We start from the raw sequence: 1,153,433 nt of genomic DNA, 5'->3' as shown, positions 1-1,153,433 counted from the left end.
GGCAGAAAGAAGCAGCACCCTCTTGCACTGTGCATTGTGCCGTTTGCATGGGACAAACTCCCGGCTCTAAAAACTAGTGCGAGCAGCGGGACTTACCGCACCCGCTGCTCGCTGAACTCAGTGGAGCGCAGCAGAGTTCTTTCTGCACTTCGTGGAGTTCCGCATAGCAGAACTCCGCCCAGGCCTAGTAAAGTATTGATCCAGCAGACATGTCACTGAAGCACTCTTCTTTTTAGACAGATGTGCACATGTGATCATATGAAATGGGGTCAGCCATAGTGCAAGTTAGTCAGTGGTTGAAGGGGACTGACCTATTGCACTTTGCTGTATGCTGTGGTGGGTGGGAGCAACATGTGAATGAGAGCTGAACAGACTAATTGATGAAGAGGGCCATACAAAGCCAAAGTATGTTATGCTATGGTAAGGTTACTTATGCAGAACACGTAATTGACGTTTCTTGGTGCTATGAGTACCTAACTGCACCACTGGCAGTTGCAGATGCTAATTTAAGAATAAGAAAGTTTAAAAAGTTTTCTGAAAATAATTAGAGATTCTGAGTGACTGGATAAGGGTAACCAATTCCACTTCGTAGTGGCTGCAAAGGAGACGGTTGCGGAAGCCGACAGTTCTAGGGATTATGAGAAGGAATAGATCCTTCGACCTTAGGTTGCAAGGAGCCCTGTGTCTACAGAACTTGCTGCATGAAAGTGGAGACAGTATGCTGCCCTGATGGACATAAACACGGATGGCTTTGGATTCACATGTGTACAGGGGGAGTGACACAAGTTGATAAGTATTTTTATGTAAGTTTTTTATTATTACATGAGGCTGACAAGATAATGGAAGCTGGCTCCAGGCCATGTCTAAAGATGTACTCCATGCATACATCATTATGCATCAAGCTCATATGAGCACCTACATACTGTCCATTAACCTTTACAGATGCTAGAATTCAGCTACTGCTTGGCCTCTTTTACAGACCTACCCAAACTATTATAAGTGTTTGAGATGTTTTTGGACATTAATGTGCTGAGGAATTGCTGTGCTGTTCTCCAGTATGCTGATTTGCCAATGTGCAGGGCATCTCTGCATCTCTGCATCTCTGCATCTCTGCATCTCCGCAATAGAAATATCAACATAAATGCAATGAGTTGAAGCTCAAAGTCAAGCACCCACTGTAACTGTAGATAACAGGTTAAACCAGCCTAGCTAGACTAAAGGACGGATGATCAACAGTTATAGGAGTGGCAACCATTTAATTCACTGAGACATGACATAATTTTCATGGTATCATTATCGATATTTGCTATTTGTATAGTGTTCTATTATCATTTGTAGGGCCTTGTAGTCAGTGCTTAATTTGTAAAAAAAATATAGGCGCCAGGGCCCTCATCAGGAGGCTACTGCAGCACAAACCACCCATTGCCCCTACCAGCGCTGCCAATGACAGTGCCGACACAACTACTAACCATCACGCTCCTACAAGTGTGATCATTCTGGCTCCTAAAGCTATAAGAATGGCTTGGGCGGCAGGTATTAGTCATTATTAATGTATATTAAACTAATACACAACATTTGTGGTGCATGTCTCTAAATTAGACAAACAGCGCCACCATGTGGCAGATAGCCATAAGTGCCGGTCCCAAGCACCAGAAACCACTGGCTCAAATTAAGCACTGCATGTAGTGCTTCTGCTTCCATAATGCATGACAGCACACTGCCTATGATCACAGTGGCTTGTCACAGCTCTCAATTGCGCTCACTCTCTAGAAATATGTGCACACAAACTTGCTATTGTCACACACAGAGAAGCATAAGTAGAGGGAACTTTGGGGCTGAGGCCCGATAAGATGAAAGTCGCCCCCATCTACTACTTCCCAGGGCTCAAGGATCCACCAAGGATTTCCACCCGGCCTGTCATGCGCTCAGGTTGTGGACAGAATAAATAGTACAGAGGGAGAGAATATCCCAAAATCCCAAAAATTGTTTAGGGTGTAGAGTAACATTACAAAAAGGCCCAGCCCAAAAGAGATTCCACTGGGTGGACTAGAGAGAGAAAAAAAAAGATTTTTTTGTGTGTGAAAAACCCTCACCCAGCAGGGTTGCCCCTTGATGGCATGCTTCATAATTGGGTTTCCTCCTGTTCAGCTGTGGAATAGGGGGTGCTACGACGATAGAATACGTGGAAGCACTGTTGTTTCATCAATGTGAATTTTGAGAGGGACAGGAGTGTTGTGGTCTTAGGTGAATTAAATATACCTGCCTCTGGGTGGTATTACTTACTTAATATATCCCATAGGGACGGTATGGTTAAAAAAGGGGCGTTGGAGGTGGGGTAAGAAAAAAAGTGGCTGCATTTGCACTTGTGCTAATGCAGTGGTTTCCAACCTGTAGTCCGGGGACCCCTGGGGGTCCGCGAAGCCTCCTCAGGGGGTCCGCGACTCCTTAGAAAATTAAGTATTATTAACAGATTAGGTACTCAGCTTTTAGTAATGACTCAGTAGGGGGGGGCCCGGTTTCCAGTAATGACTCAGTTGGGGTCCCCAAGTTCCAGTAATGATAATGTGGGGGTCCACAGAGGTCAAAAGGGTGGGAACCGCTGTGCTAATGTGTTTGCATGGACAAATATAGGTTGTCTACATGCAAAAATGGAACTCACAAACGTTTTTTGGAGTATGCCTTGAAAAAAGCAGATAGTACGATTTCCAGGCCTCACCTAGAAAGTTCTGATGAAAAGCGGCACACATACCCCCATGCAAGCCTGTAAACCTCAGATTCAGGTAAACATATTTTTTTCTGTATTATTTTTCTGTGAAAGTCCATTAAGATGCCCGTGGGGGATGGTATCATGCTGGGACATCACTGAGCCATCAAGTCTCAGTTTGTTTTAATTGCTTCCCATGCTTTCCACTGCCCTGTTGTTTGTGTGTGCGAGGAGGATGGGGGGGGTTGACATAAATGCACACAAGGACTCAAGGGAGAAGTGCCCCTGTCTACAGTGTTGCTGACACCAGGTGAAATCCGACAGAGACACGGACATATTTACAAGCCCCTTGCGCCGCCGTTGTATCACTTTTCGTGACGCATTGGTGGCACAGAGTGCAGACCCATATCTATGAGGCCACGCGAAGCCACTTTGTGTGGCTTTTCATGGCCTCATAGATATGGATTAAGGCAAGGCAGCGCAATTCGCTGCATTGCCTTACTCTGTGTTAGGAAGGAGTTCCAACAGTGTTGCAGTGGGGTTTCCCACGCAACACCAATGGGTTATGACACATTCCCAGATTTACAAGGATGTGTAAACCTGGGAATGTGTCAAAACTGGACGCCTTCCCAAGGGAGGCGTCATGAGGAGGAATATCTTTATTTCCCCTCGTTTTTCCTCTTTCTTTTTTTGCAGCACACACAGAAAGAGGAAAAAGCCTCCATAGATTGTTTTTGTGCAGAAAAACAATCCTGCCAACGACACAGACAGCCTTGTACCATGGTGCAACGGTGCCCGCATTGGCGCTAGCCACAAAACTGTACGCCGGTGCTGGCTGAAAGGAAAGGAATACACCATATTGTGTAAATACGGTGCATTCCTGCCCTTCCGAATTGGTGTAGGGGAGTGCAGCAACATTTATAAAACAGGCTTGCCTTAGACATTCTTTTAGCAAAGGATGGCGGCGTTTGCAAAATGCTTGGTGCGCGCCACTGTTGCACGTATATTCCAGATAACAGTGTGAAAATTAAAACTATGCTTGCTAATCTAACAAAAGAGAGTGCAGACTTGAAGGAATTGAAAGAGCCAGGAGTGTGGGAGAAGGTTGGAAAAGGACTTGCTTCAGTGGGAAATTGGATTGGTGGAATTTGGAATGGAATATTACTAAAAATAATACAGGGAATATTAATAGTACTGATTTGTATATTTGGAATTTGGGGAATAAAAAGGGGAATAATAATGATTATGGAAAGAATTAAAAGAAGGAAGGAAGAGAAAATGATGAAAAGAATGGCAGAAGAATATAAAGCGAAAACTAGGGGAACTAAAAGGAAAAGAGAACTGACAGAATTTTAATGGAATAAAATTTGTGGGAATAGTTTGTGTGATGACAAGTAGTCATCAGAGGAGGGATTGATGACGCAGAAATAAAGGGTTTACATTTATTAACGCTTAAACGTAGTGCTGCAATAATCAAGAGTGACTTTAACCGAACTAATAAAGATTGTACGGGGACAAAATGTGTCCTCAGAGTAGTTTGCCAACATTTATAAGCGTGCTTTATGTAACGTGATGTATTAGAAGTGCACTAATCCGACATAATCGAAAACGTGTGCTATGATTTGCTTGTTTGAAATGTTTTAGCTTAGCATTACTTTAATGGAGGCTTTGGCCTAGTTGCCTTGTCTCACGATTTAGATGCTCGTATTTTTCCAATGTGCTAATAAACGTGTATTTCTGCTTGAAGCTGTACTTTTCCACTGAGATCGTTCACATGCTTATCTTAAGGTTTCGTGCCAGCCTGGCATTTTTCTCTTTGCTCCAAGGTCAATCTGCAGGTGCGGACAATGGAAGCTCTGAAAATGAGTTAATTGGTATAAAATGTTGCAACTTGCGTACCCGTCTCCAAGGATAATGTATGCTTAAGTAAAAGCTTGAGAAGTGTTGTTTTTGATTGGATAATTTGAAGCCAACCTATGAACCCTCCAATGGAAGACCCTACTGGATTTGAACTGTTGTCTATTTAAACCAGGTGCACGAGAAGAAAGTAGCCATTACAGCCATTGCAGCCATTATTGCCGTTACCCGCCATTTTGCAGCTAATATGGCCCACCTTGCTGCGACGCCATTTTGAGAGACTTTGATGCTTTCTCTAATCGAGAGAAAGAGACTTAAATGATTCTTACCCTAGAGATTTTAACTTTGATTTGTCCCCTTGCATGAAGTAGTAGTTTATCTTGCCGCCGTGAGGCAACTGCCCCGTCCACCCCTGCCCCTTTGCCCAGTCCCATGCTGATCGAGAAACGGTACCTGTGAGACGAAGACTTCCTTGAATGCTGATTGTAATTGGTAAATATGAAAGGAAATTGTACAATTGCATTGTGTTTCTTTTAGGTAACCAACTGCTGATTTTTGATAAGAGCCCTAGTTAGGAGTTTTTTCTAAATTAATGTTGCTAAACTGTTTTTGCATGAAGTCCCACATGCCGATGCTAATTTGAGATTAGATGAGGATTCCTTTTGTTGCACGATGCAATTTGAGACCTTGTTATGCTGACTAAATGTATGCAATTAGCTCATTACAGATTATAGTTTTAGTGATTTGCATTGCTATCATCAAATGCCTTGTTATTCAAATGCTGCATAGATTGCACCTGTTTCGTCGTTATGGACAGCTATTAATGTTTATTTACGTTTATCATTTGGTGTTGAGACACATCTATATTGTGCTAGCTTTGTTAATATAGAGAAATAAATTCATTAACTTTGAATAAACTGGTGTGGTTATTCATGACCGGAAGGTCATGGTTCGCCGAAATGTATTCTGGATTAATTGTTAAGTGTTATGTTGATCAGGGCATTGCTTACGTTCGTTATTGATTATTGATTTGATTAAATTGATTGATCTCGGGTGAAGAGAGTCCCACTTAGCCAAAAGATTCATCGGCCGAGAGAGCGTCTAAGTACAGGTAAATTATTAGTACGGAACGCTCTATCAGTAGATGGTAGCAGAGGACGGTTTAGACTTTTGGGACCCCACTCGAAACATACATGGTGTTGAATTAACGGTTTCGACTTTTGAGATCCCACTAGAGAAGTTGAATTAGATTTTCTTGGGTAAAACAGATTGAGAAAATGATGATGGGCTAAGTCCACCGCGACTTTCCCGGGATCTCGGAGCTTGCGAATGAAGAGAATGGAGGTGTGAGATCAGCGTTGGCGGTACTAGTGATGGTATGAGTGAAGTTAGGATTTTGCGCTTGCACAGCTTATTGCCGCAGATTGTGTGAAAAGGTTGCGAGGATTTTAGAGAATAGCGGAGGTGCGACTCCGAGTGTAGAAGTAGAGAAGTCGTCGTACTTCATAGAAATAGCGGAGGTGCGACTCCGAGGGTGAGAGTAGTGAAGTCGTCGAACTTCATGTGCATGTGGCGCCTCGTGCATAAAAAGGTCCACGTGGTTGTTGTTGTTGAGACGGGCCCTGCGAGGTCAAGAGACTCCGGAGTATGTTGAAAAGTGTATGAGACACTTGTTTATGTTGTGGTCTGGTCGGTTTAGTAGGTTGATCGGGCGTGGTCAACGAGTCGGTACGTGTGTTAAGGGAGTGAAAGAAACTTCGACTTCGGGCTTTGACAAATTCTAAGTGCACTAGAATAGATCACTGACAAGTTGAGAGCAGTCTGCGGGTCAGATTTGCTTGCGAAAGTGGGGACCGAGAAAGATGGAATAACTGCCGAGGCTAGTGAAAAATCCCTAAGGTCCTGAAGCGATTGTGATACCCCTCCTGTAGTAAACCGACAGATCTGTTTTATATTTTTTTTGGTAGCTCGCGATACATGCCAGAAGTTGTTACGAGAGGAGCTGAGTGAAGGAGGACTAGCCGCGAGGCTTTGTCAGCCGCAGTGTGTGAGTGTGACGTCACTAGGAGCCGCGCTGGGATAGGTTGGTTGTAGAGAAGGGTCGCGCACGGATTGGACGCAGTCCGTGGGGCTCGATTGGAAGGGGAAAGGCAAGCGAAGAGTATTCCGGGAATTAAAAGTCACTTATTGATTACAAACTTTGTGAAATAAAAGACGAGAAAATGAAATTTTTTAAAGCATTAAAGAGTGCGATGAAGGGGGAGTCTTACATTAAAGCGAGCGTAGGAGAGGAGACGCCGCCCGAAGGTACACCAGCTTACATTGTAATGGAGGAAAAGGGGGTAGCTCCGTGCCTTTGGCTAAAGCAATGGCACAAGCTGACAGAGAAACATGGGAGCATAGCATTCCCGGTCCATGGGACATTCAATATAAGGATCCTAGAGAATTTGAGATTCGCGATGTACGACATGAAGGTACCTCCAAGGCCAGCACAGTTTGAGGCTCTAGCGATTTGGGAACTAATGGCTAGACAGCAGCAGCAAAATAAGTTCGAGACTAGGATAAGGAAGGTAGAAAAGACACTAGCGGACGCTAGGTGGGATAATGCACAGAAGGTGTGGAGGTCAGATGTATTGCAGGGGATAAAATTGTTTCCCGCAATTACTAAGGAAGAAGAGGAGACAGGTAAGAAAGCTACCTGTAGGACAAACAGGAGGTGTTCCAAGGATAGAGAGGACGAGGAAAAGTTGAGAAGAGAAGAGGAGTTAGAGGATGAGGAGTTAATCATGCAATTGCTGAACGACCGTCCACCACCTTATGCAGAGAGTGGACAAGGTCCAAGTACCAGTTCTGCCCCTCCAGCACCGGTACAGAACAGTGAAACTCAGAGTTCAGGAGCATCATCGGGATCTAAGGACCCGAGTTTACTGTTCACCCCGCAGATACCGCAGGTTAGGAGAATATATCCAGATGTGCCCATATTGAAACCAGCAGAAAATTATCAGCCGCAGGTCCCAAGGTACTACAGCAGTGACAACAGTACGGGAATGATTCTAGATCCAACCGTAATGGGAGGACAGAATGGTCACAACCCAACACTGGCACAAGCTGAATCAACCCAGTTTTTGATGCCTCAAAAGCAGATGCAGGGGGGAAACGCACATGCTCAGATGACGGAGAGTCAGATAGGCATGCCGGCAATGATGACCCATAGTGTGGGAATGAACATGTCTCAGAACATGGGGAATGGACAGAACCCAGATGCGATATCACTACCCATTACTGTAGGTCCACCGGTACCTTTGTACAGTCAGCCTAACTTAGGTATGAGCGGTCAGGGATCAATGCTGCAGAATGGGACAGAAAGGAGGTGCATAGAAAACACTCCAGGGATAACTCCGATAGCGGCTCAGCCAACTGGATCTGGGTCCTTGATGGAGTTTAGTCCCATATGTGCTCAGTCAACACTGGTGAGGTCGAGTCCCCCACTGATGATACCGCTATCATCGAACACTGAAAAGTTGCCGCAACCATCAATGGCAGTCGATGTGAATGCTACACTGATGGGGTTGAATGCGCAACAGCTGACACAGTGGTTCAACAGTCTGAATTCCACACAAAGCTCAGCCAGTGGGAAGGGAGAAGATTATCTGAATAGGGTCAGGTTGAACATGGAAGCACAAGAATTGGTAGAAGGGACTATGGGTGTGAATAGGTTAGAGTCCTACTCGGAAGAAGAGCTGAGGTATCTATGTCCCAGGATTACGAGAGAAGTGAACAAGGTACATAGAAGCTTGCAAGAAATAGCTGACAAAAACGGGGTTGATATAGACAAGACGAAACACTTGAGCAGGAGCTACAGGTTGGATTTCGGGACCACAGATTTTGAACACATGAGGTCAGCAGGCATGAAGGCGCACCTTAGAGAATTGTTGCAGAGTGCACAAGTGTGGAGGTGCTTAGACAAATGGGAAAGCAGATGGGTAAAGAGAAAGGAAAAGAGGAAAGACAGTGTCCCAGAGCTCAACGAGAAAAGACCACAGAGTAGTGATGCAGTAACCATGTTACCAATGAGGGAGACAGCAGGGGGAAAATTAATACATGTACCATGGCACAGAAGCGACATTCAGTCTTTTACGGACGATTTTCCCAAACTGAGAGAGAAACCGATTGAATGGTATCAACAGACTGACAGGTTTGTGAAGCTTGCAAAATGTCTTTGGGAAGACCTGAACACTCTCTTTGAGATTGTGGTTCCGGCAGATTTGTGGGAGGAATGCAAAAGGGCTGTAGGTTGGCCGACAAGTGAACCAGAGAGAGACAGGGATACGGGTGCACCATCACCTATGGTGATGAGCCTGTACTATAAGGTGATTGAGCATTTGAAGACGAAGGTTGCCGCGAAAAATGTGGATTGGCAGAAGATCGATCGAACTGCCCAAGAGGCTAAAGAGTCGATTCATAGTTACTATGAGAGGTTGTTGAAGGCGTTCAAGAACTACAGTGGCACGGAAACAATAGAGGCGAAGGACATGCTTCATTTTGTGTTTAGATTTGTGGAAGGGCTGAGACCAGAGATAAGTCAGATGATAAAGTCGCATTTGATTTGTTGGCAGTCGAAACCTATTGATGAGGTGTTGAATTATGCGAAATACTGTAGCGACGAAATTGAAGTGAAACAGAAAAAGTTGAAAGAGAAAGTGATGATGATGCAGCTTAAAGCAGCTCAGACAGGTCTGCAAGGGTTGCAAGGGTTCCAACAACAGGTACCGCAACCGCAGCCGCAGTTGCAGGGAAATATGATGTTTCAGCCACAGGCGAGAGGCAGAGGCAGAGGAGGTTTTGTGAATAATGGTCCGGATTTGAACACTGTTGTGACTCCGAATGGTGTGCAGGCATTGAAAAAGGTGATGCCGTGTCACGTGTGCGGAATTGTCGGTCATTGGAAACGCGAGTGCCCGATGGTGGTGCAGGAAGGTGCAGGTGTTGGTCAGCAAAACAATGATGTCAATGCATTTCAGACAATGAGGGGACCGAAAATGAGAGGTCCAAACCCAAATTTTCAGACCATAAATCAGCTGCAGGGATTACAGCCCATGCAGCCGCAGCAGATGCAGATGCCCCGTATGCAGATGACGCAAATGCAGCCAATGCAACAGCAGTTTCCCATGGTACCTAATCAGCAAATGCAAATACCTTTGGCACCAATGAGTCAGCAGCAAGTGATGGTTCCTCCACAGGTCTCGGGTCAGGTAATGAATACAAATGGCACCGTACAACAGTTCCCATTACACAGTGAGAGTGGAATAAACAATGTATGGGAGAGTGAAAGTTCAGGAGAGGAAGGAGATTGTGTGCTTGCAGCATCCTTGGAAGTTGATCAAAAGGGTCCGTACGTGGAGGGAAGAGTAATGGGTCATCGTGTCTCATTCTTGGTTGACACAGGAGCCACACGTTCAACTGTTAAGAGCATTGAAGTACCAAATTTGCCACTCTCAGGGAGAACAGTTCAAGTGGTGGGATTAGCAAACAGGCACCTGACAAACCCAATTAGAGATCCGGTACCAGTCAGCATTGGTAACTATCAAGGGTTACATAAATTTGTGGTGTGTGACTCAAGCCCGATAGCACTGTTAGGGAGAGACCTATTGTGCAAATTGGGTTGTTCGATTATGTGTTCGAACGATGGAATCAAAATTCAGACGAGCAGTGATGGGGAAGAAGAGGACAGTGTAGAGGGGGATGAGATGGAAACTGTCGATGAAGAGTATCCTCTGATTTGTCTTTTCCCGATGATAACTGAAGAAGATATTCCAGCTGAATTACGGGAAACAGTCGGAAAGGAAGTGTGGGATATGACAGGGAAAGAGGTGGGATTGATGAAAGGAGTGGAACCAGTGAAAGTGACAGTAAAACCCAATGCAACCTTTCCCCAGACCCCACAATACCACATGGCACAAGACACCCTCATGAAAGTTGCCCAACTCATTGACGAGTTTGTAAAACAGGGAGTACTGAAAGAAGTGTTAAGCAGTCCATGTAATTCACCAATAATGGGACTAATAAAGCCGAGTGGAAAGGTCCGACTAGTGCAGGACTTGAGGAAAATAAATGACATCATAGTTAAATGCTGCCCTGTAGTACCAAACCCAGCTGTGATAATGTTTCAAGTCCCTTGCGATGCCGAGTGGTTCTCAGTCATCGACTTGTCACGGGCGAGCCGCCAGGAACAGGATGGCGGTAAGGACTGTCAGAATCCCCTCGGCGGCGCAGCGAGCTGCGCCGCCTTGGAGGATTCTTAGGGGCAGTGGAAAACCGGCGGGAGACCACCGGTTTTCCCTTTCTGACCGCGGCCAAAGCGCCGCGGTCAGAATGCCCAAGGGAGCACCGCCGGCCTGTCGGCGGTGCTCCCGCCCCCGTTGGCCCTGGCGGTTCTCTACCGCCAGGGTCATAATGAGGCCCTAAGTATATCACCAATAAAACAAAGGACTAAAGAAAATTTGAACGACGGAGAAAGGCCAAAAGTGAAAGAGAAAAGAAAGGAAGTGACTGTCGTGGTACCATCCTCAACTGAAGGAAAAGACTTGGCCAAAGAGGAAAGTACCAGTGAGGCAGAATCGAAAAGAGAAGCGAAATTGAAAAGGAAAAGGATACCAAACAGGAGATATTCCGGTCCAGAATGGGCATATGTAGTCAATGACGATTGGACTGACAAATTTGTATCTCTTAGCCTCGAGAACGAAGAAGAAGAGATACCAATAGAAAAGAAAAGTTTTATGGACACTGTTGATTGAAAGGGTGATAAATGACATTGCTTGCTACAATCTAATGTGATACAAACAACCAGCTGAGACATTGCTAAACCGGATAAGACACTTGCTGAACTGATAAAAGACTGAGTTATTGCCGAATTGAGACAAATGCTGCTAACCGATAAGTGACTGGCCTCTTGAAGAAAACTGTGTGAACATTGCGCTCGTTCAGCTTTGTAACTGAATTGCTAAATAGTTTCTTTATAGGTGCTTCTAGCTCTCTGATTCTATACAGATCATGGCTACACAAAACAGTAGAAAGAAATATTGTAAATATGCGTGTATAGGCTTGGTAATTGCATGTGTACTAATAATAATGGCAATCGTGCTTGGAATGCATGGTAAGGGTGAGAATGAGAAAATTGATGCTTCTACTTTTGCTCCTGTTACTGTCACTGAACTAACCGCATTGAGAAGACTAGAATTAGATGAGAGACACTTGCATGATAAGAAAGAACTTTCGTATAATGTTTTCTATCGCTTGCTAACAGAATATGTTGAGACTATGGATGCGAAAGATTGTTATGTGTGTACACAGATACCGACATCAGTAAAGGAAGGGGTGACTTATCACCACATGCCTCTTACATACGGGATTACATGTAGTATAGTAACTTCTAGATTTTATGGTCAAACTAACATACAGTATTTTTACTCAAATTATGATGTTACCTTTGCATATGTTCCTATAATAGCGCAGCTAAGCCAGATTGCTAAAGATTGGGATGCTAAAATAATGAGGGAATTTTTCGAGCCAATGCAACCTTTTGAAACGGCTCACGCTCATAGGGAAAACCTTACCTGCTCGCTCTCTGCAGTAGAAATAAGCTTTTTAGATCGCACAGATGATAGAAGGGCACAAATGAATGCGAAATTAGAAAAAGAGCTAAGTAAGAGGACTTCAGTAGATCATTATGATTTTGCCGCAATAAAGACACAAGGGAGAATAGCTTTAGATGCTTGGCATGTAGGGAAATTTTGTATATATCGAGGTGAATCTTATTATGATAACATTTTCGTAGGAGCGAGTGAGTGTAAACATACGTTTATCTTTAAGGCCAAATGGACATTCATGATGAACGGACTTGACCCTGTCATACCAGGTGTATATTACATTTGTGGGTATAATGCCTATTATCGTCTTCCGAAGGGATGGTGGGGAAGATGTTATTTGGGTATAGTGTTCCCAAAGGTTTATCAACTGGATGACCTATCGATGATTCCAAAGACATCTGGATCCCATCGTATCCAGAAAAGAGAGACCGCAGCTGCTGTGGTAGGAGATATATTTGGAGCCATGATTCCTTCATTGGGAGTTGTGTTGAATTCCATCAAAATAAGAAAGTTGTCTACTATAGTAGATAACATGTTGACAAAGTTTTCAGGTGCTATAATCCTGATAGATGCTGAGCTTGCAGCGGAAAGAGCTATGACTCTTCAAAACAGGCTTGCCTTAGACATTCTTTTAGCAAAGGATGGCGGCGTTTGCAAAATGCTTGGTGCGCGCCACTGTTGCACGTATATTCCAGATAACAGTGTGAAAATTAAAACTATGCTTGCTAATCTAACAAAAGAGAGTGCAGACTTGAAGGAATTGAAAGAGCCAGGAGTGTGGGAGAAGGTTGGAAAAGGACTTGCTTCAGTGGGAAATTGGATTGGTGGAATTTGGAATGGAATATTACTAAAAATAATACAGGGAATATTAATAGTACTGATTTGTATATTTGGAATTTGGGGAATAAAAAGGGGAATAATAATGATTATGGAAAGAATTAAAAGAAGGAAGGAAGAGAAAATGATGAAAAGAATGGCAGAAGAATATAAAGCGAAAACTAGGGGAACTAAAAGGAAAAGAGAACTGACAGAATTTTAATGGAATAAAATTTGTGGGAATAGTTTGTGTGATGACAAGTAGTCATCAGAGGAGGGATTGATGACGCAGAAATAAAGGGTTTACATTTATTAACGCTTAAACGTAGTGCTGCAATAATCAAGAGTGACTTTAACCGAACTAATAAAGATTGTACGGGGACAAAATGTGTCCTCAGAGTAGTTTGCCAACATTTATAAGCGTGCTTTATGTAACGTGATGTATTAGAAGTGCACTAATCCGACATAATCGTAAACGTGTGCTATGATTTGCTTGTTTGAAATGTTTTAGCTTAGCATTACTTTAATGGAGGCTTTGGCCTAGTTGCCTTGTCTCACGATTTAGATGCTCGTATTTTTCCAATGTGCTAATAAACGTGTATTTCTGCTTGAAGCTGTACTTTTCCACTGAGATCGTTCACATGCTTATCTTAAGGTTTCGTGCCAGCCTGGCATTTTTCTCTTTGCTCCAAGGTCAATCTGCAGGTGCGGACAATGGAAGCTCTGAAAATGAGTTAATTGGTATAAAATGTTGCAACTTGCGTACCCGTCTCCAAGGATAATGTATGCTTAAGTAAAAGCTTGAGAAGTGTTGTTTTTGATTGGATAATTTGAAGCCAACCTATGAACCCTCCAATGGAAGACCCTACTGGATTTGAACTGTTGTCTATTTAAACCAGGTGCACGAGAAGAAAGTAGCCATTACAGCCATTACAGCCATTGCAGCCATTATTGCCGTTACCCGCCATTTTGCAGCTAATATGGCCCACCTTGCTGCGACGCCATTTTGAGAGACTTTGATGCTTTCTCTAATCGAGAGAAAGACACTTAAATGATTCTTACCCTAGAGATTTTAACTTTGATGTGTCCCCTTGCATGAAGTAGTAGTTTATCTTGCCGCCGTGAGGCAACTGCCCCGTCCACCCCTGCCCCTTTGCCCCGTCCCATGCTGATCGAGAAACGGTACCTGTGAGACGAAGACTTCCTTGAATGCTGATTGTAATTGGTAAATATGAAAGGAAATTGTACAATTGCATTGTGTTTCTTTTAGGTAACCAACTGCTGATTTTTGATAAGAGCCCTAGTTAGGAGTTTTTTCTAAATTAATGTTGCTAAACTGTTTTTGCATGAAGTCCCACATGCCGATGCTAATTTGAGATTAGATGAGGATTCCTTTTGTTGCACGATGCAATTTGAGACCTTGTTATGCTGACTAAATGTATGCAATTAGCTCATTACAGATTATAGTTTTAGTGATTTGCATTGCTATCATCGAATGCCTTGTTATTCAAATGCTGCATAGATTGCACCTGTTTCGTCGTTATGGACAGCTATTAATGTTTATTTACGTTTATCATTTGGTGTTGAGACACATCTATATTGTGCTAGCTTTGTTAATATAGAGAAATAAATTCATTAACTTTGAATAAACTGGTGTGGTTATTCATGACCGGAAGGTCATGGTTCGCCGAAATGTATTCTGGATTAATTGTTAAGTGTTATGTTGATCAGGGCATTGCTTACGTTCGTTATTGATTATTGATTTGATTAAATTGACTGATCTCGGGTGAAGAGAGTCCCACTTAGCCAAAAGATTCATCGGCCGAGAGAGCGTCTAAGTACAGGTAAATTATTAGTACGGAACGCTCTATCATGCCCCTAGAGTGGCAAAACGGGAAGATATCTGTGGCAAGGAGACACGTATTATATCTGAATAATTCAGCTTCTTGCACCTTTAGTTGTTGTTGCTTGAACGGTTTTGAATTTTGGTTACATGGTTCCTAGAGTAGTGCAATTTAGACCCCATCCTTTATAAGTCATCACTGCGCAAATACACATTTACATTTCGCATTATATTTACTGTGTCCCTTAATATTATTAACGTAGATTGATGCTAAAACGCATTAATGAGTGGTAACCGCTGAAAAACTCAAGCTTTATAAATGTGCACACTATTGTTCATTTAAAATGCTTACATGTATTCATTATTCATGTTTTACATTTATTCTATAAGTTGTGTTATTTTTAAGTAACATGTATTCCTCTTCTTCACGTTTTGCATTTATTCTGAAAGTTAAATGTGTGCATGTATAACCATGTATTTGAAATGTGCATTAGGGGCCTCATTAAGAGATTGGCAGGCAGCGGAGGCCACCCACCAAACTCTTTATGACGGAACACCGCCAGTCCGGTCTTCCGCCCGCTGGCCCTATTAAGAGTTTCCTTCCGCTGACCCAGCGGGACACTCACCACAACATTGACGCCGGTTAGTAATCGAGTCGGCAGCAATGTTGCAGTGCGTGAGGTCCGACAGCACCCGTTACGCTTTTCACTGCCTTCTTTGCAGGCAGTGAAGTGTGCGACGGGGCTGTCCTTACAGTGCCCATGCCAAGTGCATGGACAGTGCTGGGGTCCCCACAGGGCCCCAGGCACCCCCTCTCCATCAACCTTTGCATGGCCGTTGAACCGCCATTCAAAAGCTGGTGGACACAGGGGCCGTAATCCCCAGGGCAGCGCTGCTCTGGCAGATTAAGACTGCCAGCAGCGCCAGGCTGTCAACCAGCAGCAACCTGGCGGTGCTGGCGGTCAGACTGTGGCCCTTTTGCCACGGTCAAAATGCCACTGCAGCCGTAATAACGGCCTAAATGTTTAGTTAAAGTCAGGCTAATTTAACTGAGTAAAGGTCTTAATTCAGAGAAAAAGTGCAGGTGTGTTTCAAGGTCTCATTAGTTAGAGAATAAGAGTTTGGATTTATGTATTAGTTTCACTGATAGTGAGGCTGGAGAGAAGAAATTCTGGTCCGAGACATGACATTTTAAGGAGCAGCTGAAGTCTCCTATTCATTGCATATCAGGAATGTGGAATGTTCAAGGTTGCAGAGCCTGTCCGATGTCTGTGAGATGCGAAATTTAGAAGATGATGGAATGGAAGCGATGGAATCAAAGATCATTGGTCCTTGGAGGGGAGGGAAAGATAACATACATGTTGAAGGTTCTGTTTTTTAATTAACGCTGCTGTTAGAAGTAAAGGCAGACTTCCCTTGGACTTCTAGGGGTACAGACCTCTCTGCTTCCTTTATTCTTACTAGTGAGAAGCTCCATGCTAAACACTTATTCCTTTTTCTGGAGGACTTGTTCTGAAGTCTTTGCTATGCTGACACCTTCTTGCATTTCCCAAATTCCTTAAGGTGTCATTCCAACCATCCTCATTCCTGACTTTAAACTCTGACTAGATGATTTTAGAATAATTTCATGTTAAATGAGAGAGCAGGGGTTTCTTTTTGGAACATCTGTTTCTAATTCTCAGTTTCTGTATTGCTGTGGTTGTTATTACTTAGTATCTTAGTTTGATGAGACTGAATGGATTGCGATATTTTAGCTTGCCAGCTGTAATTCTGCATCCCTTCAACATTTTCATATATATTGGATTGAGTATTGATTGGAAATAAATTACTTAACTTTGAATTTCGATTCTTGGTCCTCATTGTGTGGTCACAGAAATCTAAATTGTTTAATATCATTGATTCCCTCAATGTCTCCGTCAACATAAAAAGATCTGTCCGGTGAGAGATTGTAAATCACGCTTCCCTTCCGATATTCACCTAAATTACTTGGATTACACCTATGAAACTTTGAACGAATATTACAGCGTGATTTCCTTTACTGCACACATACATACCAACTTTCCTGATTCAGGCGAAAGACAACTGATTTCAAGTGTGGTCTCCCGCATCCTGATTCCTCAGCGGGCTTCTGCCAACAGGGACTGGTCTTGTGTGACTCGGAGCATGCACTGCAAGTAACCTGCTCCTGCAGGCCAGTGCACAACATTTTTGTCACGCTCTCTCTGCCTACCATTTTACTTTCTCCGCGCTCCTGACAGGTAAGGAAAAAATATATATATTTGCATTTTTAATATCTGATCCTGCAGCAGCACACTTGCAAGTCCTAATCAGGCCAATGGGAAAAACACATTCTCCGATTATTTTTAAAAATCTCCCACTTTCCTCTTCTAAAATGTTGGCATGTACGCTGGAGTGTCTCTTTGCATTTGTTCGTGCTGATGGCGGGGTAGTAAGGCACCACTCTCTTTACGATAGTATACCTGAAATAGATGACATGTACACGAAAATGCGGCTGAGCGGTGTCGAGTTTGGTGAAAAGGGCCACGATTATCTACGTAGGGAATGTGTAATCATTGGAGACACTAGGGCAAGGTGGTTGTAGGATGGCAGGGTTTAATAACCCATTGTTTCACGGGTGACAGTCCGCACATCAGTTTCTTTTTTTTATCTGCCCATGTGCAATTATGCATTTATTTATAGCGCCTGTGCGGTGCTCCTCTAAGCTGGGGGCTGTCAATGCACCTCACAAAGGAACAAACGAGATCAGCATCCCTGAGAAATACATGCAGCACTAACGAGCAGCAATAAGACAAAATGAACTTTAAATAGAAACTGCATGGTGCAGGAGCTCATGGAAGGCGGTGGGGCATGCTAAAGGCAGAGGTTGGAAGATGAGACAATTCATGAGCAGCAGAGGGGAGAGGGGGCTGTGGGAAATTAATAACAAGCATTTACAATGCAACGGGTCTCGCGTTTGCTCATGTTAGAGCTGATTGCGTTGTAAACTCTTAACCCGACTTTTCACCTATCGGGCAAAAGTGCATTTATGTACATAACCCGAAAAAGTGAAATCAAGTATGTAAAGCGCTCGACTTCTGCCAAGCGCGATCGCGCTGGTAAATTAGAGAAAAAAAGTCCACGAGCCTGATGGAAAACAGCGAGCCTCGCATGTTTTCTGTACTTGGTCGCTGCGCTCGAGGAGGGCTAGCCACCGGAAAAGGCATGACATATGCGTGCCTTCGACTAATGAAAGCAAGCGGATTTTATTAGGGAAGCCCACGAACCAATAAAAAACACTGACGTGATGTTGACAGGGCTCAGAGCCCTTTTCTAAATACAAAAGAGTCTTGCTGCGATACGCATGCGCGAGCGCATGCAACGCAGGCTCGACCCTAAAAAGGAGGCTTGATTATATTTCAAAACGGGATGATATTTTCAAGGCATCTCAGAGTCTGAAGGAGAGTGACACAATTGTTTTCAATGGAGCTCCCAACAAGTATGCAACAACTGCAGGCAAGGATTGGGTTCCAGCAGAGAAGAGTAAGAATAAGTAAGATTTTAGCCAAGGAACTTCTTAGCTCCAGATAACTACAGAGTCCTATGTTCTGAAGTTAATGAGATTTCATGTTGAAATCATAATTATTTATTTCCTCAAACTGCTCTGTTTGCTATTTCTGCAATTTGGGCATGTACCTTTGGGACCTTTAACAAATATTTTTCTCTCGGCGGTAGGCTGTAATGCTTAATTATTTATTGCCTAAAAACTACCCTGGATGCCTATAATGGTAGTAGGGAATTAGGGGGTTATTCTAACTTTGGAGGAGGTGTTAATCCATCCCAAAAGTGACGGAAAAGTGACGGATTTACCACCAGCCGTATTACGAGTCCATTATATCCTATGGAACTCGTAATACGGCTGGTGGTATATCCGTCACTTTACCGTCACTTTTGGGACGGATTAACACTCCTCCAAAGTTAGAATAACCCCCTTAGTGTGTCAGTCAATTTTGCAAAATCAAAGCCCCTTATCTGCAGGACAGTTTGTGGAACATAACAGGATTCCATTCCAGCAGATCACTTATCAAGTATCCTTTTGAAACTAATTCATCAATGGCTCCCAATCAGCGCTGATTTATTTTCCATAGTGTTCTGAAGATGGAAAGTCCTAGTGGCTCCACCACTGCCAAGCTTATTTTAGCTGGATGAGGACAGTAGTCTGCTTTCTAAGAGAGGTACGCCTGGTGTGCGCCTTTGGGCCACAAATGCCCTGCTCTGGATCTTCAGTGGCGTACACTAACCCTGGGCCCCATCATTATTATGTGCATGGGCCACAAAATGTCCACATACAATAAAGGCTTACAGTTGAGAAACTCAGAGTAGGGGTGCATTTTTTCAAAGCCATACATTGCATATTCCCATCACTAGAGATGGTCTGAAGGCAACTGTCGACATAAATGGAGTAGCCACCCTATTACCTTTGGACCCGTCTGTCACCTTTGACAGAGTCTACTGTCCTGGGGCCTAGATTCACCTGGCATCAGGAGAACCATCCTAGACTAAGGACCTCATTACGAGTTTGGCGGTCCTCGGACTGCTAAACCCGCGGTGGCGGTCGGATCAGACTACGATCCTGACAGTCAGACCGCCAGGCGACTGCCACCTCCGCAGGATCAGGGATCCCGACCGGTTTGTGGTGGTCAAAGTTGTGGCCAGCCACGGCAGTGCAGAGTTTGGCACCGCCCTGCTGATCACAACAATCCTTTCCACCAGCTTTTTAATAGCGGGGTCCCCGCCATGAAAAGGCTGGCGGAAAGGCAGAGTTGGGAGCCAAAGTGGGGCCCCTGCACTGCCGACGATCTTGTCATGGGCAGTTGGGGACCCCCCGGTCAGCACCTTCAGAATGGGCACTCTGCGCAAATTGCACTCCAACTGTTTTGCTACCTGAGATTTATTTTGCAATGAGACTGATGTACTCGTCAGTTACTCTGTGGACTCACAAGTTACAAAACCTCCTGCCTAAAGAATATTAATCAGAAGTTCTGCAACCTTTTCGATTGCCTGCAAGAGACAGCAGACCTCCATCCCTTTGTTTGCATTCATTCCAAGTGAACTTTTATATAAAGCAACCAACGCCCATCATAGATACATAGGTTGCATTTTTTTTAAATGTTCACTTGGAATGAATGACATGGGATGAACATGCAGGGTCCTCTGGACCACTGTCTGCTTCTCCTAAGGCCACCAGGCGTGATTCCCCAAGGGAAGGCTGTCACAACTTGGGGTTAGTAACTGATCAATGGTTTGCAACCACAACTGCATTCACAAGCCATTAATACATAGCATTCTGAATCACAACCAGGAGGCGGACTCCACTTTCACATCCCTTGCTATTTGGAATTCAGGAGGAGTTGCAAAAGTTGCTTTGTACATTTCAAAACGCACTTTTGTGGATGCTAAACAATTTGCTATGCGAATAACAAGCTTTTTAACCACAAAATAGTTGTATCCATCGGTCATTAATGTGCTCTAGAAATTAGGTCTGGGAGTAACTTTAATTCCACTGCAGTAATTGGCATACTTTCAGTAATTCTGCATTACTCTTTGATGCACAATTACCAATAATTATGCTCACTCGCGTAATTAAGGAATATTTGGGGCGGAAATAAGCACTGAAACAACAAATTTAGTGAGCGCAAATGGCAGCTTGATCTGCTGTTTGTGTTATTTTGCACTTGGCACTATTTTCTTACCACAAAATGCATCCTTGCATCTATTTTGGATGCAAGGGTGCATTCTACTCCAACAAAATAGCGCTAAATTGCCAGAGTAAGCTGGCAGAAAAATCTGTCTGCTATTCATGTGCTGTTGCATTTAGCACTATTTCTTAGTGAAAAATGCATCATTGTGTTCATTTTGAACGTGAGGGGATATTTTTGCACTAACAAAATAGTGCTAAATGCCAAATTAATCTTTTTGTGTAATTATGCTGAATGTCCTGTAAATTTGCGTAATCCCATTTAATTACACGACAGCAAATTACACAAGTTCGCCAAACCCTTCTAGGAATTAGGAGGTCGGTCAAGAGTGGCACCATACTCTTTGGCTGTGAAGAGAGTAGCGAGCTACGAGATAGGGTCGCTGCCAATATTGCTAAGCGACAGGAATGCTCTGCATGAACCTACAGTTAGGATGCTAAATCCATTGTCCGTGCTTAATAGGTAAATTCTATTGGGTTTATTGGTTGGGAAGAAGGATAACCGACATAATATTGTGGTAAACAATCACATTGGCAAACATATTATGTCAAAAATATTGTTTACCTCAATATTGTGATGATATACTTATACACACACACTTCGGGCCAGATGTAGGAAAGAAGCAAATTGCGACTTGCAATTTGCGAGTCCGTGCGACTCGCAAATTGCAAGTGGCAATTCGCTATGCAGAAAGGTGTCTCAGACACCTTCTGCAACTCGCAATGGGGTCGGAAAGTTAATGAGGTGGGTCGCAGTTTGCGACCCCATTGCGAGTATGAGCACTCACGGGGATGGTGGCCTGCTGGAGTCAGCAGACCACCATGTCCGTGACTGCTTTTTAATAAAGCAGTTTTTTTTTTCCATCTATAGCCCGTTTTCCTTAAAGGAAAACGAGCTGCACTTGGAAAAAAATACCGAAACCTTTAGTTTCGGGTTTTTTCAGAGCAGGCAGTGGTCCTTTGGACCACTGACTGCTCTGAAAAAATATTTTTGTTTCCATTCACAAAGGGGAAGGGGTCCCATGGGGACCCCTTCCCGTTTGCGACTGGGTTACCATCCACTTCAAGTGGATGGCAACTGCAATTTCATTTGCGACCGCGAAATTGAATAGCATTGCGAGTCGCAAATAGGAAGGGAACACCCCTTCCTATTTGCGAGTCGGAAATGCATTTTGCGAGTCGGATCTGACTCGCAAAATGCATTTCTGCATCGCGGAGAGGCTTTTGCGCCTCGCAAACGGCGTTTTTCGCCGTTTGCGAGGCGCAAATCCTTTCCTACATCTGGCCCTTAATAACACTTATAAGTACAAAAATATCGGGGAAAAATATCGCTGACACTAGTATCATCCAAAACTAGACAAAAAGATCAACTATTTTAAATCTAAATAGAGTTTAAACTAGTAAATGTTAAATATTTTAATACATAATTTGTATATGATATATATATATATATGTAATATTTAATACTATATATAAATATGGATACTTTTAAAAACACATATATAGTTATTTATATACATATATATATATACACACACATATATACACAAACACACGCACATCTATATAGATAGTGCATCCCACTCCAGTCTCTGCAACAGTAGGGAAAGTGTTGGATTTGAGAGGAGTAAAATTTACTAACCCCGCTCCAAACGGGACTTCAGAAGGGATAAATGTACTATTCTCATTCCAAACAGGGTACAGTAGGGAAAGCATTGGGCTTCGAAGGGGTAAAATTGCCTATTCCCACTCCAGTCAGGGCAACAGTAGGGAAGGTGTTGGACTTTGGAGGGGTAAAATGTACTATTCCCACTTTAGTCTGTGCAAGTGTTGGATTTTGTGGGGTGAAATCTACTATTCACAGTGCAACAGAAAGGAAAGTGTTGAGTTACAAAGAGGTTAATTTCACTATTCCTACTGCACTCCAAACAAGAGTAGGGAAAGTACTTCACTTCAAACACATTACATATACAAGTAACACCATGATTGTAGAAAAAATATGAAACTTTTAATATTAAAAAATATTAATTAACATATGTATATACATTTATAATAAACCGTTAATTAATTTAGTGTTCAATAAAATAATTGTCGAGGGAGGTTTTTCGGGTAACATGATGGCCGGGTAACTCCGCGGTCGTGAGCTTCCGGTTTCCGGTCAGGCGTGCGCACAGAGAGGAGCACCAGAGCCGCGCTCGAGTGAGGGGAAGCCTCCCTACCTGATGAGCCTTCCTTACGGCCCTCGGTGCACGGCAGAGCGTGCGACTGGGTGCCGCGCGGCACTGAACAGGGGCCCGAGTCGCCGAGGGTCAGTGTTTTAAATATTTTGAATGTTTGGCCCTGGGCAGAGGCGGTTCAGGCTCTTCACCAGGGGAGACATGTTCTTGCTTTGTGCCCCTTTCGGGGGTCAAATGGTGCAGCGGCTTTCGGCGTCCTGAGGAGAGATGCAGAGAAGAGATCCTCAATTTACCACAAGGCTGTCCCCCTTTCGCCCAGCACGGTAGGAGAAATCTTGTTTATGTCGCCAGTGCAGTTAAGGACCCGGGGAGCTACTAAAGGCCCTTTACTGGCGTGGAAAGGTAGGGGGTTCCATCGTACCTGGCCAGGTGGGGTCTCGTAATAATAAAGGACAAGGGAAGGGGGTTATAAAACCCAGGAAACGTTTTTTTACTGTTTCTCAACCTGGCACTAAATTATCAGGGAGCCATAATACTAAACAGGGTCATTCTGGTCGTTCCAATCAGACTCAGCTAGTGGATGCGTGCAGGTTGGTATCTCCTCTAACGCCTTTTTTGAGGAGAGCTACTTGCAGTTTTGGGATGCAGTCTTCTCACTTGCCCCCGGCTTCCCCGGTTCTCCCCCCTGGGTGGGGGGAATCAGCTAGTGAGAAAGAGGCTACACATGCTCCATCTGCAGAGATTGGTAAATCACAGGGCCCCCCCTTAATGAAGGAAGCAGTTTTAGGACCTTCCCCCTCTCAAGACTCCACCATGCAGAGTCTCTTGATATCATTATCAGAAGAGATTAGGGGCAAATTTGAGGTATCCGAGCACAATCAAGTTAAAATCAGAGAATCTTGTGCTGCACTAGAGTCCAAACTCAATGCGCTGACGGAGAGGTTGAGCAACTTGGAGTTGGTTGTTTCAGAGCAAGAGGCCCAAGTGCTATCTCATTCTCGAGACATCTCCCTGTTGACACGTAAGGGCGAGGTGCTGCAGGAGAAGTTGGAATCTCTGGAGAACAATTTGCGGAGGAACAATGTTAGGCTATTGAATGTCCCCGAAGGGGATAATATTAAGGCCTATGTAATGACGTTGTTCAAGAATTTTTTTCCCTCCATGGATCATGCGAAATTGGAAGAAGATATTCAGAGAATCCATCGTGACCCTTTTAGAAGGAAGCCAGACAGGAAGACACCTCGGAAAATACTTATCAATTTTGGTACTTATTCTATCAAAGAGAAAGTCTTGTCAGAAGCTCTCAAGGAGGGCACTTTTTCAATGGGCGACTGGTCTTTCAGGATACGCTCAGACCTTTCTAAAGCAACGCTCGACAGGTAGTGGGAGTTGGGCAAATATATTCAGGATCTCAGATCTTTTGGAGCTACGGTTCAGATGAGGTTTCCTGCATTTTTGAAGATTATGTGGAATAACACTATGTTTAATATTAGAGATCCTGTAGAGGTTCAGGCCCTACTTGAGAAGATGAAGTCCTCTCGTTGATGGTTTATCTCTTTGTTTGTGTATAACCGGCCGGATATGGAGCTCACTAGGGTGGTTATAGTCACCTAACTGGAAAGGAAGGGAGGGTTCTCAGGAGTGGTGGTGGGTTGTGGGTTTGCTTGCTTTTCAGGGCGGTTGTTTTTTTTCCACAGGGTATGTGTCATGGGTGGGCGATTGGGGGAATATGCATCTTTTTGAAAATGTCCTCAATAGGCTGGTTCGTGCTATGAGGGGGGTCTTTTTGTTGTGCCTATGGTACTTTTTCTATGGATTTATTTATCTTCAATGGCTTGTCGAACGCAGGTTTTGATGACATTTTTATCATGGAATGTTAATGGTCTGCGGGTTCCGGGGAGGAGGAGGAGAATTTTTTAGTTTTTAAAAGGGGTGGAGGAGGAGGTGATCATTCTACAGGAAACTCATTTGCTAGAATCAGAATGGAAACAGTATCTTAAAAATATGAGCTGGGTGCGCTTTTGTGCATATACCAATCAATCTTGTGGGGTTAAGGGGGTGGTTATTCTTGTTAAGAAGTCGGTTTCTTTGAAAGTGGCAAACATTATAAGGGACCCTAAAGGCAGGTGGTTGATTGTGGAAGCTGCTTTACAGGGATTTTGGCTCACCATTGTCGGGTATTATGGGCCTAATACGGATAACACCTCCCCATTTCAAGATCTCTATAGTCATTTACTGGTTGCCAAGTATCCAATATTAGTTGCCGGAGATTTAAATATTTAATTGGACCCGATCTTAGATAAATCTACATTGAGACCTACGGTGAATTCACCTAAAACTCGGTCAAGTATAAAACAGGGTATGCTAGATCTCGGTTTAATAGATATCTGGCACCAGAAGGGTAGGGCTGGTCCTCTGTTCACTTTTAATAATAAAAAGTACGGCCATCATTCTAGGATAGATTTTTTCTAATACAGCAGCAGATGAGGGATATGGTGAGAGCGGTGAGTCACGCTCTGGCACACCTCTCAGATCACTCAGCAGTGAGAATGCAGGTTTTCCACGATATTTCACCAGTTATTTCTAGGTGGACAGTTAATCGTGCCCTTTTTCTGGATGCGTTGCTTATTGAGAGTTTGAGGAGGGATACTAGAGAGTTTTTTAACTTAACTATCAATCCACCACACTACAGATGATGTGGGATGCTTATAAAGCGTTCATGAGAGGCAGGCTGGTGGCTTTGGCCACCCATCTCTATAGGGAGGACAAGAATTAACTTAAGCAGCTTGAGTCTCAGGTTGCCACCTTGCAGGAGGCCACCTTAATGGCTGAGGAGAGACAGCTGGACGCCCTGAACGCTCAGTTTGAATCGTCCAGATTAAAGCTGGGGTTATATCTTGAGAAGAAAGTCAGAAGGACATGGGATTGTAGTAGGTTTGCCCACTATGAATATGGGGAAGGTTGTGGGAATTTTTTAGCCTGGAGAGTTAAATCAGAGCGCTCCAAGAATTATATCTCTGCAATTCGATCAGAGACCACTGGTGCCCGACTTACTACTGAAGCCGAGTTAGAGGAAGTTTTTTAGGCTTCTTTCAGAATCTTTACACTGAAGACCTGCATTTTTCTGAATCATCAGCAAGTGCTTATTTGGATACTCTCCATCTCTCTCAGTTAACAGAGGAGGACCAGAAACAACTGGTAAGGGAGATAGATTGTGAGGAGGTGGAGGCAGCAATTCGGAACTTAAAGAAGGGGAAGGCCCCTGGCCCAGATAGCCTGCCTAATGAACTATATTGTAGACTTTGCGAGGAGTTAGTGCCAATTCTGACATATTTGTTTAATTTTCTTCTACAGGAAGGGGCGGCTATGCCAAGCTCCTGGGACAAGCCCATCATTAGTCTTCTTTTGAAACCTGGGAAAGATCCGGCCTCTTGTAGTTCATACAGGCCGATATCTTTGCTGAACTCGGACTATAAGCTATATACCTATATTCTGTCTAAAAGGCTTCAGGATGTGATTAGCAAGCTGATTCATGAGGATCGGAAAGGTTTCATCAGAGGCAGGCAACTGCATGAGTTGACTCACGACTTATTGGGTGCATTGGATTTGGCGGTGTCTGAAATGGCCCCTCTGTTGGTTCTCACTTTTGATGCGGCCAAAGCTTTTGACCGTGTGAACTGGTGTTTTTTGCAATCTGTTATGGAGGGTTTTAAGTTGGGCCCTAAATTTATTGGGGCAATCCAGGCTATTTATAAAGACCCGTCTGCCTGCATTTTAATTAATGACAGGATTTCTTCTAGGTTTAGGATTGAGAGAGGGACGCGCCAGGGTTGCCCTTTGTCTCCCCTTCTTTTTGATCTATATATTGAGCCTTTGGCTGTATCAATTAGGGCAACTAGTGAGATTCCCCCTTTTCAGTGTTTGAGTTGCGAAAAAAAGGTCGCTTTGTACGCTGATGACCTCATGATTTATACTGGTCACTTAACGCATGTTTTTTTCAGAATTCTTCAACGCTTAAATGATTTTGGTGCAATGTCGAGCTATTCTGTTAATCCTGAGAAAACCGAAATTATGTGTTGGAATACTACCTACAATAGCCCTTTGGTTAAGAAGCAGATTAGGTATCTGGGGGTCCAAGTTATTCCAGATCTGAATGAATTAGCAAGGCTTAATTTTGAGAAACTTTGTAAGGAGACACTCGTTTTGCTGAAGACCTGGGCAGGGCTCCCACTCTCTTTTATAGGAAGAGCCAATGTTTTAAAGATGATTATCCTTCCTAAATTTACTTTTTTGTTTAATGCTATCCCCTTGGAATTTAAAATGAGGTGGTTTAAAAAGATACAATCGGGTTTGACCTCATTCGTATGGTCATCTAGAGGGGTCAGGATTGCTTGGCACAAATTGTGCAGACCTAAGGGAAAGGGGGGGGATTGCTGCCCCAGATTTTTACAAATACTATCTGGCTTTTCATTTGAAACATGTGCGGATTTTGCTTCGTGATAGTTCAGAATACACCTTTTTGTGGGGGGTAATGACTCAGGAGCTTCCGGCGGCCGGAAGATTATTTTTGTATAAGTTTGGTCATCCTAAATTTTTTTTTAAAATACGATTGAAGCTTCTTAAGGATGCAGCTAGAGTCTGGTGGCTGGTACGGCAAACATTAGGTATTCACTATTATAGTTTCAGGGCCCCGATTTGGGAGTCTCCGGGTGCCCCCGAGCTTCTCTTGGATAAGTTGGCTCTTCCATTGAGGAGTGTGACCAGATGGGGGCAAATTTTGGAGGGGTCTAAGTTGGTTTCTTGGTCTAGGTTAGGGGAACTTGTAGATTATAGGCTTTCCAGGTTTAAATATGTGCAGTTACTGAGCTGGGTGGCTTCCCTTCAGGAGAAGGGTGGTGCCAGGAATTATTGGGAGGAGAGACTATTATTGGGTCGGGTTTCAAAAGAAATCACTGTTTGGTATCAGGCGTTACGAGAACCCTCAGATGTAGAGGACTTTCTCCCCGAGAAGAAAAGGGGACGTGCCCTACCAGCCCTAGACATAGCACACATCTGGGAGTCTTCATGCGCAATGCTTTGGTCGGTTACTAGATCAGTTGCTTTGAAAAATAATCATTTGTTTACAATTCACAGGGTTTATTGGTCTCCCCAGAGGTTATACGCCTTAGGGAAGACAGAAAGAAAGTGTCCACGTTGTGCGGAGTCTAATGCTGATGATGTACACATACTTTGGAGTTGCCCCAATCTTAGGCTTCTCTGGTCCTCGATTACTGGTTTCCTTAAAGAGGTCATCAGCACTGAGGTGGAAGTGACCCTTCCCTTAGTGGTTTTTGGGGCCTCTTCGGGCTCTACATGGGGCTCGAAGCTTTCTAGGTCACACAGGTGCTTGCTGTTTTTACTGATATTGTTGGCTAGGAGACAAATATGTTTGAACTGGATTAAGTCCACTCCTCCGAATGAATTTGACTGGCTTACATCTGTAAATTTTTTTTTTTTTTTAGAACGGATTGGCCCGTTGGGCAACAGAGACGAACTTAGGGCCATTTGGGAAAACTTCCAGCAATATGGGGCCACTTCATTTACAGTCCAATGATTATTATCACCTCTCTTTTTGCCTCCCCCCCTCCCCCCCATACACTCCTCCCTTCGGGGGCCGGGATTGACATGCCTTGAGCAAAGGTTTTACCTGGGAGAGGTGAATAGCTGTGTTCGTTTGGGTTTGATTCGATTATATGGGATCACCTTTAATGGACGCAGGTTGATGACCCTCGTGCAATGAGGTGGGATAGCCTATGAGGACAACGAATTTTTTTTTTTTAATAATGTCAATTTACTTGATTATTAATACATTATTAATTAACTTTCTACCCTATACCCCTATAACCCTAGCAACCCACACCTAAAATATAATTTGAAAATAACTTCGATAATTTATATATTTAAAATCAGTTAAATAACTAACAATTCAATAATAATTGTTAAGCGATTATTACTTAATTACCTTGCTGGCCTACACCCTACAAACCTAGCAGCCCACAACCAAAGTATAATTAAAATGAATGAGTATTCTATATTTTAAGTATATGAAATTCAATCAAATAATTAATTTACAAATAATAAATAGTAATTGATTAAACATTAACTTATTAGTTTCCCAAGTTATACACTTACAAACCTAGCATACCACGATGAAAATAACAGTAAAATCAATCAGTATTCCATACATATTTTAAATAATGAAAAATGAATTAAATAGTTTTTTTTTTATTATTGATACAACTTCCCACCCTAGACTCCTACAGACCTAGCACCTCACAACTAAAGTGTAAATAAAATAAATAACTATTCCATAAATTACACAATTCATTAAAATCAATTAAATAATTAATTAACAACTCATAATTATTTGTTAAATAATGATCACTTAATTAACTTACCACCCTCTATGCCTATAAATCTAACAGCTCAGAAATAACATATAATGACAATTAATTAATATTACTTAATTTACATATAAATGTAAATAATATAGTTAAATAAAATGTATTGAATAATTCATAATTATTATTAACTAATTAACTTTCCATCCTATCCCTCTATAAACCCAACAACCAGCTACAACACTATAAATTTCTATAAAAAAAGAAAACATTCTAAATCACTTAAAAGTATAATCTATATAAAAAAAACCTTCATATAAACAATAATGATACATAAAATTGGTATAAGAACTAAAATGCATTCAAATAATTAAAAAACAATATTTTTAACCACTATAATATTGAAAATGGTATTAATAACAACAATATTATTTAAAACAATATTACATCAAAATAGGATATTCTGGTCAGCAGTATTTGTGCTTAATGATATTTGCGTATCACAATATTTATTTTCCAATATTTCTGCCTCCTGATATTCTTCAATCTATTTTATGTCCAAACACCTAAGACAAAAAGTAGAAGTGTTTTCAGAACATGCCCTGTTAAGTGCAGCAACAAATGAAGGACCAGGCCACAAATGATTCAAACAACAGCATCACCAAGCATACAGATCTCAATAGAAATGGGACCATTATCACATAAACAAAATAACATAACAGCATAGCATTCTCCCCATGCCGAGGGTTGTCGATTTGGAGGATACAGGACGGCCAGCCCTGAGCATATACAACCATATCCCTAAGTGGTCCACAGCACATGTGATGCTTAAGCAATGCAACCGAGCACCGAAAGCACTACCCTGATGCACACGCATACAAACATGGCCACACAGACTGGTATACACCATTATCCACTGAACTTTTTCCATGTCAACCATTATATTCCAATGCATGGCCGCCCACAATGCATATGTCACTGTCCCACCGAAGTTGCTAATATAAAGTCCATTGTTGATGTGTAACATGGACATTAAACAGGTTAACTGGTTGAGATGGTAATAGCTCTCTTGGATACATACCCCACGGGGAAACATGCTGTCATCTGCACAATGCTTGCACATTATTCACCTGGTCCTCACACTTATCAGACCCCTCTCATTCTAACGCTCTACACATCAACTACTCCACAGGACAGGGACACCGCCGCACTGACACGTAGAGATGGGATTGCGTATGGCTGGACTTAACATAGGATTGTTTTCGCATTGAGAATACTCTTTCCGGCTGCTTGGTGTAGTTTGGTGTTTTGATATTTTGTTTTGTGGTTTTAGGGGTTGTTATGCTGGTGATTTGTTGTTGTATGAATCTGTTCTAAGGGAAGGAAGGTCTGGCTGCGTTTATAATGATTCCCCTGAGTCTGCCCCCCTGGAAGGAAACGAGTGCATTATCTTTGGACTATTTTTGAAAATTGTGAACTTTGATGCATTCCTGAAAGCAACATTGGCCATTAGCGCCAAGAGGTGTCTCCTTCTGAAGGGTACAAAGCTAGTAATGTGGCTCAGTGAGCTAACTACCTGCTGCTGATATCTGTGGGGGTGAACTTCATATCACAAGTTTGAGTCTTTCTGGGGATCATATAGTGATTGGTATTAACTTGAGTAAAATAACTTTGCTATTATCACTTATTTACTGTGTCAGAAAGCAGGAAACCTGTAGAAACAAGATTTACATACAAATACAATTATGATGTTCTTGTTCCAATGATCCCTCAATTGCTCCTTGATGGCTGTGTTCACTTGTGCAAATTCCAGTCAATTCCAGTTGCTCCTTGGGAGTGCTTTCATTTTCTTTAACCATGTGTGTGTTGCTCGTGCCTGACGTTGCTTCTCTGTTGTCTCTGCATTGTCTAGGGCAGTGGTTCCCAAACTGTGGTCCAGGCACACCGCAGGGTGTCTGAGACTGCTTAGAAAATTAAATAATACTTACAGACTTATAAAGTGTATATAAAATGGCTAGATATACAATTACAAATTTTGATAATGTAAATATCAAGGAATCTGAAATTGAAGGCTAAAAATTATATTGGCGTCCTCCGATGGAATCCTGGGAGCAGTGCAGGTGCACCAAACAGAATAAAGGACCTGATTCGGAGTTCGGCAGACGGGATGACCCGTCCGCCGAACTTCCGATGGGGAGGTTGCCGCCATACTGGCTACCTCTCTGCTGGACCCATTAAGACTTCCGGCCAAAGTTTCCGCCCATCAGCCCAGCGGGAAAGTGGCGGCAGCATTGTCACTGGCTCGCAATCAAGCCGGAGGCAATGCTGCTGCCGCAGGGGGCGCCATCGCCCTTGCAATGCTCGCTGTCTGCATAGCAGGCAAGGAGCATTGTGAGTGCAGGGTCCCCCTGCGGCCTCCTGTACCTGCTCTCTGCCATTCTTTTCATGGTGGTAACACCGCCATGAAAAGGCTGCCGGAGAACCAGGTCGTAATCAGCAGGGTGGCCCTGCATGTAGGGCAACGCTGCTTGCAGAGCCACCCTGGCTGATTCCGACCTCTGCCACCGTCAACCCAACGGGATCATCCATCCCGGCAGAGACGGCAGTACCCTGGTGGTCTAACCACAAACGACGTAATGTGGCAGTTGTGGCAGCAGCGGTGGTCCTGATCGCCACCGCGAGGCCGGCGGTCTCCAGACCACCAGCCTCGTAATGAGGCCCATAGTGTGGACGATGTGGGGCTTCAATTGAATTTAGAAAAGCTCCAACCTTCCTAGTAACATTTATTTTTTTATTTTATGAGTGTTTGCAAATTAAATAAAATGTGTTATCATTTGTGTATTTCTTTGATGAATGCTTGTTTCTGTATATTTTGTGTATTGATTTGTGGTTCACATCATTGACAATGTTTAGGCTGTGGTCCCTGGACTTCTAATAGTGACTAAGTGGGGGGGTCCCTGGATTTCAATAATAATCCAGTGGGGGTCCCCGGGTTCCGGTAATGATAAAGTGGGGGCCCATAGAAGGCAAAAGTTTGGGAACCACTGGTCTAGACCAAAGGTAAGCGTCGAGACACAGCATACCACAATTAGAAACAGCAACCATTCCACGAGCCGGAATCTTCACTGTGGTTGGGCGCGGTTCTCTGGCTTATTGAAAGATGGCAGGATGGGGGGCTCCCTTAAAAGGAGACTGGTCTCTGTAACGCAGCTTCCAAACCCCACTCCATCACTGGGGTAAATCAAGTCATCCGTCATCTCCTGAACGAGACAGCAACTTGTCTGCCCCTAGACCTAGAGCATCACTGGAAGATGACCTCTTTCATACCCGACCCAGAGTCTTGCACAGGGCTCCGTGCTTCCCAGCCAGGGACCTGCTACGGAAACCCAAGCACATGCATGGGATAGACCGAGGATGAGAGCAGATTCCCTTTTGAAGCCCCTTCCCAGAATCCTCCGCGCAGGCCGGCTGCAGCCCATGAATATTGCAGCGGCGCGCGGCGCTGGTTCTTTAAAGGCCCGCGTGCCAGGGAAGCTACAGGGACAACCTCGGAATACAAAACACAAACAAGCCAAATGCACGGATTCGACGAAATGTAAAAAAAAAACAGGAAAATAAGTGGCGGGCTGGGGTTCACGGAGCAATAAGGGAAAAAGGAGATCAGCATTAGATTTCCCGCTGACAGGCGCGTCGCGGGCGCGGTGTTGCACTTTTTATTTCTTTGAGTCGCGCGCGCGGTCTCGCGGGCGCCCCGCGGGCCTGCACCCCCTGTCCCCGCGCCTCCCCCCGACGCGGGGGCAGACAGTGAAGGATGGGGCCGGGGTGTAATTGCGGGTGGAGAGTCAGGCAGCAAAGTCCGGGGCTGCGAGGCGCAGGCGGCAGTGTGTTGTTTTTATTTTAAATACATATGATTTTTATTCTAGCCCCCAGATGTTTGGGCTTCCGAGCATTAAAGAGAGCGTGAATAATCGTTAATGGGCGCGTCGGAGCCGTACGAAAATAGGCGTTTTATAAGTGGTCTATTTATTTGCTTTGCCACGTTCCCTTCTGCAGGCATTCTGCCAGTGCTCTGTTATTTTCTCAGGTTTCTGATGTTTTTGTTTTGCGTTATCCATGGACCCCACGTTGTTTAGCAGTTGCAATATGCATTTTAAGAAAGTCCTAAACAGGTCCATCTTTGTTTAACCCATAATCATGCACTTAGTTAGACCCATATTTATACTTTTTTTGCGCCGCATTTGCATAATTTTTTGACGAAAAAGCGGCGCAAACTTACAAAATACAATTAAAATCAAATAAAAAAATGACGCAAATGCGGCGCCAAAAAAGTATAAATACGGGCCTAATGATGGGTCTTCCATATATCCGGACGAGCATGGGAATTCTAAAGTAGGTGCTAATTTAGAAGTCCATCGCCGATTATTTCCTCTTGGTAGACCTGGAGCAAATCGCCTTCGCAAACCTGAAAAGTTTTTCCTCAATGTGAACCTTGAAAGGAGGGAACGAAAGGTAGTTTGTGCGTTATTCCCCAATTCGTGGCCCAAGAGAATGAGAAAATTAAAAACCCCAAATGCACAAACACCCAGTATTGAGGTTTACCGTATTGTAATTAAAATCCATAATATGACTGATGGAACTCACAACTGAAAAACGCAAGGACTGTATCGCAAAGTTTATTCCATGAGTACATCATTGTCAGATACATAAGCTGTTAGAGCCTGCCATGTGGCTAAGTGCGCCAAGGGATCTTCCCAACTTCCGATGTGATCTTGTGTGCACAAGCTCAGATGACAGCAAGTGAATCTTACGTTTCCATCTTTCTAAGGATGGTGTATCAGTGCTATTAAACTGGGTAGCAGTAATGCCTGTTATTTGCCTGCTACATGACAGAAAATCACTGCAGTTCACCTGGGCCACAAGGGAATCGTAAAGCCGACAAACCTTGGTTATAAAATCCTGGCCCAACCAAATTCTCTCTACAGTCCTAAAAAGGTAACTCCTTTAGATATGATGGAAGGCTTTCTTTAAGTCGAGGGAGAGTACCAGTATCCCCTCTGATTTCTCTTTAGGCAATCATAACACGTGGCAGGGCGTAACAGAGGCCCCCACAGCCCCCGCAATGCAGGGGGCCCCCAGGCTTACCCATACTGGAGGGGGGGTCCTCATGCCCCAGTGATGTAAGTGAGGGGGGCCCATGCAGCATATCTTTCTTTTGTTCTGCAACTGACACATGAGCAGTGTGCTTTCTTGAGGACTTCCTAGGGGCAAGGCCCACACAATGTAAGAGAATAAGAGAACTCCTTGCGTAGCTTGGGCAATAGTAATTTGAACAATATCTCAACACTGAGCTATTGGCTGGTAATTGAGGCTTAACAAATGATCTTTCTGTTCTTTGAGGAGACCTGATATGATAGCCTTGTTTGATAAGGAGCCGAGCCTACCTAGAGATTCTTCCTCCTTGAATAATGATATAGCGTGATGTACGAGTTTGGAGGTCAGCGATGGACACCTTAATTTCGTCTTGCATAACCTCCCCTCGAGAAAGTTTCTGCCTTCTTAAGTGAGAGACAAAAGAAAAACTACAGACAAAGGCCTTCTATTACTGTCACTTCTACGTGGTCAGAGGCATACAGGTTGTCCTAAAAGGAGGCAAAGCCTCCAAGATGACAAAACTGGATGGTAAATCAGTCTGCCCTTCTGGAATCATGATCTGTATTTCTCTGTGCCTTAATAAGAAGGCAAGGAGCCTACTAGCCTTTTCCCTAATCTCATAGTTCCTCCATTTCAGTTTCCAGAGGGTATCCAGCAAAGAGTGAATTAAGGTAGAACATTTCCGCTTCAAGGCAGTGGTGGAGTTAAAGTGCCGGGTGCGAGTTACACTGCATCGTCAGCCTCCTTCCCTCATATCTAAACGATCGATCAAGGCCCAGTTACTGGATTTCATGTTGCCGTAACAGCTGCCTATTGCATGTGTATATGCAGACACTGAGCACTCATTTCACATGTATATTTTGAGATGTTGGATCGCAATAATGATAGCGCACTAGGTTGCTTGTGTTTGTGTGCCAACATCACCACGTAGCCAGTGGAGGGAGCTTTGTGACCAAAGTCTAGTCCCAGTTGCACAGGGGAGTGATCATAAATTCCTATTTCAAGGATTTCAGATAGGGAAATGTCAGTGGGTGCTGATCCATGGGTCAAAAATAATCCATACATATAGTATTCCTACACTATTTAGCGTAAGAGCCATGTATTTACTTGGCAATAGTTGCCCATAATATCGCAAAGAACCCCACCTAAATTATCATTGCTCCTGTTGGACTGCTGAAGTCTATCCAGCCGGGGATCAACGGGACAAATTCCAGTCCCTGCCAAAGCCAAGAAGCAGTCTAGACAGTTGTGATGAAAAGGGTCATTTGTCAGACTTGGGAGCACATACAGTACTGACTAAGAATTGTGTGCCCTGGGTTCCCAGATCAACATTTGAGAACTTTGTGTACCCGTCTAAAATTTGGACAGCAAAGTCTTCTAAAGGAGAGCGCCGGTAGATGTTTTACAATCTAGATACTAAAGAATCTCCTGCCTTTTTACAAAATGGAGGACTCCATTACCACTGACTAAGGTGACCAAGAGCAACTGCTTGAAATAATTAAGTGCAGGCTTGCGAGCAGATACTGAGTTGGGATTGAGGTGTCTCCAGGCACGGAAGGATATGGTCATGGCCCTAGGATTGAACGCTCAGACGGTAGCCACCAGAGCCCACCAAAGAACATTACTGTGCAAAGTAAGACAAAAAAGGAAAAAGAAGCATCCAATGAAACTGTAGTGGAAAGACACAATAAAATAATAGCAGAGCTCAAGGGAGAATGGAAAGCCACAAGTGGAGCACGCCTAGGAATAGTGAAGGGACCAAGGGCCAGATGTACAAAGGCCTTTTGCATTTCTTAATGTTCCCAATTGCAATATCGGCCCGTTAAGAAATACAAAACAGCCTTTTCCTATGCACAAAGGTCTTTAGGGAATCACAAATAGGGATTTCCTACTTGAGATTTCTTGGCACATGTACAAAGCATTTCCTAAGTGCGAAATGATCATTCAGGCAATGAAATTACCATCGACTTCAAGTCAATGGTAACCATATGCAATTTGAAAAAAGCGCCTGAAAATGCTTTTTTTAAAGTGCACACATGCTTTACATGTGCGCCACTTTTTTTCGGGGTGCAGCGAGTGGAGGTCTTAGGCTGAACGTCACCCTTGCTTTAGCATTTCCTAATTGCGATTTTCAATTAAAAAATTGCAAATTAGGAAATGCTAAACCATTCGTACCTATGCGCCTTTTAATAGCGCTTTTGTAATAGCGATACCTACACTGTAGGACTCACTATTATGGAATCTCTATTTTTGCACATACCATTTTGCATTCCCAAATAGCGATTTCTAAGGAGTCACTGTTTAGGAATGCAACATAAGTATTTCGTACACCTGGCCTTAAATGAACAAAACACCAAGGGCTGGGCGTGGCAGCAGAGACACCAGTGGCGGCTCCTCCGTTTGGGCGGAGGAGCTTTGCCCCCGCCAGCAGCGGCAGCTGCAAAACCTTTTAAAGAAAACAATAATAAACCATGTTTATTATTGTTTTCTTTGAAAGGGGCAGGGCCACGGGGGTGACGTGCAGTGAGGGGGAGTGCTCACAGCGCATGTTTGTTTGGCCGGCCATCTCGGACCAGCCACACACGCATGCGCTGTAGGCTCTCTCCAGCCCAGCAACACAGTTGTAGGCGGTCCCAGCCAATCCTGATGCTGCGCTGAGCAGCGTCAGGATTGGCACATGGCAGGCTGGGAGCCTGTGCCTGCAGCGAGGAGCCTCAAGGACAGAGGCGCGGCGGAGTAGGAAAGTGATTTAAAAAAAATGTAATTAAATGTTTATTCCCTCCCTCAACTGCCTCCCCGCCCCGCCCCTTCCGTGGCCCGCAAGCCGCTACTGAGAGACACCATGACTTAAGTGTGACTCACTAGCTAAACTCCTGCCTTGCCAGTCAGCTGGTCATTGGCCCTCAAAGGCAGGGTACACTCAAGGGTAAAAGTGATGATTGAAAATGGTTTTGGGTAATTTTGAGTGAAGTGAACAGGGATCAGCCAAGGTGCCCATCCTCTTGGATTATGTACATCATGTAGGGGAGGGTGAAGTAGGTAGACAGTCTAAAGTCCCTAAGATAGCATCAAACGGCATGTGCACTGCAACCTACACAAAGGGATTCTCTGACTACATAAAGGTGCATATAAACTTCGTAACATATTGACATATAACTCATGGAGCACTTAGAGTGAATACGAATTATGGACATGATAACTAATAATAAAGTCAACTTGTTTTTTTAAATGCAGCCCATCATCTTTAAAGTAAACAGGGGTGCATTCTTTTGTTTGAGAATTGGAAATAGCTTGATGGACCACTTTTTACTTCCTAGCAACATGTTTTTTACCATTCATTTTTTTAACATTCACAAAGGCGAAGAGGTCCCTGGGAAAACCTTCCCATTTGCAAATGTGCTACCGTACTCTTTGAGATGACGGTAGAATTTAAATGGTTCATGACTGGATTTTGGTGGCAAAACATTGGTACATACCTTAACAAATCACTATTTTGAAGGGACACCCTAAATATGATCCTTCCAAATAGCAGTCCGCTATGGGTTTCTAAACTCATTTTGCGATTTGGTAACCTACTGAATTGCAAAATGGGCTTAACCCATAAACAAGCAATTTTGCTGTCACAAACCTTGTGTTTTTGCAAACTGCATGCTTTCCAATCAGACAATAGCTTTGTACATCAGACTCTATGTTCTTTAAAAACAAAATACTTCTTAACCCAACACCAAAATGATTACAAATTGCATGAAACATGGCTTTCTGAACTCATGTGTGAAGACTTTTCTCTTGCTGTGTGTTATCCAAGGTAAAATCACTGGGTATTGACTTAACTTTAATCTCTCCGAAGGCAGATCATACAGGATAAACAACTCTAAGGGCCAAGCAACACTATTTGCTATTAGAAATCTGAAAACGTTTCCCCAGCCCGATGATTTCAGAACAACTGAGCAATCTATAGTTGGATCCAAAAATGATTAGAAGACTTTGATCCTGCTCTCTTTGCTTACTTAACCCCCATCAAGGTCTGATCCACTTAGCAGCTAGACTTTCGCCCTGAAAAAATAATTTGGTACTTAAAGACTTAACTTGGCTTCTGATTGAAGCAATAATAACATTCAAAATGGTTTCTGTTGCCTACAGTCCATTAGTCCTGAACACAATGGCATACCCACTCTCATCCATCAAATTATCCGGAGGGAATAAAAGCCAAAAGTGCACGAAATTCAAATCCTAAAAAGTAGGTACTCTACCCTTCTCTGGTGCTGCAATAGCAATGTGGACCTCTGCTCAGTCTAAAATCAGGCACTCTGACTCCTCAATTACTTCCAAAGAAGCTTCCTGCCTGACCTTCATCGAACTCTCAATCTCTACTTATTTTCATTTTTCCACCCTACTGACGCTTCTATCGTGTTTAATCTTTTCTCTGCCTAATCTATTCTTGACTTACTACGCCTTCTCTTATGTCTCTGTTCTGCTTACCTTGTACCTCCTCCTTAGCATCACTCTCTCATCCTAATACTTTACTCCTGGTTCTTCTCTTGCTCCACTTCGATGCAAGATGCTTTCCAAATCTATATTTTAAATCTTCCCGCCTTTTCCTGATCACTCCATCCAGCTCTCCTCTGTGTTTAACAACCAGTCAGGCTTACCTAATGTTTAACTGTTTTTAGGCTTCCATTGTTGTCCTCTGCTTCCCACCTGTAGTGATGTTACATTATTTGCTCTTCTATATGATCTCTTATATTAACTACTTGTTCCTTCTGACTAGCATGGCCAGTGTGGTAATTGATTTTGGTTCTGGAAGTGTAAATGTGCTCTGTAAATAAATGAATGAGTAAATAGAATGGTCTACAGTGTGATATGAGATGTTTTTTCCCAGCCATCTATTTTGCCCTCCTTGTCCAGGTGATGACAGTGCATCCTGTCAGGGCTGTGTGAGTAATAACATCCAGCAGAAGGAGACACTAGAATGCTGTTTGATCACGTCTGCAGTACGAGCGCCATATTGAGAGGAGCAGCAGCACTGCACTTCGAAGGCTGTGTGAGTAATAACATCCAGCAGAAGGAGACACTAGAATGCTGTTTGATCACATCTGCAGTACGAGCGCCATATTGTGAGGAGCAGAAGCACTGCACTTTGAAAACATCTTTGAATAAAAACTATTTGCGTCAACGTCACAGTTCAATTCCAGTGCCAGCTGGTGCAGACGGCAAGAATGCCTGACCCAAGATGGTCTCTGTTCATGGACACCTCACGGCCAACCGCATAATTCATTGCCAACTGGGCAACTCCAACCTCACAATGCTGGGCCCGGGCGTCGGCTCATGGACCCACAGACTGCACTCCCTGCCTTTCCAGAACAGTGGTTGATCCATCTTGTGTGGTCTGGGTGTGAGGTTCAGCTTTCACCACATCCTCCATCGGAAGCATCCAGGCCCAAGTGATGCCAGACGTAGCTGCTGGGCCTAGTACTCACCATCTCTGGTCCCTAAGCAGGCTCATTGTGCTCCCCTCCACAGGGATCACTGACAGAACATCGGAAACAGAAATATCATGTGAACATAATACCATGTCACAAATATCGAGGAGCAAACAATCGAGAAGGTGAGTGGAAATGGTAAGTATATATTTGCTATTCTTAACTCCACATCTACATACCTTGAAGATATAAAGATCGTCAAGGTACATATTTGTGGCGTTCTGCATAGTAAACCTTTGCTTAGCTATAGAAACTTACCTTCACAATATTTTTGTCCTCAATATTCTTGACACAATATTTTGTCCCACAATATTTCTGTTTCTGATATTCTGTCTAAACACCGTCCCACAGCACCATTGCAGTGTTTGCACACCCAAGGTGCAATGACACCCAGTTCCAGCCTCACTCCAGTCATGAACAGTATGAAGGGCACCATTACTGCATCAGACTCTACTGTGCAGCTCACATACAGGCCCTGATGTATACTTTTTGGTGCAAAACTGAACTAACACAGTTTTGCACCAAAAAGTTTAGCACCGGCTTGCACCATTTCTGTGCACTAAACGGGCACCATATTTATGGAATGGTGCAAGCCGGTGCAAAGGGTGGGCTAGCGTAAATAAGAATGATATTAGTCGGGTGGGGCTGGTGGTATGGAAGAAGGGGGTTTTGCAGCAAAAAACTACATTAGGCAGATTAGAGTAAAAACAAATGACTCTACCCTGCCTAGAGTCATTTTCTGATGCAAAACCATCCATACCACATGACTCCTGTCTTAGGAAAGACAGGAGTCATGCCCACCACCCCAATGGCCAGCACAGGGGAGAAGGGTCCCCTGGGCATGGCCACTGCAATCAGTGCCATGTAGGGGGGGCCATTACAGGGCCCCCAAGGGCACTTAAAAAATACTTACCTGTACTTACCTATACTTACCTGGGATGGGGTCCCCCATCCTCCGCTGTCCCTCTGGTGTGGGTGTCCCTGGGGCTTGGGGAGGGCACCTGTGGGCTTATTCCATGGTGTTCCACATGGAAATAGGCCCACAGGTCCCCTAATGCCTGCTCTGACCCAGGTGTTTGCAAGCATTGCACCATTTTTTCACCTCTCCTCCCTCCTGTGTGTGATTTTAGCACAGGGGGATAAATATGGCGCTAAGGCCATAGAGTCATTTTTTGCACGGGAACGCCTACTTTGCATCTCATTGACGCAAAGTAGGTTTCCACGTCCAAAAAATGACTAACTCCATATATTTGGCGCTAGATGGGTTTAGCGCCAAATTATAAATATGGAGTTAGTTTTGCACCGAATTTGTGTTAAAAAAATTGACGCAAATACGGTGCAAAACAAGTATAAATATGCTTTCAAGTGTCATACCACTCTGTCTCCTGAGTTCAGAGCTCGATCCCTCTGCCTTTCCTCCCACATCTCTATCTCCAGCAGAGACCACACCTTAAGGTTTTGAAAATTATTGTCACTCACTGGCTGACAGAGCTCACATAAAGCATGGCCACCTCTATCATGGCCAAACTTCACTTCCTACCCTGGACTCCCGTTTCTGTAGACAAATTGTAGGAGTCAGTAAGGGGCACCGCAATCTTTGCTTGGATTTTTGCTTAACCTGAGAGGACTATTTAGGATTGGAGGCCAGGTTCCTCTGTTCTGTTGTAACATTTGTTAGTCATTGGTGAAAGAAACAGCTGTTTTGGTTCCTCTGTGAACTGGCATAAGCTGATTATCATCTAAAGTAGCACATAGCAGACAATGTAGTTTTTATCTTTTTACCAGTTGCGGCCCGTCCTTTAGGGCGGAGGGGCCACACCCCCTCACCTTTTGCCCCTCATGAAGAGTGTCTGTCAGGCTGAGCAAAGGTCAGCCTGACAGACACTCTCCATGTTCAGGTCAGGCAGCCAGGAGCAGACATGCGCGATTTGCGCAGACTCCTGGCTGCCTGAGATGAACTTTTGCTGGGCTGAAGAGGTCACAGCTCCTCAGCAAAGGTGCCTCGAGGCCCTCCCCTGGGTGACGAGGAAAGCGTCACCCATTGACTTTGACCTGGGCGCTTCAGGTTTAAGCCCTGATGCGCCCAGGGCGAGTGTCAATTAGTGACACCTCGTCACAGAGTGGGGTCAGGTCAGCAGTCTCACTAAGCCCCTCCCACTCTGTGACGAGGCTGGGACTGCTGCCTTCCCTCATTGGCTGACCTCAGGTCTGCCAGTGAGGGAAGGAAGCAGTCCCAACCCTCCTGGGACCTCTGAGGCTGAAGGTAAGTGTGTGATTTTTTAAATGAATGTTTGGTGCATGCATGTATGTTTGAATATTGATGTGTTGTTAATGGATGTGTGTGCGTGTGTGTGAAAGTGTAAGTGTGCTTCCCACCCGCCCCTCCCTCCTAAAACTGCCGGCCACCACTGCTTTTTACCATTTTTTAATCAGAAACTAGGAATTGCTACATTGTTCCACCAAGAAGGAGGTCCATGGGAATCAGAATGAGTCAATTGCCGTTAGCACCTTGGTAAGGGATACTGCAGGAACTGTGCCAAGAACCAGTGACATTCTAGGATATTGTTTGTGTCTCAGGTGATGACCAAAGCAAGATCTGTTCATTCTGAGCCATTATTACCAGAAGGGACCGATATTGAGAAGTCCAATGGACATACTATTTTGAACAGATACAATAAAGCTTCTCTCAAGTATGTCACAGGATATCGTGACAGTTTAATGAATAGTGAAATTCAATGATATTTGTTGCAAGATTTAGAAAAAAAAATGACAATAAACGTAATTATTAAAGCAAGGTAGGCACCTAATCACGAGTCGCTTCTGTGATGCCAAATTGCACCTTGCAGCACCTGTCCTCAACTGAGTGATTAACGGAGCATGGGAGGGGACAACCCAGGTAACCCAGTAATTAAGATGAGGTTAAGGACAAATTGGTCATTGAGAAGGGCAGATGTGTCCAAATGGGGAGTCAGAGAGAGGGAAGTTTGGTTGAGTAGAATTCACAGCTGCACACTCTGAATAACCCTCAGGTAGATGGCACCAACAAGGTGAGGCATAGAGGGCGTACACCGTCAATGGCGCGGCGGCTTAACATTCCTCGCGAGGACAAGCTAGAACTCAAGCTTCAAAGAGGATAAGAAAAGGGGTCAAGGACTGGTGAAGCTAGAATGGGAGGAGATTAACGCGGTGAGCCAGAAGGAAAGACAAATGAAAATGAAGAGGGATAGGAGGAAGATGATAGTGGGGGGTAGGGGGCCAGAGCAAGAGAGAGATTTAGAGGGGCATGGGGAGGTGGTCAGGGGCACAGCTGCCATTGGTGCATCAGGTAAAGTGCACCAGGGCTCAGAGCCCTGAGGGGCCCGTAAAACTCTGATAATTGCTGTATTTTACTAATCCAACAGCAGCTAAGGGGGCCACTTTTCTTGCTTGCACCAGAGCCCATGGCATCCTTGCTACGCTACGAATGGTAGGCAGTCAGTGCCATGAGTGAAACAGGAAGAGAGAGCAGGGATAGCGCGTGATAGTCAGCCGGAGATGGCAGGAGTGAAGCAGGCAGAGAGAAAGGACAGGGAGAGGGGTGATGATGATGAAGTATATTATTAAAGCTCAGCTCCTACCCTGCCATGGCGTCCTGGCACTAAACAGCTGGAACTGAGCGACTGGACCACCTTATGTCTGCTGAAACAGTCATGTTTTGAAGCCCTTATGAAAGCTCAAGGGATTGGTTTCAGCCTGAAGATGTAAAGGTAGATTATGCCATACCTTCGAGGCAAGAAAGGAGAAAGATCTCCCTCCCCTCCAGTTAAATTTAATTTGGGTGATTATGAAGCATAGAGCCCCCACAGCTCATAGAGATTTGCTTGGTTGGTAACTACTCAACTTCTCATAGAGCCGCACAGGCATACACTCACACCTTATCATAGAGCCACACAGGCATACACTCACACCTTCTCATAGAGCCACACAGGCATACACTCACACCTTCTCATAGAGCCACACAGGCATACACTCACACCTTATCATAGAGCCACACAGGCATACACTCACATCTTGTCATTGAGCCACACAGGCATACACTCACATCTTGTCATTGAGCCACACAGGCATACACACACACCTTCTCATAGAGCCACACAGGCATACACTCACACCTTATCATAGAGCCACACAGGCATACACTCACATCTTGTCATTGAGCCGCACAGGCATACACTCACATCTTGTCATTGAGCCGCACAGGCATACACTCACATCTTGTCATTGAGCCACACAGGCATACACACACACCTTCTCATAGAGCCACACAGGCATACACGCACATCTTGTCATTGAGCCACACAGGCATACACACACATCTTGTCATTGAGCCACACAGGCATACACACACATCTTGTCATTGAGCCACACAGGCATACACACACACCTTCTCATAGAGCCACACAGGCATACACTCACACCTTCTTATAGAGCCACACAGGCATACACTCACACCTTCTCATAGAGCCACACAGGCATACACGCACACCTTCTCATTGAGCCACACAGGCATACACGCACATCTTGTCATTGAGCCACACAGGCATACACGCACATCTTGTCATTGAGCCACACAGGCATACACGCACACCTTCTCATTGAGCCACACAGGCATACACGCACACCTTCTCATTGAGCCACACAGGCATACACACACAACTTCTCATTGAGCCACACAGGCATACACACACAACTTCTCATTGAGCCACACAGGCATACACGCACACCTTCTCATTGAGCCACACAGGCATACACACACACCTTCTCATTGAGCCACACAGGCATACACACACACCTTCTCATTGAGCCACACAGGCATACACACACACCTTCTCATTGAGCCACACAGGCATACACACACACCTTCACATTGAGCCACACAGGCATACACACACACCTTCTCATTGAGCCATACAGGCATACACACACAACTTCACATTGAGCCACACAGGCATACATACAAGTTTTAAGAAGGACTCTCTTTTATTGGCAGCCAGTGCAGGTCTTTTAAGGCCGAGGAGATGGAATCACACGGCTTATTTCCAGGCAATAGCCTCTCCACCCAGTGTTGTTCCCTTGGCAGTCTAGCTGCAGCTGTAGCATGGAGGCCTAGATACAATACATTGCAGTAGTGCAGGTGTGATAGAATCAACGTCTGGACAACTGGTCTGTGTGTCTGCCTGGGAAGCACAAGGGTCACTTTGTGCAACATCCTCAGATGCAGAGAACAGGAAGCTGAGACCATATTCACTTGTTTATTCATATTAAGCTCTTTATCACTGAAGAATCCTAGATTTGTTGCTGCTAAAGCCGGGACCGGAGAAAGTCCCCAATCTGCTGGCTGACAATTAGGTGAAAGATTGATGGCTAAGGGACTGAAGCTCAGGAATTCTGTCTTGTCCCCTTTTAATGCCAGTGCATTAGTGCATATCCACTGAGCTACTTCCAATATAGTCATAGAGGGTCTCGACCGACTCGATCTCATCAACCACTGGTGAGAGCCAAATCACAATATTTAACTGCATCCAGTATTTTGATAACCCCAAAATGTACCTTCTGCATAGCCAGAAATCAGATATAATCGAAGTCCCTGTAAGCAACAAAAATCACAAAGAGAAAAGAACAGGGACCCCAGTGGAACAGGGAATAATCAAAATGGCACGACAGAGTCAAGTGAAGAAAATTAACAATTTCTGGCGCACCCCTAAAACTAGATGTTTTTATACACATTTTGCGCATAGGTAATAAGCAAAACTGCAGAATCAGCATGGCAGAAGTAGAGACAACAAATATTCAATTCATCAGAATAATGACTGCCATACAAATAGTTATAACACTGTGTCCTTCGGAATTTTACAAGAGGAACGTTTCATTCATCCAATGCACGCTCTCTAAGGCACATAACACATGGCGTCCCAGTGTCTTGTGCTGCAGGAAGGCTGTGAGAGAAGGCTCGCAGGAGGACACTGATTGGGAGGGGCAATGAGCAGGGGCAGAACAAGTAGAACAAGAAACAGCATCTATTTCCCTATGAGGGTCAACTATGTCAAGAAACACACTTCTACATATTTAAACAACATTGTTTCAAGTGCAACATTATTCATCAGTTACGAATATATTCATTATAAAAATCACTAGTATGAATATTATTTATCACCCCAAATTGTACATTTAGAGAAGCTTTAACCCACTGACACAACAATGTGGGTGGCATCTGCATATTACTTAAGGGATAGCCCAAAGCTATGTACTATTTTGCTAGGGTTCAAATGTACATATTGAACAAAGCGGGGCTCAAAATAGAGCCCAGAGCTACCCCTCAAGGCAGAAGACTATTCTTTGAGGAGTTGGGGAACATCCTAGCCATTTGGGTAAAGTTGGATAGGAATGAAATAAACCATTCCAAGGCCCCCCTTGTACACTCATTGTCTGTATTCTGTGTATCAAGATGTGTTGTGAGAGGGTTAATTGATGAAGAGATAGTGAGTTTTGTGGCAGGTAAAGAGAGATAGAGGAGATTTGAAGAGAAGATGAGAGAGGGAAGGAATCAAGCGGGCAGGGCACAGACGTAGAGGTCTTTGGTTGGAGCACTAGTAACTCCATAAAGAGTGAATTAACCTCTAAGGCCGTAATTATGACTGCCCCAGTGTCGGATGCAATACTTATCGCACCCGGTATAATCCGACACGGTTGTGTATGGAATTTACCAGGTTTGATAATTATTGCTAATTTGGAGTTGTGCTCTCAAAAACAGAACAGAACATGGAGTGTGGTGTGTATTGCACCATAATCCACAACGTACCAAAATAAACACATACCACATGTAGGAAGCTGGCTATCTATGCAGTGTGCTGAACGTAGGGGTACACTATGCAGATAGTACAGGTGACCCTTATTGGTTTACAGGGGTAAAAGTAATAATCCAAAATGCTGCCTTTGGTGGTAGTGTGGGCGAGTAGTTAGGCTTATCAGAGGGTAATGCAAAGCATTTGTTGAACACACAGGCAATAAATGAGACACACACTCAAGACCGAACTTGAGACCAAAGTTTAGCAAAATTGTTACTTTGTTTATATAATGTTTCAACACCAGAATACTTTCAAGACGATAATTATGTTGCAATTTGTATTGTTTTAGTAAGCAAGGAACACTTTTACTCAAATGCGCTTTCACGCAGTAAAGGTTCCAAGGTACTTTTACTGCAAAGGGGTCCTTGCAAACAGGTCTTGGGGGTCCCCCATGGGTGATAGGGTACTAGGGGTGCCAGGTCACAAGCAAGATCAGCAATACAGTTTTACTTTCCCTGGGGCGTCCGGGTGCAGTGGTGCTAGTCGAGTCGGGTGTCTTGCACACCACATGATTGACTAGGAAGGCAGCGACCTAGAAAGAGACTGCAAGGGGGACTTACGGACAAGTCTGGGAGCTCCCAACGGGGGCTCGGTCGCTGGGGATCCTGGAGCAAGAGAGCACATTCGACATGGGTAATGGAGTTTGGGTGCAGCAGGCCTGTGTCGGTGGTGATCCTGCGTCAAGGCACCCACTGTTCTTTGGTGAACCTGCAAGAAGAGGAACAAAACAAGGCAGCTGGACTCCCCTGAATGATGTCCTATGTGATGCTGATGTCCTATGTGATGCTGATGTCCCTTGATCTTTGGATGCAATGTTGGAATCTGGATTGGACTTCAACTTGGTTGCTGTAAGGGGTCTGGTCCCCCAGGTATTGGTGCAGGATGGCTCTGGTTGGTCTGGATGTCTTCTCATTTGGTGGGGAGATGAGACTGGACTCTTGGAGCACAGTGACCTCCACTGGGATGGCTGCTACATCAGTAGACGAGGTGGTCAGCAGATCGGTGGACAGCGATTGGTGCCTGCAGGAAGCAGGGCAGTGGCTCCTCCACTCCAAGGGAGATGCTGACGGATTGGCGAAATGCTGGAGAACCTCCAAGGCTTTTGGAGTCCCCACAGCAGCAGGACAAGTCAGGATGCCGTGATTGTTGGTATAGAAGCAGGTAGGCAGGCAGGGTTTCATGCCAAAAGTCCACCAGTCATCCACAGTTCTCACTTCTTCGGCTCTTCTTTGTCCTCTTCTTCTTCGGCCAGATGAAGCTGTTCTTCTGGTGTCAAGGGGTCACCTAAATACTCAATTTAGGTGTGTTTAGGGGAGTGTAAAGTAGTAGCAAATGGACTACTTGCCCTTGGGGTGACTACGCCCTCTATATGACCTGTGGGAAGTGGGCATAACCCTGCCCCAGAATTCCTAGTTCCACCAAAATCAAGACAGTGAAACCCTTCCTCGAGTGTCCACTTCGGGTAACCCACCATAGAGATGTGGCTAAAACAAAGGTGGACACGCCTCCTGCCTAACTAATTTTCCAACCTGTCCTGGTGCCAAGTGGGCTTCGGGCATGGGGGTGGCAATTCACAGGTCTGGGGAAGCTGGGGTCGCATACCAAAGGTGTCAAGGTCTTTGAAGGCCCTGGCCTTGGTATGTAGATTCACTAGTCATCCTTCTAGAGTAGGTGATAACACCTTCCTTCAGTCCAGGCTTTGTTTCTGGACTCTGAGAGTGCGGGCTCTCACCTCCGGGGATCAGAGATGGGTCTGTGGTGGCAGGCAGGTCAAAACCAGCCAACCAGCACACTAAGAGACAAGTAGGTTTCAGGGGGCACCGCTAAGGTGCCCTCTGGGTGCACGTCATGATAAATCCAAAGCTGGCATCAGCCTGGATTTATTAAGATGAGGTGTTTCATACGGAACACCAGAGTTCAGTGAAGCCATTATGTAGCTGGGGAACACGTAATGACCAGTGTCCCGTACATTTCTTAAGATGTCTTCCCTGTTCACTTGCAATGTTTAATAATCGTACTAGACATCACAGGGGCATATCTACGCCTAAGGCAGGGCTCTAAGGCCTGCTGTAGGAGTAACTTGCATATATTTTGATGCAGTGAGTGGGAAATGGCATACAATGGGTGTGCCATGTTGTGTTTTCATCTGGCTTCCACCAGGGCACACAGACTGCAATGGCAGCTTGGTCCAGCTTGCTTTAGGGGGATCCCTGAGGGTGGCACAATACATTATCCAGCCCTTAGGTACCCTCTCCATTACCCAGGCCCCTGGTACCATCGGTACCATTTACCAGGGAATTACAGAGGTACAGGAGTGTGTGCCAACTGTACACGTTTTATCTTGTTTTAAGGAAAGATCACTGGCACTGGAGACCTAGTCCTGGGTCTGAGCTTGTCCAAAAAGGGCACTTTCCTACACCACACATCTCAACCTTTACTGGCACGGAAGTCATGCTTCAGAAGTGACAAAATTAGAGCCACGAGAGAATTGTGTCAGGCCTAGCCTCCATGTTTTCTGCTCATTTGTTTATTCCATTACATTCATGAATAATAGTCAATCATTCACTATTAACATAATAAACAGGGGAGTATTAGGATAAGGAACGGGGCTTCCTTGCATCTGAGGCAATTAAAATCAAATGCTTTTAAATGTATGTTGTGCGCGTGCATGGAGGTAGGAGGGAGTTTGGCTGTGAGTATTTGTGTGTGTGTGCATGTATGTAGGATTGTGTGTGTGTGTGTGTGTGTGAAACTGAGTGAGAACGTATAAGTGAGCCAGGATAAGAGTAAGTGAGAGAGTGTGCATGAGTGAGTCATGGTAAGAGAGTGAAAATGAATGATGGTGAGTGAGTATAAGTGAGTATGTGTGATTTTTTTTGGTCATGCTTGCAATTATGCTGTTGAACCTGGCATGCTTCTTGGTTTTTAGAGACACATTGATGTCACTTCCTGTGATGTCACTAGGGGCAGAGGGTGTATCATGTCACTTCCGCTACCCCTAACATTCCGGTGAATCCACACCTATGTTTACCAGACATCTTTCCCCCAGTACATACTAACAGTTTTGCTGCATCTCCGGATAAATTTCAGCGTATTTTATTGCACCTGGTAATTATCGGTTGTAATAAAACCTGCCAGCCCTTCCAAGTTTCCCAGGTCCATTGGGACTTGTAGTTGTATTTATTCCATTATACAATAGGACTACAAGTCCCAGAATTCAAAGGAAAAAAAGCTGGCCTGTTAGCAGTAGATCAGCATGGACCTGGGAAACGTGGCTGCTATGACCTGCATAACTCATAATTCTGATAACTGGAGTTCCAGCACTCTCAATCCAGGCCTCAATATCAGCTACCATGGCCTTTCATAAAGGAGTAATGTGGCAACACAGCAGGGACACCTCTTGTATTACAACTTCACGCCTTGGCTGAGGCGGTGACGTCTGTCTTTCAATTACACCCGCGTACAGCTGATTGATAACGCGACAGAGGAGCTTCCCCGGGTAACGCATACAAGGAAGGTTTGCATAAACTATGAAAACCTGCCATTTCCGGCATCTTCCAGATGCGGTGAGTTATGCGGCAGCATGGTGTAGTTATCTGGTTCACAGCCCCCCAGAAAGGCGCAGACCTCTGTCCCTGGCCCGCCGTGTTCAGGTGACCGGCGCAGGTTGCAGCTGGTTCACTGAGGGCCCGGGGAATATCTGCGTTTCTCGGCACCGCCGCGGTGGAACGCACGCTCAGGGTTCATGATTAGGGTGACCACCCGTCCGTAAATTTCACAGACTGTCCGTAATTTCGCCCTGCTGTCCGTTGTCCGTGATGAAAGCTTTAACGGACAGCATTTGTCCGTAATTTTAGCCTTTCACCTAAAGGGCAACGGAGGCAGGGCGAAATTGTGGGCAGAGGAGTTTCCCCAGCTGGGCTGGAAGGCAGGGAGTCTCCTGTGCTCTGAGGGAGGGAGGGGCAGACAGATAAGAAAAGGCCTTCTTGCCAGGGGGCCTCCTTCCCTAAAGACATGCAAATGTGGGCAACTGGTAAATCTGCAAATACAAAGGGGCTTGAAAACCTGCATTGACCTTACTAAAAGGAGTCACTTGAAGTTTTCTGGTGGCAAAGATATTTCTTTCAGCGAGGTATTGTAATGGTGTTCCAAGGTGAGCTGTGGAGTGTGTGGTTTTAATGGAGTGTTATACATTTTTTTATCACTAGGTATAAGCTGTATATTATTCAAATCTGTATTTGAGAAGCACTTTTTTTTTATTTAACCGAAATGTATTTGCGCATTTTGTAGCAGCCTTTATTATGATGTAATTGTATTTTTCACAGTTCTTTCAGGTACCTCGGTACCTCATAGTACTAACAAACATTGGCAAAGCCAATAGGTCTCATCTACGAAAGAGTTATTGGCTTTGCTAATGTGTTTTAGCCATTAGCCATGTTATACACCAGAGTAGCTGCTGTTCAGCATGGCTTAAAGTTAGTGGCATAGTGGTGTGGAGTGGAGTAGAGTAGCATAGGAGCAGTGGCGTAGAGCCCAGTGGTGCAAAGTACAGTGCAGTGGGGTACAGTGCAGTTGTTTAGAGTGCGTTAGAGTAGAGTGCAGTGGTTTAGAGTGCAGTGGCATGGAGTGGCATGGGACAGAGTAGAGTGGCATAGAGTGGAGTGGAGTAGAGTGGCATACAATAGAGTAGCAGAGAGAGCAGTAGTGTAGAGTGGTGCAGTGGCATAGATTGCAGAGTAGACTCACGTTGCAGGGAGTGCAGTGGTGTAGTGTAGAATGGTGCAGAGTAGGGCAAAGTGCTGTAGAGTGGAGTGATGCAGAGTAGAGTGGCATAGAGTGCAGTGGCATAGAATGCAGTAGTACATAGTACATTGGTGTATAGTACGGTGGTGGAGAGTGCAACACTGCAGAGTAGAGTGTCAGTGCAGTGATGTAGAGTGGAGTAGAGTGGCACAGAGCAGTGGCGTAGAGTACAGTGGTACAGAGTAGAGGGCAGTGGCGTACAGTGCAGTTGTTTAGAGTGCATTGGCGCAGAGTGCAGTGGCATAGAGTGGCATGGGGTAGAGTTACATAGAGTGCAGTGGAGTAGAGTGGCATACAATGGAGTAGCAGAGAGTGCAGTAATGCAGAGTGGTGCAGTGTCATAGAGTGCAGAGTAGACTCATGTGGCATAGAGTGTAGTGGTGTAGAGTGGTGTAGAGTAGAGTATAGTGCCTAGAGTGCAGTGGCATAGAGTAGAGTGGTGTAGAGTGCAGAGTTGCAGAGTAGAGTGTCAGTGCTTTGGTGTAGAGTGGTACAGAGAACAGTGGCATAGAGTACAGTGGTGCAGAGTAAAGGGCAGTGCAGTTGTTTAGAGTGCACTGGTGTAGAGTGCAGTTGCATAGAGTGGCATTGGGCAGAGTAGAGTGGCATGGAATGCAGTGGAATAGAGTATATTGGTGCAAAATGCAGTAGTACAGAGCAGAGTGGTGTAGAGTATAGTGGCGGCCAGAGCAGTGTTGCAGAGTGTCAGCTTGCAGTGGTGTAGAGTGCATTGAACTAGAGTGCAGTGGTCAGAGTGGTATAGAGTACAGTGGCATAAAGTAGATTATTTCACAGTAGAGTGAGGTGGCTTAGAGTGGAGAAGTGCAGGTTAGAATGGAGTTGCATAAAGTGGCATAGAGTGTGATGGCATAGAGTAAAGTAGTGTAGAGTGCCGTGGCATAGAGTGCAGAGGTGCAGAGTAGATTAGAGTGATGTACAGTGTATTGATGTAGAGTGCAGGGGCATAGAGTTGAGTGTTACAGAGTAAAGTGCATTAGCATAGAGTGTATTAGCTTATAGTGCAGTGGCATACAGTGCAGAGTTGCAGAGTGGCAGGGAGTGGATTTGTGCGGATTAGATTGGTGTTGCCTAGACTGGAGTGGTATAGCGTGCAGAGGAGCAGAGCGCAGTGGTATAGAGAGGCGCAAAGTTCGGTGGCTTAGAGTAGAGTAGTACAGAGTAGAGTAGAGAGGCATAGTGTGAAGTAGCATAGAGAGCAGTGGCATAATGTGGAGTGGTTCCGAATGGAGAAGAGAACAGTGGCATGGAGTGGCGTAAAGTGGAGTGATACAGAGTAGGGTGCAATGGTGTGGAGTGGTGCAGAGCAAAGTGGAGTGGAGCATGCATGGTGTGGTAACACACTGCCATTACAGACAACACATGTTTGATTGAAATGACCATTACATTTGCACAGATATACAGTTTTTCAAATCAAACTATATTGTGCACAGAAGATGATGTGTGGAAATTGCATCACCTAATGCAATGATTTGTTTTAATCATGTAAAGGTATTTGTTTCCAGCACAGTTCAGAATTAACAAAAATGTGCTTGATTTGTACTTCTAATTCTGATATATTCTGAAGTCTATTTAAATGTTGTCATGTGATAGAAAAAATTCTTTCCTAACCCCAGTATCCAGCAAGATTGTTGCATAAATCCTCTTACTTTGAAGTCAGGGAAAGGAAAGTAAACACTAAGTTCCCACCGAAGACAGAGCCTGACATTTGACTTTAATCTTTGAATGCACAGCAAATATGATAAGATAAGAACAAGATTTACAGGCCTGTTTACAGAAAGGGAGCACTCGGCAGGATACTGTAAATAAGGTTTTGGCAAGGGAAGGGACGAATTCAAGCTGCATAGCCTAAAACAAATAAAGCCAGCAAATTGAAAGCAACAAATTGTGAGTTACAAACCACAAGGCCAATGGCAAGCAACGGGCAGAATGCATTCACAAGGAAGCACTATGAATTTACTTAAAGTGACAGCTGTGGGATACTTTGTGGGGAAAGTCCATTATTTTAGTCCATATCCTGCAGAGGTTTGGCTAAATCATCACCCAGGTAGTATGACAAGAAGACCTGGAGTGGTTTCCATGTTGCAGGATAGGTCTGTACACCCATTCTATCCGTTTGCCACCATTTCCTATGGTACAGAGCTTCTAGCACACCTCTTGTAGGGTTAGTGCTAGGTAGCAGACATGAAATAGGGCATTTAATGATTATTTAAGGTGGTTGTAAGTAAGGAGTTGACCGGGGTGAAGATGGTAGTCTGCCACAAGGGTTTGGAAATTTAGTAGCTCACTGTTCAGAAACAAAGTCCCCAATTTTAAGACACCTGCAACATGCCACTGATGGAGTTGCTCTGAGCACAGCCATCCTGTGCGAGTGGGAAGGCTTAGCAAAGGTAGTGCAGGAGCATAGGGTTTCTTCGTGTCATTGTGTTTACAGGTTCTGGCAAGGCAAGAGAAAGCCATGCATGATAACCCCAGATGGTGATCCATAGAATGGTCAGTAGGAAACGATGAGCAGTGCATTAACACTTCCTTAAAAGCCTTTACTGGTAAACCCCATCTCATGCAGGGAGGTGGGCAGACAGCCAGTGAGCCACCCATTGGACCTGTGCAGCTGAATAAAAGCATTCCAAGTACAGAAGATCTAATCCACCCGCAGTCACGGGTAGCTTTAGAGTGGAAAGAGCTCCCGATGGCACCGCAGCGACCAAATCAGATGTGTGGCCTGTCTGAAGAAGGAATGAAGGACGAGCAGGGGAAGGTTTGCACAAATAATACTATCATTGGGGTAGCACACCATCTTCGCTAGTGCCACATGGCCTCTACAGAAAGCAGAAGAGAAGACCAAAAAGCAAACTGGGCTTGGAGGGACCGTTCGCTCCGCCGAGATTTTCATCCTGGAAATCAGTGTAAGAATGGTAGATATTAATCACTAGGTATCAAAAGGTAACTGGTTCCCAGTTTAATCTGAGATCTAATTGTGTATGAAGGCGAAAACAGTGCCATATGTTAAAGAAACACTAATTAAATTTTAAAATTTGTAAATTTTGTTTGTGCTATTTACATCCCAAATATTTTGAAGATTCTGTGTGTACTTGACACTTAGGGATAACCCTGATCTCTAGTTTGGCTTTTGCTCAATTTCAAAACCATATAAAGACATGGACTAAGCGGGCAATTGCCTTGCACAACCTTGCAAGGGGTCTGGCCCCTGCTCACCCTTCACAAGCACTAACAGCGGACCATTGCACCAGAAGAGTTTGCCAAGGTGGATGGGCGTTGATTGTTCAACCACTTGACAGTGCCCCTTCTGTTTCGCTCCTGTGTGCAGACAACTCCCCAGGTATCCAATACCTTCAAATAGTCTTGGTGGACCCATCTTGTCTGATTTTAGGAATTGTCCCACCTTGTTCTTCTCTTCTTTATTTATCCAGTTGTTAGCAACAACCCTTTGAATTACTTGCCGTGGATCTCCCATTTGATCTCGATTTCATCCTACTCTTTTATTATCTTTGATTGGTAGTCCGGGCTCCCATTTCTGAGATAAATGTAGAGTCCCAAACATACACTTTAGTGCAGTGAGACTACAGACAAGTTATGGTTACATCACATCCTGTCATTAGGTGTGAGTCTGTCACCGACACCATCTGCCCTGCCTCTTTAAAAAAAATTAGGTTGAAAGTCCATGGGTGGTTGGGGTAAGCCAGATGTTTTTGTTCAATTTGTTTAAACTAGCAAAAGGTTAATTACCTTAATGTTTCCCAAACTGTTTGCCAGGGTTTTTGAAATGTTCAGAAACATAATCAAAATGTTGCTGTTACTTTCTCTTCAGGAAAGATCGGGTAGATTTGGGTAGGGGTGATGGCCTTGCCGTGAAGGGCATTAATTTACTACTGAACAAGGACGTAATGTGACACCTGAATGTAGCACACCAGGAGGCAATCAAAAAAGGTCCACAGTGAATAAATAGTGCTATGTTAAAAAAGAGTAAATAAATGCACTGACAACATAGTGAGGCATGGCCTCTCTTGCGTGTGTCTGTAAAACTGACGTTTGTTCTTGAATTTTTGTCCTGAATTTTGACCCTTTGTCCTGAATTTTGACCCTTTGTCCTGAATTTTTTACAGTCCTGTCCAGAATTTGCCTCCATGCCAGGTGGTCACCCTATTCATGATATACAGACACTTTCCCCAGATAATTCTCTGCCGTGTGTGGCTTCTATAAAGCCCTGAAACGCGCTCAGCTTTAACTGTTTACTCCCCTGTAATGTCACGGCCCTACAAGCCAGTAAGTACTGTTTGTATTCTTGCCTCCCAGTTTCCATAAATGACATCTATCTAGCGAGAATGTGGGTGCATTACAGATTCACGCACCCCTCTCGCGGCACTTCTTCCGTCCTCAGAATAGCAAAGCACACATATTTATTTATGATTACATATTTGCAGAGCGCTACTTTAAGTGGTACTCTAAGACCTCATTAACTTTGTAGCATTTTATGTTCTGGTTGTATTATATTTTTTTGCATTAGTGTTTTCAAAGGTGTGCGTAGCTGCCATGTTTCCCAGGTCCATGCGTGATGTGCTGCTCCAGTTTTTCCTCTCTATTCTGGGACTTGTCGTCCTATTGTATAATGGACTAAATACAACTACAAGTCCCAGAATTCAAAGAAAAAACCTGGACTGGAGCAGAACATCATGCATGGACCTGGGAAACTTGGCATGGCAGGATGTGGGCCTGTTTAATGCAGTCTCATTGCCTTATGCGCGTGTATTTAACTCTGAATTTCTCTGAATTAGTGGTTGAGTTGCACACCGCACAGCTCAGGACTCGAGCAGTGGTTGGCTCTGAGGGTGCTGGTCATGATGGCTTTGAAGATGATGCAAGGGGAGCCTGTTCTATCAGTGTGGAGTGATTGGCCATATTTCTTCAGGCCCTTGATGAGGTGTGCTTTCGGGCCTAAAATGCCCTTGGGTGGGCAGTGCGGGCCATGACTATCACAGCGCAGGGCATCGCCGTGTTCACGACAGAAGAGTACGAGGGCTAGAGTGAAAGTTCTGAAGTCATTTTCTGGAATGATGATTGCACTTTCCAGCTAGGATGCAATCGGTGTGCATTCATGACATCATAACTAAAAGGCTTTTCAAGGTCTTTTAGGTTTGTATATACAAACCTGAAAGAACGTACTCAGGACTATGCAATGGTGTAAAGAAACTTGAAGGAGCCCCCCTGCAAAATACATGAAGGCCCCCACTCGCTTCGCACTCAGAGAGGAGCTCTCAGGCCAGGGGCCCGCTTCTCTTGCACAGTGCCGGAGGGAGCTCCCTGGAGCTCGGGGGCCCACCCGCATCGCGGGGGCTGCGGGGGATATTGTTACGCCACTGGGACTACGATAATCGAATATTGCTCTCTAAGCCTTGAAAAAGCCTCCACCTAACAGGCTGCATAAGGGGTGAAACAAGTGTTGGTTGCCAAGATAAATGCATCTAATGTACCTTACAAACACTTTAGGAAACCACAGTGGACTTTCCGTTATGATGTCATTAATGCACTACAGTTGTATCCTAGCAATTTCCTGTTGCAAAAAGGAATACTAATAAGGATGAATAAAGTGTAATAAAGATCCAACCTTAAAGTTCTGCGTATGATTTGATTGTACAAAAAATTGGATGCCCTTGTGTTTGGAATTAGTGCACATATAACAACGGAATTAATTCTTCAAGAAGTTTGAATGATTGTGGAATATCAACACTCAACACAACAACAGTATATACCCAAGAGGTGGATTTGGCCCAGCCCCTAAGGAGTGTCCACCTAAACGTTTCCACCCAAAAATATAACGACAAATTGTAAACTGAACAGGCATAGTAAGGGCCAGATTTACACGAAAGTGGTGCATAGGCTGTGATGTGCCACCTTTGTTGCGCCCCCAGCTTATTTACAATACGGCGCACAATGGCGCACGTTAGGACAATTGCATCATCATTTATGACGCTATTGTGGTACTTTGCAGGATTAGCGCCATAAATAATGGGGACAATCTTGCAAAGTAAAGGGACACCCAATGAAAGTAATGGGCGCGTCATTTTAACGCCTGCTCTGAATATTATAAATTTCACTGCGCCATTTTTACGGGCCTCCACCTCCAGAACGCCCCCTTGCATACATTATGCCTGACACAGGCATAATGTGGTGCAAGGGGTCGCAAAGTGGCGCAATTCAAGCATTGCTCCGCTTTGTAAATATGGTGCAGGAGAATGGCCTCCTTAACACCACATTAGCGTTTAAAAAAATGACGCTAGCGTGGCACTAAGAGGCGCTAGGGCCTTGTAATTCTGGCCCTAAGTTAGGAGAGAGAGGGTCAGGCCTGCAAATCACAAGAATACTTGCTGATAAGTTCTTCCTTGTCTTCTGGCTATCCACAATAACTTTCCACTGAACAATATTTCCAAAAATATATCATAATTTGCACCATCACTTGGTGAATTCCAAGTTGAACGACCAAACAGAGTCCGAAATGGTTGACTCATTCATTGAGACTAGATTCACAAAATATCCCGAGGGAGGTAAGGAAAACAGGCCTGTCACTGGTGCGTTTTTTGTTGGGAACCTCTCAGGGATTTTTGTAGGTCTTGTAGCCATTATCAATTTCTAGTGCTGTCTTTCCCCCCTATATCTGAGAGGGTCCAGCATGTGGCGTCCTGATCGAAAGTTAAAACGGGTGCTCAGCTAAGAGGACCTAATTATTTACTGGTTCTATTTGCAGCATTTCTAGGTTCTTTTTCATAATTTAGCTTTGTAAAGTACCTTAAAATTGCTCGGGTCTTTGGTTTACTGCTATAGGTTTCAGTCAGTGGAGGAATGCATAGCAACTAGAGCTGCTAGGCAAAGCTAGTATAACACCTTGAAGTACTTGGATTATTTGGGTTGAGGACGGCGCAGCAGGTGTGTGGTTCTACAGGTGAGTAAAGAGAAAATAACAGTTGGGAAGCCCAACTTAGTAAACTAAGGTCAGATGTGGAGCAGGGGCTTTTTCCAGAGTTTGCAGTCAACATTTCCAAAAGTTTCCAAGTGCTTTGAAGCTCCCCTTAGTTGAAAGGATTGGTGGACTTGGCAAGCATTAGGGGACAATGCCTAGTAACCATGTTTAACTTCTTGGTGCCCCAGGGTATTGAACTTTCAAGGATTCTTACCTTGAAAATATTAGGTGCCACAGAGATCTTGGGGGAGTAGTTGGTGGTGCAACCCCATAATCAAATCTCTATATATAAAACACCAGAGACGAAGGCTGAACTATACTTTAATCTATGGGTCGCTGTATGCTTGTGCTCGTTTTCAGAATGGTTTTACGCCGCCTTGGCAAGGGTATCCTGGTGTACCAAATGGCCATGGTATATCAAGGTAAGAATCTAATGTGATCAACCAATAGAGGTTACATAGAGCCCAGTGTATCTCTGGATGCTCTCTAGGTCAGCTAAGGGGGATCTAAACCCGAGGTCACTGTTGAAAGGGGGATGGTAAGTAGGGTGGTGAGGCAAAGATAAGATGGCTCTTCTCGACAGCCAGGATCTCCTCTTCAGGGTTGGTCACCTGTACTTCTGTAGAACATCAGTGGCGTTCTCTCGTGATTAATGGCTCTCTTCCTCCAATATCACCAGCCTTTCAATCAGGAAGCGTCCATGGACTCTGGAGGGCATCAGGAGTCCGTGGACCCATCTGTAGCTCCTCATCCTAGGGTTGCTTATGTCTATCCAGCATGTTCCTCAGCAAGCAGGTAGATAGACAGCTGGTCCTTCTGGCAGAACTTCACCCCATCTAGTGGGAGATTCATGGTTCATGTCCCAAGGAACACCAGAACAAATAACGTAAGACAAGTAGAGGTCCTGATGAACGGTGCCAAACAGTTCAATATAAATTCCACTATGGGTGAGCTGGGCAGGAGACCAGCTCCTATTTGGACTGGTGCTGCATTTGAAGTTTTTTTGTGGTTGCCAATCAGCAATTGAATACAAACAAAAACAAAATTAATGTAAACATAGGTCATGGATAGCCAGGCAGTGGGGTAAGCGTGGATTTCAGTCCTGGCACCATAACCCACTCGTACACTTGTTATAGGGTAAGGTCAGGACGGAGGAGAGCACACTGGATTTACATAGACGCACACTTCTCGGGTGCACCCTCAAAGGTACAGAAAGTTGTAAAGCTCCACTCTTGAATCTCACTGCTGCCACACTGCCAGTCAAATTTAGTTTACCCAGGGCCTTATTATACATTGTGGCCCGGGCCACAGCACAGGACGTGCACACCCATTTTGTCCATCGCTGGGGCACCATGGTATTACAGAAAGGGCTGTAGAATCAGCGCTATCATGATGGGGAATTCCCAATTTGCATGGGGGGGGTGGCCCCATGCAAATGAGAGAATCTGTTTACCTCAGTGCCTGCGCCTTAATATGCAAACAGGCCCTTAGGAGGCACACTCACGGAAAAAAAGGTGGCGTACTGTCAGCGCGCCTGCTGAAGGCAGCCTCCTTGGAGGGACAAAGGGGTTGTATGGCCCCCAGATGTCCTCCTGCAGGTGAGTGCATGCAGTAACTACATCCGCCTCAGGGGGACACAGTTAAGGAATTTATATCGCTCGATGCCTGGGACATATTTATTGGGGCCAGGGACAAGAGCTTTTAGTGTCCAGTTTGTGCAACGGATAAATAGACATTATCTTTTCATCTGTCACCAATTATCCCTGCACAATAGTATTTCGTTTTAGAATTAGGATTTTTTAAAACTTTTTCTTAACCTTCATGACAATAACTATGGTAAGAAGGTTGAGATCATCAACCTTGTGTTCACAGTCAATCACAGATGTGAAAAAAAGATCTTGTGATCACTAGGGAATATTTGACCACCTGTGATTGGCTGGAAGCCCGGGACTGAACACTAGGGTTCAGTGCTTAATTTGAGCCAGTGGTTTCCGGTGCTCATCACTGACACTTAATTGAGACCACTGTCACTTACGACAGCTGCCACATGGTGGTGCTATTTCTGCAATTTAGAGATGAGTAGAACAACAGTTGTTTATTGATTCAAGACACATCTGAAACAACTAACACCGACCACCCAATCGATTCTTACAGCTTTGGGGCCTAGAACAGCCTGAATAGTCACACTTGTAGCAGTTTGATGGTTAGTGGTTGCGTAGGTGCTGTCATTTGCAAAGCTAGCAAAGGGAATATGTGGTGCATGCTGTTTTGGCCTCCGCACATGGGCCCTGGCACTTATGTTTTTACAAATTAAGCACTGGGTGTGATTGCCTGAAAGAAACATGGGCATATAGCCTAAAAACATTTGTTGCTGTCGCAAATTGACAGAAACACCCCATGCCTGTCTGAATGACCAAGAATGACAAGAGCGCTGAAAAGAGGTCCTGTGCACTGTTCCAGAGTCGGACATCGAGCTGTCTCATCATCACTGCGCCTCACCAAACTGACATTCGCGCTCCTTCACAACGCGGCTCCAATAACACATTTTCTGCACTGGTAAGAAATTTCTTTTGGTCTCCAGGGCTTCTGGATGGAAGGGAGTGAGCGGGACCGAGGAAAGATCAAGGAATAAGCACAGTTGCCAGTTGCATTGCTGCAACAAAAAAAGAAGGGCCTGTTTCAGGTAGGCCAAACAGGTTTGCTCTACATTCTGAAGACTGCTACAGATTCATAGCTGCCAAGTTACCCAGGTCTATGCGTGATGTGCTGCTCCAGGCCAGGTTTTTTTTACTATGAATTCTGGGACTTGTAGTGCTGCTCCTGGCCAGGTTTTTTAACCATGAATTCTGGGACTTGTAGTCCTGTTTTATAATGGAATAAACAAAACTACAAGTCCTATAATTCAAGGAAAAAACCTGAACTGGTTGCCGGGGGAAACTTGGCAGGGCTACAAATGTCTTCAGTTTTTTTTTTTACTGCAACCGGGCCTCCTCAGTTCAGTGCACGCATCATAAAAGTTCATAGATTCCAAGTTTCCCAGGTACCTGTGTGGTAAGCTAGTCCAGTCCGTTTTTTCATAGACTCTTGGGACTTGTAGTCTTATTTCACCCATTATAAAACTAGGACTACAAGTCCCAGAATGCCAAGAAAAAAAACCTGGGCACTTGGACTGGGCTAACTAGTCACACGTGCACCTGATGACCATGGCAGCCATGCAAGCCCTCTTCTCTCTGTAAACAGACACAAAGAAATTAAAACACTGCTCTCACACCACACCTTCAAATCCAGGTCAGCTTTTGAAATCACGACTAATTGAATGTACCCTCTCCCAAGTAAAGTTCCTTCTAAACAGAGACAGAAGGCTACCACTGTCCATTTCTTTCTACCGCAAATGGAAATGTTTCCAAGCTCTAAATTGGCGCAGGCTAGAGCATGAATCCCCTACAAAATATAAAATGTCACTGTTGGTGGGCGGGCCTGAATTTTACAGGAAATTGTATGATCAGTAAAGGCCCTTAACATTTTAAGGGGCAACTTTCAACTATTTTTTAGTCTGAACTTTAAAAATAATTTCAATTGGCTATCTCCAGGGCTACCAAAATTGAGTGATTCTGCAGCACAGCTGTTTTCCACATAACTACGGATGTGCTATACTTTCCACATTATCCATCTTCCACACAATGTGCAGATGTTAACAAAAACAATCTTGCAGAAATTGATCCACACTTATTAAAAACTCTACCACACTGCTGGAGGCAGGTCACCTTTCAGTTGCTGATTGCTGACCTTTGGCCTTAAACTAATATTAATGAGGTGAAACCTTTGCATTTGCAGCATTAACGTGTAACAATGGCAAAATAGTAAAGTAATACTCAGTGGCGTAACAAAACTTGAGGGGGCCTCCCTGCAAAGTACATGGATCCCCGCTGACCCATTCATGAGTTCTCAGGCCAGAGGCCCGTGCACAGTGCTGGCCAGTGCGCGTGGCGTGCTGCTGAGGGGGCTCCCCTGGAGCTCAGGCCCCACCTCCCCTGACACCGCGGGGGCTAATGTTACCCCACTGGTATTACTGCTTCAAAATGTGCTGCATCACACCACATATTTAGTCTTTTTTTGCTGCATTATTTGGGCATCCGCTGCTACATAATTCCAGTGGCCTTGGCACGCTCTCACAAGAGCACAGCCTGTCGAAATGCAGTGCAGAAAACACAATTAACCATGCACAGGTTGTTTATAGAACGCAAAAGGTTATGTGCATTACCTTTTGGTGTACACATACCTTTTGGAAGTGACATGTTTGGAGTACAAACATGGACGTTTGACTGTGTTTTTTACTAAAGTTGATTTGGACTATTGAGTGGAAGGGTATATGTGGGGCGCCCATTGTACAGCAGGATACCAAGCAGCTGGGACCTCAGTGAGACTTCCTAAGTGTACATGTCCACTGGGTAAGGAAGCGGGGCGCTGTACGCAGTGTGTCCACTAGCCAAGACAAGAACATCCCAGCGGTTTCTAAGAGAGCAGTGTGAAGGGAGAGTCACTGCACATGTGATCACTGTGGGAAAGGGGTAGTGAGGCGGGGGCTTGGGTGAGACAGTGGACTAGAAGAATCACACAACCTGTTGTGAGAGACTGGACACCGGAGTGGGGCAGCTGACAAGTTCAGAAGGGGGTGGACTCAGTGTGGGAGTGTGTGAGGAAAGGGGCATTAAGATGGTGGTGGAAAAGGGAAGGCGCTGGAAACAGGCGACGAGTCAGTGGTGGGACAATGGAGAATGGGCCATGGGGTTAGTTCATCATGAGCGGGTGGAGGAGGAAGGCACATGAAACCAGAAGAAAGAAAAATGGATGCCTATTAGGAGTGAAGCCTGTGTTGTGAAAAAGTCGAGGAAAGAGCAATGGCGCAAGTGGATCACCATAAGGCGTACAGAAATTACGGTGAGACGGGAGAGAACACAAAACTGGTTTATTCCCCTTGCCCAGCCAATAATATTAAGTACTAGGCTGGACAAGTAGATTATTTTGGAGGACAAGTGGATTTCTCTAGCATTTGGTCCTTGAACGTGCAGATTTTTTTGAAAAATCGACACCCTGGGGGATCTTTCTCAGTTGCCACCTGCAATGTGAAACGTGGAGCGGCTTTGAAGCAACTGCTCTGTGTATCACTGAATGTGGGGTCCTAGGGCCACGCGAGTTTGAAGCTGCCCCGGGGGGGCAGCACATTCATTGTAATAGGACGCAGTGTCCCTCTCGCGACTGTGACCTTGTGCTAGCGTCCTTTGCATAATACAGCCAAAGTTAGGTGACTTGCTAGTGGATGAAAGGAGGCTGAACAAGACACAATCTAACTCTACGTGGTGACACCTCAGAAGGGGCACCTAGATGGGTTCTCCACCAGGATAGCAGGCAGAAAATATTGGAATCACAGGAGTTTCAGGTGGGATTGTTTAGGGTGGTTTAGCTTCAACATGGAGCTCAGAGAATTCCAAACTCCTATGAAGACCAATGGTTCAGTACAGAGGGGAAGAGGATGTAAAACGTATATCCCGGAGATGGATGAGTAAACGCTTACCGACATGAAAACAATGGCTATGGGATTTGCAAAGTGGATGAAGGCCGAATGTGGGGTACCACACAGGCGGATTTACAATGTGTGGAACAGTGAGGGGAGGTGGAATGGGACTTGGTGGAGGTCAGATTGCAACAGGAAATAGGAGATCCCGAGTCTGAACAAACTGCAGATGAAACTGATGTATTACGATTTACAGATGTGCCACGATTGCATACATGAAACTGACCATGTGAACACATTTATTCTTTGAGTATAGTCGTACAGATGTGCCACGATTGCATACATGAAGCTGACAATGTGAACACATTTATTCTTTGAGTATAGTCGTACAGATGTGCCACGATTGCATACATGAAGCTGACCATGTGAACACATTTATTCTTTGAGTATAGTCGTACAGATGTGCCACGATTGCATACATGAAGCTGACCATGTGAACACATTTATTCTTTGAGTATAGTCGTACAGATGTGCCACGATTGCATACATGAAGCTGACCATGTGAACACATTTATTCTTTGAGTATAGTCGTACAGATGTGCCACGATTGCATACATGAAGCTGACCATGTGAACACATTTATTCTTTGAGTATAGTCTTCTGGCGATGTATATGCTGAGGCCCAATGATATATTTCCCTAGATCTCTCTCCTTACCTGGAGGGTGGGATGGGACACTCATTGAATTGTAAGGTTGTTTTTATTTTCTCTTATCTTGATGTGAAAACTAATAAAGAAATGCATTTAAAAAACACAAAGGGGAAGAGGCTGCCATGTAGAACTAAGATCCCCACGGCATTTCTCTTCCTGGTACTCTGAAGGCTGTTGATGTACTCAGTTTGTACCGCCTTACCAGGTGAGACCGGCTGATAATGGCAATACAGAACACACATCAGTGATACTGGTCTCCATGGATTGTAGTCTGAAACATACAAGCATGAAAAACTAGTGGATTATCAAAAACCCCAAATATCGAGGAGGTAAGTGACCCGAGGTATAGGTTGATTCTTCTAAACTCCACATCTATGTGAAGATACATATATCGTCATGGTACATACATGTAGTTGGGTATAGAAAATGCATATATTCTTACCAGACAATATTTGGGGTCTTGATATTCTGGCCACTGTGTTGTGGCTGCTCGAAGTTCCTGCTTCGATATTCAAAACCCGCACTGTTTATAAAGTAGAACAAGGGTCTTCAAACTGGGGGGGCTAGGGTGGCCTCAAGTGATTCCATGGGGGGCTCCAGGCTCTGGCCAAAAGCAGCATTATACAGATAACAGGGCTTTGGTTTAAGCACAAGCATTTTTAAAAAGGTAACAGTACTTAACTGCAATGTTTAAATAAGTCTACACATATTTAAACATTGCCATCTTTATGAAATAATAGTGAAAAATTCTGAGGGGGGCCCAATGATTTTTATTTTTCACCTAGGGGGGCGTGGCATTAAAAAGTTTGGAGACCTCTGAAATAGAAGGAGGTGAGACTTCCACAAGAGCATCCGTAGGAGGGAGGTTTGAATCCACTGTCCAGATGATGCTGTCCCATCACTGCTCACAGGCGCCCGGCGAAGGCGAGAGGCGGCAGAGGGCTCAGGAATACGTCTACCGCTAAGGTCCAAGGACGGAGGGTCAGATTTATCAACATTTGGCGCAACGCAGCCAGAAAACTTACTGTGCTCGCTGCATCCAATGGAGAGAGCAGGAATGTGTCATACCTACTAACCCATAGCACATGCCTGCTCTTTCTCTAGCGCACCTGTGGCTGCCACGTGCATGCATGGTGCATGGTGTCTGCGTGACTCCAAGGTGGTTTTAGTGCAGGAAGGGGACGCTTCCTGCACAATAACAATCCACAGATACTTCTCCCTCCTTCTATGTGTGCTGTAGAATGCGACATGCATAGAAAGAGGAAATAAGGAGAAATAAACCCGGGAAGGCGTAATATTTTGGCGTATTTCCAGGTTTATTAGTCTTAGTTAATCTGGGACTGTACCAAAAACATGGGTGGAGGGGTGAGAACTCCCATGCTCCACCCATGGAACGCCTCATCCATGCAGAGTAATGCGAGTCAGTGATTTGTGCTGCCTTGTATAACTCCAGATTTACCATCCAACGTCAGGACTTGCTTTGCCTTTCATCACCTTGCGTGACGCAGGGGCAACTCAAGCCCTTGATAAATCTGGTCCTAGGTGTCTGCACCCTTCCTTTTCATGTACAGTCAATGTATATTCACAATAAAAGGAGTTAGGGAACGTTCTCTTTTCCTGAAGTTACAGAATGCGAGGAGTGATATATAGGGGTACATATGGTCAACTACACAGAATGTTCAACACTGTCTCTATTCTCCGTAAACGCAAAATCCCAATAGCAGCAGAGTGGCTTAGACTTGAAAGGTGGTAACAGTCTGCCTTGGCGAACATTGGGCTCCCCCCCACTGTCTGGCAGTGGACATTTCGGTGTCCTCTGGCGTAAGTCATGTCCAAGTGCTCCCCACTAAAGGGTAACAAGCTGCCACCCTCCCCAGGCACCATAGACTGGAAGTGTTGCAGAAAAAGTGACACAAACTCTAATGAATTCAAACAAGTGGACCCCCATCTCCTGTACTGAAAGTAAAAAACAGCTGTAAGCAAGATGCAGTGAGCCACTCATGCCCCTGGGCACCGGTGCCACTGCACCTGTTGTACCATTGCTAAATACACCCCTGGCAGTTGGTCGCAATCACGGTTTGCTCCAAATTAAGGGCACAAGATATTGGTAGTCGGACAGAACCTAGTCTCATTAAAAGGAGGAGCTACAAATTCCAGCAAAAGGCGGGAACCCCACTGTGATTGGAACTTAGAGCCCCAGACTGGCAAATTATCAAAACTCCAATTTTATGAAAAATGAGAGCCCCAGCAGCAGCCAGCAGGACAAGTCTAAAGCTCTGCACCCACTCACTTGCAGCACTTCTGAAACAAATTTACTGTGAGAACATCTTACTCCTGGAAATACAGGAGTAGGGCCTGATTTAGAACTCGGCAGCGGGTTACTTCATCACAACAGTGACGGATATCCCGTCCACCGAAATCTAAATCCTGTTATGTCCAATAGGATTTAGATTTCAGAGGATGGGATATCCATCACCGTTATGATGGAGTAACCAGCCCGCCGAGTTCTAAACCAGGCCCTTGGTCTTCTCTGAGCCTGGAGTAAAGCACAACTAGTGACAGAAAATGCAGCTTTCTGGAGTACGTCATACCTCAGACCCAAGCAGGACACAACTGCTCATAGAAGAAGCTTTGTGACTCTCGCCAAGAGTCTCCATACACAGTCCATAAGCACTCTCTTGAGCTGTGACCAGCAGCATGATGCAAAATGACGATGCCCCCCGAAGAGTGTGGTGAGGGGCCACTGGGACTCCTGTATCTCAGATAATTATAGGCATTGGGCTGATTGGGGCCCCCTGTAGGGGTCTGCTTTACACCCCTGGCTACGGGAAGGAGCCTCCCCTCTATATACTTGAGTTTTCCTACAGTGTTAGGAGTGCTTTTGAGCAGCATGGGAGCTGTCTGACATGCAGACTACACACCTATCAATTCACATGGTGTCACCGTACGACACACAATATCAACCCTATTTACTCACAAACCCATGCCCACCCTAAAACCTAAAAATACCCTAGCCATCCCAAAACATATACTCACCCTAAACCCTAAAAATACCCTTACAAGCCAAAAACCTGTACCCACCCTAAACCCTTAAATAAATATATATATATATATATATATATATATACACAATATATTTATATTACATATAAATATATTATATATATATATATATATATATATATATATATATAAAAACACTTAATACTTACCTGCAAAATAATACAAATACTTGTACATTTTTTACCACATATATACACATATATACGTTTACCATTCATGCCTTTACAATAAAATTCATTATAAAGGCATCTGCAGAATAGGCATACTCGTGGTAAAATATTTTTCTGTTAAAACAGTTGTTGTAAAGACTGTTTCGTTGTAAAGGCTTCTGTGGTTCCACTTTCGTTAATAATGCTGTTTCCCCTCTCAAACGGTTCTCAGAATAAAGCCCCGCCCTCTGCAAGGCCCCTCCCCTCTTCACAGAGTGACATTTTTTTTTTTAGTTGGCTGGTCTGAGACTGTAATATTCCCAAAAAGCACAGGAAGCTGTATGTACCAGACCAAAATAAGCTTTTACTTCTGAAGTTCCCCTTTGTTGGCTATCTCTGAAACTTAATGAGCATGCGTGCCAACATCATCCGTTAGGCACATTAGCGGCACCAGATGTTTTATTTTTGGGAGAAAAGGGGTTAGCTGGTGCAACTTTAATTATCATGTTCTAGAAATCAAAACAAGAAACAGAAATATGTGTAGAGAAAAAAAGTCACGCTTGCGCTTGTATACGCGAAATGTTCGCTGCACCTAGCCCTCTCTCGCCATCTGGCAGATCCTGTATGCTCTCATTTAATTACACTTAAGTGAGCATATACGGCATGCACCAGTTGTCTGCTCCATTTACATAAATCTAATATGAGTTTCTGTGCTTGCTTAAAAACATGTTCTGGTGCACCGCAGCCATCTGTCGCGAGAAATGAAAAATGACATATGCGGGGACCTGCCGTGGTATTTCTGAAATCAAAACAGAATAGGCAGGCCCCCCTCAGTGCCAGAACATGAAGAAAACACTGATTTTATTGGGTTTTTTCACCTCTTTTTATAAATGACTTGTATTTTCTGACGATTCTTACTTGACAAATGATAGTATTTGAATGTCTGTATTAAAACAAGCATTGGCAAAGCCATTAGATCTAGCTGTGGCTGCCAGCATTTTAGTTTTATCAATGCATATTTTGTTTTGTAATGGTTAATGGAAAATGTATTTCTAGGGAAGCTGCAAGCCCTTGTCAATCTAAATAAATATGGTTGGATAAAAACAAACACAGGGTTCTGGTTTGAGTCTGGCGTACTGAAACTTCATCACACATGTTGGCTGCCTTATTGTAAGTGCCTTTGGATATGATGTTGATGTAATAAGGCAGACGGGACATCCCTTGTGTTTTTGATGGAGTAACCCATCTGCCAAACTGTAAATCAGGCCCATAGTTTTTGGTCTCTAAAAACACCAACATTTCCATTATAGTCCCTTGTACTGAAGGGAACTACATTATGTGTGGATGTGCTCCTTGTGGAAAGGCATAATGACTTGTCACAGTGAAATTAGCCAATGGCTGAAATTGGTTGACACATGTCACCATACTGTATGATGCAGAAGAAAAATGTGAATGACACTATAACACACCCATGGGTGAAGAGAGCTGACCAATGGGTGAAGAGAGCTGGCTGAAAGTCCTTATAAGGAAGTATATCATGTATACAGTATAATTTTGTTCAAAGAAATATCAGAACGTCTTGGCTAATTCCAGACCTGAAAACAAACATGAAATAGTGATGAAACTGAAACACATTGACTGTAAGTGAGCGGTGATGTTTAAACAAACTTTCCAATTCTTGAGACAGTTACAGATTTGAGATAAAATGTGAAAAAAGTGGTGCCTGCATTCCAGTTATCCCCCACACAGAAGAAAAAGACTGTAAGGAACAGTTCTGTAGTGCGCCTGCAGAGGCTGGTCTCATACCCTCTGGGTACCATGATTGGATGATGCAGTCCGTTACTGCACCAACAGCCATTGGCCAAGTGAGTGTGGGGCGTGTCCTGGGCGCAATAACAGGCAGCCATTTTGGATCACTTCCTTTGTCCTGTGATTGTGTATTGGTAGGTTTGTGAGTAGAGTTGATAAGGCAGTAGGTAAAGTTGCTGCAGTTCTTGGTAAGACTGGACCACCGCAGTGACGTGGTCTTTTCTACAGTTTCATTGGTGTCTGTTCTGCTTTGTGCTGTCCTGCCCCACAATTGTGTATTACACTAAGGGGGTGATTCTGACTATGGCGGACGGCGGAGGCCGTCCGCCATAGTACCGCCGCCAAATGACCGCACCGCGGTCAAAAGACCGCGGCGGCCATTCAGACATTTCCTCTGGGCCGGCGGGCGCTCTCCAAAAGAGCGCCCGCCAGCCCAGAGGAAATGCCCCTGCAACGAGGACGCCGGCTCAGAATTGAGCCGGCGTAGTTGCAGGGGTGCGACGGGTGCAGTTGCACCCGTCGCGTATTTCAGTGTCTACAAGGCAGACACTGAAATACTTTGCGGGGCCCTCTTACGGGGGCCCCTGCCGTGCCCATGCCATTGGCATGGGCACGGCAGGGGCCCCCAGGGGCCACGCGGCACCCCCTACCGCCATCCTGTTCATGGCGGGTTTCCCGCCATGAACAGGATGGCGGTAGGGGCTGTCAGAATCCTCATGGCGGCGGAGCGCGCTCCGCCGCCATGAAGGATTCCCCCGAGCAGCGGTAAGTCGGCGGGAGCCCGCCGACTTGCCGCTTCTGACCGCGGCTGAACCGCCGCGGTCAGAATGCCCTCGGGAGCACCGCCAGCCTGTTGGCGGTGCTCCCGTGGTCGGTGGCCCCCTAAGTCCTAAGATTAGCAAGCTCCACATGCCCTTTAACATCTATGACACTGCAGGAAGTTGCATGAAAGGAAACCACTTCATGTAATCACAGAGGGGAAGGACATCCTTTTGGTCTGCTTGCAGTATCCTCCCGCACCATGCCTACCTGCCATGCACGTGTATGCACTTTCTGCCTCGTACCTGCTGGGAGACTGAGAGCCTCATTATGACCCCAGCGGTCACCAGACCCGCTGGTTCACGGTCCGACCACGACATTGCGAAAGCGCCACGGACACACAACAGCATTGCTGCCAGCTCTATTATGAGCCGGGGTCAATGTCATTGAGTGTTTCCCGCTGGGCCAGAGGGAAGGCGGCCGCAGTGGCGGTCTGCTGACCTGTGGGAGTTTGACGGGCGGCCTTTCCCGCCTGCCAAACTCCTAATGAGGGCCTGAGTGTCATCATGTAGGTTATAGCGGGATCATGGCAGCCTTATCAATGCACGAAGTTATGTCTTTATCTGTGCCTTTATTCGTTTCATGTCTAATGAATTACATTGCGCTTACCTTTATTTAGTTTTTTTTATCTGCATTTTTTGCCTCATTGCTCTGTGCGTGAATTAGATCTTTCTTCACTGTTCTGCATTATTGATGCTTCTCTGCTAATCACCATCTATGGTGGCATGCCTACTATTGCGGGGGTCGGGGCTGGTGTTCATCTCAAAGTTTATGAGGTAATGCGACCCAGAGACAAGATTCAAAACAAAATTTAAAAACACAGTCAGAAAGAAAATTTAGGAAAACGTGTGAAAGTTTATCACAAGCGCACAAATACAATATAAAAAAAGAAAAATATAGATGCAGCAGTAATTTCAATAAAAGGCATAGAAATAATTTGCCATGAAGGTTTTTAAATACAGAATAATGCAATAATATGTAAAATTATGGAAAACGGCTAAATCTCAAATGTGCAGCAAGTCAATAGAAAATGGTAGAGTATCCCTAGTAGAGACCCAAAAGAACTGTGCTCACCCCTAATGGAGAGGTCTATATAGCCATTGTTAGCACATGCATCATTAAAACTTCAAAGTCAGCATGCTCTGAACATTATTATAACAAATCACAGCTTATTATCTAAACATTGCATAACTCTACCATCTAGTTACCTAACAAACTAGTTAACTAAACAGTTGTGAATTAATGCAATACAGTGTTCAACCAGGAACAGCCTTGAAAGTAAGGAAGGTTTCCTTTAGCGGGTTCTTTGAGAACAATATGTCATACTACATAAAGAGTGCACATCTTGCTGCATGTAGTCAAATGAGAAAATAAACATAAAATGAAATTCATGCTGCTTCATCCACTGTAAACAAAGATGGCTTCAAGGCCTGAGTCCTAGTTTGAATCTAGGTCAGAAAAACATACTTAAACATGCTGTAATGATTTTGTTTCAATTGCAATAGCTCTATGTCAATGCACACGTGTGAATTCAGATGCAGACCAACCACTATTTATGCATCTTTTAGTAAAAACACGTCACGGCTTCCTCACATTGTATTACTCGACAGCCCACTTGGAGCAGTGGCGTGAACGCTGCTTTGTAGAGGTTCTCTTACGCTCCAAAAGTGGCGGGAATCACCCACGACAACAGGTGTATCTCTACATTGCACCAATTAATGGGTCACCTGTGTCAGAGGTAGTCTCCCCAACCCTGGTTATGTAACCTAGCTCTGACAACCTCAGCCTCGCTTTGAAAGAGGGGCTGGGGCAACCAGGGCTGGACTGGGAACCCAAAACAGCTGGGGGAAATTTTTCAGACCAGTCCCCGGGCCAGGCGAAGGGGGTTGAAGGGTGAGGGGGGCTTGCAGCAGGGGATGGGCGGTGTGGGGGGGGAGGGTAAGTGTGCAAACGACTGCTGCTTCTGTTACTGGGGGCCGAGTGTGCAACCCCAGTAACTAAACCAGCCCCACTGCTTCAAAACCGTCTCCCTCCCTTCCAGCCCACCGGGAAAATGCCCAACGCCTGCTACGGGCCGGTCTGGCCCTGGTGGCCGCCTCAGCCTTGGAGCCTTCGTTTCTGCTCTTCCAGTCGAGCTGCATCTGCCTCCCCACGATTACTACATTTTGGGTGCGTATCTCAATGCTGTTTACTCTTGCACATCCTGGGTAGTACTCATGTTTTGTTAACTTTCCTCAAAATTGTGCAAAGCGACACCAAATATCACAAGTTTTATTTTGCGGGATCTCATCTGATAATTGAATTCAAAGCCATGCTTCACATTGAAAAGTCACACAATATACAGGCAAGCAAAATGGGTGGAAAAGAAAGTGTCCTCTATGGAACATTTCCTACTCGAATTTCACATGAATTTCACAGACTTTTGCAGCTGCTAAATTGTGCACAATTTTGTTTCTGCTGAAGACTGGTTAGAGTGGAAAATGTTCCATAGATGTCATTTTCTTGTCCACCCAGTGTTAAGCAGAAAGAAACAGTGTGCAATTTCCCAGCTGCAGCATCTGTCAAATTCGTGTAACATACAATGAAAAAATATGATTTTGATAGGATTAAAAAATATTTTACTCAGGCATAACAGTGTAATATGCATATGGGCTTTCCATGATTATCATGGGACATGTAATGAAAATGAGGCATTTTATCGTCACCAACGCAGGGTGTGCCCATGTGTAATTTCACTTGTTGGGGGTCTCAGTGAAAGATGCATGCTACAATTCAATTATCTTGAACCAGAGTTTCTGTTATCCTCTGTATAAATCAATTGTGCAATCCAGCCGCTGCTGCCCTTACATCAAAGGACTATGTTATTCCTACCTTTTCGTGGTGTTGCTCAAACCTCAGATTTCATCTAGGTTTCAATTCTCCAGACACCTGTAACGAGTCAGGGAAAGGATGGATGGAACAGAATAAAAGCCGACTGCTTCAGCAGGTCAGCTAGTATTCCAAGAAAATCACAGCCTTATGTTCCAGAATAAGAAAGTAAAATGTCTCTCTCGCAAGAAGAAGCAGAGTCAACAGAAGTTGCAACAGCTACCAGCAAGCAGGAGCAAGGACTGATGAAAAACACTGAAGCTAAGCCAAGAAATTATTTATGTAGTGGGACTACCTAGATTGACCCGGAGGGAGAAATAAGCCATAATGGATTGCGATGCTCCATGTGAATAAAAGGAGAGATTTAAGATCACTGTTTTCTATGGTATTTAGATTTCGGTGGACGGGATATCCATCACCGTTGCGACTGAGTAGCCCCTCCGCCGGGATCTACACCAGACCCAGAGTCTTAGGTTTGGGAACAAAAAGTGAAAAACATCCTGTGTGGAACACATCTTGTGCAGACCTTCCAAACAGCATGCTCTCTGTGTAGCAGCCCCGAGGAGAGCTAGTCGGTAAGGCAGGGTCATGTGTGAGAAGGTTCCAGGGCTATTGCCAAGGACAGGAGCAACAATCATGCAATCTAATACAATAGAACCTAATAGGAGGAGGTGGTCATAGGTAACCCTCTCTAAATCCTACACAAGGAATATTAAAGCCTCTGGTAACTATGATAAGGAGGTGCATCATCAGCAAAAGTCTTTCACTGACAAACACTGACAGTGAGGGTTGTAATGAGGTGCCCAACCAACTGATTTCTTTGTGGGCCTTCCTCTAATGCTGGATCCTCCTTCGGAATCTGTTCATGCTAGTTAGCCTGCACCTCCTTATCACAGGAACCAGAGGCTTCAGTGTCTTTCTGTACAGTTTAATCCAGGGACCACTGCATCTTTACCCGGACCACAGAACGTATCATCATTTATGGTAACCATTTTCCCAATTGGCTGCTTGTCTTCACCATCATCATTTCAAAGTCTTGTAATTGTACCTTTTTAATATGTCACATGTAAAGCATCCTCTAAGCAATTCTCAACACTATTTGCACGTTTTTACCTTTTTGGAGACAATATGAACACATTCCCCCTCCTTCGTATAGAACTTGATGTTTATTTGTTTATTCTCAGCATGTTTGTATATTATGACAGGAAATCATATTGTTATATACTTACATTAAGGAATATTGTGGAACTATAACTGATTTGTATCTCTCCAACTGTTGTAAATATCCTGTTTTGTCTTCCCCTTTAGGGCCTGAATTCCTCTTCTGTGAACGGCACGTGCTAATTCATTCATCAAAACTAAATGCGCGTGATTGAGTCAGAGGCATATTCTTTCATTTTGTTCTGTTCTATTCCTGCAGATATGATAATCAAGCTTACTTGAATATATTCACAGTATTTAATCATTCCTTTTGATCGGTTATATGTTTCGTCATTATTATGAAATGATAGATCTTTTGAAAGGTTGATAATTAGGTATTACATTTGTTGTCTTTCCAAAAGAACACTGTCTGATAGAGTGAAAATAGCTGAGAAGATGTAATGCCATTCTTTATTGAATATTTATTTAAATGTCTACAGCAAAGCCTGGGATGATCCATAAAAACCAGATACATTGACATAGATGTCGGAGAGGACTTCAGGCCAGATGACAGAGGGACAGAGACACAATTGTGCACTTACCTTGCTGAAGCCGCAAAGCATTCAGCCTTCATTGTCTGCCTGGAAGGTAGTACTGAGGACTGTGCGTATCATGAGCACACACAGCTGTCTTTGTGAGCTGAAAATCAAACTTAGGACCTGATTTAGAGTCTGGTGTTTGGAGTTTGGTGATACAATGGGATTGTAATTCGGCAGACAGGATATCCGTTTGTGACGGAGTTACCCCATTCGCTAAACTCTAAATCATGCCGTTGGTGTTCTGGAATAAGGTAAGCGAGTGTGAACCATCTGTGACACACAGAAATAGGCTTTGTTTATAAATATGCCACTAATGAGCTAGTATACAGCTTAGAAGTAGTAAATGAAGGTATTTATGCCATAACATGCATAGCAATAATGTTGGAGTATTTCTTATTGTTTGTATTACTCATAAACTTCAGTGGTAACTTACTATTCATATTCACTGCGGTAACAATTCATCTTGTGTGCACTCAACTAGGGTTTTTGTTTTAAAATAAAGATTTTAAAATGTCTATCACATAATCTAGTAATCCTTGAGTGTTATTCATTTATATAAGAGAACTGGCATTCCACTGATTGCCCCGCATCTCATGGAACTACGCGTTACCTGAAACACATCTCACATAAAAAGTGGGTTGGTGTGTGTGTTGCAGCTTATTTAGTCCTTAGAGCTCAGAAATCTGAACCTGCTTCTCTAGAAATCTCCAGCGAATGTAATTACCATTTATCGCCAAAGGAAACACTATGGGCCATATGTACAACCACTTTTTCCCATAGACACAGAATGGGGAAAAACTTTTGCTACATCTGGCCCTATATTCTTAAATGTATTTTTACTCAGGTTCCCTTTGGGACATTCGGGTTGCTCTTGCCTTATATTTTGTTATTACATCCATTGAGTAATGACAGCAGGTACAAAGGTCCAATCAAACTTGTATCAGCTATCTTTGCTGAGACATATGCAGCTATCTCTTCCTTAAGGCAAAATTCAGACTCTAGCACTGTCTTTGTGGCTCCCTAAACCACATGATTGTCTTTGAAAGAGGTCCTTCACTGCCTGTACCAAGGGGTGCTGCAGGCGTACTCTGATCCTGATATTCTGGCCTGCCTACCTCTTAATTTAAAAGCTAGTGGTAGTAACATGCTACTCAAATTTTGAGGTCTAGGATTTCTCTAGATGCACAAATGAATAATTTAGGGCCTGATTTTGAATTTGGCAGAGGGGGTTACTTCGTCACAAACGTGATGGATATCCGGTCAGCCGTATAACAGTTTCATTATACCCCATGAAACCCCTCTGCCAAACTCTAATTGAGGCCCTTATTTTTTAAATCCTATTGAAAGCATTTTTCTATCATTAGAAATCCTTTTCGATACTTCTACAAAGTAGAAGAGTGTTCCGTGCTGTCAATTGCAAACTTGCTCCTACCTCTTGTAGGCGTACATTTCAATGTGCAGTTAGAGTGGAAATGCACTGTAAATGTCAGTGAGTACTCAAAAAGGTCCAGCTTTATTGGTGTTTTCCCGATCATCTGAAAAGGGCGTCCCAGACACGACCCTGCCCAAAATAGCAGTTTCCATCCCTAACACACTCTTACCACCCATGCTTACTTTGTGTAAAAGAAATACAAATAAAAATATATGTGTGTGTGTGTGTGCAGGGCCTAACATTTACCTTATGAGCCATCCACTGGTGCTGCTGAATGCCAGAGTTGTTCACCCCTTCTTCGGCCTTTGCCTCTGTTTTTCTATTTTTCTCTCCCTCCTCTTTTCTTCTTTTTCTGCGTTGTTCTTGCTCTGGATTAAAGTCTGATGATGACGAATAAGTCCTGGCTGACAAAAATGAGTGCTGGTGCCCACCACATGCAACCACCAGTACAAATTAAGCACTGCAGAAGCAGTAGAACTCTAATCCCACCTGGTGGACTTTGCATCTCTGCCAGTAAAATCAGCATCTCAAGTTGCTGTTAAAACAAGCAATTGGTGCTCTTATTTCAACTAACAGCCCCAGCTCATGTTCCATCTGGAGGATGCTGACCCAGAGAGAGTTCTAGTTTGCCAACTGGTTGACCTACTCAAGGATCCTTCAGAGAAGTGTCTGCAATACAGACCCCATCATGTCCTGTTCTTAAGTAAGGGATTGTTCCCCAAATGATGCTGACGCTGGGGAGGGGGTAGGGGCTACTAGTACAAAGCTCTGGGCAGGGTATTTACAAGAGAGAACCCAAGTGCCCCTAATACTTTGTACTTTAAGTAGCCTAGAAAACGAATCAGAAGAGGGCAACAAAGACAAGCCCTGCAAAGAACAAACATTTATTATCTCCCCATTTGGGGGAAGCAAAAATTGGCTTAGGCAATGTATTTGCACATTCACACTTTGTAGTAGCTTGGTAAACATGAGCTTGTTCCAAGGATGAGAGTCACTGCACACAAACCTGAAACACCTGACAGTCACACCGACTCTGAAAAATATAAAAATATCACAACGTTTGATATGTTTGGTGCCATCGTTAGGTCTGGACTGGCATCTAAAATCAGCCGTGGCACACATGTTCAAATCATCTAAAACAGTTTGCTTATCAGAATATGGACGTCAAAAGTATTTTGTGACATACATATTATGACCTAAATGTCTTTAACAAAATATTGCTCTGTGCGGTATAGATTTTCTATTATGAAATCCAAAAGGGTGATGTTTAGAACACAATATTTTTGCCAAATGATTTTTAGGTGGTGGTATTCTGGTACCACCCACCATATGCAGGAGCTTCGGGTACAGTCAGGCCATGGGGTCATGGTAGGCTCATTGCAGTCCATCCTAATCTGAAAGCATTATGCAGCCTGCTGGCAAAACTCCAGAGTAGCAGTCCACTCCTACATCAGACAGTGCAGTACTCCGAGACTTGATGAAGACAGGGAATGCTGAAGAAAGTTACTGCACAACACAGTGAGATGCGTCTATCACCAAATGTAGGACCACCCTTCCGTCCCTGGTGAAATGGTATGAAGAGACAGAGGCACTGCTCTCAGCAAAAAGACCAACTCTCACCATGATAGAGACAAGATGTTGGGTAGGGTGAAGGGTGTAACAACAGTTAAATGTGTCACTGGGCCAAATGGTCGGCTTATAGACCAAACATGGGGCCTAAACCACTAGCAGCAGCTCCAGATCCTAACCTCAACCGTATCCTAACATCAGCAGTATCATAACACCAACAATAGCCTAACCACATCAGGATCCTACGTTCATCAATAGCCTAACCTCAACAGCATCCTAACATCAACAGTATCCTAACCACATCAGGATACTGAATTCATCAATATCCTAACCAAAACAGTATCCTAACCTCAACGGTATCCTAACATCAGCAGTATCCTAACATCAAGAGGATCCTAAATTCATCAGTATCCTAACCAAAACAGTATCCTAACCTCAACAGCATCCTAACATCAGTAGCCTAGCCACATCAGGATCCTAAATTCATCAATATCCTTACCACAACAGAATCCTAACCTCAGCAGTATCCTAATCTAAATGTCAATAGTATCCTCACCTCAACAGTATCCTAATGTTAACCTTACATCAACCTCAACAGTATCCTAAAAGCAACAGTATCCTAACCACAACAGTATTGTAACCCCACAGTATCCTAACGTCAGCATTATTCTAAGCACAACAGTATACTAACTTCAGCAGTATCCTAACCACAACAGTCTCCTAACATCAACAGTATTGTAACCTCAACAGTATCCTAACCACAGCAGTGTCCTAATGTCAACCATATCCTAACCTCGAGTATCTTGAAAACAACAGTATCCTAATCACAACAGTATCCTAACCTCAACTGTATCCTAACCACAATAGTACCATAAACTCAACAGTATCCTAACCTCAACTGTATCCTAACCACAATAGTACCATAACCTCAACTGTATCCTAACCTTAACTGTATCCTAACCACAACAGTATCCTAACCTCAACTGTATCCTAACCACAACAGTATCCTAACCTCAACTGTATCCTAACCACAACAGTATCACAACCTCAACAGTATCCTAACCACTTCAGTACAAATGCCAATAGACACTGAAGATATCAGGTGGAAAACTATTCAAGGTATTGGCCTGAATTATCAAAATCAAAAACAGTTCACACTACATCCTGAACATGGATCTGGATCCTAACGGGAGGAGTACCAATCACCCAGGCACAGATCGTCACTCCCTGGGTCTCCCATGCTCACAGAATCATCCAGATATGGATAGGAAGGGGATGATTAGGAGTACTCCTCTTCTGAGCATCACCTGATGGGATGTTGAATGGTTCTGGGCGCCCAGGCACTCCCCATTCAGGCTGGATGGGAACGCAGACAGTGGTCTCTCTCGTGGAGGGTTTTGCAGTGACAAGTGTCCCAAAGCAGGGCGAGGAGAGCCCAGACTTCACGTCAACCTACATAGTGAGGCAGCAGTCTAAGGGGAACCCATGCCTGTGGTGAGATGTACAAGCCTCAGGTCCTCCGTCTCCAAAGGTCCTCACAAATAGATGTTTGGAGCCCTGTCAGGAGGCTTCTGTATCCTGGCGAGACTATCGGCCCACCCTCCCTGATAGGAAGAAAAAGTCAACCATTGCATTTGGAGGTTACCACAGACAGGTCCAAAATAATGCTAGCATTGTGGCACTTTGCAAATATGGTGCGGGGAAATGGCCTCCTTGATGCCACATTAGCGTAAAAATAAATGATGCTCGTGTGGCGTAAGGAGGCGCAAGGGCCTTGTAAATCCGGCTTATGTATCTGTTTCTGATCGAGCGTTTCTTTTACTACATGGCATAGGAATAATTTGCAATTCATAAAAATGCTAGAATGTCTGAAATTGGTCCTGGAAGTCTGTCTAATTGGGTCGCTAACCACAGGTGGTGAACTGCATATATATTGTTAGGAGTGCATCCTTCTCATTACACTGTTAAGAGCTTTTGCCTTTTCAAAATGGGCGCCGTGGTTCCAAGGGCCGGCAACTCCCTCATTACTTTTTAGTATGTCGGGGAGGGTGACGCATGCAATTTATACCAGCGGTCACCGCACGCGGTCTGCTTTGCATCCTGCATAGCATTACTGACTTTCTTCCGGCGGTGTTTGGGTCTTCACGATCCGCGGGGATCATACAGGTATGACAATGCTGATAGTTATGGCTGTTGGACCAGGCCTTTGCTCACTCATTCCCTAATCCTAAATATTATGGATTGATCCAGCCTGAAATAAGTACTTTGTAGTAAGCCTTGTTTCTTTTTTCTTTTTCACCCTTTCCAATCCTTCAGATCACTGGTCGGCTTTATCTGCACGCATTAAAACCTTTGTTTGCATTTTATATAGGTGGCTTCAATTTAGTTGACTACTTGTGGAGGTCCCGAGAGAAGCTAATTGTTTACAAAACACATCATTGAGTCATTTGCAAACAGGTTTTGGGAATGTTGAAATATAGTATATATTTGTGGGCAGTATGCACCAGGTATCATCACTTTAGAGATACAGACATGGTGAATAAGCGTGGTGAATTGAATTTTCTACTTAAGCTAACTGCGTGAACCAGATACATTTGCCTGTTGAATATGGGATTTGGCATGTGGTGCATGTATGTAGAAGGGCTTCACAGGGCCCATTGGATATTATTGGCACCAGGTTCTTGGCTTTGTCATACTATGCGTGAAAGGGTGTACCCTGGAGGTTTTTGCTTTGAGAAAGCTGCTCTCTTGGCAGTTTTTGATGGTTCTACATACTTTTTATGTAAGATATAATGTATGTTATTTCATATAATTGTGTTTTTTACCATGCTGACAGGAATCATGAGTATTCCTTGTCTTTCTGTGTCCTGATGAGGCTGTATTGGTTTGGGCCGAAACGCGTCTACAAGTTCTCAAGGAGTCCTGACTATAAAACTATAATTTTGAGAGACTAGTACAAGTCAGGCTACTTGGAGGGTACTGGGCCTGGAAATCCTGGCTTTTATTGGACAACCTTTGGTGGATTTTGTATCCATTGAACTGGTTGGGACCACTGCATTGTTCAAATTGGGATGTCACAAGGAATTTTGAAAGAAAAAATGTTTGTTTGTCATTTATGTATGTCTAATGTTTTATGCGTTTCATGTGTTAATCACAAATAAAAAATACCCGCAGTTGAGGGTGTCACAGCACAAAAAGATGGAACCCTTATGAAGACGTTGGGTAAAATTGTTGTGAAAGAAATGTGTTTTCCAATGATAATACAGGTATAATTGTCGGAGATAATAGTGAATTTATCCCCGTTGCCTACCCATGTTTGGTTGGTTAAACAGTTATTAGCCCAGGGACTGGGGGTTATACGGGCATTACCCTTTTTGATGACATTCAGTGCCCTACCTCCGGCTCAAGTTAGACACAAAGGAGAGACTAAATTAGATGAGCAAACCCCAGGAATTTATCAGGGTGCTGGTCACCAGAGCTCTCCGCCGTGGCAGGTCTAGGTGTACCGTGGTAAGCAGAGATGTGGCATGACCCTTCAGCCCCCTGCTAGTCCTTGGAACAGTGGAAATGGAGAACATTGCATGGCTCATAAGGTGCTTCACAAGATCAGCCCTCAATACTTTCTAACAAATGTTCGCTGGCATTTGTCCGATCGAGTACTTCGGTCCAGTGCAGCCAAACTGGTAGCCATCCCCGGAAATAATAAAGCAAGATCGGGAGGCCGGAGCTTTTCTCACTCTACCTGCAAACTAGGGAACTTGATGCCCCTCCATCTAAGATCTCAACCCAACCTAATTCAATTTAGGAAAATGCTGGCTCTTTTCATCTCTTACCACACTTAATGTGTTCTCTTGAGGATGCTAGCGCCAAGACGCAGTTTGTCAATTGTACGCTTTATAAGCTCTTTTACTTACTTACTTACATTGGCAGTTGTTCACTGACCAGCCTTAAGGTCATGCAGTATGAATTTACACCAGCATCTCCAGACTGGGTAACTGAAAGAAAGGGATATGTTTGGCCTTTTAAGCTGTGCTGAAAGAGAGGTAGACTGATCACTGGTTCATCTGGTCTTGTGAATTACTTCTACCTGCCCGGGTGGCTGGGATTGAAATGGTACTGCAGGAAAGGACCCGACTTAAGCATGCCTGCATGGCTAGGAGTATGCAGCGTCCATGTTTGAGCCCTGGTGATGAGGAAAGTAAGATGGAGGTGTGGGCACTTTCTGTCTCAGCCCTCCCTGTGTTCAGAGAGCCACATCCCTCCATTTTGTCTCCACTTGGGGGAAGAAGCTGTGTTACAGCCACTGGGGGGTTGCGCTGAAAAGGTTGGCCTGTGCTGCAGAAGGGCGTCTGTAAGACCCTCCCCCCATTACTCAAATTTGATGCAAAGACGTTTAGCACCTCTGCGACAGTCTGGGTAAGCAGTAGGGGCACAGGGCTTCTGGGAGCTGTGACATTCACCTTGCACACTGAGAAAGCCTTACAGTGGGGTGAGCCTCTGTGGTGGCATTCAACAATAGGTTTCTCTTAGCTAAAGAAACACTGTTAAAATCTGGCCCCACTTGTGGGAAAGTGACCCTCTTGGCATGGGCACCCTCCCCACGTTTTGCCTGATATTAAAGCTGACTTGACTGAGAGTGTGCTGGGATCCTGCTAACCATGCCCCAACACCTGTGTTCTTTCCCAAAACTATACCATTGTTTCCGCAATTGGCACACCCCTGGCACACAGCCAACACCCTTGTAAGAGGTACCAATGGTGCCAAGGGCTCGGTGACCAGGGAGGGTCCCCAAGGGCTGCAGCATGTATTGTACCACCTTAAGGGACCCCACACAAAACACATGCACATTGCCACTGAAGCATGTGTGTGCTGGTGGGGAGTAAAAGGTAAAGTCGATGTGGCACCTCTCTCAGGGTGCCATACCCACAAACCACTGCCTATGGCATAGGTAAGTCACCCCTCTAGCAGGCCTTACAGACCTAACGCAGGGTGCACTATACCACAGGTGAGGACATAGCTGCATGAGCAATATGCCCCTTCAGTGTCTAAGTCCATTCTTGTACATTGTAAGTGCAGTGTGGCCATATTGAGTACATGGGCTGGGAGTTTGTCATAACAAACTCCACAGTTTCATGATGGCTTCACTGAAGTCTGGGAAGTTTGGTTTCAAATGTCTCAGCACAATAAACCCACACTAATGCCAGTGTTGGATTTATTGTAAAATGGACCCAGAGGGCATCATAGAGATGCCCCCTGAATTGTATTCAACCCTTAAGTGCAGGACTGACCAGTTTGTGCCAGCCTGCCAATAACAGACACGTTTCTGACCCAATAGGGTGAGAGCCTTTGTGCTCACTGAGGTCACAAACAAAGCCTGCTCTGGGCGGAGGTGCTTTACACCCCCCCTTGCAGGAACAGTAACAGTTGGTGGTGAGCCTCAAAGGCTCAGACCTCCTGTTACAGCGCCCCAGGGCATTCCAGCTAGTGGAGTTGCCTGCCCCCCAGACCAGGCCTCACTTTTGGTAACAGTTCTGGTGGGAAAATTAGGAAAAACAAGGAGTGATCACTGCAGCTAGGACCACCCTATAGTCTCCAGAGCTGAAGTGACCCCCCCCCCTTGCAGAATCCTCTATCTTGTTTTGGGGGGTAGGGATCAATAGGGTTAGGACTGTGTCCACCTCCCCAAAGGGAGTGGACACCGGAAGGGTGCAGCCACCCTCAGGGACAGAGCTATTGGCTGCTGTTCCTCGACCCCTGTACGCCCCTAAATCTAGTATTTAGGCGCTCTTCTGATCCTCACTCACCAGATTCCTGGTGACCTCAGAACAAAGATGTAAGAAGAAAGAAGGACTGCTCAGCGACCCCAGAAGAGAGGACTCCAGACAACAAGAACCCTGCTCCAAAAAGATGACGCATCTGCAGGACCAAATGACCTCTCCAAACCCCCAGAGGACTGCTTGCCCAGCAGAGGACCAAGAACTCCCGAGGACAGCGGTAAAGTCCACAAGAAAATCTTCAAAAGGACTCCAGAACCACCCCGGATCAGCAAGCCCTGTCCACTCTGCACCCAACGCCCGTGTCCAGGTGGCCCACCATACCAGAGGAGGTCCCGAGGTGATTCCAACCTCGAGTCCGTCCTGGGCTGACCCCTCCTGGCCACCACAACAATGCCTGCAGCCTGAATCCAGAGGATCCTCCTGACCGCAACTGGTTCCAGCAAAGATTCCCAATGCCTCAAGGTACCCCTTTACCACAGTCCCCTGCCCTTGGGAAATCTGCCAATGACGTCTAGCAGGTGCTTCACCTTCTTGTCCAGCCTTTGGTTTCTCAGAACTGACACCCTGGACTAAGCCGGCAAACTCTGTGTGGCACCCGTGGTTCCCTCATAGAGAAGCATTGGGTGCCCAATGCTGTTTGCATCCTGCACCCAGCCATCCCTGTGCCGCTGAGGGTGTGTGTTTGGTGCTGACCTGTGGTCCACCCAGTGCTGACCTAAACCCCCCCCAGGCCTGTGTCCTGAAACCACGGGTACTTACATGCAAGCTCCTTTCAACTAAGACATCCTAGTCCTGATAGCACTCAATTGGAAACCTGACACCAACTTTGACCTCTGCACCCAGCCAGCCCTATGTTGCTGGTGGTGTATTGTTTGGGTCAACTTAAACCTTGAACAGTGGATACCCTAAACTCTGAGGACTGGATTTGTAAGTCGTGTACTTACCTGCTTTCTATCCTAATGCTTTTCTCCCCCAGGACTCCATTGACTCCTATGAAAAATTGCACTGTAAACTGTTTTTCCTGCAAAATCCAAACAAAGTTCATTTAATACATATGCTTGATACATACTTACAACTGTACTTACCTGCAACTGAGATTCTTTGGTTCTAGTAATAAAGTAATAAAATATATTTTTGCTATATAAAAACAATTGGCCCGGAGTTAAGTCATTGAGCTTGTGCTTCTACTTTCTGTGTGTACAACAAATGCTTTGCACTCCCCTCTGATAAGCCTAACTGCTCGAGCACACTGCCACAAAAGAGCATTAGTATTATCTACTTTAGCCTCTGTCACGCCTCTTGGGGAACCCCTGGACTCTGTGCACACTGTACCTCATTTTGACATGGTATATACAGAGCCAGCTTCCTACACCGCTTTCCCTGTGTGTTCAAGATTGAGAGGTAGTCCTTTATTTATTTAGAAACTTTTATACAGCGCAAACATGACCTGTGAAGGTATGAAAGCGCTCTACAAATGCTCAGAAGGAAGAAGCAGGAGGAGTAAACCACAGCATGATCAAGAGCGGTACCGGATGTGATAGCTCGCACGTCGAGGAGGTAAAGATACCTCCACAGGACCACGCCGCTAAGACATCAGACGCGATCAAACATGCGAGTAATAGTCATGGGCGTGGACCTGTTACCTGGAAGGCGTGAATGAAGGCGGGCCCGAGGGAACATTCTGGAGGACCGGCATCCAGATGGGAACAGAAACTCAGAACTAGGGGCCAGATGTAGCAAAGGTTTTTACCCATTCTGTGTCTATGGGAAAAAGTGTTCGTACATATGGCCCTTGATTTCTAAAAACCCTGCACTTACGGCCTGCTGCCTCATCAAGGGAGAGAGAGGAGGAACATTAGAAACACTTACCTGCTGCGCCATCAGGAAACGCTTTTAGTGCTACTACAATAAATCTAGAGTTGTGTGTCTGCCCTCCGGTACCTGCTGAAAGTGTCTTTGTTTTACACTACACTATGCACCATTTCAGTGCCCTGCACACCGTGTCAATGCACTGCGCACCGGGTCATTGCACTGCACACCATGTCAATACAATGCCCTCCTTTCCATGTCAGTACACTGCTTTCCATGTCAATACACTGTGCATCATGTCGATGCACTGTGCTTAATGTCAGTGCTCTGTCCATCATGTCAATGCACTGCGCACTGTCAGTGCACTGAGCACCATGTCAATGCACTCCTTTCTATGTCAATACACTGCACACCGTGTCAATGCACTGAATACTGCGTGAATGCACTGCTTTCTTGGTCAAAACACTGCACCCCATGTCAATACACTGCTTTCCATATCAATGCACTGCTTAATGTCAGTGCACTGTGCACCATGTCAATGCACTGCGTACCATGTCAATACACTGTGCACCATGTCAATATACTGCGCACCATGTTAATGCACTGCTTTCCATGTCCGTGCACTGCTTAATATCAGTGCACTGCGCACCATGTCAATGCACTGCGTACCATGTTATTACACTGCGCACCATGTCAATGCACTTTGCAGTATGTTACTACACTGCACACCATGTCAGTACACTGCACACTGTCAATGTACTGCACACCATGTCAATGCACTACACACCATGTCAATGTACTGCACACTATATCAATGCACTGCAGACCATGTCATTGTACTGCGCACTATATCAATGCACTGCGCACCATGTCAATGTACTGCGCACTATGTCAATGCACTACGTTTAATGTCAATGCACTGTGCACTGTCAACGCACTGCGCACTGTGTCAATGCACTGTGCACCGTGTCAATCCACTGTGCAAGACTATTGCAAGACCATTGCTACCGTGTGGCATAGATGGGGGAGGGGAGATTTGCCACATTGCCGCCAATTTTGCATTATCTGTCTAACTTTGCTGCGCGAGAGGGAAAGTGGTGCTGATATTTGAAAACCTTAACTGTCACACAACACTTACTTTTTTTTATTTCCTGGGATTATCAATTTACAGCTTGAAGAAATGTAGAAAGAAAATCAATAAAAGAAGCAGGTAAGTGAAGAACATGGATTTATTCTTGCCTCATCCACAGCTTTATGAGCAACTGTCAGTTTATGCTTCAACTTGCCCTCAACGTTCCGTAGCACGTACACTGACACACTGTGATGCATGAGAGGAGCCATTACTGCACAGAATAGTTCAGCTTTTGGACTGTTTGTGTTAAAATTTGACCCTGGAAGAGTGGAGATTTGTCAGTATCTTAGATTATGTATTACTATACTCTGAGGGGCATATTTACAAGCGGCTTGCACCGCCGGTGCGACACTTTTTTGACACACCAGCGGCGCAGGCTAAAAGTCCGTATCTACAAGGCCACGCAAAGTCCCTTTGCATGGCTTTTCAGGCGGTGTAAATATGTAGTAAGGCAACGCAGCACAAGTCTCTGTGTTGCCTCACTCTGCGTCAAAGAAGAGTTCCATGGGCATTGTAGTGGGTGTTCACACGCAACACCCATGGAGTTTGACGCATTCCCAGATTTACAAGGATTTGTAAACCTGGGAATGCGTCAAAAACCTACACCTCCCCAGGGGAGGCGTAATGAAGAGAAATAACTTTATTTCTCCTTGTTTTTTCCTCTTTCAATGTGTGCTGCATTCTGCAGCAAACAGAGGAGGAAAACACGTTCTTTGATTGTTTATGTGGAGGGAGGTGTCCCATCCTCCACAAAAACAATCATTCCTACAACGCGTCACCCCTGCACTGTTATTGCAAGGGTGCCTGCATTGACGCATGGCAGCCAATTGTGCACCAACACAGTAGGAGAAGTCAGGAATGCGCTGTATCTTATAAATATGGCGCATTCCTGCCCTTTTCTTTTGACACGAGCAACGCAGCAAGAAGCCTTGTGGTGCTGCCCTGCTCTAAAATATTGTAAATATGCCGCCGACTTTCCTTGGTGTTTAATTTAAACTTTGGTTGACCCTTTTAATTGTTGTGCAGTTTTACCATTTGTTAAATAACACTGAACGCTATAGATGAAATTGCCCCTTATTCAAACACTTTTGCTACTATTTCTAAGCACTGATAACAAGAGATATTCACTCGTACCCAATCTCACTTTATTGACCTCAGAATGATGAAAGTCTAAGTCACGAGTGGCAGGAGAAAACAGATGTCAGCAATCATTTAATGGCGAGAGCAATATCACCAGAAGGCTGCCTCCGTGCTGATGAGAATTTATTTGAGGGCCTATTTACTAATCTTTCAATCAATGCAGGGTAGCAAGCCAAGTTATCGTGCTGGGTTGCGTGAAAGGGAGATCACAGAAAAGTTCCATATTTACACAAATATGGAGCAGTTCTGTTTTCTCCTGCACTGCGCACTCTTCGCAGCCTAGCACCAAGGCAGCCACCCTTGTACTACAGTGCACGGGTGCCTGCGTTATGGGCAGGATTGTTTTTGTGCAGGAATGGACACCATCCTATACAAAAACAATCCTTAGAGGCATTTTTCGCTTTCTGTGTGTGCTGCAGAATGCAGCGTAAGTGGAAAGAGGAAATAACAAGGAGAGATTAAGGTATTGCTCCTCGTTACCGCTCACTGGGGAAGGTGTAGCATTTTGATGTATTCCCAGGTTTACGTAGATCGGGGAACGTGCAATCCATGGGTGGATGCATGGGAATGGCCATGCTCCACCCATGATGCGACTTCCAGCTTTGAAGTATAATGTAATGCAGAGCAAGCAGCTGCTTTATGTTACATTTGTTTACAAAGCCACACAAGGCATCACAAATCCCCCCTTGTGTATCTTTGTAAATATTACTGAAACCTGTGTGTTGTGGTGCAATGCAAAGACAATGCAAAGGTTTCATAAATATGGGCCTCAATCTTTGGACTATGGGTTACACACAGTGGTCATTGCCTGGGTCCTGGTAAGATAGCTCAGTGAGATAAGCACTTGCTGCTAACATTGGTTTGTCCCTATTTAGAGCAAGCTTTAATACCAGTAGCAGGGCCAACTCAGCATTTCAGATTTCCAAAACTGATTCATCCATAGGGTTACAGAAAAGACACAAACACACACCCTGGCGTGTTTGCATTAAACAATGCACGGCTGCCATCCCACGCAAAAAATACGTTTATACGATGGCACATGCGATGGATGTGCAGGGTCTGAATCGATGGCACGGAAAAGTAAGTCTGTTAAAATGTAATTACCTTTTAAAACGTTTCAGAAAATAAGTGGTCTGGTTTGGAATGGGGCAGTATGCAATGAGCGACTATTGTTTTTTTTTTCGTTTTTTTTTTTTCTTCTTAAATACATTTTGAGAAGACTGCATTTGAAAAATAACTTTCTGGGAATCAGTGATTGAGCATTCCCAAAAGTTAATATGACCATCTTTACTGTGATGGAAAATTTTGTGCATTTCAAAAGAAAATAATGGTGCCCTTTTAAAGGGCTGTGGCCTATAACTATTCACATTTTTATGGGCGAGCGCAAAGCGCTCCGTCCCATTCTGTAATCTCTCTTTGGGCTTCTAACCACGCCCATGTCACGTCAGTCACTTTCATTGGTTCGTGGACTTTCCTTTTAAAATCCGCTTGCTTTAATTTGTGAAAGGCATGCACACGTCATGCTTTTTCCGGTGTTTAGCCCACCTACATAGCACTGGTAAACTACTGAAACCATTCGAGGCTCGACGTTCTCAGCATGGTTTCGGGACTACTTTAGCTTTTTATTTTCCACACAGCGCCATCGCTCTGGGGTTTACATAGCTCAATCACGCTCGGTTTTTCAGTTTTCAATTTCAATCAATCAATCAAAAAATGTATTAAGCGCACTACTCACCCGATAGGATCTCAAGGCGCTGTGTGGGGGGGGGAGAGGGTTGCCATTTACTGCTCAAAAAGCCATGTCTTGAGGTGCTTTCTGAAAGTCAGGAGGTCCTGGGTCTTGCGTAGGTTGGTGGGGAGGGAGTTCCAGGTCTTGGCGGCGAGGTGGGAGAAGGATCTGCCTCCGGAGGTGGTGCGTTGGATGCGGGGGACTGTGGCGACGGCGAGGTCAGCAGAGCGGAGGAGTCGAGTAGGTGCGTGGAAGTTCACTCGTTCGTTGAGGTAGGCTGGTCCAGTGTTGTGGAGGGATTTGTGAGCGTGGATAAGGACTTTGAAGATGATCCTTTTTGCTGATGGGCAGCCAGTGAAGGGATATGAGGTGAGCGGAGATGTGTTTGTGGCGTGGGAGGTTGAGGATGAGAAAGGGTGAGGAAGATTTCAGCGCGATCGTGCTGCATTTTACATAGCACGATCATGCTGTGTTTTTTTTCTTGTAATTTGTGTGGCAAGAAAAGTCCGGTTAGAAGTTTACAACGCTAATAGCTCTAACTCGAGCAAATGCAAGACCCGTTGCATTGCAAATGCTTGTTTAAATTGTAACTACAGAGTGCAAGAGAATGTCCTTCCCTTTCCCTCTAGTTATCAGGGCGGGATGAAGGAGAACAGAGTCTGTATGAGTACATTTGTGTAAAGTAATGCTTCTCAGGGCAGGTAGCACTGGGACGGTCTCCACTCTGCAGTGGCCACAACATGGGCAGAGTGAAGTGCTAGATTTTGCACCTGGCTGTCTTTTAGCCAGCCTTCCCGTAGCAGTAACCAGACAAACAACAGGAAAAGCCCTGTCTAGAAACTTCCTCACCTGAACAATAGCAGCAGCGGCCCCACCCTCCCACGTACCATCTACCAAAGCTGCACCGCTCAGGGAGAACAAGTAATCAGCAACCCCTCTCTAATCAGGCCTTCCTTGAATCTCTAATTGTAGCCCTGGCTCCATTCTTTCTCACTTCAGTGTCTGCTCAAAGCTATTGGAATGCAAGCGGTACACGTTCACTGTCTGAAGAGGCTCTCATCCTCTCCATACTGTGTATATTGTACCCAATGTTGAGGGTCAACAGAAGCTCTTTTTGATGTCGAACTGAATACCCTGTGTATACATGCTGACACGATCATGAGGTTACTGCTTCCTTTGAGTGTGGCCTAAAGCTCTTGATATTCCCTTATAAATGCAGCTAGATATTATTTAACGCATCCAATCTCTAAGCAGATCAGGTGGCCTGGGTGAAACACTGGCCTAGCATAACCCTAGCTGCAGACAGACTGTTCACCTGATGCTAGTGCCAGTTAAACATAGCTCTATCTTGCATGCAAATAATGCTGTTCTTTTCTTCAGATTTGCATGCTATCTCAAAAAGCCTCTACAATATTCCTAAAACCCTTGCTTGAAAAACTGACTTTAACTTAAAACTTCAGATTATTGACTCTCATTTTTCTGTTTCTCTCCTTCCTCTGCGTGGCTCCTCTCTATGAGCACAGGATACTCTAAGTGGCGTTCATGTTTGCCCTAATCCTTAGTATTGTATCTCTGCAAATTGCCCACACCTCATTTTGAAGATCGCTGCCCTTCCTTTAAAAGTCATACCCCTGCAACCTAACAATAACTACCAACAAATACACTAATCCTGGTTTCTGGAGCACCGTGCTGCCCAGGATATAGCTTTACAATGCCTCATCAGGGGTAAAAAGTCTTATATAGATGCAATTACAATACAATACCATGTGTAGCCCTCCTGATCCACACTAATAACATTCAGCAGCCAGGCAGTGAGTTGTAGTTCTCACAGACTGCCTTCTGATTCCCTTAAACGGCTTGATACATTACCCTCACACAGGCAAAACTGCCCAGTACTGTACCAGTCCACAGCAATAAACCAGCCATTACCACCTAAACAGATCTGCCACACGCTGCTGGTCAACGGAAGACTTCAGTTTGGTTCATCACTGCACGTCTCAACAATCTTCATACTACAGCCCCTTCTTGACATCGCAAAATAACAATCAATGGGATACGGGATAATATTAACAAAGTTCATCCCAGCAGATCTCTCCAACGTTTCTCCCTCTAGCCTATGCCCGCTCAGAACCATAAAAGTTAAACAGAATATGTCAGATTGACAGCCCGGTGCAGTAACCAGCCGAGTGGACTGTGATCCAAAGAAATGCCATACGGGACCTGCAGAGCAGCTCAGAGTAGCCAGCTCACTGAAAACCATCAACTGCACGTCTCTCACTCACACCTCTTCATCCATCGCACTGTTAAGTGCTGTGTTCCCAAACATGATACGCGCATTAGACACAAAATGGAAACACTTCCCACACAGGATCACACACACTGTAAACACACACCTTACATGGCGAGCAAGCTCTTCAGTGCCCACATAAGGGTAGAAAGTGCTATATCAATATTTCAATTTAATACAATACAGAAGAGTGAGCATTGAGTATGAAGAACCAATGAGTACAGCGAGCATCAAGTACAAAGAACCAATGTGAACAGAGAGCAGTAGTATGAAGAACCAGTGTCTACTGTGCCATGCAGAACAGCAAGCATCAAGTATGAAGAACCAATGTCTACTGTGCCATGCAGAACAGCGAGCATCAAGTATGAAGAACCAATGTCTACTGTGCCGTGCAGAACAGCGAGCATCAAGTATGAAGAACCAATGTCTACGGTGCCATGCAGAACAGCGAGCATCAAGTATGAAGAACCAATGTCTACTGTGCCATGCGAACAGTGAGCAACAAGTATGAAGAACCAGTATCTATGATGCCATGCAGAACAGCAAGCATCAAGTATGAAGAACCAATGTCTACGGTGCCATGCAGAACAGCAAGCATCAAGTATGAAGAACCAATGTCTACTGTGCTATGCAGAACAGCGAGCATCAAGTATGAAGAACCAATGTCTACGCTGCCATGCAGAACAGTGAGCATCAAGTATGAAGAACCAATGTCTACTGTGCTATGCAGAACAGTGAGTGTCAAGTATAAAGAACCAATGTCTACGGTGCCATGCAGAACAGCAAGCATCAGGTATGAAGAACCAACATCTGCTCTGTCATGCAGAACAGCAAGCATCAGGTATGAAGAACCAACATCTGCTCTGTCATGCAGAACAGCAAGCATCAAGTATGAAGAACCAATGTCTACGGTGCGATGCAGAACAGCAAGCATCAAGTATGAAGAACCAATGTCTACTGTGCTATGCAGAACAGCGAGCATCAAGTATGAAGAACCAATGTCTACGCTGCCATGCAGAACAGTGAGCATCAAGTATGAAGAACCAATGTCTACTGTGCTATGCAGAACAGTGAGCAACAAGTATGAAGAACCAGTGTCTACGGTGCCATGCAGAACAGCAAGCATCAAGTATGAAGAACCAATGTCTACGGTGCCATGCAAAACAGCAAGCATCAAGTATGAAGAACCAATGTCTACTGTGCCATGCAGAACAGCGAGCATCAAGTATGAAGAACCAATGTCTACGGTGCCATGCAGAACAGCGAGCATCAAGTATGAAGAACCAATGTCTACTGTGCCATGTGAACAGTGAGCAACAAGTATGAAGAACCAGTGTCTACGGTGCCATGCAGAACAGCGAGCATCAAGTATGAAGAACCAATGTCTACGCTGCCATGCAGAACAGTGAGCAACAAGTATGAAGAACCAGTGTCTACGGTGCCATGCAGAACACCATGGCACCGTAAATGTTAAGTTACTTTAATGGAATTTTGTATAGTGCTCTATCATCTTAGGATCTCTTGGCATCAGCAACAGAATTAAGCATTGATCCCTGCATTGGACTAAGGCTTGCAAGACAGGGATTTATGATTGATTCCATGGCACCTGATCGAATCCGATGGGTCTGCTCAGCCTTTCATCTTCCTGAGGAATGGGGTAACAATAAACATTTGTTATTAGCAGCAAGATACCTGCTGGAATGATTGTGCAGATTACAAATACACAGGTTATGTTATGCAATGCTCTAGAACTGCCAGTTACTCAATAGACTGAGTGAGGGTGGGAACTCCGCAAAATACCTATATGGGCATGAGCTATTGTAGTAAGTTCCATTGCAGAGGAGAGTCAAACAGAACAAGGACTTACATGTAGGAGTTATAAAAGCTACCACCTTAGACAGTGGTTCCACACACCAGCTAAAGCTGTGGTTCGGCGCACTCATACTGGCTCCCACCTTAGACTTTCCTTCAGCACACTTATACTGGTTACTGTCTTAGGTTGTCTTTCCCCAGACTCATGTGAGCTACCATCTTAGGCTGTGGTTCAGCACACTCATGTAGCTGCCCCTTAGGCTGTGGGTCCACACACTCACACTAGCTGCCATCTCAGATTGTGGTTCAGCAAACCTCTGTTAGCTACCAACTTAGGCTGTGGTTCCACACACTCACCTAGGGGATATGATGCTGACAAGTCCACAAACTGACCACAATACTGTGGTTCCACACACTCATGTAGCTGTCATCTTAGGGTGTGGTTCCACGCACTCATGTAGCTGTCATCTTAGGCTGTGGGTCCTCACACTCACACTAGCTACCACCTGAGACCGTGGTTCAGCAAACCTGTGTTAGCTACCAAGGTTGTGGTTCCTCACACTCTTTCCAGTTTATGCTTGCAGTTTTGCACATTTATTCTAGCTTCCAACCTTGGCTGTGGTTCATCAGACTAATAATACCTACCACCTTTCGCTGTGGGTTCACATATTCATGCTGCCTACCATAATATGCTGTGATTCTGCACACTCATGCAGCCATCATCTTCAGCTGTGGTTCCACACACTCATGCTAGCTTCCACCTTATGCTGTGGATCTGCACACTTGTGATAACTACCATCTTAGTGTGTGGCTCCACACACCCTAGTTACCACCTTAGAATGTGGTTCCACATACTCACACTAGTTACCACCTAAGGGTGTGGCTCCACACACTCACACTAGTTACCACCTTAGAATGTGGTTCTACATACTCACACTAGTTACCACCTTAGGGTGTGGCTCCGCACACTCACACTAGTTACCACCTTAGATTGTGATTCTACATACTCACACTAGTTACCACCTTAGGGTGTGGCTCCGCACACTCACACTAGTTACCACCTTAGATTGTGGTACTACATACTCACACTAGTTACCACCTTAGGGTGTGGCTCCGGACACTCACACTAGTTACCACCTTAGATTGTGGTACTACATACTCACACTAGTTACCACCTTAGGGTGTGGCTCCACACACTCACATTAGTTACCACGTTAGGTTATGGTTCTACATACTCACACTAGTTACCATCTTAGGGTGTGATTCTACATACTCACACTAGTTACCACCTTAGGGTGTGGCTCCGCACACTCACACTAGTTACCACCTTAGATTGTGATTCTACATACTCACACTAGTTACCACCTTAGGGTGTGGCTCCACACACTCACATTAGTTACCATGTTAGGTTATGGTTCTACATACTCACACTAGTTACCATCTTAGGGTGTGATTCTACATACTCACACTAGTTACCACCTTAGGGTGTGGCTCCGCACACTCACACTAGTTACCACCTTAGATTGTGGTACTACATACTCACACTAGTTACCGCCTTAGGGTGTGGCTCCGCACACTCACACTAGTTACCACCTTAGATTGTGGTACTACATACTCACACTAGTTACCACCTTAGGGTGTGGCTCCGCACACTCACACTAGTTACCACCTTAGATTGTGGTACTACATACTCACACTAGTTACCGCCTTAGGGTGTGGCTCCGCACACTCACACTAGTTACCACCTTAGATTGTGGTACTACATACTCACACTAGTTACCGCCTTAGGGTGTGGCTCCACACACTCACACTAGTTACCACCTTGGGATGTGGTACTACACCCTCACATTAGTATCACCTTAGGTTGTGGTTCTACTTACTCACACTAGCTATCACCTTAATTTGTGTTTCCATGCACCAGGGTGTGGTTCAGTATTTATACTAACTACCAATGTAGGCCGTGGCATCGCACAGGAAGTGACGTCTGGCTCTTCAAAGAACGTACGTTCTATTGTGAGTGTTTGGGCTCGGTTATGTGGATATTACTGCTCCTCTGTGCTGTGCTGCCACCAGCATCCTCCTCCTGAGCTGGTACTTTTTCTTTCGGCAATGACAAGAGGTGGGGTCTAGGGTGCCCCCCTGCAGGAGCTCCAGGGGTCTGTGGCCACGTGTCACGCTGCGTACGTCACTCAGCTCCGCAGAGACGGGCGTGAGTGGGATTGTCAGGCGCATGTTGTTCGCCCAGTGATCGCCTCGATTAATCTTAATTCAGACTCGGGCGGATGCAGGCATTGCGCATCAGTCCATCTTTTGTACCTAAATGCGCTTTTCATTAGGGCTCCTCCGACTGAGATCTGCAAAACGATATTTTTGTTCTAAAGTACGTCTTTACAAAGTATATTGCAGAATGCCATTTTGGAAAAAACGAAGTACTGCCTTTAAAACGTGAAAACCATATTAATAAATCGGAAATAGCGTCAGAAGCACGCAACATTCAAGGGATGCTATATAGAGAAAGTGCACGTGACCCCAAATGGGCGGTGCGCGCGAGCTTTGAGTCTAGTTTTCTCACTCTTTATCCAATGAATGGAAACGAGAGGATTCAAAGGGGTAGCTAGTCAGTGAGATTCTGGGGGTGTGTATCAGCAGGGGTGAGGGGACCAAGGGTCAGGTTGGATTGTTTCCATGAGGAACAGGGGCAGTTCTGACTTGCATGAGGTGGGCCTCTGTCTGCAGTGGCACGTGGGCGAAAAAGGATGGGCGGGAATGCTTCCTGAGTGACTGCCACATATTAGACTGTTTTCAAGCATTACTGTGGGTGTTCACTGCCAGTAGCATGCCTGGAAACCTAAGAATGGCGCAGCTTTGCAAGCCTACAACTGCCAATGTTTGTGAATTCCACAAAGTTCTAAATTTGCACCCATTCAAGGAATACGTCTGTGGGAGCAGATTTACTATTTTTTGGTAAACCAGTCACTATATAAGTTAAAGTTTCCGCTCTAAAAAACATGAACAAGTTAAAAGCTCTTAGCTAAAAACACAGACATAGCAAACCTGACTCGGAACCCCCAGACCCAAATATCAAGCCAAGAATGCATTTTAGGGGTGTCACACCCCACACATCTCTCTTAAGCTATGCCATCGCCGGTCCCACCTGGGCCTGGTGGTTCTCCGTGGGGATTCATGACTGTGGTCATGTACAACACAACAGCCTGGAGGAATCACTTATTGGGAATGTATTTTCACTGCACCCACTCTTGTGCATCTGAGCTATGACAAGCCCTGATGGGAGTGTTGTCAAATCGATGCATGTGGGCAGGACTTCATGTTACTAGTCCTCCCATTTTACAAATCATTATCAAGCCACTGGCAGTCCTATGTGCAAAGCCAAAGTTGTAAATAGAGGTGGACGTGCCAGTAAATAAATAGTGGGAACTGAGACAAAGCCGAGCTAAGGCTCTGGCTTGACTCTAAGAATCCGTGGACAAGTCAAGCCATGGAAACGTTCGACATGAATATCGTGCAACAAACATAATCTAAAAATATGATACATTTTCTTCAGAATTCAAAAAAGTATATTTCTTTAACATGACAAAGTGCTTCACATTAGTACATCATATTATATCACAGCACAGGCAAACCTTTATTAAAAGGGATAGTTTTTATTAATTAATTTAGAAACATTAATGATTCAGCTACCAAAGACAATGCGGTTAGTGAACTAAGAAGCAAGTCAGTGGTCAATTAAATCCTAAACGTGGCCTATGTTCTTGTTATAGATGGAGCAACATTAGACTTATAAGCCAACTGTATGAGGTGCTCTCATATGTGATAATAAACAAAAAGGAACCTCTAGGAAATGAAATCTTTGCCAAGGATCACACATTAGTGTACAAGCAGGGAGGCGGGCATTGATTCCAGGCTGTCTGGTTTAGCCACCAGGTAGGTATCTATGTCTCTCTCTCCTGTTTTACATCAAAGGTCAGTTTTGACTTTTATTCTTAGTGCATGGTGATCAAAGACAACACAGACATACATAACAGACCTGACTGGGGGCCCCCAGACCCAACTACAAAGTCAATAATGCATTTATTTGGGGGCTGACACATGCTAAACCCGGCCAGATGCTATACCCCTACTTGTACTTCTGCATACATCCAAAATTGCTGCGGGAGCGCCATGGGTGGTTAGGCTACATTTTGTCACTACCAAAGGAACCGCAAACATTTGTGGGGCCACGCCAGTAGTACTATTTGTCTGGTGAAAAGCTAACACCCACTCACAGTAAAGTGAGCATTTCTTTATTTGGTTGAGGGGTGCGTTTGCTAGTGGTCCGGTGTCGTATTATTACAGAAGCATAGGCAAAGAGGTTCAGGAGGGACGTGTGAACTGCGCAAGGGAGGGACGCGGAAACAGTGCATCACCTGGGAGTTGGCACACAGTTAGTGAGCCTGCCTAGGAATCCCTTTGGGAGGATTCTTGGGTCAAAGCACAATTTGTGGATGCCACATGAGCTAAACTGATAAACTCCATCCTTCTATATGGGACGAGAGTCCCACTCAGGAAACACTGAGAGCCCTAGTCATGAAGATACTTATGTGTAGTAAAGTTACGAGTGCCACCCTCATATCACATTACACCCTTAGTTGGTCATGAACCCTCCAACCACAAAACTCCCCACCTATACTAGCTGCCATTTCACAATATAAAATGGTGCCATTATCAAAAATGGCAGACCTGCTAGCTTTGACAGGGTGTCACCGTATCAGTAGAAGTAACAGTATGTTATATTTCACTATTGCAACACAAATGAAATTAATGGGGACAGTAATACATGTTATGCCCCACTATTGAAGTCAACAGGGCTAATATCACCATGCAATAGCATTCATTACACTAATTAATCTTGTATTGTTAGCCATCAACATTATAAACATGTCATGAATTCTGTCCTTTCCATTAACCAAGTAGCAAATGCAGCTCTAGGACTCACCAATGGAGGCCGCTGCAATCCAGAGCCACGAGCAAAAGCCCAAGCTACAGGAGAGCTTGGAAAGCATCAAAACCTTTTCTGGGGGCACAAGTGCAACCCCCTGGGAGATTTAGGAGCAACTTCTGAGGCATCCTTTAGGGGATGGTGTACTCCATGCAGCATTTAGTAACTTTGTTGGTCGTGCCCCTGCATATTTCTGGGGCTCCACAAGCAAAAGAAATATGCAGCTTAGGCCTCTCGCTAGAGTTTATAGGGTGCTCCATGCTTGAATAGGCTTAGATATTTTATTTATAGCTTTGTTGGTTGCTGCACTGCTTTTTACTATGCAGCCCGCAATTCTCTTTTTCTTTTAGTTTAGATGCCGGGTGCCCATGTCCAACCGGGCACCTGGGGGCTGCCATGGGTTGGGGCAGTATGGGAAGCCCATTTCCGCACTACCCTCCCAACCTCCAGGAGCACCATGCCTCCAGGCTGCATGGAAGGCAGCTCTACTGTGCGCTCTGACTGTGGATGGGAGTTTTGGAGTGGGGTGATCCCACCCCGACACAGCCATAGGATCAAGTGGAGCACCCCGCAGGATCCTTGGCCTTGCTTATGATAAGGCCCCAATAGAAAATTAAAATCTAATTACTACTTATTAAGGTGAGAATGGATTGCTAGGCCCAGAAAACTTCAGACGTGATATTTTCGTAAACAATATTTACTAAACAATATGTCTGTCAGATGGTATTTTGATTATGATATTCGAGTAACACATTAACGTATTATGAACGACATTTAAAAAGCCCACGTATAAGCATCGTATTAGCTTTGCACTTGCACACAATCCTGGGTCCACATGAAGTATGGATCTGAACAGCAATTCCTTTGCTGACTTGTAACACTAGCTTGTGCAGATGATACCAGGTCACCCATGTATCTACCCTCTTTATCTAAGTCTCCTTTACTACCACCTCAAGAAACATTTAGATGCTCCATGATGTGCCCTGTAACTGTCTCTCACCTGTTCCTAAACTGGAATTATATCTGTGAGAAATTGGAGTATTAGTAGACATGGGTGAGGGCCCACCTCAAATAACAGTCTCAGCCCTTGTCAGGCTGAACCACTGAAGTAACTATGCCCTGGTGATTTATAACTTAGGTGCAATGTGTAAAGTACTTATGCGGGGCTCAACTGCTCAGCTGGGCATTTGCAGGGAGAGAGGCATCTGGAAGCCTGTTGTGTCCGTGTAGTATAACAAGGGGGTCAGTGAACTTATGCTTGGAATCCCGTCAGGGATGGTGGGTTCAAGGCAGGCAGGTCCAGTCTTCCTTCATGTTATTCAGGCAGCAGCGCAGTCCTGGTTTTTCACAAGTCCAGGGGTGTTCCGAGAAGAGGTCTTTGGGGTCTACATTTATGCCCAGTGCGAGCCTGTGGGTGGAAGATAATCCTTTGCCCATTGCCGACACAGGTTCTGGTCAGTCCCTCCCCTCCCACTAGGTTTGAAGCCAGCCTGAATAAAGAGACAAAAGGAAGGTACGTTTCTTCGTGGGTTCCATTTAGTGTGTTGCTTGGGCACACATTTATGTTTAGGGCTTGCAGCCTGTGCCCTTTTACCCAGTTAATTTCATGTATTCTTTTATTATGTCAGCATGGCTTCATTTTAGCTGTGATGTTTTATTATTTTATTAGCTGCTTTCCATGCAGGCATTGTTATTAATTTATCTGCTGACATTTCATCTTGGGCCCATGCTCAAAGCTATGTATGATAGCTTACGGAGTATTGCCTGTCCAAGAGCACAAAGTCAACCTTACACAGAAAAGACGCATTATCACGTCAGGCCAGTTTTCAGAACACAACACGTTTTGTTATAAAAACACTGGCAAAGTAGGGTAGAGGGAACCTTCCAGCCAGCCATCCTATGCTGTACCATGTCGTCGCAGCTCTGCTGAACTTAGCCTCGTCACTCCAGCCGCTCGGGAGGACTGACAGCAGATTACAGGCAAGCCCCTGCTTATTCAAGTATGGGGGCTGGGGATCCTTTCAGTGATTAGTATGGGCAGAGAAGAGCTATCACTGCTATGTTCTCATGTATTGTTAGCCATCAACAAATTAAATAAAGCACTGAATTTAATGACATGTCATGGAGCCTATCCTTTAAATTAACTAAGTTGCAAATGTAGTACTAGGACTCACCAATGGAGGCCGCTGCACTCCAGAGCCAATGAACAAAAGCCCAAGCTACAGGAAAGCTTTGAAATCATCAAAACCTTTCTTGGGGGCACAAGTAGATGCTAGAAGTGTAAGCAGGTATTTTAGATTCACTAGTGTGCTAGGATGCTGAGACTTTTCATTTGTTTCATGCTCATGGTCACTATAATAATGGTATTGCGTTTGATTTTCCTAATAATTGGAGCTTGTGCTCTTTTACATAGAATGCAGTTACTTCAACAAAACCTATTGAAACCTTTTCCTGCATTCCTCTGTTTTTCTTTGCATGTGTGAGATCTTGTGCAAATGAGAGAAAGGGGTTAGATCCATTCTATCACAACTTCCCTTAGGAGTCACAGTGTTATGCGTCGGGCTGCCACAAATTACCCTTACTTTTCCAGGTTTGGTTGAGGTGCTGCTAGCTAGCTGAAAGGATTAGGTTGACGGTTTCCAGACGGTGTGGGATTGACTTAGTCACCTACACACTGTGGTGCTGCCACCCAAATTTATTGCAGTGGATACGTGCAAAAAAGGCTGAAACCTTCATTCCTGTTTCTTCTCATAATTACAACACTGTCGACAAGGTGGTATATCTTTATAATTCATATTTAAGTTCAACAACTTCTGATTTATTGTTCCAGTGGTTAAAGTGGTATATCACCCTGTCCCCTTCGCTTTATGGTATTTGGAAGATTCTGACAGTTGTTTTGCATGCCTTAGCCTGTTGGGAATGGTTCTATCCTGTAAAAAAAGATGATTCTGTGGAAGGTTGTGGACACGTGCAATAAAGGATGAAACCTTAATTCCTGGTTCTTGTCGTAATTCCAACTAGGGGTGGGCAGTGAGCTCCGCTCCACTGGTGGAGTTAACAGAGTTTTTCGCACTCCTCCGGTGTGCGGAGTTTGACAAAAAACTCTGCTAGCCTCGCCAGAGGAGCAGAGCTCACGGAGAGTGGAGGGCCTACCTGGCTTTGCTCTCTGTCGGTCAGTGTCGAGCTGCTGCTGCAAGCTGCTGCTGAGGGCTGCACTGGCACCAGCTCCAGTTCCAGGCCTCCGTCCTTTTACTGTCCTCAGCAACCAGGAGATGGAGGGCAGAAGGCGGTGTCTCTTTGTGCCCCGGGGGCACTGGGCCAGGACATTGTTACAGATGGAGGGGGAGGGGGTGAGCTTGGAAAATAGGAAATTTGTAGTCAGAGCTCCACAGAAAAGAAGAACCTGTCTCCTCATAGTCCCCGAACTTTCTCAGGGATTCTGGGGAGACAGTTTGTTTTCCGTGGAGCTTTGATTGAAAGGTTTCTTTTTTCCGAGCACCCCAGCAACATATGCAATAATTTCCAGGACCAGGGCCATGGGGGCACTAGGCCTGGACATTATTTGTATATGTGAAGGGGCAGGGGCCTGTGCTTGGAAAAAAGGAAATGTGCAGTGAGAGCTCCATGGAGAGAACCTATCTCCCCAGATTCCCAGGGGTACAGGGTGGACTGCAGAGGCCAGCAGTGAGACTAGGTGAACAATGGGCACTGACTTTGACTTGTTGAAGGGAAGTGTGCACATACTTACTTGCGCCTGATCATTCAGGGTTCGATGAGTCATTGGGTATAAGGCTTACTTTTCCATCCCTCAAACTTCAAGGTGGATCTAAAACACTGCTCATCAGGAGCCCTAGTGTACTGTGTATTCATCCATGGCTGTCACTAACCTTCCTAGGGTGAGTGTGCCACCTGCTTACTCAGGATATCATTAGATTCTTGACTTTGGGCTACTTCAAAGTCAACCCACATTCACCTGCAGAGAAGTCACAGACACCACTGACCACCATGCCACTCCCAGTATCGGGCTTGCCAGCTCCTGCGTGCATTCCAATAACACAGCACGTAGAGCCGCTGTCACAGTAAGATGGATTTCCTTTCACAGAATATGTTTCCAGCCAAGGTGTGACAGCTCTGCACAGCACGGCTCCAGTTAACACCTCTACAGAACATGGAAGGGGGCTCCAGATGATTGTTTTCTTGCAGAGGGTGACTGAGCAGTGAAGGATGTGGGGGTCCAAAACCCCTTTCTACAACTCCCCGCCCTTCTCCAAGGCCCACCTCCTTCTCCTTACAATCACACAATGGCATTTATTTTAAGACTGGCAGGTCTCTGACACTTGGGACACTTTTTAGGGTCGAGCCTGCGAGTGCATACGCTAGCTCATGTGTCTCACTTTCGAGACTCTGTTGTGTTCAGTACAGGCCTTGGAGCCCTCCGGTCACTCACCATTTGTTGGTTTACATGACACTCTTCTTTACAGCCTCATCGTCAAGGCATGCCTGTCATCACTTCCGTTTCTCTGTGTGGAGCAGGGATCAAGCAGTAATTGATGCAACTTAATTAGTGCCCGTGCGCTGCTCCCGACATGATCGAGGTACTATTTGTTATTTTTAACTTTGAGTGACCCGCAAACAGAAGGCTTCTGACTGGCAAAAACGAGCCCAGCAGGCACAAAATTGCAAAGTTTTATTTTTTAAAGGAAACTTTCTTTTGCCAAGTTGTCTTTTCTCAGTTTCTTCTCATGTTTTCTTTTCTTTTTGCTTGTGTGTGCTGTTGTCAAAAGATGACAATTAACTTGTTTGAAATATGCAAGACCTATTGCATTGCAAGTGCTTGTTTTAGTTAGGGGCTTGATTGATAGAAATTTGCTCATTTGTCTTGCTTGAAGTACACCTGAAGTGTGCTAATATACTCAGCCTAAAAATGAAGGACCCAGTGGAGAGCAAAGGCCCAGCCTAGTCTCTCCACTGGATCTTTTGTGATGCGAAAAGCGTCAGAAGAACAGGATTGGTGGGGGGAAGCAGGGGAGGGTTCAGGGTGGGTGGGTATATAAGGGAGTGAGGGGAGGGGTCGACCTCTTCCACGCAGCTCGCTTCTGGCACTCCGAGACGTTCGGCCACCCACCCATCCACCCTACATGGTTTGAGTGTTTGATGTATGGTCTCAGATTGGGGGTCTTTTTGTGTTGGGTTTGCCAGTTTCAGGGCAGGTTGCACACGGTGTCAGAAGTAGTTGGGTGGGTGGAGAGTCAGATGCGGGCCTGTCCACCCTTTCAGGGTGGAAGAAGAAACAGGTGAAGGATGACAGTGTGTGGGATACCCGAATGAGGCGGGGTATGGAAGAAGAGTGTGGATAATAGGTGAATGGAAGGTGGAAGCTGGTTGAACGGAGGTAAAAGTGGGGAACGAGAGGGAAAGGCGGAGAGTTTAAAGGGGCGGAGCCGAATGGAAGCTGCAAAGTTGAATGTAAAAGTTATTCAAATGTTTGAAGCTGTTTGCAATCCTGTCCTAATAAATGGCTTTTACACTGTACTGGACTGTAGTGGTGATTGCGTCACGAACAATCTCGTCTTCACAGCAACTCAAAGGGGGTTCAGATGTTTTCAAAGCAAGGATAGCGGGTCACAGCTCCTCAAACCCATCTTGTAATTGGACACGTACGCATGGCCCACACACAAACAAGATTTCCTACAGAAGTAAGAACTTGATTGACTTTTAATGCTCGGAAGGCAAATTGAAACCCCGCCACTCGAGGCGCGCATGCGCACCTGGGCCAACCAAGTGGCGTAGATGTGTGCCTTCAGTGTGTTGTTCTGTCTGGCTCTCTGTGCTGTGTGCAGAAGGGCCACTGATGCAGTAATTAGACTCCTTAATTACAATCCCTCCTACTTCCTATCTGTGATGTCTGTGGAGAGACCGGAGGAACATTTTTCCAGCTTCTTTGTACCATCTCTGATATTCTTGGCTAACCAATGATTTTCGCATCAAGTTTACAAGACTTAAATGACAGGCTTTGCTGGTCGGTACAGCTCTGCGCGTGCGGAGTTCAGTCAGGTGAAGCTGAAAACAACATTTCAAGAGAACTTGTACCCTGGTAGGGACGAAGCACCAGGGCAGGGGCTGCTTTTGACACCAGGTCATGTGACTCCAGGTCGGCGAGCTGCCCCCACGGACAGAGGCGGAGAAAGGGAACGTGGCAGGTGGTGGGTGAATGGAGGGAACAGGACGTGAGCGAAATGGTGGAGCAGCGGGAGAAATCTGGAGAGATGGGATGAGGGAATGAAAGGATCAAAGCGAGAGAACGAAGAAACGTGAGTGAGGATGAGAATGAACGGATGAATCAGAAAAAGAGATGAAAAGATAGATGGATAAATAAAGAAATGACGAGATAGAATGCCAGGAAAAAAGATACAGAAAGTTATTGAGGGACAGAAGGAAATGAAGGAGGAGAGGACGAGAGAATAGAAGGAAAGAGAGAGTACAGTGAGAGAGAAGCTCAGAGGGCTGAGAATGAATGGATGAAACAAAGAGAGAGCGAGGGAGATAATGAAAAGTCGAGATGGGATGGGAGAAGCAGGATCCAGGAGAGATGAAAAGATATTCAGGATTATAGAGAAGATGGACAAGGAGGGAGCAATAGAATTGAAGGAACATGATGCGCAAAAGAGATAAATTGAGGGGTACAAGATTTTTTTATTTTTAGTATCTTAGGAATTTACACAGCAAACAAGTGTTACCTCCTGCTCAAAAAGCCCTGCCTGAGCCCGGTAAACTCACTTATATTAGGCCAATTGCTTGGACTCTTTCTTAGTAAGATTCTTGAAAGGGAGATGATGAAACTTTTAAGACCCAACATGGAGTCCCAGGGGGTGTTGAGTGATCTGCAGTGCGGGTTTATGCCACACAAGAGGTTAGAAACACTTCTATTGGATGTCAGAGAGAGATTTTGCTAGGCGGTGGGTAGGAGGTTGGCAGGACATCTGGTGCCACTGGACCACGGGGTTCTCATGAATCAATCTATGGGAATCTCCTCCAACACTTGTAAGTGGTTTGAGAACTTCCAGTCACTCAGGGTGATGAAGACTGTGATAGATGAAGTGAGTGCACTGTGAGTAGATGTAGTGATCTGAAACCACCACGTGGCCCGCCGGAGGCACTGTAGTAGGGTTGGCCGGAGTCTCCTTTGTCAATAACTTGTGAAATATCATCAAAATCTTGAAGGGCCTTGATGCTGCTTCTAAAGTGTTGTCTATGTTGGTTGATGCACCAGTGGACCTGAATGGCTACTGCTTTTTCTAGACTCCTACCTATAAATTTCAGGTGATTCACAGGGCGATTTACAGGTTGGCAAATTCTCTATGCCCCAGATTTGTTGTTTTTAATAGGCACAGTATTTCTTCAGTTTTTAGAGCTGATGGAAAGGTGTGGTAAAGTTGGACTTTAATTCACAATTCTGTAAATGCCACTTTTAGAATACTGGCATTCTCTCGAACCAGCCTGTATCCTGGGTCAAGTGAATAGGTGTAGCTGACATTTGATCTTTGTGTATGGCTCCCAGACAGTGACACGAAGGGGGAGGCAGGATGGGCCATCTCTGATTTGATAGAGGGCGGAGCTCTCCCCTACCACACTTGCACATTACAAATCCTTTGCCTGAGCACACTCACAAAGGGTTTGACACTAATCTTTTGTGGCCGCAGGCAAAGTGGGAAACAAACACAAATGATGGACGGAATGCAGAACCAATCAAACTTTCACCCCTAGTCACAGATCTTGGTTTAATCCATCAATTCTTTTGCTCACCATGCCACACCAGTTTGGACCCAGCCATATGCAAATCAGTCTTGACCCTGTTCCCCATGGGAACAGTCCAGCCAGAACTGCCAGGCCAGGCAAACTGGGGCCAGGGCAGGAAGGGATGAAATTACAGACACCTCTGGGAAGCAAAACCTCCAGAACCCTCTTCTACTGCAAAGTGGGCACCAGGTGTAAGTAATAGACCCTCAAATCCAACTCTCCAGTACGCCTCTGGACACGTGGAAGACTCAGAGGGACACCTGTGCTGCTCTGTAAGAAGGGCTGTGTTGGAAATTGAGTTACTGGTCGAGGGAGGTGAAACCTTACTCAAGTAGGAACCACAGTCTGTGCTCAACCCACTGGTAGCTTTATGCAGAACTTAGAGGCAATGTGTAAAGTATTTATGCAGCATTTCAAACAGTAATAAAGTGAAAATACAACACAAGAAAAAAACCACACCACTCTAGAAAAAAAGAATGATTTGACACCAAAACAACAAAAATCTAATAGGTAGAAGCGAAGATATGCAATTTTAAAGATTTAAGTGAAAATAGTGCCTAGAAGCACAAAGGGCCAACTGTGGCTATCTGGTTGTGCTGACCAGGAAAAAAGTCACAAGTTCAGGCCGACCACGATGGAGCGCAGGCTGGATACAGTAACCAAGTTAGGCCGGCTGAACAAAAGTACCTTAAATCCTGATTGCAGAGCGTTGCGAGATCCGGCGCAGCAGGAGTGGTTCTGAGACGCTGTGAGGTTCTGGTGCGAGGTCCTGCGTCATCGTCATGGATGCTGCGGTCGATGTGGGGCTTGTGATGCAAAGTTCTGTGCTGAAGATGCTTCGCAGACTGGCAGTTCCAAAGAAGCTGCAGGGCTGCAATGCGGAGTCCTGCATCATTGTCAAGGATGCCATTGATGAGGGGCTTGTGATGAAAAGGCCTGCTCCAAGGATGCGTCACACAGCAGCGATTCCGAAACTAAGGTGCGAGGAGATAAATCAAGCTGCATTGGTTCTGCTCACAGGACTACAGCAAGGCTGGCAGAGCACCTTCAGGTCCATTTCCAAGGGTCGAGGACTGGGGTGGCACCTCTTGGGGGACAAGACTCACAGCAGACCTTACAATTAAAGAGGACGTTAAATTACAATTCATTAGACACCGATCTCGTTATTTGTACCTGCTCCCAATTGAAAGTTATCACTTATTAAATGTAATAAGTTAACTCAGTGTTATCCTATGGGATAGATGAGCCTTGCACTAGTGAAAAACAAATTTAAGAGTCTTTTACTACCTGGACTTGTAAAAGTTAAAAATGCACGTCCAACATTTTAACTACACTGTAACGTGCCTGCCCTACGGACTGTTTAGAGCCTACACTAGGGGTGACTTATGTGTATTAAAAGGGAAGGTTTAGGCCTGACAAAAGGTTCATTTTGATAGGTTGAAATGGCAGTTTAAACTGCACACACAGGCTGCAATGGAAGGTCTGAGACATTTTTTAAAGGGCTTCTTAAGTGAGTGGCACAATATGTGCTGCTGGCCAAATAGTAACATTTAATTTACAGGCCCTGGGTACATGTAGTACTACTTTACTAGGGACTTACAAGTAAATTAAATATGCCAGTTGGGAGTAAGCCAATATTACTGTTTGACTTTTTTCCTTTTACAGGGTCATCTCCATTCTTTTTGCCTCCTGACCTCTGACCTGTTTTTGTTGGCTTTTGAACTCTGAGCACTTTACCACTGCTAACCAGTTCTAAAGTGCATATGCTCTCTGTTTAAATTATATTGTTGATTAGTTTATCCATGATTGGCATATTTCATTTACTAGTAAGTCCCTAGTAAAGTGTACTAGAGGTGCCCAGGGCCTGTAAATCAAATGCTACTAGTGGGCCTGCAGCACTGGTTGTGCCACCCACATTAGTAGCCCTGTAATCATGTCTCAGACCTGCCACTGCAGTGTCTGTGTGTGCAGTTTTAACTGCCAATTCGACTTGGCAAGTGTACCCACTTGCTAGGCCTAAACCTTCCCTTTTCTTGCATGTAAGACACCCCTAAGATAGGCCCTAGGTAGCCCCATAGGCAGAGTGCAGTGTATGTTTAAGGTATATTAATGTGTTTTATATGTCCTGACAATGAAATACTGCCAAATTTGTTTTTCACTGTTGCAAGGCCTGTCTCTCTCATAGACTAACACGGGGGCTGCCTTTAAAAATGATTAAAGTGAAGATTCCTTTTGGGAGCAGATAGACATATTGAGTTTGGGGTCTCTGAGTTCACAATTTAAAAATACATCTTTTAGTAATGTTGGTTTTGAGATTGTGTGTTTGAAAATGCCACTTTTAGAAAGAGAACATTTTCTTGCTTAAACCATTCTGTGACTGCCTGTTTGTGGTTCCCAGTCTGGGTTAGTTTGACAGTTGGGCTGTTTGCACCTCTCTCTATACAGTGACACAAAGGCAGCTGGGGTGTAGCCTGCATTTCCTGCTGAGACATCTGTGCTAGGAGGGAGGGGATGAGTGGTCACTTACACCTGAAAGGGCTCTGCCTGCTCTCACACAATGCAATCTCCAACCCCCTGGTGAGTGTCTGGGGCCCGGCCTGGGCAAGGCAGGATTTCACAAACAAGAGAGACTTTCCTTTGAAGTAAGCCTACTTCAAAGGCCAAACTGGGTATAAGAAGGGCACCTAAAACCACAGACTTTAGATCACTTCTGGACATCAAGGGGAACCTCTGCCTAGAGAAGAGCTGAAGAGCTGAGGAGAAGTGCTACCCTGCCTGAGACTGTGCTTTGTGGAGCTATCCTGCAGTTGCTGCTCCTGCCTGTGCAAGGGGACAAAGACTGGACTTTCCTGCTTGTGAAGAAATCTCCAAGGGCTTGCCCTGAGCTTGCCTCCTGTTGTTGAAGTCTCAGGGCCATCAAAGACTTCTCCTGCCAGCACCTGGACTCTCTGCTGAGACTCCTGCCCTGCCAAGTGGTGCCCATTTAGTCCCTGGGGCCTTGACAGGTGAAGCTGGCAGACCAAGACTGAAAATCCACACACAGACCGCAGTGCGGGGAAAATATCGACGCACCTTCCGAGATGCGGCTGAAAAACGACACGCCGCCGGCTTCGCGGCAGAAATTGACGCTCCACCGGCATCGCGGCTGGAAAATCAACTCACGTAGCTGGAAGAACGACGAGCAACACCCGCTGATGGAGGCTGGTAATGTCGCAACCCACATTGCGCAGTTTTGCTGATAACGTGCTGCAGGATTTTCGACGCAAACCTTGCTGGGCACGGAAAAACACCACAACGCCTGCCCGGCCTCGAGTGCAGGGAGGAAAAATGGCACACTCCGACCTGACCGGAGAAGGAGAAACGGTGCACGGTCTCGCTTGTGGGTGAGAAATTGATGCACTGCTTGCTTTTTTGACACACACTCGCCCGTGCGTGTTATTTTGATGCTACCCAGGTACTTTTTAATGCTAACAGCATTTTACCTGTTTACAAAAGGATTTGAGACTCTTTTTGCTTTTAAAATTACTAAATTGACTTGTGTATGTTGGATTTTTGTCATTTTGGTCTTGTTTTGTTTAGATAAATATTTTCTATTTTTCTAAACTTGTGTTGTGTCCTTTTGTAGTGTTTTCACTAAGTTACTGTGTGTGTCGTTACAAATACTTTACACCTAGACTCTGAAGTTAAGCCTGCTTGTGCCAAGCTACGAAGGGGGTGAGCGGGGGTTAACTGAGGGTGATTCTCCTTTACCCTGACTAGAGTGAGGGTCCTTGCTTGGACAGGGGATAACCTGGCTGCCAACCAAAGACCCCATTTCTAACAATTACCATGCTTAAATCGAGAGCAAAAGCACTTTAGCACTGGTTGGCAGTGGTAAAGTGCACAGAATCCTAAAAGCCAACAAAAACGGGTTCAGAAAGCAGGAGGGTGAAGTATATAATGGGCTGATGCTGGTAAAACCAAACTCTACTGGATAAAATGTATGTTATGTGGGGGAGGATATGGCATTTAAGAGGCTGTCTGCACACTGAAGGTACTGCTTTGCAATTTGAATTGGTTGGGTAATAAGATAAAAAGGGAAAGTGTATTTCAGCACCTCAGACATCACATGCTGGATTTAGTCCTCCTATGTATCGTGGGGAAATGTCAGATATGTACCAGAGATGGCTAACATTTGATTTGCACATGAAGGATACTCCTCTGGTGCTAGGGGGTGGTGATACTGCTCAGGAGGACTTTCTCCCTGGCTGCCACGGAAGTGTTGGAAGACTCCCTAGGGAGCTATGTATAACTCACGGGGTACTGGAGTGGGCTCACACTACAGATTTACTCAGTCTACTTAATGCCTCAATTAGAGGTAGGAGGCCTGAAGGACCTGGGAGCACTCCATATGCAGCAGCCGAATAGACTGCTGCTTCTCGGTGGAGCCTTTAACCTCATAATGGATGAAAGCATCGAGAGAACGTGGGCAAGAGGACTGCTCGTCTAGAGAGATTTACTGAGTCCCATTATCTAGTGGACATTTGTCGAAGAAATAATCCTGCTGTCCCACAGCTCTCCTTCTGTCCTGGTGTCTCTGGACCCTATTCTAGGATGATTATTTATTTTCACAGGGCTTGTACTTGCCTTGCTTCTTGAGGGTTGAGTTTCTTGCCTGCGGGATATCTGACGACTCACTGCTTATGATTTATGACTAAATTACTTGCCAAAGTCCTTTCAACTAGGTTGACGAGTGGAGCCTAAATTGGTGCGCCCAGATCAGTTTGGCATTCTCTGAAACATTAACTGTATCAGCAGTGGTAATGTCACTTGATGTGTCATATGCTTTTGACTCCTGTGACCCTATTGTTCCAGGTGCTGGAAATGATATATTTTGGACCTAAATACATTAAATGGAAGGTGGGTGATACTCTACTGAAGTCCTCTTGCCTGTTTTATGGTAAATGTAATGTTCCCATTTTATAGGGGTATAGAAAGCGGTGTCCATCTCCCCATTAGACTTCACTCTGGCAATGGAACCCTTCACTTGTTAGGTGGGGAAGGATCACCTATTACTGGACCTGAGATGGGGCACAGACTGAGAGGAGTGGATTTCATTGTACCAGAAAACTAGGAAAATATCAAAAACAGAGGGCCCCTGATAAACCAAATAAGTGGTGCGGACCAGGGGAACAAAGCTACTGTCAAAAAATAAACTGCACTCTGCTAACCCCACAGATAAAGTCAATTGCTCATAGGTCACTCATTAGTACATTAGATATAACATTATTGAATATTCAAATTTTAGCTGAGTTTTTATGGCTCTGGGTGATCTTCCTTATGTATAGGAAAATAATAAATGACTTACCAGAGTGGTTCCCAACCTAAGGGCCGGGGACCCCTGGGGGTCCGCGAAGCATCCTCAGGGGGTCCGCGACTGCTTAAAAAATGTAATAATATTAGGTCCCAGCTATCAGTAATGACTCAGTGGGGGCTCCCTGTGTTCCAATAATGATTCAGTGGGGGTCCCCGGGCTCCAGTTTTGATAAAATGGGGGTCCACAGAAGTCAAAAGGTTGGGAACCACTGACTTACCAGATGCACTTGTGGATTTGAGAGAAACATTGGAGTGGGACACTGAGGACCTGACAGATGAAGAGTGGACTGGAGGTACCAAAGGGTCCAAGGAGATGGTGATTAGTGGAGGGTTGAGGGTCTATAAACTGAAGATGCATGAAAGCAGCGTCATGATTGGTCTGAGCGGCTTGTACTGCCGTTCAGACACAACCCTGGGGTCTGTGTGGTTTCTCCAACCCGGCTTTGTTCAACACAGCCGGGCTGGAGAAACCTAAAAGTGCATGTGTGTTTGGCTAGCCTGAGACGACCGGCCAAACACACATGCGCACTTACGTGCATTCTTCCTTTATCCACCCTCCCACCTTTCGTGGCCCAGCCCACCCCTCCCTTCACATGCTGCTGGCTGACCCAGCAGGTGGACGATAAAACAATAATGAAATATCATTTTATCTTTCATCACCTGGCTTAGGAAGGAGGGCAACGCTCCTTCGTCATTGTGAAGGAGCAGCCCCTGGGTGCTACGGATGATATCACCAATGTTTTATGAAAAACCACTCCCTGCCCGAAGGAGGCTGGCCTGGCTTATACTGGGTACCTGATGATACTTACACCTTGTGCCATCAATGCACTGCTTACAGTTATCCCTTATTAGTAAATTAGTAGTGTTCTAGCAGCTTGGGCTGATAGAGGTAGCTATAGCAGAGCAACTTAGGCTGAACTAGGAGACATGCAAAGCTCCTACTATACCACTTATATCAAATAGCACTATATCATAAAAATCACAATACTCAGAGTTACTAAAAATAAAGGTACTTTATTTTAGTGACAATATGTCAGGAAATATCTCAGAGGATATACTCCCTTAGGAGGTAAGTAAAATACACAAAATATACACACAAACCAAAATCAGGTAAGTAAACAGTTAGAAAAGTAGTGCAAACACTGTAGAATACAATAGGACGCAATAGGCCTAGGGGCAACACAAACCATATACTAAGAAATTGGAATGCAAACCACTTAGGGACCCCAGGCCTAGTGTAGTGTGTAGAGGGTCACTGGGAGTGTAAGAAAGCACTAAGGGTGTCCAAGATACCCCACCCCAAGACCCTGAAAAGTAGGAGTAAAGTTACCCTACTTCCCCAGAAACACACTAAAGTTGTGATAGGAGATTCTGCAAAGACCACAACAGACTGCAAAGCACTGAAGACAGATTCCTGGACCTGAGGATCTGCAAAGGAAGAGGACCAAGTCCAAGAGTCACGAAAGTGTCCGGGAGGGGGGGCAGGAGCCCACTAAACCCCAGATGAAGGTGCAAAAGGCTGCCTCTGGGTGGAAGAAGCTGAAGATTCTGCAACAACGGAAGATGCCAGGAACTTCTCCTTTGCACCGAAGATGTCCCACGGCGTGCTGGAGGATGCAGAGTTGTTTCCATGCAGAAAGACTACAAACAAGCCTTGCTAACTGCAACGGTCATGGTTGAAAAAAATGGGTGTGGCCTGGGCACAGGAAGGACCAGGAGGTCGCTCCTTGGAGGAGGAGACAGAGGGGGCGCTCAGCAACACAGAGAGCCCATGCAGAAGCAGGCAGCACCCACAGAAGTACTTGAACATGGGTTCAAGAAAACTGAGCACAGCAGTCGTCTAAACACTACAAAGGAGGGTCCCACGAAGCCGGTGGTAAACTCAGTGAGTTGAGCAGTGCAGGACAGAATGCTGGGGACCTGGGCTGTGCTGTGCATGAACCATTCCTTGCAAAAGTGCACAGAAGCCCTAGCAGCTGCAGTTCACACAGTACATAGGATTACTGTCTGGCATGGGGAGGCAAGGACTTACCTCCACCAAATTTGGACAGATGGACCACTGGACTGTCGGGGTCGCTTGGATCCAGCTCCTGTGTTCCAAGGACCACGCTCGTCACTATGAGAGGGGACCCAGAGGACCGGTGAAGCAGACGTTTGGTGCCTGCGTTAGCAAGGGGAAGATTCCTTCGACCCACGGGAGAGTTCTTCTTGGCTTCCAGTGCAGGGTGAAGGCAGACAGCCCCAAGAGCATGCGCCACCAGGAAACAGTCGAGAAAGCTGGCAGGATTAGGCGCTACAATGTCGCTGGTAGTCTTCTTGCTACTTTGTTGTAGTTTTGCAGGCGTCCTGGAGCAGTCAGCCGTACATCCTTGGTAGAAGTCAAAGAGGAAGATGCAGAGGAACTCTGGCGAGCTCTTGCATTCATTATCTGAAGAGAAGCCCACAGGAAAGACCCTAAATAGCCCTCAGAGGTGGATTGGCCACCTAGTAAGGTAAGCACTTATCAGGAGGGGTCTCTGATGTCACCTGCTGGCACTGGCCACTCAGAGGCCTCCATTGTGCCCTCTCACCTCTGCATTCAAGATGGCAGAGGTCTGGGACACACTGGAGGAGCTCTGGGCACCACCCCTGGGGTGGTGATGGACAGGGGAGTGGTCACTCCCCTTTCCTTTGTCCAGTTTGGCACCAGAGCAGGGGCTGGGGGATCCCTGAACCCGTGTAGACTGGATTATGCAAGGAGGGCACCATCTGTGCCCTTCAAAGCATTTCCAGAGGCCGGGGGAGGCTACTCCTCCCCAGCCCTTAACACCTATTTCCAAAGGGAGAGGGTTTAACACCCTCTCTCAGAGGAAATCCTTTGATCTGCCTTCCTGGGACTGGGCTGCCCAGACCCCAGGAGGGCAGAAGCCTGTCTGTGGGTTAGCAGCAGCGGTAGCTGCAGTGAAAACCCCAGAGAGCTGGTTTGGCAGTACCCGGGGTCCATGCTGGAGCCCCGGGGATGCATGGGATTGCCACCCCAATACCAGATTTGGCATGGGGGAACAATTCCATGATCTTAGACATGTTACATGGCCATATTCGGAGTTACTATTGTGAAGCTACATATAGGTATTGACCTATATGTAGTGCACGTGTGTAATGGTGTCCCCGCACTCACAAAGTCCGGGGAAATTGCCATGAACTATGTGGGGGCACCTTGGCTAGTGCCAGGGTGCCCTCACACTTAGTAACTTTGCACCTAACATTCACTAAGTGATGGTTAGACATATAGGTGACTTATAAGTTTCTTAAGTGCAGTGTAAAATGGGTGTGAAATAACGTGGACATTATTTCACTCAGGCTGCAGTGGCAGTCCTGTGTAAGAATTGTTTGAGCTCCCTATGGGTGGCAAAAGAAATGCTGCAGCCCATGGGGATCTCCTGGAACCCCAATACCCTGGGTACCTAGGTACCATATACTAGAGAATTATAAGGGTGTTCCAGTGTGCCAATCAGAATTGGTAAAAATGGTCACTAGCCTGCAGTGACAATTTTAAAGGCAGAGAGACCATAAGCACTGAGGTTCTGATTAGTAGAGCCTCAGTGACACAGTTAGGCACCACAGAGGGAACACATTCAGGCCACAGCTATGAGCACTGGGGTCCTGGCTAGCATGGTCCCAGTGAGACAGGCAAAAACAAACTGGCACACAAGTAAAAAATGGGGGTAACGTGCCAGGCAAGATGGTACTTTCCTACATTGCCTCCTTGGCTTCTCTGGCGAAAATCCAATTATCAAATGAGTTGTTCCAGTATCAATTAATACTGATATTTTAGCCCATCCCCAGATGTTCCCAATGCAAGTCAAATGTGAGAAATGAGCAGGAGGGGTATTCATATTTTTGTCCAGGATCACATGGTGAAGTCCAGTGGGAGAGCCAAGATTACTACTCAGGCTTCACACTGACAAACACTGTAAGAGATGTACGGTTTCTGATTCTCATTCTTAGAGATGTAAACTGAGCTCAGATCATAGTGTCACACCGGGACACCTCATGTACAGAGGCATAGGCACCATTGGTGTGGCAAATGCAGTGGTGCCGGGGCACAGAGGCCTGAGGGGCCTAATGACCCTGAAAATTGCTGAATGTTACTACCACACCAGCAGAAAAGGGGGAACTTTCCTTGCCAGCACCAGGGCCCATAGCATCCTTGATATTCTACTGCTGACGCATACAACGCTAAGAAGCAGAAACTTTATTGAATAGTGAGCTTGAAACGCAGAGTATTATGGATGATTGTATTGTCCTAGCCCCCAGCGGGCAACCAAAGATAGGAGCATGGGGGTCATCATTTCTTGCACCTCATGTGTTTCTTGTAGTCAGTGGGAAGAAAGCAGTAGAGTAAAGGCCACACTAGGGACACAGGAATAGTAGAGAGGAACAAGCTGTTTCCTATCATCAAAAAGTCACGCACGCCACAAATGCAGGCCACAAAGGAAGGGCACAGTAGAATATGGCACACTGTGTGACCTTGGGCAAAATACTTGGTGACGCATAGAAAATTGGCTAATCACCTTATAAAAATGAACTCTATTGCACGGAGCCTGCACCCATAGCAGAGGAAAGTGGGAGAAAGGAGGGGAGCAAAGGGGGAGCAACTTACCCCCCCCCCCCCATCTGGTCTCCTTCAACTTTCTTCGGAAGTAGACGGCGCTCATCCCATCGATTAATAGTACTCTAGGGGGTTCGCCTGTGGGCAGCAGCAGACAGCCACAGTCTTGTCTCCCTCCCTTTGTTGCGAAGATAGAACTCTAGCCGAGGGGGCCTTCAGCAGATCCAACTCCCCTAAGTGACTGGAGACCTAGGGCCAGATGTATCAAAGGGTTTTACTCATTCTGTGTCTATGGGAAAATGCTTTAGTACATATGGCCCTTAGTGACCTGCACCTATTCCTATGAGTAGAATCAAAGTGCTCCAGGCATTACACCAATTCCTAGAATGGGATGCTAACGCAGTAGCAGGTGGGTCATTTTCTAGTCATCATAGTTGAAGTTATAATTTTGCACCTGAGCACCACTCACATCTGAGTCAAATTATGTCTTGCTTTGGTAATAAAGTCCTTTTTTCCTGCTAACAACAAGCACTGGGCTCTACAGTGTTAGCACTGTATCTGTTAATTGGCTACTGGGTTCTTAGCGCTTGCCCACCACACCACCCCCATTAGAGTCCTTTGACTATATTGCCTCCCTATCCCGACAGATGCCAGAACATCAATGGTAAATGATTTCAACCACCAGGGATCCTGTTGCTCGTATCTGCACTATCCCCCTCGTACCCGAACCTCCCACCTGCACCAGTTGAGCACTACAGTCCCTCACAAGTAGCGGCATCACACTACGCAGCTGTTAAAGAACATGAAACATGTATGTATATAGCATTCTTCGTCTCTTCACAAAATATTGCAGATTGTATTTTTCATATTACCTTTCCTTCCTTTGCAAACCCCTCCCAGATTTATTTAAAAAAAAAATATATATATAGTATTTTACCCTTGATGCTATAAGCTGGATGAAAGAATGGGTGTGAAAGGTCCAAGAAACGTACATTATGTACAACATAGCCGGAAGGCCTAGCAGGGCTGTGAAAGAGTGCGTTACACACTCTGACACAGTAAGCTGTGCTCTCAGTGTGCTGACAAGTGCCTACTGAACTCTGATGGAGAGAGCAAAGTGAGTGCAGGAAGGGTGCCCAGAAACACACGTGCCAGCAAGTTATGCGTTCTGAGCAGGAGGTAAGATGCTGGAAATGTGTGCCACGGAGCCATCAGTTGCTGGGTGCCCAGAGGGGAAACAGGGACAACAACACCAGGGCAAAGGTTGAAACACACAGTGGCAATTAAAAAAAAAATAGTACCTGCTTCACAGCAGACGGACATTATTCAAGAGGACTTAATCTGTACTTGGCTGGTGCTTCTCAGTTAAAAACAGAAGTGACATATGGGCTGAACGAACCAGTTAGGAGGCAGCAAAGAAGAGAGACACTGTAGTCAACCTATGGTAAGCAGCAGGCGGGATTAAAGTCCTTTTACTGATTACAGCAGGTTTTGCAGACAACGCATGCGCGCTGCCTAGACTCGACCTAAAAAACATACATGGGCCAACCTATACTCCCCTCTTCATTTGTATGCATAGTTTAGGTGTTGTGGTCAGCTCTTTGGTTTAATTAAAATGAGTCAATTATATCAGTTTTGCAACAGTCGGCAGTTGAATAGGTACATTTTTATCTCAAATAAGTAAATTCCACTGTGTTATTTTTAGTTCTTTTTAAGGTGATATAATGGGGCGCTTCACGTTGAGCTTCCATCATCTTTAGGGTCAAGGATAGCTGTCTCTTTTTCTTTAGGCTGAACCTGGATTAAGGGATAATTTAGGTATTGGCGGATAGGTTACTCCTTCACAATATTACGGATATCCTGTCCGCCGACATATAAATCCCATGGGAAACAATGGGACTTAGACTTTGGTGGACAAGATATCCTTCACCCTTTTGATGGAGTAACCGGTCCGCTGAGATCAAAATCAGTTCCTAATTTTTTATTTCTTCTGGGTCACACTTGACCCGAGTTCTTTATTTCTTCTGGGCCATGCTTTGATTCAGGTTCTTTTCTTCTAGTCTCACCAAGCTAGTTGCTTTTACTTCGGTGCTATGCATGGGTCAAGGTCTTCTTTCTGCTGGGCCAGGTTCTAAATGTCTTTGTGCCAGAACTGGGCCAAAATCTATTTCCTGGACCAGCAACAAGTGGGCCGGCCCCATCTTTTCTTCTGAGCCATGCTTGAGTCCGTTTTTTCTCTTGGCCTGTGTGATTTATTTCTACTGCTCGTGGCCTGTGTGTGGACCAGTCTTTTCACACCTGTGCCACTTCTGGGTGTATTCTTGATTCTGCCATGTGACTTGGTGTATTGTTAGATGGGGCTATGCATGTAAGTTCTGATGTGCCATTTTTCACTGTAGCATTATAAAACAGCTACAATTGTTCCCTTGGAGGAAGTTTTAGGCCTATACTTCCTTGGCTTCCCAAAAAATAGTGTCCGGTTGTATTTATTCGCTGCATGTTTTCTTCAAGTAATTTAGTACAAAATATAGGCAGTCATTCTGACCCTGGCGGTCAAAGACCGCCAGGGCGGAGGACCGCGGGAGCACCGCCGACAGGCCGGCGGTGCTCCAATGGGGATTCCGACCGCGGCGGTAAAGCCCCGGTCGGACCGGCACCACTGGCGGGCTCCCGCCAGTGTACCGCCGCCCCATTGAATCCTCCAAGGCGGCGCAGCTTGCTGCGCCGCCGAGGGGATTCCGACCCCCCCTACCGCCATCCAGATCCCGGCGGTCCGACCGCCGGGATCCGGATGGCGGTAGGGGGGGTCGCGGGGCCCCTGGGGGCCCCTGCAGTGCCCATGCCACTGGCATGGGCATTGCAGGGGCCCCCATAAGAGGGCCCCTAAATGTATTTCACTGTCTGCTGTGCAGACAGTGAAATATGCGACGGGTGCAACTGCACCCGTCGCACAGCTTCCACTCCGCCGGCTCGATTCCGAGCCGGCTTCATCGTGGAAGCCTCTTTCCCGCTGGGCTGGCGGGCGGCCTGAAGGCGACCGCCCGCCAGCCCAGCGGGAAAGTCAGAATTACCGCCGCGGTCTTTCGACCGCGGAACGGTAACCTGACGGCGGGACTTTGGCGGGCGGCCTCCGCCGCCCGCCAAGGTCAGAATGAGGGCCATAGTCTGCAGTTGCATTTGTTCACTGTATGTTGTCTTCAAGTAAACATAATGTATGTGAATAACAGTTTGCTGGTGCTATGTACAAGGCAAAAGAACAAACACTCTAGACTGGTTAGTATTCCAACCGCTTTAAAACAAGACTCATATTTAGAGTACAGTTCCCCAATAGTAGAATAAATGTCAGTCAACAGAACAATGTGTCGACGTTTTGACCCATGTTAGCAATTCTCAGGCTTTTCATCAGGACAACGGTGCAGCAACCCACAAAGAATGAACACAAGGAAAATCTATTACCTCATTGTCTATGTGGAAATGAATTTGTATGAACCCAAATATATGTAATAAGGGACCTTACCATAAATGTTGAATAATCCCAAATTAAATTTGAATCAGTAGGTCTCCAATGTCACGAAAAATGCATAGATCATGGGATAGATTAGTGAAAGGTGTTTAAAAAACGCAAATTTAGGGCCTGATTACTACCTTGGTGGATGAGATACTCCGTCACAAACATGCCCACTGTTTTACAAGTTCCATTATATCCTACAGCGGGTGTGATATCCATCCCATCCGCCAAGGTCGTATTCAGGCCCTTGGTGTGAACATACATATTTGCAATATTCAGTGTATGCAGATATGTATGTTCACACTACGTTTTTCTTTTGCAACATACTTAAGCATATAAATAAATGTAACAATGTAACAATTTTCTAAAAATAAAACATATCTTTTATTGTGTTTTAACATATTTTCCTAAGATTTTTATTGTAAAAATTAATCTTTCATTTTTTATTAAAATAAAGTACTTTTAACTTGTCCATGCTTCGCTTTGAATACTTATTAATGCATGACACAAAATATGCATTTTTTACTTTAGTTGGATGTTTTATTTAAACTTTAGAAATATAATGTCCATTTGATTTAATATATTCAAAATAATTACATTTTAAATTCAAATTAATGTGTTAATGTTGTTACCTTTTTTATTTTGCTCACATTCAAATAATTTACATTAATAATTTACATAAATATTGATAATGTTCATTAATACTGTACATTAATATAGCCTTAGAACCCGCCGTAGCGGGCTCTACCGGCTATTAAAGGCCCTCTCCCGCGTTAAAGGCCTGAGCCGAAGGGAGGTGTCTGCCTCTGGAAGAAATCTCCCTATGGAAAATGATAGGGAAACTGAAGTTCTTACCTCCATTACTTTCTATGAGAGGGTGATGCAGGACCAGTGTTTGATCATGTGTGTTTCTGAACTTACTCCAGCTCTTAGCTGGAGTACATTTTCTATCCACTCCTCTCTGTCCCTTCCACATTTGCTACTAAAATGTATACTTAGGTATGTGGAGATGTCTGCACAGAAAAATGTAGAAGAGGCAGCGGCATGAAGGTTTGTGTAATAGCATTTAGCATTACGTAAGGAGTACTGCGTAGTTCTACTAGAGCAGTTTGTGAATCATCTCCTGAATTTTGAAACAGAGGTAGAAATTCTTTTTTTGTTTTTGCCACAAATAAGTAGACATATTTTCAGTTGCTATATCTGAAATGGAAATATAAAAAAGGGAGTTTTTTTTAAGAGTTTGAAATAGAAATATACAAATATGTATTAAGCTTAGTTATTTATTTGTTAGGCATTTCTGTCAAGAGATACTAACCTGGCAATCAGATCCAGTGGGAGCAAGGGTAGCTTCCACACTTTGCCGAGCCCACAACCAACCAAACACACTACTGTGTAGTTTCACCGTAGGCCCAGGCGAAAGGTTAATGGGACAAGAGAGAGAAACAGAGACATTGGATATTTTCCTACTGCATGGTTGCACAACAATTCTTAGTCTGAATGACAAGAATGTGGCAATTTAAAAAATAGGAGATCCTTAGTATGACTATTTGTCAGGAATCTATGGTCACAAAAAGGCATTGCCGCCAATTAGAGAGGAAATGGAGAACCACTCAAAGTAACTCAGATAAAAAGATCTGATGTGAGGCCATCAAATCATAACAAGAATACATTCACAAAAGGTCATTTTGAGGGCAATAAGATCAAGTTATCAAAAATCTCTTTGAGTGAAATCTTTGCTATTGATTCACTCTGAAGCACCTACCTCTGGCAACGTCTCCTCGCAAATGCTCTGTGACAGTCTAGCCACCTTTTTCCATGACAAAATCTATAATCATACCTATATCAATACATCCTTTGATTTTTAATCAGGATTACTGAACTTCTCCCTTCTCCCTCCAACAGTCCCTTGATTGTTTAGAATAGCCCTACCACATTCAGACCCATCTTCACTCAGAGAGGTGCTGGATGTAAATAGTGGGCATTCATGCTCCCCCAGTGATCCCTGTACCCTTCCATGTTTATGAAATCATCTACAACTACTATTGCCCCTTCCCTCTGTCCAGTTCTGAAAACATTGATGGCCACTGTCCCTCTGTTTTGGAAATTGGCACAGGTAAGACCCCTGCTAAAGAGGAACAATGCAGATCCAACCATCCTAGATAATTACTGCCCTATATCTCTGTTGCTAGTCCCATCTAAAATGTTAGAAAAATATACCAATCAACATTTATCTTCCTACCTGGAAGCAAACAATATTTTGAATGTCTCCCAATTTGGCATCTGCTCAGAACACAGCACAGAGACTATCGTACTCTCTGCAAAAGGACGTCTCAAAACCATCATTGACAATGAGGAACAGCTGTCCTTGTCTTATAAGACTTGTCAATAGTGTTTGCCACCATATCCCACTGAACCATGATATAAAGATGATCAGATATAGGGGTCAGAGGACTATCTATGCCTGGATGATGGGATTTTTATCCAACAGAACCTAATCTATCTACCTTCCACCTCTTTACTCAAGTACTTCTTCGCCCCAGCATGGAGCTTCTCAAGGATCTTCATTGAGCCTGAGGCTCTTTAAACTCTCTATAATCCCACTACCCTCGCTGATTCAAAGCTATGGATTTAAAGTATTATCCTATACAGATGATACCTAACTGATTATATCCCTTTCTGACAAGCAGGTCTCATCCCAAGAAAGACTCAAGCAGCTTCTGACTGCAGTGTCATCTTGGATGAAAGACAACTGCTTACAACTAAACTCAGATCAAACTGAAATACTAATCCTGGGAAAACAACAAAAACTATGGTCCCCAAATAGGAGGTCAGTTGATCTGGGCTCACAACCTTCAGCCTCTGAGGTGGTCAGAAACCTTGGGATTATACTAGAAAACATGTATTGCTCGAACAAGAAACCATACTGGTAGCCACAACCTCATTTAGCTTCATAAAATCTCTGAGAAAGGTGGTTAGATAATTGTCTTCTTCAGAAAAGGAAAGCAGTGGTGCATGCATTCATCAAGTCTAGATTAGATCACTCTAATTAATTGTACCTGGGTCTCCCTCTCTATTTGAGTCAGATCCTTCAGGTGGCACAAAACTCCGCAGTTCGTCTCTTGCTTAATCGCCCTAAAAATTGTGCCATGTTTTCCAAACTTATGAGCCTACACTGCCTACCAATAGAAAAAATAATCAAATCTAAAATCCTAGCTTTGACGAATAGCGCCATCCGAAAAAACAATTCTAGCAGCCTCCAAAACCTAACTTCCCCCTACGGAGAATCTTGAGATCCTTTTACTTCGGCCATCTGCTCTCTTCCAAATAACATCTGAGTCAGAGGGAAAGTTACTCCTTCGCAGTCCTACTTGTGACCAGCTACTGACCAAGCTCAGAACCCTGCAGTGCTGAACCAGCTTTCCAAAAGAACCAAAAGCATGGCACATTACAGCACCTTAAATGGGGATTTCACCTCTGTTCTATCTTCCAGGGTCAGCGACTAGAAGCACATTTTCTTGGGCAGTAGTGCGCTTTACAAACCAACTTACATTACAGTACATTACTTTAGTGTGGGCATTGGAGTTTAACTTCAGATAATTTATTTTCCTGTACCATGAATTCAATCTCAATATTTCTTCTGAGCTGAAACCCAATTAAGCTTAACATAGAAACTGACTGGCACTGAGGGTTATAATCCATTGTTCGCAAGAGAACGACTTTCAATATTAGGCAACCACTTTCAGTATTTTGTTTACATTAAATATAACAAATTGATAACTATAACCTAAAATGCATTTATTTGGATTGCCTATTAAACTACACCCCGGATAACAATATATTTTCTACTATTAATATCAGCATAGTGAATGACAATAATTCTGTGATAACATAGTTTCACTGGAGTTTACACAATGAATAGTTTGTTATCCACACTAATTCCTCCTTGTGAAATAATTAAGATCATAAGAATTCATAATTCTATCATGCAACATTTTATTAAATTAACTTAGTTTGGAAACAAACAAGTGAAATAGAGTTTGTAATCTTTATTTGATACATCTTTGTGAAAACAAACAAGTGCAAGCCTATATCCTTGCGGGTGTGATGCAAGATACTTCTCCCTTTCCACAATAGTTTTAATAACTTGACAGCTTAACAAATGTCAAGAATTCCAAGAGTAACTTACTGCTTCAGCATCTAGGTATCATGATTGTATGGCTAGGACACTCTGGACAATGAACAAATTATAGTCTGTGCACTCAAGATGGCTGCCACCATTGGAAAGTCTTGTGAGAGTAGTGTGGGGCCAGAAAAATGTTAATCCTTCCTTCTTGCCTATATTCAGACATGAGGCTGCTGCCCAAGCAGCACCCACACTGTGGGACTCATTACGAGTTTGGTGGGCAACGGAGGCCGCCCGCCAAACTCGTTTCTCCAACAGGCCGCCTGTGCGGCCTGAACACCGCCTGCCCTATTAAGAGTTTACCGTAGGGCCGGCGGGTGGAAACATTGTTTCCGCCTGCTGGCCCTGCGGTGAATAAGGCCTTAACATTGACGCAGGCTCCTAATGGAGCCGGCGCCAATGTGGCTGTGCGACGGGTGCAGCAGCACCTGCCGCTGATTCCACTGCCCGTAATTCGGGCAGTGGAATGCGCAACAGAGCTGTGCATGGGGGCTCCTGCACTGCCCATGCCAAATGCAGGGGCAGTGCAGAGGCCCCCCGACAACCCCATTCTGCTAACCTTTCCATGGCAGTATAACTGCCATGGAAAGGCTGGCGGTATGGGGACTCGTAATCCCCAGCAGCGCTGCCCTGGCGGATTACAACCGCTGGGACCACCAGGCTGCCGGCAGCCTGGTGGTATCGGCAGTCGGACTGTGGCGGCTCCGCCACGGTCATAATGTGGCGGTTCAACCGCCACCGTGGGGCTGGCGGTCTGAAGACCGCCAGACTCATAATGAGGCCCTGTGTGTTCTTGTCCATCCTCCTTTGCTCCTGAAGACATGCATGTTCAAGAATGTCGAGTAGCATGTCACACGGGATCAGCATGTTAAGGCAGGAGTATCCCATACTGCACAAAAACAGTTTCTATACTATATATGTATTTTATCCTTCTTTAACTAAGTGTGCACGTATTTAAGGTAGCCTTGCAGTTGCGGCTGTCATGCAGAATACGTTTATCCAGGTGTAGTCTGGGAAAATTGAATCCTGAATATCAATGGGACAAAATATTGTTACAATGGCTAGAAACAAAATATTGAAAGATGAGTTTATATACATTTTCTATACCAATCTCCACAATACTTACCTTGGTGATATATAGCTCTTAAAGAAGTGGACTAAAGAATAGTAAATCCTTACCTCTCTTTGTGCACTTAACATTAGTTGTTTTGTCCCTCTATATTTGAGATTCGATATTCCCTACTACCATATTTTCTCCATTCTTCTCAAGTAGACATGACAACAGCTGTGATTGTTTGGTAACTCTTCTATTGATAACCTCAGTAATTAAGTGAGATTTCATATTTGTTAACTCTTGAAGATTTTAATGGAATTGGTTAAGGAACCCTTTTTGACATTTTGTGGGGTTAAATATTATTAGTTAGACATTACTTTTTAAATAATACATGTTCTAAAGATCTTTCTGTGAGTTTGCAACAAATAGCCTTGCTGGGGTTACATATGCATGGATATATTTACTTTTGCATGTGTTCTTTTGACATTTTGTTGTATTGTATTGCAGAATGTAAATAGTGCTTACTACCCCTATGGACACCACTGAAGCACGTACCTGCATGGGCAGCAGGCTATGCCAAGTAGGGTGTGTGGTTGGAAGTGTGTCTTTGTTCTGTGATCCGTTGTGGGAAGTGTGGCCATGTTGTGAGTGGGGACCATCGAGGTGAGGTTATCGTTTTATGGATGCAGTACGTAGCTGTGCAGTGGATGATGAGGTGTGATACAGGTGAAGTTTTATGGTTGTCAGTACGCTGACAGCTTTGAACGGCTCTCCGGGTCCTTTTATGGCACTTCTTATGATTACGGTTTGCTTAGCAGTTACAATTGGGCTGCCGACCACTGAGTCTTATGGTCTTGGTATTATTGTGGGCTACAAGTGTTATAAATGAATTTAGATACCTTTATAATGCTCCAGCGAACCATAGGTCAGCACTTCTTAGCTTACCCTCATATAGAAAGTAGTTTTCTGGTTGGGTTGTTTCCAATCTGTGGGTTGTAAGCTGAAAATTGTGACTGTCTTTCCGGGTTCTATTGAGGGGATGTGTGGTGGTGTAGTTATCTTGGAACTAAGCATGTTATCAGCTGTCTTCTGAAGTGTTGACAATAGTTTGGCAGCTTTTTGTTGATTGTTTTGGAAAATGATAGTCTGTTCTATATTTTAGAACTCAATGTATTTATATGATATTTTTAATGGAGGAATTTTATTTATTAATATTTTTTATTTCAAACAATATTTAAATACGTTATGTTGGTAATCAATGTTTAGGTAACAATAGTTTTGTGTCACAAAAAGGTGGTTGTTGATGTTTTGATGTACCACCAAGCCAGGAAAGGTACAGCTTTTCTAAAAATGTGAAATCGTCCTCATTTTTGGAGAAATGCAATGCATTCCTTTGCTCTGCTCCGTCCTGGTCGTTAGTAGGCCCTGCAGTGAAGATTAAATGTGAATTGAGCGATGTTCTTCAGATGATAACACAAAAGCAAACCCAGCGGGGGTGTACGTTCAAAAACTACATTAAAATGGTAAATAGGGCAAGACAATAGAGTTTTTGCGGTCCCAGAATAAAATGTCCAAGAAGGCATCCTCCCATCTCCCCCATGCAGGCATGTGTGTGTTTTTGTGTGTGTGTCTGTGTGTGCGTGTGTGTGTGTGTGTGAGGGAGGCATGTGTGTGCGTGTTTGTGTGCGCGATGCATGAGTGTGTGTGTATCTGTGTACGAGGCAAGTGTGTGTGTGTGTGTCTGTGTACGAGGCGTGTGTGTGTGTGTGTGTGTGTTTGTGTACGAGGCATGTGTGTGTGTGTGTGTGAGGCATCTGTTTGTGTTCGGGCAAGGCGTATGTGTGTGAGGCATGTGTGTGTTTGTGCGTGTGTGCGCTCATGAGGTGTGTGTGTGTGCTCATGAGGTGTGTGTGTGTGTATGAAGCATGTGTGTGTGTATGTGTGTGTGTGAGGCATTGTGTGTCTGTGTGTGTGTGCGCACACGCGCGCACACACACACATGCACACACATATTCAATAATAAACAAATCCAATGCATCTTCACCTATTGCAAAACAAGTGAATCTGTTTTAGACGTAGTCTATTAATTTAAGTTACTTCAGTGAAAACATTTTTTTTTTTTAAGTATCTCCGTGGCTATCACATTTAAAACGTGCTATTTTCACTGTCAACAAGTCCGTAAAATGTATTGCTTACCTTTTCAAGGTAATGATTCTGTGTGCTGTGAGGGATGGGTGGCGCACAAAACCATTACCTGTTTTAAAAATAAAAGCAGTTCATTGTATTTACTCAGTGAAAGCAAAGCACCCTGGGGGCTGCAATCCAGACACACAGGTACACGCCGGCAATAATGCAATCAGGCTGGGGTGAAATGGTTCCCTTTGAAGAGAGGATGCTGCCCCCCCCTTGCATTCTGCCCCCCCCAGGCACAGTGTACCCGTGCCAGTTTATAGGGCCTGCCCTGATTGCGGTGCTTTCAACAGCCTCTCAACCTCCCCTGATGTTTCTTTTTTTGTTTTTTTTTCCTGCCTGCTTTACAGCCTCTGACCTGCTGCCTGAGATGGGTTTTTCCTGAACCTAGGAATGTTGTATTACTGCAATACAATTCGGCCAAAGCAGCTAACAGTGAGGTCTTATATTTAAATAGAATAGCTCACTTTGGGGAAATCTGGGATGGGGCGAGGGGATATAAGAGGGTATAAAAAGAGGGGTGTGCCAGTAGAATGCCACTTGGTGATGCCCAGTTGTGTAGTGGTGATGCATCTCCAGTCTCCCAGCTCACACCAGGGAAGAGTTACAGAGAAGAATGATAGTCAAAGGTTATCTGGAGTCAGAGCAAGAGACTGAAGTGCAAAGAATGAAGTTGCCAGGGCGACCATTAGTGGAACATATGAAAAGTTTCATAGGAGTCATCACAAGTGTGTGGCACTCAGGAATACAGGGGTTTTATGTGACTCATGGTCTATGTTCTGTTTAGGTCTGGCTTGGTGGAGCTGTCTGTCAGAACTGTTGTCACTCTTCTAAACAATATACACGTAGTGTGGTTCAGGGGAGTAAACCTCTCTCGCATCATGCTATTGGCTATTTGGTGTGTCACTCCATCTCAGAGGAAATGTTTCCACCATAATGCATGAAGGACTATTTTATACCTGAAAAGTAAGATTAATCCCTTTCCTTTTGTTCAGATTCAGTCTTTTATCTCACAAATACATTCCAAAAGAAAACAATTGTTTTTTCATTGTTTTCAATGCTGTGGGCATTTTTTATGCATTTGTCAGGATTTAAGTGTGAGGCTTACCCTAACCAGGTTGCCCTGTTATATTTTCTCTCTGACTTAGGGAATTCCTGATCTGAACCTGTCCACCCAAACACTGCTAGAGCAACAGAAATACCTGCAGATCTGGGGACTTCTTGAGAGGCATTTTGGAGTCTGACCGTTTCAATCTTAAATAGAAAAAAGCCACAAACCTTTTTTTTAACCACACTGATCTATTTCCAGTTGCTTAAATAAGACCTGGCTATTTTGAGTCTTAGTTGGACTTTTGGTTCTTGTCCTGCTAGCGCTGGGAAACCGCTGCCGGGCAGCCATGAGCTTTATAAATCTGATTTGATTGATTGATTGATTGACTTTGCTACCAATGCAGTACAAGGTAATCTTACTTAATGAATTCTCTGTATGTTGTAGACATAGGGCCTGATTTAGAGTTTAGTGGACAATGTGCTCCATCGCAAGCCTGGCAGAGTACACTTTCTACCAAACCCTCCGTCTGCCCGCGTCTCCTAGAGATGGGAGGACCGTAAGCTATCTGTTAACAAAGCCCCCATTGGCTCCATGGACCGACAGATCTCTCCTACGCCCCAACTGAGTTAGGGCTGGCGGGGGCGGGGGGTGGGGATTACACCACCCGCCCCATTTAGGATGGATGGTGCAATGTCCTATATTTCGGTCCCTCACTGCTAGGTAAAACCTGGCAGTGTGGGACAGAAAAAATCACAATGACCTCCACACCCCGATAGAAAACTCTCAGGGTGTTGAGGTCATCAATTGTTTTTCAGAACCATACTCCTGCTTTGGGATTATTTATGAAAAACAGAAAAAGTTAAACGTTTGGTGAACAGGTGACAAAACCGATAGCGGCCGTCCACAAAATATTATTGCCGTTAAGGGCACCACTGATGGTGGCTGTTGCTTTCGGGGTATAGAGATGACCACCGTCATTATCTCAAGCTTGGAAGGCAAAGCACCATCGGATGGCAGACGTAATGTCCTCCACCATCCAGGAGGACGGTACTCTATCCGATTAACTTAAAAACAGGCCCATGGTCTTCAAAATAATCACAATATCAAATCATGCAGTTTTTCTCAAAAGACACTCCCTCACTTAACGCTATCCATCAGTATTGTTTACTAAATCAAATACCATCTGTTATGCCATCAAACCTGGATAGACTGGGCTGTATAATTTATTTTGAGGCATGTATGCACAGCAAACTAGTCTCTCAAATACCAAGTAATGCTTTATTACTTTAATTTTTAAAATCCAAATGCTTTCCATTCAAAATCCTTCGAGAAAAGGCATTGGCATAGCCAATAGGTCTGGCTTACTTTTCAGTTATAAACCAGACTGCAGGCTTTGGGGCATATTTAAGAGCTCTTAACGCCACCTTAGCGCTGCCATAGAATACTTTTTGTGACGCTAAGGTGGCGCTAAAGTGGCTTTTCTGGCGCACCATATTTACAAAGTGGCGCAATGTATGCCTTGCGCCACTTTGCAGCCCCTTGCGCCACATTATTCCTGCGCCAACCATAATGTATGCAAAGGGGCATTCCGGCGCTAGGAGGCCTGCAGATATGGTGCAGTGAAATTTAAAAGATTTCAATGCGCCATTTTTGGTGTCATTTTTAATGCCTGCTCGGAGCACGAGTCAAAATGATGCTCCCATAGTAACCTATGGGCCTCCTTACACTCTGCTCCACTAGCGTCAACATTTTGGACGCTAGTGTACCAAAGCACCACAATAGCGTAAAAAATGTCAACACTATTGTGCTAACAACCGTCATGGTGCGCAGTGTAAGTGCAACCATGGTGTCGTTAGTCCTGGTGGGGGGGGGGGCCAAGAAAAGTGGCGCATCATAGCTGATGAGCCACTTTTTTTCATATGGGCCTTTGTTTTCTTTTGATGAACGAAATTGATATGTGCGACCTGGCATTGTGCCTAGAATCTGTGACATGTAAGGCCCCTGTTTTGATTTGGATGTGTGGGGACAGGTCCTGGAGTTGGCACTTGTTGGAGTTACTACATTAAAGATTTGTTTTCCCTATTATATGCCGGATTGAATGATTCAGCCTGCTTTATAAAAGCCCTTTCCCCTGTACCACCAATTGGAGGTGACTAAGTCGAAACAGCTTGAAAAGAAGGTATTTGTTGTCGAATCCTCCACAAGTGCTCGGATAAGGCAATAGCTTCTTCAGATTTCCACCAAACTCAATTCTTTGAATGAACATCTTGAGGAACCAACTTGTGGCGACTGCTTGCGGAAAAATGCCTCGGCAGCGCCGGAGACCAAAAAAAGAAAGAAAACGTACCTGCTGCCCCATCGCTTTGGTGCTCTTCAGCTCTCGATGCCTAGGCTCCAAGACTCACCTGTGCCAATCCAGACACTGCTCGCCTGTTGGTATTACCCAGCATGAGACAAGCCCCGGGATTGGGTGGAGCGGGCTGATTTTATGCTCCAACAGGGGCTGGGAGCTGGGCCTGCTGTTTTCAGTGGAACCGCCTGAAGATATTTACGGGTGCTTGTCGGTTTGGCCGTCCTAAGTCAGCGCTTCTCCTGCTGCTGTCAGAGGATGGTCCCACCCTCAAGACTTGGTTCCGGCTCCATCTTGTAAAATAAAATGATAATACATTTTTTTTTATTAATTGCATTATTATCATTTTATTTTTACCTTTTTTTCATCTGCTGGCCCCAGTAGTGGGACGATCCTCCTGCGCCATAACGGAGGAGCCGCCGCTGACGCCAACACCTGTAAACTCAGTAATGAGTTCCCTTCCTATTTTGTTAGTTTTCAGTCACTTTCAGGTGCACTTATTCATTTCTGCACATCCAGCTACATTATTCAATGCCTCAGTGACCCTGATCCATGAAGGATATGTTCATATCCTTTTCCTTAATTGAATTATTTTCTTATTGATGCTTGTTGTCTGGACAGCGTTGATCATTTCTTCCTGTTTTGATGGTATTGCCAAGCTAATTATGCAAAGCCATCACTCCTAGGCAAAGATCTTGTCATTAGCAAGCTGCAGCACAAGAATAATTTCAGGTCCTTTTCTCATCTACACTGGACTGATTCAGCCAAGTTTGGTGGGAGATTTGATACTTTGCCAACGAATCCTGTACCAGGTCTCCCAGGGCCATATGTACAAAACCTCTTGAGGTCACAAATGGCCCAATTTGCAGAATCGGGCCACTTGCATTCTTAAAAAATGTTCATTTTAAATGTACAAAAGCCAAATTGTGATTCAGTAACCTGTTACTGAATCGCAATTTGGGTTTCTGAATCGGTATTAGGAAGGGGCGGTTTTAGGCTTCCCTTCCTAACACAGCTTCGCAGTGGTATCTATGAATGTTTTGCGACCAAATTACAGTCACAATACAATAATTTATTACTGGCACCACAGAGGAGGTGGTAACCATTTACAAATGGGGAGGGGTCCCCTCATCCATATTCATGAGGTAGGTCGATTTGTGATCCACTAGGAATCCCTAAAGGAAACTCAATGTGGTTCATACATTAGGAATCACAATTTCCTAATTGCAAATTGCAGAAAATCGTAATTAGGAAATGCTATTACTAAAGTTATGGCTCCTAGTTACTTATGGCTGGTTCGCAAATGTTTAAAGTCACAGGACCTGATCTATGAAGATTCTGCTGCGTCTCGCTCTCACAGCACTTCTAGCTCAAACATGGAGTTTAGGAGTAAGCTCAGAGTACTAAACGGATAAGCCACACCCCCTCACAGCAAAAATCTGTGTGACTTGGATCCACGCAGTCCATAAACACACAGCATCCGGACAGCACTTCCCACAGTGGAGATTGATAGGACTCACCATCAGAAGAACAAGACCGCATCACAAGAACTGCTCCACCGGACCCCAAAAGGCAAATGGAAGAAAGGCAGGCCAAAGACCAGCTGAAGGTGACCCGCGAAAACAGAAATAAAGGCCCAGAGCTCACAGCTGGGGCACCCTACAGAAACTTGCACAAGACAAACACGAGTGGAGGTCCTTCGTTGCTGCCCCTCATGCCAGCCTGAAATACCAGACAGTAGGCCCCTCCTTTAAACAAAATAATTCTAAACCCTCATGAAAGAACCCTAATGTGCCCTCTAGTTACAGAACCAGTTCACTACTTTCTGCTCAGGTAAGATCATGGAGAAACTTTACAAAACATCTTTCATGGTTTCTTGCGGGCCCTAAATTATATTCTGACCAAGTGCATTTTAGGCAGCATGTAAGCATGAAGTGTGTCTTGCTTGTTATTTTGGATAGTATCTACAGATCGATTGATGATGGTGATCATTGCTTTGAGGTCTCAATAACCTTTAGAACAGTCAACCTTTAGTCAAACCTGCAGCATCACTAGCCCACTACTCGCTCTTCCGTCCTTCGGCTACACTCTACCCATTGGTGCCCTGCAGTGCTCATCACACAGCCCAGTTCTTTTCAACGCTGGCATCATGAAGCTTTCTGGACTCAATCTTCTTTAGGCTGCACATGTTTTACTTATGTGAATGAGACCAAGGTGCGGTAATACTAATGTTTTACTTGAAATCTCAGAAAACAACAGTAGAATTGACAGTCGAGTCCCGGATTATACACCGACGTTAGATTCGCAGGTACATCATCGGATATTCTGTATGTTGGCGCGAGGGGAGACGGTACACTGGGTCAATACTGTCCCATGCGGCATGTTAGCCCCGGGATCCTATCCACGAAAAGTGACGTGTAACCCCGCACCACACAGCATTCTCCAGTCATAGTTTCCTCCCTCCTTTCCTTTTCCCTCTCTCCCAGTCTCTACTATTACCCTCTTACGATGCCTAGAAAAGCAGTTGATCGCATTTGTCATTCAACACCACCACCGTGGTATATATTACAACGTTATAATTATGTACAGTTACTTTTCTCCTTTTTCCCTTCTGTATCATCATGATCCTCTAATAAAACATTTCAAAACAAAAAAAGAAATCTAAAAAAAACTCCCTGAAGGACGTTTTTAATTGGATGACAAAAAGTTGACCAACACAAATAGGGACAAAACTAAAACTCTAGTGGCTACTGGTCTTGACAGTATCTGGAATTATGTGTTGCAGCCCATGTCCAAGGTTTGTCCTTCTGTTCATATTTCCAAGGTCTGCAATGTCAGCTTTTCACTTGATGAAGACCTGAGACGTAAAACCCAAGGTGAAGGTTGTGTTCCTAACTCCACATCTACGTATTTTACCGATATATGTATCATCCAGGTACATATATATGAAGCTAAGAATCGTAAATCTATACTTGCTTATTCGTGATTAACTTCACAATATTTTGGTGGTCAATATTTCATCTACAATATTTGGCACCAGCACATGAAGACCTCAATGCTCTGGTGGTGTACCCATGTATACTCTAATGCCAGTGCTTGCTTTTTACCTTGTGAAGCATTTGCAAAATTCTGCCTCGATTTTTCCAGATTAAGCAAGACAACTGTAGTCAAAGCAAATTCAACCACAGCGACTCCTGTTACTTAAGTCTATCAACATATTCTAACTGAGGATCCAGACATCCAGAATGTGTCGGTCTACTTGCTGCTTCAGCTCAAGCATTTGACCATTTGATGCCCAGTTGACCAAGCTTCGTTGTCATTCTGTCACAAAAACAATCATTTTGAAAGCTCTTTGCTTTGTCTTACATGGCAGGCATGGCTGTGGTTCCTTCTTCCAGCAGGCAAAAGTTGTCAGATATCATCCTACTTGCCAAGTAGGCTTAGTAAATAAAATGCTTTTATTGATCCCTACATTTAAGCACCTGTGAAAAGTGGGAAGGTCATTTTCCAACACTGTGTATAAGTATGTTGCATGGTTGTGTATTTCTAAAGTGTAAACCTAGCTGGCTAGCAAAGGAGGACTGTACATGGACCATGGGTGAGAAGTCAGCCTATTGGAGTTAGTGTTTCTTGAAATTATGAGTTTTCAGTTTAATCCTCATTTGTAGAAGGATTGGTGTGGTTATGATATTGGTGAGATGTTGTTTCAGATCCCCAGGGAGTAGGGTGTGAAGGCCACTTTTCTTGTTTTTAGTTTCTGCAGTGTTTAGTCTCTAACCTGATACCTTCCTTTGCATGTTGAAATGACACCTGACATTATGTCCGAAATTGGAAACAAATTCCTTGCATTACATAGTTTTCCGGGTCTCTTTCAGGTGATGCTGGGACACCCTACTGGGTAGCCATTGTGTTATATTAGAGGCAGACAACTACATTAAATAAATGTGCTGCAAGTGCGTTTGCCTGGATAAAGAAATTAAATACTGTAGAATAGTTTTGTAGGGAGATTATATGTATGAGTGAGAATATAGCCATCTTTCTACATACTGGAGTCTGTGCATTTGTTGTTCCAGTCTGTGTTTGCACATGGAAACAGCATAGATCCTCATGACCTACTTTAAATTGTTTGGCACTGTACTTGACAGAAAGAGTCCAAGATCTTAAACTTGGCTCCTCCACCTCAACATCTGCACAATTGGCCTGGGGAATGGCTCCAGCACCTTCTTAAAGGCTGGATTTAAGGGGAAACAACCACAACCCTATTGCTCCAAAGATGACAGGGTCTCCAATTCAGTTTGGTTTGAAGGTCATTTGATTTGCGATGAGTATAATGATCTTCTATCCTGGTGGGTAAATAAGAAGCACTGGATGAAATCCACTTGGCCACAGCGCTATGGAGCCAACAGAGAGGTCATCTTCTGCAGAACAGAAGGGGTGTCTGTCCAACACATGGGGTCTGCCTTTTAGTGCTCAATAAAATGCAAGAATGATGGGCAGCTCTATGATCTGGTTGCGCCATGCTTGCACCACGCAACATGGTACATGTGTGGCACAAATCACTAAGTCATATTTTTTAAGCCATGCAAAGTCACTTTGCATGGCTTTGAATGGCCTCAAAAATATGGAGTAACGAAAGGCAGCGCAAAACGCTGTGTTACTTTACTCTATGTAAGGGAGGCGTTTCGTGGGAGTTGCACTGGTGTTCCCATGAAACTCCCATGGTTTTTGATGCATTCCCAGATTTACAAGACCTCTCAATGTATACTCTGCACTCACCCTTGGGTCCAGTCCAGGGAGTACCTGGCTTAACAGTTCAGGGTGGACTGTGCCCACTGAGTTGCATATGGCTGGGTCCAAACCAGAGTGGCTTGGTGGGCAAAAAAACGATGGATTAAACACAGATCTCTGTGACTAGGGATGAAGCCAGCTGCATACCTAAGCCAGGCCTTCTCACCTCGCCTCAAGAAAAGGCTGAAGGCACTACGCTTCAAGTATGCAGCTGTCTTCATCTCATCATAATTATTAACCGCCATCCATGCATGTATCCTTTTCCTAAATATATTCTATAACTGAATGAAATGTTGCTGCTTCACTTGCCACATGCTTAAATTCTAAAATAGGCACATTCTTTTCCCATAATTTCTCCAGACATTTACTGGGATTGCAGGAGGTGCTGGTGGCCCATGCAGTGGTACCGTCGGATGAGCAGTGGTATCGTCGGGTGACCAGTGTGTGGATGATTGGCCTAAAGGCCTCCCAAATTATCCTCAGTTTGACTAAAGTTATATGTGAAACAAAGAGATAAAACCAGCTGCACATCAGCCCACTCTGCATTTGAAAGATAATCCTGGTGGGATTCACTGCAGGAATGTAATTAAACAGCTAAACTGGAAAGACACACACCTGAGCAAACATCACCGCTGCCTCAGTCACAGAAACTGCAAAAAATGTACGACCTTAAATTACAAATCCAAGCCTTTTAATACCAGTGCACCAGTGCTTAACTTGTAAAAAAAAACAAAATAAGTGCCAGCGCCCTCATCAGGAGGCCGCTGCAGCCAACAAAGCTAACCATTACACCCTAGAAGTTGACAGTTCAGATTCCAGGCCCCTGTAGATATAACAATTGCTTGGATATCAGATACAGCCATTTTTAAAGCATATTGAACTAATAAACAACTGTTGTGTCAATCTCTAACTTAGACAACCAACGCCACCATGTGGCAGACTGTCAAAAGTGCCAGTGGTGACAATTAAGCACTGGTTCAAATTAAGCACTGCAGTGCACGCGCTGCTGAGTGTCTGTATAAAGGGTATGCTTATGGCATGTTTGTGAGACTGGACAGACAAGTTGGGTAGGGCTCTGATATTCTCACCTGAAAAGGTGTGGCACCTTCAAGAGTTTCTTGATCTTCGCAAAATTTAGCAATTTCACAGCCACATCCTGCACCTCTCTGGACAGATATAGATGCCAATGATTTGCTGAAGTTCTCAAAAATGCAAATAAATCACACCTGGCTCCCCTTTTCTCTATTTCAGACTTTTTTTTAATGGACCGTTACTCTTTCTGGATGCATATTTTATTCTATGTTCTGAGATCAAAATGTTATGTCTTGGAAAAAAAAGAAATAGATCAAATATCAATTGAAACAAATTAATTTTAGGTAATGGTTCCAGTTAGTTGTAATATTTGTGTGGTGTTTTTGACAGTGCCACAAAGAAAAATGAGGCAAAACCTAAAATAATATTAATGAATAAAAGTTTGAGCCAGCATATAGGGGAAGCATTGCTAGTTGGCCTCACCAGGACGTTAGTACCGCTAGCTCTCCTTGGTTAGAAAGGCTGAGCTCATGTTAGTGGGCATGGACCAGGCACATTTTTTTCAAGTGGACATTAAACCAGTGTATAATGTTGTTCTTCACCCATGCAGCTCAATGCAAGAAGGTACCACCCTCATCTTTTCTGTGGATGCCACAAAGGTGTTCCACAAGATCAGGTGGTCTTTTTGGTATCACACCAGAGTGTCATGGATTTAACATCGTCCTGCAAAAAATATAGTAGCCAAAATATAAACTACTGAAAAATCGTCAATAGATTTAATGGTCAAATCTATGTATATGCACCTTCAAGACATATATACCTTCAAGGTACCAAGAAACTGAGTTAATGATCGTAAATCCATACTAAGTGATATATACTTACCTTGATGATATTTTGTCAGTCGATATTTTGGCTACAATATTCTTCTACCACTAAATTAATGTTGACGATACTCTGACAAAAACCTTTTTTGGGAAGGGTACTAGGTACACTAAACAGTGGAAAATATTTTCACAGATCTGTAAGTTTTGGTCTCCAACAATGATTTAGATTTCATATATTGAAAATGGGCAGAAGGAGGGGGTGACCCCCATTCTTTCGACCCCTCTAATGTATTTTTATCTGCAAACGTACTTAACGGATATTATTGTGAGTAAATTAAGGCCCAAATTTAAGAAGGCCTAGCGCCACATTAGCATAATGTTTTTACACTAAGGTGGAGTTAGGTTTGCAGACACACTGCGCCATATTGACAAAGTGGCTCAAAGCATGCATTGCGCCACTGTGTGACCCTTTGCACCACATTATGCATGTGCCATGCATAATGTATGCAAAGGGGGCGTTCCTGTGCAAGGAGGACCACAAAAAGGGCGCATTGAAATCTACAAGATTTAATTGCGCCATTTTTGCCGTCATTTTAGCGCCTGCTAAAAGCAGGTGTTAAAAGGACACACCCATTGTAATCAATAGGCCTCCTTACACGTTGCTCCACTAGAGTCAGAATTTTTGATGCTAGTGGACGAATGCGCCAAAATAGCACCAAAAATTTTTACGCTGTTGTTCCTAATACCGCCATGGTGCGCATTATCTTAAATATGGCGCACACATGGTGGCGTTAGGGGGGGTGCAGGAGGCACGAGAAAAGTGTCGCTTCACAATGTGAAGCACCACTTTTCTTACGTCTGGGCCTAAGAGCCTAATTTAGGATTTTACAGATGGTACTCTGTCCCTCAGGGTGGCAAAGGACATTACTTTTACCATCCTGACACCCCACCTACCATCTGTCTGATTTAGAGATGGCCACCGGCCCACCTTGAAAGGAAGCAACTTCACCGCAGTTCCTTTCAATGTACACAAAGTTTGGTGGATTGCTGCCGCTGGATTAGGCAGCTGTTCGCCAAACTATTCAAACATTTTTATTTTTGTTTTTGTGAAACAAATTCCCAAAGCAGAAGCTTATTTCAGAAAAACTAAAAATTATGAACTGCATACCCAGGGAGCTATCTTCTAGACTGTGGGGGTCATTATTTTTTTATGTCCCTCTCTGCTAGGTTTCTCCTGGTAATGACAGATAGGAAAGAAAAAACATTGCACCCTACACTTTGTCTAGGACAGATGGCGTAATGTCTTTTGTCTGCCTGCCCCTACTCAATTGGGCTGTTTGGAAGAAGTTTTTTATCAACAGAAAACTTAAATTCCATCCATCTCTCAATGAGCCGGAGAGGATTCTCTTTTTCAATTGTGACGGAGTACTGTGTCCACTAAGTTTTAATTTGGCCCACAGTCTAGTAATGGAAAATAGCTCTTTGAGTAGTTAAAAAAAGTAACAACAAATAACAAAAAAGAACAAGCATTAGCAAAGCCAATAGGTCTAACCTCGGCAGGTGAGCAGGTGGTCAAGGTTATTTTTCAAGGATATGCCAGAAAAATAAACAGAAAAACATGCACCCACCTAATTGTGGCCCATTTGTTCTCAATTTAAAAATGTAATTAGAAAATATTCACTAATGTGACTGTGTTACTAGAAATGTTTTTGTTAAATAAGCATTTTAATTGTGCCACACATTTTATATTTATTACTTGTGGAGGAGGCAATAATATATCACAATCTAACTAAGCATTCATATTGCACACATCTTCAGTGTTTCAATGTTACTCAAACACTTCGTGATATTAACATAAAATATATCTATACAAATAGAAAATAAATCACCATGTAACTGGGCACTTGATGTGTAGGCAAAATAAATAGCTGACATTTAAAGCTAATAGAAACAAATAAAATAAATCACATTTTGAACCAGGATTGTCACTGAAGAAAAAATGCCTACTTTTAAATGTATGTGAGCAATATGCCCAGGCTGTGTGCGGTCACTCAAAGTGAAGGAAGCCAGTGGGTAAAGTGGGCACAGCCACTGCCCTATGCAGTACCCTGTGGCAGGTGGAAGCTAAAGGTGGATGACACTTTAACACATTAAAAAGTCCTTCTCCTTATGTCCTTTATGTATGACTTTTTTAGGAAAACAATAGTCTATCAAGATATCTAAAGCAGTCTCAAAGCCGAAACCTACAAATAGGATCCTTTTAAATGGTTCTGCGTGTCAATATCATGGATCATAGAATGAAGGACTGGGAGGACTGGGATTGTCCTCTCTTAGAAATGGTAACCTTAAAAGCCCTTATAAAGCAATTATGGGTTTCCTGCTAGATCGGCAGGCGGAAACCTAAGTTTCGGCCCGCTGGCTTAGTGGGAAACAGGCTACAACATTGTCTCCAGCTCGTAATCGAGCCGGCAGTAATACTGTAGCTTGCGGAGTGCACCAGCACCCTTGCAATGTTCACTGTCTGCAATGGTGCTGGCCAGGGGGACCAATGCACTGCCCAGGCCAAGTGCATGGGCAGTACAGGGGCCCCCATGTGGCCCCCTGCACACGTTCTCCGCCAGCCTTTTCATGGAGGTGCTACTGCCATGAAACCGCTGGCAGAGAACGAGGTCGTAATCCCCAGGACTGCCACCACTGCCACCACTGCCAGACCACAGACCAGACCACAGGGATCCAAGATCCTGGCAGAGCTGGTGGTTCTGCCAGGGTTGTAATGTGGCAGTCAGACTGCCGCATTGGTGGGGGTCCAGACCGCCACCGCTAGTGTGGTGGTCTATAAAGCGTCACACTCGTAATAAGGCCCATAGTTTTTACTCTCCACAAGGATCAAGTCAGCTACACCTTCCAGGTTCTCAAAATCATATTAATGAGTAGCCAAGCTTAGACCCTCATGATACTTCAGAAGAACACCATCACACTTCCTTTAGAGCCCTCCTTGCTGCCAACATTCAATGTAATGGGCATGGCTTGCTGTGTTAAAAAGGATTAGTTTATTAATGGTCCACTGCTATGCACGTTTAGACAACACCCTCTATGGAAAGCACCTTTGTTGTGCTTGTTTTAATATTGCCTTGTACTGTCCATTTCTACATTGCCGTCTGTGTAAAGCACCACTGCGTCCATGTAAAGCACACTTGTGATGATCAAGTCCGCGTTATGCTGTATGTAAAGCACCTTTTTCATGTCCACGTCCCCACTGCCTGTGGGTAAAGCATGTTATCATTTCTGCTTCCTCATTACCCAGTACGTAAAGACTCTATGTCACGGCCTTCCTCCAACACTCTTGTAGGTAAAGCACATTTGTCACATCCATTACATTAGTTTTTCCTGTATTCATGTATGTAAAGCACTATTGTTATTCTAATTTCCATAAAGGCTTGTATGAAAGGTAATAGACAGTTATATTTCACCATTATCCTCTAAGTAAATTGCATGACGATTTACACATAGAAAACTCTAGAAATGCTGCTAACCAGTGCTAATCCATGTGTTCTCTCCTTTAAATATGGTGACATTGTCTTACACCCAATTGGCACATTTAGTTTGCATGTAAGTCCCTAGTAAAGTGGTGCTACATGCAACCAGGGCCTATACTTTAAATGCCACTAATGGACACGCAGCACTGATTCTGTCAGCTACCTAAGCAGTCTTTCCAAACATGTCTCATCCCTGCCATTGCAGCCTGCGTGCAGTTTTGAACTGACATTTCAACCTGGCAAAGTAAACCATTTGCCAGGACTAAACCTTCTTTTTTTATACATATAAATTACCCCTAGGGTAGGACATAAACAGCCCATAGGGCAGGGTGCAGTGTATTTAAAAAGTTGGACATTCACTTTAAACTATGCTGGTAGTGAAAAACTCTTACATTTGTTTTTCACTACCGCATGGCCTGCCTCTCCGATATGATTACATTGGGTTAACCTATTACATTTAATAAGTGATAACTTTCAGTTGGAAGCTGATAGGAATGTTGAGTTTGAGGTCTAAAAATTATAATTTAAAACACTCTTTTTTTGGAAAGTTGCAATTTTCTTGACCCAACCATTTGTTCCTGCAGCCTGGGTCATATGACTAGGTGTAGGTGACAGTTGGTCTTTGTGTATTACTCCCAGGCAGTAAGAAGAAGGATCATAGATGGTAGCAGGATAGGCCACCCCTGACTTGATGAGGGGAAGGAGCTGTTACCTACCACACTTGCACATCACAAAGGCTCTGCCTGAGCACACTCACAAAGGTTTGACACTAGTTTATTGTAAACATAGAAAAACTGGGGCCAGGGCAAGGAGGCAGGAAATTCCAAACACCTATGGGGTGGAAACCTCCAGACCCTTCTACTTCAAAGTGGGTACCAGGTATAAATATTGGACCCTTAAAACCAACTTTTGGGTACACCTCTGTACCTGTGGAAGACTCAGAAAGGCTGCTGTGCTGCTCGGCAAGAAGGACTGCTACTCTGTTGCTCTGCTACCTTAGTGAAAGGACCGGAGCTACATTGTGATACCAGGACCACCACAGCGACTCCAAGGACTAGTTGGCTGGCCTCCTTATCAGAGCATCTGAGACAAAAAAGGCTTCAACCACCCTGAACCCAGCACCTAGACTCAGTCTGCTGTGAGTCTTGTCCCCCAAGTCGTGCCACCTGAGTACTGGACACTTGGAAGTGTGCCTGAAGGTGCTGTGCCAGCCCTGCTGTGGTCAGTGCGGTGCACAAAAAGTATAAATCAGGGCCTTAGGGGCTTATTTGCGGGGAATTGGCTTAGGGCAGGAATGCACCTAATTTGTGCAATTCTGTGCATTCCTGTCTTTTCCTCTTGCACTGGTGCACAACCAACTACTTAGCGCCAAAGCTGGGAACCATTGCATCATGGTGCGTGGGTGCCTGCGTTGTATGCAGGATTGTTTTTGTGTAGGATGAGAGACTTTCCTGCACAATAACAATCCTGAAAGATGTTTTCCTCTTTCTGTGTGCGCTGCAGACTGCAGCATACATGGAAAGAGGAAAAAACATAGAGAAATTATAATATTACTCCTGATTACACCAGATTGGTGGAGGCGTAAGGTTTTGGCACATCCAAAGGGTTTACATGATTAAGTAAATTTAGTGTAGCATCAAAATCCATGGGTGTTGCTTGGGAACACCCACTGCAAAGTCCATGGAACGCCTCCCTTGCGCAGAGTAAGACAACGCAGCGCTATGCACTGCCTTGCCTCACTCCATATCTGAGGCCATGCAAAGCCACGCAAAGTGGCCCTGCGTGGCCTCACAGATACGGTTGAGAGGCATGCACCGCTAGCGCATCAAAAAAAGTGAGGCTCCAGCAAGCCTCTCATAACTATGCCCCAAAGGATATTCACAGATCCGGCTGGAGGAGAGGAGATGCCTTAAGAGGATGGCCAACAAGTCGGCGTCCACGCCGCGAGTGCCTTTGCAATTCAGAGTCTCCATCGCGTCAGCCTAATAAGGGTCACTGCCATCAAGCTGGGGATGCTCGCCCCAGCAGCTATGAAGGGCCAACACAGAGTTGATATTCCCCTAGTTGAACCCAATAGGAATCAGGATGTCATCTGCATAGGACAGCATCTGGGAACCAGAGAATGGTTGAATATGTAAAGAAGTTAAACTAATGCCTAAACTTGCATTTTGTGCTTTTCCACTCTGAAGATATTTATAAATCTACTCCAGTGAGAAGGTTGTAATAAGATGAATCCCATTGTGGGAAAGCAAAGGAAAGAACCTCATAATTCTTTGAGAGGGAAGAAGGAATTTCTCCACCAGTAAAAATATTTTTGTGTGGAGGAAAAAAAGACATCTCTAATTCGCAATTTCAGAAAACATACTCATGCCTATTAGCTGTCATGCAAGTAATCCTCGGAAGTAGTGTCTGGAAGGAGGAATCCAATCCATACGAAAATGTCTGAGTTATGTAAATTTCCTAGTTTTTTGTGAACACTTAAAAAGTTTTTTTTTAAGTACAGAATCGGCTCAAATAGCATGAGAAAACCTATAAATAACAGATATTCTACTTTGAAGAAAATGAATGAATTTTAGAGAAGTGACCTGTAGACGTTTAGTCACCTTTCGCTGTCATTGGTTACCAGGGCGCATCCCCTCTCAAGCGTTTGAGCGCCTCTCTTTTAACCCCTGCCAGCCACCGTCGCATGTCCCTTTAAACTCCCAGTCCTTGCGCCCTTCAAGGCACTGCAAGTCACCGAGAGAGCGGCGCAAAGAGAGATGGATGGACAGACACAGAACTATGACACATATGGACTGTTCGGATCCTACAAATAGAGAGTTTGAAGGGACCTCGTCAATCATCATGTCCTCACTCCTGTTTTTTTTTGCAGAAATCATCGCTGTACTAATGGACTCATTACTATGTCAAGGTTAGGTGCAAAGCCCTGAAGTGACATCCCTGGAATGGGGATGGAACGGTCCGGATCAGGAAGTAACTTTGAAGGAACACCCCCAGAAATGCAAGATGGAAAGGTCCAAACTAGGACGCAGCGTTGCTTGGGATTGTGTACCACAGAACCCAGTAGCAGTCATTGTAGAGGGCCTTAAGGGGTGGCCTGGAAAGATTAGCAATATTGGCCATTTAAAATTAGAAGAGGTACACATTTGCACATTTGGAAGGTGTTCAGTCTGAAAATATCGAAATGCAAAGCGAGGCAGAAGGGAAATAAAGGAACATGTGCTGGGCTGAGGGATTTAATAATTTTGGCACCTTTTGACAAAGCTTCTCAAAACTTTCCCAAAAAATGTTCATCCACCTCAGCTGCTTCCTGGGAGGTTTTGGGGTGATCCTTGAAGCGGAGCCGAGAAATAGGGAGGGGAACTAGACCAAATTTCACTTTAAGCAAGATCTTGGTTCAGAATGTGTGTTTTTTGTGATTTGCTGTAAACTTGTTCAGTAGTTTTGGAGAAATTAAGGTTCAAGATGTATGTAATTGTCACGCCATAGAGAATCCCCTGAGCTAACACATCTAGACGTAAGATCTGATCGGCTACCATCACATCAACAACGATATAATGTAGTCATTTTAGGATTCAAAGATTCAGTCCCCTGACCTGAAAATAAGTGTTATGTAACATATATGGGACAGAGTAGAGATACTCTGCCCCCCTAGGCCTGGTGGGCTGGGAGGTTCCCAAGGGGTCCCCTCAACCCAGAACAAATTTGGCATTTTTTTTAATCAACACTGGATTCACAGGTCCATAAAAAACTGGCAGAGTCCTGCCTTTCATAAAAAAAATCCCTGGGGTGGGCAGGGCCTGGGGGGATGTGCAGGTATAATTTTTGTAGGGGGGTGCGCAATCCTACTCCATGGAACTTTTAGAGACCCAGAGGACCCCACCCCTATAGCAGTATTTAAATCTGAGGGAAGCATTTGCCCCCCTCCATGAGCTTTTCAAAGGTCCCATGGTCCCCATCTCCCGGGGCCCTACTGTATTTGAAAGGGAGGAGGAAGTGCAGATCCCCTCCCTGAGTCTCTAAGAGGCCCCAGGGACCCCATCCTCCACAGCTGTATTAAAAAATTAAGGGGAGGGGGCATGAAAGCCTCCTCCCTGAGCCGTATTAAGGGCCTGGGGAACCCATCTCATGGGGCCCCCTTTTATTGGCGTAGGAGAGTGACGGCCCCCGCCTGAGCCACAGACCTGCTCCAAGGACCCCATGCCCAAGAGTGTTCTGGGGATCCCTTCCCTGGGACACTGTGGTTTCCTGCCTCAAAGAACACGGGCATATCCTGCCCACACTCTCCCAAAAAGGGAACACAACTTTGCTCTCCTACAAGAAAAAAGATACTCCTGCAATGTGGGAGCAAAGTAATGGAGCTGGCTCGCCCAATGCCCCCCAACCATAGAAACATTATGGGCACTCTGAGTGTGCACTGATGCACCCACTAATAATCTAACAGGCAGCGGGGGCCCTGGAGATTTACTCGCAGTCCTAAATTAATATTTTGTGGGTGCACTGGGTGAGCACCAGGGCACCCACAGCTAAAAAAACATGCCGGCTCCCCCTGGCACGCACAGTGTGTGCCAGTTGGGGAGACGTAAGGGGCCACAGGGGCCTTGGGGCTCTCCCCGTAGTTCCCAACTTAAACAAAATAGGGGCTCCAGGGTGGGCACCAAGGCACCCAAAAATACAGTATACATAAAAAAGACTAACATGAATTATAAATGAGCAACAGGAGCCCCTTATTTATTATTCACTGCTCCACAGAAAGAGCATCCCATAATGCAGCATTTACCTTGCATTTTGTGGAGCCTGGTGGTACCCCTTAAAAGGGGCAGGGAAACCACCAATTATTGTTTTAATGTTTGGTTGTTTTAATGTGGTGGGGGCTTGTAAGGGGTGCCCCCCAGCAACATTAAAATAAAAAACAGTAACTCTCCTTGGCTATTGGATCCACGACTCTGGGAGAGTTAACTGTGTTTTATAGAGGGCTTCTAGCTGGAGCTCTATGCTTTTCAGCTGGAGTGCAGGGACCCCTCGTGGTAGTTTTTATGGCTGCACTTTGTGACCTGAACATTTTATAAGAAAGACTAAAAGACGTTGATTTTTTAAGATATATTTTAATTAAAAAAGTCCAGGACTATGTGCAGTTATCAAATATACATTTGATTATAATTATTAGTGATGTTTTGACGAAAACAATAGGTCTGCTTTATTTATGTTGGTGTGCTGACCCCTTGATAAAGCCAATATGCCCACTTTTCTTATTTTGGTGTTCTGATCCTTTGACGAAATCTGTAGGTCTCCCTTAGTTAAAATGACAACCTTTATATTGCTACATCACTTAGTCAGCCATGCACGATCACCAGGGATTGGGCACAGCGCCTGGACATAGGGCAAGCCCTCTGCCTAACACCATGCAACGCATGTCCAAAAGCTGTGCACAGCAGAGGATTGTGTGCGAAGGCCCTGCGCCCAATCCCTGCCACACACGGCGATGGCCATCTTACTTTACACTAAAACAAAACTATGAAATTCACTGAAAAAAAGGGTTAAAATGAGTTTCTAATTAGGAATTGTAATAATATTTTAATCTGCATTAAAAAAAAACTTAGAAATGTATTGAGGAAAACAAAGTTTAAAGGGATGTTATAATTGGGGGAAATGGTCAGTTTAAACATACCTTTTTAAACTAACAAATTCACCAGTTATGGTTATCTCAAGTAACTATAACTCATGCTCTAATGTAGCTAGAGCTCTCACCCTCCAATGCACCGTTAATAATCTTCCATATTAAATAACTCAGGACATGTTCTATGGCGTTATTGAAAACATGAAGGCAACATCTGAAATTACATAATTGATTCCACTGTGCATGGCGGGGGCAGAAAAACTATCCTCAGAGGCATTTTCCTCTTTTTATGTGTGCTGTAGAATGCAGCACTCATGGAAAGAGGACGAGTAGAGATTTTCGTTCTCTAGGAGCGCACCCAGCATAATTTCTGCACTGCAGGAAGTCAGCACCATTCACGGTCAGAAAGCTGCGGCTTGAGTAGAAAATCTATTTGAGCAGCTGCAAAATCAGCTTGCGTAGCAGAGCTCTCTGGCGCACTGTGTCATGATGTTTGCACTGATTTTTCACTATGGAATGAGCTCCTGGCAATGAAAATCAGCACGAGCAGCGCAATGTGCTTATTCGCGCCCGTTCATGGAACTCCACGGAATCTCGCAGAGTTTTATTGTAACTCCGTGGAATTACACAGAGTGATCCTCCACGTATTCCGCCCAACCCTATGTTATTTACAAGAGCCCTGAAGAAGTGCAAGACACCGCAAAACACTTATTGGCTCAGGTTTAATTACATAGGGCCTCATTACAAGTCTGGCGGTCTTTTGGCAAGACCGCCGCGGTGGCGGCCGCCAGAAGACTGCCATGTTGGTAGTAATCCAACCACATATTAAGCGTTACACTTTCAAGTCCACCAAAAAAACAACCAAATATCTGAAACTGCCAGGACACTGGAGAACAGAAAAGAGACGGTCCCACCACCAGTACAGCCAGCCTGACAAAAATCCTCCCATCATGTTAAGATCAACAAATCACGACAGCGGTTCTTCCATGGCGGAAACCATTGGCGGCACGAACCATGGCAGTCTTAACTCACATCACACTGAACACTATACCACATTGGATAGTTTGAATACTCCATACCTGACACACATCCACACACACCCGGCACACCTACTCATTGCATTATATAACACACCCCTATACGACCACCAATCCTTTGCAACCAAAACGCCACATATAGCCACAGACAAGCAACATCACAGTGTTACAAAAAGCAAGAATAGGCATCCATTAACGTTTCACTATGCACAGATCACACACCTTCACAACATACTCAACACACATTTTACTACCAAATGTAACCCACAACAACCGTCACCCACTCACATCACAGCACCTATCCCTCACCATTTGCCTAACTCTGCAGGCTTTCACTTTTAACACTACCACACCATCTTCACCACCACTACCATGTCCCCAGAAAATTACCCATGTTTCACGGATGAGGAGTTGAGGGTCATGGTGGATGAAATTGTAAGGGTAGAGCTACACCCGTTCGCAGCACAGGTCCAGCAAACATCAATTGCCAGGAAAATGGAGCTGTGGCAAAGAATAGTCGACAAGATCAATTCTGTAGGCAGCTATCCACGCACAAGGGAGGACATCAGGAAGAGATGGAAAGACCACATGACGAAGGTGTGGTCCATGGCATCTAGCCACCAGCTGGTGGTTATGATGACTGGCGGTGGGCCTCCTCCCCCTTTGGTAGGAGAAGGTCTTGGACATCCTGGGGGCCTGACTGGAACACCTGGGGTAGTGGAGTCAGGTAAGTACCCACATAATCCATGTCACTCATTTGTCATGCCCTGCATGCTCCTTCACCACCTAAACCCACTGCAGTTAACGTACTACCCACTACACCTCTGTCCAAATCACCTAAAAACTCTCTCTGGCATGCCACATGTCCACTAAAGTCACCTGGCCCCACAGCCCTTCCTTGGAAATGGCACATGAAGTACTGGCTAATTATATCACAACAACTCCCAGAATGCAATATCCCATCATTGTGAAAACCTGAAAACTGCACCAAATATTAGATGTCATGCATGTTAAACTAATTTCCTATCTAAACCATCTTGAATGTTCTAGTGTGGAACAGTGCATGGCAATGACAGCAATGCAATGGCTCACTCACACTATTATCCCAAGCAAAACACAGCTTTAGCTGAGTGCCCATTTATAATGGCCTCAGATTAATGATTCCTAAGCTAGAAATATATTCACCCGGGTTGGAAAGTCAGATTGTTGAGTGGATGCACATGCAGTACACCCGGATACAGATCAGTGTCCATTGCTTACTCACATACTGTGTCCCTACAAGGACACTAATGTGCATTGTACAGCTGAAGGCCCCAGCTAGGACAACACCCTTGGATGTCTGGAGAATGAACCTGGCCCATCACCTGTTGCATCTTCAACACAGGCAACCATTTGCCCCCAACCTGTGTTCCAAGGACAGTCCCATCCATTGTGTGGCCTACCGTACAGGTACTTGAGACTCCTCTAGTCACCCTTGACAATAAAGGTCCTGCCACCACTGGGAGCGGGCACAGGCACGTGGGGGTTGGGTGTGTGGAAGGGATGCTGTGGGCCAGAGCATGGGGTATCAAAGGGACAATACTGACCAGGAAACCATCTCCCATGTTTTGGGAGCCTACCAAAATTCCCAAGGCATTATGTGCCCAGTAATCACCATGTTGGGGGAAATCTAAAAGCTACAGAGGGACAACCACCAGGAATTCATGCAGCAGTGACAGGCACAAAATGACATCCTGGCTTCCATTGCTGGGGTGCTGAGAGACATCAACACTACCCTGAGAAGGTCTGCAACACAACATCAGGCCTCATCCACTAGTAATGACTCTTCAGGCCCTTCAACCTCTGCGGCTGCTCGTGGAATTGAGGCCATGCCAGGGGAAGGACATGCCTCAGACACCCCAACATTTGTATCTGAATAACCCCCTGCAAACGTGGACACCCACCCAGACATCCAGCAGGAGCAGATGCCAAGACCAAACCCACTGCCAGAAAGTGAACCTCTCCTGACGTGTTCCCCTTGTGTGCAACAGATACACCCCATTGACTGTTCTGAAACCAATCTCATTTTTCTTTTTTGCAAGGGCACTGGACTTGTGTATCCTAATGATGTAGTAGCTACCATCATAATTCCAACCACCATGACTGAGCCCTTCTCTGTTGATTTTGTGAGTTCTTAAGTTCCTAGTCACACATAGGGGGTCATTACAACCCTGGCGGTCAAAGACCGCCAGGGCTGTTTTGACGGAAGCACCGCCAACAGGCTGGCGGTGCTTCCCATGGCATTACGACCACAGCGGTTTTAATCCGCCAGGGCAGCGCTGCTTGCAGCGCTGCCCAGGAAATTACGAATCCCCCTACCACCAGCCTTTTCCTGGCGGTTTGAACTGCCAGGAAAAGGCTGGTGGTACGGGGAGTCGCGGGGCCCCCTGACAGGGCCCTGTGCAGCTTTTCACTGTCTGCATAGCAGACAGTGAAAAGCGCGACAAGTGCAACTGCACCCGTCGCACGGCCGCAACACCGCCGGCTCCATTTGGAGCCGGCTCCTGTGTTGCGGCCGAGAACCCCGCCGGCCCAGCGGAGATTTCCAAATGGCCAAGGCGGGGGTGCGGCCGCATTGCTGGCCGCCCGGCGGTCCAATCTTGGAGCCATCCGCCAAGGTCGTAATGAGGGCCATAGTGTTTTACTGTCCACAATAAATCACACTTAAACACAGGTCCTCTGTATGTGTCATTTATCATCCATGTACAATAGTTATGCATGCCAACTCTAGTATGATTATGTTCCTCTGTATTGTACACCCTTTGTTATAGACATCACACATGGACTCTATCAGCAGGAGACTCATAACATTAGGATTGTAACATGGACAGATTCCACAAAAGTTGAAAACTACATCTACACACATTTATTAATAGATATTCAACAGCACATAGAGCATGACTGAGAGTAACATTAGAATTTTTGCTAAGGTGTCACACAATGCTAAACCAAAAGTCATGTTAGTCTTCCTACAAGACAGGAGGCACACTGACTGGTCCCTTGTATCACCTGTTAAAGCCTCAACACACACCCATACCATAACTTCCAAATATTCATATCCCATGGTACAGACAGAGATCAGTACTGAGGTCCCCAGTCCATGGATCTCTCACTTACATTGGTCACATGTGTGTAGGCTTGTCACTCACCTATGTCAGTGCACAGTGACATGCACATTGGTCTGCAAAGTAGGACCACACTGACTGCTAGGTTCAAGGTAGATTACATACAACAGAAACCATTGTGATGGTAGAGGCTATGGTCCTACATTTACATATGAGTCAGACACATATGGAGACACAAATTACACCATTTGACAACCTCCTGTACTCTACTAGTGAACTTGACAGGAAAACACATTTCCACCCCAATGTCCTGACAGTCTAACAATGTTAGTTACACTCCACATCCTCATGACTAAGAGTACCTGGTTTCAACCAAGTCCACTTCTCATGTCTGCCTGCAATTCCCATCTGCTTCTGACACTGTCTGTCATATGCCAAGGTTGATGAGCCAAAGATTATCTAGGCAATTCTCTGACTGACAGAGAAAAGGGATAGGAAATAGCAGAATATATTCCTCAAATCAGAGAAGACATGTCCACAAGTGTGACTTTACATCTACTATAACAAAACATGATACTGCAGACCACTCTGTCCTATACACAATACATACTTTCAGTCTGCATGCACAACTCACTCATTGGAGCTATCTACAACCCCAAAGCTGATGTAATAAAGGAGGTGACATGCTACCCGTCAACTTCAGGTTACAAAATTAAATCACAACATTAAGTAAACATCACATACCTTTTAGTCAGTTGAAGTACTGATTGATAAGATCTACCCTGGAGTCCCCTGCTTCATATTCCCTCAGCTCTTCATCACTTGGCAAATCTGCATTTCCACCCACAGGTTCTGCTGCCTCCCCCTCATCTGGTATAAACGGTATGACTGTGGATCATGCAGCAGGCAACTATTATTTGACATACCTTGTTGGGTGAGTAGAGGAGGACTACTCCTGTAATGTCCGAGCACCCTGCCATCAGGAGCCCAAAAGTTCGCTCAATGACACAACTTGTTCTCCCACGGGCGTCCTTGTAGTGGACTTCCCCAGGCATGGTTGGGTACCTCACTGGTGTCAACAACCAAGGTCTGTTAGGATAGCCAGAGTCACCTGTGAGCAGTTTTGGTGGAAAAACACAAACATATCTGTGGGACATGCCACATTGTGATGGCATGTGACATACATTGCAAACACACATTTCATTTGTAACTTACCAACCAGTCAGGCCCTCTCTGTGTAGAGTGGTGTCATCAGCAGTGGGACATTGCTGTTACGCATGATGAAGGAATCATGGACTGATTCAGGATACTTAGCACAGACTTGTGAAATGTACTGGTCTGCCAGACACACCACTTGAATGTTTATGGAGTGGTAGTTTTTCCTGTTCCTATACACCGTGCATTGGCACTGAGGGAAACCAAGGCTACATGGATGCCATCTATGGCTCCAACCACATGTGAAATGTGTCCCATAGCATAAAGCTCTGCCTTCACATAGGCCAAATCCGCACGTTGGGGAAAACTGATGTAGCTGTCCAGGTGTTTCAACAATTCACATAGTACATCCTTCAAAACCAGATTGAACATGGGCTGACACATCCCTGCAATTAGTTCCACTGTATTGTGAAAGAACCCAGAGTCCAGGAAGTGTAGCACTGACATGACTTGAACAATGGGAGGTATGCTATAGGGATTGCGTATGGCAGGCATCAGATCTGGCTCCAACTGATCACAAAGATCTATTATAGTATGACGATTCAGCCTATATGTCTGGATAGTATGTCTTTCATCCCTGGTGTACAGGTCTACAAGTGGACGGTACACTGGTGATTGTCTTCCTCTCCTCATGGCAGGGTAACTATGTGAAAACATGTAAATATAGTATGTGACATGCAGTATGCACACATCATGTAAATTTCCATATACATGTCACACATATCTGCTGTTGAGGTCGGTTACAACCTCTGACATCTACAGTACAGCACATAGCTATGCATCCGATGACACTCTCTTAAGTGCACATTCCCTCAACTACCTATTGTACTAAATCAAATCAAATCAAATCATTAATATTTATAAAGCGCGCTACTCACCCGTGCGGGTCTCAAGGCGCTAGGGGAAAAAAGGGGGGGGGGGGGTTACTGCTGCTCGAAAAGCCAGGTCTTCAGGAGTCTCCGGAATGCGGAGTGGTCCTGGGTGGTCCTGAGGCTGGTGGAGAGGGAGTTCCAGGTCTTGGCTGCCAGGAAGGAGAAGGACCTCCCACCCGCCGTGGAGCGGCGGATGCGAGGGACGGCAGCGAGCGCGAGGCCCGAGGAACGGAGGAGACGGGTGGGGGCGTAGAAGCTGAGGCGACGGTTGAGGTAATCCGGTCCCTTGTTGTGGAGGGCTTTGTGTGCGTGGGTGAGAAGACGGAAGGTGATCCTTTTGCTGACTGGGAGCCAATGCAGGTGTCTCAGGTGTGCGGAGATGTGGCTGTTGCGGGGTATGTCGAGGATGAGGCGGGCCGAGGCGTTTTGAATAAGTTGCAGGCGTTTTTGAAGCTTGGCGGTGGTCCCAGCATAGAGGGTGTTGCCGTAGTCCAGGCGGCTCGTGACGAGGGCGTGGGTCACGGTTTTTCTAGTGTCGGCGGGGATCCAGCGGAAGATCTTGCGGAGCATGCGGAGGGTGAGGAAGCAGGCGGAGGACACGGCGTTGACTTGCTTGGTCATGGTGAGAAGAGGGTCCAAGATGAAGCCGAGGTTGCGGGCGTGGTCTGCGGGGGTCGGTGCGGTGCCGTGGGCCACCAGGAGTCGTCCCAAGCGGACGGGGTGTTGCCGAGGATGAGGACTTCCGTTTTGTCAGAGTTCAGCTTTAGGCGGCTGAGCCTCATCCAATCTGCGACGTCCTTCATGCCCTCTTGTAGGTTGGTCTTGGCGCTGGCGGGGTCCTTGGTGAGGGAGATTATAAGTTGGGTGTCGTCGGCGTAGGAGGTGATGATGATGTCGTGCTTGCGTACGATGTCAGCGAGGGGGCTCATGTAGACATTGAAGAGTGTCGGGCTGAGCGATGAGCCTACTACACACACATATTCATCTGTTACTGTATTTGTTTGTTAGTCCAACCAAATTGACATGTCGTACACATATTGTTGCCCATTATCTACATTTACAACGCACATAGGATCCTCAGAATGGGTGTACATTGCTATCACCACATGACCTCAAGTTACACAGCATTTACTGCTCACAAGCACAAATAGGCAACTAAACATGTAGGCAGTGCTTACAAGTATACTGGACAATATAGGGCATACGTCATGATGCAGATTACAAAACTTTTCCATCCATGAAATGTGCTCAAAATGGCGGCCGCCTGACCTACTGTCCTGGACATGTGGAAGTGACTTAAGTTCATTGGCGGAAGTCGTCATGGCGGTAGGCTGTCACAACCATAGTGGAAATTCCTATTGGAACACATTGCTGCCTTTGGTGGACTTGGGCCAATGGCGATGTCCGCCGGCAGTGACGGTCCTGTACGTGGCAGACGTGACCGCCATCTTCTGCAGTATTGCTCACTTGACCCCTGACATTGCTGCTAACAAGACCTCCACTACTTGAGCTGCTGTGTACAGCCTCTGGGAGCTATCATGCCATGTCCTGTGGGTGACAGGGCCCCAGCCTTCACCCTTGAAGACCTGGATAAGCTTGTGAAGGAGGTCATACCCCTGTATGGACAGCTATATAGTGCACCAGAGGAGCAGGTGAGTCCAATACAATACCAATATGTGAAAGGTGTGGTGTATGATGATGTACCTGAAATGTAAAGTAGTGAAGGTGTTGATGCATGTAAATGCAAATTTGTACATGACTGTGAACTGAGAGGATTGGAATGTTTGCCTACTTGGTGTCACTGAAGTGTTCTGTCCACTTGTGTTGGTATGGTGCATGTGAACATGACTTTTTCCTTTCGTCTGTGTCATCCGTGCAGGTCATCGCCAATCAAAAAAAGGGAATCTGGCGTGCCATCGCCAAGCAAGTGCTGAGCCTGGCGGTCCACAGCAGACGGAGCACCCACTGTAAGAAGTGGGGGGAGGACCTGAGATGCTGTATCTCATCTGTGACAATGTGGTGAGTGCTGCAGGTAAAGTGTCTCCTAGGTAGACATAGTATGACAGTTGGCAACATTAAAACACAGATGTGGCCATTGTATTGTGTACAGTGACTTGTTAATCACCTATGTCAACCAAATAGTATGACTGCATGTGGAGATGCACATGTGACTGCGTCATATGTGTAATTCTACTCAGCCATACATATGTGTAACCAGCTGTGTCATCCTTCTCACCTAGTGTTCCCAAGTCCATTTACCCAATTGTAAAGTTGTATAGCTCTTTGCACTCAGACCACTCCTATTCCGCTGGATCTTGCTCTATCTACAAAATTGGATCTGACAGATGAGTGACAGGGCCAAGTAATCCGGTGTCCTGAAATAGATGGAAACTTCGTGTGAGGCTGTCATCTCAATCAGGATTTAGCTATGTCAAACCTACTACACTCCGTATGCGGTCGGAGGAGGTCTCCCCATTGTCAGGTCAGATTCGCACATTGAGAAAGTTGAATTTTGATCAGGGTGGACATCCTACATGGTGAAAATCATGTTGGTAATAATAGATTGACATTTCAAGACATAACACTGACATGTGTACTACTACCTTTTACTGTAATGTATATGGTGTGGAGAGGATAAGTGGCTAGGCTGCTGATCCCTTAGCCCATGTATATTGTCCATGCTGCACAGGGCAATGTCATACCTATATGGTGCAACATAAACTATTTAGTGCCTACATCATGTGTCCATCGACACATTGTGCCTACTGTAATGCTGTAACCTCTTCTTTGCCAGAGTTACCTTTGCTAATCTGAGGCTTTCTGGACAGTTCCAGCAATGGATCTGCTCATTTCTTCCTGACTTAATGGTGTAGCAGGTGTTCCATTTGACATACGCATGTTGGTGTTATGGGATATGTTGTCATTCAATTTGCTTGACTCTAGGTGTATGTGTCATTTGTGGGTACATTAGTAATTGGTTATGTGTTAGGGGAACATGTATGTAGTTTTTTTCTTGTCACAAACAGCCCGATTCGCAGAATCTGGCTGTTTGAGACAAGAAAAAAAGCATTTTGGTATGTACAAACCCTATTTTGCGATTCGGTAATCTATTTACCGAATTGCAAAATAGGTTTGCGAGTTGCAATTAGAAAGGGGCGTTCCCTTCCTAATTGCGAGTCGCACAGCAATGTATGATTGTTTTGTGACAGTGAATGTGGACACAAAACAATCGCAGTTAGCAACAATTTCAAATTGGTGCTAGCCCATTCGCAAACGGGAACCCTTCCCCTTTATGAATGGTAGCGAAAATATTTTTTCAGAGCAGGCAGTGGTCCAGAGGACCACTGCCTGCTCTGAAAAAGTGAAAAGAAAAGAAAAGTTTTCATTTTTGTTTTTGAAAAGCATCCCATTTTCCCTTAAGGAAAACGGGATGCATTTAAAAAAAAAAGCTGCTTCATGTAAAAGGAGTCACAGACATGGTGGTCTGCTGAGCGCAGCAGACCACCCTCCCTGTGAGTGCGGCCATTCCCAATGGGGTCACAAATTGCAACCTATCTCATGAATCACAAACAGTGTACTTAATACTGTTGTAAATTTTTTTTGCGACTCGCAATTTGCGATTCCCAAACTGATCACAAATTGCGAGTCGCAAAATAAAAGGTCATACATCTGTGCCCTAGTTTCTATAGAATCTTTTGGGGTTTGTTTTGCTAATAAGTTGGCCGCTGTTTGATGAACCTTCACAAACTTTTCAAAGAAAATATGAGGCTCACTTCAGCTGCTGTCTGGAAAGTTTTCAAGGTGATCCATCAAGTGGGGGCTGAAAAAAGGGGAGTCCCAAAACATGTTTCCCCCATTCATTTTTCCATAGAGACTTTGAACAGCAATAGCACAGAAACTACTGGACGGAATTACACCAAATTTGGCAAAAAGGTAGCTCTTGGTCCATTTGGTGGTAATCCATTCAGTAGTTTTTGAAAAATAAAAGAAAATCGAAATTTGTATAACATACCCTCCCGATCTCGTGCTGAGATCTGATTGGCTGCCAACACTTCAACAAGGAAGTGTTGGCAGCCCTCTTGGGACTTGGCTTCAGCTGAGTGCCAGAAAAAAGTAATACAATAAAAAAAGGGGTCAGGGTAGAGTCACCCTCACCCCTTAGCTCTAGTCCTGGGGTCCCAGAGGGAACCCCTTCCCGAGAGCACAAAAGCATAAAAAAAAAATATTTTGGCAGGAGTCATGGCAGATCCAGCGAAAATTCCCCCCAAAAAGCAAGCGTGTGATGCCGTACTTGCTTTAACTGCAACCCCCGGGTGGGCAAGGTCCTAGGAGCAGTTATATTATGAATTATGACCCTTCAGTTCCTCCCGCAACCCTGGGGACCACCACCTCCATGGGGCACTTGCTATAAATCAAATGTGGGGTGCACCCGCCCTCCCCCCCAGGAGCCCCGGGGCCCACCACCTCCCCTGGGCACAAATTCACAACAATGCAGAGGGGCTGCTCAGCCCCCCCTCCCCCACAGCCCCGGGGACCGCCACCTCCCCAGGGCACACATTGTATTTCAATGTGGGGGGCCCTGCAGCACCCCTACAGCTCCAAGGACTACCACCTCCCCAGGGCAAATTTTGAAAAAAAAAAGAAAAGTGGCCCATTTCGGATGCCCACAGGCCCAGGACTCCCACCTCTCGGGGCTAAATGCAGAGTTGGAGGGGGTCGCGCGGCCCCCTCGATGAGCCACAGTTGAGCCTGGGGACCACCACCCCCAGGGCTGGCTCCTGCTATGTTATGAGGTGCTCACCCCCAGGTCATAGCTCTTTGCTTTTGCTTGGTGGGAGCTGAGAGCTCCCACCAAGCAAAAGCAAACCAAGTCTGATTTCTGCAAGGGAGAGCTGTCAAACAGCAAATATGCTTGTGGGGAAGTCAGATGAAAACATTGCTTCCACATGTAGGGAGCTGCTACTTAAAGCAGCTCCCTGCTTGTGGGAGCAGTACCTGCTCCCACAGGACTTGGGAGCCAGCTAAGACCAATGGGGCCTTGAGGCTACCCCCTCCCGGTCCTGTCACTCTCTCTCTCCCTCTCTTCCATCCCATAATGGAATTTCTGAATTTTTGTAAGCATAAAGACATTTTCATCACTTTAATTAACTTTAATTACATTAATCCAACCACCACCGGGAACCACCTTTGGCCATGCACTGCAGCAGTTTGTGACGCCGTGAAGATCGGCGGCATCTCACTTATGGGCCGCGGTCAGAACGGCGGTATGCGTTTCGGACGACTGTTTCTGCCTCAGTCCGCTTTTTTGGCTAAACTTTTCTTTTGGGCACTGTTTTATGCTGCCCTTGCTCTTGCCCTCTTTAGTTGCTTACCTGTTCTTGCTGTTTTCCTCTTTTCTTCTTTTTTCTTTTTCTTGCCTTAGCCATGTTTCTTCTTCCCAAAGAGTCAGTGTTCCTTTCCCTGCATGCTTTGCTCTCTACCTTTCTATACTATGGCTATTTTTCTATTCACCTGAATGTGGTCTTTCCCGATCCAAGATAGTGTTCTTCAGTATTTCCTGTATGTCACTTCCTGTTTTTCAATATATAAGCACAAGTTGGTTTTCTGTTCCTTGTGTTGCAAACACTTCCTTCGTGGTTGTGCTCCTCGCTCCCGTATCCTGTGATTTTGGATTTCTCCTGTTCTTTTTCCGCCTGCAGTTTGTTCCAGTTCTTTTTTGTGCTTTTGTTCTTCTTTTTTCGGACGTCCTTGATTCTGTTTTTTTTTCCACGTTGGTTTTTTTTCCCTCTGGGACTCCTTCTGGAAGTTACAGCCTGCTTTGTGTTTTATTATCCATAGAACCGTGGCTACTGGAAAGGGTTGCCCCTACCTTGGTCAATCCAGAACAAGCAAGAAACCAAGTGGTGTCATGAGACTGGCTGATTATAGTGGTAAGAAGCACTCAAGTCGTGACACAGTTGGCTGCAGAGCCTGGCCTGTGACCAGGCCCTGCGGCCAACCTCTAAAACCACCCAACCCAGTGCAGTGCATTGCCTTCGGCCATGCACAGCGGGTGTTGCAATGCCCCCCCTCCCCAGGCCAATCTCCGCTCCAGGGACCCCATCCCACAGGGCCCGGCCTAAACATAATTTTCTTTTTTGAGGAGGGGGACCACGGACCCCCTCCTCAGGCCAAGATCGGCCCTGGGGACCCCATCCCCCCCGGCCCAGTCTTCTAAAGCTTATTTTTTAAGGGTGAGGGGGGCCAAGTGACCCCCTTCCCCAGGCCTATCTCTGGCCCGGGAGCCCCATCCCCCAGCCTATATATATAGATTTTTTTTTAAGGGAGGGGAGCCACGCAGCCCTCCTCCCTAGGCCGATCTTGGCCCATCCCCCTGGGCCAGGCCATGTGACATGAGATCCCCCCAGGGCACCTAGTCACAATCTTGGGGACTGTGGGGGGAGCATGGAGGCCCCTGTGGTCCCAGCTGGCTCCCCACCTCCTGTGGGAGCCAGGGTTGCTGTCTTAAAGTGGGAGCTGCTAAAGCAGCTCCCTCTCTCTGAGAGCAATTGTTTCCTCTGTCTCCCTGCCTACATGTTTGCAGGCACGGAGGCAGAGAAAACCTCTGCCCCAGCGAGGGAGAGCTGTTTGACAGCTCTCCCTCGTTGGGAGCAGAGTGTTTGCTGTGACTTGGTGGCAGCTGTCAAAGCTGCTGCCAAGCCACAGCAAACAGCTATGTCCCGGGGGTGGGCAACTTGGGACATAGCAGGAGCTGGACATGGAGGGTGGCAGTCCCCAGGGCCATAAGTGGCTATACGAGGCGGGCTGCACAGTCCCCCCCTCCAAAGAAAAGAGCCCCAGGGAGGTGGTGGTACCAAGGCTCCAGGGGTGCAAAACAGACCCCCTTTCTCTTTTTTACTGTTTGCCCCAGGGAGGTGGTGGTACCCAGGGCTACGGGTGGGCTGCGTGTCCCCGCATAGAATTAGATTGAAGCCCCAGGGAGGTAGTGCTCCCCAGGGCTATGGGGGGCTGCGCTGCAACCCCCTTAGAATTACATTGAAGCCCAGGGGAGGTGGTGGTCCCCAGGGCTGCAGGGGGGGCTGCGTGCATCCCCTGCATAGATTTACATTAAAGCCCTGGGATGGTGGCAGTCCCCGAGGTTGCCCCTCATAGATTTACATCAAAGCCCCCGGGAGGTGAGGGTTCCTGTGGCTGCTGGGGGCCCCGGGTGCCCGCCCCTTACAGTTCATGAAACTCCCAGGGAGGTGGTGGTCCCTGGGGCTGTGGGGGGGCTGGGTGCCCCCGCATTAATATTAACAAAAATTGCTTTTTAGCCTTGGGCAGCAGCAGCCTGAGACGGCCGGGCAAACACACATGCCACATAGTGCACTCTCTCCTCCTCTCCTCTCCCCTCCCACCCTGCCCCTCCATGTACTGCTGGCTGAGCCAGCAGATGAAAAATAAAACGATAATGTAACTAGCGTTTTATTTTTAATCTCCTGGCTCTTGGCCAGGGGGGCGATGCTCCTCCTCCATTGCAGAGGAGCCACCCCTGAATTACCCTGGCACTCATGACATCTTTGATAACATCATTGATAATATCAATGTAATATTTGCAGTAACATTTTTGATGAAAAAAACTGTGCATGGTGGAAGCGCAATAGTTAGGCTCCCATTTTAAATGTACAAACCCATAGAAATTCACCAGTTATAGTTAGAGTTACCTCAAGTAACTTTACCTCATGCCCTAAGGTAACTATAACTCATGCCACTGCCATGCACCGTTTTTTCTTCAAAAATCGTACTGCAAATATTACATTGATATTATCAATGATGTTGTCAAAGATGTCATGTGTGCTGTAATTTGTGAGGTAATTAGCAGTGCATGACGAGGGCACGAGTTATGGTTACCTTAGGGCGGAACCCAAGTCCCAAGATGGCTGTCAACACTTCCTTGTTGAAGTGTCGGTAGCCAATCAGATCTCAGCATGAGATCAGGAGGGGTTGTGACTCCTTTGCGTTCCTATATATACAAATTTGGATTTTCTTTAAAACTACTGAATGGATTTACACCAAATAACAAAAGGACGCTTTCTGAACCAAGACCTACCTTTCTGCCAAATTTGATATAATTCTGTCCAGTGGTATGGGTGCTATCGCTGTTCAAAATCCCTATGGAAGAATGAATGGAGAAATTGCGTTTTGGGACCCCCCTTTTTTCTAGGCCCCTGCTTGACAGATCACCCAAAAACTTTCCAGACAGACGATGAAGTGAGCATTGTATTTTCTTGGAAAATTTCTTGAAGATTTATCAAAGTGTGCCAACATTATTAGCAAACCAAAATATACTTTTTCTTTAGAAACTATGGGGGTCATTCTGACCTTGGCGGTCCAAGATTTTGCTGTACAAATGGCAAAAGACTTTGGCGGTCATTCTGACCACGGTGGGCGGCGGTCGCCACCCGCCATGCGGTTACCGCCGAATAACTGCTCTGCGGTCAGGAGACCGCGGCGGCCATTCTGGCTTTCCCGCTGGGCCGGCGGGCGACCGCCAAAAGCCGGCCCGCCGGCCCAGCGGGAAAGCCCCAGCAACGATGATGCCGGCTCCAAATGGAGCCGGCGGAGTTGCTGGTGTGCGACGGGTGCAGTGGCACCTGTCGCGATTTTCAGTGTCTGCTAGGCAGACACTGAAAATCATTATGGGGCCCTGTTAGGGGGCCCCTGCACTGCCCATGCCTGTGGCATGGGCAGTGCAGGGGCCCCCATGGGCCCCACGACACCCGTTCCCGCCATCCTGTTCCTGGTGGTTTTTACCACCAGGATGGCGGGAAGGGGGTCGGAATCCCCATGGCGGTGCTGCGAGCAGCGCCACCATGGAGGATTCTTTGGGGCAGGGGTAAACCGGCGGGAAACCGCCAGTTGCCCTTTTCTGACCGCGGCTTTACCGCCGCGGTCAGAATTGCCCATGAAGCACCGCCAGCCTGTTGGCGGTGCTTCCGCAGCACTCTGCCCTGGCGGTTTTCAACCGCCAGGTTCAGAATGACCGCCTTTGTCACTATCTAGCTCGGCGAGGATAGCACTGGGCTAATCCTATGCTTAAAGACTTTGCTAGATAAGCAGACATTTGAGGTGAGCAAATCTAGAGTGTCGCTGGTGTTGCAGGGTGCTCCTTACTAGAGCAGCTCTCCACCTAAAATTGGGAACTTCCCAGAGTTCTCCTTTGTTTTTTGCATATATATATATGTATATGTATCAAGACCTTGCTGGTTGAAACGTGTTGGTGGTGTTTGGGTTACTCGTTTCTGATGAAAGAATAAAAATCAAACAAAAGGATTCCTGTGAGTGCCGTTTATGACTTTGTGTCATTTGGTGGAGAATTGATTACAGGGTTGGCCCGTCCCTGACACGAGCACCGACTTTATGGAGCACACCCAGACAGGGGACCATTTGGAGAAAGATATATATACATTCACTGAAAAAAGAGAGGTTAAAGGTTTTTTTCAGTGATTAGATATATTTACACACACACACAAATGGAAATGTATGTGTTTATGTATATGTATGTGCTTATATACATATATATATGTATATCTATATATATATACACACACACACACACAGAAAAAAAGTAAAAATTATGTTATAGTTAGGTGTTGAAATAATGTAAAAAGTAATGTTTAAACCCAAAAAGCAAACTCTGATTTTCACCAGTTATAGTTTACTGAGCCAATTGAACTTCCAAATGACACAGGGTGCACTGCAGTTATAAAAAAGGAGATTACAGCAGAGCACAGTGCGGGTTTACAGAAGTGAAACAGTCACAGCACAGAGTATGGTACGGATTTAGAGAAGAGAGCTAGTTACATATGGGAGGACACTGTAGGCTTACAGAAGAAACTGAGGTACAGTGCAGAGTACACTCCAAGATTAAAGGAGACCTGATATGGCATGGGGCACACTCCTGATTTAAATAAGACGTGGAGGCCCAGTACAGAGTGCATAGCAAGATTCAAGAAGAGACTAGGTTACAACAGAGTTTCTCATTATAAGTTTATAGGACATAACTAAACACAGGCTAGTGTGTTCTGCGTGCCTAAAGAAAGGAACAGGGCAGTGCGCACTATAGGTTTAAAGAGAACATGAATGATTGAGACACTCCAAAGACTTCTACATGTTTCACAGACTTAGGGCCTGATTTAGACATTTTCTAATGGGTTACTCGTCACAACTGTGATGGATATACTGTCCACTGAAATCCAAATCTAAAATCTAAATCCCATAAGAAACAGTGGGATTTAGATTTTGGCAAATCCGTCACCAATATCTAAATCAGGCCCTAGTTAATGATTAATTCACAGTCTCGTACACAGAGCCCATTGAGGAGGTGTGGGTACGGCAGAGAGTACACTAGTGGTTTTAAGAAGAGTCCGGGGTACAGCAGAGTCTACTGTGCATACTTAAAGAAGGGACTGTGGTAAGCAGAGTGCTCCCTGCAGGATTCATGAGGGAGTACAAGTACAGCACAGAGTACACGAGGGGTTTTAAAAGAGCCGGTGGACAGCAGAGTCTACTGTGGATCTTTAAATAAGAGTCCGCTATAGCAGGGAGCTCCCTGCAGCTGTAATAAAGAGAGTGGGATACAGCACAGGCTAGACCAAGGGTTTAAAGAAGAGGTGCAGGTACACCAGAGTCACCGAGGATTTAATGAAAAGGTGCAGGTACAGCACAGAGTCACCGAGGGTTTAAAGAAGAGGCCCAGATACAGCAGAGTCTACTGTACATGAGTGTTCACTGCAGGTGTAATGATGAGTGTGGGGATACACCACAGAGTACCCTGAAGGTTTAATTAACAGACCCAAGAGCAGCAGACTCTACTGTACATGGTTAAAGAAGAAACTATGAAACAGCAGAGTACACTGAGGGTTTAATGAAGAGGTGCGAGTACAGCACAGAGTATACTGAGGGTTTAAAGAATAGGTGTGGGTAAAGCGCAGAATACACTAAGGCCCTCATTATGACATTGGCGGTAAATCCTGCTTATCGCCACTCTGTCGCCCATCAACGTACCGCAGCGGATATCCATTCACCATATTATAACACACGCACCATTCCGACACAATTCAGCCACATACACAAATCCGCCAGTCCAAATGTCAGTGCTAAAGTGGCGGTATCAAAACCCACACCATTACGCCAACAAAACAACGCCTACCACATTATGACCCACGAATCACCACAACAGACATTCAAAGGCGGTAAGCCACTGGTGGTACATACCGCCGCCCTCACAATGGACACCCACAGACAAAACAACTCCACATTGGCCAATTCGAACAACACACACCTGACACCCATACGCACACCACAAGCACACACCCACACCACTATAAAATACACACCCACATTACCCACAACCCTTTATGATTACAAATCATTGCAACCAGAGAGACACTCAGACAACTAGAGCCACACACTACTCACACCCATACACCACTCACGCACTCCACATCACACACCCCAGCACATTACCTAACACACCCTCACCAACACACCTCACATAACACCCATGGCACCACAAAGACAACCCCATTTCACAGAGGAGGAACTAAGGGTCATGGTGGAGGAAATTGTCAGGGTAGAGCCACAGCTATTGGGAGCACAGGTGGAGCAAATATCCATTTTAAGGAAGATGGAGCTATGGCGGAGAATCGTGGACAGGGTCGGCGCCATGGGACAGCACCCCAGAACAAGGGATGACATCAGGAAGAGGTTGAACAACCTAGGGGGCAAGACACCAGCTCGCTATCCAGGGGACTGGCGGTAGACCCCCACCTCCTCCCCCACAACTCACAGCATGAGAGGAGCAAGTCTTGGCAATCCTGCATCCTGAGGGCCTGGCCAGAGTCAGATGTGGACTGGATACTGGTAAGTCAACTCTCTACTATTATCATCCCCCTACCTGCTTGCCATCCCATACCCTCACCCTCACTCCCATCCCTGCACTACATCCCGCACACTCCACCATCACATCTCACTAATCCCAATGCCAAGCCCTGCATGCTGCACCAATGCATGGACACCCCTCATAGCCCTGCATGGACACCCATCACTAAAGCATGCACAGCATAGAGAACTAACAATCTCACCATACACTAACATACAAAAGGGAAAGCTGGCAGGCCAAAACCAACCATAGAGGGGAAGCCAGAGATGTACAATATGTCATACACATCAACCATAACAGGTCATTTACATCCCCACAGGTTCCCCAGCCAATGTCACCGGAGAGGAGGTGCTAACATGATCCAGTCTCCCAATTGAAGAGGCCCACAGTGATGACAGTAACTCTGGTCTTCAGGATCTGGATGATCTACCTGGCCCATCAAGGACCACTGGACAGCTGGTTACCCAAGCCCAGTCACACACCACCACAGAGCCTCTCCCATCAGGATCCAACACCACAGCACCCACCCAGGTACCCACACCTCTGTCCCCAGGACACGTCAATAAGCAGTGTGTCCACCTGTACAGGGACTCTAGGCCACACCTCACACACAAGACAATCAGGAACCTGGGGTCAGTGGGCACACAGTTCAGGGGACAGAGGCTCAGGCCAACAGGGAAACTGAGAGGAGTGCTGTGCCCCAGGGGGAGGACAGGCCCAGGGAATCGACTCTCGAGGAGGCACTCTTCGAGATCCTGGGAGCCTACCAACATTCCCAGGACACAATGGGCCAGATCCTGGACAACGTGCTGGTGAACAGGCAGCTGCAGGAGGGACAGTACCAGGGGATCAGGGAGGGCTAGCAGGCCATCAACAACACCCTGATCTCCATACCAGGGGTACTGGCAGACATGGCCAACATTATGAGGGAGGTAGTCTCACACCAGCGGGTCCCTGCCACAATTCAGACATCTGAACAGCCTTCACTTCCTCTGCCGCTAGTGCCCAGGAGGCCCTGCCACAGGATTCACAGGCCACCAGCACCCCTCCTCCTGCAGAAGGTGAACCACCCCGCAAACGTTCCCTGCGACCACACAGAAGCCAGAGACACATGCCAAGACCCCCACCAGGAAATGAGACTCTCCTGATTCTCCCCCTTGTGTCCCATTCAGTCACCCTGTCCACCTTGAACTGCCATTGCTCCCCTTCCTAGGTCCCCTTGGACAATGCACCTGTGCTACAAACAGACTGGAACAATACCTTGGACTTTCCTCCATCATCACCCCATCTCATTGCATTTTCCCCCTATATGTTAGCAATTCAATAAACACCCTTTGAAAAAAAATCTACTTGGAGTATGTCATGTATATCAAATATGTCGTTTTTGAAACAGTTACAAACATTGCAAATGAACTGCGCATAGAATGAGCATAGATTAATGACCTGTAGCTGGCTGTAGTGATCACATCAGGAGTATTTGTCACATCACCAACATCTGCAAAATGAATTGCCAGAAGGAACAGTAAGTGGGAATAGAAGTGGGAATTACCAGCATGTCTTTGCCACACAGATTACAACCAAAGTCATTGAAATGTAAAGTTACACTGTCTTACCTGTGTGTCATTGGAAGTATTAACGGATCACAGATGTTCTGTTGTCCTCATCCTCTGCCTCCTCACTGTCCACAGGGTCTACTGCTGCCACAAGTATATCTCCAGTATCCTCCCCCTGCAGAAAAGGTACAAGGCATCTGAGGGCCAGGTTGTGCAGCATGCAGCATGCCACTACTATCTGGCAGACCTTCTTGGGTGAGTAGCCCAGGGATCTACCTGTTAGATGGAGACACCGGAACCTGGCCTTCAGGAGGCCAAAGATTCTCTCAATTATCCTTCTAGTTTGCCCATGTGCCTCATTATAACGTTCTTCTGCCCTTGTCCTGGCATTCATCCCAGGGATCAGCAGCCATGATAGGTTTGAGTAACCAGAGTCACCTCCAAATATTGAGGGACAACATTAAGCCACACACTATCCCATATGGCCAACAGCATAGGCATACACCAACATATACTAGGTGGGAACCAGGGCTCACCTATTAGCCACACCCTGTGCCTCTGTAGTTGGCCCATCACATTTGGGATGCTGCTATTCCTTAGGACAAAGGCATCATGCATGGACCCAGGATACTTAGCATTGACTTGGGAGAAGTACTGGTCTGCCAAGCACACCATCTGCACATTCATGGAGTGGAAACTCTTACGATTCCTGAACACCTGTTCATTCTGGCGGGGGGACAAATGCTATATGTGTTCCATCAATCGCCCCAATTATATTGGGGATATATCCCATTTCATAAAACTCGACCTTCAATGTGGCTAAATCCTCAACCTGGGGGAAAGTAATGTAGCTGCACATGTGTTTATCCGGGCTGACAAAACTCTTGTCAGCACTATTGAGAACATTGGCTGTGACATTCCTGCTGCCAAGCCCACTGTTACTTGGAAAGAACCAGTTGCCAGGAAATGGAGTACAGATAGCACTTGCACTAGAGGGGGGATCCTAGTGGGCTGACCGATAGAAGATATCTGGTCTGGTTCCAATTGAGCACCCAGCTTTGTGATTGTGGCCCTGAACACTCTATAGGTGAGTATTATGTGCCTGTCCCACAGTGTAGCCAAGTCCACCAGGAGTCTGTACACGGGGGTATGCCTCCGTCTCCTATTCATCCGCAGTGGTAGGAATCTATGGTACAAAAGAGTGAGGAGGCTGTCACAAACTGAACAATGGAGCCACAACAGTAGTTTGCATTCTGTAAACATGTAATGGGTCAGTGTGATTTGTTCAGTATGTGCCTGTTACTCCTGTGATGCAGCATTATTCCATCGGGCTCCCCCCCCCCCCAAAATGGCATCCGCCTGTCTTGTGTGTAGGGACAGGGGGAAGTGAGGTAAATCCACTGACGTTGTGTGCTGTGGCAGGAGGTGGCCGGGAACCGCTGTGCACTTCCTCATTGGTTAAAATTGGGCCCTATGGGGTACAGTGGCCAATGGTGATCTACACCGGCGGTGACTGTATGCACCGCCCCAGACGTGACTGTCATTTTCTTTCTGATTCCTCACTTGTTACCTGACCTTCCATAGGAGAGGACCTACACTGCATGTACTGCTGTGACCTGTGTCTATAACCTACCATGGTTGTGTGACCGAGGAAAGGGCCCTAGCCTTCACTTCGGATCCTACCCCAGTACGGACTGCTGTATGGGCCTCCAGACCAACAGGTGAGTGCACTGTGGGCACAATGCATGTGGCATGCATGTATGTAGGTGTGTGTGACGGCTCAGTTTAAGGGAGGAGGGATATCCTCCTGGCTGGTTGCACATTGAGTGCTGGGCTATGTGTGTTCCAATAGTGTTATAAACGGGTATGGTTGACCATATGTGTAACTGGCTGGACTGTTTGTCTAATGGTGTTTTCCTGTGTGTATTGCCTCTGCAGGTCAGCGCCCATCAAAAGAAGGATATACGGCGTTCCATCTCCAAGGACGTGCGGACCCTGGGAGTATACGGCAGGCTGAGCACCCACTGTTGCAAACGGTGGGAGGATTTGAGGCGCTGGGCACGGAAGACGGTGGGGGCCCAACTGGGGATGGCCTCCCAACGAGGAAGGGGTGTCCGTCGAACCCTGACACCCCTGATGGCCCGCATACTGGCGGTGGCCTATCCAGAGCTGAATGGGCGCTTGAGGGCATCACAGCAGCCACAAGGGGGTGAGTACAGTGGCTATCAGTACAACTTACGCCTGGTGGGGTGGTATCCAGGTTTTGGTTGTGTGTCCTTGTGTGTCCCTAGGCCAGGCCAGACATAGCAGCGTGGGTCCTCTGGTGGCTAGGGGTCTGAAGGGATAATACTGCCTACCTAGCTTGTTAGCATCCACAACAGGCCAGGGCTGCGTGGGTCACAGGTGTGCTGCAGTTGGAAGTGTGTGCCCCTCCTCATGCCTTGTTGGCTAGCAATATCAGTGGTGGTGCAATGCATAGCGTGTAGGCCTGTTTCCTGTGTGTGAGGGTGCTGTGTACGCCAACGGTGGTGTTGGTGCAGTCAATGACCCAGTGTATCCTTTGTCTCTCTCCCCTCTTTCTTGTTTTGTTATCCTGTCCTTATGTGCATTAGCTTCATCTGGCAGAGGAGCAGAGGCACAGGCGACAGAGGGAGCTGCATCCCATAGGACCCTGGAGGAAGAGTCTACCGACGCTGAGGGCACCAATGGGACGGAGGGCGAGGGGAGCACTACGGCGGTGACTGGAGGGGACAATACAGACTCAGATACCGCCTCCGATGGAAACTCTCTGGTGGTGGCGGACACTTCTGTGATCACCCAAGCTACAGGTACAGCCAACACCCCCGTACCAGCACCACCTTCCCAGCAGCCCCTCAGCGAGTTTTCCTGTGCCCGCTCACCCAGGAGGGTGTGCATCTCCTTCGCCCCAGGCACCTCAGGCCCTGCCCCTGTAAGCCCTGCTGCCCTGAGTGAGGAGGCTATTGACCTCCTGAGATCCATCTCTGTAGGACAGTCAACCATTGTGAATGCCATCCAGGGGCTGGCATCCCAGATGCAACAATCTAATGCATTCCTGGAGGGCATTCACACTGGATTGGCGGCCTAACAGAGATCGATCCAGGATCTTGCCTCCTCTCTGATGGCAGCCATTGTCCCTGTTTCTACCGTCCCCCCTCCAACTTCCACTTCCCAGTCCCATTCTCCTCAACCCCAACCCATCCCAAGCACACAGCCAGATGAGCATGCACACAGGACAACACCCAAGAGTGTCACAGGCAAACACAAGCACCACACTTCATCCCACAGGCACTCACACAAAGACCATCCAGTTGCAGACACAACAACATCCACTATTTCCACTGTCTGTCCCTCTTACGCCTCCTCCACCTCCCACCTAGTTATGTCCACACTCACACCTGCATGCACTACATCATCATCCACTACCTTCATCGTCACCACATCAAGCAGAACACACACCTCACTGGCAGACACCTCCACAACATCCATGCACACGTCCCCTGTGTCTTCTCCGACTGTGTCTGCCCCCTCCAAAAGTACACAAACGCAAGCACTCAGACACCCAACAGCCATCCACCTCACAACATCATACAGCCCATGCACCTGCACCCAAATCCAGCAGACACCTCCAACAACCACTCCCTCATCCTCCACTCTCATTACTTCTCCCTCTTCCTGCCCCACTGTCCCTAAAAAGCTTTTCCTGGTGGGGGTGTGGCCAAGATGGTGGCGTGAGCGGATGCGTTGGTCCGAGCTCCGCCGCCTAGGCCTTGGATTCGCTTCGCGACCCGGATCGGGATGGCCTGTGGGGTCCTGCCGTGATGCCTGGAGTTGTGGGGCGCCGGGGGATCCAAACTTTGAGGGCGCCTGCGGCCGAGCTGCCGTGCGCGCTGGGCCGCGTGTCTTGGGCCGGCGCCCACGGCCGGCGAGCGCAGAGGACTGCGGTTCGTGCCGCGGGGCGGGCCTGGGACCTGGCGGCCTGCTGGGTGGCTGCAGGGGCACAGCAGCGCCCTTAACGGGGGCCGCGACTCCCTGGTAAGGCGGGCCCGCGACAGGGGCCCAGTGGCGAGCTTAGTGCTGGGGCCGGAAAGACAGCGGGGCCCGCCTTGCTAGGCCCTGCAGAGAGAGACCCCAGAGAACACGGCAAAGGGGCGAGGGCGCCCCTGTGTAGCTGAGCCCTGCAGTGGAGGAGCCGGTAGTGGCGCGGTGAGGCTGGGTCAACGGTCGGCTTTGAGGGCGGCCCACGGCGGCCTTTATTTGACGGGGAGATGAGCTGTGTTGAGGATCAGCCCCACGGAGTGCCCTGCAGAGGAAAGGCCGATGGCTGCTGGTGAGAGTGTGCGCCCAGAAGAATACGGCCCCCGTTGCTGACGTGTAGAGGTTCCGGCTGAGATACTTGAGCTGTAGCCATCAGAGGACAGAGGAGATGGCGACCTCCAAGCCCAAGAGGGATCAGGACGGTAAGAGATATGTTGACTGGGGGGCGCCCGGTGCCGGGGGGTGCCCCTGAAGAGCCGCCGGCCGCGAGGTCTCCTGAGGCAAGGAGGGAGATAGCAGAGGACGAGGCGGCCCCAGTCACGAAGGGCTTCCTTACCTCCTTGTTTGAATTGCTCCGCAGCAACCTGCAGGAACTCCGCAAAGACATATCTCACGAGGTGAAAGAGTTGCGGTTTGAGTTTACGTCCCTGGGTGAGCGGATAGCCCAGGTTGAGGATGGGGAAGCCGCCCGCGGCGGGGAGGTGGCGGTCCTACAGCAGGAGGTTATACGCTTGCGGGAGCAGCAGGATCTCCTTCAGATGACCGTGGAGGACCTGGAGAATCGCTCACGCAGGCATAATATCCGCATTAGAGGAGCGCCGATTGGAGCTGAGAAGGAGGACATTGGAGATTTTGTGGTGGCGTTGTTCCGCTCAGTCCTTGACCCGGAGGAGTCCCGGGAGATCGTCCTGGATAGAGTCCACCGTGTGGGCCGATCTGGCGGAGCCGGGGACCGCCCGCCGGATATTTTGGCATGTGTCCACAATTATGGGCTGAAAGAAAGCATTTTTCAACGGGCACGCAATCTTCCGCAGGTCCACTTTAGAGGCCATCAGCTGCAATTATACCAGGACCTTTCGGTTCGGACCTTGCAACGACGGCGGGAGTTTAAACCTATCACAGAGCATTTGCGTGCGCATGCTGTGTCCTACTCATGGGTTCACCCGGTCCGCCTTGTTTTCCGCTGGAAGGATCAGCTTTGCCAGGTGAAGTCTTTATCTGAGGCAAACCGGGTCCTGGGCCTGGAGGGGGATACTCAGGGTCCGGACTTGAATCTGGGCCCAGCCGGAGATCGCCCGCGCTGGCGGAGGAAGGAGAGAAGGAGGAAACAGCAGCCCCCTACTGTGTCGGAGCAGATCTCGGAACGTCAGTCGGCAGTGAGCAGTGTGGCGGCTGGGACAAGTGCCTAGGCGAGGAAAGACGGAGAACTGTTGGACAGCAAGGCGTCGCTGTTTGCGGGCCTGTGCCAGTCTGAGCGGGACCTGGGCGGCGGAGTCGATGGACTTAACGGGCGAACTTGTGTGGTTCTACGGCCCTGCTGAGACTTTTCCTCTTTGGGATGTGTGTGAGAGGACTTTGTTACGAGCACCTGTTGTGCCTTATGGTTATATGTTGGTATGCTTCCCTGCGAGTCTGGTCATTACGGGTCATAATGGTTTGGCCATGTGACTTGGAGTGGCTGAGGTGCTGTTCTGGGTCTTTCCCCCTCCGTGGATCCTCTCCCCCCTGAGCGATTTTTTCCCTGCGATGGTATGACAGTTAAGTGTTTAAGTTTGAATGTCCGTGGGCTTAACAGTCCGACCAAGCGGTTAGCGATTTTGTCAGGTCTAGAGAAATCCGGGAGTCATATCTGTCTATTACAAGAGACCCACTTGTTGCATAAAGATACGTTTCGCATGCGTTCAAGGGGGTTCCCTAGACAGCTCTGGTCCTCAGCAACTACGAAGCATGCGGGGGTGGCAATATTGCTTTCGAGGACTTTTGCTGGGGAGATAGTTGGGAAGGTGCACGAAGTGCCAGGCAGGTTCCTGGCTATTAAAATAAGGCTCGGGCCTTCTCTTTCACCATTGCTTCCCTTTATGCTCCGAATTCCCAGCAGGAGGCCTTCCTGAGACAGGCGGTTTCCCCGATACTTAGCTCACCAGATAGTGCCATTTTGGTAGAAGGAGATTTTAATCTGGTGATGGACAACGAGCTTGACCGCTCGGGTCAACGCTTTGGGCAGACCGGTGCATTGTCGGAGGTGGGGCGTCAGTGGCTGGCTGAGCGTGGGCTGGAGGATGTGTGGAGGAAGTCGCATCCCACGATCCGAGATTACTCCTTCTATTCAGCTGCGACCAAGACTTATGCACTGCTCGATCTTTTTCTGGCCACACACAAGTTTATACCCCGGGTTAGGGAGGCTACGATTGAACCCAGAGCCTTGACTGATCGTGCTCCAATTACTGTAGAGCTCACCATGGAGGTGGGCCGAGTGGGTACTCCGAGCTGGCGCTTTAGGGATTCCTTGCTCCAGAGTGAGACAGTGGTGGAGTCGCTCCGGCGTGGGATCACGGACTATATTAGCTTTAATGATGATGGCAGCACTTCCGTGGAGACTGTGTGGGAGGCTCTGAAAGCAGTAGTGCAGGGCGAGGTGATGGCACTGTCCGCGAGAGATAATAAGGCAAGGAGGGAGGTAAGGGAGGAGTTGGAGCAGAGGGTAGCTGTCCTGGAGCACTCCCATAAATCCACTGGTGCGCCTAGAATTTGACGGGAATTAGAGAAGGCAAGTCAACAGCTGAAGCGACTGGACTGGGATAGGGTGGTGTACGCGGTAGTGCGACTTAAGCATAAATATTATATTGGGAGCAATAGGTGCGGAAAGCTTTTGGTGCACCGGTTGCGAGCGCAGCGTGCGACGTCGGCGCTCAAACTGATTCGTTCTCCTTCCGGTGACGAGGCCCGCACGAGTGACCAGATTGCTGAGGCATTTGCGGAGTTTTACCGGGGGACCTTTTGTATGGAGCTCGCCACCGCTTCTCGTGCAGCTTTTTAATTCCTTTCGGATGTCTGGAACCCTGACGCCTAGTATGCTGGACGCTACCATTGCTGTTATACATAAGCCGGGCAAGGACCCAGAGGAGTGCGCTTCATATAGGCCAATTTCGCTTCTGAATATAGATGCCAAGCTATTCACTGGGATTCTTGCTTACCGCCTTAATTCTTATATGCCGGGTCTTATTGATCCGGATCAGTCAGGTTTTATTCCAAACCGACAATGTGGTGATAACACGAAGCGACTTCTGCATTTGTTAGATAAAATAGACCGATCTCGTAGGGAGGCGCTCTTCCTCTCTATTGATGCCGAAAAGGCGTTCAATAGAGTTCACTGGCCATACTTCTTCCAGGTTCTGGAGCGCTTCGGTTTGGGCCCGGGTTTTAGGTCTTGGATCCGATGCGCCTATCGGTCCCCTAGGGCGGCGGTTCGAGTTAATGGTGTGCTCTCTATGCCGTTCCCGGTCAGGCATGGGACCAGACAGGGATGCCCGCTTTCCCCCCTTTTGTTTGCGCTATAAATGGAGGCCCTCACGCAGCGCTTCTGGGATAGCCCCTCGGTTTCCGGTGTGAAATTCGGCGGAGACCACCATCTTATTAACCTGTATGCAGATGACGTGATCCTTACTCTTGCGGAGCCCGCGACCTCGCTGCCTGCGCTTATGGAGATACTAGTCGAGTTTAGCCAGGTTTCGGGATTTAAGGTGAACATGCAGAAGTCTCAGGTCCTTAGTCTGTCAGTAAGCTCGGATCACGAGGAAGACTTGAGAGCTCGATACCCCTTTCTTTGGTCGTCTTTGCGTCTTTCCTATCTAGGGGTTGAATTGGCGATGTTTGCTGCAAAAACGGTGAGCCTGAATTACACGAAGTTGGTTTGCGATATACGGTGGGACCTGGAGTTGTGGGGGAGACACAAGCTGTCTTGGCTGGGCAGGGTGGCTGCGGTTAAGATGACAGTCTTGCTGCGGATACCGTACGTGTTTCAGGCGCTCCCATTGACCCCACCCCCCGGACGATTGCCACTCTTCAATCAGCGGTCCTGAGATTTATATGGGAGGGTCGGCCGGCGCTTCTCCCGCAACAGGTTTTATATCGCCCTAAGAGCGGGGAGAGACTGGTGATTCTGTGTCTTTTGAGATATTTTCAGGCAACGCAGCTGCGCTTTCTTTTAGAGTGGAGTCGCCCACTCACGGAGAAACACTGGTGTTTTATGGACCAGGAGGTGGCGGGCTCTCATATATGGAAGGAGCCTTGGCTTCGACGTCGGCACAGGGCTGGAGGTCTTTATTCTTCCCCGATTGCGGGAACAACGTTACGCATATGGGACGCAGTGGCCTGCCGATTGGGGTTGACGACTTTCCCGTCCCCGATGACCCCCATAGGCACGAATCCTGACTTCGAGCCTGGACTCTGTCTGGAAGGCCTGAGATGCTGGTACGAAGGGGGCTGCAGGAGGGTAGGAAGCCTTTTTGATGAACAAGGGGTGTTGTCCTTTGACCAGATGAGAGAGGCCTATGGCCTGTTGGAGTCGGATAGGCTGATGTATTATCAGATTCGGCACTGGGCTCTCCTGCCGGCTAACAGAGCATTAATAGATTCGAGAAATGGCTGTTGCTAAAGAAGGATGATAAAAGAGTCATTTCATAACTTTATCGGCTTCTGCAGGGGGAGAAGCGCCTGCCTAAGTCAAGGGGACAGTTGAGATGGGAGAGGGAGCTGGAGAGAGAATTTTCAGATGAGGAGTGGGACAGTATATTCTATAGAATACACCACACAGCATTTAATACAGCAGGGACAGAGACATCATATAATGTTGCTTCTTACTGGTATTATACTCCAGCACGGATACATGCATGGGACCATGATAAGTCGGATCTCTGCTGGAGGGGGTGTGGAGCTACAGGCACACTTGTGCATTTGCTCTGGCATTGCTCCAAGCTACATCGTTACTGGGAAAACATTATAGACGATATTGATACAGCGTTCCAAGTTAAGATCCCTAGATTCCCATTGTATATTTTGTTGGGGCTGCCCAATCCCCTTACCTTTCCTTTGAGATCTCTAAAAGGGAGGCAGATGGCCCTGGCACTTAACGCAGCGCTGTGGCTGATTCTAGCTCTCTGGGGTACAGATAGGGTTCCGACGCGTGTCTCATGGCTCCAAAAGCTGTGGTTTATCCTTGCCATGGAGAAACTCACCCTGGCCTCCCAGCAGCGGATAGGTGATCTGAGTGTGTTGTGGAAGCCGTTCCTTCAGATCCTCTCCGCAGAATTTACTGAGATGACATGCCCGACTTACTTGAGAGTTTTGAGGCTGATTTGAATTTTTGGTCAGAGTGCTGTGGGGAGAGTTGCTGGGGGGGGCTGAGCTTGGACGAGGGAAGGGGTAGAGGAGTGGAGAGACAGGAGGATGACATGATCTCTCGAGGGGAGGCATTGTTGGTGTGTTTTCATTTACATGTTTGTGTGGTTCTCATTTGCGGGACTCTCAGCCTGAAAGACTGGTGGGCGTTGCCAGCCGGCTCATGGCTTTGCAAGGAGAGGGCTGGCTGGGAGGTCCCTTTGGGCACGGTATTGGGATCTATTGGAGGGACTTCTGTCTGTAGATTTGGAATTGCTACTGTGGTGATACATCTTATCTCATGTCCCGCGATGAGCTGTATTTTGTATGTTTATACTTTCAAAACAATAAACAGATTTGATCCATAAAAAGCTTTTCCTCTCCACCATTGACCTCTTCCCTAACCCTCCCCCCATCCTGCACGTATGGCCAGGGTATCAAGAACCCAGCCAAGCACCTCAACCACACAGTCCACGGGCCCATTTCCATCCACCGGGCCCCTGACACTAGCCAAACCGATGAACAGCCTTCCACCTCCCCTGACGCTAGTGGTCAGGAGGCCCCACCACAGGAACAACAGACCACCAGCACCCTTTCCCCTGCAGAAGGAGAACCACCCCGCAAATGGTCCCTGCGATCCAGGCAGAAGCCAGAGAATATTGCCAAGACCCCCGCCAGAAAAAAAGACTCTCCTGAATGTCACCCTTGTGTCCCACTCCGCCACCCTGTCCACCATGTACTGCCATTGCTCCCCTTCCTATGCCCCCTTGGACAGTGCACCTGTGATACCAATAGACTGGACTCTACCCTGGACTTTCCTCCATCAGCAACTCAACATATTGAAATACGCCCTCCACTTATTAGCCCATAAATAAACACCCTTGTAAAAAATACAAGTTTGGAGTCTGTCAATTGATTGAACTATGTATTCGTTTAACAAGCTGTAAACATTGCAATTCAACTGTACAGTAATGTATACATAGGTATGACCTGTAGTTGGCTGCAGTCAACACACCAGGAGCCAGAGTGGGGCACAGATATTTGAAAATAGAGATGCCAAAGGGTACAGGAAGTGACCATAGTAGTGGGAAAATCAGCCCGCCAGTGACAATATCCAACACATAACTGTCAATGGAAGGTGAAGTTACAGTGTCTTACCTGCGTGTCACTGGAAGTACTGCCATATGATTGATGTTCTGTTGTCCTCATCCTCTGCCTCCTCTTCGTCACTGTCCACTGCTGCCACACGCCCATCTCCAGCCTCATCCTCCTTCAGAAAAGGCACCTGATGACGTAAGGCAAGGTTGTGCAACATACAACATGCAACGATGATCTGGCACACCTTCTTGGGTGAGTAGCACAGGGAACCAACTGTTAGATGGAGGCACCGAAACCTGGCCTTCAGGAGGCCGAATGTCCTCTTTATAATCCTTCTTCACCCATGTGCCTCACTGTAACGTTCCTCTGCCCTTGTTCTGGGATTCATCACTGGGGTCAGTAGCCATGAGAGGTTGGGGTAACCAGAGTCACCTGCAAATATCGAGGGATATATCTGTTAGGCACACACTAACCCTTAGGGCCAACCCCATACCCATACACCAACATCTACTGAGTGGGAACTATGGGCTCACCTATTAGCCACACCCGGTGCCTCTGGAGTTGAGCCATCACATATGGGATTGCTGCTATTCCTCAGGATATAGGCATCATGCACAGAGCCAGGATACTTTGCATTGACATGGGAGATGTACTGGTCCGCCAGGCACACTATCTGAACATTCATTGAGGGAAAGCTCTTTTGATTTCTGAACACCTGTTCATTTCTCCAGGGGGGGACAAAGGCAATATGTGTACCATCATCGGAGGGTGCAGGGGCTGTGCAGGAGCCTCCCCCTACCACCACCACCGCCACCACAGTGCAGCCGTCACCACCGGCGGACGCAATGTGATCCTGCCTCCATGGGCTGCTGTGTGGCCTGTCCCCTCCAGAACCAGTGGGGAAGCCACCCACTCGATAGACTGTGGCCTGTCACTCCCCAGGACCAAGCACAGGGCATGTTGCCCCCTCCAGAACCAGTGGGGAAGACACCCACTCGAGAAAGTGTGGCCTATCACTCCTCAGGACCAAGCACAGGGCATGTTGACCCCTCCAGAATCAGTGGGGAAGACACCTATTCGAGAGACTGTGGCCTATCACTCTCCAGGACCAAGCACAGGTCATGTTGTCCCCTCCAGAACCAGTAGGGAAGACACCCACTCGAGAGACTGTGGCCTATCAATCCCCAGGACCAAGCACAGGGCACGTTGCCCCCTCCAGAACCAGTAGGGAAGACACCCACTCGAGAGACTGTGGCCTATCAATCCCCAGGACCAAGCACAGGGCACGTTGCCCCCTCCAGAACCAGTGGGGAAGACACCCACTCGAGAGACTGTGGCCTATCAATCCCCAGGACCAAGCACAGCGCATGTTGCCCCCTCTAGGACCAGTGGTCTTGTTTCCGCCTCCGGCTGAGGGGCCCCCCTGCCCCCTGGCATGCCTGCCTATTTGCCAACTGATGCCCCTGCAGTGTTCTCTCTGTATTGATGCAGGTAACAAGTGGGGCCTTGGACTTTGCCATGTGGCCCACGCGAACTGAGGACTGGGAGGTGCCCCTTTTTTGTACATTTGTACATATCTGTACCATTGGCAAAATTATTATTTACACTGTGTTGATCTTATTACAATCGCTTTAGTAGATTCCTGTTGTCCTTGCATTATTCAGCCGATTTACGGGGATTAACTTGTTTTCTTGGGCAGCTGGTTGAGTCATGGTGGAGGAAATCATCCGGGTAGAGCCACAGGTATTCGGATCAAAGGTGCAGCAGACATCCATTGCCAGGAAGATGGAGCTATGGCAGGGGATTGTGGACAGGGTCAACGCTGTGGGACAGCACCCAAGCACAAGGGATGACATCAGGAAGAGGTGAAACAACCTATGGGGGAAGGTACGTTCCGTGGTAGAAGACACCAGATAGCAGTACAGAGTCCTGGCGTGGACCCCCACCTCCTCCCCTACAACCAACAACATGGGAGGAGCAAGTCTTGGCAATACTGCATCCTGAGGGCCTGGCAGGAGTAGCAGGAGGACTAGGCTCTGGTAAGTCAAATCTTTACTACTTTCACCCCCCCCTACCTGCATGCCATCACAAACTCCTACCCCTACCCTCACCCCCATCACTCCACCACCTCACAGACACCCCACCATCACAACCCACCCCTACCACAATCAAGCCCTGCATGCAACACCAATGCATGGATACCCATCACAGACCTGCATGGACACCCATCACCAAAGCATGCACGCTTGAGACAATCACCTAGCCCACCAAATCACCACTCGCACAAGACTAAGCTGCCAGGGCAATAACAACCATAGAGGGCAACACACCCATGCACAAGATGGCACACGCAGAAACAATAACACTGCATTTACATCCCACAGATCCCCACACAACGTCACCGGAGAGGAGGTGCCAGCAACATCCAGTCCCCCCACAGAAGAGGCCCACGGTGATGACAGCAGCTCTGCACACCTGGATCAGGATGATCAACCTGGCCCATCAGGGACCTCCGGATAGTCGGTTAACCAGGCACAGTCACAGACACCAACAGAGCCTCCCCCCTCAGGAAACACCAGCACAGCACCCACCCAGTGGGCCCATACCACTGTCCCCAGGACGTGTTGTAGGAGGCTGGCCTGGCTTATAGTGGGTACCTAGTGGTACTTTCACCTTGTGCCAGGTCCAGTTATCCCTTATTAGTAGATTAGTAGTGTTCTAGCAGCTTAGGCTGATAGAGGTAGCTATAGCAGAGCAGCTTAGGCTGAACTAGGAGACATGCAAAGCTCCTACTATACCACTTATATCATATAGCACTATATCATAAGAAACACAATACTCAGAGAAACTATAAATAAAGGTACTTTATTTTAGTGACAATATGCCAAAAGTATCTCAGAGGATATACTCCCTTAGGAGGTAAGTAAAATACACAAAATATACACACAAACCAAAATCAGGTAAGTAAATAGTTAGAAAAGTAGTGCAACCACTGTAGAATACAATAGGATGCAATAGGCTTAGGGGCAACACAAACCATATACTCTGAAAGTGGAATGTGAACCACGAAGGGACCCCAGGCCTAGTGTAGTGTGAAGAGTGTCGCTGGGAGTGTAAGAAAACACTAAGGGTGTCCAAGATACCCCACCCCAAGACCCTGAAAAGTAGGAGTAAAGTTACCCTACTACCCCAGAAAGACAGTAAAGTCGAGATAGTGGATTCTGCAAAGACAACAACTGACTGCAAAGCACTGAAGACGGATTCCTGGACCTGAGAACCTGCAAAGGAAGGGGACCAAGTCCAAGAGTCACGCAAGTGTCCAGGAGGGGCAGGAGCCCACTAAACCCTGGATGAAGGTGCAAAAGGGCTGCCTCTGGGTGGAAGAAGCCGAAAATTCTGCAACAACGGAATGTGCCAGGAACTTCTCCTTTGGTCAGAAGATATCCCAGGGCGTGCTGGAGGATGCAGAGTTGTTTCCACGCAGAAAGACCGCAAACAGGCCTTGCTAGCTGCAAGAGTCGCGGTTGAAGGAAAAGGGTGCTGCCCGGGCCAGGAGGTCGCAACTTGGATGAGGAGACAGAGGGGGCGCTGAGCAACACAGAGAGCCCACACAGAAGCAGGCAGCACCAGCAGAAGCACTTGAACAGGCATTCAAGAATTCTGAGCACGGCGGTCGCCTCAGCACTACAGAGGAGGGTCCCACAAAGCCGGAGGTCAAGTCAGTGAGTTGAGCAATGTAGGACCGAGTGCTGGGGACCTGGGCTGTGCTGTGCACAAAGGAATCCTTGCAAGAGTGCACAGAAGCCCTAGCAGCTGCAGTTCACGCAGTGCACAGGATTACTGTCTGGCGTGGGGAGACAAGGACTTACCTCCACCAAATTTGGACAGAAGGACCACTGGACTGTCGGGGTCACTTGGATCCAGCTCCTGTGTTCCAGGGACCACGCTCGTCACGATGAGAGGGGACCCAGAGGACCGGTGAAACAGGAGTTTGGTGCCTGCAGTAGCAGGGGGAAGACTCCGTCAACCAACAGGAGATTTCTTCTTGTCTTCCAGTGCAGGGTGAAAGCAGACCGCCCTCAGATCATGCACCCCCAGGAAACAGTCGAGAAAGTGGGCAGGTGTAGGTGCTACAATGTCGCTGGTAGTCTTCTTGCTACTTTTTTGCAGTTTTTCAGGCGTCCTGGAGCAGTCAGCGGTTGATCTTTGGCAGAAGTCGAAGAAGGAGATGCAGAGGAACTCTGGTGAGCTCTTGCATTAGTTATCTGAAGAGAAACCCACGGAAGAGACCCTAAATAGTCGTCAGAGGAGGATTGGCTACCAAGAGAGGTAAGCACACATCGGGAGGGGTCTCTGACGTCACCTGTGGGCATTGGCTACTCAGAGGTCTCAATTGTGCCCTCACACCTCTGCATTCAAGATGGCAGAGGTCTGGGACACACTGGAGGAGCTCTGGGCACCACCCCTGGGGTGGTGATGGACAGGGGAGTGGTCACTCCCCTTTCCTTTGTCCATTTTCACGCCAGAGCAGGGGCTGAGGGATCCCTGAACCGGTGTAGACTGGCTTATGCAAGGAGGGCACCATCTGTGCCCTTCAAAGCATTTCCAGAGGCTGGGGGAGGCTACTCCTCCCCAGCCCTTAACACCTATTTCCAAAGGGAGAGGCTGTAACACCCTCTCTCAGAGGAAACTCTTTGTTCTGCCTTCCTGGGACTGGGCTGCCCAGACCCCATGAGGGCAGAAGCCTGTCTGTGGGTTGGCAGCAGCGGTAGCTGCAGTGAAAACCCCAGAGGGCTGGTTTGGCAGTACCCGGGGTCCATGCTGGAGCCCCGGGGATGCATAGGATTGGCACCCCAATACCAGATTTGGCATCAGGGGACAATTCCATGATCTTAGACATGTTACATGGCCATATTCGGAGTTACCATTGTCAAGCTACATATAGGTATTGCCCTATATGTAGTGCACGCGTGTAATGGTGTCCCCGCACTCACAAAGTCTGGGGAAATTGCCCTGAACTATATGGTGGCACCTTGGCTAGTGCCAGGGTGCCCTCACACTTGGTAACTTTGCACCTAACCTTCACTAAGTGAAGGTTAGACATATAGGTGACTTATAAGTTACTTGAGTGCAGTGTAAAATGGCTGTGAAATAATGTGTGCGTTATTTCACTCAGGCTGCAGTGGCAGCCTGTGTAAAGGTTTGTCTGAGCTCCCTATGGGTGGCAAAAGAAATGCTGCAGCCAATAGGGATCTCCTGGAACCCCAATACCCTGGGTACCTAGGTACCATCTACTAGGGGATTACAAGGGTATTCCAGTGTGCCAATTAGAATTAGTGAAAATGGTCACTAGCCTGCAGTGACAATTTTAAAGCAGAGAGAGCATAAGCACTGAGGTTCTGGTTAGCAGAGCCTCAGTCACACAGTTAGGCACCACACAGGAAACGCACATTCAGGCCACAACTATGAGCACTGGGGTCCTGTGTAGCAGGATCCCAGTGAGACAGACAAAAACAAACTGACACACAAGTAAAAATGGGGGTAACATGCCCAGCAATATGGTACTTTCCTACACACATCAATCAGCAGTGTGTCCACCACTACAGTGACCCCAGGCCACCCCACAAACACAGGACGATCAGGGACCTGGGGTTAGTGGCAGTGGGCACACGGTCCAGGGGACAGAGGCACAGGTCAACAGGGAAGCTGGGAGGACTGCTGTGCGACAGGGGGAGGACAGGCCAGGGAACTGAATCTCCGGAGGCACTCACCAACATCCTGGGAGCATGCCACCATTCCCAGGAGACCATGGGCCAGATACTGGCCAAGTTGCAGGAGACCCAGCGGCTGCAGGAGGGACAGTACCTAGGGATCAGGGAGGGTCTGAGGGACATCCACACCACCCTGGTCACCATTGCAGGGCTGTTGGCAGACATGGCCAACAGCATGAGGGAAGCAGTGGCACACCACCGGGCCCCTGACACTAGCCAAACCGATGAACAGCCTTCCACCTCCCCTGACGCTAGTGGTCAGGAGGCCCCGCCACAGGAACAACAGACCACCAGCACCCTTCCACCTGCAGAAGGAGACCCCGCAAATGGTCCCTGCGATCCAGGCAGAAGTCAGAGAATATTGCCAAGACCCCCGCCAGGAAATAAGACTCTCCTGAATGTCACCCTTGTGTCCCACTCCGCCACCCTGTCCACCATGTACTGCCATTGCTCCCCTTCCTATGCCCCCTTGGACAGTGCACCTGTGATACCAATAGACTGGACTCTACCCTGGACTCTCCTCGATCAGCAATTCAACATATTGAAATACGCCCTCCACTTATTAGCCCATAAATAAACACCCTTGTAAAAAATACAAGTTTGGAGTCTGTCAATTGATTGAACTATGTATTCGTTTAACAAGCTGTAAACATTGCAATTCAACTGTACAGTAATGTATACATAGGTATGACCTGTAGTTGGCTGCAGTCAACACACCAGGAGCCAGAGTGGGGCACAGAGATCTGAAAATAGAGATGCCAAAGGGTACAGGAAGTGACCATAGTAGTGGGAAAATCAGCCCGCCAGTGACAATATCCAACACATAACTGTCAATGGAAGGTGAAGTTACAGTGTCTTACCTGCGTGTCACTGGAAGTACTGCCGTATGATTGATGTTCTGTTGTCCTCATCCTCTGCCTCCTCTTCGTCACTGTCCACTGCTGCCACACGCCCATCTCCAGCCTCATCCTCCTGCAGAAAAGGCACCTGATGACGTAAGGCAAGGTTGTGCAACATACAACATGCAACGATGATCTGGCACACCTTCTTGGGTGAGTAGCACAGGGAACCAACTGTTAGATGGAGGCACCGAAACCTGGCCTTCAGGAGGCCGAATGTCCTCTCTATAATCCTTCTTCAACCATGTGCCTTGTTGTAACGTTCCTCTGCCCTTGTTCTGGGATTCATCACTGGGGTCAGTAGCCATGACAGGTTGGGGTAACCAGAGTCACCTGCAAATATCGAGGGACAACTGTTAGACACACACTAACTCTTAGGGACAACCCCACACCCATACACCAACATATACTGAGTGGGAACTATGGGCTCACCTATTAGCCACACCCGGTGCCTCTGGAGTTGAGCCATCACATATGGGATGCTGCTATTCCTCAGGATATAGGTATCATGCACAGAGCCAGGATACTTTGCATTGACATGGGAGATGTACTGGTCCGCCAGGCACACTATCTGAACATTCATTGAGTGAAAGCTCTTTTGATTTCTGAACACCTGTTCATTTCTCCAGGGGGGGACAAAGGCAATATGTGTACCATCAATTGCCCCAATAATGTTGGAGATATGTCCCATTCCATAGAAGTCAGCTTTCACTGTGGCCAAATCCTCCACCTGGGGTAAAACAATGTAGCTGCGCATGTGTTTCATCAGGGCAGACATCACTCTTGTTAGCACTACTGAGAACATTGGCTGTGACATTCCTGCTGCCAAGCCCACTGTCACTTGGAAAGAAGCAGTTGCCAAGAAATGGAGCACAGATAGCACCTGCACAAGAGGGGGGATCCCAGTGGGGTGACGGATGGCAGATATCAGGTCTGGCTCCAATTGGGCACACAGCTCTTGGATTGTGGCGCCGTCAAGTCTGTAGGTGAGGATAATGTGCCTGTCCTCCATTGTTGCCAAGTCCACCAGGGGTCTGTACACGGGGGAATGTCTCCATCTCCTATTCATCCGCAGCTGTTGCAATCTAAGGGACAAAACGATGAGCATCTGGTCAGTATTCCACATTTCCAAACTGTACACTGCATTGCATGTTGTGACTGAAACATTATTGTTGGATAGGCCCAAATGGGGCCTATGTGTACTGTGACGCAGTTAGGTGCGCTGGCATTGCCCCGCCACCCCCGAAATGGCATCAGTCTGTCCTGTGTGGATGGACAGGTGGAAATGATGTAATGCCGCTGACGTTGTGCGCTGTTGCGGGAGGCGGTCGAGTACCGCCGTGCACCTCCTCATTGGTTGTCTATGGGCCCTATGGGTTACAGTGGCCAATGGTGATGTACGCCGGTGACGGTACGCACCGCCGAGGACGTGACCGTCATTTTCTATCTGTTCTCTCACTTGCTACCTGACCTTCAACAGGAGAGGACCTACACTGCAAGTGCTGCTGTGACCTGTGTCTGGAACCGACCATGGCTCGTGTTACTGGGGAAAGGGCCCCTGCCTTCACTGCTGCAGAGTTGGAAAGACTGGTGGATGGGGTCCTACCACAGTACTGAATGCTGTATGGGCCTCCAGACCAACAGGTGAGTACACTGTGAGGACGATGCATGGGGAATGAATGCATGGAGTGCTGTGTGTGAGGGCCTCGTGTAATGGGGGCGGTGGAAGGGTCCTGGGCAGCGTGCTGCATGTATGGTGGGCAATGTCTGCACGTAAGGGGATGTGAGGGATATGGTGGGCCATGAGTGTAAGAGGCCAGACGGTACCTGATACCTTTTTCTATGTTTATTTTTCTGCAGGTCAGCGCCTCTCAGAAAAAGGGTATATGGCGTGCCATCACCAAGGACGTGTGGATCCTGGGGGTCTATGGCAGGTGGAGCACCCACTGTCGGAAAGGTTGGGCGGACCTGAGACTCTGGGCACAGAAGACAGCAGAGGCCCATCTGGGGATGCTGTATGGGCCTCCAGACCAACAGGTGAGTACACTGTGAGGAAGATGCATGGGGCATGAATGCATGGAGTGCTGTGTGTGAGGGCCTCGTGTAAGGGGGGCGGTGGAAGGGTCCTGGGCAGCGTGCTGCATGTATGGTGGGCAATGTCTGCGCGTAAGGGGATGTGATGGATATGGTGGGCCATGAGTGTAAGAGGCCAGACGGTATGGCTGATACCTTTTTCTATGTTTATTTTTGTGCATGTCAGCGCCCCTCAGAAAAAGGGTATATGGCGTGCCATCACCAAGGACGTGTGGACCCTGGGGGTCTATGGCAGGTGCAGCACCCACTGTCGGAAAGGGTGGGTGGACCTGAGACTCTGGGCACAGAAGACGGCAGAGGCCCAGCTGGGGATGGCCTCCCAACGAGGAAGGGGTCTGTCGAACCCTGACTCCCCTGATGTTCCGCATACTAGCGGTGGCCTATCCGGAGCTGGATGGGCGCTTGAGGCCATCACAGCAGCCACAAGGGGGTGAGTACAATTTCCAAATCTGCAAATTGTGCATGGTGGGGTGGTCTCCAGGTAGGAGATGTGGGCCTGTGGGTGCCCCTAGGCCAGGCAGAACATTGCATGGTAGGTCCCATGTTGGGTAGGGTTCAGATGTGAAAGTTCTCCAACCAAGCTAGTAGGCCTCCACAACTGGGCAGGGGTCTGTGGATCTCAGGTATGCTGCTATTGGCCTTAGGTAGGCCTGTCCTAGGGCTGGTGACTAGCATTGTGACTTCTAGTGCATTGCATAGTGAATAGGCCTGTTCCCTGTGTGAGTGTGCTGTGTACGCCAACTGTGGTGTTGGGGCAGTCATTGACCAAGTGTATCCTTTGTCCCCCCCCCCCCCTTTTTGTTTTGTCACACTGTCCTTGTGTGCATTAGCATCATCTGGCAGAGGAGCAGAGGCACTGGCGACAGAGGGAGCTGCATCCCACATGGCCCATGAGGCCGAATCCACCGATGGTGAGGGCACCAGTGGGATGAAGGACGAGGGGAGCACCACGGCGGGGACAGGAGGGAACAGTTCTGACAGTGATACCTCCTCCGATGGAAGCTCCCTGGTGGTGGCGGACACCTCTGCGCCCACCCCAACTACAGGTACAGCTGCCACCCCCGTACCAGCACTGCCCTCCCAGCAGCCCCTCAGAAAGTTTACTGTGCTCGCTCACCCAGGAGGGTGGGCATCTCCTTCGCCCCAGGCACCTCAGGCCTGGCCCCAGTTAGCCCTGCTGTCCTGAGTGAGGTGGCTATTGATCTCCTGCGATCCATCTCTGTTGGGCAGTCAACCATAGTGAATGCCATCCAGGGGCTGGCAGGCCATTTGCAACAAACAAATGCATTCCTGGAGGGCATTCACTCTGGCATGGTGGCCCAACAAAAATCAATCCAGGCTCTGGCCTCCTCCCTGATGGCAGCCATTGTCCCTGTCTCTAGCCTCCCCCCTCCAACTTCTTCTACCCAGTCCCATTCCCCTGAACCCCAACCTAGCCCAAGCACACATTCAGACCAGCATGCACCCAAGACAACACACAGGAGTGGCTCAGGAAAACACAAGCACCACAAATCATCCCACAGGCACTCACACAAACACCATCCAGAATCAGACACACCAATATCCACTGACTCCACTGTGTCCCCCTCCTCCTCCTCATCCACCACCCTCCCAGTAGTGTCTCCACTCACACCTGCATGCACTACATCCTCATCCACTACCTCCATCACCATCACGCCTATCACTACACACCCCTCACTGGCAGTCACCACCCCCACATCCATGCACACGTCCCCTGTGTCCTCTCCCACTGTGTCTGTGCCCCCTCCTCCCAAAGTACACAAACGCAAGCACTCAGACATCCAACAGCCATCCACCTCACAACAGCATCCAACCCATGCACCTGCACCCAAACACAGTAGACTGACACCTCCTACAACCACTCCCTCTTCCTCCCCTCCCAGACCTTCACCCTCTTCCCGCCCCAGTGACCCTAAGAAGCTTTTCCTCTACGTGGTTGACCTCTTCCCTCCCCCTCATCATTCACGTTGTGCCAGAGTGGTCAGAACCCAGGCTAGCACCTCAGCCACCCAGTCCACAGCCACAGTAGTGTCGGCAGCTACTGCAGGTGGGAGAGGCTCCAGGGAACCAGCCATAACCACTGACAGTGTGCCTGCACCAGCTGCCAAAGGGAAGGACAAGGAGGCTCCACCAGCTGTGAAGGGCAAGGGCAAGGAGGCACCACCAGCTGTGAAGGGCAAGGAGGCACCACAAGCTGGGAAGGGCAAGGAGGCACTACCAGCTGGGAAGGGCAAGGGCAAGGAGGCACCACCAGCTGTGAAGGACAAGGGCAAGGAGGCACCACAAGCTGGGAAGGGCAAGGGGCCTGCCCCTGCAGGCAGGAAGGTCAGAAGGTCTGGTGCAGGGACTGAATCAGAGCCCCCACCACCAACCATGGCGGTTCAGCCGTCCGAGGCTGCAGGGGACAGGCTGGAGCCTCTCCCCACCACTGGCATCCCTGACACCAGCACCGCCACCAGCATCATTGCCTGCAGCAGTGCCAGCAGCAGCAGCCCCAGTGGGGAGCCGTCCCAGGCTGCAGGGAATGGGCTGGAGCTCCCCCCACCACTGGCATCCCCGACACCAGCACCGCCACCAGCATCACTGCCTGCAGCAGTGCCAGCAGCAGCACCCCAGTGGGCAGCCGCCTAAGGCTGCAGGGGACGGGCTGGAGCATCTCCCTGACACCAGCACCGCCACCAGCACCACCACCAGCATCACTGCCTGCAGCAGTGCCAGCAGCAGCAGCCTCAGTGGGCAGCCGTCCGAGGCTGCAGGGGACGGGTTGGAGACTACCCCCACCACTGGCATCCCCGACACCAGCACCGCCACTGCCACCACTGAGCAGCCGTCACTGCCGGTAGGCAGTGTGTAGTCCTGCCTCCATGGACTGTAGTGCGTCCCACCCACGCAAATCCTGTGGGTGTGACACCCAGGTAAGAGACTGTGACCTTGCACTCCCCATGAACTGCATCACAGGGCACAAAGCCCCCTCCAGAACCAGTAGACGAAGGCATCCACTCACCCCATCCTTGCCAGGATGAAGCACACTGGGCACAGAGCCCCCTCCAGAACCAGTGGAAGAAGCCATCCACACACCCCATCCTTGCCAGGATGAAGCACACTGGGCACAGAGTCCCCTCCAGAACCAGTGGAAGAAGCCATCCACTCACCCCATCCTTGCCAGGATGAAGCACACTGGGCACAAAGCCCCCTCCAGAACCAGTGGAAGAAGCCATCCACTCACCCCATCCTTGCCAGGATGAAGCACACTGGGCACAAAGCCCCCTCCAGAACAAGTGGAAGAAGGCATCCACTCACCCCCTCCTCGCCAGGATGAAGATAACTGGGCACACAGCCCCCTCCAGAACCAGTGGAGAAGCCATCCACTTGAGAGGCTGTGGCCTTGCATTCCCCAGGACCAAGCAGTGGGCAAACCACCCACTAGAGAGACTGTGGCTTTGCACTCCCCAGGACCAAGCTGTGGGCAAACCACCCACTAGAGAGACTGTGGCCTTGCACTCCCCAGGACCAAGCAGTGGACAGACCACCCACTTGAGAGACTGTGGCTTTGCACTCCCCAGGACCAAGCAGTGGGCAGACCACCCACTTGAGGGACTGTGACTTTGCACTCCCCAAGACATTGCACAGGGCATGTTGCCCCCTCCAGGACCAGTGGTGTTGTTCCATCTTCCGGCTGAGGTGCCCCCCATTCCCCATCCCCCTGAGGTGCCTGTGTATTTTTGACCTGATGCCCCTGCAGTGTTCTCTCTGTGTTGTGGCAGGAGTCAAGTGGGGCCTTGGCCTATGTGATGTGGCCCTGTGGAGCACGGACATTGTGGACTGGGCAGTGTCCCTCCATTTGTATATATGTATACACTGTTTCGATTTTGAAGGACATATTTCTAATATTTTAGCTTATTACACTCACTTTAATCAATTCCTTTTGTCCTTGCATTATTCCTGAGGGGTACGAGGTGGATATGTTGTGTTACTGCATCTGCTTGTGTGTATGGTGTTGGGGGTGAGGGTGTTGCATGTTGTGTGTGTTTGTCACTCTCTTTTTCTCCCCCCTCCCCTGTGTGCTAGGCGTCAGTACTCACCATGGTCGTCTTTCAGGGTCCATGGCGGCGTGCTTCTTCCTTAAGTCTCCAGGGGTGAGTCATTTCCCTTCTGTGCACTGTTTCCACCATGCTTTTGATTTCATTGGTACCACCCCGGAAAAAGTGGCGAATAGGCTTGTTGTAATAGTGTGGGCGGTACATTGTCTTCCGCCTGGCTGTTGGCAGTTACCGACGTGGTGCTTGTTGCTACCGCCGTGGCGGTCGGTGTGTTAAAGCGGCTGGGTGAGCGGTTTCCGCCGTGGTCTTAATTCCATTTTTTTTACCGCTGGTCTGTTGGCGGTATTACCGCCGCTTTATCACCGACCGCCAGGGTTGTAATGAGGGCCTGAGTGTTTAATGAAGAGGTGTGGGTACAACACAGAGTACACTGAGGGATTAATGAAGAGATGCAGGTATACCACAGAGTACACTGAGGGTTTAATAAAGAGGTGTGGGTAGAGCACAGAGTCACTGAGGTTTAATGAAGAGCTGCAGGTACAGCACAGAGTACACTGCAGCTTTACTGAAGAGCTGCGGGTACAGTACAGAGTACACTGCGGTTTTACTGAAGAGACGTGGGTGCCTCACAGAATACACTGTGGGTTCAATGAAGAGGTGCGGGTACAGCACAGAGTATAATGGAGTTTTAAATAACTGGTGTGTGTACAGCACAGAATACACTGAGGGTTTAATGAAGTGGTGCAGGCACATCACAGAATGCACTGTGGGTTCAATGTAGAGGTGCGGGTACAGCACTGAGCACATTGAGGGTTTAAAGAACAGGTGTGTGTGTACAGCACAGAGTACAATGAGGGATTAATGAACAGGTGTGGGTACAGCGCAATCACTGAGGATTTAATGAAGATTTGTGCGTGCAGCACAGAGTACACTGTGGGTTTTAAGAAGAAGTGCGGGTACAGGACAGAGTACACTGAGGCTCTCATTATAACAATGGCGGTAAAAACTGCCTACTGCCATGGTGACGGGCGCCAACATACCGTTACTGCAGCTCCCATCCATCTGTCATATTATGATCACTGCCGGACTTCCGCAACAAGACGGGTGGAAATCCAGCAGTGATCATACTGGCGGACGGTGGTAAGCTGGTGCTGCTACCACCAGCACCGCCATGCCAATAGAACGCCGCCAGCCGAATCATGACCCGTGATACGGCCTGGCGGTGTTCTGCTGGTGGGGTGCTGCTGGCAGTAGCAGCGCCCCTTTCCGTTACCTGGGGGAAGACCTCCTCGACAAAGTTAAGTCAGGGTTCTGACAGGGGAGAGGGGTGTAGGGTGTGGGATGTTGTGTGTGTGTGTCTGGTTGTGTGCATGAATGTGTGAGTGTGTGTGTGAATGCGTCTGTGTGTGTTGTGTTGTTTGCGTGGTTGTATGCGGGTGAGTGAATGCGTGTCAGAATGGTGAAGTGAGTGCGTGTCTGCATATCAGTGTGATTGTGTGTGCGAGAATGTCTGGAAGTATGCGTGTATGAATGCGTGTATCCCAGTGTGAGTGAATGAGCGTATACATGGTAAGGGTCTACGGGCTTGTGCATGTATGGGGGTTGGGGGGAGTGTGAGGATTGGAGAAGGTGGGAGGGAGTTCGGATGGAGGGGAGGGTGGAACGTGTCTGGTGAGGGTTGGGGGGATGGGAGAGCCGTCTATCGGTGACAGGGAAGGAATTCCCTGTCACAAGTAGGGCTTACCGCCATGGTTTTTGTGGCGTTGCTAACGCCACGAAAACTATGGTAGTAGGTAGGCTCATGATGCCGGTACTATGCTGCCCACGGGGCTGGAGATTGACATTTCTGGCCCGGCGGCTGATACCGCCATGGTAGTATGAGTGGAGAAGTGACAGGTTGGCTGTAGCCAATCCACCATTCTCATAATGTGGCGGTACGTACCGCCAGCCTGTTGGTGGCACTACCGCCACATTTCTATTCACCGCCAGGGTCATAATGACCCTCTGTGTGTTTTAAGAAGATGTGCGGGTACAGCACAGAGTACACTGAGGGTTTAAAGAACAGATGCAGGCACAGCAAAGAGTATATGTAGGGTTTACTGAAGAGGTGCGGGTACAGCACAGAGTACACATAGGGTTTAATGAAGAGATGCGGGTACTGCACAGAGTACACTGATGGTTTACCTGAAGAGGTGTGGGTACAGCACAGACTACACTGAGGGTTTAATGAAGAGGTGTGGGTAGAGTAAAGAGTACGCTGAGGGTTTGATGAAGAGGTGAAGGTACAGCACAGAGTACATTGAGGGTTTAATGAAGAAGCATGGGTACAGCACAGACTACACTGCAGGTGCAATAAAAAGGTGTGGGTACAGCACAGAGGACACTGCGGGTTTAATGAAGAGGTGTGAATACAGCAGAATGTACAGAGAGGGTTTAATGAAGAGGTGAGGGTACACCACTGTGTACACTGAGGCTTTTAAGAAGAAGTGCTGATGCAGCACAAAGTACACTGTGGGTTTACTGAAGAACAGTGGTTAAATCACAGAATACGCTACGGGTTTAATGAAGAGGTGAGGATACACAAAGTGCACTGAGGGTTTAATGAAGAGGTGCGGTACATCACAGAGTACACTGCAAGTTTTTAGAAGAAGTGCGGGTACACCATAGAGTATGCTGCGGGTTTACTCAAGAGGTGCAGGTACAGAACAGAGTACACTGTGGGTTCAATGAAGAGGTGCGGGTACAGCACAGAGTACACTGAGGTTTTAAAGAACAGGTGCGGGTACAGCACAGAATACACTGAGTGTTAGAAATGGGGTCTTTGGTTGGCAGTCAGGTTAGCCCCTGTCCAAGGAAGGATCCTCCCTCCAGTCAGGGGAAGAAGAATCACATTCAGTTAAGCCCCGCCCACCCCCTTGGTAGCTTGGCATGAGCAGTCAGGCTTAACTTCAGAAGCAATGTGTAAAGTACTTGTACCAACACACACAGTAACTCAGTGAAAACACTACAAAATGACACAACACAGGTTTAAAAAAATAGGTAGTTTTTATCTAAACAAAACAAGACCAAAACAACAACAATCCAACATACACAAGTCAAGTGATTAATTTTTAAAGAATAAGAGTCTTAAATCCTTTAGAAAACAGTGAGAACACTGTTAGCGTGAAAACGTACCTGGGTTGTGTCAAAATAACACTGCATGGGCGAGTGTGTGTCGGAAAACGCCAGCGATGCGTCGATTTCTGACTCGCAAGCGAGACCGTGCGTCGTTCCTCCTCTGGTCGGGTCGCTGTGCGTTGTTTTTCCTCTCCGCAGGAGAACGATGTGTTGATCCGGAGAGGCACCTCGGGTCCGGGCAGGCTTTGCATTGATTTTCCACACCCAGCGATGATGCGTCGAAATCCGGTTACTCGGTGTCAAGTACCCGCACTGCGTGGGGCTTGCGTCGTTAACAGGAGCCGCTGCGGGTGTTGCGCGTTGTTTCCCCAGCCACGTTGCGTCATTCTCCCAGCCGCGATGCAGGTGGTGTGTCGATTTTAGCCTCGAGGCCGGCGACACGTCGTTTTTCAGCCGCAAAGCGGCTGGTGCATCAAAAGTTTCCCCGCACGGCGGTCTTTGTGTGGATTTCTGTTCTTTTCCACCAGCTGCCCCTTTCAAGGGCCCAGAGACAGCCTAGGGCACCACTTGGCAGGCAGGACTCTCAGCAGAAAGCCCAAGTGCTGGCAGAGAGAAGTCTTTGCTATCCCTGAGACTTCACCCAACAGGAGGCAAGCTCAGTTTCAAACCCTTGGAGATTCTTCTCCAATGGGAAGTCACACAAAAGTCAGTCTTTGTCCTCTCTCAGGTAGAAGCAGCTACGGCAGGCCAACCCAGCAAAGCACAGTCACAGGCAAAGGGGCAGCTTCTCCAGCTCTTCTTCTTGGCAGAGGTTCCTCTTGGTTTCAGAAGTAATCTAATTTCCAAGGGTTTGGGTGCTCTTCTTGTACCCATTTCTGCCTTTGAAGTCGGCCTACTTAAAAGTAAAGTCTCTGTTGTTTGTGAGATCCTGCCTTGCCCGGGCCAAGCCCCAGACATACACCAGGGGGTTGAGGACTGCATTGTGTGATGGCAGGCACAGCCCTTTCAGGTGTAAGTGACCACTCCTCCCCTCCCCTCAGCCCAGATGGCCCATCAGGATGTGCAGGCTACACCCCAGCTCCCTTTGAGTCACTGTCTAGAGGAGAGGTGCAAACAGCCCAACTGTCAATCTGACCCAGATAAGGTATCCACAAACAAGCAGAGTTACAGAATGGTTTAAGGAAGAAAATGTCTACTTTCTAGACGTGGAATTTTCAAACACAGGGGCATATTTATACTCTGTTTGCGCCGGAATTGCGTCAATTTTTTTTACGCAAATCCGACGCAAAACTAACTCCATATTTATACTTTGGCGTTAGACCCGTCTAGCGCCAAAGATCTTGGAGTTTGCGTCATTTTTTTGCGTGGACACCTTCCTTGAGTTAATGATATGCAAGGTAGGCGTTCCCGTCTAAAAAATGACTCCGAGGCATGTGCGCCGTATTTATACTCCTGGGCAAAAATGACGCCCGGGAGTGGGCGGGTCAAAAAAAATGACGTCCAGCCGCTTTAGCGTCATTTTTTAGCGCCTGGTCAGGGCAGGCGTTAAGGGACCTGTGGGCTCGGAAGGAGCCCAGAGGTGCCCTCCCATACCCCCAGGGACACCCCCTGCCACCCTTGCCCACCCCAGGAGGACGCCCAAGGATGGAGGGACCCATCCCAGGGAACTGAAGGTAAGTTCAGGTATGTTTTTTTTTGGGTTTTTTTAGTGGCATAGGGGGGCCTGATTTGTGCCCCCCTACATACCACTATGCCCAATGACCATGCCGAGGGGACAGAAGTCCCCTGGGCATGGCCATTGGGCAAGGGGGCATGACTCCTGTCTTTGCTAAGACAGGAGTCATGTCAATGGAGGGTGGGAGTAAAAATAAAATGGCGCAAATCGGGTTCAGGCAGATTTTTTGCCTCAGACCGACTTGCCCCATTCTTTGACGCCCAAGCTCCATTTTCCCCTACGCCGGCGCTGCCTGGTGTGGGTAATTTTTTTTTACGCACACCAGTCAGCTCCGCCGGCTAACATCATTCCATAAATAAGGCGCCCGCATGGCGCTTTGGAATGGCGTTAGCTGGCGTTAAATTTTTTGACGCACAACTGCGTTGGCGCACTTGTGCGCCAAAAAGTATAAATACGGCCCACACAATCTAAAAACCAACTTCACTCAAAGATGTATTTTTAAGTTGTGAGTTCAGAGACCCCAAACTCCATGTGTCTATCTGCTCCCAAAGGGAATTTGCATTTTTTAGAAAATTTAAAGGCAGCCCCCATGTTAACCTTCTTAGAGAGGTAGGCCTTGCAACAGTGAAAAACAAATTTGGCAGTATTTCACTGTCAGGACATGTAAAACACATAAGTACCTGTCCCACCTTTAACATACACTGCACCCTGCCCATGGGGCTACCTAAGGCCTACCTTAGGGGTGCCTTACATGTATAAAAAGGGAAGGTGTAGGCCTGTCAATTGGGTACACTTGCCAAGTCGAATTGGCAGTTTAAAACTGCACTCACAGACACTGCAGTGGCAGGTCTGAGCCATGTTTACAGAGCTACTAATGTGAGTGGCACAACCAGTGCTGCAGGCCCACTAGTAGCATTTGATTTATAGGCCCTGAGCACCTCTAGTGCATTCTACTAGGGACTTACTAGTAAATCAAATATGCCAATCATGGATAAGCCAAGGTACACATATAATTTGTACAGGGAACACTTACACTTTAGCACTGGCCAGCAGTGGTAAATGGTCCAGAGCAAACAAAACAGCAAAAACAGAGCCCAGCACACAGAAACAACCTGGGAAGTTGGGGCAAAAGTTAAGGGAGACCATGCCAATGATGCCAACTCTAACACTTAGGTTGAGTGTACATCATAGAATACACTGTGGGTTCAATGAAGAGGTTCAGGCACAGCACAGAGTACACTGCGGGTTTAATGAAGAATTGCGGCTACAGCACAGAGTACACTGAGGGTTTAAACAAGAGATGCTGGTACACCAAGGAGTACACTTCAGGTTTAATGATGAGGTGCGGGTACAGCGCAGAGTACACTGCAGGTTGTGAGAAGAAGTGCAGGTGCAGCACAGACTACACTGCGGGTTTACTGAAGAGGTGCGGGTACATCACAGAACACACTACGGGTGTAATGAAGAGGTGCGGGAACAGCACTGAGTACACTGAGGGTTTAATGAAGAGGTGTGGGTAGATCACAGAATACATTGAGGGTTTAATGAAAAGGTGCGGGTACAGCACAGAGTACACTGAGGGTTTAATGAAGAGCTGTGGGTACAGCACAGAGTATACTGCGGGTTTACTGAAGAGGTGCGGGAACAGCACTGAGTACACTGAGGGTTTAATGAGGAAGTGTGGGTAGATCACAGAGTACATTGAGGGTTTAAAGAACAAGTGCGGGTACAGCACAGAGTAAACTGAGGGTTTAACCCCTTATCTTCTGGGCCTTTCCCCCTCCCAGTGCTGAGTCCTTATTGGCTATTTGGGGCAGTTCGCACTTAGGCCCTCATACCTTTTTGTCCACATAAGCTATCCATGCCAAATTTGCGTCCTTTTTTTCCAACATCCTAGGGATTTTAAAGGTACTCAGAGTTTGTGGGTTCCCCTGGAGGAGACTAAGAAATTTGCCAAAATACAGCAAAATTTGGGGTTTTTTTCAGGAAAATGGGAAAAAGGGGCAGCAGAAGAAAGCATGTGTTTTTTTTCCCTGAAAGTGGCATCACCAAAGGGTTTGTAGTGCTAAAATCACCATCTTCCCAACTTTCAGGACCCGGCAGGCTTGAATCAGAAAACTACATTTTTCCACACAATTTTAGCATTTTACTGGGACATACCCCATTTTTACTATTTTTTGTGCTTTTAGCGTCCTTCCAGTTAGTGAAAGAAATGGGTGTGAAACCAATGCTAGATCCCGGACAGCTAAACATTTCTGAGAAGTAGATCAAATCCTGAATTCAGCAAGGGGTCATTTGTGTAGATCCTACAAGGTTTTCCTACAGAAAATAACAGCTGAAATAAAAAAAATAATGAAATTGAGGTGAAAAAACAGCAATTTTTCTCCACGTTTTACTCTGTAACTTTTTCCTACAATGTCATATTTTCAAAAGTAATACACCATTACGTCTGCTGGACTCTTCTAGTTGCTTGTAGGTTCATCAAGAACCCTAGGTGCCCAGAGCCAATAAAGAGCTGCACCTTGCAATGGGTTTTCATTGTATACAGGGTGTACAGCAATTCATTTGGTGAAATATAAAGAGTGAAAAATAGGTATCAAGAAAACCATGTGAATTCCAGGGCATTTCTCAAATAGACATCTTTTTTACACACTGTCTTACTTTTGGAAGGAAAAAATATAGAGAAAGATGAGGGGCAATAACACTTGTTCTGCTATTCTGTGTTCCCCCAAGACTCCCGATAAAAATGGTACCTCACTTGTGTGGGTAGGCCTAATGCCCGCGACAGGAAACGCAACATGGACACATCCCATTTTTACATTGAACTCTGACGTGTTTTTTGTAGAGTGCCTAGATTTTGGCCTCTAGCTCAGCTGGCACCTCAGGAAACCTACCAAACCTTGCATATTTGAAAACTAGACACCTAGGGGAATTCAGAACGGAGTGACTTGTGGGTCTCTCACCAGGTTCTGTTACCCAGAATCCTTTGCAAACCTCACAATTTGGCAAAAAAACACTTTTCCCTCAGATTTCGGTGCTGCAAAGTTCTGGAATCTGAGAGGAGCCACAAACTTCCTTCCACCCAGCATTCCCCCAAGTCTCCCGATCACAATGGTACCTCATTTCTGTGGGTAAGCCTAGTGCCCGCAACAGGAAATGCCCCAAAACACAACGTGGACACATCGCATTTTTCCAATGAAAACGGACGTGTTTTTTGCAAAGTGCCTAGCTGTGGATTTTGGCCTCTAGCTCAGCCGGCACCTAGGGAAACCTAGCAAACCTATATATTTTTTTTAATTAGACACCCAGGGAAATTCAGAATGGGATGACTTGTGGGGCTCTCTCTCGGTTCTGTTACCCAGAATCCTTAGCACACCTCAAAATTTGTAAAAAAAAAAAAGAAAAACACTTTTCCCTCAGATTTTGGCGCTGTAAAGTTCTGGAATCTGAGAGGAGGCACAAACTTCCTTCCACCAAGCATTACCCCAAGTCTCCCGATAAGAATGGTACCTCACTTGTGTGGGTAGGCCTAGTGCCCACAACAGGAAATGCCCCAAAACACAACATGGACACATCACATTTTCCCACAGAAAACTAAACTGTTTTCTGCAAAGTGCCAAGCTGTGGTCTTTGGCCTCTAGCTCCACGTGCACCTTGGGAAACCTAGCAGACCGATACATTTTTGAAAACTAGATATCTAGGGGAATTAGGATTGGGGCGACTTGTGGGGCTCTCACCAGGTTCTGTTACCCAGAATCCTTTGCAAACCTCAAAATGTGGCCAAAAAAACACTTTTTCCTCACATTTTGGTGCTGCAAAGTTCTGGAATCTGAGAAGAGCCACGAATTTCCTTCCACCCAGCATTCCCCCAAGCCCCCCGATACAAATGGTACCTCACTTGTGTGGGTAGGCCTAGTGCCCGCAACAGGAAACGCCCCAAAACGCAACATGGACACATCAAACTTTTACATTGAAAACTGACGTGTTTTTTGGAAAGTGCCTAGCTGTGGATTTTGGTCTCTAGCTCAGCCGGCGCCTAAGGAAACCTAGCAAACCTATAAATTTTTTGAAAACTAGACATCTAGGGGAATTCAGAATGGGGTGACTTGTGGGGCTCTCACCAGGATCTGTTACCCAGAGTCCTTAGCAAACCTCAAAATTTGGCAGAACAAACACTTTTTTCTCACATTTCGGTGATAGAAAGTTCTGGAATCTGAGAGGAGCCACAAATTTGCTTCAACCCAGCATTCCCCCAAGTCTCCTTATAAAAATGGTACCTCACTGGTGTGGGTAGACCTATTGCCCCTGACAGGAATAGATCACACAACGGTCAATGTTGGTCCTTACATGAGGGCAACTGTTGACCCTGGGGTGATCCATTCCTGATGCAGGCACTAGGTACAGGCACTCAAGTGGGGTAGCCTTTTTATAAGGACAGGTGGGAAAACACTGGGTGGTAGTAATTTTGTGGATCCCAGCATATTCCTATAGTTTGTGTGACAGAAATGCAAGAAAAAATAGAGTGTTTTATTTAACATTTCAGCTTTGCAGGGTATTCTGGGTAAGAAAACTTTGGGGAATTCACACAGGTCACACCTCTGTGGACTCCCCAGGATGTCTAGTTTCCAGAAATGTCTGGGTTTGGTAGGTTTCTCTATATGGCCGCCGAGCCCAGGACCAAAAACGCAGGTGCCTGCCTTACAAAACCAGGCTGTTTTGTGATAGATAATTTTGATGTCTCCACAATATGATTTGGGCGGTGGAATTTGGGGCTGAACTAAATTGGGGAGCTTCCAAGCGAGAACTCTGGCTTTGCTTGCCACCGCATGCACCTGCTCTCTGGGTTGGGCTAACCCGCTATTGTCCCGCTGCACAGACTGTGCTTGCGAAGGGACAGCAGGACTGTCCTCATCGCCTCCCTAATAATCAATGGAAGACGGGTTATCGAATGGGACTCCTCCGACTGAAAAATCACTCCCAGAGTCTGCGCCGTTGTCCTATCCCTCAGATGATGTCTCAGTATCTGCTGTCTCAGTCTCTGATCCTACGTCAGAGCTGTCCTCTATAACCCAAGTTGGGGCTTGAGCAGCAATCATCCAATGAGATGACATCTCTGCTACTGGCTAAACTGTCGCTCTAAAACACTAGCCTACGTAGACAGTCACAGAATTGCTGGTGTGTGTGTGGGTGATACGTGCAAAGGTCACCTTACCTTCGCTTCTTCCCTCAATCAGCACGTTCTTTCAAGACACTCAAAAAAAGACACACTAATACTTCACCTTGTCACATACCAATCGTAACAGTCTTTAGCGCCTCTGGCACCCAGTCTGACAATCATTATTGGTGCTCCCAGGACCTCCTCCTCGGATTCCCTCATTACCACCCAGCAAAAGTGCCCCTCATCTCATAGCCCCCCGCACATACATTTCATTTGCATTATAGCGCAGGTAATGGCTGGCTTTACTCATCCACTCAGCAATTTACATAAAATACAGATTTGATCTTTGCAGTAGACATATACAACTTCTGCGCTACTTTATGGCATCAAAACGGCCACTAGACAAAAGTCTGATCTTTTTGTAGCAGAAACATTATCACAAGAGTTACTTGACTTTTTTATTGCTGCCTAAAAGCTACAGTTGAAACTCGTCAGTTAAAGTATGTGCATTGCTTTGAAGACGCAAGCTGCAACTGCAAGAGAAGTGGTGGCGAATATATATATATATTTATAGAGAGAGAGATCACTTTTATATGTGGGTGTGGTTTTCCTGGGTGCCGATCGCAGCCCTCAGGGAAACCACACACACGTTGACAAAAGTGATCGCAATATCTATCTATCTATCTATCTATCTATCTATCTATCTATCTATCTATCTATCTATCTATCTATCTATCTATCTACATTTATAGGTATATATATATATATATATATATATACACATGCATATCTATATATCGTTTTATATATATATATATATATATATTTTTTTTATTATATATTTTTTTTAATAGCTGTATGGTTTCCTTGGGGGCTATAGTGGCCCACAGAGAAACCATACAACTATTTTAAAAAAGTTTGCCCCCGCAGGGGGTCGCCCTGCTCACGGGCAACCCCACAGGGGTAAACGGGAGGCTGACCCCCTCCAAATGAAATCCCTGGTGTCCAGTGGGGTTTCCTGGCCCTCGATTGCAGCTGTGCTGCGATGGAGGGCCAGGAAACCGGTTCAGGAAGGCCCTGTTGAAAGGGGAAAATCTCCCCTTTCCCAATCGTCGGGGAGGCCTGTTTTCCCCACTGGAGCAGGAAGAGGCCGCTTCCTGTTCCAGTGGAGAAAACAGATAGTGACGTCATTGCGCCTCGTAGTGTGCTTACGTCACAAAGGGGCGGGTGAGGGGGTGGGGGAGACACGGAAGATCTTCTGTGTCTCCCGGGGTTTTTTCAAATAAAAGAAATATGTGCGTCGCACCTGAGGATTTTTTAACCCCCTCCCTGGTGTCGCCCACTGGTCATGACCCTCACCAGGCAGGTAGTGCGCCGCACTGAAGTGGTTAATGAAGAGGTGTGGGTACAGCACAGAGTACACCCCACGTGCAATAAAAAGGTGCAGGTACAGCAGAGTGTACACTGAAGGTTTAATGAAGAGGTGCGGGTACAGCACACAGTAAACTGAGGGTTTAATGAAGAGGTGCGGGTACAGCACAGAATACGCTACGGGTTTAATGAAGAGGTGCGGGTACCGCACAGAGTACACTCTACGAGACCATGGCGAAACATTAGCCCTCATCCTCCTTGACCTCTCCGCCGCTTTCAACACCGTCTCCCACACCACCATGTGCACCAGACTAAACAACGCCGGAATCCGCGGTAAAGTCCTGGAGTGGATCTGCTCCTTCCTCACAGGCTCCCACCTTTCACCTCAAAGCTGACAGAAACCAGATGCAGAGTTCCCTAGGGCTTCTCCCTGAGCCCCAACCTCTTCAACCTCTACGTGACCCCGCTCCCTGAGATCGTGGGACACCACAGGCTCAACATCGTCTCATGCGCCGACAACACACAGCTCATTCTCTCCCTCACCGACAAACCATCAACAGCCAAAGATAACTTTCCCAAAAGAATGAAGGCAGTTGCCGACTGGATGAGAGACAGCTGCCTCAAGCTCAACCCGGACAAGATGGAGATCCTCATCCTGGGCCCCGCCACCACTGCATGGGACGACTACTGGTGGGCAAGTGCCCTCGGAACTGCCCCATCTCCTACTGACCACACACGCAACCTTGGCATCATCCTCAACTCATCACTGTCCATTACCCGCTAAGTTAACGCTGTCTCATCCTCATGCTTTCACGCTCTCCGCTTAATCCCGAAGATCTTCAAGTGGATACCCTTTGATGCAAGGACGGTCACCCAGGCACTCGGCAGCAGTACCTCGACTACGGCAATGCACTCTATGCTGGAATCAACAAGAAACACCAAACTAGACTTCAGAGAATGCAGAACGCCGTGGCCAGACTGATTCTGGACATCCCCCGCCACAGCCAAATCTCTGTCCACCTGAGAGACCTACACTTGCTCCGTGTCAACAAAGGCATCACCTTCCAACTCCTGACACACAGTCAAGGCCCTTCACAACATCGAACCTGCCTACCTCAACCACCGCCTCTCCTTCTACACACCCTCCAGGCAAATCCACTCTGCTCAACTGGCCCTCGCCACCATCCCTTGGTTCCAGGAGAACACGGCTGGAGGAAGATCCTTCTCCTACCTTGCCACGCAGACCTGGAACACAATGCCGCCCCACCTCCGGCAGTCCCCATCACCGGCTCAGTTCAGGAAGTACCTCAGGACCTGGCTCTTTGACTGACCCGCACCCCCCAGCTAGCACCTTGAGACGCCATGGGTGATAAGTCGCACTTTATAAATGCTGACTGATTAATTGAATGAAAAGATGCAGACACAGCATGGAGTACACGGAGGGTTTAATGAAGAGGTGCGGGTACAGAACAGAGTACACTGAGGGTTTAACAAAGAGATCCAAGTACAGCACAGAGTACATTGCGGGTTTAATGAAGAGGTGCGGTTAAAGCACTGAGGACACTAAGAGTTTACTGAAAACGTGCGGGCACAGCACAGAGTAATCTGAGGGTTTAATGTAGAGGTGCGGGTACAGCACAGAGTACACTGAGGGTTTAATGAAGAGACCTGAGAACAGCAGATTCTAATCTTTGTCTAACTAAGGGAATCGGGCACAGCACAGTGCACGTCGCAGGTTTAACGGAGAGACCTCTGGACAGACCTCTGCCTGTCTGGTCTATCTCCCTTATTCCTGCCACAGTTCTCATTAATAACATTAGTTAAAGTCTGTTGTTTGTGTCCTTGTCACTGACCTTGTTTCAGCAGCAAACAACAGTGGCACATTTCCAAATTCCAGCTGAAGGGCTAGGTTTGGGTTTGCAATTTTCCAATAGCAAATCCTAATGATTCGCTATTAGGAAATCGCAAACTGGGATGTATAACAGTGTGTTTAACACTGTATGCTATTCCCAATGGGGTCGCAAATGACCTAGCTCATCAATATTCATGAGGTAGGTCTCAATTTGCGACCCCGTTGGGAATGGCCGCACTCACAGGGAAAGTGGCCTGCTGGGGACAAAAGACTACCATGTCTTTGACTGCTTTTTAAATGAAGCAGGTTTTTTTTAAATGCAGCCCATTTTCCTTAAAGAAAAACGGGATGCATTTCAAACAAAAAAAATAAGTTTTCTTTTCATTTTTTCAGAGTAGGTATTGGTCAGTGGGACCACTACCTGCCCTGAAAAAATATTTTTGCTTCCATTGAGGACAAGGTGGGGACACTTCCCATTCCTAATAAGTTAGTGGTAACTGTGATTGTTTTGCGACCTCATTCACGGTCGCAAAACAATCTTACATCTCCCTGCGATTTGCTATGAGGAAGGAACGTCCTTGACACTCCCCTTCCTAATAGTGACTCGCAAACCTATTTTGCGAGTCGGTAGCAGGTTAACGACTTGCAGAATATGATTCTTTCATGGAGAACATACTTTCATACACTTGGCTAAAAGTGTTAGGGCCATATTTATACTTTTTGACGCACAGTTGGCGCAAACAGAGTATAAATATGCCCCTTAGTTTTTTCCATTTTGCTGCAGGGTCTGAATGTGGTAATAGCTGCAATTGGTCGGACTTTTTTTCTGCACATACTAAGCACTTTTTCATTTAAAACTACTTAAAATAGACGGCGAGATTCTGCGGGCACGCCTACTTTTTGGAGCTAAATTGAATAACTAAAAACAACATTTCGGTCGCAAAGTGCGGATGGCCGAAGAAAAAAGTCCGCGCACCTAAAAACTCCCAGCGGATGCATACCGCGATCGCCCCTCGCCCCAAAGAAGACCTTGGTGCGGTAAGTACGGAAGTGGGGGTGCGCTGTCCAGGGAGCTGAGCGGCGGCAGCAGACATGCCCGCACTGACCAGCTCTGAACGCCTAGGGTGGCGCTGCCTTCGTTAACAAGCATTGCTAAAGTAGATAAGCCTCGTTCTAGTGTGTTAACGCACGTAAAGTTAGACACAAGTATTATTTGTGCAAGCATCAGCGACGAGGAGCAGCCGTACGGCAATTTAAAATATTCCGTCAAGCTTTATTAGAAGCGGAAGGTTACACACTAATACCCAATGCAATGGCAGAGAGTGAGATTTATTTCTGTGAGGTGAGTGGGGGGGTGATTGACAAAGTCGGAAGCCAATAGTTGAAAGTCTGATTATAAATAAAGCTAAGGGTTGAAATTCGGGACTCAGACCCTGTCTTTGTTTTCAGTGAGCAGTCAAACCAGACCTAAAAACAGTTTGCTGTGGTTAAGACTGAAATACTTCTGCTTGACCGTGTAATGTGTGTACTGTATTAAATTAGCTATCAACTCCTGCATATTGATATGTAATGTTCGTGTTATGTCGTAACTGATAAAGTCCATGGTATGGGCTGACGATACCTGTCTACAGCAGGACACGCGCTGCTTATGTACAGAAGTGAGGCATGTGCAGCCCGGTGTACTCAGTAATCTAGGTACAAACACTGTAATGTGCACTTTTAAACATATCCGGTAATAAAAGTGTTTGTCCATTAACCTCCAGATACGCAAGGCCCAGTCAACCATTTTGCACGCTTGGAAAACCGAGGACATGTTTCAAGCATCTACTCTCTGCTCTGTTAACACTAATGTGGACTTCAAGTGCCTATACCTGTCAGTGACTCAAGAGGAGCTGCCTTCCAGCTGTAAGCTGTGCATAGACTCGAAAGAAAGGTCTCCTAAGTGCAAGTTGAACTTCATGAAAACCCAGCTTTGCAAGTAAGCGCTCGGAAGTATAGGCGCTATGCACAGTTTTATTTCTATACCAAGCTAAACTTTGCAAAGACTTCCCACTACCAGTGTATATTTCCCACCAGCTGCACCACGTGATCAGGTCTTCACATGGAAGGAAGGTATCAGTAATACTTCTGATAGCACGTCCCTTGCATGCTAAAACAAGGTTTGCAACAGGCTCATCTATCCAGATGAATTCATCCGCCAAGTGCACCTGCATTGAGTACTGACTTTTTAAGTTTATATAAAATATATATCTCTCTACATCACTGGCACACTGGCAAATGTACACAGGATATGCTGCTGGCTGCCCAATCCCAGAGTCTTGGCTACTTTCATTGACCCCTCCAAGACACATTAGTACTCCCACCAGGTACCCTTCTAAAGTAGAGGGGTTCCGTCATTTACTAAGAGGCGTGGCCCCATGCAAATGAGGGAATCTCTTTGCCTCTGCACACGCACCGTATTATAGACGCAGGGCAAAGGCAAAGAAGCCATCAGCATGCACCAAAAATGTGGCACACTTTCAGTGCCCCCCCGATGGCGGCCCTGTGGGCGGTGAAGGGGGTCCTATGGACCCCCAGACATCCCCTTGCAGGCGGGTGGAGTCACTCACTGCACACACCTGCAAGGGGATCTCTCTCCCCTCTTTAAAGTGCAGGCGGGTTGCCGCTTGCACAGTGAAACACGGAGCGGGTGCTTCAAAGCCGCGCCGTATTTTACCTGAATGCGATGCCCCTAGGACAGCACAAGTTTGCGGTTTCCCTGGGGGGCAGCACATTCATGCTAATACACACATTCTCTTTGTTTGCACAGGGTACGCCTTATGAAAGGTGCACCTGGAACAAACAAGACAAAGGCAGCGCATTGTATAATACGGCCCCTGGAGTTCAGAAGGTGGATGAGCAATAAAGATGCCTTTAAGTTTTGTTTTTATCTTGTTAAACCTCACTGTGTTCAGAGACAGAGGTCATATGTCATGCTGCATTGTCTAACAAACTGCTGCTTATTCTTTTAACATGGAGATCATTCTCTGACTGCAAAGTTAGAGGATTCTATAAAGTGGACTATTTCTAGGCCTGAGCGTAATTTGCAGAGTTTCACTCCATGGAACTCTGTGGAATTCCATAAAAACTCCATAGGATTCCACTGAGTCATGTGAACGGGTGGAATTTGGGCACTTTGCACTGCTTCCACTGATTGTTAGTGCAGGGAGCTTGTTTCGCACTGTAAAATCAGTGTGAATGGCACCATGGGGCGCGCCAGAGAGCGCTGCTTCTTTCTGCACTCGAGTCTACTCGAGCAGCAAGTTTCTCAGTACGAACGGTTGCAACCTTCCGTGACCGACCGCATTGAAAAATCTCGCTGGGAGGCACTCTAGCACCCAAACATTGCGCTAGGGGATGCCCATTCTCACTCGAGCTTGACAACTCATCATTGGCAAGCCACGCATGAGAAAAAAGTCTGTCACTCTGCAGTTGGCAGAATTTTGCCCGAACTCCGTGTTCCAAGCAGAGTGCTCAAATTTCTGTGAATTCTGCCAACTGAGCACAATTTTTCACTCACCCCTAATTATTTTACAATCCTGCTGGGTACAGTGATTGTGAAAGGAAAGGCTGGAGAAAGTCGTTTTTTCTTAACCCACAGCATGATTTAAATACCTGTAAATGTACAAGTATTTTAAAATATATCAGCAGTCAGGAAAGCCCAAATGAAGGACATTTATTGTATTTCGGAAGTTTGCAGGAAACAAAGATGTTAATAGGATCAAAACAACTCAAGACTCTTTGCTTGTTAATAGGAAAATGATACATTTTTGCTGAAACCCGAGTTCAGGGCATCATAGTTTGTGCACTACATAGATTTAGCAGTAAAACTGCATTCCAGTGTGGATTGTGTGACCATTTCAATGGAAAATGTGCTGCCTGTGAATGACAGTGCACAACCGCACCAAGCTTTAGTAACATATTTACGACAATGTGCTTCAAAATGCACCATCAGGTTTCCTTACCGCGCTCCTGCTGAATGGGCGCGGCTCATTTGTTGCACTTGTTCTTTCAGCGATGCTTGGATTTTTCACCATCTCAATGACTTAAGTGATGTAACTCGGGTGGCAGCATCCGCACTCTGAAAGCTGCTCCTGCACCACTGGCCCTTGCCCTGCTACACAAGATTCCATTTTGCCCTAAGAACTTTTTGTCTCAAAAAATGAGAAGGCAGTAGTCCCTGATGTTCTCACCTCCAGTTAGGCTGGTAACAGTGCCTGCCTGTTTGAAGTCATTAAATGTGATGGACATGCATACAGAAAAGTTATTTGAAGACTCCAGTAAACATTGTCACTTTACAGACTTAACCTAGATCTTTCCTTTGTCTTTCTTCTGATGGTATCTAGATAAAAGGAAAATCTGTAGCTAGATCAGGATGTTGCAGAACTTTACAGGAGAATGAGTTACCCTTTATAATGACAACTGTGTCTCCAGAACCATTTTCTACAGAAACAGCTGGTGTTGCCACTCAGCCTGAGATCTTTCCTATGAATTACATTGTTGTCACTGTCTTGACATTTCTTTTTAATCAAATTCTTCTCTTGACATTTTTAGAGGGTTTTGTAAGATTGCACACCACCTAGGTGCTAAAAGTACATTTTTGGGCATCACTTTTGGTCCTACTGACCTATTCTGCATTTTTCTTGGGTTCAATGTTAGTAATCTTCAGTATCTTGATAAAGTGTTTCCCCCCAGAGCGTACCACTGACGTCTTCCAGTCTGGGCGCCCTGGGCATCAACAAGTTATTTCAGACCTTCTCTAGGAGGCAAATCCTTAAATGAGACCTGAGTTTACCTTTGGACTGTAGAAGATGACTGAAGTTGACATATGTCCTCAAATTCATACTAGTGATTCTGAAGTGTTTTGAAAAAATGAGGGTTTAGTTATCACTTTCTGTTCCATGTCCTTTTCTAGTCTGCCATATGTGCTTGCCCTGCTCACGATGAAGGACCCAGGCTTGCTCTTAAACCTCCCCATTTAACTTATTTTCAACAAATTCTGAAGACAGGTTACAGTAGAGAGTCCAAAACTAGAGACCTGAGGTGCCTAGATCCAATCCTGGATTCAACCCAGCAATAAGAAGAGGTGTTATTGACAAATAGTTTGACGCATCACCATCCGTTTCCCTACACCCCCGCTTTCCAAAGAAATATACATAACAACAAAAGAATTTCACAAGTGATTCCAGAAAACCCTACTAGACAGAGTGTGGTGAGTTTAAGATGTTCTTTTTGGGCTAAGTAATAAAGCGCTTAATTACTAAATATGCTATGGATCCACCATCAATGAAACAGCTTAATTGAGGTTCATGTTTGCGCTAGTATTTGACTGCAGTATGTTCATATGTGGGTTAACAGCAATAGAAGAGTCCTGTGTCAGACTAAGAGAGATCAGGTTACTCTATTGTATCGGTCACAACTCTAACGGATATCCCATCCACGAAAGCTTAATCTCATTATGTTCTATGGGATTTAGATTTTGGTGGACGGGATATCTGTCACTTTTGTGACGGAGTAACCCATCCACCGAGTTCTAAATCAGGCCCTAAGTTTTGTCCTTGGGAAGTCACCTGCTATTGCTATTCTAGTGAGAGTACCGTCTGCAATTTTTTGGCCAATCAGCAGCACACTTAGCATGCTTCACACACTGACTTTGTCATACAGTGACATGTGTCATCAGCAGCATTCTAACAAACATTGGCAAAGTCAACAGCTCACTCACAATGTGTTAAAAACACAAACAGCGTTTGTACATTCGTATGTTTCCATGTGTTAGCGCATATTGGCTTTGCCAGTGATTGTTATAAAAGTCGATTACAGTATCCGAGGACATTTTACAAGAAGTTTTATTAAACATTAATTTTGACAGCAGACTTTGAGTATTTCCAAAGTAGAAAAAATACACCTTGGAAAACAGAGTTAGCTTTTTGTGTTTCTTTTATACCAGTAGCAGGACATAACTGTGTTTTTTCAGGGTAGATGTTCTTGATTGCACATGTCCTATAGAACATATTGTACTCTTGTTCTAGTGTTGTATTTATACTGTTTCAATGCTGGTCACAAATTAATATATAGTGACCTGGAATATTAGAGCCGATAAGTAATCATCCTTGCACTTAAAGGTTTATTTCAGTGGTTTAATTCCCATGTTTACAGCTGTTTGTACAATGTATAGGATTTACCCAGAAGTAGCTTCAGTTAACCCAGGATTAGAGTAATTTGTGCAACGAAGGCGCCCCTAGTGACAGGTGTGCAGATACACAGTTCTGTTGCAAGATCGAAGCTTCTTAAGGACTTTGAACTTCTTAGTTAATTTTCACCAAATACGAAGCTAAAAAAATGAGAACCTTGAAAGTGCAAGAAATATGTGCACACACTTCTTAATTGTGTGAGCCATTGTACTTAGTGGTGTGTATTTACCTATATATAAAGTAATCATTTGGGTACCTTTCTAGCTGTTTCTCAGTGGAAAAGGCACTGCTAGAAATGGGGTCTTTGGTTGGCAGTCAGGTTACCCCCGTCCAAGCAAGGACCCTCCCTCTAGTCAGGGTAAAGGAGAATCACCCTCAGTTAACCCTGCTCACCCCTTTGGTAGCTTACCACGAGCAGGCAGGCTTTACTTCAGAAGGAAGGTGTAAAGTATTTGTACCAATGCACACAGTAACTCAGTGAAAACACTACAAAATGACACAACACAGGTTTCGAAAAATAGATAATACTTATCTAAACAAAACAAGACCAAAACAACAAAAATCCAACATACACAAATCAAGTTGTGAATTTAAAAAGCAAAAGAGTCTTAAATCCTTTAGAAAACAGTGAGAACGTTGTTAGCGTACAAAAGTACCTGGGTAGCATCAAAATAAAGCCGCACGGGCGAGCGTGCATAAAAAAAGGCCCGCGATGCGTCGATTTCTCACTTGCAAGAGAGAGAGCGTGCGCCATTCCTCCTCCAGTAGGGTCGGCATGCGTCGTTTCTTCTCTCCCGCAAGACAACGATGCATCGATCCATATGGGCACCTCGGGTCCAGGTAGGCTTTGTGTTGATTTTCCGCGCCCAGTGCTGTTGCATCGAAATCCAGTTGCACCGTGTCAAGAAACAGCGCTGCGTCGGGGCTTGCGTTGTTAACAGCAGCCACTGCGGGTGTTGCGCATCATTCTTCCAGCCACGTTGCGTCGATCTCCCAGCTGCGATGCAGGTGCAGCGTCGATTTTAGCAGCGAGGCCGGCAGCGCGTCGTTTTTCAGCCGTGAAGCGGGTGGTGCGTTGAAAGTTTCCCCGCGTGGCGGTCTTTGTCTGGATTTCTGTCTTTTTCCACCAGCTGCACCTTTCAAGGGCCCAGAGACAAGTTAGGGCACCACTTGGCAGGCAGGACTCTCAGCAGAAAGCCCAAATGCTGGTAGAGAGAAGTCTTTGCTGTCCCTGAGACTTCAACAACAGGAGGCAAGCTTGGTTTCAAGCCCTTAGAGATTCTTCACCAGTGGGACGTCACACAAAAGTCAGTCTTTGTCCTCTCTCAGGTAGAAGCAGCTACTGCAGGCCAACCCAGCAAAGCACAGTCACAGGCAAAGGGGCAGTACTCCTCCTCCAGCTTCCAGCTCTTCCCCTTGGCAGAGGTTCCTCTTGGTTTCAGAAGTAATCTGATTTTCAGGGGTTTTGGGTGCTCTTCTTATACCCCTTTCTGCCTTTGAAGTAGGCCTACTTCAAAGGAAAGTCTCTGTTGTTCTCAAGATCCTGCCTTGCTAAGACCAGGCCCCAGACACACACCAGTGGGTTTGGGGACTGCATTGTGTGAGGGCAAGCACAGCCCTTTCAGGTGTGAGTGACCACTCCACCCCTCCAGCCCAGATGGCCCATCAGGATATGCAGGCTACACCCCACCTCCCTCTGTGTCACTGTCTAGAGAGAGGTGCGCACAGCCCAACTGTCAAACTGACCCATACAGGCAATCCATAAACAGGCAGAGTCACAGAATGGTTTAAGCAAGAAAATGCCTACATTCTAAAAGTGGCATTTCCAAACACACAATCTAAAAACCAACTTCACTAAAAGATGTATTTTTAAATTGTGAGTTCAGAGACCTCAATCTCCACATGTCTATCTGCTCCCAGAGGGAATCTGCGCTTTATTAATATTTAAAGGCAGGTCCCATGTTAACCTATGACAGAGATAGGCCTTGCAACAGTGAAAACCGAATTTGGCAGTATTTCACTGTCAGGACATGTAAAACACATAGGTACATGTCCCACCTTTAACATACACTGCACCCTGCCCATGGGGCTACCTACGGCCTACCTTGGGGGGTGCCTTACATGTATAAAAAGGGAAGGTTTAGGCCTGGCAAGTTGGTACACTTGCCAAGTGAACTGGCAGTTTAAAACTGCACTCACAGACACTGCAGTGGCAGGTCTGAGCCATGATTACAGGGCTACTAATGTGGGTGGCACAACCAGTGCTGCAGGCCCACTAGTAGTATTTGATTTACAGCCCCTGGGCACTTCTAGTGCAATTTACTAGGGAGTTACTAGTAAATCAGATATGCCAATCATGGATAAGCCAATGTACACATATAGTTTATACAGGGAACACTTACACTTTAGCACTGGTTAGCAGTGGTAAAGTGGCCAGAGCAAACAAAACAGCAAAAACAGAGTCCAGCACACAGAAACAACCTGTGAAGCAGAGGCAAAACGTTAGGGGAGACCATGCCAATGATGCCAAGTTTAACAGGCACCAACTGACCAAGGAGCTATGACATTTTAAGATTTGGTAAGCAGGGACAAGATTGTCCATTCTAAGATGGCTGCCGGTTTAGTGAGGAACATTAACAATCTTGGATTGCAGTCCTCTTTCTATTGACATGATAATAACTGTGCAGCATTGCCACTCTGTCGGCTGAGTTCCCTAGACTTCCCTTAGTGTGTACCTCCAGCTGGCACACATTCTGGTCCACTGCAGTCTCTGCTCCTGTGCCCCATGGCCACCTACAGTCAGTGACATAACAAAACATGAGGTGCCCCCCCTGCAAAATATGATGAAGAGGTCCCTCACACTCAAATCAGCAGGGGTTGAGGGGACCCCCTCGAGTATAGATAACCCTGCCCCCTCCCCATCCCCAGCACTACAGGGACTGTGGGGGCTATGCTACACCCCTGCCTAAAGTTCCATGCCCTGGTCAAGCAATTTCTCTACATCAACAGTGAGGCCATGGGGCTGGTCTGTGTTTTAAAGTGAAGGGTGCTGATTAAGGTGATTGAGTGTCCAATAGGCCAGGGCAAAATTTAAATCATGCTAGTGTAATTTGAGTAATTTCAGAAGTTTCGTGTTATGCTTGTTCTGTGAAATTCCTGACATTACGCCACTTAGAATAATTCTGTGCCCTTTGCAGTAAAAAATTTATTGTGAAGGCTCAATTCTGGCTAAAATTTTTTACCATGAACACACAGAAGTAACAGGTGGCTTTTGTTTGCAGTGCTTTTGTTTAAATGTGTCTTCACACCGAAAAATTGAAATAAGCACGTATTTCGTATAAAAATGCAATGCAAAATGGGTTCGCATTTCGCACAATTATGTGTAATTGTTCCATAATTTTGCGTAACTATGCAAAAACAAATTACATGAATTTCGCGCATCCCTAGTGTCCAAACACAGCGGTGATGGCAGAAGCCTTGTGATCCTTCCCCGGCATCAAAATCTGCTTCCTGCAGACGTCTCAGTCTATAGAGGACTGCAAATGCTTCAGCAAAACATGTTGTACACTTCTGAGCTATTAAACACAGTAACAATAAATATCAGACATAAGGCAGACTAATCCAGAATCATGCACATTGGGCCATATTTGAAGCCTTAAATCGGTGGGGCTCTAGCCTCACCCAGCTCATGGTTCGCTCACCTTATTTGGATCCACTCCTGGTTGGGTGTCAGAATATCTCGACAGATGACCTATCTGCCACAAGCCCACTTGTCAATGTTTGCCAGAAGGACCGCCATATGATCCCTCTGAGGTACATTTTTCATGTTCAGACTGCCATGAAAAGCCTTCTGGGGTTTGTTTCTGGAAAAAGCACAAGTGTGCTGAGCTGGGCCAAAATAATTTACTACTCTCTCTGCCTACTTTTTTGTCTTCTGTGCAGCTGCCACTTCAGCAGATGCAGAGAAAGAAATGAGATCCCCACCAGCCCTTCAGCTACTGGTCTCTTGATACAGCAGGCGACGCTCGCCCATCTGACCCTGTCTGTCTGCTCGCTCCATGTTCTTATGCTGCTGCCAACACGTTTCAGCCTTTGTTACAACTTCGTGGACCTTCATCAGAACTGCAGTAGGATCTGAATCCACGTGTGCATTCCCGAGCAGTTGCTATGGATGGAAAATGGTCATTGTAATGAACCACTGAGGGGTTAAGGAAGGCCACTGTAGAAGTTGTGATTATAGAGAAACTGCTGCTTCCATGCAGTGTTATTCATTTGAATTACTCTTTACTATGCATCATTTGTTGGATGGCAATTTTACAGCTATAACTTGGCAGTAGTCTGTGTAATGCTATCCAGAATGGATTTGCCTGGTGTACAAACTTGGACCACTACCCAAAAAGCCAGACACACACATCAGCAGATGCTACGCACCCATGCCCGGACACAGACATTGCCACAGGCTGCACACAGATTGCAGTGTACACAGAGCACTGGGTACAGACAGCTGCAGTCAATGCACAGAAACAAGCACATTCACCCCCACACAAAGGATTGACAACAAGCTCAAGCCTAGATGCTGCAGCCACTACACTGGGCATGCCTGAACCTGGAAGGGCAACCACCGATCCCTGTGCAGACACAGGACTAGAATGTACAGCACCAGATGCTGCACACAGAGCCGAGCACATAGGCCCAGAACACTGAGATACATAGTCTGGATTCTGCAAGCAGAGAACCCAGCACATATGGAACAAGATCCTTCACTCGCAGAGTCGAACAAACAAACCACAGATGCTGCACACACAAAGCTCAACCAGGCAGACTCAGCGACATGAAGAGGAACACACAAACACAATAGTTACACACACAGAGCAGAGCACCAGGTGGCATATGTATGTGTCTGGTGCCTCAGGGCAGCGCAGCAAGTCAGTGTGCGGCACTAGCGTGCATCACAGGGAAAGAGCAGTAATGCTCCGTATTTATCCAAGATAGAGCATTCCTGTTCTTTCCCCCTGTGCTGGCGCCCTTTAGGCAGCTGAGCACCAACGCAGGCACCGTGGTGCAAGGGTGCCTGCCTTGCATGCAGGATTGTTTTTATGCAGGAAGACACTATACTGCACAAAGACAATCCTGAGAGGCAGTTTTCCTCTTTCTATGTGTGCCACAGTATACAGCGCACAGAAAGAGAAAAAACGAGGAGAAATAAAGATGTTTCTCCTCACCTCGCCTAGGTAGGTGTAAGATTTTGGTGCATTTCTAGGTTTACAAGTCCTTGTAGATCTGAGAATGCGTCAAGATTCATGGGAGTTGCGTGGGAACACCCACTGATATGCTCATGGATTGCCTACCCAGGGCAAAGTGACTTTGCATGACTTCAAAAATATGACTTAGTTGTTTGTGGCACACGTACCGCATTGCGTGGTGCAAGCATGGTGCAACAAACTCATAAATATGCCGTTATATATATGGATTTGGGTGACACACAAATGACTGGGCTCGCAGAGAACCCCGTAGCTGCACACAACCACTCACATAACTCATGGTGCTGCACATAGAAAGCCAGGCACACACACCACACCGGAAGCTGCAGGCACAAAGTTGTACAAGCACAACCCCAGTAGTTGCAGACAAAGGTATGATAATGCATAACTCCAGACACTGTTCACACAAATCCAAGTACACAAAACTCAGGTGTTGCACATGCAAAGCCCGCCACACACAAACCAAGATGATGCACATACTGGGCTAAGCGCACACACAACAACAGATGGTTCAAACCTAGAACCTCTCACATAGAACATGTCACACATAGTTTGACCAATAAGCAAGCAAACATTGGTAAAACCAATAGGTTTGACATTAGCTGCCAACCTTTTGGTTTTGTCAAATCTTGTTTTATGTCATGGTTTAATGTTGAGGTTCCTGTTAGACCCCTGTGAATCAAAAAATGGCTACAGGCAACAATATTATTTTTGTCTCAAGAAACACACAAACAGTCCCTGGCAGACACCCTGGCAGGCACAAAAGGGAACTACTTTATGTGTAGGTGTATATCTTGTGATGGGAAAGAATGCCATCAATCACAGTGAAGTTAGCCAATGGCTGACGTAGGTTGACCAATTGCCCCATGCTCTGTGCAGTAGTGGGTGGAAATAAATTGTGAATGACACATTAACAGCATGCATGAAGCAGACTGGCTGAAAAGCCCTGTAAGAAAGTTTATTATATGTATGATTTTAGTAAACACTGATGGTCTTGGCTAATGTCAGGACTAAAAAGGGAAGAGAGGTTGGAATTTGTAGGTGTATGCACCTATCCTTACTTCTATATCAAGAACACACAAAAAGTGTGATAAACCTGGTTATTGAGGAAAGTGTATATTGATTTGTTGAGAGTACAACAATATCAATGAAATTATTGTCAAAGTCATGAACGGGTTTATCTCATTTAAGGTCACTGGACACAGTGGTGTTACGAAACTTAATGGGGTCCCCCTGCAAAGTACATGGAGGGGGGCCACCCGGACCCAGTCAGGAGCTCTCAGGCTAGGGGTCCACCGCCCATGCACACTGTCAGCTGTGCTGAGGGAGCCCTTTCAAGCTCAGCCCCCCCCAACACCAGTGGGGCTGTGGGGGTTAATGTTATGCTACTGGTTGATACGCATGCATCAAAGTGTCATATGTGGCCACCGGGTCACAGAAGGCGTCATCCTGTCCGGGGGTGGTAGCAATGTCTGCTCCCCTCTTCTTGATGCAGTAGTCAGGCAGGAACCCCACTGTGCTCCTGCCCACAGCTCCTGCAGCATTAAACATTGTCCCGTGTCTCTGGGTCTGGAATTATCAGATGTGCATATCTCATATTTCCAGGCCCAAAACACTTACGCCAGATTTATAATTTTCCACGTAAAACTGTGCTAACGCAGTTTTGCGTGAAAAGGTATACTGCCGGCTAGGGCCATCCCAGGACACCGGCCGGGTGTCATATTTATGGTATGACGGTAGCCGGCGGTAAGGCCCGGTCAGCGTTATCAAAAGGGACGCTATCCAGGTGGGGGAGGCGTAGGGGGAACAGGAGGTTGTGCGTCAAAGGGTGACGCTAGTAGGGGCAGAGGCATGAAAATGCCTGTATTCTTATTAGCGTAATTTTTTGACGTAAAACCCCCATGGAGATTACTCCTGTCTTAGTAAAGACAGGAGTCATGCCCACCACCCCAATGGCCATGCCCAGGGGACAATGGTTTTAGTCATCAGTCATCTCTGCCAAAATCGGTACCAGGTAGTGGTGGGTGAACCAGTGAAAGCTTGAGCTAGAGGTGGGTGAGCCACTAAAACCTTGAGCCGGGCTCGGGTCTGAAGCTTGGCTCCGACTCAGCTCGATGTCCTGCTGGAACCTTGAGCTCATAACGAGATGAACTAAGGATCTTATTTAGAACTTGGTGGACGGGTTACTCCGGGTAACAACAGTGACGGATATCCCGTTTTCTGAAGTCTAAATCCCATTGGATATAATCGGATTTAGATATTGGCAGACGGGATATTTGTCACCGCTGTGACGGAGTAACCCGTCCACCAAGTTCTAAATCAGGCCGTTAATCTCTCAATCTTTAAATGATGCATGTGACCTTGTGTAATGTAACTGGTGCCCGTGTAAAACGCTCGGCCCCCAAGTTCACGTTATATTTAAAAACTGCACTAAGAGGTAATAACAAAGCCTTAACATAAGGAAGACAATAGATACCCATTTACTGGTTGATTTCTACAAAGTGAAACTAGAAAACCTGAATAAATTGCAGCTTCCCGCTTAAATTGTGTAATTGTAGGAAAATATTTTATTTCACCAAATCTCTTTTTTCTTCATCATTGTGTTGAAAGCACTTTCAAATATGTGAGTTCAGACTACCAGCTGTACATTTATCACTTCTAAGTGCAGTGCTATGACGAATGTCAAAGCTTCTGCACGCTAAAGAAATACACTTTTTTGAATTCTGAAGAAAATGTATCATATTTTACGTGATGTATGAATTACAGAACATATATTTTCAGGACTCGTCTAGTGCATGGGCTCTAAGATGCAAGACAGACCCTTGGCTCGGCTCTCCCTGTTAATTTGTTGACTCGTCCACCTCTAGCTCGCGCTTGACGCCTGGTTCTGGCTCAGCTCGAGTTCTTCATGGAGCCTCGAGCCCAACACGAGCAGCAGTTTCATGAGCGATGATGTGGGCTTCCCGCTATAGCTGCCAATCGTGCACCATAGGGACACGGGTACGAATACCGGCTTATCCTCCGGATCCTGTAAAAATCCCTGTGCTGAAAAACGAAAAAGTGTAAGTAACTAGTCTGTCTCTGTTGTGAGGTGCTATTATATGTGTTGGGCGAGGGTCACTGTGCGTAAAACTGCTAAAAGCAAAAGGGCTGATTTAAGAGCCCTTAGCGCCTCCTTGCGCTACATTAGCTTCATTTTATTTACATTAATGTGGCCCAACGAGGCCAAAATTGTTGCAACAAATTTGCAAAGTGGCGCAATGCATGCATTGCGCCACTTTGTAACCCTTTGCGCTACATTATGCCTGCGCCAAGCATAATGTATGCAAGGGGGGCATTCCCCCGTTAAGGGGGGGGGCAAAAAAATGGTGCAAAGAAACCTTAAATATTTCTTTGCATCATTTATTTTGGGCAATTTGAACTCCTGCTCGGAGCAGGCGTTAAAAGGAGGCACACCATTGTTTTCAATGGCCATCAATGCGCTTTGCAGGATTAGCGTCAACATTTTTTATGCTAATCCTACAAAGCTCCGAACTAAAAATGTTGATGCTAATTCCCCTAACTACCGCCATGGTACGCCGTATCTTAGATACAGCGCACACATGAAGGCGTTAGATTGGCGCTAATGGGTGCAAGGAAAGTGTTGCTTCGCTGGGTGCTGTGCCATTTTTCTTAAATCAGGGCCACAATGTGAGTTCCTCCTTTCACCCAAGCTCTAATCTCATCCTCCGGGCATCAAGGACCTTACACTAACCATTGACCTCAGAAGGGGACAGCCATCTAGGGGCTGCTTGGCAAGTGTGAAATTAGCAAGTCAGGGATGAATCTCGGCTTCACTGCGTGACCAAACTGTGTTAGCCTGGGCAAATACTTCATTCCACTGAGCCCCCTTTTTGATGAATATCACACACAGCAGTTTCTAAGACAGGAAGGGCCATAATTATACTTTTTGACGTAAAACTGCGCTAACGCAGTTTTGCGTCAAAAAATTTAACGCGTGCTAACCCCATTCCAGCGCGCCAGCCGGGCGTCATATTTATGGAATGACGCTAGCCGGCGCTGCTGCCTGGTGAGCGTCAAAATAAATGATGCGAACCGGGCAGCGCTGGCGTAGGGAATAATGGGGGTTGTGCGTCAAAAAATGGTGCAAGTCAGGTTAGAGTCAAAAATGTTGACGCTAACCTGACTCGCGTCATTTTATGACGCACAACCACCATGGAAATTACTCCTGTCTTAGCAAAGACAGGAGTCATGCCCCACTGCCCAATGGCCTTCTGTCCCCTGCGCATGGCCATTGGGCACAGTGGCATGTAGGGGGGCCCAAGTTAGGCCCCCCTATGCCACTTAAAAAATATTTAAAAAAATACTTACCTCTACTTACCTGTACTTACCTGAGATGGGTCCCCACATCCATGGGTGTCCTCCAGGGGTGGGCGAGGGTGGCAGGGGGTGTCACTGGGGGCATGGGAGGGCCCCTCTGGGCTCCTGCTGAGCCCACAGATTCCTTAATGCCTGCCCTGACCAGGCGCTAAAAAATTACGCAAATGCGGCTGCATGTCATTTTTTAAGGCCAGCCCCCTCCCGTGCGTCATTTTTGCAGGGGAGTTTAAATAATTCTGACATTCCCGCTGGGCTGGCGGGCGGCCGCCTTCAGGCCGCCCGCCAGCCCAGCGGGAAAGAGGCTTCCACGATGAAGCCGGCTCGGAATCGAGCCGGCGGAGTGGAAGCTGTGCGACGGGTGCAGTTGCACCCGTCGCGTATTTCACTGTCTGCTACATTTAGGGGCCCTCTTACGGGGGCCCCTGCAGTGCCCATGCCAGTGGCATGGGCACTGCAGGGGCCCCCAGGGGCCCCGCGACCCCCCCTACCGCCATCCGGTTCCCGGCGGGCGGACCGCCGGGAACTGGATGGCGGTAGGGGGGGTCGGAATCCCCTCGGCGGCGCAGCTAGCTGCGCCGCCTTGGAGGATTCCAATGGGCGGCGGTACACTGGCGGGAGACCACCAGTGTTGCCGGTCCGACCACGGCTTTACCGCCGCGGTCGGAATGCCCATTGGAGCACCGCCGGCCTGTCGGCGGTGCTCCCGCAGTCCTCCAACCCGGCGGTCATGGACCGCCAGGGTTGGAATGACCACCTGAATGTTCAGTTCACTCTGGCTACCGTGGCCAGCCTCCCTGAACAACCAGGGCCCAAAAATCTCAGGGTAGAGACCCCCACACACGCGCGCACACGCACTCACGCACTCACGCACGCGCGCTGTGAGCATGGTTGCAAACATCTCAGACGCTACCAATACAGCACAGGTCACAGACCAGCAGTTGTGTGACACACACACATCTACATACAAACTCTGAAGCTTAATTATTGTAAACAAATGCACACACACACACAGAGACTTCCCCAGGCGGTGCACGCACAGCCTCGGGCACCCACAAGCAGTGATATAGCAGATGTGCACGCACGCCTGGGCACTGCACGCACAGCATCGGGCACACACAAGCAGTGATACGGCACACACGCATATCCCTAGGCACTGCACGCACATCATCAGGCCCAGGCAAGCAGTGATACAGAACACATGCGCACACATCCCTAGGCACTGCACGCACAGCATTGGGCACACTCAAGCACTGATACAGCAGACACGCGCATACACAGACATAGACACTGCACGCACAGCATGGGGCGCACACAAGCAGTGATACAGCAGACACGTGCACACAGCTCTGGCCACTGCAGGCACAGTATCGGGCACACACAAGCAGTGATACTGCAGACACGTGCACACAGCTCTAGGCACTGTAGGTACAGCATGGGGTACACACAACCAGTGATACAGCACACACGTACGCACATCCCTTGGCACTGCACGCACAGCATGGGGCGCACACAAGCAGTGATACAGCAGACACGTGCACACAGCTCTCGGCACTGCAGGCACAGCATCGGGCACACACAAGCAGTGATACTGCACGCACAGCATGGGGCGCACACAAGCAGTGATACAGCAGACACGCACACAGCTCTAGGCACTGCAGGTACAGCATGGGGCGCACACAAGCACTAATACAGCAGACACGTGCACACGGCTCTAGGCACTGCACATACAGCATGGGGCACACACAACCAGTGATACAGCAGACACACGCGCACACAGCTCTGGGCACTGCAGGTACAGCATGGGGGTACACATAACCAGTGATACAGCAGACACGTGCACACAGCTCTAGACACTGCAGGTACAGCATGGGGGTACACATAACCAGTGATACAGCAGACACGTGCACACAGCTCTAGGCACTGCACGCACAGCATGGGGCGCACACAAGCACTAATACAGCAGACACGTGCACACGGCTCTAGGCACTGCACACACAGCATGGGGTACACACAACCAGTGATACAGCAGACACGTGCACACAGCTCTAGGCACTGCAGGTACAGCATGGGGGTACACATAACCAGTGATACAGCAGACACATGCACACAGCTCTAGGCACTGCACGCACAGCATGGGGCGCACACAAGCACTAATACAGCAGACATGTGCACATGGCTCTAGGCACTGCACACACAGCATGGGGTACACACAACCAGTGATACAGCAGACACACGCGCACACAGCTCTGGGCACTGCAGGCACAGCATGGGGCGCACACAAGCAGTGGTACTGCAGACACGTGCACACAGCTCTAGGCACTGCACGCGCAGCATGGGGCACACACAACCAGTGATACAGCAGACACGCACACAGCTCTAGGCACTGCACGCACAGCATCGGGCACACACAAGCAGTGATACGGCACACACGCATATCCCTAGGCACTGCACGCACATCATCAGGCCCAGGCAAGCAGTGATACAGAACACATGCGCACACATCCCTAGGCACTGCACGCACAGCATTGGGCACACTCAAGCACTGATACAGCAGACACGCGCATACACAGACATAGACACTGCACGCACAGCATGGGGCGCACACAAGCAGTGATACAGCAGACACGTGCACACAGCTCTAGGCACTGCAGGCACAGCATCGGGCACACACAAGCAGTGATACAGCAGACACGTGCACACAGCTCTAGGCACTACAGGCACAGCATCGGGCACACACAAGCAGTGATACTGCAGACACGCACACAGCTCTAGGCACTGCACGCACAGCATGGGGCGCACACAAGCAGTGATACAGCACACACGCACACAGCTCTAGGCACTGCAGGTACAGCATGGGGGTACACACAACCAGTGATACAGCAGACACGTGCACACAGCTCTAGGCACTGCACGCACAGCATGGTGCGCACACAAGCAGTGATACAGCAGACACGTGCACACAGCTCTCGGCACTGCACACACAGCATGGGGTACAGACAACCAGTGATACAGCACACACGCACGCACATCCCTTGGCACTGCACGCACAGCATGGGGCGCACACAAGCAGTGATACAGCAGACACGTGCACACAGCTCTCGGCACTGCAGGCACAGCATCAGGCACACACAAGCAGTGATACTGCACGCACAGCATGGGGCGCACACAAGCAGTGATATTGCAGACACGCACACAGCTCTAGGCACTGCAGGTACAGCATCGGGCACACACAACCAGTGATACAGCAGACACGTGCACACAGCTCTAGGCACTGCACGCACAGCATGGTGCGCACACAAGCAGTGATACAGCAGACACGTGCACACAGCTCTCGGCACTGCACACACAGCATGGGGTACAGACAACCAGTGATACAGCAGACACGTGCACACAGCTCTAGGCACTGCACGCACAGCATGGGGCGCACACAAGCAGTGATACAGCAGACACGTGCACATAGCTCTAGGCACTGCACGCACAGCATCGGGCACACACAAGCAGTGATACAGCACACACGCACACAGCTCTAGGCACTGCAGGTACAGCATGGGGGTACACACAACCAGTGATACAGCAGACACGTGCACACAGCTCTAGGCACTGCACGCACAGCATGGTGCGCACACAAGCAGTGATACAGCAGACACGTGCACACAGCTCTCGGCACTGCACACACAGCATGGGGTACAGACAACCAGTGATACAGCACACACGCACGCACATCCCTTGGCACTGCATGCACAGCATGGGGCGCACACAAGCAGTGATACAGCAGACACGTGCACACAGCTCTCGGCACTGCAGGCACAGCATCAGGCACACACAAGCAGTGATACTGCACGCACAGCATGGGGCGCACACAAGCAGTGATACTGCAGACACGCACACAGCTCTAGGCACTGCAGGTACAGCATCGGGCACACACAACCAGTGATACAGCAGACACGTGCACACAGCTCTAGGCACTGCACGCACAGCATGGTGCGCACACAAGCAGTGATACAGCAGACACGTGCACACAGCTCTCGGCACTGCACACACAGCATGGGGTACAGACAACCAGTGATACAGCAGACACGTGCACACAGCTCTAGGCACTGCACGCACAGCATGGGGCGCACACAAGCAGTGATACAGCAGACACGTGCACATAGCTCTAGGCACTGCACGCACAGCATGGTGCGCACACAAGCAGTGATACAGCAGACACGTGCACACAGCTCTCGGCACTGCACACACAGCATGGGGTACAGACAACCAGTGATACAGCACACACGCACGCACATCCCTTGGCACTGCACGCACAGCATGGGGCGCACACAAGCAGTGATACAGCAGACACGTGCACACAGCTCTCGGCACTGCAGGCACAGCATCAGGCACACACAAGCAGTGATACTGCACGCACAGCATGGGGCGCACACAAGCAGTGATACTGCAGACACGCACACAGCTCTAGGCACTGCAGGTACAGCATCGGGCACACACAACCAGTGATACAGCAGACACGTGCACACAGCTCTAGGCACTGCACGCACAGCATGGTGCGCACACAAGCAGTGATACAGCAGACACGTGCACACAGCTCTCGGCACTGCACACACAGCATGGGGTACAGACAACCAGTGATACAGCAGACACGTGCACACAGCTCTAGGCACTGCACGCACAGCATGGGGCGCACACAAGCAGTGATACAGCAGACACGTGCACATAGCTCTAGGCACTGCACGCACAGCATCGGGCACACACAAGCAGTGTGTCTTCTCCGGGATCCACCTTCTCCTCTTCGGATCTCACCGCAGAATTCTCACCGCATATCAGACAAACCTTATTTCTTCCGCTTACCAAGTGTCCCGGGTGAGACGGGTGTGGACCGTGTTCTGGGGAGGAGATCGGGGGGTGTACTCAGCAGCTCGGGCCCTACCCCCCTGTCTCCCCCGCCTCCACACCCCATCCTGACCCCGCCCCAGCCCCCTCAAATCATGTGGGAGAGCCGGGTCAGGAGGGACGAGGGAAGCAATGCCCCCCCACCCCCTACCCAGGCACATTTGTGTTGTTACAAGAACCTGGAGAAGGCGAGGTAGGGGGGGGGTGAGAGGGGACGGGCGGAGGAAGACATATACATGAGAGGGGGCTAGTAGAGAGAGTGTTAAGGAGATATGGGGACGGGGTCCGGGAGAGAGAGCGCGAAAGAGAGAGAGAGACAGGAAGAGAAGTAATTGGAGACCGAAGAGGGAAAGAAAGATGGACAGAGAAGCCAGGCAGAGAAAGAGAGAGAGAATTGACAGAGGGAGAGACACAAAAAGAGAAACAAGAATTGGCAAAGGCAATAGGTCGTGCCTTTTGGAACTACTGTCTTTGACAATGCAGCTGTGCAAAAAAAAAAATTGAAAGTCACTTTGAGCAGGTGATTTGTGGAGGGGAACAGCATGACATGAGTGAGCAACACAGAGAGTGGAGTGCGTGAGAGTTTGTAATGGAGAAGCACATGAGACAGTGAGCACCACATGAGAGAGCAACACAGGCGGTGGGGAGAAGCAGGTGATGGAGCGAGCAACACAGAGGGTGGAATGTGTAGAGTTTGTCATAGAGAAGCACATGAGAGTGAGCACCACATGAGAGAGCAACACAGGCGGTGGGAAGAAGCAGGTGATGGAGTGAGTAACACAGAGAGTGGAGTGCGTGAGAGTTTGTAATGGAGAAGCACATGAGACAGTGAGCAGCACATGAGAGAGCAACACAGGCGGTAGGGAGAAGCAGGTGATGGAGTGAGTAACACAGAGAGTGGAATGCGTGAGAGTTTGTAATGGAGAAGCACATGAGACAGTGAGCAGCACATGAGAGAGCAACACAGGCGGTGGGAAGAAGCAGGTGATGGAGTGAGTAACACAGAGAGTGGAATGTGTTAGAGTTTGTCATGGAGAAGCATGCAAGACTGAGTAGCACATAAGAGTGGGGGAGAAGAACATGATGGAGCGAGCAACACAGAGAGTGGGATGCGTGAGAATTTGTAATGGAGACGCACAGAAGACAGTGAGCAGCATATGAGAGAGCAGCCCAGGAGGTAGGGAGAAGCAGATGATGGAGCGAGCAGCACAAAAAGTGGGATGCGCAAGAGTTTGTCGGGCAGAAGCACAGGAGACAGTGAACTGCACATGAGAGAGCAGTGTAGTAGGTGGGGAGAAGCATATGATGGTGCGAGCAGCTCAGAGAGTGGGATGCGTGAGAGTTTGTCCGGCAGAAGCACATGAGACAGTGAGCAGCACATGAGGGAGCAGTGCAGGAGGTGGGGAGAAGCAGATGATGGAGCGAGCAGCACAGAGAGTGGGATGCATGAGAGTTTGCCGGGCAAAAGCACACAAGATGGTGAGCAACACATGAGAGAGCAGCGCAGGAGGTGGGGAGAAGCAGATGATGGAGCGAGCAGCACAGAGAGTGGGATGCGTGAGAATTTGTAATGGAGACGCACAAAAGACAGTGAGCAGCATATGAGAGAGCAGCCCAGGAGGTAGGGAGAAGAAGATGATGGAGCGAGCAGCACTAAAAGTGGGATGCGCAAGAGTTTGTCCGGCAGAAGCACAGGAGACAGTGAACTGCACATGAGAGAGCAACGCTGTAGGTGGAGAGAAGCATATGATGGTGCGAGCAGCACAGAGAGTGGGATGCGTGAGAGTCTGTCCGGCAGAAGCACATGAGACGGTGAGCAGCACATGAGAGAGCAGTGCAGGAGGTGGGGAGAAGCAGATGATGGAGCGAGCAGCACAGAGAGTGGGATGCATGAGAGTTTGCCAGGCAAAAGCACACAAGATGGTGAGCAACACATGAGAGAGCAGTGCAGGAGGTGAAGAGAAGCAGATGATGGAGCGAGCAGCACAGAGAGTGGGAATGCCTGAGAGTTTGTGGGGAAGAAGCACACGAGACAGTGAGCAGCACATGAGAGAGCAGCACAGGAGGTGGGGAGAAGCAGATGATGGAATGAGCAGCACAGACAGAGGGATGCGTAAGAGTTTGTAGGGCAGAAGCACACCAGACAGTGAGCAGCATATGCGAGAGCAGCACAGTAGGTGGCGGGAAGCACAGATGATGGAGTGAGCAGCACAGAAAGTGAGATTCATGAGAGTTTGTCATGCAGAAGCACATGGGACAGTGAGCAGCACCTGAGACAGCAGCACAGGCGGTAGAGAGGAGCAGATGAGGGAGAGGGCAACACAGATTCAAACAACTGTAATTAATAACAAATGGTTTTCAGAAGACACACTAATAAGTCCAGCTACCCAGTTTATGCCTTAAATCTGAGGCCCAAACCTAGGGATAAAACATCTTCCTCTGCAGCACATGGCCAGAGGCTGCTGTGAGATGCACTGGGTCCAAAATGTGCCAGGCAAGACTTTCCTTTGTGGGGCCAGGCAAGCATTCAGAGAGCATGGTGGTGTGTTTGGGATCACCTAGATGCATCATGTGAGGCAACTAAGTAAAAAGAAAGTGAAGAACAAAAACAGAAAGCACTTTCAATCAGAAAAAACACTTTCATCACCATACATTGAAACGAGTTTGTAACTTGTACAATACAACAATGCAAGCTTGGGAAATTTTTCATTTCTGAGATTTTTTGGGGTGTTATTGGATCATTTTTGTTTTTTTAACTGTGTGAACGAAATTTGTTTAATTTGCATTCACGTAACTGCATCAAATTTCTGCAAATTTAAATGTAAGTGAAACACATTTAGCTTTATATTTTAGCATGAAATGTAAATTGATGTGAGGACACATTTTGCTCTAAAAAACAGTGCAATAAATGCAAGCGCTGCGAACAGCCGCTTGTGCACTAGTTGCTCGCCTTGTTCCTGCGCTTTCACAGTAGAATCTTGCCACATACGGCACAGTCATTTTGTAATGAGAAATAATGGTTTAGTTTAGGTAATTTCTCATTACAAGGTTCACGATAAATTCTTGAAACTAGGTAAATTACAGCAGTGTAATTCAAATTTTGCCCAGGCCTAGTTTTATTACTATTAAGGCATTTCAATAAGACCGCGGTACTGAGATTCTGAGCCTTTTCATGTTGTCTGTTCAGACCTCTGCATACATTGTCTGTTGAGGGTGAAGACCTGTTCATACATTGGCCCTCATTACAAGATTGGCAGTAATGACTGCCTACCGCCACAGTGACGGCCGCCAACATACCGCCGCCGTGGCTACCAGCCAGCAATGCGTATTATGACCGCCGGCGGTATACCGCCAGAAATCTGGCGGAACTCCGCCGACAGTCATGGCGGCGGTCGGCGGTAAGGCCAAGCCAGCAAAACACCGCCAATTGTATCATGAGCAATGATTCGGCCTGGCGGTGTTCTGCTGGCGGACGCTGCTGCTGCCAGCAGCGCCGCAGACCCTCTCCAGCCGGACGACCCCCTGCAAGCAGGTAAGTCGGGTTCTCCGACCGGAGAGGGAGGTGTTGTGTGTAGGGGGGGTGTATGTTTTGGGATGCGTGCATGCGGGTGTGAGTCGCGGTGGATGAATGCGTGAATGCGTGAATGAGTGATTGTGAGTGTTGTGTGTTGTTGATGCATGTGTGTGTCAAGGTCTGTTGGTGTATGTTGTGGCGTGTGGGTATGTATGTGTGCATGCGTGGGTGGTGGTGGGTATGCGTGTGTGCATGAGTGTATATGGGTGCGCGTGTCAGTGTGTTTATGTGCAGGGGGGCAGGAGCGGGTGGGGGAGGACTCTGGGGAGGGGGTGGGGAGTGGGGGAGACCCCTATCAGTGCCAGGGAACGGATTCCCTGGCACTGATAGTGCCTACCGCCATGGTTTTCGTGGCAGTACAGAAACCTTGGCGGTAAGCCGGGTTGTAATCCCGAGGGTGGGAATTTGATGGCTGCCAGGCTGGAGACCAAAGTCTCCAGCCCAGTGGCTGTTTCCACCCTGGCGGTCGGTGTGTTAAAACGGCGGTTTTGGATGGCGGTAACTGCCATGGTTCAAATCCTGATTTTTTTTTTACCGCCGGCCTGTTGGCGGTATTACCTCTGCTTTAACACCGACCGCCAGGGTTGTAATGAGGGCCATTGTCTGTTGATTGAGCAGACCTGTGCGTACATTGTCTGTTGTCAGTACAGACATGTTAATATATTGTCTGTTGATGGTACAGACCTGTCCATACATTGTCTGTTGGCTGTGCAGACCTGTGCGTACATTGTCTGTTGGCTGTGCAGACCTGTGCGTACATTGTCTGTTGACGATTCAGACCTGTGCGTACATTGTCTGTTGACGATTCAGACCTGTGTGTACATTGTCTGTCGACGATTCAGACCTGTGCGTACATTGTCTGTCGACGATTCAGACCTGTGCGTACATTGTCTGTTGACTGTACAGGGAGAGACAGAGACCCCAGAAAGGCACATGAAATAACAACAGAGATGAGGGGAAACAGAAAGACAGAGAAACAGTGAAGACAGACAGACACAGAGACAGGGGAGACAGAGGCACAGAGAGAGGGGAAGAGACACACAGGGGAGACAGAGAGACACAGAGAGGGGGAGACAGAGAGACATAGAGAGGGGGAGACAGAGAGACATAGAGAGGGGGAGACAGAGGCACAGAGAGAGGGGAAGAGACACACAGGGGAGACAGAGAGACATAGAGAGGGGGAAACAGAGAGACACAGAGAGGGGGAGACAGAGAGACATAGAGAGGGGGAGACAGAGGCACAGAGAGAGGGGAAGAGACACACAGGGGAGACAGAGAGACACAGAGAGGGGGAGACAGAGAGACATAGAGAGGGGGAGACAGAGGCACAGAGAGAGGGGAAGAGACACACAGGGGAGACAGAGAGACACAGAGAGGGGGAGACAGAGAGACATAGAGAGGGGGAGACAGAGGCACAGAGAGAGGGGAAGAGACACACAGGGGAGACAGAGAGACATAGAGAGGGGGAGACAGAGGCACAGAGAGGGGGAGACAGAGAGACATAGAGAGGGGGAGACAGAGGCACAGAGAGAGGGGAAGAGACACACAGGGGAGACAGAGAGACACAGAGAGGGGGAAACAGAGAGACACAGAGAGGGGGAGACAGAGAGACATAGAGAGGGGGAGACAGAGGCACAGAGAGAGGGGAAGAGACACACAGGGGAGACAGAGAGACACAGAGAGGGGGAGACAGAGGCACAGAGAGAGGGGAAGAGACACACAGGGGAGACAGAGAGACACAGAGAGGGGGAGACAGAGGCACAGAGAGAGGGGAAGAGACACACAGGGGAGACAGAGAGACACAGAGAGGGGGAGACAGAGGCACAGAGAGAGGGGAAGAGACACACAGGGGAGACAGAGAGACATAGAGAGGGGGAGACAGAGGCACAGAGAGGGGGAGACAGAGAGACATAGAGAGGGGGAAACAGAGAGACACAGAGAGGGGGAGACAGAGAGACAGAGAGAGGGGGAGACAGAGGCACAGAGAGAGGGGAAGAGACACACAGGGGAGACAGAGAGACACAGAGAGGGGGAGACAGAGGCACAGAGAGAGGGGAAGAGACACACAGGGGAGACAGAGAGACATAGAGAGGGGGAGACAGGCACAGAGAGAGGGGAAGAGACACACAGGGGAGACAGAGAGACACAGAGAGGGGGAGACAGAGGCACAGAGAGAGGGGAAGAGACACACAGGGGAGACAGAGAGACATAGAGAGGGGGAGACAGAGGCACAGAGAGAGGGGAAGAGACACACAGGGGAGACAGAGAGACATAGAGAGGGGGAGACAGAGGCACAGAGAGGGGGAGACAGAGAGACATAGATAGGGGGAGACAGAGGCACAGAGAGAGGGGAAGAGACACACAGGGGAGAGAGAGAGACACAGAGAGGGGGAAACAGAGAGACACAGAGAGGGGGAGACAGAGAGACATAGAGAGGGGGAGACAGAGGCACAGAGAGAGGGGAAGAGACACACAGGGGAGACAGAGAGACACAGAGAGGGGGAGACAGAGGCACAGAGAGAGGGGAAGAGACACACAGGGGAGACAGAGAGACACAGAGAGGGGGAGACAGAGGCACAGAGAGAGGGGAAGAGACACACAGGGGAGACAGAGAGACACAGAGAGGGGGAGACAGAGGCACAGAGAGAGGGGAAGAGACACACAGGGGAGACAGAGAGACATAGAGAGGGGGAGACAGAGGCACAGAGAGGGGGAGACAGAGAGACATAGAGAGGGGGAAACAGAGAGACACAGAGAGGGGGAGACAGAGAGACATAGAGAGGGGGAGACAGAGGCACAGAGAGAGGGGAAGAGACACACAGGGGAGACAGAGAGACACAGAGAGGGGGAGACAGAGGCACAGAGAGAGGGGAAGAGACACACAGGGGAGACAGAGAGACATAGAGAGGGGGAGACAGGCACAGAGAGAGGGGAAGAGACACACAGGGGAGACAGAGAGACACAGAGAGGGGGAGACAGAGGCACAGAGAGAGGGGAAGAGACACACAGGGGAGACAGAGAGACATAGAGAGGGGGAGACAGAGGCACAGAGAGAGGGGAAGAGACACACAGGGGAGACAGAGAGACATAGAGAGGGGGAGACAGAGGCACAGAGAGGGGGAGACAGAGAGACATAGAGAGGGGGAGACAGAGGCACAGAGAGAGGGGAAGAGACACACAGGGGAGACAGAGAGACACAGAGAGGGGGAAACAGAGAGACACAGAGAGGGGGAGACAGAGAGACATAGAGAGGGGGAGACAGAGGCACAGAGAGAGGGGAAGAGACACACAGGGGAGACAGAGAGACACAGAGAGGGGGAGACAGAGGCACAGAGAGAGGGGAAGAGACACACAGGGGAGACAGAGAGACACAGAGAGGCGGAGACAGAGGCACAGAGAGAGGGGAAGAGACACACAGGGGAGACAGAGAGACATAGAGAGGGGGAGACAGAGGCACAGAGAGGGGGAGACAGAGAGACATAGAGAGGGGGAAACAGAGAGACACAGAGAGGGGGAGACAGAGAGACATAGAGAGGGGGAGACAGAGGCACAGAGAGAGGGGAAGAGACACACAGGGGAGACAGAGAGACACAGAGGGGGAGACAGAGGCACAGAGAGAGGGGAAGAGACACACAGGGGAGACAGAGAGACATAGAGAGGGGGAGACAGGCACAGAGAGAGGGGAAGAGACACACAGGGGAGACAGAGAGACACAGAGAGGGGGAGACAGAGGCACAGAGAGAGGGGAAGAGACACACAGGGGAGACAGAGAGACATAGAGAGGGGGAGACAGAGAGACATAGAGAGGGGGAGACAGAGGCACAGAGAGAGGGGAAGAGACACACAGGGGAGACAGAGAGACATAGAGAGGGGGAGACAGGCACAGAGAGAGGGGAAGAGACACACAGGGGAGACAGAGAGACACAGAGAGGGGGAGACAGAGGCACAGAGAGAGGGGAAGAGACACACAGGGGAGACAGAGAGACACAGAGAGGGGGAAACAGAGAGACACAGAGAGAGGAGAGACACACAGAAAGGAGGAGACATGCCGAGAGAGGGGGGCAAAGACACACAAAGACACTTGACATAGCAGCACATAGAGAGGGAAGACAGAGTCACAGAGACAGGGGAGACAGACACAGAAAGAGGAAACAGAGAGACACAGACAGGGGAGACAGAGACAGACTGAAAGAGAGAGGGGAGACAGACATGGGGGCAGCAGAGACAGAAACATGGTGAGAGGGAAGAGACAGACACAGGGGGGAAACAGAGACTCAGAAAGGGGAGACTGACGGACACAGAGAGGGGAGACAATGACACAGAGAGAGGGGAGACAGAGAGAGACACACACACATGACAGGGAGGCGCAGAGAGCGGGGCAACAGACAGCAAGGACAAAAGTCAGGATGAAGGAGAGAAAACAATGGACACTTCAAAGAGAAAGAGAGTGATACGCAAAGAGGGGTGGGAGATAGAGACACAGGACAGGGAGACACAGAGAGAGTGATAGGCAGACACAGAGAGAGGGATAGGCAGACACAGAGAGAGAGAAATAGGCAGACACAGAGAGAGGGATAGGCAGACACAGAGAGAGGGATAGGCACACACAGAGAGAGTGATAGGCAGAGAGGGGTGGGAGATAGAGACACAGGACAGGGAGACACAGAGAGAGAGATAGGCAGACACAGAGAGAGTGATAGGCAGAGAGAGGTGGGAGATAGAGACACAGGACAGGGAGACACAGAGAGAGTGATAGGCAGACACAGAGAGAGTTATAGGCAGACACGGAGAGAGTGATAGGCAGACACGGAGAGAGTGATAGGCAGAGAGGGGTGGGCGATAGAGACACAGGACAGGGAGACACAGAGAGAGTGATAGGCAGACACAGAGAGAGTGTTAGGCACACACAGAGAGAGTGATAGGCAGAGAGGGGTGGGAGATAGAGACACAGGACAGAGAGACACAGATAGAGTGATAGGCAGACACAGTGAGAGTGATAGGCAGACACAGAGAGAGTGATAGGCAGACACAGAGAGAGGGATAGGTGGACACAGAGAGAGTGATAGGCGGACACAGAGAGAGTGATAGGCAGACACAGAGAGGGGTGGGAGATAGATACACAGGACAGAGAGACAGAGAGAGAGTGATAGGCAGACACAGAGAGTGATAGGCAGGCACACAGAGAGTGATAGACAGAGAGAGATAGGCAGACACAGAGAGAGTGATAGGCAGACACAGAGAGAGTGATAGGCAGACACAGAGAGAGAGATAGGCAGACACAGAGAGAGGGATAGGCAGACACAGAGAGAGTGATAGGCAGACAGAGAGAGAGAGATAGGCAGACACAGAGAGAGGGATAGGCACACACAGAGAGAGTGATAGGCAGAGAGGGGTGGGAGATAGAGACACAGGACAGGGAGACACAGAGAGAGAGAGATAGGCAGACACAGAGAGAGTGATAGGCAGAGAGAGGTGGGAGATAGAGACACAGGACAGTGAGACACAGAGAGAGTGATAGGCAGACACAGAGAGAGTTATAGACAGACACGGAGAGAGTGATAGGCAGAGAGGGGTGGGAGATAGAGACACAGGACAGGGAGACACAGAGAGAGTGATAGGCAGACACAGAGAGAGTGTTAGGCACACACAGAGAGGGTGATAGGCAGAGAGGGGTGGGAGATAGAGACACAGGACAGAGAGACACAGAGAGAGTGATAGGCAGACACAGTGAGAGTGATAGGCAGACACAGAGAGAGTGATAGGCAGACACAGAGAGAGGGATAGGTGGACACAGAGTGATTGATAGGCGGACACAGAGAGAGTGATAGGCAGACACAGAGAGGGGTGGGAGATAGATACACAGGACAGAGAGACACAGAGAGAGTGATAGGCAGACACAGAGAGTGATAGGCAGGCACACACAGAGTGATAGGCAGAGAGGGGTGGGAGATAGATACACAGGACAGAGATACACAGAGAGAGGGGTAGGCAGACACAGAGAGAGAGATAGGCAGACACAGAGAGAGTGATAGGCAGAGAGGGTGGGAGATAGAGACACAGGACAGAGAGACACACAGAGAGAGTGATAGGCAGAGAGAGGTGGGAGATAGAGACACAGGACAGAGAGACACAGAGAGAGGGATAGGCAGACACAGAGAGAGAGATAGGCAGACACAGAGATCGTGATAGGCAGACACAGAGACACAGAGAGAGGGATAGACAGACACAGAGAGAGGGATAGGCAGACACAGTGAGAGTGATAGGCAGAGACAGAGAGAGTGATAGGCAGAGAGGGTAGGAGATAGAGACACAGGACAGAGAGACACAGAGAGAGTGATAGGCAGACACAGAGAGAGTGATAGGCAGACACAGAGAGAGGGATAGGCAGACACAGAGAGAGGGATTGGCAGACACAGAGAGAGGGATAGGCTAACACAGAGAGAATGATAGGCAGAGAGGGGTGGGAGATAGAGACACAGGACAGAGAGACACACAGAGAGTGATAGGCAGAGAGAGGTGGGAGATAGAGACACAGGACAGAGAGACACAGAGAGAGGGATAGGCAGACACAGAGAGAGGGATAGGCAGACACAGAGAGAGAGATAGGCAGACACAGAGATAGGGATAGGCAGACACAGAAAGAATGATAGGCAGACACAGAGAGAGAGATAGGCAGACACAGAGAGAGGGATAGGCAGACACAGAGAGAGTGATAGGCAGACACAGAGAGAGAGATAGGCAGACACAGAGAGAGGGATAGGCACACACAGAGAGAGTGATAGGCAGAGAGGGGTGGGAGATAGAGACACAGGACAGGGAGACACAGAGATAGAGATAGGCAGACAGAGAGAGAGTGATAGGCAGAGAGAGGTGGGAGATAGAGACACAGGACAGGGAGACACAGAGAGAGTGATAGGCAGACACAGAGAGAGTTATAGGCAGACACGGAGAGAGTGATAGGCAGAGAGGGGTGGGAGATAGAGACACAGGACAGGGAGACACAGAGAGAGTGATAGGCAGACACAGAGAGAGGGTTAGGCACACACAGAGAGAGTGATAGGCAGAGAGGGGTGGGAGATAGATACACAGGACAGAGATACACAGAGAGAGGGGTAGGCAGACACAGAGAGAGGGATAGGCAGACACAGAGAGAGTGATAGGCAGAGAGGGTGGGAGATAGAGACACAGGACAGAGAGACACACAGAGAGAGTGATAGGCAGAGAGAGGTGGGAGATAGAGACACAGGACAGAGAGACACAGAGAGAGGGATAGGCAGACACAGAGAGAGAGATAGGCAGACACAGAGATCGTGATAGGCAGACACAGAGACACAGAGAGAGGGATAGACAGACACAGAGAGAGGGATAGGCAGACACAGTGAGAGTGATAGGCAGACACAGAGAGAGTGATAGGCAGAGAGGGTAGGAGATAGAGACACAGGACAGAGAGACACAGAGAGAGTGATAGGCAGACACAGAGAGAGGGATAGGCAGACACAGAGAGAGGGATAGGCAGACACAGAGAGAGGGATTGGCAGACACAGAGAGAGGGATAGGCTAACACAGAGAGAATGATAGGCAGAGAGGGGTGGGAGATAGAGACACAGGACAGAGAGACACACAGAGAGAGTGATAGGCAGAGAGAGGTGGGAGATAGAGACACAGGACAGAGAGACACAGAGAGAGGGATAGGCAGACAGAGAGAGAGAGATAGGCAGACACAGAGATCGTGATAGGCAGACACAGAGACACAGAGAGAGGGATAGACAGACACAGAGAGAGGGATAGGCAGACACAGTGAGAGTGATAGGCAGACACAGAGAGAGTGATAGGCAGAGAGGGTAGGAGATAGAGACACAGGACAGAGAGACACAGAGAGAGTGATAGGCAGACACAGAGAGAGTGATAGGCAGACACAGAGAGAGGGATAGGCAGACACAGAGAGAGGGATTGGCAGACACAGAGAGAGGGATAGGCTAACACAGAGAGAATGATAGGCAGAGAGGGGTGGGAGATAGAGACACAGGACAGAGAGACACACAGAGAGTGATAGGCAGAGAGAGGTGGGAGATAGAGACACAGGACAGAGAGACACAGAGAGAGGGATATGCAGACACAGAGAGAGGGATAGGCAGACACAGAGAGAGAGATAGGCAGACACAGAGATAGGGATAGGCAGACACAGAAAGAATGATAGGCAGACACAGAGAGAGAGATAGGCAGACACAGAGAGAGGGATAGGCAGACACAGAGAGAGTGATAGGCAGACACAGAGAGAGAGATAGGCAGACACAGAGAGAGGGATAGGCACACACAGAGAGAGTGATAGGCAGAGAGGGGTGGGAGATAGAGACACAGGACAGGGAGACACAGAGATAGAGATAGGCAGACACAGAGAGAGTGATAGGCAGAGAGAGGTGGGAGATAGAGACACAGGACAGGGAGACACAGAGAGAGTGATAGGCAGACACAGAGAGAGTTATAGGCAGACACGGAGAGAGTGATAGGCAGAGAGGGGTGGGAGATAGAGACACAGGACAGGGAGACACAGAGAGAGTGATAGGCAGACACAGAGAGAGGGTTAGGCACACACAGAGAGAGTGATAGGCAGAGAGGGTAGGAGATAGAGACACAGGACAGAGAGACACAGAGAGAGTGATAGGCAGACACAGTGAAAGTGATAGGCAGACACAGAGAGAGTGATAGGCAGACACAGAGAGAGGGATAGGTAGACACAGACAGAGTGATAGGCGGACACAGAGAGAGTGATAGGCAGACACAGAGAGGGGTGGGAGATAGATACGCAGGACAGAGAGACACAGAGAGAGGGATAGGCAGACACAGAGAGAGTGATAGGCAGACACAGAGAGTGATAGGCAGGCACAGAGAGAGTGATAGGCAGAGAGGGGTGGGAGATAGATACACAGGACAGAGAGACACAGAGAGAGGGGTAGGCAGACACAGAGAGAGGGATAGGCAGACACAGAGAGAGGGATAGGCAGACACAGAGAGAGTGATAGGCAGAGAGGGTGGGAGATAGAGACACAGGACAGAGAGACACAGAGAGAGTGATAGGCAGAGAGAGGTGGGAGATAGAGACACAGGACAGAGAGACACAGAGAGAGGGATAGGCAGACACAGAGAGAGAGATAGGCAGACACAGAGATCGTGATAGGCAAACACAGAGACACAGAGAGAGGGATAGACAGACACAGAGAGAGGGATAGGCAGACACAGTGAGAGTGATAGGCAGACACAGAGAGAGTGATAGGCAGAGAGGGTAGGAGATGGAGACACAGGACAGAGAGACACAGAGAGAGTGATAGGCAGACACAGAGAGAGGGATAGGCAGACACAGAGAGAGGGATAGGCTGACACAGAGAGAATGATAGGCAGGGAGGGGTGGGAGATAGAGACACAGGACAGAGAGACACACAGAGAGTGATAGGCAGAGAGAGGTGGGAGATAGAGACACAGGACAGAGAGACACAGAGAGAGGGATAGGCAGACACAGAGAGAGGGATAGGCAGACACAGAGAGAGAGAAAGGCAGACACAGAGATCGTGATAGGCAGACACAGAGATAGGGATAGGCAGACACAGAAAGAATGATAGGCAGACACAGAGAGTGATAGGCAGACACAGAGAGAGTGATAGGCAGAGAGGGGTGGGAGATAGAGACACGGGACAGGGAGACACAGAGCGGGTGATAGGCAGACACACAGAGAGGGATAGTCAGACACAGAGAAAGTGATAGGCAGACACACAGAGAGGGATAGGCAGACACAGAGAGAGGGATAGGCAGAGAGGGGTGGGAGATAGAGACACGGGACAGGGAGACACAGAGCGGGTGATAGGCAGACACACAGAGAGGGATAGTCAGACACAGAGAAAGTGATAGGCAGGCACACAGAGAGTGATAGGCAGAGAGGGGTGGGAGATAGATACACAGGACAGAGAGACACAGAGAGAGGGGTAGACAGACACAGAGAGAGGGTTAGGCAGACACAGAGAGAGGGATAGGCAGACACAGAGAGAGTGATAGGCAGAGAGGGTGGGAGATAGAGACACAGGACAGAGAGACACAGAGAGAGTGATAGGCAGAGAGAGGTGGGAGATAGAGACACAGGACAGAGAGACACAGAGAGAGGGATAGGCAGACACAGAGAGAGAGATAGGCAGACACAGAGATCGTGATAGGCAGACACAGAGAGAGGGATAGACAGACACAGAGAGAGGGATAGGCAGACACAGTGAGAGTGATAGGCAGACACAGAGAGAGTGATAGGCAGAGAGGGTAGGAGATAGAGACACAGGACAGAGAGACACAGAGCGGGTGATAGGCAGACACACAGAGAGGGATAGTCAGACACAGAGAAAGTGATAGGCAGGCACACAGAGAGTGATAGGCAGAGAGGGGTGGGAGATAGATACACAGGACAGAGAGACACAGAGAGAGGGGTAGGCAGACACAGAGAGAGGGATAGGCAGACACAGAGAGAGGGATAGGCTGACACAGAGAGAATGATAGGCAGGGAGGGGTGGGAGACAGAGACACAGGACAGAGAGACACACAGAGAGTGATAGGCAGAGAGAGGTGGGAGATAGAGACACAGGACAGAGAGACACAGAGAGAGGGATAGGCAGACACAGAGAGAGGGATAGGCAGACACAGAGAGAGAAATAGGCAGACACAGAGATCGTGATAGGCAGACACAGAGATAGGGATAGGCAGACACAGAAAGAATGATAGGCAGACACAGAGAGAGGGATAGGCAGACACAGAGAGAGTGATAGGCAGAGAGGGGTGGGAGATAGAGACACGGGACAGGGAGACACAGAGCGGGTGATAGGCAGACACACAGAGAGGGATAGTCAGACACAGAGAAAGTGATAGGGAGACACACAGAGAGGGATAGGCAGACACAGAGAGAGGGATAGGCAGAGAGGGGTGGGAGATAGAGACACAGGACAGGGAGACACAGAGCGGGTGATAGGCAGACACACAGAGAGGGATAGTCAGACACAGAGAAAGTGATAGGCAGGCACACAGAGAGTGATAGGCAGAGAGGGGTGGGAGATAGATACACAGGACAGAGAGACACAGAGAGAGGGGTAGGCAGACACAGAGAGAGGGATAGGCAGACACAGAGAGAGTGATAGGCAGAGAGGGTGGGAGATAGAGACACAGGACAGAGAGACACAGAGAGAGTGATAGGCAGAGAGAGGTGGGAGATAGAGACACAGGACAGAGAGACACAGAGAGAGGGATAGGCAGACACAGAGAGAGAGATAGGCAGACACAGAGATCGTGATAGGCAGACACAGAGACACAGAGAGAGGGATAGACAGACACAGAGAGAGGGATAGGCAGACACAGTGAGAGTGATAGGCAGACACAGAGAGAGTGATAGGCAGAGAGGGTAGGAGATAGAGACACAGGACAGAGAGACACAGAGAGAGTGATAGGCAGACACAGAGAGAGTGATAGGCAGACACAGAGAGAGGGATAGGCAGACACAGAGAGAGGGATAGGCTGACACAGAGAGAATGATAGGCAGGGAGGGGTGGGAGATAGAGACACAGGACAGAGAGACACACAGAGAGTGATAGGCAGAGAGAGGTGGGAGATAGAGACACAGGACAGAGAGACACAGAGAGAGGGATAGGCAGACACAGAGAGAGGGATAGGCAGACACAGAGAGAGAGATAGGCAGACACAGAGATCGTGATAGGCAGACACAGAGATAGGGATAGGCAGACACAGAAAGAATGATAGGCAGACACAGAGAGAGGGATAGGCAGACACAGAGAGAGTGATAGGCAGAGAGGGGTGGGAGATAGAGACACGGGACAGGGAGACACAGAGCGGGTGATAGGCAGACACACAGAGAGGGATAGTCAGACACAGAGAAAGTGATAGGCAGACACACAGAGAGGGATAGGCAGACACAGAGAGAGGGATAGGCAGAGAGGGGTGGGAGATAGAGACACAGGACAGGGAGACACAGAGCGGGTGATAGGCAGACACACAGAGAGGGATAGTCAGACACAGAGAAAGTGATAGGCAGGCACACAGAGAGTGATAGGCAGAGAGGGGTGGGAGATAGATACACAGGACAGAGAGACACAGAGAGAGGGGTAGGCAGACACAGAGAGAGGGATAGGCAGACACAAAGAGAGTGATAGGCAGAGAGGGTGGGAGATAGAGACACAGGACCGAGAGACACAGAGAGAGTGATAGGCAGAGAGAGGTGGGAGATAGAGACACAGGACAGAGAGACACAGAGAGAGGGATAGGCAGACACAGAGAGAGAGATAGGCAGACACAGAGATCGTAATAGCCAGACACAGAGACACAGAGAGAGGGATAGACAGACACAGAGAGAGGGATAGGCAGACACAGTGAGAGTGATAGGCAGACACAGAGAGAGTGATAGGCAGAGAGGGTAGGAGATAGAGACACAGGACAGAGAGACACAGAGAGAGTGATAGGCAGACACAGAGAGAGTGATAGGGAGACACAGAGAGAGGGATAGGCTGACACAGAGAGAATGATAGGCAGGGAGGGGTGGGAGATAGAGACACAGGACAGAGAGACACAGAGCGGGTGATAGGCAGACACACAGAGAGGGATAGTCAGACACAGAGAAAGTGATAGGCAGGCACACAGAGAGTGATAGGCAGAGAGGGGTGGGAGATAGATACACAGGACAGAGAGACACAGAGAGAGGGGTAGGCAGACACAGAGAGAGGGATAGGCAGACACAAAGAGAGTGATAGGCAGAGAGGGTGGGAGATAGAGACACAGGACCGAGAGACACAGAGAGAGTGATAGGCAGAGAGAGGTGGGAGATAGAGACACAGGACAGAGAGACACAGAGAGAGGGATAGGCAGACACAGAGAGAGAGATAGGCAGACACAGAGATCGTAATAGCCAGACACAGAGACACAGAGAGAGGGATAGACAGACACAGAGAGAGGGATAGGCAGACACAGTGAGAGTGATAGGCAGACACAGAGAGAGTGATAGGCAGAGAGGGTAGGAGATAGAGACACAGGACAGAGAGACACAGAGAGAGTGATAGGCAGACACAGAGAGAGTGATAGGGAGACACAGAGAGAGGGATAGGCTGACACAGAGAGAATGATAGGCAGGGAGGGGTGGGAGATAGAGACACAGGACAGAGAGACACACAGAGAGTGATAGGCAGAGAGAGGTGGGAGATAGAGACACAGGACAGAGAGACACAGAGAGAGGGATAGGCAGACACAGAGAGAGGGATAGGCAGACACAGAGAGAGAGATAGGCAGACACAGAGATCGTGATAGGCAGACACAGAGATAGGGATAGGCAGACACAGAAAGAATGATAGGCAGACACAGAGAGAGGGATAGGCAGACACAGAGAGAGTGATAGGCAGAGAGGGGTGGGAGATAGAGACACGGGACAGGGAGACACAGAGCGGGTGATAGGCAGACACACAGAGAGGGATAGGCAGACACAGAAAGAATGATAGGCAGACACAGAGAGAGGGATAGGCAGACACAGAGAGAGTGATAGGCAGAGAGGGGTGGGAGATAGAGACACGGGACAGGGAGACACAGAGCGGGTGATAGGCAGACACACAGAGAGGGATAGTCAGACACAGAGAAAGTGATAGGCAGACACACAGAGAGGGATAGGCAGACACACAGAGAGGGATAGGCAGACACAGAGAGAGTGATAGGCAGACACAGAGAGAGTGATAGGCAGATAGGGGTGGGAGATAGAGACACAGGACAGGGAGACACAGAGAGAGTGATAAGCAGACACAGTGAGAGTAATAGGCAGACACACAGAGAGGGATAGGCAGACACAGAGAGAATGATAGATAGACACAGAGAGAGGGATAGGCAGACACGGAGAGAGTGCTTGGCAGACACAGAGAGAGGGGTATGCAGACACAGAGAGAGTGATAGGCAGACACAGAGAGAGGGATAGGCAGACACAGAAAGAGTGATAGGCAGACACAGAGAGAGTGATAGGCAGATAGGGGTGGGAGATAGAGACACAGGACAGGGAGACACAGAGAGAGTGATAAGCAGACACAGTGAGAGTAATAGGCAGACACACAGAGAGGGATAGGCAGACACAGAGAGAATGATAGATAGACACAGATAGAGGGATAGGCAGACACGGAGAGAGTGCTTGGCAGACACAGAGAGAGGGGTATGCAGACACAGAGAGAGTGATAGGCAGACACAGAGAGAGGGATAGGCAGACATAGAGAGAGTGATAGGCAGACACAGAGAGAGGGATAGGCGGACACAGAGAGAGTGATAGGCGGACACAGGGAGAGTGATAGTCAGACACAGAGAGAGTGATAGGCAGACACAGAGAGGGGTGGGAGATAGATACACAGGACAGAGAGACACAGAGAGAGGGATAGGCAGACACAGAGAGAGTGATAGGCAGACACAGAGAGTGATAGGCAGGCACACAGAGAGTGGTAGGCAGAGAGGGGTGGGAGATAGATACACAGGACAGAGAGACACAGAGAGAGGGGTAGGCAGACACAGAGAGAGGGATAGGCAGACACAGAGAGAGTGATAGGCTGAGAGGGTGGGAGATAGAGACACAGGACAGAGAGACACACAGAGAGTGATAGGCAGAGAGGGTGGGAGATAGAGACACAGGACAGAGAGACACAGAGAGAGTGATAGGCAGACACAGTGAGAGTGATAGGCAGACACAGAGAGAGTGAGAGGCAGAGAGGGTAGGAGATAGAGACACAGGACAGAGAGACACAGAGAGAGTGATAGGCAGACACAGAGAGAGTGATAGGCAGACACAGAGAGAGGGATAGGCAGAGAGGGGTGGGAGATGGAGACACGGGACAGGGAGACACAGAGCGGGTGATAGGCAGACACACAGAGAGGGATAGGCAGACACAGAGAGAGTGATAGGCAGACACAGAGAGAGTGATAGGCAGATAGGGGTGGGAGATAGAGACACAGGACAGGGAGACACAGAGAGAGTGATAGGCAGACACAGTGAGAGTAATAGGCAGACACACAGAGAGGGATAGGCAGACACAGAGAGAATGATAGATAGACACAGAGAGAGGGATAGGCAGACACGGAGAGAGTGCTTGGCAGACACAGAGAGAGGGGTATGCAGACACAGAGAGAATGATAGGCAGACACAGAGAGAGGGATAGGCAGACACAGAGAGAGTGATAGGCAGACACACAGAGAGGGATAGGCGGACACAGAGAGAGTGATAGGTGGACACAGGGAGAGTGATAGGCAGACACAGAGAGAGTAATAGGCAGACACAGAGAGGGGTGGGAGATAGATACACAGGACAGAGAGACACAGAGAGAGGGATAGGCAGACACCGAGAGAGTGATAGGCAGACACAGAGAGTGATAGGCAGGCACACAGAGAGTGGTAGGCAGAGAGGGGTGGGAGATAGATACACAGGACAGAGAGACACAGAGAGAGGGGTAGGCAGACACAGAGAGAGGGATAGGCAGACACAGAGAGAGTGATAGGCTGAGAGGGTGGGAGATAGAGACACAGGACAGAGAGACACAGAGAGAGTGATAGGCAGAGAGGGTGGGAGATAGAGACACAGGACAGAGAGAGTGATAGGCAGACACAGTGAGAGTGATAGGCAGACACAGAGAGAGTGAGAGGCAGAGAGGGTAGGAGATAGAGACACAGGACAGAGAGACACAGAGAGAGTGATAGGCAGACACAGAGAGAGTGATAGGCAGACACAGAGAGAGGGATAGGCACACACAGAGAGAGGGATTGGCAGACACAGAGAGAGGGATAGGCTGACACAGAGAGAATGATAGGCAGAGAGGGGTGGGAGATAGAGACACAGGACAGAGAGACACACAGATAGTGAGAGGCAGACACACAGAGAGGGATAGGCACACACAGAGAGAGTGATAGGCAGAGAGAGGTAAGAGATAGAGACACAGGACAGAGAGACACAGAGAGAGTGATAGGCAGACACATAGAGAGTGATAGGCAGACACAGAGAGAGTGATAGGCAGACAGAGAGAGAGTGATAGGCAGACACAGAGACACAGAGAGAGTGATAGACAGACAGAGAGAGAGTGATAGGCAGACACAGAGACGCAGAGAGAGCAATAGGCAGACACAGAAAGAGTGATAGGCAGACACAGAGACACAGAGAGAGGGATAGGCAGACAGAGAGAGAGGGATAGGCAGACACAGTGAGTGATGGGCAGTGTAGGAAGTTGGCTCTGTATATACTATTTCAAATTAAGAAATAGTGTGCACAAAGTGCAAGGGTTCCCCTTAGAGGTAAGAAAGTGGCAAAAAGAGATACATCTAATGCTCTATTTTGTGGTAGTGTGGTCGATCAGTAGGCTTATCAAAGGGTAGTGTTAAGCATTTGTTGTACACACACAGGCAATAAATGAGGAACACACACTCAAAGACAATTCCAGGCCAATAGGTTTTTATATATAAAAATATGTTTTCTTAGTTTATTTTAAGAACCACAGGTTCAAGATGTACAAACAATACTTTAAATGAAAGGTATTTCACTCAGGTCTTAGGAACTTTGAATTATCACAATAGCATGTACAGTCTTGGCAAAAATGGCAAAAAGCTATTTTAAAAGGGGACACAGTGCAAAAATCAACAGTTCCTGGGGGAGGTAAGTAAAGGTTACGTTCACAGGTAAGTAAGACACTTACAGGGTTCAAAGTTGGGTCCAAGGTAGCCCACCGTTGGGGGTTCAAGGCAACCCCAAAGTTAACACACCAGCAGCTCAGGGCCGGTCAGGTGCAGAGGTCAAAGTGGTGCCCAAAACACATAGGCTTCAAAGGAAATAGGGGTGCCCCGGTTCCAGTCTGCCAGCAGGTAAGTACCCGCGACTTCGGAGGGCAGACCAGGGGGGTTTTGTAGGGCACCGGGGGGGTGACACAAGCAGGCACAGAAAGTACACCCTCAGCGGCACAGGGACGGCCGGGTGCAGAGTGCAAACAGGTGTCGGGTTTTCAATAGAAATCAATGGGGAGACCCGGGGGTCTCTTCAACGATGCAGGCAGGCACAGGGGGGGGGGGGCTCCTCGGGGTAGCCACCACCTGGGCTAGGCAGAGGGTCGCCTGGGGGTCGCTCCTGCACTGGAGTTCGGTTCCTTCAGGTCCTGGGGGCTGTGGGTGCAGTGTGGTTTCCAGGCGTCGGGTTCCTTGAAGCAGGCAGTCGCGGTCAGGGGGAGCCTCTGGATTTCCTCTGCAGGCGTCGCTGTGGGGGCTCAGGGGGGGGTCAACTCTGGCTACTCACGGGCTCGCAGTCGCCAGGGAGTCCTCCCTGTAGTGTTGGTTTTCCGCAGGTTGAGCCGGGGGCGTCGGGAGCAGAGTGGAAAGTCTCACGCTTCCGGCGGGAAACGTGTGGTCTTTAAAAGTTGCTTCTTTGTTGCAAAGTTGCAGTTTTGTTGAACAGGGCCGCTGTTCTCGGGAGCTTCTTGGTCCTTTTAGATGCAGGGTAGTCCTCTGAGGCTTCAGAGGTCGCTGGTGCCTGTTGGATGCTTTGCTGTTGCAGTTTTTCTTGAAGTGGGGAGACAGGCCGGTAGGGCTGGGGCCAAAGCAGTTGTCGTCTCCATCTTCTCTGCAGGGCTTTAGGTCAGCAGTCCTTCTTCGTCTTCGGTTTGCAGGAATCTAGTTTCCTAGGTTCTGGGGAGCCCCTAAATACTGAATTTAGGGGTGTGTTGAGGTCTGGGTGGGCATTAGCCAATGGCTACTGTCCTTGAGGGTGGCTACACCCTCTTAGTGCCTCCTCCCTGAGGGGAGGGTGGCACATCCCTATCCCTATTGGGGGAATCCTCCAAAACCAAGATGGAGGATTTCTAAAGGCAGGGGTCACCTCAGCTCAGGACACCTTGGGGGCTGTCCTGACTAGTGGGTGACTCCTCCTTGTTTTTCTCATTATCTCCCCTGGACTTGCCGCCAAAAGTGGGGGCTGTGTCCAGGGGGCAGGCATCTCCACTAGCTAGAGTGCCCTGGGGCATTGTAACACGAAGCCTGAGCCTTTGAAGTTCACTGCTAGGTGTTACAGTTCCTGCAGGGGGGAGGTGTGAAGCACCTCCACCCAGAGCAGGCTTTGTTTCTGGCCTCTGAGGGCACAAAAGCCCTCACCCCATGGGGTCAGAAACTCGTCTCTCAGCAGCAGGCTGGCAGAGACCAGTCAGTCCTGCACTGAACAATTGGGTAAAATACACGGGGAATCTCTAAGATGCCCTATGTGTGCATTTTTTAATAAATTCAACACTGGCATCAGTGTGGATTTATTACTCTGCGAAGTTTGATACCAAACTTCCCAGTATTCAGTGTAGCCATTATGGAGCTGTGGAGTTCGTTTTTGACAAACTCCCAGACCATGTACTTAATATGGACACACTGCACTTACAATGTCTAAGAATAGACTTAGACACTGTAGGGGCATATTGCTCATGCAGCTAGGCCCTCACCTGTGGTATAGTGCACCCTGCCTTAGGGCTGTAAGGCCTGCTAGAGGGGTGACTTACCTATGCCACAGGCAGCATTTTGTGTGCATGGCATCCTGAGGGGGATGCCATGCCGACTTTGCCTTTTTCTCCCCACCGACACACACAATCTACAATGGCAGTGTGCATGTGTTAGGTGAGGGGTCCCTCAGGGTGGCACAACATATGCTGCAGCCCTTAGGGACCGTCCCTGGTCACAGGGCCCTTGGTACCACTGGTACCTTTTACAAGGGACTTATCTGTGTGCCAGGGGTGTGACAATTGTGGAAACAATGGTACCTTTTAGGTGAAATACCACTGGTGCGGGGGCCTGGTTAGCAGGGGGGGTAACTGCAACAGGGAGCCATTTCCTTACAGGCAGGCACAAAGAGAGGGATAGGCAGAGACAGAGAGTGATAGGCAGACATAGAGAGAGTGATAGGCAGACATAGAGAGGGATAGGCAGACATAGAGAGAGGGATAGGCAGAGACAGAGAGTGATAGGCAGACACGGAGAGAGTGATAGGCAGACATAGAGAGGGAGAGGCAGACATAGAGAGAGTGATAGGCAGACATAGAGAGGGAGAGGCAGACATAGAGAGAGGGATAGGCAGAGACAGAGAGTGATAGGCAGACACGGAGAGAGTGATAGGCAGACATAGAGAGGGAGAGGCAGACATAGAGAGAGTGATAGGCAGACATAGAGAGGGAGAGGCAGACATAGAGAGAGGGATAGGCAGACACAGAGAGAGGCATAGGAAGACACAGAGAGGGATAGGCAGACACGGAGAGAGTGATAGGCAGACACAGAGCGAGTGATAGGCATACAGAGAGAGAGGGATAGGGAGACACAGAGAGATGGATAGACAGACACAGAGCGAGTGATAGGCAGACAGAGAGAGAGGGATAGGGAGACACAGAGAGATGGGTAGACAGACACAGAGAGAGTGATAGGCAGACAGAGAGAGAGGGATAGGGAGACACAGAGAGATGGGTAGACAGACACAGAGAGAGGGATAGGCAGACACAGAGAGTGATAGGCAGACACAGAGAGAGTGATAGGCAGACATAGAGAGGGAGAGGCAGACATAGAGCGAGTGATAGGCATACAGAGAGAGAGGGATAGGGAGACACAGAGAGATGGATAGACAGACACAGAGAGAGTGATAGGCAGACACAGAGAGTGATAGGCAGACACAGAGCGAGTGATAGGCATACAGAGAGAGAGGGATAGGGAGACACAGAGAGATGGGTAGACAGACACAGAGAGAGGGATAGGCAGACACAGAGAGTGATAGGCAGACACAGAGAGAGTGATAGGCAGACATAGAGAGGGAGAGGCAGACACACAGAGAGAGGCATAGGCAGACACAGAGAGGGATAGGCAGACACGGAGAGAGTGATAGGCAGACACAGAGCGAGTGATAGGCAGACAGAGAGAGAGGGATAGGGAGACACAGAGAGATGGATAGACAGACACAGAGAGAGGGATAGGCAGACACAGTGAGTGATAGGAAGACACACCGAGAGTGCCTGACTTTGCATCACAGCTCCCATCAATGGTTCCTTGATGCTGGCCTGTGCAGCTTGAAGCAAGGACTTTGCATCTTAACACCCAGCCCACAAGGTACTTTTCAGCAGACTAAACTCAGTCCTGTGTCTGGCCTGCACTCCATCGCGGTTGGGCTGAATTTGTGATTTGGACCCAGTCTGACAGAACCATATAACCACGGCCGGCTGTTTTCACTTCTTAGCACTTGATTTCTATAAAACCATTAATATTGCATATCTCCAGTTCTATTAATTTAACTGTGGTTGTTTTGGTGTCAAATAATGTACTTATTTTTTCATAGTCATGTTTTATTGGTTTTAAGAGTGGATCCATCCCACACCTCCATTCATGTCAGTCTGTGTACAAAGCCACCACAACACTAAGCTGAGTGCTCAGTTAATTTAGCAGTCCACAGTATTCCCACCAGCTCCCCCGTATTTTGTGGTATTTCTTTGGACACCCTCTGGCTGTGTATATAGGCTCCTCTTGCTTCGCACAGCGGTCCATCACCAGCATCCTTTCAGTCAAGGTTTGTGGGTCCAGGGAAGTAATTTGCATGCAATGTCCCATTTGTAGACAATCATGGGCATCCCATCAAGCGCACGGTCTGCCCAGGTACCTCCCACATCCTCCAGGAGGCCAGTTCAGCCACCCTCCCCAGCACTCATACATAAGATCTGCTTCCAATATCGTAGTGTAGTTAGGCGTTGCCACACCGTGTGGAAGACATCTGCCCTGGGGTACATGCAATGCACACGTATGGGGTCGGTGAGGATTCCACCTCTGCCAAGCCGCTGCAGCGTGAGATAGGTTGTGTGCAAATAGTGTAACTGAGTCAGCAACCAGACTGCAGTCTCCGTGGGGGGCCACTCTGTATCTTCCAGGGCACCCTCCCACCCTCCCATTTGTGAGAAAGATCCCTGTGTGTATCGTGGAATTGCAGATTAACCAGAAGTACAAATGAGTATCTGTAGATTCTGTTGAATAGCTCGCCAGTGCAGGGCAAAGTTGGAGGTATTTGTGTAATTATGTATGCAAAAGTTTAAATTGCATCTGTAAATAATTTAATACAATTTTCTCTATTGTCCTAAACTTCTCCTTTTGTTGTGTTTTCATTTTATTGCTGTTTGTGTGCTGCATAAATACTTTGCACATCGCCCTAAGTTGAGCCTGACTGCTCTCTGCCAAGCTACCCCGGGACTGAGCACAGGTTAGTTTGCTGCTCTCTGCCACGCTACCCCAGGACTGAGCGCAGGTTAGTTTGCTGCTCTCTGCCACACTACCCCGGGACTGAGCACAGGTTAGTTTGCTGCTCTCTGCCACGCTACCCCAGGACTGAGCGCAGGTTAGTTTGCTGCTCTCTGCCACGCTACCCCGGGACTGAGCGCAGGTTAGTTGCTGCTCTCTGCCACGCTACCCCGGGACTGAGCACAGGTTAGTTGCTGCTCTCTGCCACTCTACCCCGGGACTGAGCGCAGGTTAGTTTGCTGCTCTCTGCCACGCTACCCCAGGACTGAGCGCAGGTTAGTTTGCTGCTCTCTGCCACGCTACCCCGGGACTGAGCGCAGGTTAGTTGCTGCTCTCTGCCACGCTACCCCGGGACTGAGCGCAGGTTAGTTTGCTGCTCTCTGCCACGCTACCCCAGGACTGAGCGCAGGTTAGTTTGCTGCTCTCTGCCACGCTACCCCGGGACTGAGCGCAGGTTAGTTTGCTGCTCTCTGCCACGCTACCCCGGGACTGAGCACAGGTTAGTTGCTGCTCTCTGCCACGCTACCCCAGGACTGAGCGCAGGTTAGTTTGCTGCTCTCTGCCACGCTACCCCAGGACTGAGCGCAGGTTAGTTGCTGCTCTCTGCCACGCTACCCCGGAACTGAGCGCAGGTTAGTTGCTGCTCTCTGCCACGCTACCCCGGGACTGAGCACAGGTTAGTTTGCTGCTCTCTGCCACGCTACCCCGGGACTGGCCACGCTACCCCGGGACTGAGCACAGGTTAGTTTGCTGCTCTCTGCCACGCTACCCCGGGACTGAGCACAGGTTAGTTTGCTGCTCTCTGCCACGCTACCCCGGGACTGAGCGCAGGTTAGTTGCTGCTCTCTGCCACGCTACCCCGGGACTGAGCGCAGGTTAGTTGCTGCTCTCTGCCACGCTACCCCAGGACTGAGCACAGGTTAGTTGCTGCTCTCTGCCACGCTACCCCGGGACTGAGCACAGGTTAGTTTGCTGCTCTCTGCCAAGCTACCCCGGGACTGAGCACAGGTTAGTTTGCTGCTCTCTGCCACGCTACCCCGGGACTGAGCGCAGGTTAGTTGCTGCTCTCTGCCACGCTACCCCGGGACTGAGCACAGGTTAGTTTGCTGCTCTCTGCCACGCTACCCCGGGACTGAGCGCAGGTTAGTTGCTGCTCTCTGCCACGCTACCCCGGGACTGAGCACAGGTTAGTTTGCTGCTCTCTGCCACGCTACCCCGGGACTGAGCGCAGGTTAGTTTGGGGTTTGCGTATGTTTTACCCCGACGAGGACTGTGGCTGCAGCTTCAGTAAGGTTTCACCCCCTCAATCAGTAACCCGGTTTACTACACACAGAGAGACGCGGAGAGAGGGGAGACAGACCGAGGGAGACACACACACGTGACGGAGAGAGGGGAGACAGAGAGGGAGACACACACATCCGTGACGGAGAGACGCAGAGAGAGGGGAGACAGAGAGAGAGAGACACACACACCCGTGACGGAGAGACGTGGAGAGAGGGGAGACAGAGAGAGAGAGACACACACACCTGTGACGGAGAGACACAGAGAGAGAGGGGAGACAGAGAGAGAGAGACACACACACCTGTGACGGAGAGACGCGGAGAGAGGGGAGACAGAGAGAGAGAGACACACACACCTGTGACGGAGAGACGCGGAGAGAGGGGAGACAGAGAGAGAGACACGGAGAGAGGGGAGACAGAGAGGGAGACACACACCTGTGACGGAGAGACACTGAGAGAGGGGAGACAGAGAGAGAGAGACACACACACCTGTGACGGAGAGACACGGAGAGAGGGGAGACAGAGAGGGAGACACACACACCCGTGACGGAGAGACGCAGAGAGAGGGGAGACAGAGAGGGAGACACACACACCCGTGACGGAGAGACACGGAGAGAGGGGAGACAGACCGAGAGAGACACACACACCCGTGACGGAGAGAGGGGAGACAGAGAGAGAGAAACAGAGAGAGGGGAGACAGAGAGAGAGACACACACACACGTGACGGAGAGACATGGAGAGAGGGGAGACAGAGAGAGAGACACACACACACGTGACGGAGAGACATGGAGAGAGGGGAGAGAGAGAGGGAGACACACACACCTGTGACGGAGAGACACTGAGAGAGGGGAGACAGAGAGGGAGACACACACACCCGTGACGGAGAGACACTGAGAGAGGGGAGACAGACTGAGGGAGACACACACACCCGTGACGGAGAGACGCAGAGAGAGGGGAGACAGAGAGGGAGACACACACACCCGTGATGGAGAGACGCGGAGAGAGGGGAGACAGAGAGGGAGACACACACACCCGTGACGGAGAGACACTGAGAGAGGGGAGACAGACTGAGGGAGACACACACACCCGTGACGGAGAGACGCAGAGAGAGGGGAGACAGAGAGGGAGACACACACACCCGTGATGGAGAGACGCGGAGTGAGGGGAGACAGAGAGGGAGACACACACACCTGTGACGGAGAGACGCAGAGAGAGGGGAGACAGAGAGGGAGACACACACACCCGTGACGGAGAGACGCGGAGAGAGGGGAGACAGACCGAGGGAGACACACACACGTGACGGAGAGAGGGGAGACAGAGAGGGAGACACACACACCCGTGACGGAGAGACGCAGAGAGAGGGGAGACAGAGAGGGAGACACACACACCCGTGATGGAGAGACGCGGAGAGAGAGGAGACAGACCGAGGGAGACACACACACCCGTGACGGAGAGACACGGAGAGAGGGGAGACAGACCGAGAGAGACACACACACCCGTGACGGAGAGAGGGGAGACAGAGAGAGAGAAACAGAGAGAGGGGAGACAGAGAGAGAGACACACACACACGTGACGGAGAGACATGGAGAGAGGGGAGACAGAGAGAGAGACACACACACACGTGACGGAGAGACATGGAGAGAGGGGAGAGAAAGAGGGAGACACACACACCTGTGACGGAGAGACACTGAGAGAGGGGAGACAGAGAGGGAGACACACACACCCGTGACGGAGAGACGCGGAGAGAGAGAGAGACACAGAGAGAGGGGAGACAGAGAGGGAGACACACACACCTGTGACGGAGAGACGCGGAGAGAGAGAGAGACACAGAGAGAGAGGGGAGACAGAGAGGGAGACACACACACCCGTGACGGAGAGAGGGGAGACAGACCGAGAGAGACACACACACCCGTGACGGAGAGACACGGAGAGAGGGGAGACAGAGAGAGAGAAACAGAGAGAGGGGAGACAGAGAGAGAGACACACACACGTGACGGAGAGACACGGAGAGAGGGGAGAGAGAAGGGAGACACGGAGAGAGGGGCTACAGAACGAGGGAGACACACACACGTGACGGAGAGACACGGAGAGAGGGGAGACAGAGAGAGACAAAGAGAGAGGGGCGACAGAGAGAGACACACACACATGACGGAGAGACACGGAGAGAGGGGAGAGAGAAGGGAGACACGGAGAGAGGGGGACAGACCGAGGCAGACACACACACCTGTGACGGAGAGACACTGAGAGAGGGGAGACAGAGAGGGAGACACACACACCCGTGACGGAGAGACGCGGAGAGAGAGAGAGACACAGAGAGAGGGGAGACAGAGAGGGAGACACACACACCTGTGACGGAGAGACGCACGACAGACACAGGAAGAGGGCAGACAGAGTGAGGATAAAAGTGAGGATGAAGGAGGGAACACTGGATGCTGCAAGGAGAGAGAGACTGTGATAGCAGAGAGGGGAGATAGAGACATTGGACAGGCGCAGAGAGAAGGGAGACAGAGAGAGAGAGAGTGGAGTCAGAGAGAAAGGGGAGCCAGAGAAGGGAGACAGAGAGAGAGAGGAGACCGAAGGAAGGGAGACAGAGAGAGAGAGGGGAGCCAGAGAAGGGAGACAGAGAGAGAGAGGGGAGCCAGAGAAGGGAGACAGAGAGAGAGAGGGGAGCCAGAGAAGGGAGAGACAGAGAGAGAGAGGGGAGCCAGAGAAGGGAGACAGAGAGAGAGAGGGGAGACCGAAGGAAGGGAGACAGAGAGAGAGAGGGGAGACCGAAGGAAGGGAGACAGAGAGAGAGAGGGGAGACCGAAGGAAGGGAGACAGAGCGAGAGAGAGGAGAGACAGAGAGAGGGGAGGCAGATAGGAGGGAGACAGAAGGAAGGGAGACAGAGAGAGAGAGGGGAGACAGAAGGAAGGGAGACAGAGAGAGAGAGAGGAGAGACAGAGAGAGGAGAGACAGAGAGAGGGGAGGCAGAGAGAGAGAGGGGAGACCGAAGGAAGGGAGACAGAGAGAGAGAGGGGAGACAGAGCGAGAGAGGGGAGACAGAGCGAGAGAGAGGAGAGACAGAGAGAGGGGAGGCAGAGAGAGAGAGGGGAGACCGAAGGAAGGGAGACAGAGAGAGAGAGGGGAGACAGAAGGAAGGGAGACAGAGAGAGAGAGAGGAGAGACAGAGAGAGGAGAGACAGAGAGAGGGGAGGCAGAGAGAGAGAGGGGAGACCGAAGGAAGGGAGACAGAGAGAGAGAGGGGAGACAGAGCGAGAGAGGGGAGACAGAGCGAGAGAGAGGAGAGACAGAGAGAGGGGAGGCAGAGAGAGAGAGGGGAGACCGAAGGAAGGGAGACAGAGAGAGAGAGGGGAGACAGAGCGAGAGAGAGGAGAGACAGAGAGAGGGGAGGCAGATAGGAGGGAGACACGGAGAGAGGGACGCAGAGAGAAGGGAGACAGAGAGACACATGACAGAGAGACACACAGAGAGAGGGGAAGAGAAGGGAGACGGAAAGAGAGGGGAGGCAAAGAAAGACATGACAGAGAAAGGGAACTCAGAGAAAGGGGAGACAGAGACACACACACAGAGGGAAGACAGAGAGAGGGGAGGCAGAGAGAGAGAGAGAGAGAGAGAGAGGAGAGACAGAGAGAGGGGAGGCAGAGAGAGAGAGGGGAGACCGAAGGAAGGGAGACAGAGAGAGAGGAGACAGAGAGAGAGGAGACAGAGAGAGAGGAGACAGAGAGAAGGGGGAAACGGAGAGAGTGGAGAAAGAGAGAGAGAGGGGAGACCGAAGGAAGGGAGACAGAGAGAGGGGAGACAGAGAGAGAGAGAGAGAGAGAGAAAGGTGGATGGGTGGGTGGGGGATTGACTGACAAGCTGGCTGGCCTGTGAGGGTGGACCGTCGAGGGGACAGGAAGGCCGCTGTACAGTATTGCTTGTGCAGCATTCCCCGCGTGGCTGTGGCAGTGTTAGAAAGGGATGGGTGGATGTGTGGGTGGGTGGGTGGTCAGTAATGCATTCGTGGCCGGGTGGACAGACAGAGAAAGGGGGAGTTATTAGTAGCTTGTAGCACACACCATGCCACTAACTGTGGCTGGAAAGAAGGACGGGTGCTCTCCGCGCCACTGCAGCTGTTTCATTCATGGATGGATGGATGGATTACTAGAGAGTCAAATGGATGAATGGAAGGACCAATGAATGGACAGGGGAAGATAGAGGCGGCCAGGATGAAAGGGTCTAGGGAGGGTGCAGGAGCCACTGGGTGTAAGCAGCTGGCATTATGGGCTGGCGGAGAGTGCAAGGAATAGTGGGGAAAGAGAGAGCCAAGGACATGGCAACCATCTGTGCAGCAGGTGCAGTGACACCGGGACCAGAGCTACGAGGGGCCCATTGAAACCTAATAATTGCTGCGTCTTACTAGCCCAACAACAGTCGGGGGGTCACTTTCTTTGCGCACACCAGGGCCCCCTGCACCCCAGCACCGTGGAGAGCGCACGAGACGGGAAGAATCAGAGCGGGGGGAGAGTGAGGGAACCATCCGGAGACGGCGGGCGTGTTGGAGGGAGCGTGGAGTGTGAGGGGAAGAGAGGGCGAGTTCGGGAGAAGCGAGAAGGCTAGAAAGGGGTGAGAGGGAAAGGAAGCTGGAGAGAAAAAGCAAAGGTTGGAGGGAGAGAGAGAAGGCGATCAGAAGATAAGAAAGTCTGACAGCGAAGAGACGACACAAAGATTGTAAGACGGAGGAAAAGACGCGCAGAGTGGCGGGGGTGGGGGGCAGAGGCGAGGGGCAGAATGAGAGAGGAGGAGATCGGGGGGGCTGAGGAGAGAGGGGAGACTGGAGCTGGAGAGCTGCCCAAACTAACGGGGGGCGGGCTGACCACATCCCCTCGCGTGTCCCTCCTCCCCCGGCCCCCACCCTCCCCTCCCGGCTCCACAGCCAGCCTGGGTAACGGGAAGGAGGCAAAGTCTCAAGTTGGCAACAGAACAGTTGAGAGGCGCAGACACGTCCCTCGCCCGGCCTCCGAGCACAGAAAGAGGGCATCCGAGCCCTGCCAGCCCGGGAAGAGCATCTGGACGCTGTCCTGGCACCGCAGCTGTGGAGATCCCGCGTCCTGCCTGGCATCACTGCTGTGGAGACCCTGCCCTAGCATCACTGCTGTGGAGACCCTGCGTCCTGCCTGGCATCACTGCTGTGGAGACCCTGCGTCCTGCCCTGGCATTACTCGGCTGGGTGGCATCGCTGCCCTGTGGAAGTCTGCTGCTGTCTGAGCCCCCTGGCATTACTCCTCTGGGTGGCATCGCTGCCCTGTGGAAGTCTGCTGGTGCCTGAGCCCCCTGGAAGTACTCGTCTGTGGGGCACAGCTGCCCGGCGAGGCTCTGCTGATCTCGAGCCCGTGCGCCCTGCCCTGCGCCTCTGCTCGGTGGGGGCGTCGTTGCCCCGCGCAGGGTTTCTTCTTCCCCTGGCATTACTGGTCCGCAAGGGCACCGCGGGGCGCAGCTCTCTCTTGTGGTGGTCGCTGCTTCCGGAGACCCGGGTCCTGCCCTGGTACCCCCGCTGGGATCTCTGGTTGTCTGCGCCCCTGGCATCTTTGGTTAGCAGGGGGCATCACTTCCAGGGGCCGCGGGTCCTGCCCCGTTATCACCGGTCCTGGCCTGCGTTGGATCCGCGGACCTCAGCCCTACTCTCTGCTTCGGATTTTGGTTGTCTTGGTGCCGCTGCTGGCCCGGTACCCCCGCCGCTGGCCCGGTACCCCCGCTGCTGGCCCGGTACCCCCGCTGCCGGCCCGTCCCTGCGCCCTCCTGCGCAGTGCCCAGCTGCCGCCTCTCCCCGGCTCAAGGGCTCCCTCCCCGGGCAGAGCCCGCACCGTCTCCTGTTGCTGGTCCCCCTGGCCTCCTCGCCTCCTTGGATATCCGCCGTGGATTACATTATTTGGATTTTTGGGTATTTTCCTGGATTGCTCGCGGTGCCTGTGATGACGCTGGTCTGAAGGATGCTGCGGTTTCTCTGGCTCGCCCTCCTCGCCCTGGCGCCCCGGGGCTCCCTGGCGCAAGGAGTCTACGGTAAGGCACATGGCTGGGGCCCCCGGCGGGGCATTGGGGGGCACCGAGGGAAAGGGGGTTCCTGCTGGCAGGGGATGCGGGTGGTGAAGGGGCCCCCGGCGTCTTCTGACACTTTGTGGTAATCAGGTGTGCCAGTCCCACGTGTGCCAGGGCGGCAGAGTGGCAAGGGACACTGTACCACACACTGTATCATGGCAGGGGTGGCAGGTGCCCGCCCGGCCCTTCCGTCCCAGAGCACAGCGCAGCGACAAGGACTGATGGTGCCAGATGCCAACGCACTAACCAGGGCATTAGATTGTGCACTGGCAGAGGGTGGCCAGTACCTGCCCTTGCACTCTCACATACCAGGAGCGCGTGCAGACGGACCCTCACATCACAGGTCACAGTGGACAGTACTGTGTAAGGGGAGGCCCGTACCCGCCCTTACACTCCAACCTGCAGCCTGTGCAGACGGTGCCAGTACAGTCACCTCCGTGCGCTCACCTCACAGGTCACAGGGGACAGTACTGGGTAAGGGTAGGCCAGTACACGTCACAGCGTCTGGAGAAGCAGGTGTTGTCAGACACCCCTGCAGCACACAACACGGCAGAGATGCGGGAGGCAGGGGGTGTTATGCGCCCCAAGGCCACAGAACGCGGCTGTACCCCAAACAGACCTCACGCCTAGAAGCAGACGGCCCGTAGCACTACACACGTGACACGGGAAACAAGGAAGGTCTGGATGAACAGCAGAACATGTGCGTGTGTGCGTATGCGGGAGTCTGTGCGTGTGGTGCGTGAGGGTGTGAATGTGTGTGGTGCGTGTGTGTGCGTATGCGGCGTGTGTGAGTGTGTGTGCATGCGGGAGTCTGTGCGTGTGGTGCGTGAGGGTGTGCGTGTTGAATGTCTGTGGTGTGAGTGCGTGTGGTGCGTGTGAACGTGTGTGAGGGTGTGCGTGCCTGAATGTGTGTGGTGCGGGTGTGTGTCTGCGTGTACGCAGGTGGACACATGCACTCGGTGCCCCCAGAGTGCCCCAGGCTGGCTCCTGCACAGGGGGCAGGGGGCAGGGTGTGAGGCGCTGTGGGTACATCTTTCTGCCCAGTTACTAGGGGTCCGGCACGTTGTTGTGATTTGTAGCGCCGTCAACGAACCCGTCCGTCAGCCGCAGACACGCGCCAGGCTGGGGGAGGGGTGTGTGCGCGTGTGTTTATTCGTATGTGTGGGTGTATCAGTGTGTGTGTGTGTTTGTATATTAGTGTGTGTGTGTATCAGTGTGTGTGTGTTTGTATATTAGTGTGTGTGTGTATCAGTGTGTGTGTGTTTGTATATTAGTGTGTGTGTGTATTAGCGTGCGTGTGTGTTTGTATATTAGTGTGTGTGTGTATTAGCGTGCGTGTGTGTTTGTATATTAGTGTGTGTGTGTATTAGCGTGCGTGTGTGTTTGTGTGTGTATTCGTGTGTGTGTTAGTGTGCGCGTGTTTGTGTGTGTATTAGTGTGCGCGTGTTTGTGTGTGTATTAGTGTGCGCGTGTGTTTGTGTGTCTGTGTGTGTATTTGTGTGCGCGTGTGTTCGTGTGTGAGTGTATTCATGTGTGTTCGTGCCCTCTGTACCCACACACAAGCCTCGGCACAGAGGGCCCTAGGGGAGACTCCCAGCCCCACCACCAGCTGACCAGAGCGCCAGGCACCTGTGGGAGGACACCCCCTCGCCCCCATACCCACACACAGAGGACTGGGGGGCCTCACAACCAGGTGACCAGTGCGGGGCAGACATCCGGGCACCTGTGGAAGACCCCCACCCCTGTACCCACACATAGAGGGCTGGGGGTCACCAGGGGAGACTCTCTGCCCCACCACCAGCTGACCAGTGCAGGTGAGGGAAAGGCAGAGCCCTGGCACCTGTGGGAGACCCCCGAGCCTGTACCCACACATAGAGGGCTGGGGGGCACCGGGGGAGACTCACTGCCCCACCACCAGCTGACCAGTGCAGGTGAGGGAAAGGCAGAGCCCTGGCACCTGTGGGAGACCCCCGAGCCTGTACCCACACATAGAGGGCTGGGGGGCACCGGGGGAGACTCACTGCCCCACCACCAGCTGACCAGTGCAGGTGAGGGAAAGGCAGAGCCCTGGCACCTGTGGGAGACCCCCGAGCCTGTACCCACACATAGAGGGCTGGGGGGCACCGGGGGAGACTCACTGCCCCACCACCAGCTGACCAGTGCAGGTGATGGAAAAGCAGAGCCCTGGCACCTGGGGGAGACCCCCGAACCTGTACCCACACATAGAGGGCTGGGGGGGCACCGGGGGAGACTCTCTGCCCCACCACCAGCTGACCAGTGCAGGTGAGGGAAAGGCAGAGCCCTGGCACCTGTGGGAGACCCCCGAACCTGTACCCACACATAGAGGGCTGGGGGGGCACCGGGGGAGACTCTCTGCCCCACCACCAGCTGACCAGTGCAGGTGAGGGAAAGGCAGAGCCCTGGCACCTGTGGGAGACCCGTACCCACACGGGGGCTGAACAGTGCGGGCGCGGCCGTGGCAGAGCACCGGGCACCGGAAGGTGGTACCCTGTGCCACGGCAGAGAACTGCCCCGTCAGCAGCCGTGTACCCAGAACTGCGCGGGGAGGGTGGCAGCGGGGACAGAGTGCTGGCACGTGGCGCGGGGCTGTGCCATGTGGTACCGCGATGCCACTCCCCTGACGCTTCGTGAACGCACGTGCATCCGTGGTGCACTCCAGGGTCACACACTGGCCCGTGGGGCCGCCCGGATACGACTCTTGGGGACGGGCGTGCATTACATAGTTTAATCTTCAGGCGTGCACACGCAGAGGCGCCCCCGGGGCACAAGTGTGCATTACATATACCAATGCTAACACACACGAGCCCCCGGTCCGGGCACGGGTGCATCGAGGCTTTTTATACTCACTTCTCTATTCATTTTCATCTTGAGTTGGTGAAAAAGTACACCATGAAAAAGTTTATATATTTATATAAACCTTTTTACACGTTGTACAAAACTTAAGGCAGTGAGCATTAAATGATGCATGCATCACTTATACCTGTGTGGGGTAAGGATGGGGGTGGCCATCCGCGGTGAGGGGGGATGGACAGAGGGACACATAACGCCACACAGAGCTGTGCTGCCTCGGCAAGGTCCGCGCTGTACGTGACACGTGCACACGCACACGCACACGCATTGTTTCTAAACTTCGCAGTGTGCTACACGTGCCGCCCCACACACACACACACACAGGGCTCTACTGCCTCGGCAAGGTCCGCGCTGTGCAAGTGACCCGTACACGTGCACACGCACATTGTTTCTAAACTTGGCAGTGTGCTGCACGTGTGCTACAACACCTCCCCGCACAGAGCTCCGGGCGCCGCTCACTTATAAGGTACACGGGACAACATTACACCCCCGTGTGCCGAGACCCGAGCATCTCCCACCTGCACGGAATGCTGCACCTTCGTGTACGGAGATCCGAGCACCTCTAATCTGCACGGGATGTTACACCCTCCTGTTCAGAGCTCGGGGGCACTCCTCATCTTCATGGGATGTTACACCCTCGTGTACAGAGCTCGGGGCACTCCTCATCTTCATGGGATGTTACACCCTCGTGTACAGAGCTCAGGGCACTCATCATCTGCATGGGATGTTACACCCTCCTGTACAGAGATCCGGGCACCTCTAATCTGCTCGGGATGTTACACCCTCGTGTACAGAGCTCGGGGCACTCCTCATCTTCATGGGATGTTACACCCTCGTGTACAGAGCTCGGGGCACTGATCATCTGCGTGGGATGTTACACCCTCGTGTACAGAGATCCGGGCACCTCTAATCTGCACGGGATGTTACACCCTCCTGTTCAGAGCTCGGGGGCACTCCTCATCTTCATGGGATGTTACACCCTCGTGTACAGAGATCCGGGCACCTCTAATCTGCACAGGATGTTACAAACTCGTGTACAGAGATTCGAGCACCTCTCACCTACATGGGACAACAATACACCATCGTGTACAGAGTCCCAAGTACATCTCATCTGCACGGAATGTTACACCCTCGTGTACAGAGCTCGGGGCACTCCTCATCTGCAAGAGATGTTACACCCTCGTGTACAGAGATCCGAGCACCTCTTATCTGCATGGGATGTTTGCACCCTCGTGTACAGAGCTCCGAGCACCTCTCACATCCATGAGACGGCGCACGCTCGTGTACGGAGCTCCGAGCACCTCTCACATACATGGGTGCACGCTCGTGTACAGAGCTCCGAGCACCTCTCACATACATGGGACGGTGCACCCTCGTGTACAGAGCTCCGAGCACCTCTCACATCCATGAGACGACGCACGCTCGTGTACAGAGCTCCGAACACCTCTCACATACATGGATGGTGCACCCTCGAGCACCTCTCACATACATGGGACGTTACACCCTCGTGTACAGAGGTTCGAGCATCCCTCACATACATGGGACGGCGCACCCTCCTGTACAGAGCTCAGAGCACCTCTCACATACATGGGACGGTGCACCCTCCCGTGTACAGAGCTCTGAACACCTCTCACATACATGGGACGGCGCACCCTCGTGTACGGAGCTCCGAGCACCTCTCACATACAGAGGTCCGAGCACCTCTCATATACATGGGGCGGTGCACGCTCGTGTACAGAGCTCCGAGCACCTCTCACATACATGGGACGGTGCACCCTCGTGTACAGAGCTCCGAGCACCTCTCACATACATGAGACGATGTACCCTCGTGTACAGAACTCCGAGCACCTCTCCCTCTGAGCACCACTCACATACATGTACATGGGACAATGCACCCTGGTGTACAGAGCTCCGAACACCACTCACATACATGTACATGGGACGATGAACCCTCGTGTACAGAACTCCGAGCACCTCTCACATACATGGGATGATGCACCCTCGTGTATGGAGCTCCGAGCACCTCTCACATACATGGACGGTGCACCCTCGAGCACCTCTTACATACATGGGACGGTGCACCCTCGTGTACAGAGCTCGGTGCACCCTCGTGTTCAGAGCTCCGAGCACCTCTCACATACATGGGACAGTGCACCCTCGTGTACAGAGCTCCGAACACCCCTCACATACATGGGACGAAGCACCCTCGTGCACAGAGCTCCGAGCACCTCTCGCATACATGGGACGTTGCACCCTTGTGTACAGAGCTCCGAGCACCCCTCACATACATGGGACGATGCACCCTTGTGTACAGAGCTCCGATCACCTCTCACATACATGTGACGGAGCACCCTCGTGTACAGAGCTTCGAGCACCTCTCCCTCTGAGCACCTCTCACATACATGGGACGGTGCACCCTTGTGTACAGAGCTCGGTGCACCCTTGTGTTCAGAGCTCCGAGCACCCCTCACATACATGGGACCGAGCACCCTCGTGCACAGAGCTCTGAGCACCTCTCACATACATGGGACGTTGCACCCTCGTGTACAGAGCTCCGAGCACCCCTCACATACATGGGACGATGCACCCTTGTGTACAGAGCTCCGAGCACCTTTCACATACATGGGACGGAGCACCCTCGTGTACGGAGCTCCGAGCACCTCTCACATACATGGGACGATGCACCCTCGTGTATGGAGCTCCGAGCACCTCTCACATACATGGACGGTGCACCCTCGAGCACCTCTTACATACATGGGACGGTGCACCCTTGTGTACAGAGCTCGGTGCACCCTCGTGTTCAGAGCTCCGAGCACCTCTCACATACATGGGACAGTGCACCATCGTGTACAGAGCTCCGAGCACCCCTCACATACATGGGACGGAGCACCCTCGTGCACAGAGCTCCGAGCACCTCTCACATACATGGGACGTTGCACCCTCGTGTACAGAGCTCTGAGCACCCCTCACATACATGGGACGATGCACCCTCGTGTACAGAGCTCCGAGCACCTCTCCCTCTGAGCACCTCTCACATACATGGGACGGTGCACCCTCGTGTACAGAGCTCCGAGCACCTGTCACATACATGGGACGGTGCACCCTCGTGCACAGAGCTCCGAGCACCTCTCACATACATGGGACGTTGCACCCTCGTGTACAGAGCTCCGAGCACCCCTCACATACATGGGACGATGCACCCTCGTGTACAGAGCTCCGAGCACCTGTCACATACATGGGACGGTGCACCCTCGTGCACAGAGCTCCGAGCACCTCTCACATACATGGGACGTTGCACCCTCGTGTACAGAGCTCCGAGCACCCCTCACATACATGGGACGGTGCACCCTCGTGTACAGAGCTCCGAGCACCTCTCACATACATGTGACGTTACACCCTCGTGTACAGAGCTCCGAATACCTCTCACATACATGGGACGGTGCACCCTCGTGTACAGAGCTCCGAGCACCCCTCGCCTGCTTTGGACATTACAGAACCTCGTGTGCGGAGCCCCGAGCATATTCCACCGCTATGGGACGTTACACCTTCATGTACCGACGCCGCTCACCTACACGGGATATTACACCCCGTGTGCAGCGCCCCGGGCACAGCTGGCCTGTCTGATGCACCGTGTGCTCCTGGAATACCCAGTCTGTGCCCATGCGTTGGTTCACATCGAGGGCAGAGGGGCACCGTGGGCGGCAATCCTGAGGCCAGGCCCAGGTCCGGGCATCAACCATACAGAGAGCTCGGAGCACAGGGAGAGCCAGGCCGGGGGGTTATACCCACCTGTGCAGAGATCCCTTCACGGGGGGAGGGGGCACCTGGGATTGCAAGGGTGAGGGGTTGTAACCGCGTGTGCGGGGTTCTGCCCACGGCTCACGTGCCAGGCGCCTCGTGTACACATGGCACAGTGCGGCGCGTGTGCCACAGAGCGCGGGTGGGTGTTACACCGCATGTACTGAGTGCCGAACGGGGGGTCCTGTGGCGGGGTACACCTCCCAGGAGAACTCTTCACGTACACGGGCTGGTGGCCCCCCCACATAGTGCTCCTGGAGTACATGGCCCACAGCAGGAGAGTACCTGGTACCACCTTCCAGGAGTATGCTCCTGGGGTACATGGCCCACGGGAGGGAGAGTACCCGGTGACACCTTCCCGGAGTTCTCTGCACGCACACGGGCTGTGTACACTCCTCGCAGTGCCCCCGGGGTACATGGCCCACGGGAGGGAGTACTGATGTACACTCCTAGTAGTGCCCCTGGGGTACATGACCCACGGGAGGGAGTACTGATGTACACTCCTCGCAGTGCCCCTGGGGTACATGACCCACGGGAGGGAGTACCCGGTGACACCTTCCCGGAGTACTCTGCACGTACACGGGCTGGTGGTCCCCCCACATAGTGCTCCTGGAGTGCATGGCCCACAGCAGGAGAGTACCTGGTACCACCTTCCAGGAGTATGCTCCTGGGGTACATGGCCCACGGCAGGAGAGTAGCTGGTACCACCTTCCAGGAGTATGCTCCTGGGGTACATGGCCCATGGGAGGGAGTACCCGGTGACACCTTCCCGGAGTACTCTGCACGTACACAGGCTGGTGGTCCCCCCACATAGTGCTCCTGGAGTGCATGGCCCACAGCAGGAGAGTACCTGGTACCACCTTCCAGGAGTATGCTCCTGGGGTACATGGCCCACGGGAGGGAGAGTACCCGGTGACACCTTCCCGGAGTTCTCTGCACGCACACGGGCTGTGTAAACTCCTCGCAGTGCCCCCGGGGTACATGGCCCACGGGAGGGAGTACTGATGTACACTCCTAGTAGTGCCCCTGGGGTACATGACCCACGGGAGGGAGTACTGATGTACACTCCTCGCAGTGCCCCTGGGGTACATGACCCACGGGAGGGAGTACCCGGTGACACCTTCCCGGAGTACTCTGCACGTACACGGGCTGGTGGTCCCCCCACATAGTGCTCCTGGAGTGCATGGCCCACAGCAGGAGAGTACCTGGTACCACCTTCCAGGAGTATGCTCCTGGGGTACATGGCCCATGGGAGGGAGTACCCGGTGACACCTTCCCGGAGTACTCTGCACGTACACAGGCTGGTGGTCCCCCCACATAGTGCTCCTGGAGTGCATGGCCCACAGCAGGAGAGTACCTGGTACCACCTTCCAGGAGTATGCTCCTGGAGTGCATGGCCCACAGCAGGAGAGTACCTGGTACCACCTTCCAGGAGTATGCTCCTGGGGTACATGGCCCATGGGAGGGAGTACCCGGTGACACCTTCCCGGAGTACTCTGCACGTACACAGGCTGGTGGTCCCCCCACATAGTGCTCCTGGAGTGCATGGCCCACAGCAGGAGAGTACCTGGTACCACCTTCCAGGAGTATGCTCCTGGAGTGCATGGCCCACAGCAGGAGAGTACCTGGTACCACCTTCCAGGAGTATGCTCCTGGGGTACATGGCCCACGGCAGGAGAGTAGCTGGTACCACCTTCCAGGAGTATGCTCCTGGGGTACATGGCCCACGGAAGAAGGGAGAGACCCAGGCCAGGTGATGGAGCGAGGCCTAAAATGACATCTACCCCGACCCCATTTCCACAGCAGCGAAGAAACAGTCCGGGCTGAGTCCGAGCCCCCGTCATGTGTGGTCGGGGGGGTGTGTGTGGGGGGGCTCACTCGTGAACCACGATGTCAAAGATTCACGAACACCCCCAAACCCTGGAGCGCCTCCTGTGCGTCTGACGAGGCAGGCGCTCTCGGCCACTGAGCTCATTGTTACACGCTCTGCACGGGGGATGGAAAGCAGTGTGAGACAGACAGACAGCCAGACAGACAGACAGACAGCCAGCCAGCCCATTCAGCCTTCTACCCTGCCCACGTTTCTCCCTCTCACCACCAGACTGGTCGGACGTGTTTCCAGGACTTGTTTCACTGGGCACCGGACGCTGGTATGTTCAGGTCCAGCTCGAAGTGCTTGAGTGAAGCATGACAAGAGCCCGTCCGCTCTTGGTGACTCGTGCAACACTTCGGGGCCTTCTGGTGTGTGGCTGCTGCCCCCACACACGTGCTGCGCGTGTCACGGGCCCCTTCCCGCCTCACAACTGCACGTCCGCAGCACTTCGTGCAGGAGTGGCCCTTCCGTTACCTCGGGGAGGGGGCAGAGACTTGTGGGGTGCCCTTGGAATAATCCAGGCTATGGGGTACACCCATATATACAGGGCTCCAGTCACACCCCTACACCCGGGCTAGGGGGCGCACACCCCCGTGTGCCCTAGATGATGCGTGGTGTACTGTACAATGGCCGATACAGAGTATACCACACACACTGATCACTGGGACCTAGTCCGAAGTCTAGTGCTTAGCACATACGTGTGATATGTGGGCGGAGGGTATCTCACGTGCACACGTACCCACAAGCACAGAGCTGTGGTACATGATGAGAACATCTGAGGAAAAGTGCCTAGAAACCTGATCACGCCTTTCTGGTTATGGCCCTGGTACCTGGAGAGGAACAGAGTAGATCCATGGGCAGTACCCGCGTACTCAGAAGTGTGGGCACCGCTCTCTTGTGCCAAGGGAGGGGTGTGCCACCTGGATACACCCCGACTTCATCCCCTCACACGTACACGGAGCTCTGCGCACGACTGACATTCCTACTACGTGATCTGTACTCCTGGCATGGCCGGTTTGTGTTCCGCAGGTAAGAGCCCTGGGCAATGCCCACCGCTTGCACATGTGTGCGCACGCCAGACACACTCACACGTAGAGAACCCTGGGCAATGCCCACCGCTTGCACTTGTACGCACGACAGATATACTCACATGTAAGAGCCCTGAACAATGCGCACCGCTTCCACGTGTGTGCGCACGATAAACACAGTTACATGTAAAAGCCCGAGGCAATGCCCATCGCTTTTACATGTGTGCTCACGACAGATACACTCACATGCAAGAGCCCGGGGCAATGCCCACTTCCTGCACATATATGTGCACGACAGATACACTCACATGCAAGAGCCCGGGGCAATGCCCACTTCCTGCACATATATGTGCACGAAAGATACACTCACATGTAAGAGCCCGGGGCAATGCCCACCGCTTGCACATGTGTGCGCACGACAGACACACTCAGACACAGAGCTCTGTCGGACATGTGTGTGCACGTCGGACACACACACGCACAGAGCTCCGTATACAAGCACGTTTGTTTTAATACACGAGGCTCCAGGGCATTAGAAGCAACAGCAACTGTGCTCCGGGGCGCAGCGGGGTCAGTGGCGGGGTGAGATGTGTGTGTGTGTGTGTGGGGGGGGGGGTGGCAGAGGGTTGTCTGAACACAGCACAATATTCTGGTTCTCTTCAGTTGGCCTTTCACCTTCAGGTTATTGCACAAACAATAACGCACGTTACTTAAACAATAAATGCAAGTTACAGTAATCCGTGGAAATTCACTGCTAGACACAGTACAAGATAGACTGCAGCGAATGGGCCAATAAAGTTGGGTTTAATACAACAAGTGATTCCAACGTAAAAATGTTACTAATACCCGGAGAGTACCTGGTGCAAACATTCTTAATACCCAGTAATCGGAGGGACTCCCCAGCACCGCCGGCAACACCCTCACAAACCCTCTAAAAAAGAACACATCTGTCGCCGGGAGCTTTAAGGGGCATCAGCTAACGCCCATTCCCCTCCCGGTCGCTTAGGGCCGGTGACGACCCAGCAGGACATTTATTTACATTTCTTTCAGGCACCAGACGCCCTGGCAGGCAGGCCGGCTTCTTGTTCAGCTGTCTGTCCTTTCCTCTGTCCCTCCAACTCTGTCTCAGCATGCTGGCCAGTGCTTAATTTGTGAATAAAAACGTGCCGGTGCCCAAAACTCTGAAACACGCGGCTGCTGCACTTAAATGTGCGAGCACAGAATACTGAGGCAGCGCAATTCTGAAGCCATCTCGGGCCTCTTTAATTGAGGCAGCGCAATTCTGAAGCCATCTCGGCCCTCTTTAATCAGTTTACAGCCGCTTCCTGCCCCTTCAGCTCACCCTTGCAGCCTCCTACTTGCTCCCTTTGTGACACTTTTTCGTTTTTCTCTTCCTCCATCTTTCCCATATGTGTCTTTTGCTCGCAGTAAATGCTTGAGGCAGAAAAATAAGTACCAGCCCTCATAAATAAGTGCCGGTGCCCTGCACCGGAAATCACCGGCTCAAATTAAGCACTGATTCAAGCGCCCTGGAAGGAAGGCCTGCTTCTTGTTCAGCTGTCTGTCCTTCTCTCCCTCCCTCCCTCTCCGTCACAGCCCTCAGGTGCCCTGGCAGGAAGGCCTGCTTCTTGTTCAGCTCTCTGTCCTTTCATCTGTCCCTCCCTCTCCTTCGCCTGCTTCTTGTTCAGCACTCTGTCCTCCCGTCTGTCCCTCTCTCCCACACAGCCCGGGACACTCATTCCTTTCCTCGCACCCGCGCATCTCCGCTGCCGCATCCGCGGCGCGCACAAGCAGCGCGCACTGGGGCGTTTAGTGGAAGTGTCGGGACAGTTTAAAGGTGCGGGGTTCACAGGAGCACCCGTTCCTGCGGGTTCGCCATTTTTGCCCAAAAGTAACCTCACCTCTGCAGGGGCACCCGCCACCCTTCACTGCCTGTGGTGTAACTGTAAAGATACTCCTCATAGGTACTTCAGTCAGAACTGAAGCATTTTCGATATTCTACACAACAAAGCCGTTGTTGTACTTGTTTATTTTATGCAACTAACCACCAGTGACAAAGCCGATAGCCCTGGCTTGTTTTAGGTGTAATGTCGGTCGCTGTAATATATATCTGGATGCAAAGACAGAAAGAAGCAGCAAAATACATTTAGCGCAGACTATGCTTAGGAGAGATGACTAACTTACAGAGTTTTGTAAGCCACATCCTTAACTAGAAAGGCCACGCCCCTTTAAGAGGCCCCTCTCCAATAGCCGCCCCACAGTTTTCTTCATCCCACTTAAAGCCTGGATAGCCATGGGGTCCGCAGGGTGGTCGCCGAGGCCACAGTTTACTAGGAGAGGAGCCCCTGTTTCGCATCCATTCTGCCGGTGTGCGGGTATTGACTTACCCTAAGGAGACACGCACACGGGTCACAGTAGACAGCACAGTCCCTTCACCCTCGGCGCAGTGCCACCTTCCAAAGGCCGTATCATGAACAGTGCGCTCTGCAACAACCGGCGCGCGCCTAAACCTCAGCTGCACACAGTCACTTCCCCCCTCGGCACTGTGCCACCTTCCAAGGACCGTATCATGAACAGTGCGCTCTGCAACGACCGGCGCGCGCCCCTGCGCACCATTCCTGCGCCTAAACCTCAGCTGCGCACAGTCCTTCCCCCTCGGCGCAGTACCACCTTCCAAAGGCCGTATCATGAACAGTGCGCTCTGCAACAACCGGCGCGCGCCTAAACCTCAGCTGCACACAGTCACTTCCCCCCTCGGCACTGTGCCACCTTCCAAGGACCGTATCATGAACAGTGCGCTCTGCAACGACCGGCGCGCGCCCCTGCGCACCATTCCTGCGCCTAAACCTCAGCTGCGCACAGTCCTTCCCCCTCGGCACAGTGCCAACTTCTAAGGGCCGTATCACGAACACTGCGCTCTGCAACACCCGGCGCGCAACCCTGCGCACCATTCGTGCGCTGCTGACGTTGTTCCTCCTTTGGCCGTTTATATTAAATGAATCCTGAGAATGCAACGAAATTTCCTGAGCTAGGAACACTCTCATCGATCGGCCGAAAACGCTCCTCAGGTGCGCAAGCCATTTATTACACATAAAAGCGCTTCAGGGTGCCACAGAGTGCGTCCTCACGTGTGGTAGCATAACACTGGCATCGCCAGCCGGGCACCCCTCAACCCCCTCAGCTGCCCTCATTCCATGAGCCAAAAACACAGTCACCTGTAAGTACGGAGAGGGTGCATAACTGGCAGAGCTGCCGACTTTGGAGCTGGGGACCGAGGGCCATATGTATCAAGCATGTTCCCATGGTCTCAGGAGTGAAATTATTTGATACATCTAGCTTCAGGCTCGAGTCTCGGCGTCAGCTCAACAGCCTGTGATTCTGGGCAAATTACTTAACCTCCCCGGTGCCTACCAAAAATGCACGTGTCCTTGTGTAATATAACTGCGCCAATACCTTCGGGTCGAGTTCGCTCTCAAAATACCCGCAAAAAAACAAACACAAAAATAAAAATGTCAGGGCGCGCGCTCCGCTCCGGGCTCTTAGGGCCACGTGTGGTCGTGGGAGGCGAGTGGCCCATTTATCCGGCCAGCTCGTCCTCCGCACAGTGACAGGAGCACGGAGGCTGTCTCTGCCAGCCCAGGGCTTTACAGCCTCCGAGGGCGTAATTCAAGCAGCTGCCAGAGGGTGTAGGTTATGGCATAAGATAACATTATGAGTCGTCGTATCCAGAGAGAGGAGGGCAAGGGACAGACAGACGCACAGATAGACGGTTGCCTGTCGCCCCTGTTAAACTCGCCCTGGCCCCTTATTCACCAAGATCAGAGGTTTGTGGGTCATGCGCCGGGCACATGCGGGTGATGGCAGCTGTATATTAATATAGCAGCCCCAGAGACGAGACGATTCCACCTTTCCCTGCAAGGCCCGAGGTTGTTAGGTAACTGGCTGTAGACAAACGCACATTAGCACACACATCTCACCGGGGTCAGAGTTCACCGTGGCCTGCACAGCAGAAATCACCTGTTATGTTTGACGGATTTTTTTTTTTCAAGCTCTAGTTATCGCTCTACTACGCAGTTGCCTCTGCGGGGCAGTTAATCAGTAGGTATTTCCTTTGCTATCACAACACAAACTGTGGCGAGCGTGTCTCGTAAGACAACACACACACACATGACGGTCTGCGGGGTGATGGGCACACAGCCGGAGGAGGAGCTGACGGCGCTGCCCAGACCCACCACACTCCAGCACGCGTCGGTCTAACAACTAACCGAACACAAGGACGGCACACAAGAGGGACCCACAAACACACCCGTGAGCCGATGCCCACACACCCAACCACGTCCTGGCCCGCCGAAGATCACACGGCGAGAGTGTCCCAGGTGGGGATGGTACTGTGAGGCCACACCGATGGCAGAGTGTGCTTTATACAACAGACAGAGACAAGCGGCAGGCAGGTAGATAGATAGATAGATAGATAGATAGATAGATAGATAGATAGATAGATAGATAGATAGATAGATAGATAGATGAATAGATAGAGGTAGATAGATAGGCCGACAGATAGGTGCAGGCAGATAGAAAGATATGTAAGTCGAGAGATAGATTGGAACAGGTAGATAGATAGATAGACAGATAGACAGATAGATAGATATGGATGGATAGATAGATATGGATGGATAGATAGATAGATAGATAGATAGATAGATAGATAGATAGATAGATAGATAGATAGATAGATAGACCGACCGACACATAGATAGATACATATGGATGGATGGATAGATAGAAAGACCGGCAGACAGACACATAGATAGATAAACAGATAGATAGATAGATATGTATGGATAGATAGATAGATAGATCTGCCAACAGACACATAGACAGATAGATAGATAGATAGATAGATAGATAGATAGATAGATAGATAGATAGATAGATATGTATGTATGTATGGACGGAAAGATGGATACCGTCTGTCTCCTGCAGTCTTCCCAACGCAGCTGTTTGTACTTCTCTGGTACCCCGTGGCCAGGCCCAGCCAGTGACCATGCATGATGATGCCACAGGGCGCCAGGCATAACGTATGCAAAGGGGGCATTGCCCGGGAGGTGGGCTGAAAAAATGGCACGAAGAAATCTAAAAGATTCAGCTTTGTTAATGCCTGCTCAGAGCAGGCGTTAAAAGGAGGCACACCATTGTTTACAATGGGCCACAATGGGCTTTACAACATTTTTGACGCTAATCCTGCAAAGCGCCAAACTAGCATCAAAACCTTTGATGGTAGTTCCCTAACTACCACCATGGTGTGCCATATCTTAGATCCGGCGCACACATGGTGTTGTTAGGGGGACACTAAGGGGGCGCAGCACCACTTTTCTTAAATCTGTCCCTTTGTGTCTTTTGAGTGAATAAAATTACCGAATGTAGTAGACGGCATGCAGAGCTGTCTAACAAATAGCATTTCTAGCTTAACAATTACTAGTTTTTATACACTACTTCATATTGCAACTCTGCATTTGTGCCATAAATAACAGCTGGTACTATTAGCCCATTTAATGTTCTCAACTTATCAAACTTACAAAGATAGACGGCTGAGTTGGCCTTGGCGTGATTTGACCTTGTGACCTGCAGAGTGATGCAAACCTCAGCAATCAGAGTTCAACTCACTGAGCCATCCTGCTGGTTATCACATTCTCCCGGACCTCACAATCTGCTTTTGAAAAGTATTGTCCAGTTTTACTCTGTGTTTGAGAGTTTGTCACTCCTGATGTAGACATGAATGCGGCGAGCTCAGTTCACCAGGGCGTTCACAAGTATGTGCAGTAGTTGTTCCGTAGCACCACATCACACACTCATAAATGTACTACACACAGATACGGCACCGATCCACGCCAACGCTGGTCCTATGTCGTACAGCTAGAGTTCTCAGCTCGGAGCATAGAAGACTTCGGCCCAGGTTTACAGAAAGGGCATGGAACGCAGCAGCTAAAAACACTGCGCTGTGCTGCGTGACAGGGAGGGAGCAGGAGAGCGCCACATTGACAGAGATATGGCACGCTCCTCCCCCTAGTGTTGGCGCAGATTTTAGCTGCCGTGAGCCACACGCACACCTTTACACCCTAGTGCAAGGGTGTCCGTCTGAGTTCAGCATAAGGTTTGTACTAGAAGGTTTCCTTCCAGTACATAATACTGTGCTCAGACAAACTTTAAACTTTTCCTACTGTGTGTATGTGCTGCCCAGTGCAGCACGCATGCAAAGTCGTAAAAGAAAGGACAAATTAAAAATTTCTCCTTTCGAACGCCTGCTTTCAAATGGTGTTAACTTTTTGCCCAAAAGTCTGTCTACTGTTGTTTGTAGATAGGGTTTTGTGTCAAAAGGCGTGGGTGGTTTTATGGTAACGTCCATGTACCACCCGTTGGCGCTAAGTAATGCAACGCAGTGCTTCACGCTGCTTTGCATTATTTTTAAGGTACTTTCCAGCGCAAAGCAAGTTTTTGCGCTGGAAACTAAATTGGAAAAAAAATTGTGGTGGTTAGCCTCACTTTTGTGACGCTAACCGTGCACAAAATGTTTGTAAATCTCCCCCCCAGAGTCTTACATTTTAGGTGTAAAAATGGCAGTGGCAAGGGGAGTGGCTGGAAATTGTGAAATATCTTCTACAAAGTGGGAGGAGCAAAGGGAACTTTAAGGAGGGGCCGAGGAAGGGAGTGGAAATACAAAGATACTAATACAAATGTGTACGTCAGCTGTAATTCACTCACGTTAGACCCACACCCGCTCCTGTAGTGCCAGAATTCAATCAGTCCCAAACCTCCCACAGCCAAGCCTTGGAATAAGAGGCGCTACACACCACACTCACAGGCAGTGCAAGGGACCCACATCTGCAGTCAGTGGAGGTAGGAATACATGACCAGACCAGACACACCCTGCATGAAACAGTAACTGATAATACAACTCTAGCGAAGCAAACATGTAAATATTGTAAAGTTAAATAAAAGAAAAATACAATTTATGAAAATGTACATATAACGAAATACGCTGTAAGCACTAAGAAACATCATGTACACGTAAAAAATAGTAAAACAAATAATAATAAAAAAAGTTATAAATGGCCATGTAAATGTGTACATTTCAGACCTGCTATATCAACAGCAATAGAACGACGTAAAGATAACAGATGCAAATCCATAGAGAATTACAATATATAAAGTGAAATATAAAAACACCCATGACTCATCCCACATCTAACAATACTCTACAGTTGGTCAAAGAAAGACGATAACACATTGGATGTTCGAAACAAACAAATACACAGGCACACACGTACACACACACGCACGCACGCGCACGCACACACGCACACGCACGCACGCGCACACACACACAACAGTAGCTGGTGTCTGCCTCCACAGTGTCTCGCAGCACAAGAGGGCCTGGTGAAGGCGATGCCTGTCTCCCCCACTCCTTTCAATGTCTAGTTTTGAAAGGCGTTGGTGGAAATCTCCACCACCACTGTAGAGCTGCACTTCTCAGACTTCCACAGAACACACTGACAAAGGTACTAGAAGGAACCTTGGGGTAATATTTTGACTTATACAAGTCCCAACACCTGCTCCTGCCACTGGGCGTGAATTACCACTCAGAGTTACTGAATTCTGTTAATTACAAATATATGATCAGGAGTTGGCGTAAATCTACATATACGGAGATCACCGGCCATGGATTTACCTTTATGAACTGGGCTCAATGGTGTTTATTTGTAAACGGTTTAGTTTTACATCTGGCTATTAAGTATCAGGTGTGTTTTGTGCTCTGTGTGTGCGCGCGCGTGTGTGTGGTATAAGAACCCATAGTGCGGTGTCAGAACCCACAGTGTGGTATGAGAACCCATAGTGCGGTGTCAGAACCCACAGTGTGGTATGAGAACCCATAGTGCGGTGTCAGAACCCACAGTGTGGTATAAGAACCCATAGTGCGGTGTCAGAACCCACAGTGTGGTATGAGAACCCATAGTGCGGTGTCAGAACCCACAGTGTGGTATAAGAACCCATAGTGCGGTGTCAGAACCCACAGTGTGGTATGAGAACCCATAGTGCGGTGTCAGAACCCACAGTGTGGTATAAGAACCCATAGTGCGGTGTCAGAACCCACAGTGTGGTATGAGAACCCATAGTGCGGTGTCAGAACCCACAGTGTGGTATGAGAACCCATAGTGCGGTGTCAGAACCCACAGTGTGGTATAAGAACCCATAGTGCGGTGTCAGAACCCACAGTGTGGTATGAGAACCCATAGTGCGGTGTCAGAACCCACAGTGTGGTATAAGAACCCGCAGTGTGGTGTCAGAACCCACAGTGTGGTATAAGAACCCGCAGTGTGGTGTCAGAACCCACAGTGTGGTATGAGAACCCATAGTGCGGTGTCAGAACCCACAGTGTGGTATGAGAACCCGCAGTGTGGTGTCAGAACCCACAGTGTGGTATGAGAACCCATAGTGCGGTGTCAGAACCCACAGTGTGGTATGAGAACCTATAGTGGGATGTCAGAACCCACAGTGTGGTATGAGAACCTATAGTGGGATGTCAGAACCCACAGTGTGGTATGAGAACCTATAGTGGGATGTCAGAACCCACAGTGTGGTATGAGAACCTATAGTGGCGTGTCAGAACCCACAGATTGGTATGAGAACCCGCAGTGTGGTGTCAGAACCCACAGTGTGGTATAAGAACCCGCAGTGTGGTGTCAGAACCCACAGTGTGGTATAAGAAGCTGTAGTGGGGTGTCAGAACCCGCAGTGTGGTATAAGAACCCGCAGTGTGGTGTCAGAACCCCCAGTTTGGATTCAAAACTCAAGGTGCCACATCAAGGCCTGAGGTGGAAGGAACGGAGCCGAGGACAGAGGTTGAGAGGTCAGTTTCTAGGCACCTGACCAGCAGCACCGAGAGAGCGGGGTTGCTCCCCAGAGTTAGTGTGTGGGGCTCAGAGTAGCTGGACCGAGGGGCCTTTAGAGACCCAAGGTCATCTCATATCAGGCGAGCACTCCGGGCTGTAAGTGAAGGCTCAGTGTCTGCCACACTCGTGGTGCCTGAAGAGGTGGTAGACCCGGAGTGGGGATGTTACACCACCTCAGGCAGTGGTAAGTGGCTGCTTGTCAAAAGGAACTTTAAATATGGCCGCCTTTGGCTAGAAATAAAGCAGCCTTTGTTAACATGCTTAACAATGACAACAGAGCATAACACAATAGCATACACAAAGCAACACAGCACCGAGACTTAAACAAAATAGGGCACATCACAACAACACAATCAAAACAGAACCCAAGACTCTGTATAAAAAGCAAAATCACCAGGGGCCCTGCCCGGCCAGTAAGATTGGGGGGGGTGAGCCTCAGATTTTCCGACAATCAAAGTTGCATTTCATACTTGGATATATTATACAACAAGTAGGGTACATGTGGGGGGGGGGGGGGGGCAGTGGAAAGGGAGACAACGCAGATGTGTAGGATTAGTAAGAGAGAAAACACAATATTTTGTAAAATAACATATTTTTGAGGGCATTCAAAACAGAGGGTGAGAGTGTGTGTGTTTTTTTTAATCCGACTGACATCTCACAATACCCGAATGTACCCGACTATTTATCATAAAATAAATTTGCATTTCAATAATGCAGCACAAATGCAGAGCGGCACTAAAATAACACATCACTCACAACAACAAAAGGCCTCAAAACAAATGTGCACAAATGTTCTCCCACTTCTAGAATTCTGTCTTCATAATACTGCGGTAAAAGGCATTGGAAGCAAGAACTGTCCTAGTTTACCACCACACAGGGCTTAATTTGAGCCGGTGTTTGCAGGTAGGGCCTACCGACACTCACTTTTGGGGACCGGCACTCATTTTTGGGGAACAGCACCTTATTTGTCTCCAGAGACTTTGATCCAGAGCAAGAGAGACATAAATACAAAAGAGGGAAAGGCTGAAGAAGAAATACTTGAAAAAACATTGACGGGGGTTTCGGAGGGGATGAGAAAGAATCTGCAAGAGTGAGAAAAAGGGGCAGGGAGTGCCTGGTGGTAGATTAAAGAGGCCTGAGGTGGAATCAAGACTAGGCAGCCTTGGTGTTTAACACATCGACCTTCGATATTGGGTGCCAAGGGCTTCTAAGCGAAACTTTGGGCATCACCATTTATCAACATTTATTCTTTTACAAATTAAGCACTGCCGTGAAGGACGTGAAATAGCGCCAGTGAGACATGTTTTGTGAGCTGGCCCTTGGAGACTGTAACGTGGCCCCTACCACTGTGGAAGTCAGGCAGCCAAGAGGAACCTTTCCAACAGGCCGGACTGGGAACCCAAGCAACCCTGGCAATTTTGTTCGGCCAGCCCCTGGGTCGATGGGGGGGGAGAGGGGGTCGGGAGGGTGTGTGCAAGTCCTAGCTCGCTGCTGCTTTGGGGTCTGGTCTTGCAGCACCTCTGCAAAACCTGCCCCCAGTCACAAAACTGCCCCCACTGCTGCAAAACCAGCCCCCACCCTTCCAGCCTCCCGGGAAAATGCCTGATGCCCGCTATGGCCAGTCCGCCCTGTCCAAGCCTGCACAGTGGGATCACTAGAGCACTCCTGGTCCATAGGGGGGGTCGCCAAATGCACCGCAGGGCCGCACTCCCTCCTCAGCTATCAGAAGGAGACCCCCCACAAAGTGCTGAAAAGAATCCAGCCTGCCAGCCTCCAGGAAGCATCTCACCACTTACTTGTCCCTGTGGCACCGCCCTAGATCCACAGCCCCCACCAGTGGCGTCACATTAGCCCCCGCAGACCCTGTGGTGACCCTCGAGCTCTAGGGGGCCCATTCAGCACAGCTGGCACTGTGCACAGGCAGTGTGTTCCTGGCCTGAGAGCTCCTGCTGGGGTTGGGGGGAGAGAGAAGGCACCATCCATCTACTTTATAGGGGGGGGGGGGCCTCAAGTTTCGTCATACCGCTGGAGTTGGGGGTGTATCTCTGAAGTGGGCATTTAACGACCTGTAGGTCCCTGGGGTGGGCTCTGCCACAAAACAAGCCTTCACATTACACCCCAGAAAGGCACTACACGCTGCCCCTTTAAACTGACACGGCTCGCCTAATAATGCAGGGTGACCAGATCTCGAGAACCAAAAACCGAGACATTTTGCAAAAACAGGAGGAGGACTGCAATGTTACACATTGTAGCGGCGCGGAATGGGATCTGTACAGGAACACAGGAGAGGCGCTATGAAAATAAATAAAATGTAATTTTCAAAACCAGCATCACACCTGTTAATTAAATTGCTTATTTGTAGCAACTGCTAACTAGCACAGCTTTAGAAAACCTAAAAAACTGTCAACGGTTTTCAGTCGACCCCCTCTGTAACCCGGAAATAAACCAAACGTGCCGAAATCTTCAGTGAACAGCTGGTGAAAATCCGGGACTTTCCCGGCAAATCCGGGACGCAGGGCCTATAAATAACGTCACGGGGTACCTCCTGGCTAATGACAGCCCACTTCATCTGTCCCTATACCAGCTTGTCAAGGCACCTAGGCAATGTGCACTTTGTGCCCCCCACCCTGTGGTGGTGCATTGACATGAAACACTACAGGTCAGCTGTGTCTGGCGTCTGAAGGGGGCGCCCTAGGCACAGAAACGAACTTGCCTTGCACATGCTACGACGTAGGCAGAGGGCCACCCCCTGCACACACGAGCCTGGGACTGAGAAGCCAACCATTCACCGAGGTAGCTCAGTAGATTATGTGCCTGCCGTAAAGGATTTACGTGTTACCAGCAGGACACAGCATCCCGCGGTGCTGCCTCGGCCTGTCATTCTCCTAGGGTCGATAACACGACAAGACCTATTTTTATAAAATACAGTTCAGTCTCCGGAGGGGTTAGTAAAGGTGCCCCCGTGAGCTGAAGGGTGGGGCGAAGCTGAGCCAGGCGCACCAGCTTCTGGCGTGTCTCGAGAGGACTGTATTGTAACTGCTTGCCTATAGCGCTCACTACCTGCGACGGGGCGTTGAAGCGCTTTACGCGGGGATTCGTCGTCTGATGATACCAGCGCTGGCGACACAAGGGTCAGGAAAGCGACCCTCGCACATGAAACAATAACAAGACGCCCGGAGAATGCTCAAACGCGGCTCTTTTTCACAAACAAGCATTGCTCCAGTTATAACCTCTCCGTGCAAACGACGCGCGCCTAGAGCTGCTCTGGCCAGTGTCGGCGCTCTACTTACCAGCTGAAGTCCGTCCCTGAAACCCCCCTGAGCGCTGCGAGGTGACTGGCCCCGCACTGATCCCCCCCGCAAAACAGCACGGGCCATTCCGAGGTCCTAAACCAGGACCGGGGCTTTAACTCGGTGAGTGGCCACTGACCTGCTGCCTACGTCAAGGGGCAGAAAGAGGGGTGCAGCGAGGTGGGGCCTCGTGCTGTCCGCCCGTTCACCCGCTTTAGAACAGACCACGGATGGATGGATTTGACCCCTCGGGCGGATGGATGGAAGAATGAGTGCAAGACGGATGAATGCATCAACGGGTGGTCCTCAGTACACGGGGCTGCATGTATGTATGGATTTAGGGTGACCACCCGTCCGTAAATTTCACGGACTGTCCGTAATTTCGCCCTGCTGTCCGTTGTCCGTGATGAAAGCTTTAACGGACGGCATTTGTCCGTAATTTTAGCCTTTCACCTAAAGGGCAACGGAGGCAGGGCGAAATTAGGGGCAGAGGAGTTTCCCCAGCTGGGCTGGAAGGCAGGGGGTCTCCTGTGCTCTGAGGGAGGGAGGGGCAGACAGATAAGAAAAGGCCTTCTTGCCAGGGGGTCTCCTTCCCTAACCACATGCAAATGTGGGCAACTGGTAAATCTGCAAATACAAAGGGGCTTGAAAACCTGCATTGACTTTACTAAAAGGAGTCACTTGAAGTTTTCTGGTGGCAAAGATATTTCTTTCAGAGTGTTCCAAGGTGAGCTGTGGAGTGTGTGGTTTTAATGGAATGTTATAATTTTTTTTATCACTAGGTATAAACTGTATATTATTCAAATCTGTATTTGAGAAGCACTTTTTTTTAATTTAACTGAAATGTATTTGCGCATTTTGTAGCAGCCTTTATTATGATGTAATTGTATTTTTCACAGTTCTTTCAGGTACCTCGGTACCTCATAGTACTAACAAACATTGGCAAAGCCAATAGGTCTCATCTACGAAAGAGTTATTGGCTTTGCTAATGTGTTTTAGCCATTAGCCATGTTATACACCAGAGTAGCTGCTGTTCAGCATGGCTTAAAGTTAGTGGCATAGTGGTGTGGAGTGGAGTAGAGTAGCATAGGAGCAGTGGCGTAGAGCCCAGTGGTGCAAAGTACAGTGCAGTGGGGTACAGTGCAGTTGTTTAGAGTGTGTTAGCGTAGAGTGCAGTGGTTTAGAGTGCAGTGGCATGGAGTGGCATGGGACAGAGTAGAGTGGCATAGAGTGGAGTGGAGTAGAGTGGCATACAATAGAGTAGCAGAGAGAGCAGTAGTGTAGAGTGGTGCAGTGGCATAGATTGCAGAGTAGACTCACGTTGCAGGGAGTGCAGTGGTGTAGTGTAGAATGGTGCAGAGTAGGGCAAAGTGCTGTAGAGTGGAGTGATGCAGAGTAGAGTGGCATAGAGTGCAGTGGCATAGAATGCAGTAGTACATAGTACATTGGTGTATAGTACAGTGGTGGAGAGTGCAACGCTGCAGAGTAGAGTGTCAGTGCAGTGATGTAGAGTGGAGTAGAGTGGCACAGAGCAGTGGCGTAGAGTACAGTGGTACAGAGTAGAGGGCAGTGGCGTACAGTGCAGTTGTTTAAAGTGCATTGGCGCAGAGTGCAGTGGCATAGAGTGGCATGGGGTAGAGTTACATAGAGTGCAGTGGAGTAGAGTGGCATACAATAGAGTAGCAGAGAGTGCAGTAATGCAGAGTGGTGCAGTGTCATAGAGTGCAGAGTAGACTCATGTGGCATAGAGTGTAGTGGTGTAGAGTGGTGTAGAGTAGAGTATAGTGCCTAGAGTGCAGTGGCATAGAGTAGAGTGGTGTAGAGTGCAGAGTTGCAGAGTAGAGTGTCAGTGCTTTGGTGTAGAGTGGTACAGAGAACAGTGGCATAGAGTACAGTGGTGCAGAGTAAAGGGCAGTGCAGTTGTTTAGAGTGCACTGGTGTAAGAGTGCAGTTGCATATAGTGGCATTGGGCAGAGTAGAGTGGCATAGAATGCAGTGGAACAGAGTATACTGGTGCAGAATGCAGTAGTACAGAGCAGAGTGGTGTAGAGTATAGTGGCGGCCAGAGCAGTGTTGCAGAGTGTCAGCTTGCAGTGGTGTAGAGTGCATTGAACTAGAGTGCAGTGGTCAGAGTGGTATAGAGTACAGTGGCGTAGAATAGATTGTTTCAGAGTAGAGTGCAGTTGCATAGAGTGGAGAGGTGCAGGGTAGAATGCAGTGGCACAGAGTGCAGTGGCATAAAGTTTATTATTTCACAGTAGAGTGAGGTGGCTTAGAGTGGAGAAGTGCAGGTTAGAGTGGAGTTGCATAAAGTGGCATAGAGTGTGATGGCATAGAGTAAAGTGGCATAGAGTGTGATGGCATAGAGTAAAGTAGTGTAGAGTGCCGTGGCATAGAGTGCAGAGGTGCAGAGTAGATTAGAGTGATGTACAGTGTATTGATGTAGAGTGCAGGGGCATAGAGTTGAGTGTTACAGAGTAAAGTGCATTAGCATAGAGTGTATTAGCTTAGAGTGCAGTGGCATACAGTGCAGCGTTGCAGAGTGGCATAGAGTGGAGTTGTGCGGATTAGATTGGTGTTGCCTAGACTGGAGTGGTATGGCGTGCAGACGAGCAGAGCACAGTGGTGTAGAGAGGCGCAAAGTGCAGTGGCTTAGAGTAGAGTAGTACAGAGTAGAGTAGAGAGGCATAGTGTGAAGTAGCATAGAGAGCAGTGGCATAATGTGAAGTGGTTCGGAATGGAGAAGAGAACAGTGGCATGGAGTGGCGTAAAGTGGAGTGATACAGAGTAGGGTGAAATTCTGATATATTCTGAAGTCTATTTAAATGTTGTCATGTGATAGAAAACTCTTTCCTAACCCCAGTATCCAGCAAGATTGTTGCATAAATCCTCTCACTTTGAAGTCAGAGAAAGGAAAGTAAACACTAAGGTCCCACCGAAGACAGAGCCTGACATTTGACTTTGTTCTTTGAATGCACAGCAAATATGATAAGAAAAGAACAAGATTTACAGGCCTGTTTACAGAAAGGGAGAACTCGGCAGGATACTGCAAATAAGGTTTTGGCAAGGGAAGGGACGGATTCAAGCTGCATAGCCTAGAACAAATAAAGCCAGCAAATTGAAAGCAACAAATTGTGAGTTACAAACCACAAGGCCAATGGCAAGCAACGGGCAGAATGCATTCACAAGGAAGCACTATGAATTTACTTAAAGTGACAGCTGTGGGTACTTTGTGGGGAAAGTCCAGTATTTTAGTCCATATCTTGCAGAGGTTTGGCTACATCAATCACCCAGGTAGTATGACAAGAAGACCTGGAGTGGTTTCCATGTTGCAGGATAGGTCTGTACACCCATTTTATCAGTTTGCCACAATTTCCTATGGTACAGAGCTTCTGGCACACCTCTTGTAGGGTTAGTGCTAGGTAGCAGACATGAAATAGGGCATTTAATGATTATTTAAGGTGGTTGTAAGTAAGGAGTTGACCGTGGTGAAGATGGTAGTCTGCCACAAGGGTTTGGAAATTTAGTAGCTCACTGTTCAGAAACAAAGTCCCCAATTTTAAGACACCTGCAACATGCCACTGATGGAGTTGCTCTGAGCACAGCCATCCTGTGCGAGTGGGAAGGCTTAGCAAAGGTAGTGCAGGAGCATAGGGTTTCTTCGTGAAAGTGAGTTTACAGGTTCTGGCAAGGCAAGAGAAAGCCATGCATGATAACCCCAGATGGTGATCCATAGAATGGTCAATAGGAAACGATGAGCAGTGCATTAAGCCTTCCTTAAAAGTCTTTACTGGTAAACCCCATCTCATGCAGGGAGGTGGGCAGAAAGCCAGTGAGCCACCCATTGGACATCTGCAGCTGAATAAAAGCATTCTAAGTCCAGAAGATCTAATCCACCCGCAGTCACAGTTAGCTTTAGAGTGGAAAGAGCTCCCGATGGCACCGCAGCGACCAAATCAGATGTGTGGCATATCTGAAGAAGGATTGAAGGACGAGCAGGGGAAGGTTTGCAAAATAATACTATCATTGGGGTAGCACACCATCTTCACTAGTGCCATGTGGCCTCTACAGAAAGCAGAAGAGAAGACCAAAAAGCAAACTGGGCTTGGAGGGACCGTTCGCTCTGCCGAGATTTTCATCCTGGAAATCAGTGTAAGAATGGTAGATATTAATCACTAGGTATCAAAAGGTAACTGGTTCCCAGTTCAATCTGAGATCTAATTGTGTATGAAGGCGAAAACAGTGCCATATGTTAAAGAAACACTAATTACATTTAAAAATTTTAAAATTTTGTTTGTGCAATTTACATCCCAAATATTTTGAAGATTCTATGTGTACTTGACACTTAGGGATAACCCAGATCTCTAGTTTGGCTTTTGCTCAATTTCAAAACCATATAAAGACATGGACTAAATGGGCAATTGCCTTGCACAAGCTTGCAAGGGGTCTGGCCCCTGCTCACCCTTCACAAGCACTAACAGCGAACCATTGCACCAGAAGAGTTTGCCAAGGTGGATGGGTGTTGATTGTTCAACCACTTGACAGTGCCCCTTCTGTTTCGCTCCTGTGTGCAGACAACTCCCCAGGTACCCAATACCTTCAAATAGTCTTGGTGGACCCATCTTGTCTGATTTTAGGAATTGTCCCACCTTGTTCTTCTCTTCTTTATTTATCCAGTTGTTAGCAACAACCCTTTGAATTACTTGCCGCGGATCTCCCATTTGATCTCGATTTCATCCTACTCTTTTGTTATCTTTGATTGGTAGTCCGGGCTCCAATTTCTGAGATAAATGTAGAGTCCCAAACATACACTCTCGTGCAGTGAGACTACAGACAAGTTATGGGTACATCACATCCTGACATTAGATGTGAGACTGTCACCAACACCATCTGCCCTACCTCTTAAAAAAAAATTAGGTTGAAAGTCCATGGGCGGTTGGGGTAAGCCAGATGTTTTTGTTCACTTTGTTTAAACTAGCATAAGGTTAATTACCTTAATGTTTCCCAAACTGTTTGCCAGGGGTTTTGAAATGTTCAGAAACTTAATCAAAATGTTGCTGTTACTTTCTCTTCAGGAAAGATCGGGTAGATTTGGGTAGGGGTGATGGCCTTGCCGTGAAGGGCATTAATTTACTACTGAACAAGGACGTATTGTGACCCCTGAATGTAGCACACAAGGAGGCAATCACAAAAGGTCCACAGTAAATAAATAGTGCTATGTTAAAAAAGAGTACATAAATGCACTGACAACATAGTGAGGCATGGCCTCTCTTGCATGTGTCTGTAAAACTGACGTTTGTCCTTGAATTTTTGTCCTGAATTTTGACCCTTTGTCCAGAATTTTTGTCCTGAATTTTGACCCTTTGTCCTGAATTTTTTACAGTCCTGTCCAGAATTTGCCTCAATGCCAGGTGGTCACCCTAGTATGGATGAGTAGATGGGTAAATATGGACGGATGGGATAGTGGGGGGTGGCTGAATGGGCAAATGGATACAAGGATGTGTGGACGGGCGGATCTGGGTGGATGGGTCGAGAGGTGGGTGGGTGAATGGATACGCGTGGATAAAGGGTTGCATGGTTGGATGGACGGGTGAGTATGTTAATGGGTGCATGATTGGCTGACTGTGTTTGGATGGATGGATTAACAGAGATGCGACCCAGTGGATAGATACTGATATCAATAGACCGATGAGCGGACTGTGCGGGTCAGTGGTTGGACGCATGACTGGATGGATGATGGATGGATGGATACATGGATGGATCTGCGGTGGGCGTGTGGGTGGAGGCAGTGAATAGGCGATTGATTGATGGATAGATACATTGGTTCAGGTGAATGGATACATGAACACAAAATGTCTGGATGGATGTATCAGTGGGTCAGCTGGGTGCCTGGACGGGTGGGTCTGGATTGGTGAGCTAACAGGTGGGTGGGTGAATAGGTAGATTGTTGGATGGTTGGGCGGATGAGTGGGTTAATGGATACATGAATGCCTAGCTGAGTGGATGGATTAAAAGTGAAACAGGCCAGTGGATAAACACTGATACGAATAGACAGATGAATGGACTGTGCCGGTCGGTGAACGGATGGGTGAATTGATGGATGCACTGATGAATGGATGAGTGCTGGGTGGGTGCAGACGGTGAAAGGATGATGGATGGACAGATCAATTGGTTTAGGTGAATGGACAGATGAACGCAAGGATGAGTGGAGAGATTCATCAGTGAGTGGATGGATGCCATTTAATTAGCTCACTTTTATGTAAGATGTCTCAATATTTGCACATTCATTTAACTAAGCAAGCATTGGCAATGCCAACAGCTCTAGCCTTACCAGACTACAGTAAGGGTTATTTATTTTCTATTACATAGATATGCCACAAATATAAAAACTTCAAAATTAAACCTGCTGATGCCCAACTGTGTTGGCCATGTACTTTCAATAAAAACAAATGAGTCGAATACAGTTTTAATAGAACAAAACTGTTGCTTCCAAGGAGGGAGATGTGCGCAGAACAAGCATAGAAAGCCATTGAGTATTAACGACTATGAGGGGAAAATATGATTCTTAGTGGTGAAAAGAAACACAGTTATTGGTTGTGAACTGCTTCAATTAGAAGACATGGTTTAAATACAAGGGGTGAGAAAAGAAAATGTTACAGCTCAGAAAGAAAAAGCATTGGCAATGCAAAGTAACGCACACTGGCCCTGAAGTGCGCTTCTATAGGTGGATATGAGTAGGTTTTTAGGGAGAATGCCGTCACTCACTCATTACCCACGTTGGATGTTGTGGAGGGCAGAATCAGAATGTAAACGACAGCTGAACAGATGACTGGGCTAAGGGCTGTGCTTACTTTGAGCTGGGGTCCACCAGCACTCAGGTGTGGTGACCAGCACTGATTTTTCCTCACCAGACACTTACTGCAAACAAGAGAGGGAAAACAGATGAGAGGAAAGAGGGAGTATGACAAAGAAAATCCATCAAAAAGGCAGAAATCAGAACCTGCAAGCGTGAGATAAAGAGGCAGGGAGTGCCTCCTGGTGGATGGAAGATCCCTGAGGTGGACTGAAGACTGCACAGGATTGGTAGTCAGTGCACCGACATTTAAAAGGTGCAGGTTTCTGAACAGAGCTTTGGGCACCGGCTCTCCAGCTATTACAAATTAAGCACTGACTAAGGGGGTTGACCTAAAGCTCCTCCATGGATGTATATATTTATATACATATTTTTATGATTCTTTAAAAATTACATGCAGCTGGTTAAACAGGCCAGACCTAAAAAGGGAGAACAGTCAAACTGGAGACGCCTGTGGGAAGTTGCAGAAAATAGGTATTATACTGTTAAAATGCGACAAAAGAACCGAGTTAACCTCCTCATCAAAGTTCATGGTCTTAATGCTGTCATCAGAGGGGCGGATGGGAATGGGGGTACGGAAGGGCCCGTTCCAGCAGTATATGGCTGCAGGGCGCCCACTCCCGCGCCACGCGCCACGCGCCACGCGCCCTCTCCGCACTCATGCATGAGCCAGCCAGCTGCAGGGTCTCTAAAGGCAACTTTTGTTTTAGAAAAACCCACCACAAAATTGGTGGCTACATATGAGTGATTGTGCCTCATTATAGCGCAACACAACAGACGTCTGTCATACATGTGAGCCAACCAAGAGCTAACGATATCATTACCCTTAGATTCGTGGTCAAAGTGCATAAAATAAGTATAAGGGGGCAGGGTGAGGGAGCATGGGGGCGGGATCAGGGGCATGGTTAACAGTCACGGTTCGTGGGTGTTATAGGGGGCGGGGTGGCGTGCGGAGGGAGAAGTGGGGATGGCGGGGAAAATTAATAATATTTTTAAAAAATAGATAAATAAACTTACCTGTACACCGTGCTCCGCCGGAACTCCTCTGTCTCCTCAGCATGCTGCAGGCACAGGCTCCCAGCATGCCCTGCAGCCAATCCTGAGCAGCGTTAGGATTGGCTATAGCGCCTCGCCAGGGTGCTCCCAGGCAGACTGGGAGCCTGTGCCGGCTCTCTCGGCCCGGTAGCGCAGTGCCAGGCTGGAGAGAGCCCACTGCGCATGTATGTTTGGCTGGCCCGAGACAGCTGGCCAAACATACATGCACACTGAGGGGAGGGCACAGTGCACTCCCCTCGTCCCTGACATCCCCAATGCCTGCCCCCTTTAACAATGAAAGGATAAAAAACATAGTTTATTATCCTTTCATTGTTAAAGGACTTGCAGCGGTTGCTGCTGGCGGAGGCGCCGCCACTGGTGGTTAAAAAAGCAAAATATTCTGTAACTTTTTCAGCCTTTCACCTTGAGGTAACTACCTATAAAGTAAAGCACAGCTTAAATGAAAAATGTTTGCAAGTTAAGTTAATCAGTGGGTAATGCACTATTGTACATTACTAAACCTCTATTTGTTAATACACTGCAGAGGTCAGTGTGTGTGACCAGAAAGCTACAGAACTGAATCCTCATTGGTGCGTTGGAAAATATGACGTGTATTTTTAGTGCTATGAGTTCCCATCCTGTAAAACAAAGCACTGTGACTATGTAAGTCATTATTTAAAACTTACATTACATACAGTATAAGATGAGCTGCTACAAAGTGCACAAAAAAGTTTCAGATAAAAAAGTGGTTCCAGAATATAGATTTTACTAATTCTCAAACTATACATAGTGCATTTTTGTATAACTGCCCTTTAAAAGCACACACTTCACAGCTCAGCTGGTAACTCCCTTACAATACCGCTCAACAAGAATAAATCTGTGTCACCAGGAAACTTCAAGTAATTCCATCAATTGCAGCCAGTTCTGGCTTCCAAGCGCCCTTTACATTTGCAGACCAGCCAGTTGCGCACATTTACATTTCTTTCAGGCAGCAGCCCCCTGGCAGGAAGGCTTGTTTAGCTGTCTGCCCCTCTCTCGGGGCAGGAAGGCTTGTTTAGCTGTCTGCCTCTCTCGGGGCAGGAAGGCTTGTTTAGCTGTCTGCCCCTCTCGGGCAGGAAGGCTTGTTTAGCTGTCTGCCCCTCTCGGGCAGGAAGGCTTGTTTAGCTGTCTGCCCCTCTCGGGCAGGAAGGCTTGTTTAGCTGTCTGCCCCTCTCGGGCAGGAAGGCTTGTTTAGCTGTCTGCCCCTCTCTCGGGGCAGGAAGGCTTGTTTAGCTGTCTGCCCCTCTCTCGGGCAGGAAGGCTTGTTTAGCTGTCTGCCCCTCTCTCTGGGCAGGAAGGCTTGTTTAGCTGTCTGCCCCTCTCTCGGGGCAGGAAGGCTTGTTTAGCTGTCTGCCCCTCTCTCTGTTTCACAGCACAGGAGACCTCTGCGGCACACTGGAGCTGAAGCATTTCAACTCTCAGTACTGGGGTGGTTGTCTTTTCATAAAAGGTAGGGGAACTGTTTTTATTAAATTATAAATGTATGGGCATTTAAGGGCATGTAAGTCCTGTTGGAAGTTACTCTCTTGCCAGAGAGTTGGGGTTCCAGCACCCCTTTCCGACGTTCCCCCTACCCATTGCTTGCTTGGCTGAAGGGCTGAGGTCCTGAGCTGGCATGGAGAGGTAAGCCTCTCTCCTTTCTCTGGGTTCATATAGAACATTCTTCTCTAGATACACTTGTTTTCTGCAGCTTACTTGCCAGCTTCCCCTGACATGATTTCCAAAGGAGATCGAAAACCGAGTAGTGCTTTGTGACTGCAAATGTGCTTGTAAAGTGCTTTACATTCCTCTCTGAATCATGAGTAGGAGGCCACATCTATTTTACACCCCTCCTCCTGTTCAGATTGAAAAGGGTCCCGAAACCCCTTTTACAAGTCAGAAAGTTATTGTTTTTTAATAGGATTTTCTCAGTATGTAATGTTTTTTTATCAAAAGTTTTCTCGTTTTATGGCACTGGGATCCTTTTTGTATCAGGATGCTGAAACACCCAGATAATAATGGCCACAGCACATGTGTCGTAATTTGCTTTTAACTACGTAATAGCCTGTGTGATTTGCCTTTCCTTGTCACATAATTTACTTTTGCCATATAATTTACTCAACACTGCCACCTAATTTTGCTCTGCACTGCTGCATAGTGGCAGTGAATCTGAGGCCGGGTCAATAATCGTGCCTAGTCCTAGGTGGTTTCATCTGTGTGTGCCACTTGTTTCACTGTGCTCGCCAACATGCAGCTTCCGATACCCTCCTGCCCCCTCCAACAGCAGGTCTGCAGCACTACCCCTCTGCTTCAGGCCCCAGAGTAGTAATACACAGGGGCAGCTCCTCCATAAGGGCGGAGGAGCGTCCCCCCCCCCCCCGCCAGCAGCAACAGCTGCAAATCCTTTGACAAGAAAGGGATAATAAACGTGTTTATTATCCCTTCCTTGTGAAAGGGGCGGGCATAGGGGGTGAACTGTGCACTCCCCTCACTGCGCATGTGTGTTTGGCCGGTCGTCTCGGGCCGGCCAAACACACATGCGCACTGTGCTCTCTCTAGCCAGGCACTGTTTTGCTGGGCTGCAGAGAGCCTGCACAGACTCCCAGTCTGCCTGGGAGCGCCCTGGTTGGGCGCTCCCAGCCAATCCTGACGCTGCTCCGGGCAGCGTCAGGACTGGCCACAGGGCAGGCTGGGAGCCTCTGCCTGCGTGCAGCACAGGAGTGAGGAGCGGCTCAGGAACTGAGGTAAGTTTTAAAAACAAATACAAAAAAAAAAGTTAATTAGTATGCCCCTCATCCCGCGTGCACCGCCCCGCCCCCAGGAATCCCTGCGAGCCATGGCTGGTAATATACTACCCATTGAGAACCCAGCCCAACGGGTTACAAAACCTGCCCAGAAAAGCCTTTTATGGGCTCTCCGGGCCCTATGTCCTGATAGGCGAGTCTAGGCCCTATGTCCAGACAGCATACAAGCCAACCCTCCCGATTCAGGCGGGTCACTACTGATTTCAAGGCTAGTCTCCTGGCACCTGATTCCTGCATGCAGGACCCGGATTCAGAGTTTTGTAAAAATGACAAAATCAAATGATGATGTGTGTCACGCACGCTCGAATCTCCCTTCAAGAATTACCTTTGATATCAAAGGGTAACGCTTTGCTCTTAATTCTTGGACGGGGAGGTTACAGCATGTGCTAGGCCTTGGCATTTTATTTTTGGCAGTTTTGCAGAGTTTAGAACTCTGCTTTTGTTTGGCAGAGTTTAGAACTATTTTTGTTCGCACTGTTATTAAACTGCCAAAAATGAAAGGCTGCCTGTCTGTCAGTGTGCTTACCAACAGATCTGACTGAGGCAGATTGCTTCTGCTCCAGAATAAGTCAGTGGGGAAATTACATTCTCCCAACTACTATTTAAAATCTCCCACTTGTCTGCTCTAAAATGCTGGCGTGCATCAGATAGCCAGGCTCAGGTCTGCTTTCCAGCGCCTTCTGCTGGTGCTTTAAAAAGCCGGAAGTGCCGTGCCTGAGGCTCACTCAGATTGGCGACGGTAAATCACAGATGAGTAGCTCGCGGGCTGCAGCCTGGGCCTCACCAGAGCAGGAAATCAGTGCTTTCACTTTCTGTGGCCTTTGCCCAAAGACAGCAAGAGCTCGCCCTGGGATTTCCAGGGTTTAAATAATTTTCCCAGCACCGCCCACTAGTGATTTAGCTATGCGCAGCTTTAAGGAGTAATACGGTCTTTTCTTTTGGGCTTGTCCTGTGAGCAGCCCTCTTAGGTGTGTCATTACTTAGCTTCTCGTCCCCTGGCCTTCTGTTTTGTTTCTTAAAGGAACATGGACAGCAAGCCTGAACACCCGCTGGGCCAGATGTATGGCATTTCGTTTTGCGACTCGCAATTTGTGATTCATTTGCGAATTGCAAATTACGAGTTGCAAAACAAAAAGTACAACGGTGTTAACCACACTGTTTTCGATTCCCAAATGGGCTACAAGGGACCCGCCTCATTAATATTCATGAGGCAGGTCTCAATTTACAGCCCATTTGGGAATGCCGTATTCACAGCGGTGGTGGCCTGCTGGCATCAGCATGTCTGTGACTGCTTTTCAAATAAAGCAGGTTTTTTTTAAATGATGCTGTTTTTCCTTAAAGGAAAATGGGATGCATTTCAAAAATAAAAATAAAGTTTTCTTTTCATTATTTCAGACTAGGCAGTGGTCCCCACTGCATGCTCTTAAAAAATGTTTGCACCCCCATTCGCAAAGGGGAAGGGGTCTCGTTTGGGAATGGGTTACCACCAACGTGAAGTTGGTGGTAACTGCGAATGTTATGCAGCCGCACTCCCGGCTGCAAAACATTCTTACATCCCCTGCGAGTTGCAATTAGGAAGGGACGCCCTTGGCACGCCCCTTCCTAATAGCGAGTTGCAAACACATTTTACGAGTCAGTGATAGGTTACGACTCGCAAAATGGGGATAGTACATGCCAAAAGGCATTTTTACCTAGCCCACTGTTACTTGGATACTGACGAGGAGGGCTTCTGATGGCTTCGAGACCTCACTCTGTCCTCTACAGTCCCTGCTAAGTCTTTAGCGCTGCCATTGCTCTAACACTATGTGGAGTTTTTAATCTTATTGTATGTACTTATCGATTCATTTATCTGATTGTATATAGCGTGGACATTACCCAAAGGTGTCAGAGCGCTTTACAATAGAACAAAGGAAGGTATAAAAGGAATTGAGAGTAACAGGGTAGTAGGAGACAACCTGTACTGCCACTGCGGTTACTCATGCCAAGAGTTACTTAATTACAGCATGCATAATAATTACAGAATTCACATTTAGAGAAATTACAAAAGAGCGAAGAACGATACAAGGGAGATAAAATGTAGAACTACTGCAGTTACTCATGATGAGATTTACAAATGTATAAATAATCAATTAATCAATGGTTACATAATTAGTGGAGTTAAGGCAATTCAAGGCTATGCAGAAGAATACTACATATTTAAGGAGTTAAATACAGGATAACTTAAAACAGGCCTGGAGATAGTTTGGCAACAATTGGAGTTACGTCAATAATTGTGGGGGAGGATGACTTGAATGGATCTTGGCGAGTGGTGTTATTGTGAAAAATGTCTTCGGAAGAGAAAGGTTTTGAGGTCCTTGTTGAAGGTTCTGAAGGAGATGGTGGTGCCTAGGCCTGGAGGTGGTGAGTTCCAGACTCTAGGCGCGCTACCTGAGAACAAGTGCGCCATGCTGATTTAGTCACATGGACTCCAGTAAGGCCTTGGGAAATGTAAGCAAGCGCTCTACAGCAAAGCTGGGCCTTGGTTTGTGAAAGAAAAGCGAAGAGGGCCTTAGGCCGCTCTCTCTGGAAAGCCCTCCTATGGGGAGTTGTGTCCTGTGACAGATGTTACTGCAGCTGGATACAGTCACACCCTGCTCCAGACTCAGCAGGCCATCAGGCCAGGCAGTGACACACACACCCTGTAGCCAGGCAGAGAGATCAACCCATGCCAAACTGTTCTACTTTTTCAAGATTTCTAAAATCTTCAAAGGAGTTTCAAAGAAAACACCAAAAGAAGCATCAAAGAGCAGGTGTTGTAAGGCACCACATAGCTTCCATCCTATATTCAATATAAGCCAGGGAAGTAAATGTCTGTTTACCAGATATTATATGTAATGCAAAGTATCTTATGCAGATGTCTGTGTATAGTTATTCTAATATTTACCTTCTAAGTACTGCACAATCAAACTGAATTAATGTTGACACTGAATAATGCATTTAAACTGCTGCCCAGCTCAATGGTACTCATTATATCAACATCAGAAGAATAAACATGTGAGACAGCCCTGCAGCGATTCACATTCATGCAGTGCTGGTTACATGTCCCACTGACCTATGTAACAGGATAGGACAAAAGGAACCTGTGACCCACCTATTACACAAGCATAAATGGAAGGGGCTCTGCAGCAGGCACATTAACCCCTAGGATGCTACACGGTGACTCAGGTCTATGATCTGGTTACAAGGACACGATGGATGCGCATTAATTGCCCGAGCTACCCCCCGGTAGGTGCACTCTGACAATAGGTTAAGGTGCTAATAAAACTCACTGCTACATTTGCTACTGGGGAAAACTTAGAGTAACTTGAAAGGAGCAGGTAGGAGTCATGCTGCAGCAAGGCTGGGGTTTCATTCTCCTGGGGTGAATAAAATAAGCACCCTTGAGATGGGCAAGGACAAGCTTTATTAACATTGCTTCTCAGCACAAGGCTGTGGTATACAAAAGCAGCTGTGTGTTTGTGCGCGCCCACAGCTGTTAAAAAACAAAGGTGCATGCCACCGCCCCTTGGGTGGGGCTTAAACCCCCGGCGTTGTTTTACGGAATGAATGACCCCGCTAACAGTTATTACTCTCCTGTGCCCTACTGCCAACTTTGGATTGAAGTATTCACAAAAGTAATGGGTGGAATGCTTGAAATAATCTCTGCCACTGGTGATTACTCGTAAGTTCAGAGGGGTCACTAGTGAACCTACTATACCTCGGTAGAATATAAACAATATATAAACACACATGGTCAAATAGAAGGGAAATAGCTAATACTAATTCACATTCAATGAAACTATAAATCAATCATTGGAAATGCAATTTAATTACACAATTAATTCATTCTTCTTCTCCAACACCAAGGACAATCAAAAACATATATATAAAATCACCATTCAAATGAACATATAGGCCAAACTTTGCAAATATTTTCTACAAACGAACATGTACACAAAGTCCTTCGTAGCTCTCCATATTTAGAACTGATCTGGTTATCTGCATTAATAATAACATGAATCCACATATAGGAGATGGTTGTCTTGTCTATCACATCTCTGATCTTCTTTTCTTTCTATCCTTATTTTAAAAGAGATGTATTCCGAGATCCTTATAGGTCAAATCAATTTTCCTCGCCACCTCTCTTACTATCAAAAGGTCGACGCATTTCGGCCCCTTCACATATGGGCCTGTTCAGGACTAACGGAGTGACAAATACCTTTAGACATTGGCTTGAAAGCCGTCCGATGTCAAAACTTCTCCTGTTTATCTCTCACTTGTATCTGCGTTACAACTGCTTATACATCTGTCACTACCTCTTGTGGGTTCCAGACGCATTCTGCCGATTCCTAGTATTACTCGGGCAACATCCCAGGCTTTCGTTATTTTGCGCTCAATGCCACCTCAGATTAGAACCAGCTATATGCAGATCGGTGTTGACTCTGCTCCAATGGGAACAATCCAGTCCGAGCTGCCAGGCCAGGTCCTCTCCGAACCAGAACTCAAGAAACCCAGTATTGACCAGTTTGGGGCTCATCAGTCAGGTGTAGCTTGGCTCCAGTGGCACAGTGAGCACAGGACCCACGTCAGGGCATACCCGTCCCACTTAAGGAGACACATCAAAGTAAATAAAAAGGTAATGGCGTTGAAAGCAGAACACCAGAGCTCATGCCTGTCTTTGCTAGTTTTGTGTTATGTTGTCACGTGAAGGTGCCTGTCGTGCTCACACACTGCCTGACAGCTCGGTGGACAGATATTGAAATCGATCCGCTGAGCACAGAATGGGATGGGAAGGAAGCAGAATGAGAAATAGGTGGGAAAAGTGTCAGGTACGGTTGTATGTCAGAACAACGCATGCCTTTACCACGCATGCCGTTACTCCGCAGTCTTTACAACAAATACACCTCTAACACGCATTCCTTTGCCTCACATATCGTTACAACGACTTGCCTTAGGGAAAGCGCTAGACTTTGGAGCGGTAAAAGTTACTATTCCAACTCCAGTGTGCGCAACAGTAGGGAAAGTGTTGGACTTAGTCCAACACCGCTCTCCCTAAGGCATGTCGTTGTAACGACGTGTGGTAAAGACGCATTTGCTGTAACGGCCCCATTGTACAGGCTGTTTCCCATCATGTACGGTTCAAGAGAGAGTGGGTTTGTGTGAGATGGGGAAGGTGAGTGTAAAGGGGCGTGTATCTGTAGATAGGACCCTGAATTCCAATATTTTAGTTTTTTCTAACATCAGGGAGGTTCAGAATCCTTTTTCTTTAATCAAGGATCAGACAAACACTCATAGGCAGTTATGGCCACCAGAGGGCGACTAAAATGTATTTTTTAGTAGGACTCTCAAACTAGTCACTTTGTCATGAGGGTTAAGGAGCTCATCATGTGGTAATACCCTGACATCACTACATTCATTCATTTTTTGGTAAAGTATTACCACATTCGTACAAGGTTGACTCTTACAAATGTGGAGTACCCAAGGGAATCTGTGTTTCTGCACTGATCCCCACGAGCTTTCCTTAAATCCAGGCTATTTCTTCCAAGTAGACGTCCCCACGTTTTTCCAGGTGAGATGTTGTGGGGAAAATTTAAAGTGTGGATTTCCTGTACAATTTTACAATCTCAATATGGCCAGTAGCTCCCATTACTTGTTAAATCAGAAATTCCTCCACACTCAGAATGAGACCTTACAAGTTTATTTTGCTACAGTTGATTTCCTCCTGCAAAACTATTTTCAGTGGAAGATTTTACCCCATTCCTCGTCCACTTCTCGTTGGCTCTCTCCTCAGAAGTTTAAAATATGAATCCTACATTTATGTTACTGAGTCAATCAGTTTCAATGCTGCTTGTAAGGATGCAGGGCACAGCGCTGGTTCATCTTTGCAAGGTCGATGGAGTGAGTAGCGTTGAACAGGTAACGATAAAAGGCTCCATTAAAAGCAACAAAAGCTGGATTTCAAATGCGGTTACTTCACCTCTAGGAAAATTCTAACAGCACCTTGGAGTTTCTCCCAGTATGAAACTACTGAGTGATTCAGACATTTCCTGCTTGGAATGAGGGATAACTTGCAGAATCAGTTATCACACATGATTTCCACACACTTCTCATTTTTCTGTCCAGCTTTCCTAACCTAAATATTGCTACTTATGCTCTGGAGAAATCTGCAGAGAGAACTGTGTGTGCCTGAAATTACCACACTACTCGGGGTGCCGGGATTGTGTATGCTTTATCCTGGGGTCACCCCACAAGTCAAACTGTGGGGTTTAGACATTAATAATCCATGGGCTTCATTAGGAGCTCTCAGTTTTGGGGCTGGTAGTATCCCACATGACAGTTACTGATACTGTGGGGTGTGGGATTTGCCTGTCACTTCAGAGTTTTGCACCTCTGAAAAGTGGTGATTCCCAATACCTCGGCCCATATTTATACTTTTTTAGCGCTGCGTTTGCGCCACTTTTTGACGCAAAAACGGCGCAAACTTACAAAATACAATTGTATTCTGCAAGTTTGCGCCGCTTTTGCGTCAAAAAATGACGCAAATGCGGCGCTAAAAAAGTATAAATATGGGCCCTCTTGTTTGAGCTGTTCAAAGCTGCAAAACGCACACACTATGCAGATATTATGTGGCAGAATTTGTGTGGGAAAAAAGTGAGGTATTTGTGCACTTCCTGTAGTCCCGCTTCTGGAGCAGGCCGCGATCTGTGCCCACACAAAAACGAACACAGAGGGTAGAGAAGGTATTGTACTAGCATGTTGTGTTTTAGATGATAGCAGCCTTACTCACGTACTGTGGCACTATCCCAACATCGATTCTTTTTGGGAAACTGTCTTACAGGCTGTAGATGAAATATACGACACCGCCGTACCAAGACTCTCAGGTTAGGTGTTATTGGGTCTCCCTAACCCGCACACATACCCTCTGCTTCCCCCGAGAGGCCGTGTTACCACACTAGCCCTGGGGGCGGCTAAGGAACTGCACCTCCCACCCTGGGGCGCCGGTGCAGCCCCCACACACACCACCTGGCGACATACACCACGGAACATACCAGCGATGGAGAACCTGGCGGCGGCCGCAGCTGGCCTGATGCCCCTTTTTGATAACATGTGGGGTCCATGTATCCGATCTCTATGGGAGGAGTTTAGGGAACTGACCCGCCCTCTGCACCTACGGATTCTCCGATCCGCCGCTTCTGATAGTGACAGAACGTAGGGGTGCTAGACAGTGCTTGAAATGGAAAAATTAAAGTGCAGGTACTCTGTGCTAGAGTACGTACTTGTTTCCGAGAAGTGCCGGTACTCTGCAATTAAAAGTATTACGTTTTTCTTGAGATGAGCTGGTACCCTCCCTCTCAAAATAAAAAAGTGCCGGTACTCAGTACCGGACAGTACCGGCCCATTTAAAGCACTGGTGCTAGATGCTGCGGCAGCGGAGAGCGCCCCGAACTCTTTTGTTTCTCAACTGACCCACTGCACCCTACATAGGAGCGGTCATCGTTGTCAGTGCTCTCCTCACCCTTTCTCTTTTCCCGTTTGATGTGATCGAAGCTCCCACCGGCCGTCGGATGTAGGTGCTAACTGTTGTATTGTTCTTTGGCTGTCTTATACTATAACATAAAAGAGATCTTAAACACAAATTATAGCAGCCAAAATATCATAAAGGGAAATATATGTAGGTAAATATTGATTTATTATTATTAACTCCACATCTATATACTTTGGGGGAATATATATATATATATATATAGATAGATAGATAGATAGATAGATAGATAGATAGATAGATAGATAGATAAATATATATACAGAGAGAGAGACGTATTTTTGTGCATGATATTCTGACAGACAGCCCAAGTACAATGATAGGGATCACAGAGTTTTTTCGTGTTACCTAAGGTGAATCTTAGGTACCCCAAATGGTGAATCCCGGTTCTCAGCAATACAACCAGCAGGTGCTGGGCATTTCCCAGCATGCTCTGGGGCATTGCTGGACTCTTTCCTGCGTGTGGCCTGGCCCGTCGCCAGAGGATTAGCTTTGAGCCGCCTTCCTACGGGACATTCCGGATTACGCCGGTTCATTGTCTAGCTTTGCACAGCCTCAAACTGATGTTCTGAATCGACATCTGGACGTCTGCTCTATAACACATGCCCTGGTGAGCAGCCAGTCCTTCCAACCGGGTACATCGAGCCTTTCATCCTTGTAGAGCAGCAACTTGGACAGCTGGGTCGATCTTGGCCTTGCTGAAGACTGCAGTCGGCTCTCAGACCAGTTTTTAGGGGAACAAGTGTGGTAAATGGTGTAAAGTTCTGAAGGTGGACGAGTCAATAAACTGTCGTGGAGGTCAGGGACCGAGCTGAGCTAAGGGTCTGGCATGGCTCTAAGGGGCCTTATTTACAAGCCCCGTAGCGCAGGGCAGCACAGCACAGCAAGGGACCTGGGAAAGGGCAGAATCTACAAGATACAGGCCATTCCAGCCCTCTTCCCCCTGTGCCAGCACACAATGGGCTGCCTAGCACTGACACAGGGACCCCTGCACCAATGTGCAAGGATCTCTGCGTCGTAGATAGGATCGTTTCTGTGCAGGAAACCGGAGAGAAATAAAGATATTTCTCTTCATTGTGCCTCCGCTGGAAAGGTGTAAGATTTTGATGCATTCCCATGTTTACAGCTTTAAATCTGGGGCAGCGTCAAAACCCATGGATGTTGGCTGGGAACAACCACCGCAACACCCATGATACGCCTCCCTGACGCAGACTAAGGCAACACAGCGACTTCCACTGCATTGTCTTATACCATGAAACGCCACACAGAGTGGCTTTGAGTGGCTTTGTAGATACGGGCCACTGGTGCATCACAAGGTGACGCACTGGTGGTGCAGGGGGCTTGTAACTAAGCCCGTAAGAGCCATGCTTGAGTGGAGCCCTGGAAAGGGTTGGTTGATAAACCTGCAAACACATCGTGTGCAACCTGCAAACACATCATGTACAAATATGATAAATTCTCTTCAAAATTCAAAAGATTTGACTTATTTCACATGCAGAAGGGTTCACTTCAGTGCATTATTATTATTTACTGCATTTATAGAGCGCACTGTCACCAGACAGGTTTGGTGCTGAGAGCTTTTATTGTCTTAAAGAAAGATAATGACAGGGAATTGTGCCCGGGTAAGAGGTACTTACCTGGGGAAAAAACAGTTCTTTAAGGCTTTCTTCAATTTCAACAAACCCGTAAATGATCTGGGAGTAGGTGGCATCCTGTTCCATAAGTGAGCAGCCTCGACTGACACGGCTCGCCCACCTTGTGGTAACTTGTGGATCCTATTTCCCTGGATGAGATTGCCAGTGGTCGAGCATCTCTCTTCAGCCTGTGCTGTGACAGTGAAGGGCCCTTGTTCTGGAGGGTCTTGAACATGACACAGGTAGATCTGAAATAGACCCTCTGCTCCACATTAGATTTTGAGAGGCATTTATTAAAAGTGATAGTTGTAAAAGATGGAGTTAGGAACATTCATACCTCCCCTGCCCCAGACACAATGCCAAGAATGAACTGAGAGGCGAGGTTTGCTTTGCATTGAAGATTCATAAATGTGTTTTGCTGCATGAGGGTGGGGCCTGGGCCATAATGCCCCCCTGCTGCATCCATGGGATGGACTTGGCTCCTGGACATGTGAGTCTGTACAGGGACTAGGAGACAGCCCAACAGGTACATCTATAGGGGTGTAGGGGTTAGTGGGGGCTGCACTGGGCGTAGAAGGTGTATGAAGCTGCAATGGACATATGGACCTGTACTGGACACATGGACCTGCACTGGACATATGGACCCGCACTGGACATATGGAACTGTACTGGGCATTTGATGCTGTACTGGACATATGGACCTGTACTGGATATATGGAACTGTACTGGACATATGGACCTGTACTGGACATATGGAACTGTACTGGCCATTTGATGCTGTACTGGACATATGGACCTGCACTGGATATATGGAACTGTACTGGACATATGGACCTGTACTGGATATATGGAACTGTACTGGACACATGGACCTGCACTGGACATATGGAACTGTACTGGACATTTGATGCTGTACTGGACATATGGACCTGTACTGGATATATGGAACTGTACTGGAGATATGAAGTTGTACTTGATATATGGAACTGTACTTGTCAAACTGAACTGTACTGGTCACATGGAACTGTACTGGACATATAGAACTATACTGGACATATGGAGCTGCACGAGACATATGGAGCTGTACTGGGCAGATAGAGCTTGTCTGGACAGAGGGAGCTGTACCGGACACATAGGGGGTCATTCTGACCCTGGCGGCCGGTGGCCGCCAGGGCCACCGACCACGGGAGCACCGCCAACAGGCTGGCGGTGCTCCCACGAGCATTCTGACCACGGCGGTTCAGCCGCGGTCAGAAGCGGCAAGTCGGCGGGCTCCCGCCGACTTACCGCTGCTCGGGGGAACCCTTCATGGCGGCGGAGCGCGCTCCGCCGCCATGAGGATTCTGACCCCCCTACCGCCATCCTGTTCATGGCGGGAAAGCCGCCATGAACAGGATGGCGGTAGGGGGGGTCGTGGGGCCCCTGGGGGCCCCTGCCGTGCCCATGCCAATGGCATGGGCACGGCAGGGGCCCCCGTAAGACACTGAAATACAGACACTGCAGACACTGAAATACGCGACGGGTGCCACTGCACCCGTCGCACCTTCCCACTCCGCCGGCTCGATTACGAGCCGGCATCCTCGTGGGAAGGGAGTTTTTCCCTGGGCTGGCGGGCGGTCTTTTGGAGACCGCCCGCCAGCCCAGGGAAAAACTCATAATACCCTCCGCGGTCTTCTGACCGCGGAGCGGTATAATGGGGGCGGAATTCTGGCGGGCGGCCTCCGCCGCCCGCCAGAATCAGAATCACCCCCATAGAGCTGTACTGAACTTATGAGGTTCTACTGGGCGTAAGGTGTCACTGGGCATGTGCGTTGCAGATTACTATAGGAGACGGTACATGGGCACAGAATGTGGCATCTTTGCATGTGTGGCTGCGCCTGGCACACTGGTCTCCACCTGGGCATCTAACACTGCACCCGAGACCATGGGGCGACTCTTGGGCGTGTAAGGCTCTACCTGAGCAAACAAGGCCCACAACTCTACGAGGAGGCCAGTGAGTGTGGGGGGGGGGGTACCCCAAGATGCAAGGCTCTCTGGCCGTTCTTGTAGAGCAGGCATCTACTCGTCAAAGCCTTTCCCACATGCTGCAATCCAAGAAAAGGTCCACGGCAGCCCCACCCCCTCGCCTTGGAACATGCCTTTGAATCTGCAGCACTGTGCCTGGTTATTTACTCCTGTCACCCCAGGACCCCCACCTTCATCCTCTTCCTCCCTCTGTGCCCTGGTACAGGCCGTTGATCTGCAGTCAGCAAGCTACACATGGTGAATAAAAAGTAAATACACATTACATGTGGCTGTGTGGGGACACCTGAGATACACACCCTGTTTCTGGCTCAGGCTGACTGCTCCTGACAGCTGAGGCTGTACCCTGACCTATAACAGCGGTGCCTGGGGGCACAAAGGAAGTGTTATGTCCTAGATGCCAGGAGCCCTCATGCAATGTCAACGTCTCAGTTGTTAGTTGGTACCTAGAAACCTATTTACGAGGTCATTTTTTTGTTGTACTTACCTAGCCTAAGCTGTAGTTTTACCACTTTTCTCTAATGTTTTGGGGGTTTACTTCAAGTGGTTTCAGTGAGTTGTGAGGTCACTTCCTGTGGTGTCATGAGGGTTGGACCAAAGAATTGTGTCTTCACGTCCACTTTCCTGGGTATTTTGATGAATTGACGTCTCTGTTTCTACATGTAAACAGTATCCTCCACCCATCACCAGGATCTACTTTCTATAGAAGTAGCTTATCCCAAAAAACTCTAGGTTCCATTTTTACAAGAAAGTGGCGTGTTAGCTTTGGTGCGCCACTTTTCTTACACCCCCCTAATGACATCATGTGTGTGCCATATTTACAATACGGCACACCATGGCGCACGTTAGGATAATAGCGTCATAATTTATGACGCTGTTGTGGTACTTTGCAGAATTAGTGCCATAAAGTGTGGCGCAAATCCTGCAAAGTAAAGGGAGGCCCATTAAAGTAATGGGTGCGTCATTTTAACGCCTGCTGTAGGTGCTGTAAATTTCACTGCGCCATTTTTACAGTCCTCCCTGTTTTAGACCCCCCCCTTGCATACATTATGCCTGGCGCAGCCATAATGTGGCGCAAGGGTTTACAAAGTGGAGCAATGCGTGCATTGAACGACTTTGTAAATATAGCGAAGGAGACTGACCTCCTTAACACCACATTAGCATATAAAAATGCTGCTAGTGTGGCGCTAAGAGGGGCAAGTGCCATGGAAATCTGGCCCTAATAGTCAGGAAGAGACATAACCCCGGTATTTTTAGGATTACCACCATCAGTTGTGTCATGAACACACTCCGCAGCTGTGCATGCTCGGTGCTCCTATTACTTGTGCAGTGATTGCACTGCAAATGCCCCACCCCCTCCAACTCTTCCACCAGGCCCACACTCTTCATGTAAAGCACACCAGATAACAGATGCTGGTCCAACAGCACAGAGCTACCATCTTCTGTTTTGGTTCTTCAGTGTATTTTCACTGCCTCCGCTGGATTTATTCTTAAATTGACACTTTCAAGGAATCACTTCTCATTTTGATACTTTGAAACTCACACTTCAAAAAAAATTCTAATATTAAAAATGTAGACAAAAATATTTTGTAAATGTAAATGTAAAACATAAACCAACAGGGAAAGGAGCAGGGAAGGGATGAAGGAAAAGGTGGATGTGGGTAAAAGCGAATCCATAAAAGGCATGAATAAGAAAGCCATATGTGGAGGGGAGCAATCCCATCATGGCCGTCATCATGGCGATCATCTTCCTCATTGTCAACTTCACTATTGTCATCATCATCGTCTTAGTCATCGTCATGGTGATCATCTTCCTCATCATTGTCAACTTCACTGTCGTCATCATCATCGTCTTAGTCGTCATGGTGATCATCTTCCTCATCATTGTCAACTTCACTGTCGTCATCATCATCGTCTTAGTCGTCATCATGGTGATCATCTTCCTCATCATTGTCAACTTCACTGTCGTCATCATCATGGTCTTAGTCGTCATCATGGCGATCATCTTCATCATCATTGTCAACTTCACTGTGGTCATCATCATCGTCTTAGTCATCATCATGGCGATCATCTTCCTCATTGTCAACTTCACTATCGTCATCATCATCGTCTTAGTCGTCATCATGGCGATCATCTTCCTCATCATTGCCATCTCCACTGCCGTCCTCATCACTGTCATCATCATCTTGGTCGTCATCATGGTGACCATCTTCCTTATTGTTGCGTTCTTCCTTATTTTTATCATCACCGTCATCATCATTATTGCCTTCACCATCGTCATGGCGATCATCTTCCTCATCATGGTCACCTTGACTATCTTAAACATCATCAGCGACTTGGTCGCCACCGTGGCAATCATCTTCCTCATTGTTTTATCGTTGCTATCTTCACTATCGTCATTGTCACATTTCGAGGTGACCATGTCCCTGCTGTGGGCGTGTAACACATGCTGAGCTCCGGATTGCTGCCCCTGCCAGGCCCTCCTGCCCCCGGATCCTCGAGGGCTTACAATGCAAGATCACTCAGGTACTCACAGCGAGGGGAGCCTTCATCCAGATTTTCAGGAAGTGTCCCAGCATTGATGCAGTGGAAGGAAGCGCGTGTCAAGAGTGGGGATGGCGAGGGAGCACCCCATATATAATGTGGGTGTTTGGAAAGGGATTAGTCCATGAACCTTCGCCACATGCAAATCTGTACACTGTGCTCAAATAGTGCCAGCTCGAGGTATGTGTATGTGGGCAGCTCTGGAAACCTACAGCCGGGGCAGATTTACAGGGATCCTCATCAGGTCTTTTGTAAATCCCTTAAAAGTTGCTAATTCAGCCAAACACAAGAGTATTCCTATGGGAAAAATACAAGTTTTCTATTCCTATTTTTGAATCTGACTCAGAAAATTAGGTCCATTAAAGGAAATGATTGACACAAATATTGTATTTAAATACTAGTGCAGCCAAAGCAGGTCTTCCAGAGAGGATCTGCAGCTGTTAAGACTGGTATAATTAAAAAGGCAAGAACCCCCTGGGCCCTGCGGCCTTCTGTAGGTGAGCACGAGCCACGTGGGATTCAGTGCCATTGTCCACTCAGAGCCCTCAGTGGCCTTCAGCCTCGTCCTTCACATACTGCTTGTCCCCACATATCCCCTCCGCGGCTCCCACCATGAATGGCCTGTGGAACTTCAGACTCGACAAAGGTCACACTTTATGTCAACAAGAAGTCATGACACTGTGTGTCATTGTGAGTCGCGCGCCTCATTCCTTCAGACTGAAAATAACACTTCCTGGAGCATTCGTGGCTGTTTGTGTTTTCATCTGACATGGAGCGCTGCGACCTTCGTGTATTTGTCACAAACACTGGGAGGGATTATATCTGATTGGTCAACTGCGGGAACACTGACACTTTCATGATGATTGTAATGCCTATAGTTGCAATTCTCACCACCTTGCAAGCAAGTGTAGATTATCATATCTTTTATTTACGATTCTAGAACAGCCCACAAGCAAATGGTGCTCATGCAAACAGCAGTATCCACAGTTTTGCAATTCAATGTTTTTTTTGTTTTTTTTATTTCTATGGCCAGTTTGATTCTGTGCGCTTGGAGGCTGCCAACCAAAAGACATCTGTGGCCTTCAGTTAGGCCACAGTAAGGCAGCACTGAAACCGGCAGCAGTGGCCTCTCAGTCAGATGTCACTGTCAGCTGGAGTGTGGGTGACGGGACATGGCTCGAACTGCACCAAACACGAGCCAGGATAAACCCCTTCCAGATGACTACTTCTAACATGAACCCACCCAAAACACGCCTTGGACCCCACCACCCCTGGCTGCCTGATTGTTTAGACAGTGGTTCCCAACCTTTTGACTTCTGTGGACCCCCACTTTATCATTACTGGAACCCAGGGACCCTGCTGAATCATTACTGGAATCCAGGGAACCCCCACTAAGTCATTACTGAATGCTGGGGACCTAGTCTGTTAACATTATTTAATTTTCGAAGCAGTCGCAGACCCCCTGAGGAGGCTTCGCGGACCCCAAAGGGTCCCCCGACCACAGTTTAGGAATCACTGGTTTAGGAGATTCCCCAGGCATGAGTCTGGCCTGTCTCTGCAGGGACAGGACTCAAAGGGGCTTTCTTAACACCGGCGATTTCTCCTAGAGGGGGGGAGCATCACCTACTACCCCCCTCTTCACCCTTCCCCCGCTGCGAGCCACACTAACCGCGAAGAATGGCAATTAAATAATTGCACTGGAATTTTATTTTTCACATAGCGCCCCAGCCTTCCCCAGAGCAATAAAGGGAGTGTCCTCTTTTTACGGAGCACTACAGCAGTGCTAGCCAGACACTGCAAAGTGTGCATGTAAATTTGACGTGCAGACTTGCATCGGCCAAACTCACATGTGCACTTTGAAGCCTTGGACAGCTGGGTGGAGACCAAGCATAAGCCTAAAGTATCTGAAAGAGAGTCCAGCCAGCACGCTTCATACAATCCTTGTGCAGCTCTCATGCTGGCTAACAGCATGAGAGCAGGGGAAGTTTCTGCTTCCACTCGTGCCGGTCGGAGATTAGGGAGGACAGAGAGGACATTGCAGCCCGGAAAAGTACAATTATTTTATTTTTCATTGTAATGTAATCCATGATTGTGTTTTTATTGTGTCCCACTGTTGGAAGGTGGGTTATTAGTTGTGTGGCCTGCACAAGTCATGGGTCCGCACGCAACCACCACTGGGAACCAAACACCCCATTGTAGCGCTTGACTCTCATAGGGCAGTGTTGCAGAGCAGTCCAAGGCTTACTGAAGGGAGGTGGTGTGGGCTAGTAATCCCCATTAACGAGCACAGAAGCGTGAAACTCAATAAATGATTGTCCAGTCTGTGCTTTTTCCTGTGATAAAGTAAAAGTACATTTATTACACACACATGCACTACTCAGTACTATGCAACAATTTACAAATATACACAAATTGATGGAATTACTCTTGGATGACATTGTGTAATCTCTCATGTCTCCCCCGAGGGGAAATATAATCCAACAACCCACCTGGCAAAACCCTCCCCGGTATCACAATGCAACATTTGACTGTAATGTATAATGAGCGCACCTAAATCTGACAATTAAGTACATCTACTTTGCAAAGAGGTGGCCGGCAGTCTCATTACTCAAACTAGCATCAACAAGGAACATCTAAAGACATGTTTCAGCAATTTAAAGGTTAGGATTACTTTTGGATTACTCTTGGGTTACTTCCAAATTACTCTTGATTAACATTCTGATTACTGTTAATGGACCTTGCATAATACCACCCTACACTCCTGGAGAACACAGTCTCACAAGCCACAAACAAAAGTTCAAACAAGCTTGTGCTTCCCCTAGCTTTGGAACCCATGGGGGTTACAATTCTTTTGTCCCACCCTACCTAGGGTGGGGACACAAACTGCGTTGGGGGGAGGCTGTGCTGTTCCTGCAGCTCCCCCTGTCCATGGGCATTCATTTCGGGGTGGCCCCATCTTCCTGGGCCACCACAAGCTGGCTGGGGGCCTAGACCAATGGTGGTTCCCTGCAAGGATGCATATCAAATAAGCTGAGCCGCTGAGCCGGGGTGAGCCGCGTTGCTGCCAGAGTCGATGCCAGCCTTGGGGGTGCCCGGTCCCACCCGGACACCCCTACACCAGGTAAGTGCTCCCTCGTTGGGGGGGGGGGGCGGCACAGTGAGCCCACCCCTGGCTGCCCCCGCCGGCTCCCCGCACACCCAGCACTTCCATGTGCTGCTGCGGGAGCTGGCCTTTCCTGTGGTGTCTGCCCGCTCGGGCAGATGCATGCAGGGGCTGCAGCTGGATGGGCCGCTTGGAGAAGTGCAACAGCACTCCCACCTCCTCCTCTGCATCTTCGGGGCCCCAGGATGGGGTCCAGGGCACCTCCTTACCTCCCCGTTGTCCTCTGCTTCATGGGGCCCCGGGATGGAGTTTGGGGCCCCTCAGGTGATTTTCATGGGGGCGCGATGGCACCCCAATTTGGCTTCTGGTGGCCCCCAGGATGGGGTCAGGGCCCTGTTTCGATCTTCACAATGAGTATGACGGCGCACCCCAGCTTCCTCTTCGGCTGCTAGCCCCTTCCACAGCTGGCAGTCATATTGCGGGGGGTGCGACAGCGCCCCCCAGCCATCCTTCTTCTCAGGGCCCCGGGATGGGGTCTGGGGCCCTTTTCCACAAAGTTCACGGGGAGTGCAACGGCACGGTGCGCGACAGTGCCCCCCAATCTCCCTGAACGGGCATGGTGTCACGGGGCCCCGGGATAGGGTTCGGGGCCCCTAATTTGTCCAGAGGGGGAGTTCGACAGTACTTCCCCGGCTCCTCTTCTCTTGGAGCAGTCCCCCGGCCTTGGCCCACCCCAGGGGCACAGTCTGGAGCAGCGGCGGAGCCCCACACACTTCATTGCTGCATCTGGAAAGGTCACAATCCTTCTCCCCTTGATATCTCGGGCCCCCAAGGGCTGATTTATGCGATTCTTGTGTTATTTCGCTCCTGGTTACAAGTCCTTGACATCAGGAGCACTCTCCTTAGGCCTCCTGGCCTAGAAGGGTCCCAGATTATAGGGATCCAGTCCCACTGACTCCCTGCGCCAGTCCTTCCTCTGGGTGTCCACATTTCCTTCTGGGCAGCACGCTCTCCTTGCGCTAGCCCAATCTTTCCCCCAACTAGTCCTCAGGGAGGATAAGAGGGCGACTTACCTGGCCCTGACATGCGCCTCGCTGGGCCTGAAGTCCTTCGGGGGCTGAGTCCCTGCCCGGGGGGCAGTCAGGGAGTTCTTCCTTCCAGTTGTCCATGACGCCCGTCTGCTGTCCCAGTGTCCAGCAGTGAAGCACAGCCAAGAGAGAGAGCTCTCCCCTGTGCAAGACCTTTTAAGTGGGGGCGGAAGTGTCCAGCGGGTCTGCACCTCTGGCCTATCCAGATGTGCCACATCACTTCCTTGCCCCTTTCTACTGCATTCTGCACAGTCTTCTGGGATAGCTCAAAATGGCATCACCCAGGAGCTAGTTGTCACCTGTGCTCTGAAAGTCTCAGCCCCTCCTCCCTGACATTCCTCCCAGGGCCTCTACAGCCTGCTCCTGGCACAGAATGGCAGCTGGCTAATTGATGCAAGGCCCTGCTCAAGCAGCTGGAAAGAGCAGTACTTGGCTTTAATCCTGAGTTGAGTCAGAGAAAGATGAAATCCCTGGATGACCAATAAGTTGTACAACTATGCTCTTGTAACCTACTGCATTACTCTTTTCTTACAGGTTACAGTGTACCTTGGTGTGACTGGTCTCGGTGAACCACAGAGGACTGGAGTTGCACCCTAGGCCCTCCTTTACTATTGACGTTTAACGGAGTGTCCCTACAGTGCAAATACAATAAGAACACTGACTCTCCCTCACATGTGTACACCCCTCTCATGAGGCCTACTCCAGGTCACCACCCACTCTGCATAGTCCCTTCTGCGCCACACTACCTAAGCGCAGTTCTTGGGCTGCACACACAGGGAATCCTCCCCACGCAGCCCTCACATGGGTGCACATGCATCTGCACACATGATCACATGTAACCTGCTCTTGCTGCGCCACAGCAGCCTTTGCTTAGCACAACGGCACTGGCGGTAAACACGCGCACTCCATTTCACTGTGAGTTTACTGTGGGTGAGTCCCGCCTAGGAGGCTCCCCCACAGTAAAAGGTCAAAAACCAGGTGGTCAAAAAGTGAAAAATCAGGGCGGACCTGATGGTCAGAACCGTCCTCTCACCCCCACTTTGATATATTAGCGGCCACTGCTGTTCCTTACTCCACGGGTTCAAGCGGCCAGGGACCCTTCCTCAGGGATGCTGTTTACCTGCCACTGAGCTCAGGCCGTAAAGAGATCGAATCATAGCCGTAGAAAGGTGGACTGTGTGAGGCACCCTAGGGTACATGTGCCCCTAGTCAGGGCCGGTCCTACATCTTATTGACTGGGACAGCGCCCCGGGCGGGCAGAAAATGTGGTGTTTGTTGTGGGGGCGGGAGGTCGTTGGGTGTGACGGGAGGCGGTGTGAGGAAGATGGGAGGAGGGCAGGGGGCTAAGGGGGTGCTAACAATTACACTGAGGTACAAAAAGGACTGACTACAAAGTTTTTGACGGGACCCGATTGAGATCAAGTGGGACGGACGAGCTGCTGTTTGCATGACATTGTCAGGCAGCTCCCCGCCGCGCCCCTTGGAATATTGGTGCCCTGGGCCTGCGCCCAGCTCGCCCAGGCCCTGCCCCTGGTGCAGTTGAACTGACACCCCTCAGATTTCAAGGACCAGGCAGCGAGGAGGGCTCAGTGATGCACATCTCTTCTCCGACACCCTGTTTTCTTGTGTTCTGAGGTGAGGGAATAACTCTCAAGAGTCTAGAGGGAATTACTAGGGTCACAAGCATCACAACCCACTAAGGAGTTACCCCCAAAACTAGAGCCCCCTAACCTCAGAGCAATCAGAACTTTGAGCTTTGAGGAGGCCGAAGGCTCAGGAGGAAGCATGAAGATGGACCAGCCGGGAGCACTACCTGAAGTCAGGTGCACCAGGCTTCCAACCATCGCTTGAACTGACCCTCTGCCCAGGATTGGCTGTATCAGGCCCCGCCTCTCCTTCTGGCCCAGTGGGATTGGTGCACGGCTTGGGAGTCTGCCAGTTATTGTGGTCATGGAAGAGCGGAATGACCAGTGTCCTGCAGCGGAGCAGGAGTCCCCCCATTAAGAGGATGTTTTGCTCAGGGGGCTGGAGCAGCTCTGCGGTTGGACTGCTTCCCTAGAGAGGGGTCTCCCGGTAGGAGAGGCAGGGTTGGCTTTTGGCATGAGCGAGCTGGGCCCAGGGCGCCTATTTGCAGAGGGGCGCACGGGGCATTAACGTCCTGCAGAGAGCAGCCCCCTCTTACTTGACACCACTGATGCACCAAGGCGCTATTCGCACCGACAACCTGGCGCTGGCATGATCAAGCCACCCTGTGACTGAATCAGATTCTTGTTTAGGGGGTGTGGGGGCTCTGAGAAGTGTGTGCTCAGGGGTCACTCAATGCTTTGTGTAAAGAGTAAACGGAGAGCCACTCGGGCTCTCCGTGTTTCAGTAACGTGCTCAGCGTGTCCGGGAGGGGCACGGAGCACCAAGCTATAAATAAAGGACGGAACTGTGGTGACGCAGTTCCGAGTGTGGCAGCACATATACCAGTCTGTGCGTGTTCCTTCAATGTCGCTGCGCCACATCTACAATGGCGACGAGCGGGATGCGAGTCATCGCGCCGTAGGTGCAGAATATATAACGGTGTACAGGAAAGAAAACACACGTACCGAATGAGGGGTGCAGGCTGCCGCGGGTGAAAGAAATTCACGTGGTGCGGCGTCAACCTGGTGACGATTGAAGTCTGGGGCCTCGTGGTGTGCCTCGCGCTAGCGGTGGGTGGTGCCGTGTGGTTTCCCAATCGGGGAAACCCAGGAAGGTGAGCCCTGCCCCGCCCCGCCCCCAGAAGAGGATTGTCGGCGGGAGCGAATCGCTCCATCGAGTGCCCGGCCCTAGGGCGTGTCCGCGCTGCCGGGAGAGCAGCTGAAATTGACGAGGTTCGTCAATTTCAGCCGAGCGCTCTGTTTTGAGCGTCTCCGGAGGCGTGACGGCTTCGTTTGAGGAGCGCGTTCCCCGAGGCTGGGGAGCTTGGGGAAAGGACGTGTTCTCCCCGGAGTAAAAAAAAAAAAAAAAAAAAAAAAAAACAGTTTTCCGATCTCGAACCGGACACATGTGCTCCCCGAGGCTAGGGAATCTCAAATAAATAAAAAAAAAAACAAAGAACGAAGGAAAAATTATAATAAAAGGAGAAGACCTGCAAATAAAAAAAAAAAAAAAAAAAAAAAAAGGAAATAGTAAGACAAACTGGCAGGCAGACCCTCAGAAAAAAAAAGATAAAAAGATATCTTAGCCTGTGCAAGACACCGGAGTGAGACAGTGCAAACATGAGTGCCCCACCACAAGACAATGCTAATAATGCCAACCCCCCTCAACCACCAGGACATCCTCAACTTCCAGCACAACTAAACAACAGTATTCATTCCTCACTTACCTCTTTACCACCGTTTAGCCAGCTGATTGACCCAGCCACAGCTGCACCAAGGTGGCGTCTATGGATAAATCGCTTAGAAAACTATTTTTGTGCCACCCGAGAGACGGATGGAGCAGTGCGCAGGTCTGTGATGCTTTTGATGGGTGGAGATGAGTTACAGGAGCTTTTTGATTCTCTCCCTGATACAGGGGATAAATCTGATTTTGACGCAGCGGTGACTGCTTTAAATAGGCATTTTGATCCTCAACTTAACTCTGATTACGAACGTTTTAAGCTCAGACAGGCGCAACAGACAGAGGTAGAATCAATGGATATGTTTTATGCCAGGTTGAGAAAACTGGTGAGCTCGTGCACGGGTCTCAACCAACAAGAAGAGATTCGAGCACAGATCATTCAAGGATGTCGGTCGAATGCTTTGAGAAAACTCATTCTTCGGCAACAGGGAATGTCCCTTGATGACATTCTGATTCTGGCGAGGTCGCATGAACTGTCAGCGGTACGAGCAGATGCTATGGCGGCAGTGAGAGGTCAGTCAATGGCTGCAGCGTCGTCGACTCGTGTGGTTCAAGTCAAGGAGGAACAAGTGGATGCCGTCCAGACACGCCCGGCAACGCCTCGTAAGCTGAACCCCGCTAAACCTAGTGAGAGGGCCTGCGGAAGCTGTGGTTATGAACATCGATCGAATGCTGGGTGCCCGCAAAAGGGCAATCGTGTAACCGCTGTGGTAAGCCGAACCATTTTGCGAAAATGTGCAGGTCCAGGAGAAACAAGCCGGGTGAACAAAAAGGAAGAGAAACGAATGTCAGAGCTGTGTCCAAAGGTGCGGAGGAAGGAAGGGATCAGGCGAGTGGTCCGGTCTTTGAGGAAGATGAAGATGAGGACATTTTTGTAATATCTTTCACGGGAGGAAAACCAGGGAAAAGGAGGCAGCCGCCCATGAGTGATGTCTACGTCAATGGCACGCGGGTTTCTGTACTCATTGACACTGGAGCGTCTGTCAATGTCATGGATGAAACCCTCTTCAAAAAGTTGGTACCTGCCCCGCCACTTACGTCAACCGCTACTAAAATATATAATTATGGGGGAAGAGAGCCCCTTCCCCTCAAAGGAACTGTGGAAGTGGCCGTAAGCAGTGGAGACAGATCAGCAGAGGCAAAGTTCTATGTCGTAGCCGGGGATCGTGGCACTTTGCTAGGGTGTCACACGGCTGAAGAGTTAGAGCTGGTATTCTTTGCGCGTCAAATATATGACACTCACGTGGAACGCCTCCTCCATGAATTCTCGCAGTTGTTTGAGGGTTTAGGACGTTTGAAAGGAAAACGCATCAAGTTGCACGTAGACCACAATGTGATCCCTGTGGCTCTACGACACCGTCGGGTGCCTTTTCATCTGCGGCCGGTTGTTGAAGAAGAGTTGCGGTCGTTGGAAGAACAAGGAGTAATTGAAAAAGTGGATGGGCCTACGCCCTGGGTATCACCGTTGGTAATCGCACCGAAACCGAAACAGCCAGGAGCGATTCGTCTGTGTGTTGACATGCGCCTGCCGAACAAGGCTATCAAAAGAGAGAGGCACATAACTCCCACCATGGATGACATTATTGCGGATCTGAATGGAGCCCAGTGGTTCTCCAAGTTGGATCTCAATGCGGGGTATCATCAGCTGGAGCTGGACCCTGAAAGTAGGAACATTACCACTTTCTCGACACATGTGGGGCTAAGACGGTACAAGAGACTGAGTTTTGGAGTGTCGTCAGCTGCTGAAGTATTTCAGAATGCGATTCGAGAAACGTTGTCCGGATTGCCAGGGGTAATTAACCTGAGTGATGATATCCTGATCTACTCCAAGACGAGAGAAGAGCATCATCGTCATTTAAGGTCAACGTTGAATCGACTGATGGAAGCTGGGCTAACCCTTCATAAGAAGAAATGTGCTTTCTATCAAAACTCGGTAGAGTTTTTCGGATATGTCTTTTCAAAAGATGGTCTGCAAGTAGACCCACGGAAAGCGGAAGCGATCCGTCAAGCCCCTGTTCCGCAAAATCCAACGGAAGTTCGCAGTTTTCTAGGGATGGCCACGTATTGCGGAAGGTTTATACCACAACTTGCCACCATGTCTGAACCTCTTCGACGACTAACAAAAGGGCAACATCGGTGGGACTGGACTCCGGATGCACAACAAGCGTTTGTGGATATTAAAAATGCATTGCTGGATAAAGCGACTATGGCTTATTTCAACCCCGGTAGGAAAACTGAAGTGGTGGTGGATGCGAGCCCCGTTGGGCTTGGAGCCGTGCTCTTACAAGAACAGAGGCATCAAGAGTGGGTCCCTGTTGCCTACGCTAGTAGAGCACTGTCAACGGTTGAAACCCGGTATGCGCAAATCGAGCGTGAAGCTCTAGCCATTCGTTGGGCGTGCCGCCATTTCCACCTATATTTGTATGGGCACGAGTTTCGAGTAGTGACTGACCACAAGCCGTTAGTCCCTTTGTTTGCGGGGAGTACACGTTTGGCGCCTCCGAGAATTGAACGATGGGCTGTTCTACTTCAACCTTATAGGTTCACGGTTGTGTATCGGCCTGGTGCGAATAATCCTGCAGATTATCTGTCTCGACACCCTCCTCCAAAGCTGTGTGATGGTCATCAAGAACAAGATGAAGAAAACACTGAACTCTTTGTTAGCATGGTTGTACAGTCGGCATGCCCTAATGCACTTCTCGTAACTGACATTGTGAACGCTACCCAGGAAGATGTAATGTTGAGTCACGTCAAAGAAGCGTTGAGTCACAAAAGATGGAAATATTTTCTAGAGAAGACCCACATGTCCTGCCCTGATCAAAGAGTCGCTATGCAGAGTATTTGGAAAGTGCGTGAGGAGTTGTCTACTGACAATGATGGGTTGGTTCTAAGAGGAAGGAGAATCGTGCTTCCCCAATGTCTCTGGTCGAAGGTGATCGAGTTGGCTCATCAAGGGCACCAAGGGGCTGCTAAAACCAAAGCAAGACTACGAGCGAAGGTTTGGTTCCCGGGTATGGATACTCAGGTTGATGAAATGGTAGGGAGATGTCATTCTTGCATTATCACGTCAATGGATCCTTCGAGCTGCCCAGTAGAAACTGAACCGGCCACTCTGAAACCCTGGGCTAAAGTGAGCATGGACTTTGGGAGTTTCCCAGATGGCAGACTGACTGCTGTTTTGATTGATTCATATACCAAGTTCCCCGTGGTGGAAGTTATAGCGTCAACGGCGTTTGAAAATGTATGGCCCGTTCTACAAAAGACGTTTGCTTTGTTTGGTTTGCCTGACGAAATCCGAACTGATAATGGTCCTCCTTTCCAAGGGCAAGAGTTTAGGTCATACCTTGACTGTCTGGCAATTCGTCATCGTAAAATAATGCCTTACTGGCCTCAGGCCAATGGGGACGTGGAAAGGTTTATGCGCACCTTGAACAGAGCTCTAAGGATTGGAGCCGAGCAAAATGAAAACAGTGAACAATGTCTGTATCAGTTTTTGAGTGCGTATCGTCAAACACCTCATAGCACCACTGGCTGTGCTCCCTCCTCTTTGATGTTCAAAGTGTCTCCACGTGATTGTATTCCCTCTGGTCCTAAGTGGAGACCCCCTGCATTGGATGTAAAAGCCACTCAGAACCGGCGAGAAGCTACCAACCAACGAGCAAGTATCCGACGACGAGCAAAATATCGAGGGTTCCAAGAAGGGGATCGAGTGGTCGTGAAACATCGGCGAGGAGGAGGAGGAAAGTTCCGAACGCCGTTTGAGCCGGATGTATGGGAAATAATTGGCATAAAAGGGTCCATGATAACTGCAGCAAGAGGGAGGAAGAGAGTAACACGAAACGTATCACATTTTAAGAGGGCTGGTCTGAGAGAGTTGACCAATGATGAAGGAGAGATAGAGGACTTTTCGGATGATTTACCACTGCCGGCGGAGGAAAGGAAGGATGTTACCGAGCCAACAAGGATCGAGCAAACTAGACCTGGTTGTGCTTTTGAACACAGGAGTGGTAGCGCTAGAAGTGCGAGATATGACTTGCGCCCTAACCCTGTACCGAATAGTCAGCTGAGAGATTTCGTTTGTTGAACAGGGTGAAATGATCTCCAGCTGTCTAATTTGGACTTTGTGAGTGACTTGAAGGTTCAGGGTGCTAAGGAACGAATTTGTAGTGTTCTCAGTTATTGACTATTCGTGTTTATTCATTTAATTTGTTATTGAGGGTTGTTCCGTATTGAAAATGTTTTCACCTTTTGTTTAAGTTCAGTTTGGTTATCTATGTCCATGTGGAGTAAAACATGGGAGGGATGTAAAGAGTAAACGGAGAGCCACTCGGGCTCTCCGTGTTTCAGTAACGTGCTCAGCGTGTCCGGGAGGGGCACGGAGCACCAAGCTATAAAGGACGGAACTGTGGTGACGCAGTTCCGAGTGTGGCAGCACATATACCAGTCTGTGCGTGTTCCTTCAATGTCGCTGCGCCACATCTACACTTTGATCTGTGACTGAATTGTGGACACAAAACGGACCCCCTATTTCCTCAGCTGCAGCGAGGGGGCCAAACTTCTTTCCGCCCAGGGCGCTATCCGAGCAAAGGCCGGCCCTGATGGGCGGGTGTGGGGCTGCAGTAAAGACCTCATGCTGCAGCCCCCATACGTGGTGAGATGCTCCACGGGGGAAGGTGGGGTCCTCGGACCCCCCCCCCCCCCCACAGATGATCCAAGAATCTGAAGAACCGAGGACACTGTAGTTCCCCTCCTGGAGGGGAAGGGCCCGGCGCTCCAGTTCACCGATGGGAGGACGCATCGGCCAAGCAGGTGACTGACGCAGCCCCAGACCTCCTGGAATCTGTGCATCTTGTTAAACTGGTGCAGGACTGCAGTGGCGTAGCAAAGGGCCCGCAATACCCACGGTGCGGGGGAGGGGGGACTCCTGAGCTTCAGGGCAGTGCTTTAAATGGGCCGGTACTCTCCGGTACTGAGTACCGGCACTTTTTTATTTTGAGAGGGAGAGTACCGGCATATCTCAAAATAAACTTAATACTTTTAATTGGAGAGTACCGGCACTTCTCGGAAACAAGCAGGTACTCTATCACAGAGTACCTGCACTTCTATTTTTCCAGTTAAAGCACTGCTTCAGGGGGTCCCCTCAGCACAGCGCCTGGCCTGAGTGAGTCCGGAGGAGGGCCCTTCATGTTCTTTACGCCCCCCCCCCCTCCAGTTTCGTCACGCCACTGAAGGACTGGCTTCCAGTGCTCTGGATTACGCTCAGCCGAAGACTATTTTCGGAAGCGAAAATTGTCTTTAAAAAAAAAAAAACTCTTAACTATTGATCTCTTGAACAGAACTTTCTCTTTTGTTGTTTTTTTTAAATAAAATGCATTTTCTTTTTGTTCATCAATCTGTTTCTGAATCGTGCGTGTTTCTTGCCACCACTTTCATGTTATGTTGTTTCTGCTGGGACAATTTAATGCATTTTCTCTGCAGGGTGCCTGCCCGAGGCTTCTCCCATCCTCTAATCAGGCCCTCGTTAGGAGTGTGGCCTCTCACACACCACAGGGCCAGCAGCAGCGGGGCCACAAGAGCGGCAGCGTGCCCGCCCCATCAGAATTAAGAGATCTTCTGAAAGCGCTACATGTCTTTACTCCTACGTACACTCTTGGCGAAGACATACACACACCACACAGGCACTACACATTCACTCACATACATACGTACCAAATACCCTCTCTCACACACCACGTACGCTCATACCAGATATATATACACACCACATACACTCTTACCACAGACATACACACACCACACATGCACTACACATTCACTCACACACATACATACCACGTACCCACCCTCACACACCACGTACACTCATACCAGATACATATACACACCACATACACTCTCAGCACAGACATACACACACCACACAGGCACTACACATTCACTTACACATACATACCACATACCCACCCTCATACAACACGTACACTCATACCAGATACATATACACACCACATACACACTTAGCACAGACATACACACACCACACAGGCACCACACATTCACTCACATACATACATACCACGTACCCACCCTCACACACCACGTACACTCATACCAGATACATATACACACCACATACACTCTTACCACAGACATACACACGCCACACAGGCACTACATATTCACTTACACACATACATACCACGTACCCACCCTCACACACCACGTACACTCATACCAGATACATATACACACCACATACACTCTCAGCACAGACATACACACACCACACAGGCACTACGCATTCACTTACACATACATAACACATACCCACCCTCATACAACACGTACACTCATACCAGATACATATACAGACCACATACACACTTAGCACAGACATACACACACCACACAGGCACCACACATTCACTCACATACATACATACCACGTACCCACCCTCACACACCACGTACACTCATACCAGATACATATACACACCACATACACTCTTACCACAGACATACACACACCACCCAGGCACTACACATTCACTTACACATACATACCACATACCCACCCTCATACAACACGTACACTCATACCAGATACATATACACACCACATACACACTTAGCACAGACATACACACACCACACAGGCACCACACATTCACTCACATACATACATATCACGTACCCACCCTCACACACCACGTACACTCATACCAGATACATATACACACCACATACACTCTTACCACAGACATACACACACCACACAGGCACCACACATTCACTCACACATACATACCACGTACCCACCCTCACACACCACGTACACTCATACCAGATACATATACACACCACATAAACTCTTAGCACAGACATACACACACCACACAGGCACCACACATTCACTCACATACATACATACCACGTACCTACCCTCACACACCATGTACACTCATACCAGATACATATACACACCACATACACTCTTACCACAGACATACACACACCACACAGGCACTACACATTCACTTACACACATACATACCACGTACCCACCCTCACACACCACGTACACTCATACCAGATACATATACACACCACATACACTCTCAGCACAGACATACACACACCACACAGGCACTACGCATTCACTTACACATACATAACACATACCCACCCTCATACAACACGTACACTCATACCAGATACATATACAGACCACATACACACTTAGCACAGACATACACACACCACACAGGCACCACACATTCACTCACATACATACATACCACGTACCCACCCTCACACACCACGTACACTCATACCAGATACATATACACACCACATACACTCTTACCACAGACATACACACACCACCCAGGCACTACACATTCACTTACACATACATACCACATACCCACCCTCATACAACACGTACACTCATACCAGATACATATACACACCACATACACACTTAGCACAGACATACACACACCACACAGGCACCACACATTCACTCACATACATACATATCACGTACCCACCCTCACACACCACGTACACTCATACCAGATACATATACACACCACATACACTCTTACCACAGACATACACACACCACACAGGCACCACACATTCACTCACACATACATACCACGTACCCACCCTCACACACCACGTACACTCATACCAGATACATATACACACCACATAAACTCTTAGCACAGACATACACACACCACACAGGCACCACACATTCACTCACATACATACATACCACGTACCTACCCTCACACACCACGTACACTCATACCAGATACATATACACACCACATACACTCTTAGCACAGACATTCACACACCACACAGGCACCACACATTCACTCACATACATACATACCACGTACCCACCCTCACACACCACGTACACTCATACCAGATACATATACACACCACATACACTCTTAGCACAGACATACACACACCACACAGGCACCACACATTCACGCACATACATACATACCACGTACCCACCCTCACACACCACGTACACTCATACCAGATACATATACACACCACATACATTCTTAGCACAGACATACACACACCACACAGGCACCACACATTCACGCACATACATACATACCACGTATCCACCCTCACACACCACGTACACTCATACCAGATACATATACACACCACATACACTCTTAGCACAGACATACACACACCACACAGGCACCACACATTCACTCGCACACATATGTACGAAATACCCGCCCTCACACACCACCAGACATACACACACCACACATTCACTCACACACACATACTGCGTTGGGTCTTGCTTAGAAAGGCACCAATGGTGTGTCACTGGGAAGTCCAAGAGTGACACTTACCGCTGTGCTCGATCCACCTGTGGTGTATACCTCACGGTCCTCCGTATCCGTCCTCCTTTCCACAGACCGACTCCCGTCTCCAGCTCTTTGATGCCATAGTTCACTCTCAACAAATGGTGGTTACTGCAGGGTCCCCGGCCTGGATCCACAAAGGACTCCTGTCCACCCACGTACATCATACACCTCTGTCCGCGCCTCACAGGTGGACTTCCTACCTTACCCAGGAGTCTCTGAGCCCAGGGCCCTTCCTGGAGCTCGGAAGTCTGCATGGGGGAAACTTGTGCTCTAAGGACATCTGTGAACTCTGAGGATCTCAAAAATTCTTGCCCAAATTCCCTCTTGTGATACCTAGGAAAAGTAATAGTTTTTTTCTTGCAATTGTAGTTCTGTTTGTGTTTTTTTGTTCTTTTTAGACAAATTTCACAAACATAGATAAAACAAACATTGGTAAAGCTGGAGACCATGTCATGCGTGTTTGACAACTTTCTAGGTCACTACATTTAGGATATTGGTAAAAGTGGGAACACCAGGGTGGGCAGCCGCGGACTCTATGATCCGAACAAGCTCAGGCAGGGGTTGTGTTTTGATTCCAACATTATTAACACTTTGCAATATCAGATTTAAAGACACCAAGTTCCTGCTCCCAAATGTGTGCATGGGATGTGTCATGTGCCGCTGAGGCTCAGTGGAGTCATCAGGAAGGTTGGACCTTCATGTCAAACGTTGCACGTTCTTCTGACCTTCTGTGCAGTGTGCCTCCTTCATACGTGTGCTGTTCCTATGCATGATTACAGCCTCCCTGGCTCCACGGTGTATCGCGACACCAGGGCCACCCCGCCTGCCCCGTGCACCCCGTGGTGAGCCCACCATCCAGCATCAGTGTGACCTCTTCCTGCATGCCCTCTCGCTTTGCACAACTACCACCTACCTGGATCCGTGGCGTATCGCGACACCGGGGCCACCCCGCCAGCCCTATGCACCCCGTGGTGAGCCCACCATCCAGCATCAGTGTGACCTCTTCCTGCATGCCCTCTCGCTTTGCACAACTACTACCTACCTGGATCCGTGGCGTATCGCGACACCAGGGCCACCCCGCCTGCCCTATGCACCCCGTGGTGAGCCCACCATCCAGCATCAGTGTGACCTCTTCCTGCATGCCCTCTCGCTTTGCACAACTACCACCTACCTGACTCCACGGTGTATCGCGACACCAGGGCCACCCCGCCTGCCCTATGCACCCCGTGGTGAGCCCACCATCCAGCATCAGTGTGACCTCTTCCTGCATGCCCTCTCGCTTTGCACAGACACCACCTACCTGGATCCATGGCGTATCATGACACCAGGGCCGCCCCACCTGCCCTATGTACCCCGTGCTGTGCCAAGCATTCACCATCAGTGTGACCTCTTCCTGCATGCCCTCTCGCTTTGCACAACTACCACTTACCTGGATCCGTGGCGTATCGCGACACCAGGGCCATCCCGCCTGCCCTATGCACCCCGTGGTGAGCCCACCATCCAGCATCAGTGTGACCTCTTCCTGCATGCCCTCTCGCTTTGCACAACTACCACCTACCTGGCTACATGGCATATCGCGACACCAGGGCCACCCCGCCTGCCCTATGTACCGCGTGCTGTGCCCAGCATTCAGCATCAGTGTGACCTCTTCCTGCATGCCCTCTCGCTTTGCACAACTACCACCTACCTGGCTACATGGCGTATCGCGACACCAGGGCCACCCCACCTGCCCTATGCACCCCGTGGTGAGCCCACCATCCAGCATCAGTGTGACCTCTTCCTGCATGCCCTCTCGCTTTGCACAACTACCACCTACCTGGCTACGTGACGTATCGCGACACCAGGGCCACCCCACCTGCCCTATGCACCCCGTGGTGAGCCCACCATCCAGCATCAGTGTGACCTCTTCCTGCATGCCCTCTCGCTTTGCACAACTACCACTTACCTGGATCCGTGGCGTATCGCGACACCGGGGCCACCCCACCTGCTCTATGCACCCCGTGGTGAGCCCACCATCCAGCATCAGTGTGACCTCTTCCTGCATGCCCTCTCGCTTTGCGCAACTACCACCTACCTGGCTCCATGGCGTATCGCGACACCAGGACACCTCCGCCCGCCCCTATGTATTGAGTACCCGTATCCTGGCAGTAGCGTATTCAGTGTGCCGCTGCTCTCTGCTTTAGTAGAGCGCCTACCGGCTGCATATCATCTGCACACTTAGTATGCAAGGGTGGTACCTGACATTATCCCCCTGACAGGTTGCTTGCAACGAGCCGCTAGAAGTCAAAATACTTCACCCGAGATGTCATCACAAACCTCCCATCCTATGCAAATTTTCGTGATCTTGCAGATCCTCATGTTGCATAATTTGACGTGGAAAAAAAACATTTCGGGAGCTGTGTGGAGTGCAGGAATTATTCTGGACTTGCACTGGCGCCTACTGTTTGCAGATGCGGAACAGGGGGGTGTGTGTCAGTGATTGTTAGTTCTGTCCGGACACCATGTTTCTTACATTGGTCGTGACCATTCTAGTGTTCCGCAGGGTGATTTGAGCAACTTTTCCCGCCTTTTCTGGTTTCCTCCCACTGAAGGTACACGTGCACTCACTTCACTATCTCTGACAGTCCTGCTCACCTAGCAGCCAATCACATGGCAGAAATACAAAGGACCAGCGAACCTCAACCAACAGTTGCATTTGTGCAAACCGGAAGTGGGCATTACCATAAGTTGAGCATCTGCTGAAATAACATGAATTATGGCATTTGTTAGGCACATATTACCTTTTGCAAGGTCTCTTGACACCTCTTGTGTAGCAACTGTGCATGTATAAACCAACATGGAGAATGGCCACACTTGCACGCCTGCTTGCACAAGCGGCTGGAGGGAGTGTGGCCTCCCCAATGGCTGAGCGTGAAATGTTCACTTAGGAACTGACAACCATTCTGTGTGCCCACATCATGCACACTTGGCTCAGCCACCCCTGTGAATGATGCAGCAGGCATGCATGGTTAGCTAACATAGCTCCTCACTAGCTTCTGCTCCTTCGAAGAGGTGGGACAGTCGCTATTCCTGGTCTGCGCCAGTATGCTGCTTCGGCCTGGCCAGTGGACATCATTATGGGATTTCCGAATAAAAACAAAAACAAAAAAAAACAAAGATTAGAGTGTTTCCAGGTGCCTGTGTTTTTTGCACTGGTTTCTAAACGACCTGAAAGAGTAACATCTGTCTTGATGCCACCTAACTTCAGTTTGTGGGGCTGCTGGAAGCCCCCCACCAGTGATTCGCAGCCACCCTATAAAAGTTGAATGAAGGTACCATGGAATATTTATGTGTCCCTCCAAATGGTTCAATATGGAACATTAACGCTTCATTGCTTCTATGTCCGTGCTCTGTTTTTAAGTCAAGACTATCAGAGAGTACAGCTGTCAGCTTACGACAGACATACCAAGAGAAGGGAGGGGCGGCAGGCTGTCCACTATTTACGATTGGTTAGCTTTACTGTCATTCTCATTTGCCTGCTTTGTATGGCTAGTTTGTCCCTCTTGTGTCTGCCCGTCTCCTGGACCATAACCAGTTTACTTATTTCCTTCCACTGCTCACCTTTAGGGAACTACTTTTTTTCATCCTAAGCACAGCATTGCAAAAAAAGATTGGGAAAGCAAATAGGTCTCAAAGGCAAATCCTACTGGTTTTGACAATGCTTGTTTTTTCATTACCAAAGTTGAAGTGCTAGTGTGCTCAAGTCCCTACATTTGTGGTCCCATGCTACACCCCAAATTTCAGGAATAAAAAATAGGGCACAGAAATAGTAGACAGATTGCAAGGAGACACATCCCAAATAGTCGGTTGGTTTGTGCATAACAGAGTGTGCATGCGTTCACACATGGAAGCCAGACCTACTGGCTTTGGCAAATCTAGTTTCATTAATGAACCCTTACATCTATCTTATTGGTATTAATTACCTTAAACAATGCAATGACCCATGATAGTGGTGACGCTTTGAGGGTTTATCTTGTGGACTCATATATAAAGAGAGCTCCTGCTAATAGTCTTTTCACCCCTGAGCAGGGCCTCTGGAATTATGCAGGAGGATAGGGCCAAATTATGCAGCAGGGATGAGTAAATTATGCAGCGAAAAAGGCAAATTATGCTGCCTCACGTGGCACATTTGTTAATAGTATTAATTCATGATTTTGTCATTTTTAGGGTCGAGCTCGCATATTTCGTAGGCAACGCGATCTCGCTGGGCAGTAGTCGAGCACTTTGCATGACATCGACCCTGTTACATGGGTAATTGCACTTTTACTGGTTACATGGATAATAGCACTTTTGCTGATACGTGTCACCGCAAGCGAACTTTTGTTTCCTTTTGTGTGTCTGCTTCGCGCTCATCGCAGCCGTCTGCTCGCTTATGTGAAACTCTTTTACTTTTCTGTTTATGTGGCAAGAAAAGTCCGGTTAGGAGTTTAAAACGCTAATAGCTCTAACTCAACCAAATGCGAGACCCGTTGCATTGCAAAAGCTTGTTAAACTTGGTATCACTGTCTTCGATTGCACCTCCTTAGTACCTATTCAACACCCAAACATTGCAAGAAGCAACAGAAAGGTGACCAGACCAGCTTTCCAAAAGGCCTTCCAATGAACGGCAACACATGACACTGCATTTTTAGTAAGTTTTGAATCATTTGAGCTATAAAAAATTTTTTTGTAAATATCAGCCGATTATGAGCAGATGATGGATTATGTGGCAAATGAGGCAAATCTATAGTTCTACTAAAATCATTGCGGTCGCGCGAACATATAATTCCAGTGGCCCTGTCCCAAAGTAACTCCAGCCCTTGCACTGTGAGCTTTTTTTGGGAGTAAAATGCCCGCCACGACTGAATGCAACATCAAATCTAGACCAACAGCATCTCAATGAGCCCATTAGACATGTTTGCCTCTGAGTTGGAGAACAGTCTCAAGAAAATCACCAAGTGTATTTTTAGGAGGTCGTTCTAGCAACATGGTACATCACAGACAACTCGCAGGAAATATACAATCATCTTTTGTGAATTAGGAATTTGCACTGTTTGGACAATTTATGGAAAAAAGATGATGTACCTGGCACCTTTCTACATATTTTTAAAAAGTGCCCATATTTTTCCCACTCTTTGAGCTCCTTATCTCACTCCGAAACTGAAAGTTCTTCTTGTTCTCTGTTGAATAAACCCTCTTCCATCTGTACCAGCCCAGCACAGGGGTATTTCATCTTCTGAGGGTCTATTTTCAGAGGACTGCACAGGACTCAAGCTCAGTTGAGCCTCGGATTTCAGATCCAGCGAAATATGTATCCTTGCAAATATTTCAAATAAGCAAAAAGTATTCTCAGTGCAGACAGCTTCCAAGTTACAAAGCTGCATAGTCTTTTAAGGAACTGGCACAAACTATAACGACTGCACAAACGCTTCTTCCTAAATGGACCTGTTTACTCCACGCCCCCTCCTTGCAGACCCAAATGTTTCACATTGAATTTTGCACTGTTAACATGCCTGCTTCTCTTCTCATAAATATTAGTTAATTCTAAATTAACAAGCATTGGCAAAGCCAATAGTTCTCGACTTTCAAGGCTTGAGCCGACATTTTAACTTTGCCATTGCTTGAGCAGCATCAGCAAAATAGAACCAAACATTGATAAAGCCAATAGGACTGGGCATTTTATAAGCCACAGTACTTTTTCATTGATTGGCGAGCTTGCAGTTGTGTCTGGGTGAGTGAGTGAATGTGAAAATCAGTCAACAGTTGGAGATATAGGTGAGTACATGGCTGGATGAATACATGACTGACTGAGTGTACGTGGCTAGGCAAGTGTATGTGTGAATGGCTGAAAAATGAATGCATGGTTGAAGACTGGGTGAATGGATTGAGTGACAGTGAATGCACAGATGGATGCCGACAGATTAAATCATTCTCACAGACTCACCCAGACCTATCACAGGGCTGACAATGTGAACCCCCTCCATCTCTGACAAAGTGCCACAGATCAATAAGAAAACAATACAGAGACTTAAAAATTCAAAATGAATATGGAGTAATGAGACTACAGCCTCGGGATCCAAAACACACCACTGTCAGAAGGAATGACAGCCACATAAGACGAAACAGCCGCCTCTGCACTGCAGCTGCCAGCCCTGACTCCTCTCCCAGTACCATATTGCATTCTGGGACCTGTAGTTTACTCTTAACTATGCCACGTGACACTGGTTCTGGAGTCTACAGTTTGCACTTGGAGATCTATATGTGTTTTTAGTCAGAGGCTGACAGCTGGTGAACTGAGTGGTCGCCGCTGTGTAATAATAATGCACTCTGATATGAAACGGGGCCGCACTGGCTGTAACGGGCATCATACATTTTCCAGGGAGGCTGGAAGGGTGGAGGCTGGTTTTACAGCAGTGGGGACTAGTTTTGTGACCTGCGGCCGGTTTTGCAGAGGTGCTGCAATATCACCCCCCAGTAACAAAAGCAGCAGCAAGCTCACACATGCCCTCCTCCCCCCACTCCCAAACCAGGGGGCTGGTCTGACAAAATTGCCAGGGCTGCTTTGGGTGCCCAGTCCGGCCCTGATATGAAACACACACATAGGTTTAGTTTGTGATTGTAGTCCTGTGGGTTCAGCTCATGAACCACGGCACATTTTTAGGGTCGAGCCTGCGTTGCATGCGCTCGCGCATGCGTATCGCAGGGAGACTCTTTTGTATTTAGAAAAGGGCTCGGAGCCCTGTCAACTTCACGTCAGTGCTTTTTATTGGTTCCTAATAAAATCTGCTTGCTTTCATTAGTCGAAGGCACGCATAGGTCATGCCTTTTCTGGTGACAAGCCCTCCTCGAGCGCAGCGACCAAGTACAGAAAACATGCGAGGCTTGCTGTTTTCCATCGGGCTCGTGGACTTTTTTTTCTTTAATTTAGAGCGCGATTTCGCTTGGCAGAAGTCGAGCACTTTACATACTTGATTTCACTTTTTCGGGGTATGTACATAAATGCACTTTTGCCCGATAGGTGAAAAGTCGGGTTAAGAGTTTACAACGCGATCAGCTCTAACATGAGCAAACGCGAGACCCGTCGCATTGTAAATGCTTGTTTTAAAAAGCCTTTACCTTGTGTGAGACCAGTGGTCGAAATGGGCGGGGTCAGAAGGGCATGAGGTGTTCATGCTTTTTTATTTTAAGAAGAACAGTTCCCTTACTTCTTGTGAAAATATAACTGTCTGGTTAATTCTGAGAGTTGAAATACTCCAGCTGCGGTGTAAGGCAGGGGTCTCCTGTGCTGTGGAGCCGATGGAGGGCAACAAGCCTTCTCTGCGGGGGGGAAAGGGCGCTTGGAAGTCGGCATTGGCTTTAATTGATGGAATTACTTGAAGCTTCCTGATGACACAGATGTATTCTTTTTGAGTGGTATTGCAAAGGAGTTACCTGCTGAGCTATGAAGTGTGTACTTTTAAAGGACATTTATTAAACAAATATTCACAGTCTGGGTATTACTAATTCCTATATTTTGGGAGCACTTTTTAAAATCTTAAACCTTTTTGCACATTTCGTAGCAGCCTATCTTATACTATGTGTAATGCAAGTTTAAAATAATGACAAATATTGACAGCACTTTCTTTCACAGACTGACAGGTCCTTTTAGCAGTAAACTTACACAAGTCAGTGTTTTCCAGGGCTCCAACCAGGATTCAGTTCTGTAGCTCTCTGGTTATAGACCCAGACAGCTGCAGTACATTAACTAATGCAGGTTTCATAAACTGTGATAGTGCATTTCCCACTGAATAACTTAACTTGCATTTATTTTTCATTTAAGCTGTGCGTTATTTTATATGTAGTTACCTGAAGGAGAAAGACCGAAATAAAATCGAGAATTTTTTTTAGCCATGCCTTTGAGCTCGCCCCATGCTCACTCACCCCACCACCACTGAGCGCAGCATCACAGCTCCCATGCATTGTTTAATGCACTTCGACCGCTGTTTGATACCAAGTGGCCTCGCACAAGTGGGGTTCACTTCACTCACTCGTCTCGCCCCCCGCTGTGTCTCGGCCGCATGAGGGGGTGAGGGACGGAGTCAGATTGGGGTCCCATGGCTGGAGCTGAGAATGGAGGTCGGTGCACGATGGACACCCCACTGGCGAGTGCCCATGCGCAGCCCACCTCACCTCCGAGCACGCAGCACGGGTGCAGTGACAGGCAGGGAAGAGGCCGGGACCCTGGTTCTGCAGCAGGCAGGCGCTTGCCGTGCATGATCAGAGGCAGGGAAGCAGGGTTCTGGGTGCAGGCAGAAGCACGGGCCCAGATTATCACTCAATTGTAGTCAGAAACTAGAAGTCGGAGCTCTTAGAAGGAACTCACCACGGCGAACAATGTCTCGATTTTAGGGGCACGGGACAGGCTTTTTTTTTTAAACAATTGGGTGTCATGTGGAGGCGGCTCGGATGTGTGACTGTGGGAGACATTTGACTGAACTGCTTCCAGTGCTTAAATTGTGGAAAAAAAATAAGTGCAGGTCCTCCCCAAGAGGCCACCGCAGCTTGCACCACCCATAGACACACACCATCAGGGGGGCTTCACAAGCACAGAGGGGCCTTCCCAGAGGCAAGCGGGCAGTTGGGCAAGAGGTTAGCAAGCACAAAGGAAACACATGCTTCCGCCCAAAGAGCGCTCCATCAAACCTTGAAAGTCTCCATAGAGAGGAAAGGGCACTAGCATGATGAGATCTTAAAAAGAGGACCAAAACAAGCCCCGCCCAGATCAACAATGGTCAGAGCATAATCAATGTAGCAATGGAGACATGGGCTGGGAAGGAACAGGCACTCCCACCTCTCTTTCTTGGCTTCAGGAACAGTAGTGGCCTTCAACTGTTTACACAGAAGAGAAGAGTACAAAACATACATATCCACACCCACCCCACCAAAACCAACATGCCGGTGGCACTGCAGCTCATCTTTCACTTCCTGCCAGGTAACTTCATTTCCCCAAGGCACAAACACATACCTGTCAGCCTCGTGGCTCAAAAGTACCGGGGAGGTCAGGCGTTGAAGAGGGCGATTTCATTAAGGTGAATAGAGAATGAACACTTTTTTGGACACTGATACAGGTTTGACGAGCGGGTGATCTCATAAGGTTTTATGGAGGATTCTTGCATATTAGATGGGTGAATATCAGTGAAAAGAAGGGGACACTCACCCCATGCAGGTCAGTTGACAGGTATGCACATAGTACAAAGCTCAGCATCTATACATTGCACATGTGTGGCAAAGGGATCTTCCCAAGTGGCTTTACTCACTGGCAGGACCACCGTGCTGCTACCGAGCTCTGTGTGCATTCCTCACAATACATTTATTGGAAGCTGTCAGAGTTGCCTTTGTGATCTCCACCCTAGGGCGGGTGTAAGAGAGCCAATGGCTGAAGTGAGCTGACCCATTGGCCAATGGTGTATGATTTGGTGGGCAGAAGCAAAATGTGAATGACAGTTGAATAAGCCAATGGAAGAATAGGGCTGGCCCAAAATCTCCTTATGTATGTATTTATGATTTTGTTTGATAACATGGTGAGATAGTGAGGGAGCTAAAGCTGTCTTTAGTTTGGGTATCTGGTGCAACGATTGGTGAAAACTCCGGACAGGGCTGTGTGGTGCAAACTGTTTTAACAAGATTGTCTGGTGCCAGCTCATGGCAGAGTTCTCTGTTGCAAGTGTGCGCATGGGTGTCTAGTGTAGAATCTACTCAGAGTTTTCTGGGTGAGTCTCTGAGTAGGCCAGGATGTCTGGTATAAGCTTATAATATGAGTATCTGGTGAAGGCTCCGGGCAGGGGTGTCTGGTGTGAGCTCCAGGCCAGGGTGTCTGCTGTATGCTACTGGGTATGATATCTGGCGTAAGCTCCTAAAAGGAGTGTCCGGTGAAAGCTCCTGTCAGGGGTGTCTGGTGTATCCCCCTGGGTAGAGTGTCTGGTTTAAGATCCTGGAAGGAGTGTCTGGTGTAAGCTCCTGGCAGGGGTGCATGGGTGTCTGATATAAGCTCCTGGCAGGGGTGCAGGGGTGTCTGATGTAAGCTCCTGGCAGGGGGGCAGGGGTGTCTGGTGTAAGAGGGGTTTCTGGTGTAAGCATCTGGGAGGGGTGAAGGGGTGTCTGGTTCAAGCTCCTGGAAGGAGTGTCTGATGTAAGCTCCTGGCAGGGGTGGCTGATGTAAGCTCCTAGCAGGGGTGCAGGGGTGTCTGGTGTAAGCTTCTGGAAGGAGTGTCTGATGTAAGCTCCTGGCAGGGGTGCAGGGGTGTCTGATGTAAGCTCCTGGCAGGGGTGCAGGGGTGTCTGGTGTAAGCTCCTAGCAGCGGTGTCTGATGCTATTTCGCTTCAGGCGTGGATGTCTGGTCTGACCTCCTGGCATGGGTGTTTGATATAACTTCCTGACAGGGAAAGTTGGTATTAGCTCCTGACAGGAGTGTCTGTTGCAAGTTCTGAGCATGGGTGTAAGTTCTGCACAGGGCTGTCTGGGTGAAGCTATGACAGGCCGCTGTATGTCTTTTAATCCCTGGGAAGCACAGCCGTGTTCATGCTGCTGGCTGTGGGCAGAGGTGTCTGGCATAAGGTATGATTAGTGGATGTCTAGTGTGCACCCTGGATAGGGCAGTCTGGGTAAAGTTTTTGAAAAGGTGTCCATCTAAACTTTGCTCGGGGTGGGCGAGCCTGGTGTAAGCTATTAAGAGGGCTCTTTGGTGTACCCTCTGGATGGAGACAGTTAGTGTAAACTCTGATCCGGACAGTATCAGTTTGAGTTTATTTAACAGGTGCTCTCGACAAAATACAATTCAAAAACTGCATTTGCACTCACACACACAACACAGATCTTTTGACATTACACAAAAGAAAGCAAAATAAAACAAATAAAAACAAGAGACAACAGCCTAGATCGTCACCTGACTCCTTGCTCTACTCATTAGAATCATTGAGATATTTACACTGATATCAGAGAAGAAGTTCCTTCACGGGCATTCATTTTTGAACTTTTATCTCTTAGGTCCCAACTTTTAGTGAGAAATCTGATCTGGCCAGAGACTTCTGGATGTCTGTAGGTTATTAAAAGGGTTGTATGATGTGCCCTCTGGACAGGGGTGTCTACCATAGGAGTTCTGCGAGTGGGCGGAAACAGGCATGTTGCCCTGCTTGTGCTGATTTTTAGTGCGGGGAGCTCATTCAGCACTGAAAAATTAGTGCAAACGACATAACATGGTGTGGCAGAGGGCCCTGCTTCTCGAGTTGATTCTGCTGCTTCTCAAGTAGGTTTTCTACTCGAGCAGCAGCTTTCTCACCGTGAACAGTTGTGACTGCCAGCAACCACCCATGTTGCACAAATCTCGCCAGATGCCCCACTTGTAGGCAAAACGCGCTCTGCAATTTAGCGTTGGGGGTCCCGCGCAACAAAAAGCTCTGCCATGCTGCAATTGGCGAAATTTGGCCACAATTCTGCGTTACAAGCATAACGTGGAGTGACCAAAATTCTGCATTTATCGCCCACCCCTGTCTAAAAGCCATATATGGTGTAAGTCCCCCTTGGTTAGGGACTATGGGTGTTCACAGTTGTAGCTCCAGGCTCAACAGCTGATAGCAACAGTTCAAGAAAGAGATGAGAGTTGGGGAATACGTCTGCAGGTTCTGCTCACTAGAGAGATGCTGAAGCACTTACTGCTGACAGGAGAGACAGGTGTACATGGCTGGGGAAAGCATGGCACACGTTTTCATTGAAGCTAAGAAAGACTTCCATACAGTCTAAAAACTTAAACATCTTTTACAATCTCTGTCAGATGCTGGGAGGAGATAGGACAAGGTGTGTCAGCTGACAGGAAAGGCTGATAGCTGATGGGAAAGGCTTGGGAAAATTGACTCCTGATGGAAAAGGCAAGTGCAAGCTGACACCTGATGAGAACGGCTGACAGTAGATGACACCTGATGAGAAAGGCTGGTGAAAGCTGACACCAGATGAGAAAGGCAGGTGGAAGCTGACACCTGATGAGAAAGGCTGATAGAAGATGACACCTGATGAGAAAGGCTGCTGAAAGCTGACACCTGATGAGAAAGGCTGATAGAAGATGACACCTGATGAGAAAGGCTGCTGAAAGCTGACACCTGATGAGAAAGGCTGGTGAAAGCTGACACCTGATGAGAAAGGCAGGTGGAAGCTGACACCTGATGAGAAAGGCTGGTGAAAGCTGACACCAGATGAGAAAGTTGACACCAGATGAGAAAGGCTGGTGGAAGCTGACACCTGATGAAAAAGGCTGGTGAAAGCTGACACCAAATGAGAAAGGCTGGTGAAAGCTGACACCAGATGAGAAAGGCTGGTGAAAGCTGACACCAGATGAGAAAGCTGACACCAGATGAGAAAAGCTGGTGGAAGCTGACACATGATGAGAAAGGCAGGTGGAGCTGACACCTGATGAGAAAGGCTGGTGAAAGCTGACACCTGATGAGAATGTCTGGTGAAAGCTGGCACCAGATGACAAGGGCTGGTGAAAGCTGACACCAGATGAGAAAAGCAGGTAGAAGCTAACACCTGATGGGAACAGCTGGGGCAAGCTGACACCAGATGAGAAAGGCTGGGGCAAGCTGACACCTGATGAGAAAGACTGGTGAAAGCTGACACCAGATGAGAAAGGCTGGTGAAAGCTGACACCAGATGAGAAAGGCTGGTGAAAGCTGACACCTGATGAGAAAGGCAGGTGGAAGCTGACACCTGATGAGAAAGGCTGGTGAAAGCTGACACCTGATGGGAATGGCTGGGGCAAGCTGACACCTGATGAGAAAGACTGGTGAAAGCTGACACCAGATGAGAAAGGCTGGTGAAAGCTGACACCTGATGAGAAAGGCTGGTGAAAGCTGGCACCTGATGACAAAGGCTGGTGAAAGCTGACACCAGATGAGAAAGGCAGGTGGAAGCTAACACTTGATGGGAACAGCTGGGGCAAGCTGACACCAGATGCGAAAGGCTGGTGAAAGCTGACACCCGATGAGAAAGGCTGGTGAAAGCTGACACCAGATGAGAAAGGCTGGTGAAAGTTGACACCAGATGAGAAAGGCAGGTGGAAACTGACACCTGATGAGTAAGGCTGGGGAAAGCTGGCACCAGATGAGAAAGGCTGTGAAAGCTGACACCTGATGAGAAAGGCTGGTGAAAGCTGACACCTGATGAGAAAGGCTGACAGTAGACGACACCTGATGAGAAAGGCTGGTGAAAGCTGACACCTGATGACAAAGGCTGGTGAAAGCTGACACCAGATGAGAAAGGCAGGTGGAAGCTGACACCTGATGAGAAAGGCTGATAGAAGATGACACCTGATGAGAAAGGCTGCTGAAAGCTGACACCTGATGAGAAAGGCTGGTGAAAGCTGACACCTGATGAGAAAGGCAGGTGGAAGCTGACCCCTGATGAGAAAGGCCGGTGAAAGCTGACACCAGATGAGAAAGTTGACACCAGATGAGAAAGGCTGGTGGAAGCTGACACCTGATGAAAAAGGCTGGTGAAAGCTGACACCAAATGAGAAAGGCTGGTGAAAGCTGACACCAGATGAGAAAGGCTGGTGAAAGCTGACACCAGATGAGAAAGCTGACACCAGATGAGAAAAGCTGGTGGAAGCTGACACCTGATGAGAAAGGCAGGTGGAAGCTGACACCTGATGAGAAAGGCTGGTGAGAGCTGACACCTAATGAGAAAGGCTGGTGAAAGCTGACACCTGATGAGAAAGGCTGGTGAAAGCTGGCACCAGATGACAAAGGCTGGTGAAAGCTGACACCAGATGAGAAAAGCAGGTAGAAGCTAACACCTGATGGGAACGGCTGGGGCAAGCTGACACCTGATGAGAAAGACTGGTGAAAGCTGACACCAGATGAGAAAGGCTGGTGAAAGCTGACACCAGATGTGAAAGGCTGGTGAAAGCTGACACCTGATGGGAATGGCTGGGGCAAGCTGACACGTGATGAGAAAGACTGGTGAAAGCTGACACCAGATGAGAAAGGCTGGTGAAAGCTGACACCTGATGAGAAAGGCAGGTGGAAGCTGACACCTGATGAAAAAGGCTGGTGAAAGCTGACACCTGATGAGAAAGGCTGGTGAAAGCTGGCACCTGATGACAAAGGCTGGTGAAAGCTGACACCAGATGAGAAAGGCAGGTGGAAGCTAACACTTGATGGGAACAGCTGGGGCAAGCTGACACCAGATGCAAAAGGCTGGTGAAAGCTGACACCTGATGAGAAAGGCTGGTGAAAGCTGACACCAGATGAGAAAGGCTGGTGAAAGCTGACACCAGATGAGAAAGGCAGGTGGAAACTGACACCTGATGAGTAAGGCTGGTGAAAGCTGGCACCACATGAGAAAGGCTGTGAAAGCTGACACCAGATGAGAAAGGCTGGTGAAAGCTGACACCAGATGAGAAAGGCTGGTGAAAGCTGACACCTGATGGGAAAGGCTGGTGAAAGCTGACACCAGATGAGAAAGGCTGTGAAAGCTGACACCAGATGAGAAAGGCTGTGAAAGCTGACACCTGATGGGAAAGGCTGGTGAAAGCTGGCACCAGATGAGAAAGGCTGTGAAAGCTGACACCTGATGGGAACGGCTGGGGCAAGTTGACACCTGATGAGAAAGTTTGATGCAAGCTAACACCTGATGGGAAAGGCTGATGAAAGCTGATGAATGATGGGAAAGGCTGGTGGAAGCTAACACCTGATGGGAATGGCTGGGGCAAGGTCTGAACTCTGATGGGAAAGGCTGATGCAAGCTGAGATCTGGGACCGTATTACATATACGGCGCACATTCCCTGTTTGCGCCTTGGCTCACCTTTACATAAGTGCACTGTGCAAAAACAGGGAAAGTGTGCCCTATTACAGTGAATGCGTTGCCCTCAGGGCAGCCGTGAACTCATGCTGCGCTAGGGGCAGCGCATTCAAGTGAAATACAGAGCAGCTGCTTCAAAGACGCTCCGTGTTTCACTGTAAAGGCGGCAGCCCGCCTGCACGTTTAAGAGAGAAGAGAGATCCCCAGGCATGCAGGTGCAGTGTGTGACTGCACCACCTGCAGAGGAGTGTCGCAGGGGCCCTTGGGACCCCTTTTCCCCCTCCAGAGGGTTGCCATCTTGTGGCGTACTTTCAGTGTGCCTCCTGACAGCTTCTTTGTGCTCCCGTTTATGATATGCAGGGCTGCAGTGGCAAGGAGATTGCCTCATTTTGCAGGGGGGCTCCCCCCCCATGCAAATGAGGGGACACCCTCTTGAGATACCACTGACACTACATGTGTGCCAGCACTATCGGGGGGACGCACAAGCATCTGCGGACCCTTCTGTAATACAGAAGTGCCCCGGGGCACACAAAGCAGGCACACATGCCCGTTGAAGCCCTGGGGCAGTTTCAGTAATATGGCCCCAGATGGGAAAGGCTGATGAAAACTGGCACCTGATGGGAAAGGCTCGAAAATGCTAACACCTGATGGGAAAGGCTGGGGCAAGGTTTGACCTCTGAAGGGAAGGCTGATGCAAGCTGACACCTGATGGAAAAGAGTAGGCCAGGATCTGATTTTAGATGGTAAAGGATGATGCAAGCTGACACCTGATGGGTAGGCCAGGTTCTGATTTTAGATGGGAAAGAGTGATGCAAGCTGGCAGCTGATGCAAGCTGACTCCTGATGGGAAAGGCTTATGCAAGCTGAATCCTAATGTGAAAGGCTGGAGCAAGATCTGACGTCTGATGGGAAAGGCTGGAGCAAGCTGGCACCTGATGGGAAAGGCTAAGGCAAGACATGACCTCTGAGGGGAAAATCTGGTGAAAGCTGACACCTGAAGGGAAGGCCAGATGCAAGCTGACACCTGATGGGAAAGGCTGGGGCAGGCTGACATCTGATGAGAAAGGCTGATGCAAGCTGACACTTGTTGGGAAATGTAGATGCAAGTTGACACCTGATGAGAAAGGCTGGTGCAAGTTGACACCTGATGAGAAAGGCTGGTGCAATCTGACACCTGATGGGAAGTCCAGGTGCAAGCTGACACCTGATGGGAGAGGCTGGGGCAGGCTGACACCTGATGGGAAGAGTAGGTGCAAGAAGACACCAGTCGCTATCAGCCTGTGGCTCAGCCTTTGGTGCACGTGTGAAGAACTCCCCCTGTAGACCCCTGTATGCAGCCACCTCTAGGTTGAAGTCTCAGCCTTTGGTGCACGTGTGAAGAACCCCCCCCCGCAAACACCTGGACTCAGCCACCTTCAGGGCGCACTACCAGCCTTTGGTACATGTCTTACTTTACTCTTGCATCAGTAAACATTTAGATGTGGAATATGTTCACAACATTGTGAGGAGCCTGTGGAACAGAAGCTGAGGTAGATAACTACAAAAAGGTAAACACAAATGATATGTTCTAATTCTTGGCTTTTGCCATACAAAGATAGAAATCTGAAGACTGCATGTCTTAAACAGTTCAAATTTCTAAGTTACATATATTATTTCACCTATTTAAAATATTTAAGGGTATATTTACAAGCCCCTAGTGCCACCTTGCACCGCCCTAGCGTCATTTGTTTTACGCTAAGGCAGCGTTGAGGAGGCCTTTCTCCTGCGCCGTATTTACAAAGTGGCGCAATGCTTGCACTGCGCCACTTTGTAACCCCTTGCGCCACATTATGCCTGCACCAGGCATATTGTATACGGGGGCGTTCCGACGCAGGGAGGCCTGAACAAATGGCGCAGTGAAATTTACAATATTTCACTGCGCCATTTTTTTCCATCATTTTTAATGCCTGCTCAGAGCAGGTGATAAAACGACGCATCCATTTTAATCAACGGGCCTCCCTGTGCTTTCCTGCACTAGCGTCAACATTTTTGACATTGGTGCAGCAAAGCACCACAATAGAGTCAAAAATGTTGACGCTGCTGTCCTAATGACCGCCATGGTGTGCTGTATTGTGAAAATGGCACAACCATTGTGTCGTTAGGTGGGACGAAGCAAGAAAAGTGGCGCATCGGGCCGATGCGCCACTTTCTTGAAAATATGTACCTTAGATCTTTAGGGAGCCTAACCTTGCCAACTTAATGTTTGGGTTTCTTACAGTGTAAGTGCGTGCTGGGTGTCACTGGCACATTCATGAAGCAGTGCCAGGGTGCGTGTTGGTGCCTTAGGGATGTTTAAAGTTGGTGGAGAGTCACCTCCAGAGCAGCATCACGCCCACAGGTCTGTCGATTGGCCCTTAATTAATCAAGTGCGAGCAGAAGGGATTAAATCTGTGAACTGAGAGAACACACGACTGGACAAATGTGCCCTAGGGGTGTAAAACAGGCTCTGCTCCAAAGAGGCTGCACCTCAAGCCATCGCTTGAATGGACCGTAGATGCGTAAAGTTATGTGTGGAGGGCACAGCAGCCAAGCAGCTCAGCTGACCCAGCTCCCCTCTGATTCTGCTTGACAGCCCCCATGTGAGTGCTGTTCATGCCCCTTGGCTAGTTGTGCAGGGGTGTGAGCATCACAATCGCTTGGCTAAATGGGCAACGGTGTGCTTACCATGACCCATTATCTCTCTGTGCAGGAGGTGCCCATCCTGGCCCCATGGCTGATTGTGCAGGGGTGTGCTTACCTTGACCCCTTGGCTAATTGTGTAGAGAGGGGATGCAGGGATGTGTTTATCATGGTTCCTTGGCTAAATATGCAAGGGTGCGCCCATCATGACCTGTTGGCTAAATATGCAAGGGTGCGCCCATCATGACCTGTTGGCTAATTGTGCGGGGTGTGCTTACCTTGACCCCTTGGCTAATTGTGCAGGGTCGTGCTTACCTTGACCCATTCGCTAATTGTGATCATCATGGTTCGTTGGCTAAATGTGCAAAGGTGTGCACATCATGACTCCTTGGCTAATTGTGCAGGGGTGTGTTTATCATGGTTCCTTGGCTAAATATGCAAGGGTGCGCTCATCATGACCTGTTGGCTAACTGTGCAGGGGTGTGCTTACCTTGACCCCTTGGCTAATTGTGCAGGAGGGGGGATGCAGGGATGTGTTTATCATGGTTCCTTGGCTAAATAGGCAAGGGTGCGCTCATCATGACCTGTTGGCTAATTGTGCAGGGGTGTGCTTACCTTGGCCCCATGGCTAATTGTGCAGGGGAATGATGGGTACACTGACCCATTAGCTATCTGTACAGGGGTGTGCTCATCATGAATTCTTGGATATTTATGAAGGAGTGTGTTCATCGTGACCCCTAGACTAATTGTGCAGGGGTGAGCAATTGTGATCATCATGATTGCTTGGCTAAGTGTGCAGGGGGAACTCATCATGACCTGTTGGCTAATTGTGCAGGTGTGCATACCGTGACCCATTAGCTATCGGTACAGGGGTGTGCTCATAATGACTTCTTGTATATTTATGCAGGGGTGTGTCCATCATGGCCACTTAACTGATTGTGCATGGGTGTGATCATCATGACCACTTGGCTAAATGTGCAGGGGTGTGATCACCATGACTCCTTGGCTAAATGTGCATGGGTGTGATCACCATGACTCCTTGGCTAAATGTGCATGGGTGTGATCACCATGACTCCTTGGCTAAATGTGCATGGGTGTGATCACCATGACTCCTTGGCTAAAAATGTGGGGGTGTGCATACCATGACCCCTTGGCTAAATCTGCAGGGGTATGATCATCATGACCCCTTGGCTAAAAATGTGGGGGGGTGCATACCATGACCCCTTGGCTAAATCTGCAGGGGTATGATCATCATGACCCCTTGGCTAAAAATGTGGGGGGGTGCATACCATGACCCCTTGGCTAAATATGCAAGGGCGTGCTCAGGGTGACCCCTTGGCTAAATATGCACAGGTGTGCTCATCATGATACCCCTTGACTAAATGTGCAGGTGTCTACTCATCGAAAACCCTTGGCTACTTGTGCAACATATTTGTCTGTGATAGAGTCATAGAACACTTGTATAATACCTCAGACTCACAAAACATACGTTTGTGGTCTGAAATGCAAATAAGAGGAGAATGCCCACAAGAGCAGACTGCGACCTCAGACTGGACATTCAGACTGGTTGCCACAAACTACAGCAGGGATCCAGAGGCGCTGGGATCAGCCAACAGCAGATCCCGCATGAAGCAGAACCTGGCAGACACTTTGGGCCTGATTTAGGCCTTGGCGGATGAGTTACTCTGTCACAATGGTGATGGATATCCCGGCCACAGAAATATAAATGGGATTTAGATTTAGGTGGACAGGACATCCGTCACCGTTGTAACGGAGTAACTCGTTCACCAGGAGGTAAATCAGGCCCTTTGTCATTCAGTATTCAGTCCCCCACAAATAAGGATATTCAGAGACATTTCCAACATTCTGCAAACAAATAAAAGCATTTTTTAGGAAATGCATAAGTGGCAGACCCCCGGGGGGGGGGGCAGGAAGCTAGGAGTGACTGCATGTCACCAAAGGAAACACGAGACGCACACTCAGCGTCAGGGCCACCTGATGCAGTTTTCTGAGGCAAAGGGGCATGCAATGGGTATTGCTGTGTGCGTACCTTTTGACACTGCCCCAGATTTACACAGAAACATAAATCTGAGGTAGTGCCAAAAACGAATGGGGGGTGGTGTTAGAGTGGTGCAACAGGGAGAAATACTCCATTAATCATTGTTTTTGTGGAGGAAGATTTTCCTTCCTGCACAAAAATAATCACCCCTGCAGCGTAGACGTCCTTGCACCATGATGCAAGGGTGTCTGCGTTGGCGCTAGGCAGCTGATGTAGCTCCAGCGCAGGGGAAAACACAGGTATGCACCATATTCTGGTAAATATGGCGCATCCCTGTATTTTGCATGCAGCTGAGAGCCGTTTTCTTGTAAATGAGGCCCAGAGTGCGTTGTTGTTTACGTGCGTTTGTATATCCATAACTGTGCGTTGTCACGCCAATTCCAAGGCTTTTCGTGCACCCCTCACAGATGGCTAAAAAGTTCCATCTGTGGGCACAGCTGACAGCTCGTGAATCAATGACAGGGATCGGCAGACTTTTACACTTCAAATGTGACTGTGGGAAATCTGACAGCCACAGGTGGGGGTTAGATGCTCTCCAGCGGAGATGCGGCTAATATGCAGATTTCATGCTGGTGCTAAAAACATGAAATAAGCATGTCTACTCTTTATTTTATTTATTTATTTATTTCGAGTTTTATATAGCACAAACTTGACCTGAGGGCATCGGAGCGCTTTGCAGAGTTTGCACAGACAGCATTTACAAGGAATACTTTGTGGAGACATAACCATTTTCTTCTGGTTTGCAGGCAAAGGGGTTTTCAGCAGACAGAAATATTTTCCACGTGGAAAAGTGTGAGTTCTAGGTTAGTCATATGTATGGAAGTCCCTGGCTTTTTTTTTCTAAAGAAACTTCATGAAAATTGCAGGGCAAGACTGCTGTTCATAGTTATATTTTTGTGTGAATCTGGACCCAAGTATCCGGTCCTTGTATTGCATGCCCGCGATAGTGCCCCTGTGTATGCTAAAACAGCAACAAGGTGGTAGAATGAATGTTTAATTAATCTCGGCCACCAGCAAGCGCTTGGGCTGCACTCTAGTCCATCGGTTTTCACTCACTGTGCCGCTCTACACAAAGGCCTGACATATCTCACTCAGTGCCATCCCTGCTCCTCCCTCGAACAGTCTGGTCTTCTTCCTGAATTTCGTATCTCATGAAATGTGTGAAATGTTTGCCATTTTGCATAACATGAAATTTCCCATGATTTTTGATGCAGAAGAATGGTTCAAGTAGGCCATGTCTCATCGAGAGACACCGTCTCCTCCAATGAGACCATCTCACCTCAAGCCAGTCTCCTCCCGGTGTCTCCTGTGCCTTTTTTGCAAGAATCAAACAACCAATCAATCAATCAATGATTTGTAAAGCGTGGCAAATCACCTGAGGGTCTCAAGGCGCTGTAGTTGCAGCTTGCTTCATGGAGATCTGTTCACTCAAAAAAGATATACCGTTGTGTAGTAAAGTTATTTTAGATAGAGCCAAAGTGTATTTAATGTAAGGTGCATAATGTCAGTAAAATAATGCACATTTTGCAAAAATCTGTAAGTTTGTCATATATTTCAGTACTTTTCTGTATGTTGCTGAACCCAGGCCTCCCCGCTGAGCCTGTATATACAGTAATATTCACAGACCGCAGCACAGGGCTGGGGGGAGACAAGGGAGCACCCCACCTGCCTAGAAGACTACTTAACTTTGAATCTGTTTTTATTTATTCTCAAATTGGGTTACGGACCCATTAGGAGGAGGCCCCCGCCGCGTCCTTTCGTTAAAGACCCGGCCCGGCCCTGCAAGCTGCTTTCCTTAAAACATTTGTTTTAGTGCATGACTCCTCGGGGAAGGGGGGGGGGTAATCACAGCCGGGGCTATAAATGAATTATGAGGCGAATCAATAAGGCGGAGCAGGAGACGCTGTGCACCGGCAAGTCCCAGTTTAATAACAGGCGGCGAGGAAACGTCCTCGTCATCTCGGGAGGGCCCCACTGAGGGATAAATGGCCGCCGGGGCCCTGATTTAAAATGGCGGAGTCGGAGGGTTTTTTACTGCCCCATCAGCAGCGCCAAACTTTCACCCCCGCAATCAGAGGATTTCAGAAAACAAATAATGCACGGGCCCTGGCTGTGTCCAGGCGCCGAGGGAGTAATTGACACTGCAGGGGGTCAGCCCCGGTGTAGTTTGCTACGTTTGTTTTTACAGCAGCGCCACAGCCCCGGGGGTGAACCACAGCTAGAGAAGGCTGCGCGAGTGACGTCAGAGGGACAGTGCACCACAGGTCTACCGAAGCAGACAGATGGGTTCCTTCATTTTATGTATTTCACTGCACCCTTTAACAACTAGATTTCAAAACAGGCCCACCAGTAAAGAAGAAAAAAAAATCACTTTTCATTTTAATATCTCAATGCAAAAATAATATAATGCTTATTTTTATAGTTTAAACAATAATACTGTTAAAATAAATTCCTAAAATAGCAAAACTGTTAGTGGGGGGGAAGTGAAAGGGTCGTGCTCCTTGGAGAGAGCAGGGCCGGACTGGGAACCCCAAGCAGCCCTGGCAAAATTTGTCAGACCAGCCCCCCATAGAGTACATAGCGAGCAAGCCTGACCACCGCAATGGAGCTTTTGGGGGGAGGGAGGCTGACTTCTCTGCCCCCTCAAGAACATTTGGAAAAACATAGCAAAAATGCTGCATTTTACAACACATTTGTTTGTTATATATTCAATTGTATTCGTTTTTAAAGCATAGCACAAGATGCCCTCACAGGGCACCAGGATACAGCAATCTATAGGGGTACTTCAATGATGCCCTCACCATCACCCTCTAACAGCACCTCCCATGTCTTCATAGCCGCTCTCTCACATGTATGTCTTTTGTTTTATAGCGCCTCTCTTACCTCCATATGGTGTGGAAGACTTTACATCACACACATGCAGAGACAATGAATCATACATGTGTAAATCAGCATATAGAAAAATGTCATGTAAGACAAAGGGGACTACAAGGTGTAGGATTCACATGTCATCCATACTGGTGGCATTTTTTGAGAGGGCTTGGTCTGGAGAAGCATAAAGTGATTATTCAGAACGTAACACAGAGGTTAAGATTGAATTTACTAATAAGAATTTATTTCTACCGAAACAAACCCTTTTTAGCAAAATTAGGATAGTCAAAGACTGAAAAAACATAACTTTCTATCCTGTACCGTGCAGTTTGTCTGTGTCTCTTTGATGGAAGTTCATAGCTCACTGTGCTATCTTATGATTGTAATTTATGAACTGCGCAGTAACAAAATAATCTCTATGACAAAAGCAGTAACCTACTGTGCTATGCACATAAAATACTGTCCTGTGATCTGCATTGTGTGCCTTCTTTGCAGCAGGCATATTAACCCTCTTTGCTACCTTAGATGAGTCATAACTGCCACTAGACAAAACCTCGATCTCTCTCCAGCAGGTACATTGATCACAAGAGTTATCTTGGAACTTTTATTGTTGCCTGAAAACTGTTGGATGTACAAGGAACTCTGCAGTGCTCTTAAAAAACAACTGCACTGCTACAAAACCCACACCCTGTAACAAAAGCAGCCCCCATCCTTCCAGGGAAATGCCTGATGCCCGGTATGGCCTGCCTGGCCTTGAGAGAGAGAGAATTGAAAATCTATTGGGGAAGACGAGGATGGCAGAGGTTTAGAAGAGTTCTCCACTCATTAAGGATGGGGTATGCTATCCCACGAGCAGCCCATGGCAGAGTTATGGGTTTGACTTTAACACCTGTGCGTGATGCAGTGGTTTGCTTAAGGAATTTCTAGGCTGGAAGCAGGGAGCAGGGCCAAACTGTGGAACCCAAAATGGCCTGGCAAAAATATTCAAACCAGCCTCAGTCCCTTCATCCTCTCACCAGAACTTTCTCTTTCTATCCAGCCATTCTCTCTCCCTCCTCCTTCTTCCACTATCATTGCTCTCTCTCTCTACCTATCCACCCCCACCCTTGCTGCAATCCCCCCATGCGTCATTTAACCTCAGGGAGCCGGGGAAGGTGACAGAGGCACCAGGAGCAACCCCTGCCCTAAAAAACCTCCTCCTGGGGATCCAGCCCACTGGGGAAATGCCGAGTGGAGTAAAAGGCCTGTCCGGCTCTGGGAGGCAGAACCACATGGCTACTTATAATTGGGCAAAGTTGTCAAAGCAGCAAAAAAATATTTTGTTTAGTGGTGCGTTTGCATCACATAATGTTGAGTAGTATAATTCGGCGAAATTACAACAAATTGTGCGAAATTACAAATACAAAGTTACACATAATTATGCAAGATGCATCTTTCACTGAAAAATGTATCCAAACGGTCCATACTTTCTAGTACATTTACGGTTGCTTGTCTTCAAAACTCTACCGTTCGAGTTCAGATGTGCAGTTTTGCATTTAAAAATTAATTGAACGGTCTGCTTGGGTAAAAAAAAAAATCTACCTGAAATGTTTGTTGACCACCCACGTTAAAGGAACTACCACTCATATTCAAAACACTATCGTTCATGTTCAAATTTGTATTTTTGTGCTCAAAAATTACCCGAATGGTCTGCTTGGGTAAAAATTCTACCTAAAATATTGCTGGCATTTAAGAATTATCCAAATGGTACATCTTGCGCTAATATTTCTCCTCTAAATTATGTGTTGTGGAGTAATGGTAAAATCTCTGTAATTTTCCATAGATTTTGTTACACAAAATGACCAAAATTACACTAATTACTCTAGTGTAATTAAAATTGCACCCAGGCCTAATTTTGTTATTTCAGTGTGTAACATAACTAATCTTGACCACTACTGCCAAGACGCTCATGCAGTAGTATACATATTCTCAATGGCTAAGAAACCACCAGGTTTACACCACTTATGCAAACCATGTGCAGACATGCGCACTAGCCGCACACATTCCCCTTGAACAGTCATGTACTGCATAGAACCTGGCTAATCCAGTAGTCAGACATCCAGACAAAAAGTAGTCACGACAGAGAGGCATCGACTGGTGCCTTGCACCAGTAGGATGGCACAGTGTCGTGACACATTCGTCTCTAGCCACGGCCATACAGGAAGAGCCCATCCCTACATGAGGGGAGGGCACAGTTACTAGTCCCCTATGAGGAACCCAGACTCTGGGAGCAGCCAGAAACAACTGATGTGAGAGTGTCACACTTAGGGTGACCAGACGTCCCGGGTTTCCCTGGACAGTCCCGTTATTTTGCGCGGACTGTCCTGGTGGCTTTTGGGGCAAAGGTCAGGTCAACCTGCCAACGCTTTTGTTAATTTTACATACATGTCCCGGTTTTTGGGACTAAGGTCAGGTCAACCTGCCAATCAGAAGTGAAAAGTATGCTCTCCTTTCACATGCACCTCTAGAGTCTTAAATACTACTGCTGCTTGCTATCTATCCATCTATCTATCTATCTATCTATCTATCTATCTATCTATCTATCTATCTATCTATCTATCTATCTATCTATGTATATATACACACACACACACATTTACAGGACAGGCCAGATATAAAAGTGAGACTAAGGGCTTTAGTCCTACTTTTATGTCTAACCCATCCCGTTTTTTTTCCTTTTCAAAATCTGGTCACCCTAGTCACACTTATAGACACAGAGTCATACAGTGGGTGTTTCAGTGTCTCTGTATCATATTGTGCAAGGAGCCGAATAATTATGCATTATAGGACCGGGAAGTAATTCACCCGGTTCACATTTTGATCACCACAGTAGCAGCCCTAACACGTTTCACAGGTGCATGCGTGATGCACTTCTCAATTCTAGGACTTGTAGTCTTGTTTATTTCATTAAAGGCAGGACTACAAGTCCCAGAATTCAAAGAAAAAATCTAGACCGAAGCAGCACATCACGCATGGACCTGGGAAACTTGGCAGCAATGTAAAAGGGTTACACTTCCTTGCCTTTCCTAGTAACAGGAAATACACCCCAAGGCTACACGCACTCCCTGTGCTAGGGGCACCCCAGGAACAGAGCGACAATGCCACTCCAGTCTGTCACCTCTCGTTTGATGCCAACAGCCAGAGAGGCCCCGAGTAGAACCCTAACTGGGACAAACCACTAAGGTCATTCAGTGACAGCTACACAGCCTGACAATGCGCTTGGTGTGACCCGGAAGTAGAATGCAGGCTTTACTGCAAATGCCATTGGGTGATTGACTGCACTAAGCACATTTCTCTGAAGCCTGTCATTTCATTCCTCTTCATTTGAAATGCAGGTTTTCAGCTTGTAATGTGAGTAGGTAGGGCCGTGCTTCACAGCAGTGAATAGAATAACCAGGGACGTTTTCGATGTGTTCTTCGAAAATGTGGCCTCAAGTATTTTCAGTGGTATTCCTTACTGAGCGTTCACTCTCCCCTAATGTCATTAACGCTGAGCACCAAGATACCAAGGAGAAACAACATGGAAGAGACCTGTCACATAACACACAGTGTGACAACAGGGTAAGCTGACACTGCACTTAATAATACGTACAAAGTCTGTGAGTGCAGAAGCACTATCTATCTATCTATCTATCTATCTATCTATCTATCTATCTATCTATCTATCTATCTATCCACCCTCTATCTATCTATCTATCTATCTATCTATCTATCTATCTATCTATCTATCTATCTATCTATCCACCCCCCTATCTATCTATCTATCTATCTATCTATCTATCTATCTATCTATCTATCTATCCACCCCCTATCTATCTATCTATCTATCTATCTATCTATCTATCTATCTATCTGTCTTCCTGGCTACCTACCTACCCACCCAATCTCTCTCTCTCTCTCTCTTTCTCTATCTATCTACGAAGTGTCATAAAAGATCAAAATATTTCATAGTTGCCTGTGACATATGGGTTCCATCTTCATAATTACAACCACTCTGCAGAGCTTTAACATTGTCAGGGCCACTAGAATTATATGATGCAATTAAGAACAAGATTATATGGCAGGAGCAACACAATTGTGCAGCAAGAAAAGGCAAACTATGTGGCATTATGCAACACATTTTCTGGAAGAATTCTTTTGATCCATTCGAGTTCGGAACATTTTTTTAAATTCGCGAGTTATGCGCATATTACCTGCCTCGTGCAGTAAAACCATAATTATGAGCTAACACCAGATCCCCAATCCTATAATTCCACTGACCGTTGCAGAATGGCTTTTCAACCATCTATTCATGAAAATTAAACACAAGCTAAACCTTTTGTTTCCTGTCAGTGCCCATTGCTAGCAGCATCTCGAAGGAAACAACTTCAATAACCGTCCCCTTCTACAGACAGAATGTGTACTTTAACAACGCAAATAGTGTTTTTTTACTAAAATGTCATATTTATACTTACATAATTAAGTGCCATTCTCTTCATTTCACTACATACAACCAAACAATATACTCAGGAATTTAAAATTACTATTTTCAATAAACATTTCCCTTATTGAAAATGCCTTTTTTCAAACTAACTACTCCCAAAAAAACAAAATAAACAGTTACATGGTCTTGTGGTGCTGTCTCCGGGTTCTGGTGACAGTACAAACTTCTCTGGACTTGTGGGTTGTAAAGCGACCAGAACCCCTCAACGAGAAGTGCAGCTCTCCCACAGTTACAACCTACAAGAAAGATATTTTCCCCAAGGGACATTAAAAGGAACCTCCTGAATGTTGATCCATAAAAAGTGAAGATTGTCCCCAGGAAGGTTTACTGGAGTCCATGGAAACACTGTGCAGATGTGTTTTTGTTTATAGACGTTACTGGTACAATCCTATGCCCTAATACATGAGACAAAAAGAAAAAAAAGTTTAAAAATAGAATTTCAGGGGTAGAAACTGTCCCAGATTTTTTTTTGAGATAAGAATGAATTAACGTGATGTAAGATTTTGGGCATATATTGAATTATATAGACTAAAAGAATTGTATAGATGTTTTTTATCCCGTCACAAAATAAGATTTATAAATAAAATTAATTTCTGCATATTTAATGTAATTTTGCAACTGCAAAATAATAACTTAACAAATGATACCTGAATAGAGATTGGGTGTTCTGTGAGACACGTCTTGGGAACCAAGACTGAGCAGTAAATTAATGCTGAAGGTAGCAGGCAAACCTTCTCTAAACGCCCAATGGAAATGGGCCAAATGAACTAAGGGCCGTGCTTATGGCCTGGTTTGCGTCGCTCTTGCACCACGCAAAGTGGCGCAAGAGCGACGCAAACCTTGAGTGAGATTTATGAAGCGACGGCAGGTCATCTTGCATGGCCCTGCGTGGCTTCATAAATCTGGAGTAATGTAACGCAATGCAAAACCTGGGAATGCACCAAAAAGATACGCCTCCCCAGGAGAGGCGTAATGAGGCAAAATATGTTTATTTCTCCTTGTTCTTTCCTCTGTCCTTGTACTCCTCATTCTTTCCTCCTTCGAAAGAGGAAAAAGCCCCTCAGGATTGTTTTTTGTGCAGGACGGTGTCCCTTTCTGCCCACAATCCTGTATGCAACGCACCATGGTGCAAGGGGGCCTGCATTGGCGCTCGGCTGCGAAAAGGGCACCAGCACAGGGAGAAAGGACAGGAATGCGCCATATTGGATACATATGGTGCATTCCTGCTCTTTCCCTGTGACGCAAGGTGACGTGCCGCACTGCCCTGCGCCACAAAATAAAGAAATATGGGCCTAGATATGTCAAAAAGAAAGAACACAGTAGAAAGGGTATTTAGGTTGTTTTAATATTCTAGTATAGAAACCAACCCCTCCTTGTCACAGAGTATTGGGGTTCACCTGGATGTTTAGAGGTACAAAAATATCAATTTGTTTTAGCAGCAAAGGGAAATCTTTTGTGTTGCCCACCAAGGGCTCCTAGCAGACTGAGGCAGCTTGACAGCCACCCCCACTCTTCTGCTCTGACTGTCCTCTCCCCCTGGCAAAGACCCAACTCCTGTGCCCCTTTGCCCCCATACCATGCTGTTCCCATCCTGTCTGAGAAGCACCACCTGCCCTATGGAGTGACTCACACAGTCACTTGTGCACTCGCGCCGTCGGGCGGACCTTTGTGGATATGAAACTGTGCAGGAGGGTGTTGCACTTTTGCTCATCAGCACAGTGCTTTGAGTCACAGGAGCACTGTGACAATCTGCAGTGTGCGCAGGGCTGATTTCAGCGTTAGTGGCACCCGGTGCAACAATTGTTGTTAACGCCCTTTATGACCTCCTTCTCCGCAGGTTTCCTCATTGCCAATCTCCAATGTACTCCTCATCTCTCTATAGCCCCACTCACATTTAATTTAATTTCATTTATAGCGCTACTCATCACAATGAAGGGTATCAGAGCACTTTACATCACATACACATTTACTAAAAATATGCAGTTGAGGCGGCCCACCAGGATCAACGTTCAACTTCTGTAGTAATCCAAATACAAGTGGCATCTTTGTAGGACCTCATGTTGTATTTTGAATTAAAATGGCTCACACCCAACTAAGGCCCCTTCTCTCTTACACACATACACACACACACACACATGCTCACACACACGCGTACATGCACAAAAACGCAAACAGAAGCACACAACTCAGGCACACAAACGCACACACATGCCACACACAGAATCATGCAACAACACAGCCACATAGATACACACACACATACAGAAACACACACATAGAAATATGTAACAATGATGCAACACACACAGTCACACATAAACACATTCACTCAAACGTACACTGCTTAAGTATGTAGTCACGGACCGCTGGTCACCGCAGCATCATTCCTGGAGCTGCTGTGCATCGGTTGCGGGGAGGGGCAGTCACAGAGTCGCTGCTGATGAAAGTGGCAACTGTGCTGGTCCGCTCTGTCTGAGCCTCAAATCAATCCGCTGACTGGCCGCCCGCACAGCGCGCGCACCTGCAGCACGTGCTGCAGCGGCTCAAGGCAGGCGCCATCTTATTGGTGATGCAGCGCTCACAGGGGCACACGCTTTTTTCCCCTTTGTGTTCCTTCAGACATGCCCAGTTGCCGCTGCTCGCATTGGTCTGGTAAATGACATCCTTTTTAACCTTCTGATTTTTCATTGAGTGTTAATGTTAGCACATTAGCATATGCTTGTTTGCATTTGAAATGCTTTTGCTCCCCTCTCACCCACTCTGCTGTTTAACCCACTACTGCCTACAAGATAAAAGGGAGAAAGTTATGAGCTAAATTGTATCTTAGTCTGCCATGTGGTACTGAGACATATGATACCATCATCCATTCCTGGCTTTCAGCCAACAGCGCAGTGCATTGTGGGGTATGAAGTTTGCTTTTTAAAATGATTATTGTGGCTTCAAAATCCCAGCGTGCAAAATGCTATTGGCTAAAATGCCAGAATTGGCAGATAGTGTTACACATGTCACGGATCCACTTGTCAGCCAGGTTACTTTTTTATGTTACAAAGACTTTTTTCAACAACAACTTGTTCCAAAAGTAAACTCTGCTCACATATTTTGTGAGAGCTCCCTCACATCATGCATTAAAAGCAGCATTGGCAATGCAATTATTTTTCTATTGTAGTGGAAAATTCTATTCAGAGCGAGACAACACAAATATACAACATGAACAGCAGCAGCGCAACCTTCCCTAACACAATGAGTAAGTAAAGGACAGATGGAAGTAGCACACAATTCAGTCACACATACAGGACAGGCACAACACATGCCGCTATCTCACAAAACAGGGGCTGGGAGGTGTTAAAGGAATGCTTTCCGTAAACAGACAAAAACACACAAGTACAAACTGGAAGAAACGGCCAAACCTCTTATGGAATTACCATACATTGAAATACCCATAAAAGATGATGAAACCTCACCCTGCTAGTGGGCTATGCTTCATCAGTGAGTTACATATCTAGCACTGGGAAGCATCCAAGAGTACTTTGGCCCATATTTAAGAAAAAGTGGCGCATCAGCTAAGATGCGCCATTTTTATTGCACCCCCGTACCGGCACCTAACAACACCATGGTTGCGCCGTATTTATAATACGGTGCACTATAGCGGTCGTTAGCACAATACCGTCAACATTTTTGATGCTATTGTGGCACTCTGCTACATTAGAGTAAAAAATGTTGACGCTGGTGCAGCAAATTGCAAGGACACCCATAGGTTACTTTGGAAGCATCATTTCAACTCGTGCTCCGAGCAGGCGTTAAAAATTACACCAAAAATGGCACAGTGACATTTTTACATTTTACTGCACTATTTTTGCGGGCATCCAAGCGCCGGAACGCCCCCTTGCACACATTATGCCTGGCGCAGGCATAATGTGGTGCAAGGGTTTACAAAGTGGTGCAATGCGTGCATTGCACCACTTTGTAAATGTGGTGCGGCAGAAAAACCACTTTAGCCTTAGCATAAAAAAAATGACGCTATGGCGGCACTAGGGGCTTTTAAATATGCCTCTATATGTCTTTGGTTGTGTAGTCTCCTAGTTATGGGTTCCCTAGGTTGAGGAGTCCCTTCAGTCGACATTCTGCCTTTGTTAAACTGTCAGACCTGTAATAAAATTATATGTGGGCCAGATAAAAAATATTTTTTACTGGTATTTCACTATCAAAGGATTAGGTCAGACATGACAATTCTGTTGTTTTGAGTCGCTATATAAGCAGGTGGAGCAACATTACGCTATATTAAAAAGTATACAAGACAGATTTGTGATAGTCTGCCTCCTAAACTGAATTATTTCAAGTTACTCGCGAATGTGATGATCATAGAAAAGTAGGCAAAGTTAAGGAAAGTAATCGCCTAGTGTCACACAGTTTGGTCAAGATGGGAAGCTGGGAATGAAAGGGGTGTATCTGGCCCCCGCAACTAGTTTTTACCCCAGGACCCGAACTAGTTTTTGCTCGAGATCCCACTACAGGTTCTGATAGTCCTGGCATTGTATGGGATGGCAGTCAACATATTCGTCTTTTTTAGAAGATGGGGAAACAGCAGTTCAAACACTCCTTCTTTATAGAACAGGTACACCTCAGGTAGACACTTTGCAAGCTTTCCTTCTTCAGAGCAGCAACAGCTTTCCCAAGCACAGCTCAGGGGCGAATTGGGCTGCAACATGCAAGCTTCGCTTCTTCACACAACGGATACCGCATGGTGGTAGCAAAGCAAGCTTCCCTGCATCACAGAAGGCAGCAAGTGCAATCTTTGATTCCCTGCAGAACACACTCGAAAAATGTGCCCCTCATCACTCCATAGCCCCCCTTCACATACAATCTTTTTTTTTAAAGCTCTTGTAAATACTGGCTTTACTAATCCACTCAGCTATCCACATAAAATATAGTTCTGTTCTTTGCGCAGGCATATTAACCCTCTGCGCTACTTTATGGCGAGTCAAAGCTGCCGCTAGACAAAACTCCCATCTCTCTCCCAGCAGGAACATTAATCACAAGAGGTATCTTGACATTTAATTGCTTCCTGAAGGCTGGACGCACAATGAACTTTTCAGCAGGTGCTTTTAAATCGCAAGTTTCTACATTATTGCTAAACACAGCGCCCCTCTGAGGTCCACGCCCCCCAATCCATGTCGCACCACCCGCATCGCCCTAAAGCCAGCCCTGGGAGGAGGTCTGAGTGCGTATGTGAGATCTGACGCTATTTTCAATGATATGATATTCGTCGTCAGAACCCTGCAGGTCCTGCTGCGGGCACTCAGAGACTGCTGCTTGTGTTGACTCTTTGGTTCCCACATGTTGAGAAGTAGCACTGACCTAGTAGTGCCTTGTTATTTGGAGCAGCCGGCCACAGCCGAAGTAACTAGACACGGAAACAAGTGGCAATCTATTCGAAAAGGTGCAGAATGCACGCGCACCAAACTGTGTGTAGTCCCTGCCTTGGTGCTGCACCTGTTCAAAATACTGAGGGCCGCCAGTAAATCGGCTTGCATGAATGACCAGACAGGCAGGCTGCAAATCTCCACACGCGCAATTAACACACAAACCATGTACAAACTGATCAGAGCAAGAGATAGGTGGAAAATCAATGCAGCTCCTAGCACGGGGTGACACATTGCAGCTCTGTCTGCTCACGGTGTCTGCACATAAGCTGGAAAACAACCAACCAACAGATAAAATCAGCGCAGTGACCTGAAAGCTACAGCCACAGCCTCAAAAGGAAGGAGGTGCTTTATGTATGCCATGGTGCTGGGATCATTTTCATAGTGGGGGTGCTAGAGTTAACGCTGCATTACTGAAGTCAGAGGGATTGTGAAAAATGGACGCATCACACAAAGAACAAATGTAGCCATTGAGCCACCCCTGCTCGGCAGGAGGGTAGGAAGGCTGCCGTATGTCACAAATATATCAAAGAAAGTTGTGGTAGGACACTGCCATTTACACAGCGGTATAACAAAACTTGAGGGCCCCCCCCTGCACAGTACAAGGAAGACTCACTCAGGAGCTCTAAGGCCAGGGCACTGTTCTGAAGTGGGTCCCTGGAGTTCGGGCCCCTGCACCACAGGTCCTGCGGGGGCTTTGGTTATGTCACTACTTTCACAGACAAAACATTTCCCACTGAAATGGCCACAAAATTGGCAATGAAAAGCTATTTTACTGATAAAACTATATAACGCACAAACGATAATGTGTGGAAACAGGTTTTCAGCAAATATTTATAATCTGCACATCACCAAGCACAATGTTTCATTTCTTGTGATCCTATTGAAGGGTTTGTAACAGTAACAGGAAGTAGCTGATCAGACAAGGAGGAAGTGCAGGGAACTGCAGCAGCAGCAGGGCACATTCCCAGAAGTGGAACCACAAATGATTCGGAGGCTCAATTTTCGATCGCCACAGGGTGGACTTGAGAGTAACTGAAAACAAGAAATTGGAGGCAGCTGGCGGTGCCCCTCTCAGCGTTGTATACATCAGGGGCGGCTCCTCCGTCAGCTGCAGGAGCTGCAAATCTTTGAAAATAAAATGATAATAAAAAGTATTTATTATCATTTTATTTTTAAAGGACGGGCGATGGGGGTGACTAGCAGTGAGGGAAGTGTGAAGAGCACTTCCCCTCAGTGCGCATGTATGTTTGGCTGGCCATCTCGGGATGGCCAAGCACACATGCCCACAAGGGCTCTCTCCAACCCTGCACTGTGTTGCCGGGCTGGAGAGGGCAGGCCCAGGCTCCCAGTCTTTGTCGGAGTGCCCAGCCAGGGCGTTCCAGCCAATCATAACGCTGCTCTGAGCAGCATCATGATTGGCGCAGGGCAGGCTGGAAGCCTGTGCCTGGTGTGCGGCGGCGGTGCAGTGGCCACCTTACGGTAAGTTTAATTTTTATTTATTTATTTTTTTCACATTTTTTGTTTTGCTCCCCCCGCCCCGCCACTTTCCCAGTCGCTAGCTGCGACTGGAATACATGTATCATGCCCCCCCAAGTCTATTATTTATTCCTCTGTCTCCCTTACTCCTCTTCTCACCAGCCTCTCTACTTTACCCCTGTAATGATCTTCTTTTGCTGTTAAATTTGCTCTCCCTGATGCCTTTTCTAAGGCCTCTTCTTCCCTCCGCCCTCTTCCAGGGGACTTCTGGCAGGTCCGAATCTCTTTACTTTCTCCTGTCACCCCTCAGCTCCCTCGGGATCTGAAGCCAGCAGTCAGGCCTCAGTACTTTCTAACTTGTCCAGTTCACTCTCTCTGTAGTGCAAACTGCTAAAACCCTTAATCTCCTTCATTTTACCAGCTGCCGCAGCTGCTAAATCCTCTGTAAGTTCATTTCTGAGGCATCACTGGTTTTAATAACTCTGGGTGACTGACTGCAGATAAAACAAGGCCCAGAGCTGCCTCCAAAGAAACACTGGGGGAGCCTCTGCTTATGTCCTGTTTGACGCATCTAGCCGGCCTTTGCTTTGCGGGTGGTAGGAGCCATGCTCATGTCATCGATGAGTCCAGCAGTGTGGGGCAAAGCCTTTCACCTCCTTCTAGGCTCTAGGAATACTGAAGCAAACTTTTGTGTTAAGGTGATACCCCCTCAAGTAGTACTGGCTACCAAACCTTTCCAAAAATCGAGATGTATTATTACTGCTTCATAGAATGACCGAAAATCAAGTAGAGTCAAAAAGCTGGATAAAAGTCTTGCTTTCTCAGTTTTTACTCGATATGGTCACAATATTTTACCAACCACCCGAGTCCTGTATCTTTCTCCAGTGGCGTAACAAAACTTGAGGGGGCCACCCTGCAAAGTACATGGAGGGCCCACCCACTCCCTCTGTACTCACCCAGAAGCTCCCAGTCCAGGATATTGTGCTTATTTAGCCCCCCCCCCCGTTAGTGGGAGCTGCAGAGTCCTTTGTTACACCGCTGTCTTGCATTTGGGGATACAGGTCAGTGAAATATAACAGGACAGATATTTTGGTTTCTAAAGATCTCTGTCAATAACTTGGTGCTTAACTCAAGCCAATAGTTGCCCTTGGGGCCCACCGGCCCTCAGTTTTGGGGATCCAGACTTAAATTTCCTCATTGGAGATTTCCCGAGAGCAAGAGAGGGAAAACTCACAAAGAGGAAAGAAAAGGGGAAGAAACATCACAAAGGGAGAATGCAGAAACCAACTAGAGTGAGAAAATGGGACAGGGAGTGTCTGGTAGTTTATTAAAGAGACATGTGGCAGATTCCAGTCTGGGGAGCCTGCGACCAGTGCATCGACATGTAATCGCACCGGTTGCAGGCTTCTGAACAGAGCTTCCTGCACTAGCATTCATTCTTCTACTAATCAAGCACTGCAAAACTTCCAGAGGCTAGCGCCTCGGTCAGAGCTCCTACAATTAATATTGCAATATCTCAGTGACCGCTTTGCAAGGTCAAGAAATTCCACTGCATTTGTCCATGTCGGACAGAGGGTCCTGCGGTCCAAGGGAGTCCCTCTTAAGGCTGGCCCCCAATCCTAAAGTCCTGCAGTAGACATTGCTGTCCAATATGCTTTGCATCTGAGGCTGCAGGGGGTTCACAAGTCCCTGAACCCCTGAAGCCAGCAGGGTCAGCCAAGACCTCAAGTGTGGCTTGGTGTTATCCTTTTAGCCCCCAGGTCCAAGGGTTGTGCCAGGCCTGTGCTCCAAGCCACCCGGGACAGAGCTAGGGAGCGTCTGAGGGGCATTCACTGAACATAGGAGTTAACTGAGGTGCATGAGTTCACCAGGCAGAGTCCCTGCTGCTGGATTTTCACCTAGACTTCTGATTGTGACGCGGCACGCCTGCATCTCTGGTGAGACTCTGCTGCCTGGCTGTGGGTGTGGCTATCAATGGGATCACCAAGGATACCTGCCGCGGACCCGCCTGCTTTTTCCAAAAACTAGATGGACGACCGGCCCTTTAATATTGCTCCTCCAGCCCCTTATCTTCGCCTGATCGAAAATCATTACATTTTCAGGAAAACCCTCCAACCCTTTGTTTTCTGTTGAATGTGTTGCTTTTTTAGTTTCAGTCCTCACGCTAATAACGCCTTGGCGAATGATAATGTGCGCTTTAAGGGGCATATTTATGAAAAGTGGTGCTGACCCTAGTGCAGCGCCACTTTTCTTGCACCCCTTAGCGCCCCCCTAATGCCACCATGTGTGTGCTGTATTTAATATACAGAGCACTGTGGCGGTAGTCAGGGAACTAGCATCTGAATTTTTGATGCTAGTTCGGCGCTTTGCAGGATTAGCGTAAAAAATGTTGACGCTAATCTTGCAAAGCACTCAGATGCCCATTGAAAAAAATGGTGTGCCTCCTTTTAATGCCTGCTCACAGCAGGGGTTAAAAGTGCAGAAAAAAATGTGGCAAAGAAATCTATTAGATTTCTTTGCGCCATTTTATTCTGCCCCACCCTAATAGGGGAACGCCCCCTTTGCATACCTTATGCCTGGTGGAGGCACAATGCAGTACAAAGAGTTACTAAGTGGCGCAATGCATGCATTGCGCCACTTTGTAAATATGGCACAGCGTTTTATGCCATCTATCGCCACATTAGCGTAAAAAAATGGCGCAAATGTCTTGTTAGAATAGCGCTAGGCTCTCTTAAATCGAGGTCGAAATATCCTTATTTCTTCGAGCCACAATAAGCTGCCGAAGATCACACAGTGAGGGCGGACAGATACCTAACTGGACCAAGGAAGGTCTGTCCACACCCGGCACCTATCAGCGAGCATCTCAGGGCCGCCAGGCATCCCAACTAGGACCCATCAGAGATGTCCGGCCTGCGCAGGGCCCACGGCGCGGGTGCACGGAGTCTGCATTCTGTGGGCGTCCACTCTCCCACGGGAGCGGCGAGCCGTGGAAGACGGAAGCGATGTGTACCCGGTATTTAAAGAGCGGCCTTGCAGCAGGTGTAACTCCGCGGCCGGAGCCGGCGGGGCTTTACAATAAACCAATTGTGAGGCGCGCGGCGGTGAAGGGATGAGCCTGACCTCTGCACGAATACTAATGGGGGCCGCATCAGTATGGCGCCTGTGTCCGTCCCTTCTATCGGGGAGGGAACAGGCCGGGCATATCCTAAGGGAGTGCGGAGGAGGTACATGGCAAGGGGAGGCGGTAGGGGCTGCCCCGTGACTGCTGGCCCCCGCACAAAATGGCAGCCCATGGGCTCCTTCCAAATGTTCTGAGAGGTACCAGTGCTGCTAAGGGAGTTAAGGAATATTCTGGAAGTACCGGTGCTATTAAGGGAGTTAACGAAATATTCTGGAAGTACCAGTGCTATTCAGGGAGTTAAGGTAATATTCTGGAAGTACCAGTGCTATTAAGGGAGTAAGGGAGTATTCGGAGAAGTACCAGTGCTAATAAGGGAGTATGAGAATATTTTGAGAAGTACCAGTGGTATGTAATAAGGGAGTAAGGGAATATTCTGAGAAGTACCAGTGCTGTTAAGGAAAGGGAACATTCTGGAAGTACCAGTGCTATTGAGGGAGTTAAGGGACAATTCTGAGAAGTACCAGTGCTGTTAAGGGACCGCCGAAGGGAGGGAGACATGCATTGCAAGGGACCGTAGGGGCTTTAATGTCACTTCCGGGTCCCACACAAAATGGCAGCCTGTGGACTCCTTCCAAACAGGAAAGAGCACAAGCTAGTCCTATAAATGACCCAGCAGCAGTTAACCTTGAAATTTCAATCCACGCACTGCTTAATGATTAGCTATCCTGAGTGAGATGCGCATATAAAGTACTTCACTCGCAGCCAGTGGAATTATGCGGCAGGGGATGACCAAATTATGCAGTAGGGTCGACTAAATTGTGTGGGAAGAAAAGGCAAATTATGCGGCATAATGCAGTGCATGTTGTGATTGTATTGCGTCATTCTTTTCTCATTTTAACACCTTAATACCTGTGGGCAAAGATTTAATCTCAGTATCAGTTTAACACATAAACAGAAAAAATCAATAGAAAAGTACCATGTCAAGCTTTGCAGAGGGCCTTCCACTGCGCGGCAACACGTGTTCTCAACTTTTTAGTAACTTTTAATCTGTTTAAGCTGGAAACAACATTTTTTTGTTAAATAGTGTGTGTGACAAATGTAGCAAATCCATAAATATGCAGGGAATGTCGCCGCTTCTATACTGCATAATTCCAGGGGTCCTGACTTTATTCCAGCTGAGCAAAAGACATCTGACCAGTCAATTAAAAAAAAATAGGACAGTTTTCCTGCACACCCACTCAAAAATCATAAAACACTACAAAAAATCTCCAAAGACCATCCTCTTCTTATTGTACTATCACAAACTCTGTCGCGCCTTTCTGACTCACTATGAAACACTGACTCACTATGAAACACACGCGCTTGCAGCCACACAACAAACTGAGCTCCTGCTTACTTGTACATCCAGCAGGCTCTTTTGGGGCCTCATGAGGGGTAGGAAAGTGATACAATACAATAAAGAACACAACCCACCGCCAACCTCAGACCAACCAACAACTGACACAACTGATCGCCGACTCTATACAAATGGCAATAACATGCATAGCATATATGGTCACAATTTGTGTCAACTATAGCTTAGAGGTGACTGTGCCACGGAGGGCCCAACATTTAGGACCTATGAAACCCCGATGAAACCCTGACACCACACCCAGGGCTATCATCAGTTGTTTCTCTCGCAGTGCTAAACTCTCAGGTCCACTCCCCCTCAATAATTCCTAGTCGGAGTTCAAGGGGATCAAACACGGAGCTGGGTTCCTGAGAGTGGAGGGCACACGGTACAAGAAACCTGAGACTGAAATGGGATTCAATGTTCCAGCTCCTATGAAATCTCTTAAAAGCTGACTGACTCACTAGAGCTTTTGTTCATGGCTGTAAAACCAAAGAGCTGTGGGAGTGAAACCTCCTGATTAGGCCTGGGCGGAATTTCAATTACATCAACACACAAAAGGTGATGGAAGGATGCTTGCAATAAGTCTAACCACTGGCAATCGCTTGGGGTAGCATTCCAACCCAATGTTCTTTTGCCCACCGTGCTACCTCAGACTGGACCCAGCTGTGTGGTAATCAGTTGTGATCCTGTTCCAATAGGATCAGTCTTGTCTGAACTACCAAGCCTTGACCCCTCTGAACCAGAATACATGCATCCCAGGACCGATTTTGCCCGTATTGGGGCTCTTCAGACAGGTGTAGCTTGGTTCCACTGGCACAGTGAGCCTGGCATACCCTTCACCACTTAGGGCATTACTTCAAACACACAAAGGTGATGGTAGGATGCTTGCTATATGTCTAAGCACTGACAGTCGCTCGAGGTAGCATGCCAACCATTGCACTTTTGCTCACCACGCAACCGAGGATTAGCCCCAGCTATATACAAATCAGTCTTGACTCATGGGAACAGTTCAGCCTGAACTGCAAGGCCAGGTCCTCTCTGAACTGGAACACAAGCAATCCAGGACGGGTTCCGTCCTTATTATGGGTTCATCATGCTAGCCGAGTGATTGCCAGTGGTTAGACTCCCTTCAAAGTAAACAAAGAGCCAACACGTTTTTCATCTTTTACGATCTTTTCAGTCGCTTTTTTAGGCTTCTTCAGGGCCAGGCCGCGAAACACATGTTGGCCCTTTGTTTCCTTTGAAGAACAAAAATATCATGAATCTTCATAAACAGAACTAGTCCCATGTTGTTTTAAACACTGCACTTCATTTTCTTTGAGAAGAGAAACATCCTGAAGAAGCTGCCATCATCACGAACAGTTACCCCTAGACCTCAGACACTGACACCAGAAGATATCGACAGATAACAGCTGGTACCCAATTCAGTGGTAGCTAAGGTTCTCTATCCTCTCCTTGAAAGTAAATTACAAGATCACTGTACAGTAATAAAGTATTACATTTGAAGAGTATGTCATAGCATGTCCTGACTAAGTTAGCACTGAGTGTGAAGACCAGAACTTTCTCTACTGATTAACGATGTAAGATGACTAGCTCTTTAAGATCCTTCCTCTTGAACCATTAGTCTACTTCACATTACGTAGCATAACATAACACGTAACATCCATGTTTTCAAAAGCGGGCAGAAGCAATGTAGTGTCATGCATTATAAGGAATAAAGCACCCCCCTCTCTTTGTAAAGTAGATATTGCAAGTAATTTTATTGATGAGGAAATGGGCTTTGTCTGGCTCCTTGTTGTGGCACCAGCAAGAATTCTAGGTTTTTATCTGCCAGGTTGTGATTCCTTGAGTGGCTTTCCTTAGTGTGAAACAATGTGTTTTGAGGTTGGGTTGGACAAAGTTCCCATTTTTTCCACATGTAACCCATGAAATCCTAATAAGAATTATGGGCCAGATGTACAAAGCTTTTTTGAGGTCTCAAACAACCTGATTCTGCAAATCGGGCAGTTTGTGATGGCAAAACAAAAGCATTTTTTAATGTACAAAGCCCTATTTGCAATTCGGTCACCTCATATGGTTGTCTGCTGCCCCCAGCAGGCCACCTTCCCTGTGATTATTGTAATTTCCAAAGGGTTGAAAAGCGAGACCTACCTCATGAATATTAAATAGCAAGTGCGACTCGCTGGGAATTGTAGACAGTGTAAAGCATACTTTCGTACATGGGTGTTTGCAATTACCAAACTGCGAATCGCAAAAATGTGTTATTTGGTAATCACAAACCTGCCCCTATGAACATGTTTTGCATAAATTATGCCTGCTTAGTTGCGAGTGTGAAAACTGAACGTCATCTGTGCCTTGCACACAAAAGGCACTTGACATACCAGCCGAGGGCCTGATTCACAAAAAGCCTCCATAGTCGTGGCGGGATCTCCACAATGAGAAACTGCGGTGCAGAGCTCCAGCTTCTGCCCCGATTGCAGAACGTCCGCCACGACTGTGGAGCCTCTGCCACGACCGCGGAGCCTCTGCCACGACTGCGGAGCCTCTGCCATGACAGCGGAGGCTTTTTGTGAATCGGGCCCTATGTGTATTGTCCATGCAGTTTCTAAAGTCGTACAATGAACGTTCCTGGTCCACGCATGCACACATGGCACAGTTCCAGCTTCACGCTTTCCACAAGACATCTTCTGCTTGTACCAAGACTCCCAGAAGTAAAGATTATATGATCAGCATAGGCGTAAGGAAAATAGGCATTAGGTATTATAGCAGCCAGCGCCCAATAATCAGGATTAATGCAAGATAAAGACTGTCTAAAAAAATGACACAAGGGTAATTACATACTCAAGATTTTGTAAGTGGCTTATATGTTTGAGACATTTTAATCAGGGCATTAACAGTGGTCCAAAATGCCTTCTTTGGATCTGAACTTCATGGACCAAATCTAATGGGGGCATCTGGCTGGAAAACTTTTAGAGGCTTTTTCCACAGATAAAAGCAATCCACTGTCGTTCACAACCTTTGTATAAATATGATCCCATAGCAGGTCATTATTCTGGTCTATATCCAATTCTCAATTACTTTACATATATATTATCCTACTTCAAATGTCCTCATCTTGTTTCTTCCCAATTGTATCCCTCGCCCCCCTTTGCCTCTCTTGCTGGAGTTCATGTCTGCCATGTTACCTGCTGGTAATGTTTTTCAAACATTTTTATGCCGCGCCTCCTCCCTCCCCCGTGGGGAAAAAAAATCACTGGGCCCCCCTCAGAATTTTTCACAGTTATTCTATTACGGTTGCAATGTTTAAACATCTCTAGACTTATTTCATTTTTAAAATGAAACAAATTTATTTCTGCTTAAAACAAAGCACTGTTATCCTCATAATGCTTTTTTTGGCCAGAGCCTGCCCCCCCCCCACCTAAGATCACTTGAGGCCCCCCTAGGGGGGGCCCAACCCCCAGTTTGAACACCCCTGCCTGGGGTGGTGGAAGGGATTTTGGTAATGGGCTGTTTTGGGGAAATATGTACTCTCAATTTCTTGCCCTGCCAGATTGTTTCTGTCCATATATGCTCTGTAATTTATTTTCCTGCAATGTCTGTGTTACGTTTTCAATTCTAAATAGATCATTTATTGAAAAGCTCCTCCGGGGAATGTAAGATGGAACAACGAATGCTGGAACCACGCATGCCTTTTTCTGTGCCTTAACCATGCATGTGCGTTGTTCAGCACATACGTGGTTGAGGCACAGAAATACAATGTCCCTGTTCATGCAAGCGGGGTTCCGCTTGCGTCGTTCACAACTTTATTGTTCCGGAGTCGTGCTTCTGGGTGTTTCCCCCTCTGGGATTTATCACATTGTCCCAGCGAACATTAGTTTGTTCTTTCTTTATCACATACATTCCACACTTGATGATGGGTTATGTACCCTGTGCATTTTCTTTTTAATGGACCAGTATCATTATAGAGGCTGAAAGCATTGAGCTCTTCTGCAGAGATCTGAGCGCCCACTCCAAGTTACAGATAAGGGAGCTTGGCTCAAGCTTTCACCTTTTCATCACTGATAAAATTAGTGACATTGAGAAAGAGACTCATTCTGAGCACTAAGATAAAATCAGGAGCCAAAAAACACTAGGCCAAATAGCGTAAGGCAATGATATCAAATCAATTTTTAATCCGATTTTAGTTTTTACAGCGTTCAGTGGTGAACATGTGAAAATTTTTTATTTTTGCCATTTTTGGCATTATAGTTCCCTTCATCACACTTTTTGAGATACACAATTTCCTCCAGGTAATACATCAGGAAATTACATGTGGAGACACCCAGGACTGAACATAGTGTGCCTCAAAGGTTACACTGTGCGTGACTCCTAGAATAAGTAGGTAGAGTTTACAGTGCTTCAAATGGCAAAAACTGAGACAAGCACTGTTATTTCGTGTTTTTAGGTCTGGAGGTTCGACAGTGAGCTGTCACAGTGCTAACAACATGCCCAGAGTGGGCTTTGGGTCCTCCCCTTGAAACCATTGGCTTTCTTTGACTAAACTCTTTCAGCCTTTGGCTTGAGACTTTGCCAATCATGTCTTGGCTCTTCACACCCTTCATAATGGCGCTCAACAGTACTTAATGTGAGCCAGTGGTTGCAGGTGGGGACCACCAGCACTTATTTTTGGGGACCAACACTTATTCTTTCCGCATCAAACTTTGATGAAGAGCCAGAGAGAGGGGAAAACACAAAAGGGGGAAGGAAAGAAGAAGACAAAGACAAAAACAGTGACAAAGAAAGAAAGCAGGGAAGAAAAAGAAGCTGCAACAGTGAGATAAATGGGCAGGGAGTGCCTGGTGATGGATGAAAGAGGCATGAGGTGGAATGAACATTAAGCTACCTTAGTATTTGGCAATCTTGACATCCGATAGCGCTAGCTGCTGGCTCCTGAGCGAAACATTGGGCATTGGCATTATTCATTTACAAATTAAGCACTGGAGCTGAATGTATAATATTTGCAGTTTTTAAGATCCCACAATGCATTGCAGGTGGTGGAATGTCAAGGCTGAACCACTAAGACGGCAACGTTAAGCTTTAAAAAAAAATGCAATTTATTGATTTTATGACATCGTAATATGGATTAATTTCATACATCAGGTGTAGTTATCTCGATTCATTCTGTCTTACTGTTCACTAGAACAATAGATGACACACCGTTAACATTAACATTACAAGAACATAATGGGTATGGCCTGAACCAGTACATTTGTATGTGTTTGAGCTGCTGTAACATATGGTCTGTCCTCCCACATCACTAGATGATCTAATGGTCTTTTTTTGAGACCCTGATCCTCACCCACACCCTCACCACTCACTATCCTAAACCATATCAACTAGGGTAGGTGGAATGTTTCATTCCATCCGTGGAATTGGCAGAATTTGGCATCTCCGAATTACTCTTGTAACATGGAGTGCAGGCCAAATTCTGCCAATCGCCGTGTGGGGCGAATGTTTTTCCTGGGAGGCTCCAAAAATGTGAGTTGGTGAGTACGAGTGAGATTTGGCATCCCCTTCTGCGATTCTGGGGTGGTTGCAGTCAGAGGGCGGCTTCTTGAATAGACTTGCTGCCACATGAGTAGATTTTCTACTCCAGCGGCAGCAAAATCAACTCAAATGGTCGAGGACCCTTGCGCACCGCAGGGTGTTATTAATGCTGATTTATCCGCGCCGTTCACACCACTGGTACTACATTGGAGCGTGAGCAGAGCGACATGCATATTTTCCACTTGTTGGCAACACTCCACCGAATCTCCTGGAGTTTTTATGTAACTCCGCGGAACTCCGCGGACTGAAACTGAGCGAGTTCCGCCCACCTCTAGCATTAACAAGCTTTGGTAGAGGCAACCAGTCAAAAGGGATCTACAAATCTTTAACATAAGGGCATATGGAAAGTGGTAAATGACTCTCGCGTCACATTATGACCACCTGAGAGGTGAGGCTGTAGAGGAGGGAGGTAACGACTGCAGTAAGTGCCCACACAGGACCCGGCTCTAAGGACAGGGCACAGTTCCTCGCCACCACTCTCACATTCACCCTCCCTGAGAAGGGCAAACTACACCGTGTCTGGAAAACAAAGGTCCAATTTTTCATACAAAGACTGACTCAATATGTGAGTGGCTGCTCTGTGACTGAGTCCCCGAGAGCAGGGCATGAAGGCTCCAGAACAGAGCGCTGTAAGGCGATACTAATCGCAACATAGCGCTATAAAAATCAATGTGAAGGAAAATAGGAAGTGTTCACTTCTTCTACTCCCTGTGGGGTCTGTGCTGACTTGACTGATGTTAAGGACCCTTGGTGGGTCGCTTCCTCGTGTACCGGACTCATGTTGTGCACTGTGTGTATGTGGCATTTGTAATCTGTGAACCTAACCAAAGAAGCCAACTACAGGTTCCACCCACGGCCCATGTCATCAGCCTCCCTCAGTGCCTTGGGTGTATTTTCAGTGATAAAGATGTTCAAAGCCTCAGGCAAAATTACCTTTTGCCATTTAGGCGGGCCTCTTTCCCCTAATAACAAGAATGTTTTTAGGCCCATTTATTGCATCTGGCACCTGGCTTTGTGTGATAGCACTTTAAGGTAACTGTCTTATGTAGCACCATGCCTGACTGAGGGACCACTTGCAATTAAATCTTGGTTATTTTATCTCATTCTTAAAAAGTTAAAACAGACATTCCTAGCAATTGGAAAGTACAGTGCCTCTGACTCCCTTCTGCATTCAGTGGGCTATGTTGCTGGCAGAACAAAAGTCACAATATACCCAGGTTTCATTCTCTGCCCAGGGACACTAAGGGAGGACGAGGAGAAAAGGGTGGTGAATGAGCAGGTGAGATGCAGGAGAGAAACAAACATTGTCAACTAGCCATACTGACCAAGGTATGCCCCGGCCTGGATGTGCCTAACCCAGTGGAGGTGAGACCATGTCAAGCCTGCCCTGAGAGCCCTCCATTGGCTCCCTGTGAAGTCCAGAGGACAATTTAAATCCCTGTAACATGCACAAAGTCTACTGGTCCTGGCCAGCTCCAAATAATCGTTCACCATTACGTATCAGCACGTAACTTGGATTTAACGTGTCAAGGATGATCTAACAACTCTCCTTGAGAAGATTAAAACATGTGGGAAAAACTTGAGGACCCCATGCCCCCAAACTGTGCAACTCACTCAAATGCGAACCGAATGCAACTACCTTCAGTTCAAGAAACTCCTGAAAACCAAACTCTTCTGTTCAGCCTTCAGCTGGAGTCACCCTCACCTTGGGCAGCAACGGGATGCCAGACTTAGGGTCTTCTCCTGCATCCATCAGGACTCTGACCCCAATACACAGTTTCTTCAATCTTCTTTTCATGTGCCTCGTTCCCAGCCATTGAAGTAACATATGTGGTCTCAGCACTTTATAAGACTCTGTATACATAAAAAGTAGACGCTTAGCTTTACTTCTTCAGAACAAGGGTATCACGCGGAGATCTGGATCTGTGCCTCCTACGTAGAGTGAACACACCAATGATTAAAAATACAACCGATTTGTGTTATTTATGCTTCAAAACCACTTGCATGGCTCCTCAGCAATCTGTCTGTTTAGCTGGGTGTTCCATCAAAGAGCGGTCCATCCATATGGAAACCATAATAAACTTGCTTAGAAAGAAGCTTCACATTGGATATCAAGTTTCCTTCAAATCTATTTGGTATATTTTTGTTTCCTCCAACCACATGGCGTACCCTTCCCTGCTAACTTCCTCTCCCTTGGCTATGATGTGACGTACCCGTACCTGGTAACCTAACCCTCCCCCTGTCCATCACATATCGCATCTGCTAAACTCCCCTCCCCCGCCCATGCCATACCCTGTATACCCTCACCGCCACGGGGGGAGGCTGATGGGTAGATGGGACAATGCACTGGAAAACTGTCTACAAGGCCAACATTCAGATGAGGGGCGTAGCTTCGAGGGAGGGAGCTGTTTGGGGTGTTACACCACATTAATAAATATATTTTCTGGTAAATAGTTGGGTACAGGGGCTTTCAGTCGGGTATGGTGAGGTGTCTGTCGGATTTCACAAGGAATTTTCCATACACACAGACTCAAACCCACACACACTCTCCCCCTCTCTGCTTCGAAAGTCTCCAAAAATGTTGGGTATTTTACAAAATATTGTGTTTTCTCTCCTAGTACCCCCTCCAATCCACATTCGTCTTCTTTTCCACGGCCCCTCTCATGTGCCCTGCTTGACATATAATCTATTTTCACATTGTATGCCAAAGTGATTTTTGGAAAGTCTGAAGCTCACCATTAACCCCCCCCCGTGCCCCCACAAAATCATTCTGATCCAGCTACGTCTCTGACTCAGATGCTTGTTTGGTCCAATCATTTTATTCATTAATTCCAAGAATTGCTAAATGTTGGCTTTTATCTCCTGCTCTGCCCTTCTGACATCTACATACCTCATAAAATCCACAGAAAGTCATAGCAGCTTTGACTCTAAGGCAGGCACAGTAACCCCATTCATTCAGAAATGTGCATTGAAGAACTGAAAAGCTGATTCGTTACTCTCGTGCAATGTCGCTGTAATAAACTAAATTATAATGAAATATAGAACAGGACTGAAAGGGTGGAGGTACTTATTAAAAAGTACTTAACATAACGTAAAGATGCGTAGACTGCCAATGCTTCCTCGTTTTCGCGAGGTGTCTTTACCAGGGCTGGAAATGTAACTATGAGTAAATGCCCTTAGCTGAATATGTGACCAAGTCGAGTATCTGCCAGGAGCAGCGTGTTCCCAGCAGATGCAACTCTATGTAGCGCCTAAGATCATAAGCTTGTACTTCCAAGCACCTTAAATAACAAGTGCAGTTACCTGAACCTACCTTCAGCAAGTGAATCTTTTTGGGGCAACACAAAAGTCGACGAATCTGTGAACATTTGGGGAGTTCATGGTGGTTTGAAGCATAAATCTATCTTCCCCAGGTAAGTAGTGGTTTTAATGTTGGACCAACTAGAAAACCATGATTTATGTGTTAAATGCTCCTCAAAGGGCTCCAAATGTAAGATCTGGGGGTGCCCTGGACCTCAGCTGTAGATTCACAAGGTACTGCACATCATAAAAGACAAGATCTGGCCCAAGCCTACACCTGACACAGCTCAGTGTTCTATAAAGTTGTCGAAAGGCAGAACACAGTGAATGGATCCTCTGTTCTACCAGAAGCTGATGGAAGGATTACTTCACACCGAAGTCTAAGTAGATCCCTTACCCTCTACGGGAGCACATACAAGGCTACGACAGTATGACAAGCTCCCTCTTTTGGGTGTTTTCGCTAGTTCTCCACAGCAGGTGCCTTGCATCTGAGCATGGTTGGCCATGATAGAAGGCGTGCCTCCACTCTTCCAGCGGTGGTTGTCTCAAAACGCGGTCAGAGGTGGATCCGCGAGGCTGGATACATGGAGCGGGATCTCAGGGTACCGCTCCGTGTATCTGGAATCTCAACGCCGCAGTGTGGGGTGAGGTGGAAAATAAGTTTGGCCCGATGAATTTTTGTAAGTTGAGTGGTGGAACTACCACCAGGGTTCTGGAAAGGAGCTTAAAAAGAGCTGCAATTCTAGCTCAGGGGGGTTTCTTCACTCAGTGTGGACCAATGGCCCGTGCTGAGGAGGGCAGGCAGCGCAAACTACAGAAATTAAATAAAACTCAGAGCCACATGTTTACTCTCCGTCCCTTTCACCATCTCCATGGCCACTCAGACTGGAGATAGCAGAGCGCGTACTTCTGTTGCCAAGGGCGGTGGCGTAACAAAACTTGATGCCATCCCTGCAAAATGCATGGAGGCCCCACCCTAGCCCTGTGACCCAGGCAGGAGCTCTTAGGCCCCCATGCACAGTGATGGAGGGGCCCCCCCTGCTGCTCGGACCCCACATGCATCGCGGGGGGTAATGTTGTGCCACTGGCCAAGGGATGAGTTGCAACTAACTCCAGGAACCCCTACAGCACCCTGGTACACTGCTCACCATTACTGCACTACTCAGCCCACTCTGCGTTTAGCAGATGCAGTGCCTTGAAAAAGGCTTCTTGGCACTGAGAAGTTGCTATGTTGGGCTCACATTCTAGTATGTTAGAGAATCTTCCGAACCCCAGTGGAGGAGAAAGTGAAAACTTCACTTAATGCTTATAGGGTTTCCAGGTACAGGGGCATGATGCACTCACGTCGGAGGGCCGGTACCACTCTGGCATTTACCAACGAGGTCAGGACCATCACAAGGGGAGCAGCTGAGGTTATATGGTCATTTATGTCAGTTTGTCTATCGTGCTATTCACCCGGGAGGACATCTAGGCGCTTCCCAGGTGAGATTATTCAGAGAGCCAGGGCTTCAGCTTCTTGCGGGCCTCATGAAGCGACGAGCAGCCTCCGATGTGAGGCGGGAAGTTCTTTCATGTTTTTGGGGAGATGCAGGAGAAAACTCGGCCCCCGCACTGCGGGGGCTGCGGGGACCTTTGTTACGTCACTGGGTGTCGAGCCTTGTGCTCCCTAGGATCTGCCTGCGTGACTGAGTGCGTCGGGTTAGATGTACGGAAGCTGGCAGGGTTCAGAATTCTTCATCCAAAACTCACGTGTACGTAGGCTGAAGACTAAAACTACAGACCTGGCTAACAGAGCAGCCTATGCATGTGTGTCCTGCGGACTGCCTGGATGTGTCAGATGGGCAGATGGTGTTTGTGTGCCGGCTGCCTAAAACGCACAGCTCCTACTGTTGCTTAGTGACTGCAGACCCTCAACCCCCCCACGCCAAACACACACACCCATTATTGGGAACGAGGTGTTCCTGTGTTCAAGAGCAGAGCCAGCATACACAATTTAACATAGCAGCAAAACAGCTTGCAAAAACATTTCCAACAAAAGGCTTCACAAAGAGTGACACCAGGGCCATGATCCCAGCCTCTCTGCTGAGACTGCTGCCTTTCATGACAGAAACTACTGGCACCCCTCCCCAGTGCATGCTGGGATTGGTAAGACTTGGTCCCGCATGAACTGGGGATGGCTGAGTCAGTCTTGCAGTCGTGGCTGGCAGTGGGGCAAAGTGGCTGGGTGGGGGAGGGAGAACAAAAACCCCCCAAAACGTACCTTTCCCTCACCGCACCACCGCTCTTCAGGTCTCCGCTGGACTCCAGGTTCCCAGCCTGCCCTGCGGCCAATCCTGACGCTGCTGGCAGCATGAGAGCAGCGTCAGGATTGGCCGGAGCGCTCCCAGGCAGATTGGGAGCCTGGGCACTGTGTTGCCGGGTTGGAGAGAACTCAGTGCGCATGTGTGTTTCTGTCCAGAGCCGGCCAGCCAAACGCACGTGCGCACTGAGGGGAGTGACCACCACTCCCCCCTCCGTCCCTGTCGTCCCCCATGGCCTCGTCCCTTTAAAAATAAAACTATAATAAACATCGTTTATTATCATTTTACTTTTTATGGTTTTGCAGCTGCTGGCAGGGGGGCGACGGTCGTCCACCACAGCAGAGGAGCCTCCGCTGCACTCTTGCCAGCAGGTGTGCACCCCTCCTTTGATTGACAGTTCCGACCTCCCTTGTGTATGTGCGGCCTCCACCCACTCAGGCAATGAGGGTGAAACAGTTTATTCAGCAGCATCACTGTCACCCCCATTTTACTTCGCACAAGTATGTAACGACTGCAGCATTTTCCCACTATCGTACTATCTTCCCACCAGCGATTAAAAATACCACTGGCTTCAGTGCCGGAGAGCAGGAAAGAGTGTGTTCCCCTAGTGGTATTTTTATGACAGTAGCAGATAATCGCTGAACATCAGTACCACTTACAATTATCTCTGGGGTGGGCATAACTTGCATAAATCAGTGTAGTGTAATCTCAGAGAATTACCCAAGATTTCAGCGATGTTGTGCATTATTTACCTGAGGAGTAATTCTGTGTTTAGCGCTATTTCTTGATGCAAAAATGCCCCCTCGTAGCCAAAATGGCTCAAGAATGCATTTTGTGAAAAGAAATAGCGCTGAATGCAACGGAACATGAAAAGCGCGCAGGCGCTCAACTCACTAAATATTCCCTTAGGAAGCATTTTCCCCCAGCTTACTCCAAGCATTTAGCACTATTTTCTTAACACAACATGCACACTTAAGTCCAAATGGGCGTGAAAATGTACTTATGGTAAGGAAGAACGTTGAATGCTACAGAGCATGAATAGTGAGCAGGAGTAGCAGCTCGCACTCACTAAATGTGCTTTCGGGGTACGAATTTCCCCCAATTTACTACCATGATTTAGCTCTATTTTCTTAGCATAAAATACACCCTCGCATCCAAAACGGATGTGAACATGCATTTTGTGCTAAGAAATAGCCCCAAATGCAGCAGAACACAGATCGCACGTGCGAGCAGCTGCTCACACTCACTGAATATGCTCTCACTGTAGGATCCCCCCCAAATTACTGGTAATCAAGCGAGCAGGAGTAATTGGGTTATTATCAGTAATTCCCCGTCAAGGATGCAACAGAATTACCGAAAGTACTCCGATTATTGAAATTCCACCCAGGTCTATTACTAGCTGGCAAAGAGGCAATTTAAAATCAGAGCTATTTTTCCTGCAATAATGCCCAAAAGCTCAGAATGTGATTCTAAGTTTGCCTTCTTTATCTGTTGGAGCTCATCAAAGCCTGATTTTGCCTCGTTACCTTTCTGTAAGACTATATAGAAGTGTGCTCTCTCAGGAGGATGAGAAATCCGCACCAACAGAGCTGTCTGTCATGTAGCATGCGTCCCAGGATGGTCATGCCCGGAATGCCCTCGACCCTTCTTGGGTCAGTGTGTAGTTTATACAATAACTCATACATTGGAGTCACAGTTCTGAGGTCATGCTGTGTCTTGGAGATAGAAGCTTGCTCCTGGGCTGGCAACACGAGTTAGCATATCATGTACTGCATGTAACAGCCGTGAATAAAGAATCCAGATTATGATTATATGAACAGCACGACCCTTGCCTTCCTAGGGTGAATTAGCCAATAACAATTATAAAGGCCGTCGCTAAAAGCAGTCTCACTAATCATGAATAAAAATGTGTGTAAAATGCATTTAAGGCACAAACCATAAAATTAAGCTAAAACAGGGGTGCCCAACTCGGGACCTAAAAGGGTCCCCACAACACCTTCAAGAACTACAAACCTTTTGCCCAAATGGGCTTGAACATTTGTGGTTTGATAAGTATCTCAATGCAAAGTTAGTGATCTTGCCGGACAAAAACATACATCTGTCAATGATGTTCTACAACCACAGAGGTAGAGTTAAAAAAAAAAACATATAAACCTATGCATCACAGACTTTCGCCTACAAGCTGCAAAGAATGATTTATTCTTGGTGATTCAAAAACACCTCCTTGAATTCACCTCTCAATGTAGAAAAATGATAGATTTTCAGGCATACTCACACTGCTGCATACTTACTTCTGCAAAGTTTCTGTGGAATTGACGCCTATGAGCCTGTGAGCCATAACAGCTTAAAAGAGTCTGCAAGTGCATATAAAAGAGCTAAAGTTGCTCTGCACACCTTCTCCTGCATACCGCTGCCCCTGCTGGTGTACTCACACCACTCACACCCACTCACAACCTTTGGTACAGGACCAGACTGAGAACTTAAAACAGCCCTGGCAAAAATTATAAATTCAGCCCCCATGTGCAGATGTGCTAATGACAGCAACTCTTTCAAGTTGCCGCCAGGATCGCGTAATGTCCACCCCCACTCCTGGAGGATGGTTAGGGTGTCCTGCTCCCAGGGAATTTCCCGCTTGCCCGGCTGGCAGTTGTATGATGGAACTACGCATGTCAGAACAAAGCATGCCTTAACAATGTGGTCGGAACCACGACTGCATAGTTTCCACACGGGCCTTTACCATGCATGGATTTTCAATGAATTTCATTGTAAAAGCATGTCTAATAAAGGCATATGTGGAAACAGAATGTGAAACTGCATGCGTGGCTCTGTCATACAACCCCCCCACCTGCCCTGAGGCCCAAAACTACCCCCATCCCTAATACCTAAACTACTTTGAGCCCTAAAAAAAAACCTATCCCAACCCCTCAACCCCTAAAAACTAAAGTACCCCTGTGGAATCGCATTTTCCTGGGACCCATCATAGGCCTGTTTCTGTTGAACAACTTATAACCAACGTGAATTGTGCTTACTGATATATTTTGATGTTGCTCGGAACGCATTATGTTGCAAGGCTTTCTATTAGAACAGCCACCATGAAATATCATTGCATGCTAGCTGAAGCAATCTTCCTTCTGGAAAGTACCATCCTGTGTACGTGTTCTCAGTTCTGTCTTAAGATGTATCACGCGATATTAGACACGTAGGACATAGTATGTAATTTCCTTGTCTGTGCTTCAATTTACTATATACGGTGCGTTATGAAGAATTAACGGTAACACCTTTATCAATGTTGTAGAAATGATCATACGTCAATGTCAAGAACCAATGAAATGTATAAATTTGTTTGTGGTTTGATAGTATAAAAGATCATGTAATACCTCCTTCTTTAGACTGTTCGGGCTTGATCTCCCAGGCTGTTCAGTCTCCGTGTATACATAATAACTTACTTTACTTTATCTATGGAGCAGGCTGGTCTTTGGTTTCTGAGCTGATTTGGCTTCAACACCTCAACATCCCGCCCCCGCCATGAGCCCTAAAACCTTCCCCCAATAAGCAAGTTACCCCGACCCCCGCATCCACCCAAAGCCCTAAAAAAAACCTGTCCCTTCTCCACCCCACACCGAAAAATTAAATTACCGCAACCCGACCACCCGCCCTGAGCCCTAAAAAAACGACCTGATCTCCTCCACCCTGCCCCATAAAACTAAACTACCCTGACACCCCAACCTTAAGCCCTAAATCCATCACACCACTAAAAAACTACCCCAACCCCACTTACCTCACCCCTGCTTCTCCCGATCCTTCCTCTTCTTCTCTCCTCCCTCCTCCAGCCCTTCCGCAAACCTCCCCTCACCCCTTAAAAAATAAACTACCCCACCCCCACCCGAAGCCCTAAAAAAATACCCAAACTCCTCACCCCATCCCAATCCCTTAATCCACCCGACACCCACCCCAGCTCCACTTACCTCTATGCATCCTCCGCTTCCTCTCCCGAACAACACATGGCTCTTTCTGTGCCTTAACCACCCATATGTGTAGTTTAGCACATGCGTGGTTAAGGCACGAAAAAAGCCATGTGTTGTTCCGGCAAGCGTGGTTATGTTTGCGTGGGAAACGTCCGCGCTGTTCGCAACGCGTTGTTAAGGACGTTTCCCTCGGCTGGCCAGTCCAGCCATGCTTTGGCTCCACACAGCATCGATCCCTCGTCTAGGCCATGCCTACCATTGAGACCACGGCATGAGGGTCTTGTCAGTACACCTCCTTGTACAGCGCTATTGATCCCTCCCAATAAGATACACACTGTTTAAGCAGCAGGCGCGTTGCACGTTTTCCAATATCTACCGTGTCACTGCATCCTCTCACGGCCTTTCCAATTAAGGAGCCTCTTTGAATACGGAATTAAGCAACAAGCAATGATTTCTGCTCCACGCGGAAGGCAATCCATACTGTGATACAGTGTATGGATCTATAGGATAGTATACTGTGGCTACGTTGATGCACTCAAGGGTTTCATGTGCAAGTCGATTACTCCGCTGCATCATTTCCACTCCATTAAAGAGCTGTGTGGCCCTGGGTGGAGGGCCAAGCATGTGTGAAGCAGGTAGGCTGATGCACGACTTGCACAAATAAGCATTGGCAAAGCCAACAGGTCTGGTGCTGGTTGCTAGTCTTTTGGCTTTGTCAATGCCTGTTTTATTTTTTCATGATTTTTGCAAAATAATATTCCTGAGGAAGCTGCCGGGCCCTTGCCAATCTAAAAAAAAACTTGTGTTGCATATTACTCTGTCACCGAAAGGAATTACCTTGTGTGTGGATGTGCTCTTTGTGAAAAGGCAGAATGCTGTCATTCATAGTGAAGTTAGCCAATGGCTGAAGCGGGCTGACCCATTTCCCCAGGCTCTATAATGTGGTTGGCAGAAGGAAAATGTGATTGACACAATAACAAACAAATGGTTAAAGAGGACTGGCTGAGAGCTACTGTAAATAAGTATATTCACTGAAAAAAACAAAGGTTAAAGAGTGATGATATAATTAGATGGAAATGTCAGTTAAAACATACAAAGAAATTCATAGAAATTCACCGGTTATATTTGTATCAAGTAACTATAACTTGTGCCCTAAAGTAATTATAAACAGGGCTTATGGAATTATGCGGCAGAAGGCCAAACTGTGCAGCAGGGTTGAGTAAATTATGCAAAAAAAGGACAAATTATGCGGCATAATGCGGCACATTTTGTAAAAGTATTATTTCATTATCCCGTTATTTTTACATTTATTAACACTGTATGGGCATTGGATGCATCTCATTAGTATGTTTTTTGACACCCAAATATGGCAATAAGCAACAGAAAGGTGATCAGTTCAGTTTTGCAAAGGGCCTTCCACTCTGCACAAACACCTTTTGCTGCATTTTTAGTAACTTTTGAACCGTTAGAGCTAGACATTTTTTGTTGTTAAAATCTGCAGATTATGTGGCAGATGATGGATTATGTGTCAAACGCATCAAATTTATAATTATGTGAAAATCGCCGCGCCCGCATAATCTCATAATTCTAGTGTCCCTCATTATAGCTTGCGCCCCGCCTTGTACAGTGTTGTCATCAATGATCTCACTTCCGATGTCATCAGTGATGCCATGGAACATGCGGCAATGGGAGGCTATTAGCAGTGTTCAGTGATGGGACGAGTTATCGTTACTTGAGAGCACTTGAGTTATAGTCACTTGAGATGAATTTCAGTGGCTTTAGCATTTTAAAACAGTATGTTTTAACTGGAATTTTCACCAAACTACGACATCCCTTTAACATTTGCTTTTTTCCAATTAACTTTTAAGGTTTTTTAAATGCAAAGTAAGAAATTGTTACCATACCTAACTATAATGTCACTTCAACCTCTGTGTTTTCAGTGTATTTTTGTGTTTTTTTAATGTAAGGTAAGACGTGCTTGCCGTGGGCGTCCCTGTGGGGGGAATCCGCTTTTGTGCAGGTAAACTGTGATTACAGCACTGGCACGGGCTGTAATATCACATTACATTGAGGGCACTGAACCGTCACAAACACCCTTAGAGCTCCCAGTGCAATCCTGGTAATGCAGTCCTTGGACTTTCCCACCATCCGGTGAATTTTAATCCCTCCCAAGCAGCATCACTGAGTCAGTCGTGGCTCGTGGGAGGGAGAAGAGGTGGGTCGGCACGGGCAGGGGGGAGGAAACAGAGGAGGAGGGGAGGAGCGCAGCCAAAAGAATAAAAAAAAATACCTGTTTCGCCGTACCACTCTACCTCCGAACCGCTCCTCATCTGCAGGGACAGGCTCGGGCTCCCAGCCTGCCCTACGTCCAATCCTACCACTGCTTGCATGCTGCTGGCAGCATGAAAGCAGCAGTAGGATTGGACGGAGCGCCCTGGCTGGGTGATCTGAGTGCTTTGGGTGCCCCGCCTGCCCTCTCCAATCCAACACTCTGAGACGGCCGGCCAAACATACACGAGCACTGAGGGGGACTGCAGTGCACTCCCCGTCATCCCTGTCACGCCCTTGGACCAGCCCCGTGTTTACTAAAAAACATAATAAAAGTAAAGGTTTTGCAGGTGCTGCTGCAGGTGGGGGGCGCCCCTGCACTGAGTGATAGACATGCTCTTGCTGCTATGTTGCATGCGGACTTTACGTTGAGTGCTAAGCGTTAGCGGTCCATCACACGCACGCACCCACGCATGCACTCACGTGGAACCTGTGGATAATTCATGTACAAAATGGTGAATTTTTGTGTGAAATCTCGTGAAAATGTTGTGGAACTAAACTTTCTACATGAAATGTAGTTTGCTGGTATTTCCCTTTACATTAACAAATTGGTCTACTTTTCGTGAAAAAAAAGACTAATGTGTTACTGGGAGGACACGGATTCGAACAGAAAATGTCTCCCACAAGTAAAAATTGTCAAACATTTTGAGACATTTCTTGAACTTCGCCTAATGACAAATTTGTGAAATTTCCGAATTTCACCAGTGTAATTAAAATTTCGCACAGGCCTAGACATGGTAAAAGGAGCGCCCAGACAGGGGTGGGCATAAAATATGGGGCTGTGAAAAGTGACCGCTTCTGCAAGCCTCACATTACTGATGTCTAGAAGACCCACGTAACAGTCAAGACGTGTCACGTCACAGCATTACGTCATGCCACATTCTGCCTCAAGCACTCGATGTAGTGTTATGACCACCTAAGAGTGCAGCATGTGTTATTTTCACGATTCTTACCCGTAGTAGTCATTTCAAAGTGATGAAGGTTTGCTCTTTCTTGCACTTGTTTTAGTTGACACTAATATTTCTTTAAATGAGGGGGGTCCTAGCTGCATGACTGTAGCATCTCTGGGTTTGCGCCCACGCCTGTGGCCCTGCATGTGGAACGCATACATTCTCAGCGGTGGCCCTCTGGGACTCAATGGATTTAGCGCTGCGCATGAGGAGATTTTTGGCGGAACAAATGATCAATGCATTGCATAAGCGTCTTTGTGCAGGTGTCAAAAGCACTTCAGTAAATTTGGACCTGAGAGCACAAAGAGTAAAAGGACCTGACAGCCACGTTACCCTGGAATTATATCATCTGGTCACACACAGAGCAGGTTCAGCGCAGGCAGTAAAGTGCAAGCTTCCCTCACACACAGCACAGGTGCTTCACAGGCAGCAGTAGTGCAAGCTTCCCTCACACACAGCACAGGCTCTTCACAGGCAGCAGTAGTACAAGCTTCCCTCACACAGTGCGCAAGCTCAGCACAGGCAGCAGTAGTACAACTTTCCCTCAGACTCAGAGAAGGCAGCAGTAGAGCAAGCTTCCCTCACACACAGCACATGTTCAGCACAGAAAGCAATAGTACAAGCTTCCCTCACACAGTGCACAGGCGCAGCGCAGGCAGCAGTAGTGCAAGCTTCCTTCACACACAGCACAGGTGCAGCACAGAACGCAATAGTACAAGCTTCTCTCACACACAGCACAGGTGCAGCTCAGGCAGCAGTAGTGCAAGCTTCCTTCACACACAGCACAGGTGCAGCACAGAACGCAATAGTACAAGCTTCTCTCACACACAGCACAGGTGCAGCTCAGGCAGCAGTAGTGCAAGATTCCTTCACACACAGCACAGGTGCAGCACAGGCAGCAGTAGTACAAGCTTCCCTCACACACAGCACAGGTGCAGCACAGAAAGCAATAGTACAAGCTTCCCTCACACAGTGCACAGGCGCAGCGCAGGCAGCAGTAGTGCAAGATTCCTTCACACTCAGCACAGGTGCAGCACAGAAAGCAATAGTACAAGCTTCCCTCACACACAGCACAGGCTCAGCACAGGCAGCAGTAGTACAAGCTTCCCTCACATACAAAGCACAGGCAGCAGTAGTACAAGCTTCCGTCACATACACAGTACAGGCCCAACACAGGCAGCAGAGTTACAAGCTTCCCTCTCACCCAGCAAAGGCTCAGTGCAGACAGCAGTAGTACGAGCTTCCCTCACACACAGCACATGCTCAGCACAGGCAGCATTAGTACAAGCTTCCTTCATATACAGCACAGGTGCAGCATAGGGAGCAGTAGTACAAGCTTCCCTCACACACAGCACAGGCTCAGCGCAGCCAGCAGTAGTGGAAGCTTCCCTCACACACACAGCACAAGCTCAGCACAGGCAGCAGTAGTACAAGCTTCCCTCACACACACAGCACAAGCTCAGCACAGGCAGCAGTAGTACAAGCTTCTCTCGTACATAGCAGAGGTTCAGCACAGGCAGCAGAAGTACAAGCTTCCCTCACATACAAAGCACAGGCAGCAGTAGTACCAGCTTCACTCACATACACAGTACAGGCCCAACACAGGCAGCAGAGTTGCAAGCTTCCCTCTCACCCAGCACAGGCTCAGTGCAGACAGCAGTAGTACGAGCTTCCCTCACACACGGCACAGGCTCAGCGCAGCCAGCAGTAGTGGAAGCTTCCCTCACACACACAGCACAGGCTCAGCACTGGCAGCAGTAGTACAACCTCCCCTCAGTGACAGCACAGGTGCAGAACAGGCTGTAGTAGTGCAAGCTTCCCTCACACACAGTACAGATTCAGCGCAGGCAGCAGAGTTGCAAGCTTCCCTCTCACCCAGCACAGGTGCAGCACAGGCAGCAGTAGTACAAACTTCCCTCACACACAGCACAGGTGCAGCACAGACAGTAGTAGTGCAAGCTTCCCTCACACACACCACAGGTTCAGCGCAGGCAGCAGTAGTAAACGCTTACCTCTCACACACAGCACAGGCTCAGTGCAAGCAGCAGTAGTGCAAGCTTCCCTCACACACAGCAGAGGTTCAGCACAGACAGCAGTAGTGCAAGCTTCCCTCACACACAGCAGAGGTTCAGCACAGACAGCAGTAGTGCAGGCATCCCTAACACAAAGGACAGGTGCAGCACAGGCTGCAGTAGTACAAGCATCCCTCACACACTGCACAGGCTCAGCACAGGCACCCGTAGTACAAGTTACCCTCACACACAGCACAGACTCACCACAAGCAGCAGTAATGCACACTTCCCTCACACACAGCAGAGGTGCAGCACAGGCAGCAGTAGTACAAGCTTCCCTCACACACAGCACAGGCTCAGCGCAGCCAGCAGTAGTGGAAGCTTCCCTCACACACACAGCACAAGCTCAGCACAGGCAGCAGTAGTACAAGCTTCCCTCACACACACAGCACAAGCTCAGCACAGGCAGCAGTAGTACAAGCTTCTCTCGTACATAGCAGAGGTTCAGCACAGGCAGCAGAAGTACAAGCTTCCCTCACATACAAAGCACAGGCAGCAGTAGTACCAGCTTCACTCACATACACAGTACAGGCCCAACACAGGCAGCAGAGTTGCAAGCTTCCCTCTCACCCAGCACAGGCTCAGTGCAGACAGCAGTAGTACGAGCTTCCCTCACACACGGCACAGGCTCAGCGCAGCCAGCAGTAGTGGAAGCTTCCCTCACACACACAGCACAGGCTCAGCACTGGCAGCAGTAGTACAACCTCCCCTCAGTGACAGCACAGGTGCAGAACAGGCTGTAGTAGTGCAAGCTTCCCTCACACACAGTACAGATTCAGCGCAGGCAGCAGAGTTGCAAGCTTCCCTCTCACCCAGCACAGGTGCAGCACAGGCAGCAGTAGTACAAACTTCCCTCACACACAGCACAGGTGCAGCACAGACAGTAGTAGTGCAAGCTTCCCTCACACACACCACAGGTTCAGCGCAGGCAGCAGTAGTAAACGCTTACCTCTCACACACAGCACAGGCTCAGTGCAAGCAGCAGTAGTGCAAGCTTCCCTCACACACAGCAGAGGTTCAGCACAGACAGCAGTAGTGCAAGCTTCCCTCACACACAGCAGAGGTTCAGCACAGACAGCAGTAGTGCAGGCATCCCTAACACAAAGGACAGGTGCAGCACAGGCTGCAGTAGTACAAGCATCCCTCACACACTGCACAGGCTCAGCACAGGCACCCGTAGTACAAGTTACCCTCACACACAGCACAGACTCACCACAAGCAGCAGTAATGCACACTTCCCTCACACACAGCAGAGGTGCAGCACAGGCAGCAGTAGTACAAGCTTCCCTCATTCACAGCACAGGCTCAGCAAGGCAGCAGTAGGGCAAGCTTCCCTCATACACAGCACACACTCACCACAGGCATCAGTAGTACAAGCTTCCTTCACACAGTCCATGCTCAGCGCAGGCAGCAGTAGTACAAGCTTCCCTAACACACAGCAAAGGTCAGGACAGGCAGCAGTAGCACAAGCTTCCCTCACACACAGCACAGGCTCAGCACAGGCAGCAGTAGTGCAAGCTTCCCTCACACTCGGCACAGGCAGCAGTAGTGCAAGCTTCCCCCAACACACAGGCAGCAGTAGTGCAAGTTTCCCCCAACACACAGGCAGCAGTAGTGCAAGCTTCCCTCACACACAGCAGAGGTTCAGAACAGACAGCAGTAGTGCAAGCTTCCCTCACACACAGATCAGATAACAGCACAGGCAGCAGTAGTGCAAGCTTCCCTCACACTCTGCACTGGCAGCAGTAGTGCAAGTTTCCCTCACACACACAGGCAGCAGTAGTATAAGCTTCCCTCACACATAGCAGAGTTTCAGCACAGGCAGCAGTAGTGCACGTTTCTCTCACACACAGAGGCATCAGTACTACAAGCTTCCCTCACACACTGCACAGGCAGCAGCAGTGCAAGTTTCACTCACACACACAGGCAGCAGTAGTACAACCTTCCCTCCCACACAGCAGAGGTTCAGCACAGACCGCAGTAGTGCAAGCTTCCTCACACAGGCTCAGCAAGGCAGTAGTACAAGCTTCCCTCACACACAGCACAGGCACTTCTGCAAACCTTGCCTTGATGTCTAGAAGGTCCAGGTAGCAGTCAAGGCATATCACGTCAACAGTAGTACAAGCTTTCTTCACACCCAGCACATGCTCACCACAGGCAGCAGTAGTACAAGCTTCCCTCAGACACAGCACAAGCAGCAGTGGTGCAAGCTTCCCTCACACCCAGCACATGCAGCAGTAGTACAAGCTTCCCTCACACACAGCACAGGTGCAGCACGGTCAGCAGTAGTACAAGCTTCCCTCACACTGTACACAGGTTCAGTGCAGGTAGCAGTAGTATAAGCCTCTCTCACACACCGATCAGATAACAGCACAGGTAGAAGTAGTGCAAGCTTCCTTCACACACAGCACAAGCTCAGCACAAACAGCAGTAGTACAAGCTTTCCTCACACAGGTTCAGTGCATGCAGCAGTAGTACAAGCTTCCCTCACACACAGCACAGGCTCAGCACAGGCCGCATGAGTATAAGCTTCCTTCACACACAGCACAGGCAAAGGTAGTACAACTGTCCCTCACACCCACCACATGCTCAGCACAGGCAGCAGTAGTTAAGCTTCCCTCAAACACAGCACAGCCTCAGCACAGGCAGCAGTAGTGGAAGCTTCCTTCACACACAGCACAGGTGCAGCACAGGCAGCAGTAGTACAAGCTTCACTCACACACAGCACAGGCTCAGCACAGGAAGCAGTAGTGCAAGCTTCACTCACACACAGCACAGACTCAGCACAGACAGCAGTAGTGCGAGCTTCACCCACACAGGGCACAGGCTCAGCACAGGAAGCAGTAGTGCAAGCTTCCCTCAGCCACAACATAGGTGCAGCACAGGCAGCAGCAGCACAAGCTTCCCTCACACAGGTTCAGTGCATGCAGCAGTAGTACAAGCTTCCCTCAGACACAGCACAGGCAGCAGTAGTACAGTCTTCCCTCACACACAGCAAAGTCAGCACAGGCAGCAGTAGTGCAAGCTTCCCTCACACACAGCACAGGCTCAGCACAGGCAGCAGTAGTACAAGCTTCCCTCACACACAGCACAGGCTCAGCATAGGCAGCAGTAGTACAAGCTTCACTCACACACAGCACAGGCATCAGTAGTACAAGCTTCCTTCATATACAGCACAGGTGCCGCACAGTTAGCAGTAGTCCAAGCTTCCCGCACACAGGCTAAGCACAGGCAGCAGTAATACAAGCTTCCCTCACACACAGCACAGGCTCAGCACAGGCAGCAGTAGTGCAAGCTACCTACACACTGTGCACTGGCTAAGCACAGGCAGCAGTAGTACAACCTTTCCTCACACACAGCACAGGCTCACCACAGGCACCAGTAGCGCAAGCTTCTCTCACACACAGCACAGGCTCAGCACAAGCAGCAGTAATACAAGATTCCCTCACACACAGCACAGGCTCAGCCCAGGCAGCAGTAGTACAAGCTTCCCTCAAACTCCGCACAGGCTCAGCTCAGGCAGCAGTAGTACAAGCTTCCCTCAGAGAAGGCACAGGGGCAGCACAAGTAGCAGAAGTACAAGCTGCACTCACACATAGCACAGGCAGCAGTAGTACAAGCTTCCCTCACACACAGCACAGGCTCAGCACAAGCAGCAGTAATACAAGCTTCCCTCAGAGAAGGCACAGGGGCAGCACAAGCAGCAGAAGTACAAGCTGCACTCACACATAGCACAGGCAGCAGTAGTACAAGCTTCCCTCACACACAGCACAGGTGCAGCACGGTCAGCAGTAGTACAAGCTTCCCTCACACTGTACACAGGTTCAGTGCAGGTAGCAGTAGTATAAGCCTCTCTCACACACCGATCAGATAACAGCACAGGTAGAAGTAGTGCAAGCTTCCTTCACACACAGCACAAGCTCAGCACAAACAGCAGTAGTACAAGCTTCCCTCACACACAGCACAGGCTCAGCACAGGCCGCATGAGTATAAGCTTCCCTCACACACAGCACATGCTCAGCACAGGCAGCAGTAGTTAAGCTTCCCTCAAACACAGCACAGCCTCAGCACAGGCAGCAGTAGTGGAAGCTTCCTTCACACACAGCACAGGTGCAGCACAGGCAGCAGTAGTACAAGCTTCCATCACACACAGCACAGACTCAGCACAGACAGCAGTAGTGCAAGCTTCCCCCACACAGGGCACAAGCTCAGCACAGGAAGCAGTAGTGTAAGCTTCCCTCAGTCACAGCATAGGTGCAGCACAGGCAGCAGCAGTACAAGCTTCCCTCACACAGTGCACAGGCACAGCGCAGGCAGCAGTAGTGCAAACTTCCTTCACACACAGGACAGGCAGCAGTAGTGCAAGCGTCCTTCACAGACAGCGCAGGCTCAGCACAGGCAGTAGTACAAGCTTCCCTCACAGACAGCACAGGCTCAGCTCAGGCAGCAGTAGTACAAACTTCCCTCACACACAACACAGGTGCAGCACAGGCAGTAGTACAAGCTTCCCTCACAGACAGCACAGGCTCAGCTCAGGCAGCAGTAGTACAAGCTTCCCTCACACAAAACACAGGTGCAGCACAGGCGTACAAGCTTCCCTCACACAAAACACAGGTGCAGCACAGACGTACAAGCTTCCCTCACACAAAACACAGGTGCAGCACAGGCGTACAAGCTTCCCTCACACACAACACAGGTGCAGCATAGGCATACAAGCTTCCCTCACACAAAACACAGGTGCAGCACAGGCGTACAAGCTTCCCTCATACACAGAGGAGGCTCAGTGCGGGTAGCAATAGTGCAAGCTTCCCTCACATACAAAGCACAGGTGCAAAAGAACATGCCTCCCTCTCAGAGTGCAGGTGGAGTGCAGGCAGTAAACGTACAAGCTTCCCTCACACACAGCACAGGTCCAGCACATGCAACAGGTACAGAAGCTTCCCTGGCTCACAGCACAGGTCCAGCAAGCAAGATAATTTTGCCTTGACGCAACAGAGGTTTTCACTCACCACTTCGATTGCAGACAGCAACCGTGCAAGCACCCCTGCCACAAAGAAATGGTGGTTCCTTGAGAGAAATCTCACACTCTCTCTCACACACAAATAAACAAACAAACCTCATTTGTGTGCCTTACATTTCAGCCTTATGAGGACATTAAAGTAGTCGGCACTGGTGTGAACCTATCGTGCCTGATTAAAAGAAATTGTGACGTAATCATTTCAAAGTCCTCCTCACACACAAGTCTAAGGGAGTGATGTAGCACTTTTTATGTTTAACATTTTCTATTCGGTTTATATGTATGATAGATCTTGCAATAACAATCGCTTTGTATATAGCCCCTTAAACTGAAATTGTGCAGTTTCTAAGCACTGTACGCTTCAACCGTGTACAATTTACTAGCTTCTGAGGGGTGTAATGCTGAGTTAGCCTTGGCATGACACAAACGTGTGGCCTGCAGACCACTGCAGGTGTCAGTGATGAGCACTTAGCTCGCTGAGACATCCTGTCATTATTATGAATTTGCAAGTTAATATGGATCAATCCAGTTGGGACCAGCTAAAATGGCACTGTAAATTAAATAAGTCTGACTATTTTCTTGGGGTGATATCATCTGTAGGACAAATAGGGCTAGAAAGATGTATATTCTCAGAGAAAATATCTATCTATCTACTTTCAAAATCAATCCACCCATCCTGCTTTGCATTTGGACGGGGTCTTGAGCTCGCGCCACAGAGGGGGCGGGCGCAGGCCTCTGACAGACAGCAGCATCTCACAGTGGTAATTCACCGGAACCAGATGCAGGCGGCGCGCGCGGGCTCATTTCCTGCCGCAGGGATCGGTCGGGCGGCGGCTCGGGAGTCCATTAGCAGTCAGGCCAGGGAAATGCTCCCCTTCGGGGGCTCTGACCCGAGACGGGGTGAATCCATAGCAATTTGTTCCAACAGAGGAAAGCTTTCTCTGCTCATTTGTGTTCCAGTTTGCGGCAGGTGCTGGAAGGGGCGGGGGAGCTTGTTTAATGGGAATTACTCTCAATGCGGGCATTCAGCGGGACAGAGACGGCGCATGATCCGGGTCAGGCCCTTCGCACCTCATGTCCCTCCCTCAGGTTCTACCTCAGCCCCTCCCTGGTGCTTTGTGGGACTCTGAGCTCCTTGGGTGTGCCGTGCCTGCCACCTCCCGGCCGCGTGCCCTCTGCTCTTTGAGAACACGTGGCACACATTCCTTTAGTCTACATCAGTGCTTTAAATGGGTTAAAATAGGCGCCGGTACTCATTAAAATGAGCTAGAGGTGGGCGGGGCTAAGTGCAAGACATGGTAATGGCTTCTACAGCAACTGCATCACACACCAGAGCACATGAACAGGTTGACTCAGTTACACAAAATGAAAGCCAAGTGGGTGATATGTTAACATTTCCTTGCTTTGTAATATTTGCAGCGTCAGTACTGTTATTTGTTGTCAGTGCTTGAAGTGGAAAAATAGAAGTGCAGGTACTCTGTAATGAAAAGTATTACGTTTATCTTGAGAAGTGCAGTTGCTCTCCCTCAAAATAAAAAAAAAGTGCCGGTACCCAGTACCAGCCCATTTAAAGCACTGTTTATTGTTCTATAACAGCTGCTGAGAGTGTCTGACAGTGCAGACCCTGAAGGGTGATGGTCAACACCCCGACATTATGCAAATGAGTCCACTCTGAATACCTCTGAGGTGGCTCAGCCCAGGGCTCCAGAGGCAGGTTCCACTCTCACATACTAGGGCTCACCAACACTAGCAGCCAAAGAGCCTACCCTTTCAAGAGTACCGGTACTCTCCTCAGCAGTAAAGACGTGCCGGTACTCGGAGAGATAAAAATAAGAACAGCCAGGACTCAGGACCAGTCAGCACCGGCCCATTTAAAGCACTGGTCTTTATAGATCGATTTCCGAACCCTAGGGCCATACGGTTGCCTTTAATTGCAGTGATTCTGACTCCTGTAGGCAGCGGGCCCTGCCCTGCTTTCTACAACAGGGATTGGCCCACGAAAATAATGCCTTTCTTGGGCCTGTTGTGTAGTGCAGTGGCGCGCTGCAGCCCTTCATGCATACACAAGTCACAGCATGTGACTGGGTGAGAGGCAACGCTATGCACGCATGCAGCATTCAAAGCACATGCCCACGTGTGCTGCAGCAGCATGTGTGCATCATTCAGAGCAAGCGTCCAGGCGTGCTGCAGCGGTATGCATACAACATTCAGAGAAAATTACTGGATGTGCCACAGTGCTATGCATGCAAGAAGCATTCAGAGCACGTGTCCAGGCGTGTTTCAGCAACATGCATACACCATTCAGATAATGTGACTTAAGTGCACTGCAGTGCCGTGCTTGTATGCAGCATTCAGACCGTGCATCCAGGTGTGTTGCAACAGCATGCATACAGCATTCAGACCACATGTCTGGGTGCACTGCAGCCTCATGATTGCATGCAGTATTCAGAGTATGCATCCAGACGTGTTGCAGTGGCATGCATTCAGAGCACGTGTCTGGGTCTGCTGCAGCATCATGCATGGATACAGCATTCAGAGCACGAGTCCGGGCATGCTGCTGTGGCATTCATACAGCATTCAGAGCATGTGTCTGGGTGCGCTGCAGCACCGTGCATGAATGCAACATTCAGAGCATGCATCCAGGCATGTTGCAGTGTTGTATGCATACAGTATTCAGAGCACATGACTGGGTGTGCTGACTGTGTGCACTGCAGCACCATGCATGCATGCAACAGTCAGAGGACTTGTCTGGGTGTTTTTCTGTGGCATGCATACAGCATTCAGAGTATGCATCAAGGTACACTGCAGTGCCCTGCATGCATGCAGCATTCAGAGCACAGGTCCGGGCATGTTGCAGTGTTGTATGCATTCAGCATTCAGAGCACATGACTGGGTGCGTTGCAGCACCATGCATGCATGCAACAGTCAGAGGACTTGCCTGGGTATTTTGCAGTGGCATGCATACAGCATTCAGAGTATGCATAAAGGTACACTGCAGTGCCCTGGTCCGGGCTTGTTTCATTGGCAGGCATGCAATATTCAGAGCACAGGTCCGGGCATGTTGTATCAACAGGCATGCAATATTCAGAGCACGGGTCTGGGCTTGCTGCATCGGCAGGAATGCAGTATTCAGATCACGGGTCCGGGCTTGTTGCATCGGCAGGAATGCAGTATTCAGAGCACAGGTCCGGGCTTGTTGCATCGGCAGGCATGCAGTATTCAGAGCACGGGTCCGAGCTTGTTGCATCTGCAGGCATGCAGTATTCAGAGCACGGGTCTGGGCATGTAGCATCGGCAGGTATGCAATATTCAGGGCATGTTTCCGGCGGGATGCTTCACCTTGAGGCAGACAGACCCAGAAACTGTTGTCTCTCGCCGTCCAGCTCCTGAGAGTGAAGCCCAAGCATGGCCATGCTGCCATGCACATGGCTCCTTCTCATCACCCTTTTTCTGCTACCAGTGCTGGACAAGAGACAGGAAGAGCCGGATTCTAGTTCATGGAGCTAATGTTATGCCAGAACCCTGTTATGAGCTGACCTTAGCAAAAAGTCCCACTTTCCAAAACCGCATCCAGGTCTGGGACAAATGAAATGATACTGAGGCATATTCAGTGTATACCAGGGGCAGTGGAAGTTACTCGCTATAACAACAAAAAAATCACGGAGGCGGCCAGTGCTGGCCTCATCATAGCGCTTTTTTTCTCAGACTCAACATTGTCCATTTTACGTCCACCATAAGCCCTCCCACCCTCTGTGTTGCTTTCTGCCACCAATTTAAAAAACGCTATGACGTGGCCCATGATGGCCGTGTCATAGCACCTTTTTCAACTTTCAGCCATGCTGCATAGCAGCCGCCCTGCTGTACAACGTGGTGCTTAATTTGTAAAGTAATAAGTTCCAGGGCCCTGGTCAGCAGGCCGCTGTTGCTTACACCATCCATTGCCTCTGTCAGCGCTCCTAATAACAGTACCAAACCAACTACTAACCATCGCGTGTTAGTAAAGACTATTCCAGGCCCCCAAAGCTAGAAGAACAGCCTGGGCGGCAGCTAACAATAGTTTTTAATGTATGCTGAATTAATAACTGTTTTTGTGCTTGTTTCTAAATTAGACCAACAACACCTCCATGTGGCAGACTGACACAAGTGCCGGTATTGACAAATTAAGTGCCGGTGCCAAGCACCGGAAACCGCTGGCTCAAATTAAGTACTGGTTAAAAACATTGACAAAACCAGTACCACGCATAGGTGGAACCTATTGGCATTGCCAATGCTTGTTTTAGAGTTGAATCCTGATTTTAAAAGTTAGTTTTATCAATCCATATAGGGAACAACTATATTATAAAGTTTGCACATCACTCCAGAAGCACAGCTGGCAAAGAGATAAACGTAGGGAGTGGTTCATTCCTCAGGCTCTGTCTGTACCATGGGTAGTGTGTCTATATGTGCAATTACATTCCCAAAGGTCACTCAGATCAGCTGAAAATACAAATAATTGTGTTTTGGAACTTCTGAAGTGTTTATTACTGCTCTCTAGCTCGATGGTGCTGACTTTATCAACCTTTAACAAGAACAAACGATTGACTTAAATCCTGCAAGGATTCAGATTTATGTCTTGCAAGGAACATGGATTTCCCTGCAACAGGAAGAACAACCCTTATTTTACCGGAAATGGGCTTCCTGACTTCCACGTTAGGCCTGAGATCTCAGTAACAAGTGCAATAACCTTCTGAGCTACCTTACACAGAATAAAAACTTGCAAAATGCTGGTCATGTGCTATGCTCTGCTATAGGCACATTACCAATTCAAGCCATTTAATATCGCCTTATAGCCCACTGCCGAGGGCTATGCCAGTTGTTAAAGGCCCTGAGTTACAGGCTCGAGCTGCAGGTGAGGGCCTTTATCAAGGGAGCGGACTTTTAATGGCCGGTATAGTTCGCTACGGTGGGCTCTAAGGCTACTGGAACATTCCACCCCCAAGCTGGCAGAATGTTCTGATTGCTAAAACGAAGGCTTCATGGACCTCAAGGGGGTTAAAGTCCCGTTGGGCTCCGTGAGGCCTTTGTTAACAGCAAGAGCTGTGAACAACATTGGATTGTTGGAGCTCCAGGCTTCTACCTGCCATTAGAAGCCCGGAGCACTCTTTTGTCTTCAATGGAGCCCCCAACATTTCAATGTTCTAATAATGCTTCAAACCTGTGACCAGAGATTACCTGACAATCTGTGTGGCGAGTGCATTACCCAAATGAGCTGTTTTATTAGTATTCTGCTCTGAGACTTGAACACACAAGGTTCTTTAGACTGACAAGACTGCATCAAAAATGAAACCACACTGTTTGCCATAGGAGCTGGCAGGGTCAAGCGGGGTAGCAAGATCGGATTAAGATGTTCAGTTACCATGGCAGCATTCGATTACGGTAAGAATCAACAGCACGTAACGTCATTACGTCACTGTGACATGAGTGTACCAAGGAGTACGCAAGCTGTGATAATGAAAGTGCACCTCCACTGACATTTTATCAGGCAGAAGGCTTCCAATCTGGTGGAAGCCACTGCAAGCTGCAATAGGAGTAGTCACTTTTTAATTAAAATTCAGCATAAACATGTAAACTCTGTGTAAAAACATTGGCTCTGCGTTGATGACCTGAGACAGTCTCATTTCACCGAATGACTAATTATGACTTTTATCCTAGACCATGGTGTAAGCAACACACCACAACCTTGTTGTGAGCTGGCATTTTATAAAGGAAGGTAGTGCGCTCTAGCCTCCAGTAAAAGACTGTGTCCTAACTGAAGAACTTGACTTCTAGTAGGAGATGAGCCCCGGGTGAAGACCTTATGATCTAGGCGAAGAAGGTCTTCTCTAATGGAAGAAGGTATATTCCAGTCGAAGATGGTATGTTCCAGTTGAAGATTAAATGCCCTAGTAGGAGGTGTGGCCTAGTTGAAGATGGTATGTTCCAGTTGAAGACAGTACGCCCTAGTGGGAGCTGTGGCATAGTTGAAGATGGTATGTTCCAGTAGAAGACGGTACGCCCTAGTGGAAGTTGTGGCCTAGTTTAAGATGTTATGTTTCAGTTGAAGACGGTACGCCCTAGTGGAAGTTGTGGCCTAGTTTAAGAGGTTATGTTTCAGTTGAAGACGGAACGTCCTATTGGAAGTTGTGGCCTAGTTTAAGATGCTATGTTTCAGTTGAAGACGGTACGCTGTAGGGGAACTTCTGGCCTATTTTAAGATGTGATGCTTCAGTTGAAGACGGTACGCCCTAGTGGAAGTTGTGGCCTAGTTGAAGATACTATGTTTCAGTTGCAGATGGTACGCCCTCGTAAAAGTTGTGTCCTAGTTGAAGACGTTATGTTTCAGTTGAAGACGGTACACCCTAGTGGAAGTTGTAGCCTAGTTTAAGATGTTATGTTTCAGTTGAAGACGGTACGCCGTAATGGAATTTATGGCCTAGTTTAAGATGTGATGCTTCAGTTGAAGACGGTACACCCTAGTGGAAGTTGTGGCCTAGTTGAAGATGCTATGTTTCAGTTGCAGACTGTATGCCCTAGTGGAAGTTGTAGCCTAGTTTAAGATGTTATGTTTTAGTTGAAGACGGTATGCCCTAGTGGAACTTCTAGCCACTTTAAAATGTTATGCTTCATTTGAAGACGGTATGCCCTAGTGAAAGTTGTGTCCTAGTTGAAGATGCTATGTTTAAGTTGCAGACGGTATGCCCTAGTGGAAGTTGTGGCCTAGTTGAAGATGGTATGTTCCACTTTAGGAGGGCATGCTTCAGTAGAAGATGGTGTGTTCCAGTAGAAGAGAGGATGTTCCTTGGAGAAGATGTGTGCCCTAGTAGAGAATGTAATGGTCCAGTTGAAGGTTTATTCCAGTAGCAAATGGTATATCCCAGTAGAAGGTATGTTCTGTGGAAGAAGGGAAGCTCTAGTGGAAAAAAAGTATGTTTCAGTAGAAGAAGGTATATTCTAATAGATGTTGGTGTGCTCAAGTAAAAAAACTTCATGTTCTAGCAAAAAACGGTATGTTCCCCAGAAGATGGTTCTGGAAGAAGATGGTATGTTCCCCAGAAGATGGTTCTAGCAGAAGGCGATATGTTCCAGTATGTTCTAGCGGAAGGTGGGTCCTAGTGGGTGATGGTATATTCAGTTGAAGAAGGTATGTCTCAGTGAATAGAGCATTTCCCAGTAGAAGACTGAATGCTCTAGCAGAAGAAGATATGTCCCAGTTAAAGAAGGTGTGTTCACGTAGAAGACGCTATGTTTTAGAAGAAGACTGTGAGTTCTAGCAGAGGAAGGTGTTCCTTAGTGGAAGAAAGATATGTTTCAGCAGAAGGTGGTATGTTCTACAGGAAGGTGTGCTCAGATGGTAGATAGTATGTTCTAGTTGAAGAAGGTATGTTCCAGCAGAAGAGAGTCTGTTCTAGTACACAAGTGTGTATTCAAGCAGATGAAGCTGTGTCCTAGTTGATGGTATGTTATAGCAGAAGACTGGGCTCCCGCGTACACCGTGTAGTCTTATTAGCTATACATGTTTTCATCTCTAGCTTCCAAATCCTCAGTTCTCTTGTGAGTCCCTGGAGGTCATAGTTGCTAAGAAATGGCTAGCCTCCTTCCTTTGTAACATTCTGTCTCTGGATCCCTGCTCCACACTTAAGCAGCATCCCCAAACCAGCCTACATGTAGAGTTCAGCTCCTGCCTTCTGTTTTAAAGTCATGGGTCTGTCCAAGCCCCAGTGGCATGGTTATGTTTTGTGATTTTTTTAGAGCACAATCACTGTTTGCTTGGAATGTGCATTCCAGCAGCACTATCCTGACAAAGCCCTCCCTCTGGCCCACTCTCAAAGCCAAGAACCAGAATAAATAATGGAATGTGCCTGAAATCTGAAGGCCAAGCAATTGTTTTAAAGCGAGAGTTTTATTCGCGCCTCGTCGCCGCCTGCGGTGAAATGGGCCAAGATTCCGGGGAGAGCCATAACACTTTCCGCTTTCGCGCAGAGTAAGATCTTTATGAGGTTTTGAAGCAGTCATCCAGCAGCCCCCTCCAGGAGGCAATGCAAGGGTTAGTGGTTTGTGAAAGCTAATATTGGTCTTTCAGGATGGAATGAGTTCCTGGATCTTCCTTATCAGTCATGAGGATGTTTTATGGGTTTGGATAAAAGCAATATGAAGAGCAGTGGGCGTTCTCAACCACACTTTGCTTGGTAGGCACTGTATAGTGTGGCGACCGAGGTTCTATGCATGCCCATGATTAAATGTAGCCACAAACCTTGACGCAACTGTAGCATTCCCTTAGTTGCCCACTAGTTTACCTGGTTCTATCGTGTTTGTTGTGTCCTGGCGCGTATGCTGAGTGTGTTACAGAGTCATGAGACCGCGTTGTAGCTTGTCTTTCCTGTGTCAATCAGTATCCTGCTTTTTGTTCGAAACACAACACGTTTGGTTGCACACCAGGAGTACACCAGACGTCTGAACCAAGGTCTGCAGGACAAGATACTTCAATTTCTGCTTTCTCTGGAATAAGCTGACATCCCACTGCCACTGGTGGCCAAGATGTAAACTGCAGGTCACATGTGGCACTTTGAAACAATGCAACGTCTACTTATGCACTGCCACAAAGCTGCCACTGATGCAAAGAGCTACCTACTTAACTTTTTGTGGCCAAAGCCTTTTTACATTCAGTGCATTTATAGCGATTTCAATCAGTGTGGTGTCTGCCCTTGGGAACTTTGGGATAATGTGACTTTTGGTTGTATGTTACTGCCAGCTGATGCAGTTGACGGTGGTGGACTGTTCCTTATGCAGTTTGCCAGCTGCTTCAAAACCTCCTTGACTGGCATCTTAATACTTATGCTGAAAGCATCCCTGCATCCACACTCAGCAAGGTTCTGGATGACACCTATTGTGATGCAGCCTCTCTCATCTGGCATCACCTAGGGGAGCAATTGTCAGGCACTCAGCAAGCACTTCTGCACTGCTGCTGCTTGTGCATAGTACCTGCTATGGGCAGTGCCATCCATCTGCAGGCTAGCCCATAGGTCTTAAGGGGAACAGTTACATGGGGTATCCACGACGCACAGGCCCATGGCTGTGTAGACCAGGTAATCATCTGTTATACAGTGAGACATCGCATTCTATTAATGGAGCGAAAGTTCTTCCGTTTCAGGGCTGCTGGTGGCTTCTCCATCCACCCCGGTCCTAAGCTATAAAACCAGGACAGACAAGTGAAAGGCAGGTGAGAGCTACAGACGTATCCCTTTCGATGAGCCGCTTCTGATTTGGTGGCTTCTAAAGGCCGGATTAACAAGTAACCAGACCACCCTCTGTTGCAGTACGTGGTTCAGTGATGTAGCTGGAGGTTGAAACATCTGGCCCAACCATACGCCGCTCAGTAGGGTAACATCTGGCTGTGCCATACGCCGCTCAGTAGGGTAACATCTGGCTGTGCCATACGCCGCTCAGTAGGGTAACATCTGGCTGTGCCATACACCTCGCTGTGGGGTAACACCTGGCTCTGGCGTACACCTCCCTGTAGGGTAAGACCCGGGTCTGCTGTACACCTCCTTGTACGGTAACACAACGGTCTGCCGTACAACTGGCTGTACGGTAACACCTGGGTCTGCCGTATACATCCTGTAGGGTAACACCTGACTCTGCAGTACTCCTCCTTGTACGGTAACATCTGGTTCTGACGTACACCTTGCTGCAGGGTAACATCTGGCTCTGCCATACACTTTACTGTAGGGTAACATTTGGCCCTGCCATACACCTCGCTGTGGGGTAACATCTGGGTCTGCCATACCCCTCGCTGTGGGGTAACACCTGGGTCTGCCATACACCTCTCTGTAAGGTAACATCTCGCTCTGCCATACACCTCGCTATAGGGTAACGCCTGAGTCTGCCGTACACCTCGCAGTAGGATAACATCTGGATGTGCTATACACCTCTCTGTAGGGTAACGCCTGGCTGTGTCGTACAACTCTGAAGGGGGACACCTGGCTCTGCTGTACACCTACTCTGGGGTAACACTCGGCTCTCCCTTACCCCTCGCTGTAGGGTAACACCTAGGTCTGATATACACCTCACTATAGGGTAAAAACCTGGCTCTGCCGTACACCTCCCTGTAGGGTAACACCTGGCTCTGGCGTACACCTCCCTGTAGGGTAACACCTGGCTCTGGCGTACACCTCCCTGTAGGGTAACACCTGGCTCTGCCATACACCTCACGATGGGGTAACACCTGCCTCTGCCGTACCCCTCGCTGTAGGGTAGCATCTGCCTTTGCCGTACACCCGTCTATAGGGTAACACCTGGCTCTGCCGTACACCCGTCTATAGGGTAACATCTGGCTCTGCTGTACACCTCCTTGTACGGTAACACAACGGTCTGCCGTTCAACTGGCTGTACGGTAACACCTGGCTCTGCGGTACACCTCCTTGCATGGTAACATTTGGTTCTGCCGTACACCTCCCTGTAGGGTAACACCTGACTCTGCCGTACACCTCACTGTAGAGTAACACCTGGCTCTGCCGTACACCTCACTGTAGAGTAACACCTGGCTCTGCCATACACCTCACTGTAGAGTAACACCTGGCTCTGCCGTACACCTCACGATGGGGTAACACCTGGCTCTGCCTTACCCCTCCCTATAGGGTAACACCTGGCTCTGCCTTACCCCTCCCTATAGGGTAACACCTGGCTCTGCCGTACACCCCTCTGTAGGGTAACACCTGGCTCTGCTGTACACTTACTCTGGGGTAACACTTGGCTCTACTTTACCCCTCGCTGTAGGGTAACACCTAGGTCTGATGTACACCTCACTATAGGGTAACACCTGGCTCTGCCGTACACCCGTCTATAGGGTAACACCTGGCTCCACGCTGTCGGAAGAGGGCAGGGTTTATGCATAGATGTCCCTGAAGTCACATAGGTAGGAGGTGGCTTGTATGTGACACGTTAGGCTCTTTCTTATAGGCGCAGGGTCACAGCCCCGGTTAGGGCTCCTTCCCCTCTTCAACCATAATGAACAGCCAGACTCCCCCCAGCGCCCAGACCCCCCCACTCCATCCATCACCCCGGTCTTACAGCGTCCACGTCCTACAGCCTGTCCACACTATATATATATATATATATATATATACACATACATATGTATGTGTGTGTATGCACATATATATATATATGTGTATATATATATATATATATACATCTATATATGTGCATCTATGTGTGTATGTATATATGTATGAATGTGTATATGTACATATATGCGTGTATGTTTCAAATCAAATCATTAACATTTATAAAGCGCGCTACTCACCCGTGCGGGTCTCATGGCGCTAGGGGGAAGGGGGAGTTACTGCTGCTCGAAAAGCCAGGTCTTGAGGAGTCTCCGGAATGCGGAGTGGTCCTGGGTGGTCCTGAGGCTGGTGGGGAGGGTGTTCCAGGTCTTGGCTGCCAGGAAGGAGAAGGACCTCCCACCCGCCGTGGAGCGGCGGATGCGAGGGACGGCAGCGAGCGCGAGGCCAGAGGAACGGAGGAGACGGGTAGGGGCGTAGAAGCTGAGGCGACGGTTGAGGTATTCCGGTCCCTTGTTGTGGAGGGCTTTGTGTGCGTGGGTGAGAAGTCGGAAGGTGATCCTTTTGCTGACTGGGAGCCAATGCAGGTGTCTCAGGTGTGCGGAGATGTGGCTGTTGCGGGGTACGTCGAGGATGAGGCGGGCCGAGGCGTTTTGAATACGTTGCAGGCGTTTTTGGAGTTTAGCGGTGGTCCCAGCATAGAGGGTGTTGCCGTAGTCCAGGCGGCTTGTGACGAGGGCGTGGGTCACGGTTTTTCTAGTGTCGGCGGGGATCCAGCGGAAGATCTTGCGGAGCATGCGGAGGGTGAGGAAGCAGGCAGAGGACACGGCGTTGACTTGCTTGGTCATGGTGAGAAAACGGTCCAAGATGAAGCCGAGGTTGCGGGCGTGGTCTGAGGGGGTCGGTGCGGTGCCAAGGGCCGCGGGCCACCAGGAGTCGTCCCAAGCGGACGGGGTGTTGCCGAGGATGAGGACTTCCGTTTTGTCAGAGTTCAGCTTTAGGCGGCTGAGCCTCATCCAATCTGCGACGTCCTTCATGCCCTCTAGTAGGTTGGTCTTGGCGCTGGCGGGGTCCTTGGTGAAGGAGAGTATAAGTTGGGTGTCGTCGGCGTAGGAGGTGATGATGATGTCGTGCTTGAGTACGATGTCGGCGAGGGGGCTCATGTAGACATTGAAGAGTGTCGGGCTGAGCGATGAGCCTTGAGGTACCGCAGATGATCTCGGTGGGGTCTGAGCGAAACGGTGGGAGGTAAACTCTTTGAGAGCGGTTTGAGAGGAAGGAGGCGATCCAGTCCAGGGCCTGGCCTTGGATCCCGGTGGAGCGGAGGCGGGTTATTAGGGTGCGGTGACAGACGGTGTCGAAGGCCGCCGAGAGGTCGAGGAGGATGAGGGCGACTGTTTCACCGTTGTCCATCAGGGTTCTGATATCGTCTGTGACTGAGATGAGGGCGGTTTCAGTGCTGTGGTTGGCTCGGAATCCGGTTTGTGAAGGGTCGAGCAGGTTGTTGTCTTCCAGGAAGGTGGTAAGCTGTTTGTTGACGGTCTTCTCTATTACCTTGGCAGGGAAGGGGAGGAGCGAGATGGGGCGGAAGTTTTTCAGGTCGCTAGGATCAGCCGTAGGTTTCTTTAGTAGGGCGTTGACTTCGGCGTGTTTCCAGCTTTCGGGGAAGGTAGCAGAAGAAAATGAAGAGTTGATGACGGCCTGGAGGTGCGGGCGATGATGTTGTCGGCTTTATTGAAGATGAAGTGAGGGCAGGGGTCCGATGGGGCGCCGGAGTGGATAGAGTTCATGGTGGTTTTGGTTTCTTCAGTGTTGATGTGGGTCCAGGCGTTGAGGGTGATGGCCGGGGGTGTGGGTTCGGTGATGCTTGGTTGGGTCTGGTGTCCGAAGCTGTCGTGGAGGTCGCTGATCTTGCGATGGAAGAAGGTGGCGAGGGAGTTGCACAAGTCTTGTGAGGGCGTGACGGCATTGGCGTTGGCGTTGGGGTTGGAGAACACTTTGACGATGCTGAAAAGTTCTCTGCTGTTGTGGCTGTTTTTGTCCAGTCTGTCGGTGAAAAAGTTCCTTTTGGCTGCGCGGATCAGGTGGTGGTGTTCGCGGGTTGCGTTTTTGAGGGCGGTCATGTTGTCGGCGGTGTGGTCCTTGCGCCAGGCCTTCTCGAGGGCGCAACATGTTTTCTTTGTATGTATATATGTATGCATATATCATTATGTTTATGTATGTGCACACATGCACATCTGTAGCTCGAACCTAGACGAAAGGAAACGGAGTATTGTACTCACAGTCAGTAAGCTTATCTTCCATCACCATTCCTTGCCAGCAGCGCACTGCATGCTGGTACTTGATGCACATAATTAAATGCACACATGACATGACAAGCCTTAGACTTGAACGTGTTGCTGGCTCACAGTCCACGGATGGCTGAAGAGGACCACTGTGATGTGGGCCTAGTTGGCGGCCATGTGTAGAGGTGCAGAGGGAGCCTGTCCTGTGGTTGGCTGAGTCCTTGTATTTACTTCTGTATGGGGCAGGGGTGTCAGGATGCCTGGGTGAGGACCAGGGAGAGGTAAAAGGTGCAGGAGAGAAGAGGAGAGAAGAGTTCATACATGAGAAACACCAATGTGAACAGGAGAGAGTGCAGAGAAGATACAAAGGGAACATGGATGAGAGGTGAAGGTGTCGGTGGACGAGCATCATGGGAGAGGGCGGTGTGAAGAGGAGTGTTGATGAAAGGCAAAGATGGGGGCTCCCTTGCACCATTTACTGTACAGAAAATGATGGATGTCCCCCAGATACTATACTTCAGGCTTCACAAAATCTTGCAGCCACATTGAGAAAGGTGGGATGAAGGAAATTAGTCATCAAAAGAGCAAGGCCAGAAAAAAAACCCTGAAGGGTGCTATTTCTCTGGTAGTAATCACAGTAACCACAACCTTTTCCACTGCTGTGCTGAGAGGTAGAGATGACTGTTTAAAGGGCTATGAAGCCACAAGGCTGTTGAAGTCAGCACTGAGTAAAGAATCAAGGATCCGATGTTCTAAGGACGGCGCGCCAAGCTTGACCCAGCTTGAGTTTTACTCTGCAACTGATGTACTAAACAGTTGTGTTGCAAAACCACCAGTGAGTCAAGGAAACTCCTCCCCATCGATAGGTATGAAATTGGACTCATAGGCCCGTATTTATACTTTTTTTAGCGCCGCATTTGCGCCGCTTTTTTATGCAAAAACGGCGCAAACTTACAAAATACGATTGTATTTTGCAAGTTTGCGCTGCTTTTGTGTTAAAAAGCAGTGCAAATGCGGCGCTAAAAAAGTATAAATATGGGCCTATGAGTCCAACTTCATACCTGTCGATGGGGAGGAGTTTCCTCGACTCACTGGGGCTTCTTGCAAGAGTAAAAGTTGCCATTAATCATTCAATCAATCAATCGGTAGATTTGTAGAGCTCTTCTTGTCACCTGTGAGGGCATCCAGGCTCTGGATGATATGAGGGAGCATGCAGTGGCCCCCACTATTTTCTTACCCCAGTGCCACAGCTGGCGTTAATAAAGTGGGAGCTGCCCGTCACAGACAGTGACCACTTTGTGAGTAGTTACCATGTGCTCCTACGTGGTCGGCAGTGCAGCAATGATTGGTGACCGCAGTTGAGGCTGCAAGCCATTGATACATGCCATTAGAGGTCTGAAGGAAGGAGACCCTCCATCTTCCAGTTCACAATCAGTTGCAAAGGGCATTTTGCATAATTTTTGCATTGAATGCATCTTTTAAACACTGCAATCTGCATTTTTCTTCGAATAGAGGTTAAGCGCAGGTGACAAGCCGCCGTGAAGCAGAAGACCAGGAGCCTGCTAACTTTTTCTTACTTCTTACTGGATCGTTACGCAGTCAGCATGAGTCCTGTGCTGGAAGGTACCAGGTACTGACTCGCTGACCCGCCAGTGATCCCAGTGTGCACATGCGCAGTGCATGTATCTCCCAGGGTATCTTGAGGCAGTCCAGAGGAGGGTCCTAAACTAGTTCTCGTCGCGCGAGCCTGGTGCAAGATTCAGGCCCCCGGGAATCAAACCTGAAAGAACTTGATTTATCACATTTTGGGGTCCAACTACTGAATATTTTGTTAGGATTTGAGGTGATTTGACCCATAAATCTGTCTTCCCATGTTTGCCAGCAAACCAACAAAAATGTTTTTTGCATGTTTTGTTGGGAAAGCAGATTTTGAAAAACAGGGGTCAATCAATGATATCTATAGATTTAGAATGTATATTGTTCATCCTAATCTCTCAAACCTCTTCTGGAGGTTCAACAGGTTTAGAAATCTAAAAAGAAACTAGGACATGTTTTGGCCCAGAAATAGTCAATATTGCTAAATCAATGTAAGTGGAAGCCACTGTGCACAGTGTAGCAACAAAGTAACCAACACTGGCCTTTGACCTTTTACTGCCGCTCCTCTCATTTGTCAGTATCATTCCGCCTCCCACCCGGACTTTTTGCCAGCAGGAAAGAGAGGTGCACTTTTATTCGTTATCCACGCCAGCATGCTGAGCAATTTTATGGGCAGGCAGGACTGATTAAACACTGGAGGCTCCTGCGGCAAGTTTGATCCCTGTTTAAGAAATGAAAAAAACACGCTTTCCAAGTGCTAGCGCCTCTATTTTGCCTAATTGTGGCTTGAGGCGGCGCAGGAAAAGCTGAGCCAGGGTTTCTTTTCAGAAAAGCAGTAATCACATCCTGGGCTCCCGGGGCCAATGATACGTCAGGACGCAGCTGCAGGAAGGCGCAAGGCCTGCGGCCCAAGGTGTACCGTTTCACCTGCGCGCGCTCGCCCGAGAGATGCCACCAGCGCCCAGGCTGCTGACTGTCGGCACTGAACCCTGGCTCTCTTTCCTGGCACTAGATGTTGGGCAAGCAGCCATAGAGAATTAAGAGAACCTAAAGCTGGAAGGTTGTGGATATTCAGAAACATTCCCAATCAATTTTCCCGTTCTTTTTACACCCCAAACTTTAGTCCAGAAAAGGCTGAGATAAATGTGCATATAGTGTGGCAAATTGGCTCGAACATTCTATTAATTTTGATGGGGCGTATGTGAAAGCATTTGCCACATGGGCACCAAGGAATATTTTCTATATAGGGTAAAGTAAACTGTTAAAATGCTCATTTTTCCTAAATGTCGTTAAGCACAATAGTAATGTACGAGTGGAGGGATGTTGTGAAACCTACAACTTGTATTCAAAATTCGGTGGTTGATGTTGAGGCGTCGCACATCCGATATCGGTAAGTTTAAGAATCAGATATAGAGAAGCATAGTCATGTGGAGGGTGCCAGCCTGGTACGGAAACCCAACCACCACGGGTTTCTAAGTGCACGGAAACATAAGTGGTCCTGTAAAAGAGCCACCTATGTCCTGCGCTGTACTAGACAAACATCAATAAAGAAGGCGACCAGGGCACTCCAAACTCATGGAATCGAGATACGTCGAATAACAGAAAGATTTATTGGTAAAGCTCCATGATGATACTTTCGAAATCTTATGATCAATGCATGAGGAGTTCAGTAAAATCCTGTTCATACAGGAATAATCATGTCACATAAGTAGTGACCAATACATGCAAAATCGGTAACAGCCAGCACGTGTTTCGTCCTCAATGGACTTCTTCAAGGCTCAAGAACTAATCTGTATTTTAGGAATCGCAAATTTTCCGTTGGAGTTCCAAATGACAGGTCAGGGAGACCAAGGGGTTCTCCGTCATGGTCACAAAATCCCTTAATAATCCAGAGACGAGTGTTGCGGTGAGTGAGGGCTGCCGATTGCGGCCCTCATGGAGTTCTTTATGTGGCGGTGTGGCCTGCCATGCCGGGTGGCGCCGCCGGCATGGCGGGCCACACCGCCATGTTCCTAATGACCACCTAAATGTCGATAAAATTGGAATAGAAAATATGGCAGTGTGCCTATTCCGTGTTACTTAACACAATATTAACCAGCACACCAATGCATGTCATCCCCTTCGTAAAGTGGAAGGAGCATCTTTCCTTTTTGGTCTGCCCTGTACACATCATTTAGACAGTGGACCACATTTGAGGGTCAGCACTATATCTGTTATTCTGTGGTGGACCTGTCTGAGGTCACTTGCTTGTGATATTGCACAAACGTTCATCTATGACAAAAATTGCTCCACGAGATGCTCTTTTGCAGCATGCGAAAAACGCAGTCAACAACTTCCCTGAGTCAGTGTCATCTGAGTGATAACATGTTAAGACTACTGGAAGGAACAATCTTATTAGATGATATTTCGGAGCAGAAATGTAGTGGTTTGTCCGTCGTTGTTGTGGAAAATTCCATATTGATCTTCCTGTCCTTTGGCAGTAATCCTGCACTCTTTATTAAGCTTTTATCATTTCAAAACCTTGACAGCTGAATTCCAGAAGCCTTCAGAATCAATTGATTCCTGGGTTTGCATCAATTGTTCCCTTGGGAATTTCGAATTGCACCCTTTTTTGTATTTCAATAACTTCTTGGAGTTGTGTCTTGCTCTAAGCAATTTCATCTGGGTGTGTGATGCGCTTGCGATTTGTGCCTGCTTGGAAAGTGGGAAACTGTACTTTGTCTGCCTATGGTACACAGTAACTCGAGCATGCCTTAGTGCACATCCCTATGATGTCCCTGCTCTTTGCATTAGTGTATGTAAGCTCACAAAGGGGGAGGTGGCAGTGCTTAATTTCTAAATAAAAACGTGCCGGTGCCCAAAGCAACCCTCTGAAACACTTGGCTGCTGCAATTAAAGGTGCGAGTACAGAATACTGAGGCAGCGTAATCCTGAAGCCATCTCGGGCCTCTTTAATCCATTTACAGCCACTCTCTGCTCCTCCAGTCACTCTTGCAGCTTTCTGCCTTTGTGATGCTTTTTCGCTTTTCTCTTCCACCGTCTTCCCCATATGTGTCTTTTGCTCGCAGTAAATACTTGCGATAGAAAAATAAGTGCCGGTGCCCCACACCGGAAACCACCAACTCAAATTAAGCACTGGGAGGGGAGAGTTTGAGTGTTTATTCTGTGCCGATGTGTGCATCTTGGCAGAAATTAACACACTACACCCCTCATGTCACCATCTTGTTAAAGTAGTAAATAATGTTTTTGAAGTATATTTAAAAAAAGAAAATGCTTCTTAACTGTAGTTTTTCTGAAACGTTGTTGGCCTGAATTACTTGTGTCTGTTGGTCAGGAAGCTCTGGGGAAGAGTGGGGTGTGTGTGGGTGATTGCTGTAGCCACAGCGGATGGTCGCACATGGACGGTGGTCTTTACTTGTGGGCAGAAATTATGGGGCATATCTATGAGAGGCTTGCACTGCTGGAGTGTCACTTTTTGTTGACGCTCGAGCAGCGCAAGCCTCTCAACCATATCTGTGAGGCCACGCAACGCCACTTTGCGTGGCTTTGAATGGCCTCATAGATTTGGAGTGAGACAAAGCAGCGCGAGTTGCTGCGTTGCCTTAATCTGCGCCAGGGAGGTGTGCCATGGGCGTGGAAGTGGGTTTTCCGAAGCAACAGCCATGGATTTTGACTGTGCCCCAGATTTATTTAATCAGGTAATCTTGGGGCAGCGCCAAAACCTTACACCTCCCCAGAGCAGGCGTAAAAAGGAGAAACATTTTTATTTCTCCTCGTGTTTTCCTCTTTCCATATGTGCTGCATTCCACAGCACACATGAAAAGAGGAAAACGCCTCTCGCGATTGTGTTTGTGCAGGAAGGTCTCCCTTCCTGCACAAAAATAATCCTGCATGCAACGCCAGCACCCTTGCTCCACGATGCTTGCGTTGGCGCTACGCAGACGATTGTGCACCAGGGCAGGGTGAAAGGACAGGAATGTACCATATTGCATAAATACTTTGCTCTCCTGCCCTGTCACATTGCCAAAGGGCAGCACAGCAAGAAGGCTTGTGGCACTGCCCTGCACCAAATTCCCATAAATAAGCCCCAATGTTTTTATTTAGGGGACTGGCATTTTGTGCTTGGCAGTCTTTGATAACATTGTGAAGATCTAGTAGGTTACAAATGCAATAAGCTGGTCAGATATGGAAGAAAGATGAGCTCAGGGTGCACGTAGGTTCTCAACAGGTAGTTTCTGGGAGGTGGAGGAGGAACGGCAAGTTTGTGAAGAGAACAAGAGCAGGGGGGATAGCCACTAGAAGTAGGGATCCTGGGGGAGCTGCAGCACCCCCAAAGTAACTGAAAGCCGCAGTCTGAGAGATCCCCGCGTATGAAGACATCTACCTTCCTGAGCATTGACAGAGGTACTAATAAGTGTAACATCCCTAGCACATAAGTATACTGTTGCAGTATACCATGCGTACAGCTTGTACTCTCCCCCATAGAGAGATCCCCAATTGGGACAATTTTTCAAAATCACGTTTGTTGCAATCAAGCAGAGGTTCCAAATTACCCTGTACCATGTGGGCTAGGCCCTTAGTGACGAGGATCCCCGTATATTTAAGGTGGGATTGTTTCCAGGAAACCAGGAGCAACGTGAGAACTGTGCTTGTGGTTACTGGGGACAGGGGTAGAGCTTCACTTTTATCCCAGATTATTTTATATCCTGATAGTGCCTCAATTTCTGCCAGGATATCTCGCAGTGCTGGGAGGGAACAGGAGAGGTCCATGAGTGTGAATAAAATGTCGTTGCATACAAATAAATCATGGAGCGACCTCCCGGGATAGGGACGCCAGCAATGAGGGCTGACCGTTGGATAGAAGCTGCCAGAGGCTCGACTGCCAAGAGACATAGCAACGGCGACAGTGGACAACCCTGCCGGGTTCCCCGATGGATGAAAAATACATCAGAGAGGAATCCCCCACAGCTGACCAGTGCCGTGGGTGAGTCGTACAGCCAACGGACTATAGCAATGAACCCCTCTCCCAGACCAAAGTGTTTCAGGGTCTCAAAGAGATACAGCCATTCAATCCGGTCGAAGGCCTTCTCACATCAAGGGAGAGAGCCACAGCCTCCTCCCTGGAGTTTCTTGTGGCCCAGAGTACATGTGCTAGGGTGCGAAGGTGGTTTCCTGGTGGAGCGTCCAGGTACAAATCCCACCTGGGTATGAGGGGTAAGAGACTGAATTACTTTTTTGGGGCGGGACACCACGATGCTAGCCTGTATCTAAACATCCCTGTTGAGGAGAGAAATGGGATGATAGCTCCCACATAATAAGGGGTCCTTCCCTGGTTTCAGAAGGACCACTATGGACGCCCTGTTAGAAATAGGATACAAAGATCCTGTAGTCTCTGCACACCGAAAGGCTTCATAGCGGGAGTCCACCGTATCTGCTCCCGTCCATTTGTAACATTCCGCTGGGAATCCATCCTCCCCCGGGGATTTTAGGTAGGGTAGATTGGATATAGCATGCAATATCTCCTCTTTGCTGATCTCGCCTCCTAGTAGCCCTCTACCTTCCTCGGTAAGACTGGGAATCTGGGCCTCCTCAAAAAATGCAGCCAGTCTATCATGATTCTCTCTCATTTCGGGGGCATAGAGGGCGCGATAAAAACATCCAAATGTATCAGCTATATCCTGCAGGTGTGTGAGGAGCATCCCATCAGCATCCTGAATGGCAGGGATGGCGAGCACTGCCTCCCGTTAGCGGAGCTGGGCCGCTAGCAATCAACCTGCCTTTTTCGCCCTGCTCATAGTGTCTGCCTGGGATGTATATAAAGCATTGAGCTCCATCTTTGCCTTCTCAAGATGACAGCGTGTGGTCGGGGAGGGAGTCACCGTATGGTCGTGGGTATATGTTGCTATTAGTCCTTCAAGTTCTCGTTTGAGAGAGCATCTCTGGGCGTTAGCAAGGCTGTGTCTCTCATGAGTCGTCCTCTGATTGTCACTTTTGCTGCAGCCCAGAAGACTTGAGGAGAAGAGACCAAACCTTTATTGTTGGTTATATAGGCAGAGACGTGGGCACAGAGTTGCTCCTTGCCCTGCGGTGTATTATAGTGTGATGTGTTTAGGCACCATGGTTTACGGCCGGGAGAAGCAAGGCCCAAATCTAGCACCAAACTGACGGAGGCATGGTCGGAGATCACTGCCTTCAGTATCCGGGAGTCTTTGACCATGGGGACCAGCGTTTGAGAGACGAGGAAGAAGTCCAGCCAGGACTGTGTCCCATGAACCGTTGATGTAAAAGTGTACTCCCTGTCAATTGGATGTGTAAGGCGCCAATGGTCTAGCAGTCCATGGTCCGATATTACATCTCCTCACAGTACCCTGTCCATGTTGTTTCTGATATCTAAGCTGACCGCTCTATCAAGAACCGGGTCTCGGACCAGATTTCAGTCTCCACCCAGGAGGTATTGGGAAGCTCTGATCTCTGTCAAGGGACAGTTTAAGCATAGAAAGAAGGAATATTTGGAGCCTGTAGGCAAAGTGTGCGACCTCCAAGTTTGAGTTTGGTAAGAATATATCAACCATCCGGGTCAGACCACGACTGGAGCACCTTAAATGTAAGGAACAGTGAAGGAGAATCGCAACCTCACATTTGCGTAAAGAGCCATAACCTCCAAACAGGGACAGCGGGCTACCACTACAAAGCACTTTGCCCACCAAGTCACGGCGCAGTGTTTCAGGTTCCAAGGGCGATAAATGTTTTTCTTGCAATAGGGCAATATCTGTGTGTTTGGATCGTAAGTAAGAAAGGACCTTCTTTCTTTTGACATAATGCGTGAGGCCGTGAACATTCCATGATACCGTCGTCAATGGCAGAGTGGTCCCCATGCCACGGACCGTCAGAGGGGTCTATAGGAGTAATAAAGGGCACTTCTGGGTCTAGAATACACGGCGAGGTGACTCAGACTTCCTATGTCGGAGTAGGTGAATTATAGAAAAATAGACAAAGGGAGGGGTGGGAAGGGAAGGCAGGGAAAGGATCTGCGGTCGTATTCAGGAGATAGAAACCAGTCAAAGAAGAGGAAAAGAAGAAGGGAATGAGAGAAAAGAGAAGAGGAGTGAGTGAAAAAGAAAGAGACAGAGAGGAGAGAGGGGGAATAGTTATAGAGCTCACAGAGAGTGAAGGAGAAGTAATCTAAGGTCACAATGCGGGCAAGACGGCACCCTGTGTGGGCCAAAAGCTGTTAAACCGCGGGTCTAAACAGTGCGACCTGTGACCGGGGTGATAACAGAAGGGGGGTAGGCAAGGAGCTGACGGGAAGAAAAGAGAACTACAGCTCCAGAATGTAGGTGGGGGAGCCGGGAGTCAGTGATCGGGGAAAGGGAGAGGAGGAGGACTGACGGGGAGGAAAAGGGGGGCAGGGGTGACAGGGAAAGAAAAGAAATAGATGGTAGACCAGGACGGGAAGGGTGGGTCCCGTGAAATGCCCCCCAGGAAGCTGAGATGTACCCACAGACACATGGTGATTGAGGACAGAGGCATGGGGGCAGAGAAGTAGGGATAAAATCTCAAGAATATAAGGGGAGGTAGGAGTTCCATTTAGGCATCAGTTGGGTAGGACATGAGGGGGAAGCAACACAGCAGAAACGAGCGGGCGAAAGGGTGCCGTACCTTGTGGGATAACAGAGCCTTAACACCTAGACCAGCATTGCTCATAGGAGAACAGTTCTCTATAAAACAATTGTCATGGAGCAAACAGAGTGGCAGATGCATGAGAGCCACCACATACTGGACTTAAGAATACCAATCTAGAGAGCAAGCGGGGGCCCCCACATGGCAATCCATACGGCAAGAACATCAGTACCAAAAACAGTAACAATATCAAAAACAGTGACATCAACAATGACAGAATAGTGGAAGAATACATACATGATACTTAGGCCCTCATTCCGACCCTGGCGGTCCAAGACCGCCAGGGCCGCGGGCAACGGAAGCACCGCCAACAGGCTGGCGGTGCTTCATTGCCCATTCTGACGGCGGCGGTAAAGCCGCGGTCAGAAAAGGGGATCCGGCGGTTTCCCGCCGGATTTCCCCTGGCTGGGCTGAACCTCCCCCTTCCCGCCAGCCTGTTTCTGGCGTTTTTTACCGCCAGGAACAGGATGGCGGGAACGGGTGTCGTGGGGCCCCTGGGGGCCCCTGCACTGCCCATGCCACTGGCATGGGCATTGCAGGGGCCCCAGCATGATTTTCACTGTCTGCATAGCAGACAGTGAAAATCGCGACGGGTGCTACTGCACCCGTCGCACACCTGCAACACCGCCGGCTCCATTCGGAGACGGGTTCTGTGTTGCAGGCCCTTTCCCGCTGGGCCGGTGGGCGCTCCCTTGGCGGGCGCCCGCCGGCCCAGCGGGAAAATCAGAATGGCCCCTGCGGTCTTTTGACCGCAGGGCGGCCATTTGGCGGTTCCCGCCAGGCGGGTGGCGACCGCCGCCCGCCCTGGTCAGAATGACCCTCTTAGTGTTCAGCGGATGATCATTCCGGAGATCCGGCGACTGACTGCAGGCGGTCCAGTAAATGTCCCCATGAGACATGGCAGTCCATCAGTCAACAGGTGGCAGGGGCTTCGGGGGGGACCTTGATTTGTCTCTGTGTAGACCTTGGGTAATGTCTGCCCCCGTCTACAGGGCCATGTCTTTGCCATCCTGAGACCTCAGTGGACGATCTAGAAAGTACCCCTTTTTCTGTGACACAAAGAAGGTGGTGTGGAGGGTGCCAGGGTCTGTGTCAGAGGCTTGGGTGGAGGTAATGAGCGTGGAAGGACAGGACAGCAGGTCCGCGGATTCATGGTCCATGGGTTGGGCAGAGAGGCCATCCAAGTAAGAACGCATATCCGTAGGCTCAAAAAAGTCTCTGGAGTCACCATCCACCATTATCAACATGGGGGCCGGTTCAAAGAGCCCAAATTTAATGTTAGATGATGCAGCTGAGGTCTAAGTGCAAGAAACACTTTCCTTTTTTCATTTGTTTTATGGGAGAAGTCCGCAGCTATATGAATTTCTTGACCGTTATGGCGATATGGACCTTGCTCTCTCGCTGCCAGTACTAATTGGCAGACCTGTTCATGTCATAGGAAGCACGCTATGATGGGAAGGGGCCTTTCAACATTGTTCTTGTAGAGAGGGCCGGTCCTGTGGGCTCGCTGAAACTTCAGTGTAGGAGAGGGTGGGAAGGAAGTCTTTAAGGAAAGCCCTCAGATTGTCGCCCTCCTCCTTCTCTAGCAGGCCAAAAAAGCGGACGTTGTTCCTCCTGCTACTGTCCTTGAGATCTGTGAGTTTAAGTCAAAGGAACTGTAGTTCTGAGACTACATCCAGTAGGGTTACTATCTTACTTTCAACTGTAGTCCGGCGATGATCAAATTCTGTGACTTTGTCCTGGAAGCCGGCTATATCTGTGTACATTTCTAAATACATCAGCAGTTAGGAGGGAATACATGATAGACATTCTTTTGTAATTCTAAAGTGTGATGAAAACAAAGTTCTTAATAGGATCAAAGTAAATCAAGACACATGACTTGGTGATGTGCAAATAACCAAAATTTGCCGATTTCCACATACTAGCTTTAGTGCTATTTATAGTTTTATCATTAAAACTGCATGTCAGTATGAATTTTGTTGTCATCTCGATGGAAAATGCGCTGCCTTCAAATGACAGTGTGCTATCACTCCATGCTTTAGAAATATGTTTGTTTAAATTACTCCAAAATGCACAATGACTACATACAAAACCTTTACCACTCTCCTGCTGAACGAGCGTGGCTCATTTACTACACTTGTTGTTTGTGTCACACTTGGATTTTTCACAACCCCATGACTTCAGTTTAAATAAATAAATCCAGGATTTGTAATGCGTGGCAAATCACCCGTGAGGGTATCAAGGCACTGAATTCTAAGCACTGGGAGATCAACTGGTTTGCCCGGGATCACAGGATGGTGAGCCACCGCTGAGACTCAAACCTGGTTTCCCAGCTCTGAAGTCGGCAGCTCTGGCCGTAACGCCACATCCTCTCCCTCAATGATGTAACACTGATGGCAGCAACCCTACTCTGAAATGTGTTCCAGCTCCACTCACACCGTTGTAAGAACAGGTGGCTCCCGGACGGTAGAGGAGGTCCAGGAAGGAAGGCTGAAAACAAGATCAAGGGGGTCTGTGGTAAGAACATGTGGTTCCTTGGCAGTAGAGGAGGAACAGTGAGTGCAGAATGGCTACTAGACCAGGAGAGTCCCTTGTAAGGACCGGTGGTTACTGCAAGGTAAAGGCAGACAGACGAATATGGTAAGGTTGAGTACTTCCTGGATGGCAGAGGAAGACCGACGATTGTGGTAAGGAAACCAGACCACGAGGATCTGGGGGTCACAGCTTTAAAGACCAGGAAGAGAAGATCAGAAACAGGTCACAGCACCAGCCTTTGCCTAAGTAGAGCCTGGGTGCACCTACAATCGGCTCCCCACCTGACCCTCCTCTGTGTATTGAGACTTTAAACTCCTGCCTTCTCTAAGCGCTTTACATAATAGGTGCTACAGTGACAAAACTTTATATGACTTCTGTGCAGAGCTATACTTTGTTTCCCGGATGAGACAATCTTGGGCTGCTTCTGTCAGTGCTGTGCCCTTTATGTCTGCAGAATAAAAGTAATCAGTGCCGCCATGCTCGCTGCAGCCTATAACTTCACCACTTGCATGGGAAGATATAGAAAGAACATGTGTGCCATTCCATTGAACGCAAACCATGTATGCCATTCCATTCAAAGCAAAGCTTGTGTCCTCTTGCTTTAACATGTACTACATGTGCCATTTCATTCGACACAGACGTGTGCCATTCCAATCAGCAAAGACCATGTGCAATTCCATTGTACACAGACTATGTGCCATTCCACTGTACACAGACCATGTGCCATTCCATTTACTCCAGACCATGTGTGCCATTCCACTGTACACAGACCATGTGCCTTTCCACTGTACATAGACCATGTGCCATTCCATTTACCACAGATCATGTGTGCCATTCCATTGAACACAGACCATGTGTGCTATTCCATTGAACACAGACCATGTACCATTCCTTTGAACACAGGCTGTTAGACCTGACAGCCTTAGGGTGGTCACACCCAACTTTGTGCCTGCCTCCCCCCACTTTTCTGCCACTGTTTCTGCTGGTTTTAGGACTTTGCGCACTTTACCACTGCTAACCAGTGCTAAAACGCATATGCTCTCTCCCTTAAAACATGGTGACCTTGGCTCCTACCCAGTTGACATATTTAATTTACTTGTAAGTCCCTAGTAAAGTGCCCTGCATGTGCCCAGGGCCTGTAAATTAAATGCTACTAGTGGGCTTTCAGCACTGATTGTGCCACCCACATAAGTAGCCCCTTAACCATGTCTTAGGCCTGCTAATGCAAGGTCTGTGTGTGCAGTTTCACTGCCACTTCGGCTTGGCATTTAAAACTACTTTCCAAGCCTTAAACTCCCCTTCTTCTACATATAAGTCACCCCTAAGGTAGGCCCTAGGTAACCCATAGGACAGGGTGCTGTGGAGATAAAAGGCAGGACATATACCTATGTGTCTTATATGTCCTGGTAGTGGAAAACTCCTAAATTTGCTTTCCACTTCTATGAGGCATGCTCCCTTCACAGGCAAGCATTAGGGGTACCATCTTATACTGTTTGAGTGGTAGATTCTGATCACAAAGGAGTAGATAGGTCATATGTAGTATGGCCAGAATGGTAATACAAAATCCTGCTGACTGGTGAAGTTGAATTTTAAATTACTATTTTAGAAATGCCACTTTTAGAAAGTGAGCATTTCTCTGCACTTAAAATCCTTCTGTGCCTTATAGCCTGTCTCCAATCCCTGGCTGGGCTGGTTGACAGCTCCCTGGTCCATTTCACTGAGACAACCACAAAAACAGGGTGCGCAGTCACACCTGCACACATCTGAATACTGAATGGGTCTTCTTGGGCTGGAAGGGTGGAGGACCTGACACTTACATTCCAAAGGACAGTGCCATGCCCTCACACAATGGACTGCCAAAACCCCCTACTGGGACCCTGGCAGACAGAGTTGTACTGCAAGGGGATCTTGTGCACTTCAAAACCACTCTTTGAAGTCTCCCCCACTTGAATGGCACTTTTGGGTATATAACCTGGGGCCCTGACCCTACCAACTTAGACACTTCTTGGGGCAGACACTCTGCATCAGAACCTGCAACCTGCCAAGAGAAGCTGCCTAGCTTCCCAAAGGACTCACCTGGACTGCTTTGCTGTAAAGGACTTCTGCCTTGCTGTTGCCCTGCTGCCTTGCTGGCCTCTGGCTCTGCTGAGAAGTGCTCACCAAGGACTTGAAGTCTCAGGGCCAAAAAGACTTCATCTCTGCAAAGAAACTCCTTGTGCGGCGAAAATCGACGCACAGCCTGCCAGAATCGACACACAGCCTGCCCAGCGGTTTGAAAATCAATGTACTGCCGAACCAGAACGACGCAGCCCAGCTTCCAAAGTGGAGATCAATGCAGCGCCAGCGTTGCGAGCGGAGATTCGATGCACAGCCCACCGGAACGACGCAGCCCAACTTCCTGCGTGAGGAATCGACGCAGAGCCTGCCGTGAAACAGAAACTCTGACCCTTTGCCCACCAGATCTACACAACAGGATTTCCACGCATCGTCACTGGGCGTCAGAAGACCCTGCATCGCAAAGAGGATTCAAGCCTGCGTGCCAGAATTTTACGCAAAGCCCTTGCCGCATGTAAAAGAATCAACGCATCGTCTGTGTGCACCCGGAAATCCGACGGACACCTACCTTTTTCCATGCATCTCCTCCTCTGCAGTCTTCGTGCGTGCCATTTTGAGCAAGGTACTTTGTGCTAGCAAAAGACAAATGTTGCTTTTAAGAACTAAAGACTCTTCTTATCATTATAAAATGTGATATTTCAACTTGTGATTATCAAATCTTGATCATTTTGACCTTAATTTAATCAGATAAATATCTTATATTTTTCTAAACCTTTGTGGTGTATTTTTGTGGTGCTTTCACTGTGTTATTGCATGATTTATTGCACAAATACTGCATCCTGGGACCGGTTTCAGGGTTTCCCCCTTCATCAGCCAGGCTAGCTTCAATCCAGTAGCACGGTGAGCAAGGGACCCAGGTCTGGGCATACCCTTCCCACTTATGGCTGGGTCCAAACTGGAATGGCATGGTGAGCAAAGAAACTGATGGATTAAACCCAGATCTGTGACTGGGGTGAATGTTTGATTTGTTCTGCATTCCGTCCACCAACTGTTCTTTTTGCATTTGTCGCCCCGAGTGGGAAGGGTATGCCCAGTCGTGGGTCCCATGCTCACTATGCCACCAGATTCAAGCTAGCCTGGCTGAAGAGGGGTGATAGCCCGAAACCGGTCCCAGGATGCTTGTTTCTGGTCCAGGAAGGACCTGGTCTGGCAGTTCGGGCTGGACTGTTCCCATGGGGAACAGGGTCAACACTGATTTGCATATGGCTGGGTCCAAACTGGAATGGCATGGAGAGCAAAAAAACTGATGGATTAACCCAGATCTGTGACTGGGGTGAATGTCTGATTTGTTCTACATTCCGTCCATCAACTGTTCTTTTTGCAGGTGTTCATGGAACCAGCCTAAAGATTTATACATTTTTACTTCTAGGTGCTTTACAACACTGGCCCCAGTCTTTGATCCGGGGACCCCTGGGTGTCGGCGAAGTCTCCTCAGGGGGTCCGTGACTGTTTAGAAAATTAAATAATATTAACAGATTAATAAAGTGTAAAAAATAAAGTGGCTAAATACACAATGGAAAAATTTAAACTGTATTGTAAATGTCAAGGAATTGGAAATTTGAGGCTAAAAATTAAATTAGGTTCCTCAGATTGATTTGTGGGAGCAGGTCAGGTGCATCTAACAGAATATACTATGGACGATGTGTGGCTTCAATTGAATTTAGAAAACCTCTGACTTACTGATGATAATTAAATGTTTTACTTTTTTTCTTTATATTTGTTTCCAAATTTAATAAAATGTGTTCCCATTTGTGTATCTTTTTGATGGATGCTTATTCTGTTTTTGTTATGTATTGTTTTGCGGTTCAGGTCATCAACAATGTTTAAGCCGGGGTCCCTGGCTTCCAGTAATGACTCAGTGGGGGGTCCCCGGCTTCCAGTAATGGTTTACTGCGAGGCCCAGGGTTCCAATAATGATAAAGTGAGGGTCCCCAGAAGTCAAAGGTTTGAGAACCAATGCTTTATAAGAAGCACATTTCCTGTAAATGTAGGGAGTTCTGCTGCAAGTGAGCAGCACATTGGCTTTTTAATTCCATCTGTCTTAAAACATATTTCTTCCCCCGAAAGAGCTGCTGGGGACTCTTTGTTCCTTTCAGGGGTGAAATGAATATACAGTCCCTGTCCTTCATAAGTTCTTAGAGAATAGTTCTTTCCTTTCTTTACAGAGCCTATTTTTACTAATAATCATTACAACGCGCTTTTGCACAACTTTTGACTCCTACATCTGATTTCCTTACTTAACAGGGTTGGACTTTTAGGATTCTTTATTTGCTTAATTGTTTGCTGCTTGGGTTACCTCCTTCGTGTATGCCAAATACATTTTCTGGAGTCTGCCTTGATGCTGTTTAAAGATGCAATGGTGGGCCAGAGATTGCTCTCAGAAACCAGTTTCTCTTGTTGGAGTCACATTGTTTGGGCCTTGTGTGAGCTCAGTCGATCTCACACTAACACTGTGATCTCTGTGTGTCCTCTAGTTTAACTTCTGAGTTTCATACAACAGGGTATCGTAGTATACAGGACTTTATGTTCCACATGTAGCTCTCTCTTTAATGGCTGCTTTTTATGGTCTGGCTTGACAGCACAGCTGTTGTCAGACAATTATGTGAGCATCACTAAAGAGAGAATTTGGCTCCACCCACATGTTGGGGGCCAGGAGTGCGTGTTTTGATTTTGCATAAGTTGCATGCGGCCACAAAAATGAGTTTGCCCTCTAGCAACTGTGATCATTTTGTTTATTTATCCAGCTACCTAATCTTGAGCTTTCAGGGGTACACACATGACATTGAAATGCAATTAAAGTGTCTTAGATAACTAGATAGTCTGTGATGTGTTTCTCTGGCAGCAGCACAGATGGGACAGGGCAGTCATTAACTTACATGGAGTTTTAGGTCTGGCTTTACAGTGCAACCGTTACCTGACCTTTTAATCTACACCAATATTATTCAACAGTTCTTTGCTTTCACACAATCACATATCTAACCCCATGCTATTTACTTGTAATGCTTCACACTACCATACAACGTTCCTTTAAAGCCCGACCTATTGGCATTGCCAATGTTTATTAATCCTTTATGCTGAAGCATGATTTGATACCAATCAAACCCAGTATTATGTAATTTGTGTAGACTTTCATAGCTGCTAAGTGGCCCCATGGCATATGTGACACTTCAAGACAATACTGCTTTTTACGTCCTGGTTGGGACAGCCCAGCTGAGAAACTGACCTACTGCTATTCATATTCACAGAGTGGGCTTAGCAACTGCCCCTTTTAAACATTGGCTTTCTTCGATAAGCCGCCTTCAGCCATTGGCTTGAGACTTTGTCAATCACATCTGGGCTCAGTCCAGTAGAGTATTCATCTGTCACCAAAAGCTATTGGCTTTTTGGGAGCGTCCTTCTATCTGCACTCGACGGCTTGCATTGAACTGCACCAGGGACAGCATTACAACTAATGCTGTTGCTATCCAATGGTTTGCGCCGGTTGTCTTGTTCTAATGTGCTAATGATGCATGCATTAGCAGAAATAAACCGAAACCCATTGGCTTTGCCAATGCTTGTTTAACCAGTCACCTGCTGAGTCTAGCATAAACCTTAGTGGTAATGCAAAGCCAGCACTTTCTGAGTGTGTCACGCATGACCTGTGTGCAGACAATGTTGTGAGGTGTGTGTGCTTTGGAGTACAACAGAAGTGTAGCAGCTCTCAGGTGTCCAGGAGAGGAATACCTTGGTTTGTGTTTGCAGCAAGAGTTTTGTTAAAGTTACCTGCACTCTGCTTCCCATTTGAACGTTCAAGCTTATTGCTTGGGGGTGTTGTGCTGCCCCCGTGGAAGGCATTGATTTCACAGCAGTTGACTGATTTTAGCAGCCTCTCTGACCCTGCAGGAATGGGCTCGTTTTCACTTGCCTTGCTTTTCAGGCTGTATTTTCGAAGCAATGAGCCAAGATGAGTTCTGCGTGTGCTTTATAATGTGATGCAGTATTGAGGTGTAATAGAGTGTGCGGCTCAGAAGAGCGGTCAGCTGTAGGTATTATGGACAGCCTTCTCCATGCATGTGTTGCTGCCTTTTGCCTCAGGAGCCCCCTTCAAGGCGCTAGACCAGGGTTACACAGCTTACAGCCGGTGCCACCGATCTGAGGATAACAAAGGCAGACGATGCAACAGACATGATTTTAGGCACGTCGAGCTGCCTCCAGCTCAGCCTATACTTTAAAAATGCACTTTTATTTGTAGGCAGTGCTTAAAGTTAGGCTTTTGTTTCTACGTGGAAACAGGGCCTACACTCTGTTGCTTTTTAGTAATTATTACAGGTGCCTGCTCCTCTCCAGCCGTCCATTATATAGGATGTAATAGGCTGTGTCGGTAGATGGGATTCGTTGTGCATATACATTTGGAAGAGCCTTCATACACTTTGTAATGCATACCTTTAACAGTGTGTAATTCACAAACTCAGGGCCTGATTTAGAGTTTTGCAGACAGGTTACCCCGTCATTACGTGACAAATATTAGGTCCCTAATATTCCAATAGGATATAATGGGATTGTAATACGGCGGACGAGATATCAGTCATGCTTGTGACAGAGTAACCCCATCCTCCAAACCCTAAATCAGGCCCTCTGTCTGCAATCTTGGTATAACTATGCAAACTTGGGTGCACAGATATCTTTACCAAATTCCGAGGTCCCCCACCAGTGGAGACCGAGAAACCCTTTTGTGCTTCAGGGCTGGGGTAGCTAACTACCATCTGCCCTTCACCAGGTGTGAGCCAGGAACCTAGATGTTTTGCGTCCTGCCACAAGAAGCTGCCTTGGCCCAGCCTTGAGGGAAGCAGCGGGCGTACTGCACATGGGGGACGCTGCGGGTGCCCTTGCATGAAGATGATGTTGCCTAGAAAAGGAGGACTGTGAGGACTTGGACAGGATCACAGCCTACTCCAATATGGGGAAGGCTCGGCACTACCAGTTTTTGCTGCGAGGCCTTGAGACCCTGAGGTCCTTGTAGTGTGCCCAGAAATGTACTACCTTTGACGTCTTGATGCTACCATAGATAGAAACTGCACCCACAGTCTCCCCATTGAGACCTAAAGCATGCCTGGTGTCTGATTAACCATCACTGTACTTTATCAGTTGAATAAGCCATCCATGAAGATCCATTTGACCTTGAGCGGCATTGTCAGAGTGTTTCCTCTTTCTTTCCTCTTCGCATGCCTCTGTGGCTCCTCAGCTACAACGCATGCCGGAGCCCAAGACATGATGCTGGAGACATCACCAGCCTCACACGGACTAAGGGCAAGGTTTAGAACTCCGCGGATGGGTTACTCCATCACCACAGTGACAGATATCCCGTCCACCAAAATCGAAATCCCATTCTATAATATGAAATTTAGATTTTTGGCGGATGGGATATCCACCACCGTTGTGATGGAGTAACCCGTCTGTCGAGCTCTAGATCAGGTCCTAAGATGGAGTCAGCATCACTCTTACGGGAGGGTCGAGCATCACTGCTCACCCCGGCAGTCAAGTGACAATGAGTAACAATGGTGAAGTACAACAGTGTAGCGCTGCAGAGGAGCTGTGAACCCTGGAACCTTATTAAGCGCTACATAACTAAAGGTGGGGAAGGCATAGATGGGAACCTATAGGAGCATCAACTGAACCAAAAACACCCACCTCCACCCCCGGAGGGCAACGCGCCCTGAGCTGCACACACTAAGGGCCTGATTTAGATACTGGCGGATGGGTTACTTTGTCACAACAGTGACGGATGTCCCGTCAGCCGAAATCTAAAACCCATTATGTCCTATGAGGTTTAGATTTCGGCGGACGGGATATCCCTCATCGTTGTGATGGAGTAACCCGTCCGCCAACATCTAAATCAGGCCTCATGTTTTGATAGAACTCCCTAGCACTGGGTAGCAGGCTAAGCTAACACCAGATAAAGGCCTTTAGTAGCTGTTATCCTCTGTGTGGTAGAAGATAGCTTTTCTAAGCACTTTTCTTTATATATGAAAGCACATTGATTCATCACCGCCATGCGCTTCTAGGAGGTCTACGTTTCTACCCCACACACCCTCCCTGAGTAAGCCTTGGGGTGATCAGCTTCCCTCCCCTGGGTGCCAAGTGCTAAAAAGGGTGCATTTGAAACTCCATTTTGGATTAAGTAGCAATGTGAAGCCCTAGGACACCAGTTGTAAAAGGCTCTGGTTGTTACAGTCTGAGCCCAGTAACCTGTGCCTGCAACGTGACTCCTGAAAACGTTCCCACGGTCGGTAATACAAGGCCCAGTCTACAGCCAAGAGTATTCACTTTAGCGCCTTAAGAAGAGTGTATACTCACCAGCAGGGGATATCCCCAGCCCTTCACCTAGGGCAGAGGTTCCCAACCTGTGGTTCGGGGACCCCAGGGTGGTCCACGAAGCCTCCTCAAGGTTTCCGTGACTGCTTAGAAAATTAAATATTATTAACAAATTAATAAAGTGTATATAAAAAAAAGTGGCTAAATGCACAGTTGAACACTTTAAAATGCGCTGTAAATGTGAAGGAAACTGAAATTGGAGGCTAAAAAGAAAATCAGTATCCTCAGATTGATTTGTGGGAGCATCGCAGGCGCATCACACAGAATATAGCATGGACGATGTGTGGCTTCAATTGAATTTAGAAAAGCTCCAGCTTTCCTATTAAAATGTAATGTTTCTTTAATTTATATTTGTTTGAGAACTAAATAAAATGTATTACCATTTGTGTATGTATTTGATGGAATGCCTGTTTCTGTAATTTTTGTGTATTGTTTTGCAGTTCAAATCATCGACAATGCTTAGACTGGGGATCCCCGGCTTCCAGTAATGACTCAGTGGGGGGGTCCCCGATTACAATATTGATTCAGTTGGGGTCACCGGGTTCCAATAATAATAAAGTGGGGGTCCACAGAAGTGAAAAGGTTGAGATCCACTGTCCTAGATGATCCTGGTGCTTCAGCATCCATCCTCTGGGACTTCTTGTCGACTCCATCAGGACAGTGATGGACCGCCCCGTTCACAGAAGGATGCTAGAAGCCCAGGGGGTACCCAACCTCCATAACAACACTGCAGTCTGTGGTACTACATGGGCAAAAGGTGTTGGCAAGTCAAAGGCACCTAGGCCCCTATGACAGACAGGGCGCACTGTCCTTGTTTGCACCATGGCGCACCTTTAAACGAGTATTCGCAAACAGGGATAGTGCAGCCTATTGCAATTAATGTGCTGCCCCAGGGTGGCGACGAACTTGTGCTGCCCGAGGCTGCTTAAATCAGCGGCTCTGCCTTTCTCTGTCTGCACTTGAGAGGACAGAGCTCGCCCTTCAGGTGAGTGCAGTGAGTGACTGCACCCTCCAGCAGGGGAGTGTGTGGGGCGTCCGTGGGACCCCCCTCTATCCTTCCGGACGGCTGTCCTCAGAGGATGACCATGAGCCACCCATTTGTGGTCCACAGTTAGTACATCTCTTGACTGATTCTTTGTGCCCACCGCCATAACACAACACGGGCACAGCATCAAAGTGATTACTTCATTTGCATGGGACTACTCCCCCATGTAAATGAGGGAAGACCCCTTTACAATGCCACCCACACTATATGTGCGCCGGTGCTATCTGTACTACAGAAAAGGGCACACACGTGTCTGCACCCACTTCTCTAATAGTACAGTGCCCAAGGGCACAGAATAAGGGTGCATGTGTCCATTGTGCCCACAGGGCACTGTATGTAGTAAGGCCCTGGTAGCACTGTGCCTCAGACCTCCCTGGCATCTCAAAGACCTGCTAGATGTGGATCACCTTTAGTCCTCTACAGGACTTTGTGTGCTGTCTTTGAACGATTACTTATGTATGATTTGGGATAAGGCTGCTGTACAGTGAGGGGTGAACTGTACGCTCCATAACCAATCACAGCAGTCCCAGGCCGTACACAGAACATGATGAGAGCACCAAGAAAAGACATGTTTGGGAGTCAAAATAATGAGCGGGCAGAGGGTTGGGCGTGAGAGGAAGGAGAGAACAAATAAAGGAAGGGGAAACTCATACAGAAACAGGGGTGAAAGGAGAGGTGGGGGCAGAGATTAGATGGAAATATTGTTCTTGAACTCTTCAGAGGTTTGGAGAGAAAGGCAGACATTCAAGTGAATTCCGAAGAGATAAGGGCCTGGTTTACAGATCGGCAGAGGGGTTAGTCCGTCACCATCCAAACCGCCAAAATATCCACCAAACTCTAAATCAGCCCTAAGTATCAAGGTTTTTTTGGGGTTTTGAGTCGATGGGTTTTGTCCTACCAGAAATATTTAGCATAGAATCGAGATATGTTGTTTTTTTGGTGTCTGAGGGCTTTGGGAGTAAGAGGGCTTGTGTTAAAAAATATATATGTTACCAAGAGAAAAATGCGGACAGCCCCACCAATGGCAGGTCGTGCATTATAGATGATGCCATCAGGAGCCTGCGTGACGCATTCTGCCCCTGAACGTGATGAAGAGGAACTTTAAAGGGGAGAGGGTGTGGCATAATAGCCAGAGCTGCTGAATCTGGAGCCGGGGAGCCAGGTTTGAGTCTCGGCACCGGCTCAACATATTTCCCTTTCCCTTGCGTCACTTTTTGTGATGCTCCGGTGGCGCTGTGCACTGCACCATATTTACAAGGCGGCGCTAAGCCACTTTTTGTGGTTTAGCACCGCCTTGTAAATATGAGCCCCTCCGACGCTGTTTTCTGCGACAGAGGGGCGTCCAATGGGTGTTGCTGTGGGCGTTCCACCGCAACACCCATTGCTTTTGATGCTGCCCCACATTTACAAGAATTTGTAAATTTGTGGCAGCGCCACACACTAACGCCACCCCAGAGGTGGCGTGAGCATGATGCAACGTGGAGAAATACTTTTATTTCTCCTCATTTTTGCCTTTTCTATGTGTGCTGCGCTCTGCAGCATACAGAGAAACAGCAAAACGCCCTGAATGATCTTTTATGCGCAGGAAGATGTTCCTTTCTGCACATAAACAATCATTCAGTAATGACGATTTGCTACTTCTGTGTGCTGCAGAAGCACAGACAGAAATAACAAATCGCCATTGTAGATTGTTTATGTGCGGGAAGAGACACCTTCTTGCATATAAACAATCATTCCCACTCCGGCACTAGGGTGCAAGGATGCCTGAGTTGGCAGCTAAATTTAGTGGCAGTGCTTGGGGGAAACACAGGGGTGCGCAGTATTTAATTAAACACGACGCACCCCTGCGTTTCAGAAGAGACGCAGTGCGTCCCTACCAATCGTGGCTCAGCACCACGCCACTTCTGTGTAAATATGCCCCTTAACCTTCCCGTGCCAACTAAAAACGAATGTGTCCTTGCGTAACGTAACTGGTGCTCCTGTAAAGCGCTCCAATACCTTCGGGCGAGTTTGCGCTATATAAAACTGCAAAAAAACAAAACGTGCCGTAGAGCCGAACCTCCTCCCCCACTCTCTGCAGCGATGGCATCTGATGGAGCCTATAAAACGTAGCACTGGTTCAGATCCCTGAAACTGGCATGGTGTGGGGAGGGGTTTCCCAGTAGTTGGCACATGATTAGGAAATCGCTAGACAGCACACTGTGCTGCTGCTTTTATATATTGCACAGATTTACAGCTCGAGGCTCACGGAGATTAATTCAGGAGCTCAGGATCACACGTTTGGTTGTGTCCAGTGCCAGTGATGGGATGAGAGGGGTGGGTCCCGGGTCAGAGGTTCTGCTTCCTGTTTTCTGATGTCTCTGTAGTCAGATACTCGGTAGACCGCCCCCCCTCCCCCCCCTTCACTCCTCCACGCTCCCTCAGAGCGGAGGTTTGCCTGAGGAGACCTGCTTTTTTATTTATTTCAGGAATTGTAATTAAATCCTAGAAGATGAAAGGGCAGCCCGCAGCCATGTGCTGTGACATATGAGGGCCCCAGTGCCCTCAGGACCTACTACAGCAGAGGCAGTGATGTATGAGGGAGGCACGAGTGTAAATCAAGCGGAGCCTCCTGCACGACAGGTTCACCAGTGGGTGTGTTTTGTATTTAATGCATTCTTCAGTCCTGCTTTCTCCTGTCGCTTCTCTTCTGCTTTGTGTACACACTTTCAGATGTCCTTAGTTTGTGTTGTGAGGTTAGTGATCATGAAAGGCACCTACTGTCTGCACTAGAAACAGAAGGCGCCTTTTGATTGTACTGTGAGTGACACAACACAGCGCCTAGAAAGCCTGAAATTTTAAAATAGCACTACAGCAGTAAGTTAGACCATCAGAAATCTCGGCCACAGGACAATCTTCTCATTTTCTTGAAATGCACTCGTCTGTCGCCTTCCGTAGTGTTTTAGGACTGTGAGAATTAGGACCCCGCGCCCCGGGTGGACTCAATGAAGGGATTACGCAATCATTCTGGGAGGTGTTCAGGTGCGGCCATTAACGGTTCTGCGATAATGAGAAGTCAGTTGAATGTTGTATGCTGATGAATAAAGACGTTAGCTACGAGCTCCGTGCGTGGCGTATCCTTGTGCGCACTCCTGGGCAGGGAGGACGCAGCAACTTCAACCTCCCTTCTCATCTTGCTAAGGGAACTATCTGACCTCTTTGAGGGGGACTTTAACTGCTCTGAGTAATGGTGTGTCTAATCCACAACAACAATCTACTCCTCTTTCCCCATAATATGTCAGGATTCTAACAGTTGGTGCATGTAGGAGGCGTTACATGGCAGGATTGTAACAGTTGGTGCGCGTAGCAGGAGGTACATGGCAGGATTCTAACAGTTGGTGCGCGTAGCAGGCAGTACACGGCAGGTTTCTAACAGATGGTGCATGTAGAAGGCGCTACATGGCAGGATTGTAACAGCTGGTGCGCGTAGCAGGAGGTACATGGCAGGATTCTAACAGTTGGTGTCCGTAGCAGGAGGTACATGGCAGGATTCTAACAGTTGGTGCATGAAGCAGGCGGTACTTTGGAGGATTCTAACAGCTAGTGCACATAGCAGGCGGTACATGTAAGGATTGTAACTATAGGTGCACGTAGCAGGAGGTACATGGCAGGATTCTAACAGTTGGTGCACGTAGCAGGCGGTACTTGCCAGGATTCTAAAAGTTGGTGCGCGTAGCAGGAGGTACATGTCAGGATTCTAACAGCTGGTGCACGTAGCAGGCGGTACATGGCAGGATTCTAACAGCTGGTGCATGTACCAGGCGGTACTTGCCAGGATTCTAACAGTTGGTGCACGTAGCAGGCGGTACATGGCAGTATTCTAACAGTTGGTGCACATAGCAGGAGGTACATGTCAGGATTCTAACAGTTGATGCGCGTAGCAGGCGGTACATGGCAGGATTCTAACAGTTGGTGTATGTTGCAGGTGGTACATTTCTGGATTCTAACAGTTGGTGCACGTTTGGTGTATGTTGCAGGTGGTACATTTCTGGATTCTAACAGTTGGTGCACGTAGCAGGCGGGACTTGGCAGGTTTCTAACAGTTGGTGCACGTAGCAGGCGGTACATGGCAGGAAATAGAAAAATAGCCACTAGGAAGTAGGTCATAGGTAAGGGGCGCTCACAGTAAGTCCATGCAGTCAAGTTCACAAATTCATTATGTCATGGTGCTCCTGACAGGAGGATCTTCCTGGCTCCTCCAATGTTTCAAAGGAAACTGACAGTAACAACAAACAGCTGTCAGGGCACTCACGAAAGTAAATTTCGGAGTATGGTGATGTAATAGATCCTCTGTATGGAAGGCAATCACGCCAAGCTCTGGTTCAGGATAAATTTATTTCTTGAACCAGTTCAATCATAATAGAGAAATGTCCTTGAAAATCATATACAATTAGCCACCACAGCCAACACATGTTTCGTCCAATGAGAGATCCCTCTCACGGACTTCATCAGGGCTGTAAAGAATGAGAACACATTTGTGGTACATGGCAGGATTCTAACAGTTGGTGCACGTAGCAGGCGGTACATGGCAGGATTCTAACAGTTGTTGCACGTAGCAGGAGGTACATGTCAGGATTCTAACAGTTGATGTGCGTAGCAGGCGGTACATGGCAGGATTCTAACAGTTGGTGTACGTTGCAGGTGGTACATTTCTGGATTCTAACAGTTGGTGCACGTAGCAGGCGGTACTTGGCAGGTTTCTAACAGTTGGTGCACGTAGCAGGCGGTACATGGCAGGATTCTAACAGTTGGTGCACGTAGCAGGTGGTACATTTCTGGATTCTAACAGTTGGTGCACATAGCAGGTGGTACATGGCAGTATTCTAACAGTTGGTGCACGTAGCAGGCGGTACATGGCAGTATTCTAACCATTGGTGCATGTAGCAGGCGGTCTATGGCAGTATTCTAACAGTTGGTGCACGTAGCAGGAGGTACATGCCAGGATTTTAACAGTTGGTGCACGTAGCAGGAGGTACATGCCAGAATTCTAACAGTTGGTGCACGTAGCAGGAGGTACATGGCAGGATTCTAACAGTTGGTGCACGTAGCAGGTGGTACATTTCTGGATTCTAACAGTTGGTGCACGTAGCAGGCGGTATATGGCAGGATTCTAACATTTGGTGCACGTAGCAGGCAGTACATGGCAGTATTCTAACAGTTGGTGCACGTAGCAGGTGGTACATTTCTGGATTCTAACAGTTGGTGCACGTAGCAGGCGGTACATGGCAGGAGTCTAACAGTTGGTGCATGTAGCAAGCGAAACATGGCAGGATTCTAACAGCTGGTTTGCGTAGCAGGCGTACATGTCAGGATTCTAACAGCTGGTGCACATAGCAGGCGTACTTGGCAGGATTCTAACAGCTGGTGCACATAGCAGGCGGTAAATGTCAGGTTTGTGAACAGCTGGTGCACGTAGCAGGCTGTACATGTCAGGATTTTAAGAGTTGGTGCCCGTAGCAGGAGGTACATGGCAGGATTCTAACAGTTGGTGTACGTAGCAGGCGGTACATGGCAGGATTCTAACAGCTGGTGCACGTAGCAGGCATACATGTTAGGATTCTAACAGTTGGTGCACATAGCAGGAGGTACATGTTAGGATTGTAACTATTGGTGCACGTAGCAGGCAGTACGTGTAAGGATTTTAACAGTTGGAGCACGTAGCAGGTGGTACATGTCAGGATTGCTGAAGGTGGTACATATCAGAAACCTAGCAGAAGGTGCTTGCCAAGATTCTAACAGGCGACACATGCCAGGTTACACAGGGTAGTATATATCAGGATTCTAGCAGGCGGCACGTGACTGGATTCTAAGAGGTGAAACATGCCAGGTTACCCCAGGGAGCACATCTCAGGGTTCTAGCAGTTGGTACATACAGTAGGCAGTACATGTCAGGATTGCTGAAAGTGGTACACATCAGATTCCTCACAGGAGGTGCTTGCCAAGATTCCAACAGGCGAAACATGCCAGGTTACACCAGGGAGCACGTCAGGGTTCTAGCAGGCGGCACATGACTGGATTCTAACATGCCAGGTTACACCAGGGAGCACATGTCAGGGTTCTAGCAGGCGGCACGTGACTGGATTCTAACATGCCAGGTTACACCAGGGAATACATGTCAGGGTTCTAGCAGGCGGCACATGACAGATTCTAACATGCCAGGTTACACCAGGGAGCACGTCAGGGCTCTAGCAGGCGGCACGTGACTGGATTCTAACATGCCAGGTTACACCAGGGAGCACAAGTCAAGGTTCTAGCAGGTGGCAAGTGACTGGATTCTAACATGCCAGGTTACACGGAGCACATGTCAGGGTTCTAGCAGGCGGCACATGACAGATTCTAACATGCCAGGTTACACCAGGGAGCACATGTCAGGGCTCTAGCAGGCGGCACATGACTGGATTCTAAAATGCCAGGTTACACCAGGGAGCACATGTCAGGGTTCTAGCAGGCGGCACGTGACTGGATTCTAACATGCCAGGTTACACCAGGGAGCACATGTCAGGGTTCTAGCAGGCGGCGCATGACAGATTTTAACATGCCAGGCTACACCAGGGAGCACATGTCAGGGCTTGAGCAGGCGGCACGTGACTGGATTCTAACATGCCAGGTTACACCAGGGAGCACATGTCAGGGTCCTAGCAGGCGGCACATGACTGGATTCTGACATGCCAGGTTACACCAGGGAGCACATGTCAGGGTTCTAGCAGGCGGCACGTGACTGGATTCTAACATGCCAGGTTACACCAGGGAGCACATGTCAGGGTTCTAACAGGCGGCACATGACAGATTTTAACATGCCAGATTACACCAGGGAGCACATGTCAGGGCTCTAGCAGGCGGCACGTGACTGGATTCTAACATGCCAGGTTACACCAGGGAGCACAAGTCAAGGTTCTAGCAGGCGGCATGTGACTGGATTCTAACATGCCAGGTTACACGGAGCACATGTCAGGGTTTTAGCAGGCGGCACATGACAGATTCTAACATGCGAGGTTACACCAGGGAGCACATGTCAGGGCTCTAGCAGGCGGCACATGACTGGATTCTAACATGCCAGGTTACACGGAGCACATGTCAGGGTTCTAGCAGGCGGCACATGACAGATCTAACATGCCAGGTTACACCAGGGAGCACATGTCAGGGCTCTAGCAGGCGGCACGTGACTGGATTCTAACATGCCAGGTTACACCAGGGAACACGTCAGGGTTCTAGCAGGCGGCACATGACAGATTCTAACATGCCACGTTACACCAGGGAGCACATATCAGGGATCTAGCAGGCGGCACGTGACTGGACTCTAACATGCCAGGTTACACGGAGCACATGTCAGGGTTTTAGCAGGTGGCAGGTGACTGGATTCTAAGAGGTGAAACATGCCAGGTTACACCAGGGAGCACATGTCAGGGTTCTAGCAGGCGGCACATGACTGGATTCTAACATGCCAGGTTACACCAGGGAGCACAAGTCAAGGTTCTAGCAGGTGGCACGTGACTGGATTCTAACATGCCAGGTTACACGGAGCACATGTCAGGGTTCTAGCAGGCGGCACATGACAGATTCTAACATGCCAGGTTACACCAGGGAGCACATGTCAGGGCTCTAGCAGGCGGCACATGACTGGATTCTAAAATGCCAGGTTACACCAGGGAGCACATGTCAGGGTTCTAGCAGGCGGCACGTGACTGGATTCTAACATGCCAGGTTACACCAGGGAGCACATGTCAGGGTTCTAGCAGGCAGCACATGACAGATTTTAACATGCCAGGCTACACCAGGGAGCACATGTCAGGGCTTGAGCAGGCGGCACATGACTGGATTCTAACATGCCAGGTTACACCAGGGAGCACATGTCAGGGTCCTAGCAGGCGGCACATGACTGGATTCTGACATGCCAGGTTACACCAGGGAGCACATGTCAGGGTTCAAGCAGGCGGCACGTGACTGGATTCTAACATGCCAGGTTACACCAGGGAGCACATGTCAGGGTTCTAACAGGCGGCACATGACAGATTTTAACATGCCAGGTTACACCAGGGAGCACATGTCAGGGCTCTAGCAGGCGGCACGTGACTGGATTCTAACATGCCAGGTTACACCAGGGAGCACAAGTCAAGGTTCTTGCAGGCGGCACGTGACTGGATTCTAACATGCCAGGTTACACGGAGCACATGTCAGGGTTTTAGCAGGCGGCACATGACAGATTCTAACATGCGAGGTTACACCAGGGAGCACATGTCAGGGCTCTAGCAGGCGGCACATGACTGGATTCTAACATGCCAGGTTACACGGAGCACATGTCAGGGTTCTAGCAGGCGGCACATGACAGATCTAACATGCCAGGTTACACCAGGGAGCACATGTCAGGGCTCTAGCAGGCGGCACGTGACTGGATTCTAACATGCCAGGTTACACGAGGGAACACGTCAGGGTTCTAGCAGGCGGCACATGACAGATTCTAACATGCCACGTTACACCAGGGAGCACATATCAGGGTTCTAGCAGGCGGCACGTGACTGGACTCTAACATGCCAGGTTACACGGAGCACATGTCAGGGTTTTAGCAGGTGGCAGGTGACTGGATTCTAAGAGGTGAAACATGCCAGGTTACACCAGGGAGCACATGTCAGGGTTCTAGCAGGCGGCACATGACAGATTCTAACATGCCAGGTTACACCACGGAGCACAAGTCAGGGTTCTAGCAGGCGGCACGTGACTGGATTCTAACATGCCAGGTTACACCAGGGAGCACATGTCAGGGTTCTAGCAGGCGGCACGTGACTGGATTCTAGGTGGTGAAACATGCCAGGTTACACCAGGGAGCACATGTCAGGGTTCTAGCAGGCGGCACGTGACTGGATTCTAACATGCCAGGTTACACCAGGGAGCACATGTCAGGGTTCTAGCAGGCAGCACATGACAGATTTTAACATGCCAGGTTACACGGAGCACATGTCAAGGTTTTAACAAGTGGGACAAGTCCTGGTTCTATGTGGCTTCAAATCTGAATGTTATAGCAGTCTCTAGTGGTCTAGTGTGCCAGGATTCTATCAGGCGGTGCATGCTGGGATTCCAACACATGGCACGTGTGGCGGGCGGTACATGTCAGGATTCCTGAAGACTGTTCGTGTCACGATTCTTGAAAGCGATGGATTCTACTCTCTTAAATATGCTCACAGGGTGTGTGAGACATGGTGACAACCTAATATGCGTTGGTCAGTCGATGACAGGGTGACTGCCTCTTAATCTCAATTAGGTGTTGGTGATGCAGGGTGACAGTCTATTATAATCATTCACACGCTGGTGTCAGAGGGTGACAGTCCCTTGTATTCACTCACAGTTAGGTGACAGTTTGACAGCCTGTTACACTCACGTTGGTGACAAAGGGTGACTGTCTATTATAATCATTCACACGCTGGTGTCACAGGGTGACAGTCCTTTATATTCACTCACAGTTCGGTGACAGAGTTTGACAGTCTCCTACACTCACATGTTGGTGACACAGGGTGACGGCGTAGTACTGGGCCCCGACAGCACTGGTCTGTAGGCCTCACTGGCAGGCCCTGCTGCCCTCTGCATGGGGGCCCTCCATCGCCGGAGACCTTGGAGGTGACAACACACCCATAGAACCCACCAGTGGCGTAACAAAGGCTCCGCACCTCGAGCTCCGCAGACCCTGCCCCACCCACCCACCCCGACATACACATCTCCCCCTCCTTCAGCACAGTACTCGGGCCTGAGAGCTCCAAGGTCTGGAGCGGGGCCCCTTCATGCACTTTGCAGAGGGGCCCTCAAGTTTCGTTACTCCACTGCCGCGCACGGCCCTGAGAGCACCGGCATGTAGGCCTCAGCAGCAGAGCTCCTGAGAGCCAACACTCACCCGGCGGACAGGTAGTAACATTCCGCTGCTTGTGGCTGAACACACACTGGACAATGCAATCCCCCGCAGGGAAAAGAGATCACCGGTCGCCTCAGGGGGCTTGTACTGAGTTACTGGCTCTCAGCCGAGGAGGGACTGAGAATTAACAGCAATAACATTTACTCCCCGCCCTCCAGAGAGGGATGTGGGGGCGTGTGGAGAGAGGACTCGGGTACTATCCTCCAGGTACTGCCCTCCAGGGAGGGGAGTGTGTGCGTGTGGAGAGAGGGCTTGGGTACTGCCCTCAAGGGAGGGATGAGGGAGCCTGTGGAGAGAGGGATTGGGTACTGTAGAAGGAGGGAGGTGGGTGCGTGTGGAGAGAGGGCTCGGATACTGCCCTCCAGGGAGGGATGTGAGGGCGTGTGGAGAGAGGACTCGGGTACTATCCTCAAGGTACTGCCCTCCAGGGAGGGGAGTGTGTGCGTGTGGAGAGAGGGCTTGGGTACTGCCCTCAAGGGAGGGATGAGGGAGCCTGTGGAGAGAGGGATTGGGTACTGTAGAAGGAGGGAGGTGGGTGCGTGTGGAGAGAGGGCTCGGATACTGCCCTCCAGGGAGGGATGTGAGGGCGTGTGGAGAGAGGGCTTGGGTACTGTCCTCCAGGTACTGCCCTCCAGGGAGGGATGTGGGGGCGTGTGGAGAGAGGGCTCGGGTACTGCCCTCCAGGGAGGGATGACGGAGCCTGTGGAGAGAGGGATTGGGTACTGTAGAAGGAGGGAGGTGGGTGCGTGTGGAGAGAGGGCTCGGATACTGCCCTCCAGGGAGGGATGTGAGGGCGTGTGGAGAGAGGGCTTGGGTACTGTTCTCCAGGTACTGCCCTCCAGGGAGGGATGTGGGGGCGTGTGGAGAGAGGGCTCGGGTACTGCCCTCAAGGGAGGGATGAGGGAGCCTGTGGAGAGAGGGATTGGGTACTGTAGAAGGAGGGAGGTGGGTGCGTGTGGAGAGAGGGCTCGGATTCTGCCCTCCAGGGAGGGATGTGGGGGCGTGTGGAGAGAGGGCTCGGGTACTGCCCTCCAGGGAGGGATGAGGGAGCCTGTGGAGAGAGGGATTGGGTACTGTAGAAGGAGGGAGGTGGGTGCGTGTGGAGAGAGGGCTCGGATTCTGCCCTCCAGGGAGGGATGTGGGGGCGTGTGGAGAGAGGGCTCGGGTACTGTCCTCCAGGTACTGCCCTCCAGGGAGGGATGTGGGGGCGTGTGGAGAGAGGGCTCGGATTCTGCCCTCCAGGGAGGGATGTGGGGGCGTGTGGAGAGAGGGCTCGGGTACTGTCCTCCAGGGAGGGATGTGGGTGCCTGTGGAGAGAGGGCTCGGGTACGGCCCTCCAGGGAGGGATGTGGGTGCCTGTGGAGAGAGGGCTCGGGTACGGCCCTCAAGGGAGGGATGTGGGGGCGTGTAATGACGTGAGAACGCAGACGTCACAGCGCCACCTCAAAATGGCCTCTTCCGCGCATCCCCCTCTTCAACACAGCCGCAAGTACAAACGGGATAGTACAAGCTGTGCATTCACCAAAGGGTTGAGGGGAAGTTTAATGACCACAAAGTGCATCGAGTCCCGAAGACAACTTTGCAGGACACTAGAGGATGCACACGGGAAGGAGCACGGTCACTCGTAGCACTGAGGGCCACAATGTCCTTACTCCAGCCAACAGGAGACAAGGAAGGAGACCTTAGCAGTGTTTTATGGACAGAGCCGGTACCCCTGAAGAGCTATGTATGGGTGGGGTGTGCAGAGGGCCAAGAACCGGTGAAATATGGAAATGAAAGGACTTCATGGTGGACTAAGGAATCTTAGTCAATCATAAGGGAGTTTTACTTATTTTTCATGTACCAGATCCAGAGATTAACTATAGTAATAACCAGACACTACTGTACAGAATCCAGAGATTAACTATAGTAACACCAGACACTACTGAACCAAATCCAGAGATTACAAAAAGTCATTCCAGACAGTACAGTACCAAGTCCAGAGATTAACTATAATAATACCAGACAATACTTTACCAAATCCTGACATTAACTTTAGTAATACCAGGCAGGACTGCACCAAATCCACAGATTAACTATAGTGATACCAGACAGTACTGTACCAAATCCAGAGATTAGCTATAGTAATACCAGAAAATACCTGACCAAATCCTGACATTAACTATAATAATACCAGACAGTGCTGTACCAAATCCAGAGATTAACTATAGTAATAACCAGACAGTACTGTACCCAATCCATAGATTAACTATAGTGATACCAGACAGTACTGTACCAAATCCAGAAATTAACTGTAGTAATACCATACAGTACTGTACAAATCCAAAGATTAACAGTAGTAATACCAGACAGTACTGTAGCAAATCAAGAGATTAACTGTAGTAATACAGACAGTACTGTACTAAATTCAGAGATTCACTATAGTAATATCAGACCATACTGTACCAAATCCAGACATTAACTGTAGTAATACCAGACAGTACAGTACCAAGTCAAGAAGTTACGTATAGTAATCCCAGACAGTACCATTACAAATCCAGAAAGTATAACAATTCCAGACAGTACTGTACCAAATCCAGAATTTTACTTTAGTAATACCATACAGTACTGTACAAATCCAAAGATTAACTGTAGTAATACCAGACAGTACTGTAGCAAATCAGGAGATTAACTGTAGTAATACAGACAGTACTGTACTAAATTCAGAGATTAACTATAGTAATATCAGACCATACTGTACCAAATCCAGACATTAACTGTAGTAATACCAGACAGTACAGTACCAAGTCAAGAAATTACGTATAGTAATCCCAGACAGTGCCATTACAAATCCAGAAAGTATGACAATTCCAGACAGTACTGTACCAAATCCAGATATTAACTATAGTAATACCCAACAGTACTGTTCCAAATCTTGAGATCAACAATAGTGATACCAGACAGTACTGTACCAAATCCAGAGATTAACTATAGTAATACCAGACAGTACTATACCAAATCCAGAGATTAACTGTAATAATACCAGACAGTACTGTACCAAATCTAGAGTTTAACTATAGTAATACTATACGTTACCATACCAAATCCAGAGATTAACTATAATAATACCAGGCTATACTGTACCAAATCCAGAGATTAACTATAGTAATACCAGACAGTACTGTAGCAAATCCAGAGATTAACAATAGCGATACCAGACAATACTGTACCACATCCAGAGATTAACTACAGTAGTACCAGACAGTACTGTACCAAACCCACAGATTAACTACAGTGATACCAGAGAGTAATGTACCTAAATCCAGAGATTAGCTGTAGTAATACCATACAGTGCTGTACCAAATCCAGACATAAACTGTAGTAATACTAAACACTACTGTACCAAATCCGGAGGTTAACTACAGTAATACCAGTCAGTACTGTACCAAATACAGAGATTAACTATAGTAACCATAGTATTACCAGACAGTACTGTATAAAATCCAGAGATTAACTATAGGAATGCCAGACAGTACTGTCCTAAATCCAAAAATTAACTGTTGTAATACCAGACAGTACTGCACCAAATACAAAGATTAACTGCAGTAATACCAGGCAGTACTGTACCAAATCCAGAAATTAGCTATAGAAGTGCCAGGCAGTACTGCACCTAGTCCAGTAATTACCTATAGCAATACCAGACAGTACTGTACCAAAATTGAGAGATTATAACAATTCCAGACAGTACTGTATCAAATCCCGATATTAACTATAGTAATATCAGGCAGTACTTTTCCAAATCTAGAGACTAACTATAGTCATTCCAGACACTACCGTACCAAATCCAGAGATTAACTATAGTAATACCAGACAGTACTGTACCAAATCCAGAGATTAACTATAGTAATACCAGACAGTACTGTGACAAATTCAGAGATTAACTATAATAATTACCAAACAGTACAGTACCAAATCCATAGATTAACTATAGTGACACCAGACAGTACTGTACCAAATCCAGAAATTAACTGTAGTAATACCATACAGTGCTGTACAAATCCAAAGATTAACTGTAGTAATGCCAGATAGTACTCTACCAAATCCAGAGAATAACTGTAGTAATACCAGACAGTACTGTACCAAATCCAGAGATTACATATAGTAATACCAGACAGTACCATACCAAATCCAGAAATTATAACAATTCCAGACAGTACTGTACCAAATCCAGAGATTAACTATAGTAATACCCAACAGTATTGTTCCAAATATCGAGATCAACAATAGTGATACCAGACAGTACTGTACCAAATCCAGAAATTAACTATAGTAATACCAGACAGTACTATACCAAATCCAGAGATTATCTGTAATAATACCAGACAGTAATGTATCAAATCCAGAGATTAACTATAGCAATACCAGACAATACTGTACCACATCCAGAGATTAACTACAGTAGTACCAGGCAGTACTGTACCAAACCCATGTATTAACTACAATAATAATACCAGAGAGTACTGTACCTAAATCCAGACAGTATTTACTAAATCTAGAGATTAACTGTAGTAATACCAGACCATACTGTACCAAATCCAGACATTAACTGTTGTAATACTAAGCACTATTGGACCCAATCCAGAGGTTAACTGCAGTAATACTAGACAGTACTCTACCAAATCCAGAGATTACCTATAGTAACTGTAGTAATACCAGACAGTACTGTACAAAATCCAGAGATTAACTGTAGTAATACCAGACTGTACCGTACCAAATCCAGAGAATATAAGAGTATCAGACCGTACTGTACCAAATTCAAAGGTTATCTATAGTAATGCCAGACAGTACTGTCCCAAATCCAGAAATTAACTATAGTAATGCCAGACAGTTTGTACCAAATCAGAGATTAACTGTAGTAACACCAAACAGTACTGTGCCAAATCCAGAGATTATAAGAATTCCAGACAGTGGTGTACCAAATTTAGAGATTAACTATACAGGGAGTGCAGAATTATTAGGCAAGTTGTATTTTTGAGGATTAATTTTATTATTGAACAACAACCATGTTCTCAATGAACCCAAAAAACTCATTAATATCAAAGCTGAATATTTTTGGAAGTAGTTTTCAGTTTGTTTTTAGTTTTAGCTATGTTAGGGGGATATCTGTGTGTGTAGGTGACTATTACTGTGCATAATTATTAGGCAACTTAACAAAAAAAAATATATACCCATTTCAATTATTTATTATTACCAGTGAAACCAATATAACATCTCAACATTCACAAATATACATTTCTGACATTCAAAAACAAAACAAAAACAAATCAGTGACCAATATAGCCACCTTTCTTTGCAAGGACACTCAAAAGCCTGCCATCCATGGATTCTGTCAGTGTTTTGATCTGTTCACCATCAACATTGCGTGCAGCAGCAACCACAGCCTCCCAGACACTGTTCAGAGAGGTGTACTGTTTTCCCTCCTTGTAAATCTCACATTTGATAATGGACCACAGGTTCTCAATGGGGTTCAGATCAGGTGAACAAGGAGGCCATGTCATTAGATTTCCTTCTTTTATACCCTTTCTTGCCAGCCACGCTGTGGAGTACTTGGACGCGTGTGATGGAGCATTGTCCTGCATGAAAATCATGTTTTTCTTGAAGGATGCAGACTTCTTCCTGTACCACTGCTTGAAGAAGGTGTCTTCCAGGAACTGGCAGTAGGACTGGGAGTTGAGCTTGACTCCATCCTCAACCCGAAAAGGCCCCACAAGCTCATCTTTGATGATACCAGCCCAAACCAGTACTCCACCTCCACCTTGCTGGCGTCTGAGTCGGACTGGAGCTCTCTGCCCTTTACCAATCCAGCCACGGGCCCATCCATCTGGCCCATCAAGACTCACTCTCATTTCATTAGTCCATAAAACCTTAGAAAAATCAGTCTTGAGATATTTCTTGGCCCAGTCTTGACGTTTCAGCTTGTGTGTCTTGTTCAGTGGTGGTCGTCTTTCAGCCTTTCTTACCTTGGCCATGTCTCTGAGTATTGCACACCTTGTGCTTTTGGGCACTCCAGTGATGTTGCAGCTCTGAAATATGGGCAAACTGGTGGCAAGTGGCATCGTGGCAGCTGCATGCTTGACTTTTCTCAGTTCATGGGCAGTTATTTTGCGCCTTGGTTTTTCCACACGCTTCTTGCGACCCTGTTGACTATTTTGAATGAAACGCTTGATTGTTCGATGATCACGCTTCAGAAGCTTTCCAAGTTTAAGAGTGCTGCATCCCTCTGCAAGATATCTCACTATTTTTGACTTTTCTGAGCCTGTCAAGTCCTTCTTTTGACCCATTTTGCCAAAGGAAAGGAAGTTGCCTAATAATTATGCACACCTGATATAGGGTGTTGATGTCATTAGACCACACCCCTTCTCATTACAGAGATGTACATCACCTAATATGCTTAATTGGTAGTAGGCTTTCGAGCCTATACAGCTTGGAGTAAGACAACATGCATAAAGAGGATGATGTGGTCAAAATACTCATTTGCCTAATAATTCTGCACTCCCTGTAGTAATACCTTACAGTGCTGTACTAAATCCAGAGAATATAAAAACACCAGACAGTACGGTACAAAGTCTGAGATTAACTATAGTAATACCAGACAGTGCTGTACAAATCCAGAGATTCTAAGAATACCAGACAGTACTGTACCAAATCAGAGATTAACTATAGTAATGCCAGACAGTACTGTACCAAATCTAGAGATTAACTATAGTAACTATAGTAATACCCCACAGTACTGTAACCGAACCAGAGATTAACTATAGTAATGCCGTACAGTACTGTACCAAATCCAGAAATTAACTATAGTAACTAAAGTACTACCAGACAGTACTGTACTTAATCCAGAGATTAACTATAGTAATTATAGCAATACCAGACAGTACTGTATCAAATCCAGAGATTAACCATATTAACTATAGTACTACCAGACAGTATTGTACCAAATCCAGAGATTAACTATTGTAACTATAGTAATACCCCCACAGTACTGTACCCAATCCAGAGATTAACTATAGTAATGGCATACAGTACTGTACCAAGACCAGTGATTTCCAATTGCAAATCAGAGGTTATGAACAGTAGATGATATCGCAAAGCCTACCAAGGTGGAGTGCACAGAGAAATGATAACAAATTTGGTCCCAGGAAATCACTCATTTCAAGCCATGCCTAATACAATATGGAGGTGAGTGATCAGAAGTGCATCTAGATGCATTACAATATTTTCAAGTTACAAATGATAGTTTGGGCCTGGCTGTGTTTACGTCCACTGTCACAGACCATGTATCCACGGGCCCTGATGCTACAAGCAGTTATGTGATGCAGGCCCCTGCAGCAAGGGGGGGACTCTTAACCCTTAAGGGGGCCCCAGTCCTTTGGGGCCCCAATCAGTTCAAGGCCAATGAACATCTGTGAGAAATGAGAGACTCTGGGGGCCCCCATTAAATTTTGTAGGGGGCCTCCATCATTTTATGTACTCCCACTGCTACTAGGGGCTCATTTAGAGTGGAGTAGTCACAGGAAATCCCCCACTTTCCGTACGGACTAAGCCACTGCTACAGACGTCTTCACCACGCAGGGAGGGAATTCAAGGAAAACCCACACTTGGACCGCTTGAAGCTACCGAGTTTAGAACTGCTTTCAGGAATTGGTGAATTTATCATTAAAAAACACATCAAGAATTGGGCCAAATCAAATGGATACATGCTAAAATATAAAAATATAATAATGAAATATCCAGAGAAAGGGAAAATAAATGGTGAAAACGCTGAATATATTATAGGCAGGCTGTGAAAGATTTAAAACAAATAGCAGAATATTGTTTGTCCAAGGGAGCCTGGTTATACAGCCACAGAAACCTGCATTCTGACAGGTCACCCACCGTGACAGAGGCAGGAGCTTGCAGAGATATACTTAACTCTGTCTATTAACTTATTACTCTGTGTTTGTACCAGTTATTTTTTCATTTACATGCCATAGCTTCCTTTAAATTGTGAACAAGGGAAAATACCATTTTGTTGCTATATCATTCTTGTGACTAGAAGTATCCAATGTATCCCCCGCAGGATCTAAAGTAGCCAAACAGCCAATCAAAAATGAATATTTAATTGTGATATAAAGAGTGTATTTTGGGTAAGTGCTTAAAATCATAGGTGGTGGAAAAATATCTGAACAAGCACTGGCAAAGACAATGGGCTAGATGTATCAATGCTTTTTGGCTTTGCAAGCGGTGCAAATCGCAAAATTCCACCATTTGCGAATGCAAAAATGCCTTTCAGAATGTATGAAAGGCATTCGCAGAGCAATTTCAAGGAATCGCTCAAAAAGCGAGTCCCTGAAATTGCGACTCCCTTTAGGGAATCGCAAAAAGGTAATCGCAAATAGGGAATACCTATTTGCGATTACCAGTGCACATGTATCATGCATTTCCTAAATGCGATTTTGGCCTTTAGGAAATGCAGTTACCACAAACTGAAGTTTAGTGGTAAGCATGTGCAATTTTTAAAAATGTATTGTTCAAAATGACATGTAGTGTACACATGCCCATAGGGCATGTGTGCGCTTTACATGTCCACAAATATATTTTTGGAGTGCATCAAAGGGGGCCTTAGGCCCCAAGCACCCTGGGATTTGCATTACCTAATTTGCAAATTCCTAACAGTAAATGCAAAACCATTCGCACCTGTGTACAGGGATGAATGGAGTCCCATTCCCTATCTGCAATTCACTAATAGCGATTGCGAATTTTAAGAAATCACTATTACCGAATCACAATTTTCATACATCCCGATTTTGCATTTCTCAAATAGCGGCACTTAAAATTCGCTATTTAAGAAATGCAAACCGGGAGCTTGATACATCTAGCGGCTAGCCCAATATGTCTGACTTTAATTTACCAACAATTGTAAACACATTCATTCAAAAACACTATTTGCACGTATTGTATGTTCACATGTTGTTTTATCACACTAAAGCCTGCCCTACTGGCTTTGTCAATCCTGGGAAACATTAGCAAATAAAATTGCTTTCTGTGTTGAATGCATATAAGAGAATAGAACTAATTGTGACAAACCACATAGCTGAGTTTATTTTTCAGATTTAGAATAATCCCTTGTGCATTCTAATGGAAGCACTTCCTGAAAGGCTGAATGAGACCTCTCCAGCTGACAGCATGAGGTGGGAGAGTAATGATCCTTTGGGGGGAGCCAAGCTAATGCCCACGCTATGCATATTTTAAGGAATTGCTAAAAATATGTCATCCAGACAGCTGAGCTCTCAAGGCAGACCTAAAAAGGGACGTTCACCATTCCCAAATAGGCCATTATTACGAAAAAGTTAGAAATGTCATGCCCTGATATTTTGTGCTTTTTGTCATTTACAGACATACTACTTTGATTGTAATTTACAGTATGTGGGAAGCTATACATCAATTATGTGAAATAACTGGAAAGTGGGTCACAGAAAATGAAAAGATAATTTTACATTAAGAGAAAAGTACAGCATATGGAATGTTAGTACCCGAGCACAAGCAAAACCCTAGCGGCAGATTTATGAAAAGTGGTGCTGACCCTAGTGCAGCACCACATTTCTTGCGGCCCTTAGCACCCTCCCTAACGCCACCATGGTAGCGCCGTATTTAAAATACGGTGCACCATGGCGGTAGTTAGGGTGACTGGCGTCATAATTTTGACGCTAGTCCGGCGCGTTGCAGGATTAGCGTAAAAATTGTGACACTAATCCTGCAAAGCAGCCAGAGGCCCATTGTAACCAATGGGAGCCTCTGTTTAACGCCTGCACTTAGCAGGCGTTAAACAATGCCGATAAAAATGGGTCAAAGGAATCTCAGAGATTCCTTTGCGCCATTTTAACGACCCCCCCTAAAGGGGAACGCCCCCCTTGCGTACATTATACGTGGCACAAGGGGTTAAGTGGTGCAATGCGTGCAAACATTGTGCCACTTTGTAAATATGGTGCAGTGTTTTTCCCCTTCCAGTGCCACTTTAGCATTAAAAATATGATGCTAGAGGGCGTTGGGACGGCGCAAGGCCAGCACAAATCTAGCCCCTACTGTTAATTTGACACCAATAATTATAAAAAAAGAGACAACAAAACAATTTGTGGTAATGTCATGATAACTGGTTGTGGTAATGCCGTTATGGGATTGTGGCATAACACATCCGACATTCTGTAAATGACCCCAATAGTGAGCGGTGCTCATTTCTCCAAACTGGAAATGCGGTAGAGCTCCACCGTGCATCAGTGCAGGAATGTAGCCCTAAGAGTGCTTGCACTGATGCCCTAAAAGGTTTTGTAAAACTTTGGAAAGGAACGCTTTTCCGTGTCGCTCCATACCACTAAGGACCATATAACCACATCATAGATATCACCAGGTAACTTTCGAGGGTTTCCTACATCAGGGGCACTGATAACTGCGGGGAGGGAGGTGGCCATAGAAATAGCAGGTAACACAATTGGGAACCTGGGGGTCTCCTCAAAATGAGGAATTTCCAGGGACTCAGTAACTTGATTCCTAGCTCTTCCCAGTATTTCACCTTTGGACTTCCCCTGATTTAAGCAGGCAGAGTCTCTGAGTGTGCGTTAAGGGGTAGTAAGGAGTTTTTATGATTCTGGGAAGGGTAGTGTTAAAGGGTAGTAAAGGCTATTTAGCATTTAGGTAAGGCTAGCATTAAGTGGTAGCAAGGGTTTTAGCATTCAGAGGAGGGTAGTGTTAAGAGGTAGTAAGGTGTTTTAGGGTTCATAAAAGGGTAGCATTAAGGGGTAGTAAGAGATTTTTAGGGCCCTAGAAAGGTAGTGGTATGGGGCAGTACGGGATCCAGGGATAGGTACCATTAGTCAGCATACTTGGAGTTCAAGGATGGGCCGCGTAAAGCAGTCAGTGGGTTGTAGGATCACGAAAGGGTAATGTAAATGATAAGGGTTTATAGGATTCAGGGAAAGGTCGCATTAAGAGGTAAGGAGTTTTTATGGCTCAGGGAAGAGGAGTGTTATGGGGTAGTAAGGAGTTTTTATGGTTCAGGGAAGAGGAGTGTTATGGAGTAGTAAGGAGTTTTTATGGTTCAGGGAAGATAGTGTAATGGAGTAGTAAGGAGTTTTTATGGTTCAGGGAAGAGGAGTGTTATGGGGTAGTAAGGAGTTTTTATGGTTCAGGGAAGAGTAGTGTTATGGAGTAGTAAGGAGTTTTTATGGTTCAGGGAAGATAGTGTAATGGGGTAGTAAGGAGTTTTTATGGTTCAGGGAAGAGGAGTGTTATGGAGTAGTAAGGAGTTTTTATGGTTCAGGGAAGATAGTGTAATGGAGTAGTAAGGAGTTTTTATGGTTCAGGGAAGAGGAGTGTTATGGAGTAGTAAGGAGTTTTTATGGCTCAGGGAAGAGGAGTGTTATGGAGTAGTAAGGAGTTTTTATGGTTCAGGGAAGAGGAGTGTTATGGGGTAGTAAGGAGTTTTTATGGTTCAGGGAAGAGGAGTGTTATGGGGTAGTAAGGAGTTTTTATGGTTCAGGGAAGAGGAGTGTTATGGAGTAGTAAGGAGTTTTTATGGTTCAGGGAAGATAGTGTAATGGAGTAGTAAGGAGTTTTTATGGTTCAGGGAAGAGGAGTGTTATGGAGTAGTAAGGAGTTTTTATGGTTCAGGGAAGAGGAGTGTTATGGAGTAGTAAGGAGTTTTTATGGTTCAGGGAAGAGGAGTGTTATGGAGTAGTAAGGAGTTTTTATGGTTCAGGGAAGATAGTGTAATGGGGTAGTAAGGAGTTTTTATGGTTCAGGGAAGAGGAGTGTTATGGAGTAGTAAGGAGTTTTTATGGTTCAGGGAAGATAGTGTTATGGAGTAGTAAGGAGTTTTTATGGCTCAGGGAAGATAGTGTAATGGGGTAGTAAGGAGTTTTTATGGCTCAGGGAAGATAGTGTTAAGTGGTAGTAAGGGATTCTTAGGGTGCAAGGAAGGGTAGGGATTAAGGGTCAGTAAAGTGTTTATGGGGTTCAGTGAAGGGTAGCATCAACAAAAAAAAGGGAGATAGTGGAGCACATAAGTTATTCTTAATATAAAAATATAACGAGCCAATTATAGCTTATAAAAGATGAAAGGAAGTACAAATTGTTCCTAGAATAATGTTCTTACATTAGCAACAATGGTGTCAGTTCTCTTATAGACATATACATATAAATTCCTTTACATATAAAAAATGTTTTTTACTAAAGAAAATACATATCATGAAATACACATCATAACACAACAAAAACTAATATAATGCACATGCACTAAAATGTAACTCTCACAGAGAACATTAAGGCCCTCATTACGACCTTGGCTGGCGGCTGAAGCCGCCTGCCAAGATCGGACTGCCGGGCGGCCGCCAATGCAGCCGCACCCCCGACGCGGCCATCAGGAGGTCCCCGCTGGGCAGGCGGGCGGAAACCTAGTTTCTGCCCACCGGACCAGCAGGGATCTCAGCCACAACACAGGAGCCGGCTCCATTTGGAGCCGGCTCCTGTCTTGGCGGCCGTGCGATGGGTGCAGTTGCACCCATCGTGCTTTTGCAGACAGTGAAAAGCTGCACGGGGCCGTGTCAGGGGGCCCCGCGACTCCACGTACCGCCAGGAAAAGGCTGGCGGTCGGGGACTCATAATCCCCTGGGCAGCGCTGCAAGCAGCGCTGCCCTGACGGATTAAAACCACTGGGGCCATTGTGGCGGGAAACCGCTGGCCCCGGCGGTGCGACCGCCTGTTGGCGGTGCTTCCTCCGGAACAGCCCTGGCAGTCTTGGACCGCCAGGGTTGTAATGAGGGCCTAAGTATTCTTATTGAAATAATCAAATCTTGAAGTATGTGGATCTAGAAGGTGTACGTTGAACCCGCATGTAGCATCAGCCGACACGTGTTTCGTCCAAAATTGGACTTCTTCAAGGCTTAATCATCCATAAGTTCTTGGGTCCCAAGTTGATATCCAAAACTCTTGATAAGAATAGCAACTGTGCCCATTAGTTATGATGGGTCCCGAAAAATAATTTTCTTGTTGGAAATTCTACTTCGACTGTCAGATTCTCAGCTAGTCCCAGAAGAAGAGAGTATTTATATGTATCTCATAAGTAGAGGAGAACATCACATAGAACTATTCTTCTATCTGTGTGTTGTCATCTCGAGCGTCGTGAATCCACGTCATGTTAACTCCATCGAAAACCATCCCAGGGGTAGCATCAAGACATGGTAAGAGATTTTTAGGGTTCAGGGACAGGTAGCGTTAAGGAGTAGTAAGGGGTTTTCAATGGTCAGGGAAGGGTAGTGTTAAGGGATAGTAAAGATCTTGAGGGATCACATATAGGTTGGGTTGAGGGATAATAATAGTTTCTAGGGATCAGGAAGCGCTAAGGGGTAGTAATGGATTTCAAAATGTCATGGATTGGTAGCTATTAGGGGTGGGAAGGGTTTCTGAGGTTCACTGATGGATAGTGTTAAGGGCTAGTAAGGGTTTTGTAGGAGTTTTTAAGGTTCACTGAAGGGCAGCATTAAAGGGGACCAAGAATTTCCCAGGGCTCAGGGATGGGTAGCATTAAGGGCCAGTAAGGCTTTCAATGTTCAGGGACGAGTATCATTCAGTGGTACCAGTGGATTTTTAGGATTCAGAGAAGAGTAGTGTTAAGGGGTGGTAAGGGTTTTTAAGGTTCAGGAATGAATAGCATTAACAAATATTAAGGGGTTTGTAGGGTAGAGTCAGGGGATTTGTAGGGCTCAGGGAAGAGCAGTGTCGAGGGATAGTAAGGAGTTTTTAGGATTCGTGGAGAGGTAGTGTTAATGAATAGTAAGGTTTTTTTTTAGGGTCTAGGGAGGGGTAGTTGTTAGGGCATGTGTAGTTTTGGAGAGGCATGGCTTTAGGGTGGAGCATGGAGGTGTAATGTTAATGGGTACTATGGGTTTTCAGTGTTCAGGGTTGGATGACATTAAGAGATAGTAACAGGTGTTCAGGGTTCTGGGAAAGGCAGAGTCATGGGATAGGAAGCAGATTTTAGGGTTCAAGGAAGGGTAGCTCTAATTAGTAATAGGGGTTTTTAGGGTCCATGGACGGTAGTGTTAATGGATTGCGAGTATTTTTTAGTTCAGGGATGGGTAGAATTAACAGGTAGCAAGGGTTTTTAGGGTCACGTGATGGATAGCCTTAAGAGGTAAGAAGGGATTTTTAAGGTTCACGGAAGGGTAGCGTGAAGGGGAGGATGGAGTTTTTTAGAGCTCAAGTAGGGGAAGACCTAAGAGGCAGTAAGCAGTAACGGTAATTTAAACATTACAGTATATTAAATAATCAATATAATTTAACATGTACTAATATTTATTTTTAAGTAAATTAAATATGATATTAATAGTGTAATTTTTTTAAATTAAACCAATTAAAATGAATCATTAAATTTTCTTTTGAAAGCTGATGGACTTAAAAAATTCCCTCCTGTTCATAAAACGTAAAACTAGGCTTTAGAAAGAAAAAAACACAATCTTCAGAAAGGGTAGTGCCGTGTTAAGGTATCTCTGATGATGATAAGGGAAAAGAGAGGTGGCTGGGACTGAAAAACAGCAACTCATTACTACTGACTTCCCTCCTCCCAGCAGCGCTTCCTCCAGAGAAGAGCGAACACCATAATTATCTAATTTTGTAGCAAACGTGTAGCTTTACACTGGCATGTGTTTGATCTAAAGACCAAGCTCTGTTGTAACACTATACTTAGGCTTCATTATAAGCTGTTGCTCACACAACTTGATAAACAAATAATTACAGCTCTTGGAGGGTAAGCGCTTTGATTGTGGAACCACACAACTTCTGTTAAACAAAATATGTACTCCTCTCCACCTACATGTTGGAAGGGATAAATCCCTTCTCTGAAGCACTCCGGAAGGCTCTTTATAATTTAGGGCCTGATTTTTCGTAACACGGCGGACAGGATATCTGTCACATTTGCGATGGAGTATTCTATCCGCTGAGATCTAAACCAGTCCCTCAATCACATAAGGTCTGATGTCAGGTGTGCTGCCATGCCAGACCTAAAAATGAGTAGGAGTCACACAAGCATGTCGGTGAGACAGGGCTTTTATTGAGAGACAGGGTCATGACCGGCTCACCATGGGCAGGGACCCGTCAGCTAGAGGTTGCTATGCAGGGCCCAGAGTGAGCCACACATGATAGTGACCCAAGTGAGCAATACAGGACAGACATCCCTCAGCTACCAATGTGGCAAAGTGAACTTTAGAGAGCCACAAATGGTCGGAACCCGCCGGCTAGCAGTTGTGGAACAGTTCCTTGAGTGAGCTTCAGGAGTAGTAATCCTTCAGCTAGGGGTTGTGGGTCAAGAAACTTGAGTGAGTCGCTCAGGCCTGGACCCACTGCATCACAGTTGTGGGAAATAACCTGGAATGAGCCACACACGATAGGGACCCATTGGCTTGGGGTGTGGTGCAGGGCCCTGAATGAGCTTCACATGGTAGGGACCCATCAACTAGTAGTGTGGGGCAGGACCCTGAGTGAGCCCTACAAGGCAGGGTCCCATCAGCTAGCAGTTGCTGGGCAAGGCCCCAAGTCAGCAATACCGGTCAGTGAGCCATCATCTAGCAATTGACGGACAGGCCCTTCGAGTGACCTGCTTTGGGAGGGTTCCCATCAACTAACAGTTGTGGGACAGGGCCCTCAACTGAGCCATCAGCTTCTGGTTGCACTGACACTGTTTGAAAGCTTACCTTTGCACTGCAAAGCAACCCCTGAGCCAATTCCGGAGTTGATGGTGGCTCCTGAAGGGCCAGTCTCTCGGGTAGATATTGCAGCTGCTCACAGTCACCACCATACCCCACTGCGGAGGCTAAATTTCAACTTACAGTAAAGTTTCCTGTGGTAACTGGTGGAATTGAGAAGACGTGGTTACGTTTCCTTTGTGGGTTTATTGCCCTAAATATGGAGCAAACGGGCCACACTGTATGTGCACAGCCCCAAGGTAGGACATGAACTATTATAATTTCAACCATAACATTCTAAACCTCACATAACAATCTAGATCCCAAATGGTGGATCTTCAAGTACAGAGTAATAGGAACACACACATACGCATAAGATACGTCCCCATCCTTCCAGGTAGATTGTGGTCATGCTTCTCTTGAAGTTCTTGAACCACGGGCCGGAGGCATGAAAGGGTTATTACTGGTGATCTCTACATGTGCACCTTAGTTGCCTTCTTGGCTTTCGTGGCCCTCTGTACCCCTGCTGGACGATGAGGCTCAGATATGAGGTGCTCCTTTCTCTCAATGCCTGTGATGGAAGTCCACCTAGACTGCTGGGCTGGAGCCAACGTACCTCAAAGAGTTAAAGGGTAGTAGGAATTTCTTAGGCCTCAGGGCTAGTAAGGTTTTTAAGGTTCAAGGGAAAGTATCATTAAGTGGTACCAATGGGTTTTCAGGATCGGAGAAGGGAAGTGTTAAGGGGAATAAAGGAGTTTTTGGGTTAAACAATAGGTTTTGTAAAGGGGTAGTAAGGGTTTTTAAGGCTCAAGCAATAGCAATAAAGGGTAGCTAGGGTTTCAGAAATGGGTAGCATTAACAAATATTAAGGAGTTTATAGGGTCGAGGGAAAGGTGGCATTAAGGGGTTTGTAGGGTTCAGGGAAAGGTGGAGTTAAGGGGTAACTAGCAAGATATCCAACCTAAATTCCAACAATCTCCCATCTTCTATCGTCTTTTTAAGATTCACCCCAGCGTGATGACTTTGCTTTCTGCTATAAAACACACTCGATGTTGTTTCCGTGCCTTCATCCCCATTAGGGCCCCATTTACACAAAACTGTTGCATTAGAATCGATGCACCAGGTTTCTTGCACTGCCCTGTGCCCCCCTAACGATGCATGGTAGCATTGTATTTACTTTACAAAGTTCCATGGCAGACAGTGTCCACAAATGCATCAGAAATTCTGACGCACCTGTGGCACTAAGATGACGCATGGCTGGACTAGTGTAAAAAAATTACGCTACTTCAGCAATGCCATGATGCCTCCGTTCAAAAAGGCCCTGTGTCAGTTTAACGCCTGCTTTGAGCCGCCATTAAATAACTGACGCTGTTAAGGGGCAGAACAACGCAGTGAAATCTTGTAGATGTGCGTGGCTTCTAACAGGGGAACTTGCATACACTATACCTAGCACAGGTATAATGTGGCGCAAAGCTTTACAAACTGGCACAATTGTCCCGTTGCACCAGTTTGTAAATGTGCACTGTGGGGGAGTGCTTTGTGCCACTGCTGCGTAAATAAAAATGACGCAACGGTGGTGCAAGGGGCTTGTAAATAAGCCCCTCAGTTTCTCCTCTTCTGTCTATCCTCCGTTAGTCTCCCATAGTGGACAACTATGCTTTTTAGATTGGATTGTGCTATATAAATCCCATTCATACATTTTAAGTTGAAATTGGGCAAGCAGCATTTTGTGATGTGAACAACCTTTTCATTTTGTGAAGTTATTAAATAGGTGCACTTTGACCCAGTTATATCCTGAGCGATGCTTTCTACTAAAAATAATAGGACTACCCCACTCCTCCAGCCAAAAACATGTTTACAGGAACACTCCTCCACAAAAGTGGGTTTTCCGCTGCTTTTTTGGAGTTTGTTTTGCCTGCCTGTCTTGCTTATAAATCTTCTGGAAGTTACCAGTTAGGAAAACGTCATGGAAAAGTTCACCGAATAGGGGATGAAACACACTTTAGTCCACATTTTTCAGCCTAGCTCCTCTTCCTGACAGCATCAAGCATCCGAATGCTGAAACACTTGAGACCTCTGGTCAGTGACCTTCACCCTTTGCGGTGGGAGGAGCTTCTACTCTTCCAGGTTTGACATACTGCGCCCACCGCAGAGCACTCCGCAGTGGACTCATAGCTCATGCTGTCCCTCACCAAGAGCAAGGCACAAGCACCCCAACTCACATGGTGCCACCGTGTGTCACACAATGTTGTAACCCTCACACAGTCACCCGGTGAAGTGCCGATATCACACTGCGCGCATGTGGTGAGAGGGAATCCGCTACACAGGGTAGGTTTCCAGCTCACTTGAGGATGCTCTGCACTTGTAACATCCGTTACTGATTTTGAAACCTGCCTAAGGTGGGAAGGGGGCCACGGAAGCCTTTATGAAGTTATCTGGGGAGTATTAGGAGTGGCAATGCCAGGCATAAAACCCCACATTATTACCAGGTCTTGTCCCTCCATAGCTGTGTATCAAGGCACCACCCCTACTCTGGCGTGGTCCCTCTGAGACCCACCTCCTCTCTCACACAGTAAGGGGCATATTTACAAGCTCCTTGCGCCTCCTTGCCCCACACTAGTGACATCTTTTTTTACACTAATGTGGCATTAAGGAAGCCATTTCCCCGCGTCATATTTACAAAGTGGAACAATGCATGCATTGCGCAACTTTGTAACCCATACTGCAAGCAAGAGGGGTGTTCCCACACAGGGAGGCCTGTAAAAATAGCACAGTGAAATTAACAATCTTTACTGCGCCATTTTTCGCGTCATTTTTAACGCGTACCTGAGGCAGGCATTAAAGTGACGCTGCCATTGTTTTCAATGGGCCTCCCTTGATTTAAGAGCCACAATAGTGTAAACATTTGTTATTGTCCTAGCGTGCGACATGGTGCGCCGTATTGTAAATATGGTGCACACATGGTGTGGTTGGGGGGGCGCAGGGCGATGCAAGAAAAGTGGCGCATCAGGACTTGTGGGCCACATTTTTGTAAATAGGACTCTAAGTTTTCAAAGTAGGCAGGTCCCAATCCCTTCAAGCAAAGATGAGTGGTGCTGTTTGTGTAGTTGGGCCTAACTAAGTGGAGTTGGGCTTCATTAACACAGACTGATGAATAAGATATTAGGAATAGGATGCAGGATGCATGCGTAGCCATAACCCGGGAGTGCCTTGTTCGCATCCCAACACAGCAAAATCTGCAGGTCTTGAATTTGAATCCTGGGAAGGCCAATTGAGCTGTCCATCCTTCTGAGGTCAGTAAACTGAGTACCATTAATCTGGGCAATAGTCACCCCTGCGGAAGTAGAAATAGCAAACCTGGGGCATGAAGAGCTTGATAAACACAAATAATTATCAAAAGTTTACAGACCGCAATGGCTTCAGCTAGGGCACGCTTATCAGCCCCTTCACAAGAAACACGGGCACTTTTGGCAACTGTTTTAAATAAAATATTGCTGATGTTGCCAACATGATCAATTAGAATTAAAAAAGAAATGTTTGAGGCTTTGAGAATGTTGATACATGGGCCAGGATACACCATGTTTGAAAGCCAGCAATCTGAAAAATGCGCAAGGACTTTCAATGTTTCAAACAAAATATATATTTTTCCAGCTGAAATGCTCCCCACACCCTGATAAAAGGCAATTTTCTGACCTTTTTTCAGTAGTGTGGCTTCTCCACCAGGTGGCGACAAAAAGCTGCCACCTAACCCTACCATACCTAACCACCTTGGTTGAGCAGCAAAATATGCTGTGCTCGCTGTATGAATGAGGATGTATTATGCTATACTTTATAGGGATGTGTCATTATGGACTATAGATCATCAGACCCTGCTCTCCCAACAGGGCAGCAGGTAATTGTGCTTTGAGAGGTCAACATTTTCACATTTAGTATTATGGCATATTTCTCAATATTTGATTGGGATATCTGTAGGTGCTAAGGATGTACATGGTGTGTGTCATAGTACAACTGTACATTTTGGGTCTGGTTTGAAAATTTGGGGCCAGATGTACAAAAAAAGCAATTTGCGACTTGCAAATTGCGAGTCCCTGCGACTCGCAATTTGCAAGTCGCAAATTGCTATGCAGTACGGTGTCTGAGACACCGACTGCAACTCGCAATGGGGTCGCAATGACCCACCTCATGAATATTCATGAGGTGGGTCGCAAATTGCGGCCCCATTGCGAGTATAGGCACTCGCTAACATGGAGGCCTGCTGACGTCAGCATGCCTCCATGTTAGCGACCTGCCTTTTAAATAAAGCATTTTTTTTTTTTTTGAAGTGCAGCCCGTTTTCCTCACAGGAAAACGAGCTGCATTTCAAAAAAATCCGAAACCTTTAGTTTCGGATTTTTCAGGGCAGGGAGTGGTCCCTGCCCTGAAAAAATAATATGGGGTCCAGTCACAAAGGGGAAGGGGTCCCATGGGGACCCCTTCCCGTTTGCGAGTGGGTTACCATCCACTTCAAGTGGATGGTAACTGCGAATACGCGGTCGCAAATGGAGTTGCATACCACTCCGACTCGCAAATAGGAAGGGAACACCCCTTCCTATTTGCGAGTCGCAAATGCATGTTGCGAGTCGGTAACGACTCGCAATATGCATTTGTGAATTGCAAACCCACGTTTGCGAGTCGCAAACGGCGATTTTCGCCGTTTGCGACTCGCAAAAGGGTTGCTAGATCTGGCCCACAGTTGTCAAATGGAGCTATTGTCATTAATTCTTTAAAATCTACACCAAGTGAACTTTGGCTCCTCCCAGAGGTCTACTACTGTCTTACCTCATGCTTTTGGCTGTTTAGAGTATTTAGAGCAGTTTCTCAATTTTTTGCATGATTATTATTTATTACATTGTTTTATTGCAGTTTTGGCGAATGACATCTAGCGCAAACACACGGAACAGGTGCGTCAACTTCAATCTTTTAGGAAGCTACTAACATTTGTTTCAAAAAGTTTATTTTGTAGTGGTGTGTGTAGGGTGCGCATGAGAGTGCCTGTGGGGTGTGTGAGTTTGTGTGCGCCTGCCTGTTGTGTGTGCAGGCAGGGAGAGGTCGCTACGACCACTAGTAAGGAGGCCAGAGGCCAGCAACACCTGCAGCTTTTACCTGTTCTCTCCAGGTGACTCGGGTACAGTTGGGTCAGGTGTGAAAAGAAAACTCACAACAGCTTCTGAAATCAGCCCTCACGGGTCACCCCCAGGACTGGAACAGCGGACTCCTGGGCGGTCCTGGTGCCCGAGGATGAGGGGGCAGCAGTGCTTGCCTAGATCTAGCCTGGGCCTGATTCTCAAAGGTAAGCTTACACTTTTGTGTAGGTTTACGATTGTTTGCTATTCACAGAGATATTTTACGAGTAGTATCTTTATGCGCGCCGAGTCTCCGCACATATAAAGACAGGAGAAGCTTTAGGCGATGGACGAGGGCTGCTTTGTGTGTGATGCACAGAACATTCATCCCATCAATCTGGTGAGTCGACAGCCAGTGGAAGGCAGAGACATAACAAGGGCACCATGAGCACAAATGTGGAAAATGGTCCCCTCTCTGGTCTGGGCTCAACGGGCCCCTTAGACCTTTCAGCCCGACCCCACTGCACGTACTGCTGCACCAGTGAAAGCTATGCCCGGAGTAAGGGCCTTACTGCCACGACATATGAGGCCAGATTTACTAAGCCCTTGCGTTCTCTTGCTCACACAAGGTGACAGAAGGCAACACAAGGGCTTAAGTTAGATTTACTACACCACACAATGCCACATTGCATAACTCTGCATGGTATAGTTAGTCCAGAGTAGCGCAATGCAGCTTAAGTCGCTGCCATGTGTTACTCTACGTTCAGAAGGTGTTCCGTGGGTCGAGTATGGGCGTTCCCTTGCATCCACTCATGGATTTTGATACGAAGGATGGTAAACCTGGGACTGCATCAAAATAGTACGCCTGCCTACATAGGCGTAAGGAGAAATATCTTTCTTTCTCCTCGTTATTTGCTATTTTTGCAGGTGCTGCCGAATGTAAAGGAAAATACCTCTACGCATTGTGTTTGTGAAGGAAGGTGTGCTCTTTCGTGCACAAAAACAATCCTGTCTGTAACACAGGCATCCTTGCACCATGGCGCAAGAGTGCATGCGTTGGCGCTAGGCAGCACTTAGTGCTCCCTTCTTCTTGCCTAACACAGCAGCACTGCGTGACTTCTTCGTAAATCTGCCTCACAGTCCGTGACATGCGTCCTGCAGAGTCTGCCGCATTCTGGGCTTCAGGCGGTCCTTCCATCACCTGGCCCGGGAGGCCTGGTGTGTCCGTGTGTGTCGCCATGTTTGAAAAAAATGCAGAGGCGTCGTTCTAGAGCCGCGTCTTGTGACGGTCTCTTACTCTTCTGAAAGCGCATCTGTCCACGCAGCCCCTCACACACAATGTATAAGGAAGCTCCTCCTCTGCCGACCCTTACCCCAGACAGAAGCAAGAAACCATGAATCATCCTGTGAGAGATACAGTACCACAGCTGGGTTTCAAATGTAATAATAATAATAATAATAAGAAGAAGAAGAAGAAGAAGTACAACATTAACAACTATGATAGTATATACATCATAAATAACAACAAAAAATAAATGTATTTGATAACATTATAATTGACAGAGCAATTATTCACATATTGACTACTAATGACAATAAATGGTGATAATAATTATAATGACTCAATAGTAAAAATTACAATTATAACAGTATTTACAACAATATCATTAGTTTATAGTGCAATGATAGTACAAATACGGATAATACTAATCCCAATGATAGTAACAAGAATAGTAATGTTAATACAAAGATTATAGCAATGCCCTGCTCCATGTAAACTCTTGCAGCAGTGCCTGGGCTCTCGTCCACATTATGCTTTAAATGCCAATAAAGAATCGATGCCAAAAAATGAACGATAACAATCGGAACAATATTATTATTAATAGTTGTAGTGTAATTTTAGTGCTGCTACTTTTACTACTACTACTACTGGTAGCAATACTACTACTATGGCTAGCAATACTACTACTACTGATACTGCACTACTACTGGTAGTAATACTACTACCACTGATAGCAATACTACTACTACTGATACTGCACTAATACTGGTAGTAATACTACTACCACTGATAGCAATACTACTACTACTGCTACTACTCTACTGCTACTGGTAGTAATACTATTACTACTGATACCAATACTACTACTACTGCTACTGCACTACTACTACTGGTAGTAATACTACTACCACTGATAGCAATACTACTACTACTGCTACTACACTACTGCTACTGGTATTAATACTACTACTACTGATAGCAATACTACTACTACTGCTACTACACTACTACTGGTAGTAATACCACTACTACTGATAAAAATACTACTACTACTACTGCTACTACACTACTGCTACTGGTAGTAATACTACTACTATTCCTGATAGCAATACTACTACTACTACAACTAATAATAATAATAATACACAGAAGTACTCGCACTTTAGTCTCCTCCGTCATCCTCATATAAGCAGGACAAACAGCGCGCGAGCGCAGTGGAGGACTACCCACACAAGGACATCACTCATCGACTTGCACTGCTCGCCCGTTAGCAGTAAGTCACTAATAAAGACCTTGTTTAACGGTTCAAGGCTGCAGCTGGAGCCAGGATGCTGTGAGAGCCTCTGGCTCAACATTTGATCTGGCTGCCAGAGACACCTGGGTCTCTAAGGTGCCAGGGACAGCATGAACAGGTGAAGAGATGGGATGCTCGCTTTCTTCTTTCTATGAGGGGAAGATTGAACTCCTAGCATTGCTCCGGGGACATAAGATCTCATCAGGAGTCAGGAACAGGCATAGAGCAGCAGACACAGAGGCCGAGTCACAAATATGCAGGGCCTTTGGAATTATGAGACAAGGGAGGACAAAATTATGTGGCAGGGTTGACCAAATTATGCGGCAAGAAAAGGCAAATGATGCAGTGTAATGCAGCACATTTTGTGATAGTATTAATTCTTTATTTTGTAATTTGATTACACATGGTGACACTGTCTGGGTAAAGATTTCAACTTATTAGTACCAGTTTACCACCCAGATACAACAATAGACAATTGAAGGACGACCAGTCAGTCTTTGTGAAAGGCGCCTAACACACACATTATCTGCTCATGGGAAAAGGCACCACTGACAAGCACAGTATCAACTCCTGGGGCCAGTGGCGCTGATACACACATTGTAATCCACAAACAACAGACAAGAATCTCATAACCTGGCCTGATGAAGACATGCACAGGGATAATTCCCAGCCTTACACAGTCACAGAGCTCTGCATGAGTGTAGGCGAGCCCATGTGGCCTTAAGTCACACACTAGAAATAGGAACACGCGGCGGTCAGGAGACGTAACTACTCCTCACAGCGCTACACAAAGCTGAGCCAGAATGTGGTAGCCCTCATGGTAGTGAATGTACCTAAACACCGTTCAGTGATGGACGGCATGCGCTGTCCTGATTGGCTGCCGGTTAGGAAGCATGTGATATATAAAGCGCTCTGCAGGGTCTAGTTGGCTCTCCACCAGCAAGGGCCTGTGCCTCTCAAAAGCATTCCATTGGTACCCCTAAAAGACAGCTGAGATTATCTTCTCATAGGATTCTGTAAAGCCAGGTGGGGCGGCCGCTCCTTCTCGGTGGCAGCAGCTAAACTATGGAACACTTTGCCAGCACTCATTGCAAGGCTGGACTCCTTTGTGGTGTTCAGTAAGCAAATGAAAACCTGGCTTTTCTCCCTTCCATGTTTTACAGCTCTCTGGTCTTCACATTTTAATACTGGTATTAGCACTTTGACGCCTTTGGTCAGGGTGCGCTTTACAAATCTTATTCCAATTCCAAATCCAAAGTGGCTTTCACGCCAAGTTGAACTTAAGTACACAATTAGTTTGTGTCATTTCTAGTCACACAAAATGTAAATTCACATTCACAGTGGGATTTACTCACATGTGATTTACAACCAGTATGTAGTTATATCATGCATAAATGTGCACAATGCAACGTGAGATATCGTTACACATATGAGTGCCACAGGCTTTCTGGGAGATGTCTGCAAAATGAGCTCCGAACACCGGAAGAAACTGAGGGAATATTTGTTATCAAAGGTCCTACTCATTGGGTTCACTTTTACACTCAAGAGGAGAGAACCACAAGCCTACTGGATACATTACACTTCAAAGAGTCGAGGCCATGGGAATGGCCTACTTTGTGCTACATAAAAGCTGAACATTGTAGTTCTGCCTACATTGAGGGGGTTATTACAACTTTGGAGGAGGTGTTAATCCGTCTCAAATGTGACGGACATACCACCAGCCGTATTATGAGTTCCATAGGATATAATGGACTCGTAATACGGCTGGTGGTATATCCGTCACTTTACCATCACTTTTGGGATGGATTAACACCTCCTCCAAAGTTGTAATAACCCCCTAAGTGTACTCACTGCTCCCCTACAGAAGGATGGGTGGCTTAGTCAGTTCTACTGTTATTTAAACCCATGCCATGTAAGTTCCACAAGATGCAGTGTGAGAATTTGGGTTGTTGGTTCAGAGGGGTGTGAGTCCTTCTCATGTAACAGCCACAATCCTTGCCAGGCTGAAAACAAAACGTCACTGAATTAACCTGTGCTTAACCCTCTGGTAGCTTGGTACAAAAGCAATGGGTAAAGTATTTATGCAGCTCATTAACAAAAATAAAGAAACACAAGAAAATCCCACTCCAATTCAGAAAAATAGAGTACATTTTAATAAAGTATTTGAAACCAAAACAACAAAAATCTAATCAGTAGAGCCGGAGTTATGAACTTTTAAATGTTAAAGTCAAAACTAGCGTCTAAAAGATCAAAGCGTCAACCATGGACATACAGTAACGCGAGACTAGCACAAGGTCTAAAGTTATAACCGACCGTGATGAGGCGGTTTGGATACCAGATGTGGATTGGGCCCAGGATCTGCTTCCCTTCAAACTTAGAAGATTTTGTGAAGAACAATGTCTAAGAAGGTAAAGTTCAGAAGGGAAAGGCAGCTGCTGGACAAAGCCTTGGTAAAGACTTCTAAATTCAGACTTAGGGCCTGATTTAGATTTCGGCTGATGGCTTACTCAGTCACAACGGTGATGGATAGCCCGTCCGCTGAATATAAATCCCATTATATCCTATTGGTTGTATATATCAGTGGATGGGATGTCCGTCACCATTGTGATGGAGTAACCCGTCTGCCAAAATCTAACTCAGGCCCTGAGTCTTTTTTCTGGGAGACGAAATTCTCCAGCGGTACAAAGATGTGGCCTGTAACCAAAGAGGGCTCCAAGATGCTGGAAACCCCTTCTGCGAGGAGCTGCTGAACAGGATTTGCTGCTGCAGCAAAGAATGTTGTGGGAATTTATGCAAATTCAGGCCGACTGGTGATGCACCTTGGGCAGATCGGCAAGCAGGTAGGTCCCAGTCTCATCTCGGGTCTCAGAGCACTTTTTAGCAGAGAAACCAAGTTTTAGATTTGGGCTATCTGGGCACCTTAAGCACCACTTCCAAAGATCCAAAGTGGGGGCACCACTTGGAGGGTTAGGACTCACTCAGGCTGTGTCCAGGTGCAGATTTAAGATGGTTGGAGCCTTTTCTGTCCCTGAGGCTCTGATCATGAAGCCATCCAACTCTCCCATGGATTCACCCTGGAAGTTTTGGGTTCAAGCAGGAAGGCCTCTCAGGTGGCAGGGCATCCTCTGAGGGCACAAGGCAGGCAGCGGGCAGTCCTCCTGCTGCAGCAGGGCAGTCCTACGAAGTACACAGCAGGCCACAGTCAGCAAGGCAGACTCCGAGAGTCATTCTGGATGCCCAGATGTGAGCTGAAGAGTGGGTCTTACTTTTATACCTGGTACCAGCTTTGACATGGAATAAACTTCTGAAGTACTCCCCCTCTCCACAGAAGTGACTGACTGGAATTCCCTGCCTCCCTGCCCTTGTCTAAGTCTGTCTGAGGGCACAATAGGATAGTGTGAAGTTATTTGTGTGTGAGCTGAGGAAGGGTCTTTGAAATGCAAGTGTGGCTGTGCACAGCTCCAACTCCCACCCTGCTTGAATGGCCCATCCTGTCAACACCTAGCCTTCTAATATGTGGCTGTCTGGGAGGAATCCATAAAGGGCAACTGATACCTACACCTAGTCCTGTGACCCAGCAAACAGACTGTGGGCACCAAATAGTTAAAAGAGAAATTGCCAAATTTATAAAAGTGGCATTTTCAGAATTGTGACTTAAACTCAGACTTTACCATTAAAGAGGTTTTTAAATTCAAGTTCCTTATACACTAAGCATGACATTTCATCCTGCTCCCAAACAAAAGTTACCACATATTAAAGGTAATAAGGAAACCCAATGTTAACCGATAAGAGAGTTACGCCTCACACTAGTGAAAAACAAATTTGTGAGTTTGTCACTACCAGGACATGTAAAACCTATAAGTACATCTCCTACTTTTTAAATACAGCGCATCCTGCCATATTGGCGGTTCAGGGTGTATCTTAGGGGTGACATGTAAAAAAGGGAGTTTTAGGCCAGGCAAGGGGTTTATTTTGCCAAGTCGAATTGGCAGTTTAACACTGCATACAACCTGCAATGGCAGGCCTGGGACATGTTTTAAGGAGCCATTTTAGGTGAGTGTTGTAGGCCCACTAATCACATTTAATTTCCAGCCCAGTGTATAGGGTATATCACTTTACAAGGGACTTATAGGTATATTAAATATGCCAACCAGATGTAAGTCAATTTTACCATGATTCATGGAGTGAGCGCAAGCACTTTAGTACTGGTTAGCAGTGGTAAAGTACACAGAGTCCTCAAAGCCAACAAAAGCAGGTTCAGAAAACAGCAGGGGTGAAGGCAAAAAAGTTTGGGGGAGACCCTGCAGAGAGGGCCAAGTCCAACATGTAGCAACACACTCAACACTCTGAACTACCTTACTGGCTCTCTTTCACTTCTAAATGCACGTGCCTGCATATAGGAAGACCACCGGGGAAAGGGGGAAGAGGTAAGTCGCATTGCTCGGTCTCCCTGCGCAGTGGCAGAGGTAAAACATGAACCAACAGCGTCAGCCATTTCCAGGAGAGAAGCACTTGAAAAGTGTATTAGCGCTCTGCAGGGACCAGCTCGGATCTCTCCCCCCACCTGGCTATGCAGAGGCAGAAACTTCTGCGAGAACATCAAGGAGGTAATATAATAACGTTCTTTAAGGATATTCTCTCCTCTGAAGGCTGCACAGATTTAATAGAGTCATTCCGCAGCGGTTTAGCAATCTTGTGCAGATTACTTTTTCACAGGGTATGTTAAACAGCAGTTCTCTTTTTTCTTTTGCAGCTCCAGACCTGAGAGTTTACATTTCAGAAGAAAATGTTGCTTTAGACTGGGTTGTCCGATTGGAATATTGATGCAGGGGGTTGATATTACAAGCATCTAATGCACCCTGGCGAAGGCGCGACTTGGTGGGAATGAGGAGTACGTTCACGCTTAAGATACCCATTTAGCACTATGTCACTTAGGGGCATATTTATGAGAAAGAGGAAAAAAAGAGTGAAATAAAGATATTTATCCTCGTCGCACCTCACTGTGGAGGTGTGGCAGTTTTGGCGCCTTCCCAGGTCTACCACTTCTGGTAAATCCGGGAATGCATCAAAATCCATGGGTGCTGCATGGGAACACCTACGGAATGCCTTCCTTGGGCAGAGTAATGCAACACAGTTATTTGCGCTGCATTTGATTTGGGTTGCATTGCTCTAATCCAGATTTATGAAGCCACTCAGGGCCACGCAAAGGTGGCCTTCGGTGGCTTTATAAATCGCATTTTGGGCGTGTCTGTCGTGCTTGCCCCACAGTGTGTGGTGCAAAAGCGACACAACTCCCCTTGAAAATATGCTTCTTAGTTCTTATAGTGTTTACTGATGATGGCTTGTGGGATTACAGAGAAGACTGTTAGTTCCTAACCTGCTGGGTGTTAGATGGATGGAGCCTTTATTCCTTGTAGAATAAACATATTTGAAGCCAATCATCTTTGGACAATATTTACCACAATGTCTAATGGATTCAAAGTCTCCAGTGTATCCACCAGACAACACACCCGAGGACGATGCATCCTTGAACCAACCTAGACAGGAATAGAACCTGGCTTCATTTTGGAGCATCTAGAGGTTGCTATGACCACTCATGTTTTTCTTTTCACAACACCTGTGGAATGCTTTTAAGTCCCTATGATTTCACCATAGCTATCTAAAATAGGTTTTTAGCTCATTCGAGTGTAAGCAACTTAGACTTTAGTCTTTGCACAATGAGCGAAAATGTTAATTTTTGTACAACTTGCTGCAGTCTAGTGGTGTCACTTACTATGATCATGCCATTGTGTTAAAGGCCATGAGATGTCACTACCTGAGATGTCAGATTGGCAGAAAAAGAGTGTGATTTGGTGAGATGATGATGCTGATGAATAGAACAATTGAGTCTCAGAGGCCCAGACATTCTGGCAAGGAGACCTGAACAATCTACTGTCAGGCTAGTTCTCCGAGGCCTGATAGGTTCTATGGCAGATAGGCAATACATATTACAAGTCATGCCTCTTTCAGAGGGAACAAAGGAGGAGATACTGCTGTGATCTCACTGGAATGCAAGCACCTCTGCTTTAGAAGTCAACTTTCATGAGGGCAGCAATAGTGAAGGCTCTGAGTTAGCTGAACAAGATGAGGCTGTGGGTGGTGCTTTGCAGTTCTGGGGTGCCAGTTCAAGGGGTACATCATGTCACGTGGCCACTATGGGTACCTTGAGCACCTCTCTTTCCTCATGCTTGTCCTGGTACAATCGCTGAAGGTCCACAAGTGTAGTATACAGCTCTCAGTTGCATCCCCAGAATCAGTGATAATAATGACTCTCCAAGTAGTTAGGATCTAGTCTCTTGGTTTTTGTGATTGAAAGCTCTCAGTCAACGAGTGCAGGATAGGTGAACGGGCTTACAGCGGGTGTTCGGCCACTGAGGAAATGGGCCAACACCCAAGTCCCCAGGCCAGACTCATAACTGAGGAACTTCTCTTGAGCTGAGCATTATGGCGGCGGTGGAGGGGCTCACAGCGGGTGATGGGGCCACCAAGAGATAATGGACCAATAACATGGTCACACATGCTGGCTGTCGCTTCAGAGGATTGGCTTTCTCAGGCCAGGCTGAGCAGCTATGCAGGGTCCTAGTGCTGGTTTGATTTAGAAACTCAAAATGCCTCAGAACAGTGCAGGTCATGGCTGAACTTTGCAAAGGTATATTGTGGGCATTCCATGCAGTCTGCCTCCCTCGTCATCAGGGCTCCGCAGCTTAGGGGGTGTCCTCCATCCTAAGGGTTTAGCCCTTACTCCTCAAAGGGAGACAAGGGCTCTGCTTCTGGACCTCACCTTTGCCTACACAGGGAGACAGGTCTGTTTGAGTAACAGGTGAACAATGAGTAAGCTAAAACAGACAGTGTGTATCCAGGCTTGGGTCAGCTGACCTGAATCTAATTGACTTAGTTATCCCCAAACTTCTGAGGGGACAATTCTGAGAAAGGGCATTTTTGTAGGTATACCACAGCTCTGTAGAAGCCAGCCCCAGAGGAGCTGACACTTTTGTGTATTTCACGGCCTTACTACTCTCTGCCTCCATGTATGCTGCTGCCGTGGTCTACTCCCTCTCACAGACAGAGAACGTGGGTGGCCATCCCTCTGGCCACTTCCTTGTTCAGCTGGTGCTCTTGTCAGGCCATGGGCTGGCCTGTTGGAAGTGACCAGGGCTGGCCCATTAAAAACAAAACTTCACTCCTGTTCCATTTGCTGGATCTGGATCAGAAACATGCATGTGGCGTCACAATGAGTTCTACAGTGAAATGCAGTGATCATTCTTGTTACATCTGCTTGGAAGATGGAGCGCTCATTCCTGTGGGAGAAGAAGTGACCATTCCCGTTCCATTTGTTTGGCAGATGGAGCGATCATTCCTGTGGGAGATGGAGCGATCATTCCTGTTCCATTTGTTTGGGAGAAGAAGCGATTATTCCTGTTAAATTAATTTGGGGGATAGAACAACCATTCCTGTTCTAGTTGCTGGAAACACAAGGTGAACAAGGTGATACAGAAATATGTATCCTGGGCCCTCACTATTCACAAACGTATATTAAAGAAGAATTGTAAAGACATGGTGAAGCAGTCTAAGCAGACCTAGCTCTCAAAACCCACTGGATGACACCCGGCACTAATGAAATGCACATGGTCAGATATATCAAAATGTCACGCAACGCAGCAAGAGAACTTGCTGTGCTATGTGACAGAGAGAGAGCAGGAATGCACCATGACTACTAGGATGTGACGCATTCTTGCTCTCTCCCTGCGCTGGTGCCCTGAGTGCCGCCTAGAGCCAATGCAGGAGCCCGATCTCAATGGTGCAAGGGTGCCTGTGTTGCAAGCAGGATTGTTTTCTGCAGGAAGGGACACTTTTCAAACATTTTCCTCTTTTTGCGTGCTGCAAAATGCAGCACATATAGAAAGAAGAGAAATAAAGAAAATTGGGAATGTTGGAAAATCCATGGGTGGATGCATGGTAACATCCAGGCTCCACCCAAGGCAGCAATTTGCACTACCTTGCACTACTCTTGACTAAGCCGTGTAGAGCCATGTAGAGCCTCGCAAGGTGGCTTTGCGCGGCTTAGTAAATCTCACTTAAGCCCATGCATTGCCTTGCGTCGCCTCGCGTGGCACAGGGGCTTACTAGATCTGGCCCACAGGTTCTTACGGAAGTAAAGAGATGCAGAGAGAAGCAGACATGTTAAAAGATACACAGAGATGAAACACTGGTATTTATAGATAAAGTCACACAAAGGCAGAGAAACATGCAGAGGTGTGAAGAGCAGAGATGCAGGAACCAAGGAAAGGGGGAAACTTGTTCTGAGACAGTAGAGGTGCGGAGAGTGTTAGAAAGACATGAACAGGGCGCTTGGAGACAGAGTGAGACAGTTTACTGCTCAAGAGATGTTAAACACAAAGATTACAAGATGGCGGAGATGGGTGCCATAAGTTAGCCACGCTGGTCAATATCTGGCTTTGCTGATCAGACTTTTCGCATCTGCTGAGCGATGTTGGACAGCTGCTTCTGTGGCTAATGAAATATTCAGTGATTTCAGGCTTAGAGATGAGTCGTTTGCCCAAACCTCTCACAGGCATTTATTCCTTAAGAGTGGATCCTGGCCGGGGTGTCTTCTCTACACAAGCTGACACCTGTGCCACAGTAGCACACGTCTCCTCGCCACAGGCATCCTCAGTCGATGCAGCAGTACAAGTGTGTCCCGCGTGCTGCAGGAGGCACTGTCGCAGAGGGGAGCGGTCCCATTTCACTTTATCACAAATAACATTAAATGTAACATTAAATCATAAAGTTCCAAGGGCTCAGGGTTTCTGGCTTTGCACACATGAAGATCGACCGCCAACATGCAAACCTCTGGAAACCTTTCCAGAGTGTCCCTGACAGCGCATGAAGGAAGCTATTTATGACTAATATCTCTCCTTTTACTCATCCCAAACCTCATCTTACTACTATGATCCCCTAGATATCACTTTCTAGACTCTTCTTCTCTTCTGTCCCTCCATTATTCTATTCAATCCAACTTACAGACTCACATGTCCACGGCTCAAATTAACTCATATTATCCTATACTAATCCACCACTACTCCTTTATGGGTTCCAGAGTAGGGTGCTACACACCAAAAAGTGCTCTGACGCCTCGTCAGGAGTGGTAAGCACTATATAAATACAATTATAATTACAAATCTTGAGTAACTGTTGTTAATGAAGATGCGTTCACAGAATCTGCAAGTAAAACCTCCAATTGTTCAAGTAATTGATGGACCTGCAGTACGTAAAAAACGCATATTGTATATCCCAGGCGTACAACCAAAATCATTATACTCTTCATATGTGCGAAAATGTCTCCTCTTTCCATCGCATGCACATGAAGGCAGCCGTGGCAGCCATTTTGGTTTATATAAAAAAAACTCACCTTTAAAATGTAATCAATCTGAGAAACATGATGCTACACACCCTTGACCCTACTCAGTAAAGGCGTGGTTAGGGCTATGTTCACTAATGTTTTTGCGCGGCCAAACATCTAACCTGTGTTTAGTTGATATTATTAATTGTGAGAAGCCATATTTCTGAGTGAAAGGAGTAATGCAGAGTAGATGTTCTGATATATTGGTAAATTCTGGCTTGAAGTCAACTGGATAATACCTACACAGGGCATCAGTCACACCAGTGGCAGCATACTGTATGCTGTATGTTTTCATATCGATTTACACAAATATTAAATCCAGAATATCAACTTCTTTAGATTTGCTTTTTTTAACTCCACATATACTTACCTTGATGATAATTTAGAATTGTAAAGCCCCCCACAGACACCACACACAGCCTCTCTCTCTCTCTCTCTCTTTCTCTCTCTCTCTCTCTCTGTCTCTCCATCCAATCTGGGAAGGATGACAGACACTTAGGCCCATATTTATACTTTTTTAGCGCCACAATTGCGCCACTTTTTAACGCAAAAGCGGCACAAACTTACAAAATGCAATTGTATTTTGTAAGTTTGTGCCGCTTTTGCGTAAAAAAATGACGCAAATGCGGTGCTAAAAAAAGTATAAATATGGGCCTTCGAGGGTGTAAATCAACAGCCCGCTTATTTAAACACGTAGGATCCGACACGTTTCGGCTGCACAGAGCTTTTGTGAAGATGACAATAACGTGCTACACAAATACTAGCCCTCTTCAAATGGTTGTAAATTCTCTTCAGTCACCAGCAGCATAGCTTTCTTGCACATTCCACTCAATTTAAATACAACCCAGAATCAAACTAAAAATCCAGTCTCACGCTGCGCCCTGCACCTAGCAAATAATTCCATATCACAGTCTATAAAAGCGCAAGAACATGATAACAGGTAGAAATCTACATAGCTCCTCATTCACATCTTTTAATTTGGGTTTCCAGGTTCCAGAATGCTACTTGAGAAATTAGAACTGGTTGTAAATCTCCTCGTGAGGTAGGGCCAGATGTTGTGACGCTATTTACTTCAGGTTGCATCATTCCTTTCCTAGCCTAGCACGTTTGTAGTAAATATACTACCAAAATGCCAAGTTCTAAATATTGTTCTACAGAAATATCGGAGCATAAATATCAACAAAATATCCCGACGGTATGGACAGATATGCCTAACTCCACATATATGTACCTTAAAGGTACATGAATGTGGTGGTGAGAAGTTAATCTATACTTACCTCTGTACACTTACCTTGACACTAGTGTGATTGTCTGTATAAGCGCTCCCACACTTTCGTAGAGCAGTATTTTTGTAGCCGACATTCTGTTGTTTGTTAGACCCCTTCTTACTGTCAGTGGCAGACAATATACCATAGCGATGTTTTTCTCATTTAATACTTTAATACAGAAATCGTTGTGTAATATGGACTTGAGCAACATCTGTTTGTTCCATTACATATGATACGATCAGCAAAAATGGTGGTTGTGTAACTAGTGCAAAGTTTCTGTAATATAGTTGTGCCACCCATTAACATTTCAGAAGATTTAGGTGGAAGCTTGAGATCAGCATCATAGCAACTCCCACAAGGTTCAAATGTCATACAAAGATGTGCTGGTAACTCAGTGATGGGACCTTGTGCATGCATGGATTTAAGGACAACACCAAGAGACTCCTGCTGTGCCTAACTTCAAAGGGATGACTCCAGAAGTTGGTCGGTGGAACTCATCTGAATTTACGTACCCCTATTGTGAGAAAGTAGCCTCTTTCTAGCCTTGTTACCCCCACTTTTGGCCTGTTTGTGAGTGTATGTCAGGGTGTTTTCACTGTCTCACTGGGATCCTGCTAGCCAGGGCCCAGTGCTCATAGTGAAAACCCTACGTTTTCAGTAAGGTTGTTATGTGTCACTGGGACCCTGCTAGTCAGGACCCCAGTGCTCATAAGTTTGTGGCCTATATGTATGTGTTCTCTGTGTGGCGCCTAACTGTCTCACTGAGGCTCTGCTAACCAGAACCTCAGTGGTTATGCTCTCTCATTTCTTTCAAATTGTCACTAACAGGCTAGTGACCAATTTTACCAATTTACATTGGCTTACTGGAACACCCTTATAATTCCCTAGTATATGGTACTGAGGTACCCAGGGTATTGGGGTTCCAGGAGATCCCTATGGGCTGCAGCATTTCTTTTGCCACCCATAGGGAGCTCTGACAATTCTTACACAGGCCTGCCACTGCAGCCTGAGTGAAATAACGTCCACGTTATTTCACAGCCATTTTACACTGCACTTAAGTAACTTATAAGTCACCTATATGTCTAACCTTTACCTGGTAAAGGTTAGGTGCAAAGTTACTTAGTGTGAGGGCACCCTGGCACTAGCCAAGGTGCCCCCACATTGTTCAGGGCCAATTCCCCGGACTTTGTGAGTGCGGGGACACCATTACACGCGTGCACTACATATAGGTCACTACCTATATGTAGCTTCACAATGGTAACTCCGAATATGGCCATGTAACATGTCTATGATCATGGAATTGCCCCCTCTATGCCATCCTGGCATGGTTGGCACAATCCCATGATCCCAGTGGTCTGTAGCACAGACCCGGTACTGCCAAACTGCCTTTCCTGGTGTTTCACTGCAGCTGCTGCTGCCAACCCCTCAGACAGGTTTCTGCCCCCCTGGGGTCAAGCCAGGCTTATCCCAGGATGGCAGAACAAAGGACTTCCTCTGAGAGAGGGTGTTACACACTGTCCCTTTGGAAAATGGTGTGAAGGCAGGGGAGGGGTAGCCTCCCCCAGCCTCTGGAAATGCTTTCATGGGCACAGATGTGCCCATTTCTGCATAAGCCAGTCTACACCGGTTCAGGGACCCCTTAGCCCTGCTCTGGCGCGAAACTGGACAAAGGAAAGGGGAGTGACCACTCCCCTGACCTGCACCTCCCCTGGGAGGTGTCCAGAGCTCCTCCAGTGTGCTCCAGACCTCTGCCATCTTGGAAACAGAGGTGCTGCTGGCACACTGGACTGCTCTGAGTGGCCAGTGCCACCAGGTGACGTCAGAGACTCCTTCTGATAGGCTCCTTCAGGTGTTGCTAGCCTATCCTCTCTCCTAGGTAGCCAAACCCTCTTTTCTGGCTATTTAGGGTCTCTGTCTCTGGGGAATCAGTAGATAACGAATGCAAGAGCTCATCAGAGTTCCTCTGCATCTCTCTCTTCACCTTCTGCCAAGGAATCGACTGCTGACCGCGCTGGAAGCCTGCAAAACTGCAACATAGTAGCAAAGACGACTACTGCAACTCTGTAACGCTGATCCTGCCGCCTTCTTGACTGTTTTCCTGGTGGTGCATGCTGTGGGGGTAGTCTGCCTCCTCTCTGCACTAGAAGCTCCGAAGAAATCTCCCGTGGGTCGACGGAATCTTCCCCCTGCAACCGCAGGCACCAAAAAGCTGCATTACCGGTCCCTTGGGTCTCCTCTCAGCACGACGAGCGAGGTCCCTCGAATCCAGCAACTATGTCCAAGTGACCCCCACAGTCCAGTGACTCTTCAGTCCAAGTTTGGTGGAGGTAAGTCCTTGCCTCCCCACGCCAGACTGCATTGCTGGGAACTGCGACTTTTGCAGCTACTCCGGCCCCTGTGTACTTCCGGCGGAAATCCTTTGTGCACAGCCAAGCCTGGGTCCACGGCACCCTAACCTGCATTGCACGACTTTCTAAGTTGGTCTCCGGTGACGTGGGACTCCTTTGTGTAACTTCGGGTGAGCACCGTTTCACGCATCCTTGTAGTGCCTGTTTCTGGCACTTCTCCGGGTGCTACCTGCTGCTGAGAGGGCTCCTTGTCTTGCTCGATGTCCCCTCTACCTCCTAGTCCAATTTGCGACCTCCTGGTCCCTCCTGGCCTACAGCAGCATCCAAAAACGCTTACTGCACGATTTGCAGCTAGCAAGGCTTGTTGGCATTCTTTTGGCGGGAAAACACTTCTGCACGACTCTCCACGGCGAGAGGGATCCGTCCACCAAAGGGGAAGTCTCTAGCCCTTTTCGTTCCTGCAGAAACCTTAGCTTCTTCTGTCCAGTAGAAGCTTCTTTGCACCTACAGCTGGCATTTCCTGGGCATATGCCCATCTCCGACTTGCTTGTGACTTTTGGACTTGGTCCCCTTGTTCCACAGGTACCCTAGATTGGAAATCCACCATTGTTGCATTGTTGGTTTGTGTCTTTCCTGCATTATTCCTCTATCACGACTTCTTTGTCTTTTGGGGAACTTCAGTGCACTTTGCACTCACTTTTCAGGGTCTTGGGGAGGGCTAATTTTCTAACTCTCAATATTTTCTAATAGTCCCAGCGACCCTCTACAAGGTCACATAGGTTTGGGGTCCATTCGTGGTTCGCATTCCACTTTTGGAGTATATGGTTTGTGTTGCCCCTATCCCTATGTGTCCCCATTGCATCCTATTATAACTATACATTGTTTGCACTGTTTTCTAAGACTATACTGCATATTTTTGGTATTGTGTACATATATCTTGTGTATATTTCCTATCCTCTCACTGAGGGTACACTCTAAGATACTTTGGCATATTGTCATAAAAATAAAGTACCTTTATTTTTAGTATAACTGTGTATTGTGTTTTCTTATGATATTGTGCAAGTGACACTTGTGGTACTGTAGTAGCTTCACACGTCTCCTAGTTCAGCCTAAGCTGCTCTGCTAAGCTACCATTTTCTATCAGCCTATGCTGCTAGACACCCTATACACTAATAAGGGATAACTGGGCCTGGTGCAAGGTGCAAGTACCCCTTGGTACTCACTACAAGCCAGTCCAGCCTCCTACATTGGTTGTGCAGCGGTGGGATAAGTGCTTTGAGACTACTTACCACTCTTGTCATTGTACTTTTCATAAGAGAAAAATATACAAAACAACTTCAGTGTGTGTACACATAGCTAAAAAGTTTTGCATTTCCTCTTTTCACTCTTTTCTAAAGTGCTGAAAAGTACTTCTAAACTTTCAAAAAGTTCTTAAAAGTTTAAAACGTTTTTTCTGTCTTTCTAAAAAGTTCTGAAAACTTTTTTCTCTTTTTCTATCACTTTAACTCTCTCTACAAATGACTGGCACAGGCCAAAATGTTGACCTGTCTAAGATTGCATATGACCACCTTAGCTGGAAAGGAGCAAGGAGTCTCTGTATAGAGAGAGGTTTGAGTGTAGGGAAGAATCCTTCCTTGGAATTGTTACTTAACATGCTTAGAGAACAAGATAAGGCTAAAAGTGCCCCATCTGTTGAAAAAGTAGCTAATGGTTCCCAATCTGATCCAGGGACTCCCACAGGAAAAGGTTCAGGAAAGAAACTTCTTAGCCTGCCCATCATAAGACAGTCTATCATAGTTGGTAATGATGAAGAGCCACACCATACAAATAGTGTTGTCTCACATCATAGCAAGAGCATTTATTCTCACCACAGTGGTAGTGATGTTTCTGTTAGCCAAGCTGTTAGGGTGCCCTCTGTAAGGGACAGGTCTCCTTCTGTTCATTCCCATCATACCTCTGTATCTAGAAATGTCCCTCCCACCAACCCTGATGACAGATTGTTAGAAAGGGAACTCAATAAGTTGAGGGTGGAACAAACCAGACTGAAGCTTAAAAAGCAACAGCTGGATTTGGATAGACAGTCTTTAGAATTAGAGAAGGAAAGACAGAAGTTGGGTTTTGAAACCCATGGTGGCAGCAGCAGTATTCCCCATAGTCATCCTGCAAAAGAGCATGATTCCAGGAATCTGCACAAGATAGTTCCCCCTTATAAGGAGGGGGATGGCATTAACAAGTGGTTTGCTGCACTTGAGAGGGCCTGTGTTGTACAGGATGTCCCTCAAAGGCAGTGGGCTGCTATCCTATGGCTATCATTTAGTGGAAAAGGTAGGGATAGGCTCCTTACTGTGAAAGAAAGTGAAGCCAATGATTACAAAGTTCTTAAGAATGCACTCCTGGATGGTTATGGCTTAACCACTGAACAATACAGGATAAAGTTCAGAGAGACCAAAAAGGAGTCTTCACAAGACTGGGTTGATTTCATTGACCATTCAGTGAAGGCCTTGGAGGGGTGGTTACATGGCAGTAAAGTTACTGATTTTGAAAGCCTGTATAACTTGATCCTGAGAGAGCATATTCTTAATAATTGTGTGTCTGATTTGTTGCACCAGTACTTGGTGGACTCTGATCTGACCTCTCCCCAAGAATTGGGAAAGAAGGCAGACAAATGGGTCAGAACAAGGGTGAACAGAAAAGTTCATACAGGGGGTGACAAAGAGAACAATAAGAAGAAAGATGGTGAAAAATCTCAAGATAAGCATGGGGATAAGGGTAAAACCAAAGATCCCACTTCAAATCTTAAACACTCTTCAGGGGGTGGGGATAAAACAAATTCTTCCTCTTCTTCTCAACCTACACAATTTAAAAAGCCTTGGTGCTTTGTGTGTAAAAATAGAGGCCATAGGCCAGGGGATAAGTCCTGTCCAGGTAAACCGCCTGAGCCTACCACCACTAATACATCAAGCTCTAGTGCCCCTAGCAGTAGTGGTACTAGTGGCGGGACTGCTGGCAACAGTCAAGTTAAGGGTGTAGTTGGGTTCACTTATGGGTCCATAGTAGAAACTGGGGTAGTCAGTCCCAAGACAGTTTCTGTCACACCTAGTGGCATTGGCCTTGCCACACTGGCTGCTTGTCCCCTTACAATGGATAAGTACAGGCAGACAGTTTCAATAAATGGTGTTGAGGCCTTGGCCTACAGGGACACAGGTGCCAGTATCACTTTGGTGACTGAAAACCTAGTGCACCCTGATCAACACATCATTGGACAACAGTATAAGATTATTGATGTCCATAACTCCACTAAGTTTCTTCCCTTAGCTATAATTCAGTTTAGTTGGGGTGGAGTTACCGGCCCTAAGCAGGTGGTGGTATCACCTAGCTTACCTGTAGACTGTCTCTTAGGTAATGACCTAGAGGCCTCAAGTTGGGCTGATGTAGAGTTTTATGCCCATGCAGCCATGCTGGGCATCCCAGAGGAATTGTTCCCTCTCATTTCTACTGAAATGAAAAAGCAAAGGAGAGAAGGCCTGAAAACTCAGGATCCCTCTCCATCAACAGGTAAAAAGGGTATCACAGTATCCCCTAACCACCCTACCATTCAGGATACCATTCCTGTGGTAGGAGAAACCTCTCCTGGGGTGGCACCTGTTCCAAGGGAATCATCAGCTGGCAAAGCTGGACTCCCTGAGGTAGAAGTACCTCTCTGTGGGATAACTAACATTGGTGAGAAAAAGAGCACCATTTTAGTTAACATGGAGCATCCCTCCAACCCTCCCAGAGAAACTTTAGTGCAGAAACCCTGCACTACCTCACAACACTTAGGACAGCATCCCTGCCCTAGTGTGGAGCTCATAGGACAGCATCCCTGCCCTGCTCCATCTCAAGAGAAACAGCATCCCTGTTCTCTCTTCCAGCCATATGGACAAAATGTTTGCCCAGCTATGGCTTTATTGAGACAGCATCCCTGTCTGGCATTTCCATCACTACAAATAGGTTCAGTGGACAATTCCCACTGCTCTAAACTAAAACTTACTGCTAGAAACTCTGAAAATACATCTTCACATTGTTGCTTAGCTAAAAAAACTTCAAACAGGGTGGTTTACATCCCCACAGGGAAGTAACCATATAGTGGATGATAAGGGGAGTAACCAGTCTATTGCAGAGCTACTCTCTACTTATCACCACTTAGACAATAAAGTCTCAACTGGCCAAGGTTAGCCTTATTGTCCTTCGTTTGGGGGGGGGGGGGTTGTGTGAGAAAGTAGCCTCTTTCTAGCCTTGTTACCCCCACTTTTGGCCTGTTTGTGAGTGTATGTCAGGGTGTTTTCACTGTCTCACTGGGATCCTGCTAGCCAGGGCCCAGTGCTCATAGTGAAAACCCTATGTTTTCAGTATGGTTGTTATGTGTCACTGGGACCCTGCTAGTCAGGACCCCAGTGCTCATAAGTTTTTGGCCTATATGTATGTGTTCCCTGTGTGGTGCCTAACTGTCTCACTGAGGCTCTGCTAACCAGAACCTCAGTGGTTATGCTCTCTCATTTCTTTCAAATTGTCACTAACATGCTATTGACCAATTTTACCAATTTACATTGGCTTACTGGAACACCCTTATAATTCCCTAGTATATGGTACTGAGGTACCCAGGGTATTGGGGTTCCAGGAGATCCCTATGGGCTGCAGCATTTCTTTTGCCACCCATAGGGAGCTCTGACAATTCTTACACAGGCCTGCCACTGCAGCCTGAGTGAAATAACGTCCACGTTATTTCACAGCCATTTTACACTGCACTTAAGTAACTTAGAAGTCACCTATATGTCGAACCTTTACCTGGTAAAGGTTAGGTGCAAAGTTACTTAGTGTGAGGGCACCCTGGCACTAGCCAAGGTGCCCCCACATTGTTCAGGGCCAATTCCCCGGACTTTGTGAGTACGAGGACACCATTAAACGCGTGCACTACATATAGGTCACTACCTATATGTAGCTTCACAATGGTAACTCAGAATATGGCCATGTAACATGTCTATGATCATGGAATTGCCCCCTCTATGCCATCCTGGCATGGTTGGCACAATCCCATGATCCCAGTGGTCTGTAGCACAGACCCTGGTACTGCCAAACTGCCTTTCCTGGGGTTTCACTGCAGCTGCTGCTGCTGCCAACCCCTCAGACAGGTTTCTGCCCCCCTGGGGTCAAGCCAGGCTTGTCCCAGGATGGCAGAACAAAGGACTTCCTCTGAGAGAGGGTGTTACACCCTCTCCCTTTGGAAAATGGTGTGAAGGCAGGGGAGGGGTAGCCTCCCCCAGCCTCTGGAAATGCTTTCATGGGCACAGATGTGCCCATTTCTGCATAAGTGTAGGAGGCTGGACTGGCTTGTAGTGAGCACCAAGGGGTACTTGCACCTTGCACCAGGCCCAGGTATCCCTTATTAGTGTATAGGGTGTCTAGCAGCTTAGGCTGATAGATAATGGTAGCTTAGCAGAGCAGCTTAGGCTGAACTAGGAGACGTGTGAAGCTACTACAGTACCACAAGTGTCACTTGCACAATATCATAAGAAAACACAATACACAGTTATACTAAAAATAAAGGTACTTTATTTTTATGACAATATGCCAAAGTATCTCAGAGTGTACCCTCAGAGTGAGGATAGCAAATATACACAAGTTATATGTACACAGTACTAAAAATATGCAGTATAGTCTTAGAAAACAGTGCAAACAATGTATAGTTACAATAGGATGCAATGGAGACGCATAGGGATAGGGGCAACACAAACCATATACTCCAAAAGTGGAATGCGAACCACGAATGGACCCCAAACCTATGTGACCTTGTAGAGGGTCGCTGGGACTATTAGAAAATAGTGAGAGTTAGAAAATTAGCCCTCCCCAAGACCCTGAAAAGTGAGTGCAAAGTGCTCTAAAGTTCCCCAGAAGACAAAGAAGTCGTGATAGAGGAATAATGCAGGAAAGACACAAACCAACAATGCAACAACAATGGATTTCCAATCTAGGGTACCTGTGGAACAAGGGGACCAAGTCCAAAAGTCACAAGCAAGTCGGAGATGGGCAAATGCCCAGGAAATGCCAGCTGTGGGTGCAAAGGAGCTTCTACTGGACAGAAGAAGCAAAGGTTTCTGCAGGAACGAAAAGGGCTAGAGACTTCCCCTTTGGTGGACGGATCCCTCTCGCCTTGGAGAGTCGTGCAGAAGTGTTTTCCCGCCGAAAGAACGCCAACAAGCCTTGCTAGCTGCAAATCGTGCGGTTAGCGTTTTTGGACGCTGCTGTGGCCCAGGAGGGACCAGGAGGTCGCACATTGGACCAGGAGGAAGAGGGGACGTCGAGCAAGACAAGGAGCCCTCTCAGCAGCAGGTAGCACCCGGAGAAGTGCCAGAAACAGGCACTACGAGGATGCGTGAAACGGTGCTCGCCGAAGTTACACAAAGGAGTCCCACGTCGCCGGAGACCAACTTAGAAAGTCGTGCAATGCAGGTTAGAGTGCCGTGGACCCAGGCTTGGCTGTGCACAAAGGATTTCCGCCGGAAGTGCACAGGGGCCGGAGAAGTTGCAAAAGTCGCAGTTACCAACAATGCAGACTGGAGTGGGGAGGCAAGGACTTACCTCCACCAAACTTGATATATGGTATTCGCACACATGCATTGATTCAAAGACAATAAACACAGGTCTGTGGATAATCATAAAAAATAATAATTACATACAATTATATATACACCGAAACAAATTTATAGTACATCAGAAATTACAGTAATCAGATATGAATTCCATCACATTGCTATTGTACAAAAAAGTTCATGAAGATTATTCTCATCCAGTTATCCTGATTTCCACAATCGTCCTATTCAAAGAAACTCCATTAATGAATGTCCTTCACATCATCCTGTTGTCCCATACATGAATGTCCTTCACATCGTCCTGTTGTCCCACTATTAGTGTAATCCTATTCAAAGATACTCCATAAATGAATGTCCTTCACATCATCCCGTTGTCAACACGTGTTTCATCCCGGGAGTACCCATGGATTTCCTCAGGACCTCCTACAACAATATTTACAAATATACTATTGTAGTACATCTTGTAATTATGAGATATTATATAAGTGTCACAATAGGTGTGCTGTGAGAACCCTTAACATTCTCAAACCCCAAAGTGTGTATCTAGATGATTAAAACACATACAGGTGAGCAAACCATTCTCTGTGATTCAAACCACCTTTGTAATTAAACAGGTTTCTAAGTGATAGTCAAAGGTAACCATTACCTCCTACTACTAGAGTAGTGCCCAGTATATCCCTCATGTGAACTCAGTCTAAATATCAGTCCTACCTGTATAAGTTGCTCCTCTTATTTGTATATGAATATATCCTTTAATCTGGACCTATCGTCAGAACAGAATTCAAAAATGAGTTCTCCAATTATCCGCTAATTTCATATTTCTAGAAATCTAGAGATAAGCTCCCATTCACTTCTTACCGCTGTTGCGTGATATAATACCGTCAAGCGAGTACGCTAATTCTTCCGTCTCCCGATATCTAGAAGACGCGGCCCCTCAGCTGCCCGCATTTTATACAGCTATAAGAAACAGAAATCGAAAACGGACGTTCCCGTAAAGGCGTCCGTTTGAATGCCAACATTAAAGATAGAAAGCGGTCAACAATCTGAAAGCGTCCATGTATATCTCTAAATAAGAATAAAAGACGGACTCCAGAGTCCCGAAGGTTACCACTATTATGAACAAATAACAACGCTCCACTTCGTTCCTATAATAAGGAAAGGGTTATATCAGAGTATATAAATAGTATACATCCGAACTACACTGTATTATTGATTTTTTCTTTAGCATAAAACTATAATTAATCCTATAATAGTTCGTATCTCAATACTTTCCATAAAACCCTGTATTTTATAAACAGATTATGATCAAATATGATTTGAAAACTCAAGTTGGACTCAAAGCAAATGCATTTTATTCTGGTTTAACCCACCCATTATCTGATACGTATTGACCTCTAACTATTCATTAGGTGTTTCCCAAGAAGTACTCCATTTCAAAATCTGTATTAAGACCCTGCTCTACAGCTCTTAATCTCAAAATCCAATATGACTCCTTTCTCCTAAGAGCTAATTCCCTATTTCCACCACGGGGGTTAACTACACAGTGGTCATAGCCAAAGAATTTAAATGTTTTGTATTTATCCTGTGCTTGGCATACCTTCATATGAGAAGCTATGGGGTAACGTTCATCCCCTACATTTATTGCCCTCCAGTGTTCGGAGATTCTGACCTTTAACGGACGTATCGTGCTACCTATATATATCTCATCACATTTACATGTGATCATATATACCACAAACTTCGTATTACAATCTATATGTGATTTAATGGCCACTAAGTTACCATTAAAATCCACAAATTCCTTCTTGGGCTGCCAAGCCCATTTGCATACCATACAGCAACCACATTTAAAAAAACCTAGATTACGCTTCCCTAACCAATCTAACTGCTTTTTCTCCAACAGGTAGCTGGGGCTCAATATATTATTAAGGGTGTTGCCCCTTCTATAAGCAACATCAGGTCTATTACCGATATACTTCTTAAGTATATCATCCTGAGTTAGTATTGACCAATATTTCTTCATACTCCTAATCAGTCTCTTAGACTTTTCTGTGTAGTCTAAAATGATCCTAATTTTATGCATTTTATCTCTAACTGGGGTGTCACCCTCATGTGTATCCTGCCCTAATGTCTGTCTGCGTGAGATTTTCCTCACTTTCCGCATCGATTTTCCAATAATGTTTTCAGAATATCCCCTGGCTCGAAATCTCCGTCCCATATTCTTAATTTCCTCAAGGAAGTCACTATTCTTACTACAATTTCTTCTTGCTCTAATCATTTCTCCGAAAGGTATTGCCTCAATCTGATGCTGTGGATGAGCACTGGTGGAATGCAGTATATTATTACAAGACGTCGGTTTACGATATAGTCTACTCTCTATTTTGTTATCATCAACGAACAGTTCCACATCCAAAAATTCCAACCGTGTCTCACTAAAACTGTATGTGAACTTGATATTTACATCATTGCTATTCAAATATGTACAGAATTCTTCCAGTGTATTAACATCCCCTGTCCATAACATAAAAGAATCATCGATGTATCGTCCCCAATATAGAATATGGGTGTGCCATTTCGCTGCATTTGGGCCCCATATCCATATTTCCTCGAACCACCCCATAAACAAGTTGGCATACGAGGGGGAGAATTTTGATCCCATGGCTACACCCTGTTTTTGTTTATACCAATCATTTTTAAACAAAAAGTAGTTGTTATTAAGTATGAACTCTATCATATCAATAATCATCTTCGTATGTTCCATCAGACTAGCAGACCTTTTATACAAGACATGCTTTATTGCTTGAATACCAAATATATGTTGTATACTTGTATATAGTGCCACTACATCTAGGGTGACCATAATCATACCTGCATCCCATTGTATATCCGAAAGTATACTTAGTATGTGTTTTGTGTCTTTAATATAAGAAGGTAAATTGTGAACAAAAGATTGTAAGAAAGTATCTACAAATTCCGATAATCTTTCTGTAGGACCTCCCACACCCGAGACTATTGGTCTTCCAGGTGGAAATACAGATTGTTTATGAATCTTAGGTAGTGTATATATGCAGGGATATTTTGGACGGTAAACCTGAAGATATAAATATTCATCCTCATCCAGTAATTCCCTCTGTCTCCAAATCTTCAGCATATTATTAATATCTCTAGTGATCTTATTAATGGGATTAGAGAATATCTTTTCATAGCAATTCTCATCATTTAATTGTGTATAAATTTCCTGCTCATAATCTTTACGATTCAAAATCACTATATTACCACCCTTGTCCGCTCTTTTAATAATCACAGTCTCATCCTGTCTCAAAGATTTCAAAGCATTACATTCATCTTTGTTCAAATTTGGTTTATTAATGTATATCCTTTTCATGTCTTCCCTGTTCAGGTCTGCCCACACCATTTTATAAAAAGTTTCTATACTACTGTCCATTGCAAATCTAGGTACCCATGTTGATCTTTGTTTCAGACCACTGGTAACATGTGAGTCCGATGATAGATTCAAATCTTGTAATACAGTGGAAATCGTAGTGGGGTATTCTTCATAATCAGTAATTGTCATTAATGCCACTGTGTCATATATATCCTGAATAGACAAACCACTAAGTACCTGTTTATTATGTAAAATTTGTTCAGTATCCTTATTACGTAACTCAAAGTACTTTTTTATTTTTAGTTTCCTAACAAATTTATATAAATCTATCTTGGATTTGCATGTGTCTCCAATTATAGATGGACAAAAACCTAAACCTCTGTTCAGAAGACCAATCGTATCTGGAGATAGAGATTTGTCTGACAGATTAACCACATTATTCTCCGAATCCTTTATGCATTGTATATTTTCTTGTCCCATGATCTCGTTCTCATTCCTGAGCGAGATTCGCTTTTTTCCTCCTCTATTCCCTCTTCTTGTCTTCCTGTTCTGTTTTTCTTTAGATTTGACTCCCAATTGCCTTGCTTCATTCTCTTCAATTCTTGTAAAAAACCCACTCCTTGGGTGTCTGAACTTACTTGAATAACTCCACCCTCTATATCACTGGTGTCTGTAACCAGACTACTCCTGGAGGAGGATGATGACTCCACTGAGGTACTAGATTCTACTGTCACACTTTTGTGCTTGACTAAATGATCATATTTGTGTGAAAATGTAAATACCCTGCCATTTGCATAGTCCAATTCATCCCTTTTGAACTTCCTGGCTTTCCTCTGTTTAATCTCATCTTGAAATCTCGTAATTATATCATAGAGTATAAGAAAATTCTTCTCTGTGGCTTCCTTAAGGTTTAATTCCTTAATTTCTTTCTCCAATACCTCTATATCTGTTTGTAATTTGCTCACTTTCCTTTCTGCATTTTCTATCAGAATATCCATCAGTTTCATAGAGTTAGATTTCAACTCCTCTTCCCATTTTCTTAATAAATCAACATCTAAATCATCATACGTAGGAAATATATGCGAACGTAGACCCCGTGGTATTCTATCCAACTTCTTGTACTGTTGTAATGTAACAGCGTTCCCACCATCTGGACATCTCATTTTTCTTAAGTTTCTCTAACCTAATAAATTTATCCTTTAATCCTTCTTTTTTCTTAGGGTTCCCACCTCCTATAGCCTGTCGCACTGTTACACCTCTGTCTAAGCTTTTAAACAATTTATCCTTGGAGGCAGGAGCGCCTTATCACTCGTATTTTCACCCCCACATTTAGACTCCACCAAACTTGGACTGAAGAGTCACTGGACTGTGGGAGTCACTTGGACAGAGTTGCTGGATTCAAGGGACCTCGCTCGTCGTGCTGAGAGGAGACCCAAGGGACCGGTAATGCAGCTTTTTGGTGCCTGCGGTTGCAGGGGGAAGATTCCGTCGACCCACGGGAGATTTCTTCGGAGCTTCTGGTGCAGAGAGGAGGCAGACTACCCCCACAGCATGCACAAGCAGGAAAACAGTCGAGAAGGCGGCCGGATCAGCGTTACAGAGTTGCAGTAGTCGTCTTTGCTACTATGTTGCAGGTTTGCAGGCTTCCAGCGCGGTCAGCAGTCGATTCCTTATCAGAAGGTGAAGAGAGAGATGCAGAGGAACTCGGGTGAGCTCTTGCATTCGTTATCTAAAGTTTCCCCAGAGACAGAGACCCTAAATAGCCAGAAAAGAGGGTTTGGCTACCTAGGAGAGAGGATAGGCTACTAACACCTGAAGGAGCCTATCAGAAGGAGTCTCTGACGTCACCTGGTGGCACTGGCCACTCAGAGCAGTCCAGTGTGCCAGCAGCACCTCTGTTTCCAAGATGGCAGAGGTCTGGAGCACACTGGAGGAGCTCTGGACACCTCCCAGGGGAGGTGCAGGTCAGGGGAGTGGTCACTCCCCTTTCCTTTGTCCAGTTTCGCGCCAGAGCAGGGGCTAAGGGGTCCCTGAACCGGTGTAGACTGGCTTATGCAGAATTGGGCACATCTGTGCCCAAGAAAGCATTTCCAGAGGCTGGGGGAGGCTACTCCTCCCCTGCCTTCACACCATTTTCCAAAGGGAGAGGGTGTAACACCCTCTCTCAGAGGAAGTCCTTTGTTCTGCCATCCTGGGACAAGCCTGGCTTGACCCCAGGGGGGCAGAAACCTGTCTGAGGGGTTGGCAGCAGCAGCAGCTGCAGTGAAACCCCAGGAAAGGCAGTTTGGCAGTACCAGGGTCTGTGCTACAGACCACTGGGATCATGGAATTGTCCCAATAATGCCAGGATGGCATAGAGGGGGCAATTCCATGATCTTAGACATGTTACATGGCCATATTCGGAGTTACCATTGTGAAGCTACATATAGGTAGTGACCTATATGTAGTGCACGCGTGTAATGGTGTCCCCGCACTCACAAAGTTCAGGGAATTGGCCCTGAACAATGTGGGGGCACCTTGGCTAGTGCCAGGGTGCCCTCACACTAAGTAACTTTGCACCTAACCTTTACCAGGTAAAGGTTAGACATATAGTTGACTTATAAGTTACTTAAGTGCAGTGTAAAATGGCTGTGAAATAACGTGGACGTTATTTCACTCAGGCTGCAGTGGCAGGCCTGTGTAAGAATTGTCAGAGCTCCCTATGGGTGGCAAAATAAATGCTGCAGCCCATAGGGATCTCCTGGAACCCCAATACCCTGGGTACCTCAGTACCATATACTAGGGAATTATAAGGGTGTTCCAGAAAGCCAATGTAAATTGGTAAAATTGGTCACTAGCCTGTTAGTGACAATTTGAAAGAAATGAGAGAGCATAACCACTGAGGTTCTGATTAGCAGAGCCTCAGTGAGACAGTTAGTAACTACACAGGTAACACATTCAGGCACACTTATGAGCACTGGGGCCCTGGAGAACAGGGTCCCAGTGACACATACAACTAAAACAACATATATACAGTGAAAAATGGGGGTAACATGCCAGGCAAGATGGTACTTTCCTACACAACCCCCCCCCAAACGAAGGACAATAAGACTAGCCATGACCTGATGAGTCTTCATTGTCTAAGTGGAAATATCTGGAGAGTCCATCTGCATTGGAGTGGCTACTCCCAGGTCTATGTTCCACTGTATAGTCCATTCCCTGTAGGGATATGGACCATCTCAACAATTTAGGATTTTCACCTTTCATTTGTTTTAGCCAAAGTAGAGGTTTGTGGTCTGTCTGAACAATGGAGTGAGTGCCAAACAGGTATGGCCTCAACTTCTTCAGTGCCCAGACCACAGCAAAGGCCTCCCTCTCTATGGCAGACCAACGCTTTTCTCTAGGGGTCAACCTCCTACTAATAAAAGCAACAGGTTGATCCTGGCCCTCAGAATTAAGTTGTGATAGGACTGCCCCTACTCCTAATTCAGATGCATCAGTTTGGACATAGAATTTTTTAGAGTAACAAGGGCTTTTCAGGACAGGTGCAGAGCACATGGCCTGCTTCAGCTCCTCAAAAGCTTTCTGACAGTTTGCTGTCCATAATACCTTTTTAGGCATTTTCTTGGAGGTGAGGTCATTAAGAGGGGCTGCAATGGAGCCATAGTTCTTGATGAACCTCCTGTAATACCCAGTGAGGCCTAGGAAGGCTCTCACCTGAGTCTGTGTGGTAGGGGGAACCCAATCAATAATTGTTTGGATTTTCCCCTGTAGTGGTGCAATCTGTTCCCCACCAACAAGGTGTCCCAGATAAACCACCTTTCCCTGCCCTATCTGGCACTTTGAAGCCTTGATAGTGAGGCCTGCCTTTTGCAGGGCCTCCAAAACTTTCCATAGGTGGACCAGGTAATCATCCCAGCTGGAGCTAAAGACAGTTATATCGTCCAGATATGCTGCACTGAAAGCTTCCAGCCCTTGCAGGACTGTGTTCACCAGCCTCTGAAAAGTGGCAGGTGCATTCTTCAAACCAAAAGGCATTACTGTGAATTGGTAATGTCCTCCAATGGTTGAAAATGCAGTCTTAGGTTTAGCATCTTCTGACAATTTGATCTGCCAATACCCTGCAGTCAAATCAAAAGTGCTTAGATACTTGGCAGATGCCAGTGTATCTATGAGCTCATCTGCCCTGGGTATAGGGTGAGCATCAGTTTTGGTTACAAGGTTGAGACCTCTATAGTCTACACAAAACCGCATTTCCTTCTTTCCATCTTTGGAATGGGGTTTTGGTACAAGTACCACAGGAGAAGCCCATGGACTTTCAGAGTGCTCACCCACTCCTAGTTCTAACATCTTCTGGACCTCTTGCTTTATGCAGTCCCTGACATGGTCAGGCTGCCTAAATATCTTACTTTTGACAGGCAACCTGTCTCCAGTATCTATAGTGTGCTCACACCAAGAAGTGGTACCTGGCACAGTAGAGAAGAGTTCAGAGAATTGATCTAGGAGATTTATGCAATGGTCTTTCTGCTCAGCAGTAAGACAATCAGCCAAAACTACACCTTCCACAAGAGCATCTTGTTCTGTGGAAGAGAAGAGATCAGGTAGAGGATCACTGTCTTCTTCCTGTCCCTCATCAGTTGCCATGAGCAGGGTGAGATCAGCCCTGTCATAGTAGGGTTTCAGGCGGTTTACATGGAGTACCCTAAGGGGACTCCTTGCAGTGCCTAAGTCAACTAAATAAGTGACTTCACCCTTTTTCTCAACAATTGTGTGGGGACCACTCCATTTATCTTGGAGTGCTCTTGGGGCCACAGGCTCCAAGACCCACACTTTTTGTCCTGGTTGGTACTGCATCAAAACAGCCTTCTGATCATGCCATTGCTTCTGGAGCTCTTGGCTGGCCTGAAGGTTCTTACTGGCCTTTTTCATGTACTCAGCCATCCTTGATCTGAGGCCAAGTACATAATCCACAATATCCTGCTTAGGAGCTTTTAAAGGTTGTTCCCAACCCTCCTTTACAAGTGTTAGTGGACCCCTAACAGGGTGTCCAAAAAAAAGTTCAAAGGGGCTAAAGCCCACTCCTTTCTGGGGTACCTCCCTGTAGGCAAAAAGAAGGCATGGTAAAAGGATATCCCATCTCCTGCGGAGTTTTTCAGGGAGGCCCATAATCATGCCTTTGAGAGTTTTGTTAAATCTCTCCACCAGTCCATTTGTTTGTGGATGATAGGGTGTGGTGAACTTGTAAGTTACCCCACACTCCTTCCACACGGCCTTTAAGTATGCAGACATGAAATTGCTTCCCCTGTCTGATACTACTTCCTTTGGGAAGCCCAACCTGGAAAATATTCCCAGGAGGGCCTTTGCCACTGCAGGAGCTGTAGTGGTCCTTAAAGGAATAGCTTCAGGGTATCTTGTGGCATGGTCCACTACCACTAAGATGAATCTATTGCCTGAAGCAGTAGGAGGGTCAAGGGGGGCAACTATGTCAACCCCTACCCTTTCAAAGGGAACCCCAACCACAGGCAGTGGAATAAGGGGTGCCTTTGGAGTTCCACCTGTCTTGCCACTGGCTTGACAGGTTTCACGGGACTTACAAAACTCTTTTGTGTCCTCAGACATCCTAGGCCAATGAAACAGGGGAACAAGCCTGTCCCAAGTTTTCATTTGTCCTAGATGTCCAGCTAGGGGAATGTCATGTGCCAGTGTTAGGAGGAACTTTCTGTACTCCTGAGGAATCACTAATCTCCTGGCAGCTCCAGGTTTAGGATCCCTATGCTCAGTGTACAAGAGGTTGTCCTCCCAGTAAACTCTGTGAGAGTCACTGACATCCCCATTAGCCTGTTTGACAGCTTGCTGTCTGAGACCCTCTAATGTGGGACAGGTTTGCTGTGCCACACTCAGCTCCTCTCTGGCAGGCCCCCCTTCACCCAAAAGCTCAGCAGTGTCTGCTTGAAGCTCCTCTGGTGTAGGTTCTGCACAGGGAGGGAATTCTTCTTCCTCAGAAGTAGAATCCACTGTAGAGGGAGGGATAGTAGGAAGTGGTTTGCTTCTACTAGCCCTAGCTTTAGGGAGCACTTGGTCCATTGTTCCAGGATCCAAGCTTCCCTGTCCTTTTTGCTTTTTGGCCTGAGCCCTTGTCAAAGCAAAAATATGCCCTGGGATGCCCAGCATTGCTGCATGGGCCTCCAACTCCACATCTGACCAAGCTGATGTCTCCAAATCATTTCCTAGTAGACAGTCTACAGGTAAATCTGTGGCTACCACAACTTTCTTTGGACCAGTAACCCCCCCCCAGTTGAGATTAACAACAGCCATGGGGTGGCTAAGTGTGTTGTTGTGAGCATCGGTTACTTGGTACTGGTGACCAAGTAGGTGTTGTTCAGGGTGGACCAGTTTCTCTATGACCATAGTCACACTGGCACCAGTGTCCCTGTAGGCCTGAACCTCAACACCATTTATTAGGGGTAGCTGCTTGTACTTATCCATATTAAGGGGACAAGCAGCTAAGGTGGCTAAATCAATAGCCCCCTCAGAGACTAACACAGCCTCTGTGGTCTCCCTAACAAGACCAACCCCAACTAAGTTACCAATAGTGAGCCCAGCTACTCCCTTGGATTGGCTATTAGTAGGTTTTCTCCCACCACCACTGCTATTAGTAGGGACACTAGGTGTAGCAGTAGGGGTTGTAGTGGTAGGAGCATTGGTGCCTTTCTTTGGACAACTGGCATCTGTTGTCCAATGGCCTTTTATCTTACATAAATAGCACCATGGTTTCTTTTCCTTGTTCTGATTAAAGGAGGATTTGGACCCACCCCCCCCACCAGAGTGTTTTTGTGGGCCTGATGAAGACTCATTTTTAGATTTGTCCCCACCCTTGTCTGAAGACTTACCATCCTTCTTTTTGTTGCCATATTTGTTACCCCCTGTATGAACTTTTCTGTTCACCCTTGTTCTGACCCATTTGTCTGCCTTCTTTCCCAATTCTTGGGGAGAGGTCAGATCAGAGTCCACCAAGTACTGGTGCAACAAATCAGACACACAATTATTAAGAATATGCTCTCTCAGGATTAAGTTATACAGGCTGTCATAATCAGTAACTTTACTGCCATGTAACCACCCCTCCAAGGCTTTCACTGAATGGTCAATGAAATCAACCCAGTCTTGTGAAGACTCCTTTTTGGTCTCTCTGAACTTTATCCTGTATTGTTCAGTGGTTAAGCCATAACCGTCCAGGAGTGCATTCTTAAGAACTTGGAAATTATTGGCATCACTTTCTTTCACAGTAAGGAGCCTATCCCTACCTTTTCCACTAAATGATAGCCATAGGATAGCAGCCCACTGCCTTTGAGGGACATCCTGTACAACACAGGCCCTCTCAAGTGCAGCAAACCACTTGTTAATGTCATCCCCCTCCTTATAAGGGGGAACTATCTTGTGCAGATTCCTGGAATCATGCTCTTTCACAGGATGACTATGGGGAATACTGCTGCTGCCACCATGGGTTTCAAAACCCAACTTCTGTCTTTCCTTCTCTAATTCAAAAGACTGTCTATCCAAATCCAGCTATTGCTTTTTAAGCTTCAGTCTGGTTTGTTCCACCCTCAACTTATTGAGTTCCCTCTCTAACATTCTGTCATCAGGGTTGGTGGGAGGGACATTCCTAGATACAGAGGTATGATGGGAATGAACAGAAGGAGACCTGTCCCTTACAGAAGCCACCCTAACAACTTGGCTTACAGAAACATCACTACCAGTATGGTGAGAATAAATGCTTTTGCTATGATGTGAGACAACACTATTTGTATGGTGTGGCTCATCATCATTACCAACTATGCTAGACTGTCTAGTAATGGGCAGGCTAGGAAGGTTCTTTCCTGAATCTTTTCCTGGGGGAGTCCCTGAATCAGATTGGGAACTATTAGGTACTTTTTCAACAGATGAGGCACTTATTGCCTTATCTTGTTCTCTAAGCATGTTAATTAACAGTTCCAAGGAAGGATTCTTCCCTACACTCAAACCTCTCTCTACACAGAGACTCCTTGCTCTTTTCCAGCTAAGGTTGTCATATGCAATTTGGACAGATCAGCATTTTGGCCTGTGCCAGACATTTTTTAGAGAGAGTTAAAGTGATAGAAAAAGAGAAAAAAGTTTTCAGAACTTTTTGGAAAGACAGAAAAAAAACTTTTTAAACTTTTAAGAACTTTTTGAAAGTTTAGAAGTACTTTTCAGCACTTAGAAAACAGTGAAAAGAGGAAATGCAAAACTTTTTAGTTATGTGTACACACACTGAACTTGTTTTGTATATTTTTCTCTTATGAAAAGTACAATGACAAGAGTGGTAAGTAGTCTCAAAGCACTTATCCCACCACTGCACAACCAATGTAGGAGGCTGGACTGGCTTGTAGTGAGTACCAAGGGGTACTTGCACCTTGCACCAGGCCCAGTTATCCCTTATTAGTGTATAGGGTGTCTAGCAGCATAGGCTGATAGAAAATGGTAGCTTAGCAGAGCAGCTTAGGCTGAACTAGGAGACGTGTGAAGCTACTACAGTACCACAAGTGTCACTTGCACAATATCATAAGAAAACACAATACACAGTTATACTAAAAATAAAGGTACTTTATTTTTATGACAATATGCCAAAGTATCTTAGAGTGTACCCTCAGAGAGAGGATAGCAAATATACACAAGTTATATGTACACAGTACTAAAAATATGCAGTATAGTCTTAGAAAACAGTGCAAACAATGTATAGTTACAATAGGATGCAATGGGGACACATAGGGATAGGGGCAACACAAACCATATACTCCAAAAGTGGAATGCGAACCACGAATGGACCCCAAACCTATGTGACCTTGTAGAGGGTCGCTGGGACTATTAGAAAATAGTGAGAGTTAGAAAATTAGCCCTCCCCAAGACCCTGAAAAGTGAGTGCAAAGTGCACTGAAGTTCCCCAAAAGACAAAGAAGTCGTGATAGAGGAATAATGCAGGAAAGACACAAACCAACAATGCAACAACGATGGATTTCCAATCTAGGGTACCTGTGGAACAAGGGGACCAAGTCCAAAAGTCACAAGCAAGTCGGAGATGGGCATATGCCCAGGAAATGCCAGCTGTGGGTGCAAAGAAGCTTCTACTGGACAGAAGAAGCTAAGGTTTCTGCAGGAACAAAAAGGGCTAGAGACTTCCCCTTTGGTAGACGGATCCCTCTCGCCGTGGAGAGTCGTGCAGAAGTGTTTTCCCGCCGAAAGAACGCCAACAAGCCTTGCTAGCTGCAAATCGTGCGGTAAGCGTTTTTGGATGCTGCTGTGGGCCAGGAGGGACCAGGAGGTCGCAAATTGGACCAGGAGGTAGAGGGGACGTCGAGCAAGACAGGGAGCCCTCTCAGCAGCAGGTAGCACCCGGAGAAGTGCCAGAAACAGGCACTACAAGGATGCGTGAAACGGTGCTCGCCGAAGTTGCACAAAGGAGTCCCACGTCGCCGGAGACCAACTTAGAAAGTCGTGCAATACAGGTTAGAGTGCCGTGGACCCAGGCTTGGCTGTGCACAAAGGATTTCCGCCGGAAGTGCACAGGGGCCGGAGAAGTTGCAAAAGTCGCGGTTACCAACAATGCAGTCTGGCGTGGGGAGGCAAGGACTTACCTCCACCAAACTTGGACTGAAGAGTCACTGGACTGTGGGAGTCACTTGGACAGAGTTGCTGGATTCAAGGGACCTCGCTCGTCGTGCTGAGAGGAGACCCAAGGGACCGGTAATGCAGCTTTTTGGTGCCTGCCGGTGTAGACTGGCTTATTGTAGGAAAGTACCATCTTGCCTGGCATGTTACCCCCATTTTTCACTGTATATATGTTGTTTTAGTTGTATAAACATTTATTTAATTTAATTAAAAAAACAACAACTTACCTTCCCTCGCAGACGCGCCGCTCCTCTCCTTCACCGACGGATGCTGCAGGCACAGGCTCCCACCCTGCCCTGCGGCAAATCCTGACATTGCTCAGGATTGGCTGGGGGCACCCAGCCAGGGCGCTCCCAGGCAGACTGGGAGCCTGTGCTGGCTCTCTCCAGCCCAGCAACAGAGAGAGCCCTGTGCGCATGTGTGTTTAGCCGGCCCGAGACAGCCGGCCAAACACACATGCGCTCTGAGTGGGAGTGCTGAGCACTCCCCCTTACTCCTCATCACCCCCGTGGCCTCACCCCCTTTACCAGAAAACAGTCATAAATAAAGTTTATGATTGTTTTCTGGTAAACGTTTTGCAGCTGCCGCTGCTGGCGGAGAGCATCGCTCCTCTACCCAAACGGAGGTGCCGCCCCTGAAGAAAAGCTTTGGGAATCATAAAACATTATTTCCAAGAATAAGCAAGGCGTGCTCCTGGAAATCCATAAGTAATTCACATCTAAGCCTGCAGCATGACGCAGCTACTCACAGAAAATGTTTTGTAAATCAGACCAGCGACATGTCCTTCCCAGCATGTCCCGTAACACTTTGGGGTATTGATGCAACAAGCTGCAGGCAACGACAGAGATGAAGGAAATCCGAGAACCCCTCTAACACTCAGACCGGGCTGAAACTGCCCGTCATGTGCAAACCCAGCTGTCCTCATTGCACTCTGTTAGCCTCCCCTGTCCGGCCTCACTGGCTCTGCTCAAGGAGCAATACATCATTACATTATTGGTCAATGACGCATCCTTGAGGAATACTTACTTCCAAGAGTACCTTGCAAACTCGTCCACCCTGTTAGAGTGAGATACTGTTTTGTACCTTAGAGCTGGGAACTGGTGGGAAGGTGACACCCCGTACCCTCTAGAACTCATTAGCAGGGGCGGCTCCTCCATATGGGTGGAGAAGTGTCAGCCACCCCTCCCCTCAGCAGCAGAAGCTCCAAACCTTTCAGAACGAAAGGATAATAAACTGTTTATTATCCTTTCGTTCTGAAACGAGTGGGGCCACGGGGGTGACGTGCACTGAGGGAGTGCTCAGCACTCTCCCTCAGAGCGCATGTGTGTTTGGCCGGCTGTCTCGGGCCGGCCAAACACATATGCACAGTAGGCTCTCTCCAGCCGGCACTGTGTTGCTGGGCTGGAGAGAGCCTGCACAGGCTCCCAGTCTGCCTGGATGCGCCATGGCTGGGCGCTCCCAGCCAATCCTGACTCTGCTCTGAGCAGTGTCAGGATTTACGCAGGGCAGGGTGGGAGCCTGTGCCTGCAGCCTGCGATGGAGGAGCGGCGCGCGGCGAGTTAAGGTAAGTTTTTTTTTTTAAAATAATTTTATGTATTCCCCCCCACTCCCACTTCCCTCTCACCCCCCCTTCCCCTCCCTGTGGTGCCGCACCTTCCGCGCCCCTTTTAGGAGCTGCGAGCCGCAACTGGTCATTAGACAAATAAATACATGAACAACTTACTCTGAAATCTGAAGTAGGATTTCTCTCTCAGTGGGTCCTATTTTAGTATACGTGCAGTGTTCTCCCACTCATGTAATATTGACATTTGATCAATTCCTGCCTTTCACCCCAGTGTATGCACAACCTATAGCAGGACCTATAGGGAGCGAGGTAGGAGTAGCTGGTCCTTTCCGAGTGTTTTATAGCCTCCCCCCATAATGTACTTGCTTCTTCCTGTAGACCACCACTGTGTATCCTTGACGATATGTCTGAAACTCCCATTATATCTGTAATTAAGATTTATAAAGCTCATTATGCCCATAGGCGTCAAAGAGCTGCCAACGGGAGAAGCTGCAGAAGAGGGTACAATTACTGAAGGAAAAGGGCCAGGTCTTCAGTTGTTTCCGGAAGACCATGTGGGAATTTAGGCTGGCAATGTGGACAGGCCACGTGTTGCAGAGTTTTGCAGCCGCTTCCGACAAAGTGCGGACACCCCATCTGGTCTTACGAAACCTAGGGGTGATCACCTTCTTTCAAGAAGATGAACTCAGTTGTCTTCCAGGACAGTACCACTGAAATCCCACGATATGTGCCTGTGTCTGTGGGGTACTTCTGTAGCACAAACTTAGCTCGGGCCAACAGAGCACGGAAGAGGGAGGCATGGGGCAAAGTACATACTTAAGAAATTTACCATGAGGCAGAGGGGTGGTGGACTTGGTGATAATGTTCTGTGAAGAGTAATGCCTTTCTGAATTGTGGGAGGGCTGGAGCAGTTCTGATATTGACGAGATGTTGTCCCATATCATGAGTGCAAAGATGGAGAAGGCCTGCCTTCTGGTCATGTTTTCCTGCAGTTTACTGTGTCCAGTCTGGCAGTGTCTTGTCTTCTAGTGTGGTCTTGTCCACACCCAAGAGGGCTAGTTTCTCTGCTAGGGGTGAAGAAGTATTGCTTCTGAAGTTCTCGTACTCACCTCAGCCGGTATGGAAGAGGATGCAGGCTTAGAGGGGAGACCAGTGTAGTGCCCTCCAATCTTGGGGTGATCTGGTCAATATATTTCATGCTCACTTTTGCAATTTCTCACAGAATTTGTGCATGTGTAACATATGCATGTACAGCATACGTTTTACAGTCAGGTATATACATTTCAAATATTATTATTTGTGTGAACTATACTTAATTTACGTTAGTACTTCATTATGGTTTTTTTTGCGTATTCCTGTTTTCTTCTGAAATGCAAAATTGACTGAATCCAGTATCCAGACTTCAGTATTAAGAAAATACAGCGTTCCCCGCTGTGGAAAGATGCCGCCAGTCTACCCGGCTCTTATATCAAGGTGACAAAGCACCATTCTGGGTCAGACAGTGATGCCAATATTCGACATCCAGCTGAGGCTTTAATAATTCTAACCTTTCACCCTTCTCCAGGTCATTTTTTGTCCTGATGAGCCCCTAGAATCCAGCATGAGGGTTGAAATGCCTTCCACAAGTTAATCAGACAAGACCTCTTCCATAATGTTTTGAATTATCAATCAATGTATTGACAAGCTACTTCGTAACCTAATAAGAGGCTGTCTTTATGAGATACAGCAAAGATCACACAACTGTAGAGCGATTTCTTTGTTGCTTTATGGTGTGGTGTCTCTTTCCTCACTTGGGGATCACTTGTTTCAACTATCACTCTTTGTTTATTTTCATAAAGTATTATTATAAAAATGATTCACCATTATATTCTGATGCACCTTCCAAAGCATTATAAACACGTTTTTCACATACGTTTTGGTACTGGATTCAGTGGAGCTTTTTTTAAAGATTCTAGACAGATGGTTTTCGGCTTCATGTATGAATTTCTTGTATGAGTTAACCAGGAGCAAGATTTTTCTGCTATAATATTTAAATTGATTGAAACTGAGTTTCACGTGGATATGTGTCTTGTGACGAAAAAAGGTTCAGGCTTGCCGGAGACACTCCATGGCCTTACCCCTTGCGGGGGTGTGCGTTGCGGGGGGCACTTGCCACCGGAAGCAGTAGGGGGGATCATCGGCATCAACGTCAGGGCCAACGATTCTACTTCCTACGCAGGTGTGACAGGAAGTAGTTGACCCGGCGTGTTAATGCACTTGGCGGTTCTCCTTCATAAAGCACCCGGGGAAGATGTCACTCCTCATATGCTAAGTGCTACAGCAAGACTATTGTGCTGTCGCGTCGTGCTGCTACATGACAAGAGTCTGTACATTATTTAGGCGCTAACTATGCGCAGTCATGTTGTATGCAGCCAGGGTTTCAAGTGGGATGAAAATACAGGGGGGTCTCTCAAAGGGGTGCAATGGAGGGCGTGACTTAAAAAGAGATGAGCTACAAACCCTTGCTTAGCAGAGTGCCGCCGGACTGGTATTTTGCTGTTTCTTTCTGTCATTGCATCCAGATATATAATAGAAGAAGTAACCTTGCACCTACAACAAGCCAGGGCTATTGGCTTTGTCAGCGTTTTGTTTTTTGCATAATCAACAATAATGGCTTCGTTGTATGAAATATTGAAAATGCTTCACTTCTGGAATGATGAGACCGTGGAAGAACCGTGAGAAGTTTCTTTGAAGTTACATCAAAGGCAGTGCCGGGTGGTGCGGCTGTAACCTGCGGAGTTTTCATTCACCCTGAGGTCACAGATTGAGAGCCCGATAGGGCTCCGTCTCATCACGTGATTTTGAGCACCGGCAGGACCCGGCCCACTTAAAGCCCTGCATGTAGCCCCAGTGCACTACATGTCCAATGTCTTGCAGCCCTTTCCATCCGTCCGTGCCGTCACTGGCCCAACCTCCCCTCTCTCTGGCATCCTGACCTTTGACCGACGTGTGACCCTTGATGCAACAAGTGAGAGTGGCCGCCGCTTTCCTCCGCTAGACTTTCTAGCGCTTTCCATGACAATTACGTGGACGGTGCTGGAGGCGCCCCCGACTCATTAGCAGAGAGGCCGCTTTGCTTCGCCGTCCAGGAGGGGCCGGTCCAATTACGCCCAGCGCGCGCGCCTCGGCGGGCACCCGGGACATTTGCAGATGTAAACAGAGCTTATTTGTGTATCAGAGAGAGCCTGGGCCAAAGCTCACAAAGGACGCACCTGTCCCCTGTGGATCACGTAAAAGCCCAGCAATAGGGAACAGCCCCACACACCAGATTAGCATTCTTGTGAGACACACTTCTGAAGTCAGGCCGGGCTGCGAATAACTTGGGGTGATGCAGTGTCCACATGACAGCGTGATAGCTGCTGTACAAGAGGCCCTGCTCCTGCAATCTTTCGCTCAGGGTGTTATTGATTGGGTGGGGTGCACTGTCCATGTGTGCGCCGGGTGCACCCCCCGGTTTGTGCGCCCGCACAGTCAGGGACGGTGCTCCAATTTATGGAATGAAATGCGCTCTCCCCAGCACAGGTGCAAACGTGACTTCCCATCCCTGAGCTAAGGAGAGTGCATCAGGGAAAGGTTCTGCTCTTATTTTTAGGGGGGAGGGTGCAGGGATCCTCTTGCAGGCCAGTGCAGTGATTGACTTCACCCCCTGCAGGGGGATGTTTGGGTAGTCCCTGGGACCCACCTGACCCCTCCATGTGGTGCCCTGGAGTGCACACTATGTACCGTCTCTCTGTTGGCTGATGGCAGCTCTGCCTTTGTGCGGAGTCAGCAATATGGCGTGAGTGCAAAGCCGAAGGATTTTTTAAATCTATTATGTGGGCTCACATACCCATGCAAGCGAGGGCATGCCCCCTTGAGATTACACAACCGCCCATATGGAGCCAGATCTACAAGAAAGTGGCACATTGGGCCCGATGCACCACTTTTCTTGCGCTGCCCCTGCCCCACCTAATAACACCATGGTTGTGCCTTATTTACAATACAGCGCACCATGGCGCACATTAGGAAAATAGCCTCATAATTTATGATGCTATTGCAGTGCTTTGCTGGATTAGCGCCAGAAATTATGGCACTAGTGCGGCAAAGCGCTAGGGAGGCCCGTAGGCTACCATGGGCCTCTCACTTTAATTCCTGCCCCGAGCAGGCATTAAAAATGATGGAAAACATCTTGTAGATTTCACGGCGCCATTTTTTGTCACCTCCCTGCGTGGGAACGCCTCTCTTGCATACCTGGGGCAGGTATAATGTGCCACAAAGGGTTACAAAAGCGACACTTTGTTATTATGGTAAAGGAGAGTGGCCCCCTGAACGCCACATTAGCGTAAACAAAATGACGCTAGTTTGGCGCTAAGAGGCGCTAGGGCCTTGTAACTCTGGCCCATTGTGCCGGCGCATTCTTTATTACAGAAGGGGCTGAGCAAAGCATCCGCAGCCCCAGCAAAGCATCCGCAGCCCCTTCTGTAACACCAAAGAGCTGGGGAAACTGAGTCACGGTAACCAACCCTCAGTTATAGGTGCTCTTCTTAAAATGAAACATCTTTTTTAACCTAAAGTTATCATCCATGACATTTACCTGTGCATATGTTCAAAGGGTTTCAGCAGTTGCTTGAAGTGCCTCTATGCAGCGCAAGAGTGAAGGAAAGCATTTCTCACATGTCCCTCCGGCAGAGGATGCATTATGCAGTGAGATCGTAAAACCTGCATTAAATGTAAAAAAATAGTTTAGAACCTCTTTTAGTTAATATTTGATAGGAGCAAACCACACAAAGGGCCTGATTTAGAGTTTGACGGACGGGTAACTCAGTCGCAAACAAGACGGATTCCCCGTCTTCCGCATTACGATGTGCATACGATGTAATGGAATCGTAAAATGGCGGATGGTATATCCGTCACATCTGTGACAGAGTAACCCCATCCGCCAAACTCTAAATCAGGCCCTCAGCGTTTATATGACATAGTATGAAAAGACGTTCAGTCATTTTTATCCGCATTTGAATGATTCGCTATATCCTAGCAGACGTTCAGCTGCGGTGTTTAGCTGAGGCCATCCACATTCCTGGTCGACCTCCTATCGTTCACAACTAGTCTTTCCAGATTAATTTTAAAGGAAGACCCAAGTGAGGAAATGGTCCCCATAGTTTCTAGTTCACATCTTCCTATGAGTAGCAAACTTTTTCTCATCTGGGGGACCCATTTTACACTCTAGCAGCCAAAAGCTACATAGGAGCAACTATAAATGGAGGTTTCGTGGTGAAGTCCTTCTTTATATTTGGTGCAATAGCTTGCCTGGCCCAGGGTGGAGCTAAGAGAAGGATGGTCGCAGAAAATTTTCCATGCCACCTTCAGAGGTGTCTGGGACTAAAGGACACCCTTTTGCCTGAAAGCGCATCCCTGTAGCAACAATTTGATCATACTGACACAAAAGAAGTGAGTGCCAAGCCTTACTATTGTAACTGCAATCACCTAGAAGAAACCATAATTACTTTCCAGAGGCACTAAGGGGCATATTTATACAGTAGTTTTTGATGCAAAACTACGCAAACACAGTTTTGCGTCAAAATCCTTAGCGCCTGCTGGTGCCATTCCATAGCGCACTTGGGCACCGTATATGGAATGGCGTAGGCTGGCTCTAAGGAATGGCTAGCGTCTAAAGAAAAGACGCTAGCCGGGAGAATGGCGGTAGGGAAAAAGGCACTAGTGAGTCAGAAATGAGGCTAGGCTGGCTAGCGGACTACCACCCAAAAATGACTCCTCTCTTACTAAAGACAAGTCGTGCCAATCCCCCCAACGGCTGGCACAGGCGACCAGTGTCCCCTGGGCAAGACCATAAGACCCAGTTCCAGACAGGGGGCCCCATGTCAGGGGCCCCCAGCGGCACAACAACCAAAAAACATTAAAACACTTACCTATATTTACCCAGGAAGGGATCCCCCATCCTGCGGTGTCCCTCTGGTGTGGGCGGGGATGTTCCTGGGGCTTGGGGTGGGTGTCTGTGGGCCTGTTCCATGGTGTTTGGCCATGGAAATGGGTCCACAGGTGCCCTAACGCCTGGTCTGACCAGGCGTGAAATAATTGCGCTAAGCAGGCCATTATTTCTGCGGCGGAGTATAAGTATGGCAGTAGGAGGTAAGCATCATGTAGTGGACGGGGACACCTACCTTGCATCTAATTAGCGCAAGGTAGTTTGCCGCATTCACAACATGACGCTAGCGCCTATATTTTGACGGTCTAACATCAAAATATAACTACGGAGTTGAGTTTGTGCCATGATGCTAACGCGGCGCAAACCAACTATAAATATGGGCCTAACCTTGTACGCTGGATCCAACGGACGCAATGCACCCTTCTGCCCTCCCCGCATCCACCTTCAACCACACACAGTATGGATACGGTGGGCGATAGCAGAAATCGTGGAAAAAATAATAGGATAAAAGAGAAACCAGAGACACTGGGTACCAGCACTGTGACTCACCGCCCGCTGTGCACGGTCTGCTCCTTGAAGCGGATATTTAAAGACAAGATGAGAGCGCTCACTAGTTCATCATGAAGGTAGTGCAGGTTATCTAATTAGTAGACAGGCTGTACCTTAAGGGTATATCTTTGCAAGAAACTCTGATGTGAAGATGGTGTTCCTTAAACCAAAGTATAAAAATATATAAACATTATATATGTCATGTATGGCTCTCATAGTGAGTCTCTATCGTTTATTTCAATTCCTGACTCCGATAAAACTTGTTCCCCACGGTTGTGATGTGATAAAGGCCTCTAGGCCATGCTGCCGGGGCCCTCCGAGAGCCGGTGGGTGCAGTGCTGCGTGTCTGCTTTGCATGAAAGCAGAAAGCACAGCTGCTGGCGGAGGACGGAAACATGTATGTGCTGGGGGTTAGTCACGGATGGCAGGTAAGGGATGTTTTTTGTTTTTTTTACCTGTGGGTCGGGGATACATAACCGAGCCCACGTTATGTATGCCTCCCCCATTACTCCTCTCCGTAGCAGTTGAAAGAAGGGGTAGATGATTTCAGGGGCCAAACATAACATACAACTATAGATGAGTGAAAGGTGAATTACAGGGATATTTTCCACCTCAGGGTTCTGAATGACATCACAGACAACTCAAGCTTCGCTCTCATAGTCTATCTGATGTCACTCAGAACCCCTCGGTGAAAAATATCCCCATAATTCACTGTCACTCACCTATAATTCTATATATGTTGACTGAGCCTTCTAACTTATTGACAAGGTAACTAATTACCTTTGCCTGATGAGGGATGGAGGGCCAGCCAGTAGGTTCCACTGCAACGTCTTGTTCTAGGGGCTATTTATAGAGACTCTAACGTAACACCTGTGTGGCCTCCGTCTGTAGTTCATCACCTAAGCCTGATGGGATGTGTAGTTTTCTTTTCTGTTTGTTAACCATTTAATTACCTGGCTGCTATTAAATCAAACATGATGTTGTCTCTAACTCTGGAAAAAGGACATTTTGCTATGAAAAAAGAACATTATATTGTTGATGACTTCTGATGAGAGGACATGAGCAGCTGTATGAATATAGGTCCAGCTTTTAAATTACAGAATATAAATAGTTGATTACGTGAGGTCACAGTGACAGTACTCTGGGCTAAACATTTGCTGTTTTTGCTTTAGTGCTGCAGCATTCTGGCCCCAGGAGTGAACTTAGCATAGGGTAAGTTTACCTGGAGATTGGGACTGGATACACTGTTAATCAAGGAACCTGCCCCGTCGCTTGTCGTGTCCATCGCTTTTCTGTCTTTATGAATAGAATTGTTGATATGTGTCTTTGGTTGGGCAACTGGTCAAGAGCAGCATCTTTCTTTTTGAGTCTGTGCATCCACTCTGGACATCACTCTGGAGCCTAAAACTGATTGGTGTAGGTGCTTTAGGAATGCTCACATTTGGGCTTGCACCTTATGTGCAACCATATCTGGGTTTATATTTTGATAGATGGTGTAGAGTGGAGTTGAACGTCTGCTACACACCTGCTTAGGTTTATCGGTGTGTGAAAGTGTGTCATTTTTCTGAAATTATGCAAAATGTTATGAAATTGGCATGAAATTACATGTAAATGTCGCCAATTTAAGTGAAAATTGAATGCAAGGGCATCATACCTTGAGTTTAAAAGTCACTTCCGGTGGCAGCTTATGGTCTGGACTGAAGAGAATTTTTGGGTATAAATCTTTCTCCTGCAAGACATTTCCTGCTGGAACTAGACTCATACAGCCAAATAATATGGAAAACTTCACACTGGAGCGATTTCCGCCTTTTTGCTTAACTTGCATGACATGACATGCTATTAATTACCAAAACTAGGCCAGTGTAACAAAAACTTTTGCCTACTTTCATGCAGAGACCGACCTTTATGTATTAATTTCAAGTATATTTGGAAGTGTACAGTTAGTTAAAACCGCTACATAAGCAATAGAACTATTAATTCAAACATGCAATTCTCAGTAACATACAGTGTAATGTTTCAAAGGCTATTCCTAGATACCATTCCATTACCAATAAAATCCGGATAAAAATCATGCAGAACGAACAGTGAGTTTAGAAGAACTAAAATGCTGATATCCCAACTATTTATTAATTTGTTTGCTCGTGGATTATATTGCTTGTAATGCCCACAGTCACCAGGAAGGTTTTATGGTGATGACACAGTAAGAGGAGAAGGCCATTTAAAAGAAAAGCACAGGATTATGAGAGAAAATGACTTGTAATTGCCTTTATATGGGACTGAGAGCTCCTTGCAAGGTCTCAAAAAGAGGCTGATGCAATAGTCCTAACTGGCTTGGATGCAGGTGGCAACAAGTGATGCATCAATACCGAGGTCCCATGGGAAGGTTCATTCCAGGGGCTTCGGTGGTGGTTTATCAGTGTGCATGAGAGCGGTGACATGCATTTAGGGATCAGTTATTCAATGCAGTGATATTGACGGCCTTGAAACCCTCTTCCTGCACTTGAGACATAGGGCCAGATGTAGCAAAATGCTAATTTGCGACTTGCAAATTGCGAGTCCCAGCGACTCGCAATTTGCAACTCGCAAATTGGTATGCAGTACGGTGTCTCAGACACCGACTGCCACTCTCTATGGGGTCGCAATGACCCACCTCATTAATATTCATGAGGTGGGTTGCTAATTGCGTCCCCATAGCGAGTCTAGGCACTCGCAAACATGGAGTTCCTGCTGTCGTCAGCAGACCTCCATGTTCGTGACTGCTTTAAATAAAGCAGTTTTTTTTTTTTTTAAGTGTAGCCCGTTTTCCTTAAAGGAAAACGAGCTGCACTTAAAAAAAAAAACGAAACCTTTAGTTTCGTTTTTTTTTCAGGGCAGGTAGTGGTCCCTTGGACCTCTCCCTGCCCTGAAAAAATATTTGTGGGTCCATTCACAAAGTGGAAGGGGTCCCATGGGGACCCCTTCCGATTTGCGAGTGGGTTACCATCCACTTGAAGTGGATGGTAACTGCGACACCATTTGCGACCGCATATGCGGTCGCAAATGGTATTGCATACCACTCAGAATCGCAAATAGGAAGGGAACACCCCTTCCTATTTGCGATTCTGAAATGCATATTGCGAGTCGGTACCGACTCGCAATATGCATTTCTGCATTGGGAAACGCGAATAGCGAGTCGCAAACGGCAATTTTTGCCGTTTGCGACTCGCTATTTGTTTCCTGCATCTGGCCCATAGTGACTAAGGGCTTTCCATCTGCCTTGATCTTGAAGAAGATGCCGCAATGTAGAGAATGTTGGTATCAGTGAAGGCGAGGACGTCGGCTACCATCCATGAGATTCCACTGCGCCATTTTTACGATCTTTTTTAACGCCTGCCTAAGGCAGGCGTTAAAATGAGGCTCCCATTGTTTTCAATGGGCCTCCTTTCACTTTGCAGGATTAGCGAATTTCTTGTTTGCCTTCATGGCAGTGCTGGAGAAAACAATGATCTGGCGACAAATGCTCCAAAAAGGGCCATCATTTCTCCCCAGCAATGTTTTAAGTGGTTTAGAGGAGTTAAGATTCCTGAGGGGATTACAATGGAAATATTTATTTTTCTGAAATGAAGAACCAATATGCTGCTGATGAACAAAACCCATATGAAGAGCTGAAACGAAAATAACACTGCGAGGTGTGCTTTAGGCATAGAGCGCCAACCCTTGATGAGAAGGATGCATTAAGGATTTGTAACCTGGATATGGCAGAGACGTGTTAAGGCCTGGGCAGAGTGGGGCCTGGCCCGGGGCCCCAGCCTTTCAGGGGCCCCTGATAGAGCCGGCTCTGTTCTGCAGAGAGACTTGCTCTGATGACCTTGAATAATTTTTTAAAAGATCGTTTTCGTTTAGTTTGTTTTACTGTGGGTGGAGGATGGGAGCCTATAAGAGACATTTTGCAGAGGAATGCTTATGTTTTTCAACACCATCCAACATCCATAAACAAAGTTTCTTTTTCAATCAAAACAGGGCTTCACATTTGAAAAATGTTGGGGTGTCACAAAGATTAGTTGCAATAAAATCAGTCAGCTGCTGCTGTATGATAATATCGCAAACACACATCACTATTTTTAAAGATTTGGTGTAAACATATTTTATAAATACATAATTTGGACAGGTGCGCATGTGCACTGTCAGTGTCCTCTCCAAAGAGGGCATGAAGGGGCGGAAAGTGAATCAGAAATTCAAAGTTGTTCCGAACATGGGCCCCCAAATTACTTTTGGCCCAGGGCCCCCAAAATCATTAAGATGACCATGGATATATCTGTAGCCGATGAATGGATCACAGAAAACACAAATCCACGCTATCTCTCTTACCACAATTAACATGTATAATCCACTCCAATGCCCATCATATTTATGACTTGGTCAACCATTGGAGAGATCCGTGAATGCAGTTTTACATCCCATTGTACAGAAGGCAGACTTCTACCTCAAAGATACCACTGGATTGGAAGACAGAGAGGAGTGTAAATGAGAAGTTATTGCATTGTGTAGTACTGTGTGTGATAACACAATCTGTTTAATAATAGCCCTTTTTGAGAACCCTATTTGCCAGGGCAGCATGGGGCTTGTGAGTTGTGTAATCTGATTCAATAATGGAGAAAATGTAATACAATTTTTTCATAACAAGATACGATTGATTTTTTTAATGAAAATACAGACCACCGATATTGAAAAGGATGAAGAAATATGGCTAGGAAGTAGGCCTGGGCAGAGTTCACGGAGTTCCACTCTGCAGAATTCCACGGAGTTGATTAAAACTCTGGAATTCCACAGAGGCAGAGTTCCGTGACCCGCAGAGTCCTGAATGCGCCCAATCTCAGAAGCGCTAAGCAGGCCCGACCCTGCTTAGCGCTTCCGAGATCGGGCGCATTCAGGAGAGGGCAGTAGACAGTAAAAGCTGCCGTTTCAGACCTCTTGTGCACTGGCCTGTCCTGTGTGCCGTGTACACGGGGCAGGCCAGTGCACAAGAGGCCTGAAACAGCAACTTTCTTTCACTGCCTACGGCCCTGGCCTGAATTCAGGCCAGAGCCGTAGGCAGCAAAAGCTGCCAGGCGTCTAGTGCACCGGCCTGCTCTGTGTAGTGTGCACAGGACAGGTCGGTGCACAAGAGGCCTGAAACAGCAGCTTTCGCTGCCTACCGCCCTGGCTTGAGTTCAGTCCTTCTTTGTGCACCAGTGTGCACAAACAACAAAAAAGAAGAGACGAGGGCTTACCTGGGTCTTCCAGGGGGTCCGCCTCTCCTCGTCATCTGCTCCGAGTCTGCAGCGGCCTGGCTCCCTGCCTCCCTCTGGCCTCTGTCCCCTGCTCCTGGGCTCCGGTGCGCACTGAAGCCCAGTTATGGGCCACACAGTACAAGCGTAGACTGTCTGCGCTTGAGCTGTGTAGCCCATACTTGTGCTGCAGTGCGCACCGGGTGAGCTCCGCTGGCGGGCTAGCAGAGTTTTTGCATTAATTCTGCGCTCCAAGCAAAGCCCGGAGTTACAACAACTCCGTTAGTACCGCCAGTGGAGCGGAGCTCCCCACACACCCCTACTGGGCGCCCTTGATATAACATCACTATAAAGATCGATCCTGTATAAGAAAGTTATATCTGTAGTTGAACATTACTTTGGTGATAGGCTGTATTAATGCGCAAAAGAGACTTTCTTACTGGAACTGTTGCATTACATAATGATTCATAATTATTTTAGTGACCTTTTAATTTTTTCTTTTCACACCCAGATCTGTGCTGGATTCTTTAGCCGCTGCATCATGTATATGCAAATGAAGGTGCTTCAAAGATAATATCTTGAGGATAGTAATGAAAAGTTTGTTGAGATACATTGACCTTTTTATGGATTTGTCAGGTGTTGAGGAAATACTGCTCACACAGCTGAATTCATTAAGTAGCAAACATGAATGGATAGCAGTTATGCATACACTGCAGGACAAAACAATAACATGTCTTGATTATATTACAAGAAAGAAAGCAGGTAGCAGCATGACACAGAAAACAAATCAGTTTGCAGCATGGTCAGAGCTCTCAGTGCCTACAGAGTTTGATGAAGCATCTTCCTTACTCACAACTTTTGAGGATTGGGGGCAGATTTACCAACATTTTGTGCACAAAAGTGATGCAAACCAGCACAAAATGTTTCTTTTGTGATTTACTTTCTAGCACAAAACTTTTTTTTGTTTTAGGAATTCCCAAAAAGTAACGCATAGTAGTGTTACTCAATGTCAAGGGGGTGTTACAAGGATGTTCGTATGCATCTAGCCATGCTTTTTGACGCAAAACCCTAGCTATCAAAAATTGGAGACAGGGTTTTGAGTCAAACATTTACGCCATTTGAAACCAGGCATTAAAAGGAGGAATGTTTCATTTCCCCTTTCTTTTCCAAATTTGCATGTGTGCTGCACGGCACAACATACATACAAAGCAGGAACAGTTTTAAATGTTGTCTAGGGATAGTATTTTGTACTGGAAGGGAACCTTCTCAGTAAAAAAAAACATGCTAGACTCACAAACACACTTGCACTATGGCACAAAGTTGTGTGCGTGGTGCACAGCAGCAATATTCTGCACCAGCGCTAGGAAGAAGAAAAAACATATTTCTGTAGATTTGGTGCTCTCCTGCTCCCTCCCTGTCATTCATCGCAGCGCATCATTTTTTGGGTGCTGCACTGTGTTGCGTGACAATTTGATAAATCTGTCCCTAGATGTATACTATCTGAACAAACTGATTTCATAATTGAAGACAAATAGACTAAAAAGGTTGAAGCATGGGGATAGTCAGAATGGATAATTAGTGAAACCAATGAACGGGCAAATGAAAAAGATTTTTACAACTACAAAAAAGACCTGTTTTGTGACAAAATATTATTTACAGAGCTGTAATTTCGAAAGAATCATGCTTAAACAAAGAAAATGAACAGAATGATCAAGAACTGAAATAGTGCTTTAGGGATAAACTAATGTTTGCCTTTAAAAGAAGTTGAAATATCAGAGATAGAATCAGTGAATCATTAAGATTAATTTTGAAACAAGCAAATTACAACAAGCATTTCTCTAAACACAAAAAGGACACATAGGCTTGTTTTATCTTTATTCATTGTACTAGCTTGAACCATTCCTTTCTGCCCTCCCCAGACCCCCACCAGACTCAGGGAGAAGATCAAACTTAAAGAGTTTACAACTTGTGCTGCCAAAATAGAATCCACTTCATAAAATGCCCGTGTGGCTTGGCTTACATCAGTAAAACCGGCAGCAACGTAAAAGAGAGATTTACAGAACATAAGAGTAATATGCAGTCGCGGCTCGCGGCAACCAGAAGGGTCGGGCGGCTAAATAACAATTAAATCAAAAAAATATTTTTAAAAAACACTTATCTCCTCCGTTGCGCCGCTCCTCTGTCCCTCGTAGCTCCAGGCCGCAGGCACAGGCTCCCAGCTCAAAGCAGTGTCGGGATTGGCTGGGAGCACCGCGCTACCAGGCAGACTGGGAGCCTGTGCAGGCTCTCTCCAGCCCGGCAACTGTGTTGCTGGCCTGGAGAGAGCCTACTGCGCTTGTGTGTTTGGCCGGCTCGAGGCGGCGCTCGTCACCCCAATGCCCCACCCCTTTTCAAGAAAAGGTTTTGCAGCTGCCGTTGCTGGCGGGGGACAACGCTCCTCCGCCCTAATGGAGGAGCGGCCCCTAGTATATGTGAACTGCAAATCAAAAAGCTCTGTTGGCACAAAACTGTATAAAATGCAAACACGATGTCAACCAAATCTGATTCCAGGAACTGGAACAACTGATGCCTGTAAGAGGTGGAGATTCCGAAATACTGTTAGCTCAAAGAAATCGACCCCATTCAGCCTATGGATATGGATGAGTTTCAACTAAGATGCTTTAAAGTGGAAATCGCGTGTGGGGTAGTCTTATATTAACATAGTATACATCGCATAAACTAATGTTTTTTCAAAATGTATTATGGTTTGAGGTTCGGAATAGCCTTTTTATCTGGTGCTATGAGTTGTTAATATACAGACTGAAACCCGGGCCAGGCTTATGTAGACCTGTGTGCTACACCTAGAGTGCCAGAATGATATTAAAGGTTCGCACAGTTTTGGCCATATTTACTCACAATTTAACATTTAGTCACCAAAAAGGGAGGAGAAATTGACAATATAGTCTATTAATTTCATTTCTCATTTATAGCCTCTGTAGACAACAATAGGGCCGTTCAAAGTATATAATTCCATGTGTCCTAGTTTCCCACATACAGACATAATCAAGCATCATTATTCTGACTTGTAGAATTTGGTAGTGTGATCTGTAATATGATATATTCTGCACTGCGTGCGCAAGAAGGCATTAATCCCATGCACTATCAACTGAGAAGAACATTTGGTGAGTAGGATGAAGCACTCACGGTTTACGCCACATGACACCCTACACAAACTGAAACTACTATTTTAAAAAAATGGTAGCGCCTGACACCACGTGAGATTTGCCGGATGCCTCCTCGACATGCACACTTACTGCTCAAACAGAGACCGACTCTAGACAGATTTAGCCTGGTTCTAACAAACACCCACAGACATGTGCGACTCTAGGTTTTTTGAGAAACGTTGCAAAGTTTCATACCACGTGATAAATTGTTTACAGTAATCTGTACTATCTTTAAGAAAAAAGAAATGCCCTTAGCAAGTACGCAAGGGGCAGCGACACGCATCACACCATGCGAGAAATGCATCATCGGATGCAGACACTGAGGCCCGGATTGATGGACCCTATGCATTATCCTTGCATCGTGCAAGGAAACGTACGGACAGTGCAAAGGCTTCAAAAAGATTTTTAAAACCATGCAAGGTGCGATTTGTGACGCAACACTGCTGCGTGAGTGCATTGCGTTACAATTCAAGCCTGGAGGCCCTTCCTGCACAAAAGCAATCCTGTCCGTAATGCAGGCACCCTTCCACCATGGTGCAGGGGTGCCTTTGTCACTACTAGAAAGCATGCAGCGCGCAAGCATAAGATGGCAGAATTTCTCCATATCTTTGTAAATATGTAGCATTTCTTTTCTCTTCCTTTCACCCACCACAGTGCAGCGCCTTTGCTTGCTACCATGCTTTGCATGAAAAATGAGTAAACATGCTGCTGACTGTCTCTATACAGATTGTGGTCAGATTTTTTTTTCATACACAACTAAAACAGTAAAGATACATACGTGCATGTGGGAGTTTGTAAACCTTTTTTTAAATAGTCCCTCCCACGATGATAGGTAAAATGGCAACCAGCGAAGACCTATTGAAGGATGGAACTAGGCATGCACAACACCGGTCCAGAGGCCTGTGCCACACCGGCAGGCGCATGGCCTGAGCTAGAGTTGAAAGTTGTCCCGGTGTGTTGACATCATTGGATCAATGACACTCCATAAACAGAATCCACTGGGTAGCTGATCACTCGGAGATCTTTAACCATGGTTCACATACAACGCATCAGTCACTGTTGATAATGTCTTCTACTATTACCTCGGCTTGCTGGGGCTTTGAATGTAACAGGGGGATCAGGTCACTTGAGCATTTGTGGTTGTAATCAGGGACCTAACACTTGAATCAGGTGTGGATGTGGTGCCTTGGCTTGTACGCCTGGTGACGACTCTACAACATCTGGGTTGTGTTCACGGATACAAGGAGCAGGAGTCTTCAGAAGAAGCACCGGTGGGCGGGATATGCTTTCAGCAAGCATCGATCTGCCAAAGTTGGAGTAAGTCGCATGAAAGAGGAAAAAGAATTGAATATTTTGAATGCCCTCGAGTATAATGAAATGTATAGCACAGAGCATGTTTCCTCTAAAGGATATAGTAACATTCTCTACAGTTTTGCAGCTCTTGAAGCTTACGCATGAGGAGGAACTCACACAAAGCCCAGAGGTTTTGTGCATGAAATCGAGTCATTCTCAGTGGGACCTGTCATATGTGTACTTTTTTCCCGTGCCACACCGTCGTGCCCTCCAGTTCTTTCAGAGATTTGGGGAGACTGCCTTGAACCACTTAAGCAGAGATAAGCCGTGTAAAACACCATTCATTAACATTACTCGGTGGTAAAGTAGATGGTTACCGTAGGGAGCTCCCATATGGCGCGTGTCCCAGGAGGTACCTCAGTCCTCCATGGATGACTGTGTGATTGGTTGTTAGAGTGGCTTTGGCTCATGCAGGTATCATTACAGGCTCTTTTCTCCCAAAATGGCCGTCATGTTCATGTCAGGGGGAAGATATCTGCGGCACCAAGTTCCCCATGCTGGCACGGTGCTCCTATGGTCAAGTGCGTAAATCCTGGAAATAAAATCTGAAAGTGGGGTCTATTTCCATAATTCACATAATTAATTTGCTGCCCATGATAAAAGTTGTTTCCCAGCACATGTGAGTATTTGAAAAGGAACCTGTTTGGGACCCCAAGGTTTCAATGGTGGTCCCAAGCAATGGCCCATGATAGTGAAATAGGCAAAACTGCTTTGCTCTCCACTCTCCATGGGGCAGAAGAATGCGTCACAAGCCTAAGAGGCGGTGTGGAATCTGCACCCCTGAGTCTCCCCCCGGCTCACCGGTGCATTGTTATGAAATATAAAGTGCATGGGGGGTGATCTCATTCACAGGCACCATCCACTAAGCACAGAAATAAAGTTGCATTAAAATGTGCCGATGCTTGAGTTATTACCAGGGCCACTGGAATTATGCAAATTTGTGACTGTTTCATTTTCCGCATAATTATGGACCTGTAAGATTTGCCACATAATCCATTCATCTGCTACATGATCCGCAGATTTAGTAAAATAAATGTTTCTACCTCTACTAAAGACATGACACCTGTAAGCAGGTAGTGTTAACGAGTAAAAAGTAACAAAATGATGAGGTAATACTGTCACAACAGGTGCCACATTATTCTGCATAATGCACCTTTTCTTTCCACATAATTTAATCCGCCCTGCTTCATAATTCGGCCCTCCTCCTCTGACGCTTAATTCCAGTGGTCCTTGTTATTATACATATTATCATCATCACATATGTGACATTAAAATTGTATATGTTGCTTTTCTGTGCTCTTGGCACAATTTCTTGGCACAATTGACCATGTGCCCTGTGAGTGTCGAACCTGTCCAGCAAATCAGAACAGAAGCAGTCAGATAACCTAATAGACCAGGAGTCAATGGCTTCTAATTGACGTCTATTGACTCCAATCAATAGGCTGTAATAATTAGGAAGGGCACGGAGGAGAAAGGACCTTGTCTAGCTAATTCCCCACGTGACCTGTCTCTAAACACCAACACTTAATAATACAGCGAACAGACTAACCTTCACCTCCCTGGTGACATAAGCATGACGTCAGAACATCAGGACTCACTCCAGCCAAAGAGAAACACCGGAACCATCTGGAAAGAGCGCCTTGATTCCGGAAACGCTATATATGGCAATAGAATTGGCATAAATCTGCTGCGCAAATGCCGGTGGAATAATTATAGCGGTTCAGAATGAAAAGGAATGATTTTCTCACAATGTAAAACATGAGTGGTGGGCAAATTTGCATGCATTTTCCCATACATATAACGTGATTTTTAATGACAATTACATGTAATACGAAACTTCGATTGGGTGGTCATCTGGGCGTTATACGCGAGGTACCTCTCGCATTCAAAAGTCCTACAAGATTATTTTCCAGGCTCTCTAAAATCGTGTTAAAATATTGCTAGTGCCTCGCCGACAGTCGCAGCGCCATCCAGTCTCATAATTTGCGCGAGATATTTTCTGCTCGAACCAGTCTTTCGAGAGTCAAAAGTTACACGAAAAGCATAAAAAAACAATTACACGTAATACACAAAACACAGCCATCAGAGTTCATTCGTGATTACGCATGCAGAAGAAATATCGTTCCAAGTCTTAAAAATACTATTGATTTTTTGAGGCGACTGGCAGCTTGTCGAGTGACTTACTGAAGGTAAAATGAACCACAATTCGACTAAAATTTAGTTGCTTAATTTGTTTTTTTGATGAAAACTCATGTGCGACGTTTGTCACACTTGCCGTGTGCAGCAGGTCAGCAGAGGTCGTGGGGAGACCAGGGCTTATGTGCTGCACATTGTGCCTAAATTCAGCTGCTTTCAGACGAATTCAAAGCCTCTTAATACTCAAAGTGCCTAGAACTTGCCGGGATTATGAAATTGCAATTTGTGCGCCGCGTCCCAGGGATCGATAAACACAAAGAGAATAAAACAAAAGGGTGCGCGCAGACAGACACGCTGTCTGGGCCGCCCCCTGATTTGAGGGGGCCGCCATGGTTTATTAATTATCAGCAGCGGGGGCTCAGATGAAAGCCTTGCCGGTATTAAATAAACCATTTACTTTTCGATTAAACGGTAGCTGCGGATGAATATTTCAGCGCGTCCGCTGTCGGCGGAAGCTTACAGTGACAGGGTCTTTCCTGATCTTGGGGCGGAATAGGCCGCGCCCCAGGCGAAGTTCGGCCCCGCTGCCTCGCGCTCGGCTCCCAGTTCTCAGGGCTGACCGTGCAGCATTGATCAGCAGTCACACCAGAACACCTTGTTTCCAATCATGTTTGCTAGTGATTAGCGAATTGACATGGCCGGAACTAGAGGAAGGATTTGTGATCTAGGGTCTCTTTCATCTCACGTCTTAAGCAGTTGAGGATTCATGTCACTTGTCTCTTTTAAGTAATGTTGCTTTTTTGTTGTCAGAAGGGCATCAATATCTTTACTCTAGGCCGCAGCAGCACTGAGGGCAGGCGGCGAAGCAAACCGTCAGGTCCGCCCTCCCCGTGAATCGTGACGATGTGAATGCTCAGAAGTTATATCGGGAAATAACTCAGTGACAGCTGTATTTTTAGTGTAAAAGGTCATTTATTAGGACAGGGTTGCATAAGCAAAATAACCTTAACTTTTATAACGTAAACCGTAACTTTATTAACGCCCTCCCTTTAACATCTCCTCTCTCATCCTTCCCCTTCAAACCCTTATTTCGTTTCCATTCCCCTGCGCACTCCCCTTTTCCTTTCATGCCCCATTTGGTTCGTGCGTACCCCCACTCAGAGCCTTCACCTGCTTGTTTATTCCCTGGAAGGGTGGCCAAGCCCGCATCTGACTCACCACCCTCCCCCATCTACTGCTTGCTCTCTGCTGCAACCTGCCCTAACTGACAACTAAACCTCCCCCCCTTTTTGCCCTAAACCTCTAACTTCCGTCCTTCAAACTCCTCTTCCAATTGCCGGGTGGGTGGGAGGCCAAACTAACCACGCGACGGGTCAGCGCGGAAAGAGGCCGGTCCCTCCACCCCAACCCCTTTTATTCCCACCCCCACTTACCTTTCATCCAATCCCCTGTCCCGCCGTCACTTCCTTCCCCGAACCGGCCCGCAGGAAGACTAGAGCGTTGCTCTTGCTTCCCGCGGGCCCCTTCATCGGGAAATAACTCAGTGACAGCTGTATTTTTAGTGTAAAAGGTCATTTATTAGGACAGGGTTGCATAAGCAAAATAACCTTAACTTTTATAACGTAAACCGTAACTTTATTAACGCCCTCCCTTTAACATCTCCTCGCTCATCCTTCCCCTTCAAACCCTTATTTCGTTTCCATTCCCCTACGCACTCCCCTTTTCCTTTCATGCCCCATTTGGTTCGTGCATACCCCCACTCAGAGCCTTCACCTGCTTGTTTATTCCCTGGAAGGGTGGCCAAGCCCGCATCTGACTCACCACCCTCCCCCATCTACTGCCAACCAGCACCAACCCACTTGGCGTTGTGCTGCCCCACCCCCCCCTTCAGACACGCTACTGCACCCCGCACTACTCATTTCTTGTTTGTAATCCACAAGTTCTCTCCCCACAACTCCTCAACCAGCAGTCTCAGATCTGTCAGATAATACGCATTCCCTAGTGTGGACAAGTGCACCCCATCATCTCTGAATAAAGCTACCTCCTGCTCTGTAATGTTTTCATGCTTCAGTATCTTTATCCCTTGAGCCCAGCAGAACACCCTCATTGCTCTGTTAAGTTTCCTTCGAGCCCGTTCCATGGCTCCATACTTTACTGCCCCTCTCCACACTCTACGTGGAACAAACTCTGTCCAAACCAAGCATGTACCATGCAGTTTTTGCTTGAGAATCTCCAAGTCCCTCTGCATGTGCTGCAGTAGCGTGAGTCCTGATAATTTTACCAGATCATTCTCTCCCAAATGGATGATCAACAAATCCGGACATCCCCAGTCGATAAGTTAGTAGTGATGAAAGGAAGCAGGTTACCCCACCGCATTCCGCTCTTTCCCCACCATCGCACCTCGTGCCGCCTGCTGGATAGTCCCAAGGCCCGACCATATATCTGCTTCTCCGCGAACTTCGCTGCCCAATGTACAAATGAATGGCCGACCAGCCATGCCACCGTCTTGCCCTGCGATGGACCAAGCGCATCTCCTGCAACGAAAAAATAACTGTAACATGTGTTTTGAACATCAAACCCCCCCCCAAAACAAAACCTTGAAGCTATCCCTGCCTCACATCTCAGGGTCTAACGTATCGTTCACAACACCTTGATCTCCAGCGGCCTATCGCCCTAATCTTTGCCCAGTCCCAACCCAAATGCGCTGCGGCCGTGGCTGCCCCAATTCTAAATGAATGTGTGCCAAAATCCATGGCCTGGCGGCCCACACGTCCCAACACCATCCTCAATACTCGCAAAAACTGAAAACTGGTGAGCTTGGAGCCTGACCTGTGTGTGAAAACCCCTGCTTCTTTGTTCAACCTGCCTGAAGACTGCCACTTACTCCATTCCGTAACTGGGCAAGCCAACACGTTGCCCCCTTTCTCTAACCATACCCACTTACCCCTACCTAGTTGGTCGGTTTTTGATCGTCTAAGCCAGATCCCTAAACGGCCGCCGTGCGCACACACATCCTTGTAGCGTACCCCCACCGCCGTCCCAACCCCCAGCAACTCTGACACTCGGAAAGCTCCAAAAAACATCCACACCATGCATAGTCGAAAAAGTGCCAATTCGTAATCGTCTGTGCAACATACCGGCAGTACGTGTAACAACTCCAATAATAAATCAAAATCAATGGGTTCCCTGGCCGCTCTACCTTCTACCGATCTAATCTTGCCCCAACCTTTCAGCATCCTTCCAAGCAGATCGTTTCTTGCCGGGTCGTGATCAAAAAACAATTTTCCATAAAACGATACCCCTGCCAATTTACCCCCGATAGTGGCTGCTGACAGACCTTTCTGAATCATGTACAGCACAAAACGCAACGCCCGATGCTCTAGCTGTCTTTTGCTCTGTCCCCAAAAACTTCCTATAAACCGTTAAAAAAACTGAAAATCCAACCAAGCCAGCTGGTAACTTCGCCGAGTAGATTCCGCTAAAGACATCTCCACCAGCCCTGTGATGATCATGCCCCCCATTCCCAAATGTCTGCCGGGACCGATGTCTTGATCTGCTCTGCTCCTGGCGCCAGGTTGCGGAAACGCTGCCACTGTGAACGAGACAGGGAATCTGCAATCTCGTTGAAAACTCCTGGTATATGTACAGCTTTAAATATCACATTCAGAGATAAGCATTGTAACATAAATCGGCGCAACAAGCGCAACACCCTCAAATCCCTCGCCTTCTGTCTGTTCACCAGCTCGACGACCGCCATATTGTCGATTCTGAATAAAACTGTCCTGTTTGCCAACTCCTGTCCCCATACTGCCATGGCCACCAGGAGGGGAAAAAATTCCAGAAAAGCAATACTTCTCCCCTGTTTTAACCATAGTGTTGGCCACGCCTCCGCGCACCACCGGCCGTCCCAGAAAATCCCAAAGCCATGCGCTCCCGCCGCATCCGAAAAAATCTGCACCTGCCACACTGTCTCTTCTTCACAGAACCACATAGATACCCCATTGAATTGTTTCAAAAATGCTTCCCACACCCTCACATCCTCTCTTAGTCCCGTCGACACTCTTATTCTGTGGTGTGGCAAAACTGCGCCCGACATGGACAAACCCAATCGCCGGCAGAACGTCCTCCCCCCCTAACTACCCTACAAGCAAAATTGAGATACCCCAACAGCTTCTGGGCTGTTCGCAAGTCGATTTTTCGTGCCTCTTTCACAAGACCCAAGAAAACCAGTATCTCTGTTACCTTCTGTGCTGGTAATCTGGCCGTCATTGTATTGGAGTCTAACTCAATACCCAGAAAAGTTAGTACAGCTGCAGGGCCTTCAGTTTTTTCGGGTGCCAAAGGCACTCCCATCTGTTGTGCCATCTCCTGAAAGATTGTCAGGGCCCTCTGGCAGTCTCCTGAATTCTTTTTTCCTACAAACAGGAAGTCATCCAAAAAATGGGTCACCGCATAATGCCCACTACTTTTGACAAACACCCACTGCATGAAGGTGCTAAAGGCTTCGAACAAAGCGCATGAAATTGCGCAACCCATGGGCAGAACCCTGTCCACATAGATGGCCCCTTCAAACTGCATCCCCAGCAAATCAAAATCCCCAGGGTGTATTGGTAGCAACCTGAAGGCAGATTGTATGTCGCATTTTGCTAGTTCTGCGCCATTGCCACACACCCTGACCAATTTAATAGCATCATCCACCAACGCATACTCCACTCTGGTATCTTCTGCCGCAATGAAATCGTTAACCGATGTGCCCTCCGGCCATGATAGGTGATGAATCAACCTGAACTCACCCGGGGCCTTCTTCGGCACGACTCCCAATGGGGAGATCATTAAATTCTGACTTGGCCACTCATAGAATGGGCCCGCAATTCTGCCTAATGACAGCTCCTTGTCCAGCTTCTTCCTAACCACTTGAGGTAGTTCCTTCGCAGACCGCAAATTGTCTGCCCAGCGCCTCTCCCGCGGGCCTTGGTAGCTGACCCTGAACCCCTCTTGAAAACCTACCGCTAACTTCAACGCAGCTGCCTCATCCGGGTATCTGTGCAGCCATGGTAAGATAAAATCTACCCTAACTGGTGTAGGCGCCCTTTGGAGCAGGAGCGCCCTGGGTCCCTCTGCCTTTTGAAGCCCTCCACTGCTCGGAGGGGCTGGAAAGTGAAAAACATTGTGTGACCGGGTGACGGCCCCCGCACTTGGAGCAGTCGTGTTTAAACTTACAAGGATGTCTGGAGCAGAAACCCTTGTTGAAATTCCAGCACGCTCCTGTCGTGCTAGGTGTTGTTTTTTGTCCCACGCCTGCCCCCCCCCGGAGCGGGACGTGCCTGAAATGGCTTATAGATCACCGGTAAACCACTCGCTGTATGAGTTGATGCCGTGGATTGCGATGACGCCATCCATTGCATCCATAATTCTGGGTCGACATCCCCCCATGGCTTATCTGGGTTAATGCTCACTCGGGCTCTGAACTCTTCGTCGTAGCTCAGCCAGGCAAAACCCCCAAAATGCATCTGCGCTTTCCTAATAATGTCCATGTATTTAAATAGCGCTATAGCTCTGTCAGGGTATTTCTCACAATAAATGCTCGCAAAAATCAGAAACGCTGATGTCCAGTTATCCATATTGATTGGGACCCTCGGCCTACGGGCCAACTCCCACTCCTCTTTAGACCCCTCCTTGGCTTGTATGTCCCTATGTAATAGCTTAAAAACGTCCACATACTCATGTTTCCATATTCTGGCCTTTGTTTTCTCTGCCACATGTGAGCCCAAAGGCATAGCCAAGCCCATATAGGGTAGCCTCTTTTTGTGTTCTCCCCCTTCCTTCGCTTCTGTGCCTGACTTCTCCCCTGTTGCCTTGTCTCCACCCTCGCCCTCGGTCGTGGCTCTGGCTTGTGTCTCTGTACTTTTTTCCCCGCCCTGGTTATCCTTAGCTGATACCGGGTCAAGTATCGAACCATCACCTACTCCTACAGACTTGCAAATTGGCGCATCATCCCCTTTATCGCCATCCCCCCAGACCGACCACCATTGCCCTTTACCTCTTCCTTGTGTAGCCACAGGCCGCGAAACCTTCCGGGCCCCTCGGCCCGTGCTTGCTCTTGCCTCTTTTCTTGTGGACCACTGCTGTAGTCCCGTTCCTGAAAAATAGAAGCGGAGAGGGGGGGTTGCGCCACTCCTGCGTCCTCTTCCCCTCCCCCTTAAGCTGAGTGTCTCGGTCTCCCTGATCTCCCCCTCTTCCCATTCCTCCAGCTCCTCTTCATAATCTAGTTCCAGCACGTCATCCTCACACACATCCATCTGTTTACTAACATTCCCACTCATCATCATATAGTTAGCAGGGTTATCCTCATGGCCCTCGTGGCGTCCGCCACCTCTGTGTTGTCCCCGATCCTGCGGAGTAGAGAAGGCCGCCGAAGACCCCTCTAGCGCTTCAGACCAACATGCAGGGGCCGTGTTGCGCCCCGTTGGCATCGCCTTCTTTCTGCCAACCTCCTGCCTTGGCATTGACCTTCCGCGCCCAGCCTGGCCGTATGCGCCACTGGTACCCACCGCGCTGCCTAAACCACTATCTATCCCCATTTCCTGGCCCCTGTCGCTCGGGACCCATACCCAACTACCTTTCCCGGCGTCTTGCGGCATGGTTCCTGTGCTGCCTACGCTATCCGCTGGTCTCTTTAGCTGCCGGCCGTGTGGCACGGACATGTCCCGCTCCAAGCACAATTGGGCCCACCTGTCCTCCGTTTCTGCCACTATGCGGCGTTGTTCCTTAATCCTGGCCTCTAGGTCCCAAGCTTCGTCCGTATCTAGCCTGCCGGACCAGGGGCCGGGGGGCGTGGACTCCCCTGCCGGCCCTCGTGTCTCTTTTGGCTGCCCCTTACTGGCCCTACCCTTGCCCAGCCCGCCCGTGAGTCTGGGCCCCTTGCCTTTCTTTTTTGTGTTGTTGTTGGCCCCGGCTGGATAGGCCCCGCCCCTAGGCAGAGACAGGTCCATGGGCATGGGGTCAATGGTGGGGGCGGGACGCTCGCGCACTAACTCTTCCTGAACGGGGGCTCCTGTCTCTAAAAACTGGTCCTGTTGTAGATCTGTGCCCACCACCTGGTGCGCTGGTGCCGTGCCCTCGTCTGATGGGCCTGGCTCGACCACTGGGCCTTCCCCTTCACCTAGTTGGCTGGTGGGGGAGGGTGCGCCATGCGCCCTTTCCACCGCCGCATTTTTTTGGGTTTCTTGGGCCTCTCGGGGATGTACATGCGGCTACTGCCGCCGCTACTCCGCATGACGCGGCACGCGTCGGCCGTACCATTCCCACCCAGGCCTGTTCCAAAACCCCAGGCCTGAGGAGGTCAGCCCGGCCCGCTTCGCCAAGTACGCGAAGCGCGGCCTGTACCGCCTCCGCGCCGTGGCTGGCTGCCATGGCGCAGGGGCGGGCCTTTTTTTTTTTTTTGGGGTGTGCCCGAGTTTCTGTACTCATTGGAAAACGAGGACAAAAGCTCTTTGTTAAAATTATTTGTTTTATTATTATTATATATATATATATATTTTTTTTTGGGGGTCCCTAGGGGGCACTAGCCCAACAACTTGGGCCCTCACCTAGGCCCTGCCGGCCTGTGGCCCAATTCCCCACGCGGGGTGGCTGTTAGCCCTGATGTGTCCTTCTGGCCTTCTTTCTTTTTCCCTTCTTATTTTTTAATTTTCTCTTTTTTTATTTTTTTTTAAACCAGCGCGATGGGGAGAGCGCGAACCGGTCCCCAGCCGTCCCTGGCTCTAGTGGTTGTTACTATGGTTGCTTCGGCAACCGTTTTAGGCCTCGGCCGCCGAGCCGCAGAGCGGCCTGGCCGGCTGCCAACAAGCACATGCAGTGTCTGAAAAGGGGGAGCGGCAGCCCGCGGAGGAGCGCGTTGCTGCCCCCTGGTTATAAACGTCCGCGGGGGAGAGCGCGTGCCCAAACCCTGCTGCCTTCCTCAAGCAGTTGTGCCAAGCAAGCACCGCTTAACCTTCTCGCGCCCCCCAACCCACTTGAACAAAACCCCACACTACCTCAATAGGTTGCGAAAAAACACCCCCAAGGACCGGCCAAACTAACCGCGCGATGGGTCAGCGCGGAAAGAGGCCGGTCCCTCCACCCCCAACCCCTTTTATTCCCACCCCTAAACCCACCCCCACTTACCTTTCATCCAATCCCCTGTCCCGCCGTCACTTCCTTCCCCGAACCGGCCCGCGGGAAGACTAGAGCGTTGCTCTTGCTTCCCGCGGGCCCCTTCAGAAGACGCTGTTGGGGCCGTAGAGTGGGTGAGGATTTAGGCTCAATGGATAGCTCAATCCATCAGGGATTTATACAGTGCGGCAGTGCTTGAAATGGAAAAATTAAAGTGCAGGTACTCTGTGCGAGAGTACCAGCTTGTTTCCGAGAAGTGCCGGTACTCTCCAATGAAAAGTGTTACATTTTTCTTGAGATGTGCTGGTACTCTCCCTCTCAAAATAAAAAAGTGCCGGTACTCAGTACCGGACAGTACCGGCACATTTAAAGCACTGCAGCGTGCCAAATCACCTGTGAGGGTCTCAAAGCGCCACTCTCCACAAACACCTCTCCTTTAAGTAACAACTGAACGTCTGCTCGTCCCTTCAAGCACTTACCGATCTCTGTCCGGCTTGACCTTTCTTCTGCTTTTGCCATTGTTGACCGGGTGATGAGGTTCCACCCTCAGGATGTACTGGAACTCAGTCTCAACCTTTGTTGTTGTTCTTTGGCTCCTCTCAGTGCCTTGGATGCCTTTTACCCGGTGGTGGCAGCTGCTCTCCCTCCTTTGCCCTTTGCAAGCCCTGGCACAGCTCTTGCTGCTCCTGGCCTCAGCGTTCATGAAGATAGTTGCACAGGACCTGTTAGTTCTTTCTTTTCCACCTCCCGTCCTATCTAGCAGAAAGTATATCAGTCTTGCCCATCAGCAGCAAGAAGGAGGCTGGTGAGTGGGTTAGAGTTGGACAAGTGGTCACTTTGTGACACGGGGGATTAAGGGACTCACTATTTCACTTCAGCTACCCCGGCATTTAGGTGGATCAGTGTTCATGGCTGTGCTGTGTCCTTAATTTCCTAAGTATGCAAAGTAGATATCCCATTTACAGACAGACTGCTGGGATCAGTGGAGAAGGCGACGCAAACATGAATTAACAAAACCTTTATTTTGCAAAATATCAGAGCTTCAAGAAAGAGTGAATGTTACAAATAAAAAAGAATAATTCTGGTGAGAACAAACTCTTTTATGGTGTGTCATTCTTCCGTCTGAAGTTTCAGGGATTGCCATGCACAAAGTGTGTGTGGTTTGTACATACAAAGGGCAGGGAAGATGCTAGTTTCCTTGTACTATGTACTTAGCAAAAGATCTGTGCAACACCAGGAGGAGGGGCCTTTCTATAGAAAAACTCCACTATCCTTGTTCTATAGCATGGATTTCGTGAAGGATATGTTCTCGAATCCAGAGTCCGATGCAGCCCATTTCTCTCTCTCTCTGATTGGTTAGTGTAGGGGGCGGGGGTGTCTTGCACACAGTCCAGGCATTGGATAGCCAAAAGAAGAAAGACTGTGCCAAAGTAGTGAGGCCTGGGAGGGTTCACCGGGGAGTTAGTGAGTCTTGATACAGAGTGGAAGGTTGAGCCCGCCACAGGGTCAGGTTTGGAAACTAATCGGGAGTGCTTTGGAACTGTATGAAAGCGACACCCAGGGGAAAGGTGGATTTACCTTTAACTTGGAGGTACATTTTGCAACAAAAACTGTTCCACATAAGAAAGTTGTGCTGCAGCACTATTATGGAGGGACAGGGATGCAATTTCCTGTCCAGAGTTGGTGCTTCTTCACATTGGCTAACAGCGCGCTAATAAATTCAGTAGCTAAATATGTTAGTCCTGCAGGAAATGATTTATGCACCTTACACTAGAATGGGCATGCATATATTGAGACAGATTCCAGGAAAAGTAAGGTAATATGGTATTTGACCAATACTATACTGACAAATCCGAGGTGGCTGTGTATTCTCTATCACAGTGAATTTTTTTTTTTCAACACTTTCTTTTTTGTGGCAAGAACCAAAGCTAAAAATAAACAGAGGTAAAGGTACAGTGGGCTGGACGGTCACGACTCGAGTCTATGGATGAATAAAGGGGTCAGAGAGCACGGAGACTGACAAGAAAGGCAGCCCGCAACCTTTTTTAGAAATTAACTTCCTTTATCAGATGCTGGTGGGAAGGAAGCGCGGAGGCGCCCTGCCAATCACTGATCAATGGATACGCCATTGATTTCCAGACCTGTGCAGCGGTCGCGGGCAGCAAACCTGCATTGTTATTTCGAAAGGCAGATGCGACTGCCAGAGCCGATGGCTCCACCGCCGAGAGTTTATTACTGCCGAGACAACTGGGAGAGGGCATGGATGGGCTGCTTATTGCGGGGGTATTTGAAAAAGAACAAATGGGTTCTGCTTTGTTCAAGGACATCGATTCAAATGTTTCCCTTCAAATCCTCCCTTCTTGTTCACTGCGTGGTGAGAGGATCCTGTTGGATGGTACATGTTTACTGGCTGATTTCATACCTTTAATATTAATAATGAGAAGTGAAACATACACTGGTGACTCCCAGGAGTAATGTGCTTGACTAAACAACCAAAATCTATGAGGAATGTCTCAGTATCTAGTCCCTCCTTAGAACATTTATGTAGAATCTACCCCATTCTTTTGTTTTTTAAATGTATTTAATTATTTTGTGCCTTCTTCCACCTGGAAGTGATTACTCACAACACTTGAGCGTACTCCTGTCTATCCACGAGGATAAACTACTTTTTAGGCACCCCGATGCATGTGTGACTCATGAAACTTCACTGTTCTCTTGCGTCCTCACTACACTGGTGGTGTCGGCACTAAGTGACCTGTTGTTCTAGTAAAGACCGCGTGGGACCTCTGCAGGCTGCTTTTCCTATTCATGTCTTGCATGCTTGCACCCTAATTGTTTTACTTGTGTCCCCATTTTGTAAACGCTGTGGGGACACTTTGTAGCCTTACTCATCTTGTTTGCGTAATTGTGTATACGTTTTGTTAAGCAAAGAACACTGTTGCCCCCTGGAGACTGCTCTGCGTTGTGTAAATCTAGCAATATTTAAAAAAATTAAAAATAAAAAATTAGATATCTTGAACCAAAAATTAATTTGGGGTATTTCTTTTTGCTCTGATGCCTGCATGGTGATACGTGGACTCTTTTTTGGTGGAAGCACAAGGGCTTGAACTTCACTTGCACAGAAACATATTCAGTTCAGACCAGTTTATTTTATGAACTTTGATAGTGTCTTCAATAAAGTCAACAACAAATATCCATACAAAGAATTAATCTTCATATTTATACGCTTAAGGAAAATGAAATGATGTACATACTTTTCAAAAAAAGAATTTCAAAACTTATAAATATTACAGCAATCAGTAGATACTATGAGTGGGTGACATAATTGGACGCAAGGTCGACAGGGTGTTAGTTTCCATTGGGGTCAGCGGCGTTTAGAGACACCCTACCTACTTCAGATATGGGCACAATACTGTGATTATGCCAAATAGTATTGTTTTACCACACCTATAAACCATTGATGCCACCAGACAGTAAACTTAAAGAACTAGAAGCGACCCTGCCGTCATTGGGCCGGAATGACCAAAGGCTGAGCGCAGCTACGTGCCTGACTATGAGGCTTTGTATTTGACATCCCAGCTGCATTGAGCTGCCAGATGACTATCCAACAGTGACCCCATGGAAGCCCAATATATACCAGTGGTATGTACGTCCCTTCGAACTGTTAAGAAGAAGACTTCGTAAACCTAAAGGCCCTTGAAAAGTCCTGCTTTGACTATTAAAGAAAGTCAAGCACTGCCAGATGTAGTACATAAGAAGGGCATCCACGGAACCAGTATATACCCGCGTGATCCGGGCAGACACTCTGACTGGCCCGGAGAGAGGCAGGCCAGTGAATTTGGAAATACATTGTATCCCAGTGGTAGGAGACCTTCATAACTCATGTACCCTCCGAACATTTCAGCATCTGAAACAGGAACTTGAGTTCCTAGAGGGCAGTTCTTAGCGCATAGGGGAGTGGCTGTGACCACACACTTAACCTGGTTGGAGGGAATATACACCTAGTTCTCTTTCTGGGAAGTGGGGAAAAGGCTATTCTATAAGACTCTCATTGAAAAAGAAAAAAAAGAAGAAAAAAACTGTCCAGGCTTAGAGAGAACTGGTTGTCCTACATGGAGACTGACCTAACTGGGGGAGACTGAAAGCACATCCTCAAAGTTCCAGAAATGCAAGGTTTCAACTTCAATATTCTAACTTTCTGCACAGAATGTATCTTACTGTCAAACGACTGCCCAGAACATGCCGGCTACATGTCCCAGATGTGGGGTTTCAGAGGTGGACTTCTACCACATAGTATGGTCCTGTCCGCTCATAAATTAATATTAGGAGAAAATCATATACCTATTTGGAAGGAGATGCCAGGTGGAAACCTGAAACACGCCTGCTTGGAATTATGCTCCGCCCTGCAACAAAGAAGCCAATTAAGATATTTCTGGACCTCACACTTGTTGAAGCCAAACGATGCATAGCAATCACTTGGAAATTGGATAGAGCCCCATCGGTTGGGAAATGGGTTTGCAAAGGCATATACTGTGCTGAGATGGAGTGAACAGCCCTCCCTTAGAAAGATGAAAAGGGGGAGGCTCATTGGTTGATACGTCTTATGGCAAGAAACTGTACAATACTCCGCAAGCACAACCAATGAAGGCAAGGCGTCTTGACTCCACTCTAGACAAGGGATACATACTCAGCAACCTCACCCCCGCTCAGTGGTAATGAGATGAAGAGAGGCTAGATCTTCCTCCATAAGTAATCGAAGGCTTCTTAGGCTAATATCACACTAGTGCATCAATGCCCACCTGAGTGAAGCCCCATAGCTCCATGACAATAGAGAAGTTACTCACCGCTCAGTCAACAAGCATAGAAACACATACTAGATTCACTCTTCAAAAACCGAAAATAAGTCATATGTAATCAAAATCTCATTTTTTACTGTATGCGCATGTTAAGTCAAACAAACACAGGCTGCCGACACGTGTTTCGTCATGGTGAGTATCGTACCCTTGACTTCATCGCTGCCGACGTTGAGTATCCCAGTTCTCTGTAAATAATGGCTAGCATCCATTACTGGTCCCATTCGTCACCCAGAATCATCATGGCAATACTAGAGCAATAGGAATTAGATACCCAGGGAGTGGTACCCCTCCGGAGAAGAGGGCCATCAGACTAGTTCACGTGGCGTCGAGGTAAGCCGTTTCTCTTGAATATCCGCTAGTTATACGCATTGTATTGTTTTATGATAACATATAGCTTGGCTTAGTCCCCTTGACATAACAATAGCGGGGTTCAGGGTGCGAAGCAAAAACTGACCGTAGCACCGTCTAAGACATGAACGTACCTAGACCCTGCTAGCTGTTGGCTTGTCACCTGGAAACGGGTATATGAGCTCATACCTGGTGCTTCTCTAAGACAAAATTACTGATTTGAAAAAAAATAACAAAAATCATTAGATGATGGTGAAAGAAAAAGAAATGAAGTGCCCCGTTAATGGTAGAAATTCACAGACACGCTAAGCTGCCCTAAGGACCTACGCCTCAGTTCACTTAAATTCTGGTATAAAAAACAAGATGTGAATCCTGTCTTGGACATATTCACATGTCCTCCTCTTGCATGTTATTATATTAAACACTGCTTGACGTCATCAGGATAATGGTGTCCTAGCCAGACCTAAAACATCATCTTTACGCAAACGACGCAAATGCGGTGCTAAAAAAGTTAAATATGGGCCTCAGTCCTCACCTTCCACCATATCGAGAACCCACCCGGGTCTGACCCTGAGGCTCATTGGATCAGTGCACTGTTGGGGTTTAGAACCAGGAACAATTTTATTGATATTTACTTTTCCATCCACAATTTGAGCTGTGGCTGAAACCCACAATGGCACTAAGACCATCCAGGTAGTTGAACTACATTACACAATGCGTGATCTCCTGATCACATCATACTAACAAAGTCACTGATTTCAGTAACTACTCACCTGACACACTGCAGTTTAAGAATAAAGTTAAGAATGTTTAACTTACATAGACACACGTGCCTAAGGCAGGCAAAATGTTTTTTAAACTTCTTGAAGTCGGTGAAACTGTAGGAAGCGTCGGCTTCTAATTATGAGTTGAATAAAGGTTGTTGCTATTAAGAGGAGGGCAATAATGGGTGTTCCCCAAATCCATCTTTTTTTAAGATAAAATTCCAAGGTTGTGTTTAAGTCCTTCATTTTAGAACAAATACATTTCGAGCAATCAAATAGAAACTGTAATTAAGCAGCGTTTGCTCTGTTTTTTTAGCTCAAACAATTTGAACCAAAATATAATCACATCTTATTAAAAAGCACAACACACCCGGAGCCGGTGGGGGGCGGTTGTGGGGGACCCACAGTTGTCATTGCGTTCCTCCTGCTCGATTCAGCGACAAACACCCCGGGTTCAGATGGGAAACGCGCCGAACGTGCATCGGAATTCAGTTGCTGGATAAGTGACATATTTCATGCATTTGGCGCCTTTCACACTCCTGGCAAATATTTGCCTTTTAATGGAATAAACTGTCATATCTATTAGTTGTAAACAGCATATTTACCCACATCCGTCAAGCCTTGGAAGTTACGAGGCAGGCCTCCTGCAGCTTTACGTCTTGAGAAAGATTAGCTATGTTAGGGCTGCTTGGGCATTTCCTGGACAAGAACGGTGGCTGGACTTTCAGTAAACTGAATTTTGCCTGTTTGAGTGCTCCCCGTACAGTGAAAAAGGCAATTCTGTGATCTGTTTTCAGTAATTTGCCATTGCCCCATACATTGCCTCGTAGAAGTGCTGGTTCTGTTTGAGACCCCTTCCTTCTTGCAGTATGTAAATGCACCTTTGATTTGTGTAAGTAAAATATTTCAAATGTAATGCTTGCCTCCACTGGGCGCTCTAGACCTAATTTGTGCATTTGCAGATTGCAATCTGGCTTTACTTAAAGAGAAATACCCCCTTTACTCCCTGTTTAATAAGGAGATGTTTCCTTTCCTTCCCACCATGAGGAGACATTTACTCCTGCCTTTTAAAAGGAGCAGTTTTATGGGCTTCCAGGATGAGAAACTGTTTGCACAATGCCTGTGACCACCCACAGCTGCTACAAACTTGAGAAAGTTTAATGCATGCTGGAAAGACCTCCCCTCCTTGTAAACCCCTCTCTGCATCCCCACAACTAAACTTGCCATGGTGGAAACACTGTCCTACACTTAGATTTCTTGGTTTTACAGATGCTTTTCCCACTTGGAATCATTTCAGTAAATCATTTCTGTCAATCATAGTACGTAATTTAGAATTACAAATGCCTTTATTGTGTACCTGACACACACTTAGGTAGGTTATAAAAGTGTGTTCACCAGGCACTTAATATTTGTATTTTCATGAAAATCAGAAGAAATCCGGTAAACTGTAAGGCCCATATTTATACTTTTTTGTGCTGCATTTGCACCATTTTTGATGCAAAAGCGGCGTAAACTTTCAAAATATAATTGTATTTTGTAAGTTTGCACCGCTTTTGCGTCAAAAAATGACACAAATGCGGCACTAAAAAAGTATAAATATGGACCTAAGTGTGCTTGTGCGGATAAAAGCAATATGAATAAAGTGACCATCCTTCCCGCCAGCCGGGCATCCAGGACCACCACCGACATGCATGGGGGACGGATTGCCCATATCCTGCTTCCGTATCTGGAGTAACATTCTGACTAGAGCTACATCCAATAATTCTTTTCAAAATTTCATGAGATTTTGCAAAAAATAAGTGAAATTTCTCAAAATGTACGAGCTGGGATCCTTTTGAAAACTGACCCCGACGGCTCAGGTGGGGCCCGCTGGCACTCACTTTTGGGGACCAACACTTATTTTAATTCAACTGACTTTGATCCAAAGCAAGAGAGAAATAACCACAAAAGAGAGAAAGAAGGAAGAAGAAAAACATGGAAAACAGTGACAAAGGGAGATATTAGAGATGGATAAGAATATGCAAAAGTGAAATAAAGGGGCCGGAAGTGCATGGTTGTGGACTAAAAAGGCATGAGGTAGAATCAAGACGGCGCAGCCTTGGTATGTGGCACGCTGACCTTCAATAGCGCCAGCTGAGGGCTTCTGAGCAAAACTTTAGGCCCGGCACGTCTTCTTTTACAAATTAAGCACTGTACGTCCCACCCTCAAAAAGTGTATGCCCATTACTATTCACAAAGCTATCTTCCTAAAATGGTACAGCAAAAAGGGACCCAAAACAGGTGTAAATTACTCCAGCTAGAAGCTGGAGTAATTCCAACCCCACACATTACAAATCACTGGTACTGCAACACCCTCCCATAGAAAATAATGGAGGTAAAGTGTTAAAATAAAACCCATTAAAAATAATGTTACTTTAAATCAAACCTGTTTACTTTGCTCTATACTTTACCATACAGAGCTCTGCGCCCTCCCAGAAAGCTTCACCAGTCGCATAGGCTTCCAGGTATACTAGCTGCAATGTCAAAAAACTTTTTAGAAGTTACTATTTTCCCAATGCAAAATTGCATTTGAAATAGGGTGCGGAGCTGTGCATTTGCACTCTTTTTTTTTTTTAACCAAACATTGCACATATTTCACTCTAGAGAAATGGAGAAATCCCTTCCCTGACAATGCGTAGAAGGGAATTTACTGCAGCCCCTTGCTCGAACAGTTCTACCAGTTTGTGGCAGCAAATCTTTGACCACTTCCAGGGCAGGAAGTGTCGGAGAAGAGTTTTTGAATGTTCACAAGCTCATGAGTTTGTGCACATGCACAAATTCTAAAGACAATCCACCCCTTGCTCCACCCCTCTACACAGCTCTCATGTAATTGTACATGTTTGTGATGAATAACTACACAGTAGTAAATGCATTTACACCTGCTAGGCCTTTTGTGGATACTGGATAGGCAGAGAGGGAGCCATATTCACCATAAACATAGGTTTACAGCCAAACTGGTTTTGTGAAGCAACAATCTGCCGGTAAATGGTGTGTTTTATCCTACGGTGACACGTGAATTGAGGTCCATTGAGTTGGTAACAACCCACTTGGGGGTGAACTTGTGCTTTCCAAATACACATTATGTTATCGGTGCAGCTTCAAAGCACTGTAAAGAACAGGTGTTTTACTTCTGACTAAGTTTATTACTTTTCTCTATTCACAACTTGCATTTTTGTAACAACTGAGGACCTCATTACGAGTGTGGCAGTCTGAGGACCGCCACACTCGCGGTGACGGTTGGACCACCGCACTCCAGGCGGTCCAACCGCCACATTACAACTCTGGCGGGCAGACCCGCCAGGGGACCGCCGTCTCTGCCGGGAATGTGATTCCCGACTGGCAGACGGCGGCCGGAGTTGTACTCAGGAACAGCGGAGCTGAACTGAGCGCCACCGTGCTGATTACAACTCAGCTTTCCGCCTGCCTTTCCATGGCAGTCACCCCGCTATGGAAAGGCTTGTGGAAAGCCTGTGCCGGGGCCACAAATTAAAGAATTAAAATAATTAAAAATATAAATAAATATACATTCACAATAAAACAATATATGAAAATAGTACATATTAAATATTATTATTAATAGTACATATTCATTTTTTAAATATAAAATATTTCATATCCTATTTTGAAGTTGAAAATAATGTAACAATAAATGTTATTAAGACTAATATTTATTGTTACATTTTTAAAAACAATTCAAAATAGGTTATTAAATATTTTAATTACATAATAAATGTGCATTATGTTTATATTTTTTTATTAATAATGCATATTTTTTTATATTCTAACTATTATTAATAATTTAACTTAAGATTATTTCAAATGGGGTTTTATTTTAAGTTCCTTCTATTCTTTTCTACAGCAAGGTGTTACAGTACCAGTGGTTGGCTATGTGGAGTGCTGGGCTTATTACAAAAGTATAAGTCACTACAAAAGTGTAAGTTACTACAAAAGTGTAAGTTACTACAATGTGCAGTTTGTGAATAGCGAAAAGTGGTAAACATACTCAAAAGTGTAAACGTACTCAGAAGTGCAGTTTGCGAATCAGGCCATTACCTCCCACCTGAGTGGCTCCACACACCTGTGTGATAACCCTACCCTCTGACACAACAATATTTTGGAGACACTTTGTTATGGACCAGTAAAAAGAGGCAGCTAGAGGTTGCATCTTCACCCAGGTCCTTAAGAGCCACTGCTGCCCAGTGTGAGAAGGAAGGTGGCCCTGTGACCATGGGGGGCTGGTGTTGGTCCTCCCACCCTCAAATCCACTGGCGAGTAGTGTCAGCTGAAGCTGCTGGCGGATGAAGCCCAGTGACAATGTTTGTCAAGAACAAGGAGAGTGATGGAGTGACGTGTGTGTGGTCCAAAGCTTAAGGGCAATGCTATGGAGAAAGTTATACAAGGACAGCGCTGTGGAGACAGCGCTGTGGAGACAGCGCCGTGGAGACAATGCCGTGGAAACGGGGGGTAAACTCCTCTACAGTAAACATGAAGTAGCCCATGGAGCTTCAGGTAGCTATAGATTCAGCGGTGAGTGCACCCTGTAGCTCACACAGTAAAATCCTGCCAAGGGTGATCCAGCCATTCACCCTTCTTTCAGTCCTTGCAATGGTTGTCACTTTCGCCAGAGTCCTCTCTGTCCTCCCCCCATCTCCTCCTCTGCTTGTGGTATGCACTGGCCTCTTCCACCTCCTCCTTGTCCCAGGGTCCACCTGCATCTCTCTCTGTCCTCCTGAACCTGCCTCCTGGGCCTTTCAGGGCCAGTCCTTCCTCTGCTCACTTCAGTCTGTTTCTCGCTGCTCACTGGGGTCACTTTCACCCCTTCTCTACCCACCACTGGTCTGTCCGCCTGGCACTCTGCTGATTCTCCTTGCCCAGCTGCTTACCTTTATTCTCCCCTAGCTGTCCTCTTGGTCTCCTTTCTACAGCAGCCTGTCCTTTTAATCATGTTACTCACTTTTAGTGCCCTTTGTCTTCCTCCCTGATTGTGAAGGTTTCATCTGTCTGTCCTCTCTGTGCCCCATATATTCTCTCTTAATTCTGCTGTCTCGTGCCCAGCTCAGGCTGCTTTACTCTGCCCTCTTGGTGCCCACCTTTTGACTCCCACTGCCTGCCCTCTAGGTGGACCTTCAGTCTCATTTTGGTAAGTCTTTGGTTCTCCCTTTCATTTTCATCAGTGCTTTGCCTCTCTCAAAGATGGTTATATCACAGCTGGTGCCAATACCAGGGGCTGGACTGTGTAACGCGCCCCACAGGTGGAAGGGATGTGTGTGCCCACTGTGTGTGCCCCTGGGACAGCCCTGTACTCCAGAAACACCACAGATCCCAGAGCAGCCCCTTCTGTAGAGACAGCACCGCCACACATTTAGAGCTGACCCTATACTACATTCCATCATTTGTGCTCCCCCCGGAAGGGAGAAAAGGGGTCCCGTCAACCCGTTCCTCAGTCATCCCCCTTCAGACTGGTCAGTAACTGACTGCACACGCTTGTAGGAGGATCTCTGTCCCTCTTAAAAGTGCAGGCCCTGTGCCCTCCTCCGCTGTGAAAGGTGGACCGGCTGCTTCAAACAATCACTCCACCTTTCAATAATGCGCGGCCCCCAAGGCAGCTTAAGTTCGTGTCTGCGCCGGGGCAGCACATTATCACTGTAGGGTACGGGGTCCCTGTTTGCTCCCAGCACACCTACTTAAAGGTGCAGCGCAAACAGAGACAGCACATCCTTACTATAATACAGCCCAGGTGTATAAGTAGCAACTCTGCTCTCCATGTGCACTGTACAACTCCGCTCTCCATGTGCACGTACAACTCTGCTCTCCATGTGCACTGTACAACTCTGCTCTCCATGTGCACGTACAACTCTGCTCTCCATGTGCACCGTACAACTCCGCTCTCCATGTGCATGTACAACTCTGCTCTCCATGTGCACGTACAACTCTGCTCTCCATGTGCACGTACAACTCTGCTCTCCATGTGCACCGTACAACTCCGCTCTCCATGTGCGCCGTACAACTCTGCTCTCTATGTGCACCGTACAACTCCGCTCTCCATGTGCGCTGTACAACTCTGCTCTCTATGTGCACCGTACAACTCTGCTCTCCATGTGCACTGTACAACTCTGATCTCCATGTGCGCCGTACAACTCTGCTCTCTATGTGCACTGTACAACTCTGCTCTCCATGTACACAGTACAACTCCGCTCTCCATATGCACCATACAACTCTGCTCTCCATGTGCACCGTACAACTCTGCTCTCCATGTGCACCGTACAACTCTGCTCTCCATGTGCACTGTACAACTCCGCTCTCCCTGTGCACCACACAACTGCTCTCCATGTGCACCATACAACTCTGCTCTCCATGTAACAGACATCTCTGCTCTCCATGTGCACCGTACAACTCTGCTCTCCATGTAACATACGACTCTGCTCTCCATGTGCACCATACAATTGTCCTTCAGGTGCACCATACAATTCTGGTCTCCATGTAACATACAACTCTGCTCTCCATGAGCACCATACAACTGCTCTCCATGTGTACCATACAACTCTGCTCTCCATGTGCACTCTACAACTCCGCTCCCCATGTGCATCGTACAACTTTGCTCTCCATGTGCACCGTACAACTCTGCTCTCCATGTGCACCGTATAACTCCGCTCTCCATGTGCGCCGTACAACTCCGCTCCCCATGTGCACCGTACAACTCTGCTCTCCATGTGCACCGTACAACTCTGCTCTCCATGTGCACCGTACAACTCTGCTCTCCATGTGCACTGTACAACTCCGCTCTCCCTGTGCACCACACAACTGCTCTCCATGTGCACCATACAACTCTGCTCTCCATGTAACAGACATCTCTGCTCTCCATGTGCACCGTACTACTCTGCTCTCCATGTAACATACGACTCTGCTCTCCATGTGCACCATACAATTGTCCTTCAGGTGCACCATACAATTCTGGTCTCCATGTAACATACAACTCTGCTCTCCATGAGCACCATACAACTGCTCTCCATGTGTACCATACAACTCTGCTCTCCATGTGCACTCTACAACTCCGCTCCCCATGTGCATCGTACAACTTTGCTCTCCATGTGCACCGTACAACTCTGCTCTCCATGTGCACCGTATAACTCCGCTCTCCATGTGCGCCGTACAACTCCGCTCCCCATGTGCACCGTACAATTCTGCTCTCCATGTGCACCGTACAACTCTGCTCTCCATGTGACCGTACAACTCTGCTCTTCATGTGCACCGTACAACTCCGCTTTCCATGTGCGCCGTACAACTCAGCTCTCTATGTGCGCCGTACAACTCCGCTCTCCATATGCACCGTACAACTCTGCTCTCCATGTGCACGTGCCACCCCGCTCTCCATGTGCGCCGTACAACTCTGCTCTCCATGTGCGCCGCACAACTCCGCTCTCCATGTGCGCCGTACAACTCCCCTCTCCATGTACGCCGTACAACTCCACTCTCCATGTGCACCGTACAACTCCGCTATCTATGTGCGCCGTACAACTTTGCTCTCCATGTGCACCATACAACTCTGCTCTCCATGTAACATACAACTCTGCTCTCAATGAGCACCATACAACTGCCCTCCATGTAACATACAACTCCGCTCTCCATGTGCACCGTACAACTGTTCTTCAGGTGCACCATACAACTCTGCTCTCCATGTAACATACAACTCTGCTCTCCATGAGCACCATACAACTGCCCTCCATGTAACATACAACTCCGCTCTCCATGTGCACCGTACAACTGTTCTTCAGGTGCACCATACAACTCTGCTCTCCATGTAACATACAACTCTGCTCTCCATGTGCACCATACAACTGTGCTCTCTGCTAATTTGCTTATTTAGGTGTGTTTTCATTGAAATGGAAAGTGTCATCAGAAATACACCTGTTGGCCTGTGACTCACATAATACCGCAGACCACAGCTCTCACTAGAATTTCCTAATTTTCTAAGTAAATATGAACATAAATGATAAAATGATACAAAATGTTGGCAAAATTCAAAACAACCTCAAATGAATCTATGGTTAATACACATAAGTCTAAAGGAAATAAATACAACAATTTTCAAAGATTTTCAATGTATACTAGCGCCATGACACAACCATGACAGGTGTGCAGCAGTAGGAGCTGGGTTGAGGACCATAGGCATATTGTATTACTGAGCACGTGGGACTGAGGCCTGTTTGTCACGCCTCAGCTCACACCACTGATCAAGAATCCATACTTTCAGGTCAATAAAAGCAGGCAGAATCACACAGGAGGAGATAGATTTTCCCAGCGTGAGAATATATTCTTGATGCAGAATCCAGGAGCATGCAGGCATTGCCTATGCAAGTGTGCGCCTATTGCATTAAAGCAGCAGCCGTGGTGGGAGGTTGGGGGGGGGCATGCTGGGGTGTCTCCAGCTTCTCATTAAAATGTACCACCACAAGCCCATGCCCTGTGATGTGCTACTTCATGAAAGTATAAAGCTGAAAGAAATCCAACTAATATGATGGATAGTCTGTGTTAAAAGTAAATACTGTATGACTGGCATTAAATGAAAGTGACTGAATATGAATAAATATGAAAAATGTTATTCACCGTAAGCTGAGTGCGGCTGGAATTCTTTATAAGCACCTTGTGAAGGCAGTAATCAAATCACGAATAGAATTACAGTATAAAGTGAATACAGAAAGTCTAAACTGCCTCTGAGCCCGCTTTCTTCAAGCAGCAGAGTTTAGAAAAACTATGTATGTCCCCTTTTTCTGCAGGGCGTAGAGTGGTGCATGGCTGGCACAGCCCTAGGCAAGATGATGTATTGCCATTTGGGCTCTCCTTTTACTCTAGCAACAAGGGCATTTTAGGCACATTTGTTGCACTCTGGCACCCTCTTGTGGCTATATGTGATGTACAGTAAGGCAGCTGCCTACGATGGGTTACTGTAACACTGGCCACTGTGGCATGTGAAGTGGTGACTTTGGGTCAAGGACAGACCAACTTTGTGAAGATGATATGAAATAAACTCCTGATGGAGCTCAATGTACATTTACTCATGCAGTTGCATGCTGTAAATGACACATTCCTCAATATTTGTTATTTTGGGCCAAATCTTGTGATAATTGTGTTGATGGAATGGATGGTTAGGGTCAGGGTCTTCGTAATTACTTCCACGGGGTGTTAGGCACCTACAAAGCCTGGTTTCTAGGATCGTTTCTCACCCAGCTGGATGACCCGTGTGCGTGCTAGTGGGTGCTTTAAACAGTACAGGTCATATGTGATACATATTATTAATTTCTACTGGGCCATAATTGGGCAAATAGACTTTGCACCTTAATAGGGCGGCAACCAAAGGCAGTTCTATCTGGCTGCTCCGATGGGCTTCTCAGCGCTGTTGTAAGGCACTATGCAATTCTTTATGAAACCATAAAACTAGAAATGCTTCTCGCATTGAGTCAGTGAGGACAGAGGTCCCTCAGGTGCACTGTACCACTGATGAGCGGTAGGCCCAGGTCAACTCTGAGGTACCCACCGTTCTCCAAGCTAACGTTTGTCATAACTGATTATGGAAAGTTCAAGAGCCGGAATCGAGCCATTCTGATGGTGCATGAGAGAGAGAGAGAGAGAGAGAGAGGGAGAGAGGGAGAGAGAGAGGGAGAGAGAGAGAGATGTTCTATGTTGCTTGGCTGGAGAGAGCCTACTGCGCATGTGTGTTTGGCCGGCTGGGCAGTCCCCCCTCAGTGCTCGTCACAGCCTGTGGCCACACCCCTTTTACTAAAAAAACAACAATAAACATAGTGTATTATCGTTTTTTAGTAAAAGGATTGAAGCTGCTGGTGGGGGGGCAACGCTCCTCCGCCCTAATGGAGGAGCTGCCCCTGGTTAGGTCTATGTAAACAAACTGATGAAACTCAGTCTGCTGACGTCATATATGATTGACAGTGAGAGCTGATATACTGTAATCTGTATTTCAATAGCACAAGTGGTGTGTAGGCAATGAACACCAGGGGTCGCACTATCAATAGTGCCCCCGGAGAGTAACAGGCATTGGCACCCAGTCATGGCCCACGTCGCTCGAAACGATCGGGCGGGGGGTCAGGACACCTAAAATTTAACTTAATTAAACTTAAAAAAAAAAAAAAACACTTACCTTTTTCGTGCAGTCCAGCGCCGTGCTCCTCTTCCCTCTTTCCCTCCTGGCTGCACACACAGGCACAGGCTCCCAGCCTGCCCTGCGGCCAGTCCTGACGCTGCTCAAAGCAGCGTCAGGATTGGCTGGGAGCGCCCTGGCTAGGCACTCCCAGGCAGACTGGGAGCCTGTGCAGGCTCTCTCCAGCTTACCGGGCTGGAGAGAGCATACCGCGCATGTGTGTTTGACCGGCCTGAGCCGGCCGGCCAAACATCCATGCACAGTGAGTGGGAGGGTTGAGCACTCCCCCTCACAGCTCCTCACCCCAGATGCCTTGCCCCTTTCACAGCCAGAGGATAATAAACATAGTTATCCCCTTGTTGTGAAAGTTTTGCAGCTTCTGCTGCTGGCGGGTGGCGACGCTCCTCCGCCATAACGGAGGAGCCGCCTCTGTTGGCACCCACTTTTTGTGCTGCTGCAGGGCACTTTATTATCATAGCAGAGGAAACAGATCCTTGTGCAGACCCTTCTGTAATACAGATCACGCTGGTACATATAGAGCGCCACATGCAAACAAGGCAATCCTTTTGTGCTTGCAGTGTGCTGCATTATAAACAGGGCGCCGAGACAAAGAAGCTGTTGGGTGGCACACTGACATTCAGGTTGTGCATAGTCAGTGCACCCGTTCAAGTTGCCCTTTGGAAGGGAAGAGAGAGGTCCCATCGACTCCCCAAGACATCCTCTTGCAGGCAGATTCGCAGACCCACCCACAGGGGACTCGATCTCCACCCCGTTCGACAAGCTGGCTGGTTGATACCTTCACAGTGAAAGGTGGTCCAGTGAGACAGCTAGTCCCTCTTTCACTAATTCGCTGTCCTTAGGGCCAGGGCCATTGGAATAATGCAGCAGGGGAGGGCCAAATTATGCGGCAGGGGTGAGAAAATTGTGCTGCAGGAAAAGGCAAATATTCAGCATAATGTGCCATATTTTGTGACAGTATTACTTAAATAATTTTTCATTTTACACTTGTTAGCACTGTCTGGGCTGTGGTTGCATCTCATTAGTACCAGTTTAACAATCCAATATAGCAATAAGCAAAAGAGCAAAATAAATTTGACCTGACAACCTTTGCAATCGGCCTTCCACTGCGCGGCAACATGTATCGCTGCGTTTTTAGTACATTTTGAACCGCTTGAGCTAGAAACAAAATGTTATTTTTTGTTAAGAGACGCAGATTATGCGGCAAATAAATTATGTGGCAAATGCAGCAAATATACAATTACGAGAAAAACGCTGTGGCTGTACAGTTTTATAATTCCAGTGGCCCTGCCCCTAGGGCAGATGCAAATTTGCTTGTGTGCTGGGGGCAGTGCATTCTTTGTCATAGGCAGGACTGACCCGTTCTACTCCTGGTGCACCCTGTGAAAGGAATGCCACTGCGTTGAGGAGGCCAGGGTGGTACATATGAAATATTGGCCCTGATGTTTATTGTTATTCAGCTCTGGAGGTGGGCGGCCCACTGAAACCTGAAGCCTGGCTCTCGCTCAGCTCGAGGCCGTTGTTCGAACCCCGAGCTGAGCTTTCATGCGGCCTTTGCCTGCCTCCTCCCCGTACCCTGGATGCGGCTAGCACCAGAGCTTCTGACTTTGGACCATCATGGCACAGCTCAACATCCTGTGATTCTGGGCAAATCACTTAATCTCCCCATCCCTATAAACAAAGACTGGTGTCCTTGTGCACTATAACGGGTGATCGTGCAAAGCGCTTCAATACACTCGGGTTGAGTGCACGCTATATAAAAACTGCCCGAAGGTGCCCAAAGAGGTAAAAACAAAGACTTACCATAAGGAATGTTACTCTGTAATATTACAAAGACTTACCAGAAGGAATGTTACTCTGTAATATTACAAAGACTTACCATAAGGAATGTTACTCTGTAATATTCAGGGGCAGTACAGGGTTTACATGACAACTGTCATGCCTCATATTTCACTAAAGGTTCATGTTGAGAAATTATCACTTTTAATAAAGTACTTCTCAGTGCAGTGCTATAATGTGAGGTATTAGCATCAAAGCATCTACATGCTAAAGAAATAAACTGTTTTGATTTTTGGAGAGACCTTATCATATTTTACGTGATGTGTGGTCTATGATATACCGTAGCAAACACTTTCAGGGCTCGGCTCATGCACTGGCTCCAAGATCTAAGCTGTGCCCTTGGCTCGGCTCGCCTCTCCCCGTTCATTTCCTGGCTCACACACCTCTTTACAACTCATTGGTCACCCTCAGAAGGATGAAAAGCTGAGTGGGCAAGCCAGGATTCAAACTTAGAACCACATTCAAACACAGATCCCTGCAGTGGATGCATTAGCCCACTGAGCAAGCATGCCCAGCTTTTATGAGAGTCACATGGCTGTAAGACAGAGGGCGGGGCACACAGGAGGGTGGAGAAGGGGAAGCAGAATCCAGGGGGAGGTGTTCTGGAGAGAGAGAGAGGGGAAAAGAGGGAAAAAGAGAAAACACTGGAAAGAGGAAAGGAGACGAGGAGAAGGGTGGGGGGGTGCAGAAGCAAAGAAGAGAGAGACACGTGTTCGTCCATTATTATAATGGTCTACCCATAGTAGATTGACCTATAAATAGGGTAAGCAGATTTTTAAAACCGAAAACTGGGACATTTCGCAAAAACAGAAGAAGGACTACAATTTTGCATCAACCAAGTCCCCAGAATGATGGCGCTCAGCAGCACAGAATTACCGAAGAGGCACTAAGAAAATAAATTACATGCGATTTTTAAATGCAGTGCCATGTCTTTTAATTGAATTGCTTTCCTACACCAGCTGTTAAGCTCCCCTGCTTTGGAAAAGATAAAAACGCACCTCCCTCTACATTCAGTCGACCCTCTCTAAAAACGGGGACGTGAGCTAAATTTCCCAAAATCTGCCGGGACAGCTTTTGAAAACCGGGACTGCCACGGCAAACCTGGGACTCCATTCTAAAATAAGGAATAAACTCTTCAGAAGCGTCACATTTTGTATTAATGGCTTCGCTGCAGTCACGAATCATCCCTCAAAAGAACGCAGACGATTAGAGCGCCTCGATACTGCATAAGAAGCGCTTTGGTCGAGTCGACTTCCACACAGCAGAGCCGGCACCCCGGTGAAACATTATCCCAAGCAAAGAAAAGTTTGCTCCCCTTTTATATTCAATCCCACCCTGCCTAGCCTCCTCCCCTCCGAAGCCCCAGGAATACCCGAGGAGGCCCCCCAGAGGCAGGTGAAGGTACAGCTGACCTTTATAACAAATACAAATCCATTCAAATGTTCCTCTGGCCATCAGGCGGCTCTGAGCACTGCTTTCATTATGAGCCAACGCATGTAACAACCACTGGCAAAGCCAGGAGACATGGCTTTTATACAGTGAAACCGTTGATAGGACCTGTAGGAAGATGAGTTGTGTGTGCAATTGTGTGTTTTTTAAAATATTTATCTGAGTTGGGACTTTTAACTTGCTGGTAGCCTCAGCAGTAAGGACAGGAGATTGCACTGGAGGTGCTAGGACACTTTTTACGGGACTGTTAAAGCACTACTCCGGAACAGGCCAGTGCCTTGAAAGGGAGAGAGCCATGACTTCTGAGCGACCTCCTTTACCGTGAATGGGACAGTACCAGCAGGCCTCAGCAGCACTGATGTACTTGTAACAGGACAGCGTGGGCGCTTCCCAGCAGCATGCCACGCTTTTAATGGGCAGAATAGTTCCTTCTCAGCTCAGCTGCTAGTGGTTTCATGGGACACTGTTTGTCAGCAGGGCTGCTATGGGGGAAGTGCCTGGACTTCACAGCAGCGCTTTGGTGCTTTCAGTGGGAGAGTCCCACACCCTCTGAGCAGGAATGGGACAGATTCAGCATGTCTCAGCAGCACTGCTATACTTTTAATGAGCCATGACCAACACCCTACTCTATGCAGGCTGCCATAAATGAATGTATTCAGTGCTTAATTTGAGCCAGTGGTTTCCAGTCCTTGGCACAGGCACTTAATTGTCAGTACCAGCATTTATGGCTATCTGCCACATGGTGGCGCTGTTTGTGTCATTTAGAGATGAGGTGAACAACAGTTGTTTATTCATTCAATATGCATTAAAAACAACTAATACCTGCTGCCAAAGCATTGTTATAGCTTTAGGGGCCTCAACAGTGCTTAATTTGTGCTTGTGGTTTCCGGTGCTGAGCACCGGCACTTATTTTTTAGGGCCGGGGCTTATTCTTCTGCCTCAAGCATTTGCTGTGAGCAAAAGACACACATGGGAAAGACAGAGGAAGAGAAAAACGAAAAAGCGCCACAAAGGGAGAAAGTAGAAAGCTGCAAGGGTGATCTGAAGGGGCAGGGAGTGGCTTTATATGGATTGAAGAGGCCCGAGATGGCTCCAGGATTAGCTGCGTCAGTATTCCGTGTTCACACATTTAATTGCAGCAGCCGCATGTTTAAGAGGAGGGCTTTTACAAATTAACCACTGGCCCTCAAACAGTCTGAACTGTCACCCTTGCAGCGTGTGATTGTTAGTAGCTGAGTAGGTGCTGTCACTAGCAGCGCTGGCAGCAGCTATAGGTGGTGCAAGCTGTGGTGGCCTCCTGACACTTATGTTTTCACAATTTAACCACTGGGATCAGTGCTGGCACTTATCAAAGGTATGCGGTACATGTAACAGGACAGTATCAGAGCTTCTCAGCATGGGGCCATGCTTCTCTAGTAAGTGTCAGCTCTCTGAGCAGAGATGACATATTCCTAGTGGGGGAGGGCCAGAACCTCTGAATAGAGCTATATTTCTTTTAATTCTGCAGTGTCACATCTTCTGAGCACGACTGCTATAGGTGTTACATTACAATACGATTTCTGTTTTCAGTTTCAACAAAGAGGCACATATTTAAATTGGCATGGAGTGAGGCCTCTCCTTGTGCACCTCTGAGCAGGTGTGAAGGATAATGTGCACATGATTGCATAAGTGCACATTTTTGTAAATCGCAGACACCGCACAGACATCAGCAGTGCAAGCTTCTCTGACACACAAACTTGACATCCTCAGTGGTGGGGGCAGTAGGTATAGTCCAGGATAATCGTACCTCCATCACAGGTAGTAAGTCCATCGTGTCCTGGTAATTTCTTCGTCGGTGTCAGGAGAATAAAAAAATCTGTGCTCTCTCAGAGAGTTAGCCTTGGGTGGCCAGGTGGATGAGCACACCTGATAATTCATCATTTGTAAAGGAAAGCCCTGGACTGGGATTTTGATGCCAGGCTGGCATGCAGCGGTCTGGCGAGACCCCCTGCTCAGTCTTGCCGCATCTCAGCATTTCTACAGAAGGACTCTCAGACCTACAGAAGGTCTCTCAGACCACAGAAGGTCTCTCAAGAGGTGTGCTCCCGGCATATGGACCCCAGAATATCGATGGGGCAAAATATTGAGGACAAATTGTTGAAACAATATTGCGAGGTAAGTCTAGATTTTCAACACTTAACTTCACATATATGTGCCCTCAAGGTACGCAGATGGGGAGTTAAGAATAGTAAATATACTTCTCTAGATGCACTTACCTTTCGATATTCCGTCACTCGATATTCCGTTGCTCAATATTCCTTCGCTCGATATTCCATTGCTTGATATTCCGTTGCTTGATATTCCGTCGCTTGATAATCCGTCGCTCGATATTCCGTCGCTCGATATTCCGTCGCTCGATATTCCGTCGCTCGATATTCCGTCGCTCGATATTCCGTCGCTCAATATTCTTGTACCACGATATTCTGGGGGTCGATATTCAGTGGTACAATCTCTCATGATTCCTAGGTCCATGAGAGAGTAACTCCTCTAATCCGGCTTTCCCTTTGCATTTTGGGACTTGTAGTCATGATTTTATAGTGGGATTAACGGGACTGCAACTCCCAGAATGAAAATAAAGTATCTGAACCAGATGAACTACTCAGGCATGGAAATGGGATATTTTGCTCCTTAGGCAAGCCCAGTAGTAATATAAGTCATAAAGTTAAAACCATGGATATAGCTGTTGGGTTTTGCTACTCAGGAGTGTCTAATAGTAACATAGGAGACAGGGATGTCCCTGCCCTGCCCACCTCAGGTCTGGCCTTCGCACAGACTTGTACTTGTTGTCCTTTATTTGTTTTAGGCACTTCTGTGCTGTATTTCCTCTCTCAACCTCTTTCTTCCCTCTCTATTCCTTGTTTCCTCTCTCCTTTGACAGTGTATTTATTATTAGTCTCTCTGTGAGTCCCCTTCTGTCTTTGTGCTTCATTTCACTCTCCTTCCCTGTTCAGCTGTGTTCCTCTTCTCTACATGTCAAGGCTCTGCAGCTACTCTCTGACTACAGACGTCAGCGACTGCAAATAACAGACAAATTCCATTTAACGTCACTGTTTATCAGTGGAAGGTTTTAGGAACCTCCTACACGCCTAGCCACTCCCCCCTCAGGGCCCTCCTAAAATGTGTGTAAGTGCGCATGTGTTGCATCTGGCTACGCATGAGTTGTGACGCTGAATCCCTCTTCTGCTCTTATGTTTTCCAGCTCCAGCTCAGGCTCAGATCATCCATGCTGGGCAGGCCTGCGTGGTGAAGGAGGACAATATCAGCGAGAGGGTCTACACCATCCGCGAGCGCAACACCCTGGTCCTGCAGTGCCTGGTAACGGGACATCCAAGGCCGCAGGTAAGAGACAAAGGTCCCCAGAGGGTGTACTACTTTTAAATAATGGGTGTTGGTGAGACACGTGTTCTGCCCCCTTTAATCCCCTAGGATTGTTTGTAGCACCTGGATTAGGGACTTCTGCTGTGAGTGAGTCTCACTACCTGAGTCTCACTCACTCTATGCTCTGTTATAATGAACTGGGAAAGCTGTCAGTGCCTGACTCACAAGGTAAGGTCTGCTGTAGTGCAGCTAGACTAGGAGATTGAGTTGGTTGCACGTGAACACTTACGCACATGTGTGTGTGTATGTGTGTGCATGTGTGCACATGTGCAGACTCAGCCTGGTATCTGCACACAGGTAACCTTTAATAGAAAAGACCCTTCAGGGATTGGTGTTGACCTGGGAAGGCATTATAATATGAATGGCATTAATAGTGTGAATGTGTACATCTGTAATGCATACTGAGACATCTGTGTGCCTCACTGTATTATATCCTCTGGACCAAATCTACACTAAACTATACGTTTGTCATGGTTAGGCCTGAGAGATTCTGATGATACACCCTTATCACTGTAAATCATGATTCAGAATCCATATTGACAATAATTTCCACATATCTGCACTCATTGTAGCACTTCAAAATTCATCGTTTTGGGCCAAGTCAATGAGTCTGCTGGCCAGCTGGAGGATCGAAGGCCTCACCACACAATAGGGCAATTAGTTAGTAACTAGGCCGGTTCATAGAAGAGAGGGTGGGGGATAGAATCTGCACATGCTAATTACTTTTCATACTGCACTGTGTCTTGGAAGGCTCAATCCCACAGACGCAGGCGGGCCTGTCCTTTGAAGTTTTCAACGGAAGGGACCAGGCAGCTGTGACAGTTCGGGCCTTGCTTAGACTCTCAGAGAATGTCAATAGACCACTTGTCGGCGCCATCTTGGAAATTCCCAAACAACTTTGCAGGAGGTTTGGGCATGGGTGACAGTGGGTGAGCTTGGGTATAGGCGCATAGCTTCTGGATTTTTCAACTCCCACTTTAAAAACGTGTGCACAAGGAAGTGACATTTGACAACAGCCTGGATCTGGGGGAAGCCACACCAGAGGAATGCCCAACTGGAAGAGAGAAGATACCTCGCCACTGGTGTCAGGACGCATCCAAGGACTTCTGACTGTTGGCACCTAGAAACTAGGATTTCTTTTTCTGAGGCCAGTGGCGCAGGACCCCCTACAACATCGGGGGTCAGAAGAGGGATAGACCTGCTGAGGGATCTTGGAGGGCTCCCCTGGATCTTCTGTGGACTGCGCCTACAGGAGTGTGAACTCCAGAAGGAGCAGACACTGACTTCCACAGTCCCAGGTGCTTTGCAAGTGGCCAAACAGGAGGTCGGGGACCTGAAGTTATCAGGCGGAGAGGGTCCTCTGCCTTGGAACCTTGAGGTGCTGCTGAGGAAGACCACGGGCCCAGAAGTGGTGCCAGGAGGCCAGACTGGAGAAGGTTTTCCACAAGGAGAGAGCACAGTAAAACTCAAGCTCCCAGAAGAAGACAAATGTTTAGAGTCCAGGAGGCATGAAGAAACACCTGCTGGTGGCTAGAGCCCCCTCAGGAGCAAACAATACCAGGACCCATTGGGGCCAGAAAGAACTAAAGAAGAAGAGTGGTGCCCTTGGGGGACCTAGTTTGCTATGACTGCAAGTAGTGTCCCCTTCCTTCTTTTTAAAAATACCTCTGGGGAAGGCCAAGGTCTTCGGGGTCAGCACAAGTGGAAAATCTGCAGGGATGGGCTGTGTGTGGGGCATCCCCCCCACTGGAGAATGCGTTGTCAAAAGCCCCCACCCTTCTGGACATGGTGAAAAACAAAACCAAAAAGAAAAAAAGGAAACAGAATACTGATGCTCTTCCAGATTGATCAGATCCCAGGGAGGCCCAGGAACCAGTGTGCCCGTGTCTCGCGGGTGAGGTTAACATGCATCAAGTCTCCCGCCAGCACTGACTGTGAGTGGAAAGACTCTGGTATGGCTCCTTCAAGAAACCGAGAAGAGAGCTGGCCCCACGTGGTGCTCCAGGAGAGAAGGAGGAAATCCCCTAATTGGGACAGTGGTAGCATTTAAAAAGACAAAACTCAGGTATTGGGAGCACAGAGTCGACAATATACATGCCTCCGGGCATGGAACACAACAGAAGTCTTTGGGGTGCTCTAGAAACCCACATATTTGCTCTTTGTGGTGCTAGGAGGAAGGGCAGGGGCACCACCAACATGAGAATAAGGCCCTGATTTATACTTGTTTTGCGCTGCATTACCGTCATTTATTGACGCAAAAGCGGCGCAAACTTACAAAATACAATATAATAACGCAGTGCAAAAAAAGTATAAATCAGGGCCTAAGTGTTTGTAGGCTTTCCTGGGGTGTGGTATCCCCCACAGTGGTCCCCACAAATTTTCTCCAGATGTCTTCCAGGGGCTATGTGGATGATAGCAAAAAGAAAAAAGTTATAAAAAATGTAAAAAGCGAAAAGATGATGGACGGAATGCTCAACAATGTCAAACTTTCACCCCCAGTCATAGATCTGGGCCTAAATCCTTTGTTTTTCCTGTTTGGACCCAGCCATCCGCAAATCAGTCTTGACCCTGCTCCCCATGGGAACAATCCAGCCCAAACTGCCAGAGCAGGTCCTCCCTCACTGGAAACAAGCATCCTGGGACCGGCTTATGTGGATGATCCCTGGAGAGGTTGTTTAGCTTGTAAAGCACCCCCAAAGCTGTAGCCTTGCAAGAGGGTCAGGAGTGTGGGGTCCCCTCATGGTTTGTCAAAAGGCTTTTATTGCAGAAGGTTTAAAGTAGAGAAGAACTCTTGCACATATTTTGTTGAATTGAAGTGCTTAATTGATAATTAAAAAAGTTACCAGTGATATCAGTGAAAGTTACAGAAATGTTATTGACAATGATAAAGTTATTATTGAATCATTAGTTGTTTGAATGAAGGTAATACCAAAGAAGAAAGTCCTTCCACGGAGGATCTGCTATAAAGGCAGTTTATTTCCTTTCATTAAATAGACGGTCATTGTTAGAAATGGGGTCTTTGGTTGACAGTCAGGGTACCCCCTGTTCAAGCAAGGACCCTCACTGTAGTCAGGGTAAAAGAGAATCACCCTCAGCAAACCCCTGCTTACCCCCTTGGTAGCTTGGCAGGGCAGTAGGCTTAACTTCAGAGTGCTAGGTGTAAAGTATTTGTACCAACACACACAGTAACTTAATGAAATCACTACAAAATGACACAACACCAGTTTAGAAAAATAGGAAATACTTATCTAAACAAAACAAGACCAAAACGGCAAAAATCCGACATACACAAATCAAGTTATGAATTTTTAAAGATTAAACTCAAAAATAGCGCTTAGAAACACAAAATGCTTTGATGAGGTGTTAACACGGCGTAGTGACGGAGTCGTTCCCAACAAGCCGACACCAGCGGCGCCAGACACGGAGTTGCGTAGACCCCAAGTACAGTACCTTTGGTGAAGAGTGAAAACAAGTCGATGCACAAAGTCGGGGATCGTGGCATCTGTGCAAAACATTGAATCCCCGCACTTCGAGCGGTGTCGGTCACGATGTGGTGCGGCGACTTCTCCGGGGCTGCAGCCGTGCCGAGCCTGCGAAGATCATCGCGTTCCAGCGAAGATCACGGAGTCGGTTGCAGGCAGCGTTACTGGATTCAGCAGCGGCGTCGGTCCGAAGTCGATTTCCTTGGATTTCCACCAGCTTTCCTTTCAAGGGCTCAGGGACTGGATGGGCACCACAGGGCAGAGTAGGAGTCTCTCCAGAGACTCCAGGTGCTGGCAGAGAGAAATCTTTGCTGTCCCTGAGACTTCAAACAACAGGAGGCAAGCTCTAAATCAAGCCCTTGGAGATTTCTTCACAAGATGGAAGGCACACAAAGTCAAGTCTTTGCCCTCTTACTCTGGCAGAAGCAGCAACTGCAGGATAGCTCCACAAAGCACAGTCACAGGCAGCTCTTCTTCCTCAGCTCTTCAGCTCTTCTCCAGGCAGAGGTTCCTCTTGATGTCCAGAAGTGATCTAAAGTTTATGGTTTTGGGTGCCCTTCTTATACCCAATTTCTCATTTGAAGTAGGCCTACTTCAAAGTAAAGTCTCTTTTGAATGTGAAATCCTGCCTTGCACAGGCCAGGCCCCAGACACTCACCAGGGGGTTGGAGACTGCATTGTGTGAGGGCAGGCACAGCCCTTTCAGGTGTGAGTGACCACTCCTCCGCTCCCTCCTAGCACAGATGGCTCATCAGGAAATGCAGACTACACCCCAGCTCCCTTTGTGTTGCTGTCTAGTGCGAGGTGCAACCAGCCCAACTGTCAAACTGACCCAGACAGGGAATCCACAAACAGGCAGAGTCACAGAAATGGTATAAGCAAGAAAATGCTCACTTTCTCAAAGTGGCATTTTCAAACACACAATCTTAAAATCAACTTTACTAAAATATGTATTTTTAAATTGTAAGCTCAGAGACCCCAAACTCCACATGTCCATCTCCACATGTCCATCCTCTCCCAAAGAGAAGCTACACTTTAATCAGATTTAAAGGTAGACCCCATGTTAACCTATGAGAGGGACAGGCCTTGCAACAGTGAAAAACGAATTTAGCAATATTTCACTGTCAGGGCATATAAAACACATTACTATATGTCCCACCTTAACCATACACTGCACCCTGCCCTTGGGGCTACCTAGGGCCTAACTTAGGGGTGCCTTATATGTAAGGAAAGGGGAGGTTTAGGCCTGGCAAGTGGGTACACTTGCCAAGTCGAATTTACAGTTAAAACTGCACACACAGGCACTGCAGTGGCAGGTCTGAGACATGATTACAGAGCTACTTATGTGGGTGGCACAACCAGTGCTGCAGGGCCACTAGTAGCATTTGATTTACAGGCTCTGGCACCTCTAGTGCACTTTACTAGGGACTTACTAGTAAATCAAATATGCCAATCATGGATAAACCAATCAACCATACAATTTACACAGAAAGCATATGCACTTTAGCACTGGTTAGCAGCGGTAAAGTGCTCAGAGTTCAAAAGCCAACAGCACCAAGTCAGAAAAAATAGGAGGCAGGAGGCAAAAAGATTGGAGGTGACCCTGCATAAGCAAAAAAGTCCAACAGTCATTAATGCACATTAGTTAATAGGTCCTACCTCCAGCAACCTACCGGCATGGTGTGCTTCATGCGGGGACACCCGCCCTCCATCGGGGTCAAACAGGATCAAAACCACAACAACTTTTTAATGAAAGTAAACACTCAGGCTTGACTGTGTGCTCTGACAGTCTCAGTTTACTGCAATAAGCTTTGAGTTGCCAAGGGGTCACGGCCTTCTTGGAGCTCCCTGGACTCCTTCAGTGGAGCACCGGTTTGGCTCCTGAGTGCAGGATGGCAGGAGACAGGAAGTGCCACCAGGAAGTGGAAAGTATGTCACTTCCTTGATCCATATGGTATTATTGTATGTGGCACAAAGGGCGCTCCTGGGGAGCTGACGTTGTTCTTCGGGGTCCCCTGGGTTAGGGTCCCCTCCAGTATAGCCAAAGGGTCAGACCTAGAGGTGATACTGAAAAAAACTCGGGGTGAAGCATTTCAGCTGCTTCTGGATCTTTTAAAAACTTGTTTTACTACGTCTCCCTCGTTGCATAAGCTTTAGACAGGTGTAATGAGGCCCCCTCCTCCCCGACATTCCCTCAGCACGGGAGCTGTCGGACGTGCTTCCCAGGCTGCAGACACCTTCGACGCCCACACCGTTGTCTCTCTGCAGACTTCCCAGGGGGGGCGGCTGCCAACAACGTGTGAAGCGGGGCCACTTCCGGAAGATGGGGGAGGGGGTAAGGGATGAAAACAGAGAGGCAAACATAGCCCAGACTGCAGGGGCTGGGACGAGAGACAGAGAACCTGAGGTGGGGAGAGAGGGGGAGAATCAGAGAGAGAAAAAGAGATAGAGAAAAGGAGTGAGAGAGAGGGGGGGAGAGATAGAGAATGAGAGAGTGAGGCAAAGATAGATAGGGAGAGAAAGAGCAATATGATGATACTCAGAAGGAGACACAGGGGCAGACGGTATGGGCTGGACATGGAGAGACAAGCGTACTCCAGACTGCAGGGATGTGGGATAAGAGAGCCAATGAGAGAAACAGAGACCCTAGGAGAGAGAGAGAGGCAGCAAATGGAATCAGAGATTATGAACGTGACATTGAAAAGGAGAGGAAGATATAGATGACAGAGAAAGAAGAGAGAGAGTCAGAAATCGAGCATCAGGAAGAGATGGCAAAAGCAGAAGGATATCTATCTATCTATATAAATAAATATTTTACCTACTGGCAGACACCAGTAGGTACTTATACTTAGGGCCTTGTTTCCATTGAAAAATCCTCTTTTGACTTGCCTATATCTTTGGCACAGTTTGACAAATCGTTACAAAATTTTCCCAAAAAAAGTATGCCCAAGAACCTTGTGCATGGGAAGTTTCAAAGTGATCTGTCAAGCGGGCCAAGAAAAAAGGGGGTCAGAAAAAGTAAATTTCCCATTTTAATTCCCATAGGGATTTTAGACATGACTACAGCTCGAACCGCTGGACGTAATTTCACCAAATCTGGCAGGAAGGTAACTTTTGGTCCAAAAAGTGGGCTTTTTGTTCTTTGGTGTAAATCTGTACAGTAGTTTAGGGGAAATTGAAGGAAATCCAAATTTGTGTATCTAGGGTTGCGATGAATTTGTGAATACTGACAATCTCATGCAGCGATACGATTGGCTGTCAGCACTTCAAGAAGAAGTGTTGGCAGCCCTTTTGAGACTCGGCTTTAGCCAAAAATAAACATAAAAAAAGAAAAGAGAGCAGGGTACCTTTGCCCTACCCCACTAGCCTTGATTTAGGGGTCTCCCAGCCCCCAAAAGACTAAAAAGCACTTTTTACAAAAAAAAGTGCAGAAAATTGCAACTACTCACAAATTTCACTGGAATTTTTTTTTTTTTTAAAAAGCAAGCGCGGCCTGAGCATTTCCTTTTTATTTTGGCACCGGGTGAGCCAGGTCCCAGTGCATAGCAAAAAAACAGGAGTGGTGCCCCGGGGCACCTCCAAGGACTCACAAAAGCCCCAGGGACCAACACCTCCCTGCTGCTCTGCTTTTCATGTATTCGAGGGGGGGCCCATGGCATACCCAATGCCCCAGAGACACATGTTTATAAATTTATGCAGGGAGGCCGCGTCGCCCCCGCACCCCCAGGGACCGCCACCTCCCAGGGGCAAATGTTTAAAAATTAATGCGGGGTCCACATGTTCCCCCCCAGGCAGCCCGGGTGACTGCCAACTCCCCAGTGCAATTCATACATTTTATGAGGGGTCCTCGTTGCTCCCCCGCAGCACAGGGACTGTCAGACTGCCACCTCTCCTGGCCTAAAAGAAATGAATATAGGGGCCCGTCTTGGACCCCCGGGGACCACGGCCTCCCCAGGGCTAAATTAAATGATGGAGAGGGGCCACACAACCCCCTCGTGGAGCCATAGATGGCCCTGGGGACCGCCACTCCCAGGGCCTGCTCCTGCTATCATCCGAGGTGCCCACCCTCGGGAGGTAGCTGTTTGCTTTTGCTTGTTGAAAGCTGACAGCTCCCACCAAGCAAAAGCAAACATAATTCTGATTTCAGCAAGCGAAAGCTGTTGGACAGGTCCCCCTTGCTGAAAGTGGAGTTTTCATCTCTTTCCCTGCATGCAAACATGAGTGCAGGGAAGAGATGAAGACATTGCTCCCGAAAATAGGGAGCTGCTATTTAAAGCGATGCCAGCTCCTGCAGGAGACAGGAGCCGGCTGGGACCACAGTGGCTTGACACCTGCCTCACGGCATCCATAAGCTTTTATGGTTGCCCTTGGCACCCTTATCTATATAGCTGGGTCCTACGAGATGGGGTCCCCAGGGCCAAAATCAACCTAGGAAGGGGTGGAACCGGAGCCTGGATATACAAATTTGGATTTCCTGAAATTTCTCAACAACTACTGAACAGATTTACACCAAATAGCAAAAAGCACAATCTGTGGAACAAAATCTAGCATTCTGCTTAATTTGGTGTAATTCTGTCCGGCGGTTTGAGCTGTAGTTGTGTTCAAAACTCCCATGGGAATTAACATGGGAAATGCATTTTTTTTTTTACCCCCCCTTTTTATCGGCCCCCGCTTGACGGACCATCCTGAAACTTTCCATGCGCAACAAGAATGACCGGCACATATTTTTAAAAATATTTTGTGAAGATCCCTCAAATGGTGCCAAAGATATAGGCTAGTCAAAAAATGCTTTTCCTATGGAAACATGGTCCTAACTATAACTACTTACTGGCGAAAGCCAGTAGGTAATATAAATATATATATATATATATATATATATATATATATAATGGCCAAACTCCAATAAATCATTCAACAAATATTGACCATCGCACCACAGGAAGTCCATTGATCAGCTTGTTTATTTGAAAAAAGTGTGTGTTTCCACCACCCGACGGGTTTCAACCAACAAGGGTCTTGATCACAGCTGTGCAAATGTGTGTAGGTTCAAGAAAGATAAAAATGAATTCTGGAACAAAAAAGAAAGTTGGAACAAACAGAATATATCAGATACTAAAAAGAAAATAGGAAGCGCTAAATTCATCAGACAAATGGAAGGTTTTGAAATTGATTCAGAAGAAGAAGTGGAACAATCTGAAAGTTGTTTATGATGTGTGAAGAAGATGTGGCCAAACAAATTAACATGATAAGAAGGGAAAATACAGAGAAAACAGCCTCTGTAGATATAATGGTTGGCTTCCAAAAAGTTCCATTTGTCCTTTACAGTGAAGCGACATGCAATATCATGTGTATCACTGAATACCAGAAAATGAAGAAACAACCTTGTTTAAGTCCATCAAATGTCAGTGTTTTTCAATGGGGAACCAAACATCCTGTTTCTTGTTGAGGGAAATTTTAAGACATGTTACATTGTGGTGATACGCTCAGTAAAGAAGAGATACATGTATTAAAAGGTGAAGAGTCTGGACCATATTTACTAAGAAATGTCACTGCTCAACTCACAGGTTTGTTGGCAATGACTTGTAACATGATGTTGGATCATCCTAAATTATAAAAAATATCCAGATTAGTTTAATGGGTTAGGTATATTAAATGATATAATGATTATGTTACATATTAATGAAGCAATGAAACAAGTGGCTCAAACGCACAGAAGAGTTCCAATATACTTACAAGCATAAGTAGAATAGGAGATAAACTCATTGCTTCAACAGGACATAATTGAACCAGCCACTGGCCCAGTGCCATGGGTTTCACCTATTGTAGTGGTTCCAAAACAAGAGGAGGATATCAAAATTTGTGTTGACATGAAAGTGCCTAATACAGCAATTGAAAGAGAAAGATATCCAAGCCCACATTTAAACATTTAAACAACATGAACAGTAATATTAATGGTGCCACTGTCTTCTCAAAACTGGCTTTATGCAAAGGGTATCATCAATTGGAAATTAACAGTCTGTCTCAATACATCACGACATTCTCTACACATCTTGGATTATTTAGATACAGAGGATGAATTTTAGCATATGTTCAGATGCTGAAATCTTTCAGGGAACTATAAAAAACATAATAAGACCTGTGAAACATGCTCTGAATTATTACAGTGATGATATTTTACTTTTTGAAAGAACACAAAAAGATCATGATTAGGCATTACCTCCATCCGAACAACATCTGGAGGGGTAGCGAGGGCACCCAAGGCCTGGGACTGTGTCCAGACAGCAGCGGCGCCAGTGATGGAAATGGGTGGGGAAAGTGGAGGAAATGGGTGGCGCCAGTGATGGAAGTGGGTGGGGCAAGTGGAGGAAGTGGGTGGTGTCATCCTCTGAAAGTTTTGGGTACCAGCACTGTATTTTTATTTTTCATTTTATTTAATTTTATTGTTTACAAATTAAGCACTGCAGTTAGCGTATACACAGCAAGTTGATGTTGGCTTTTAAAATGTAATTATTGTCTTGTGGCTACAGCTTGTGCCAAGACGATTTTCTCCCAATATAACACAGCTTGAGCACAAAAGAATTGGTTTGTGAAGTGTTCATGCGGTGTATTGCTTGCTGCACAGTACAACAACTGCTAGATAATTAACATTAAAACTTTGGGAAACGCCACACCTCTTTGTTATAAGTCACTACTGGTATAGTACTCAAACATGATTTAAGAAGTGTATTGTCTTGTGATTCACTGTCTCTCTTGCCACAGAACACAGCATGAACATTAGTTAGAGGGTGCTGGTCAGCCTTTCTCACAGAGGACACCTTTTCTTTCCATAGGTGAAGAAAGGGTAGTATAGAATGACGTAGCAGAAGACACAAAGACCTCTGGCTACAGTATGGTATACCCAGGCCTTTATATATTCAAAGTGAGGGTCTTGGAAAGTTAAAAACCTGAGGGGAGGGCAGTGAAATGTAAACGCGCTCCTTAAAATGGTACATTTTATTTCTATTTTTTGCAGACCAGTTGATGGTTTATATCCTCAGTATATTTCCTCTCAATTTACCTTCTCTGTGTGGCCTTACACTCCCTGATTGGCCCTCTACTGTACCATGAGTGATGTCACTCTTCTGCTACTTTTCTCTTTATGAATCTAAAGTTGGCATCTCTTTTGCCTTGCTCCTTTACATCCTTCCTTGTTTTTTTCTTTTCATCCTCTGTGATGTGTGGCCAAGTCCCAGGGTCGCTTGGCACAGGAGTGAGTTGTTTTCTTTGTGGTAGCTCAGTCTCCCTGTTTGAGGTAGCTCAGTCTCCTTGTTTATAGTAGCTCAGTCTCCCTCTCTTTTCCCTCCTTCAGGTGAGATGGACGAAGACAGCTGGCAGTGCCTCGGAAAAGTTCCAGGAGACATCCATCTTCAACGAGACCCTTCGCATCGAGAAGATCCATCGGTTGCAGGGGGGTCGCTATTATTGTAAAGCAGAGAACGGGGTGGGGGTCCCCGCCATCAAGTCCATTCGAGTAGATGTGCAGTGTAAGTCGTTTCAAAGCTGCCCTCATATTCCCACAGTTCTACTGAGTGCCCATCTCCCCAACCCCCCCAATCCAGGCCTCTGCACTATCCTAGCTGCCACTTAGGCTCAAAAGGGCAACACAGATGCTTTCCATCAGTGATAGGGGCCCTTTAAGGGCCAACATGCTCTATTTAAAGGCCCTTCTTTCTAGTCAATGCCTGTTTTTCCTGAGATAGTACTCTATTCTGCGACTTTATTTGGGTGGCATGCAGCACATTTGTTGACCAGAGGTAGTCAGGCCAATGAGAATCATGCCTTTGGTACTGTCTACCGCAAGGGAAGCAGAAACCAAATTTGGCTAGAAATATTGTGACCAGGTGGCTGAAATCAGCAATATTGATTTCTGTTTGTTTCCAAATTGCTGCAGTGTTTCTGTAGCCATCAAGCACACACAGATGCCGCACAAATGAGTAGGGCGCTGGAAGTGAAATTGATCTGCCAACCTATCATCGCATCAACCTTCGTTTCTAGTTACGCAGATGCCTAATGCTGTGCCATCCATCTGCTCACTTTGTCTCTTCCTGGTGCCAGATTGGCACTGCCCTTTGCATGCTTCTCCAGGTAGCGAAGGAAGCAAGAGTTCTCTCTTGCATGGAAACCTGGATTCTCTGTGTTGATGCTTTTTCTCACACTGCGGTTAATATATATTTATCTGAATGTGTACCTGCTTATTTTCTCCTCTAAGGAACAGTGGGCCTAATTTATATTATACCCAATGGGATTTAGGTTTCGGTGGATGGGATATCTGTCCCCGTTGTGATGGAGTAATCCGTCCTCCGAGTTCTAAATCAGGCCCATACTCTTTTGTTGTGACGCATTTCTTGGGTGCCCATTGCTCTACCAATGCATTCACCTTTGATGAACAAAGACCAGGCTTTGGTAATACTGTATGGTCGACTGAAGGACAGGTCAATCCATCTTCTCTCAGTGAGGTTCCCCTTTGGTCCTGGTTGGCAGTTCAGACCTAGGTAATGCAGAGTCCTGGAACCCCATAGACATATCCGACCTTTAGAACTATGGGGCCAATGGAGTGGCCGGGGGCTTTCCAATACTAACATCTACTCTTCCAATGGACTTGGTACATCTCTTTGCAGTGAGTCTGTTTCCAAGAGATGGCTAAGTACGGATAATGCTTACCAATATACCCAGGATGTACTGTTTCATAGTAATATAGTAAAAATTATGCTGTGCTGGTCCAAAGAAGGGGTTTTATTGGAATTTGATAGTTTATTATGGTTAAAGATTCACATAACTAGAAAACGCAGATTTTACCTATTCTACATTTAGGGGTACACATAGGCACTATCACGGGGTGAAGGCAGGGGGGACCACAGGTGCAGCGTCCTCTGATTTTAGGATTTCCTCCAGAAATTGGGAGATTTTCCATTATCACTCACCTCAAACTCCGGCTCCTAACACCACAATCAAAGTTTGAAAAAAATGGCAATTGTTTCCAACCACAATTTATATCAAGAAACAGTTTTTTTTGCATATTTGTTCCAGGTGTAGAATCTTGACCGATTTAATTGTTTATAATTCTGTTTCAAATGTGACATCACTGTTTGACACATAGTCTCACACAGCATGGTCTGCATCGATTTGCAGGGCAACTTCATGATTGTTGAATCAAACTTTATTAAATGGCATTGCAGGCAGTGCACATTTGCGCACTTGCCGCATTCTGCTGCACCGCTACTGCAATTTTGCTGCACCGCTACTGCAATTCTGCTGCACCACTACTGCAATCCTTACCTGCGGCAGCTCGGCTAAGAAAAGGTATGAATTAATTTCAGAGAGCCATGGGCTACCTGGCAAGCCATGAAAACATCTGAATCCATAAAGCATAGACTCTAATTAAACAATGGTATTATTCTCACTGACATGCATGCAAAAGATGGTTCTCCTAAACTCTTAGCAGGTTGCAGATGTGTTTGCAAGCCTTTGAAAATCCTCACATTCTTCATCATAACTTGATAAACAATACTCGTCCTCCATTGTTCCCTATCATGTACTGATATACGTCTCACTAGAAGAGCCAGAGACTCAAAGAACGACACGTGAGGCAAAAATATACTTGCCCATTCATTGAGAACTCAACTTATGAAGACTAAATGGGCATTCAACTGTTCATAGAAGGTGAGACTTATGAATGCCAAATGTTCACTTGGCCATTTCTTGAAGAAAAGCCATTCAGAGGCCATAGGAGTCGTAAAGGCCAAATTTGTACTTGAACCAGCCACAGAAGAGAAGCATATGAAGGCTAGATGTGTGTCCAAATGTGTTCTTTGCACTCACAGAATTCCAGACTCATGAAGGCCAGATGTGTACTTGACCATTTACAGAAGATGAGACTCACGAAGGCCAAATTCACAATTGGCCAGTCACATGAGATAAAACTCATGAAAGCCAAGTGTGCACCTTGCTGGTCATAAAAGAAGGATCATGAAGGCCACATGTGTATTTGGCCATTGCCAGAAAAAGTCCCATGAATGCCAAATTGGTACTTGGCAGTTCACAGAACAAATGAGTCATAAAGGGCAGATTTGTACTTGGCCAGTCATAGAAAAAAGACTCATGAAAGCCAAATGAGTTCTTGGTCATTCACAGAATACCTGACTCTTGAAGGCCAAATGTGTACTTGGCGGGTCATAGGAGACAAGACTCATGAAGGCAAATGTATACCAGGCAATTCACAAAACGCAAAACTCATGAAGACCAAATGTGACTTGGCAAGTCACAGAAGATGAGACTCATTGAGGCCAAATATTGTGACCACTCGTAGGCAACTCGATCCATGAAGGCCAAATGTATGCTTGACCATTCACAGAATACAAGACTCGCGAAGGCCAAGTTTGTACTTGGCCAGTCACAAAAGACAACACTCGTGAAGGCCAAACGTGTTCTTCACCTCTCACTGAATACCAGACTCATGAAGGCCAAATGTGAACTTGTCCATTCACAGAACACAAGACTCATGAATGCCAAATTTACACTTGGCCAGTCTAAGAAGACAATAGTCATGAATGTCAATTATTTACTTGCCCATTCACCAATCAAAGGACAAATAAAGGCGAAATGTTTACTTGATCACTCACAACTACCAGCAGAAAGTAGTCTGCTCTTGGCGTCCTTTGTCCGGCAGGCATCTACCATTGTGCCCTATCACACTGTGCTTTAAATCTCACTAGATAGCAGGTAAGGTCCACTTTCACAAAGACACAACTGATGGAAGCCAAACGTATACTTGGCCACTGACAACTCCCAGTGGATAAAAAGGCGACATTTGCCTTGGTCCGTAGAGAACAAGTGTGTTGATCATCCCTTATAGTCGAGGAACGGTAAGAGGACAATTGACAAGTCAGACAAACACCCCTGGTGCAATTGATGAGACATATCGGATAAGCACCCATTCCGAAGAGACACCCAGGACTTTTAAGGGAAGGCATCGGAAGGCATTTTCTTCGAAACCAGTATTCCTGTTTCAATTCAAATGCAGTTTAGGTTTGTAGGATGGCCAAAAGAAATCCAGAATACGACTTGTAAGCTAGCAAGCAAAAATACGAGTTAGCCTAATAAATATATCTACCAATGACAAGCAGCAGGAATTTTGCAAAGGGTTTTGAATGGATCATCTTCTGTCCTTGGGAAAAATCCATTTGATTGCAATCTTTCTTGGACCAATAAGTAAGAATTAGGCCAATGTGACATTGGAGCCATGTGCTAAGATCACATTTCTGTAGACATCAGTGGTGCTAAGAGTTTCAGCTCTAAACCAAGGGACTAAAAATCGAATCCCGCCACTCCCTACTTGGCTAAATAGCACGACTCGTGCGCCTTTGAACCCTATATGCCTACATTGATGGTGCCCAGAAGATACTAGCTCTGAGGTGAGGAATTTCAGAGTCCTAAGCTAAATGACTGTTTGCCATGTTGGCACTCCATCTCCCACATCAACAATGCTGCTATTTCTGAGGTCACTTGGTGCAATCTGGCCTTTTTGTTTTGACTTCAGCCTTTTGCCTACAATGGCTTTCATGAAGCCCCGGTTCTAAAAAAAAACTAGTTACATCTTGGAGTTGGTTATCATTGCCTATTGACTTTGACTGGTTTGATTGTTTAGGCGATGGAGCGGTCTTTGTTTTTCTGTGATTCTATGTAAGTTGCTCAGTGTTCAAAGCCACGCGCTGCAACAAGGTTCAGTGGCAAGGGGACACTATTTTTCAGTTGGTTAATTAGTTTTTCGAATAAGATGCACAAGTTAGACATAAATTAAATTGTTTAATTAAGATATTTGTTAAAAAAAACAATATTCTGCATTAACTATCAAAAAATAAAAATATTAGTGCTCCCTTGCAAGGGGCACCTGTGTCCCCCGCAGGCACTTTGCTGTCAGCTGGCCCCAGATCATGCAGATGAGTTGCAGCGATTCCTGATTTCTGAACAATCAGGTACCTATGTTCGACCCCCCTGCAATGGTCTCACTCTGCTCCGTTGAGATACAAATGGTTTCTGAGAGGGTTTGTCCTAAGCCTCCTCTCTTTACAGGGAGTGCAGAATTATTAGGCAAATGAGTATTTTGACCACATCATCCTCTTTATGCATGTTGTCTTACTCCAAGCTGTATAGGCTCGAAAGCCTACTACCAATTAAGCATATTAGGTGATGTGCATCTCTGTAATGAGAAGGGGTGTGGTCTAATGACATCAACACCCTATATCAGGTGTGCATAATTATTAGGCAACTTCCTTTCCTTTGGCAAAATGGGTCAAAAGAAGGACTTGACAGGCTCAGAAAAGTCAAAAATAGTGAGATATCTTGCAGAGGGATGCAGCACTCTTAAAATTGCAAAGCTTCTGAAGCGTGATCATTGAACAATCAAGCGTTTCATTCAAAATAGTCAACAGGGTCGCAAGAAGCGTGTGGAAAAACCAAGGCGCAAAATAACTGCCCATGAACTGAGAAAAGTCAAGCGTGCAGCTGCCACGATGCCACTTGCCACCAGTTTGGCCATATTTCAGAGCTGCAACATCACTGGAGTGCCCAAAAGCACAAGGTGTGCAATACTCAGAGACATGGCCAAGGTAAGAAAGGCTGAAAGACGACCACCACTGAACAAGACACACAATCTGAAACGTCAAGACTGGGCCAAGAAATATCTCAAGACTGATTTTTCTAAGGTTTTATGGACTGATGAAATGAGAGTGAGTCTTGATGGGCCAGATGGATGGGCCCGTGGCTGGATTGGTAAAGGGCAGAGAGCTCCAGTCCGACTCAGACGCCAGCAAGGTGGATGTGGAGTACTGGTTTGGGCTGGTATCATCAAAGATGAGCTTGTGGGGCCTTTTCGGGTTGAGGATGGAGTCAAGCTCAACTCCCAGTCCTACTGCCAGTTCCTGGAAGACACCTTCTTCAAGCAGTGGTACAGGAAGAAGTCTGCATCCTTCAAGAAAAACATGATTTTCATGCAGGACAATGCTCCATCACACGCGTCCAAGTACTCCACAGCGTGGCTGGCAAGAAAGGGTATAAAAGAAGGAAATCTAATGACATGGCCTCCTTGTTCACCTGATCTGAACCCCATTGAGAACCTGTGGTCCATCATCAAATGTGAGATTTACAAGGAGGGAAAACAGTACACCTCTCTGAACAGTGTCTGGGAGGCTGTGGTTGCTGCTGCACGCAATGTTGATGGTGAACAGATCAAAACACTGACAGAATCCATGGATGGCAGGCTTTTGAGTGTCCTTGCAAAGAAAGGTGGCTATATTGGTCACTGATTTGTTTTTGTTTTGTTTTTGAATGTCAGAAATGTATATTTGTGAATGTTGAGATGTTATATTGGTTTCACTGGTAATAATAAATAATTGAAATGGGTATATATTTTTTTTTGTTAAGTTGCCTAATAATTATGCACAGTAATAGTCACCTGCACACACAGATATCCCCCTAACATAGCTAAAACTAAAAACAAACTAAAAACTACTTCCAAAAATATTCAGCTTTGATATTAATGAGTTTTTTGGGTTCATTGAGAACATGGTTGTTGTTCAATAATAAAATTAATCCTCAAAAATACAACTTGCCTAATAATTCTGCACTCCCTGTAGAATTCAATTTCTTTGACTTTTTGCCACGAGGCAACGTTTACAAAATTCCACAAGATGTGAAGAGACTTTCTTCTGTCTCTGTCCCACCCCCACCTTCCCTGCTCAGCTAGCGCTGTGAAGCATCCTTGTTTGCACGTGCAGTTTACAAATTTGCTAAATAGAATTCCTGATTATGAGTAAAGACCTTCAAATCCCGTGTGCTGGCTAAAGCATGCACCGGAAAAGCCAATAGGTCAGGCTTTGGGAAGTGTGCAACCATAGAAGGGGCCATTCAGCCTCGGCACACCAGCCCTACAACTCCTGGGCACTTCTTCTCACTCAGCTGTGCACGTGCTCAAGCAAAAGGCCATCCCTCCCAGCGCAAGACAGCCAATGGATGAAGGGGGCTGATCATCTCTCTATGCTGTTGTAGGAGAAAATAAATGTGAATGATACTCAAGCAGACCAATCGGTGAAAGGCTGACTGGAAGCCCCTTCATGAATCTGTGTATCTATATATGTTCAATATCAAGCAAGATAAGGAAGCTGTCTCAAGACTATACCTGAAAATAGGTAGGGAGAGACTTATGAACATCACGTGAGGCGTGTTTACAGCTCCGGTTTTATGCCCAGCAAAGCCGGTCTTTGTTCAGAGAGCGCCCTGGGCAAAAACACATTTGGCACGCCCTCTCACGCGCTCTCTTTAATTTTTCAAGTACCCAGCATTTGAGAGGCGTAACATGAAGGTGGGATGGCGCAAGGTTAAGGAGAGACAAGAAAAGAAAAATCACAAAAAGCATTCAAGAGCTCCAGCAGCCTTTAGAATTTTTTATTTTTTACCAAGGGTTGTTGTGAGGGTCCCGAACTCCTGATATGTTGCCGGCTGAGACAACACCCCCCTAGCACCTGCCTGTAGTCTGTGGTATCTAGGGCTGGTAGAGTGCCAGGGGCACCTGTCTGTAGTCTGTGGTATCTAAGGCTGGTAGAGTGCCATGGGCACCAGCCTGTGGTCTGTAGTATGTAGGGCTCATAGGGTGCCAGGGGCACCAGCCTGTAGTCTGTGGTATTCAGGCCTGGTAGAGTGCCAGGGGCACCAGCCTGTGGTCTGTAGTATGTAGGGCTCATAGAGTGCCATGGGCACCAGCCTGTGGTCTGTAGTATGTAGGGCTGCCAGAGTGTCAGTGGCACCAGCCTGCAGTCTATGGTCTGTACGACTGGTTGGGTGTCATGGGAACCCCCTTACAAACTGTGGTTTCAAAAGCTGTTAGGTGCCAGTAGGACCCGCCTGCAGACTATGGCCTCTGGAGCTGAGAGTGCACTATGGGCACCAGGCTGCCCCGTGCCATGTACACCAGTCTGCAATATATTAGGCTGGTAGAGTGCTAGGGCTGGCAGTCTACTGGGAATCACCCAGATTCACGGTAGCCCTGCACTCGTGTATCATTACAAGCCGTACCACTTTGAAATGATGTGGTCAGTAGGTTTGTGTTCAGAACTTTTCATAATGTGACCACCTTACAGGGGCAGATGAAAACAACAAGACAGAGTTAGGAGGAAGAAGGCTTCAGCCCTGGAAAGAGGTCCTCCTAACATCCCATCTAATTCTGGTTCCAGACACATTGTCAAAGTGATTATAAACCAGAGACTATTCACAGAAGCTTTCATTCAAAGATGCTGTCATCGACAAAGATTCCTGATAAGGCTCTAAAGCTGACAGCTAAGTCTCAATCCCTGTGGCATTTTTAAACCATGCCAGCTGATTAATTTATTTTCCATTACACTGGTAATTCTGGAGATGATGGGGGTCGCTCATGTGGGGACGACACCTTCTGGTAACTCGTGTTGTTATGTTATCTGCAGACGGTCAATATTGGTCCAACAGCACTGGATATAGCAATGAATAATAAGTCTACCCAGCTATCAGCAGCATCAACCTTGATCCATGTTGGGGTCCTCATAGAACAGCGGACGAAGGCCAGATGGGGCTGCAACTGGGAGCATCTTAATGCAAAGTGGTGCATCCTTGTTACAAAGGAAAGGGTCAAAATGGGTACTGGAAACACACCAGTGCTCTTCAATCTAGAGTACGCGTAACATTTTGTTTAGTAGGGCTCGGTTTAGTATCAATTCATTATTTTCTAGGTGGTAATAATGATATTGGAAAATATTCCTAAGTGGAGCAACACTTACGGAGTTTATGTTTCACATGTTACATTCTGGGATAATGCCTAATTATTGGGTTCAAACCAAAACTAGATCATTGGTTTCAAGACCTCTTTAGGTATTAGCTAGTCTTGATGAAAGACCTTAGGCACCTTCTTCCCAATTTATTTTCACTTTACCAAAAAAGTGACATTTTCATCCTCCAGTAAGACTCTAGTTGGGAAATCAAGAAGCTTCCCCACGGACGTGTGCACATGGACTGACACGTGTGGAGGCTGGTTAGTCATTGAGGCTCCCCTAACCCCTAGAGGAGTGACAAATAATGAAAAGAGGGGTAATGTAAATCTATAACCCACAGAATAGTCATCAGTGGTCTTGAACCACAACTCTTGAAATACTGGGGCAAGCTTTATACCAAGAGGACCAACAAAATCAAAACTGAACCTTTGCAACCTCTCTCATCCACTGTATACAGTAAGAATACACTAATGTCTATCGCTCAAAAATAAAAACAAAGAAATAACCACACATTTCCAATTTTCCCTTCAGGAAATTGCTGTTCGGAGGTAATAATGTATTTGTACAAAACAGATGGTATTTCACAAAGGTGTGATTACCGCCTCCCTGGTGGTATTTCTATGCTAGTTCCTCGAGATGTTATTTCTGTGTTGTTTCTCCCGGTTGTTGTTTCTGTGTTTGTTGTGTTCATGCCATTCCTTGATTGCTCTATTCCAATGATATTCCACCTAAACTTTAATCCATTGATGCACTTCCAGTTGTAAACCCATTTTATTTCTCCTGGCTATTTTTATTTCTGTGTGAATCTTTCAAGTTCTTATGTCCATGCTATTAACCCCACTTGTTATTTCCTTGTAAGTGGCGGCATTCATGATATTCCTCACCCCACCCTGGCTCTTGGTCCTTCTTGCTTGCTCGCAGTTGTGATTCCAAGGGTATCTTTCGCAGTTATGACTTTGTTTGGCTTCATCCAGGCAGCAAATTTTATGTTATCCTTCCATACTGCATGTTAATGCCTATTAAGGATGCTCGGACCATCGCCATGTTGACTTCTTCCAGAAAATCATGGAAGGCAATTGATCCTCTTCATTTTGTAAGTGACTTCATCCAAGGTCCCGTGTGATGCATCCAGCATGAGGTTTGTCCATTGCTTCCTTCATTGCTCTTATCCAGTATCTTTGAATTGTGGTGTATTGCCTCCCCCTCCTCCTCTCCCGTCCGCTTGCATCTCCCGTTCTCGACACCCCTCAGACATGCTCCCTCTTCCCTGTCCTCGGCCCCGTGTCTAACCAGGCTATCTATCCAGTCACCAGACGTTCCTTAACTGCAACTGCGGGCCCTCCATTGCAGATCTAGACGAGCCCATTCTCACAATCCACCAAACCATCAGCGATGTACGAGGGAGCTTCTATCAAGAGAAGACCGTCTTCCTGCGCTGCACGGTCAACTCCAACCCGCCGGCTCGCTTTATCTGGAAACGGGGCGCTGAGACCCTCTCTCACAACCAGGACAATGGCGTGGACATTTACGAACCCCTATACACCCAGGTGAGACGCCACAACATGATCCCTTCTAATATTTCATCAGTCTGTATCGCTCTTGATATGAAAGAGTAATCAAAATATTAACCAACTTAATGGGTTTCAGATCGCACCACCTAGCACCGAAGCTGTGTCAGGTCACTCCTAGGGGCATATTTAAGAGCCCCAGCGCCTCCTTGCGCCACATTAGAGTAATTTTTCTTTATGCTAATGTGACCCAACAAGGCAAAAATCGTTTACAAAGTGATGCAATGCATGCATTGCACCACTTTGTAACCCCTTGCTCCACATTATGCCTGCACCAGGCATAATGTATGCATGAGAGGCACGAGAGGCACTCTTAAAAAATTATTTGCATCATTTTTTTGGCATTTTTAACACCTTCTCAGACCAGGCCTTAAAAGGGGGCATGCCATTGTTTTCAATGGGCCACTATGTAGTGTTGAGGTCTAGCGCCAGCATTTTGGCTCTAACCTTGAACAGTACATCAATAGTGTCAGAAATTCTGATGCTATTGCCCTCTACCCTGCACCATGGTGCACCGTATTTTAAATACGGCACACACATGGTTGAGGTGGGGGGGTCAAGGGACCGCAAGAAAAGTAGCGCTACATGCATTGTACCACCACTTTTCTTAAATTTGGCCCCTAGTGTCAAGATGCCAATGAACATAATTAAGGGATGGGCAAAGTTTCAATAATTTCCCTCTGCAAACTTGTTGAACTATTTAGAATCTTCGCAAATTTGATGAAAGTTTGTGATTGTGGTGAAGCTCTATTTGTTTAAAAAAAGAATCCTGTGAAATTAGGTTTGGCTGTGGAAAACGCTGCAAATCCGTATATGTAGTGGGTTAATCATTTTGCAAAAAATGATGGAACGTTTTTCCGCAAAATGTTTTTGCAGACATATTTGCTAACTGGCAAAGAATGGAGGTGTCAACATGTTTTGTAATTTTTATAATGTGCAAAGCTTGTGCATTGATTACAAATTTGCATCTATGGATGGGTCCGCGCCCAGGGAGATTGGTCGGTGTGGAATGCTTTCTTGAATCGTGATTCTGCTCATTGCTACCTCTTGCAGTTTTTACCCTCAAAGTATAACTCACATTATGTGTAGGAATGTGTGTAAATCGCAAAGTTTGAAGTTTGCCAACTTCATGTGCATTTTTTAAAATTTATATAAAAATAGTGCATATTCATCATTTAATTATGAACCATGTAATAACCTATTCAAAATTTAAAAATAGTTTAAAATAGTTATGTTATTAAGGGCCAGATGTAGTAAGGTCCGAGATTGCGACTCGGAAATTGCGAGTCTGTCCGACTCGCAATTTCCGAGTCGCAATCTCGGATACAGAACGGTGTCTCAGACACCGTCTGCGACTCGTTATGGGGTCGCAAAGACCCACCTCATCAATATTCATGAGGTGGGTCGCATTTTGCGACCCCATAGCGAGTCCCTGCACTCACATGGATGGTGGCCTGCTGAAGTCAGCAGACCTCCATGTCTGTAACTGCTTTTTAAATAAAGCAGGTTTTTTTTTTTTCATTTTGCAGCCCGTTTTCCTTAAAGGAAAACGAGTTGCAAAATGAAAAAAATACCGAAACCATTTGGTTTCGTTTTTTTAGAGTAGGCAGTGGTCCATGGGACCACTGCCTGCTCTGAAAAAATATTTTTGGCGACATTCACAAAGGGGAAGGGGTGCCATGGGGACCCCTTCCCTATGCGAATGAGTTACCACCAGTGTGACACTGGTGGTAACTGCGAGTTGCTTTCCTTCCTATTTGCGAGTCGCATTCACAAATTGCGAGTCGGTACCGACTCGCAATTTGTGAGTGAGCATCGCGTTTGGCGGTTTGCATGGCGCAAACTGCGATTTTCACAGTTTGCACCATGCAAACGGCTACCTACATTTGGCCCTTAGTTATTAAATAATTTATAATTAAATAAAAAACATGTACTATTTATATATATTTGTTTATATTTTTAACTATTTTAATTAATTTACCGACATTATTTCTTATGGCAGTGCTTCCCAAACTTTTTAGAACCATGACCCACTTTTCAGCATGGCAAACTTCTGCGACTCATGTAGCTTTAATGGATATGAAGCAGGTGATTTTTTAATGTAACTAACACATCATGTGGTAGTCACTGTCATTTACAGACAACACATTTTCCATTGAAATGGCCGCTAGATTTGTACAGACATTCACTTTTACAGATAAAACTATATAGAAACTATATTGCACACAAATGCTAATGTGTGGAAATCGGAATTCACTGAATATTTATCACTTGTGCATCACCAAGAAAAAGTGTCTTGATTTGTTTTGATCCAATTAAAATCTTTGTTTCCCTCATACTTCAGAATTATGGAAAATGTGCTTCATTTTTGCTTTCAGAGCTACTGAATGTGTACAGTTTATTTACAGGTATTTACATTTTGTTGTATGTTACGAAACTACTCCATACCCATCAAGATTTTCACATACTTCACTTTTCTTTCCATCTTTCTTTTATTTATCTGACTGCAAAACTGACTGCAAAATGGCAGGAGTTTGTAAACACCAACCTCCATGTTAAAAAAATCAGAAAACATACCCTGACATTTGACCTTTGTCATTGAACTGCAGCAAATGTGATAATATAAATACAGAATTCAAGGGCATCTTTATTTATTGCTTGGGCCCACCAAACATTGGCTCATGACTCCCCAGTGGGTCACGACCCACAGTTTGGGGAACTCTGTCCTATGCGGTTTTATTTTAAGTCCATCCATCATATTTTATGGGAGAGTGTTGCAGTGGTTGGCAATGGGTAGTGCTGGACTTGCTATAAAAGTGTAATTTACTACAACAGTGCAGTTTGTGAATACTGAAAAGTATTTTGTACCCTTCTGTAATTGGAACTGATTTGTGCTACAAAGGTTGGATAGTTGTTGTGGTGAATGGGCGTTGAAACCATGTTCGACTATAACATGCTCTAGACATGCCTCCCCTAGGAAGCTCCAATAACGATCCGGTGAATTTACCTGTTATTATTCCCAAGTTTGCACAGTATTCAAATCACTTAATTCTACATGCAGTAGAAGCACTGATTATGAAAAGAACATCTGGTGTAATCGTCATGATGTTCCCAATTCGCACAGCACCCCCGGCACTTTTCTTTTATAAGCACAGAAAGCACTGCCTCCAGGGACATTGCCAAGGCCTGAACATGATCCAGGCTTATTGTTCAACAGGTTTCTAGTTTGCCCAGCATCATATGCACTATTACCTTGGGGGTTTTAGCATTTGACTCCAATCTGGGTGGACTGGGAAGTGATACAAAAATTGTAAATATTATATAGCTAATGTATTTTGTTGTGTAATTCAGAATTAATATCTTATTTTTTATTGAAGCAAGTACTGTGCATGTTGCATTTTATAAGAAATAGGGTTTCTTTTATTAAGGATATTGTTTTAGTGATGGTTGTTTTAGTGATGGTTTTACCTAATATATGCTAATCAAAACACCTTGAAACTTTGAATAGCGAAAAGTATTAAACTTACTTAAAAGTGTAAACATACTCAAAAGTGTAAGTTACCTTTGTGAATCAGGCACTCTTTGTACTTGTGGAATTGTAAAACTTGCAAAACCTCAAAGTGTCATTCTTTACAAATTCCTAAGTTCATGCTGTGCAGTTGTTCAAAGCATAATCTACACAGGAGTTTCAAATATTGCGCCTGGATTTCCGTAGATATGTAGTTGGAGGTGCCCCTGGTTATGAATGGCTTGTAAAATTAATATATACGCTGATAGGAATGTTTCATTAAATTGTTATTGAACAGTAGAAGTTTGCTCGTCCTACGTCACTCTCCACGGCCACAGTACATTTCTGCATTTCTCCTCTCACTTTCCTAAACTGTTAATCTTTATATTTCTGCACCATCATCATTCTGTACAGGCCCAAGCATCTTTGTGCAATTTATTCTTCTTCTCACAGGCGTCATCAATCTGCACCTTCTCTTTCTTCCTAAACTGTTCCAGTGTTCCTATGCAGATTCAGAGACCCATAATCCAGTCTTCTAATCTACCCTGCTAACTGAACAACCTCTCTCTCACCCCTCTTTCAGTCTCGACTCATCCTCCTTCTCTGAAACCCTCCATGCTCAGGCATAAATTATTTTAACACAATAGCCATATTTTCCTTAAATAATAAACAGCCCAGATAAAATCCTAATCATTGTCCCATACAAATGTGGCATGCCTTCATGCTAAATACATTGGACTTGATTCGAAAAAGGTAATTTACACTTTTGAATAATTTACACTTCAGTAAGTTTACTACTTTTTTAATAGTCACAAAATCTGATTGTAAATTTGCTCTAAAAGTGTAATTTACAATTGGATTTTGTGAATAACCAAAATGTACAACACTTACTCAAAAGTGTAGGTTATTCAAAAGTGTACTTTACCTTTGTAAATCAGGCCCTTACGCTTTACTTAAACACAAGCAGAATAATAAAGCCTCTGTTCTGGGATCACTTCTTGCTTATTCCTACAAACACTCACAGAGACAGAACAGCTCCTGTACCCGGGTATTGCTCTACCAGTCATTACAGAGGGGACACACTTCGAGAATGGCCTTCACTGAAAGCTGTGATGCACTTCAGTGGGCCATCTTTGAACTCACTGTGGCAGAGGACATCCCCTCCTTCCATACTCACTCAGCAAAACAACTTTGGATCAAAGATGAACCACTGAGGTGAATTTAACAGATAAATGAGTATTAGTTCAATCCAGGGAAACCTATGGTGCAGACATCTTAATAAGTATTCCACATTAAATATGATAAATTATTATAGTGATTCAAACAGTGCCATTGATTTTCTCGTTCTTCTTTGCCTTTTAGCATCTACTAAGTACTCAGAGTGTAAAAACAAGGCAAGACCTCAGCTAGGGGCTCATTATGATACTCACAACCCTTGACGGTAATTCTGCGCCTGGTAAATTCTACCACTGCTGGGTGCAGAAGTGCTGTGTGCCTTATTCCTGCACCATTCAGAATCTCAGACTTTAGGATGTTAATACTGTGAGATTTCCCCCAAAGTGAGGTGCACAGATTTACTTTGAGGTCTCTGAACTCCTGAATTGTGCCAGAATTTATCTGGTGAAGATTGAGCAGATAGCACCAGACCACTAGTTATAATCCTCATTTGGGGACAAAAGGTAGTTTGACTTGAAAGAGGATTAGTGCGCATGTTCGAATGATGGCCCTAGTGTTGTTGTCCATAAGAATACCTAAGGATCACCGTTCTAAGTACGATCAGGAACTTGGAATACTTGCTGAAGAAGACGCCTCTCTAGAAGGAACCCATTCTGCAGAGACCTAAATAGTCTCTGATACATTACTCCGTCCAGGGTAAGACCTGTAACAATTATAGCAGAGGCTGAAACATTAACTATTATTGACATATCCACATGGAATCCATTGGTGTCATATGAAATAATCCTAGTACTGCACTAGAAAAAAATATATTGTAGGATAAACCCACAACACTATGGCCCTCATTCTGACCCTGGCGGTCTTTGACCGCCAGGGCGGAGGACCGCGGGAGCACCGCCGACAGGCCGGCGGTGCTCCAATGGGGATTCCGACCGCGGCGGTAAAGCTGCGGTCGGACCGGCACCACTGGCGGGGTCTCGCCAGTGTACCGCGGCCCCATTGAATCCTCCGCGGCGGCGCAGCTTGCTGCACCGCCGCGGGGATTCCGACCCCCACTACCGCCATCCAGATCCCGGCGGTCGGACCGCCGAGATCCGGATGGCGGTAGGGGGGGTCGCGGGGCCCCTGGGGGCCCCTGCAGTGCCCATGCCACTGGCATGGGCATTGCAGGGGCCCCCGTAAGAGGGCCCCTACATGTATTTCACTGTCTGCTGCGCAGACAGTGAAATACGCGACGGGTGCAACTGCACCCGTCGCACAGCTTCCACTCCGCCGGCTCGATTCCGAGCCGGCTTCATCGTGGAAGCCTCTTTCCCGCTGGGCTGGCTGGCGGTCTGAAGGCGACCGCCCGCCAGCCCAGCGGGAAAGTCAGAATTACCGCCGCGGTCTTTCGACCGCGGAACGGTAACCTGACGGCGGGACTTTGGCGGGCGGCCTCCGCCGCCCGCCAAGGTCAGAATGAGGGCCTATATCATTTAAATACTGCACGAGAAAACACTGATGGTGCCAAATAGCTTGCAAGGCATCATTGTGTTGTAAAATGAAATTATACTGATCGGTTGTATTTACATCTTGTGGGTTAAAAGAAACTTAGATGCCGCAGTCACTCTAGTACTCTAGTATGCGTTTACAGAATGTATTAAAAGAAATACTAAGGGCCCTTCGGAAAATACTCATGTGCATTAAAAGGTGACATTATTTAAATCAGTGGTCATGAAGGTATAGTAAAAACAAAGGTTTATCATTTAGTCTTATTACTTTAGTATCTACTCCGCCCTCTATAGAATTATTTCAAAGTTAATGGTATTTTTACCCAATGTATCTTCAACACCTCTGATGCAAAGCCTTGTTTTATATTAAAATGTAAGTAGGGTTTCACTATTTAATACTGTGCTGACCTCATATTGTTGGAGGACTCTGGTTTCAGTAACATCCAGCAGATTGACAGGGCATTCTACATTCATTACTTTTGTGCTAATTCTGAACAACCGCATGAGTTTGATGGGTGACCCTTAGCCCTTCAGCAGTTAACTAACTCTCCTTGAGAAACCAACTTCGACCCAGATCGGCCATTAGACCCTGAAATTGTGCCTTAGGGCTTGGACCATCCATGCCATTTAAAGGACTCTGCTGTAGTCCATCACATGGACAATTGTCTGCTAGACTGATGTATTAGGTCATCTGTTTAACCTTATAATAACAATTGTGCAGATGAATTAGTGAAGTTTTTTGCTCTGAAAACTTTGCAAGCTTTGAAAAGTTCAGCTAAGGTTGTAAAGTTATTGTATGATTTTGAATGATCAGTTCTGGGAAAGAGGCCCGCACCCTTAGTATTTTGAGGCTCAATGTAGGATTGCATTTCCGGTCACAAAATCACGGCTTTGCCACTGCAAAATGCATTCTATCAAAAGTGGTTTATGAGTCAGAAAAGTCATTTCTGACTTTCAAAATGCATTTGCAATTCTTTACAAGATACAACTAGGCGGGGGCAATAAAACGGGGGCAATAAAACGGGGGCAATAAAACGGGCGTCCACTGAGAATTTCTATTCGTACTTAAATGAATCAATAGTTTGTGATCACTATTGCAGTTGCAAAGCATTGATCAGATAACAACATCTGGACTGATTCGCAAAGGGGAAGCTGTCCCTGTTAGGCAGTATTGGGGGGTGGGGCAGGCAATGGCCCATTACACTAAAGCCTGGCCCCCAAACACTAAACATTTATTTAAAATCAATACCTCTCTCTTTAAGGTACACGGGCCACTTTAAGAAAACGTTTTTTATAATGCACTCTTGACAGTACAGATGAAGGGCTGCTATGCTGCTCTTCTGACAGATGGACTGCCACTCTGCTCCCCTGCTCTCTGCCACTCTGCTCCCCTGCTCTCTGCCACTCTGCTGCCCTGCTCTCTGCCACTCTGCTGCCCTGCTCTCTGCCACTCTGCTGCCCTGCTCTCTGCCACTCTGCTCCCCTGCTCTCTGCCACTCTGCTGCCCTGCTCTCTGCTGCCCTGCTCTCTGCCACTCTGCTGCCCTGCTCTCTGCCACTCTGCTCCCCTGCTCTCTGCCACTCTGCTCCCCTGCTCTCTGCCACTCTGCTGCCCTGCTCTCTGCCACTCTGCTCCCCTGCTCTCTGCCACTCTGCTACCCTGCTCTCTGCCACTCTGCTACCCTGCTCTCTGCCACTCTGCTCCCCTGCTCTCTGCCACTCTGCTGCCCTGCTCTCTGCCACTCTGCTGCCCTGCTCTCTGCCACTCTGCTCCCCTGCTCTCTGCCACTCTGCTCCCCTGCTCTCTGCCACTCTGCTGCCCTGCTCTCTGCCACTCTGCTCCCCTGCTCTCTGCCACTCTGCTCCCCTGCTCTCTGCCACTCTGCTGCCCTGCTCTCTGCCACTCTGCTCCCCTGCTCTCTGCCACTCTGCTACCCTGCTCTCTGCCACTCTGCTGCCCTGCTCTCTGCCACTCTGCTGCCCTGCTCTCTGCCACTCTGCTGCCCTGCTCTCTGCCACTCTGCTACCCTGCTCTCTGCCACTCTGCTGCCCTGCTCTCTGCCACTCTGCTCCCCTGCTCTCTGCCACTCTGCTCCCCTGCTCTCTGCCACTCTGCTGCCCTGCTCTCTGCCACTCTGCTGCCCTGCTCTCTGCCACTCTGCTACCCTGCTCTCTGCCACTCTGCTGCCCTGCTCTCTGCCACTCTGCTACCCTGCTCTCTGCCACTCTGCTGCCCTGCTCTCTGCCACTCTGCTGCCCTGCTCTCTGCCACTCTGCTACCCTGCTCTCTGCCACTCTGCTGCCCTGCTCTCTGCCACTCTGCTACCCTGCTCTCTGCCACTCTGCTGCCCTGCTCTCTGCCACTCTGCTACCCTGCTCTCTGCCACTCTGCTACCCTGCTCTCTGCCACTCTGCTGCCCTGCTCTCTGCCACTCTGCTACCCTGCTCTCTGCCACTCTGCTACCCTGCTCTCTGCTACTCTGCTACCCTGCTCTCTGCCACTCTGCTGCCCTGCTCTCTGCTACTCTGCTGCCCAGCTTGCTGAGAAGGAAGAGTGCGACTGCATCTTTCATCCCAGGCTGAAGTGACTCCGGCACAAAACAAACCCCAGAGCCTCCCTGCATCTGCCCACCTAGCCTGAGCCCCCCTGGCCTCTGCTGGAGTGCGCGCCTGATCCCCAAGAGATGCCCCCCAGGACCCAGACCCTTGGTGTGGCAACAGTGGAGCTTCTCCTCAAAGGAAATGAGAAATCTTGAAGTTTTTGGGCTCCTCGCAACAGCGAACCCGCCTGTTCTCACCAAGATCTTGTCATCCACACCGCCCATAAAATCAAAGTTCCAGTGAACCCAACGCTTTGCGCCACAACGACCGCCAGCGACGAGATCTGCACTTTGTGCTACAGCATCAACAGCCTGCAGTGACCATTGATGTGAATCTCCAGCCATGACCATCTGCAGCGCCCTACAGGATCTTCGTGCTACAGTGACAACTGTCCGCGACCCCCATCCTGCTCTTTGTGCTACATCGACACAATACTGCAACGCTCTCCCTGCTGCTCCTGGCCTCCTCCAATGCAAACAGAACTCTTCACGCTGGACTTTAGAAGGTAACTCTTTCAGTGGGACTGACCTAACCCTGTATCTGGCCCTTGCTCTTCATGGTCAGCCTGAACTAGTGACCTTCACCCGTATCGCACGACTAGATAATTGCAAGTAGAGCTTTGTGCTTTTAGACGCTATGCTGCATTTCTCTTGCTCTACTGATTGGGTTTTTGTCATTTTGGTCTCCAAAAATTTATTCGGTTTTACTCTATTTTTCATAATTGTCATGGATTTTTTCTTGTCCGATATTTTCACTTTATTGCTGTTTGAAGTGCTGACTGCTTTTGTGCCAATCTATCAGAGGGCAGAGCACAGGACACTTTGGGGCTTGCTTGTGACTTCCCCCTGACAGGAACTGTGGCTGCTGCATGAGAAGGGTTTCACCCCCTCAACCTGTAACCCAACGTCACACAGTGAGTCTAATGTCTACACCAGTGGTTCCCAACCTGTGTTCCGGGGACCCCTGGGGGTCCGCAAAGCCTCCTCAGGGGTCTGCAACTGCTGTAATATTAACAGAGTAGGTCCCCAGCTTTCAGTAATGGCTCAGTGGGGGCCCCCGGATTCCAATAGTGATTCAGTGGGGTCCCCGGGCTCCAGTGATCCATAGAAGTCAAAAGGTTGGGAGCCCCTGGTCTATACTGTTACCATATTGATGCTAGGGCACGCCAGGCACTGCAAGTTACGGCAAGCACCTCAGTAACCCTGAGCGGCAAACTTCTGTGGTTTTGCATATTTGACATGGAACCACACATCTGTTTTCAGTTTTTTACTGTTTTTTTCTGTGCATTACATGTTTTTGATGTCCTGAATTTCCAACCCCTGTGCACATGGTCAGCTCTGCAGCTAGTCCCCGGCAGGTGACCAAGCCTGGTGTGCACAGACTTCTGTTGTGTGCAGTGAGGGGACGGCCACTATGCCTAGCCTCTGGCCCCTTATCCAACCTGCTGCAGGTGGCCAAATACCACTGACCGTGGCCTTTGGCTGTGCAAAGCTGGGGTTGGGTTAGGTGGCCTGTGCACAGCCTTTAGCCATAGGCAGGCTGTGTGCATTGGTTGCTGGACACATGACCTGGCCTGAATTTAAGTCCTGTGCCCATCCCAGATGTGGCAGCCAATTGTGGCCCAGCCCTGGCCTGCGCAGCTTTCATCCAGGTGCTGAGGTGTTTCTCTGCATGGCCACTGCTGCAAGTCTGCCCTGCCTGTAATTCATTCCATCATTGTCTTTGTTAGGTATAGGTATAGTGATTTTATCAGTGAAGTCAGTCCGGACGACATAAGTGATGTCAGCCATCATGTGTGGTGTACGTGACTTAGGTTACAGCTTGTGCTGTGAAACGTAACTGGTGAATTTCAGTAGTTTGTCACATTTGAGCCAGAACAATAACTCACTTTCTATATGTGTTTTTACAGTGAATTTCATGGAGTTTTTATTTCACACACAATTACTAACCATGTTGTGCACAGCAAAAGAACACTTTCTGAGTAAAGTTCTAGTTTCATGCGAAGCTTAGTGCAAATCCATTCAGTGGTTTGGGATGTAGGTAGGGGCAAACATTCCTATGTGAGCTAAAATGGCAAAGCACATTGTTTGTCCCACTCCCTTAACGTTTGCACAAATGGGATAAACAGTGTGGTAATTGAGTTTCATTTTAGGGTTAAAATGGGTTCTCATGTATTCCAATAGAAGCAGCCTCTAGAAGGTGGAATGATACATCAACCAGTCAACACCATGTGGTGAGAGGGAAAACTTCTCTGGAGGGAGCGAAAGCTCACTCCATGTATCCCTCAAAGAACTGGCAGCAATAAGTAATGCAGAACACTGCGTTTTCTAGCCAGACTTAAAAAGGGTTGTGTTTAGTGCATAAATAATGCACTGCATTATGGATAGCAGCAAGTGGCAGGATTTCATTGATATGGTGCATGCAACGCTAATCACCACTGATGATTATATAAGGCACCAGTAACAACTGTAGGTGGAAAGACTTGCATTTCCTGCGCACATAATTAACACAAGTACACAAGTAATTTAATTTCCCAATTTTGTATACTTTGCAGCACTAGGGATTGGAGACGGGGAAGGAAAAATAATTAAAAAATGAAAACTGATTAGAGGGAAGAAGTCAATCAGGTGTACGTAGATGTTTTCTAAGTAAGAAAGATGTTTGTTAGACGTCTCTCGGAGCAGCAAATGTGGGATGTTTCTGATGCGGACTTATAGAGCACTGCAGATTCTATAGAGGGACATATTTATGGCCATGTGGCACAGCGCAGCAAGTCACCATCCTGCGCTGCATTACAGGGAAACGGCAGAAATGCACCGCATTTATCCCAAAAGCGCTCGTTCCTGTCCCTTCCTCAGAGTAACACCCATAGAATGCCTCCCTGGTGCAGAGTAAGGCAACGCAACGATTGGCGCTCGGGGCGAAGCAAGGTGGCCTTACATGCCTTCATAAATCTAATTTTTGAGTTGCGTCATGCATGCACCACATTGTGTGGTGCAAGTGCGACGCAACTGGGTCATAAATATGGCCCGAGTCTGTAGCGAGAGTTCATTGCTCTATGTCAGGCTGCTGGAACCTCTTGATCCAGCTTTTGAATGAGGTGAATCAAGGGTTATAAGTGAGGCAGTGACGTAACGAAACATGAGGGCCCTCCCTGCAAAGTACATTGAGTCCACCCCGTTCTCCATCTCCCCCTCCCCCCAGATACAGTCAGGAGCTCTCAGCCCAGGGGCTTGCAGCCTGTGCACAGTGCACTGTGCTGAGATAGCCTACTGGAGCTCAGGCCCCCTGGGACAGGCTGTTTTCATACAACAGCTCACTTACTGATAAGCAGCATTTGAGGGCAGACAGTGCTGTAGAGATGTCTCTTTTTAGTCTTGATCAGGAGTCAAGCTGCAGCGTCTAGGACATCTCCTAGAGGGGTAAGCATCTTTTTTGTGGGGCAGGGAGAAGAGCTGATCCATAGTGTAAGGAAGGATTTCTTCAAAGTAGGGGTTCAGACTTTGAACTCCTGAATGTAAACTCATGCTGATTTAGCCAATGCTGGGAAAAGGTTTTAAAGTGAAGATTGTCATCCACTAAGATATCTGAAGTTGACATTTTGAGGCAGGATGCCAGAAATCTTAAGGTTGATGTGTCAGGAAAGCTTTTGTTCATTTTAGATTTTGAGGAAAAGAAATTGATTCGTGAGGGCGTTGAATTCTGGGTGCTTATAATTAATATATTTAGGTTTACTTTCCAGGGATAATTTCAGAGTAAAAATGGATTCAGGTGAGTCTAGTCTGGGGTAGATGTGTCTGTCGTTCACTCAGCGATGAAAAGAGACATTTAGTATGTCCTTATGAGGAGTTACCTGCAGAATGAAAACACCCAGCCAAAGTCTTCAGGTGAAAAGTGAGCTGAAAATGTGTCATAACCTGTGGAAATCATCATAGTAATACTGAACTCAGTGGCATACCAAAGGCCCCCGCAGACCTCGCTGTGCAGGGGTGTGGGGGCAAACTCCAGGGGGCCCCCCTCAGCATTGTACCCGAACTTGAGAGCTCCTGAGTAAATTCAGGGGGGGCTTCATTTAACTTGCAGTAGGGCCCCCTCAAGTTTTGTGACACCACTGTCTGAACTATCCAGTTATTACTTTTTCTCAGGGTCCATTTCGTGGTGGGCCTGGAATCCGCATCCCGGAATTACCATGACCAAGTGTCAGCAGTTCTAGATGTGAAGTGGATGTGTTGGTAACCCTGGTGAAATGAAGTCCCTTGGCTTCTCCCCCATCTAGCTCTCTCATGCTTGTGTAACCTCTGCTTTCACACTGGCAGACTGTTCCATCAGGCCTGTCACATTCAAAGAAGGCACCATGTTTCTCCTACACTGCCATTCCCTCCCACAACATCCAAGACACACACACACCATCCACTCACAGCTTAATGCCACACAACCTCATGCACATCAGCACCCTGAAACAATCCACCCCAAAAGGGTTCAGAGAGAGCTAACTGCCCTTTCTCATAGGCTCCTAAAAGGCCGCCCCACATGGCAGCACAATTAGGAGTGAGTGAGTGAGCGAGCGGGAGAGTGAGTGGGTGAGTGAGCACGCAAGTGTGCGTGTGAGTGAGCAAGTTAGTGGGTGAGCGAGCAAGCGAGTGAGTGAGCAAAGGAGTGAGTTAGTGAGTGATTGAACGAGTGAGTGATCATATTTACATAGTGGCCAATTATGGGAAGGCATCTCCTTTTCCATTGTTGACACATCCTGATACACCAGCAGCCAGGGCGGTGTGACACCAACAAAGGTGGCTGTGCAATCAATGTAAACAAAATATTAAGGCTCTGTACATACCATAGTTTCATTAAAAAAGGTAACCCAAGAAGGGTGAGAAAACTTTTATAGGAACAAATTAGCAACAAATAAGGTCTTGTAGTCCTTAATAAAAGTGAAAAATAAATTTTCCGTACTGAACACCTAGAAATGTAAGATCATTGTTTTGTTTGTTGCCTGGGGTTGGTACATCTTGTAACTTAACTGAATTTCCTTTAAAAACGGATATAAAATAGTTGCTTTTGATACACAAATTGGCGCCATGACATTTTAGCCCTTCATGAACTGTTTCCTCAGCCATTTCCAAAAGCAATTCGTCAAGAACATTACAAGCACAATGACACAACACCACCTTCCACAAGCGACTAAAACTCTATTTAAAAAAATGCCGACACTGCAAATAGAGGTCTGTGAGATTATGTTTTGGAAAGGTGTCAAACTTCACACGTTCATCAGGATCCCAATTTCACCTGTAAGCAAAAATTCATACAGAGCTTTTTAAAATAAAATTCTCCAAGTAAAAGTAGGTTTTTGTCAAAGAGTTGTAATGCAATATGTACATGTCCAGAATTGTAGACCACAAATGCAACTTGTCATGACTGTAGGCAATCACATCCTTTTGAGTTGTCTGCCCAGTTTTTAGGTCGAGACTAATAGATAGCTGTGGCAAGGCATTTTGCGCTTACCATTGGTTGGCTTTGCATGTCACTCTCATTTGCCTTCTTCATATTCATGTTCCAGCTTCTTGCCCCTCCCATGGAGCATTGCCTCTTTACCACGTATGGTGTTTGCCTTGTGTCTGTGCTCGAAGTTCAGGAACTACTTTTTCCTTTTTGTGTAAGCGCTCACAGAGTGTAAACGTGTTTTCAGGCTGTTTCCCTCATGTACTACCCTCCTCACTCGTGCTGCCTGTATCCGTGTGCTTCTCCTCATCCACCTTCCTTTCGCCCTCACCTGTGTGCTTCTCCGGGTTGCATCTGCCTGTGCCTTCCCCTGTGCTGCTTCCGTGTGCTTAGGTATACAAGCATTTGCAATGCAATGGGTCTCGTGTTTGCTCGAGGTAGAGCTATTAGCGTTGTAAATTCCTAACTGGACTTTTCTTGTCACAAAAATTGAAAATTAAAAGTAAAACAGTTGGCATAAGCGAGACAATTCAAAGCGCCACGGCCGCCATGAGAGTTATTGGCTCCTTGCGTGGGAATGTCTATAAAGGATCGGGGCTGGGATGAAAGGCAAACCAGAAAAGGGGCCATCACACGCTGTAACAGGAGAAAGGAGAATGTTTACTTAGTGAAATCGCCTCGGAGGGAACTCAGCACACAAAGGAGGGACATTTCACAAAATGCACCAATAAAAATTAAGCATTTAGAAAAAGCACAAAAAACAATGAATAGCAGTAGTGGGCGTGGCTAAAAGCCCACAGAGAGATTACAACAGGCCAGAGCACTTGCGCGCCTGACCCTAAAAACACTGACAAAGCCAAAAGGTTACAAATGGGAGACCTATTGTGTTTGCCAATGCTTGTTTTACTAGGTCGGATGGCATTTTTGACTCTGGACATAGCTAGCTGCTACCCGGGCCCACAAAGCACTTTCTCCGACCTGTACACATGGTAAAGATTAGCTGACCGCAATTCTTCTGGCTGACGTTTTGTAAAACCACGCTATAATGGTGCAGGTATAATTGTTAGATGTCACAGGTGGGCTATATTGTAGTACAGCACTAAAATATGAATGTGGGACTGTCATTGCTCCTCTGAATTGCTTTGAGCAAACCTGCCACAAACACATGTCAAAGGAAAACAATTTTGACATATTGAAAAATGTGGGATATTAGTGATCAGCTATCAGTAATTCTTTGTAGCCTATAAAGTCTGGGTGCATAAAGCGAAAAGGAGGGACATGCCTAGTCAGTAGATTGATGTGCCCATGCAGTGACAGAGACAAAAGCTCACTTTTACCGTCTAGGGGGCAATAGCTCTTTCCTACAGTAAAATCCTACTTGCAAACAAAAGTTAAAAATTCCTATAAATTAGGTGGGTATATAGAAAACATCTGCACACTTTTGTAATATTTAGCAAAAATGCAATCCAATAACAAACGTAGATTTTTGCTAAGCTTAGTGCAGCAATGGTTTTACAAAGGTGTCTTTGCCTCTCTCTGAAGGCCTGGACATTAATTACATAATTAGGTACAGCGGTGTACAAAAACATTGGGTCTGAGGGTCCAATATCCAATATTTATACTTGGGGGCAGCTTTGAATTAGGAGAAGGTTTCCATCTGAGAGGTGCTTGGAATTTTCTACCTCCCTGCCCTGGCCCCATCTTGTCCATTGGCACAAAATACTAGTGCCCAACCCTTTGTAAGTGTGCTCAAGCAGAGCCTTTGTCATATGCAAGTGTGGTAGGTGATAGCTCTGCCCCCTATCAAGTCAGAGATGGCCCATCCTGCCAACACCTATTCCTCCTTTGTCTCACTGGGAGCAATACATGAAGACAAACTGCTAGCTACACCTAGTCATGTAATCCAGGGCACAGGCTGCAGGCATCAAATGGTTGAGACAAGAAAATGCCAATTTTCTAAAAGTAGCAGTATCAGAATTGTGTCTTAAGATCTGACTTTACCATTAAAGATGGTTCTAAATTACAATTCTTTAGACGCCAAACTCGAAATTCCCACCTGCTCCCAATTGAAAGTTAGCACTTAGTAAATGTATTACGGTAACCCCAATGTTAGCCTAAGAGAGAAGTAGGCCTTACAGTAGTGAAAAAACAAGTTTTCCATTACCAGGAAGTGTAAAAGTTAAATGTCCATGTCCAACTATTTAAGTACACTGCAGCCTTCCCTATGGGCTCTTTAGTGCCTACCCTAGGGGTAATCTTTCTGTATTGAAAAGCAAGGTTTAGGCCCAGCAAAAGGTTTATTTTGGCAGGTCCAAATGGCATTTTAAAACTGCAAACACAGGCTGCAATAGCAGGCCTGAGACATGTTTGTCAGGCTACGTAAGTGAGTGGCATAGTAAGTGCTGCATGCCCAATAGTAGCTTTTATTTTACGGCACTGTGTACATGTAGTGCCACTTTACTAGGGACTTACAAGTACGTTAAATGTGCCAGTTGGATATAAGCCAGTTTTTCCATGGTTAAAGGAGAGAGCACAGGCAGGGTGCACTGGTTAGCTGTGGTACATTGTGCAGAGTCCTAAAAGCCAACAAAAACAGGTTCAACAAACAGGATGAAGGCAAAAAGTTTGGGGATGCCCTGCAGAGAGGACCAAGTCCAATGAACACAAAAACAGCAATGAAGAGAAGAACACGGCATGTGTTGTGTCCATTGTTAACCATAAACTTGAAAAAAAATGAATAAGAAAATTAAAATAAAATAGAAACGAAGATGAAACAAAACGCCTTAACCAAGACTTCATGTTTTTTTAAAAAATTAACACAAAAGCGTCAAGCAATGATGTCAGTGGTGATGTCACATGTGATGTCATCAAGATATAATGCATGGTATATGCGTCGCACGAAGGGTGATGTAAGTTATTGTTTGCTCCACTAACCATAATTCACAAATGTCAGTAGTTTGCCATATTTGAGTCAGAACTTAACTCATTCTCTGATTTTTTTCAGTGACCCTACAGATGGTTTATTTAATAGACAATAGTTATTTGGAAAATGGAGGGTCACACCACCAAGGTTGTGTTATTTTGCAATTTGTGTTAAATGTCTACTTGTTATGCTGATTAAAATTGAACATGGAAAGGTATATTTCACCATGCTAAAGCATGAGGTATCAATCAATATTTTTACAGTGCATGCGATGTTCCCTGTTACATGTAGCTTACAGGCTCTCCTTCAAGACAAGGAAGCGCCCATCTGAATGTCTATAGCAGGCCCACAACATCTCACTTAAATCAGGAATCCACTCATTAACTTCCTGTGCAGTCAGGTGAGCTTTGATTGTCCAATGGTCCCTGCAGCATCACATTGACCTGACTCAGCATCAGTTTGTCAGCTGTTGTTTGCATTTATCTCATTAAGTGTTTCTGTGGTCAGCATGTTATCAAATAATACAACCTGTAAAATTGCCAGTTAAATCAGCTGCTCATTAATTAACACATGCATTCATAAGCTGCTTCACCTTTCATTAGAAGTCCATTAATAGGTCTTCTCGCCTGAAGAACATTAATTGCCCCTTTTACCACAAGCGTATTGCTTTCCTTATGTAATCAAAGCGCATTAAATTACCCAGGTAATTAGAAGCTCTATAAAGTCCGCGGTAATCAGTTGCTTGTTAATTTCCTGGTGCATTTAGACGATCATTAATTGTCCTGTGCAATGAGACACTTATTAAATCATTCTTTTATTTTGAAAAATATTAATTGTATTGTATTTGAAATCACATCAATTTCCCCCAGTGCAGTCAGGAGCTCAATAATTGCTGGTAATTGCTGGTATTCAAATCTCATATATTCCCCGGTGTATTGGGAAGCTTAATAATTGTGCGATCTATTTAGAAGCTCAATAACTACACGTTCTATTTAGAAGCTCAATAATTGCACGATCAATTTGATAGCTTAATAATTGCTGGTATGCAGAATCTCACATACGCTCCAGCGTATTTAGAAGCTTAATAATTGCACTTTCCATTTAGAACCTTAATAATTGCACGGTCTATTAGAAACTTAATAATAGCCCTTTATACTCAGAATTTCATTAATTCCCCCCCGCATAGTTAGAAGGTACATAATGGCCCAATGCATGTTAAAGCTTAATAATCGCCCTGTGTATACAAAATCTCATTAATTCCTCAATGTAGTCAGTAACGTAATAATTGCCCGGTGTGTTTCAAAGATTATTAATAGTCCTTTTTACTCAGAATCTCAATTCTCACATGAGGTAAGAAGATAAGTAATTGCCCGATGCATGTGACATTTTAATAATTGCTCTGTATATTGAAAATCTCAATAATTCCTCAGCGTAGTCAGTAACGTACTAATTGCCCAGTGTATTTCATAGATTATTAATAGTCCTTTTTACTCAGAATCTCATTAATTCTCCTATGTAGTAAGAAGGTAAAAAATTGCCCGATGCATGTGAAAGTTTAATAATCGCCCTGTGTATTGAGAATATCGTTAATTCCTCAGCATAGTCAGTAACGTAATAATTGCCCGGTGTGTCTCGAAGCTTGATACTCATCAGGTGCAGTAAGAAGTTAAATAATTGTCTATTTTATTTTAAAACAGAAAATCTGTGGTTTGTTTATTCTCTCTTCGGAGAAGACACTCCTTAACTGTTCCTTTGTATCTGGAGTACCTCCTATACCCTGTGTATCCCCATGTACTGTCTGGTGCTTTCCAGGTTTGTCCATTGGCACAGCAGGGATGCCACTGATGCTGGTGCTAACAAGGACATTGGGCTCTTCAGCTTCTCAGCTGAGTAATAATAGATAGCTATAATCCGGGCGAAGTGGGCCCCTTAGGCCCCTGGACCCCGGTACCACTGCACCTGGTGCACCATTGACATCTACAACCTTGAGGTTGTAACAGAAGAGGGAACAGGTTAACTTTCCAGGGGCTGATTGAACAATTGTGTGTGCTTCAATGCGGTGCGTACATGCAGCACCTCCACGGTGTCAGTGACCCCCAAAATGTTGAGGTCTTAAATGGCCATCTAGAGCGGGTAGTCGAGGAGGTCCTGTTCCCAGACAAACCTTTGGGACAGCCACTGACTCTGTAACTGAATCCACTTTAACCTCTGGTAAGGATTGAGTTGTAGAACTGGTGTATTACACAAGGGAGAGTAAATAGATAACAGACCCAGCCTGGTCTTACCGCAGTGGAAGAGATGCTCAGCGTGACAATATGGCCAAGCCACAGAGGCATTGCAGACTTTGTAAAGAAGTATTACTGTAGTGCTCTTTTACATACTCCTACATGCCTTTGTGAACTGGAGTAAAGTAGTACTCCTGTGGTACTCCTTTCAGTACACTTACATGCCTTTGTGAACTGGTGCAAAGGAGAACTCCTGTAGCACTCTTTTACGTACTCTTACACGCTTTTGTGAACTGAAGTAAAGTAGTACTATTCTAATACTCTTTTCAGTACTCTTACTTGCCTTAATGAACTGATGAAAATATACTCCTATAGCACTCTTTTAAATGCCATTGTGAACTGGTGTAAAGTGGTATTCCTATAGCACTATTTTACATACTCCAGTGTCTTTATGAACTGGTGTAAAGTAGTACTCCTGTAGTAATCTTATCAATACTCCTGTAGAACTTTTTTTATATTTTCTTACATGCCTTTGTTGTGAACTGGCATAAAGTAGTACCCTGTAGCACTCTTTGAATACTATACTCTTACAGGACTTTGTGAACTAAAGAAAAGTAGTACTTCTGTAACACCCTTTTCAATACTCTTACATGTCCTTATGAACTGATGTAAATTATTTATCCTATAACACTTGTTATTGTCTTTGTGAACTAGTGTAAAGTAGTACTCCTATTGCACTATTTTACATACTCTTCAGTGCCTTTGTGAACTGGTGGAATGTAGTATTCCTGTAGTACTATTTTCATACTTTTACATGCCTTTGTAAACTGGCATAAAGTAGTACTCCTTTAGCACTTTTTCACATGCTCTTGCATGCCTTTGTGAACTGGCACAAAGTACAACTTCTGTAGTACTGTTTTCAATACTCTTATCTGCCTTTGTGAACTAGCATAAAGTAGTACTCTTGTATCACTCTTTTGAATACTTTTACATGCCTTTGTGAGCTGAAGTAAAGTAGTAATTTTGTAACACCGTTTTCAATATTGTTACATGCCTTTGTGATGTAACCTAGTACTCTTTTAAATGCCTTTGTAAACTGGTATGACGTAGTACTCGTATTGCACTCTTTTACATATTCTTCAGTGTTTTGTGAACTGGCGTAAAGTAGTACTCCTGTAGCACTCTTTTCAATACTTTTACATGCCTTTGTAAACTGGTGTAAAGTAGTATGTCTGTAGCACTCGTTTACATACTCTTACATGCCTTTGTGAACTGAAGTGAAGTAGTACTTCTGTAACACTCTTTTACATACTCTTACCTGCCTTTGTGAACTAACGTCAATTAATACTCCTGTAGCAATCTTTTAAATGCCTTGGTGAACTGGCTTAAAGCACTATTCCTATGACACTTTTTACATACACTTCAATGTCTCTGTGAGCTGTCATAAAGTAGTACTTCTGTAGCACTCATTTACACACTCTTCAGTGCCTTCCTGAACTTAAGTAAAGTAGTACTCCTGTAGCACTTTTTACATACTTTTCAATTCCTTTGTGAACTGGTGTAAAATAGTACTCTTTTCAGTACTCTTACTTGGCTTTGTGAACTGGTGAAAAATAGTACTCCTTAATCACTCTTTTACATACCCCTTAATTACTTTGTGAACTGGTGTAAAGTTGTACTATTTTCAATACTCTTACATGCTTTTGCGGGCTGGCATAAAGTAGTACTCCTGTCTCACTTTTTTACATACTATTAAATGTCCTCTTATCTGGCAAAACGTAGTATTCCTGTAGCAGTCTTATCAATAGTCTTACATGCCCTTGAGACCTGGCATAAAGTACTACTTCTGTAGCACTCTTTTAAATGCCTTTGTGAACTGATGTAAAGTAGTGCTCCCGTCGCACTATTTTACATACTCTTAATAAACTTGGTGAACTGGTGTAAAGTAGTACTACTGTAGTACTCTTTTCAATACTCTTATATGCCTTTATGAACTTGTGTAAAGGTGTACTCCTGTAGGACTTTTCATATACTCTTACATGCCTTTGTGAACTAGTGTAAAGTAGTACTTCTGTAGTATTCTTTTACATACTTTTCAATGCTGTTGTGAACTGACATAAAGTAGTACTCTTGAAGCACTTTTTGTATACTCTTCAAAGCCTTTGTGAACTGGTGTAAAGTAGTACTCCTGTAGTACTCTTTTCAATACGCTTACATGTCTCTGTGAACTAGCAAAAAGTAGTACTCCCTTAGCACTCTTTTACATATTCTTCAATGCCTTACTGAACTGATGTGAAGTAGTGTTCCGGGAGTTCTGTTTTCAATACTCTTATAGTCCTTTGTTAACTGGCATAAAGTAGTACTCCTGTAGCATTCTTTTACATACTCTTCAACTGACGTAAGTGCCATCCCTGTGGTACTCTTTTCAATACTCTTACATTTCTTTGTGAAATGGCATAAAGTAGTACTCCTGTAGCACTCTTTTACATACTCTTCAATACTTTTAGTAATTGGCATAAAGCCATATTCCTGTAGTACTCATTGCAATACTCTTATATGTGTTTGTGAACAGCTATAAAGTAGTACTCCTGTAGCACTCTTTTACATACTCTCCAATGCCTTTGTGAACTGGCAAAAAGCAGTAGTCCTGTAGCACTCATTTCAGTACTTGTAAATGCCTTTGTGAACTGGAATAAAGTAGTATTCTTGTAAAACTCTTTTCAGTATTCTTAGATGCCTTTGTGAACTGGGCTAAACTAGGACTGCTGTAGCAATTCTTTTTATACTCTTCAATGCCTTTGTGACCTGGAGTAAATTAGCACTTCTGGAGCACTCTTTTCAGTACTCCTACATGTCTTTGTGAACTGGCATAAAGTAGTACTCCTGTATCACTCTTTTACATACTATGCAATGCCTTTACAAACTGATGTAAAGTAGTATTCCTGTAGTACTCTCTTCAATACACTTACATTCCTTTGTGAACTGGAGTACAGTAGAACTCCTGTAGCACTCTTTTACATATACTTCAATGCCTTTGTGAACTAACGTAAAGTGGAATAACTGTAGAACTGTTTTCAATACTCTTACATTCCTTTGTGAACTGGGTAAAAGTAGTACTCCTGTAGCACTCTTTTTGATACTTTTCAATGCCTTTGTGAACTAGCATAAAGTAGTACTCCTGTAGTATTCTTTTCAGTACTCTTACAAGCCATTGTTATCTGGCATAAAGTAGTATTCTTGTAACGCTCTTTTCAGTACTCTTACATGTGTTTGTAAACTGACGTAAAGTATTACTCCTGTAGCGCTCTTTTAAATGCCTTTGTGAACTGGTGTAATGTAATATCCCCGTAGCGCTCTTTTACATACTCTTCATTGTCTTTGTGAACTGGGGTAAAGTAGTACTTCTGTAGCACTCTTTTAAATACCTTTGTGAACTATCCCCAAAACATATGAAAATGGGAATGTTGTGAATATTTATACACAGGTAATACAAAGAGAAAGGACTATGCCCTCTCTACACGTGCACTAACAGATAGATGGATTTTGGGGAGGGGAATTCGGAAAAGTATGTAGCATCTAAACGAGTACTCTTGTACTCCTACTTCTCACACTCAAAGCTACTTTTGTGAAAATAGCCCTTGTCAATAGCCCACATGATGTGCAGACTTGCAACCTACATAAGTAAGTGCTGATGAAAGTGGACGCGCCGGATATGCTCGCTTGATCTCATTTGTTAGAAGTGGTACCACCCAAATACAACTTTATAACTGGAGGAAACCACTTTCCATGTGGGAAATGCAATAACTCTTTTGCTAAAACACCTCATTTTGAGGAGTGAGTAATTCCAGGTTTGGCCCGCAGCAGAAGTAACCAGCCAAATCACGAGATCATCAAGAAAACCAAAACCGAAAACAGGCCCAGTAATGAGGAAAAAACCTTTGGTAATCGGTGTGGAAATATGGGTTCCACCTGTTATTCCTCATTCATGAGTGAAAAATAACAATGGGCCTGTATTCCTGTACCCCGGAAGCCTTGATATGTGTGTAAGCTGAATTACACAGTTGTGCCTGGATTTGCTGCCTACCTTCCCACTTTCAGTTCCACATTTACCCACCACCTTTCCCCGCTAGCGCTGTTATTGTTGTGTATGTTGCCTTTGACTTTGGGGCAGTGCAACCTGTGCGGCTGCACTGGGCCCTGACGTGGCGGGAGGCACTGACCTGAGTGTGGGGAGCGCTGCACTTAGCAGTAACTTACCATTTAGAAGCACCTGCTGCAGAGTTCCTTGTGTGTCCAGCTTTCAGGCAGCAATAAAAATGTCAAGATAACTCTTGTGATTAATGTTCTTGTGAGAGAGAGAGATCAAGTTTTGTCTAGTGGCACTTTTGACTCGCCATAAAGTAGCGCAGAGGGTTAATATGCCTGCTGCAAAGATCAGCTCTGTGTTTTATGTGGGTAGCTGAGTGGATTAGTAAAGCCAGCCTTTATCAGCACTTTAAAACAAATGTGACAGAGGGGTTATGGAGGGATGTGGGGCACTTTCCCCGTATGGGGGTGAGGGAATGCGAGGGCATTGTCGTACCAGGTGCCACCAGTGCTAAAACCGGCCCTGCTCATTACCATCCCCTAATGGCCCAGATTTATGTTTAAGTGGCGCAGCGCGGTGCTGTGCCAAAAATAGCAGTGCCACGCAGCACCACTTTAGAAACTCAGAGGTGCACCATATTTAGAGGAATACGGCACATCCCTGCGTTTCCCCATGTGCTGGCGCTAAATTAAGCTGCCTTGCAAAAACGCAGGCATCCTTGCACCAGAGTGCACCAGAGTGCAAGGGTGTCTGCGTTGAGGGGATAGATTGTTTCTGTGCAGGAAGGTGTACCTTCCTGCACATAAACAAGCTATAATGGCGATTTGGCCCTTCTATGTGTGCTGCAAAACGCAGCACACATAGAAGTACCAAACCGTCATTTTGAATGTTTGTTTAGGTGCAGGAAGGTGTCCCTTCCTGCACGTAAACATTTGTCCATGGCATTTTGATTCTTCTATGTACGCTGCAGAGTGCAGCACACATAGAAAAAGAAAAAAACGAGGAGGAATAAAAGCATTCCTCCTCGTTTTGCCATGCTAATGCCACCCCTCTGAGGGCAGTAGTTTTCGGCGCTGCCTCAGGTTTACGACAACTCGTAAATCTGAGGCAGCGTCAAAAGCAAGGGGTGATGCGGTGGAACGCCCACTGCAACACCCACTGCACGCCCATCTGCCGCAGAAAACTGCATCGGAGGAGCCCATATTTACAAGGAGGCGTAACGCAACAAAAAAGTGGCGTTACACCTCCTTGTAAATGTGGCGCAGTGCTTAGCACCACCGAGGCGTCACAAAAAGTGATGCTCCGGTGGAGCTAGGGGCTCTTTAATATGCCCCAAAGTGTGTGTGAGGGGTCTGGATTGTCCATATTCTTCCTCTTCTGGAAACTTCTTACAATTAAACTCCATGTTACCAAACAGTTCTTTTCTATGAAGTACCTTTCTTGTGTCCCAGAAGTGCTTCTCCTGTAGTACAGAGATGTTTTCCATTCTTGTCTCTGTGCAGCTTCTCTTTTCCTCCTGTTCCTCCCTCCTGCACTCAATATTCCAGCCCTTTGTGTGCCTTCTCCCAGGGCAGATGGCAATTACCTCCTCTTTTATACAGTTAGATTTCAAAGATAGTTTTATAAGACAGTCCAGTTGGCACTATTTTTTCGATGTATCTCTTTTCAGCAATTAGGGGCAGATTCCCAGAGGCACGAGCATGTGGGAGGGTATCCTGTAGTGCACATACATACATTTACTTGTCTTAGTGAACCAGCCCAAACCCCTAAAGTGGGAATAAAACTGAAGCATTTGGGTCACATTCACACCCTTCATATACAGTGCGTACAAAGTGAAAGGTCTGTGCCCCATTTGCACTTTTACTACTAGTGAGTTGTATATTTCGCGGCACAGTCACAAAGACATATACAAGTACGTAAGAGTATTCGGCCCCTTAATTTTGCAAGTGATGCCTTTCAATGTATTTGAGCTATTGAGAGACTCTCCAGGATTTCAAACTTTTTACTGCCCTGCCCCCCCCAGATGGAAAAAAAAAATCACTGCCCCCCCCAGAAAAATTGTCCACAATTATTCTGATAAGTTGGCAATGTTTAAATATGTCTAGGCTTATTTAGGCATTGCAGTTAAGTTCTGTTACCTTTTTAAAAATGAAATCAATTCTTTTGTGCTTAAAACAAAGCACTGTTATCTGCACAATGCTTCTTCTGGCCAGAGCCTGGAGCCCCCACCTGGATCGCTTGAGGCCCCCTTTGGGGGGCCCACGCCCCAGTTTGAAGGCCCCTCCAAAGTCTGGGCACTGGTACTTTCTGAGTTGGATCAAAAAGGGCGCCCCCTCTTCTGTACTCACGTCATTAAGCTGAAATGAAAGCCCCAAAATACAGCGGGGCTGGACCCTGCTACTTACAAAGTAGAATGTCCGGCCTTCTGCCACCGCCCTCACAACCTCTCTTCATCCCTTCTGCTTCCTTATTTTTTCTTTGTTTTCTGCCACTTTTCTTCAGTGGCTTTCCCATAAGATTGCTGTGATCTGTTTTCTGCCCCCTGCAAATTTTCACACGCATACATTTTTTTGTTTACTTGGATTTATATTATGTGCATTAAGAACAATAAAATAGCTCAAAATATATAGGTTTTAGGGAGTTTTGATTTTTATATAAGATATATTGCCAAAATCCAGCCCTTTTAGGTGGTCACATTGTTTGGCCAGGTGCGTTCTGAGGAACTGTAGGGCGAGATTCAGGGTCGCCAAGTGGCTTGTAGGGAAGGGGCTACTGTGAAGCTAGGAAGTGTGATTTTACACACAGCTTCCATGATAGGTTGTTACCATCCTTTTTTGTAATGGATGTTTTTTGTGTGGCTTATGTGCTACAATGTTAAACTCACAGAAGTACAAAAGGGCAGTGGAGCAGATCTTGGGAACAACGACTCTCGCCTCATTAACGAGGGTCGGACGGGAGAGGGTGTGGCGTCACGGCCTGAGCTGCTGACTTCAGAGCTGGGGCAACATCCTGTGATTCTGGGGAAATCACTTAACCTACAATTCAGCGCCTTGAGACCCTCACGGGTGATTTGCCCCGCTTTACAAATCCTGGATTTATTTATTTATTTATCTAGTGCGTAAGGAGCATTTGCAAATGCACAGCAGATGCCCAGTCCATAATTCTTGTGGTCTCCTGCAATGTTTAGAGGTGAGGAACCATTTTGTTTCCGTTAGTGCAGTCTGAGCTGACGCCGCAGTGGGAAGTGAACCACCAGCGAGCCATCCAAGCATCCCAGCTTTTGAACCCTGGAAAGCCCACCAGAGTGGACCTTTCTGTGCTGTTTTCTTCTTGTGCCAGGCACAGCAAAAAATAAAGAAGTGTCCCAAACAGTCTGGGAGGGAGAAACCCTCCTGCACATTTGTGACTTGTCTTTTTTGTATTTCAGAGAAATCCCTGCTTTATTCTTTTTTAAAGAAACCCAAAAGCGACATCTTGACTGTAGCGGTATCGTCTGCCCCTCGTCAACAGGTTGTCCCAGTGTAGCCCTCTTCCGATCATGTGATCTACTCACTCGCCTCAGGTAACCTCCTTCACGTGACCTTGGAATGGACTCACTCTGCCTCATCATCACTCATAGATTTGATTGCAGAGATCCACTGCTAGGCCTTTCCCTGCTTTGATGCTGGTGTTCATCTCTCCTGCTTCCTTGCATGGCTTGCTTTTTCCTACTCCCTTTGCAATAAAGCATTGATTGACAGGTGCGCTGTGCTCACAGCTCACCACATCAATGCCGCGCGAAGCTTCCTCCCGGGGAAATCTTCAATGCTTCCCATAAGCTGCTCTATTGCTTTTAGCATCAGACTAAAGTAATACCTTCAAGATGGAGAGCCAGAAAGAAAACACCTTCAACAGGGAAATTGGATTGCTCTTCAAAAGAGAAATCTATTCAATACATCTCAATGGAAAACCCTTTGCATCGACCACGCTAGGGCCGGCTCTGACTTTAAAAATTTGCTACTGCACGAATTGATGCACTGAAGCTGGGCGTAGAGAGCTGACCTGTCGAGGCAACCACATGCTCTGAAGGCTAGTGATATATTTCACCCTGTTTACTTGCAATGTTAGGGCAGAAGTCACCAGCAGAGATGACTTGAAACATGATACCATGTCTTGTAGTGGAAATGATGTGCTCCATAGTGGTTGGAGGGTGGGGCACTGTGGCTTAATCAGGCAATATTGTCCTTTGCTGTAGGCAATAACAGCTGTTAATTGCCAGCTCCTGCACTTGTTGACCTCAGCTGGAGTCCCAAGAAGCTAACAGCATTAATGCATTTAGCACACTGCTGGTACCTTGCACCTACGACCCTCACCACGAGTTGCCCGTTATTCTTGATATGACCGGTCACTCCCACTACAAACCTCTGTCGGGGTCACCAAAGGTTTGGTATTACCGAACAGGGTATTCCTGCGTGAGGTAATACTTCATAGTTTTCTGAGGACAATTCTTCCAAGACATAAGTACTCATTGTGCCCCAACTGCTCCACACCCGTGCAACAGAGCATCCACTTTTAACCACAATCCACGGATCATATCCAGAGCTACATCACCTGGCTTTGTGTTAGGCAAAAGCATCAAACAACAAGCAGCTAGCACTACTCTAGCTAGGGGGATGCGATACCAATTCAGAGTGTTCCAAGAAAGGAATCACCTCATTCTGATGAAGGCTTCAGATTTATAACTCAGACTCCAGTGGTTTGAAGGCTGGATTAGGGCAAATCCATGCTTTGTGGAGTTCCCTGAATCCACCCAGCACCACTTACGGCAGCGCTCCATGCAGCGGCCACAAGACTCAACCACATCACCACACTATTCATCTCCTGAACTGACAAGCCAACTGAGGCAACACTGCAGTACCACCTATCCTGCCCCACACACAATGCTGCACTCACAGGTGCAGAACATCACCTGACCAAAAACTGATCATCTCAGGCAGAAAGTGTTCTCTGACAAGCTCGGATACCAAGACCCCAGAAATTCTGACCTTGGAGGAAGGAAATATAGGAAAACAATGCTTTTATGGAAATACTCCCAGGATGTTAAGCTCCTGCCCCCCACACCCAAACAAATCTCTTCCTATCAAATCTTCAAGAAAGAATTAAAGAACTTGTAGTCCCAACTGTTGCTGGAATAGTCCTCATCTGCCTCATTCTTCCAGGTGACTCTGGACCTGATTTAGAGTTTGGCGGACCGGGTTGCTCTGTCACAAACGACAGAAATCCCGTCCGCTGTATGGCAATTCCATTATATCCTATGGGACTTGTAAAATTTAGGACCTGATATCTGTCACGTTAACCCCTCTGCCAAATTCTAAATCAGGCCCTCCCTGTAATATATTGCAGCCGGTGCCACAACATAGATCTAGTTTTCATTATATGAAGCTACTAATAAATTAATAAATAAACACAGGGTTTCAAAAGCAATGGAACAGGTTTGCAGGTGGAAATTGGCGAAGTAGCACAAATTTCCCCATGTTATTACACATTCAGTACTGATTCATAGGGGATTAACTGGTGATTGCCCGGTAATTACTAATGCCCCCAATACCGGTAATGCTGTGTAGGGTATCAACAGCCCTTCATTTCTCGCAGAATGCAGGTTTGAACGCGGCTCTGGAATCCTCCTCTGTTCCACAACCACTTGACATGTTCAGTGATGTGAGTGGAAAGCTGTGTCCTCCATACTCTATGACCATGCCCTCATTTTTCCTCTCTTGGAAATGGCAGGATGAGTTCTGTTTTTAAAATTGAGTGCATGGGCAACCTGGGGATGGTCATCGTGCCCGGTACATTAAGTTTACATCTTCACTTATAATTGTTCAGCTCAGTTCCCAGTTACGGCCATAGTTTTGAAACTCTATCAAATTAGGATCCAGAAAGATGGATGTGCTGAAGCAGAGGTTGTGTTGATGAACCATATCTGTCTTTCAAACACTCAGATCTGCATAAAGGAATATTCAGTGACCATAAGAAGATATGGAGTCAGCGGAATTCTGGCAGCTTCACCACTTTGTTCTGTTGTTGTGGACTGGATGACAAGGCTCCTGGAGGTACCTGGTGCCACCGGCATTCCACAAAGTCACATTATCTGTGGAGTTGGTCTATATCTTTGCCCTGGTTGAAGATTTTATAAGTTGAATCCAGTTCTTGGGTATTTTTGCAGAGTTTGGATATGGCAAATCCTGAATGCCAGGACCTGAGCCAATCTTCACCCCACACACAGGATTCTATAAATACTGGTCATCTTATGTTTTGAGATGCTGGATGTTTATACTTTTCAAAATGCTGTAAATGGAGGTTGCCACAATAAGGTATAAATATACTTTCAATGCATTTCAGAGGCTGAGCTGCACCCTGGCCGTGCGGCCATTGTGCACAGTGTGCTGGGTCTCACACCACAGAGACAGTTGAAGCAATGGCTAGAAATCTGGCTACACATTCTCCTGCTTATTTCAAAAGTGCTGGAGTCACCGAGCAGGTGTGACTCTGCATGTCCACATGCACCTCTCTATGAGAGCACTTAATAAAAAAGTTACCTGGCCGCTGAGCTTCTGAGTGGCGGATTGTGCCACTTCTGAGGTCCCCCGATACCACCTGGGAATAGTACTTCCCACAACCCAGAATCTCTGCTCTATTGGGGTCTGCAGTGTGGCGGGTGATTGTCTGGGCCTGATGGGCCTTGAAGGACTGGAGGCAGTGCAAGGGCGTAGGGGCACAAACCATGATGTAGAGCCACCAGCCTTTGATGGATGATTGTGGACTCTACCCACGCCGTGGACATCTGTGAGCACCCTGTGTGGCCTGGATTGGGGGGGGGGGCTGGATTGTCTCTCCCTCCTCCATTTCCCCACTGCCTTTTTTTATGGACTGCCTTTCTGCAGGTGGCTGATGCTGGCCCAATGTTAGTTGTTTCCTGTTCCCTCATTTCTTGACTTAGCATTGAGGTGTGGAGGAACTATAGAGGGACTGGCAGGTGGTGGACTTTACAATACCAGCTTGGACTCCAGCCTGGGCCCTCAGTGGAAGACACAGTGTGTGTGGGGGACTTTCTCTTCCTCCAGCAGACCAAGATTGATAACTACTCCAGACCGGTGATGGTCTGCAGCCATCACCGGTCATGGCAAATTACCATGGAGAGGACATTCCAAGCTATTTGCAACACTTGCACCATGCTGGAGACTCAGATCAGGGGGTCGGTCTGGAAGTGGATCTTCTGCGTCAAGGCCTCCTGAAGATAGTGGACTTAGTGATGGATACCGACAATGAGATATCCACGGCAGAGGACGATGGTACATACGTTGAACTCAAACATCTCACAACCCAAAGAAATGCATAGCTAGATGCCCGCTGATGCACTGACCTTGTGCTTTGTCATTGAACAGACCAACCAATCGCTAGTGGTAAGTCCTCCTCCTGAGGTCCTGACAAGATCCATAATCTCCCCCCTTCTTCAGTCATGCTGTTAGGGACATGATATTTAGGCATTTCTCACGGAACCTACGCATTGATTCTGCGAAGATTAGCATCTTCCCGGATTAAACACTGCAAGTGCAACAACAGCGGTGGTTGTTTCTTGCGTTGAAAGAAAAGCTGAGAGTACTGTAATTCACACATCTGCTCTTTTATACCGCGAAACAGCAGGTCATCCATGATGGTATGACTCACTTCTTCAAAAGGCCACAGGACATTTGAGATTGGCTTGCAGTATGGAACCTTTGTGATATGCACCCAGATGGCCCAGGCCTGGTGGCTGCCAACACAGATTGAGGTCTGACAGGACGGTAGAACTTTAACTGAAGGAGACAGACCTGCTACTTGGCCGCAGGGCAGTGGCAGTGAATGATCATCAATTCCAAATGACCTAGTAGGGCTATTGGAGTTCTGTGATGAGGAACCAGACTATCCTTGATAGCCTTTTTGCAAAATCTGGGAGAGTCAATGTGGTACTGGATTTGTCAATGTTGAACCTATATCACTTTGATTGATGGTCAAGAAACTTCTGTGATGTCTAGTGGTTTATTATACGGCTGATAGTAGGGATGGGATGGGGTCATGACGGCTGGTGAATTTGTTGTTGCCATTGACAATACATTTTATCTACTTGTGGGCTCGAATACAGTTATCCATCTTATAGGACGCTTGAGAAGTCTTATGGGATCATGCTCACGTTCCATTTGGTTTTGAGTTGGGAAGTGGTGATAGCTGCTTCAGTTCTGGAATTGCAGGGTGAGGGGAAGTTGGGTTTACGAGTTTGTTTGATTCACTTTTTGTTTAGTTTAGTTTACTGTTCCTGCAGCGTATGGTCCATAGCTATAGCATTCAGAAGGAAGGTAGAAGCTCATCATGACATGTCCAGATGACACTTTCAGGTTGCTATCAAGGAATGTAAATTGGTTGAGTAATAAAATTAAATGGGGAGCGATATTTCAATATATCAAACAATAGCCATCACATGTCTTTCTGCTGCAAGAAACAAACCTATTGGGTAACAGATGCATGATCTTAACCTGTAAGGGTTCTACCAGAGCCTATCATTCAGGATACTTTACAAACTTCCGTGACACAGCCATTCTCATTCATAAATACTTCCCACTACAGATTACGAGGACCCACACGGACAGAGGAGGGGTATACACCGCAGTGGAAGGTACCAAGTGGGACACAAAATGGATATTCACATTGATTTATGCACCACCCACCCTGGTGGAAAACACTTTGCAGGCACTAATATATGGAGGCAGTAATCCTTCAGTTACCTGTGTGGATTATGATAGTGGGTCAGGATTTCAATTCAGTGATGGACCCTGATTGGGATTCTAGGGGCACTCCCACTTGCAGATCACATGTATTGGCTGACTGTGCTGGGTCATTGTTTATGGCAGATGTCTGGCGTGTGTCACGTCCTTCAAACCCAGAAATTACACATCGCTCAGCTGCACATAGATCACTAGCAAGACAACTATTTTTTTATGCCTGCATATAACATGGGTTATGTGGATGGTGTGCTCATTCTTCTGTGTGCCCTGATGGACCAAGCCACCATGGAAATGAGCATCTGACAAAGAAGGTGTGGAGGAAGGGGGACAAGGAGATTGAGAGGGTGGTGACTTCTGGATACTCAGGCCCATATTTATGAAAAATGACACACAACTGCACCAGCGCAGTTGTGCGTCATTTTTCTTAACGCAATCTAACGCCATTCCCTAACGCCATCCCTGTGCCATATTTAAAAAAAGACGCACAGTTTCGCTAAAGAATGGTTAGCATCTCAAAAAAAGACGCTAGCTGTGATGGATGGCATTAGGGGAAATGGCGCTAGTGGGTCAAAAATGACGGTAGGCTGAATAGCGGCAAAATATCTGCCGCTAGTCAGCCCTAGCGTCATTTTTTGACGCACAAGCAGCCAAAAAATGACTCCTGTCTAAGTATAGACAATGGACATTACCACAACCCTAGTGCCCACCACAGATGACCAGTGTCCCCAGGACAAGCCCAACATACCCAGTGCCAGCCAAGACCCCATGTAAGGGGCCCCCAGAGGCACACTACACACATAGACATACACTTACCTGTGATGTCCCTGTGGTGTGGGTGGCAGTGATGCTGGAGGTTGGGGTGGGCATCTACATGCCCATTCCATGGTGATTCCCCATGGAAATGGGCCTACCAGCACTTTAACGCCTGGTCTGACGCTAATCGGGCTTAGCGCCATTATTTAGGTCCACCTCCTACGTGCAGATCATTTCAGCATCAGGAGTTAAATATGGGGCTGGGGGCTAGCGTCATTTTTAGGAAGGGAACACCTACCTTGCATCTCATTGTCGCAATAAAATACAAGGTGAGTTGGAGCTACCTGAAAATGGCACCAAGTCCAATATTTTGACACTAGATGTGTCTAGCATCAAAATATAAATATGACAGTTAAGTTAGCACCACCTTGGCATCAAAATAAATGACGCTAAGGTTTTGCTAACTTTCCATAAACATGGGGCTCAGTTCGTAGAAAGCATGCAGGACCAAATTGAGGACTATTTTTTAGAGAAACATAGGATCAGTGACCTGTTAGATATTGCTCCGGGGGGCTATAAAACAACTGATAAGAGGAGAGGTTATCTCCAATCAATCTAGCACCAAGAGGGAGAAAGCTATGGAGGTCAAGGAGTTGAAGGCTTCCATTGGTGAACCGCAGCAGGTATACTCTAAACAGATGAATGACGAGGCACAACATCATCTTGAACTTGCCCACCTCACGCTACAACAAAATTTGTTAGACCTTGCTGCACTGGCGCACATGACCCTGCAGTATAAATTGTATGATTTTGGGGATAAAGCTGGAAAGCCCCTTCCATGGCTGGCCAATAGGGACCTGGAGTCGAGATTGGTACTCATGACGTACCACAGATGGGAGGAGTATTCACAGACCCGGGCCAAAACATTAGAGAGTTCGCTTCTTACTATGGATTCCTCCCTTGCAGCTAAGGCCCCCCTCCCTGGCAGATGACGATACCCTTAGTGCCACTTGGTGACTGAACCTAGTGCAGACTGCAGCCAGTTTTATGAACACAAAATCAAAATTGTGGTACACTAAGCACCATCTCTGGATGTTGTTCCCCAGTACACAGAAAACTCAGTTTAAGTCCTATTCATTGTACCTAAATAATTCTAAGCTCTGCAGTGTAGTATTTTATTGGGTTCAATAAATACAGAACATCCCTCCAGGCCACTCATAATCAGGCCCTATAAGGGCAAATGCACAGCTTTTGCACATGTTGGCTTTAATCACATGCACGAACAGTATTTTTAGGTCTCAACTATCGATACTTTTAGGTGTCTGTGGTTGAAGAAAGAATTGTTGTGAACAATACTAGTATTTACAGAAGGCTTTGGGTCAGCCCATCATTTATTATTGGTTGGCTTTCTTGGCAATCTCGTTTGCTTGCTTCTTAGTCACTGGCTATTCTTCCTCTTCTTGTGTTTGTCCCCGCCTTTGAATTAAGCTTCTTAACCATCCTTTTGAGTGGATGCAGCGTATCATTCCACAACTTACATTCTAGGAACTACTTGTTTCCTTCAGCACTCTGTGCGTGTGTTTTCTTATTCTCTCTCTCTCGTGCTGCTTCCCCTCTGAAGTTCGCATTGACGGCCCCCTACGCTCACCATGTCACATCCTCTCGCATCCTTATCCTGTCTGTTTTTTCCCGCTCCTCCTCGTTCTGTTTTTTAAAACATATTACAGCTTCTCCATTGCTGTCCGTCCCTGCTCCTGTCAGCACTTATTCCATACCCCCTCCCTCCCGCCCTCTGTACCTTTGCTCCCCCTTCTCTGTTGCATCCCTTTTTAAAAACAATTTATAACAAGCATTTGCAAAGCAATAGGTCTCAAATGTATGAGAGTTAGAGCTACTGGTCTTGAAAATGCATAATTTGACTTTTTGCCACATACATTTTTCAAACCTGACTCATAATTTTGTCCTTTCCTGCCACATAATTCCACTAAGCAAGCAGCTCTGCAAGACCATGCATGACAAAAGGGAACTTTTAATGAGAAACAGTGAAACAAGAATTGTCAAGGATAAGGTATCACAGCACTATACATGAAGGTGCTTAACTATAGTTAAACAAGCTTTGCGCTGCCATTTTGTAAGTAGTGTGCAAACGGGATGCACTGTCCTCTCCATAACTGTGACGTGAGGTAACTAAGAAACAATGTGAAGTAACTGGTAGTCATGCAAAGCGCTCCAATACTGCCCACTGCGCTGTGTAAAACGTGAAAGCACTATGGCCGCCATGAGCACGAACGAAAGACAAACTAAACAATGAGAAGTAACTGGTAGTCAAGCACTCCAGGACTGCCCACTGCGCTGTGTAAAACGTGAAAGCGTAATGGCCGCCATGAGCACGAACGAAAGACAAAGTAAACAATGAGAAGTAACTGGTAGTCAAGCGCTCCAGGACTGCCCATTGCACTGTGTAAAACTTGAAGCCGCCATGGAGCAGGAATGAAAAAGTAAACAATGAGAAGTCACTGATAGTCATGCAAAGAGTGCCCGCCATGAGAGCGAATGAAAAACAAAGTTAACAATGAGAAGTAACTGTGGTCATGCAAAGCGCTCCAATACTGCTGATCAAGTTCATGCTGTGTAAAACTTAAAAGCACCATGGCCGCCATGAGCATGAATGAAAAATAAAGTTAACAATGAGAAGTAACTGGTAGTTATGCAAAGCGCCCCAATGCTGCCCATAGCACTGTGTAAAATGTGAAAGCGCCATGGCCGCCATGAGTGGGAATGAAAAAGTAAACAATGAGAAGTAATAGGTTGTCCGGCAAAGCATGGCCGCCATGAGCACGAATGAAAAAGAAAGTTAACAATGAGAAGTAACTGGTAGTCATGCAGAGTGTTCCAATACTGCTGATCGAGTTTGCGCTGTGTAAAACGTGAAAGCACCATGGAGCGTGAAGGGGAGAGAGCAATTAAAAAAGTTGTTCGCTCACAGTAAAACGTATCGGCAATCGTGCAGTTATCCCTGTAACAGGATTGGTGTCCAAGGCGGTAACAAAATTGCCTCAAGGTGGGACAATTGTAAAGCATGTAGCAATGACGTCAAGGAATTTTTGAAAGGCAAGCCCATGAACGAATGAAAGTAATGGGTGTGAGATGGGCGTAGTTAAAGCCCACAGAATAGAATACAACAGGTCTTAAGCAGTTGCTCGCTCAACCTAAAAACATTTTTGAGGGTCCAGCAGCTGCAATGTACTAGTAGGTTGCCCCTTTATTTAAAAAAAACGCACCTTGACATATTTTTTTAATTTACCACAACAAGATGGGTGCCCATCATCTTGGATTGGTAAAATAAATGAAAAACAAAATGGACGCAGTGTCATAGAACAGGCATAGTGACGCCGTGTTGTGACACAGGGGCTTCTGTACCATAAAGGTGCATGTTCTTGCATCCATGATGATGCATGAATTCATATGCTTCATTGCGCCATTGTTTTCTCTTTTTTCACATCAGGAGACAAGCTTTTTTTTTTCTTTATGATAATGAGGAACAGCATCGACAAAAAGCATTGGCAAAGACAAAATGTTGTTAAGCTTCACTTTAGGGCACGTCCAATTGGCTTTGCCAATGCTTGTTTTATGAATGTAAAGCCACGTATGCCATTCATAAGACATTGCTGTACACTAGTGAAAATATTTAGTAATGCTTAGATTTGCAGGTGCGTAAATGTTCTATTAGAGCAGTGAAAGCGTGTCCTAGGACACGGGACACTCAGAGGTACTTGTGAGTTGTGCATGTGATGTGGTCCTCTTTGAGTTAAGGAAGTGTGGAGTCGCCTCTGACGTCAGCTGCCTTTATAGCGCTCCGTTCCTGATGCCTACCGTCTCTAAGTGCTGTGAATAACAAATTACGTCATAACCCGATTTAGGACAGTGCCTGGTGAAGGGACAGTGGCGCCCAAACACGAACCGACTAAATGAGACCCATTCGTATCTCCCCCCCTCGCCCCTCCCCTTGAAGAGTGGGCCTGTCCCTGGCTCAGCACACCTTTACTACTCCTGCAGCCTGGCAGAGTAAAGACGACCTTCGAAACACAATTAGCTTCCCAGCAAAGAAGGGGCCGGTGAGTAAATCTGCATTCTACGCACCCGCCTCCCCTCGGCTTTCGTCGCAAGTAGCTTCATTCATCAATCACGTCTTCATCTGACAAGAGATGTGCATCTTTAATACATTAACCACTGGGGATCGATATCTTCCCTTACTCAGCCTTATTAACAGGAATCATCAACCCAGGCGTTGTCTGGAGGGATCAAAAGAGCATTCTGACAACATCAGCTGCGGGTGGGGGCGCCTGGGGGAGGGCAGCCGGAGCCCGGAGTGTGTTTACCGGCAGTGCTGTGGTTGCTGTGGAGCTAAACCCCGGACAGAGGCCATCTCCAGAGCTCGGAGTGTGTTTACCAGCAGTGCTGCGGTTACTGTGCAGCTAAACCCAGGACAGAGGCCCCTGCGAGAACTCAAAGTGTGTTTACCGGCAGTGCTGCGGTTACTGTGGAGCTAAACCCAGGACAGAGGCCATCTCCAGAGCCCGGAGTGTGCTTACCGGCAGTGCTGTGGTTGCTGTGGAGCTAAACCCAGGATAGAGGCCATCTCCAGAGCTCAGAGTGTGTTTACCGGCAGTGCTGTGGTTACTGTGGAGCTAAACCCAGGACAGAGGCCATCAGCATAGCTCAGCCTATGTTTACCAGCAGTGCTGCGGTTACTGTGCAGCTAAACCCAGGACAGAGGCCATCTCCAGAACTCGGAGTGTGTTTACCGGCAGTGCTGCGGTTACTGTGGAGCTAAACACAGGACAGAGGCCATCTCCAGAGCTCGGAGTGAGTTTACCGGCAGTGCTGTGGTTACTGTGCACCTAAACCCAGGACAGAGGCCATCTCCAGAGCTCGGAGTGTGTTTACCGGCAGTGCTGTGGTTACTGTGGAGCTAAACCCAGGACAGAGGCCTCTGCGAGAACTCAAAGTGTGTTTACCGGCAGTGCTGTGGTTACTGTGGAGCTAACCCCAGGACAGAGGCCATCTCCAGAGCTCGGAGTGTGTTTACCGGCAGTGCTGTGGTTACTGTGGAGCTAAACCCAGGACAGAGGCCCTCTCCAGAGCTCGGAGTGTGTTTACCGGCAGTGTTGTGGTTACTGTGGAGCTAAACCCAGGACAGAGGCCATCTCCAGAGCTCGGAGTGTGTTTACCGGCAGTGCTATGGTTGCTGTGGAGCTAAACCCAGGACAGAGGCCATCAGCAGAGCTCAGCCTATGTTTACCAGCAGTGCTAAGGTTACTGTGCAGCTAAACCCAGGACAGAGGCCCCTGCCAGAACTCAAAGTGTGTTTACCGGCAGTGCTGCGGTTACTCTGGAGCTAAACCCAGGACAGAGGCCATCTCCAGAGCCCGGAGTGTGCTTACCGGCAGTGCTGTGGTTGCTGTGGAGCTAAACCCAGGATAGAGGCCATCTCCAGAGCTCGGAGTGTGTTTACCGGCAGTGCTGTGGTTACTGTGGAGCTAAACCCAGGACAGAGGCCATCAGCATAGCTCAGCCTATGTTTACCAGCAGTGTTGCGGTTACTGTGCAGCTAAACCCAGGACAGAGGCCATCTCCAGAGCTCGGAGTGTGTTTACCGGCAGTGCTGCGGTTACTGTGGAGCTAAACACAGGACAGAGGCCATCTCCAGATCTCGGAGTGAGTTTACCGGCAGTGCTGTGGTTACTGTGGAGCTAAACCCGGGACAGAGGCCATCTCCAGAGCTCGGAGTGTATTTACCGGCAGTGCTGTTGTTACTGTGGAGCTAAACCCGGGACAGAGGCCATCTCCAGAGCTCAGAGTGTGTTTATCGCAGTGCTGTGGTTACTGTGCAGCTAAACACAGGACAGGGGCCATCTCCAGAGCTCGGAGTGTGTTTACCGGCAGTGCTGTGGTTACTGTGCACCTAAACCCAGGACAGAGGCCATCTCCAGAGCTCGGAGTGTGTTTACCGGCAGCGCTGTGGTTACTGTGGAGCTAAACCCAGGACAGAGGCCTCTGCGAGAACTCAAAGTGTGTTTACCGGCAGTGCTGTGGTTACTGTGGAGCTAAACCCAGGACAGAGGCTATCTCCAGAGCTCGGAGTGTGTTTACCAGCAGTGCTGTGGTTACTGTGGAGCTAAACCCAGCACAGAGGCCTCTGCGAGAACTCAAAGTGTGTTTACCGGCAGTGCTGTAGTGACTGTGGAGCTAAACCCAGGACAGAGGCCATCTCCAGAGCTCGGAGTGTGTTTACCGGCAGTGCTGTGGTTACTGTGGAGCTAAACCCAGGACAAAGGCCATCTCCAGAGCTCGGAGTGTGTTTACCGGCAGTGTTGTGGTTAATGTGGAGCTAAACCCAGGACAGAGGCCATCCCCAGAGCTCGGAGTGTGTTTACCGGCAGTGCTGTGGTTACTGTGGAGCTAAACCCAGGACAGAGACCATCTCCAGAGCTCGCAGTGTGTTTACCAGCAGGGCTGTGGTTACTGTGCAGCTAAACCCAGGACAGAGGCCATCTCCACAGCTCGGAGTGTGTTTACCAGTAGTGCTGTGGTTACTGTGCACCTAAACCCAGGACAGAGGCCATCTCCAGAGCTCGGAGTGTGTTTACCAGCAGTGCTGTGGTTACTGTGCACCTAAACCCAGGACAGAGGCCATCTCCAGAGCTCAGAGTGTGATAACCGGCAGTGCTGTGATTACTGTGGAGCTAAACCCAGGACAGATGCCTCTGCGAGAACTCAAAGTGTGTTTACCGGCAGTGCTGTAGTGACTGTGGAGCTAACCCAGGACAGAAGCCATCTCCAGAGCTCGGAGTGTGTTTACCGGCAGTGCTGTGGTTACTGTGGAGCTAAACCCAGCACAGAGGCCTCCGCGAGAACTCAAAGTGTGTTTACCGGCAGTGCTGTAATGACTGTGGAGCTAAACCCAGGACAGAGGCCATCAGCAGAGCTCAGCCTATGTTTACCGGCAGTGCTGCGGTTACTGTGGAGTTGAACTCAGGACAGAGGCCTTCAGCAGAGCTCAGGGGGTGTTTTCAGACAGTGCTGCGGTTACTGAGGAGCTAAACCCAGGACATAGGCCTTCACCGGAGCTCAGAGTGTGTTTACCGGCAGTGCTGCGGTTACTGAGGAGCTAAACCCAGGACAGAGGCCATCACCAGAGCTCGGAGTGTGTTTACCGGCAGTGCTGTGGTTACTGTGGAGCTAAACCCAGGACAGAAGCCATCTCCAGAGCTCGGAGTGTGTTTACCAGCAGTGCTGTGGTTACTGTGGAGCTAAACCCAGCACAGAGGCCACCGCGAGAACCCAAAGTGTGTTTACCAGTAGTGCTGTAGTGACTGTGGAGCTAAACCCAGGACAGAGGCCATCTCCGGAGCTCGGAGTGTGTTTACCAGCAGTGCTGTGGTTACTGTGGAGCTAAACCCAGGACAGAAGCCATCTCCAGAGCTTGGAGTGTGTTTACCAGCAGTGCTGTGGTTGCTGTGGAGCTAAACCCAGCACAGAGGCCATCTCCAGAGCTCGGAGTGTGTTTACCGGCAGTGCTGTGGTTGCTGTGGAGCTAAACCCAGGACAGAGGCCATCAGCAGAGCTCAGCCTATGTTTTCCGGCAGTGCTGCGGTTACTGTGGAGTTGAACTCAGGACAGAGGCCTTCAGCAGAGCTCAGGGGGTGTTTTCAGACAGTGCTGCGGTTACTGAGGAGCTAAACCCAGGACAGAGGCCATCACCAGAGCTCGGCGTGTGTTTACTGGCGGTGCAGTGGTTACTGAGGTGCTAAAACTAGGACAGAGGCCATCACCAGAGCTCAGTGCGTGTTTACCGGCAGTGCTGCCATTACTGAGGAGTTAAACCAAATGTAAGATGGACCAACGCATTCGTATATATCACGCATGCCTTTACAACGTGGTATCAACGACTGTGTCTGTGCCACACATGCCTTTACAATGAATTTTGTTGTAAAACCTTGTTTGGTATAGAAATATGCGTGATAAATGCTCCCCTGCCCCCTTACACCTGATACCATACCCCACCCCGCTCAAGCCCTTAAAACTGCCCCTTCCATCCCCTGCCCTGAGCCTTAACCCTCCCGCCCTAAGCCCTGAAAGTAACCCGGTCCTGTCCTAAAAACTACCCCGACCCCCACCCCCAACCTGGACCCTAACCCCTCCCCGTACAAAAAATTACCCCAGTCCAAACCCTGGCCCCACCCTGAACCCTAAAACCTACCCTTGTCCTAAAAATTACCCTGACCCTCGCCCCTGCCCTGAACATCAAATCTGCCCCACCCTGTCCTAAAAACGACTGTTCTTCCAGCCTGTCCAACCTACCCCGTACTGTCCTAAAAAGTACCCCAAACCCCCCCTCCCAAAGCAGGCCCCACTTACCTCTCTCTCTTCTGCTGTCTACTCCTTCCTGGTCTGCCCAGACACCTAGAACACTTCTCTGCCGTTACCATGCATATGCGTGGTAAACGCATGCATAGTAGACGCAAATGCATGGTAATGGCAGCGTGGTCAATGCATAGTGTTGCACTGACCGCATTGTAAGTGGTGTTTCCCAGTTAAACCTAGTACAGAGGCCATCTCCAGAGCTCGGTGTGTGTTTACTGGCAGTGCTGCGGTTTCTGAGGAGCTACCCCAGAGCTCAGAGTGTGTTTACCAGCAGTGCTGTGTTTACTGTGGTGATAACTGTAAAAGAGGGGCAATCACCTAATCTCAGAGTGTGTTTACTGGCAGTGCTACTGCAATGGATGTCCTAACACAGGCATGGTCAGACTGGGATACAAAAAAGCCCTGGGCACCAAAATAAAAGTTTCCCCCATTAGCAAAGCTAATAGCTAAAAATGTGGTAATATAAGGGAAGTCAACGGTAAAAACCCGCCCACCTGGCCAAAACAAACATCCACAGCTACTAAAAAACTAGCCTACACACTGACCTCTCACCCTATTCCATCCCAACTGGCATTGCCTGATTGCCCTGTAGGCCAGGGCAACCCTCGATACATGAGAGGGGCCATCACAAGAGAGTGTGTTTACTGGCAGTGATCTCCTTCTGAGGGTCCTAAACCTGAGTGTGGAAGCCCCGTCCCCAGAGCTCACTGGAGGGGCTGCTGCTCTTGAGATGTTGAGAGAACAGGGTCTGTCTCCAAGTACTTCTGAAGCTCTGTAAGTTGTATACCAGGGACATAGACCACCTGCTCTCCAGAGCTCATCCCATGTTTACAGGCAGAAGTGCAGCTCTAGAGATGATAAATCTACACAGCAGGGGCAGGTCCTTCGCTATGGTGAAGGAGCGTCGCCCCACTGGCTCTGCCAGAGCAGAAGAATAAAATAATAGTCTTCTATCATTTTATTTTTCTGCTTCTGGCACAGTCAGGAGTGCAGGGATGGGGGGCTGGGCCATGGGAGGGGGGAGGAGGGGAGAGTGCACTAAGTGCACAAGTGTGTTTGCCCCGCCATCTGAGGCTGGCCAAACACACATGCACACTTAGGTTTCTCCAACCCGGCTGCGTATGAGAAACATAGCTGTCTGAGCGGCAGCACCAGGATTGCTGGGGAGCCTGTGATGGTGTCCCAGCAGTGAATGCTGGGACACCAGAAAAGGATCGAGGCAGCAGGTGGTGGAGGCAGCAACGACGGAAAGTTATTTTTTAAAGTATTTTTTATTCCCTCCAAGCCCCCGCCTCCTGTCCCTCCCCAGTCCCTCCTCCCACCCCTCCCCTTGGGATTTGAGGCAGCCGCTGCTGCTATATAGCCTGTTATTTGGCAGCGCTGCGGCTTGAGAGGTTCTAACTCAGGGTTTTAAAAAGTTTCTTTTTCATCCAGGTCACTTACAAATCCTGACTACCATTGTTCACGCTCCTAGCCTTAAACTACTGCTCAGGAGATCACAGGAGAGAGGACAGAGCTCAAAGTGTTTTAGGGTTGTCTTGACAGTGGATCTGTTTGCATGACCTGTTCTTTGGTGCTTCAGAGAGGAGTGTTTCTCTCTCACCTTATGCTATTAACTATTTGGTATATCGTATTGCCTTATATGGAGAATGCATTGGAATGTATGAGGAAATACTTTACATCTTAAAAACACACTGAATCGTCACACTTCAAATTTGTTATCTCATAGATGCATTGTAAACAGAAAGCAATCATGTCTTATTTTATTATATTTTTTTCATTGCAGCAGACTTTTAAAATATTTTAATCAGGACTAAAAATGCAACCCAGACCTATTGGCTTTGCCAGTGCTTGTTGTCATAGCACTTTACCTCTGATGGACGGCCAATCATCTAACATGCCAGCAATAGTGCCATTTTGTAACAATACTTTCATTCTTAAAGACAGTTAAAGAATGATTATAGCATGTACATATATATGTGTGTATGTACATATGTATGTATGTATGTTAAGTGCGTATTTACGTAAGGTTTGAGTATTGTGTAGGTTGCAGAGTGCTGCAGACATTGATTAAGATAAAGAAAACAAGATTAGTAGCAGCATCATAATAAATTTGGGTTTGCCAGGGGTTGAAGCTGCAAACCCTGGCTTACCCTTTGTGACCCCTGGCACTGCCTTTGCGACCGCTGGCCTCAGAAGAGTCAAACTCAGTGGCAGGAACACAAGCAGCTGGAGCATGTGGAAGTGGGTTCGGGCTCCATTTTTCTTGTTTTCAGACTAATAGTGAGTAATATGTTATTGTTACCTATTATGGCAGCTGAGGTAAGTAAAAAATGCTTTTCAAATGTAAGTTGTGTGTGTGCTTGTGGCCGAGAGTGTGCTTATGTAAGAGAGAGTGTATGAATGAATGAATGTGTGTGTATGTGTATGCAATGGAGTGTGAGTGAAAGTAAACGTCAAACGGCTTGTGGTGACAGTTGTGCAACCCCTAGCATTTTGTTGAATAGATATCAGGAGTAGTAGGGTAGGGGTTCTCTTTAAGTGATGCCTTGAGTGCTGGCTCCCTCCTCTTTCCCTCTTTCTAATCTTCTTGGCCACTCCTGTCTCTCTCTCTCTTCCTGCGCCTCATTGGTCTCCCTAGACTCGTGCACTCGGGTACAGCTCAGCACTGACATGGAGAGTGATTCTGTTGTCCAGTCCGATTGGTATCTCTGCCAGACCAACTCTAAAACGTTAAACTACCCCTGAGGGCACAAGTGTTGGGCAACCCATGGAATCCTCTCTGGCTCTTCCGATCCTGCTGATGGGCGTGCGTTGCTCCTCACTGCTGCCTGTCTCTGCACCCCCCAGCACGCTTATCCGCTCCAGACCACCCCTGTCCCATGGCGGGCATGCGTTACTACTCACTGCTGCCTGTCTCTGCACCCCGCAGCAAGCATATCCACTCCAGACCACCCCCGTCCCATGGCGGACACGCGTTACTACTCACTGCTGCCTGTCTCTGCACCCCCCAGCAAGAATATCCACTCCAGACCACCCCCGTCCCATGGAGGGCACGCGTTACTACTCACTGCTGCCTGTCTCTGCACCCCGAAGCACGCATATCCACTCCAGACCACCCCCGTCCCATGGCGGGCACGCGTTACTACTCACTGCTGCCTGTCTCTGCACCCCCCAGCAAGAATATCCACTCCAGACCACCCTGTCCCATGGCGGGCACGCGTTACTACTCACTGCTGCCTGTCTCTGCACCCCCAGCAAGCATATCCACTCCAGACCACCCTGTCCCATGGCGGGCACGCGTTACTACTCACTGCTGCCTGTCTCTGCACCCCCCAGCAAGCATATCCACTCCAGACCACCCTGTCCCATGGCGGGCACGCGTTACTACTCACTGCTGCCTGTCTCTGCACCCCCCAGCAATAATATCCACTCCAGACCACCCCCGCCCCATGGCGGGCACGCGTTACTACTCACTGCTGCCTGTCTCTGCACCCCCCAGCAAGAATATCCACTCCAGACCACCCTGTCCCATGGCGGGCACGCGTTACTACTCACTGCTGCCTGTCTCTGCACCCCCAGCAAGCATATCCACTCCAGACCACCCTGTCCCATGGCGGGCACGCGTTACTACTCACTGCTGCCTGTCTCTGCACCCCCCAGCAAGCATATCCACTCCAGACCACCCTGTCCCATGGCGGGCACGCGTTACTACTCACTGCTGCCTGTCTCTGCACCCCCCAGCAAGAATATCCACTCCAGACCACCCCCGTCCCATGGCGGGCACGCGTTACTACTCACTGCTGCCTGTCTCTGCACCCCCCAGCAAGAATATCCACTCCAGACCACCCTGTCCCATGGCGGGCACGCGTTACTACTCACTGCTGCCTGTCTCTGCACCCCCAGCAAGCATATCCACTCCAGACCACCCTGTCCCATGGCGGGCACGCGTTACTACTCACTGCTGCCTGTCTCTGCACCCCCCAGCAAGAATATCCACTCCAGACCACCCTGTCCCATGGCGGGCACGCGTTACTACTCACTGCTGCCTGTCTCTGCACCCCCAGCAAGCATATCCACTCCAGACCACCCTGTCCCATGGCGGGCACGCGTTACTACTCACTGCTGCCTGTCTCTGCACCCCCCAGCAAGAATATCCACTCCAGACCACCCTGTCCCATGGCGGGCACGCGTTACTACTCACTGTTGCCTGTCTCTGCACCCCCAGCAAGCATATCCACTCCAGACCACCCTGTCCCATGGCGGGCACGCGTTACTACTCACTGCTGCCTGTCTCTGCACCCCCCAGCAAGAATATCCACTCCAGACCGCCCCCGTCCCATGGTGGGCACACGTTACTACTCACTGCTGCCCGTCTCTGCACCACCCAGCAAGAATATCCACTCCAGACCACCCCCGTCCCATGGCGGGCACGCATTACTACTCACTGCTGCCTGTCTCTGCACCCCCCAACAAGCATATCCACTCCAGACCACCCTGTCCCATGGCGGGCATGCGTTACTACTCACTGCTGCCTGTCTCTGCACCCCCAGCAAGCATATCCACTCCAGACCACCCTGTCCCATGGCGGGCACGCGTTACTACTCACTGCTGCCTGTCTCTGCACCCCCTAGCAAGCATATCCACTCCAGACCCCCCCCCCGGTCCGTGGCGGGCACGCGTTACTACTCACTGCTGTCTCTGCACCCCCCCAGCAAGCATATCCACTCCAGACCCCCCCCCGTCCCTTGGCGGGCACACGTTACTACTCACTGCTGCCCGTCTCTGCACCCCCCAGCAAGAATATCCACTCCAGACCACCCCCGTCCCATGGCGGGCACGCGTTACTACTCACTGCTGCCTGTCTCTGCACCCCCCAGCAAGAATATCCACTCCAGACCACCCCCGTCCCATGGCGGGCACGCGTTACTACTCACTGCTGCCTGTCTCTGCACCGCGAAGCACGCATATCCACTCCAGACCACCCCCGTCCCATGGCGGGCACGCGTTACTACTCACTGCTGCCTGTCTCTGCACCCCCAGCAAGCATATCCACTCCAGACCACCCTGTCCCATGGCGGGCACGCGTTACTACTCACTGCTGCCTGTCTCTGCACCCCCCAGCAAGAATATCCACTCCAGACCACCCTGTCCCATGGCGGGCACGCGTTACTACTCACTGCTGCCTGTCTCTGCACCCCCCAGCAAGAATATCCACTCCAGACCACCCCCGTCCCATGGCGGGCACGCGTTACTACTCACTGCTGCCTGTCTCTGCACCCCCCAGCAAGAATATCCACTCCAGACCACCCTGTCCCATGGCGGGCACGCGTTACTACTCACTGCTGCCTGTCTCTGCACCCCCAGCAAGCATATCCACTCCAGACCACCCTGTCCCATGGCGGGCACGCGTTACTACTCACTGCTGCCTGTCTCTGCACCCCCCAGCAAGAATATCCACTCCAGACCACCCTGTCCCATGGCGGGCACGCGTTACTACTCACTGCTGCCTGTCTCTGCACCCCCAGCAAGCATATCCACTCCAGACCACCCTGTCCCATGGCGGGCACGCGTTACTACTCACTGCTGCCTGTCTCTGCACCCCCCAGCAAGAATATCCACTCCAGACCACCCTGTCCCATGGCGGGCACGCGTTACTACTCACTGTTGCCTGTCTCTGCACCCCCAGCAAGCATATCCACTCCAGACCACCCTGTCCCATGGCGGGCACGCGTTACTACTCACTGCTGCCTGTCTCTGCACCCCCCAGCAAGAATATCCACTCCAGACCGCCCCCGTCCCATGGTGGGCACACGTTACTACTCACTGCTGCCCGTCTCTGCACCCCCCAGCAAGAATATCCACTCCAGACCACCCCCGTCCCATGGTGGGCACACGTTACTACTCACTACTGCCTGTCTCTGCACCCCCCAGCAAGCATATCCACTCCAGACCACCCTTTCCCATGGCGGGCACGCGTTACTACTCACTGCTGCCTGTCTCTGCACCCCCAGCAAGCATATCCACTCCAGACCACCCTGTCCCATGGCGGGCACGCGTTACTACTCACTGCTGCCTGTCTCTGCACCCCCTAGCAAGCATATCCACTCCAGACCCCCCCCCCCCCCCGGTCCGTGGCGGGCACGCGTTACTACTCACTGCTGTCTCTGCACCCCCCCAGCAAGCATATCCACTCCAGACCCCCCCCCGTCCCTTGGCGGGCACACGTTACTACTCACTGCTGCCCGTCTCTGCACCCCCCAGCAAGAATATCCACTCCAGACCACCCCCGTCCCATGGCGGGCACGCGTTACTACTCACTGCTGCCTGTCTCTGCACCCCCCAGCAAGAATATCCACTCCAGACCACCCCCGTCCCATGGCGGGCACGCGTTACTACTCACTGCTGCCTGTCTCTGCACCGCGAAGCACGCATATCCACTCCAGACCACCCCCGTCCCATGGCGGGCACGCGTTACTACTCACTGCTGCCTGTCTCTGCACCCCCAGCAAGCATATCCACTCCAGACCACCCTGTCCCATGGCGGGCACGCGTTACTACTCACTGCTGCCTGTCTCTGCACCCCCCAGCAAGAATATCCACTCCAGACCACCCTGTCCCATGGCGTGCACGCGTTACTACTCACTGCTGCCTGTCTCTGCACCCCCCAGCAAGAATATCCACTCCAGACCACCCTGTCCCATGGCGGGCACGCGTTGCTCCTCACTGCTGCCTCTCTCTGCACCCCCCAGCAAGCATATCCACTCCAGACCACCCTGTCCCATGGCGGGCACGCGTTACTACTCACTGCTGCCTGTCTCTGCACCCCCCAGCAAGAATATCCACTCCAGACCGCCCCCGTCCCATGGCGGGCACGCGTTACTACTCACTGCTGCCTGTCTCTGCACCCCCCAGCAAGCATATCCACTCCAGACCACCCTGTCCCATGGCGGGCACGCGTTACTACTCACTGCTGCCTGTCTCTGCACCCCCCAGCAAGCATATCCACTCCAGACCACCCTGTCCCATGGCGGGCACGCGTTACTACTCACTGCTGCCTGTCTCTGCACCCCCCAGCAAGAATATCCACTCCAGACCACCCTGTCCCATGGCGGGCACGCGTTACTACTCACTGCTGCCTGTCTCTGCACCCCCCAGCAAGAATATCCACTCCAGACCACCCTGTCCCATGGCGGGCACGCGTTACTACTCACTGTTGCCTGCCTTCGCAGTAGGATGGTCTGTGGTTCATAGGTCAAGGTAAGAAAGAAGGAAACTGACCCCCTGGCTGCTGTCTAAATTATATATAAAAAAAGAGCAATAATTAGGTCTCAGTAGGCCCCTGGGAGATTATGACGAAACATTCAGGGTAGTGCATTTTCCCCATTGACTTCTGTTGAAGCAAAGGCAATGTCAGGCAGGAGACTGCTGCGAATAAGCCGTTTTTGGTGTGAAGTAATCGTTGGCATGTATGCCTCAGGCTTGTGGGCCCTGGCACCTCTGCACCTGCTGCACCAAAGCTGCGCCCTGTGCCTTTGCTCCACACAGCCAGGGCGTCCACTCCGGCTCATGCCCAGCGGTGGCAAACATGCTTCTCTGCGGCCCACCTCTGCCCCCACCAAAGCTCAGGTTGTTTTTGACTTCCAATCCAGGCCCCTCCCTGCGCGCGCAGCACTAGGCGGCTGGGGCTCGGCGCTGCAGCGCGCGCCGGAAGAGATCGATAGAGCCAGGGCTCGAGCTAATGAGCGGGAATCCAGGCACGAGGCCGCGTGCTCAGGGGTTAGCGGCCTCTGTTTAGGCCGACAGCGGGTGCGGCCTGGCCTCACTGCAGAGGCATCTCACACAGTAAAATACAGCGCCACCGAAGGTTTCAGCCTCTTTCTTCAGTCCATCGTACTTGCATCTGCTATCAAATGGATTCATACAAACATGCAAAATATATGTACGATTTAGCAAAAATCTCTCCGTCAACTGTCTTCCAAATGAAATACCGAGTCAGCTAGCAAGATTTTGAGGCCTAATTACGAGTCAGGTGGAGCAGAATTTCTGTGTGGATTTCCATTCTGCCCGATCACAAATGCACCGGTGTTTTTGCACTCGGTTTTCCCCAGCTGGAAATTCTACCTGGTGAAATGTCTTATTGTCCCCGCACCCACCCAACAACCTCTTTCAAAGGCCAGGGCATCTTTTTCCCTTCCCTGCCTACTCACCCAATTCCCATCCCACCATCTCTTCCCCACTGAGGAGCCCCGCCACCATTCACAACACACTCAGCGCAGGTGGTAAGTGCCACTGTTCAATCAGGAACATCCTGCCGAGTTCTCCACAATAAAGTTGTGCCCATACTATTATTAACTATTCTGGGGGGTAAGCTTATAATTGTACGGTACTGACCGCTCCTTAATGATAATTTCATGTGTGAGGTTTGCACCTTGCCTGTACCGTGCAACTCGTAATAACTCTCCTTTAGTTACAGAAAAATTAATTCCTTCAAAAATAGTGTGGACAGAAAACCTATGCTGTTGACCACACAAGGAGAGAAAAAAGCACAACCTCTTCTGAAAAATACAAATCTTTGCAGATTTTAACAAAGAAAAACATGTATTTCTAGCTCAGACAGTTCAAAAGTGAATAAATATGCAGCAGCACATCTTGCCACGCCTAAGGCCCTTTGCAATGCTGGACCTGTCACCTTTCTGTTGCTGATTGCTAATTTTGGGTGATAAATTGGTTCTAATAAGGTGCAGCAAAGGCCCAGACAGTGTTGTCAAGTTTAAAAATGACGAAATCCAAGTAGAAATACTGTTACAAAATGTGCTGCATTTTGCTGCATAATTTGGCATTTCTTGCCACATAATTTACTCAACCTTGCCGCATAATTTGGCCCTCTCCTGCTGCATAATTCCAACCGCCTTGGGTATGGTCTCATATGTGCTGCTTGTTTGCTCTTTCCTCATGTCTAAGGAGGCTGGGAAAGAAACATCTATGGATTAGATGCAGGGAATCTGGCTCAGTGGGTTAAAGCCCCGGCTTCAGAGATCTGTGTGTAGCAGTGCCACACACTGACACACTGTAGTGTTCTATTCAGCATTTTATTTGCTACAAATATTGACAAACCAAGAACCAACATTTTTGGTAAGACCAATTCAGAATGGTACCATAGATCAGTGGGTTGGGTGCGTGTTGCAGAGTGTTCAGTAACATGCAAGTCACGTGTGTGCACGAGGAGAGGTCACTCAGCTTTTCATTCTCCCGAAGTTGATAATTTGAGTACTATTGAGATGATTTAAATTAAACCTTGTTAAGAGTCGGTGCACCCTAGATATGTACCATTATCATTATTTTGATAGCAAAGCATCTGTAATTCTGAATGTGCACTCAGTAACCTAGCTACCGCCTGGAAATATATCACACAGGTTATTTTTTTCTGCTTGTTCCAGTGTGTGAACCTTCTGCCTAGAGTCACTATTATCCCCATCCTCTATTCTTCTGAGCATCAGCGCTAGAAGTAGGGGTGCGGGGAGCTGCAGCACTCCCAAATAACCATGCTCAAGTTCAGGAGGTGAATCAGCAATAAAGCTGCCGTACATTTTGTTTTTATCATGTCACATTTGCTGTGCTTCAAAGACAGAGGTCAGATATCAGGTTATGTCTTCTGACAAATTGTTGCTTATTCTTTTAACACAGGGATTGATAGTTACTTCTCTTTCTTCAAGTGCAAGGTTAGAGGATTCTCTAAGTGAACTACCTGACAATCTTGATGGGGTACAGGGAGTGAGAAAAGAAAGGCTGTAGGATGTCAGCTTTTATCTAACACACAACATTTAAATGCCTGTAAATTAATTGAGAAAATATTTCAAAACACAGCAGTTGTCAAAGCACAAACACAACACTTTCTGTACTTTTGAAGTATGATCACAACAAATCAAGACACTTGGTGATATGCAAGTGATAAATAGTTGATGAAACCCGATTTCCACACACTATTGTTTGTGGACTGTATAGTTTTATCAGAAATAATACACACAAGAGATGTGGAGGAAACGAGATCAATCGGTATGGTCACAACCTCAATGATTATGATCCTATGACTGCTCATGATCTCTTCGTAAAACTGTTGTGTTGATATCTCTGCAGGGAATATCTCCTTCTGGAATAGGTAGTCCCACACACATAATCGTGTCATGCTTCATCATAGACCACGTATCCCCACCCTGGTAGGACAGTGACACCAGGGCGGACTCAGCCTCACAGCCAACTACACCAAGACGGAGAGGCTTTTTTTAAAAACAGGATGAGCCATTTAACTCATGGGTACCGTTGATCTATGTTTTTAGCTTACCAACAGACACCACTATTAAAGGTGTACAACACTGGTGGCCTGCTAGGTATTTTTAAACACAAACTGGATCCCATTACTATCCAGCAAACTTTATCCAAGAACTCTCTCTTGATGTAGTTGGCTGTGAGGTTGAGTCCACCCGGGTGGCACTGTCCTACCAGGGTGGGGATAGGTGGTATATGATGAAGCATGACACGATTAAGTGTGTGGGACCACCTATTCCAGAAGGAGGAATTCCCTGCAGAGATATCAACATAACAGTTTTACGAAGAGATCATGAGAGGTAATAGGATCATAATCAAGGATGTTGTTACCATACCAATAGATCTAATTTCCTCCATATCTCTTGTGTGTATTGGTTTGACGTGGGGAGGACATGTGGAGGATTCAACTCTCATCTCTCTTTTTATTAAAGGTATTTTTATAAGAAAAACTGGATGTCAGTGCACATTTTGGGTCTATTTCAATGAATAATGTGCAGTCTGTGAATAACAGTGCATTTCCACACCATGCTTTAGTAATATATTAAAACAGTGTGCACCACAATTTACCAACGGTTACATACTACATACACACTTACCACTTTCCTACTGAATGGGCGTGGTTCATATGCTACAGTTGTGCTTTGTGAGATGCTTGGATTTTTCACAATTCCTATAACGTCAGTGATGTAACACTGATGGCAGCACTCTCAGAAAATTGTTCCAGCACCACTGCCTCTCAGGCTGTAGGAGACAACTCTCCTACACTTGCTTAAGGGCCCAATTCATGATATGTTGCATGTACATTTGCAACAACCATGCTCCTCGTTTCAGATGTGCACACAAACGCAGTAGTATTTCATTAGTCCCAGCAGCTCCCGCAGTGTGGGGGGGCCCGAGCTCCAGGGGGCCCCTCTGCACAGTGCACTGTGCACAGGTGGCAGGCCTCTGACTTGAGAGATCCTGACTGCATCTGGAGGGGGCCTCCTCTATGTACTTGCAGGTGGGCACCCTAAAGTTTCCTTACGCCACTACCCAAACGCTCCCTGCATGCAGGCTGTTATTCACAACTGGTTCTTGTGCAATGGGGACTGCGTTCATAGCGTAACCCTCCCTGAATACTGAAGCACAGTGTACTCACCTACTTGTTTAGTATCCATTGGCTCCCCCCAGGTACAGCTGTGTATATGCTGCCCTATGGGACTGGCTATGCTGTAGATATTTAAAAATATTTTATTGGGTACTGTCAGAAAGTCAAAGAATAAAAAGAAGAAATACATTGAGATTCCTACAATTATGGCAGAATAAGGCCCTCATTACGCTGGAGGGGGGAGGCGGGGAGTGAATGCATGCGTGTCAGTGGTGTTTGTGCATATATGTCAGTGTGAATAGGTGTGTATATGTCGCGTTTGCTCGGGTGAGTGGGGTGTGTTTGTGTGTAGAAGTGTGTGAGTACACGCATGCAGGTAAGTGTAAGTGTGTGCGAGTGTATCCTGGTGACAGGAATGCTCATGAAAAATACTGGTGGTCTCCCGCGTCGTAATACCGCTAGTGGTATTACAGCATCCGCCGTGATGGAGGTGCTCACCTCCAGCCCGGCAGACCGTGGAGAAGCGGCGGGACAGGTGGAGTATCAGCAGTTTGACTTCAGCCAAACCGCTGATCTCATAATTTGGCGGTGAGACCGCCACTGCCGCCCTGGCGGTCTTCGGACCATTAGGGTCGTAATGAGGGCCTAAATCTCTCATTTCCACAGCAGAATTCAGAATATTGTAAAAAAAAATGATTACACAACTGATCCTAACAGCTATGTTGTTCGCACTGATTTTTAGCACCCAGAGCTTGTTCTGCACTGTAAAATCAGAGTGAATGGCACCACACCGCACACGAGAGGGCACTGCTTCTTTCTGGCGCTCTAAAAATTTTTGTACTCAAGAGGCAGCTTTCCTAACGTGAACGATCACAACCTCCTGCGACCGCCCACTTTGAGAAAATCTTGCCCAGCGGCATTCTAGCACTTGAAAGTTGCACGAGAGGACACAAATTCTTGCTCACACCCACCAACTTAATGCTGACGAGCCGCGCGCAAGAAAAAACTCTGCAGTGTGGTGCAGCGTGGAGTGGGAAAAACTCTGCGAACAGAACAGAATTTTCCACCCACCCCTTGTTTTTATCCAGATGTAAAGAAAGGAGAGAGATTGAAGCCAACATCTCTATACCAACACCATACCCCCACCAAATTGTATTTAAATAGCCCCCTCAAAATCACCTCTAGGAGGTCTTTGATCCTGCCAGAATGTTGATGAAGATTATTCCTAAACTTAATAAAACTAATTCAAAGGTGTCTGACACGTGGACAATGTGTTGTTCAAAGACTGAGCTGCTCTTTTATTAAGGATAACTTCAGTCCATGATTCTGGATCTGTGCCCAGTCTGAAAGGGGCACTATACTAAGCGGGCACAGTTAACTCATGAAAGTACCTTGGAGTGCGTCGGCAGCTTGATTTTTTTTAAATGACAACTTGTTGCTCAGCGCATCCATTTTGTTTCACTGTTGATCATCCAGTGAGTGTTGCGTCGCCCAGGACCTCCAGAGAGAGGTTCTTCCACTAGAGTTCATTCAGGAATCTCACTTCATTCTCCGATCATCTCCTCTCCGTCTTACACTTCTGTACATGAAGAACAACGTGTGCTGCGTTATCCCTCCCTCCTCCTGAACATTCCTAGCAGTAATTTAAATGGAAACCTATAAGTGCAGATACTCATTGTCTAGAGTACCTGTTTACTCCTGAGAAGTGCTGTTACTCTCCCATTAAATGTACTGCAGCAGTGCTGAAAAGTGCGAGTACTCTCCCTTCCAAATTAAAGAAGTGCAGGTACTCAGTACCGGACAGTACCTGCCCATTTAAAGCAACGATTCCCAGTCCTGTACCTGTCCACAAGGCACGAAAACCACCTTTTTATTCCGGTTTTAGCCTCTTATGTTCTGCTGCGTCGGCCCTTCCCTCTTTATTGGAATTAGCACCAAGAAGCCCCTTATGTTGCAAAGGTTGCACTCAACAAATGTCGTAAATAGATGCATATGTACAGTAACTGCACCACTGAGCACGCCTTCCATGTGACATCACCCACTGTGAAGCAGTAGCCATTGATTTGCTTGCTGATGGCAGAAACAGAATGTCTATGTTTCCATCTCTGCTTGTAAAGAAAGAAATCAAATAAATAATTGGAGCAATGAAACACACATCATGTATTTTTAAGCTCATGTTTGTGAATATGTTAGATAATCGTTTAAGACCAATATTACAAACATTTTCATTTGCACACCCTGGGTTAGGAATGGCTCTGATGATCTCTTCAATTATAGAGTGGGGATGGAAACCCTCTTGTAGGATTTTGTTGTAGTGTCACATTATTTTCTTAGGTGAAATATTTTATGCACGTCAATACATTTATCACATTATATAAAAGAGTAAATGCATTAGGGGTGGTCCACTGAGGCAGTGAGACCAGGTGAGTGTTCCTCTTCACTTGACACAGAGAAGGCCTTTGACAGGGTGGAGTGGGCATGTCTTTTGAGAACCTTGTTTCATTTTCTCTTCACTGCCAACAATCTTTAAATTGTCGTGGACCCTAGTCAAAGCGTCTGGAAGGCGTGGCTCTAATGCATAGCTTGTGCCTGTAAACATTTATGAGTTAGAAGGGTAGAAGTTCTCGATTCTTGCACCATCTCTAGTGTGTGCCCCAGCCCTCAAAGATCTGGTGACTAGAGGTGATCTTTCAGACAGTGAAGAGACTCAGAAACGGATGGATTTCCTGAGGCCGTAAAGCAGGTACCTCCATCAATGAGATGACTAGGTGGAGGTGCGGCCCCGGCCTATTGAATTCCAGGTCTTTGTAATGGCTTCTCCTTGTAATGACACTGAAAACTATATAATGAAGAACCAAAATCACAATACCACACTAACAACACAAATCATGTGGGTTCTGGAAGCTGTCTCATTTCTAAGTCTCTCGGGTGTATTCCATCTGATTGAGGGGCAGCTGCCCATCAATTCAGCCTCTGCCTGGCCCTAACCAAGATGGTCATTTAACCACTTCAATGCCAGTCCTTCAGATGAAAGACCTGTGAGAGGACTTCAAAGTGACAGGATCAGTTGATTAGGTGATACTTTCAATAAAGCATGACATGTTACACTGGGAACCTTTTTCTTTCAAAGGGTGCAGGCATGAAATGTATAATTATGATCAATAGCCCCCTGGTGTGCATGCCAAGTGACGCATTAGAGCTCCCCAGATCAAAGGCAACACCATAGTGCATACTCACAATATATACAAGCAAACAGCCTCTTCCTTGTCCATAGAAAACTGAGGGCCTGATTTAGATATTGACGGGCGGGTTACTCCATCACAACGGTGACGGTTATCCCGTCCGCTGAAATCTAAATCCCATAGGATATAATTGGTTTTAGATTTCGGTGGACGGAATATCCGCCACCCTTGTAACAGAGTAACCCGTCCGCCAATCTCTAAATCAGACCCTGAGTTTTAAAGGTCCCACGTGCAGTCTATTCTTAGTGGAGGTCTTGCAATTTATCACCTCTGCATTCTGCTCTGATAAACACATCCTCAAACCGCACTGAACTTCATCGCTTGTCTTAAACCGGCAGCGTCTGTGCACACTGTGTCCTACTATGTGTCATACTCCACAAAATAAGCAAGCAACCGTCTTTCAAACATTGATTATGTAACGGTATTAGGCATTCTTTTCAGTCCTTGGAAGTGTAACAGTGTACGTCACTGCCCTGGGCTACACCCTCAAACATGCCTCGGTCTCTTTAACCAAAGATTGCAGGGCTCCATGAGCCAGCCTCACCACTCACCGTCGGATTCACAGGGCAGACTATAGTTTGTGTACAAAACATAAAAATAAACAGGGGAAATCCAAGCCAATACCACTGAATAATTGAACCCACATATGTGCCCACTTTCAGAATTTATAGATTTTCATCACAAATAATGTATCTAAACTGGTAATTACACATTGCTAATGCAATAGGATGATAACCGAGGTTTAGTTTGTGGCAAGTCAAGTGGGAAACTATTGTTGCCCAATTCCCAAATATATTTCTTAGCATTGTGGCTAAGACAGCTTCTCCTAGAAATTAAATGAATTTTACCCTTTTCCAGTTTCTTTCAACAAGCAGGTGATTCTCTCTTGGGTGCCATCTCCATGTTTGCCTATGATGATTCAGAAGAGTTGATGATATAGCACAGATGTGAGTTTAAGAGTGGGACCTGTGAATCGTAGTTTTGAAATCTGTCTAAAATAATAAATGTTCTGCTAGGGATGCCTGCCTCAGGCACGTGCTTCTTCAGACACCTCTCCGACACCCGTTTCAGCTTTCGGTTGACAGAACAGGCTAGGGCCCTGCATTCTTCAGGAGTTAGAACCTCTTTCCATGACTTCAAAACTCAGAATAGAACCAGGGGCAGATGGGAATCTAAGCACTTTAGTCCCCAATGTTAAATGTTGTCTAGATTAATTTAATCTGACTCTTACCAACTGGAGTTAGGTGGCACTTTTGTGTCTGAAGCACATGTCATTCAAATAAAGAAGGGAGCTCAGCAGTCCCCTGACCCTGATTACTTCAATTCCTGAAGGCATCTCAAAACTTAACCCTTCAAACAAACAATATGTTTCATATATTGTAGTGGATAAAGTACCAACCCCGTAACTTATAACCATGTTGTAAGTCACTGAGGACTTCCTGATCGTAGGAGGAATTGATGCAAAGGCTGACATCTTGGAATGTCACAGAAACATGAGTTGACTCGCGATATCCTCTGAACACGCAGCGTAGGTTAAGTTATGCTTCCTAATACCAGGCCTTCCTCCTCATCTTCAACACTGAGGGCCGGATTTAGAACTCGGCGGACGAGTTACTCCGTCACAACGGTGACGGATATCCCGCCCGCTGAAATCTAAATCCCGTTCTATCCTACGGGATTTAGATTTTGGCGGACGGGATATCCGTCACCGTTGTGACGGAGCGACCTGTCCGCCGAGTTCTAAATCAGGCCCTTAGTGTCACGCTCGCACCGATGCAATGTACCTTTACTTTATTAAGGCTATTAAGAATATGGAAATAGACTAAGAAGCCGTGATGATCTTGTAGTAAGTCAATCATCTGAAGTTTGTCGAAGGAGTGCTTCAGAGCGAGCTCACTGCTGTAGTGTGTGGCATGATATTCAGAACCCTGTCCTTTGCCAGTGTCAGCAGTGGGGCAGAGCCATGTTAAAATAATCAAGGTCCCATTTTGTCAGCAAGTAAACCTTTTTAAGCAAAACAATATAAAACATTTCCAAACAGAGTTTTTTATAATACACGTTGATGACTTTTTTAATGCTGGTGTATTTCACATGACTATGGTAACCTTCCTTTTGACCTTACAGGGTGAAACAAAAGTCCTAAAGTTGAAGAACTTGAGGCCGCAGGATTATGCCAGCTATACATGCCAGGTGTCTGTCAGAAACGTATGTGGCATCCCAGATAAATCAATCACCTTCCAGCTGACCAACACCACAGGTAAGGACCCGAAGAGCAGCCACCCTGGCACACTGTCACTTCCCCATCTTGGGCAAAACATACTTGGGCTGTGTCACACTGGATGCAAATACAAACTTAATTGTGTTGTTTTCTCTTGCCTTATATTGAATAATGTTACATAAATGTAAGCGTGTATTTAATTCACAATACTCTCCTTGCTGTTAGTTAAGATGTTCAGAGCACATTTGCTATGCAGGAACACACAATAATTCAGGCATTTTATGAATGTTTTCCTGTTTAAGCAACATTGGCAAAGACTGCTTTGGTGATGGAGTTGGGGGATAGCCCTTTCAGACAGTGGCGTAACGAAACTGGAGCCCCTCCACCCCTGCAAAGAACACAGAGCCCCCCTCCAGACTCACTCAGGCCAAGTACTGTGCTGAGGGGACCCCCTGGAGCCCACCCACCCCCACACTGCAGGGGCTGCAAGGGCCTTTGTTACGCTTCTGCTATCAGAAGGAAATATTGCAGAATTTTGCGAAATGGTACTTTATTCTGAGTGAATTCATATACGGAATTCAAAGCACTCATCTCGCCACATACGACACCTGTCACCTCCTGCCTGGACATCCAGGAGCACAGTTCAGTACCCAAAAGGCCTTTGACAGCATCGACTGGGCGCAGTTTTTGGATGTCTAGTCTCATTTCTATCCCCACCCAACATTCATTAAATGGATGAGAACAATATCTAAGGCCCTCAAGGGGCCTGAATGAATCCATACAACATAGCTGTTCAACTTATGTATGCATGTGGTTGCATGTCTGTCATTGCTCTTTCTTCAAGCCCTACACACTTGTGCAGTGTCTTTCTGTAATTTCCTTAATCCAATGGTTTTGAGATTGATCTATCCTAGCAGGCGTTGCCGTTAACTCTACAAATGAGTGTGTCTTCCTAGGTTAGGTGGATGGTCTGCTTTGACCCCAGTGATGTCATACCTTCAAGAGAGGCATGGAGATGTTGAGTGAAATCAAAAGTAGAAGAGTTGTCTAGAACTATAGGCAGCACTGCGGAGCCAAGGGAATGGGCAACTTGAGGAGGCAGGAGGGTCAGACGTGCCTGCTCCTGGGCACCTTTCCCAGCTGCGTCTTCCTCGTCGCCACCACAATGCCAGTGATGGAGGGGGCTTCGCAACTGCCTGGAGCACCTTGGAGTACCGAGGTGCCACCAAGGTTTCTGCTGAGGGCATTGACTTCTGGCTCGGCCTCAGTCCAGTAGTCCTGCTCCAACTGGGGCACTGATATTGGCTTCGTCTGAGGTCAGATGTGTAAGGGCAAGTTTCCCATCTCTTAATGCACATATCACTTTGAGCCCTCTCTGAAGCCCAAGAACCGAGAATAAGAGTATTATGTTTTTGCTGTAAATACCACTGCCAACAAGCTACAGTACAAAAGAGTTCCACCAAAAGTTTGCAAAGTTCCAGGAACATTACTTGAAAGTACACAAAATTGCACATGGTGCATTAAAACTAGTCCTGGGCAAAATGTAAATTATGTCAGTGTAATTTGCGTAATTTCAGAAATCTCACATTATTGCTTATGCAAAATTCCTGAAATTATGCCATTATGCCACTTTGTGTAAATATGTCCCATTAGTAGTAAAAATGTACCACAAATGCACAGGAACAATGGAATGCCACCGGCTTTTGTTTACGGTACTTTTGTCTAAATGTGTCCTTGTGCCAAAATTGACATGAGGACTCATTTCATGCTAAAATATAGTGCAAAATGACAGATTTACATTTCACACAATTATGTGAAAGTAGATTATGCAAATTTCGCACACCTCTAAAATATTTGAGTGGCATCTCACATGCCTTTTATAGTCAAGGGCATACTTGGCATATCAGCAGAAGACTGATTCCCCCAGAAAATGTCTCTCATTGAGCCCTGTTCTACTCATGCCAGTCTCCATTGGGTAAAAATATGCTTTTTGTGCATTTCTAACACAAAACTCAGGAATTTTTGGGAGTTTAGGACCACGTAATATAATTTATGAAAGGGCTTATCTAAACTTTGTATAGATTGAAAAGAATAGAAATGCATATGATTATGGATGACACAGTCATTTGTCTTTTTATGATGAAGTAAGGGATGAAGCGTGCAGTGCACCTTGACTGACTGACTGTGCACTTGCCCACTGTAAACATGTGCAGTTCACTCAGCAGACTGCATTGTTTTCCACCAGTGATCAGTCATTTGCATTCAACAAATGCATTGATCAGTAGTTCTAGTGCATTCACATTTCAGTACTTCAGCAGCAGGTAACTGATCTCTAGCTTCCACATTCCAGGGCTTGGATTGGTACTGTATTTCAGTGCTTAAACAGGTAGAACTTTTCATTGACTCACTAACGTCCATATTCAATACCTCAATACGTACCCTGTTTTGACACCCATTTCAACAAGTATTATATGCTATCAATTTAATAGAGATTACGTGTTAGTACCAAAATACGTACCTCGTTTCAGTTCCTTAGTAGATGCCATAATTTAGTTCTTTATTAGTATCACATGTCAGTTGCTCAATTAGTAACATATGTTAGTTCCTAAGAAGGTACATGATTTTAATACAGCATTATTAAAATCCTCTGTTGGTATCTTTTTGTCAATAGCTCAATAAGCAGCATATCCCACTCACTCAGTAGGTAGACAATTCAGTACCTCGTCAGGTATACAATGCCAGTACCTAGCTCAGTCTCATGTGTCAGTCCCTTGATAGGTACCATGTCATTAACTCTTTTACTCAGCACATTTAGCTTATTAATAACTATCACATTTAACTACTTAGCAAGGGATCTCATTTCCCTGTCTTAGTAACTATGAAACTTTAGAACTTCTGTAAACCTCACAGTTTGGTACCTCAGCAGTATAACATTTCATTACCACAGTAACAGTCAAATTTCAGTATCTCATATAATTCTCACACTCTAGAGCCACAGTTGTTTTTATATATTAATACTTTAACATACAACACATTTCAGTAACTCAGAAGCAATCACATATAGTATTTCAGTCACTATTATATTTTAGTACCTCAGTAGTGCTCATGTTTCAGTGGCTGAGAATGTGTCAGATTACAGTATATCATTAGGGCTCAAATTTCAGTAACTCAGTCGCTATCACATTTCAGTGCCTGGTAGGGAATCACATTCCATTGTTTCAGCGGGTGTCTGACTTCAGTACTCAATAGGTTTTATATCTCTACACATGGTTAGTTCCCAAGACACGCCCATTCACTCCGGATCAGGCAGCTTGACTTGCATTAGTCAATAGTTGTTAAGCTCTCCCTTTTGCTGGTTTGGGCCCTCGTCAATTGTCCTAAATTGTCCTAAATTGAGGCGTGGTTAGCGGACATTTAAATATCATGCAATTTAAAAGTATTGGATCATGGCAGTAGTAGTACCGTGATTTTCGGAGAGCTCTTGGCATCCTTTGAAGATGTGGCCGCAGTGTGCTTTCATACCCTGTGGCTCTATGGTAGGCATCAAGTCCATTGGATTGGCTGGAGTCTCTCCTCCAAGAGAGCTCACAAGCAGCATCTCTGCCTCCTTTTCAGTGAGAGTACCACTCTCTGACCTGCCTCTGCCCTCAGGGATCTTCTCTCAGCCCCACACTATTCAATATCTGTGTTGCCTGTTGGCCAATGCCATTAGAACATTTGGCTTAACCCTCTTTACTTATTGCATCAGGGGTTCTCTGCACCTCAGTGAGCTGAATGGTTGGAATGTGGGTGCATCCAGATGCGCCTGTAACTCTCTCTTGGAGGCCCCACGGTGGAGATTGAAGATTCTGCTGTCCTCTTCTGATACAATAGCCCATGAGTACTCACAAATATTTTTCCTGGCCCTTCCATAGCCTGTGGTGCGCCTGAGGGCTGCATTGCTGTCAGTATGGTGGGGTTTGAGGGGTGGTTTTAGGTCAGACAAAGGGGGAAAGAAGCATGTACGTGGTGTGCACTGTGAGTCATGGAGGTTTTTATATTGGCCTCTAAATTAAGTCCCGAGTCCCTAGAATAGCAATGGATTTGACAAAACGGTCTTAGGCTGTATCCGAGATGCTATCCTTCTATCGCGCATTTGGTTCATTTTGCTGTCGACTTGCTATTGCCATCTCTGCTTGCTTTCACTAACGTTGGAGTCAAGCATGCACAATAATGGGTCTAACATGCTCCTTATGCATTTAGGGCCTGTTTTAGACCCTGGCGGATGCAATGCTTTGTCACAAACGTGACGGATATCCCGTCCGCCGTATTACGATCCCTGTAGGCTATAATGGGATTGTAATCCGAAGGACGGGATATTCGTCATGTTTGTAATTTAGTATTCCCCTCCATCGGGAACTAAATCAGGCCCTCAGTCTCTTATCTGTAAAGAGTAGGCATGCTCGGAGACAGGCTCAGCTAAGGTAGCAAGTGCTATAAAAACATCCTTGACAAAGACTCCCCAACAACGCGAGTAATTCGCGGAGGCGGGGAAACGCCCAACCAACCTCCAGCTAGATGTGGTAGGTGGGAAAGGTTTAGCCGTGGCAGCAGGAGGTATGATGTTTAATCCTAGCTCTACCTCTGTGCCAAAATAGGCTGGGACTGTCCTACTTTTAAAGCGTTGACAGGTTTCACAACTCCATGGCATTTCTTTGGTGAGAGTAATCCCTGGGTGTCACTATCGGAACCACTCACTCCCCAGTTGATATGAAATGAGCAAAATAGATACTACTGAACCAGAAGGCATGTTGTTTTATTAATCCTGGCCTCCCTTTGTGACAAATTGTGTGTTCTTTGGCAATCCCTTTTGGAACAGATTTCTCAGCTACCTCTATTTCTATAGTGAAAAGAAGAACATAACTAAGTAAAAAGGAGGCCTGTAACCCAATAATCACTTAATTTTTTGGATGGGGAAAGAACACCAGATCTCTTGGTCCACCTAGTAAATTGTGGTGTAGTGAGAGAGAAGTTATAGGCTTTCAAACAGGGCCCTTCACCGAGATGTTATTGATCCACATTGTCTGATGTCCTTCGTATTAGTTTGTCCCTTTAACTGCAATTATGTGATAAAGTTGGCCAAAGTACTGGGCAAGAGCCTTCAGACCCAGATGCCTGACTGCCTCAGTTTGAGCTTCTCCTGAGTCCTAAGTCCCCAAACTAGCCCTTACTGCATGTGGCCTTTGTCTGCCACCCCCACTGAACGGTCAAGCGCCAAGAATTAAAGGCAAAACATTTAGTTTTGGTGCAAAATGAGCGACGGAACACCTGGGATCATTTCTGTCTCCAAACTGTGTGATCCCAGACATTTGTTTTATTTCACGTTGCCTACTTTTTCTCCAATACCTCATATGCGAGCACCTTGAAATATGTAAGTTTAGGATGTGTGCTGTACAAAAAAAATGTTGTATTTTATTTAATAGACTATAGTGCCGCTCCATGTATAACACAACCTAGCCCACAGAAGATGCGCATGACAACTGACTTCCTTCTTGGTTCAGAAATGGCAGCGTAGTCAGGGCTGGGGAAGGCTTGAGTGTTTCTAAGTTCATGTTTCAAAGCAATAAACAACCAATTAATAAATGCTTCTCAATACAGTGATATAATCTGATGTACTAAGGTGAAGATCTTCTGCACGTCAAAGAAACACACTTTTTTTTAACTTAGAGGGAGCTTTATCATATTTTCACATTTGTTGTAGGATGTCTTTAATCATGAGGGTGTTCCTAAAAATAAGGGGGCAGCCCCCCACCCTTGCATGTTTACTTTTAATTCGATTCATTCTATAGAAATGCTTCCCCATAGAACATGTTTTGAATGCTAGTGCTCAAACAAGTAGCCAGCATCCCAGGGCTGCTGTTCACCAGGGGGCCAAATGTAAAAGACAAGCGGGCCGCAAGCGACCCCCGGGCCGTACAATGAGTCTCCCTGGAATAGTCTAATCCAGGAGTTCTCAAATTTTGGAGCCAACCTAATGTCTGTTTCTCTTCATGAGGGTGCTATGAGTTACGAGGAGCCGCTCTTGTACCTGATGAATGAGCAGTGATTGTCACAGTGTTATTAACGCTTAGACCTCTATAGTGCCTCACCGGGGGCATATTTATGAGGGGCTTGAGCCGCTGGATCGTCAGTTTTTGTGACACTTCGGCGGTACAAGCTTCTCAACCATATCTACGAGGCCACACAAAGCCACTTGGTGTGGTTTTGAATGGCCTCATAGATATGGAGTAGGGCTAGGCAGCGCAAGTCGCTGTGGTGCCTTACACTGCGCCAGGGAGGCCTTCTATGTGCGTGCAGTGGGTTTTCCCATGCAACACCCATGGATTTTGACACTACCCCAAATTTACGAAATCACATAAACCTGGGGAAGCCCCAAAACCTTACTCCTCCAGCGGTGTGGCATAACAAAGAGAAACAGAATATTTGTATTTCTCCTCGTGTTTTCCTGTTTCCACGTGTGCTGCTTTCTGCAGCACACACAGAAGAAAGAAAGCGCCTCTCTGGAATGTTTTTGTGCAGGAATGTGCCCCTGTCTGCACAAAAACAATCATGCATGCAATGGAGGCCTCGTTGCACCATGGTGCAAGGGTTTCTACGTTGGCACTAGGCAGCCGATTGTGCCCGAGCACAGGGGGAAAGCACAGGAATGCACCGTATTGTATAAATATGGTGCATTCCTGCCCTTTCACTTTGGCGTAGGGCAGCGCCGCAAGATGATATGCGACGCTATACCCTGGGAGTGTTCCTGCGGCGCTGGTGAATAACATGCATACTTTACTACCTGCTGCACCACAGTCCTCGTGATGAGGAGTTTCCTGGTCCAATATAGCCCAGAAAATATCAGTGGGTTTGACTCTCCTGTGGAAAGTCTGAGGGCTCGGAGAACTGCAGCCTATTGGTAACTGCAGCATGCATGTTGACGGGGGTGCCCACGGGTGCCACAATTCACCACATCACTCGCACTCAAGGCCTGTTCTCCATGTCAATGGGTTGGCAGGGACCTGTTTTACACTCCTCGGGAGTTTAAAGAAAATTCTTCCAGTCCGTCTTCCATCAGACAGTCGAGGCTGGCACTCTCTGGTCTCTAAAGTATGGTAATTCTACTCTACTTGGACTCAGTGTCTGAGGAAGGATGCCGGGGCCCTAATGCAGGCAAGCAAATGGGCCCCTGTACCAGAGGTAGAGACCAGAATACACCCTTAATTGATGTACAGAAGGCCCCCAAACCTCTGGGCCCTGGTGTCACTCCACCTGCTGCACTATTGAGACATGCATCACTGGTTGGAGTTCCTGAACAATGATCCCATAGGCTTCAGGTACACTAGAACCCAGCAACTCCCTAATACGTAAACCGCCTCCGAGGGGCCCTTTTAAATCAGCCTCATTGGCTTCTGGTGCCAGGCGCCTTCTGCACCGGATCACTCAGTCCCAGAAAGAAGTTTCACTTTTAGCCGCGCTGCGTCCCCTGCACAATCTTCTTAAGGCCCCATCCCCCAGGTCCCCACACCCACCACCCTCAGAAGATCAGGACTGGGTCCTTTTCAGTTCCTGGCCCCACTCATTGAAACTGCCTTCCTCTCTCCCTGTTCTTCATCTTACCACCGATCATCCATTTTGCTTTCAAAATCTTCTTAAAACCGTTCTCTTCGATTCACACATACAGGGGCATATTTATACTCTGTTTGCACCGAATTAGTGTCATTTTGTTTTACTCTAATTCGGTGCAAAACTAACTCCATATTTATACTTTGGTGCTAGACCCCTCTAGCACCAAATCTATGGAGTTAAAGTCATTTTTTGAAAGTGAAGACCTACTTTGCCTTAATGAGATGCAAGGTAGGCGTTCCCGTGCAAAAAATGACTCTATGGCCTTAAGGCCATATTTAGGGGCATATTTATACTCTGCGGCATATTTATACTCTGTTTGCACCGAATTAGTGTCATTTTTTTTTTACTCTAATTCGGTGCAAAACTAACTCCATATTTATACTTTGGTGCTAGACCCATCTAGCACCAAGGCCCTGATTTTAACTTTTTTTGCACCGCATTAACGTCATTTTATGACACAAAACTGGCGCAAACTTACAGAATATTGGCCCTTATTTATACTTTTTGCTGCAAAACTGCACTAACTCAGTTTTGCACCAAAAAGTTTAGCACCGGCTTGCACCATTTCTGTGCACCAGCCGGGCACCATATTTATGGAATGGTGCAAGCCGGTGCAAAGGGTAGGCTAGAGTTTAAAAAAATGACTTTAGTCAGGTGGAGCTGGCAGTATAGAAGAAGAGGGTTTAGCACCAAAAAATGGCTTTAGACAGGTTAGAGTAAAAAAAATGACTCTAACCAGATTAGCGTCATTTTATGGTGCTAAACCTACCATGCCACATGACTCCTGCCTTAGAAAAGGCAGGAGTCATGCCCACCACCCCAGTGGCCAGCACAGAGGAAAGGGGTCCCCTGGGCATGGCCATTGCACCCTGTGCCATGTATGGGGGCCCATTTCAGGGCCCCCTATGGCACTTTCAAAACTAAAATGCACTTACCTGTACTTACCTGGGAGGGGTCCCCCATCCTCCCAGTCCCTCTAGTGTGGGTGGGGGTGCCCCTAGGGCCTAGGGAGGGCACCTCTGGGCTTATTCCATGGTGTTCCACCATGGAAATAGGGCCACAGGTCCCCTAAAGCCTGCCCTGACCCAGGTCTTAAAAAATGGGGCAAAGCAAGCTTTGCCCCAGTTTTTGACCCCTCCTCCCTCCCTTGCACCATTTTTACATGGGAGTACAAATATGGTGTTAAGGCCATAGAGTCATTTTTTTGCACGGGAACGCCTACCTTGCATCTCATTAAGGCAAGGTAGGTTTCCACTTCCAAAAAATGACTTTAACTCCATAAATTTGGTGCTAGACGGGTCTAGCACCAAAGTATAAATATGGAGTTAGTTTTGCACTGAATTAGAGTTAAAAAAAAATGACGCTAATTCAGTGCAAACAGAGTATAAATATGCCCCTTAGCGTCAAAAAATGATGCTAATCTGGTCAGAATCATTTATTTTGACTCAAAACTGCCTAACGTCATTTTTTTTAAAGCTAGCCTACCCTTTGCACCGGCTTGCACCATTCCATAAATATGGTGCCCAGCTGGTGCTAAAAAATGGTGCAAGCCGGTGCAAAACTTTTTGGGGCCCAAAGTTCTTCTCAGTCGCCGCTACTGGCGCTATAAAATATCGGAGCACGAATAGCGACGGTGCCAGGCTTAAATCAGCCTCGGGCCTCTTTAATTCACAGCCAGGCCCCCCTGCCCCGTTATCTCACCCCTACAGTTCTCCGCTTTCTCCCTTGAAGATGGATTGTCTGGATGTCTTTTCTCCGTCTTTTCGTTTTGTTTAGGTTTCCCTCTGTTGGTCCCGGAGGAAGTCTGGTTTAGAAAATTAGGTGTCGTCCACCAAATATAAGTGGCGGAGCCCCCCTCCCGCCCCCAGGAAACCACAGGCTCAAATTAAGCACTGGCTGCATTAAAGTTTTTTTTCGGTCATTCATGTCATTCATTCCATCTACTTTTTTTTAATCCGACTCTCCACCATAGCACTCCTCTTCAAGCGGCCTTTGACTTTAGACAGGGACCATTACAAGCCTTGGCCTTCAGCCAGTCCCATCACTTGCTGTGGGTTTTCTAGGGTTTGGGATGCGCGTGCCTAGGAAGCAACGAAGCTAGAGTGACTCTGGAGCCGGCCAATGACAGTAGGGGTTGCATACGATCCAGGGGCTGGACTTATTGTATCGAGCTAGGCTGTAGGCAAAGAGCATAAGGGGCGAATAATACAAGCCGTCCGTTGTGATTAGAGCAGGTGCGGTTATTACAGTTAATGAGTGAGTCCGCGTTTTAGCTGGGTCTGGCTGCTCAGTGGACTCATTGTTTGTTTTTAACCTCATGGTCAAAAGTTCAAACCTCAGTGGGGGGCACTCAGCCTTTTATCTTTTCGAGGTGGATAAAATAAGTTTCATTGAGTTGGGCAACAATACACATCTGTTATTTGAGAGTCGAGATACCTTCCTGGGTGAACATATGTCTAACGCACGTGAAGTTATTTTATAAAGTGGTGGCCCAGACATGCATATTTTGCAAGTTCTCAGTAGAAACAACTTCATAGAATGTGCACTGACTGAAGAAACACGGAATATGAGCCCCTGTTCTAGTCACGCAAGAGGGCGTGTCCCAAACAGACAAGAAGGTACCATTGGCAGACCACAAAATGATGAGGCCCTCTGCAGAATGTGATGGCGGGACGAGACCCCATATCTGACAGGGATGCATTGACCTTGGGGTGAATGGGGTCCCCTTGAAGAGCTAGGGGCCCCAGGTGGCCCACATTGCACCCCTGAAGACACACAAAGGATAGACACTCAGTTACAGCTGTGCAAATACCCATGTGTAGACTGGGTTTGCACCCTCTCATGACACAGCCACAGGTGTGCCAATGTGGATGTGTGTGAGGTTGGGGTGGGCACCACAAAAAGAGAATGCAACAAGAAGTAGTGGGCAGCTTTTGGATAAGGAGCGATGATGGACAGCAGAATCCACCTCTCCTATGCGTTTAATGAGGGAAGCCTCCTCCCTTTAAGAGCACGAGGAGCCGATCCCACCTGCAGCTCAGCACCCGCATCCCATCAGTGGGCTGAAATGTTCTATTGAGTTAGGTCATGGTGGGAATCTGATCCTGAAAATGACCAAGAAAAGTTTTTCTGGTCCTACCCCACTTCCTGTAGCACTGAAAGTTTTGCCCGTTTGTTGAGCTATCATCCTCCCATATGAGACAAAAAGCCAGGAAGAAGGAAAAGTCCATGATGTTCTGAACCTTGAATCATCCGTGGTCTAAGTTTGGATGCTTGGCCGGGTTGCAAGAACAGCCCCCTTGAGTTGTAAGCACTCAGGTGTCTTGTAGAAGGGAGAGCCTCTGACATACTCCTGTTGACCAATGATCTATCCTCAAATTTTCAGATCTGCAGATACCAGAGATCAGACCCATGTACTCTCTTCCATCCCCACCACCCTGGAGCAGAGTCACAGTGTGGACAGGCTTATAGAGAGAGAGAGGGTAACACACTCTCTGATTAACCTACCTCTATTAAACTGTCAATTGCACTTAGCTGCTGGAGCTGAACAGGAGGAGAAAACACTTGTTACCTGACAGAGAGAGATTGCTTCCGCCGCGAGCGGGCACTGGACAGACTGTCCTTATCTGCTGAGGGAGGGCAGCTTTGTAAACTCTGGTCCTGCCACCAGCTGTGTGTCGGAGTCTATTACAGTCCTTGTCCTTTTGTGCAGTCCACACAGTCTCAATTAACACCTCCTCTTCCACCTTCAGTCCGGGCCCGAAGGAAGAGATTCCCAGAGCGGTGAACATTTCTGTGGATCTTTGTCCGGCCTCCTACATGACTTAAGTAATTCATGCCTCTCATCCAACCATGTGACTATAATGGCACGGCTCCTGACTATCGAGTCCAGGACATCATGGGACACTAATATCGTAGACAATATCAGGAGACAAAGGGCCCAGATATTGGCGGACGGGTTACTCCGTCACAACTCCTTGTTTTAAACAGACCCTGTCTCCAATCAATTCAAACCTGGAATAGTTTCTCCACTTTTAAATCCTCCACTGAAGACCCACAAGTGATGCTTAGTTCTGACCAGTTACTACAGGACTTTCTGTCCTGCTAGAGGAAGGAAGTCAGCTCTGGGTCACATCGAAGGCGATCTCGTCACTACTCTTGGCGGAAGCCCCAAGAAGACTATGATGGAGCTGATCCCAGTGGTCTACTTTACAGACTAAGGGCCAGATGTAGAGTTTTTTGGACGGTTACCCCGTCGTATTACGATTCGCATAGGATATAATGGGATCGTAATACGGCCGATGTTTGTGTAAGTTTCATGTAAGTTTGCTCTTTTCTGGTATTCACAAACTGCAAGTTTAATTTTACTAATATTAATTTTACGACTTTGGAGACTTTGTACATAAAAAGCTAGGCCTGTCCAACCTTTTTATGTGTGGGGTTCTCCCGCCTGCCCTGATAGGCAAGAGCATGTCTGTGTGTGTCCACAACATGCTGTCACTATGCACAGTCAGTTTACATGCACACTGCGCCAGCGGGAAGTGCACATTCACAGGCGTACAAAATTCACACCGTGCAATAACGTCAAAGTTTGTCAAAACTTCACTTGCGAGCAAAAATTGTACGTTTTTTGCAGAAAAAGTTTCCAGTAACACATTTTGTGCGAAAGAGTCCTCCCATTAAAGGCAGATTTTTTTTGCAGGAATTTCTTCCTGCAAAAACCTACTTTGACAAGATTTTTTTGCAACTTTAAAATTTTACTATATGCATTTGACGCAGCACAAAACCCGCCTGTGGGAAGAGCTCCAATATTGTGTGAGCACAGAAAGGAGAGCGGTACATTGCGTCTAGCTGACGCGAGATTGCTGCAAGTTGTTTGCGGGGCAGAGGTATACAAGGGGCTCAGTACTAGACCGACACTCTAAACTTACAGCTTTACATCAATTACATTTACATATTAGACACCTAAATATGTTTTAATTTCAGGTAACGAGAGATAAATCATTTGGTCAGAATGAAACAATCTCCCTTTAAATGCCAAGGCTGAGATTGAAACCCAGGTGTCTACCACAACCACCAATCCTTAGAGGTCTGTGGTCTGTCACAAGGCTGGCACCAAACTCCAATAGAAACTCAAGGCAAACTCCAAAACTACAGCCATAATGTTCACCAAAAACACACCTTTGCTTTTCATATCGAACCAGAGGAAGCGGTGCATGAAAGACAGCCCACAAGGGGTCTCCGGGAGTCTATGTATCTCTACTCTGCATTTTGTTCTGCCTGTAAATATAAAGATATCTCATGGAATGATGCGGGCGGTGGCCAGCTGGCACCAGAATCTATTGCCAAGCCTGGACAGGTGTCTGGTGGTCACACACTGACCTGCCATTTGTTAAGACAAAATGACAGATTCTAGTGACACGAACGGTCCCTGAAATGAGGATGGCGGCAGCAGTTGAGAGGATTCATGGATTGATCCCATATGATTGCGGCCCGCGACTGAACCTCTGACATAGACACCTAGCTCAAAAATGTGGAGATGAGACCTTGATCCTGATTCGTGATGTTGGTTGGTCGAATGTCTGCGCATGGCGTTGATACAGAGCGGACTCATGATCAATGAGATTCAATTTAAAGGTACCCTATCTCCAATATGAACCTCAGTGGTCTTCTTGGTATCCTGCTGGTCAAAATATAATTCAGGCTTTTATAGAATCTTTTTTTAGGCTTGTTCAATTCACAACCGTCTTGGTCACAATTATTATATGTACTTGGGTTTTTTCAGACACAGAGAACTGAATGTTCCCAATAAAGCACATCAGTGACATTGCAAATTGACTTCTGAAATGTCCGAGTCCTAAATGCCTTGATTAATTAAATACCACCAGCACAAAGGCAATAAGTAACTTATGTAAACACCAGTCCATATGTACTCATGAATCCATCCAGGTAATCCATGATTACCTAGAATCCTAGAATAGATCAAATCATGACATGTGTTTCGCTCATACAGGAGCTCATCAAACAACAGATACTAATCTAGACATGTAGAAGGTGGCCACCTAGGATGCCACCAGCAAGTGGCACTAGGCTGGCACTACAAGCAGCAGAGGAGGTACTGATAAAATGTCACTTTGCATGAGGAGAAAAATGATCCTTCCACAAGTTCTGCCAAGAAGCTTATGTACTTGTCACCTAGGTGCTTTGTGGTGAAGTGTCACTTGTCACATTTTGATACGTAGTAGGCACTGACATTAAGATCAGATAAAAACATACATATACAGGACAGTAATCAAGTCAATTCAGGGATGACAGCTAACAAAACTGACATTCTTCTATTGTGTAACCTATCAACATCTTAGGCGCACGCTTCATTCATGAGCCTGGTTTGATGAGTTGTCTGAATTGGAGGCGGCTGTTAAGCTTGGAGATGGGGGGTCCAAGACATTCTTGGATTTTGGACTCCGCTCTCCTAAGGATGTTTCTGATGGTTCAAGGAGAGGCAATGAGTTAAACTGGAAGCTGCTAAAAGTGCTCCGCTGGGATGTCACGAGGAGCCAAGTTTGTAGACATACTGGTGTTTATCCTTGTGCATTATGCCCAGTCAGTTGATTTCATTCCTCACATCCGCTGGAAGCCAGGAAAGGGATTTAGAAGCTGGTTGGTCAAGGTCTAATTTACCACAGTTTAGGAACAAATTGGAAGCTTTACTGTGTAGCCGCTGGTGTATTTCAGACACATTATTCGTCAGGCCCGGGTAGATCAGATTGCATTAATAAAGCTATTTCAAAAGGCAAAATCTAGTCTCTTCGATTCAGTCAGTTGTTTGCAAGAGAGAGAGAGGATTTTGCAGATGAAAGAGGGTAGACTATTCAATCAATCAATCACCGTTTATTAAGCACGGTAAATCACCCGTGGGTGTCTCCGCTGTTGGTTCGGCGGATCCAAACCAATAGCGGAGGATGCTTCTGGTGAACCCCTTGACCACAGAGTTGCTTTTAGAAGGTGAATGAAAGGATCAAATCAAGGACATTGACCAGATGTTCTGCTTTCTGAGTTGTGGAAGGGGGTGGCTCAAAATTAGAGGGCCAGTGAAATGATGGAGTGGGGGTGTACGTTCCTTCCAAGAGACAATGTTGTTGTTGCCATCAGAGTTGTTCTCCAGGAGGATGTAGATTTGTGTGTCATCTGCGTGCATCTGAAAGTTGATCTTGTATTGATCAAGTAGCTGGGAAAGGGCTTCCTGCAATGGTAGAACGGGAGTGGGACGAGGACGGATCCTTAGGGAACGCTCCCTACTGGTTTGTAAATCTGGCCCATAGCATTAATTTTCTTACTTTCCTAAACCCCTTGGAGAAGGTCACTCTCCCGCGGTCTAATATGGGCACTTATTAAAGGAGTGTCGAAGGGTGCTTTGGAACACACTGCTGCCCTGGTATCACCCTTGACATTTCACATCTTACACACCATTACACTGCTAATCCAAAGAAAGACATTCAAAATAAAATATTCACAAAGTATAACCTCAGTCTTTCAGCATGTTTATTTTTATTTTCCTATTATCAAATATGTAATAATGTATTCATAAAATACACAACACACAAAGAAAACAACAAAGGGCCCGATTTGGAACTTGGCGGAAGGGAATACTCCTTCACAAACGTGACAGATATCCCATCTTCCGTATTACGATCCCATTGCATCCTATAGGGATCGTAATACGGCGGACGGAATATCCGTCACATATTCCATCCGCCAAGTTCTAAATCAGGCCCTAAATGTCTTCTTCTGCTTTCAAACTTTCAGCCTTTGCGAGTCTTTTGTGCACATCAGACCTGTTGGCTTTGGCCATGCTTCTTTGAATTTCTTCCTTTCCTTGCACTCGGGATCCTTCTTCACGAGGGGTGCTTTCTGAACCAGGTTTTAATGTTTCCAATGAAGTACTGAAGCAGGAGCTGTGAAAACTGTTTCTGAGCCAGGGCTGGTCCAGGAGCCCTTGCCTTGGCCACACAGACCTTTCATCTAGCCTCATGTGTCTACAGTGAGCATCACTTGGTCCCTGTGTGTTGTCGCTGGTACCTGTCCATCCAGCTCAGCTTTACTCCATCATCCCTGGCAATAGCTCAGTCCAGTGTTTTCTTAAAGTTTTCCTTTGCCTCATTTTGTTCAGAATGTGAGGTTTTTGAGTTACTCACTCAGGTCCTGTCAATAATAAGAAGCATAAAGTAGGAGAGTTTGTCTTCATTGGAGCAACTTTGTGGAGTTTGCACAGTTCTCTGCTTGGCCTTCCCTCCGTTTCCAAGTGTCAGCTGGCTTCAGTCCCCCTTAGTCTGTCTCAGTGCTTAATTTGTAAATAAAAACATGCCGGTGCCCAAAGCTCTCATCTAAAACACATGGCTGCTGCACTTAATTGTGCGAGCACGGAATACTGAGGCAGAGTAATCCTGATGCCATCTCCGGCCTCTTTAATCCATTAACAGCCACCCCCTGCCCCTTCAGCTCACTCTTGCAGCTTTCTGCTTTCTCCCTTTGTGACGCTTTTTCGTTTTTTACTTCCTCCATCTCTCCCATATGTGTCTTTTGTTCGCACTAAATGCTTGGGGTAAAAAAATAAGTGCTGGTGCCCCGCACCGGAAACCAGAAGCACAAAATAAGCAATGGTCTGGCTCGGAATGTCACATGTAGGCAGATAGCACCTAGACACACTGCTGGCTAGACATAGGTTGTGGGCTCAACCGAAACTGGGAATGGAGGAGGGGGTTTGGCAAGGGAGAACAGGCTTCTACCCCTGCACATGAATGAATGAATTAATGAATGATTAGCAGGATTTATAGAGCGCATGGCTACTCCTGGGAGTGTCCTGGCCAAGTAGAAAGGTAAGAGAGAAAAATGTAAGATGCATAAAAAGAGTGAAAAGCCAGGTTTTCAGTTGTTTTTTAAAAGAACGTTCATTGACCGCTTGGCATAACTCGGCGGGCACATGCACCAGAAACACATTTCAAGGGGGTACCTGGCACAACTAACAGATGCCATTAATTAGGTCCAGCTTGGAAACCACTGTAGCTGTCTCGCCAGTCTCGTGTATACAAATAATTCAGAAGTAAAAAAACATATAAAGGCGTAGAGAGCTCCATTGCTCTGTCCATCTGCCTACAGTAGCATACAGCGTCTTTTTATGGGTCAGCCCACTTCAGCCATAGGCTCTCCTGCACTGTGAGTGACAGCTTTTTGGCCTTATCACATATCCACATCCCCCTAAAAAGAAGTGCACTCCAGTATGAGGGACTTTGCCAATGCTTTTCTTCTTTCCATTCTTTCTGCCTTTATATTTTTTTAGTGATTTTTGTGTGTTTTTATTTATTAAGGTTACAATAATGGAAAGACAATATAAGAATAGTATGTTCCTGTGATGTCCTTAAAGATTATACCTGCTGTAGCGAGATTTGTGTTGTTTGTTTCTGAACAGAGTCGTTTCCTTCACTTTGATTTCCTGTTTCCAAACTTTTCTAAAAGTTTGATACATTTGTAAATATTCACCTGTCATTAAGTGCACTGGACCCGGACTGGGTCTTTAGAAAGACCTGGATTCTGATTTAGCGCTGCGTGGTAATAAACAATCTTGAGATGTGTTCGGGAAGTGGTGGTGTGGAGGAGAACCCAGTGGCGGTACCTCCTGTACCATAGGTACCATGTGATGAAGAAGACTTTGCCAGTGTATTTTACGACAGCTTTGAGTCAGAATGCAAGATTGTAGGAGGCTGGACTGGCTTGTAGTGAGTACCAAGGGGTACTTACACCTTGCACCAGGCCCAGGTATCCCTTATTAGTGTATAGGGTGTCTAGCAGCTTAGGCTGATAGAAAATGGTAGCTTAGCAGAGCAGCTTAGGCTGAACTAGGAGACGAGTGAAGCTCCTACAGTACCACTAGTGTGTCATATGCACAATATCATAAGAAAACACAATACACAGATATACTAAAAATAAAGGTACTTTATTTTTATGACAATATGCCAAAGTATCTCAGTGAGTACCCTCAGTATGAGGATAGCAAATATACACAAGATATATGTACACAATACCAAAAATATGCAGTAATAGCAATAGAAAACAGTGCAAACAAGGTATAGTTACAATAGGTTGCAATGGGGGCACATAGGGATAGGGGCAACACAAACTATATACTCCAAAAGTGGAATGCGAACCACGAATGGACCCCAAACCTATGTGACCTTGTGGAGGGTCGCTTGGACTGTAGGAAAACAGTGAGGGTTAGAAAAATAGCCCACCCCAAGACCCTGAAAAGTGAGTGCAAAGTGCACTAAAGTTCCCCAAAGAGCACAGAAGTCGTGATAGGGGAATTCTGCAGGAAAGACCAAAACCAGCAATGCAAAAACGATGGATTTCCAAACGAGGGTACCTGTGGAACAAGGGGACCAAGTCGAAGAGTCACGATCAAGTCGAGAGTGGGCAGATGCCCAGGAAATGCCAGCTGTGGGTGCAAAGAAGCTACTACTAGGAAGTAGAAGCTGAGGATTCTGCAGGAAGGACAAGGGCTAGAAACTTCCCCTTTGGAGGATGGATGTCCCACGTCGTGAAGAGTCGTGCAGAAGTGTTTTCCCGCCGAAAGACCGTAAACAAGCCTTGCTAGCTGCAAAGCTTGCGGTTAAGGTTTTTGGGTGCTGCTGTGGCCCAGGCGGGACCAGGATGTCGCCAATTGCGTCAGGGGACAGAGGGGGCGCCCAGCAAGACAAGGAGCCCTCTCAGAAGCAGGCAGCACCCGCAGAAGTGCCGGAACAGGCACTACGAAGTGGAGTGAAACAATGCTTACCCGAAGTTGCACAAGAGAGTCCCACGCCGCCGGAGGACAACTCAGGAGGTCGTGCAATGCAGGTTAGAATGCCGTGGACCCAGGCTTGGCTGTGCACAAAGGAAATCTTGGAAAAGTGCACAGGAGCCGGAGTAGCTGCAAAAGATGCGGTTCTCAGCAATGCAGTCTGGCGTGGGGAGGCAAGGACTTACCTCCACCAAACTTGGACTGAAGAGTCACTGGACAGTGGGAGTCACTTGGACAGAGCTGCTGAGTTCAAGGGACCTCGCTCGTCGTGCTGAGAGGAGACCCAGAGGACCGGTGATGCAGTTCTTTGGTGCCTGCGGTTGCAGGGGGAAGATTCCGTCGACCCACGGGAGATTTCTTCGGAGCTTCTAGTGCAGAGAGGAGGCAGACTACCCCCACAGCATGCACCACCAGGAAAACAGTCGAGAAGGCAGCTGGATCAGCGTTACAGTGTTGCAGTAGTCGTCGTTGCTACTTTGTTGCAGTTTTGCAGGCTTCCAGCGCGGTGAGCAGTCGATTCCTTGGCAGAAGGTGAAGAGAGAGATGCAGGGGAACTCTGATGAGCTCTTGCATTCGTTATCTAAGGAATTCCCCAAAGCAGAGACCCTAAATCGCCAGAAAAGGAGGTTTGGCTACTTAGGAGAGAGGATAGGCTAGCAACACCTGAAGGAGCCTATCAGAAGGAGTCTCTGACGTCACCTGCTGGCACTGGCCACTCAGAGCAGTCCAGTGTGCCAGCAGCACCTCTGTTTCCAAGATGGCAGAGGTCTGGAGCACACTGGAGGAGCTCTGGGCACCTCCCAGGGGAGGTGCAGGTCAGGGGAGTGGTCACTCCACTTTCCTTTGTCCAGTTTCGCGCCAGAGCAGGGCTGAGGGATCCCTGAACCGGTGTAGACTGGCTTATGCAGAAATGGGCACCATCTGTGCCCATGAAAGCATTTCCAGAGGCTGGGGGAGGCTACTCCTCCCCTGCCTTAACACCTTTTTCCAAAGGGAGAGGGTGTAACACCCTCTCTCTGAGGAAGTCCTTTGTTCTGCCTTCCTGGGCCAGGCCTAGCTGGACCCCAGGAGGGCAGAAACCTGTCTGAGGGGTTGGCAGCAGCAGCAGCTGCAGTGAAACCCCTGAAAAGGCAGTTTGGAAGTACCCGGGTCTGTGCTAGAGACCCGTGGGATCATGGGATTGTGCCAACAATGCCAGGATGGCATAGAGGGGGCAATTCCATGATCATAGACATGTTACATGGCCATATTCGGAGTTACCATTGTGAAGCTACACATAGGTAGTGACCTATGTGTATTGCACGCGTGTAATGGTGTCCCCGCACTCACAAAGTCCAGGGAATTTGCCCTGAACAATGTGGGGGCACCTTGGCTAGTGCCAGGGTGCCCTCACACTAAGTAACTTAGCACCCAACCTTTACCAGGTAAAGGTTAGACATATAGGTGACTTATAAGTTACTTAAGTGCATTGGTAAATGGCTGTGAAATAACGTGGACGTTATTTCACTCAGGCTGCAGTGGCAGGCCTGTGTAAGAATTGTCAGAGCTCCCTATGGGTGGCAAAAGAAATGCTGCAGCCCATAGGGATCTCCTGGAACCCAAATACCCTGGGTACCTCAGTACCATGTACTAGGGAATTCTAAGGGTGTTCCAGTATGCCAATGTAAATTGGTGAAATTGGTCACTAGCCTGTTAGTGACAATTTGGAAAGAAATGAGAGAGCATAACCACTGAGGTTCTGGATAGCAGAGCCTCAGTGAGACAGTTAGTCATAACACAGGTAACACATTCAGGGCACACTTATGAGCACTGGGGCCCTGGCTGGCAGGGTCCCAGTGACACATACAACTAAAACAACATATATACAGTGAAAAATGGGGGTAACATGCCAGGCAAGATGGCACTTTCCTACACAACCCCCCCACCCCCAAACGAAGGACAATAAGACTAGTCATTACCTGATGGGTCTTCATTGCCTAAGTGGAAATATCTGGAGAGTCCATCTGCATTGGAGTGGGTACTCCCAGGTCTATGTTCCACTGTATAGTCCATTCCCTGTAGGGATATGGACCACCTCAACAATTTAGGGTTTTCACCTTTCATTTGTTTTAGCCAAAGTAGAGGTTTGTGGTCTGTCTGAACAATGAAGTGAGTGCCAAACAGGTATGGCCTCAACTTCTTCAGTGCCCAGACCACAGCAAAGGCCTCCCTCTCTATGGCAGACCAACGCTTTTCTCTAGGGGTCAACCTCCTGCTGATAAAAGCAACAGGTTGATCCTGGCCCTCAGAATTAAGTTGTGATAAGACTGCCCCTACCCCTAATTCAGATGCATCAGTTTGGACAATGAATTTCTTGGAGTAACAGGGGCTTTTCAGGACAGGTGCAGAGCACATGGCCTGCTTCAGCTCCTCAAAAGCTTTCTGACAGTTTGCTGTCCATAATAACTTCTTAGGCATTTTCTTTGATGTGAGGTCATTAAGAGGGGCTGCAATGGACCCATAGTTCTTTATGAACCTCCTATAGTACCCAGTGAGGCCTAAAAAGGCTCTCCCTTGAGTCTGAGTAGTAGGGGGAACCCAATCTATAATAGTTTGGATTTTCCCCTGAAGTGGTGCAATCTATTCTCCACCTACCAGGTGTCCCAGATAAACCACCTTCCCCTGCCCTATATGGCACTTTGAAGCCTTGATAGTGAGGCCTGCCTTTTGCAGGGCCTCCAAAACTTTCCATAGGTGGACCAGGTGATCATCCCAGCTGGAGCTAAAGACAGCTATATCATCTAGATATGCTGCACTAAAAGCTTCCAGCCCTTGCAGGACTGTATTCACCAACCTCTGAAAAGTGGCAGGTGCATTTTTCAATCCAAAAGGCATTACTGTGAATTGGTAATGGCCTCCAATGGTTGAAAAAACAATTTTTGCTTTTGCATCTTCTGATAATTTGATCTGCCAATACCCTGCAGTCAAATCAAAAGTGCTTAGATACTTGGCAGATGCCAGTGTATCTATGAGCTCATCTGCCCTGGGAATAGGGTGAGCATCAGTTTTGGTTACCTGGTTGAGACCTCTGTAGTCTACACAAAACCGCATTTCCTTCTTTCCATCCTTGGAATTAGGTTTTGGTACAAGTACCACAGGAGAGGCCCATGGACTTTCAGAGTGCTCAACCACTCCTAGTTCAAGCATTTTCTGCACCTCTTGCTTTATGCAGTCTCTGACATGGTCAGGCTGCCTATAGATCTTACTTTTGACAGGCAAGCTGTCTCCAGTATCTATAGTGTGCTCACACCAAGAAGTGGTACCTGGCACAGTAGAGAAGAGTTCAGAAAACTGACCCAGGAGATTTATGCAGTGGTCTTTCTGCTCAGCAGTAAGACAATCTGCCAAAACTACACCTTCCACTAGAGCATCTTGTTCTGTGGAAGAGAAGAGATCAGGGAGAGAGTCACTCTCTTCTTCCTGTCCCTCATCAGTTGCCATGAGCAGGGTGAGATCAGCCCTGTCATAGTAGGGTTTCAGGCGATTGACATGGAGCACCCTAAGGGGACTCCTGGCAGTGCCTAAGTCAACTAAGTAGGTGACTTCACCCTTCTTCTCAACAATTATGTGGGGTCCACTCCATTTGTCTTGGAGTGCTCTTGGGGCCACAGGCTCCAAGACGCACACTTTCTGCCCTGGTTGGTACTGAACCAAAACAGCCTTCTGGTCATGCCATTGCTTTTGGAGCTCTTGGCTGGCCTGAAGGTTTTTACTGGCCTTTTTCATGTACTCAGCCATCCTAGATCTGAGGCCAAGTACATAGTCCACTATGTCTTGCTTTGGAGCTTTTAAAGGTTGTTCCCAACCCTCCTTAACAAGTGTTAGAGGACCTCTCACAGGGTGTCCAAATAGGAGTTCAAAGGGGCTGAAGCCCACTCCTTTTTGGGGTACCTCCCTGTAAGCAAAAAGGAGGCAAGGTAAGAGGATATCCCATCTCCTGCGGAGTTTTTCAGGGAGTCCCATAATCATGCCTTTGAGAGTTTTGTTAAATCTCTCCACCAGTCCATTTGTTTGTGGATGATAGGGTGTGGTGAACTTGTATGTAACACCACACTCCTCCCACATGGCCTTTAAGTAAGCAGACATGAAATTGCTTCCCCTGTCTGATACCACCTCTTTTGGGAAGCCCACCCTGGAAAAGATTCCCAGTAGGGCCTTTGCCACTGCAGGAGCTGTAGTGGTCCTTAGAGGAATTGCTTCAGGATATCTGGTGGCATGGTCCACTACCACCAAGATAAACCTATTGCCTGAAGCAGTAAAAGGGTCAAGGGGGCCAACTATGTCAACCCCTACCCTTTCAAAGGGAACCCCAACCACAAGCAGTGGAATAAGGGGTGCCTTTGGAGTGCCACCTGTCTTGCCACTGGCTTGACAGGTTTCACAGGACTTACAAAATTATTTTGTGTCCTCTGACATTCTAGGCCAATGAAACAAGGGAACAAGCCTGTCCCAAGTTTTCATTTGCCCCAAATGTCCAGCTAAGGGAATGTCGTGGGCTAGAGTTAGGAGGAACTTTCTGTACTCCTGAGGAATCACCAATCTCCTGGCAGCTCCAGGTTTTGGATCCCTTGCTTCAGTGTACAAGAGGTTGTCCTCCCAGTAAACTCTGTGAGAGTCACTGACATCCCCATTTGCTTGTTTGACAGCTTGCTGCCTTAGACCCTCTAGTGTGGGACAGGTATGCTGTGCCACACCCAGCTCCTCCCTGGCAGGCCCCCTTCACCCAAAATCTCAGCAGTGTCTGCTTCCAGCTGCTCTGGTGTAGGTTCTGCACAGGGTGGAAATTCTTCTTCCTCAGAAGTAGAATCCACTGTAGAGGGAGGGGTAGTAGGTAGAGATTTAATTCTACTAGCCCTAGCTTTAGGGAGCACTTGGTCCATTCTTCCAGGATCCAAGTCACCCTGTCCTTTTTGCTTTTTGGCCTGAGCCCTGGTAAAAGCAAAAATATGCCCTGGAATGCCCAGCATTGCTGCATGAGCCTCCAACTCCACTTCTGCCCAAGCTGATGTCTCTAAATCATTTCCTAATAGACAGTCTACAGGTAAATCTGAGGCAACCACAACTTTCTTTGGGCCAGTAACCCCCCCCCCCAGTTGAGATTCACAACAGCCATGGGGTGGCTAAGGGTGTTGTTATGAGCATCGGTTACTTGGTACTGGTGACCAAGTAGGTGTTGTTCAGGGTGGACCCGTTTCTCTATTACCATTGTAACACTGGCACCTGTGTCCCTGTAGGCCTGAACCTCAACACCATTTATTAGGGGTAGTGCTTGTACTTATCCATGTTAAGGGGACAAGCAACCAAGGTGGCTAAATCAATAGCCCCCTCAGAGACTAACACAGCCTCTGTGGTCTCCCTAATCAGACCAACCCCAACTAAGTTACCAAAAGTGAGCCCAGCTACTCCCTTGGATTGGCTATTAGTAGGTTTGCTCCCACCACCACTGCTATTAGTAGGGACACTAGGTGTAGCAGTAGGGGTTGTAGTGGTAGGAGGCTTGGTGCTTTTCTTTGGACAACTTGGATCTGTTATTCAATGGCCTTTTATTTTACATAAATAGCACCATGGTTTCTTTTCTTTGTTTTGATTTGAAGAGGATTTGGGCCCACCACCCCCACCAGAGTGTTTTTGTGGGCCTGATGAAGACTCATTTTTAGATTTGTCCCCACCCTTGTCAGAAGACTTACCATCCTTCTTCTTGCCATCTTTGTCACCCCATGTATGAACTTTTCTGTTCACCCTTGTTCTGACCCATTTGTCTGCCTTCTTTCCCAATTCTTGGGGAGAGGTCAGATCAGAGTCCACCAGGTACTGGTGCAACAAATCAGACACACAATTATTAAGAATATGCTCTCTCAGGATTAAGTTATACAGGCTTTCATAATCAGTAACTTTACTGCCATGTAACCACCCCTCTAAGGCCTTCACTGAATGGTCAACAAAGTCTACCCAGTCTTGTGAAGACTCCTTTATGGTTTCTCTGAACTTCATCCTGTACTGTTCAGTGGTTAAGCCATAACCATCTAGGAGTGCATTCTTAAGAACTTTGAAATCATTGGCTTCACTTTCTTTCACAGTAAGGATCCTATCCCTACCCTTTCCACTAAATGATAGCCATAGGATAGCAGCCCACTGCCTTTGAGGGACATCCTGTACAACACAGGCCCTCTCAAGTGCAGCAAACCACTTGTTAATGTCATCCCCCTCCTTATAAGGGGGAACTATCTTATGCAGATTCCTAGAATCATGCTCTTTTGCAGGATGACTATGGGGAATACTGCTGCTGCCACCATGGGTTTCTAAACCCAATTTCTGTCTTTCTCTTTCCACTTCTAGGGACTGTCTATCTAAATCCAGCTGTTGCTTCTTGAGCTTCAGTCTGGTTTGTTCCACTCTCAATCTATTGAGCTCCCTTTCTAACATTCTGTCATCAGGGTGGGTGGGTGAGGCATGTCTAGAGACAGAAGTATGCTGAGAATGAACAGAAGGAGACCTGGCCCTAACAGATGGCACCCTAACATCCTGGCTAACAGAAACAGCACTTCTACTATGATGAGAAGGAATACTCTTACTGTGATGTGAGACAACACTATTACTGTGATGTGACTCTACATCAGTACCAGCTATGCTAGGTTGTCTGCTAATGGGCAGGCTAGGAAGTTTCCCTTCTAAATCTTTTGCTAGGGGTGCCCCAGGGTCAGATTGGGAACTATCAGCTAATTTCTCCACAGAAGGGCCACCTCTGGCCTTATCCTGTTCAACAAGCATATTAACCAACCGTTCTCTAGAAGGATTCTTCCCTACACTTAAACCTCTTTCTATGCAGAGACTCCTTGCTCCTTTCCAGCTACGGTGATCATAAGCAAGTTTGGACAGATCAACAGTTTGGCATGTGCCAGACATTTTAGCAAGTGTTTAAGTGATAGAAAAAAATGAGAAAAAGTTTTTCAGAACTTTTTGAAAGACAGAAAAAAAACTTTTAAAACTTTTAAAGAACTTTTTAGAAAGTTTAGAAGTACTTTTCAGCACTTAGCAAAGAAGTGAAAGGAGAAAAGCAAAACTTTTTGGTTAGGTGTACATACACTAAACTTGTTTTGTATATTTTTCTCTTATGAAAGTACAATGACAAAAGTAGTAAGTAGTTGCAAAGTACTTATCCCACCGCTGCACAACCAATGTAGGAGGCTGGACTGGCTTGTAGTGAGTACCAAGGGGTACTTACACCTTGCACCAGGCCCAGGTATCCCTTATTAGTGTATAGGGGTGTCTAGCAGCTTAGGATGATAGAAAATGGTAGCTTAGCAGAGCAGCTTAGGCTGAACTAGGAGACGAGTGAAGCTCCTACAGTACCACTAGTGTCATATGCACAATATCATAAGAAAACACAATACACAGATATACAAAAAATAAAGGTACTTTATTTTTATGACAATATGCCAAAGTATCTCAGTGAGTACCCTCAGTATGAGGATAGCAAATATACACAAGATATATGTACACAATACCAAAAATGTGCAGTATAGTATTAGAAAACAGTGCAAACAATGTATAGTTACAATAGGATGCAATGGGGGCACATAGGGATAGGGGCAACACAAACCATATACTCCAAAAGTGGAATGCGAACCACGAATGGACCCCAAACCTATGTGACCTTGTGGAGGGTCGCTGGGACTGTAAGAAAACAGTGAGGGTTAGAAAAATAGCCCACCCCAAGACCCTGAAAAGTGAGTGCAAAGTGCACTAAAGTTCCCCAAAGAGCACAGAAGTCGTGATAGGGGAATTCTGCAGGAAAGACCAAAACCAGCAATGCAACAACAATGGATTTCCAGACGAGGGTACCTGTGGAACAAGGGGACCAAGTCCAAGAGTCACGATCAAGTGGAGAGTGGGCAGATGCCCAGGAAATGCCAGCTGTGGGTGCAAAGAAGCTACTACTAGGAAGTAGAAGCTGAGGATTCTGCAGGAACGACAAGGGCTAGAAACTTCCCCTTTGGAGGATGGATGTCACACGTCGTGAAGAGTCGTGCAGAAGTGTTTTCCCGCCGAAAGACCGTAAACAAGCCTTGCTAGCTGCAAAGCTCGCGGTTAGGGTTTTTGGGTGCTGCTGTGGCCCAGGAGGGACCAGGATGTCGCCAATTGCGTCAGGGGACAGAGGGGGCGTCCAGCAAGACAAGGAGCCCTCTCAGAAGCAGGCAGCACCCGCAGAAGTGCCAGAACAGGCCCTACGAAATGGAGTGAAACGGTGCTCACCCGAAGTTGCACAAGAGAGTCCCACGCCGCCGGAGGACAACTCAGGAGGTCGTGCAATGCAGGTTAGAGTGCCGTGGACCCAGGCTTGGCTGTGCACAAAGGAAATCCTGAAAAAGTGCACAGGAGCCGGAGTAGCTGCAAAAGACACGTTTCTCAGCAATGCAGTCTGGCGTGGGGAGGCAAGGACTTACCTCCACCAAACTTGGACTGAAGAGTCACTGGGCTGTGGGAGTCACTTGGACAGAGTTGCTGAGTTCAAGGGACCTCGCTCGTCGTGCTGAGAGGAGACCCAGAGGACCAGTGATGCAGTTCTTTGGTGCCTGCGGTTGCAGGGGGAAGATTCCGTCGACCCACGGGAGATTTCTTCGGAGCTTCTAGTGCAGAGAGGAGGCAGACTACCCCCACAGCATGCACCACCAGGAAAACAGTTGAGAAGGCGGCTGGATCAGCATTACAGTGTCGCAGTAGTCGTTGTTGCTACTTTGTTGCAGTTTTGCAGGCTTCCAGCGCGGTCAGCAGTCGATTCCTTGGCAGAAGGTGAAGAGAGAGATGCAGGGGAACTCTGATGAGCTCTTGCATTCGTTATCTAAGGAATTCCCTAAAGCAGAGACCCTAAATAGCCAGAAAAGGAGGTTTGGCTACTTAGGAGAGAGGATAGGCTAGCAACACCTGAAGGAGCCTATCAGAAGGAGTCCCTGACGTCACCTGCTGGCACTGGCCACTCAGAGCAGTCCAGTGTGCCAGCAGGACCTCTGTTTCCAAGATGGCAGAGGTCTGGAGCACACTGGAGGAGCTCTGGGCACCTCCCAGGGGAGGTGCAGGTCAGGGGAGTGGTCACTCCCCTTTCCTTTGTCCAGTTTCGCGCCAGAGCAGGGCTGAGGGATCCCTGAACTGGTGTAGACTGGCTTATGCAGAAATGGGCACCATCTGTGCCCATGAAAGCATTTCCAGAGGCTGGGGGAGGCTACTCCTCCCCTGCCTTAACACCTTTTTCCAAAGGGAGAGGGTGTAACACCCTCTCTCTGAGGAAGTCCTTTGTTCTGCCTTCCTAGGCCAGGCCTGGCTGGACCCCAGGAGGGCAGAAATCTGTCTGAGGGGTTGGCAGCAGCAGCAGCTGCAGTGAAACCCCTGAAAAGGCAGTTTGGCAGTACCCGGGTCTGTGCTAGAGACCCGTGGGATCATGGGAATGTGCCAACAATGCCAGGATGGCATAGAGGGGGCAATTCCATGATCATAGACATGTTACATGGCCTTATTCGGAGTTACCATTGTGAAGCTACACATAGGTAGTGACCTATGTGTAGTGCACGCGTGTAATGGTGTCCCCGCACTCACAAAGTCCGGGAAATTTGCCCTGAACAATGTGGGGGCACCTTGGCTAGTGCCAGGGTGCCCTCACACTAAGTAACTTAGCACCCAACCTTTACCAGGTAAAGGTTAGACATATAGGTGACTTATAAGTTACTTAAGTGCAGTGGTAAATGGCTGTGAAATAACGTGGACGTTATTTCACTCAGGCTGCAGTGGCAGGCCTGTGTAAGAATTGTCAGAGCTCCCTATGGGTGGCAAAAGAAATGCTGCAGCCCATAGGGATCTCCTGGAACCCCAATACCCTGGGTACCTCAGTACCATATACTAGGGAATTATAAGGGTGTTCCAGTATGCCAATGTAAATTGGTGAAATTGGTCACTAGCCTGTTAGTGACAATTTGGAAAGAAATGAGAGAGCATAACCACTGAGGTTCTGGATAGCAGAGCCTCAGTGAGACAGTTAGTCATAACACAGGTAACACATTCAGGGCACACTTATGAGCACTGGGGCCCTGGCTGGCAGGGTCCCAGTGACACATACAACTAAAACAACATATATTCAGTGAAAAATGGGGGTAACATGCCAGGCAAGATGGTACTTTCCTACAAAGATGTCCTCAGTGCTTGGAATGGAAATTTAGAAGTGTAGGCACTCATTAGCACAGAGTACCAGCTTACTGCTCAGAGGTGTAGGTACTCTGCTATTAAAGGTATTGGGCTTCTGCAGATAAGTGCAGGTACTCTCCCTTTAAAATGAAAGAACTGCAGGTACTCAGTCCCTGACAGCACCTGCTCAATTAAAGCACTGGTTGTCTTATGGCTAAGTATGCATCACCCAATACCCCATACTCCCACTTCTCTGCCTGACACCACATTGATATCTGTGGCCCCTGCCTGGTCCGGAACCACCACATTCCCCCCCCCCCCACACACACACACACAGACACACACTCCCAGACACTGTTCCTGAATCACTTGTGCCTTTCCAGTTGTTGCTCTTGCAGCCCTCCCCCGCCACCCCTCATGCAGCACAGAGAAAATGGCTCCCAGGGGGGGAATTAAACTAACAAGTGACATTCAAACTGGGGCAGGGACTGCGTGTATTGAATATATGCCACCCTGGAATTCCCCAAAGCCAGGAGGAAATAGCATATGCACACACAAACGAGGTTTACGAGCCATTTTTAAACACACTTTACTGTTTCATTTTGTTTATATTTCTACCCCTGAGTTTGAGCACCATTCCTCTAAAACTGTAGGGAATTCTCTTTTTATTGGAAATGCAAATGAATGAAGTGAATGTTGAAGGCAGCTCAGAATGTGAAACAAAAACACCAAATCTAAGCATTCTAGCAAAGTAAATATAACCTCCCTTACTATTTGTTATCGGTGGTCTCTGCTGTACACGCCATTCCTCTTAGGTTTCCTTTGTTAGGCGCATTTCACATCACCATGGAGCTCGGTTCACGCGCCTTTCTTTGCTTTCTTTGTACTTGAGCACAATTTAGGGGTGCAAAAAGCATGTGCAAGGAAAAAGCACAAACCTATTTATGAATCCAGTATTGGAGGAACTTTATGCATTTGAGACTTATAATCTTTTAGGGAACTTTCTCAAATGAAAATGTGTTCCAGTTAAAGCCAGGAGTAAGTGCGTTTCCAGGTTTCTTTGGATGTCAGGAGAGGGATTTCTCAAATGTGCATTTTTCTAAAATGTGGAAAATCTGCAAATCAAAACTTAGGGGTATATTTACTAAAAATTTTACACTGTGTTTGCGTCACAAAAATCACCGGAAAAACTTTTCATATCCATTTACTTTTTTTTCTAGAGCAAAACTTGTTTTACGCTGGAAAATCACTTAAAAGTAACGCAAAGCAGCGTATTCAGTGGCGGATGGTGAAATGTGAAAGTGGCGGGCGTGAAAAAGAAACCATGAATTTGCTCGAGGGAGGGAGCGCAGTGCCCGCGCTTGGCTGTCGATAGAGGGTCTGCGAAGGAAAGGCGGTTCTGCACCAAGTGGGGGGTCGCAATAGAACCCTGACCTCTTAGTTCAGCAGATGGCCACATGCTATGGTGGTGAAATCTTATTTACTTTTAAATAAAGCTACATACTTAATAGCTGGTAACATCTATGCTGTGTTGTAGAAGCTCCTGGTTTTTTGAGATACTGGTGAGACTTATAGAACGCAGCGCCTCTAGGCGCCTCTTTACTACTCATTCATGTCCAGTTTTACACACTGTCAGTTCCACTCGTTTCGTAAGCTCACATAATATTGCAGAGTAAGGGGACTGAAAGGGGACGGACATACGAGTAGCTCATGTGTTGTGGGGAACAGAACGTTTAAGTCAAAAACTGGGACATTTTATAAAAAAAGAAAAGGGACTACAATTTTACTTCAACCGAGCAAAATGAATGACAGCGCTCATCTGCATAGAATTACCGCCGAGGCACTAAAGACATAAATAAAATTCACTTTTTAAAGCCAGTCGCATGTATTTTAATTAAATAGTTTTCTTATAATAGCTGCTAAGTATCCCTGCTTTGGAAAATGTAAAAAAGCACCTTCCACCATCCCTCTAAAAAAACGGACATGAGCTAAATTTTCCGACAGCTGGTGAAAACCCGGGACTGTCCCGGCAAATCCGGGACGCCTGGTCACCCTAGTTCAGGCACATAACTGCATATCAAGGAAGCATAAAACAGCTCCCAGAGTGTTCATACAGTAATCTGAATTTGTAGGCACTCGTGTTTTCATTCGGCAGCTGGTGCAGTATCGCTTGTGCGACTGGTCAGTATTCACTAGGGGCCAGATGTAGGTAGCTGTTTGCATGGTGCAAACTGCGAAAATCACAGTTTGCACCATGCAAACAGCCTACCGCGATGCTCATTCCCAAATTGCGAGTCGGTACCGACTCGCAATTTGTGAATGCGACTCGCAAATAGGAAGGGGTGTTCCCTTCCTATTTGCGACTCGCATCGCAATTCCGAATTGCTTTGTGACCACGAATGTGGTCGCAAAGCAACTCGCAGTTACCACCAGTGTCACACTGGTGGTAACTCTTTAGCAAAAGGGAAGGTGTCCCCACGGGACCCCTTCCCCTTTGTGAATGTGGGCATAAAGGTTTTTTCAGAGCAGGCAGTGGTCCCATGGACCTCCTGCCTACTCTGAAAAAACGAAACCAAGGGCCAGATGTAGCAAGATATGCTTTTGCGATTCTGAAATTGCGAGTCAGTGCAACTCGCAATTTCAGAATCGCAAAAGCATATGCAGAATGGTGTCTCAGACACCGTCTGCGACTCGCTATGGGGTCGCAAAGACCCACCTCATTAATATTAATGAGGTGGGTCGCATTTTGCGACCCCATAGCGAGTCCCTGCACTCGCAGGGATGGTGGCCTGCTGAAGTCAGCAGACCTCCATGTCTGTAACTGCTTTTTAAATAAAGCAGTTTTTTTTTTCATTTTGCAGCCCGTAAAACAAGTTGCAAAATGAAAAAAATACCGAAACCATTTGGTTTCGTTTTTTCAGAGTAGGCAGGAGGTCCATTGGACCACTGCCTGCTCTGAAAAAACATTTTTGTCGACATTCACAAAGGGGAAGGGGTCCAATGGGGACCCCTTCCCTTTTGCGAATGAGTTACCACCAGGTTGACACTGGTGGTAACTGCGAGTTGGTTTGCGACCGCATTCGCGGTCACAAAGCAATTCTGAATTGCGATGCGAGTCGCAAATAGGAAGGGAACACCCCTTCCTATTTGTGAGTCGCATTCCCAAATTGCGAGTCGGTACCGACTCGCAATTTGGGAATGAGCATCGCGGTAGGCTGTTTGCATGGTGCAAACTGCGATTTTCGCAGTTTGCACCATGCAAACAGCTACCTACATCTGGACCCAAATGGTTTCGGTATTTTTTTCATTTTGCAACTTGTTTTACGGGCTGCAAAATGAAAAAAAAGACTGCTTTATTTAAAAAGCAGTCACAGACATGGAGGTCTGCTGACTTCAGCAGGTCACCATCCCTGTGAGTGCAGGGAATCGCTATGGGGTCGCAAAATGCAACCCACCTCATTAATATTAATGAGGTGGGTCTTTGCGACCCCATAGCGAGTCGCAGACGGTGTCTGAGACACCATTCTGCATATGCTTTTGCGATTCTGAAATTGCGAGTTGCACCGACTCGCAATTTCAGAATCGCAAAAGCATATCTTGCTACATCTGGCCCTAGGCCTCACAAGGCACGGCAGAAGCAGCAAACCACTGAAAACTGGCAATACTTTCAAATCAGAGATCACGACCCAACCCTTCATCTTGGGCCACAGAGCCAGATGCAGGGCCTGATTACGACCTTGGCGGAGGAGATTACTCACTCACAAACGTGACGGATATCCCGCCCGCCGCATTACAAGTTCCATTATATCCTATGGAACTTGTAAGACAGCAGACGGGATATCCGTCACGTCGGGCCCTTAGTCTAGTCAGCGGTCATGAATGTAAAAGGATTTGCTGCATTGCTTTTTTGCCCAATGCATGCACGTATTTTCTGTGTGTTTAGAATGCTTTTATGGTGTGTCTGCCTGGTGATTTGTGTGTGGTGTGTATAGGTGTTGTGTATGCTGTATGACGAGTGACTCGACGTGCCTGTTTTACTTGCAATCTGTACAAGTGGTCCCTCTCTGCATCCTACCAAAAGTCCCATTTACTGGACTGTATACACTTTTCCTGACAGTGGAGTAACAAAGGCCCCGCAGCCCCTGCTGTGCAGGGAGAGCCCCGAGCTCCAGGGGGCCCCCACAGCACAGTACACTGTGCACGGGCCGCAGACCCCTGACTGGGTCCAGGGGTGGGAGGCCCCGGCCCCCTCCAGGGATTTTGCACGGGAAACCCCTCCAGTTTGGTTTCGGCACTGGTTCCTGACAGGCAACACACAGAATAACAGACACAAACTGACAACCATATACACACATAAGCCAGGGACAACTTCATATTTTACTACTGGCGAGGGACTGAGTGCTTCAGTTTTGCACGGGATTGAATTGTTTAGCTTCGTTTTTTTCAATTAACGCTACAGTGTAAAGTAATCGAAGCACTACTGAAAGAAAGTGAAAATGATCTAATCACAAAATCCACAACGCACTGGTCAATCAGCAAGTGAAGCACCCCACGGAGTTAGAATAACTGACTTACCTCCTGTGGCAATTATCAGTAATTTAAACGCTTAAATTGGGCCCAACCCTATCTAGGGTGACCAGGCGTCCCGGATTTTATCAGAAAGCAATTTAATTAACAAACATTACATTGGCTTTAAAAATTGCATTTTATTTATGTTCTTAGTGCCTCTTCTGTGATTCTGTGCTGATGAGCGCTGTCCTTCTGTGCGCTCGGTTGAAGTAAAATTGTTGTCCTTCTTCTATTTTTGTGAAATGTCCCGGTTTTTGACTGTAAAATTCTGGTCTACCTACCTCTATCACACGTTTGTGCACCTAATTACTGCGGATGTTCCCCTGCGTCTCAACTGAGGGGCTGGATGGACCTGAAACGCATGCCCAGTCAGTTTATTTCCAGTCAGGGTAGAGGGTGATGGAGCGTGGCACTTCTTAAGCCCAGGTCAATGAGGGAATATACGCGGGAATCAGCAGAGTGAACTCAAACTTGTGTTGGGACAATACCCCCTTGCAAGTGCTGAAGTTCTCACCTGCACATTCGCCTCACCCGTTTTCAGAGTTTCACAGGGTCACCAGGCTTACCGGCCATACCCCACCCGATGATGAGTGAGTTCTGGCCGATTGAGAAAAGCAGTATACCATCACATGCGCCAGACCCTTCAGAATCCCCTGCAAACCTCAAACATTGACAAAACACATTTTCCTCACATTTCTGTGAAAAAAAGTTTTGGAACCTGTGGGGAGCCACAAATGTCCTTCCACCCAACATTCCCTCATGTCTCTCGATAAAAATAGTACCTCACTTGTGTGAGTAGAGCTAGTGCCTGTGACAGGAAACGGCCCAAAACGTAACATGGAAGCAGCAAATTTTTCCACCGAAAACTGACCCTATGTGGGTAGCTCTAGTGCCGCAACAGGAACAGATCAAACCAAGGATAACGGGAGCCCTTGCGTGGAGCCTCCTATTGAACTCGGTTGGATCCGTTCCTTTCACTGGCGCTAGGCCAAGCCACAGGTGGGGCAATGCTGGGTAGTAGGAATTTTGTGGATTCCTGAGGATTCCAGAAGTTTCCATCACAGAAATATAGGGAAAATGTGTGACTTCAGGCAAATTTGGAGGTTTGCTGGGCTTTGTGGGTAAAAAAATGGTGCAGGGTGCATGTGAAGCACACCACCCTGGACTCCCTCAGATGTCTGGTTCTCAGAAGTGTCTGGCTCTGGTAGGTTTTTCCAGTTTTTCCAGGTGGCAGCCTACCCAAGCAGCTGTTCACCACTGTAAGTGGGATGATATTGGGAGTCAGCCAAGCTCTCCTGGCACATATGCAGAATCAACACCCAAAATAATCAAATGTCCTCTTGCTTGCCATTCGGATGTAATGCTGTAGTCCCCTGGGGGAGCAGAAAGACTGTTGCCCCCTTCAGTTGGGGTGGGGGCAGAACCATGCCCATGGTGGTATGCAGCGTGCACCACCGCTACTTCATTTTTTTTAATTCCCTGGCATCTAGTGGACTGTCCCACCCACACGGTGGGGGGAGGGGGATCTGGGGTAATTACTGTCATCTGCCTCCCAGGGGGGCAGAAAGATTTTGTCCCCATTTATTTGGGTTGGGGGCATGGCCATGCCCCACCCTTCATGAAAAAATCTTCCTTGGTGTCTAGAGGGCTTTCTGCCCCCCTGTGGGACAGATTGGGAGTAATATACCTACCTGACCCATGGGGGACAAAAAAACAGTGCCCATGTTTTTTGGGAGAGGTGGGGTAATTGCCCTGCCCATTCTGTGCACAATAACAAAAAAGGATCCCTGGTGTCTAGTGAGCTTTCTGCCCCCCCCGAGGGGCAGATAGGGGGTAACAACCCCCATCTGCCTCCTGGCAGGGGCAGAAAGATTGTGCCCTTTTTTGGGGAAGGGGTTGGGGTCATTGCAATGTCCATTCTGGGCAGCCTCTACCTCTAAATTAACAAACAAATATCCCTGGTGCCTAGTGGGCTTTCTGTCCCCCCAGGGTTTGGAAAGACTGCATTTTACCCCAAAATCAAAAAGGAAGCAATAGCCCTTGCCCAAGGGGCCGCTTCCCCCGGGGTCTAGTGGTGGGTCCCTGCTTAGGGATCGCCCTCTTACAGCGGTCCCCAAGCACGGATCCACTAGGGAATGGTACAGTTGGGAAGCTGAGATTTTCCGCTTTCTAACAAATACCCTTCCCGACTGCCTCGGTGCTCGGGGTGCTGACATAGCCCCACAAGCATGTAGACAGTGAAAGTGAAATGAGGCGATCGGCTCATTTCACTTTTGTTTTCAATGAAATGATGGTCATTTTACTGAAAACAAAGAGACAGCCTTGGGAGCTGGGAAAACTTTTCCCAGCTCCCGATTGCTGTTTCTTTGCAGCAGGAAATCGCTCTGGTGTCCGCACCAGAGGGATTTCCTGTGTCATGTGCGGGGACGGCTGGGAGTCGTCCAACGCGCTCGAGCACCGCGGCATCGGACAGCTCCCGGCCGACCGACGCGCACAAACGGTTAACAGCTTTTCAATATTTTACCTAAACCTTTGTTCTTGATGATTGTTCAAACCTTTTTCTTGTGAAAGGCTCTAATAGCTGTTTGGGCTATATGAAACTGCAAATAAATAAATAAACAAATGTCAGGAAAAAGTTCTATGTCTGCAGTTTTCTTATCTGTGATCTCAGTGCCTTAATGTACGATACTATGAGGGAGACAGAGAAAGCAGACATATCTCAATAAACAGATTACAATCAGAAATTACATATTTGTGTGCAGTTGGTGTAATGGTTTAGAACAGCTGCCACCTCTGTGCAGACATCCAGGTAGCAGAGACCTCTGGCTCTTACACGCCAGCACAAACATGTGCACTCACACGCGCACACATACACATTTCCTCTTTCTCTCTCTCTCTCTCTCTATATATATATCTCTCCATGCACAGAACTCCTGTCGCAGGTGTGCTCAACCAGCTCCATCTTCAAACCCCCCAGACACATCCTGAGTTCTGTCTCAGGAGACCTAACCCTGCACATTTACCTCCCCCCCTCCTCCCTCTGTCTTCCACCCACTCACTCTCAATTTCTCTCATCCTGTCTCCTTTCTCTCCCTCTCTTTTCCTTTCTATCCCTCTTTCCTTCTCTCCTCTATCACTCCACACTCTACATTCTCCCCTTTCTATCCCTTTCCCTTCTCAATCGCTCTTTCTTCCTTTTTAATTTTCTCGGAGGTTCGAATCATACTTTATTCAACCGCACAACAACCATAAAAGTGCACATATTCAGTAAAATGACAAAATATTATTAGGAACAAAATCACAGCAATATAATACAAAAAATAAAAAATAGAAACATCATTGGACTATATTTCCAGGTTTAATATCTCTTTCTGGTGCTCAGGCAACATGCCATATAATTTATCACTGCATGCCATGACTCCTGGGCCCCCAGCTGCTGTAAAAGCAAGGAAGCCATCTTGTATGAAACAGTATTAAAACGACCCGCGGGAAGTTTAAAAGCGCTTCCTATGAGTTAAATAAAGTTTCCAAAGAAAGAATAAAGTGCGAGGTGCTCTGCGGCGAGCTTCCGTCGCAGGGATATACAGGGAGCGATTGAAGCCAAGTTCCTTGTGTTGGAGGGGCCACCAAAACAACAAGAATAAAACGTGGCCGCGTAAGAAGGAACCCGGAGCATTCATTTGGTATACAGTGCAGACACAGTTTTGGCACAAAAGTCATGTTAATATTCCAAAGAGGTAGCCCGAGTCCCTGAGCTGCAATTCATCCTTATAAACCTTAAAACACTTTTTAAAAAACAGATCCTTTGCCATGTGACGAACTAAGGGCCCGATTGACATCTTGGCGGCCGGGTTACTCTGTCACAACGGTGATGGATATCCTGTCTGTCAAAATATAAATCAATTTCAAAGTGTCTCTAATATAAGTTAGCTATGGGATGCTCCGGACATTCTCTAATGCTCAACAATCCCTTACGATTGCTTTTGTAAATTGGGATTTAGGGTTCCTCCAAGCTCTTAAGCATTGCAGTAAAGGTTGCAATTTAAGATAATCTTTACAAAACCCAAACCCACCTCAACGTGACAACAAGCAGGGTGAAGATTGAGGATTGAGGGAGAGCAAGGAGACTTTGCATGAAGGAGTTATCAATCATTTGTACAGGAGTAGCATCAGTATGTCCCCACGTGCCTACACCAAACGTACCAACCACCAAACATTTGTTTTTATTGATCTGCACAATTTCCTTATCTGTTTATGTCCCAGCCTTTGGGCAAACTAGAGTACGACCCCAACAAATTTCTGGAGTTGAAGTGATTTAATTTTGAACAGAAACTTCCAGTTAAAGGCTTCATCAATGGAATTCCCAGATAAGTAAAATTAGGGACTTTGGTTACCTCTTTACCCAAGATTATACATTACTGGGATTTAGACATTTGGAGCCACATATCACGACAAATGATTTAGAGATGTTTATTTTCAAACTTAAATTAGACATAAAAGTGTTAAAAGCATCCAATAAAATCTGTAAACCGTGGTCAGTTCTAGCTATTAAAACTGTATCATCCATATATAAAAGAACGTGTATGGAACAAGAACCCACCTTAGGCATGCCTCTACCTCTCGTACACAAGGATTCCCCCAGTCCATTAATGTACAACGAGAACAAAAAGGGTGCCAGAACTCACCTTTGACGTACACCAACACAAGAATGTATTTTAGGCGATGAATGACCCTCTTTACTGTACCGGATCTTGGCAGTTGTTTGCCAATGTAAAAGGCGTAGTAGGTCGATGATGGCCCTGTACAGCCCATGGCTTCCATTATGTTGTATAACTTGGGCCGTTGCACAAAATCGAAGGCACAGGTGAGGTCCATGAAAGCTAAGTGCCTGGATTCTTTCTTGCCCTTAAGGTATTTCTGAGTTATGAGGTAGAGATTAAGGCTTTGGTCCACTGTTCCAACTCTTGGCCGGAATCCTAGATGTTCCTCATGTTCCCGGTCTTCCAGTTTTGAAAGAACCACCCGGCCTACGGTTGTAAAGCTGCTACCCAGCAGTGAAATAGGATGGTAACAACTGGGCTGGGATTTAGCTGGGGATGTTCTCTCTCACCCTGTCCCCTTTCTGTCCCTCTACCCATGGCTCCCTCCCTCTTTCCACTGTTCTCTCCCGCACTTTCCTTCGATCCCTTTGTTCCCCTCCGTACCTCTCCTTCTCCCCCTGGTTCACTCTCACTCACTCCCATTTCCCAGCCTCACTCTCTCCCTTCCTTTCACCCCCCGTTCACTCTCTCTTGGTTGGATCTGACAAGTGCATGTAAACAGAAGGATTACACCGAGTAAACCCTCTTTGATGGCTGACTTCAAAAGGCGAGCAATTTACTTGCAGGTATTTCCCTCCCAGAGCTCCAGGTGTCAGTCTCTCACATCACAGCTTCAAGCAGGGATGGCTGCAGCTTGTCTGCAATGAGCCTTATGCAAAGCGTGTGCCTTTCAGTTTGTCTTGCTGTGGCCAACTTATGGCATGGTGTTTGCACAGGTTTGTCTTAAAGTATACGTTCCTGCTGCTGCTGTTAAATGTATAATTATATAGCGCGGCTTATCCTCCATGAGGGTCTCAAGGCGCTGTCCATGGGCACGGGGGATTAAGTGATTTGCCCAGAATAACAGGACGTTGTGCCGACGCCATGGCTCGAACCCAGACCTCCAGCTCCTGAGGCGGTCCCTGTGACTGCTGCCTACATCCTCTCCCTGCTGTTGCTCTGTGTAAGAGGTTCTCACAACTACACATATCAAGGACCAGAGGCCAGATGTACCAAACTTATTAGCGGTCGCAAAAGGTCCGAATCACAGAACCTATTACCGAAGCGCAAATAGGGCTCGTGATTCAGTGTTAGGAAGAGGGGTGTTCAGAGTGTCTCTTCCTAATACCGAATCATACTGGTATGTGTGAATGTTTTGCGACCGAAATGCGGTTCACATTTTACCCACTCCTTGAAGGAGGTGGTAACCCATTCGCAAATGTGAATTTGTCAATGTGGGTAAAAACATTTTTTTAAGAGAAGGCAGTGGTCCTAAGGACCACTGCCTGCCCTTTAAAAATGAAAAGAAAACTTTTCAATTTTCTTTTTGAAAAGCATCCTGTTTTCTTTTAAGGAAAACGGGCTGCATTTTTTTTTTTAAACGATTTATTGAAAGAGCAATCACAGACATGGTGGTCTGCTGACCCCAGCAGGCCACCGTCCCTGTGATTCTTTGGATTCACAATGGGTCACAAAGCGAGACCTACAGCATGAATATTAATGAGGTAGGTCTATTTGGGATCCAATGCCAATCACACAGTGTGTCAAACACACATTGGTACAGGGCTGTTTATGATTTCCTAATTGCGCATCGCAAAAATGTGCAATTAGAAATTCACAAACAGATTTTTCTGTACATATGGCCATATGTTCTCCTCGCATGCCATTAAACGCATGGGAGGCTTGAGGGCACATGTAACACAGGGGCATAACAAAAGCCCCTGCAGCCCCCGAGCTCAAGGGGGCCCCCTCAGCACAGCACCTGGCCTAAGTGAGTTCGGAGGGTGTTCTCCTCCATGTTCTCTGCAGGGGGCCCCCCCTCCAGTTTCGTTACACCACTGAAGCAACATACTGCAACTGGGTGGGCGAGAAACAAAGTACAGGTTTGCATCTATGTGACTTATAGCTTAGTACGTGGCCCATGCATGCCAGAGCTGTAAGATAGCTCGGTGGGTTGGAGGAGTGCTGCCGGTATTTATGTGAAGTTTGCATGTCATGGAAGAAAATTCTGGCAAGAACGAGACAATAATTTACCGTCTGGGATCAATGGGTCGGAATTCTTCGGGTGCCATAAGTAGCGCCCGATTCCGAGTTTGTCCTCAAGAATGTGGAGTATAGCGCATGCCGGAATCATCCGGGCGCCTCTTGGTCAGGGCTGTATTATTAAATGCCTGTTGTGGTCTCTGTTTCAGCACCCCCCGCTCTCAAGATGTCTGTGAATGAAACCCTGGTGGTGAACCCCGGAGAGAACGTCACCCTGCAGTGCATGCTGACAGGGGGGGACCCCACGCCCCAGGTCGTCTGGACTCACTCACCCAACCCGATGCCCAAGAACAGCCTTTCTCAGGGGGGCAACCTCACCATCTGGGGCATTCAGCCGGAGGATCTGGGTTACTACAACTGCACCGCGACCAACAACGTAGGAAACCCCGCCAAGAAGACGGTCAACCTCTTAGTTCGATGTAAGTTTTCCAAAGAATTCTGGGTGAACTTGAGGATTTGTGTGTGTTTGTGTGTGTGTGTGCATGCTTGTGGGCGCCCATCAAGGTAACTGTGTGTTTGTGTTTATGTGTGTGTGGAGTGTGTGTGTGTGTGTGTGTGCATGCCTGTGCGCAGATATCAAAGTAGCTGCATGTGTGGGTGTGAGTGTGCACATGTACACAGCCATAAAACTATGTGTGTGTGTGTGTGTTTATGTGTGTGTGCGCGTGTGTGTGTGCGTGTGCATGCCTGTGCGCAGATATCAAAGTAGCTGCATGTGCGGGTGTGAGTGTGCACATGTACACAGCCATAAAACTATCTCTGTGTTTGTGTGTGTGTCTATGCGCGGCCATCAAAGTGGGTACATGTGTACGTGTGCATGCACTTTCATGCATGTATGTGCCTTTGTGTGTTTGTGTGAGCCTGGGACACCAAAAAAGTGTGGGATGCGGACTGTTTTTCTCTGCTGCACATTGTGGAACTCAAGGCACCTTCATAAACACTGAATAGAGGACTTGCCAGGACTGACAAGGCCTTTTGTAGCCAGAGCAGTAGAACACACAGCTTTGTTACTACTTAAGTACAAGTTGGTTACATAGGATAACTAAAACATAAGGATATCATATAGCATTAGGACTGATAGTTTGGCTCCTTTATTCAAGTCTCAGCATTAATATATGCGTGACGTATCACAATGCACAAAAGTCAATCAAGAGCACTACTTTCAAAATTGACAAAAATAATATCATGGAAGCAGTGATGTGTCTAATGCAGTGATTCCCAACCTTTTGACTTCTGTGGACCCCCACTTTATCATTACTGTAACCCGGGGACCCCCTCTGAATCATTATTGGAATCCAGAGACCCCCCGAGTCATTACTGGAAGCAGGGGACCCCGGCCTAAACATTGTCAATGATTTGTACTGCAAAACAATGCACACAAAATACAGAAACAAGCATTCCATCAAACAAATACACAAATGATAACATATTTTATTTAATGTGCGAACAAATAAAGTATAAAAATACAACTTTTAATGCTAATAGGAAGTTTGGAGTTTCATTAAATTCAATTGAAGCTACTCACCATCCATATTATATTCTGTTTGATGCGCCTGCTCCCAAGCATCAATCTGAGGATACTAAATTAATTTTTAGCCACAAATTTTAAAATCCTTTACATTTACAGTATATTTTAAAAATGTTCTGTTGTACATTTACCCACTTTATTTCTATACACTTTATTAATCTGTTAATATTAGTTCATTTTCTAAGGAGTCACGGACCCACGAGGAGGGGTCCACGGACCACAGGTTGGGCACCACTGGTTTAACGGATGGGGGCAGTGCGCATCTCCTCCTTCCAAGTGGCTGCATTCAGTAAGCAGAATGTGGTCACAGCCAACTTGAGGGTCTGTGTGAAGTGCCCAGTTTAAAGCCCTCACACACACCGTCGAAGCTTCCACAACATGGGCCCAGCCTACCTCAATAAAGGAATCTCCTTCCACAAACCACCCGACACCTCTGCTCAGCCATCCTTCTACTTATGTTTTACCGAGGTAGTTTCCGATTAAACCATTCTCAAGCAAGCAGCAGATAGTTGAAGTGACATAATGCTAAATTTCAGGAAATGTCACAACTTTCACGTAATGCAAAATTTACAAATTTTGTGCGTCTAATTAAATTTCACCCAGACTTATGAATGACCACGAGGAGTGGCATTTTCTAATGTCATTTCTTGCAAATTGCACTGGTAATATAATTGCACCAACAACTGTTGTGAAACCAGCATTTGCATGGATTGACAAGTACAACCTTGACACTCAGTCGGTGCAAATGTCAATGCACTTCTACTCAGCACCGCAGTAGCCTGGCACTAGTTCATTGTATGTGCACAGGCCCCACGTGACCTAGAGGTGGCAGTCTCTAATGTGTCCGCATAAGTGTCTGATGGGAATGCCTTGAGGGGAGGTGAGGTTCTACCAATAAACTATAAGCCATAATAAAATAACAAGCATTTGCAATGCAACGGGTCTCGCGTTTGCTCGTGTTAGAGCTATTAGCATTGTAAACTCCTAACCTGACTTTTCTTGCCACATAAACTAATAGTGAAAAGTAAAACAGTTTCACATATGCGAGCCAATGGTCGCCATGAGCGTGAAAGAAACACAGAAAAGGAAACAGAAATTCGCTCACAGTGAAACTAATCGGCAAAAGTGTAATTATCCATGTTACCGGCAAAAGTGCAATTATCCATGGAACCACCAAAAGTGCAATTATCCATGTAAAAGGGTCGATGTCATGCAAAGCGCTCAACTTCTGCCCAGTGAGATCGCGCTGCGCAGGAAATGAAAAGATAAAGTAGTGCAGAAACCAGCTGAAAACATGGAGCCTTGTATGTTTTCAGTAGTTTACCTGTGCGCTCGAGGAGGGCCAAACACCAGAAAAGGCATGACATGTGCAGGCCTTTTACAAATGGTATCAATCGATTTTTAAAAGGCAAGCCCACGAACCAACCAAACGTATGGGCTCGACATGGGCATGGTTAGAAGCCCACAAAGAGATTACAACATGGTCCAGAGCGCTTGCGCCCGCCCGACCCTAAAAAAGTTTTGTGAGGCTTGTTTTCGTCCCCACACGACTCCAGACCATCTCCTGACTTCCGGAATTCGGAGGGACCCTCAAGACCTGGTTGTTCGAATGAGCCTCCGGGGCCTGCGAGCGCCTGGATTCCGTGTTGGGTGATTAGCCGTGTTTTACAAATCCTGACTGATTGATTGAGGCTCATATTCGAGGAAGATGGCACGTGACTCCGCAGAGTAGGTGTAATCTACTGACTACTTACATTCCTTGCAACCCCAAGGCCTGGAGATACTCCTGTCTTCACACTTGACCAAATAAAACCATGTGATTCTGGGAACACCACTGCATCTCCCTTTGCTGGACATTAAACATTTCTATATTTAAAATATGTTTAAAGCAAAAATCAAAGAGTAAAGTTCTCTGTGTAATCCTTTACCAGTTCCACCCCTCTTCCACGTTACTGTCTGTAAATCTCAAACAGACCAATCATGCCACAGTGTTTTACATTCAGCTCCTTACATTTGAGACATTACTGCTACAATAAAAATGTTTTCTGTACACGGTTCTTCGGTCTATCAGATACTACAAAAACATAGAAAAAAATGTTTAACAAGGGCTACTAAAGGGAAATTGGGTCATGCCCTTGAAAAGTTTAGGAAACTGTGCCCTAGCAGGATAGCTGAGTGTGCTGTGGCCAGTGGGGCTCAAGCAGCAGAACATCATATAAGAAGAACTGACTCACCCTGATGCGTCTTCAGCTTGTAAAACATGCAAATAAAATATACATTATTTGTTAACTCTTGGGCAATCACAGCTGATGCACAGTGTGCTCTTGTGCATGCCACACTTGGTGTGGATGGGCTGACCTGTTCAACAGAGAAAGGGCGCCAGAAGCAGATTAGAAAATACATGTTTGTTTAAAGTTTAAAGCTCTCCTGAACCAGTGTTTCCCAGTCTGTCCAATTTTACAGGAAGTGAAATCTGACTTTTAGTTCACCCAGCCATTTTTTAACATTGGTTTCTATTACAATATTTTTAAGCATTTAGCTATCTTCGAACAAATTTCTTCGGCGAATGGCCATCACAATAAAACAATTTTTAAAGAAAAATTGTACAAGAATTGACGTCCCAATAAAAAAAAACGCCGCACACCTAAAATAGAAATTGATTTTAAGCTGAGCCTTTGTGTAAATCAGTTTCCTTTTATCTCCGTGTTAATTCTTGTTTCTGTGTACTCAAGAAAATATTTTAATGCTCTGCAAATAAAACACCCCGTAGAAATCCCATTACCGCTTGAATAAACATAAACGAATCTTTGTGTGTATTAATTCTACCTGTTAATCGATTCTTCTCAAACCTCTAAAGACCTTGGTCTGTTCACTGTAATTTTCTATTTTACATCCAGTCTCTTTAATCTTTCTGAGTTCCAGTCCTTCCCAGCAGGTAGAGAGCTAGAGTACCTTGATAGTATGTGTCATACCTGTATATATAAAAACATGAATGCAAGCATGTTTTAGACATGTCATCTTACACAATATTTAATTATCTCCACAAGTATCAAAATATAAATTATAGTCTCAGCTCTTGATTGGCAAAAATGAACAAATGTTCATGCAATTTGACACAACAGCTCCTGTGGCCTGCAATCAACCATTGTCTCACCTCGAAAAGAATGTTTTTTCCTCCCAAAAGTGTTTGTAAACCACATATTTAAATTTTCATGTATTTATTTGAGTGCAATTGTTTTTACGTCAAAAGCACAGACCTGAATTTGATAATAATAATAATTTCTTTTTTTAAATGAAATCGTGAGAGGTGTAAATCCCTATATTACATGTAAATTGAATTGTGGCTGAAGAATTGACGCAGTTGTGTGTGACAGTGTACACAAAACAGCGGTAAGCTTGTGGGGTCAGAAGAGGGGGAGACTGGCAGATAGCTCCCCAGATTCTCGTCAGATCACAAGGCCGTTGTGGAATGGAAGTGAGGTGATGATACAGTCACATGAACTATCTGCCCACAAATAAATATAAAATGAATATAGATTGTTCAGAATGGTGGATGAGAGGGCTATGATTGCCCTGGAGATGTGACAGCAAAGTAGTGTTGGAATGGGGAACCAATCAGAGTGCTCGGTGCAGTGCTTCTGTAGAGGGGGAACCAATCAGAGTGCTCGGTGCAGTGCTTCTGTAGAGGGGGAGGGCCCTACCAGTAACACTGATGGGTGCATGTCAACAACAGTGGAAGATCTAGGGCCCGGTTCACAAAGACAAACTTTGACATTTGATCTAAACTTAGACCAAAAGTCTACGTTTACGACTTTGGGAATTCACAAAGGGCATTTACGAGTATTATCTTTATATCCGCATTTGGGGCCTAGATCCAAAAATAAATAATAAAATTGTTTAACTAGGGCTACTAAAGAAACATGGGGTCATGCCTTTGACAAGTTTAGGAAACTGTGCCCTAGCAGGAAAGCTGAGTGTGCTGTGGCCAGTGGGGCTCAAGCAACAGAACATCATATAAGACAAGCATTTGCAATGCAATGGGTCTCGCATAGTTCAAAAAAGTTAATTGTCATCTTTTGATGACAGCGCCCACAAGCAAACTAAAAAAAAAACAAGTGGGAACTGAGAGAAGATGACTTAACAAAATAAAATAAAGTTAACTTTAAAAAATAAAATGTTGCAAGTTTGTTTGTCCTGCTGGACACGTTTTTGCCAGTCATAAGCCTTCTGTTTGCGAGGCACTGGAAATTAGAACAACATTTTACCTCAATCACGTCAGGATCAGCAGATGGGCACTAACTAAGTTGAAATGAATTACTTCTTGATCTCTGCTCCACACAGAGGAACGGAAATGATGCCAGACATGCCTTGACGAATTACGAGGCTGTGAGGAAGAGTGCCACGCAAACCAACCAATGGTGAGCGACATGCGGGCTCCAAGCCCTTTACTGAAAACAACAGCGTCTCGCATGTGAGCGCACGCACTAGCGCACGCACTCGGAGGCTCGACCCTAAAAACGGACTCTCCCTGATGTGTCTTTAGTTTGTAAAACATGTAAATAAAATGTACATTATTTGTTAATGCTTAGGCAATCACAGCTGATGCACAGTGTGCTCTTGTGCATGCCACACTTGGTGTGGGTGGGCTGACCTGTTCAACAGAGAAAGGGGCAGAAAGTATGGTGAAAAATAAGTTTGTTTAAAGCTCTTGTGAACCATGGTTTCCCAGTCTGTCCTATTTTACAGGGAATTCACCAAGCTATTGTTTTTTAATTGATTTCTATTACAGTTTTTGTGAAGCATTAACTAGCATCAAGCAAATTTGTTTGATGAATGGCCATCGTAGAAAACATGTTTTAAAAAACAATTTTACAAAAATTGATGACCCTATATAAAAACACAGCTCACCTGAACTAGAAATTGATTTTAAGCTGAACCTTTGTGTAAATCAGTTTCCTTTTATTAAATAGTGTTCATACATAATATTCTTCATCTCAAACATTCAAGGGAAATTTCATGCAATTTCAACATCTCAGCCAATAGCTCCAAATGAACTGCTTCTTAGACATAGTTCAGTGCGCTTCAGTAACAGCTAGACGCCCAGGACAGAAGGGAGCACTCTCCCCTACGTCCGCAAGGTTGAATACGCCTGGCATACATACATACAATTGTCGATTTTGGAATACTTTCTTATAAGGTTGAGATAACTACCTATTATTTGAATATCATGTACCTCTGAGGAGGATTGAAGGTCCCATATCTGTGGCATTTAAAATCATGTCAATACTTGACTACTTAACTGATGATAAAGTGGATAAGCCCTGAAGAAGGCATCTGCTACTCATGCAGCACTGTTGAAACACGTGTTGCCGTTGATGTGCATATTGAAACTTATGGAGCTTCTTATATGAAGTGTGAATAAGAATACCTTAATTTGGAGAAATTGGCTAAGATGTTGAAATTAAATGGAATTTCTCTTGAATGTTTGAGATGAAGAGTTAAAGAGTTTTGTCTCTGTTTTGAAGGCCTTAAAAATATTTGAAAAATGTTGTTTTTTAAGGGCCCGTAACAATCCACCCATCTCTCTGTGTCCACTGCCCGTTACACCCCCCTCATGTGGTGCTTCTCATATGATGTGTTTTAACATGATATTCCAGCGTGATAGTTGGGAAATCTGAAGCTCACACCCCGCCCCCCCAATTTTATTGACCAAGCTACATCCCCGCTTCCTAACTCTGGTGACGGTTTGTAAGTCAATATATATACATACATATCTATTAAATCTGTCAATTTACTGTAAGTATGTAATTGACAATGAGACTTTCTGTCACACGAACTAAGCAAAATTAGGGGGGAAAGAACATCATATGCTGGAAACTTCTGAACTGTTTGAAAAGTCGTCCTTGAACTACTGAATGCTCGATGAAAAAACTATAACAATATTGTTATGAGTAATAGTGAAAAAGGAAGAGTGCAGTATCCTGTGCCAATAACAAGTAGACATAAAAGAAAGGTTGTTTATGTGAAAGGATAAGCACTGAGTTTAGAGAACAATGCTCAGAGGATTGTGTGTTCACAGAATGAATTTAAACATGCTCCACTAGCCAAGTTATCCAAGGCTGTTCATCTAAAAATTTGGAACAAAAGAGGAACTTTAACTTTCTCTGCAAAATAATCCACAGATTAACACATTAGAGAGATTGTTTTCATTTTATGCCTTTGTAGATGTGGAGGTAAAGAGCAGAAATAAACGGGATGTCACGGTACTGCCACAGGATGTGTGCACCCTAATGTCTCAGTTGTGGATTTCATAAACATTTATAAAAATGTAAGGCAAACCCCAACCCACCAACCTTGGTGGCATGCTTCATCCTGGGTTTGCCTCTCCTAACCAACCTTTTCAGGGGGATGCATGGGCTCCTTTCTATACTAAGGAGTGCTTTCTTTTAAAGAATGAATCACTTTTGATTTTCAGTGGGGATCCAATGTGAAAAATCCCTATAGATGATCCAAAAACATTTGTATTAAGGGATTCTAGAGGGGTATTAAAAACAAAGTGAATAAGGGGGTGTTAGGGATAACTGTTGTTCTTGCATCCTACTAGTTGACATGTTTCAGCCATGTCATTGGCCTACCCCAGGATCCCTGGCCTTCTTCAGGACCTGAACCCCAATTTATAATATGGGCAACAAAGGTCCCATATCTTGTGGCATTCAAAATCATGTCAATACTTAACTACTTGCAAGAAATGGGTGGTTTTAAGGGCACAGACTGAGGATTAAGTGGATAAGCCCTGAAATATGTCCATCAAACTCTGCACTTCCATAAACACTTGGCTGTTTTTTTCCACTAGCCATGAAGAATGCCACGTTCCAGATCACCCCTGATGTCATTAAGGAGAGCGAGACAATACAGCTGGGACAGGACCTCAAGTTGTCTTGCCACGTGGATGCTGTTCCACAGGAGAAGGTTGTCTACTCATGGTACAAGAACGGCAAGTCCGCCAAAGTTACCGACCGCCTACTCGTCACCAGGAATGACCCAGAGTTGCCACCAGTCACCAGCAGCCTGGAAATCATCGACCTACGCTTCAGCGACTATGGCACCTACCTGTGCGTGGCCTCCTTTCAGGGTGCCCCCATTGCCGACCTCAGCATCGAGGTCAACATCTCCTCTGAGACAGGTGAGTGCTGCTGGGTGGAGGCGCGTGCAGAAATGAAAGCAAGTCAGGGCCTATGGGTGAAACTCTGGTGTGCCAATCTTGTAACAAGGTTTAGTGTTACAGGCCCATGTAAGCAGCAACCTAGCATCATACTCATAACACTGTCCCAACATGCTGACCTTAAATGCTCTTCATAAGAGGGATATAGAAGGATATATAGTAGAGGGGGATATAGTATATATTCTACTATGGGCCCCTGGGACCTCAATGCACTACAAAGGTCAGCATTTATACTTGTGTAAAGCATCACAGCCATGCCAGTCTCCACATTACCCAAGTAGGTGAGCCAGGCCAGCTTCCACAGCGGTACAGAGTCAGTGTAGCCAGGTCGTACCCACATTACTGCAGTGTAGAACGCGCCACAGCCAGGCCAGCGGCAGCGTGTATGCACCATCATTTGGCTTTTGAAGTTTTACACAATATGTAGAACATCGTGCACTGAGCATATGATTTATCACAGTATATAAGGAACCCCGGGCAGACAAAGTTCAACTAAGACCCATTATGTAAACCACTATAACAAGGCTATTTGTGTGTACGAAGAGCACATAAGCCACAAGAATTTCCACACTGCAGAAGTAAACCCTCAGAGCTTTCACAAATATACCCCTCAGTGTCAAGAATCACAGCTAGGCCAGTTTCCACGATGCCACCATCTGTAAAGATTAAACCAGAAAGCTGAGATTTCTATTTGGAGTCATTTATATATGCATAATTAACACACAATTCTAGAACGCTGCAGGTCCCATAGTTCTAATGCAACAAATATACAATATTGCTATTATACAATAATAAGCAATTTAGGGAATTTATGGATAATTTTGATAAAGATCACTCATCAATGAAAGAAAACACTCCTATATGTGGTGACACATAGGGCAATATAGGTGCATGTAAAAGTAAATATACAAATACAGATATTTAACCAATTAGATATTACCAAAGGAGACCTGAGTCAATACAACATTAATGTCTGTAAGGGAGTTGTATCCCTGATTTGAATGTAGCATAGTTGAGAACGTTTCGACCCTAAGGTGAGTAGAAAGGCCATCATCAGGACACAGTAACTTAGTAAGATGAAACAAAGAAGTATTACGGAAGAGCCCTGTGTCAAGACATCAGTAGTGTACCCGTGGACGCACTGTGTGGCGAATGATCTAGAATGAGGTAGAGGAGAAGGGGATCTACAGAAAGGTCTAAAGGTAACATGGAGCCCTAGCAGAAGTCAGCTGCATGCACACTCAGCAGTCAGATGCTTGAATGACCCGTCAACTCATGGTTGGGTGGAAACGCCATTGGCCATGCCAAGGATTTTTACCTTTGTGAGGGTACCTGGATTGCCTATTAAATAACTCCCACTTATTATGTCTGTGGTAAAGCCAGGTGACCCCATGGCTATTTGCATGAAGATGCTGTTGCTAGAGGCAGACGAGACCCCTAAAATGGACAGAATTTGGGCAGGTGGGGTATAAAAAAAGTACAATCACCCTGTGGTGTCTCCTCTCTCGCACATATTGTGACCAGCTGTTAAAAAATAAAAAATAAATCGCCCATTTCAATCAGACTTGTCTCTCATGCCTTGCTGGACCCATAAACCTTTGCCTTTAATTTGAGCATCCTCCCCTCAGAAGTGATTAGTTCTGCCCTGCACACCATAAAACAACAAGTGCAGGTTCTGATGGCCCCAGGGAGACCCCCCTTAAATGCTCGTTACTGCACAGGCCAGCCAGTAATTGAATCTTTTTTGTGTTTTTTTCTCCATAAAGCCAAATGAGGTAGGGAGGAGGGGGGAATATATTACCAGATACTGTCTAATTTTGCAACATTAAACATATGATAAAATATTTAAAGGCAGTAAATTTTAATACTTTAACGCCTCCATCCCTGCCTTTGAAAAAAGGAGCAGGCGTGAGCAATTAATAAGATTTAGGCCCAGAGAGCTCATCTCTTTGTATTCCTGGGCTCGCCACCAGACAGAAGGGACATGCTATAATTGTAAATTATTCTGAGGCGTTATTATCTAAACAGTGTGACCGCGCTGAAGTGTTTGAAGTTTCACAATGACAGTTTGCATGGTGTTTAATTTGTAAAAAAAAGTGACCAGAATATTTCTTCTGTGTTACTCCCCCCATCTCTGCCATTTATCACCCTTCGTCTATACTTCCCCCTCCTCTGCCTCAGTCATGTTTGTTTCCTCCTATTTTTATGCGGTTCCTAGTTAGGTAATAGGACTGCCTGTTTAGGAGAGCAGAATGGCGAAGTGTTTAAGACTAAGCCGGTCCGCGCAGTTAGTAACTGCCGGCCTAACTCCTGGCTAGCTCGCAGTGCCTCACCCAAACCTCCAAGCCAACCGGGGTAAAAGGTGATTATGGCAACCTGAACATGACACTCCGACTCCCCAGGGCAACTGTGGAAACACATCATACCCCTTTTGTACTATTACTTATGCATACTAAGGCCAAAAGATGCAAAATAAGTTTTCAGTACATTTATAGAAACAATCACAATCTAGCATATAGCAAGTGAGCTGTAATAAGTAGGCAGATGAAACAAAGCAAGGTAATCAGCATTACGAATATGGCAAAAAAGATGAACAGTCCAACCATGATGTATATGGTTCTAGAAGTGCTAGAGGTTCCTACGTAACCCTGTGTCCATTCTGAGAGCACAGTGGCTGTTACCCTCTGCCTGGCCCGATCTAAGGGATTAGCCCCAGCTCCATACCTGAAAAGAGTGTCAGGGATCATCCTCTAGGGAAGCTGGCAGATCAGCGCAAGCTAGGCTGCATGGCACACAGCGTGTGTCCCAGGATCGCCGTGACCAGAATGCCTTCTACCCTCCTTGGGTCAGTGCACCGTTTATACAATAACACAAGCCACATCGGAAAGCTAGCTCTGATGCAAGGCTGTGTCTAGGTGGTCGAAGCTGTCTCCTGAATGGGCAACACAAGCTAGCATATTGTGTACTGCGCTTCATAGCCTTGGACAAAAAGTGCTGATTATATGTCTTGCAAAGGATAACTAGACCAGCAGCATGCTCCTTGCTTTCATAGAGTAAAAGCAGACCGATAAAATGTGTAAAGGCCATCGCTGAAAAGCAGCCGTACTAAAATGAATAAAACGTGACTAAAACACTTACTGTAAAACTAAGCTAAAACCAGGTGACCAACCCTGGTCGGGTCCTAGAGGTCCCCACAACACTACTGATGTACTACTCCCTCCCCAACCTCCGCCATTTATCACCTTAAATCTGTACTTCTCTATCGTCCTCCTCAGTCATGTTTCTCCTACTGATGTACTACTCCCTCCCCAACCTCCGCCATTTATCACTTTACCTATGTACTTCTCCCTCCTTCGCCCCAGTCATGTATTCTGCTACTATTGTACCACTCCTTCCTCTATCTACGCCACTTAACACCCTTCATCTGTCCTTCTCCATCCTTCGCCTCAGTCATGTACTGCTGTACTGCTCCCTCTCCTACATCTGCCATTTATCATCCTACCTTTACACGTCTCCCTCCGCCGCCTGCCATGCATTCTCTTACTGCTGTCCTACTCCCTCCCCAACCTTCACAATTCATCACCCAACATCTAAGCTCCTCCCTCCCCCACCTCACGCATGTATTCTCTTACCGCTGCACTGGTTCCTCTCCCACCTCCGGCATTTATCACCCTACGACTACAGTACTCCTTCCTCTGCCTCCGTCATGTATTCTACGACCGCTGTACCACTGCCTACCCTACCTCTGCTGTATTCTTCAAAACCAGCTGCGTCAGTGACAAAGCCACCATGAACGGGATCCTACGTATCTTGCAGACAGAGTCACCGTTTCTGGTGGTTGTCGGCACACCCGCAGCCAGGATACCACCCGGCAGCGGACAAAGACGTGTAAAAAAGAAAAACCAAGGTAGCAGGCCTTTCCATCTGTACACCCAGGACCTGGAACATCATCCCCGCGTCCATCAGGACCGCCTCAACGCAGCTCCAATTTAAGAAAGAGTTGATGACACCTCTTTAAACAACACTATATCACATTACAGTAACAATCCACAAACCAGTCAACTCTCCTATCCCTCATTGACTTCACCCTGACATTTGACCCTTTAAACCACTCTGTTGCCTTTCTGGCTATTTACACAGTTCAAATACTACATACATATACACATACATACATACATACATACATACATACATACATACATATTTACACATAGCGCCCTAATTCTATACTTCTCCATCTCCCACATCTGCCACATTTCCTGACATTCACGTTTGTCCATTTCCTACTTTTGCCGTGTATTCCCCACTGCTGTACGTCTCATTTTCCTACCTCAGACATGTATCACCGTAATTTTATATTCCTCCCTCCCCACGCCCACTATAAATTTGCCACATGCTATACTTCTCCATCCCCCACCTCTCCCGTGTCCTCCCCTACTGCTGTACGTCCACCTCTGCCACCTCCTCCTCCTGTCCTCCTACTTGTGCACTTCTCCATCCCTTGCCTCTGGCGTGTGTTCCCCACTGCTGTACTTGTTGTCCCCACATCTGCCATGTATCGCCCTAATTCTGTGCTTCTCTCGCCCACACCTCCTCCGTGTATCCCCTTCGCTGCCATACTCCTGTCTGCACCCTGCACACTCTCTGATTTCCTGCTTGTACAATTCTTCCATCTCCACCTCCATCATGTATCAACCTACGCTTATACTTCTACCTCCCCCACCCCCTCCAAGTATCACCCTATGTTTATGCTTATATCCCCGCCTCCACCATGCATTCCAAGACTACTTTAATTCTCCCTCTTCTCCCATGTATCACCCTTTTTCTTACTTCTCCCTTCCCCACCTCCACCAAGCATTCTTCAATTGCAATCTGTTTCTCTTTCGCCATCCCGCCAGGTTTCTCTCTGTTTCTGTTCCTCTCCATTACCCACCGCCATCCTGCATTCCCTGTACAGATATAATTCTCCTTCTCCTGCTTCGTCCACGTAGAACCCGAATTCTATCCTTCACCCTTTTACGCCTCCTCCATGTATCTCCTCTGCCTCCACATTTCTGCCTCCTCTCTCCTACCTTTTTTGGCCCCTTTTTTCAGTTTTTCTCTCTCCCCACATCCACCACCATTCCTATACTGCTGTAACTCTGCCCCACCTCCATCCATTTAGTTTTCACAAACTTCTTTAAAGTGCCCTCCCCTACCCCCGCCATGTATCACCCTACTTCTATACCTCTCTGTCCCCACCTCGTCCACGTACCCCTTACCTTCATCTCTCCCACCCTCTCTGCCATGGCATGTTGTACATAGATCGCTCTGTGGGGCTGAGCAGTTGCACTCTAGTGCCTACAGGCATGCTCCCTGACGCAAGAGCATGGTGCCCAGGGAAAAAGGAATCGCACATGCATGAGCTGGGACTCCCGTATGAGAAATATAGCACGGCTGAGACTGTGTGTGCCACAATACCACCTACTGTGTCTGTCTCGCTCACATGAACCATTCCAGACCTCGCTTACTACTGTGATCTCCCAGATAACACTTTCTAAACTCTTCCCTCGTCAATCCCTCCACTGTCCTATTCAATACAACTAACAGACTCACATGTCCACAGCTCAAATGAACTCATATTTCCCTATACTAATCCACCACTAATCCTTTTGGGTTCTGAAGTAGCGTGCTACTCACCAAAAAGTGCTTTGATTCCTCATCATGGATAGTAAGCATTGTATAAATACAATTACAATTACAATGAACCCGTTCACCACGAGCTCCCATGTAGCAATCTGTACCTGTCCCCTTAATTGTGCATAATGTTTGGGGTGCTGAACCCAGTACTTAATGTGAGTCAGTGGTTTCCGGTGGGGAGCACCGGTACCTTTTTTTCTGCCTCAAGCATTTACGGCAGCAAAAGACACATATGGGAAAGATGGAGGAAGAGAAAAACGAAAAAGCTTCACAAAGTGAGAAAGCAGAAAGCTGCAGGTGTGAGCTGAAGGACAGGGAGTGGCTGCAAATGGATTGAAGAGGCCCGAGATGACTTCAGGATTACGCTGCCTCAGTATTCAGTGCTCACACATTTAAATGCAGCAGCCGCGTGTTTCAGAGAGAGCTTTGCGCACCGGCACGTTTTTATTTACAAATTAGCCACCCCTCTTATTGTGCAATATTCTTCTGCATTGTTGCTATGTTTGTGCATAAATCCCACCCATACACAGTTGCCTGCACAAGCAAGCGTAAATAGGAACTTGCACCCATATTTACAAGAAGTGAGGCAACTAACAGCCGCTATTGACCATAGTTGTAGGCAATAATGCTTAAAAATGACCCAGTTCTGTGAGGGACGCAGCAGCAATAAAATCAGAAAGTTTATTTGGAAGTTCCTTGTCATGCTTTATTACCGTAAATGCTCGATCTCGCATCCTTTCAGCATCCTGAGACCCAAGGAGCATGGCGTGTGAGAGCTTGAATGTCCAGCTTCACTCTCTCAGACTCTCCCCAGTCATTAATAATCAGCACAGTCATTGATAACCGGCTTGCTAATTGTTACAATTTCAGCCGAAAAGGTGGTAAACTTTTAAAACCTTTCCACAATGCGTGTGAAAGATGTTAAACTCACTAAGCCCAGTAGCACATGGGCTGTAATGGTGAAAGTGTAGCGGCCTATCAGATGCCTCAGAATTCAGCAAATAACTCCTGTTATTGGACCGTTTTGGAGGACTTTCAGCTCAGAAGCAAAACCTATTCTATTCCTTGAGCCCGGGAACTATGTACAGCGACTTGCATCCACCTGGCTCGCATTTCAGCCGCTCTTTAAATTGATAAGATGTCCCTGGGCTCAGGGAGACGCTAGATAAATAGCCCCAGTAACATAAGATGAGAGATGAGGGAGTGTTACACAGAGGGACCTGTGAGAAAGGAAGTCAGTCTAGGAAGGAGGGAGGTGCCAGAGGTGTAACATGAGCCCATGCAGTCCCCACGATGTTCGGGGGGCCCTGAGCTCCAGGCGGCCCCCTAAGCAGCGGGCCTCTGGACTGAGAGCTCCTGACTTGGTCTGGGAGGTGGGGTGGGGGGCGCCTCCAATCTTCTTTGCAGGGGGGGCCTCAAGTTCCGTTACGCCATTGGCTGGTGGGTTCCTGTGTTAAGGTTAGAGACCTTTTAACCAGTCATTAATGGTAGGTATTGATTCAATGTACCTGTGATCACCCTTTCTATTAAAGTGAATGCCAATGAAATTGACCACTAGACTGTACCTTGTAAGAGTCTCCAAGAGTTTTTGTTCTTTTAACTTCAAATGTAACAGAAATGTGAGCCTCCCAGGCTTGTATGTTCTTCTGTGTAAATGCGGATATCAAGAGCTTGCTTTTTAGTGGCCAATGATGCACCTAGATCTCAATCTTCTTCCACAGTTCCTCCAACCATCAGCGTTCCCAAGGGGCAGGCCGTCATCACTGTGCGCGAGGGATCCCGCGCGGAGCTGCAGTGCGAGGTGCGAGGGAAGCCCAAGCCACCCATCCTGTGGTCCCGCGTGGACAAAGAGACGCCCATGCCCTCAGGGGCCATGTTGGTGGAGACCTATGATGGGAAGCTGCGCTTGGACAATGTAACGCGCGAAATGAGCGGGATCTACAAATGCCAGACGGCCAGGTATAACGGCTTCAACATCCGGCCGCGGGAAGCCCAGGTGCAGCTCAACGTGCAGTGTGAGTACCCCGGATGATGTGTGGTGTTTATACAGCTTATTGATGTCATCAACAGGTAGAAACTATCTGGATTTAGTTACACCAAAAATGCACAATGGGGGTGATTTCAGGAAAACATCTAGATTTGTGAAGGTGTTGCGTTTGTAGTCAACATAGTTTTACATCCACATAATATGGTGTAGGAAGCACATTAAACAAACATTTGACAGGTCATATAATCAATTCTTCAAAAGTCCATGGTAGACAGATACCATTCACAATGTAGATTCATAAACCCTTGGTGTAGGTAAGAAGCCTGTGTTTTCTACAGTAATAGATTCACACCAAGGCTTTGTTTCTTCCCTGATGCTACTGTTCCCAGGATTCTCACTAGTAACCGCTCAGTCCTTTCATGATAAGAGTCTATGATATGGTTAGTGCTATTCTCTGCATGGATAGCTTAGTATGTTTGAAGTATTGAAGACAAGACTGTGAAGCATGGGCATGGGCACAAGCCTTGATAAAGGTAATGACTGCGAAACACGCCGGCTGTTGAGAGTGAAACATTAAGAGATCTCAAACATGGGAAAAAATGAAATAAGGAAAATTCTATTTTGCCATTGACAATGGACAAATGAACATTTTGTTTGTGGACTTTACTTTATCGCTAATTTTTCTTATTAAAGGTGTAAGTGTTGAGAAGTGGATTGCTTTCTGAACTGCATGTAATGTGAACATTTTGTTGAAGGTGCCTTTTAAATAGTATTACGTGCTTGAAAATTGTACTAATAACCGGTACCTAATATATGGGAGTGTGCCTTCTTTCTTTAGCACCAGACTCATTTTCATTTGCTCACATAAGAAAATGGTTTGGTTATATTATTGCATTTGTGAGTCAGTTATTTATTTGATGAAAATATAATTTACAAATTAGAAATTTCTGATCCCAGTAGCCACAAAACTTTATGCTGGGGCAATTAGTCCTTTTTGGTCTCGACACAAATTGGCCACACTCTTTCATCCCCCAGAGCTGAATAAATAGGAAAGTCTTGCGTCCTGCTAACCAGCAACCGTGTTTGAGGAAAGACTCAGGGGTAAGCCCTTTCAATTCCTGCCCCAACATTCAGGCTCAACATCCCATTCCAAACCAGGCCGGACCCCGGCCAGTTTAATATAGGATTGGCCTCACTACCCACCTGTTTCATGAGCACCAATATCTGTGCACCAAAGAGCTCTGACCCAAGCCTTCAAATTTCCTAATCTTCTCAGAATACTAACTTCTATCCCCAGTCTGAAAGGATTTTGGTTCTTAGACTAACTATCTCCAAATGGCTGTTCTTCCCTCAGCCCAGGGTTCTGCCAAGTCGGTCCTGGAGAGCTGGGTCCATGCCAGGTTTTTAGCATATCCACATTTAGAAAAAAGATGTTTCAGAACTCTACATTTTTCTAAATGTGGATATGCTAAAAATCTGGCATGGACCTGGCTCTCCAGGACCGACTTTGCAGAACCCTGCGGCTCAGCCCATCACCGACTGCGTACTGCTTGTGGTTCTAAGCTGCCCCATGCTATGTGATCGTACTATTGCTTTTTGAAGCAAGGCCTTGATCGTATAAGTACCCTATAGATAATTAAGTAAAAACCTGAGGCAGGATTGTGTTCCCAAACTTTTCCCCTCATGCAAGTCCTCTTTCCATCAAGTGTTTTGCATCATTGTAATTGCTTGTGCTGGTGGCATGTTCTGTACCCAGGAGTGGACAGTATGCTAAAGAATTAGTGAGGCCGACTCATTGACTCCCTTAACTAGTGTAGCTGACTCCTTGGTGACCCATCCCTTGGCTTAGGGGACATCTATTTGACACACACACTATCTCTGATGGACTTCATTTACAGAATATCTAGCTCCTTTAGCTCCCAGAACTGGCACTGGCTTCCCTACCGCAGCCTGGTATGTCCATAGATGCAGGGGAGCTTGAAGGGGACTGCTAGAAAACAAGCAATCCTGAAGCCTTCTCTGGCAGACTCCAGCCTACTGCTTCCAAGACACATGCAGACCAGCATCAAGTCATCCTCCAGTTTCTGAAAGAAACTCTAATATCGCCATTATAGGGTAGTATGGTGAAGAAAATTAAAGATGTGGTTCTAATTTGTTCTGATCATTTCCACCATAATTTGGAGGATTTTTATTTACCATCAAACTGTCAATCAAGTTCATCGTCCTGCGCTCATGCATAAAAGAGAGTAGTGTTTCTATTCCACGATATAGACATTTCTTTGTAAATCTTCAGTCCCGCTGGGCGTCTCCCTGGTGATGTTCCTGATGATGGTCCCAAGAGAACTGATGCTTTGTCCAAGGAGCATCTCAGCTAGGACTGGACCAAGTCAGCCACAGGGTTTGCACTCAGTACAGCACTAAATAGTGTGGTCAATACAATGTGCTGTATTCCTGTACACCTTATCGCCAGAGAATATATACTGTGGATAATGAGCCTATCCCCAGTAGTAAGAGTGTATGTACTAGATACCGGAACAAATTGTAAATCTTCTCATTACCTTGATACCTTATGTAAACCCACTTAAATGCCACTCACTGCTGGGTTTATACTACAAAAGGATATCCAAAATAAAGTGGGTTACATCAGGTTATGCATATGTGAAGGATAACATATGTAGATTGCCATCAAGTTTTCTGTACTCTTTACGGCTTCTGAACAGAGATAGGTCTTTGTACACATTCTATTTGGTTAAGGGATGAAGCTAGTGTCCAGTGTTCTTGGGAAGAAGAGTTTTATTAAAAGCTTGGTCTGTGGTTGGATCTTTGCATGGGCCTGAGAAGTGGTTCATTAAAAGTCCTGCTCATGTCTGGTGGTTCTTTGTAGCAGGGGTTATTTCTGAGAAGGAAAATAGCTACTAACATGTTTGTGGCCAGCTAGAACTACTGTCCTGTGTTCTAGAAAAGACTTATTGAAAGTTACACATATGATTGGGGATATCTTATAAGATATCTTATAAGAGGAAGCATATTGAGTGCGGTGGGATAACTGGAGGAAGTAGACTGTGGTAGACCCCTCTTGCTGAGGAGAGGTTTATTGGGAGTTTAATTCATGGTTAGGTGTTACATTTCAGTGCCCTTCTTCCTGGAAGGAGGTGGATCACTGAATTTCTTACATGGCTGGATTGGATCTAGTACCCTTGGTCCTGACATCAGGTAGTTTATTGAATGCTTTGTTCTTGCTCCAGGGAATGTCCTCTGTTCCCAAGATGAGGAGATTTATGGAATGATAAGTTGATGGCTGTTTCTAATGCCACTGGTCCCTAAAAGGGATCCCTTAAGGTTGTGTGCATTTTTTTAGCTATGGTCCACTGTTCCCGAGAAAAGGAGCTTGAATGGTTGCTTTTTTTTTATTGTTGATTCAAATTAATCTAATTTTGACAGAAAGCTTTGGTCTTGTTTGTGGGTTGGCTTGAATGTCCTTTGCTACTAAGATGACGTTTACTGCAATTGAGTTGATTGTTGCATCTAACATCCCTTGCTTCTGAGAAGAGAAGGTATTTCCTGAGAGTGGTTTATTGAAAGTTTTCTTCGTGTTTATGACTCTAAAGCCCTCTGTTACTAAGGAAAGATCTATTGAAAGTTGGGTTGATTGTTGAATTTAACATCCTCTATTCCTAAGAAGAGAAGGTTTATTTAAGCCTTTGTTGAATGCTTGTTCTAATGCCTCTATTTACTTAGAGTAAGTTATTGAAAGTTCTGTTCATTGTTGTGGGTTGACTCTGTAAGAAAAGGTTTATTGAAAGTTGGGTTGCTTGTTGACTCTAATATCCCTTGTTCCAGGGAAGAGAAGTTTTATTGAGAGTTGTGTTGATTGTTGGATCTAATGTGTTCAGTTCCTGAGAGTGGATTACTGAAAGTGTTGTTAATGTTTGTGAGTTGACTTTAATGGTCTCTATTACTAAGAAAAGGTTTATTGAAAGTTGAGTTGACTGTTGGATCTTAGAAGATCTTTAAAGATGTGGTTTATTGAATACTGTGTTGATTGTTGTGTCTAGGATGCCTTCCCCCAGTGAAGAGGTTTACTGTAATGTATGATAGTGATTAGGTCTAACAGCTCATGTTCTTGGTGAGAGTATTTTTATTTTGAAATTTGCTTTAATAGTTAAGGGAAAGGCTGTGGCCTCCCGTGTCTCTGAGAACTGATTCATTTGAAAGTGGTTCATGCTGGGAGCCACCAGATGGTATGTTATTTTTCACAATTGTGCTGCACACGGTTAGTCTTCAGATACTGACACCTAATTATAGTCTCTACTCCCAATCACCCTTGTAGCCTAAAATTGTCTCATTCTCTAGCATCCCTAAGTACAATGGCATCCCATTTTTATTACTCAATCCACAAAAGGGGGAGTAGGCAGATTTTGAGGTTACTCTCAACAGGGACAATTAGAGTGAATCTTAGTGAAACAGAGAGAATCCAAAGATTCAAAACAAGACATCCTCACCCACCATTGGTGGCATGCTTCATCACCTGTCTTACAAAAATGTGACCTTCTATAATGTAACTGGTGCTCATGTGAAGCGCTCTGTTGCCTTTGGCTAAATTTACTCTATATTAAACTGCAAAGCAAATTAAATGAAAACAGTTGTGCAGGGGACCAGAAAGAGTATGTTGATAAATAGTAGGTTTTACTTCTAATCTATCAGCCCTGTAGGATCCAAGCCTGACACCTACAAGGCACAATAGGTGAGACAAGCTGCCATTACTACCCTGAAAAGTGGAGCAGAGCAACAAATGATTGAATGTAGAACAAGTAGTGACCGGGCCGAGGTAAGTGGATGAGCAATTTAGGCCCTGCAGAGGCATGGGGGTTTGAGGGAGGGACAGCAGGAACTCCCCAGCACAAAGCCGATTCATCATTCAGAGCCTCCACCAGAGTGTGATGTATCTTGGCCTTTCCACACCAACAAAGACTCCTGGTGGGTGAACCCTGGCCATCCCATTCCTCTGGACCTGAATACGCCAAGGTCTACTTGGGTTACAAAAGGATCTTGTTTTGAGTTCACGCGGGGGTATATTGGGAGCCATGACACCGTCTCCGAGACCTGACGTAGAGTCTTCTGAGAACTTGTAAGACCTAGAGGGGGTACATGAGAGTCTCTGGTGTTCATGTGAGGGTTTGGTTGGGGTTGTACCATAGTCGGTTGGAGTTATCTGAGGGTCTGCTGGGGTTATGCGAGGATCTGTAGGGGCAATGTGGGTCTAGGGTTAGGGGTTTGACAGAGTTATCTGAGGATATACTAGTGCTGCGTGAATTCCTGGAGGTTATGTAACAGTTGAGGGTTTGAAAAGTGTTCTTTGGGTTACCCTGTGGTTTGTTGGGGCTACAATAATGCAGAGTAATGTGTGTTCTTCATTGAAATCATGATACTTTTCTGTAAAGCCACGATGAAGCTCTTGTGTTGGGAGCTCGCTCCTGGTCCACTGTTCACGCTGAAGCGTGCGCATGCGTCGAAGCGGCTCAGGCACCTTAAGATGATAGAGATCGACCCCAGCCTGTCACCCAGCGGTGTGCTTAAAAGGTGGCCTCCTGGTGCGAGGATCCTTCTGTCACTTGTCGGCAGCCTTTGGTGCCAGCAGCCTCAGAGTCCCAGTCACCGCTCAAGACCTTACTTTGCCTTAAAAGCACACCCACGAGAGAAAATCTTTAATGCCTCTTAAAAGGGATTTGTCTGTTTGAGGAGAGGATTAGGCCACTGCCTTGTGATTCCTGTTGAAAGGAAATTGGATTTTATAAAGCTGTGCTGGTGTTTCATGCCAGCGGGAGTCAGGCGTTTGTAAACACCACAATGACCACACAATGACTAGTCTCTCTTCTTCTAAACCTGTTTACTGAGGCAGATGTTAATCCAGTGCTGTGGTTGCCCCGGGCGTGGCCTGCTCCTCTGGCGGTCTAGTGCGTAAGGCCGGCTTAGCAGAACTTTCTAGCAGTTGTCACTGATGGTCCATATGAGCACTTGTCCGCCTCTTTCGTGGCCAGACGTCTCCCGTTATCTCCCTGAGATGCAGCTCATCTTTCCTGCTTGATTACATTACATCCAGTGCTCTGGCCAGCAAAGGATGCTGGGGTTTATTGCACAGAACAGCTTCTACAATTTATCGGATTACTCCTAAAGTTAAAGTACATGTGTACTTCTGTTATTTGTTGGATTACTTCTAGCATTAAATCCGCTGTCTCTTAATTCAAGTATGTTCTGTTATTTGTTGGATCACTCCTAACATTGAAGTGCAGTCCCTCTTGATTCTTTTTCGTTGGATCACTCCTACCGTTGAATTACACCATCTCTTGATTCTCTTATTTGTTGGATCACTCCTACTGTTAAAGAACACAGCTTCTTGATTCTGTTTGTTTGATTACTCCTAGTGTTAAAGTACACTGCCTCTTAATTCTGGTATTAGTTGGATTACTCTTAGCATTAAAGTACACTGTCTCTTCATTGTGTTACTTGTTGGATTATTCCTAGTGTTAAACCACAATGGTGGTCATTCTGACCCTGGCGGTCTTTGACCGCCAGGGCGGAGGACCGCGGGAGCACCGCCGACAGGCCGGCGGTGCTCCAATGGGGATTCCGACCGCGGCGGTAAAGCCGCGGTCGGACCGGCACCACTGGCGGGGTCCCGCCAGTGTACCGCCGCCCCATTGAATCCTCCGTGGCGGCGCAGCTTGCTGCACCGCCGCGGGGATTCCGACCCCCCCTACCGCCATCCAGATCCCGGCGGTCGGACCGCCGAGATCCGGATGGCGGTAGGGGGGGTCGCGGGGCCCCTGGGGGCCCCTGCAGTGCCCATGCCACTGGCATGGGCATTGCAGGGGCCCCCGTAAGAGGGCCCCTACATGTATTTCACTGTCTGCTGCGCAGACAGTGAAATATGCGACGGTGCAACTGCACCCGTCGCACAGCTTCCACTCCGCCGGCTCGATTCCGAGCCGGCTTCATCGTGGAAGCCTCTTTCCCGCTGGGCTGGCTGGCGGTCTGAAGGCGACCGCCCGCCAGCCCAGCGGGAAAGTCAGAATTACCGCCGCGGTCTTTCGACCGCGGAACGGTAACCTGACGGCGGGACTTTGGCGGGCGGCCTCCGCCGCCCGCCAAGGTCAGAATGAGGGCCAATGTGTCTCAATTCTGTTCCTTGCTAGATTACACCAAGTGTTAAAGTAGATTGCCTCTTAACTCTGATATTAGCTGGATTACTTCTAAAGTTAAAGTACACCATCTCTTAATTCTGTGACTTGTTGGATTACTCCTAGCGTTACAGTACACTGTCTCTTAAATCCAATACTAGTCAGATTGTAGCCAGCGTTAAAGCATATCTTCTCTTAATACTGTTACTTGTTGGATTGCTCCAAGTGCTAAAGTGCACTGTATCCTAATTCTGTTACTTGCTGGATTACTCATAGCATTAAAGTATTTTGTCTCTTAGTTCTACCATTAGTTAGATTACGCCTAACATTAAAGTACACCATCTCCTAATTCTGTAACTCGTTGGATTACTCCTAGTGTTAAAGTACACTGCCTCTTAGAGCTGGATTACTCCTAGTGTCAAAGTATATTGGGCCATATGTACGAAAGCTTTTTCCCATAGACACAGAATGGGTAAAATCCTTTCGTACATCTGGCCCATTGTCTCTTAATTTTGTTAGTTGTTGGATTACTCCTAGTGTTCAAGTACACCATCTTTTAATTCTGTTACTTGTTGGATTATTCCTAGTGTTAAACTACAATGTCTCTTGATTCTGTTACTTGCTGGATTACTCCAAGCATTAAAATGAGTTTTCTTTTAATACTGATATTCATTAGAATACTCCTAAAGTTAAAGCACACCATCTCTTAATTCTGTCATTTGTTAGTTTACTCCTAGCATTAAAGTATACTGTCTCTTAATTCTGTTACTTGTTGGATAACTCCTAACATTTAAGTGTGTTGTCTCTTAATTCTGTTATTAGTTGGATCACTCCCAACATTAAAGTACACCATATCCTAATTCTGTTACTTTTTGGATTACTCCTAGTGTTAAAGTACACCGTCTGTTCATTCTGATATTAGTTGGGTTTCTTCCAGCGTTAAAGTACATTGTCTCTTAATTCTGTTACTTGCTTTATTATTCCTAGCGTTATAGTACTCAGGCCCATATTTATACTTTCTTAGCGCCGCATTTGCGTCATTTTTTAACGCAAAAACGGCGCAAACTTGCAAAATAGGCACAAACAATTGTATTTTGCAAGTTTGCGCAGTTTTTGCATCAAAAAATGACGCAAATGTGGAGCAAAGAAAGTATAAATATGGGCCTCAGTGTCTTAATTGTGTTACTTGTTGGAGTACTCCTTGCGGTTAAATACACTGTCTCTTAATTATGAAATTAGTTGGATTACCCCTAGTTATGAAGTATACCATCTCTTAATTCTGTTACTTGTTGGATTATTCCTACATACAACGTTCACAGTCCCTTCATTCTGTTACTTTTTGGATTACTCCAAGCATTAAAGTACACTGTCTCCTAATCCGATTACTTGTTGGATTACTCCTAGTCTTAATGTATACCGTCTCTTAATTCTATTATTTGTTGAATTACTCCTAGCGTTACAGGGGCCACCTGCGCTGCACCCTGACATCGACCGATGGCTTCACCGTTATCCTATGGTGCTAACCTTATATTCACAGCACCCTGGCCTATTGCCACTCCATCGGCCTGCACTGTGCTCTGTCACCAGGGGAACGGCTTCCCTGTGCCACATAAAACCTACTATATACGCACATAATTTACTAACAAGCTTGTAAAAGCCGAGCATAAACCGCCAGGCGTCCATTGTGTGAAGAACGTCTGCCGTGAATTTTAAAATGGCAGCACCACTGTTGATAACCGCGGTCATTTATTTAGCCATAAAACATACTTCAGAGACCAGACACCATTGTAGAAGCCGACACGGGAGCTCAGGAGCTCGGGAGCTCAGTGTCCATGGCCTGCACTCCAACAGCTAGTTCAGAAGCGGCCCAAATTAGCAGAGGTGCCCAGATAGTGAACAATGTTATCATTATGGTGTTTTTTAATTGCTTGGGCTGAACTCAAGGAGTTTCACTCCACAGAATTACATAAAAACTCTGCAAGATTCTGCGGAATTCCGCGAGCGGGCGTAATTCGGGCACATTGCGCTGCTCACTCTGATTTCTGGTGCCAGGAGCTTGTTCCGCCCCGGAAAATCAGCGTCATCGGCACCATGTGCATGCCAGAGAGTACAGCTTCTTTGTGCCACTGGAGTAGATTTTCTACTTGAGTTGCAGCTTCTCATTGCAAACATTTGTGATCTGCCGTCCGTCTGCATTGAGAAATCTCGCCGGGAGGCATTCTCGTGCCAAACAATCATGCTTGGGGATGCAAATTCTCTCTCATGTGTGCCAACTTAAAGTTGGCAACCTGCATGCCAGAAAAAAACTGTGCCACGCAGCGGTTTGCGAAGTTTTACCGAACTCCATGTTCCAAGCAGAGCGCAAAGTGGGTAAAACTTCACGAACTCCGCCAGCGGAGTGGAATTTTTTGTCCCCCCCCGCAGCAATTGCATGCATTAATTTAGCACTTGTTAGCTCCGATGAGCCGCTGAAGCGCTCTACAATAGGTAGCATGCATAAAGATAGTCTGTAATCTAGTGTTTTTTAATTAGTGTTAAAATTTAGAGGTGAAATTATAAACTTTAAAATGTAGAACAAAGAGGAAGAAACACCAGAAGGAAAGGATGAAAAGGCCTCTGCCCCCAGCTCCTGAAACAACATCCCCTTCTATCGCCCTATAGTTCAGAAAGAAGCGGAGGCCGCCCGTCGTCAGTGATCACGTCCACATTAGAGATTAGGGGGCATATTTCAGATCCCATTTTTTAAGCTAATGTGGCCCAATGAGGCCAAAATCACTGCACCATATTTACAAAGTGGCGCAATGCATGCATTGCATCACTTTGTAACCCTTTGCGCATACATTACGCCTGCCTCAGACATAATGTATACAGGGGGGCTTCCCCGGTTAGAGAGGATGAAAAAATGGCACAAAGAAATCTAAAAGATTTCTTTGCGTCATTTTTTAAGGCATTTTTAATGCCTGCTCGGAGCAGGCGTTATAAAGGGGCACACCATTGTTTTTGTTGGGCTCCTATGTACTGTTCAGGGTTAGCGCCAAAATCTGACGCTATTGCCCTCTAGCCTGCGCCACGGTGCACCGTATTTTAAATATGGCACACACATGGTGGCGATAGGGGGGTACTATGGGGCGCACGGAGAGGGGCGCTGCGATAGGTTGCAGCGCCACTTTTCTTGAATCTGCCCCTAGGTGCCTCGTTGACCCTCAGCCGGTCTCCCGTGTTGTGCGCTGTGCTGAGACCCCTGTAGACCTGCTCTGTACAAGTAACACACGGACGAAGCAGGCCTGGTGCTTCACAGACCCTGTTACACACCTCAGGGGTACCACGGAGCACTCGCCTGGCTGCAGACGGCTACAGAAAGCTGCCACTGAACCCACTGAGCTATTTTACCAGTGTAGACACGGGTCTGCATACAGTTGAATTGCATTTTTGCACAGTGGCTTGCATTCTGTTCTCATGGGAGCAGCAGTCAGTGGAAATCAGGGATGATAGCGCACACAAAACAGACCCAGAAAACGTGTGTACACGTTATTCCCCATTTTTGCATTCTAGGACAGATCTGTCAGCCAGGTGTAAAATCATGCTCACCACAATTGTAATTTATGCCTGGGGCCTATTGTAGCCGATATCACCACTTGGCTGAGATGCATCGAAATCCAGTTACCGGCCATGCATGCTGGCCTCTGTCGCCTGTTTCAGCAGAGAAGCCAGAAAGAGAATGTCCGGTTGTCTCGAGCACCGTTTCCTTATGGCAGTCAGAGTGGCGCCAACAGAAGTATTTACAACTAGCTTGTAGCACAATCCTTGTGGACGTCTGTGAAACACCTAATATTTAACAAATCTAAATACCACGTTTTCCAACATCGGAGGCAGGTGTCGTGTGAGGTCACTTCCTGTGATGACGTCGAAAGGCATAGCCCGAGATGACGCCAGGATTATACAGACTTTTGGGAAGTAGGTTGTGTGGGTAATGGATTAATAATTGCAAAATGTTGTTAATCTTATGATAAGTGCCAAAAAAACGTGTTTATTAAAAAGACTCGGATGGCCAAGCACATCTTTGGCCTGTTTTATCCAAACGATTTGTGTGTAGGAGTAAACAAATAGGTTTTCCCCTGGTTTCTGTCGCGCCCGCCTCCCAGCCGTTTCCGAGTTATCCTGGAGCCGTCAGGCGTCCATTTAGGACACAATATAAATCTAGGAAATTGAAATAGAGCGCTTTCTGCCATAAAAGCGCCCTGTGTGGCCGCCTCTGGGGTTACTGTGGCTGTAACTTAAAGTATACGGGGCGCGGAGTGTGTGGGTGGCAGGTGGAGGGGCGGCTTGCGAGCTGTGTCTGGGGCGACAGGAACCCTGCCCGGGGGTGCAGGCGCTGACCTTATCGCCCCCCCCAGACTGTGGGGGTAGAAGGCGCACACCGGCCCAGGAGCCAACAGCTGTCCCGGTAAAGATACTCAAACCTGCCGCGCTCTCCTCCAGTGCACAGGTCCTAAACAACAAGCATTTGCAATGCAACGGGTCTCGCATTACGTCGAGTTAGAGCTATTAGCGTTGTAAACTCCTAACCGGACTTTTCTTGCCACATTAAATGGAGAAAAAAAAACGAGCGCGATCATGCTGCGAAATAAAGAGAAAATATATGCGAAAAACATGGAGCCTCGTATGTTTCCAGTAGTTTACCGGTGCTGTGTATGCAGTGCTTTAAATGGGCCGGTACTGTCCGGTACTGAGTACCGGCACTTTTTTACTTTGAGAGGGTGAGTACCGGCACATCTCGAGAAAAACGTAGTGCTTTTAATTGGAGAGTACCGGCACTTCTCGGAAACAAGCAGGTACTCTGGCACAGAGTATCTCCACTTTAATTTTTCCATTTCAAGCACTGTGTGTAGGTGGGCTAAACATCGGAAAAGGCATGACATGTGCATGCCTTTCACAAATGAAAATAAGCGGATTTTAAAAGGCAAGCCCACGAACCAATGAAAGTGAATGACGTAACATGGGTGTGTTTAAAATTCCCCTAAAGAGAGATTAGAAGAGGGACAAAGCGCTTTGCGCTCGCCCCTAAAAACAGAAATAGGAGACTACCTGAGTTAGGCAGTATGTAAGTGACATCCTGGCGCGTGACCTCATGGCATCAGACATCGCACATGGCATCACAGGAAGGCCATCACAGTCCATGACCTCACAGGACGTGACATCAGATCTTAAAACCTCACACATCACTTTAGCAGGTCTCTGGGGAGCACATCACAATATTTAAACATATGAGATTTTGAGGCAGGGTTGTACCAAAAAAGTGACACAACCCTTACACAAAATCTGGGCCTCAACTCATCTATTTATTTTTTAAAACCCTACCACAAAGAAATTGTCAACAAGGAGACACATGCAAAAAGAACAGTTGACGGACGGAATGTAGAACAAATCAAACATTCACCCCCAGTCACAGATCTGGGTTTAATCCATCAGTTTTTTGCTGCCCATGCCGTTCCAGTTTGGACCCAGCCATATGCAAATCAGTCTTGACCCTGTTCCCCATGGGAACGGTCCACCCGAACTGCCAGGCCAGGTCCTCCCTGGACCAGAAACAACCATCCTGGGACCAGTTTCGGGGTATCACCCCTCTTCAGCCAGGCTAGCTTGAATCTGGTGGCATAGTGAACCCGGGACCCACGTCTGGGCATACCCTTCCCACTTGAGGTGACAAATGCAAAAAGAACAGTTGATGGATGGAATGTAGACCAAATCAAACATTCACTCCAGTCACAGATCTGGGTATAATCCATCGTTTTTTTGCTCACCATGCCGATCCAGTTTAGACCCAGCCATATGCAAATCAGTCTTGACCCTGTTCCTAATGGGAACAGTCCAGACCGAACTGCCAGGCCAGGTCCTCAAGGAGACACATGGCAGTAAATCTTTTCTGCTTAATTGGTTGCACAGTCTCAATTTTAAAATATCTAATGGGATTAATACACTTAATGCAGAGATCTTTGTGTGCCTGGTAAATCGTCTGTGATGTAAAGTGCTCCGACACCCTGCATTTCATGAGTAGCGCTATTAAAGAAAACAAAGCCGTGGCATTTAAATTGTTATTTGTGAAAAAAACTGGGAGAGACCAACACATCTGACATTCTTACAGGGCATGCACTCTTATATACAGGGACAGAACAAAGTCAAAAGAGTGGCTCTCTTAACCACCTGTGAGTGATCAGGTGTGTGCCTTTGTTTCCCTTCCATTATATTTAGGTGAGAGGCTCCTGACAGCTCTCAGCCAGAAAAGGAGGCCTGATGGTCCCTTGACGTCAGCCTTTGTTGTGGGCCCAGCAGGAATCTGATAAGCTTCCTCCCTGCCTGAGGGTTACTGCTCCTAAAGAAAGCAGACAACTGCAGGCGGTGCATCGGGACAAGTTTAGCCTATTGCTGTGGGGCCCAACCTCTTGGCAGGGCGTACACCCTGTGACAAAAGTGGGCAGATCCTGTCTACCCACATCTACCCTTGACTCGTGCCCTGCTTTCCTCCTTACAGCTCTGTCTCTCTTTCCATCCACCCATTCTCTATCTGCCGGGCTCTCTCCCTCTGGGTTTCATTCTCTCCACCTCCCTCCCTCTCTGTCTCTCTTTCTCTCTCCCCCCTCTTCCTGTAGTTAAATACTAAAGCACCAAATTACACAAAAAAATAATAGAGACGCAGGGCCTGATTTAGTTTGGCGGACAGGGTGTTGTCAGACGGAGGGCCAGATTTAGAGTTTGGCGGACAGGGTGTTGTCAGACGGAGGGCCAGATTTAGAGTTTGGCGGACAGGGTGTTGTCAGACGCATGGCCAGATTTAGAGTTTGGCGGACAGGGTGTTGTCAGACGCATGGCCAGATTTAGAGTTTGGCAGACAGGGTGTTGTCAGACGCATGGCCAGATTTCCATCAATGGAGCCTCCATCGGCTCCATCAATGGAAATCTTCCTCCAACGTCCCAACAGATTAGGAGCCATTGGAGGAAGGACATAACACCATCTGCCGTATTTAGGATTGATGGTTCAATGTCTTTTTTTTCTGCCTGTTACGGACAGGAAACAATAGCAGTGACCCCCACACTCTGAGAGAAACCTCTCAGGGTGTGGCGGGTCATTGGTTTTGTGTTTTTCTGTAACAGACTCCTAGTTTGGGGAATTTAATTTTGAAAAACAAACACTTAAACAAACACTTTTTAAACGTTTAAGGTTTGTCCATTAAACCGGACAGCAAACATACACCAAACTTTTTATATATTCGAAGGAACCGCCATAATCGCAGTTCCTTTCAGTGTACAGAGTTGGCTGCTGAGCGGTGGATAACTCCTAATTTGGCAGGTAGAGTACGCTCCGGATGGCGGAGGGAATGTCCTCCACTATTCTAACAGACACTTCTCCATCCGCCAAACCCTAAATCAGCCCCATAGTCTTATTATTAGTTAGTGCCTCAGCAGCAAAATCCTATTTTGCCTGCAGCACACGAATAACCTTGATCCACGTTTGGTCACCGCTCCCTGTAAAGGTTGGTGGGCATTACGTACAGATAATGAAAAATATATGCTTACGCTTGTCAACCCACACAATAATAAAATTGTCACGCACGATCAATGTTTATCAAGCTCATTCACGTATAGGGCCTGATTACGACCTTGGCGGAGGGGATTACTCTGTCCCAAATGTGACGGATAAACAGTCCACCATATTACAAGTTCCATTATATCCTATGGAACTTGTAACACGGCGGACGGGATATCTGTCACATTTGGGATGAAGTAATCCCCTCCGCCATGGTCGTAATCAGCCCCTTAGTGTATTATATTAGAGATTATTTGCAGGTTTGTTCATCATTTTATTTTCAGCCTATGACCTTGCTTTACAGAGGCCTTTACACTCAGTGATGGAGTTCTGTTTGAGTGTGAGTGTCTGTGTGTTTATGCATGGATCCGGCGTTTAATTTGAGCCACTGGTTGCAGGTGGAACCCGCCAGCCCCTGTTTCGGGGGAGCAACACTTATTTTTACTCAACAGACTTTGATTCAGAGCAAGAGTGAGAAAATATAAAAGGGGTAAAAAGGAGGAAGAAAACGCAAAATCAGTGACAAAGGGAGAAAGCAGGAATAGAAATGGACCTCTCCGCTTCTCTTCCCTCCTCGTCCCCTCCTCAATTTCTTGTTCATGGCACTCGTGACTCTCTATCTCACAGCCCTGTCATGAATCCCATTAAAAACCTCTGCTGTCATTCCCTACATCAATACCCATATATCCCACACTGCCCCTTTCTCCCGTCACTGTTCAGTTCTTCCACAAATATTCCCCTCAACCATGTGTCCACTTGTTCCCTCACTATGCCGCTTTCCCACCAGATCTCCAGTCACTGTCCTCTCTCCCATCACAGGCCCTCTCCTGTCAGTGTCCACCTCTCCGGTCACTGCTTCTCCATCCCAGCCTTAGCCATCTGTCCTGTCAACCACCACCTCACCGATCTCTGTCCACTTGTCCTGTCACTCCCCCTTGCTGCTCTCACTGACCTCATTTGCGGACAGTGTCCCCTTCGCCTTTATGTGTCCACCTCTTCTGTCAGTGTCCACCTTCCCTGTCACCAACCACCCCCTAATTGACATCTCTGTGGTCGCTGGCAGCCACTCTATCACAACGCTGCTCCTGCATCACTGTCACGTCTCCTGTCACTGTCCATGTCTTCTGCCAATGTCCACGTCTCCTGTCACTGTCCACGTCTTCTGCCAATGTCCAGTCACTGTCCACGTCTTCTGCCAATGTCCACGTCTCCTGTCACTGTCCACATCTTCTGCCAATGTCCAGTCACTGTCCATGTCTTCTGCCAATGTCCACGTCTCCTGTCACTGTCCACGTCTTCTGCCAATGTCCACGTCTCCTGTCACTGTCCACGTCTTCTGCCAATGTCCTCCTGTCACTGTAGCTTCTTCTGTAAAAGCTCATCTTCCCTATTACATTCTCTCCATTCCCACTCCTCCATAACCCATGTTCATGCTCCCTGTTCTACAGCTCGCTGTACGTTATACCCACCGCCTCCATTTCTCCTATCATTGGCCATCTCACCGTCACTGTCCCTCTCATCCACCAATGTCCCTCTCCTGTCACTCCCTCCTTGTGGCAGGCCGCTCTCCCGCCGCTGCCCATCAGATGGTGTCTCCAGTGGCAGAGGTGGTGGAGACATGTGACTGACAATTTCTTTGTACTGTCAGCCTTCCAGAGGACAGGTGACTCTCTCTGGATTCCCTGTTTTGAGCTAAATATCATAGCCATACTTTCATTTTAAACTGACCCCGGACAGTTCATCCGTAAGTCCTCTCTCGCGGACACATACCTGAGCGCAGCTCTTGAGAGCAGACGCTGGGGTGCAGGGGAGACGTTTTCTCAAAGCAAGAACAACTCCCCTTAAAGAGACACCTGAAACAAGCCTCACCCATGTAATGATGGTGATAATAGTAGCATGTTCATTCCACTGAATTACCTTTGTATGGATTTTATAGACAGTTGGGATTGCTCTTGGTCTACTTTAGTAAATAAAAAAGTTAATGAGTTTAGTGTGTTTTTGATGTGGGACTCACATGCAAGCCGGTTGCATTTATAGGCTTGGCCGTTCTGTGTCACTGTGTAGGGTTTCACTCATGCTTTGTACCGTATAGATTTGTAAGGTCTCCCTCTTACTTTGGACTATTTAGTGAACACATGCATTTCACTAAGGTCTCAGTCGTGCTCTAGAAAGTATTCAGTGGCTGTGAAGAGCTGTATCTTATATTGTGTGTATTTGTAAAGCGCACTATCACCTGTGAGGTGACTGTGAGCAGGTGTGTTGGCCTAGCTCTGCCTGTAGTAGGTTGGTTAACTGAAAATGCAGGTCTATAAGCTTCTTGTGGAATTGGAGATGAGAGGAGGTGGCCCTGATGCAGAGTGGTAGGTTAATCCATGCTTTAGGAGCAAAGTAAGAAAATGTCCATCCTCCTGATGTGGTTCTGTGTATGTGTGGGATGTGTGCAGGTGGGAGTCATGCGGAGCGGAGGTGCCTGGGTGGTTGGGGAAGGAGATGTGACTGTTCAGGCAAATTGTGTTTGAGTTGTGTAGTGCCTTGAATGTGTGTGTAAGGAGTTTGAATTGATGGCGTGGACTTGGGCGGTTATGTCTAGTTTGCTCTCAGTGATTATTCCGAGGTTCCTGGCGTGGCTTCTAGGTGTGGGTCCGTGTTCGACCGGCTACCACTTGAAGTCCCATGGTGAAGTGTTCTTGCTGAAGATCACTACTTCTGTCTTGTCGGTGTTGAGCTTGAGACAGTTGGTTTTCATCCAGTTAGCGACTTTGGTCAAGCAGACGGCGGTCTTGTTTCTTGTGTTCGAGGTCTAACTCATGATCTGCGCCATCCAGTGGGTCAGCAAAGCTATATAACATCTACTCATGCTCTCCTATGTTCTGTGGAACCTATTGCGATGTAAGGCCTCTCTCATGGTCCGGGCTAATTAATGGATGTGTATGGCGAAGTAAGGTGTCACTGATGCGTTTGTTTGTTCAGTGGATATTTAAATGTGTAAGGTGTCGCGCCTGGCATGTGCCTTCCAGTAGGTATCAACAGCACTATAGAATTACTGATGTTCTGAGCCATTTAGTGAATAAGTATAGCTGCGTAAGGCCTCAATTATTCTCTGGGTCATTCAGTGCACAAGAAAAATGCTGGAAGTCAGTGGTCTTCAAACTTTTTACCACCACCCCCCATAGGTGTGAAGAAATAACTGGGGGCCCCCCTCCAAAGTTTTCACAATTGTTCTATTAAATTGCCAATGTTAAAGTATGTCTACACTTATTTATTTAACTATTGAAGGTAAGTTCTGTTATTGTTTTAAAATGCAATTAAATACATGATGACAAACATACTTTTCTGGTCAGGCAGGCCTTACTAATGTGGAAACGTACCCACAGTGTGAACATTAGAAGTAGCAATGGGGGTTTGGAAGAGTATTGGGAGACCCTTCCCATTTGACACATGCTCCCAGCTTGGATATAAATGACAAAGCAGGGTAATGATGGCTCATTACAGAGCAGGTTACTCATGCTCATTTTTTGTTACCCTAAAACAAAGCCCTATTATTAGCATAATGCTTCTTTCGGCCAGAGCCTGGCGCACCCCCTTGGGATGACTTGAAGCCCCCCTTGGGATGACTTGAAGCCCCCCTAGGGGGGCCCACGCCCCAGTTTAAAGACCTCTGCTGCAAGCTGTCACTCAAGCTCTAGATCATTCAGTGGATGTTTAAAAGGACAGGTTTCACTGATGTTTTGGAAAATTCAGGAGAAAGGATAGCTCTGCAAGGCCTTACTCACTGTCCGTCCTGTTCAGTGAGTATGTAGAATGGGGTAAGGTCTTATTAATCATGGGTTGGACCAGTCACTGAGTAGTAGGAGTGTAGCTCTGTAAGTTGTTGCTCATGCTCTAGGCCAAGGTGATGCTTCGGGCATTCAGAAGAAACACTGTTCATTCATTGCCGCGCTCAGTGTCTCTGCAGTACAGGGGATAAATGTAGCTGTGTAACAAGTCACTCATGGTCTGGGCCACACAGTGCAAACGTTTAGCAATGTAAGGACTTACTTGTGGTCCAAGACGTTCATTGGACTGCTATGGTAGTTTTCTAGCACCTTGAGACCCTCCAGGTAATGGTAGTTTTACAGCACCTTGAGACCCTCTGGGTGATCAGTCGTGCTTTATAAATACCTGAATGATTGATTGATTGAAAGACAATAGAAGGCCAGACTTTGTGGATGTTGAACACTTGGTACCTGGCAGAAGTGGCTTTGAAAGCAAGATAGGTTTCTCTGGTCATAGTTAGATTGAAATGCGCACCAAAGTTTTCGGTCGATGGTGCACGGATTAGAGTGCCAAGGGGGCAAAGGATAGGAATCCATAGATATGTGGGCTCTGATTTGGCAGGGACATAAATCATTTCTGCCTTGGAGCAGTTTAGCATGGGGGATTGGATAGGCTTCTAACTACGCATGGCTGAGATGCAGTCGGATACTCTGAATTGGAGCTTAGGGGTGAATGTTGGGAAGTAGAAGAAAATGTACGTATCATCAGAACATAAATGATCAGAGAAACAAAACGTATAAGGATGGGTCTTACGATGTAGTGTAAAGAGAGGAAATGAGCGGATCCAGAGCTGATCTTTATGGATCACCATCTAGCGAAGGAGTTGGGTTGGAACACTCAAGGGTGATGAACACCGCGAGAGGGAAGCGGGTCGGTCCGAGCGGGAGGTGGAGACGCTTGAGTGGCCGGTTAGTTACACCCTGAACGCAGGCTACAGAAAGGAGACTTGAATGGATGACAGCATCCAACACAGCTGAAGCACCCAGGAGATTCAGTGTGCCTGAGACTATTTAGCGGTCCGAACATGGAAGGACATTGGACACATGACAAAGGGTAGAACTCTAAAGCCAGGTTGGGAGGGGTTCAATATGTTATGAAAAGAAGGAAGCAAAGGGTGGGTTAAGACAAGATGTCCCCAGTTTTAGAGAAGAAAGGGAGCAATAAAGGGGGCAGCGGGTTACAGAGTTGGGTGGACCGGCAGGGGGTTTCTTGAGTAAGGACATTAGCTGATTGTGGGGACTGAGGGCGGCTGTGGGAACTGAGACAATAGTGGGCAATGTCCTGTGGGATAAGGCGCACAATGAGAGATCCTGGGCTCTGATGATTCGGGTGGTGGACGAGGGGGCTGATGTTCTTAGGCACATGGATGAGTTCAGTGTGAGATGTGAGGGAGAGGGAAGTTAGTTTGCTGACATTAATGGCTGTGTAATGTAGGGGGTGGACTGTGGATATATGTAGATGTGTAAGGTCCCCCATCTGTCTGATAGCTGCTGATGTGACAAAAAGAGTTTACAGCATAAGCAAGCTTCTGGACAGGAAGCTGAGAGAGTCATGCTATACATACTTAAGTATTTAAAGAAAAAGAAATGAATATGAAGGAAATTGTGTCTGCAGGTTAATAAATACTAGAAAATGAGATAAAGATAAGAAACAAAAATGACATTTAGGTTACGTGTGTACGAAAATCTTCTAAGTCGTCAGCACAGCCAGCGACTGCAGTAGGCGGGAGGCGGTGCGGCGCGCACCACGCTGGTACGTTGTACGTCCTACATACCCTGGGAAGTGAGGTGGCGCGAAGCTGAGCACTACAAGGCTTCAAGTCTGTCTATGATAAAGTAACGAGGGTATTAGTGGAGCAGTAGCTCCTGTGCCACAACGGGAGGTTGGACATCAGTATCAGCGGGTACCTTCCACCGCTGTAGAGCGACAGGTCTGCTGTTCTCAGCGGCGTAGCTTGGTCAGTATGATGGGGGGGATGTAAGCTTCAGATTCCCCAACAATCACACTGGCATATTTTATGAGAAGCAGGACACGAGGGGGGCTTAAGAAGCAGTGGAGAGAGAGAGAAGTGCGCATTGTTAGGGGCACTTAAAACACAATAATTTGTAAAATAACCAAGTTTTGCGGCACAGACCAGAGAGAGTGTGCGTGTATTTTTGTCTGTGTGTCCTTGTAAAAATCCTGGGTGAAATTCGACAGACACCTCACCATGCCTGTCTGAAAGCACATGTACCCAACTATTTACTACAGAATACATTTTTTAGGGGGTGTAATACCCCAAACAACCCCCCGAAAGCTACGCCCCTGGGTGTTCTGTAGCTCTGCTTCTGTAAGTAGTGTGTGTGGGTGGGTCTGTGTGTGTATCTGCCTCTGTCTGTGTACCTGTGTGTGTGCTTATGTGTCTGTGTGTGTCTCACTATGTGCGTGTCTCTGTGTTCTTCTGTGTGCTGTATACCTGTGTGTGTTTGTGTGTCTGTGTGTATGCCTGAGTGTGTCTGTATGTCTACTGGGACAAATGTGTATTTGTGTGTGAATCTGTGTATCATCTGTGTGAGTGTGTTTCTGTGTGTGTGTGTGTGTGTGTGTATACCTGTGTGTGATTGTGTTCTGTGTGTGTGTGTGTGTGTGTGTGTGTATACCTGTGTGTGTGTGTTTGTGTGTCTGTGTGTATGCCTGAGTGTGTCTGTATGTCTACTGGGACAAATGTGTATTTGTGTGTGAATCTGTGTATCGTCTGTGTGTGTTTCTGTGTGTGTCCTGTAAATGAATACTGTTTCTGTGTACACGTGTGACTGCTGACAATCAAAGCTATTGTGTTGATATTTGTGTTTAGTACTGAGGATTACAGCTGTCATTGCCAGTGTCCCAGAGGAAAGATGCTGTTTATTATACAGGATACAATCTGACTCCCCCAGGTTCGGAACCAATCCAGCGAAATAAATGATATCTATTCTGAGTTTTTGGTGAATACCACACACATTCTGTCGCTCCTTACCGCACTCAGGTCCCCTGATAATTTCTGACAAATCTGACCTGCTGAAAAGATGGGTGCTGATTTTATTGCGCCCTGTATTTGCTGGTTATGGTAAACTCTGCACAACTTAGAAATCCGACCCCTGCACAAACCGGGCACAGAGGTCTGACAACCTCAGTCTACTCATAATCAGGGCACAGAACCCCAGAGGATGAGGCTGTTCTGCGGCACTAGGGGTAGGTGGCATTGGGGCTAGCTGGACTAAGCTGCGCCCACCGGAGGAATCCACGTTTGGCTGTGGTCACTGGGTGGACTCAGCCTTTTAGCTACCTGAGGTTCATACAATGAGCACCACTGAGTTAGATACCGATAGCATCTCTCCTCTGTGCCAAGAGAGAACGTCTGAGGTGCTATATTTTGACAATGTACTTCTTGTCATTGGTCCTGAACGTTCTAAAAATAGCAAGTCAAAGAACATTGATGCTGGAGATCTCTTTAATGTTTAATTTGACACTATAAATATTTAATACTCGTTCTGGGGAGTTGTTTTGCATGTTTATGTCACTTGTGAAGGTGTATATGTCTGTTTTTTATCCTTCCTAAGTTTGCATCTATATATAAACTCATAATGCGCGTTATAAACTTGTTCACCCCTTGGGGCATTAATAACATCTGTTTTGTTTTGGACCAACTCAGTGGTACTAATTTTGTCATCCTTGGAAGGATGAAAGGCTGAGTCGGCCTGTCAGGACTTGAACCTGTGGCCATGAGGTCAACCGGAGGTTTTAGAGTTGATGCAGTAGTCCAGTGGTTCCCAACCATTTGTCTCCTGTGGACCCCTACTTAATCATTACTGGAACCCAGGGACCCCACTGAATCAGTATTCTAATCCAGGGACCCCCCACTGTGTCATTGATTGAAGCAGAAGATCCCAACCTAAGCATTTTCAATGATCTGAACCACAAAACAATACATGACAATGCACAAAAAATACAGAAACAAGCATTTATCAAACAAATACACTAAATATTTAATCATTTATTAATTCACAAACAAATATAAAAATACAAATAAAATTATGAGAAGCTTGGACCTTTTCTAAATTCAATTGAGGCCACTAGTCGCCCATGCCACATCCTGCTTGATGCACCCGCGCTGCTTCCACTGATCAAAATGAGGACATTGACGTATTTGTTAGCCTACAATTTAGAATTTCTACACATTTATAGATCCTTTTAAAATGTTCAGATTTTCATTTAAAAAAAATAAATTATATACCCTTTATTGATCTGTAAATATTATTTGATTTTCTAAGCAGTGGCGGACCCCCTGAGTAGGCTTTGCGGACCCCCACGGGTCCCCAGACCACAGGCTGGGAACCACTGCAGTGGTCCACCGAGCCACCAGACCAGGATTGTTAAATTTTTGATCTGTGATAGTGCGTAAAATGTTGACTTGTTGGCCTAGTGCCACAATCCAGGCCTACAAAGACAAACATGTTGTCCCATCAGCTATTCTTGGCTCGCCTTTAGCATTGTCAAGTGAGCAACAAGGCTCAAGCAGGAGGGCTGCGGGTGACCTGTGTCAAAAAGTACCATGAAGAAGTCAAACCTTCAGCATCCAAACAACGCTTAGATCCAACGACAAACCTTTAAGGGCTATTAATAAGCAAAAAGTCAAAATTGGATGAAAAAGCAGAAGTTATTAATCTTTAAAAGCCATCCACAAGATAAAAGCTCGCATCTAGTGAAGAATAACCCGCATCCCTTTGAACTACTGTTGAACATGGCGTCATTCCAGATTGTAGATGAGTGATCTGTGGTCTCTCTGGGTTGCAAAGAGTTAACTCTACCGGGGCCATCAGTGTGTGACGTTCATTTGAGGTGTGCAGTCATAGCTGGATGCAAACAGTTTAAATGTCAGGGGCGTAGCCTCGGGGGTGGTGTTTGGGGTGTTACACCCCCCTAATAAATGTATTTTCTGATAAATAGTTGGGTACAGGTGCTTCGAGTCGGGTATGGTGAGGTGTCTGCTGGCGTCCACTAGGAGTTTTTACATACACACAGGCAAACACGCACACACGCTCCCTCCCTCCCTCCGTTACGCTATTTCACAAAGTAATGGGCTTCTTTCACTCAGTGCCCTTTCAATCCACCCTCTCCTCCCGTCCCACTGCCCCTTGTAGCATCTCATGCACCTTGCTTGTCGTGTAATGGATTTTAGCGTTATGGCCCTGCCTGACTGTTGGGAAATCCGAAGCTTACACCCCCCCTTACAATATTACTGCCAAGCTACGCCCATGGTAAGTGGCCTTTTGCCCTTTGACACTTAAAGGCTGGGTAGATGGGTTGCGCTCCAAGTTTCGAGCATGAACGTTGCGCACCTTTCAACCATCAAGGCGCTTCAAGCTGTTTTTGAAAACCAAACCAATGACTGCACCCTGCTACGGGCTCAGACCGGGGCGCCAAGCTAAAAATGTCCCCTTCAGTGACTTAGACACCTGAAAAAATTGCCCATGTTTGCAAATTGGGGCAGTTTTTAAATTGAGCTTGCTGCTGGCATTGTTTATTTTAATATAAAGGGACTCAACAGTAAAAACCTGCTTAGCAGACCTTAAAACAGGCCCCCAACCTGCCAGAAAACCGGCCCACAGACTGACCTTTCAGAGCAGCCCATGAGCAGTGCCTGCTTGCCCTATGGGCCAGTCCGAAACCGCCCCCTGGAGCAGCGTCGAACAGTGGCGGAGTGGCCACTTGGGAAACAGCTGCAGAGGTCTCCTCACAGACAGTCTCTCCAGGAACCTCAGGTCAGCAGCAGAGGAGCCACATGGGACACCCAGAACCCCAGGGGTAGTAACCTTTAAATGTCTTGTAGACAGTCAGTGATGCGAGCGGGGCAGGAGACTGGCTTGTCTTTTCCTGAAAGCCCACGAGCGATATACCTAGCGCTGTGTTTCATATTGTACTTAGTTTTTTCGTACAGAATCACTTTTTCTCATATGGTAACTTATGTTCCCAGCTCCTCCTTCCCCTATACAATGTTTTGTTTTATTCTTCCAATAAAGAACTGTGGAACAAAAAAGAAAGTCCATAAAAAGATTGTCTGGCACCAATGTTGAGAGACAGCTCTTACTACAGTTGCTGGTTCTGAGGGCAGTGGCCCAGGCAGGGATATGTTATCAGTGGTGGCTGGTGAACTTTGAAAGTGGTGGGGCATAAATGCCTGCCTCGAGCTGAACAGAGCTACTGAAGCAAGCAAACCCAACTTCTTCTCAAAGGGTTAGGGAGAAGGGAACTCTCCACTCCTATGCAGTTTTAAACATATGGGTGCAAATGGCATATTTTACAGCACAATTTCCCCACAAATTAGTTTAAAACCCAGAGATTTAAAAGAGACCCCAGTGAAATATTACAATACGTTTATAGTGTGGCAGGAAATCCCTAGTCTCCTTGGGACTGTTTGTGGTTCACCATCCTTAAGGACAATCTTTGAAAATGCTGGCAAGCAATGTGCTTTCAGCAGTTTCACTGTGTATTAGAATTTTTAAGGTTGCCAGGTACCACCGCCATCTTTGATGATCACCTGCATTCCATTGCTGCAGAGATCATCAGATGAGAGCACTGAGTTCTCAGTACTATTAAGTAGAGGTGAGCGAGTCAAAAAGTGAAGAGGGAGAGCTGAGGTAGGGCTGAGCCGATGCTCTGACTTGGCTCTAAGAATCCGTGCATGAGACATGAAACTGCTTGACACATAAATTGTGCAACAAACATCATGTAAAACTAAGATAAGGTGTCTCCAAGGTTAAGCAAACAAAATGGATTTCTTTACCATGCTGAACCCTTTCACCTTAGTACATCAGATTATATCAGTACATTGAGAGGCATTTAGTAGCAGTGGTAGTTTATAAAAATATATTCCTGCCACCCCTTGCCACCGATGATGAAGCCAGTAGTGAACTAAAACGAAATTAATTTGTCATGCAGACCCTGAATGTGGCATAAATTGTTATTATAGATGGAACAACACTAAGGGCCACTTGTACAAAGCTTTTTGCTCATCGCAAACAGTCCGATTTGCAGAATCAGCCCGTTTGCGACAAGAAAAAAGCATTTGGCGATGCACAATCCCACTTTTGCGATTCGGTCATCTCTTTACCGAATCGCAAATAGGGTTTGTGAGTTGCAATTAGGAAGGGGCGTGCCCTTCCTAATTGCGAGTCGCAGTGCGATGTATGATTGTTTTGTGACGGTCACAAAACAATCGCAGTTGGCACAGATTTCAAATTGGTGCTAACCCGTTCGCAAACTGGAAGGGGGTCCCCATCGGACACCTTCCCCTTTGTGAATGGTAGCGAAAATATTTTTTCGGAGCAGGCAGTGGTCACATAGACCACTGCCTGCTCTGAAAAAATGAAAAGAAAACGTTTCATTTTTGTTTTTGAAATGCATCAACAGGCTACATACAACAAAACTGCTTTACTTAAAAGCAGTCACAGACACGGTGGTCTGCGGTCCCCAGCACGCCACCATCCCTGTGAGTGCAGCCATTCCCAATGGGGTCGCAAATCGTGACCTATCTCATGAATATCAATGAGGTGGGTCATTTGCGACCCTGTTGGGAATCGCAAACAGTGTGAGGGTCACTGTTGTACATATGGTTTTTCCTGCTCGCAATTTGCGACTCGCAAATGAGTCGCAAATTGCGAGTCGCAAAACTCTGGCCCAAAGGTTTTTAAAGAGATGAGAGGTTCTGGTCCAGCACACACGCTGAGCTCCTGTATTTGATGATGCTCTCATATTTGATGATGAGGAAAAGGAGGCATGGAGAAATAAAAAAATTGCATAGGATCACACAATTTGGTCAGCACTGAAGCAAGGATTGTTAACAGTTTTATCAGGTTTCACAGTGTTGAAATCAGTCACTAGATTCTCATCTCTTTCTTCTTCCCCTTTTACACAATAGGGTAATGCTCAATCTTTACTTTTGTGATATGGGGGGGGGAGTGGGTGGGACTGGGAAGCTGAAGCCACACACTCTCTCTCTTAGTGCCAGAAGTACTAATATTAGGAATACCGATTTCCTAATTGCGATTCTCTCCGAATCACAATTAGGGAATTGGTATTCCTAATGTGTGAAACTCTTTAGAGTTTCGTTCGCGATTCGTGATGGGTCCCAAATATACCTACCTCATGCTCATTAATGAGGTAGGTTGCACTTTGCAACCATTAGGAATCGGAGCCGTCATAGGGGTGGTGTCCTGCTGGGGTCGGCAGACCACCATGTCTGTGACTGCTTTTTAATAAAGCAATCTTTTTTTATGCAGCCTGGTTCTAAAGGAAAGCGGGTTGTGTTTTAAAAAAAAGCTTAGCATTTTCATTTTTTTAAGAGCAGGCAGTGCTCTTAAAAATATTTGTTTTTCATTCTCAAAGGGTAAGAGGTTCTGTAGGCAGCTGGCCCTCTATTTAGTGTGCCAAACTATGCACACTGTGCAGGGGGTCCAGGCAACCATATGTTGGTTGCCAGAGGCAAAAATAAGATCACCTGTTGCTCCAATGTTTGGGGTAGCTGGTCGAGCAGTTAGGCTAATCCAGAAGATGTGCTATGCATTTGTTGTACTCACAAAATCAATCATGCACCACACACACTCAATGAATAACTCAAGACCAGAATTTATAAAAATACTTCAGACTTTTATATAATTTTTAGGATCAAAATGGTTAAGATACGTTAAGTACTTTTTGAGTTATGATTTTTCAAAGTTTTAATAAAGTTAGTCTTTCTGTGCGTAATTATGCACCATAGGAATCGATGGAAGGCCACCTAGAAAAATGCATATAAAATCACACAGGTGAGTTACTAGTTTCTTCTTTTGCAGGATGGTCGATGAGGAATGTGGGCACCCCATGCCAGTCAGAGAATCTCAGGCGTCTCCGGGTTCTGGGGGAGCAGTGCTGGAAAGTCTCTTGGCATAGGCACAGGGCCACTTGGAGGGGCCACCTGCAAAAGAGCTGGTTTTCAGAATTAAAGGTGGTGCCTTTGGGTCCCCTTGGGCCGTCAAGGTCACAAGGGATTGGGGACCCGGGGCACACAGCAGGTTCCACAATGCAGGACTCTGGGTGGACGAATGCAGGGCGAGTTGGGGGTCTTGGAAGCTGTGCACAAAGAAACCCTTTGGAGCTGGAGGTAAGTCTTCTTCCAGGGGCCTTGCAGGACGGCGAGGGCACTCTGGTGGGAGGTCCGGGGGGGTTCCTGAAGTCCCTCAACTGGAGCTTCCTCCTGGTCCAGTTGCAGCTCTGGGTGAGCTGTTTTTGTTGTTTTCTGATGTGCACTGACCAATACCAGGGGTATCGGCACAACTCGGCTACCGGAGGGCGCAGTGCAACCAATGTTGCCACACTTGTAGGTCTCGTCCGGGCTGTAGTTGGTGTGTCATTGGGTCCAGCTGCGACTTCCAGTTGCGGAGATATCATCCAATTGGTGAAGTGAGCCTCACCGGTTTGCTGGTTCTTTCCAGGTTTCTTTGGTTTCTTGAGAGGTGCCTCCACTCTATTTGTGAAGCCTGGAGGTCCTCTGGTTTTTTTGAGGTCAGTCCAGTGGTCAGGTCCTCCGCAGCAGCGGTGCAGAAAGCAGGGGTCTTTGAGCCTCTTCTGGTGCAGAAGGTCCTCTGTCCTCATCCTGTTGGTTTCTTTGGTGCTGTCTTCTTTTCTTCCTGATAAATCTGATTTCTTGGTCTAGGGGAGCCCACTAAATACTGAATTTAGTGGACGTTTCAGGGGGGAACCTGGTAGTGTCCAATGGGACACATTCCCTTGGATGGCTACACCCACTACAGTGACCACTTCCTGTGGGAAGAGTCACTACCCTAACCCTCATTGGCTATTTTCCAGCCATCCAACATGGAGGAAAATGAAATGGAGGGTCCACTTTGCCTCCAAGCCATTAGGGGTGGTGCATGATCAGTGATACCCATCCTCCTACCCTTTTTGTGGTTTCCCGCCTTTGCTCCAGCTAAAAGTTGGGGTTGACAAAGGGACAAGCCATCTGCTGCTAGCAGCAGGCCTGGGGGCTCGAGTTTCAAGGGCAGCAGCCCTTTGAAGTCACTGCCCAGAGAGTGCACATTCCTAAGGGACGGGGTGCTAGCACCTCCACCCAGGAAGAGCATTGTCTTACAAACCAGAGAGCCAGGGCTCTCCCCCAGGTTTGTATATTGGCTGTCTGGAGGTGGCATGCTGGATGGAACCAGTCAGCTACCATGCCAGTTAGGTTAGGTTTTGCAGGGGGCACCTCTAAGGTGACCCATTGGTACATTTAGGGATCAATAAAATACTGGTACCAGTTTGGATTTATTGTCCTGAGTTGTATCAAACAACCCAGAGTGCAGAGGGGCCATCATGTAGCTGGGGAACTCGTGTTTGACCAGCGTCCGGTACATGTACTTAAAATGGCTGCCCTGTTCACTCATTATGTCCTATGGTTGGCAAGGACACAGTGGGGGCATAGTGCTCATGCAGCTATGCCTTCACATACAGTATGGGACACCCTGCCTTACGGCTGCAAGGCCTGATAGAGGGGTGACTTACCCATAACATATGTAGTGTAGGGTGGACAGGGCACACAGGGAGTGTGCCATGTCGAGTTTGCCTTTTTAGGTTTGCCCCAGTACACTCAGCCTGCAATTGCAGTGCTGGGTGCATCTGGGTGCAAGGCCCTAGAGGGTGGTACAATCAGTGCTGCTGCCCTTAGGGGCCTACCCTTAATACCCCATGCCTTGGGTACTGGTGTACCCATTTACTAGGGACTTACAATGATATTTAAGAGTGTATCCAATTGTGCCAAGCATCAAGGTATATTTAGGGAAAGCTCTGGCCCAGGTAACCTGGTTAGCAGGGGCCCTGGGCACTACAACTATTAGGACACATCAACAGCAGGCACAAAGTGGGGGGCTAACCATGCAAAAAGAGGCCTCCTCTCACAGGTTCCCCAATTGTGAATGGTTTACCACCTCCTTCAAGGAGTCAGTAAAACAGGAATGTTTTACTAATGTAATTCGGTCGCAAAACTTTCATACATCCCATTCAGATTTGCTATTTTGAAGGGACACTTTAAACACACCCCTTCCAAACACAGAATTGCAAACACAAATTGCAATTCGTTAACACTCAATTTGAGTTTTGTACATTTAAAAAAGCATTTTTTGTGGTCAGAAACGACCCGATCGGCTGTTCTCGCCTGCAAAAATGGTTTGCACGTATGGCCCGTAGTTACATGCCAGCTATTCGGGGATAACTTGCAGAGTGGAAAGTTTTGTAGCAAGCTGAGTCAAATTCAAAATTAATTAAAAATTATTTATTCTCTGAAAGGCTTGGGTACCGTTGTCAAGAGTGAAAACATTTTGAGTGAGAAAAAGATTAAGGCACTTACCAAACAGGTGGTGCTAACGGATAATTAAGGACAAAGCTTTGTTTATGACTGTGGGAGCACTCGCTTTCAGTTGTGCACTTCATATTTCTGATGTGATTGAATTAAGCAGGGCAGTAACAGCTGTTTATGTTTCCAATGTAGAGCAGGCGTCCCCTTGCTAAGGATGCGTGTCAGTCTGGGCCCTAAGTCATTACCTGAATGGTTACCTCAAGGAAGCAGCCTTGAAATGCATCATTTCAACAAAAACAAATCTTCACTCTGACCGGTTTCCATAACAGCATCAGGGAGAGTAGAGAAGGTTTGTTTCTGCTGATGGACGTGAAACGTCTGAGGTCATCCATAATAGGCTGAGCTGCTACGCCAAGCGCCCTTGGAGCTTCTGCTCGGACGGGCTGCTTCACTTCCCTCTCGTCCTGCAGAACATAACATGTCTCCCTGGGCGACATAGGGTTGGTAGAGAAAACGCCCTGACATTCGCAGAAAAAGTTTGTCAGTGGAAGAACACACTTCAGAAAATAGAGTAACATTACGCTCTGTAGTAGTAACAGGATGATCATTTTTGTTTGTTCTTTGCTGTTCTGTTTATTAAGTGCGATGCAGCCCTGGTGACTATTATTAATGAGTCACCGCTGTAATTAATCCAGATCACTGAACCCCAAATTCTCAAACTAAACAATACATTGTGTTATATTATGTGTATTTGTAAAGCGCACTACCACCTTCGAGGGTCCCCCGCCGCTGAGCAGGTGTGTGAGCCTATGGTGGGTCGGTTAATTGAAAACCCAGGTCTTCAGCTTCTTGCAGAGTTCAAGTAGAGAGGAGGAGGCTGGATGTGGAGTGGTAGGTTGCTCCTTGCTTAAGAAGAGATGTAAGAGACTGTCCATCTTCCTGATCTGTTTCTGTGTATGTGTGGGATGTGTGCAATTAGGAATCCTGCAGAGCAGAGGTGTCTGATGGTTGGTGGAAGTAGATGTGACTGTTCAGGTAAGTGGGGCCTGATTTGTGCAGTGCCTTGAGTGTGTGTCAGGAGCTTGAATTGAGCGTGTTTGTATATCTGGAGCCAGTGGAGCTCTCAGAGGTGTGATGTGTGAGGTTGAGGATGAGCCTGTCTTGTGAGTTCTGGATGGTCCGTAGTCTTCTAGTGAGTTGCTTGGTGATCGCGGTTCAGAGGGTGTTCCCATAGCCCAAGTTGCTGGTGATCAGGGTGTGAGTGACAGTGTTTCTGGTGTTGCTTGGGGGACATTTGACTATCTTCCTCAGCATCCTCAGGGTGTGGAAGCAGGATGCAGTGATGGAGATGTCATGTCCAGTTTGCTGTCAATGATTATTCCGAGGTTCCTGGCGTGGGTTCCGGGCCCAAGTTCAGCCAGCCACAAGTTGGAGTCTCATGGTGAGGTTTGCTTGCCGAAGATCACTATTTCGGTCTTGTTGTGTTAAGCTTGTGACAGTGGGCTTTCATCCTGTTAGCGACTTCAGTCATGTAGATGGTGAACTTGTTTCTTGAGTTGTCTGAGGTGGTGGGTGAGGCATCAATTGATTAGTTTCTTTAAGACCTTTGCCTGGTACGTAGGATGGAGATGGAACCGTAGTTGGAAAGCGTGGCTGGGTCAGGGGATGATTTCTCAAGCAGGAGCACGACGGTGGCATGTTTGCAGGTGTCTGGAAATGTCGCTAGTCAATGCTTGTATTTTTTACTATAAACTGTTGCATTTGCAGTCTTGGGAGAGTACCTTGTAACTGAAAAACTCCTGGAGGCCTTTCATCCCAAAAGAACAACATGACAGGATCAAGGTTCCCTAGAATACAGTTCCTTCCATTAGAAGCTGTACAAATTTGTGTGAAATTCCATGAGACATACCTTTCTCTAATTCTCTCAAGATCCTGGAAAAAAGCTGGTTTGAGCAGAAGTAGTTATTCATCCCCCAGATGTTTCCATGTGAATCAGTCTTCGGTGATATCTCGGAAGACTTTGTATGTGTGGTGTATGCTTCAGTAAAAATTGTACAATGCAAAATTTCAATACATTTCCCAAATTGTCCATAACACAAAGTTTGGGAATGTCACAGATTTCACCAGCATTATTAACATTTTGCCCAAATGCGGCCCATTATTGTAATATCACAGGTTCCTGAAGAACAGAGATAATTTTGACACTTCTATGCGACAAAAGCCAGCACTTAACTGTGTACGTGGTGACTGAATTTGGGCTCAGGTATGAATAGAACAGACAGAAAAGACAGAAGGTGGACAAGAAAAAACTACCTTCTCACTTTCTCATCCTGATAGGTCACTAATGGGCCTTCTTGTGTGAAGCTGATTGGTCCGCATGGAGATCTTGCAATCAGATATAAAGTTTCCTCTGCCAGACAGAAGAATGAATTTAGTTCAGTGAGCTGAGATATAGGGTGAATTAATGTCACTCATACATATTAATTGAAATATGCCATCAACATTTATTAATGTGGACTCTTTGTGTTCAAATTCTAGTAAGAACACATGTTTAATTTCATTAGCTGCCACCTGTACAACATTAGTAAACACACAATCCTTCTGGCAGATTGAGCTGCTAGGTTTGTCACAAAGGAGCTCTGATTGTGTGATGTTTTCATTGCAGGAGACACCTTGTCTTCTGTGTGTCTTGACTGAAGCATTAGTTACCTGGCTGTGCACCACTTTAGGTTAAGATTGCAAAAGTTCATTTAAATTCTGTCCTTCTTAGGGCCAGCTGACTGTCCACATGTGGTAAGTCAGTCCACTCGTCTCAGAGGCTTGTTCAGCAGGCCCCGGGAACGCAAAATCAAAACACAGTGAATAAATCAAGGATCCACATGTCCTAGGAGAGCAAAAATACTGGAGGGAAACATGCAACCCAGTGGAGATTGGTGGAATGGTCTCCAGATCTTTAGGCGGTTCCAGAGTGAAGATATGTGTGGAAAATGCAGTGTGAATAAGGCCCTGGCTGCAGTGGGAAGCCATCTGTGAGTGATTATTGCAGGTATGTGTTTGTAACCTTTGAAACCAGTTGCACCGTTCATGGATGCTTTCACTTGCGTCAGATGGAAATTTGCAACCCCTGTTAGTAATGGTGTTCTGGGGTCTAAACTTGTCCAGAATAGACACTGAACCACTGTCTTAAAGTTGTCCTTCATAGTGCACAATTTTAAGCAGAAATCAAAGGTAGAACTGCACCCCTTTTGTTAATAACTTAGGGCCGAATTACAAGGCTGGCGATCTGAAGACCGCCAGCCTCGCGGTGGTGGCCAGGACTGCCGCTGTTGTGGCGGTCGAACCGCCATATCCACCAGCACCACCAGGATCCCAACGACCTGGCAGTGGCAGAGATCTTAATCCACCAGGATAGCGCTGCATGCAGCACTGCCTTGCGGATTACAACCTCGTTCTCTGCAAACCTTTTCATGGCGGTGTCACCGGCATGAAAAGGCTGGCGGAGAACAGGTGCAGGGGACCACAGGGGAGCACCTGCACTGCCCATGCACTTGGCATGGGAAGTGTGGGGATCCACCTGCCCGACACCGTCACCATGTTCACTGTCTGCCTTGCAGACAGTGAACATTGCGAGGGTACTGGTGCACCCTGCGGGCTACAGCATTATCGCCGGCTCGATTACGATCCGGAGACAATGCTGTAGCCTGGTGCCTGCTTGGCCGGTGGGTGAAAACCGAGGTTTCTGCCCACCAAACTAGCGGGAAACTCTTAATAGGTCTGGCGGGGTGGTTGCCATGGAGGCGGAGGCTTTCCCGTCCGCCAAACTCTTAATCTGGCCCTGAATGTTGTTTGGGGGGGTCAAGATTTGCATCTTGCATGAAGCCCTGCAACATGGCACTTTTAACATTGTGAGGGCAGCATTCTGAGTAGGTTAAAATTGAGATGGTGATGGGGCATCCAATGTTAAATTTATAGTCTTGTCAAGGAAAATACTGTCTTTCAGGGATGATATTTTCAAGTGGACCTTAGCATCATCCATGTAGACATGACAAGAAAAACCTGCGTTCTTGGAAAAAGCCACAGGATTCCATGTAAAGGTTAAAAGAGCTGGGGGAAGGTAGAGCCTCGCAGAGCCCCTTGGAGCAGAGTGGACGGGGGCGGGAAGCATATTCTTATGAATTGCCATCAGTTTTCTAGGTATGGGGAGAACCAGCTGAGAATTGAAGCTTGCAGAGACACATTCTTTCCTCAAGTATTTGAGATGGGGCGATGGTTATCCATGTTGACTGCTGCTGAGAGGTCCAAGTGCCTTAGAAGTCGTGAGCACTGACTGATGTCTGAAATACTTTGGTTTCCGTCCTGCAGTCTGTCCTAAAGCCTGATTCTAGGTCATCCAAAGGGATACTTTTCATAACAAATTATTTGAGTTGGTTGCTACCCTGCTTTCTAAGCTTTAGATAAGAAGAGAAGTTTAACTACTAGGCGAAAATGATTGAAATCCTCGGGGTCAGCTTAAAGTAGAGAAGTGAGTGACCTGCCCAATGTGTAGGCTGTCTGGGTCTATTTATTGTTTTTATATTTTTTGTTTAGCAAAGACTGGCTGAGGATCTGATGTCTCTGAGAACTGAATTTGTGTTGGGTCCTTGAACAGGGAGGAAGGCTAAAATGTGGTTATGGTGCTGGGGAATTTAAATCAGGATGTCATTGTGCCGGTTTCTCTGCATTAAGAAGCAGGGTTTGGTACTCTTTAAAGTGAGAGACAGCTCTTTGTCTTTTATTTTGTCTTTCCCAAAGTTTGAGAGAACATCCTGCATTTTTCTATAGTGCTGTTAATGCTTTCCATAGGTGGATGGCTTGTGATCTGTGTCTCTACTTGATGTGGTTTTTGGGGCTGGGCTTTCTCCTGGGTTATCAATGTCCCGACGAGCACTTTCAGTCTTGAATGTATGGTTTCTGTGCTTCTTGTAATCTTTGATAGATTTTCAAGATTAGTCATTTGGGAATTTGCTGCCCGGGGATTTCAGAACACTTTGCTGGAGCAGGCTGTACAAGGAAGAGACCCTCCTTCCAGCTTCCCTGTTGTTATAGATCAAGCGGTTGCTTCAATATGGGATTTTCACAGTCAACCATCCCCTCCGCGTACGCTCTCGGAGTCAGCAATGCGCTTTACCGGTTCTCCGCCTACCTTTCCAATAGGCCTGGGTGAAATATAAATTACACTGGAGTCATTCACATAATTTGAGAAATTCAGTGTTACACTTTTTTATGCGAAATTGACAAAATTGTGTCAATATGCCACGCTGCATAATTACACGCCATCCATGGGGAAATTGCACTGTGAGCGTGCAGAAGTAACACACATGGCCAGAACATGAGTGGCTGTTGCTTTTGCTCGTGCTGTTCCGAGCGCCACTTTATTTTTTACTGCTCTTGTGTCAAAAATTGATGTGAGGAGGCATTCACACTAGAATATACTGCTAAATGATGGGTTCGCATTTCCTGTAATTAATCTTAATTTTATGTAATGATCCCGAAACTTTACGTAGCTATGCAAAAGCAAATTATGCACACCTCACTCTGTTTTCCAACCAGCACCAGTTTTCTCACATAGGCACCAACAGGGTCCAAAATATCCCTATCTCCGGCATATTCCTCCCGGGCTCTATACTGTCGTCTGTCATCTTCAGCCTCTGCATAGAGGCCGCTCGGTGCCCTAGTCACAGATATTTGCATTAGGATCCCCAGATGTGCCGATGATACACAAGTCTAGCTGATAGGTTCATCAGCTTCAGATATCCAACACTCCAATCCTTCCTGCACACCATCCAGACCTGGATGTCCAGCGCCTACCTGAAGCTCAATCCAACCAAGAAAGAATTCCCGTTATTTGCCGAGAACAGCATCCAAGCAACAATGCACACCTGGCCCCACTTCATGAAACTTGAAGGATTTGAACCCCAGTGTTCACTGAATGTCAAGTCACTTGGATTATCCCTGGACACCAACCTCACCCTCAAGGAACACACTGCCAAAAAACACACAAGCGTGTTCTGCTTCCAAATCTCTCTTCTAAAGGAAGGGAAAACATTCTTCTAGAAAGCCACTTCAGAACTGCTGTGCAAGCTCTCATACTCTTGCTTAAAAAAGATTGTAATGCTCTTCTCCATGAAAACCAGAGACCACCCTGGCACCACTTAGGAGCATCTGCACGTCGCAACACGTCTCATGTAAGACCTAAAGTAATATGATGACATCAACCCCATCCTAATGGAACTCAGTGGTCTCCTGTTTATGGTCTGCACCATCTTGGAAATCGGCTGCATCCTTCATAAAGCCCTCACAATGAGCAGCACCCTCACTTATCTTGCAGAAAAGGCTCCCCGTGTCTGGTGGTGCTCACCACACCAGTTGCCAGGACACCATCAGACTGCAGACTGTGAAGTGTGGAAAGAGAGTTAAAAACAAGTCCTTTTCCATCTATGCCCTCGGGATCTGGAACCACATTCCTGGATCCATGAGAAGTGCTCTAAAACTGCTCCAATTTAGGAAAGAGACAATGCATTGTGACGTAGTGTTCTCTAGACAGCACTACATCGCAGTGCGTTAACAGGCCACAAACCAGCTACCTCTCCTATCACTCGTTGACGTTATGCTTGTATTTGACCCTGTGCGGTGCTTTGTTGGCTTTTGGCTAGGTTCACACTATAGAAATACCACATACGTATATACGTACTTACATATATACATGTTTATTCACCCAACTATTACCAAAGATTTACCCAAATAAAATATGACCAATTGGCTTTGCCGATGCTTGTTAAATACAAGTAGCTCTACCTCTGGCACCATCTCTTTTGGTGGGCAATAAGTTGTTCTCTTGCTGCAGTTTGCCTACTGTCTGCTTTCCATTGACTGCGTACTGGGAGAGGGTACGTAGAGGAGGAAGGTAAGGTGCCCTCACGTACTCTACGTAGTAACATCCTTCCGCTCAGGTCCAGTGGGACCCATTCTTTCTACACTGGTCCCAGCCGTGTTTCCAAGTACAGGAGGGCATTTCTAGCCTGTTGGATCATAGGACTAACCTCAGAGTAGATCTGCAACGGAGTGAGATTCTGCATATTCATATTTTTACATCATCTCTGGCGGGGTCCGCAGTCCTCTGTGGGAGTGCCCCGGGGAGTGTGCGTGTTACTATGGTATAGAATACCCTAATGTGTCTTATCCCGATTTTTACTGCATTGGCATACTCTGAGCCCGAGCACAGCTTGTCTTCAACCACCTCTCTTGGTGGGCAGTCAGGAGTACTTCTGACTTACTCAAAACTCTAAACTACTGACCCCAGAGCACCATTAGGGTCTGGCAGTGTGGGGCAAGAAGTCTAAGGGAGGGTACCAGTAAATGGAGGGTCTCTCAGCTTAGAGCCCCTTGCAGCTCATGTCGTGGAAACATACTAGAATAGTTTCACTTTAGTCATGGGACTTTGGTCTCTTCCTGATTGAGGCATGACTCAGCAGTTTTTGGTCTGGGGAGGAGTGACTCGTGGGAATCAGTGTTACAGGTATCATGCTTCTGCCTCCGAGGCCTGCACAGATTCTCCATGTCTCTGTGTGTGTGTGAGCTCCCTGGCAAGCTGCCCGGGTGCAGGAATCTTCCATTATTCATCAAAGGCTCGGCTCTGCCGGTGCTGCAGGGCCATCTCTGCTGCTAACGTGGATGCTTTTATAATTCGGTTCATCTGTGTGATTGCAGAATCGATAGAGCGGATCTGATGAAATACCAGCTATTTCTAGGTTTTTGGATCCCTCTTTCTGGCACTCCTAACTTCTCTTCTCTCGTTTCCTTTTTCCACCTACCCCTTCCTCCGCCCTCTCCTCTTCCCACACCTTTCCCCCTCTCATTCCCTTGTGTTTCTGCCCTTCTGCCCACTTCCCACCTTATTGTGCACTCGCCTCCTGCCTCCTGGTCTTCTGTCGCCTCTATCTGGCTCTCTCCTTCAGACCTGGTGCATCTCTGTGGCTCTTTTCTCTCCTCATGTAGCTCTGTTCTCTGCCTGCCTCCCCCCCTCTGTTCATGGGACCTTTCTCAGGTAACCTAAGTGCCACACTTTAGTGCTTTTGGCATGAGGACAATGAATAAGTTTGGGAGAATTAATGGTGAAGAATTATTTCTCAGGAAAGAGCATACTCAATCCACATAGTAAGAAGCATATTATATTTTTGCATGTTGTGCCACCTCTAATGAACCAGTAATGAATTTGTAGAGACATACTTTATAATATTTATTCAGATGGGAGAGATGGGTCAGAGCACTAGGGCCCGTTCATTTGATACAGGTTTCAGTCTCTACTAATTTGGAGCCTTCATCAGGACGTTGGCCGGGGGAGGGCGGACTCCACAAGGAGATGCTTCTAGATTTACTGCCAAAAATAACGCAGTAGGTGTGCAAATTTGACCTGGGAAACATTCATTGATGTTCACTGGACAAAAAGAGATTCATTTAGGGTTAAATTTAGGGGCGTACAAAGGATTTGTGAGAATTCCTTAAAAACAGTAGCTTTGTAGGAATTGTTGGCAGAATTGCACTACTTTGTGAACCAGCTCCACAGTTGTTACTCTTTAGGATGCCGAGAGTTAGGTTGCTCCCGCATCAAATAGCGCTCAGAAGCAAATGATTGCCCACCTCTTAAACACAAGGATTTTGATAAAACCTTTATAATAAAATTAGGATGCATATTCCCTGGTGGCTTACGCTCACATTGTTCCTTACCAATTGTAGCCTAGAGTGACTGTACCAAATTGAAGCTCTTCCAACCTAGCCAATGCATGACATAAGTTTGGGTTTTAAGTGTGTGTTAGAAGTCCCTTTAAAAGATCTCAGCTCGCTGCAGACTTCTTCCTGCAAAGACCTGAGATGGAGACGAACAGCCAGCCTGCTGTATCCGAGGATCTGCTAGGGCTTGGTACATTTTGGACAATTATTTGTGCTTGTCCCCAATGTCTTGATTTTCATGGTACAATATTTAAAGGGAATGCTTGTTAAAAGCATGTTCTACAAAAATTACCAGAAATTCTTGGGAAATAATCAAATTTAAATCATTCCTCGCTTTCTTTAGGAATATGTTATACTGTACACAAGATCGTTGATTCAATAATTTCTATCACTGAAACTTCGACCACGTTGTCTCTTAATCATTTTTGTAGACTTTTTATTTTTATAAACTGAGGTAGTCTGTGTGTCAGTGATATGAATGTATGCTTTCCATTTTACACAGCCTTGTTGGGTAAAGACACAATGGAACAGTTTTGCCCTTGTGTACAAAAACGAAACAGACAACCAAGTAAAAAAAACACTGGAAATGACAAATTTTAAATAAGTTAATATACCATGTTGAAGATGTCTAACATTTGTAATTACATGAAATAAATATAATTTGTCGAAGGAAGGATGGGTCACGGATGTTTTTGTACTTTCCATAGCCGGTTGGGCGTGCAATGTCCTATAAAACTCGCCGGTGGTTTCCATCCCGAAGGGCGGCACTGAGGGCCTCCCGCTGAAGACTGAAATGCCTTCAGCCTAACGCAGCAGCTGTGAGCAGGCCCCGCTCCGCAATGGCGGACCCCTGCCACAGAGGAGAACATGTCTTTTCCGTTTGTGACAGGCGCCTCCTGCTCCAGGGACAACCTAATTGAGTAGCAAATTGGTCCCATTTCAAACTAGACGGAAACCTCCGAAGATCAGAGCGCGCGCTTGTGCGCCCCGGCTAGAGCCCGCGCGCGCTCTGATGAAGATGGAGACATGAGAGGTGTTGCACAAGCTGGGGCCCCCAGGCAGGTTACTGTTGCAGGAGCGGGGACCGCAGCATCAAAGCAACGAGAAGGCGGCTGGTGGCTTGATCTATCCAGCAGATGCGGCTCGGAGTGTCGTGGGCATTAAAAGAAAAAAACACAAAGAGCGGGACTGTAGTGTTCGAGCACTTTCTCTGGCTCACTCCTGTATCCAGAGCATCACATCTGGGGAGTAAACAAAGGAGCTAAAGGTCACCGTATCTGGATATTAAACAAAAGTGCCATCAGAACACAACACTTAGGGAGTAAACAAAGGGGCAGCAGGTCTCCACACCTGGATCTTAAACAAAGGGACCAACTGATCACCACACCTGGGGAGAAAATAAAGTGCCATCAGATCACCACACCTGGGGAGAGAACAAATGGGCCAACTGATCACCACATCAGTGGAGTAAACAAAGGAGCAGCAGGTCACCACACCTGGATATTAAACAAAGGGACCAACTGATCACTAAGCCTGGAGAGAAAATAAAGTGCTGTCAGATCACCACACCTGTGGAGAGAACAAATGGGCCAACTGATCACCACACCTGGGAGTAAACAAAGGGGCCAATAGATCACCACACCTGGGTATTAAACAAAAGGACCAATTGATTGCCACACATGGGGAGAAAATAAAGTGCCATCAGATCACCACACCTGGGGAGGTAACAAAAGGGCAACAGATCGCCACACCTGTGGAGTAAGCAAAGGGGTAGTAGGGCACCACACCTATATATTAGACAAAGGGCCCAACTGATCAGCACACCTGAGGGGAAAATAAAGTGCCATCAGATCATCAGACGTGGGGAGAGAATAAATGGGACAACAGATCACCACACCAGGGGAGAAAACAAAGGGGCAATAGGTAACGACACCTAGAAATTAAACAAAGGGACCTACTGATCACCACGCCTCGGGAGAAAATAAAGTGCCGTCAGATCACCACGCCTGGGGAGTAAACACAGGGTCCAACAGATCACCACATCTGGGAGCTACACAGATGATCTCAAGGAAGTAGTTTCCAAAGCAGCATTATTGAAAGGGATTCACTTGTTTACATATTAATAAGCTACATGTTTTTAAAACTACCAGCTCTGCCCCTTCAGTGGAGAATGAAAGAATTGCTCATAGAAAGCTCAGCAAGTGAATTCCATTGAATCCACGGGAATTGATGGGGCCATTGAGGGTCTCTACAAAATCCTGACAATATGTAGGCACACATCCCCATCCACAGGCTAAGCGTGCATGAGGATAAGTTTGAAAAGTGTGGCGGTCCGTGGATTGTTCTAATGAGATTAGCTTACCAGAGAGCACATTACATACCATGCAGGGTACAAATAAATCAGTACAAAGTAGGTTTTCCTTTGATGTTCCAGACCGCATCCATCCAACCATCTATCATCCTATCTTTCTGTCTAGCTGGCTTTCTCTATCTTACAGTTATTATTGTATCTGTCTCTCACTCTATCACTTTCTGTCTCTCTCTGTTCTCTGTCTGCATCTCTCTGAGGTCATAGGACAATGGGGTTTAGACTCGTAGTCAATCACCCACCCTCTAGTGATGCCCGTGTTGTTTCTGGGTTCAGAATGACAGAATGTGAACACACTGATCCCTCGTGCCCCTACTTGCAAAGATGTTGCAGGACCTTGTGTGGGATAAGTCGATCCGGAGAGGCCACTTGATTCACAGAAGCGGCAAGCCCGTGGTATACATATCACTCCCACCTCTTCACCCACCACACTGCAAAGTGTTGCACCCCGTAACATGATAACTGCACCTCGGTGATCATCACACACGACATGAAGCTACTTCCCACATGGAATCAAAAAATAAAGACCGCACCCTTGCGGCCCATGTAGGCAAGTGCTTCAGTGTCCCACGTGGGGTAGTAGGCGCTCTATGAAAGCCGCAGTGCAATACTGTACAGTACAACACAATGAAATGCATCTGTCTCCCTAGTCCTATGAGTGGCTATTCAGAAGGGGTGGTGGGAACTGTTACACCCACAAAGTTTCAAGTTCCGCCCTTGGCAGAGGCAGGCGAAGCTTCCTGACTTCAAGCGACCTCCCACATGACCAGCTAAAGCTGCCCGCCCCACTGTTGATTTTCTGCCACCAAATAACCTGGCGCGTGGACATCTCTGGTGTGGCTTCACACGGCAGGACCTCCTCCTATGCAGGTATAGACTCTAGTTGGATCCATAAGTCAACAGATGGAGTGAGGCATGGGACAGGGCCCCTCCTCTCCTGCATCGTAGGGTGCATGTTGTCAATGGTAATTTCTTATTAAAAGTAGGGTGTGTGAAATTTGCATAGTATGCATTTGTATAATTATGTGAAATCTGAGGTAAATTACACGAAATGCATTCCTTTTGGACATGAGGATGCATTTTCTGCTTAAAATAGTGCAAAAACCACAAATAGCACAAACAGTACCCGCTCACCTTGTGGCCGTTCATGTTGTTCCCCTGTGTTCACACAGATGTTTTGTCCTATGCGGTGTAATTACACTACATGCGGTAATAGCGTAATTTCGTGACTTTCTCATAATAAGCATAACCGATAATAACTGAAATTATGCAGGATTATGACAGCAGAATGGAAATCTCACTGACACTGGTTAAAAGGAGGCATGATAACATAGTAGGGTGTCCTTAACTCAAAAACTGCTCAGTGAAAAAAGCAGCTTCATAAGTGTAGGCGCTTTACAAACCAGCATAAGGGCGCTGCCATGAGAGGTCTTCCAGGTACAAAGAGCACAAACAAATAAACCTTTTTCAGCACTGAAAGGTTCTGCTTTGGACTAGGGAGAGCAGATTTTGAAAAGAAAAAACCGGGACAGGTATGACATAAATGTAGGACTAAAGTCTCTAGTCTCACTTTTAAATCTGGCCTGTCCTGTAAATGTGTGTGTGTGTGTGTGTATATAGATAGATAGATAGATAGATAGATAGATAGATAGATAGATAGATAGATAGCAAGCAGCAGTAGTATTTAAGACTCTAGAGGTCCATGTGAAAGGAGGGCATACCTTTCACTTCTGATTCGCAGGTTGACCTGACCTTTGCCCCCAAAACCGGAACATTTATGTAAAATGAACAAACGCGTCGGGACACCAGGACAGTCCCCTAAAAACCGTCTGGTCACCCTACTTTGGACATCTGTCAATGTCCGGGCATCAGTTAACCATGGATCTTTGCATGGGTCTCCCACATCGCATTTCAGTAGGAACCTCATGGACAGTGAAGGCAACTGTGCTAAAAAAACATCTGTGCCGTACTGAATATTGTGAGCCATTTGACATCAAAGCAAGCAGCACCCAGGTAGCACTGACTGTCAGGTAGTGGTTGTGAACTCCCTCGTACCTACTCCACCAAAGGAAGCATTGGTCTCTTACAGAGGCGGGTTGTGGTGATGTGCAATCACAGCAAAGCAGCAGAAGCAACCTGGAAGGAAATGCAGTTGGGATTGCCTGATCCTAAAATGGCCACCATGAAAATGTGCGAGATTGTGGCTGTTGTTGTCCCAGAGAGAGCTGCCCTGTTAAACGAGATCTTCGAATGTGTTATGTACAATTTCCTTCCAAAGATGCAAGGTTCCCTTATTTACATATTCCAGTTTCCTGACAATATTTTGGGAATATCCACTACCCCCTCTCTGTCTCATTTTAAGGATTTTGGCCACCCCCCTTGTAGGGAACAACTTTGAATTGTATTACCTGTTTTCTGGCAAATCAAGCATACATAATATCAAACAATATTATACTTCAACATTCCAAAATATCATGAAATACCTCTTGTCCAGGGCCCCAAAACTCTTTAAAATGTCACTGCTTAGAAAAAGGCACATTGAAAATCACAGTATGGAAGAGAGAGGTTCTAATAGAGAAATAAATAAAAGGGAGAGAAACTGAAATTGATCACATTACCAGGGGCCCCTTTAGAAGGTGGGGTCCCTGGGCATGTGCCCATGCCGTAAAACTTCTCTCCCCTCGGTGTTATAAGTGACTGTGAAAATAACTGCACGCGCCCTGGATCGTCTGCCCTTGTAAGTGGTGTTAGTACACAGGCAAAGCCGGGGTGAACCTGTGTTCACGACTCACGATTATTAAGCCCAGTTCAGAAAAGGTGCACGACAACCTCTCATGTTTACTCATATACAGTGCTTAGTTTGTAAAAGAATGAGTTCTGGTGCCCAAAGCTCTGCCCAAAAGCCCGCAGCTATTAGATGTTGGTGCGCTGAATACCAAGGCCGCGTAGACACTCCCTGCCCCTTTATCTCACTCTTGCAGGTTCCTGCTTTCTCCCTTTGTGACAGTTTTTTCCATCTTTCTATTTCTCCTTCTTTCCCCTATGTGTTTTCCGTCTCTTGCTCTCCGGAAATGTCTAATGAGAAAAAATCAATGCCCGCCCCCAACAATGAGTACCGTTGGGCCCCACCAGCAACCACTGCCTCAAATGAAGCACTGCTCATACTCCTGGGAGGTAGTGAGCGTTGCAGGCTTCCAGATGTATTCCTGGAAAACATTTGTGGGTTTCCAATGAAGCCTGTGCAGACAACACAGATGCACATGTGGAAATGCCATTTAATTTGTGCAATCACATCATTTGTTCTTCATGGCTAACATTTGTCATTTATTTATTTATATATACACCAGGAAGAACCCTATTTGTTTACACCCCCCACCAATTTTGAGCTTAAGGCCATCCTCTTCCTACCCTGGGAATAGATTTGTTCCAGCTTTTGACAGGAGTAAACCTCCAACTTTTTCCAGGGTGAGAAGGGATCCCAAAGATGCTTTCTAAGGAACGTGTAGTGGACAAACATGTACATGAACAAAGGTAAGTTTGTGGGTGTGGACAAACTGCAAAGGCATTCCCACTCTGAAATGCTCTCTTCATGCCCACTCAACACATAAGCCTGGAAATGCACCCACACAAAAGTCTTGGGTGGAGCCTACAGACGTAGGCTCAGGTTTACTGAGATTTCACCCAACACAGCGCACAAGGGAAGTCACTGCGCTGCGTTGTGTGAGAGAGAAGGCAGACCTGTGCCGTATTTACAAAGATACGGCTCAGCTCTGGTATAGCTGGCGCACTTTTGGCTGCCTAGCACCAACGCAGGCACCCTTGAAGGCACCTTAGCGAGGTGGCGCGTGCGTTATGGTCAGGATAGTGTTTGTGCAAGAAGAGCTAACTTCCCGCTTATTCCTACTCCTATGTGTGCCGCGGCACCTACACAAAGAGGGAATAACGAGTAGAAATAAAGATATGTCTCCTTGTAAAGTCAGCTTCGGGCAGGCGCACCATTTTGGCCAAACTAATTTTTAACAAATCCTCATAAATATGGGTTTTAGTCAAAATACATGAGTGGGTGCAGGGAAAGGCCTATGCAATGCCTGCCTGGCACAGGGTGTTTCTGTGCCAACTACAGAGTCAAGTAAACATAGAGACCTTTGGCTAATGTTATTGCGCTGCAGAGTTCACAGGGCCCGGGCAGGTGGGCAGTAGGTGAATCAGAGGCCACCAAGGATACTTCCCTCTAGCTTCCATCTGCCCCAGAGCCAAGAAGAAAGCCTTGCCTCACCCCATTCCTAACAAACAGCGAGTATGTGTATGGATGCTTACTCAATTATAAAGCGTGAACCTGCCTCTAAATCAATGCAGCCATGGACATGGAAGCAGGAACACGGGATAACATAGAAGCAGTGGCAGCCGGCAGCTTTAGGAGGGAGGGGGCGGACGGGAAGCACACACACACTCATTCTTTCACACACAGACACACACGCATGCACATCCATTAACAACACTCATACCATTCAAACATGCACGCACGCACCAAACATTAATTTTAAAACATCACACACACACACTCATTCTTTCACACACGCACATCCATTAACACTCATAACATTCAAACATGCATGTGCGCACCAAACATTCAATTTAAAACATCACACACACACACACACACTTACCTTCAGCCTCCAGGTCCCAGGAGGGTTGGGACTGCTGCCTTTGAGGGAAGGCAGCAGTCCCAGCCTTGTCACAGAGTGGGATGGGGTCAGTGAGACTGCTGACCCCACCCCACTCTGTGACGAAGTGTCACTGATTGACACTTGCCCTGGGCGCTTCAGGGCTTAAATCTGAAGCGCCCAGGTCGAAGTCAATGGGTGATGCTTGCCTCGTCACCCGGGGGAGGGCCTCGAGGCACCTTTGCTGAGCCGAGGAGGTCACGCCCATAGGGGCTGTGACCTCCTCAGCCCAGCAAAGTTCAGCTCAGACAGCCAGGAGTCTGCGCAATTCGTGCATGTCTCACTCCTGGCTGCCTGAGCTGAACATGAAGAGTGTCTGTCAGGCTGACCTTTGTTCAGCCTGACAGGCACTCTTCATGAAGGGCAAAAGGTGGGGGGCGTGGCCCCTCCGCCCTAAAGGACAGGCCGCCACTGACATACTAACTTTCCCATCCGAAAGATTCAACACAAGGAGATGCTCCTCCAGTAGTGAATTAAATCAGTAAAGAGAAATAAAATAAATAGGATGTCCTTTTTCATTCATATGTTTAATAGGAGGGAACTTGGAGATATATATCACAGAAGTACAAATCACATAGATGTTACATGAATATGCACACCTGAACGGGCAGACAAAGGGAAACGTACATAATACACTCAAGTGAGCCACAAGCACATATCACTTACATATTACAGGAATAGAAAAAAGAGTGTTTGGAAATAACTAACATATACACACATACCAGCGTGCACACGTGTGTGCGCGAACACAAACGCGCATAGTGTATGAATAGAAAGAAGAGTGCATATGGACATATTTATGTTATTTGCACATACCAGCATGCACACACACACGGACACACACACCCATACATATCACATGAATATTCTTCATGAAACAGGTGAGCTCCAACAAATATAATGTACTCACACACATGCACACATACATTATGTAAATACATAGGGCCAGTTTTAAGAAGCCCTTAGTGCCACCTTGCGCCACATGCGGCGTTAGGTTGGCAAAAATGCTGCGCCATATTTACAAAGTGGCGCAATGCATGCATTGCGCCACTTTGTAAACCCTTGCGCCACATTATTCCTGTACCAGGCATAATGTATGCAAGGGGGGTGTTCCGGCGTTAGGAGGCCCAGAAAAATGGTGCTGTGGAATCTACAAGATTCCACTGCGCCATTTCTAGCATCATTTCTAACGCCGGCCTAAAGCAGGTGTAAAAATGACGCTCCCATTGTTTTCAATGGGCTTCCTGTCACTTTGCAGGGTTACCGTCAATATTTTTGGTGCAAATCCTGCAAAGCGCCAAGCTAGCATCAAAATTTATGACACTAGTTCCCTAACGTGCACCATATTATAAATACGGCGCACACATGGTGGCATTAGGGGGACACAATGGAGCGCAAGAAAAGTGGCGCATCGTGACATTGATGTGCCACTTTTCATAAATGTGGCCCATAATTTCACAGGTATAGGCACTATGGGAGGGGGACAAATTCCAATCCAAGGAGGACCTGGCCTGGCAGTTCAGGTTGGACTGTTCCCATGAGGAGCAGGGTCAAGACTGATCTATATATGTCTGGGTCCAAACTGGGGTGGCGTGGTTGGCAAACAATTATGGTGTTGGATGCGGACCCAAGCGATTACCAGTGGCTGAGATTAATTCAAGCATTCCATTCATCACCTTGTTGTTTTGATATGTACATAGTGACACACAAATGCGGATACATGTATGTGACATGAACTGGCACAAAGAAACAGGTGGACAGGGAGATACTTAAAACACACGCACTCAAGCGTGTACTTGTGTCAGGCTTACAAATACATGCAGCCATACATAAACACAGGTGTAAAAACTCATCATCAGAAATCATCTGACACACACTGATCATGTGCATATGGACAGAGCAGGCTCACACTCACAACTGAAAATAGTAAATGGAGGCGAAATATCAACAAAATACATACCATAAAACCGGGAACCCTATCGATAATCATGAACGTTTTGTCAGGGGCCAATCATTATGGCCTGGAGTGTGACTGAGGGCCTTTTTGGTGCAGCAGAGAGCTGCTGGTGGCAGAAAACACATGTGGTCGTGGGATAATGATTTACAGGCGGTCCCGCTACCCTTTTCTTAGTGAGGGCCTTACTCACTTAAACATATATAGATATGAACCGACACTGATTTTATCAATTGTGTTCCACGTGCATAGTGGTCTTAGCTGACATCCTTGTACCACCTCCTGGAAGTAGCCTGGTAAGCCCGCTGTCACGCCCCTTGGAGAGTCAAGAGACCCAAGCCAATGCCTCGGTTATCCAGTTAGTATGTAAATAGTATTGGGACATTAGTGCTAAAAACGTCATCCGCCACAGAAGCTCTCCTGTAACCACCCACAGCTTCAAGATCCATTGAAAAGGTCTCACAATCACCTTCTACTGTGTTATTCTCGTGCCTGCAAACTCTGAGAGTGCTTAGAAGAAACTTCTATTAAGTTGTCCGCATTGGCCACAGAGCCCATGGTGGAGCTGCTGCGCTAATCACTGGGGCCCAGGGGGATCTCGGTGGGAGGTGCCACACATGTCCGCACTGGCCACAGAGCCCATGGTGGAGCTGCTGCGCTGATCACTGGGGCCCAGGGGATCTCGGTGGGAGGTGCCACACATGTCCGCACTGGCCACAGAGCCCATGGTGGAGCTGCTGCGCTGATCACTGGGGCCCAGGGGATCTCGGTGGGAGGTGCCACACATGTCCGCACTGGCCACAGAGCCCATGGTGGAGCTGCTGCGCTGATCACTGGGGCCCAGGGGATCTCGGTGGGAGGTGCCACACATGTCCGCATTGGCCACAGAGCCCATGGTGGAGCTGCTGCGCTGATCACTGGGGGATCTCGGTGGGAGGTGCCACACATGTCCGCATTGGCCACAGAGCCCATGGTGGAGCGACTGCTCCGATCACTGGTGTCCCTGTACGCTGACGATGCACTGGTATACATGCGCAGCTCGGAGTACTCCGTCCCCATACTCCTGAACACCTTCAGGCCTTCAGTGAGGTGTCAGGACTCTTTGGTAACATCCATAAATCCCAGTAGTTTCCGATGGGGGCCCTAGCCGGGGTACAGAGAGAGGCGCTGCTATTAGTGGGGTCCTGTGGGGAGCCTGAGGGATATGATATCTAGGAGATCACATTGCCCACAAGAAACAAAAATTCCTGGATCTTAATATAGGCAGGGTCTGCAGGTGTCATTCCATTCTGGAGGGACCTTCCTGTGTCTCGGATGGGCAGGGTTGCAGTTGTGGAAGTGCTCCCCAGGTGTCTGTATGTGCTGCAGGGTGCGCTACATGAGATCCCAGGCGATATTTTGTAGAGCTAGATGGATTGATCATAGACTTGTTATGGGCCAATAAGAGGAAAGACATAGGGCTGCCCAGGCTTAAGCTGACCTGGAAGCGAGGGGGTTCTGAGATTCCCTGTATAGAACTCTGCTATATATGGTGGTGCATTTGCAGCACACAGTCCACTTGCTAGACACAGCAGACAATTTGGAAAAGAGTCTCTTGAAGGGGTCCCACAGTAGCCAGACACTACTGGCACTGCTGATGTGTGGTGCCGGTGTGCCAGCAGATATGCCACTCCTTGTGCAGACACTCCTGGCACTGCTTATGTGTGGTGCCGGTGTGCCAGCAGATATGCCACTCCTTGTGCAGACACTCCTGGCACTGCTGATGTGTGGTGCAGGTGTGCCAACAGATATGCCACTCTTTGTGCAGACACTCCTGGCACTGCTGATGTGTGGTGCAGGTGTGCCAGCAGATATGCCAGTCCTTGTGCAGACACTCCTGCCACTGCTAATGTGTGGTGCAGGTGTGCCAACAGATATGCCACTCTTTGTGCAGACACTCCTGGCACTGCTGATGTGTGGTGCAGGTGTGCCAACAGATATGCCATTCTTTGTGCAGACACTCCTGACACCCCTGGCACTGCTGATGTGTGGTGAAGGTGTGCCAGCAGATATGCCAGTCCTTGTGCAGACACTCCTGGCACTGCTAATGTGTGGTGCAGGTGTGCCAACAGATATGCAACTCTTTGTGCAGACACTCCTGGCACTGCTGTGTGGTGCAGGTGTGCCAACAGATATGCCACTCTTTGCGCAGACACTCCTGGCACTGCTGATGTGTGGTGCAGGTGTGCCAGCAGATATGACACTCTTTGTGCAGACACTCCTGGCACTGCTGGCACTGCTGATGTGTGGTGCAGGTGTGCCAGCAGATATGCCAGTCCTTGTGCAGACACTCCTGGCACTGCTAATGTGTGGTGCAGGTGTGCCAACAGATATGCCACTCTTTGTGCAGACACTCCTGGCACTGTTGATGTGTGGTACAGGTGTGCCAGCAGATATGCCAGTCCTTGTGCAGACACTCCTGGCACTGCTGATGTGTGGTGCAGGTGTGCCAGCAGAAATGACACTCCTTGTGCGTCAGGTGTGCCGTGTGAGGGACCGTGCGGTCACGAGGGTATTACATCGTGCCCCATACGTGCAAGATATGCCGATATGGGTACTGAAGCAATTGGCAAGAATGGCAGAAGTGATGTCAGTACAGAAATGGAAGGACGGGGCTGTGAAATCCTGGGAGATTTATATCTCGGACGACAATTCATTACACAGGAGGAAGTAATAGAGTCATTTCCGCTGGGTGCGGGCAGTATTTACAAATGCCGAGATAGCTGCAATGGAGAGGGAACCCTGGCCCTGCTTTTTGGAGGAACCAACACCCTCACGGGCACTAACAACTCTCCTGGCGATGGCACAAGGCCCTAGGCCGATATTGCACATATACCGCCGTTGCGGTAAGACTTCCCAAAAGTAATACCTAGGGCGCACGCGCAGTAGGGCGGATCACAGGCTGAGGCCCCGCCCTCCCAGGACTGGGAAGAAGTGCATGTAGGCGCTGCAATGCAAGATGTAAACAAATGCAATATAATTCCACACATCAGGCATATCTCTCGCCCGAGACCTTACATACGCTCCACACCGCTCGGTCGGACACTTAAGCCCGCTTCGAGACCCCCGCAGCGGAGTCAGTGCACGGTTTGTGGCGCTGCTCTTCAATAAGGCCTTTATGGAGAGACGCGTTAGAGAAGCTAAACATGGCCGCTAAGTGGGAGGTACCACTCACCCCGCAAGCGGTATTGTTGGGGCTGTTTCCAGCGCCAGCAAAGAAGAAACAGTCGAAAATGTATATTTTGGGTCTCCCGCTTGCGAAGCGGCGCACTGCTAATGAAGCTGATGGGTGCGGGACCCCCTAGCTACGCAGAAGGGCTCCAAGATGTGTTCCTCAAGGCTCCATACTTTCACCCACACTGTTCAATCTCTATTTAGAACCGTTGGGAAATCTCCTGAGTAAATCCGGGATCCACTATCATCTATATGCGGATGACACCCAGATTTACCTTAAGGTGGCCTCCAATCACGACCTCTCCTTCCTTAGCTCTACTCTCGACTCCATTCAAAACTGGATGTTAACTCATCAACTGATCCTGAATCCCTCCAAAACAGAATTCCTCCTCCTCTCCTCCTCACTTTCTCATCCCCCAGTGCAATCATGGATGAATCAGATCAATCTAATGAACAATAAGCCCATCATTGTCGAGAGCGCAAAATCCCTTGGTGTCATACTCGACAAAAAACTCAATCTACTCTCCCACATCGACTCCATTGCAAAGTCTGCTCGACACCAACTGCGCCTTCTTTGGGGAATTCGTCGCTTCTTCCCGGAGCACGGCCTTAACACCCTGGTCCAATCGCTGGTTCTATCCAGATTGGACTACTGCAACTCTCTTCTTACTGGCCTTCCCAAATCCCACCTTTCCCCCCTGAAGTCTATTTTCCATTCAGCAGCTCGTTTCATATATGGGGCCAAAATAAGCGACCACATCACACCCATTTTATCCACCCTCCGTTGGCTTCCCATAGAGGCAAGATCTATCTACAAAACTGCATGTATCACCCACAAAGCCTTGCACTCCTCCTCCCCTCGCTACCTGGTGAATAAACTGAAACTCTCTGGGGGCTCCAGACCATCACGTAATGCAGAAAAGTTACTGCTTGAACCTCCCATTTTCAAGAAGGAAAGATCGATGGCCCAATCCTTTTCAGGCAACGCGGTGAGAATCTGGAACTCACTTCCGCCTCAGCTTCGGACCACCACCTCTTCCCAGGCCTTCAAAACTGACCTCAAAGCTCTCCTCCTTCAAAGACACTTCCAAATTTAATTCAAGCCCTCTGTTTTCTGAAGGAAGTCCTTCCATTATAGGAAATTCTGTTCTCCATGCCTATAGAAGTGCCTTCCCAGGGTGTTTTTGTGTTTTGAGTGTCTGCCATTTAGTGCAGTATTATTCCTCTACCTGTATTTTGTACTCTTTTGTATCATGCACACGGCACCTTTCCTTTTACAACGTATCATTTGCTACCTCTTATATCTTGTTTGCTTTTGATACATGCACAACGGCCACCACTGCCTCATGTAACGTAACTATTGTTTTAGTGTTTTCAGTGTCTACCATTTATTGCAATAAAAAAAAAAAAAATAATAATGTTTTTTTTAATTTTTTTTTTTTTACCTCTACTCGTACTTTATTTGCTCTTGTAACCTGCACATGTCACTTTTTTCTTTCGTAACGTATCGTTTGCTACCTCGTGTATTTTTTTTCATGTAATGTAACGTTTGCTTTTGTAACAGGCTCACTTGTAAATCTTCTCCTCTTGTATCTTTACTTTGCCTATTGTGAAGCGCTCTGACACCTTCGGGTAAAGTCCGCGCTATATAAAAACGCACTAAATAAATAAAAAAAATAAAAAAAAGATGCGTCAACGTGGACAGTGGAGGAAGAAGTCAGGATGGAACATGTGAGGAGGGATGAGAAACTAGAGGGCGCTGTGGCCACGTGGGGGCTGATGCTGAGTGCCTTACGTGAAATGGCAGATACAACGGTGGGAACCAGGGGAGCGGGGGAGTGGCAACGCTTAGTAGGGTGGTGGAAGATCAGGGAGAGGTTAGAGAGAGAGAGAGAGAAAGTTCTGGAACCTAGCACAACCTCAGACAGACCAGAGACAAGAAAGGGAATCCACACAGGAGACAAGCTCAGCTTACACGATAGGCGGTAGGTTGAGAGCAGTGGATTCAAAACGTGTTAATGCTGCCCCCCCCACCCCCCAGTGGGAAAAAATAAATCACCGGGCCCACCTTCAGAATTTTTTCACAACTATTCTATTAAGATGGCAATCTTTAAATACTTCTGGACTTGTTTAAACATTGCAGTTGAGTTCTGTTACCTTTTTACAATGCAATAAAACAAATTCTGCTTAAAACAAAGCACTGTTATCTGTATCATTTTTCTTTTGGCCAGAGCCTGGACCCTCTCTCCCCTGGGAATTACGTGAGTCCCCCCCCCCCCTCCCAGGGGGGCTCACCCCCCAAGTTTCAAGACCCCTGGTTTAGAGACTTAGGGGGTGATTCTAACCCTGGCGGTCGGTGTTAAAGCGGCGGCCAACCCGCCAACAGGCTGGCGGTAAAAAATATGGAATTCTGACCCTGGCGGGAACCGCCAACACAGACAGCCACTTTAACACTCCGACCGCCACGGCGGTACAAACAAACAGCGCGGCGGTCACCGCCAACAGACAATTGGCAGACAATGTACCGCCCACACTATCACAACTCACCAATCCGCCACCTTTTCCGGGGCGGGAGCACCGCCGATAAAAACATGGCGGAAACAGACTACGAACGGGAAAACGCTCACCACTACGCACTCCAGGAGGAAGGAGGACAGCATGGAACCCGAATTAAACATCCTACCTGCTCTCGTCTACCTTCTCATCTACCACGAGTACGAAGTCCGGCGCAGACGACAACGGTGAGTACTGCACCTACGACACACGGGAGGGGGGAGGACGAAAGGTTACGGGCACACACATATGCGACCCCCCCCCCCCCAACTATGTACACACCAATGCAGAGCAAAAAGTCACAGTGACACCACCCAAACACCCCCGAAAAATGCTAGGACATAATCAAATTTGGAATAAATATTTATGTACCAAAAAGCTCCTGGCAATTATCGTACAACCATGAAAGATATTTACAAGAAAACAAATGATATACACATCAGTGTATAACTGAAGTAACAAGTCCTGCACATCCTACGAATTCATCATGTCCATGGGCCAAAGTTTTGAGAAACAAGGGCAAAGCCCACACAGGAGACCTGAGTCCTTTGGAGAGAACACTGCAGGGGCATCAGATGTAAAAACTACAGGCACCTCAGGGGGAAGGGAAGGGGCGGGCACCACAGCCACATGAGTCCACGACGCCAGATCCACGAGGAGCCACCATGCCCACTGTACCATCCTGGGGAGTGCAAAGCCACAGTCTCTCAATGTCTCTACAGTGGGTGGGCTGCCCACTGGACCATCCTGGGGAGTGCAAAGCCACAGTCTCTCAATGTCTCTACAGTGGGTGGGCTGCCCACTGGACCATCCTGGGGAGTGCAAAGCCACAGTCCATCAGGTGGATGACAGTCTCCACTGGTCAAGGAGGAGGCATGGTGGGCACAGTGAACCATAAACAGTGATTGAGACGGCGGTGCCCAGCGGAGCGGTGCTTGAGATGAAGGGCCCAGCGGAGCGGTGCTTGAGAGGAAGGGCCCAGCGGAGCGGTGCTTGAGATGGCGGGGCCCAGCGGAGCGGTGCCTGAGAGGAAGGGCCCAGCGGAGCGGTGCTTGAGACGGCGGTGCCCAGCGGAGCGGTGCCTGAGAGGAAGGGCCCAGCGGAGCGGTGCTTGAGACGGCGGGGCCCAGCGGAGCGGTGCTTGAGACGGCGGGGCCCAGCGGAGCGGTGCCTGAGAGGAAGGGCCCAGCGGAGCGGTGCTTGAGATGAAGGGCCCAGCGGAGCGGTGCTTGAGAGGAAGGGCCCAGCGGAGCGGTGCTTGAGACGGCGGGGCCCAGCGGAGCGGTGCCTGAGAGGAAGGGCCCAGCGGAGCGGTGCTTGAGATGAAGGGCCCAGCGGAGCGGTGCTTGAGAGGAAGGGCCCAGCGGAGCGGTGCTTGAGATGAAGGGCCCAGCAGAGCGGTGCTTGAGAGGAAGGGCCCAGCGGAGTGGTGCTTGAGATGAAGGGCCCAGCGGAGCGGTGCTTGAGACGGCGGTGCCCAGCGGAGCGGTGCTTGAGAAGAAGGGCCCTGTTCAGCGGTGCTCTTCTCCACGGCGGGGCCCTGTTCAGCGGTGCTCTTCTTCACGGCGGGGCCCTGTTCAGCGGTGCTCTTCTCCACGGCGGGACCCTGTTCAGCGGTGCTCTTCTTCACCGCGGGCCCTGTTCAGCGGTGCTCTTCTCCACGGCGGGGCCCTGTTCAGCGGTGCTCTTCTCCACGGCGGGGCCCTGTTCAGCGGTGCTCTTCTTCACCGCGGGCCCTGTTCAGCGGTGCTCTTCTCCACGGCGGGGCCCTGTTCAGCGGTGCTCTTCTCCACGGCGGGCCCTGTTCAGCGGTGCTCTTCTCCACGGCGGGCCCTGTTCAGCGGTGCTCTTCTTCACCGCGGGCCCTGTTCAGCGGTGCTCTTCTTCACGGCGGGGCCCTGTTCAGCGGTGCTCTTCTCCACGGCGGGGCCCTGTTCAGCGGTGCTCTTCTTCACCGCGGGCCCTGTTCAGCGGTGCTCTTCTCCACGGCGGGGCCCTGTTCAGCGGTGCTCTTCTCCACGGCGGCCCTGTTCAGCGGTGCTCTTCTCCACGGCGGGGCCCTGTTCAGCGGTGCTCTTCTCCACGGCGGGCCCTGTTCAGCGGTGCTCTTCTCCACGGCGGGCCCTGTTCAGCGGTGCTCTTCTTCACCGCGGGCCCTGTTCAGCGGTGCTCTTCTTCACGGCGGGGCCCTGTTCAGCGGTGCTCTTCTCCACGGCGGGGCCCTGTTCAGCGGTGCTCTTCTTCACCGCGGGCCCTGTTCAGCGGTGCTCTTCTCCACGGCGGGGCCCTGTTCAGCGGTGCTCTTCTCCACGGCGGCCCTGTTCAGCGGTGCTCTTCTCCACGGCGGGCCCTGTTCAGCGGTGCTCTTCTCCACGGCGGGCCCTGTTCAGCGGTGCTCTTCTTCACCGCGGGCCCTGTTCAGCGGTGCTCTTCTTCACTGCGGGGCCCTGTTCAGCGGTGCTCTTCTTCACGGCGGGGCCCTGTTCAGCGGTGCTCTTCTTCACCGCGGGCCCTGTTCAGCGGTGCTCTTCTCCACGGCGGGGCCCTGTTCAGCGGTGCTCTTCTCCATGGCGGGCCCTGTTCAGCGGTGCTCTTCTCCACGGCGGGCCCTGTTCAGCGGTGCTCTTCTTCACCGCGGGCCCTGTTCAGCGGTGCTCTTCTCCACGGCGGGGCCCTGTTCAGCGGTGCTCTTCTCCACGGCGGGCCCTGTTCAGCGGTGCTCTTCTCCACGGCGGGCCCTGTTCAGCGGTGCTCTTCTTCACCGCGGGCCCTGTTCAGCGGTGCTCTTCTCCACGGCGGGCCCTGTTCAGCGGTGCTCTTCTTCACCGCGGGCCCTGTTCAGCGGTGCTCTTCTCCACGGCGGGGCCCTGTTCAGCGGTGCTCTTCTCCACGGCGGGCCCTGTTCAGCGGTGCTCTTCTCCACGGCGGGCCCTGTTCAGCGGTGCTCTTCTTCACCGCGGGCCCTGTTCAGCGGTGCTCTTCTTCACGGCGGGGCCCTGTTCAGCGGTGCTCTTCTCCACGGCGGGGCCCTGTTCAGCGGTGCTCTTCTTCACCGCGGGCCCTGTTCAGCGGTGCTCTTCTCCACGGCGGGGCCCTGTTCAGCGGTGCTCTTCTCCACGGCGGGCCCTGTTCAGCGGTGCTCTTCTCCACGGCGGGCCCTGTTCAGCGGTGCTCTTCTTCACCGCGGGCCCTGTTCAGCGGTGCTCTTCTCCACGGCGGGGCCCTGTTCAGCGGTGCTCTTCTTCACCGCGGGCCCTGTTCAGCGGTGCTCATCCAGCAGGTCAAGGGAGCCAGACCTGGCCTGGACTCCCTGCTCAGTCGCCCTCGGACCGTGACGTTTCTGGACCCTTCGGGGACGGACTCCTGGCTTCCTTAGTGTCCTCCTTCCCAGCTGGGATGTGGCATGTGGGGTCCACCTTCTCTGCGCTCCTGCTGCCCTTCCGCTCCTTTGATGGGGCTCTCGGGCCCTTGCCTCCCCTAGATGGTGTGGGTGGTGAAGTGGCCGCACATTGCTCCTTGGGGGCAGCCCTGTCGGTCCTCGCACGGCGGCCCTTGTTTTTGCGGGTCCTCTTGCCGGGGGGGGGGGGGCTGGACGTGTCCTTGCTGCTGATGGAGGTGTCACTGCTGGCAAAGGGTGGGCTCCAGTACCCATGCACAACAGTGACACCCGAAGCTGGGCTGGTGGTGGCTGCGGTGCTCTTGGGACTCTTGAAGATGGATGGGGGAGCTCATCGGGGGGAAAGAGGTCAAGGTTAGCCATGAAAAGTTTTTTAGGGCCAAGGTAAAGGGTAGGAGAAGTGGAGATGGAAGTGGAGGTAGAGGAGGTGGTTGTAGGAGAGTCAGGTGTGCTGTCATTGGGTGAAGGTGCTGGTGCTGTAGGCTGTCGTGAGGTGGATGGCTGTTGGGTGGGTGGCTGCCTGCGTTTGTGTGTCTTGGAAGAGGGGGTGACAGACACAGGGGACGTGTAAATGGCAGTGGGGGTGGTGACTGCACGAGTGTGGACTGTACTGGAGGGTGAGGTGGTGATGGAAGCACTGGCTGATGTTGGGGTGCATGCAGGTGTGAGTGTAGACGTCACAGGGAGGGAGGAGGGAGACGAGGAGGAGGGGGACACAGGGGTGGCAGTGGCTGTTGGCATGTCTGCATCTGGGTGTTGCTTGGGTGAGTGTTTGTGGGATCTGTGGTGCTTGTGTTTGGATGAGCTGCTCTTGGGTGTTGAGGTGTGTGCAGGCTGGTCTGATGGTGTGGATGGGATAGGCTGAGGAACAGGAGACAGAGAAAGGCTGGAGGCAGTAAGAAGAGGGAGGCTGGAAACAGGGACAATGGCTGCCGTCAGTGCTGAGGCCAGAGCAGTGAACGCTCGTTGATGGGCAGCCTGACCCGAATGAATGCCCTCCAGGTACGCATTGCTCTGTTGCACCTCCCTTTGCACACCCTGGATGGCATTCAAAAGGGTCGTCTGCCCAACAATGAGCGTCCTTACCAGGTCAATGAGCTCCGCACTGAGGGCAGCAGGGGCAACAGGGGCAGGGGCTGAGGTGCCTGGGGCGAAGGAGACGCGCGCCTTCCTGGGCGAACCGGCACGGAGCGAAGACTGAGGGGCTGCTGGGAGGGCGGGGCTGGTGCGCTGGGTGGCGGCTGTACCTGTAGAGGCGGGGGCACGGATGTTGCCGCCACCCCTAGGGAGCTCCCATCCGAGGACATGTCGCTTTCGCTGCTCTCACCAGCGGTCCCCGTCGTGGTGCTCCCCTCGCCCTCCGGATCACTGGTGCCCTCGGTGTCTGTTCCTGGGCCCACCGGGGCCTTGTGTCCTGCAGCTCCCTCGTGCTCCGATGCCAAATCTCCTCCGCCTGATGATGCTAATGCACACATGCACAAGAAGATGAACAGAAAGGGTGGGGGGAGAAAAAAGAAGACCAGGTTGAGTGCATGCAATGTCAACACCGTTGGCGGAGAGGACAGACACAGGTGCCTAATGCACTAAGCCGCGCATTCGGGGTACACTACTCAGTACTACTGACTAAGACAACAGGCCAAGAGACGTCAAACGCGCACATGGGAGATGCTGGACCTTCAATGGCTGTACTTGTCACCCTACCGAGGTGGGGGCCGGGGGCACAGGGCCATGCCTAAGGGAGAGGACTACACTACAGAAAGCGCCCTGGCCTAATGTCACCCACAGCCCTCCTCCCCCACCCAGATGCCTCCACTGCGCAGAAAGATAGGAGAATGTGCTGATACTCACCCCCTTGTGTCTGCTGTGATGTCTTAAAGCGCCCATCCAATTCAGGGTAGGCCACCGCCAGGATCCGGGACATCAGGGGGGTCATGGTGCGACTGGCACCCCTCCTAGGTTGGGAGGCCATCCCCAGCAGTGTTTCTGCGGTCTTCCTTGTTCCGCGGCGGATGTCCTCCCACCTCTTGCGGCAGTGGGTGCCCCGTCTGTTGTGGACCCCCAAGTTCCGGACTTCCTTGGCGATGGCACGCCAAATCTCGATCTTCTGATGGGCGCTGACCTATTTGACATGTACAGGGTGGAAAGGAGGAAATCATCAATGACCTGCATGTTAGATGTAATTGGCCCCCCCCAACAACTTTGCCATATGGCACATGCTCTCATCTGTCGTGCGTTGCACTCCTCATTCGCCCCCCACCCCACCAACTTACATCCACCCCAATCCACACAGGCATAGCCCATTCCATGTGCACCCGGTGTACTCACTTGTTGGTCTGGAGGACCGTAGAGTAGCGCATACTGGGGGAGGACCCCATCCACGAGCTTCTCCAACTCTTCAGACGTGAAGGCAGGGGCCCTTTCCCCAGTCGCAGCAGCCATTGTATCTTCCAGACCGAGGTCACAGCAGCACTTGCAGTATAGGTCCTCTCCTGTGGATGATCAGGTCTCGAGTGATTAAGCAGATAGAAAATGGCGGTCACGCCCGCGGCGGTGCGTACCGCGGTGGTGCGTACCGCGACCGCCGGCGCACTTCGTCATTGGCTCCTGAAACCCATAGGCTTCAATGTTAACCAATGCGGCTTTGCGCTGCGGTCTTCGACCGCCTACCGCCACGGTGTGCCCCGCCAGCGCATTGACCTCACATCCCATTGTCCCACTTCACAGGTCAGGCAGCCGCCATTTCAAGGGCCTACATGGCTTAATTTTGACTGCGACACACAGGCCTATGCCTTGCATTGCCACACATACACGCCTTTCAACCCATTGCCATTCTTTAACTGTGCAAGCTGTCTGTACGTACCTGTGGTTTGGCTGACTCTGTGCTCCATGTTGTCCTTCCTAGGCACCGTCCGCTGGGACTTGCGATGAGAAGGAGGAATCCTCGCGTGTACCGACCGCTGGTGGACCTGTCAACAATGGAAGAACGCCATATAATACTTCGATACAGACTTGACCGTGCCACTATCCATGAACTGTGTGCCCAGCTGGAGCCAGACCTGATGTCCCCCATCCGCCAACCCACAGGGATTCCCCCTCTGGTGCAGGTTTTGTCAGTCCTCCATTTTTTGGCAAGTGGGTCATTCCAGACCACAGTGGCCATGTCATCTGGAATGTCTCAGCCTATGTTTTCTAAGATTTTGAGCAGAGTGTTGTCTGCCCTGATGAAACTCATGCGGAGCTACATCATTTTCCCAGAGGAGGGTGACTTGCCTACAGTGAAGGGTGATTTCTATGCCCTTGGACATATCCCCAACATCATTGGTGCCATTGATGGGACCCATGTGGCTTTGGTACCCCCAAAAGACGATGAGCAGGTGTACCGAAACAGAAAAAGCTATCATTCGATGAATGTCCAGGTGGTCTGTTTGGCTGACCAGTACATCTCCCATGTAAATGCCAAGTTCCCAGGGTCAGTGCATGACGCGTATGTGATGCGAAATAGCAGCATCCCCTATGTGATGCAGCAGCTACAGAGACACCGTGTGTGGCTAATAGGTGACTCTGGTTACCCCAACCTGCCGTGGCTACTGACCCCAGTGAGGAATCCCCGGACAAGGGCAGAGGAACGCTACAATGAGGCCCATGGGCGTACTAGGAGGGTGATTGAGCGAACCTTTGGCCTCCTGAAGGCCAGGTTTAGGTGCCTGCATATGACCGGTGGATCCCTAATGTACTCACCAAAGAAGGTGTGCCATATCATTGTGGCGTGCTGTATGCTTCACAACCTGGCTTTGCGACGCCAGGTGCCTTTCCTGCAGGAGGATGGTCCAGATGGTGGTGTTGTAGAAGCCGTGGAGCCTGTGGAGAGTGAAGAGGAGGAAGACTCAGAGGACGACACAGACAATAGGGACAGAGTGATACAACAGTATTTCCAGTAACACCCAGGTAAGAATCACCCACGCCATTTCACAATTGCTTATAGCCTCCTGCATCTGTACTTTCTGTAGTTCCCACCAGATCTTTTTGGGTAATTTTTGTTTTTCCCTTCCCTTCTCAGTGCTGTATGACTCAGTGCCTGACTTCTGCTTGGTTTGCCCATGAACTACAGCGTATTGACATTGGTATGTTGTCATCACTAATTGACAGAACAGATATTGAACAGTAATATGTAATACATTTGCTAATAATACAGCATGACTCCAAACTGATTTGTGTGCAATATGTGATTTATTTACAGTGCTAGATATTGGTACATGTGATTATAAGGGTGATGGGTGGGGGTGGAGTAATGTCCATGGCAGAGTCCAGTTCTCAGTCTCACAGGTGCATTGTCCTTTTGCCTGTGGAAGGATGGAGCAGAGGCAGTTCATGGTTGGACAGGGTGGCAATGTGGGACAGTGGGAAGAGTTCAGGGGGTATGTCCTGCTGGCGGGGGTCTTGACATCCTACTCTGTCTTTTTTTTGGATCTCAGGCTCCTCTTACGGGGTGGTTGTTCTTCAGCAGGAGGTGGGGTTCTGGTGGCCTGTCGTGGTGTTGGGGCCTCCTGTCCACTAGCGCCGGCGGAGGTGGTAGGCTGTTCCTGATCCGGGCTAGTGACAGGGGCCCTGTGTGGTGCCACATGGTCCCGCAACGCGTCTTCTATCCTGTTGAGGGCCAGGACGATGGTCCCCATTGCGGTCCCGATGATTCTCAGCTCCTCCCTGAACCCCATGTTGCGTTCCTCCTGCTGTGCCTGGATGTCCGTGAACCTGGCCAGTACCGTCGCCATCGTCTCTTGGGAGTGGTGGTAGGCCCCCATGATGGTGGTGAGGGCCTCTTGGAGAGTGGGTTCCCTGGGCCTCTCCTCCCCCCCCTGTCGCACAGCAGCCCTCCGAGCTGCCCGGTTTCCCCCGGCCTCTGTCTCCTGGACGGTGTGCCCGCCCCCACTGCCCCCAGGTCCCTGTTGTTGTTGGGGTGTTGGGTTAGCCTGGGTGCCCTGTAGTGGCAGACACACCGCTGATTGACGTGTCCTAGAGACAGAGGCATGGGCCCGCTGGGTGGGAGCTGTGCTGGTGTTGGCAGAGGGGGTCGGGTCTGGTGTGGCCTGTGTCTGGGTGAGGGGAACCGACTGCCCATAGGTCCCCGATGGTCCGGGCTGGTCATCAGGTTCAGTGTCGACAGAGCTGCTGTCCTCACTGTGGGCCTGTTCCGGGGGTGGGATGGACATTTCTGGACCCTCCTGGCTGGTGTGTTGGCGTTCGGGTCCTGCATGGGGTAAGAGAGTTTGGTTATTGTTTCTGTGTGTGCAATGGCGTGCGTGTTATGGGTGCCCTCGTCCCCCAGTGCAGGCATTCCCTTGAGGGAGGTGTTGTGAGGGTAGTTAGTGGGGGGGGGGGGTAAGTGCAGTGGTCATGCTTGGGTGATGGGTGTCCATGGATTGTGTTGGCATGTAGGAGTTGGTGTTGGGATGGGTGGGTTGTGCTGCTGAGACATTGTCAGGGAGGATGTGTGCTGGGGGGTTGGGGGTGAGGGTGGGGGTGTGGGTTGGCATGCTGGTGGGGTGGGGGGGATATAGTAGTTGAGATTGGACTTACCAGAGTCCATTCCTCCGGCTACTCCTGCGAGGCCCTGAGGATGCAGGATGTTGACGACCTCTTGCTCCCATGATGTAAATTCGGGAGGGGTGGGTGGGGGTCCGCCGCCAGTCTTCTGGACCGCGATGTTGTGCCTGGAGACCATCGATCGGACCTTCCCCCGTAGGTCGTTCCATCGTTTGCGGATGTCCTCCCTATTCCTGGGATGCTGTCCCACCGCGTTGACCCTGTCCACGATCCGCTGCCATAGCTCCGCCTTCCTAGCTATACTGGTGTGCTGCACCTGTGAGCCGAAGAGCTGGGGTTCCACTCTTAGGATTTCCTCCACCATGACCCGGAGTTCTTGGTCCGAAAAGCGTGGGTGCCTTTGGGGTGCCATGGGGTGGTGTGGGTGAGGTGTGGGGTGGTGTATGTGATGATGAGTATGTTGGTGTGTGGTGCTTTGTGCTACTATGTGGTGTGTGTGATGGTGTAGTGTGCCTCAGTGTGTATTGCTATGGATTGTCTGCTGTGTCTCTCTCTCCTTCTCTCAGTAATTGTGGTCGTAGGGGTTTGTGGGTGATGTGGGGGTGTGTTTTATAGTTGATTGATTGTGTGGGAGTGGGTTGTGTATGTGTATCAGGTGTGTGTATTTGTAATTGTCCAATGTGCCTGTGTTTTGGTGCTGTGTGTGTATTTTGACCGCGGCGGTGTGTACCGCCAATGGAATACCGCGTTGGAAAGGCCGCCGCGTTGATTCGTGGGTCGAAATGGCATGGGCGTATTTCTGTTGGCGTGACGGTGGAGGTTTGGTCATCTCCAGTTTATCGCTGCCCGCTGATGTGGCGGCCTGCAGTGGAGGTCGGATTTTTGGAGGTTTGGCCGTTGTGGGTCAGAATGACCGTGGCGGCTTTCCGCGGCCGCGGCGGTGTTATGGCGGTCTTCTGACCGGCGGTAAGCGCCTTTTACCGCCGAGGTCAGAATCACCCCCTTAGTATGGATGTTGGGGATGAGACGGGCGTCTGGACCAAATGCTTCTAGATAGGACCAGCGCGCACAATTGAGAAGTATGTGCACAAGAACATGGGCAGCACGGGGGGAGGGGGCGGGGTTTGGAAAATTGTTACTAAGCAATGTACTACTGCACTATGTCTAAGTATGGCACCACTGGAGGCATGAGACAATGTTTCACTCTTGCGTAAATCAATAAAGTAAAAAAAAAACTTCAATTAAGTTAGTGAATGTTATAAAAAGCATCGATGTGACCCAGGATAAGGTCGGTAGTTTACTGACGTGGGCAGACATAACACCAACCCCATCACAAGGTGCAACCATAAGGGTAGGTTTTACACTTCCTGCTAGCAAATGCAACACTCAGGGCAAGCTTTACCACTTATAAACACGTGACGTACTAAATACTGCATCAAAAAACTGGGAGGGCCCCCAACACAGTGCAAATTCCCTGGGGGACACCCTCCACCCTAGTTGTGGTGCGGTGAGCGAGCTAGAAACACTGGAAACAGAAGATGGTTGTGACCTGGCAAAATGTCTGATTTTAACGCTCACTGCTGACAAATGTGGTGATCAGAAGGTTCAAATTCCGATTCCCAGAACCAGGAAGAGCATCCCATCTGTCTGGGAGCAGTAACTCCATTACCATTATTTGATTAGAGGTAACTTCTGCTATTTCCAGTGCTTAGAAATGGTATTACAGGCTGTAAAACAACATAGGAAAACACCTCATAAGAGCAGGATAGGATAAGGTTCCTAATGATTTTTATTTTCTCTAATTTTGTGTCACAGTAAAACTATATGGTGTTGCCTTGGCTGGCAGGTAGCTCAGCAGCACTGGGGTACAGGGTTTGGAGAGGCCACAGCTGACTTTGGACTGTGTTGCTGTGGTTGTTCACATTCCCCCTTGGGTATTAGTATCTCTCAAGGTAGACATGGGCGCTGGGTGGGACTCTTGGGGGGATGAAGCTGATCATCACACTACCCTTGTGAATAAAGGTGACCCCTGCCCAGCTGTTCTTCATGGTGCAAGGTGGGCCCAGAGGCGTAACAGAGGCCCCTGCAGCCCCCGCGGTGATGGGGGGGGGAAGCTTACCCTAATGGAGGGGGCCCTACTGATGTGGGTGCGGGGGACCCCTTCAGCATATCTTACTCCACTGGTGGGGCCCCTCATTCTAGCAGGGCCCTCGAGGCTTTACAAGCCTAGGTTTACATCTTCCTGACTGTGAGCGCCCCTTGGGGGGGTGGGGGGGGGGGAGGGACACTGACCAGCAGCAAGTGCTGCTGTCCAGCAGGTGGTGCTTGGAAGGGTCAGTCGTGCACAAGAGGCCCCTGGGTCATATACTAAGTATCCCTGATCTGTAAGCTCTAGATGGTGCCTGTCACTGACCAGAGCTGATATGTTACTGAAGAAATGTAACAGGTCATAGGCCGGGCCACTGGAATTATGCGGCAGGAGATGGCCAAATTATGTGGCAGGGTTGAGTAAATGAAGTGGAAAAAACACAAATGATGTGGCATACTGCAGCACATTTTGTAATAGCATTGACCCATTATTTCATCATTTTTCAATTTGGAAACATTGTCTGGGTATTTGGTGCACCTCAGTAGTACAATTTTAACACAAAAATAAAGCAATTACCAGCAGAAAGGTGAACGGTCCAGTCCTGCACAGGGCCTCCCACTGCACGGAAACACATGTCACATTTTTAGTGACTTTTGAACCGTTTGAGTTGAGGAACTTGCCCCTTCCAGCACAAAAACAATCCTGCATGCATCACAGGCACCCTTGCACCATAGTGCAACGTTCCTGCGTTGGCGCTAGGCAGCCCATTGTGGGCCGGCGTGGGGGAGAGGACAGGAATGCGCCATATGCTATAGATATGGCTTATTTCTGCAGCACAGCAGGGTGACGCCCTGCCCTGTGCCAACTCCCCATAAATTTGGGCCCTGAGATACAGGTGAAGGATTGAAAGAAAGAGCCAGCGTGGTTGTAGTATTCACTACATCACAAAGAGGGCATTCACTGCCATCAGCCCCTCCACACCAGGAATGTCTAGCAGTCTGTGTTACGTCAGACACATACCATCCAAGTGGCCCTAAGTCTTGCGTGACACCTCATTTAGTGCTGGCTTTTTAGCACGTAGCATTCTGGGATTTGTAGTTGTGCTTTCAAAACATAGGCCCTCATTATGAACATGGCGGTTCAGACCGCCATGCCGGCGGTGGCGGAAAATACCGCCACTGGCATGGCGGTCTGAACTGCCATATTCTGCACAAGGGAGGGCCACCACAGGCGGCCCTCTGCCACCGCCAGGCTACCGCCGACAGGCAGCCTGATGATGGCGGAATACTTTATCCGACATGGCAGCACTGCAAGCAGCGCTGCCCTGCGGATAAAGAACCCATGTTCCTCCAGCCTTTCCCTGGCGGGTTCACCCGCCAGGTAAAGGCTGGCAGAAGGGGTGCTCCACATGGGCAGTGCAGGGGCCCCCGTGCAATGCCCCGTGCAATGCCCCGTCGTGCAGGTCAGTGCCCGATTTATGGGAAGTGATCTGCGCGACGGGTGCTGCTTCACCCACCGCACAGCAGCATTGACGACGGCTCCATGTGGAGCTGTCGGCAATGTCCTGGCCCTGCATTCTACTGTCCCAACACTGTTTCCGCCCGCAGCTGAGCAGAATGTATATTATACGGCCGGCAGGGTGTCAAGGGGGCTGGCGGTCTGTAAAAAGACCGCCAGCATGAACACGGCGAGGTTTCCCGCCCTGTTCATAATGACTCCCATAGACAGCATTGCCTCAAAAGTCTCAACATGCAAAGGGTCATTGGCTAAATAGGCACACTTTGCTTAGCCACCTCACAGGCGTGGAAATAACAACACACCTTGTGCTCCACTACAGGGGTCATATGACCTGAACCACATGCACAGATGGGTATCTTTCAGTTACAGTCTCAGCATGTAACTCACACTCAACTGTATGTTGCATCTATGTCAACATCTATTGTTCACCGTTACTGGTGGTAATATGGCATTATATAGACACTACTCGAATAGTGCCGGGCTGTCATTTTACAGTCTGGTGTATTCTGGGAGCTGAAGTCCTGATTTCCTTCACTTGAACTATCTGCACAAACTCACATGATAAGTGAAATGTAAAATGGAAGCTGGGAGCATGGAGCCCCTGGGGTACACTAGCCTAGGGGATCGGTGGGGGCTGTTAGTTTCTGTAGTGCCACTGGAGACCCTACCAGTCCCAGTGACCTGGATCACTACCCTTGGCAGCCAATCAACAATGAAAATGCACTCCTAGTGCAGGACACAAATATGCAGTGCCTCTGCTGTGCTCCGTCTTGGAGGAAAAAAGGACACACACACACAGCGTCTTGAACCGTCAACCGAGACATGTCGAGCTGCACCATGTCATGTACATAAGGTACACTCACCCTGACATACCCAGCTTAAGAGCGATGCTGGCCCCCGATCATCCATCCTCAGCAGTAGCACTCTAGGTACCACACCTCAACCATCGGCTTCACTCCCAACAACCCACCGGACAACTTCGCTCATCACCACTCACTCGCGCACACACCCGCATCCAAAGACGCAGAACGAGAGGTTGGTCATTCTCCTACCAAGCCGCCAAATACTGGAACGAACTCCCCGATACATCAGGGCCTACTCCTCACTTCTTGAATTCTGCAAGAAGAGGAAAACATGGCTTTTCAATTAGTTCTTGTGGGACCATTGAGGCTGCCTGTACTCAGACCCAGCCTCACCGCACTGGAGTGTAGCTACCAATAGTGCAGCTGGTGGAGTCGCGCCGGGGCTCCCTTGTGACCCAACTATGGCTGTGTTTTTGTTCCCAACAGGGGGTTAGTCTGCCCCATTTTCCTAACTTTCATTGTGGGCCCTAGAACATTTGATAACCCTCTGCATTTTTCACCCTCCTTATCTTCCACTGGGAAGTGGGGTAGAACAGAGAGTTTGTGGTTATTCCACAGAACCAGGTCAGTCCTATCTCCAGCGGAACAGTCCGTCACAAGAGAGAGTAAGTGATGGATCGACAGCTAGCAGCTAGGGGTAACCCAGAGAGAAACAGCTTCACCTTCCTTCGATGAGAGGTCAGAGACTGCGCAAGAACCCAAATATCAACCGCTTGCTTGGTCACAGCCCTATTGACGTGACATTCTGAGATCCAATTATCAAGCTGCAATTATCTAGCCAATTATTGGTGACTAGCTGTTCTGCGATAAACACGCGCCTGGTTGTAAGGTGCCTCACGCATCAGGTTAGCCATGACTACCTCACAGCACAACTGTAATCTTTTTTGTTACACTGATTAAAGGTGGTTTGATAGCCATCAAAATTGTGAGAATAGTATTGCACTTGGAAGGATAAAAACCTGTGACTCTATGTTTACCCACGCCCCGGAAGTGAATAGATTTGTTCTATGAGCCCCTAGAACTCCTTCTGTGGAGTGCCAGCCTCTAGAACTCCTTCAGTGGAGAGTCAGCCCCTAGAACTCCAGTGTAGAGTCAGCCTAACTCCTTCAGTGGAGTGTCAGCCCTAGAACTCCTTCAGCGGAGTGTCAGCCCTAGAACTCCTTCAGTGGAGTGTCAGCCTCTAGAACTCCAGTGTAGAGTCAGCCTAACTCCTTCAGTGGAGTGTCAGCCCTAGAACTCCAGTGGAGAGTCAGCCTAGCTCCTTCAGTGTCAGCACTAGAACTTCTTCAGTGGAGAGTCAGCCCCTAGAACTCCAGTGTAGAGTCAGCCTAACTCCTTTAGTGGAGTATCAGCCCTAGAACTCCTTCAGTGGAGTGTCAGCCCTAGAACACCTTCAGTGGAGTGTAATCCCTAGAACTCCTCCAGTGGAGAGTCAGCCTCTAGAACTCCTTCAGTGGAGACTCAGCCTCTCGAACACCTTTAGTGGAGTGTAATCCCTAGAACTCCTCCAGTGGAGAGTCAGCCTCTAGAACTCCTTCAGTGGAGAGTCAGCCTCTAGAACTCCTCCAGTGGAGAGTCAGCCTCTAGAACTCCTCCAGTGGAGAGTCAGCCTCTAGAACTCCTCCAGTGGAGAGTCAGCCTCTAGAACTCCTTCAGTGGAGAGTCAGCCTCTAGAATTCCTCCAGTGGAGAGTCAGCCTCTAGAACTCCTTCAGTGGAGAGTCAGCCTCTAGAACTCCTCCAGTGGAGAGCCAGTCTTAGCTGATGAACTCTCTTCTTTCATCTGCTATCAGTCCCTTTGCACACATGTGATAATTATCACAGCCTTTGCAATTTTGCCTGCTAGATTCTGGCTCCACAAACATAGGTGCTGGAAGTGTGGGTGCCAGGGAGGGTGAGCTGCACCCCCCCAAAGTAGTCATGCTAGAGCTCAGAAGGTGACCGAACAACAAAGATGCCTTAATGTTATGCAAGGCTAGAGGACACATGTCAGGCTCTGTCTTCTGACCAATTGCTGCTTATTATTTTAACATAGAGATTGGTGTTTACTTTTGTTTATTTTACTGCAAAGTTAGAAGATTTTGTCAACTGAACTATCTGATAATCTTCCTCGGATTCAGGGAGTGTGAAAGGAAAGGCTGCAGTTGTTTCCTAACACACAACAAAATTTAAATACCTGTAAAGTAACAATACAAATACTTTAATTAGGTTAGCAGTTACAAAAGCACAAATGAAGCAAATTATTTCAGTGTGATCCCAACAAAAGATTTTATTAGGATCAAATAAATGGATGGTACTTGGTGATGTGCAAATGATAAATACTTGCTTGCCAGGTCTATTTTTGTGGCCAGTTCAATGGCAAATGTGCTGGCCGTGCGATGCTATCCCACGCTTTGGCGATATATTTTAGCCAGTATGCTTCACAAGCACCTTCAGCTACATAACACCCCCTCACCACTCCCGCTGAATGGGTGTGGCTCATTTACCACACTTGATCTTTGTGGTACGCTTGGGTTTTCACAATCCCTATGACCTCAGTGGTGTAACATTGATGGCACCACTCCCACTCTGAAAACTGCTCCACCACCACTGTCGACAAACCTGTTGAGATGTGTTTGGGGAAAAGGCCAGAAAAAGAGCAAAAACATGCATAATTTTGTTTGTTAAAAATGATTCTGCTTGTTATGCCTTATTTTCATGTTGAAAACTCAGAATAGGAGGTATTTGCCACACATGGTCAAGAACTCAAACCGAGGTAATAGTATTAACAGGTGAGGTAAAAAACTGCACCCTATTCTAACCAGCTTGTAAAGAGGGCCCTTGAGTTACTGCCCTTGGTACAGGCCTTCGCATGGGTCTGAGGAGTATGGGAGTGAGGTGGAGTCAGTCAGGTGACCTGTAATCCTGTCAAAGTCTCTGACATCCAGGAGGACCAGTGAGGAAAGAGAATGCTCAGAGACATCCTCTTAGGAGGGTGTCTTCAGCAAAATCTATTGTTACCTCTGTGCCCCTCCTCCCCTTGTTCGCACCTTCCTTACTGAATTTGAAGACTGTGGCAAACCTGTCAAATTAGTTTGCTTGTCCTCTATTTTTTGGAAAGAAAAATGAAGAACTAAAAAATATCTTTGCTCTGTTAGGTCGAGCCTAGGCATGTGCTGTCTCTCGACATGTTATAATCGACTTTTGTGGACTTTCACCACACTCATCAAATGCCCATCACTTTCATTGGTTCCTTGTCCTGCCTTTTAAAATTCCTTTGGTTTGTTAGGTAAATGGTTTATATTTGTCCCACCTTAAGGCTGCTATGTTACCTCCCTGGAGACTGACCCTGTTACATGGATTATTGCACAATCGGCCAGTGGGTGCATTACTTTTTTATTTTGCCTCTCTGATTTCTGCTCATGGCGGTATGTTGTGTTTTTCCTCTTCCTTGTTTTAGTGCATCTCGACCTCTCACTGTTTCTTTGCGATGTCTGCACCTGACAAAGGCTGCAGGGGTTCTTTTTTATTTACTTTTTTTTTTGCGGTTTTATATTGTTGTGTAGCCATTTTAGTTATAGCTCCATATACGTTATTTTAGCAAAACCAGGGCTGTAGCTGTGCACTTTAACCTAGATATATTTTATTCAGCTTTGTTTATTATTTTAACAATAGCCACATTTGCGTTCTTGTTTTATTTCTCTCTATCTAGCTGTTCTTTGCCTAGGCCAGCACCACGTTCTTAAACAAGACATTCTTGTTCACTCTGTGCTTCTCACAAGGCTGCAGTAAGATAGGTTGCCGGTAAACGTGGTAACGCTTTGTCTCTGGTATTCATAGAAACATACACGTCCTTACGTAGGGACATTTTTTTAGAACATCAGTTGTTTTATTATAAAAACACTTCCCTGTCCCATACACATGAGAGGGAGATTCCAGCCAGATGACCACGACTGTATGCTAATTGATGAATGCTTCGCTACAGATGCTAACGCAGACTTCAGGCTCTTGGTCAGGTATGAGGGATGATGTCTTCCCAGTGGAACCTGAAGGGCAGAACTAGAGCTTAACATGCTGTGCTCTAACATAGCCTAGGTAGGAATTATATTTGTGACTCTAGTGACAATATGGTAGCGTTATTTTTATGCTTTACTCTTTTTGTCACAATTTTAATCCTGTCATGCTTCAGCATCCTGGTTCTTGCAGTACATGCTTTATTATCTAAGATGCAGTTGCTTCATTAAAACCTTATTGAAACATATACTGCCTCTGATTGTCCTTGCATATGTGAAACTAATATAACTGAGAGAAACGGATGCGATCTGAGTGACCACGATTTCCCTGAGGAGTCAGTTGTGTCATGTGCTCGGCTGCCAAATCAACCCTGCTCTGATAGTTAGCCGGAGCAAAACCCGGATTAGGCCGACAGATGTCACCTGTAGTGGGTTAGACTCAGTCCCCCACACCGCAGGCGATTCTGCCGCTCAAATCCAGTAGTCTCATTAGAATAATGAGAGCCTACGCGACAATATAGTGTGAACTCGGCCCAACGATTTCAACACTTTACACTTTACATGAGCACTGGTTACATTACATAAGGACACACTCATTGTTGGTAGGCATGGGGAAATTAAGTGATTTGTCCAGAATCACAGGATGTTGAGGCGACGAGACTCAAGCCTGGTTCCCCAGCTCCAAAGTCGGCAGCCCTGGCCCTTACACCCCATCCTCTGCCTTATGCTGCACTGTGTGTGATGTTTGTACTACATTAGTTTAGCAGTTGAAAAATATACAAACTGGTGCCTTTTAAATAGAAAAAACACAAGGGAAATCCTCAACACTGCTCTCCCCGACACAGCGGGAGAGCCGATACCACAATGTTCACTGCACTCTGGAAACTTACTCCATAATGCTTTGCAGGGCATTCCTTTTACTACACATTTGTGCCCATAACTCAGCCTGTGGTGGTCCTGGGACAATGGGATTCATGGGACCCATGATTCATGCCAACGTAATATCGTTATTACACTATGACTATTTAAACACTCTTGATATGTTTGAGTGACCCATCTATGGGGTCATCAGTGGTTGCACAATCTCAGCTATGGTATGTTCCATCTGCCAATGTATATTTGTAAATTATTGAGTAGTATTTAGCAGTGTGTGTTTAATAAATGTACTTCTCTGTTTCTAAAGGAAAAGTACTGACTGGACACCCATTTATTGAGTGCTGTGATTGCGTGCCAGTGATTGCTGATTCCTAGCCCACGCCACCTCCCTTGAGTAGGCCTTAGACTGCTCCGCCCGCTACAGTTGGTTGTTTGGTTCCTACTAAGGACAATTGAGGAACTATTACTTGTGCTGGCCACTCAACAAATAGCGCAATTTCTAACACTGGAAATACTAACTGGTGTTGGTACAATAACCTGCAAGTCCGAGCCAAATGAAATAAATTGTGTGTGCAAATCCAGTTTTTAAACCTTATGCTGGTACAGTCAGACAACCCATTACCTTAATTTGCATACTGCTAATGTGCCTAAAAACGTTTCTTTAAATAAGTACTTCTCAATGCAGTGCTATAATGTGCCTATCAGTGTCAAAGCTTCCATGTTAAAGAACAGTAGATGTTGTAGCACCCAGGATAATGTGCTGCATGGCTAAATACTTAAAAGGTCCCAAAGGCGAGACCTATTGGCTATGCCAATGCTTGTTTTTGTTTTCCTCTGGCTTGATATTCGCATTACAGTAGCACTGGAGCGGTAGTTCGACATTATGCATCATGCAGGAAATAGGTAGAGTAGACAAAGAAGGGTATAAGCAGGCCGCAGAAAACCAGGCTAAAGTTATTGCATAGGTATGGATATATGTACAAGGGTACATGTAGGGGGCAATATATAGGTGTAGAGAGTAGAAGGCAGAGGTAAATACAAAACATAGGCGAGGGAGAGGAATAGAAAGAGCCTGGGAGGAGAGTAAGAAAGAAAGGAGTGTACACAGGGAGTGGAAGGAGGATAGACCAGGAGGTGCCAAACATCAAGCTGCTGGAACATTTTCGACATGAAGAGTGTTACCAGGATCGGTTGCACATCCTGGTAATGCCATTCAATTTGAAAATAATGAGGAAATATGGAGAAGGACTCTCCAGAACGGGCTTCCATAAACGTGGTGGCCAATCCAATGGAAGATGAGGGGCAGGATAACCGGGAGCCAGGATCTATATGTTGCATGAGGAGGGGAGAGGTAGACCTTCCCCGGTGATGATACCCATGACATTGCGGGAGGAGGGGAGGCGGGCGTTCTCCCTCGACATGATAGGAGGAGAGTGGGATGGACAAGAAGGGAGGAAAGGAGAGGAGAGACATTGTCCTCATGTGATATCCATGACATGATATCAAGAGGTGAAGCATAAGAAATCATGTTTCACTGATATCCATGATAGTGGATGAGAGAAGAGGTAGGTGTTCGCCTCGCACTGATATCCAGGGAATTATATGAGGATGTGCGAATTAGGCATTCCCCGTAGAGGATATCAATAACATTGTATGAGACTGGAAAGCTGGCATTCACCTCACAATAATGTCCAGAAAATTATATAATGACGTTTTCACCTCACATTGTTATCCATGATATTGTACCATGAGTTGAGGGACAAGTTCTCATCTCCCACTGATATCCTTAACATGAGGAGAGGAAAGGTAAGAGACACATATCCATGGTCATACATCTTGATATGATGGAGAATTGCTCCCATCCCACTGACAACAATGACATGATATGAGAGGAGAGGTAAGCATTCACCTCCCACCAATGTCCATGACGTGCTATGAGGAGAAGGCAGGTAGTCATTCACCTCCCACCATTGTCCATGACGTACTATGAGGAGAAGAGAGGTAGTCATTCACCTACAATGTCCACGACATACTATGAGGAGAGAAGAGGTAGGTGTTCACTTACAACCAATGGCCTTGACATACTATGAGGAGAAGACAGGTAGTCATTCACCTCCCACTGACATCCTTGGTATAATACCACGAGGTTAAAGACAGTGTTTGCCTCACAATTACACCCATGATATGGTGTGAGAACACAGGTAGACGTTCACCTCAAATGGATATTTAGAAAATAATTGGAGGAGGTGAGAGACGTTCACCTCACGTGATATTCATGACCTAGTATCTGAAGGGGAGACAAGTGTTTACTTTACACAAACATTCATGAAATGATATGATGACGTGGGACAAGTGTTCATGCAGCATTGAAATATATGGTATTATGTCATGAGATGAGGAATAAGAGTTCACCTCACACTGATATCCATGAGATGACATGAGAAGAGGAGAGGTAGGCGTTCACCTCACACTGATAACCAGGAAATCTTTTAGGAGGAAAGGGATAGATGTTCAACTCTCACTGATATCCCTGATTATGTATCATGAAATGAGAAGACAGGTGTTCAACTCATGCTGATAACCATTGATAACAATGATATTACACCATGACACGAGGAGACAGGTGTTCACCTTCCACTGATATCCATGAAATTATATCATGAGATGAGGAACCAGGTGTTCAACTCATGTTGATATCCATGATATGATATCATGAGATGAAGAGACAGGTGTTCACCTCCCACTGATATTCACCTCCTACTGATATCCAGGACATTATATCGTAAGATGAGGAGCAAGGTGTGCCACTCATGCGATATCCATGATATCATGAGATTGGGAGACAGGTGTTTACCTCTCACTGATATTCACCTCCCACTGATATCCATGACATTATATCATGAGATGAGGAGCCGGGTGTTTCACTCCTGCTGATAGCCACAATATTATATCATGAGATGGGGGAGACAGGTGTTCACCCCCACCGATAGCTATGATATTATATCATGAGATGAGGAGACAGGTGATCACTTCTCACTGTTAGCTATGATATTATATCATGAGATGAGGAGACAGATGTTCACCTCCCACTGATAACTATGGTATTATATCATGAGATGAGAGGACAGGTAGTCACCTCCCTCTGATAGCCATAACATTATATCATGAGATGATGAGACAGGTGTTCTCCTCGCATTAATAGCTATGATATTATATAATGAGATGAGGAGACAGATTTTCACCTCCCACTGATAACTATGATATTATAAAATTAGATGAGGGACAAGTGTTCAAGTGTTTACCTCCCACTGATATCCCTCACATGTTCTGAGGACAGGAGAGGTAGGCCTTCACGTCACACTGATATCCATATCATTATATGAGGAGGAGCATGACAGGCATTAACCTCACGCTGATGTCCTGAAAAGTATATGAGGAGGGGAGATGTACATGTTGACCTGACATTGATAAGCATTGCATTACATCATTAGGATAGGATTAAATGTACACCTCATGCTGATCTAAGACATTATCACGTCAGAATGATTACCGGAGCTTGGTTAAGCTGGGCAAGGTGTGCCCCAGCCATCCAAAGCTGGGCTGGCAGCAAACAGCCTCCACGAACAATATATGCATACCGGCCCAATGATGCACTTAACAGTTAAGGTGCCTGAACCTTTTACTGGTGGCTTGAGGAACAGGGGCACCTCTCCCCCAAAGATAATTATTGTGAAAAGTATTTTTTCCCCAAACATAGTGTATAAAAAGATGTTGATGTTATAGGTGGCTTGAAGAAAACCGTAAGAAAATCATTCAGTAGTACAGTGGCAGCAATAGTACACACTGCAGGAGTAGTAGCCATGTAATACAACATGGATTTGTAGAGCACAAACTTGTCACCCATGAGGGCATCTAGGCCATGAGTAGTGGGACAGTGTGTGCTGCAACCTTAGCCACTTTCACTATTGCTCAGTGAGCTGAAAGCCTTTCACCAAATGGAGTTGTGAAAGCAGCCGAGTCTCTTGGGGCTTTCCTGGTATATCTTCTGCCCAGTCCATGCCTGCCCCAGCCGAGGATGATGCAGCTAGCACAATGAGTGTCTCTCTCCTGGCTCGTCGGAAGATCTTTCACCCCATGAAGCCCTGAAACAGCTAAGCCTCTGGGGGTTCCTATGATCTCCCAAAACCCCTTTCTACAGACTCCTCCCTCCTCCATCTCTCCTTCTACTCATCCCAAACCTCATTTACTACTACGAGCTCCCAATTAACACTTTTTAGATTCTTCCCTCTTCTATCCCACCATTATTCTATTCAATCCAACTAACGGACTCACATGTCCATCACTCAAATTAACTCATATTTCCCTACGCTAATCCAACACTAATCCTTTTGGGTTCGAGAGTACCATGATACTTGCCCAAAAGTGCTTCAACACCTCAGCAGGGGTAGTAAGCGCTAAATAAATACATATATTATGACCCCATCTGCCCAGTCCAGCTCTGCCCCAGAGAGAATGACCTGGAGGAGAGTCAGTGTCTCTCTCCATCAGGAGACTGTGCTCTGTGTGAATATCTTTCACTCCATTAAGCCCTGAAACAGACGAGCCTCCCAGGGGTTTTTCCGGCTAGCCCTTCAGCCCAGTCCAGATGTGCCCCGGCCAGGATGCTGCAGCGATCAGAGCCAGCAGTTTCCCCTGTCAGGAGCCCTGTACCTGTGTTTGTTGCTGCTAATGGTGCAGTAAGTGCTTGTATTCATGGCACATCTCCCCACTTTTCCGCTGCTTGGAAGATTGATGGATTAATTCTCGCCCGACATTAAGGATCTGGGGATGATGGAGTGGGCAGAGTGGCTTTTTGTCCCTTGGTTTTTTCGCAGGTGTGAGTGATTAGAGCTTGGCTGCAGCAGCATCTTTTGTGAATGAGCCAATCTGCTGCGCTCTGTGCCTGGTAGGCGCAGGATGCTGTGAGGGTTGGCATTCACACAGTCATGCCACTGACAAATTATGGAGACTGGTGCTCGGGCAGCGAGGGTGAAGTCAGGAACAAGACAGGTGTTAGAAGGTGAATGATAAAATATAGCAGTCATGGCCTCCAGTCAAGAAAGCCTCGCAAAAGATTTGGACTGGACAGTCCAGGGTTTTAAGTGGCTTGAAAAAACTGTAGGGTCTTTCAAAGGGGCGCAGCCAATATAATAATGGGTGGAGCTTAAAAACATGTAAACTAAAAATCTGTTATTAGCATAGTGTGCCACCTGACTGGTATTTTGCTGCTTCTTTCTGTCACTGCATCCAGATATGTAATACAACAAGTAACACTACACCTACAACAAGCCAGAACTGTTGGCTTTTTTCAGTGGTTGTTAATTGCATCAGATACATAAGCAGCAACAGTGACTTGGTTGTACAAAATATTGAAAATGCTTCAGTTCTGAAATGATAAGCCTGTGAAAGAACTATAACGAGTCTCTTTGAAGTTACATCCAAGGCAGCGTAGGGCGGTACTTAGGATTTTCTTTTCACCCCGAGGGTGAGGGTAGAAGTGGAGAGCCCGATGGAGACCTGTCTTCAGTACCTGTTTTTCAGAATGGGCGGCTCCAAGCACCAGCACGACCCGGTCTACTTAAAGCCCTGGGACAGCCATTTACCCGCCTTTTGTGTGGTGTCATCCTTGGACCCGACGTCACGTGGAAGGGTTCACAGAACCCTGAATGCACTAGTCTTCTTCCAGTCCCTCGCTAGAGCTTGGATGTCTGTAGAGATCTCAAGTTTGCCTTATAAAGCTCTGTTTTTACTTATCATTCCTAGGGCTTGCTACTTCTAAGCCTGGGTGAAACTTAAAATACGCCGGCATTATTCGGATAATAATGCTTGTTATGTGAAATTCTTGAAATTAAGACACTTTGTGTAACTATACACGGTGCACAGTAAAAATTAATTGTGAAGTTCCCAATTTGTGCATTTGAGTTACGAATTCACAGAGAATGCACAGTAAAATTTGAATGCAAACACTTGTAGTTTGGGGTGATCTTGTTTAAATGTATCTGCGTGCCAACAATTGACTTGAGGATTAATTTCACACTAAAATATAGCACAAAATGATGGATTTGCATTTTGCATAATTACATACATTTCCCACTCCCCTGGCAACTTTCCCATTATCAATGGAAGATCACAGCACAGCACAGAAAAAAATAAAAATGCGATGTGCTATTGTAATGCTATCTGTATTTAGCACCCGTCACATTGGTGGCGCAGGTATTTTTCCATGCACAGCTTGTGCAACGTGTTCTCGCTCTTTCTCACTGAGGACGGGCACATAAGATGAGGGAGTAGGAATGATAGGAGAGACCAGGCTGAGAATGTTTCTGGTAAAGCAGGGAACAGCTCGGTCTGGGAAAAACACAGTGAGAGTTGGTCAGACTCTAGCATGTTCTTTTCAGCACTGACCTGGTATGGCCAGTGTTTGAGCAACGACTTACTCGATGGGAAGGGAGGGTTCTAGAATTCTCCTCTCCAGTTCATTTAAAGTATATAAGGGGAGGAAGCTTGACAACTGGGACTAGAAGGAACTCATTCTGAGGTGGGATGCCTTGCTCAAAAGATAACCCCATTGTGGATAGTGGTTTCCCTCTGCCTCGGTTGCCAGGGTTCCACGACCACCTGAAGTTGGCAGACAAAGTGATGATGTCGGTCTCAAGCCCCATGGTGATGCATTTTTAATTCTTATTTTTCGCTTTGTGTTGTGCATGCATAAATACGTAGTCTATATATATATATGTGTCTCAATTTGAATTGTAGAAAAACGGCACTCCCAACAATTGCATTTATTTACAAAACCATTCTACAAGGCTTATTAAGCCTGGACGCGTTTCGACCATAACGGTCTTTGTCAACAGCCAAAGTCATTATAATGATCTCCCCTCCCCTCAACCTTTATAGCCTAGTGCATCAACATAAAATAAATACTATGAAAATTTCATGAAACCAATTTGCACTTCTAAACACACATAACTAACAATGTTACTTCACCACATGGTTAATCACTAATACACCTACAGTGTTAAATTATCATTGTGTACAAACGCATGGGCCACTTAACGATCCTTATCAGCATTAATATCATCGAGCAATTATTCATCCATTACCCTAGTAAACATAAAATTATGTATCATACTTCTACAATTGTAATCTACGGGCCCCAAAGGAAAAAAAAAACTATATATATATATATATTACATATATATATATATGTATATTTTTTTTACATGACATTCATCCCTCATTATTTTCTACATCTAATTATAATATATTTCATGCAAATATATGGTGGATATCAGCCAATGTGAACAAAAAGTTCCTCATCCTTATTAAGACCCCAAGGATGGCGACTATTAAGGCGAATGATATATTCGGATTCTAGTTTCCTGAGTCTTTTTTCTCTGTCCCCACCTCGCGGTGTGGGAAGTACCCTGTCTATTCCAAAAAATGACATCCTATTGCTCAAACCTGCATGATTTACATTGCAGTGGAGGGCTACATGGTAGGCAGGATCATTATTCTTGATAGCCCGCCAATGTTCTAAAACCCGTTTTTTTAAGGGAAAAATTGTACTTCCTACATATTGTAATCAACATGGGCACAGAATAACATAAATTGCAAAATTTGAATTACAACTAAGGAATTTTGTGATTCTCTCTGTTTTTCCGGTTGGTAAAAATAATCCTTGCGATTTATGCTGTTTTTACAGGCCTTACATTTAGTGCATCTATAGAAACCTTGTTGTTTGTCCAGGAAAGTCTCCCTATTTCGCTTGGAGTAACTATGTACCAACATGTCCCACAGGGAACCACTTCTTCTGTATGTCACACTAGGCTGGGGGCTTACTAACTGGCCAACCACCTTGTCAGCTCTGATTAGATGCCAATATTTGATCAGAATTTTTCTTACTGCAAGGGATTCTACATTGAATGTTGTTATAAAACGTAGAGTATTGGTGTTATCTCCCCTATCTCTCGGATGGAGGAGACTATCGCGCTGGGTCAATGCTACTTGCTGGCATGCCTTGGATAAAACCCTTTTAGGATAGCCCCGTGATCTGAATCTATGAATCATCTTCCCTTGTTCATTCATGAAACCCTGAGCTGTACTACAGTTCCTTTTAGCTCTCTATATATAGAATATACATTGTTGAAGTTTTGCATTCTCTCTGTTTCAGTAATCATTATTAGTTTACTTCTGTGATTATTTTAAGAATTACACGTGTTGCATTTGAAACAAAAGCTCACGTTATTCTTTCTGTGCATGAAACTTGGCAAGTGCTTTAATAAATTCATTACTCAGACTAAGAGTGCTGCATTCTTTGCAGTCCATTCACTTCGTTTTCCTCTCAGGCTGAAGTATAGCAGAACTGCTACTCATGTCTAATTTCAGCACATGTGAGATGCCCATGCCAGTGGTTTCCTTTTCGGCATCTTTTCCCTCTCCTGAAATCCCTTTCCTTTGACCTTAGTTTTGCCCCTGTGCTTCATTCATCCATTTGTTTTTACATTTTATATAGATGTCCTTTGTTATCTTATACTGAGTTTATGTAGCGCTTTCTACATCATGTCAGTTGGCGCCTTGGTGATGTTTGGCAATTGACAGCCTTTTGTTGGGTTATCCCAACTTTAGCTTGCTCTTGGCTGGCCTTAGGTCTGCCTAGCCTCAGTCGTGGATTTTATATCCATCATTGAATGGTGCTGTTTTTTCATGTCATATTGTTTTATTCCTCTTATTCTGGTGTATGTTTATGTACACTAATATTTTCATCTTTCCGAGGGGCCTAAGTTATTGCCCTTGTAGTCTATGTTCATCCTGTCCTCCTCAGTGCCATTGTCTGCCCGAGGAGTATTAAGGTGGATTTGATCTTCTGACTTTTTTCAACTGATAAAAAGATGCTGTTGGTGTTGCTTGAGGACTATGATGTGCATGTCAGTGTCTTTTTAGATTTCTTCATGTCCCTGGATGACCTCTTGTAGCTATGAGTCCATCTGCTGATTATCCCAGCCTACAGAATGATATTTTAAATCTCACCGCTGTTGGACAATTAGGATATGGGAGAAGGTGGATAACTAATGTGGGAGTGCAGTACCTCTGAAAACGTATAAACACAATCTGCTTAGGCCAAAACACGTTTAAAGTGAATCTCTATTTAATGTCTGGCACCTACGTATCAAGCAGCAATTCCCCAGAGAATTGTGTACTACATTCACGCATTACCATTTAAGACTAAAATTAAGAACACAAAAAACATATTTCCCAAATCAATAAAAAAAAAAAAAAAAATAAGCATTAAGACAGAAAAAATGTTAAAATTAGATAAGGTATTCTGAAGATATGGATAATTATATTTAAAAATCTATATGATCAATAAATGACCATTGGAACAATGGAGGTGCAATAATCACCAACAGTGTGTGTGCATTACAAAAAAGGGCCACTAGAGGCCACTCATGTACCTGAAATTGAAACAAGGAACAGTTACCAGAAAATTGTTCTGCCTAACAGAGGCCGAGCGGTCATGGGGAGGGTCAGTAATCTTCATACTGGTAGTTTCTAAGGCTTTCAATCTTCCAGTTGTTCTTTTTTGGGAACTCCTGTCTCTGCTCAAAGACCCTTCTGCCCATGCAGAGTCAAGTCAAGAAGGTCAATATTGCTTGATCCTGGAAAAGGTACTCCTGGTTTCCCCTCCAGGTCTCTGGTAGGCGTTTCACCACCAGTTGTTTATTCTGCCTTTTGTGTCCCTTTAGCAGCAACAAGAGCCCAAAAGAACCCATGGGGTGAGCATGTACAGCCCCTGAGTTTCAGGACTCCTGGAATTTCCTTTAGGGCACACCTCCTACTGAGATGAAGAAGCCGCCCACCTCCCCACCCTCCGTGAGATTGAACTAGCTTCCCCTGTGCTGTGGGCACTTCCGACTGTCCTTGTGGGCTCCGGAAATGAATCATTTCTGTTATTGGGAGCCCCACTTTAGATCTCTACTTCATAGGAAGCAGTGATGTGGAAGTCCTGTGTGTGCCATATGTTCCTGTCTCCTTCCAAGTGGCGCATCTGTGCCAAGTGGTCACTTCAGCATCCCTGCTCCCAGTTGTTCAAACCTAAACCTGATTACTGGGTACAGTCACTGGAGTTGAGCTGTGAGGCAAGGTTGCAGTGCACCCTCAGGCAACAACATTTCACTTTTTAAAAATTAAGTTCCACTACATTTTGCAAAAGGCTGCTTTTACTAATGAATTAGATATTTGATAAAAATTGCAAAATAATTTTAAAAGACATTTCTAGTATTTTCCAGGCTGAGCTGTGGCAGTAGATTTGTAGTCATGATCAAGCGTGCTCATTGTAAAGTGTTCTTTGCCCTACACAGTGGCAAACTGCTGTTGGCCACTGTTCAATGTGTGGATACAGTTTTCCTCTATATTTAGCATGACCCAGTTTTATGCTTTAATCACACAGCCCTGTTGGCTTGGCACTCTTAGGGGCGACTTATCCAATGTGTAAATATATACTTCCCTAAATGGTAAAGCACATTTCCTTGCCAGGTGGCACTCTAGTAGTTTTAAAACCCAGACCTGCCACAGAGATATGGCGTTCTCTGGAGGTATACAATTTTGTCACACATCTGATTGTTTAAAAACACGCTGGAGACACAATGTATATTGACTTTCTGCACCACTTTCCAATGCCAATTTGCCATGGCCTGGAAAAGGTAAAATACATGATTGGATGAAAGGAATTTAAATGTACACATATATGGACAAAGCAAATGCACATTGGAACTGAGTTAAATTGCTACAGCACACAGTCAGAAAACAATAAAAAATAGTATTAATCAAATGTGAAAAATCAAGAGAGACTATGGGTGAAAGGGTGAATTGCTAAAGGGTGCAGATATTAATCTTGACAACCATTTAGTTCGGGGATAGCACCCAGCTGTCCGAAACCACAAAACTATTACAAATGTATCAAGTGATATCTTGTTCCAAAAACACAACAACTGGTGAAGGGTGCTCTAACCATGTAACCCATTGCTTCTTAAGCTGCTAGCTGAAATGACTGATAATCAACCATTAATTTAATTACAAACAAGCAATGGAAGCTTTTCACTATATTTGCAAGTTACTTGTCAATGAGAAAACAATTTATTATTTTGTCTAGAAATTGTAGAGTTTGTGAAAGAACGGCTTGTTATTTGTACAGGTGGTTGTAATGACATCAGAGCAGAGTTAGGGCCTGAGTTAGAGTTTGGCACTTGGGTTACTCCATCACAAATGTGGCGGATATCCCGTCCGCCGTATTACGATCTCCATAGGATATTACTGTTACTTGAGGACGGCCAACAAATGCTTCACCCCTTGTGGTACTTTTTCAAGGCATCTCCTGTTGCCTAGAGTCTCTCACAGGAAGTGTGCATTGCTGGTGTGTGCCTTTGCATCTGGCAGTAGGTCCACTGTTTTCTTGGTCCATAAGGTGCCTGTTATATACGTCTTTCATCTCAAAGGCCTTTGAGTATCAGTCGCCTAGGTCTTTCCTATGAGACAATAGTGGGTTCATATATAATAGGGATTAACAAACGCAGGATATTTGTTGTCATAGTCTGGCTGCCAGGGACAGTATCCTGGTCTATGATATGACCAGTTGAATAGGTAACTGGAGTAGGTTACTCGACTGGGGTTCCAGTCCGACAGACTAATACCTCTTTCACCCAGTCATGTCCCATGAAGGGACAAACCACGAGTTGGCGTTGCCAAAGTTCCAGAATACGCCTGTCCTGATATGATGTCGATTGTACAAACACCACACTGCCCTAAACAGCCCCAGCACAGTGTGATGAGAGCACAGAGGGTGTAAGGATGGCACAGGGTGAGATGAGAGCACAGAGGGTGTAAGGATGGTGCAGGTTAAGATGAGAGCACAGAGGGTGTAAGGATGGCACAGGGTGAGATGAGAGTACAGAGGATGTAAGGATGGCGCAGGGTATATGAGAGCACAGAGGATGTAAGAATGGCACAGGGAGAGATGAGAGCACAGAGAATGTAAGGATGGCACAGGGTGAGATGAGAGCACAGAGGATGGAAGGGTGGCACAGGGTGTGATGAAAGTACTGAGGATGTAAGGGTGGCACAGGGTGTGAGTAGAGTACAGAGGATGTAAGGATGGCACAGGGTGTGATGAGAGTACTGAGGATGTAAGGGTGGCACAGGGTGTGAGAAGAGTACAGAGGATGTAAGGAGGGCACGATGAGTGTACAGAGGATGTAAGGTTGGCAGAGGGTGAGATGAGAGTACAGAGGGTATAAGGATGGCACAGGGTGTGATGAGAGTACACAGGATGGAACGGTGGCACAGGGTGTGATGAGAGTACAGAGGATGTAAGGATGGCACAAGGTGTGAGGAGAGTACAGAGGATGTAAGGATGGCACAGGGTGAGATGAGAGTACAGAGGATGGAAGGGTGGCGCAGGGTGAGAGGAGAGTACAGAGAGTGTAAGGATGGCACAGGTGAGATGAGAGCACAGAGGGTGTAAGGATGGCACAGGGTGAGCTGGGGCACAGAGGATGTAAGGATGGCACAGGTGAGATGAGAGCACAGACGGTGTGAGGATGGAGCAGGGTGAGATGAGAGCACAGAGGGTGTAAGGATGGCGCAGGTGAGATGAGAGCACAGAGGATGTAAGGATGGCGCAGGGTGTGATGAGAGTACAGAGAGTGTAAGGATGGCACAGGGTGAGCTGAGGGCACAGAGGATGTAAGGATGGCGCAGGTGAGATGAGAGCACAGAGGATGTAAGGATGGCGCAGGGTGAGATGAGAGCACAGAGGGTGTAAGGATGGCGCAGGTGCGATGAGAGCACAGAGGATGTAAGGGTGGCACAGGTTGAGATGAGAGCACAGAGGGTGTAAGGATGGCACAGGGTGAGCTGAGGGCACAGAGGATGTAAGGATGGCACAGGGTGAGCTGAGGGCACAGAGGATGTAAGGATGGCACAGGGTGAGATGAGAGCACAGGGTGTGAGGATGGCGCAGGTGAGATGAGAGCACAGAGGATGTAAGGATGGCGCAGGGTGTGATGAGAGTACAGAGGATGTAAGGGTGGCGCAGGTTGAGATGAGAGCACAGAGGGTGTAAGGATGGCACAGGGTGAGATGAGAGCACAGAGGATGTAAGGATGGCGCAGGGTATATGAGAGCACAGAGGATGTAAGGATGGCACAGGGAGAGATGAGAGCACAGAGAATGTAAGGATGGCACAGGGTGAAATGAGAGCACAGAGGATGGAAGGGTGGCACAGGGTGTGATGAAAGTACTGAGGATGTAAGGGTGGCACAGGGTGTGAGTAGAGTACAGAGGATGTAAGGATGGCACAGGGTGTGATGAGAGTACTGAGGATGTAAGGATGGCGCAGGGTGTGATGAGAGTACAGAGGATGTAAGGGTGGCGCAGGTTGAGATGAGAGCACAGAGGGTGTAAGGATGGCACAGGACGAGATGAGAGCACAGAGGATGTAAGGATGGCACAGGGTATATGAGAGCACAGAGGATGTAAGGATGGCACAGGGAGAGATGAGAGCACAGAGGATGTAAGGATGGCACAGGGTGAAATGAGAGCACAGAGGATGGAAGGGTGGCACAGGGTGTGATGAAAGTACTGAGGATGTAAGGGTGGCACAGGGTGTGAGTAGAGTACAGAGGATGTAAGGATGGCACAGGGTGTGATGAGAGTACTGAGGATGTAAGGGTGGCACAGGGTATGAGGAGAGTACAGAGGATGTAAGGAGGGCACGATGAGTGTACAGAGGATGTAAGGTTGGCAGAGGGTGAGATGAGTACAGAGGGTGTAAGGATGGCACAGGGTGTGATGAGAGTACACAGGATGGAAGGGTGGCACAGGGTGTGATGAGAGTACAGAGGATGTAAGGATGGCACAGGGTGTGAGGAGAGTACAGAGGATGTAAGGATGGCACAGGGTGACATGAGAGTACAGAGGATGTAAGGATGGCACAGGGTGACATGAGAGTACAGAGGATGTAAGGATGGCACAGGGTGAGATGAGAGTACAGAGGATGTAAGGATGGCACAGGGTGAGATGAGAGACCAGAGGATGGAAGGGTGGCACGGGGTGAGAGGAGAGTACAGAGAGTGTAAGGATGGCACAGGTGAGATGAGAGCACAGAGGGTGTAAGGATGGCGCAGGGTGTGAGGAGAGTACAGAGGGTGTAAGGATGGTGCAGGGTGTGATGAGAGCACAGAGGATGTGAGGGTGGTGCAGGGTGAGATGAGAGCACAGAGGGTGTGAGGATGGCGCAGGGTGAGCTGAGGGCACAGAGGATGTAAGGATGGCGCAGGGTGAGATGAGAGCACAGAGGATGGAAGGGTGGCACAGGGTGTGATGAAAGTACTGAGGATGTATGGGTGGCACAGGGTGAGATGAGAGCACAGAGGATGTGAGGATGGCACAGGGTGTGATGAGAGTACAGAGGATGTAAGGATGGCACAGGGTGTGATGAGAGCACAGAGGATGGAAGGGTGGCACAGGGTGTGATGAGAGTACAGAGGATGTAAGGATGGCACAGGGTGTGATGAGAGCACAGAGGATGGAAGGGTGGCACAGGGTGTGATGAAAGTACTGAGGATGTATGGGTGGCACAGGGTGTGAGTAGAGTACAGAGGATGTAAGGATGGCACAGGGTGTGATGAGAGTACTGAGGATGGAAGGGTGGCACAGGGTGTGAGGAGAGTACAGATAATGTAAGGATGGCATGATGAGTGTACAGAGGATGTAAGGATGGCAGAGGGTGAGATGAGAGTACAGAGGGTGTAAGGATGGCACAGGGTGTGATGAGAGTACACAGGATGGAAGGGTGGCACAGGGTGTGATGAGAGTACAGAGGATGTAAGGATGGCACAGGGTGACATGAGAGTACAGAGGATGTAAGGATGGCACAGGTGAGATGAGAGCACAGAGGATGTAAGGATGGCGCAGGGCGTGATGAAGGCACAGAGGATGTAAGGATGGCACAGGGAGAGATGAGAGTACAGAGGATGTAAGGATGGCACAGGTGAGATGAGAGCACAGAGGATGTAAGGATGGTGCAGGGTGTGATGAGAGCACAGAGGATGTGAGGGTGGTGCAGGGTGAGCTGAGGGCACAGAGGATGTAAGGATGGCGCAGGGTGAGATGAGAGCACAGAGGGTGTAAGGATGGAGCAGGGTGAGATGAGAGCACAGAGGGTGTAAGGATGGCGCAGGTGAGATGAGAGCACAGAGGATGTAAGGATGGCGCAGGGTGTGATGAGAGTACAGAGGATGTAAGGGTGGCACAGGTTGAGATGAGAGCACGGAAGGTGTAAGGATGGCACAGGGTTAGATGAGAGTACAGAGGATGTAAGGATGGCGCAGGGTATATGAGAGCACAGAGGATGTAAGGATGGCACAGGGAGAGATGAGAGCACAGAGAATGTAAGGATGGCACAGGGTGAGATGAGAGCACAGAGGGTGTAAGGATGGCACAGGGTGAGATGAGAGCACAGAGGATGTGAGGATGGCACAGAGTGTGATGAGAGCACAGAGGATGGAAGGGTTGCACATGGTGAGATGAGAGCACAGAGGGTGTAAGGATGGCACAGGGTGAGATGAGAGCACAGAGGATGTGAGGATGGCACAGGGTGTGATGAGAGTACAGAGGATGTAAGGATGGCACAGGGTGTGATGAGAGCACAGAGGATGGAAGGGTGGCACAGGGTGTGATGAAAGTACTGAGGATGTATGGGTGGCACAGGGTGTGAGTAGAGTACAGAGGATGTAAGGATGGCACAGGGTGTGATGAGAGTACTGAGGATGTAAGGGTGGCACAGGCTGTGAGGAGAGTACAGAGGATGTAAGGATGGCATGATGAGTGTACAGAGGATGTAAGGATGGCAGAGGGTGAGATGAGAGTACAGAGGGTGTAAGGATGGCACAGGGTGTGATGAGAGTACACAGGATGGAAGGGTGGCACAGGGTGTGATGAGAGTACAGAGGATGTAAGGGTGGCACAGGTTGAGATGAGAGCACAGAGGGTGTAAGGATGGCACAGGGTGAGATGAGAATACAGAGGATGTAAGGATGGCGCAGGGTATATGAGAGCACAGAGGGTGTGAGGATGGAGCAGGGTGTGATGAGAGCACAGAGGGTGTAAGGATGGCGCAGGTGAGATGAGAGCACAGAGGATGTAAGGATGGCGCAGGGTGTGATGAGAGTACAGAGGATGTAAGGGTGGCACAGGTTGAGATCAGAGCACAGAGGGTGTAAGGATGGCACAGGGTGAGATGAGAGTACAGAGGATGTAAGGATGGCGCAGGGTATATGAGAGCACAGAGGATGTAAGGATGGCACAGGGTGTGATGAGAGCAGAGGATGGAAGGGTGGCACAGGGTGTGATGAAAGTACTGAGGATGTATGGGTGGCACAGGGTGTGAGTAGAGTACAGAGGATGTAAGGATGGCACAGGGTGTGATGAGAGTACTGAGGATGGAAGGGTGGCACAGGGTGTGAGGAGAGTACAGAGAATGTAAGGATGGCATGATGAGTGTACAGAGGATGTAAGGATGGCAGAGGGTGAGATGAGAGTACAAAGGGTGTAAGGATGGCACAGGGTGTGATGAGAGTACACAGGATGGAAGGGTGGCACAGGGTGTGATGAGAGTACAGAGGATGTAAGGATGGCACAGGTGAGATGAGAGCACAGAGGATGTAAGGATGGCGCAGGGCGTGATGAAGGCACAGAGGATGTAAGGATGGCACAGGGAGAGATGAGAGTACAGAGGATGTAAGGATGGCACAGGTGAGATGAGAGCACAGAGGATGTAAGGATGGTGCAGGGTGTGATGAGAGCACAGAGGACGTGAGGGTGGTGCAGGGTGAGCTGAGGGCACAGAGGATGTAAGGATGGCGCAGGGTGAGATGAGAGCACAGAGGGTGTAAGGATGGAGCAGGGTGAGATGAGAGCACAGAGGGTGTAAGGATGGCGCAGGTGAGATGAGAGCACAGAGGATGTAAGGATGGCGCAGGGTGTGATGAGAGTACAGAGGATGTAAGGGTGGCACAGGTTGAGATGAGAGCACGGAAGGTGTAAGAATGGCACAGGGTGAGATGAGAGCACAGAGGATGTGAGGATGGCACAGGGTTAGATGAGAGTACAGAGGATGTAAGGATGGCGCAGGGTATATGAGAGCACAGAGGATGTAAGGATGGCACAGGGAGAGATGAGAGCACAGAGAATGTAAGGATGGCACAGGGTGAGATGAGAGCACAGAGGGTGTAAGGATGGCACAGGGTGAGATGAGAGCACAGAGGATGTGAGGATGGCACAGAGTGTGATGAGAGCACAGAGGATGGAAGGGTTGCACATGGTGAGATGAGAGCACAGAGGGTGTAAGGATGGCACAGGGTGAGATGAGAGCACAGAGGATGTGAGGATGGCACAGGGTGTGATGAGAGTACAGAGGATGTAAGGATGGCACAGGGTGTGATGAGAGCACAGAGGATGGAAGGGTGGCACAGGGTGTGATGAAAGTACTGAGGATGTATGGGTGGCACAGGGTGTGAGTAGAGTACAGAGGATGTAAGGATGGCACAGGGTGTGATGAGAGTACTGAGGATGTAAGGGTGGCACAGGCTGTGAGGAGAGTACAGAGGATGTAAGGATGGCATGATGAGTGTACAGAGGATGTAAGGATGGCAGAGGGTGAGATGAGAGTACAGAGGGTGTAAGGATGGCACAGGGTGTGATGAGAGTACACAGGATGGAAGGGTGGCACAGGGTGTGATGAGAGTACAGAGGATGTAAGGATGGCACAGGGTGTGATGAGAGTACAGAGGATGTAAGGGTGGCACAGGGTGAGATGAGAGTACAGAGGATGTAAGGATGGCGCAGGGTATATGAGAGCACAGAGGGTGTGAGGATGGAGCAGGGTGTGATGAGAGCACAGAGGGTGTAAGGATGGCGCAGGTGAGATGAGAGCACAGAGGATGTAAGGATGGCGCAGGGTGTGATGAAAGTACAGAGGATGTAAGGGTGGCACAGGGTGTGATGAGAGTACAGAGGATGTAAGGATGGCACAGGGTGTGATGAGAGTACAGAGGGTGTAAGGATGGCACAGGGTGAGATGAGAGTACAGAGGATGTAAGGATGGCGCAGGGTATATGAGAGCACAGAGGGTGTGAGGATGGAGCAGGGTGTGATGAGAGTACAGAGGGTGTAAGGATGGCGCAGGTGAGATGAGAGCACAGAGGATGTAAGGATGGCGCAGGGTGTGATGAAAGTACAGAGGATGTAAGGGTGGCACAGGTTGAGATCAGAGCACAGAGGGTGTAAGGATGGCACAGGGTGAGATGAGAGTACAGAGGATGTAAGGATGGCGCAGGGTATATGAGAGCACAGAGGATGTAAGGATGGCACAGGGAGAGATGAGAGCACAGAGAATGTAAGGATGGCACAGGGTGAGATGAGAGCACAGAGGATGGAAGTGTGGCACAGGGTGTGAGGAGAGTACAGAGGATGTAAGGATGGCATGATGAGTGTACAGAGGATGTAAGGTTGGCAGAGGGTGAGATGAGAGTACAGAGGGTGTAAGGATGGCACAGGGTGTGATGAGAGTACACAGGATGGAAGGGTGGCACAGGGTGTGATGAGAGTACAGAGGATGTAAGGATGGCACAGGGTGTGATGAGAGTACAGAGGATGTAAGGATGGCAAAGGGTGACATGAGAGTACAGAGGATGTAAGGATGGCACAGGGTGAGATGAGAGTACAGAGGGTGTAAGGATGGCACAGGGTGTGATGAGAGTACACAGGATGGAAGGGTGGCACAGGGTGTGATGAGAGTACAGAGGATGTAAGGATGGCACAGGGTGTGATGAGAGTACAGAGGATGTAAGGATGGCAAAGGGTGACATGAGAGTACAGAGGATGTAAGGGTGGCACAGGGTGAGATGAGTGCACAGAGGGTGTAAGGATGGCGCAGGGTGTGAGGAGAGTACAGAGGGTGTAAGGATGGTGCAGGGTGTGATGAGAGCACAGAGGATGTGAGGGTGGCGCAGGGTGTGAGGAGAGTACAGAGGGTGTAAGGATGGCGCAGGGTGAGATGAGAGCACAGAGGGTGTAAGGATGGCGCAGGTGAGATGAGAGCACAGAGGATGTAAGGATGGCGCAGGGTGTGATGACAGTACAGAGGATGTAAGGGTGGCACAGGGTGAGATGAGAGCACAGAGGGTGTAAGGATGGCACAGGGAGAGATGAGAGCACAGAAAATGTAAGGATGGCACAGGGTGAGATGAGAGCACAGAGGGTGTAAGGATGACACAGGGTGACATGAGAGCACAGAGGATGGAAGGGTTGCACATGGTGAGATGAGAGCACAGAGGGTGTAAGGATGGCACAGGGTGAGATGAGAGCACAGAGGATGTGAGGATGGCACAGGGTGTGATGAGAGTACAGAGGATGTAAGGATGGCACAGGGTGTGATGAGAGCACAGAGGATGGAAGGGTGGCACAGGGTGTGATGAAAGTACTGAGGATGTATGGGTGGCACAGGGTGTGAGTAGAGTACAGGAGATGTAAGGATGGCACAGGGTGTGATGAGAGTACTGAGGATGTAAGGGTGGCACAGGCTGTGAGGAGAGTACAGAGATTGTAAGGATGGCATGATGAGTGTACAGAGGATGTAAGGATGGCAGAGGGTGAGATGAGAGTACAGAGGGTGTAAGGATGGCACAGGGTGTGATGAGAGTACACAGGATGGAAGGGTGGCACAGGGTGTGATGAGAGTACAGAGGATGTAAGGATGGCACAGGGTGTGATGAGAGTACAGAGGATGTAAGGGTGGCACAGGTTGAGATGAGAGCACAGAGGGTGTAAGGATGGCACAGGGTGAGATGAGAGTACAGAGGATGTAAGGATGGCGCAGGGTATATGAGAGCACAGAGGGTGTGAGGATGGAGCAGGGTGTGATGAGAGCACAGAGGGTGTAAGGATGGCGCAGGTGAGATGAGAGCACAGAGGATGTAAGGATGGTGCAGGGTGTGATGAGAGTACAGAGGATGTAAGGGTGGCACAGGTTGAGATCAGAGCACAGAGGGTGTAAGGATGGCACAGGGTGAGATGAGAGTACAGAGGATGTAAGGATGGCGCAGGGTATATGAGAGCACACAGGATGTAAGGATGGCACAGGGAGAGATGAGAGCACAGAGACTGTAAGGATGGCACAGGGTGAGATGAGAGCACAGAGGATGGAAGTGTGGCACAGGGTGTGATGAAAGTACTGAGGATGTAAGGGTGGCACAGGGTGTGAGGAGAGTACAGAGGATGTAAGGATGGCATGATGAGTGTACAGAGGATGTAAGGTTGGCAGAGGGTGAGATGAGAGTACAGAGGGTGTAAGGATGGCACAGGGTGTGATGAGAGTACACAGGATGGAAGGGTGGCACAGGGTGGGATGAGAGTACAGAGCATGTAAGGATGGCACAGGGTGTGATGAGAGTACAGAGGATGTAAGGATGGCACAGGGTGACATGAGAGTACAGAGGATGTAAGGATGGCACAGGGTGAGATGAGAGTACAGAGGATGGAAGGGTGGCACAGGGTGAGAGGAGAGTACAGAGAGTGTAAGGATGGCACAGGTGAGATGAGAGCACAGAGGGTGTAAGGATGGTGCAGGGTGTGATGAGAGCACAGAGGATGTGAGGGTGGCGCAGGGTGAGATGAGAGCACAGAGGGTGTAAGGATGGCGCAGGGTGAGCTGAGGGCACAGAGGATGTAAGGATGGCGCAGGGTGAGATGAGAGCACAGAGGGTGTAAGGATGGAGCAGGGTGAGATGAGAGCACAGAGGGTGTAAGGATGGTGCAGGTGAGATGAGAGCACAGAGGATGTAAGGATGGCGCAGGGTGTGATGACAGTACAGAGGATGTAAGGGTGGCACAGGGTATATGAGAGCACAGAGGATGTAAGGATGGCACAGGGAGAGATGAGAGCACAGAGAGTGTAAGGATGGCGCAGGGTATATGAGAGCACAGAGGGTGTAAGGATGACACAGGGTGAGATGAGAGCACAGAGGATGTGAGGATGGCACAGGGTGTGATGAGAGCACAGAGGGTGTAAGGGTGGCGCAGGGTGAGATGAGAGTACAGAGGATGTAAGGATGGCGCAGGGTATATGAGAGCACAGAGGATGTAAGGATGGCACAGGGAGAGATGAGAGCACAGAGAGTGTAAGGATGGCGCAGGGTATATGAGAGCACAGAGGGTGTAAGGATGACACAGGGTGAGATGAGAGCACAGAGGATGTGAGGATGGCACAGGGTGTGATGAGAGCACAGAGGGTGTAAGGATGGCACAGGGTGAGATGAGAGCACAGAGGATGTGAGGATGGCACAGGGTGTGATGAGAGTACAGAGGATGTAAGGATGGCACAGGGTGTGATGAGAGCACAGAGGATGGAAGGGTGGCACAGGGTGTGATGAAAGTAGTGAGGATGTATGGGTGGCACAGGGTGTGAGTAGAGTACAGAGGATGTAAGGATGGCACAGGGTGTGATGAGAGTACTGAGGATGAAAGGGTGGCACAGGGTGTGAGGAGAGTACAGAGGATGTAAGGATGGCATGATGAGTGTACAGAGGATGTAAGGATGGCAGAGGGTGAGATGAGAGTACAGAGGGTGTAAGGATGGCACAGGGTGTGATGAGAGTACACAGGATGGAAGGGTGGCACAGGGTGTGATGAGAGTACAGAGGATGTAAGGATGGCACAGGGTGTGAGGAGAGTACAGAGGATCTAAGGATGGCACAGGGTGACATGAGAGTACAGAGGATGTAAGGATGGCACAGGTGAGATGAGAGCACAGAGTATGTAAGGATGGCGCAGGGCGTGATGAAGGCACAGGGGATGTAAGGATGGCACAGGGTGAGATGAGAGTACAGAGGATGTAAGGATGGCACAGGTGAGATGAGAGCACAGAGGATGTAAGGATGGTTCAGGGTGTGATGAGAGCACAGAGGATGTGAGGGTGGTGCAGGGTGAGATGAGAGCACAGAGGGTGTGAGGATGGCGCAGGGTGAGCTGAGGGCACAGAGGATGTAAGGATGGCGCAGGGTGAGATGAGAGCACAGAGGGTGTAAGGATGGAGCAGGGTGAGATGAGAGCACAGAGGGTGTAAGGATGGCGCAGGTGGGATGAGAGCACAGAGGATGTAAGGATGGCGCAGGGTGTGATGAGAGTACAGAGGATGTAAGGGTGGCACAGGTTGAGATGAGAGCACAGAAGGTGTAAGGATGGCACAGGGTTAGATGAGAGCACAGAGGATGTAAGGATGGCAGAGGGAGAGATGAGAGCACAGAGAATGTAAGGATGGTACAGAGTGAGATGAGAGCACAGAGGGTGTAAGGATGGCACAGGGTGAGATGAGAGCACAGAGGATGTGAGGATGGCACAGGGTGTGATGAGAGCACAGAGGATGGAAGGGTGGCACAGGGTGAGATTAGAGCACAGAGGGTGTAAGGATGGCACAGGGTGAGATGGGAGCACAGAGGATGTGAGGATGGCACAGGGTGTGATGAGAGTACAGAGGATGTAAGGATGGCACAGGGAGAGATGAGAGCACAGAGGGTGTAAGCATGGCGCAGGTGAGATGAGAGCACAGAGGATGTAAGGATGGCGCAGGGTGTGATGAGAGTACAGAGGATGTAAGGGTGGCACAGGTTGAGATGAGAGCACAGAGGGTGTAAGGATGGCACAGGGTGAGATGAGAGTACAGAGGATGTAAGGATGGCGCAGGGTATATTAGAGCACAGAGGATGTAAGGATGGCACAGGGAGAGATGAGAGCACAGAGAATGTAAGGATGGCACAGGGTGAGATGAGAGCACAGAGGATGGAAGGGTGGCACAGGGTGTGATGAAAGTACTGAGGATGTATGGGTGGCACAGGGTGTGAGTAGAGTACAGAGGATGTAAGGTTGGCAGAGGGTGAGATGAGAGTACAGAGGGTGTAAGGATGGCACAGGGTGTGATGAGAGTACACAGGATGGAAGGGTGGCACAGGGTTTGAGGAGAGTACAGAGGATGTAAGGATGGCACAGGGTGACATGAGAGTACAGAGGATGTAAGGATGGCACAGGGTGAGATGAGAGTACAGAGGATGGAAGGGTGGCACAGGGTGAGAGGAGAGTACAGAGAGTGTAAGGATGGCACAGGTGAGATGAGAGCACAGAGGGTATAAGGATGGCGCAGGGTGTGAGGACAGTACAGAGGGTGTAAGGATGGTGCAGGGTGTGATGAGAGCACAGAGGATGCGAGGGTGGTGCAGGGTCAGATGAGAGCACAGAGGGTGTAAGGATGGCGCAGGGTGAGCTGAGGGCACAGAGGATGTAAGGATGGTGCAGGGTGAGATGAGAGCACAGAGGGTGTAAGGATGGCGCAGGTGAGATGAGAGCACAGAGGATGTAAGGATGGCGCAGGGTGTGATGAGAGTACAGAGGATTTAAGGGTGGCACAGGGTGAGATGAGAGCACAGAGGGTGTAAGGATGGCACAGGGTTAGATGAGAGTACAGAGGATGTAAAGATGGCGCAGGGTATATGAGAGCACAGAGGATGTAAGGATAGCACAGGGAGAGATGAGAGCACAGAGAATGTAAGGATGGCACAGGGTGAGATGAGAGCACAGAGGGTGTAAGGATGGCACAGGGTGAGATGAGAGCACAGAGAATGTGAGGATGGCACAGGGTGAGATGAGAGCACAGAGGGTGTAAGGGTGGCACAGGGTGAGATGAGAGCACAGAGGATGTGAGGATGGCACAGGGTGAGATGAGAGCACAGAGGGTGTAAGGATGGCACAGGGTGAGATGAGAGCACAGAGGATGTGAGGATGGCACAGGGTGTGATGAGAGTATAGAGGATGTAAGGATGGCACAGGGTGTGATGAGAGCACAGAGGATGGAAGGGTGGCACAGGGTGTGATGAAAGTACTGAGGATGTATGGGTGGCACAGGGTATGAGTAGAGTGCAGAGGATGTAAGGATGGCACAGGGTGTGATGAGAGTACTGAGGATGTAAGGGTGGCACAGGGTGTGAGGAGAGTACAGAGGATGTAAGGATGGCATGATGAGTGTACAGAGGATGTAAGGATGGCAGAGGGTGAGATGAGAGTACAGAGGGTGTAAGGATGGCACAGGGTGTGATGAGAGTACACAGGATGGAAGGGTGGCACAGGGTGAGATGAGAGTACAGAGGATGTAAGGATGGCACAGGGTGACATGAGAGTACAGAGGATGTAAGGATGGCACAGGGTGAGATGAGAGTACAGGAGATGTAAGGATGGCACAGGGTTAGATGAGAGTACAGAGGATGTAAGGATGGCGCAGGGTATATGAGAGCACAGAGGATGTAAGGATAGCACAGGGAGAGATGAGAGCACAGAGAATGTAAGGATGGCACAGGGTGAGATGAGAGCACAGAGGGTGTAAGGATGGCACAGGGTGAGATGAGAGCACAGAGAATGTGAGGATGGCACAGGGTGAGATGAGAGCACAGAGGATGTGAGGATGGCACAGGGTGTGATGAGAGCACAGAGGATGGAAGGGTGGCACAGGGTGAGATGAGAGCACAGAGGGTGTAAGGATGGCACAGGGTGAGATGAGAGCACAGAGGATGTGAGGATGGCACAGGGTGTGATGAGAGTACAGAGGATGTAAGGATGGCACAGGGTGTGATGAGAGCACAGAGGATGGAAGGGTGGCACAGGGTGTGATGAAAGTACTGAGGATGTATGGGTGGCACAGGGTGTGAGTAGAGTACAGAGGATGTAAGGATGGCACAGGGTGTGATGAGAGTACTGAGGATGTAAGGGTGGCACAGGGTGTGAGGAGAGTACAGAGGATGTAAGGATGGCATGATGAGTGTACAGAGGATGTAAGGATGGCAGAGGGTGAGATGAGAGTACAGAGGGTGTAAGGATGGCACAGGGTGTGATGAGAGTACACAGCATGGAAGGGTGGCACAGGGTGTGATGAGAGTACAGAGGATGTAAGGATGGCACAGGGTGTGAGGAGAGTACAGAGGATGTAAGGATGGCACAGGGTGACATGAGAGTACAGAGGATGTAAGGATGGCACAGGGTGAGATGAGAGTACAGGAGATGTAAGGATGGCACAGGGTGTGAGGAGAGTACAGAGGATGTAAGGATGGCATGATGAGAGTAGAGAGGATGTAAGGATGGCACAGGGTGAGATGAGAGTACAGAGGATGTAAGGATGGCACGGGGTGAGATGAGAGTACAGAGGATGTAAGGATGGCACAGGATGAGATGAGAGTACAGAGGATGTAGGGATGGCACAGAGTGTGAGGAGAGTACAGAGGATGTAAGGATGGCACAGGGTGAGATGAGAGTACAGAGGATGGACGGGTGGCACAGAGTGAAATGAGAGTAAAGAGGATGTAAGGATGGCACAGGGTGAGATGAGAGTATAGAGGATGTAAGAATGGCACAGGGTGAGATAAGAGTACAGAGGATGTAAGGATGGCACAGGTGAGCTTAGAGTACAGACAGTGGACGGGTGGCACAGGGTGAGATGAGAGTACAGAGGATGGAAGGATGCCGCACAGTCTGCTGAGGTATGGAGAAGTAAGGCTGCCATGGGGTGTGATGATATTACGGGGGGTGGACGGATGCCAGAGTGTGATCAGAGTACAGGAATGCGCAGGATGTGATGAGAGTATGGAATGTGATAAAGCTCAGGAAGATGAGTGTGGGATGTTGTGAAAAGGACACAGGGGGTCATTCCGACCCTGGCGGTCCATGACCGCCATGGCGGAGGGCAGCGGAAGCACCGCCAACAGGCTGGCGGTGCTTCCTGGGCTATTCTGACAGCGGCGGTAAAGCCGCAGTCAGAAAAGGGGAACCAGCGGTTTTCCGCCGGTTTTCCCCTGGCCCTGGGAATCCTCCATGGCGGCGCTGCTTGCAGCACCGCCACGGGGATTCCGACCCCCTTCCCGCAAGCCTATTTCTGGCGGTTGTCACCGCCAGAACCAGAATGGTGGCAACGGGTGTCATGGGGCCCCTGGGGGCCCCATACACATTTTCACTGTCTGCTTAGCAGACAGTGAAAATCGTGACGGGTGCCACTGCACCCGTCGCACCCCTGCAACTCCGCCGGCTCCATTCGGAGCCGGCTTCCTCGTTGCAGGGGCTTTCCCGCTGGGCCGGCGGGCGGCCTTTTGGCGGTCGCCCGCCGGCCCAGCAGGAAAGTTGGAATGACCGCTGCGGTCTTTTGACCGCGGGGCGGTCATTCGGCGGTAACCGCATGGAGGGCGACGACCGCCGCCCGCCTCGGTCAGAATGACTGCCACAGTGCTTAATTTGAGCCAGTGTTTGCTGGCGGGGCCCACCAGCACTAGTTTTTGGGGACCAGCGCTTATTTTTCCTCATAGGATATTTCCCGAGAGCAAGAGAGGGAAAAAGAGACAAAGGGGAACGAAGGAAAAATAGAAAGAGAGAAAATACTTTCGAAAGGGAAAAGGCAGGAACCTGCAGAGGTGAGATAAAGGGGCAGGTAGTGTCTGGTTGTCGATTAAAGAGGCATGAGGCCACGCAGCCTTGGTATTCAGCACGCTGACATGTAATAGCACCGGCCGCAAGCTTCTGAGCAAAACTTTGGACACCAGCACTCAGTCTTTTACAAATGAAGCAATGAAAGTATGGAGTGCCAGAGTGCTTAGGAACTGGCGAGTAATGAACATGTGCAGAACAGTTTCTAGTGTTGTCAACAGTCCCCCTGACTGTCTAACATACGAAGATGCAGATACCAAGCCAATTCCAGGGCTGCAAAATCACAGATGCCCCTTAGGCTGGTACCCACACTCAAACTTCCAAGAGTCACCAACTTGTAGTTCATGAAACAGCCAGTTATTCACCCCCTCTATCCAGGGAATAGACCCAGGAGGCACCCAGCAGTGCCCACATCCCCACCACCAGGGCGAGGCAATGACAACGTGCCCACACACTTTATTTAGTTGAACGTGGGTGGTATTTATTACAATACAATATAGTAAAAACATTCACTTGTTAAATCACAAAATCAGATCCTTTACACATAATGAACCATTTCCCCACATATTCCCCTACCCCAGCCTTTATTGTAAACCCCAAGCAAGACAGCCTAAATTATTTACATTATGAACTTCACAGTGTCAGCCTCCGCTGAATACCTGGCATTTCAATTAACCAACCTACCATAGGCAGGGCTAGGCACACGCACCTGCTCATGCCAGGATGCCCTCGCAGGTCATAGCGTGCTATACAAATGCACATAACATAGCACATCTTAACCATTCTGTCCAAAATCATGTGGGCAGACCCGCCTACACGCATGGGAGGTGGTCTCGGGCCATCTTCCAAATGGGCAACTGTCCCGGACCCACTCGTGCACTACCTCCTGAGATTAGTGGGATGGTCCAACCCCAGTAGAGAAGGCAGGATCTGAAGCCCTATGCCCCTCCCCCGGTAACTACCAACTCCCACCTGTGACCACCCCTTCCTCTGTTACTCAGTTATTACCAAAGAATGCAAATACACAGAGACACACCAGTGCCATCCAAACTCTGGTTCTTTAGGGTCTAGAAAACACACCAGTAGGGCGAGATAGTTACTTCTCACCACCACCGCAACTACCCACCTGCTTCATCACTCCACCTCTAGGATTACGAGATGGGAATTACAAATTGCCATGTGGGGCCTGCACAGAGATAAAGTCTGAGGTCAACTCCATGTTGCTCGACAAACTTTCTTTGATTGATTTATCCGAACTGGGAAATAAAGGTACTGCACCACCACAGCCCTGATGAAGTCAACGGTATACATCGGCAGTGGCGAAACGTGTTGGCTGGCTGGAATCTACATATTGCCCCGTGGAACGGCCTCACCTAAACCTGCAGAAGCTGTAATCTGGCCCTTATGCCATTGGCCTTGCCCCCTCCAAGTGCTGTAAATAGTAGATGTGCAACAGAAACAGGTTTAAAAAAATTATGCAACACTCTTACTGCTCTCACATACAATTAAGAGAAACTTGTTATAAGGTTTTATGGAGTTTCACTGACTTTAATCAAATCCACTTTAAAAATGAGCCAATAGAAATAAGGTAATAAAAGTTGCTTGGCGAGAAATTCCAATGACATTTGTAGAATGCTGTTCTATATGTAAAGATGACTGAGTAACGAGGAATTGCTTTGGCTGCTTTGTATTATGTTGTACAATAATACACAAATAACTATAGTATTACATGCTCTAACTATAAATCTTAAAATGTGAAGCACCGTGAACGCTGACACGCTTAACCTTGAATCCATTGCCCTTGAACATAACTTGAGGCATCACTCACAGCATGTGGAGGACCTCCACCTTCCATTGCTGGTGCCTGTGGGACTGAGGAAAGGTGAGAGAGTCCTGGAGGTACAGAGATGTGCTGAGGAGGCATTTTCCACCACATTATTCACTGTTGCTGCGTTTTAAATGGAGTTAGATCATTGGAATGGTGAGCGCTCCATAGAAGACTTTAAATCCGCTCGGGCTCCGTGAGGCCTTTGTTTTATTTATTAGAACATTCTGCCCTCTAATGGCGGAATGTTCAATCAGACAATCAATCAGGAATTCGTAAAGGGCACTACTCACCCGTGAGGGTCTCAAGGCGCTGAGGAGGGGAGAGGGGAAATGGGGAGGGAGGTGCTGCTACTGCTCGTACAGCCGGGTCTTGAGAAGTTTCCTGAAGGTAAGAAGGTCTTTGGTCTGGCACTGGTGGGTGGGAAGAGTGTTCCACGTTTTGGCAGCGAGGTGCGAGAATGATCTACCACCGGTTGTAGTTCTGTGGAATGTTCTAATGGACTTATAAAACGCCGTAGCTGGGCCATGCTGGCCATAGAAAGGCCCGCTTCCTTGTTACAGGCCCTCACCTTTGGCTCAGGTCTTTAACGCTAAGGCTATAATATAGACAAGCAGGTGCTCACTCTTTAGAGTACCTGTCTGTTGCTGAAAAGTGACAGTACTCTCCCATTAAACGTATTGCACAAGTGCTGAGAGCTGCAGGTACTCTCCCTCTCAAGAGGAAGAAGTGCAGGTACTCACTCTTTAGAGTACCTATCTGCTGCTGAGAGGTGCTGCTGTTCTCTCATTAAATATATTGTACAAGTGCTGAGAGGTGCAGATACTCTCCTTCTGCAAATGAAAGAAGTGCAGGTGCTCAGCACCGGTCAGTACCTGCCCATTTAAAGCACTGACTCTAAGGAGTAAGCGTCCCAAGGTGTATTGCTGTCTGTCTGGCCTTACTGCATCGTGGGAGCCCTGAGCTCTATTGTAGCTTCGAGGTGACCTCCTTTTCCCGTAGTAGCAGCAGTTCTCAGAGATACTCACCACCCGGCTGGTCTTGAGAAAAGCCGCTGGCATTCCCGTGCAGAGCACCAAGACTAAGGGCCTCATTTAGCGTTTGGCAGAGGTGGGTTACTCCGTCACAAACCTGATATCCGTCACATTCATGACGGAGTAACCCATCTGCCAAACTCTAAACCAGGCCCTAAGGGAGGAGATGTGGCCTAACAGCCACCACTACCTACTTTGGGACTGGGGAACTAGGGGCCATATGTACAAACATATTTTCCCATTGACACAGAATGGGAAAAACCCTTTGCTACATCTGGCCCTAGGTTCGAGCCCCGGCATAGGCTCAATATTTTGTGATTCCTGACAAATTCTTCATCTCTCCGAGCTGCTAAATTCTTGGCTACCACAGGGCAGTGTGAGCTCCTCTGCTGTGGTTCTCAAAACACTAAACGGGTACTCAGGCAAGCAGCGTCACGGGTCAGGAGCAGCTTTTTATTAGGTGAGTTCCTGGCTTCCTGGTGCAGCTCAGTGGTGTCAGTAATCAAAGCCTTTGTAGAACCTTTGGTACGTAGGCATGACGTGGTTTTCCTTTGTGCCTGTAGCTTGTGGACCCGGCCTTCCTTGGTTCCACACCAGTGAACTAGAACAGTGGTTCTTAACCTTTTGACTTCTTTGGACCCCCACTTTATCATAAATGGAACTTGGGGACCTCCACTGAATTATTATTGGAATCGGGGGATCCCCCCACTGAGTCATTACTGGGAGCCGGAAACCCCGTCCTAAACACTATTCATGATTTGAACCGCAAAACAATACACAAAAATACAGAAACAAGCATTCCATCAAACACATGCACAAACAATAACACATTTTATTTAATTTGTAAAGAAATATAAATAAATAAAAAAATGTTAATTTTAGAAAGACGTTTGGAGCTCTTCTAAATTCAATTGACGCCACACATCGTCCATACTATATTCTGTTTGATGCACCTGCATTGCTCCCACAAATCAATGTGAGGATATCAATTACATTTTTAGCCTCCAATTTCAAATTCTTGACATCTACAGTACGTTTTAAAATGTTCAATTGTACATTTAGCAACATTATTTATATACACTTTATTATTATGTTAACGTTATTTAATTTTCTAAGCAGTCACGGCCCCCCTGAGGTGGCTTTGTGGACCACCAGGGGTCCCCGGACCACATGCTGGGAACCACTGAACTAGTCCATTAGATTGTCCTGCCTCTCAGTTCTACAGTTCACTGCTTAGACCTTGTGGGAGTTGTCGCTTACTTAAGCCATGTTTAACCAATATGGACAGCGGATCCTATGTTGAATCACAAATCACTGAAATAGTCAACCTGATGGGCTTCTTCTTCTTTCTGATTGTTTGCAGTCCCCCCGGTCCTGGAGCCCACCTTCCAGGACATCCGGCAGGGCCTGGGCCGCAGCGTGACCATGAGGTGCACCATGTTGAAGGGGAGCCCCATGAAGGTGGCCACAGCCGTCTGGCGGTTCAAGGGAAACCTGATGACGGCCCCGCCAGTGGAACAGCAGGACTACTCGGAGATCAAGATCGACAGCTTGAGCCGCGAGACCAGCGGCAAGTACGAGTGCACCATATCCAACGATGTGGGATCCACGGACTGTGTGTTCCAGGTGTCCGGTAAGTCACCGTCACCCACGGACCCTCTTCACTCTGATCTCATTATGTCCACCCCGTACAACTGCCTCAATCATTAGGGTGCGCAAGCCCCTCCCCCTACTTACCGTAAAGTAAGTGTCCTAGAGATTGGTGCAATCTTTGTGGTGGCCGCGTACCGAAGAGTCTGTTTAATAGGGGCACTTCTGGCATGTATGCTGATCATATTATGGGGCATTTTACTGCACTCAGCCAGAAGATGATGAGAGCACTATCCCATCAGCATAGTAAAAGGCAATATTCTGTTCGCCTGGTATGCAAATGAAGTATTTTAATACACCTGCCCTGTCCATTTTACAGTTATCAGCAAATCTATTATATGAAATGCATGTGTGAGCAGGTACTATAATATCCCATTCACTCTCAGAAACACAGACCGTAGACCCTATTTCCACAATGACTTCACACATGGTATACACTGCACAAAGGTGCAACTATTCAATTTGCTTTGAGATCTGGTGTGCCACTGCCCAGCTTCCCCTGTCCATCTCTGGACATTCACCAGGTGCTTCGTGCACTGACGACGTCTGCAAGGGGGGGGGCTCGTTCTGGGACAAACACAAAGACCTTTTTGCAGAGTCAGACTAGCTTATCTGTAAACAAGCACTAACAAAGCCAACAGGTCTTGCTTTAATGTACTAATGCATGCAGACACAAGCATGGCCAAGCAACACCCTGTAAATCCAACTGCAGTGTGTCACTTAAATACCATTAAGATATGAGGAGCCAATCACTACGTCTCGGATAGTTTATGTGCACTTAAAAAGCTGAACACAGTATAGCAGAGCCCTACCCCTGTACAAACTGCACTGTGTCAAATGTATACCTTATTCTAGGAGTATCAGCCAAGGGGTGAAATTTGGAAAGCTGAAATATGCCAACCACCCCCACCCCCATTTACAAGTACTGAGGTCATTTCTGATTTGGGTTTCGACAGGAGTTTGTGCACAAATCATGATTCTGAGTTTTAGGGTAGCTCCTGTATAGGGCAAACACCCCTGTGGCAAATACCCCAGAGGGTAAGTACAGCACACATGTATTTTCTGGACACGTTTTGCCAGAAAAGTCTATCGGAAAAGTCTATGAAAATGATTAGAACAAAAGATCACACATGTGTTAATCATGCAGTAAACACCAGACCTGGAGGTTACGCCTCAGTTCGAACCTGCAAAACTCACAATATGGGGTATTTATCTCATCGGGTAAATACCCCGCCTTGGGACTGATGTTTTTGTTAACTGTATACATTTATCAACTTTACAAAGTTGGTATTCTTTTAAATAAAAATAAACTGATGAAATATCCAACTGAAAAACATTTGGTGAATACATTGAAAACATTATTTTTGCCATAGAATTCTGTAAACAAACATTTTTTGCTAAAAAAATGCCCGCACCATCCACCAGGCTTTTTAGTTGGAAAGTTTGCTTACACGCAAGGGTTACAAAGGATGCATACCCTTCATGTTTGAGGAGTTTAGAAGTTTGTTACTTTCACTATTTGTTTACTAGTGAAATGTTGGTTTTGGACACCACTATCATTTGCCACCTCTGCATAACAACCTATCAGAGTGCATCAAACCCACAGTGCACAACAGGGTTGTAGCTGCACGTGCATGTCAGTCTCAAGCCTCTCTTGTCTTCCTTCCACAGCTAAAGCCTACAGCCCAGAGTTTTACTTCGATACGCCCAACCCTATCAAAACCGTGAAGCAATCGAAGAACTACTCCTACGTGCTGCAGTGGACCCAGAGGGAGCCGGACGCGGTGGACCCCGTGACGATGTACAAGCTGGAGATCCGGCAGGTAAGAGGAGGACAAGAGGGTGGCCAGGGTGATGCTGAGGGACCCTTAGGTGGTGACCAGAAGACCTCAGGTGTTCCCTGAGGACCATGAGACTGGGGTATCCAAAGATGGTCCACCACCACTGAAGCCATGCCAGATATCCGTATGAGATAAATGTAAATAAAATAATGAAACAAAAATCACTTAGGTGGGTAGGGAATATGCTGAAAATTGGGCATGGTTCTTGCCCTCTTTGAATAACGTTGGGCACCTTTGCAGTAGTATGTGGGACTCCGCCGGGATACTTTGCAGCACTGGTATCCTGTTCTTGGATCCTTTGTGTGCACAAAGCCTGATAGCCATTCAAGGGCATCACTATATACATTAGCAAGCAATAGATGGGCTATGTTTTGATTCATCAAGATGTATACAAACCAGAGTGAGGGAGCTGTGTGTTGCTTTTCTTTGTCCTTGATTGCACATGAGTGCAGTGCGGGCGTGTTTTTTTCTTGTACAGACCCATTCTGGGACTTATTTTTACATAGAAGTTAGTTCTGGTTCTTCTTGACTGCCTTGTCTGTGGTTTTGTCTCATGTAAAATACACAAAATTGGATGTAAGTGTCAGAAAGGAAGGTCATGGCAGGGAAGACCACAGTGGTCATTCTGTAAAGAGCTGGTGTGGCCTGTTGTCATAAGACTCCTTATTCAATGGGCATAATTAAGATCCTTGTATTTCCTGTGACACAACAGGATTAGGGAAAGTTTATCAGTGCAATCTTTGCCACATACTGATAAAAAAGCACATGTTAGTCTTTTTGTTGGCATTTGTATTATAAAGAGGTGGCACACAACTACTGCTGCCTCAGTTTTATGGAAATGCCTGTCCTGTGTAAGTGTGTCTTACTCAAATGAGAAGTTACCCAGGAGTGAGACAGTACTCACGGGAAAAGCTTCGCGAATCAGCCCAATATTAGAACATTAGCACTAAATAATTAAATTCTTGCAATGGCAGCACTATATATTCATGTTATTTGTACTTCTGTGTGTTGTGTAACTCTTGGAGGCAAGAAAGTGAATATAAGACAAAATAAGCTGTAGTGTCTGGCTTTTTTGGAAAACACCACTTTGGGGTGAGATTCAAGATGGCTGAGACTGGCAATTATGTGAGGTGACCTTCTGGTGACAGGGACGGATCATGTAAGTCAGTCCCCCTGCATGTATATTGTCTTGAGCTGTGAGGGAAGTGGTCGTACTGAAGGCATCAAAACCATCAGTGTACCTTGGCATTTCCACCAGGGTGTGGGGCAGATGAGAAGCAAACAAAGGAAACAGAAAGAGGAGCATGAGATATAGGGAATGCGGAAGGAGTGTTCTTTGCCGCAGCACGGCTCTCTCATTGGATGGAGTGTTAGTCCGTTGTGAGTAGCCAACCTCAGGCTCTTAGACAGCGAAGAAGGGGGGAGTTTGCAGCATTAGAGGGAGCGGGTAGATAGGACCATGAGGTGGAAATAGGTAGAAGGTAAGAGGGCTTGTGGTCGTAGTGAGAAGCGTCAAGGCACTGTGGGATGACAAATTGTAGTGCGGTGCTTGGTGGTACCAGGGAGACCGCGGAAGAGAGGAGAGTACCCTCTCCCCTGTTTTCACACCATCTACCTCTAGCCTTGACGTAGCAGATATACGTACCGAGGGCACGCATGAAGCAATGTCTCCTTTTCGAGGTTTACCAAAGGGCCATCCAGTGAATGGTGTCACAATAAGTCTCAAAACCCACACAGACGTCATCAAACAAAGGAGGTCGCTGGAACATTGTGTCTACAGCCAGCCTCTGGTCCATAGAAATATATATCGATGGGACACATGAGCAATATCCACCCTCACAAGGCTTTATTAAAGGGCCCATCCAGGGAATGCAGTCACAATATGTCTCAAAACCCAAGCATACATCATCAAACAAAGGTAGATGCGGGGACACTGTGTCTACAGCTAGTCTCCGCTTCATGGAAATACGTTTATAGGGGGCATGAGAAGCAATTTCTCCCCTCACAAGCCTTTAGTAAAGAGGCTGTCTGCTGAATGAAGTCACAATATGTCTCAAAACCCAAGTAGATATCATCAGACAAAGGAAAAAGCTGGAACATTGTGTCCAGAACCAGTCTCTGCTTAACAGAAATATGTATCTCGGGGACACATGAAGCAATATCACCCTTCACAGGTCTGTATTAAAGAGGGCATCCGACGAATAGCATCACAGTAGGTCTCAAAACCCAAGCTGACATCATCAAAGGAGGTGTTGGATCACTTTGCCTACAGCCTGCCTCTGCTTAGCAGAAATATGTACCTAGGGGACACATGAGGCATTGTCCCCTCCCTCACAAGGCTTTTTTAAGAGGCCATCAAGAGAATGGTGTCACGGTAGGTCTCAGAACCCAAGCCGACATCATCAAACAAAGGGAGGTGCTGGAATACCTATTGATGGCAATTGTTAAAGCCGCAGGACTGGGTACGGAGAAGTTTTTTTGTGTGCACTGCATGGCCCCTTTAAGGTATGCCAACTCTTGATGGGGCACCGGAGACATGCCCTCTTGCCCTTGTGAAGAGGAAGCTTGTTTGATATCACTTGCCAATGACTCTTCAGCTAGGACTGTCAGCTAGGACCCAGTTGATGGCAACCCTGCTGCTCTGTTTAGGCTGTTGCAGGGTTCATTTCTAGGACAGGGTAGATTCTTGTGGAGTTCAGTTCATGCAGGAGGTGGGAGATGATCGATGAAGTTCAGTTGTAGAAATGAGAGAGATATAATGTTCTACGGTGCATATTTACGAGAGACATGCGTCGCCAGAGCGTCACTTTTTTGGATGGTCCGGCGGCACAAGCCTCCCAGCCATATGTATGAGGCCACGCAGAGCCACTTTGTGTGGCTTTGCGTGGCCTCATAGATATGGAGTAAGACAAAGCAGCGCAAGCCGCTGCGATGCCTTACTCTGCACCCGGGGGCGTTCCATGGGCGCTGCAGTGGGATTTCCCACGCAACACCCATGCTTTTGACTCTGCCCCAGATTTACTTAATCACGTAAACCTGGGAAAGTGCCAAAACCTCACCCTCCCCAGGGGTGGTGTATCTAGGAGAAATATTACTATTTATCCTTGTTTGTTCCTCTTTCCATGGGTGCTGCATTCAGCAGCACCCATGGAAAGAGGAAAACGCCTCTTGGAATTATTTTAGTGCAGGAAGGTGCACCTTCCTGCAGAAAAACAATCCTGCATGCAACGCAGGCACCGTGGTGCAGGGGTGCCTGCGTTGGTGCTAGGCAGCCAATTTTGCGCAAGGGGAAAGGACAGCAATGCACCGTATTTCATAAATACGCTGCACTCCTGCCCTAAGCCGATCTGTAGTGAATAAGGTGGTCATTCTAACCCTGGCGGTCCAAGACCGCCAGGGCTAAAATGACGGGGGCACCGCCAACAGGCTGGCGGTGCCCCGCTGGGCATTCTGACCTCGGCGGTTCAGCCGCGGCCAGAAAGAGAAAACCGGCGGTCTCCCGCCGGTTTTCCGCTGCCCAATTGAATCCTCCATGGCGGCGCAGCTCGCTGCGCCGCCATGGGGATTCTGACAGCCCATACTGCCGTCCTGTTCCTGGCGGTTCGCCCGCCAGGAACAGGATGGCGGTATGGGTTGTCGTGGGGCCCCTGGGGGCCCCTGCAGTGCCCATGCCAGTGGCATGGGCACTGCAGGGGCCCCCGTAAGAGGGCCCCACAAAGAATTTCACTGTCTGCATTGCAGACAGTGAAATTCGCGACGGGTGCCACTGCACCCGTCGCACCTTCCCACTCCGCCGGCTCAATTCTGAGCCGGCGTCCTCGTGGGAAGGGTGTTTTGCACTGGGCTGGCGGGGGGCCTTTTGGCGGTCGCCCGCCAGCCCAGTGCAAAACCCCAAATACCCTCAGCGGTCTTTCGACCGCGGAGCGGTATTTTGGAGGGGGGAAGTCTGGCGGGCGGCCTCCGCCGCCCGCCAGACTCAGAATCACCCCCTATGTCCCTAAGTTCATATAATACCATGATCTACATCCCCCCGTTATCCCACAACACTAGAGTGGAAGCAAAAATGATAACATTATGTGGCTTGAGACATCCTTAAACTGATGCCTCTGCTATGTAGCTTTGGTAAATGAAGAGTGCCTGAAAGGACTGTATTTATAATATGAATATTTATGGTGTAATCAACACAGTAGACTTCAGATAACTGGCCTTTTGAATAATCAGTCTACTGTTCTTCCTGATGTGGAGACATAAATTAGAAACAATGTTGTCAAGCACTTTTTGTGCTCGCAAATTAGCCCAGTGAATATTAGATACGATTATGCGTATTATGTATGTTAATTATTTTAACCTTCTTTTTGTTCATTTTAATAAAAATAGAATCCAGTACAACTTACTTGTGTGTTCCACTTGCATCTATTTCTCACAGAGTAACATTGCCACCTTAGACAAGTTACACCAACACAAGCTAAATCCGAATATTAATTGTTTGCCCTCTGAAGGGACATTACATATTATCCTTTTATTTCTATAATGTTTACATTTTTTTTTTTTTTAACTTTTTTTCATTATGTTGTACATTCTACTGAAAGATCTAATTTTGTTAGATCCCTGATGAGATATATTGTTTCAATGGCTGCTCTCTGTATTATCTGACGTCACCTTTTCTTATTTTTATATTTAAGGAAGGTAGTGTGTGTGTTGTGTTTTTCTCCTGCCTTCCATACAGTGCTGCTGATGTGTGTGTGTGTGTGTATATATATATATATATATATATATATAGAGAGAGAGAGAGAGAGAGTGAGAGATGTGTGTAGTGATGTTCCAGTTGGACTGTGTTAGGTCACACTACAGTATTCAATATTCTAGGTAAAAATATGTGAACATGGGATGGGATGATTCTTCTGTGGGTTGCTGATGGTGTTGTCAGTATGCGGACCAGAGACTTACAAACAATGTACTCTTGGTTATCCGTGGGATCCAGAGTTGAGGTACGTTGGATTCCCAGTGACCCAAGGTGTGATCTCGAGTGACTTCACAGCCCAGAGCTGGAGAGAACTTCACCCGAAGGCTCAAGAGGATGTGGCTGGACATTATACTGCTGTCAATGTGGACTGTGTGGTGGTGTTGGAGGGTGTTTCCTGAGTGTGTTTGCCCTCCTGAAAAACAGCAGCATACCAATCTCCTCATCAAACAGGGAACTCTTCAGCTAGTCAGTGGTGGCTCAGATATGGGTATCATTTTAAATTTCACAGAGGTTAACAAAGACTGCAGAAGGCGTAGTGGACACCACAGGTCTTCAACTTGACTCCCTTTGATCCATGAGAGTAGGCTATTTTATTATGTCCTTAAAAGTGTTTTTGGTGTATATTTTTCTGTGCTCTACTCTCTTATTTGCTAAGTATGCCCAAGAGAGCGGTGTGTCTGTGAGTAGTGGCTGTACACACATCTTGTTACCACTTTATTAAGTTCCACAGCTGTGCGCGCTGTGCTAGCCCAAATGGTGTACCGCTAGGAGCATCCCGCACACCATGGTTTTAGGTCTAGCTGACAATTCTTCATTAACCAACAAGCCACTTTCTTGGATTTTCTCTAAACACCTAGTGCTTTGACGTGCAAGGCCGTATGTTAAGAGGCTGGAGCATGATTAGCGACTCATAGCATGCTGGCCAGCGTGACATCAGCGTAATGAGTCTTGCATTAGCTTGAACTGTGCAGAGTACTAAGAGATGAAAGGGATCCAATTAAAAGCACATTAGGTTCCTGATGTGCCAACTGTCTGGAGTGTGGCACTGCTAAGTGGTAATTTACCGGTACCTGAGCAGATTGTATGACGGTAGAGACCCTGCTGTCGCAGACACTGCCCCTGCTTGGCAGTGCCCAAGACCAGATGTTAACGCAAGGTCCTGCTGTTGCATCTGTCCAATGGTTTGTAGAAATTTCCTTCTCACTTCCAGACTCTGTCTAATGCAGCATGTTCTACCTTCCGGGGGGTCGTGCAGGGGCCCCTTTTTGAAGGTTGGAAAGAGGCTTATTTCATGCATACGCTGGAACATTGAGGTATTTGTTTGTGCTGTCTTAGACCATTCTGTGGTTAGAAATATGAACATTTAGTTGTTTGATGATCTCTTTCTTATTGTGCCTAATTACTTCTGTTGAATTCCCTTCTGCCATTCCACCCCACATATTCCACCCAATCCACTCCCATGTCATTACCATCACTAAACACCTCTTCAACATGCTCTAGGTAGGAGCTGGCTATTGCAACTATTGCTACTTCAGTCCCACTCTGAAGCCTCTCAAAGTTAACAACTCTTTCAAGGACGTGTCACGCCATGGAAACTGACACGTCACGGAAACAGACCCTAACTTACAATTTCAGTGACTGCGCAACGGCAACAGCAGCCACGTCTCTGCAACAGATCCTAGCTCACAACTCCAGGGACTGTGTAACTGTAACAAAAGCCGTGCTGCTGCAACTGACCCTAACTTATAACTCCAGTGACCACGTAGTGGCAACAGCAGCCAGGTTGCTGCAACAGACCATAATTCCCAACTCCAGGGACTGGGTACTTTGAGATCACGGGCCGACAAACCGGTTGAGATAGATGTGGAAGTGCCGACACCCCTAGTGGATTGCGATGGCTTCCTGTTCTATCTGGGAGCACCGCTGCTCTGTGGGCATAAGTGTTCGGTGGGCAAAAGCGATGGAAGCCCACTCTCCGCAGTCTTGTTTCTGGGCCAGAACAGCACCCAGGCCAGTGGGGCTGGCGTCAACAGCAAGCTGGGATTTGTGTCGAGGATCAAAAAAGGCTAGTGTGGTGTCAGCCGAGAGGGTATTCTTCGTGTTCTCAAAGGCGCGTTCTTGCTCTTCGTCCCAAACCCAGGGATGACCAGCTCGGGTGAGCACTCGCAGGGGGCCGGTGAAGTAGGACAGGTTTCTCATAAACCACCCACAGTATGTGACCATACCGAGAAAACTCCTGACCTCTGAGACAGAGGTCAGAGCCGGGGCCTCCTGGATGTCTTTCCCTTTGTGCGGGTCTGGGCCAATACTGTGCTCCGAAAACTGGTACCTGAAGAAGCAAATGTCCCTTTTGAGAAACTCGCACTTGTCTCAATGCAATGTCAGCCCGTGTTCCTGCAACCTTGTGAACATTGCTCGCGGCCGCACCATGTTGCCTTCTAATGTGGGGGCATGCACTAGAATATCGTCGCTTGCATTGAGGACCACCAAGAGCCCTTGCAGGACCCCCTTGATGGTGTGCTGAAACACCTGGGCTGCGCTGGAGATGCCAAAATTTAACCGTGTGTACCTCCAGAAGCCCGTGTGTGTGGTAGTTATTGGGCAGGAGGCTGGGTGTAACATAATCTGGTGGTACCCAGACCGGAGGTCCATTTTAGAGAACCACTTGGATCCTGAGAGCTCCCCAATAATATTGTCTATCGTCTGGGTTAGATGACTTCCTTCTTGATAGCCTGATTGGGTACGCGCATATCCACACAGATTCGTACGGCGTCTGGTTGCTTGGGTTTCCTTGCAACAACTATCGGGGACACCCAGTGGGTGGGACCCGACACTTTTTCAATTATTCCTGCTTACTCCAAAAGCTGTAGTTCACGTTCCACATTTGGACGCAGATGGAAGGCCACCCGCCTGTGGCTGAGGGTGAGGGGGGCTACAGATTTCATCTATATGCAGTCTGAAGGACAGCCCCTTCAGGCGCCCAATGCCATTGAGGAGTGTGTCAAACTCCTTAATAAGGTCTCCCAAGACACTAGCATGGGCGCTGAATGAGAAATGCACCAGTTTGAGACTTTGGGCTGCCTGGCAGCTGAGCAGGAAACCTGACCCTTCACATGACACATACACTTTGGTTGTGATTTTTGTGCTCTTGTGTGCAATGTCCACCGTGAAGACGCCAGCTATTTTGAGTGGATGGATATTCCTAAAAGCATATACTTGCACTCTTGTGGGTTTGACTGGCGGTGGGCTTGGTAGTCCATGGTACACCTCGGTGGCCATGAGATTTATCGAGGCCCCAGTGTCAATTAAGGCTGAGATAAGTTGGTTTTACTGTAGAACCTGGCACGTTGCCAGCCTCAGGTTGCAGATTGCTTGCACCACATGGACTACTTGTTGGTCGTTGTCCATGTCACTGTCTGACAAGGTAGTAGGGAGGGCTGTTACGGCCGTGATGGCCTTCTTGGGTGCGGGCATCACTACCTTGGGTGAGGAACGGTAAACCTTTGTGAAATGGTTGAGCTTGCTGCATGCGCTGCATGTCTTCCCTCAGGCTGGGCAGCCTCCGGGGTGTGGCAAGTGGCTCCCACACCATCTGCAGAGTTTGTCTCTTGGTTTCCCCTTACGGGCTTCAGCTTTCGCCTTTGGCATGTCTGTGGTCACCACGTTGACTGGCTCTGTCTTTATTTGGATGGTTGGCGCCTGTTCCCTATGCGCGGCACGCCCCTTCGATAGCTCTTGTGAGCGTCCTAGGGTTAGGATGTCTCTCATCCGCATGTTCGGTTCCTGCAGGATGCATTCCTGGAGATTTCATGAGGAGCACCCTTGGATGAAGCCTGCCCTGACTTTGTCTTCTTCGTCGGGCAATTTACATGTGCTGGCCAGTTCTCTTAGGTGCACATAAAAGACGTCCACTGATTTGTCAGACTTTTGGCGCACTTAGCGCAGTAGGAAACGTTCATAGACTGGGTTTGCGTAAGGTTAAAAATGTGCAGTGATCGCGCCTTTCAATGTGTCGTACGTGTGAGGTGTTACTTCTACCACTGACTTGGACACTTTGTGGATGTCCGACCCTCCCAAGTGAAGGAGTAGAGGTCTTTTGCGCTCATCTTTCACTTCTAAGGCCTTGAAGTACGTTTCGAAGTGTTCAACCCACGCCTTCCACTGCGCAGCTTGGGTGGGGGGACTCTGGTGATTCTAAAAGGCTCAAGGGCAGGGATGCCAGCCATGTTGTGGGGTGCCCTGTGCTGCCAGCAAGATTCAGAGTGGGGTGCTTTAACCTCCTTGACCTGGGAGTGGTGGCCTGCGCTGTGATCTGTCTGCCTCCTCACCTCATCCAATTCAGCTGGTTCGCCTCTAGGCTGTTCACCCCTCCTTCTTTCATCAGGGGCAGCCACCTTGCAGAGGGATACCCACACAGGGCCAGGCAGGTGCAGCGGCTTGCTGGCCGGCTCACGTGGGCTGGTGTTCTCTTCCTCAGGAGCGAGCCGCAGCAGCAGGCGGTCAGGCCGCTCCAAATCATGGCGTGTCAGGGAACCGCAGGAGGTGCTGCTAAGGCAGACTGGGTGGAGCCACTCGGCAGGGCCGCAGGCAGCTGGAGGATGTGCCCCTGTGCCAATCGTGGCCTCGGAGCACTGGGAGGATGTGGGGGGCCAGGCAGAGACACTCGGGTGGGGCAGCAGGCAGCCAGAGGACGTGCCGCTGCGCCAAGCGGCCACCGGAATGCTGGGACAGTGTGTGCGGGTGGCCACACCACCGCCAATCGGAGGGCTCCGTCCACACTCCAGCTAAGCGCACACTGCCGGGTACCACCACGCTGCAGCTAGCGAGGACGTCGGCACAGGGTCCGGTGCGGCAGGCGTCTTGTCCCTCCTCGTCGCCAATGTGAGGTCGCGGGCCGACAAACCACGTGAGTCGGTTGACCTGCGTGATATGCTTTATTACTATAAATTTGTGGACATGAATGACTCTTCCCACCCTGCCTACTGGCATTTATACTTTTTCCCACGTCACCCCTTAGATGCGGCCATAGTAGCACTCTGGGGAGGGGTATAGCTAATCCCCCCCATGGGATCCCGCATGGTGGGCTGGCCTGGACAAAGGCCAACACTAACGGTACCTTTAACAACAGCTGTTTTGCTGCAACAGACCCTAACCCAGAACTCCAATGACTGTGTAACTGCAACAACAGCCGTATTGCTGCAACACACCCTAACTCACAACTTCAGTGACTGTGTAACTGTAACAACAGCCGTGTCACTGCACCAGACCCTGACTCACAACTCCAGTGACTGTGTAACTGTAACAACAGCTGTGTTGCTGCAACACACCCTAACTCACAACTCCAGTGACAGTGTAACTGTGAAAACAGCAATGTCGCTGCACCAGACCCTAATGCACAACTCTAGTGACTGTGTAACTACAACAAAAGCTGTGTCGCTGCAACAGAATCTAACTCGCAACCCCAGTGACCGTGTAACTTTAGCAACAGCTGTGTCGCTGCAACAGACCCTAACGCACAACTCCAGTGACTGTGTAACTGTAACAACAGCCGTGTCGCTGCACTAGACCCTAACTCACAACTCCAGGGACTGTGTAACTGTAACAACAGCCGTGTCGCTGCAACACACCCTAACTCACAACTTCAGGGACTGTGTAACTGTAACAACAGCCGTGTCGCTGCAACACACCCTAACTCACAACTTCAGTGACTGTGTAACTGTAACAACAGCTGTGTCGCTGCAACACACCCTAACTCACAACTTCAGTGACTGTGTAACTGTGAAAACAGCCGTGTCGCTGCACTAGACCCTAACTCATAACTCCGGGGACGGTGTAACTGTTTCAAGAGCTGTGTGGTTGCAACAGCCCCTTTCTAACTCAAAGAATTGTTCTATTACTCTGACAACGCACCTCTAACTACAACATTTCCTGTGTCATTTTATAGTCCACTGCGCCGCTATGAGGTTTGCAGTACCTTCCGCTTCACAGATACAGCTCACTCTGTCTGGAGAAGCTGACTGATATCTCACTGCAGGTATGTGCTTCACTCATTCAGCTTCTCTTGTATCACCATGGTAACTCAGATGATGTTACTGGAGCTGAAAGGATGTCACTGCTGGTAATCCCTTAAACTCACATGATGTCACAGTGCCTGTTATGTCATAGCGTGTACTGCCTTCACCCATCCAAATAGTCTCCTCTCATCATGGTAACGCAGATGATGTCACTGCGCTGATATGATGTCATTGCAGATATTGTTCAAACCCACAATCCTACTTATGATTATGTTTCTCTTCCTAGGCAGCCACATGGTCAAATCACGTGTTATAATCTCACTGCTGCTCCAGTTCTGGTTGCTGTGCCACTGAGACGTCTCTGATGTCATTTCCCCTCCTTCCTTATCCGGGTATTTTCTCTGATTCACTGCAGCTCCCAAAATGCCACTCCCACTAGAGATCAGCGATGTTGTCGCTAAAAGGCAGCTCAGTAAAAAGCAACTGCCCCTTTAATGCAGCTATGCTGAACCTTGACCCTGTAGGGTGTTGTTTCGGGGTGTACTATAAATGCACTTTACTTAAATAACTACTTGTAAATACTCAGTTGATCCAGATACCCTCATTGTCTAGTGGTGGCCAACATTTTAGGATATAAATGGGTCCGAGGGGGTTGATGAAACCCATCATGGTAAGTTAGACCTTTCTTGTCCCCCCCCAACCCACCAAGATAGGGAGCAGGAGGAGACCCCTTCACTAGAATACACATCCCTAAAACGTAGATTGGTTGCGAGCATCTCGTTGACTGAAAACGCTGCCGCCACCAGCTCTCGCTTCAGGACCTAATGGGACTGGATGTCGTATCAAGACATGAGGTGACATTTCCATATGTCAGGTAGCGGGCCAGGTTCTAAATGTCGCAAACTGCTGCTGCTGTACCAGGGGACCTGTTCCTTTGGCAACACCACTCTTCATTTCAGCAGCCCAGTTAATTGGAGGCCTGCAGTGTTCGGTGAGGGATGAGCAACGTTATATTTCTGTTTGCATCATGTGGGATCCAGAGTTTTCGGATATGGGTTGTACTGGCAGCATGAGGCTCGCTCATTGCTGGGCATCCGTGTGGCTGGAGTAGGGGGCTCGAGCCATCCGTGCAGGCTGGCATGGAGAAGCTGTTGCAAAGGAGAAGGTCCAGAGTGGGCTAACCAGTTGTACAGAATTGTGCCCTCAAAAAACAAATTTTCAGGTAGTATTCAAAGTTCAGTGGATTGGATGGTGACTTGTGTGGTCACCGAGGGACTGCAGCTAGCAGTCCTCTTTCCTTTGTAACCTGTATAACCCTTTGCCGAGAAGTGTACCTCAGTCATTCCTTTGCCCATCTGTGTTGTGTAGGCGATTTTTTGAATGAACTGTTGTCACGTATCACCTTCCAGAGGGCATCTGGTCTGATCCCAAGGATGCTCATAATGTGGTTTAGTGACAACTTCTTGTGTAATAAGACTATGAAGACTGTTTGACCCTGTGGGAATCTGTGTTCTTGTTTACATTTTTGTTGCAAGTTAAGATTTATTGGTGCCTGCTCGATGAGGCGTTGTTTAGCAACATCTCTCTTACGACGTGTGATCCAGGACAGAGTACAGTCTAGTGACCCATTCCAGGACACTTTGTTGGATATTGTACGAATTGCATTCATCCTTGGCACACACCAACCCATACAATTGTCCCCCATTGCCCTGACCACTCTGTCATCCACGTCAGTCAGCGCCATTCTCGCTTCCACTCCTCTACCAAAGTCCCAATTACTAGGAACAAACAGCACACAGATCTCTCCTAGACATCATGGACCAAACACACAATAATCCTGTTACAGTTCTTCACGCGCCCTCTTTTAACTATGTGAAGAGTGCGGGCTGTCCCTAACCCTTGCATGCCTCATGGCCACACATGTACCATACCCACCATCCGCACCCCAAGACACAGATATGCGCCCACCTCCACAAATGGAAAAGATCCTGTACGACTCATGCCAAACTCATACACTCCAGCTTTCCCCTCCCTGTCTTTCCCCTCTCTATACTCTGCTGTACTTGGCCTTTTTGGCTCCACTAAACGTATCACCGCGCTGTGCCCCTAACTCCATCACAGATCAGATCCCTGTAACCTTCTCAGTGAAGCTGTCCTGGGCCCCATCCGAGCTGGTCATGTTTAGAACTAGAATGGCTGACCCTCCCCTCCATTGACCTAGCATCTGTATCCCAACTACCCTAGGCCTTCAACAGGTTTGAGAGTCTTGAGTTAAGCAACTCATGATCTACTTTTTGCCACAAAGTGCATCACGCACGACCCTCTAGCCACCACCAACTAACTCCATTCCTCACACGTGTATCCAGGTGACCACCTCAGCCACAGGAACCATCTCTCCCTAATCCTCACATGTATGCACTGTTTGCCGCTGTCCATCTCCATCCCTCTAGGAATCACCGGCATGGAACTGAAGATGTGAGCCTTCTCCCTCCCTTATCAGTCATCCTCAGGTTCTCTAAGTCCACCTCTCGGCCACATGCCATTTCTTGTGGCTCTTTCCTGGGCCCACTCCTGTTTGACATCTACCCCCCATCCCTTTGTGACGTAATTTACTTCTTCTAATTTTCTTATTACTTTCATGTGGATGATACACGAATCTTATCCTTCTTTCTATCACAAAACCAACTGGCTGTCGGTCACACACAAGACGTTCCCCTTCTGACCGCAGTGCATGTCACCGTGTCCTCTCGCACCTTCACGCACATTACTTCTCAGCATGCACCATTCATCATGTCACCCAGGATCTCCTCACCGTTCTAAAGTCACTCTGTAATACAGTGACTTACACAAATTCATCATTTTAGGATTCAAACAATCAATTAATCAAGGATTTATATAGAGCAACAAACCATGTGTGAGGGTCTCAAAGTGCTGGGGTTGCTAACTGCTTCACTGGGATCTGTTAGTTTGAACAGCCAGGTCTGAGTCCTTTCCTGAATTGCTGGAGACGTCCTGAGGTGCAGGGGAAGGTCGTTCCCAGCTTTGGCCACGAGGTGTGAGAAGGATTGGACATTACATCATGAGACAACCACGCTGAAAGCAGTGGTCCCATTTAGAATTCAATGGTAAGGGTCAGATTGGCCTTCCTGCCGCGCTGGCACTTAGCTAGGGGTCTGGTTTCAGAGGTGGAAGGATTACCATGAAAGTCTCATGCCCCACTCTAGGCGCGGTGTACTGCAGTGTCCAGCTGGTTTGAACTTTTGCGAGAGGGCTGATATTAGTCCTGAGTCTGGCCTGGTGACACTGTGTCCCAAGGGTGTCACCAACGGCATGAATAAACCCCAGTGCATGCCATGTTAGTGGTTCTCCACAAAACCATGCCCAGGCGACCTTGGACACCTTGTCTGCTGGCACTAGATGGTTCAGGCAGATATGGAATGAGTTAATCCCAGTGCATGCCATGTTAGTGGTTCTCCACAAAACCATGCCCAGGCGACCTTGGACACCTTGTCTGCTGGCACTAGATGGTTCAGGCAGATATGGAATGAGTTAATCCCAGTGCATGCCATGTTAGTGGTTTTCCACAAAACCATGCCCAGGCCACCTTGGGCACCTTGTCTGCTGGCACTAGATGGTCCAGGCAGATATGGAATGAGTTAATCCCAGTGCATGCCATGTTCCTGGTTCTTCATAAAACCATGCCCAGGCCACCCTGGACACCCTGTCTGCTGGCACTAAAAGGCCCAGACAGATATGGTAGCCTTTACTGGAGCAGCTTATGGCCAGTCTGAGGTGGATGGACTGAAGCCACTGTGCACCTGGTGAGGCTGTGTCTCCTGGGCCCAGCAGCGGTGGTGTGCACATGCACACCTAATGGAAGTGTGTCCTAATGTCTGCACGGCATTGCTCTCCTTACATTTTGTGCATTGCATGCAGACGTTTTAGCAAACCAGCCTTATCCAGGAGAGGCTGCTGTTTGCCCCGGCGTGGGGTCGCCTGTAAAACATGCATGTAAACGCGTGTGTGGTGAGCTGAGAAAATGGCGCCCGGGTAGGCGCGCGTGGCGGCTGTCCCGTGTGGCGCGTGAGTGACGCAGGACGCCGCCTCGGATTAATTAGTGCCAAATACCCTAGTGAGTCTTTTAATGAGAAGAGCTCTGAATGCCTGAGTGAAGGAGACACAAATGGAGGTTTTTGTTCCTGTTGTTTATCCCTGCTTGCCTGGTCCACACTTACATCTCTTGTGCCAGAAGAAATGTTCATAGATATTGTTATGTTGTGCAGAGCTGCTGCAATCTGTTGTTCAGATCATTATGATGCTTGTCTTGAGAATAACTGCACCCCACTGAGAATTTATAAATACAAATTAATAACAGATGAGGTGCTGCATGCTTATGTCCCCAGTGTGTGTGCCATGTAGCTCTATGCACATGCCTGATTACTGACACAATCTTTCAGTACATGCGCAGGCACGTGTACAACACTCTGTTACCCCAGGTGACCCTCCTCCCACTTTGAGAGTATGTTAGGGATGTCCTCAATAGTTGACGTAGAGTCACAAGGTCCCAGCGCATCATGTGGGGTACAGGGTGCTCACGCATTGGTGTCGCGTGCAGGGAGAGCTAGAAGATCCTCACTGGTGATCTGGGGTGGATGCACATCATGTGTGATGACGGGCACAATACACTGAGACTCCAGCAGACCCTCCTGCTGCTCTGTGACTCTACTGCGGATCTCTGTGATCTATAACAACAAGCCAGAAGAGCCCTACTCATGATCTGGGGTGCAGGGTGCACATGCACAGTGATCATGTATGATGACGCGTACAACACAGTATTCCTCCGCAACATATCCACCTGCCGCTCTGTGACTGTCCTGCAGATCTCTGCAGTGGCTGGCAGACGGCCTGAAGGTCCCCACTCACGATCCGGGGTGCCGGATGCACATGCGCACCTTATGCCAGCACTGTCCTTGACTTATGCCTTTGAATGACAATATCTCTTGAACAGCAAGTACCTCATACAATTATGGTTCAGATGGTAATGGATTGAGCCCCTCTGGTACTGTCTCATGTTCCATGTCGGGCACTCTGACTAGATGTGGACTGGAAGGCCACGTATCCTGGGCAAGATCCTCCTCTTCCTGGACACAAAGGCAAGGAAACAGACTGTCAAGGGAAGGCATTTTGGGCAACACCAGGCTGCTGACCCCAGCGCGCTCCTCTGACCTGCTTTGATTTCACCAACTGCCCTCTTCCATTTCCATGACATGGAGTCAGCGGTTCTTGCCCCGGAGGTTCACCACACCCCCATTGCCGCGCCTCAGGTGCACCGGTGGCACACCTATGGTAAAGCAGTGCGTACCCTCACGCGCCAGCACCGTGATGCCAACCTTGCTTGTTTCTTCTACTCACATACCCATCAAATAAATTAGGTTGAATTCCTGGCTTTTTAGATGTCAGCTGCTCAGTTAAGCTATACCTGTCTTCATTCTGCAAAAATTGAAGATGAACTCTCACCCTCCCTTGAACAAGGATCGTACTACACCGCCATCTTCTCTGATTGGGTCTCAAGACAAGAATACCTGTCAGTCCTTTTCATAAACCTCCGCACCTTCATATAGTCCAGATCTTAAAACACGCAATATCGCCCGCAGACCACCTGGAGGCACTTGTCATAAGATATTTCACCCTGACCATAACCTAGCTCACATCACAGCAAGGAAAACATACAACCCTGCATTAGAAAAACCTGTGTGGCCTTTCCATGACCATCTCACCACCTCTTGAAATACAGCTAAATATTATTTAAAATAGGCCTATCTACTTTTTGATATAGCAAAAAAACAAATGCAGCCTTGCAGGTGTGCATCCCTGCTAAGGTGAATTTACATTTCTGGTGTCACACTAGCGGGACCACAGAGGAGTCCTCCTCAAGTGTACTTTTCATTGGGCTAACACAGGAACCAGCCTGTGGTTTGACCTCATGCACTCAAACCCCCCTTCATACCTGCAGATCTACCTATAATCAGTCTCAGCAGAGACACGTTGATACTCAAATGACTCTCTCAGATCCCTTCTCTCCTTCTTCTTGTTGCTATGTGAGTACTGCAGCTGGCTGAGAGTATCACAGTTTGCTGGGAGTACTGTAGCCCCCTGTGAGTACTGTAGCTGGGTTCATGCACCATAGTTGTTTATGAGAAATGCAGTTGCCTGCAAGTAGTGTGGGTGGGTGTGAGTACTATAACTGGATGCGAGTACTGTCGCTGTAGGTGAATACTGTAGATGGGTGTGAGTATTGTAGTTGTAGGTGAATACTCTAGATGGGTGTGACTATTGTAGTTGTAGGTGAATGCTGTAGATGGGTGTGAGTATTGTAGTTCTAGGTGAATACTGTAGATGGTTGTGAGTACTGTAGTTCTAGGTGAATACTGTAGATGGGTGTGTGTACTGTAGTTGTAGGTGAATACTGTAGATGGATGTGAGTATTGTAGTTGTAGGTGAATGCTGTAGATGGGTGTGTGTACTGTAGTTGTAGGTGAATACTGTAGATGGGTGTGAGTACTGTCGTTGTAGGTGAATGCTGTAGATGGGTGTCAGTACTGTAGTTGTAGGTGAATACTCTAGATGGGTGTGAGTATTGTAGTTGTAGGTGAATGCTCTAGATGGGTGTGAGTACTGTAGTTGTAGGTGAATGCTCTAGATGGGTGTGAGTACTGTAGTTGTAGGTGAATCCTGTAGATGGGTGCGAGTATTGTAGTTGTAGGTGAATACTGTAGATGGGTGTGAGTATTGTAGTGTAGGTGAATGCTGTGGATGTGTGTGAGTACTGTAGTTGTAGGTGAATAATGTGGATGTGTGTGAGTACTGTAGTTGTAGGTGAATACTCTAGATGGGTGTGAGTACTGTAGTTGTAGGTGAACGCTGTAGATGGGTGTGAGTATTGTAGTTGTAGGTGAATGCTGTAGATGGGTGTGAGTACTGTAGTTGTAGGTGAATACTGTAGATGAGTGTGAGTATTGTAGTTGTAGGTGAATACTCTAGATGGGTGTGAGTACTGTAGTTGTAGGTGAATGCTGTAGTTGTGTGTGAGTATTGTAGTTGTAGGTGAATGCTGTAGATGGGTGTGAGTATTGTACTTGTAGGTGAATGCTGTAGTTGTGTGTGAGTACTGTAGTTGTAGGTGAATGCTGTAGATGGCTGTGAGTATTGTAGTTGTAGGTGAATGCTGTAGATGGGTGTGAGTATTGTAGTTGTAGGTGAATGCTGTAGATTGGTGTGAGTACTGTAGTTGTAGGTGAACGCTGTAGATGGGTGTGAGTATTGTAGTTGTAGGTGAATGCTGTAGATGGGTGTGAGTACTGTAGTTGTAGGTGAATACTGTAGATGAGTGTGAGTATTGTAGTTGTAGGTGAATACTCTAGGTGGGTGTGAGTACTGTAGTTGTAGGTGAATGCTGTAGATGGGTGTGAGTATTGTAGCTGTAGGTGAATGCTGTAGATGGCTGTGAGTACTGTAGTTGTAGGTGAATACTGTAGATGGCTGTGTGTACTGTAGTTGTAGGTGAAGGCTCTAGATGGGTGTAGTTGTAGGTGAATGCTGTAGATGGGTGTGTGTACTGTAGTTGTAGGTGAATGCTCTAGATGGGTGTGAGTACTGTAGTTGTAGGCGAATGGTCTAGATGGGTGTGAGTACTGTAGTTGCAGGTGAATGCTCTAGATGGGTGTGAGTATTGTAGTTGTAGGTGAATGCTCTAGATGGGTGTGAGTACTGTAGTTGTAGGTGAATGCTCTAGATGGGTGTGAGTACTGTAGCTGTAGGTGAATGCTGTAGATGGGTGTGAGTACTGTAGCTGTAGGTGAATACTGTAGATGGGTGTGAGTACTGTAGTTGTAGGTGAATGCTGTAGATGGACGTGAGTACTGTAATTGTAGGTGAATACTGTAGATGGGTGTTAGTATTGTAGTTGTAGGTGAATACTCTAGATGGGTGTGAGTATTGTAGTTGTAGGTGAATGCTGTAGATGGGTGTGAGTACTGTAGTTGTAGGTTAATACTGTAGGTGGGTGTGAGTATTTTAGTTGCAGGTGAATATTGTAGATGGGTGTGAGTACTGTAATTGTAGGTGAATGCTGTAGTTGTGTGTGAGTACTGTAGTTGTAGGTGAATGCTGTAGATGGGTGTGAGTATTTTTGTTGTAGGTGAATACTGTAGATGGCTGTGAGTATTGTAGTTGTAGGTGAATACTGTAGATGTGTGTGAGTACTGTAGTTGTAGGTGAATGCTGTAGATGGGCGTGAGTACTGTAGTTGTCGGTGAATACTGTAGTTGGGTGTGAGTATTGTAGTTGTAGGTGAATACTCTAGATGGGTGTGAGTATTGTAGTTGTAGGTGAATGCTGTAGATGGGTGTGAGTACTGTAGTTGTAGGTTAATACTGTAGATGGGTGTGAGTATTTTAGTTGCAGGTGAATATTGTAGATGGGTGTGAGTACTGTAGTTGTAGGTGAATGCTGTAGTTGTGTGTGAGTACTGTAGTTGTAGGTGAATGCTGTAGATGGGTGTGAATATTTTTGTTGTAGGTGAATACTGTAGATGGCTGTGAGTATTGTAGTCTTAGGTGAATACTGTAGATGTGTGTGAGTATTGTAGTTGTAGGTGAATACTGTAGATGGGTGTGAGTACTATAATTGGATGTGAGCACTGTAGATGGTTCTAAGTATTGTAGTCGCCTCAATTACTGCGGTTCACAATAAGAACTACAGCTGGGTGCACGCACTATCGTTCCCATGAGTAATGCAGTTGTCTATTAGAAGTGTAGATGGGTGCAAGTACTGTAGTGGTATGTGAGTACTGGGGTTGTATGCGAGTAATGTAGTTAGTCGAGAGTACTCTAGTTGCTTGCGAATACTTTAGGTGTCTGTGAATACTGTAGTTGGCTCCAAATACTGTAGTCGGCTGCACGTCCTATAGTTGCTTGTAGCTGCTGTACTTGGGTGCATGTGCTATAGTCATCTGTGAGTATTTTAGTTAGCTGTAAGTACTGTAATTGGCTGCAAGTACACTAGTTGCCTATAAGTACTGTAGCCGGGTGCACATATTATTTTTGGTTCAGAGTCATGTAGCTGGTCACAAGTACTTAGCTGTCTGTAAGTAGTGTAGCTGGGTGTGAGTACTGTAGCTGTCAGTGAGTACTGTAGCTAGCTTCAAGTACTGTATTTGACTGCGAGTATTGTAGTTACCTGTAAGTAGTATATCTTGGTACACATAGTGTACTTGTCGGTGAGTACTGTAGCTAGTGCTGTAGTTGGCCACGGGTATTGTAGTTACCTGTAAGTACTGTAGCTTTGTGCACATACTGTAGTCATCTGAGAGTACTGTAGTTGGCTTTAGGTACTGTAATGGGCCACAAATACTGAAGTTTACAGTATATACTGTAGCTGGCTGCAAGTACTGTAGTTGCTGGCACGTACTGTAGCTGGATCCATGTGCTGTGGTTTTCTGTGAGTACTGCAGTTACAGTTAAGTATTGTAGCTGGGTACAGTTGTATGTGAGTACTGTAGTTGGCTTTAAGTATGGTAGTGGGCCACAAAGACTGTAGTTTGCAGTACATACTGTAGCTGGCTGCAAGTACGGTGTTTGCGGTTAAGTACTATAGCTGGGGGCTATAGTTGTATGTGAGTACTGTAGTTGGCTGCAAGCACTGCAGTTGCTGTTAAGTACTGTAGCTGGGTACTATAGTTGTATGTGAGTACTGTAATCAAGTGCTGTAGTTGGCCGCCAATACTGCAGTTGCTACTAAGTACTGTAGCTGGGTCCATGTGCTGTGTTTTTTGTGAGTACTGCAATTGCAGTTAAATACTGCAGCTGGCTGCAAGTACAGTGGTTGCTGTTAAGTACAGTAGCTGAGTACTATAGTTGTATGTGAGTACTGTAGTTGCAGTTAAGTACTGTAGCTGGGTACAGTTGTTTGTGAGTACTGTAGTTGGCTGCAAGCACTGTAGTTGCAGTTAAGTACTGTAGGTGGGTACTATAGTTGTATGTGAGTACTGTAGTTGCAGTTAAGTACTGTAGCTGTGTACGGTTGTTTATAAGTACTGTAGTTGGCTGCAAGCACTGTAGCTGCAGTTAAGTACTGTAGCTGGGTACTATAGTTGTATGTGAGTACTGTAGTTGCATTTAAGTACTATAGCTGGGTACTATAGTTGAATGTGAGTACTGTAGTTGCAGTTAAGTACTATAGCTGGGTACTATAGTTGTATGTGAGTACAGTAGTTGGCTGCAAGCACTGTAGTTGCAGTTAAGTACTATAGCTGAGTGCTATATTTGTGAGTACTGTAGTTGCAGTTAAGTAATATAGCTGGGTACTATAGTTGTATGTGAGTACTGTAGTTGTAGTTGAGTACTGTAGCTGGGTACTATAGTTGCATGTGAGTACCGGAGTTGCAGTTAAGTACTATAGCTTGGTGCTATAGTTGTATGTGAGTACTGTAGTTGGCTGCAAGCACTGTAGTTGCAGTACTATAGCTGGGTTCTATAGTTGTATGTGAGTACTGTAGTTGCAGTTGAGTACTGTAGCTGGGTACTATAGTTGTATGTGAGTACTGTAGCTGGGTACTATAGTTGCATGTGAGTACTGTAGTTGCAGTTGAGTACTGTAGCTGGGTACTATAGTTGCATGTGAGTACTGTAGTTGCAGTTAAGTACTATAGCTTGGTACTATAGTTGCATTTGAGTACTGTAGTTGGCTGCAAGCACTGTAGTTGCAGTACTATAGCTGGGTACTATAGTTGTATGTGAGTACTGTATTTGCAGTTGAGTACTGTAGCGGGGTACTATAGTTGTATGTGAGTACTGTAGTTGCAGTTGAGTACTGTATCTGGGTACTATAGTTGCATGTGAGTACTGTAGTTGCAGTTAAGTACTGGAGCTGGGTACTATAGTTGTATGTGAGCACTGTAGTTGCAGTTGAGTACTGTATCTGGGTACTATCGTTGCATGTGAGTACTTTAATCGACAGCGAGTGCTGTAGTTTGCCGCCAGCTCTGTAGGCAGCTGCAGAGTTGACAAGGCAGCCTCCACACAAGCAAGGACGAGCTGAGAAAGGCCTGGAAGGGCGCGGCATTGTTTAACAAAGTGCACAGTAGAAACAATGTAGCCAAAGGTTTTTATTTCACATCCGGCTGAGGCCTGCAGAGCGTGGCGTTCAGGGGAGTGGGCCTTGTCGGCATCAGAGTCCTTCCACGCGGCGTTGAGACACTGAAGAGGTACTCATCTGGGGTACAAAGACTTTGCACTCTCTCTCTTACGATGATCGGCCTCTTCCCTACACAAAAGTAACAATCTAGGGTCTCGCTCACATTGTGAGGGCAGTCTTTGGTCTTACGCGTCCTTAAATCTCGCCAGGTTGCCTGTTCTGGGCTTGCGTCGAGGACTCCTGCTGCTCCTGACACGCGCACTGAAAGAAGGCTAAAGCCGCTTCATCTTCCTGCTCACCGACTGTGTGAAGGATACCATCCAAGAGAGAACAACACATCCCAGGGCTCCTCTGATGACCAAAGGAGCCCAACAAAAGAACAGCGGCACGTGGACCAGTGGATTATGAAGAAAGAGAAACTACATGGCTAACAAAGTTTCTCACTGTTTGATAGCTCAGCGGAAACAGCACACGTCCAACCTCAAGGTAGAAAGCGTGATCTCAGCTGCTGATCAAGCTGTGGAGTGTTGTTCTGTGGCCGTCTTTTAGGGACAATGCAACAGGAGGCAAAACAAAGTCCCTATTTCTTACCGTTTGTAGTCCAACTTTAGATCATGTCTGCTAGGAGATCCTGCCCAGATTCACAGATGCTGAGAAACAGCTCATGTCAGAGTCAGTGACGGCCGCCATAAACTTCAAGAGGGAGAAGAGGGGGGAAAACAAATAAAAAATAAATGTAAAAAATAAACTTACCTTTCCCTACGCTGCCGGCCGCCTCACTCCTCTTCTCTGCTGATGTCCCGGCTAAATATAGCATGAGAGCAGCACCAGGATTGGTCTGTGCGCTTGGTTAGATGCTCAGACACTGCATGGGAGTCTGTGCAGTTTCTCAAACCCAGCTGTGCAGCACAACCGGGTTTTGAGAAACCTAAGTGCGCATGTCAGTTTGGCCGGCCTAAGAAGGGCGGCCAATGTGCACTTAAGTGCACTCAGTGACTCCACTCCTCTGCCCCTCCCATGGCCCTGCCCCGCCTCTCCCTGCACATGCTGGCTGAGCCAGCAACTGAAAAATAAAACGTTTTATTTATTTTTCAGCTGCTGGCCATTGCGAAGGAGCCGCACTTCCACTTGATAATGCAGAACAGTCCTCAGTCCGTCCCTTTAGACATTGGAAGCTTTGAGTTTGGAGAGCAAAGGGTCTGCATTGCTCGCAGGACAGCCAGGGTTTCACTGGACCTTGGTAAAGTGCACCTGTCCATCTGGAGTTCTTTGAAAGAACAACTCATCTAACTTTAGAGTGTGTTACCGCACAGCGGGGTGCACCAGCACCCACGGAAACAAGACAAAAGGCAGGATTTAGAGACTGATGGACGGTTACTCCATCACAAACGTGACTGATATCACGTCTGCCTTATTACAAGCGTGAAAAGATGCAATGCACTTGTCAAGCCTGGCACATGTATGAAGAAGTGACCCACCTGCCACATTGTAAATCAGCCCAAAGTATCCAAAACTGTCCGATGTTTAAACTTTGGCTCATGTCAGTGCCCTTCTTGCTTCTTCAGTTTTCATCTCCAATATTTCGAGGGTCGAAGCACGCGTCAGTGGAGCCCCCCGTTTATAAACTGACCAGGAACATTCCATGGCTTAGCATGTGTCTCCTTGTCGGGCTTGCAGGACACTTTGTTGAGACATCCACACAGACCGAGGTGGGGTGAGGGACAAACACGTTATGTGCGAAGGCAAAATCTCTAAGCAGCCGGATCAGGGATCCTTGACAAATTCAGACCAGCAGCCTGCGCAGAGTGTCCCCTGGATTACCTTTTTGTCGTTTCACCAATCTGATACTGGAGCAAGAAGTCAAATGCTAATATATTTAAAAGGTTAAAAAACATACAAGTCAAAAAGGCCAAAGTTTAATAAAATAGTAAAAATGAGTTAACTAGGAACCTTAAAAATGAGAAAGCTTAAAGTACAGCTCTAAAAAAGAAGCGTTTTCCGTAATTTTAGAAATGGCCAACACTTCAGGGGGGAAACAAAGGGGCAAATGTAACCATATGGGAAAAGGCAAAAGTCAGAAAAACTCCCAAACCACCCAATGGCACTTTGAAATGCAAGAAAAGTCCACCCGGCGTGTGGCCGAGGGGGCGTTAGCAGAAGGCTGTGGGTTCACGTTGTGCGCAGTAAACCTTTGGGGTCAAAGCTTGAAAACCACTAAATCTGACATGAGACACAGTCTGAGAAGTGACCACAGGTGAGAAGTTGCAGAAACAACAGCATAATAGTACTTTAGTAAACCTTGACATTGCCGGCTGTGTGCCCGAGGGCTGAACAATGAAATAGGCCCAAAATGGGTCACTTGGGATGTTCCAGGACGCCCCCTTCGTCCCTTGAATGAATGAATGAATGAACTGAAGGTGCCGCAGACCTTGTTGATTTCTGGGCTCCTTGAAGCGTCCACCTCCACCCCAAAAGTGGGTCGCCCCTCAATGAGTCTGCGCTTTGGAGATGGCGAAATCCCAGGGTGGGGAGAGGGAGCTCTTGAGGGTGGGTGGAGGGTGAAGTGCAACAAAACTATGTAAATGAACAGCTGCCACAAAGAAATGCAACACAAATGAGAGCAGCTTAGCAAGAGGCAGAAAGCCAAAGTCTAGAAGAGGAACTGGGCAGCCCCTGTGCTGATCTGCTCCAGGGCTCCCTGTGTCCTGTTTTCATCAGGTATTGAGGAATCTCGTCTGTGATTGGTTGTTCTTTTACGTTGGGCATTGTGTGTTCTTGTTTAAAGTGCAGTGATGCACACCTGTGTCGTGCCGCTGTAACGGCTACCGCAGCAGACTTAGCACCAGGCGCGTCACACTCTGGAACCCGATGAGGTCCACTTCCTGCCATTCATGCGTCACTTCCTGTCAAGGACGTGACGCGATCTGCTCATAGTTTTCAGGAATTAAGGGCCAGATTTACAAGGCCCTAGCGCCTCTTAACGCCACACTAGTGCCATTTTATGAGCTAATGTGGCGTTAAGGAGGCCATTCTCCAAGCACCACTTTGCACCCCCTTCCGCCAATTATGCCTGTGCCAGGCATAATGTATGCAAGGGGGCATTCCACCACAGGGAGGCCAGTAAAAATGCAGAGTGAAATTTACAACATTTCATTGCACCATTTTTGGCGTAATTTTTAACGCCTGCTCAGAGCATGCGTTAAAATGGCGTGCCCATTGTTGTCATTGGGCTTCCTTTTACTTTGCAGGATTAGCACCACAATTTATGACGCTAATGCTGCAAAGTACCACTGTAGCGTCATAAAGTTTGATGCTATTGTCCTAAAGTGCGCTTTGGAGTGCCGTATTGTAAATATGGGATACACATGGTGTCATTAGAGGGGCGCCAGGGGGAGCAAGAAAAGTGGAGCATCGCAGCTGATGTGCCACTTTCTTGTAAATTTGTCCGTGAGGGCGCAGCAGGCAACATGCCTATCAGGGTCCTCCTCCGCCAAATCCACCCGTGAGCTCCTAAACCTGCTCGAGCTACACGGCATAGAGACATCTGCTCTTGGGTTCAAGAGGACCTCAACGAAAACCTAGTCCCATCTGCCTTGGGTACATTCTTTCTCAGAATGTGAATTCAGAGTAAATATTTTGCTAGTCACGCCTGATAACTCCGGACACCGCTCTTCCTGTCGCTAGGGTCCTTCCCCCAAAGCATTTGCTGTGATTCCAAGACCTAGACAAACGCTTAATCCCAAACAATTAGTCAGCTCCACTTGGGATTGGATCACACATTCGCTGCAGAACCTCTTGCTGTTCAGTGCATATTTAAGCGCCATTGAGAAGCCAGCGTGTTGAGTACGCCACATCAAGAGGAATTAGCCTGCTCTGCATGCGCGCGAGTGGTTGGATCATCTCAAGCCTCGCGCGGTCTCACCAAGGCCCCGCGCACGCTAATCCCAGGCCTCTCCAGCAGGTGCCTGCAGATGGTGCCTGGACAGCCCTGTCAAGCACCATTACTTACGCTGCTCGTCCCTCGACGTGTCCCTCCTGAACTGAGAGCCAGACTCAGCGGCTGCCAGTGGCTCCCTTGAACAGCCGCCTCCGTTGAAGCCTTCTCGTGGCGGCCATGTCTAATTGTTTCATATTGCATCAAGGGCACAGAGTAGCTGAAGGGCGTTTTAAAAGGAGCCTGGCCATGAATAGGGGCTGAGCCCCTTCTACTCTGCATGACTTCATTAGAGCATAATCTCTGTTCCTCGCCTGCCAGGGTGGGTAACGCTCACAAACGCAAGGCTTGTCGCCGACTGTCAGAGATGTTTTAAGGCACCGGCAAAGTGGGCCCTGGCCCAGGACCCCAGCCTTTCAGGGGGCCCCTTGCTAGATCCGGCTCTGTCCTCCACTTCGTCATGCCTTAATAACCTTAAAGGATTGTTAAAGACATAGGGGCAGATTAAAGAAAAGTGGCGACTCACCCAGTACAGTGCCACTTTCCTCGCGCCTCATAGCGCCCTCTTCCGCCACCATGTGTGCGCCGTATTTCAAATACGGGCGCACTATCGCGCTGGGTAGGGGGCAATTGCGTCATTCTATGTGACGCTGTTAATGTACTCTGCAGGAGTAGCGCCAAATTGCTGGTGCTACTCCTGCAGAGTATATAGGGGCCCATTATAAAAACGGTGTGCACCCTTGTAACGTCTGCTCTGAGCAGGCGTAAATGTGCTGAAAAAAATGACTCAAGGAAATCTCTTTGATTTCTTTGAGTCCTTTTTTTGGCAGGGGCATACATTATGCCTGGCGCAGGCACGCATTGTGCCACTTTGTAAATATGGTGCGGGGAAAATGTCACTTTAGCGCCGCCTTAGCATTAAAAAAATGGCGTTATGTCGGCGCTAGCGGCTCTTAAATATGCCCCCAATAGTTTTAAATACAATTTTCCTTTCATTTATTTTTAAAATGAGTGATTTCTGGGAGTCTATCGCAGACATTTTGCATAGAAATGTGGTTTGTTAATCTACACCGTGCAACATCCGTAAAAAAGTTAAGCTCAGGTCAGAACCAGACCTCACAGACGAGAAGTGGCAGTCAGTCAGTGAGGGGGTACTTTCAGTACGACTGAGCTGCTGTTGTGTTACAGTACTGAAAGCACACCTCGCTGTCCCTGAATATTATACAGAAACACACTCAGAATCTGAACCACTGCGCCTGTGCAGTGTCGGTCACCCGGCCAGCTCTTCCTAACAAAGGGCCCCAAGGTCCATCTGGCTCGGGGCCCCCAAAATCCTTATGATGTCCTGCACGTTTTGTGTCTTTCTCAACCCGAACAGTTTTCGACTGGCTGAAGCACCCCACAACACGAGTGATGAGAGTTCTTTGTCCCCTGAAGTCGCAGAAGGCTCTCGGGGTCCTTTGCTGCTCTTGGCGCTGCCTCGGTCCTGATGGGAGCGGAATACCACGAGCCGCTGTCGCGGGAGGTGCGCAGCGGCCACCAGGGCCTTTCAGTGCAATAAATGATCCCAGGATTTGTGAGTGTTGTTGTCACGCAGACGTGCACACAGCACACACGTGTGAATGCTGAACTGCGCAGGAGGCACCCGGCTGCGAAGCGGGGAATCAACAAAACCCCAAATCCATAAAAGCAAAACAAGTCCTTTTGACACCAGGCACACAGGGCGGACTGCGAGATGCCATATTGGGGAATCGAAATGTTTGCAATGAAAGACAAAATGTGCCCTTTAGAGCTTTGAAGGGACTGAGAATTCTCCAGTTTCTATTGAAACTCCAGATACAGAGGAGAAGCCCACGGACCCGCTCCCTCTAACATACATGTCAACATGGACAAAGGAGGGGGCCGGGGGGGGCTACTTATTAACAGAACATTGACGGGAGGTGGTACAACGCCTGGCCTTCCGGCACGGCCCTGCGATCTCTGGAGACCGAGTGAGCGTGGAAGAGACACCGGACGAGACTGCCTGCGTTGTGACGTCATGCCAGAATATAGTTTGCGGGATGGGAGAGACTGCATGAAAGAGCCTGCCTGCACTGCGACGTCACGCCAGTGTGCGGCCGGCGGGATGAGAGACCGCCTGCTCTATGACGTCATGCCAGGGTGTAGTTTGGGGGAAGAGAGAGACTGCATGCGACTGCCTGCACTGTGACGTCACGCCAGGGTGCAGCCTGGTGGATGAGAGAGACTGCATGAAAGAGACTGCCTGCACTGTGACATCACGCCAGGGTGCCGCCTGGGGGATGAAAGAGACCGCATGAAACTGCATGCGCTGTGACGTCACGCCAGGGTGCAGCTTGTTGGAGAGAGAATCTGCATGAAAGAGACTGCCTGCACTGTGACGTCACGCCAGGGTGCAGCTTGTTGGAGAGAGAATCTGCATGAAAGAGACTGCCTGCACTGTGACGTCACGCCAGGGTGCAGCCTGGTGGATGAGAGAGACTGCATGAAAGAGACTGCCTGCACTGTGACATCACGCCAGGGTGCCGCCTGGTGGATGAGAGAGACTGCATGAAAGAGACTGCCTGCACTGTGACATCACGCCAGGGTGCCGCCTGGGGGATGAAAGAGACCGCATGAAACTGCATGCGCTGTGACGTCACGCCAGGTTGCCGCCTGGGGGATGAGAGAGACCGCATGAGACTGCCTGCACTGTGACGTCACGCCAGGGTGCCGCATGACTGCCTGCACTGTGAAGTCATGCAAAGGTGCAGCCTGGGGGATGAGAGACATCACATGAGACTCCTGGCACTGTGACGTCACGCCAGGGTGCAGCCTGGGGCTGTGAGCCCGCATGAGACTACATGCGCTATGACGTCACACCAGGGTGAAGCCTGGAGGATAAGAGAGTCCGCATGAGACTGCCTGCTCTGTGACGTCACGCCAGGGTGCAACTTGGGAGATGAGAGAGAGCGCATAAGACTGCCTGCACTGTGACGTCACGCCAATGTGCCGCCTCGGTGATGAGAGAGTCCTCATGAAAGAGACTGCCTGCACTGTGATGTGGCGCCGGGGTGCAGCCTGGGGCATGACAGAGCGTTTAAGACTGCCTGCACTGTGACGTCACGCAAGGGTGCAACCTGGGGATGAGAGAGACCGCATGAGACTCCTGGCACTGTGACGTCACGCAAAGGTGCAGCCTGGGGATGAGAGAGACCGCATGAGACTAGACTCCTGGCACTGTGCCGTCACGCCAGAGTGCAGCCTGGGGGATGAGACCGCACTAGACTGCCTGCACTGTGACGTCATGCCTTGGCACAGCCTGGGGGATGAGGGAGGCCGCGTGAAAGACTGCCTGCACTGTGACGTCATGCTAGTGCGCTATCACTTCTGATTTACTCTGCTATGACATCATAGCAGTTCGCTCTTGGTGCCATGGTCTTGTGAGGGGTAGGGGGACCACCTGACATGGAGGCACATTCTGAACAGGACTGTGCACATTTCAGGACAAAGGATCAACATTCAGGACAAAAATTTAGGACAAAAGGTCAAGTTTACAGATGCATCTGAGGGGAGGCCACACCCACTACTTTACCATTCTCCACACAGCACTATTGACTCACTGTGGTCCTTATGTGGCTGCCTCTCGGTATGCTGCTGCATCCAGAGGGCACATCATGTCCTTTTGTTTTAATGGTAAATGAATGCCTGTGAGCAGGGAGTCAAGGGCATCACCCCATCCAGATCTACCCAAACTTTCCGAGGCAGAAAGCGACCGAAGACATCGGATTATGTTTCTTTACTTTTTCGAGCCTATGGCAGCGGTGCACATTAGGCAGGTGAAGTCTGCAGGGTTAGACAAGCGGAGCAAACCATCCGGCCCACCTCAAGCTCCAGCCAGTGTTAAACCTAAAAAAATAAAGAGGCAGAGCAGATGGTGTGGGCGATAGGGTCCAACCCAGTGTCAGGATGTGAGGTACCGCAACTTGTCTGTAGTCTCTCAGCGCTAGCCTGTGCTTCCAGAACTCTACATCCAGGACGAAACCGAGATCAAATGGGAGCTCCACGGCAACGGATTCATAGGGTTGTTGCTAAGAACCGGACAAATAAGGATGAGAAGAACAAGGTGAGACAATTCCTAACATCAGAGAAGGTCCCCTACGAGTGTTGGAAAGTATTGTGTACTTGGGGATTTGTCTCAGCAGAGAGGAGATAAACAGAGGAGTCATTGTCAAGTGGATGAACAAGCAACACCCACCCACCCACTCCAGTGGTGGCTGCCACCAATCAAAAGTGGTGGGGCGGAGGGAGAGGGGGTAAAAATGAAAGGAAAAAACGTACCTCCAACTCCAGTCCCGAAACCGGCTGCCTCGGTACTCCTTGTCCCTCCAGCAATCACTAGAGCACAAAGCACAGGCTCCCAATCCAGACACTGCTCTCATGAGAGCAGCACTGGGATGGACCTGAGTGGCAGGTCTGGCGCTCGTTCAGGCACATGCCATTTCTCCACCCAGCTGTCCAACACAGGGTGGTTGAAGAAATGTAAGTGCGCATGTCAGTTTACCCATCCTAAGATGGCTGGCCAAACCTACATGCGCACTTTACAGTGCCCACCACTCCTCCTTATGGCCTAGCCTGCCCTAGATTCCAAGTCTGTCAGAGAAACAGTGGCAAATAAAATGATCATAACATTGTTTTATTATCAATTTATTTGTCACTGCCTGACTATGAGCAGGGAGAACAACGCTCCTCTTCAATTACGGAGAAGCCTGGTCATGCTTGTGAGGGGTAAGCAGGGGTCAGACCCTTTGGAAAGTTGTGCTGGGCGATTGCCCACTCTGTCCATGTCTTAAAATAGATCTGCAGCCGAGCCAAGGCCTAACCAGTGATCTGCCTCGTCCCTGAGTGCCAAGGTGCATGCAGGTTCATCAAAATACATAGGATGTAAATTACTCAAGCAAAATGTAAAAACATGATAAAGGTTTCATAATGTAAGAAGTGTTTCTTTAATACATGGTAGTGTTTCCGAATTTATATACAACTAGAGCCAAAATTGAACTGGGAATCAGTTACCTTTCGACACCAAGAGATTAATAGTGATTATTAATCCATTGATTTGCAGAATGGAAATCTGGGGAGAGCGACTCGTCCCTTCAAGCCCAGTTTGCTTTTGGGTCTTCTCTTCCACGTGGGCCACGTGGCAGTAGTGTTCCCAGTTATTGCATTATTTTGCAAACCTTCGCCTGCTCAGCCGTTCTTCCCTCTTCAGATACCGCAGCATGTTGAACATCTGATATGGGGGCCGGGGCGCAGCCGGGTAGCTTTTTCTACTCTAAAGCTGTCCGTGATTGTGGGTGGATTAGCCAGTGTGGACTCAGAGTGCCATTATTTAGCTGTACAGCTCCAATGGGTATTTCACTGGCTGTCTGGCCGCATCCTACATAAGAAGGCTTTCCTAAAGCCCATTCCACCCAGTGCCACCCAGGGTTATTCCACTCGGCTTTCTCTTACTAGAACCCATACACTCACTAAAGTAGAAACTCTACGCCTCTGCAGTATCTTTGCTAGGCCTCCCCACTTGCACAGGGGGCTTCACTTAGAGCAAGCTCATCAGTGCATACTGCAGGACTCTCAATATAATGAAGATAAGGGGAGACAGGACACGGTATGCTGATATCACTGACGTTTTAGACATTAGCTATCCTAGAGGTGGACGAGCCACTGAAAGCTTGAGCCAGGCTTGTGCTTGAAGCCTGGCTTTGGCCCAGCTTGAGGTCCTGTTGGAATCTCAAGCCCATCACTAGCCGAGCTTTCATGTTGCTTCTGCCTGCCTCCTCACATCTATCCAGGATGTGACGTTAGGGCCAGGGCTGCCGACTTTGGAACTGGGGAACCAGGTTCGAATCTCAGCATCGGATCAACATCCTGTGATCCTGGACAAACCAATTACTCTCTACATGGCGATAAACAATGAGTGTGACTTTGTGCAATGTAAGCGGTGCTCGTGTAAAGTGCTCTAATACCTGTGGATCAAGTATCTGCTGCATAAAAATGCGCAAACAAGTAAAAAGATAGCATTAACATAAGGAAAGACAAATACCCATTCCCTTGCTGACTTGTACAAGGTTAAATTAGAAAACAGATAGATTGCAGCTTCCCTGCTTAAAGTGTGTGATCTAAGGCAAATATTTCACTTCACCGAAACTATTTTTACTTTATTAATGCATATGAAAGCACTTTCAAATACATGAATTCTGAATACCGGTTGTGCAAAACAAGATTGTATTGCATTTAATAGACTTAACGTCAATGCGGAAGTGGAATCAAAGGCGTGGCTAAAAAGACCCAAATACTCTGAAACTAGTTTGTTGATCTGTCATTGTCAGGTAAACTACATATATAATAATGCACACCTTAATGGAAAATAAATACAAGTTAAACTAATAAGTGGAAAATACATTATTTTATGTTATGAACCTCTTTTGGTTAATGCAATCACTACAGATGCATATGTGTGCAACCAGAGGCCCACAGAACTGAATCATATTTAGTGCAGCAGAGTAAAGTGACTTGTGTATTTTAATGCTAGGAGCTCCCTGAAAGCTCTGTGAATGTTTGTCATTCATTTAAACATGCAATATACACAGTATTATATAGGCTGCCACTAAATAAACATATACATTTAGGTTAACAATAGAAGTTCTTCTAAAGTGTAGTTTTCAGTAATGTACAGATTATACCCGGTACAAACCTTTTTAATAACAGTCCATTAAAAGCAGACACTCCATAGCTCAGCGTGGAACACCCTTGGAGCCCCCTCCTAAAAGAAAGCATCTTGCCATTAGGAAGCTTCTAGTGAGTCCACCAGTGATCCCGAAGCAGCCCTTACACTTGCCAATTGCCCAGATTTGCATTTCTTTGGGTAGGCAGGCACCCTGACAAGAAGGCTTATTTCTTGTAAGCTGTCTGTCCCTCCCTCCGGAATGCAGCACAGGAGACTCCTTTCACTTCAGCTGGGGAATCTGTTGTGGGAATTATCCCTTACTTTTTGGCTAAGAGGCAAAAATTACAGACAAATGCCGTCCGGTAAGAATTGTATCACGGACGACGGAAAGCAGGGCAAATTTAAGGGCAGCCCATGAAAATTACGGACGGGTGGTCACTCTAGTGAGGGGATTGATGGAAGTGCATGTGAAAGATATAGGACAACCCCGTACCATTTTTTGTATAAAAACAATGTAGTGAGGAGACATATCAGAGGCCTGAGCTCTGCCAGTAAATAGCAGGACTCGTACTGGGAACTTCCGGGTAGACTGGTGTGCGCAGGTGTAAGAATAAAGGAATACAATAAATAATAGAGCGGTAAACGACGATGACGCCTCACAGTGCACGTGTGATCCTGTGTGCACCATGACCAGACCGTGTGTGACGAGTAAATGGTCGGAGGTGATTCCTTTCTACAAACCTTCACTCATTCTTTGTTCTCGCTAGGCGTGGGTGGAGTTTGCGGCGTTCTGCTACACGAAACTCTGAGAAGTGCTGGAAAAACTCTGCTGCGTTACGTGGAGTTCCGTCAGCGGCAGACTTTGGGAAAGTCGGGCTGTTTATACTGATTTTCAGTGCTAGGAGTTTCTCCTGCACTGTAAAATCAGCACGAAAGGCACCACGTGGAGTGCCAGAAGGCGTTAATTTCTTTCTGCCGCTTGAGTAGATTTTCTACTGAAGCGGCAGCTTCCTCAACATGAGCAGCGCTTTCTCAACGATGGCGGGTGCGACCTGCTGTGACTATCCGCGTTCAGAAATCTCACTTGCGCTCGCCAACATGACAATTTCTCTCGCTTGCGAGCCCCGCAGAGAAAAAAACTCTGCATCAATTCTGGGTGGAGTGCGGATAGGGCAAAACGCTGCAAACTCTGTCAGCGGAGCAGAATTCTTCACCCACCTCTAGTTCTCACCACATTTAGGGCCAGATGTAGCAAAGGTTTTTACCCATTCTGTGTCTATGGGAAAAAGTGTTTTGTACATATGGCCCTTACTCACCATAATAGTGGTGTACTCCGTACAGTGTAATTTTGAGTTTCCCTCTTTCCGCGCTCCTGCCCGTACTAGATATTAATACATGTCATGCAGGGCTCCTGCGAGCACAGCTGTCGCACGCAAGATGTTCCCTGTTTCCCGCCTAATGCAGAAGTCTGAACAATATGTCTTAAAGTACTTATTTCTTTTGGGAAATGCAATAAAATTCTGAGACATATCTTCATGTCAGTCACGATTCTGCTGTAGTTTTGTTTCTTAAAACACTGCAGCTGGAGATATTTCAGGGCATATTTCTTCCTGAGGATGTAACCTGGAGAGAACATGATCGAAATGCTGCTAGGTTTGTTCTGCTTGTAAAACATGTTCTGCTGTCGATGCACCTTCTATTGAAATACACTAGGGGGCACTGCAGGGAACGAGTGATGTGACTAGAAATTAGGGTAGAATGTTGGGCAGTTCCTCTGGCAGTAGGGCTATAGACAGGCACCTACTAGGTAGACAAGGGTAGTAGCTTCTGTCCCCCACCCCCACCGGGCACTGATCTTGCACCCAGGGACATCTTGAGGATTTTGAGGGCCCTTGGCCAAACATATTTTGGAGGTCCCTGTTCGGAATAACTTTGAATTTATGACCTAATATCAGCTCTTTCATGGCCTCTTTGGCCTGGTCACTGACACTGCAAAGGCAGGCTTGTCCAGATTCTAAATTTGTTTCCAACTAGTATTCAGGGACAGTGATGTGCCTCTTCAATTTTGTAATGTAGCAGCAGCTCGCTAAAGTTATTGCAAATAATCTCTGCAACCCACTGCCATTTCTCATATGCAAGGTCTTGATCATACAAAAAAAGTTCAGTTTAGAATGTTGCATGATGTTGAAAAACATAAACACAACATTTCTCTGCAAAATTTCTGTAACACACTCCCACACTTTGCCCGTATTAAAAATACATGAAAGGAAAATGGCATTTAAAGCAATGTATGTTTAAAAATCACACAAGGTCACAGGGTGGGACTGTGTAGAAACCAGAGCCAGATCTATCATGGGGCCCCTGAAAAGCTGGGGCCTTGGGCCAGGGCACACTTTGCCCATATGTTAAAACGTCCCTGCTTGCCGCACATGATCTCTCAGGGCATGGATACGCGTGACCAGGCTTTTAAAGGCATGGTTCCCGTCTGTACTTCCAGCTCCTGGACCCTTAGCAGCAAATTGAGGGCTGCAGAACAGTTAAGGGGGGACACAGGATCATTCTTGTGATATTTTTGGGGGTCAAAGGGTGTGCGATATCACATTGTCTTTGGCATTTTGGTGAACTGAAGTCCACAGAAATCTTATTTTATTGGCTGGCTTGACAGCACAGTTGTCGCCAGACAATTATTTGAGCATCTCTAGAGAGGGGCTTTGGCACCGCCCACATGTTGGGAGCCAAGAGTACATGTTTTGATTGAGCAAAAGTCGTGTACTTCCACAAAAAAGTGCTTGCCCTCCACGCAGCTATGATCATTTTTTTTATTATCAGCGGCCTAAGTTTGAACTTTCAGGGCAACACATGCAATTGCAAAGCAAATTAAAATATTGTAGATAACTAGATAATTTATGTTGTTTTTCTCCAACAGTAGTACAGATGGGAGAAGGACAGTCAGTAACCTATATGGATTTTTATCTCTGGCTTGACAGTGCAACTGTCACCTGATCTTTTAACATTCTCCAATATTATTCCACAGTTCCTTGCTTCCACAAAAATACATATCTACTCCTGTGCTACTTACTTGAAATGGTTCACATTAGCATGCAGCAGTCTTTTAAATCCAGACCTATTGGCATTGCTGATGCTTCTTTTTCTGGTGGGGAGAAGCGCATTTAATGAGTGAATGTACCCGTAAAGTGCCACAGCCACACCAAAGGGTGTCCTGATGCTCTATACGGTAAGGGTAAGAAGGATCAGGCATCCATGCAGGAATACCCACGTCTTCATCTTTTTCCACGTCGGACTGCCAGGAATGACTTGACCTGGTGTTTACAGGTCCTTTCCCTGAGAGTGTCTGGTGACACATACAGAGCTTTAAACTCTGAGCACTTCTGCACTGGGAGCCAGTGAGGAGACCAAAGCTGTTCCATCATATGGTAACGGGGAGGGATGTCTTCACTAGCCTGGCCACACCGGTGTAGACCAGTGGTACTCAGCCTTTTGACTTTTGCGGACCCCCACTTTATCATTACTGGAACCTGGGAACACCCGCTGAATCATTATCGGAATCCAGGGACCCCCCACTCAGTCACGATTGGAAGTCCGGGGATCCCAGTCTAAACATTGTCGATGATTTGAACCACAAAACAATACACAAAAAATACAGAAACAAGCATTCTTCAAACATACACAACTGATAACACATTTTATTTAATTTGCACAGCATCTTTTATCGTGAAGCCCTGCTGGTGAAGGAAGGTTCCCATAGTGTGTGGGGTACTTAGTCGGGGTCAGACTGGCCTAGTGGGCAGCCAGGCAGTGCCCGAGGGGTTGGTCTGACAGGTCACTATGTGGGCACTTTCTTTTAGTAGTTTATGGGGTGTTGTATGACCAGATGGGCCGGTCCTCACCTGAGATTGCCACAAACATTGCCCGTAACAAACACAGATGCATGCAGTCTTCCATACCTTGTAAAAATACTCACAAAGCGTCTATTGCCAAATTCACAACTGTCTGATTTGTAAATGGCGGCCAGCGTTTTAGCTAACGAGTTCGCTAACAGGGAGGGGCCAATTTTGTTTATGGTACCCGGGTCTACTTTTTGTCCGAGTCCGACCCTGTGCATAGTAATATCAATAAGTTGTTTTTAGATGCTTATTGACACTTTTTTGGATTTCTTCTCACTTTTGTTACTATTGCCCATTGTAATGGTGCTCACTTTACCAACCTCAGAAGGATGGAGAGCTGAGTTGGCACTGCCAGGTTTTGAACTAGTAAACTGCAGATCACAGAAATGTTAATCGTGAGCGTTTAACTCCCCGATAAATCGTGAAGGCTGTTTCTCCAGTCATTCCACATGGCCATAACAGCATGTTTTAGATGTGCTGCACAGACCACTGTTTATATACTATAGATCACAGATTTGGGGGTAGATTTACAAACATTTTGCACTGAATTAGGATCACAAAAGTGGCGCTAACCAGCAGAAAATGGGTTTTTCCTAATTTACTTTCCAGCGCAAAACTGAAAGTACCCTAAAAGTAATGTAAAGCAACGTGAGGCACTACTTTGCGTTACTTAGTGCCAAGGGGGGCGTTACATGGCGTTCCCATGCAACCACCCAAACCTTTTGACACAAAACCCTATCTACAAACAATAGTAGACAGGGATTAGTGCCAAACGTTAACGCCATTTGAAAGGAGGCGTAGAAAGGAGAAATGTTTTCATTTCTCCTTTCTTGTCCGACTTTGCATGCGTGCTGCACTGTGCAGCACGCATACAAAGTAGAAAAGTTTCAAAGTGTGTCTAAGCACAGTATTTTGTACTGGATGGGTACCCTTCCAGTACAAAACTTATGCTACCCTCTGTACTCATCCTTGCACTATGGTGTAAAGGCGTGTGGGTGGTGCGCGGCAGCTAGAACCAGCGCCGGCGCTAGGGAGACGGGAGGAGCGTGCCATATCTCTGTAGATGTGGCGTTCCCCGTTCTCCCTCCCCGTCACACAACGCAGCGCAGTATTTGTGGCTCCTGCACTGGGTTCTGTGCCTGTTTAGTAAATCCGCACCCAGTCTTCTTAACATAAAAGTGCAGCTGCTATCTCTGTACTTTGAATAGCAGAAGACAGTCTTTCAACTACGTTTACAGCAAAACAGCACCTTTAGCCATGTCCTCCATATTACAATTTAAAAACAGGTTAGGTGGCAGAGATTTTACTTTGAGAAACGTCTTTAAGGTTATGGTCTTCTGTGACGTTGCACAGTTAGCGTTTAGGGCCATTCACAATGATGAACTGGAGTTGTTTTATGGTTCCCATTAAGCTGGATTTAAGAGATGAAATATCAAAGTTTTGAAGGGCCTGCGACTGCTGGTGGTTGCTAAGGGATGGCATGTGGTTCTTCCTTTTGCATATTCTTAGGTTATTGCATTGACGTTTGATGCCCCATATATAGTTTTTACACCGACTGTTAGCATCTGGAAAGAGAATATGTCAAATCGGAGCCAAGGAATATTTCACAATGTTCAAATATGTGTCTAGCAAGAAACACAAATGAAAGATTGTCATTCACTTTAAACCAGTGCTTAATTTGAGCTGGTGGTTTCCGGTGCTCGGCACTTACTCTTAATGGAAAACACTAGCACTTATGACAGTCTGCCTCATGGTGGCACTGTTTGTCTATCTTAGATATGTGCACAGCAACAGTTGTTTATTAATTCAATATACATTACAAATGGTAATACCTTAAGCCCAAGCCATTCTTATAGCTTTGGGGCCTGGAATACTGTAATCTGAATCGTCACACTTGTAGGGTGTAATGGTTAGTAGTTGTGTTTGTTGTGTCACTGGAGGTGCTTGGAGGGGCAGTGGGTGGTGCAAGCTACCAACAGGGGCCTTCTGAAGAGGGTACTAGCACTTGTTTTTCTTTACAAATTATGCACTGTTTTAATCCTAAACAAGCACTAGCAAAGCCACTCAGTCTCAGCTTGACAGTGCTTGTTAGCTGCCAGTGTTGACTGTGATATTGCAGTGCAAGCATTTGCAATGCTATTAGTAGTGTTGGTCATCCTAGATTCTTATTTTGTATACTTCCAAGATGGCTTCCACATTCCAAACATAAACACAACGTGGTGACCATTTAGCTATCAAGTGTAGAAAATAACCTTTCAAGATGGCTGAACATTATTTTGTACGCTTCCAAAATGGCTGCTATGCTTCATCTGGATGCAGCTTGGCAGCAATCTTGGAAGTATGAAAAATAATGTTCCAAGATGGCCAAACATTATTTTCTAAACTTACAAGATGGGCACCATGTTGCTTTTCAACATTTTTGTCTGTTCCTATGCTTGTAAAACTGTGTCACAAGCATTGGCAAAGTCGCAGCAAAGTTCTTGGAACCTTTTTCTCTATACTTCCTCATTATTTACACCCAATGTGACAACCTTCTAGGAAGGATAGAAAATAGTATTCCAAGAAGTCGGCTGCTGCTGTTGTTTTTCCCAATAGCGCCATAGTTTTATAAGCATTGGCAAAACGAAGGTGGAAGTGGCAGGCCGCAAAGGAAGAGCAGAGGGTGGAATGTGTTGTGATTGTTAGAGACCTCTCAACAAATCAGACTAAACGTTTGCACACTATCCCGCCCAGGGTATATCAATCTTGGTACCATTTCCACCGCACCAAGGCAGCTCTTGCTTTCGGTGAGTTTTGGATCAAACTTCTCCTAAATTCAGCCCATTGTAGCACCAAGGAACAAAGAAAATTCCATCCTTTCCTGGGGGCGTCTGCCACCAACCCAAGCGATGAAAGCTACATCTGTCTGTAAACCCTTTGCCTTCGCCGAAGGTAAGTGTCATGGGTAGGGTGGCCAGATTTTGAGGAGCAAACACCGGGATAGGTCAGACATAAAAGAAGGACTAAAGACTTTACTCTCACTTTTATATCTGGCCTGTCTCATTTTTTTGCGTAGCTTTGTGGATGTGTGGCTCTACGTGTGTGTGTGTGTGTGTGTGTGTGTGTGTGTGTGTATATATATATATATATGTATACATATATATATATATACACCCACACATATATACGCACACACATTTACAAGACTACACATATAAAATTAGCTATGGCTTGACCTCCCACCCTGCACCCCCAACCCGTCCCCCCACCTCTCTCTGCTCCCCACTCCGTCTGGGGACTGTGTTGCTTGACAGTGACAGATATATTACTTTAATTATTTCATCATTTGTAGGCGTCTGTTAAAGGAGAGCGTACTTTTAATTTATGCTTTCCTAGATGATCTGACCTTTGTTCCCAAAACCGGGATATTTATTTAAAATTAAGAGAAGCGTTGGGACACCGGGACAGTCCTCTAAAAACCTGAACTGTCTGGGTAAATCCGAGACATCTGGTCACCCTAGTAAATGTCTTCAGTGACAGGAAGGTGTCACAGGAAAGTCACTGCGTTCAGATGCCATTGAATAGAGCCAGATGGCCATCTTCATTTCAGGAGCAGGAGATGTGCATGGACATTATTAAGTGTGAGCTACGGCTGCTCTCCGCAGAGAGCGGATAACGCCTTCTGCACAGACTAGTCGCTTTAAAAGAAGAAATTTGCCAACCTCAGAAACGTCACTTCAATAGACTATACAGCAATAATCCATTGTCGCTGATGTTTTTTAATATAGTTAATTAACTATATACTGCTAGAGTAAATATTCTACTTATTCCCCAACTGAAGTTAAGGAAAAATAGATTTGGCAAACTGGGCACAATTGAAAGCATGCAACCATTATCTTATAAGACTGGTTCCCAACCTGTGGTCTGGGGACCCCTTGGGGTCTGCGAAGCCTCTTCAGGGGGTCCACAACTGCTTCGAAAATTGCATCATATTAACAGATTAGGTCCCCAGCTTTCAGTAATCACTCTGCGGGGGGTCACCGGATTCCAGTAATGATTCAGCGGGGTCCCCAAGTTTCAATGATTATATAGTGGGGGTCCACAGAAGCCAAAAGGTTGGGAACCACTGTTTTATAATATAACTCCAAGCTTGTTACCTTTTCAGAATAAAGTGTGATCGAAGCTTGTAACTTTTAGCACCTGGAATTAAGTTATCTAGGCACAACTGCAGCGTATTTAGACTTGAATCTATCATTTTCACGATTGACTTCTAGTTGGGTCCCGACAAATGGGTGTTTGTATGCTCACGTTGCAGAACCTGCTCAGAACTGCAGTGTGGACATTTTCTCGGGTTGAATTTTAGGAAGCTTGGGCCAGTGGTGCACACGTTACAACGGAATGACAAAAACGTCAAATAAGTCAATTGAATTGCAACTCTATTGTTCGTGCTTTAAGGAGGGGATGTGCAGTTGTGAGCTGTTTAACAAGACCAGCTCCTCAGGTGGTGGAAGTCACAAAATCTTAGGACAAAGAAGGTAAAAATATATATTTCTTACAATAATGTTTCCCTATTGATTAGAAAGGCAGACTAAGCACTGATGAGACTGGCATAGAGTCTGATATTGCTACTCCATGCAAAAAAAAAAAAAAAATATATATATATATATAAATATATATATATATATATATGTACATATGTGTGTGTGTTTCCTACGCATGGCCAACAAAAATGGACGTTTGGTCGGTCCAGGGCAGCACAGTCTGTTCTAGTGGTCAGCAGGAGTTGGGATTGGGCGCCAGTTATGATCAGTTGCACGCATTAGTGTGTTTATGAAAAGGAACTCCATTTAAATAGAAAAAATCAATGTTTTTTTTCTTGTTTTCTTTACGTTGCCCGGGGGCTACGAGTGAGTTATTCACCAGACACCAGTCCTCAGATGGATTAGAACAGAGGTTCCTCGCCACTGCATCTCACTTGGCGCCTCTTTCCTGGAATAAGTCAATAACGGGGGGGGGGGGGGGCGGCCTCTTATAATATCATTAATCAGCCATGAGAAGGGGAGAGGAAGGCGACCCCCACCCCTGCCCGGCTATAAACGGTGTGGGCCGGGATGACGCGCAGCGCCTGCCCGCGGCTCGCGCGCTTCGTGGCCCCCGGGGGACCCCTGATCCATCGGCTGGTCAGAGATGTACACTTGATGGTTTGTTGGTCGGTGCAGGGACGTGTTATGCACGGGGCTGTGGTTATGAAATGGAATATAAATTATATATATGAGGAAGGGCGGGCGCACTCAGACAGGGCAGCTAGGTTAGTGGGAGGGGGCGGGGCGCAGATTAACAGGGTCCCCGGGGTCCTCTGCCAGACGGGCTATTGCTCTATGATCGACTCATTGAGAGTGGATATGAAAGGAGGGACGGAACAGAGAGGGGGGGGGGGGGGGGGGTGAGAGCTACACACAGAGTGAAACGAGAAAGATGAAAAGAGAGAGAAACACAAAGGGAGGGAGAGTCGGTGGGAGTGAGACAGGACAGAGGAGGATGGGGAAACTTGCTTGCTGTTTCCGGTGCGGGCACCGGTACTTATTTTGCGGGCCGGCACTTATTTTTCTGCCTCAAGCATTTACTGCGAGCAAAAGACACGTATGGGAAAGAGGGAGGAAGAGGGAAACGAAAAAGCATCACACAGGGAGAAAGCAGAAAGCTGCAGGAGTGAGATAAAGGGCAGGGAGTGGCTGTAAATGGATTGAAGAGGTCGAGATGGCGTCAGGATTACTTTGCCTCAGTCTTCCTTGTTTGCACATTTAATTGCAGCAGCCACGTGTTTAAGAGGAGGGCTTTGGGCACCAGCACCTTTTTATTTACAAATTAAGCACCGGAGAGGTAGGCACACAGAGCTACAAACAGAGAGGGGGGTCGGAGAAAGGGAAGGGAGAAAGAATGCGTGAAAAGAGTGGCAGGCAGAGGAGAGATAGGTTGAAAGAAATACCGACTTCAAACAGAGAGTGGTCCACAGTGCTCCCAGTCCCGGCCCAGTGCTCCCTCCTGGGCGGTCCGGGCCTCCGTGTGGCTGCCGCCGTCACCCTGGGCTTGCACGTGGGAGCTGTGCAGCCCTTAGCCTTGCACACAAAGAACCTCCTCGGGCCTGTCAAAGGGGCCCCGCGGACACTTTTATCACTGGGCCCAGGGCTCACTCTGACCTCATTTCATGCACACAGGCTGCAGATAGGGCTGTGTCTGGGCAGAGTTCTCTCTTACAGCCCTACAGGCACAGGGCCTGTTGTGCTCTTACACACTCTTACAGCCCTACAGGCACAGGGCCTGTTGTGCTCTTACACACAGGGTAAACTCTTACAGCCCTACAGGCACAGGGCCTGTTGTGCTCTTACACACAGTCAGGGTGCACTCTTACAGCCCTACAGGCACAGGGACTCCTGCACACTCCCAGACACAAGCAGAGTGCAGTGTTCGTCCTACAGGCCTACAGGCACAGGGCCTGTACTCTCTTAGACACAATCAGAGTGCAGTCTTACAGGCCTACAGGCACAGGGACTCCTGCACACTCCCAGACACAAGCAGGGTGCAGTATTCGTCCTACAGGCACAGGGCCTGTTGTACCCTGTGAGACACGAGCACAGTGCCCTCTCGGTCTCGCAGCCCTACAGGCACATGCTGTCTGTACAGTGTCAGACGTGGGCTGCCCCACGCTCCCAGAGATTGATAGAGTTGACCCTGTGTCTTCCATCCTCACAGGTTCGGTGCCTTTAAGCACCGCCAGATACGGCAGACTGCATGTATTTCTTAGAGCCCTGCGCATGTGCAGGCAGAGTCTGTGCACTCCACGCACACGCAGACCTCACACGGGTCCTGCTGTACGCTCAGACACCAGCAGACTGAAGTATCTTTGCGCCTGATTTAGATTTCAACAGATGGGTTTCTCCGTCACAACAATGACGGATACCCAGTACGCCGAAATATATATCCCATTGGAAATAATGGGATTTGGATGGGATGATGGAATATCCGTCCGCGTTGTGACAGAGTAACCCATCTGCTGAAATCTAAATCCGGTCCCTTCTTACATTCCTCCTCATGCAATAGGAATACTACCGCTGTACTCTCTGCTTGGATGTGCTGCCTCCCACTGGCCACAATGCAGTATTGCAGCAATGGGCAATGCCTCGCTATTTCCCCCTTGCGCTTCTGGAGGGGCGATGGTGGGGCCGATGCCACATTTCTAACTATTTCGGCCCCACTTTGGGCCCTCCCACGAGTGACTGCCACAGCTCGAAAAACAGACACTGCGTTCCCGGGAACAGCGATGTTCTTGTTTATATTTCACATTTTACTTACTCTTGCATTCCCTAAGAGTATTTGCTTCTATCAGGATGGTTTGTTACTCCATTCTTCATGCAATTCACTACTCATGTACCGTGTGTACTGTGAAAGAGTTGCCTCTAGGTGTCTGTGTGAGTTCGGGTTTTGAGTGGGTGTTTATCATGGGCCGTGATTGAGAGCTGTGGAGTTGAAGGCAGCGTGGGGTTTCTCACAGAGCCTATCAGTGCGTGATGCAGGGGCTGATTGTACATGCTCATCCAATCTTTGGCCTCTCTGCAGAGGGCACAGCGCAATGGTGTAGGAGGCTGGACTGGCTTGTAGTGAGTACCTAGGGGTACTTGCACCTTGCACCAGGCCCAGTTATCCCTTATTAGTGTATAGGGTGTCTAGCAGCTTAGGCTGATAGATAATGGTAGCTTAGCAGAGCAGCTTAGGCTGAACTAGGAGACGTGTGAAGCTACTACAGTACCACCTAGTGTCATATGCACAATATCATAAGAAAACACAATACACAGTTATACTAAAAATAAAGGTACTTTATTTTTATGACAATATGCCAAAGTATCTTAGAGTGTACCCTCAGTGAGAGGATAGGAAATATACACAAGATATATATACACAATAGCAAAAATATGCAGTATAGTCTTAGAAAACAGTGCAAACAATGTATAGTTACAATAGGATGCAATGGGGAAACATAGGGATAGGGGCAACACAAACCATATACTCCAAAAGTGGAATGCGAACCACGAATGGACCCCAAACCTATGTGACCTTGTAGAGGGTCGCTGGGACTATTAGAAAATAGTGAGAGTTAGAAAAATAACCCTCCCCAAGACCCTGAAAAGTGAGTGCAAAGTGCACTAAAGTTCCCCTAAGGACAAAAGAGTCGTGTTAGAGGAATAATGCAGGAAAGACACAATCCAGCAATGCAACAACTGTGGATTTCCAATCTAGGGTACCTGTGGAACAAGGGGACCAAGTCCAAAAGTCACAAGCAAGTCGGAGATGGGCAGATGCCCAGGAAATGCCAGCTGCGGGTGCAAAGAAGCTTCGACTGGACAGAAGAAGCTGAGGTTTCTGCAGGAACGAAAAGGGCTAGAGACTTCCCCTTTGGTGGACGGATCCCTCTCGCCTTGGAGAGTCGTGTAGAAGTGTTTTCCCGCCGGAAGGACGCCAACAAGCCTTGCTACACGCAAATCGTGCGTTTGGCGTTTTTGGACGCTGCTGGGGCCCAGGAGGGACCAGGAGGTCGCAAATTGGACCTGCAGAGAGAGGGGACGTCGAGCAAGACAAAGAGCCCTCACTGAAGCAGGTAGCACCCGGAGAAGTGCCAGAAACAGGCACTACGAGGATGCGTGAAACGGTGCTCGCCGAAGTTGCACAAAGGAGTCCCACGTCGCCGGAGACCAACTTAGAAAGTCGTGCAATGCAGGTTAGAGTGCCGTGGACCCAGGCTTGGCTGTGCACGAAGGATTTCCGCCGGAAGTGCACAGGGGCCGGAGTAGCTGCAAAGTCGCGGTTCCCAGCAATGCAGCCCAGCGAGGTGAGGCAAGGACTTACCTCCACCAAACTTGGGCTGAAGAGTCACTGGACTGTGGGGGTCACTTGGACGGAGTCGCTGGATTCGAGGGACCTCGCTCGTCGTGCTGAGAGGAGACCCAAGGGACCGGTAATGCAGCTTTTTGGTGCCTGCGGTTGCAGGGGGAAGATTCCGTCGACCCACGGGAGATTTCTTCGGAGCTTCTGGTGCAGAGAGGAGGCAGACTACCCCCACAGCATGCACAAGCAGGAAAACAGTCGAGAAGGCGGCAGGATCAGCGTTACAGAGTTGCAGTAGTCGTCTTTGCTACTATGTTGCAGGTTTGCAGGCTTCCAGCGCGGTCAGCGGTCGATTCCTTATCAGAAGGTGAAGAGAGAGATGCAGAGGAACTCGGCTGAGCTCATGCATTCGTTATCTAAAGTTTCCCCAGAGACAGAGACCCTAAATAGCCAGAAAAGAGGGTTTGGCTACCTAGGAGAGAGGATAGGCTACTAACACCTGAAGGAGCCTATCAGCAGGAGTCTCTGACGTCACCTGGTGGCACTGGCCACTCAGAGCAGTCCAGTGTGCCAGCAGCACCTCTGTTTCCAAGATGGCAGAGGTCTGGAGCACACTGGAGGAGCTCTGGACACCTCCCAGGGGAGGTGCAGGTCAGGGGAGTGGTCACTCCCCTTTCCTTTGTCCAGTTTCGCACCAGAGCAGGGGCTAAGGGGTCCCTGAACCGGTGTAGACTGGCTTATGCAGAATTGGGCACATCTGTGCCCAACAAAGCATTTCCAGAGGCTGGGGGAGGCTACTCCTCCCCTGCCTTCACACCATTTTCCAAAGGGAGAGGGTGTCACACCCTCTCTCAGAGGAAGTTCTTTGTTCTGCCATCCTGGGCCAGGCCTGGCTGGACCCCAGGAGGGCAGCTGCCTGTCTGAGGGGTTGGCAGCAGCAGCAGCTGCAGTGAAACCCCAGGAAGGGCAGTTTGGCAGTACCAGGGTCTGTGCTACAGACCACTGGGATCATGGGATTGTGCCAACTATGCCAGGATGGTATAGAGGGGGCACTCCCATGATCATAGACATGTTACATGGCCATATTCGGAGTTACCATGGTGAAGCTACATATAGGTAGTGACCTATATGTAGTGCACGCGTGTAATGGTGTCCCCGCACTCACAAAGTTCAGGGAATTGGCTCTGAACAATGTGGGGGCACCTTGGCTAGTGCCAGGGTGCCCTCACACTAAGTAACTTTGCACCCAACCTTTACCAGGTAAAGGTTAGACATATAGGTGACTTATAAGTTACTTAAGTGCAGTGTAAAATGGCTGTGAAATAACGTGGACGTTATTTCACTCAGGCTGCAGTGGCAGGCCTGTGTAAGAATTGTCAGAGCTCCCTATGGGTGGCAAAAGAAATGCTGCAGCCCATAGGGATCTCCTGGAACCCCAATACCCTGGGTACCTCAGTACCATATACTAGGGAATTATAAGGGTGTTCCAGTAAGCCAATGTAAATTGGTAAAAATGGTCACTAGCCTGTTAGTGACAATTTGGAAAGAAATGAGAGAGCATAACCACTGAGGTTCTGATTAGCAGAGCCTCAGTGAGACAGTTAGTCACTACACAGGTAACACATTCAGGCACACTTATGAGCACTGGGGCCCTGGGTTACCAGGGTCCCAGTGACACATACAACTAAAACAACATATATACAGTGAAAAATGGGGGTAACATGCCAGGCAAGATGGTACTTTCCTACATAACCCCCCCCCAAACGAAGGACAATAAGACTAGCCATGACCTGATGAGTCTTCATTGTCTAAGTGGAAATATCTGGAGAGTCCATCTGCATTGGAGTGGCTACTCCCAGGTCTATGTTCCACTGTATAGTCCATTCCCTGTAGGGATATGGACCACCTCAACAATTTAGGATTTTCACCTTTCATTTGTTTTAGCCAAAGTAGAGGTTTGTGGTCTGTCTGAACAATGAAGTGAGTGCCAAACAGGTATGGCCTCAACTTCTTCAGAGCCCAGACCACAGCAAAGGCCTCCCTCTCAATGGCAGACCAACGCTTTTCTCTAGGGGTCAACCTTCTACTAATAAAAGCAACAGGTTGATCCTGGCCCTCAGAATTAAGTTGTGATAGGACTGCCCCTACTCCTAATTCAGATGCATCAGTTTGGACATAGAATTTTTTAGAGTAACAAGGGCTTTTCAGGACAGGTGCAGAGCACATGGCCTGCTTCAGCTCCTCAAAAGCTTTCTGACAGCTTGCTGTCCATAATACCTTTTTAGGCATTTTCTTGGATGTGAGGTCATTAAGAGGGGCTGCAATGGAGCCATAGTTCTTAATGAACCTCCTGTAGTACCCAGTGAGGCCTAGGAAGGCTCTCACCTGAGTCTGAGTGGTAGGGGGAACCCAATCAATAATTGTTTGGATTTTCCCCTGAAGTGGTGCAATCTGTTCCCCACCAACAAGGTGTCCCAGATAAACCACCTTACCCTGCCCTATCTGGCACTTTGAAGCCTTGATAGTGAGGCCTGCCTTTTGCAGGGCCTCCAAAACGTTCCATAGGTGGACCAGGTGATCATCCCAGCTGGAGCTAAAGACAGCTATATCGTCCAAATATGCTGCACTGAAAGCTTCCAGCCCTTGCAGGACTGTGTTCACCAACCTCTGAAAAGTGGCAGGTGCATTTTTCAAACCAAAAGGCATTACAGTAAACTGGTAATGTCCTCCAATGGTAGAAAATGCAGTCTTAGGTTTAGCATCTTCTGACAATTTGATCTGCCAATACCCTGCAGTCAAATCAAAAGTGCTTAGATACTTGGCAGATGCCAGTGTATCTATGAGCTCATCTGCCCTGGGTATAGGGTGAGCATCAGTTTTGGTTACCAAGTTGAGACCTCTATAGTCTACACAAAACCTCATTTCCTTCTTTCCATCTTTAGAATTGGGTTTTGGTACCAGTACCACAGGAGAAGCCCATGGACTGTCAGAGTGCTCAACCACTCCTAGTTCTAACATTTTCTGAACTTCTTGCTTTATGCAGTCCCTGACATGGTCAGGCTGCCTATAGATCTTACTTTTGACAGGTAAACTGTCTCCAGTATCTATAGTGTGCTCACACCAAGAAGTGGTGCCTGGCACAGTAGAGAAGAGTTCTGAAAATTGTCCTAGGAGATTTATGCAATTGTTTTTCTGCTCAGCAGTAAGACAATCAGCCAAAACTACCCCTTCCACAAGAGCATCTTGATCTGTGGAAGAGAAGAGATCAGGTAGAGGATCACTGTCTTCTTCCTGTCCCTCATCTGTTGCCATGAGCAGGGTGAGATCAGCCCTGTCATAGTAGGGTTTCAGGCGGTTGACATGGAGCACCCTAAGGGGACTCCTGGCAGTGCCTAAGTCAACCAAGTAGGTGACTTCACCCTTCTTTTCAACAATTGTGTGGGGTCCACTCCATTTATCTTGGAGTGCTCTTGGGGCCACAGGCTCCAAGACCCACACTTTCTGCCCTGGTTGGTACTGAACCAAAACAGCCTTCTGATCATGCCATTGCTTCTGGAGCTCTTGGCTGGCCTGAAGGTTTTTACTGGCCTTTTTCATGTACTCAGCCATCCTTGATCTGAGGCCAAGTACATAATCCACAATATCCTGCTTAGGAGCTTTTAAAGGTTGTTCCCAACCCTCCTTTACAAGTGTGAGTGGACCCCTAACAGGGTGTCCAAAAAGAAGTTCAAAGGGGCTGAAGCCCACTCCTTTCTGGGATACCTCCCTGCAGGCAAAAAGGAGGCATGGTAGAAGGATATCCCATCTCCTGCGGAGTTTTTCAGGGAGACCCATAATCATGCCTTTGAGAGTTTTATTAAATCTCTCCACCAGTCCATTTGTTTGTGGATGATAGGGTGTTGTGAACTTGTACGTTACACCACACTCCTTCCACATGGCCTTTAAGTATGCAGACATGAAATTGCTTCCTCTGTCTGATACTACTTCCTTTGGGAAGCCCACCCTGGAAAATATTCCCAGGAGGGCCTTTGCCACTGCAGGAGCTGTAGTGGTCCTTAAAGGAATAGCTTCAGAATATCTTGTGGCATGGTCCACTACCACCAAGATAAACCTATTGCCTGAAGCAGTAGGAGGGTCAAGGGGGCCAACTATGTCAACCCCTACCCTTTCAAAGGGAACCCCAACCACAGGCAGTGGGATAAGGGGTGCCTTTGGAGTGCCACCTGTCTTGCCACTGGCTTGACAGGTTTCACAGGACTTGCAAAATTCCTTTGTGTCCTCAGACATCCTAGGCCAATGAAACAATGGTACCAATCTGTCCCAAGTTTTCATTTGACCCAGGTGCCCAGCTAAGGGAATGTCATGTGCCAGTGTAAGGAGGAACTTTCTGTACTCCTGAGGAATCACTAATCTCCTGGCAGCTCCAGGTTTAGGATCCCTATGCTCAGTGTACAAGAGGTTGTCCTCCCAGTAAACTCTGTGAGAGTCACTGACATCCCCATTAGCCTGTTTGACAGCTTGCTGTCTGAGACCCTCTAATGTGGGACAGGTTTGCTGTGCCACACTCAGCTCCTCTCTGGCAGGCCCCCCTTCACCCAAAAGCTCAGCAGTGTCTGCTTCCAGCTCCTCTGGTGTAGGTTCTGCACAGGGAGGGAATTCTTCTTCCTCAGAAGTAGAATCCACTGTAGAGGGAGGGATAGTAGGAAGTGGTTTGCTTCTACTAGCCCTAGCTTTAGGGAGCACTTGGTCCATTGTTCCAGGATCCAAGCTTCCCTGTCCTTTTTGCTTTTTGGCCTGAGCCCTTGTCAAAGCAAAAATATGCCCTGGGATGCCCAGCATTGCTGCATGGGCCTCCAACTCCACATCTGACCAAGCTGATGTCTCCAAATCATTCCCTAATAGACAGTCTACAGGTAAATCTGAGGCTACCACAACTTTCTTTGGACCAGTTACCCCCCCCCAGTTGAGATTTACAACAGCCATGGGGTGGCTTTGTGTTATGTTGTGAGCATCGGTTACTTGGTACTGGTGTCCAAGTATGTGTTGTTCAGGGTGCACCAGTTTCTCAATCACCATTGTGACACTGGCACCTGTGTCCCTGTAGGCCTGGACCTCAACACCATTTATTAGGGTTAGTTGCTTGTACTTCTCCAAGTTATGGGGGCAAGCAACCAAAGTGGCTAAATCAATAGCCCCTTCAGAGACTAAAGTAGCCTCTGTGGTCTCCCTAATCAGACCAACCCCAACTAAATTACCAAAAGTGAGCCCAGCTACTCCCTTGGATTGGCTATTAGTAGGTTTGCTCCCACCACCACTGCTATTAGTAGGGACACTAGGTGTAGCAGTAGGGGTTGTAGTGGTAGGAGCTGTGGTGCCTTTCTTTGGACAACTGGGATCTGTTGTCCAATGGCCTTTTATTTTACATAAATAGCACCATGGTTTCTTTTCCTTGTTCTGATTAAAGGAGGATTTGGACCCACCACCCCCACCAGAGTGTTTTTGTGGGCCTGATGAAGACTCATTTTTAGATTTGTCCCCACCCTTGTCAGAAGACTTACCATCCTTCTTTTTGTTGCCATCTTTGTCACCCCCTGTATGAACTTTTCTGTTCACTCTTGTTCTGACCCATTTGTCTGCCTTCTTTCCCAATTCTTGGGGAGAGGTCAGATCAGAGTCCACCAAGTACTGGTGCAACAAATCAGACACACAATTATTAAGAATATGCTCTCTCAGGATTAAGTTATACAGGCTGTCATAATCAGTAACTTTACTGCCATGTAACCACCCCTCCAAGGCCTTCACTGCCTGGTCAATGAAATCAACCCAGTCTTGTGAAGACTCCTTTTTGGTCTCTCTGAACTTTATCCTGTACTGTTCAGTGGTTAAGCCATAACCATCCAGGAGTGCATTCTTAAGAACTGTAAAATTATTGGCATCATTTTCTTTCACAGTAAGGAGCCTATCCCTACCTTTTCCACTAAATGATAGCCATAGGATAGCAGCCCACTGCCTTTGAGGGACATCCTGTACAACACAGGCCCTCTCAAGTGCAGCAAACCACTTGTTAATGTCATCCCCCTCCTTATAAGGGGGAACTATCTTGTGCAGATTCCTGGAATCATGCTCTTTTGCAGGATGACTATGGGGAATACTGCTGCTGCCACCATGGGTTTCTAAACCCAACTTCTGTCTTTCCTTCTCTAATTCAAAAGACTGTCTATCCAAATCCAGCTGTTGCTTTTTAAGCTTCAGTCTGGTTTGTTCCACCCTCAACTTATTGAGTTCCCTCTCTAACATTCTGTCATCAGGGTTGGTGGGAGGGACATTTCTAGAAACAGAGCTATGATGGGAATGAACAGAAGGAGACCTGTCCCTTACAGAAGCCAACTTAACAGCTTGGTTTACAGAAACATTACTACCAGTATGGTGAGAATATATGCTTTTGCTATGATGTGAGACAACACTATTTCTATGGTGTGGCTCATCATCATTACCATCTATGCTAGATTGTCTAGTAATGGGCAGGCTAGGAAGTTTCTTTCCTGAATCTTTTCCTGGGGGAGTCCCTGAATCTGATTGGGAACTATTTGGTACTTTTTCAACAGATGGGGCACCTATGGCCTTAACCTGTTCTCTAAGCATGTTAATTAATAGTTCTAAGGCAGGATTCTTCCCTACACTCAAACCTCTCTCTATACAGAGACTCCTTGCTCTTTTCCAGCTAAGGTTGTCATATGCAAGTTTGGACAGATCAACACTTTGGCCTGTGCCAGACATTTTTTAGAGAGAGTTAAAGTGATAGAGAAAGAGACAAAAGTTTTCAGAACTTTTTGGAAAGACAGAAAAAAAACTTTTTAAACTTTTAAGAACTTTTTGAAAGTTTAGAAGTACTTTTCAGCACTTAGAAAAGAGTGAAAAGAGGAAATGCAAAACTTTTTGGCTATGTGTATATACACTGACCTTGTTTTGTATATTTTTCTCTTATGAAAAGTACAATGACAAGAGTGGTAAGTAGTCTCAAGCACTTATCCCACCACTGCACAACCAATGTAGGAGGCTGGACTGGCTTGTAGTGAGTACCAAGGGGTACTTGCACCTTGCACCAGGCCCAGTTATCCCTTATTAGTGTATAGGGTGTCTAGCAGCTTAGGCTGATAGATAATGGTAGCTTAGCAGAGCAGCTTAGGCTGAACTAGGAGACGTGTGAAGCTACTACAGTACCACCTAGTGTCATATGCACAATATCATAAGAAAACACAATACACAGTTATACTAAAAATAAAGGTACTTTATTTTTATGACAATATGCCAAAGTATCTTAGAGTGTACCCTCAGTGAGAGGATAGGAAATATACACAAGATATATATACACAATAGCAAAAATATGCAGTATAGTCTTAGAAAACAGTGCAAACAATGTATAGTTACAATAGGATGCAATGGGGAAACATAGGGATAGGGGCAACACAAACCATATACTCCAAAAGTGGAATGCGAACCACGAATGGACCCCAAACCTATGTGACCTTGTAGAGGGTCGCTGGGACTATTAGAAAATAGTGAGAGTTAGAAAAATAACCCTCCCCAAGACCCTGAAAAGTGAGTGCAAAGTGCACTAAAGTTCCCCTAAGGACAAAAGAGTCGTGTTAGAGGAATAATGCAGGAAAGACACAAACCAGCAATGCAACAACTGTGGATTTCCAATCTAGGGTACCTGTGGAACAAGGGGACCAAGTCCAAAAGTCACAAGCAAGACGGAGATGGGCAGATGCCCAGGAAATGCCAGCTGCGGGTGCAAAGAAGCTTCGACTGGACAGAAGAAGCTGAGGTTTCTGCAGGAACGAAAAGGGCTAGAGACTTCCCCTTTGGTGGACGGATTCCTCTCGCCTTGGAGAGTCGTGCAGAAGTGTTTTCCCGCCGGAAGGACGCCAACAAGCCTTGCTACACGCAAATCATGCGTTTGGCGTTTTTGGACGCTGCTGGGGCCCAGGAGGGACCAGGAGGTCGCAAATTGGACCTGCAGAGAGAGGGGACGTCGAGCAAGACAAAGAGCCCTCACTGAAGCAGGTAGCACCCGGAGAAGTGCCAGAAACAGGCACTACGAGGATGCATGAAACGGTGCTCGCCGAAGTTGCACAAAGGAGTCCCACGTCGCCGGAGACCAACTTAGAAAGTCGTGCAATGCAGGTTAGAGTGCCGTGGACCCAGGCTTGGCTGTGCACGAAGGATTTCCGCCGGAAGTGCACTGGGGCCGGAGTAGCTGCAAAGTCGCGGTTCCCAGCAATGCAGCCCAGCGAGGTGAGGCAAGGACTTACCTCCACCAAACTTGGGCTGAACAGTCACTGGACTGTGGGGGTCACTTGGACGGAGTCGCTGGATTCGAGGGACCTCGCTCGTCGTGCTGAGAGGAGACCCAAGGGACCGGTAATGCAGCTTTTTGGTGCCTGCGGTTGCAGGGGGAAGATTCCGTCGACCCACGGGAGATTTCTTCGGAGCTTCTGGTGCAGAGAGGAGGCAGACTACCCCCACAGCATGCACAAGCAGGAAAACAGTCGAGAAGGCGGCAGGATCAGCGTTACAGAGTTGCAGTAGTCGTCTTTGCTACTATGTTGCAGGTTTGCAGGCTTCCAGCGCGGTCAGCGGTCGATTCCTTATCAGAAGGTGAAGAGAGAGATGCTGAGGAACTCGGCTGAGCTCATGCATTCGTTATCTAAAGTTTCCCCAGAGACAGAGACCCTAAATAGCCAGAAAAGAGGGTTTGGCTACCTAGGAGAGAGGATAGGCTACTAACACCTGAAGGAGCCTATCAGCAGGAGTCTCTGACGTCACCTGGTGGCACTGGCCACTCAGAGCAGTCCAGTGTGCCAGCAGCACCTCTGTTTCCAAGATGGCAGAGGTCTGGAGCACACTGGAGGAGCTCTGGACACCTCCCAGGGGAGGTGCAGGTCAGGGGAGTGGTCACTCCCCTTTCCTTTGTCCAGTTTCGCGCCAGAGCAGGGGCTAAGGGGTCCCTGAACCGGTGTAGACTGGCTTATGCAGAATTGGGCACATCTGTGCCCAACAAAGCATTTACAGAGGCTGGGGGAGGCTACTCCTCCCCTGCCTTCACACCATTTTCCAAAGGGAGAGGGTGTCACACCCTCTCTCAGAGGAAGTTCTTTGTTCTGCCATCCTGGGCCAGGCCTGGCTGGACCCCAGGAGGGCAGCTGCCTGTCTGAGGGGTTGGCAGCAGCAGCAGCTGCAGTGAAACCCCAGGAAGGGCAGTTTGGCAGTACCAGGGTCTGTGCTACAGACCACTGGGATCATGGGATTGTGCCAACTATGCCAGGATGGTATAGAGGGGGCAATTCCATGATCATAGACATGTTACATGGCCATATTCGGAGTTACCATGGTGAAGCTACATATAGGTAGTGACCTATATGTAGTGCACGCGTGTAATGGTGTCCCCGCACTCACAAAGTTCAGGGAATTGGCTCTGAACAATGTGGGGGCACCTTGGCTAGTGCCAGGGTGCCCTCACACTAAGTAACTTTGCACCCAACCTTTACCAGGTAAAGGTTAGACATATAGGTGACTTATAAGTTACTTAAGTGCAGTGTAAAATGGCTGTGAAATAACGTGGACGTTATTTCACTCAGGCTGCAGTGGCAGGCCTGTGTAAGAATTGTCAGAGCTCCCTATGGGTGGCAAAAGAAATGCTGCAGCCCATAGGGATCTCCTGGAACCCCAATACCCTGGGTACCTCAGTACCATATACTAGGGAATTATAAGGGTGTTCCAGTAAGCCAATGTAAATTGGTAAAAATGGTCACTAGCCTGTTAGTGACAATTTGGAAAGAAATGAGAGAGCATAACCACTGAGGTTCTGATTAGCAGAGCCTCAGTGAGACAGTTAGTCACTACACAGGTAACACATTCAGGCACACTTATGAGCACTGGGGCCCTGGGTTACCAGGGTCCCAGTGACACATACAACTAAAACAACATATATACAGTGAAAAATGGGGGTAACATGCCAGGCAAGATGGTACTTTCCTACAAATGGTCGGTGTAGCAGATATGATTATGATTCTAGTGCATGAAGGAGGCACAGTTTTTGAAATATTGACAGAGCCAAAGGTAAAGAAAACGCAGTGCGTGCAGGTGGGGGATGCGTTGTGTGTGTGGGTGTTAGGGAAGTGAAGAAGACACAAGGAAGAATGTGCAGGACAGTGAAAAGAGAGTCTGAAGAGAAGAGGGATGAGGTGTGAGATATCCAGATGGAGGGTTTTAGAAATATATCAGGATAAAAAGGGCAGAAGTCTCTAACCCAGGGACAGAGGACAGTGGTGAGGCGTGGGAGCGCCTGAGACACTTTGAAGACGACCACCCCTCCCAGCCACACGCACCAGCTTTAATTACACAAGCTCAGATGCACGGGGAGACGAGGGGCCTGATTTAGGTTTTCGCGGACGGGTTACTCCCTCACAATGGCGAGTGATTTGTCCAGAGTTGCAGGATGATAATCCGACGCCCAGACTCAAAGCTGGTTTCCCAGTTCCAAAGCTGGCAGCTCTGCCCATTAGGGCACATCTCCACATGCCAGCTCTTTGCACGGCCATCAACATCAAGTTTGGTTCAGCTTTAAAACCTTGATGAAAACTACATATGAAAACTCCTATCCTCTCTGAAGTTCTCAAACCACTTCAGCGATCCCCTTCCCTCCAAACTTCTGAATGGGTCCACTCTCCTCGTACTTACCTATGGACAAGGATTATCAATGCCTCACTTACCCGCGGCTCCATACCTAACTGCCCACAAAGTGGGCAGGCTACTTCGATGTTAGAAACAAACCAACTCCGACCAGTCTGACCCCAAAGACTCTTCCCTATCTCCAACATACCAACTTTGGCCAAACTACTAGAAAAATGTCTGCAAATACAACTTTGCAATCACATCGAGCATTTCCCACTCCTCAACCAATGTCAGTCTGGATTTAGGAACACTTCTGAACCTACTAGAAGACAGGATGGGTCTCTCTGGCACAGAGTTCAAATGGTTCTCCTCATTTCTTCACAACAGATCTCAGCGGGTCCTAAACAACCACACTCTTTCCGATCAGACTCCAGTTCTGCTTGGCGTCCCCCAAGGTTCCCGTCTCTCCGCGACACTATACATGGAGCCCTTGACTGAAATCTTCCAACTCTCCTATCACACATATGCAGACGACACTCAACTCTACATGAAAACCACCTCCCCTGACGCCATCAGAATCCTTAAAAGGACATGGATTAAAACACAGCATTGGAAGACTCGAACCCACCTCAAACCTAATGCCCTTAGAACAGAGGGCCGTATGGCCGTATGTACGAACACTTTTTCCCATAGACACAGAATGGGTAAAAACCTTTGCTACATCTGGCCCAGAATTCCTTCTGATCCCTCCGTCCAGTATCGCTCCTGGTACTAACGACTGACTTCCACATCTTACCGCCTTGAGCTGTGCCCCACACATCATCAACAGCCCCAGACAATGACCTCTCCATGCAAAAGCACATTAATGCTGCCACCAGAGGAGCTGACCATCAACTCCATGCTGTGGGAAACCAAAACCTTTCCTCCCCCGCAGATCGGACAACAGCGGTCCAAGCCCTTGTATTACCTAAACTAGACCATGGCAGTGCAACCCTTGAGGGCCTTCCTAAAAGCAAACTGGCACCACTGAAGGCGACCTTGGAGGCGGCAGCAAGGCTCATCACTGGCTCTATGAAGAGATCAGATCACCCCGACCTCCAATCACTGAATTCTCTACCCTTTGAGGCAAGGATCCATCTCAGAATTGCCTGTTTGAACCACGAACCGATACACTATCACACCCCCTCCTGCCTATCCCGGAAAATGACCTTATCTGGCAGAAACAGACCTCCTAGAAGCACAAGCGCTCTTCTAGTAAGCCACACAAATTAAACAAAAAGACAACCTACAAATGATATTTTCCAGAATTGCCCCTACGATCTGGAACTGCCTTCCTCCGGAGACCAGGTGCAACCCCTCCACCCCAATTTTCAGGAAAGAAGTAAAACTCCTTCTTGCCAACAGATTCCTCTCGCACTGAGGTTTTACGTCCTCGCCCGTGTCCTCGTAATCCGAGTTGGCTCTACGTCACTTTTTCGATCGTATCTCAACCACCTTGGGTTTTTTACTGTTAAGCGCTCTGTCACCCGTAAGGGTCTTGTTGGCGCTATAGAAATCTCTGAAAATAAATAACAAATCAAATAATAATCCTTCCCTGTATTACCATGTACGCGGGGCGTACTGCAGACCTCTTCAGCACCTATGGCGAAGGGGTGGGGTAGAGCAACCATTCACGGCCCCCATAGTGACCAGGGCTAGTGAATATCAGTGAAACCTGGGAGACTTTGGGCCCCTCACCACATTCTGCAGGCCCCCCAACATTTTGTGTTACTCCACTGCATGCATTGGGATGGCGCGGGCTCTCTAGTCGCTGCCCCTCTCACAGGTAGGCTGCTCAGGCGAAGTACTTGATGAGAAAAATGTACTGCACAGGTTCATGCACAAAAAAAGACTAAAATGTTCCAGGTTGTAGCACAGGCATAGCAGGTTAAGCTTAGAGTGGAAATTAATTTGATTCAAATTGAGCTTTCGTGCGCTTTAAGCGCCGTCCCCAGGGCATAATGGCGGCGCCAGCAGAGAGAGACAAAGCCGGAAGTCGGTGGACTCTGGCGAAGGTCATCTGCGGGGGGCGGAGTGGTCCACCGCCCTCCGGGCTCATACCTGAATAATCCGGAAGCGCAGGCGGGCGCTTCCTGCCACTTAGTGCCCCGGCAGGAGACGAGCATTAGCGGCTGCGGCCAGAGGCTCATTTTGTGACCTCGCTGAGGGCCACGTGCAGCCCAGGCGCCTCTGCGGACTACCTCTGGGAGCTAGCTCTCAGGTAAACTCGTGGCATGGAGTAGACGTGGGACTCACAGCAGTGTCATCTTAAGGGTTTTGGGGGCCCTGGGCAAGAAATATTTTGGGTGCCACTGTTCGAAACCACTTTGAATTCTATTATCCATTTTCTGATAATTGATGCCAAAAAATATTGAATAATATGTTAAAGGTTGAGCTAGAGAAATAGAAGTACCATAAAGACAAATTTCTCTTTTGCAGGGGCCCCTTGAATAGCGGGGGGTCCTGGACAGTTGCCCACTTCGCCATGCCTCAAGACGTCTCTTTCAGTGGAAATTGTGTATCATGGCCTGTGTCAGGAGATACATGTGAACTGCTCATGCCTCCTCGGGCTATGGCCTGTATCTGGAGGCAGACATGTTTCTCTCATCTACTGCTACGGCCAGTACTTAATTTGTGAAATATTGAGGCCCGTATTTATACTTTTTGACGCTAAACTGCGCTAACCCAGTTTAGCGTCAAAAAATTTTGCGCCGGCTAACGCCATTCTGAAGCGCCATGCGGGCGCCGTATTTATTGAATGGCGTTAGCCGGCGCAAGCAGACCGGCGCTGCCTGGTGTGCGTGGAAAAAAACCACGTACACCAGGCAGCGCCGGCGTAGGGAAAAATGGCGTTAGGGCGTCTTAAAAATGGTGCAAGTCAGGTTGACGCTAAAAAATCGCCTCCACCCGATTTGCGCCATTTTTAACGACGCCCAGACGCCATTTACATGACTCCTGTCTTAGTAAAGACAGGAGTCATGCCCCCTTGCCCAATGGCCATGCCCAGGGGACTTATGTCCCCTGGGCATGGTCATTGGGCATTGTGGCATTTAGGGGGGCACAAATCAGGCCCCCCTATGCCAAAAAAATATTTAAAAAAAACAAATTTATACTTACCTGAACTTACCTGAATGTCCCTGGGGTGGGTCCCTCCATCCTTGGGTGTCCTCCTGGGGTGGGCAAGGGTGGCAGGGGGGGTCCCTGGGGGCATGGGAGGACAGCTGTGGGCTCATTTTGAACCCACAGGTCCCTTAACGCCTGCCCTGACCCAGGCGTTAAAAAGAGGCGCAAATGCGGGTTTTTTGGACCCGACCACTCCCGGGCGTGATTTTTGCCCGGGAGTATAAATACGACGCATTTGCGTCGCAGTCATTTTTTGGGACGGGAACGCCTACCTTGCATCTCATTAACGCAAGGAAGGCGTTCACGCAAAAAAATGACGCTCTTTATGTATAAATATGGCGTTAGTTTTGCGCCGAATTTGCGTCTAAAAAAACGACGCAAATTTGGCGCAAACGGAGTATAAATATGCCCCCGAATGCTGGTGCCAAAAGCTCTGCTCAGAAGCCTGTGATTGTGGCCATTGAATGTGAGTGCTCCGAAGAGAAAGGCAGATAATTCTTGAATCCACCTCAAGCCTCTTTAATCCGCTGCCAGACACTGCCTACCTCTTTACCCCACACTGACGACAGTTTTTACGCCTTTCTCTTCCTCTCTTTTACCATTTGTGTGTTTCTCCTCTGTTGCTCTCTGGAAATGTCTCAAAAGGAAAACACGTGCCGTCCTAAAAAATGAGATCCAGTGGCAACCACCGGCTCAAATTAAGCACTGGCCATAGCTTGTTTCTGGAGACAGAAATTAATCTCGCATGTCTCCTCTTGCTGTAGCCTGTGTCTGGAGGTAGACATGAATCTCTCATGTCCTCTCGTGAGATGGCCTGTGTCTGGAGACGCGCGTGGGTCTTTCATGTATGAAGTCTGTGTTTTTTATTTATTTTGCAACTATTTTATTGACATTTCAAGAAAAACAGAACAATGTCAAATATATCAAAGTAGGATGCATAAAAGAGCACAGAGAACTGTAAGAAAGTGCACGACCACAATCGGAAACATCAGTGCAAGGACAGCTGAGATGGGGGCACAACCCCCCCCAACCATCGGTGAACACTGGGGGGGGGCACGCCAGCAGGCGAGAGAAGAGGGGGCAGAGAGGGAGCCGGAGGGAATCGGAGAAGCGCGTCACACACAATGACCCAAGTGCAGGGGACAAGGGCGGGGGCCCGGGGGAGTGGGGCGTGGGGGTCACGGAGGAAGCGTGGGGCCCCGCCGGCGACGGATCGATAGGGCCGGTGGTCAGTGCGTGGCCGGGCGGGCACAGCTGCGTCCCCATCCTCCTGCTGGAAGAAACGCGCCAGCCTTACCCATTAGGGTACAGTGATGCTCTCATGAGGCGGTCAGGGGCCACTCCTCGTGCGCTGGCACCTGCGGGCCCCAGCGCCTCTGTGCCTGGAGACGGGCATGGTCTCTCTAATGATACCTTGTGCTGCGGTTTGTGTCTGGAGAGGGACTCGGATCTCCAAACACAGCTCCTGTGTCGTGGCCTGGAGACATGCATGGATCTCTCACGACAGCTAGCTGTGGTCTGTCTGGCGACAGACATGGAACTCTCCACCGGGAACTCTCCACCGGGATGCGGTGACATTGCCTGTGTCTGAAGATGTACGTGGGTGTCTCATGCCAGCATCTGTCATGCCCTTGTGACAGACACGGATCTCTCACGACAGCTAGCTGTGGTCTGTGTCTGGAGACAGACATGGAACTCTCCACCGGGATGCGGTGACATGGCATGTGTCTGTAGATGTACGTGGGTGTCTCATGCCAGCCTCTGTCATGCCCTTGAGACATGCACGGATCTCTCATGACAGCCTCTCTCATGCCAGCCTCTGTCATGCGCTCGAGACAGACACGGATCTCTCACGACAGCTAGCTGTGGTCTGTGTCTGGAGACAGACATGTAACTCTCCGCAGGGATGATGTGCCATGGCATGTGTCTGAAGGTGCCCGTGAGTGCCTCATGCCAGCCTCTCTCGTGCCAGCATCTGTCATGCGCTCGAGACAGGCACGGATCTCTCACGACAGCTAGCTGTGGTCTGTGTCTGGAGACAGAGATTGAACTCTCCACCAGGATGCGGTGCCATGGCATGTGTCTGTAGATGTACGTGGGTGTCTCATGCCAGCCTCTGTCACGCGCTAGAGACAGACACGGATCTCTCAGTAGAGCCCATGTACCATGGCCTGTGTCTTGAGATGCACATATAACTCTCAACAGAAATCTTCTATAGTGCCCAGTGTCTGGAGATGCGCGCGGCTCTCTCGTGTCGTGGATTGTGCCTGGAGCAGTGCTTAATTTGTGAAAAAATAAGTGCCGGGGCTCTCGTCAGCAGGCCGCTGCAGCTTGCACCACCCATTACCCCTGCCAGTGCTGCCAACGACAGCACCAACACACACTGCTTAATTTGTAAATAAAAACGTGCCAGTGCCCAAAGCTCTCCTCTTAAACACGCGGCTGTTGCAATTAAATGTACGAGCGCAGAATACTGAGGCGGCGTAATCCTGAAGCTATCTCAGGCCTCTTTAATCCATTTACAGCCACTCCCTGCCCCTTCAGCTCACTCTTGTAGCTTTCTCCTTTCTCCCTTTGTGACGCTTTTTCGTTTTTCTCTTCCTCCGTCTTTCCCATATGTGCCTTTTGTTCGTAGTAAATGCTTGAGGCAGAAAAATGCCAGGCCCAAATAAGTGCTGGTGCCACGCACCGTAAACAACAAGCACAAATTAAGCACTGCCAACACAACCAGTAACCATCACACTCCTACAAGTGTGACAGTTCAGACTATTCCAAGGCACTAAGACCCCTATTTAAAATTCCCTAAACTGGATTTAATTTGAAGTTGCTTCAGTGCACTTCATTAGATTTCCAAACCCTTTTTGCAGAGTTTGCTCACATCGTTCAGTGTGGCCTGGGTACCAGAGAGATGTTCTGACACAAGTCCAAGTAGGTGTTGCTTCTTAGATACAGAACTAAAGGGGAACAGCGCCCTCCAGGCAGGGAGATACAGCAGCTTACAACAATGAGCATTGCTTCCTTGTCACTAGTGCTCCAATGTTCTGATGCTCGCAAGAAGTAGCCAATGAAGGTGTGTGCATTGCTCAAGCTAAATGTGCACCAGTAGAAACCTTAGTGTGAAAGGACATTGCTTCAATGTCACTAGTGCACTACTGTTCTGATGTTGGTGGAATCTGTGAAAACTGTGGACGGCAAGGAAGTCCAGTGCACATTAACAGGTACCTTCATATGTAGGGACAATGCTTCCAAGTCACTAGTGCACCACTGTCAGAAGACACCTTCCTATGTAGGGACATTGCTTCCAAGTCACTAGTGCACCACTATGAGAAGACACCTTCATATGTAGGGACATTGCTTCCAAGTCACTAGTGCACCACTGTGAGAAGATTCCAAGCCACTAGTGCACCACTGTGAGAAGACACCTTCGTATGTAGGGACATTGCTTCCAAGTCACTAGTGCACCACTGTCAGAAGACACCTTCGTATGTAGGGACATTGCTTCCAAGCCACTAGTGCACCACGGTCAGAAGACACCTCATATGTAGGGATATTGCTTCCTTGTCACTAGTGCACCACTGTCAGAAGACACCTTCGTATGTAGGGACAATGCTTCCAAGTCACTAGTGCACCACTATGAGAAGACACCTTCATATGTAGGGACATTGCTTCCAAGTCACTAGTGCACCACTATGAGAAGACACCTTCATATGTAGGGACATTGCTTGTCACAAGTGCACCACTGTGAGAAGACACCTTCATATGTAGGGACATTGCTTTCAAGTCACTAGTGCACCACTGTGGGAAGACACCTTCACACCTTCATATGTAGGGACAATGCATCCATGTCACTAGTGCCCCACTGTGAGAAGACACCTTCATATGTAGGGACATTGCTTCCAAGTCACTAGTGCACCACTGTGAGAAGGCACCTCATATGTAGGGACATTGCTTCTAAGTCACTAGTGCACCAATCAGAAGACACCTCATATGCAGGGACATTGCTTCCAAGTCACTAGTGCACCACTGTGAGAAGACACCTTCATATGTAGGGACATTGCTTACATGTCACTAGTGCACCACTGTCAGAAGACACCTTCATATGTAGGGACATTGCTTCCAGGTCACTAGTGCACCACTGTGAGAAGACACCTTCATATGTAGGGACATTGCTTCCTGGTCACTAGTGCACCACTGTTCTGATGCTTGATGGAGGCTCAGTGAACATCAGTAGATACCTTCATGTAAAGGATCCTGGCTTCCATGTCACTAGTGCACCACTGTCAGAAGACGCTTTCGTATGTAGGGACATTGCTTCCAAGTCACTAGTGCACCAGTGTCAGAAGACACCTCATATGTAGGGTCAATGCTTCCAAGCCACTAGTGCACCACTGTGAGAAGACACCTTCATATGTAGGGACATTGCTCCCAGGTCACTAGTGCACCACTGTGAGAAGACACCTTCATATGTAGGGACATTGCTTTCAGGTCACTAGTGCACCACTGTTCTGATGCTTGATGGAGGCTTAGTGAATATCAGTAGATACATTCATGTAAAGGATCATGGCTTCCTTGTCACTAGTGCACCACTGTGAGAAGACACCTTCATATGTAGGGACATTGCTTCCATGTCACTAGTGCACCAGTGTCAGAAGACACCTCATATGTAGGGTCAATGCTTCCATGTCACTAGTGCACCACTGTCAGAAGACACTTCATATGTAGGGACAATGCTTCCAAGTCACTAGTGCACCACTGTGAGAAGACACTTTTGTATGTAGGGACATTGCTTCCAAGTCACTAGTGCACCAGTGTCAGAAGACACCTGATATGTAGGGTCAATGCTTCCAAGTCACTAGTACACCAGTGTCAGAAGACACCTCATATGTAGGGTCAGTGCTTCCAAGTCACTAGCGCACCACTGTGAGAAGAGACCTTCGTGTGTAGGGACATTGCTTCCATGTCACTAGTGCACCACTGTCAGAAGACACCTCATATGTAGGGACAATGCTTTCAAGTCACTAGTTCACCACTGTTCTGATGCTTGATGGAGGCTCAGTGAACATCAGTAGATACCTTCATGTAAAGGATCATGGCTTTCTTGTCACTAGTGCACCACTGTGAGAAGACACCTTTATATGTAGGGACATTGCTTCCATGTCACTAGTGCACCACTGTCAAAAGATACCTCATATGTAGGGACATTGCTTCCATGTCACTAGTGCACCATTGTGAGAAGACACCTTCTTATGTAGGGACAATGCTTTCAAGTCACTAGTGCACCACTGTTCCGATGCTTGATGGAGGTCAGTGCACATCAGTAGATACCTTCACGTAAAAGATCATGGCTTCCACGTCACTAGTGCACCACTAGTTCTGATGCTTGATCGAACCTGCCAATCAATCTTTGGACATCAATGAAACGCAACATGCGCCAGTAGACATCGGCTTCCCTGTCGCTCGTGCAGTGGTTCTTAAGCTTTTCACTTCTAAGGACCCCACTTAATTATTACTGGAACCCAGGGACTCCCACTGAATCATTGCTGGACTCTGGGGACCCCCACTGAGTCATTACTGGAAGCTGGGGACCCCGGCCTAAGTATGTTTGATCATTTGAACCACAAAACGTTCCACAGAAGATACCGAAATGAGCATTCGTCAAACAAATACACAAGTGATAAAATACTTAATTTGATTCGTAAACAAACATAAAAACAATGAAAATCTTTAGTTTTAAAAGGAAGGTTGGGGTGTTTCTAAATTCAAAGGAGGCCAATCATAGTCCATACCATATTCTGTTTGATGCACTCGCACGGCTCCCACAAATCAGAGGATACTCATTCAGAGCCTGATTTAGAGGCCCTAAATTGTTCAAATTATAGAGACTTTCCTCCAGTGGCTTATCTTTACCATTGGGATTGGCAAGTGGATGTATGAGGCTCACAGTATATGTGACATATCTCGCCGGCCCAGGGGGTAGCGACACACGCGATGCCAGTAACCCCACAGAAGTCTAAGACTTTGGTGGGCCCTGATGATCATGGTCCAATCTGGCGCCGCACAGGCATCTGGCACCGCAACAAACTCCCTTGCACAAGCCTGCACAATGCCACCAGGCCCGGTCCGCTGTAGCAATGAGCGAGGCGCAGCCTCTCACAGCAAGCCAAAAAGTGGTCCACCACCGTCCACCCGAAAGAGAGTCAAGGTCCCCAACAGGCCACAGTCCATCACAGGCGGCTGAGAAACTGCCTCCCTCTAGCGCCACAGTCAGCGGTAGCTGGATATGAAGGCGGGGTCACATCTGCTCTTGTACAGCAGTGACAGTGTCCATCCAGGCACTAGAAGGATCCAACCTCCAGGGACACCTGGACCCAAGGTGGCAGTTCAAAAAGTAAGTTAATAGGCATCAGTTCCAGTTCTAAGTCTTTATGAAATATGGGCCCTGAAAGCACACCAGCCAGGGGGACATTTTACTGCACGGCTCTCTGGCGCCCCTAAATGTATGCTTGCCTTAATATATTTATCACCACAATATCTTATTTCTCAATATTTATATCACAAGATTTTTGCATGGCCATATTCCTGTCTTCAATATTCTGACACATAACCTTTCTAGGAAACACCAGTACTGAGGTTCTAAGATGTTTACAGCATACCTTGAAGACTCCAGTGGGGAGACGCTGCTTTACGGGAATACCTGGGGCTAAAGATGCTCCTGTAAAATGGACCCCTGGTCTGGTTCATGTAAACATTTCTTGTTGCCAGTATTTAAATTTGTTGGCAGTGAAAGCTGTGCCTGGGATTTCAACTTATTGTGGAAATTGAATTTATTTATTTAAATACCACTGGAAACACTGCAAAATACATTATATGGCGCATTGTGGCGGTAGCATCTGTCACTGACTAGTTTACCGCTGATAAGTTCCAATAGGCCCACCCAGGCATTCGCATGACCTGGCCAGTGCCGCAGACACGTGTTCCATGATCCAGCCAGTGCCACTGATAAATTCCAGTAGTGCCGACACATGCATTCACATGATCCAGTGTGAGCCACATATGTGTTCCTTGATCCAGTTGGTGCCACAGACACAATTGTTCAAAAATCCAGCAAGCACAGAAGCTAAATCCCAAAAGCACCAATCCTGAAGTGTTTTCTGGGCCCCACATTGTTAGGCCTCACTCAGCCGAAAGGCTCATAGTTGAGGAACAAGGTGTGGTGTCTTCTGACTCTCGTTCCTCATGGTTTGTTGCTATTTGTTTGATTTTGTGTTTGATTTTGCTTTGTGGTTGAGCAATAATGTAAAATACATTCTGAAAATACCAAATAGAGTAATAATTGCACTGAGCTTGTGTGGTGTTTGTCCCCTTGGTAAGGTCTACCTGCTTTGTGTCTAGTATTTCCAATAGCCCAGAGCTTAGCTTCTATTTCATAAATAAAACAGATATTTCTAGCCAGGAACCTATACTAGTGTTTCATTGATAAGGCTGTACTATTCATAACTTCCTTTTTTTGAGTCTATGAGGGCCGATGTATAAGAAATTAATGTCCATGTATATTTTGCTTCACAAAAAAGCGCCTTCGACTATGATCAAGCCGACACCCAAGAACTGCAGCACGTTCTCAGGGTGTCCTGACTACCAACATCTTTAACTGGGGTAAAACAAGATTTCCACCAGCCACTTATTGAGTGGTGCCCTCAAGGGTAACTTCAAATATACTCTCGGTTGGCGCCAAGGAAGTCATACCAGTTTGAGGTTCTATAGTAAGTTAAATCTTTTGACTGGTATAACCGCGCTGTTCTACTAAAAAGCTGGTCAATCGCCAGTACTCCTTTTTTGTAATTGCCTCTGCAGAAGTAGCCTCGTACTTGGAGGTTTTACTTTGGGCATTTGTGTTGAAAGGAATTACACAAGGGTAAATGAGTCTATGGGTGCGCGACCATGGCTCACATTTTGTATCAGTGTAGGAAAGAAAAACGTACATGGAGGACACTTCCTGTCCTCTCCAGCAAAGAAAATCAATCTCGGGTAGAGCATCTTGCAAACTACCATAGAAATATCGAGAAATGACAGTGGAAAATTCAACAAGGTTGATGTCTATTTCTGCATCCCAGCTACCATAGCGATTCATAAGTAGTGATGCTGATAACGTGTGCTGAAGAAGGCGCTGGATCGCTAGACCGCTAGGGTGACGAAACACATTAACATCTTATAATGGGTTAATACCATTGTTTATTGATTCCAACATTGACTGTCATACACATACCTCTCCTTTACACCACCCCTTCTTGGTTTTTGGTTAGTACCTCCCTTGTCTTTTCCTTGAGGTCATTTCTGCAGCGACACTGCGATTGCGACAGTTCTATAGAAAAAGTTTCATAAAAGAGTAGCCGAGCGGGATCACTCTTGCGCCAATCCATTATAATTACGTAGCAATAGCCTATAGTACAGAAGGCCTACAGTGTCTTTCCTTTTTCTCTTTAAAAGTTTCCAGTGGGGATAGAAATAAAACCATAACCACGAGGAGAAACTCCATACTGTGAAGCCCATGCACATGTGGAGATCTTCGATTTCATGGGAGAATGTCTTTCATCAAATCAAAAGCTTTAGCATAGTTTGGATGTGGGTCCTTGGGGACAAGAGTTGTGTCTGTCTACGAACAATTGTCTACACAATGCCAAGGGAATGTTGGTAAACACTCCCCAGAGGGCAGAATGTTCTCTTAATCCAACATGGGATTACAGGATACCTCCTCCCAATAACTATATGACAACACACAAAGTACCCTGTGCCCTTGTCTCTGGGTAAAAACCCAGGATGCTGTACATTGACCTCAGTTTCAAAGTCCCAAATGTTTTTTGTGACCCTCGCACAAACAATTGGTGTCATGCTTCATAATCGGGTCACATCCTGGTCCCTATAAGCCAGGATGGACTTGACCGTATTTCAGGGAGCACTTTAATGATATTTGCTCTGATGGAGATCTCGATCCCTCTATTTTAAGGTGTCCTTGGTATGCTCAAAAAAACTCTGGGGGTGCTATATCTTGGGCATAATGTCCCTACACCCTCATCCTATTGTGAACATGTTTCAGCCCTAAATCTACAGCCCGCTCAGGGTCTGGGACTTTCTTCAGGACTAGTGCTAGTACCTTACTCTCTATTTGTCAGTGTATCCCTTCGACCTATCAGTCAGGGCTCTCTGAGATATAACCCGACAAGCGACAGAACTTGGCAGTACTTTTGAGAATAAAGCTAAGTACGCATGCCTTCGAGCTAGTGCTCTAGTCCTAGAATGAAGGGAAACATGCTGGAGTGAACAAACACAAGAAGTGACAAATACCAAGCGATGGGAGCCCAAGTGGAGCCAAGAGATGCTGAGCTGAACTTTACTTTCTGGAGCAGGGGTGACACTGTGTCATTGTACGTGCCCAGAGCCGTGCAGCACTATCGCCAGCTGCCGACAGTTCCCGCTACTGGGGAGGTTGTGAGTAGGCCTGGGAGTAATTTTAATTATTCCAGAGTAATCAGTAAGTTTGGTAATTCTGCGTTACTCTTTGATGGGCATTACCAATAATAATGCAATAATGTTTGCTTGGATAATCAAGAGTAATTTTGGGTGGGGGAATCCTACAAAAGAGCACATTTAGCAGGCTCGAGCAGCTGCTCGCGCTGGTGTTCATGTCCAATTGCGTTTAGCACTGTTTTCTTAGCTCAAAATGCATCCTCGCGTCCATTTTGTAACCAGGGGTTCTTTTTTTCTATTAAATGCAGCCAGGGGTTCTTTTTTTTCTATTAAATGCAGCCAGGCGGTCTTTTTCTGATACATGCAGCCAGGGGTTCTTTTTCTGATACATGCAGCCAGGGGTTCTTTTTCTCTGATGAATGCAGCCAGGGGTTCTTTTTCTCTGATGAATGCAGCCAGGGGTTCTTTTTTCTGATACATGCAGCCAGGGGTTCTTTTTCTGATACATGCAGCCAGGGGTTCTTTTTTCTGATACATGCAGCCAGGGGTTCTTTTTCTGATACATGCAGCCAGGGGTTCTTTTTTCGGATTAATGCAGCCAGGGGTTCTTTTTTCGGATTAATGCAGCCAGGGGTTCTTTTTTCTGATACATGCAGCCAGGGGTTATTTTTTCTGATACATGCAGCCAGGGGTTCTTTTTTCAGATTAATGCAGCCAGGGGTTCTTTTTTCGGATTAATGCAGCCAGGGGTTCTTTTTTCAGATACATGCAGCCAGGGGTTCTTTTTTCGGATTAATGCAGCCAGGGGTTCTTTTTCTGATACATGCAGCCAGGGGTTCTTTTTCTGATACATGCAGCCAGGGGTTCTTTTTTTCTGATACATGCAGCCAGGGGTTCTTTTTTCTGATACATGCAGCCAGGGGTTCTTTTTTCTGATACATGCAGCCAGGGGTTCTTTTTTTTCTATTAAATGCAGGCAGGGGTTCTTTTTTCTGATAAATGCAGCCAGGGGTTCTTTTTCTCTGATACATGCAGCCAGGGGTTCTTTTTTCTTATACATGCAGCCAGGGGTTCTTTTTCTCTGATACATGCAGCCAGGGGTTCTTTTTTCTGATACATGCAGCCAGGGGTTCTTTTTTCGGATTAATGCAGCCAGGGGTTCTTTTTTCTGATACATGCAGCCAGGGGTTCTTTTTCTGATACATGCAGCCAGGGGTTCTTTTTCTGATACATGCAGCCAGGGGTTCTTTTTTCTGATACATGCAGCCAGGGGTTCTTTTTCTGATACAAGCAGCCAGGGGTTCTTTTTTCGGATTAATGCAGCCAGGGGTTCTTTTTTCTGATACATGCAGCCAGGGGTTCTTTTTTCTGATACATGCAGCCAGGGGTTCTTTTTTCGGATTAATGCAGCCAGGGGTTCTTTTTTCTGATACATGCAGCCAGGGGTTCTTTTTTCTGATACATGCAGCCAGGGGTTCTTTTTTCGGATTAATGCAGCCAGGGGTTCTTTTTCTGATACATGCAGCCAGGGGTTCTTTTTTCTGATACATGCAGCCAGGGGTTCTTTTTTCTGATACATGCAGCCAGGGGTTCTTTTTTTTCTATTAAATGCAGCCAGGGGTTCTTTTTTCTGATAAATGCAGCCAGGGGTTCTTTTTCTCTGATACATGCAGCCAGGGGTTCTTTTTTCTGATACATGCAGCCAGGGGTTCTTTTTCTCTGATACATGCAGCCAGGGGTTCTTTTTTCTGATACATGCAGCCAGGGGTTCTTTTTTCGGATTAATGCAGCCAGGGGTTCTTTTTTCTGATACATGCAGCCAGGGGTTCTTTTTCTGATACATGCAGCCAGGGGTTCTTTTTTCTGATACATGCAGCCAGGGGTTCTTTTTCTGATACATGCAGCCAGGGGTTCTTTTTTCGGATTAATGCAGCCAGGGGTTCTTTTTTCTGATACATGCAGCCAGGGGTTCTTTTTTCGGATTAATGCAGCCAGGGGTTCTTTTTTCTGATACATGCAGCCAGGGGTTCTTTTTTCTGATACATGCAGCCAGGGGTTCTTTTTTCGGATTATTGCAGCCAGGGGTTCTTTTTCTGATACATGCAGCCAGGGGTTCTTTTTCTGATACATGCAGCCAGGGGTTCTTTTTTCTGATACATGCAGCCAGGGGTTCTTTTTTCTGATACATGCAGCCAGGGGTTCTTTTTTCGGATTAATGCAGCCAGGGGTTCTTTTTTCTGATACATGCAGCCAGGGGTTCTTTTTTCAGATTAATGCAGCCAGGGGTTCTTTTTTCAGATTAATGCAGCCAGGGGTTCTTTTTTCGGATTAATGCAGCCAGGGGTTCTTTTTTCTGATACATGCAGCCAGGGGTTCTTTTTTCTGATACATGCAGCCAGGGGTTCTTTTTCTCTGATGAATGCAGCCAGGGGTTCTTTTTTCTGATACATGCAGCCAGGGGTTCTTTTTTCGGATTAATGCAGCCAGGGGTTCTTTTTTCGGATTAATGCAGCCAGGGGTTCTTTTTTCGGATTAATGCAGCCAGGGGTTCTTTTTCTGATACATGCAGCCAGGGGTTCTTTTTCTGATACATGCAGCCAGGGGTTCTTTTTTCTGATACATGCAGCCAGGGGTTCTTTTTTCAGATTAATGCAGCCAGGGGTTCTTTTTTCAGATTAATGCAGCCAGGGGTTCTTTTTTCGGATTAATGCAGCCAGGGGTTCTTTTTTCTGATACATGCAGCCAGGGGTTCTTTTTTCTGATACATGCAGCCAGGGGTTCTTTTTCTCTGATGAATGCAGCCAGGGGTTCTTTTTCTCTGATACACGCAGCCAGGGGTTCTTTTTTCTGATACATGCAGCCAGGGGTTCTTTTTTCTGATACATGCAGCCAGGGGTTCTTTTTTCTGATACATGCAGCCAGGGGTTCTTTTTTCTGATACATGCAGCCAGGGGTTCTTTTTCTGATACATGCAGCCAGGGGTTCTTTTTTCTGATACGTGCAGCCAGGGGTTCTTTTTCTGATACATGCAGCCAGGGGTTCTTTTTTCGGATTAATGCAGCCAGAGGTTCTTTTTTCTGATACATGCAGCCAGGGGTTCTTTTTTCGGATTAATGCAGCCAGGGGTTCTTTTTTCGGATAAATGCAGCCAGTGGTTCTTTTTTCTGATACATGCAGCAAGGGGTTCTTTTTCTGGTAAATGCAGCCAGGGGTTATTTTTTTCTGATAAATGCAGCGAGGGGGGTCTTTTTTTCGGATAAATACAGCCAGGGGTTATTTTTTTCTGATAAATGCAGCCAGCGGTTCTTTTTTTTTCAGATGAATGCAGCAAGGGGTTCTTTTTTCTGATAAATGCAGCCAGGGGTTATTTTTTTCTGATAAGTGCAGCCAGCGGTTCTTTTATTCGGATAGATGCAGCAAGGGGTTCATTTTTCTTATAAATGCAGCCAGGGGTTCATTTTTCTTATAAATGCATCCAGGGGTTCTTTTTTCTGATAAATGCAGCCCGGGGTTCTTTTTTTCTGATAAATGCAGAATTCTCTTCCAGTTTAACAGCATCAGAATGGTGAAAGGTTGAGTCTGGCTTTCTCGGTTTGAAATTTTTACCTGTTGGTCATCATATGGTTCAGTTACAAGCATTCATCTCACTGAGCCATCCTGCCTGCTCAAATGGTCAGCGCTCTTCGCCCTCTTCTCCGACTTATGCATTGTTTTTTCACAGATTTCCTTGAGTAGTTCTAAATTTAAGCCAAGAACCAAAAACAGAAGGGCCCTAATTCAATTACAGCGCTGTATAATATTGTATGTAGCTAAAGCGCTTTGATACTCTAGGGCTTTGTACGCGCTATATCAAACTGCTATAATTCATAAATAACCAGGATTGTTTATCTCCGAAGTAAAACATGTGCGACAAGTGTCATTTGTGCCCACAAATGATGAATTTCGCACCACACAGCCAGACTATGGGGGTGCACGGACTTGTGGCTGTTATTTATTTTGCTTAGTTTACACAGGAAATGTGGAGCCGGTACCTTGCGCTTAAATGTAAGGACCAACCACAGACTCACAATCTGTGGGTATTCACAACCGTTCTCCGAACTTAGATTAAAACAAGATGAGGTGTGTATTTATGGGGGGAGAGTGCCCTATTCACCCATATTTTCAGAGGCTGTGTAAGGAAAGGAATGTCTCCTCATGGCAAAAAGTCTCCCCACCCCAAACCTGACTTCAGGCCATCTCATCTGCAGGAGCCGGGTGTGTTGGAAGAGATCCCGGTAAAACGCGTTTTTTTGTATAAGAGAATGCTGTCAGTTCACAAATTACTCCTGCAGCAGAAGGACCTTGCCTTGGCCTATCCAGGGTCTAGCTTTTTTATTTTGTATTTTTTTGCAGACAGTCCAAGCTCACCCAGCTAAAGTGCCCGAGATCACACATGTTGTGTTTGCCTGTAGTTTGATATAAGGCTGCCCTGCAGTACACACCGTGGTCACAGTCTTTACACAGTCACTGTAGATAGCTGGTTCTGTATATACCGTATCAACATGAGATATAGTGTGCACAGAGTCCAGGGGTTCCCCAAGAGGCTTGACAGAGGCAATAATAGATAATACTAATGCTCTATTTGTGGTAGTGTGGTCGGGCAGTAGGCTTATCAGAGGGGAGTGTTAAGCATTTGTTGTACACACACAAGCAGTAAGTGAAAACACACACTCAGGCCAGAGGCACACACTACATTCCACCAGTGAAAAGTGACAGTAGCCTACAAAAGGCGCACTCTACATCCTGTGGGCGAGAGGCAACGGTAAACCTACCAGAGTCGCACTCCACATTCCAACGGCGGAAGGGGACAGTAAATTTACCAAAGGTGCACTCTATATTCCACTGGCGAAAGACGACTGTAAACATAACAGAGGCACACTCCACATTCCGCCGGCGAAAGGCAACAGTAAACCTACCAGAGACGCGCTATACATCCTGCCGGCTCGAGGGAATGGTAAACCTACCAGAGGCACACTCCACATTCCGCTGGTGAAAGGCAACAGTAAACCCTTCCAGAGGTGCTCTCTACATTCCACCTGTGAACTGCAACAGTAAACTTACCAGAGGCGCACTCCACATTCCGCCGGTGAAAGGCGACGGTAAACCTACCAGGGGTGCACTCTATATTCCGCCAGTGAAAGGCAACAGTAAACCTACCAGAGGTGCAGTTTACATTCCGCCGGCGAAAGGCGACGGTAAACCCTTCTAGAGGCACACTCTACATTCCACCAGTGAAAGGCGATGGTAAACCTACCAGAGGTGCACTCTACATTCTACCGGTAAAATGCAACTGTAAACCCTTCCAGAGGCGCACTCTACATTCCACCTGTTAAGGTGACAGTAAACATACCAGAGGCACACTCCACATTCCACCAGTGAAAGGCGACGGTAAACCTACCAGAGGCGCACTCTACATTCCGCCGGCGAAAGGCAACAGTAAACCTACCAGAGGCGCACTCTACATTCCGCCGGCGAAAGGCAACAGTAAACCTACCAGAGGCGCACTCTACATTCCGCCGGCGAAAGGCAACAGTAAACCTACCAGAGGCGCACTCTACATTCCGCCGGCGAAAGGCAACAGTAAACCTACCAGAGGCGCATTCCACCAGTGAAAGGCGACGGTAAACCTACCAGAGGCGCACTCTACATTCCGCCGGCGAAAGGCAACAGTAAACCTACCAGAGGCGCACTCTACATTCCGCCGGCGAAAGGCAACAGTAAACCTACCAGAGGCGCATTCCACCAGTGAAAGGCGATGGTAAACCTACCAGAGGCGCACTCTACATTCCGCCGGCGAAAGGCAACAGTAAACCTTTCCAGAGGTGCACTCGACATTCCGCCGGCGAAAGGCGACGGTAAACCTACCAAAGGTGCACTCGACATTCCGCCGGCGAAAGGCAACAGTAAACCTACCAGAGGCGCACTCTACATTCCGCCGGCGAAAGGCAACAGTAAACCTACCAGAGGCGCACTCTACATTCCGCCGGCGAAAGGCAACAGTAAACCTACCAGAGGCGCACTCTACATTCCGCCGGCGAAAGGCAACAGTAAACCTACCAGAGGCGCACTCTACATTCCGCCGGCGAAAGGCAACAGTAAACCTACCAGAGGCGCACTCTACATTCCGCCGGCGAAAGGCAACAGTAAACCTTTCCAGAGGTGCACTCGACATTCCGCCGGCGAAAGGCGACGGTAAACCTACCAAAGGTGCAGTGTACATTCTGCTGGTGAAGAGTGATGAGTCAAGATTAAGTGCCTCTAGTGGAGATTTACATCTCTGAATTACACAAGTACTTTTCACACATTTACGTTTTTAGGCCCAAGGAGATTAGGTGATTTGCTCAGAAACACACCATTTTAAGTCAAGTTCCAAAAGCGATATTTGAACTCACGTCACCGCGTCCCAAAGGCGGGCGGGAGCGCTTAGGCATTAGAATGTATCTTCTGCTGGAGATGCTAAGGTTTCTCTCACTGTGAAATGAACATGAATTTTGTTTATGCAAATGTTTTAAATCAATATGTGCGTTACAAAATGTAATACATATTTAAAGCATTTGGTTGCCAATATGCAGTCTACTAACCAAGGGACTGATTTAGGCATAGATGGCAATAAACAAACCTGCCCATTGTGGAGACAGGCTTAAATGTGGTGGATATTCCAAGAGGTGACATTTCTGCTATGTGGAAAGTGTAGTGGAGAAAATTCCAGTGGAGGGGTCACTCCAGGGACTAAATTTTCCCTTCGAGGGTAATCTTCAATCCCATGAAAACGTCCTCTGTAACTTTCATGAAGTATTTTTTTAATTGGAGGCTTTGTGATGCTTCATGAAGATTCTGTAGTTTTAAAAGAAACAGTCCTGAAATGTGTCCTGCAAAAATAGGTGTTTCAGGCATCAGTCCCCACATAAAAAACATTTTAGTTGCATAATTTCTTATAAAAATGAGTTTTACAGGTACAGTTTATTCCAAGTATTTTCATTCATTTTTAAAGCTTTGTGAAAGTTAGAAACTTTTAGGCTTTCTGCGGTTGCAAACTTGGTCAACTCCACAAATATGTGTTTGAAATAGGATCAATTCCCTTTTTTTGCTTTGGTCAAATGCCCTGTGAAAATCACACTTTACCTGAGTAACCATAGCTTGCCAGGTATAAGCCACCAAAAGGGTGGGTTTCCTTGAATATAAAATAGGGGTGGGCGGAACTCGCAGTGTTTCACTCCGCAGATTTCCACAGAGTTACATCAAAACTCTGCTCGATTCTGCAGAGTTTCGCGATTTGGCAGAAATAGGCTGGTTGTGCTGATTTTTAGTACCAGGAGCTCATTCTACTCTGAAAAGTCAGTGCAAAGAGCACGAGGCGTGCACCAGAGGGCACTGCTTTTTTAGTTGATTTTGTTGCTGCTCTAGTTGATTCTGTATTGTAGTGGTAGCTCTCTTACCGTGAAGAGGGCGACCACCCATGTTGCAGAAGTCTCGCTGGGTGCCCTCCTAGTGACTGAAAATTGCACTATAGGACAGCAAATCTCTCTCGCACGTGGCTCGCCAACTTACCGTTGGCGAGCCGCGTGCGAGAAAAAACTCCACGACATAGCTGTTGGCAGAATTTGGCCAGAATTGTGAGTTACAAGCATAACGTGGAGTGGCCAAAGTTGCTCCAACGTTGCCCACACGATGTAAAACACCAGGAAGAATATAAAGTTGATGATCGAGGGTTCCCACTCTGAACTCTACGTGGAAACCAATAAATTAAGCCCTGGTGACGCTGGACCCAACATCTTCTATTCTGTATGGCATAGCTATCCACTGTTGGTTCTATCAAGATCCATACTTCCAAGATGCTGCAGACCTCCCTGTCAGTGATGTGTTGGCACATATGTTGCCCTCGCTCACTCAGGATGTATGATGTGGGAGAGGTTAGAGTTTTAGAGTTTCATCCTTCGAAACAATACCTTAGAATAAGTACCAACATCTGTCACTGTCATGCTTGAATACCCAGGGGGTAAGCAGTATAATTACCATCAGTTCTTCTTATTACATTGGATGGTAACTGACTTTTGTCTCCACTATTCCTGCCTGCGACAGTGATGTTTGGTTGTGCTATTACCACTTGTACTTTGTAACTAAAGGCCCTGTTTGTGTCAGTGTGAGTCGCTAATCCGTACACCTCCTGCCTGTCTTGTGCGTTTACCGCTCCCCTTCCGCTGCCTCTGTCCCCCACCCCTCCGTCTTTGATCGCTGAACCCAGGCTGTGTCCATGGGGGCTCTCACCAGCATTGCAGACGGCATGATGGGAGCTGGAATTGAAATCTTGGCTGTAACACCTGTCAATCAGCTGCGCGCACGAAGCAGCCGCCTTACCACTGGGCGGTTTGATGGGAAGGAAGCGGGTTGCTGCATCATGGAAGGAAGCAGACAAGGACCCCGCTGCTGTCCCTCCTTAACTAAACAACGCCATCAATTTCAAAACAGCAAGAACCCCAACCAACAACATCCTGGATACGGAATGGCGGGAACGCGCGCTGGCGTATGGGACCTCCTGCTAATAATAAGACCATTGATGTCTGTTCCACACAATGACAGAGTGGGGAGGCTTGTCTTACCTGGCTTCTGCCTGGTGAGATGTTTTTGACGCCAGACCTTTGTCATTGAACATTACAAGTTGACCACACATTCTTTGACGGATAGGCAAGAGATAACATAAAAAAAATATTGGGCCAAAGTGGAAATTCATTAACCTGTGTCCCCGTTTGTGTTGCAAGGCTGAAAATAATCATTAAACTGTTTTTTTATCAAAATCACTTTTGCAATTTTTTATATTTTGCTTTTGAAGTGATACCGGTTTCTTTTTGTTCATCGAGAAACACATTATATTGACTTCCTTAGAACTGAGAGCCAATCGAGTCATCACAGCAAGGAGCATGAACTGTGAACTAAAATGAAAATTGTTCCTCAGTCGTCCACTGATGTTACACATTTTACCATATTTATAGACGCTTTCTCAGGTGGCACTCAGATATACACTGTGAATGAAGTACTGAGCTCGGGGCCTGACCCCGGGAATGACTACTCTGCTCTCCGAATCACACACAGGGGGAGCCCGGCAATCCTACAGAATGGGGAAACCACAAAGGGTTAAAAACCTACTGTGTGTTAAGAAAACCAAAAACATGAGAGTCACTAATGGCATCAGAAGAAAATCTGTTGGAGGGAAAGCGAAAGAAAGCTGAGGAGAAACGAGCACAGCTGTAGTCAGAAGGATGGAAGGTACACGCGGAGGGAGGAAGAGAATGGGTGCGGGGAGGAAGCCTTGGAAAAGAAAGGGGAGAAAAGAGCAAGAAGGAAAGAATGACAAAGAGAAAATTAAAAACAGGCAGTAGAGATTGAATAAAGGAAGAGAAAAACAGAGCAAGAAGAGATTACGATAGATAAAAGGGTAACAAAAATACAGGGAGAAAATGGCCGCAAACCGACTAAAAGGAAGAAGAGAGACCGAAAAATAAAGTAAATAAAAGACATTTACCTACTACTGAAATGTACCCCCATGATGGTGCTTGGGGACTTCATTGAGTGTGGTGATGGCATCATCGGTGCGGAGATCACTTCAGTGAATGTGGCGATGACCAATGAGTGTGGCGATGACTTCAGCGAGTGCTGTGATGGCTTCAGCGAGTGTGGTGATGGCTTCAACTGGTGCGGCGATGACTTCATGCAGTGTTGTGATGGCTTCATCCAGTGTGGTGATGCCTTCAGCGAGTGTGGCGAAGACCAGCATGTGTGGTGATGGCTTCAGCGAGTGTGGTGATGGCTTCATGCAGTGTGGTGATGGCTTAAGCGAGTGTGGCGAAGACCAGCGAGTGTGGTGATGGCTTCAACGAGTGTGGTGATGGCTTCAGCGAGTGTGGCGAAGACCAGCATGTGTGGTGATGGCTTCAGCGAGTGTGGTGATGGCTTCATGCAGTGTGGTGATGGCTTAAGCGAGTGTGGCGAAGACCAGCGAGTGTGGTGATGGCTTCAACGAGTGTGGTGATGGCTTCATCCAGTGTGGTGATGGCTTCAACGGGTGTGGCGAAGACCAGCGAGTGCGGTGATCGCTTCATCCAGTGTGGTGATGGCTTCAGCGAGTGTGGCGAAGACCAGCGTGTGTGGTGATGGCTTCAGCGAGTGTGGTGATGGCTTCAGCGAGTGTGGTGATGGCTTCATGCAGTGTGGTGATGGCTTAAGCGAGTGTGGCGAAGACCAGCGAGTGTGGTGATGGCTTCAACGAGTGTGGTGATGGCTTCATCCAGTGTGGTGATGGCTTCAACGGGTGTGGCGAAGACCAGCGAGTGTGGTGATGGCTTCAGCGAGTGCAGTGATGGCTTCAGCGAGTGCGGTGATGACTTCATACAGTGCGGTGATGACTTCAGCGGGTGCGGTGATGACTTTATCCTCCTACGCAGGACCTAATTAACATCTCAAAGTGATTGGGATTTCTGGGACTTCGTCCATGGTACACATGATGTTTGTTTTTGACACACACTTCTACAGATAACTCATCACCTCATTCAGGCCTCCCTGGCAGGTTGTAGACCCATTCTGAAGAGGGTTGGTGGACCTGGGGCACACTGGGCTCATCCCAAGAGATGGCTTCAGATTCCCTAGAGCATGTGCCCCACAGTCATCAATAACAACAGAGGAGACTGTGCCAAGAAGAGCAGCTGTGCACACCCATGAAAGGGGCTCGTCCTCTCCTAAGGTTCATTAGTGGTTAATGAGTGTCCCAGGGGGTCCATGGAGCTCAGGGCCTCGTGAGACTCCCTACAGAAGAGGGAGTTCTGCTGAAGATCATCTAACCATCGATTACAGTAACAGAACTTCCCAGGATGGAGAACTGCCCGATACACTGAGGAGTCCCATCCATCCTGGGTAACAGAGCCGATGAGCCATGCAAGGAGGGTGGTGGATGATTTGTGGATAATATCAGAAGCATCCAGGGTGCTCTCTGTCCGCCGGCTGAGCCCTGGTATGCCACATCTGAGATTCTCTCCATCCATCACCTGAACCGTAATAGGTCACATTGGCGCCGTTCTCTGTCCATCTCGCGAGCCGCATTGGTTGTGGTTTTCTTTCACCATCCGAGCCCTGATCTGTCACCTTGGCGGTGCTGTCTGGTCACGACCTGAGCCTAGTAGGTCACATCGGTGGGGCAGTGGGATTACTTGGCTGGGTTTGTGCCCTAGATGGGGTAATGACCTTGGTGGACGGGTGAGGTGAGGGCTCACTGATTATCTGTTGGTCCTTGACCTGTCAGTCCTACCCTGGGTTGCCTGGAGTTGATTATGGATAGGGGGGTTTCACCTGGAGGCTGGTCAGGCACCCCAAGCAAGGACGATGTGTGTTTTGTGTTGTGTGTTTTGTAACAAACATGGTGTGTTTTCTGTCCCTCGCCGAGTCAGAGGTGGTTGCTTGTATAAAAGGATGTTGACTGCATGATTTGCCTCAGAGCCCAGGAGCATGAATTATTGGCACGAGGTGCCTGCCCCTGTGGAAGTTGTAAATAGAAAGAATTTTCTGGCTACAGTCCATTGGTAAAATGTTCACTGGACTGTGGGATTATGGCTAAAATGTATTTGATTCATGTATTTTCAAGACTCACTTGCTGTACAGTGTGTGTGTCACCTTCCTTGTTTGATTGCATCTCCTGCCTAACTTCTATGTAGCTGCCATTTAATCCCCTTAAACATTTAATTTGTAAATAAAAAGGTGCGGCTGCTGCAATTAAATGTGCAGCGCAGAATACTGAGGCAGGGTAATCCTGAAGCCACCTCGGGCCTCTTTAATCCATTTACAGCCACTCCCTGCCCTTCAGGTGACTCTTGCAGCTTTCTGCTTTCTCCCTTTGTGAAGCTTTTTTGTTTTTCTCTTCCTCCGTCTTTCCATATGTGTCTTTTGCTGGCAGCAAATGCTTCAGGCTGAAAAATAAGCCCCGGCCCTCAAGGCCATCAAAAATAAGTGCCTTTGCTCAGCACCGGAAACAAGAAGCACAAATTAAGCACTGCCCTTTAGGGTTTACTATGACTAAACCTTTGTCCTGGCAGGACCACACCCTTGGAGTGTGTCTCTCCTCCTCTCATGGATGAGTGAGGGTCAGCGATTTGCACATTGTGTCAGCGCACTATGAAGGACTCAGAGGTGCACAAGTAAGGAGTGAGATGTTGGAGGCAGAGAAAAGAGCGACTGGGGATGGACAGGAGGAAAGTTAGAAATCCGAAGGGAGAGAGTGAGACGGCCTGCGGGGGGGGGGGGATCGCTGCATTTCTGTCTTTCTGGATAAAAAAACATCAGGCGCAGTTTTTTGGTGAACTTTTCCCCCCTCGGCCTCCCTCCCCGCTCCGGAGAGCTGGGAGGCTGTTATTGATCCGGCGCCCGCTGCAGAGGTTAATAAATATTACAGCGGGGTGAAGCGGGCACGCGCACGCACAGGCCGAAGACAGAAAGATGAAATGGAAGTCGCGAGGTTAAATTAATTGGCAGGAGAGCCCTGTTACTCAGCAGGATCTAATAAAGTCTAACAAGGTTAGGGACGGGCCCCACTCAGAGGAAGCGGGTGACTGCCATGATGCACGAGCGCTGGCGGGGCTCCAGCTCCCACATTTACAGCAAAACGGAGCAAAATGCAGGCCTGGCGGGAAGCGGGGGCGCGGGCCGACCCTCCATTTCTTGGAAAACACTGTTCTCTAATCTTGAGGTGTCTTGGCATCACAAGGGCCTCTGATGCTTGAAACCTGCCCCCCTCACCATGGAGAAAGTTTCTCTCACCAGCCAGTCAAAAGAAACTTTGGGGCAGATTATAGAGTTCCTAGCGCCACATTAGCGTCATTTTTTACGCAAATGAAGCCCAACGAGGCCAAAATCGTCGCGCCAGATTTACAAAGTGGCGCAATGCGTGCATTTCACCACTTTGTAACCCTTTGTGCTGAATTATGCCTGCGCCAGCATAATGTATGCAAAAGTGACGTTCCCCAATTAGGCAGCCAGAAAAAAATGGTGGCACAAAATCTAAAGATTTCTTTGCACAATGTTTTTGGCACTTTTAACGCCTGCTCAGAGCAGGCGTTAAAAGGAGGCACACCATTGTTTACAATGGGCCTCAATTGGCTTTGCAGGTTTAGCGTCAATATTTTTTACGCTACTCCTGCAAAGCTCCGAACTAGCATCAAAATACTGACGCTAGTTCTCAAACTACTGCCATGGTGCGCTATATCTTAAATACGGCGCACACATGGCGCCCTTAGAGGGGCGCGAAGGGACGCAAGAAAAGTGGCGCTGTTTTCTTAAATCAGGCCCTTTGTAGTTCAAACGGTCCACAAGTTGTGAAAAAGGGAGCAACACATGTTGCTGTACAGTGGAGTGCCATTTAGCAAAACTGGACTGGTCACCTTTCTGTTGCTTATTGCTATATTTCGGTGTTAAACTGGTACTAATGAGGTCCAGGCAGTGTTACCAAGTTTAAAAATGCCCAAAAATATGCATGCTGTTACAAAATGTGCCGCATTATGCCGCATAATTTGCCTTTTCCTGCTGCATAATTTACTCAACCATGCCGCATCATTTGGCCCTCTCCTGCCGCATAATTCCAGTGGCCCTGCACACAGGTAAAGAACCCACAGGGAACAATACATTGCTTGGCTTGATGGGAAAGATCCCACCCAGTGGCCAGCCAGAATCATGTAATAACAACAAAACATCAACAGATGTAACCGTAACAATCCCAACTAATGGGGGTGGGTGGGCAGGCTGGCAATGGACTGCCTCGTGTGTCACACGTGCACAACACCACACCCAATTGTACAGTACCCACCACAACCATGCAGTGCCCTCCCTTTTAATATAATCCTACTCTTCTGGTGGCATTCACGCGCAGCAGTGGTAGGCCCTTCGCCCAGTGACGGACGATAGTCTTTTTTCTATTTTTATGTAAGTCTCTGCACTTTTCCATCTTTATGTCACTCGGGCTCCCTTTCTCCATACGCTTCCTTTCATTCTCTTTTTCTGTCTCTGAGACACTTTCACTCTCTTCTCACTCGGTTTCAGTGCGTCTTTCCTCCTCTTTCTCTAAGTCTCTGTTTTTTCCACTCTGTCTCTTTTTCCCTACTTCTCAGTATGCCTGTTTATCTATCTTTCTCCCTAATCTTCTATCTCTCTATCCCTATGGTTCATTTTTTACTCTCTCCATTCTTCCTCACCCACCCCACTTTAGCTCTCTTTCTGTTTCTCTCTCTCCTCTCACTTGCCTAGCTGCCAACTTACCGGATGCCACCCTGTTGCACTCAACAGCCGTCGCACAGGCACAGGTCAAGGTTATTTTTAGGTCTGGCATTAGCCAAGGCCCTTTGTTTTTACTAAAATTATACATAAAAAACGTATGGGGCGTCCAGCCACACACCTTCCTTCTTTGGATTGTGGCTGTGTCAATCACAGTCTTCTTAGCTCCCACTATAGCATTCACCCTGGGGCCATGGCCCAGCCCACTTCAGCCATTGGCTCACACCGCAGTGAGTAATGTCATGCAGCTCTTTCACAGGAAGCACATCCGCACACAAATAGTTCCCTTGAGTGGCAGGGACCTCTGTGGCAGTGCTTGCTTTCTGAAAGCAAAAACATACTTTTCCTTTTAGCAAACTTTTCTTTTTATGTTGACGATGGTCTGGCAGCTCCCCCAACAAAATGTTTTACAAAAAACATAAAACAAGCATTAACAAAGCCAAGAGGTCGCCGGCCAACGTCAGACCCATTGGCTTTGCATTGCTTGTTTCACTTTAATTATAAAATATTTGTATTGATTTTGTAAGGGGCAATCCATACCCATAATTCATATGACATCACCAGCAGGCATAAAGGCAGAGCGGAATAGCAGCATACACATGTCCCCAGGCCAGATATTAAGCACCTAGAGCAGCCTAATTCCAAAGTGCAAATCACATATAGGAGGGAAGGCCTAGGGTTCTAAACAGATCATCCACAACAAAAGGGACTCATTAATGTCCCCTGGAATGTGGCATTAAAGGGCCAAACCATATCTCGAGTAGCATAGATACGGTGGTAAGGAGCATGGGAATGAGCTTTAGCAAATAAATCAGATGCTATAAAATCTTTGAAGGCAATTACATTTGTGCAACAAGTGCATGCGCGTGATCAGATCCTGTACAGCGAGCAGCAGGAATGGATAATGTATACAAATCACACATAATAAGGGGCAGGCCACAGTGTTGCCATGATCAATCGGGTACAGCCACATACAATAGTGCAACCTCAAGGATACAGTACGAAAGAGGATAATGTTGATTAAAATCAAATAATCAATAACAACCAATGCAGTTCAAATTGTGCAAAGTCATAAAGTGCATATCATAGACCCATCCAACCCTTAGATTCACTTGAGGTGAGCTGGAAATCCCTTTGCACTCTCTTTATCTCTGATCTGTGTCTGTCTCTCTGTTTCTGTTCACTCCCTTCTCTCTGTGTCTTTTGCTCATGGTTACTCTTTCTTTCTCTCTCATTTTCTCGCACCCATCTCTCATGCTTTCCCTCAGCCCATCCCAATTTACCTCATTGGCTTACAAGGATTGGTGAAGCTCTCCAGCTTCACAGTGACTGCAGTGCACACTTGCACAGGGTTTGATGTTTGGAGGTGTCACTGGCTGGCAGGTGTTCTGTGGTTGAACTTGGGTGGGAATTGCCTCTTATAGTGGATCTTTGAGTTCTCATATCTGAGTCAGTGTATCTGAAGCTATCTTGTTTTATGAGGTCCTCAGCACATTCTTGACATGTTTGACATGTGATCTAGTGGATCACTCCTGATCCTGGATTTTTCTCCCCATTCAGCCCAAGGTCAGTGGATATCTGTGAGATATGGAATACTCGGGCCCCTCATCACATTCTGCAAGGTGGCCCCATCATTTCGTGTTACGCCAATGCTGGGATCCAACATCCGAAAGTCAAACCTCAGTGAGAACGAGTTAGCGTACTGATGTAAAAGAGGCACGCAAGAGGCAAGAAAGGACCACAAGGACGAAAGGGGAAAAGAAGGGGATAAAATTGCAAGAGTGTTGGTTATTGGAAGAGTCAGAAGGGGTAAAAAGGGGTTCTCTTCCAAACGGTAGTGCGAGGTATAAAACAATCACCAGATATTCCATAATAATGTAAGGACAAAGCTGACCAATAAACAATCATACTTTCTCCACGGCCGGAGGGCCACTGCAGTATGAAAAATTTAACAAGGCTTTGGTCATGGGCAGGTGTGGGACATGAACTAAAGACAATTCACAGGACTCCCTCAGTACACCTATAATGCGTGGACCCTGATTTACAAGTACGGAGGGCAGCGAGTCCCGGTGCTTAAATTGTAAACAAAATACGTGCCAGGGTCCTCATCGGGAGGCCACGTCAGCTTGCATCACCCATTGCCCCTGACAGCACTGTCAATGACAGCACCAACACAAGTACTAACCATCACACCCCTACAAGTGAGAGAATGTAGGTTAATTCAGCACCCCAAAGCCATAAGAATGGCTTGGGCAGCCACTCTTAGTCATTTTCATGTATAGTGAATAAATAAACAAGTGTTGTTATTTCACATCTCTAAATTAGACAAACAGCGCCACCATGTGGCAGACTATTATAAGTGGCAGTGTTGACAATTAAGTGCTGGTGCCAAGCACTGGAAACCACCAGCTCAAATTAAGCCCTGGCAGCAACAGTTATAAAATCTGCCCTCTCAGTTTTGCAGGGAGGTATCCCCTTTTCACCATCTCATCAGTTTTTCACGGCACTCTGGCGTCACTAGGCTCAGTAATAAATTACTACAGCCAGTTAGTGATTGCACGTGTTCTGAAGTCAGACTTGGCACCCGGTAAGAAAATAATTGACAAGAGTATGGGGCATTGTGATCGTCCACATATTCCTATGTATTGTTGCCAGAAACCCCCTGAAAATAAGCTTCAAATAATCGTGAAATAAAATGAAACATAAGGAAACTGGATGCAACAAGAATATTTTCACCATTTTGGGAAACAGTGGAGTAGTAACCTTACATTCGCTGATGCAAAACTCGGGATGGCGAGCAGAATTTATTCCCTTTCCACCAAGAAAAACATGGAGTAACCAAATGAAATGTGTTGTTCTCAAGGTAGCTTTAGATAGCGTGGCTGGGGGGTGTTTAATCAAATAAAATAAGCAGCTACAATGGACGTGTCATGTTAGCCTGCTATTACGGCTAAAACCGGGTTTAAAATTAAGTAGACTCGGTATCATGACTTCTGAGGAAGAAATTGATTTTCTCTCTACCCCTTAAATTCACTGGTCAGTGAAGACACACAGAAGCAGCACCATGCACATGCACAAATAAACCACTCACTCCTCCATCAAGAGGTAGCTGCAGGGACCAAGCAGGACAAACAAAAACTATTGGGAGTCACAGCAGCGTAGTCTATGATCTCAGACATAAACTTAGAGTGAATAAGTTCTGGAAGTCAGAACTGTTTTTCAGCCATAGAGAGTCACCATGAAGATATAAACCAATCAGAATGGCTGACACAATTTCCATTGTAATATTTTGACTGCCTGGGGCTGTGCTTGGTTGGTTGGTTCTTTGTGGCTGGGGGTGGGTGGAAAACTCTGTGAGATTCTGAGGAGTTCTGCAAATCGTCAAGTTGCACTGTTCATGCTGATTTTTAGCACCAGGGGCTTGTTTCGTGCTGAAAAATCAGCACAAATGGCTCCAAACACATTTTCTACTCAAACAGTAGCTTTCTTATTGCGAACGGTTGCAATCACCTGCGACTGTTCGTGGTGAGAAATCTCATTAGGTGCCCCCATCACATGAAAATCGCATTGGGGATGCCAATTCTCAAACGTGCTCACCAACTTACCGTTGGCGAGCTGTGCGTGAAAAAAAACTCCGCCACATGGGGGGTTGGCGGAATTTGCCCAGAACTCCTCGTTACAAGTGTACCGTGGAGTGGCCACAATTCCGCGAACTCTGCCAGCGGAGTAGAATTTATCCCCCGTTCCTATTTGTGACCTCTGGAGAATTGGAAAAATGTTTCCAAAAAATGATGAGTGATGCAGAGGTTGGCAGCTGCAGTATTTCATCCCGAGTCATAACCTTGGATCCATTAAGGCCAGGCTAGATTCAACCCTGTAAATTTAGAGTCACTTCTGTCTCAGAGATCACAACTCTGGAACAATCTCAGCCCTCATCTAAGAAACCAACCTAGCCTATCAGCCCTCATCTAAGAAACCAACCTAGCCTATCAGCCCTCATCTAAGAAACCAACCTAGCCTATTAGCCCTCATCTAAGAAACCAACCTAGCCTATCAGCCCTCATCTAAGAAACCAACCTAGCCTATCAGCCCTCATCTAAGAAACCAACCTAGCCTATCAGCCCTCATCTAAGAAACCAACCTAGCCTATCAGCCCTCATCTAAGAAACCAACCTAGCCTATCAGCCTTCAGCTCTTTCCTTGGATGCCATCAACTATTATTGGGTCTGCTCTCCCGTGCAATTAGGAACTGTCCCAATGACTCTGAAACCTCAGGACCACCTCATCACTCCAGGCTTGACCCCAGGTATGTATCCTGTTCACCATTCTTCACCATTCATAACATGTGGACCTTTCCAGGGACTTTTTTGGTGACTCAGAATCTATGAGATGGGAAGTGGTGTTAAGGTGACATGGGGTCGCTGTGACCCATGGCTTACCCTTTGCGATCCTTGGCACTGCATTTACGACCCCTGGCCTCAGAGGTGGCAAAATCATTACACAAATCCAGCTGCGACAGAGCTCTGCCAACCCATTTTTTACACTGTTAGTGTATTAAAAAACAAGCACAGTTAGCTGGAACAGGACCTACACTGCCAGATGAGGTAAGTATTTTTAATATATATTGTTTACATGTTTGTGAGTGAGAGTATGTTTACGTGAGAGATAGCATGCGTATGTGTAAGCATGCATGTCTGCTTCTATGTGAAGGATGTCTGTAACTAAAAGGGAGTGAGATTTAGTAACAGATAATGTGTCAGGATGAGTGAGATTGTGTGACATTGAGTAGGAGTGAGTTAAAGAAAATGAGAATTAGTGGAAGTGAGAATGAGTGTGATCGAGAATGAGCTGCGGTGAATGACAATGAGCAAGTATGGGTGAATCAATGTAAGAAAAAGTGAGAATGAGTGAGTAAAAGAGTGAGTGTGACTGAGAAATTATGAGTGATTAACAGTGAATGTGACTGAGAGTGAGTGTGCATGAGTGAGAATGAGTGGGTGAAAGTAACAGTGAGTGCAAAAGAGTGAGTGACAATGAGTGCCAGTGAGTGAGAATGAATGAGTGAAAGTGAGTGTGAGTGAGTATGAGTGTGAGTGAATGCAAGTTTGTGTAAGAAAGAGGTCTTATGCTTGTAAATCTGACATCTCGGGAGAGTTGGATTTCAGTGTCTTGTTCTGCCGCAAAAGGACTTGAATTTTGAATGAGTGTCCTTTAAGAGCCTCCAACATTTTAGCATTTTTATATGACAATTGTGCTTTATAATGCAGTATTTCGCCCCAAAATGTTCAGTTCAAAACTATCTCAGAGGGAGAACCTAATACCTTCTTCTAGAAGAGATTCTGTCTCGCTTCCCTCTCTAACTACAATTCAGGGCAACATTATGCCCCAGTACTTTCAAAGATCATGTCAGCATTTGTACCAAAATATAGGCGGTATCTAAAATAGTCTCTTGTCTGTTTTTATTCTTATAATAATCATGGAGTTATTATATAACCCTAGCAATATCAATTATTAGGATATCATCGGGGTTAAAGTCACGTGAATTATCTTCCTGGGAAGAGTCAGGCCCCAAAGCCATAGAACGTCATGTCCTGTGATGTCATGCAGAATAAAGGGTGTGTGATGTCACGTCCGCTAACCCTGTCACTCTCATCAACAAGGAATACAATGCATTACTGTATATGAATACACTGTCTTAAAATCATCTGGGGCCAGATTAGGCTAAATGCACCAGTGATGAGCAGTGTGCACTGGCGGTAGATGGTGGCCGACGGGTGCCAGCACTGTTAGCGCCGGTGCACAGCAGTGCATCGCGTGGGCACCAGTGCCTGGCTTTGGTTCAGTGTGCAGTCGCGGTTGGTGGTGGGGCAAAGTGGCGGGGTGGGGGAAAAGGGTGAACAAAACAAAAAATATATAATAGAAAAATAAACTTTCCTCAATCACTGCTGCTCTTCACGTCTCCACTGCAGGCAGACACAGGCTCCCAGCCTGCCCTGCGGCCAATCCTAATGCTGCTCTCATGCTGCTGGCAGCATGAGAGCAGCGTCAGGATTGGCCAGAGCGCCCTGGCTTTGCGCTCCCAGGCAGACTGGGAGCCGGTGTCCTCTGACTCCAACCCGGCAACGCAGCTCGGGTTGGAGACAGCTCAGTGCGCATGTGTGTTTAGCCCTCCTGAGGCGGCCGGCCAAACACACATGCGCACGGAGGGGAGTGCACACCACTCCCACTTCCTGCCTGTCATCCCCAGAGCCTGCTCTGAGTGGCTGTGTGATCCTGGGCAGGAGCCGACAATGCGACAGGCGGTATTAATGTGATAGTGTGCCAGTGGCCGGCTGCGCCTCCTCCTCTCCATGTTTGGCACCGGGTTAGAACAGCGCTCAAGTATAACCCTGTGCCGAGCGCGAGTGCTGCCTGACTCTGCTGGGCCAGGGGATCCCAGTTCACGAGCTTCTCGGCTAGGAACCTCCGAGGAGCCCCCGGTGCAGGGTGAGTGATGTGAGACTGCACACCGGCCACACGGTCAACTTCATGTTTATTAAATTCACAGCATCCTTCTTTCTTTCATTCCTTCCTTTCCACTTCGCTCCTTCCTTCACTTCTTGTTTTCTACGTTTCTGACTATCCGTTTTCCTTCCTTCCTTCTTTATCTCTCCATTTCTCATAGCTTCTTCGATTCCTTCCTTCCTCTCTTTCATTGGCCCTCCCTCTCTTCTTTCCTCTTCTTTTCTTTCTTCTCCCTTCCTCCCTCCTTCCTCCACTCCCTCCATTTCTTTCTTTCTTTTGTTCTTTCTTTCTTTCATTCTTTTCTTCCTACCTTTCTTTCTTCCATCCTACCTTTCTTTCTTCTTCATTCCTTTTTCTTCCTTCCTTCGTCTTTCTCTTCTTTCTCCCATCCTCCATCTCCTTTTTCTCTCTCCATTCCTCGCACCTTCCTCGGTTTCTTTTTTCCCTCCTTTCATTGAGCCTGCTTCTATTCCTCCGTCCCTCCTTCAACAGTCCTTTCCTTACCTCCTTCTACCTGTATACTGCACATGATTTGTTTATTTCTATTAAAGTGATTACAATAGTTGTTGCCATGCAGGGGACCCCGCTGTGATCCTCCGGTGTTGTTTGTTGGGGTAAACCTGTGAGTTATAAGCACTTGTTATTACAACCACATCATTGGCCATTGGGTGTTCCTTAAGGGCTCTTAGGTCCATATTTATACTTTTTTGTGCCGCATTTGCATCATCGTTTGATGCAAAAGCGGCGCAAACTTACAAAATACAATCGAAGTGCTAAAAGAGTATAAATATGGGCCCTAGTATGTAGGTCAACTCAAAAAGAATTGTTTCTTAAGTCAGTTGGGCATGCTCTGCCCTCTACGACTGATACTCAAGGGTATGATGATGGCACCGCCCTCTTCATCACCTGAGGCACCATCCATAAATTCATCTAATCTGACCGTGCATGGCAGTGTTGTGCAGCATTGCATAAGCTGCAGTCATTTCGCAACTGGCCTCAGGGCTACTCTCAAAAGCGCCCCCAATACTTCTGCAGCCACCGAAATCTGCCCTTAAAAAAGTGAACCGTTCTTCCAGGTACTGCTCTGCCTCCCCCTGCAATGTAGCGATGCTCCCAGTACCCCTGGATTCAGGAATGGGGCGAGGGTTCCCAGGCGACTGGCACAGGTGCCTGGGAACCTGCAAGGCACAGTCTGGGTGCAAGTGATGTGTAAGACAGCGTTCGAAGCACAGCATAGCAAAATGGAGTCTCACACTCACCTCTCAAGGCCTCCCTTGCAAGGCAATTGTAACCTGCACCAAACAAGGAGGAGTTGTGAGTACTCCCAGGGTAACAGGCCACTAGATCAGTTGTAATGTACCCAGCATTGCACAACGACTGACTGTTCAGTGGGTGCTGGTTTATCCCACTGCACACCTTTCCAACACCATCGCATTCAGCACAGGCATACTGGATGTTTGTGCCACATTGCACCCTGCGTCTGGTTACCACTAGGACTGGGTGTACCTCGCGAAGTTTCACTCTGCGGACTTCTTCAGAGTTACAGAAAAAGTCTGCGGATTCCACTGAGTTCTGTGAGTGGGCTGGACTGGGCACGTCGCACTGCACACACTGATTTTTAGCATTGGAAGCAGCTTCTGTGCTGTAAAAGCAGCGCAAACTGCACCACGTGGCGTGCCAGAGAGTGCTGCTCCCCTCTGCCGCTCAAGTAGATTTTCTTCTCAAGCGGCAGCTTTCTCAACTTGAACGGTCGCGACCTGCCGTGCCAGCACATTGACAAATCTCTCTAGGAGGCATTCCTGAGCCTGAAAATTGCACTAAAGGATGCAAATTATCACTCACACTCTCTAACTTAACGTTGGCAAGCTGTGCATGAGAAAAACGTCCAGAGTTTTGCCGGAACACCACGCTCCAAGCATGGCCAAAACTCCACGAACTCCCCCGGCAGAGCAGAATTTTTCACGCAACCCCTAGTTCCGATGCAATGCGACTGTCTACCTGTAGAGACCAAACCCTTTCTACTCAGAGTTTATGACTAGGGGAGAGGATGTAGCGCAGCGGTCAGAGCGACCGCCTCGGGCCCTGGGGATCTGCGTTCGAGCCTTGGCGTTTGCCCAACATCCTGTGATTCTGGGCAAATCACTTAAAATCCTCGTGCCCATGGACAGCACCCGGATACCCTCACTGGTGATAAGCCGCGCTATATAAATCTACACGTTTCAATCAGCAGCTCTGTAGTTGGAACATTTTTAGGCTCGGGAGAAATTTGAATGACACTGACAACAATTCCAAAGTTTATTGAAATTTCACATTATTTGGTTCCACATCACTCTCAGGCATGGGAGATTGGCTTGCCAGAGAGACACCAGTAATCTGTCAGTACCCCACAGTACATTATGTAAAGTATTCCCGTGCATGACATTTTAAATAAAGATACCAGCAAACCGCTTTTTGCCTAACTTTGCCTAATGTTCTCAATATTTTGTGAAATTTCCAAAAACTAAAAATGTGATTTTGCATAGCACTGATCAACACACAATGATAATTTTCCCTTTATATGGCCCCTGGCAGGGGCGTAGCTTGGCCAGTAAGAGTGGGGTGAAGGGAGATGAGCTCCAGACTTTCCAACAATCACACTGGCATATCTTGTTAGACAAGCAGGGCACATGCGAGGGGCCACAGGGGCAGCCGAAAAGGAGACGAATGGGGACTGGTAGGGGTACTAAGTGAGAGAAAACACAATTTTTTATGTTTAAAAAAAAAGATTTTCAAACACTTTCAAAACAGAGAGGGAGAGAGTGTGTGTGCATTTTGTCTGTGTATGTTAAAATGTGTGGTGAAATCCGACAGACACCTCACCGTACTCGACTGAATGCAGCTGTAGCTATTTCCCAGAAAATACATTTATTAGGGGATGTAACACCCCAAACACCCTCCCTGAAGCTACGCCCCTGCCCCTTGGTATGAGTGAATGACTGTACAAAGCACAAGATGAAGCTACCGGGGGTCCATCCCATTCCAAGGGTTGGGTCCTGCCCGGGGCCGCACAGGCAAGAACAAAAACTGCAGGGGCGGCTCCTCCGCTATGGCGGAGGAGCGCCCCCCACAACCCCGCCAGCAGCAGGAGCTGCAAAACTTTTACAACAAAACCATAATAAACATTTATCATGGTTTTGTTGTAAAAGGGGTGGGCCATGGGACGTGACAGGGACCTAGGGTCAGTGCGCATGTGTGTTTGGCCAGCTGTCTCAGGCCGGCCAAACACACATGCGCACTAGGCTCTCTCCAACTCGGCACTGTGTTGCTGGGTTGGAGACAGCATGCAGACTTCCACTCTGGCTTGGAGAGCCCAGCCAGGGCGCTCTGTCCAATCCTAACGCTGCTTTGATGCTGCCTGCAGAATGAAAGCAGCGTTAGGATTGGCCACAGGGCAGGCTGGGAGTCTGTACCTGCAATTTCTGGCAGCCAGAGGAGCGGATCGGAATGGCGCTGCGAGAAATGTATGTTTTTTAAAAATTATTACTTTATTTTTGTCATTTCCCCCCACACCGCCATGCGCCACACCGCCCGCCCCTTTTCCCTCGCACAAGCCACGATTGAAAAACTGTTGTTTTCTTGTGTCTGCAAGCTATGAGGGAAAAGAAACAGCCTGTACGAGACACTAGGACAAGGGAAGATGAACACTGGATAGGGAAATGCAGTCTCTGAGGTAGTGTAGGACAATTATCAAACATGCACACTGGATCAAGCAAACATGGGCTAGGCCGCACAGATGATGGTACTTGGCACATACAGGCACCAAGACAGAGATACACAGTAGGCCTAAACGGAACTTCAATTACACTGGAGTAACAGGGGTAAGTTCTGATTGATGCAGAATTCCCGGTACGCAACTACGCCCACTCGCGTAACTAGGAGCAATTTGTAGAAAAAAATCCTACAGCGAGAGCAAATTTAGCATGCACAAGCAGCTTCTGGGCACTGCTGTTTATGTTCTCTTGCCATTAGCACTATTTTCTTAACACATAATGCATCCTCCAGAGAACATTTTGCTCTAAGAAACTAGGGCTAAATGCTGGGAGCGCATTGGGGAAGAGCCCCACCCCAAGTGCACATTTAGTGAGCGCAAGCAGCTGCTCATGCCTGCTATTCACAGTCTGTTGCATTTAGCGCTACGTCTTCGCACAAAATGTTTCAGTGCGCCTGTTTTGGACATGAGGGGGTATTTTTTCACAAAGAAAATAGCATTAAATGCAGAGTTACTCTTCTTGCATATTTCGCAGTGAATTTCTGGTTAATTCTGAATGATTACGCTACACTGAATTACAGGAGTTACCTCCACCTCTAATAAACACTCACTCAGAAGGGGACGCAACATTCAGAACTGTAAGATAACCCACATTGCCTTCGACACTGGGGTCTTGCGAATTGGCAGTTGCTGTCCCCTTTCCCATATCACCCGTTGATTTAATGCCGTTATTTATATATTTTTAGAACATACACCCTTAGGCATCATGGTACTAGGAATTAAAAAAATAGCAAAAGTAATACAAAATAACCAAATTACGCAAAATAATAAAAATAACAGAAAGGCAGGCAGAGAAACTAGGAGATAGAATAACAAGCCTTGGTCAGCAAAACAGATGTGTCTACAGGCAGTGCTTAATTTGAGACGGTGGCATCCGGTGCTCCGCACCAACACCTAGTTGTCAACACCAGCACTTACAACAGTCTGCCACATGGTAGCGCTCTCTGTTTAATTTAGAGATGAGCACAACAACAGTTCTTAATAATTCAGTATACATTCAAAATGATTAATTCCCGCTGCCCAAGCCATTCGTATAATTTGAGGGGCCTGAAATATTCTGCGCAGTCACACCTGCAGGAGTGCGATGGTTAGTGGTTGTGTTGGTTCCATCACTGGCAGCGCTGACTGGAGCAGTGGTTGGTACAAGCTGCAGCAGCCCTTTAACAATGGCCCTGGCACATATTTTATTACAAAATTAGCTCTGAGATTAACAGAAACCAAGTAATCAGTAACAGAGCAGAGATGAAAAAGAAGGCAAGTACCCAGTGCCAGGTCTCACAGGCCACGCCGGAACACGTGACCCCTGAATTTGTCAGAAACTAAGTCCTGATCGGTGCAGAGTCTGGTGTACTGTGCACAAATGTTTAAAAAGAATGTGTTGCTTCACTGGACCCGGCACACTGAACTGTGATCTCCAGACCCAGGACCGAAGCCACAAAGGCCAAAGGGAAGTCCTAAAGCCAACTTCTGCTTTGCATTCTTCACACTTGGGGAGTCTAGTCTCAGGCAGGCCATGATACAGCCTTTTCCCATAGTCCAAGCACAAAACGTGTGGTCGTCCCAGTCATTGCTGCACATGGTCTGCATGAGGTTGAGCTGGATGAAGCATTCTAACCACACCTTCCATACCTGAGTGTCACAGAGAAGATCTTGGGTGAAAGCAATGCCCAAGATGGGAGCCGTGGAGGAAGGGAGAGTCAGGAGTTCTACCATCATTTTAGTCCAACAGACATGAACTTCCCTCACAAGCAGCACCTCTGTCTTCTCACTACTAAGTTTCAAGAAGTTCAAAGCCACCCACCTCTGAGTGCTGATAACGCTCTCTACAAGATAGACCTACCAAGCTGTAAACAAATGTCTCCGTGTGAGGAGGGGCGGAGCCTTGGAGGAGGCTGGTCTTGTGCCACAACTACCTAAGAGGCGCAGTGCCTTCCAAAAAGCCCACCACGGCCTCCCCACTAAAAAAACAGGATGAGGCTGGAGGGGACACCCCACAGTACAGTGACGGTTTAGCACCTCAAAGCCTGCTCAATGTGGAGTGATGCACACCGACATACTGAGGTGCTCTGTGGCACCTGCCCAAGCACTAAGGCAGGGTGAGTAGATGTGAACACTGAGCGAAGAACATGTGGGGTGAGAAGGATGAGGTGAACTGAACAACAGTAGAGGGAGTGACTATGTGAACGCGGGAACCAGGTGAGCGTGCAGAACCAGAGCCATGGAGCTGAATGTGATGGATTAGCTCATGTAATGATTATCAGTGGGCAGGAGTTGGTGGTTGAAGTAACACAACCACCAGGGTCGTAGCTTGGTCAGTAACAAGGGTGGGGGGGTGTATCGAGCCTCAGATTTTCTGAGCTCAAGCTGCACACATCATAGGGCAAGCAGGGTGCATGAGAGGGGCCTAGGGGCACTGGGAAGGGAGGGGAATTGTAACTGCTAGGACTGCTAAAGGAGAAAAAACGATGTTTTGTAAAATAAGCAATAGTTTTGAGGACTTTCATAACAGAGTGAGAGAGGTTGTGTGCGTTTTTATCTGTGTGTAATGAACATTCCTGCCGAAATCCGACCGCCATCTCACAGTACCCGGCTGGAAGCCCCTGCACCCCACCGCTATTTATCAGAAAGGACGTTTATTAGGGGCGGCAGCACCCGAAACACCCCCTAAAGCTGCGCCTCTGACAGAAGCACGTGCAAGTCTGTGCAGGAAGCGGGTGCCAGGTGCTATGAACTCCAAGTAGCTCCTTGTGATTGAGGTCGGGGACCCCACTATAGAATAGGGTTCTTACAGTGTGTAACGGGAAAGGGGTGCCCTAGCAGGCGCTGCCCTCCGGTCTGCTGCGTGTCTCACCCTCAAAGAGACTGAGCTCTGAGAAGTGAAGGCATCTCATGGCGGCGGGGGGTGCACCCCTCAGCAGGGTGGACCTGGAAAACAAGACGTGCGGGTCCTCTGTAGCAGAGAGTTCCTGAGAAGTGCCGGCACTCCCCAATTTAAAGTATTACGTTTTTCTTGAGAAGTGCAGATACTCTCCCTTTCAAAATAAAAAAAAAGTGCCGGTACTCCGTTTCGGACAGTACCGGCCCATTTAAAGCACTGCCTGTAAATAGTGCAGCAGGTGCATTGGAACAGGGCTTAGGGAGTGAGGGGTCCATTTTTCTCCAACTAGTGCATGTTTTTTTACTATTAAACCAGGGAACGGAGACCCATTTTCCTTGTTTGCTTCAGAGGCCGTGGTATCCTTGCTACGCCACTGCATGGAGGGGCCATTAATGCACGTGGCCGTCAATTCCCAGAGTGCATTGCAGAGTGCCAGACAGCAGGCATAATTTGTGCCGGTGTTTTCCGGATCTCGGCACAGGTTTCGTTTGCAAACACCGACACATATTTATGGAAAAGCACCACATATTGGTGCTGTGCATGTATTTTTAAGCAGCATTTTTTAATAAAGCTTTAAACTATTTAATATATCTTTAAACTAATGATAAAACGTGAAATTAAATGTGCAGTTAAAAGTGACGTGGGCTGTGCCACCTGCAGTGGACCAGTGAGTAATACCTTTGGCCCTGGAATTTAATTGTTTACAAATTAAGCACTGCCAGGCAGCCCCCATGTCCGTTCACATGAAGTATACTCAGTAGTGTAGTGCGAAGGCACGAAACAGCTCTTTGGGTCGATATAATACATTTTTAAAAAGGGAATTACATTTTGGATTTCTCGATCGTGTGCTCTACGGTAAACAAGGTGAGGGATTGGGGGGAAGTGTATTCTAGTCCTGGGGTTCAGCATTTACAGACACTATCCACAGCACAGTGGTGTAAGGAAACATGAGGGCCCCCTCTGCAAAGTACCTGGAGGGGGCCTGCTGAAGGGGTCGCCTGGAGCTCATCCTCCCACCCCTCCGCCCCGGGGGCTGCGGGGGCCTTTGTTACGCCACTGCTGCACCAGAAGGGTTGCAGAGTCAAATGCTGGCTACAGCGAGCCCTCGGATCACAATTATCTGTGGGGTTGAGTAATGGGCCGCTCATTACAGTGCCCCTGCGGGCCCGAGTGCTTTACTCCAGGTAGTATGTGGAGCATGCTGCGAGTTAAAAAGGAGGCGTTCACACAAATGGGTTCCCGGAGAGCCGGGGAATAGGCGAGTGGAAAGAAGTGCTCCCCCCACGGACTCTGGCTTCAAATTAAGCGGCACTTCCCGTGGCCAGCCATGCGCCTTCCGCCGGTGAGGCGGGGCTTGCTGCTGGCCGATCTCTTGTGGGCAGAGAGAGGGCGGCCATCTGCCTTGGTATTTAATAATAAATGGGGCAAAGAGTGCAAAATAAATATAAAATAAAACAAAATAAAATAAAATAAAATAAGGAAAGGAAAGGATGCGGCTAACAGTATCACTTTTCATTCAGATGTAACGTGGAATTGTGAGTTTATTACAAGTGCTTTTTAGCAAAAAGCAAACTTTTCTTTCTGTTGCATCCAGTCGGCAAACCTTACTTTCTGACACCATCTATTAACAAAGCTAAAATTTGACAGATGTAGTTACACAACGTTCTGCTGCCCACGTGCCTCTTGCAGAGAATACGTAGCTCATTGATGCATATTGAAGCGCTTCATTCCACAGGTGTAAAAGGGAGAGTGAGGTCGAAGATGGCCGCTGTGTGCAATGTCCTTCGATGTTTGATTTTCTGGTGCCGTGCCTGCTTCCCTCCTGTGGTCTCGACATCCTTCAGGCGCTGGTGGTCCTTCGTGTATTTTTAGTGTCCCCAGTAGTGTGCTACTCTCTTGCAGGTGGGGAATGCACCCACAGTGCACTAGGCCCATAATGAGGGGCTACAAAATGCTCACCAGGCTGCGTGGAGGCCGGTGGTTGTATGTGACATGTCGCAGAACATGCCTTGTTAATGCCCCCTCAAGAGAGGACTGTACTGACTTCCATCACTTAGGGCCAGATGTACGAAGAAACCACTTTGCGGTTCTCTAATAGCGATTTTTAAGAAATTGCTATTTCTGATTCGCAAAATGGTAGGTATCATATTTGCGATTCGGTAATAGCGATTTCTTAAAAATGTTACTGAATGTTACTGAATCGCAAATAACGATTCTGAGCCCATTCGCACCTATGGACCTGTAGGCCCATATTTGCGAATATTTTGCATTTCCCAAATTGCGAATTCCTAACTGGAATTCGCAATTTAGGAAATGCAAAACCCCAGGGAGCTGACGGCCTGAGGCCCCCACTGCTGCACCCTAAAAAATATTTCAGGACATGTAAGGCGCTCACATGCCAAAGGGGCTTGTGTGCGTTACACGTCAATTTTAAAAATGCATTTTTAATACATTTTTAAAATTTGCACATGGTTACCACCAAGTATTACTTGGTGGTAATTGCGATTCCTTAATGCCCAATTCACATTAAGGAAAAGCTTGATACATGTGCTTAGGAAATCGCAAATAAGGATTCCTTATTTGCGATTTCTTATTTAGAGAATCGCAATTTGCGATTCTCTAAACGGGCTCGCAATGTTAAGGAACCGCTATTTTAGCGATTCCTTAAAATTGCATAGCGACTGCCTTTCATACATTCTGAAAGGCATTTTTGCATTCGCAAACGGCCATTCGCACGGTTTGCGAATGCAAAAACGTTTGATACATGTGGCTCTTGATTCCATGTTGGCTCTCCTCATAGGAGTCCTGCACTCCCCCCAACAAGGGCTGTGTGTGCAGACCCTCTGTACTGCCTGCGGGAGTGCATGGGCGTCATGGCTGCCACACACCAGAAAGACACAGGGCATGTCACAAGCTGGTGGTTCTTTAAAAAGGGTGAAGGCTAGTTCAGCTTCCCCCATCCTCTGAGCGACCCCTGATCCATTTCCTCGCAATGGAGAAAGAAAGTAGCAGAAACTGTAGAAGCCACGCCCCGGCCGCCTAGGACCTGTAGATGACAGTGAGTCTGACTCTGAGCTAGTTTGTTGCACTGTTGCAAGGAAACAGATTGAATCATTATATTCCTGATTCTGTCACTTGAACAGTGGATTTTTGGAAAAGACTTAAATGACAGTGTCTTCTTCTTGAATTAGACTTGTGAAGCTGTGATGCACCAATATTAAGCACGTACCTGGGCACACGTACCCTTGGAACCCATAGTAAGGTGCATAGACTGAAGGCCTATGTCCTGATGAAAGCCGCCGACTCCTAGCAGGCCGAAACGTCAACGCTGTACCATTGATTCATGTGAAAACCTTTAAGATGTTTCTGGTAGATTTATTTTTGCTTATAAAGTATAAAGTTCAGCCTGGGGTTACAACAGTGCTCTTATAGAACTCTGTATAGAACACCATATATTTCTCACCACTGCAGTATATATAGGATTCTTTAGTACTGTTTATGATGATTTGATGTAATAAGTATATTTCCATCAGAATGAAAAGGGAAGGCCCATGCAACTGTGTGTACATTTAACAAAGAATTGTTTCATTAATGGTGTAAATCAAATGTAATGTACTTGAGTGCCGGAGAGTGTTCCAAACGGACGAGTCTTGTGGGACCTCTGGTTGTGTGTGTTATGGTTACCCTGTTCCTAGTGGATTAAAGGGCTGTCCTTGTTCACATATAAATGAGGTAAGATATAGACACTAAAAGTGAAATTTCTGTCAGCTGTTTTCCTTGTTGTCAAACTGCAACAAACTTCACCTGCCATGACTGTGCTCTGATCCACTTTGGGAACCTCCCTGGCAAGAGAGACAGAGCCTTCCTTGGGTTGAATGTGAGTAATATCATCTTTGGAACACATCTAGGGGGTTTAATGCCAGCAAAGGTTTGCAAAGTTCCTGATTTCTGTCCTTCACCTGGAATACTGAGGGTCTCACTTTCCATCCCTCTACGCCTTAGTCTCGTTTTGCAAGCTCGCGCGCTTCTGTGCGCCAGTGCGTCCTTACGTAGCCTTTGCTCGTGCGTGACCCGGCAGTGAAAGGGCAGAGGTCATACGCCGAGTCATACGTGGATACAACATGGTGCCCACGGGGAGTGTGGTGTTAGAAGCTTTGCGAAATGTCAGATTTCCACACAAAAGCACAACCACGCACCACTTTGATTGTTGGAAGAGATCGGCGTTTGTGGATCCCTTTACTTAGTCTTAGTCCAAGGGTCGGGTGTAGGGGGGTGCGACCGGTGCGGCCTGGACGGCTTGCACTGCCCGGGGGGGTGGGGGGTGGGGGGGGGGCACTGTGTTAGCATAAGTAGGCAGCAATAAAAATGTCAAGATAGCTCTTGTGATTAACTTTCTTGCTAGAGAGATCGATCGAGTTTTGCCCAGTGTAAGTTTTGACCAGCGCAGAGGGTTAATGTGTCTGCTGTAAAGAACTGTGGGTAGATGAGCGGATTAGTAAAGCCAGCCTTTACCAGCGCTTTAAAACAAATGAAATGTTCTGGGAGAGGGGCTGTGGCGAGATGAGCAGGTGGTAGTGAAGGATTCTAAAGAGAAGCCCTGAGGGTGGGGGGGGGATAAGTGGCGGTAATTTAAAATTGTTGCCCCGGGTGCCGCTAGCGCTAAAGCCCACCCTGCTTAGCCCCCCTCCGTTTTTTCTCAAGCCCCTTCCTCACACACACTCTCTTTTGCGCATTCTATGTTTGGCTCCAAAGCATGGCCTTCAGGAACTACACCAGTGAGCCTTGCTACATATTACCAGTTCTTTATTATGTGGAGGTGAGGGACTTTAAGCTGTAACTCACGTTTGTTTACACCCAATGTCACCAAGGGTGTTACGTGCATTATATGTTAATATAATGCAAGTTCTGACTTCAGATTGATAGGGCCTTTTCCTCCCAGCAGAGTATAATAAGCCTATTTTCTTGGCACGCGTGTGGTATTATGCATCACAGAGGGGCCAGCTGCTCCGAGCATCGGAGATCCTGCGAACACCTCCGCTCCAGGGACCTCACACACAGCAAATGCATCCTCAGTTCTGCCTGTTGTGCTGTGCGCACCATCCTCGGGCACTGATTGCCGGCTTGTGGCCTTGAGGGATTTCTCTTTGTGTTCAGACGTCGGGATATTGTGCTGCATGCTGAGCAGGAGAGCCCTGTGTGTGAGCAGGTGAGATGCGGTCTGCTGTGCTCCAGCCTGGCTGTGCCCTGGTACACACTCTCATATCCGCGGCTCAAATTAACTCATAATAATACTACAACTGTACTCATTATTTCCCGATACTAATCCATCACTAATTCTTGTTGGGTTCCAGAGTAGCGTGCTACTCACTGAAAAGCGCTTCGACGCCTCGTCAGGGGTAGTAAGCACTATATAAATACTATTACAATACAATGCAATACATTACTGAGAAGAATATGCTGTGTGTGCTCGTGCATTCATGTTTCTGTACACGAGTGATGTGTGCATGCGTCCACCAGCATGTGTGATGTGTGTGAGCAGAGGCAGCTGTGATCTTTGAAACTGGTGGGGCGTAATACTTGCCCGGAGTTTTTCCAAAGTTTTTTCCAGCATTTCGCATAGGCTAAGAATTGCCTTCATTGTGCTGGTGCCACATTTTCTTTCGGGGAACCCCTCATGCCAAGAATTACATACATAATTTAACTACCAGTATTTTGCCCTTGATATTGACCATACACCATGCCCCCGTATGTCACAAGTTACCTCTAGTATTCCAGTCAGCATTTTGTCATGGTTTGTTTCCCCAAACCCCCCTCCGCACCCCACATATGCCAAGGCTGCCCTCCTTGAGGCAGAGGTACCTCAAGTATAGCAACCCCACAACTTTCCTCCTCCCACAAACGCACAACCATCAACCACCGATTCCAAGACACTACCGAATGAGTCCAAAACACAGAGGAGACCCCCTGCCCCGGCGCACTGGAGTAGAGCCCCGCAGAGAGGGCCTCTCCTTCCGCACAGAAGCTGTGCTGGCTACAGAGGAGACTCCTGCCCCGGTGCACTGGAGTAGAGCCCCGTAGAGAGGGCCTCTCCTTCCGCACAGAAGCTGTACTGGCTACAGAGGAGACCCCCGGCCCGGTGCACTGGAGTAGAGCCCCGCGGAGAGGGCCTCTCCTTCCGCACAGAAGCTGTACTGGCTACAGAGGAGACCCCTGCCCCGGTGCACTGGCTACAGGGGAGACCCCCTGCCCCGGTGCACTGGAGTAGAGCCCCCTAGAGAGGGCCTCTCCTTCCGCACAGAGGCTGTACTGGCTACAGAGGAGACCCCTGTGTAGTGTCCTGCTGGACACGTTCTAGTGTTTGGCCAGCCTCTCTGCTGAGGGCTGGCCTCCCACATACACCCCACACCCACCCAACACAGGCGTCACCGGTCAGGTGACCCTGGCAATAAAAAGGCCTGGGCGCACGTGCCCAGGGCCAGTTCAAGATACCACCAAACTGTGTCCGTGTCGACTTTATTTCAGTAGCATGGGGGCCTAGGGCCCCAACACTACACCCTGCCCCGGTGCACTGGAGTAGAGCCCCGTAGAGAGGGCCTCTCCTTCCGCACAGAAGCTGTACTGGCTACAGAGGAGACCCCTGCCCCGGTGCACTGGCTACAGAGGAGACCCCCTGCCCCGGTGCACTGGAGTAGAGCCCCGCGGAGAGGGCCTCTCCTTCCGCATAGAAGCTGTACTGGCTACAGAGGAGACCCCTGCCCGGTGCACTGGCTACAGAGGAGACCCCTGCCCCGGTGCACTGGAGTAGAGCCCCGCAGAGAGGGCCTCTCCTTCCGCACAGAGGCTGTACTGGCTACAGAGGAGACCCCTGCCCCGGTGCACTGGAGTAGAGCCCCGTAGAGAGGGCCTCTCCTTCCGCACAGAAGCTGTACTGGCTACAGAGGAGACCCCGGCCCGGTGCACTGGAGTAGAGCCCCGTAGAGAGGGCCTCTCCTTCCGCACAGAGGCTGTACTGGCTACAGAGGAGACCCCTGCCCCGGTGCACTGGAGTAGAGCCCCGTAGAGAGGGCCTCTCCTTCCGCACAGAAGCTGTACTGGCTACAGAGGAGACCCCTGCCCGGTGCACTGGCTACAGAGGAGACCTCTGCCCCGGTGCACTGGAGTAGAGCCCCGCGGAGAGGGCCTCTCCTTCCGCACAGAGGAGACCCCCTGCCCGGTGCACTGGCTACAGAGGAGACCCCCTGCCCCGGCGCACTGGAGTAGAGCCCCGCGGAGAGGGCCTCTCCTTCCGCACAGAAGCTGTACTGGCTACAGAGGAGACCCCCTGCCCGGTGCACTGGCTACAGAGGAGACCCCCTGCCCCGGCGCACTGGAGTAGAGCCCCGTAGAGAGGGCCTCTCCTTCCGCACAGAAGCTGTACTGGCTACAGAGGAGACCCCTGCCCGGTGCACTGGCTACAGAGGAGACCCCCTGCCCCGGTGCACTGGAGTAGAGCCCCGCAGAGAGGGCCTCTCCTTCCGCACAGAAGCTGTACTGGCTACAGAGGAGACCCCTGCCCCGGTGCACTGGAGTAGAGCCCCGTAGAGAGGGTCTCTCCTTCCGCACAGAAGCTGTACTGGCTCTATCTGGGCGCAGCACAGCTCATTAATGAACAGACACAGCTGGCCAACTCTACCAGGGGACCAGGCCCTAAGCTGCTGTTCAATCCCACACAGCTGTGGTAGGTCCAACTCCGCTGTGCTTTGGGACTCAGAAATGTGAGTGATGTGACTACAGAGTGAGTCTCAAGCAAATTGTTTTGGCCCTGAGACAACTTCCAGTTGTGGAGCTGAGGTCAGGTAACTTAAAGTGAGCTAGGGGGCAGGGTTTTAAGCGCCCACCAGGTCATACACACTAGATTCATGTACGGTGTTACAGCTGTTCCAGCAGCATGTTGCACATCTGGAAAAGGTAAAAGGCTGTTTTTCACTGAAACATTAATAAAATGCTTTCATTTTGGCTGGAAACCTAGAAAGATGTAAAGCAGTCTGTAAAGGAACTGCTTAACACAACAGCAGCACAGTAACAGATGACCGAAAATAAAACAGAAAAACACAAGATACATCAGAACACTATGCAAAGCAGAGCAGACACCGGCTACTAAACAACAGCGACAACAACCACAGTGCACTGCATTAGCAACACAACTGCACAAATACCTCACAATATTACCATACAAAAACAATACAACCCCAACACAATAAAATAGAAAACAATCACAACACAATACCACTACACATATCACAACAACATTGAAATACAAAACCACTACACAAAATGCATGATTTGTAGTCAGGGTTGTGAGAAATTATAATTTTATCTGTGAACGTTTAGTAAAGATGGCAAACATCACAGTTTAAGTGTTTGTGACAAAAAATCATATAAAGAAACTTATTTGCAAGAAAACGTCCCTTTTAGAAGTGGTCTTTGAAGACAGCTGTTAGGTGAAATGTATATGTTGCAGAACATCTTTTCGATAAAATATTTGAAAACTGTGTTTCCATCAGAAACTTCCTCAGTGCTGCGAAGAGCTGTGAAACCATTCACAGAATTTGTAGAGAAAAATCTTTACAACTGTTACATAACTTGTTACCTTAGCACGCTTTTCTCTGGTTCACCTAAAGCGCTTTGAAGTTTGCTGTAGTATAGATTACTATGCTGTGATATAGAAGGGCCAGAAACATGTTTTTGGATGGAAGAGCTGCCATAGTTTTTATCCACTACTTGAAGACCTATTGATAAACAGAATTTAATGAAACATGTAACATGCTTGTTAGGAAATGTGTAAGCGACACACATTGTGTTTCCTCTGCTTATAGTGCTCAGCAGTGTAGAAGGATGTGTGAAGCCCTAAGTTTGCTGACTTTTAGGGTCATATTTGCAAGCCCCTTGCTCCTCCTTATGCCACCCTAGCATCATTTCTTTGTTACGCTAAGGGGGCGTTAAGTAGGCGCCCGCCATGCGTAATATTTACAAAGTGGTGCAATGCATGCATTGCGCCACTTTGTAACCCCTTGCGCCACATAATACCTGTGTCAGGTGTAATGTATGCAACGGGGGCGTTCCCATGCAAGGAGGCCCAAAAGATGGAGCAGTGCCTTTTGTTTCATAATTTTTGGCGCCTTTTCAGGGCAGGCATTAAACTGATGCTCCCATAATAACCTATGGGCCTCCCTGTGCTTTGCTGGACTAGCGCTATAATTTATGGCGCTTATCCAGCAAAGCGCCATAATAACATGATAAATTATGACGTTATTGTGCTAATGTGCGTCATGGTGAGCTGTATAGTAAATACAGTGTTACCATGGTGACCTTAGGGGGGTACAGGGCGACGCAAGAAAAGTGGCGCATCAGAGCTGGTGCACCACTTACTTGTAAATATAACCCTTAGAATCCTGGCGAACGCACTGTGTGATCCTCTACCCAGCACCCTTAGCCACTGCCATTAACACCACAGATCATAATGAGTAAACAGTCCCACTGTCTAGGACTGAGCAGTGTCCATCCCCAATTATTGGGCTGCGTGTGTCCGAATAGCTGACCATGGGCTTACTTCACCGTTACCTTCTGTTTCTTCACAGTTTGTGGCTGGGTTCGCAAGGTGGTTAAGTCACTAGACAGCAAGCAGCGGGTTACACGAGGAGCAAATATTACATGAGGTGCAAATAATTTGCTCAAGTAAGCTTGAGGCAAAGTATCTTGGATTTAATCCTCAACTCTAGGCCCAGCAGTGGGTGCTTTCATGGCTGTTTTCATCAGCTGGCACAGTCTGAGAGCCTGATTCTGTGGTGACGTCACACTCTCAGTGAGCACATAGGCCAGCGACACACAGCATTTCCACTGTGCTTTCAGCAGTGTGTTTGTGAACTGCAGCTAACACTCACTTCCAGTAGTGGTTGGCTCTTCCATAGCGGGGGCAGGTTGATAACTTTTGTCACTCCTTATTTTAGGGATTAATAAAAGATAAATGCCCTGATGTTTGGTTTTGCAGCTTCCCCCCCTCTTGCCTTCATACTAGGATTTTAGATTTCTATTTATTCTGGCATTCAATCTCTCTTGGATCAGCAGAGATGGGCGAAACATTTGTTATTACCTATTCAGCCTACTACTTGTGTGAATTCACATCCCCAGTACATTGCACCATGAGAAAGCACCTGAACAAACACTGAGCCCAAGCGAAACATGTATCGGGGTAATGATTGTTTTGAATTAAATGGATGCAACCATCATAGGTCTGCTCCTAGGTTTACTTTACCCTAAACATTTGTAATATACCCACAGACGAATGGTTAGTGTCTAATCACACAGATCCCGGAAATAGCGACTCCTTTCACTAGACTGGACCTACTGTGTTTACCTGTCACAAGCCCACCACTGTTACTGTTTTGACGTGTGTTGCTGACTCAGGGCCTGACTTAGAGTTTGGCGGATGGGGTAACTCCGTCACAAACGTGACGGATATCCTGTCCATCGTATTATGATCCCATTATATCCTTTGGAAATCGTAATACGGTGGATGGTATATCCACCACATTTGTGACGCAGTAACCATCCACCAAACTCCAAACCAGGCCATCAGTTTGCCTTTGACTTTTGTAGGGGCCAATTTATGAACGTATCAATGGGTCCGGCCGAGGCATTTCAAATCACTCTTATTATCCACTTCCAACCAACATTAGAAGCATTAGGTACAGAATTGTGATCCTACTTTTGAGACTTTCAGTAATGCTCACCCCACAGTAGGAGTGACTTGCCATATATGCAGCGCTGTTTTTGAAAACTCGTAAAAGCAGACTGTTGGCGCTGTCTGGCCTGCGCTCCTACCATCATATATGTGACCTGACGACAGATCGGACAAGTTAGACACACAATTTATTATTGACCCCTGTTCCATTGTCAAATATTGGTCAAAAGTCACCACCAGAGTTTTGAATTTACGATTTTACGAACTGGAGTATTGAGATGGTCATAGAGAACGGAAGTAGATAGCTAATGATGCACTCCCTGAAGTTCCTTCCTGGAGCTAGAAAAGGTAACTTTTGTTTTGACTCCCTAAACCTGGTGACATTTTGGTCAGTAATTGAGCTCAATTTGTTTATTGGCCAGATGATGCGTAGATCTTTACAATTTTGAGTGCCAAGCGTGTGACTGAAACTGGAGCTCATTCCCCGAAGCAAGACCTACCAGAGGGCTCAAGTAGCTGGTAGAGAGACGGACGGAGCAGTGATCCCCGCGGAGACTAAACATTGATTTTTGATGGAAGATACTGTGAGGGACCCGTCCAGATGGCCGTGACTGATCACAAATAAAGGTTTTAAATCCAGACTTGACTTGAGTGAGTGTTCCCATGAAGCACTTGCCTATTGCTCGGCTCGGTGTAATTCAATGTGTTGATAGCCTTCAACGGGTTCAACAGAACCAGCAGGAGATGGTCAGGGCCCTTTAGACTCTAGGACTTAGATGTATGATTTAATTAACTAATGTCACAATAGATCTGAAAACCCAGTGAGACGTCATCGCACAAAGGAACAACCTGGATCCCTTATTCTTCAGGGCTGCGGCATAGGATCGTGTAAAGAGAACTCAGTGCCTGATTCACAAAGGTAAACTTACACTTTAGTGTACCTTTACAACTGTTTGCTATTCACAAATGTATGTACTAGTAGTATCTTTATGAGTGCCGAGTCTCCGCATGTTGAAAGATAGGTCTTTTTATGTGCGGCGACTCCACACTCGTAAAGATAGTACTCGTAAATCCCTTTGTGAATAGCAAACACTTGTAAACATACACGAAAGTATGAATCTATAACTTGCAGAATTATTTAGAGAAACAATGTTTGGGTTTCACCAAAAGGAGTAAATTAAAAATTGAAAATTAAGTCAGTCATGGTGAAATGGGGCTGTGTAAGATTGTAAAAGTGTTATGAATTCAGCAAAAAGGAATGTCTTACGTTCAAATAAGGTGCCTGATACACAGGGAGTTAGCTCCTTGAAAACATGCAAGTATTACTTCCCTGCCTGTGATTTACCAAAAGCAACTGTGCACACAGTGCTCAATAACACGTGTTGGTGCCCAAAGTGATGTTTAGAGGCCGAAATCTGGCGCTACAGAAGGTACTTTCTTTATTTCACTTCATACCTATTTAATCCACCACCAAACACTCCCTGCTGGCTCCTTTTCATCCCTGCTTCTCCCTTTGTAGCTATTTTTCAGTTTTTCCCCTATTCTTTCCCTCTTTTGTGTTTTTCTTCCATCTGCTCTGGACCAAAGTTGGTTGAGGGAAAAATAAATGCTGGTCCCAAAAAATAAGTGACCCAGCTGCAACCATGGGATCAAATGAGGCACTGTGTGCATGGGAGGGGGCCGAGCAAGTCCTGCACAGTGGGGGTTTGTGGGTGGTGGGTGCAAGCCTGCACCCCCAGGTTTTTCGGGTGGGTGGTGTGGTCTGTTAGGCAGGGAGACAGGGATTGGCTAAGGTAGCAAGGGGGTGGGGCTGGGAGTGTAGTTTAGCCAGTTAGGTTAGAGGGGAAGAACATTTTAGAGCAGCACGTCGGTCAGGCAGTCGAGTATTTTTTTCCGCCTTCCCCCTAGGGTGCAGGGTCCGACCTTTGGGTTGTAATTCCGTGCCTCCATTTTCCCCATTTTGGCCATCTTTGATGAGGCAGGTTTTTTGTTTCTGTTTTGCGAGTCATGATGACGTTGTTCTGGAGGTCAGTTGGTTATCACTGTTGAACATGGTTTGTTGGTGGGTAGTTTCAACAGGTTGGAAGTGATTTCACAGGATATTGGTCAGGTTCAGACACAGATGAGCGATGCAGGGGACTGATGGGGATGGAGAGGCGATCGGAAAGGCTATAAGAAGACAATGGTTATGAAGATATGGAAGATGTTGGACGATGAAGTTTTGAGTGAGCAGAGTTTGGAGCGGTATCAATGACAGGGGCATTTAAGGGGTCATCTAGGGGAGGAGGAGATGGACTGATAGTTGTTAGAATGTATTAGTGAGGCCGTGTTTGGTTAATTTGTATGGCTAGATGCCAAGGTTTGCACAAGTTACCTTGTCTCAATAAAGAGTCCTTTCCACACGCATACTGTCTCATTGGGTCTCAGTTGAGCGCCACCCCACCCGATTGTTTCAGCCGACCAACTCTGAATATTAAAGCCTAATTTCTCAGGATGTGTTTGAGCCATCCGGGAAGTGATCGGGCCCTGCTCAAAACAGCAGGCCCTCATCCTCTATCTACCAGCGCCTTTACGCATCTTTTGTGATGAGTTTTCACTCCACAACCAAACTCACGCATAGCCAGGACACATCCACCTTAAGCTGCAGATGTCCTCAGCCTGGGCGGGGCTTACACAGGAGGTGGCGTCAGGGATGGCCAATGGAGCCCGGCACGTGGAGGGATGCGCCTGGTTCTGTAGCTTCCACATCACCAGGTGTCATAGTGCATAGATAAACTGCGAGCGCACAGCTAATTGTGAAAAGGTGAAACTCATTTGGTGCACTCGCAAATTAAGTTGGTGAGTCCAGCAAAACAAAAATGCACTGTCTTCTCTTCTGAACACATCAAGGTTGTAAAAACATTTTAATGAATCCAGTTCCTGGTTTCTGTAGATTTTGGGCCTGATTTAGAGCTTGGCGGATGGAATACTCGGTCACAATCACGACGGATGACCCATCGGCTGCATTACAATTTCCATAGGATGTAATGTGATTCTAATATGGCAGACATGATATTTGGCATATTTTTGAGGGAATATTCACCTCTGCCAAGATCTAACATAGGCCTTAGGTGAGCTCTCTAAGGATAGTATGTGTCACTCAGTTATAATCACTTATTTATTATTCTTACTTGCTAATATTTCACATTGTACGTTTTGTATATTCACACTGCAGTGCAAGGCAGAGAGTGCCTAGGCCCCCTCAGATGAAGGGAGCCAGGAATTGATATTCAGTCCAGCGTGGAGAGCTAGTTTAAAAAACTATTCATACACAAAGGGTTGCCTCCAGCCAGTTAAAAGCAGGCCCAATTTTATGCAATTAACCCATTACATTTCATGCCAGAAGAAGTCCATTGAGCGGAGATGATAGCCATTAACGTATTTGATGTACCGGGGCTGGTTCCCAAACGCATATTTTGGTTTTATGCCAAATTGTTATGCCTTTTAGCCAAACATGTTCATGCAACTGGAATAATTCGCAGGCGAAAAATATATAATTATTCCGGAGATGTTCATTTGTGGCTGCAGGGGACACGCACGAAGCACGCTTTGTTTGGCTCAGTATTTGGAGAGTGAGAAATGTCATTTTATGTCACGCCTTTCTCGTGTGGCGCAGCGCAGTCATTTACATGGCTTCAAGGCGCTGTGGGGTATCTGATCTTGCAGCTTGATGGTGGGCTGTTCACAGTGACTTGAAGGCCAGGTATAGCGACCTTTCACCAGAGCTACATGAGTGTGAAGAGTGACCCTTGAAGGCCACTTACATTGTGTGTCAGCCTCTTGCTGCCCCAGTCTGCAGCGCCGCTCTGTTCCTGGCATAAGTGTCAATGTCTCACTGTCCCACCGAGCATCTCTCTAGTATCAATGTCTCACTGTCCCAGCGAGCATCTCTGCATCCTCCTGTCCCAGTGTCACTGTCTCCAAGTCTCCGTGAACAGTCTGTGTCTCTGATCTAGTGAATGTGAGGGTGACTCCCTTCTCTAGTGTCAGTGTCTCACTGTCCCACCGAGCATCTCTATAGTGTCAGCGTCTCATTGTCCCACTGAGCACCTCACTGTGCCAGCGAGCATCTCTCTAGTGTCAGTGTCTCACTGTCCCAGCGAGCATCTCTGCGTCCCCCTGTCCTAGTGTCAGTCAGTATCTCCCTGTCTCAGTGAACAGTCTGTGTGTCTGATCTAGTGAATGTGAGGGTGACCCCCTTCTCAAGCGTCAATGTCTCACTGTCCCACCAAGCATCTCTCTAGTGTCAGTGTCTCACTGTCCCAGTGAGCATCGTCTCACTGAGCATCTCTCTAGTGTCAGCGTCTCACTGTCTCAGCGAGCATCTCTGCGTCCCCCTGTCCTAGTGTTACTGTCTCCAAGTCTCAGTGAACAATCTGTGTCTCTGACCTAGTGACTGTCAGGGTGACCCCGTCTCAAGTGTCAGCATCTCACTGTCCCAGCGAGCATGTCTCTAGTGTCAGCGTCTCACTGTCTCAGCGAGCATCTCTGCGTCCCCCTGTCCTAGTGTTACTGTCTCCAAGTCTCAGTGAACAATCTGTGTCTCTGACCTAGTGACTGTCACGGTGACCCCCGTCTCAAGTGTCAGCATCTCACTGTCCCAGCGAGCATCTCTCTAGTGTCAGCGTCTCAGTGTCCCAGCAAGCATCTCTCTACTGTCAGTGTCTCAGTGTCCCATCGAGCATCTCCATAGTGTCAGCGTCTCACTGTCCTAGCGATCATCTCTATAGTTTCAGTGTCTCACTGTCCCAACGACCATCTCTCTAGTGTCAGTGTCTCTCTGTCCAAGCGAGCATCTCTCTAGTGTCAGTGTCTCAATGTCCCAGCGAGCATCTCACTGTGCCAGTGAGCATCTCTCTAGTGTCAGCGTCTCACTGTCCCAACGAGCGTCTCTCTAGTGTCAGCATCTCACTGTCCCAGCGAGCATCTCATTGTGCCAGCGAGCATCTCTCTAGTGTCAGCATCTCACTGTCCCAGCGAGCATCTCTCTAGTGTCAGTGTCTCACTGTCCTAGCGAGCATCTCTGCGTACCCCTGTCCCAGTGTCACTGTCTCCAAGTCTCAGTGAACAATCTGTGTCTCTGATCTAGTGAATGTGAGGGTGACTCCCTTCTCTAGTGTCAGCGTCTCACTGTCCCAGCGAGCATCTCTCCAGTATCAGTGTCTCACTGTCCCAGCGAGCATCTCTCTAGTGTCAGCGTCTCACTGTCCCAGTGAGCATCTCTATAGTGTCAGTGTCTCTCTGTCCCAGCGAGCTTCTCTCTAGTGTCAGCGTCTCATTGTCCCAGCGAGCATCTCTATAGTGTCAGCGTCTCACTGTCCCAGCAAGCATCTCTATAGTGTCAGTGTCCCACTGTCCCAACGACCATCTCTCTAGTGTCAGTGTCTCACTGTCCCAACGAGCATCTCTCTAGTGTGAGTGTCTCTCTGTCCCAGCGAGTATCTCTCTAGTGTCAGCGTTTCAATGTCCCAGCGGGCATCTCTAGTGTCAGTGTCTCACTGTCCCAGCGAGCATCTCTCTAGTGTCAGCATCTCAATGTCCCGGTGAGCATCTCACTGTGCCAGCTAGCATCTCTCTAGTGTCAGCGTCTCACTGTCCCAGTGAGCATCTCTCTAGTGTCAGTGTCTCACTGTCCCAACGGGCATCTCTTTAGTGTCAGTGTCTCACTGTCCCAGCGAGGATCTCTGCGTCCCCCTGTCCCAGTGTCACTGTCTCCAAGACTCAGTGAACAATCTGTGTCTCTGATCTAGTGAATGTGAGGGTGACTCCCTTCTCTAGTGTCAGCGTCTCACTGTCCCAGCGAGCATCTCTCTAGTGTCATTGTCTCACTGTCCCAGCGAGCATCACTCTAGTATCAGTGTCTCACTGTCCCAACGAGCATCTCTCCAGTGTCAGCATCTCACTGTCCCAGCAAGCATCTCTGCGTCCCCCTGTCCTAGTGTCAGTCAGTATCTCCCTGTCTCAGTGAACAATCTGTGTTTCTGCTCCAGTGAGTGTAAGGGTGTCTCCACACTCTAGTGTCAGCGTCTCACTTGATGTCTTCCTTTCACAGCATCAGTGTCCTCTTGTCCCACCGTTCATGTCAGTGTGTGCCTGGCATAGGGTCAGTGCCTCATGTCGCGGTAAGCCTACCAGCGCCCTCGAGGCTAGTGTCAGTGCCACCATGTCGCAGTGAGTCTATCAGTCAGTGTCCTCAAGCCTAGTGTCAGTGTTACCATGTTGCAGGTAGCCTATCAGTGTCCACGAGCCTAGTGTCAGTGTCACTATGTTGCAGAGAGCCTGTCAGTACTCTCAAGCCTAGTGTCAGTACCACCATGTTGCAGGTAGCCTATCAGTGTCCACGAGCCTAGTGTCAGTGTCACCGTGCTGCATAATGCCTATCAGCATCCTGGAGCCTAGTGTCAGTGCTGCCGTGCTGCATAATGCCCATCCGTGTCCTGGAGCCTAGTGTCAGTGTCACCATGCTGCATAATGCCTATCAGCATCCTGGAGCCTAGTGTCAGTGCCGCCGTGCTGCATAATGCCTATCAGCGTCCTGAAGCCTAGTGTCAGTACCACCATGCTGCATAATGCATATCAGTGTCCTGGAGCCTAGTGTCAGTGTCACCATGCTGCATAATGCCTATCAGCATCCTGGAGCCTAGTGTCAGTGCCGCCGTGCTGCATAATGCCTATCAGTGTCCTGGAGCCTAGTGTCAGTGTCACCGTGCTGCATAATGCCTATCAGCGTCCTGGAGCCTAGTGTCAGTGCCACCATGCTGCATAATGCCTATCAGTGTCCTGGAGCCTAGTGTCAGTGCCTCCATGCTGCATAATGCCTATCAGCATCCTAGAGCCTAGTGTCAGTGCCACCATGCAGCATAATGCCTATCAGTGTCCTGGAGCCTAGTGTCATTGTCGCCGTGCTGCATAATGCCTATCAGAGTCCTGGAGCCTAGTGTCAGTGCCACCATGCTGCATAATGCCTATCAGTGTCCTGGAGCCTAGTGTCAGTGCCTCTGTGCTGCATAATGCCTATCAGCGTCCTAGAGCCTAGTGTCAGTGCCACCATGCAGCATAATGCCTATCAGTGTCCTGGAGCCTAGTGTCAGTGTCACCATGTTTCAGAGAACCTATCAGTGTTTTCTAGCCTAGCGTCAGTGCCACCATGCTGCATAATGCTTATCAGTGTTCTCAAGCCTAGTGTCAGTATCACCGTGCTGCATAATGCCTATCAGGGTCCTGGAGCCTAGTGTCAGTGCCATCATGCTGCATAATGCTGATCAGTGGTCTCAAGCCTAGTGTCAGTATCACCGTGCTGCATAATGCCTATCAGTGTCCTGGAGCCTAGTGTCAGTGCCTCCATGCTGCATAATGCCTATCAGCATCCTAGAGCCTAGTGTCAGTGCCACCATGCAGCATAATGCCTATCAGTGTCCTGGAGCCTAGTGTCCTTGTCGCCGTGCTGCATAATGCCTATCAGAGTCCTGGAGCCTAGTGTCAGTGCCACCATGCTGCATAATGCCTATCAGTGTCCTGGAGCCTAGTGTCAGTGCCTCTGTGCTGCATAATGCCTATCAGCGTCCTAGAGCCTAGTGTCAGTGCCACCATGCAGCATAATGCCTATCAGTGTCCTGGAGCCTAGTGTCAGTGTCACCATGTTTCAGAGAACCTATCAGTGTTTTCTAGCCTAGTGTCAGTGCCACCATGCTGCATAATGCTTATCAGTGTTCTCAAGCCTAGTGTCAGTATCACCGTGCTGCATAATGCCTATCAGGGTCCTGGAGCCTAGTGTCAGTGCCATCATGCTGCATAATGCTGATCAGTGGTCTCAAGCCTAGTGTCAGTATCACCGTGCTGCATAATGCCTATCAGTGTTCTGTAGCCTAGTGTCAGTGCCACCATGTTGCAGCGAGCCTATCAGTGTCCTGGAGCCTAGTGGCAGTGCCACCGTGCTGCATACTGCCTATCAGTGTCCTGAAGCCTAGTGTCAGTGCCACCATGCAGCATAATGCCTATCAGGGTCCTGGAGCCTAGTGTCAGTGTCACCATGTTTCAGAGAACCTATCAGTGTTTTCTAGCCTAGTGTCAGTGCCATCATGCTGCATAATGCTTATCAGTGTTCTCAAGCCTAGTGTCAGTATCACCGTGCTGCATAATGCCTATCAGTGTTCTGTAGCCTAGTGTCAGTGCCACCATGTTGCAGCGAGCCTATCAGTGTCCTGGAGCCTAGTGGCAGTGCCACCGTGCTGCATACTGCCTATCAGTGTCCTGAAGCCTAGTGTCAGTGCCACCATGCAGCATAATGCCTATCAGGGTCCTGGAGCCTAGTGTCAGTGTCACCATGTTTCAGAGAACCTATCAGTGTTTTCTAGCCTAGTGTCAGTGCCACCATGCTACATAATGCTTATCAGTGTTCTCAAGCCTAGTGTCAGTATCACCGTGCTGCATAATGCCTATCAGTGTTCTGTAGCCTAGTGTCAATGCCACCATGTTGCAGCAATCCTATCAGCGTCCTGGAGCCTAGTGTCAGTGCCACCGTGCTGCATACTGCCTGTCAGTGTCCTGGAGCCTAGTGTCAGTGCCACCGTGCTGCATAATGCCTATCAGTGTTCCCTTAGCCTAGTGTCAGTGCCACCATGTTGCAGCAAGCCTATCAGTGTCCTGGAGCCTAGTGTCAGTGTCACCATGTTGCAGTGAGCCTATCAGTGTCCTGAAGCCTAGTGTCAGAGCCACCGTGCTGCATAATGCCTATCAGTGTCCTGGAGCCTAGTGTCAGTGCCACCATGCTGCATAATGCCTATCAGTGTCCTGGAGCCTAGTGTCAGTGTAACCATGTTGCAGCGAGCCTATCAGTGTCCTGGAGCCTAGTGTCAGTGTTGCTGTGCTGCATAATGCCTATCAGTGTCCTGGAGCCTAGTGTCAGTGCCGCCGTGCTGCATAATGCCTATCAGTGTCATGGAGCCCAGTGTCAGTGTCGCCGTGCTGCATAATGCCTATCAGCGTCCTGGAGCCTAGTGTCAGTATCACCATGTTGCAGCAAGCCTATCAGTGTCCTGGAGTCTAGTGTCAGTGCCACCGTGCTGCATAATGCCTATCAGTGTCCTGGAGCCCAGTGTCACACTCTCTGTGTCGCAGTGAGTACATCGGTATCTCCCTGGACTAGTGTGTCTGTTGGTATCTTCCTGTTCGAGTGAGTGGCTCGCTGCCCAGTGTGGGAATTACTGTTTGAAAGCATCCGAGCACATATCAGAGGCATCACATGAACCTGTCCTGGGGCGTGATGTGGAATTTGCCAGATTTCCTCCACCTTATTACACATGCATTAGGATATCCTACACTTGTAATCCATAGACGGAGTATGTGTTGTGTGTGTGACGGAGTACCTATCCACCAGACTTTAATTCAGGCCCCTGGTGTCAAAGTTTGCACCTCCTCGCCCCACTGTTTGCAGATGTTCTGGCTTGCACTCTGTGCCTGAGTGTCCCAGTGTCAACATAATCCCTGCCTTTGTGTCACTGTATCTTTGAATCGGTGAATTTCAGTGCACTGACTGTCAGAGTAAGTATATCCATTGTCAGGGTCTTCCCTGTCCCACTGTCAGTGTATTCCCCGTTTTAGTGTCAGTGTATTCTCTGTCCAATTGTCAGAGTATTCCCAGACTCAGGGGCATAATTATACTCTGTTTGTGCCGAATGTGCATAAAAAATTTTGACGCACATTCGGCGCAAACCGTGCACCAAATTTAAACTTTGATGCCCGAGCCCACGGACGTCAAAACTCCTCCGTGTGCGTCATTTTTTGGATGCGGGAAACTGCCTTGCGTTAATGACATGGAAGGTAGGCGTTCCCGCCCAAAAAATGACTTTAAGGCCTGTGCGCCTTACTTATACTCCAGAGTAATTTTGACGCACAGGAGGAGGCAGGCCTTAAAAAACGGCGCACAGCCTGATGTGTGCTGTTTTTTAACGCCTGGGTCAGGGCAGGCGTTAAGGGACCTGTGGGCTCACTTCCATGGTCTCTGACCATGGAAGCAGTCCAGAGGTGCCCTTCCCTGCCCCCAGGGACACCCCCGCCACCCTTGCCTACCCCTGGAGGACACCCATGGATGGGGTGACCCATCCCAGGTAAGTACAGGTAAGTTGAGGTAAGTATTTTTTAAATTTTTTTAAAGTAGCATGGGGGGCCTAATTTGGGCCCCCCTACATGCCACTTTGCCCAATGACCATGCCCAGAGGACATAGGTCCCCTGGGCATGGCCATTGGGCAAAGGGGCATGACTCCTGTCTTTGCTAAGACAAGAGTCATTTCAATGGGGGTTGTGCGTCCAAAAATGGTGCAAGTCCGGATTGAGGCATGATTTTTGCCTCAAACCTGACTTGCACCATTTTTTGACGCACAACCCCCATTTTCCCCTACGCCGGCGCTGCCTGGTTTGAGTCATTTTCTTTTACTCAGACCAGTCCGCAGCACTGGCTAACGTCATTCCTTAAATAAGGCGCCCGCATGGCGCGTAGGAATGCCGTTAGCCAGCGGTAAAATTTTTGACGCAAACCAGCGCCGGCGCTGGTTTGCGTCAAGAAGTATAAATATGGGCCTCAGTGTGCTCACTTTCCCAGTGTCAGTATAGTCTCTGCTTCAGTCTCACTTTCTTCTCTGTCAGTGTATTCCCTGTCTTAATGTCCGTTTCTTCTCTGTCTCGCTGTCAGTGTTTTCTCTGTCTCAGTGTCTTCTCTAAGTGTTAGTGTCTTATCTGTCTCAGTGTCAGTGTAGTCCCTCCCTCAGTGCCTTCTCTGTCTGAGAATCATTGTTCTCTGCCTCACTATCAGTGTATTCTCTGCCTCAGTGTCTTCTCTCTCAAAGTGTCGGTGTCTTCTCTGTCTCAGAGTGAGTTCTCTCTGTCTCAGTGTATTCTCTGTCTCACTGTAAGTGTATTCTCTGTCCCAATGTCTTCTCTGTCTCAGTTTAAGTGTCTTCCCTGCCTTAGTGTCAGTGCCTTCTCTGTCTCTGTCTCAGAGTCAGTATCTTCTGTATCTCAGTGTGATTGTCGTCCCTCCCTCAGTGTCTTCTCTTTCTGGAAGTCAGTATTTTCTCGCTCTCAGTGTCTTCCCTGCCTCAGTGTCAGTGTCTTCTCAGTCTCAGTGTCAGTGTCTTCCCTACCTCAGTGTCAGTGTCTTCTCAGTCTCAGTGTCAGTGTCTTCTCTGTCTTCTCAGTCTCAGTGTCAGTGTCTTCTCTGTCTCAGTGTCAGTGTCTTCCCTGCCTCAGTATCAGTGTCTTCTCTGTCTCAGTGTCAGTGTCTTCCCTGCCTCAGTGTCAGTGTCTTCTCAGTGTCAGTGTCTTCCCTGCCTCAGTGTCAGTGTCTCCCCTGTTTCAGTGTATTCCCTGCCTCCGCCCTCTGCTTGCAGGACACCAGTTTAGGGACAGCAGCGGCCATGTTGTGGTCAGGCCCGCGCTAACCAGTGAAGGAAATACCTTCATGGAATTACAAAGCGTAGTATTTTGGACTATGGCGGAATCGCCGGGTTACGATGCAAAAACAGTGTAGTACGTTGTTACCAATCAATTGGGAGTAATATCTTTCCTTAGCCGAGGAAAGAGTCCAGTGACTGGAGGAAAATCGAGAGAAGCTGTAGGCAGTGCCAGGGGAATTATGTGGCAGGGGTGGACCAAATTATGCGGCATGGCTGACCATGTTATGCGTCAAAAAGGCGTATGCAGCGTAATGCAGCGTAATGCAGCGCATGATAAGAGTTATCTAATTATTTGTATGTTTTCTACATGTTAACACTATCTGGTCAGAGGTTTGATCTCATTGGTACCAGCCTGAAACCCAAATACAGCAATGAAAGCAGAGAAAGGTGACCGGTCAGTCGTTGCGAAGGACCTTCCACTGCACAGCAACACGTGTTGCTACATTTTGATCCGTTTCAGCAAGATTTTCTTTGCAGATTATGCAGGAGACGAAGAATTATGTGGCAAACGTGGAAAATCGATAATTATGCAAAAACGCTGTGGCCGCAATAGCAGATAATTCCAGTGGCCCTCCGTATAGGTGTAGCAAGATCTGCAATCCAAAATCTAAAACTCAACCAGTATTTATTTTAAGCTTTAAAAATGATTGGTAGAAACAGTATTTAAAACTATAATCATGAAAAGTGTGCGGCCCTTCCATTATGCAGGTTGCGTGGGGGTACACACACCCCAGTCTGAGTGGATTTTGAGAAAGATTGTGCACTCCTTACATTATATTCTAAACATTCCAGCACTATATTTTTCTTTTAAGGTTTTTATATGAGACTTTGAAAACAACATGGCCACTTTCCTAAAGAATGCTGGAATGTTTCTGGAATGTGTAATTTTTTCCTTTTGTCAGTGTCCCTTTTTGGATTAGATCATTGGCTGTGGATTGCTTAAAGGTGAATGTTGTTTCATTTTGATTTCGTTTTCTGTTAGGTGAGTTGAAGGAGGACTTCTGAGGGCTCAGGACAGACTAGCAACTTCTGTTTATCCTACTTCAAAAATATAAAAAATCTGAAAAGAGAGTAAATATGTTTACATAATTAGTGTTAAATTAGAATGGGTCAGACTGTATGTTCTTGGGTCCTATAATTGTCAGGTAGAAGCATCAACCATGTCATGGGTACTTACATTATCAACCTCAGAAGGATGACAGGCTGAGCTGGCTTTCCCAGAATGTATTCATGGGCTGCAGGTCACACTAGGGGGCAGTGGGCAGCCATTCATTTGTTGATCCCTCTTGCAAGAAGTGTAATGGGGCCTCTCCAAAGAAAATCGCAATGGGGGTTGTGATGGACTGGAATATTATTATTATTCAAGATGCAATATTTTTCCAGGAAAATGTGCAATGTCCACACCTGTCTCCACCCCTGATCCTTACGGAGGAGGAGTGTGTCTGTTTCATGCACCGTACTGAAGATTTTTTTATGACGTTGTCAAAACCTGTTTACACAAACTGTGGGGTGAAATCCATGAAGTGTATGTTTATGATTGTGGCAAAGCCTCTTTTTGTGTCAGTCTCCTTTGGGAAGAGTTTTAATATTCAATCTACATGTGTCGGAGGTCTCATGCTGTGTTGGTTGCTTTGGGAAGAGTTTTAGTGCCCACTGTACGCGTGTCAGAGGTCTCATGGTGTGTTGGCTGCTTTGGGAAGAGTTTTAGTACTCACTGTACGCGTGTCAGAGGTTTCATGGTGTGTTGGCTGCTTTGGGAAGAGTTTTAGTGCCCACTGTACGCGTGTCAGAGGTCTCATGGTGTGTTGGCTGCTTTGGGAAGAGTTTTAGTACCCACTGTACGCGTGTCAGAGGTCTCAAGGGGTGTTGGCAGCTTTGGGAAGAGTTTTAGTACCCACTGTACGCGTGTCAGAGGTCTCATGGTGTGTTGGCTGCTTTGGGAAGAGTTTTAGTACTCACTGTACGCGTGTCAGAGGTCTCATGGTGTGTTGGCTGCTTTGGGAAGAGTTTTAGTACTCACTGTACGCTTGTCAGAGGTCTCATGGTGTGTTGGCTGCTTTGGGAAGAGTTTTAGTGCCCACTGTACGCGTGTCAGAGGTCTCATGGTGTGTTGGCTGCTTTGGGAAGAGTTTTAGTGCCCACTGTACGCGTGTCAGAGGTCTCATGGTGTGTTGGCTGCTTTGGGAAGAGTTTTAGTGCCCACTGTACGCGTGTCAGAGGTCTCATGGTGTGTTGGCTGCTTTGGGAAGAGTTTTAGTACCCACTGTACGCGTGTCAGAGGTCTCAAGGGGTGTTGGCAGCTTTGGGAAGAGTTTTAGTACCCACTGTACGCGTGTCAGAGGTCTCATGGTGTGTTGGTTGCTTTTGGAACAGATTTAGGGCCATATGTAGGGAGGTTCAGATTTGCGACCCGCAAATTGCGAGTCAGAGCGACTCACAATTTGCGAGTCGCAAATCTGAATGTAGGATGGTGTTCCTGACACCATCTGCGATTCGCAAGGGGGTCGCAAATGCCCACCTCATGAATAATCATGAGGTAGGTTGCAATTTGCGACCCCCTTGCGAATGGCGGCCCTCACAGGGATGGTGGCCTGCTGTGGACAGCAGACCACCATGTCTGTGACTGCTTTTCAATAAAGCAGTTTTAAAAAAAAAATGCAGCACATTTTCCTTAAAGGAAAACGAGATGCATTACAAAAACAAAAAATTAAATGTTTTCATTTCATTTTTTCAGAGCAGGCAGTGGTCCGTAGGACCACTGCCTGCTCTGAAAAAATGTTTACAGTTACATTCACAATGGGGAAGGGGTTCCATGGGGACCCCTTCCCTTTTGCGAATGTGTTAGCACCCATTTGAAATGGGTGCAAACTGCAATTGGTTTGTGACCGCGTTTGCGGTCACAAAACAATCCTACATCGCACTGCGAGTTGCAATTAGGAAGGGAACACCCCTTCCTAATTGCGAGTCGCAAACCCATTTTGCAAATCGGTAACCAGGTTACCGAATCGCAAAACTGGGTTTGTGCATCGCGATGTGCTTTTTGCGACATGCAAAAAGCTACCTACATGTGGCCCTTAGTACCTCATGTGTCTGAGGTCTCAAGGTGTGTTGGTTGCTTTCAGAAGAGTTTTAGTACCAATTGTACACGTGTCAGAGGTCTCTGGTTGCTCTAAGGAGAGTTTAGTACCCACTGTATGTGTGTCGGTTCCTTTGGGAAGAGTTTTAGTATAATTGTACGTGTGTCAGAGGTCTCAAGGTATGATGGTTGCTTTGCAAGGGTTTTAGTACCAATTGTATGTGTGCCACAGGTCTCAAGGTGTGTTGATTGCTTTGAGAAGAGTTTCAGTACCAAATGTACATGTGTCTAAGGTTTCAAGATATATTGGTTTTCGTTGCAGCTTAACCTAAGGAGTACCTTCAGCAAGACAATCCCTGCCCGCGGGGTAGAGAAAGGCCGACTGTTGGAATACCCACTACCAGACTTACGGGTACCCCAGAGCTATGAGGTCTGCCTGACGCCTGTCACCAGCTTCGGATTAGGGGACTCGGCCTCGCGGATTATTCGCTACACAGAACGTGAGTATCACCACATTGTACCCCACTCCTATTGTTTTGAGGGTAACCTCAGCTAGGACCTAAGAGAGATGTTTACATGTGAAATCAGTGAGGACTCCGCCAATCCTGGGGAGCCACCCCTTTCCAAAATGGCTGCAGAAAGCAGGAAGTCTTAGTATTTTGTTGTTGACTAAATCTCTATTGAAAACTTCAAGGAACGCCACTAGCTAAGGCTTAGAATAAATCTTTGTTGTTTTACTAGCACACTCTCTCAGATTGTGACATCACATCAACTCTGAAACATATTGGCCTACAACTACCAATTGTGGCTTAATACAGTGAAGTCAAAGTTAAGAACATCTTCACTTATAGATAACTTGTAAAATCATCAAATGTATTGCTTTGTTTTCAAAATGTTTATTTTAAAGCAAAGAGGGCTTTATGAGAACATTATCTCTTTTGACATGGAGGAAGTGGCAGCTGGTGACATTTGAAAGTGGTGGGGCGTAAAAGCGAAGTGAGCAAGTTCAGTGGACAAACACGGGGTCCAGGCTGCGTCCTCCTCCAAAGAAAAAACGAAAAAATATTGACAAATGGTGCATTTGAAAGGAAACAAATTTAGCGAGAAAGAAAGGTTTATAAAGCAGCGGAAACGAATAGTCCTGAAATATTAAACACATAAAAAACTGCCCCATATCGTACTGCATTAATATGTTCACCCTTGACTTTAATGTGTGAATTGTACACTGCGACAACTTCAGGCCCTTTAAAGTGTGTGCTAACTGAGTGTCGTGCACTGCGTGCAGCATCAACTTTGGAAGAAAATGTTCTAGCCAGGCATCGGGAAGCACCTACAGCTGCTGGCTGCAATTACTCATACTGAAATATGTGCAGACAGGTCTTTGAGTGGGATTAAAAAAGTGGGGGCTTTCTAAAAGGGAACAAGCAAAGTAAATTTCTGTGATTCCTATAGTGCGCCACCCGCCCTGTATTTTGGTGTCTATCTGCAACGTTATTGCGTCCAGAAATATAACACAACTGACATACACCTAAAACCTGTCAGTACTATTGGCTTTGTCAATGGTTGTTATCTGTTTAATATAAAGGAGTAACAACAATGATTAGTTATAAATATGTAACATTGGAAATGGTTCAATTCTGAAATTGTGCGACTGTGAAGTAAATATCATCGAGGCCTGTGGAAGGTGTTTGGCCTTCAGTTATGTTTGCCCTTTATCTCGCCACATCTCATCCATCTGCACATTTCCAAGCTCCTCTCTCCTCCTCAGCATCTTGTTTTCACTCTCGCCTGAAAGCACGTCCTCGCATCGCCCCCATTTTACCTCCCCAAACATACACTGCACTCACACACATTTAACACTTTAATTTATTTTGCTTTTGCCATCTACATATTTCGAACTCTGTGCCCCCTCTTCACACACACTTACACTGAATCTCAGGTGTAACTGGGATCCATGACCATTGTTCTGTGTGCTCTGCAGGGGTGCCGACCCACTGACTGGCACTGTGCCTTGCCTTCAGCCTCAGCACCAGCGCTCTCAATCAGCGCCCCTCATAAACACCTGGCACGAGCCAAAGTGTGCACTGTGCAAGAGCAGTACAATGCACAGAAACACAGCACGATGAAACAGCTAACTCTTGTGGCGAGGGCAACATTAAGTAAAACATGTGGAATAAGAGAGGAACTAAATCCATGTTTTTGGTATTAATGCTAAGGGCATGACGATCGGGCAAGTTCTAAAGCCATAGAGCAGATAAGTGCCTTCACTGTAAGCACGTATTTCTCCCATTGAGCTTCAGTCCGATATTTGGATCAATTTCACAAGGTAACAAGAACCCCGCTCGTCTTTTCGATCAATTTCTTGAGGGAACAAATACAGCAGATCCACTTCTAAAGGAGCCAGCGACCTGCAGCCAGGGCCCCGGGTGTCACATGGGGAGTTAAGTGTGACAAGGGGTCTCAGTACAATAGAAATAACACAAGATTACCGAAGCCAAGGCACTAAATCACACCTGTTTGCATCCGCTCCTACTGCGTGACGAGTGGGGAAAGGGTGGGATCTATGCCTGTGAATGACAGACGACTGCCCTCATGCAGGGATGAAGACTCTGATGCCCGAAACCATGAGGCTAAAACCGTCACTGGCCTATAGTGGATACTGCCACAGACCACAATGGAAATGAAGGGCTTTGGAGGAATCAGCCCTGAGTCACAGTGTAGAAAGTTGATTTACTGCCTGGCTTCCGTCTCCTGCTTCAAGGTGAGGCAGGCCAGGGAGCCTGGGACAGACAGCCCAGACTTAAATGCTTCGATTTGTTTAGAATTTTGATCGCATCTCTGAACAAATTCATCTATTTATTATTTTTTGCTATAATTGTGTATTAAGTTCAGAGGGGCCCAGCCCCTCAGCCCTAAAGAGGAGAAACCACCCTTGTATGGAGGGTAAGCTGATGTAACTCTTGCTGAACATTGGCGTGCATGAAATAAGATAAAACATTTCGTGAAAATTACTGATATGTCAAACATTGTTATCCGTAAATGTTTGCAAACATTTTTCGAAGTGCAGGAATGCATTTGCAGGATGGAGGACAGGTGGTTCCCAGACGGGTGTGCACCATCCCCAATTTCTTCTAGCTATCCTTGCAATGTTTCAGCTAGCCAGGAAGATGTACACTTAACTATACATGTAGAGTTAGCCGAACAAGGTACTTCATCACAAATTTAGTGTCAGGAGGGCCGCCAGTTTTCTTTGGCAGAGCCCCCAGCCGAAAGCTTCCTCCATCAGCCCAGCAGAGGAGGACCCATCAAAGAAAGGAAATTGCACTGCTCATCCTTGGGTGTGAGGGTGATTAGTTATCAGCTTTTCAGTATTAAACTCCCACTTTGAAAGTTTGCTTAAACAAAACAAAAGTGTTGGCAAAGTTTGGTCAACAACCGTCACAACTGATGGCGACCATCCACCAAACATTTTGTGCTTCCACAGGAAGACGTGGTTCCTATAAAGGTACAGAAATCACCTCTGGGCCAGCAGTGATCTCTAAATTTGGTGGACAGTGATCCATCAGTGTGGCGTGGCAGACATAATGTTCTCCACACCCGGACGGAATACCATTCACCACACTCTGGAACAGACACTACGTTTTCTGCTACAAAAGCCTCTGGTGGTTTCTCATGAGCCCCTTCCACATAGACACACAGGCAGAGGCTGCCGGAATCACAGGCTTTCCTCCAAATTAAGGGCAGACAGGTCACTCTTTCACAAATGTGATGGATATCTCACTCAGCTTATTACAAGCACACTATACCTTAGGAACTAGTAAAAAGGCGGATGAGATATCTGGCATGCTTGTGATGGAATACACGTCCACCAAACTCTAAACTAGGCCTTAAGGGATTTTTGATTTTAATTTGTAACCATGGCTATATTTTTACTGTGTGTTTGTAAGTAAATTTCAGAGATTTTTATAAAATATATAAGATGTTAACACCAGTCCTAACTATAGCTTCACTCTAACTTTAGTTTTTTATGAATTTTAGTTTTTTTTACCGTGCACTACATCCAACTTTTTTCAGATTATTACTGCACATGTCCACTCCAACTCAACCAGCTATGGGTGACTAAGCCTCACTGTGAAATGCCTTCGGCTATGTGCAACAAGAGATTGCTGCAGGGCCTGGCCTTTTCCTACTCTTGTCCTCACATCACTTGATATCACTTGGTACAACTCTACCATCACCTCTTTCAATGATCTTTCTTCTACAGGATCCACCAGAATTTAAATTAATCCAAATTTCTCTGGTAATCTGATAAACTGGTCGCTTTCATCCATATTTAGGTTCAACCTTTGAGGCAGTCTCACAAGCCTAAAGTTACTTCAAAAAATAATATATATTAGACATGCATCCAGAGGATTTTGGTCAGTGATCCTTATCCATTGGTCTGTTACACAATAAATCACCCAGCAACTCCTTCACACTGATACCGGCACTACTGTGTCTTGAAGTACACAGCAACATGCGCATTATAATTTTACAGTTACAAAACAGTCACCAACCATGTTGGAACGGCAAACCAATGCTAAGCCACGGCAAAAGCATTTCCAAGATGGTCATTTGTGTGTGCGCAAGTTCCAGGCCTTGAAATGCTTTTTGTTCCATTTTAAGGCAAAAAAAAAAAAAAATGGCCACCCTGCATGTGTATGCTTACCGACGTGCAGAAATATGTGAAGCAATATTTGAATGCTTTGTTGTAATTTATGATGCAATACAAAGATGGCTACCGATGCATGTCCATGCTAGCGCATGCACTGGCTGACAACATCACATAGTTTGGGCAATAAAGTATATCAAAAAGCATTCAGAGACGGCTGTGTTCAGTTGCATAAGTGTGGATACACTGGCAGCCATCTTGCAAAGGGTTATTCCATGAACTATACCAGTGGTTCCCAACCTTTTGACTTCTGTGGGCCCCCACTTTATCAGTACTGGAACCCGAGGACCCCCACTGAATCATTATTGGAATCTGCGGACCCCCCCAATGAGTCATTACTGAAAGCCGGGGACCTAATCTGTTAATATTATTACATTTTCTGAGCAGCCGCGGACCCCCGGAGGAGACTTCGCGGACCCCCAGGAGTCCCCGGACCACAGGTTGAGAACCCCTGGACTATACCAAAGCAAATAAAGCACTAGCAAAGTCAATAGCCAGATCTATTATCTTTGCCAGTATTTGTTTTTTAAATGGATTGAGGTCAGATTGCTTTTTTTGGTCCCCTTTCCTCAGTCAATTTCTAATCATCTCTGCAGTGGTTGCATCCGCTTCCATTTCCTCCTTGAGATCCCCCGAGAGCGCAGGTACCCTTTTAACTCTTTTTTCAGGCACTTGGTTGACCAAAGACTCCTGGAACTTCGACAGTATCCGATGAACCAGGGAGCTGAGCCCAACATGTCCCGCCACATCTTTATTATTCATGAATTCTGCATCCCCGGGCAATTGATTCCTTCCCTGCGTGTCTGTTTAAACACTGCTGCAGATTCATCATTCCTAATACAAAATGACAAGGTCCCTACTCCAGTTAATAGGTAAATAATATGTTTTGTTAGCGCTCATATGGCATGTGATTAATCAATAACTTAAGTGCAGATTTCTTCTTGAAGTAAAATTCCTGTGAAGTCTCTCTCTGTATGTAGTTCTGCACTCAGTAATGCAGCACCTGTTGGGGGATGGGGGGCGGGAGGTATACACAGTCCCCTGTAAAGTGTGGGGGCATAAATCATGAACTCCCACTCAGCCTAAGGCCTATGAATATTTGTAAGAAATTGGAGTCTCAGGGCCTGCCACAGTCTGCCAGGGACCCCTTTGTTTTGGTTTCCACCTCTCAATGTGTGCCCAGTGCTTCCTGGCTGGCAGCATTGATAGAGGGACAGAATGACAATTCCAGCCCTGATCCAATGTGCAACACAATAAGCAGGGCCACTGGAATTATGTGATTGTGTTGCAACTGCGTTTTTAGCATTATTATTGACTTGCCGCATTTGCCACATAATCTATCATCTGCTGCATAATCTGCAGATTTTAACAAAAAAATGATGTTCAAAAGTTACTAAAATCACAGCAACACACATACGTTGCCACCCAGAGGAGGGCCTGCTGCAAAGGTTGACTTGTCACCTTTCCATTGCTTATTTGTATAGTTGGGTGTAAAACCGGTACTAAAGAGGTGCAACCTATGCCCCACTAGTGTTAACAAGTGGGAAAATGAGAAAATAATGTAGTAATACTATCACAAAATGTGCTGCATTAGGCCTCATGATATGCCTTCTGCCGCATAATTTAGTAAACACTCCTGCATAATTTGTCCCTCTCCTGCCGCATAAGTCCAGTGATCTTGTAAATAAGTTACACACACTGTCACGTCATTCTTCAATGAATCCATTGCAAGTATGAAGCTCAATACAGACATTCGTCAAAACAAACACCTGCAATCTTTCACAAACTATAACACAAGTCAACACTCTCAAGTCAGAGTATATACTTCTCTGATGCACAAAGCACACCCTGTTCATTATTGCATAAAACAGCACACACTGACCACCAATGCACACGTAACCTGCAACTAAAAGAGAAATACACATACACACCACACCCCGATGTGCAGAGTAATGTGCCATGGGCCAATACACAGGTGAACAAGCACCATCCATCATCACACACATGAATGGAAGCCTCCGCAACATGTCAGCAATCATAGCCATGCATGTTCACGACAGATCGCGACATATACCCCGGCCATCGCGTCACTACACCAGCTTTTAATCAGTAATCCTACCACTTGGAGCAGAAAGAGGATAAAGGGATGGAGCACACGGCCAGGCACATTAAATGTCCTCTAAGCGCTAGTCTTCTAAAAAGGCACAGGTCCTTGCAGCTCTGTAACATGTACAGTCTGAGACCTACCTAGCCATTGGTATATTGAGAACTCTGCAGTGCAGGTTATGAATCCCACGAATATGTGAATAAATAACTTCACAGAGAAAACTGCTAACAGGGAAATACCTTTTCAGTTATCACACATTTTTTTTTTTTAATCCCCCCCCCCCACGCAGTCAACTTGTGAGAATCATACACACTTATATTTTGTAAACTATATGCATTCTGCGCACAATCTATGAGTAGGTATGTTGTTTGTGTTGACTGTATACATTCTGTGCAAACAGATATGTCATTTTAAGAAGCATGCTTACTGTATGTCAGATTGATGTACTGTTACATTATTTTTGATGGCCTGCATGTATGTTTGCTATATGCTTAGACAGTAATGTCTGTCTCTATTCACCGCCTGAATAGAGGTTACGGCTATTGCATGCACTTACATACTTGGTACAAAAATCCATAGGTGTTTGCAGCTGTTTCTTTTCATGTCTGTGTATTTTGTGCAAAGTAAATAGGTAGCTGAGTTCTTTGCTGCAATGTCTCGTGCACTGGGGGCTGGTGCGATAGGTGCCTTTGCATCGGGGTGGGCGGAACTCGTGGAGTTTCATTCTGCGGAATTCCACGGAGATGCATTCTTTCTGTTGCTCAAATAGATTTTCTACTTGAGTGGCAGGTTTCTCAACGCGAAGGAGCATGACCTGCCACACATTGAGAAATCTTGCTGAGAGGCGTAAACCAGAAAAATCACGCTAGGGGACACAAATTCTCGATCGTGTTAGCTAACTTAATGTTGGCGGGCTGTGCACGAGAAAAAACTCCGCCACGCAGTGGTTGGCAGAGTTTTGTCGGAACTCTGCGCTCCAAGTGGAACTCAGAGTGAGCAAAACTCCACACGCTGAGCGGGATCTTTCTCCCACCCATCCCTTTGTTGTCGAAAATATTATCCAGGTGGTCCTATGGACATCATCAGATACCTCTGCTGTCTAGTTCATGAGACTGTGCTGTCTGTGCGACAAGACAACACACTCAGATCTGACCCCGACTGGCTTCTGGTACACACATGGATAACCACACTCCATTCTGAAGGCGCTGCATTGTACGGTAGATGAATTCATGTAGCGCTTCCTAGCACCTTAGGCTTGTGGAAACTTTGTGGGACGTGTTGTGGTCTCTGGCCCTAGTGTTACTCCTGTGACGTCAGACGTAGCTGCGCTCGAGCGCGCGGTGAAGCACAGAAGGGTGGGAGAGCAGCAGAGAGACAAAAGCCAGGCCTTCATCACAAGAATCACATATAAAATGCATTCCTTTCCTTGACCTCTAACCCGCCTTGATTCACGTCGTTTTTTTGGGTGAATTTCATGGAAGCATGCAAGGTTTTACATCAGTGCCTTGGAAGGAAAGCTTTTTCATCCCTTGTTAGTCTGAAGCCCCCTCATGGATCAGGCGCCCTCTGGGAACCTGACTTTTGTCTACAGGGAGTTGGGCTGGTATTACAGAGTTAGCCTGCCCGGGGCTTGGAGTTTAGTCAGATGAGAGCTTTGGCCGGGGAGGCTGGTCCTCTCATCTCCTCAGGCACTGAGTTCTATGCATGAGACTCATCATTCACCAGGATACGTTAAATCATTTAATAGCAGCAACGGTTTCTTCTAGAGGGCGGGGGAGGGTTGCCCCCTGCCTGCTGCAAGCCACGCAGGAAAAAATAAAACAGCAATGAAAAGATGTCGTTGCCATTTTATTTTTACCAGCACAGCGCGCACCATCCCAGGAACCTGCTGGCACGGCAGCAGAGGACAAGAGCAGGGCTGACAAGACACTCCAAAGTGCGCATGTCACTTTGGTCGGCTGTTTTGTGCCGGCCAAAGTGACATGCACACTTTAAAGCTCTCCACTCAGCTGTCTTAAGACAGCTGGGTGTAGCCCAAGCACGGGCCTCTAGGTCCTGAAGGAGCATCCAGCCATGCTGCCCCATCTAATACAGGTGGTTCTCTCATGCTGGTTAACAGCATGAGAGCAGCGTCTATTGGTTAGGGGAGCTCTTCCGGCATCGGATAAGGAGACGAGCACCGAGGAGGACGCACAGCCTGCGGGTAAGTGCCTTTTTTTTTATTTAGAATGTGTAATGCATGTGTGTGTGTGTGTAATGCATGTAAGTGATTAATGCATGTAAGTGCAGTGGTTATGTTTATTTTATAGTTAGTGTTATGTTGTTATTCGGGCTTTTGGAGGGAGGTCTTGTTTACTTTGGGGTTTCAGAGGAAGGGGGTGTTTTATTTCTTTTCTTTGGAAAATGGTGGGGCACTTCACTCGCCCCACCACTTTCAAAGGGTACAAGCTGCTACTGTTTAATAGGTGGGGTTTTCTCATCGAGCTGGCTTCTCGGCGCTGTACCATTTGCAAGAAACTAATCAAGGTGGGTCGAGCTGCATAAAAACAAAGGGGCATATTTTCAAGCCCTGTGTGCCATCAGTGCGTCACTTTTTCTGATGAGGCCACGCAAAGCCACTTGGCATGGTTTTTCATGCCCTCTTAGATATGGCGTAAGGCAATGCAGCGCTAGTCGCTGCGTTGCCTTACACTGTATACCATGGGCATTGCAGTGGGTGTTCCCACCCAACACCTTTGGATTTTGATGGATTCACAGATTTACACCTGGCAATGTGTCAAAACTGTACTCCTCCCCTGGGCAGGCGCAACGAGTGGAAATATCTTTATTTCTCCTTGTTGTTTCCTCCTTCTATGTGTGTTGCTTTCTGCCTTTTCGAATTGGCGTAGAGCAGCACAGCATAAATACTCCTGCCCTACGCAAGTTTGTTGAAAATATGCCCCAAATGCTTTATCTGATGACTCCCCCGTCTCACGTATGTTCACTGATGCAGACCCTGTTAGGCACAACGTCCAAGATATGCGGCTAGTAAGGGACATGGGGCCTACGTTCCCAGAATCCAACTCTGAACTACCGATTCAATAGAAGAAAGACAGATTTTATTTTATTAATCAATAATTACAGAACATAAGAAAACAATTCATGTGAAATAAAAAATAAAAAAAATTCAATACTAGTCTCTGTGCGTCATTCTAAGACTGGCAGTCTTGGTTTCAGCATCAGGTAAACAGGACTACAAGTCCCAGAATGCAAAGGAGATCCAGACACCAGTAAAGCTAATAAGTCTGGCCTTGGACGGCCTGAATTTATGTTTCATTTTTATCATTATTTTTATTTTTTGCAACCATGTGTAATAATGTAGTGTTTGCAGATTACTGCAAAAAAGAGGGAAACAAACTAAGGAATTCATTAAGTAAATAAATGTCTTCTCTGACATGTACTCTGTGTTCAATAATTGGCAATACCTACCTGCAATACATATTTATTGTTGAGCTTACAAAACTGGTGCAGGCCCAACACACAGCAGTTATTTAGGGCCATCCACAATGTCACACAGGCAGGTAGGGTGTATTACACAACAAGGCCCCACACAAGCAAGGAAAATAGGCCCTTCACTCCTAGGTTTGTAGTAAAAAGCAGTTATAATTAGGGTGGGCTGGACCCCTCGCATCCCCGGGCCCCAGTGCCACTGCACCTGCTGCACTATTGAGAGCTGCACCGTGTGTTTCACCTATGATTCTACATGGCATCCATGACTCAAACAAGCTCTTCCCCATGGAGAGCCACTATCAGAGGAGGTTGCTCGGTTTTAACCTAAAATATATTTTGAAAAAATGAGATAAAAACACAAACAGTTCTGTGGATGAAACTAGGGCACTTGGGGGTGGTGAAATATAAATGATGTAACTTTGTTAATGTTAATACTTTTAAAGACTTATTGCAGAAAAATGTTTTAAAAAATTGTGAAAAAATACAGGGGGAAAAGCAGGAGCGGATGTAGAATGGAATATGCGACTTCAAGCTTAGAAAATACACATTAGCACTGAACACCGGCCAAGGCTTGTTTGCTCGTAAACATCAGTAGAAATGGAATGCTCGTCTCTGGGCTCCTCGTGTTCACGAGGCACTTTCATGTACGTCTGAAAGGGGCGGTGCTTAATTTGTTAAAAAAAAATAATAAGTGCCAGCGCTGCACCTTACACCACACATTGCCCGGGCCAGCGCTGCCAGTGATAGTAACAACACAAGTGCTAACCGTACAATGGTGACAATTTGGGCTATTTCTGGCCCCCAAAGCTATAAGATTGGCTTGGGTGGCAGATAATAGTCCTTTTTATTGCATATTGCCTTAATAATTGCCTGTTGTTGTGGGTAGCTCTAAATTATCCAGACAGCGCCACCTTGTGGCAGACTGTCACAAGCCCTGGTGTTGACAATTAAGTGCCTGTGCCGAGCACCGGAAACCACTGGCTCAAATTAAGCACTAGAAGGGGGCGATCAGAAGCAAGGCTGCTGCAGTCAGGACTAGTAGTTCTTGTGGGTGTCCCTGAGCTTTTCAAGCGGCAGTGAGTGCAGTATCTGCGGAGCTGCCGGGCCCTTAGAATGCAAAAAAACATTGAGACCCGACCGGGTGAGTCTCGCGCCCCACAAATGTATTGATTGATTGATGTTTAGAAAAAATGAGGTGTCCCAAATACTGTTCAAAACAATATGGACATCACTGCAGAATTGCGTGTATGGAAAATACAGACACTTCTACTCAGCCAAATGCCTAAGAAATTTGTGATGGTAAAATTAAAGTTAAAGACAATAATTCAATGTGGTCACTATAAGTTACTTTTCTCCTTGGTTCAAAAGAGTATCTAGTAAGCAAGGTAGTTTCCAAGAAGATTGGTAGTTCCTTGCACCGTGTTGAGTTTTCAAAGGGCAGGGAGGGCCTGTTAGCAGTATTAGGGGGCTTCTGTGCCCTTGTAAAAGTAAAAAAATACATTTCCACAGAGCAAAAAAATATAAATAAATGAATTGTCTTAACTACTGTTGAAGACTCGGGAAAAATTACATCAAAAGAACTCATCCAGAACTGAAGGTGAACAACATGGTTGGAAAACACATAAGCCACTAAGCTGTATTCCTAGGATCCTAGAAAGTGTGTTAAACAAGTGAAAAATATCCTATAGGTTATTATTTTTCCTGTTTTGATGAAACAAGGGTACTGCAATGACAAAAACATAGATAAGCTTGGGAAGGTGGTGTGCTCTTCGCATGACATTGAGGTCCTGTTGGCGCTACCTGAGGAGCCGTGGGCCTTCGCAAAAGTAAAAAATTACATCATTTGAAAGTACAAAAAAATCCATTAAAAAAAAATATATATTGTTCCACTAACCCTGATACTGAAGGGGACTATTTTTGTGGTAGATGTGCACACTGTGCACAGGCAAAAACCAGTCACTCACACAGAGGGCAGCCAATGGCTGAAGTGGGCTGACCCATTTCCCCAAGCGGTTGTGGTGACAGGAGCAAAGCCTGAATGACAATTTAATAAACCAATTACTGAAGATCACTGAGCAGATATATGTATCTCAGGCTGAGAGTGCTGCATAAATTATGCAAAAAGAAGAAGTAGGGAAGCCTGAGTAGTTAACAACGTTTAGATGGAAAGCAGCACTCTAGAACACGACCGGTAATCTAAATCTGCTCACCTCAAATGTATGCTTTTCTAGCAGAGTTTTTAAGTGTGCAGTGCGAATCATGGCTAAAGTGGCAAGCTTTTGCCATTTTTACAGCAAAGTCTTTATATAAAATATATCTTGGTGTACGTGTGTATAGCTGTTTAAAGGCCAGACCTGAGAAGACAGCTCTCCTCATGCTGCTGCATCGCTTTTGCTCTACCCTTCCTTGCTTTTTCAGCGCCTTGAGACCCTCACGGGTAATTTGCCCCACTTCATAAATCCTTGATTGATTGATTGATTGATTGATTGATTTGACCTGCCACAATTGGTTTCTACTGGCTTCACAAAAGGTTTTAGGCGTTGGCCAATACATAGCATTAGAATCAATACGACTGCATAAACGCACCAAATAAAGACCAGCTGTCACCACTCAAAACTAGTACCAGATCCACCCGGAAGCAAATGCACAATTCCAACTGGAAGCAAGTGCACAGATCCATATGGAAGCAAGTGCACAGATCCACCTGAAAGCAAGTGCACAGATCCACCTGGAAGCAAGTGCACATTTCCAACTGGAAGCAAGTGCACAGATCCAACTGGAAGCAAATGCCCAGATCCAACTGGAAGCAAGTGCACATTTCCAACTGGAAGCGAATGCAAAGATCCAACTGGAAGCGAGTGCACAGTTCCATCTGGAAGCGCGTGCACAGTTCCAACTGGAAGCGAGTGCAGAGATCCAACTGGAAGCGAGTGCAGAGATCCACCTGGAAGCGAGTGCACAGTTCCAACTGGAAGCGAGTGGACAGATCCAACTGGAAGCGAGTGTAGAGATCCAACTGGAAGTGATTGCACAGGTCCAACTCTAAGCAAGTGCACAGTTCCAACTGGAAGCGAGTGCACAGATCCAACTGGAAGCGAGTGCACAGATCCAACTGGAAGCAAGTGCATATATCCAACTGTAAGAGAGTGCACAGATCCAACTGGAAGCGAGTGCACAGTTCCAACTGGAAGCGAGTGCACAGTTCCAACTGGATCCAACTGGAAGCGAGTGCACAGATCCAACTGGAAGCAAGTGCACAGTTCCAACTGGAAGCGAGTGCACAGTTCCAACTGGAAGCGAGTGCACATTTCCAACTGGAAGCGAGTGCACAGATCCAACTGGAAGCAAGTGTATATATCCAACTGGAAGCGAGTGCACAGATCCAACTGGAAGCGAGTGCACAGTTCCAACTGGAAGCTAGTGCACAGTTCCAACTGGAAGCAAATGCCCAGATCCAACTAGAAGCGAGTGCACAGATCCAACTGGAAGCGAGTGCACAGATCCAACTGGAAGCGAGTGCACATTTCTTCATAGCAGGTCAGCAGATGTCTGAAGGCCCTCTGGCCAGCAAGTTGATCCAGTGGACAACAGTTATAGCTGGTCCGCTTAGATCTCCACCAGGGCCACCAAAAAGGCAAACTAGATACACAAATATTTGACTCTGTCTACAATAACAATAAATCGCTGATTTTATATTTTCTACCATTGTTTTCTTCAAACATTTACTAAATGTTTATTTGTTTTTCTTCTTTTCCAGCTACCGTCTACCCCAATCCTGCAGGTACGGCAATATTAACATTTCATTTTGGTTCAGTAAAGGCATTTTCTCTCTTAAGGTTGTGCATGTTTTCGCATTATTTCGTATGTGGCATTGTGGCACAAAATATAACATCATTTTACATGATGCACCTCAGTCACAGCATTCATTTAGTCGTAGCGCACTTAGCACGCTGCAGCAACACTGTGGAACAGAAGTTTGCTTTATCACCACATATTTGAGGAAATATTTATGACCCAGTTTGCGTCGTTCTTGCACTACGCAAAGGGGGAGAGGACAGAAAAGCACTGTATTTTGTAAATATGGTGCATTTCTGCTGTTTCCCTGTGGCACAGGCTAGCGCAGCAAGGTCACTTGCTGTGCTGCCCTGCGCCATTTTATTGTAAAAACGCCCCTTTGTTTCTAATCCTGGGAGCATAAGTGCAGAAGGCCTGCTTTCTTTTTTCCTTTCACGCCCATTGTTGTACGGAGTCTTACTTTATTCGAACATGTGTCCACTTGAGATGCCCACTTCCATTACCATGTTAGTTGTGTGTTCATTCTCCTTGCCCTCTATGTGGTAGTCTTGAAGATGATGGGGGCCTGACGGGGAGCCAATGGAATTCCTCCAGCGTTACAGTGACCTAACGAAATGTCTTCAGGCCGTTGATTGGTCAGGCTGTGGTGTGTAGGACAGATGCGAGGGATGCCACATTGGGGTTGAGTAGGGCATTAAGCTGAATGTTGCATATATCCTGATGTAGGGGGACCAGGGCACGCACTGTTCTTCTGAAGTTGGTTCTGGAAAGGAGGGTTTCACTTTTGTCAAGAAAGAAAGCCTTGGTTTTCCTCACTATGGGGGTTATTCTAACTTTGGAGGAGTGTTAATCCGTCCCAAAAGTGACGGTAAAGTGACGGATATACCACCAGCCGTATTACGAGTTCCATAGGATATAATGGACTCATAATACGGCTGGTGGTAAATCCGTCACTTTTCCGTCACTTTTGGGACGGATTAACACCTCCTCCAAAGTTAGAATAACCCCCTATGTATTCTTCTTGTGTCCTTGATGGATCCAAGTGAATTTGCATTTCCAGGCTGTAATTTGCATTTGAAACTGTCTACGTTCACGTCAGAAAGCCATGCTTGGATAAGTTGGTGCTTGGAGCTGTAGGCGAACAGGAGGACCCAAGTGCATTTGCAAGAGGCGAAAGTTGGGGTTTTAATTGTTGAGCCAAGTTTGGACTAGCTGTCGCTCTTTTGTGGTGAGTGGCAGAAAGTCCATTTGTGTTGGGGCTGAACTGTAGGCAGGTGCTTTACTTCCATATCTGAATGCAGTGCCGTTTGTGTTTCAGACATAGGGTGTCTAGCAGTGGCGGCTGCCTCAAATCTCAAGGGGAGGTGCGGGTGTGGGGGAGGGACGGGGTGGAGGAAATTAAAAAATAGTTTTAAAAAACGTACCTCTTCCCGTCGCCGCCTCCTACTGCCTCGCTCCCCTTCTTCTGGTGTCCCAGCATTCACTGGGACACCAGCACAGGCTCTTCAGCAGTCCTGGCGCTCCTTTCATACTAAAGCTAGCATTAAAGCAGTCTCAGGATTGGTCTGAGTGGCTTGGACTGCCGCTCAGACACTGCCCTGGGGTCTGTGCAGTTTCTCCAGCCCGGCTGTTCAAACCTAAGTGCGCATGTGTGTTTGGCTGGCCTAAGACTGCCGGCGGCCAAACACACATGAGCACTTAGGTGCACTTTCTCCTCCTTCCCTCTCCCGTCTCTCGTGGCCCAACCCTGCCCAGCAGCTGAAATATAAAACAATAAAGAAATATTGTTTCATTTTTTAGCTCCTGGCTTAGCCAGGGGGGCAACGCTCTTTCGCCATTGCGAAGGAACCACCCCTGATATCTAGAGCAGAGGAGACTTTCAAGAAGAGTTGCGTGTCATTAGCATATTGGTGAATTTAATGATGGTGTGGATAAGGGTGGAATGGTCGATGGAGATGAAGGATGCTGAGGGGCCCAGCATTATCAGGAGACAGAGACCATCTTCATATGTGATCAAGAAGGCATTGTCTATGATTTGTAAATTACCTGTCTGTGCTACAGCGTGACCGGAAACTAGACTGGTAGTCATTCAGAAGACAGTTGGCATTGAGTGAATACTAGTTTTTCCCTATGAAGTATGAGTGATAGGGCAGTAGCTGGCAAGGTTGTTCTGCATCCTTGGCCAGTTTCACCAACAGTCTCAGGATCTCCCCATCTTGAGGGCCTCTAGGCAAGGCCGAGGGAGGAATAGGCAAGTTTGATGAGAGTGAGATAGCATCTCATTGCAGAGAGTTGAGAGTGGGTGATAGTTGGCTGTTGTCTTCACGTGAGGCAGCGTTGCGTTGCCATGGTTGTATGACTGAGTGAATCTAACTGCGTAAGTCAATACAACTGTGTGCGCGTCACTACGACTGCGTATGCCAATAGCAGCAGCCGTGTCTGTGCGCATTACAGAGCAGATGAGTGATTAAAGGCCTAATTTTTATTTTGGTGAATGAGTTACTACGTCACAACGGTGACGGATATCCCGTCCGCTGAAATATACATTTCTTTACATCCCATGGGATTTATATTTCGGCATACGGAATAGCCGCAATGTAAATCAGTTCGTGATAGTGTGACTGCCTGCGTAGGTCAATCTGACTATTCGCATGAGTGACTATAACTGCAGAGATTGAGAATGACATCTGTAAATTATATGTTTACTCTGAAATGGAAACAGTACTCAATTATAAGGAACAAAGCTACAGAATATTATGGGAAAGGTTAGCCTGCTGCGGACATTGAAAAACAGACGACGTTTTCTATTGATTTGTTTTGCTATTCATAATATATAACACATTTTAGTGTTGGCAGACCTACATTTTTCCATTGCGTCTGTCTGCCTCACAAACCTCTCCCGGAAGTATTAAAAAAATGCAAAGACCTGAAAAAAATCCTAAAATATTTTGTTTTCTCTGGAATACGAACGTGTTCGCTGTGGTACTGCGCGGAAATGTGTCAGGTTGCGCAGTAATTCTATCTCGGCTGAGGGAATTACTGTGTCTTGTTCATGTTTCCCTTCAGGCAACCAGAACAGCAGCGTCCGTCTCGCGGGTATTTGTGGGATATAAAAGATATCTTAATCACTGGGACCGGCATCAAACACACGCTGAAGCATTTGCACCAGTGTCTCAGCAGGCCTCTACAATCCTGTTCACCTGCCTGCCACAAACTAACCTGCTTTCTACATATGCACTCAAAGGACTCGACGGTCCGCACTCCAGAGCTGTATAACCGAGTATGGACGTATTTGTTAATATATTCATATTTAGGCTACAGACCAGGCCTGGAAGAATGTCAGAGTGACGTACAGAAAAATGGTGGGGAAACCAAAACAACTGCAAGACATTGGCCACAGTTATACGGTGACCACCTCTCGCCAGGTCGCTATCGCACCAGGTCGCTGACCCGCCAGGTCGCTATCCTACCAGGTCGCTGTCCAGCCAGGTCATTGTCCCGCCAGGTCATTGCGGACAATGATTCCAGTCCCTGGTATTGGTTTCATAGCCTACTGCGGTCTGGATGTTGTAGTCTTGGGTTTTCCCATTCACTTAATTAGACAAACACACCTGAAATCAGTGATTTGTAGACAGGACATAATGGGCCTGATTTAGAGTTTTGCGCATGGGGTTACTGCGTCACAAACATGGCGAATATCCTGTCTGCCGTATTATGATTCCATTATATCCTATGGAAATAGTAATATGGCAGAACGGATAGCCGTCACGTTTATGACGGGGTAACCGTCCACCAAATTCTAAATCAGGCCCAGTGTCCGGAATGACCTGGCGTAGGAAGCCACTCCACCTGATTATCAGTAGAATGAAGCACGTTTCCACTATGGAATTCCACTGTGCTCAGTCATGAATAGGCCGCTGTTCCCGCCCTGGATCTAGGGCAACGGACCCAATCTTACCAGCCATGTATCCTGGAATGCACAGGCTGCATTGCAACCCAGACCAATTTTTCTGCCTCAGTCCAATCCTCAGCCATGGCATATGGGGAGGATGTAAACTTTCTCCTGCAGATTATAGTCTCCCTCGGGCAGCTCCCTTTACCCCCCCCATTGTGATTACTCATAAAATGCACAGTACTGGTGTGGTACTACCACATGTTACCAATTGTTACAATTGTTACAGATGAGGATTTACCACCCTGCCAGTAACAATTTTTACTAGGAGACATTGGCAATCGTTTTCTGTTGTCTATCTGCAAAAGTCATGCCATTAGTAAACAATTATTTTACAAGACAATTTTTAGACATTTGATGTAAGACGGAAAATTCTTCAAAGAGCAGTGAAGCCATTTACAGAGAACATTTTTAATGTAGCAGGATAATATGATGTTGGAACAGAAAACTGAAAATCGACAGTACTGCACAAGTTTTTCAAAGAGGCAGACTTGTATTTAGTAAATAGGGAATCATACCAGGATAACATTCATATCTGAAAAATCTAAGGAAAAACAGACACATTTTAGCACCATAAAAATTATTATAAAATCTAAAATAAGCACAAAACTAGAACTGTGGTGAAGGAGAGACTGTGTGGACTTGCAGACCAGGAAGTGGGTCGAGTGGTTCCATACCATGTGTCTTTCTGTTGCTTCCCATTTTGCCTTTAGTTCCAACCCCCTTCTTCTGTTGCACGCCAGGGTAGAAAGTAAAAGGTAGAGAGGGTCACCCTTCAGGAAGAGGCAAAGGAGCAATCAACGGTGATCGGAGCGTCTGCTTTACCTAATGGCCGTAGCCACCATGTGCTGGACTACGGTAAGCTGTTGACTGGCCCCGTCTGCAGCTGGCGCAAACCGGATGATGCACTGGAGTACAAAATCCCTAGTGGGGGAAGTACCTCAATGTAAGACATATATATATATATATATATATATATATATATATATATATATATATATATTCACTGAAAAATCAAAGGTTACAGGACGTAATAGTTAGGAAATAGAATCTGAAAAAACCTTAGAAATTCACTAAAAATTCAAAGGGTAGAGGAATGTCATAGTTAGGTTCGGAATTTGCACACACAAAACCATAGAAATTCAACAGTTAGAGTTTTCTCAAGTGGCTATACATCATGTCCTAAGTTATAACTCTATTTCCGAAGTATAACGTCCTTGTAACCTTGGTTTTTTTCAGTGAATTTCTACTTTTTTTAAATGTATAATAATATTTAATTACCATACGTTAATCCAGCTGCTTCCGTGCATGGCCTTCGAGCGTGCTCGACGGATGGTTGGCCGCTGGACCTGGCCTATAGCCAGGCCCTGCATCCAACCCACCAAATGCAGCCACCCCCATACTGTGGGTCTGTGAGTGGCTCTATGGGTGTGTCAGTGGTTGTGACTGGGTGTGGTAGTGGCTTTGTGAGTTTGTGAGGGTGTGTCTGAGTGTGTAAGTAGGTGTGTGAGGGGTTTTGTGGGTGTGCGAGTGTCAGTGGCTGTGTGGATCTGTGAGCGGGTATGTGAGTCATTTTGTGGGTGGGTGAGTGGGTTTGTGAGTGTGTGACTGGTGTATGAGTGGCTGTGTGAGTATGCAACCACACGCATTGGAAAAATCTTGCCAGGTGTCAGCACCCAAAAATCACTCTAGGGTACACCAGTTCCCACTCGCCAACTTACTGTTCGGTGAGTCATGTGCAAGAAAAAAAAAACACCAGGAGGTGGAGTGCGGAATTTGCCTGGAACTCCACGTTACATGTGTAAGGCAGAGTGGCCAAAACTGCGAACTCCGCTGGCGGATCGGAATCTATCACCCACCCCTAGCCACACTGTGTTCAACTAGGATCTCGAATTCCTTCTCACTAAACTTGGAGGGGAGGGAGAGAAGAGGTGGAGGGGCTTGAGAGAGACGGGGTGGAAGACCATTGCATCTCTACTCTGCTTCCTGCACAAGAGCCCTTCTCAAACAGAGCCATAGACAACAGATACAGAAGCCACACAAGAAGAATTCATTTGAAAACTTGTCATGTCAGAGATAAAGTTATTGTAGCTATGTGTTCCCTCCCTTGCTGTAAAGAGAAGTTAATGATGCTGCTCCCGTGTGCTCGGAATAGAGAACTAGGCATTAAGATTCGAATTAGTGAAGAATAGAGGGCGGCCGATCTGCAGAGTAGAATAAAATTAGAACATTAATTCATATTATGATAAATCACATGTAGGCTTCACACCGTAAAAACAGGGGACTTCTGGAAATAGGCTTGCACAATGCAGAAAGTTTAGCTACACAACATAATGAATGCACAAAAACCAGGACTAGGCTCCTAACACTTAACGTTACTGCGAGATTTCTGATGACATGCACACGTAAAAAAGACCATCCATCAGTAAAGCGCACATCCTGCAGAAAACTCTTATGGTGCTTGTGTTAATTTCTTACAGAAACAAGGCTAAATGGTAGGTCACCTAATGATTTCCTACTGCTTGCTTGAACTTCTAACTGTCCTAGCTGATCCCAGCACTTAAGCAAGATTATCCAGGAGGAAAGTCAGTCCCAAGCGGTAACTGACCGGGATGGAGCCAGCGGACCTAAGCCTCAGCCGAGGGAGTGCCCTCTGCCCTGGATAATACTGATAGTGTAAATCAGTCCCTTACAATTTGAGGTGAACATCACAAAATTGGTTGTTAGATGGATTGTTTTTCATGGGACTATTAAGGCGGAAGCTTACAAGAAGCATACCCATTGGACTTTAGAAGTGATAAGGTTCTGGAATCTTTCCCCATTGAAATGCACAACAGAGAATGCCTGGTATTGAGGGTCACAAAAAGGAGTCTATAGAATGACCATTCACATTAATTTTGTTTTTATTATCAATCTAAACATAGGATTTGTGGTGAGTTCTAAGGTGATTCCTAATCCTCGTCTGGGATTTGATGAACCACGTTCGTGAGAAAGCTGTTTTCACTCATAAATGTCTCATAGAAATGATGGCAGGTGCTGCAGAAGGTAAAATGAGAACACATTCTCTATAAATTCTCAAATATCTTCTTCAGCCACGTGATAACAAAGCCTGATTAAAACATGTACATTCAGCAGCAGCAGCAGTCTGTCAATTGACTCCCCGGGGTTCTACTGCAGCTTCCCACATTGTTTAATGAGCAACTAGAGTGCTAACAATATTATTTATCACCAATGTGAGGCACACCTGGTCGCCATTGTGAGCAAGTGGGGTGCATTATATGGTGCGGCTGTAGGACAGTAGGTTTCGTTTGTTAAACCCTCAGCTCAACCCTGGGTAGCTGTGGCACTGGGCAGCAGGGATTGCACAGAGGAACAAGTGTAAAGCATTTAAACAGCACCAAAACAATTAAAGAAGAAATACCTGAGTCACTCAAGAAATCCAATACCAATTTATGAAAAAATAGACTGTATTTCTATGTATTTTTAGACACGACAATGAAAAAGATCCACCAGAGGGTTCCATAGATTTAGAGTTTACAGCGTACAGTGAAAATGCACTTTTTCCTCAACCATAAACAGGTGCTGGCAAATTCAACAAGTTTGACACTTAGAAACTTTTTTGAGCAAAACTTTGTTTTATTGCATTTGGGTAGAGTTACTTTGGGTGACCAATTCTGGGAGAGAGACAGTCAGGGGGACCAGTATGGTACTCAGAAAGAGTTACCTTGGCAGGGATAGCAGTCTTCAGTAAGTTCCAGGCACTCTTATCCCTTTGCTGTAGGTCCCTGGTGCAAGGGATGCAGGATGCTGAAGGATGCTGTGTGTTGCGATGAGGTTGACAGGCCTCGTCCATGAAGGGGGTGAGGCAGTCATGGCCATGAGGTCAACATTCCTCAAAGTCTTCTTGGTCCTGGTTGCTGTCCAGATGCTCCAAGGTTACTAGTCACTTGGTTTTGCATCACAGCCAAATCCTTCCCTCGGCGATAACTTATCTTCTGGCTGAAGAAGTTGTATTCTGATGACTCTCCCAGGTCCAGCCAATTCAGGTGCAACTTTGAGTGTCACAGAGGCAGTTGGTGGTGTTGTGAAAATTCTGGGCTACAAACTTGCCCTAGTGGGCTTCTTCAGCTGTTGTGGCCATGTGCTGGGAACAGGAAGCCAGCTAACTGACCTTTGAAGCCTCTGGGTTTGGCCGGGCTCCAGAGAAGGCTTCCCCATGAGCAGGGCACCGCCCTTTCTATATTAGCCGCCAGGTTCAGCAGGTGTAGTCCACACCGGTACAGCCTCTCTCTTGGTGAAGCAGGGCAGTCTTTCTTCATTTCTTCTTCTGTTCCAATTGACATCTGAGTTCTGCGTGCCAGGGGTGCCCTTTCTATGCTCAGAAAGTGCCCTCAAGGTAGACGTGGTCAGTAGCCAATGGGCTACTAAATTCCCTGCCTTCTGATGGTTTCTTCCTGAGAAGTGTGGCATCTGGCTATCCCAGGAACCACCAGTCTGCCCACTGCCAACGTGGCAGAACCCCTCTCTGTATCCAGAGCTCCATAGCCCAACTTAGAGGTGTGGCAACCAAGTGGGCTACCCACCCCTGGAAAACCAGTTTGGCGCCCAGCCTCCCCTTTCCTGTCCCAAGTGCCAGCCTGTCTTCTTCAGCAATAGAGCAGCCCCTCTCCCCGGTGTTTCCCATTTGCTCTTCAAAGGCAACTTCTCCTTTGAAGCTCACCTTTAGGGCTAACTCCCATGTTGTAGTGCTTTCCTCTTATTTAGTTTCTAAGCACTAACATAACACAACAGAAATGCACTTCTGAGGTCAAAGAAGACTTTTATTGTTGTTAATTCTTCCCCAACCACAATATTTATGAATGACGAATTAGTAGCTTTCAAGTCCGCGTTAATCAAACAAAATATATCAGTTTGCAATATACACAGCAGGTTATATTTATAAGATATTGAATGCAAAGCAAAACAAATACTTCACCGTGTGGGAACTATCTACAGCTTCATCTTTCTAAGGTCTGCAAGCTGATGACCCCTGTCAGCCGCAAGAAAGAGAGATTCATCTACCCACACGGGATTGCTGGCAGCCTGCGCCAAGCTCCAGCACGAGGTCCGGCAGATTCGAATCTGACTCTCTGCAGCCTGTTACATTCGTTACAAAGGTGTGCCCCCTCCTCTCAGACCTGGGAAACTGAGCAAGCCTTTTGGAGACTGGCCAGGTCTCCAAGACTACTCCTGTTCCCAAGCTCAAGCAGAGAGAACAACACCCATGTACTCTCTCTTATCATGTCTAGTCTACTGTGAGAAAAACATCTTGGTTCTCTGGTGCAAAAACACAGCTTGGAAAAATACAGCTTGGATTCTCAACTGCAATGTCTAACTCCACGTTAAAGGCAATGGGCAGCTAACCTAAATATCAAATGCAATGTCATGTTAAAGGCAATAGGCAGCTAACCTAAATATCAAATGCAATGTCTAGTGTCATGTCAAAGCCAATAGGCATCTAAGCTGAATACAAAATGCAATGTATAATATCATGTCAAAGCCCATAGGCAGCTGAGCTGAATACAAAATGCAATGTCTAATATCATGTCAAAGCCAATAGGCAGCTGAGCTGAATATAAAATGTAATATATGATATCATGTCAAAGCCAATAGGCAGCGGAGCTGAATACAAAATGCAATATACAATATCATGTCAAAGCCAATAGGCAGAATATCTAATAGCATGTCAAAGTCAATAGGCAGCTAAATTGAATACATCATGTCAAAGCCAATAGGAATGCAATGTCAAAGCCAATAGGCGGCTAGACTGGATACAGCATGTCAAAGCCAATAGGCAGAATACAGAATGTAATGGCTAATGCAATGTCAAAGCCCATCGGCGGCTCAACTGAATACAGAAAGTAATGGCTAATGCCATGTCAAAGCCAATAGGCAGAATACAGAATGTAATGACTAATGCAATGTCAAAGCCCATAGGCGGCTAAACTGAACAAAACATACCATGTGCTACTGGTGAACATTGAGCAACTAATATGCGCAGTGGTGAAACACAAAGTCATTGGTCAAAACAAACTTTATCAAATGGCAGTACATTCCGCCCTTTGACCAATGAATTTTTGTTTCACATATCTCCTGTTTCAAACAACAAAGCAATCCCTGTAAAGCAATAGAAGTGAATTAACACATTGATTTCATAACCTTTCACATCAGATACATCTACATAGAAAAGACTGGGCAATTTTTATACTCTGAGTGAGTCTCTAATTCAACAGCGTTAGCAATTTGATGTGGCATGAGTACTACTCATGTAAAGATGCACGGTCCACCTGAAAGGTTTTCTGGAAGGTAAGCAAAAGTCAGAGTTCCATACGAGAGGGAAAAAAAAAAAAAACACAGCTTAGTTCCAGTGGAAGAACTTGAACTGAAGGCGCAGTTTGCGCAAAATTGATCCATGGTGCTGGCACTTTACTCAGCCAGGTTCAGGTTGGGGATTCGGTCCCTTCCCCGACCCCACACGCACACACCGGAAGGGGGACCACACAGCACACTCAGGGACAGTGGCGAAACGTGGTAGGATCTGCAAAAGAAACAAGTATGACTTTTCTTGCAAATAACATTTTTCATTTAAAATGCACCCTTCCTCTTTCTTTCCCTGTTTTATAATCAGCAGGACGTTTTTGAGGCCCTTTGTTATATTTTCTGCAGGTTCTGGAGGATCACTTAGGGCTTCAGCCCACACATCCGCACTGAGGTTTTTATCTGCTGCACCACAGCTTCCCTTTTCTTGCACTGTCAGAAGGGCTGGGGCAGACTCCTTCTTTACCAAACCTCCATTCACTGCATTTTTGCCAATTTGGGCCATTCTGTCTCCAATTTGTATGAATGAATCAGATTCTTTTCTAGGTATCAGCATAATTTCGATTTTTCCTTGGTAATCTGCAGCAATCACTCTCCCTAAAACCTGATCAATTTGCCATTTCTGTTCTGGCAACTTTCCTCTCCCCAACTGCTCTGTGACTGCTTGCATGACAGATTGCTTTTGTGCGTGCTGCACAGTTTTTATCAAATCTAGGGGAATGTGCATCTCTCTCATCTCTGCCCACCTGTAAGTGGCTTTTTCTCTCAGCTGTTCACATTTCTGGGGCACCCACTTAGCCATCCCCACTAAGGCAGAATTCTGGGTGTACACTTCTCTCTCTGAATTTTTCTCATTAACATCTGCAAGGTAATTGAACCAGTTAGGTGCTAAAACATTAGCAATGAACCAAAAATCAGCGTAAAAATGACACATCTCACGTAGCTCTTGCTTTAAAATCTGACACACATTATACAACGCTGTTCCTTCTACTGTGCCAGAAAACAACATTTCAGTCCATGAATCATTAGTAAAACAAACATGCTTTTTATCTTCAGTAGACACGAATTCAAATGGTGCACACAATTTCATTGATAACTCTTTTACCTGTGGTACTCTAGCCCTGTCTTGCAAGTACCAGATCCATTGTATGATTCTAGCTAGGGGCACTATTTTCTTTCCTTGTTCATCATTTAAATGTACATAAGTATTTCCTTCTTGCACTGCGCAAAAACCTAAAGTCTGCATTATTTCATTTGCCAAATCACAAGCGCGCAGCTGCATATAATTTTTCACAGTGACCATATACAAAAGTGTTAGGATTTCACTCAAATGAGGGCTATTCTTTTTCCAAAAATCAAACAAGCTAATGAAAGTCGGCTCTTTCTCTAAAATCTTTGGTTTTACTTGTGCATTTTGCAACGGTAACTCGTAAATCACATTCTGGTCTCTCTCGTCCGTGTTATCAGTTAAGCAATGCATTTTGTCTGCCAAAAACCCTGGCTCACACGAAAACTCAGTGCAGCTCGGAGCTGTCTTAACCCCCTCATTACTGGAATGGGACAAGAAAGATTCCTTTTTATAACTTTCAGTCGGGCTAATTTGCTCACGTAAATTCCTATTTTCATGTTCCAACTGCCTACATTTCTCCTGCATTTCTCTGTAAGCAGATAAAGGTATCCAGACCTTTCTGTCATCATTACTTCCAAAACACACGTTTTCTACATATGTACAACAGGAGTTATTTCTCAAAACATTATCAGGCATTTTAGCTACACATGCATCTTCAGACATGGTCTGCAGTGCTTCTGTAATTCCCCAAACAGAAAACAATTCACAGTTTTTCTTAGCACCATCAGGCAGTTTATCAACACATGATTTCTCAGACATGGTCTGCCGTGCTACTGTGATTCTCCAAACAGAAAACAATTTCTGTAATTCTCCAAACAACAAAAACAATTACACTTTTAAAGTGTGCACTTAGAAATCTACCAACTCGTCAACACCCTCTTAATCACCTCTTAATGACCGACCCCACGACTCCTGATACCAATTGTAGTGCTTTCCTCTTATTTAGTTTCTAAGCACTAACATAACACAACAGAAATGCACTTGCGAGGTCAAAGAAGACTTTTATTGTTGTTAATTCTTCCCCAACCACAATATTTATGAATGACGAATTAGTAGCTTTCAAGTCCGCGTTAATCAAACAAAATATATCAGTTTGCAATATACACAGTAGGTTATATTTATAAGATATTGAATGCAAAGCAAAACAAATACTTCACCGTGTGGGAACTATCTACAGCTTCATCTTTCTAAGGTCTGCAAGCTGATGACCCCTGTCAGCCGCGAGAAAGAGAGATTCATCTACCCACACGGGATTGCTGGCAGCCTGCGCCAAGCTCCAGCACGAGGTCCGGCAGATTCGAATCTGACTCTCTGCAGCCTGTTACATTCGTTACAAAGGTGTGCCCCCTCCTCTCAGACCTGGGAAACTGAGCAAGCCTTTTGGAGACTGGCCAGGTCTCCAAGACTACTCCTGTTCCCAAGCTCAAGCAGAGAGAACAACACCCATGTACTCTCTCTTATCATGTCTAGTCTACTGTGAGAAAAACATCTTGGTTCTCTGGTGCAAAAACACAGCTTGGAAAAATACAGCTTGGATTCTCAACTGCAATGTCTAACTCCACGTTAAAGGCAATGGACAGCTAACCTAAATATCAAATGCAATGTCATGTTAAAGGCAATAGGCAGCTAACCTAAATATCAAATGCAATGTCTAGTGTCATGTCAAAGCCAATAGGCATCTAAGCTGAATACAAAATGCAATGTATAATATCATGTCAAAGCCCATAGGCAGCTGAGCTGAATACAAAATGCAATGTCTAATATCATGTCAAAGCCAATAGGCAGCTGAGCTGAATATAAAATGTAATATATGATATCATGTCAAAGCCAATAGGCAGCGGAGCTGAATACAAAATGCAATATACAATATCATGTCAAAGCCAATAGGCAGAATATCTAATAGCATGTCAAAGTCAATAGGCAGCTAAATTGAATACATCATGTCAAAGCCAATAGGAATGCAATGTCAAAGCCAATAGGCGGCTAGACTGGATACAGCATGTCAAAGCCAATAGGCAGAATACAGAATGTAATGGCTAATGCAATGTCAAAGCCCATCGGCGGCTCAACTGAATACAGAAAGTAATGGCTAATGCCATGTCAAAGCCAATAGGCAGAATACAGAATGTAATGACTAATGCAATGTCAAAGCCCATAGGCGGCTAAACTGAACAAAACATACCATGTGCTACTGGTGAACATTGAGCAACTAATATGCGCAGTGGTGAAACACAAAGTCATTGGTCAAAACAAACTTTATCAAATGGCAGTACACATGTGGCTTCCTGCAGGAGGGGGTAACAGCTCTCTCCTGTTCAGGCTTTTATTGTAACCTTTCCTGGGAGTCGTTAGCAAGTTACATTAATTTAGACTTGAGTGTTAAGTCGTGCTTAATGTAACAAGTTGTTTGATACCCTGGAGTGCCAACTTTGGTTGTACTGTTCCTGCGTAAGCTCAGCTGAGGGGTCGGCCCATGAGTCTGTACTCGTCAATGAGTCGACCAAGTCTTTTCACAGTAAAAATGGCAGGTGCACATATTTACTGTCAGAACTTCTAAAATACATGTTCTTCCTGTGGAGTGTATTGCACCTTGCCTGAAGGCTCTTTAGGCCTGTCATAGGGGTGACGTAGACATATTCCAGAGGGGAAGTCTGGCTTTGCTATAGCTTCACATGGCAAAGTCAGGCTATCAGTTTAACACTGCTCTCCCAGTCTGCAATTGCAGGCTGGGAGACTTGTTTTACCCGTGTAACACCCATGGTGGCACAACCAGAGCTGCAATCCCTGGGGCGACCCTTTGATTTACATGCCCTGGGTACCCTGGGCACCATATACTATGGCTGAATACCTAAGTTAGCTTATGCCATTTGGATATGTGAATCCACATACATGTTTTCGGGTCAGGACACTGGCACTAAGGTCTGGTTAGTAGGCCTCAGTACACTCTCAAATAAAAAAAAACTGCAGCCTTTGCCAAAAAGCTTGGGGCTGACCATACAAAGAGAGGCATTTCCTTACAGCCATCACACTGGAATAGGAGCTATAGAACTGAAATGATTTCCTATGGAGGAGACCGCAGTAAGTGAACAAAATGAGACGTTTCATATTGTTATAAAAATTATGATCAGTGATCTGCAAATTTGAACTAAGGGCACATTCTCTAATATCTCCCTCATCCGTGTCTGAAAATAACTCTAATGCGCTGAGTCCAAATGTACTTCCAGCAGCGGCCTGTCATTTGACTCTCCCGTGTTCCACTGTATCGCCACCTCAGAGTTCCACTGAACGACTAGAGCGTTAACTTCCTATGTTAAAGACAAAAAGTGAGGCACTCCTGAATGCCATTTTTCAGGAAAAGCAGCTGTTGAAATAAAAGCCTTTCCTATCAAAGCGGATTAATGTCAATAAGCCTTGAAGTTTAATGCCGATATGAAAGCAGCTGGTTTAAATAAAATGTGAGTGAAAGTATGGGTGTTTAGTCATTCATGGAATAATAGAGTTTAGAGGAGATAAAAGAAGTTAATAAGAGAGTTCCTTGGCTAGGCCCTGCTCTCCTCTCCATATCCCCTCTGTCGCCCAGTGCCTCCATTTTAAAATAGTAACATTTTGATAGACATCAAGGTTTTTTAATCTTTCATTTAAATGTATGAGCGTGTGCATGGAAGCTATCTACAGGCAGATCTCATGTTTAACATGAATAGATTTACGCTACAATTGGTAGTGAGACCCGCCGAATGAGCATTTATTTTTTTCCTTTTTGGTTCTTCTGACTTTTTCTTGCAGTAGTTGCAGGTAACTGCAAGAATGTGTAATGGCTTCAAAATATTTCTTTTGTGTGTCAATTCTAGGAAAATGATAAAGCACAACTAAAAATAACTTTTGTTGTCTAAAACATGGCACAGTGTATACCTCATAAATGAATGCAGTCAAGATGTATTCATATAAACTTATTTTAAAGTAAATACCATTATGAAATAGTCCAAGGGTGGGGCAGCTATTTTAAAACACAGGAACACTGTCACAGATGCAGAACCATTTGCAATACAAACAAATGGATGGGAATGCTTTAAGTGACTGGTTTATTCCAGGAATTGTAGCGGCCGGATTGAGAAGCAGTTTCACATGCATATTCAGTCTTCTGCACAGGAAAGTGAATGATTCTAAAGCCGTCTTCTCCAGCAGCAGGTCTGTGAGCTGGTTAGAAGTCTGTAATCTTCACAGGGCACTGGCAGGTGTCAAAGGCATACTGATGTGTGCATTGATACTGTAAAGAGACTTGTCACAGGCCCTAGCTAGGAGTCCTCTGGGTATATAGTCACCCTCTAGGAGTCAATCAAAATGCAGCATTTTTGGGTAGCGTGCAAATGTCTGACTTGCAATGCGGAGTGCAAACTGTTACAAGAATTCTGTAGAACAGTTCTATGAGTCCTAGCATAGTCCCTCCTTCATGTTCTCAGAGGGCTCACCATGAATATTCACTATGAACCATACAGGAATCATTAGGTGAAACAACTTCAGGCATCAGTGATAGCAAACTCGAAGTTTTCGAAAGACCTTGGCTGAGAATCCCAACTTCCATCTTCCATCCCACACTGGACCATCCAGAATCACTAAGGCGCATGGATGGGAGAGGGCGTGGCACACGGGAGAGGGCGTGGCATAAGGGAGGGGGCGTGGCGTAATGGCCTGAGATGCTGACTTCGGAGCTGGGAAAACCAGGTTCGAGCCTCGGCATCGGCTCAACTTCCTGCGATTCTGGGCAAATCACTTAATCTCCCCGCGCCTACAGTTAAGCTCCTTGCGCCCTCAATGGTGATTTGCCGCTCTTTGCAAATCATTGATTGATTTTATTTCTGCATCCTTCAAAAAACTCTGTGGTGGTCACATCAAAGCATGTAGATATTTTCTGAGTTTCACCAACATACTTGTGGAAAATCTACATATTGTTCCCTGAGCTATATTTGCCTGGAGAGACTCCTTAAAATAAGCGTCTTAGTTCATGATAGCAACTTTTTCAAAGTGTCAGACACCGTAGGTCAAAGTAACGCTGAGGGGCCGGATGGATTACTTTAGGAGGGCTCCAAACCGAGGAATCTTGGGCACTGATTACATTCGACACTTTGTGAGAATGCTGATATTGGGAAATGCAACGCAAGTAGGCATTAACACATTTTTTTGTTTTCTTTCTCTACTGAGAGAACATGTTACCCCACAAACTCCCCCTTCCTCTAGACTCCCCTGACATATGAGATATTCCTAACCATCACCACAATAAAAAACATTTCACTCCAGAAATTTGCAAGCAATAAAGGGGTATGGAATATCTGTCTGTGTTCCATCCCTATGTGTTAAATGTCTTTTCAGGGGGACCTCCAAGGAACAACCCCACAATTCTGTCATTGGTAGATTGTAGAATGGGAACAATTTCTTGGAAATTCATATTTCTGTGCACCATAGGTGTACTTTTATGCAAACAAATCTCAATTTATTAGGTATGGTCATGTTTTGTTTTCACCAAAATGTGATTTGATCGTTGCCAATTGATTTGAGTGTGTGTAGGAGGCTGGACTGGCTTGTAGTGAGTACCAAGGGGTACTTGCACCTTGCACCAGGCCCAGTTATCCCTTATTAGTGTATAGGGTGTCTAGCAGCTTAGGCTGATAGATAATGGTAGCTTAGCAGAGCAGCTTAGGCTGAACTAGGAGACGTGTGAAGCTACCACAGTACCACTTAGTGTCATATGCACAATATCATAAGAAAACACAATACACAGTTATACTAAAAATAAAGGTACTTTATTTTTATGACAATATGCCAAAGTATCTTAGAGTGTACCCTCAGTGAGAGGATAGGAAATATACACAAGATATATATACACAATAGCAAAAATATGCAGTATAGTCTTAGAAAACAGTGCAAACAATGTATAGTTACAATAGGACGCAATGGGGAAACATAGGGATAGGGGCAACACAAACCATATACTCCAAAAGTGGAATGCGAACCACGAATGGACCCCAAACCTATGTGACCTTGTAGAGGGTCGCTGGGACTATTAGAAAATAGTGAGAGTTAGAAAAATAACCCTCCCCAAGACCCTGAAAAGTGAGTGCAAAGTGCACTAAAGTTCCACTAAGGACAAAAGAGTCGTGTTAGAGGAATAATGCAGGAAAGACACAAACCAGCAATGCAACAACTGTGGATTTCCAATCTAGGGTACCTGTGGAACAAGGGGACCAAGTCCAAAAGTCACAAGCAAGTCGGAGATGGGCAGATGCCCAGGAAATGCCAGCTGCGGGTGCAAAGAAGCTTCGACTGGACAGAAGAAGCTGAGGTTTCTGCAGGAACGAAAAGGGCTAGAGACTTCCCCTTTGGTGGACGGATCCCTCTCGCCTTGGAGAGTCGTGCAGAAGTGTTTTCCCGCCGGAAGGACGCCAACAAGCCTTGCTACACGCAAATCGTGCGTTTGGCGTTTTTGGACGCTGCTGGGGCCCAGGAGGGACCAGGAGGTCGCAAATTGGACCTGCAGAGGGAGGGGACGTCGAGCAAGACAAAGAGCCCTCACTGAAGCAGGTAGCACCTGGAGAAGTGCCAGAAACAGGCACTACGAGGATGCGTGAAACGGTGCTCGCCGAAGTTGCACAAAGGAGTCCCGCGTCGCCGGAGACCAACTTAGAAAGTCGTGCAATGCAAGTTAGAGTGCCGTGGACCCAGGCTTGGCTGTGCACGAAGGATTTCCGCCGGAAGTGCACAGGGGCCGGAGTAGCTTGCAAAGTCGCGGTTCCCAGCAATGCAGCCCAGCGAGGTGAGGCAAGGACTTACCTCCACCAAACTTGGGCTGAAGAGTCACTGGACTGTGGGGGTCACTTGGACAGTGTCGCTGGATTCGAGGGACCTCGCTCGTCGTGCTGAGAGGAGACCCAAGGGACCGGTAATGCAGCTTTTTGGTGCCTGCGGTTGCAGGGGGAAGATTCCGTCGACCCACGGGAGATTTCTTCGGAGCTTCTGGTGCAGAGAGGAGGCAGACTACCCCCACAGCATGCACAAGCAGGAAAACAGTCGAGAAGGCGGCAGGATCAGCGTTACAGAGTTGCAGTAGTCGTCTTTGCTACTATGTTGCAGGTTTGCAGGCTTCCAGCGCGGTCAGCGGTCGATTCCTTATCAGAAGGTGAAGAGAGAGATGCAGAGGAACTCGGCTGAGCTCATGCATTCGTTATCTGAAGTTTCCCCAGAGACAGAGACCCTAAATAGCCAGAAAAGAGGGTTTGGCTACCTAGGAGAGAGGAAAGGCTACTAACACCTGAAGGAGCCTATCAGCAGGAGTCTCTGACGTCACCTGGTGGCACTGGCCACTCAGAGCAGTCCAGTGTGCCAGCAGCACCTCTGTTTCCAAGATGGCAGAGGTCTGGAGCACACTGGAGGAGCTCTGGACACCTCCCAGGGGAGGTGCAGGTCAGGGGAGTGGTCACTCCCCTTTCCTTTGTCCAGTTTCGCGCCAGAGCAGGGGCTAAGGGGTCCCTGAACCGGTGTAGACTGGCTTATGCAGAATTGGGCACATCTGTGCCCAACAAAGCATTTCCAGAGGCTGGGGGAGGCTACTCCTCCCCTGCCTTCACACCATTTTCCAAAGGGAGTGGGTGTCACACCCTCTCTCAGAGGAAGTTCTTTGTTCTGCCATCCTGGGCCAGGCCTGGCTGGACCCCAGGAGGGCAGCTGCCTGTCTGAGGGGTTGGCAGCAGCAGCAGCTGCAGAGAAACCCCAGGAAGGGCAGTCTGGCAGTACCAGGGTCTGTGCTACAGACCACTGGGATCATGGAATTGTACCAACAATGCCAGGATGGCATAGAGGGGGCAATTCCATGATCATAGACATGTTACATGGCCATATTCGGAGTTACCATGGTGAAGCTACATATAGGTAGTGACCTATATGTAGTGCACGCGTGTAATGGTGTCCCCGCACTCACAAAGTTCAGTGAATTGGCTCTGAACAATGTGGGGGCACCTTGGCTAGTGCCAGGGTGCCCTCACACTAAGTAACTTTGCACCTAACCTTTACCAGGTAAAGGTTAGACATATAGGTGACTTATAAGTTACTTAAGTGCAGTGTAAAATGGCTGTGAAATAACGTGGACGTTATTTCACTCAGGCTGCAGTGGCAGGCCTGTGTAAGAATTGTCAGAGCTCCCTATAGGTGGCAAAAGAAATGCTGCAGCCCATAGGGATCTCCAGGAACCCCAATACCCTGGGTACCTCAGTACCATATACTAGGGAATTATAAGGGTGTTCCAGTAAGCCAATGTAAATTGGTAAAAATGGTCACTAGCCTGTCAGTGACAATTTGGAAAGAAATGAGAGAGCATAACCACTGAGGTTCTGATTAGCAGAGCCTCAGTGAGACAGTTAGTCACTACACAGGTAACACATTCAGGCACACTTATGAGCACTGGGGCCCTGGGTTACCAGGGTCCCAGTGACACATACAACTAAAACAACATATATACAGTGAAAAATGGGGGTAACATGCCAGGCAAGATGGTACTTTCCTACAGTGTGAACAAGAGAGTGAGCATGAGAGCTAGTGCGAGAGAGGGGAAGAAAGAACAAAAGAGTGAGCGGTCATGGGGAGTGAGTAAGTGAGAGTGTGAACAGGAGAGTGAACATGAGAGCTAGTTGAAGTGGGAGGTGGAGAAAGATGAACAAAAGAGTGAACTGCCCAGGGAACAGTGGTGGCCCGTCCTTTAGGGCGGAGGGGCCACAACCCCCACCTTTTGCCCCCCATGAAGAGTGTCTGTCAAGCTGAACAAAGGTCAGCCTGACAGACACTCTCCATGTTCAGCTCATGGGGGTCATGGGGGTGTGAGTAAGTGAAAGTGTGAACAAGAGAGTGAATATAAGAGCTAGTGCAAGAGAGGGGGAAAAGAAGGACAAAAGAGTGAAGTGCCAAGGGGAAGGGAGTAAATTAGAGTGTGAACACGAGGGCGAGATAAATAGCTAGTGCAAGAGAGGGGGAGAAAGAAGGAAAAATGAAAAGAGTGAACTACTAAGGGAAAATGAGTAAGTGAGAGTGTGAACAAGAGAGTGAGCATGAGAGCTAGTGCAAGAGAGGGAGTGAGAGAACAACAAAAAGTGAATTTCCAAGGGGAAGTGAGTGATTGTTAACAAGAGAGTGAGCATGAGAGCTAGTGTAAGCGCTGGTAAGAAAGAAGATCAAAAGAGTGAGCGGTCATGGGGAAGAGAGTTAGTGAGAGTGTGAACAAGAGAGTGAGCATGTGGGCTAGTTGAAGTGGGAGGGGAGAAAGAACAACGAAAGAGTGAAAGAGGGGGCAATAGAGCGAGCGGCCAGAGGGAGTGTGAACAAAGCAGCATGAGAGCTGGTGCAAGAGAAGCGGCTACAGAAGAACAAGAGTGAGAGAATATAGACAATGAGTGAGAACATGTACCAGAGGGAGTGATTGTGTAAGACATGAGAGAGATGCAGAAGGAAAGAGAGAAGATGACAGAGGGAGTGTAATAGAGGGGGAGCTAGAGTGCTGGCCCAGGGGAGACAGGCAAGTGTGGAGAAGATGAAGAAAGCTTAAGATCCAGATGGAGAGATGGGTAACTTCTTATGTTGCACCTGCTAGCACACTACTGCCACTCCCAAGCGACGTAAATGACTGATGTTGCCATCATCGAATGTAATGTACTCAGTTTACCCACCTCAGAAGGATGGAAGGCAGAGCCCACCTTTTAAGACACAGACTTACGACCTGAAGGCCACAGCATGTGTCAAGTCACTGAGCCACCCCGAAGTGTATGGTGGAAGACAGAAGAAGCATAGGACAGCCGGACCTACTGACAGACGGACAGAGGTACTAAGGGGCATATTTACAAGGAAGTGGCACAGCACATCGCAGAAAGTGACCCTGCTGCGCTGCCCTGCGCCACTGGGAAAGGACAGAATGCACCGTATTTATAAAATATGGTGCATTTCCGTCCTCTCCCCCCGCGCTGGAGCCCTTTTGGCTGCCTAGCACCAACGCAGGGACCCTTGCACTATGTTGCAAGGGTGCCTGCATTTCATGCAGGATTGTTTTTGTGCAGGAAGGAGTGCCTTCCTGCACAAAAACAATCCATGGTGGTATTTTCCTCTTTCTAAGTGTGCTGCAGGCAGAATGCAAAGTGGCTTTACGTGGCCTCCGCCTGAGTGTCATAAGAGGTGGAGCACCTAATGGGGCTAGTAAATATGACCCCCAGAGACCAACAGAAAGGTATGCCGAACCAATCAGGCATCGAGAGACAGCGGTCAAGAAAGAGGCAAGACCTCACGAGATAACCACAAAGAAGCGAAAGATCTCAGACACATAGAGAGTGCACCCTAGAATGGTTTGAAAGTGTTTGTGCCTTTTCCACTGCTGAACAAATAGAAAAAATTGTCACTGTGCAGAGGGGGACTCAGTCTGCGCTGCCATCCATCATGCCGCTGCAGAATAAAACACCCTGGTGCCTCAATTAGCGGCTTGGCATCCTTTCAAAGAAATGTTTACGATGTTCTGACATGCAGAGAGAGAAGCAGCAGAAATATTTGGGAACTGTTTTCTGCTTTCCATTTCAGCCATGCCACAAACTCCAACTCATTAAATCAGGATTTAATGATGGTGTGACCCGTTGCTCCTTGTTGTTGTGCCAAATGCTTGTTGCTAGTGGCGCACTCACGAAGTTCTGAGGGCTCCCCCGTTCCAATCACTTGTGCTGGGTGTTGTCTGCGAGAAAACCCTGGGTGGCCGTAAGTGGTTGCGCCATTTCTTTACCCACACTCGGGGGCATATTTATGAGAGCCGTGCATCATGTTTGCACCACGCAAAGTGGTACATGCGTGATGCAGGGCCTGGAGTCAGATTTATGAAGCCACGCATAGCCACATTGCATGGCCCTGAGTGGCACCATAAATCTTGAGTGAGGCAACGCAGAACAAATCGCTGCTTTGCCTTACATCGCGCAACGGAGGTGCTGCATGGCCGTTGTGGTGGGTTTTGTCACGCAACTTGCTTGGGCTTTGACGCCTTCCCAAATTTACAAGGATTTGTAAACCTGGGAATGCATCAAGATCTTACGCCTCCCCAGGGCAGGTGTAAAGAAAAGAAATATGTTTATTTTTCTTCTTTTTTAGTCTTTCTTTGTGTGCTGCACACATAGAAAGAGGACAGTCCCTCTAGGGATTGTTTCTGTGCAGGAATGTGGCCCTTCCTGCACTTAAACAGTCCTGCTGACATCACAGGATGCTTCCATCCTTTCTGGAGCACAGGAGCCTTCAGGTCCTTTCTGGAGCTCAGGAGCTTTCGGTTTCTTTCTGGAGAAAAGGAGCCTTCCGTCCTTTCTGGGCCACATGAGTGCTCTGCTCCTTCCTGGAGCAGAGAAGCTTTCAATTCCTTTCTGGAGGTCAGACGCTATCAGTTCCTTTCAGGAGCACAGGGGACTTCAGTTCCTTCCTGGGGCACAGAAGCTTTCAGTTCCAGTAGCAGCTTGCGGGCTGCGGAAGGGGTGAGGCAGGGAGGCAGGGGAGGGGTGGGGGAGGCGCAAGGGAATAAACATTAAATATAATTATTTTTAAAAACACTTACGTCCTCCGCCGCTCCTCTGTCCCTCGACGCTCCTCTGCCTCTGCGCGCACATGCTCTCAACCTGCCCTGCGCCAATACTGACGCTGCTCAGAGCAGCGTCAGGATTGGCTGGGAGCGCCCAGGCAGGGCGGGAGCCTGTGCAGGCTCTCTCCAGCCCAGCAACCGGATTCCTGGGATGGAGAGAGCCTACAGCGCTTCTGTGTTTGGCTGGCCCGAGGCGGCCGGCCAAACACACATGCGCTGTGAAGGGGGAATGCTGAGCACTCCCCCTCAGTGCACATCACCCCGTGGCCCCGCCCCTTTCAAAGAAAACGATAATAAACATAGTTTATTATCGTTTTCTTTAAAAGGTTTTGCAGCTGCCACTGCTGGCAGAGGGGCAACGCTCCTCCGCACAAACGGAGGAGCCGCCACTGTTCAGTACCTTTCTGGAGCACAAAAGCCTTCAGTCCCTTCTGGGACACAGGAGCTTTCAGTTCCTTTCTAGAAAACAAGAGCATTCAGTTCCTTCTGGGAAACAGGAGCTTTCAGTTCCTTTCTGGAGCACAGAAGCCTTCAGTACCTTCTGGGACACAGGAGCTTTCAGTTCCTTTCTGGAGCACAGAAGCCTTCAGTCCCTTCTGGAACACAGGAGCTTTCAGTTCCTTTCTAGAGAACAAGAGCATTCAGTTCCTTCTGGGAAACAGGAGCTTTCAGTTCCTTTCTGGAGCACAGAAGCCTTCAGTCCCTTCTGGGACACAGGAGCTTTCAGTTCCTTTCTAGAGAACAAGAGCATTCAGTTCCTTCTGGGAAACAGGAGCTTTCAGTTCCTTTCTGGAGCACAGAAGCCTTCAGTCCCTTCTGGGACACAGGAGCTTTCAGTTCCTTTCTAGAGAACAAGAGCATTCAGTCCCTTCTGGGACACAGGAGCTTTCAGTTCCTTTCTGGAGCACAGAAGCCTTCAGTCCCTTCTGGGACACAGGAGCTTTCAGTTCCTTTCTGGAGCACAGGGGCCTTCAGTTCCTTTCTAGAGAACAAGAGCATTCAGTTCCTTTCTAGAGCACATGAGGTTTTTTTTTCTTTTCCTTTCTGGAGCACAGGAGTTTTTAGCTCTTTTCTGGGGCACAGGAGCTTTCAGTTCTTTTCTGGAGTGGACATCTAAGTTTACCTATGAATGTTCCCGAAAGGGTCCGAGTTCAGTTAGGCTGGGCCCGTCCCAAAATTTGGAAACAAACTTAATCATCCCTAGTTCAGTAAGCGGATCAGTTTGCAAACTGAAATAAATGTATTACCAAAAGGTGTTTCAAACAATTCACAGCATAAAAACAAACATATGCCAACGAAAATACCCACTGGTGTTTCCCTTCGTTTAACCACAGACATTGTAGACCTTAGTGCAGAGCCCTGAACTGTGGCGAGCTTTATTGATTTTATCAGAACTGATTTGCCCAGATTTTAGTTTTTATCAGGTGGGCTGAAGAGGGCTGAGATCCCACAGACCCAACATGTCGTCACACCTGGATCTGCCCACCAGAAGGCCGAGGCTGATACCCTCATCACCAGTGGCCCGGTCATCAGTGTGATATTTATTGCACCTGATAAAATCCCATTCCACTAAATCGTAATTATTTGAGTGCCATAAATACCGCCCAATTACAACTTTTTAGGGAATAACATGCGGGGTTTGGTGCTCACCAGAATTCATATGTACGGGTAAATACAGGGTTTTTTTCCCTGATAATTGTTGGCAGGTTTGACCTGCTGATGTTTATCACAAAACTCAGGATTGCGATATATGCGTTAACCACACTTACCACACATACCTACCACCCTTAAGCAGGCCACTCGAATGAGGGGGTCAAAGACCCAGATTCTGAAAGCTGTCACCATACGCAGCGCTGCGTGACAGGGAGAAAGCAGGACAGCGCTATATTCACATAGATATGGTCTCTTCCTCCCCTCTCCCTAGCGCGGCCCTGATTTCAGCTGCCGTGCACCACGCACACACCTTACCGCCATAGTGCTTGGGTGTCATGCGGCATGTGTATGAGTCTAGCATAGGTTTTGCACAGGAAGTGTGCCCTTCCTGTACAGAATACTATGCTTAGACAAGTGGAAGTGTGTTTCCTACTTTGTGTGTGCTGTACAGGGCAGCACACATGCAAAGTCGGAAAAGCAAGGAGAAATGAAAACATTTCTCTGTTTAACGTCTACTTTTCAGCTGCAATAATTTTTGGAGCTAAAGCCTTTCTACTGGTGTTTCAGAATAAGGTTTAGCACCAAAAAGCATGTGTGGTAGCACAGGTACGCTCATGTACCACCCACATAACGGCCCATTGACGCAAAGTTTTGATCTGCTTTGCGTTACTTTGCCACACAAACCAACCCAAATACCGATTTGTATTTGCAAAAAAAGTTTAGCATTGGTTTAGCATTACAAAAGTAAAGCTAACCTGACGCTAAACCTTTGAGAATCTGGGCCAAAGTGTGCTATTTCTCTCCCCTCTACGCCCCCTGCCTCCCCACCCCCTGCACATCCTTTGAAGATTGGAGAAGCCTCAAAACTAAGACATGTGGAGCCTTCCAAGTGTGCATAAAGGAACCCCCCGCTCTTTATTCTTCAGATGGTGCATTGAGGGGTGACAGCCTTCCTCCAGTCACCCCCAGGGTGACGTGGTAATTTTGTGAAGGGGTGAGGAATGCCTTTTTAATACATTTTTTTATCAAAGTTAAAAAAAAAGTACAGAAAAAAATGCCTCTTGCTGTCATAACAGTAACAAGGGCTGTTTCTTTCATGAGAATAAGCAAACAATTTTTCTATAGCGCGTTTATTGTGCTCCATAGAGAGAATGTTATTTACAAATATTGCCTACTCAAACCTAGGCCGCATTTCATTGACATAATAAGGATGAAAGGCTCAGTTGACTCTGCCACAATATTAATTTGATCTGAATGTGCCATTGGTCACATATAGATCTTAGCAGTGAGTAGTTAACACACTGATAATTATGAAAACATATTTACACGGTTTCAAGGCAAACTTCTAACAAAGACGATATTTAAATACTAAAACAGTATAAGCCTGTAGGGACGTTCCAAAACATTCTTAGCTGACCATAATGCGTCCTTTGTTAATACACGCAACATTAGAACGTCATGGTATGTAAAACCTACCCAAAGCTGTCAAAGTCAAGGATATGATCGAGTGGTGACATCACTTCTTGTGGTGTGGCACGTACTGCCGAGGTGGTTTAGCTTTCACATACTTCGACTAGTCCCCCTCACACATAGTTATGCTTGGTATCAATAGAAGAGATGCCACTTCAGGTACTCTCAGCCCCCCCATGCTCTGATGAGCCCCAGGGGGGTGCGCTGTGTAAATACAGCTCCATACCTGCCGTCCACCAGGCTACAGCGAAGGTTAAAAGCTCGGGCGGCTGACAGCGTGCAAACCCTGCATCCGGCCTTCTGCGAGCATCTTCCAAGGATGCTTCCTGCGTCATTTGCTCTCCAGATTCCCACCGTCCGCTCTCATCAGCAGCAGGTTTAGGCAGTTCTGCTGCTGTGTATCAGCAGCGCGGAATGATACGTCGGGGGACAGACAGGGCAGATTGAAGAACATAAGGAGGACGATAACCGGGTAACTAATTAAAGATAGCGCCATATGGAAGTTCGTAAATACCGCGGGTCGCGCCCAATTAAATCACAGCGAGGTCCCCTCTGCCGGTGCCCCCTGCGTGTAGATATTTCCAAAACATTACATCAGACACTTTCTTGTCCCCTCCACTGAGTGACAGAGGGTGTCTTTAAACAAAAAATATAACACTTTTTAATCTCAGGCTTTTGTGGGAGCTGCTATTATTAATAACGTTTTATGTAGCACTCTATACTGTAGTGTGGTTAGTTTTACGTATTCATTGCGCTTTAGCTTCAGGCTTTAGGCCTTTGTGCATTTTGCCCTGAATATATTTTATTCATTTGCTGACAGCTTAGAGCCTCTGTGCACTTTGCTCTACATGCTTTTTATTAGGCTTCGTACTGTTATTTTTCAAATAGCCAGTAGTCAAGGATACAGTCTGGTACATTGCCGATAGACGTGGTAAGAGTTTAGACTTGGCATTCCTGCGTAGGGACATTTTGTGATCACGATGACATGTTAGTTATAAAATCACTTCCTTGTCCCAATACACGCAAGAGGGAGATTCCGACCAGGGAACCACAACTTGACGCTGACTGCCTCGTTGCAGATGCTGAACCAAGATCACAGGTCTTTGCTCAGGTATGAGGGCTGATGTCTCCACAGTGATTCTAATAGGCAAGCTAGAAGCTTAACATGCTGTGCTCTAGATAAAACAAGCAGAGGGAGAGTAAAAACTGTTTGACAATATGATAGCTTTGTTTTTATGTTTTACTCTCCTGGTAACTATTACAATCCTACTGTGTTGTATCGTTCTGGTTATTGCGGCTCACGCCTTAATATCTAAAATACAGTCGTTTTATTAAAACATTATATAAAACTTATACTGTCTTTGTCATTTGTATATGAGATCATATTGGAAATAAGAGAGTTGGTTTGGATCTGAGTAACCACAACTTCCCTGAGAAGTTCCAAAGATGTCATGCGCTCGGCTGCCAAATCATTCCTTGCACAGGGGAGAAATGAGGCACTGCTAGTTAGCCGGAGCAAAAACCGGATTTAAGGTGACAGAGTTCTTTACACGTGGGTCAGACTCAGTCCCCCACACCGTTATCGATCCTGCTGCCTAGAAATCCAGTAGTCTCATTTAGAATAATGAGACCCCACGCGACAATACCTCACTGTCCTTTCTAAGCGCTTTAAGTACCAAGGAGCAGATTTATGAAAAGTGGCGCTGCACCTTTTCATGAGCCCCTTAGTGCCCCCCCTAACGCCACTATGTGTGCGCCGTATCTAAAACACGGCGCAACATGGCGGTGTTTAGGGGGCTAGAGTCAAACCTTTTGATGCTAGTCGGCGCTTTGCAGGATTAGCGTAAAGAATTATGACGCTTAGCCTGCAAAGCACCCAGAGGCCCATTATAACCAATGGAAGCCTCCTTTAAAATGCCAAAAAAATCTCTTAGATTTCCTTGTGCCATGTTTTTGGCCCCTATAACGGGGGTACGCCCTCTTTGCATACATTTTGCCTGGCGCAGGCATCATGTAGTGCAAAGGGTTACAAATCCATGCATTGCGCCACTTTTTAAATATGGAGCAGTGTTTTTGGCCTTGTTGGGAAACATTTGTGTAAAAAAAAATGACGCCAATGTGGCACAAGGATGCGCTAGGCACTCCTAAATATGCCAAGCGTATCAGCAACTTACAGCACTCCATTCAATGGTCCTGGAAACTTGAGATAGCCATGCAGGGAAACACAACCCTGCACATCACAGACCATGTCAGATCTAAAAGGGTATCCCATGGAGCCATGCACTTTTCAGGAGGGAAGGAATTCATTACTTACTGATCATTTTTAATTTTCCCTCATTTTCACTGTTTTCTCCTTGCTTTTCCCCCGTTTTTTGTGTGCCCGCTCCTTGCTTTCCCCTCATTTTCACTGCATTCTCCTTGCTTTTTTCCTGCTTTTTGTGGGCCTTCTCCTTGCTTTACCCTCCTTTTCACTGCTTTTTCTGGGACTTGCAAGTGCTTGGATACCCTGTCGGGTGATTATCTGCGCTTTACAAATCCTGATTGATTGATTGACTGATTACTTAAGGCTCCCCTCTACTTCCTCCTGCTAATCATCAAGCTGTAATGAGTGAAAAATACATATCGGAGCCCTGGGTAAGGAGGACTAGAACAGTGACAGGGAGGACCTTTCATCAGGGTAATGAAGATTACCGGTAAGCATTGAGTCCATTACCCCTTCACCCGTCCTATCTCATCACAGCTCTTGGCGAATGACAATATAACAAAATATTGATTTTCTTATGCACTGACTAAAAGGCAATTTAATTAAATGGTCACAATATTTTACTGTCATATACTTCATAACAGACTCAATGCACATCAACCAAAATTAACATAATAATTTCCTAAATCCAAACAATAATGCTTTGTATATGGGTCAGAGTTTACCATGTAGTAGCCCAACAGATTCCTAGAAGAGGCACGCCATTCATCCTGCGCAAGGGGCTGCTATCCCTCTGTTAGATCCAGTGGCGGCTGCTGCAGGTCTCAAGCGGTGGAGGTGGAACGGAGACGGAGGTGAAAAATAAAAAATAAAAATAAACTTACCTCGATGCTGCAGTCCCCTGCCTTCTCCTGCCGCCTCGCTCCTCTTCCCTCGATGTAGTGTCTCAGCATTCACTGGGACACCAGCACAGGCTCCCCAGAAATCCTGGCGCTGCTTTCATGCTAAACACAGCATGGAAGCAGCATCAGGATTAGTCTGAGCGGCTCGGACTGCTACTCAGACAGCCCTGGGGTCTGTGCAGTTTTTCCAGCCCAGCTGTTCAACACAGCCGGGCTGGAGAAACCTAAGTGTGCATGTGTGTTTGGCAGGCCCGAGATGGATGGCCAAACACACATGCGCACTTAGGTGCACTCTCTCCTCCTCCCCCCTCCTACCTCCAATGGCCCAGCCCTCCCCTCCCTGCACTGCTGGCAGAGCCAGTAGATGAAAAATAAAACAATATTAAATTATTGTTTTATTTTTCATTGGCTGGCTCTTGGCCGGGGGGGAGGGGGTGCCATTGCAAAGGAGCCGCCCCTTGGTAGATCATCACTGAATACTGCCAGGAACATCACCGCTCATCAGAAGCATAAGCATGAGCTACAGCATGCCAAACCTGCCTAAATAGGATTGAAGTTGAGAATTTTGCCCCTTCCTAGGCAGACCATAATAAAGAAATAGGGATACTGACCCTCTAGATGTTTCTGTTCCTTCCAAATAAATCAGAAGAGCTCTTCTTATATCCAAAAACAAAAGTAAATTAGATTCTGTGTCCAACAAAAGGACTGGAAGAACAACCACCTGATCTAAATGGGACTGGGAATGAACTTCCCAAATGATCTAACTTCAAAACTACCTTGTCTGGGAAAGATGTAATGGATGGGAAAGAGAAAAGTAAAACCCCAGTTTAGCCCCAATCTTCTAGCTTATGTAATTGCCACCAGGAAAACCACCTTAGCGTTTGGCCATTGGAGGGATGCAGACTTCAGAGGGACAAAAGGGGGCAGGTGAGACCTTTTAAAACTGTAAGGAGATCCCTTGGGGGTATCACGCTCTGCGGTCTAAAAATTTTAGCAATCTTTTAAGCAATAGAGCAACCTTAAATCCTTAAAGGTTCCCACTGTGATGAAAAGGTTACACGAGACAGACCCTTCAAAACACCGCAGATAAAACATCTAGAATTCTAAAAGGATCACAAGTCGTAGCACATCTGTACTCTCCTCTACACCAAGTGTCCCTCCAATGCTTTTCACATGAAGAGACGGTAGAAGGCTTTCTGGACTGTTGTAAGGAAAGTGCAGCATAGGCTGGGTAACCGAAGCTTCACAACCAGCCCTCTCAATTTCCAACCTGTGAGATGCAAAAGTTGTATTGTTTTCTGCGTTAAGTTGGAATAAACAAGGGGAGATGGGTGGATTAGAAGATGAAACAACCATAGGTCTTGCCTTCGGGACCTTATAAGTGTTTAGCCATGCAGCACATTATCCTGGGTAGTTGTGTCCTGAACATGTGTACGGCTATATTCAACCCCAAATTGTATCCTTTTGTTTAAAAAAAATAAACTGCACACAAAATAAAAAGTGTGTGCCAAATTGCAGGTATGTGACGTGTGAAGCAAAGTAAACAAGTGGCATTTGTTTGCTTAGAAGAGCGAAACTACAAATCTACCTTAACAAAATCCAGTTCCTCACGCTGCAAGCCCGTCTATCTGCACACATACATCCTCCATTCAGGTGGACTACTAAGTTTACGCTGTTCCTAGAAGCCTGAAACAGTTGTCGTCCCAGCTCCAGAATGCACTAAACATAACTGGACATCTGCGCGTGTGTTTGTGCCTGCTTGTGTTATGTTGTGTTACATTATTTATATATGTATTGAATGTATATTATCTAGCAGATATAGTGCATGCATGTCACCTATGTTTAAAACTCATTAGGTAATATCTATATTTGCATATTATACACATGCATGGGAAGTAGATTGACAGATGGAGGTGGGTGTTGGAAAGACAGGGGGTGGGTGAATGGACGGACGGATGTAGATGGTTGTAGGAAAGTCCCTCTTTCTGGCATGGTTACCCCCGCGTTTTGCCTGTTGTCAGTGTGCTTAGACTGTTTTCACTGGGATCCTGCTAACCAGGACCCCAGTGGTTGTCTCTCTCCTCTAAATTTGGTTGTATTGGTACTCTTTACACCCCACAATTGGCATACTGGTGTACCCCTGTAAGTTCCTAGTATATGGTACTTAGGTACCCAGGGCATTGGTAAACCAGCGGTCTCCCATGGGCTGTAGCATGAATTATGCCACCTATGGGAGCCCATACAAACTGTGTCTGCAGGCCTGCCACTGCAGCCTGTGTGAAAAGGTGCATGCAACCTTTCACTGCTGGTCATTACACCAAGTCACTGTAAGTCACCCCTATGGTAGGCCCTTCCAGCCCTAAGGGCAGGGTGCAGGTCCTTGTGTGTGTGGGCACCCCCTGCAGGAGCAGAGTTACTCCTACGAACTCGAGTTCCAATTCCCTGGACTTTGTAAGTGCGAGGACGCCATTTTAGCTATGTACTGGCCGTAGGTCACTACCTATGGTCCAGCTACATAATGGTAACTCGGAACCTAGGCATGTTCGGTATCAAACATGTCGGAATCATACCCCAATACTGATGCCAGTATTGGTGGCATGATCCCATGCACTGTGGGGACTCGTTAGAGGACCCTCCAGTATTGCTCCTACCAGTCTTTCATGGTCTGCGAGCAGCCCACGGTGCTGCAGCCTCCCAGACAGGGTTCTGCCCTCCTGCTGCATGGCCAGCTCAAGCAGGGGAAGGCAGAATAAAGGATTTCCTGTGAGAGGAGGGTGCAATCTCCTTTCCCTTGGGAATAGGTTTTACAAGGCTGGGGAGGGGTAAGTAGCCTCCCTACACCACTGGTTTGGTTTGAAGGGCACATTTGGTGCTCTCCTTGCATAATCCGGTTTGCAAAAGTCCTGGAGCCCCGATCCCTGCTCTGGCTCGAAACTGCACAAATGAAAACGGAGTGACCACTTCCCTGTCCATCACCACCCCAGGGGAGGTGCTCAGAGCTCCTCCAGTTGGCCACTTGATTCTGTCATCTCGAAAACAAGATGGGCAAAGGCACCTGGGAGCATCTGACTGGTCAGATTAGGCCGATGATGTCAGTGACCCCCTCTGATAGGTGGTCACCTTGCAAAGTAACCAAGCCCCTTTTTGGGCTATTTAGGGACTCCCTTGCAGGTGGGTCCCCAGATTCGGCATGCAAGACTCCACCAGGACTCCTCTGCAACAACCTCATCTGCTCTTGGCCACCAGAACCGCTGCTGGACTTCACAGGAACTGAACAAGACAGCAACACCGAGACAACCTCTCCTTGCAACATTATTTCCGCGGCTCCTGTCAGCAAATTGCAACATTTCCATGGCTGTGCCTCATCTGGGGTCAGCAACGGCTGCACCAAGCAGCAAGAAGGAATCTCCCTTGGAGTGAAGCAGCCAGTCCCCTGCATCTGCAGGCACCTGAGGCAATGACGTCCGGCTGCTGGAATCTGCTGTCTTCTGGACCTGTGAAGATTCTCCAACACAGGCGGTGGTTCTGCAGGGTCCTCTCTGCCTTCTGTCCAACTTGGGAGACAGTGAGTCCTTGCCTCTTCCTCCAAGACAGAACCCCCGTGCACCAAGACTGTTGCAGCTACCAAGGCTTGTTGACTCCTGCTCCAAGGGATCTTCAGGCTCCAAGTAGCCCTGGCCAACAGCACACTACCTCTGCAAGAACAGTCTCCTCTCTGCTGCTCCAGCGACGTGGGACTCCTCTTCAGGTGTGCTGCCTGGGCCTCATTGCAACTCACTGTGCCTGCTGTCAGTGGGTTGCTCATGGGGGCTCTGACTATTTCTACTGGCTCTCCTGTCTTCTGAGGGTCAGCATGGACCCTCCTCCAAGGGTTGAGTCTCCAGGACCTTGCTGGTCTTCTTCATCTCTGCAAATCTCCTACAGCTCCAGTTGCATTTGCTTGTTGGTGGTCCTCCTGACCACTGACCCATCTGCAATCCGGCGACTAGCGAGAGATAGCTCCTAGGTGACTTCCGGGACTCCTCTGCTTCTCCTTGACTCCGCAGCTGGACTTCATCTACCACCGTCGACCCAGATCTTCACCACAGAAGGGTGGGTATTGCCTCCTGCCACACCTGGACACTCCTGCATGGACTGGACTCTGTCCCCTTTTTTTGCAGGTCCTCTTCTTCCAGAATCCCCCGTTAGGTTCCACCAGCCTGGTCCTGCTTTTGCAATATTCCATTTACGAGTCCTCATGTTAGCCTATGGGATGACAAGGTAACTTACCTCTGCTCTTCTGGTCACTGAGAGTCTTCTAGATACTTACTTCTTGGGGTTCCACTCTCTCCCAGCCCTATGCTAACTACTCCATACCCTCTGGTGAGGGATCCATTCTTGCATTCCCCTTTTTTAGTATATTTGTTTGGCCCCTCCTATAAGGCCCTTGCTATTTTGTGCTATTTCCTAATATTTACTTGTGTATATTTTGTGAGTACTTACCTCCTGAAAGGGATTTGTCTATAGTGATCTAGTCTGGTGTTTCTGTAATAAAGTACCTTTATTTTTGCAACACTGTGTGGTTCCTTTTATGTGTGATAAGTTAGTGTGTGACTGCTGTGGTACTGCAAGTGCTTCACACTCCTCCTGGATAAGTCTTGGCTGCTCACCACAGCTACCACTAGAGAGCGTTGGCTACGTAGAGACTGTAACATTATCTAATAAGGGTTGTCTGGACCTGCTATAAGGTGTAACGCCATAGGTGTCCACCACACACTGGGCCAGCCTCCTACAATGTTTGTTAGAAGAAGAGTGAGTGGGTGGACCAATGGAGGAGTTCGGTGTTTGAAGTCAGTGGGAGGGTGAACGGACAGACGGGCGGAGTGGGCGAATGGACAGGCGGAGGTGTTTGTTGGAAGGACAGATGGATGAGCGGGTGAATGGAGGGATAACAAAGGCAGCACCCTTGACCTGTAGGTCATACAGATATCAGTGATTGGGACTTAAAACGCGGACCCATTTGGCAGTGTTAACTTTATTCTTCTTCTCTGGGTGTTGTATGAGTAACAACATATCTTGATTTACCCTTTTTATTTTTCTCTTCAAGTCAAATAAATTGTAAATTAATGTTTATTCATAAAAGTCACTTTAGTCCACTGAGAGTCATTGAATACAATTCACAAACCGACTAATATAGCATTATTCCCTCTTTAACTGCCAATGATCTTTTTGACAAGGCAGAGCGCCTATCTGATATGTAATTGCACCAGCACTAGTCAAACTCCTTAGCTTTCTTTTTTTAATGCACACGATGGAGAACAGAGTGAATGCCAGGGTTTTATGGAACAGAACTGGACAGCAGTGTAGTGCTGACTTATGATTTTCAGACCCTAAAAAATGCTAAGGTATTGATCTGTGAGTTAAGTGCTTGCTGCTGACATCTGTGGGATCCTTGAAGTTTATGATTTTGAATAACAGCAAATCCAACTCAGCCTTTCATCTATCTGAGGTCAACATAGTGTCACTGACTTAGATGATAGCAACACCTGCTGTTTACAACACTTAAAAGTAGCAAGAGTTTAGATTTAAGCTCTTTAGAAAAAAAATAGTAATACATTTATTTCTTTTTCAACAGTTTGAGCGGAAGAATGCAAATTGCGTGAGTTCTTTCGGCAAACGATGCAACACAAACTTCCCCTTTCTATAGTATGAATTATTAGAGGTTGCCAAAATAGGTGCAACTGAACACATTTTTTTAAAAATCATCTTCTAAAAATATACAATTCTGATCTTGGTGGCAGGTCCTTCTCCTTTCTTTTTTTTTTTTAAATCTGTTTATTGAACGCAAACTGCACACATCAATACAATAGCTGTATGTTATTTTGCAATACATTTACACAATTGTATAATTTTTTTCACAGCATTGCCACTACAAGAGGGTAAAAGAGAAAGGGGGGAAGAGGGGAATTGGAAGAAAGCGGGGATATCAGGAAGGGAAAACTTTAACAACTTATCTTAATAATGTGAGAGAGTTAAGGGCGTTGTATAAGGAGGGTGCAGTGATATTTAACATGTGAGCTGTTATGAGGGCTGATTGCAGCTTACGGGGATTAGCCAGATACTAACGATGTACGTTACTAATATAGTAATCGCCTCAGGGGTGTTAAGGGTGTCTGCGGTGTTGACGGGTTCAGGGGCAGGACTATTTTACTTGTTGTGATTGTGTATTACAGGCTTGTCTGAGCGTGTGAGGAGTCATTGGGCGCAGGTTAGAAATATCTACCGAGGGAGAGGAAGAGTAGTAGTAATGACTGTGTTTAAGAGCAAACCAAGGTCCTAGCTTCAACAGCGTCAGCTCAGGCTGTGGTGTGCAATGGATCGGGACCTGTTCATGGGGGATAGAGGTCCTTCTCCTTTCTGACTGTAAAATGACAGACTCTTCCTCCTTCTCTTTCCGATATTAAAAGAAATTGATAAAATTCTGCTTTTCAAATGCCGTGTTCGATAGCACATGTTCGATAGCATGGCGTCAGATTCAGTGGCAGGGCTCCTGCTGGGGTAACTGTTGTGCTTTATAGGCTTTCCTTCATTAATTCAGTAATTCATTTATTAATTAACTATAACTCTTGGGTGTATATGACTGGGAAGGCTGAATAGATTGTTTTACTGATAAACTGAGTTTGATCGAGAAGCCCCCTTGAATTGTTGCACATGGTAGGATGTGCCTAAAGCTCTTTAATTAGTATGCAGGGGGCGGTGGGATTGATGTCAGAGTCTGACTGGAGTTGCTTCTTGAATTGAAAAGTACATAATGAATGGAAGGAGCTCTAACAGATTTCCACAATGTGTTTTTAAACATTTCTTGATCTACACAACATGGTTGCAGAAAACTCTTTGATATACATATTAACATATGGATAGCCATTTAATTAATATACGAAGAAAGGTATGCATAGACATTTAATAGATATACGAAGTAAGATATGGATAGACATTAAATTGATGTACGAAGGAAGATATGGATTGACATTTAATTGATATACGAAGTAAGATATGGATTGACATTTAATTGATATACAAATTAAGAAATGGATAGTCATTTAATTGATGTACGAAGTAAGATATGATAGACATTAAATAGATATACGAAGTAAGATATGATAGACATTTAATTGATATACAAAGTAAGATATGGATTGACATTTAATTGATATACGAAGGAAGATATGGATTGACATTTAATTGATATACAAATTAAGAAATGGATAGTCATTTAATTGATATACGAAGTAAGATATGATAGACATTTAATTGATAAACAAAGTAAGATATGGATAGACATTAAATTGATATATGAAGGAAGATATGGATTGACATTTAATTGATATACAAAGTAAAATATGGATTGACAACTGATTGATATACGAATTAAGATATGATAGACATTTAATTGATATGCAAAGTAAGATATGGTTAGACATTTAATTGATATACGAAGGAAGATATGGATAGACATTTAATTGATATACAAATTAAGAAATGGATAGTCATTTAATTGATATACGAATTAAGATATGATAGACATTTAGTTGATATATGAAGGAAGATATGGATAGACATTTAATTGACATACTCCGTATGACAGAATGAAGGCAATGCTAAGATTGAATTGATACATACAGTAAGTTATGAAGGTGCATTTTAATTGACTTGCATGGTATTGGATGAATACATCTCTCTAAATGATGTACAATAGATAGATATAGTTATCTTGTCTGTTAAGATAAAATTTATTTAAGATCCATGTACTTATTTGAAATACGGGGTACTGTTGGATACATGCAGTAGCGTAGCATAAGACCCCGCAGTGCAAGGGAAGAGGGAGGGGGCCCCCCAAGTTCCAAGGGGCCCCCTCAGAAAAAGAGTAGGTGGTGGGCCAGTCGGGGGGGCCTTCATGTACTTTGCCGGGGGTCCCCTCTAGTTTCATTATGTCACTAGAAAGATGATCTTATTTCCTAATGTCGAATGTTAACGTTGAAATGATTTCTTTTAGTGCTTCGTATAGTCTTGAAGAACAGATCCCTGACTGTGTCATACGATAGAGTCATTCCTAATTGATTGCTCGCTATTGGAGGGTTGCTTCCACCCGAGGCATCCGAAGGAGGTCCTGGAGGATTCTTACCAGACTTTCAGGAGACACAGATGACCTACTTCAAACAATGAATTTAAATGGGATTCATTTACATAGACAGTGGTTGTCCTTAAAACTCAACATGGACTCCGACCTCCTGGCTCTTTGCCTAACTCCGTGCCCCTAACATACCTCGATTACTAAAGCTCTATTCATAGATGTTACAGGCGCATTTTCTAGTGAAGTCCATTCATTCATTTGTATGATATGTATTTTATTATTTTGTGGGCTCAATGGAACAATGTTACTCATTGCTTAATTTGTAAAAGAATGAGTGCCAGGGCCCAAGGTTTTGTCAAGAATGCACCTGATGCTTTTGAAGGTCAGGGTACCGAATATAAGGCTTTGTAGTTGTGATTCTATCTCACGCCTCTTTAATCCTCCACCAGACACTCCCTGCTTCTTTATCTCACCCTTACAGGTACTGTTTCATCCCCGCTTCCTACCTCTGTTACTGTTTTTCTAGCTTTCTCTTTCTCTCTCTCTTTCACCCTTTTGTGCTTTTCTTTCTCTTGCTCTGGAACAAAGTTTATTCAAGAAAAATAAGTGCCGATCTCCAGAAATAAGTGCTGTTGCCTGGCCCCTTCACCCCACCTCAAATTAAGCACTCATATTACTATTACTTCTTTTTGAGGGACTTAGTGGAATATGTACACCCTCAACCTTAGATGGGCTGGAAAGTTATTCCTTATTGCCCAAGGGGTGAACTAATGTAGATATGTTTATTTGATATCAGTGGGATTACGAATGTTATTGAGTTTCAGTGAAGTCCAGTGGAAAATCTCTATTGATTGCGCCGCCGGCCGGCGAAGAGGAGAGAATTATGATGTCCTGCAGTTCATTGGGTTGAGGAGGCCTTTGCTTTCCATTGATTTTGAAGGGGTTTAAAGGCAGATCTTTACCAGTGACTTCAATAAATATAAAAGGTCAGCCTTCTCTATTGATCCGAACGACATTAAGAGGCAGCATCTCCAATGTACATTTACAGCAAACTCACCAAAGGGCCTGTACAACAGTGCGAACATCCAGAGGCAGTCTTAAAAGCCTTGCCTCCGGCAAAGTTCAGGTCCTTCTTGTTCTGTAGCATAAAAGACAGCACACAGGATGAGCAAAAGAGCAAGGTTTCATACTCTATTTATATGTAAAAGCCTGCATTGCAATTAGCAAATAACACATTTATAAGCGTTCTTATATTTTTGCCAGATGTTGAATTTGAGGCCGAGCAAATATTGTGAAACAAAATATTCAAAATATTGTGTCAAAAATATCGAGGGCAAAAATGTTGTGAAAGTAAGTCTCCATAGGTCAGTAAAGTTTTATTATTATATATAGCTCCACATATATGTACCTTGACGATATATATATATTTTCACAGTGCGTAGGTCTGGAGGTAAAAATAGTAAATCTTTACTTTCCTGTTTGCACTTACCTTTTCCATGTATTGGACCTCGATATTTTTGAAGGGATATTCTGCCCACACAATATTTGTGTTTCCGATATTCTGTGGGGTGATCCACAGGAAAAGAAAGATGTGACCGGGTTCAGAATAAGTGCTTGGCAAATCAGGCACTAGACCACATCTGCTTCTTGCATGTAAAGCTACTGCCAGACCAGTTCTCCGGGGCGTTGAGAACCAGGAGCAGTCAGGCAATCCTTGTGACCAATGTTGCCGGTTGCAGCTGGATCCTAAGTAATGGGATTTGGTTTGTATATGGAAGAAAGTTTTCCTAACTATAACTAAGCTTTAACCTTTGTTTTTTTATTGAATTTCAATGTTTTTTTTAAAATTTCTAATAATAATTAGTTTCAAATCGTAGAGTCCAGTGTCGTTGAGTCGAGTCTGGTGATGTGGAGCTTCATACAGTGAAGTGGAGGAGAGTGTTGTAAAGTATATTGTCACAGAGTAGAGCATTGTAGAGTGGAATAGAGTAGAGTGGAGTGGTGTAGTGTACAGTGTACTAAAGTGTTACATAGTTTAGTGCCATATTTTCTCACATAGTGGAGCCAAGTATCATGGAGTGGAGCAGCGCGTTGTACAGTGGACTGGCGTGTCATACAGAAGAGGAGGGTGCTGTAGACGGTCATTGAGTGAAGTAGAGTGTTGTAGAGTGGAGTAGGGTGAAGTTGCGTGTCATAGAGTGGAATGTTGTTGATTGGTGAGGTAGAGTACAGAGGAGGAGAGGGTTGTAGATTGGAATGTTGTGTCATACAGTTGAATGGCGTATCATAGAGGAGTGGTGTGTTGTCAAGTGTCATACAGTGTAGTACAGTGACGTAGAGTGGGTGGGCATAGAGTTGAGTAGAGTTCAAAGAGTGGCACAGAGTGTTGTACAGTGGGGTTGTATACAGTGGCATAGAGCAGTGGTTCCCAACCTTTTGATTTCTGTGGACCCCCACTTTAACATTAATGGAACCCAGGGACCCCCACTGAATCATCATGGGAATCCGGGGACCCCCGCCTGAGTCATTGCTGGAAGTTGGGGACCTAATTTGTCAATATTTATTAATATTTTTTAATTTTCTAGGCTCTCGCGGACCCCCTGAGAAGGCTTTGCGGACCCCCAGGGGTCCCCGGACCACAGGTTGGGAACCACTGGCATAGAGTGTGGACTGTGGAGTGGCATGGAGCGGTGTATTTTACAGTGGCGTAGAGTGGGATAAAGTGTAATAGAGTGGAGTATAGTGCAGTGGAGTACACTGGAGTGGGTAGCATAGAGTGGAGTAAAGTGTCAGAATGGTGTGGAATGTCATAGACTATAGTGGTGTGGAGTGCAGTAGAGTGGAGTGGCGTACATTCTAGTAGAGTTTTATAGAGTGGAGTGCTGTACGGTACCATATAGTGTTGTAGAGTGGATTGCCACACAAAGTTATAGAGTATAACGGTATAGTGTGGCGTACAGCAAAGTGAAGTACAGTGGAGTGGTGGAGTAGAGTGGAGTACTTTATCACAGAGTAGAGTGGAGTAAAGTGGGGTGCAGTGGCATAATAAGAGTTGCGCACAGTGTTGTATAGTGGATTAGAGTATCGTAGAGCGGCATAGAGTGGAGTAGGGTGTTGCACAGTGGCATACAGTATAGTACAGTGATGTACAGTAGAGTGGAGGGCTATAGACTGAAATAAAGTGTTGGAGAGTGGCATACAGTGTAGAAGAGTGTTGGAGAGTGGAACTGCATACAGTACAGTAGTGTGTCAAAAAGTGGAGCCGCGTAGAGTAGATTGTTGTACAGTAGCTGAGAGTGAGGTAAAGTCTAGTACAGTGAAGTAGCGTTGAATGGTGTCGCCTAACATAGGGGGTCATTATGACCCTGGCTGGCCCGGACTGCCCCACCGGCACTTGGCATGGGCAGTGCAGGGGCCCCCATGCACAGCCCCATCGTGCATTTCAATGCCCGAACTACGGGCAGTGAAATGCGTGAGGGGTGCTGCTGCACCCGCTGCACATCAACATTGCTGCCGGCTCAATTACGAGCTGGCTTCAATGTTGTTGTGACTTTTCCGCTGGGCCAGCATAAAAGTCATAATCGGGTGCCAAACATACCGCCAGCACTGGCGGTATTTTGTCACCCGTGGCATTGGCAGTCTTTTACAAAGACCGCCGATGTCATAATGAGGGCCATAGTGTGGAGTAAATTATAATAGAGTGTTTTGGTGTGCCACAGAGTAGAGTGACATGGAGTGTACTGTAGTGGCGTAGCACAGGTAGTAAATTGTTATAAATTGGAATGGTGTCTGGTATAGTAAAGTGGAGTGCGGTATCATGAAAAAAAGTGTTGTGTAGTGAAATAGAGTGTTGTACAATGGAGTGTATGGGCATAGAGTGGGGTACAGAGCTGGACAGTGGAATGTATGGGGATAGAGTGTCGTAGAGTGCCATAAAGTGTAGTATAATTGTATAGAGTGGAGTTATATAGAGTAGAGAAGAGTGGTGCACATTGGAACAGCGTACAGTGGAGTGGCATACACTGTAGTGACGTAGAGTGGATTACTGTATAGTGGAGCAGCATGTAGTGAAATATCGTAAAGTAGAATAGTGTACAGTGTAATGTAAATGAGTGCAGTGGCATAGAATGAAATAGCATCGACTGGAGTGGTGTACAGTGGAGTGGCATAGAGCAGAGTAGGATATTGTGGATTAATGTAGAGTGGAGTGGTTTTTATTGGAGTGGCGTCTCATACAGTAGAGTGGAATGCTGTGTCATACAGTGTTGGAAACTGTCAGAGTGGAATAGAGTATTGTACAATGAAGTGTATAGGCATAGAGTCGAGTTCAAATTTGGACACTAGAGTGTACAAGGATAGAGTGGAGTAGAGTCTAGTAGAGTGGCAGAGTGTAGTAGAGTGGAGTTATATAGAGTGAAGGAGAGTACACTGGAGTGGTATAGAGTGGGGTAGCATACAGTGGAACAGCATGGAGTGGTGTGGCGTATAGTGTATTAGTGTATAGTGTAGCAGTGTAGAGTGAAGTGGCATATAGTGGATAGTGTACAGTGAAGTGTTGTATAGTGGAGTGGCGTGGAGTGTAATAGCGTATAGTGTAGTAACGTACAGTGGAGTGGCTTACAATGGAGTGGCATACAGTGGATAGTGTACAGTGGAGTGGCGTGGAGTGTAATAGCGTATAGTGTAGTAACGTACAGTGCGTGGAGTGTAATAGCGTATAGTGTAGCAGCGTACAGTGGAGTGGCTTACAGTGGAGTGGCATACAGTGGATAGTGTACAGTGGAGTGTTGTATAATGGAGTGGCGTGGAGTGTAATAGCATATAGTGTAGCAGCGTACAGTGGAGTGGCTTACAGTGGAGTAGTGTAGAGTGCAGTGGCATACAGTGGAGTGGTGTACAGTGGAGTGTTGTATAGTGGTGTGGCATAGAGTGTAGTAGTGTATAGTGTAGTAGTGTACAGTGGAGTGGCACACAGTGGAGTGGTGTACAGTGGAGTGTTGTAGAGTGGAGTGGCGTAGTGTGTAATAGCATATAATGTACCAGCGTACAGTGGAGTGGCTTACAGTGGAGTGCTGTTCGATGGACTAGCATAGAATAGAGAGACATAGAGTGGAGTGGTGTACACCGGGGTGGCACAAATTGGAGTAGTGTATGTAGGAGGCTGGCCTGGCTTGTAGTGGGTACCAGAGGTACTTACACCTTGTGCCAGGTCCAGTTATCCCTTATTAGTGTATAAGAGGTGTTTCTAGCAGCTTAGGCTGATAGAAGGTAGCTATGGCAAAGCAGCTTAGGCTGAACTAGGAGACATGTAAAGCTCCTACTATACCACTGGTGTCATATGCACAATATCATAAGAAAACACAATACACAGAAGTACTAAAAATAAAGGTACTTTATTTTTATGACAGTATGCCACAAGTATCTCAGTGAGCACCCTCAGTATGAGGATAAGATATATACACAAGATATATGTACACAAACCAAAATTATGCCGGTAATAGCAAGAAAAGTAATGCAAGCAGTGTAGAATTACAGTAGATTGCAATAGAAGCACATAGGTATGGGGGCAACACAAACCATATACTCCAAAAGTGGAATGCGAACCACAAATGGACCCCAAACCTATGTGAGCTTGTAGAGGGTCGCTGGGGCTGTAAGAAAACAGTGAGGGTTAGAAAAATAGCCCACCCCAAGACCCTGAAAGGTAGGTGTAAAATGCACCTACTACCCCCAGAGAGCACAGAAGTCGTGATAGGGGGTTTCTGCAGGAAGAACAAACACCAGCAATGCAACAACAGTGGATTTCCGGACCTGAGTACCTGTAAGACAAGGGGACCAAGTCCAATAGTTGCGACAGTGTTGAGAGTGAGCAGGAGCCCAGGAAATGCCAGCTGAGGGTGCAAGGGAGCTGCCACCAGATGGAAGAAGCTTGGAGTTCTGCAAGAAAGAAGAGAGCTAGAGACTTCTCCTTTGGAAGACAGATGTCCCACGTCGCGATGAAGCTTTCAGAGGTGTTCCCACACAGAAAGACCGCAAACAAGCCTTGCTAGCTGCAGGGGTCGCGGTAGAGGTTTTTGGGTGCTGCTGTGGCCCAGGAGGGACCAGGATGTCGCCACTTGGAGGAGGAGGCAGAGGGGGCGCCTGTAACTCAGGGAGCCCTCACAAAAGCAGGCAGCACCCGCAGAAGTATATGAACAGGCACTTGGAAGAAGAGTGAACCGGAGTCTACGCGAAGTCACAAAAGGGAGTCCCACGATGCCGGAGGGCAACTTAGAAAGTTGTGCACTGCAGGAAGGAGTGTCGGGGACCCAGGCTAGGCTGTGCACAAAGGAAATCCTGGAAGAGTGCACAGGAGCCGGAGCAGCTGGAAATCATGCGGTACCCAGCAATGCAGTCTAGCGTGGGGAGGCAAGGACTTAACTCCACCAAACTTGGACTGAAGAGTCACTGGACTGTGGGAGTCACTTGGACAGAGTTGCTGAGTTCCAGGGACCACGCTCGTCGTGCTGAGAGGGGACCCAGAGGACCGGTGATGCAGTCTTTTGGTGCCTGCGGTTGCAGGGGGAAGATTCCGTCGACTCACGGGAAATTTCTTCAGAGCTCCAGGTGCAGGGAGGAGGCAGGCTACACCCAGAGCATGCATCACCTGGAAACAGTCAAGAAAGCCAGCAGGATGAAGCAATACAAGGTTGCTAGTAGTCGTCTTGCTACTTTGTTGCGGTTTTGCACGCGTCCTGAGCAGTCAGCGGTCGATCCTTTGGCAGAAGGTGAAGAGGGAGATGCAGAGGAACTCTGATGAGCTCTTGCATTCATTATCTGGTGAGATCCCCAAAGCAGAGACCCTAAATAGCCAGAAAAGGAGGTTTGGCTACTTAGGAAGGAGGATTGGCTACCAAGAGAGGTAAGAGCCTATCAGAAGGAGCCTCTGACGTCACCTGCTGGCACTGGCCACTCAGAGCAGTCCAGTGTGCCACAACCACCCCTGTTTCCAAGATGGCAGAGGTCTGGGACACACTGGAGGAGCTCTGGGCACCTCCCCTGGGAGGTGCAGGTCAGGGGAGTGGTCACTCCCCTTTCCTTTGTCCAGTTTCGCACCAGAGCAGGGCTGGGGGATCCCTGAACCGGTGTAGACTGGCTTATGCAGAGATGGGCACCATCTGTGCCCATCAAAGCATTTCCAGAGGCTGAGGGAGGCTACTCCTCCCCAGCCCTCACACCTATTTCCAAAGAGAGAGGGTGTTACACCCTCTCTCAGAGGAAGTCCTTTGTTCTGCCTTTCTGGGCCAGGGCTGCCTGGACCCCAGGAGGGCAGAAACCTGTCTGAGGGGTTGGCAGAAGCAGCAGCTGCAGTGGAGACCCCGGAAAGGCAGTTTGGCAGTACCCGGGTACTATGCTAGAGACCCGGGGGATCATGGAATTATCCCCCCCAATGCCAGAATGGCATTGGGGTGACAATTCCCTGATCTTAGACATGTTACATGGCCATGTTCGGAGTTACCATTGTGACGCTGTACATAGGTAGTGACCTATGTACAGTGCACACGTGTAATGGTGTCCCCGCACTCACAAAGTCCAGGGAATTTGCCCTGAACGATGTGGGGGCACCTTGGCTAGTGCCAGGGTGCCCACACACTAAGTAACTTTGCACCCATCCTTCGCCAGGTGAAGGTTAGACATATAGGTGACTTATAAGTTACTTAAGTGCAGTGGTAAATGGCTGTGAAATAACGTGGACGTTATTTCACTCAGGCTGCAGTGGCAGGCCTGTGTAAGAATTGTCAGAGCTCTCTATGGGTGGCAAAAGAAATGCTGCAGCCCGTAGGGATCTCCTGGAACCCCAATACCCTGGGTACCTCAGTACCATATACTAGGGAATTATATGGGTGTACCAGTATGCCAATGTGAATTGGTAAATTTAGTCACTAGCCTGTTAGTGACAAATTTGGAAAGCAGAGAGAGCATAACCACTGAGGTTCTGGTTAGCAGAGCCTCAGTGAGACAGTTATTCATCACACAGGGAACACATACAGGGCACACTTACAGGGAGTGCAGAATTATTAGGCAAGTTGTATTTTTGAGGATTCATTTTATTATTGAACAACAACCATGTTCTCAATGAACCCAAAAAACTCATTAATATCAAAGCTGAATATTTTTGGAAGTAGTTTTTAGTTTGTTTTTAGTTTTAGCTATGTTAGGGGGATATCTGTGTGTGCAGGTGACTATTACTGTGCATAATTATTAGGCAACTTAACAAAAACAAAATATATACCCATTTCAATTATTTATTATTACCAGTGAAACCAATATAACATCTCAACATTCACAAATATACATTTCTGACATTCAAAAACAAAACAAAAACAAATCAGTGACCAATATAGCCACCTTTCTTTGCAAGGACACTCAAAAGCCTGCCATCCATGGATTCTGTCAGTGTTTTGATCTGTTCACCATCAACATTGCATGCAGCAGCAACCACAGCCTCCCAGACACTGTTCAGAGAGGTGTACTGTTTTCCCTCCTTGTAAATCTCACATTTGATGATGGACCACAGGTTCTCAATGGGGTTCAGATCAGGTGAACAAGGAGGCCATGTCATTAGATTTCCTTCTTTTATACCCTTTCTTGCCAGCCACGCTGTGGAGTACTTGGACGCGTGTGATGGAGCATTGTCCTGCATGAAAATCATGTTTTTCTTGAAGGATGCAGACTTCTTCCTGTACCACTGCTTGAAGAAGGTGTCTTCCAGGAACTGGCAGTAGGACTGGGAGTTGAGCTTGACTCCATCCTCAACCCGAAAAGGCCCCACAAGCTCATCTTTGATGATACCAGCCCAAACCAGTACTCCACCTCCACCTTGCTGGCGTCTGAGTCGGACTGGAGCTCTCTGCCCTTTACCAATCCAGCCACGGGCCCATCCATCTGGCCCATCAAGACTCACTCTCATTTCATCAGTCCATAAAACCTTAGAAAAATCAGTCTTGAGATATTTATTGGCCCAGTCTTGACGTTTCAGCTTGTGTGTCTTGTTCAGTGGTGGTCGTCTTTCAGCCTTTCTTACCATGGCCATGTCTCTGAGTATTGCACACCTTGTGCTTTTGGGCACTCCAGTGATGTTGCAGCTCTGAAATATGGCCAAACTGGTGGCAAGTGGCATCGTGGCAGCTGCACGCTTGACTTTTCTCAGTTCATGGGCAGTTATTTTGCGCCTTGGTTTTTCCACACGCTTCTTGCGACCCTGTTGACTATTTTGAATGAAACGCTTGATTGTTCGATGATCACGCTTCAGAAGCTTTGCAGTTTTAAGAGTGCTGCATCCCTCTGCAAGATATCTCACTATTTTTGACTTTTCGGAGCCTGTCAAGTCCTTCTTTTGACCCATTTTGCCAAAGGAAAGGAAGTTGCCTAATAATTATGCACACCTGATATAGGGTGTTGATGTCATTAGACCACACCCCTTCTCATTACAGAGATGCACATCACCTAATATGCTTAATTGGTAGTAGGCTTTCGAGCCTATACAGCTTGGAGTAAGACAACATGCATAAAGAGGATGATGTGGTCAAAATACTCATTTGCCTAATAATTCTGCACTCCCTGTATGAGCACTGGGGCCTTGGCTGGCAGGGTCCCAGTGACACATAGACTAAAACAACATATATACAGTCAAATATGGGGGTAACATGCCAGGCAAGATAGTACTTTCCTACAGTGTATAGTTTATTGTCACTACATAAGGCTAGCGCTCCATGTACCAGCTCATGAATGGAGTCTGGTTGAGGCAGAAGTGCACGCTTTTCATATGCAGATTTTACTCCAGAGCTTTCCAGCTCATGAAAGAACAAGATACAACATATTGCTTTTTGATCAGAGGTGGACTAGGAGCAAAAAGCAGCCCTTGACAAGGTACTCATACAAGCCCCAAAGTGTATAGAGTGAGTGCAGCGAGTGAGTCCTACCATCTCCTCCAGCAGAATTTGGGAGTGGGCAAATTTCGAAAGCGACTACAAGGAAATTGGAGGACATATTTACTAAGAGTTTACGCAAACCAGCGCAGGAATGCAAGTTGTTGCGCTGTGATGAGTGAATGGGAGAGAGCTAAACTGTGGGACATTTGCCAAGATATGGAAATGTTCAGCTCTACCCCTGCATTGGTGCACTTAACAGGCTGCCTATGGACAACACATACATCCTTGCACCATGGAACAAGGGTACCCGCATCACAGGCATGATTATTTCTGTGCAGGAAGGGGTACCTTTCTGCACAAGGACAATCCTTAGAGGTATGTTCCTCGTACCACATGTGCTGCATTCTGCAGCACTTGTGGAAAGAGGAAGCAATGAGGAGAAATAAAGATATTTCTTCTTGTTACACCTCGGTCGGGTAGGCCCACCACTTTGGTGCAAACCAAGGTTTCCAAGTGTTTTGCAAATCTGTGTTTGCGTCAAAATACCCAGATGAATATACAGGAACACTCATTCTTCACCCATGTAACGTCTACACTAAGCATAGTAATGCAAGGCAGTGTTGTGCTCTTTGTTGCATTACTTTGTATTTTCTAAGCCACGCACAAAGTCACACAAATCAACTTTGCGTGGCTTAGTACATGTGAAAATGGATTTTGCATCAGAGCTGCGCCACAAAACTGACACAAAATCTTAGTAAATATGGGCCTGGATGTGGTCACCAGGGTTGTTTGCCTACTGGATGGCTAATTATGCCTCCCCCATCCACTCCTAAGGTAGCCCCCGGTCCTCAGCCTACCAAGGATTTCCTCTTTGTTTCAAATGGCCAGTCCAGCCCTGCTGTCTGCCCTCAAAAGCGAAAGTTAGATGCCACCACCCTAAGTAAGGATACTGAGACTTAAGTATAAAGCAAACTAAATACAAAGAGTCTTGAATAAAATGTGACACTGCAAGGAGTTATTAATGGAGAAAATATATTCCAAAGCGCTGCGAGGCTGGATCTGTGCTTCAGGCAGCACTACATAAAGAAACAAACAATCCAGTTTCCAGCTGAGGTTCCAGCAGAGTAATATTCCGACCCCCAGCAGTTGTTTACAAGCTCCCGCAACATAGGAACACTGAGGCCCAGTCTTATGGGCTTTTGGCACAAAGCAGTGCCGCATGTCACCTTGCTGCGCTACCCTGCGCCAAAAGGGAAGGGCAGGAATGCTCTGTGTCTATGCAATATGGCGCATTCCTGTCCTTTCCCCTACTCTGGCGCCATTTTGGCTGCCTAGCGCCAACACAGACACTCTTGCACCATGGTGCAAGGGTGTCTGCGTTGCCAGCAGGATTTTGTTTTGCAGGAAGGGGCATCTTCTTACATAAAGACAATCCTGGGAGGCGTTTTCCTCTTTCTACGTGTGCTGCAGATATTTCTCCCCGTTGCGCCTCCCCTGGGAAGGTGTAAGTTATAGGCGCGTACCCTGGTTTTACAGCCTCTTGTAAATCTGGGGATGCGTAAAAAACAATGGGTGTTGCGTGGGAACACCCATCGAACACCTCCCTAACGCAGAGTAAGGCAGCACAACCATTTGCGCTGCGTTGCTTCCTCCATATTTACGAGACCATTCAAAGCCACGCAAAGTGGCTTTGCGTGGCCTCACAGGTATGGTTTGGAAGAGTTGCGTCACCTTTGCGTCACAAAAAGTGACGCAACGGCGGTGCAAGCCTCTCATAAATATGCCCTTGAGTGTAGCGACACTCTCAGCGGCTGCAATACCTAGCACACATGTTTTATTGTGTTTATTCGCAAGCAGTTCAGGCCCCCAGGGTTTCTGAGCACTGCATAACCTGAAGGGCAAAATACAGTAAAATCTGTCAAGCTGGACAAACTCCTTTGGCCTAATCAACGCTGAGGAACAGCAGTGGAGGAAACGTCCAATTAGAAGAAGAGCTGGAAAAAACCCAGAAAGTGCAGTTGCAGTTTTTCAAACAGCACAGTCAGCTCTTTACATAATGAAGGAGGCTGATTTGCAAAAGAGGAAAGTTAGAGGCATGAAGGCAAGGATGACCAGTCAGGCGGAAATAAATGGTCCATCATTCCTGGGAGTCAGTGGGAGGTCTCAGCCATCATCTTGCGCTCTGCAAGCTCCTGCCGAGGAAAGTTTTGAAAGTCCCTGCAATTTATTTTTTATTTGACACTTTATGTATTTAGTTTGCTTTTTTTACTTGAAGAATCCATTGCTTCATAGATTTTGCATTTCCAGGCCTAATGGGTTAATTTCTGCTTCTTCAAGTGCATATATTAAACAGGGTTCCTGGTTTCATGGTATTTTTTTACATTTCCTTCTCTACTTATCCATAATTATCTTTTGGTCCTCTTATCTGTACTTATCCATATTTAGTTTGTGTTTTGTGAATAAATTATATGTAAAATCGTATATTTCCTCATTTGATTAACTGATAAAGGTGCACTTATTCTTTGATGCCTGTTGCACAGATAAATATTAACATTATACTTCAAATATATGTTGGCATATGCTGATACTTAAGGATATCTTGTCCTTTTAAATACCTCCTCGTGCTCTCTATCTACTCAGCTGTTGGTTTGGAATTTATCAGAAACAACAAGGAAAGTCACTCAAAAGAAGCCTAATTTTCTGTATTTTTCAGCTTTTAAAAATAAATGCAGACATGAAAGACACTGTTTCTCTCTCTATTTGTCTGTAGAAATCAGTACAAAATGGGAGCCTTAAATATATATGATCTGATGTATAAGGAGTCTACTGCATAGAAAACATTTAATTGATAGAAACGGGGTGGGTTCGTAGTCACCAGAGTCTGGCGAGCCCTGAAGAAGGATCCTTCCTCTGAGATTGACTGTGGGCCGACACACATAGTTCACTTCCTGGCTGTGAATGCTTTGGAGCATTTCATGTTTCTTTGTCACAGTGTGTAAGCAGGGTTAGTGAGTCAGAATAGGCATTAAAATAGGGAGGGAATAAATCCTATCTGCACATAGACAGACACTACATAATCTAAGTTGATTGATGGTCAGAAACTCCTACTGAAGTTTATATTTTTATGCTGTGGTTATTAAAGGACACGCAACCAGTTACTCTGGAAGAACAAGACGCGTGACCTTCGTGAAAGGAGTATGGGATTGATTTTGAGTTTCATTGGTGGATATTCCACCCACCAGTGTGTTGAAGGTACAGACTCCGACACACTTGCAGTGGAAGGCCTGACTTATTCTAATATGTATCCAAAGTGGCAGCCCAGGGAATGGCAGTGTCCACCTCAGGGAGGAAAGACCTTGACTATGCAGCTTGGCGGACTTTCCAAAGTCTTACGCGAAGACTGACATGCAAACCCACAAAGTGGTATTTGTATGTGTCCACGTTACAAGTCTACCAGACAAACGGTGTTTTTCCCAACGCATCAAGGGGCCACTGAATGTAAATACAGGATAAATGGTACCAAATGGGGTCCCACGAGCTGAAATCCCCTACTGCCTTCGGGAATGTAGTCACTTACTACACCCAGTGAGATCCGGCCTCTTCCTTTAAGAGCCTCTGCACTGAGAGGTCGACTGATGGTTTGAAGGTGCAGGCCCACCTTTCACTGCTGCACTGTCCCAGTGGAGGTGCCGGTCTGCATCAGCACCGGTCAGCATTTGTTTGCTGTAGAATGAGATGCTTTGTCCCAGTCTGCACCGGGTGCACCCAAAGAATAGTGCACTGCAGGGGAGACAGGACACCCAATGAAAGGAGCACTGAGTGTAGGCCAGTGCACCCACTGAAAAGTGCACTGCAGCACAGACCGTCACACTCAATGAAAGGTGCACTGTAGCACACACCCGGGCACCTAATAAAAGGTGGACTGCAGCGCAGACCAGGACACCCAATGAAAGGTGCATTGCAACACAGACCAGCACACTCAAACAAAGGTGCACTACAGTGCAGACCATCATACACAATGAAGGATGCACTGCAGCATCAATCAAAGATGCACTACAGCAAACACCTGCACACCCAATAATGCACTGCAGCACAGACCAGGACACCCAATGAAAGGTGCATTGCAACACATACCAGCACACTCAATAGGAGGTGCACGGCAGCACAGACCATCATACACAATGAAACATGCACTACAGCAAACACCAGCACACCCAATGATGAACTGCAGCATGGACCAGGACACCCAATGAAAGGTGCACTGCCGCACAGATTAGGATACCCAAAGAAAGATGTACTGCAGTGCAGACCAGCACACCCACAGAAAGGTGCATTGAAGTGCAGACCAGGACACTCCAATGACAAATGCCCTGCAGCACAGACCAGAGCACCCAATGAAAGATGCACTGCAGCACAGAGCAGCACACCCAATAAAAGGTGCACTGCAGCATATATCAGCACACTCAATGAAAGGTGCACTGCTCTGCAGACCTGCACACCCAATGGAAGGTGTACTGAAATACAGACCTGCACACCCAATGAAAGGAGCACTGCAGCACAAACCAGCACACCCAGTGAAAAAGCACTGCTGCACACACCAGCATTCTCATTGAAAGGTGCACTTTTCTGCAGACCTGCACACCCAATGAAAGGTTCACTGCTGCACACACCAGCACACTCATCGAAAGGTGCACTACTCTGCAGACCTGCACACCCAATGAAATGAGCACTGCTGCGCAGACTAGGATACCCAACGAAAGGAGCACTACAGCACAGACCTGCATACCCATTGAAAGGTGCACTGCTCTGCAGACCTGCACACCCAATGAAAGGTGCACTGCAATGCAGACCTGCACACCTAATGAAAGGAGCACTGCAGCACACACCAGCACACTCATTGAAAGGTGCACTGTAGCACCCACCATCACACTCAATGAGAGGTGCACAACACCACACACCATCACACCCAATGAAAGGTGCTCTGCAGCACCGACCATCACAACCAATGAAAGGTGCACTGCTGTGCAGACCATTACACCCAATGAAAGGTGCACTGCAGCGCAGATCATCACACCCAATGAAAGGTGCATTTCTGTGCAGACCATCACACCCAATGAAAGGTGCACTGCAGCGCAGACCATCACACCTATTGAAAGGTGCACTGCAGCGCAGACCATCACACCCAATGAAAGGTGCATTTCTGTGCAGACCATCACACCCAATGAAAGGTGCACTGCAGCGCAGACCATCACACCCAATGAAAGGTGCATTTCTGTGCAGACCATCACACCCAATGAAAGGTGCATTTCTGTGCAGACCATCACACCCAATGAAAGGTGCATTTCTGTGCAGACCATCACACCCAATGAAAGGTGCATTTCTGTGCAGACCATCACACCCAATGAAAGGTGCACTGCAGCGCAGACCATCACACCTATTGAAAGGTGCACTGCAATGCAGACCTGCACACCTAATGAAAGGAGCACTGCAGCACACACCAGCACACTCATTGAAAGGTGCACTGTAGCACCCACCATCACACTCAATGAGAGGTGCACAACACCACACACCATCAGACCCAATGAAAGGTGCACTGCAGCGCAGACCATCACACCCAATGAAAGGTGCATTTCTGTGCAGACAATCACACCCAGTGAAAGGTGGACTGCTGTGCAGACCATTACACCCAATGAAAGGTGCACTGCAGCGCAGACCATCACACCCAATGAAAGGTGCATTTCTGTGCAGACAATCACACCCAATGAAAGGTGCACTGCAGCTCAGACCATCACACTCAATGAAAGGTGCACTGCTGCGCAGATCATAACACCCAATGAAAGGTGCATTTCTGGGCAGACCATCACACCCAATGAAATATGCACTGCAGAACGCCAGCACACCCAATGAAAGGTGCCCTGCAGCACCGGCCATCACACCCAATTAAAGGTGCACTGCTGTGCAGACCAGCACACCCAATGAAAGGTGCACTGCAGCACAGACCAAGACAGCGGGCTCAGTCTGTTGTTTGTGTCCTATGTTATCATTATAACAGATGAGGAAGAGAAGTTTTGTTAGTAAGAGGTTCCACCTGTGAGAAAAAAGAGGGACTCAGAAAGCAGTTTTTACAGAGCTGTTGCCTTAAGATGACTCTTAAAGACATAAGTCACCCACCTAGCTTTTGTGGACAATAGTATTAGTGTTAATGAGTCCCAGAGCACACAAAATGCTATAGGGCATCCCATTGCCAACTAAGGCTAGGCAGGAGTGAGTTCTGAGAGGGATGGATACAATTATGACACCCTAAAAAGCAGAGCATGTTCACTCCAAAGAACAGATCCAGACCCCTTCATTTTACTTTCACTGGACTCCTCTGGGTATAGGCTGAGATTTAACAGCAACAGTCCCACCGTAGCATTTCACAGTAGTACACTGGTGTTTTAAATTAGGAGATTCAGTGAGTCAGAAGTGGGAGAGAGTGATGTGATGAGCCCTTGTTCAGGAGCCTGGAGAGCAGCACTGACCATCTGAATTTGTTTAACTCTCTTAGATAACACCTGCCGCTTCGAAGACGAGAAGATTTGCGGATTTGTGCAGGATCAGATGGACAACTTTGACTGGACCCGCCAGAACGCTTTGACCCAGAACCCCAAGCGGTCAGCCAATACCGGTCCAGCTACCGACTTCAGCCAGACGTTAGAAGGTACGGATTCATTTTGTTGTGCTGTTGGTCAAAGTACTTGTTCCTCATCTGATACCTCAGGACCTGAAGAAGGACTTGTCATATCCGTGAGGTTTGTTGTGGGTCAGAAGGCACAACCTCCTAGAGGCTGAGTCAGAGGCCCCCTGAAACCAGCAGAAACCAGTCTGCACACTAAGGTCATGAAGACACAAGAGGCATCTGCCTCAGTGCACTCACCTGGGTTAGCGGAAGGTCGTTAACCCAACCTCCATTCAGTGACTTCACCAGTGGGAATCCCATCTCCTGAAGACCATTTTCCACTTCTGCGGCACCAGCAACACATGGGGGCATATTTATTTAAAAAAATGGTGCAGGGCAGCGCAGCAAGTGACCTGCGCCACAGGGAATGGACAGAAATGCACCTTATTTACAATATATGGTGCATTTCTGTCCTCTCCCCCTTTGCTGGTGCCCTTTTGGCTGCCTAGCACCAATGCAGGCACCCTTGCACCGCAGAGCAAGGGTGCCTGCTTTGCATGCAAGGTTCTTTTTGTGAAAGAAGGGCACCTTCCTGCACAAAAACAATCCATGGTGGCATTTTCATCTTTCTATGTGTGCTGCAGAATGTAGAAAGAGGGAAAAACTAGGAGAAATAGAGAAATTTCTCCTTGTTACGCCTCCCCTGGGAAGGCGTTCGGTTTCGACACATTCCCAGCTTTACAGAGCCTTGTAAATCTGGGAATGCGTCAGAACCCGCGGGTGATGCGTGTTAAAACCCACTGCAACGCTCATGGAATGCCCCCGGCGCAGAGTTAGGCAATGCAACGACTTGCACTGTATGGCCTTACACCATGTGTACAAGACCATGAAAAGCCACACAAAGTGGCTTTGCGTGGCCTCATAGAAATGGGTATGCACTCTGGGCCACCGGAGCATCAAAAAAAGTGACCCTCAGGCAATGCAACAGGCTTGTAAGCATGCACCCAAGAGCCCAAGGAACCAGTGACTGTTGTTCTGTATCTAAACTATTTTGTTCAGAAGAGAACTTGCTCAGATCTTATATCAGTCATGGGCCTCACTTGTAATGTCTTCTCCTTGACAAGCTTCTGGTTAGGAGGCCACTGGGGGGTTCAATGCTAGAGTAAGATGTGGCGCTTTACAACTGGGCAATAGGTGCTGCACCAGTTAACTCAGTGCTTAATTTGTAAAACAGTAAGGGGGTCATTACAACCCTGGCGGACGGTGTTAAAGCGGCGGTAAGACCGCCAACAGGCTGGCGGTCTTTTTTGTAGTATTATGACCATGGCGGTTACCGCCAAGGTCATCCGCCGCTTCTCCGTTCCGCTCGCCAGGGCGGAGACGACCGCTGGGCTGGAGACCTGGGTCTCCAGCCCGGCGGCCGTGACAATACCGCCGCCGGTATTTTGACCCGGCTTACCGCCGTGGATTTCCAGCGGTAGGAACCGCCATGAAATCCATGGCGGTAAGCACAATCAGTGCCAGGGAATTCCTTCCCTGGCACAGATAGGGGTCTCCCCCACCCCCCACCCCCACCCCGACTCCCTCCCCTACCCCCCCACCACCACTGCCACCCCCCAACGGTGGCAGGGCCCCCCTCCCCACCCCCAACATCACATCACCCATACCCACACGACACGCACGCAGGCACCACCTACACACTTACACGCACACACGCTGACATACATGCCTACATCCACACACACAGTCAGACACGCACACCCACATGCAAACATACACGCACACATCCATACAGACATACCCACAGACATACACGCACTCATTCCCATACACACAACACCCCCGCAGGCATACACGCACTCACCCCCCTCCACATACACCCACGCACACCCCCATGCACGCACACAACACACAACCCCCCGACCCCCCTCCCCTAACGGACGATCGACTTACCTGTTCCGTCGATCCTCCGGGAGGGGACGGGAGCCATGGGGGCAGCTCCGCCGACACCACACCGCCAACAGAACACCGCCATGGCGAATCACAAGACGTGATTCGCTGGGCGGTGTTCTGTTGGCGTGGCGGTGGAGGTGGAGCAACCTCCACATCCCCGCCGCCCGTCACTATGGCTGTTGGCGGCTCTCCGTCGGAAAAATGACGTAGAGCTGCCAACAGTCATAATACGCCGAGCGGAAAACCGCCACCACTGGGGGTGTTCAGCACAGCAGTCCCTCGGCGGTCTTGTGAAAAGACCGCTGAGGTTGTAATGACCCCCTAAGTGCCAGGGTCCTCATCACGAGGCCACTGAAGTATTCCAAACCCATTGCGCCTGCCAGCACTGCCAGTGACAGCACCAACACAACTACGAACCATCACACTCATTCAAGAGTGACAACTGAGACTCTTCCAGGCCCCCAAAGCTATAAGAATGAATGAGTGGCAGGTATCTGGCATTTTTTATGTGTATCAAATTCACAAACTACTGTTCCTCAGCTCATCTCTAAATTAGACAAACATCGCCCCCATGTGGCTGGCTGTCAGAAGGCCCGGTGTTGACAATTAAGTGCTGGTGCTGAGCACCAGAAATCACTGGCTCAAATTAAGCACTGAGTTAACTACCTGCAGGCATGAATGAGCACCCAACTTTCAAAAAGGAGCGTAACCCTGGATAATAGGTATATCTAACCCCTTCCCTTATAGTGAACGAGGAAATGTTGTCTACTTGAGTTTCTATGGAAGTGTTGCATGTGTGGGAATGCAACAACCATGATGATGATGCACTCTGATGACGTGCATTGGATTGGGCAAATGATGCACAATGTGATGCACAGACTCACAGGTTTTATCACCTGAAACCAAATACTTTGGGTTATTCCAGTGTCTGACATCTCCAGACAGCCCTAGCTCCAGTCTTAATTTTGGTTCATCCAGTTGTGGTTTGTGCTTGGGTTGGGTCATGTCGTTCTTTTTGAAATGTCAGATTCAGCTGATGACTCAATCTTCATGCAGCAGTGAGTTGTAAGCAATGCTATGCATAATGTGGAGCAGCGAGTGCAAGTGGAAGGATACGCCAGCTGTCAGTAGTTACTGCGGGCAGTATGGACACAGATGCTGCAATGCACGGCACTTTGATTGAGACCTGTGCATTCTGCATCCATGATTGTTGCGTTTTGTGTGTCAAGCGCCAAATGCCATTCCCATTCACTCAGTGCGCTAAGATCGAAAGGAGACTGCTCGTTACTGGAGAGCGCATCACAGGTCGTGATGTAAGGGGTCAGTGGTGGCCAGGTTTTTCATTTTCATCTATTATGCTACAACCGTCCTGTGTGAGAGGATGGTGGCTCATTCATTTTCATGTGTTGATCCTTCGTGCTGCTGCAGTAGTGTAGCTGGGAGTCATGTCCACCCCTCCCTACATGTGCAATGTTCTGCGCACACCCAGCTGTAAATGAAGGGCTTGGTGTGGGCGGAAGCTTCTGTTCTGGAACAGTCCCCATCATTGACTCCAATGCTCCTGGAGACACGTGGTTGACAATGTTATAGTGCATTCACTGACCACCTGGGGAAGCTCCATTCCCACCAAGGGAAGTGAGGTCCTGGTGCATCAATTCATGTCTCCATACCATAGATGCAGAACAGGTAAAGCGCCTTGATACATCAACCCGCATGTCACTTTTCTGCATTGTCAGTGATCCAAAGGTTTGAGAATTTGCTGGCCAGTTTTGAGCTCACAGGTTTACGACATCTAGGGCCAGAAGTAGGAAAGGGTTTTACCCATTCTATGTCTATGGGAAAATGTGTTCGTACATATGGCCCCTAATCGTTTAGCGGTGAATTAGTTGTGTTCACATCAAATCATAAGATTCAGGAAAAAATTAAAGCAAGAAAGAAATCCACCTTTGGCAGAAGTCCATGAGTCTGAAAATAAGAGGAATGGTAATGCGGCTGGTGATGCGGCTAAGTAGGTCAGGATGTGAGGTCATTATAAATCAAGTATCACATCTAAATTAGTTACCTTACAGAGAAACAGTAAACATAGTGGAATTGTCAACATGGTAGAACGCAACATGCCAACTGTTGGGAAGGGAATGTCCCCTGCCTGGCACAGAGCATGGTCCCTTGCCCTGAGTGCCTGACTCCTTGTGTATCTGGTATCCTGACTTTATTGACTTTAATCTAGCACGTCTGCAGAGTTCTAGGCCTATCCTTGGCTCAGCGAGGTCCAGGACCTGCCTGATGACTGGTGGGGGATGGACCAATTGTGCCCTCATAGTGGACGGAGGATCATTGCCCGGGGTACAGCACATAAAGTGGTGGTGGCAGCCTACCGTGTTTTGAGATTGATACTGTGACCAGGCCTTTTCTCTGGCTCAGTTAGGGTGTGGTCCACTCGCCCGCTCATATAAAGTTCAACTGTTAAGACAATCTCCAAAACATTACACTAACATCCTGTGTGTGTATCAAGTGCATGTGTAGTGCATATGTGGCACGGGTGCAGTAGTGGGACTATGTGTGTGTAGGAGTCTGAGTGCTGAAACCAGTGGGATCCACATCCCCTATCTAAAAAGTGTGCATAAAAGTGGCCACCCTCCCCCCCCACTCTCCCTCCCCTTTTTGTTCCAGGTCCACATTTTTCATGACCAAGGGAGTGCTCCCCGGAGCACTTGAAGCAGGGCCCTGATGTTTTAGATTTTTCAAAAATCTCTATTTTCAGGGCCAGTGGAATTATGCGATTAGGCGTTTTTAGCATAACAATAGATTTTCTGCATTTCCCACATATTCCACCATCTGCTGCATAATCTGCAGATTTAAAACATTTGTTTCTAGCTCAAAGGGTTTAAAAGTTACTAAAAGCGTAACACCATATGTTACCACGCAGTGGAAGGCCCTTTCCAAATCTTGACTGGTCACCTTTCGGGTTGCTACCTTCTATGTTTGAGTGTTAAACTGGAACAAATGAGGTGCCACCAATGCCTAGACACTGTTGACAAGTTTAAACAAGCATTTGCAATGCAATAGGGTCTCGCATTTCTCCGAGTTACAGCTATTAGCAGTTGTAAACTCCCAACCGGACTTTTCTTGCCACATTAAATGGAAAAAAACAGCGCAATTGCGCTGCTACAGTTCACTCGTACGGACAGTAGAAGACGGCATGCAGGTAGAAAAGAAAATGCAAAAAAAGAGCGTGATCGCGCTGCTATAGTTCACTCGTAGTGAAACCTATCGGCAAAAGTGCAATTATGCAAAAGTGCAATTATGTACATAACCGGCAAAGGTGCAATTAACTATGTACCAGGGTTGATGTCATGCAAAGTGCTGGACTTCTGCCAAGCGAGAGCGCGCTGCGAAAAAAAAAGATAAAAAGTAGTCCACAAACCTGACGGGAAACAGCGAGCCTCGCATGTTTTCAGTACTTGGTCTCTGCGCTCGAGGAGGGCTAACCACCGGAAAAGGCATGACGTATGCGTGCCTTCCACTAATGAAAGCAAGCAGATTTTGAAAGGCAAGCCCACGAACCAATTAAAGACACTGACGTAACATGGATGAGGCTCCAAGCCCTTTTGTATCTACTAAAGCGCCACGCAAGCGAAACGCATGCGCAAGCGCATATGACGTAGGCTCGACCCTAAAAAAATTACATAATACTGTCATAAAATGTGGCGCATTACGCCACATAATTTGCCTTTTCTTGCTGCATAATTTAACTAGCCCTGTCGCATAATTTGACCCTGGCCCGCCACACAATTCCAGTGGCCTGACTCATTTTTCAGCTATATCAGCTCAAGTGTGCGATGCCCGCACTTTTTAATGAACACACAAAGAAAACAGAAAGTGTCTTCATGTGGTCTGTGGCACTATTCGGTTTGCTTCATGTGTTTTTTAATCCTGCCTGGCTATTAGCCCTGGCAGAGCATGTCGACATGCTGTGTATGGTGCCATTGTTACCATGTGTAAACAAAAGAGCTGTGTCTTCCCTACACTGGCTCGTCATCCATCTGTCGTTCTGCTCATGTTCTCGAGGCACTTCCGGTTTGCCCTGCAGCCATGTTTACTGCGTTAGGCTGGTCTGGCAACCAAGGACCGAGGCCTGGCTTTATTCCGCAGCATATGTCGGTGACTGGGCAGGATATGCGTAGCAGAGAAACTCAGCACCTGTAGGGATGTTTAATATCTGCTCACCATATGGTAAACCAAGTAACGTAGAACTGGACCCTGTGCTCACCTACACAGAATCAAGCTCAGTGGGAACCTGTGGGTATTGTTTTATTGGCACACATTTGTTTCAGAAATGCCTTGGACTTTAAATTAAGCTTTGTCTACAAACTGTTGTAGAGATTTATCACTCAAAGGCACACATTTCTAAAAGATGTTCACCTATCAAAGGCACACTGTGCTCTGTCAGTGTTGTCAATATGATGACACCGACATGCCTTTAGGGAATAAACCTTACCCTGTTGGACACATAACAACATACGGATAACAGGCTACCCTGTGTAGTGGGATTTCACCACAGGAGTGAGGGGAAAACAGAAGTTGTAGGAACGCACATGTTTAACAATACACACCAAATATCAGGTGCAATGTGGAAAGGTTTATTTTTGGTGTTTTAAAAATGAAACTTGTGGCAAGCCCATTTTGAAAGATGATTGCAAGTGCTGTACAATTAATGAAAAGACACATACCCCGCTTCAGTCTCTTTTCACTGCAACGTACAACAAACCCTCCTCATTCGCATCATCAGAAAGCAGTGCTTAATTTGAGCCGGTGGTTTCCGGTGCTTGGCACCGGTACTTAATTGTCAACACCGGCACTTGTGACAATCTCCCTCAAGGTGGTGCTGTCTGGCTGATTTAGAGATGACCACACAATTAATTATTAATTCAATATACATGAAAAATGACTGTTACCTGTTGCTCAAGTCATTCTAATAACTTTGGGGGCCTGGAATAGTCCAAATTGTCACACTCGCAGGAGTGTGATGGTGTGTGGATGGGTTGTTACTATCATTCGTAGCACAGCAAGGGCAATGTGTGGTGTAAGCTACAGTGGCCTCCTGACGAGATCCCTGGCACTTATTTATTTTATATTGTCTAGTGACAGAAAGTAATAAAACCCCTGTGGTCAACACAGTGCTGCATGATGTGGAGACAGTCATGGAGGCGCTTTTCCGTCTGATACAACAAAATGACTGTAAAGCAAAGACTGCCTCAAGTAGAAACCTCCTGCCCGCCAGTGGAAAAAGAACACGTGGCCTGCTTGTCAGTACTTGAAGACATCAGTGACATCATCTCAGCAGAAACACTGGGTGGAGGAGATGACATCACACACACTGAGGGTCTCAAAGTGAATTATATCATATGATCTTTGACTAATATGGTGGTCCCGGGTACATTTTTTGTTGCAACAAGCCCACAAAGATTGTGCAAACCAAGGCCAAGATAGTTTACTGAGGAAAAACACAAGGAGAAGGGAAGTACAAGACTGGCCTGGAAAGCACTGATTTTCCCCAAAATGCAACACCTTAAATTCTAGAATTGACACTGTGTGGAGGGGGGGGGGCAAGATCCAGGCCTTTTGAGAAAGGGCGGGACAGCAGGATGCCTGAAAAGGGTCTTTTGGCATAGAACAAATCATGGAGGTATCTTCAGCAAGAAGAACATGATGAAAAACAGATATATTATGTTCACTGAATTTTCTCTAAAAATGCCACAATAATTACCATTGTGTGGCACAAAATTTCAGTTTTGCAACTGTATACTTTCCATTTTGAGCCTCAATATTCTGGGGGTGAGGGGCCTAAGGACTGCTGTGTGACAAGGACTACTTTCTACCTGACAGCCAGCCTCCCTGAAGCCCTTACTCTCTGCAGAAAGAGCTGAGGGTCTGCCTAGCATCTAGAAGCCCCCCTGCCTGCATAGAGAGGTAAGGAGCCTGTGACAGCTCGCCCTCAATACCTTGAGAACCAAGTGCCTGAACAAGTAACTTGTCCGGCATTGAAACGGCATGCCCCAGGACACGAGCAGCAAATGACCTCCACAACCATGGTTGTGGCCTAGTAGCCCCTGTCTGTCCTTCTCCTTCTGCTGAAAGGGATCCAACACCCATAATGCTGAAGACAGCCTAGCAAGTATATATGTCTTATGTAGTGGTACCTCTAAAGCACAAGCCTTGCTTAAAGCACCACAGTTCTGAACAGTTTCCAAGAGCAGAGCTTGATATTAGCAAACGGCAGCCCAGTGTGGGCTTCACCTATCAGACCCTTCTGAAAATTGAATTGCAACCAGGTGCCAAAAACAAATAACTGGTCCAAGATCAGGTCTGTGGGATGCCAGTACAAATCTGAACTTTGTGGAACACCCTACACTGGAAAGTATGACTGAGGATGTCAGCTGCAGACTGCGACAGATAGGTGACGTACACGGTCTGCGTCCTCTGGATGGTAATCCAGGGTCTGATGGAGGAAGCACAATTGAGATGAGGGCTTTATCTTCCACAAAATGTGTTTGGAGACCAAGTGTAATGAGGATAGTGTGTGCGTAGGCGTGGGCACGCTGTTATTTACGCCAGCTTAATCTCACGCAATGTCTGGTAATCCACATAACGACTGTTACGTGAAATGTCTGAGATTACGCCATTACATCACATCGCACAATTGATAGTTCGTTCGGCTAAGAGTCCAATCATAGGAAGGAGGCAAACAAACCTAACATGATCGCAGTCATTTGCATCACAAGAGTTTGTGCTTTTTTTTTTTGCGCAGAATCTATCCTCGCATCAGAAGCGAGGACACATCTCATGCTAATAAACAATGCAAAAATGCTAACACTGGCATGTTTGTTTAATAACTTATAATTATGCAATTCTTTTTGGGGAATTATGCATAACTTATGCAAAGGAATTTAAGCAATTTTTGCCCAGGCCTAATATACTGTTTAAGAATGGGATCCAATGTTGCCCTCAGTGCATTAGACAGGTTAGAAAATGGAATTATGAGAAGGAAACATGAAACAAACATGCTGTTGAGCCTTGGCTCTGATGCGGGAGGTGTGAGGCAAGCTGCAGGGATTACTGATGGTAGAGAATAGTGTTGCAGAAGGTACGTAACGTCAGGACTGTTTCAATGAATGTGATTGGGTAATTCAGCAGTGAGATAGATATAATGAGCTCAGGGGCCCGATGGTGCCACTATGGAATCCAGAAGCTAATGCCCTGATTTAAGAAGAGTGGCACTGCACCCAGTGCCACGCCACTTTTCTTGCACCCCTCAGCGCCCCCCCAATGCCACCATGCGTGTGCCATATCTAACATACAGCGCACCATGTTGGTAGTTAGGGGAACTAGCATCAAAATTTTGGATGTTCGTTCAGAAATTTTGCAGGATTAGCATCAAAAATGTTGACGCTTATCCTGCAAAGCACCCAAAGGCCCATTGTATACAATGGCATGCCTCATTTTAACACCTGCTCTGAGCAGGAGTTAAAAGGGCCAAAATAAATGACAATAAGGGCCAATTTTTTGGCTCCCTTTGTATACATTTTACCTGGCCCAGGCATAATGCAGCGCAAAGGGTTACAGAGTGATGCAATGCATGCATTGCACTATTTTGTCAATTTGGCATGGCTAGTTTGGCCTCGTTGAGCCACATTAGCGTTAAAAAAAAATGTTGCTAATGTGGCACAAGGAGGAGCTAGGTGCTGTTAAATCTGCCCCTTAATGTTTAACCTGCATGCGCTTAGTGTTAAACGGACTTAGATGCAAAGATTAGTGTGAGTAGCGGTAGGTAGATAGGGGCCCTCTCATAGTTTTTCACGACCCTGCTTGTGCCAATGCACAGAAGCACATTGAAGAATGGGAGAATTCCCCCTGTCGCTTTGCGTGTTTTAACGTGCTAGCCCAAGAGTGCACAGTGACTTTGCATCTATAATGGTCGATGGAAAACTTCAAAACATTGCTTTGGATACAACGTTTTTCGCTTTACTATCAGGACTTTTACAACAGTTTATTTAACGCATATCCCTAATCAGCGCAGAGTGGTTCTGATTCTGTTGCACAGTGCCATTGTGCATGTAGGAGATCCTAAAAGGTAAGTAATTTGAAAGCAAGAGTTTCCATTGGACATAGACAAACGTCACAAACTTGTGGATAAAATCTCAGCATACATGTTCCAGTTGGCTGAGGTCAATCAGAGAGAAAATCATCATACTACTCCTTGAAAATTATCTTCCTATGGAAAAAAATCCTCGGTCGAGAGCAAATTGGGAAAAGTTTTCAAAGGTGAAACTATATAGGACTTTCAAAAATGCTGCTTGTGAAAAATTACTTTGAACATCCATAATTAATTCTGGGAATAAGTGTATTCTTTACAGACAGTTATGGAAATGCAGAGCTGCAAACACTGCTGTCTTCTTCTGGGCATGTGTTAGCGTGAAAACTCACGCGACAGCCTGATTTGGCCCCGATCGCCTTATAACGATTGGACGGCAGCAATGCTTGGAAGGTACAGTGGCCTGCATCCCTGGATCCTTCCTCAGTGTACCACCGGATGCAGGTCACGCATCATCCAGTCCCATTTGGGACGTGTCAGGGTAGTGCACAGTAAGTGATCTGATGCCAGCCCTTGTTGGGTTCCTCAGGCTTTCAATAAGACCTTTGACGGAATGGTGGGTCTGAGGTGCTTTCGAGATGATATATTGGTGAAGCTCGAGATGAGATTGCGCGCGCAGCGGTGGTCTTGCAGTAACAAAAGAGAAGTCTGAGATAAAGGTCATGAACGTATCATATTTGGGTCATTCCGCGCTGGAGGAACCGGAGCAGAAGAAGAAGAGTTTTGTTGTGTTCATCTGTAGATTCTGCCTCTATTAAATAAAGAGACATTTTTTTCAATTTAGGTCTGATAGAATATTGTACTAGGTTTGTGCTAACTTTTTTTCTGATAAAAACAGGCCATGAAAGAGCGCACACATTTGTATCAGAATCCTTTTTTTTTAAAGATGCTAGTGTTCATAGATTGGAAATGGTTTAAGTCAGGGGCAGCATGGGGAGGAATACGCTGTATTGTTCGAGTGCAGGATCCAGTGAGGAACTGGACGTACACAATTAATCAATTCTGTAAATGAAGATGTTCGCTGGTATTAGTGCCCCAGAGCACTTTAGAACATATTTTTTGTGGGACGATATATATTTAGAACGGACCACAAATTGTTAGTGCACTTATTCAGTCTGATCTGGGCATCCCAAAAACAGCCCATATCAAGAAAGTTATCAAATGTAAAAGATTTCAACTTTACGCATTACCATGGCCTGGAGGCGCACAACAGACACGTCACAGCAGACGTGTTGCTGCCCTTAAGCATTGCGTGAAACAAAAAACTGTGGGAGAGACAGTCACGTCTGCATATCATTACCATAACTACTTTGTCCTCGTTAGCATGTATGTTTGTATGTATCTATATGTTACTTATGTGGCGCAAACCTAGCCAAAAAGCCATGGAGCGCGGAACATGGTCAACGTCAAGCTTAAAGTCAGCGATTAGTAGGAGAGGAAGGGCCTTGCGGGCGCTTATTTACGCAGTAAACATTGTGTCCCTCCACCGTCTAGCTCCTTGTCTCAATGCCCTTCAGTGTTTGGCCGTGCAATGGAGTTATTTTATCAAATACAGTCTTTAAGGTGCAGATTGCAGGGATCTTTGAGGAGCACTTTCCATTGCCCCGTCAAACCAAGCAAGTCACAAAAATAATCTGAAAAATGAAAGTGGAAGACTGAAACTTCATCATTTACGTATTTGCCACATTGTTTACTCCCCTCAAACTGTCTTCACATTGTGCAATTTTTCTTAGTTGTGTACAGTGACTTGTGTGTTTACAACTCAAGTCAATGTCAAATAACAACATCTCCGTAAAACAAGCCAGGCCGCTCCAAGATGGAAGCCAAGCTGGGCTAGGCGTAGCTCTGACTGAATAATGTCTAACAAGGCTAGGTTTATTGTCACTCTGCCACCCTGGAGATCCTTAACTCCCATTTCTAGGTCGCTTTAAACTCTCGTGTGTTATTGGCTTATTTCATCTGATGCCTCTCGCAGCCTTCTTAAAGCACGTTGTGGCATAGCAAAACTGGAGGGGGCCCCTCTGCAAAGTACATGAAGCTTCCCCCACCCCCGGGGACTCACTCAGGAGCTCTCAGGCCAGTGTGCTGTGCTGATGGGCTGCCGGGGCCTTTGTTACACCACTGAACGTAGTCATAATAATTCCCTTTAGTCATTTACAAAAGTTGATTATTGTCACTCATTTTCATTCTTGTTGAGCAAAAGTTGAATGAGTTTGCGCTCAATTTACCAATCAATTACCCATGGCAGGTGATACGTCCTGATTCTCACCCCTGTATGTCACTTTGTTTCCACAGGCTACTACATGTTCATTGAGGCTTCCCGGCCGCGGGTGTCGGGAGACAAGGCCAGGCTGATCAGCCCGCTCTACAATGTCACCGGCAAGCCGCCATATTATCGGTCCTCCTACTGCGTCTCCTTCTACTACCACATGTACGGAAAGCACATCGGTGAGTACCGCCAGTTCCGTTGCGTTGACGCGTGCTTGCCTGTATTTCTTTCCACTGCACGTAGTACCCCATAGCCTGGGGAGGCGCCAGGGGAAAGCGAGTGAACACCCGACAATGGGTACAGCAAGCGGGTATACTATGGGTGGGGAAGCAGGGTTCCTGCTCCAAGGCCAAGGGCCTGGTTTAGGCATTGCCGGACGGGTTACTCCATCACAACGGTGACGGATATCACGAACCCCGAAATCTCAATCCCAATATTTCCTATGGGATTTAGGTTTCGGCAGACAGGATAAACCGTCCGTCAATATCTACATCAGGCACCAAAATCTGAGAGGAGCTGAAATGGTTCAGATCAATGATCTAAGAGGTTCTCCTAAAGAGGTGTGTGTTTAGGGTCTTTCTGAACTTCAGGAGTGACGGGGTACGACTGATGTGTGGGGAGCTGGCCTTCCAGATGCTTGGTCCGTAGAGGGAGAAGGCTGGGCTCCCAGGTTCTATCTGCATTCTAGCTTTTGGGATAAGGTATTGGCATCCAGGAGTCATATATATATATATATACGAGGGATGGTTCCCTGGTGGGATCAATGTACATTGACAAAGTTGTGAGGTCTGGTGTCAAGGTTGTGAGTTGTTGAGCTATGATACAAACAATGTAGACCCAGACTTCTGGGTTTCCAGAGTTGTATAGGATGCATAGGCAACTCTTTGTGAGATACAGGGCTGCAATACGAAATGTTACAGATTAGTGTTTATATTTACTGGTCAGCTTCTCCATAGTGCAGGGGTGTGTGACGTAAAGGGATAAGATATTATTAGAAATAAAGCCAGATTGCTTGAAAGGGGTCTGTGAGGTACAGAGCACATTAGCATAACTGAGAACAATTAACACATCAGAAATGTTCCTACATATGTTATTTCTGATGGCAGGCCACTGAAGCGGGGTCTTTATTTTTAGAAATAAAGCAACCAATCATCCCCATGTGCAGAGAGTTCTCTCCTCCCAGATCATGGAAGATTTGTTTGTCTTTTTCTGTCCACGACTTCATGGTTTACAAGGCAGACCTCAAGAGAAACGTCGCTGGTGAGAATGGAGGCAAAGGGTCTGACCCTTCCTGCCATGCCCACTGGCACTGTGCCCACCACTAGGGTTTCCCAGTGGCTGAGCTGATGGCACCATCATCAATAGTAACACCACAGTCCCCATTAGTGAGGTGGGGGAACCATGCAGAGTGTGGACGCAACATCTGCCAGGTTAAGGCGAATGTCCCATTCCTCTCATCCACTAAATGAACCTCTTAATACTTAAAAATAAATACACTTAAAACATGAAAGACATTGTCCTCGGTTCCTGGTGTGTGTCAGCCCCGCTCAACATCATGTGCACTCCTTAGACACCACAGACGGGTCATCCTGCGGAGAGGCGCAGTGGGGATTGGAAGTGACCCACCAACGCTGTTCAGTAAACAAGGTGATAGCTGTGGTTCCTACTGTCCTGAAATGCTGAGCTCAACACAGGAAAACCCCAGCATTACCCTTCTGCGCATGGCATCAGAGTGCATTGAAGCTTGGAGCAGAGGTAAAATGTTCACTGGGTTTCTCACTATCCCAAAAAGGTGTAATTACCTTATCGAATCACTCTGGGATGACATAAGCAGAGTATAAAATCCTAGATATTTCAAAAGCTATAAAAGGTACTGCTAACATGCTTTCAGACTTCGGGCCTGATTAGAGGTTGGCGGATGGGGTTCCTCCGTCACAAACGTGACGCATATCCTGTCTGACGTATTACGATCCCATTATATCCTATGGAAATTGTAATGTGGAGAACGGACTATCTGTAACCCATCCACCAAACTGTAAATCAGGCCCCTAATCTGTTCGCCTGTGCCATATAAGCATTGAGAGAATCAGCCCTCCAGCTGCACCAGACCCAGGATGATGCTAGGGGGCCTTATTGTAGGTTTAGATTTAGCAGACAGTGTTGCAGCGATGCTCTCGGCTCTCATCGTGACACTGCTAGCCCATGGTAGACATGCTGTCATCTATATACCCTGCTCCACAGCCCTCATAACTCGGACACAGATAACAGGACAAGGGAACCTGAAAGACTACAGATAAGAAAAAAAACAGGCTGGTAATATCTGACAAATCCCGGCTTCCGCCTAGTCGCCTGGAATGAAACCTGGACAGCCTCACAGTAGCTGGAGAGGCACTGGCGGCCGTATTGATAGCGCTCTTATGGCACAAAGCTGGACCGCGAGCCTCATGCCACAACACATGGCAAAGACCCACATGAGAAAAAAGCAAAACATGAGGGGGGGAGGGCATCCTCGACCAATGGAATTCCTTACATGCGCTGCTGACTGCAGTGAAAAGTCACTTCCTGTCTGTCAGGTCAGCAGTCCTCCCAGCTCTGTCCATAGCAATGACAGAACGGTAGGTGACTAATGGTGATGAAGTTGATACATTTGGAATTCATTGGCATTGGGTTTTCTGTTGACATCTGGTGTTGACGTCTCAAGCGTGCCACGCTCACTGCCGGGGGTACCTATTGCTACCAGTAGAGGCGCTGTCTGTGTCTACATTGCAGTGCTTTGCATACAAAACACAGGTACAACAGTGAGCAGGAAAGGGGTGTTAAAAGTGAGGAAACGAGGAGGCGACCACCAGTTTTTTCACCACCAGTGGAACTGCACAATTTCATGAATGTTGCACTTGATGATACTTTAGTGGAAAAACCTGCCTGGTAACACTTTTGATAAAATTCAAACTTAAGGGGACTTCAGGCCTCCTTTTGTTCCACTATCCTAGCTGGGAGCTATGTGAACCTAACACCTAGATGCAAATGCAAGGGAGGGAAAACAATGAACACAGCTAGCTACTACTTCACATGTACTTAAGAGAGGCACGCTTTTCACTTTGCACTGTAAGAATGTCAGATGTATTGGTCTGTCCAAGTATTTACACAAATAACAATTTAAAATACCTGTATTTTGTTTTATTTCGTTTATAGTGTTACTTATTCTAATGTACAGTGTCAAGGCACTTTACATCACACATACGCATTACACATGAACAGTAAATCATATAAAAGTGTACATCAGTGTACAGGATGTGTTACATAAGACAGTGAGGGTTACAAGGTGTTAGGGTCATGTCCTTCTTAGCTCACTGTGCTACATTAGAAGGATTACAATTTATGAGCTGCAAGCAACAAATGGATACCTGTGTTAAAAGCAGTGACCCACTTACCTACGTACACAAAAAAATAATCTGTCATCTACATGTCAGATGATGTGCTTGGCAGGAGACACATTGACCCTCTACGCTACTTTCTTTCAAAACTGGGACTAGAGAAAACACAGATCTCTTTGGCAAATATGTTACCCTCTAAAGTCTTCTTACCATTATTATTGTCCCCTAGGATTTACTGGGCACACAAAGATCTTTTCAGCAGGTGCCATAACCCCATAAGATATTTTAAAATGCAGACTTTGCAACCAGTTAAGCAAAAGTGATTTACTGCCACATTTCTCCTTGCTGCCAATGTCTTTGTGGCAGTGGTTTAAAAAAAAATGTATAAGTTGAGGCCAACATTTTCCGTCTGGGTTGCGTCACATTTTTGGCAAAACCCTAACTCAAAATCTAATTTGTTAAAGTTTGTAATGCACTCAAATGTACTTATGATAGACCTGGGAAACATATGTGTGAGGTGTAAATATCTGATGTCACTTCTTGCGATCTAACTTCCTGTGAGGTCATGGGTTGTCATGCCACTTCCTGCGATGCCACTTCCTGTGATGACGCGCCATGATGTTGCGCTGTGATGTCCGATGCCATGATGTCATGTGTATACTGCCCAACTTGGTTAGCCCCCCCACTTCTGTTTTTTAGGACTTGTGCCCTGCCTGCAGGAGTCTTGTGCAAGTCTGAGATCTCCTCTGTGTGCTTGCCGTAGATTGTGTCTGCCTTCTCTACATCACTCATTCTCCATTAATATTCTCTACTCACCATGAACTTCCTGTTAGCACTGGTCTAACCTGCTGGTTGCAGGGCTCAGCATAAAAGCCTTCAAGCTTTTGGAAATGTTCAACAGTGTCATCCTTGACGCCTCTCTGTACGAGATCAGTAATATGTGAGGTGCATTGGAAGAGCTGTGTGTAGTGCAGGTATAATCTGCAATGAATTAAACCAGTAATATGTGCAGTACATTGGAAGAGCTGCGTGTAGTGCAGGTATAATCTGCTATGAATTAATCCAGTAATATGTGCAGTGCATTGGAAGAGCTGCGTGTAGTGCAGGTATAATCTGCTATGAATTAATCCAGTAATATATGCAGTGCATTGGAAGAGCTGCGTGTAGTGCAGGTATAATCTGCTATGAATGAATCCAGTAATATATTCAGTGCATTGGAAGAGCTGCGTGTAGTGCAGGTATAATCTGCTATGAATTAATCCAGTAATATATTCAGTGCATTGGAAGAGCTCTGTGTAGTGCAGGTATAATCTGCAATGAATTAAACCAGTAATATAAGCAGTGCATTGGAAGAGCTGTGTGTAGCACAGTATAATCTGCAATCAATTAAACCAGTAATATGTGAGGTGCATTGGAAGAGCTGTGTGTAGTGCAGGTATAATCTGCAATTAATTAAACCAGTAATATGTGCAGTACATTGGAAGAGCTGCATGTAGTGCAGGTATAATCTGCAATGAATTAAACTAGTAATATGTGCAGTACATTGGAAGAGCTGCGTGTAGTGCAGGTATAATCTGCTATGAATTAATCCAGTAATATATGCAGTGCATTGGAATTGCTGTGTGTAGCACAGGTATATTCTGCTATGAATAAACCCAGTAATATGTGAGGTGCATTGGGAGAGCTGTGTGTAGTGCAGTGAGAATCTGCTATATATAAAACCAGTAATATGTGAGGTGCATTGGATGAGCTGTGTGTAGTGCAGTGAGAATCTGCAATGAATAAAACCAGTAATATGTGAGGTGCATTGGAAGAGCTGTGTGTAGCGCAGTATAATCTGCTATGAATAAAACCAGTAATATGTGAGGTGCATTGGAAGAGCTGTGTGTAGCGCAGTATAATCTGCTATGAATAAAACCAGTAATATGTGAGGTGCATTGGAAGAGCTGTGTGTAGCGCAGGTATAATCTGCTATGAATAAAACGAGCAATATGTGAGGTGCATTGGATGAGCTGTGTGTAGCACAGGTATAATCTGCTGTGAATAAAACCAGTAATAGGGAGGTGCATTGGAAGAGCTGTCTATAGCACAGTATAATCTGCTATGAATGAAACCAGTAATATGTGAGGTGCATTGGAAGAGCTGTGTGTAGCGCAGTGAGGATCTGCTATGAATAAAACCAGTAATATGTGAGGTGCATTGAAAGAGCTGTGTGTAGCCGAGGTATTATCTGTTATGAATGAAACCAGTGATATGTGAGGTGCATTGGAAGAGCTGTGTGTAGCGCAGTATAATATGCTATGAATAAAACCAGTAATATTTGAGGTGCATTGGAAGAGCTCTATGTAGCGCACTGAGGATCTGCTATAAATAAAACCAGTAAAACATGAGGTGCATTGGAAGAGCTGTGTGTAGCGCTGACATGATAGTCAGTGAGTATATGTAGGTGGTACTTGTAATATAAGGACCTATCCAGATGGCAGCAGAGGGCTCTCCAAGGTCAAAGGCAAGGATACAGTCAGCAAGCGATGGGAGGGGCAGCTGGTGTGTGACTCTTACTGCATCATGCTGTCGTGCTCCTTAAAGAGGTCTGGCTCTGTCGAACAGTATCAGGGTTGGGGTAATCCTGATGGATACAGGGATGTTGTTCCAGATGGCGCAAAGATGGATAAAGCTGGTGCCTTGTTTTTCCTTTTTTACACTTCATGGTCTGCACCTTGACGGTGTCCTCGCCGCGGATGTGCTGACAGCCACAAGAGGTGGTGAGCTTGTCAGCCAGATAGACCTGAGAGCTGGTCGTGATGGCTTTGTAAATGATGCCGCCGGTTTTAAAGATGACGGGGTCTGGCAAAGGACTCATTGGAGCTCCATCAGGGTGGGGGTGATGTGATCATATTGCTTCAGGCCCTGGATGATGTGGGGTGTTATCCATATCAATATCATTTATAAGTGATGGGCATCGACCCAGCTGTGTGTAGTGTCAGGCGATCTGTATGAATGATTCCCGTTATGATTGATGTACTGTGTCACTCTGTGGATTCACAGGCTCAGAATAGCTCGTTTTATGATGGGCAGGTCCCAGGTGTCTGGCAGATCTGAGCGATTACAGTCCAAGAATAGCAGAGATAAGGCACGGCCAGGGCTGAGATGCAGAGGCGGATCTGCTTACAGGCTCTGATAGCGCGGTACTCTGAGTCAGGACAGAGGGGTGTGGGCGGACCTGTGTGTTTACAGGCTTAGAGGCGGGTGAGCTTCAGATTTTCTGACAATCAGGCTTGCATATAATGTTTAAATACATTCTAAGTGAAGCAGCAGGGTGCATGAGAGGGGCCTAAGGGGCAGTGGAAACAGAGAGGAATGCAGATTGTTAGGAGTACTAAGGGAGAAAACACAATATTCTGCAAAATATCCAATATTTTTGAGGACTTTCAAAACAGAGACAGAGTCTGTGTAAGCATCTTTGTCTGAGTGTGTGTAAAAATTCCTGCTGAAATTCGACTAACATCTCACAATACCTGACTGAAAGCATCTGTACTCAACTATTTATCAGACAATGCATTTATTAGGGGATTGTAATACCCAAAAGACCCCCACCCCTAAGCTACACCCCTGTCTGAGCAGAGCTGAAAAGCTTTACTTGTTGCTTACAGGTGCAGAACAACAAAGGCTTGGCTGCAGGGGCGTAGCTTGATCAGTAACGCTGAGGGGGTGTGAGCTTCATATCTCCTAACAATCACCATGGTTAAAATACATTTTTGAGAAGCAGGGCATGAGGGGGGCTTAACGGGCAGAAGGAAGGGAGAGTACTGTGGATTGTGAGGTACTTAAAACTCAATAATTTGTCAAATAACCATTTTTAAGAACTTTAAAACAAAGACAAGAGTGTGTGTTTTTTGTCCACATGTGAACGTAAAAATCCCAGGTGAAATGTGAGAAACACCTCACCAAACCAACCTAGAGCACCTGTACCCAACTATTTACTACAGAACACATTTATTAGGGAGTGTAACACCCCAACCCCCACCTGAAGATACGCCCCTGCTTGGCTGAAGCGCACTGGATAGAGCTTACAGCTCTCAAATGCGCAAGGAATACCTGTGAGATTCCCCCCGCCAGATCCCTCCGCTCTTCCCAGATGGCCCTGGCCACCATCCCTCGCATCCGCAAAACCACCGCTGGAGGACGATTCTTCAACTACACTGCAGCGAAGAGCTGGAACAACCTCCCCCTGCACCTCAGACAAAGTCTGTCGCTCACCATCTTCAGGAAGAACCTCAAGACGTGGCTCTTTGGATGAGGACCATCCCCTCCCCCCCCAGCACCTAGAGACCCTCACGGGTGAGTAGCCGCACTGTACAAATACTGATTGATTGATTGAAGGAAGGAATATAGCAGGGATGACACCAATGAGCGTGGGAAGAGATGTATGTGGAAGGGCTGCGCATGGCAGAGATCTGCTGCGCAGGCATAAGATGCACTGTCTGTGTGATATGCACAGCGCCTAATTTGTAAAATAACAAGTGCTGGGGTCTAAGGTTTTGCTCAGAAACCCGTGGGTGGCCCTACGAACAAGGGGGGGGGGGCACCGAATACCAGCACTGTGTTGTATTGAGTGCCCTTCATGCCTCTTTTATCCACCACCAGGCACTCCCTGCCCCTTTATCTCGCTCCTGCACATTCTTTTTCTTATCTTCTTTTCCCCTTTGTCACTGTTTTTCCATATGTCTCTTCCTCTTTCTTTCCCCTTTTTTGTGTTTTTCTCTTTCCTGCCCTAGATAAAAGTCAGGTGAGGAAAAATAAGTGCCGCTGCTGGGGGCACATTACTGTTGGCCATATCTACCCCCTTGGGGGCAGATCGACCTATTTTTGGAAGGACCATCTGCCCCCAAGGGGAGTGGAAGCCCACCAGAGATCAGGGAAGATTATTTTTTTTTTCCAAAAAAAGAGAGTGGGGGTATGGTCATACCCCCACCACAAATAAATGGGGCCAAAGTTGTTCTGCCCACCAGTGCACAGATGTGGCATTTATCCCCAATCTACTCCCCGGGGGTGGCAGAAAGCCTACAAGATGCCAGGGAATAAAAAAAATAAAAAATTGTGGGGTGGTGGCTACCAACCAGTATGGGCCTGGTTATGCCCCCCCCCCCAACTGAAGGGGGTAACAGTCTTTCAGCTCCCCCCACACACTAAAACATCTTATCCCACGGCAAGCAAGAGGACATTTGATTATCTTGGGTTTTGGTTTTACATTTTGGCCATTAGAGCTTGTCTAGCTCTCAAAATTGTTCCACTTGGAATGGTGAGAATTTTGTGTTCTTTTCATAAATGTTTAGATTTCTGGGATCCAGCATTGGTTTCACACCCATTTCTGTCACTAACTGGAGGAGGCTAAAAGCACAAAATATTGTAAAAATGGGGTATGTCCCAGTGAAATGCCAAAATTGTGTTGAAAAATGTGTTTTTCTGATTCAAGTCTGCCTTTTTCTGAAAGCTGTCTTTTTTTCCCATTTAAAAAATAAAATTAAAATTTGCTGTATTTTGGGTGATTTCTTGGTCTCCTCCAGGGGAACCCACAAACTCTGGGTACCTCTAGAATCCCTAGGATGTTGTACAAAAAAAAAAAGGACGCAAATTTGGCATGGGTAGCTTATGTGGAGAAAAAGTTATGAGGGCCTAAGCGCAAACTGCCCGAAATAGCCAAAAAAAGGCCTGGCACCTGAGGGGGAAAAGGCCTGGCAGTGAAGGGGTTAAGAAAAACGGGCTGCGTTTCTAAAAAACAAAAAAAATGCTTTATTGAAAAAGCAATCACAGGCATGGTGGTCTACTGACCCCAGCAGGCCACCATCCCTGTGATATTGGGCCATTCACAATGGGTCGCAAATTGCAACCTACCTCATCAATCAATCAATCATTAAATTTCTAAAGCGCGCTACGTACCTGTTACGGTTTCAAGGCGCTGAGGGGAGGGGGGGGGCAGCTGCTATTGGTCGAAGAGCCAGGTCTTGAGGAGTCTCCTGAAGGTGAGGAGGTCCTGGGTCTGGCGCAGGGGGGTCGGGAGGGAGTTCCAGGTCTTGGCGGCGAGGTAGGAGAAGGATCTGCCGCCGGAGGTCTTGCGTTGGAATCGGGGAACGATGGCTAGGGAGAGGTTGGCAGAGCGGAGTTGGCGGGATGGGACGTAGAAGTTGAGTCTGTTGTTCAGGTAGGCGGGTCCGGCGTTGTGTAGTGCTTTGTGCGCGTGGGTGAGGAGTTTAAAGGTGATCCTCTTGTCCACGGGGAGCCAGTGGAGGTCTTTCAGGTGGTGGGAGATGTGGCATCGGCGTGGTACGTCGAGGATCAAGTGGGCGGAGGCGTTCTGGATGCGTTGGAGTCGTTGGATGTCTTTTGCTGGGATGCCTGTGTAGAGTGTGTTGCCGTAGTCAAGTCTGCTACTGACGAGGGCCTGGGTCACTGTTTTTCTGGTTTCCGTCGGGATCCGTTTGTAGATTCTGCGGAGCATGCAGAGGGTGTTAAAGCAGGAGGAGGAGACTGCGTTGACCTGTTTGGACATGGTGAGGGCGGAGTCGAGGATGAAGCCGAGGTTGCGTGCGTGGTTGGCTGGAGTAGGGGGGGTCCCAGCGCGGTGGGCCACCAGGAGTCGTCCCAGGCTGAGGGGTTGCGTCCGAGGATGAGGACTTCCGTCTTGTCGGAGTTTAATTTCAGGCGGCTGTTTCTCATCCACTCGGCGATGGATTTTAATCCCTCATGGAGGTTGGTTTTGGCGGTGAGTGGGTCATTGGTGAGGGAGAGGATGAGCTGGGTGTCGTCGGCGTAGGAGAGAATGCTGAGGTTGTGCTGACGGGCCAGTTGTGCGAGGGGTGCCATGTAGACGTTGAACAGCGTCTGGCTTAGCGAGGAGCCTTGGGGGACGCCGCAGATGAGGTTGGTGGCTTCGGAGCGGAAGGGTGAGAGTCGGACTCTCTGGGTTCTGCCGGAGCGGAATGAGGAGATCCAGTTGAGGGCTTTGTCTTGTATTCCGGCTTCGTGGAGACGTGTTAGTAGGGTGCGGTGGCAGACCGTATCAAAGGCAGCGGAGAGGTCCAGGAGGATGAGGGCTGCAGTTTCGCCGTTGTCCATTTGCTGTCTGATGTCATCTGTGGCGTCGAGGAGCGCAGTCTCGGTGCTGTGGTTGCGTCTGAAGCCGGACTGGGAGGGGTCCAGGTTGTTAATATTAATGAGGTAGGTCTATTTGTTAGAGACCCACTGGGAATCGCAAACAGTGTAAAACACACTTTAGTACTTCGCTGTTCACAATGACCTAATATAGGTGACCAGATTTGAAAAGAAAAAACCGGGACAGGTCAGGACTAAAGCATTTAGTCTCAGTTTTATATCGGGCCTTTCCTGTAAATGTGCGTGAGAGGCACTCGCTCGTAAGCAGCAGCAGAGGGGCAGAAACCCATAAACTACTTCTTCAATGTTTTAAGACTCTAGAGCTGCATATGAAAGGAGTGCATACCATTTACTTCTGACTTGCAGGTGGACCTGACCTTTGTCCCCAAAGCCGGGACATTTATTTAAAATTAACAAAAGGTTTACAGATTGACCTGACCTGTGCCCCAAAAACCGGGACATTTCTTTAAAATGAACAAAGGCGTCGGGACACTCCTCTAAAAACCGGGACTGTCCGGGGAAATCCGGGACGTCTGGTCACCCTACCTAATATCAAATCGCAAAAATTTGCTGGTACGTCAGCGCAAACACTGAGGTACGTACATCTGTCCCTTAGTGCAGTGCTAGGCAGAATGTAGATCTGGAATCATATTGCAAGCTGCTAGTGCATAGACAGAGCTGTGTGTGGTAAAAGTGCCGTTCTTTATGTGGACACAGCCACAGTTCATCGACAGCCCTGAGGGTCACCAGTGCGCAGGCGCAGCAGGGCTCTGCAGTTACGCGCCCGCTCTCCCGGTGCTTTGCGCACAGCGTCCTTTCTCGTGCAGGATGCCAATGCATTATTGATTGGAGTATGACCCTGGCCAAGACGGAGAGTCTCACTCCCTCAACTTTGTCTTCTTTCTCGTTTCTTTCCTTAAAATGCTTCCTTTGAACTCTTGCTCTCAGCTTTTTGTTTGATTGTTGCTTTTCTGAGAGCAGTGGCTCTCGGATGCCAAATTGTCTTTGTGTTGTTACAGGAGGAGAGAGATATAGCAGTGCACTCAGGGGTCGGACGAGACACATGGAGCGCCTGGCTCATTTCCAAAGAGTGGGTGTGGGCACGGGGGCCAGGATGACTGCAAGGAGACAGCGCTCACCTTTGGATTCATATAGTGCCACGTGACATAGTATCTATGCGCTTTCAAAAAGCCGACAAGAGATGGGACCTACTAGTTCCCAACCCTGCAGATTGTGATCATGGTTGCCCCCTCACTGCATGTCAGCAGTCCCACTTACTTCCAGCTCTGGGTTTTAATTTGAGATCCTAGTGTGTTCTGGGAATTGTAGTCTCTGTTTACCTCAATTGAACCTACTGGGCAAATACACTTGAAAAAAATGATCTGAAGCAGAAAAGTCATGGACCGGGAACCAAGGTATCTCACATGAAACTAGGTGGCACCCCTACTTGCAGTGTGTCACATTCCTGGATATTTTGTCAACCGTTCAGATGGTCCATTGGCTGCAGGCCTTGAGATGGAGAGATCCACCTGGAGGGTAGGTGACTGAAAAGGATCGTCCCCAGGATGCTCAACCAGAGATTGTATGAATAGCTCAGTCCTGCAGCCTGGGCAGTTAAGAGTGAACTAGCGCTGTGGCGTGCTTCCGTGCTATATTGCCGCTGCACATCCTACGCAGTTTAATCCAGACCCAGGAGCAGACAACATTAAGGTTGGCTCGTATGGTGCTTTTCCTACCTTGACCTGGGCTAACTCATTCTTAGACATTCAGCCCCTCCAGTGAAGTTGCCCATCTGGTGAATACCCTGCCCATGGGAAGAGAAAAAGGAACTTTTATTGGAATTACACTGTTGGGAATGTGGCACAGGAGTTCCAAGGTAAATTGGGTTGTTTTCTTGGCACTGGACCTACAAAGCAATGTCAAAAGCAGCTCAGGACCTGATATCCTCAAGTCTAATGTGCTTTTTGTCCCCTGAAGGATCCACGCTAAGGGGTGTGTTCTCACAGAGCTGGGAAAGGATAATTTCATTGATAGGTAAGAAGGTGGAAGGATCCATGCGGGAAGCAGCATTTACAACAACATCCAAACGTGCTGTAGTTACATCAAATGCGTCTTTACCACGCATTCCTCTACCATGCATGTCGTTACAACAACATGCCTTAGGGAAAGCGGCGTTGGAGTTTAAAGTCCAACGCTTTTCCTAGTGTTGCGCAGACTCGAGTTGGATTAGTCAATTATACTGCTCCAAAGTCCAGCCCTTTATCTAAGTCATGTCATTTAAACAATATGTGTGGTAAAGGAATGCGTAAAAAAGATGCATTTGTAAAGACTGCGGAGTAACAGCATGCGTGGTAAAGGCATGCGTCGTTCCTACATGCAATCATCCACGTCCGGTGGTTTGTTCTCAAGAAGACCAATGAAGTACTTTACAGAGGATCAGTTTTGAATGATTCAGACAACATAGTATTTTGCCTTCTAGTGACTAAACCGACTACCAATATTAATTAGTTGTGAATGGCAAAGATTATTGATCCGCTTCAATCTGATAACCTGAATTTATTTTGATGATTCAGGCAAAGTTACTTGATTGAGATTCTGCTTGACAAACTTCCATTGATCCTTCTGCCCATGGCCTGTGAGAAAATGTGAAATGTGATTACAACATATTTGTATTATGTACCATGGATTATAGTTAATGATATTAGGATAGCAGTCCTACAAAAATCAAATTTAGAGAAATAAAATTTAGACTGGAGAGTGTTGCAGTGTCCTCTTCGTGGGGGACTGGAGGACATGGATCAAAACAGCTCACATTAATAAATCGTGGTTATATCCGGCTTGGGCAGGAGCTATGATGGTGACCGAGTTGGATGCGTGGTGAATTTGCTCTGCAGCGGCCGACTGCCTACACACACCCTGCATGTTGCAAAGTAGCCCCCCCCCCCAGGTTGAGGGATACTAGACATCTCCCTCTGAAGGTCCCACCAAATGAACTGTGAGCCAGGCTGCGGGGTAAAAGCGGGTCTCGGATCCTGCCACACTTGGTGGTGTCTGCGGTGGAATTGAGATCACTGACTGCGAGGCACTCAGGGCGGCTGCCTATTCTGAGAGAGAAACAGCGACCCCCGGGCGATAACCAGATTTAATTGGCCCAAGGGGAGGGATAAGCATAGTAGTCCACATCAACTGGGACAAGATATGAGGTGAGCGGGTTGCAGAGACTGCTGTAGAAGGTGATGGCCTTGTGTGAAACAGGCAGACGGACCGGATAGCAGGGCAGCGGAGCTGGAACATTTGCTCCGATAACCCATTAACTGTCAGACTCCCCTCAGCCCCTGGTGAGACTGCCAGTGGGGAAAGCCTGGAGCGCTAGACTGCGCAAGAGATTGCAAACAGCCTACATGTTAGGTGGGGGGCCACAGCATCAGGGGCATATTACCTACAATGAGGTGACCACGAAGGCCTCCTTGACAAGGGCGTGGGTTGATTGTCTGCCTGGAGCCCCTCTGCTAGACCAATGGAAGTACCCTAGTGCAGTGGAGACCAGAGCAGACATGGCAGGGGCCTGATACAGAGACAACGAGATCTCAGATGGGGAACTGGCCATAATTATCCCAGAGAGAACCTGTGCATAGTGCAGCTCGTGGCTCTGAAGACCCCAGATTGGACTGAGTGTGATATTGCACTAGTGCCGGTATCACAAGGCAGTAGTTTGGACCTACGGAGGGGGCTCAGACACAGAGACCAGACCAGGATACACCAGGGGTGTCTTGCACTGTGGATTTCTTCCTGGTCATTGATTTAAACGATGGAGCTGCCACACTTCTGGCCCCCTCCCGACTCTGGGGCTAGTGATGGCGATAACTAGCATGGTGTGCAGAGGGGACACAATATGTGGTTCTTAATTTTAGGGGGAAACCTACACTACAGTGAGTTAACTGCCCAGAAGAGATGGGCACAGAGGAGGGAGAGTGCAGTTGAGAGAAGCCCCCCGAAACAACATACATCCCTTCATCCCCACCTATTACTGGGGGGGATGGCACAGTGGTCAAGCAATGCCTGAACCTAAGGGGTGGTAATCCGGCTACCGATCGTGCCTGTCCCCAGTGGGCCCAGTGAGCCACTGGAGTATACATCAGAGTTGCTCTCCCCCACCGGACACTTTGAAAATTTGCTCCAAGCCATTCAAGATGCTAAGACCTCCCTGGAACCCAAAACAGATGCAGTGGCGCTGGACATGGGCCTCTTAAGGGCAGACCAGGCAAAAGTGATGGACAGAGTTGAAAATACAGAGTGGGTGTTGGCTACGATATGCCTCAAGATGGACGGCCTTCAAAAACAGGTCAATGCTCAACAGGAGGTAACTTTCTAATGAGTGAAATCAGACAACCCAGAAGGCCATTTGAGATGTGACAACATGCAAATTGTGGGCCTTCTGGAAGCAGCAAAGGGGCTCAGTATGGAGCTATTTCTGTGGGCTGGCAGCTTAACATATGTACTAGAGGGCAACATGTCTAATTTTTTTCTCGATCACGGAGGCTCATAAAATGCCAGGAAGACCACTCACCAAGGTGGTGCACCTCTTCAATTATTGAGATCAAGATTGAGAACTGCAGGTGGACAAACATAAGAGATCACGGCACATACAAAATAGAACTGTCAGCATCTACCCGTACTCTGAAGTACAGAGACAGAGAGGATTGTTTATGAAAATCAAATCAAACTCATGTACTCTGTCAAACTATGGGTCTCTATTACTTTCAAGCACCCAAGGCAGCATGGGATTGGTTGGAAACTAATGGAATGCCACACTCAAACTCAGCCACCCCCATTGGAAGCAGAATGGCATACACCGTGATCCAAATAAAGGCAACGCAGAAGAGCAAGGAGGAGATCCACACAGGAGCAAGAGGTGCGGCAATGCACAACAGCAGTGGCTGAACTGGTACAACATAATAGCCCAGAGGCACGACCATCAAGAACCACAGCCAACTCACCGCAAGGGTCATGGTCTAGATCCTGGCACACATTGAACTGGAACTTAAAGTGGGCCCGGACATTACCCCGATGACGTCTGAGCAAGCCATTTAATGTGACAGACGTGTGTCCTTTTATAGTGACTGTTGGAAATGGGGTCTTTGGGTGGCAGTCAGGTTACCCCCTGTCCAAGCAAGGATCCTCACTCTAGTCAGGGTAAAGGAGAATCACCCTCAGCTAACCCCTGCTTACCCCCTTGGTAGCTTGGCACGAGCAGGCAGGCTTAACTTAAGAGTCTAGGTGTAAAGTATTTGTACGAACACACACAGTAACTCAGTAAAAACACTACAAAATGACAGAACACAAGTTTAGAAAAATAGGAAATATTTATCTAAATAAAACAAGGCCAAAATGACAAAAATCCAACATACACAAGTCAAGGTATTAATTAAAATGCAAAAAGAGTCTTAAATCCTTTTGTAAACAGTAAAAACACTGTTAGCGTTGAAAAGTACATGGGTAGCGTCAAAATAACATGCACGGGCGAGTGCGTCGAAAAAGGTTAGCGATGCGTCAATTTCTCACCCACGAGCGAGGCCATGCGCCATTTCTCCTTCTCCGATCGGACCGGCATGCGTCGTTTTTCCTCTCTGCAGGAGAGCGATGCGTCAATCCGGGCAGCACTCAGGTCCGGGCAAGCATTGCGTCGATCTTCCTGTTGCAGGCGGGACATCGATTTCAGCTGCAAAGCCGGGGGCGCATCGTTTTTCAGCCGTGCTCAGGAGGTTGCGTCGAAAATTTCCCCGTATGGCGGTCTGTGCGTGGATTTTCAATCTTGATCTGCCAGCTTCTCCCTTCAAGGCCCCAGGAACTGGATTGGGCACCATTTGGCAGGGCAGGAGTCTCAGCAGAGAGTCCAGGTGCTGACAGGGGAAGTCTTTGATGGGCCTGAGACTTCAACAACAGGAGGCAAGTTCAGGACAAGCACTTGGAGATTTCTTCACAAGCAGGAATGCACACAAAATTCCAGTCTTTGTCCCCTTTCACCAAGCAGAAGCAGCAGCTGCAGGATAGCTCCACAAAGCACAGTCACAGGCAGGGCAGTACTTCTCCTCAGCTTTTCAGCTATTCTACAGGCAGAAGTTCCTCTTGATTTCCAGAAGTGATCTAAAGTCTGTGGTTTTGGGGTGCCCCTCTTATAACCATTTTGGCCTTTGAAGTAGGCTTACTTCAAAGGAAAGTCTCTCTTGTTTGTGAAATCCTGCCTTGCCCAGGCAAGGCCCCAGACACACACCAGGGGGTTGGAAGCTGCATTGTGTGAGGGCAGGCACAGCCCTTTGAGGTGTAAGTGACCACTCCTCCCCCTAGCACAGATGGCTCATCAGGTTATCCAGGCTACGCCCCAGCTCCCTTTGTGTCACTGTCTAGTGTGAGGTGCAAAGAGCCCAACTGTCAAACTGACCAAGACAGGGATTCCACAAACAGGCAGAGTCACAGAATGGTTTAAGCAAGAAAATGCCCACTTTCTAAAAGTGGCATTTTCAAACACACAATCTCAAAATCAACTTTACTAAAATATGTATTTTTAAATTGTGAGCTCAGAGACCCCAAACTCCACATATCCATCCTCTCCAAAAGGGAATCTACGCTTTAATCATATTTAAAGGCAGCCCCCATGTTAACCTATGAGAGGGACAGGCCTTGCAACAGTGAAAAATGAATTTGGCAGTATTTCACTGTCAGAACATATAAAACACGTTAGTATATGTCCTACCTTAACCATACACTGCACCCTGCCCATGGGGCTACCTAGGGCCTACCTTAGTGGAGTCTTACATTTAAGTAAAGGGAAGTGTAGGCCTGGCAAGTGTGTACACTTGCCAAGTCGAATTGGCAGTTTAAAACTGCACACTTAGACACTGCAGTGGCAGGTCTGAGCCATGTTTACAGGCTACTAATGTGGGTGACACAACAAGTGCTGCAGGCCCACTAGTAGCATTTGATTTACAGGCCCTGGGCACCTCTAGTGAAATGCACTAGGGACTTACCGGTAAATCAAATATGCCAGTCATGGAAAAACCAATCAACAGTACAATTTACACAGAAAGCATATGCACTTTACCACTGGTTAGCAGTGGTAAAGTGCCCAGAGTCCGAAAGCCAACAAAACACAGGTCAGACAAAATAGGAGGAAGGAGGCAAAAAGATTGGGGATGACCCTGCAAAAAGGGCCAGGTCCAACAGTGACATGTTCTAATTAACAGGGTGTTCACAGCGGGGTATGAAACTGAAGCCTGTGGAGAACCTGAGAGGGAGCCTGGAGGAGGCAGCACAAAGGAGTGGTGGGGGGGCAGGTGGCGTCAAAGAGGGACTGGCGAAGCGAGCCGCTGATCTTGAATAGACTTATAGATTTGTGGACAGTTGGCTTCCCCAAGAGTTGAAATGGAAAGTTATATATGTTCACTGTTCATATATGGTCACAGGCTACTTCTGGCCAACAACTGAGGAGGTGAGTTGGGGTAAAAATTCAAACTTAAAAGTTAAAGTCTATATCAGGTGAGGGAATGCAGTGGAATGGACTGTGTGTCTGGTGTGCTACTGGGTACGGTTTGTGGGGTGGCACTCAGGGTAGAGAAGGCAGAACACAACATGGCGGTACGGCACACGCTCTTACTTACAAAATACAATGTATTAACCTGGAATGTGAGGGAAATGGCAACCTCGAAATGTCGACAAAAGATATATACATACTTGAAACATAGCCAGACCCACATGGCATTCCTGCAGGAGATACAGATGACAGTGTCAGAAATAACTCACCTCACAAGGCAATGGACGAGCAAAATAGGGGGCACCACGTACCCAGTGTACGCAAGGGGGGTCCTGATTTGGATTTCACCTGGGGTGCTGATGGTGATAACTAGGAGACAGATAGACGGAGTACATGTAGTAGTGGAAGGTACATTGGATGTGAGGCAGTGAGCACTGGTGGTGTTACATGCCCCCAATACCAACCTTGCACAACGTTTTGATATTCTTCCACCCACATTGGTGCACTACCTGGAGGCACACAGTATTTGGGGTGCAGATTGCAATTGTTTGCATGACATCACAATGGCTAGATAACCTCTGCCACTACAAGGTGTGGCAACTATTTGGACTGCGAGCATCCTTCAAAGATGGATGAGACATAGACAGCTGCGTGACATACGGCACACCATCTCCCCACATGGCTGAATACCCGCATTAGTGCCATGTACATCAATTACACACTCAAATTGATTTTGTGCTATGCAGCGTGACGATGTCTCCACATATACTCAGCACTGAATATTTAGGTCACACATCTAAAGTCTACTCAATGTGGCATAACCCGAGCTTCAATACGGTGTCAGCATTCAACAGAGAGGTGGAGTGGGATGCCTTTAAGACAGTGATTTGTGGGATGTGTATCGAAGCTAACTGTGGGGTGCGAACCAACATCCAAACACAATTATCCAAATTAGAACTCACCATTAGAGGGAGGGAAGTACATGCAGGAGAAAGGCAAGGACCTCAAAGACACAAAACACAAATGCACAGACTGGGTAGATTGCACTATAAAGAACACATAACCAAACAAGATGCAGAGGGGGACAAAGCAGGACGATTGCTACCCAGCTCATAAGGACAGATGCACGTAGAATGCCACTGGCTGCTATACGTGCCCCCAACGGTGACACCCTGAGCACACAGGTGGATATTAGTGGGGTATTTTTTGATTTCTATAAAGCACTGTACACTGCACCGGAAGGGATGGACAGCTATTACCTCCAAGCATACACAGGAGGGATAGCTGTACACAGGAGGGATAGGAATTAGACAGGCAGCTCATACTAGAGGAAATACCAAATGCTAGTAACCAAATGGCACACATTAACACTCCAGAAAATGACAGACTCCTGATAGAATTTTATTCCGTGTACAAGTGCAAATTGGCACCAAAGTTGCTACAATTAAACCACGATGAAGAAGACAAAGGAATTCTCCTAACAACCACTAGAGAGGCACTGATTGGGGTATTACACAAACTAAGCCATGATCCGTTGGAAGTGGGTTCAGATAGGCCACTATCTCTACTAAATACAGATTATAAAATCCTAGGGAAAGACATTGCCAACAGACTACTTGCCTACCCTTGTTCAGTCAGACCTACATTCACGAAGGAAGCATGCAGATAGTAATGTCCTTTGACATTGAGAAAGCCTTTGACACTCTGGAATGGCCTTAGATAATGATGATGCTGTAAAAAATGGGGCTGGGCAGGGACATCATGTGGTGGATCTTGTTATCTACTCTGGTAAAAGGGCCAGGGTCTGTTCGGGACATATGCACCAGACATGGTTGCCCACTCGCCCCAGCAACATTTGCATGGAAGCCAATAATGACGATGTTAGACCAATGTGGCTCACATTCCGGCCTGAAGTTGAACTGGGCTAAAATGTCCCTGTTCCCTCTTAGAAGACCCTCAGCAACCGAAAGAGAGGCTGTACCTCATCTGGGCTCTAAAGGGAATCCTGATACGTTCCGCTACATAGGAGTGAAAGTATATCACTCAGATGAGGACAACATACAGGGAAACCTGGGGGCAGCAATAACACTGGCAAGACATTCACCAACTTTCTGGAATAACTTATTGTTTTTTCCATTGGGCAGGGTGGCAATAGCAAAGATGTTAATTCTGTACCAGGTCACGGCCCTCTAGTATGGTTGCCTAAGAGTTTTTTTATTGACTTGACAAGTATGCTGTATGAGCTGATATGGGGGACGGGACATAAAAGGTAGCACCCCGTAAATTATAAAACTCAATGGACAAGGGGGGCCTAAGTGCCCCTCGTTGTGAGATATATCATGCAGCTGACCAACTGCCGTGACCAATGGGATGGATGTCTCAGGCTCCTAATCTGGAGAAGGCACATATTAAGAAAGTAGTAAGGGGATGAGAGATCATCATCGAATGCCTACCATAACCTTTGTGCCAGGATAAACATTTAGAGGGTTAGTTAGCCACAGTTGCCAAAGACTGCTAACATAAATGCATGCAACCCCATGGGGCAATTACGCCTTACTCCCCCACTGTCCCAGTGCGGGCACATCCGAACTTCAGGTAGGTGCCAGTCCATCATGGAACCAGGGCATGGATGGAAGCTGGTTTGATCACCATGGAGGATGTGTACACCCAAAACTTGGTGAAAACGCATCAGAAGATAGCGACTCAATATGACTTTGGGATGGGACAATTCCTTATCTACAGTGTACTAGCGGAGACTATAGACACCACGTGGGAAGCAGACCATAAGGAACTGGAAATAGATGTAACGCTGACCTCAGTCCTCAGTCATGGCACAGGTGGGAGAGCAGTCACAGGGATGCTTGGGACACACACCAGAACTACCTGCTTGGAATATAGAGAGACAATGGAGGAAAAATCGTAGAGCTGAAGATAAAGTCAGTTACAAAGCTGCTTTAAGTAATATTCTGCAGAAATTAGGTGGGCTATAGAAGCACAGACAAGGCAGTTAATCTAGTGGCATTTTAAGAGTAGTTAAAAACTTTGTCTCCTGAGGTCTGCGTCAGATGGTATCCGCATTCGACAGAATGGTGTGATCACCTGGCTTCCTTTTTTCATGGTAAGATCACAGCCATGCAAGCAAGTCGGGTGGAGGGAGCTCTAGTGGGGATTCCTTAACTAAGGCAGCACTGCTAAACCTCCTACCTATCCCTCTGGAAGAGTCTTTGGGGGCCTTATTGGCCCTCAAATCGGGCTCTTGTGCAGATCCCTGCCCCCCGAAGCTGCTGGGGATATGTGCAGACACCATTAATCCACTGGTTACCAAGGTGCTTAATGCCTCACTGACATCAGCAATAGTTCTGATGCCATGGAAGCAGGCTAAGATCCTACCCCTCTTAAAAAATCCCACAGGTGACCCCGTGAAGCTGTCAAATTACAGGGCAATCTCCTTTCTGCCAGCACTGTCCAAGGTACTGGAAAAATGTGTTAATCAATAGCTGTCTCAGAACCTCGAGACTAATAAATTGCTCCATCCCAGTCAGTCTGGCTTTAGGCCAAATTTTAGTACTGAGACGGCTTTGACTGAAGACACTGAACATATTAGAACCACCTAGATGCAGGGGGGAAGGCCGTTCTGATTTTGTTACATCTGTCAGCAGCCTTCGATATGGTCCCTCACTCCATGCTCCTTGCACGCCTCCAAGGGAGTGGAATTGGGGTTATCGGCTCTGGAGTGGTTAGCCTTTTTAAAGGACAGGAAGTGTGGGTACCCCCGTATTCCTCCAGAACACATGAGTCGACAGTGAGTGTGCCGCGGGGAACCGCCCTCAGCCCTAACTTATTTAATGCCTATCTTACCCCGCTAGCACAGCTGGCCGAGGCTCTGGGAACCAAGGTAATCACATATGCCAATGACACTCAGCTGCTGTTCACATGTGGGAAAGGTGAGGAGATTTCTAGAAAATCCATTAAAAATTGTCTCTCCTCCGTCTTTCCCTGGATGACGGTTCACAAGTTAAGGTGTCATGCAGATAACTCTGAAATCGTATTTTTTGGCCCCAGTCCACCGGAATTGCAGACGATGTGGCCAGAAGTTACCCCGCCTCCAGGGCAGAGGGAAATAATTAAGAACCTGGGCATCATAATTGACAAAGATCTTTCTTTTCAGCCACAGGTCATGTCAGTGATGTCAGTGATTGGTACATGTTATGGACTTCTGCACTCTTACACTTTCTCTCCTTGTCAGCGAGAAAGGCAGTCATCCAGGCACTCATTACATGAAGGCTGGACTACGGCAATGCCCTATACTTGGGATTGCAAGGCTATTTGCTTAACAAGCTTCAAGTAGTCCAAAAGGTATCAGCATTCTCCTGAACTTGCCTCCTAGAACTAATGTGTGTCTGCATCTTCAGGCCTTAAACTGGCTTCCGATAAAGAAGAGAGTCCTTTTCAAAACGCTGGTTCTTACCATGGAGCACTGCACCATTCGGGTGTTGGCTATTTTAGGGACAGAGTCAGCTTCTATGTCCCTTCCAGAAATTAGCAATCTGCCAATGGCTTTCTGGCAGGGATCCCCAAGGACCTTCTCCTTGGGGCTGGTGGCCTGGAATAAACTTCCACTAGAGATCAGCTCTACAGCTTCACCTTCCCTGTTTAAGAAAAAGTTGAAGACATGGTTCTTCAAGCAGGACTGGCAATGACGGCTCTTTGCAGCTCTCACCGAAAATGCAGCGCCGGGACACTCCAGGGAGTAGCCGCACACTTAATAAGTCCTATTTCATTTCATTTTCATTTAGAGAGGAGTGGGTGAATGTTATCCGACAAGAGATGACAGACATGCAATGGAACACATCATTAGCAAGGGTTAAAGAGGTATCTAGAAATGTGTGCCTCAAATACACTCAATTTAATTACTTACATTAGACTTATCCCACCCACAAACGGCTTCACCGCATGTTCGCAAGAGGAACTCCCAAATGCCCATGATGCACATGCTCTGAAGATGAGTTTTACCACATGGTGTGGGATTGTCCGGAGACGGAGTAGTTTTGGGCTGAAACGCGAGCACTGACGCAGACATAGCGGGCAAGCCGCAACTGGTGGGCCCACTCCTCTGTCTGTTGGGGGTAATGTCATGCACCAAAAAAACTAAATATATTATGGAATTTACAGAGTTGGCACATGTCCTGATGAAAAGAAGGATAGCTATGTCCTGAAAATGCCCCCTGGCTCTCCAGTTGAAAGCTTGGTTAAGCAATCTTCGTAAATGGGCCAAAGCGGAGGTGGACCTATAGGCAGAACTAGCGGCTAGAGGGGAGAGAGCCCCCCTCACCCCACCAGGGGCATATTGGACAAATATATACAAACACTGAAAGCCAAAACTAACGAGAGACCACCATGAGCCAATTCCCGCCAAAAAATTGAAACTTGCCAACCGGTTATGAGCCCCTGGAGACGAAGGGACAACGAACTAACATTTCCTGGCTCCAGTGCACTGTTGGGGACGTGGAAACGGGACAACATTTCACAATGGAAACTTTTTTCTCCCCTCTCCTAACGGCCTCCCCTGCCGCTCGATGTCTCGTCCTGCCCCCCTCTCCCTTCCTTGACCCCCCTTCCGGACCCCTGATCCATGGGGGAGTCAAGCACAACCGGTGCTGCGGGCCTGCGGTTGACGGCGGGGGAGGAGTAATGGGGGAGATACTCCTGACCCCCAAGAGGGGCCCATGGGGCTGAGCGAGGTGTGCCTAAACACAGGGCCACGCCATGACTGGCACGGAACACACATGATTTAATGTTTAATATGTTAAGAGTTTATTAGACAGTTGGGTGTGACCAGCAGGACACGAGCAATGTTGCTGGTAAGTGAACACAGACAAGTAAACGATAAACTTCTTCTGTACAGGAAGGTTAATGTAGGAGGACTGATGTATGCAGAGTTCTGTATACCATAAAGTAGTGCAGGAGAGGAAATGTGATGCATATCTTAAAAACGTATGTACTCTATGACTGTAACGCTACAAACGGTAAAGATCCACTTAAAACAAGCATTTGCAATGCAATGGGTCTCCTGTTTGCTCGAGTTAGAGCTATTAGCGCTGTAAATTCCTAACTGGACTTTTCTTGCCATATAAATTGAAAATGAAAAGTAAAACAGTTGACATGAACGAGATGATTCAAAGCACCACGGTCGCCACGAGCGCGAAGGAGAGACACAAAAGGAAAAAGAAGTTCGCTCAGTCAGACATATCAGCAATTGTGCAATTATCCATGTAACAGGGTCGGTGTCTAAGGCGGTAACAAAACAACCCCAAGGAGGGACTAACATAAAGCATTTACCAATGATAACAAAGGATTTTTGAAAGACACGCCCATGAACGAGTGATAGTGATGGGCGTGTGGTGGGTGTGGTTAAAAGACCACAGATAGACTATTAGAGGTCAAATCACTTGCGCGCTCGACCTAAAAATGATGTCAGGCTTTTGCCATAAATGTTACCTTCCAGGGACATAAGATAGGCCCCTGTATACCCTGCGGTGTGTGGGCCCCCCAAGTCCTTCACATTCCATTGCCCCCCCAGTCCCTTTTGTACTCAGCGTGATGTCGTGGTTAGGAAAGCAATTATGAGCAAGGGAAAGCCTCTGATGTTTGACCTGAAAGCAAAAAATAAAGAAACGCTTGCAACGGTTTAGCTTTATTGTTGTGGAGAGCCTGTCTCTGGGAAAAGTTGTCTCAGTGCCTTTCACTGTCACTGAACTGAGCCAGAGAGGGAGACAAGGGAACAGATGGTGGAGAAAGTCAATGGGAGAGAAGCAGAACAATAAGAAAGGGAGAGCGAAAGTGGAAAGACAGCAGGAAAGAAGAAGTGAGGGAGAGGGATGGAGAAGCAAGAGAGGCACGAGGGCCCAAGCGCAGACAAAGGGCAGAGGAAAGGAAGAGGACACGGCAGAGAGACAGGTGCAAAAGAGAGAGGGGATGAAGGTGAGAAAGGGAAAAAGAAGAGGTGAGAGGACAGGTAATGCAAGCAAGAAGCCCCAATGACTTGGAGGCCCCCCATTCATGCTTGATATTGTGAGGTCTCAGTTTTCGTCATGCCCCTGATGCCTTCTGTTATGAAACCATCAATCATCAGGTCAAGAGAGACATTCTTGTCTGCCTGTTGTCTGGATGGCGATCCTCTCAGAAAGCTGAAGAGTCGGCACCAGGATCGGCAAAGCTGCCTGTAGTGTGGTACGCGTCCCTGGACTGTCATGGCCGGAATGCCCTACAGGTGCATCCATTATCAGCTATTTTATACAAATGTCTAATCATCTTAATTTGTGCTATCTGACATATCAACTAACGTCGTAGATCTGGAAATGAGGACCCATCTTCAATTTCTGGTAAGTGAAGAGACAGTTTAGCAATCCTTTGAGAGCTCACAGGCCTTGAGAAGTTGCTAGTTGAAGAGATTCATATTTTCAAATGCTTATTTTGATTTTTGGTTGGTACACACAGACCCTAATTCACAAGGCATGGCTGCATTGTGAGCATAGCGTGCATGAATGCCCGGCTTCCTGGTACCTTTTTGGATTCAGAGTATTTCTTAGTGCCCTCTACGCGATCTAGAAAACCGTCTCAGCTCCAAGACTCCAACTAAAACATGCAAGTGAAAGACAATCCCTTCCTTCTAGTTTCTGGTACCTGGACAACCTCGCTCACAACAGCTGCTTCATCTGCAGACAAAAAAGAAAACAGAATACAAACAGCAACCCTGACACATCCATGCTGCTGAAGACACTCCATGCAAGCAACTCATCAGATCAGTCGAAGCAAAGTACTATAACAACGCCATCCATAAAGCTGCCAACAGAAGCAGAATTCTCTTCAAGACAATTAAGCACTGCATCAAAGTCCGCCTGACCCTCCTCTCCCACACTCTACAGACAACTGCAATGCCACAAACCTCTTCTTCACTAATCATATAGAAGATCTGAGAGCACCTCAACATATGCCTAGGTCTCCTCTGAGACCCATACCTTGTGCGGCTTCCCAAAACAGGCACACTTCAAACCTCTGGCTCTCGTAGACCTGGCCAACATCCTCATCCTCCTGAAACCACCACTTATGAAGATGATATCTTACAATAACCCTTAATCAAAGCCTTCTCTGTGGAAGCTCCCTCACCCCTGATCACCATTATCGATGCCCGACTCACTCAAGGCATCAAACCAGGAGCTCTCAAGGCAAGTCATATACTCCACACCTGACAAAACCCTCACTAGACCCTGATGACTTTACCAACTACAAGCAATTAAGTCATGTACCCTCCATTAGAAATATCATCAAAAAAGCAATCTATGCACACCTTCCAAGATCACCATAACCGTCTACTGCATGACTATCAGGCTTCATATTATGCGTCAGCACAGAGACTGCTGCCATACAAATCACAGGCAATGTCCTCCTGATTACAGGTAGAGGACCCCTGCCTCCTGATATTTCTAAATTTTTCGTCAACCATCCCGCTTTCACATCCTGGATTCTCCAATGGGATTCACTTCCAATATACTTTCACTGATTCTGATTCTCCTCCCTCCCCATCCAACCAGCACCTGTTTATTCACATGTAAACTCTAACAGAACACCAACTCAATCTCATTCAGAAGTGGCACCCTCAGGGAACATGTCACCAACAAAAGCAAGCCAACCTACTACCAGCTCTCTCTACTAAAGAAAGTCAAACTTGTCTTCCAGAAACTGACGTCAGAAATATTGTTTGAGCCTGCATAGTCTTGTATCTGGAGGGTGGTAACAGCATGTTCTGTAGCCTCCTAGATATCCCACTTAAGGTAAACCGACATATCACAACACGCCTCATCAAGGGTCTGAAGAAATATGACAGCAGCAGCCACCCCAAGTGGAGCACCACTGGCTCGCCTGGCTGGCTCGCCATCATCTTTAAAACTAGCGGCATCATCTATGGAGCAGTCATGACCAGCACCCCTGCCTATCTGGCTGATGAAGGCTCACCACCTGCGCTGGCTCCTGCAGCCAGGACATCATCAGCTGGAGATACACATAACAGAACATGAATAGCATGCAACAGCCAACATATTGGGTCAGTCCAAGTTTCTGTGCTTTTGGGTACAGCACTTTGATGCTGGAGTAGCTCTATGGTTTACAGTTCAGGTTGTTGTAGGGTATCTTTCTTTGCAAACATTTATTTAACTAAGTTTGAGAGCATCAGTGGTGTTAAGGGCCCGGAAACCAATTTTGAGTCTGCTCCAGTATGGTCCAGAGGTTCTGACTCTTCTTATCTCCATTGAGAGAATGGTCTGAGTGTCCACTACCCTTGATCTGCACGTTTTTGAAATTCCATCCTACTTGAGTGAGTCAATTTCATGTGTTACATACGTTGTTTCCTCTGCTGGGATGTTGAGTTTTGCATCCTAAGTTAATGATTTTAATATCCATTGTATGCATACGACAAAATATATTGTTTTGCTTCTTGTATTGCGCTGATTTTCGATTAAATTTAGGATTGTTGGAACAATGTCTCACAAACAAGAATGCATTGTATTTAACAGTCAGCTGCCTTGTCATGCCCACTGAACTAGATTGTTTTCAACAGAGGTATACTCAGTATGTCACAGCTTTGAGAATACAGGATAAAGTCAGGATATGAGCAGACTTTTATATAGTAGTCATGTTTGACCGATGCTGATATGATTTGTGTTTATCCGTGCTGGCGTCTAATTATCTCCCATTGAGGTTCCTTAAAACCCCCAAAGCTGGATTTTATTCTCTTTTCACCCCATGCAAACAGATTTACAAGGACCAACAGCTCGAAACCAAGGTAGCTCTATTATTTAGATGTAGATCGTTTTGTGTATCTTGTTTTTGTTTTTAAGCATTGAATGTATTTGTTCATGTGATTTGGCCCAGCTCATGTTGTGTGTCGTGAAAGCCTTCTTGGTAACCTTCTCATACATAGAATGTAATGTACTCATCAATGAGGTGTTCAGAGTATTAGCCTGGTTTGTCAGAAGACCACAGACTTCCATTGCCACATGTATAGAACCCAGTACAAGTATAACTATGGGGACCTGGATCCCCAAAGCTTGCGGTGTAAGTATGGCTGTTCCAGAGTAACTGAGCATAAGATGGACCCATAGATATTCTGCAACAGAACTGCGTTGTATGTACATGGCACACATCAGAAAACACAATGTGCAGTCCACATGTACAACCGAGAGACATGATGATAAACAGATATTACAAGTATTGTTAGTCATAAAATACCACAGATGGATCAGAACCAGTCCCTGACTGAGTTACAGAATTGCAAAATAGTGAGAGATTTTAAAGCAACAACAACGGACATTGCATTACTGCAGCCATACTGATAGACTGCAAAGGTGTATTTTTTATAAAATATACAATCCAAAATATATACCACCAAGACCTCGACCTTGTGTAAGTATCTACATGCAAAATGTTTAACTGGCGCCTTATCTTACTATCAGGCACCTGTCACACAAACATCCTGTAGTGTTCCAATAGAAAATAAAAATGTATAACTCGGGCCCTAAATTAACCACAACTCACGCCCCTACCATGCACAGTGTTGTCATCAATGATGGCATTTCAGATATGGCAGTGATGTCATCAATGATGTCATAGAACATGTCATAAGTAGTAGTGCATCGCGAGGTAGCGAATTAAAGTGAATTTAGGGTGCTGTAACCAACTCCCTGTAGGTGCCCAACACCCTGTCGCGCATGGCCTGCGGCCAGGAGAGGTGTGCAGCTGGGCTCAGGGCCTCGCCTATGGCCCTTCACAACATGAAGGGCCCCTTTTAGTGCCACCTCCAGGATCCAAAAATATGCATAAACCCCCTCAGAGAACATTTTGAAGTGCTTCTTGCTTGGAGCAGTGAACAACAAATGAGCAGCTCCTGACACTCATTTATTATTCTTTATTTTGTTTTATTTTTTGGGATGTCCCGGTCCCACTCAGGACACCCACAGTTTATAACAACTTTGGGGCTGCTTGGGAAGCCCAAAAGCTCCAACGGCACCAGCCGGCTCACAAGCCAGCACCCATAGTGGGTCCTGGTGGGAGGCAGCCATATTACTTTTATTGTGGCTGCCCTGATGCCAACCCGCGTCACCCACATATTTTTGAAACTTTGGGTGCTGCAGGGGTTGCCCCAAGGCCCATGCCAGCTCACCAGCCAGCACCCATCCTGGGCACAGAGGGAGCCAGCTCCATTCCTTTACTCCTGTGTGGGTGGGAGCAGCTTTTTCTCTGTGCTCTCGTCAGGGAGGGGGGAGCAAATTTGTGTTCCCTGCCCAGAAGAGTGCGGAGAGGGAATTGAATTTACTCTCCCATGCAGGGAACAGAGTGTCCCAGGGGATGGGGTCCCTAGGACACTGTCTCTGCTCAGGCCTCCCAACCCCATAAAATACATATCGGCCCCAGGAGATTGGGTCCCTAGGGCCTTTCAGAGGCTTAGGGAGGTGGGGTCACATGCCTCCCTCCCATAAACACTACTTCAGTCCCAGAGGATGGGGTCCCCAGGCCTGTTAATGGCTCGGCCACGGGAGCTCCAAGCCCCTCTTCCCCATAAAATACATGTCAGACCTGGAGGATGTGACCCCTGTGACTTTATTAGAGGCTTGGGGAGGGGCTGCATGCTTCCCAGGCTATAAAATACATATTGAACCCGGGGGATGGGGCCCTGGGGCCTTTCAGTGGCTTGGTGAGGGGGGCCGTTCAGACATTTTTGCTGTATTGCTTTTCAATTTTCGTATGGAAAATTGCATGAGAAAAACATGTTTTGGGACCCCCCTTTTTCTCACCACCCTCATGATGGATCACCCTGAAACTTTCCAGGAAGAAGCTGATGTGGATGAAGTTGTTTTTGAGAAATTAAGATTGGAAAAATTGAGATATCTGGAAGGTTGGTTATGTGGGCTCCAGGGTCCGCACATTGAAAAAATATAGCATGTTGATGGGCCGTGAGGGCTTTTTTATTCCTGTCACCCTCCCCAGGATTGAAAAAAATGTATTAAAAAAAGAGAAAATGTGGCGTGGGGTCCATGGGAGAAATTGGCAATGTGTAGAGGGCTGTTCAACCACAGGGGATGACTGTAGGTGAATGGCCATGTGCGGCAGTGGGTTGGCCACCAGTGTGGTGTTGGGCACAGGGTTGGCCGCCTCTGGGGGGTTGGGTGCAGGGCCATGCAGCAGGCCCTGGGCTAACCACCAAAGATCTGCATGGTGGAGAGTCGACCATCCGCAGGGGTTGGGTGTAAAAGCTGGCTGCAAGCCACAGGCCAGGCCTGTGTCCAGACCCCTACTGCATATGGTCAACATTTATGCTTAATGAATGTGATTAAAAAAAATCACTGAAATAAAGGGTAACATGATTATGTTATAGATAGATATAATAAGAAGATCTTACTTCTTACTAAAACAAAATCCTAGAAATTCACTAAAAAAACAAAGGTTAAAGTGAGGTTATAGTGAAAATGTGAGTCATAATATCATCTTTTAAATCCAAAAAGAACACTGAAATACACCAGTTATAGTTCTTATTGAGCTAACTATAACTTACGCCCCTGCCATGCACTGCTTATGACCTCACGTATCTCATCACTCATGACATGTTCAATTGCATCATTGATGACATCACTCATGACATCTCAAATGACCTTCTTTTCACCAAGCTTGGAGCACTGCATCAGACAGGGGAGTGAAGAAAAGTGCCCCAAGTCACCCCAGTTAGTCTGAGATATTAGCAAAGTGCGTGCAAGAAAGTGGGAGGTTTCTAGGTCATCTCAGCTTATGAGAGAAATGGAGATCCCTTTAGGCATGCTTCCCAGCAGAAACGCTCTAGGAGTGATGTTGGATAGTATTCACCTGTTTGTTTCAGGGCATATTTTACATTATTCAGTAGGGGCGTAAAGTAGCTTAGTGGGCTTCGTAACCAGCAGCAGATACCTGCATACAGACTACAGGATGTAGGCCCATATCCAAGCAAGGCCAATGGGGTGTGCTTTGGTGTCTACCTTAGATCACAAAAATATGTACCATTTTGTCGGGCAATAGTAAAATATGTTGTCTGAGGAGAAACTATTCAGCTTATAGCATATACTATGTATATAGGATATTTTATTCTCAACTGTACATTACAAGGATTGCAAGTCACTGAGTAGTTCCTTGCGTTAGGATATATATTTAGTGGCACTATGTCAAAGTTGCTGGACAATGTTATCACACCCAGCATAGGTCCATGGGGACCCCACGGTGTCTCTCAGAGCACTAGTGGGGTTTGATACACACTGATTTGACACCACACCAGGTAGTTGGTGTTGAATGAGTATACCCACTAGGTGAGGTCCTTACTCCGGGCTGGTTATGCGTACTTTTCTCATCTAGGGTGGTATGGTTTTGCACTGTGGCTCAGCTGGTCCTCTCAGAGGCAACATCTTGGCCTCAAGTATGGCTGGAAGGCTGTTTATGGGATGGGCTGATGTCTACCTTTCTTTGAGCCAAGCTTTTGGTCTACAGATACCCATGCTCAGGGCAGAATCCAGAGCCATAGGATTAGAAAGTCACTTCAAGTTGGTAAAGCTCGCGGTGGGCTTGCAGCATACATAACAAACTCCCAAGAAGCCCTAATCAGGTGTATGCCAGTCTTCAGGGAATAGTTCTTTAAAGTATTATTTTTAAGGGATCAGCCCTTTCCAGCTCTGGTGAAACTAGTCAGGCGTCCAGATCTCAGTCCGCAGGCAGCTTAGTTTTGAATTTTAGGTGGTGCAGGCTTAGTCCCAGGCAAGCAGGTGGAACAGGTTTGGAGGGATGGAAAGTGTATTCTAGTCCAAAGTCATACATGTCATACAGAACAGTGGCAGTGGAACAGTGAGTCACGTCCGCACGGCTGGCACTCAGGCATACCTCACGCAGGGCTATCACTTTCTTACCACGCTGTCAGGGGTAAATAGAAGGGACTTGTTCTCGGGTACCACTTGGATTTCACATCACCATGGCAGGCCTCACACTCTGGGTTACAGTAAAAAGGTGATAATCCAACATTGTTCACATTGACACTTCCTGTGCAGTTTGCCCAAATTCGAACAAGGGGGGGTTACTTCTTTGTGATCAGATTGAGGGCTCTTTAGTTGCTGCTTTAGCCAGCCAAAGTTTAAGGACTTACCTGGTTGTCACTGCAGCGTGAGACCCCAAGTTAAAAAACATAATGGTGAGCTTTAAAGGGGGAAGAGGGAAGCAAAAAGAGCCTTTCACATTGCATCTCTCCCATTTTCAAATATGTTTTATGTTTTCCAACATCTCTTCCATATTGAAATAGCTTTTTTCATCATCTCTTCCTCCTACTTCTCTTTGCCTAGTCACACTCTACATTTGGGGGTGCAGAAGGGGGCGTTCTGACCAACTCTACATCACTGTTGATGACTTACCCTTATTGTGTGGCAGGGAGAGCCATCCGATCGCTGGCTCAGTTCAGGAAGGACGTCAAGACCTGGCTCTTCGAATGAGTCGCGTCCCCCAGCTAGCCCCTTGAGGCCCCTGCGTGATACACTGCGCTATATAAACGATGATTGATTCAGCAGGTACACTGGATGTCTGCCTTCCCTTAGTGTTGGTTAGGGCACATGTTGTGCTTTCACTCCAGCATCCACACCCTGCTGCTTTTCACGCACAGACGTTGTGTAATACAATCTGTATGCAGTTCCTAAGAAGGGAGAAAGGGGGAGGAAGGGAAAGAAAGTCTAGGCCAGGGGAACTGAGGCAACAGATTGGGAGACCTGACTGCTCAGAAGCAAGAGCCCTCACACTCCCAGGAAGGTGTCATGCGTCCCACCTGGGTGCGTGAGGGCTCCTGCCCCTGAGCAGTCAGATCCCCCGTTGTTGTTTTCTTTCCCTTCCTGCCCCCTTTCTCCCTTCTGGGGAACTGCATACAGATTGTATTACAGAGCATCCTGTGGAGCTTGTATGCTGGACCTAAAAGCGCTCCTAGTCCCTCTCTGGGTTTAGCACCGAGACAGCGGTCAGGGCGCCTAGAAGCCGTCTTCCATCCCAAGCCTGAAGGGACCTCGGATGCCTGTCCTCACTCCTGCGCTGCTGATGGCGGCGTGCGATGCTGTGAGTGGTCTGTAGGACGTCACTGCGGGGAGCGCTGAGAAGGTCTCAGTCAAGGCACATTCTGATGTCAGAACGTGTTTTCAAGAAGATTAGCCAGATTTTATTTTCTTGGAATATTTCATGTTCCATGTGTTGCTCTCATTAGTATCGTTGTCGTTATTTTTATGGTTATCGTTCTCATTATTAATGTTGTTGCTTTGTAGCTGTTGCTATGACTGTGACCACCAGTACTACTTTTACTGTTGTTATTGCCACATTTTTATTATGATTATGATGACGGCGATTAATATTGTTGCAATTATTATTATTAGTAGTATATGTATTATTTTATGTTATTACATTATTATTACTGTTGCTAATATTAATATAAATGCTGTTATTATTAGCATGCGATCAACAGAAAATCAACTTGATCCATCGATCCTGATTCAGCAATATTAGCATTAAAATCTATGGCTAACCACTCAGGGCCAAATGTACCAAAGAGTTGGGACACAACTCTTAAGTTAGATTTATCAAGCCACGTAAGCGCACCTTGCATATCCCTACATGGTACAATAAATCTATCGCTGGATTGTGTTACTCTGCCCTGGGAAGGCATTACATCAGTGGATCATCAGTGTTTCTGCACATCCACCTATGGATTGTGGCACATTCCCAGATTTACCATTACTAGTAGATCTGGAAGTGCATAAAAATGCTACGCCTCCCAGGTGAGGCGTAACGAAGGGAAATATCTTTATTTCTCCCCGTTTTTTCCCCCCTTTCTAATCGTGTTTATGTGTGCTCCATTCTGCAGCACACATAGAAAGAGGAATATGCCTCAGGGAATTGTTTTTCTGTAGGAAGGTGTCCTGCTTACAATGCAGGCACCCTTGCACCATGGTACAAGGGTGCCTGCATTAGAGCTAGGGACCACAATGGCCCAAATTTAAGAAAAGTGGCGCTGCAATATATGCAGCACCACTTTTCTTGCGCCCCTTAACACCCCCCTAACGCCACCATGTGTGCACCGTATTAAACATACAGCTCACCATGGCGCTTTTGACGCTGTTGCTGTACTTTGCAGGATTAGCTCCAAAAATGTTGGCACTAATCCTGCAAAGTACAAGGAGGACCATTATAAACAACGGTGTGCCTCCTTTTAATGCCTGCTCTGTTCAGGGTGTTAAAAAATGCTGCCAAAAATGGCGCAGTGGAATCTCAGATTTCACTGCGCCATTTCTGCAGTCTCCCTAACAGGAGAACACCCCCTTGCATACATTATGCCTGGCGCAGGTGTAATGTGGCACAAGGGGTTACAAAGTGGCGCAATGCATGCGGTGCACCACTTTGTAAATTTGGCGTGGCGATTTTGGCCTCGTTTAGTCACATTAGCATCATCAAAAATTATGCTAATATGGCGCTAGGGGCTCTTAAATTTGGGCCTCAGTGCGCCAGGGCAGGGAAAAGACAAGAATGCACGTACAGTGTTACGTTTGCAACATTCCTCCCCTTGCCCTATCGCGTAGCGCAGTGAGGTGGCTTGCTGCACTGTGCTGCGTGATTTTTTAATAAATATGCCCCTCACTTTATTTACTACATTCTCTTTGTACTACACACTATCTGTACATTATATATGGGATCGAGCCCCCCAAGGTGTATGTTATCAGGAGACTGCAGAGCACAGATGAGTACCGTGTCCACATAGCTGGACGCTGATGAAACCTGCCTAACCTTCCCTTGGGAGTATTTTAAGGCTCATTAAAGCTCATTATGCAGTGTTTTTAGCGCCTTAAAGGACGCGGTTTATGAGACAACCTCAGCCAGCCCTGGCCACTAGGGAGTATCACAAAGCATCCTGGGACGGACACCCCCCTACTTATAATGTCCAAATGAAACCTTCAACCCCCTGCTGCTGGATCTAATGCCCGGATGTTTAAGGGTGTCACGCACCACGAACAAAAAGCAGTCGCCTGCCACCATTTCCAGCATTTTTGGCTTTGTAAGGGTCCTCGGCATCTCACCTGTGCCACGTGAAAAGGATGCTCCAGACACTCGCTACATGAGGGCCTGGAGGGGAGGTGAGTCCAGTGACCCGGACTATATTCCGCTGTTTCAGGTCTCTCTCCGGGCCCACATCATGAACACCGCGCCGGCTCCGAGCAGAGCTGAGCGCCGGTGTTTTTACAGTGTCGAAAGTACATACATGTAACCAGGGCGTTTTAAGGCATGGGCAAATTGGGCTCTGGCCCAGGGCCCCAGCCTTTCAGGGGGCCCCTGATAGAGCCAGGTCTGTTCTGCAGAGTGTCTTGCCCTGATGACCTTGAACAATTGTTTAAAAGATTGTTTTAAAAACTGTTTTCTTGTAATTAATTTTTTTAATGAGTGTAATATGTGTGAGTCTATTACATCCATGTTACAGAGAAATGTTGTTTGTTTCATGCAACAGCCATATAAAAAAGTTTCTTTTAGATCACAATAGGACGTCACATAGAAGAAATGGGAGGGGGTCACAGAGATTATTTGCAGTAATATTGGGGAGCGCCGCTGCCATGTTACAATATTGAAAACACAGGTCCATGAATATTAGATATACACATTTAGAATGTGGACAATTGTGCCTGTGCGCTCTGTGACCTGGCAAAGAGGCCGTGGAAGAGCTGAAATCGTATCATATATTCAAAACTGTTCCGAACAGGGGCCCCCAAAATATGTTTGGTCCAGGGCCTCCAAAATCGTTAAGATGCCCCTAGACTATTTCTGATTTAATGCAAGAACTGGAGAGAGCACAAGTGGAAAGCAGAGAGCAGTGGTCTGCTCTCTCTGTTTCACATCTGTGCCTATATTCAGGCAAATTCCAAATCCTATGTGTGCACTTTGGACATTGCATGCATTGAACCGGCTGCTCAGAAGCAGTGCAGCAGGCCATGATACGCCCGGGGTTGTGACATGTCCCCACCCCTAATGATGTAAGCAGCGTGGCAGGTTGTAAGAGGAAGGAGAGCGGCGTGGTGCGGACAGCGGAGGCCGTTCCTTCTCTTACCTTGCTGTAAGTTCTGGAACGGCCTCCCCCTCCACCGCCAAACATCGCACTCGCTAGCGGACTTCAGAAAGAAACACAAGACCTGGCTTTTCAACTGACTCTGCAACCTGGCGCCTGAATACCCCACGGCTGAAAAGCTGCGCTTTACAAATACTGATTGATTGATTGACAGGACTTTGAGCTGTGCACAGGCCTCTCTGTTTCCAGCCCTGCCTGTGCCTCTGTGACATGCCTGCAGGCTCATGGGCATGTGGTAAGAGTATAACAGACTGTGAGATGTAGGTGAGTATTCCTGTTACTTACAGGGCCCATCTTTTTCATTGCACTCAACTTGTCACGTCAACATGACATGCATCACTCCGCCATCTTGGCATGCAGGGAGAAGGTGTCGGTGAAGCCTCCTGTCTGATCAATGCCAGCTCAGCAACAGGTGAACTGCAGGCTGGAACCATGAAGTCACTACTAGCTTGTAACAAGTTATTAGAAGCAAGTACTGTGTTTTTTAACGTCACTGGTGTGAACTGACACCTCAGCTTGCAATAAGGAAAGAATTGACTAGTTGTCTATAGTGATCATGACCACCCCTCCACCCCCACTACTTTTGGAAACCCTGTCTTCTTCTAGGCCAGACACTTTCTCTTCTCTGAAAGTCAACTTACTGATGAAACACTGCTTCTCTCACTTGATAACCCTTTGTAGAATTCTTCTTTGTCTGCAATCCACCCCATGCTGATGAAAGTGGCAAAAGAAACACAACAGTCAGCCTAAGGGAAGGGGTTGGCCAACTAGGCAACTGAGCATATAGATACACACACATGCAGACATAGATACATACACAAACTTACACGCACACTCTCACGCTCACAGACACACATGCACACACCGACAGATACACACATGCAGACATAGATACGTACACAAACGTACACGCACAATGTCACACCCACAGACACACATGCACACATACAAATACTCACAGATACACACATGTATGCATGCACACTAGAGGTGGGCGAGCAAACTAATAAACAGGGAGAGCTGAGCCAAGGGCCTGACTCGGATCTTAGAGTCCATGAAGGAGCCGAGCCCTGAAAACGTTTACTATGTAAATCATATAACAAACCATGTAAAATGTGATAGTGTTGCTTCAAAAGTGAAAAGAAGCATATTTCTTTATCACATGAAGCTTTGACATTGATATTTCACATTATAGTCTATTAGATCGAGCACAATAGAGTTTTGTACAACTGGTACTCTGAAATCACATATTTGAATGTGCTTTTGTATGCAGTAATGAAGAAAAAAGAGTCTGAGTGAAATAAAACATTTGCCTATGGTCTCATAATTTAAACCAGGAAGCCACGATTTATCCAGGTTTTCTATTTTCACTTTGTACAAATCAGCCAGGAAATGAGTATTTATTTGTCTTTAGTTATATTAAAGCTTTGTTTTTACCTCTCTATGCATTTTATTTTAGTTTTTATATAGTGTAAACTGAACCCCAAAGTATTGGACCACTTTCCATGAGCACCACTTACATTGCCCAGGGTCACAATCATTGTTTGTTACCATGGGGACATTAAATAATTTGCAGGATGTTGATCAAACACTGAGACTCGAACCTGGCTTTACAGTTCCAAAGCTGGCAGCCCTGGCCCTTTATGGGCTTGAGGTTCCAACAGGATCTCGAACTGAGCCACAGCCAGGCACGAGCCTGGTTCGAGGTTCCAGAGGCTCAACCACGTCTAATGCACACAGGGACCTCGTATACTCACATACAGATGAATACTCAGCGCATTATGGGCACGCACACTCACACTAGCAAACAGGATAAAACATCCCACCAAGCACGGACACATATGTTGTGTGGCTCATGTGATATACGTATTTTCTTGGTGAAAGAGAGTGATCGGGCGAAATAGCGCACAAACCACCACACTCACACCATGTAAGGGTTAAAAGGCCACTTTAATAAAACAAATCTGAAATTAACAAACAACCTTGGCCACAAGCCTTACAAAACTAGCCATCCTCACTAATACATTACAAACAGCCCAAACACCCAATCCCTCCCTCTAATAAAGTTTTCTCCCCCCCAGAGATGACCCTTCCTATCCCAACCTTGTACCCAAAATCCAGTACCCCTCTGTCCTGGTCTCCACCTCGCGTTGTTACCCTTGTCCCTTCATCCATTTGATCCTTGCTGAATATCCCTGCCCTCTAATTGGTCTGCTTTTGTACGCCCCTCCCATCCAAGAAATGCCTTCTAACCCACCTTAAGCCAGACCCGCCTACAAGCGGCAAAACAAACGTAAACTCTGCCTTACGAAAGTATTAGAGTGCTAAAACCTGCCCAGTCAGCCCTGTACTCCTCAGGACAGATAATACCCGAAAATAAGCCAAGTAAAAACCCATCCTCATGAACAAACATACTTCAAATCAACAGGTAAAAAGTGAACACAGGAAATCCAGCAACCCACCGGACATGTCAGGTCAGGGGAGCTGACAGTTGCAGTAGAGCTTCTTGCACCCTACCTTATTGATCCATTTTGGATGTAGCCATCCAGATCCGGATCCCCTCCCCAGCCACCAGAACATTAGAACACAATAAACCTTCCTTCCCTTTCATACCCAATAATTCCGATACACGGAAAGCACCATGAAGCATCCAAGATATTCACTGTGAAAACAAGACCACCTCCCAGGGGGAGAAACAAATACCCCCCAACTCAACCATGATATTCTGCAATAACTTACCAGAAATTGGACGCTTCCTGTCCCCTCTCTCCCCAGTCTCACTTGCTTAACCTGCCACAGTTCTCTTACCCACTTCACCCTCCATTGGATCATAACCCAAAAATACTTACCGTAGAAGGAGATACCTGACTTCTAACCCGCTATAGTCACTGCTGATAATCTTGCATCAATTTGCATCATAATGAAACAAACTACATCCTCCAATCTGCATACCAAAGCCAATGGGCCATCCACTGTCCTAGATGCACCTGAATGAACAAACTCAGACCAGGCCAGAGCATAACTCCTGTGAGTAGATGCTGCTATGGATAGCTAAATCAAGCGCAGAAGCCTCAGTCTCCCAGCGACCACAGATCCTGCGGCATCACGGTCTTGTTTGAGTCCGCTCCCAGTGCAAGCCCACGGAATCGCTGCCACTGTGAAGAAGATAGCAGATCAGCGATATCATTATTAACACCCGGAATGTATCTGGCCTGGAACAAGATATTAAACTTCAAGCAACCCAAGAGAAAAATCCTCAACAATTTCAAAACGTTCTCATCGTAGGCTTTTGAGAATTCACTAAGTTAACTACAGTTTGATTGTCAACATGGAAATCTACACGCCTGTTAGCCACCTTCCTACCCCATAGCACCAAAATCAGTATTAATGGAAAAAACTCCAGAAATGCAATCCTATCTCTGGACAACTTCCATGCCATTGGCCAATCCTCCGCCGCCCAGTGTCTGTCCCAAAAAACACCAAAACCATACGCTCCAAACGCGTCTGAAACAAAATCATCATCACTCCACATGGTCACACCATTGAATTCTTTAAGGAAAGAAATCAACATCCTGAGATCCGCCCGAATGCTGGCATGTAATCTTACTCAGTGATGAGGCAGGACAGCACCCTTCACTGCAAAACCAAGCTACCTGCAAAAAGCATGTCCAACCCTCACCACACGACAAGGAAAGTTCAAATGACCCAAAAGCCACTGAACCTGTCTCAACTCCAACTTGAACTTAGATACAGCCTCCTCCAACAGAGAAATTAACTTTTGTACTTTGTCCACAGGTAAACGCACCTCCATCCTCTGGGAATCTAACTCAATCCCTAAAAAATTAAAGCATGTGATTGGACCCTCCATCTTTTCTGGAGCTAAAGGAACATCCAGCTCGGCCATGGATACCTTAAAAAGCTCCAGAGCTCTCTGACAGTCACCAGAGCCACCTTTTCCCACCAGGAGAAAATCCTCCAGATAGTGTGTAATGTGACACACCCCACTCAGATGTTGGAAAAACCATTGTAAAAAGGTACTAAAGGTCTCGAACAATGAACATGACACCGAGCAACCCATTGGCAGCATCCTGTCTATGTAAAAAGAGGCTTCAAACTGCAAACCCCAGTGAAAAATCCTCCAGATGTACTGGCAAAAGCCTAAAGGCTGTTTGAATATCACATGTTGCCATTTCGGCTCCCACGCCACATCACTTAACTAAGGCAATGGACTCATCTACAGAAGCATAACGCACCATGGAATCCTCTTGGGCTATAAAATCATTTATGGATTCTCCCCTGGGCCAAGACAAGTGATAAATCAGCATCAATTCCCCTTCTTGTTTCTTAGGGACCACGAGCAAGGGTGAAATGTTCAAATCTAACAGAGGCCAAGAGCTAAAGGCCGAACAATCCTCCCCTGAGCAAGTTTCTTATCAATCTTGGCTCTAACTACTTCTGGCTTCTCTTGTGCAGCCTGCAAATTTTTTGCCCGCCTCCGAACTCTGGGCCTTTGATAACACAAACTAAAACCTTCCAAAAAACTCCAATGCAAACACTTAGTTCCCTCTTTCTTCGGGTAAAACTGCAACCAGTAACTTAAAATCTGAAACTATATAGGAGTAGGGCCCTTTTCCCACCACTTGTCTCATCTGACCTTTTCCTCCATCTACCCCCTCACCGGCCTGCATTGCTCTGCAATTCCCATTCAGCCCCCCCAAAACATTAGACCAAGGGATGCTTCCCCCTACAGGTGGAGCAGTCATGCTCAAATTTACATTGGAGGTGTACATGCCCCTCTATTGAAGGACCAGCAAGACCCATTTTGGGGAAACTGCCCTCTCCCAAAACTTTCCACCACAAATTGGGTGGGGTGCCCCTGAACGGACTTATATTGCAATGGCAAATCACTAGCAGTGTGGGCTACCGGGAAACTCTTAGGCGTGCAAAGCCATTGCATCCAAATTGGTTTATTTATAAGCCCCTTGCACCGCTGATGTGTCACTTTTTGTATGGGGAAAAGTGACGCATCGGCGGCACAAGGGGCTTGTAAATAAGCCTCTATGTTCGTTATCTATCTCTCCCCACTCATTCTCCGGATTTATCGCTAATCTGGCATGAAATTCCTTATCGTACCAAAACCCCCATAATCCAGCTAGCCCTCTGCACTACATAAATATTTGTAAAAAGGGCACCACATCGCTCTGGGTGCCGCTCACAATACACACTCGCAAAGATGAGGAAGCCATAAGGCCAATCCTCTATAGTAGTGGGCAGCATCAGCCTACGTGCAAACTCCCACTCTTCCTCCTTCGAACCCTCCTTCGCCTGTACCTCCCTGTGTAACAATTTGAAAACTTCAACAAATTGTCCCTTTTAGATCTTATCCTTCACCTGTTGGGTGAGATGCACCCCCAAAGGCATCAACACCCCTATATAAGGCAACTTCTTGTTCTTGATACTACCTGCCAAAACATCTCCAGCATCCTTACCAGTCTGAGTACTTCCTGTGATTCCCCACTTGTTTTACCATCATCCTTGGAGAACCAGTTTTGGCAGCTTTATCTTCTCCACATTCTTTTGAATAGCCATATCCTCGCCTCCTAAACCACACATATCATGGGCGGTGCTTTAACTGAAATATTTCACACTAATAACTTTGGGCCTGTCCACCACCTTAGGAGGTTCCCAAACCACTCTCTGCTTATCTCTGGGAACCAATAGTCGCTGATTTTGTAACCTCTTTTCTCCGTCTTCACTCCTCCCTTGTCGCACTGGACCATCTTCGAGACCGCCTTCTGAAAAACATCAACACTCCTCCGGCCCTTAGATGACCACCCACCCCCAAATGTCTTAGTCTTCGCTAATGGAGCAGTATCCTCCTCTTCCCCTATTTCGCCTACCTCCAAAAAACCCTCTTCATCATAATTCAATATTTTGGCCTCCAACCCTGGTATGCCCACAATGTCAGCAGCGCTCCAAATCGTGCTTGACTGCTCTTCGTTGTTCACATAACCATCTGGTTCCACCACAGCATCAATGGGCTCCGCCGATGTCGAGCACGTCACTCCGGAACCTCCTGTCACTTCAGACCGATGCCCAAAGGGTGCTCGACCCCCATTGGCATCCTTACAGCCCTGGCATCGGAAACACTGCACCAGTGATAGCCCCCCTTCTCTAGGCCACCCAGCCCAGAGGAGTTGTCACGCGCTGGCTTACCAAAATCTGCCCCAGGCTCCAAAATCAATTTACTGGCCTCTTCCTTCTCCGTAAGACCTCCACTCCTCATATAACGCAGGCACATACCCTCAGACTCCCAACTCCCTGCCCTGCCACCTATGCTAACTCCTTCACTTCTTCCTGCAGCACCTTACGGTCCTGCACCTTTCTGCTGACAGTCGCCATAACGATAATAGTAAAGACTACAAAGTCCACACTAACTACCAATAAAAAGCAAATCTCTGACCTATCAACACTAGGTGTAATGATGACGACCACGCCCTGCATCTGGATGTGACAACGGCCAAAGAGGCCACCCACACCACCACCCCCTTAAAAAGCCCTTCCTGTGTCCCACCCACTATGAAATCTAACCCAATGACAACCATAGAGTGCCGTGGAACACACCAACATGTCCGACTAGCCCAGGGGTTGACTGCACAAGCTCATCTCTCTCCAAGCCCCCATTTTTCTGAAGCATTCCGCTTAAACCCACAAGAGACTACAGGACTTGGACTGGTTACCATCTCTCAGACAAAGGCATCTTCGGCTAGTGTGTGATCAGCTTATTTATGGTGTGAAAATTAAAAATCAGTGTCGTGGGTGAGCTGGGGGGTGGAAAGAAGATAAAGCCTCCCGGGCAGCGAATCATTACGCATCGTGCAATTTTCCTTCTTATTGGATTGGATAATGAGGGCAGGCTCCGTCCGATCAATGTAGAGGGTGTGTGTGATGCAGGGAGCTCTCGTGCTCCATTCCTAGGCTCCAGCGGCCGGATCAGTCCTCGCGGTCATGGAGGAGAGAGGCCACGTGTGACACTGATATGGATTTTTAATTAGAGACCCGCTGCAGATGCTGGCATCAGAAGTGATTTCATTGAGCGATTGGTAAACAATGATATTTTATATGGATGGAAGAGGGAGCACATGCACAGACTGCAGGAGAGGCTTGTGGCAGAAGAGTTTCTGCTGGACAAAACTTAAAATGTAAACACTTAGAAGAAGGAAGCTAGCTGATGGGATGGTCCTGCTTTGCGGACAGTGATGGATTGGGATATATTCACTCTAGGACCCCATGAACTGAGTGTGGCAGAAAGGGGTAGAATGATGAGGTGCGGAGTCATGAGGGCTGGAGCACAGGACAGTCAGTCTGTGCATTATTTTGGATTAACATTCCCCACAGAAACTGTCAACGAGGGAAACTGTGATATTATAGTTATTCTGAGTTACCCAATTGGTCACAAATAGTCTACATTTGAAGGTAGTTGAGGGAATTAACCAGTGCTTTAAGTGCCTTGAAAAAGTGGGATCCTGGCCCAAGATGAGTAAGTAAGAACCGTTTGGAAGATGTGTGTCCTCTGTGACTGGCATGGCCATATCATTTACCTCCTCCTAGTTTTCTTCCTCCTGGTCCCTCTTCTCCCTGTGGTATTTCCGCTGCTCCTTGTTATCATCCTCTTGCCTACTTTGCCCCTCTAGACCTCCACATTGTCATTCTCCTGGTGCTGCCCACTTCCTCCTCATTCTCTCTTCCTCGTTTTGACGTTTGTCCTGGTGCTCCTGCTGGTTCTGGTCGTGTTCCTCCTGATCCTTCTCATTCTCCTGATCTTCCTGGTACATCTGATGCTGCTGGTCCTGGTCCCCTTCATTATAAACCTTCTCTTGATCCTCTCTGTCCTAGTCAAGATATTCTTCTCATTCCCCCTGGTCCTCTAACTCCCTCCACTTCCTCCTTTTTGTCCTAAACTTTCCCTCCTGATCTAAGTCCTTGTGATCTTCCAGGTCCTGGCCCTCCTGGGATTTCCACCCAGGTCCTCATCCTCTTGGCCCTGGTCCATTTAATCTTGTACAGGTCCTGCTCTAGATTTCTCTGGTCACTAGTCCTCCTGGAGCTGGTCTTCCATGTTTTCATTTTCCTGGTCCATCTTGTAGTCCTGGGCCTGGTGCTCCTGGTTCTCGTCCTCTAGGTCTTGTTCCTTCTGGACGTGGTCAGTTGCTTCTTTTTCTCCCGGTCCTTTTCGTCCTCCTGGTCCACTTGATCCTCTTGGTACAGGTTCTCCTGGTTTGCTTCATCCGGTCCTGTTTGTCCTAGTCCAGCTGTTGGTCCTGGTCCTCCGGATGGTCCTCACGCTCTTCCTCCTTCCCTGCAGCCAGGTCAACCAAGTATCACCTCCAAACCTGGAGGATTGGAAAGGAGAGGCCGGTATAGACCAGTCTTAACACCATTTTGATGCTAAGCACCAGTAATACCTGCCCACTGAAAACACTTGCGTTAAGGCACCTACTGCATACGTCTATTAGTATCCAGCACGTTGTAGGGTATACCATTGTTAGCTCTGGTGGTCAGAAAGATGTGTGTGCAATTTCTGGTCACATGTTTCAAGCATCATCATGTAACACAGTAGGCTAATGTGCTTGCTTCAGAGCCTGGCTTGTAACATGTAATTCACAAATTTGGGTTTTATGTAACATAGCTCAGTGCGTAATGTTGCTGAAGAAGTCCTGCAATCCTTCCTACAGGTCACTAGTTATAATCCTGGTAAAACTCGTGAATTACTACTGTACCCACTTCAAAACCTGCAAGGTACACCTGTGAAATCTTACAGGTTTCTTTTAATACTCTGCGGTCGATAAAATGGGTTCTGCTGTGTAGTCTTAAATACTTAGTATCTGGCTGGATCAAGCACTGCATGTGGCTCTTTTTTTTTTTTTTTTTGCAGTTTTATATAGCGTCACCTCGACCTGAAGGTACTGGAGCGCTTTACATGAGCACCAGTTACATTACACAAGGACACATTCATATTTGGCAGACACTGGGAAATTAAAGCCTTCGTTTAGGTCTTGGCGGAGGGGAGTACTCCGTCACAAACGTGAAGAATATCCCGTCCTTTGTATGACAATCCCATTATCACCTATGGAGATCATAATATGGAGGATGGGATATCCGTCACGTTTGTGATAGCGTATTACACCCACTGACATCTAAACCAGGCTCTAAGTGAAGTGATTTGCCCAGAGGTTGCAGTCCAGCTTCACTGCAGGTTTGCTCTTTAGAAGGCTACTGGTCACATCAGATTTAAGCATCTTTAAGTGCTAAGAATCGACTTCTGCCTTGATTTTCCGTCTAGCGTGTTCAGCGGTGGGAACTTCGAAGAAGGGGATATGACAGCAGGCCCTAGAGATATGGTTGGTGTCATGAAAAGTGAATTGACAAATAGACATAACCTGACCTTCGTTCTGTAGTTTGAAGACCTACTCGGCCTTTCATCCTTTCAATGTATGAAAGCAGTATTTTAAAACAGGATAAGCACTGGGCCTAGACCACACTTCCTGCTAGGTATGCCTGGGATGCATTCCTCTTCCCCTGCCATCGTTGAACTGCTGTCCCTCCTGGATATGTCGGTGTGCCACCAAGGGCCCTCTTAAACTGCACAACTGACCACCCTTCACTCAATCAATCAGGATTTATAAAGTGCGCCAAATCACCCGGGAGGGTCTCAAGGCCATTGCATCAGTGTGATAATCATTCAGAGAGCTGAGGCTCGCCCCACAGTCATGAAGCCCTGTGCCTGGGCCCACCACCCTGGATGACCATTGTGAGGACTCCTAGCTCTTCCCCTTTAAGCCCCGCCCAGATTTCAAATGTGCCTGGAGCACAGGGTGAATGACACATGCTGTGAGCCATCCCCTGGACATGTGCTGCAGCACCTCAGTCATTTGAGTCACCCCAAGTCCTCACTGTGCACTGCACTCTGTGCTAGAATAACACTGAGCACCACTTATATACTGAGCTACTGAATTTAAAGTGTATACAATTCTTTACTGATCCATCCTGAACTGTTTAGACCTGGTAGTGAATTATTTAGGTGTTTACTGGTTCTGAGTTTCCTTCCCCACACCAAGCTTTCATAGGTGAGTTTTACCCTCTGTCTGGTAACCCCTGAAAGTCAATGCCTAGGAAGGAGGTACTCGGTAATTCAGTGCGCTCGCCGAGCCGTGCTCGTCACCTGCATCTCCAGGGACGGGTAACCCGATGCCCCATGGTCCCATACTGACCTGGTTCCTATATATAGAAGCAGGGTTCTATATATAGTCTGGATGCCGCGACAGGCTCTGCCTGTCTTCCCAAAGCCTTGTCATTAGTTCACCATCCGTCTGTCTTTATTTACCCGCCATTGATTAGATGTAGTAAGTGCTTTCAATATGGAAGGGAAAGCGACTAACAGAGGGGCCTGCGGTAACCAGGCTGCCCTGACATACAAAAGACTGAGTGCACCGGAAGCGATCAATACATGGAACGCCAATATTAATACAGTGTCCTGTGGCACGAGGCGCGCGACTTCTGTATACATGTCTGAGCCTTCCCTGGAGGATGCTCCTCGGGGCAGAGGCCGGAGGCCGGGAATCTTCCATGGCAAGGATGGGAGGCGACGCAGGGATCCCATACGAGATCCCTGTCTATATGTGATCTACAGCCTGCTGAGCTGATCTGCTCCGCCGACACTGACATGTAATACTAAAACAAGCATTGGCCAACCCATGGAACTCGGTTTCGTATAACAAATACATCCTATTTCTTTCAAAATTACACACAAAACAGGAACACGGAAATGACGAGAACAAGCCCCCCTTGCACAGAAACCGGCTATGTCTCCCCGCTGTATTTAAGGGAAATTGGCAATGCACGTGCCATAAAATACCGGTTATGTTATGGCACTTGAAGTGCCAAATTGCCTTAATACAGCAGGGAAACATAGCCAGTGGGGGGCGCGCGCACACACACGCAGTCGCACACGTGTGGCCACGTGCGGCATGGCTGCAGAACACACATTCATACTACAACTGTTGCATTAAGGCAGCACTAGTACAAGCTAATTACGGCAGTCCTCATAGTACATCCACATTAAGGATAAGAGGCCTCTCACGACCATCCATCCCAGGTTTACCTCTGTTCACCCCCCCCTCTGGATCTAGTAGACACTTGACCCAGTTCTCTGAGCCCCGTGCAGCACCTTGGATGCAGGCACTGTTGAGACAGACTATTCCCGGGGCTGAGCCGTATTTGCTGTGCAGTCTGAGATTTCCCCCCTTGTGAGACAGACGACCACACAAGCTCACTGAGATGTTTCCATGTGAAATGATCAGGGCACCAAGGGTTCTCTAACCAGGCATTCTGCCTGGTGGTGGCGGCATGGTCTATACTGAAAGGACTGCCCTGATTTGTTGATTTCAAGGGGTGGCGGCAACTGGCCTCCACCGTGTGAAAGGTTCTGCTACCCTCCCTTAGCGGGGTCTTTCACTTACATATAATTGACATGTGTGTGGAAAGGTATGTAGATCGTTTGTGCCTCACGGGGTGAGCCTGGGATCTGCATGAGGGCATAAGCGAACCCATTCTGACTCCCCTGCACGCATGTGGCGACGTGGAATTGTGGAGATCTTGGTGTGAGGTAGTTCCGGTCAGTGCTGACATGGAAACGCATCTCTTCCCCTTCAGTCGCGCGGTAGAGTGGAACAGGACACGGGGACGAGGTTAGCCTCTTTCCAGAGAATCTTACCAGCAGTGACTTTGCCAGAACACTCACCCATCTTGCTGCCTTATCTGAGCCTTCAAACAATGTGGTCTCCGCTGAGCCCAGAACCAGCCAAGGTTAGAGCCAGCCAAGGAGAGGCTTCCGCTGTCCGTGGCACTTCCATAGGCTAATGATGCACAGTCCATGAAAGATCTGATTGGAGGAGCCCTGCAGAATTTTAACTATACTAGATCATTAATTGGTCAGCTCTGATTATAAATACTCGCCAGCTTGGGCACTCCTTTTCCCCCAGAATCTCTCATAAACAAGGTTGGAGCAGTCTCCCATTTCAGTTGAGTAGGACTGACTTCAAGGAACAGTGGGCCTGATTTAGGTTTCGGCGGATGGCCCATCGACTAATATATAAATCTCCTTATATCCTATGGGATTTATATTTCGGTGGACGGCCTATCCATCACCGTTGTGACGGAGAAACACATCAGCCGAAATCGAAATCAGCCCCTGACTCTGGCTGCCTGCTGCCGTCCCACCCCCACCAGACTGGAACCGAGTCTGGGTCCAGGATCCTCCTGGATGTGCGCCCTGAGCGACTTTAGGTCCCAAAACTTGCTCTCACACAGGGAACGGTGATCTGAAGTGTTAAGTGCCTTCGCATGAAGGTTCCACTTGCATGACACTGTTAGATAGTGATGTCAGCAGGGCAGCTGTTATTATTGCCCTCTCGGATGAAGTTTGTACACTTCCTGTTTTCTGTGACACATATTTCTTATATTATACCCAGGGCCACTGGAATCCTGCAATTCTGCAGCCGTGGCAGCTTTCGTACAATCATTATGTATTATGTGTATTATGTATTTTCAGCATTTACAACATTATCCATCATCTGCCGATTATAACACAGTTCTAACAAATGGATGAAAATTTACTAAAAAGTTTGCAACATGTGTTTGCGTGCAGTGGAAGGTATCTGCAAAGGTTAACTTGTCATCTTTCAGCTGTTCCTTCCTCTATTTGGTTGTTGAACTGGTACTTATGAGGTGAAATCTTTGCCTAGACAGTATTACCGTAAAAAATAATGAAGTAATACTAGCACAAAATGTGCTGCATTATACTGCATAATTTGCCTTTTCTTTCTGCATAATTTAGTCAACCCTGCCACATAATTTGGTGCTCCCCTGCAGCATAATTCCAGTGGCCCGGATTATACCTAGATTTCCTGTTCATGAGACATGCTCATAAGCAGAGGTAATGTTAATCAGTTTGATTGAACTGATGTTCTTTTAAAGTAAGATTAGTATTGTCAGTCGTCTGAATACTTCCCCCCTTTAGACCTATGTAGTATGCCTCTGACAATCATAGATGCTTCATTTCCTACCTCTTGGGTTATGCTTCTCTCTCCCTTCCCTCTCCCATCTTCTCCCCACTGATTTCTGACTTGGTTCCCCACCTCTGCTTCACATCATGTTGACCTGGTCAGCAGTAATGACAACTACATTACAACGCTTTTGTCCCACGCTACGTGGGGTTTCTATGCATGTGTATTTGTTTGGACCTTTCTTCGAGGAACCTGAAGAATTCAGTTCCATCCTCTGGGCTGGGAAACAGTCTTTACAACGTGATTTTCACATCACAGTGCCTTTACCACGCATGTATTACCACACAGTGTTTACCACGTTTAGGCCTTTACTATGCATGCTTTTACCACACATTTAAGGTATTACGTATGCACTGATTCTGAAACCATTAGCCTTGCGGAAATTGTCAATCATTTCCTGAGGTATCAGCCCTGGATCCACTGGTGTTTTGTCTCAAGCATGGTCTTCTAACCCATCCCCCCGGATCTCTGGGAACCCCATGTGCTGGGAAAACTCAAAAACAGCCAGCAATTCTAAAGTCAGTGACTTCTAAGAAACTATCACTATTTATGTGGATACCTGTAAACAGCACCAGAACCACCTTTACTCCACCAACATTAGCACGGAGGCCCAGCAGAATAATATCAAGTTTTCCCCAAAAACACATCACTTCAGGAAATATACTGGGTTTTATATGAACCCTCAAGAGAACCACATAATCTGCCCTGGAGTTAAAATACTTAAAACCGTTCTAATAGCAATGAATGGTATCGTAATAGGCTAAAAATTCTCTAAAACATTACGCTGTTTACAGAAGTACAAAGTGCAAGTGCAGCAAAGAACAAGTCAACAATTGATTCAGCAATGCAAACATTCGCGTTAAAATGGAAACGGTGCTATGCATCCGTGTTGTAATGCACCACAGATCACTCACATGTGAGGCAGCCGCACAGCCAGCGTGCTTCAACATCACACTTACAAATCTAGAACGCTAACCGTTCAAGATCAAAATCAAATCAAATTAAATCAATGTTTATAAAGTGCAGCTACTCAACCGTAAGCGTCTCAGGGCACTGAGGGGGTTTGTCTTCTGAGCTTCAGTTGAAGAGCCAGGTTTTAAGGTCCTTCCTGAGCTGGTGCAGTGTTGGTGACTGCCTGAGGTATGGGGGGTTCCAGCTCTTTGCCGCGAGGAAGGCAAAGGATCTTCCACCAGCTAAGGTCTTCCGTATGTGGGGTACGGTGGCTAGTGCTTGTTGAGTAGATCAGAGAGGTCTGGTGGGGGAGTAGAAAGTGATTCGGTGGTTGAGGTAGGCGGGTAGTAGGTCGTGGAGGGCCTTGTATGCGTGTACTAGGAGTTTGAAGTCAATCCTTTTCTCAATATGAAGCCAGTGGAGGTCTCTTAGGTCATTGGAGATGTGTGCGCAGCGGGGAATGTCCAGGATGAGTTTAAGAAGCGTTTTGGTTGTGCTGTAGTTTCTTCAGGTTCTTCTAGGTGGTGCCGGCGTAGAGGGCATTGTCATAGTCGAGTCTCGTGATAACCAGGGCGTGGCTAACGGTTCTGCGATAGTTCTTTGGATGCATTTGTAGATTTTCCAGAGCAGTCGGAGAGTGTGAAAACAATGCGACTGAGTTGACTTGGTGGGTCATAGTGAGCGATGAGTCCAGGATGAGGCCGAGGTTGCGTGCGTGGTCTTTAGGGCTGGGGGTATTGGGGTGCCGAGGGTGGATGGCCACCAGGAGTTGGTCCAGGCTGATGTGGAGGGTCACAGGATGAGGATCTCAGTCTTGTCAGAGTTTAGCTTGAGGCAGCTATCCTTCATCCAGGTGGTGATGATTTCCATCCTGTTGTGGAAATTCTTCTTGGCAGTTGTGCGGTTCACCCACATGTGAGGCCGATCTCTCATGTGAGGCGGTCGCACAACCAGCATTCTTCAATATCACACAGACACATCTAGAGTGCTAACTATTCAAGATGGTGCTCAACTTCATGTTTTCTACACCACCAGCTAGGGGTGAATACATTTGATTTTGGCCCCGAATCACACTGCCTAAGGGTATATATCTAGGGCCTGATTTAGATCTCGGTAGAGAGAATACTCTGTCACAAACATTCCAGATATCCCATCCGCCATATTACGATCTCCTCAGGATATAACAGGATCGTAGTATGGTGGAACCTCATCTGCCAAACTGTAAATCAGGCCCTTAGAGAGGTAGTTAAAAGAGGTCACCCTGAGTCTGCAACTGTTGACATCTTTGCACACCCACAGGTTCCAGAAATATTTCCATTTGAACAGGCCAGTCAATACTCCAGAAAGTACACTGTATCCAGTTTTGTCCCTGCTGGTCTGATAATTGTCCACCAGCGACCCCAGACTTGGGGGGGGGGGATCACTGACATCAAATTTTCTTGACCACAGTCAGTGGGTTTTTAGTTATAGGCCCCTGAAATTTGGTGCTACACTAAATGGATATCCTGTTGCACACGCACCTGAAACATCTACTACCCCCAACAAATCAGTGTAGCAGTGTTAGAATTCCACTGGACTGTCCTCTCTTCTCCCTAGTAAGAAATGGACATCCTTTTCACACCTGGTTCCTGAACTGACATGTTTTCCAAGGACAGAGTTGGCACTTTGAGCATTTGTAGAGGAAAAGCCTGCATAATTCTGGGGGCAGTGCACCCTATTACAGTGAATGCGCTGTTAGCAGTGCAGGCGCAAACTCATACGTATATTGGGAATGGTGCATTCATGAAAGGTAGACCAGATGTTTGAAGCTTCCAGTCCACCTTTCACTATGCAGATGACAACATGGACTAAGTACCAAAGGGAGGCAGAGCACACCCAGCAGTTGGATGCAGTGAGTGACTTCACCTGTCCTGCAATGGAATGCTGAGGGCTCTTTGGAACCTGCTCTCCCCCTTTCCAAGGGGTGCCTTAGAGGGGTACATTCAGTGTGAGACTTGTCTATTTGCTGCACAGTTAGTGCGCATCCTGATGGTGTCTTTTCACCCAAATTTGTAATATTGTTTCGGAGAAAACGGTGAAGATTCCCTTGGCTGAATATGGCCACACCCCTTTAGACGGCACCATTTACATTTAGCGCTGATGTGATTTGTATTACTTTTTGGATTATGCAAGCATCTGCAGCCTCTTCTATATTACATAAGTGTCCCAGTGGCGCAGTGTGTGCGCACAGCCATTGCACCCCTGGGGCTTTTTGTAAAATACCGGCCCCTCTGCCCTCATCTGATTTGTAAAATCTTCTAGCTGTGTAAGATGTATATTCAAGTGCTTTTCCTTTATAAAGCGTAACACCAATTAGACATTTGGTTATTAATTGTTGATACTGTGTTGTTTTCTGAGTGTCCAACACTACACAAACTCCTTGCATAAGATTTGTATTCCTCAGTTTCTCTATCCTCGGAGAGTCTAGTTTTAACTGCATATTTGGTCACCCAGTTTAGGGTCCCATAGAACTGTGGCCTAGAGTCAAAGTGGTAACCCTTGTAACCTTTAACTGCTCTTGGATGCCATGACCTTGGTTCTCGGCAGGCCAGTTTCTTGCTGTGCTGCCTTGCCTCACTTAAGCAGCACACAGGTTTTAATGAGAGGTGAACCTGTTCAGTTACTCAAGCAGCCCTGCCATGTTTTCCAGGTTAATGTAAGATGTGCTGCTCTAGTCTTGTTTCTTTTTTAAAGTTCTGTGACTTGTAGTCCTGTTTTATAATGTAATACACAAGAACAGAAGTTCAGAATTCAAAGAACCTGGACTGCACCAGCACATCATGCATGAACCTGGGAAACTCGGGTCTCGTGGGTGACCAAATTCTGTCCCCGGTGTGAAGAGAGGGCCAGAGGAAACATGAGCCTGCCCCCCATTGTAAATAATGCACACGCTCACCCGACCCCCTGTCAAAAACTGAGACATGTCATGTTTGCAGCAAAAAATGTTGGGACGCTGGAACGGTCCTTGGACCACCGGGACATCTGGTCACCCTAGTCAAGGGTTGTTAATGCAGCATTAGAACACATTTAAGTGTGCTTGCTATTTATATTTATATGTACAGATAAAGGCTGAAAATACCGGCTTCCAGTGATTTTGCTTATTTTTGTACCGAACCAGACATTAAACACCAGTGTTGCTGGTAGAGAACCAGCCAGTTGGCAAACCTAGGAGGACACTGCATTTTGTGTTATCAGGCACACTGCCCTGGTAATCGGCAGACACACTTAGTTAAGGGCGCACTGTGGCGGAGACAGGGACATTGTGTACAATGTTATTGAGGACCTGCTGTTAATGCTACATATAAAAAAAGAGAACATTTACACATTTTGGCACAAAATCATAACTTGTGCCAATTAGTACAGCGCAGTTTCATTAGATATTAATCAAGTAGCACTTTTAATTCCCCTTCTCCTGAAAACTGCCAGGGCTGACTCATTTCAGCTACAAGTGGAAGATAACCATCCAATTAACAGCAGCCTGCAGCACTGATTATGCAGTTTATTTTAATGTGTAAGGCACATTCACGTAGGTGATTCTCATGAAACACGGAATGTCATGTTCAGAAAACTGCAACAATGAACTAAAGGCACAAACTGGATACTTTTTCTGGCATATTTGCAAGCATTATGAGTGAGCTTGAGAAAAACAGCAGGTTTATTTTATGCATGTCAGGCGAAAGATCATTTTCTAGATTTGACACCTCAAAAGGTGACATCATTGCAGCTAACACGCAGTCTGACACCACCTGGCATTAGAGCTGGAGGGCAGCAAGATGGCTCAGTTACTTGCACATTTGCCATGGCAGGTCTGCTTTGCCGTTCACCCTTCCGAAGTGATTATACCGAGCATCATTAAAACGGGCACTAATTACAGCATGTGTCATCAGCATACATGCCAACCCTCCTGATTCAGGTGTTAACCTACAGATTTCAAGGCTAGTCCCCCGCCTCCCAATTCCTGAGAGCAGAAACCCGATTTGGAGTATTGTAAAACTGCAAAAAATAAAATAATGTTGTATATCACACACGCTCCAATCTCCCCCTCCAAGAAATACCTCTGACATCAAAGTTTAACACTTTGTCTTTAATTCTTGCAGTGGGAGATTAGAGCATGTAATTGGCCTCACAATGTAATTTTTGGCAGCTCTACACAGCGCAAACAAAAAGAGTTTAGAACTTTGTTTCTGTTTGTGCTCTGTTATAAAACTGCCAAAAATGAAATGCTTAGTGTCTGGCACCATACATAACAATAGACCCAATTCAGGCAGATTGCCTCTGCTGCAATATAAATCAATGGGGAAATACATTTTCACGATTATGTTTTTTGAATCTCCCACTTGTGTGCTCTAAATTGTGGCACGTCCAGCAGGACACTACAGTCGTTAGGGCTTGTTTGTTCTTCTGCACGCGGTGCATCCGCGTGCTCGCGTGCAGACAACTGTTACATTAAGTGAGTTCCGGTGATACTGATCCATTTCTGGAACCAGTTCCGCTCCGGAGGCCCAGCGGGGCGGCAGGCTCGCGCAGCCGGTGCTCCAGCCACGTCCGCCTGCTCTTCCTGCCTGCACCGCCGAGCACGTGCCATCCCGGCTGATAGAACGTCCGGGGAGGGGGGGAGGGGGGAGGAGGCGCGCGGTCTCATCCATAATTCCTTCCTCTTCCGCCGCCGCGCGGGAGAGGCTCGCGCGCCGCTCTCGGCCTCGCCGGCTGGGGCGGCGCGTGCGGACCCGGCAGGCTCATTCATTAAAGAGGCGCGAGGCGTTGTTGCGGGCGCGAGGGCCCGACCCTCTGCGCGCGCAGCCGAGGAGCTCTCGACTCCTAATGGGGAGGGACGGAGCTCGCTCGTTAGGCCTTGTTTGTTGTTCTGCGCCCGGTGCCCTCCAGCCCGAGGAAGTTCTTTACGTTATCGCCTCTTTCCCTCAGAAACGTTATTTAGAGCACTGGGCAGGGCCAGACGCAACAGTTGCAAAAGACACGGCTAGATGGCAAGTTTCCCACTTGTTAGACTTTGAAGTGTTAGGGCCCTAGGCCCCCATGCTACTAAAGAAACCACACAGACACAGTGGTATGGTAGGTGGAACTGGCCCTGGGCACGTGCGCCCGGCCCTTTTTATTGCCAGGGTCACCTGACCGGTGACGCCTGTGTTGGGTGGGTGTGGGGTGTATGTGGGATGCCAGCCCTCAGCAGAGAGGCTGGCCAAACACTAGAACGTGTCCAGCAGGACACTACAGACTTAACGCCTTATTTCGCCCGGTATAAAACCTCTGCAAGGCCTGCAATTCTAAGATAGACACAGGGCGGGACTGGCCTGCCCTGAACTGGGAAACTTGGCATATGTGGAAATCTCATGTTTTTTTATTTTTTGACTTTGTATATAGCATAGACTTGACTGAGGGCATCATAGCGCTTTACAAGAGAAAAGATGGCAGCTCTAACCACTTGGCCACATCTTCTCCCTCACAGAGGGTGGAGCATAGAGACTGTATTGTCAGTGGCCTTATGGCAGTCACATATTTTAGCAGAATAAATGGGTTCAGTGGCCTCTTTCTGGAGTATTATGTATCATGAAATCATAATCGCTGAGAGCACCCTGCAGTGCTTCATTTGTGAAAGAATGAGTGGTGTTGCACAAGGCTCTACTCTGCCGCTGCTTTTAAAAATCGATGCGTCGAATACCAAGACTGTGTAGTTGTAGGAGGCTGGACTGGCTTGTAGTGAGTACCAAGGGGTACTTGCACCTTGCACCAGGCCCAGTTATCCCTTATTAGTGTATAGGGTGTCTAGCAGCTTAGGCTGATAGATAATGGTAGTTTAGCAGAGCAGCTTAGGCTGAACTAGGAGACGTGTGAAGCTACTACAGTACCACTTAGTGTCATATGCACAATATCATAAGAAAACACAATACACAGTTATACTAAAAATAAAGGTTCTTTATTTTTATGACAATATGCCAAAGTATCTTAGGGTGTACCCTCAGTGAGAGGATAGGAAATATACACAAGATATATATACACAATAGCAAAAATATGCAGTACAGTCTTAGAAAACAGTGCAAACAATGTATAGTTACAATAGGATGCAATGGGGAAACAGGGATAGGGGCAACACAAACCATATACTCCAAAAGTGGAATGCGAACCACGAATGGACCCCAAACCTATGTTACCTTGTAGAGGGTCGCTGGGACTATTAGAAAATAGTGAGAGTTAGAAAAATAACCCTCCCCAAGACCCTGAAAAGTGAGTGCAAAGTGCACCAAAGTTCCCCTAAGGACAAAGAAGTCGTGTTAGAGGAATAATGCAGGAAAGACACAAACCAACAATGCAACAACTGTGGATTTCCAATCTAGGGTACCTGTGGAACAAGGGGACCAAGTCCAAAAGTCACAAGCAAGTCGGAGATGGGCAGATGCCCAGGAAATGCCAGCTGCGGGTGCAAAGAAGCTTCTACTGGACAGAAGAAGCTGAGGTTTCTGCAGGAACGAAAAGGGCTAGAGACTTCCCCTTTGGTGGACGGATCCCTCTCGCCGTGGAGAGTCGTGCAGAAGTGTTTTCCCGCCGAAAGAACGCCAACAAGCCTTGCTAGCTGCAAATCGTGCGGTTAGCGTTTTTGGACGCTGCTGTGGCCCTGGAGGGACCAGGAGGTCGCAAATTGGACCAGGAGAGAGAGGGGACGTCGAGCAAGACAAGGAGCCCTCTCAGCAGCAGGTAGCACCCGGAGAAGTGCCAGGAACAGGCACTACGAGGATGCGTGAAACGGTGCTCACCCGAAGTCGCACAAAGGAGTCCCACGTCGCCGGAGACCAACTTAGAAAGTCGTGCAATGCAGGTTAGAGTGCCGTGGACCCAGGCTTGGCTGTGCACAAAGGATTTCCGCCGGAAGTGCACAGGGGCCGGAATAGCTGCAAAAGTCGTGGTTTCCAGCAATGCAGCCCAGCGAGGTGAGGCAAGGACTTACCTCCACCAAACTTGGACTGAAGAGTCACTGCACTGTGGGGGTCAATTGGACAGAGTCGCTGGATTCGAGGGACCTCGCTCGTCGTGCTGAGAGGAGACCCAAGGGACCGGTAATGCAGCTTTTTGGTGCCTGCGGTTGCAGGGGGAAGATTCCGTCGACCCACGGGAGATTTCTTCGGAGCTTCTGGTGCAGAGAGGAGGCAGACTACCCCCACAGCATGCACAAGCAGGAAAACAGTCGAGAAGGCGGCAGGATCACCGTTACAGAGTTGCAGTAGTCGTCTTTGCTACTATGTTGCAGGTTTGCAGGCTTCCAGCGCAGTCAGCAGTCGATTCCTTGGCAGAAGGTGAAGAGAGAGATGCAGAGGAACTCGGATGAGCTCTTGCATTCGTTATCTAAAGTTTCCCCAGAGACAGAGACCCTAAATAGCCAGAAAAGAGGGTTTGGCTACTTAGGAGAGAGGATAGGCTAGCAACACCTGAAGGAGCCTATCACAAGGAGTCTCTGACGTCACCTGGTGGCACTGGCCACTCAGAGCAGTCCAGTGTGCCAGCAGCACCTCTGTTTCCAAGATGGCAGAGGTCTGGAGCACACTGGAGGAGCTCTGGACACCTCCCAGGGGAGGTGCAGGTCAGGGGAGTGGTCACTCCCCTTTCCTTTGTCCAGTTTCGCGCCAGAGCAGGGCTAAGGGGTCCCCTGAACCGGTGTAGACTGGCTTATGCAGAATTGGGCACATCTGTGCCCAACAAAGCATTTCCAGAGGCTGGGGGAGGCTACTCCTCCCCTGCCTTCACACCATTTTCCAAAGGGAGAGGGTGTAACACCCTCTCTCAGAGGAAGTTCTTTGTTCTGCCATCCTGGGCCAGGCCTGGCTGGACCCCAGGAGGGCAGATGCCTGTCTGAGGGGTTGGCAGCAGCAGCAGCTGCAGTGAAACCCCAGGAAGGGCAGTTTGGCAGTACCAAGGTCTGTGCTACAGACCACTGGGATCATGGGATTGTGCCAACTATGCCAGGATGGCATAGAGGGGGCAATTCCATGATCATAGACATGTTACATGGCCATATTCGGAGTTACCATTGTGAAGCTACATATAGGTAGTGACCTATATGTAGTGCACACGTGTAATGGTGTCCCCGCACTCACAAAGTTCAGGGAATTGGCTCTGAACAATGTGGGGGCACCTTGGCTAGTGCCAGGGTGCCCTCACACTAAGTAACTTTGCACCTAACCTTTACCAGGTAAAGGTTAGACATATAGGTGACTTATAAGTTACTTAAGTGCAGTGTAAAATGGCTGTGAAATAACGTGGACGTTATTTCACTCAGGCTGCAGTGGCAGGCCTGTGTAAGAATTGTCAGAGCTCCCTATGGGTGGCAAAAGAAATGCTGCAGCCCATAGGGATCTCCTGGAACCCCAATACCCTGGGTACCTCAGTACCATATACTAGGGAACTATAAGGGTGTTCCAGTAAGCCAATGTAAATTGGTAAAAATGGTCACTAGCCTGTTAGTGACAATTTGGAAAGAAATGAGAGAGCATAACCACTGAGGTTCTGATTAGCAGAGCCTCAGTGAGACAGTTAGTCACTACACAGGTAACACATTCAGGCACACTTATGAGCACTGGGGCCCTGGGTTACCAGGGTCCCAGTGACACATACAACTAAAACAACATATATACAGTGAAAAATGGGGGTAACATGCCAGGCAAGATGGTACTTTCCTACAGTAGTGTTGCATTCACCTCAGGCCTCTTTAATACACTGCTGCCCCTTTTCTCACACTTGGCGGTCCCCACTTTCTCTCTTCATTCCTTTTTTTGCTATCATTCTCTTACTCTTTCTTTCCCGTTAATGTGCTTTCATCTCTTGCTCGCGGTCAATACCCAATGAAGAAGAAGAATTGCCAGTCGTGAAAATTGAGTGCAGGTGGGCCCCACCGACAACCTTCGCCTTAAAGTAAGCACTGGCATTCTGATTCCATGGAACCCAGTGTAGGAGGCTGGCCTTGTTTGTAGTGGGTACCAAGGGTACTTACACTTTGCACCAGGTCCAGGTATCCCTTATTTGTGTAGAGGGGTGTCTAGCAGCTTAGGCTGATAGATAATGGTAGCTTAGCAGAGCAGCTTAGGCTGAACTAGGAGACGTGTGAAGCTCCTACTATACCACTGGTGTCATATGCACAATATCATAAGAAAACACAATACACAGATATACTAAAAATAAAGGTACTTTATTTTTATGACAATATGCCAAAAGTATCTCAGTGAGTACCCTCAGTATGAGGATAGCAAATATACACAAGATATATGTACACAATACCAAAAATATGCAGTAATAGCAATAGAAAACAGTGCAAGCAATGTATAGTCACAATAGGTTGCAATGAGAACACATAGGTACAGGGGCAACACAAACCATATACTCTAGAAGTGGAATGCGAACCACGAATGGACCCCAAACCTATGTGACCTTGTAGAGGGTCGCTGGGACTGTAAGGAAACAGTGAGGGTTAGAAAAATAGCCCACCCCAAGACCCTGAAAAGTGGGTGCAAAGTGCACCTAAGTTCCCCAGAGAGCACAGAAGTCGTAATAGGGGAATTCTGCAAGGAAGACCAACACCAGCACTGCAACAACAATGGATTTGCTGACGAGAGTACCTGTGGAACAAGGGGACCAAGTCCAAGAGTCCCGATCAAGTCGGGAGTGGGCAGATGCCCAGGAAATGCCAGCTGTGGGTGCAAAGAAGCTGCCACCGGATGGTAGAAGCTGTGGATTCTGCAAGAACGACAAGGGCTAGAAACTTCCCCTTTGGAGGATGGATGTCCCACGTCGTGAAGAAGCTTGCAGAGGTATTTCCGTGCAGAAAGACCGCAAACAAGCCTTGCTAGCTGCAAGGGTCGCGGTTAGGGTTTTTGGATGCTGCTGTGGCCCAGGAGGGACCAGGATGTCGCCAATTGCGTGAGGAGACAGAGGGGGCGTCCAGCAAGACAAAGAGCCCACTCAGAAGCAAGCAGCAGCCGCAGAAGTGCCGGAACAGGCACTATGAAGTGGAGTGAACTGGAGCTCACCCAAAGTCACAAAGGAAGGTCCCACGACGCCGGAGGACAACTCAGGAGGTCGTGCACTGCAGGTTAGAGTGTCGGGGACCCAGGCCTGGCTGTGCACAAAGGAAATCCTGGAAGAGTGCTCAGGAGCCGGAGCAGCTGCAAATCACGCGGTACCCAGCAATGCAGTCTAGCGTGGGGAGGCAAGGACTTACCTCCACCAAACTTGGACTGAAGAGTCACTGGACTGTGGGAGTCACTTGGACAGAGTTGCTGAGTTCAAGGGACCTCGCTCGTCGTGCTGAGAGGAGACCCAGAGGACCGGTGATGCAGTCTTTTAGTGCCTGCGGTTGCAGGGGGAAGATTCCGTCGACCCACGGGAGATTTCTTCAGAGCTTCTAGTGCAGAGAGGAAGCAGAATACCCCCACAGCATGCACCACCAGGAAAACAGTCGAGAAGGCGCCGGGATCAGCGTTACAAGGTTGCAGTAGTCGTCTTTGCTACTTTGTTGCAGTTTTGCAGGCTTCCAGAGCAGTCAGCGGTCGATTCCTTGGCAGAAGGTGGAGAGATGCAGAGGAACTCTGATGAGCTCTTGCATTCGTTATCTAAAGAATTCCCCGAAGCAGAGACCCTAAATAGCCAGAAAAGGAGGTTTGGCTACTTAGGAGAGAGGATAGGCTAGTAACACCTGGAGGAGCCTATCAGAAGGAGTCTCTGACGTCACCTGCTGGCACTGGCCACTCAGAGCAGTCCAGTGTGCCAGCAGCACCTCTGTTTCCAAGATGGCAGAAGTCTGGAGCACACTGGAGGAGCTCTGGGCACCTCCCAGGGGAGGTGCAGGTCAGGGGAGTGGTCACTCCCCTTTCCTTTGTCCAGTTTTGCGCCAGAGCAGGGCTGGGGGATCCCTGAACCGGTGTAGACTGGCTTATGCAGAAATGGGCACCATCTGTGCCCATGAAAGCATTTCCAGAGGCTGGGGGAGGCTACTCCTCCCCAGCCCTAACACCTTTTTCCAAAGGGAGAGGGTGTAACACCCTCTCTCTGAGGAAGTCCTTTGTTCTGCCTTCCTGGGCCAAGCCTGGCTGGACCCCAGGAGGGCAGAAACCTGTCTGAGGGGTTGGCAGCAGCAGCAGCTGCAGTGAAACCCCGGAAAAGGTAGTTTGGCAGTACCCGGGTCTGTGCTAGAGACTCGGGGGATCATGGAATTGTCTCCCCAATGCCAAAATGCCATTGGGGTGACAATTCCATGATCTTAGACATGTTACATGGCCATGTTCGGAGTTACCATTGTGACGCTATACATATGTCGTGACATATGTATAGTGCACGCGTGTAATGGTGTCCCCGCACTCACAAAGTCCGGGGAATTTGCCCTGAACAATGTGGGAGCACCTTGGCTAGTGCCAGGGTGCCCACACACTAAGGGGGTGATTCCGACCCCGGCGGTCCTTGACCGCCAGGGCCGGGGTCGGCGGGAGCACCGCCAACAGGCTGGCGGTGCTCCTAAGGGCATTCTGATCGCGGCGGTATGGCCGCGGTCAGAACCGGAAAACCGGCGGTGTCCCGCCGGTTTTCCGCCGCCCTGAGGAATCCCCCATGGCGGCGCAGCTTGCTGCGCCGCCATGGGGGATTCCGACCCCCTCACCGCCATCCTGTTACAGGATGGCGGTGAGGGGTGTCGTGGGGCCCCTGGGGGCCCCTGCAGTGCCCATGCCAATGGATCAAAAGAATCAAAGAATCCAGGTTCCATGGGCCAGATCTCTTTCCCTAAAACTGTTGTGACGCATTGACACAATTGACACAATTGGCAACCCCTTTAGTTACTGCTATAAGTCCCTAGTAAATGGCACTTAGGTACCCAGAGCATGGGGCACTGAGGGCAGGCTTCTAAGGGCAGCAGCACAGATTGTGCACCCTCTAGGACCATGCATCTAGAAGCACCCAGCACTGCCATTGCAGGCTGAGTGTTCTGATGGAATCCTAAAACAAACTTGACTTGGCACATAGCCTGTGTGCCCTGTCCACTACACACTGTATGCACTATAGTTAACTCACCCCTCTAGCAGGCCTTCCAGCCCTAAAGCAGGGTGTACTATATAGTGTGTGTGGGCATGGATGCATGAGCAGAATGCCCCTACTGTGTCCGTGCCAAACCTGGGACATAGCAAGTGAACAAGGCAGCCATTTTAATGCATGTGCTGGACACTGGTCAGTGCGAATTTCACAGCTACATGATAGCTACTCTGAACCCTGGGTTGTTTGGTATCAGACAACTCATAATGATAAATCCAAACTGGTACCAGTATTGGATTTATTACAAAATGTATCGAGGGGTCACCTTAGAGATGCTCCCTGAAAAAGCTAACTACCCTGACGTGGTTGCTATCCGGTCACAACCAGCCAGCCACCACCAGACAAGATTCTAGAACCCTAGGGTGAGAGATCCTGCTCTTTGGGTCCCAGAATAAAGCCCTTCCTGGGTGGAGGTGCAAACACCCCCTCCCACAGGAATGTGCACTGCCCTGCTAGCGAGCTTCAAAGGGCTTACCACCCTTGAAACTCGACCCCCAAGCCTGTTGCTAACAGCAGATGGCCGCCCCCGTTGCAAACCGCCACTTTTGGTGGGAGCAATGGCAACAAACAACACAAATGACAGGAGGAGTGGTCATCCCCATCTTGCACCACCCCTAAGGTGTTGCATGTGAGGTGACCCCTCCATTTAATTTTCTTCCATCTTCCATGGAAGGAAAATAGCCAATCAGGTGTAGGAAAGTGACCTCTATCCATAGGAAGTGGTCACTTAGTGGGAGGAGTCACACTAAGGTAGATGACCCATTGGTCACTACCAGGTACTCCCCTAAATGCCCACTAAAAACAGTATTTAGTGGGCATCCCTAGACCAAGAAATTAGATTTCAAGGACAAAGGAAAACCAGCAACAAAGAAGAACCAAGGCTCGAGAACTGAAGTCCTGCTGTACCAAGAAAAGGCACCAAACCCCACCTGCTGCACCCAGGGCTTGACAATCGCAGCTGAGGGGTTGTTTGCACATTGGGCGGATTGTGCAGACCCCAAGAGGACATCCACTCTTCAAAAACTCCCCTTCAGAGTGAAGGCATCACTCTCCTGCAACCAAAGACCCAGTGAAGGCCACTTCACTGACCGGCTGCTGACCAAAGACCCTGAGGCAGCAGCTGGACCAAACTCCACCCAACGGACCGCAAAGACAATCCCTGCAAGTCTGCCAAATTTGGTGGCACTTTTCCCTTCAGAGGCCAAACTGTGAAATAGCCCTAGGTACTGGCCACCTCACATCGGACACCAAGAAGGACAGTCCATTCCGGACTGTAAAAGGACCAGGAGGAATCCCTAGTTGAGGGACTTTAGAAACCATCAGGACCTCCTACAAGAGTGCCCCTGCTGACCTTCAAGCGACCCTCAAAGTGACCTACATCCTGCTTCCACTGGCACCTTTGCGCACAGTTCCTGCCTCACCAATTTGCTCTGCGCTCAGCGGCCCCGTGCCCTGCACTGAAGGTCCAGCTGTGCCCTTGGGTTCCCCTCAAAACTCCAAGGGGACCCACCGGACTCACCTTTAAGTCCACCTGTGCAGTGATTTTCCAAGAGGTCCCCTGCAGTGGCCTGGCACCAGCTCCAATGTCTTTCTGCAGATGCTCTGGCCGAAACCTGGAGCCACCCAAACTTCTCCAGCTGGTCCATCGTGCCCAGCGACGACCTTGATATACCTGCAAAAGGAGGCATTGGTAAACGCATTGCCTGATTTTATGTGCATTTTCAAAGTATTTTCTCCATTGATTCCTAGGGTGCACAATTACACAAAAAAATTTTTTATTAGAATTTTAAAAATTCATAACTTAAAAAGTATTTACCCGATTTTGATGATCTTGGTCTTGAAATGTATATAAATCTCTGTGCCTAGCTTTGCATACTAAATAGAGGGCCGGCCTCCTACAGTAAGAAAGAGCACAGCAGGGAATCAAAGGCCTTCTTGGGGTCTAGAAATGCTAAGATGTCTCCAGTCTCTGGTCTTATGTGGTGTATTAATGCAAATAATGTACAAATGTTGTAAATTGTGAATCTACAGGGACTTAATCCCTCTGGAAGAACCAGTTCATCCATCAACATGCAAAGTCCTACAGAAATAACCTTTACCAAAATCCTTTCAAGATTTAGGTTGAAGAGGGACCAATTGGAGTAACATGATCCAGAATTTTTTGTTAGATTTCAGTAGTGTGCTAATGATAGCCTGCCTTGCTTTGAAGTGGAGTATGTCGATCTCTAAGGCTTTTTTATTAATTGCTTAGGAGTGTGAGGCTAGCATGTTCCCATACTCCTTGTAAAATTTGCCTGTCAGACCCTGGAGTCTTGTGGCTCAACATAAAATCTATTCCTGCCTTCACCTCCCCCACGCCCAGAGGCTCCTCCAGTAGAATCCTACCTTCCTGCTCAATGTATTCTATTGCTAGCTGGGCCTTGCTCATTCTGAGTGGCATTTAGTTTTACGTATGCATATATGTCTGAGTGACTTGGCCCCTAAATATCTAAATTAGGAATACAATGGTAGTAGCCAACCAATAGTCATATACATTGAGCCCAAATAGAAAGAATTGTGCAGTATTTGCAGTTTTACTAATAGCGAGATTAATGTTTCTGGGCTGATTCATAAAGTCATGTGCTAGCATATAAAAGAGTTCTCATGTAGTACTGCTTTCCATACTGTAAAGTACTTTTGTGAATCAACACCTAAGCGCTGAACTCTCGCCTCCTTTTCTTGGTCCACCCTTTCCTCATCCTTTCCTAGATTGGCTCGATATTGTGGAGGAAGCCCACAGGTTAAATGTTCCGGAGTGAAGCCAGGCAGCAGACCGGCAATTCTAAATGTTTAGGTACAGCAACCTGGGATGTAGTACAGAAAGCCGCTGTCCACTGGCAGTTGTTCTGAGAGCACCCCAACTGAGTTGGCCACATTAGTTATCCTCATATTGAGTACACGTCATTAATAGCTTTGCAAATGGCACTCACTGGATCTGCAAGTGTCTCGACCAGTAGATAGATCCGTAACAGAGTGGTCATGGGCACTCAACTGGCACCGGGGCGCTGCAGAGCTGAGCTGACTGAGATAGGTTTGGCATTATGGGAGTGTTAGATCTGTCAGCTCTTGGCGTGGTTTCCTCTGTCTTTTCGGGTTCTGACCTCCTGTTTTGATCCTGTGCTGAATTGTGTTTTTGCTGGCTTTTAGTATTCTGGGCACTGCTGCTGACTAGTGCTGAAGTGGAAGCGCGTTCTATCTAAATTGTATTGGTAATTGGGTTATCCATGATTGACATATTTGATCTGCTGGTAAATATCTAGTAAAGTGCACTAGGTGTGCCCAGGGTCTTAAAATCAAATGCTACTAGTGGGCCTGTGGGACTCATTGTGCCACAAACATGAGTAGCCCTGTAAACATGTCTCAGACCTGCCACTGCAGTGTCTGAGTGTAGTTTTAAATTGCCATTCAATCTGGCAAGTATACCCACTTTCCAGGCCCAAACCTTCCCTTTTACTACATGTCAGGCACCCCTAAGGTAGGCTAACGGCAGCCCCATGTGCAGGGTTAAAAGGCAGGACATGTACTGTTGTGTTTTACATGTCCTGTTAGTAAAATACTGCTAAATTATTTTTTCACTAGTGCAAGGCCTATCACTCCCATACGTCATTTTGAGATTTGCCTTGAAATATCTTTTAAGTGTAATTTCCTATTGGGAGCAGACAGAGATATTGAATATAAGGTCTCTGAACTCACAATTTAAAAATACATATTTTGGTGAAGTTAGTTTTTAAATTGTAAGTTTTAAAATGCAACATTTAGAAAGTGGGCATTTTCTTGCTTAACCATTCTGTGCTTCTGCCTGTCGGTGGAATTCACGACTGGGTCAGGATGGCAGTTGCGCTGTATTCACTCTAGACAGTCACACAAAGGAAGCTGAGGTGTGCCCTATATATCCTGATGGGTGTTCCTAGGCTAGAGTGGTGGGAGGAGGTAACACTCGCACCTGAATAGGACTGTGCTTGTCCTTACACACAGCAGTCCCCAACCCCCTGGAGTGTGTCTGGGCCCAGGGCAGGAAAGGCCGGGTCTTGTGCACTACAAAGACTTTCCTTTGAAGTTTGCCTACTTCAAAGGCAGAAATGAGTATAAGTATTGGACCCCTGACGCCACAACTTTAGAATCCTTCTGGACTTAGGGCATTCTGCCAGGAAGAAGAGGTGGATGCTGTAGGAGGGACTGCCACTCTGCCAGTTGCTTTGCTGTGCTGGCCTGCTGCTTGTGTCCTTGGAGTAAAAGAACTGGACTTCGCTTTCCACATCCTGCTTCAAAAGGGGGCTTGGAGTGAGCTTGCCTCCTGTTAGAAGTCTCAGGGACATCAAAGACTTCATCTGCCAGCATCTGGGTTTTCTTGCTGAGAGTCCTGACTTGCCAAGTGGTGCCAAATCCAGTCCCTGAGCCCTTGGAAGTGAGTTCTTGTGAGACGAAGAAGAAACCAAGCATATCGACTCCAGAGCGACGTTGAAACCGGTGCCGCTGTCTGACTCTGCGCTGCTGCCTGCAGCGGAGCCGTGTCCCCACTGAGTGCAGCGACCAATGCCGCGAGCCCGGTGCTGCTGCAGAGCCTCCAAAGTCCCATCATAGCGTGAGTGCTGTGTCCCAGATGTCTGGGACACACAACTCCGTCGCAGCATCTGTGGCCCCGTGGTGAGATTTCGACAACACAAAGTCGATGCCTCACATCATGACCTGCGGGATTCCTCGACTCCGCCGGATCATAAGGAACCTGCGCCTCGCCACCTATGCCCCCTTACATCCCCTGCAGCCATAAGGAACTGACACATCACCTCCCCTGCCTAGCAGTAAGGAACCAGCGTCTCACCTCCCCAGTAGCAGTGAGGAACTGATGCTGCCCCAGCTCCAGCGACGCCTCACCTTTCCAACTTTTTGCAATGTCTTTATTTCAATGTTTTCAAAGGTGCTATACCCTGGATCCTTGCAAATCCGTGACCGGCCCGCACTCTCTTGCAAGTGGCGTCGGACTGCTGGGAAGGACTCAGTCAAAACGTGGTGAGAGCCTCAGTTGGAATTATTGTGTTTCTAAGCGCTATACTGAAGCTTAGTCTTTGAAAATGCATATCTCTGCTTGTGTATGTTGCATTTTTGTTGTCTTAGTCTTGTTTTATTCAGATAAATATTGTCTATTTTTCTAAATTGGTGTGGAGTCCTTTTGTGGTGTTTTCAATGTGTTACTGTGTGTGCATGTGTGTGTGTGTGTATACAAATACTTTACACATTGCCTCTGAGAAAAGTCCGACTGCTTGAGCCACGCTACCAACGGGGTGAGCAGGGGTTATCTTAGCTGTGTGACTCCCTTACCCTGACTAGAGTGAGGGTCCCTACTTGGCCAGGGTGCAAACCACTGCCAACTAGAGACCTCATTTCTAACAGGGATCATGTGAAGGCGTAATCCTGCTCTGTCAACCAACTCAAGACACCACAACCCCGTCTTCTTCATTGTACAAGTATGCAAGGGAACTTTAGATTGTTGACAGCATGTAGGTGGGACACTGAGCCTACGAGATAGCTATGCAAGTACAAATATTCTCTATCTCGCTGATCGTGCTTCGATATCTTGGAGATGCTTTTTCGCAATTGCGATCATCAGGGCTTCTACCCTGTCACTCTGTTTGGCACCTCTCCAGGATCTGTAGCTTCCTTTAGCAGCACAAATAGGAGTAGACTTAGAGAACAAACCGTGTGATGCACTCATTTGTCTTCCTGCTCCAGGCGGCAGCAGGATGAATGGTTTTACCTGTGCCGGCCACAGTACGTGTTGCAGGGGTGGGACGCGATCCAGGGAGTAGACCTTTAACAGATCTGTACTCTTCTATTGTCCTTGCAGAGTACCAAGTCCAATTATAGGCTCGGATGGTGTTACCCCCTCCCCTTATTCCTTCCGTACAGTAAAGCAAAGGTATTATGGCATTACCACCTGTTTTGCTGTTCATAGGTACCTGCTCATTGAGACAATGTCCTTTGTAGCATGTGTCACATTAGTAATGTGTAATGGAACATGGCCTTGTCACCAGAACCCCTTCATGGCAATATTGGAGCATATTACACGGTTACCCATTGTGCATCCTCATTCTCTACATATGTGTAGAGAGAGAGAGAGAGGATACATAATTGGTAGCCATAAGACATGGTCCAGAATTGCCATTATAAGGTTCTGGTGACATGATAGCCCAGGAGGCTATGCTACTCATTATTCATTTTTTATAGTACATGTTTATTTTGAGGTAGTTAATTTGAAAGTTCTCTTTTTCTTGAAAGTGCAGCTAGCAGTGGCAGCGATTGGAATTAGAAGGCTTGGTTTTACCGTCCTTGGTATTGTTTTGATAAAACCATGGACAGTGGGGAGGACCTGTGGATTTGTGCCTTTCTGTGGCTACAGCGTTTGCTTCATTATTATGGATCTAAGGTATTTGCCATATAATTTGCAGCAGTCACAAAAATGTTGTTATTGGCTGAAATGGTTAAACTAATATTACCAGGCAATTTGCCGTCATGTTATTTGCCATTTTGCTGGATAACTTATATAACCTTGCCACAGAATGTATTTAACCTTGCCACATAATCCTTTTTGCCATGACAATGGTAAACCTCTATAGGTGGTTTGAGGCTGTCATTAATGATGTTGCAACCCATATTTCAAGCAGAGTATGAAATATTTTACTGTATTTCTAGGTTTTTGGGGAAACATGTTTATTATGCTGTGGATGCATATATGCCACTGCATTTTGAGCAATAAAAGCACCAAAACATGTTATATATTTCCGGAATAGAAAACAGCCTGTCTTTCAAGCAGAGCGATAGCTACTTCCTCTGCCACAGCAGATGCTCTTGCTGAATGCAAGTAGGCCTGCATGTTTTCAGACTGTGATTGATATGTTTGATGTGACAGTCGCCTCGTTAGAGCATGACACGTGGCTTCACCGTATGCCTGTCAATCTGTGCTCTCTTCATAATGCCCAGTTCTCTTCACGCGACACTTCATGGACGCCTGCCTTTGATCAGTGGCGGAATCATCTGAGCATGCGCATTATGTCTGTGAGAGCCGCCCGTGCCTCATCAGAACAATCAGGGGGACATACCAGGCAGTGTGGGGGTTCTGAGAGCGCACGTTGGTGGACATTACACAAATGACTTAACTATAAACTTTTCAATCACCATATGTGTGGTCACTGAATTTACTTCCAGCTACTCGACTATTTTCCGCGCAACAATCTTAAGCCACCTTTGCGGTTGTACTGCAGTTTGTGGCTATTGACTGTAAATATTTTGCTGCACAACTGTGAATAAACCAATGCCTTACACCTAAGGAGCTGCAGATAAAATGTGCCTAGTAATGGATGAATCGTAGAACTCCTCAGTTGCACAAGTCGCTTGACCAAGTTCTGGATTCACTGACCTTCCTTCTGGCACTCGGAAATGCATCAATTTTCCTACACCCAGTCGATGACTATCTTGAGTGTAGGCAGTAGTATACACGCCCTTGACTTTTTTGTCCTGTCCCAGATCACTATTTGCACACAGCCCATGAGTACTCATGATGTGCCAAAGCAGACTGAGCACAATTGCTTTCCCCACTAAAAACCCCAGCTGGATGTCAGCTTTTAGAACAAGGTGCTACAGTTCTGTCTTAATTATTGGTTTGCTACTGTCTAGCTGCTACACCTAGTGACCAAAGGAAATCTATGTGAACTTGCTGACCGCTTCTTTAGCTGCACCCAATAGACTGGGCATAAATATGAATAAGTCCAGGATTTGTAAAGCACAGCAAATCACCAGTGACGGTCTCAAGGCACTGAATTGTAGGCACAGGGAGATTATGCGACTTGCCCAGAATCACTGGATGTTAAGCAGACACCAATACTGAAACCCCAGCTCCAAAGTCGGCAGCTCAGGACGTTATGCCACATCCTCACCAGGGCATGGCCTCGGTGAGGTTGAGTGAGTGTGAATTTAGCAGTTTGTGAGTCCGACCCTACTTTTGTAGATCAACCCAACAACAATCTATGCAACTCTACATTTGTAAATGTAGACATTCAACTACAGTAGGAAGTGATTCATGCCCTGGGAGAATGATTTACCAATTGTGGTCCATGGCAATCAGCTCAGACCAGTATCACTCTATAGGATGCCTCAGAGCAGAGCTGCAAAAGTTCTAGGGGTGGGTTTTCGCTGAAAGAACCTAAATGATAGCATGGCTATTGTCAGCTGTAACTGACTGGGCAACACCCCCACCAGCAATCCCACTCAGCTCCTGCTATCGGGAGCTTTGCAGCTCTGCCTTTGGCAGCTAGTGAGCCAGGCCAAGCAGCATGGACAAATGGCTGGGCATGCCACCAGGAAAGGGAATGGCTCTTTCTTCCCTTCTTGTGTTCCCTTTTTCTGCTGAAAAGTGAACACAAGAATCCTTAAGTTATAGCTTAAAAACTAAAGGAAGTAATAGGAATCTAACTTCAGACTTGATGTGATGGCTGTGGATATAAGTTATAAATTACATAATGGTCAGTCCAACCAGATAATAATTTATCTTCCAAATTGTAAGTTTCCATATGAGGCGTAGGGCAACAGCATGGCGGGTAGCTGTCCATACAGAATTCTAATTACACGAGTCAAGTTGTGGTGTTTGCGGATAGCCAATAGCTCTACCTTGTCGAACACCTACGCCCATAAATTGAAATGTGTTATATATAGCAGAGATAGTTTACAATATATGTTTTTGCAGCTTCCACACAAGTCTAGCCAGACATTTAATGGGGTTGAGTACACTAGGCACATCATTTTAACAGAGTATAAGTGACTCAATCAATCAATCAATCAATCACAACATTTGTAGAGCGCACTACGTACCCGTTAGGGTTTCAAGGCGCTGAAAGGGGGAGGGGTGTGCTGCTACTGGTCGAAGAGCCAGGTCTTAAGAAGTCTCCTGAAGGTGAGAAGGTCCTGGGTCTGTCGCAGGGAGGTCGGGAGGGTGTTCCCGGTCTTGGCGGCAAGGTAGGAGAAGGATCTGCCGCCGGAGGTCTTGCGCTGGATGCGGGGGACGATGGCGAGGGTGAGGTTGGCAGAGCGAAGTTGGCGGGTGGGGGCGTAGAAGTTGAGTCTGTTGTTCAGGTAGGCTGGTCCGGCGTTGTGGAGTGCCTTGTGAGCGTGGGTGAGGAGCTTGAAGGTGATCCTCTTGTCCACGGGGAGCCAGTGGAGGTCTCTCAGGTGGTGGGAGATGTGGCAGCGGCGGGCTACGTCGAGGACCAGCCGGGCGGAGGCGTTTTGGATGCGTTGGAGGCGTCGGATGTCTTTTGCTGGGATGCCTGTGTAGAGTGCGTTGCCATAGTCAAGTCTGCTGCTGACGAGGGCCTGGGTCACCGTTCTTCTGGTTTCCGTCGGGATCCATTTGTAGATTCTACGGAGCATGCAGAGGGTGTTGTAGCAGGAGGAGGAAACTGCGTTGACCTGCTTGGACATGGTGAGGGCGGAGTCGAGGACGAAGCCCAGGTTGCGTGCGTGGTTGGCTGGCGTTGGCGGGGCTCCCAGCGAGGTGGGCCACCAGGAGTCATCCCAGGCGGAGGGGGTGCGTCCGAGGATGAGGACCTCCATTTTGTCAGAGTTCAGCTTCAGGCGGCTGTATCTCATCCACTCGGCGATGGACTTCATTCCCTCGTGGAGGTTGACTTTGGCGGTGTGTGGATCTTTGGTGAGGGAGAGGATGAGCTGGGTGTCGTCGGCATAAGAGAGAATGTTGAAGTTGTGCTGACGGGCCAGTTGTGCGAGGAGGGCCATGTAGATGTTGAACAGCGTAGTGCTCAGTGAGGAGCCTTTGGGTACGCCGCAGATGATGTTGGTGGCTTCGTAGCGGAAGGGTGGGAGGCGGACTCTCTGGGTTCTGCCAGAGAGGAATGAGGAGATCCAGTTGAGGGCTTTTTCTTGTATTCTGGCTTCGTGGAGGCGTGTTAGCAGACTGTGTCGAAGGCTGCGGAAAGGTCCAGGAGGATGAGGGCTGATGTTTCGCCGTTGTCCATTTGCTGTCTGATGTCGTTGGTGGCGGTGAGGAGTGCAGTCTCGGTGCTGTGGTTGCGTCTGAAACCGGACTGGGAGGAGTCCAGGATGGAGTTGTCCTGGAGGTGGTGGGTAAGCTGAGCGTTGACGATCTTCTCGGTGACCTTCGCCGGGAAGGGGAGCAGGGAGATCGGTCGGAAGTTTTTGAGGTCGTTGGGGTCTGCCTTGGGCTTCTTAAGGACGGCGTGGATTTCGGCGTGCTTCCAGCTTTCTGGGAAAGTTGTGGTTTCGAAGGATAAGTTGATGACCTTTCGAAGTTGGGGGGCGATGGTAGAGTCGGCTTTGTTGTAAACGTGGTGGGGGCATGGGTCTGAAGGGGATCCTGAGTGAATGGAGTTCATGATCTTGCGTGTTTCAGTGTCGTCTACGTAGGTCCAGGCGGTCAAGCGGTTGGTGCAGGTGGAGTTTTCAGGGGTGGGGTCTGTCGGAGGCGTGGTGTTGAGGCTGTCGTGGATGTCGGCGATCTTTTGATAGAAAAAGGTGGACAGGGCGTCGCAGAGTTCTTGGAATGGTAGGATGTTGTTGACGTTGGCGCTGGGGTTGGAGAGCTCTTTCACGATGCAGAAGAGTTCTTTGCTGTCGTGTGCGTTGTTGTTCAGGCGTTCTGTGAAGTGCGATCGTTTGGCGAGTCTGATTAGCTGGTGGTGCTTGCGGGTGGCCTCCATGTGGGCTGAAAGGCTGTCGGGTGTGTGTTTGAGGAGCCATTTCTTCTTAAGTTTCTGGCAGATGCGTTTGGAGGTTAGGAGTTCGTCAGTGAACCAGGCGGCTTTTTTTCTTTCTTGGTTGTTGGTGGACCTCTTGAGTGGTGCGAGGGTGTTGGCGCAGTCGTTGATCCACCGACGTAGGTTGAGTGCGGCGGTGTCAGGGTCGGTGGATTCGGTGGGAGGGTTCTGGGTGAGGGTGCTGGTCAGCTGGTCATCGGTGACTTTGCTGCAGCGGCAGCGTGGTGGTTGTTGGGTGCGGTGGTGCTCGATGTGCTTCTTGAAAGTGAAATGGATGCAGTGGTGGTCGGTCCAGTGGAGTTCGGTGGTGTGGTTAAAGGTGACGTGGTTGCTTGCGGAGAAGATCGGGTCAAGCGTGTGGCCGGCGATGTGGGTGGGAGTGTTGAACAGTTGTCTGAGGCCGAGGTTGGAGAGGTTGTCAATCAGAGATGTGGTGTTGGCGTCGTTGTTGTTCTCCAAATGGAAGTTGAGGTCTCCAAGGAGGATGTAGTCTGTAGAAGCGAGCGCGTGGGTGCTCGTGAGGTCGGCGATGGAGTCGCTGAAGGGTGCTCGTGGTCCTGGGGGTCTGTAGATGAGCGTTCCCCTGAGAGTGGTGTTGGGGTCAGTGTGGATCCGGAAGTGTAGGTGTTCGGCGGTCTTGAGGGTGTCGTCCGTGTGGGTGTGGATTTTTAGGGTGGATTTGTGGGCGATGGCTATTCCTCCTCCGATTCCGTTGGGGCGATCCCTTCTGGTGATCTTGTAGCCGTCGGGATGGCTATGGCAATGTTGGGTGCTGAGGAGTCGTTCCACCAGGTTTCGGTCAGGAAGGGTACATCTGGGGCGGTGGGGTCGAGCAGGTCCCAGAGCTCGATGGCGTGCTTGCGTGCGGAGCGTGTGTTGAGGAGTATGCAGTGGAGGTGGTTTGTGCTGGTTTCTGCAGGTTTCCTTGTTCTGTCGCAGGTGAAGTTGCAGGCGCGGCAGGAGAAGGGTCCTTTGGTGTACTTCGGTGAGGCCTGGAAGCATGTTGTGGAGCGGCTGGGGTTGAGGGCAGTGAGCTGGTTGGCCGAGTAGCGGCGTCTGGTGGTGCGGGGGTCGAGTAGACCGGGGAGGTGGCGCTGGGCGCGGTCCAGACGCGGACGGGTGCAGACGGGCTTGCCTCTGGCACGCCAGCGACACGCCCGCTGCACGGACGCGCAGCGCCAGCCATTAAGAAGGGAGGGGGGAGGGAGGAGCAGCTGGGAGGCGGGAGGGAGCGGCAAATGGGGGCATGAGGGGGCGGGCAGCAGGGAGGCAGCGGCGGGGAAACGCGGCTAAGGGGAGCGCACAAGGGGCAAAAAAGAGTCACAAAACAGTCAAAAAAGCACAAATGGAAGTCAAAAAAGCACAAATGGAAGCAAAATGGAGCAAAAGGCACAATAAAGCAAGGCACAGAATACAGTCACAAATACGGTGAAAAACGGCACAATGCACACGAGTCTAGCGACGCTTACCAGAAGCCCACTAGACACCAGGGATGAAGTGCAGGTGGATGCCTGCGGGTGGAGGAGGGCCTCGAACATGCTAGCAGCAGCGTGGGCAGGGGTCAGGGACACGGACACAGCAAGGTGGTGCTGCGGACGTGGGGGAGCGAGCTCTTGACCGAAATCAGGTCAGAGGTCGCTCACCCTCGACGCGCAGCGTCAGCCATTAAGAAGGGAGGGGTGAGGGAGGAGCAGCTGGGAGGCGGGAGGGAGCGGCAAATGGGGGCGGGAGAGGGGTGGGGCCGCAGGGAGGCAGCGGCGGGGAAACGCGGCTAAGGGGAGCGCACAAGGGGCAAAAAGGAGTCACAAAACAGTCAAAAAAGCACAAATGGAAGTAAAAAAAGCACAAATGGAAGCAAAATGGGGCAAAAGGCACAATAAAGCAAGGCACAGAGTACAGTCACAAATACGGTGAAAAACAGCACAATGCACACGAGTCTAGCGACGCTTACCAGAAGCCCACTAGACACCAGGGATGAGGCGCAGGTGGATGCCTGCAGGTGGAGGAGGGCCTCGAACATGCTAGCAGCAGCGTGGGCGGGGGTCAGGGACACGGACACAGCAAGGTGGTGCTGCGGACGTGGGGGAGCGAGCTCTTGACCGAAATCAGGTCAGAGGTCGCTCACCTGAGTGACTGAGTTCTGTTCGGACAAAAACTCCAGAATATAAATATGAGATAAATATTGAAGAGGCCAAGAACAAACATACAGGAGGAATAAATGGATTTCCCACAGGCTACCATGAAAAGTGCATAACATATCTGTGAGAAATTGGGTTGTTGCTTGACGGGGGTGTGAGCCTTGGTCAAGCAACAACCACAGTTCTTGTCAGGTTAAGGCACAAGCAACCCCAAATTAACCTTTGCTCACCCTCTGGTAGCTTGGCACAGAGCAGTCAGGTTTAACTTGAAGGCAATGTTTAAACTATTTGTGCAACACTTCAAATAGTAAAACAATGAAAACACCACACAAAAAGGACCCAACGGCAAGTTAGAATAATAGAACTTAATTTCATAAACAAGACAAGACTGAAACAACAAAAATCCAATCTTGAGTTATAAATCCAAATGTAAGTTATACATTTTTAAAGAATTAACAGTAGAATAGCATTTAGCGACAAAAAGCCCAAACTGGAGATATCTGATTGCATCGGAGCAGGACAAAGTCAAAAGTTCAGGCCAGCCACAATGGAATGCGGGCTGGCTACAGGGACGCAGTTTGGCCGCTGAACAAAAGCATCTTGAATCCTGATTGTGGACCATTGCGTGGAACCAAGGCGAAGATCCGTTGCGCAGCTGATGCTTTGCGTTGGTTCTGAGATGTGGCGAGGCTATGGCGAGTGGTCCTGTTGCATTGACGTTGAGGATCCCGTCAAAGGGGCTTGCAATGTGAAAGATGTGTTGCACAGCCAAGAAGATATGTTGATTCGGGTCAGAGGTGAAGCAACAATGTGGAGCTTTGGCATCGCCGTCGAGGGTGCTGTTGACAAGGGATTAGAGAACCTGCTCAAGGGAAGCGCCACACAGATGTGGTTCTGAAGATGATGCGTGAAACCAAAGATGCGGGTGTGGTGCCAATGCACGTTTTCTGTGCTGGGTCTAATCGACACAGCAGTGGCGATGCGTCAGTTCTGCTTTCGGTTGCACCAATCCAATGAGTAGATGCATTGGTTCTGCTCATAGACGTGCTGTTCAGCAGAGGCGATGCGTAGGTGCGGGTCGGGTATGCGCTGCTCAGCAGGTTTTTTTGGTTCAGCTGGTAAGCACCTCAGGCCCACTTCCAAGGGTCCTGGGCAGGGATGGCACCACTTGGCAGGGTAGACTCATAGATGGCAGAGTTCAGGGGCATAAGCAGGGTGGTTGGAAGTCTTTTGTGTCCCTGAGACTTCAGATCAGGAGGCCAGCCAACTAGCCCTTGGAATCACTCCGGATTCTGTGTTGGAGAGATGCAGGTCCAGTCCTTCTCATTCCCTGGTAAGACAGCAGCAGGCACAGGTCAGCACAGCAAGGCAGGAGTTCAGCAAAACAGCAATCCAGCAGAGTGGAAGTCCTTCAGCAGCACAGCAGTCCTTCTTCCTGCTAGAGTATCCAGAGATCCAGAAGTGTACTGAAATGGGGGTTTATGAGGTCCAGTTCTTACACCCATTGTTGCCTTTGATGTGGGGGAGGCGTCAAATACGTCTTTGAAGTGCACTGACGACCTGTCCATTCCTGCTCTGGCTCCAGAATCAATAAAGGAGATGATGCAGCCCTTTGTGTGTGAACCGGACACAGCCTTTTCAGGTGTAAGTGAGGCTGTGCCCAGCCGGTCCCTACCATCCTACCAGGATGACCCATCAAGTCACACTTAAGCTCACATTATGCATGGCTGTCTAGGAGGAATACACAAAGTCCAGCTGTCACCCACCGCAGACATGTGATCGGAGACAGGCATCAGGCACCAAATGGCTAAGGCAAGAGGATGCCAAATTTCTGAAAAGGCATTTTCAGAATTCCAATTTAAAATCTACATTTACCATAAATTAGGATCTTAATTGGTATTCCAGAGACACCAAACCGGGGGCCATGGGGGTTATCTCTTCCCATTTAGAAATTACGCTTATAAAGAGTAATAAGTTACCTCCAATGTTAACTTATTGGAGAGCTAGGCCTTGGAGTGGTAAAAAAAACGAATTTAAGAGTTTTTCACCACCAGGACATGTAAATCTAAACAGTACCTGTCCTACTTTTTAAATAAATTACACCCTGCCCTCTGGGTTATTCAGGGCCTACCCTACGAGGTGATTTATATATATTAAAAATGAAGGTTTGAGCATGGCCCAAGGTTTATTTGGCCAGGTCGACATGACCGTTTAAAACTACACACAGACTCTGCAATAGCAGGCTTGAGACATGTTTAAAAGGCTGCTTAAGTGGGTGGCACAATCAGTGCTGCTGGCCTAAAAGTAGCATTTAATTTACAGATCCAGGGCACATGTAGTGCACCTTATTAGGGACTTATAAGTAAATTAAATCTGCCAATTGGGTATATGCCGATGTTACGATGTTCTAGGCAAAGAGCACTTAAGCACTGGTTGGCAGTGGTAAAGTGTGCAGAATCCTAAGGCCACCAAAAATGAAGTCAGCAAAAACAGAAGGTCTGAAGGCAAAAAGTTAGGGGCAACCATGCCAGGGATGCCAGGTCCAACTATATCCAAGAAATACACTTTACATCTATTAATTTTAAAAGGTCATATGCAGGCAAATCCAGATTATGATAAAAAATTTATTTTGCAGTGTCTGTTGTCTACTGTGATCCTGGGCATATTAGTTAATCTACCTGTGCCTGAAAAAAAAGAATGTGACCTTGTGTAATGTAAATAGTGCTCACGTAAAGTGCTTCAATATCTTCGGGCGGGTTTGCACTATAAAGAACCGCAAAAAATAAAAAAAATAAAAATACATATTGAATACTTGATAAAAGCCCTTATTTTCATGTTGTGTTGAAGTGTGCAACTAGATGAAATGTGCTCAAATTATCATGATCCCTAACACAGATGTAGTTCAGGTTTTTGACAGACATTAGCCTGCCTACTGTAACAAGATTTCACTGTCTTAACCTCTCCTCCTGGGTGTGACCCTCCTATGGGTGTAGGTCAGGTGGTCTTAACATGTTGGGGTCCTTGAAGCCTACTCAGGGGGACCGTGACTGCTTAGAAAATTAAATACTATGAACAGATTAATAAAGTGTATATAACTAAAGAAGCAAAATGTACAGCTGGAATGTTTAAATCGGTCTGTAAATGTGAAGGAATTTGAAACTGGCAGCTAAAAATTAAGTTAGTATTCTCAGATTGATTTGTGGGAACAGTGCAGGTGCATCAAACAGAATATAGTGTGGAGGATGAGTGGCCTCAATTGCATTTGTAAAAGCTCCAACCTTCCCATTGCAATTAAAATTTAGATTTTTTAATATTTGTGAATCAAATAAAATAAAACATTTTGTAATTTTTGTATTTTTGATCAATGCTAGCTTCTTTATTTTTTTTATATTGTGTTGCTGTTCAAATAATTGATAATGCTTGGGCCAAAGACCCCGGCTTCCTCTAATGACTCAGTGGGGGTCCCCAGGTTCCAGTAATGATTACGTGGGGGTCCACAGGTTCCAGTAATGATTACGTGGGGGTCCACAGAAGGCAGAAGAAATAAATTACTTACCTGTAACTGTAGTTCTCCAGTATTGGAAGCTTTCATAGATTCACATGCTTGAATACTTCCCTGTCATCGAGATGACAGTCCCCGGTGTAATACATAAGATATGCTTAAATGTATACCTACATTACATGCATCAGGCCTTTAGCTTAGTAACATATCACAGCCATTTTGTAAAAAAGACCCAAACTCAAAAGCTCAACCAATCAGGCTGCACCACCCTCTAGAAGCCTCCTGTGAGGAACTGCCTTCCCTCAGATTTTCCACTGCACGTCGTGCTGAGGAGTCTCCTTTTGAGCTCTGCTCAAATTTTCTCTCACAAACTTATTCCCTGGGACTTAGAAGTTTATATCTCTTCTTCTGGTGCTTCAAACTGACTGCCCTGTCAAAGACACCAAAAAAGGGGCTTTTCAGATCCTGTGCAACCTGTATGAAAAAGAGATTTTATGTGGATGACCCACATGATGATTACATATAATGCTTATACCCAAATCACAAGACAAAAGACTGAAAGATCTGTAGAAAATGTTCTACAAAGACTTTGAAGGACAGAGAGGGTTGTCTTCTTTTGTGGCTTCAAAAAGGTCAATCCGACCACCCTGCCTCTGATGAGGACAGTGCCTCATCTTCTGTCTGTCACAAAGACACCTGTTAAGAAACAATATGAAGGCTCAGATATTCAGGAACCTCCTAAAAGGGCTCCAAAAAAGTAATTTGAGGGCTCTTCAAAAATTCACAGCCCTGCGAAGAAAATGCAGTCTGGCATGCTGAGAGGGTCAGGCTCCCTCGTGAAGCCCAAAAAGAAAACTCTTTCTGAGCCCCCAACGCCACCTCTTAAAATAAAACATACAATTAAGAAGCCAGGATTCATGGCACCGTCTGGGGACTCCCACCTCGACGACGGGGAAGTATTCAAGCATGTGAATGTATAAAAGTTCCAATACTGGAGTAAGGTTAAGAATCACTGGTTTAGGTAACCCAAGAACAAGACTTCATTCCTAAAATTACATGTATTTCATGGATTCATGAATTAGACAGGTACTTGTCGTGAATAGCCAGCTCTCTATCTGGAGGGCATTGTTTTAATCCCTTCCTGCCTATTGAAAACATGTACTTCTTCCAAGCTGGAAATGTTTGCGGAATTTTACTTCCACACTTTTATATTTTGTGGAGTTTGTGTATGCACAAGCACAACTGTGGAGAAAGCACAATAGTTCAACATCAAAGTATAACTAGTCTCTCAAAATCTGTGCAGCACATACATGTTAGCATGATCACTGTCTAACACAATAAATCTCTTCTTGTTGGCTGGAGATAGCAAGGATTCCCTGTCAAAGATCAGACAGCATGGGAAGTTATACACAGCAAAGTCACGGTATATCATACCCAGACTGTGGGCTAGAGGGAATTATGCCTCCAGTGGACCGGCAAATATCAGATGCTGGTCCAACCTTACTGGCTGTACTTGTAGGTGTGGAACTCAAGAATCCTCAGTGGCAGCAGAGTGGCTAGGAGATGATGAGAATAAATATGCAACTTGTCTCAGTCCTATGTGCCCTAGTGGCTCACACTTTAAGTCAGGAGCGCCTCAGACCTCCTTAAATGGTGGACCATCACCCAGAAGTGTCCTCCTCCTGTGGGCGATGAAACAATAAAATTAGCATGAAGTTGTGGTGTGGACAGGTGTGGTAGTAGTTTCCACTAATGCACCCCTTGCGCTACCTGTAATGCTAGGCTGTGCCAGTGATCTCTGTCGAAGAAGTACATGCGCTTACAGCAACATCTCTCCGTAAATGTATGGCTTTGCACTCCCTTATGGTGTGCGCTTCTTTGGTGCCTACATATTAACTCATGAGGTTGTTAGCCCTCAACCGTAGCTCATAGGGTTGGTAGCCGTCAGCGGTAGCTCATGGGAGTGAGGATCTGTGTCACTGATTAAATCTGCATTTTGGGCAGGACATCTTGCTTGCAGTGGGCTTGTTATGGGAAACTTTGCTACTAGTGAAATTAGGCAAAGTCAGGAAACTTTTCTTGCTTTCGCAAAGGGTAAAGTTGCTTGACTTTACCCAACTCCACTTGCAACAAACTTTCACACCCCTGGTGGATTCCGGGAACGCAGAGAGAACACCGTTCCTGAAGAGCATCTATAGGGTCTATCCATGCCCCAAAAACGGTTGCCTTAAATAAAACAAAAAAGTTGATCTACACATTGAGAAATAAAAAATTTGAAATAAATCAATAATGCAACCTTCAGAAGCCCATATTAATGTAAATCATATTGTCATGGTACACCAGGCGAAAACAAACAGAATCTGTGTAACATCTTTAGCCGAATCAATACTTCACTACACTGTTCACATTATCCAGGCTGAGTGCAAGGATGAGGAGGGATGCTCTCAAACTGATGGTTAAGGCAAATCATAGCAAGGGAAGCACAAGGGTTGGCCGCCGATCACACAGTTTGTCAAGTGGGGATGCCAGGATTTGAGCCCAGGATACTTGGTTGCAGATTGTGTTGATCAGAGACTGTATGATTGCACCTGTCTCTCTTCCATTTAAGACCAAAGGTCAGTGCTTTATATTCATTTGTTCAGTTATTGTTATTCAATTATTGTTGTGTTATCAAGTTCAATAAATGCACTTATGACACCTTAAACCAGTGGTCTTCAAACTTTGTAATGCCCCCCCCCTGGAAAGAAAAGTAATTGGGGACTCCCTCAGAAGTTTTCACAATTCTTTTAAATGGGCAGTGTTTAAATATGTCCAGACTTATTCAAACTTTGCAATTAAGTTATGTTATCGTTTTCAAAATGCAATAAAATACATGATTGCCAAACATACTATTCTGGTCAGGCGGGCCTTACTAAGGTGTAAAAGTATGCACAGTGTGATTACTGGGGCTTGGGGGGAGAGGGGGTTGGAGAGTATTTGGAGACCCCTCCCTTTGGCACATACTGCCAGCTGGGATATCAATGACACAACATGTTAGTGACGGCGCATTACAGGGCGGCTTACTGCCACTCAGCTTACAACAAAGCACTGTTAACAACATAATGCTTCTGTTGGCCAGAACCCGACTACCCCCCCCATTCATCCTCCCCACCCCCCAGTTACTTGAGGGCCCCATGGGGGACCCACCCCCAGTTTGAAGACCCCTGCCTTAACCTGACATTATACACACCTGTATTAATTGTGTGTAGTGACCAGATTTAAAGGGGTGCTTTTTGTTTGGAAATGTTTCCAATAGACATTAAGGACAGACACAGTGACAGATTGTGCCTGTCTGAAATCAAGCTGCCTTTACCTAAAATTCTCTCTGCTAGTTATTTACCTGTGGTCATTGAGGTCTTGGTCCTCTCCTAAAGCTGTTCTTTTTCTCAAGTCAGTGAAGCCAGCATTAACATAGAGGAGCACCTCCTGCCTTCCCTTGCTCGGCTGCCTGCCTGCTGTGATTGACAGACTGACTCTAGGAGGGGCTCTAAACTTCAGTGACAACAGGTAAACAATTATCAAAGCACAGAGGCCATAGAGACCCACAGAGCTTGTTCCTCGTGCTGCAGCTCTTCAAGGGGACAACAGCACTGAACACAGTAGACAGAGACGACGGACTGCAGAGGACGCAGATGCTGGATGGAGTCCCAGCCCTGCTCCTAGGAGCGAGGATGTGAGCTGCAGTTCACAGACAGTAATTAAAAGGAAACAACGGAGCTCATTTGCAATGCCACCAGAGTGGCTAATTCTGTAAGAAATTAGCGTTGCAGATTTTGTTAATTGAGTCTTAAAAGAGCCAGCTTTCTGCACCTTCCTGACAGCTGTGTGTGACTGGGGAAGGTGCTTCCTTTGTAATGCGCGACAATGGCTCAAACCCTTCGCTTCAAAGAAGTATTCACAATAGGAAGCGGTGGACGTGTGCCTACATTTAATCCTGACTGGGAAGGTATTCTTAGCCGTCTCCTGGAGGGCACTGCAGTCCACGAGCTCCATGCCATCTGCTGGAGGGCACTGCAATTCACGAGCTCCATACTGAGGTGTCTCTGCCACCTGCTGGAGGGCACTGCAGTCCACGAGCTCAATACTGAGGTGCTCTCTGCCACCTACTGGAGGGCACTGCAATCCACGAGCTCAATACTGAGGTGCTCTCTGCCACCTACTGGAGGGCACTGCAGTCCACGAGCTCAATACTGAGGTGCTCTCTGCCACCTCCTGGAGGGCACTGCAGTCCACGAGCTCAATACTGAGGTGCTCTCTGCCACCTCCTGGAGGGCACTGCAGTCCACGAGCTCCATGCCATCTTCTGGAGGGCACTGCAATCAGTGAGCTCCATACTGAGGTGCTCTCTGCCACCTCCTGGAGGGCACTGCAGTCCACGAGCTCAATACTGAGGTGCTCTCTGCCACCTCCTGGAGGGCACTCCAATCAGTGAGCTCCATACTGAGGTGCTCTCTGCCATCTCCTGGAGGGCACTGCAGTCCACAAGCTCCATGTTGAGGTGCTCTCTGCCATCTCCTGGCGGGCACTGCAATCCACGAGCTCGATATTGAGGTGCTCTCTGCCACCTCCTGGAGGGCACTGCAATCAGTGAGCTCCATACTGAGGTGCTCTCTGCCATCTCCTGGAGGGCACTGCAATCCACGAGCTCGATACTGAGGTGCTCTCTGCCATCTGCTGGACGACACTGCAATCAGTGAGCTCCATACTGAGGTGCTCTCTGCCATCTCCTGGAGGGCACTGCAAACCACGAGCTCCATGTTGAGGTGCTCTCTGCCATCTCCTGGAGGGAACTGCAATCCACAAGCTCGATACTGAGGTGCTCTCTGCCACCTCCTGGAGGGCACTGCAATCAGTGAGCTCCATACTGAGGTGCTCTCTGCCATCTCCTGGAGGGCACTGCAGTCCACAAGCTCCATGTTGAGGTGCTCTCTGCCATCTCCTGGAGGGCACTACAATCCACAAGCTCGATACTGAGGTGCTCTCTGCCACCTTCTGGAGGGCACTGCAATCCACAAGCTCGATACTGAGGTGCTGTCTGCCATCTCCTGGAGGGCACTGTAGTCCACGAGCTCCATGTCAAGTCCTATCCCAGAGGCATAACCCGACAAGATTGCCCCCCCCCTGCAGAATGTGTTGGAGGGCCACTGAGATTCCCAAATGTCACAGATATTCATAGTCCAGGGGCCGAACGGGGGACCCTTGAAAGGTGGGAGCCCCTGATCCTACGGTTGCCACCTGGTCATTTTTTAAACTGTCAGATCTTTAGTTTTTGACGGTAAAAATATTGGGACAAGTAAAACGTAAACCTAAAACACTAAGCAGGATAAAAGGATATGAGAGCTGTCAAAATCGTTTCAGACTGATTATTAGAGCAAAGAGAGGGATACTTGCCATGAACAAAAGTATACTGACAATTTTACCCAGATTATTTTTTTTCTGCCAGCTGCTGCCTGTTCGAGGATAGCAAAATGTAGGCAAGTGGCTGGTAAGTTTTTTCTAAGAAAGGTAGCAACTCTACCTGCATGGCAGGAGCTGCAGAGGTCTGTGTTACACCACTGTCAGGAGCTGCAGAGGCCTGTGTTACACCACTGTCAGGAGCTGCAGAGGCCTGTGTTACACTACTGTCCTGTGCAGCGCCACTGGAGGCCCAGAAGATGCGAGTAAGAGAGAGGTGTCCCCGAAGCTCTCAAGGACAATTGAATAAGATTTTTGCTCAGTTCATAGATTTAACCCCTTGAATTCTGGTTATATCTATGAGTTTATAAGTACAACACATAAAACGCTGCATGGCATAAACAAAAGAGAGCCAGAATAAAGCATATATGCAGAGTGCAGTGTGGCGTCACCATTACAGAGAGGGAGCCACAGTAAAGCACACATGCAGAGTGCGAGGGAGCCAAAATAGAGCGTACATGCAGAATGCAGTATGGCATCACCCAGTGCTTAATTTGGGCCGGTGGTTACCAGTGGGGAGCACCAGCACTTACTTTTAGGGGCTGGCACTTACGTTTTTTGCATCAGGCATATATTTAGAGTTAAAGACACTCATTGGAAATAAGGAGGAAGAAAAAGGCGCAAAAGTGTCACAAAACAGAAAGGTGCAAGAGTGATCTGAAGGGGCAGGGAGTGGCTGTAAATGGACTAACAAAGGCCAGAGAAGGCTTTGGAATTACGCTGCTTTAGTATGCTGTGCTTGAACATTCAATTGCAGCAGCCACGAGTTACAGAGGAAAGCTTTGAGCATCGGCATGTTTTTATTTTCAAATTAACCACTGGCGTCACTGTTAGCGAGAGGGAGATGGAATAAAGCATACATGCAAAGTACAGTATGGCATGACCATTAGCGAGAGGGAGCTGGAATAAACCATACATGCAGAGTGCAGTACGGCGTGACCATTACAGAGAGGGAGCCGGGATAAAGCATACACGCAGAGTGCAGTACGGCGTGACCATTAGTGAGAGGGAGCTGGAATAAAGCATATATGCAGAGGGCAGTACAGCATCACCATTACAGAGAGGGAGCCGGGATAAAGCATACATGCAGAGTGCAGTACCACGTCACCATTACAGAGAGGGAGCCGGGATAAGGCATACATGCAGAGTGCAGTACGGCGTGACCATTACAGTGAGGGAGCCGGGATAAAGCATACACGCAGAGTGCAGTACGGCGTCACCATTACAGAAGGGAGCCGGGATAAAGCATACATGCAGAGTGCAGTATGGCGCTGCCATTACAGAGAGTAAGCTGGGATAAAGCATACATGCAGAGTGCAGTACGGCGTGACCATTACAGAGAGGGAGCCGGGATAAAGCATACACGCAGAGTGCAGTACGGCGTGACCATTACAGAGAGGGAGCCGGGATAAAGCATAGATGCAGAGTGCAGTATGGAGTCACCATTACAGAGAGGGGGCCGGGATAAAGCATACACGCAGAGTGCAGTACGGCGTGACCATTACAGAGAGGGAGTCGGGATAAAGCATACATGCAGAGTGCAGTACGGCGTCACCATTACAGAGGGTTAGCCGGGATAAAGCATACATGCAGCGTGCAGTACGGCGTGACCATTACAGAGAGGGAGCCGGGATAAGGCATACATGCAGAGTGCAGTACGGCGTTACCGTTACAGAGAGGGAGTCAGGATAAAGCATACATGCAGAGTGCAGTACAGCGTGACCATTACAGTGAGGGAGCTGGGATAAAGCATACATGCAGAATGCAGTACGGCGTCACCATTAGAGAGAGGGAGCTGGGATAAGGCATACATGCAGCGTGTAGTACGGCGTGACCATTACAGAGAGGAAGCTGGGATAAAGCATACATGCAGAGTGCAGTACGGCGTTACCGTTACAGAGAGGGAGCCAGGATAAAGCATACATGCAGAGTGCAGTACGGCGTGACCATTACAGAGAGGAAGCTGGGATAAAGCATACATGCAGAGTGCAGTACGGCGTTACCGTTACAGAGAGGGAGTCGGGATAAAGCATACATGCAGAGTGCAGTACGGCGTCACCATTACAGAGAGGGAGCAGGGATAAAGCATACATGCAGAGTGCAGTACGGCGTCACTATTACAGAGAGGGAGCCGGGATGAAGCATACATGCAGAGTGCAGTACGGCGTCACCATTACAGAGAGGGAGCCGGGATAAAGCATACATGCAGAGTGCAGTACGGCGTCACCATTACAGAAGGGAGCCGGGATAAAGCATACATGCAGAGTGCAGTACGCCATCACCATTACAGAGGGGGAGCCGGGATAAAGCATACATGCAGAGTGCAGTACGGCGTGACCATTACAGAGGGGTAGCCGGGATAAAGCATACATGCAGAGTGCAGTACGGCGTCACCATTACAGAGAGGTAGCCGGGATAAAGCATACATGCAGAGTGCAGTACGGCGTGACCATTACAGAGAGGGAGCCGGGATAAGGCATACATGCAGAGTGCAGTACGGCGTCACCATTACAGAAGGGAGCCGGGATAAAGCATACATGCAGAGTGCAGTACGGCGTCACCATTACAGAGGGGGAGCCGGGATAAAGCATACATGCAGAGTGCAGTACGGAGTCACCATTACAGAGGGGTAGCCGGGATAAAGCATACATGCAGAGTGCAGTACGGCGTCACCATTACAGAGGGGTAGCCGGGATAAAGCATACATACAGAGTGCAGTACGGCGTGACCATTACAGAGAGGGAGCCGGGATAAGGCATACATGCAGAGTGCAGTACGGCGTCACCATTACAGAAGGGAGCCGGGATAAAGCTACATGCAGAGTGCAGTACGGCGTCACCATTACAGAGGGGGAGCCGGGATAAAGCATACATGCAGAGTGCAGTACGGAGTCACCATTACAGTGAGGGATCTGGGATAAAGCATACATGCAGAGTGCAGTATGGCGTCACCATTAGCGAGAGGGAGCTGGGATAAGGCATACATGCAGCGTGTAGTACGGCATGACCATTACAGAGAGGAAGCTGGGTTAAAGCATACATGCAGAGTGCAGTACGGCGTTACCGTTACAGAGAGGGAGTCGGGATAAAGCATACATGCAGAGTGCAGTACGGTGTGACCATTACAGAGAGGAAGCCGGGATAAAGCATACATGCAGAGTGCAGTACGGCGTGACCGTTACAGAGAGGAAGCTGGGATAAAGCATACATGCAGAGTGCAGTATGGCGTTACCGTTACAGAGAGGGAGTCGGGATAAAGCATACATGCAGAGTGCAGTACGGCGTCACCATTACAGAGAGGGAGCCGGGATAAAGCATTCATGCAGAGTGCAGTACGGCGTCACCATTACAGAGGGGGAGCCGGGATAAAGCATACATGCTGAGTGCAGTACGGCGTCACCATTACAGAGGGGTAGCCGGGATAAAGCATACATGCAGAGTGCAGTACGGCGTCACCATTACAGAGAGGGAGCCGGGATAAAGCATAGATGCAGAGTGCAGTACGGCGTGACCATTACAGAGAGGGAGCCGGGATAAGGCATACATGCAGAGTGCAGTACGGCGTCACCATTACAGAAGGGAGCCGGGATAAAGCATACATGCAGAGTGCAGTACGGCGTCACCATTACAGAAGGGAGCCGGGATAAAGCATACATGCAGAGTGCAGTACGGCGTCACCATTACAGAGAGGGAGCTGGGATAAGGCATACATGCAGCGTGCAGTACGGCGTCACCATTACAGAGAGGGAGCCGGGATAAAGCATACATGCAGAGTGCAGTACGGCGTGACCATTACAGAGAGGGAGCTGGGATAAAGCATACATGCAGAGTGCAGTACGGCGTCACCATTACAGAGGGGTAGCCAGGATAAAGCATACACGCAGAGTGCAGTACGGCGTCACCATTACAGAGAGGAAGCTGGGATAAAGCATACATGCAGAGTGCAGTACGGCGTCACCATTACAGAGGGGTAGCCAGGATAAAGCATACACGCAGAGTGCAGTACGGCGTCACCATTACAGAGAGGGAGCTGGGATAAAGCATACATGTAGAGAGCAGTGCGGCGTCACTATTACTGAGTGGGGGTCGAAGCTTTAAGATCTACCTGAGACTTCAATTCTCGCGAGTCATCACGGCCCCTCGCCACACTCAACAATATTAAGAAATAGCATATATACTCCACACGTTTCTACATAGAATGATCATGTATGATTTGTCTCTTTATCTAAAAATAAATGTGTGTGTGTGTGTGTGCATGCGTATATCTTCTTTCACTTGGGTCTGTACTGTACTATAGACTCTCCCTCACATGTTTCTGCCTTTCTGGCCCTTCTCCCTCATCACTCCCAGCCTGACTGTTAGAGTCAGGACTCATCCCACTTGTACTTTGTGGTGCCATTGTTCATCCCTGTCCTCTGGCCTGCCCACCAACCTATTTAACCTCACATCCCAAGGGGCCCAACCCAGGTAATCAGGTAAAGGGTGGTGAGGATCCTGTGGTGACATCCCCTTTTGTGCCTATTCAGGACAGCTCGGGCCGAGGCCCAGCACCCCTGCTCTTGACCTTTGTCTCACCCGATACACTAAATGTCTCATCTCCCTCAAGTTTCTTAACTTGCCAATTATTTCATCCTGCAGCATTAGTCTACTAGCAATAACAATAATCCTGGGAGTACCAGACACCTACTATGTTGATGCAATATAGCATCATGTTTTTCTATACAGTGCACGTTAGGGTCAGTTCTTTTGTCCCTCTTGGGCGGAATCTAGCGAGCACCTCTCCTGGCTGCTTATAACCAGATCATTTGAGTGTCAGCTTTTGTCTCCCTCTGGGGTGGACCATAGAGGACACTTCTCCTGGCTACCTATAACCAGTGCACGTGAGGGTCAGCTCCTGTGTCCCTCCAGGGTGGACAGTATATGACACTTCTCCAGGCTGCCTATAACCAATGCAGGTAAGTGTCAGGTTTTGTGTCCCTCCGGGGTGGACTGTATAGGACACGTCTGTTTGCCTATACCCAGTGCAGGTAAGGTTCAACTCTTGTGTCGCTCCTGGTTGAACCATATAGGACCCTTCTCCTGGCTACCTCTAACCAGTGCACATGAGGGTCAGCTCTTGTGTCCCTCTGGGTGGACAGAATAAGGCACTTCTCCAGGCTGCCTATTACCAGTGCATATGAGGGTCAGCTTTTGAGTCCTTCCAGAGTAGACCCTTTAGGGCACTTTGCCTTGCTGCCTATAGCCAGTGCACGTGAGGGTCAGCACTTGTGTACCTCCGGGGTGGACCTTATAGGACACTTCTCCTGGCTGCCTGTACCCAGTGCACATGAGGGTCAGCTCTTGTGTCCCTCTGGGTGGACAGAATAAGGCACTTCTCCAGGCTGCCTATTACCAGTGCATATGAGGGTCAGCTTTTGAGTCCTTCCAGAGTAGACCCTTTAGGGCACTTTGCCTTGCTGCCTATAGCCAGTGCACATGTGGGTCAGCTCTTGTGTACCTCCGGGGTGGACCTTACAGGACACTTCTCCTGGCTTCCTTTAACCAAGGTTCCCTGTGGATTACTCTTTGTTGGTTTAGTACTGCTTTTACCCTGGATGATGTAAACAATTGCACGTTTTGGTAGGCTGGTCAGTTCTGTCAAGAAGTCTGAAATCTGCTTGGCGCTGGTAATTCTCGATGACGAAAGGATGAATCTTATATATATGTAGGAGATATACATTAGGCCATAGGCCCTTGATTTGTGACTTGCCAAATTTCTTTCTCCCATTTGTGTACATTCCTTGTAGGTTTACAAGTCCAATTATGAGCTTAAGGCCCTCAAAGCTACAGGTTGCCCTGCAATAGCTCCTGGGTAGATACTAGTGAAACTTTATATACACCGGCAAAATCTAGCTACATTTTTGGATCTCATGAATTTTCACTTGTTTATGCAGGTGTGAATTTTCAGTTAATTTATGTCCTCTTGATGTCACTTTGAGTAGAAAATGTCTCCCAGGAGACATTTTCTCTTACAACTAGTGTCCTGCTAGTGACTTGTGTCCATTTTTAATTTATTAGTTTTGATTGATCAAGGAAAGGTAAATTCATAACACAAAATGTAAAGCTGAGTTCCTTTACAGTCAGGGCCGACCAAAAAAAGACTCCAGAGCATGTCACGATAAAATAATGTGTTTCCCTAATACCGCCATACACAGCGCGCATGCCTAAAGCTGAGAAGCTCAAAAATAATACACTTATCTGCATAAAGTGACAGTGCTATACAGAATAAAAAGTTCTAGCTCATGCAACAAGAATTTTCAATTCTATTAAGGACATGGAGGAGAGAATTATGCTTCTGTTCCTTTACTGTAAAATAACAGCAGCCAATCACAGTAAAACACAGGAAAAAACTACATAACCCATGAAACCCCATGTCCAACACAGCCACATGGTCCAATCACCAACACCATCAGCCTTTAAGAACCTAGGACACCATTTTGATATCCTCTTTCTTTGTAATCAAACCAGGAACAGTAAAAAAAACTATTTGAAATGAAAAGTATTTGTCAAAAAATAAAAACATAACCAAGAACTTTCACTGAAGGAGGATCCAACAGCAACCACTTCCCAGGAAGGTCCAGGATCCAAAGACCACGAGATAGCCACCACCTTGAGCTGTATCCTCAATAGCCTCTCCAAGTATCCAGCACAGTACCTCACGTGTGTTTTTGATTGTTTCCTATGGAAGCAGAAATAAAGCCATAAAAACTGTACCAACCACATAGAAAGATTATCTAGAAATGGTGGGCGATTCAAATAACATCTTAGCTGAAAATTGAAATAATTCCAAGTATACCTTACGTAGAGAGAACTGCAATCAGAGTGGGATAATCCTCGCCTCTGTGTCCTTAATAGAATTGAAAATTCTTGTTGCTTAAGCCAGAATTTTTTTATTCTATGTCAGGACTGGAGACTCTGATTATGCGTGTTCAAAGCTGTGCAATCACCACTGACTCTACAGCCACGATTGGTTTATAATAGAAAGATTAAAAAGTCGATTCCGAAGACCAATCTGCTGCTTTCATAATATCTTCCAATCTGGAACCTAAAGCAAAAGTCTTTGATGCCATAGCTCCTCGCGCTGAATGGGCTCCAAAAATGGAAACATCAAGGCCAGCTTCGCATAATAACCAGCGAATCCACCTCACCTAAGTAGCTGAGGTGACTGGTCAAAAAGGGTTTTATAGCACAATGAGTAATTGGCCACCAGGATCAACTCGAAATTCACTGGTGACAACTTCATAAGCTTTAATCCATTGTACTACGCATAGTTTAGGATTATTATGAAAAACTGGATAAGAGACCATCTTAGTATTAGATTTGTTCTTCTGGAAATATTAAAAGATAACCCCTCCAGGGAAACAATTCTACCCAAAAGATACAAAGCATCGACGTCTGATACTCTTTTGCAAGAGATCAAGCTCAATAATAATGTCAGTTTGGCAGATAACTGTTTGCGAGAAAGATATTTGTTATCAGGCCAGCAGCTTAAAAATGTTAAGTCCACGTCCACATCCCATAAAGAAGAATACTTAGGCTGGGGAGGCTTGCACAAGCGATGCCTCTCATGAGCTTGCACACAATAGGGTCCTCACCCTCAGGTTTGCCATTAACTGGGTCATGTCCATTGGAAATGGATGATCTGTCATTGTTAATGGACCTGTAAGGCAAGCTGGAGTCTGCCAAGGAGGATTGAAAATTAATCACAAGACAGACATCCGACCGAGAGGGACACCATCACACCATCTAGCCCATCTATGCCATACAGAAGCATATCGTTTGTGGGTACCTGAAGCCCATGCCTGGTCGATGTAAAATGCCTGGTATTTTCCATCTCTTCCTGAAACCCTCCAAACCGCCAATTTGCGCTGTTCTGACAAGCTCAATGGAGGTGGACGACCCACTCAGGCCAGCGACAGGTTCTGATGAGATGGGATTAGGAGATGGACAGGACAACTTTAGAGCCATGTGAAACCAGGGCTGTGCCCTACACAAGGGAGTCACGAGAATGATCTTGGCCTTCTGATGCCTAACTTGAGCGAGGACTCTGGGAATCAGACTGAGTGGGGTAAAGGCATCCCCCAGATGAGGTGACCAATCCTGAAGGAAGGCGTCCATCGCCAATGCCTCCAGATCCAGCCGCCAACTGAAGAACAGAGGATCATGCCAGTTGAGACGTGAGGCAAACAGATCCACAGAGCAGGGGCGCCATCTGCAATTGAGATTGCAGAAAAACTTCGGGTGGAATGTCCAACCGCTGAAGTCTCAGAGGTGACGGGCCTGGCAATCAGCCACTACATTCTTCTCCCTTGCGAATACTACACTATGACAGAGATTCGATTTTGAAGGCAGAAGTGTCAAAAATCTTAGGCAATTTACACTAACATCCATGATTTAGTTCCTCCTAGCCTGGTGACATAACATACGTCTGAGATGTTCTCCATCCTCAGCAAGAGACAGCAATCCGTCTGCGAGGGAGAGAGACTCCGGATCGTGAAGGAACCAGCTAGCAGTTCCAGGCAGTTGATATGAAATTGGAGCTCGGTCTCCGACCAACGGCCTCCCCTGGATAGGGGTCAACGTCTGGTTCCCTAGCCCCACTCCAGAATTATATCCGGTGACCTGCCAAAAACGGCTCTGCCATTTCAGGCATTCATGTGTTCTAACCACCAATTCATGTATACCTTGGTCTCAGCCCCTTCTGAAGGTGTAGTATTGTGAGACTCTGACGGGGCATGTAATGGAGGGGACCCGGAAAGATGGCTTGGATTGAAGACGCTAAAAGACACACAATCCGTGCTACTGACCTGAATGAGATTATCAAGCTGCATAAGGCACTTCTCAATTCTTTCTTGATATTCTGGGTTTTCTGGGAACGAAGGATCAACTGAAATAACACCAAATCTATCGGGAATTTCACAAATTCCATCTGTTGAGTTGAGATCAAACAAGATTTCCATTGGTTGATAATGAACCCCAAGTAATGAAGAAGCTGGATCATCCAGGACAAGTGGAGACTTACTGTCTGGGGATTTTGAGCCATAAGAATCATGCCGTCGGGATATACAATCAACCTTATGCCTTTGGCACGAAGGCCCTACACAATGGGTCTCATCAGTTTGGTGACGCACCATGGAGCCGATGAAAAGCCAAATGGAAGGAACTTGAACTTGTAGCAGCAACATAGCCAGAAGAATTGAAGGAATCATAGGTGAGGGGTGAAAATGGGGATCGTCAGGTGCGTGTCTTTCAAGTCCAGACGGACCATTGAGTCACACTCCATCTTGAAATGCCTGTACACTATCCATGCATTGAAATCATTCAAGTTTAGCACCAGGCGAGAACCTCCACCTCTTTTGCTGACAAGGAAAATAGGGTTGAGGGGAAGAAAGGCATATGGTGTCTTTCTGAAGGAGCGATTGTATTTCCCCTGACATGACTTCCTGTTCTGGTATGGAAAAATACAGCTTTTCTGGAGGGTGAGGCTGGACTGGGGAAATGTAAAGTTCCAGTTTGTTCCCTTGGATGGATTTGAGGGTCTAAGAATCTTGTGTCAGGAGTTTCCAGTTGTGCACAAACTGTTGTGTCCTGCCAACCAAAAGCACCTCTGAGGGAGAGATGATTCTCACCTGAGTATCCTGTATCTTTAGGAGTTCCCACCCTGGCCTCAGTTAGAGCCTCTGCTGAAGCGCTGGCGTCCCCCACGTGCTCGGGAGGGATAGAAATTATTGCTTGTTGATTGATCTTGCCAATTTCCATGGGTGTGTTGGAAATAATCGTGTTGGGTACCATGATAAGCACCTCAGTCTGACGATCGGGCCCTATTTTTCCGGCCCTGCCAAAAAGGCTATTACAAAATACTTTTTGTTAAGAAAGGTGTGCTTTGGCTGGCACATTATATGTTGCAGCAAACTTGGCCAAGTCTTTTACGAGGGGTCCTCCGAAGAGGAGACCTTGGGCCACCACTCCTGGCTCCAAAGAAGCAAGGTCATTTAGCATTGGATCTATGCGCATTAGTATGGAACGCTGCCTTTCGGTGGAAATGGCCACATTGGCATTACCCAACAGGAAAACAGCGCAATATGCCCATCCAATAGCCTCTCCGGACTATTTGACCTTGAAGCTCATTTCCAGTATCTTAGTGAGGGGTCATGAAATGTCCAGAAGCTTGTCCTGACAAGATCGCCAAGCTCTGTCTAGGCCTTTTTTGGGATCTTTAGCCCACTTTTTCATGAAATTCACCATGGTGGCATCCACCTCGGGCTTGTTAGAGACTTTGCCAGCCAGGTCTAGTCTAGGACATTCTGAGCGCAACCTGGCTCTGACGCTTTGTCAAAACTTTGTCTGAGATGAGATTGGACATAATTGGCTACCCCTGGTTATGAGTCTAATTAGAACGATCTCGGTAGGGTTAAAGGTTAGGACCTTAGGAGGATTTGGAGCAGGGACCGACTGGGGACCAGAACGTCTCTTCCTGCTAGGACCAGGAACGTCTTCCTGCTCACTATCACTAGAGTCCTGCGAGGGAGAGTCAGTGTCAATAGGGTCATGGAGCTTGAACAAGTTATCCGGGATGGGAAATTGTGCTTAAGAGGCACTATACCCATGTTCCTCCCTGACTGTCGCTCACAGCTGTTCAAATGCATCGGAATGAGGCCATCCCTTAGCTTTTGACTTCCCTTTAGAAGGTTTAGCCGCTGGGTCTGTAGGCTCTGCTGAAGGAGTGGGGGAGGGAGCCAGCCCTGTTGCTTGGCAAAACCTTTAAGATGTGAAGTCAGGAGACCCAGGGCCTGGCCAGGGCAACTGGACATTATTATTCAAAGCCAGGTTTTCCTCAAAGGAGAGCTGCATTCCCTGATATTCATTCATATCTTTCTCAAAGGGATCATATTGGGCTATAATGTAGATATATGAAAGAGCTGGCACCTGCTCTGTAAGTAAACAAGGGTAGCACAGCTACACACAGGTGGAGTGCAACCCCAGCAGGGGCAGACTGATTATTTGAATAAAGTGTGGAGGAAGGCACCTTTTAAAGCACTCTAGGCAAAGCCTATGCCAAATTGTTACCACCCTGGACACACTCTGATGCTTCAGGTCATAGAGAGCACAAAATGTGTACCAGGGAATGCAGATCAAGTGGTAAGGGAGCACAGCTGCACACTTTCAGGAGTTTCCCTCTGCTGACGCATTCAACTGATGCGCTGTGGCAGCATGCATGCGTGCAAGAGCTCATAGTCCCAAGGGACTAGAAAAAGGACTGTGGGCCGTCGGAGATCGACGGCCACTTCCTGCTCCCCGTCCACAAAGAAAAGAACTTGCAGAAGGATCGCGGCTCCAGAGGCTAATCGGAGCTCCCCTAGAGAAAGATAAAAACAAATCACAGAGTTATTAATGCGTACGCGCTCCTGGGCAGGGAGGCGTGCACAATGGAAACAACACACCACGATCACAACACAGAGCGTGGTAAGCCGCCAGAGGTTCTTGGTAAGCGGGAGTGAAATACAATAAGTATAGTATATAAGTGGAAAACAATACACCCTTCAAGAGCAATAAAGCATGAATTAAGAGACACTTAACTGGCTGAGGAGCAGCAAAGAAAGAGGATATGAGAATGGTGTTCTAGGTCCTTAAAGGCTGATGTTGTTGGTGATTGGACCATGTGATTGTTAGACATGGGGTTTCATGGGTGATGTAGTTTTTTCCTGTGTTTTACTGCCATTGGCTGCTGTTATTTTGCAGTAAAGAAAAAGAAGCATAATCAGAGTCTCCAGTCGTGACACAGAATACAGTGTCAGTCCTACACACATACCTTTTTTAACGGTATTTACTCTTAAAATGACAATGCAATGAATTATAAATATTGAAAATCTCAAGATTCTACGACATTAGCTGTTCAGGTAGGAGTTCATGTATGCACATAAAGTGGCAGTGCTCATACCGTGCTTGCGGAAACAATAACTTCCTTCAATAAACTCCTTGGCAAAGTGACAGTGCCGGATTATATAAATTCTACCCACTACCAGCAAGGCCTAATTTTACATTTTCTAAAATATGATAACACTTGATTAGGTCTGCCATGACACCAGGTTTCTCACTAGCTGACCATCCACATTTCTCTAACCCACTCTTCGACTTTGTGGGCGCCAGGAGATTTCCAGTAATTGGTAATCAAGGAGCGGACTATTAGCATGGCAGTACATATGAACTACTTTATACCTGTTGCTCTGGCCACCCGGAGTCTAACAGACCCAGGAGGGCAACTTTGGGGGACAGCAAAATAGTCCTCCCTATTGTTGCACCTACTATCAGAAAACACCTCCCCCTCCAAAATCCCAGTAGGGCACTACAGACCCAAAACGCATGTAGCCAATCCCCTTTCTGGGTGCACTTGAAGCATTTTATAATTGAAGCGGGAAACATCTTATTCAGAGTCCACTGTGCAAGATACAAAATCCATCCATTAGGAATGCCATGTGTTGAAAATTAGCCCCTCTAAAACTCGAGTAGTCGAGATCAAAATAACTTTCCCATTGTGGTTCTCTTAGCTGTATCCCGGTATACCTTCCCCATCTCAATCTCATGTTTTCTAAAATCACTCTTGAGTTTGGATGCAGCTTCTTATACAGATTCTTGTACCAGTACCGCATGGTTAAATTGGTACTAGCTTCTGCCTTACAGGACTCCTAGTAGAGTCGGGATCCACCTTTAGCAAATTTCAGAAGATGCACATATTTGGGCTTACATAAAACATTAGGAGCGTGCATGAGGCTCTTTTGCAAAAAAAAAGATTCAAAGGTATTTTTAAACTAGCACCCTCATAGAAATCCCCTATCTTTGCAATACATAGATCCACCCTGTTGGAAATGGATCTTTCTGCAGGGTTATCCCCAAACATTTAGCCTTTCTCCCCCTATTTTTCTGACCCTCTTTTTGTTGGCTTTATGACTCTAGGCACCTTACCACTGCTAATCAGTGCTAAAGTACGTGTTCTCACCCCTAAAACTTGGTATAGCTGGATCACTCCTATTTGGCTTATTTAGTTTACCTGTAAGTCCCTTGTAAAGTGGTATACCATATGCCCAGGGCCTGTAAATTAAATACTAATAGCGGCCCTGCAGTGCATTTGCACCGCCCACAGAAGTAGTCTTTCAAACTTGTCTCAGGCCTGCCACTTCAGGGTCTGCGTGCACAATTTACTACCACACTGACTTGGCAAGTCAAACTACTTGCCAAGGCCTGAACCACCTTTCTACTACACCTACGTCACCCATGACCCTATGGGCTGGGTGCTGTGTATATAAAAGGTGGGACATATATTTCTATGTGTTACATGTTCTAGTAGGGACAAACAGCCTATTTCATTTTTCACTACTGTAAGTGCTGCTCCTCCCATAGGTTTGCATTGGGAATGCCCTTTTATATGTCTAAGTGGTCATATCTGATTTGTGAGGAGTAGCGTGAGCATGTTTGGTATATTTGAAATGGTAGTGAAAAATCAAGCTTACTGATAGTGGTGGATTTTTCCTTACCATTTTAGAAATGCCACTTTTAAAAAGTGGGCATTTCCCTGTGCTTATAACTATAGGGGCAGAGTGACACCTGCACTTTGTACATACTTTCCACACAGCCATAACACAGGAAGGACTGGGTGTGACAGAAGAAGCATCTACATTGAGATAGTCAACCAGGGTTGGGGACAGGGAGGGTCGTTCACTCCTTACATGTCAATAGGTTGTGTCCTGCCCTCACACAATGGACTAATTACCCTCTACTGATGTCTGGAGCCAGGGCTAGGATTGAAAGAGGGTGTTGCGCACTTCTAAAGTTTGACATGTCCCCTAGATCAAGGATATTCAGAGAATAAGTACAGGGGTTATACCCCATGATAGAAAGAGCACTTGTGGACCTGGGACCAAACCCCTGTCAGAAGGACTGCTGAGCTGCACAAAGGACTCATCTGGACTGCTCTTCTGTTTGTTGCCCTGCTGCCTGGTGTCTGCTGGGTGACACAAAGGATTCATCAGGATTGATTTTCTGCTTGATGCCCTGCTGCCAGCGGCTCCCTGAATTTTGGAGGACTGAGGCCCCACAGGGACTACTAGGAGGAACCGTCATCCCTACTACCTGTTTTGGTGTGCAGACCTGCCTGTCTCCCCCCCTAATACTTGTTCTCCCAGGTGTCCAGTGACCGCTGGCTGTTGCTCCTGGTCACCATAATTATCAGCACCTGGGGAGCGCCTTGACTCTACAAGCTTGTTCATGGTGAGCGCTGCTGATTTCACAAGCCTGCTGTTCTCTCCCCAGGACCAACAAGGAATTTAAATCATCACAAACACCGTAAACGCTGCTGCACCCAGCGACCACTGCCTCTCTGGCCAGCGGGTGCAGGAGTACTTGTTCTGACTCATGCTGTGCCCCTGGACGCCCTGAGAAGCAGGTGGGGTATTATTATTCAAGCCCTGCACCCGCGTGCTTGCAGCTGTGACATCGGAGGACCCCAGATACCAGAGCCCCCGTGTTGGCTCCATGCACATGGTATTAAGAATCCCCTTTGGTGGCCAAAATGTTGGTACCGTACTCCCTGTAATAGGCGCACCAGTGTTCTACACTGGGCTTGACAACTCTATTATCACTTCTGGGAGAATTAGTGGATGTTTTGTTCCTTACAGACGGCATGGTCAACCTTGGTAATTCCTGTGCTTATTCATACTGTCCATACTGTATATTGATAGTAACAGATGATTACTCCTGTAATGTACTACTGCGTCTCATGCCCCAATATGATAATGTATTTGGTGTTTAGTGCTTGCATTACCAAGATAGCAAGTGACATTACAGTGGTGATGTTCCTTTGTCTTACAATCCGTACATTTTATGCCCGGATACCAGGACAGGCGGTATTTTTATTCTTGCCTAGCCAAGATAATGAGTGTGGGCTCAGGATTGGTGTAGTTTATGCAGTACTCATGAGCTATGTCATGTTGGTCTGTGATTTATGCACAATACCCGAGATTTACGATGTTTTTGGTCCATGACCTATATTTACAATAGGAGCCTTATCTTTTTATAATTATGTGTGGAGTCTCTTTTGTGGTGTATTTATTGTGTCACTGGTGTGAGTGTGTTGTGCAAACGCTTTACACATGACCTCTGAGGATAAGCCTGACTGCTCTGTGTCAAGCTACCAGTGGGTGAGCACAGGTTATCTTTACCTTGTAACTTACTTGCCCTGCCCGGAGTGGTGGGTTCTGCCTTCCATCCGGAAACCATATTTCTAACAAATATGATTCAGTGACCTGCACCTTACTTTCTTGGGATATCTAGGGATTTTAACGCCCCAGCGGAGGCCATCCACACCAAGATTCTTTAACATAAGTTGAAAAATTGAGTTAACAAAATTGGGGATCTGAATTGAGAAGTGGTGCAGCTGGAAAAAATATAATTCTCAAATCTCTATTCTCACAACCAATTCTCCAATCACCCGCTTCTCTCTGCAGAGTGTTCCAATGATACCCTTGTTCCTAAGCACTAATATTTGCGCTTTCCTGCTTTAATGTAGCAATAATGTCGATGTGACTTGAATCCATATTATGAACCAGTAGTATGTAATTGTTGTTTCATTGCAAAGCGCCATGATACCATTTGGTGAAGTAGTGCTATAGAAAAACACAGTAAATAAATATTAATAATAATAATGATATCTTTGAAAATCAGGAAGTCCCACCCTCATGCTTGCTCATTTGAAGGAATTTCAACTTAACAGGAGGGCGTTGCTGATTTCACACAAAGGATGATATAGCCCGCTCTTGTTTTACAAAAAAAAGATTGGAGGAGATTGTCTGAAAGAGAAACAAATTCAGATTTAAAGTGGACATTTTGATTGATGGTATGTGGCCTGTGTTGGATAAGGGTAGACCTCTTCACATTCCCAACAGATTGGAGTCCTTTCTCATTATGGGTTTAAAATTGTTATCAACAATTCCTCCGGCTCCTCTGATTAGTAAGGCCCCAGATAAATTTTAGGGCGTGCTGTAATTTCTTTCAGGATTGGCGGATGCGCTTCAGGGGTCGGGGTGGATGTGGTGTAACGGCCTGAGCTGGCAACTTCGGTGCAGGGGGAAGCAGGTTCCAGTCTTGGCATCGGCTCAACATCCTGTGATTCTTGGCAAATCACCTAATCTCCCGGTGCCTTGAGACCCTCACAGGTGATTCACAAATCCTGGATTTATTTATTCATTTATTAAACAACAGAAACCATGCTTTGGGTGTGTTTCTCCTGTAGATACCTGTAATGTAAAACAAGTCTTCTTTTGTTTTTAGTTGCAGGATTTCAGGATTTTACCCCACTAAATCTTTGAGGTTGTGGTGTCAGAAGCTTTATTTAACCTCTGCATCCCTCTCCTTTTCTCAGTTGCAAATACCTATAATGTCTCATCAACATTTCTGAACAGACTCATGACATAATTTGTGATGCCGGGCTGTGGGTCCCTCGCGTCTTTTGTTTTTACTTGTGCTGATTGTAACCAGTGCTCTCCAGTGGTGGCTCCTACGCTATGGCGGAGGAGCGTCGCCCCCCTGCCAGCAGCTGCAAAACGTGAAAAATAAAACGATAATAAATTATGTTTCTAATCGTTTTATTTTTCAAGGGGGCGGGACAATGAGGGATGACAGGGATGGAGGGGGAGTGGTGTGCACTCCCCTCAGTGCGCATGTGGGTTTGGGTGGCCAAACACACATGCGCAGTGAATTGTCTACAACCCGAGCTGCCTGGGAGCGTAAAGCCAGGGCACTCCAGCCAATCCTGATGCTGCTATCATGCTGCCAACAGCATGAGAGCAGAGTTAGGATTGGCTGCAGGGAAGGCTGGGAGCCTTTGTGCCTTCAGTGGAGCCTGAAGACTGGCGTTGCAGCGATGTGGCAGGGATTCAGGTACGTTTATTTATTTTTGTTTTGTCCTCTCGCCTCTGCCCCACCCTACCACTATACCCCGCCACCAGCGGCAACTGGTGCTCTCCTCTCGCTGGCCCTCTATCGCACCTGTGTAACCCCAAATGAGCAAACAATATCTATGTGCTCCTCCTACGCAGGCCTGATGGTTACTCTCCGTTACTCCAAGGTGTACTCGGGTAATTTGGCATGGTTGGCCCTATAATCTTCATGCCTGTCATGGTAGATGGCACAGTCATGCACCTTTTGCTGGTTATGTAGAGCATCTGCCGTGACTGCCTGGATCCAGCTAATGCTCTACTTGGCTTCTCTCTTGCACTAGTAGATTCTACAGAGATTCTCCCAGTTAGGCACACATGTGGTTAACAATGCAGCCTATATTATTTTGCACGTCCACATCAGGTTCTGTTGTCAGTTCTTTGGTGGTCAGTGCACTCATGTCCCTGCGCAAAGGGCCCTTGGATGTTAAGCCATTGGTATTTGTGAAACCCACGCTGTGAAGAAAAGGGTTTATCATACGGTGTGGTTGTGCTACTCCACTGTGTAATACACTCACAAACCTGTGTTGGGTCCTTTCAGGCTCATTTGAAAACCATTTAGAAGTGCCAAAACAGTTGAATAAGAAAGAAACACAACACAAAGGAAATTTGACAACGATTTATAAAAATAGCTCTTTTTTATGATTTTTTAGACATCATAATGAACAAAGTCCACTAGAAGGTTCCGGAGACATAAATTATTGAGGAAATAATAAATCACTACTTTTCACTCAAGTTGTAAACAAGCATTGGCAACTACTGTGCTTAACAGTTACTTGTCAAACTTTTGAAAACTTTTAGAAAGTTTTGTTCTGTTACTCCAGCCCACTTTGGGTGACAAATGGGTAACTGAGATTTCATTTGGGTAAAACTTCTATCATTGGAGCTCTGTAGTAACGAGAACAAACTGAATATAAGCGACTGTTGCATGCAATTTTGCCTTATGTATTTTAGTGCCTAGTACCACCTTGCATCCAAAATGGACACGAGGGTGCATTTTACGCTACAAAATAGCACAAAATGCAAAGTAATTTTTTGCAAATTTTTGGGGGCATTTTGAGAATGAAATTACAAAACCTTTCCCCAGGCTTTGTGTCATGTGGTCTTTTTTTTAATCAGCGCCCAAGAGGTCCCAGTTGCGGGTCTTTAACTGCAGTCGGTACTGCCCACCAATGACACTTTGATCACTATTTTTGGTGCTTATCAAATTGGCAAGTGCCCATTGGGTTGAGGGAGGCACATTTACGGTTTGACTTTGTCTTCGCATTGAAGTTCTGGTGGCCCAGCTGACTCCAGTGTGGAATGAAGGGAGATCCAGCTGGATCCCGGATCTGACGGGTATCTGTCTCGCCCCAGTGAAATATGCTGAATGTACACCGGAACACAATCAGCAGTGCCTGCGCGTTGTCTGGTGTCTGTTCGGAGGAGCAATGTGCAGACAGCAATGAGACTACCTTATTTTCTCTTCCAGCTGGGCACAAAACAAAAGCTGAGTTTAAGGGCCATCAGCTCTCCATTTGTTGGAGCATAATCGTGGATGGAAGATATATGCAGCTAACACCTAGACGCCAATGTAAGAGTGGGAAGTAAAAGGACACAGCTTGTTGTCACTTCACAAGTACGTAAGAGAAACTACGATTTGGAGGCAAGCTTTTGACTTTAGTCTCTCTCTCTCTCTAAGATTTTCTTGGTGCACAAAGCTTTCTGCAACAGGAGCCTCAACCCTACAAATGTTTTTAAATCCAGCTTTTGCAACCCATTAGGCCAGGGCAGACGTACTGTCACGTTTCTCCTTGCTGTCAATTTCTTTGTGGGAGAATTTTCCAAAAATATATGTGTATCTGAGGGTTGGTTTTAGGGCGGTGCCCCTGGTGCAGGCGCGCCTGGCGCTGACTTTGGTGGGGATGCCTTGTTTAATAATAACTTTTGGTTCAAAAGCACTGAAGTTCCTTGTGCATCCTGCAGTTTTCAGGCAACTATAAACCTGTCAAGATAACTGGTGATTAATGTTCCTACTGGTGAGAGATGGAATTTTGTCTAGTGGCGGTTTTGGCTCAGCTTAAAATAGCACAGAGGGTTAATGTGCCTGCTGCACAGGACGTGTACCATGCAGATAATTGAGTGTGAGTGAACTATGAGTAGCGCTATGTATGTTGGAGAGAGACTATAGAGAGATGAGATGCACTGTTGGAGAGTGGTAGTGAGGGAATTCATGGGAAAAAAGGTTATGTGGTGGGGTATCAAAAAGAACGCCGCACCCGGCGCCTCCATTGCTAAAGCCGGCCCTGGTATAACTTGACTCTCACACTGCTTTTCATGAATCCACTCTCTTTTTGCTGCCACACCTTGACTACCAATGTATGTGTTCCCGGGGAAAAGGTTTTTCCAGTTCCATCTCTGGCCGATCCCATCATAAATTGTGGACCACCTCGGGTTAGATGCGCTCCTCCAGTTTGAAACTCAAAATCTGGAGAACCCTGAACCTTGCACTTTTTTAAGCTCAAGACATGTAGAACACATATGGCCTGATTTAGAGTTTGGGGGATGAGGTTATCCCGTCACAAACATGACGGATATCCCGTCTGCCGTAGTACGATCATATTATATCCTATGGAAATCATAATACAGTGGATGGGATATCCCTCACGTTTGTGATGTGGGTAATGCCATCTCCCAAACTCTAAATCAGCCACCTAGATATAATTTACAAAAAAAATGAAAATGAGATATACATTTTTTTTTTCACAGTTTAACGTGAAATTATATTAATTTTACTTGGTATTAGTGTATAACATTCATGCAGTCAGGAGTCTACTTCTAAGAGATAGTAAACACAACATGATTCTAAAATGCATGCACTCCCATTGTTAATGCATCTTGCACAGTTCCCTTTAACTTTATCCGATAGAGCACTCACTGACATCAAAGTGAAAATAGTTGGAATAGTCATGTATCGTATGATAACAGATAAAAGTAGCTCCTTACAGCAGTCCCTGCATTCTTTATGTTATTAATTGCACTGCAGGAATGTGCATTTGCTCATTTTCATAATATACAAATGAATGCATCTCACACACACAAACACATGCCAGCTGTGAATATGTGGTGCGATGGGCACTTAGATCTATGAGCGAGTTGTGTTCTTATGTTCCATGTTGGGACTTCCTGCTCCTTTGACAATGTGTATGCTGTGAGCTAAGGCGATTTGAGTAGATGCCCGTCACTGCGATAAATTATGAGCGGAAGCCTGTGCGATTCTGTGCATGGTACAAGTTGATGCATTTAAAGTGTGTGTGCATGTTGTGACCAGAAGCTTGGCAGACTATGTGCAGCTTGTGAGCTGAGACTGTGGGTCAGTTTGTGTGCAGTGAACTAATGCTTCTGAGACTGTGTGCATACTGTGAGCTGATTCAGTTTAGACTGTGTGCATACTGTGAGCTGATTCATGTTAGACTGGATGGACACTGTGAGCTGATGCACTTCAGACTGTGTGCACGCGGTGAGCTAATTAATGTTAGACTGTGTGCATACTTTGAGCTGATGCACTTCAGACTGTGTGCATACTGTGAGCTGATTCATGCTAGACTGTGTGCATACTGTGAGCTGATTCATGTTAGACTGTGTACATACCGTGAGCCGATTCATGTTAGACTGGATGCATACTGTGAGCTGATTCATGTTAGACTGGATGGATACTGTGAGCTGATTCATGTTAGACTGTGTGCATACTGTGAGCTGATTCATGCTATGCTGTGTGCATTCTGTGAGCTGATTCATGTTAGACTGTGTGCATACTGTGAGCTGATTCATGTTAGACTGTGTACATACCGTGAGCCGATTCATGTTAGACTGAATGCATACTGTGAGCTGATTCATGTTAGACTGGATGGATACTGTGAGCTGATTCATGTTAGACTGGATGCATACTGTGAGCTGATTCACGTTTGACTGTGTGCATACTGTGAGCTGATCATTTCAGACTGTGTGCACGCTGTGAGCTGATTCATGTTAGACTGGATGGACACTGTGAGCTGATCATTTCAGACTGTGCATGCTGTGAGCAGATTCCTGTTAGACTGAATACATACTGTGAGCTGACTCATGTTAGACTGAATGCATACTGTGAGCTGATTCATGTTAGACTGAATACATACTGTGAGCTGATTCATGTTAGACTGGATGGACACTGTGAGCTGATCATTTCAGACTGTGTGCATGCTGTGAGCAGATTCCTGTTAGACTGTGAGAATCTTTTGAAATGATGTATGTTAGACTGTGCATTTTGTGAGCATGCTCCTGTTGTCACAGGTACAAGTTGTCAGCTGATTGATGTAAGACTGTTAATGTGAGCTTTTGTGAGATTGTGCATGTTTACTTATGTTCATGTTGTGAGCTAGTGAGTGTATTTCTGTATGCATGTTGAGAATTTATACTCCTTGACTCAGGTGCATGTTGCGAGCTGGTACATGAATACATGTGGCCATGTTATAAGTTGACACTCGACTTGGGTGCATGTTGTGAGCTGGTGCATGCATACTTGTGGCCATGTTATAAGTTGACACTTGTGGACATGAGTGCATGTTGTGAGCTGGTACTTGCATACTTGTGGCCATGTTGTAAGCTGATGCTTGTTGACACTGAGTGCATGTTTTGAGCTGGTGCATGTATGCCTGTAGCCATGTTTTAAGTTGACACTTGTTGACTTAGGTGCATGCTGTATGTTGACGCTTGTTGACTTGGGTACATTTTGTGAGCTGGTGCATGTATACCCAGGGCTATGTTGTAAGCTGATGTTTGTTGACTTGGGTGCATGCTGTGAGCTGGTACATGCATACCTGTGGCCATGTTGTAAGTTGACGCATGTTGACTTAGGTGCATGCTGTATGCTGGTGCATGCATGCCTGTGGTCATGTTGTAAGCTGACACTCGTTGACTTGGGTACATTTTGTGAGCTGGTGCATGTATACCAGTGGCCATATTGTAAGCTGATGCTTGTTGACTTGGGTGTGTGTTGTGAGCTGGTACATTGCATACCTGCGACCATGTTGTAAGTTGACACTCTTTGACTTGGTTGTTTGTTGTTAACTGGTGCAAGTATTCCTTTGTGGATATTGTGAGTTGATGCTGCTGTGTGATCTTCATTCATGTTGGTATTTGATGCTGCTAATCGTGCGCAGGTGCATGGATGCCTGTGTGCATTTTCTTATCTCATGCTACTGGATGGTCTGTGTGCGAGTTGAGGGCGGATGCATGTATACCTTGCATGCCTGCTGGGAGCCTTTGCATGATGACTGTGGGGATTGCCATGAGCTGCTGCTTAGATACCTGTGTGTATATTTGTAGTTAATGCTCCTGTGTGATCTTTGTGTGAGTTGGGGGGTCATGCATGTATGCCTTGTATGCCTGTTGGGAGCTTTTGCTCGTTGACTTGGTTAGTTGTCATGAACTGGTGCATGGATGCTTACCTGCATGTTGTAAGCTGGTGCATGGATGCCTGTCTGCATGTTGTAAGCTGGTGCATGGATGCCTGTCTGCATGTTGTAAGCTGGTCCATGGATGCCTGTCTGCATGTTGTAAGCTGGTGCATGGATGCATGTGTGCATCTTGAAGGCTGGCTCATGGACGCCTGTGTCCACCTTGAAAGCTGGCTCATGGATGCCTGTGTGCACCTTGAAAGCTGGTGCATGGATGCCTGTCTGCATGTTGTAAGCTGGTGCATGGATGCCTCTCTGCATATTGAGTGTTGCTGCATGGATGCCTGTGTGTGTGTTTGTAGTTAATGCTCCTGTGTGATCTTTGTGTGAGTTGGGGGTCATGCATGTATGCCTTGTATGCCTGTTGGGAGCTTTTGCTCGTTGACTTGGTTAGTTGTCATGAACTGGTGCATGGATGCTTACCTGCATGTTGTAAGCTGGTGCATGGATGCCTGTCTGCATGTTGTAAGCCGGTGCATGGACACCTGTCTGCATGTTGTAAGCCGGTGCATGGACACCTGTCTGCATGTTGTAAGCCGGTGCATGGATGCCTATCTGCAGGTTGTAAGCCGGTGCGTGGACACCTGTCTGCATGTTGTAAGCCGGTGCATGGATGCCTATCTGCAGGTTGTAAGCTAGTGCATGGACGCCTGTGTGCGTGTTTCAGTTCATGTTCCTGGGTGGTCTGTGCGTATGCCTTGTGTTGCTCGAGGGCCTGTGTGGCTTGCCATCATTGCCTGTTTGTTTTCTGTAACAGTTCCTCCTGCTGCTCTGGCTGTCAGGATGTCTGGATGAGAGGTGATCTGCTCCTCAGTGGAATTTACAGAGAATACACAACAATAAAGACACTGGCGGGCCGGTTCCTATCCCTGCTGCGGATGATTCATAGGAAGTGAGTCGAAAAGAGGCAACCAGTAGACTGCCTGAGAGGGCCATTCCAGGGGAGAAGCATTCAGAGCTCGAAGAACAAACCTAACCGCCCGCATCACCTGCACAAGACACAACCTTGTGAATGCAATCCCGGGGTTTCTCCCCCACAATCGCAGGATATTCCAACCTGCCGCCTTGCACATTCAAACTCTTTAGGATTATTTATATGAAACAGAGGGACTGATTTAGATCTCAGCGGATGGAATACTCAATCTCAAATGTGACGGATATCCCGTCCGCCGTATTCCGACCCCATTGTAGCCGATGGAGATGGTATTCAAATGGGTATCACTTCACGTTTTGTGCAGTTAAAAACGTGGCTCAAGGGTGTTTAACAGCCATGGACATGCTTGGCCCTGTTTGTGGCTCTGCCCTCTGATGTGGTTACCATGTTTGAGAATAAAGACAGTCAACATTTGATACAATAAAGAAAGGAAAGCGGAAAAAGTAATAACAGGGGTATAAAAATAGCGATTTCCATATTTCCTTTGAGTTGAGGTACTTGTTAATGTGATGTAAATTACTATTTTTAACGAGGATAGCAGTATCCAAGAAAATCACACGTAGATCTGCACAAAAAGCGGCAATTCTGCCGTTATTACTAAATCTGTCTCTTCGAGGGGACAAGCCGTGCGTTGTCAGCACAGAGCTGCATTTGAAACAAGCATTTGCAAAGACAAAGTGTGTGGTTTTAACACATTAGCACCTGCTCACACAGGCATGCACACAAGCCCACAGAATATTTGGGCCAGATCTCTATGGAAGTTACTCTCCTCTCTCTGTGCCTCCTATGTCTGTGCCCTTTTTCAGTCCTCGGACTTGTGGTGCTGCTGTTTTATATTCCCTAGGCCAGCAGAGTAGGTGCCAGCATCACCAACTTGCTCGACAAGCACTTGCAAGGCCAAAAGCTCCAGCTTGTATTTCAAGTCCTGTATCTCTATGATAAAGAATTTAGGGCCTGATATATATGTCAGTGGATGAGTTACTCCGTCACAACGGCGACGAATATCCCGACTGCTGAAATATAAATCCCATAGGACATAATGGGATTTATATTTCAGCGGATGGGATATCTGTCACCGCTGTGACGGAGTAACCTGTCCGCCAAACCCTAAATCAGGCCCTTAGTGTTTTCTCAAAAACAAAGTTCCAAAGTTTATTTTTCTGAATAACCAATAACTAATAACCACAACACCAAGGGATGTTTTGCCTCTGTGTGTGCATCATTATTTTAATGTTTCTGCTTATCGCTGTTGATGGACAGAAAATGCAATCTGTCAGATCACTGAAGGGAGTTTTCCGTCGACGGAGTCTACAACGACTCTGGTCGATGGAAAGGGTACTCTGTCGTACTGGTGATGGAATGCCCTGTCTGCCAAGCTCTAATTGAGGCCTTTAATGCATGATGAATCAGTGTACTTTTTGAGATTTAAAATACTTCCTCATACATGATGATGCAATCATTACCATGGAATTATACACCAAACAGCCAGTGGTCTGTAGTGAGAGAGTAACACTCCCCTGGGTCAGCCATGCCCATAATAGGTCATTCACACAGCAGCACATCAAGCTAGACCTAATAAATACTATGACAGAGAGATAGGAGGCACAGAAATAGGCAGGTTGCATTACACATAGTCTGTGCTCCTCTGTTCAAGGCTATGTTTGAATACATTGCCATATCACAGCGAGACCTATTGAGTTTGTCAATGCTTGTTTCTTTGTGTGACTGACGGTCACTGTGATTCTATCAGATAACAGAAAGCCTTCATCTGTCCCAGCTTCTGCTGCATTATTATGTCACTCAAGGGGAAAGTCTGGCCCTTGTGAGGGATCTCATTTCTCACTCTATGTCCTCATGACAATAAGGGCATCAAATACAATTGCCTTTTTCAAACAAAGAGCTCTTGCTCCTGGCAGTCAAGAGACATGTGGGAAACTTAATCAGCGCATTTCAGTTTATCGTCCAGAGAAAAATGAAAGACTGTTCCAGTCCGGTAAGGTTCGGACCCCTGCTGTCAGTGCTTTAAATGTTCGAGTACTGAGTACCAGCCAGTGCTTAATTTGAGCCAGTGGTTTCCGGTGCTCGACACCAGCACTTAATTGCCAACACAGGTGCTGTGACAGTCTGCCACAAGGTGGCACTGTCTGGCTAATTTAGAGATGCCCACAACAAAAGTTAATTATTAATTCAATATTCATTAAAAATGACTATTACCTGCTGCCCAAGCCATTCTTATAGCTTTGGAGCCTGAAATAGTCTGAACTGTCAAACTTGTATGAGTGTGATGTTAGTAATTGTGTTGGTGCTGTCACTGGGAGCACTGGCAGGGGCATTGTGTGGGGAAGCTGCAGTAGCCTCCTGACGAGAGCTTTGGCACCTATTTTTTTCTTTACAAATTAAGCACTGGTACCATCACTTCTCAGTTGTCTTCCCTTGAGTGCTGGAATATTTCCTTGACCGAGGAGAGTACCGGTACTCATAGTGGCAGCCGGGGAGGCTTAGGTGTGTTGGTATATATAGTGCAAGTGCTGCTGATGTCGAGGTGTTCAGAGTGGGGAACGTCTGTGCCCCTCTCTGTGCCTGTAGCTCAGTGCTGACCTGCTATGACTGATGTGCATAATCTCAGGGGTGACCTGGGAGCAGGGGTGGTTCCTCCGTATGGGCGGAGGAGCATTGCCCCCCGCCAGCAGCGGCAGCTGCAAAACCTTTTAAAGAAAACGATAATAAACAATGTTTATTATCGTTTTCTTTAAAAAGAGCGGCGCCGCGGGGTGACGTGCACTGAGGGGCAGTGCTCAGCGCTCCCCCTCAGAGTGCATGTGTGTTTGGCCGGCCCTCTCACCCATGCTCTGTAGGCTGTCTCCAGCCTGGAAACTGTGTTGGGCAGCTTCAGGATTGGCCGCAGGGCAGGCTGGGAGTCTGTGCCTGCAGCAGTGACGAGGGACAGAGGAGCGTGGCGCAGGACCACGCCGAAGAGGTCAATGTTTTTTTTTGTAAATTTAATTTAATTACATTTTTCCGCCGCTCCCCCCCACCCTCTGAGAGCCTCCTCCCTGCCCCGCCCCTTTTGCAGCCCGCAAGCCGCTACTGCTGGGGAGTGTGGTGGGAGGAGCAGCGACACACTCAGCTGACAGCGTAGGTCCCACATAGACCCTGCACAGTCAATCAAACTATTTGTATGATATAGGGCTGTCGTCTGCCATTTCTCGCAATAGGTGGGAAATCCAAATTTCACTTGATGGCAGCTGCAGTGCTCTGTGACAATGCTGATCAGTGGTTAGACAGCCAATTCGTGGGTCACAGCACAGCAGACAGGAGGGAGACTCCAGACACAGGAATGTAGACATGTAAAAAGGTTTTGAATGTGGTCTGTGTGCCTGCATGCAAGAGTGCATACATGTGGAAGTGGGTGTATGTGGCCCATGGCTTTAAGTGAAATGAAAAAAGCGGGGGAGGGTCTCTAAAAGGGTCGTGGCTGACATAATTAAGTGTGTGACTTAAACACATAAACGAAATTGCTGTGATTTCCATAGTGCACCACCTGAACAGTATTTTGATAACTCTCAAATCTTTCTACGTCTTTGTCACCGATTTTGTTGTAAATAAATAATGTTGAAAATGTTTTCCGGATGAGACTGTGAATTAAACATTACTGAGGCCTGTGGATGGGGCTTTCAGCGTGTATCAAACACACCCATTATGTTCACTTAAGGGTAGACATGTACACCCTCTTTCTCTCTACATCTCCCCCATCCATATGTTACACCGCATCTCTTTCCTCTTCAGCACTCTTTTTTCATTCTCTCCTGAATGCACTCCCTCACAACTCCTCACTTCACCACACCCACTCACCTCTAAGCACTGCATTCCCTTCTACTTTCACCTTGTCAATATTTTGACAACTGTGGATCTCCTTCACACACATCTGCACAGAATCAACATTTCAAGCAGAGAACATGATCACTGCGGTGTGCTCTGCAGAGAGGCCAATGACTGGATGACCATCTATTCTGAACACCTTTCTGACCCCAGGCAGCCACTGTGAGAAACCTGCATTGCCTTTAGCCTCAATTCCAGTTGTTAACACCTGGTGGTTATTCAGTTCAAAGTATGCACTATACAAAAGCAATGGGGTACATGAACAAATATATAGAAACACATCATTCTGGAAATAGCAAACACTCTTAGGGAATGCAAGATTAAGGGTAAGATATGTTAAACACGTGAAACATAAACGGGAATTAAGTCACTAATATGGACTACCTTAAAGTTTTTCACATTCATTATTCAGAATCACTCAGGGCCTCATTTACAAGGCCTTTTTGCCACATTTGCGTCATTTTTTTTTTTAACGCAACGGTGGCGCAAGCAGTGCTCCACACTGCTCCACATTTACAAACTGATACCTTGGGCCCAATGCGTCAGTTTGTAAAGTCTTGCGTCACATTATACCTGCGCCAGGTATAATGTATACAAGGTAGGCGTTCCCATGGGAAAAGCCACCCAGAACGGACGCAGTGAAATTTATATTTCACTGCGTCATTGTATGACTTTGCTACGTCAGAATGTTACCACCTTCTCAGAGCAGGCGTGAAATGAACGCAGGGCTTTTCTCAATGGTGTCCTCCTGGCATTGCTGGAGTAGCATAATTTTTTGGGATGTTACTCCAGCAGCGTGAGTTTAGCGCAACAGATGCATCAGAAGTTCTGACACATCTAGGAAAACTTGCGCCATGGAGCTCTGTATTGTAAATACAGTGCATCCATGGCGTCCTTAGGGGGTCCTAGGGAAGTGCAAGAAATCTGATGCATTGGAGCCCATGCGTCAGATTTTTGTAAATGAGGCCCTTAGTGTTTTTGCCAGTAAAGTTCAGGACATGAATATAGGTCCCGATGGGGAGTTGTTTCAATGCCCATTAATAATTACTACTGGGTCTGGGATCCGAATGGACCCATCCCACTTAAAGCCCTGATATGGCCTCGCGCTGCTGCCACAAGCCGGGGGGGGGGTGATTTGGGGGAGGGAGGGCAAGGTGGTGCAGAGCTTCCCACTACTTTCTTTAAAATGGCTTCTAAAGCAAGCGGCACCAAGGAACGCTTCCTGGGGGAATTGCTGGAAACACAGGAGCAGCGTCTGGTTCATAAGCGGGAGCGAGGGGGTCTGGAGGAGAAAGGAGGGGTCTTTCAGAGTGTTTTGAGTGTGTGCATGTTTCCAGACACTGTCTACAGCACATACTCAATTGTGAGAGTGTGAGCGAGTGTTCTCTTTCCATTCCTATGTGTGGGCATCAGATTTCATGTGCATACAATGTCACAGAGTATATCTTTTCCACATTTTGTGAAAGTTGTGGCGCAGGTGTGTGTGTATGTGAGATGGAGAAGTTCTGTGTGTGTTATTCCATGAATTATGTTAACATCCATGTCTAGGTTGGCTGTTTTTTATTACACTGTGATTGAAATAGCCATTATTGCTGGCAAGAAAACTTAGGTAATCACACCTGCTGCAGAAACCTCAATTCAGCAACTCAATAAAGCAATCAATCAGGATTTATAGAGCGCACTAATCACCTGTGAGGGTATCCAGGTGCTAGGTCCAGGAACCAGTGGGGCTTCATTCAAAGAGCCAGATCTTGGGTCCCTTTCTGAAATCCCAGAGGGAGGCGTCCTCTGGTGGATGGGTATGCTGGTCCAGGGTTTCGCGGTGAGGTAGGAGAAGACCGGCCTCCGCTGTTGCTGCGGTGGATGCGGGGGTGCAAGCAAGGGAGAGGGAGGCGGAGCACAGGAGTCTGCAGCTTGTGTGGAAGCTGAGGCCCTGGTTGAGGTACACTTGTCCTTGGTTGTGAAGGGCTTTGTACGCGTGCACCAGAATCTTAAATTGACATCTCTTGTGTACGAGGAGCCATCTGAGTTTCTTCAGGTGGGGGTGATGTGGGTCTGTCTGGGGAGGTCAAGGATGACTTTGTTAGAATCCTGAGTAGCTTTAGCCTTTCATTTGTCTGAAGCTGGTAAAATCACCACCATTGAGGTCATTGACTTTCAACGCATACTGGTGAAAGACGCACCCCTGGCCTGAGTACAGGAGCGCCATGAGTAACTAATAGTATGTTTGTACAGTGCTCTATTCTGCACATCTGAAGTCACCATGCTTACAAATATTCACTGATCACCCTCGGACAAATGCACGGTCAGATTTGAGCACATGAGCTGCAGACCACCGGAGATGTCAGCGACGAGCGTGTAACAGGCCAGACTTGTGCATTTAAACACAATCTTGGTGATTGTGATCTCATTTTAATTAAAGGTTAATAACTATTACTGATATGAACATGGCCACAGTACAAAAAGAGAAGTTCGGGCTTCCAATGCATGTTCTGATCTGTATGTGTGCAGGAGGTGCAAAGGTGGTGTTTTCACGTCTGGTCTACAGACAGCGTTAGTTGTCTCGTCACTTTCATGAAATCAAAAATAACAAATACAAAACATATACATACAGAGAGTTAGTTTGCATTGGTTGTATACAGACTATTCTCTACTCAAATACCTTGCTACACGATTATTGCAACAAAAGTGTGGACAACCATTGAGATAAGTAAATCCTGCTAGTTAACCATATACTGTCCTTAACTACACATCTACATATCCTGAAGACAGATATATCCTCAAAGTGCGTATATGTGGATTGAAGTGTAGTAAACCTACACTTACATACATACACTTTCCCGCCACACTATTCTGGTACTTAATATTCTTCTACAGTATTCTTGCAGCAGCATAGTTACAGCTCAGTATTCCATTACCCGACTCTTTGGGTCAGTCCTGTTCATCCATTGGTCTGTTCAGTTGTCATTCACACTTTCCTCCACCAACGGCAGCATACAAGTAGCAGTGGGTGAGCCCACTTCAGCCAATGGCTCTCCTGCACTCTGAGTGATTGTATTGTATTGCAATTGCAGTTATTATAGCGCCTACTAACCCAGATGAGGCGTTAAAGCGACTTACACTCAGCAGCATGCTGCTCCACAACCCATGGTTAGTGGTTAATAGGGTGATTATTGGTTATTGAGATTATTCTTGTACCTTCTCATACTCCAGTTTCTTTGTGGTGGATTAGATTGTTAGGAGCTATGTGTGGTGACTTTGCTCCTCATCGCATGTGGTCGTCCGCCTAACAAGTGCCGGTGCTGCTGGACCAACACTGTACAGCTTTTTTCTTTCCATTCATTACATCATCAGATTACAGTAATTAAAAGTCAATGGTACCTTGCTTTGCACCATAAGAACCTCATTTTCCTATGAAATGCACTTAAGTAAAAAGACTTTCTATCCCTTCTCTAAATACACTCCCTGCTAAGAAGCACACATATTATTGTGCGAAAGGTTATATGAAATGATTAATTTTTCCGAAGCGTATTTTTTATGGAAAAAATATAGTTACCAATATTAAGAAGTGGCTTGTTTTTCTTTGTTCTTTTTTTTTTGTTTTTGTTCTTGTGGCCTGTGCATTCAAAAAACAAATTAAAAATAACCATTGCACCCACTTGACACGACTAGACAAATTGACTTTGCTGTGCTTGTGTAAAAGGTGTGGCTATAAAGTGTCTGGTGACGACATGCTTCCTGGTTCTCTAAACAGCCTAGCTAGGCAAGGATGGCTGTTAAAGAACTTGGACTTGTGCATGAATTAAAGAAATGGACTTATGCATTAGACACATTCACTGAAGTAATGTTATATACCTTGTTTATTTGGAATGTCTGTCTAAGCCCCGCCTACTCTCCATGGTTCCTCTTCTTCCACGCTCCCTCCATGACTGCTCCTGCATTGATAGGCTCCAAGCCTTGCCCCTCTTCCCTGCTCATAGACTCATATGTTCAAAGTGTTTTCAAGCCTGGCAGGTCCAGAGATTGTCACAACCCCCGCTTCCATTTTGACAGAGATGTGTGCCCCTGTGTTTTTTCACTCGCCATGTCAATGAAGTGTGTGGCCAGTCGCGCCTCGCAAGGGTTTCATGGGGTGGGATGGTGCAGGGGAGGGTGGATTTTAACAAACCTTAAAAAATAAATAAACTTACCTCCGCTCTGCTTCTTGCCGCTCCGCTGGTCCTCTGTCTTGCAGTACAGGCTTCCAGCGGCTCAGAGCAGCGTTAGGATTGGCTGGGAGCGCCCAGCCAGGGTGCTCTCAGGCAGACGGGAGCCAGTGCCTGCTCTATCCAGCCCGACAACACAGTGCCGGGCTGGAGAAAGCCTACTGCGCATGTGTGTTTGGCCGGCCCGAGACGGCCGTCCAAACATACATGCGCACTGAGGGGAGTGCACGGAGCACTCCCCTCACTGCTCGTCACCCCCATTGCCCCGCACCTTCACAACGAAGGGATAATACATATAGTTTATTATCCCTTCGTTGTGAAAGGTTTGCAGCTTCTGCTGCTGGCGGGGGGGACGCTCCTCCACCATAGTGGCTCATTGTGGATAAAGTGATGGACTCTGCACCTACGAACTGCTCCTCACTAACTCTGTGCTTCTTTAATGATCGTTTACTGTATCGTATGGTTTCTGCCTTCGTCACCCGACATGCACCATCCTCTAGGACAGTGGTACTTATACTGTCCTCCGAGGACCCCCGGAGCTCCACAGCTGTTTTACAAAAGTTAAATAATGTTAAAAATGATAAATTAAAATTATTAAAGTATGTACGTATAAAGGAGTAAAACTGAAAATGTGAAAGCTTTGTCTATATTAGATTGTGAAGTAAACAAAACAACTCAATATTGGAGTGTTTGGTGTATCCTTTTTTGTACATTGTTTTGAGGTTCAAATCATAGAAATTGCTTAGGCCGTTGACTCATTGGGGTCCCCGTATTCAGGTGATGATTCTTTGGGTGTTCACAGAAGTCAAAAGGTTAAAAACTGTGACTCTGGAACATAACAATCCCAAAACTCTTTGTAATCCGTCTGCAGGCTCCATACATTATGTGCAGGACAGTGCTAACTACTTACCAGCAGTAGCATTCCATCTCCACTAACAAAACAATCACTAAATCCATTTCTATCGTATCATCCTAATTTGTAACTTAGCTAATTCCAAAACGTATGATTCTACTTTATCCACCGGATTTCTAACTTAACCAACCCAGAAATTAGTTTATTTTCGGCTACAAAGAACCCCAAATGCAGGGGCGTAGTGAACCCCCATTTTATCGGCAGCTTGACAGATAAAAGCTTACAGATATCGCTGAAAGGAAGAAAGGCTGATTGAAAAAGGAAAGGAGGATGGGCGAGTGGATGCATGAGTAAGTGAAAGGATGGATGTGTGGGTGAAAGGGTGAATGGGTTGGTGAAAGGATGGGTGGATGAAAGGTTGAATGAGTGGGTGAAAGTATAGAAGGGTGAAAGGATGGATGAGTGGGTGAAAGGAGGGGCAAATGATTGGGTGAGAAGATACGTGGATGAGCAGGTCAGATGATGGGTACATAGGTGGATTAAAAGATGGTAGAGTAAATGGAAACATGATACGGATGGATGGATGAATCGCTGAAAGGATGACAGAGTAAATTGAAATATGAGAGGTTGGATGGATGGAAGAATGGTAATGTAAATGGAGAGCTGAGAGGATGGATATGTGGTTGAAAGTATGGTGGAGAAAATCTGAGATGATGGGTGACTGGGCGAAAGGATGGCAGAGTAATTGGTAATTCGAGAGGATGGATGGCGTAGTAAATGATAATCAGAGAGGATGCGTGGCAAAGTAAATGGAAAATTGGAGAAGATGGATGGTAGATGGATTAATGAATGGACAAAAGGGTCAATTGATGTGTGGACATTTTTTTGATGGATTGATATGTCAATTAATGGATGTTTCGTTGGATGGATGTATAGTTGGATGCACGCATAGATGATGAATGTTTGTACGAATAAATCATAGAATGGCAAATGGATGGATGGAACGGTAAAACATTGGTGGATGAAAGAATGAATGGATTAAAAAATTTACAGGTGTAATGGTGCACCCAGCGTGGGGATGGAAGAGTGAAAGGATGAATAGATCAGTTCTTGGATGGAAGAGACAAGGGAGCCCTTTTAGGGAGATTTGGGCTCACATGCCTCGCTTGCTTGGTGCCATAAGAGCTTGGGTTCAAAGTGGGGGGTATTTTAACTTTCTGGCTACTCCCCTGCCCAGATGTAATGCATCCCATGGGTCATCATGAGAGCACAAGACTGAAACCTATTCACTTCACCACCAAGCACCCAAGATGAATGCAGGAAATGTTTCCTCATCTAAAGACTCCAAGCAGAAAACTCAGCTAAATGTAAAATAATGGGCTTACCACTAACCATGGTAAGGGGTTTTTGGAGCTGCGTGCTTCTCAGCGAAGATGCCCTTTAAAGCCTCATCAGTGGTAGAAATCTTTATTCCAGGGCAATTACAGTCCAATAGACAATTTCCTTGAGCAGACTGGTCCCTTGTGCTGTATAAATAGTACAATGAAGTAGGAAATTGCTAGGGCTTCAAAGTATATCTAAATCCAGTTTGAGAGGACGAGGCAAGCCTGGATGCTAACACACACTTTTTTAGGTCAAAGCCTACCAGGCAGCACAGCTGTCTGGTTTGCTAAAGACTTTTTGGGGACATTCCGAAACCTTCCCTGGATGGATTCCCAGCCATTGCTTACCATTGGCTTTGTGTTTTGTAACTCACAGTTGCTTACTTTCTTTTTTTTTTGTTTATTCCCAAGGATTGATACAACCGATCACATCAGAAGAGTCATAGCTCTGTTCGATGCTACTCATGTCGCATAGGAGCCTATCGCAATGGTTCTGTTAGATGCTGAGAAAGCATTTGATAGAGTCAACTGGGAATATATGTGGGAAATACTGCGGGTCTGTGGTCTGGGAAATAGTTTTTTCACAGCAATCAAGGCCCTGTATAAGCACCCAAGTGCTAGAATCCACATGCTAGGCGGCCAATCAAATGATATTCGGATCGAACGTGGTACGAGACAGGGATGCCCGTGCTCGCCTTTGCTATTTTCATTATATATAGATCCACTTCTTCGACAACTGGAAAAGAACACGGCCATCCAACATGTGATCCGCAACGGCTGGGGTACCAAAATATTAGCATATGCTGATGATATTGCAGTTGTTACTGCCAACCCAGACGCGGCCCTCAAAGAAATCAAAAAGGTTGCACATAGCTTTGGGATGGCATCTGGTTCTTTGCTTAATAAAGATAAGACCCAGATAGTGGTAAATGAGTACGCTAGGACAACCGATACTCGAAGGGTCGATCACGCAGTCTATCTAGGGATTGATATTAGACCCAATGTGGAGCAGATAGTTCAGTCCAATCTAATGCCGATCGTCAAAAAAGCTAGATATAATTTCGGTAGATGGAACAATCTGCATATGTCAATCATGGGGCGGTGTAATATGGTAAAGATGATGCTTCTCCCCAAGGTCTTATATCTATTTCGGGCTATTCCGTTGGAGTTCGAGAAATCTTGGTTTAACCTGCTGGATCAACTAGTGATGAGGTTTATTTGGTTGTATGGCGAGATCAGGAGGGCTAGCAGATATATGACATTATCCAGGGAGAAGGGGGGTTGGTCTCTCCCAAATTTTAAATTATATCAGTTGGCAGCTGCATTGTTCATGCACCCTCTGTTTAATGTTAGAAGATCTGTGAGTGGTGAAGGGTACCTCCCGGATATATATGAACTGCTAATAGGATCCTCAGCTAGCGGTGCACTGTTGACATTTATGGAACCCAGCTACTATAAGAAGACGCAATATAAGGTCTTAAATGCTGCATATAAATGCTGGGATCCCTGGCGGAAAAGAATGGCACTCAGCAGATACAATCACTATACGTTGATTGTAAATAATACATCACTGCCCGAGATATTTAGAGATAACTATATGGCGTGTTGGAATCGACAAGGGGTACAAAGGTTAGGGGACTTCTTTGTAGGATCCACAATAGGCACATTTGAGAACCTACAGGAGAAATTTGGCCTGGAGCAAAGGGGATTCTTTAAATACTTACAAGTAAGGGATTTTATGCGTAAGAAAACGGGGGGGGTAGCAGGATTCACAAAATGCTCCATGATGGAGATGATGGTAACTGGTGATAGGATTACTATAAGGTCAGTTTACGCCAGACTGAACGATGAGCTGCCAGAGGATTTGCAGAAGCACTGCAAGAAGTGGGAAGTCCAACTTAATGTGAGAGAGGCAGAATTTTATGAGTCTCTTGGACTGGGGCGTAGCATTTTGATCTCTGCAGCACTTCATGCACAACATTATAAAACAATTTTTTATCTATACTTCACCCCAGGGAAAATAGTTAAGTGGGGTAGGGCAGAGGGGATATACTGCCCAAGATGCCAATTATATGGTGCAGATTTAATACACATGTTTGCTACATGTACAAAACTAACAATTTTGAGAAAGGATAGTGGGCAGTTTATTAGAGAAGTAGTTAATCAGGATGTGGAACTAACCCCTGGGGTGGTAGTACTTGGGCTATCTGATGTAATTGGGCCACGAGTTTCTAAGTTTATCTTTGTATCTACAGCTGTATATGGACTTTGTATTGTCTCAGCGTGACATGACCAGCAACCTCCAACATTTCAATTTGGGCTAGATTGGCTTTTCTCGGTATATCAGCTTGAACAAGCACTGTACGAACGTAAAGGGAGGGAAGCGAGACGGAAATGGTTGGCCAACCGGCAATAGGGTAGGAAAGGGGATAGAGGTTACAGGTGTATGATTTTGGTGTATGATTGTGGATAATTTTATATGTGTATACTGCACTTCGTTTGTTAAGAACTTATGTCTATGTTTGTATATATAATAAAAAATATAAAATAAAAATAAAAAAGTTGCTTACTTTCTATTTGCTGGCTTTCTTTGTTCTAGGCTGGACAGCTTGAGTTAGGCCCTCCTCTGGAGCCTGGCCACATTACCTGTCTCCTTGAATTCTTCCACAAGTGCTGGTTTTCTGTAAACAGGCCTTTAAATTTTGTTCTTATTGTGTAACTGTTGCTGCACATTCAGATACAGAGGTCAGATGTCAGCCTCTGGCTTCTGATGAAGCTTGGTGTTTACTTTTTTTCTATGATTATGACTTCAAAGTGAGTGGATCTATGTGACAATCTTGTTGGGGTTGTGAAAGGAAAGGCTGTTTTTCTAGCACACAACAATATTTAGATCTCTGTAAATGAACTCTGCAGATATTTTGGATTATATATGTTTTAGGAAAGAACAAATGAAGCACATTTTTTGTAATTCTAAAGTGTGGTGGAAACAAATATTTTATTACGATCAAAGCAAATCAATACACTGGGTGATAGCATTTCCACACACTGTAATTTATGTGCTGTATAGTTTTATCAGTAAAACTGTATGACTGTGCAAATATAATGGTAATTTCAATTAACAATGTGTTGTCTGTAATGACAGTGCACTACCACACCATGCACACTCCACACTACACGACTCCATTCTAGAAAGCTCCACTCTACAGCACTCTACAGTGCTTACACAACTCCCTCTACACCAGTCCACGCCCCTTCACTTCATGACACTCTACTCCACTCTATGACACTCTATGCTTCTCCACTCTATGACACTACTGCACTCTGTTCTACAACACTACACCATAAGACACTACTATATACCGTGCCACTCTATCCCAATCTGTGCCGCTCTGCTCTACGACACTCTACTCCACTCTATGACAATCTACTCTACTTTACGCCACTTTACTCTACAACACTCTCCTCCATTTTAAGAACTCTCCATATGCCATTTCACGCCAACTTACTCCACTCTATGCCACTCTGCTCTAATCCACTCTACTCTGTGATACTTTACAGCACTGTACATCACTCCACTCTACAACACTCTACTCCACTTTACACCTCTCCACTCTTTGACATTCTACTCCAATCTACACCCCTCCACTCTACTCCATGATACTCTACTCCCTCCATTACCCTCTACTTCCTCCACTGCACTCTACTTCACTCTATGCCACTCTACTCCACTCTAGGCATTGTACTCCACTCTCCAACACTCTACTCACTCCTTGACACTACACAACACTTCACTCTATGAAACACCACCACACATCACCTTCTTCTACGCCACTAACTTTTAGCCATGCTAAACCGCAGCCACACTGGTGTAAAACACGGCTAAAACACAAAGGCTAAGCCAATAGCTCTTGCAGAGGTGAAATCTGTTGGCTTTGCCAATGCTTGTTGTTAAATGGAATCAGTAGTGTTTGTGCTACACTTTCACAGGGTCAACGTCTGTGGGGCGCCTGGACTCAAGCGCCAGCAATCCAGCAATATTTCAGCTGTGGCGCTCCTGGAAGCGTGCCAAGGGTCGGACTCTGCTCCGGGGCAGAGACCATCAGCAGAGACATCTTTTCAGCCCAGTTTAGAAGGCTTTAGGTTACTGCTTCTGGTGTGGACACAGGTGGTGCTTGCAGGGGGTCAGTGGCGTAACAAAGGCCCCCGCGGTGAGGGGAGCCCCTGAGCACAAGGGGGCCCCCTCTGGACAGTACACTGTGCACGGGCGGCAGGCCCCTGACTGGATCCAGGGGGAGGGGAGGCCCCTACAGGTACTTTGCTAGGTGGCCCCCTTAAGTTTCGCTCTGCCCCCGCAGGGGGCGCAGGAGCCCACAGTGCCCAGGGGCAGTCATGCGGCGGCCGGTATCACTTGTAGTCAGCTCCACTGTCCTCTTGTTGCAGTGTGTGAACGTTTGCCAAGCCACGCCGCCCGTTCACTTCCTGATTAACGTTTAATGCTTCAAAGGTAAAAGAGCAAGCATCGTAAAGCAAAACTTGATTTTCTTAATATCGTTTCACAGTTGCCTAAATTCCTTCTGTGACACTCAGCCTGCCGTGGCTTCTGAAGCGCTGCACAGCTGCATTGTGGGCCTTGTATTTTTTACTTTGTAAATTGGGGGCTGAAAATCCCAACATGCACAGCGTTACCGGCCAAAAAGCCGGGCCTGCCTGGAGGCACACATGACATAACATCACCTGGATGCTATGTTTGTAAATACTACAGGGTGGTCCATCCCGTTTCCGAACTGTTGCTGCTTGTTGCACGTGTTCCACCGAATATAAACTTATTTTATGGAAGTAAACTATTTTATTCACCCCAGCCGCGAAAACAGTCATTGGCACAGCTGCCATGTTTCCCAGGCCCATGCGTGACGTGCTGCTCCAGTCCGTTTTCTTTTCCCTTTGAGTTCTGGGACTTGTTGTCCTGTTTCAGAACGGACTAAACAAGCCCACACTTCACAGAATTCAAAGAACAAACTAGACTGGAGCAGGACATCACACATGGGCATGGGAAGCTTGGAAGGGCTTGATTGATACTGAACTTTTGAGTTTGACTTTTGAATAGTGTGTGTAGAAAAACTTTTACCAAGCTTGGTTAACAGTCAAGACAGGTGGAGCAGAGGTCCAAGCTTTTCCCACACACAGGATTGGCACACTGGGAGTGAGCGTGACAGTGTGTGCGTCTGTTTGCAAGATTTAAACTGGCCCTGGCATACTGGAGGTCATTCTTGGCACACGTGGCATGGCACCCATGGCGTCTCGGCTGGAGGATGTTACCTATACCCATTTTACTGCTGCTAGTTTTTGGTGCATGGGGGCACCCATGACAAAATTCTGCTGTTGCTTCATGTGCCTATTCAAGAAACATGTTACACTAATGCAATGATTTATTTTACCCCTTTTTACCCATATGCTAATTTATTGAGCTAGGCTGTCTGTGAGACCCTTACCTGACGCTTTGTGGAGATTGAGTGAGAGGCATGTGATGGGAGAGTAGTCGGGGAGGGGCAGATAGGCAGTGCTTAATTTAAGGCGGAGCTTTCTGGTGCTCAGCACTGGCGTTGATGATAGTGTGCTACACCTGGCACTGTTTGTCTAATTTAGTGACTGGCACCACAAAGCTTGTGAATTAATTCAATACACATTACTTATGACTAATTCCTGCCACCCAAGCCACTCATGTAGCTTCAGGGGCCTGGGACAGACTGAACTATCAGACGTGTGATACGGTCAGTGGTGCTAGGGGCAGTGGGTGGTTCAAGCCGCAGTGGGATCTTGAAAAGGGCCCTGGCACCTATACTTGTACAAATTAAGCACTGCAGACAGGACGACGAAGCCAAGGGTGCTCCGAGTATGAAATGAGCAGTCGGACTGGAGCATCTTGGGAGTCCCGGGCCCTTTGGATGGCACATGAATGACCCAGTGCGAGCAGCAGGGAGCCGGCGGGACCAATGGACCAGTTTTGAATCTCTCACCAATTCAAGCTGCAAGTGCATGAAATGTACACATCGGTGAAATGATGCAGGCTGGCAGAGCATGGCGGCCAACATATCAAGCCAATCCCTGATCAGGGCTCACCCAAACTAGCCAATGCCTGAAGAGGGCTGCCTCAAAGTCCCACCCTCTGGGGAGAAATGCAGAAAGACGAGCGAGAGAATGGGGAGATGAACATTGAAATAGTGTTAATCGAAAGACTGGAAACTAAAATCCGGCCTAGGAAAAAAGTTCAAAGCAGGGGTCACGAAGAGAATGGGGCCCTGGGAGCATATTCGGGTCATGGTAGCCCTTTATGCTCTAAAAGGTGCCCCCTAGCCTGCAGCCAACTGGGAAAATGCCCGAGTGGCACAATGGCAATGCAGCCCTGGTTGGTCGAGGATCTGACTGAGTCTAGACTGCAGAAGCCTGACTCTTGGATACATGCAGCAACTACTGATGGTTCCTGTGCTTTAGGTGCAAAGGCTTCCTGGGAGTTAGCGAACCCTCCTACAGGGCGTTCCCGCCATATACATCTGCAGTACTGTCAGTGATGTTATAAGAGCTTGCCGTAGGTATGTAGTTGTCCAGTGAAATGCTCACCGCCTTCCACTTTTCTTGGTAAATTATGAAGTAATATTGGGAAAATGTGAAATATTTTAATAGCCTTTAGGTGGAGCATCATGTGTGACTGAGTATGCGGAGGGGTAGTCAGTTCTCGAGAGCCTGACCCCAGCCCGTTCACCCTCCATCAATTTGGGAAACAGTTTTCAAGGGATCTTTCTGGTCCCCTGAGGAGGCCACCACCCCCTCTAAGACAGGGGGAGTGTGATCAGGCAGTAGAGGGCACCAGTGTGGGTCTTGTTCTAAAAGTGAAATGTACCAAGGAAGAGTGTGGAGGCTGCTTCAACCAATGTCACTTCCAACTCCTGCCACATGCCAGGAGGTGGAGTAAGGGGGTGCCAGAACGAGGGCATCAATAAAGCGTGCACCAGCCCTGATGCTTACTTGTATGGGGTCTGGTGTTTGTGGAGTTTGTGTAATGGGTGATGGTCAGTTTAAACCAAAGGCTGCAAGAGTCCCCAAAAACAAGTTGTCAAATGTGCCTTGACACATGTATCCATTTGTATTGTCTCTATCTTTGAAAATCAATTAAAAAAATAAAATAATGTGTTCCTGGACTTGGAGAAAGCCAAACTAGCGCTGAAGGCATTCTACTGGCTCTCAGAAGATGTTGGATCAAATTTGTGATACTGAGTTTCATCCAGAAGGCCTACTAGACCACAGGTCTGACAAATCTACAAACAACATCTTCACAATACCTTCCACCAGCCTGTGCGCTTCCCCGCTGCACCTCATCCCACAACACCTCTACAAGCGGCACACAAATGGTGGTCACAACTAGTGAGCTGTAGGCCCCAGGGTGTGGAGTTCCCAGGATCTCCAAATTGAACAAAATATGTTCCAGTTCACAGAGGTTGGGGCAGGATCATAGGTTCATGCTGTGCCTCACTCAGTTCTAAGGCTGCCAAGAACAGAGGATGGAAATGAGCTCTCCATGATGAAGGACACTGTGGGATTAGTAAAATGCTAGCAGTTTTTGCAATGGTATGAAACTGCCACCGGTAAAAATGTGCAAAAATCCTTTCTGATATCATTAGTTTACGCTCCTGCATAACCGCGCGGGCCTGGTGCATGTCTCAAGCGGGAATTGTTTTCCAGTACCACTGGGACACAATTTGCCAGGGCAAAAACTAGCATTTCTAAGAGAAGATGTGAGGACTCTCTCCAGCAGGTCATTCAAGGCCAGCACAATCCCACCTTAATTGAATTGGAAAAGCTTTGCAGAAGGCTGGCTAATTGTGAGACAAATTTCTCAGCCTCTTCCTTCCTCTCTCCGCGCCCTGCAGCAGGCCCACGCCATGACGTTTCATCAATAATTCAGGGGTGCTTTCCTGCAATACCAATCTCACTCACATAGCTGCAGAAGGAGGTGTGCTTCAGTGCGCTGGTCTCCACACGCTGGATGGAACTGGTGCAGCCCAAGCCCTAGGGACTGGGAAGCAAAAGTGGGGAGAGAAGTTCTCAAAAGTGTGTTTCTGGAGTGAATACCTTGTTCTGTCTCTGTGCTCATGCTTGCTCCCCTGAAGTCCTTTGTGGGTTCATTTTAGGAAACAAATAGTATTTCTCAATATTATTTATATATTCCCTTAAAATAGCTTAAACAATAATGGAAGTCAGGAAAATGTAATTATTTCTGCTGAAAAAATACACTAGCTATCGTGCACAGGAACATTCTGAAATTTAAAAAAAACAATACGACATCCTCAAAATGGGGCACTTATGAAACCAGATTCCAGCCTCACATCATCAAACACAAATTTAGTTCATTCTAGAATCTTAAGCCCAAGCAGACATCATGAAACAAAAGTAGAGTACATTCTAGAATTTTAATCATAACCAAACATCACCAAAAGTACAGTACATTCGAGAATCTTAAGACCAACGAGACATCATCAAACAAAAGTACAGTACATTCTAGAATCTTAAGCCCAACCTGGAATCATGAAACAAAACTAGAGTGCATTCTAGGATCTTAATCATAACCAAACATCAACAAAAGTACAGTACATTCTATAATATTAAGCCCAAGCAGATATCAAACAAAATTATAGCACATTCTAGAATCTTAAACATAGCCAGGCATCATCAAACAAAAGTACAGTAGAATCTTAAGACCAACCTGGCATCATCAAACAAAGTACAGTACATTCGAGAATCTTAAGACCAACGAGACATCATCAAACAAAAGTACAGTACATTCTAGAATCTTAAACCCAACCTGGAATCATGAAACAAAAGTAGAGTGCATTCTAGGATCTTAATCATAACCAAACATCAACAAAAGTACAGTACATTCTAGAATCTTAAGACCAACGAGACATCATCAAACAAAAATACAGTACATTCTAGAATTTTAAGCCCAACCTGGAATCATCAAACAAAAGTAGAGTGCATTCTAGAATCTTAAGACCAACGAGACATCATCAAACAAAAATACAGTACATTCTAGAATCTTAATCCTAACCAAACATCAACAAAAGTACAGTACATTTTAGAATCTTAAGACCAACAAGACATCATCAAACAAAAATGCAGTACATTCTAGAATCTTAAGCCCAAGCAGATATCATCAGACAAAATTATAGTACATTCTAGAATCTTAAGCCCTACCAGAAATCAAAAAAAGAAATGCATAGTCCATTCTAGAATTGCAACCTCAACTGTACACCCTCAAACAAAAGTGCACTACATTGTCAAAAACTGAGCCCAACTAGGCATCATCGAGCAAAGGGCCATTCTGGAATCCAGAACCCAACCAGACACCATGACCTGAGGTGAAATTCTGCTATCTAAAACACAAACATTCTTCTTCAAACTCAGAGTCATTCGCTAATCCAGATACTATGAACAAGTGCCATTTTGGAATTCAGCTGTAGGAACATGCGCAGTTCAGATGTTTGTAGCTTCACATGTACTTTTTTTAAAGTTTGGTGGGTTTGTGAAGTGTAAAGCTTGCAATATTTAACAAAAAGTAGAGTGAGGCAGACCTGTACGCTAACAGGAAACATTCCTGCTGCATAGGGTTGTAGCGCCCTCCCTCAGTGCCGCTCTCTGAAACATCTGCCTCTGCCCTTTTGGTCTTTCACCTGGTCTTGCTATGGATCCTGGTCTTGTCAGTAGATGCAGCTTTAAGCTGCAGGAAGTCCCCGGATGTGTAGTTCCAAACATTGTGCGTGCCACGCTGGAGTCCCCCGATTCCTTGCAAGCAGATGTCCTGTCCTTCCTGTGTGCAGCATCTGACTGTTAGAAGTAGTCACCTGCAGGGCTGGATTTTCATCTCAGATGAAGTCAGGTAAAATCACGAAATACTGCCTGCCCTCAAGGAGGTCAAATTTCACAGGTTTTCAAGCATATTTTATAGTTTCGCAAAATATTACAATGCATCATCAGACAAATGTGTACTCAAGAATCTAAAACCCAATAAGATATTATTAAATAATGAGCCATTCCACAATCCAAAACCCAACCAGACACTATCAAACAATGGGACTCTTTGGAACCCAAAACCCAACCAGGCATAATCAAACAATGGGTCATTCCCGAGTCCAAAACTCAACCAGACATGATCAAACATCTGGACATTCCGGAATCCAAACCCCAACCGGCATTATCGAACTATAGCACTCTCCGGAATCGAAAACCCAATCAGACATTATCAAACAATGGGTCATTCCAGCATCCAAAACCCAATCTGACATTATGAAACAATGGGTAATTCAAGAATCCAAACCTCAACCAGGCATGATCAAACATCCGGACATTCCGGAATCCAAACCCCAACCTGCATTATCGAACTATAGCACTCTCGGAATCGAAAACCCAACCAGGCATTATCAAACAATGGGTCATTCCAGAATCCAAACCTCAACCAGACATGATCAAACATCTGGACATTCCGGAATCCAAACCCCAACCAGCATTATCGAACTATAGCACTCTCCGGAATCGAAATCCCAACCAGGCATTATCAAACAATGGGTCATTCCAGAATCCAAACCTCAACCAGACATGATCAAACATCTGGACATTCCGGAATCCAAACCCCAACCAGCATTATCGAACTATAGCACTCTCCGGAATCGAAAACCCAATCAGACATTATCAAACAATGGGTCATTCCAGAATCCAAAACCCAATCTGACATTATGAAACAATGGGTCATTCCAGAATCCAAACCCAACCAGACATGATCACACAGTGGGACAGTCGGGAGTCCAATACCCAGTGAGGCATTATCAAACAACTGATCTTTCCAGAATCCGAAACCCAACAAGATATTATCAAACAACTGATCTTTCCAGAATCCGAAACCCAACCAGCCATTATCAAACAATGGGACATTCCAGAATCCAAAACCCAATCTGACATTATCAAACAATGGGTCATTCTAGAATCCAAAACCCAACCAGACATGATCAAACAATGGGACAGTCGGGAATCCAATACCCAGTGAGGCATTATCAAACAACTGATCTTTCCAGAATCCGAAACCCAACAAAATATTGTCAAACAGTGGGTCATTCCAGACTCCAAACCCAACCAGACATTATCAAACAATGGGACGTTCCAGAATCCAAACCCAACTAGACATTCACATTCTGATGCTGTTGGTGATCGTTCTTGATACATGAGTACCTCCAACGAGCTCATTTTGTTTCTTTTCATTGGTATTTCCTGCTGCTTGCCTTCCTTTGAGAGGGACTGCCTTTCCCATAATCCTGTGCACAGAATTTCTGAGCACCAATGTATTTGAAGAAGCCTAAACACAGTCTGAAGCTGACCTTATTTCCCGCAGACTACATTATTTCAACAGTGCCACATAATGCTGTTCCATGGAAGACATCTTGGTTAATGATGCGTATTTTCAAAGGGATAATTTGCATTTTATGAGCCCCTGGCGCTGTAGGGATTGCAGAGCTAAAAGTAGGCAACCTTGTTATGTTATTTCATCCCTGGAACATTCCCCTGGGTTCCGTCCCATCCCCTGGAGCAAAACTGAAAAAACAAATCTACTTTTGCCATAGAGCACATTCATTTTCAGATGTTTGAAGGCAGGCAGTTTCCTGGCACAGACCACCTCCAGAAAAATGAAAGATGCTCCTAACTGAGCTGTGAAAAGTGTCAGGGTTATTAGACGTATGATTCTGTCAGCAAAGGTACACATTTGTTAATATTCCCTCACAAAATGTTAACTCTCGCTGCATATGGTGAAAGCTTCCTGACCTTGCAGCCACAATGACTTCTTCCTCTGCTAGAATTCATGTTTTTACAACATTTGCAAAGGCTCATGGAAAACTCTGCGGCTTTGTGAAGTCTGGTAAGTTTTTGCCGCATCTACATGGAAATTGTGATCTTTACGACAATTTATGAAGTAGGCATCGTTATTTAATGGTACTACCCCTGAGGCTGCCAACCCCAGTCACCGTGGGAGAATGCTCTGAGCAGGCGTTAAAAGTGACGAAAAAAATGGCACCAAGAAATGTCTTAGATTTCATTGCGTCGTTTTTTTTGGCCCTAACACCCCCTTTGCATACATTTTGCCTGGTGCAGGCATAATGTAGCGCAAAGGGTAACGAAGTGGCGCAGTGCATTGCACAAATTTGTAACTTTGGTGTGGCGATTTTTGCCTCGGGCCACATTACTGTTAAAAAAATGATGCTAATGTGGCCCGAGGAGGCGCTAGGGGCTCCAAAATCTGCCCCTAAGTTCTTCAGTTCTGGGCATTAACTGTACACCCTATGACTGTACCTGGTAGGTTTGCAAACCCTCCCAGATTTGTGGTGCATTCTGGGAATGAACCACTTGGATCCATAGGGCCTCCTTTACGAGGCCTGAGAGGCACTCTGTGCCATCAGAGCATCATTTCTTTTTACGCTCTGGTGCCGCCCATATTTACAAGGCCACGCAAAGCAACATTGCACGGCTTTTCATGGCCTTGTAAATATGGACCCCTTTCACAAATAACACCGCGTGAAAGGAGTGTTCCATGGGTGTTGCTTAGGGTGTTCCCACGCAACACCTATGGAACCCGAAGGAATCTGAAACATTCCCAGATTCACAAGTCTGGGAATGCGTCATATTCCTACGCCACCTCAGGTGTGGCATAAAAGTGACGCAACTGAGAGAAATATCTTTATTTCACCCAGTTTTTTCTCTTTTGTTTTTTTGTGCAGGAAGGTATACCTTCCTGCACAAAAACAATCATACCACAACACAGGCACCCTTGCACCCTGGTGCAGCGGTGCATGTGTGGGCACTGGGAAGGAATTTGAGCACCAGCACAGGGGGGGAGGCCAGACATGCACCATATCTTGCAGATAAGGCACATTTCTGCCCTTTTGTGGTGGCGTAGAGCTCCGCAGCAAGGCACTTGCAGAACCACCCAGCGCCAAGGGCCTTGTAAATGAGGCTCACAGTATGACCACTACAGAATTCCTGATTCTGTTGGTAACTCCTTTACCACCCCACACCAGGAGTTCCGAAGAATGCATATTTTTAAGGTCGAGCCTGCGCTAGCATGTGCTTGCGCAAGCGTATTGCTTGTGAGACGCTGTAGTAGTTAGAAAAGGGCTCGGAGCCCCGTCCATGCCACGTCAGTGTCTTTTCATTGGTTCGTGGGCTTGCCTTTTAAAATCTGCTTGCATTCATTAGTGGAAGGCACGCATACGTCATGCCTTTTCCAGTGGTTAGCCCTCCTCGAGCGCAGCGACCAAGTACTGAAAACATACAAGGCTCGCTGTTTTCCGTCCGGTTTGTGGACTACTTTTTCTCTTTTTTCGCAGCGCGATCTCGCTGGGCAGAAGTCGAGCGCTTTCCGTGACATCGACCCTGTTACATAGTTAAATGCACTTTTGCCAATAGGTTTCTCTACAAGTGAACTGTAGCAGCACGATCGCGCTCTTTTTTTCCATTTAATGAGGCAAGAAAAGTCCGGTTAGGAGTTTACAGCTGCTAATAGCTCTAACTCGGAGAAATTGCTTGTTTCATGTTGTATTACTGCAATTACAGCAAACTGCTGCAAATGTTTCAGGCTCAAACCTGGAGGAATTTGTCCCCAGAAAATTGCCCAGAATTTGGGTAAGTCCTTGTTGAAATCGGCGAGGACACAATTTTGCATCATGGAGTTGCTGGCCCATGTGGTATTGGTCATATCAAAAAATTGAAATGACCACACGGGATTACCGATGCTGATTTCGCTGAGAATCCAGCTGGAGCTCTGGATCTGAAATCTGAACCCGACGAGCAGACTTCGCCTGTGTTGAAGCGAGCTCACATCGATCACGCCAGCTCTGGCCAGCAGATGGGCCGAGGCTTCCCACACATCAAGCGTGAGATTGGAGCAATTAACAGAGCCGCGGAACCAGGGACTCTCCGCGGATCCGAGCGCCGTCTGAAGCATCTCAGCCGCCTCTAATCTGTTTTATTGCCCGCGCTCTGCCGGGGAATGGGCGCCTTACCTACATCATATCATAACAGGGAGACGAATTACAGTCCTATAAATTACGCCTTCTCGCCGCATGATTGAGCGTCGCCTCCCCGCGTCACCGGCGCGGTCATTTCGCGGGTGCGAAACCCCTTCCTTTCGCCGATGTCATTGATATCTCCGACGTAGGCTGATTGCTTTTCATCAGGATTCGCCAAGGGAAGGAGGGAAATTGGTCATATTTTGAGTTGCATTTAGGGCGGGAAGTGACAAGTCACCGGTGGAGATGCGCGCCATCCTGAAGAGTGCATTGTGCCAGTGCTTAATTTGAACCGGTGGTTTCCGGGGCGGGGCACCGACACTTATGTTTGAGGGCCGGCACTTATTCTTCCGCCTCAAGAATTTACTGCGAGCCTTTGCGGGAAAGGCGGAGGAAGAGAAAAACGAAAAAACATCACAGATGTAAAAAGCTGCAGAAGTGAGCTAAGGGGGCAGGGAGTGGCTGTAAATGAAATAAAGAGGCCCGATATGTCTTCAGGACTACGCTGCCTCAGTATTCTGTGCTCGCATATTTAATTGTGGTAGCCGCGTGTTTCAAGGAGCGCTTTGGGCACGGCACGGTTCTATTTACAAATTAAGCACCGCATCGTGCATGTGGTGGGCGGTGAGTGCCTGCACAATCAGGCCCAGGCATGCCAATCTAAGAATATTTATCTGTGTGAGAGAGTACAGGGAGAAGGGGCTGTGGCTTTGGGAGGGGGAGGGGCACAGAGAGTGGGGTTTAGGCCCCTACTCTGAGTAAACAGCCACAGCTACCTTCCCTGGGACATAGCTGCCAAGTTTCCACGGGCCATACGTGAAGTGCTGCTCAAGGTCAGCCTTTTTTTCCATTGAATTCTGGGACTTGTAGTCCTGGTTTATATTAGAATAAACAAGACTGCGAGTCACAGAGTTCAAAGAAAAAAAACGTGGACTGTAGGAGCACAACACACATGTGCCTGGGAAACTTGGCAGGGCTGGAATTCAGAAGGTAACGAGCAGTAAAGGTACCTTTTACATTTTGTGTTAATCTTGTCATATTTGCTGCTGGTCATAGGTCAGACTATGTACTTTTATTTCTCTGACTGCAAAGTGAGAGGATTCTGTAAAAGCAATCTACGTGAAAATCCAGCTGGGGTACAGCAAAGGAAAGATTGTTGGATGCCAGTTTTTTCTAAATCACATTTAAATATCAGTAAATGTGCTACACACATATTTCAAACTATATCAGCACTTAGGAAAGCTCACAGAGGTCTTCACTCGCAGTCATTCTCAAAACATTACTTTTTGTTCTCTAGTTTAACAGACAGACGTGGAGTGCCCCTGGGCTTGTGCCTCCCAAGAACCCTAGTCCAGTGCTCTCTCGGTTTTGTGGCTCGACTCGTTGCTTGTGAAGAGAGGCTTTCTCTCTGTTTTCTGTGTTTGGTGAAGTTTGCCTAGCCTGGATGGTGACGTGTGACGCATGGCGGGCCCTGGTGCAGTCACCTCTTTGTCTCTTTCCTTCCAGTGTTTTGGGGCCGCTGGCCTGAGGTAGGGCAGGAATCTGACGGCTCGCGCTGTGATGTAGTGATGAGTTTTTCTGGGAGGTTGTATGTAGAATTATTAACTCCAGAACATTGTGCTACTGACATCCTGAGGTCCCACATATCCAGAAGGTAAGTGCATAGAGGCAGCATAGATTTACTTTACTTTACTACCTTTTCAAGGTACACTGAATTGATAGCAAGTGACATAAAGCTATACTTACCTATATGCACTTACTGTTTCAATATTTTGGTGACAACATTGTGGTCACACAATAAGACAGTATTAAGGTGGAACACCAGGGAGATGTTCGGTGGGAAATGGATTCACACTCAACTTTGAGCAGGTGGTTGTATCCTGTCCAATAACATTGACCTACAGTTACGTCATATCTAGCACTTTGCATACGCTGACATGTTCACGGTAAATTTACTGTTATTTTTGCCACACCCTAGTCCACCTTTCCCTATTAACTATGTTATTCGTCTATTATACACACCTAGAGCACTTTGAGATGTGGTTTGGGTGATATGGTCATGCAATATTACTGTCATGTGATACAGCGCATGCGTACTGTGCAGCCTACAGAGGCCCGAGGAGGTGGAGTGAATTGATGAGTGGGTTGCTGCTTTTCTTCAAGTACGGTAGATGTTTTCAGACCAATGGAACAGTTCTGTTTGCTGTCTGAAGTACACTATCCTGGTGGACTTTGCCACAGTGTGCCGTGGATGCTGTTTTGGGTATTGTTCACACCCACGGGAGTACGGATACTTATATGTCAGCATCCAAAGTGTAGATTGTTATTGAAAGAAGTGAACTTTTTATGGAAATATGAAAATACTCATCGCACACAATTAGAATTGCGCTGAATTACTCTAGACAAAATATGAGTGGTTGCTTCGTTGGCTAAGATGTGCTTAATATCAGGAGCAAGCCTTGAGGAAGTCCTGTAATGGGACGAAACACGTCCTGGCTGAAATCTTCTATCATTGGTTGAAATCGTGTATAAGCTGTAGTTTTTTATCAGTGTTTGAAATCATGACATTATATGAAGTTACAAAGGAAATGAATGTCAACATTTGTAAAGAGTATTTCTATTCTAAATTGATTTAGTAAAATGAAAAACATGATTTACACTCTGATGTCTAAGAACTGATATTTTTACTTACCTACCTTTCCTTGAAATTCGTGTATACACTTGAATTATGTATATGTTATACTGAATACCAACCTAACAACTTGATTCATAATTGGTGCTCAGTGCGATCCACTATTACTTCGTTGTGACTTTGCCTCAGTTGTTGCCCTGTAAACTACCTACATATCATCTTGGCTCCAGTCTGTTATTTCAATAATAAAAATTTCAATTATTATTTATATGATATGTAGTCAATTTGATTCTTTTTAGGTTTGGCCTAGACACAGATGTAGCTATATCTTCAGTCTCATATAATAAAACATATCATAAATAAAAAAACATGACTTTATATATACTTAGAGGGACTTTGGTTTAATCCCTTTCACCCATTGGATTGTTTCACTGTCATTCACTTTTTGCGGATGCACACTAGCCAGATCACTATGTGTTCATCCACCAGGAAAGAGGTGTCCTTCAGTGCAAGGGCTTGTGGGACAGTAGATTACTCTTTAAATATTTTTTCCTTTCCATTCTTTGTCATTTTTAAAAATGTTTTGGTCATCCCTGTGCAATTAAATTATGTTTCAAGTACAGTAATTCAAACTGAATGGTTAATTTTCTTCACGATTAAAATAAGTGTAACCAGCTTGTCAAGTCCAAACCAATTTGCTTTGGCAATTTTTGTTTACTTATATTCAGGACCACAAAAATTATGTGAGTGTGAGTTTGCAATGATTTTCAGATAATTGTAGATTTGCCGCTACTGTTACATAACCCATCATCTGTCCCAAAATATGCAGATTTTAATAAAAAAAAAAATTCTAGCTCAGATGATTAAAGAGTTACTATAAACGGAGCGAAACGTGTTGCAGCGCAGTGGAAGGCCCTTTGCAAAGGTTGATTGTTCACCTTTCTGTAGCTTATTGCTGCGTTTGGGTGTTAAGCTGGTACTAATGAGATGCAACTAATGCCCAGACAGTGTTAATAAGTTTAACAAGCGTTTGTAATGCGATGGGTCTCGCATTTGCTCATGTTAGAGCTATTGGTGTTGTAAATTACTAGCTGGAGTTTTCTTGCTAAATAAACTGAAAATGAAAAGTAAAACAGTTAACATAATCGAGCTGATTCAAAGCTGCATGAGCGCGAAGGAGAGGCACAAAAGGAAAAAGAAGTTCACTCGCAGTCAACTGTATCGGCAAACGTGCAAGTATCCATGTAATAGGGTCGATGGCCAAGGGGGTAACAAAACTGCCCCAAGGAGGGACAAACGTAAAGTATTTACTAATGGTAACAAAGGATTTTTGAAAGGCAAGCCCAGGAACGAGTGATAGTGATGAGCGTGCGGTGGGCGTGGTTAAAAGCCCACAGATAGATTACAACACGTCAGAGCGCTTGCGTGCTCGACCTAAAAATGACAAAATAATGAAGTAATCCTATCACAAAAAGGGCTGCATAATTTGGCTTTTCTTGCCGCATAATTCACTCAACCCTGCCGCATATTTTGGCCTGCCCCTGCCAAATAATTCCAGTGGCCCTGCTTATATTCTGCTTCCTATGTGAACTGATATAGAGCCACTGGATCATCGCCTTAACCATCCGCTACTGCCTTCACCTGGTTTCAATGTATCCTGCAGCCAAGGTCTTCATCAACACATGGAGAACGCTCTCTAAGTAACTTCTAAACTACTCATCCTGGGCCGTCTATGTGCAGGATAATGTCCACGCCGGCCACAGAGTGTTCCTTAATGTATCACGATGACAAGTCCTGAGCCGATCCTCCTCTTTCTCACCACCAGATACCAAGTGATGAACAGTGGGGAGAAGCTGCAGAGCTTTGCAGTGCCCCACCCCAGGGTTCCTAAGAACGACCTTCGAGGATTTGGGGTTTCTGTGTACTCAGAGGCTGATGACACTCTGTTGTACTTCCACGCACACCAGGCTGTACACAACCCAGGGCCTGCCTACACTAACTACCGCCTTTCGTTCCACCAACCGCTGAGAAGCTTACGCTTGACTCTGTTTCCCACCCTGACACTCCCCGCATCTACCAAAGCAAAAGTGGAGCATGTTTTTTCTCTTACGTTGCAGCAAAGACCTGGACAACATCCCCATGCAGTTCCAGACCATTTCCTACTTCCGGAATTCCGGAGAGCTCCCAAGACCTGGCTGTTCGACTGAGCCCCCCGGCGCCTGCAAGCACCTGATACTCTGTCTGGTGATTATCTGCGCGATGTAAATCCTGATTGATTGATTGATTGAGTAGTGAAAATTGAGGACATTGTCACTCTACGCACGTGCAGTGGCAAGTTTCAAAGTTGGATGTTGCAAAACTTCCTTAGGCTAAACCCCCAAAGAACCTTTGCTACTGCTCTTCATGCCTACGTACAACCGTAGATTCAATCTATCTCCTCTGAATTTTCTGAGATTTGAATGATTTTACCCTTCACTCTGACCTACTGTGGGATATTATCATTTAACTCCAGACGCAACACTCCCTCTCGACCACAGGTTAGCTAAGTATACAAAGTTCTATTGCCGCCCTTTAAAGAAATAAACTCCTAATCCCTCCAATCCAATGGACTGTTATATCTAGACTGCATTTTGGGAAAGGAACTCCTGCAGCTGCCCCTCCCCCGCTCTGAACAGCGTTTCGCAGCAGTCAGTAGCCAGGCCTGTCACCACCGCTGGCAACATGGAGCGCATCCCCGCTTACTATGACAACTCTACTAGCTGCCAATCAGGAAGGATTACAGTCAAACTCTGCCACTTTGCATACATCTAAAAACAAAAAAGGGATGGGTGGATTGATGAAATGATCCCAACCACTGGTAATTGACTTGGGCCGAAATCCAGACAATCATGATTTTGGCCCACCTCAGACAGGAAACAGCCATATGCAAGTCAGCTGGGTCCTGCTATAGTAGGAACAGTCCAGCCTGAACTTCCAGTAAGGTCCCCTCTAACTGTGACCACAAGAAACCCCAGGCTGGTTGTTGCCTATCAGGCCCTCATCAGTAAGGTGCACATTGAGCTTAGGGATATGAGAGGCTTGGTCCTCCGCTGTGTCACTTTTAGTGCTGCAGCAGCGGTGCAAACCTCTCAACCACATCTATAAGGCCGCGCAAAGCCGCTTTGCGTGTCTTTCACTCACCTCATCGATTTGGAGTAAGGCAAGGCAGCACAAGTTGCTGCGTTGCATTACTCTGCAGCAGGGAGGCGTTCCATGGGCGTTGCGGTGGGTTTTGCCATACAACACCCATGGGTTTTGACACATCCCGAGATTTTCGAGAGCCTGTAAACCTGGGGATGTGCCAGAACTTTACGCCTTCCTAGAACAGGCATAATGGGGAGAAATATCCTTGTTTTTTCCTCTTTCTGTGTGCTGCATTCTGAAGCACACATAGAAATATTAAAACACGTCTGTGGATTGCTTCTGTGCAGGAAGGTGCCCCTTCCTTCACAAAAATAATCCTACATGAAACACAGGCACCCTTGCACCAGAGTGCAAGGGTGCCCATGTTGGCGCTAGGCTGCCAAAACGGTTCTAGCACAGGGGGAAAGGACAGGAATGCACCGTATTGGATAAATACAGTGCATTTCTGCTCTTTCACTTTGACGTAGGGCCCTGCTCCATGCCAAATCCCCATAAACGAGGGCCTTGGTGTCTAGGTATGGGCATACTCATCGTACCTAGAGCATCACACTAAGGATAACAAAAAAGTGATGGGTGGGTTGCTTGAACCACTGGTAATTAGTTTGGCCTACACTCCAGAGTTGATATTTGAGCATCTTTGGACAGCTGTGTTGTGAGGGTGATGTGTGGGAAGGCCAAGAGGTTCCGGGTCTTCAAAAGTTTCCCGAAAATCGGTTGACCGGCGGTGCTCCTCAGGTCAAGAAGATACTCAAAGAGAGGAGTGCCAGAGAAGGTCCACACCTAGATGATGTTGAACCTAGCTTCTCGCAACATTGTCTTCTCTTCAAAGGAGATAATATCATGGTAGAAATCTGGGACCAGCCCTTTAGTAGCCTCTGTTTATGTGCAGTCATTACTGGATCTCTTGGGCCAGCATCAGCTGGCTTTACGCACATAAGATATGCGTCCTGCATCTTTGGCGCACTTATCAAGTGCACAGTCCAATTGAGTCCCTTCAGCTAGACAAACCTGCTTTAACTTTAGGCTGATAAATATACCAGTATAACTGTTTCCAGTCGTTCCTGTCATGTGTGTGTCTTTGTACTTCTGTGGCTCACAAACTGTGGTTGAATTCCCCTAGATTATCTATGACCACACCCACTGAGCATCAGAAGGTGAGCTGGGACCAACAGATTTTGCATGGATTCCAAATGATCACCTTAAGATAATCTTGTAGGTGACCTCCTCTGTCTCTGACATTTATTTGGAGAGAGAAGTTTTTGGAAGAAGGAGGTGTGGGGGAGGGGCGGGGGCTAGTGTAAATGCCCATTTCTTTAGTCTGGCTTAAAAGGGCAGCAGTCTTCAGACCTAATGTTGACAATGCTTCAAACATATGTAGAGTGGGCTTTGACTCAGCACAATGATTTTTTTCAGTCTCACCTCATGCTATTGTTTGTTTGATATGTCAGTTCTTCTCCTGTGAACGACTTGTATTGTAGTGCACGAGAGACTATTTTGCATCTCAAAAGTACCCTGTATCATCACATATTATACTCTTTATCTCATAGACACATGGTATAAAGATTGTAATAGTTTTTTTTATTCAATATGCAGGATTCCTTTAAATTGTTTAGCCAGGATTCCTAATACAAGTTAGATCTTTTGTCTCTTATAATGCTTCTTCTAACTTAACTTTTACCAGTGGGCTTTGCCTTTTGCTGCGCAGGGCCAGTTGTGCCTGGTTGCTACGGTTACCAGATGGTCCCTTTACAACAAGGGCATCGTAAAAAAGGCAAATTTTATCTCCTACAGGGTAGTGTACGCTAAAACTTTACTCCATTTTACGTCAAGCAGGAATACACCCCCCGCAGAATCCATTGGGTTGTTAAATGAATGAAGAAGGGTGGAACACGGTGCCCTTGATGGCATGTTACTCATGCATAATTTGCACAAATATTGCAAAGGTTTTGAACAACTATTCCACAGTCAGGAAATGAATAAATATAAAAGCACAACAGTCTGTCCCTAAAACACAAGGCATGAGTAGGAAGGGGGTACATGCATGGATAAAGCAGTGAGGAGGAAAAAGAAGAAAATTAAAGGAATATTGCAGTATTGTTTGATTTTCTAGGAATACGTCTGTGTAAGGTGTGCAGTCCTGAAATGAAGAATGTGTAGGGTTAATAAGAAAATAGAACAAATCACCTTTCTTTGTAAAAACACTTTATATTCATGTATATGCTGCATAAGCAGTAAAGTTTCTGAATACACTGAGGGGGGGCGGATTTACAACCATTTTGCGATGGGTCAGCGTCACAAATGTGACGCTAACCAGCACAAAATGTTTTTTTCCCCAAGTTACTTACCAGTGCAAAAGTTGTTTTGCGTTGGAAAGCACCTTAGTGCCACGGTGGTGTTACATGGGTGGTACATGGGCGTTCCCATGCAACCACCCATGCCTTTGGAGGCAAAACAAACAATAGTAGACAGGGTTGTGTGCCAAAAGTTAACACCTTTTGAAAGCAGGCATTAAAAGGAGAAACATTTCCATTTCTCCTTTCTTTTCCGACTTTGCATGCGTGCTGCACAGTGCAGCACGCATACAATGTGGGAAAAGTTTTAAAGATAGCTTAAGGATAGTATTTGTACTGGAAGGCTATCCTTCCAGTACAAAACTTATGGTAGACTCACGCACACCCTTTCACCATGGTGTAAAGGTGTGTGTGTGTCGCACGGCAGCAAACATCTGTATCGGACCTATGGAGAGGGTAAGAGAGAGCAAATTCTCTGTAGATATGGCTCTCTTCTGCTCGCTCCCTGCCACGCAGAGCAGCACAGCATTTTTCGCTGCTACACTACGCTGCATGACTATTTGGTATATCTGGGCCTAAAAGTTGTAACTTACATGAATGGTCTTCAATGCATGCTTCCAGGAAGTTACTTTTCCCATAAACCTTTGCGAATTGACCCCCCTTTATTTCTATATATCTCTAACAAATACAAAGTAGCCGCAATCTTCTTGACTGCAAAAGCAGAAGACCTGCTTGCAGCCCCAGCTAAATAGGGCTGTCATCTTGAAAATATTTGCACCATGTTGGAGGAGAAGGAAAGGCACCGTCAAGAGAGGGACGCGCTTTGAGTCAATTGCTGTCTTACTAGTCATGAAGGGGCCTTGGAGGGGGCACAGCTAAGGAGAGGGGCAGGTCTTAGATCTCGGCATGCACCTGAGCAGACAATATTAACAGTGCATTGTTTGTGCCAGTGTTTGCCAGTCCTAAGCACCAGCACTTATTTTAAAAAATCAGCAGTTATGAGAGTGCACCACAAGGTGGTGCACTCTACCTACTTTTGAGCAATGTCCTCCAAAGTGTTTAACAAATCACTATACTAACAAAACATAAAAAGAACTAGCACTTCCCTAAAGCTTTGGGTGACCTGATTTGTCCATGATTTCTCACTTAAGTATAATGATTAGTAAGTACAGTTTGCACTGGTGTTTGGCCACAGTGTAGAAACCTTGGCTGGTGCCAACTAAAGTGGAAAACCTATTATGCTGCAGATGCTCCACACAAGAGCTGGAAACCCTCACTGTGCAGGGTGTTCCATCTAACCTGCTCTTTCACTATGAGATACTGGTTCTGTGCCAGAAGACGGTGTGAAGGGAGTGATGTTGTGTGACGCACGGTAGCACAGTGTGTGTTGGCAGGTCTGACTATGATTGTGGGCAAATAATTTCAAATACATGGACCTCAGTTACCTTGTAAGTCATGTATGGGAACTCCTGTGAAGGACTGGACCCCGGCATTAAACTCTATAGCAAAATAAACTGAGGCCCAGATTTACAAAGGGCTTACATTACCTTTGCGTCACGCAAGGTGATGCAAGATAATGCAAACCCTTTAGTGGGACTTACTAAGCCATGCAAAGCCACCTCGCTTGGCTCTGTGTGATTCATTAAATTGAGAGTATGCAAGGTAGCACAAACCACTGCCTTGCGTTACTCTGCACCGGGAAGGCATTCCATGGGTGGACCATGCATCCACCCATGGATATTGACGCAATCCCAGGTTTACTAAGTTTAGTAAACCTAGGATTGCATCAAAATAGTACACCTTCCAAACAGAGGCATAACAAAGAGAAATATATTTATTTCTCATTGTTATTTCCTCTTTCCACATGTGCACACGTGGAAAGAGGAAAATGCCTCAACGGATTGTTTTGTGCAGGAAGGTGTCCCTTCCTACACAAAACTAATCCTGCTTGTAATGCAGGCACCCTTTCTCCATTACACAAGGGTGCCTGCATTGAAGCTAGGCAGCACTCAGTGCACCAACACAGGAAGAGAGCAGAAATGCGTCATATCTTAGCAGATAGTTGTCTTGCTGCGTTGCGTGACTTTTTGATAAATCTGGCCCTGAATATTTACTGCATAGTTGCTGGTGTAAGGTGTCTAACACTCTCTGCAGTGCAACACCCATGTGGCATAGCAAAACTCAAGGGGGCTCCCTGCTAAGAACATGGAGGGGGGCCCCTTTGGACTCACTCAGGCCAGAAGCTGTGCTGAGAGGGCCTTCCCGCACTGCGGGCTGCCGGGGCCTTTGTTACACCACTGCAACACCAAGTGTGTTGTCTGCCCGGTGTCCACTCCCTAATTCTACTGCTCTGCAGACTGCAGTACTTCAAATCGGCTAGTATTAAAAGTACTGAGTACTCACACTTCTTTATTTTGAGAGGTAGAGTACCTGCACTTCTCAGCAAAGGTGCAAACCCTTTAACTGGAGAGTACCATCTTGTTGCAGAAGCAAGTATGCTTACCTGGTATCTGCACTTCTTTTTGTCACTTTTTAATCAGGGGTGCACACAGGCCCCCTGCTGAGCACCATTGGGCCCCATTCAGCCCAAGGTCAATGAATATCTGTGAAATATGGGAGACTCAAGGACCCCTCGTTACATTCTGCAGGGGGTCCCCGTCAATTTACGTTATACCACTGCAGAGACAAACCCCTTCGCCTTCCTTGGGGTGAATAAGCCGCACATCCCACAAATAAACCGAGCGCATGGCCTGCCAGGGGTAACATTCAGAGGCATCCCCCGGGGGGACTGTATCTGGCACGACAGCTGGGACTCCTTTGTGCGAGGCTGAATGCTTGAAATGCCAACAGCCGGCGCTTCCCATTCATGCGCCATTGATCCGTCATCGCTTATCGGCGCCCTCCTTCCCGCCACATTCAGACAGAGCACACGACTGAAGGCACAGCTCCACCTTGTGAAGCTGCAGAGGACCAAACGTGTGTCACGATGATTTCTGTTTCATCTCTTTCTGCATCACGGGCTGCTCGTCCCAGCTCATCCCATATGGCCCACCAGGTGCTTCCCTCATGCTTTTTCCCTCTCATTGTAATTAAGGCTCCCAGTTTTCAAATTTTTACTGATTTGTACAGATAAATACAGACCAAAAACAAAGTGTCTACTGCCTGTATTTATTTTTACAAGCAGAAAAATACAGAACATTGGGTTTCTTTTAAGTGGCTCTCTGTGCTATCTTTCACAAGTTCCAGGCCAACAGCTGAGCAGACAGCAATGGGAGTTAAAAACACAAGATGAGATTTTATTCAATACTGTCATATGTCAACGTATCAACATATATCTGTAGAATAATTCTAATATTTACATCTGGGTGCATTGTTATGTTATATTTGGCTGTTTAAATTTCTAAAACATTACAGGCATAAAAGTATGAGTGCTCATTTATCAGTTAAATAAATGTGGAAATATACAGTTTACAACTGAATGTATTCACAAAACACAAACAATACGGATAAAAACTGATAGGATGGGTAAAAATTAAATATGGATAAACACAGGTGGAAAAGTTGAGAAAATAAATGCCATAAAGCTGGGAGCCTAAATTATAATTACATTCTTAACGTGGCTTTTTCTGCAACTCATTAGCATACAAGTGACTTCCCTGGAAATTACATCAAAAGATCACGTCATGATAAGAAATCGGATATAGATTAGAGGCACTGATTATTTGGATTTTTCTCCCATATTTACATTTAGTTTTGTAAAGTGCACAAATGCCCAGGGAGAGGGTCTTAGCTCTAACATAAGAGACCACAGCAATCGGCCAATAAGGCATTTTGTCATCCGCCATTGAGCAGTTGATTGATAAATGCAGATTTTTGATGAACTGGAGGGAGCTGATGTTTAAAGACGTTTTTGTTGTTGGTTTGTATAACTATGGCTCTGAAGTCATACAGGTTTTATGAGTGCAAGGCATTTTTCACATCCATGTTGAATGGTAAGTTCATGGGTGTTATAGAGTAAATCAAGACACGTTGGATGCCGTTGGTAGTATGGTGTCTGGTCGACAAAAACGTTTTCAAGGTGTTTTCTTATGAGTCTCTCTCTAGTACATCTCACATTGTCAGTTGTGATATCGGAGGAGGGGAGTATCTCATTGTGAGTCTTCTGGTAGCTCAAGCGGGCGGCCATGTTGGAATGGGGTGAGTTGACATCTGGCAAAAAGGGTTTCCTTTCTTAGCAAACATAGAATTGCCATCTATGATCTGATAACGGGAGGATCCTCTGGCATGAACTTTGTGTTGTTGGGAGAGACTTGAGAGCCCAAAGGCAAAACATAATTGGTATGTATTTCCTCCAGATGTACATGTGGTGGTTGTGAGACCCTGTGGGTCTGTAGACTTTGGAATGAGTATCTGGAAGGCTATGGTAGGAAAGATCCATGAGTGATTGTGGTAATAGGTGTAAGTATTTTTACTTTAGCTGACTGTGGGCATTCTGGACTGGAAACCTTTTTTGGTAAGTATATAGGGAGTCTGAGCATATGCGATTGGATTTCTCTCCAGTTTCCAGATTTCTTCTATTTTGAGATTTAACCAATGGAATGTCTTGTAGGGTCACAATAGCAAACATATCATAGCAGTATTGCAGCTAAAGTGCTGCTTGTGGACTAGCACTGCTGGGCTTTTATCTCAGTTGTGTGGTCCTCGGAAAATTGTCTACTTTTCCTTATTTTACAAACATAGCCTGCATTGTTCACAGTGTGTGCTTTAGCAAAATAAAAATGACTGATCTTAATTTGAAACTCTCAAAATGTGCAAAAAGTTGGAGAGAAGATCTACTAAAATATTATATTTGAGCATGGTCAGATTCCGTGGAAGAAGATACCTATGATTCTGGAAGTTTGCGTGAAGATGTTATGGATCAGTGATGTCTGGACATAGCAGTGGCTTCTTGGAATGTACTTTTCTTTTTAGTGGTGAAAATGTTTTTGTTTGGAAGTCTACACCCCAAGTGAGCTCTTAGGAGGAGATTTATTTGTAACAACTGGGATCACCAGTACTTTTGCAGAAGGCTCCTCACTGCATAATATAAGTTATCCCATGTGGACCTGACATTGCATCCATTTTCTTTTCCTTCTGCAGGCTCTCTGAATTTGCTGGTTCGAGTGAGGAACATTGGTACGATGGATACCCAGGTCTGGAGCATGAGTGGCAACCGAGGAAACATGTGGCAGCACGCTAATGTACCCATCAACCCCTCCGGCCCTTTCCAGGTGGGTAGAGCCTCTAAAAGGTGCCTTTTCAGCCTAATATCATTGAGTAGGCAGCTCTGGCAATTGCATAGGGCAGCCCAGGAGATGCCACATGTAAGGTCCAGAAAATAATGTTACGGTGTGAGAAATTATAATTTCAGCATCAAAATTTGCAAAGATGCCTGAATTGCTTAGTTTGCCACCTTTGAAAAACATTGCCTGGCGGGGAAATTAACAGCAAAAAAAATTGTGGTAGAAGTGGTTTTTCTTGACAAAACCTCTTTAGCAAGTTATTGTTCACAATAGAAATATGTGCACGACGTATTTTTCCTGCAGAACCATTTATTGCAGGATCTCACTCCATGTTTTGTCGATTTCACACACTTTAAGTGAAGAAACAATTTTGTTCCCAGAGCTACAATAAATGGCTGAAAGTCAGGAGACTTTGTACCCCAGAAGAAAATGAGCAGAGACAGGTTTTCTCAGTTTTTTAATATCTGGGTTGAATCCCTGGGATGCTCAGATAAATTTGTCTCATCCACTCATGCGCCTCTCTTAATCTGACCCAATATTAGATCTAATATTGCTGTCCTGCTTGGATATTAAATATGCCAAAATGTTGATTTGTCTGATCACTTTACAGACCCTTGTCAAGTATATATCCCTGCGGCTATGAATTCACAACCTCACAGTGCTCTTTATTATAAAGTGCTCGGTCAAAAGACACAATAGCTGAGCCTCCATTCCCAGTGCTGCAGTTTTCTTCATGTTAACAACCTTGCTTCCACACCATTGCCTGAGACTCATGGATATCTTTTGCCTTTGGGCACTATGGGACATATTTATGAGCCCCGTGCGCCACCGGACCATCAGTTTTTTTGACGCTCTGGCTGCGTAGACAATAAAATCATATTTAGTTAGGCTACGCGAAGCCACTGGCGTCATAGATATGGAGTAAGGCTAGGCAACGCAAGTCGCTGCGTTGCCTTACTCTGCACCGAGGAGGCGTTCCACGGGCGTTGCTGTGGGTTTTCCCACACAACACCCATGGATTTTGACGCATCCCCAGATTTATGAGAGCCTGCAAAACCTGGGGATGCGTCAAAACCTAACACCTCCCCAGGGCAGGCCTAACAAGGAGACATATTTGTATTTCTCCTCATTTTGTTTCCTCTTCCCATGCGTGCGGCAAAATGCAGCATGCATGGGAAGAGGGAAACACCTCTATGGATTGTTTCTGTGCAGGAAGGTGCCCCTTTCTTCACAAAAACAATCCTGCTGACAGCACAGGCAGCTTTGCACCAAGGTTCAAGGGTGCCTGGGTGCCTGCGTTGATGCTAGGCTCCTGAAATAGCACCAGAGCAGGGGAAAAGGAGAGAAATGTTCCTTATTGCATAAATACGATGCATTCCTGGCCTTTGACTTTGGCGTAGGGCAGCGCAGCTGTGGTGCCATAAGCCAACCCCTGGTAAATACGGCCCTCTATCTCCATGAAACATCCCCCTGCGATGGTACCAACTATCGCCCCCTTGGCAGGTAGAAGATCTTGGCAGGTGTAGGCACCACTGTAAGAAACTCTAGCACGCTCCGAGAATACCCGTCACACTGTTTACTTTTTGTCTTACAAAAAGTCTGTTAGAAAGGAAGTGCTTGCGTCTAGCTTTGCATTCCACATCACAAGCATCAGCAACTGTCCCGGGGAAATCTTACACCAAAATAAGTCTTCAATTCAAGCTAAGTCAACGAATGTCCATATGTCTTCTTGCCAGAGCATCACTAGTTGAGTCTCTCCCCGGCCACAGTTGAGGGAGGGACACCAGTGAGGCAGTCTGCAGTGTTGTAAGAGAGCAGCCAGGAGTAAAAGTTCTGTTTGTAGTTTGAATAATATTTGTTGGTTGACCACCTTGTGTCTCCCCGTGCCAACTGCATGAACTGCTCTCAAGCTTTGTGCGTCCACATCTGGTGAAGAGCAGTCAAAGCAGTGGCTGTCGGTTGTGGCTGGTGATAGAACTGTGAAGTTTGTGAAACATTTAGGTTCATTGCAGGAAGAGACCTTTCCAAGAGTTTTTGCATCACTCAGGTGAGTGATACCAGCAAGCAAGAGTAAATTCAGTACTTGCACATCTAACACCCCGCAGGTGACGTCAGCAGATTCCGACAGGATGTATAACTTAAAACAAACTCCTAGATGAGTGTAGGATAAATCCCTTTTCATGGTGTGATCCCTAAAGTACCTACTTTAGGTCTAGTTACGTGAAAAGGAGTGTAGCTAGCAGATGGCCAAGGAAAACACAAGGAAATTCACTAACTCACAGCTGTGTGGTTATTTAAAAATTACAAATATTTCTGTGCTATTATAAACATCCCCAAAACGTACTCCTGGGCACTTCACAGAAGTAAGTTTAATGTAGGAGGACTATGCAAGCCAGTATATGCATCTTTGTATGTTCCTAATATTTGTGTAGTGCAAACCTTGCCAAAAGGCAGTAGAGCGCTCTACAGGGCCAAAGGGCTGGCATTGGAAGCTTCATTCTGAGAATGGAACAGGACTGTTACATTTTTGCATTATGGTATTCTGGAAAGAGGGGTCACTGCTCTTTCTTAAATTGGAATAGGGTTGGCAACCTTGATAGGTATGGAGATGTTGTTCCACATCCTGGTTGCATAAATGGAGAAGGCCTGCTGCCTTATTTTCCCCTTTTTTTACACTTCTTCATCCCTGGTCTGATGGTGTCCTGGCTATGCATGTGCCAAGAGCCACCGGTGGTGGTGAGCTTGTCTGCCAGATATCTAAAAATTGTGAACCTTTGGGTTTGGTAAATGACCCAGAAAGTCACAAATATACACAAATCATAAGCATAAGTCTATGATTTGTAGTTCGAGGACTTTTCAGTAAATGTATTTGAATCGTGTCTGAGAACGGGTTTGCCCCAAAAGCCACTTGCTCCATGGCCCAGGGCAAGCATGGGTGTTTCTATCTTCTCTTCCAAAAACTGGCAAGAAGCGTAGGTTTCAAAAGTTGTTCTGTCCTCTGAATGTCCTTGTGTGTAACGTGACTGAGTTTCATGCCAGCACACAGATGGCATTGCATGATGTCACAATACTAAGGCCCCCCACTTCCCCTCTCTCCATATTGGTCCTTGTTGCATGCCCCATGGTTTGGAGCTCTCGATAGAACCGCTTGGCCTCGGGATGCTGATCGCTGTAGAGTCTTAGGACTGTGAGCACTAGGACCCTACGGCCCTGGGCGGACTCAATGAAAGAATTCCGTAAACATCCATGAGGTGTTAAGGAGTGGTTATTAACCGTTATGAGATAATGAGAAGTTTCAGTTTGAGTGTTGTAGGCTGATGAATAAAGAAGCTGGTTACGAGCTCCGTGTGTGGCGTGTTCTTGTGCGTGCTCCAAGGCTGGGGAGGATGCCGCAGTAGCTCAAGGAGTAAACGTCATCAGGAGAGAGCAGAATGCGCTAATGACCCGAGAACTACCTCACTCTTTGGCTCTTTCTCTTACCGACATCATAGCAAGCAGACGTTGTTTGGTGCCACCTTCCAGCGCGTCGGCGCCTCATATTCATTTAATATCCTGTGCGAGTGGGCATTTGTTAGATGGAAGCCCATTCAACCTTTACTTTAGATACCCCCTTGAAGGCTATGGTGCGATGTACAGCAATCACATCTCCGGATACCATGCACCCTGCAGCATAAAGAGACGCACCGTGCAGAGTAGTACAGAAGAAGCATGTTGATCTCCATAAAGTCCAAGTCAAAGAGTGACTTTGATCTTGCAGCACATCCAGTGGGTCTATAATTCTCTCCTTTGCTTTTGGCGACCATCAATAAGGACCCACAGAAACTCCCCTCCCTTCAACTACCAGTGCAACTGGTCTTCAAACACTTCTTGTCTATTTCCTGGCTTGATTCCTCCGCCCTGTTCCCACTGTGCACAGCACTCTGTGCCCCCAGCAAGTGTGCATCACAGAAACACCTTCTCATCCACTCATGATGCACCAGAAGACCAGGAGGGCATCTTGCACAGTTTGCAAATTCACTTTTTTCAAATGCTCTCCAGTCTATACTAGCTAAGCTGTTTCTTGTGAATGCATGTAATTAATATCAAATATTAATACATATATTCATATTAAGTGCACCAAATAAATATAATTGATCAATCTGATGGATATTGGTAAAAGGGCATTGTTTCCCATAATCCTAGACCCTAATGGCTGCTTGAACAGGATGGGGAACACATAGCACTTTCAATTAAAAATATAGAGTATTATAATGTATTTACTAATAATGTAGTGGTTGTATTTAACACTAACAATTATACTTACCTTCTAAAGTCTTTTATCCTCTGTGTAGTAATGGTGTATGACAGTGAAGGTGCTGTTGACGTAGCTGTAGAGAAGTAACAATCAAAGTGAAGAGAAACGCGTTTAGAAGGTTTTACATGTTTTTCTTTTTTTGGATTTGTGCCTGTGTTTCAGAGAATCATTTAAAAATATGTAACGCACCCTTGTACACTTGGGTGAAGTAGTAATTAATGAACGAATAAATATGTCCTCATAAGGGCCTCCTAGGGAGGATCCATTACACTTCGAATGAGCGACAAGTGAATTAATTGACTATCAGTCTATCAATGGCTTATCTGAACATCTTACAAACGCACTGATGGATGCACCTAGATAAGTGGAAAATCTCTCCCCATACTTTGATACACAGATGATGCGGTTTTAATTGCCTGAACACCAAATAGATTGCAGAAATTATTGGATCTCTTTACGGAGTAAATTAAGGGGCTGGATTTAAAAAGAAACCAGTCAAAATCTTATATCATGTCCTGGAGACCAAAAACACAAAAACAAGCTCCTTAGAATGGGGGGACTATAGTAAAAAGGGCAAAAGTTTTTTTACTATTTAGGCATAACTTTTAGTTCCAACTCATGCTGGAAAGCCCACATTTTAATGAAATCACATCAAGTGGGAAGAAATTCGGAAGCGATCTTCCGTTTGGGAGGAATCATAACTCATAAACCATTGTTAGAGATTATTACTTTGTTCAAGGCAAAGTGTATTTAGGCTGCTGTTTACAGGGCGGTGTTTGGGGATACCAAAATGTGGACACACTGCAGCTAATCAAAAAATGGTTTTGCACGTAGACTGTTGGCCGTTCCTAAAAATACTGCAAATTTTATCAGCCATGAAGACTTGGGTCGGCCCTTTGTGGAGGACCAGATAAAAATAGCCCCACTCTTCCTATGGATTAAATGTTGGCTGAAACTCCAAGCAACACTTGTAAGACAGGTCATTTCAAACTGTCTATCCCTACAAAATATGAATAAAATACCGTGGCTAGCAGATATAAGTAGACTAGGGCTCTTGGAAATGTTTCCACATCCCTTGTGGCTGAGCAGTGATGCTCAAGATATAGTGAGATCTGCCACACTGAGCTGTGTATGAATGAAAGATCATGTAATGCGCTGAGATTGGAGTCTGTGGAGGCGTACGCCCCCCGCAGTCACGGTGAACTACGCCCAACCATATTTGTCTTTGGTTTGAGAACCCAAGCCATTGCTTTTATTTATCATTTTTCAGACTGAAGCTTATACATTTTAGAGTCGCCTTCCCCATTCAAGGTTCATGGAATCATGATCCCCCCCCAGCCACTGTAACCGCACTTCAAAGCAAAGTGCGCGCCATTTTATTTTGTTTTGTCCTCTATACTCAACCCCTAGCACTGCCTTGTTTGTGCCCCTCTTGCATCAGGCTGGTTTTATACAATATTTGCCCGCTATGGAGTTTTACAAAGACTTTCGTGATAGACTTATGCTTTGCAGATCCGAACTTTATAAAGAACGTGCTCCAAATAAGAAATTGGTAGGAAGCGGTAACCCTTTGAGTTGGCTGTACCTAATCCTTTATTCATTAATAGTATTGATCTTGCTTTAATATTGAAACTGAATGACTCAAATATCGTTTTATTGCTTCGTGTACTCATGTGTTATGCTTTTATGGCAATATAGGCCGAATAAAGATGGATTGACAGACTGACTGTCAGTCATGAGAGTTATGTCAATCAGTGTTCAAATCGTATTATAATATATTCAAGGGCTCTGACTTTACCAAGTCTCATGATTCTCCATTATTTTCTACCATAGGTCGTCTTTGAAGGGGTCCGCGGCTTGAGCTACGAAGGTGACATTGCCATAGACAATGTCACAGTGAAACCGGGCACGTGCCCACCTAAGCCCAATAATCCAGATAAAGGTGAGATCCCACAAGGTTGCATCGGGGAGTCAGGCTGTGTCAGCATGGACATGGCCTACAGATAGATGTGTTTAGAGCTGATGGACGGGTAGTTTCTATTCACTTACGTGTAGGCAATTAAAGTAATTCTCATGGGCTGCCAACACACCATCATGGTTTCAGGATGCTCCTGCAAGGAAAGGCCAAGCAAGCAATGCACTTACTTGTGAACTGTTCAAGGTTAATTGGCACCAACTGACAATCATAAGTGAAAAATGTACAAGTGTGCATACATAAGAAAAGCAGGACACTCAATGGACAACAGGTAGGACAAGCCTACACTGGTGTAATAAAACTCATAGGCCTGTAACATACATGTCAGATTCGTTGATAGCTGGAGTTTTTTCTACATCTTTCTATACGTTCCTGAGCTTTATTGTGTGATGACACGCGCCTGCAGCGGTGGGGGAGTGTGTGGTTGGCAGTGTTGTCTCTGTTGTGATCCTGCGTGGGAAGTGTTTTATGTTGTGGACCAGTGGCAGGGAGGTGCTCTCTGTCTAGCAGTGTGGCTGGAGAGGTGAGAGATGGGCGTGCGAAGCATCACATGATTCTGTTATTTGTCCCCAAAAATGGAGGCCTTCAACTTGCTGATTAGTTATCTGCCAGCAGCGCTTCAACACATTTGCTTACTTTACTTAGTTGAGAGACATTGTCCCACTTATCACTCCCATTGGAGAAACATCTGTGCCCTCCCACTCCCGTCACTGTGCATCAGCAGGCATGAAATGCCACAGAGGGATTAGCTGGCATTATAGAGGGGGAAGGGGTAGCCAATGCTCTGCCCGCAGCATCCCAGAGCTCTGAAGATTGAAAGATGATCAAACCTGAGTAGTTATGTCTTATTAATGTCCCTCTCATTGGATTGTTGTTCACACTCCCCATGCCTCCCACACCCTCCTGCTTGTACCATCTGCCTCTTCCCTCCTTTTGTGAGTTACCTCATCATTTGTTCCATCCCAACACCCCTATTCCTTCCTACTGCCTACCTCCATTTAGGCCACCCTTCTCTCACCCTACTCCCTCTTTTCCACCCTTCCCTCTCTCTCCACCTTATCTCTCCCTTTCCAAGGCCTGCCTTCTTTCTCTTGCTCTGTCTTACTCTGTAACTTTCCTCCCTCTCTAGCCTCTGCTTCCCCTTTGGCTCTTTCACATCCATCTTCCTTTAACCACTCCTTTCCTGTTACTTTTCACTGCCTCTTCTCTCTTTTTCTATGATCATCTCTTCTTCGTCTGTACTTTCTGATAAAGCTCTCCCCTGCCTTTCTGGTTATGGTTTCTGTCAGCATCATTTAGAGAAGGACGGAAGCGGAACAGCATCCAGCCCACCCAACCCTTCTATCCAGCCCACCTATCCACCTCTCATGTCCAGCCCACCTCTTCCAGCCAGCCCACTCAACTGTTGTATCCAGCACACCCACCTCTTATATCCAGCCCACCCACCTCATGTATCCAACACACCCATCTCTTGTAGACGGCCCACTAACCTCTTGTATCCAGCCGGCTCACCTGCTCCATCCAGCCCACTCACCACTTGTATCCACCCCACCCATCTCTTGAATCCAGCCCTCTCACCTCATGTATCCATCCCACTCACCACTTGTGTCCACTCCACCCACCTCTTGTATCCAGTCCACCAACCTCTTGTATCCAACCCACCCACCTCTTGTATCCAACCCACCCACCTCATGTATCCAACACACCCATCTCTTGTAGACAGCCCACTAACCTCTTGTATCCAGCCGGCTCACCTGCTCCATCCAGCCCACTCATCACTTGTATCCACCCCACCCATCTCTTGAATCCAGCCCTCTCACCTCATGTATCCATCCAACTCACCACTTGTATCCACTCCACCCATCTCTTGTATCCAGTCCACCAACCTCTTGTATCCAACCTACCCACCTCTTGTATCCAACCCACCCACCTCTTGTATCCAACCCACCCACCTCATGTATCCAACACACCCATCTCTTGTAGACGGCCCACTAACCTCTTGTATCCAGCCGGCTCACCTGCTCCATCCAGCCCACTCATCACTTGTATCCACCCCACCCATCTCTTGTATCCAGCCCACTCACCTCTTACATCAATCCCACACATCTCTAGTATATACCCCACCCACCTCTTGTATTCAACCCCTGACATCTTGTATCCAACCCACCCACCTGTTGTATCCAGTCCACCAACCTCTTATATCCAGCCCACCCACCTCTTGTATCCAGTCCACCAACCTCTTGTATCCAGCCCACACACCTCTTGTATCCAGTCCACCAACCTCTTGTATCCAGTCCACCAACCTCTTGTATCCAGCCCGCCCACCTCTTGTATCCAGTCCACCAACCTCTTATATCCAGCCCACCCATCTCTTGTATCCAGCCCACCCATCTCTTGTATCCAACCCACCCATCTCTTGTATCCAACCCACCCATCTCTTGTATTCAACCCACCCACCTCATGTATCCAACTTACCCACCTCTTGTAGATGGCCCACCAACCTCTTGTATCCAGACGACTCACCTGCTCCATCCAGCCCACTCACCTCTTGTATCCTGCCCACCCATCTCTTGTATCCAGCCCTCTCACTTCATGTATCCAGCCCACTCACCTCTTGTATCCAGCCAAGTCACTTCTTGTATCCAGCCAACCCACCTCTTGTATGTAGCCCACCCAACTCTTGTATACAGATTACCCACCTCTTGTATCAAGCCCGCCCACCTCTTTTATCCAGCCCACCCACCTCTTGTATCCAGGCCACCCACCTCTTGTATCCAGCAAACCCACCACTTTTATTCAGCCCACCCACCTCTTGTATCCAGCCCACCCACCTCTTGTATCCAGCCCACCCACCTCTTGTATCCAGCCCACCCACTTCTTGTATCCAGCCCACCCACCTCTTGTATTAAGCCCACCCACCTCTTGTACCCAGCCCACCCACCTCTTTTATCCAGCCCACCCACCTCTTGTATCCAGCCCACCCATCTCTTGTATCCAACCCACCCATCTCCTGTATTCAACCCACCCCCCTCATGGATCCAACTTACCCACCTCTTGTAGATGGCCCACCAACCTCTCAAATCCAGACGACTTACCTGCTCCATCCAGCCCACTCACCTCTTGTATACAGCCCACCCATCTCTTGTATCCAGCCCTCTCACTTCATGTATCCAGCCCACTCACCTTTTGTATCCAGCTCACTCACCTCTCATATCCAGCCAAGTCACTTCTTGTATCCAGCCAACCCACCTCTTGTATGTAGCCCACCCAACTCTTGTATACAGATTACCCACCTCTTGTATCAAGCCCACCCACCTCCTTTATCCAGTCCACTCACCTCTTGTATCCAGCCCACCCACCTCTTTTATTCAGCCCACCCACCTCTTGTATCCAGCCCTCTCACCTCATGTATCCATCCAACTCACCACTTGTATCCACTCCACCCATCTCTTGTATCCAGCCCACCCACCTCTTGTATTCAGCCCACCCACCTCTTGTATCCAGCCCACCCACCTCTTTTATTAAGTCCATCCACCTCTTTTACCCCACCCACTCATCTCTTACATCCAGCCCGCACACCTCTAATATCTACCCCACCCACATCTTGTATCCAGCCCACCCAACTCTTGCATCCAAAGCCACCCACTTCTTGCATCCAACTCACTCACCTCTTGTATCCAACCCACCCACCTCTTGTATCCAGTCCACCCTTGTCTTGTATCCAGCCCACCCATGTCTTGTATCCAGCCCACCCATCTCTTATATCCAACCCACCCATTTTGTGTATCCAATCCATCCACCTCTTGTACCCAGCCAACCAGCCGGCTCACCTGTTCTACCCAGCCCACTCACCTCTTGTATCCACCCCACTCATCTCTTGTATGCAGCCCACCCACTTCTTGTATCCAGCCCGCTCACCTCATGTATCCATCCCACTCACCTCTTGTAACCAGCCCACTCACCTCTTGTATCCAGCCAGCCCACCTCTTGTATCCAGCCAGCCAACCTCTTGTATCAATCAATCAATCAGGAATTTGTAAAGCGCACTACTCACCGTGAGGGTCTCAAGGAGCTGAGTGGGGAGAAGAGGGAGGTGCTGCTACTGCTCGAACAGCAAAGTCTTGAGAAGTTTCCTGAAGATAAGGAGGTCTTTGGTCTGGCACAGGTGGGTGGGAAGAATGTTCGACGTTCTGGAGGCGAGGTGCAAGAATGATCTACCACTGGTTGTAGTTCTGCGGACGCGTGGGACGGTTGCGAGGGCGAGGTCGGCGGAGCAGAGATGCCAGGTCAGGGTGTAAAAGGAGAGCCGTCTGTTGAGGTGTTCTGGTCCGGTGTTGTGCAGTGCTTTGTGAGCATGGGTGAGGAGTTTGAAGGTGATTCTCTTGTTGACTGGGAGCCAGTGCAGGTTTTTCAGGTGGTCTGTGATGTGGCAGTGGCGGGGATGTCCAGGATGAGGCAGAGGCGTTCTGGATGCATTGCAGCCTTTTCGGGAGTTTGGCCAAGTTTCCTGCATAGAGGGCATTGCCTTAGTCCAGCTTGCTGTCTACGAGGGCCTGGGTGACTGTTCTTCTGGTTTCAGTGGGTATCCATTTGTAGATCTTTCGGAGCATGCAGAGGGGGTTGAAGCAGGAGGAGGAGATGGCGTTGACTTGCTGGAGCATGGATAGTGAGGGGTCCAAGATGAATCCTAGATTGCGTGCATGGTTGGTGGGAGTTGGAGTGGTTTCGAGAGTGGCAAGCCACCAGGAGTTATCCCATGCAGAGGGGGTGGAGCCTAAGATGAGGACTTCCATCTTGTCGGAATTGAGGGAGCTGCTCTTCATCCATTCGGCGATAGCCTTCATTCCTTCGTGGAGGTAGGTCTTGGCGGAGTCCTTGGTGAGGGAGAGGATCAGCTGGGTGTCGTCGGCGTATAAGATGATGTTGAGGTTGTGGGATCGGGCTACATTAGCGAGCGGGGCCATGTAGACGATGAAGAGGGTCGGGCTGAGGGACGAACCCTGGGGTACGCTGCAAATGATTTCGGTGGCCTCCGCGCGGAATGGGGGAGGCGGACTCTCTGGGTTCTGCCGGTGAGAAAGGAGGTGCCCCAGTCCAGGGCTCTGTCGCGGATTCCAGCATTGCTGAGGCGTGAGCGTAGGGTGTGCTGGCAGATGGTGTCGAACGTGGCCGAGAGGTCCAGGAGGATGAGGGCCGCGGTTTCGCCGCTGTCCAGTATGGTTCTGATGTCGGTGTTGGCGATGAGGGTGGTTTTGGTGCTGTGGTTGCTGCGGAATCCGGATTGGGAAGGGTCCAGGGTGCGGTTCTGTATGTATCCCACCCAACTCTTGTATCCAGATTAACCACCTCTTGTATCGAGCCCAAGCAACTCTTCTATCCAACCCACCCACCTCTTGTATCCAGTCCACCAACCTCTTCTATCCATCTCACTCACTTCTTGCATCCAGCCCACTCACCTCTTGTGGCCAGCCCACTCACTTCTTCTATCCAGCCCACCCACCTCTTGCATCCAGCCCACCCACCTCTTCTATCCAGCCCACTTACCTCTTGTTTCCAGCCCACCCACCTCTTGTATTCAGCCCACCCACCTCTTGCATCCAGCCCACCCAACTCTTTTATTCAGCCCATCCACCTCTTGTATCCAGCCCACCCACATATTGTATCCAGCCTACTAACCTCTTGTATCCAGCCCACCTATCTTTGGTATCCAGCCCATTCCCCTCTTGTATCCAGCCCATTCCCCTCTTGTATCCATCCCATTCACCTCTTCTGTCCAGCCCACTCAACTCTTGTATCCAGCCCACTCACCTGTTGTATCTAAGATTGTGATACACAAGACCTGCAAATCACAGTTCTCGTCCTATGGTCTTCAGTGTCAGGCTTACTGCAGGGTCTGTCCCATTCCTTCCTTAAGAATAGCAAAGAGGACCAGGCCATCCTGCGGGCTCGACTTCCAATGGCTCAGGCTGGGCATCGTGTCCACGACTCTGATTCATGGGGTTCTATTCAGGTCCTTGAATGGGCCTTACTGGGCAGGGCTATCCACCAGTGGCATGGAACTTGCCTCCCCCAAGGTCTTTTTTCACTCCAGCTTCCAGACTACAGACATACCCTTCAACCCACCGGTCAACAAATCTCCAACATGGGACATCCTTAGACAATTAGATGGGCCTGTAAGATTCATTTTCCATAAACATGTCAGCTGAGGGAAACAGATTCCTAAGGGTTCTCAGTTGTATTCCAGCAGATTGTAGGGACACTCGTCAGCTTGGGCTAAAAGTAGTTGAGCTTTTCTGTCACTACTCCAATTCCGAGACTTCTTCATTCTTCAGAACTAGATATCCAGACAGCTCTTGGTCTTAGTTTGGAACAAATTTAATAATTGCAGTTTTTTCTATATAGTGTGAAGTCAACCCAAGGGCGTTGGAGTGCTTTATAAGCACATCAAATTAAGGACAGATTTTTTTGTTGTAGTAGGGAGTTTAAGAGATTTGCCCAGAATCACCGGATGTTGATCTGACGCAGAGTCTTGAATCTTGTTCCTGAGTTCAAATGTCAGATCTCCCCTTATTCTTTGTAAACCATGTGGATGTATAAGTACTCCTGTGATTTTCCATGGATAGCTGCAGAGGTCTACAACCGGTACATTTACACCCCAATGCAGTAGAGTGTGGAAGAAGCCCTAGTCCTGTTTGAGTATTGGGTTGTGGAGGGCAACGGGCTGGTCCTGTTAGAGTGTATGTGATGTGGAGGGGAACAGGTAAGTATTCTCTGTGGGATGAGTAGGGAAGTTCTGGGTTACCTGTACACTTGTATTACAAATTTGCGGAACGTACTGATTGCCTGTGTTTTTACCATCTAACATCCCATCCTCGTTGTCAAGTTTTGTAATTAAAGATTGATCCTTTGTTGGTTGTAAGATGTAGGATTATTCAGCTTAGTTACAGGTTTCAGGTAATGCCCCACCAGGACCAGCACCCTGCTGCTCGGCCTTCCACTCCACCTGTCCACTCTTCCAAGCACAAACACTCAACATTCCAGCCACACAAAGACCTCACTCACTGGCTGAGCAGCAGGGAACGTTGAGATCGTAGGGAGAATGCATAAGATAGCAAGAGGCCACAACATGTGAATTTGTAGGGACATGCTGAAAGTGTTATGAATCTTGGAGGTTTGTGGGTTTGACCTGGTTCCTGCGAGGAAAGGGGGCTCCATCCCTCTCTGAGCCTATTAGTGTGAGGGACCATTCCTAGTCTTGTACAAAAGTGCTGCTATGTTAATGTGACTTCTATTTTTTTACCAGTTTTATATAGAGTGAACTTAACCCAAAGTTATTGGAGTGCTTTACATGAGCACCAGTTACATTACACAAGGACACTCTTAATAAATGTTGTTGGCACAGGGAGATTTATTGATTTGTCTAGAATCACTGGATGGTAAGCCGGTGCCAAGACCCGAACCTAGTTCCAAGTTCCAGAGTCGGCAGCTCTGGCCCTTATACCACATCCTCTCTTTTTCCGTGGTTAGCCGTAGAGGCCTTCTGTGTAACTTTGCAGGTCTTGGTTTGTGTTTTGAGTGCAGGAGACTTGTAGGCTGAGCTTTGGTGCCTGTGTCAGACAGAAGGAAGCACCACTCCTCCTCCTCTATGAACTGATTGGCAGGGAGGCCCCTGCCTTTTCATATGTTGCTACACACAATTGTAGCTGTAGGGCAAGGCTACTGTAACCACTACACTGCCCGCACCAGAGAAAGGGGATTTTGGTCATCCTTCTTCAGCCATTGGCTGGTTTGGGTGAGCCTGTTTAAAGCATTGGCTGGACGGACTGTCCATTGCTGTTTGGATCAGCTCACAGCATTTCATGGATGGTTACAAGTGAAAAAGTAGTTCCTTCTTTCCTTCTGCTGCTGAGTGAGCATGGCAAGGTCAGGTGTCTATTAAAGGGCCCAGCGGGGTGTACACGCCTTACTAGCGCTCCCACGGCCACATCTAGGTTTGCAGTGCACACTTCATTCAGAGCCCATGGCTGCGTAAGCCACAAGACGTGGCCCGCCAACACCTGCCAACTCCTAAAAGCCTATGCAACGGTGGAAAAACATTCCATCTGCTCATGATCGGCTTGAGGGGCAGAGGGAGGGCAGCGGGTTAGCTGTTGGTCACAAAGGGAGAGTCCCTGAGTCCTCTAATGTAAGTCAGGGATGGAACAAAGACATAAACATGCATCCATATTACGCGGAGAGCGAAGCAGCAGCAGGGGGGCGCTCTGCACCCTATGAAAATATTCGGGGTGCTGCGCTGCCAAGCACCACTCGGTCCGTACTGATGTCACTGCCTCCCGCAACTATTGCCAAACCTGATAGGTTGGTTACAGTTTCAGTTTCAAGCCTGACCTGTTGGCCCTGGCAGTGCTTGTTGAAAACAGCGAGAACTGTTGCCCTTGCCAATGCTTGTTAATGTCTCTTTCCCCATCTGTACTGTTTAGTTCCCCACCTCTCTCTCTCTCTGCCTGTGGAAAGCAGATCCCCTCCTGTGCCTCTGTCTGTGCTGCCAGCTAATACAGCAGTTTGTATGTAAAGGAGGCTGGCACAGTGTCAAACCTCCCTGAAGTGACAGGGTAGGATGGCACTCAGGGGACTGGCTCTCTCTTCAGGCAGTCGTTCCAGAAGGTGGCTGTGATGCTGTTAAATATGTTGCGCTGCTTGTAAGCCAACCTGTCAAGGAGAAGCTAGTTTAACACAGGTTTTTTTTTTACTTTGGATTTTGATTTCAGGTTGTGTATGAATTTAAATGGAAAACAAGCAGTGTGCTGCTCACGGTACAAACTCCTGAGTAGGGCAGACCGGGCTATGTGTGTCTCAAGAGACACACTTGGGACTTTGCATTGGCAGTGCCAAGGTCGCCTTGTCTAGCATTGGCAGCTTGCTGTGGGTGCCTTCTGTGGCACTGCCAGAAGTAAGGTTGTTTCGTATGACTTTGCCGGTGCTAGATCCTCCCTGAACCAGAACATAGACTGGGATGTGACCCCGAGTGATTATCAGTGGTTGAGATTCGTTCAAGCATTTCATCCATCATGCTTTGCTCAGACGTTGGTCCCGCACACACTGCATCACAGAAGCCAAGCTATATGTAGCTGATGAGCCCATAACTAGAGCAAAACTGGTCCTGAGTTGCTTGTGTTCCCATTCAGGAAGGCCCTGGCCTGGCAGTTCGAGCTAGACTGCTTCCATTGGAGCAGAGTATAGACTGATTTGCATATGTCTGGGTCCAAACTGAGCTGGCTTGATGTGAAAAATAACAATACACTGGGATGTGGCCTTAGTGAATACCAGCGACTGAGATTAATTCAAGCATTTCATCATCATTTTTTTGTATACTTTTGTGTGTCGCCCTTAGTGGGATGGGTACTCCTAGGCATGGGTCACGTGCACACTGTGTCACTGGAACCAAACAATACCCTCCTGATGAGAGCCCATGACAAGGCTGAAACTGGCCCTGGTTTGCTTGTGTTCCAGTTCATAGAGGACCTAGCCTGGCAGTTCGGGCGGGACTGCTCCCATTGGAGCACCATCAAGACTGATTTGCGTACGGCTGTGTCCAAACTGAGGTGGCATGAGGTACAAAATAACGTTGGACTGGGATGTGGTCCAAATAAATGCCAGTGGCTGAGATTAATTCCAGCATTCCATCCATCACTTTTTTGTGTACTTTTGGGTTTGATATGGTGGCACCTACAGGATTTTAAACACATTCTAGATACTTGCGTCGCTTGGGAAGGAGACCAGCGTAAATCATGTTACAATATGTAGAAACAGGAGTTCCCGGCCCCATCTGAATTACAAATCAGGAGGAAACCACAAATCGGGAGTGTTTTGAAAGGACAGTTACCTTGTTGAAAACACTGAAAATCTCCTTATTAAATACCAGAGGGAGGAATTACATCAGAGACCTCAAGTGGTATTCACCCCATTTCACAGAAGTCGCTCAGGGTCCAACTCATAATTTTGCAGATTTTGGCCCTAATGGTGTCCTTCATTTATTCTTGCATAAGTAAACAGCAGATTGATTTACTTTTAATGTTACATGCTAACTCTCATGTGGCTTGCCCTTGAGAAACACATAAGGCTCTTATTTATAATTTGCTGAGGCTCACTCTTTTGCAGAGATTTTAGAAATGGGGAAGAAACAGATAGGAGTGGGAATCACACTTCTGAATTGGCACTGGCTGCATCTTTTACAGTGATTTTCACGAGTAAGGGTTAAAAAGAGGCAGTGATGTCTCTCAGTGAAGCAGAGTTTGAAACCCTTGCAGGTCACAGAGATGTGATATGGTCTGTGGAAGCCCTGAATCTGAATTCACACACCTAAAAAAATGAAAATGTTTTATAGGAGGATACAGGGAAGATGTGATGAATATTCAAACTATGAGGAACCAGATGAAGAAATATTTGAGGATAGTGGACTGTATGGAAATATGAAAGTCATTCCTTAAAGAAAGTCAGTCCTCAATTATCACTCTTATTTTCATTTTGACCACTCCTACTAATGCTACGAAAAAAGGCTTTGCTCCTTCGTTCTGCATGGAGCCTGATTCAGTTCCTGGCAGAGCTGACTCAGATGTTCATCTGTCCAAGGCTGATTCTGTGAGCACCAATCTAGAGCAGAGTTGCTTCTTCCAAAACCTTATTGGTGAATCTGTAGAGAGTACTAACCAATCACCAATGTTTGATACCTCTGTGCAGCTGGCTGAGTTAGACTGTAGATATATTGAATTTGGTCTAAGTTAATTGAGAACAGTACTAACTCTTTGACCTGCTAGATGTACTGCTTGTAATCATTGTTGAAGAATGTTTAGATAGTCATTGATTTTCAATAACAGTATGGTTTGCAGACATAATAGATTTATTTATTTAGGCATATAGGAAACATCTATCAAAACATAAGCTGTGTTTGTTATGGAGTATTCTAATGTTTATGGTGTTTTAGCTCTGGTGGGTGGGTGATGAAGGGTGAACTTATGGGTGCTTGGAATATAGTCTTGGTCACAGTGGTGGGTGGCTATCTTTAGCTCAGTAATGAGTCCTGTTTGCATTTTGTGAATGTGTATGCCCCTGTCTGTATGTGTGCTGGATTACATACTTTTTGAAAGTGTCTGTAAGACTGACAATACAGTGGAATGTTGTGAAACAAGCAAATGTGATAGTTAATAGTTCAATAATAGTTCACTAACAAGGAAAAACATGTTAAAAAACTGAGAAAAGATAAGTGTTTTTGCACTCAAAAATATATCTGTGAGACATAAAGACTTGTGAGGACAATCACTCATACTGCTTTGCTCTAGGGCAAGAGGTGTGTCAGTTGTTCTCTCAAGGAGTGAAGTACTAGGTATAGGTAAAGGCAGTGATAGAAGGTGCTTGGTACTTCAGTTAAAGAAAGAGTCCTTGCCTTATAGTCTTCCAGCGGAATGGATTGTGATACAACTCTTGCTCTGTCCGTCTAGGTCCAGGGTGCCATCTTGGGACTCATGCCCCCTCCTTCCGCTAGCTTTTGCAGGGGTGTGCATGGGGTCTCTTTGGTCCTCCTGCCAGCTTTGGAAAAAGGGGGAGTAGGTATCTGTTTTCATAGGTTCATTCCTTCTGCTAGTGATCAAATGAGGGTGTTTTCTCCTTAAACTCAGGAATATAAACCTTTGCTCCTTGGCCTGCCTGAAACTCCATTCTGACTCAGGGTTTCATTCAACTGAAGTCAATACACTGAGTTACAAGCTAGGCAGATCTCATTTCGCCACATAGCCTATGCAAGTATTTGGTCGGAGGATTTACAAATTCACTCCTAAGCGGCTAATGGAAATACACAGCAGATACATTAAATTAACCACCTAATTTAGTTCAGTTTAATTGACAACCACATTGATTCTTAGACCAGCTAGATCTCATTGCATGTGACCATTATTAATGTATGCTAATAATTAATAATTATTATTAATGTATGCATCTGACCATTGTTGATATACTTAATGACTGTTAATGTAAAAAATCAATGACCCCTGATCCACATTGATATAATTTGGCAGCATTCACCACAGCTGTGCATGCGATGTTCTGTGTATTTCCGCAACCCACTAAGCGGTGTCTGGTGATTGGTTGTTTTTTTAATTGTTTTCTATAATCATTGTCCTGCTTGTGTCTCGTGCAGCTGTTGCACCTCCTGGGAGCCGCGCTCCAGTCCTACCTTCTGCTTCTCTGTGTGGACCAATGACATTCATGCTCTACGTGCTGCTCAGATGATTAGAAGCCGCTGCTTCTGTCCGCGCAATGACACTTCCCAGCTCCTTGCCCGTCCCCCACTGTCACTTTACCGCCTCCCTTACTTCTCCCACCCGATTGGCACACCAAAGTGTCCAAACCTTACCAAAGACCGACTAGTGTGACCAAGAGAAGGAACCATCTCTGAGCTGGAAGGATTCCTTGGTACAGTCATCATGTCTGAGAGAAAGAGATTGAAGGGAAAAAGGAACATTCAAAACACCAAGAAGAATACAGGGGGAAGAACATTTTTTTCTAAAACAGACTGGACTTCCTTTGGAAGAATGACTTTAATTGTTTGACACAATGCAAACACAAAAGCACAAGTTTCTATTGTAACTCTAACTACTTGCTTCGGAGTCTTCTCCAGGGGACCCTTAGTTGCTCTGTTGATTCTCAACGGTGGACTATATCTAACTGGACAAGCCGGAGGGACATGGCTACAACACAGAGCTGCCTCCAAAGCCACTGGCATCTCCATCCTTTTCTACCTTCCTTGCAGACAACCCTCATATATCGCAGACCCGCTACACTGCATGTGCTTCCGTGTGCCCCATCTACATACTCCGTACTCTCATGTATCATATAACCATGTGCTTCGGGTGTAAGAGGGGGGCTGGCCCAAAAGAAGATGGAGGAAAAGGGAGCATCCTGACTATGTGTATGGTCACTGTCCCTGGATATCAGAACGAAGGGAATATAAACAGGTACCCTCTGTAGAACACTTCTCTTACCTGTTATTGCATTTCCTGCTACAGGTATAGCACTAGAGGATGGGGACCTTTTTGTACTATTGTGTAATATGTGGAATGGGATGCATTTACCTGGGCTCCTGAAACACGTTGAAGATTGATGCTTTGACAGTGGACGTCAGCATATAACTGGTGGGATGTAAGATGAAGTTGCCAGCACTCCTCTCTAGCCTGTGTGGCAAATTTTTATTGTTATTATAACTTCCTTTATCCATTTATTGATGTACTTGGAAAGAAAAGATTTGGTGTGCAGAAACTTCTGCCCTGGGAGCTTTGAAGTCATGGTCAACCCAAGTGCAATAAGAGAGGGATCAGAAGTTGGGTAAGGTTTAAGAGCATGGAAGAGCCACAAGGGAATCTAAAGATGTGCTCATAAAGACGCGTGGGTCTGTAGGGACCCAAGGTATCACATGGAAGACAAAGGGCGCAAATTAAGAGGAGTCAAAGGTGATCATAATTAAACTCATAAGACTGATAGTTTTGCACATGTTGCTCTGCGCCCTCCCTCTAAAAATAGCTTTCTTTGGATACCCAGTGAGCTCACACCGTCTACAGACAGAGTCGTGGAGCCACAACTTGAGCCTCTTCCCAAAGGTAGCCTATCGCAAGTCCCTGAGACCCTGAAATATTTCAGTGTGAGGGATTGCTCTGCATGGCCTTGGTCACCCATGTGATCCCGAATGTTGTAAAACAGGACAAAAAAGCATTTGAGTAGGTGTACCTTCTATGTCTTATGAAGTTACTTCTTGTGAGTTTAGGTAACATACGCATCATGAAACTGCTCAAGTGTAGTCACTGGAGTCCAGTTAAGTGATAGTACTCCAGAATGTAGGTCTGATCTCCCTGACTCTTGGGGCGTTGAAAGGAGTAAAAATAAACCTTAAACTGAATGTAAAACAAAGAAGTATGCAAACAAACAAGAGGTGAGAGGCTCTTAAAGTCTAAAAGGGGGAAAATGATAGTTCCCTAAGACACTCAGCTGGAGAAGACTGTTATTTATACCATATCTATAGGTTTTCACTTGGTACGCATCTTGTGACGCTCTACCCTAGTTATGTCCTCACTGGGTAGTCAGCATATTAAACCATCTGAGGGACTTATTACTTAGGAACATAGTTTAACAAGGAGAGGAAAAGCACACTTAGATCCTCTTGACATATAGGGAAGTTTACTGGGTTCTGGAAAGATGTTTACCTCCATGAACAAATCATAGCTGATACTCAACTGGTAGCTGGGCAGAAATACTTTGGTTCTAACATGACAGTATTGGACTCGTGTAGTGTTCAGGTCCTCCTGAGTCCTCTTGACGCACAAACTCAGAGATCAGGGTCGGGCACGGAGAGGTGGCTTATCCACTCTACTTTTCTAAAGGTGATTTAAGGAGCAATGTGTGGAGGAATGGCTACAGTTAACCAAGTGTTGTTCATACAAGCACACAAAATGGATGCTTATGCCACCGTCAAGTCCCTCACTTGAAGAAGCACTTGACACCATCCTTCAGCTTGCAACACTGCCCTTGGTGGCTTCGGAGAGCGACGGGTACTTTCGGGAGTGGGTGATAATTCTACCGGAGATGCTCCTTGCTGCCACTGACCACAGGTGAAGGTATAAATGTCCCTTTTTAAAATTACTTCTTAAGAATTTCAAATGTGTATCTGAAAGGAGTACTTAGTGCTGCTGCATCAGGAGCGAACACAATCATGTCTTTTTATTGCCCAGAGTGTGTCTACATATATCGGAGAACATATAGGGGCCCGATTCACAAACAGCCTCCGCGGTCCCGGCAGAGGCCTCGGAGTCACAGGAGTGCCCCGCACTCGTGGCGGAGCCTCTGTACAGCAGTTTCACATTGTGGCGGTCCCGCCACCAGTACAGGGACACCGCCGTGACTGCGGAGGCCGTTTGTGAATCAGGCCCAGAGGAGTATATTTTTGTTGGCTATGGGTGGAAGGGAATGGTCTTCACATTCCACACCAGTTAATTCGCCAATAGTCCGCTTTCACTTTGATACGGAATGTCTCTCATTCCGTGAACACGCGAAGGCTCTATGAGTTTACCCACCTACAACATTTGCTCCTGGAGTATAACTTTTGTTCCGTATTTGGAAATACCCTGTCAGGCCACATTAGATTGTTCGAGTCTGATAAACAAATAAGTCAAGAGTTTCGTGTACCTCTCCAGCTGAGAATGTTAAGATAAAAAAATAAAATTGCAAAAAATAAAAAAATATTAAAATTATTTTTGTGTTTTTTTTTTCTTCTTCATTGTGTCACTCACCTATGATTATAATTATGCAAATGATAACATTATTATTTATTTTGTTATGTTATTCTAATCACTTGTAACAACAGAACCACTGTCCAAATCAGAGGCTCAGAATCATGATTGCACAGATAACCAGGTGAAAATTCTGCCCAAGTGGCTAATCAAGGTCTCCTTGGAAGAGTTTAAACTACTAAAAAAATAAGTGATATCAAATTTTACCCCACGGATGGATAAAGCCCCAGTGGAATCCCCAGGACATATGCAAATTATTTCTTACTGCCAGTAGAGTCTGAAAGAGGCAGAAGATTTGTCAATATTTCTCAAAGGCGAAACCTCTACCTTTTGGTAACAACCTCACGAATACAGCGCCTTGATCCATTGCATTTAATGTAAATTTATTTGGCAGGAATCAGTGCTTTCTCATGTCAATAAAAGTAATAAATTAGAATGTGACACTTGCACATTAGTAATAAATGTGTGAATGTGACTTGTGTGGCATTGCAGTGAAAATAAATGTATCCCAATAACACGTTACTTACAGCAACTGTACTTGTAAAGTGGAGGCTGCCACTGGGTTCTGTGGGCTGGTGACAGGTTCCAACTAATGACCCTCTACCCACTGTAGACAAAGTGGTCATTAACCAGTGTGCTTAGGAATCCTGTGACTGAGGGATGGGCAACAGGGCAGACATGCGCAGCGAAGGAACAGAGAAAGAGGAATGACAGCAGGGGAGGTTACATAAAAGACCAATAAAAAAGGCATTGGCAAAGCCAATAGGTCTTATCTGTGCAAGAACTCTTGGCTTTGCCAATGTCTTTTAGCCATGTTGTACAGCATATTGTCAGTGGTGTGGCATTAAGTAGAGTGACGTATGGTGTAGTGACAGAGGAAAGTGGCATAGAGGAGAGTGGGGTAGAATGGCATAGAATGGAGTGGCATAGACCCATGGAGTAGTGTAGGGTGGAGTGGCACAAAGTAACATATAGTGGAGTGGCATAGAGCAGAGTGTGTAGAGTTAAGTGGAGTGGCATAGCATGGAATGAAGTGACATGAAGTAGCATAGATTATAGTGGCTTTGTTGGAGAGGCATAGAGTGGAGTGGCATAGAGTGAAGGAGAGTGGCGTTCAGTAGAGTGGTGCAGAGTAGAGTGGCATACAGTGCAGTGGAGTGGTGTGGAATGGTGTGGCATGGCATCAAGTAGAGTGGAGTAGAGAGGTGTACACAGAGTAAAGTGGAGACGCATAGAGTAGAGTGGCGCAGAATGGAGTGGTATGGAATAGCGTGGCTTTGAGTGGAGTGACTTAAAGAGGAGTAACGTAAAGTGGGGTGGCAAAGAGTAGGGTGGAGTACACTTGCATAAGGTAGCATGGAGTGGCATGAGGAAGAGTGTTGTGGTGTAGAGTGGAGTAACGTGGAGTGGCATTGTGTAGAGTAGAGTGGTGTAGACTGGCATGGAGTGGAGTAGCATACAGTGGTATTGAGTGGGTGCTTACAATATAGTGGCATAGACTGGAGTGGGAGAGATAGGAGGGGCGTAGAGTATAGTGGCTTACAGTAGATTGGTGTAGAGTGGAGTATTGTGGCATAAAATGGCATAGAGTCAATGCCATATGGTGGCATAGTGTGGAGAGAAGTGGTGTAGAGTAGAGTGGCATAGAGTGGTTTGGTGTAGAGTGGTATAGAGTGGAGTAGAATGGAGTGGAGTGTCATAGTGTGGACTGATGTGGAGTAGAGTGGCATGTAGTGTGGAGAAGCGTTGAATGCTGTACAGTGGCATTGTGAGGAGTGGAGTGGCATAGAGTAGAGTAGCACAGAGGAAAGTGAGGTGGCTTAGAGCAGAGTGGCATAGAGTACTGTTTGGGCATGAGTGGAGTGGAGTGGTGTAAAGTAGTACAGTTGTGTGTGTAAGAACTTAAACAAGGAACAAACTTGAAATCAATGAAAAGGTATGAGACATAAACGGGGTGAATGGCTGAAAGGCAATTAAAATAGGCATGCTGCAACAAGCCTCGTGAAGGTGTAAATGTGTTATGAATAAGAGCTTAATCCAACCATGTAAAGTGTCATTTTATTCTAGTTGTACGAGAAGAATGAATGGAGAAAGCAGCACAAGAACTGAAAACAAAGGAAAGGCCCTGAAATGTGCACCTTAATCGCAGCGTGATAAGCGAATGGACATTAATTAAGTATGATTAATCTGTGCTTGGTCCATGGTCCTCAGAAAGAAAAGGAAGTGACGCCCGACAAGCGCTGGCTATTTAGGAGGCAGCAACGAAGAGTACCAACTATGGGGGGTCTCCAAGCCCTTTATTGTAAACAATACTCCTCACAAGCAAGAGTGCGTGTGCTGCATGTGGTGTCGCAGGCAAGACCTAGAGAGTGAACAAGAGAGAGAAAGGAACGAAAAAATAACGATGAGAGACAAGAGAAGTGTAGACAGAGGAAAGAATGTGAGGAGAAAGGAAGGGTGGACGGAAGAAAGGAAACGTGAAAGGAATAAGGATGATATGGAGAAATCTAGCACATAAGGGTGAGAGGATAAATGGATAGAATGGAGAAAGGAAGGGTGGAAGAGTGAATGGACCAATAGGTGAACGGTTGGAAGGATGCTAAATAGATAGGGACGCTTGAAAGAATGGATGAGTCAAAGGATGGATAGATGGACACATGGAGATATTGATGGGTAATTGCAAGAAAGGATGGGTTTATGAACAGATGAAATGATGAATAAATGGATGTAAAGGTGAAGGTATGGACAAATTAATGGGAAGGCATCACTTCAGACTGCATTCTGTCTTCTCATTTGGTTACATGGATGTTTTCATCCAGAGAACCCATGCATAACTGCAAATATACAAAGGGACATAGGGCCAGATGCATGAAAGGCTTTTCCCCATGTAACAATCTTATTCCATTCCTCATACCTGTTACCAACTCGCAAAATAGGTTAGCGACTCTCTATAAGGAATGGGCGTGCCAAGGGCTTCCTCATAGCGAGTCGCAGGCGGATGTAAAATTGTTTTGCTAACGTGAATGCAGTCGCAAAACAAACACAGTTACCACCAACTTCAAGTTGGTGGTAACCCATTTTCCTTTGAAGTGAAAATATTTTTTCAGAGCTGGTAGTGTTCCCAGGGACCACTGCCTACTCTGAAAAAAATGAAAAGAAAACTTTTCATTTTTTTGTTTGAAATGAATCCCCCTTTCCTTTAAGGAAAATGGGCTGCATTTAAAAAATAAATAAAAAAAAACTTCTTTATTTAAAAAACAGTCACATACCTAGTGGTCTGCTGTCCCCAACAGGCCACCGTCCCTGTGACTGCAGCCATTCCCAACGGGGTCGCAAATTGAGACCTACCTCATGAATACTGATGAGGTAGGTCTTTGCGACCCCATTGGAAATCGCGAACAGTGTGAAACACACTGTTATTCATTCCAGTGTGCGATTTCCTAATAGTGAATCACTAAGATTCGCTATTAGGAAACCACAATCCCAAACCTACCATCTGGCCCAAAGAATTTATTACGAGAGCTTCAGAAAGGAAAGTACAGAAAAGGCACCTATATAGCAAAACACGCCGCAGAGAAGGATGCTGATGGTGAAAGAGGAAGGGAATATCCAGTATGAGTATTCTACCATAGTCTATGTGCACAGACGAGGGCCCAACTTTTTCAGGATTTGGTGCAGCGCAGCAAGTCGCCTTGTAGCGCTGCCCTGCATCAAAGTAAAAGGGCAGGAATGCACCGTATCTATGGCATATGGCGCATTCCTGTCCTTTCCCCCTGCACTGGCGCTGCTTTGGTGGCCTGGCACCAACGCAGGCACCCTGGCACCATGGTGTCTGCATTGTACGCAGGATTGTTTTTGTGCATGAAGGTGCAAAAACAGTCCCGAGAGGCAGTTTACTATTTCCAGGTGCGCTGCGGAATGCGGCACACATGGAAAGAGGAAAAAATGAAACAAAATAAAAATGTTTCTCCTCATTACGCCTTACCTCGGGAGGCGTAACCTTTTGGCGCTTTTAAAGGTTTTCTTGAATTAGTAAATCTGGGGCAGCGTTAAAATCCCTGGGTGTTGCGTGGGAAAACCCACTGCAACGCCCCTGGAACACCTCCCTAGCGCAGAGTAAGGCAACGCAGCGACCTTGGCTGCCTTGCCTTACTCCATATCGTGGAGGCGTACTGTGCCTTGAAATATCCCACATCTTACATGATCACAGCTCAGTCACCAGTGCAAAGGTTTTACGTGCAATAATGCAATTAAGGGTTGAAGTTCATTTACAAAAGTTTGGGAACTGTGATGCTGTCTGTAATGGGAGCGGGGTCAGTGAGTGTGGGGGTGTTGTCAAACAAGTGGGGGGAAAAAATATCCTGTAATTTTTTGGTCTTTCACCGTGAGGAAACTACATATGAATTAACCCACAGCGTAAATGAATAATAAATACTGGTTAATCAGTGTAAAATGCAGTACTTTACATTATTAAATCTCTATTCGTTATTGCACTGCAGAAGTCTGTATATGTGACAAGAAAGCCACAGAATTACATCCTGGTTGATGCAGTGGAGAATAGTGAATTTTGGGCCTCATTTATGAGGCCCTAGCCGCACACCGCACCACTGCAGCGTAAATTATTTTACGCTGCGGTGGGGCAGTGTGCCAGCCCATAATTACAAGGCCACGCTAAGCTACCTTGCGTGGCTTTTCGTGGCCCCGTGCGTGAAAGGGGCGTTCCATGGGTGTTGTTTTGGGGTGTTCCCGCGCAACACCCATGGAACCCGAGGAATCTGACACATTCCCAGATTTACAAGTCTGGGAATACAGCAGATTCCATGCCACCTCAGGGGTGGCGTAAGAATGACGCAACGGGGAGGAATATCTTTTTTTTCCCCTGTTTTTCCTCTTGGGAATGTTCTTGTGCAGGAAGGTGTCCCTGCACAAAAACAATCATCCACACAACGCAGGCACCCTTGCACGATGGTGCAAGGGTGCCTTCGTTGGCTCTGCGCAGCAATTTGAGTGCCCGCGCAGGGGGAGAGGACGGATCATTTTAGCCTTTCCCAGGGGCGCGGGCGGCACAGCAAGGTAGTTGCTACGCCGCCCTGCGCTACGGGCCTCATAAATAATTTGTATTTTAGTGTTACGAGGTCCCAGCCTGTGACAGAAAGCACTGTGAATACCTAAGTCATTATTTTAAACTTGCATCACACACAGTATAAGATAGGCTGCTGCAAAATATGCGAAAAGGTTTAAGGTAAAAAAAGGTACTTCCAAAGTTTAGACATTAGAAATACCGGGACTGTGCATAGTACAATTTTTTGAATACATGCCCTTTAAAAGCAGACGCTTCACAGCTCACTGGTCACTCCCTCGCAATGCCACTCAAAAATAATCCATCTGTGTCATGGGGAAGCCTCCGTTTCCTACTCTCTGCGATACACTTCAGCTGCAGTGTTTCAGCTGTGGAACTGTACCAGGATGGTTGTCTTTTCACAAAAAGTAGGTGAATTGCTTTTCCTAAATTAAGGCTTGGACACGCTCTGCCGCTCAGGACCCGCCCACTTCGACCTCTGCGTGCAATGAAAGACGGACGTGAGAAATTACCAGGAATAACCAGTTGTTGGCTTGATGAGGCTCCGTATGATATTTACAGAAAGATAATTAGGTTTCAGTTCACTGGCTGTCAACTGAGCCTTGAATGTGGATAAAGACAAGATCTGTTTTGCGTGTCTGCTTCCATTAAGCATTGTAGCGCCTGAGGCTTGCTTCAGCAAGTACTGTTCGGACATTTGTTTGGCATTACATGGCCAGGAAACAGAGTGAATCCCAGCTTCTACTTATAGATAGCTCAAGGTCACCTGGAGGTTAATAAAATTTGGCATCGTTCACCCAGGGTCTGTAGTTTTGATCAAGGCCACTGCAATTATGTGGCAGGAAGGGCCAAATTATTCGGCGGGATTTACTAAATTATGTGGCAAGAAAAAAAATCAAATTATGCAGCGTGATAAAGCAGTTTTGAACAGTTTGGGTTAGAAACATTTTTTTGGTTAAAATATGTGATTATACAGCAGATGATGGATTATGTGGCAAATGCGGCAGATTCACAATTATGCGAGAAACGCCCCAGCCGCATAATCGCTTAATTGCAGTGGCCCTGCTCGCACCTATCTACTTGCTAATCAACTGACATTTAAATCTAAGGTGCTGGATCATGAGGCTATTGGGAAAAAGAAGTCTGTGCACTTTTCCCTCCAAATGAAATTAGACTGCGGCAAAGACCCTTGGGGGAGGCGAATGGACAGGACATAATGCACAGCATCATTCACGCCCGCTCTCTGTTAATGTCCTTTGGCACATTCAGATGACGGTGGGTAAACCTTCCTGATAATGAACAATGAAGCCCCGCGAGTGCTAAATTAAGACGGTTGTTGGCTGACTGGTATTTTAAAGAGTTGGGGCATATTTAGATGCCCCTTGCGCAACTTTGTGCCACATTTGCGGCATTTATTTTGATGCAAATGTGGCATTAAGGTGGCATTTCCCATGCGCCATATTTACAAAGTGGTGCATTGCGCCACTTTGTAACCCTGTGCACTACACTATGCCTGCGCCGGGCATAATATATGCAACGGGGTGGTTCCCCCGTTAGGGGGGCTGAAAAAATGGTGCAAGGAAATCTAAGGGATTTCCATGCGCCATTGTTTTTGGCACTTTTAACGACTGCTCAGAGCAGGCGTTAAAAGGGGGCATACCGTTATTTATAACGTGCCCCTATGTACTCTGCAGGTGTAGCGCCAACATCTTGGCGCTACTTCTGCTGAGTACATGAATAGCATCACAAAAAATGACGCTATTGCCCCCTACCCTGCGCCATGGTGCACCGTATTTTAAATACAGCGCACACATGGTAGTGGTAGGGGGGTACTAAGGGGCGCAGGGAAAGTGGCGCTGCACTAGGTGCAGGACCACTTTACTTAAATCCGCCCCTGGGTGTGCTGGAGCAGCCCTATTTTACCAAGTTATTGGCAAAATGGTTGCTTTTCACAGAAACTTTAAACACCTAAGCTACTTGGGGCAGGAAATGTAGCTCCATTTGATATCATATATACAGTAAAGAACAGAACATATAAATATGACAAAACAGTTAAATCATAATAGGGCACAATACAGGACAGTCAAAATACAACACATTACAATCCATAAATTTGTACACCATGCCACTCCACTGTACGACAGTCCCCCCCACTGTATGACACTCCACACCACTCCATTCTATGACATGTCACTCCAAGTCGCCGCAGGCCACTTCACTCTACGACAGTCCGCTCCACTCTATGACAATCCACACCGCTCCATTCTATGACATGTCACTCCAATTCGCCACAGGCCACTCCACTCTACGACAGTCCACACCACTATATGACACTCCGCACCACTCCATTCTATGACATGTCACTCCAATTCACCACAGGCACCCCACTCTACGACAGTCCACCCCACTGTATGACACTCCACACTCCTGCATTCTCTGACATGCCACTCCAGTTCACACGAGGCCACTCACTCTACAACAGTCCACCCCACTGTATGACACTCCACACCACTCCATTCTATGACATGTCACTCCAATTCGCCGCAGGCCACTCCACTCTACGACAGTCCACACCACTATATGACACTCCACACCGCTCCATTCTATGACATGTCACTCCAGTTCACCACAGGCACTCCACTCTATGACAGTCCACCCCCTTGTATGACACTCCACACTCCTCCATTCTCTGACATGCCACTCCAGTTCACACGAGGCCACTCACTCTACAACAGTCCACCCCACTGTATGACACTCCACACCACTCCATTCTGTGACATGTCACTCCAGTTCACCACAAGCACTCCACTCTATGATAGTCCACCCCACCCTATGACACTCAACACTACTCCATTCTATGGCATGCCACTCCAGTTCACCACAGGCCACTCCACTCTACGACAGTCCGCCCCACTCTATGACACTCCACACCACTCCATTCTGTGACATATCACTCCAGTTCACCACAAGCACTCCACTCTATGACAGTCCACCCCACTGTATGACACTCCACACTCCTCCATTCTCTGACATGCCACTCCAGTTCACAAGAGGCCACTCACTCTACAACAGTCCACCCCACTGTAAGACACTCCACACTCCTCCATTCTATGACATGTCACTCCAGTTCACCGGAGGTCACTCCACTCTAGGACATGCCACTCCACTCTACAACATCCCACTTCACTCTATACCATTTCGATGTTCACCCCTCCACTCTACAACACTGTACAACACACCACTCTTTGACACTCTACACCACTCAAATGTATTCCACTCCACTGTACTGCATTTAATGACATGCCACTCCACGACACTCACTTCACTCTAACCCATTCTACTCTATGCCACTCTATGAAATACCACTCTACGCCACTCCAAGCTACTCTACTCCACTCTACATTACTCCACTCCACTCCACTATACACCACACCATGACACTGCACTGTAAGCCACTCTACTCTAGTCTGCACCTCTGTTCTCTGCACCACTGCACTGTACTCTGCAACAGTCTACTTTACACCGCTACGCTGTACTCCACTGCACTGTTTGCTACTCTACTCTCGTCTGCAGCACTCTACTCCATGCCACTGAATTGTATAGCACTCTACTCTATGTCACTGTATACAACTTTACTGTACCCCGCTCTACGCCACAACATTTTATGCCCCCGCATTCTACTCTCCACCACTACACTCTGTGCCACTCGACTCTATGTCACAGTACTCTAGCTCACTTTACTCTACCCCACTTCACTGTACTCCACTCTACTGACACAACTGTAGTCTACAGTACTTCAATTCTACCCCACTGTACTGTACGCCACTTTACTCTCTGCCACTCAATCACTCTATTCCACTCCACTGTACACCACTCTACTCTGCACCATGATACTCTGCACCACTGCACTCTACACCACTGCACTCTACACCACTCTACTCTACCTTCTTTCACTCTACGCCACTCTACTGTATTGCCACTCTACCCCACTTTACTCTACTTCACTTCAATATACCCTACTTCACTCTGTCACTCTACTGTACGCCACTCTACTCTACCCCACTGCTCTCTAGCCCACTGTACTCTACGCCAATGTGAGTGAGCAGGAAAGCTGTTTTAAGTACACGTGCTGGACACTGGTCAAAATGAGTCCCCCAGCTACATGATGGCTTCTCTGAAAATAGGGATGTTTGGTATCAAACATATCATATTAATAAACCCTCACTGATGCCAGTGATGGATTTATTAACACATGCACCCAGAGGACACCTTAGACATGCCCCTGAAAACCTACCAGCTATCCGTGTGTGGACCGACTAGTTTTAGCCAGTCTGCCACCTCCAGACACGTGTATGACCTCCTAGGGTGAGAGCCTGTGCTCTCGGGCGGTCAGTCACAAAGCCTGCTCTGGGAGAGATGTTTTACACATCCCACCCAACAGGATGACCTGTAAATCTGCATTCCAAGGCAGGGGGCTTCAAAGCGTCCCACCGCCCTTGGTATGAAGATCTGCCTTCACTCACCAGAGAAATGCTGATCCCCTGCCCCAGGGTCCATTTGGCACCTGGACAGGTGGGAGATTCTGTATTTACGGAGGTGTGTCCACCCGCTCAGGTCAGTCTTACTCCTAAGGTGAGCTGTCTGATGTGGACGCAACCTTTAGAAAACTGCCATCTTGTTGTTGGCAGACATAGGAAGTGGTAATACAGGGGGTGTAGTGACCCCAGGATTATGTAGCCCATTGGTTACTACCCTACACTCCCCCTAAATACAGTATTTAGGGGAGCCCCTGGTACCAGGAAATCAGATTCCTGCTGACCTAAGAAGAAGGACCCTTAAGAGCCACGAAGGCAAAGG

General features: G+C 47.1%; 1 protein-coding gene across 1 annotated transcript; it reads left to right on the top strand.

The window, feature by feature from the left end:
- The first annotated feature begins 254,806 nt into the window (after positions 1–254,806).
- MDGA1 (MAM domain containing glycosylphosphatidylinositol anchor 1) lies at positions 254,807–1,143,416 on the top strand. The gene is made up of 17 exons (XM_069236322.1): positions 254,807–255,917; positions 533,743–533,882; positions 544,752–544,926; positions 554,584–554,780; positions 613,001–613,133; positions 653,345–653,614; positions 661,577–661,906; positions 669,346–669,639; positions 772,211–772,480; positions 774,169–774,320; positions 896,145–896,322; positions 909,887–909,910; positions 963,785–963,937; positions 976,296–976,448; positions 1,121,756–1,121,886; positions 1,128,026–1,128,134; positions 1,140,358–1,143,416. The coding sequence occupies exons 1-17, from the start codon at positions 255,848–255,850 to the stop codon at positions 1,140,447–1,140,449; spliced, it is 2,871 nt and encodes a 956-aa protein (XP_069092423.1). The 5' UTR covers positions 254,807–255,847; the 3' UTR covers positions 1,140,450–1,143,416.
- Positions 1,143,417–1,153,433: the final 10,017 nt, after the last annotated feature.

This window comes from Pleurodeles waltl, chromosome 5 (genome assembly GCF_031143425.1).
Source record: "Pleurodeles waltl isolate 20211129_DDA chromosome 5, aPleWal1.hap1.20221129, whole genome shotgun sequence".
Lineage (NCBI taxonomy): Eukaryota > Metazoa > Chordata > Amphibia > Caudata > Salamandridae > Pleurodeles > Pleurodeles waltl.
This window is presented reverse-complemented; position numbering and strand designations above follow the sequence as displayed.

Coding starts and splice junctions, on each gene's coding strand:
- MDGA1 (XM_069236322.1), top strand. CDS start 255,848: ATGCTGCGGTTTCTCTGGCTCGCCCTCCTCGCCCTGGCGCCCCGGGGC. Junction 669,640..772,210: donor GGTGCAGCTCAACGTGCAGT/GTGAGTACCCCG, acceptor GATTGTTTGCAG/TCCCCCCGGTCCTGGAGCCC. Junction 896,323..909,886: donor GATTATTCGCTACACAGAAC/GTGAGTATCACC, acceptor CTTCTTTTCCAG/CTACCGTCTACCCCAATCCT.